The sequence below is a fragment of the Pseudorca crassidens genome, chromosome 4, assembly GCF_039906515.1.
Source record: "Pseudorca crassidens isolate mPseCra1 chromosome 4, mPseCra1.hap1, whole genome shotgun sequence".
NCBI lineage: Eukaryota > Metazoa > Chordata > Mammalia > Artiodactyla > Delphinidae > Pseudorca > Pseudorca crassidens.
The window spans coordinates 131,677,414-132,774,048 of NC_090299.1; the positions used below are offsets into that span (position 1 = coordinate 131,677,414).

At 38.0% G+C, this 1,096,635-nt stretch overlaps 2 protein-coding genes, 2 long non-coding RNA genes and 1 pseudogene across 14 annotated transcripts; 4 read left to right on the forward strand and 1 right to left on the reverse strand.

The window, feature by feature from the left end:
* The first annotated feature begins 2,133 nt into the window (after positions 1-2,133).
* On the forward strand, positions 2,134-21,996 carry LOC137223963 (uncharacterized). The gene is made up of 3 exons (XR_010943156.1): positions 2,134-4,310; positions 4,464-4,659; positions 19,964-21,996. It is a non-coding gene; the product is annotated as an uncharacterized lncRNA (long non-coding RNA).
* Positions 16,038-49,879, reverse strand: USP38 (ubiquitin specific peptidase 38). The gene is made up of 10 exons (XM_067736776.1): positions 48,677-49,879; positions 47,014-47,149; positions 41,000-41,129; positions 39,142-39,243; positions 34,924-35,082; positions 32,611-32,804; positions 29,952-30,045; positions 27,260-27,366; positions 24,719-26,078; positions 16,038-17,269 (listed from the first exon to the last, which is right to left on the reverse strand). The coding sequence occupies exons 1-10, from the start codon at positions 49,356-49,358 to the stop codon at positions 17,108-17,110; spliced, it is 3,126 nt and encodes a 1,041-aa protein (XP_067592877.1). The 5' UTR covers positions 49,359-49,879; the 3' UTR covers positions 16,038-17,107.
* Positions 49,880-50,002: 123 nt separating this feature from the next.
* On the forward strand, positions 50,003-105,110 carry LOC137223260 (uncharacterized). Of its 2 annotated transcripts, none has more exons than XR_010942768.1 (4): positions 50,003-50,264; positions 80,618-80,666; positions 102,687-102,838; positions 105,045-105,110. It is a non-coding gene; the product is annotated as an uncharacterized lncRNA (long non-coding RNA). The 2 variants fall into 2 exon arrangements; XR_010942769.1 differs by having other exon boundaries at positions 50,003-50,173.
* A 143,145-nt stretch (positions 105,111-248,255) lies between these two features.
* On the forward strand, positions 248,256-966,695 carry INPP4B (inositol polyphosphate-4-phosphatase type II B). Of its 10 annotated transcripts, none has more exons than XM_067736786.1 (26): positions 248,256-248,327; positions 380,089-380,151; positions 584,153-584,218; positions 607,093-607,304; positions 609,518-609,562; positions 636,953-637,071; positions 639,153-639,269; positions 714,082-714,132; positions 723,884-723,963; positions 751,950-752,061; positions 762,360-762,432; positions 774,538-774,685; positions 795,231-795,361; positions 795,767-795,871; positions 808,187-808,295; positions 825,811-825,988; positions 836,506-836,709; positions 853,338-853,497; positions 878,201-878,373; positions 879,687-879,810; positions 881,307-881,424; positions 884,662-884,802; positions 889,430-889,527; positions 919,749-919,861; positions 923,642-923,796; positions 927,718-927,997. In XM_067736786.1, the coding sequence occupies exons 4-26, from the start codon at positions 607,214-607,216 to the stop codon at positions 927,947-927,949; spliced, it is 2,877 nt and encodes a 958-aa protein (XP_067592887.1). In that variant the 5' UTR covers positions 248,256-248,327; positions 380,089-380,151; positions 584,153-584,218; positions 607,093-607,213; the 3' UTR covers positions 927,950-927,997. The 10 variants fall into 10 exon arrangements, with proteins under 10 accessions (XP_067592887.1, XP_067592886.1, XP_067592890.1 ...); XM_067736785.1 differs by lacking the exon at positions 248,256-248,327 and adding an exon at positions 249,076-249,274; XM_067736789.1 differs by lacking the exons at positions 248,256-248,327; positions 927,718-927,997 and adding exons at positions 249,077-249,274; positions 960,527-961,027.
* On the forward strand, positions 727,389-737,312 carry LOC137224138 (large ribosomal subunit protein uL18 pseudogene; annotated as a pseudogene).
* Positions 966,696-1,096,635: the final 129,940 nt, after the last annotated feature.

Genomic DNA, 1,096,635 nt, shown 5'->3' on the forward strand with positions numbered 1-1,096,635 from the left:
AAGTTAACAAGACATATAAATATCTATCAGTATCCAGCACATGATAGACACTCAACATGTTAGTGTCCTTGGATAAAAGCCCTAGAGAAAACAACTCCTTTTCTAACCCAGAAGTTCTCAACCAAGGTTGCACATTTAAATCATGTGAGGAACTTCAAAAAATATTGGTGCCCACTCCCCATGTAATTTAATAGGCCTGGGGCAGGGGCAGGGCCAGGCATGGTATTATTTTTTAAAAGCTTTCCAAGTGTTACTAACATAATACAAGGTTGAAAACTGCTGATCTAGCCAGGAAAGGCTAACCTTTTTATCCCTCTGAAATCAAGATGTGTGTGTGTGTGTCTAGCATACAAAGCAAAACTTGAAAACATGAGATTTATTAAGAGAAAAACGACTGCAGGCCATAACTGACACAGAGAGCTGGCTACACACTTGGCTGACTTCTTAGATTCTATTTTTAATTTTAAATCCACATTGGTTATGTAACACTGTGGCTAAAGGTTTTACATAACAAATCTCTTTGATTTTGTAAAACCCAGATAGTTAATTTGTTGAATAAAACTCTTTATTTCTTTAAAATTATTTCTATAGCAAAACTTCTTTTCATATTGGAAACCTGCAGTTTCTTTATAAGCTAACTTTTTCCTTTTTATTATTTTTTTCTTTTTCCTTCCTTTTTGCGGTACACGGGCCTCTGACTGCCGCGGCCTCTCCCGTCGCGGAGCACAGGCTCCGGACGCGCAGGCCCAGCGGCCACGGCCCACGGGCCCAGCCGCTCCGCGGCATGCGGGACCCTCCTGGACCAGGGCACGAACCCACGTCCCCTGCACCAGCAGGCGGACCCCCAACCACTGTGCCACCAGAGAAACCCTGTATTTTTTTAAAGAACTGTTTACTTTGAATCCTTGCTTTTTTAAATCCCTCATTCATTTTGAGGTTCATTCACTTCCAAAAAGGACTCTGTAAGAAAATTAACTTAGTAAAACAAAAAATAAGGCTAACATTATAATGATATGACAGTTTGGTAAATGCTTAAGAATATATATGGAAGAACTTATATTTTAGAGTTCTTTTTTAAGCTTCATTGGGTTAAAGTTTTTTGGCTTATCTTTTTCTTTATTTTTAAATTTTCTTTATTTTTTAAACTGAAGTATAGTTGACTTACAATGTTGTGTTAGTTTCAGGTGTACAGCAAAGTGATTCAGTTTTTCAGATTCTTTTCCAATATATGTTATTATAAAATACTGAGTATAGTTCCTTATGCTATACAATAGGTCCTTGTTGGTTATCTATTTTATATATATACAGTAGTGTGTATATGTTACTCCCAAACTCCTAATTTATCCCTCCCTCCACCTTTCCACTTTGGTTACCATAAGTTTGTTTCCTTTGTCTGCAAGTCTCTTTCTGTTTTGTAAACAAGTTCATTTGTATCATTTTTTTAGATTCTGCATACAAGCGATATTCATGATATTTGTCTTTCTCTGACTTATTTCACTTAGTATGATAAACTCTAGGTCCATCCATGTTGTTGCAAATAGCAATATTTCATTCTTTTTTATGGCTTTTTTTATACGATGGAGTGATATTCCATTGTATTGATATATATATTCCACGTCTTCTTTATCCATTCATCTGTCGACGCACACTTAGGTTGTTTCCATGTCTTGGCTATTGCAAATAGTGCTTCTATGAACATTGGGGTGCATCCGTATTTTCGAATTATGGTTTTCTCCAGATATATGCTCAGGAGTGGGATTGCAGGGTCATATGGTAGCTCCATGTTTAGTTTTTAAAGGAACCTCCACACCATTTTCCATAGTGGCTCTACTAATTTACATTCCCACCAACAGTGTAGTGTTCCCTTTTCTCCACACCCTCTCCAGCATTTATTATTTGTAGACTTTTTGATGATAGCCATTCTGACTGGTGTGAGATGATACCCCATTGTGGTTTTGACTTGCATTTCTCTAATAATTAGCAGTATTGAGCATCTTTTCATGTGATTGACCATCTGTGTGTCTTCCTTGGAGAAATGTCTATTTAGATATTCTGCCCATTTTTTGATTGGTTTTTTTTTTGATATTGAGTTGTATGAGCTATCTATATATTTTGGAGATTAATCCCTTGTCAGTCACACTGTTTGCAGATATTTTCTCGCATTCTGTAGGTTGTCTTTTTCATTTTGTTTATGGTTTCCTTTGCTGTGCAAACACTTTTAAGATTAATTAGGTCACATCTGTTTATTTTTGTTTTTATTTCCATTACTCTAGGAGATGGATCCAAAAAGATATTGCTGTGATTTGTGTCAAAGAGTGTTCTGCCTATGTTATCCTCTAAGAGTTTTATAGTATCTGGCCTTACATTTAGGTCTTTAATCCATTTTCAGTTTATTTTTGTTTATGGTGTTAGAGAATTTTCTAATTTCATTCTTTACATGTAGCTGTCCAGTTTTCCCAGCACCACTTATTGAAGAGACTGTCTTTTCTCCATTGTATGGTGTTGCCTCCTTTGTTGTAGGTGTGTGGGTTTGTTTCTGGGCTTTCTATCCTGTTCCATTCATCTATAAGTCTGTTTTTGTGCCGGTACCATACTGTTTTGATTACTGTAGCTTTGTAGTGTAGTCTGATGCCAGGGAGCCTGATTCCTCCAGCTCCATTTCTCAAGATTGTTTGGTGATTCGGGGTCTTTTGTGTTTCCATACAAATTTTAAGATTTTTTTTTGCTCTAGAGCTATGAAAAATGCCATTGGTAATTTGATAAGGATTGCATTGAATCTGTAGACTGCCTTGGGCAGTATGGTCATTTTAACAATATTGATTCTTCCAATTCAAGAACACAGTATATCTTTCAATCTGTGTCATCTTTGATTTCTTTCATCAGCATCTTATAGTTTTCACAGTACAGGTCTTTTGCCTCCTTCGGGAGGTTTATTCCTAAGTATTTTATTCTTTTTGATGCAATGGTAAATGGGTTTGTTTCCTTAATTTCTTTTTCTGATCTTTCATTGTGAGTTTATAGAAATGCAACTGATTTCTCTGTGTTAATTTTGTATCCTGCAACTTTACAGAATTCACTGATAAGCTCTAGTAGTTTTCTGGTAGCATATTTAGGATTTTCTATGTATCTGTCATCTGCAAACAGTGACACTTTTACTGTCATAAATGGATGTTGAATTTTATCAAAAGCTTCTCCTACATCTATTGAGATGATCATATGGTTTTTATTCTTCAGTTTGTTAATGTGGTGTATCAAACTGCTTGATTTGCGGAAGTTGAAAAATCCTTGTATCTCTGTGATAAATTCCACTTGATCATGGTGTATGATCCTTTTAATGTTTGTTGGATTCAGTTTGATAGTATTTTGTTGAGGATTTTTGCATCTAAGTTCATCAGTGATATTGGTGTGTAATTTTCTTTCTTTGTGGTATCTTTGTCTGGTTTTGGTATTAGGGTAATGCTGGCCTCATAGAATGAGCCTGGGAGTGTTCCTTCCTGTGCAATTTTTTTGTAATAGTTCAGAAGGATAGATGTTAACTCTTCTCTAAATGTTTGATAGAATTTGCCTGTGAAGCCATATGGTCCTGGGTTTTTGTTTGTTGGGAGTTTTAAAATCACAGATTAAATTTCAGTACTTGTAATTGGTCTGTTCATATTTTCTATTTCTTCCTGGTTCAGTCTTGGGAGATTGTACCTTTCTAAGAATTTGTCCATTTCTTCTATGTCCATTTTATTGGCATACAGTTGCTTGTAGTAGTCTCTTATTGTCCTTTGTACTTCTGTGGTGTCTGTTGTTAACTTCTCCTTTTTCATTTCTAATTTTGTTCATTCAGTCCCTGTCCCTGTTTTTTCTTGATGAGTCTGGCTAAAGGGTTATCAGTTTTGTTTATCTTTTCAAAGAACCAGCTTTTAGTTTCATTGATCTTTGCTATTTTTTTCTTTGTTTCCATTTCATTTATTTCTGCTCTGATCTTTATGATATTTTTCCTTCTACTAACTTTGGGGTTTTTTTGCTCTCCTTTCTCTAGTTGCTTTAGCTGTAAGGTTATTTATTCACCAGTTTTCTTTTTTCTTTTTTCTTTCTTTTTTTTTTTTTTTTTGTGGTACGCAGGCCTCTCACTGTTGTGGCCTCTCCCGTTGTGGAGCACAGGCTCTGGACACGCAGGCTCAGCGGCCATGGCTCACAGGCCCAGCCACTCTGTGGCATGTGGGATCTTCCCGGACCGGGGCACGAACCCGTGTCCCCTGCATCGGCAGGCGGACTCTCAACCACTGCGCCACCAGGGAAGCCCAGTTTTCTTGTTTCTTGAGGTAAGCTTGTATCACTATACGCTTCCCTCTTAGAACTGCTTTTGCTGTGTCCCATTGGTTTTGGATCATTGTGTTTTCATTTTTATCTCCCTCTCTCTCTCTCTCTCTCTCTCTCTCTCTATATATATATATATATATGTATATATTTTGCAGTATGCGGGCCTCTCAGTGTTGTGGCCTCTCCCATTGCGGAGCACAGGCTCTGGACACGCAGGCTCAGCGGCCATGGCTCACGGGCCTAGCTGCTCCATGGCATGTGGGATCTTCCCGGACCGGGACACGAACCCGTGTCCCTGCATCGGCAGGCGGACTCTCAACCACTGCGCCACCAGGGAAGCCCTATCTCTAGGTATTTTTTGATTTCCTCTTTGATTTCTTCAGTGATCCATTGGTTGTTTAGTAGCATATTGTTTAGCCTCCACGTGTTTGTGTTTTTTACAGTTTTTTTCTTGTAGTTGATTTTCACTCATAGTGTTGTGGTCTGAAAAGATGCTTGATATGATTTCAGTTTTCTTAAATTTACCAAGGCTTGCTTTGTGGCCCAGCATGTGATCTACCTGGAGAATATTCTATGTACACTAGAAAAGAATGTGTATTCTGCTGCTTTCATGTGGAATGCTCTATAAATATCACTTAAGTCCACCTGGTCTAATGTGTCATTTAAGGCCTGTGTTTCCTTTATTTGTTTTCCGTCTGGATGATCTTTCAATTGATGTAAGTGGGTTGTTAAAATCCCCCACTATTATTGTGTTACTGTCAATTTCACCTTTTATGGCTATTAGCATTTACCTTATATACTGAGGTGCTCCTATGTTGGGTGCATATATATTTACAATTTTTATATCTTCTTCTTGAATTGATCCCTTGATCATTATTTAATGTCCTTCTTTTTCTCCTGTAACAGTCTTTATTTTAAAGTCTATTTTGTATGATATGAGTATTACTACTCTAGCTTTCTTTGATTTCCATTTGCATAGAATATTTTTTCCATCACCTTACTTTCAGTCTGTATGTGTCTCTAGATCTGAAGTGGGTGTCTTGTAGACAGCATATATATGGGTCTTGTGTTTTTATCCATTCAGCCAGTCTGTCTTTTGGTTGGAGCACTTAATCCATTTACATTTGAGGTAATTATTGATATACACGTTCTTAATGCCATTTTGTTAATTGTTTTGGATTTGTTTTTGTAGATCTTTTTCCTTCCTTTCCTCTTTTGTTATCTTGCCTTGTGATTTGATGACTATTTTTAGTGCTGTGTTTGGATTCCATTTTCTTTTTTGTGTGTATATCTATTATAGATTTTTGGTTTGTGGTTACCATGAGGTTTTGATATAGCAGTGTCTATATATACATGATTATTCTAAGTGGCTGATCTCTTAATTTCAAATGCATTTAAAATATCCTGCATTTGTACTCTCCTGATCTCATGATTACTGGTTTTGATGTATTTGTGTGTGGATGATTTCCTACCTTTACTGTATATTTACCTTTACTGGTGAGCTTTCCCATTTCATACTTTTCTTGTTTCTAGTTGTGGCATTTTCTTTTCCACCTAGAGAAGTTCCTTTAGCATTTGTTGTAAAGCTGGTTTGGTGGTGCTGAATTCTTTTAACTTTTGCTTGTATGTAAAGCTTTTGATTTCTCCATCGAATCCGAAAGAGAGCCTTGCTGGGTAGAGTATTCTTGGTTATAGGTTTTTTGCTTTTATCACTTTAAAAAATCATGTCACTCTCTTCTGGCCTGCAGAGTTTCTGCTGAAAAATCAGCTGATATCCTTATGGGGATGAACTTGTATGTTATTTGTTGCTTCTCCCTTGTTGCTTTTAATATTTTCTCTTTGTCTTTAATTGTTGTCAGTTTGATTATTATGTGTCTTGGTTTCTCCTTGGGTTAACCTGCCTGGCACTCTCTGCACTTCCTGGACTTGGATGACTGTTTCTTTTCCCATGTTAGGCAAGTTTTCATCTGTTATCTCTTCACATATTTCCTCAGGCCCTTTCTTTCTCTCTTGTCCTTCTGGGACCCCTATAATACAAATATTGGTGCATTTATTGTTGCCTCAGAAGTCTCTTAAACTGTCCTCGTTTCTTTTCATTCTTTTTTCTTTATTCTGTTCCATGGCAGTGATTTCCCCCATTCTGTCTTCCAGCTCAGTTATTCACTCTTCTGCCTCATTTATTTTGCTGTTGATTCCTTCTAGTGTATTTTTCATTTCAATTATTGTATTCTTCAACTCTGCTTGGTTGTACTTTATATTTTCTAATTCTTTGTTAATAATTTCTTGTAACTTCTCACTCTGTGCATTCATTCTTTTCCTGAGATCTTGGATAATCATTACATTCAGTACTCTGAACTCTTTCTTGGGTAGACTGCCTATCTTTACTTAGTTGTTCTTCTGGGGTTTTATCTTGTTCCTTCATCTAGAACAGATTCCTTTGCCATCTCATTTTATCTAAATTTCTGTGTTTGCAGACTCAGTTCTGCAGGATGCAGGATTGTAGTATTCTTGCTTCTGGTGTCTGTCTCCTGGTGGGTGAGGTTGGTCTACAGGCTTGTGCAGGCTTCCTGGTGGGAGAAGTTGGTGCCTGTCCACTGGTAGGTGGAGCTGGGTCTTGGCAGTCTGGTGAGCAGGTCCATGTCAAGGGGTGTGTCTAGAGGCAGCTGTGGGCTCAGGAAGTTTTTAGGTGGCTTGTGTGCTGATAGGTGGGGCTGTGTTCCCACCCTGTTGGTTGTTTGGCCTGAGGCTTCCAGCACTGGAGTCTACAGGCTGTTGGGTGGGGCCAGGTCTTCACGCTGATGACACAAGCAAGACGTCTGCCTCCTCAAGTCCACATAGCTGAACTTTCCCTGAAATCTCTACCACCAGTGTCCACATCCCCAGGGAGAGTCATAGTCACACCCCGCCTCCCCAGGAGACACTCCAAGACCAGCAGGTAGGTCCAGCCCAGGCTCCCATGAAAACTCTGCTTTTGCCCTGTGTCCCGGTATGTGTGAGACCTTGTGTGCACTCTCCAAAAGTGGGGTCTCTGTTCCCCCCAGTCCTGTGGAGCTCCTGCAATCAAGCCCCACTGGCCTTCAAAGCCAAATACTCTGTGGGCTCCTCCTAATGCCAGACTCCCAGGCTGGGGAGCCTGATGTGGGGCTCAGAGCTCTCACTCCTGTGGGAGAATTTCTGCAATATAATTTTCTCCAGTTTGTGGATTGCCCACCTAGGGAGTACGGGATTTGATTATATCACAAGTGCGCCTCTCCTGCCATCTTGTGGCTTCTTCTTTATATCCTTGGATGAAGACTACCTTTTTTGGCAGGTTCCAGTCTTTTTTATTGATTGTTGTTCAGCAGTTGTGATTTTGGTGTGCTCGTGAGAGGAAGTGAGCCCAACATCCTTCTACTCTGCCATCTTGTCCCAAGCTCCTCTCAGTTAGTTCTTATTCCATCCCTGGTATAGCAAGAAACTCGGGTCATGAGGACTGAGTGAAGTACAGTCAGGACTCCAGCACTATTTCTCTACAATTCTCTTGCTTTGCTTTGCTTTGCTTTGCCCTCCTTTGTGTGTAGGCTTTGTCTTCAAGGTGACATCCTTCACTACTGAAAGAAGACCATGAGCAGCAACAGTGGCAACATGCTTTCTGGTTCCCTTCCAGTGGAAGAGAGTCATTGGGTTAACTTCAATTCAAATTTCCTTGCTTTCACTTTAACCTGTTAGTTACAAGATCACATTATCCAAGGTTTAACCTTATTCCTGTAGATTATGTTACTAAGTTATTAATCATAGTTAACATTTCCTAATAAGTTTTCCTAAGATGTGAAGAACTTATCCATTACTTCAGGACTATTTAGTTTCAGAAATCTAAACTTATTAGGAAAAACAGAGGGTAAAAATATATACAAAGTACAACACTTATGAGATAAGATGCCATATATATATTATTTTCTCTGAAATATTCATTTAAAAAGCTCTCTTTGTATAGTGCATATTATGTGAAGTGCATAATCATAGGAAAATATATACTGGGAATTAAGAACTGGAACTAAGAATACAACATCAAAATGGTGATTTATATTAAGATATGTGTACTGGACAGATTATGCCAATTATGTCTTCCTTAAACTGTGCTGGGCACGCAATAAGCATTCAATCCCCTTTTAAAAGAGGTAGCAAAAAGTTTTTGAAGAGGTAGTCTATGAAAATATAACTGCTTTTGTAAATAACATTATCATAAAAAGAATGGAACTAAATGACAAAGAACATTATGGATTTGAGGTTAAGACTTACTTTCGAAATATTTTTGTTCTTTCCAAATGTGAGTTAAAAATATAATAGGCCTTCTGAACCTGCCACAAAGTCCCACAATACCTCTAGACATTATGAGAGCTCTTTACTTCTACATCCAAAGGATTCTTCTGGAAACTTAAAGTAAGGAAACGAAAGTCAGGGATCTCTAACACAATGCTGCCCTGTTTCTCTGATTATTCAGCTGGAAGAGAAGTGATGGGAAGATACTTGGGGAATGAGCTACATTCCTTTCTCCAACATGAGCTATGTAAATGTCATGAGTCAGAGGTGCACAGGCATTTTCTTAGTGGATGGGTTACAAGGGCTTACATATCCAACAACATCACATGTATTTTCTTCTCTGTATATCTCTCTGGAAAAAAATTCTACTTTTCTCAATGTGTCAATAAACATCCTTGAAAGAATAGACTTAGATTTCTAGTTTTTTATTTTTGTTAGTGAGGCCTAATGTACTCTTCTCAGCAGCAATGAGCAGCTTCATTTAAACTGATTACCTTAGGCTGAACTAAAGAGAAACAGTAGTTCTCTAGACAGCCTTCAGTCAGACCTTATATGCAAGAGTCAGAGGAAAGTACAAGGGTTAGGAATATGGGAGAAAGAAAAGACCTAATACGACAATCAAATAAAGCTGCATGAAAGCAATGGAGATGCTAATTACTGAGGAATAAAATGATCCTTAGCAATCCTTAGTATTAGCTTATTGAAAAGGGTCAGTTAGATGAGTTTTTGAATGAAGTGTCTCATTATTCTGGTTCCAAATCTTCCATAGGTATAAATACTTTAAATTCAGCAAATAAGAAGAGCGATCAAGATGGCATAGTAGTAGGACATGGAGGTCACCTCCTCCCAAAAATAAATCAAAAATATATCAACATGTGGGACTATTCTCACAGAACATCTACTGCATGCTAGCAGACCTCAGACTTCCAAAAGGGCAAGAAAATCTCCATGTAACCAGGTAGGACAAAAGACAAAGAAAAAAAAAAAAAAAAAAGGAATCAGGATGGGACCTGTGGCCCTGGGAGTGAGCTGTGAAAGAGGAAAGGTTCCTGCACCCTGGGAAGTCCTCTCTCTGGTGGGGAGATCAGCCTGGATGGAGGAGGCGCTTTGGAGCCTCGGAGGAGAGTGCAGCAACCTGTTTTTGGGAGGCAAAATGGAGAGAGACGAACAGATTGTCAGTGCTGCTGCCCTGCAATCCCCAGCCTGAGATGCATGTCTGCTGGTGCAGATGGGGGCTGGGTGCTGAAGCTCAGGCTTCAGAGGTCAGGCCCAGGGAGAGGACTGGGCTCGGCTGTGAGGAGACAGCCTGAAAGGGCTGGAGTGTGATGTGGCTGTAACCGAGCGTGCAAGCAGACGAATCCTTGGCCTGCTGTAGAGGTGAGGCGCCATTGCTGGGGGGCGGGCGAGGGGAGGGCCCAGCCCTGCCATAGGAGACTCTTTCCCCATGTGCGCACTCTCAGGTGACAGGACACTGCTGTCACGAGCCCTGGGGGTGGGTGTGAGCTGCTGCCACCAATGCACACCACTGCTGAAATATCAGGGAGCAGGTGCCAACTGCTGCCTCTGCCGTTGCAGGCTCTGGAGCACGTGTGAGCTGCCACCACTGAGAGATCTGGGAGTGTGTGCCAGCCGTTGCCACCACTGTTGTGGGATCTAGGAGCATGTACAAGCCTCTGCTGTTGAGATCTGGGAGTGCGTACTGGCCACCACTGCCCTGTTGAGGGCTCTGGGAGGGTGCACGAACCACCACATCTGTGTATCCCCTATCAAGGGGATAACAGCCAGCACACGCTGAGGAAAAAGGTGGCAGGCATCCATACTAAAAAGAGCCCTTGCGCCCAAAATAATAAACCTACCCAAGGTGCACAGGGACACTCCCACGTATAAATAGCTTTCCAAGACCACAGTAGATAACTGTTTCTCCTAAACTCAGAGTAAGAGAAATGTAAGTAAAATGAAGAAGCAGAGGAACCACTCCCACTTAAAAGACCAAGAGAATTCCCCTGAAAGAACAACGAAAGAGACCTCTTCAGTCTAATAGACACCAAGTTTAAAGAGGAGATAATGAAAATACTAAAGGAATTAGAAAGGCTGTCGACAGAAATGCAGATTACTTTAAAAAGGAACTAGAAAATAGGAGGAGGAGCCAAGGAAAATTAGAAAATTCATTTGCAGAGGCAAAAGCTGAACTAAAGGCAATGAACAGCAGTAAGAATGAAGTAAGAATGAAGAATGAGTAAATGATCTGGAAGATAGAATAATGGAAATCACCCAGTCAGAACAGCGGACAGAAAGCCAAATGAAAAGAAATGAAAGCAGTATGAGAGACCTATAGGATAATTAAAAGCCTGCCAATCTATGCATAATAGGGATTCCAGAAGGAGAAGAAGGAGAAAAGGGGATTGAAAATGTATTTGAAGAAATTATGGCTGAAAACTTCTCAAACTTAAAGAAGGAAACAGATATCCAGGTACAGGAAGCACAGGGTTCCAAAGAAGATGAACCCAAACAGACGTACACCAAGACATATTATAATTAAAATGGCAAATGTTAAAGAAAGGATTCTAAAGGCAGCAAGAGAAAAACAAGGTTAATTACAAGGGAACCCCCATAGGGCTATCAGCTGATTTTTCTACAGAAATGTTACAGGCCAGAAGAGAATGGCAAAATATATTCAAAGTCTTGAAAGGGAAAAGTCTGCAACCGAGAATACTCCACCCAGCAAGATTACCGTTTAAAATAGAAAGAGATAAGGAATTTCTTAGAAAAGCAAAAACTGAAAGAATACAGCAATACTAAACCTATCCTAAAAGAAATATTGAAAGGATTTCTCTAAATAGAAAAGAGGCAAGAAGCTATAGGAAAGAGGAAATCACAATAGGAAAGTAAATCACTTAAATGAGCCAGTATACAGATTAAAAAGAAAAAAAAATCTATTTGTGAAAGTGATGATAACCACAAGGAACAGCAAAAGGATGAACATGAAGCTGTAAAAGAGGACATCAAAATCACAAAATGTGGGGGAGGAGAGAAAGAAAATTTAGATTCTTTTTTTGGTTTTAATTTTATTTTAAAGAATGCATTTGAGCCTATATGACTACCAGTCTAAGGCAAAGTAGATGTAGGAAGGGGTTAACATACTTGAAAAACAGGGTAACCAAAACAAATCAAAAACATACAATAAAGTCACAAACACCAAAGGGAAGAGAACATAAGTATAATCCAAAAAAAAAAAAAAAATCAAATCACAAAAGGAAAAGCAAAAAAGAAAAAGGGACAAGGAAGAAATATAAAAACAACAGGAAAACAAGGTTTAAAATAGTAATAAATACATATCAATAATTACCTTAAATGTCAATGGACTAAATGATCCAATCAAAAGACATAAGAGTGGCAGATTGGATAAAAAAAACAAGAGCCTATAATATGCTGCCTACAAGAGAGTCACTTTAGGGCAAAGGACACACATAGATTGAAAGTAAGGGGATGGAGAAAGATATTTCACGCAAACATAAATGACAAGAAAGTAGGGGTCGCAATGCTCATATTAGACAAAATAGACTTTAAAACAAAGGCCATAAAGAAAGATAAGGACACTATAACATGATAAAAGTATCAATACAGGAAGAGGATTTTACACAACCAGTGGTATTCATCCCATGTTCACAAGTATGGTTCAACATATGCAAATCAATGTGATACACCACATCAACAAAAGACAAAAACCACACAATCATCTCAACAGATGCAGAAAAAACATTTGACAAAATTCTACATCCATTCATGATAAAAACTCCTATTAAAGTAGATATAGAAGGAACATATCTCAACATAATAAAAGCTATTTATGACAAACCCAGAGCCAATATAACACTCAACGGTGAAAAGGTGAAAGCCTTCCCACTAAAATCAATACAACATGATAAAGATGCCCACTCTCACCACTTTTATTCAACTTACTACTGAAGTCCTAGCCACAGCACTCAGGCAAGAAAAATAAATAAAAGGTATCCAAATTGGAAGGGAAGAGGTAAAACTGTCATTACATGCAGATGACATGATACTATATATAGAAAACCCTCAAGATTCCACACAAAAACTACTAGAACTGATAAACAAATTCAGCAAGGTAGCAGGATACGAGATTAACATACAGAAATCAGTTGCATTTCTTTACACTAACAATGAAATATCAGAAAGGGAATGTAAAAAAGAGACTACCTTTTATAATTGCACCCAAAAAAAAAAAAAGTACTTAGGAATAAACCTGGCTAAGAAGGCAAAAGACTTAAATGCTGAGAACTGTGAAACATTAATAAAGGAAACTAAAGGTGATTCAAAGAAATGGAAAGGTATCCCACGCTCTTGGATTGGAAGAATTAATATTGTTAAATGGCCATACTGCCCAAAACAATCTACAGATTTAATGAGATCCCTAACAAATTACCCATGACATTTTTCACAGAAATAGAATAATCCTAAAATTTGTATGGAACCATAAAAGACTCAGAATTGCCAAAGCAATCCTGAGGAAAGAGAACGAAGATGGAGGCATAACCCTCCCAGACCTCAGATAATACTACAAAGCTACAGTAATCACAGCAGCATGGTACTGGCACAAAAACAGACATACAGATACATGGGACAGAATAGCGAGCCCCAAAATAAACCCACACACCTATGGACAATTAATCTTAGACAAAGGAGGCAAGAATATACAATAGGAAAAAAGACAGTCTCTTCAGCAATGGGTGCTGGGAAAGCTGGACAGCCGCATGTAAATCAGTGAAGTTAGAACACACCCCGACCCTATGCATAAAAATAGACTCAAATGGCTTAAAGACTTAAACATAAGACATGACACCATAAAACTCCTAGAAGAGATAATAAGCAAAACATTCTCTGACAGAAATTGTACCAATGTTTTCTTAGGTCAGTCTCCCAAGGCAATAGAAATAAAAACGAAAATAAACAAATGAGATCTAATGAAATTTACAAAGGAAACCATAAACAAAATGAAAAGACAACCTACGGAATGGAAGAAAATATTTGCAAACTATGTGACCGACAAGGGCTTAATTTCCAAAATATACAAACAGCTCATACAACTCAATAACAAAGAAACAACTCAATAGAAAAATGGCCAGAAGACCTAAATAGACATTCTTCAAAGACACACAGATAACCGATAGGCACATGAAAAGATGCTCAACATCACTAATTATTAGACAAATGCAAATCAAAACTACAATGAGGTACCAACTCACACCAGTCAGAATGGCCATCACTAAAAACTCTACAAATAACAAATGCTGGAGAGACTGTGGAGAAAAGGGAACTCTCCTACACTGTTGGTGGGAATGTAAGTTGGTGCAGCCACTATGGAAAACAGTATGAAGGTTCCTCAAAAAGCTAAAAACAGAATTACCATATGATCTAGCAATCCCACTCCTGGGCATATATCCAGACAAAACTATAATTCAAAAAGATACATGCACCCCTATGTTCATAGCAGCACTATTCACAATAGCCAAGACATGGAAACAATGTAAATGTCCATCAACAAATGAATGGATAAAGAAGATGTGGTACATATACACAATGGAATACTACTCAGCCATAAAAAAGAATGAAATAATGCCATTTGCAGCAACATGGATGGAACTATAGATTACCATACTAAGTGAAATAAGTCAGAAAGAGAAAGACAATATATCACTTATACATGGAATCTAAAATATGACACAAAGGAACATATCTACAAAACAGAAACAGACACACAGACATAGAGAACAGACTTGTGGTTGCAAAGGCGGAGGAGGGGCATGGGAGGGATGGACTGGGAGTTTGGGGTTAGCAGGTACAAACTATAACATATAGAAGGGATAAACGACAAGGTCCTACTGTATAGCACAGGGAACTGTATTCAATATTCTGAGCTAAGCCAAAATGGAAAAGAATATAATAAAGAATGTATATATATGTATAATTGAATCACTTTGCTGTACAACAGAAATTAGCACAGCATTGTAAATCAACTATACTTCAATTAAAAAAATTCACATACAGAGTGAAGTAAGAGAAAAACTAATACCATATGCTAACACATATATATGGAATCTAAAAAAAAAATGGTTCTGTTGAACCTAGGGGCAGGACAGGAATAAAGACACAGACGTAGAGAATGGACTTGAGGACATGGGGAAGGGGAAGGATAAGCTGGGACAAAGTGAGAGAGTGGCATGGACGTATATACGCTACCAAATGTAAAATAGTTAGCTAGTGGGAAGCAGCCACATAGCACAGGGAGATCAGCTTCATGCTTTGTGTCCACCTAGAGGGGTGGGAGGGAGACCAAGAAGGAGATATGGGGATATATGTATATGTATAGTTGATTCACTCTGCTATACAGCAGAAACTAACACACCATTGTAAAGCAGTTATACTCCAATAAAAATGTTTTTAAAAAAAGGAAAAAATTAACAATTTTCTCTAAAATAAATAAAAGTTCAGCAAATAATTAATGTTACTATATTTTTAATCTTAAAAGGAAATCTTTAATTTCCAGTCTTTGGTAGTGGTATGAAGTTATCTAAATATGCTCAGTATTATTATATAACTAGAGTTTCATCTTTCTCTTATCATTTTGAAAATTCAATATGTATTACCTTGACACATAAAAATCTTTGAATGACTTGCTATTTTCATAGATAAAACTTTGTGTAGGTCTAATTGTCTTTATGGAAGTTTCTAGTAGAAGCAGCTGAGCCCACTATCAACCCACCAAGTATTACATGACTTTACCAATTTCAATAGATGCTAAGACTGATATAGTCTGACTATAAATCATTATCTAGCCAGTGGATAACTGAACGCATAGCTTAGACATTCATTATTAGAACAATAGGAAGTCCAGAGGAAAGACAGTTGATAAAAAAAACTTTCTGGTTCAGTGATTTATAGGCAAGAGAAGTCTCAATTCTGCAAAAGAATTTCCAGTTTTTAACTAATCCAGTCAGTTTTCCTAATCTTCCTGGTGACTAGAAACAGGTTAGGAGTGGAGTAGTAGAATGAAGATGAGGAGTTCTGTTTTTAACCACTGCCATTAAAAGCTTGGGAAAAAGATAAACCCAAATCACCAAAGAACATTCTTTCCTTAAAATGTTTTCAAAATAAATATGTGACCAATCTTCAGAACAATGTACACCATGGATAAGTTAAAACTTTTAGGAATGGGGACAATTGGGATAACTTCTAAATACTGTATAATCAAGACCCAGGAGAAGTGACTTGTTTCCAGTTTCCTGGCAAAAGAAAATGTGGGACCACAGGGGCTGACATTTCGACATTTTATCTGAAACTGTGAAACAGAAACAACTGTGCAAAACGCATGACTCAAATGAGAAAAAACAAAAAACCCCACAAATGTATAACTCTAAAAATATGTGATCAATGTTTAATATTCTGAGGATTAAGTAACAAAATCGAAAAAATTTTTTTACTTGACTAGGTTGATTTCCTCTGAATTCTTCTAAGAGTTAAAAACAAACTATTACACTTATTGATTTAGAACCATCAGATTTTACTTCAGGAAAATCTAATACCTTTCAAAAGGTTATAATTTTAACATTAGCACAAAAAATTACTTCCTAACATTTCATTTGTAAAAAACTTTTCCGCAGCCAAAGATTCCTATTTTTGAATTACAGTACTGCAAGGCACATACAGAACTCACCTCCTTCAAAACACACAGAAGATATACTCCCTGAAATAGAATTTTTAAAATCCTCAAACAATTAGAAACACTACAAAGTTAGCAATTTTTAGGTAAAAATGTGGCTCCTACAGGATCATGCACCTTTCTTAAAATCAATTCAGCACATATGTATAAATAATCCTTTTTTAAAACATTTGTACTTGAAATGTAGATACAGTGATGCTGAAGACAGCACTGAACAAACCTGAAAAGTACTACAGCTCGATAAAGTTTATGTTATTGCCTTCATGAGAGACTATATCATCTCTAGTATTCTCAAAGACTTGAATTTAATAATGGGGTAACTACACAGGAAATAAAAGATTTTCTTTCTTTCCTTACTAACAATATTTCCTTCACCTCTAACACCAATTCTTTTATAAAGGATGCTAAATGAAATCTATCTTTTGTTCAGTAAAACTGAGGACAGGACCATTTAATTGCCTCTACTAAATTTAATGCAGCTTAATTAGGGACCAGGTACATATTTGCCTCTGAAAATTTTTGGTCAAGCATGTCTAACCATAAAAGAAAATGGAATTTTAAGAGGTAGATTTTTTCCCAATGATGCATTTTGTTAATAAACGTTTTGTCAACAAAATGAAAACAAGCACTATGTTTTCTTGTATAACGGTCTAATGAAAAGAAAAATAAAAGATAGATATGATATTTGTTACAGTCTGACATTTAAACAGTCATAGTATTGGATGTTTTGTGACCAGTGCATTTTGGACTCTCTCAGCATCAAAATACGAGTCTGCCAACTGTATTAAACCCTCCTCCACCCCCACCACCAGTTGGTCCACAGCTTCCTGGTGGATCATTGTCGTCAAATCCATTGGGCCGAAATGAACAGGATGCAGATGCAGCTTGTAGGGCCCGGGCTCGAGCATTCAGCTCTTGTTCCTAAAATTAAAAATTGTTTTTATGAAATTAAAATTCTAAATACAGTGGATGGGTATCACCTACACAAATATTTTTAAATTGCCTTAATCCTTAATAAGCATCCTTCAAATCTCAGTAACTTTAAAAATATTGATTACACTAGTCTTTACCAAATCTTACTAAAGTCGAGTACCTAATCACAGATGAAGCGAACAAGGTAGAGAGCAAAATCCTAGTATAACTCTACAGAATGACAGATCCTAAAGGCCATTCTCTTTCAGTACCCTCCTTTACAGAAGATGAAACTGAAGCTCCACAGTCTTAAAATTTCTCTACAGAAATATCACAGTTGTTGCAACACTCATCACCGTATACAAGAATGGATTTCTTTTCTAATACACAGAACACAGGATTCAAAGGTTACACTTTCTGTCAAGTGGAGCTATTTTGGAAGTGGGTGATTACAGTAAAAGGTATAAATAATGAAAGAAGGCTGAATTTTTTTCCTACCCTTTCCTCAGAATATTTCTCAGTAAATAACAGCTCAAAAACACTGCTAAGGAAAAGGAGCCTGTCTCCTTACAGTATTACTTAAAACTTCCCCCTACCAGATTATTAGAACTTTTATAAGGAACCATATTCATCTATGTGCCTGACACATATTAAGTGCTCAGTAAATATTAATGATTTCAGACTAGAACACTATTAGGTACTTGGCCACGAAAGGAACAAATGTGAATAAGCACTTATTTATTTATTTATTTATAAAGAAACTGCAAATTCATTTGGCAAGGTGTAGAACTGGATTCTAAAACTGGCACAAACTCCTAGGAAGAAAATATTCTGATATATGTCCATGTTCCTGGGAAAGAGTCTATAACTTTCAAGTGAGGTCATCGGTGTCAACAAGGTCTAAAAGCCACTAGCAACAGCACAACCCTTAAATGGTTAGGTATAATCATCCTGAAGAACTTTCATAGTACAGTCAACGTTAATAACAAAAACTGTACTACTTTCAATTTTTCAACTAAAAGCCCAATTACTTTGCTCCTCCTGGCAAGGTAATTTTATTTTACAATTTCTAGCTAAATTTTCTTGATTGACTATTCTACCCCCTTCATGAGATGCCCAATTTTTATTATGGAGAAAAAAATCCCAGGCTTAACCTGACATCTGTCCCTCATATTACGGACACCCTGTTTCTCAGTAAGCATACAGCGACTGCTGTGTGATTCCCAATACACAAAATTATCAAGAACCACATATTTTTAGGGCTGAATGTGACCTAAGAAATCCTTATAGCAGAATGGCCTAATTAACCAGTCTCTGACAGGCCTTAGAAAGGCTTTTAAAACTTAATTTGCAGGATATTTCTCAAAAACATTTTTTTAATTAACTATCATTTACAACATTTATACCTGCTGGCTCCTCTGTATCATGTCCAACCACACAATATTTTTCAGGAGCTATAGTAATTTATTCTTCAATTTGTAAAATTAAAGTAAGAATTACATACATTTTACAGAGAGAAAATAAAAGCTGCAATGGATCTATCAGAAATAGACACAAAAATAAGAAACAAAAATCCTCTATTATGGCTCTATAATCTATTAAGCTATCTAAACAAGCAATGAAAATATGACTCTGGATCTAAGAAACAATATCTAGTTTAGGATACAGATCATCTTCCCCAATGAAATAAATAAAACTGAGTAAATATGCAAGGCAGAGTTCAAGAAGTTCTGCTCCCAAAAGATACGGCAAATTTTGCCTGGACTTTGTTAAAAAGTGACTTCTCACCAGAAACTGTGTTGAAGGACCTACAAAATACAAAACTTAGTAACTCCACTGCTTCTGAGACACCTGAAACCTATATTATATTTTAAGATAGAGAGCTTCCCAAGAAAGAAATATTCCATTTTTACTTTCTTAGCTATTTATATAAATACATGGCTTGAATCTAAAAAAAGAAGAAAGAAAAAAGAAAAAAAGGTTCTGAAGAACCTAGGGGCAGGATAGGAATAAAGATACAGACCTAGAGAATGGACTTGAGGACACGGGGAGGGGGAGGGGGAAGGGTAAGATGGGACGAAGTGAGAAAGTGGCATGGACAAATATACACTATCAAATGTAAAACAGATAGCTAGTGGGATGTAGCTGCATGGCCCAGGGAAATCAGCTCGGTGCTTTGTGACCACCTAGAGGGGTGGGATAGGGAGGGTGGGAGGGAGGGAGATGCAAGAGGGGGGAGATATGGGGATATATGTAAATGTATAGCCAATTCACTTCGTTATAAAGCAGAAACTAACACACCATTGTAAAGCAATTATACTCCAATAAAGATGTTAAATAAATAAATACATACATACATACATACATGGCTGAGGGAGAAAAATGTATGATATTCTGTTTTCAGAAGATAAGCTTAAACTATGGATAGAAGTAGGGGAAACTGCTTTTCATTTTATTTCTTTTAATACAGATGACAATATTAGGTAAATGTCACAAACTATGAATCTCAGTGCATATGTAATTTATATCCCAAATTTATATCAAGTATTAAAATTAATTCTTATTTCAGCAGTGGACTGTACATCTAGTGACAAAAAGGAGTTCCTGTTGCTTTGGGACAAAAACCTTTCAGTATACTTAGATCTCTCATTTAAATAAATCTGTAAACATTAAATTAATCCATCTTTTTTTTTCTTTACACAGATATAATGTATACTCTTCTGTATGTGTGATGAAGAAAAAAATTAAGACAAAGTCCCACCTTCTCCAAAGAAACAAAGGAAAGAAACCGAACACGAAAGGAGAGAACTGTCTGCAGCTGGTGTGGGACACATGGGGATAGGTGGTGCGACTCACACAGCTTTTCTCTCACTGGATCCTAACTGAAAGCATGATTTTGGTAGTCCAGACACTAAAATAATGGAGATACTCCTAATGGAAGTTGGGGAGAGAAATATATATGAAGAGATAAGCCTTTTCCAAAATTTACTTTAAGATCCACAATTCGCATTGCTCTCTTATGTGTCAGGCTATGATACAGAGTAGAAAATAGTTTGTCAGACAGGATTTTTTTGCCTAGCTTTTCACAACCACTAATCCTGCTAATACTATAGAAACAGCAAGAGTCTTTCTAACACTTGTAAATCTAGTTGTGACTTTACTCAACTCCACACCCTTATTTTTACTAAGATCTGATTAAGTTTTTTACAACTGTTTTATAAATAGGTATAATGCTGTTTCTTAAAGCCAAAGTTGTATCCTAGACATAGCAATCTATTACACAGCATTATTACTATGAAATGGGCACAAACTTTTAACTATACCCCAGGAATGAATGTAAAAACAAAACTGAGAATAAGAGCAAAAACATACACATACAGGTTCCACTTGTTCAAAACTAAGAAATGATAGCTGAAAACGGCTGTATACAAAAATCTCAACATCACACATTCTCACTGCCTGGCAATTATGAGAACATGTTCATCAGTAGAACAGAAGAAACACTATAGTCTCCTAATACAAACTTAAGATGCCAGATAACTCAGTTACACAGTATGAGAAACATCACAATTCAAACCTTATCAATTAAAGTCTAAATATATTTAAGTTTCTAATTAAGAGTTGAGTATGTTTTTGTAATTTGCTTTAAAAAAGCACTTTGATAATGAAGCTTTAATAGCCTAAGAGTCTTAATACAGGTAAATAAATAAATACCTTAATGTAAAATTTAGTGATATCTTTTTTGCATTAAACAACTGGCCTGAGACTTAAAATGGAATTCAGAACAACTGCACAACACTGAAAAACTGAATTAACAAAGTACATAATGGTTTTCCTTTATAATGACATAAGGGTATTAAAATAATAATGAAAAGAATGGCTCATTACATACAACATTGTAAAATCAGGATGTAATGGGGTAAATGGCAAGATAGAGAAAATCATGTAGAGCCAGGTTGCAATACAAATAGTTGTTATGGTTAAAAGAGCTTTTGGCATTACAATTACACAAATTAGAGTAGTTTCTGCATATTTCCAAAAGTCAAGATTGCACTGGGCCTTATTTCCTTATTTTATACTGTAGAAAATTTCTATTTTAACCTAACCTTCTCACACTCCACCTCTCTGATCTTCAAGAATCATGAGTCCTATCTAAGTGCTTATTCAATATGTAGTGAGGAGGACATGTTCGAGTATACTCTATTACCTTGAACATAAGCCTTCTGACTGGATGTTAGAGTCTTTGGTAGTGAATAATGAATATTCTGAGTTTCTAATTTTTTTTTCTGTAAAATGTACTGTTTTTGTGTGACTCTGGAACATTGCCACACTCCTTTAAAAATGTATCATGTATCGTTATCTGAGTATTGTTTAATACAGTAAATTTGAAAACTTTTTGAGTAAACTTCCCTCTAAAAATCAGTACTATTTTTTCTCTTATTCTGTATCCTTTAGGAGTCTGTAATAAAAAACTTTTAGAAACTTACTTATTTAAACTCATACAATCATTTGGACTACCCAATTAATACACCCACAATTTTAACTACAATTTACTGTTGGTCCTTTATGTTGATAGCAAGTGGCAGGTTTCAAAGAAAAATGCTTTCAGCAAGGTCTTTATTAACTTTAAAGTAAGAAAAAGCGCTAACTCTGTGCGAAAAGTATAAGTAAATTCAGCTCATATGAAACCTTTACTCCACAGTTTTTATTTACTAATTGTTCTATTACTGCCATGATTCTACTGATCAAGTCCTTAAAGAATACAAATATCCTTTCTTTACATATTCTACCTTTTAGTGTCCTTTATTTCATCCACCTGACTGTCAATAAATAGTCCTTAAAATATTTATACAAAGGTCTAGAAGGAATAAATACAAATTTAGCAGTTGTTTCCCCTGGCAGGTGGGACTGAAGGGAAGAGGAAAATACTTCCATTTTATTAAGCTTCCTAAATTTCTGTATGGCATGATTTTATAATGATCACATCTTTTCTAATTAAAAACAAACAAGGTTACTCAACATAGTTTTGGAAGTTTTAGCCACAGCAATCAGAGAAGAAAAAGAAATAAAAGGAATCCAAATTGGTAAAGAAGTAAAGCTGTCACTGTTTGCAGATGACATGATACTATACATAGAGAATCCTAAAGATGCTACCAGAAAACTACTAGAGCTAATCAATGAATTTGGTAAAGTAGCAGGATACAAAATTAATGCACAGAAATCTCTGGCATTCCTATACACTAATGATGAAAAATCTGAAAGTGAAATTACGAAAACACTCCCATTTACCATTGCAACAAAAAGAATAAAATATCTAGGAATAAACCTACCTAAGGAGACAAAAGACCTGTATGCAGAAAATTATAAGATACTGATGAAAGAAATTAAAGATGATACAATACATAGAGAGATATACCATGTTTTTGGATTGGAAGAATCAACACTGTGAAAATGACTCTACTACCCAAAGCAATCTACAGATTCAGTGCAATTCCTATCAAATGACCACTGGCATTTTTCACAGAACTAGAACAAAAACTTTCACAATTTGTATGGAAACACAAAAGACCCCGAATAGCCAAAGCAATCCTGAGAATGAAAAATGGAGCTGGAGGAATCAGGCTGCCTGACTTCAGACTATACTACAAAGCTACCGTAATCAAGACAGTATGGTACTGGCACAAAAACAGAAAGATAGATCAATGGAACAGGATAAGAAAGCCCAGAGATAAACCCACACACATATGGTCACCTTAGCTTTGATAAAGGAGGTGAGAATATACAGTGGAGAAGAGACAGCCTCTTCAATAAGTGGTGCTGGGAAAACTGGACAGGTACATGTAAAAGTATGAAATTAGAACACTCCCTAACACCATACACAAAAATAAACTCAAAATGGATTAAAGACCTAAATGTAAGGCCAGACACTATCAAACTCTTAGAGGAAAACATAGGCAGAACACTATGACATAAATCACAGCAAGATCCTTTTTGACCCACCTCATACAGAAATGGAAATAAAAACAAAAATAAACAAATGGGACCTAATGAAACTTCAAAGCTTTTGCACAGCAAAGGAAACCATAAACAAGACCAAAAGACAACTCTCAGAATGGGAGAAAATATTTGCAAATGAAGCAACTGACAAAGGATTAATCTCCAAAATATACAAGCAGCTCATGCAGCTCAATATCAAAAAAACAACAACCCAATCCAAAAATGGGTAGAAGACCTAAATAGACATTTCTCCGAAGAAGATATACAGATTGCCAACAAACACATGAAAGAATGCTCAACATGATTAATCATTAGAGAAATGCAAATCAAAACTAGAATGAAATATCATCTCACATGGGTCAGAATGGCCATCATCAAAAAACCTACAAACAATAAATGCTGGAGAGGGTGTGGAGAAAGGGGAACACTCTTGCACTGTTGGTGGGAATGTAAATTGATACAGCCACTATGGAGAACAGTATGGAGGTTCCTTAAAAAACTACAAATAGAACTACCATACGATCCAGCAATCCCACTATTGGGCATATACCCTGAGAAAACCATAATTCAAAAAGAGTCATGTACCAAAATGTTCATTGCAGCTCTATTTACAATAGCCAGGACATGGAAGCAACCTAAGTGTCCATCAACAAATGAATGGATAAAGAAGATGTGGCACATATATACAATGGAATATTACTCAGCCATAAAAAGAAATGAAACTGAGTTATTAGTAGTGAGGTGGATGGACCTAGAGTCTGTCATACAGAGTGAAGTAAGTCAGAAAGAGAAAAACAAATACTGTATGCTAACACATATATTTGGAATCTAAGAAAATAAAAAAAGGTCATGAAGAACCTAGGGGCAAGATGGGAATAAAGACACAGACCTACTGGAGAATGGACTTGAGGATATGGGGAGGGGGAAGGGTAAGCTGTGACAAAGTGAGAGAGTGTCATGGACATATATACACTACCAAACGTAAAATAGATAGCTAGTGGGAAGCAGCCGCATAGCACAGGGAGATCAGCTCAGTGCTTTGTGACCACCTAGAGGGGTGGGATAGGGAGGTTGGGAGGGAGGGAGACGCAAGAAGGAAGAGATATGGGAACATATGTATATGTATAACTGATTCACTTTGTTATAAAGCAGAAACTAACACACCATTGTAAAGCAATTATACTGCAATAAAGATGTTAAAAAAAACAGAAAAAAAACAAACAAGTGCTTCTATACTGCATGTACTTGTGACTTTTCATTACTAATTTGTAACATTAGAAAGAAAATTTAGCTATATAGGTTGAACCCATTTCATATAAACCCAGATTCAAATTTCAAATCACCTCATTGTAATTCCTTAAAAATGCAGAAGTTGGATTTCAAAATTAAGGCACTCATTTAACCACCTGTCAATTGTTTAAATATTTTCCACAAATGATGAAGCTTATATTTCCAACTTACCTGTAAATATAGTTTATTGTCTTTTGTTATAGCATCCATTAGTTCTTTCTGTAGAGGTGGGTCTCCATTTACCCAGAGTCCAGTGGTTGAATTATTCCCACTTAAACCATTAGTGCTGTTCTGTTTTTTATACAACAGCACATAAGCTGTGTCCTTGGGAAACCTACTCGTAATTTTCTGGACTGACTGAAATGAAGTAAACGTCACTCTGCTGTCATTAAATAAAAACCATTCTTTTGACATTTCCTTATTTTCCAAATCCTGTTCAATAACTGCACTGGGACTATCTCTCCCTAATAAATGACTCTGGGAGGAGGCTAATGTCAGAGTTTCGGGCTGGTGGCACATCTGGTATGAGGACTCTGTACCTGTGATGTTTCTGGCATAAGAATAGTAATGTCCGCTTTCAGAGGATACACCAGAGTGAACGACAACAGAACTCAATACATAGGGCACCAATTTTGGGGAGCAAGCTTCTTCAGTCCCAGAAGGCTTTAATTTTTTAGCTAGATTCTCACTAATATCAGTGAAGTCAACATCTAAAGACCAACTTTCTGACAACGAAGAGAAAGAAGTAGTTCTTTTAACTGGCAACTCCAAAACCAGTGGCAGTGACACATTGTCTAGGATTTTTCTTCTCACATGATACTTCTGATCATATGAAAATCTTAGGAGAGTAAGAATAAGGTATTCAGGTTCCTCCGTGATTTGCATAGTTTTCTCGGCATTCTGCAGAGAGGCACAGTTTTCACAATAATATTGGTTGTCACCAGTAAGAATCTCTGGAGCCAAAAAATAATTTAGTAAGTCAGTTACTGAAGATGTGGTTTCACCTCCTGCTTTCTGAAGTACATCTTTATTAACAAGCATCTTGTTAGAGTCATTAGGGACAGAAGTGTCTTCACTACAGCGAAACTCATCAGGACTGTCCACCATTCTTTCATTCACAGCTGAGTAACAGGCAAAGGCAGCTGTTGATGGATTACAGACTCCTGGTTCTTTTGAAGGACCAGGTACACTGGCCTGCATTAGACCACCATCTTGTGTACTGGATGATGATGCCGGTTCTTGAAAAGACAAGTTTTCCATAGAAGAGGAAGGACAAAAGGCAAGTGAAAGATCTGTAAAGGCTTCCACTTTTTGTGAGGTACTCCTGCAGTTCAAACAACATATGTGAGTTTGTAGTTTTCCTCCAAACATTTTTTCGATTAATGTCTTCTCACTATCACTTGTGCAAGGGGTCTCTGTTAGTACAGCTGCCTTATTGGCTACTTCTTGTAAAGAAGTTTCACTGCACCCCAGACTTTCAGAAAGCTTGTGTGAGGACTGAACTTTCAAGATCTTTTCTTCTTCATGGAGCCTGTAGAAGAGTATATCATTATATAGCTACTTTGCTTAAATTTAAATGTCATTTCTACTTTAAAATATTGGTTGCCTATATAAATAGCCAAATTATTCTTATCAAATATAATGCTTAACTAATAAAAAATCAAGTTTCTCCTCCTTTAATCAAGAGGAATATTGAACAGTTTGAGAAGGTAGATCAGAAGAGAAGTTAGGAACTGTTCCTACGCTATATTCTCATTACACTTTCGTCATACTGCTATTTTACAGCACTTATTATAGTTAATTATACATGTCCACTAACTGTCTTATATATCTTTGTTTGCCTAACACTTCACAGAAAGCCTGGCACAAAGAAACTACTCAACATATCCTTGCTGAATGGAAGGAAGGTTGAGTTCAACTAACTTTACTAGTCATTCACATAACAGAAGGGAGGCAAAGACAGGGAAATACAGGAAGATAATAGGTTTTATTAACTAAGTGGTAAGAAGACAATAAAATTTACCAAACCCACTGAATTATGAACTGGTTTAAAGAGCAGTTATTAATTTTTTTTGTCTCAGGATGCCTTTATACTCTTAAACAAAATTGAGGAACCTAAGAGCTTTCATTTATGTGGTTATACCTATTAATATTTACTGTATTCAAAAATTGAGAATAAAAGTAATATTACATTTAAAAACAATAATAAACTCATTACATGTTAATATAAATAAAATTTTTTAAATAAAAAAATAGTTATATTTTCTAAACCCCCCAAAACTTAGAAGAATGGCGCTGTTTTACATTTTGCCAATACTTCAAGTATCTGGCTTAATAGAAGACAGGCTGGATCCTCATATCTGCCCTGCATTCAGTCTATCGTGATATGTTGTTCTGGATGAAGTATATGAAGAAAATCTGGCCTCAACTACATATAAACAGATATGCAGTTCGAAAAGGGAAGAGCCCTGAAGGTGTTCTGGGAACCCCTAGGGGTCCTTGTACCACACTTTGAGAACAGCTGGTCTAAAGTAAGAAAAGTTAAAAAAGAAACCAAATTGAAAACAAAAGAACACTTTAAAAAATACAATAAATGCAAGGTATTTTAGGCATTAACAGTTGAAATATGTCTTTAAAGGAAACGATGTTTTGTAGAAATAATCTGTTATGAAAGAACATAATTCAAATCATAGCTTTAGAAATACTTCTTACCTGTCTAGTAGAAACCTGAGGTATTCAGAACAGTCTTGTTGTGATCTGGGGGTAAACCATGGAGGTCTGGAAGCCTCAAAGAATATCCGAGGTGCATACGCTTCTCTCTTTTGACAGAGAAAACACAAGGGAGTGATTCTCACACCATGAACCAAATAACTGAAATCTTAATATATAATGCTTAATAAAGATTACTAAAATTACACTGGCTTAACCTTTACCACAAAGTGCCAAACATGAGGGCACATAAAATTAGTTAGAAATAAATTTAGGTAACTTTCAGTCATAACTTCTTATTCTGCAGATGAGAATTAAGATCTAGAGAAACTATGGGACTTGCCCAAGGTCATATAGCTAAATTAATGGCAGAGGGGATTATATCAGAACCCAAGTCTCTTTAAATTAATATAATGCTCCTGGCATTACCCTCTATGTGCTTGAGTCCACAATTAAAAAAAAAAATCAAATCTGAAAAAAATGTTAGTGAATATATATCCTTGCTAAAGTAATAAGGGGCATACTCTACAGAGCCATGCGTACTTATTTTAGGTGAAAATTTCCTTGACTGGGTACACATGTCATAAATGTACAGAATATGAACACACTGGCTAGGGACTTTTCACTGGTTGCTTTCTTTTTTTTAGTACAGAGGCAGTTTAGTGAAGTGGCTGCTAGTGGACTTTAGAGCAAGTTAGGTTGAAATCCTAGATTTTGCCATGACAAAAAAAAAAAGAACTGAAAAAGGCATCTGAAGAGTTGTGATTATAACTTGAAAATTTATAATTTATTTGTGGTATATGACAGAGTTCTCAGTTAAGGAAATTTTTTAATCAAAATAGGAGTGTTTATGGTTTTTTGAAGGAAAGGAATTTGGTGGACTGGTTGAACATGGGTTCCAGAATCATTTGGTTTACATTCCAATCTTGCTGTTTGTTTGCATGACCACGAAAGCAAGTAATGTAAGCCCCATTTCTTCACCTGTAAAATGGGTATGCTACCTTATTACCTCATAGATTGATTTTGAGGATTAAGAGATAATATATGTAAACCACTTAGCACAGGAGCTAGACAAATTTAAATGCTCAATAAATGTTAGTTTTATTAATTATAAGAAGAAAAGCCTTTTAAATTATATAGGGAAAATCTACCTAAAACAATCCTTGTCAGGCTGCTATCAGATAGGGTCTCAACTATGACAGAACTTTAATTAGGTTCTCCTGTTAATTCCTTTTGTCTTTTATTGGGAGTTTGGAAGCCTCCTAAAAATTTTTTCCCAATAGCTCTGACTTAATAAGTTAATATAGTATATATAATGTATTAATATCTACATGTATACGCAGAGATACACACATATATATTATACAGCTGACCACTGAACAACATAGGGGTTGGGGTGCCTATCCTCTGCTTAGTCAAAAACTTTACAGTATACTGAAAAGTTATACTGTGTATCTGTTCATGTATCTGTGGTTCCGCATCTGCTGATTCAAACCACCATGGATTATGTAGTACTATAGTACATATTTATTGAAAAAAATCCATGTGTAAGTGGACTCCTGCAGTTCAGACCTGTGATGTTCAAGGGCCGACTCTATACAGTATGCAGTAAATACAGACTAGTGATAAAGCAAGTGCATAAATCCATTTACTAGAAAACAATGTTTGGGGGGAGTTGCAGGGAGGAGATTTCATCTCCCTTGGTCCTGAGATGTTAAATTTAATATATGAACATATTTCCCCCAGATAGAGAATAGTATAAATGATCCTTTGAGTATCTCATAGGCCATCACTAATCATCTCATATGTCAATCTTGTCTTGATTCTTTCCATTTAAGAAGTTATACCTGAGATATTTCTCAGCTTGTAGACAGGAAACAAACCATTCCTATCAACTCAATTCCACCGATTCCGAATCTATCTTCTCTTCTGGCTGTAACTACCTACTCCTTTAGACCTCTGTGAAACTAAGACAATCAGAGTATAACCAGAAAATAATATGTATTATTTATAAATGATATATATTATTCATATGTATTACTCAAAACTTAAAGTATAAGTTCCTCAAGCATAAGGATTCCTTTTTGAATGCTTATCAGACTGCATATTGTGTCTCTCAATAAATGTCTGTTTACTATGTGATGTTCTTGCCATTAGCATAAACTCATTTCCTTGGATTAATCTGTGGACATAAATGATTATCACAAAATTTTAAGCTCTAGAATAGGTAAACAGTTTATCCATTAGTTCTAGAGCTTAGAAGTAGTCATAATTAAAGGGTACATATGTTAGAAATGAGATAAAAAAGAAGCCAAGATGCCACAAAATTATTTTAATTGTTCATTACTGTGAAGATCTACCGATTAGTATCTATAAACTTAATATTAAAGATTCATTTTTAACGATTTCTTCATGAAGGAGCTTAACTTTTGGATAGAAAATCAGATATATAATAATCAGTATAATGAGTCAGTAAAATATTCATCTACAAGAATGTTAAGCAGAAGGGAGAAATAAAAACTTAGAGCATATCCTGATTTTAGGCAGTATCTTTTTAGATTTCTATGTGGATTTGTTGTGCTGGGAGGATATATATTATTTCATCAGTTAAAAAGGTTCACCAAGTTTGGTATAATGTGAAGTTTAAAGAACATTTTCAATGCAATTAACATATACACACTACACACACACTCACCTGTGTATGAGCCAAAAAGGCAAAAAGATGCTGTAATTTTTTCATTAATGAATTGCACCCATTTAGATTTAAAGATAATACTTGTCTTCTGAAACTGAAAGATAATAAAATATAATGATTTTTGTATACATGTATACACACGATGCATTTTTTTAAAAGCTAAAAGGAAGTTAGTTCAAGAACTTATTATCCTCAAAGTAAAATTTCACTTACCTGAAGGCCCTTTACCTGGCAAATTCACTGCCTACCATGTAGTGAAGAAGGAAGAGAATGACGGTAATTGAACTCTTACTACATGGCCTGGCAATGGCCACGTGCAGTCACATATTATTCCTATCTTCTGGATTAGCAAATAGAAATAGATTAAGCTATTAACTAATAACTTAAGTAAACAACTTTTGAATTCTTTCACATCTGCATGAAATAAAAAAATATGCCGTCATCAAAACTACTATGAAGTCAGAGTGATTTAAAGAGTGTGGTACTAGTGCCAGATGGGAAAAGAAGCTATACAAAAAACAGTATAGAACAAATGGGTATCCATTTGGAAAAAAAATGGAATTAGATTAAGATTTCACATCATTACAGATGCCACAGAGGAGTAATGAGCTAAATGTAAAATACAAAAGTACTGAAGAAAAAAAAAAAAAAGTACTGAAGTATTTAAAAGAAAAAAAAAGGTGGGGAAGGGGTATAGAGGGGAAGGCTTCCTAAAATTCAGACACTATAAATGATAAATAGCAGATTTGACTACATAAAATAAAAAAATTGCAAACAAAACACTCCACAAATTTGAATCATACTGACTGGAAGAAAGCATGAAACAAAGGATTATCACCCATAGTATATATAAATCAGTATGAAAAAGAAAAGGACCCAACAGAAAGGTGCACAATGGAAAAAATAGGTTATTCAAAAAATAAACACAAATGAACAAAGAAAACTAGAGAGGGAAAAACTCTGTAATGGTCAGCAATACACATTTTCCTCCAGATTGGAAAAATTTTTAAAGACTGATTATATCAAGTACTGCTAAAGGCATGGGGTCATAGGTACAATCATGTATTCGTATGCAAGTTCAAATGCTACAGCCTTTCTGGAAGCAATTTGGCATACCCTATTCAAAGAATATCCTCTATAACTGCATATGGGCAGAAAGATATTAATTATAAGCAAAACAATCTAATATTCATCAGAGGAATATGATTAAATAAATCATGGTACACCTATTTACTCAGAATGACACAGTTCTGTCATTTGTACTAACGTGGGACTCTTTCCAACACAAATCATTAAAAGAAAAAAAACAAGTGGCTGGAAAAGAATATATAAATAGGATCCTTTATAAACACATTTTTAAAAAAACAATTCATTTGTTCTTGTACTAGATAAATCTTATCTCTGTACAAAAAATAGGTTTGGAACAATACAAGCAAAACTGTTAACAAATTACCCTTGGGGATGGGAATGTCTGATTTTTATTTTATGTACTTCTAGATTTATTTTTTTAAAACCACAAAGAATTTACATATTACCAAAGAAATAAAATATCCTGTCTGCTTATTCTGAGATAGTATTGGCCACTGTACAATAAGATGTGCTCTTTGAATTGTGGTTGCCAGTTATAACTGCTTTGGGTCTCTGCTTTCTCTATCATCTGTAAAATGAGACGGCTGGATTAGATGACCTCTGGTGGTGAGACATGGATTACTTTAGCTTTATGCCTAGTATCACTTGTGTCTAAGAGTATACATTTTCTTAAAAAAAAAAAAAATCCCAAATACAAACAAACCGAAAGACAAAAGAAAACACTAGACCAAATGAAAAACACCTTAGTGTTGACAGTATATTCTGAGGCCAGGAAAGAAAATAAAGCTAAACTCTTTATCTTTCAGTTTATGATTCCTCTACGTAGGCATAAAAACTTACACGGGCTTAGAACTCAATTTGTAAACATCTTTGCTCAAGTCCCATGAATACTCTATTGGTACAGAAGAGAAAAATTCAACCATGCTTTTGCCTTCAGGAAAATTTATCATTATTTTGTACCTTTACAGATTGTATTCACATAGCTAACAACCTCTGATTTCCTATTTGCTTGGCTGCAAAAGAAAATGAATTTGAAAGTAAATCTGTAAGACAGCAAAGAAACATGTCTGTTTATACAGTTGTTCAGTATCTATCAACTTGGGGTGGGAAGCAGAGCTTGAATTTCCTTAACAGCAACAAAGGAGTTATTGATCTGATAAAACAGCAAAATATCTATAAGCAGAAAAAAATGACCACCTTAAAAGATACACAGGTTAAAAGAAACAGGATAATAACAGATTAGTACTTGAGGACCCTTAAATTCTGAAATAAGCTCAATCAATACCTCTGTTACATTAATAAATAACAACTTGGAGTAATTCAAAAGACTCTAAATGCAATATATAATATAAACATGAAGTAGAATTTATATAAGTTAACATTTTAGAAGTTCCTGAGCAGTAAAAGCAATTCATTTCTGAATAAGGTAATTATATGAAAATATGAATATTTCTGCCATATATAGGAAATAATGTGAAGATAGTCCCACCATTTACATTTCATCAACATGCAACAATTTCTACAGTTAAAATGAAAACAAACAAACAAAAAAGCTCAAATTTAAACTTACTCTGTGGCCATAAACAATGCTTGTATAACACTGTTCATATAACATGTATTCCCTAGATTAATAAGACCAGTTTTCCCAGTTTCAGATTTTCCAGAAAGTCTAGACAAGCAAGATGCCAAAGAATTGGATTGAGAAGTCCAGGCACTTTGACTGAGAATCAGTTTAATCTTCTCTTCACTGGGCTTAGGAAAATCCTGTAGATCATAAAGAGGAAAAGTAGTGTAAAAATATAAACTTTTTTTTATTAAGTTAACACCATAAACAAGATTCTTCCACTGACACTTAACCTTTGTTTTCTCCCACTTAGTTTGGAAATCACTGATAATACTTGAGCAGTCATCAAAAAATCAAATTACACTACATGGCAAAAATAATTGTCTCCTAAAATGAATAAGTATCTCCTAAGGTAGAGTTTATCAAGCTGAGGAATACTCAAGAACCAGGAATTGAAGTCACATTTGAATTATTTATATTTCCTATTTGCCAGCAAAATGTTTTCAAAATAAACCTCTGACATCAGAGAGTATATTGCAGTGCTATTCAAAGGCAGTAGAATAAGGACTTAAATTAGTACAGAATTGAATAAGCTTAACAAACAATTTGCTTTCAAATTTTGTAGTGAAAATAATATCTCCTTTTCATTCAATACTAATATTTACCCAGTACTAACCCTTAGAAATAAAAGCTCAAAGTAATCAGGGAATGAAAAATGAAAGCATCTAACACAATGACCTCTGACTTTAAGAAATAAAACTCAATCTCATGTTTAACCATATAGAAATATTATTACAGGATACAGTTTCTTCCCTGCTTTGTGACATATGAGATATAAGTGTAAGTGGTTTCAAGCATGAGTAGAGCACTGGAGAATAAGGAAAGTTGGTAAAATCATTCAGGCTTTTTTGGACTATTACCATCGAAGGTACTTAGAGCTCAGAAAACATTTTCTGAAGGAATTTTAATCTTTGGATTTGATTTTGCTGTTGTTGTTGTTGACAGCTAATGGAAAGTGCTTCCCTTGGTTTAAGAGGGAGATCCTTGATTCTTCCGAGCCTATTTCAGTTATCAGAATTTTCAACATTCAGCAGTGAAGAATGACATTTAACAACAGCAATAGCTTTCATCTATGGACACAGCGACACTGCAGAAAGAGATTAACATTACTATCAAATCCATGACAAAAACGAGTTTGCAGGGCAGAAATAGAGACACAGATGTAGAGAACAAACGTATGGACACCAAGAGGGGAAAGTGGCGGGGGGTGGTGGTGGTGGGATGAACTGGGAGACTGGGATTGACATGTATACACTAATATGTATGAAATGGATAACTAATAAGAACCTGCTGTGTAAAAAAATAAAATTCTAAAGTTCAAAAAAAAAAGTAAAAAAAGAAAACAAAAAAACCCCAAAAAAACCCTTTTATACATAAAGACATTTACTTCTGAAGTGTCAAACTGTCATACCACTAGTACACAATAATTGCTGAACAGTCTTGTGTTCTGGGCTCAGTTTGATTTAGCTAACTCTAAAGTAAAAAGAACATGCTCTGAATTCACTTCAGATACATAAGAAGTAAAGATAATGAGACCTTATATTTTATTTCAGATCTCAAAAACGAACACTGTTAATAGAAATGATTTGTAATAACTTCTGAATACACCTAGCTGAGGCAAGTTCTTCAATTCTTTTGCTCTACCCTGATCACGCAATAAATCTACTAAGAGGAAAGTGTGCTTATTGTGACCCATTTTTCAAGACAAACAGAATCAACGCTTTTTAGATCCAGTTATCTATACAAAGTTGAAAACCAGTAAGTTCACAAATAATTCAAGTAAAGATTCTATGAAATATGGACATTCATGAACAATGCATAGCAAAAATGAAATAAAAAACAGAAGAAACGTAAGTCAAATATTTTATTAAAGTGTCTTTCCTTGATTCTAAGACATATCTTACATATTTTAACGTTTCTGATATTGGGATGCAACTCTGATGTATGTATTAACTTAATGTAGCATTTTTTAAACCAAATCTCCCCCAAAGGTATTACAAATTTACAGGGACACCTTATCATTGTTGGCATTGTAGAACTGAAGAAATATGGTTATTAATTTAGATTAGTTATAGTAAATAAGAGATTACTCCCTAAAAATTAATGAAACTTGATTCCAATTACATATTTTATTACATATAAAAGGCATAGTTCCATAAAATAGTGAAATGAATAGCTGCTTATAGGAATGTTTCACCGCATTCATCTATCACATCATGGGCTGCAGCTCCGCAAATACTGGTGCAACTATTATCATACCTTTATTGCTTCCAGGATAGGTTCGTAGAGATCTGGAAATCCAGAATAATGATACATCATACAGTGTATCAGTTCTGTTAATTGCACTAGGAAGGTTGTACTGGAAGGCAGACCATCACTTTTGAAGGAGTGAACCAAATTAACTACATGAGGAACAATCTGAACAGAAAAGAAGACAAACATTCCTCTATTTATACAAATTGTCAACAAATCCTCTAGCCTACAAATGGAATGCAAATGTTACACGATCAGCAAATGCTTTTCTGTATGTTTAGTCACTGCCTTTTTCTAAAAAAGTTATGAAGCTAAACATTTCTAGAATATCAAGGTAAATCTAGGTTTAAATCACATATAATTGTAATTCCATATAAGACCCCTCTCCTCATTCTTAGACTCCATCTAAAACTAAGGTACAAACAAATTAAGGTACAAAATAGGAGCCTTAGTCACTGCCACCATTCTAAAAAATGGCTTAAGTTGAAAAATGTTAGGGCTATTATATTTACCAGATTGTTCAGTAGGGAGAAAGTTTTAAAAGATAAACCCAGAATTAGCTTAAGAGCTCCATCTAGTGTGAATTTTAGATTTTTCACTTGAAAGAATTATACAGGAGTGTGAACATTAAAGTCTACTTCAAAAAACCTTCAAGATAATTTATGCATGTAACTAAAATTACAGATCAGACTTCCCCAGTGGCGCAGTGGATAAGAATCCTCCTGACAATGCAGGGGACACAGGTTCAAGCCCTGGTCCAGGAAGATCCCACATGCTGCGGAGCAACTAGGCCCGTGTGCCACAACTACTGAGCCTGCTCTCTAGAGCCCATGAGCCACAACTACTGAAGCCCGCGTGCCTAGAGCCCGTGCTCTGCAACGAGAAGCCACCGCAATGAGAAGCCCGTGCACCGCAACGAAGAGTAGCCCCCACTCGCCGCAACTAGAGAAAGCCCAGGCGCAAAGACCCAACACAGCCATAAATAAACAAATAAATAAAATTATAAATAAATAAATAAAAATAAAATTACAGCTCAGGCTACAGCAGTACCTCTCTTTAAGATAAGGGACTACCTCTATTTTACCGTCGGTGTCTTATGTAAGCATGGTTATCCTTGCTAACAATCCCTATGCCCCACCTCCGAAAAGAAGAGACAGTTCTAAAACTAAAGTGAATTAGAAATTTCTCTTATTTTTAAGGAATTGGGGTTAAAAATGAAGGCGAAATCTAAAATGCTCATTGCTCATAAATATGTAGAAAACTATTAATACTGATAATAAGCACAACAATGTCCTTTCATTATAAAATTACAATAAAAAGTCAATACAGAGCCAATCACATATTTAAGAGGTTATTAACAAAATAAAATAAATTCTATTTTGCAGTAATGGCTCATTCCATTAGTACGGTGCTATACTTGTCTCAACTAATTATTACTTATAATCTGATACTACATATTTACAGTTCACATGTAAAAAGCATCTTACTCGTCTAACTCGTGATAAAAGTGAAGTTATAGCTCTATGGACTTATCATCAAACAGCAGTGACAACAATTATAGTTATATCCCAATCAACTCCCTTCCTTCCTGTAGAAAGAAAATCATATTCTTAAATTAACACTGCTATTCTCATTCTGCTGTCTCTGGTTTTACTCTTGTGCTTTGAGGTCTGAAATCACACTTTAGCTTTTGCACCACTTTCTTTAATCTTACCTCCAAAAAAGGTATTAATCTGACCATAAAACTACCAGTTCCTAATGGTTCACTCTACTGCTATCATCTCTACATTTCAAAGCAAATATGAATTATAAGTTTGCTCCATAAAGCCATATCTATCAGATACTCTCTTGCTAAAATAGTCAGAAATCCAAATTATTGTTTCTTCAGAGGTGACAGGAGAGACAGAGATGGAAGGGAAGAGGAAAGAATTTTTAAAATGATTGTTTAATTTACAAATACCAAATCTTCTAAAAGCTAGCGTACAATCTTCCTAGTGTAGATTGGACCTCTGCAGTCAGATAATACACATAATTGTCTACTACTACATCCTATGTCAAAATGATCACTGATGTGGAAATAACACTAAGTTCTTCACAAGCATATAGATAGACATCCAAGCAGGTTATTACCTTCTAAATATCTGAAAGTTGATTTTTTTTCTGAATGAGCAAATCTAAATATTTGCAGACATTATTGTGATACTCATTAAACTTAAGTTACTATTTGAGAAAATGTGTATAACTTACTTAATTAGAAGCTTTGATATTTTCTCTTTTGTTAAAAATTTTTTTTCCACTTATAAAAAGCATACGAAAAGCAACTTGGTCCATAATAACACACACTATAATTTCAATCTCAGTTTGCTCTAAAATATTCTAAATGTATAATACAACGAATAATGATGCTGGTGATTCCAGATTATTGTTCATTCTTAGCAACTCCTAAACCTGAGTCCTTCGCTGAGTTATTTAGAGTTATAGGTGATTTAACTACCACATGATCCACTACTAGATGCCCAAGTTAATTTTAGTTGAGTAGCAGGTCAGGATACACACAGAATGTAGAGAGTTAGTAGGTCTTTGTTTTTAGACTTTACTAGGCCAGATCACAATTTTCTACTTTAGATCTAACTGTTCTTTAAATAAATGATTTAATATTTACTTATTTCAGTAGCCAAATATTTCAAAGTCAACCATTTGCCATTTCAATTACTATTTTCAGGGGGAAAAAAAGCAATACAAGGTAAGGAGATATCTTCTATCTTTAAAAAAATTGAGCACAGAAATAGGTTTAGAGTACAGCAAAAGTGACTTTTCAGAGAGATTAAGGAATGTATGGAGAGCAATAAATATTAGAATGGATGATTTCCTTCCCAGAAATTCTGAAAATAAACCTTTTCTCAAATGGCCTATACATGATCATGCCTGAAGACAGGGAAAAATAGTTGTTTTTTTTCCCTTGGAAGATTTTGCTAGTATAGCTGCTGTATTAGCTCAAGTGTGAGTTTTGTTTGTGTAATGGATATAAGGTTATTAACTGATGATCAAGCTCACCAATTAGGGCAATGAACTGCAGAAATCACTCACCCTAAGAGATAATGTATAATGTAATTACTTGTTAGTAATGTTTACTTCTATTAAGCCTGAAGATTTTGGAAATGAGGCACCAAGTAGCCTATGTGAGTATATAATTCTCTGAGGCTAGTTCCATTTCTAGCTGACAATCAACAACTGAAATTCTGCACTTTATCAGTCTCCTTTGAATTTGTTTGTGGTGGGTCAGTATTCCTAAGATTTTAACATTGTGGGTGTGTTGATAATGAGTTTCTAGTCCTGTAAAACTGAGGATCAGACCTTGGAGGAAGCACGTAACCACATACACCACTGCTTTCCTGTGATCCCCTAGATAGAAAAATGGACAGGTTCCTAAAATAACGTTTTGTCATTTTTCACCTGCAATAACTGATAATCAAATAATCAAAATCAAATCAAATCAAAAGCAGTGATGTAGCTGGTTAAAAGTGGAAGGATTCTGGATATATTTTAAAGGTGGAATCAACAGAATTTGTAGGATATGGCCTGAAAGAGAATGAAAAGCCCTAATTCTGGGGCAACAAAACAAAGACTTATGGTTTCATGCTTCTGAAATTCTAAAGCAGTCAGTGGTTTTTTTTTTTTTGTGTGTGTGGTACGCAGGCGTCTCACTATTGTGGCCTCTCCCGTTGCAGAGCAAGGCTCCAGACGCACAGGCTCAGCGGCCATGGCTCACGGACCCAGCTGCTCCGTGGCATGTGGGATCTTCCCGGACCGGGGCACGAACGTGTCCCCTGCATCGGCAGGTGGACTCTCAGCCACTGCGCCACCAGGGAAGCCCTAGTCAGTGGTTTTAAACCATTTGTCTCCTACACTGTTCACCTGTGCAACACACAACCAACAGTGACACTGACATGTGACATCTCTCATGTACAAGAGTAACTTTTAACTTTCAATTGCTGGTTGTGATTGCAAGTGGAGCAATTTTGGTGAGACCCAAAACATTCTAAAAACATATTCTTTGGAAGGAAATCTCACAATCTCAATTTTAAAAGGAATCATAAAGCTACATGAAAATAGTTAGATTTAGGACCAACCTACAAGGTTTTCACAAATACAAATGTGACTCAATATTAAATTGAAATTTTAAAACAAGTCTTTTCAGTGTAGAAAGCTTGTGTCATAACTTACCAAATGGAACGCCTCTGGAGAATGCTGAAAACTAAGCAGCATGTGAGAAAGAACTGTGAGAGCACCGGGTCTCACAAGAGGAAACCAAAGCCGATTAAAAACCTGCAGAAAAGACAAGACATCCACTTTAAGAGTTGGTAGGGAAATAACTAATCCAATCAGTGATTATCTTCCTAGGGCCAAAAATTATTCGTGTAAATATCCCCTTTCCTGAGAAGTTCTGTCATAACATATGTTATTAAATTCTGGGAAAGGGAGAAAGTTGGGAAATAATATGACAGAGATCAAGAGAATAAAAGGACCTACCCAACTCTGAAAACTCCCTGATCAAATAAAAATCTGTCAAACCATGTTTACAAGGTGATATATCCCTGGTCCTTCATTCATTCAATACATTCAGCAAATACTTATTGACCACCTACTGCTGCTTGGCACTATTCTAAGTACTGGAGATACAATGGTAGATTAAAAAAAAAAGAAATCTCTGATCTTACAGGGCTTACTGTCTAGAGGGTGAGTAGAGACAATACAAAGTAACATGGGAGAGAAATGCTATGAAAGCAGGGTATGTTGAAGAGGGAGTGCTGAGTGGCAAAAAGATCTGCGATTTTATATACGGAATTTAAAAAATGCATCGTGATAAAGGTGATACCTGACTTAAAAAAACTGAAAGGAATGAGAGTAAGTCTGACAGATAACTTGGAGAAGAGCGTAGGAAGCAGAGCAAAGGCCCTGAGGCCTCCACCCTGGTGGACTAGAGATATAACAACTAGGGCAGTGTAAGTAAAGCACAGAGACTGAGGCAATAATAGTGGGAGACCGGATGAGAGAAGTAGCAGTGGGCCAGATCAGGTAGGACCTTGTGTGACACCTGAAGAGGACCAAGGGCAGGAGCTGCAAGGCTACTGCAATCAATATAGCAAGGGGTGGGCTTCCCTGGTGGCGCAGTGGTTGAGAGTCCACTTGCCGATGCAGGGGACGTGGGTTCGTGCCCCGGTCCGGGAAGATCCCACGTGCCGCGGAGCGGCTGGGCCCGTGAGTCATGGCCGCTGAGCCTGCGTGTCCGGAGCCTGTGCTCCGCAACGGGAGAGACCACAACAGTGAGAGGCCCGCGTACCGCAAAAAAAAAAAAAAAAAAAAAAATCTATCTATCTATATATATCAAGGGGTGGGAGGGAAAAATCAGGGGTTAGATTGTGGATAAGTTGAACTTGAGATCTAACTGTCTAAGTTGGGTAAGTGAATATGGAGTTCATGGGAGAATAATGGACTTGAAATATAAACCTGGCAGTCATTAACTTAGAGACATTATTTAAAGCCATGGGTCACTATAAGTATGGACTGAGAAGAAAGTGAACCAGAGATGTGATTCTAAGGCACTCCAAAGTTAGAAAGATCCACTACAGGAGACTGAGAAGCCAGTGAACTAGGACAAAAGTCAGGAGAGTAAAATGTCCTGGAAACTAGCAGGAAAGTGTTTCAAGAGGGAGTGATCAACTATGTCAAATGACTAACAGGTCAACGAGAGAAGGCTTGAGAAATAACTCCTGAGTTAAGCAACACTGGAAAGCACTGGTGTCAAAGATAGCTTTGGCAGAATAATGGTGGTAAAAGTTTGATTAGCTGGGATTCAAGAGATAACGGGAGGAATGTGTTTTCATAATAAATATTTGAAAACAGCAAAATTATTTTAATTACCTAATCTTAAGTAGCATTTTAAATTTCTAAAGCCCATTCAAAAGAAAACCAAAAACAAGACCACATTCAAAATTAGACACTTTAAAGGGGACAACCCAAAGATAAAAAGACTTATTATATGGGTCCATATATTCCAATAGATTTATACACTCCCACTTACCAGTTCTATCTTCAGTAAAGTAACATCTATCAAAATAGTAAACTTCTGGACAGCTGCCAGTCCTTTCAGGAGTGCAATCACCCATGTGTCTACATGCTGAGCCAACGGCCAGGAGAGCCAGTCAATCATTCTGAAAATTGAAGGAAAACAAAACTATCAGCATTGAAAATATCTTTAACATTACTCATTGAGGAATAACAGGAGTTATACTAGATAATCACTCACTTTGTGACTCAAACTGAGCTTGCTTGTGAAAAGTACTATTCAAGATGTAGAAATGACTATAATGGGTGCTAGAACTCAAGGAGTTTCCAATCTTGTAAGCTGACAGTTTCTTATATAACATATTTGCATAAAAATAATTTCTGATAAACAAGCATTTTGCATAAATGCAAAGTTTTAAACATGCTATATAGTGAGTGGTATCAATAATTTATTAGGCAAATTTACTCTAAGAAGAACAGTTAAAATATGGCTATCTGGGACTTTCCTGGTGGTACAGTGGTTAAGAATCCATCTTTCAATGCAGGGGACACTGGTTCAATCCCTGGTTAGGGAACTAAGATCCCACATGCCACGGGGCAACTAAGCCCGAGTGCTGCAACTACTGAGCCCACACGCCACAGCTACTGAGCCTGCACCACAACTAGAGAGAAGCCCGTGCACTGCAATGAAGAGCCCACGTGCCGCAACTAAGACCAGATGCAGCCAATAAATAAATAAATAAATATTAAAAAAACAAAAATATGGCTATCTGAACTGAGACATATGGATACGAACCAAAATTTCTACTTTCTGGTGATTACAGTCTAAATATGAAATGCAGTGTTAAAAAAGACTATATTTTGAATTGTGAAACAGGTCTCTTCATCCCTTTCAAAATCTTACCATACAAAGACAACAAATAGATAAATTTCAAATAGATAAAAAGGGCACCAAATGTGTAAATACCGAAGTGGCCTCATTTTGTAATAATGAGTGTTTTTCTTTTTGAGTACCAATCCCGTTTAATGGAAATAAAGATAAAGTAATATGGGGTATGATGGAGACTATCCTTAATGTTACACATCAACCACAATGAAAAAGACTGCTATGACTCTTTTGGAAAGCAACTGGGCCAAATGTTCATATTATTTGATCCAGTAATCCAATTGGGAGGACTATATAATAAAAAAAATAGTAAAACAAACCAGGATTTTAAAGTCAGAATGATATAGTTTAAAAATCTCAATTCACCATTTATTAGCTGGGGAACCCTAAATACTTATGTAAGTTATTTAACTTCTTTGTGTCTCAGTTCCTTATCTGTAGATTACGGATAAATTTTACAGGACCGATGTGAAGGTTAAATGAGTTAATACACTGGAAATACTGTGAATGTCTTTCTTCCAAATATTTACACAGGTGGCAATAAATAAATACTTTGATTGTACAAAATGTAAAATATAAATACTAAGTACATAAACACGTGACCAAAAGAGCAACTAACATGTCAAAAGGACTGACTTTCATATGATATGTTATAAACTATCTATCAATACATTAACATTGGAGTGTTATCTTTATTAAGGTTTTTGCTCTTAAGATTAAAATGTTTCATCAGACATTAAGAGTGGCTCCAAAGTTCAAACTCATTTTACTACGAGTTATTTGTATGTTCCCTCTGCTCCCTGCACACATTTTATCTCCCTTCTTGTTTTTCTGGCCAACAATGATGGTTGTAAGTCATTAAAGTAGTCCCTAACAGCTGTTCCACGTCTCTCAACTATTGTTAGCCTGGTTTTCACAAGTCTGTGGCCACTCTAAGTACATGAAGTAGAAAGTAGAGATACTTGCATTTGTGTACAAAGAGTATATTCACTGCAGCACTGCTTATGATACAGAAAAAATGCAAATTATCTAAATGTCCATCATAAGGAAATGGCTAAATATACTATGGTATTGATACTATGAAACATTATGTTGAGTTTTAAAAGATGAGATAGATCAATATGAATCTACCAACAGGGATCTAACACAGAAAGATCTGAGATATTGTTGAATTAAAAAAGAAAAAAATGCCAGTAAATCTTTTTTTTTTTTTTGCGGTACGCGGGCCTCTCACTGCTGTGGCCTCTCTCGTTGCGGAGCACAGGCTCCGGACGCACAGGCCCAGTGGCCATGGCTCATGGGCCCAGCCGCTCCGCGGCATGTGGGGTCCTCCTGGACCGGGGCACGAACGCGTGTCCCCTGCATCGGCAGGCGGACTCTCAACCACTGCGCCACCAGGGAAGCCCGGTAAATCTTTTTAAAACTGTTTTTTGTTTGTTTAAAAGAAAACATATGAGTACATATTGTATATATATTTTTTAGCGTAAATACGTGCACAAAAAAACATGTGGTTTAGATAAGGAATATATGTGCGCACATCTCTTTGGCTGTATGTACTCTTCCCCATGGGGAGCAAAGTCCCAGAGTAGAACCAGGTTGGGCTCCCTAGCACACAGGGCCCAAGGCCAGAACTCCCTTTAGCTCAGGTCTAAGGGGGGTACTAGTAAAGAGTGAGGGGGCAGAGTAGAAAATTCCACTTGGCCATGGCTTTTCATTATCTCTAATCACCCAATCAGCCTTTTCCTCCATCCTCTCCATTTCTAGCTTCCCATCTCATAAGCCTCTAGTCTTTATCTTATCCCATGTGTACCCAATCTCCTAACCACCCTAAAGATACTTCAAGTCAGAAGTAACACAAATTAGAAGCCACTCATTCAAAAAATATTTGAGTATCTATTATATAATAGGCACTGTGTTAAGTGCTAAGAATATAATAGTAAAATATGGTTTCTGCCCTCAAACTGATAAGGAAAGTTAGGAAATTCTCAACAGTCACACAATAAGTACTAGTACTGGTATCTGAACTAAGCTCTGCTGGCGTATAATGCAACACCTTTGGCTACACTTTAATTATATTCTAGTCTTGCTTCAATTTGATTGGACTTACGTATGCTCAAATCCTCTCAGACAAAGGCACTATAGAATCAGTTATTTTTATGGTTAACTACAGTAATCTTATCCACCATGTATTGGTTACACTTTGAATTTTAAGGACACTTAACTCCGATAGGCTGATTTAATTTCTTACTATTTAAAGAACCGTTAGCTGTAGTTGTAATAAATCTTGTTTCCTCTGTTAGATTGTGGGCTTAAGAACAGCGATCTTGTTGTTTTGTTTTTTAATCTTTAATCTTTGATCTGCATTAAAATGGAGCTCAAATTTGTTGAACAAATGAAACCATTTCTCTCTATAGCCAAAAAAAGTACATGCAACTTGAAAATCTTAAAATTGGCAATATTATGAAAGGCCACAAAATAGATTTAATCTTAATTTGTAGAGAATAAAGCCAATTTTCACTTTATTGTAGGTAGCAGCTTAAGGGCTAGATCCAGCCTTCAGTTTTATTTGTTCCAATGTTTTAAATATTAGAAAACTCCACATAAAAACTGGATTTCAGTCTCCTTTTGAAAAATCAGATTAGCAACACTGAACTCAAATTTCCCTGTGATAACAAGACAACTGGAGTTGAGGATCAGCTTTCTCTTTCAGAAAATGCTTGCATACCCCATTCCCTATTACTTCAGTTACCCCGGCCTATTTCATACTTTAATGTTACTATCTGGTTCTTGTACAATACCTGCATTTGCATTTCTTTGGATTACAGAAAATGACAGTAAAGCATGACAAGTGCTATGTGTGGGGAAGCATAGAGTATGGGGGAGTAGAAGGTGGGAGTGTGATAAAAGTAAACATTACTATTCTTTTCAATTACATTTGCAATACAAGAATAATTACTCCAGGTATATTATAAGTTAAATAGGATCATGTCAGATAAATTGGAAATGCAATGGAAACTGGATCACAACTTTCCATAGAAACATAGGTAAAAATTAATTTACAAATATATCTTAAAAATAAATTTGTAAATTGGACACTATGGTTGTTTTGAAGAGGTTAAAAAATTAAGACTAAGAGTGCCATATAGAACATTATAAATCAACTATAAGAAAAAAAGAGAGAGAAAAAAAAGACTAAATGCTAGAGGGCGAGAATTGTACACATGTAGCTTTCTGAGAACCCAAAATAAATACTTAAGTTTACAGGTTACTTTATGACTGTAATTTACAACAGGTGCACAGAAACCACTGTTCTAAATCCTTACATTTTAGGGAACTTCCCTGGTGGTCCAGTGGTAAAGAACCTGCCTTACAATGCAGGGGCGCAGGTTCCTGTCTTCTTCTTGAACTAAGATCCCACATGCTGCAGGGAAACTAAGCCCACACATCACAACTACTGAGCTCATGCGCCTCAACTAGAGAGCCCATGTGCCACAACTAGAGAGCCCATGTGACACAACTACAGAGCCCACGTGCCACAACTAGAGAAGAGGAACCCCACACACCACAACTAGAGAGAAGCCCACGTACCACAACTAGAGAGAAGCCCACGCACCACAACTAAGACCTGACACAGCCAAAAATAAATAAATAAATCCTTACATTTTATTTAAATGTGCTATGCATACACACATACATGTGCACACAGGAAATAAATAGAAAAAAATTATAAAACAAAACCAGACAGATATGAAACAAGAACAGGAAGACAGGAAAAGCTCAATTAGAAAAATATAGTCATTGAAATAAAGACACTCAACAACTGGAATAATCTCTATAAATGGGTACCTTTGAAGGAAAAACTAGTAAATTATAAGACAGTATTGATGCTCTTCCCCTTAGATCACCACAAGGTCTGCACCCTCATTTCCTTCATATCTTTATTTCATGGTCACCTTCTCAGTGAGGCCTTCCTCATCTATCATATTTAAAATTGCAAACCATTCCCCATGCTTTCTTGCTTTCCTATCTACTTTTTTCCAAAAACGCTCATCACTATCCAACATACAAAATTATTTTACTTACCATACTTAATGAAATCTAAAACAAAATCAGTTTTAGGATGTAAAACTTAGTTTATGTACCACTACGGCAAGAAAAGTCCTGTAATCTAAACTAGAACACCAATGACTGTACCTTTCCACATTTTAGCATCTCTGAGATCAGGATGTATCTCTTCAAATATGTTACTGATATTGCCTGCCTGCCTCTCCAGCTAGAAGCCCATTAGGATATTTCTACCCATTTGTTCAATGAGGTTTTTAAACACTGCTTGGCACTCATAGTAAGTGCCCAATAAATGTGATTTTAATAGTTGAAAGAATGACTGATTGAATTAATAAAAGCACAAGAGTTCTGAGAAGCAAAAATAACATTAAGTTTACACCTAGAAATATAAGAATAAAACTGCAAAACATCAAGGATAAAGAGAAAAGCATAAACATTACCAGAAGACCCTAACTACTCACAAAGGAACGATAATCAAATTGACTGCAGACTCCACATCAGCAACAATAGATGCCAGAAGACAATGTATTATTAGTATTATTTTCAAAATGCTAAGAGAAAATAACTATCAAATTAGAATTCTGTATCTTGCCAAATCATCTACTTGGGAATAAGCAAGAAAAAAACCCCATTTCAAACAAAGGCTAAGAAAGTATTACCCAGAGGTCCTGGTTGAAAGAGAAAGTAAAAGTATGTACTAAGTAAAAGTATATACTTAGCCAGAAAAAAAAAGATCCCAGAGGGAGGAAATAGGTTGCAGGCAACAATACTGAGCAAAGAAATTAGTAAAATGTATTGATAATCCAACCAACTCCTGGCTGAACAGTAAGTGTATATGTGTGCTATATTTTTGGAATTTAAAAAAGCTGAATAGAAAACAGATATGTGAGTTACTGGATGCCTGTCAAGCCTATAGTAAGGTAAACAATTCATTTCAATTAATTTGGAGTCTTTATATATTTGATTCCACAATATCAGTTTTAAACATTTTCCTAAGTTTTTCATTACCCACAAAATACAGGAAAATATCTCCTCCTCCCAAATCTACAATTACTATCTATGGTGTTATGAAGAAGTACCTGCAAAGAGCTTGGGTCATACTTGCATCTTTTACATTTGGATCTGTAGTAAGGCTCCTGATGAGAACTGTTATCATCTGAAGAGGAATGTGCTGCACAAGGCTTGCCAATGCCACAGAAGGTTCAAACGATGCATCTATTTTTTAATTGAAAAGAAAAAGGAACATGGCAAGAAGGTTCAAGGGAAGTATTCAGAGAGAACAACAATTTACCACCCCTCCACCAAGCAGTTGTTACACTCCATCTCATGGGTAGACTCTAACATACAAGGAATGTTAAACTGCAGAAACGAGAGATTAAGAGTAGTAGTTCGACAGTACTGCAACATAAAAACTATTCTTCACTATGGCCATATTTAGTCCGTAATTACTTTATTTTCTTGCATTCTTTAATATTGTTATTGTCTTGTTAAAATATTCATTTGTAAAGCAGTAGTCAGAAAAGACATGCAAGGTATCATAATTCCCATTTTAGATCCTCCAAAGTAACTTACCCCTATTAATTATAGTAGTCATCACATTGTTCTAAGGAAAATTTTTAAAATCACTTAAAGAAGTAGAAACTAAGATAAATTTGGGGGGGACTTTGCTTAAACTACATGAAAATTAAGCAAATCCAAGATGAGCAGCTTTACTACTACAGTTGAAAAAGTTCTGGGGAAATCGAACTGTTATAGCAACACAGGCAATACATGAAAAATTACAATTAAAAAATAAACCAAAACTCAGATAATGCAAATATATAGTTGGTAATTCTTTCATAAATGTACTTAATTCATCAGGAAAGCATGGAGCCTGTTAAAACTCTACTCTTATTTCTTATTCTCAACATAAAAGGAGGATACCTCCTTCACAAGATCAATTTCGAACAGCCAGAGAACGATTGTACCAAGCAGAGAGGGAGTGAACACAGTTTTGGATCTATTGTTTCACAACTTACAGAGCTGGAAGCTCCATGTCCGAACAAGGAATGCAAACATACAGGTAAAATTCCCGAGTGAGAAAGCATTTTCCTGCTAAGTATCACCTGATCCCTCCCGGATTTCTAAGGACACGATCCGTGGGCTATTGACACCTGGAGCGCAAAAACACCTATTTAAGTCTTCATACTCTTTCCCTTCACTCGTCCACCTGTATCTACTCTCACAAACTACTGCAAACATAAAATGTCAATATTCAACAACGACACAGTTAACTAGGATAATCTAATAATAAATGGCACACAGTCCATGAATTAAAAAATGGAAAAATTCAGAAACTAAGGAAAAACTCATGACGGCAAGATGACAGAATCACAGTACAATAATGATACAGTAAACATTATTATGCGGCCATTAGTCACTAATGAATAGAAGCTTTTACATAGTAGCTGTCATCTTCAAAGCATTCCATAACTTGAGCAGAAGCTGGGTAGTTAAGCAACTTGTTTGCTGCCAAAGGTCTTAGACCTCGACGTTCTCAGCCTCTAAACTGGAAACACTGCCCGTTTTTTAATGTCCAAAGTGACAGCCTGAATAGGGCAGTGGATAAGAATTTGGATGAAGGTGTTAAGATGTCCTCTCCCATTAACATGTTTTCAGAGCAGGGAAACAAACACGGTGTGTACGTAAGAGACACACACTAAATTTCCAAGAGAGATTTTCTCGGAATGTAATGACCCTTACCTGTGGAAGAAATGCTTGCAAAAACTTCTTGCAGGGAAGGCAGCAAGGTGGAGGGCTCGGCCTTCCAGATGTTCTGGAGCAAGTTACTCACTTTTGTCACCTGTGAGACATATTCCCGCAGCTCTTTCTCCTGGGTGGACACGCACTGGAAGTGGCCTATCGTTCGAACCAGCTGTTGGCAGAAGGTGATGGACAATTTCCCCTTGGGGATGCACTGCACGAAGTCGGTCAGGAGGTCGCTCAGTCGGGCGCAAAGCTGCGGCTCCGGCCTCTCACACACCATCCGCAGCACCTCCACCTGCAGCAGGCTGAAGAGGTCCAGCACCGACGGGCAGCTCATGATCAGCTTCAAGCCGTTGTGAATGTAGTCCAGGATGGCTACGTCCTTCCTGTCCAGAGAGTGGTAGCCCTGTTGGAGGAGGCCCAGCACGAACGTCTTATTGAAGAAGGACTCGAACTCTGGCCGGTGGTAGCGCGCGTAGGCCTCCAGCACTTGATGGCCCACCTGCCGCTGAAAGGGGTCCTGGCCCTCCAGGATGAGCCGCGTCGTCAGGTCAAACATGGCCTCGCATTGCGCCTCGTCCAGCCAATGCTCCGCCGACTCCACCACCTTCCGCACGATCACCCGCTTGAGGGGCAGCGGGTGCGAAGAACTCACCAGGCCCTCCAGGATCTTGTCCATTGTCGCCACGCTTCAAGGCCCGGCCCAGTGAGGAAGGAGCGGGCGGCCACGGCCCCAGGGTGGGCCAGGAGAGCCCCGGGGCGGAGGTGAACTTGGAGCGCAGCAGCAGCAGCGGGACCGACCACCGCCACCGCTGCCTCAGTAGCCACATTTATCGGGCAGGGGGGCCCATCCAAGCCCGGGCGGGAGTTGGCAAGCCTGGGGCGCGTAAGAACCGGCACCGCCCGCGATGGGCCTAAGAAGCCAGAGGCCCGCACTCCGCCGCCGCCCCGGGCCCGCGGGGCCTCAGCATCAGCTCTGAGGGGGCCAGCGGGGTCCCCTGGCGGCTACGGGTGCTCAGGGGCCGGGGCTGCGAGCCAGTGGATGAGGAAGCACGCCTCCGCGTTCTGCGGCAGTTGTGGGCGTCCGGGCTCCGGCAGGTCGTGGGATGAAAACCGCCCCGGGTTGAGTCAGGAGCCGCTGTCACGGACGGTGCCGGATCAGCCGGGGAGAAGAGGGGGTGGACACCCTTGACCCGGATTCAGAAGGTCCGGCAAACAGGAAGTGGAGGACGTTGGAACCTCCGGAAAGGCCCGCCCCTCCGCCCCTCCGCCCCGCCCCACTCCTTTCCTCCCTCCCCTCTCACCGTCCTCCGCCCACAATCGCCTCCTACCTCATGGGCCGCGCTGGTACCCCCTCGCTGACCCGCAGCTCAGCTGCTGCGCTGGCGCGGCTGCCTCTGGCTGAGTGGGGGGGCTACTGTAGTGTCACTGGGGATCGTGTGTAAGTCACAGGAGGCTTCCCGGGAGAAGCGGCCGGGAGCGGACGCGTTGGAGGTGACTACGACTCTACGAGTTCCACCTTCCTATCTCTATCCGTTCTGTCCGAGTCAGGTTACTTGTGAAAGGCCGAGAAAGTTTTATTTAGGTAAAATCTTGTGAATGGGAAAGTTTTGGAAACACGAGTAGAAGAGCATTTGGGGAGAAAGTAAGGAAAAGAACTCAAAATCCGGATTGAAGGGAAATCGTTTGAGGTCGTGGCTCATTCATCAAGAAATGAGCTAGGGTTCCTAAATGAGATTGCCTTTCTCTTGCGTGTGGTTATTAAAGTAAGGGCTGTACTGGTGGCCGTATGCGTTTAGAGACGATCCGTTATCTTTAGCAAATATCTTTTTCATGAGCTTTTGTGGCATGTCGAAAATTTATGTTGTCCGAAAAATGGGGGGAGAGTAAGGAAAATGACAGGTGAGAAAGAATGAAAGAGTACTTTGAAAATAAAAAAGGTGAAATTTTCACAGTATTTACGTGTAGGCTGACACTGAAGATGGTTTACAATAAAGAAGAATAGATGGAGTCATCACGCTTGTACTCTTTCAAGTTAAATTCCAAGGATTCACCATAAGAATTTAGGCTTTAATTGGAGACCTTTAAATTGGAAAATATTGCCTAATTATAGCTCCGTTAAGACTTGACTAATATGATTGTGAAATTAGACGTTAACGGCCTGTAATACAGACGAAACTTTAAAACGGTTTAGTTGAAATGTCCAGTAGAAAAAGGAACAAAATTGTAAGTTGTTTACCTTGCTTTATAGTGTTTTGGTTTTTACCAATTTACAAAATGATTACACCAATATATTTAACACATCAGTAAGGATAATCGTGAAAAGAATGGCTGTCTAGACAAGGTAGGAGCTGGGTAGAGGAAACTTGAGACCGAGTTAGTTTGCAGGAAGAGATTGAAGATAAAAGAGATATGAAGTAATTGATGGATCTAAGACAGTCATGCTAGAACACAGGAATAGCTTTGGAACTTTTCCTTTTCCAATAGATGGAAGTAAAACTACAGAGAAAAGTTTGCCTTTACTGGGAATGGTGCCACGTTGGAAGACAAAAATAAGGTAGAAAGTAAAGCATTAAGAGGACTGAGTGGTAGGATTGTGGATTTGCTGATATCCTGTAACTTAAATGCTGAGATGTAAAATTAACAATACTTAATAACTATCTGTTACATCCTATGTTATGTGACAAGGGAATAACAGAGGAAAGAAAACAATATTTGTTATATTTGTTATATATATTAATATATAGTCTAAGCAAATATTTTTGTTATATATACTAAGCAAATATATTACACATTCACAACAAAAAAAGGAGGAAATACTTATAAGTCTGTAAATGGTCTTGTTATAGTTGGTATTTATAACAGCCTTTTCCCACTACTATTTCGTATTTCCTTTGCCTTCAGCAAGTACCTCAGCTGGTTGTAGTTCTTTGCTTGGTGGGGTGACCCAAACCTTCATTCCTGAACAATCTGGGCCATTACTAGTCCTACCTGGATTGGATTGTTGTAGATTTCCATTGATTTTAATCACAGAGCATAGTAATACTAAGAGATGCCCTAAGGGATCTCTTGTATTCCAGACAATGCATTCCTTACCTCCATTGTATTAATAGTAGAGTTGCTGTCCAATTTCCTCTTGATAGTGAGGATTAATCACCCCAGACAGCACACTAATTCCCTTCTTTGCATGTTTTTTTAAAAAATAGATCTTTATTGGAGTATAATTGCTTCACAATACTGTGTTAGTTTCTGTTGCACAGCAAAGCAAATCAGCCATATGCATACACATGTCCCCATATCCCCTCCCTCTTGAGCCTCCCTCCCATCCTCCCTATCCCACCCCTCTAAGTCATCGCAAAGCACCAAGCCGATTTCCCTGTGCTATGCTGCTGCTTCTCATTCTGTAGTGTATATATGTTGATGCTACTCTCACTTTGCCCCAGCTTCACCCTCCCACCCCATGTCCTCAAGTTCATTTTCTATGTTTACCTCTTTATTCCTGCCCTACAACTAGGTTCATCAGTACCGTTTTTTTTTTTTTTTTTTAGATTCCATATATATATGTGTTAGCATACAGTATTTTTCTCTTTTTGACTTACTTCATTCTGTATGACAGACTCTAGGTCCATTCAACTCACTACAAATAACTCAATTTCGTTTCTCTTTATGGCTGAGTAATATTCCATTGTATATATGTGCCACATCTTTATCCATTCATCTGTTGATGGACATTTAGGTTGGTTCCATGTCCTGGCTATTGTAAATAGTGCTGCAGTGAACATTGTGGTACATGTCACTTTTTGAATTATGGTTTTCTCAGGGTATATGCCCAGGAGTGAACTATGGTAGTTCTATTTTTAGTTTTTTAAGGAACCTCCATACTGTTCTCCATAGTAGCTGTATCAATTTACATTCCCACCAGCAGTGCAAGAGGGTTCCCTTTTCTCCACACCCTCTCCAGCTATTGTTTGTAGATTTTTTGATGATAGCCATTCTGTTGGGCCTGAGGTGATACCTCATTGTAGTTTTGATTTGCATTTCTCTAATGATTAGTGATATTGAGCATCTTTTCATGTGCCTCTTGACCATCTGTATGTCTTCCTTGGTGAAATGTCTATTTAGGTCTTCCACCCTTTTTTTTTTTTTTAACATCTTTATTGCGGTATAATTGCTTTACAATGGTGTGTTAGTTTCTGCTTTATAACAAAGTGAATCAGTTATACATATACATATGTTCCCATATCTCTTCCCTCTTGAGTCTCCCTCCCTCCCACTCTCCCTATCCCACCCCTCCAGGCGGTCACAAAGCACCGAGCCAATATCCCTGTGCCATGCGGCTGCTTCCCACTAGCTATCTACCTTACGTTTGTTAGTGTATATATGTCCATGCCTCTCTCTCGCCCTGTCACAGCTCACCCTTCCCCCTCCCCATATCCTCAAGTCCGTTCTCCAGTAGGTCTGTGTCTTTATTCCTGTCTTACTCCTAGGTTCTTCATGACATTTTTTTTTCTTAAATTCCATATATATGTGTTAGCATACGGTATTTGTCTTTTTCTTTCTGACTTACTTCACTCTGTGTGACAGACTCTAGGTCTATCCACCTCATTACAAATAGCTCAATTTCGTTTCTTTTTATGGCTGAGTAATATTCCATTGTATATATGTGCCACGTCTTTTTATCCATTCATCCGATGATGGGCACTTAGGTTGTTTCCATCTCTGGGCTATTGTAAATAGAGCTGCAATGAACATTTTGGTACATGACTCTTTTTGAATTTTGGTTTTCTCAGGGTATATGCCCAGTAGTGGGATTGCTGGGTCATATGGTAGTTCTATTTGTAGTTTTTTAAGGAACCTCCATACTGTTCTCCATAGTGGCTGAACCAATTCACATTGCCACCAGCAGTGCAAGAGTGTTCCCTTTTCTCCACACCCTCTCCAGCATTTATTGTTTCTAGATTTTTTGATGATGGCCATTCTGACTGGTGTGAGATGATATCTCATTGTAGTTTTGATTTGCATTTCTCTAATGATTAATGATGTTGAGCATTCTTTCATGTGTTTGTTGGCAGTCTGTATATCTTCTTTGGAGAAATGTCTATTTAGGTCTTCTGCCCATTTTGGGATTGGGTTGTTTGTTTTTTGTTATTGAGCTGCATGAGCTGCTTGTAAATTTTGGAGATTAATCCTTTGTCAGCTGGTTCATTTGCAAATATTTTCTCCCATTCTGAGGGTTGTCTTTTGGTGTTGTTTATGGTTTCCTTTGCTGTGCAAAAGCTTTGAAGTTTCATTAGGTCCCATTTGTTTATTTTTGTTTTTATTTCCATTTCTCTAGGAGGTGGGTCAGAAAGGATCTTGCTGTGATTTATGTCATAGAGTGTTCTGCCTGTGTTTTCCTCTAAGAGTTTGATAGTTTCTGGCCTTACATTTAGGTCTTTAATCCATTTTGAGCTTATTTTTGTGTATGGCGTTAGGGAGTGATCTAATCTCATACTTTTACATGTACCTGTCCAGTTTTCCCTGCACCACTTATTGAAGAGGCTGTTCTTTCTCCACTGTACATTCCTGCCACCTTTATCAAAGATAAGGTGTCCATATGTGTGCTTCCACCCATTTTTTAACTGGATTGTTTGTTTTTTGATATTGAGCTCCATGAGCTGTTTGTATATTTTGGAGATTAATCCTTTGTCTGTTGTTTCATTTGCAAATATTTTTCCCATTCTGAGGGTTGTCTTTTTGTCTTATTTATGGTTTCCTTTGTTGTGCAAAAGCTTTTAAGTTTCATTAGGTCCCATTTGTTTAGTTTTATTTCTATTTCCATTACTCTAGGAGGTGGGTCAAAAAAGATCTTGCTGTGGTTTATGTCAAAGAGTGTTTGTCCTATGTTTTCCTCTAAGAGTTTAATAGTGTCTGGTCTTACATTTAAGTCTTTAATGATTTGGAGTTTATTTTTGTGTATGGTGTTAGGTAGTGTCCTAATTTCATTCTGTTACATGTAGCGGTCCAGTTTTCCCAGCACCACTTGTTGAAGAGGCTGTCTTTTCTCCATTGTATGTTCTTGCCTCCTTTGTCATAAATTAAGTGCCCATATGTATGTGGGTTTATCTCTGGGCATTCTGTCTTGTACCATTGATCTATATTTTTGGTTTTGTTTCAGTACCATACTGTCTTGATTACTGTAGCTTTGTGGTATAGTTTGAAGTCAGGGAGCCTGATTCCTCCAACTCTGTTTTTCTTTTTGAAGATTGCTTTGGCTCTTCGGGGTCTTTTGTGTTTCCATACGAATTGTAAAATTTTTTGTTCTAATTCTATGAAGAATGCCATTGGTAGTTTGATAGGGATTGCATTGAATCTGTAGATTGCTTTGGGTAATATAGTCATTTTTACAATATTGATTCTTTCAATCCAAGAACATGATATATTTCTCTATCTGTTTATGTCATCATTGATTGCTTTCGTCAGTATTTTATAGTTTTCTGAGTACAGGTCTTTCACCTCCTTAGGCAGGTTTATTCCTAGGTATTTTATTCTTTTTGTTGCAATAGTTAACGAGAGTATTTCCTTAATTTCTCTTTCTGATTTTTCGTTGTTGGTGTATATGAATGCCAGAGATTTCTGTGCATTAATTTTGTATCCTGCAACCTTACCAAATTCAATGATTAGTTCTAGTAGTTTTCTGGTGGCATCTTTAGGATTTTCTATGTATATTATCATGTCGTTGGCAGAAGGTGACAGTTTTACTTCTTCTTTTCCAATATTTATTCCTTTAATTTCTTTTTCTTCTCTGATTGCTGTGGCTAGGACTTCCAAAAGTATGTTGAATAAGAGTGGTGAGAGTGGATATCCTTGTTTTGTTCCTGATATTTGTGGAAATGCTTTCAGGTTTTCACCATTGAGTATGATGCTTGCTGTGGGTTTGTCATATATGGCCTTTATTATGTTGAGGTAGGTTCCCTCTATGCCCATTTTCTGGAGAGTTTTTATCATAAATCAGTGTTGAATTTTGTCAAAAGCTTTTTCTGCATCTACTGAGAGTATCATATGGTTTTTATTCCTTAATTTGTTAATGTGATGTATCACATTGATTGATTTGTGTATATTGAAGAACCCTTGCATCCCTGGGATAAATCCCACTTGATCATGGTGTATGATCCTTTTAATGTGCTGTTGGATTCTGTTTGCTACCATTTTCTTCAGGATTTTTGTATCTATGTTCGTCAGTGATATTGGCCTATAATTTTCTTTTTTTGTGATATCGTTTTCTGTTTTTGTTATCAGGCTGATGGTGGCTTTGTAGAATGAATTTGGGAGTGTTTCTCCCTCTGCAATTTTCTGGAAGAGTTTGAGAAGGATCAGTGTTAGCTCTTCTCTAAATGTTTGATAGAATTCACTAGTGAAGCCATCTGGTCCTGGAGTTTTGTTTGTTGGAAGATTTCTAATTACAGTTTCAATTTCATTACGTGTGATAGGTCTGTTTGTATTTTCTAATTCTTCCTGGTTCAGTCTTGGAAAGTTGTACCTTCCAAGAATTTGTCCATTTCTTCATGGTTGTCCATTTTATTGGCATATAGTTGTTTGTAGTAATCTCTTATAATCCTTTGTATTTCTGCAGTGTCAGTTGTGATTTTCCCTTTTTCATTTCTAATTTTATTGATTTGTGTCCTCTCCTTTTTTTTCTTGATGAGTCTGGCTAAGGGTTTATCAATTTTGTTTATCTTTTCAAAGAACCAGCTTTTAGTTTTATTGATCTTTGCTATTGTTTTCTTCATTTCTATTTTATTTATTTCTGCTCTGATCTTTATGCTTTCTTTCCTTCTACTGACTTTGGGTTTTCTTTGTTCTTCTTTCTCTAGTTGTCTTAAGTGTAGGGTTAGATTATTTATTTGAGATTTTTCTTGTTTCTTGAGGTGAGATTGAATTGCTATGAACTTCCATCTTAGAACTGCTGTGTCCCATAGGTTTTGGGTCGTCGTGTTTTTGTTGTCATTTGTTTCAATGTATTTTTTATTTCTTCTTTGATTTCTTCAGTAATCTCTTGGTTATTTAGTAGTGCACTGTTTAGCCTCCATGTATTTGTGATTTTTACCGTATTTTTCCTGTAATTGATTTCCAATCTCATAGCATTGTGGTCAGGAAAGATGCTTGATATGATTTCAATTTTCTTAAATTTATTTAGGCTTGATTTGTGACCCAAGATGTGATCTATCCTGGAGAATGTTCCGCGTGTACTTGAGAAGAAAGTGTATTCTGCTACTTTTGGGTGGAAGTTTTATAAATGTCAATTAGATCTACCTGGTCTATTGTGTCATTTAAAGCTTGTGTTTCCTTATTAATTTTCTGTTTGGATGATCTGTCCATTGGTGTAAGTGGGGTGTTAAAGTCCCCTACTATTATTGTGTTACTGTCAATTTCTCCTTTCATGGTTGTTAGCATTTGCCATACGTATTGAGGTGCTCCTGTGTTGGGTGCATAAACATATATAATTGTTATATCTTCTTGGATTGATCCTTTGATCACTATGTAGTGTCCCTCCTTATCTCTTGTAACAGTCTTTATTTTAAAGTCTATTTTATGTGATATAAGTATTGCTACTCCAACTTTCTTTTGATTTCCATTTGCATGGAATATCTTTTCCATCCCTTCACTTTCAGTCCTTATGTGTCCCTAGGTCTGAAGTGGGTCTCTTGTAAACAGCATATATATGGATCTTGTTTTTGTATCCATTCAGCCAGTCTGTGTCTTTTGGTTTGGGCATTTAATTCATTTACATTCAAGGTTATTAAATTCAATATGTATGTTCTTATTACCATTTTCTTAATTGTTTTTGGTTTGTTTTTGTGAATCTTTTTTTTCTTTTGTGTTTCCTGCTTAGAGAAGTTTCTTTAGCATTTGTTGTGAAGCTGGTTTGGTGGTGCTGAATTCTCTTAGCTTTTGCTTGTTTGAAAAGCTTTTAACTTCTCCACTGAATCTGAATGAGATCCTTGCTGGGTAGAATAATCTTGGTTGTAGGTTTTTCCCTTTTATCACTTTAAGTGTATCCTGCCACTCCCTTCTGGCCTTCAGAGTTTCCGTTGAAAAATCAGCTGATAACCTTATGGGGATTTCTTTGTATGCTACTTTTTGTTTTTCCCTTGCTGCTTTTAATATTTTTTCTTTGAATTATTTTTTTGTTAGTTTGATTAATATGTGTCTTGGTGTGTTTTTCCTAGGGTTTATCCTGTTTGGGACTCTGTGCTTCCTGGACTTGGGTGACTATTTCCTTTCCCATGTTAGGGAAGTTTTCAACTATGATCTCTTCAGATATTTTCTCAGACTCTTTCTTTTTCTCTTCTTCTTCTGGAACCCCTATAGTTTGATTGTTGGTGCGTTTAGTGTTGTCCCAGAGGTCTCTGAGGTGGTCTTCAATTCTTTTCATTCCTTTTTCTTTATTCTACTCATCAGCAGTCATTTCCACCATTTTGTCTTCCAGCTTACTTATTCGTCCTTCTGCCTCAATTATTCTATTATTGATTCCTTCTAGTGTATGTTTCATTTCAGTTATTGTGTTGTTCATCTCTGTTTGTTCTTTAGTTCTTCTAGATCTTTGTTAAACATTTCTTGTATTTTCTCAATCCATACCTCCATTCTATTTCCAAGATTCTGGATCATATTTACTGTCATTATCTGAATTCCTTTTTGGATAGATTGCCTATTTCCTCTTCATTTATTTGGTCTCGTAGGTTTTTACCTTGCTCCTTCATCTGTGACATTTTTTTGCCGTCTCATTTTTTTTTTTTTTTTTATGAGTGGGATGGAATCATTGTTGCGTTTCCTGGTGGCAGCATTCTTCTCTTTGAAACTAAGACTTCTACAGCAGCAGAGCGTAAGGTCACAGGAACAGGGAGCAAACATTTTGCAAAAAATGTCACTAGGAGAAATAGTGAGTGGTACCCCTCCCATTTCTATCCCTTCGTTTCTGGACCTGTGAATCCTGGCTATGAGAGAAATAGCACCATGTATTGGATGCTGATTCAGAGCATATACAGCATTCTGGAGAACTTTGCTACAGTCCTGCAAGTTCTAGTCACCTAGTGGCACCGTAACTGAGTCTTCAAAAGGCTATTCCACCATTCTGTCAAGCCATCTGCTTCAGGATGGTGGGATACATGGTAAGATCAGTGAATTTCATGAGCGTGGGTCCATTACCTCACTTCATTTGCTGTGAAGTGAGTTCCTTGATCAGAAGCAATGCTGTGTAGAATACTATGATGGTGGATAAAGTATTCTGTAAGTTCATGGATGGTAGCTTTGGCAAAAGCATTGTGTGCAGGGGAGACAAATTTATATCCAGAGTAAATGTTTATTCCAGTAAGAACAAAATATTCCCCCTTCCATGATGGAAGGAGTCCAGTGTAATCAACCTGCCACCAGATAGCTGGCTACCACCCAAGGAACTCGTGCCATGGTGTTGGTCTCTGCCGTTGACAGGTTGGGCACTCAGCAGTGGCCATAGCCAGGCCTTGGTAAGTGGAAGTCCATGTTGCTGAGCCCGTGCATAACCTCCATCCCTGTCACCATGACCACTTTGTCCGTGAGAACATTGGGTGAATACAGGGGTGGCTGGGGAAAAAGTGATTCAGTATGTAATCATATGTCTGGCCATTTCTCCTTCCATTGAAAGTGAACAGCCAGGTTCACTGCTTGAAGTTCACCTGCTTGGAGGAGTTCCTTCACTACTGTCCTTCAGGGATGTCCCAGAACAAGGGGATGTAGTGCTATAGCCATCCACTTTTGGGTGGTGCTTGCATATTGTCCAAAATCATCTGTAAACCAGGCCAGAGTCTTCTCTTCCTCTGTCAATTGATTTAGGGAACTCCCCATGAGGCCACAGATGCAGATTTATTTCTCACTGTGGCATGCAAATGTCTTACCATTAAGTCTAGAGTAGTTCCTATTCCAGGTCCATCTTTTGCTCACCAGGTCCAATCCGTATACTGTCATCAATGTAATGGAGCAGTGTGATGTCTTGTGGAAGAGAAAGGCAATCAAGATACTTGTGAATTAAATTATGATCCCCTAAGTTAGGACTGGAGAGTGTAGTCCCCTGAGACAGGAAAGTGAAGGTGTATTGCTGCTGGCCTTGGTAGCTGGAAACAAACTGCTTCTGGTGATCCTACCAATAGGTATAGAGAAAAAACATTTGTCAGATCAGTAGCTGCATACCAGATACCAAGGAATGTGTTAATTTGCTCAAGCAATGAAACCACATCTGGTAGAGTAACTGTAGTTGGAGTCTCCACCTGGTTAAGCTTACGATAGTCCATGGTCATTCTCCGAGATCCATCTGTCTTCTGAACAGGTTAAACAGGAGAGTTGAATGGGGACGTGGTGGGAATCACCACTCCTGCATCTTTCAAGTCCTTGATTGTGACACTAATCTCTGCAGTCTTTCCAGGAATATGGTAGTGCTTTTGGTTTACTATTTTCCTAGGTAGAGGCAGTTCTAATGGATTCCACTTGGCCTTTTCCACTTGAATAGTCCTCACTACACGGGTCAAGGAACCTTTGTGGGGATTCTGCTAGTTGCTGAGTATATCTGTTCCAATAATTAATTCTGGTATTGGGGAAATAACCACAGAATGGGTTAGGGGACCCACTGGGCTCACTCACTGTGAGACAGACTTGAGCTAAAATTCCATTGATCACTTGACCTCCATACGTTCCTACTCTAACTGGTAGATCATAATGATGTTTTTGATCTCCCGGAATTAGTGTCAGTTCTGAGTCAGAGTCCAGTAGTCCCCCAAATCTCTGAGTATTTCCTTTTGCCCAATCACAGTTACCCTGGCAAAAAGCTGTAGGTTACTTTGGGGAAGGCTGGGAGAAAGATTAACAGTATAAATTTTTGGCAGTTCATCCAAGGGGTTCTGGGTCTACAAACTGGCTCAAGTCTGGGAACTAAATGAAGGACCATGACTCTTTCTTTTCATGACTCAGGTTAGACTTGTCTTCATTTGGCCTAGAACTTTCCTGCTTATACAGATCAAGTAAGAATTTAGTAGGCTTCCTATCTATTTCATTTCTAGGAACACCATGATCCACTAGCCAGTGCCTTAGGTCTATGCAAGTCAGACTTTTCTGGTTGCTACGTCTCTGCTGTCCATTATGGTAACCAGAGCACCTTGCCTTTGGCAGTGCCACTTGATCCCTGCTCTCTGAGATTCAATCACTCCCATTGCATTTAGGTTTTCCAATTCAGTGACTGCAGTCCCTGCTATAAGGCCTGGCCTACAAAGAAGAGTGATCACAGAGTTCTTCAGAGATGTTGGGGCTCCTCTCACAAGTTTATTTCTCACGGTAGTGGTGAAAGATATGTTTTCTGTACCCTTCCGATATGGATACATAGGTCTTAAATGACAAATCCACTCTAACATTCCAATCTCCTTAAGCCTTTGAATCCCTTCCTCCATGTTAAACCGAGGCAGGTCTAGCATTTCTCATTTGCCCACTGGTGGTTGATTGAGATCACTAAGGGAATTAGTGTAGATGGGAGAAGAGAAATAGCTCTAAGTTGGGCTCTATAATATTAAGATATTTGGAAGGCTATGAAGAAGCAACAGAAGGGGCTATGAAGAAGCTACTAGCGTGGTGGAAAGAAAACCAAGTATCCTGGTATCCTGCATGAAGAAAACAATTAGCTACATTATATATTGCTAAATATTATAATAAGATGAGGATTGCTGCTGGAATTAACAATGTAAAGATAAGCAGTTGGATGGAGTGGTGCGGTGAGTGTTAAAGCCTGTAGGAGACTGAAGAGAAAATGGGAAAGAAATTGATGACAGCAAGAATAAACAACTCTTTCAAGGAGGTTTGCTAACAAGAAGGGAAAAAATGGAGTGGTAGCTATAACGCAGAGCAGGATAAAGCGAAATTTTAAGAGAAGAGAAAAAGCATGTTTGTTCATTAATGGCAAAAAAATCTAGGAAAGGAGATTTTTGATACTGGAGAGAGAAGGAAGAATTGCTGAGACAATGACTTTGAGTAGATGGGAAAGGATCTAGTGCACAGATGGAAGGGTTTCCCTTTGCTAGGAGCATGAACGAGTTCACTCAGTAACGGGAGAGACAGCAGCTGCAGGTAGGTGGGTGAATGTCGTTGTGGGAGTTCACAGAAATTCTCATCTGATTGTTTCTATTTTATCAGTAAAATAGAAAGCAAGGTCGTCAGTTGAGAGTGAGACTGAAAGAAGAGTTGGAGGTTTTAGGAGAGAGATAAAGCCATGTAATAGTTGTTTAGTGTTGAGGAGAATGGAAATACAGTATGATTCCAGGCAGCATTAGGGGCCCATTGAAGTTAGAGTGAATATAAGTGAAACCAGTCAGTTTGTTTATTTGTTTCCTCCAGCCATGTGTACATGCACAAGTACAACCATGGAATAGGCAGAGAGTTGGACATTACCAGGGTTGTGGTTTAGCCATGTACAGGGAGACAAGAAAAGGGCAGGAGAGTGAAGAGTGTATGCAAAGGAGTAATTATTATTGACCATGCAATTTAAGCTGGACAAGGACAAAAGTTAAGATATGAGGGGTGGGAGACAAGAAAAAGACGTTAGAATCAATGAACTATAGGTTCTGGTGGGGTCAGAGGATTGTTGGAATTTTCCAGATTCTAAGTAGAGGTGGTGAGCTGGAAAAATAGGAGATGATAGTCAAAATGAGATAACCTCAAACTGAGATGATCAAGAGGCAATACAGTCGTCCTTTGGTATCTGAGGAGGTTGTTTCCCGGTGCCCTCATGGATACCAAAATCCATGGATGCTCAATCCCTTATATAAAATGGCATTGGATTTGCATATATCCTATGCGCATCCTCCCATATACTTTAAGTCATCTCTAGATTGCTTATAATATCTAATACAATGTACAGCTGACCCTTGAGCAGTGTGGGAGTTAGGGGCGCTGACCCTTTGTGCAGTGGAAAAAGCCATGTTTAACTTTACAGTCGGCCCTCTGTATCCTCGGTTCCACATTCACAGATTCATCCAACCGTGGATGATGCAGTACTGTAGTATTTAGTGAAAAAAACGCACGTGTAAGGACCTGCACTGTCCATGTTGTTCAAGAGTCAACTGTAAATGCTATATAAATACAATGTAAATGCCGTGTAGATAGTTGCCAGTGCGCAGCAAATTCAAGTTTTGCCTTTTGAAACTTTCTGGATTTTTTTTTTCCTGAATATTTTTAATCCACGACTGGTTGAATTAGAGGATGTGGAACCCCACAGATATGGAGGGCTGACGGTAGTTATTGGGAAAGAGGAGGATTGAGGTATGGCCATGCGAGTAAGTAGCTGAGGTAAGGTGGAGAATAAAAAATCAGTGGAGGAGAGGAGGTCAAGGCACTGAGTGACAATGTATTCGGTAGATCGTCTATGTGGACACTGAAGCCCGCTGAGAATTATGACAGGAATGCGGTTTAAGACAGTGTCAGGGAGTTAAGAACTAAAATCTCCAAGGAATGGGGTGGAGGGAGACTCGCCTGGGGATTGTTTGAGAACCGCAGCAGGGAGAGGGAGTTCGTGCGGTTGTTTGATGTCATAAAATTTAAATGGGCAGCTTTTGGAGGAGGGAAGAAGAGTGGTCTGGAAGGAGCTGCAGGGAGCAGGAATGTCATCCTCTCCACCTCCAGGCTTCGTAGTGGTGGAGTTTGGGAGTTTGGGCTGCAGAGGAGAGGGCTGATCAGATTTTAAAGCAAAAAAGTGAAGGAAATGTTTAGAGAAGGTGATTTTGCTGATTACTGAGTCTCAGAGGGCCCAGTGGAAAGTTTTCAGGTGTCCGACAGGGATAAGGAATGGGTCAGAAAAGGAGATGTTCAGAGTCTTATAGGAATTAGAATCCTGATGATGAGAGTTAACTTTGGCTTTTTGTGGCAACTAAAATCAACAGGCATGAGGTGCACAGTGAGATTCATCTTGATGAAAGTCTTTGAAAAAAGCTTTAAGTTCAGAAAGGAAACTATAATTAAACAAATGTGCAACCTCAGTGCCTATTCAAGGACAATCTTGGGCTTGGAATAGTCATGAGTGAAATGCCTGTTGGCCAACTGTCTGCCTTGTAAAGGGTGCAGGGTGGTCTTTGGGGTTAGGAAGGAATCTGAAGACCTTGGAGATAAGCAGGTTTACTATTCATTACCTTCAATTTACACCATACAGCAATTATTGCTGCTATCTCAAAGACTTTCATCATCATAAGAGGACCTTTCTCAAAATCTAGGCAGTAAGTTTCTGCCCTCTTGCCTGAGGGGAGTTGGAATATCAGTATCATCTTGTTGATTTATAGACATTTTACCTGTTGTTACATTCAAACAAAATTTGAAACTTGAAATTTGATGTTTTAAAAATCCCAAAAGATCAAAACAGGCATAACTGGCTGAACATGAATTCAAAATAAAGAAATGGTGGGAAGATTCCAAACCTAGAAAATGGACATAAATATTTATAGGCACATTAAAAACGGTAACAGTTTTTCCTATTGTGCCTAAAATAATCAACATGTGCTACAGGAAGAAACACTGTGTGGGATTATTAATTTTTATCTAATTCTTATTTTGGTCAACTCACTTATCTTCTCCCTAAGACTAGATCTGTGTGTCTCTTCTTCACTTATTTATAACAAGAATTCACAACTATCATTGCTACTTTTGAACGTTGAGAGGTGAAAAATTTTCTGGTCAGGGACAACCAAGGCTTTGACTGGCTCCGAGAGGGCCGTGTAATCACAGGGTGATGTAAGTAGGAATGAGGTGGAGAGCAAGAAAGTAGATGGCTGTGGCATAGCTGTAGTTTTATTTGTTATGTGATTGGGGTGTTTACTATGGAGTCTGAAAACTCAAGTTTGCTAAGAAGGGGAGAGGGCTGGAATGGATACTTATGCAGTGTTTGTGTACAGGTTTAAGATTTAGATGGAAGGCAGGACAGAGAACTTTATCATTTACTGTTTAGGTTCTTTTTAAAGTTTCTGCTGTGACGGTCAGTGTGCAAGACAGACTTTGGCTTGGCAAATTGTAGAAGGAATAAAACCAGGGCCCACAAATAGCTACCTCATAATTTTGTTGAAAGAGTAAATTAAATGAAATATGCAAGGTACAGAGCCCAGTGCTTGGCTTAAGTTGCATCTCCTTTCTTAAAAGTTTTCTGGAAATTATCTCATTAATTTTCGAATGTTTTACAGAAATAAAATAACAACTTCTGGTTGCAAAAAACCTCTGTAGTTATTTAGATAAGCTCTTTAACCTTGTGTTAGCTATACGCATATGTATGTGTGTGTGTGTTTAATCATAGTAGATCTTCCCTGCTGTGGTCCCTTTCCTCAAGTGTCACTAACTCATTCTTTCAGATCTCAATTTAAATGTCCTATCTTCAGGGGAAATTTTACCTAACTTCACAAAATAGATCAAGTATTCTATAAAATATCCTCAGAGTATCCTATTACTCTCTAACACCTATCACAATTATAATTATTTTTTCTGTAATTTTTGAACGTCTGTCTTCTACCTGATGAATTAAGTTCTTTGAGGCTAGGCATCATGTCTGTCTTTCTTCCTGTTCCTTGCCCAGCACCCAGCACAGTGTCTCCCAGTACTCAGCACTCAATAATTATTAATAAATTATTAATAATTATTAGTGAATCTTGGTTTTAGTAAAAATCCTTTTGGGGATGTGCTCATTTGGCATGTATCAGTATTTTTAAAGAGAAATTTGACAGGAGATAAGTTCTTTAGTGTTATCATAAATCTTTAGGGATTATGCATGTTAGCTTCCTCTACTGTAACTGGAAAAAATATATATAAAATGTTATATATATTATTATATATATGTTGAAGAGTTTTCTTAAGGTGATGTGGACATTGCCAACATGTAGGTTATTAAATGTTTCAAGTAATGTTTTATTGCCTTACTTCTGAGGCTTTGTACATACTCTTTCTCAAAGATGTATCACCAGGGAATTTTATTTCTTAGATGAAATAAGATGTGAGTCTTTTATAGGCTTCAATGTAGAAGAAATTATTTGCATTTTAGGAAGATAGTGCTTAAGTCAGCTTTAGTTATAAAGCATTTTCACATGAAGAGCAATCTAGAATGTTTATTTGAAGTGGCCCTTTTAGCTCTAATAAGTAGACTGTTGTGGTAGCAAACAAAGAACCAGAGAATTGGTAACAAAGCAGGCCAAATAATCTTTCTGGTTTTTAATATGTTGTATGCTTTTTATTTTCAGTTGCAGATTAGTGAAGAAGAAATATTAACTGTTTTTCAAAACAGACCTAAGTAGATTGACTATACCTCCCTCTTTTATGTTGTGGCCTTGGGTGAGGTAAATACTTGGACCTCAGCTTTCCCATCTGCAAAATGATAATATCACTATTGCCAGGGATGTTCTATGGATTAAATAATCTAGTGTATATCAGATGTCTTGCAAATAATGGCACACAACAAATACTTCTTTCCCCTCATTGCTGGTGTTAAAGAGAAAAATCACAGGCCCAAAATGGTGTCACTTGTGCTAACATTTATGATACCAAGCCTAGATTTAATATCTAACCTCATTACAGTTTTGCCCTTAATCTTAGTCAACCAGTCTGGAACTTTCTGGTCAGCACCAATTTGACCAGAGGTAATCTGCCACTGTGGGCCTTCTCCGTCCCCCAGAGGAAGAGAGGCAATCTGCATGATAAAACCCTTGTAGTTCCCTTTCCCCCAAAAGATGTCCTCCAGCCTAAAATAATCCCCTCCTTTCTTTTGCTAATAGCTCCTTTGCCCCACCCTTCTTCCTGTAAAAACCTTCCATTTTATACAACCCCTTGAAGGGCCCTTCTAGTTGCTAGATGGGATGCTACCTGATTCATGACTTACCTAATAAAGCCAATTAGATCTTCAAATTTATTTGGTTGAATTTTTGTTTTTTAACAGTTTTTAGGCTGAGAAAAAGCAGCCTAAAAACTTTTATCTTTTAACATATCCTCTGACACTTCAAACCAGCCCCCTCCTTCCCTACCTTCCTGTTTTTCTTCTTTCCTTTTTTTTTTTTTTTCAATAGAAAAGGAAAAGGTTGTAGTTTGGATTGTCATTTGTAATTATGATAAAGTTCTTTAGGGGATGAGGAGAATGGAGGGTATATACTTTCTCAACTCTCTATGTCTGGATCTTGGATTGGGTTAGAAAACTCAGAAAACTGGGGAGTTGTGTAAGTTTATTGGGATGAAAATGTCTAATAAAAAGCATTGAAGAAAGCAGGTGAAGGATTATTAAATATATTTATTATTCTTGACTTCATAATATAGATGTAAGTACTATTTACAGAGTTTCTGTATTACAAAGGGGCCCATGAAAAGAGAAGTGTGGTATTGGTAGGAAAGCTAGAAATTGTTTTTTGGCTGTTTATTGGCTTGCTTGAAGTGAAAGGATAACAAGGTATTTTTTCCTAAGCTTTTAATGGTAACTGAATGCAATCCACAAGTCTGTTGTCCCAAAGCTAAAGAAAGCCAGTTCCCTTTTAATGGCATTTATAGAGTAAAGTCAGTGCTACTGTATTTGTCTAACTCCAGATTTTTCTGTCTTAATGTATCTCATAATTAGGTCCCATATTATGATTCTGGTCAAATCATCTGGGAGTGATGGATCACCAAGATAAATTACCAATCTATCTAGTTTAGCTTATAGCAGATGCAAATTCTAGTTATTTAAATGATTCATTTGTTCTACTCTAAGGTTTCTTGATTCTTACCAATGATATATACCATAGTAGCTTGAACTCTGTAGATTTTTGTAAGATTAATAAAAAGATCTTCCTTACAGAAAGGAAAGCGTTTCAACTAATCAGTAGTCATTGGCCACAGGCATTACCTAATTCAGTTAAATTTTTATAGTTGGATTCTAGTGCTGGGTCAGCCCTATAATTCAATTCTCTTACTCCAGTTCCCCAATTGCTGAAATATTATTAAGAGTAAGTCAGGAAACCAGACTAATTGATTTTACTGTTAATTCATGTTATCCACCCTCAGTGGTGCCATTACTGTTGTTAAACAAGTTTCATATTCATCTCTAAATATTTCATATCCCCCCAGAACCCAAGCATCCTATCCCTGCCTCTCCTTGGTAACATTGTTCATTCTAACTCCACTAGGAAGATTGAGGACTATCACATCAACTCTCTTAATTTCTCTCTTCACTGGAAAAAAAAAAAGTTTTTGTATATTAACACACATTTCCCATCTTCCTTCTATTCTCAGAGAAGAAAATGTCTTTCTCCTTTTTAATTTTGATGCTCATACCTTTCATCCTTTCTCACCTTTTGCGATATTTTGCTTCATCTATTACATCCTTATATTATCAATCAATTGCTTTACCTCAAAAGGCAGACATGTTCCTTTCCTCAATCTTATCATCTTATCTATTTGCCCTTTAGTAACTCACAATATTTTAATAACACTTCATAAAATAGATGCCTTACACTATTTCAACTGTATGTAAAAGAATGTTCATTTGACTCTCGTAACTCAGGAGTCCTGCCTTAGTTAGCGTCAGTGAGAATTACTAGCTAAGCTAGCCTTAACTATGTGGTTCACTTTGGCATATATGCTTTTAACTTGTCATAAAAAGGTTTTATTAACTACTTATATGATCAAAAGTATGATCTAATTTTAGTAATTGAACATCAAAATTATTTTCCTATAATCACATTTTAATCAGATTTTAAAAAGATGATATTGTTCAGGAAAAATTGGATATCATTATTCTTGCTGGGAGAACTACCTCCTCTTGGGTACTTTTGTATCTTTATGGGTTTATAATATTCTACCCTGAAAAATCACTCTCATTATTTCAGTGACTATTTTTCAGTTATACATCTACTGAAATACTTTGCTATCCCAGGAACTAATAAAGGCCAACCCTACCCTACCAAATCTAGAAAGAATAGCAATATAACCTTTTGAAAAACAGTTTTTAAAAAAACCCTCAAATTGCTCACATCACTTTTAAATACCATGGTGCCATAATGAAATAGCCAAATAACTATCTTTTCATTACATGGCAGAAATATCTGTCTCATGAGATTATGTTTGTTTAATAGAACTGTTATGATTAAAATACATCACTAATACAATCAGCAAAGCATTATTACCAAAGACCATTTGTTGATGTATAGGAACAGCATCATTATATAGAACCAGATAGTAAATATATTTGTACCTAAATGTGTACTTTCAAGAGTTAGAGAAATAAATGTACAAAAGATACATAGTAATAAAATTCAAATGATATACGTGAAATCTAACATGAATGTTAGATTTGTAATACAATTTATATTATTGTTTGAGGCATTTTGTGGGAAAAAAATCTATAAAGTTACTAAATGTTGAAAACACATTATAGAGAATTCTGGGAAGATGGTGGAATAGGAAGTGCCAGGAACCTGTCTCTCCATCTAGACAACAGTTGCACTGGCAGAATCTGTCTGATGTAACTGTTTTGGAACTCTGGAGTCTATTGAAGTCTTGCAGTTTCCAGGGGAAATATTGGATGGTAAATGCAGTTAATTTGGTCAATTTCAGCTCTTAGCACAGGAGCAAATACCTATTCCCCACCCCCAGCCGCATGGCAGGCAGATGTGCACATGCTCCTGGAGAACCTTGCACACAGCTTGCGGGAGCCAAAGTGGGTTAACAAAAAGACTCTGTCCTCAAAATGTTGAGATCTGATTGCAGAAATGAAGAAAAAGAGGTGGGTGGTCATTGTTGTTACACCTCCCATTGTTGTAAGCCCCTCCCCCTCAAGTGACTTCCAGAAGATTTAAAGGACTGACCCTTTTTCTCTCCCATCCATTTCTCTCTTTTTACCCTTTTGGAAGCCAGACATTAAAAACTAGGACATTCAAAAACAACTGTATATACGGGGAAAGTTAGAAAATGACTATGCATGCTCAGGGGCAGGCTCAGAAAAGACCTGGGAAGACCTTAAGTTTACACCTCAGACTCATTCTTGGCATAGAGACAACCTACAGCAATCAAGAAAACAGAATGGAATATTATTTATCCATATAAAAAAGGAAATCTTGCCATTTATGACAACATGGATGGACCTTGAAGGCATTTTGCTAAATGAAATAAACCAGAGAAAGACAAATGCTTTATGAACTCACGTGTGGAATCTAAAAATATCAAACCCATAGAAACAAAAAGTAGTATGGTGGTTGCCAGGGGCTGAGGGATGGGGAAAATGGGGAGATTTTGGTCAAACAGTACAAGCTTACACTTAGAAGATGAACAACTTCTGGGGATCTAAGGTACTGCATGGTGACTCTAGTTAACATTATTGTATTGTACACTAGGAAGTTGCTATGAGAGTAGGGTTTTAGCATTCTCACACTAACAACAACAAAGTTAATTATGTGAGATAAGGAATGTTTTAATCTTATTTCAGTTAATATTTCACAATATACATGTGTATCAAATGATCACATTGTACACTTTAAACCTACACAATGTTATGTCAATTATATTTCAGTAAAGCTGGAAAAAGTGACAGAAGTCCCTCCTTATTAGTACTTATATGTGAATGACAAACAAGAGACAGGTTAGAGGAATGGATTAAAAACATATGATCCACCTGTAAGAGGTTCACTTTAGATCCAAAGATGCAAATAGATTGAAAGTGAAGGAATGGGGATAGATATTCCATGAAAATAGTAACCAAAAGACAGCAAGGGTTGTTATTCTTCTATCAGACAAAATAGACATTAAATCCAAAAAAAAGGTTACAAGAGACAAAGAAGAACATTTATAAAAGTTTAAATACATCAAGGGGATATAACAAACATTTATGCACCTAATGACATCATCAGAATATATGAAGCAAAAACAGACAGAACTAAAGTGAGCTATACATAATGCTAAGTGGAATAAGAGAAAGAAAAAACTGTATGGTTTCATTTATATGTGGAATCTAAAAAACAGACTTATAGAAACAGAACAGATTGGTAGTTGCCAGAGACGGGGTGAGGGGTAGAGAAAATGGGTGAAGGGAGTTTAGAGGTACAAACTTCCGGTATAAGGTAAGTTCTAGGGATGTAATGTACAGCATGGTGTATACAGTTAACAACACCAGATTGTATATTTGAAAGTTGCTAAGTTTTCATCATAAGGAAAAAATTGTAACTATATGAAGTGATGGATATTAACTACACATACTATCATAATCATTTAGCAATACATATGTCATTATGTTTTACACCTTAAACTAATACAATGTTATATGTCAATTATAAAACCAGAAAAAAATAAAGGGAGAAACAGTTCTATAATAATCATTGAAGGACCTCAATACAGTCTCAATAATGGATAGAACAGGGACTTCCCTTGTGGCACAGTAGTAAAGAATCTGGCTGCCAATGCAGGGGACATGGGTTCAAGCCCTGGTCCAGTAAGGTCCCACATGCCATGGAGCAACTAAGCCCCTGCACCACAACTACTGAGCCTGTGCTCTAGAGCCCACGAGCCACAACCATTGAGCCCATTTGGCACAACTACTGAAGCCTTCACGCGTAGAGCCCGTGCTCTGGAACAAGAGAAGCTGCCATAATGGGAACCCCTCATACCACACTGAAGAGTACCCCTGCTCTCTGAAACTAGAAACACGCGTAGCAACGAAGACCCAATGCAGCCATAAGTAAGTAAGTAAGTAAGTAAATAAATAAACAAATAAATAAAATAATGGATAGAACAGACAGAGGTAAGGAAATAGAAGACAACACAGTACACTAACTAGATCAAATATATATATATATATACACATACAGAACACTGTACCCAACAACAATAGCACACACATTTTACTGAAGGTCACATGGGACATTTTCTAGGATAGACTGTATGTTAGACAACACATTATGTCTCAGTAGTTTCAAACAGATATCATACAAGTATCTTCTCTGATCACAAAGGACTAAAATTAAAAAGAAATGAGAGATTGGGTTCAAGATGGCAGAGTAGAAGGACATGCTCTCACTCCCTCTTTCGAGAACACTGGAATCACAACTAACTGCTGAATAATCATCGACAGGAAGACACTGGAACTCACCAAAAAAGATACCCCACATCCAAAGACAAAGGAGAAACTACAATAAGATGGTAGGAGGGGCGCAATCACAATAAAATCAAATCCCATAACTGCTGGGTGGGTGACTCACAAACTGGAGAACACTTATACCACAGAAGTCCACCCACTGGGGTGAAGGTCCTGAGCCCCACGTCAGGCTTTCCAATCTGGGGGTCCGGCAATGGGAGGAGGAATTCCTAGAGAATCAGACTTTGAAGGCTAGTGGGAATTGATTGTAGGACTTCGACAGGACTGGGGAAAACAGAGACTCCACTCTTGGAGGGCACACACAAAGTAGTGTGCACATTGGGACACAGGGGAAGGAGCAGTGACCCCAGGGGAGACTGAACCAGACCTACCTGCTAGTGTTGGAGGGTCTCCTGCAGACACAGGGGGTGGCTGTGTCTCATCGTGAGGAGAAGGGCACTGGTGGCAGAAATTCTGGGAAGTACTCCTTGGGGTGAGCCCTCCCAGAGTCCACTATTAGCCCCACCTAAGAGCCTGGGTAGGCTCCAGTGTTGGGTGGCCTCAGGCCAAACAACCAACAGGGAGGGAACACAGCCCCACCCATCAGCAGACAAATGGATTAAAGTTTTACTGAGCTCTGCCCACCAGAGCAACAGCCAGCTCTACCCACCACCAGTCCCTCCCATCAGGAAACTTGCTCAAGCCTCTTAGATAGACTCATCCACCAGAGGGAAGACAGCAAAAGCAAGAAGAACTACAATCCTGCAGCCTGTGGAACAAAAACCACATTCACAGAAAGACAAGATGAAAAGGCAGAGGGCTATGTATATGTACCAGATGAAGCAACAAGATAGAACTCCAGAAAAACAACCAAACAAAGTGGAGATAGGCAACCTTCCAGAAAAAGAATTCAGAATAATGAGAGTGAAGATGATCCAGGACCTCGGAAAAAGAACAGAGGCAAAGATCGAGAAGATGCAAGAAATGTTTAACAAAGACCTAGAAGAATTAAAGAAGAACCAAACAGAGATGAACAATACAATAACTGAAATGAAAAATACACTAGATGGAATCAATAGCAGAATAACTGAGGCAGAAGAACGGATAAGTGACCTGGAAGACAGAATGGTGGAATTCACTGCTGCAGAACAGAATAAAGAAAAAAGAATGAAAAGAAATGAAGACAGCCTAAGAGACCTCTGGGACAACATTAAACGTAACAACATTCGCATTATAGGGGTCCCAGAAGGAGAAGAGAGAGAGAAAGAACCCGAGAAAATATTGAAGAGATTATAGTCAAAAACTTCCCTAACATGGGAAAAAAATAGCTAACAAAGTCCAGGAAGTGCAGAGAGTCCCATACAGGATAAACCCAAGGAGAAACATACTGAGACACATAGTAATCAAAGTGGCAAAAATTAAAGACAGAAAAATTGTTGAAAGCAGCAAGGGAAAAACGACAAGTAACATACAACCCATAAGGTTAACAGCTGATTTCTCAGCAGAAACTCTACAAGCCAGAAGGGAGTGGCATGATATACTTAAAGTGATGAAAGGGAAGAACCTACAACCAAGATTACTCTACCCAGCAAGGATCTCATTCAGATTCCATGGAGAAATCAAAAGCTTTACAGACAAGCAAAAGCTAACAGAATTCAGCACCACCAAACCAGCTCTATAACAAATGCTAAAGGAACTTCTTTAAGTGGGAAACACAAGAGAAGAAAAGGACCTACAAAAACAAACCCAAAACAATTAAGAAAATGGTCATAGGAACATACATATCGATAATTACCTTAAACGTGAATGGATTAAATGCTCCAACCAAAAGACACAAGCTTGCTGAAAAAAAACAAGACCCACATATATTCTGTCTACAAGAGACCCACTTCAGACCTAGGGACACATACAGACTGAAAGTGAGGGAATGGAAAAAGATATTCCATGCAAATGGAAATCAAAAGAAAGCTGGAGTAGCAATACTCATATCAGATAAAATAGACTTTAAAATAAAGAATGTTACAAGAGACAAGGAAGGACACTACATAATGATCAAGGGACCAATCCAAGAAGAAGATATAACAATTATAAATATATATGCACCCAACATAGGAGCACCTCAATACATAAGGCAACTGCTAATAGCTATAAAAGAGGAAATCGACAGTAACACAATAATAGTGGGGGACTTTAACACCTCACTTGACCCAGCAATCCCACTACTGGGCATATACCCAGAGAAAACCATAATTCAAAAAGACACATGCACTCCAATGTTCCTTGCAGCACTATTTACAATAGCCAGGTCATGGAAGCAACCTAAATGCCCATCAACAGACAAATGGATAAAGAAGATGTGGTACATATATACAATGGAATATTACTCTGCCATAAAAAGGAACGAAATTGGGTCATTTGTAGAGACGTGGATGGATCTAGAGACTGTCATACAGAGTGAAGTAAGTCAGAAAGAGAAAAACAAATATCGCACATTAACGTATATATGTGGAACTTAGAAAATGGTACAGATGAACCAGTTTGCAGGGCAGAAATAGAGACAGATGTAGAGAACAAATGTATGGATACCAAGGGGGGAAAGCCGTGGCGGGGGTGTATGTGTGGTGGTGTGATGAATTGGGAGATTGGGATTTACATGTATACACTGATGGGTATAAAATGGATGACTAATAAGAACCTGCTGTATAAAAAAATAAATTAAATTAAAAGTAAAAAAAAAATGAGCCATCAAGCCATGGAAAGACATGGAGAAAAATGCATGTTGCTAAGTGAAAGAATCGAGTCTCAAAAGGCTACATGTTTTATATTTTATGATCTCCACTATATGACATTCTGGAAAAGGCAAAACTAAGGAGAGTAAAAAAAAAAAAAAATCAGTGTTTTCCAGGGGTTTGGGGGAAGAGGGGATGAATAAGTAGAGCACAGGGAATTTTTATGGTGGTGAAACTACTGTATATGATACTATAATAATAGACACATGACATTATGCATTTATTAAACCCACAGAATGTAGGACACAGAGTAAACCCTAATGTATCAATATTGTTTCATCAACTGTAACAAATGTACCACTCTAAGTTATTAATAATAGGGTAAAATTGGGGGTGGAGGAATATGAAAATCCTTTAAACTTTCTGGGGAATTCTTCTCTAAGCCTTAAACTGCTCTAAAAAATAAACCCTATTTTTGAAACCCAAATGCATTATGAAAGATAGTATTCATCTATTCTGGAATCTGGAATCTTTATTATAGGGTCAAGCAGGGTTTTTCAGTTCCAGGATTTGATTTTACCATGCTTGCAAGCTAATAAATTAGACTGTTACTGTTTCATCAATTCATGAGCATCAGTATGTTTGCATTGGTTCCCCTTGCCCCTCATTTACATGGGGGTACACAGAGGGCCTAGTTGGGAGCCTGCACATGCAGTCAGTTATATTCTAACTGAATTTGGGAATCCACTGTTTTTATAGCAAGCACTAAGCAAGCCTGCTCTTTATTTGTGATGGTTGCATTACCTTATCTCTCAAGATTGCTCTCTGCAAGCACAAATTTCAGAAATGGCCTGGGCAGAGAGTGGTCAGGGCTTTGTTTTCATGGCACACCCTGCAAAAATGTGCAGTATGATAACTGCCCATGGCAGATTGTCTCTCCCAACAGGTCCTTTCAGTTCTGGTATCTCCAACAATACGTAAGGAAAGAAATTATTCGTATTGGGGTTTCTAAAAACAACATGCATTTTTATGTACAGTTGACTTGCATATGTGTATAAAATTAAATATGAATTCTTCACAAATGGGATACTGATGTCAATTTCCATTTCCTTCTTCATAAGCATTCTTCTCTGTTCTGTTCCAATCTAGATTTCTTTTTTTTTTTAACATCTTTATTGGAGTATAATTGCTTTACAATAGTGTGTTAGTTTCTGCTTTATAACAAAGTGAATCAGCTATATGTATACATATATCCCCATATCTCTTCCCTCTTGCGTCTCCCTCCCTCCCATCCTCCCTATCCCACCCCTCTAGCTGGTCACAAAGCACCGATTTTCTTTCAAGTCCTGCTGATCTTACTTTGGAGGGTTCCATTCAAATCTGCCATAGAATGGTGACATTTTTTGTGTCAAAGCCTTTATAACTATTTGCAGAAATTTCTTTACCTATGCATCTGAAGTTCCTAGAGCTTACTTTAAATATGGCCTTTTCCTCATTTGGCTGCTGTGTACCTTGTTCTCTTTGCCATGCCCTGTTTTCTTCAAGGCTAGGGTCTGCTTGCTTTAGCAGGAAAAATTGCTTCCTGTTTGATACCTAGACTGAAAACAACCACAATGGGCAGGAACATGGCTACCATAATGCTTCTTGGGTAACCTTAGATAATCTTCCACCTTCCTGTGTCAGTGCCGGGAACACTGTTGTTTAATTATTTTATTCTCAGTATTGTGTGAGTTGTAAAAATCCATGGAAATATGATTTAATATCCAATCTATGGTGTTGTTTTAAAAAAAGAATGTCCTTAATGAATAAAATAAGACTAAATTGACTGCCCATAGTTTATAACTATCATTTATGTAATAAAGGCTGTGGAATACCAATGCCATTTCTAAATATAATTTCAAATCAAATCAAATCAATACTCTTTTACCCTCCAAAATAATATTTTAGCCATATATGTTAATTATTGCTATTAGCAAAGTTGATAGAGTTAACTTATATCTCTTCTTTTGCTTTGCTTATCCCAATTGTTGTTTATAAGACGGCAATAAGGAGATAAAATAGCTTGTATAGTATGAGCACAGAGAGAAACTCACCAAATCTCTTGCTAATTTTCCTAAAACTCCAGTTTTATTTTATTGTTTCATAACTGACCATCCCTATGCTTCTTTTGGGGGCAGCACAGGGGGGTTGTGCTCGGTGGAATATCAAAGGGTCATTACATTTTGAGAAATGGAGTAAAAATAATAGTTCTTTCTGTTTTTACTTCTCCTGAGGTTAGTAACTCCCTCAGTAGGAGTCACATATATTTAGAAAGTGCATTAACATTTTAAGGCCATTTTGATGCTCGTTAATAAATTATGCTTTCATCATACTAAAATAGCACCTGGATGGACATTCCAGTGGGCTTTCAGAGACAGGGTGTAACAAGGCACTGTTATTTGGAATTAGGAATGAGAGCTCAACTGGAGAGTTAGACTGCCTGGGTGTAAAACCTAGTGCCACAATTTACTAGCTCTATGACTTTGGGAAAACTAATCTCCAGGCTTTAGGCTTCTTATATAATGGTAATAAACATACAACATAGACTTTTTTGATGATTAAAGGAGTTAATCCGTAGAAGACACTTAAGTGCCTTTCACATAATATTCACTCTATAAATGATAGCTCTTACTCTTTCTTGGCATTATAATAATATATTATTAATAATAGCCAACTTAATGAGTGCTTGCTACAAGCTTGGCACTGCATTTTCACAAGCATTGACTCATTTAATCCTCACCAGTGTCCTCTGTGTTAATCTTAACACAAAAGATTGCATTATCAAGTCAGACAGGAATCAGAGATCTCACTGGCATCATTGGGTGCAATGATGATATGGCACAATTAACTTTGCTTGAAGTTTGCCAGGAGGTTTGTCATTAGCATGTTCATAAGGAAATTTAACTAGGTCAACTTCCTTCTTTTCTAGGGGCCTCCTTTCAGTCAAGGGAGAGAATAGATTGTAGAAATATGCTAGCTAGTTTCTTCCCAGGCAGGCGCTAGTATTTCCATTTTAAGGCTGAAGAAATTGGGACACAGAGAGGCTTAGTTAGTTGCTTCAAGTCTAGTAATAATGGAGGCTGGATGAAAAGGATTATGGCTTATGGAATACCCACACACACATGAGGCACTAAATTGTATACAACCAGACTCACATTTAACCAAACTCAATCAAACTCACATTTCATTTCTAAATAACTTAAAATTTGAAAGAATATATTCTGATAGGTACATAAAATATACAAATATACAGTAATACACTGAGGGAATATTATACAAACCTGGTCTTCTAGTTTTCCCTTTCTCAGGAATGACACCACCATCTAGCTATGCAAACCAGAAATATAGGAGTTGTCCAAGACACTTTCCCCGTTTCCTCTTCTTCACCTTCATATCCAATACCCCATAACAAGTTCTGTTGTTTTGACCTCCTAAATAGGTCTATAAGTAATTTACTTTGCTCCACTTTTTCTGCCTCCCCTAGTCTAAGTACTATCTTCTGTCTTCTGAACTACCACAATAATAAATTTCCAGGTAAGAAAATAACCTATACCAGCACACTCTTAAAATATTGTCTCCACACCACTTGCAAACTAATCTTTGAACATGCAAATCTGATTATGTCATTCCTCTACTTAAATGTATTAAAGCTCCCCATTCTTAAAGTAAGAACAGAAGTTTTTATTATGGTCTATGGGGCACAACAGGTCTAGCTCTCAACCATATTTCTAGCCTCTGTTCACACTATGCTTCCCCACGTTCTTTGTATTCCACCCACAGTGGCCATTTTGCAAACTCTTCTAATTTCAGTGCTTCATCCTTTCAAATAGTTTTTGCATATGCTTTTCCCTTTGTTCCCCCCCCCCCTTTTGCTTGGTGGTTCTTAAAGTTTGTCCTACTGACCTTAGTTCAGTTATTTTTTTCCTCAGTGAAGCCTTCTCTCACCTGTTTGACAAGGCCAAACTCCCCAGTTCTAAAGCATGTACTTCAGGTAATTTCAATGAAAAACAGTTAACTTAGAGTCAGTTCCATGAATTACAGATTTGCTAAAAACAAAGTTGGCAAAGGCCAACTTACAGGAGACCAGTTCATCACCCTGGTCTAGGATGGTTCTCTGCAGCAATCTTTCTGGAAGAGGCTTAAGTCTAAAGACAGTAAATTGCATTTAAGGAGAAGCCCACCATTTGCTTACATTGGAGTACTGGATCATTGGGCTTTAGAGAAGGACTTGGCATCTAAAATGTGATATCACATCTAAATGTGATATCCAGCCCAGACAGAGAGTCAAATTTGGAGTTAAAGAGCTGTCATGAAAGGACTGCATTGCAATATCTGTGAAATGAAGTCTTTGAAAAATCCTTAATAATTCAGTAAATTAGTCATTTGATGAAATGATAATTTGGCAGACTACTTTTCATCAAATTGATTTTCTAGAAATTGGTTTTTGGTGAACTAGCTTTCAGTGATTTGTCTGTTAGGGAATTCAGTGAATCAGTCATTTGGAAAATTGACTTTTGGCAAATTGGCTTTCTGCAAATTGATTTTTGGCAAATCGGCCTTCTTACAGCATCATGTACCTCACCTTACAACATTTTTCATACTTAATGTTTTCCATTTGTTTTATGATTATTGGATTGGTGGTGCTTTCCCCCACTGTATGTAAGCATCACCAGGGGAGGGGCTATATCTGTTTTCATTCACCGCTTTATTCTTAGCTCCTGGCACAGTGTCTGGCACATAGTAAGTACTCAATAAATATATGTACAATGAATTACAAAATAACACATTGCTATAGATCAAAATGGAATTTAAAATACTATTTTCCTTTTTGTTCTCTAACCAAAAAAAAAAGGATTTTGGGCATTACTCAGTGGGGCTTTATTACCAAATATCTAGATGAACTGATTCTGAGGCAGTTGCTTTTATTTTTTAAAATTTTTATTGGGGTATAATTGATTTACAATGTTGTGTTAGTTTCACATGTACAGCAAAGTGAATCTGTTATACAAATACATATATCCACTCTTTTTCAGAGGCAGTCACTTTTAGATAAGTGCCTAGAGGAATGCTGTATATATAAGATGGTACCATTTTAACTTAGCAATAGTAATAGCTAACCTTTATATATCACTAACTTCACAGCAAACTTTACAGTGATTAACTCATTTCTTCCTTGCCACAATTCATGGGATAGATTACTACTGTTATCCTCATCTTGTAGATGAGGAAGCTGACACATAGAGAGGATAAGAAACTTGCCCAGTGTCACACACCTGCTCGAACATAGTCAGTCTGGCTCCAGCACTAGCTGTATATTGCAGTTTTCCTGACTGAAATTGTGGTCAAAGTTAGGTGATGAGCAATGAGCAGTTTGTAACTTTGAATATTTCTTAGGATAGGCATGGAGAAATGAATCGGTTATAAGAAAGGAAGAGTATTTCAGGTGTAGTTACTAATGTGATCTAAGAATTTTGAAACGTGTCATGGAGGGTAATGTTTGACGATGGGCTAAGCGATGGCTGGACACAATAGGAGAAGGCGGATTTTTAAGGTCTTTTGTATCTCCATCGGCCTCCTGAAAACTCCCCAAACATGCAGCATATGTAAAAACAGGGTGCTTGCTTTGTATGCACAGCATCAATGCAAAAATCCCTCTATTTACTGGAACCAAAACAGTGTCCTTGCTGTGCAAATTCAGCTTCAAGACAATTTTTCTAATGTCTCTTTCTTACCAGATTTTTGCCCCTAGTTCCTTCTATATAGAAATTCTGGAGCTGACTCCAGTTCTTATAGGGTCACCTGGGTAGGAATGAAAGCAGCAGGGGTGGGAAATGGATCAGTGATAACTATGGACTACAGGGAGTGAAATTAAGTAATTCATGGAGGCCTTGTCATCATTATTAAAATAGTAATACAAAGTATGACCTTGCTTTTCAGAAAGATAGAATGAGAACTTATTGCTTTAATGTAAGCCTTCATATCTATCATTTGGTGGGGAGGGGTACTTTGTATATATACTACATTTAATTTTTACAACTTTGCAAATGAAGTATTATTCTTCCTATTTTCCAGATGATGAAACAGATTCAGGGTGAGAAAATTTCCCAAGGACATATGTCTAGTAAGTGATCTTGGGATTCTAACCAAGATCTGCCTTATTTCAAACTTCATGTAATTTCCACTACACCACACTGCCCTTGTAGGATATTGTAAGGTAGAGACAATAATGATGGTGTTGATAATTGGATGTTTGTTCTCAAGCACCTATTGCACAGAATGTGAAGAAAAGCAAAGTTTATGCTAAAGAATGAGTGTTGGTGAATGATACAAAGGAAAGACTTAGATGCATTGATGAATAAGGCCTGTTTAACTAAATTGAGTAATATGACTTCCTCCTATGGGAGATGAGGATATAGCTCTCAGATGTCCCCCTCTGTTACCCACTGCAATCCCAGCCACAGATACACACATTCCCCCGCTCTCCTTCCCATACACCCATATCATAATTTTTGTGTAAATGAACAGTAACTGTGTACATAGTTATAAACATGTCAATACTGTTCATAACTAAGCCATGTTTATATTACTTTTCTTAGACAATTTTCATCTTTCATGGAATCACTTGCTTTATTTAAAAAGTTTTACTTTGTTTTCTGCACTCCTTTTATTAATTTAGCCCCCAAATTTCCCATAGAAGTGTGAAATTCTTCTTAGAATAGTCAAATACGTTGATAATTTGTCAGATTTATATTTTCCCTGCTGACACCGCTCTTAGAGCGCTTGTTGATCTGCAGTTGGGGTCAACTGCTCTGTAGACCTGTTGTGACACCCCTTCAGCATCATGCTGGGAATCCTCTCTGCCTCTGCCTTCACCTGTGTCCTGCTTTCCATGTCTTCCTCCTACTTGGTTTATCCCCTTATTTTAGTGCTGCACATTCTCCAGTAGATGCCTAAGAAATGGTGAATTGGAGTAAAATTGTTGAGAACTTGCATGTCATAAAATATCTTCACTCTTTTTTTTAACATCTTTATTGGAGTATAATTGCTTTACAATGCTGTGTTAGTTTCTGCTGTATAACAAAGTGAATTAGCTATGCATATACATATTTCCCCATATCGCCTCCCTCTTGTGCCTCCCTCCCACCCTCCCATCACACCCTTCTAGGTGGTCACAAAGCATCGAGCTGATGTCCCCATGTGATGCAGCTGCTTCCCACTAGCTAGCTATTTTACATTTGGTAGTGTATATATGTCAGTGCTACTCTCTCACTTTGTCCCAGCTTACCCTTCCCCCTCCCTGTGTCCTCAAGTCCATTCTCTACGTCTGGTCTTTATTCCTGTCCTGCTTCTAGATTCACCAGAAACATTTTTTTTAGGTTCCATATATATATATGTTAGCATACGGTATTTGTTTTCCTCCTTCTGACTTACTGCACTGTGTATGACAGTCTCTAGGTCCATCAACCTCACTACAAATAACTTAATTTCGTTTCCTTTTATGGCTGAGTAATATTCCATTGTATATATGTCCACATCTTCTTTATCCATTCATCTGTCGATGGACACGTAGGTTGCTTCCATGTCCTGGCTATTGTAAATAGAGCTGCAATTAACATTGTGGTACATGACTCTTTTTGAATTATGGTTTTCTCAGGATATATGCCCATTAGTGGCATTGCTGGGTCGTATGGTACTTCTATTTTTAGTTTCTTAGGGAACCTTCATAATATTCTCCACAGTGGCTGCACCAACTTACATTCCCACCAACAGTTCAAGAGGATTCCCTTTTCTCCATACCCTCTCCAGCATTTATTATTTGGAGATTTTCTGATGATGGCCATTCTGACCAGTGTGAGGTGATACCTCATTGTAGTTTTGATTTGCATTTCTCTAATTATTAGTGATGTTAAGCATCCTTTGAGGTGTTTGTTGGCAATCTGTATGTCTTCTTTGGAGAAATGTCTATGTAGGTCTTCTGCCCATTTTTGGATTGGGTTGTTTGTTGTTTTGATATTGAACTGCATGAGCTGCTTGTATATTTTGGAGATTACTCCTTTGTCAGTTGCTTCATTTGCAAATATTTTCTCCCATTCTGAGGGTTGTCTTTTCATCTTGTTTATGGTTTCCTTTGCTGTGCAAAAGCTTTGAAGTTTCATTAGGTCCCATTTGTTTATTTTTGTTTCTATTTCCATTTCTCTAGGAGGTGGGTCAAAAAGAATCTTGATGTTATTTATGTCATAGAGTGTTCTGCCTGTGTTTTCCTCTAAGAGTTTTATAGTGTCTGCCCTTACATTTAGGTCTTTAATCCATTTTGAGTTTATTTTTGTGTATGGTGTTAGGGAGTGTTCCAATTTCATTTGTTCACATGTACCTGTCCAGTTTTCCCAGCACCACTTATTGAAGAGGCTGTCTTTTCTCCATTGTGTATTCTTACCTCCTTTATCAAAGATAAGGTGACCATATGTGCATGGGTTTATCTCTGGGCTTTCTGTCCTGTTCCATTGATCTATATTTCTGTTTTTGTGACAGTACCATACTGTTTTGATTACTGTAGCTTAGTAGTATAGTCTGAAGTCAGGGAGCCTGATTCCTCCAGCCCCATTTTTCTTTCTCAAGATGGCTTTGGCTATTCAGGGTCTTTTGTGTTTCCGTACCAATTGTGAAATTTTTTGTTCTAGTTCTGTGAAAAATGCCATTGGTAGTTTGATAGGGATTGCACTGAATCTGTAGATTGCTTTGGGTAGTATAATCATTTTCACAATGTTGATTCTTCCAATCCAAGAACATGGTATATCTCTCCATCTGTTTTTATCAACTTTAATTTCTTTCATCAGTTTCTTATAGTTTTCTGCTTACAGGTCTTTTGTCTCCTTAGGAAGGTTTATTCCTAGGTATTTTATTCTTTTTGTTGCAATGGTAAATGGGAGTGTTTCCTTAATTTCTCTTTAAGATTTTTCATTATTAGTGTATAAGAATGCAAGAGATTTCTGTGCATTAATTTTGTATCCTTCTACTTTACCAAATTCATTGATTAGCTCTAATAGTTTTGTGGTAGCATCTTTAGGATTCTCTATGTATAGTATCATGTCATCTGCAAACAGTGACAGTTTTGCTTCTTCTTTTCTGATTTGGATTCCTTTTATTTCTTTTTCTTCTCTGATGGCTGTGGCTAAAACTTCCAAAACTATGTGGAATAAGAGTGGTGAGACTGGGCAACTTTGTCTTATTCCTGATCTTAGAGGAAATGGTTTCAGTTTTTCACCATTGAAAATGATGTTGGCTGTGAGTTTGTCATATATGGCTTTTATTATGTTGAGGTAGGTTCCCTCTATGACCACTTTCTGGAGAGTTTTTTTTTTATCATAAACAGGTGTTAAATTTTGTCAAAAGCTTTTTCTGCATCTGTTGAGATGATCAAATGGTTTTTATCCTTCAGTTTGTTAATATGGTGTGTCACATTGATTGATTTGCATATGTTGAAGAATCCCTGCATTTCTGGGATGAACCCCACTTGATCATGGTGTATGAGCCTTTTAATGTGCTGTTGGATTCTGTTTGCTAATATTTTCTTGAGGATTTTTGCATCTATGTTCATCAGAGATATTGGCCTGTAGTTTTCTTTCTTTGTGACATCTTTGTCTGGTTTTGGTATCAGGGTGATGGTGGCCTCATAGAATGAGTTTGGGAGTGGTCCTCCCTCTGCTATATTTTGGAAGAGTTTGAGAAGGATAGGGTTTAGCTCTTCTCTAAATGTTAGATAAAATTCACCTGTGAAGCCATGTGATCCTGGGCTTTTGTTTGCTGGAAGATTTTTAATCACAGTTTCAATTTCAGTGCTTGTAATTGGTCTGTTCATATTTTCTATTTCTTCCTGGTTCAGTCTTGCAAGAGTGTGCGTTTCTAAGAGTTTGCCCATTTCTTCCAGGTTGTCCATTTTATTGGCATAGAGTTGCTTGTAGTAATCTCTCATGATCCTTTGTATTTCTTCAGTGTCAGTTGTTACTTCTCCTTTTGCATTCCAATTCTATTGATTTGAGTCTTCTCCCTTTTTTTCCTGATGAGTCTGGCTAATGGTTTATGAATTTTGTTTATCTTCTCAAAGAACAAGCTTTTAGTTTCATTGATCTTTGCTATAGTTTCCTTCATTTCCTTTTCATTTATTTCTGATCTGATCTTTATGATTTCTTTCCTTCTGCTAACTTTGGGGTATTTTTGTTCTTATTTCTCTAATTGCTTTAGGTGTAAAGTTAGGTTGTTCATTTGAGATTTTTCTTATTTTTTGAGGCAGAATTGTATTGCTATAAATTTCCCTCTTATAAGTGTTTTTTGCTGCATCCCATAGGTTTTGGGTCATTGTGTTTTCATTGTCATTTGTTTCTAGGTATTTTTTGATTTCCTCTTTGATTTCTTTAATGCACTCTTGCTCATTTAGTAGTGTATTGTTTAGCCTCCATGTGTTTGTATTTTTTACAGTTTTTTTCCCTGTAATTGATATCTAGTCTCCTAGTGTTGTTGTTGGAAAAGATGCTTGATATGATTTCAATTTTCTTAAATTTACCAAGGCTTGATTTGTGACCCAAGGTGTGATCTATCATGAAGAATGTTCCATGAGCACTTGAGAAGAAAGTGTATTCTGTTGTTTTTGGATGGAATGTCTTATAAATATCAATTAAGTCCATCTTGTCTAATGTATCTTGTCTAATGTGTTTCCTTATTTATTTTCATTGTGGATGATCTGTCCATTGGTGAAAGTGAGGTGTTAAAGTCCCCCACTATGATTGTGTTACTGTCGATTTCCCCCTTTATGGCTGTTAGCATTTGCCTTATATATTGAGGTGCTCCTATGTTGGGTGCATAAATATTTACAATTGTTATATCTTCTTCTTGGATTTATCCCTTGATCATTATGTATGACCTTCTTTGTCTCTTGTAATATTCTTTATTTTAAAGTCTATTTTGTCTGATATGAGAATTGCTACTCCAGCTTTCTTTTGATTTCCATTTGCATGGAATATCTTTCTCCATTCCCTCACTTTCAGTCTGTATGTGTGCCTAGGTCTGAAGTGGGTCTCTTGTAGACAGCATATATACGGGTCTTGTTTTTGTATCCATTCTGCCAGTCTATGTCTTTTGGTTGAAGCATTTAATCCATTTACATTTAAGGTAGTTATCAATATGTATGTTCCCATTATCATTTTCTTAATTGTTTTGGGTTTGTTATTGTAGGTCTTTTCCTACTCTTGTGTTTCCTGCCTAGAGAAGTTCCTTTAGCATTTGTTATAAAGCTAGTTTGGTGGTGCTGAATTCTGTTAGCTTTTGCTTGTCTGTAAAGGTTTTAATTTCTCCTTCGAATCTGAATGAGATCCTTGCTGGGTAGGGTAATATTGGTTGTAGTTTTTTCCCTTTCATCACTTGAAATATGTCCTGCCACTCCCTTCTGGCTTTGGAGTGAGAGGACTTGTGGAGGGATGAAAAATATTGATAATAGCTGCTTCAGAAGAGTGTGGCTGATATTATAGATTGGCTGCCCCAGATTCTTTTGTAATCCCCTCCCTTTCTGTTCTTCTACTACAGTCACTGAAAATCTTAAAGATTCATGTTCCTTGGACTTTCTTGAAGCTAGGATGAGCCATGTGATAGAGATGTGTTAAATGAAACAGAAGTGTTTCTTTTCCCCTTTCTTTCTGGATGAGATGGTTCCTAGCAGGTTCCTGCAGGTGCAGCACCATCTTGCACACATGGACTCCCTGCCAAGGATGCTGGCACAGGAGACGGAAGGAGTCTGTTTGCTTGATAACATTACTGAGGCTTTCAACTGCCAACACTTAGACTTCTTGTTGCATGATATAAATTCCCATGTTTTAAATAACTGTTAGTCAAATTTTTAGTTATTTAGGGGTAAACACAATCCTAACTGATACCAAAAGAAGCTCAGCTTGTTAGATGGAAATTGTTATTATAACATAATGTTAGGGGGACATTACCCTAGGTAATGAAAAGGAAAAAGGCATTGGTTTGAAATTTAATAGTTAGAATGAATAAGTTGTATATAATGCTAAACCTTTATTTCTTTAAATGCAAGAAGTCATCGTGGGGCTCTTAGAACTTTATAATTGTAGGTTTTCCAAACTAGAGAAAATTTAAGATCTCTTCATTCACAATGCCCATCAAATACCTAGTATATATTATGTATGTCCAATAAGTGCATGTTAAATGAGTAATTGAAAATGTCATTGAAGGGATAAATGAATGTGAAGGATACTTCCTGAAGGAAGTATCATAGGTGACCTCACCAAGAATATTTAAAAACACAAATCAGGAAAGGTTGAGAAGTTTTTATACTCATTTCCATTGATGTCAATAACTTTGAAAGACAGAGGTAGAATCTAACATCAAAAAATTTTAATGTTTCAAAAAGATATGATCATGCCTAATGTGAGACTGGGAAGGACAACTTATTTAGTCTGGGAGTGTATAAACAAATGGAAACATGACCTTTAGATTTTATTGTGAAAGTTGAAATTAATTTCTAAGAAGTCTATACTTGCCAAATTATTTTCTGGAACTGAAAGGGAAACGCAATGTAACAGAATATTAGGAAGCACAATGACATTTTAGAATATAAAATGATGAGTGATACATGGTTTTGACTCTCTATTTTACAAGTTTGGGAGGAGTCAGGGTTGTATCCTTTATTATAAAACTATAATTGTAAGTATAATTCTTTCCTGAGTTCTGTGAGTCATGCTAGTGAGTTATAGAACCTGAGGGGGTCATGAGAACTGTTGGATTTGCAACCAGTTGGTCAGAAGTGTGGGTGTCCTGGGGACCCCTTGAACTTGCAGCTGGCATCTGAGGTCAGGGCAATCTAGTAGAGGACTGAGCCCTTAACTTGTGGGGTCTGCGCTAACTTGGGATGGTTTGTGCCTGTATTGTATTGAAGTACATGCAGTTAGTTGAAGTGGAATACTGTCCATGATAAATGACTGGTGTTTGCAGCCCAGTAGCATTCTCAGATTTTGTCCTGTCTGCCATTAAGTTGACTTTCTTAGGAAATGCACTCCTCGATGGATATTAGTGTGCAGGAGGTTAACTGGGTAGTATTCTTTGGATCAATACTTGTTAAAGGGAAGATAAGGGTAGGACTGGGCCAGGGGAGAACTCAAGCTGTGATGCAGTCTTAACGGAAGACTCCCCTGTCCCTACAGAGACTTCTAAAGGTAGGATGACTCCTCAAAGCTACTCCAAGCTAGGGTAATGGCTCTGGAATATGGGGTAGTTAGTTTTTATGGACTGGGTAATTTCATATGCTAATGAGTGGGAGGATTATTCCAACTATTTTGGGGAAGGGGTGGGGATTTCCAGGAATGGGGCCACTACCCAATTTTTGGCCTTTTATGGTGGGCCTTGGAACTGTCATGGCACCTGTGGGTGTGTCGTTTAGCATATGCTAATGTGTTACAATGAGCATATAATGAGGCTCAAGGTCTGCTGGAAGTCAAATCTTCCACCATCTTGGGCCTAATTGATTCTAACCAGTTTTTGTTGTATCCTCAACAGCTGTATCATTCTTTTAATGGTTATGCCCTTTCCCCTTCCCTCCTGTCTCAAAGCCAGGAGGGGAAAGATTCTCTCTTTAGGAAGGGCCCATTCCCTCTTTTAAAGGCTTTCACTTGATTAACTTAAACTCACCTGGATAACAACCCTTCTCGTTATTGCTTTTGTCATCTAATGTTACCTAGTCATGGGAGTGAAATCCCATCATATCCACAGATCCTGTCCACACTCAAGAGGAGGGGGTTATACAAGGCTGTACTTCTGCATCAGGGGATGGAAATTTTAAGGGCCAGCTTAGAATTCTGCCTACTAGAGTCTTTAAATTCTATTTCCCCCCTTCTTAGTTGTTCTAGGGAAAATGGCACAGGCCCAGAGGTAGGAAGCCAAGGTTAAGTCCTGGCTCTGCCACTGACCCATTAATAACTTTGGACAGGTCATTTACCGTTTTAGGAAGGACTAGATTTCTTCTGCATTTCTATTCAGATGCTAATATTTCAAAATCCCAGGATTCTATCTCTAAGTTTCGTTGTAGGGAGGAGGGACACGGTATCAGACACATTGTTGCAATTCGATAGATATTAATTTAGTGAGGTAAAAAATTCAACCTACATTATAACTTGGGTGTGCAGAAAAATTATAGTTACTGAATGTAGCCTACAACTAATTCGGCCTTTCCATATAACCTCCATCAACTAACTGGAAGGGAGAAAAACCAACTTGATATCCAATGTAAAGCTTATCTGGCTCAATAATTTAAAACTGGCTATTTAAGCAGTGTTTATTACCTCTTGGATAAAAATGTGGAGCCTTTCATACAACTTTCTCCTCTTCCCTGCCTTCTTCCTAAGACAGTGTCAGTGTCTATGGGGAAAGGGATGATGATGGGGAGGAGGATGGGTGGGGCTAAAACATCCTTATCAAGGTGGGGAAGTGCTGGCATCTTCAAGTGCCATCGTTGGCCTCCTCTGGTCTCCAGGTGATATGACATGAAGCTAATTGAGAGTAGAATAGGAAATAGAATTAGTTTGGCTTTTAGTGCATAGTATTTGCATGGTTTGTAGTCATTTCTATACTACTAGCTATCACATTGTAGGAATGGATTCTAAGAATATGCCTACTAATCTAGGGTGGCCTCGGCCTACAGTAACTTGAAGCAGCATTTTGGTTCCCTGGCCAGAGACTGAAGTCAGGCCGTGGCAGTGAGAGCACTGTATCCTAGCCACTAGACCACAAAGGCCAGTGGCCAGTGACAAGGCCCTGGCCCACAGGCTTTGTAGAAATGAATTTCCACAAAGAGACGGAAAGTAGTGAAACAAGTAAAGTGTTTATTAGGAGGAAGAGTGTGTGACTCACACTGGCAGACTCAGAGAAAGAGTCGCACCCTCGTGGTAGTTTGAATCACTTACATGCGACATTCCTTCTGGGTTTCCTCTGGCCAATCGTCTTAGTTTGCCTGGCTCTGAGTCCATATTTGGTTTATGTCAGGGTCCTCCCCTGTGTGCACACGCATCTCTTAGCCAAGATGGATTCTAGTGAAGAGGCCTATGGGTAGGTTGACATCACCTACTATGGGGTGGCGTCCCCTCTCTTTTTGACTCCCCAGGAACCATTCTGAGTATGCGTAGTTGGGAAGGTCTCCTTGACCTCAAGAATGAGAAATATGTGGTCTCTTTATCTTTTTCTCTGGACAGGGCTAAGCTCCTCTTCGCTCCTGCCATATTCTCCATCTTGGAGTATCTGTCCACAGGGGACAAACTCCAGCTGCTCAGCCTGGGGCCCATCTATCTTCTGCCTCACTACCACTTGCTGTGTCAATTAACCTATTGTTATGGTATGAAGGTATGGGACTAAAAGTCTTATTGTGATATGAATGTGTCCTGTGGGGCCAGGAGCAAAAGTAAGTGGTTAGTGGATGAGAAGCAAAGATTAAAATGTTTGGGGCCAGAAGTTAGTCTGTGGGAAAATTCTTACCTTCATCACTCCATCTCAGAAAAGGAATTGTCTCAGTTTCTCCAGAGTAAGCCTTTACATTTTCACTGGATTCCATCCCTTCACACTTCTTCCAGAACCTCGGTCTGTTGTTTATACTAGTGTGTACTTTTGGTATGGTATCTGACTCTTCAGACAATAAAAAAGAAATACCTTCCAGATTTAAACTAGACCATGTTGAAGGATCAACCTAGTCACTAGGCCACAGTAGCAGTATGAAGTATCAGTGCATTTATTTATTCACACAATAAATATTAAATAAGCATGTATGTATCAATTTTCTATTGCTGTGTAACAAACCACTTCCAAATTTAGTGGCTTAAAACAAAAACAGTGACTTACATTGCTCATGAATCAGGGCTCAGTAAGGATAGCTCATCTTTCTTCCACATGTTTCTATCTGGGGTGGCTTTGTTGGGAGCTGGAGAATCCGCTTTCAAGATGCTCACCCACATACCTGGGAGCTCAGCCAGCCTCTGTGCCAGGGACTTTGGTACCTCTCCACATGGCTCCTCCATGGACTGCTTGGGCTTCCACAAGGCATAGTGGGTGGATTTCAAGAGCGAGATCCCAAGAGAAAAGGCAGAAATTATGACATTTTTATGAACTAGCTTCTGAAGTCACATGGTGTCATTTCCTCTATATTGGCTGAGGTAGCCATAAAGGCTCACTCAGGTTCAAGGGGAGGGGGTATCTATGTTGTATCAGGGCTTCTGTAACAAAGTACCATGCACTGGGTGGCTTGAAAGAATAAAAATTCTGTAGAAGTCATGGTTCTGGAGGCTGGAAATCCTAAAGCAAGTTTTCGCCAGGGTCATGTCCTCTCAGAGGCTCTATGGGAGAAACTCTTCCATGCCTCTCTCTCAGCTTCTGGTATGGCTGTTAATCCTTGGCGTTCCTTGGCTTGCAGATGCATAACTCCAATCTCTGCCTCTGTCATCACATATGATCATTCCCTCCCTGTCTGTCTGTCTCTCTCCTTTTCTTATAAGAACACCAGTCATATTGAATTAGGGGCCCACCCTACTCTAGTATGGTCTTGTTTTAACTAATTACATCTACAACAACCCAATTTCCAAATAAGGGCACATTCTGAGGTACTGGTAATTGGGACTTCAACATATCTTTCTGGGGACACAATTCAACCTGTGACAGATGACAAATGTATCTTCTTTGAGAAATATAATCTTCCACATTGTACTAACTAGCAGTCACTGGCTTATGTATAGGTGATAAATTGGTGACTTTTAGAATGTAGGCTCTATGAAAACAAAACATCGTCCAGTACTTAGAACATTGCTGACATAAGGTAGGCACTCAACAAATATGCTGAATAAATAGAATGAGTGAAACAGATAAAGACTTTGTCTTAATGGAGTTTACAGTAATACAAAGATCAATCAAATTATCACACAAGTACAAGCTGAAGTACATGCTATTCATTCATATTTAACAAATAGTTACTGAGCACATATATCCTGCCAGTTATTGCTCTAAGAGGTGGGTATAGAGCAGTGAAATAAACAAAGTTCCTGCCCTCATAAAATATCAGAGAGTAAATAAACAAATACATATAATAAATAAGATGATAAGAATTATGGAGGCAAATAAAAAGAGAGAAAGGGAACAGGATGGAGTTGGTAGTATTTTACATGGGATGCCCTCCAGAGTCAACATCACTGAGGAGGTAACATTTCTGCAGAGACCTGAAAGAAACAGATAAGAAGATAAGCCATATACCAATCTGGGGGAAATGTGCTCCAGACAGAGGGCAGGTTAAGGACAAAGGCCTTGAAATAGAAAAGGGATTGGCATGTTTGAGAACAGCAAGGAAGCTGAAATAGAATGAACAAGGGGGAGGAAGGTGTAAATGGAGGTCAGGGACTTGTAAGCAAGCCAGTGGAAGGACTTTGATTTTTTGCTTCAACTGAGATGGCAAGCCATGGAGGGTTGTGAGCAGAGGATTGGCGTGATCTGACTTATGCAAAATCTCAGCTCAAACCTGATTTCAGCTGTCAGCTCCTATGTCATCCTCCCAAATAAAAAGTTTAGATGATCATGAGAATATGTAGCAAGAGAATGTGATCTAGTTGGGGGGTGGGGAGTTTTGAGCTGATAAGTGGGAGATGACAATAATTTTCCAATTTTATCTCAATTTGATTTTCAACAGATAAGAATGTTGCATTATTTAACTTTGTCATATTATATGTTAAGCGATCTATAGTATTTTAAATACCTAGGTATTTGAAAAGGAAAAATATATAGTGGTGGTTCTATCCAAATTACATTTTTATTTAGTAGCAATAAGTATTATCCAACTTGCAAATAGGAAATTGAAGCTTTTTCTATTATCTTGTCATTTAGAAAATAATGCTTGGCCCAAAGGATAAAAAATAAAATATATGTTACTTGTTCATGGGGAGAAAGTAAATATCTAGTTTCGTATATATGAATATTTTAAATAATGATGCTGTGGTTATAAAGTTAACATAATGTTCTTTAACAATATGATGATCTAAAATTACTTCTTTGCCATATACTACCTGTTATGGACTGAATGGTTGTGTCCCCCCAAAACTCATATGTTGAAACCCTAATCCCCAGTGTGATGGTATTTGGAGATGGGACTTTTGGGAGGTTATTAGGTCATGAGGGTGGAGCCCTCATGATGGGGTTAGTGCCCTTATAAGAAAAGACACAAGAGAGCTTGCTTCCTTTCTCTCTGCTCTCTGCCATGTGAGGTACAAGAAGACAGCTGTCTGCAAACCAGACAGAGGACCCTCACCAAAAAATGAATATGCTGGCACTTTGATCTTGGGCTTCCCAGCCTCCAGAACTGTGAGAAATAAATGTCTATTGTTTGAGCCACCCAGTCTATGGTAATTTGTTATATCAGCCCACGCTAAGATACTACCCAAAAATGAAGTGATTTTTAAAAAATCTCTAAGTGGTAGTATGTCCAGAAGTGTTTAAAGATTACACATTGCTGGAGTATGTTGGGAAACACAGCTCTAGATTGGGGGTTTGGCAAAGTTCAACCAATGAACCAAATTCTGCCCACTGCCTATTTTTGTGAGTAAAGTTCTATTGGAAGACAGTCAAACCTATCCATTTACTTGTTTTCTAATGGCTTTTTTTTTCTTTCTACAATAGCATAGTTAAGTAGTTATCTGGCTCTTTACAGAAAAAGTTTGTTACTCCTGCTTATGTGAGATGTATGACAGGCCTAGAGAAGAAGGTCTCTAACTTTCCCTAAATCTTAGAAAGGTAACATGATTATTGCTAGTGAGGAAAAATTTGTAAAAATGAACCTCTGGCAATTAAAATATCTATTAAGAATAAATGAGTATGGGGATGTTTATGCACAAACATTCCAAATGGCTTTGTAGATTGCTCACAAAACCATTTATACTCCTGTTTTTTATATCAGCACCACCCAGTTACTCAAGGCAGAAATCTAGCCAGTGTCCTCTTCATTCCTTCTCTGCTTCATCACCAACTCAGTCCTTCTCTCCATTCACACTGTCACCCTGGGCCAGGCCACCTGGAATTCTGCAAACTTGCCTGGAGTAGGCAAGCATCTCCTAACAGCCTCTCCCACCACCAGACATTCTTTTATATTCAATCTCTGTCCTACACAATGACCTTTTAAAAGGCATCCGTCCCTATTTATACCATTCAATTGGTTTTCTATTGCTTTTAGAAGTAAATCCAAACACAAAAGCATAATTTTTGAGTCCTTCACAAGTGGCTTTTATTTGACGAACTTCTCTTTACCCTCCAAGCCCCAGCTTATCTATCACTTCCTCTGGGATCCTTCTCTGGTACCCAAGTCTGGTGTAAGTCATCCTCAAATGTTCTCCTAAGGCACTTGACAGTTTCTTGTTATAGAGCAGAACACATTGCATTGTAATTGTTTGTTTAATTGTCTGTGTGAACACCGTAATGCGGAGGGTAAGAACCACGTCTTTATTAACTGGGGAGGCACTAGAGGGGAAAACAGACATAGTCTCTGTTGTACAGACACTGCAGCATAGTGAGAGAAACAGATACTTATCATGTATTGCTGAAATATAAGTAGCAGTATCCTACTACTACTGCTGCATTTTTTTTTTTTTTTTTTGCGGTACGCGGGCCTCTCACTGCCGTGGCCTCTCCCGTTGTGGAGCACAGGCTCCGGACGCGCAGGCTCAGCGGCCATGGCTCACGGGCCCAGCCGCTCCGCGGCACGTGGGATCCTCCCGGACCGGGGCACGAACACGTGTCCCCCGCATCGGCAGGCGGACTCCCAACCACTGCGCCACCAGGGAAGCCCTACTGCTGCATTTTTAAACTGAGGTTCCCTGACCGTCTTTACTGAAATTATTCTTGTTTTCTTATGGATCTTCACCCATTCATTGATTTAGGAAGAAGGCAAAGTCAGGCTAGATGAATGACGTCACGATCAGTTTTGAAGTTCATAGTCCATAGGGAGACAATAGTTTTGAAGGCCAGACTTTCAACTGCAAAAACTAGTCACCTCCAAAGAGAAAAGTGTTTCCCAAATTCCAAAAGCTATCCTTTAATAAGAACAAAAGATTGGGGGGCTAAGGAAGAATTTTACTATAAGCTCCAGAGTAGAAAGGCTACAGGATATGTCACACAGGGAGAAGATAAAAGGTCTTTTGGGGCTGGGCAGAGAAGCCTGGAATGAGGGAAAGGAGTATAAGTTCCAAGTGAGAAGCCTTCACACTTTCCTGTCTCTTTCCCCTAGAGTGTAGGTCTTTTGGGGGCAACAGAAGCCCCAAGATGGGGTTGAGAAATCCAGAGGAAGACTGTGCCCTGCTTCCCTTTCCATGACTCAGGGAAGGTGAGAGCCTCTTAGAGAAGAGGCCCTGAGTGTAGCATGGCGCTGGAGCAACCTGGCACACAGGTTGATAGCAATGCTGATACAGGTGACCCAGTGAATGGCTTGATACAGGGAAGGGTTGACCCTCCCTACCTAAAGGGATCCAGAACTGTAGACTAGGAGGTCTGGAATAGTCTAAAGTTTAGACTAGTTTAGAATTTCAGATCCCTTTAGGTAGAGAGAGTCAGTGGAGAAAAACATGTTATAGAACTGAAAGAAAGTCTTGTTTATTATTGTATCCCAAATATCTAGTACAGTTTACTGGCACATGGAAGCAGATAATAAATATTTGTTGAATAAATTGAATGAATGAAGAATGGGAAAACAGGGAGGAAATTGAGTTTTTATTTATTTAAAAGGATATTTGAAGGAAACAGTCATGTTGACATTTGACATAAAGCACTTAACTGGAAAATTAATCTTACTTTAATTTCAGGAAAGCAAATCTACAAGCAAGTGATCTGAAAAAAAGTCCATAAAAACCTTAGATCCTTGGAAAATCCACATGGCTCCAGAATCCATGGACTGTCAGTCATCTTGATAAACTGTGACAGCTTACTTGATCTAATCCTTTTACAAGCTGTTTCATTTCTTATATTCTTAGTTTCTAATACAACTTTTACTGTCTAGAGCCAGCACAGTATGCTTAGAAAATACTTAAAACAAATTTGTTGAATGGATTGTTGAAGAATTCATCTCATCTCCATATCTGAAAACTTTGGAGGAAGGAAAAAATCCCCCGTCTCTTAAATCATATTTGTACTAATTATCTGCATAGCATCTGGTGTAAAGTGGGTGCTCAAAAATATTTGTTGAAGAAACTGAATGACCAAAGAGGAAAGAAGGGAAAGGAAATTTCAGCTCCCTTGCACACTTCTATCAGAGATCTTTCCAGAGAAGCGCTATCAAGCTTAACATCTTCTATTCCCTATTACCTTCAATATTAATTTTTAATGTGCTTTTGCCATGAAACCCCATGTCCAATCTTACGATCATGTAAGTATTAGGAAAGAATATATATTAAAATAATTAGCTTTTTCCAATTCTGTCTTTTATGCTTTTTAAGGAGGATGGACTCTTAGGAAGAACCTTTGTTTTGCTAAATGAGATGATATGTGGGTGTAAGATGTAGAAGCAAGTGAAGACTGTATTCTGAACAGAGGGGTGGAGAAACCCAGACATCAGGGTATATGGATGTTGCCCACATGACATCCTGGCTTTTGGGTTGAAAGTCTTCCTTCCTGGGTATGGGTTGAGGCTTTTATAATGTTTGTTGTTTTAATCCTTGTGTTCCGCCTGCGTGCACTGCCGACTTCTCTTCCTGGTAAACTTGTGCTTTACTTTCTCTCAGCTTGGTCCAGTACTGATTGTGATTGCCCGTTCCTGCTGACATGGCCTCTCTTTAGCTCTTGGTACTGCAGAGGCCTGTTGGGTCTCTGCTGTGTTCTCCATCTGACCTTGTCCAAGGATGTCCACCCTGCAGCAGAGGCTGTTGCTCAGCTCCCCCCACACCAACTATGGCTTGTGCATTCTCATCCCAGGAGCCCTGTTACATAGGAACAGAGGTTGATCCTGTCTCTGGCTGACCAGCCTATCCATTGTCTCGCCCACACAGGGCGTGGCCATTTGTTGGTCAAGGGCCACTCTGTATAACGATCTTCTCCCAGAGTCCTGAATATGGGATGCTCCTCCCGGTCTATCACCTCCTGTAGAGCCTTGAAGCCGGGAGGTTGGGCACACATCTAATTGCTTATCTCCCCTACTTCTGTTCACATTTTCTCTCCCAAACCATCATATTGGAAAGGACAGACTTTCCCCTTCTCTTCCTGGCTGATTAAAATACTCTTGTGTCATATCCTTCACTTCCCCAAAGATCTTTGTGTCTCCATTTCTTTAAAACTGTGATTGTGAGTGGGTGTAGGGAGATAGAAAACCTGCTTACCAATAGGCAACATACATAAGAAGATATTTTAAAAATATTATACTTGCTGCACTCTGAGAATGGGTGGTTTAGATTAGAGCCAGATACACTGAGCTTTCTGTGGGTTCACTAGGTTAAAAAAATCTGCAGTACTTCTTTGTGGAATGGAAGACTGGAAATTAATATTTAACCCAACCTCTAATGATACATGATTTCTTTAGTGATCAGAGTAATTCCTGGAAATGGAGCTATACCATTATCATTCTGAGTTCTGCAGACACTTCCCTTAACGCTGGTATAGTAAATTTATACTTCTGTATAATAGCACTTAACTTTCCTACTGTAATTATCTCTGACTAAAAGTCTCTCTCTCCTTTAGATCTGTATGAATTCGAGCAAGGACCTTGTTTTTCTTACATCTCCTATCACTACCTCTCCAGCAGTCAGTGAGCGTAACACCTGGCACACAGTGAGTGCTCAAAAGTTATTTGTTGAATAAACGACACCATTTAAACCTATGGTTTAAAAAATGTTTCACTTTAAAAGTGGCAATATTATAAAAGGCCACAAGATGGCCTCATTACACTGTAGAAGTTTGTAAAACACTCTCGAATCATGAAATTAACAATTTTCTGCAAAAAGTTAGGAAGACTTCATACATGTTTTTGAATCTTAAAGAGGAATTAAAATGCTTTTAGTGGCAAATCCTGGCAACATTTAGTCATTTCTTTATTCATCTAAAGAATTTTATTAAAGGAAAGTTGTAGTGTTATTTAATTATCATTCCTTCTTGTGGTTTTGAAAAAAAGGTTTTATCTTTATCACTCTTTCCATATATTCCTCTCTATAAAATTGAAATGTCTTCCTATTTATGGAACAATAAATTACATTTCTTCTTAGAATTCAAAAAGGTGTTTTTCCCTTTTTTTTTCATTCAAAAGATTAAGCTTACTAAATTGAGTAGCCCTTTTTTTCTAAACGAATGCTTCTTGAACATTGACGGTATGCCAGGACAGTCTCCATCCTTATCTCATTTGATACTTATGAACTAGATGAGGAAACTGAGGCTCTGAGAGTCTGAGGCTGGCCAAAGTCACCCAGCTAATAACTAGAGGTACATTTTAGAAGACAGACAGATACAAATCAAACAAAAACAAAAGCAAAAGCAATATCAGAGAAACAAGAGAATTGGAGCTTGCATGAAAAAGCATGGTGATTCCATAGAGTGACTGAGGTTCTCCTGTAGGTTGGATGGCCTCTTTGAGAGGGTGACATTGATGCTAAGCCAGGGATGATAAGAAGGAGCCAGGTGTTTGTAATTCTGGGGAAAAGTTTTCCAAGCAGAAAGAACAGCCAGTACAAAGGCTGAGCTAGGGAGGTGATTGATCTCAGTCTGGAAGGAAGACAAGCTGTGTGGCACTAAAAGATTCGTCCAGTATCACTCTTATGCCCTTGACACAGTTGATGTTAGACATCTACTGTCCTGGCTTCCCTTGAAGATAAGCAGACACTGGTGTGTATCTCTGCAACAACCAAGGGATTGTTGCTTATTTTAAGGGACTGGCACTCACTACCAGGAAGAAGGAAGAACTCTTCTGGAATTAACTGTTCTTTAGCTAAGGAAGGTCAGGGTTATATTCTATTAGGATGACTCCAAGCCAAACAGGACCTCCTGGCACCTGCTGAAGCCACAATGGGATTGGAATGCTTTTCATGTAGTCAATATTTATACGTTAAGTATCTACTGCTGGGCATAGAGTATAATGCAGTGAACAGAACAAAAGTCCCTTCCCTCAAGGAGCTTGTATTTGATGACATCATGGCTTATGTACCCACACATGGTTTACTTCAATTCTCTTTAGTCCAGCCAGTGCTTGATTAAGTTTAGAACTCTTTCATTTAGTGGGTGGTTGAACAAAAAAGGAAATGGCACTGATTGTCAGGATATCCATTTTCCTGTCCCAATCCCAGTTGGGCTCCTTCAACAGTGGGAATTTTCCTGAGGACAGATGTGGTGCAATTATTCCTGCCTACAAAGATTCAGAGCATTACTGCTGACATCAGAAACCCGACAGTTATAATGGCTTATTTGTACCATCCTGGTCTCTAATGCAGACCTAGACTTACATGGTACCCCCTTACTCCCTACCTAGCTTCCATCCATCAGGTCAGGTTATTTCTTCATGATTCGTGTCCCTTAAGTCTATAATAGGAGATGCAGAAACTTATCCCTCAATGACTGAAATCTAAAACCCAGTGGAGTCTAATTGTTATAGACTCAATAGCTTTTTCTGAAATTTTTCCACAATTTAGGCTACATAGAAGAAAAATTCAGAAAAGAAAAAACAAACTACATTCACACACTGACCTTTTGACACAAGGGGCAATATCACTTGTGAGCATGGTGTCATTTCTGCCCTCTAGATAGAACCTGAAACCACCACCTGCTCCCCCTCCCCCACCAAGCACAGTTCTTTACAATTTTTCTTTGTCATTGAAAGCAAATGAGATAACAGACTATGTATATGGCCTATTCTTAAGCTTCATAGCACCTTATATTGGGTTTTATAGCACCTTATAATAAGTTTTCTATTTGAAAACTTCTATTTACAATCGCAAATTACTACAAACTTAGTGGTGTAAAACAAGATACAGTTATTATCGGACGGTTCTGTAGGCCAGAAGTCTGACAATGGGTCTCACTGGGCTAAAGTCCAGGTGTTGGCAGGGCTAGGTTCCTTTCTAGAGCCTCTAGATGAGCATGTTTCCTGGCCCTTTCCAGCTTCTAGAAGCTACCTGCGCTGCCTACCTCTTGGTCCCTTTCCTCCAACTCCAAGGCCAATCACTTCACATATCTCTGACTTTTCTTTCATCATCTGGTCCCTCTCTAACCATAATTAGAAAAGTTTCTCTGCTTTTAACTGCTCATGTGATTAGATGGGGTCTGCCTAGATAATCCAGGAAATCTGCCCTTCTCAGAGGCCATACCCATAACCACATTATCAAAGTCCCTTTTGCCATGTATGGTAACGTATTCTGAGGTTCTGTGGATGAAGATGCAGACATCTTCGGGGCCATTATTTTGCTACCACACCCTTTTCTTAAAAAAAAAAATAAATAAATAAAAGCACTGGGAAACATATACATGTAACTCCTATAAATTCCCTGTATAGAAATCCTGCTGTTTTCAGTTAAAACTCTCCTCTCCTGTCCTCTCCTCTTCTTACCTCTTTCCTTCCCTCCCCTCCAGTTTTCTTCTTTTGGGGACAGTTATGGAAAGAAAGTGAGATGAATACTGTACTTTTGTCTACTCAGCTTCTCTTCTCTTGTCACAAGCCTTTGGTAGGGGAAGTGAGTGTTCTTTTCGTCCACTCTAATCCTGATGTTTTGGTAGGGTTTCCAATCATAGTACTCCTCTACCTCTTTGCCTCAGGGCCCCCCTATCCAATTTGATTATCTTATCCAGCTGGACATTGTGATTGGTTCAGTAGCAGGCATTTAACCCAAACTGGGCCAATCAGAATACTGCCTTGAGATTTTTTTTATAAGTGGCTCCATGGGGGGACATTACTCTTTCTTTCCTTGCTGCAAGAAAGCTAAAAGTATATGATTCAGAGCTGCTGGTTCTATGCCTTTCACCCCTTGGAGAAACCAATAGACTGATGAGGACAGAAAGAGATGATTCTGGTAAGTTAGTCCTTGATTTTATTCTTTGAGGTCTTCAAAGCTGCTTTGGTTTCTCTTTGATTCTATGAGTTACCCACGTTTGTTTCCAATAAATCTCCCTTTTGCTTAATCTAGTTTGTTTCTTACAACTAAAAGAGTCCCAATTAAAATGTTATTTTCCCTCCCATAATGCCTTTGTCCCCTGACCTCAGTGTTTGTTTTTTTCTGGGGGGTGGGCATTGCTAACTTCTACTTTTTTTTTTCTTAAGGTATAGTTGATTTACAATGTTGTGTTAATCTCTGCTGTACAGCAAAGTGCCTCAGTTTTACATATATGTATTCTTTTTCATATTCTTTCCATTATGGTTTATCACAGGATGCTGAATATAGTTTCCTGTGCTATACAGTGAGACCTTGTTGTTTATCCATCCTATATACACTGGTTTGCATCTGCTAATCCCAAACTCTCAATCCTTCCCTCTCCCCATCCCCACTCCCCCTTGGCAATCACAATTCTGTTCTCTATGTCTGTGAGTCTGTTTCTGTTTGGAAGATATGTTCATTTGTGTCGTAGTTTGGATTCTGAATTTATATGTGATATCATATGGTATTTGTCTTTCTCTTTCTGACTTACTTCACTTACTCATAATCTTTAGGTCCATCCATGTCACTGCAAATGGCATTATTTCATTCTTTTTTATGGCTGAGTAATATTCCATTGTATATATATACCATACCTTCTTTATCCATTTATCTGTCAATGGACATTTAGGTTGCTTCCATGTCTTGGCTATTGTAAATAGTGCTGCTATGAGCATAGAGGTACCTGTATCTTTTCGAATTATAGTTTTGTCTGGGTATATGCCCAGGAGTGGGATTGCTGAATCATATGGCAACTCTATTTGTAGTGTTTTGGGGAACCTCCATACTGTTTCCATAGTGGCTACACTAACTTACATTACTGCCAACAGTGTAGGAGGGTTCCCTTTTCTCCACACCCTCCCCAGCGTTTGTTATTTGTAGACTTTTTAATGATGGCCATTCTGACCAGTGTGAAGTGGTATGTCATTGCAGTTTTGATTTGCATTTCTCTAATAGTTAGCAATGATGTGCATCTATTCATGTGCCTATTGGCCATCTGTACGTCCTCTTTGGAGAAATGTCTATTTAAGTCTTCTGCCCAATTTTCAATTGGGTTGTTTTTTTGTTATTGAGTTGTGTGAGCTGTTTGTATATTTTGGAAATTAAGTCCTTGTCAGTTGCATCATTTGTAAATATTTTCTCCCAGTCCATATGTTGTCTTTTTGTTTTGTTTATAGTTTCCTCTGCCATGTAAAAGCTTATAAGTTTGATTCGGTCCCATTTGTTTATTTTTGCTTTTATTTCTATTGCCTTGGGAGATTGACCTGAGAAAACATTGGTACAGTTTATGTCACAGAATATTTTGCCTGTGTTCTCTTCTACTGTCCACACTACTTATCTTGTTGATCCATTGGGTTTAAAAGCCAAATCTAAGGTCAAGGATGTCTCCCATGGGGGAAGAAAAAAGATCAAGAAATGATCACAAGAGATTCTGAAATGAGTCCACATCATATTGATTTTGTTAGTTCTTAGGTCACACTTTCTGAAAACATTCACCCCCTGTTTCAGTTCTTCTTGGATCATGCAACTCAGTTAATTAAAGAGGATTATGTACAGATGCCAGTAATCCTATTAATACAATGGCAGTAAGACGAAAAGCTTGAAATCTAAATACTTTCTGTTTCTATTATCAAGTTTCCACGGTGAAATTAAAATCCTTTAAGTGAAATCTTCCTTCTCATTTCTTCTTATTTTACTTCTGGAATTTATACATTCCCAACAAAACCTTCAAAGGCCAGTTATGCTAAAGCCAGCTTTCATGAATCTCATTTTTCCAAACTTCAGAATGTTATATAAGAACATTTCCATTGCAACTCCATACCCAGAATTTTCTGACCCAAATACAAGAAGTGCCAATTTTGCTTCATAATTTGGATCTTCTCAACAGCATATTTCTGAGTCTTGGAAATCATTACATTTTTGTGCATGTTTTTGACATACAAGGAGAGGCCCATTGTGCACTTCCCAATGCATTGCAGACTACAGTTCCAGAAGAGAATTGGTGGGGAGAGGAATGTCCAGCCAGCATATGAGGCCAAGCTACTCACTTCACGTTAAATCACAGAATGACTGCCAACTGGAGGTGCTGAACTACATTATGGAAGAAGATACCTCTTCTGCACCTGTTTAGGTATGGAAATAGCTCTTCATCTCTAGCCTACAGAGACCATCATCACAAAACAAAATTAGCATGCTGCTCAGAAAGTAGTTGTTATCACGTACTTGTAGGGCATAAGCTAGGTACTGGTACGTAAAGGTGGACAAAACAGACCTAATTCCAGCTCTCAATGAGCTTGAAGTCTAGTGGGAGACATAGAAACCAAGTAAGTGACAAATAGAGTTACAATTAAAAATTACCCTAAGTGCTATAAAAGAAAAACTTCTAAAAGGTGACATTTAATCTGAGCTCTGAATGTGATGGATGGAAAGGAACTAGCCAAGGGGAAACTATTAGGAAGAGGATCCTAGGCAGTAGGAGGAGCATCCAATGAAGAAGAAATAACAATTGCATAGATCCTGAGGCAACAAATCGATTGCAGTTCTTGAGGACTCTCATGCATGCTGTGTTCTGGAGCCTGGTGGGTGATGTAGAGTGTAGTAACAGTGTATGTGTGTTTGGAGGAGAGTTAGGGAGGGCAGACAAATTGTACAGGCTCAGTTTGCCTTAAACCAGGTTAACAATTTTAAATTTTATTCTAGGTACAATGAGATGCTATTGAAGTATTTTCAAAGTGGGAGAGTCATGATCTAATGTACATTTTAAAGGGATCACATGGAACCTGTTTGGAGAATGGCTTGGAGGGTGGCCCTAGTCAAAGCAGACAGACTAGTTAGGAAGCTATTACAGTAGACTACACAGGAGGTCAAGGTCATGACTCTTAGACTAGAGTCATGGCAATAGAAATGGAGAGAATCACATGGATTTGAGATATATATTTGCAAATAGGATCAACAGGTTTTAGTGATGGGTTGAATACGGTGAATGATGGCAAGAAATCTGCTTTGAGAGGCTAGATAGGTAGTGGTGGCATTTAGGGATCAGGAAAAAGACTTTTGGTGGAAGAGATTTTGAAGATAAGGTAAGAGTTCAATGTGAGAAATTTTAAGCTTGAAATGTTTGTGGTACATCCCAGTGGAGATATCAAACAGGAAAGTGAACAAACTAGATAAACTAGTCTGGAGTCCAGAGGAGAGATCTGGACTAGAGATTTAAACATGAGATCAAAGGCGCATACTCTTTTTTTTTTTATGTTTTATTTTAGAATAGTTTCAGACATACAAGAAAGTTCGAAAATAGTACTGAAAAATCCTGTTATACATCCAGGTTTCCTAAATGTTAAAATCTTACATGGCCACAGTACAATTATGAAAACCAGGGAATTACCATTCATACAGCACTATCTAATGACAAACGTTATCCAAAGTTTGTCAGTTTTCCAACTTGTATCCTTTTTTGCATCCAACATCCAAATCTGGGATCACACATTGCGTTTAGTTGTCATGTCTACTCAGTCTCCTTTCATCAGGAACAATCTTTTGTCTTCATAACCACAGCATTCTTAAAGAATACTGGCCAGTTATGTTGTAAAATGTCCCTTAATTTGGGTCTTTAGAGAGTCCTAACTAATATAATGAGTAGCTTTGGACCTCCACCGAACCCTTAGATCCTGTTACAGAAAGACCTTCCTGCTCCGAACACTGAGAATTCCTGGCTGCCATTGCTAGTGGGCTGAGGGGGATAATCTTCAGTGAGGAAAGGGTGAGAGGGTGGGGAACAGAAAAGCAGCATAGACCAAAACTCTCTTTTGCACAGTAGATTCCCCTGCTGAAGCAGGCCTGAATGAGAAGTGGGAATATGTTTTAACCTTTCATGAATTTCAGAGTTTTGACTATTACATGGGGCCAACTCTTTTAAGTATTACACTTAGACTATTCTTCGGACTGAAGTGACCAGAAGATTCTTATCATTTGCGACATAGGGAAACAATTTTCCTACTCCAAAATGTGTCTCTTTGGCATGAAGATAAATTTAGGCTGATTATTTTTAAGAAACAGAAGACTCGGGAAGTCTTGCTTTTTACTTCCTCCTTAGTTGCCTAAAGAATTTAGAGAGAGGGCCTGTCTTCTGAATAGAGCTATCACCAGAGATATTTGCAAAGAATTTGGACTAGGTGTGGTCCATAGAGATCAGTTCTTTCTGGGTCCCATTTTCTCTGCATGGCCCAGCAAAATTTGCTTACCAAACATCTGCTTTCCCATCTCCATGTCAATCACCTTCTTCCCCTTTGAAGTCCCAAATCACTACCTCTGATACCTTATTTATTTATTATTTTTAGCTGAAGATGGTATTTAAGGTGAGGGTTTCGGCCATTTTGGTGAGTTACTCAGTTTTCTTAGGTCTCTCCCATGTATACATGTTATTAAACTTTTGTTTGATTTTCTCCTGTTAATCTGTCTCATGTCAATTTAATTCTTAGACCAGCCAGAAGAACCTAGAAGGGTCAAGGAAAATTTCTTCCTCTCTGACAGAGATGAAGGAAAAAGTCATGAGTTCTGTTATAGAATTTACTCAAAGGACAGGAAAGAACTAGCTTAATAAAATTTCATTGGGCAAGAAGGGGTACAATTATTTTGTTTGTACTCCAGTTTCTTCTTTAAATGTAATAAACACATGTGCAAACAAGAAGACTAAAAATTCATCAACTAAGTATTCAACTAAAATTTTTTAAAAAGAAAAATAGTCTAAGCCCAAAAAACATAGAAGAAAGAAAAGAATAATGATATAAGCATAAATTAAGGAAATAGAAATCAAACAATATAAGATCAACTAAACCAAAAACTAATTGTTGGAAAAGAGTAACAAAATAAATTAACTTTTTCCAAGATTGAACAAGATCAAAAATAAAGAAAAAGCACAAATAAACAAGGTTAGATATTAAATAACAGGCATCACTATATGTAAAGTAAAAACTTAAAAAGAAGAGAATACTATAAACAGACTTATGTTCATGATTGAAAAAGAGCTGAAACAAATACCTTTCTAGAAAATGGATTCAAAAGGAATTATAAAATCTGAAAAGACTTATACACACTAAAAAACTGAAGGAACATTCAAATATTGACACACAACGATGGCACCCTCCTCAGAACCTTTTTAAGCTGAGTTTTATGAAACTTTTAAGGAAAAAAATGATTCCAATCTTATAAGACATGTTTACACAATAGTAAAAAGGGTGTACACCTAAACTCCTTTCATGAGTCCAGGTAACTTTGATACCCCAAAAAAGATAGTTATGAGAAAGGAAAATTAAAGGCCAGTCTTATTTATGAACATAGTTATAATACTCTTAAAAAAAATTTGCAAACTAACTCTACCACTGAATTAAAAAAAGAAACATCTTAACCAAGCAAGAATCATCTCAAGAATGTATGAATGATTTACTAACTGAAATTTTATAAAGTAATTCACCATAATCACAGGCAAAGCAAGGTTAAAACCCATACAATGGCCCCTGTATCCTGTACTGCTGCTGTAAAGAAATCACCACAAATTTACTGGCTTAAAACAACACAAATTTATTGTCTTACAGTTCTGGAGGTCAGAAGTCCAAAATCAGTCTCAGTGGACTAAAATCAAGGTGTTGACAGGGCTGCATTCCTTCTGGAGGCTTTAGGGGAAAATTCATTCCCTTGCTTTTTCCAGCTTCTGGGGGCTGATCACATTCTTACTGTTTTAGGGTCTCATCTTCTATCTTCAAAGCCAGTAGTGTAACCTCTTCCAATCTCTTTCTCTGTCTCACTCTGATGCTCTTTCTTTACTCCTTCTTAATAGGGATCAGTGTGATTACATCGAATGCACCCAGACATTCTAGGACATTCTCCCCATGTCAAAATTCTTAATTACATTTGCAAAGTCTCTTTTGTTATATAAAACAAAATATTCACAGGATCTGGGGTTTAGAATGCAGCTATCTTTGGGGGCTATTATTCAGCCTGCTACATTTTAGAAAAATAATTTGATAAAATTTAACGTGTGTTCATGATTTTAAAGTAAACAACCACAGTGATAACAAAACTCTTAGCAATAGAAATAGAAAGCAACTCCCTTAGCCTATGAACGGTATCTTTAGGATCATTTTCTTTTAAGATCAGGAACTATGCAAGAATTCTCATTATCATTGCTTCTGCTCAGTATTGTACTGGAGGTCTTCACCAATGCAATAGATAAAATAAAGAAATAACTGGTAAAGCACTAGACAGAATAAAAGAAAAAATTTGTCAACAATTTCTCCCAGAGAAAACCAAAGAGAGTCTACAGATAAATATTAGAACTAATGAGAAAATCTGCAAGGTTGCTGGATACAAGATGAATTTACTCTTGTTTCAAGCAAATAGAACATGCAAGATGTAATTTTAAAATTTCATTCAATCCCTACTTCATGTCATACACAAATATGAATTCCAGGTAGATTAAGGACAAATATTTAAGGCAAAACTATGAAACTTTTCAAAGGCAATATGAGAAATTAACTTTATAACACTGCAGTAGGGAAGGAATTCATAAATAGGATACAAAAAAATGCAACCCATAAGAAGAAGACTAAATTTGTTCACTTTATATGATGAACTTCTCGATCAAGAGACACATAAAGGGACCATAAAGGCAGGTCATAGTCGGAAGATAATTTTCAATATCTTCAATATCAGATGTAATTGAAACGAGATTAATATTCAGAATACATAGTGATCTTCTAGAAATCAACATAAAAGAGAGATACCCAATCAAAAAATAGGCAAAAGATTTAAACAGGCATTTCACAAAAGAGGAGATCCAAATGGCCAATAGGCTTATAAAAAGGTGCTTACCTCATTAGAATTAGAGAAATACAAATGAAAACCACAATCAGATACCATTCCAAAAAATGGGCAAAAATGAAAAAGCCTTATGCCAAGTGTTGTCATCAATATGGAGCAACAGAAACTCTTAGACAATGTTGGAGTGTAAAATGGTACACTGCTTAGGAAAATAGATTTTACATTTGAACAGAAGTAGACACAATGATTCAGCATTTCCACTCCCAGGCATAGACTTTAGAAAAACTAGTACAGTGCCTGAAGATACATATACAGCATTGTTCATACCAGCATTTTTTGTAATAGCCCCAAACTGAAAACAACCAAAATGGCCACCTACAGTAGAATAAACAAAATTTAGCATGTTCACCATTGAAAACGCTCCACAGCAGTGACAGTGATTGAATAACCATCACATGTATCAATATGGCTCAGTTGAAAAATGTGATTTTGACTGAAAGAAGTATACAGAATAAATACAGCATGATTCTATCTATAGAGTTGAAAACCATCAAACCCTGATCAGTGTATTGTTCATAGATACATTCATAGGTGATAGCATTATAAAGAAAAGCCCTGGAATGTCTAATATGAAATTTACAGTAGAGGTTATACCAATGAAAGAGAAAGGGAGGAATAAGATCGTGGAGGTAAGATTCCACATGAGATTCTGGGTAGTCCTACTTTCTGTGGGGAAGGAAGCAGATGGTTTTTTTATGTTGCTGTTTTTACAGTGTTCAACATCTACAATGTTTCATACATCTTCTGTTTGTATATTTCGTTCTTTGTTTCTTTCATAGCCACACCCACGCTCAAGAAATTCCATTCAGGTTAGCAATAAAAACTAAAAATTACTTAGGAATATATCTACAAAAGCAGGCATAACTCTTATGGAGAGAATTCTGGAACTTTCTTGAAGGACATACAATGAGTTAATGAACAAACCACGGCATTGAAACTCAGTATGGGTGAATGCAAAGATGACGATTCTCCTCAAATTTACTTTACATTTAGTGCATTTCTTTTTTCTTTTGGTGGATTTTGCTAAACTGACCATAAATTCTGTGGAAAGGTAAGGGACCCAGATTAGCCAATATAAATTGAGATACAGGATAAAGAAAAAAAAATTCACACAACATGTATTAATATAGTTTGTTTCTTTGAAAAAAAAAAGACTGGGGAATGAAGAAATAGAGATAACATTTGTAGGCAACCTTTTTGAAAAGTTTGGCTGTGCAGAAGAGCAGGAATACAATTTGTCAATACTTGTTCTGGTACACAGAAACGTTTCAGCTAATGGATCAGCTGCTTCCTGTGAAATTGAGACATAGTGTATGACACAGACAATCAAGCTCAGGGTTTCCCAAACTTGCCTAGTCATTAGAATTGCCTAGGATAGTTGTTAAAACTGCAGATTCCTTTGCCACATTCTAGACCAACTGAATCAGACTCTCCAAAGGAGGGTCCTGGGAACCTGTATTTTCCCAGTAATAAACTACCCAGGTGATGCTTCTGATTTGTCAAGGTTGTGTAACACCGATCACTTCCTTAAAGAATAATTGTTTTTAGAAAGAAACATGATAAAACACATTTTGTGAAAGATAATACATAACTTTAAAATAATAGTAATCATCTAGAAAAATATATATTTTCCATAGATGAGAATTATTTCCACAGAAGGTTGGAATCTGCTTTAGTTACTAAGAAACACTTTAGGAGAACACTCTCTAAATGTGTCTAACTTGCCAAATTAAAAAAAGAAGTGTAAAAGTCTTAATTTATAGGAGCAGTTAATATTTAATTCCATTTACTTAGGCTCTCCAATTAGAAGATCATTGGTTTAGCTATGTTTTTCTTTTCTACATTTTTATCAAAGAAGGACGTATAATACAAATTTTGGTTTGTGGTTCTGTCCGAAAAGGTTTGTGTAGAGAACAAATGTATAGACACCAAGGGGGGAAAGAAGAAGTCTGTGTGTGTTGAGTTTCAAACTGTTTTTCTTCCTCTCAAGCTGAGCTTCTTTCTTCCTCAGTTAAAGGAGAATCTGTCCTCTGGTTTCCAGCCTTCAGAATCAAAACTTTTTCTTTCTTTCTCCCTTTCTCCCTCCCTTCCTTCCTTCCTTCCTTCCTTCCTTCCTTCCTTCCTTCCTTCCTTCCTCCCTCCTTCCCTCTCCCTCCCTCTCTCTCTTTTTCCTTGCTGTTTTTCGTTTTGTTTTGGACTGGGCTTTCCTTCAGTCACATTATTGCCGCTCAAAGCCCATGGTCTTCCTTGGGGAAAGCAGAGGCGTATCTAATTTATCACTATCACTTGTGATTTAATGCTTGTGTTACAACTTCTCAGATGGTAAGCACGTGTCAAAGTTTCATTTCAAACTTGCCAGACGGAGAAGGCTCCTAAGAAAGACAATTCAAAGATTTGCTCTTGGTAGAGACATCTTTTGGGGAAATAAGTGGTTAAGTAATCATTGTTAAATTAGCTTTCTTTAAAAAAAAAAGCATGCCTACTTAAAGATCATTAGGCTTATTGCAAGATGACTGTAAGCTGAGTGATGTGACTCTAATTTCTCAAAAGGAGTTTGAATCTCATTATCATCTATCAGAAAATTGCTCCAGCATTTCATCACGAATACCAGCTATTTGCCAGAAGGTACTGTTAACTACATCACACCCCAGAGTTCTGCCTCAGCTCAAGTATGGGGTATTTTTCTTTTTCAGGCCTTTTTTCCCCCACTGAGAAATTCTTTTAAAAGCACTAGCTCGGTCAAGAAAAGATTCATCTCATTTTGTTTTTATCCTATGTGTATTAATCGAGTTTGTCACTTAGTTACTTATTACATTTTTTACAAATGGTAGAAATTAGACATAGGTTTAATTTGCACCATCAACATCAATATTTGCACTTCCATTGTTAATATTGCATTTAACCATCCCTCTAGGGAATATTTCTGAAATAAGGATATGTCTTACAACTGAACACACACACACCTAGTAAAGCTGTTGTTGAACTGATAGTGTGTCTTAAATAAATTTAAAAAATACATGTGACATTATACAACTTGGCACATGTGGCTTTACAGTGTTAGCTTCCTGACAGTAGGCCTTTTTTTTGTTTCTTGGTCTGTTTAAAACCCTTTATTATGTGGCATACATGAGAAAGGTGGGGTAATACAGCCTGGTCCCATTCTGTGAGAGGCAGGAAGCTCTCACTGTTTGTTGACTCCAGTGGGAAAGTTGGGGGAAAGGCCTTTTTTTTTTTTTTCCCCGGTACGCGGGCCTCTCACTGTTGTGGCCTCTCCCGTTGCGGAGCACAGGCTGCGGACGCGCAGGCTCAGCGGCCATGGCTCACGGACGCAGCCGCTCCGCGGCATGTGGGATCTTCCCGGACCGGGGCACGAACCGACGTCCCCTGCATCGGCAGGCGGACTCTCAACCACTGCGCCACCAGGGAAGCCCGGAAAGGCTTTTTATCACCCACCCAAGGGTGGGGAGAAACAGGAGCGGCTGTGTAGTCGCATCCAGATAGTAGTCCTTTCCCCAAATTGGTGACTTCCATGCTTCCATGTTGCTTGGGAGGCTCTTCTCATTCTGGAGTTTTCCTCATCCCTCTCTTAGGTCTTATGTAGTTAATAATTCTGTTCAGGTTTTTTTGGGTGAGGCTGCCTAGGTGTGCTTCTAATCCATGTATGTGCAGTAAGGGAAATTGCCCTCATCAGTCCAGCCTTGTGGTGAAAACATGTGTAACACAAATCAAGTTTGACCCTGCCAAAAGTGATTGCTTGTCGGTAGTGCTTCTAAGCGCTGTTATTCTGCTAACGGAGTCTCTCTTTTCTCCTGTTTGAATTATATTACAACACGTCCCCTTCTGTAATCCCCTTCAACACAGACCAGGCACTGGAGGAGAGCAGTGAAAGTTGATTGAAAACCCTGCAGAGCTACATATTGTACCCACCATAGAGTTCCATGTGGTGCTTGGCACGCACTTGGTACTGGCGCCATTTTGCTGGTGGTGGGTGCTTGTGGCAGTGCTGGCTGGTGAGAGACAGGGCTTCTCAGCATTTCACTACTGCCAGGGATGAATCTTTGACCTCACAATTCTAGAAATGGGAATTTTTCAGTATATTCAGCTGCTCCATTGCTGACTCGTGTTGCTTCAGTTCCCCAGATGTAGGTAGATAAGCCAGAACGTGATCTTACTAATTTACGGTCGAGTGTATGCCTGTTGTAGTAACTGGGATGGTCACCATGGTCTCAGGGAGCCCTCCTTCCTAAGTACTGAGGAAAGTGAGAAACTGGACTGTAGCTTGTGTACCTGGAATCAGAACAGGAGCATAGTCAATATGTGGGGTGACGGGGGGGGGATATTTTATCTAAGCTTCAGGAAATAAAGACAAAATATGACTAGCCTACAACAGAGAGAGTTTCTTTACTGACTGCAGTTGACCAAGGTAATTAGTGTCAATGAGAGAACTGGAAGTAGGAAGTGGATTTAAAGGGGTCTAAAAGGGAGCTTACTTTACAACTGTTAAGAAAAATGGTGACATGACAAGTTTTGTTAATGATTGAAATGCAGACATCCAAGACTTTTCCAAGAGCCCAAAGGAGAAGAATGTCAGTTAGCAATAGACTTTAAAAATATCCTGCCTGGGCCTCAGATTTAAATTATGAACAATATTTATTCAAAGAAGTTAATCATGAATGTGACAAGAAACTACCTCCAAAGTGGTAGAAATGTAAGAATTTTAAAATGTGTTATGACTGAAAAAAACACGACAAATAAAACTTTTTTTAAACAAAAATAGGGACTATTGCAATCACAGCTGTGCCAAATCTGTGTGAAATACCTACTTAAACAGGTAGGAACGTCAGAGGGCCTGTAATTACTGTCTCTGCATTTCCTGTGGAGTCTATTTTGCAATACTTTGTTTGGAAGTCTTTTACCCCAGTTTGTGGAGAGATGAGGGGAAAGAAGTAAATTAGTATTATAAAAAAAAAAAGGAAAAAAATTTAAATATAAGAATAAGAGACCCGAGTTGCACAAACACCCAAGCTTATCAACATAAAGAGCTCTGTGCCACAAGAAGATAATGTCTGAGCAGATAAACAACACAGTTGTTTTCTTCTTCTGGCCTGAGTATGAAATCATCCCTGAGTTTAACGAAAGATAGATATTTGGATGAGTTGTATGAGTGCAAACGGAGGAAGGAAAAACAAACTAAGGCCCCTAAGGGAAAACAAATCAAAATAGGCATCTCATCTTGGGAAAGAGGAATTATATAAATATACATCAAGAAATTTGGACCTGCTATTGCATTAGCTCTTTTGGATATTAGGGATATTGAGGGAAACTTCTAGTTATCTTTGGTCCCCTGTCTATAAAACAAACAAGAATAAGCATAGATCTTTTCAATGGGTGCTGGAAAGTAAATGCAGGATTTTTGGAGAAAGTTCTAAATACTTTAGAAAGGAGCTTAGAAGAATATGATGCAATTACATTTATTGAAATAGAATGAGCACCATGGGCATGTTCATTCCGTTAATTACAGTAGTACGAACACTTTTATTTAGTGTTTGCTGTAATTTTAAAAATAAATAGACTTTATTATGGTATAGTTTGCATATAATAAAATGTGGCCATTTAAAGTATTGTCCACTGTGTTTTGATAAATGCATGTACTCACCACCGCCACAGCCAAGACACAGAACATTTTCCTCACCCCCAAAAGCTACTTCATAGTCTTTTGCAGTTATCAGCACTTAGTATTGTCAGGCTTTAAAATGTTAGTCATTTTAATAGAGATGTAGTGGTATTTCACTGTGGTGCTAATTTGCTTTTACTGATAATTAATAATATTGACCATCTTTTCAAGTGCTTCTTTGCCACTCATGTATTTTCTTTGGTGAATTGTTAGTTAACATATTTATGTTGGGTTGTTAGTTTTCCTCTTATTCAGTTAATGTGAGTTCCATATATATTCTGGATATGAGTCCTTTATCAGATGAATGTTTTGCAAATAGTTTCCCCTGTATGTGGCTTGCCTTTCTACTTTTCTAAAAGCGTTTTTGAAAAAGCAAAAGTTTTAAATTGCAATGAAGTCTAGTTTATCAATTATTTTCTTTTCTAATTTGTATTTTGGGGGACCTATCTAAGAAATCTCTGTCTACTGTAAAGTAACAATGACTTACTCCTATGTTTTCTTCTAGAAGTTTTATATTTTGTGCTATTACATTTAAAGCTATAAACTATTTTCAGTTAATTTCTGTGTGGCATGAGACAAGGGATGAGGCTGATTTTTGTCCATATGAATATGGATATTTAATTGTTCCAGCACTATTCATGCAAAGGAGTATTTTATGCCCCTTGAATTAGATTTGGATTGCTGTAGAGAATTGCTTGACTATATGTATGTATGTTTCTGGACACTATCTTATTCCAGTGTTGTAAATGTCTAGTCTTGCACCAGTACCACAATTTATTGCTTATGATAGCTTTACAGTTTCGCCTGAAATCAGAGAGTATAGGCCCTCCAAATTTGTCCTTTTGTGGGGCTTGTCTAGGTCTTTGCCTTTTGGTATAAATTTTAAAGTTGGCTTGTCGAAAATGTGTCCTGGAATGATTTGACTGTTACTACACAGAAGCCATTGACAATTTTGTAGAAAATTGACATCTTAACAATATTGGGTCTTCTGATCCATGAATATGGAGTATCTATCCATCTATTTGAGATATTCTTTAATTTTTCTCAACAATGTTTTATAGTTTCCAGTATAAAGGTCTTGCATGTATTTTTCAAATTTATATTATTTCATGTTTTTGGATGATATTGTAAATTAAATTGTACTTTCTGATTGTTCTAGTATACTGAAATTAATTTTTCATATTGATTGTTTATTCTTCCATCTGACTAAATATATTTATTCTAACAGTTTTCTTTTAGATTCCTTAGAATTTTCGACATAGACTAACTTGTCACCTATGAATAAAGACAGTTTTGCTTGTTTCTTTTAGTCATTATCCCTTCAGCTCATTTACTTTCATCTTATTGCACTGGCTAGGAACTCCAGTACAATGTTGAAAGAAGTGAAAGTGAACATCCTTGATTTACCTTCAAAATTAGAGGAAAAGCATTCAGTTTTTACCGTTAAGTGAGATTTTAGCTATAAATTTTTCATTGATGTCCTTTGTCAGTTTGATGAAGTTTCCTTTAATTCTTAATTTGTTGAAAACTCATCACAAATGCCTGGTGAATTTTTGTCAGATGCTTTTTCTGCATCTATTGAGATGAATCATGTGGCTTTTCTCTTTTATTATGTTAATGTGGAGAATTACATTGATTGATCTATAAATATTAAATCAACCTTGTGTTTCTAAAATAAAACCCAGATGCTCATGATGTATTATCATTTTTCTCTATTGCTGGGTTCTTTTTGTTAATATTTTAAAAGAAATTTTACATCTATATTCAAGAGAAATATAGGTCTATAATTTTCTTGTTATTCCTTTGCTTTTGGCATCAAAATAATACTGACCTCATAGTATTAAATGAGTTGGGAAGTGTCCTGGGGATCTCCAAGACCACCTTCAGGCTTGATGACTCACTAGAAGGCTCACAGGACTCAGAAAACTATTATACTCATGATTACAGTTTATTACAGTGAAAGGATACACATTAAATTCAGCAAAGGAAAAGGTATATGGGTTGAAGTCCAGGAGAAACCAAGCTTAAGCTTCCAGGTTTCCTCTCTTAGTGGAGTCACATGATGTCCTTTATTCTTCTCCTAATGATGTGTGACAACATGTATGTTACCAACTAGGGGTGTTCACCTGAGTATTGGTTTGAGACTGCAGAGCTTCAGAGCAAAAACAGATGTTCATCATAAATCACATTCACATGAACTATCTGATCAAGCTGGTATCATGTGGTCCAAGGCTTCAGGCATACAAACACATTCTTATCAGTCAGAATATCCCAAGGGCTTAGAGATCATATCCCAGGAGGTGGCCAAGGGGCAGTACGAGAGGAAGGACACTCTTGAGAATGTGCAGGTTTTGAAGAACCCAGGCCTGTTGCATTAGCCCTTTCCTGCACAGGATGTGTGTCTGTAGTCTCTATTTTCTGAAAGAATTTGTGTAAGATTGGTCTTATTTCTTATTAGATGTTGACTGTAATTTATCAGTGAGGCCATTTGGACCTCAAATGTTCTTTGTGGAAGGATCTTTAATTAAAAATGCAATTTCCTTAGTTGATGTAAGGTTATTTATGTTGTCTATTTTTTCTTGTGTCTTATTTGTAATTTGTATCTTTCAAGAAATTTGTCCATTTTGTTTAGTTGTTAATTTTTTGACACCACTTTTTTTAATGATATTTCCTTAAGTATGGTAGATTGAAAACAGTTTCCCAAAGATATGTCCATATCCTAATCCCTAGAACACATAAATGTTACTTTGGAAAAAGGTAAGATGTAACTAAATTAAGGATTTTAGATGAGGAGATCATCTGGGATTATCCAGGTAGGTCCTAAATGCCATACAAGTGTCCTTATATGAGAGAGGCAGATTAGAGAGGTACACAGAGGAGACACTGATGTGAGGATGGAGTCAGAATAGGGAGTAATGGAGCCACAGGACAAGGAACACCAAGGAATGCTGACAGCCACCAGAATCTGAAAGAAACAAAGAAGGGATTCTCTCCTAGAGCCTTTGGAGGGGATATGGCCTTGCTGACCCCTTGAGGGTTTACTCAACCACTTTATACTATGGAAGCAATAAAGAAAGGCCATTTATTAGAAATCCTATTCACTATATTTTAATTGCCTGTTTTCATGCCTGCTCCCCTTTATTTCACTATAAGCTCTTGGAATGTGGAAACTGTATCATATTCCATGTTGCACCATCAGCACCTAGAGCAATACCTGGGGCCAAGCAGGCCCTCCATTAATATTTGTTAACTAAATTAATAAAATTCTAGCAATGAGTCTCACCTGACATCTTCAGAAGACTGGCAGGATCATTATGTTACATATGCCCAGAAGGATGCACGGTTATTAGAATTATGTGAAGAAATTTCAAATATGCAAATAATATGTAAATGAGGAGTCTATTAGTGATGAAGCCATGGCTCAGTGGTAGGGGAGGTGGGATGCCAATGCAGATGAGGCTGAGCAGGTCAGGAAACAGGTATGATAAAACACATAGGCAGAGAGATCACTGAGAGGCTCCTCATTAACACATTTAGGAAGCCTACATTTGTGTTCACAGTGAATACAGAAACACTAAAGTGATCTTTGTTTCTCTGGGAACAGAAACATAGGCTAGCAATTACTATTTAAAAAAGCAAATAGACAGCATTTCTGTATTCATGGTTGTCAAAGAGCAGCTTACATATATTAAAATATTTATGCTCTTTTCATTGCTATAACACTGTCAAACCTTATCACTTGTACTGGCTTTGAAAGAGCAATAAAGCAAGAGTGAAATGGCTTTATTTATTTTTGGATACATGCAAAAGATATTTTTATCTTAGTCAAGGACTAATTTAAAAGCATATTATGAAGTAATGAGAAGACTAAAAGTTTCTATGTTTTCAGTTAAATATTAAAAGTGTACTAAAGTTACAGCTTATGGAAATATAAGAAGAAAATACTTATCTAGGGAAAAGAAAAGAAGAAACTCCACACAACAAGGATTAGGAATGCTTGCAGGGGGACAAATTTCCATCTTGAATGGGGCTGTCAGATAACATTACTGGTGAATCGGGCAGGACAGAGACTAAATGGAGTCTGGATATATTTCTGTCTAGAGCGGCTGAAGCTACTCAGTACCAGTTCTTTGTTCCTATGGAACCAGAGCCTGTGTTACCAGTTCTTCAATTTGTTTTCCGTTCTGCTCATGGTTTTGGATGTTCTTCAAAAGTTCCACGTAATTCTCTTTTGCTCTGTCTCATTTCCAGTTTGTTCCTGGCCTGGCATCCTTCCTGCGTTTCCCTTCTCTCTTCAGCTGAACCGCTTAAAAAAAATTTCTTTTTATTTTATATTGGACCATAGTTGATTAACAATGTTGTGTTAGTTTCAGGTGTCCAGCAAATTCAGTTATACATACATATGTATCTATTCTTTTTCAAATTCTTTTCCCATTTACATTATTACAGAATACTGAGCAGAGTTCCCTGTGCTATACAGTAGGTTCTTGTTGGTTATCTATTTTACACATGGTAATTTATATATGTCAATTCCAAACTCCCAATTTATCCCTCCCCTCACCTTTCCCCTGTGGTAACCGTAAGTTTGTTTTCTATGTATGTGAGTCTGTTTCTCTTTTGTAAATAATGAACCACTTTTCTAGTCTTTGAAAGATTCCTTTCTTTCCTCTTTCCTCTCTCTTTCTCTCTCCATCCTTCCTTCCTGCCTTACTTCTCTTCCTTCATTCTTTCTTTTAAAATAATTCTTTCTCAAATAGCTCTATTAAATGGAAAAATCTGCTTCCACAGTCCTTTAACCTTGCCTAGAGATGGACACACACACACACACACACACACACACACGAAGCTTGGCATTTTAAGATTTGATGTACATTTATCTTGGGTTTTCAATGAAGTGTTCACAAATGCTTTCCAGCTTCCTGTGGATTGTTGAATTTTTAAATGCTATCATTCAATATCCCCCTAACTAATCTCTACAGATTTTTCAAGTTTTTTCCCTAAAATTGAATAACTGGAATGGATTTCTCTTTTGTTTTGCTTTCTCTCTTCCACTGGCATGCTCAACTTAATTGGCATCATCACAAACATTTACTGAGGGCTGCACCATAAGGCACTGTGCAAAGGAATGGGGACCCAAAAAATATGGCATGCCTCTCTATTTGCTTATAATCATGATGGGGGAGATAAGATATCACATGAAAAGATAAATAATGATGGAAGGTCATATATGGTAGGTAACAGAAAAGTAATGTAAACAAGTGCTATAGGAATTCAGGGATAGGAACAATTATTATGGCCTGAGAGAGAGAAAAAAAGGGTAGAAACGAACACTCATTGAGTGTTTATTATGTCGAGGCATTTCACATGTGCCATTTTCCTTTATTTAATTATTTCAAGAAAATGGGAGGTTTATAATGTTACCTCTTTTCAAAAGGATGAAACTAAGTGTCAGAGTGGTCAAAATGATATTCCCAAGAACACAGAGATAGTAAATTGCAATCCAGGATTTGAGATGAATAGTCATGCCGTGTTTCAGAAGTAAAGAGTCTAGGAGAAGTGGAAGTCTCTTACTAGGTATAGTAGAGAAAAATGTCTTTAATGATAAAGACGAGATCAGGTAATGCTTTGATGTCAGCTCCTTAGAGTGTACTTAATGCGCTCTAGAAGACTGTTTTAATACAATCAAATATTATATTTTACTTTAGAAGGGTAGCAATAAAATATTCTTAAACAGAATTTTATTTTTAAAATTTTTATTAAAATTTTTTTATTGAAGTATAGTTGTTTTACAATGTTGTGTTAGCTTCTAGTGTACAACAAAGTTATTCAGTTATATATATATATATGTTTGATATATATCTATCTATATACATATAAATATTCTTTTTCATATTCTTTTCCATTATGGTTTATTACAAGAGATCGAATATAGTTCCCTCTGTTATACAGTAGCACCTTGTTGTTTATCTATTTTATATATTATAGTTTGTATCTGCTAATCCCAAACTCCTAATTTATCCCTCCCCCTCTTTTCCCCTTTGGTAACTATAAGTGTGTTTTCTATGTCTGTGAGTCTATTTCTGTTTTGAAAATAAGTTCATTTGTGTCATTTCCTTAGATTCCACATATAAGTGATGTTTTGTGATATTTGTCTTTCTTTGACTTACTTAACTTAGTATGATAATCTCTAGGTCCATCCATGTTGCTGCAAATGGCATTATTTCATTCTTTTTTATGGCTGAGTAATATTCCATTATATATATATATATATGTATACATATAGGTACATATATACATATATCTATATATTATACCTTCTTTGTCCATTCATCTGTCGATGGATATTTAGGTTGCTTCCATGTGTTGGCTATTGTAAATAGTGCTGCTATGCACATTGGGGTGCGTGTATCCTTTCAAATTAGAATTTTCATCCTTTCCAGATATATGCCCAGGAGTGAGGTTGCTGGATCATATGGTAACTCTATTTTTAGTTTTTTAAGGAACCTCCATACTGTTTTCCATGGTGGCTGCACCAATTTTCATTCCCACCAATAGTGTGGGAAGGTTCCCTTTTCTCCACACCCTCTCCAGCATTTATTATTTGTAGACTTTTTATGATGGCCATGCTGACTGGTGTAAGGTGATACCTCATTGTAGTTTTGATTTGCATTACTCTAATAATTAACGATGTTGGGTGTCAGCCATCTGTATGTCTTCTTTGGAGAAATGTCTATTTAGGTCTTTTGCCCAGTTTTTGATTGGGTTGTTTGTTTTTTGGTTATTGAGTCGTATGAACTGTTTGCATATTTTGGAAATTAAGCCCATGTGGGTCACATCATTTGCAAATATTTTTTCCCAGTCTGTAGGTTGTCTTTTTGTTTGTTTATGGTTCCCTTGGCTGTGTAAAAACTTATGAGTTTGATTAGATCCCATTTGTTTACTTTTACTTTTTTTTCTATTGCCTTGGGAGACTGACCTAAGAAAACATTGCTATGATTTATGTCAGAGATTGTTTTGCCTATGTTCTCTTCTAGGAGTTTTATGGTGTCATCTCTTATATTGTCATTTTTAAAACAGAATTTTAGAAAATATCTTTTACGTATCTTCTTGCCTAGCAATTCCTGGTCTAGATATCTATCCTACAGAAATACTGACATACGTGTGCAAAGATGTATGTAGAAGGTGTTTATTATAGCATTGCTTTTAATAGCAAAAAAAAAATGAAATTAATCTACGTGAGAGAGACTGGCTAGATGCTTATCAAGACTTCTTCCACTTCCTGCTCACAAATTCAAACAAATTTTCCAGCCTTCTTGGTGGACTACATGACTAGTTCTTGCCAGTAGAACATGAGTAGGAGAAATAAAGCACTTCTATCCATGGCTGTGAAGAGTGTTGTGCCTTCACACTTTCTGTTCCTCCTGTCTGCTGGGTGACCTTGAAGAAGAAAGGAACCTGATTCTTGTAGGGCCATGTGAAAGAGAACATCCCTTACTGATCCATTGGACTGTGACCTGAGTTCAGCCATAACCTTTAGTAAGTTAAACTGTTGAAGTTTCAGTGTTGTTTGTTATAGCTCTTAGCCTATCTAATTAATAAAATCTGATATATATCTAGAGGAATGAATTAATAACTTATGGTACTTCCATATTATGGATTGCTATGTGGTCAGTTAAAAGAATTGGGAAGATTTTTGGTACTGTCATAAAAACACCTCCAGGCTATGCTGTTAAGTGTGAAAAGCATTTCACAAAATAGTATGTATAATATCCCACTTATGAATATCTGCCACCCCAAACTCTGTTTGCATGTGCCTGTGCACAAATGCATAGGGAAATGGTTGAAAGGATACTGGGCTTTATCAAGGGGGTCCATCACATTTTTCTCTATGTACTTTATTATTTGAACTTTTAACAATAAAAATGTATGTAGGATTTTTATAAAGAAAAAAAGAAAAAGAATCTGTTCAGACTTTTTTACAGGCTTGGTGTAAGACTCAATTAATGTAATAGTTGTAAAAATTCTTAGGAGATAGTGCTAAATATATATGAGAAGTTTTATTATGACAGACCTCTTCAAATATATATATTGTTAAGATGTCTATTTAGATTTCTGAGCAAGTTATAATTTTTTTGTACCATAGGAACGTTTTAGAGTTGCAGGTTGCTAGGCTATCTTAGCCGCTTAATAAGGAATCACTGTGACTACAATTTGAGATGCTTCCTGTCCTCTTATGCTTTTTTCCACATGCATCCTCCTCTTCTATCTAGTTCTTCTGAAGGTAAAATACTGGGAGGAGGGGGAGAGTTCTCTTTCCTTTTAAAGTAGCCTGGAAACATTTTACCAATTAGATAAAAAGATTCATAAATGGGGTGAGGAGGTGCCCACACGGCAGTAATTTTCCCCTCTCTGCTTTGGGAAGAGAGGTCGTAAATAATGAGGATGTAATACTGTCAAAAGAAGCAGTAGATATAGAAATAAAGCTGATAAGGTTATCTGAAGGCAAGCTGAGGTTGTCTCTTTAATTCGCTTGAATGGGAATTAATTCAAAGGCATCACTACGTAGACAGTGCGTAGACAAGTCTTCATGATGAGAAAACAGAAGAAGCAGCACGCTCTGCTTCGGGCTGAGCTGGGTTGGAATGTTGATTTAGCTAACTACATCATGTGCAATTTGGCAGAATGATAAGTTTCTCAGATATCTAGGGCAGTGTTTGATGCGTTCAAGGCACTCCATCAGTGTTTTTAAAAACAAGTTTTTAAGAAGTTATTTGAAGGAGCACAACACTTAAAGTAATTATTTTTATGTCATTGTTCTGCTGAACCACTTTCCAGTGACGAGAGTCATTCTACTGTGTAGCTCATTTTACTTGGTAGGAAACCTTTGGATCTGAGAAGAGGAAGAGTAAGGGAGATAGAGGAGAAGTAGGAGGAGGAGAAAATGGAAGAGGGGAACCGGAGGAGGGGGTAGAGGAAGAAGAGGATTGAGTGAAGGGGGACAAGGAAGAGGAAGAGAAATATGATGAGTCACTTTTAGTTACGTGTCTAGATCACAAAAATGTTTTTTTTTCAGTCAATGAACTAATCAGATACAATCCTTCCTCTTTTTAACATAAAATTTTCATGACAGCTTTTACGTCTACAGTAATTTCCACTGACTGAGTAGTTGCTAACTTGTTACCAGAAGTAAACTACAAGTAGTATTATCTTTACTGCTACCTATTTTATTAAAATCTAAATCTTTTTTATTATAGTGGCATTTATATAATCACATAGAAATATCTATGTATCAACTGTTTTCTGCTAGAAAATTTAGAAAAGCTATGGTTTAAATGTATTAGTGTATTGATAAATAGAAATTAGTTAAATTATTAAAAGAGTAAGTTGAAATTTATATTGCTGGAATTGTTGGTGATAGAATATATAGATCATATAGATCACCATGGAACTCCATGGTGAGTGATTTGTAGGTTCCACTGATTAGTTCTCATTGTTTTCTCAATGTCCCAAAATAAACAAAGAACATTTTTGAACATATGTTAATAACAATTGTGACATTTCTGATTGCTACTTTATGTACTTACGTTTGTTGATTAAAAGTTCAAGAAATTTCTTCATTCTGCTCAACTTGATCTTACAAATGACGATTACCAGAAGGCGGTTAAAATATGACTGTATAACTTTCAAATTCTTCTTATAGAGAAGAATACACAATTATTCTTCATTAATAGAGTTAGAAATATTAATATTAATAATCATCATATTTAAAGACAATATAAACAAGGAAGATTTAAGGAAGTAAGTCTGTAAGTTCAGTTGGGGACCATTCTTAGCAACCTTTACTATTAGACACCATTTGGTGTGGAACTTAAATTTCTATCTTGGAGTCATATAATTTCCTTGCTTAGAATGCATCTGCTGGAATACAGCTCAATGTCTTTTGGGCAACTAGCATATTGTAGAATGAATAAAGAAAAGAAAATCCACTACTACTCTGCCTGTCAATTCTTTCCATTGTAAAATGAGGGTAATAATATCAGCACATAATGTTATTGTGAAGCTCAAATAAGAAAATGTGTGTGAGGACTTCCCTGGTGGTCCAGCGGGTAAGACTCTGTGCTCCCAATGCAGGGGGCACAGGTTCGATCCCTGGTCAGGGAACTAGATCTGGCATGCATGCCACAACTAAGAGTCTGCATGTCGCAACTAAAAAAGATCCAGTGTGCTGCAACTAAGACCTGGTGAGGCTGGAAGGAAAGAAGGAAGGAAGGAAGGAAGGAAGGAAGGAAGGAAGGAAGGAAGGAAGGAAGGAAGGAAGAAAGGAAGGAAGAAAGAAATAAAATGTGTGTGAAAATATTTTGAAAATAAAGGCATTATTATAAGAATTGCCCAACAAGTGTGATGGGAGGTGTTTCTCATGGCCCACTGGCAACTCGGTTCCATTCTTTTTCTTCTAGGATATTCCCTATATTATGAAAATTGGAAGCCTGGAAACTAAATTTCACAGAATCCAAGCTGGAAAGGTTCTGGGTTAGATTCTGTCAAGGAGAAGCACCTGTATGTGATTTGGAAGATTGAGGAGAATCTTCTGTCCGCTTGCCACTTCAGCAGTAGAAGGAAGATGCGTGCATGCATCATCATATTCTCTCAAGTTCTGTTTTGAATAACAGTGCCTGCCAACACCCATGCTCTATCCCCAACCTGTGGCCTCCAACATCACCATATTAGTATAAAGCAGACGAAAGAGGTTTATCTATAGTCAAGATTCATGAATATGATTTGATTCCTAGTTCTTCTTTTCTAAGGAAACCTGCCTCCTCCTTTTATACCTAGGGCAATTGACAGTGATGACATTAAATTACAACACTTGTTTTCACATCTGGAAAATTAGGAGATGAACTTCTTTTCTACTTTAAAATAGACAAAGTGACAAGCATTCAAAAATTCTTGTGATGTAGTGGGATTATCATAGATATTTTAAATTTCTTTCCCGTTAATTTCAATGTCTTTGTTAAATCTGGGACCATTTCTACTGTTTTTTCCCTCCTGGTTAAAAGTCAAACTTTCCTTTTGCTTTATATATCTAGTAATTTTTTACTGTATGCTGAACATTGTATTTTTTTTTCAGTTTTTGTTTTTTGTTTTTGTTTTGTTTTTACATCTTTATTGGAGTATAATTGCTTTACATGGTGTGTTAGTTTCTGCTTTATAACAAAGTGAATCAGTTATACATATATATATGTTCCCATATCTCTTCCCTCTTGCGTCTCGCTCCCTCCCACCCTCCCTATCCCACCCCTCCAGGCAGTCACAAAGCACCGAGCTAATCTCCCTGTGCTATGCGGCTGCTTCACACTAGCTATCTACCTTACGTTTGGTAGTGTATATATGTCCATGCCTCTCTCTCGCTTTGTCACAGCTTTGTCACCCTTCCCCCCTCCCCATATCCTCAAGTCCATTCTCTAGTAGGTCTGTGTCTTTATTCCTGTCTTACCCCTTGGTTCTTCATGACACTTTTTTTTATTAAGTTCCATATATATGTGTTAGCATACGGTATTTGTCTTTCTCTTTCTAACTTACTTCACTCCGGATGACAGACTCTAGGTCTATCCACCTCATTACAAATAGCTCAATTTCGTTTCTTTTTATGGCTGAGTAATATTCCATTGTATATATGTGCCACATCTTCTTTATCCATTCATCTGATGATGGACACTTAGGTTGTTTCCATCTCTGGGCTATTGTAAATAGAGCTGCAATGAACATTTTGGTACATGACTCTTTTATGGTTTTCTCAGGGTATATGCCCAGTAGTGGGATTGCTAGGTCATATGGTAGTTCTTTTTGTACTTTTTTAAGGAAACTCCATACTGTTCTCCACAGTGGCTGTATCAATTTACATTCCCACCAACAGTGCAAGAGGGTTCCCTTTTCTCCACACCCTCTCCAGCATTTATTGTTTCTAGATTTTTTGATGATGGCCATTCTGACTGGTGTGAGATGATATCTCATTGTAGTTTTGATTTGCATTTCTCTAATGATTAATGAAGTTGAGCATTCTTTCATGTGTTTGTTGGCAGTCTGTATCTCTTCTTTGGAGAAATGTCTATTTAGGTCTTCTGCCCATTTTTGAATTGGGTTCTTTGTTTTTTTGTTATTGAGTTGCATGAGCTGCTTATAAATTTTGGAGATTAATCCTTTGTCAGTTGCTTCATTTGCAAATATTTTCTCCCATTCTGAGGGTTGTCTTTTCATCTTGTTTATGGTTTCCTTTGCTGTGCAAAAGCTTTGAAGTTTCATTGGGTCCCATTTGTTTATTTTTATTTCCATTTCTCTGGGAGGTGGGTCAGAAAGGATCTTGCTGTGATTTGTGTCATAGAGTGTTCTGCCTATGTTTTCCTCTAAGAGTTTGATAATTTCTGGCCTTATATTTAGCTCTTTAATCCATTTTGAGCTTATTTTTGTGTATGGTGTTAGTGAGTGATCTAATCTCATACTTTTACATATACCTGTCCAGTTTTCCCAGCACCACTTATTGAAGAGGCTGTCCTTTCTCCACTGTACATTCCTGCCTCCTTTATCAAAGATAAGGTGACGATATGTGCGTGGGTTTATCTCTGGGCTTTCTATCCTGTTCCATTGATCTATCTTTCTGTTTTTGTGCCATTGCCATATTGTCTTGATTACTGTAGCTTTGTAGTATAGTTTGAAGTCAGGGAGCCTGATTCCTCCAGCTCCATTTTTCGTTCTCAAGATTGCTTTGGCTATTCGGGGTCTTTTGTGTTTCCATACAAATTGTGAAATTTTTTGTTCTAGTTCTGTGAAAAATACCAGTGGTAGTTTGATAAGGATTGCATTGAATCTGTAGATTGCTTTGGGTAGTAGAGTCATTTTCACAATGTTGATTCTTCCAATCCTAGAACATGGTATATCTCTCCATCTATTTGTATCATCTTTAATTTCTTTCATCAGTGTCTTATAATTTTCTGCATAGAGGTCTTTTGTCTCCTTAGGTAGGTTTATTCCTAGATATTTTATTCTTCTTGTTGCAATGGTAAATGGGAGTGTTTTCTTGATTTCACTTTCAGATTTTTCATCATTAGTGTATAGGAATGCCAGAGATTTCTGTGCATTAATTTTGTGTCCTGCTACTTTACCAAATTCATTGATTAGCTCTAGTAGTTTTCTGGTAGCATCTTTAGGATTCTCTATGTATAGAATTATGTCATCTGAAAACAGTGACAGCTTTAATTCTTCTTTTCCGATTTGGATTCCTTTTATTTCCTTTTCTTCTCTGATTGCTGTGGCTAAAACTTCCAAAACTATATTGAATAAGAGTGGTGAGAATGGGCAACCTTGTCTTGTTCCTGATCTTAGTGGAAATGCTTTCAGTTTTTCACAATTGAGGACGATGTTGGCTGTGGGTTTGTCATATATGGCCTTTATTATGTTGTGGAAAGTTCCCTCTATGCCTACTTTCTGCAGGGTTTTTATCATAAATGGGTGTTGGATTTTGTTGAAAGCTTTCTCTGCATCTATTGAGATGATCATATGGTTTTTCTCCTTCAATTTGTTAATATGGTTTATCACATTGATTGTTTTGCGTATATTGAAGAATTCTTGCATTCCTGGAATAAACCCCACTTGATCATGGTGTCTCCATTGTCATTTGTTTCTAGGTATTTTTAAATTTCCTCTTTGATTTCTTCAGTGATCACTTCATTATTAAGTAGTGTATTGTTTAGCCTCCATGTGTTTGTAATTTTTACAGATCTCTTCCTGTAATTGATATCTAGTCTCATAGCGTTGTGGTCAGAAAAGATACTTGATACGATTTCAATTTTCTTAAATTTACCAAGGCTTGACTTGTGACCCAAGATATGATCTATCCTGGAGAATGTTCCATGAGCACTTGAGAAGTATGTGTATTCTGTTGTTTTTAGATGGAATGTCCTATAAATATCAATTAAGTCCTTCATGTTTAATGTATCATTTAAAGCTTGTGTTTCCTTATTTATTTTCATTTTGGATGATCTGTCCATTGGTGAATGTGGGGTGTTAAAATCCCCTACTATTAATGTGTTAATGTCGATTTCCCCTTTTATGGCTGTTAGTATTTGCCTTATGTATTGAGGTGCTCCTATGTTGGTTGCATAAATATTTACAATTGTTATATCTTCTTCTTGGATCAATCCCTTGATCATTATGTAGTGTCCTTTTTCTCTTCTAGTAGTCTTTATTTTAAAGTCTATTTTGTCTGATACGAGAATTGCTACTCCAGCTTTCTTTCTTTCTTTTTTTTTTTTTTGTGGTACGCGGGCCCCTCACTGCTGCAGCATCTCCCGTCATGGAGCACAGGCTGAGGATGTGCAGGCTCAGCAGCCATGGCTCATGGGCCCAACCGCTCCACAGCACGCGGGATCCTCCCAGACCAGGGCATGAACCCGTGTCCCCTGCATTGGCAGGCGGACTCTCAACCACTGTGCCACCAGGGAAGCCCTCCAGCTTTCTTCTGGTTTCCATTTGCATGAAATATCTTTTTCCATCCCCTTACTTTCAGTCTGTATGTGTCTCTAGGTCTGAAGTGGTTCTCTTATAGACAGCAAATATATGGGTCTTGTTTTTGTATCCATTAAGCCAATCTGTGTCTTTTGGTGGGAGCATTTAGTCCATTTACATTTAAGGTAATTATCGATATGTATGTTCCTATTCCCATTTTCTTAATTGTTTTGGGGTCGTTATTGTAGGTCTCTTCCTTCTCTTGTGTTTCTTGCCTAGAGAAGTTCCTTTAGCAGTTGTTGTAAAGCTGGTTTGGTGGTGCTGAACTCTCTCAGCTTTTGCTTGTCTGTAAACGTTTCAGTTTATCCATCAAATCTGAATGAGATCCTTGCTGGGTAGAGTAATCTTTGTTGCAGGTTTTTCTCCTTCATCACTTCAAATATGTCCTGCCAGTCCCTTCTGGCTTGCAGAGTTTCTGCTGAAAGGTCAGCTGTTAACCTTATGGGGATTCCCTTGTGTGTTATTTGTTGGTTTTGCCTTGCTGCTTTTAATATGTTTTCTTTGTATTTATTTTTTGACAGTTTGATTAGTATGTGTCTTGGCATATTTCTCCTTGGATTTATCCTGTATGGGACTCTCTGTACTTCCTGGACTTGGTTAACTATTTCCTTTCCCATATTAGGGAAGTTTTCAACTATAATCTCTTCAAATATTTTCTCAGTCCCTTTCTTTTTCTCTTCTTCTTCTGGAACCCCTATAATTCGAATGTCGGTGCGTTTAATGTTGTCCCAGAGGTCTCTGAGACTGTCTTCATTTCTTTTCATTCTTTTTTCTTTATTCTGCTCTGCAGTAGTTATTTCCATTATTTTATCTTCCAGGTCACTTATCCGTTCTTCTGCCTCAGTTATTCTGCTATTGATCCCATCTAGAGTATTTTTAATTTCATTTATTGTGTTGTTCATCGTTGTTTGTTTCATCTTTAGTTCTTCTAGGTCCTTGTTAAATGTTTCTTGCATTTTGTCCATTCTACTTCCAAGATTTTGGATAATCTTTACTATCATTATTCTGAATTCTTTTTCAGGTAGACTGCCTATTTCCTCTTCATTCGTTAGGTTTGGTGGGTTTTTATCTTGCTCCTTCATCTGCTGTGTGTTTTTCTGTCTTCTCATTTTGCTTATCTTACTGTGTTTGGGGTCTCCTTTTTGCAGGCTGCAGGTTCGTAGTTCCCGTTGTTTTTGGTGTCTGTCCCCAGTGTCTAAGGTTGGTTCAGTGGGTTGTGTAGGTTTCCTGGTGCAGGGGACTAGTGCCTGTGTTCTGGTGGATGAGGCTGGATCTTGTCTTTCTCGTGGGCAGGTCCACGTCTGGTGGTGTGTTTTGGGGTGTCTGTGGCGTTATTATGATTTTAGGCAGCCTCTCTGCTAATGGGTGGGGTTGTGTTCCTGTCTTGCTAGTTGTTTGGCATAGGATGTCCAGCACTGTAGCTTGCTGGTCGTTGAGTGAAGCTGGGTGCTGGTGTTGAGATGGAGATCTGTGGGAGATTTTCACCGTTTGATATTATGTGGAGCTGGGAGGTCTCTTGGGGACCAATGTCCTGAAGTTGGCTCTCCCACCTCAGAGGCACAGCACTGACTCCTGACTGCAGCACCAAGAGCCTTTCATCCACACGGCCCAGAATAAAAGGCAGAAAATGTAGAAAGAAAGAATTAGTAGAAGTAGAAAGAAAGAAAGGAGGGAGGGAGGGAGGAAGGAAGGAAGGAGGGATGGAAGGAAAGAAAGAAAGAAAGAAGATAAAGTAAAATAAAATAAAGTAAGATAAAATATAATAGTTATTAAAATAAAAAAAATAATTATTAAGAAAACAAAACAAAACAAAACAAAAAAACCCTGATGGATAGAACCCTAAGACAAATGGTGGAAGCAAAGCTATACAGACAAAATCTCACACAGAAGCATACACATACACACTCACAAAAAGAGGAAAAGGGGAAAAAAATCATAAATCTTGCTGTCAAAGTCCACCTCCTCAATTTGGGATGATTTGTTGTCTATTCAGGTATTCCACAGATGCAGTGTACATGAAGGTGATTGTGGAGCTTTAATCCACTGCTCCTCAGGCTGCTGGGAGAGATTTCCCTTTCTCTTCTTTGTTCTCACAGCTCACAGGGGTTCAGCTTTGGATTTGGCCCCGCCTTTGCGTGTGTAGGTCTCCGGAGGGCGTCTGTTCTTCGCTCAGACAGGACGGGGTTAAAGGAGCCGCTGATTCGGGGGCTCTGGCTCACTCAGGCCAGGGGGAGGGAGGGGCATGGAGTGCAGGGCAAGCCTGCGGCAGCAGAGGCCAGCGTGACGTTGCACCAGCCTGAGGCGCGCCGTGCGTTCTTCCGGGGTAAGTTGTCCCTGGATCCCAGGACCCTGGCAGTGGCGGGCTGCACAGGCTCCCCGGAAGGGGGCTGTGGATAGTGACCTGTGCTCGCACACAGGCCCCTTGGTGGCGGCAGCAGCAGCCTTAGCGTCTCATGCCCGTCTCTGGAGTCCGTGCTGTTAGCCGCGGCTCGCGCCCGTCTCTGTAGCTCCTTTAAGCAGCGCTCTTAATCCCTCTCCTCGCGCACCAGGAAACAAAGAGAGAAGAAAAAGTCTCTTGCCTCTTCCGCAGGTCCAGACTTTTCCCGGACTCCCTCCCGGCTAGCCGTGGTGCACTAACCCCCTGCAGGCTGTGTTCACGCCGCCAATCCCAGTCCTCTACCGGCGCTCCGACCGAAGCCCGAGCCTCAGCTCGCAATCCCGCCCGCCCCGGCGGTTGAGTAGACAAACGCCTCGGGATGGTGAGTGCCGGTCGACCCTGATCCTCTGTGCGGGAATCTCTCCGCTTTGCCCTCTGCACCCCTGTTGCTGTGCTCTCCTCCGCGGTTCCAAAGCTTTCCCCCTTCGCCACCTGCAGTCTCCGCCCGTGAAGGGGCTTCTAGTGTGTGGAAACACTTCCTCCTTCACGGCTCCCTCCCACTGGTGCAGGTACCGTCCCTATTCTTTTGTCTCTGTTTATTCTTTTGCCCTACCCAGGTACGTGTGGGGTTTCTTGCCTTTTGGGAGGTCTGAGGTTTTCTGCCAGCGTTCAGTAGGTGTTCTGTAGGAGTTGTTCCACGTGTAGATAGATGTATTTCTGGTGTATCTGTGGGGAGGAAGGTGATCTCCGCGTCTTACTCTTCTGCCATCTTTCCGGAAGGCTGTATGCTGGACATTGTTGATGTCATGTTGAGAGTCTAACTTATGTTATCTTTCTTTATAAAGTGTTGATTTTTGTTTTGGTAGGAAGTTAATCTACATATGATTCAGTTTGTTTCTTTTGAGGCATTCGTTTTAGCATTCTTTGCAAGGTCCATAATAGCTACTACAGCATGGCTAGATATGCCTTACTCCTAAGTTGTGGCCTTTCTGGGGTCACACAGGGAAACCGTTGAAAGGATGTTGAATACTTAGAGAGTTGTGTAAGATGTACAGGAGGTCAGAGTCCCAGCATTGTGTGATCTCTGGATTTCCCACTCAGCTTACAGACTCCCAGCAATTGACCTCTGCCAGGCTTGCAGATACACAGCTAAGGATCTAGACAAAAAGTCTAGAGAAATTGTACATAGCTTTATATGTTTATTTCTCTACATAGCTCTCTCCTCTCTGGCACTCAGTTGGGCAACTACATACTGTCTCAGCAACCCCTAACTCTAATATTTATATTCTATACCCAGTAAAGTGGATAATAAGCTCTACTTCCCTGTAAGTCAGTTTGAAAATGTACCGACAACAAAAGCCAGGGTGAAAGTAGAACTTGCCTTATGTGTTTTCCTTGTGTCTAGGATCACAGATCCATGCTTTCTTTTGTTTAATGTTTGAAAACTTTTACTGCGTATATTTGTCCTGCTTTATTGTTATTGACTGCAGGAGGGTAAATCTGATACCTACTACCTCATTATGGCTGAACTTCCAGAGAATTTTTGGAAGTCAACCATTATTTTCCCTTGTGCCATTCTCAGATGTGAATGTGGTACAAGGAACCTCTGCATCTTGGACTGAGCATGGTGGCCTGTGGTCTTCAAAGAAAAATCAAGATGCTATTATCAGAATTGGGGATGAGCTGGGGTGAAGGAAGCAGAGCATTGGTTGCTGGGCAGACAGACCCCAAGGCAATGTCCAGCCTACACACCCGTGTCCATGTGGATCAGGTGACTTCTAATCTATGACCCTTCAACAGGAAATGGAATGCTTTGTATTCTTTTTTCTCTCTCTTTTTAAAAATCAATCAATTAATTTTTTGGCTGCATTGTGTCTTTGTTGCTGCCTGCAGTCTTTCTCTAGTTGCAGCGAGCGGGCTTCTTATTGCAGTGGCTTCTCTGGTTTCAGAGCATGGGCTTTAGGTGCGTGGGCTTCAGTAGTTGTATCATGCGGGCTCAGTAGTTGTGGCTCAAGGGCTTAGCTTCTCCATGGCATGTGGGATCTTCCCGGACCAGGGACCGAACCCATGTCCCCTGCATTGACAGGGGGATTCTTAACCACTGTGCCACCAGGGAAGTCCCTCTTTTTTCTCTTAAAGGTGAATTTATCTACTAAAAATAATAACATTTGTCACACACAAGTAAAAACATATTAAATTTGATTGGAAACTTTTTTTGTAGTTGGGAGAGTACACTATATAAAAGTTCGTTATATGACATTTTTAGAAGAAAGAAAATTTGTTTTATTAAATAAGTTCATAATTCTATTTTATGGTAGAGAAAAGGAGGAATTAGGAAATACATGAGGAGAGGGAGAAACACATAAAAGGAAACATTGATAGAGATTGGGAAGTTCCTCTGTTAGGGAGAGGGAGTGCAGATTGGTAGAGATAAACTATTCTTATCGCATTTTATATTTTACTTGAACTTCTGAGCTAGGTATTTCAACTATTTTTGCCCTGAAATCTATGGATCAGGATCAGAAAATATGGGATGTTTAAGTTGCTATTTCCTCCTTTCTGAATCTGTCATAGACATTGCTAATCTATCTTGGCACTGTTCCTCTAAGTGGCCTTAGAATGTTCTAAAGAAGTTACTCTAGGAAGCCGTCAATCAGAGTTCACATGCAAATTTACACCTATTTACCATCCGGGTCTTAGAAGTTCATTATTACTGAGACATAAGACTATATATGGCCTGGGATTCCTTGGCAGTACCCAGCGCAGTATTATTACCTTGAAAACTGGATACGTTGGGCCTAAAGTTGGGTCCAGCCCATAACCTGGTACTTCTTCATTCATGAGTTCTAAAATTGTGACATGTGTCCTGAGCTACCTTGGAGCAGCTAGACTATTCCTTTCCTCAATTATGCCAGCAGGCCAATGGGATAGCCAGCATTTTTTGCCTTTTCCCATTCCAAATGAGTAGCGTTCAACTGCCTGATTCTGGAAACTGCACAGTAATCATTGGAATTTCCTGACTTTGAACTAAGTGAATGCTGTTAAAATTGATTAATTTGAAATCAGAAGAAAAAGGATATTACCCAAATTTCTATTTTTTTGGTAAAGATATTGATTAAATTTTGTAGAAGAAGGCTTCATATGGAATTACAAAAGCAGCCACAGAAGTATGAGGCAGAATATTTTTTAATCAATATTTATTTAGTTGGAAAACAGAAAAAAGTGATGACCAAAGGAAGTCAGAGTTACTTAAATGATAAAAAGAATGAAACTGTAAAATTATTAGATGTACATAATGAGTCTTTGTCTTATTTCTATCCTTACTTAAACACTAATTTCAGGCAAAAATTTTCTGCCTCAAGATTTGCACCTTGGGTCATGCATACTCCATTTCCTCTAAATTATACTAATTAGATAACATATCAAAGATATTAATTTGATTCTTCACTTACATAAAAATCCATTTACTTTAGAAAAATACAGAAGATAGAGCATGCCAGTGTTCTGTTAAAGGAATGTGACAAGCAACAGATTGTATAAGAAACTTCTATCAATATTTGCTGGTTATCTATAAGAACATATTTTTTAAAAAGCAAAAAATTATTTTCTCTAAAATGTTCAATGGATTTTCATTTCTCAGTTGAATTTGGAATTGGAAATTAAAACTATCAAGTAGCTTTCAGGAGTAGAGCCTCTGTCATTTTCAGCGGTGGAAATATTAATACTAGCTATGTGACAAACATAAAAATAGCTAAATGTTTACACCAATGGTCAAAAAATAAGCTTACACTAATAATAAAGCTGAAAAGACAGATCATCTCCTGGCAGCCTCCTTTTTTTTTCCCCAACACCTTTATTGGAGTATAATTGCTCTACAATGGTGCGTTAGCTTCTGCTGTATAACGAAGTGAATCAGCTATACGTATACATATATCCCCATATCCCCTCCCTCTTGTGTCTCCCTCCCACCCTCCCTATCCCACCCCTCTAGGTGGACACAAAGCACCGCGAGCTGATCTCCCTGTGCTATGCAGCTGCTTTCTACCAGCCATCCATTCTATATTTGGCATATGTATATATGTGTATATATGTCCATACCACTCTCTCACCTTGTCCCAGCCCACCCCTCTCCCTTCCCATGTCCTCAAGTTCACTCTCCACATCTCTGGCAGCCTCCTTTTTTTATTAAAGCAAGACCTTGACTGAAGTGTGTGTGTATAATAACTTCTATTCAGAAATCAAAGATAACCTATAATATTAGAAAACTGGACCTTGTAATTTTTCCTATGTTGTGTATGTTCTTGATTCTTTTTTTTCTGTAGGTAGGTTCTTTGAGAATCATAACGTTGTTTGTGTGATGTTCATAGAAACATCACCAGTGTCTGGAGAAATGAACAGTTATTCCCATGCTGCGCCTTTAGCTTGGGTGATGCATCCATACACCATGTACCCAGTACACAGCAAAAGTCTGGACTTTTGCTCCTTTTCTGCATCTTGCTCAGTTTTGCACTTATCTGATTCCTGAACCTTTGGCTTTATGCCCTGTTCCTTTTCTTGCACTTGACCTTGGACATGACATGTGATTTGCTTCTTTGTGTGACTCTCAGCACTCTGCTTAGATGTGGTTTTTAAAAATTTGCTTCAGGGTCATTTAGCTTCCAATTATTTGATAGCTAAATCACAGAATATCCAACTGAGTTACCAATAAGCCTGACCTTTATCCTGATGGGCCTGAATAAACCCCAGTGAGGTGTAAGCAAAGAGATTGCAGTTTTAGGTTCTGGTGGTTCATTACTCTGGTTCCCTAGGCACAAACTTGATAAAGAAGATGAATGAGGCTCTCCCCTATACCTGTTGACATGAATTTCTGAATAACCATGAAGACATATGTTCTAGGGGCCATTGTCAGATACATACCTAATATGGTCATATGTATAAATCCCTTGGAATATGAGATTGTATAAATATTGTTATAATTTGAGAGGACCTTGTTTGGAAAGAACTGAGAAAATGGAGTGATCTGCAACATCTTATAAGGGCTATATTAAAAGGGACCACATTATAAGGGCAAATAGAGCTACAGGAAAACCTTACATTTTACTTAGTAGATTCGTTATGATGGTGGTACTGTGGTAGTTCCAAAATTATTTTGTTTATTATAAATTGAGTAAATGAATAAATGTTGATATTGTTAGGAATCAGAGTTCTCACTGTAGAAGAAGGGTGATAAAATTATGGATTAGAGGCTATAAAGGAAGATCCCTATGGTATTACTTTGGAATGGATATACCAGAAATACATATATTCATTCAGAAGAAGTGATTTCATTTAGAAGAAGCCCTGTTCAAAATGTGTATCTGGGGCTTCCCTGGTGGCTGAGAGTCTGCCTGCCGATGCAGGGGACGCGGGTTCGTGCCCCGGTCCGGGAAGATCCCACATGCCGTGGAGCGGCTGGGCCCGTGAGCCATGGCCGCTGGGCCTGCGCGTCCGGAGCCTGTGCTCCACGGTGGAAGAGGCCACGGCAGTGAGAGGCCCGTGTACCGCAAAAAAAAAAAAATGTATATCTGAACTTAACCTATATATGTTTGAAGTAGTAACTAAACACTCCTGGAGTGGTGAGAAGGATTAGATAAGAGGAGAAAGGCATTACTTGTTAGTGCTTTACTGTGAATAAATTGTATAAGCTTTTATTGATACCCAGTTAATAAACTCTACGTCAGTTGTTCGTAACAGGTGATAGTGAATTCTTTAATTTTTCCATCAATAGCAAAAAAATTTTTTTGTTAACAGTTACTGTGAATATTATATGTCAGATGTAAAATCGATTGAGTGGGTTTCTTGAGACCATCTAGAACGGGTTAAAAGCTATTATGCAAATAAGAAGTTAAAAGCATATTTTAAGACCAAATACTGCCTGATAAAGATAGTGAGTTTACTGTGATGTTTGAGAATTTTCCCTCTTGAGTATCTAAGCAAGTGTGGTCAGGGTACAAAATAGTCCCCTCAAATGACAACTGAATAGTGAGATAACTAATTGAAGATGGTTAAAGATCCATGTGACATTATATGACAGTTATAATTAGAAAGTAAATCTGTTGTGAGAATAATAAACATATAAAACATATTTATCCAAGAGGTTTGTTATTTATACTTGGAAATAATCAGCATATAATGGAAATACAATAGAATGGAAGGCATCTCATTAGTGGATTTAAGAGACCATGTCTTGGTCAATAAAGTATATAAAGATACAGGAGACAAAGGGAAGAACTCTAGAGATGACATTCTTGTGATCATAGAATTTAGGTGAGTCAAAAAAACATTTGAGATTCTTCCAAGTGGAGCAAAGTAAACTGTCTAAAACTAAACTGCTGACATCACTGCCCTGCCACCTGGTGGTGGGACTCCTCCATCTCCACCCCGTTTATCAACCTGTAATAAATAAAGCAACATGCAAGTACAGAAAAATGTAGCTAAAGGGAGAGCAACATATGGTCTTCAGAGGTTCACATTGAAGGAGAAGAGATCGCTGGGGAGCTTGGAAAGGTTTTAAACGGAGGATAAAGAGTGAGTACTTTGGGGAAGGAAAAGTTCAGGTAGTACATAAGAGGCTGACTGAGTCTGCCAAGAGTATCCTGGGTAAGGTGTCTGTCATCTTTCTTGCTGGTGTAGTCGGCCAGAATGTTCACCTGCCTATTACCAGGAAGGAAATCCTAGGGAGTAGAGATGCCAGCTATAGGAGTGATTGTGTTATTGCTGAGATGTTAGAATTGAGTAGAGTCTTTTAATCTTTTTAAATCACTGAACTGCCAAAACTTCTGATTCTAAAGTGCTACAAACTAAAAATTTTGAGAACCATTGCTGAATGGGCTTCAAAGATTTGTGGCCAATTTTCTTCCCAGTTGACTTGTGGATATATCTCATTTGGATTGTAACTCTGCATGGGGAATTTCATAAATTCAGTTATGGTGTGCTAGAGGCGGAGCAAGTGAAATTCTAAGGAGGAAGAGGTCTGAGACTTTAGTGGGGTCAGAGTCCTGGTTTTCCAATCCAAGGGAGATTTAGCTGAGAAGCAAAGAAGTGAGTGGCACTCCTTGTCCAATGATTCCCACAGAGGTCTCCTAATCTGTGACTGTAGACCAAAGAATGTATTCTGGTATCAAACTTAGAGAAGTAGGCAATCATGGTGGGTGAAATATGAGGACTACAACAATGTGACTGAATTAGAGTTTGTTCCTGGAGTGTTTCCAGAGCTGAGTAGATACTTGTAGTCATTTCATATTAGGTTTCTGTAACTGCATGTGGTGGTATGTCCTTCATGGTAGAAATACCAATAGGAGGGAGAGTCATTTTTAAAACGTGTGAAATCCAGTGGCATCCAGGGTTGGAGGAGCTCTGAAGTCTGGCTTGTTGGGTAAGTTGGTGTCAAATAAAACAAAGAGAAAGCTATGAAGTAGAAGGAGGCGTGGAAATGAATAGAGGATTAGGGTTTAGAAATGAATAAAGGATTAGGGTTTAGAAAGGAAGATGCCTAAATGATCTTATCTAAATGTGCTGGGCCAAAAAAAAATGTCTGAGTAGGATCTTTTATGATTTGTATAGCTGTGAAAATCTTAATGAGAGTTATGATCACACTTACAGATTATTTGGGCAAAAATATTTTTTGCCTTAATTACCTAAATAATTGAGGAAATGTCTAATGATCCCAATTAGCTATTTAAGATACCTCAGGCCACCAGATAATGTAATCCTCTATTATATTTTGTATCAGTGAGCTAAGGAGAGATCTTTAGTAGAAAGATTTTCCCATTTCCAGTCCTTAAATCTGTTGGTGAAATTGGTCCAGCCTGTATAATTTCTGATAATTGAAAATAAAGACATTGTAGTGCACATCCCTTATTCACTATTTGCTAAAGAATTGGCTTTTGTTTTCTTTTAAAACATTTTGGAATATATCCAAGATCTCTTTCCTTTCTTCTTCTTTTAACTAAAGGAATCTTAACCAGTTGTTCTAAACTTGCATAAATTTGAATACTATTTTGCATTGAGTAGGAAGAGAGTGCCTCTCTTTCTGTGTTTTCTAAGAACACAAAGTTTGATGGGAATAGAATTGAAGTGTAATGACTATGAATTTCAAATATCATTACAATGTCAAACAATTGGTAATTGTAAAATTTGGCTATTAGTCCTATGTTCCAGAAAACTGAATCACTCTATCAATATCTTGATTTCAGAGATGATAGCATTTCCGTCTTCCTTAAAGGGGGTCATTAAAATTAATAAATAATGCCAATGAAATCCTTGACAAAAGTCAGAAACTAGCATTACACAGAAATCAAGATATTATTTATTTAAAAATTGATTACTTATTGTTTATCTTCATATTTTAATTATGAGGTGATAGCAATATAATATTTTAAAATTTAAAATACATCACTTTGACATATCTCTCAATCATTGTCTATGTTTTTTTCTTTGTTTTTGAGAAATTTCTTACTTTCTGGAAGTACAAGGTACTACATGCTTATTTTGTATATTTCCTGTACCATCTCATTCCTCTAAGGAGCCCTGATTCCCTTTACTGGGGAATAGTATTAGAACTAAGAACTAAGAGCACTAGACATGCTCTTTGGTGTGGGGCTGATGTTACTTCTTGGCTCTCTCAGCTGGCCAAGCAAGGAAATATATGGGTGTGTATTAACCTGGGTATATAGGCATGTCTATAAATACCCACAAATTTATATACAAATATGGAAATATGCAAATGTCAAGAAATATAACTCTTTCTATATGTAGCCATTTGTGTCATGTTAAACTAACATCAGTTCATACTTATGTCTCCAACCCTGGTTCTTTACCATGTGGATCCTTCTAGCCTCCTCCCCTTGCTTATGTGTAAACTTCCACTTTAACAATGAGAAATCTGGCTTCCACCATCTGCTATCGCTTTACTTAATTGCTTAATTTTAGTATTCATGTGTAGCAGTATCAGAATTGTTAATCTGTACTTCTGTGGCAAACAACATTATCGACTAGAGTACAGTGCTTATGTAGATTTATTCTGGCTTTTACTTTATAACCTCCACTTGTTTCCAAAGTTACTTAGGTCAACACCTTTTCTTCCCCAACCTCTTAAGTGAGGTTGTTTCATGCATTTTTATTGCTGTTAGGTTGTTTTGTCACATTCTGCATTCCATTGTGGGATTCTTCCAACCTTCTAAATGATTTTTTTAAAATTTGCACTTAAATGTCCATTGACAGATCAATGGATAAAGAATATGACACATAGATACAGTGGAATATTACTCAGCCATAAAAAGAAATGAAATTGAGTTATTTGTAATGAGGTGGATGGACCTAGAGTCTGTCATACAGAGTGAAGTAAGGCAGAAAAAGAAAGACAAATACCGTATGCTAACACATGTATATGGAACCTAAAAATAAAAAATGGTTCTGAAGAACCTATGGGCAGGACAGGAATAAAGACACAGACGTAGAGAATGGACTTGAGGACACGGGGAGGGGGAAGGGTAAGATGGGACGAAGTGAGGGAGTAGCATTGACATATATACACTACCAAATGTAAAATAGATAGCTAGTGGGAAGCAGCTGCATGGCACAGGGAGATGAGCTTGGTGCTTTGCGACCACCTAGAGGGGTGGGATAAGAAGGGTGGGAGGGAGACGCAAGAGGGAGGGGATATGGGGGATATATGTATATGTATAGCTGATTCACTTTGTTATGCAGCAGAAACTAACACAACACTGTAAAGCAGTTATACACCAATAAAGTTGTTAAAGAAAACTTTGCACTTAAGTTTCACTCTCTGTGCTGTAAGCTTCTATGGGATTAAGTTTCACTCTCTGTGCTGTAAGCTTCTGTGGGTTTTGATAAATGTATAGTATCATGTATTCACCACTACAATAGCATACAACATAGTTTCAATGCCCTAAAAGATCTCCTGTACTTCACCTATTTAACACATCTCCTGTGTCCCCAAACACAAAGCAACCACTGATTTTTTTTATCATTTCTGTAGTTTTACCTTTTCCAGAACATCATACAATTTTTCATTATTTATTTTTTTCAGATTGGCTTCTTTCACTTAGCAATATATATTTACAATTCATCCATGTCTTTTCATGGCTTGGTAGCTCATTTCTTTTTATCACTGAGTAACATCCTATTATTTGTATGTACCACAGTTGTTTATCCACACCTGTTGAAGGAGAAGTTAGTTGTTTCTGGCTTTTGACAATTAAGAGTAAAGCTGCTATAAACATTTGCATGCAGGCTTTTTTTTCCCCCCAAGATTTTTCTTTATCTTTGATTTTCTGTACTTTGAAATTGATATGCGTCCATATGGTCCTTTGGCGTTTATTCTGCTAGCTGATCACTGAGCTTCCTGGATCTGTGATTTGGTGTCTGACATCACTTTGGGGAAATTCTCAGTCATTATTTCAAATATTTCTTCTGTTCCTTTCTCTCTTCTCCTTCTGGTTTTCTCATATATGTATGTTATACATTTTATAGTTGTCCCACAGTCCTTGGATAATCTGTCCTTTTTTTGAAGTCTTTGTTGGTTTTGCTTTTCAATTTTGAAGGTTTATATTGAGATTTCCTCAAACTCAGATTCTTTCCTCAGGGACTTCCCTGGTGGCACAGTGGTTAAGAATCCACCTGCCAGTGCAGGGGACATGGGTTTGAGTCCTGGTCCGGGAAGATCCCATATGCTGTGGAGCAACTAAGCCTGTGCACCACAACTACTGAGCCTGCACTCTATAGCCCGCAAGCCACAATGACTGGGTCCACTCACGGCAACTACTGAAGTCCGCACGCCTAGAGCCCGTGCTCCGCAACAAGAGAAGCCACCACAATGAGAAGCCCGTGCACCACAATGAAGAGTAGCCCCCACTCGCCGCAAATAGAGTAAGCCCGCGTGCAGCAATGAAGACGTGTGCAGCAATGAAGACGCGTGCAACAATGAAGACCCATTGCAGCCAAAAATAAATAAATTAATTAATTAAAAAAACCTAAAAAATGGATTCTTTCCTCAGCCATGAACAGTCTCCTAATAAGCTCATCAAAGGCATTAGTCATTTCTGCCGCACTGTTTTGACCTCTGGCGTTTCTCTTTGGTTACGTCTCAGGATTTCCACCTCTCTGCTTACACTGTCCATCCGTTTTTCCTTGCTGTCTACCCTATCCATCAGAGTCCTTAGCATATTAATCATAGTTCTTTCAAAATGCTGACCTGATAATTCCTACATCCCTGCCATGTCTGGTTCTGATGCTTCCTGTGTCTTCAAATTGTGTTTTTTTTGTTTTTGTTTATGCAGTAACCAGGCCTCTCACTGTTGTGGCCTCTCCCTTTGCAGAGCACAGGCTCCGGACGTGCAGGCTCAGCGGCCATGGCTCACGGGCCTAGCCGCTCCGCGGCATGTGGGATATTCCCGGGCCGGGGCACGAACCCGTGTCCCCTGCATCGGCAGGCGGACTCTCAGCCACTGCGCCACCAGGGAAGCCCCAAATTGTGTTTTTTGCCGTTTAGTATGCCTTGTAATTTTTTCTTTGATAGCCAGACATGAACAAGGAACTGCTGTACATAGGCCTTTAGTAATGTTGTGGGGGGAGGGGCAGGGAGAAGCGTTCCATAGCCCTGTGATTAAACCTGAGTATCTTAGTGAGCTCTGGACTGTGGACTTCACAAATGTTTCTCAGTTTTTCTCTTACCTTGGGTGGATGAGGATGGCTCCAGTGGTCTAGAGTTGAGTATTTCCCTTCTCCCTCTTGGAAGGCTACCGCTGACTCAGCTGACTGGAGTTGAGTATTTCTCAGGTAACTCTCAGGTGCGTTAGGTTCTGATAATAGCCCAGCCAATTAGGCTCAGGTTAATTCGTTTCCCTTGAGGGCAGGCCTTAAGAAGAAAGGAGTGCTCTGGTTATTTCAAAGTGTTTCCCTTTCCCCTCCTGGTGCTGGAAGCACGAGGGGATTTTTCTCTGATATTTACTGTGAGAATCTGATTGAACTGAAGGTAAAACTCACAAAAGTGTAGGACTTCCCCCTATGACTGGTTCCCCCGAGTTTTTAATTGTCGGAGTTTTCTACGCTGAGCCTCCAGCAATTCACCAATTACGGTGCAGGTCTTCTACTACAGCACTGGTTCTCTTGGCCGTTTCTGCTGTGAGTCTCTGCTCAGGTAAGCCATGACTCCTTGTATTCTCCTGCCTGACTCTCCAGTCTTGGGAACACAGAGGTTTGCTCTGTGTTTTCCCCTCTCTTATGAATTCTAGAAGAGTTGTTGATTTTTCATTCTGTTCAGCTTTTTACTTGTTAGGATGGAGTGGTGACTTCCAAGCTCCTTACACAAAGAACCAGAAACCTGAAGCCTGCAGGTTTTTTGGTGAATATAAGTTTTCAGATAAGTTGGGTAAATACCTAGGAGCGTGACTGTTGGATTTTATGGTAAGAGTATATTTACCTTTATAAGAAATTGCTAGACCCTTCCAAAGTGGCTGAACCATTTTGCAATCCCACCACCAATGAATGAAATGAGAGTTGTTTTGCATCCATGTCAGCAATTGGTATTGTTTAATTTTTGGATTTTAGCTATTCTGTGGTTTGTGTAATAGTATCTCTTTGTTGTTTTAATTTGCAATTCCTTAATGACAAATGATTTCATGAACATTTTCATTTGTTTATTTGCCATCTATATGTTGTCTTTGGTGAGGTGTCCAAGCATTTTGCCCAGTACATATTTTTATTGCTGAGTTTTAAAATTTCTTTCTATATTTTGGATACAAGACCTTTATTAGACATGTGTTTTTCAAATAGTTTATCCTAGCCTGTAGCTTGTCTTTCTATTCCCATTAAAGTTTCTTTCTCAGGATAGAAAACTTTACTTTTTTTTTTTTTTTTGTGGTACGCAGGCCTCTCACTGCTGTGGCCTCTCCCGCCGCGGAGCACAGACTCCAGACGCGCAGGCCCAGCGGCCATGGCCCACAGGCCCAGCCGCTCCGCGGCATGTGGGATCCTTCCGGACCGGGGCACGAACCTGCGTCCCCTGCACCGGCAAGCGGACCCCCAACCACTGCACCACCAGGGAAGCCCCGAAAACTTTACTTTTAATAAAATCCAACTTATCAAGTTTTTCTTTCATGGAATGTGCTTTTGTTATTGTATCTTAAAAACTTACCACAAAATTCAAGGTCACATATATTTCCCCTTACTTTAATTCATAGTGATACATTTCAGCATCTTCTTGTTTGCAAACTTTCTTTATAACCGTTGCAATTCAGTAAAAGCGCCAAAATCTGAAGATTTTTAGACTGTTAATTATTTAATCTCTAATTATTGATTTCTAAGTCACTCTGAGCAAGATGCAATTTAAATGTAAAGGACTTTCTAACAAAAAGTTTAATGTTTTTTCAAGACACTAATTTGTTTTACAATTTTTTTTTCAAAGGCTTAAATATTTGAAGAGAGGTAGCAAAGAAAAATTTTATACTACCATTTGGAAGCTCTTTTTCTTTCTTTTTTTCTGTTATTGTATTTTCACATTAGTTTTGTTGCAAAACTTTGCAGTCCGTTGTAGTGTATATATAAAATATTTGTAAATTTTTAAGACCTCTGTTTTTTAACTGGTGGACTCTCATGACATATTTGAATTTGTTTATGAATTATGTGTGCAGCACAATTAGTTCTAAGTATATTTCTTTATCATATTTTTTCAATTTAGTGAGAACATTGTTCTTACCATGATGATGTGCTCCATCAAAATGTATATATATCATTACTGGAAAAACAAATCCTTTTTTTTCACAATAACATTCATAATAATGTCAGATGTTTCACCTTAAATAGAATGAATTTTTTAAAGTTTCACTTTGATTCCATAAATTGTATGAAAAAAATCAAACATTATTAGAATTAACTTTTTCTATTTGAAGCATCTGATGACATAGATATGAAACTGGCATAATTAATAATTTGTTATTTGCTAATGCAGCTAACAAGTTAACACCTATCACTTCACTTTTTATTTACATAGAAGAAAATATGGAATAGAAAATTAGCTACATTAATATAAAAGCTGTGTCATTTGATCTAAATGAAAAGTCATGTTCACAGAATGATAAGTAATCGCACCTCTGTAGCTGCATTTTCTATTTTCATCTCTGGACACAGAGATGTTAAAATAAATACCTAAAGTAAAATAGATGCTGGAATTTCTTCAGATTTCTGACGACTGGTTTTCATATAGCTACTGGTGTCTCTACAATCCTCATGGCATGGTAGATAGTAAATATTTTAAATAAGGTATATATTTATTATCACCTTTTTGAGAGACAGAAATTTAGTACATGACTTTTCATTAAATAAATAAACACAGTTTTGAGGTCATAGCTGCTGAGAGCGTGTGTAAAGTAAGTGTTGCCAAATAAGCTAAATAGTTGTATACTCACATCATATAATAAATGGCTAAGCCACTGTAGCAGTAATATTCAGGCTATTCTCTATATACTCTACAGAAGAAGTGCTCTGCTATTTCTTGCATATATTTCATGTGTACATAGCCGGTAAGTTCCCATGTTTCACACTGATCTATTCCTCTGACCCTGACTGGTGGTCTGATGGTCTCATGCATCTTACGGACCAGGACATGGACCATGCACAACTAGCAGTTATACCAAATGACACACAGGGTAGCAGCACAGAATATTTTTTCTGATGCCTACCTGAGACTTGAAAGAGATGGTTGTCCTAATCATTTGCATCGAAAGACAGTCTATTTCATAAGCAAGAGCTGTCTGGAAGAGTGGTGTTTGCTGAGTCTGGAAATGCTCAGTGAAGAAAGGCAGGTTATCTCTGATTGTCCTTCAGATTTAACTACACATTAAGGTGAGAACTCCATTTAGTGCACATGAGTCTTGTAGTAGTATTAGTTAAAACCACGGCAGAAGTGGAAAGGTCAAAGTGGAGGTCTGCTAAATGCAGGCATCTTATTTTAATGCAACCGTTACAAATAAAACTTCATTAAAAGTGAATAATCAAGAAAAAAATTGTTAAATTGGACAGGATGCTGTGGAAAAAAGCCCCATAAACTAGGACTATCATGGGCAAACCAGAATATATGGTCAGCTTACTTACAATCCCAGAATCTCCAAAACTTCCTTGTATCATTTGCCTATGTCCTTCATTTTCCAATTTCCTATCCTTGGGGCAATTACTTTACATTTCTCAACTTCTTGGGCATTTATTTCTATATTTTTAAATATGTGCAAACTGTTCTCTTGATTCTTAACTTTTAAAACATTATCGCTTGACTTCCTGTTACAGTAGATGAGGATTTTTCTCTCTTTTTATCCTTTTCCTACTCCCCAATATAAAATCACAATATTTGGTTAAATCCATTTTTGCTGTTTTCATTGTGTGTGTGTGTGTGTGTATTCGCTGCTGAAGTCAACTATTATAACATGAAAACAGTTTGTTGTTAGACTTCCATCTGAAGTTGATAATTGCCTTATTTTTTTCCCATTTACTTAGTTTTCTTTAAAGTAAAAGCTGTCTGTCTATACTCTAACAATTCTGTAAAATATTTATGAATATAACATTCTAAGTAGTCAAACTTCTAAGAAAATCTGCCAGTAACTTCACCATCATCTCTTACTTACGTTTTGCTAAAAGCATCCTTTCTGGAACCTTCCATCTTCTGTTCCATGGTGGTGTGTGGTGTAGGCTACCTGCATGGCTCTCATCTTGGGACTTCCTTTTGACAAGTTCATACAAATTCCTTTCATCTCTTTCCTCTGTTGGATCCTTGTACTGGAATCCATATCTTGTTTTTGCCTATTTACTTAATTTTATTGTAATATATCCTTCAGTAGCTTCTTATAGAAAGGTACCTGGGAAGTTAAATTTTTCAGAGACTTCATTTTTCTTGTTAATTGTGCTCCATTGCTCCATTTTATTAGCATCCCATTTTCTATTTGGAAATCCAGTGCCATTCATATTTCTGAGTTGGTGAAAATTAATAATAAGAAGCATTTTAATTGCTATTGAACGTATACATGGTGATATGTGTGTACTCTAGGTATTGCCTGGTACTGTTATTAATGAAAAAAAGAACTATTTTTTGGTGTTCTTATATACAGTCGTATTCTTTTCAAGTGGCTCAATGGTTTGTAAAATGCTATCTTTACAAGTAGGTTTTTGATCAAAGTACCCTGGAATATACCCAATATACTACAATTATCAAATTAGATTTCATTTCATGATGATTGTACTTAACATTTTGTAGAAAGAATTAATGATTTCATTGCCTGTTTGTATCTTGAGTTTATTTAGAATCTTTTGCAAATAGAACATACACACCAGTAATGATCACCAAGGTATACATTGTGTCTTTTTATAATTATAAGATCTCTCAGTTCAGAACAAAAGTAAAATCATTAGAGATGACAAGATACTAATAAAATCTGACACAAAGAGTGAACTTTATTTAAATCATAAAACAATGAAAAACCAGTTGCACTGACATAAAGGCTCATAGGTGAAATATAACAGAAAGAAATGAACGATTTTTTTCTTCACATCAAGATGGCAGAGGTAGGGACTCCATGTGATTTCAAGTTACTAGTATTAGAGTCAGTATTGTTTCAAAGAGCCTCAAATAAAGAAAGCTTGCAATGTTAGAGCACAGTTCCCCAAAACCTGACCTGGAAAATATTATGTCCCCAAGAACTGCTTGGGATAAATTTAACCTCAATGACATTACAAAAATATCTGAATACTGATTAATATCTTGTTTGTTAAGTTAACTTACCCTCAACAAAAATGCACATCGGTCTTAAATATTTTAAAAATAAAAATGTAGGTGTTCTGCTGAAAGTTTTGAAATGGTGTCATCATTTTAAGTGCAGTGATTGGTTTCATAGAGCAAGTGGCATAGAAATTTCTGTGTCTTAGTAAATATCTCATATAGACTCCTAGATAATGAAATACAAAATAATGGATAGAGAATAATGGCTTAACTACATGTACATTTATAGTGAGCAGATTAAGCATTTCTGTATGCATATTAATTTAACAGGAATTATGAGAAAATTACAGTTAACAATAATGACTCCTGCTTCTTGAAGTAGCAAAGGGCTTAGAATCTGAAGCCTGAGAAAGATATTTGAATTTTTTTTTTTATTTAGCAAAGGCAAGTAATATTACATTATTAAGTATAGGGGAATAAAGTCATTTCATTCCATAAATGAATGTTTACATGACTATCTGAGTCTCACTGCTGATTGCTACTTCTAGGAAGTACTGGATAGGGTTTCAAAGAAATGATTTTAGTCTGTCATAACAACCCCTAACTAAAGTGGACAGATAGGATATTTCTTTCCCACTTGCTCTTCCACAGTAATCCTTTCAATATATTATACTTTATAATATTGCTGGTTGCAACACTTAGTTGCTGATAGTTAATGAATTTTCGATGCTTTCTTGTTTATAAACATAATGCCACTGTTAAAACTCTGGTTTTTCATTTGTTATAAGAAATATCAGGTGACTAAGAAATATTAAGTTCCTTTTATCCAAATTTGCCAAAGTGATTTTAGTACTTTTGTGCTTGGACTGGAAAGTATATAAACTTTATTGAGTCTACGGCTTTTTGCATTCTGGTGATCAGTTCTCCACTCATTTCTCCAAATGGGAACAGACAACTTATTGGAGAACATTCTGCCCCATTTTTGTTTTTGCATTTGTTTCTTCAGCTAAGAACCTCATTTTCTTTCCTTTATTGCTCTTTTGCATGGGCTGATTGTTTCAGTGGTTTCTGCCACAGTAATAGTCACATCTTTTCCCTGTTCGCTGTGCTAGATGATTGTTCCATTTAGCACTTATTTGCTATCTTGATTTCTTGTTTCTGGACTAATTATTCTACTTTACAAGGGGCACTGGCAAATAGAACAGACCATTAGTCTAAACATTTACTATGGGTTCTATTATCTTCTCTTCCTATTTCACCAACAAGAAATACAACATTTACTTAACAGCAACAAAATCTCGAAGTTGTCAAATCACATGGCATATTTTCATGCTTGGAACATTTTGAACTATCTCAATATTAAATAATTTTTTTACTCGTGGGATTGCTTGTCTCACTCACTGAGTGACCTTGGAGCATTCATACTTGCCTCCGCCCCCGCTGCAACACACACACACACACACACACACACACACACACACACACACGCTAATTCAACCTACACAGTTATAGAGAGAAAAGCCACGTTAATATAACAGGACTGGCCTCCTGGCATACCTGTGCACCATGCTGGTCCAATCAGAACCTCTCTGAAATTAAGCTATTAAGTTTAGGTCTTACTCTGACTCGTCTTTTGAATTTTCAACACTAGATTTTTTTTTTTTTTTTGGCTGCGTTGAGTCTTTGTTGCTGCGCGTGGGCTTCCTCTAGTTGTGGTGAGCAGGGGCTACTCTTCGTTGCGGTGCACAGGCTTCTCATTGCGGTGGCTTCTCTTGTTGCGGAGCACAGGCTCTAGGCATGTGGGATTCAGTAGTTGTGGCTCACAGGCTCTAGAGCGCACGCTCAGTAGTTGTGGCACATGGGCTTAGTTGCTCCGCGGCATGTGAGATCTTCCTGGACCAGGGTTCGAACCCGTGTCCCCTGCATTGGCAGTCAGATTCTTAACCACTGTGCCACCAGGGAAATCCTTTTTTTTTTTTTTTTAATTGGCCATGTTTTCTGCCAAAAGGCAGAGAATGCCTGACTTGCCAAGATTTAAAAGAAGGCTGGAGCTGATTTTAACGAATAGCAGTGGTGAAAGAGGGAGAAAATCATGATTGAATTTAAACTCCTGGTTCCTGGTTGCCAGCTGCATCTGTCTTTGAGATACTCTTATGGTCTTATGATAAAGTCCCCTTTTAAAAATTTATGCTGCCCTGGTTTGGGTTTTCTTACTTGTTAACAAAAGCATTCTAAGAAATATATTTCTCAAGACCCAAGATATTTTACCTTTAGATTGTCTATACTTCTCTGTGTTATTGCAAAACAAAACGTAATATAAAAACAAAACATAAAAACACGATCTCTCACTTCTATCAGGCAATAAAGGAAAGGTTTCTGGGCTATGGTCCTTCTTAGATGATATCAAACGGCCCCAAACCCTTGGAATTTCATAACTGAGTGTCATCTCGGTGATGATATATCAGTGTTTTCCTGCAATATCAAAGATAATTTTACTTTATTCTGTAACAAACACTTTACATATTTTATTTATGCCTCAAAGACCGTATTCATATATTGGATCATATTTTCCTTTTGCTTTTCTTTATATTTTGGCTATCTTTTCTCAGGGGAAAAAAGTTAGCTTTATTGCTTTTGGATGTGTGTGTGTGTGTCTGCACATATACACATATGTATGTATATATGTATATAAGTATATATAGGTGTATTATCTATAACGCATATATACTCACATACATAAAGTTGTGTGTGTGTGTGTGTGTGTGTGTGTATATATATATATATGTAAAAAACTTGATCTTTGTTAAAGCATCTATTTAATTTTCCCCATTTACTCTCGTAAAGATTAGTCAAAGAACGTTTTAACCCACATTAAAAAGTGCATGTAAATTAAAGCAAAAACATTTCATTTTACTGTGAATCTTCATTTTCTTCATAGGTCACAGAAATTTAAGCAGGCATACTAACTACTTTCCTTCTTTCTTTAGAAAATTCTAATGGAAACAGTTATGTAAAAATACTTTTCAGAGGTTTCCAGGGACTGCAAGCCTTCTTAATTTGTAGTTAAACGTAAGTTTCAGGGTGATATCAGCAAGATGGCAGAATAGGAAGCCCCAGACCCTGTCAACAGAGACATCCACTCAACCATACATGGACCACTTCCCTTTGTAAGAAATTCAGAACCAGTTAAGAGGCATCTGCTCCCCGGGGGAGCAGTGAAACCAGCCAGCATCAAAGTCAGTAGGAAAATTTATGGCACCCACTCTGCCAGACTGGATCGGGAGAAAACTCCCAGCTCTTGGCTTCTCTCTCTGGGGAGGGAAAGAGGAAAATGAAACATATATCCAACTGTTCAGACTTTTTTGAGGGTGTCAGCCTGAAGGACTGGTTTCTGTCATACCTGAAGCTAAGTACTGGCAGGAAATGGTGCCAGGTCCAGGGCAGCTGAGAATTAGGTGATGATTTGGACTAGTCCTTCCCTCTAGCTCAGTGCAGAGAAGACCCCCTAATCCTGGCTTCTCCCTGGGGAGGGAAAGAGTTGGAGCATGTGTCCAATGTTCAGTGTTTTTTAAAATTAATTTTTATTGGAGTCTAGTTGCTTTACAATGTTGTGTTCATTTCTACTGTACAGCAAAATGAATCAGCTGTACATATACATATATGCCCTCTTTCTTGGATTTCCTTCCCACTTAGGTCACCACAGTGCCTTAAGTAGAGTGCCCTGTGCTATACAGTAGCTTCTCATTAGTTGTCTATTTTATACATAGTATCAATAGTGTATATGTGTCAACAATGTTCAGTTTTTTGGGGGAGAAAGGAGTTCTCTCTTTCTTTACCTATAATTTTTCTTAGATTTTAAAATCATCTCTTTATTTTTCACTTCATGCTTTTTTTTTTATTATTGTGGCAAAAGAACATTAGGAGCGCAGCATGAGATCTACCCTCTTAACAGACTTTCACATATACAGTAAGAGTAATGTTAACTATAAGCATAGTGTAGAGGACATCTCTAGAACTTATTCATCTTGCATAACTGAAATTTTACACCCATTGAACAGCAAGTCCCCATAAGGCATGCTTGTCGAAGATCATTTGACTGTAAATGCCTCTATTCTTCTTTCTCAAGATTGTTTTGGGGACTTCCCTGGTGGTCCTGTGGTAAAGAATCTGCCTACCAATGCAGGGGACACGGGTTCAATCTCTGGTTGGGGAACTAAGATCCCACATGCCGTGGGGCAACTAAGCCCGTGCACCACAACTACAGAGCCCACACGCCCTGGAGCCCATATGCCACAACTAGATAGAGAACAACCCACAGGCCACAACTAGAGAGAAGCCTGCATGCCGCAACAAAGAGCCCATGCCACACAACAAAGACCACGCGCTGCAATGGAAGATCCCACATGCCGCAACAAAGATCCCACGCACTGCAGCTAAGATCTGATGCAGCCAAATAAGTAAATAAATCGAAAGAGAATATTTCAAAAAAAATAAAAAGATTGTTTTGGCTATTCAGAGTTCTTTGTGGTTCCATATGAACTTGTTTTTTTTTTTTTTTTCTATTTCTGCAGGAAATACCATTGAGTTTTTGATAGGGATTGTACTGACTCTGTAGATTGCTTTGGGTGCTGTGGACATTTAAAACTATTAAATCTTACAATCCATGAACACAAGATGTCTTTCCATGTATTTTTGTTTTCTTCAATTTCTTTCAGCAATGTTTTGCAGTTTTCAGTGTGCAAATCTTTCATTTCCTTGGTTAACATTATAATTATTTTATTATTTTTTCATACTATTGTAAATGGGATTATTTTATCAATTTCTTTTACAGACTGTTTGTTGTTAGTATATAGAAACATAACTAGGTTTTGTATATTGACTTTCATATCCTACAACTTTACTGAATTCGTTTATCATTTCTAACAGTCTTTTGGTGGAGTCTGAGGTTTTCTAAATATAAGATCATGTCATCTGCAGACAGAGACAGTTTTACTTCTTCCTTTCCTACTTGGATGCCTTTTATTTCTTCTTCTTGCCTTATTGCTCTGACTAGAACTTCCAGTACTATATTGAATAGGAGTGGTGAGTGAGAGTGAGCATCTTTACCTCGTTCCTTATCTTAGAGGAAAAGCTTTCAAGCTTTCACCACTGAGTATGATATTAACTGAGGGCTTGTCATGTGTAGCCTTATTATGTTGAGATACATTCCTTCTATAACCAAGCCTTTTACCTCTATTCTCTGCACCTCTCAACCATCTAGAATATGCTGGGTCCTGGCAGTACTCAGTGACAGGCAAGACAGAAGTCAGTCCCTTGGGCAGCCCCCAGAAAAGGGGGGATGTTGGCTGCACAGTCCAACTCTTTCCTTTCCCGGGGAGAAGCTGGGATTTGGGGGGTTTTCACCCATTTGCTCAAGGCTAAGTTACATGAATGTGTGCATGCTATTCTAAACTACTGCTGTTCTCAGCAGCTCCCAACCTGTGAACCTTTCAGTGCTCAGATTCAGGCAAGGCAGAAACAAGTTCCCCAGGCTGTCTCCAGAAATATCAGAACTTTGGGTGTATGGTCCAGTCCTTTCTTTCCTTCCCCAGGCTGAACCTGGGAGCTGCGGGTTTCCTCCTGATTGTGTGATGCTATGTCAGGGGGAGGGCTTATGGTGACAGGGAATCTCAGATTTTCCTACTGGCTTCCATAAGGCTATTTCACACTTGCTAGGAGCTTCTCAGTTGGTTTCTGGATTTCTCATAGAGAATTGGGCCATGTGTTGTTGTTGAATCATTGTGTCCCTGGCAGGAAGGAGAGTAGAGGCTTCTTATTCTGTCATCTTCTTGACATCATTCCTCTTTGCCTTAATTTTAAAAACATTTATTAATTTGCTTCTGCATGTTGGGAGTCTAAACTCTGGAGATTCTGAAGTTAAGTTTCATTTTACAGACTGCCATAGGTGCTTTGTTCTTGTAATTTTGATTTTCTTTCTTTCTTTCTTTGTTTTCAGAATAATGATTTGTTTCTTCATCTTCAAGCAGTGACCAGTTACTTCCTTTTCCTTTTGTTTCATAAAGCACTGAGGATTGGAAGATGTTTCAAACTGTTATAGTTAATATTCCTATTGATGCTCAATTTATTCCATGTGTGAACAGCGGTACCCTTTCAAGTTGGCCCTTGAATCCTTATGATACAACCCTAGTAGTAGTCTTTGATAATTTCTTGTCTTACGGATAAGATGTTTCAAACTCATCTTGTACATTTCTTCCCTAGCCGTGCGATCAGCCATTTCTTCAAAGATCTCTGTTCTTTTTGGTGGGTAATTGGACTTAAAAATTAGTATGTTGGTGTTATTCCTTAGAATTTTAAATCTTTGATATAACATTCTCTCTTTTTCTTATTCTCATAGTTAAACTGTTCTGGTATCTATTGCTGTGAAACAACCCACCCTAAAGCTTGGTGGCTTAAAGCCACAATTTGTTGTTATCTCTCAAAATTTCATGGGTTGACTTGACTCATCTGGGCACTTATTCCTTAGGAAGTCTCATGGGGTTGCAGTTAGATGGTGCTCCAGCTGGAATCATTGGAGGCTTGCACGGGAATAGATGTACAAGATGGCCTCTTCACTCATATATGTCTGCCACCTCAGCTGGGAAGGCTGGAGAAGCTTGGGACCGGCCTGCCATCTATCTCTTTCTTCATGTAGTCTCTCTACAATGCTAGATCGAGCTTCCTCATAGCATGTGGATCTCAGAATTGTCAAGCATTTTGCTGTGGTGGCTGGCTTCCACCAAAATAAGTGTCCTAAAGCCCAAGGGAGAAACGGCAGGTTTTTTTCTGATCTAACCGCAGAAATCACACAGAATCGCTTCCACCACAGCCTGCTGGTTACAATAGCCAGCCTATATTCAATGTAGAAGGACATTAGACTTGTCTAAAATGGATTCGTATGGTACAGAATGGCCGTACTTGGACATTATCTTCTAGGCATACCATCTCCGTTAATAGCATCATTTAAAAGCGTGCAGTGGTATTATATCAAATGTTTATTTTATTTACCTAACTATTCCTATTCTAGTATGCGCAAGGCACTATTCTAGGAGCTGAAGATACAGTTGCCAAAAAAGATACACACACACACTCAGAAATGTATTGACTGGTCTCAGTTTACATTTATGACCACCAACAATAAATTCAATATGGGGCAGAACTAGAGAAGGACATACGTACCGGGAGGCCTGGTTTATTGTGGGACTATATGTGTAGACTAGCTACCACATATACCAATAACATCACCCAGACACTGAGAATTATACAGTAGCGTTATATCAAATGGTCATTTTATTTACTCCTTTATTTTAGAATCAAACTTCCACATCACCTCTCCTCACTATTATTTTAGCAAAAGCTGATTAATACAACTTTTACAAGATCACTCGGGTTTCTGTGTTGAGAATTGACTGGAGGAGGGCAAAGAGAAAAGCAGGGAGACTTAAAAAACTGATTGCAAAGATCCAGGAAGAAGATGATAGTGGTTTGGACATGGACTTCTATGAGATTCTGACAATCTCCATTCCTCCCCTTTGAAGACATCTCTGTCAGGTCCCATGGCTTCCTAGTCATTCACAGATACAAGAACAAGTTCATTTTTGAAATATACTGTTCAGTCTAACTGTATCACAAAGTCAAAGCTCTTTCCCCTCTGACCACTGCCTTGAGCCCAATCCCAGGCATGGCCTGTGGCGGGAGACTAGTGGTGAGAGCCAAGGCAAGGTCTGATTTCATGCTGCCTCCTGTTTTCCCCTCTCCTTTTCCCCTTTCTGCTGCTCTTGGCTCCCACAGAGTTGGGATGGGATGTAGGGGGATTAGAGGAGGTAGCAAAAGTCTTAATGATTTAACTGTTATTGTCATTGATGTCTTTGTGGACTCAAGGATGCAGGGATTAGTCCTTTGGGACACTGTAGGGACTTCTTTGCCTCTCTACCAGCACACCCGAAGTCCTCAGGTTGCCCTTTTGCAGGACATCTTTAAGACCACAGTACCTACTGTAAACGGTGCAAGTGAAGGCTCTCCTTTGCTGTTCTCTCTCCTTGTCACATCAGCTCACGTTCACTAAAGGGGATATGTGTCAGGATCTCCCAAGAGCTCCCTTTCTTTAACCCACCTAGCACTGGCTGTACCAGGGTCTGTATATTCCACAGAGGTGAGGATGCCAATTTCCCCTTCTTCCAGGTACTCCTGATCTCTATGACTGGTTCTCTTGGAGACTCTCAACTAGATCAAATTGGGGAAATTGTGGGGAAAACCCACAATACTCTTCTCTCTAGGCTGACAGCTCACATCTCAAGATAATTCTCTAGTACAACAACTTTCTTTAGCATTGCCTTCCCTTTAAATCAGCTTGAGGTGGATATATAGGGGTGAAGGAATCACATCTGATTTTGATTTCTTTTAATAAGCCCCAGAGTGGATATTTGGCAGCTCCTGGGTGTTCTCTTTAAAGTGAAGTTTCTTTGAACATTTATCCAATATTCTCAGACCATAGAAAAGTCTAATTCAAAACCTTATTTAAGTTTTCTGTTTCTTGATTTAATTTTTAAAAACAATAGTTTTCTTATAAAATCATATATCTTCTGGGGTTTTTCTTTGTTTCATAGTCATGTTCCATAATTATTTAGTAAATTTAATATATTTTGGTTTCAGCTCTTCACAATTGGCCCCTAAGAGCCATGATATAAGAATCTTGAATTTTGCTGAAATAAGAATGAGGACTGAGCCAGGCTGGGTCTGAGTGCAGCACTGATATCTCTGTGTGGCTTTGTTGTTCTCTACTTGTCAACAGTAACTCTGTAAGTGATGAAATGTGTGCTTCTTTGTGTAAAATGGCTATTAGGTGAGAGAAAACTTTAGCACAGGTGGAAAAGCCTGCTAAGTTGCTGGATAAGTATGTGTTAGGAATCGCATGACTTTTTATTGAGGTGCAATGTAGAGGAAAGCCAAACAAATTTTAATTGGTCACATATACACTCAACTAGAGATTTTAGTTCCTAATCTCCCTGTAGCTAAGTGAGGCCACGTCACTAAGTTTTGCTCAGTTGGATGTATGCAAAGTTATGTGTGCAAATGCCAGATTAATTTTGTGTAAGGAAATGACTTGCTTTCCACATCTTCTGTTTCCCATTTTCCATTGCCTAGAACATGCACACAACTGTCCTCGCCAGCTTTAACCATGTACATGAGGACAACACTCTAGGAGATGGCAGAAGAAGATAGAAGGGATCTGGGTCTGCATATGACATAATAGACTGTTTTCCTGCCTACCAGGGGCTGCATTTCCCATCTGTACTCTTATAAGACAGAGAAGTAAACTGTAGTCTTATGTGAGCCACTGCATTTTGGAAGTCTTTTGTTCTAGTTTCTTAAACTCTTCCCTAACTAATACATCATATTTTCAGGTTTTCATATTTTAAATTGCTTGACGTAGTCCTTTTATATTTCTAGTTTCTCATGCTTACTTTTTAATTTTTCTCTTAATACAATGCAGACACTTTTGTGTTTAATTTTTCAAGTAGATATAGATGGACAGTATATTCCTTAAACCATTTCATCATGTTATCTTGTCTGGGTATAAAATAATTGCCACATCATTTTTCTCCCCAAATTCTGAAGACAGTTCTAGTTTTCTGGGTTCAATGGGGAGACAGGCCTGACTATTTTTGATTCTTCAAAAGTAATCTATTTCTGCCTGAATTTAAAAAAAAATCTTATTTTGGAATTTAAAATTTTGTTTAGTTTATACTTAGCCTATTTTATATCAATTTTGCCTGGAATTTGACCTATCAATGTCAAACTTTTTGACCTATCAATGTCTATGCTTTTTTATTTTTCGACTTCAGGATATTACTATTTTTTCCTTCTAATAAATCTTGACAGTTGCTTCTGTTCCTTTTCCCAGTGGTAGTGACTGTTTAAATGTTGAATTTTCTCTTTCACTGTAGCTGTCATTTTCTTAGAGAATTTCTCTAGGTTGTTACTGCTTAGATTTTATGCAGTCTTAATTCTGTACTTTACATGTTCCAGTGCATATTTTAATTATTTCATATTTTATTGTGCTTTGTTGAGGGCTTCTTTGCATTTTAATTTTTCTCTGCCAGCTCCATATTCATATCTCATTTCACTGAGTCCATGATTTCTTGTATTTCATTGAGATTAGAAAAAGAAACAATATAAACTTTCCTTTTATTTCTTGGATGAATATTATTTAGAGGTAGACATCTGTATATATTTTTAAGGTAATAGCTAAAGTTCTTTCTTATAGATCACAGAGGGCTTTTATTTTAAAGCTCCCCTGTTTCCCATTTCTTTCTGATTTTTTTAAACTTGAATGAGGAATTACTTCTCTGGGCCTGGAATTTGTCAAGTAATGTGATAGTTTCATTCCTTTTGAGTTAATATATTATCCACACCTTTATTGCTAGAATTCCCCATCAGCTCTTAAGCTGACAACCAACGTCATGAACATAACCTCCAGCAAGTTTCTGGTGTAAAGCAGATGTTCACTTAGGATGGCTTTGTTTGAGAGACCGAGAAATTTCTTTTGCTCTTAGTTTTTGATTCTGAAATTGTGAGGAAGTAAATTTACTTTGGGAATTAAAAAATATTTTGAATTTGGTTAATTTGTTATAGATAATACATGACGGGTATAATCTCTGGAGGACATTCTTCACTCTGCTCTAACTGAAACCTTCATTTATCACCAAAGGGAAAACACCACCCTCCATCTTTCACTAAGGATTTGGCACAAGACATTGATGCTTCCTGAATGGATATAGAGAGAGGTAAAGAAAAGCATGCTGGGAGATCTGCAGTGTTAAGTAAACTGGTATGTGAGGACCTTTTCCAATCCATTCCTGTAAAACTGAATAGCTGTTTCAGAGGTCTTTTCAATGATTATTTTACAATCTATTGAAGCTATAATTAGGGGTAAATCATTAATCAATAATTGATTTTTTACATGTTTCTTTTGCTCTTACAACTCTCATCACTTCTTTTTCATTTATGGGAAGATAAGGAAATGTGTGTCAGTTTCCATTAGTCAGCATCATCATGACCTAAATGTTGTAATATTTCACCTCAGTGTTGTTTGAAGCCTCTTTATGCTTTGGGGGGAAAAGTTCTTATTTTTGAGCTAAACAAAACATGAATAGATGTAAACTTCAAGCTCAAAATTGTGCAGAACTGTCGTTGGCCTTCCCAAAGGTGCATAATTGCCTGTGGGAAAGATTTGTTTTGTATGAAAATCCTCTGAATGTTCATGAACATTTATAGAAGTCAATTTTGCATCTCACTCTGGGTAGTGGGACTGTTTTTTAGGTCTCCCCAGAAGTAAGTAATGTGTGGAAATGGTCACTTAGAGAGTCTTTATAGAAATAGTCCTACAAAGGCAAAATTGCACTAGAAGCTTATGGCAAATACAAACATTTCTAGCAAGCGGCTTAATCATAATGCATATCCCCTCTCTTCCTCAAACTTATAAATGCTTCTCTCACAAAAGCACTTATAGGCTTTGCAGAAGATTCCCAGGAATTGAGAGGGTCTGTTCACCTGGCTTTGAATGCCTCCTAACCATATTCTTCATCTAATCAGATTAGTCCATTTAGCATTTTTCAAATGTGAATTACCTTCTTTTTTTTTTTTTTTTTGCGATACGCGGGCCTCTCACTGTTGTGGCCTCTCCCGTTGCAGAGCACAGGCTCCGGACGCGCAGGCTCAGCGGCCATGGCTCACGGGCCCTGCCGCTCCACGGCATGTGGGATCCTCCCGGACCGGGGCACGAACCCGCGTCCCCTGCATCGGCAGGCGAACTCTCAACCACTGCGCCACCAGGGAAGCCCTACCTTCTGTTTTTAGGCCCTGGACTGTCACATTGTGGCACTGGCTTTTATTCTAGCAGAACTTCCCTCATTGATCTGCTTCTAGTTCTCTGTTCCCCATCTTGATCTTTCGTACTCTCATAGGTCCTTGTTCTTGATCCAATGACTTGTTCTAATCTTTGGCACCTGTGTTCTCTCCAATCCTTATTTTGATCTCTAGTTCCAAGTTGGTTATCAATTTCTGGCCTTTTCGAGTACCTGACCTCTAAATTTTGTCCAAGCTGTACCTTTGGTTATCTGAATTTGGTTCCACTCTTAACTCTGTGGTCTCAACTGTGGAAAGTCTTGGAATAAAAAACCACTGGCAAATTCATGTTTAATATACGTGTGTGTGTGTGTGTGATTATAACACATTAACAAAAGGTAGCTATTACAAAACATCCTAAACTGTGTCCAAAAAATAACAACTATTCAAATTTAAAAAAACCCCAAATACAGATGTACTTTTCCATCATGCCCTCCTTTTTCTGACTTCCCCAAACTCTAAATTCTTTAAAAACATCAGTATTGCAGAAATAGAAGACTCTGCATTTCCAACTGCTTGGGTTGCCTCAGGATCTAAAATTAGACCACATGGTCATGCATCTCCTTCCTCAAGTTAGGGGTTATTTAAGAATATTTTATCCTTGTTATATTACACCCCCCACTGCCTGAGAAGTAATAAAACTACCACATAAAAAATATCATCAGGTAGAGGAAAAGGGGGTAGGAAGGAAGAGGATTGGAAGGTATTATATTTATTATTGGGAAACTGATGTATTAAAGAAATTCAATTCCTACTTTGATAAACTTATTTCCCCCCTTTTTAAGATAAGGGCATTATCTCAGCTTAGATGGTCTCTGGTGACTTGAGGACAGGACTCTTTTTAGATAACTTACTAGTAATTACTATCCTCATAACATTTTTCACTCCCGTGAAAAATACATAAAAATCATTTTGTCCTTGCATGTTTCTTTTTTGGAATGTTGATAATATATTCTAGGGAGAAAATGAGTCATGAAGGTGCAGGGGCATGACATTTAATAACTGATGACCTTCATCTTCAATAGTCAGCACTTATTACAAATATATAAGGGAAAAAGTGGAGTAGAAAACCTTAACCCAGGGAAGAGAAAGAGTGACTACTAGCTACTAGGTAACTAGTTACCTAGCTACTAGGTAACTATCACTGTGATTTTAATTTAAATAAATCTTAACATATTTATAGGAGAATTTCTAAGTATTTTTCTGTATTTTGTTTTAAATAAAATTCAAAATCTTCCCTTCTTTGTGTGAATTTAAACACTTCTAATTTTGTTCTAAGTATTTCTCCGTATTTTGTTTTAAATAAAATTCAGAATCTTCCTTTCTTTGTGTGAATTTAAATACTTCTAATTTTGGCAGAAATATTATTCTTCCTGGTCTCATGTTTGAAACTCCTTGGTGTTAATATGTTGATAAGTTAGCTACTTTCTGTTGGATCAGCCGTTAGCTATTTACATTACAAATTTATCATTTTTTTGCCACAGGATGTTTTTCATTTGGCTTCTGCTTAGTTTGTCCTTTTACTTTTCAATACTCCCTGTTGTCTCAGTTATTATGATTTTACTCATTTTAGTTGATTTAGCATTGATCTCACAACTTTTTTTTCTGTCATTCATTATTAATGTAGTGCCAGAGACGTACCATGTGCTTTATAAGATTGTTGAATATGAATAAGATGGGTCACTGCTCAGGGTGGAGCTTTCTCAGTTAGGATATGATGTTTTCACAGCACCTGTGATACCAAAATCGCTATGACATTCCTAAGTGCGATTGTGATGAAGCCGCCATACCCACCTGACGCCGCGGTGACAAGCACATTGAGGCTAGTATTAGCTTCTTATCATTTGTAGAGATGTGGATGGATCTAGAGACTGTCATACAGAGTGAAGTGACTCAGAAAGAGAAAAACAAATATCATATATTAACACATATATGTGGAACCTAGAAAAATGGTACAGATGAACCAGTTTGCAGTGCAGTAATTGAGACACAGATGTAGAGAACAAATGTATGAACACCAAGGGGGGAAAGTGGTGGGGGGGGTGGGGGGATGGGATGAATCGGGAGATGGGGATTGACATGTATACACTGAGGTGTAAAAAATGGATGACTAATAAGAACCTGCTGTATAAAAAATAAATAAAATTCAAAAATTAAAAAAAAAGAGAATAGGGCTTCCCTGGTGGTGCAGTGGTTAAGAAGCCGCCTGCCAATTCAGGGGACCCGGGTTCGAGTCCTGGTCTGGGGAAGATCCCACATGCTGAGGAGCAACTAAGCCCGTGTGCCACAACTACCGAGCCTGCGCTCTAGAGCTTGCGCGCCACAGCTGCTGAGCATGTTGCCTAGAGCCTGTGCTCTGCAACAAGAGAAGCCACCGCAATGAGAAGCCTGCGCACTGCAACTAAGAGTAGCCCCCTCTCGCCGCAACTAGAGAAAGCCTGCGTGCAGCAACGAAGACAAAACGCAGCCAAAAATAATAAATTAAATAAATAAATTTATAAAAAAAAGAATAAATAAATAAAATAAAAAGGCTAAAAAAAGTGATGTACCTTCTAATCCCTTCAAATTATATGTCAGTATGCATTGATAAACATAGTAAAATATATTTATAATCTCATATATTTCCTCACCAATTAATAGGGTAGTCGAAAGAAAAATCATTATAGCTCGAAACCCCAGGGGCAGCTAGCAGGGGAACATAAATATTTGATCTGCAGAAAAGCTTCCAAGCTTGCTTCTATGTACAGTAAAATGTTTTACTGAGCAAAGTAAGGATTAAGAAACATAAAATGAGATCGAATACATATTAAGATTCTAAAGATGTTCTTCAGCATACAACAGGATCAGACACAACCTAAATGATCTAAATTTATATTGCTATTTATAATTTGTTTGAAAAAATTAACTCAGTGTTTAGTTCCAGAATTGAATTAAGGTATCTATACATGGCTGCAGTCTAAGTAGTCTCCTGAGAGAGCAAATAAAGTCACAAAATAAACCCACACTTTTAAACATATAGCCAAGCTGTCGCCAAGCACTTTGGCTACAGTATTCACCTTCCTTAAGCAGCTGAAGCCCTTGTGATTTAAAATCCAAGATTAAAAAATAATGTTTTGGAACTCTTCCTACTGTGTGAAATTTCTTGATTCTCTCTCATTATCTTTGCCCAGTAACCCCACAGAGTTTTTTTTACTGTGTCCTTGGGTGTGTGGAAAGAGGAAACCATTAAATAAAGGTGTAATCATTGTCCAGTAATGGAGGCTGGTCCAGCAACTAGCTCAGTTCAGAAAGATCATCACATTAGCTTACTAACAAACGATTTTTTTTTTAATCTGTCCTCAACATAATGGTTTTATATTTAATGTATCCAACTCATAGTCTCATTCAGGGCTGTGAATACAACATGGGTGTTTGTGGAGCCTGCATTAAACTCTGGTTTAATCAGAGTTTAACGGAAGGTCTTGCAGTTTTCTCTGCATTTTAACTCACTGTTGCAATGCTACCACTGCAGACCTGCTGGTACCTTTTCAGTATAGGGAGGGGGATGTTCTAGAGGTCTCTCCCCACAGTGTTAAGTCTATCTGTGGTCACATTACTATTCTCATTAGTGGGGCTACATTGATCAATAAGAAAGTTTTAAAGCAATAATAACTTCAAAAGAGATGAGGTCATGAACTCGATGTCCGTGTTTCTGGCAGGCTCTTTAATCTTAGCTCCTATGCAATTCTGGCCACACTTCCTCTGTGGAGAACAGCTTTCTACACCAAAGGACATTAGTAAGGGTGGCGTTTGTCTGTTCACCTAAATGTAATGCTGTACCCTTCCCCCAAGGCATGGTGTACCCACTTGCCTTGCATCTACATTACTAAGAAATCCACTCAATGAAAAAGATATGCTCCAAGTTTACGTATTTATTAAAAAGGAAATCCATGCACTGGATTCAAAATTCAGAAGGTCCCAGAGGGTTTATTTTGAAAAGCAAATTTTTGTCTCATCCTGTTTCCTGATCATCTAGTTCCTCTTTCTAGAGGTGTGTATATTCTTTAACGATACTATATACATATACATAAACACATGCTACCATCCTATACATATAATTCTATACTTTGAGTGGCATATATTCTATCATATGCATGCACTATGATTTATTTAGTCATCCTTCTATTAGTAAACATTTAAGTTTGCCAATCTTTTGCTATTATAAACAATGCTGGAATGTGTATCTTTTAAATATATCATTTAGCACAGTGTGTTTAACATTTCTATAGAACAAACTTCCAGTTGGGCAAGAGAGAATAATTAATAATTTGCAATTTTGTATACATATTGCAAAATCCTTCTCCATAGTTGTTGAAGTAATTTACACTCACACACATTGTATGTGAGACTGCTCGTTCTACCACATCTTTCCTGACCCTGTATGTTAACAGTTTTTTTAAGCTTTGCTAACTTTTTGGTGAAAAATGAAATCTAATTATAGTATGTATTTATATTTCACTTAGTAGAAGTGAGGTTGAGCATTTTCACATATGTTTAAGACTCGTTTCTATTTCTTTTTCTGTTCTATTTTTTACTGTCTGTTCACAGCCTTTGTCCAGTTTTCCATTAAGTTATTGGTCATTTGCTTTTGGAGTTTAGGATCTCTCTCTCTCTCTTACACATATACTATAAAAGAAATTAATATTTTGTTTGCAATATGAATAACAACAAATACTTTTGCATCTTTATTTGTCTTTAACTGTTTGGGGAGGACACAGGGAGCTTTGTTTTCAGGATAATTAAATTTATCAGTCTGTATTTTCATGGCTTCTAAATTTTGTGTTCTATTTAGAAAGTCTTTTCCCACTCAGAGACTATGTGACTAACATTGTGCATCCCACTGCACATATGTCTGTAATCATCTGTAAGTAAGCCACCTGTTACTTTAGATGACATGAGTGAATTTCTGTTTCTTGTGACCTAAAAAAGAATAACTTAAACTTGCGAGACAGTCAGTAGAACAGAAAGAGAAATTTAAAGGTGCATTGAACCATGATTTCCAGCAACGATATAGTCAGCAGGCAGGTCAGCCTAGTGTGCAGGACTCAGAGAAGTAGCAACGCTTTTTTGAGCAAAGGTTTGAACTCAGACACTGAAGCTGAGACAGAGTCTCAAACAGTAATAGCTCAGAAGCAGGGACTTATTTGTGGGAAAATAGATCTGGGAAACATTAAGGAAACATATATATTTTTTAAATTTATTTTTTATTGAAGTATAGTTGATTTACAGCATCCTGTTAGTTTCAGGTATACAGCACAGTGATTCAGATATATATTCTTTTTCAGATTCTTTTCCCTTGTAGCTTATTGCAAAATATTGAGTACAGTCCCCTGTGCTATACAGTAGGTTCTTGTTGTCTATTTTATATATAGTAGTGTGTATATGTTAATCCCAAGCTCCTAATTTATCCCTCCCCCACCCTTCCCCCTTTGGTAACCATAGTTTGTTTTCTGTGTCTGTGAGTCTCTTTATATTTTGTAAATAAGTACATTTAGGTTCCACATATAAGCAGTATCATAGATTTGTCTTTGTTTGGCTTACTTCACTTAGTATGATAATCTCTAGGTCCTTCCATGTTGCTGCAAATGACATTATTTCATTCTATGTTTTGTTGCTGAGTAATATTCCATTGTATATATATAGCACATCTTCTTTATCCATTCATCTGTTGATGGACATTTAGGTTGCTTCCATGTCTTGGCTATTGTAAATAGTGCTGCAGTGAACATTGGGGACATGTATCTTTTCAAATTATAGTTTTCCCCAGATATATGCCCAGGAGTGGGATTGCAGGATCATATGGTAGCTCTATTTTTAATTTTTTAAGGAATCTCCATACTGTTTTCCATAGTAGTTGTACCAATTTACATTCCTATCAGCAGTGTAGGAGGGTTCCTTTTTCTCCACACCCTCTCCAGCATTTATATTTTGTAGACTTTTTCATGATGGCCATTCTAACTGGAGTGAGGTGATACTTCCTTATAATTTTGACTTGCATTTCTCTAATCATTAGCGATGTTGAACATCTTTTCATTTGCTTGTTGGCCATCTATATGTCTTATTTGGAGTAATGTCTGTTTAGATCTTTTGTTTGGGTTGTTTGTTTTTTGGTATTGAGTTGTATGAGCTGCTTGTTTGTATATTTTGGAAATTAATCCCTTGTTGGTTGCATTGTTTTCTCCAATTCTGTAGGTTGTCTTCTTGTTTTGTTTATGGTGTCTTTTGCTGTGCAAAAGCTTTTAAGTTTAATTAGGTCCCATTTGTTTATTTTTATTTCCATTACTCTAGGAAATGGATCAGAAAAGATAAGCAAACATATTCAGAGTGTGGACAACAGCAACTCAGACACATTTAAGTTTAAAGTCTCTTTCCATCACATACTCCTGATTCATGTATCCAATAAATAATACATGTAATTTCTATGTAGATTAGTTTTTTAGGCATCAGAAGGTGTAAAGAATTAAATGCAGTTGTCCTTGACCTTTTGAAACTTGCAAGTTCATGTGAGAATTGATGAATCAAGAAAATACGTATGTGTAAAACCAAGAAAGTATTTGTGAGGATATGTATCAGCTAAATCACTGAAAATTGTGTTTATAAATGTGTAGAGGTCAGTGAGTTTTTAAAAGTGGAAAGTAGATTAAAGAGCAAAAATCACTCTTTTTACAAAAACATTTATCATAGTTGAAAGTTTAGGAAACAGATAAGCAAAAAAAAGAGAAAAACTTAACAGTACACCTGAGAGATCCACTTTGAGCATGTAGCGTTCCTTTCTTTTTTCTGACTCAAATTATACATTATACATATTGTTTGGTAACCTTTTTTCACTTAACAATAGACTAGGGACATCTGTCATTGCATGTTCATCTAAAACATTTGTGGTGTTCTACCATAGAGCTATACTGTACTTAACATTTGATATAACTATACCAAGCTATACCATTTTCATATTGTTGGAATTTTGAATGGCTTCTAAATGTTCAAGATGATTAACAATGGTGCTAAATGTTTGTGTGCATCTTTATTTTGTTCAGATACATTGAATAACTAGAATTGATGAATCAAGAGCACCTTTTTAAAAAGGGCCTTTGATATTTACTTATTCATTCATTCCCCATGCAGAAATATTATTCCAGTTTATACTCCCACCATGGCCTCACCAATGCTAGATATCGTGATTTATAAAAATCTATGTTAATTTGATGTCCCCAAATAGTGATTCACTTTAATGTTAATTTTCCAAATTGCTAGTGAGACTAAACATCTTTTCACAAATATCTTTGCCTTATATATTTCTAGGGGCATCTTTTTAAGGGAGACAGTTCTTGAGTAAAGTGTTAGAGGAAAAATTGTAATTATTTTGGGATCACTAAATGATTAAAGTTGTTTATCACATCAGTAAGTATGTTAAAGCCAGTTCTGATTTGCAATTTTTAGTCACATCACTTTTCTTCACTGGATAATCCCTATATGTTGCAATGTAATGGAAAATAAAAGAATAGCAAGAAGAAATGTAGTTCTAGAAAATTTCAGTCAGAATTATATTTACAGGACATTGGTGACAAAAATAAAGCAGATTGGGTTTCAAATTTTAATCATTTTCACCATCTCCTTCCCCAACAATATCTCATAGAGATAGGCAGCATGTAGTACAATTCTGATCATTGGCAGGTGGGGTGTGCTCCAGACCTACACACCCACGGACTTCCAGTGTGGAAAGAAAGCCCCTTGCTCTTATTCTGCTTGATAGCCTGAAAGAAAATTCAGGGAGAAAGGAGATTGTGCTGGATCCCCGTATTTATATCTTAAGAGTGAAAACACATCCCTGTTGAGTTTGGGATTACTCATTTTAGGTGAAAATTTTAGGGAGTCCATTTTGGTTTCAGATGTTTCTGAGAGACTGAATCAAAATACTCCTGGTCACCCCAGTCTATAGGACTAAAGGGACAATAAATTGAGCCAGGTTAGACGGTAGGAAATGGGGAACTGAAGTCACCTGTGTCTGCCTGGAAAATGCCCTGAGAAAGAACTCTTATCTCCTTTATGTCTTTCATATTAAGGGTTGCTATGGACTGAATTATGTCCCCGCTACCTTTATATGTTGAAGCCTTAATCCCCAATGTTGTGGTATTTGGAGATGGGGCCTTTGGGAAGTAATTAGGGTTAGATGAGGTCATGAGGGTGGGGCCCTCATGATGGGATTAGTACCCTTATAAGAAGAGACACCAGAGAGCTTGTCCTCTCTTTCTTTCTTCCTGTGACTTCTCTGCAATCTAGGAAGAGAACTCTTCACCAGAGTTGGTGGCACTGACCATGCTGGCACTCTGATCTCAGACTTCCTGCCTTCAGAAGAACTGTGAGAAAATAAATTTTTGTTGTTTAAGCCACTCAGTCTATGGTATTTTGTTATGACAACCTTACTAGACTAAAACAAGGGTTGACTTCCTGGGTTCTACTCTGGAATGGACCCCCCTCATCTCCTGATACAAATTCACAATTCACCCTGTTAAAGCTGAAGTCTAAACTGGCCTCTCAGTGAGCAGTAGGTAACCACTGCTTATTAGAAGACAGTAATGAGAAAACAGAATGCTTCTGAATACATTTCAATTGCTCTTTTGATAGTGCAATTAACGCCTCAGATCCTGAAAAGTTTAATAATTATAGGAGTTTTAAGGTTTAGAGCTTTCAAATTTAGTTAAGTTAGAGGTTCAAAAATGCGGGCATATTGTGGTCCAAAACCATTGAACAAAAATGGGGGAAGACAATGGAATATAAAATAAATAAGAAATACCCATATTTCTCATATTTGAGAAGTAATAGATTTTTTTAAAGTAAAAGTACTCTTGGACCCTTAATGTTGGCCTAAATTATTAGGAGTATATTTCTTAGCTGAGTATATGTATATTTAAATTTTATCAAAATGAAAATCTAAAAGTTTAAGTTTCTCTTGGAAAATCATTAGATTCATTGGAATACAATCATTTATCCTCTGGTGTCTGTGGACTCCCATTTGAGAAATAGTGATATAAAATATAATAGAATGCTTGGATAAACTTGTAACAAGTGATATTTGACATAGCAAAATTTTAAAAAAATTGTCTTTCTCTATGAGAAATGAGTTAGAACTAAGTTCACTGTCCATCGTGCTACTCTCCCCACACTTCCTCAAATGTGCTACCTTAGAAAAAAAATTTTTTTTAAACATCTTTATTGGAGTATAATTGCTTTACAATGGTGTGTTAGTTTCTGCTTTATAACAAAGTGAATCAGCTATGCATATACATATATTCCCATATCTCCTCTCTCTCCCACCCCTCTAGGTGGTCACAAAGCACCCAGCTGATCTCCCTGTGCTATGTGGCTGCTTCCCACTAGCTATCTGTTTTACATTTGGTAGGGTATATATGTACATGCCACTCTCTCACTTTGTCCCAGCTTTCCCCTTCCCCGTGTCCTCAAGTCCAGCCTCTATGTCTGTGTCTTTATTCCTGTCCTGCCCCTAGGTTCTTCATAACCATTTTTTTTTTAGATTCCATATATATGTGTTAGCATACGGTATTTGTTTTTCTCTTTCTGACTTACTTCACTCTGTATGACAGAATCTAGGTCCATCCACCTCACTACAAATAACTCAGTTTCATTTCTTTTTATGGCGGATTAATATTCCATTGTATATATGTGCCACATCTTCTTTATCTATTCGTCTGTCGATGGACACTTAGGTGGCTTCCATTGCCTGGCTATTGTAAATAGAGCTGCAATGGACATTGTGGTACATGACTCTTTTTGAATTATGTTTTTCTCAGGGTATATGCCCAGCAGTGGGATTGCTGGGTCGTAGGGTAGTTCTCTTTTTAGTTTTTTAAGGAACCTCCATACTGTTCTCCACAGTGGCTGTATCAATTTACATTCCCACCAACAGTGCAAGAGGGTTCCCTTTTCTCCACACCCTCTCCAGCATTTACTGTTTGTAGATTTTTTGATGATGGCCATTCCTTAGAAAATTTTTGATATTTCTTGTCTCCTTTCTCTCTGCCCTCCTTCTCCTTTCATCTTTCTTCCCTCCCTCCTGCTCTCTCCTCTGCTTTCTCTCCTTCTCTCCCTTCTACCTCATTTTCTTCCCTCCTTCCTCTCACATACTATGTGCCTAAAGGAGCTTTCATGTTAGTGGAGTGAGTTTGACAATAAACCAGTGAACAAGCAAATAGTAAGGTGTCAGATGGTGATAATCAGCGAAGGAATATAAAGCAGGGTAAAGGGGAATAGAGAGTGCTGGGGTTGTTATCTTATAATTATGTATTTTATATAGGATGGTCTGGGAGTGTCTTGGATAAGGTGACATTAGACCAGAGATACAACTAAAGAGAGTGAACACTATACATATCTGGAAGAAGAGTATTCCAAGTGTAAGTTTAGTTGGGAGAGTACTTGGCATCTTTAAAGAACAGCAAGGATTACAGCATGGCTGGAGCTGAGTGGGCAAGAGGGAGAGTGGTAAGAATGAGGTCTAAGAGGCAGCATGGTCATATCACATAGGGCCCTGTAGGCTGTTATAGGGAATTTGGCTTTTAGTCTAAATGAGATGCCAACCTTTTAGAGAGTTTTAAGCAGAGAAGTGATTGTCTCCATGGGTCCCTCACATTTCTGCATACCTTCAAATGTATTAACAGATAATTTGCTCTGAACTGTCTTTTTAAGGATGTTTGCATAGCAACCAGCCTTGGAAGACAGAGTTGTTTCCTTTCTTGTAAAGTTTTGTTTATATTGCAGAATAATAAAGGTAGAGATATCACTCTCTGGAGAGGAGGATAGGCAGGTTTACAGGAGCCAGGTATATAACATCAAAGCTTCCGGACTCCTGTAACCCAACCCACTGCATATACTGGCAATAACTGGTCCTCCTCATAACATCCTGTGAGAACTGGGGCTTATACAACAATGTTGCATTAACTAGTGTTATTACTGTAGGTAATGAATTGTCTTTTGTGTCTGATCCAGTAGTCTTGTGTCTTCTGCCAGTATCTATGAAACTGTAGCAGGCTACTTGATTAGCTTGCTAGTAGGTAAGAACTCAAAACCTTTCATAGTTCCTGTCCTGGCTGTGATACGATCTGACTTACATTTGAAAGCACAATTCTGGCCCCTGTGTGGAAAATGGAGTGTACGAGACCAACAGTAGAAGCAGGGAGACTGGTAGTAGGTTCTTGCAATAATCTTGGAGAGAAATAATGGTGGGTTGGACCAGGGGGTAGAAATAGTGATGTATTGATAAATAAAATGTTAAACAATAGTATTTGGTAAGGAATTGGATGAAGAGTGTGAGAGAAAGCAAAATGCCAGGGATGAGTCCAAAGTTCTTGGTCAGAGAAACAGGAAGAATAGATGGGAAACACTGCAGAAATCTTGAGGTAGAGATGGCAGGGAACTAAAAACTTTATTTTGGTTGTTATGTTTATTTCATTTAAATTTTTTATTTCCCCCCACCTTTATTGAGATATAATTGACATAACATCGTATAAGTTTAAGGTATAAATGTGATGATTTGATATAGGTAGTATTGTGAAATGATTACCACAATTAGGTTAGTTAACACATCTATCACCTCACATGACTATAGTTATTTTTGTGTGTATGATGAGAAGACTTAAGATCTACACTCATAGCAACTTTAAAGTATATAATACAGTTAACTAACTAGAGTCACCATACTGTATATTAGATCCCCAGAACTTATTTTTTGGCTAGAAGTTTGTACCCTTTGACAATCATCTCTCCATTTTGACAACCTCCCAGTCCTTGGCAACCACCATTCTACTCTCTGTTTCTATGAGTTCCCATAGAACTCCCATTGTCTTTGTTTCTATGAGTTCATTTTTTTCCCTTTGATTTCACATATAAATGAGAGCATAGGGTATTTGTCTTTCTTTGACTTATTTCACTTAGCATAATACACTCTAGATACATCCATTTTGTTGCAAATGGCAAGATTTCTTTTTTTTATGGCTAATATTCCATTGTATATCTCTATATACCACAACTTCTTTATCCATTCATCTGTTGATGGACACGTCAAATAGCTAGCTAGTGGGAAGCAGCCGCATAGCACAGGGAGATCAGCTCGGTGCTTTGTGACCACCTAGAGGGGTTGGATAGGGAGGGTGGGAGGGAGGGAGACGCAAGAGGGAAGAGATATGGGAACATATGTATATGTATAACTGATTCACTTTGTTATAAAGCGGAAACTAACACACCATTGTAAAGCAATTATACTCCAATAAAGATGTTAAAAAAAAGAAATGTAAAAAAAAAATTGTGTAGGTAGGGAAGCGAGAACATCATGGAGATGAGGGACAACGAAAAGGCTTATTGGGATCAACGGATAATAAGCAAAGGATTGATGGAATGTTTACTTGACGGCAGGAGAATAAAAGATCAGAGGTTTTGGTTGAAGTGTTTATGGAAGGAAAGCAGATCTAAGTGCAGGTCCATTTCATCTAATTCACTTTGAATTTTGTGTGTTGGTCTTTTTACATACATTACCCAATCTGGGTACTCATTTGCCTCATGTTCGAATTTTTTTTATTGCCTTCTCTGTTCTGTAAACTAACCTACTTACAGGAAGAAACATCTTTCTAAGGGTCATTTTGATCTTGCTGTTCAAATCCTTAGAAGTCTATAATAACTCCAGGCCATTTTAAAATCAAAATTTGATGTTCTTAAAGGTAATATCCCCATAACATCTTACTGTGGCCCTTTCTACTCCATTATTATTATTATTTTTCATATTGCCCATATGAACACAGCATATTTCCCAGCAGTTCTTTAAGTAAAAAAGGAAGTTTTCTCCCTTTATCTCCCACTGATTTCATTGTCTCATGAAAAAGGAGCAGCTTAGGTCTAAAGTTTCTCTTTTGGTGTTCTATGGCTCTTTATAGTACCTTTTCACCACCTCTCCAGAGTAATTGCACCACAATCCCAGACCTTGATCTCTAAATTTTGTTTTATTTCCTCCTGTGATATCTTATAGGCTCAAAGCATAGAGAGTTGGGTTGTTTTTTATCCAAATGTGTGGTAAGATTCAAAAACAGTCTTAAAACAGAGTGGGCCTTGTCCTTCCTGGTCCCTCTGGCAGTCCATGCCTATGTGATTCTTTTTGATGTGTTATCAAGGAATTCCAGATGGAACCCTAACACTGTTTTTTTTTTTTTTTTTTTTTGCTTTCACCACTGTACCTTGCTCCAGGCTCAGTTTTCTAATGGAGTTTCTTTCCTTTTAAAGGGACATGTATTAGGGCCTTAGGCTATTATTTTTTCTCTACTGATTGGTTATTCTGAGTGATTAGTTCTCATTCTCATTTGACTGACCTCTTCTGTAGAACTTTGGGACTAATGGCGCTTGGGTAATTTTTTATGTAATAGATCTTAAAGTGCTTTTTTTTTTTTTTAACATCTTTATTGGGGTATAATTGCTTTACAATGGTGTGTTAGTTTCTGCTTTATAACAAAGTGAATCAGTTATACATATGTTCCCATATCTCTTCCCTCTGGCGTCACCCTCCCTCCCACCCTCCCTATCCCACCCCTCCAGGCGGTCACAAAGCACCGAGCTGATCTCCCTGTGCTATGCGGCTGCTTCCCACTAGCTATCTACCTTACGTTTGGTAGTGTATATATGTCCATGCCTCTCTCTCGCTTTGTCACAGCTCACCCTTCCCCCTCCCCATATCCTCAAGTCCGTTCTCTAGTAGGTCTGTGTGGCTTTATTCCTGTCTTACCCCTAGGTTCTTCATGACATTTTTTTTCTTAAATTCCATATATATGTGTTAGCCTACGGTATTTGTCTTTCTCTTTCTGACTTACTTCACTCTGTATGACAGACTCTAGGTCCATCCACCTCATTACAAATAGCTCAATTTCATTTCTTTTTATGGCTGAGTAATATTCCATTGTATATATGTGCCACATTTTCTTTATCCATTCATCTGAAGATGGGCACTTAGGTTGTTTCCATCTCCGGGCTATTGTAAATAGAGCTGCAATGAACGTTTTGGTACATGACTCTTTTTGAATTATGGTTTTCTCAGGGTATGTGCCCAGTAGTGGGATTGCTGGGTCATATGGTAGTTCTATTTGTAGTTTTTTAAGGAACCTCCATACTGTTCTCCATAGTGGCTGTACCAATTCACATTCCCACCAGCAGTGCAAGAGTGTTCCCTTTTCTCCACACCCTCTCCAGCATTTATTGTTTCTAGATTCTTAAAGTGCTTTTTTCTCATGTCTGTTCCCCATCATATTTTCAGGCTTTCGGATAAACCGTACTCTGTTTACAATGACAATTTAAGAGCTGATATTTTCTTCTTGATGTTTCTGGAGAGAGATTCAGGCTCAACAAAGCTAAGTTCTGGTAGAAAATGGTACTTTTGATTTTTAAATGATCCTTACGAGGTCTAATAGAGGAAGTACCTATTAGTCACGGGACTTAGCTCCTTATTTCTTTTTGGTGGGTATTATTAGTTTTCTAGGACTGCCATAAAAAAGCACCACAAACTAGGTGGCCTAAAACAGCAGAAATTTAATCCCCCATGGTTCTGTAGGCTGGAAGTTCAAAATCAGGGTGTTAGCAGGGCCCTGCTTCCTCTGAAGCCCATAAGGGATGATTCTTTCTTGTTTCCTCCAGCTTCTGAGAGCCCCAGACATTCCTTGGCTTGAGGCAGCATAACTCCAAACTCTGCCTCTGTCTTCATATGTCTTCCTTCTGTGTCTGTGTCCAAATTTCCCTCTTTTTAGGGGGCACAAGTCATATTGATAAGGGTCCACCCTAATCCATTTCGCAACCTAGCTTAACTAAGTACATCTGCAAAGACCTTATTTCCAAACAAGGTCACATTCTGAGGTTCTGGGTGGACATGAAGTTTTAGCAGACATCATTCATGCCAGTACAGTGGATGTAGAATAAATCTGTGAAAATTGCATTATGATCATTCCTTTGGAAGGTGAGTGTTTCAGAATGGTGCTGTGCAATTTGGTATCCCTTCCGCCGCTACCAGCATTTATTCCTTTTATAAGCAGAGTTGATACTAAGGAGTGGAAATGACTGGAAATGACTCATTTCAGTCATTCAAGATGCTTTTCACCAAATGGTAGAAGAATGAATGCTTTGAGGGGAAAAGTGGATTTGATAAAATATTATTAAGGTGGAAACAGTAATAAATAGTGCCTTTTACTGGATAAATTCACTTTACCTGTGAAAGAAAAAATAAACTGTGAAATCTTTAATTTTACCCATTTCACTGCCCCTCAGTAGTTGATTTAACCTACTGCTTTACTAAAAAGCCAGCTTAAAGGAGCCCTGTCACAGGCAGTGTTGCCTCAATGTCTTCATTTCTTCACCATCCCACCCGCCTTTTTTCTCACTTCCCTCCATGAGGAAAGTGCATCTCTCTTCCTGGCAGAGCCTCATCCTTGCACCTGGGCTCTTGATCTAACCTCTTTTGCTTCCTCTGAGATTTCATTCCTTCGATTTTTCTTTCTCCTTTGTCAATTTAATCTTTCTCTCTACCGGTTCTTTCCCACTTGTTGATAAACACGTTTCAGTCTCCATCTCCTGATAAGCTCCATTTTTTTATTTTTATTTTTTGCTCTGACACTCAAATCAATACTGTTTTTCTCAGATCGCAATTCTTTTTTTTCTTCCTTTTTTTTTTTTTTTTTTTTGAGGTACGCGGGCCTCTCACTGTTGTGGCCTCTCCCGTTGCAGAGCACAGGCTCTGGACGCGCAGGCTCAGCGGCCATGGCTCACGGACCCAGCCGCTCCGCGGCATGTGGGATCTTCCCGGACCGGGGCATGAACCCGCGTCCCCTGCATCGGCAGGCGGACTCTCAACCACTGCGCCACCAGGGAAGCCCCGCAATTCTTTTTTGTCCTCTAAGAAGCCTTTGACATGTTGACCATCCTCTCTTAGAGTTTTCTTTTTCCCCACCTCTCATTTCTTCTTACCTCACTGTTATTTCCTCCTCTATCTCCTTCACTGGCCCCCTTCTCTCCTACAGTGTCTTAGAATGGAGGTATTTCCCAAGGTTCTCCCATTAAAACTTTTTCTTTTTTTTTTTTTGTTGATGATTGCATCAACTCTTACATCTTCCATATATATATACATATATATATACATATATATATATATATCATGCACACACACACACACACACACACAGAAACCTTTCAAACCTATACCCTTTGCTCTCAGTTTTTCATAATGTCAGGAGAAAAAGCAGCAGCAATAGCAACAAGAATATTAGCTACCATTTAGTGAGTGCCTACCGTGTGCTATCTACAGTGCTATGGTGCCCGGTGCTATTTCTTTCCTTTCTAAAAAAAAATTATCTTATTTAATTCTCCAAACGAGTCTATGAGGGATGTTTTTCTTCCTATTTTTCAGACAAAAAATTTGGAGACATTAAACTATTTTCTTGAAAAGGCACATAGTAAGTTACGGAACAGAGAAAGCAAACGTTCTCTGCACAAACTCTATCAACATCTCAATAAGCCCAGGGAACATCCTTGCCTCCTTTTCCTTGTTGTTGTTAATAACAATACCTAACTCCTTATTTTGTTAATTTCAGGGCTGAGTTCTAAACCTGAGCGTTATTCCCCCATTCCCTTTTTCATAGGACTCTTCACATCACATAATTTCTTGCCAAGTTCTTCATAGTGTCTTGAGTCCAGCCCCTCTTTTCCAGGTTCAGTGTTGCCACACTAATTCAAGCCTTCATCTCTTGCCTCGTCTTTACAAATATATATATATATATATATATATATATATATATATATATATATTACACGTATATTCTCACAGCTCCCCTTGGCATCCTGTGCTGCACACTGCTACATGGTGAGTAGCCCTCCTGAAGCCCAGCTAGACTGTCACCCACCTTCTCATACTTCTTCAAAATTTCCATTGCTTGCTGAATTGGGTACAAACTCCTCACACTAGAAGTGCTATATAAAAGATTAGAGTTTGTTTTGATGATCAGCTGAGAAAACACAGAGCACTTATAGAGCAATGTTTGTGTGTGGAAAGAGCCATAAAAATACATATTTTATAATAATTCAGTGCTCTTCACAATGTGGTTCTAAACTTGCTCTTCTAGCTTACGTGTTCCGAAGCCCCTCAACCTTACCCTCCATTCTAATAGGACACGTGAACATGTATCCACTTTTCTGCTCTAGTGCTTTTATTCATACTGTTTTTCTTTCTTAACATTATTTATCTCTGCTTTGGAGATCCTTTCAATTTTAGGTCCTCTCAAAGGCCATTTTCCTGAGAATTTTCCTGACTTGAGATTTCCTGGTGCAAGCTGATAGAATTGTTTCTTCCTGTAACCCCATGGCACCTTGTTTATAACTCTCAGGTGACAAGCAACGTAGACTGTGTGGTAATGTAATTGTCTGGGTACTTGGCTCATCTTTTCTGGATTATAAAGTCTCCGAGGGCAGAACTTGCATCTAATTAATTCTGCATCTTTATAAAGCCTGACATAGTAATTTGTCCAACACTTGCCCTCAGTATAGGTTTGAATTTAATTTATATGATCTTTCTCTAAATTTATTAAGATAATACTAGGCTGCTACAACAAAAAGACTCCCAAGTGCTCTAGCTCGAATGAGATAGAAGTTAATTGCCTCGAGGGGAGGCATGGGCCCCAGGAGAGGTAGGGCACCCTGCTCCCTCCATGAGTTGACCTGGGGACCCAGTTTCCTCTGTCTTTTTGTTCCATTTCCTTGGTCACCACCTCATCCGCATGGTAGAAGCTAGCTTACCTGCCTCATGTTCTCAATACAGCTTGTGGGGTGCGGAGGAGGAAGTGGAAGGCAAGCAGTTTTCCTGTAAGGAAGCACCACATAAGTGATACAATAGATTCCATTGACATTCCAGTGAGAAGAGGTTAGTCACATGCTCACACCGAGCTGCAAGGGACATGAGGACATGTAGCCTCTAGATGAGTGGAGAGTCACGTCCCCACATACTCAGGACGTTTCTGTGTCCGAAAGAGGACTCGGAGAAGGAAAGTTTCGGGGATAATTAGCTGTCTTTGCCACACCTCCTCATGAAATCACTTGCTACGTTATATTTTGATTGTATTCTCTCTGTATCTTCTTATAACAAGGTCGCTTAGATTAAATCATTCTGAGTAACCAAGTGTTTTAGCTAGCTAAGTATGTATCTATTATGGCACTAAAATTTTTTATTTGACTTTTTTTGAGCAGAAATCTTTTGTATTACAGCTTCAAGGAAATTACTGAGCCTGTTTTAATCATTTCTTAAATACTCAGGGTTATCTTTATAAACATTAACTATTTTGCTGAGCTGAAATAGAGGTCCTCGGACATGATGGTTCAGGCTCCTCTTCATAAACATTCACTACTCTATCGTGATGTGCTGCCCTTGGATACTCACCAGGCTTTTACTCCCATACTCAATGTCCCCAATTCTTACGTCTATTTTTAAGCAATAACCCCACCCCTTCCCTTTGCTACTAGACTTTAAGTTGATAATGCTTGATGGTGTCAGTGCAAATGCCCTCAGGAGCCCTTGTCTCTCTTCTTTCTGGCTGTTTATAATAGTTTATGGGCTTAGACATCAAACAAAAACTATGCCTGGCACAGTTCTAGGTGTTTTATATATTTTAATTAATTTCATCCTGTAACAACTCTGTAAAAAATACTGTTTTCCTCATCTTATCGGTGATCCAACAGAGCACTGAGTTTAAGTAATTTAAGGTCACAGAGTTAATAAACAGCAGAACCAGGATTCAGCTCAGACTGTCTGACTCCAGCGTCTGTGCTCTTAATAATTACACTGTGCTGCCTTCAGGCTTCTTCAAATTCTATTCAAACTAAGAAGAAATAGATTCTGAAAGCGGGTGAGAGGTACTCCTGTAAAAATAGCATTTTTGGTCATTAGGACATTCTCTCCTTGCTCTATTACATGCAGATGGAATTGAAAGGTAGACAAGTTCCAAAAAGGTGAGGTAATATGGCAGCTGTAGTTCGGGCAGTTGTGTCAGAAAGCGGCGAGAGAGCTTATTCCATACCGTGCAGAGTAAGTCAGTTATAAAGCAGGGATTCAGAGGTGAAATCCAGTGTTTCTTCCCTTCTACATGGACATCACTGTAATTAGAAGCCCATGGATTCTCTTTTTCAAATTGACCAAATAAGTTGCTGGCTCTTGATCTGTAATCCACGTGAGACTGCTCTTTCACATACGGACCCTTCACGTCACCAGGATGTCAGACGGAAAGTTTCAAAGGAAGGAAAAAAAAAAGTCTAGAGAATGTCCCCAGTGTTTTCCTTTGGTGCTTTAATATAAAAGTTAGTTTCCAAACATGACTGATTTAAAGAAAAAAAGATCCTCTCTTGGTCAAGGAAAAAAGTGTTTATCTTATGCGGAAAATTGGTACTTTGGAAGGAAATGTACATTTGAAAAATGCAATGTAAAGTATGTGGTCAGTGTTTTTAACGTAAAGTATAAGTGTCAGAGAGCATCTTAGAGTGAGGAGGAGATACTAGCTGGGAACAATGCCAATAACCAAGAATATTAGTGAAGTGAAAAAATGTTCTATAAGTACTGATGGTAGAGTAGGCACTATTTAAGATTGTTGTAACCTCTACAAGATTTGGTATTTTCTAATGACTTTGAGGCTTTTCTAATTTATTTTGATGACTAACAGTTTTTGGAGTGTTCCTTGGTTGTTTACTCATTTTTCTGCTTCAAATACCACTGAGAGCATTTTCTTTTATAACAGAGGTGACTTGACTGTCACTGATTGAAAAGTAAGAAGTCTCTTCTCTTAGATACGGCTGTGAATGGTTTTATTATGACAGCAGCGTGTTTCAGAGGCCTGCAATTTGGTTTATTACAAAACAAGTATGATAGTAGAATTTTCTACCATGTTGCACTCCTGTACCTCATTAGCCTGTCAAAATGAGTACATTCATTTTTTATGTAACAATACATATATTTACAAGTTATAAAGCTCAGACTGCAGCATATAAAGAAAATAAATTAGCCTATACAGCACCAAAACGAGTATGAAGGGTGTAGTGGTCCCATAGTAAGAAATTTTATATATTTTAACCTGATATTGGCAGACATAAATATTTCTACCTCAAACCATCAGACATTCCCATTTGCTTCTTCTACTCCCCATCTCACTCAGCTATAAGAACACAGGAATAGACTGATAAACACTGAACCCCTTGAAAAGTAAAAAAAAAAAAAAAAAAAAAAAAAGGAGTATATTGACAATGTTGGCCTACTGCCCAAGTGCCTGTTAGTTTATATAGATTTCCTTCAATTCAAGCAATAGGGGCCAGTGCCTATTTTCAAGGCTGTGCTAGCTTCAGGTATTTAAACCTCTTTAGGGATTATACCACTATGCTAGATGGGTATAGGAAGAATTCGTTGCCCAAGATCAAAGGTGAATTTCTTGAGTTCCTATTAGGATTTTAACCTGGTTTATTTAGCCTTGTCTCTGAATTTGGAATAGAGCAATGTCCTGTACTATCTTGAGCATTTAGTTTTATAACTTTGGTTTGATCTTTTGGATAGAATCATTTTCCATGTGATCTGATTCTTTGTATCAGATTCCCTGGAAGAGGCTGAGGTCACACTCCAGCTGCCACTTTCCTTTATGGCAAATCGAATTACTTTCACTGTAACGTGTGACTGTGAATGTAACCCCAGATCCGCTTGTTGCCCTGTCCTCTTGTTGCAGGAAGGGAAACCCCTTCCAGAGTGGGCTCTTGTCTAACACTTGGAAATGAAGTGTCCGAGGAGACACATGTGCAGACAAAGCAAAAGACTTAATTGGAAAGGGGTTCCCAGGGCGGAGACCAGTGGGGTAAGGGCAACCAGGAGAACTGCCCTGCCACGTGACTCACAGTCTCAGGTTTTATGGTGATGGGGTGAGTTTCTGGGTTGTCTCTGGTCAGTCATCTCACTTGGCCCGTGTTTGGTCTGACTCAGGGTCCTTCCTGGTGGTGCATGCATCTCTCAGCCAAGATGGATTCCAGCGTGAAGGATTCTGGGAGGTTGATAGGACGTATTATGGGCTGGCATCTCCTCCCTTTTTTTGGCTCCTCCTGAATTCTCCCAGTTAGTTTTCAGTGGCAGCACCATGTTACTTATCCAGACCTCATGTTGTGAGACAGTTCATGCAAGTGGTTATCATCCCGCCTGGCCAAGGTGGGCAGTTTTGGTCAACAGTTCCCTAACGCTCTGGCTTCTGTGTCCATGAGTTTTGTCTCATTTTTATCCCATGTAAACGTAGATTCTAAATTCCATCATTTCACTGCACTGCAAGAATGAAAATATCCACTCACGCCAAGATTTTAATGCATCTCCTAGAACTGATCGAAGATTTGAAAGTCATGGTGGTGAGTGCACTGTCCTGGTTCTGTTTGTCTCATTTTTTCTCTCTGTGTCTCACTCTTGTTTTGCCTTGGAATTCTCCAGACTCTGTCTTTTTTTATTATGTAGAGTATTTCATATTCTCTCCAAGCTTTCATTGATTGATAAGTAGGCCCTGAGGGGCTTAACTTTTACTCCAAAAACCTTTCATAAGTCTTTCCAGCAAGAAAGAGCTGTCTGCCACAAAAGAATTACAGCCTCAGCTGTCAGCTGTTATAAACTTTATCCTATTATGAGTAATAGCTCAGTCATTTTATTAATTGCTTTCCTCCTTACATCTCTCTCGTCTCCTTTCATTTTCCTTTCATTATTCCTTTCTTCTCTTTCTCCCTCCTTTCCTTTCTTCTCTCCTTTTTTGTTTCTTACCTTCTACACCTGATATGTACTCGCTACTCTTCTAGGCACTGAGATAAGGAGGATGAATACAACAGGTCCTTACTTTCAAGAAGCATCACTTAGAAAGGGGAGACAAAAAAACAAAACAAAACAAAACAAACAAACTCACAATGTGAGTGGGAGGTTGAGAGGGAGGCGGAGGAACTTAAGGTCATTTCATTGTTGCTAATTTAGAGGATTGGTTTGATAAGAATGTCATTAATAGAAAATACAAGAAACGGAGGTTTTAGGCAGAAATGGTAAGTTTGGTTTTCAACATGATGAAGTTTTATGAACCCGCAAGATACCTGAGGAGAGGAAAATTCAGTGGAATTTAGGAAAGAGCTTAAAGTTGGAATATAATTTTAAGAGACACCAGCATGTGTGGGTGAGATTACGCAGGAAGGAGAAAGAGAATAAAAAGAAAAAGGGGTCAAAAAAGATGTAGTTTTAAATAACATCCACATTTTAGAGCCGTCAGAAGCAGAGCCACAAAAAGGAAAAGCAAAAGAACACAGTAAAAGTAAAAAATTATGTGAAGACTAACGCTATCCATTTCCAAACTCTTGCCTTCTTTTTATGACCTTGAAACCTTGGAGACCATGGATACCAAAAGTGACTATCAAGGTAAGAGAAGAATAGAGTTGTACTTTAGGAAGGAGAGGAGACTCTTCATAAGGGAGGGAGCAACTGACAGTGTACAATGTCTCAGAAGAATAAGTTCACTAAAGACTGAAGACAGGCCACTGAGTGAGTCCTCTATCATCTTTAACCTATCGCTGTGGAGCATTCCATCTTATTCTGTTTCAATGAAGCGGGAGGGCAGATGGTCACCATCTTTCTCACTTTTCTTGTTTACTGTATTTTTCATTGTTTTCCATGAAGTTCCATTCTTTTAAGTATTATTTTGTGAGCCTTCTCAGAAGTGTGTTCTAGTCTTTTTAATTTCTCTAAAGTCCTTATTGAATCTTTACCTTGAGTCGCACTAAATTGAGTTAGTGCTTCATTTGATTACGCTTTTATTAATTCATTCCTAGACAGCACTTGTTTATTTAGAAGTATGTTGAATTCCTGGTCACATTCAACCTGTATTGCCTGGTAATTTCTGGATTTCTTTTGTTTACGTTTTTGCATAGACAAAAGTTAGTAGACATTAGTATGCCATAATAGCAGCTGGTTTCAAAGGATATGGTTATAGGAAGCCTGAGTATTTTGTTTGTTTTGTTCTTTTGACTGGTGTGGATGGATACAGTCTGAGTAAACATAAGGGAAAAGACAAGACAGAGACTGTTATTAAAAAGGTTTTTCAGTTAACAGAATTCACACTGAAGATTCCTATAAGCATGGACAATGGTCAGTAGAGTTTTTTCAAATTGACAGTAATAAATGCCTTCCCAGGCCTGTAGGGACACAAGAAGCTGAACACATTAGATGCTTAAAGACAGCAGAAAGTTGTCCTAAGTCATACGTTTCTTTGGATTTGACATCTCACAAAAAAAGTGATTTTATTCTGGTATTTCCTATAAATACGTGATTGGTTTTATGATCATTTTACATTATTTTATTACTTTTATAAGGTCCTTGCAGTAAATTTCAGTGTATTCTTTACAAGGAGAACAAAAAGATAAAATTGCAGTGGGGCTGAAATCATTGTTTCTTTTTATACCTAAACATTTGTAAATATGAGTTAAAACTTTGTATCACAAGGGCAGTGAGTCTAAAGATCTATTTAGAAAGTATATTTCCAGTCAAAGTTGGATGCTAGGGTTCGTATGACCAAGACTTGAGTTCAACTCTTAAACAAGTCATCAGAGATGGGAAAGAAGCTGCTGGAGGTCCTGGCCAGGAAGTCTGTCTTCAGGCTTATCCATCCTAACAAGATTCATTAATCACAAGGTTCACTGATCCAGAGGGGTTTCTCTAATCAGACTTGGTGGGAGCTGAGATTCTCCTGGATGTTGCTAGTTAAAAATGAAATATATCAAAGAAAAGCAGTGTAACAAACACCTACCTTTTTGTAGCAATACCTACAATCTATGTTAATCATTTATTCATTCAACAAGTATTTACTGATGGCGTACCACGTGCCAGGCAGTGTTTTTGGGGTTAGTGGTACATCAGTGAACAAAACAGAAAACAAACTCCCACATAAAGTTTACATTTTGATGGGTGGAAACAAAAAATAAATCAACAATTGTTTAATATGTTATGAGGTGATAAGTGCTATGGAGAAAAATAATGTATGTGGTGGGTGAAATATTAAAGGGATGGCCTCATTATGAAGAGAGCATTTGAGCAAAGATTTGAAAAACATAAGGGAATAGTAAACCATGTGGAAATCTGAAGTAAGATTGTCACAGACAGAGAGACATGTGCTTATAGGAACAACCTGGAGACCCATGAGGCTGAAGTGAGGTGAACGGAATACAGATAGTAGATGAGAGCAGAAAGGCAGTGGAGGTCCAGGTCCTACAGGTGTCTTGTCCGCTGTTATAAGGACTTCGGAGTTTATCCTCAGTGAGCTATTTATTCTGTCAGAGGAGTGACATGATTGGACATGTCCAAATGGATCACTCTGTCTCTTGGTTGGGAATAAATTGAAGGGGGGCAAGCATGTAAGTGGGGATATAATTTGAGCATGAGTAGAACCTTCTCTGTGACTGGAAGGTACAAGAATTTTGAGTGTAGTACACATAGAGTGGGCCAATAGGGAAACTACAATTGAAAAGATAACTGAGCATTTCTTTGTGAAAAGGCTATGGTGTGTTTGTGTCTGCCTTGGTTGTTGGTGGTGTTTGCTGAGTCCGTAAGCTTTTTGTATGCTTATGGTGACTAAATCTGCAACTGCGAATTATCTTTGCCCCTTGAAATTCTGTTCTTTGCAGTTCTGTCTGTACTTCAAAAGTACTTCTTGCATCAGTTATACACGGTGGCTTATCTCAGTGAATATTTGCCCAACTGTCTCTGAAAAATATTATAACTCTACTCAAGGACAAAAGCTTCCCCAAAACAAATAATAATGAACCTGGGAAGGTATTATGTCAGGGTCTCCTCCAGGAGTAATGGACTGGACAATCTCAGGAGTGTAATATTTAGAAGAGTCTGAGGCAATAGAAATTAACTAAGTGTTTAAAATAGTAAATATTTTATGTCTAAGACAAATTGGATTTTAAAAGTCATCAAGACTGTGGAATTGAAGCAAATAATAAGGTAGTTCATTCTTTGCTACGAGATTCTAAGAAGAATATAAAATTTCAGGAAAAATGAAATAGTAGACAGAAAAATTACTCATCAGAGTTAGCTATTCCTGAATAGTGGTGTATGAATAATTAAAATGATCAAATCAATAGGAACAGAAGCTTAAAGTAATTATATATGTATTAATTTAATTTCCCACAAGTTTAGGAGTTCCAAAATAGAATTTTATTTTTCTACAGCTGAAATTAATTTCCATCCTATCCCATTCTGCCTAGTGGCACAAATTTAACCATTGTCACTTTAGTCAATTCAGTAATTTCTCAATCCATTCAAGATTTTCACCTTTCAATTATCCCTGAGAGAGTATATGTATATTCTGAGGGGCTTTCTCCAGCACCCAGCACCAGAGGGGCAGGACATCCATTCCTCAGCCATCGATTGTCCTTGTCGGCATCTGTTACCACCTTCCAGTGGCTGTTGGCTGGCAGCCACCCTCAGGTCACAGAGGCCACTTGTAGTTCCTGGAGGCTGCCTGCAAGTTCATTGTCTTGTGGGCTTCTTCACGTGGCTGCTGACTTCATCAGGCCCCCAAGGACAGTCCCTCTATTAAAGGATTTCACCTGATTAAGTCAAATCCATATAGGATAATCCCTCTTTTGATAATAACTTTAAATCAAATTATTTGAGACTTTAATCACATTGGAATACCTTGCACTTTGGCCATATTCTATCAGTTAGAAGCAACTCACAGGTCCCATCCACCCTCAAAGGGGATGACATGGGAGCTACCCTAGGGTCTGTCCAACAGTCTGGAAGACTTTCTTAATGTTATCTTCTAGAAGTTTTACTATTTTACATTTCATATTTAATTTCACATTCTACTTGGAATTGAATTTTATGTGAGGTAAGTGTTAAGATTTATTATTATTTTATGTGGATAAACAAATGACCCAGTATAATTTATTTGTCATACATCAAATGAACATGTTTGCTTATTTTTCTAGACTCTTTGTTTCTGTTCATTGACCTATTTATCACTACTGCGCCCAAACCATACTTTTTATTAATACTTCAGTTTATAATATCTTGATATCTGAGTAAGTGTAAATCCTCCAAATTTGTTCCTTATTTGTCTTAGCTATTCTTTGTTTTTTGTATTCCCATATAAATCATAGAATCAGCTTGTCAGTTTCTACCAAAATCTCTAGTGGGATTTTTATTGGTATGTCATTAAATTTATGAATCAGGGGCTTCCCTGGTGGCACAGTGGTTAAGAGTCCGCCTGCTGATGCAGGGGACACGGGTTCGTGCCCCGGTCTGGGAAGATCCCACATGCCGCGGAGCGGCTGGGCCCATGAGCCATGGCCGCTGAGCCTGCGCGTCCGGAGCCTGCGCGTCCGGAGCCTCCGCGTCCGGAGCCTGCGCGTCGCTGAGCCTGCGCGTCCGGAGCCTGTGCTCCGCAACAGGAGAGGCCACAGCAGTGAGAGGCCCACGTAGCGCAAAAAAAAAAAAAAAAAAAAAAAAAATTTATGAATCAATCTGGAAGGAATTAATAAGTTTAAAAATTGAGCCTTTCAATTAATGGAATCTCTGTCTCTCTCGCTCTATCTTTTAAAAATTATCTTAGTACTGTTTTATAGATTTCTGTATAGAGTATTGCATGTCTTTCATTAGGTTTGTTTCTCTAGGAAGGGAACCAGTAGTTCTCTATATGGTTGGAGATTTTCATTAATAGCAGAAGAGCAAGCATTAAAAAAAAATATATTTATTTATTTATTTTGGCTGTACTGGGTCTTAGTTAAGCCTGCAGGATCTTTTAGTTGCAGCAGCATGTGGGATCTAGTTCCCTGGACCAGGGATTGAACCCAGGCCCCCTGCATTGGGAGCACAGAGTCTTACCCACTGGACCACCAGGAAAGTCCCAGATCAAGCATTTTTGAACCAAGAGGCAGGACTGAGAAAAGACATAGCTTCCCTAAATTCCTCAATCAGAGATTTAAAATATAATTTCATTAATAAAAATTCTGAATGATCAGAAAATTAGAGACCCCAATATTCAAATATATGGAGAAACTCAATTCCAAAACCAAATCTAACAGCAATTACACTGACAACAAGAGAATTAACCTGTTTTTTAAAAGTCTATACCAGGGGTTGACAAACTTTTTTTTTTTGTAAAGGGCTGATAGTAAATATTTTAGGCTTTATTGGCCATAAAGGACATTTTCTTAAAAGTACTCAACTCTGCCTTCATGGCATGAAAATGGTCATAGACATGGCTATGTTCCAATAAAACTTTACTTACAAAACAGGTGTTGGCTGGATTTTGCCCAAGGGCTATATTTTGCTAGCCTCCTGTTCTAGGGCATTGGTTAGAAATTACTGAAATATACATGTAGCTCATTTAATTATGGATATGGAATGGTTAAATGGCAAGCCTCTGAGTCATTGCAACAAGGAAGGATGTTTAATGTAATTTAAGAAGTATGAAAACATCTATATCTCTGCCCAAAGGGGCAAGCTGCTTCCTGACCTCATGGCGTTTGCAGACTAGTCTAAAGGAGAAAGAAATCCCAGAAAGAACAGAGGATAATTTCTTGACCATATTGCACTAAGGATTTTAAATGACTCCTTAATGAGGAGGGAAAGGAAAATCAGATCCCTAATGTATATTCATATTCATATGTAAATGTATGTGTATATTTGTACTTGCATTAATATACAAAAAATTATCTTACATATTACACATACTTTTATTTCATTTATGTAAACACATGGAGAGCTAATTCTTCTCTTTGAATATACCTCTAGAATATATTTATTATATTTAATTTGACTTATTTGTGAGTATAAACACTATTCATCAGCATAAATAATTTGAATTATGGGAATTTTGCTGCACATTTTTTTGGTGTGCAGTGTTTTCGTATAATTACATCCAGAAGATACAAAGTTCTGAACTTGAAAGTTATTGATCTGAAGCTTTTAAACATAAGGAGGACAACTTTATTAATCATTTAAAACATTATAGATGTTTTAATAACCGATCATAAAAGAGGATTAATAGGAATGGGGGAAGGACTCCCCAAGCCCAGATACAGCTGAGGTAAATAAAATGTGAATCCAAATATCTGGAGAACAGGTGAGGATGAATAGGTAGGCTATTTTTCCCCAAGAATTTATAAAAATTTTCTGCTGCCATTTAGTCTAAGGAAACACATGGTGCAATCTATCTATGGTCTAGATTTATTTGGTTAACTAAGGAATCAGGGGTACAATTTATAATTTCTATTTTTGGAACTAAGTATTTTAAATTTAGCAACATCCTTGACATGTTGATAAGCATTTTGCACAACATGAGCTGTTAAGAGCTATCATGGAAAAAAAGGATTTGGGAACAAATCAATGTGGGATGCCCTGGATAATCTCTCTCTATGTTACAGATTCACCACCTGCATGAACATATGTTAAGGGCTTCAAGAAGTCTGGAAGTTACGAAACATGTTTGTGCTTAGCCTAGATTTCTCCCAAACTTTTTGGATGATGAAGCAATTTGTTTCCCCTATAAAACACTTAAATTCTGAAGTACAAGTATTTTAAGGGAAAAACTTTGGGAAACAACTATTTTAATCCATAATTTATTTCCCCATTGTTTTTTGGAACCACTTGTCATTGTTTCTGACATTTCTAATCGAAATAGTTGTATTTATTTCTGTCATTTCGTATAGACTTCTAGAGTTGGCTAACTTGAGGATAACTTAGGGAGAGAATTTAATTTTTCTCTGCATGTTGATTCTTGCTTAGTTTGAGATATTAGAAGCAACATTACATTCTGTCTTTTTATGAGAAGTTTTTTTTTCATCTTTATTGGAGTATAATTGCTTTACAATGGTGTGTTAGTTTCTGCTTTATAACAAAGTGAATCAGTTATACATATACATATATCCCCATATCCCCTCCCTCTTGCATCTCCCTCCCACCCTCCCTATCCCACCCCTCTAGGTGGTCACAAAGCACCAAGCTGATCTATGAGAAGTTTGAAGAAGCATGTTGACAGAGAAATTTACCAATCCAGTAAAAACACATTGATTATTAGTGGCTTAGTTAAGTACTATGCAGTACTTTTCACTTTTGTTTAAAATTTACACAAATAATCCATGAAACTATACTTATTATTTAAAAAATGAAACAATGCAGGAATTTTAGAGTAAAACATAAAAATTTCAAACTCATAAAGATTATTTTTGTAAACATTTTGGGTTCTTTGGGGGCCTTTTAAAAACGCATTTTATTTATTTTTTAACATCTTTATTGGAGTATAATTGCTGTACAATGGTGTGTTAGTTTCTCCTTTATAACAAAGTGAATTAGCCATACATATACATATATCCCCATATCTTCTCCCTCTTGCATCTCCCTCCTACCCTCCCTATCCCTTCCCTCTAAGTGGTCACAAAGCACCGAGCTGATCTCCCTGAGCTACGTGGCTGCTTCCCACTAGCTATCTATTTTACATTTGGTAGTGTATATATGTCAATGCTACTCTCTCACTTCGTCCCAGCTTACCCTTCCCCTCCTGTGTCCTCAGGTCCATTCTCTACATCTGCGTCTTTATTCTTATTCTGCCCCTACGTTCTTCAGAACCATTTTTTTTTTTTTTAGATTCCATATATATGTGTTGGTGTATGGTATTTGTTTTTCTCTCTCTAACTTACTTCACTCTATGACAGTCTCTAGGTCCATCTTCCTTACTACAAATAACTCAATTTCATTTCTTTTTATGGCTGAGTAATATTCCATTGTATATATGTGCCACATCTTTTTTATCTATTCATCTGTCAGTAGACACTTAGGTTGCTTCCATGTCCTGGCTATTGTAAATAGAGCTGCAATTAACATTGTGGTACATGATTCTTTTTGAATTATGGTTTTCTCAGGGTATATGCCCAGTAGTGGGATCACTGGGTCGTATGGTAGTTCTATTTATAGTTTTTTAAGGAACCTCCGTACTGTTCTGCATAGTGGCTGTATCAATTTACATTCCCACCAGCAGTGCAAGAGGGTTTCCTTTTCTCCACACCCTCTCCAGCATTTATTGTTTCTAGATTTTTTGATGATGGCTATTCTGACCAGTGTGAGGTGATATTTCAATGTAGTTTTGACTTGCATTTCTCTAATGATTAGTGATGTTGAACATCCTTTCATGTGTTTGTTGGCAATCTGTATATCTTCTTTGCAGAAATGTCTATTTAAGTCTTCTGCCCATATTTGGATTGAGTTGTTTGTTTTTTTTTTGATATTGAGCTGCATGAGATGATTGTAAATTTTGGAGATTAATCCTTTGTCAGTTGCTTCGTTTGCAAATATTTCCTCACAATCTGAGGGTTGTCTTTCCGTCCTCTTTATGGTTTCCTTTGCTGTGTGAAAGCTTTTCAGTTTCATTAGGTCCCATTTGTTTATTTTTGTTTTTATTTCCATTTCTCTAGGAGGTGGGTCAAAAGGATCTTGCTGTGATTTATGTCATAGAGTGTTCTGCCTATGTTTTCCTCTAAGACTTTTATAGTGTCTGGCCTTACATTTAGGTCTTTAATCCATTTTGAGCTTATTTTTATGTATGGTATTAGGGAGTGTTCTAATTTCATTCTTTTACATGTACCTGTCCAGTTTTCCCAGCACCACTTATTGAAGAGGCTGTCTTTTTTCCAATGTTTATTCTTGCCTCCTTTATCAAAAATAAGGTGACCATATGTGCATGAGTTTTTCTGTGGGCTTTCTGTCCTGTTCCATTGATCTATATTTCTGTTTTTGTGCCAGTACCATACTGTCTTGATTACTGTAGCTTTGTAGTATAGTCCGAAGTCCAGGAGCCTGATTCCTCCAGCTCCATTTTTCTTTCTCAAAATTGCTTTAGCTATTCGGGGTCTTTTCTGTTTCCATACAAATTGTGAAATTTTTTGTTCTAGTTCTGTGAAAAATGCCATTGATAGTTTGATAAGGATTGCATTTAATCTGTTGATTGCTTTGGGTAGTGTAATCATTTTCACAATGTTGATTCTTCCAATCCAAGAACATGGTATATCTCTCCATCTGTTTGTATCATCTCTAATTTTTTTCATCAGTGTCTTATAGTTTTCAGCATACAGGTCTTTTGTCTCCTTAGGTAGGGTTATACCTAGGTATTTGATTCTTTTTGTTGCAGTGGTAAGTGGGAGTGTTTCCTTAATTTCTCTTTCAGATTATTCATCATTAGTGTATAGGAATGCAGGAGATTTCTGTGCATTAATTTTGTATCCTGCTACTTTACCAAATTCATTGATTAGCTCTAGTAGTTTTCTGGTAGCATCTTTAGGATTCTCTATGTATAGTATCATGCCATCTGCAAACAGTGACAGCTTTACTTCTTCTCTTCCGATATGAATTGCTTTTATTTCTTTTTCTTCTGTGATGGCTCTGGCTAAAACTTCCAAAACTATGTTGAATAATAGTGGTGAGAGTGGGCAACCTTGTCTTGTTCCTGATCTTAGAGGAAATGGTTTCAGTTTTTCACCATTGAGACCGATATTGGCTGTGGGTTTGTCATATATGGCCTTTATGATGTTGAGATAAGTTCCCTCTATGCCTACTTTCTGGAGACTTTTTATGATAAATGGGTGTTGAATTTTGTTGAAAGCTTTTTCTGCATCTATTGAGATGATCATGTGGTTTTCATTCTTCAGTTTGTTAATATGGTGTATCACGTTGATTGATTTGCATATATTAAGGAATCCTTGCATTCCTGGGATAAACCCCAGTTGATCATGGTGTATGATCCTTTTAATGTGCTGTTGGATTCTGTTTGCTAGTATTTTGTTGAGGATTTTTGCATCTATGTTCATCAGGGATATTGGCCTGTAGTTTTCTTTCTTTGCGACATCTTTGTCTGGTTTTGGTATCAGGGTGATGGTGCCCTCAGAGAATGAGTTTGGGAGTGTTCCTCCCTCTGCTATATTTTGGAAGAGTTTGAGAAGGATAGGTGTTAGCTCTTCTCTAAATGTTTGATAGAATTCGCCTGTGAAGCCATCTGGTTCTGGGCTTTTGTTTGTTGGAAAATTTTTAATCACAGTCTCAATTTCAGTGCTTGTGATTGCTCTGTTTATATTATCTATTTCTTCCTGGTTCAGTCCCAGAAGGTTGTGCTTTTCTAAGAATTTGTCCATTTCTTCCAGGTTGTCCATTTTATTGCCATAGAGTTGCTTGTAGTAATCTCTCATGATCCTTTGTATTTCTTCAGGGTCAGTTGTTACTTCTCCTTCTTCATTTCCAATTCTATTGATTTGAGTCTTCTTGTTTTTCTTGATGTGTCAGGCTAATGGTTTATCAATTTTGTTTTCTGCACAAAGAAGCAGCCTTTAGTTTTATTGATCTTTGCTATTGTTTCCTTAATTTCTTTTTCTTTTATTTCTGATCTGATTTTTATGATTTCTTTCCTTCAGCTAACTTTGGGGGTTTTTTGTTCTTCTTTCTCTACTTGCTTTAGGTGTAAGGTAGGTTGTTTATTTGAGATGTTTCTTGTTTCTTGAGGTAGGATTGTATTGCTGTAAACTTTCCTCTTAGAACTGCTTTTGCTGCATCCCATAGGTTTTGGGTTGTTGTGTTTTCATTGTCATTTGTTTCTAGGTATTTTTTGATTTCCTCAATCATCTCTTGGTTATTTAGTAGTGTATTGATTAGCCTCCAAGTGTTTGTATTTTTTACAGATTTTTTCCTGTAATTGATATCTAGTCTCATAGTGTTGTGTTTGGAAAAGATACCTGATACGATTTCAGTTCTCTTAAATTTACCAAGGCTTGATTTGTGACCCAAGATATGATCTATCCTGGAGAATGTTCCATGAGTGCTTGAGAAGAAAGTGTATTCTGTTGTTACTGGATGGAATGTCCTATAAATATCAATTAAGTCCATCTTGTTTAATATATCAGTTAAAGCTTGTGTTTCCTTGTTTATTTTCATTTTGGATGATCTGTCCATTGGTGAAATTGAGGTGTTAAAGCCCCCACTATGATTGTGTTACTGTCCATGTCCCCTTTTATGGCTGTTAGCATTTGCCTTATGTATTGAGGTGCTCCTATGTTGGGTACATAAATATTTACAATGGTTATATCTTCTTCTTGGATAGATCCCTTGATCATTATGTAGTGTCCTTCTTAGTGTCTTGTAATAGTCTTTATTTTAAAGTCTATTTTGTCTGATATAAGAATCACTACTCCAGCTTTCTTTTGATTTCCATTTGCATGGAATATCTTTTTCCATCCCCTCACTTTCAGTCTGTGTGTGTTCCTAGGTCTGAAGTAGGTCTTTTTTAGGCAGCATATATACAGGTCTTGGTTTTGTATCCATTCAGCCAGTCTGTGTCTTTTGGTTGGAGCATTGAATCCATTTACATTTAAGGTAATTATTGATATGTATGTTCTTATTACCATTTTCTTAATTGTTTTGGGTTTGTTATTGTAGGTCTTTTCCTTCTCTTGTGTTTCCTCCCTAGAAAAATTCCTTTAGCATTTGTTGTAAAGCTGGTTTGGTGGTGTTGAATTCTCATAACTTTTGCTTGTCTGTAAAGGTTTTAATTTCTCCGTTGAATCTAAATGAGATCCTTGTTGGGTAGAGTAATCTTTGTTGTAAGTTTTTCCCTTTCATCACGTTAGGTGTGTTCTGCCACACCCTTCTGTCTTGCTGAGTTTCTGCTGAAAGATCAGCTGTTAACCTTATGGGGATTCCCTTGTGTGTTATTTGTTGTTTTTCCCTTGCTGCTTTTAATATTTTTTCTTTGTATTTAATTTTTGATAGTCTGATTATTACGTATCTTGGCATATTTCTACTGGGATTTATCCTGTATGGGACTCTCTGTGCTTCCTGGACTTGATTGACTATTTCCTTTTCCATATTAGGGAAGTTTTCAACTATAATCTCTTCAAATATTTTCTCAGACACTTTCTTTTTCTCTTCCTCTTCTGGGTCCCTTATAATTTGAATGTTGGTGCATTTAATGTTGTCCCATAGCTCTCTGAGACTGTCCTCAATTCTTTTCATTCTTTTTTCTTTATTCTGCTCTGCAGTAGTTATTTCCACTATTTTATCTTCCAGGTCACTTATCTGTTCTTCTGGCTCAGTTATTCTGCTATTGATTCCTTCTAGAGAATTTTTAATTTCATTTATTGTATTGTTCATCATTGTTAGTTTGCTCTTTAGTTCTTCTAGGTCCTTATTAAATGTTTCTTGTATTTTCTCCATTCTGTTTCCAAGATTTTGGATCATCTTTGCTATCTTTCCTCTGAGTTCTTTTTCAGGTAGACTGCCTGTTTCCTCTTCATTTGTTTGGTCTGGTGGGTTTTTACCTTGCTCCTTCATCTGCTGTGTGTTTCTCTGTCTTTTCATTTTGCTTAACTTACTGTGTTTGGGGTCTCCTTTTCGCAGGCTGCAGGTTCATAGTTCCTGTTGGTTTTGGTGCCTGCCCCCAGTGGGTAAGCTTGGTTCTACTTACTCCTGTCTCCAAGATCTCATCCACCTTCACGTCTTCAACTTTCATCTCTTAGTGGGTGACTCACAAACCTTTTTCTTCCACCTTAAGATCGGCATACATAAATCGCATCTGAATTGTCCCATAAACGGTATTAGAACAACTCACGATTCATTTGGGAAAAAATAAAAAAGTAAATGTAGATCCTATCTTCACAACATACAAAATGCAATTCTAGTTGAGTTAAAGAGACAAACATTAAAAAAAATATTTTTAAGTAGAGAGTAGTCATAAAGTTTGGAGATATATATAATATATACTTATTTATAATGTAATATAAATATATACTTACAAATTGAACTTCTTTGATGATGTCTTCTGAGATATGCTAAAGGTACAGACTTATTCAGTGAAAATCAGAGATACAAATCAATGCATCACAGATGCATGTGCAGCGACTTATGGAAATTTCATGTTAATGTATCAAATTTGCCAACACTAATAAGGAACAGCATGTTGAACATATCATGAATATTGCTGAACATATTTATTGCAACACAATATCAATAAGGCATTTATTATGCATATTTACTTAGGCTTCCAGAACTTCTGGTCATCCTGTTTAAGGAGAAACTTTATGATTATTTTGTTTAAAATTATGGGTTAAGGGAGGCCTTTCTACACATGCAATAAACCTCAGAAGCCAAAAAGGAAATATTTTAAAATGCGTTTTTAGAGACCTTCAAGATGCTGGAGGAGTAAGATGTGGAGATCATCTTCCTCCCCACAAATACATCAGAAATACATCTACATGTGGAACTACTCCTACAGGACACCTACTGAAAGCTGGCAGAAGACCTCAGACATCCCAAAAGGCAAGAAACTCCCCACGTACCTGGGTATGGCAAAAGAAAAAGAAAAAAACAGAACCAAAAGAATAGGGATGGGACCTGCACCAGTGGGAGGGAGCTGTGAAGGCGGCAAGGTTTCCACACACTAGGAAGGCCCTTCGTGGGTGGAGACTGCGGGGGGCGGAGGGGGGAAGCTTTGGAGCCGCGGAGGAGAGCACAGCCACAGGGGCGCGGGGGGCAAAGCGGAGAGGTTCCCGCACAGAGGATCGGTGCTGACCGGCACTCACCAGCCCGAGAGGCTTGTCTGCTCCCCAGCCGGGGTGGGTGGGGGGGCTGGGAGCTGAGGCTTGGGCTTCCCTCGGAGCTCAGGGAGAGGACTGGGGTTGGCGGCCTGAACACAGCCTGCAGGGGCTAGTGCACCACGGCTAGCCGGGGAGAGTCCGGGAAAAAGTCTGGACCTGCCTAGGAAGCAAGAGACCATTGTTTTGGGGTGCGCGAGGAGAGGGGATTCAGAGCGCCGCTTAAAGGAACTCCAGAGACTGGCGCGAGCCGTGGCGATCAGCGCGGACCCCAGAGACGGGCATGAGACGCTAAGGCTGCTGCTGCCGCCACCAAGAAGCCTGTGTGCGAGCACAGGTCACTATCCACACCTCCCCTCCTGGGAGCCTGTGCAGCCCGCCACTGTCAGGGTCCCGGGATCCAGGGTCAACTCCTCCGGGAGAACGCGCGGCGCGCCTCAGGCTGGTGCAACGTCACGCTGACCTCTGCCGCTGCAGGCTCGCCCCGCATCCCTAGCCCTCCCTCTCCCCGGCCTGAGTGAGCCAGAGCCCCCGAATCAGCTGCTCATTTAACCCCGTCCTGTCTGAGCGAAGAACAGATGCCCTCAGGCGACTTAGACACGCAGAGGCGGGACCAAATCCAAAGCTGAACCCCGGGAGCTGTGCGAGCAAAGAAGAGAAAGGGAAATCTCTCCCAGCAGCCTCAGGAGCAGCGGATTAAATCTCCACAATCAACTTGATGTACACTGCATCTGTGGAATACGTGAATAGACAAGGAATCATCCCAAATTGAGGAGGTGGACTTTGGGAGCAACTGTAGACTTGGGGTTTGCTTTCTGCAAATAATTTGTTTCTGGTTTTGTGTTTATCTTAGTTTAGTATTTAGAGTTTATTATCATTGGTAGATTTGTTTATTGATTTGGTTGCTCTCTTCCTTTTATATCTATCTATCTATCTATCTATTTTTTCCTTTTTATCTTTTTGTGAGTATGTGTATGCTTCTTTGTATGAGTATCTCTGTATAGCTTTCCTTTTAACATCCCAAACTTTAGGACACGTGCTTCTTTAAAGAGAGGAAGCAAAGGAGTTAACCAAGAGGTAGTGAAAGGACCCAGAGTGGTATCATGGAAGTTAGGGATTAGGGAAGTTTCAAGATAAGGAGAGGGCGGTACTAACCAGTGGGGAGCAAGAGTCTGTTGTGAATTGGGTGGAACAGAACATTTGATACATTTATGTAGTTAATTGAGTTCTGTGGTACGACTGGCTTTTGGATTATTTTGGATTATCTACAATTTATTCCATTGTTTCCATCCATGGACATGGATGATTGTGAGTTACTGTAAACATGGTCTGTTTGGGGGTAGTAAAGTGAAGTTTTCTAAACATATATATATATATACATATATACACACACACATATATATATATATATATATTTTTTTTTTTTTTTTTTTTTTTGCGGTACGCGGGCCCTCACTGTTGTGGCCTCTCCCGTTGCGGAGCACAGGCTCTGGACGCGCAGTCTCAGCGACCATGGCTCACGGGCCTAGCCGCTCCGCGGCATGTGGGATCCTCCCGGACCGGGGCATGAACCCGTGTCCCCTGCATCGGCAGGTGGACTCTCAACCACTGCGCCACCAGGGAAGCCCTCTAAACATATTTTAAAATATCGTTTTATGAAAATTTTATTTGTATGGTACATTTGAAAGATATTTACAATGAAAACTCAGAACATACAATGATATAATGTATGCAAAAGAACTTTTGACCTAAAGAAACCATGAAAATAAAAGATGTGGTTTGTATGTGTAGCATGTGGTGGCTATTCCTCATCCATCTGGTGAAAATATGGAGTGCACTGGGCCAAGCCTCTTTGCATCCCCATGTTGTCTGTAGCCACAGTAATGCTGTAGAAGACAATTTAGGCCTCCTAATTCTTTGTTTTTATAAGCTAGTCATTTCTAATGCCTATGTGTGGCTCACTTTTCCCCGTTTCCCTCTTCAGAAAGAGGTGGAGAGAGGTAGAGAATTTGTTCCATTTAGTTTGGATATACTGTTTGATCAGCCTGTGACCGTGCCATAGGGATGATAATCGCTGTATAAATGCATAGCAACACAGTGTCCCACTAGCCTCTCCCAGCTGCCCTGGAAAGCAGCCAGTCTGCAAGCCCAGAAGCTGTGTGCGTCGCTCTGCTCGGCTGCGCCCTGGCTGAGGATGGATGGTGGCCGGATCTGGAGCAGTTGCTCTACAGCAGGGCTCATGGGGAGGAACCTCCATCCAGGCACTCACTGAGAAGCCCATCGGACTTGTTGGTGTGACACCAAGGGAGCTGCCATCAGCGATGAATGAGGGGTACAGACATGGCACACGGCAGTGTGACAGAGGGGGATCATTTTGATTCAAGGTATTGAGCAGCCTGTGAAGCTAGGAATATCCGCAAACAGCGACAGGCCCTGCATTGGTGCCTGGAGTCAGAAGGCAGGGCTTGACCAGCTAAGCTTCTCTGTTTAGAGCAATTTGCAGGGTATTTTTTTTTAAAGCTATATCCATAAATATGGAAAGCAACATTGCCAGCATCATTATCATCATATATGAAGGAAGAAGATACACATCCATAAATCATACTAATGAATGCCAGCTAGTGGTGATGTGCTGAACACTGTCTTCCATAAAAGTCTCAAAGTCATTTTCTATCTGCTTATCCTGATTTATTTTCTTCACAGCCTTATTTTTGCCGGATATTTTATTATATATTTATTTATTTATAGATCATTTCCGTCTTAGCCTCTACTATATAGAAGTTACAGGGGGGTATGGCCTTTGCATGGTCTTGTTTCCTGCTGTCTCCCCAGAGTCAAGAACAGTGCCTGTACATAGTGAACCCTCAAGATATATGTTTTCTGTAAAAAATGTAAAAATTCAGTCTAGTATATTTCTAGTGATTTCCCATAATATTGACAAGGCTCCAAACATCAATTTAGAATAAGAAATGTGCTCCTTAAGTGAACAGTAATTTTCTTCAAACTGATTCCTAAATAGCTGAGTTTTCCAGTATTCAAAACGTGTAATGCCATATTTCTGATGGGTTTATCAGTTAACATTAACAATTTAGCTAGTAAACTCATTGTTTTGTGCTCATGCTGCAAAATAACAGGTTTTGACTAAGTTTCTCTCCTCCCCTTTCCATCCCTCCCATCTTGCCCTGGAGAGGATGTTGTCACTGCACAAATGTTACCTGCAACTCACTGTCAATACATTGATAAGAGGAATCAAATGATCTACTTCCTTTTGTAGACTGGGTGTGTCTGTGTGTAAAAGGAGGTGGAAAAATATGAGTTTCCTAGGTAGAGAAAACAGAATGTTTGCAGTTACTTTAGGTGGAAATGGTTTGGGCTGTTGGTTTGGAGTTGTTCCTAAACCAGCCTGGGCAGCAGCCTCATCTGAGAGCATTAATAAATAACAACTCAAAAACAAATAAACAAACACCAAGAACAAACAAACAGGCTGCAAGTCCCCATTCTGGAGGTACATCTGTGGAAATACTGAATTCCATATTGAAAACAAGACAACTCGTCAGGTGATTCTCATGTACATAAAGGAACCATGTAAGGCTGGGATTCAAATTTCAGATAGAAAGTTGGAGCAGATCAGCCTTTCTCAAGTGTCGCCCGAGCATTATTTGGTCAAGGCTTTTTTCACTGGGAATTCTATTTCACTTGTGCAGGGTTGGGACCTATAATCTTTTTCCAGTTTTTAATTTAAATTTTAATAAGATTCCAGGTGGTTCTTGTATCATATGGTAGCTCTACTTTTAATTTTTTGAGGAAACTTCATACTGTTTTCTGTAGAGGCTGTACCAGTTTATATTCCCAGTCCTAGGTTTCCCTTTTCGCCACATCCTCGACATCACTTATTATTTGTTGTCTTTTTGATGATAGCCATTTTAACATGTGTGAAGTGATATTTCATGGTTTTGATTTGCATTTCGCTGATGATTAGTGATGTTGAGCATCTTTCCATATGCCTGTTGGCCATCAGTATGTCTTACTTGGAAAAGTGCCAAAGGGTACTCAGCTCATTTTATAATCTGGTACATATCCAAAGAAAATGAAAACACTAATTTGAAAAGATATATTCACCCCAATGTTCATAGTGGCATTATTTACAGTAGCCAAGATACAGAAACCACCTGAATATATTCAGGAGAATATACATCAACAGATGTATGAAGATGTATGTGTCCATCAAGAGATGGACACATTCATCAACAGATGAATGAAGATGTGTGTATATATGCATCTATATATATAATATAATATTACTCAGACATAAAAAAGAATGGAATTTTGCCATTTACAACAACATGGATGGACCTGGAGGGTATCATGCTAAGTTAAATAAGTCAGAGAGAGAAAGACATATACTGTATGTTTTCACTTATATGTTGAATCTAAAAAATAAAACAAATGAACGAATATAACAAAACAGAAACAGACTCAGAGATACAGAGAACAAGCTAGCGGTTACCAGTGGGGAGAGGGGTGAAGGGAAAGGCAAGATAGGTAAAAGGGATTAGAGGAACAAACTACTAGGTATAAAATAAATAAGATACAGGATGTAATATATAGCACAGGGAATATAGCCAATATTTTACTACTTTATGTGAAGTATAATCTATAAAAATATCAAATCACTGTTGTACACCTGAAACTAATATTGTAAGTCAACTATACATCAATTTAAAAAAGATCCCAGCTGATTTTTATTTTCAGCCACATTTGGGAATCATTATCTAGAAGACATTGAGGTCCTCAGTCCTCAGATTCTATGGTTATTCAAATAATTTAATTCTCTACTTATCTGATGTAGATTCATTCTTTAAATGATTTTTTGGGGGGAGTTTAGGAGCCCTATAACTGAAATCATAGACAGTGGTTTATAAATTGGACGGTTTATGCCTGGCTTAAGAACGCGTGAACAAATAAAGAGGCCTCATTTCATGCAAATTTCCCCTTGGAATGACATGCCCTCTGGATCACTGGGCCCAGTAACATTTTTCATTTGTTTGTGAGCACGCTTGATGGGCCTGCAAAGGTTAAACTCAACAGCTAGAAAAATGATGACAGTAACAAAGTTTAAATAACAAAAAAGCGTGGTGCATGAAAACCAATCTTCAAACCCTATAAAACTCCCAGTGCCAGTTCCTCATTATAGTTTTAACTACATAACGATTATACAACTTGAACTCTTCTGCAAGTTGAAAAACAAATAGGCAGGACTTAGGGTGGTATTACCCAACAATGGTTCTGCTTTGAATTTTCTTTTTGTTTATTTCTTTTTTTTACTATATATTTCAAGTGGATTAAATAGAGAATTTTAATTAAGAAAACAATGTTGGGGGCCCTATTTGCTTCTCAGATGCTGTACTCTATGATCTAGTAACTACTTTAATGAGTTGTAATGCTGCAAGATGTTTCTAGTTCCTTTACATCCTTAACTCCATCATCATATATTTCTGCCAGACTTACACAATGAATTCTATTTTCCCAAAATGCATAATTTTTAACAAAGAGCTTAGTGAAAGAATTTCTTCCTATTCTACTTTTTTGAAGTGACTAATTTAAGGTATAAGCTATTCTTAACCCCAAGTAGGATTGAACTAATTTTTTCCCTAGCGATCTTACACAGCTATTCACATGGCAGAAGTCTTTGGATAATTATTTTATCTTAATTTTAGGTCTCCAGATACTGCAGAGAATAATTACAGAAATTTAGAATTTTATCATTTGAAAGAACATTCAAGATAGTTTATGCTAATGCTCTCAATTTTCAGATGTGAGGACTGAGACTCGAAAGGACTAAATGACTTGCTCACAGCCACTTAATTCAAAGAAAGCCAGCGCTTGCACCTGGGCATTCAGAAGCCAGATTCTACGTTCTTTCCAACCCATACATTGACTTCAAGTGCCCTCACCCTAACAAGACCGGTCAAATAGCTTAAAAGAATAATGCAGACCATGCTTGATAGCAAGAGTGAGAAGCTCCATAAGACTCCTAGCAGAACTTTAGCCACTGATTACAGCTCAGCATTGCTCAGGGTGGACCCTCAATGTTCATCCCAGTCTGGAAGGGGCAGTGCTCAACACGGAAAGACCTAAGGTTCTTCTTAGGAACTCATGAAATGGAAACATCCCCTGTTTGGTCTTGGCTATAAAGAAACAGCCGTTTCCTCAGAGGGTTTGGAAAACTCCATGGGGACTACTGAGATAAGTCACTGTGACCTCTCGAGTAGATCAAGGTGGACGAGTCCCTGGAAAAAGGTTGAAGGTGTCAGCATGGACCAGGTGATTGTGGAAGGGAAGGGGAAGGGCTAGCTGTGCCCGTGGCTCCTAAACAAGGTTTGACAGAGGATGCCACTCTCCACATCCTGGTCCCAAACCAAGGCCAGAAGAAGGTCAGTGAAGAATGTCCCCAGAGAGACGCAAGGACTGAGAGACTTCTGTCTGCCTAGATCCGTACACATTCTGCATGCAGTGCCAGGAAGAAATGCTCCCCTATACACTTTGGGCTGCTTTGCCTGGGATATACCATTCTGGGGGGCCCTGCCCTGAGTGCACATGAGCTTTGGATAGAAGACTAGGTTCCTATATTCTAGGAAAAGTCTACTGGAGAAGGGCAGCCATCTTTGCAAGGGACTGCAGAGATTTTACTGGGAAGGTGAACCATGGAGTAGAGGGCGGGTATGATCCTTCCTAATTCTGGGACTGCGAAGGTTGGGCCTGGATTCCGCAGCCGGGACACACAAGGTGTCCCTGCTACATGCAGACAGTGAGAAATCCTGAAAGAGATTCTATAAACAAGATGGTTTTGAGGACCCTAGGCGGAACCACATCAGGAAGTAAGTTATACATTAATCTTTGGATTGGGCTCTTAGTCATCTCCATACTCTCTGTGGAGCCTTGTGAGAACTTACAGCTTGACTGCGCTGTGCTGTGGAGAAGGAGTGGAAATTCTCATCCCCTAAGTGTAAGAGGTTGGTTGTGACAGCAGCCGACCCCAGTGGTGGCTTGTGGGGCCCAGCAGAGTGGCCTCCGAGGAGGCTCACTGACCAGGTGCCACAGAACCCACTCCTAAGTGAGCACAGATGTTTGAGGGATAACAGGGGCGGAAGTCACGTGCATTAGTACTATTGCTATTAGCACCTGCTGACCTGCTCTGCTGGTACGTCCTAGGCCAAGCACCACCCACTATGCTAATCTATGCTAATTGCACAACAACTGTCACCACAGCACAGGCCAACAGAGCTTCTCTCTTAGCCACCCATGCGTGTCGGGCATGCAGGCCCACGCCCTGCCCACTCTGTCTTTTAAACGCCATAAGGATCCTTCTCACTCATCCCACAAGACGTCCTTGTCCCTGTTTCCTTGGCCATTTTCATTTCCTTATGGCACCATTTTCTCTTGGTATCCCCATAAAGCTCTGAATACTTCTCACCAGTCTGTTTCATGGACTCCCTGCCTCCCTCCAGTTCCAGTCTTTCAAATGTTGGTGGCTCAGGGTTCTGTCCTCCTTCTAGCTCTCTTGTCCTGTCAGGTGATCTCAGTCAGTTACTGCCAAGATGCCCACACATCCCAGTTTTCTCTCTCCCAGACCTTCTTCTTGCTCTGAGATGTAGAGAGTTTTCTAAAAAAGATATCTGAGATGTGGTCTTTTTCCTTACAGATAGTTTAACTTATTTGCTATAAATGGCATATTTTATTTTATTTTATTTATTTGTTTATTTATTTTGCGGTACGCGGGCCTCTCACTGTTGTGGCCTCTCCCGTTGCGGAGCACAGGCTCCGGACGCGCAGGCTCAGCGGCCATGGCTCACGGGCCCAGCCGCTCCATGGCATGTGGGATCTTCCCGGACCGGGGCACGAACCCGTGTCCCCTGCATCGGCAGGCGGACTCTCAACCACTGCGCCACCAGGGAAGCCCAAATGGCATATTTTAAAAGGAAACAAATATTGTCCTTAGGTCTGTGTTTAACTATTCAAACTATTTTATAGATTTTTAGTTGAATTTAGAACATGCTAATAAAAATTTTGTAGTCTATTTAGGTCATAATTATATGTTAGATATTTAATATATACATTTAATTTTTATTGGTAATAAAAATCATACTGAAGTAAGGATTAATATACAAATATTCATAGCATCTTAGTACTTATAGTTAATAGAATTATTCTTTGAAATTACCTTGTCTCAAAAATTAAAGCATAAAATGAATTTATAGATACTCTGTTTTTAAAGCACTTTTTTTTTTTTTTTTTTAAATTACTGGGCTGCTGTTCTTTTTTTTTTTTTAATTTATTTATTTTATTTTTGACTGCGTTGCGTTTTTGTTGCTCCTTGCGGGCTTTCTCTAGTTGCGGTGAGCGGGGGCTACTCTTCATTGCGGTGTGTGGGCTTCTCATTGTGGTGGCTTCTATTGTTGCAGAGCACAGGGTCTAGGTGCGCGGGCTTCAGTAGTTGTGGCACGAGGGCTCCAGAGCGCAGGCTCAGTAGTTGTGGTGCACGGGCTCAGTTGCTCCGCGGCATGTGGGATCTTCCCAGATCAGGGCTCGAACCGTGTCCCCTGTATTGGCAGGCGGATTCTTAACCACTGCACCACCAGGGAAGCCCTAAAGCACTTTTATACTAGAAAAAAGTTAGCGTTTTACATGGGCACAAACGTTGCTTATGAAGAAAATAAATACTTCCTACATAGATAGCTGTTAAATATAGTCACCAATGGAAAATGGAGAACTGCATTTTCCTTAGTTTCTAGATACATCCAGAGAAATTTTTTTTAATATAGAAATGAGTTTATGCCCCTCAGAATTTTCTGACAATAGTTAACTCCTCTGAAGCTAGACCTCAGAGAAAAGTTAACTCTGGAATTACTTAGATAATTCAGGAAAATCTTTCATTTCCGTGCTAAGTGTTTAGTTTAAACCATCTAAGTTTGGGTTTCACTTTTTTTCAAAGGTTATGATCTTAATTTTTTTTTTTTTTAAGTTACCTGTGGATGACGTGGACATAGAAAATAAGTCCAGGGCAGGGCCCAGGACATAAGACAACCATTCTGGCTGTCTCCTGAAACTGTAAAATGACACATAATGAAACATTCAAATCACAAGCTATAGTGTCTCTATAAGTTACGATAAATAAGACAAACACTAAGCATAGAGCATATATGCAGAACACACTGTTCTGGGTTCTCAGAATCAGTGAGGCAAGTCTGTTTTGGCTCCTGGTGTCCACTTAAACACATTGATGGCCTTGTAAACAAATTGTGACGTGGCCAGAGCCATCTGCGATACTCTGCAGACCTGCCTGGAGTCCACCGCAAGCAAGGAGCCAGAGCAGGTCCCTCGAGCCATCCACATATCCACAGCTGAGCTGTGCGCCTGCAGTTCAGGTTCAAGGGATATCTATCTGCACATGTGGATCCATTTTTCAGTTACCCCCATGGGAAAAAGAGTTCAGAGATACTTGGCTGGCTCAGCTGCTTGGGGCAGCTGTGAGCTCAGCGAGAACTGCAGTCTCAGAGCACGTGCATTTATTGCTGAGAAGAACCAGGACTGACAATGAAAGTAAGTGGAATTTGATTGGTTTGTTCACGGAAGCCATGTCCTCATTGGCTGGCAGGGCTGCTGGTTTGCCAAGGCTAGGAAAGGAAAGGTAAAGGAAGAAGCAACCCTAGAAGAGGCAGGGGATGCTCCATAGACTCGAGCTAAGATGCCACGGAGCAGAGAGAAGAAATATTTCCCAAGCAGAGTTGTGAAGTGGTTATGAGCTGGGTATATTAAGCTATACTGCCTGGTTTCAAATTCTAGCTCTCATGACCTTAGGGAAGTTATTCACTCTCTCTTTGCCTAAATTTCCCCCTCTATGAAATGGGAATAACAGTCTTCATCTCGGATGGTTGTTGTGAGATTATATGAGTTAATATAGATGAGGCACTTAGAACAGCATGAAACACTCAGTTAAAGCGCTCAGTGAGTTTGAGCCTTTATTAGTCACTAATGAATGTTCTTACATAGCGCCTGAATAGGTATGTATCAGTGCCTTCCCCTGACCCCCAGCTACGTAGCACACAAGCCATGGGCGCAGAGTTTGGGGACCTGCAATAGTCCTTGAGTGCATCTCTTTATTTGAGGAACTGCCAGACTAAGAGCAGATCACCTTCTAGAGAATGTGAAACTATTGGAGCCTTTAGTGCAAAGCTTATAAATCTTGCACGCTTTGGTAACATTTTAGGGCGTTTTTGTGGGAAATGCGTGCCTACGCGTGCACACAGACAGTGAGCTCTTACTGCATGACACATGTTCCGTTAAGCTCTTTACGTATATAGTTTCACCTACCCCTCACAACAGTTCTGTGAGGCAAGCCTAATTATTATCTTTATTTCAAAGATGAAAAATCTGAGGTTTGGGTCAGTTACAGTTACCTAGGATCCAACAGCTGATAAATAGTATAGCCAGAGTTTGGACCCATGTATTCCTGACTCCAAAACCAACACTTCTTTTTTTTTTCAATTAATTTTTGTTGGAGTATATTTGCTTTACAATGTTGTGTTAGTTTCTACTGTATAGCAAAGTGAATCAGTCATGCGTATACATATATCCCCTCTTTTATAGATTTCCTTCCCTTTAGGTCACCACAGAGCACTGAGTAGATCTCCCTGTGTTATACAGTAGCTTCTCATTAGTTATCTGTTTTAAACATAGTAGTGTATATATGTCAATCCCAATCTCCCAATTCATCCCACCCCCCTTCCTCCCTTGGTATCCATAAGTTTGTTCTCTATATCTGTGACTCTATGTCTGCTTTGCAAATAAATTCATTTTTATGGATTCCACATATAAGTGATATTATACGATATTTGTTTTTCTCTTTCTGACTTACTTCACTCTGTATGACAATCTCTAGGTCCTTCCACGTCTCTGCAAGTGACACTATTTTGTTCCTTTTTATGGCTGAGTAATATTCCATTGTCTATATGTACCACATCTTCTTTATCCATTCCTCTGTAGATGGACATTTAGGTTGCTTCCATGTCCTGGCTATTGTAAATAGTGCTGCAATGAACATCAGGGTGCATGCATCCTTTCTAATTATAGTTTTGTCTGGATATATGCCTAGGAGAGGGATTGCTGGGTCATATGGTAGCTCTATTTTTAGTTTTTTAAGGAACCTCCATACTGTTCTCCATAGTGGCTGTACCAATTTACATTCCCACCAACAGTGTAGGGGGGTCCCCTTTTCTCCACATCCTTTCCAGCATTTATTGTTTGTAGAGTTTTTGATGATGGCCATTCTGACTGGTGTGAGGTGATACCTGATTGCAGTTTTGATTTGCATTTCTCTAATAATTAGTGATGTTGAGCATCTTTTTATGTGTTTGCAATACCAACATGTCTTAACCGTTCTATGGGAAGGTGTACAGGACAGTGGTCAAAGGAAGGCCAGGGTGGTGAGCACACTGCCTGTCATGCTCTGGGGAGATTACCACATTTTCTGGAATATGTAAGCTGAAAAATTTTAAGCTATATTCTTCATGTTACAGGGTCAAAATTGAACAGTCACAACAAATAAGCATGTACAAAGAATAGGGCTTTCTTTCCTGTATCTGAGATCAACTGCTCCTTGGCCCTCATTGCTGCTCATGGTAGGGAAAGGCACACTCCTTGCATCTGCCATGTAAATCCCACCCAATACCTTCTGTTTTATACCAGTGAATATTCACTTGATTCAGTGTTCATTTCAGTATTCACTTGATTCAGAGATCAAACTTCCTAAAAAGGTTGCTTCCATCTTGTCAAAAGTATTCTCCCCCTTCTGCTTCCCAAGATGGGAAGCTTAGGTATCCTCGGGGCAGGGAGACAGCAGACTGATTCCTCTGTTGAATGTGTCCGATAGGGTACTGAGGGGCTCTTCCTCTTAGCATCATCAGGGTCATTACTCTTTTCTTGCTGTCTGAGACACCTCCATTGCCTCTTGATGTGACCCACCCTCTGAGGCATGGTCAGGGGTGCTCCTTAACCCCATGACATTTGCCCTGGACATCTGCTCTCAGGTTGATTTATTTTTCAGAGGGACCACCCTCCACCCACTCCCCCTGCAGCAACTGTGCCAGTCAGCATCCGCAAGTGATTTTCCGTCTTCCTCAGGGGTGTAGAAAGTCATCCTCTACTCATCACTAGGAATATGGAGCCTTTGCAGGAAATTTCCCTCAGCCATTTCTACGCTTTGGCTTTTGAGTCATGTTGGGAGTATACCTCGAAGAAACTGGTTTCTTTGAGAGGCTTGCACAGCAGGGGAAGCAAAGATGCCTCCTGCTCTGAGATGCCCCACAACTTGTCTGCTTGTTTCAGTCCCCCTCCCTTCATCTGAGGGCTTCCTCTGCAGAGGTGGGTTTGGCGCCACTGGTAGGGGAGGGCAGGAAGCCCCTTTGGATTTATTTACTCTGCATTCCTCTCTCTTCTCTTCCTTTTCCTCAAAGAGAGGTTTAGCAGTTGAGTGGGAATTTTCTTTAGTACGTATCTTGACTGTTCTGTGTGATGATCTGCTATGTAGAAAATCTTCCACATTTCGTTTGCTCAAGTTTGAAGAGGTTTTGGAAATTAAGGGGTATGCGTGTATGGAGAGGGGGCAGTTCTCTTGCTCAAGGAAACCAGACTTTCAAGACTTTCTCACTATGGTCTTTACAAATCTGATTTAACACTCAAATCTGAGCAATTCCTTTTCTGTAGGTATTATGGGCTCTTCCCCTCAAGCAATGAAAGCCCTTGGTTCAATGCCTGAGAGAGCCACAGGGAATTTAAAATTACATTATTTTCAAAATATTATAGCGATTACATATATATGTAGTTTAATGTTAGTTTTTGTGTGGATATCCCTTTTGTGATCCACAAGTTTCATACAATTTTTATTTAACTGTGCCAGTGTGATTTCAGTTATAGTTAATTTTTTTCTTTAACATCTTTATTGGAGTATAATTGCTTTACAATGGCGTGTTAATTTCTGCTGTATAAGAAGTGAGTCAGCTATACGTATACATATATCCCCATATCCCCTCCCTCTTGCATCTCCCTCCCACCCTCCCTATCCCATCCCATTACGAGGTCACAAAGCACCGAGCTGATCTCCTTGTGCCATTCGGCTGCTTCCCACTAGCTATCTATTTTACATTTCGTAGTGTATATATGTCCATGCCACTCTCTCACTTTGTCCCAGCTTCCCTTTCCCCTCCCTGTGTCCCCAGGTCCATTCTCTACATTTGTATCTTTACTGCTGTCCTGCCCCTAGGTTCTTCAGAACCTTTTTTTTTTTTTTTTAAGATTCCATATATATGTTAGCATATGGTTTTTGCTTTTCTCTTTCCGACTTACCTCACTCTGTATGACAGACTCTAGGTCCATCCACCTCACTACAAGTAACTCAATTTCATTGCTTTTTATGGCTGAGTAACATTGCATTGTATATATGTGTCACATCTTTATCCATTCATCTGTCAATGAACACTTAGGTTGCTTCCATGTCCTGGCTACTGTAAATAGTGCTGCAATGAACATTGTGGTACATGACTCTTTGGGGTTTTTTTTGTTTTTTGCTTTTGCATCTTTATTGGAGTATAATTGCTTTACAATGGTGTGTTAGTTTCTGCTTTATAAAAAAGTGAGTCAGTTATACATATGCATATGTTCCCATATCTCTTCCCTCTTGCGTCTCCCTCCCTCCCACCCTCTCTTATCTCACCCCTCTAGGTGGTCACAAAGCACCGAGCTGATCTCCCTGTGCTATGCGGCTGCTTCCCACTAGCTATCTATTTTATGTTTGGTAGTGTATATATGTCCATGCCACTCTCTCACTTTGTCACAGCTTACCCTTCCCCCTCCCCATATCCTCAAGTCCATTCTCTAGTAGGTCTGTGTCTTTATTCCTGTCTTACCCCAAGGTTCTTCATGACATTTTTTTTTCTTTTAGATTCCATATATATGTGTTAGCGTATGGTATTTGTCTTTCTCTTTCTGACTTACTTCACTCTGTATGACAGACTCTAGGTCCATCCACCTCACTACAAATAACTCAATTTCGTTTCTTTTTATGGCTGAGTAATATTCCATTGTATATATGTGCCACATCTTCTTCATCCATTCATCAGATGGTGGACACTTAGGTTGTTTCCATCTCCTGGCTATTGTAAATAGAGCTGCAATGAACATTTTGGTACATGACTCTTTTTGAATTTTGGTTTTCTCAGGGTATATGCCCAGTAGTGGGATTGCTGGGTCATATGGTAGTTCTATTTGTAGTTTTTTAAGGAACCTCCATACTGTTCTCCACAGTGGCTGTACCAATTCACATTCCCACTAGCAGTGCAAGAGTGTTCCCTTTTCTCCACACCCTCTCCAGCCTTAATTGTTTCTAGATTTTTTGATGATGGCCATTCTGACTGGTGTGAGATGATATCTCATTGTACTTTTGATTTGCATTTCTCTAATGATTAATGATATTGAGTATTCTTTCATGTGTTTGTTGGCAATCTGTATATCTTCTTTGGAGATATGTCTATTTAGGTGTTCTGCCCATTTTTGGATTGGGTTGTTTGTTTTTTTGATATTGAGCTGCATGAGCTGATTGTAAATTTTGGAGATTAACCCTTTGTCAGTTGCTTCATTTGCAAATATTTTCTCCCATTCTGAAGGTTGTATTTTGGTCTTGTTTATGGTTTCCTTTGCTGTGCAAAAGCTTTTAAGTTTCGTTAGGTCCCATTTGTTTATTTTTGTTTTTATTTCCGTTTCTCTAGGAGGTGGGTGAAAAAGGATCTTGCTGTGATTTATGTCATAGAGTGTTCTGCCTATGTTTTCCTCTAAAGTTTTATAGTGTCTGACCTTACATTTAGGTCTTTAATCCATTTTGAGCTTATTTTTGTGTATGGTGTTAGGAAGTGTTCTAATCTCATACTTTTACATGTAGCTGTCCAGTTTTCCCAGCACCTCTTATTGAAGAGGCTGTTCTTTCTCCACTGTACATTCCTGCCTCCTTTATCAAAGATAAGATGACCATATGTGTGTGGGTTTATCTCTGGGCTTTCTATCCTGTTCCATTGATCTATCTTTCTGTTTTTGTGCCAGTACCATACTGTCTTGATTACTGTAGCTTTGTAGTATAGTCTGAAGTCAGGGAGCCTGATTCCTCCAGCTCCGTTTTTCGTTCTCAAGATTGCTTTGGCTATTCGGGGTCTCTTGTGTTTCCATACAAATTGTGAAATTTTTTGTTCTAGTTCTGTGGAAAATGCCATTCTTAGTTTGATAGGGATTGCATTGAATCTGTAGATTGCTTTGGGTAGTAGAGTCATTTTCACAATGTTGATTCTTCCAATCCTAGAACATGGTATATCTCTCCATCTATTTGTATCATCTTTAATTTCTTTCATCAGTGTCTTATAATTTTCTGCATACAGGTCTTTTGTCTCTTTAGGTCGGTTTATTCCTAGATATTTTATTTGTTTTGTTGCAATGGTAAATGGGAGTGTTTTCTTAATTTCACTCTCAGATTTTTCATCATTAGTGTATAGGAATGCCAGAGATTTCTGGAACTTGAATTCTCTTGGAATTCGTAGGTAATATTGCATCTAATCTTTGTGAAATGGATGGCAGTAAACATGATTTTTCCTTTGAAATCACCTGTAGATCATTTGATAATTCACAGAGGCATTTTGAAGAACACACTTTGAGAAACTTTGGATTAGAACAGTGGTTTCCATACCCTTTTAACCATACACCTTTTCCAGTAAAATCGTGACTATAAATGTTTACCTATTAATGATAAATTATATATGTTTCCTTCTAAAATTTTATGTACATTTAAAACACATACAAAATTCCAAAATAAAAAAAGATAAAATAAAAACAAAGTAAATTATGTTTTAAAAATACTTTATATTAATGACACAAAAATGTACTTTGAAATATTTATCCTTAGGTATAGTATTTTACTAGACTCTGTCTTGTTAAATATACTTTGTTATTTTTGAAAACCATGGTCAACACTTTGTGATACAGTGATTCAAAGGATTGGCTTTAATTTCAGTTTATTTTGATACTTGGTTTTAATGGATTGTTCTAACTTTATAGAAATGATTCCTCATGAAGATATACAGATCCTAAAGGAGGAAGCACAGCTTTGGCTATATTTTAAATTTTTGATAAAATTTTTTCCACATCTACTGGGCAATTACACAAATGTTGTATAAGAAAAACTGCTTTCTTAAATCACAGCAAGATCCTTTTTGACCCACCTCTTAGAGAAATGGAAATAAAAACAAAAATAAACAAACGGGACCTAATGAAACTTAAAAATTTTTGTGCAGCAAGGGAAATGATAAAGACAAAAAGACAACCCTCAGAATGGGAGAAAATATTTGCAAACGAAGCAACTGACAAAGGTTTAATTTCCGAAGTATACAAGCATCTCATGCAGCTCAATATCAAAAAAACAAACAACCTAATCTAAAAATGGGCAGAAGATCTAAACAGACATTTCTCCAAAGAAGATATACAGATTGCCAACAAACACATGAAAAGATGATCAGCATCACTAATCATTAGAGAAATGCAAATCATAACTACAATGAGGTATCACCTCACACTGGTCAGAGTGGCCATCATCAAAACATCTACAAACAGTACATGTTGGAGAGGGTGTGGAGAAAAGGGAACCCTCTTGCACTGTTGGTGGGAATGTAAATTGATACAGCCACTGTGGAGAACAGTATGGAGGTTCCTTAAAAAACTACAAATAGAACTACCATATGACCCAGCAATCCCACTACTGGGCATATACCCTGAGAAAACCATAATTCAAAAAGAGTCAGGCACCACAATGTTCATTGCAGTACTATTTACAATAGTCAGGACATGGAATCAACCTAAGTTTCCATTGACAGATGAATGGATAAAGAAGATGTGGCCCATATATACAATGGAATGTTACTCAGCCATAAAAAGAAATGGAATTGAGTTACTTGTAGTGAGGTGGATGGACCTAGAGTCTGTCATACAGAGTGAAGTAAGTCAGAAAGGGAAAAACAAGTATCGTATGCTAACACATATATATGGAATCAAAAAAAAAAAAGGTTTTGATGAACATAGGGGAAGGACAGGAATAAAGATGTAGATGTAAAGAATGGCCTTGAGGACACGGGGAGGGGTAAGGGTAAGCTGGGACGAAGTGAGAGAGTAACACTGACATATATACGCTACCAAATGTGAAATAGATAGCTAGTGGGAAGCAGCTGCATAGCACAGGGAGATCAGCTGGTTGCTTTGTGACCACCTAGAGGGATGGGATAGGGAGGATGGGAGGGAGATGCAAGAGGGAGGAGATATGGGGATATATGTATATGTATAGCTGATTAACCTTGTTATGCAGCAGAAACTAACACAACATTGTAAAGCAATTATACTCCAATAAAGATGTTAAAAAAGAAACCTGCTTTCTTGATATTTATTTGTACTTTCTATAATAGTCTTACCTTTAATCTATAGCTTCTTTGCAGGAGTCTTTTTAAGACACGTTATTTTGTGAAATTAGCTTGTTAGAATTATATAATCTGTGAGTTCATTTAACTAGCCACTCATGAGTGGCAATGTATAGTGATACATCCGAATACATTGAAAGTATGAGGGAAAGCACCATGGACATTCCCTCAGTGCTTATCTGAGGAGGTCATGCAATACAGAATCTGTGTCAAGCCACGTGTTAACTATCAGGGAAACTTAGTTTTCTTCCTTTTTCTTTTTAAAATAAACAGAGCAGTGATTCTAATATTTTCTTCCCACACTACGATGTATCATTTTGCATACTTCTTGGAATGTCTACGCACTCATTTTGGAGACCACTTCCTCTATCTGTATACTGCTGCATCATGGGATCCATTTAGGCCTGGGAAGTAGCTGTTCTTAACAGCTAATTCATAAGCAAATTGTTGGAGAGAAAAGTTGTTATCAATTGCTTATCTTCCCTTATTTTCATTAATAGAAACTAAAATGACTCTTTGCTGGACATGTGGTCCATCCGGCTAGAAACTGCATTTTCCACCCATCTTGCAACAATGTGTGGCCACGAGAATATGGTCTGGCCATTGGTGTGTGAGTGGGAGTCCTGTGCAACATCCAGGTCATAGACTTATAAAGGAAGCCTCTTTGCACTACACTTCTTCGTTCCCCTTCCCACTGAATTACAAATGGCATCACCAGAGCATCCAATCTGGAGTCAGTGATGGAAATTACTTGTTGAAGATAGCAGAGCCATCCTGTCATGTAAAAGATAAATAGACTTCTGTTTTATTTGAGCCATCATATTTTGTGTTTTCTTGTTAAAGCAGCTTGGCATGTTCCATCCATCATTTGTTTGGCTGGAAGAAGCATTTCCAAGGGACATTTGCTGGTAGATTTCTCACTAGCACCTAGAATCAAATACAGGTAAATTTTGACTCACGTGTTGTATCCTGACCTCAGATGACAGAATCAGAACAAACGGACAGACTATGTTTAGATTATTTCAAAGTAAGATAGTAATAACTGCTAGCGTTTATCAAGCACTTAACTTGTATTAGGAATTTTCAAAATATCCTCTTATTTTTGATCCTCAAACAACTTTATGAATTTGGAATTTTTATCCCCATTTACAGATAAAATATGTTTGTCCAGAGGGTTTGAAGGCTACACAGTTACTAAGGGACAAGTTCTAAGAATCCGAAGTCCCTGGTGTCTTTCCATTGTGACTCTGTCTTTCTAGATCTATTTTTTTAATTATTAAAGTATAGTTGATTTACAATTGTGTTAATTCCAAGTGTACAGCAAAGTGATTCAGTTATACATATATATACGTATAATTTTTCATATTCTTTTCCATTATGGTTTATTACATGATATTGAATATAGTTCCTTGTGTTGTACAGTAGGACCTTGTTGTTTATCTATTGTATATATAATAGTTTGAATCTGCTAATCCTAAACTCGTAATTTATCCCTCTCCCTCTCCCCTCCCCCTTGGCAACCACAAGTCTGTTCTTTATGTCTGTGAGTCTGTTTCTGTTTCATAGATAAATTTATTTGTGTCATAATTTAGATTCCACATATAAGTGATATCATACGGTATTTGTCTTTCTCTGACTTACTTCACTTAGTATGATAATCTCTAGGTTCATCCATGGTGTTACAAATGGCATTATTTCATTATTTTTTATGGCTGAGTAGTTACATTTATTTTTAAAATAAAAAAAAGTATAGCTTGATGAGTGGAGGGACAAAGATTTGTCAAATTTTTTAACAAAGGAAATTTCTGACTTTTTAAGATACTGAAGCTATTTATGATTGTAAATCTACCCCACAAAGAAACAGAAAGCCAGATTAGTTTGACATCCAGGCCATTTATTCCACCAAGATGCATCATGTTTGGCCTGAAAACTTGGTCAACATGATCTGCTATTGAGATCATCATCACAAATAAATATGTCAAGAGAAGTAACACACAAAAAACCTTTGATTTATGTCAACTGCATTAATTTTCACAGAGTTGGATAATTAAAAGGACCTACAAGATTTTCCATGGTATATTCACTTAAGCTTAAATAAAGGTGAAGGATATGGTATAGCAGGAGGAAAAAAAAGCACAACTATCAGAGAGGTATAAGACTTTCTGGTCAGCTCCCAGGTTCCATTCTTAGTCACAAAAGACAAGTTGCCTTGATATCAGGGAAATCAGAGTCCCATGTGAGGAGATGTTTTTTATACCCTTCTGGCCATGTCCCTCAAACCAGGCTTTATGACAAACCTCAGTAATGGAAACCAAGAGAACACACAGAAACCAAGTGCAAACCATCGATCTGTATGTTTCTTTTTCTTTTAACATATTTTTTTCCAAAGATTTATTTATTTTTTTGGCTGTGTCAGATCTTAGCTGCGACACAGAGGATCTTCGCTGAGGCACGTGGGATCTTTTCGTTGAGGCACGTGGGATCTTTTCGTTGAGGCGTGCGGGCTGTTCGTTGCAGCGTGCAGGCTTCTCTCTAGTCGTGGCATGCGGGTTTTCTCTTCTCTAGTTGTGGTTGTGGTGCACAGGCTCCAGGGCGCATGGGCTCTGTAGTTTGCGGCACACAGGCTCTAGTTGAGGCCCGCAAGCTCAGCACTTGGGGTGCAGGGGCTTAGTTGCCCCGTGGCACTGGGATCTTAGTTACCCAACCAGGGATGGAACCCGAATCCCCTGCATTGCAAGGCCGATTCTTTACCACTGCGCCACGAGGGACGTCCCCAGTTGCTCATTTTATTGACACATTGCGGGCAACGTCCCTACACAAACGTAAATTTATTTTTTACCTTTTAAAATGTATAAAGAGGCCTTCATTCCAGAGGTATTTGATCAAACCAGAAATCCTTGACATACTATTAGTCACCCTTCAAATCTAGTCAGTCACTAAGAATTGCCAATTGTCTATTGTAATTATTCTCTTTTTTTTTAAACCTGTTGGTCATTTTATTTTTTTAACATCTTTATTGGAGTATAATTACTTTAAAATGTTGTGTTAGTTTCTGCTGTATAACAAAGTGAATCAGCTATATGTATACATATATCCCCATATCTCCTCCCTCTTGCATCTCCCTCCCACCCTCCCTATCCCACCCCTCTAGGTGGTCACAAAGCACCTAGCTGATCTCCCTGTGCTATGCGCTGCATAGATATCTGTTTTACATTTGGTAGTGTATGTATGTCCATGCCACTCTCTCTCTCACTTCATCCCAGCTTACCGTTTCCCCTTTCATGTCCTCAAGTCCATTCTCTAGCTCTGCGTCTTTATTCCTGTCCTGGCCCTAGGTTCATAAAAACCTTTCCTTTTTCTTTAGATTCCATATATATGTGTTGCATATGGTATTTGTTTTTCTCTTTCTCACTTACGTCATGCTGTATGACAGTCTCTAGGTCCATCCACTTCACTACAAATAACTCATTTCGTTTCTTTTTATGGCTGAGTAATATTCAATTGTATATATGTGCCACATCTTTATCCATTCATCTGTCGATGGACACCTAGATTGCTTCCATGTCCTGGCTATTATAAATAGAGCTGCAATGAATATTGTGATACATGACTCTTTTTGAATTATGGTTTTCTCAGGGTATATGCCCAGTAGTGAGATTGCTGGATCATATGGTAGTTCTATTTGTAGTTTTTTAAGGAACCTCCATACTGTTCTCCATAGTGGCTGTATCAATTTACATTCCCACCAACAGTGCAAGAGGGTTCCCTTTTATCCACACCCTCTCCAGCATGTATTGTTTGTACATTTTTTGGTGATTGCTATTCTGACCGGTGTGAGGTGATACCTCATTGTAGTTTTATTTTGCATTTCTCTAATGATTAGTGATGTTGAGCATCCTTTCATGTGTTTGTTGGCAATCTGTGTATCTTCTTTGGAGAAATGTCTATTTAGGTCTTCTGCCCATTTTTGGATTGGGTTGTTTGTTTTTTTGATATTGAGCTGCATGAGCTACTTGTATATATTGGAGATTAATCCCTTGTTGGTTGCTTCATTTGCAAATATTTTCTCCCATTCTGAGGGTTGTCTTTTTGTCTTATTTATGGTTTCCTTTGCTGTGCAAAAGTTTTAAAGTTTCATTAGGTCCCATTTGTTTATTTTTGTTTTTACTTCCATTACTCTAGGAGGTGGGTCAAAAAGGATCTTGCTGTGATATATATGTAAGAGTGTTCTTCCTATATTTTCCTCTAAGAGTTTTATAGTGTCTGACCTTACATTTAGGTCTTTAATCCATTTTGGGTTTATTTTTTTATATGGTAGTACGAAGTGTTCTAATTTCATTCTTTTACATGTAGCTGTCCAGTTTTACCAGCAACACTTATTAAAGAGGCTGTTTTTTCTCCATTGTAAATTCTTGCCTCCTATATCAAAGATAAGGTGACCATATGTGCGTAGGTTTATCTCTGGGCTTTCTATCCTGTTCCATTGATCTATATTTATGTTTTTGTGCCAGTACCATACTGTCTTGATTACTATAGCTCTGTAGTATAGTCTGAAGTCAGGGAGCCTGATTCCTCCAGCTCTGTTTTTCTTTTTCAAGATTGCTTTGGTTATTTGGGGTCTTTTGTGTTTCCGTACAAATTGTGAAATTTCTTGTTCTAGTTCTGTGAAAAATGCCATTGGTAATTTGATAGGGATTGCATTGAATCTGTAGATTGCTTTGGGTAGTAGAGTCATTTTCACAATGTTGATTCTTCCAATCCAAGAGCATTGTATGTCTCTCCATCTGTTTATATCATCTTTAATTTCTTTCATCAGTGTCTTATAGTTTTCAGCACACAGGTATTTGTCTCCTTAGGTAGGTTTATACCTAGATATTTGATTCTTTGTTGCAATAGTAAATGGGATTGTTTCTTTAATTTCTCTTTCAGATTTTTCATCATTAGTGTATAGGAATGCAAGAGATTTCTGTGCGTTAATTTTGTATCCTGCTACTTTACCAAATTCATTGATTAGCTCTAGTAGTTTTCTAGTAGCATCTTTAGGATTCTCTATGTATAGTATCATGTCATATGCAACACAGTGACAGCTTTACTTCTTCTTTTCCAATTTGGATTCTTTTTATTTCTTTTTCTTCTCTGATGGCTGTGGCTAAAACTTCCATAACTATGTTGAATAATAGTGGTGAGAGTGGGCATCCTTGTCTTGTTCCTGATTTTAGAGGAAATGGTTTCAGTTTTTCCCCATCAAGAACGATGTTGGCTGTGGGTTTGTCATATATGGCCTTTTTTATCTTAGGTAAGTTCCCTCTATGCCTACTTTCTGGAGAGTTTTTTATCATAAATGGGTGTTGAATCTTGTCAAAAGATTTTTCTGCATCTATTGAGATGATCGTATGGTTTTTATCCATCAATTTATTAATATGGCTTATCACATTAATTGATTTGTGTATACTGAAGAATCCTTGCATTCCTGGGATAAACCCCTTTGGTTTGCTAGTATTTTGTTGAGGAGTTTTGCATTTATGTTCATCAGTGATACTGGTCTGTACTTTTCTTTTTTTGTGACATCTTTTTTTTGGTTTCATGGTGATGGTGGCCTTGTAGAATGAGTTTGGGAGTGTTCCTCCCTCTGCTATATTTTGTAAGAGTTTGAGAAGGATAGGTGTTAGCTCTTCTCTAAATGTTTGATAGAATTTGCCTGTGAAGCCATCTGTTCCTGGGCTTTTGTTTGTTGGAAGATTTTTAATCACAGTCTCAATTTCAGTGCTTATGATTGGTCTGTTTATATTTTCTGTTTCTTCCTGGTTCAGTTTTGGAAAGTTGTGCTTTTCTAAGAATTTGTACATTTCTGCCCAGTTGTCCATTTTATTGGCATATAGTTGCTTGTAGTCATCCCTCATGATTCTTTGTATTCCTGCAGGGTCAGTTGTTACTTCTCCTTTTTCATTCTAATTCTGTTGATTTGAGTCTTCTCCCTCTTTTCTTGATGAGTCTGGCTAGTGGTTTATCAATTTTCTTTGTCTTCTCAAAAATCCAGCTTTTAGTATTATTGATCTTTGCTATTGTTTCCTTCATTTCTTTTTCATTTATTTCTGATCTGATCTTTATGATTTCTTTCCTTCTGCTAACTTTGGGGGTTTTTTGTTCTTCTTTCTCTAATTGCTTTACTCTTAAGTTTATGTTGTTTATTTGAGATTTTTCTTGTTTCTTGAGGTAGGATTATATTGCTATAAACTTCCCTCTTAGAACTGCTTTTGCTGCATCCCATATGTTTTGGGTCATTGTGTTTTCATTGTCATTTGTTTCTAGATATTTTTTGATTTCCTCTTTGATTTCTTCAGTGATCTTTGGTTATTTAGTAGTTTATTGTTTAGCCTCCATGTGTTTTTATTTTTTACAGTTTTTTTTTCATGTAATTGATATCTAGTCTCATAGTGTTGTGGTCGGAAAACATACTTGATACAATTTCAATTTTAAATTTACTAAAGCTTGATTTGTGACCCAAGATATGATCTGTCCAGGAGAATATTCCATGAGCACTTGAGAAAAGTGTATTCTGTTGTTTTTGGATGGAATGTCCTATAAATATAAGTTAAGTCCATCTTGTTTAATGTGTCATTTAAAGCTTGTGTTTCCGTATTTATCTTCATTTTGGATGATCTGTCCATTGGTGAAAGTGAGGTGTTAAAGTTCCCTACTATGATTGTGTTACTGTCGATGTTCCCTTTTATGGTTGTTAGCATTTGGCTTATGTATTGAGGTGCTCCTATGTTGGGTGCATAAATATTTACAATTGTTATATGTTCTTCTTGGATTGATCCCTTGATCATTATGTAGTGTCCTTCTTTGTGTCTTGTAATAGTCTTTATTTTAAAGTCTATTTTGTCTGATATGAGAATCGCTACTCCAGCTTTCTTTTGATTTTCATTTGCATGGAATATCTTTTCCCATCCCCTCACTTTCAGTCTGTATGTGTCCCTCCATCTGTATTGGGTCTCTTGTAGACAGCATATATATTGGTCTTGTTTTTATTTCCATTCAGCCAGTCTATGTCTTTTGGTTGGAGCATTTAATCCATTTACATTTAAGGTAATTATCGATATGTATGTTCCTATTATCATTTTCTTAATTGTTTTGTGTTGTTATTGTAGGACTTTTCCTTCTCTTGTGTTTCCTGCCTAGAGAAATACATTTAACATTTGTTGTAAAACTGGTTTGCTGGTACCGAGTATCCTTAGCTTTTCTTTTCTGTAAAGGTTTTCATTTCTCCATTGAATCTGAATGAGATCCTTGCTGAGTTGAGTAATCTTGGTTGTAGGTTTTTCCCTTTCATCAGTTTAAATATGTCCTGCCACTCCCTTCTGGCTTGTAGAGTTCTGCTGTAAGGTCAGCTGTTAACCATATTGGGATTCCCTTGTATGTTATTTGTTGTTTTTCCCTTGCTGCTTTTAATTTTTTTTCTTTGTATTTAATTTTTGATAGTTTGATTAATATGTGTCTTGGCATGTTTCTCCTTGGATTTATCCTGTGTGGTACTCTTTGCGCTTCCTGGACTTGATTGACTATTTCCTATCCCACATTAGGGAAGTTTTCAGCTATAATCTCTTCAAATACTTTCTCAGACCCTTTCTTTTTCTCCTCTTCTTCTGGGACCCCTATAAATGGAATGTTGGTGTGTTTAATGTTGTCCCAGAGGTCTCTGAGACTGTCCTTAATTCTTTTCATTCTTTTTTCTTTATTCTGCTCTGTGATAGTTATTTCCACTATTTTATCTTCCAGGTCACTTATCTGTTCTTCTGCCTCAGTTATTCTGCTATTGATTCCTTCTAGAGAATTCTTAATTCATTTATTGTGTTGTTCATCATTGTTTGTTTGCTCTTTAGTTCTTCTAGATCCTTGTTAAACATTTCTTGTATTTTCTCCATTCTATTTCCAAGAGTTTTGGTCATCTTTACTATCATTACTTTGAATTCTTTTTCAGGTAGACTGCCTCTTTCCTCTTCATTTGTTTGGTCTGGTGGGTTTTTACCTTGCTCCTTCATCTGATGCATATTTCTCTTTCTTCCCATTTTGCTTAACTTACTGTGTTTTGGTCTCCATCTCCCAGGCTGCAGGTTCATAGTTCCCGTCGTTTTTGGTGTCTGCCCCCAGTGGCTAAGGTTGGTCAGTGGATTTTGTAGGCTTCCTGGTAGAGGGGACTGTTGACTGTATTCTGGTGGGTGGGGCTGGATCTTGTCTTTCTGGTGGGCAGGGCTGCATCTGGTGGTGTGTTTTGGGGTGTCTGTGAACTTAGTATGATTTTAGGCAGCTGTCTGCTAATGGGTGGGGTTGTGTTCCTGTCTTGCTAGTTGTTTGGCATGGGGTGTCCAGCAGTGGAGCTTGCTGGCCGTTGGGTGGAGCTGGGTCTTAGGGTTGCGATGGTTATATCTGGGAGATCTCAGGCCAAGTGATATTATGTCGGGCTGGGAGGTCTCTGGTGGTCCAGTGTCCTGAACTTGGCTCTCCCACCTCAGAGGCTCAGGCCTGACACCAGGCTAGCGCACCAAGACCCTGTCAGCCACACAGCTCAGAATTGGGAGAAAAAAAGAAAGAAAAAAAATTTTTTTAATAAATAAAATAATTAGAATAAAATTTTTTAAGTTATTAAAATAAAAAAGGTAATAAAAAAAGAAGAGAGGAACCAAAACAATAAAGAAATCCACCAGTTATAACAAGCGTTAAAAACTATACTAAGATAAACATAAAAGTCAGAGACAAGTTAGTGGCAGACAGCAAACCCCAAGTCTACAGTGGCTCCCAAAGTCCATCGCCTCAATTTTGGGTTGATTCGTTGTCTATTCAGGTATTCCACAAATGCCGGGTACATCAAGTTGATTGTGGGGATTTAATCTGCAGCTCCTGCGGCTGCTCGGAGTAATTTCCCTTTCTCTTCTTTGTTCGCACAGCTCCTCAGGTTCAGCTTTGCTTTTGGCCCCGCCTCTGCGTGTAGGTTGCCCACAGGCTTCTGTTCTCACCCAGAGGGTACGGGGTTAAAGCAGCGGCTGATTAGGGAGCTCTGGCTCACTCAGGCCGGGGGGTGGGGGTGGAGGGTAGGGGCGGGTATGGAGTGCAGGGAGAGCCTGCGGCGGCAGAGGCCAGCATGATGTTGCAACAGCCTGAGGCGCGCTGTGTCTTCTCCTGGGGAAATTGTCCCTGGATCATGGGACCCTGGCAGTGGCGGGCTGCAGAGGTTCCCGTGTGTGAGGGGGGACTGTGGATAGTGACCTGTGCTCGCACACAGGCTTCTTGGTGGCGGCAGCAGCAGCCTTAGCGTCTCATGCCCGTCTCGGGTCCGCGCTGATAGCTGCTGCTCCTGCCTGTCTCTGGAGCTCATTTAGGTGGTGTCCTGCCTTCTGTGGGCAGACAGGGAAGGAATCCCCTCTTCTCACGCACCCCGAAACAATGGTCTCTTGCCTCTTCAGCAGATCCAGACTTTTTCCCAGACTCCCTGCCGGCCAGCTGTGGTGCACTAGCCACTTCAGGCTGTGTTCACGCCGCCAACCCCAGTCCTCTCTCTGCAATCCGACCTCTGAAGCCCGAGCCTCAGCTCCCAGCCCCCGCCCACCCCGGCGGGTGAGCAGACAAGCCTCTCGGGCTGGTGAGTGCTGGTCAGCACCGATCCTCTGTGCGGGAATCTCTGCTTTGCTCCGCACCCCTGTTGCTGCGCTCTCCTCCATGGCTCCGAAGCTTCCGCCCCCACCACCCACAGTCTCTGCCCGCGAAGGGGCTTCCTAGTGTGTGGAAACCTTTCCTCCTTCACAGCTCCCTCCCACTGGTGCAGGTCCCGGCCCTATCCTTTTGCCTCTGGTTTTTCTTTTTTCTTTTGCCCTTTGCAGGTCCATGGGGAGTTTCTTGCCTTTTGGGAAGTCTGATGTCTTCTGCCGGCATTCAGTAGGTGTTCTGTAGAAGTTGTTCCACATGTAGATGTATTTCTGATGTATTTGTGGGGAGGAAGGTGTTCTCCACGTCTTACTCTAACTTTTAAAAATAAATAATTAATTAATTAATTAAATTATTTTTGGCTGTGTTTGGTCTTCGTTGCTGCATGTGGGCTTTCTCTAGTTGCCGCGAGCAGGGGCTACTCTTGGTTGTGGTGCGCAGGTTTCTCATTGTGGTGGCTTTTCTTGTTGTGGAGCGTGGGCTCTAGGCACACAGCCTTCAGTAGTTGTGGCACACGGGCTCAGTGGTTGTGGCTTGCAGGCTCTAGAGCACAGGCTCTATAGTTGTGGCGCAAGGGCTTAGTTGCTCCACGGCACGTGGGATCTTCCCAGACCAGGGCTCGAACCCGGGTCCCCTGCATTGGCAGGCGGATTTTTAACCACTGCACCACCTGGGAAATCCCTGTATGTTTTTTATAACCAGTGCTGATAAGCTGGCACTAGTTGCCCCTGGTCTGTCTTGGACCCTAGCTCAGTACTATATTCATCACTAATCAGTACATTTCATTCAAGTTTGACCATGACTCAGAGCGTGTCTGGAGATAATAAATATAGGGTTGCAACAGATCGGCTGAGAGTAACCCTGTTCTTATACCATCCACACCTGACCCTTGGTTGAGCTTTCCTAACTACAAATTGGTCATCATCATTCTTCTTTCTGCCTTTTATGATATTTATAGAACAGAAAAAGCAGAAAGATGAACACCAAACTACTAATCATTTGTAACATTCAGTGAGGTGTAGGTATTGCTTTAAGAAAAACACGCGGGCTTTTCAAATACTCCAGCACAAAATTGTTCATAATCACACACCAGCTTGACAACTCTTTCTTTTTTCCACTACCAAAAAACGATCATGAGAAGAATATGGTGATTGGGGAAGCAGAAAGAAGGTCTGGGTTAGGGATGCACAGAAAAAATTCATGTGTGACTCTCCTAGTAGATGCGTGGAGCATGGTGTCATGAAGTCTGAAAGAAGCAGTAGGTGGGAAATCAAAATTTGTTTGGCACAAGGGAGATGAGGACGCAGTCGGGGGAAGAACTCAACCATGGGACCATAGTTCAGGAGCATTGCTCATATTCCTGGGACCACTGCCAAGCAAGGCAAAACCTCAGAAACATCAGGCAATATCGATTCACTAATTTGAATTCAGTTACAAGAAGGGCGAGGTGCTTAGAGCTCAACAAGGACACAAGAGAAGCCACTAGTTCATTCATTTACTTGTTCTTTAATTTCCCTCTTTCAGGACATATTTATAGGGCACACACTATGTGGCAGAAATTAGGGCAGAATACACACAGGGTTAAGCAAGACAGAAAAATTCCCTGTTTTCAAACTTGATATTCTAATGAATGGCTAAGGAAAGTTTACCTTGATTTTAGGCTAATGATCTAATATAGAAATGCTGTAGTAGTTCCCAAATAGGAATTATACTGATTCCAGAGACTAGGGTAGGAAGACATTGAAAGGAAAGGGCTTAGCATCCTTAGATTTGGGCTTTAGAGAGATGTGCCAGGAGAAAGTCAAGCAGATTATTTCACTGCCTGCATCTTCACAATGGAAGGCTAAGAAATTACATAGTGTGTGTTGAAAATCTAAATCCATGCAGAAAATGAAATCTTCCAAGTCTTCTTTTATTGTCATGATAGAATTGTATCTTGATGTTCAACATTCCACTTGACTTTATTATAGATCTAGAGTAAAATGAAGCACAGACAGAAAATGTATCATATTTTGCTCCATCGATGGCTGTTTTTAACAGATGTTTAACAAAGGCTCTGCTCAAGCATTGAAGATCTGTTATGACAGTCAAACCTTCCTATCGTCCTTTTGCCTCATCACTCACTATAAGTACTTACTTTAAACTTAAAGATTAAAAGATTCAAACTGAAAGATAAATATCTTCTATCAACTACTGAAATATAGCTTTCATGTTATCTCGCTTCCTGGAGCTTTGATAAGCTGACTTATTTATTCCACTTAATCTTATTTTTAATAATGAAATAGTGAGCAACCATAATTTGCCCATAATAGTGAGCAGATTATATAGCAGATGCCAAGGTTAATTATTGGACAGTTGACTCTACCAATGAATGGGGAATATTGTAATTAGATTACATAAAGAAAAATGTGAGTTTGCGCTCTTCAGATGTGTAAAGTCATATCAGAAATGCATATGGCTACAAATGCACAATGAGGAATAGAAAACTCTACCTCCAGATTCCTTAGCTGGGCTTGGCCTGCACCAGTTGTTTCTTAGGGAGAAAGCCTAGTTAGCATGTCTCAGTGCTGGATTGAGTCTACATTTAGGTGTGGACTCTCATTCCAAGGAGATTAGCATCCAGACAGTGAACAAGAGCCTACAATACAAAGCACAACTTTACTATAGAGAATACAAAGAAGTCTGGATTTGGAATCAAATGAAACTGGCTTACTTGTGTAGCCTTAGTTACACTGTACACATCTTCTGGACCTCAGTTTCTATAAAGTGGAAAAGTTGGATTCAATGATCTTTAAAAGTTTCCCTAACTCTAAATTTTGCAACTTGTTTTTATGATTATTCTTTAATATTTTTTTACCATTTTTATAAATTGTGATTATAATATAGTGTAATTGCAACGAAGATGGGAGACTAACAAATGTAAATGGTAAGAAGTAAATGCTGTGAAAACACATTAGAGAAAAGAGCTATACCTTGTTAACTAAAAGTTAACTGAGATGAACTGATCAGTTTTGTTCAGCCCAGACTTCAGAGCACATGTGCAGTGATGTTGAATCATGGCTCTGTAGCATTCATCTCTTACATTTCCAAATCATTGTTCAAAATCACAGTTCTGTGGCATTCATATCTTACATTTAAGCAAAATACATTTTTGCCTATTATATGTGCTGTTATATTTATCTCCATAATAACTAACTGCCTACTGGGGCTTCAATAAACAACCTGGACCCCTACAAACCACATTTTGAGGACTTTTACTCCAAGGAACTTAGACACTTTTCTCTTTGAGACTAAGGAAACTAGATCCGGGTAATTAGCCAAGTTCCTGCCCCGAGATCACACAGCTAAGTAATTGCAACTGGCAAGAGCTCCAGCCTCCTCAGCCCTCCGACTGCTGTGGCACTGGCCTCTGACTGCACCGTGTACTCACAGCCCCTGCACTGATTACCGGCAATCTGCCTGGATGGCAGGCGGTTCTCAAACGTTGGTGAGCCTTAGCAGAAACCAGAAGGCCTGTTAACACACAGGTTCCTGGGCCCCACCCCAGAGTTCCTGATTCCATACTTCTGTGGTAGGGCTAAGGATGTGCATTGCTAACAAGTTCCTAGATGATGTCACTGCTGGTAGAAGGCTATGGCCCTTGGAGAACCCCAAGTGTCTCACTCTTCTCTGATAGTTCTATAGGCATACAAATCACTTAGGGATCTTGTTAAAATGCAGATTCTGCCTTTCTAATGAATTCATATATAATGCCAGGGCTGCTTGGACCAGCCGTGCTTTGAGGAAAACTTCAAAACATGTTCAGCTACCAGGTAAACATCTGGGATGAAAAACAAGGAACATGCAGGTTGGGCCAGAAAAATATAGAATTCTTCAAATATAGAATCACTTCCATGCAACTTGTTTTTATTACTTTTAACTTTAATTTAATTTAATTAATTAATTTATTTATGGCTGTGTTGGGTCTTCGTTGCTGTGCACAGGCAAGCGGGGGCTGTCTTTGTTGCGGTGAACTGACTTCTCACTGCAGTGGCTTCTCTTGTTTTTGAGCACAGGCTCTAGGCGCGTGGGCTTCAGGAGTTGTGGCGCACAGGCTTAATTGCTCTGCGGCGTGTGGGATCGTCCTGGACCGGGGCACGAACCCTCGTCCCCTGCATCGGGAGGCAGACTCTCAACCACTGCGCCACCAGGGAAGCCCCTATCTCAACTTTTGACATGCCTTCCTCACTAAGCTTAATCATTTCTAGCTTTTGTTTTAAAGTGAGAAATGTGTGACTCTTCTTTTCAATTGAACCGTTGGGGCCATTTGGTTAATGGCCTAACTTCAATGTTGTTGTGTCTCAGGGAATAGGGAGGCCCAAGGAGAGAGAGAGAGAGAGAGAGAGAGAGAGAGAGAGAGAGATGGGGAAATGGTCCTTCAGTGGAGCAGTCAGAACACATACAACACTTATTAAGTTCGCCATCTTACATGGGCATGGTTTGTGGTGCCCCAAAACAATGACAGTAGAGGCAGACCTTGGAGATATTGTGGGTTTGGTTCCAGATCATGGCAATAAAGTGAATGTTACAATAAAATGAACGCAAAGTTTTGGGGTTCACAGTGCATATAAAAGTTATATTTATGCTATAGTGTAGTATATTAACTGTGCAATAGCATTATGCCTAAAAAATGTACCTTCCTTAATTAAAAAATACAAAACAAATAATTATAATGGTAATATCAAAGGTCATTGATCACAGATCACTGAAACAAATATAATAATAATGAAAAAGTTTTAAAATATTGCAAGAATTGCCATAATGTGACACAGAAACACGAAGTGAGCAAATACTGTTGGAAAATGGCAACCAATAGACTTGTTTGATGCAGATTTCCACAAACCTTCAATTTGTCAAAAAAAAAAAGGGCCCTGTGGGCCCAGGGCAGGTTATACCCTCTGCAGCCAAAAGCTGTATAGATCTTTTCTAAAACATAACTAATTATCATGTTCCAACTGTTGGTGGGCCTGAAATGCTCTATTCTCCTTATTCTGTCCTATTCATATTTCAGATTTCACCTCAAACCATATATCCTCAAGGAGTTCTACCTTCTTGATTATTCACCCTGGCCTGCCTTCACATTCATAAACTAATCCTTTTGTTTCACTGACCATCTGTTGTTTAGATTTTTGCTTTGTTCTGGCCAGTGATGCCATTTGTTACATTACTTTTAGCACAGTAATTCTCTGATATAGTGTGATTAAGAATTTATTAAATACTAATTATATGGGACCTTGCTAAAAATGTAGATTTCTGTGTCTTACCTATAGAACTTCTAGTGGGTGACTTAGAAATAAATAATTTTAATGAGCTCCAATGATGCTTCTTTGTATGTAATATGTAGACCATGCACTGTTTTTGAGACACAGAGATACGTTGCTGAGGATGGAATCAATTAGAATATTTTTCAATGTAACTTTACTGAGGCATATATTACATATCACATAATTCACCTGTTTAAAGCATACAATCCTATGATTTTTTAATTGAAATAGAGTTGATTTACAACATTGTGTTAGTTTCATCTCATCAATTTCTGCCAAAAAAAAAAAGACCTACTGGAATTTTAATAGATATTATCTTGAATCTATAGGGCAATTTGGGGACAATTGTCATCTTATGACTAATGAGTATTTCAATTAATGTAGATGGAACATCTTTCCAATCATTTAGATATTCCCTCAGCAATATTTATAATTTTTAGTGTACAAGTCTTGCACTACTGTTGTTAAATTTATTTCTATGTATTCTATAAGTTTTTAAATCTCACTGGAGTATTTGGGATCTCTCATGAGCAGAGATGGTTTTTGACTGTATACCCAGATATTAACAGTGGTTATGACTGATAATGTAATAACAAGTATAGTTTTATTTTTAAATTTTTGTCCATATTTTCCAAAATTTCCAGAAGTTTCATGAATCTTTTTTTAAAGTTAGTGATGCCCTCAAACATAATAAATCAATATATAAAAGGAAACATATGAAAGGGAAAACTTTAACAATAAAAAAGCTATTATATATTACACTTTTACTATATATGAGGAATTTTTCCTAAGCTTTTTAGGTGTATTACCTCATTTAATTGTCTCAATGACTTCATGAATTATCTCTATTATGCCCATTTTATTGACATGGAAACTGAGTCAAAAAGCAGTTAAGGTACTTGCCCAAAGTCTCAAGGCTTATAAATGCCAGAGTAGTAATTTGAACTGGCTCTAGATTCCATGCTCTTAACCACTGAATATTGCAATCAAATCCACCAAAATATTCATACTAAATATCTATGAGTAGATATTTTTAATTAAAATGCTTTTTGGAATTTTCTAGATGAGTGTTAATACTTCTGTAAATAGAAATATTTGCAAGTACCATAAAAAAATTCAGTGGTGGACTCTATCCTGCAGAATACTTTTCCTTACCTGTTATATCATCCTGAAATTCACAGTCACCAGCGGTAACCCAATGAGTTTAAAAACATTTTATCTTTCTTTCTCTGTGAAATACCTAATCTATAACTGTAATCAGAATTTCACACTTAAATCTTGTATTACTTTACCCAAACCACAGGCCATTCCAGTAGCAATTTATGTAAGTGTAACAAAAAGAAGTGCACATTCATGTATTTAAACAAATAAAACACAAATAAGGAAAGCAAACAAAATTAAGGTATTAAATTTTTCTGAAAAAGACATACAACTCATTTTCTTTCATTTGTGTACTGTTAAATGAATTCCTATGTAACATTTTAATTGACATTTTCACTCATGTCTCTCCTGCTTTTGTGTCTTGTTAGTGAACTGGCTTTTTAATGTCCCAAAGTCATAATAAGGTCTTTAGAAAAGCCTTGTATCCTATAATTAAAAATTGCTATTCCTTTAGCTGTTTTGCTTAGCAAAGGCATAGGGCACAGTGTCTTTTAGAGACATTGCTCCTGAGATGGGAATAAAAGATTTTGACCTTTTATTGCAGCATTCATGAGTCGGAAGCACTTCATTTATTTTAAGTAAAGAGCAAATGGAGCATTGCTTATTTTCAGTAATTCAAGAGCAGCTGAAGTCACCTACAACTTGCCAATCAATAGTCTTTTGTAATGTTTTCCTTTTAGAAAACTATTGTACTTGTCTTTAAAACATCAGTGGCTGTTCCTTAGCGATTTGAACACACACACACACACACACACACACACACACACACACACACACACACACACACACACACACACACACACACACACACCCCTATATGACAACAGTCCAGTCACTGGTGAGCTATAGTTATAAAGGACACTACCCTCATGTGTGAAAATTTTCCTCCTCTTCCAGTTGAAAAGACTTATTCTTCAAAACCGAGAAATCACTCAAAAATTGACTCTTAAACGTGAGCTAATTAGAGCCTTGAGGCCCATCTAGTTCAATGTTTTAATGTGAAAAAAAAAAAGGCTTGGGCTTCCCTGGTGGCGCAGTGGTTGAGAGGCTGCCTGTTGAGGCAGGGGACATGGGTTCATGCCCCGGTCCGGGAAGATCCCACGTGCCGCGGAGCGGCTGGGCCCGTGAGCCATGGCCGCTGAGCCTGCGTGTCCGGAGCCTGTGCTCCGCAACGGGAGAGGCCACAACAGTGAGAGGCCCGCGTACCGGGGAAAAAAAAAAAAAAAGGCTTAAGGTCTATTTGATATTCAATCAACTCTATAAGCACAACGATATCGACTGACCCAGCTTGCTCATATATAAAATTAACGGCATGGATAATCTCTGCACTTACTTTTATTTTAAGAGGAAAAATTAGGATAATAATTGAAAAGTCGTAAGAAAAGTTTTGGTCACTTGCACCTTAGTCTATAAGTCCCACTTTAAAGCTATAAGCGCTAAGAAAGCTAAGTTCCCTATCTGGTTTGTTGAAACCACATGTAATTGTGGACACCTAAAAAATATGAAAGTTCACAAGGTGTATCTTTAGTCTGTACAGCCCGAGAAGAAGAAAATCTTAGTACGTCGAGTTTGGTTACTAGGATTCACCACTGCTGCTCTAAACAATCAATATAAATTGCTACATAATTAGCCCAGCTGCAATAATCCATGGATCACAGAGACAAGCTGCAGAGAACTGAAGCCATCGATTGTGCCCTCTGTGGCACACCTCAGTAACCACGTGCATGCGGACCTGGTTGGAAACATATTTGTCACGTGGTTTGCTTTTGCCTTGAAAGAGTGTGGCAACAACTTAAAAAAGAATTCAGAACAAATAGAAATGTCTGTTTTTAAAGGTTTGAAAGTACATGGGGTGGGCTTGGGTGTCTATTACTCCTGGTCAGAAAGACAGTCAATTAACCTGTCCCTTAAAAGAAAAAAAAATGACTTAGGGGTGGTGGTGATAGTGGGGGCGACAACGTGTTGATTTCTCAAACAGCATGGAAAGAGAAATTCTGAGTGATAATAACTTGTGAAAATTATGTACTTTCTGAAGGCTACCCTGGGAGCAATCCACAATTTATTTTTAGAATCAGACGTGTCAGACACACTTACACAAAACCAATTTCCTAACTCATCAAAGATAGAAACCTTGGAACTACACGCTGGATATGTAATCTCCAAGAAATAGATAATGACTGTTTTAGAACCAAATGTCTATTTTATTGGTGGTACAAGTAATAATTCAACAAAAATTTCGAATAGAAATAAAACAGAGCTCTCTCCTCAAACTATATTCAACGTGATATAAACTATAAACAAGATCAAGATTCTGTAATGGGCCAGTAATTAGGAAGATTCAACACAGTTGGACAAAGGTACCATTTCAATGAGCTCCTTTTAAATTCTGTTGTGACCAGTATAGAAAGGTCATTGGGTAGTGACGGTAAAGGTGATCTTTGTGTGATTCAGTGATAGAAAAGAACTTTATGAAATCTAACTATGTGCAAAAAGAAGCTACATAATTCATTTTGTACTAGATTCTTCACAAAAACTGTAAGTTCAAACATAAAGCCTCCAGAGTCAAGGAGTTTAGAAGAAATGAGATGAACTCATTAAGGTAAATCTGGTTACCAGCAGATGACAGATCAGCATAATTAATGTTCTTTTGGGAATAAGAGGAAATATTTGAATCAGAAAAAGTACACTGTCTTGTACATGTACCTGATTTAAAAGGAAGATGTAAGATATTATTTGGTTTCTAGATATGAACTTGATAAATGTTAATATTGCTGTTAGGCTGTTCCTAAGAGATGATATGGACCTCTTTGAGAATTTGGAATAGTAATCCAGAGTGATGCCATTAAAAAGCCTTTATCAATATATCATGAGATTGGCTGCAACGTGTCCAAGTTGCCTGCATCGGATATGTTAGAGTCTTGGGTCCTTCTGTTCGGTGGGTGTAATGAAGAAGGAAGCAATAAGGGAAGGAAAGGTCAACCCGGTAAGCAATATACTGCGTGGAAAGAGTATGACAAGGAGAAGCAGATAATAATAGTCCAGGAAAGTAGTTCATATAGAGGAGGAGTTTTAATAGTAAATAGTTGGGGGGAGGGTATCTGTCTAATAGATGGACATGAACAATCTAGGAGCAGTCAATATACGGAATGTAGAGAGACAGGCAAGTGGGCATCAGGAGATCCCATCGGCAGGTAGCAGAGCTCCAATCACGGGACACCCTCCCCCCCCCCCCCCCCGCCACAACACACACACACACACACCCGCCCCCGCCAGAAAAGTACTGCGATGGATATTGCAGACTGGCTTGTTCAAAACCAATTCCCACCTCTTTCTAGTGTGGCTTCCTATACTGCAGAGGCTGGTGAGCTAAAATCCACATTTCCCACATTTCTGGATGTGATTTATGTTCTGTCAACCAGATGCCTTTACATAAGACCAGAATCCAGAACTGAAATAAGAGTGGAGGGAATGTGGCATGAGGCTCCTATTTTTGCCGGTGCAGATTGAAGTGGAAGTGATTTGATCTTGAGCTAGCAGCTGTCATCATGACTTCTTGCTTCATCAGGCAGCTTCCTGATTATGGCCAGGGCAACAGCAGTTCTGCATCATGACTTAAGAGTTTTTTATCTGGAAGATCAGACTAAATTCTCTTCAGCTTATAAACAGTTTTATAAGCCATGTAATATCCTGTAAAACAGATTCCTTTCTGCTGACACAATCTGGAGTAGGTTTTGTTCTCTATAATTGAACCCTCGCAGGGTATTTACTGGCTACTGTGATCGTAAGCAACAGACTCTCAAAGAGATGAGACTCTAAGATTGGTTAGCTCACCAGTTTGAAATAAAGGCAGCTAAGATTCCACTAGTGTCATAAGATAGACATGGGCGCATACTGGTGATGTATTAACTTAAATCATCACCTGGGGTTGTATAGAACAGGAGACCTATCAATGACAAGGTTTTGGTGGCTTCAGTGATGCTGGTCATTATGGGAGGAAAAAGGATGTAAGGACCGTTGTGGGGATGTGGGGTGGATTTTTCTATCTGTTCCATAGAATGTAAAGGAAAAATGATAAAATGAGATTTAAAGTGTTCTGATTAAGGTATGGTCAGAGAATCAGAGAACTTCCATGGCTGCCTGTAGGATTCTTCCCTGTCTTGTAGCTGTTGAACTGACAGAGCCAGAAGATAGAAACAGAGGCAGATCCTTTGAGTTTCTGAACCACAGTGTAGGGGGAATTCATAAACTTTGCATCTCTCATGTGGACAAGAGGGTATTTTGGGGAAAGAATAGGACCAGAAAACAAATAGGGAATTTGGTAGATTCTTATGTCTCCGAGTACCTTAAAAGCCCACATTCTACCCAGTATTCCTTGAAAGCAGAAGCAGACTTGCTTCCTGTTTCATGAGGCTGCTCCTTTCTTGCCAGAAGGCTCTGTGATGTCTTCACCTGAGGGAGTTCAGTCAGCAGGAATGCCAGCCCTCCCCCAGCCCTACACCCCAGCATTCCCTTCAGATCCATAGGCAGAATCAAAGCCCAGCCTGCTGGTGTGGTGGCAAACACAGTCAAAGCTGGAGGGAAAGCTTTATACAACAGAAAGAACCACAAGATTTTGCTCATTTGCGATGGCAAAAACCTGCAATATGTGTGGGAATGGATTCTAAGGGTGTCAGACCAAGAAGCTTAATTTTAGATCCGGTTGATTATTTTGCATTGGGTACACTTGCCAGATATTCTAAGTTTAATATGCTCACTTGAGCAGCTCAGAATGTTTGGTAGAAATGTGGGTATGGTAGCCAATAGCTATCATACCCATAGCCACACCAACAGCCATAGCCAATGCTTAAGCTATGATGCCAGAAATTTCGTGGGATAATGTAGAGAAATGGATGTAAAGATAAGGAAATATTGGGGTTTCTTTACGATGTGAAAAATCACTCATCTACACCTAGTCATGTCTCCCAAGAGAGATTAAAGGACCTTCCTTCAGTGAGGTACTACCTTCATCAAGAAATACCTTACAGGGAGATCAGCTAGGTGGTTGGTGACCACCTAGAGGGGTGGGATAGGGAGGATGGGAGGGAGGGAGACGCAAGAGGGAAGAGATATGGGAACATATGTATATGTATAACTGATTCACTTTGTTATAAAGCAGAAACTAACACACCATTGTAAAGCAATTATACTCCAATAAAGATATTGAAAAAAAAAAAGAAATACCTTGATACTATATATAATAGTTCGACTCTGCTAATCCCAAACTCCCATTCCTTCCCTTCCCTCCCCCTCCCCCTTGGCAACCACAAGTCTGTTCTCTATATCTGTGAGTCTGTTTTTGTTTTGTAGATATGTTGATTTACATCGTATTTTAGATTCCACAAATAAGTGATAGCATATGGTATTTGTCTTTCTCTTTCTGACATACTTTGCTTCATATGATAATCTCTAGCTCCATCCACGTTGCTGCAAATGATGGATAAACAACAAGGTCCTGCTGTATAGCACAGGGAACTATATTCAATATCTCGTGACAAACCATAATGGAAAAGAATATGAAAAAGAATATATATATGTATAACTGAGTCACTTTGCTGTACAGAAGAAATTAACACAACATTGTAAATCAACTATACCTCAATAAAATAAAAAAAATACCTTGAAAAGAGTCAGAGTGGCTGTCCTCTGACGGTAGGAGCTACTGTCAAAGAAAAGGGCTCCCTGATTTCTCTGGGGGTGATGGGGGTCCCAGGTGGCAAAGTTCAAGGGACAGCACAATGATAGGACCCAAGACAGAGGTGAAATGGGTGTGGTTACCATAACAGGCAGCAGGGCTGGACCAGTGGTCACAGGTTTTGAATGTTAGGGATGTTTGACAGTGGTTAACTGTACAAGAGGTGCCTAGGACTGAAAGAAATATGCAGATCTATTATCATCCTCCTTGATCTGCATAAACTGACACCAAAACAAAAGCTCTAGGTGACCTGAGTAACTATAATTATGAGTGACAGCCCTTTACTGGTTCATAGACCCACAGCCCATAAGTGAATGTACCCTGTGATAGTGCCACAAGCACTGTTCATCTTCTTTGCATTCTCCTGAAAAGGACCTGCATTCATCTGTCAGGAAAATGGCTATGGCCAGGGGAAAGGAACCACCAAGATCTTTGTGGGATTATTGACATGAGCGGTAGCTAATATTCATTCCAGAGGACCCAGAAATGGCCAGTGTGGTTCCCTACTCAGAGGGGACTTATTGAGGTTAGGGAGTATAAATGGAAATTTGGTTTGCGTTTACCTCACAGTGGGTCAACATGGGTCTCCTGCTGATTCGTTCTGTGATTACTTTCCCAGCTTCCATATGTACATGGTAGTTGGAATAGACTTACTCATCAGCATGTGTGTACTAGCTTCCCGTTGCATAGCATGAAGGCTCTGGATGGGCGAGAGAAAGCTTCTGTGCTAAGATGCTGCCATAAGAGTTAAATTAAGCCATGCCACATACCTAGAGTGGTTGTAGAAATGAGTGTTAATATCAAACCCTTGAGACAGGCAGGGATAATAATTCCTATTACATTCCCAAATCCCCCCTCTCCCATCCTCATTAAGATCTCCTGTTTGACCAGTGAGATTGATGGGTCTTGGGAACAATATCAATGGATTATCAGAAACTTAATGAGAGGGTGATTCCAACAGAAGCTGTTTATTTTCTGAAGCCAGGGCACACAGATCCTGACGCCTGATGTGGAATTGTCAAGTTGGCAAATTTTTGTTTGAAATTAAATACACCAAGAGACCACAGATGCACTTTCCTTTTAAGTAGCAGGGGGCAGCAGAGGACAACTGGCTATATCAACTCTCTGGCTCTGTGTGGTAATTTCGTTCAGGGATTGGCTAACTTTTCCTGTAAAGGGCCAAAGAGTAAACTTTTTAGGCTTTGTGGGCCACATATAATCTCTGTTGCATGTGCTTCTTCTTCCTTTTTTTTTTTTTTTTTTAACAACTCGACAAAGTAAAAACCACTCTTAGCGTGCAAGCTTTACGAAAACAGGCTGCAGGGGCGGATTTGACCTGCAGGCCATAGTTTGCTGGCTCCTGATTTGGCTCATGGGCGCCTTAGCCATCTCACCAGTCCACAGGATATCACGCTGCTCCATTACATTGATCGTGCTGTAATTACGAACCCGGGAAGCAGAAAGGAGTCCTGGATGTCCTGGGAAGACACACTGATGTCAAAAATGGAAGAGGAATCCTTTGAAAGTTCAGTGACCTGTTTCCAAGTCACAGAGCTAATTTCCAGAAAGTTGTTTTTAATTCTAGGTTTCAGAAACCAGGAAAACCCATCAGGAGCACTGTGCCCGAACTCTGAGATGGAGGAACAGTGAGTGTGTCTTGAAGCCGGTCCCTCCAGTGTGGGGTGGCTGTCCTCAAACTCTTCCCACCAAGGGCCTTTGGAACTGAGAAATGGCTGAGTCTACGCAAGGGTGTAAAACGGCGCCAAGTGCAAGGAGAGGAGAAGTGCCGTGGCCGGGAACCAGGGGCTTGATCAAATAGGTCCCTGCAATATTGATTGTGAGCCTCTTTCACCAGTAAGCCATTTTTATTGAGGGTATTGTCTGACGTTGGGATGGAAAGAAGTCAAAACTTGACTTTAATTTTATTCCTTAGATTCCCAGGGAAAAACAAAATCTACCTATACGTAATATAAAAATAGCTATGTTCCAAGGGAATTTGAAAGGAAGAAACATTCAGAGATTGCTGAAAACCATATAGTTGTGTAGTTGTGCAAGCAGAGATGACTTTTCTTCTTTATTCATTTTAAGCACAGTTTAAATTGGTTTGTGCATAATAAAAATTTAGCCTTTCATCAATATTTGGATAAATAAACTGCGGCCTCCCTGGAATATAGGTTATCAAGGGACAATCATACTGTGGTTTACTATTTCACGCAGTGTGCTTTCTCTTTCAGAAGTAATAAAAACCACAACTGCATGCTTTATTATAAAAAGCAGAAGAAAAACTGGGCAGTGTTTTCCTTATTTCAGAAAGACAAAGCTCATCAATGAATCACATATTAGGACTTTGACCTGAACAGTAAGAGATTTGACTTTCTGGCTGCCACGCTGGCTTAATCCCATCTGTAAGCATGGTCGGTAGTGGTGACAGGTATTTGAACCTCTTTCTTTGATTTCATGACCTTTAGCAGAAACATATTTCACTGCATATGTGTATGTTTTCACCAAAGCCATTTTCTTCGGTATTTGAATGTGCATTTGTTTCTTTAAGGATTTTACCAGCCTGGTGCCCAATATCCCTAATTCACGATTCCCTGCTCTTGGAAATGATGCTAGGTTGCCCTTTATACTCTCCAGAGAAGTGTGGACACCTGATAGAAGAATAGCCTAACCATACATCAGCAAGATATGACGTAGGCTGTTGCTCTCTCTTCTTAATAGGAGAGATTAATTGCCTCAATCTGATGCTATCCTTTGCAATTTGGACTGAGGAGAATGCAGAAGATCATTCAAGTAGTGGTAGGAGGACGAAGAGGAACCTCCAAAAAGAAGCATAGACAATGAAAGTTGCTGAGAAGTATTAATGCTCAAAGGGAAGGATTCAGATCAGAAGAGAGCAAAGCTGTGGTTCTGAATGGCGGTATCCCCCAAGTTTTTTTCATCCCTCCACTCCTAGCTGTTCAGTATAAGGTGGCCAGGATCCCAGTAGCAGTGATACCAGTGGCTTCTCTGGCAGAGAACAATGAGAGGTACAGAGAGGGGACCCATCAGGCCAACACCACGGATTCCTAGTATTTCATGTCTGCCCAGTGTACCTCTGTTCCTTGTAACTATCACCCAAATGTGTGGCTTCTCCAACCTCTGGGGAATCACACCTCTCTGCAGTTAAGATATGTAGAATCTAAAAAAATACAAAAAACAAGTGGATATGACAAAAAAGAAACAGACTCACAGATTTAGAGAACACACTAGTTGTTACTAGTGGGGCGAGGGAAGGGGGAGGGGCAATATAGAGAGAAGGGATTGAGAGGTACAAACCATTATGTATAAACTAAGCTACAAGGATATATTGTACAACACAGGGAATATAGTCGATATTTTATAATAACTATAACTGGAATATAACCTTTAAACATTTTGAATCACTGTAATGTCTACCTGTAACATGTAATATTATACATCAATTATACTTTGATAAAAAATTTAAAAGAAAAAAGAATAGTTTTAGCAATAAGAGTAGTACTCTTAAAAAAAAAAAAGAATAGTTGGAGCTGGTATCCTATTTGATTTTTGGAAGTCCAGTATTTTTTTGATCCAAAGAATGCTTCTACCAATTTATTCCAGTTTAGAGAGTCCCTTCAACCAGTCATCTTCTGGTGCTCCTCATGGTAACTCAAGTTCTTTCTCTGTATCTTCTGGCTTCTCCACACTGTTGCTGATTCACCCTGACAGGACAAAGCCACCAAGGCTCAGCTAAGACCCTGCTGTCGTGTTTAACGACACTTCACAGACAGATGATGGGCACAGAAAGGAATGACAGCAGAGGAAGAACAAGCAAAGAACAGGTGACTTCTTAGGGCTTCTTCTAAAGTGTAAGGGCCATGTCCTTCTATGAGGGCACCTGGGATGTGACGATAGGGACAGAATAGGGTGGAACGGGGATGTTACATGGTCTGCCAACATGGTGCAGGGAACACTTGGCGTCCTTGAACGAAAAGTGCCTTTGCTCATGGGCTTCCTGCCTGGAGTTTAGTTGCCCCAAAGTCTTTTGAGTCCAGTGAGAGACAGATCTATTTTCTCTCTCATCCACCACTCCTAACCTCCAGTTCAAAGGCTGCCTTCAGGAAACATAATCGTCTTCAGAGATACAGTAGGGCCTAGAATGAGGACAGACTTTCACATTGTTAGGTAGAGCTGTTTGCTTCCTAACTACTTTGAATATCCCATTGTAGAATAATATTCTTTTTGGTTTCACCATCACAAAAGACCCACCAAAGTCCCTTTTCCCCCCCCAAATCAAAAGCAATCTGACCATGTGGTTCAAGTTAATCTTCCATTTGGAGAACTTGATAGAATGTTCACAATATTAAAATAGTAGTGTTTCCCTGCCCCCTGCTCCCAGTCACCTCTGAGTACCCAGTCTTTCAAGGTTTTTTTTTTTTTTTTTTAAAGAAAATACTCTACTTTCAGCTAGTGCTTTTGGTTACAAAACCAGAAAAGGCTAACTCAGATAGGGAGGTTTTTACTTTCATATTATAGAAAGCATAAAATGAGTCAATCATTTGTTTTCATTATAACTTTCAGGAAACTGAAATTCAGTCCTATAAAATGTTACTTCATTTTAGACCAAATAAAACAGTTGTCTTTTCACACTGATGAATTTCCTCAACCTTTTCCTAAGGTTTGCCCACTTTGCTCACAAGTGCCATGTTTCAAAGGAAGAACACTTTTAAGCTATCTATAATGATTTCTCAATTTTTACCTTACAGAATATTGCAATGCGTTCTGCGTGAGAAGCTTATATTCTATTTACAAAGAAAAAGATCTGTAACTTTATGCTTTGCTTGAATGTTATAGAAAACAATACTCGAGTGTACATGAAAATGTTACTCAGGAATTTCTAAAGCGTTCCAAAAGTGATCACATACACACACACACACATGCATGTGCATGTACACACTCATCAATTTGTGTAACATGGGGTGAGGTTTTTGAAGTAACCCAGATGAATTTTCTCCTCCTGATAACTCAGATTCTTTCTCTGTATCTTCTCTGGCAGTATTGCTACAAGAAAATAAGTACAATTGCTGCCAGAAAAAGAGGAGGCTATGATGTAGGAGCCTTGGTAAACAGGGTAGGGAAGTAGAAAGTGTGGAGAGAAAGGGCAGGAAATGAAAAATGGGCAGAAATATAGATGTGATTGTCCTTCCCCCTTAGCGGTTAATCTTCAAGGGTTGGAGAGCAGATACACTGAGATACTTTCTGAAGAACCCCAAACATGGCCTGTCTCAGAGAAGTTCCACACGCAGCCTAGGGGAGCATATGAGAGAGCCTTGACAGAAGAAGGGTCTAGATGGGTGGGCCCTGGCTTCCCATGACCTTTATGTGCCATGTGGCGGTCTAAAGTTCCTGATGACCTTGTGAGGAATGCAGAAGTGCTGAGAGAACTGTGGGTCAGAGATGCCCTGGGACTAGGTAAACCCCCTTCCAAGCAGGTCCAAAGGAGGTGAAGCAGACCCTAAAAACGGATAGATTTTTCAGCAAGTGTGGTGAGAGGTTCAAGTTGGATATAAATTTGAAAAGTAAATGAATTTACTTTAAAAGTAAATGAATGGAAAATTCCCTAGGTTCCAAGTTCTCAGCATTTTCTGGAACCTTCGCATCCATTATAAAACATGGCTTTTCCTCTCAGGAGCTTGTGACCCAATGAAGGAGATACATGGGTAAACAAATCCAGTGCAATAAGTGATACAACGGAGGCAGGTTCACGGTGATGGGAAGCATGGACGAGGACTAAATGGACGGTCCCCTCAGAGTGGGTGAGGAGACCTGCTCTGCTGGGTGAGAGTTTTCAACATCCACCATGTACTAACAGGCCTCCCTGTGGAATTTGTGCCAGTTACGTTCCCTGAAATCTCTCGCATATCAAACATCATCCTCTTCATGAAGATTTTTCTGATCCTTCCAACTAGATTTGATTTCTCGTCTCTTGATTTTCATGGCATGTCCGCTTAATCTCTCTCCTTGTTTTATACCTGTTTGTATACTTACCTTGTCCTGTCAACTACATTTTATGCTCATCCCTGTGTTGCCACATTCCTGTACTCGTGTACTAGACACTCAGTAAATGTGACGTTCCAGTGAACTGAGTAGTCAATAAATAAATGGAGAGGCTAGGTTTAGAAAAAATCAAGTCTAAGCCTACTAAATGATGTGCTCTCCGAAGACAAAGTTTATGCCTTCTTCACCTTTTTATTCCCATAATTTAGCACAATTCCTGGCAAACAGCAGGTGCTCAGTGAATGCTTGTTAGAACTGAATAGGAAAGTTGTAAAGATAAACAGAGTTAGAAGTGGTTCTGCAGAAGGTTTCTATTTGAAGCTTTCTGGAAAATTCTCCTTTCAGATGCCATAGACTTTAGTCAGATTCTTTAGAACTCTGTTACTCTTCACAGGTGCTGACCAATATCTCTGTGACAAATGTCAGGTTGTAGGTAATAGTGAAATAGCGAGACTAGAACATATAAATTAGAAGGTTTAATGTTGAAACTCTGATTTTGCCCCTTCCCTGTCCTCCCTGTCCATCTTCTTCAGTCTTGGCAAGGGGATATTGGATACATGCATCGTGCAAGATGGATGCCAGCTCATCTCGTGTACAGTAAGTGCCCTACCTACGCACCTTCAAGTTGTGAACTTTCAAAGATGCGAACGTGTGTTCTCATGTCCAAGCACGTAAGTTAGTTCACGTGTCTGGTGTACATTGTCACGTGCGTGCATCCTCTACAGGTGGTTGTGCCTTTGTGTACTGTACAGTACGGTATAGAGTACAGTAGTGCAGTATCTTTATTTTAAGCCCAGAACCTGTGCCATCGTCAGGCGTGAGTGAAATTGCAGCCTGCCCTCCATCTCCTTTTACTGACGATCCTTCAGCTCTACCATCTCCCACCTCCTCTACCTCCTCCAGTCATAACTCTTCTTGCCTGTTCACTCGATGCCAGACCCTGGATGCCAGCTGCTGTACTGTACTACTGTACTTTTCAAGGTACTGTACTGTACGATTAAAAGTGTTTATTTTTTGTGTTTGTTTGTTTTTCATATATTATTTGTGTGAAAAGTATTATAAACCTATTACAGTACATTACTATATAGCCGATTGTGTTAGTTGGGTACGTAGGCTAATTTTGTGCTCTCAGAACAGAACTTGTTCGTATGTAGGGGACTTACTGTACTTGTAGTGTCACGGGGTTCTCACAATCTGTCTATGAGGTAGGTACTATTGTCCCCATTTTTCAGATAAAGAAAAAGACCCAGAAATTTTAAGGCACTCATCAAAGGTCACACAGCTGGTGAATGGGAGCATCATGATTGAGCCCTAATTTGTCTGATACCAAAGCACACATCTTGTCTTGATGAACAAATTAAGTCTTGATGGAGACAGGTCTCTGGAGATACAGGTTTAATTGGGAGATACAGTTGGGTCCAATTCTTCTGACTTACTCTGGTGATCAAAATTGGTCTATTTCAGCCTAAATCAGGTCAGAAGGAGATGATAGAGCTCAATTATACCAAGGAAGAAGGGACCCAGGATGGTAAATTGACAGGAATATTGGATGTAGAGAAATCTTTGAGAATAGGGTGAGAAGGATCTATTTGCATGTTTAAGAGTGGAATGCAAGAGAGAGACACTGATGAATAAGATGTAAGAAAAGATTCAGGAATATCGCTACAGTCAATGGCCCCCATTAACACAAACATTCCCTACAAATATGTCTGATGTGTAAGTTTGTCCTTCATTTTATGCCACCAGTGACATAATTAGGTAATAAAGAAGTATTTGCTTGAAAATGGGGAGAAAGAAAAACAATTAACTCAGATGTTTTCATTTTGAAGACGTCTGTTAAAATAAAAAGTTTTATATTTCTCAAAGTAAAGCAGCATAATACTGTCACCTCTACTTGAATATAGCTATCTTTACCCAGTGATTGTCTATAATTTCTCCATTTACGATTCTATCCTTTCTCTGGCATTTACTAAACACAATCATGTGAGCTATTGTCTTTAACTTACAGATACTACTCTTAAAGGAAACAGAATTTCAAATAATATATTAGTGGAAAATTATATATATTAGCAGGGTTTTTTTTCAGTTAAAAAGATTCTTCATACAATCAGATTTAAAAAACCAAGATACAGATGTAGAGAACGTACTTGAGGACACAGTGGGGGGAAGGGAAGGCTGGGACGTAGTGAGAGGGTAGCCTTTCCATATATACACTACCAAATGTAAAATAGACAGCTAGTGGGAAACAGCCGCATAGCACAGGGAGATCAGCTTGGTGCTTTGTGACTACCTAGAGGGGTGGGATACGGAGGGTGGGAGGGAGGCTCAAGAGGGAGGGGATATGGGGATATATGTATACATATAGCTGATTCACTTTGTTGTATAGCAGAAACTAATACAACATTGTAAAGCAATTATACTCCAATAAAGATGTATTAAAAAAAACAGATCCCCTAGGGCAAATATTCTCAGTCTGGATTCATAAATGCTATTCCAGTAGATCTATGTACTTCTTGAAAATGCATTAAAAATGTGAAGTGTAAAGGATGTATTTTTAAAAGTCAGTAGAGGGACTTCCCTGGTGGAGCAGTGGTTAAGAATCCTCCTGCCAATGCAGGGAACATGGGTTTGATCCCTGGTCCGGGAAGATCCCACATGCCGTGGAGCAACTAAGCCTGTGCGCCACACTACTGAGCCTGCGCTCTAGAGCCCACAAGCCACAACTACTGAGCACTCGTGCCACAACTACTGAAGCCTGTGTGCCTACAGCCCATGCTCCGCGATGAGAGAAGCCACCGCAATGAGAAGCCTGCGCACTGAAATGAATAGTAGCCCCCGCTCGCCGCAACTAGAGAAAGCCCGCGCGCAACGATGAAGACCCAACACAGCCAAAAATAAATAAATAAATTTATATATAAAAAAAGTCAATAGAGCCTTTAAATCTCAGGTACAAAAAATGGAACATAATTTTCCTACAGTAAAATTAACTTAGAAGCACCCATTTGTACTCAGAAACAGAAAACTTCAGTTAGTTTTCTTAGTCCTATCCAGTCACCTAAACCAAGTCTATCCTGGTTTAAAACTTACCCAGTTTAAGATACTGCTGCTCCCTCTCTTCCTTCTCTCTCACCTCTGGGGCAGCTTGTTAGTCCAGGGGAGACTTATGAAGCATCATGATACTGGGGGACATGTCTGGGTGTTGATGATCTCTCCTCTCATTTTCTGCAGAGATGACTTGGCCTCTGTTCCCCAGGTGTGAGTGACACATGACATTGCTCTAGGGCACAGCCACTGACTATTCTGAGGTCATTGCTTTGGCCCCATGCCTGCTCTGTGCAATGCCACAGAATGGTAGCCATGTCTGTGCATACCAGTCAACAGGACACTCTTAGTCCTGTGTCTGTTTACCCTCTTCAGTGGCCTTTTCCATGTCCCATTGGCTCTCTTTCCCACTAACTTCCAGGCCTCCTACAGCTCACAGGCACCCATTCGTCACCACTCAGTCACCATGAGAAAGTCCAGGGGGCTGGAAAGGCTGTAACCCTCAGCCCTTAAGGATCTAGATAAGGCAGACTACCATTTACACTCCCACTTTACATCCTTGTGTTCTGGGTTCTTCTCAAGACTGAGACTTTCCAGATACGTCAATGGGAAAACTGGATACAAATTTCTTTACTCTTCAGCTCTCTTAACATAAAGGGGAAATCTCTATCTCACCTCCACCCCAAGACCCTTTCTGGAGTTTGATGCAGTGCATGTCTGTTAGGGGGTGTATGGTGTCCCCCGTCCCCTGCAAATTCATATGTTGAAGCCCTAACCCCAGTACCTCAGAATGTGACAGTCTATTTGGAGATAGGGTCTTTACAAAGGTGATCAGCTTAAAAGGAAGCTGTTAGGATGGGCTCTAACCCAGTCTGGAGGTGTCCTTCTAGGAGGAGGAAATTTAGACAAAAAAAGAGACACCAGAAGTGCTGGCACACAGAGAAAAGGCCACGTGAGGACACAGAGGTAGGTGGTCATCGCCAAATTAAGGAGAGAGGCCTCAGGAGAAACCAGCTCCGCTAGCATCTTGATCTTGGGCTTCCAATCTCCAGAACTGTGAGAAATAAATTCCTGTTGTTTATGTCAGCTAGTCTGTAGTATTTTGTTGTGATAGTCCTAGCAAATGAATACAACATCCTTCTCCACATTGCAGCTTCTAACAGCTCTGTCTTCTTTCCTTACCTCTACCTCATTTGTATCTCATTCAGGGCAGGAGTGGGGGGGGAGGGGAACTCTTTCCCCAAGTTCGCATAGGCTCCGGCACTCCCCACCCCTAACCAATGTTTTGACTTAACTGGGCATTTTGAATCTTTTGTTGACGAATCTGGAGTCTTTGTTTCACTTGTTCAAATGGGGTTGATTGGAGGAAGCCAAAAGAAACATGTTTGAAGTTCCAGCTCTCAAATAAATATGTCATATATCATCCCACTGCAAATATGTGCGCATCCAAACACGTATATATAGGATGGATAAACAACAGGGTCCTACTATAGAGCACAGGGAACTGTATTCAATATCCTGTGACAAACCATAATGGAAAAGAATATAACTGAGTCACTTTGATGTACAGCTGAAATTAATACAACATTGTAAATCAACTATATGTCAATAAAATTAAAAAAAAAAGTGTGCATCTGCTCAAGATTTTTCTGGGGAAAGTCCACAGCTCTCTTCAAATTCTCAAAGGCGTTTCTGACCAGAAAAATGTTAAGATTCACCATCTGATTATATTTGAAATGTGATTCAATTTCAAGTACATGATTTATATACATTTTAGAAATAACTATTATGTAAATGAGAGAGCAGAATGTTTATCTTTGATAAATGTAAATGATATCACACTTATTTCCTTCAGTTAAAAAAATCTCTTATTTGCCATGAAAAAAGGAGCTAAAGTAAACTGTCTGTGAAATACTTGATTCCATCCTCATGCTCATCTAGTCCCAGGTCAAGAGATCATAAAATCATCCTGTTACTTTTACTGGGACCAGCATCTTAGGGCACCACCATCAGCAAGAGGCATTCTCCATCACTCAGGATTTAAACATGCATATGCATTCGCACACACAGATGTCATGGCACGTTATATTTCTCCCTCTCGCCTCCTTCTGCCTTTTGTGCCATTATTCACGGAACAACAAGGATTCAGAGATGATAGCACTCAGGGGAGAGGATCAGGAACTCCTTCCCATGTTCTGGGAATTTTTCCTTCCCTTCCTGCCTCAGCCCACCACTATTATCCATCTGGTTGCTACAGTAGCTGCTATGGGAATGCAACTTGACCGTGATCCCCTCGCCATGGTTGTCTGGACCGGAGTTTGACAGCCAATCGTGGTACTTCCTTGAGAATTTGGAACTGGCCCATAGGTCATGAAGTTCAAGATCTGTGAGTAACCACGTAACTCAGGGCACACCAGAGAAGCAGAGAAAGACGTGTATGTGGAGAGAAAGGGAAGGAGGAGAGAGAGAGAAAGGATGGAGCAGGTAGGGTAGTGGGAGAAAAAGGAGAGATAAAGTCCTTAATGCATGTCCCTGTTTCCAGGTTGTCACTGATGCCCAGTTGCATTCCTGTCCTCGAGTTCCATGGATAGCCAGGTATCTTTACACTAGTTCCCCCTTTAACTTAAGTTGGGTACAATTCCTATTTCTAATAACATCTCCCATGAGTTTCATTACACACACACACACACACACACATACACATATGCACACCCAAGAGATGATCTTAGCGTAGGAATATCAAAACTCAACTCTCCCGATGTCAGGGGATATGGGTTCGATCCCTGGTCTGGGAGGATCCCGCATGCCGCGGAGTAACTAAGCCCGTGCACCACAACTACTGAGCCTGCGCTCTAGAGCCCCCGAGCCACAACTACTGAAGCCCGCGTGCCTAGAGACTGTACCCTGCAACAAGAGAAGCCACCGCAGTGAGAAGCACACGCACCGCAACAAAGAGTAGCCCCCGCTCGCCACAACTAGAGAAAGCCCGCATGCAGCAACAAAGACCCAACGCAGCCAAAAAAAATAAATAAAAACAAATAAATTTATTAAAAAAAAATTGGGAAGAAAACTGACTTGATCTACAAAGTTATCATTAATATAAATGAACAAATTTGGTAAACAAAAAACCACTGTGCCATACTTGGTGCTATACTTTAGAAGAGATTTTTCATAGTGAAGGCTCACAAAAATGGAGAATCCTCCTTGTGCCATACCAGTCTCGCCTGAAATAAAAATCTCCAGGAATAATGAATCTATGCAAAGAAAAAGTATGAGCCACTTCACTGAAAAAGGGGGGTGCAGTGCCAGCCTTGCAGGTTCTGGCTTGATTTTATTGCTTTAGACAGCAAGGTAACTACCGAGAATCACCTTTGGTCTCTGGCCCTATAAAGATATATCAAAAGGAAATGAAAAATATTTTGTCCTTCACTGGCAAATGGAGTTATGCTTTGGAGGCACAAGTGGCTAAAAGTTCAAGGTTTGTAAAAGTGGGTGCTGAATGAGTTTAATAAGCCATAGAAGAATCTGAACCTGCTAGGTTTATTCAAGGAAAACACCGCCAAATAACTAAAAAAGGTAAATATCAGGCTGATTGATGGGTTTTTAAAATGTCATGTGGTACATGTATTTGATTCATTCTCTCTCTGTCCAGAATTAAAACTTCCTAGATGATATGCATGGGTATGTCACAGGGCTGTCCCCAGCAGCCCTGTAAATGGTCTGTAAAAGGTCTTGGTCAGCATGAATGTCTGGGTTTTAATTATAAGAGGGTTTTCTGGGTATCTTACTTTAAGTGTTTTTTTCCACAAAGACAGTTGCTGCATCTGTTTTACAACCCTGTCTTTTAGAAGGAATGGTTTAGTGCTTCTGGTACTGTGGCAATCTTCATAAACACACACACACACACACACACACACACACACACACCCCAAATCTCCGTTTAAAGTTAGATGATGGATATATCAAACATCTTTTCACTTTAGTGGCAAAGCTCTGGCACCCTGATGTTCTGATATTCTTTCCCTCTTTCTGTATTTTAAGGAAAGGCTGAAACTCTTGCCCAATGAGCAAGTTGTCTCATCTCTCCAGCAGATCTCTGCAAACAGGATTTATCCATTGCTTCAAGCCACAAGTATGACACAGGTGTTTTATTTTGTTTTGTTTCCAAAAAACGGGTGTGTTCAGCACTGCCCCATGGAGGAGAAATTTAATTGTGTAATGGGCTCCTCAGGTGTGATCCACATCCTCGCAGGGCCTGCATGGACTGCTTGTCCATTTTGTTCCTCCATCCAGCTCACCTGTGATGGCGGCTGAGTGTAGCAGAAAGAGCTTGAAGAGAAGGAAAGGGAAGGGCTGCAGGGAGAGAATGGGCCAAGCACAGTTTCTGGCCTATAGTGCTTATTAATTCATTCTGTAAACATTTATGGAAGCTACAGCATGTTAAGCGTTGTTCCAAGTTCTGAGGAAGAGTGATGGGAAAAACAAAAAACCCAAACACCGAAGTCTCTGCTCTCATCGATAAAGCTTATAACCTAGTGGCAGTTAAATGCTTGCAGAGTGAAGGGATGCCTAGATGCAGGGAGCGACAGCAGGGGTGAGAGCTGGGGGCAGCTCCAACTGCCCACTCTGTGTAACTGTAAGTACTGACTTACCCAAATCGACTTCACCATCCCAACTTTGGGAGTCCCGTCTCCGCGGAGCAAACTGTAACCCGCGTGTACTAGCATTCTCACTCTTATTTAAACTGTAAATTTAAAGTGCCCGGAGGGAGGGGAAAGGCTGAGGGTGCCTGCCTGGACTGGCGCTCGCCCGGCCTTCCCAGCATCCCCATGACCTTTGAGCCGCTCAGTGGAAATCTCCCCAAGAGAACCACCAGGTGGCACCTGTCAGGCGCAGATAGGGAGAGTCATTCTCCCCACACCCCAGCCAACCGGAATAGCCAGGCTGTGCGCCTTCGCCAGTGGGCTTGTTGGCGAGGCAGAGGGGGAGTGTTAGCCTCGGTTCAGACTGCGCGATTACGTACCCTGTTTTCCCCACACCCCAAACACGCAGAGTGTAGACCTGTCCCCACGCGCCCGGGCTGCCAAAGGGGCATCATACGCTTGTTGGGAGCGGCTCGGCCTCAGTCACCGCGCCGCGACTTGGGGGCTGGAGGTGGGTGGCCGTGGGCTGCGCCAAGTTGGAAGCCTCCCCAGTGCCCAGGTCTCCTCCGCCCGACCTCATCCCGGGCCAAGGCGGAGGAGTGGCACGAGAGACGGGACCCAGGGCGGTGGCAGGCAGAAGTCCGGTGACGCGGGACACCGCCTCCCCCTCTCCCCCCTCCACCTCCCGGGTCTGAGCCCGGGTCCGGGGCGCCTCCTCCCGCCGGTTAAAAACCGTGTGGTTTCCGCGGCCCCGGCCGCAGCCTGGCGGCCTCGGGTCACCTCTCCCCACCGCTCCGCAGCGGCGCTCCCAGCAGCCCAGGCTGGGGACCGTCCCCGTTGGCAGAGGGGCCCAGCAGAAGGTCGGGGTGCGGGGTGGCCGCACCCGGAGCAAGCTTGTTGGGGTCATTTCGGTTTGGGCGGCCGGGTCACCAACTCCACTCCATCGGTAGCGGAAAGCGAGCTGCGCCAGTTGCGCGACGGTCGCTGCCGTCGCCGCCTCTATTCGGCCGCCGGTGACATTGGGAGGAGACCGCTGGTAACGGGCGGAGGAGGAGGAGGAAGAGGAGCAGGGAAGGGTGGCGTGGGGGGACAGAAAGTAGCGATTATGCCAGGGGGCGTGTGAGCAGCCGGAGAGGCGGCCGCGCCGGTGACAAGTTCTCCGGGGCGCGCGCGGCGGGGCGGGGAGCGAGCGGGGAACGAGCGGTGAGCGCGGCGAGCGCCGGGAGACGGAGGGAGGCGCGGGAGCCTCGGGGAGCCGCCTCCAGCGCCCCGCGCCCTGCGCCGCCGCCGCGCCGCCGGCTCGTCTCCTCCGGGTTCCCAGCCCCGGGTGCTGAGGCTCCGGTCTATAAATAGCAGGTTACAGCTCCCGCTGGCGCGTACAAGCTCACCCGCGAACGCCGGAAAGTCAGGCTCAAAGTGCTGCTGCCGCTGCCGCCCCCTACTCCGCCTCCGGGAGAGGTAATTACCCGCCGGGGCTCCGAGGGCTCGGCGGGGGCTTCGGCAGGGTGGCCTGGTGGACGGTGGGGGACTCGCGAGGCGTTCGAGCGGGTCTGAGAGCGCGGGGGCGGGCGGGGGGGGCGGGGAGCCGGTCTGTTTGGCATCAAGTTTCTCAGCCTGGCGGCCCCGATAGCCCCATGCAGCCCTCGCTCCTGAGAGGTGTGGTGTGCTGTCTCTCCCGGGCTGCCGGGGTTCCCCTGACACCCGTGGACCCTCTGGCCGGGCGCCCCTTGGCCGGGCCGCGCGCGGGTTAGGGTTCACCGTCACCCTCGCCCCCTCACGCTCACTCTGTGGGCCCCGCGTAACTCTGAGCTCTGGCCTCACTGACCTTACAAGGCGCCGCCCGCCCACCCTCGCGGTCCTTTTGGAGAGGCTGCGGTGGCCCGGGGGACTCGCTCTCCACCGCCTCCCGGCCGCTAACCTGCCGCCGCCGCCCGCCTCGGGAGAAGTCGTCTTCGAGGCGAGCGGGTGGGGGTGGGGTGGGAGTAAGGGAGATTGATACTGGGGTCTCCGTTGCCCCATGGTTCGGTGTTTCCTAAGGAGCCCCCTCTCCATGGCCACCCCCAGCCCGCTCCCGGCAACTCATTCCGGCAGAGAAGCCCGGTGCGTCTCTTCCTGGCCACCGAGCACCTCTTGTCCTGCCCCAGAGAGGTCTCATTTTTAAAGGGGTTCGACAGCGAGGGGCCGTGGCTGGAGGGCGGTGGGGGGCCGTGGTCGTGGGGCTGGCGTGGGGAAGTCATTGTTTGGCGTCTGACAGCTGCGCTGCAGGGTCTGCGAGCTCTCTGGCACCTTTGGCAGGGAGGGCCCAGGCCGGGGATGTTAGGAGCCAGGGGCTGGTTCCTGAATGGACTTTCAGGCTTGTAGCTGGGACTAAGATCGGGATGCTGGAGCCCCACGTATCTGCTTTTGCCCCTCCCTATGCCTCTGAACTCGCCTCTCTTTTGGGGGGTGGTGTCTGCCCCTACACGGTGGAGAGGCACCGGCAGTTTCTGTTTGGGGACAAGAGGTTTATAAAGGTGAGGATGTGCATATTGATTAGGTTGCTGCTGCTGCCGCCCCAAACTTACTGGAAAAACCCGAGAGGGTGTTTTCTATTACTCTTGTTTTAATGATGCAGATCAACTTTGCTTGTCTCCCCCCCAATCCCCTCCGCCCGGAACGAGGTTTCCTCCCTCTTTCTGAGGTGTGTTATTTGAGGTGTTTACATTTTATGACTCCAGGTGTTACATTTTACATTATCTCCTTCCTCTCAGTGTGACAGAACGTGTTTGTAAAGGTGTGGCGCTATAAAATAAGTGAAAGCCTGGAAGACAGAGGGTAGATCGTCTTCTTCCCCTCGAGACGGGCGCTAGACAGCCCATTGGTGTAGGTGTAGGACTACGTTTCCAAGACCTTGGCTTGTCATAGGAGTTCTCTTAAGGGTTCTGGACCAGCAGTAGTAGTAATCTGACGATGCTAAGGCAGCATATAAGGTGCAAGGAACCACCGACAGGGCAGCTGGCTAGTGCAAGAAGTTGAGTAAAAAGAGGACTGGGTAAGTGGGCACTGTCTCACTTAATAGACAAAGAAACGCATGATCTTGTGTTCCTTTGTGATATACCCCAGTAGAGCATTGATGTGAAATCAGAGTAAATGATCAATGGCTTTGTAATACGTACTTGACCGTTAAAAATTGAACCTCTTGGATTTGTAGTAACGTAAAACGCGACGGCAATGGAATGCTTTTCCAATGTATTTCTCTAAAATGTGATTTAGAACATTGTCCTTGAAAGGTTATGAGAGTCTAGATCCTCAGTGTCTTTCAGAAACTTATGTGCTGCTTGAAATACTGCTCTTATTTTTGAAGAATATTCTCTGTGATTAGGCAAATCAATATTTATTTGTGTTAAATTAATGACCAGTTAGGATGTACATATTTATAACGGTGTTTTGTTTTTGATCCGTTGACAAAGTATAAGAAAAACCAGATAGACCAAGTTTACTCTTGTTCCTCCAGCTGTTTAAAGAAGCACATGGTCAAAGTTATAGGCAGAAAGTACTTTCCAAATGTTGGGTTTGAGCTTCACTTTGGGGATGCAAATCGACTGAATGACTTCATTCCCCGTAAGATTTTTGTCAAAATACTCATAACACAGACTCATCAGTTAAATTTGATTATAAAATAATACTATTATATTTGAGTGTTGTGAAATGGAAAACTCATTAAGCTTAGGGAAAAGCCAGATATTTGTTCTAAATTGTGCAGATTGAAAGCAGTTCATTTCCTTTCTGAGACCTGGGAGTTTCTTCTAGTACAAGTAATATTAATTCGCACATGGGTGACAGAGGCTACTTTCACTACTTTGAGGCAAAACCCAAGAGGGCAGTTCTCCTAAAGACAAAGAAAAAAGTGCAAACTGATCTCATATCTCTTAGCAACTGAACAGATGTCAGTTGTCAGGTAATACCTGACATCTGAGAATACAAAGTTAAAAAAGTTATGAAATAATTAGTGAGCAAAATGCTTACTGAATATCTGTTACATTTTCTTATTTCATAGTGCACAGACCCCGCCAGTACTAATATTAGAAATACAAATATCATAATTTTTGTAATCTGTGTGGAATAAATTCTTGTCTTTCATAACCATGGGGACTTTAATAGCTAGAAATGTACTGTTTTAAATAATCTCCAGTTTAATGTTAATTTGAAAGCTGTATCTGTCTCTTCTGTATTCTGTACCTTAATTTTCCAATGTGTTCTATCTGTCTTTCTAAAGCCCTAGGGAATGTGCTTCATAGCCACTTTGTTACTACTTTTTAATATTGAGTTAGAAATCTTTGATTGTAAAGCTCTTTAGGATACACAAATATACATACTTTCATATTCAGGCTAAGAAATGAGGTTATTAGACAAATAATTTCAGTTTAAACATTTATTTTTAGGTAAATCCGAATGATAATGCCATGATTGCATTTTAGTGTGCAAGATGCCATAGCTTTTGTTTTCCAAAACTTTAAATGCAGTATTGATACCTAGAAACGCATTAAGATATGGGAGAAAATGTTAAGGAATCTTGAGAGTCCCAGGCATTATTATCATTTGAATCAAGCCTTGTTAGTTCACTTACTTTATGTGTTTTCATGACCTTGTCGACCAGTAGGAGCATTTGAAAAGGCTTATGAAGTATTATTATTATAATTATCTCATTTGTATACCTGCAACTGCTGTGGGATTTTTCTTATATAAGGGACAGTTGTAACCACTATCTTATGTCCTAGAAGTATCTTGTTAGTACATGGTATAGCATAAGGCCAGTGGAATATCTAAGAGCTGCAACTTCAGACTTTGTTTTTCCAATTGACTTTGTAATTTTATCGAACACTGATAGATGTAATCCCAACACAGTGTGAAGAATTGGATTTCAATGTAATATGTGTTCTTAAATCATGTTTTCCAAACTGAGTTTCTTACATTGCAATATTTTGAGTAAGTTCTGTCTTCTGCGTTGGCAGCCATGCCAACTAGGTGTCCTAATTGTGTGGAGAGGCCTCAAAATAGCTCTATGCAGAGCTAAGTGGAATAGACTTGGCAGTATTCATTTGGTTAAGCTGATTAAAGGAAGTAGTGAGAAGTTGTCTAGATCATGTGGCTGTGATCAGAGATTCCTTTGGGAATTATCCAAATTAATGATTTCAAGGGGATGGAGGCAACAGTTCCCTCAAAGGTGAACTCCCTCCTTCTCCCCCTCTCTCCCTCCCTCCCTCCCTTCCTTCCTTCCTTTCCTTCCATCGATTTGTATCTTACCTATCTTTCTTTTTCTACCTGCCTTTCTGGTTGTTAAAATGAAGCACTGCAACAGGCTTGATGTAGAAATTACTGAGCTATGTGCTCTATTTTCGACATTGCAAAGGATGGAGAGAAGTTTGTGGGATATACAGGCGGCCTTAATACTCACTCTGAATTTGAATTATCGGAGTAATGACAACAATGAAAAATGTCTTCCAAGAGCAACATAAAATATAGTTCTTTAAAATTTCCATATATGAGTTGTTCTAATATATCATGTATTTATAAATTATAAGTACTTTAAAAGGAGAAACAGATTTTTATGTGTCTCAAAACGGAGTGTGATTTTTAAAAAGTTAAGCAGCAATGATTTAAAGGGAATCCTCTGAGCATTTTTCATTATAACAAACTTAATTGACAGAAACATGAGTCTTTCACCTTGCACCTTAGTTCTTAAAATAGGTAGCTGCAGTGCATTAAGTAGACCAAACTGGGGGCTACCATTGTAGAATACAGTGAAGCAAATAAAATGCACTCCCTTACCCATAGCAAAGTTCTCTATAGCAACCCTTTCTTTAATCCAGTCTTTCAAACCTTTCTCATTTCATTTTCTTGGGGCTTTACTCTTCTAGCCAAAAGATCAGAGATGAGCCTGAGCAATTAGCACAACCAAACCACAAAAATTATTCACCGCTGGGAAAATAAAGTAGAACTAAAAACCCGTGACATCTTAAATTGAAGTAATCACCTGTAGATGAGGGGAGATTATAGCTATGACCTTAAGAAAGCTTGAAAGTATCCTTAGTGATTATTTAACATCCTACAAAGCCCTTTTGAACATTTTCATATACCAAACTTGCTAGGTAACCACATATTCCACTTGGAGCACTGGCGTATATCACATTCATAATAGAATATGCTCCGTACTTGCTGCACAGTATTAAAAAAAATCACCCTTTAAAAAAATTTCATGTCTTCATTAACAAAACCCATCACTTTTTATATTTACTAATCTAATCAGACCTTTTTTACCTAAATTTATGAGACAGGGATGATTTTATGGGATGTGTAATTTCATTTCTCCCTAATAGCTTTCTTCTCTTGAAGCAGTTATAAATAAATATGTTCCAGAGCTATCTTTTTGGATAAATTTGCTTTAAAATACAGCGTTTCCACTTTCCTGAAGGCGTCCATTGTGCATTTGGAGTGAAAGAGACAGCACTAGGTGGCAGTGTGCAATGCTTAGTAGCCTTGGGTCTTTTTAATTGCAATATATTCATTATTAAAGCTATTCTTTTGCACAGAATTTATTTATGTCACGGGCGAGCTAAAGAAATTAAAATCAACAGGCAGCTAAATCCTTAGCAGTATATGTAGAAGACCTATTGTTTGTAATACTTTAAAGATTTAATTGTAATATTTAACACACACTGATTTTTTTTTTTTAATGTTATTTATTTATTTATTTTTGGCTGTGTTGGGTCTTCGTTTCTGTGCGAGGGCTTTCTGTAGTTGCGGCGAGCGGGGGCCACTCTTCATCGCTGTGCGCGGGCCTCTCACTATCGCGGCCTCTCTTGTTGTGCAGCACAAGGTCCAGACGCGCAGGTTCGGTAGTTGTGGCTCACAGGCCCAGTTGCTCCGTGGCATGTGGGATCTTCCCAGACCAGGGCTCGAACCCGTGTCCCCTGCATCGGCAGGCAGATTCTCAACCACTGCGCCACCAGGCAAACCCCAACACGCTCTGCTTTTATGTGGGGTCTGCTCATGTGAGAAATTCTTAGCAATTAATTCAACTAAACGTGCCAGAATTCTGCTTATGACTGGGTAAGAAAAAGGTAAAGACAAAATTAAGTGAACATGTTAGAACTCCTCCCCACCCCAGTATAGTCTTTCTAAAACAGACATTGTATTAACCATTTGCATTTTAATCCTAATCCTCTCATTACACAGGCTGAACAAATTCTTTTTTCTAGGTGTTGAAGGCTATTATTCTTAATTTTTCCTCTATCTTATAGCCCTTGGGACAATGCAAAAAAGAAAAAAAAGTGCAGGTTGTCTCCCTGACACTTCAGCAGTTCCCTAATGTCCTCTGTAATAGTGATGGCCTGGCCATCACAGTGACCAAATTGGATTAGCCGCGTAGCACTGTAATTTACTTTATTTTGACAGCTGAGACTTATCCAAACGATTTCTTCTTGGTTTATCTGGATGTCAGCATCCCTTTCTTTGGCTGAATGACTAAATCATGGGCCATGGCAGAATTAAAATTTATTCCATCCTCCGTGCACCAGAATGGGTCCCATGCATTGTGTAGCCACCTGATTGGAACCTCCTCAAGATCAACATGGTAGGTGTTTCAAACCATGATCACTGGATGGGGCAGTTGTGGGAATGGAAACCAAGGGAAAAATTAATCAACATAAATTGGCATAATTAAGAAATATACTTCTTTTAAAAGACTTTTTACTACTATGTAAAATTTTAAACATAATAAAAAATAGTACAGTGAACTCTTGTGTTCCCACCAGCCAACTTTAGTTAATTGTCAAATCATGGCCATTCTTGTTTCATCCTCAATCTCACTCGCTTTTCCCCTTTCTGCAGTTTTGGGAAGCAAATCCTAGAAATTATATCAAAGGAAATATACTTGTGAAGCAGTTATTTATAAAAATAGGTATCGTATGAAGGTCAATTTAAAAAAATAACTAAAGTAAGAACACTACATATTTCAACTAAAAAATTAGGAATCTTAGCATTAGTTAAATTATGCACAAATTATGAATGTTTCTGGAAAATATGGCAGACTGTATAATTAAGGAATCGATTTCAACTTAGGTTCTATGTCGTATTTTTTTAATCAACAAAACTGTGCAGTAATGTTCCTTGAACATGGTAGGTAGTACATGCTTGATAAACCAATGACTACATTAGGTTTCTTAGATTAAAACAAATACTGACTGTCTGCATACCTTGTCACTACAGTTCTCCTATGTAACATTTTACTTCTAAAGAGGCAGACATTGTAGACAACAGCAGCCCCTTGGCGTGCGAGAATTTAGTTTGCATGAGTCAAGATTTTACCAGCTGTCTTAAATTACTTACACATAGTAATCTATAATTTTGCTGAAGTGTGAATTTAAATCACACAGTCCTGGAAACTGGCCTTGCAGTGAATGAGCCCAGCCAGTGGCCCAGTGGTCATACCTCCAGGTGATTTTATGCTCTAGGTAACATAGCACTTCACTTTCTAGAGCTAGTTATCCTTGGTGAGTGTGTTTGAGAATTTGGCAATCTGAGAAATCGTTTGGTCCTCCCCTTTGAAAATGTCATGAATCTCCTAAAATATACCTGTTAGATTTTGTGTTGTGTTGAAATTCTAAATGAGTAGGATTTTTTCAGATTTCAAAAAATTGACAGTAACCGTTATGTATAAATCATTATGATATTATGTGTCTAAGAGAAAATATAATTCCATGGTAGAGAAAACAAGTATTTTGTATCCAAAGGGTTTAAGCCATGCCATACTTTTCATATGTAAAAATTATATAGGGAACACAGGCCCTGTATAATTTTCTTAATACTAGACACATAATTTTTTTCACTTTTTTGAAATTTACTATAATGTTTTCTTTCCTGCGCTGTGTTTTAAAGACTGCCTCCCAATTTATTCATGCTATTCATATTCCGATTTCTCACTTTATATTTTGGGTGGGAGTGAAGAATGGTACATACTCAGAATAGTGTAACAAGAAATAATTGAGCCAGTTGGCTTCCAGTTGATTTTTTTTTCTACTCATTTTTTTTTTTCCAGATTATAAATGTAATAGATCTCCATTGAAAAAATTTTGGCAAGTAGAGAAAAGTCTAAAGAGGCAGAAAAAAATCATCCAAGGATATATTTTTAGTGTTTTATCATATTTCTTTCTAGAATCCTGTGATTCTTTCTAAATTTTGTGATTCTTCTACAAAAGTTGAGATTATAGTACGTGCATGCATGTGTGTGTGTGTGTGCGAAAATGTCTTGATTTTTTTTTCCACTTAGAATTCTGTTGTTCAGTTCAGTTTAGAATTTGATTGAGCACCTACTATGTGCCAGGTACTATGCTAAACTCTTTTCTGGTTTACAGCAATGAATAAAAAAGAAAATCACTTTTCCTGTGCCTGTAAACGCTGCTCTAACCTTTTCTTTTCTTTTTCTGTTTTTAATTGCCATCTGGTAGTTAGGCATACATATCATTATCATTTGTTTAGCCATCCCTGCAACTTTGACTTTTTGGCATTTTTTGGGCTTTTTTTTGGGCATTTTTCTCCTGTTAACACTCTGTGATGAATCTTTTCTGTATGACCTCATTTTCTAATATCCCTTGTCTATCATTTTTACTGTTTTCTTAGGAATGATTCCTAGAAATAGTATTCTGGATAAAAAGTATAAACCTTTAAAAATTTCCTTATACAAATTGCCAAACTGCTTTTTAGAAAGACTGCACCCATTTTCGTTCTCCTTGGAAGTACATAAGTCAAATCTCCATCCTCACCAGCACTGAGGGATATGATTATTTTTTATTAAGTTTGTTAATTGGAATGAGGAAGATGATTTTAACAACATCAACCACAACAAGAAAACTTATTGTGTACCTCATGCAGCCCATTCATCAAGCAAGACCTTTATCTATATTATCTCATTTAAACTTTGCAACAACTGTAGGAGGAGGACAATGTTACCATCCCATTTTAAAGGTTAGGAAAGTTATATTTTGAGAGGTTAAGTGGCTACCCCAAAGTCACACAGCTGGTAAGTGGTCGAATTGGGTCTTGGACCAAGACTGATTTTACTGGAAAGTCTAGGCTTTAAAGTACTGCATTCTTCTACTATTGTTTTTTTTGTTTGTTTGTTTTGTTTTGTTTTTGTGGTACGCGGGCCTCTCACTGCTGTGGCCTCTCCCGTTGCGGAGCACAGGCTCCGGACGCGCGGCCACGGCTTACAGGCCCAGCCGCTCCACGGCATGTGGGATCTTCCCAGACCGGGGCACGAACCCGTGTCCCCTGCATTGGCAGGCGGACTCTCAACCACTACGCCACCAGGGAAGCCCTCTACTATTGTTTTATTAAGTGAGCCTGAACATTTTGTTGTTGTTGTTTCAAAGCTCCAAATTTTTAAATTTGATTTATTTATATATATTTATTTTAATTGAATTATACTTGATTTACAGTGTGTTAGTTTCAGGTTATGGCAAAGTGCTTCAGTTATACATATATATATATTCTTTTTCAGATTCTTTTCCATTATAGGTTATTACAAGATATTGAATAATGTTTCCTGTGCTATTGACTAGGTCCTTGACATTTGAGGCTGAACATTTTTGAAATGCTTATTTTCATTGGTACTTTATTTTAAATATTAATTTATATTTTTAGCTTTTTTGCATATTGGGACCTTGGTTTTCTTTTCATCAATTTTAGTGTCCTTTATGATACTGTCTTTTTGTCATTTATGTTATCTGTATTGCTTTTCTTTCTTTTAACATATGAAAGTTGAAAATGTGTGGGTTGTTAAGTTGAATGTCATATTTCTCCCTTTTTTTTTTTTTGCTTAGATAATACTTTCTCATTTATAAAACAGATTAGCATTTACCTAAATTATTCTTCCCCTAAAACAATTTACCATCTAATTCTTTAATGATTTTTTTTATCACTTTTCCACTCAACGTTGTTTTGGTGTATGGTGTGAGATAAGAATTAAATTAATTTCCCTCTTAATAACATTTTTCTGCAGCAGTTTTTGAATAATGCATCCATTTCCCACTTATTTGTGATTCTGTCACATCATGTTATCTAATTCTAGAGGTAAACACACACACACACACACACACACACACACACACACACACACACACTCCCACATAGTGGGTTTCTGGTTCTGGTATACTTACTTCATTCTAGTGTTCTGTCAGTATTTTTATTAATATTACACAGGTTTAGATGTTGTTATTTGCTTAATACCTGGTAGTATTGATACTCTCTTCTTGTTTATTTTTCTGTAGCTTTTAAGACATTCTCACTGCTATTTCTTCTGGACTCTTTCTAGAATAACTTGGAAAAGTTACCCCCACATATTTTTAGATTTTAATTGAAATTTGAGTGTATAAATGGAATTGAGGAGAATTGGCAACTTAATGGGATTTAGTCTTCTTGTAAGCAACCTGGTGTGCCTCTCAGTACAGTTTTGATTTGGAGGGTTTTTCATGCTATATGTAAGAGCTTGTTTTAGACATCAGTCATTCTAAGTATTTTCCTTTTTCAGGATTCATTCTTCAAACTGACCAGGGAATTAAGCAGCATGCCCCATGCACCATGGGCCCACCTTAGCTTTGCCCATTCCTGTTCATGTGTTTGCCTTAATGGCATCTCAGTGTCCAGGAAAGGGAGGGGCACACGAGGCTCGAAAGCTTCTCTTTCCCATTATTGGTCCACAGCCTTGCTCTAAACATATGTTTATTTAAAATTATTTTACTTAAATTAACCTAAGAAGGTACATTCAGTATAAATATTTAAACTATCAAAATGTGAGTTCTACTTCTTCAACAGCTCACCAAGGAAGTATCATAAAATTGTCCCAAAATTTGTAATACCTGTAACTCAACAAAATATAATCCGGCAAACATTGCTCAGTTTGATATTTGGTTTCCAGTTGTCACATCTGGTGAAAGTACCTCGAAGATCATCAGTTTGGGCCCATTACGATGGAGCGGCAGGGTTGGGTCACTAGCCTGAAGCTATAGCTCATTTGTTTGGGTCTGTGCTCCAGTTATAGAGCTTTTAAAAAAAATGAATATCCAGAAAGAGTTTTGTACACACAATTTGTTTATGTCTTTTTAAAATGCTACATAGCTATGTGCTCCATCTCTCTTCTGTTGACCCTGGTGTCAATGGAAAAATAAAACAATTTGCTTATTGGAATCATGCAGAAGAGAAAGCCTTGCTTTTATGAACATGAGTCCTCCAGGTTTTCTTGAAGCTGAGACTTGTTTAGCTCAGGCTAATGGACCCCGCATCTGCTGGTGCCCTGTCTCAGGAAGCTGCAGATAGACAAGTGGGAGAAATATTGTATGTACGTAGGCATCTTCAGGCCTGCCCATGCATACCCTCAATTCAGTTATATTATTTTCAATGGCAGTTCTTCTGCGTAGTGGAACTTTGCATGTAAGTTACATTCAAGTTACAAACATCAGATTTGGTAAGAACCACGTTCATCTCTCTGTTTAAAACTGTGAGGACTTCCTCATGGATGGGTCACTAAGTCAGATCCTACTAACATCCACTTTCCATTTCATAGACTAGATCATTGAGCTCAACAACAAGTGAAAGCAAGTGAAAAGCTTATGATTTGCTTCTGTTAAGACTTTCTAATTTCCATGCTTAGGTTTCTGTATTTCTTTTCAGTTGAATGCTTGAAGCAACAATGCACTAGCAGTGATGAAAATCCTCTCAAAGCCTCAGGAGAGTTTTTCTCCCACTGGTTTACATTTCCCTGTCAAAATTTCTCAGGTAATGTGATACTGAGAAAGAGTACGTGAGAGAGAAAAAGATCAACCATCATAGACAGGGCAGGACAAAGACATTGCAATGGGGTCGTAAATCATATGACACTTATCTTGGGATTCTAACCCATACAGATCTGTATCTCCATAGTGTTTTCTGCATCCAGCACATAAACACTAATTGTAATTTTAAAAATGATTTAAAAAATCACTGAAAAATACTGTCTTAGTTCAAGAAGACACCTCTAGTTTAACTGTTTCGCTGCACCATTTTAGGATGACCAAGGTTTTTATTTATTTATTTGATTGAAGTATAGTTGATTTACAATGTTGTGTTAGTTTTTGCTGTACAGTAAGTGACTCAGGTATACATATATATATATATATATATATTCTTTTTAAAATATTCTTTTCCATTATGGTTTATCATAGGGTTTCGAATACTGTGCTGTACTGTAGGACCTTGTTGTTTATCCATTCTATATATGATAGCTTACATCTGCTAGCCCTGAACTCCCACTCCATCTCTCCTCTAACCCCCTCCCCCTTGGCAACCTGTTCTCTGTGAGGATGACCAATGTTTTGATATGCTCAGGGATGGTGGGTTTCAGTGCTGAAACCTGGAGAGACCTGGGCAAATGGGCTGGTTGGTCACCTTATCATCACAAACACGTTTGAAAAGTATAGAGAGATTAACAGGTAGACGTTTTCAGATAATCTATTGTGCTCAGTAGAAAGGAGAGAGAGTTTTTGGTATGTGAAAGTGCTACTTGAACATTCTATGAATAATAATCACCCCAGGATGATACAAAATCTGGACTCAGGTTCTTTTCTGGCAGAAACTGGATATTTTTTATTTATGTACTTATTTATTCATAATTTATTCCCTGCACACTTCCAAAAATGATTTGAGATGGTTTACAGTAAAACAACATATAAAGATACTGAGTTTTTACAGCAGTTCAATACTAATGCAAACGATATATTTTGGAGCTTGACTAAAAGTACCACGCCTTAAAAATGAAATTTGATATTATGAATACTAACCAGTACGAGGTCTGAGGTACTCTAGGTAGAAACACATATGGGGACTTTTAAAAATCACTACCCAAATCCCATGATTTTGGATAAAAATGTAGCAATTTTTTGAGCAATGATTTGATGTTATAAGGTTCCCACCACACAGTCTGGGTGAGCTATTGTGGGGAGGGCCCAATAGACAAGAATTCTGAGCCATCCAAACAGGACTGGCGGCTTTCTTTCACAGGCATGTTTTTGATTCTGTCTCCATACATTCTAGCTTTAGACACATTTGTGTTGCATTGAAAAGACGGTTGCATTTATTAAAAAGACCTACTATAAGACTTTGTTCCTCCAAATCTAGACTGTAGTGATTTGGGGAAAGTCATTGTAATCTACCTGAGCCTGTTTTCTCATCTATTAAGTACAGATAATAATAACTATCTCAGATTTGAAGTGAGAATTAAGTGGGACTGTATACCAAAACTATAAATTACAATTTATAAAATATACTATAAAAGCATGGTATTAAATATATTGACAACCACTAACGTGATTATTATTCTGTTATAGCCTATACTCAGAATGATTATTTGGCACTCAGTTACAGCTTGACATGTAACCAAGAAAACTATATAGATTCAGTGTCCGCTCTGATGAATTTTAAGCCGTAGTCTCCTATCCTAATCTGTAAACTGGTTCATGAACACCCACCTTGCAAAGATGTTATGAGGATTAAATACAATGAGGGATGTAAAGCACACAGTGTCAGGCCACAGTAAGTCTTCAATGAGGAGTAAGTCTTTAAGCTATTTTATTACTGTGATTAATAGTTTTTATTTTATATGAATGAATGAGGAATTGAGATATTAGAGTTATCTGATACTGTATTTTCTAAACTTTTGACAGTAGAATTTTAAATGAAATCTAAAATCTCAGTGTAGAAAGTACACATACAAACAATATTTTATTAGCATAGATGCATTTTGTAAGTTCACATTTTAAAAATATGCTTATTGATAAGGTCAATCAATGAAAACAAGGAGGTTCCTTTGCTGAACACAGATACGCAGACTTTGTGCTGATAGATAATATTTGAGCAATTACGTCTGCTCCATCATGAAATATATTTTTTTACTTGTTTTACTTGTTTTCTTTCCTTTTTAAAATTTGGTTTCTTTATTTGGTTTTGGTTTATTTGGTATTTTTATTTTGTGCCTTTGTTTGGTTTATACAGTTCCTTCCTCTAGATTGCAAATGTCTTTTTTTTTTGTATTTATATATATGATTTTTAAATATTTATTTATTTAAAAAATTAATATTTATTGGAGTATAGTTGCTTTACAATGTTGTGTTAGTTTCTGCTATACAGCAAAGTGAATCAGCTATACGTATACATGTATACGTATATCCCCTCTTTTTTGGATTTTCTTCCCATTAGGTCACCACAGAGCTTTGAGTAGAGTTCCCTGTGCTATATGGTAGGTTCTCATTAGTTATCTATTTTATACACAGTAGTGTATATATGTCAATCCCAATCTCCCAATTCATCCCACCCCTCCTTCCCCCCTTGGTATCCATATGCTTGTTCTCTACCTTTGTGTCTCTATTTCTGCTTTGCAAATAAGTTCATCTGTATCATTTTTCTAGATTCCACATACAAGTGATATCATACGACATTTGTTTTTCTCTTTCTGACTTACTTCACTCTGTATGACAGGCCACCCACATCTCTGCAAATGACACAGTTTTGTTCCTTTTTATGGCTGAGTAATATTCCAGTGTATATACGTACCACATCTTCTTTATCCATTCCTCTGTTGATGGATACAGATGAACTTCCATGTCCTGGCTATTGTAAATAGTGCTGCAATGAACATTGGGGTACCTGTGTCTTTTTGAATTATGGTTTTCTCTGGATATATGCCCAGGAGTGGGATTGCAGGATCATATGGTAGTTCTCTTTTTAGTTTCTTAAGGAACCTCCATACTGTTCTCCATAGTGGCTGTATCAATTTACATTACCACTAACAGTGTAAGAGGGTTCCCTTTTCTCCACACCCTCTCCAGCATTTATTAGATTGCAAATTTCTTAAGGATCCGGAGCATCTTCAGTTTTGTCTCTTGGACCCAATGCCCAGTAGAATGCATGGTCCATGGTAGGCCTCAAAAACATTTTGTGGATGAATGAATAATCAGCATAGTGAGGCTTACTCTACCTGAGAAAAATGATTGTGTTTTTATTGTGTGTGAGGGTATGAAAAGGACAGGAAGTGAAATATCAATTAATAAACTGACTGATCTAAAAATAATGCCTTCTTGATGAAGGTCTAGAACTTTAATCTATTAGTAGAGCTCTTGCTACACCAGGGAAGATTCTGGTCTTTGAAAAGTCTGTGTGTGTGTGTGTGTGTGTGTGTGTGTGTGTGTGTGTGTATGCATGCATATGTGTGCTCCTTCATGCATGTAGTTTTTTGAGAGTGATTGAGGGACAGAGTGGAGGACATTGGAAGGGAATGAACACTTGTGCAGGACCTGCCATGTGTCAGGCACTTGCCAAGTATGTTGCTTTGAATACGGTCTGTTCTTCTTGGGGATTTTTGCTGCATCAGAGCCTGCTGAAATGCACCCAGTGAAATGTTTATCACGCTTTGGCAGGTGGACTCTGGGAAACAGTTAGAAACTATTTGTAGAACTGTGGGGTCAACTGTTCTCTGTCTTTTTGAGGCTGAGTAATTTGTAGAGTTCTTTATCACCCTTGTCTTATCCATGAGAACCAGCAAGGAAAGGTCTAAGTAAATCAGAAAAAAATAAATCCTCATGGGAACTCACATATTTCCTCTATCCTGATAAAAATAACAATAGCTGGCATTTACTGAACACCATGAATGTTTTACTTACATTAACTCTTTTGCTCTCCACAATTATCTGAGCTAGGCACTGCCGTTACCCCCATTTTACAGGTGAGAACCGTGAGGACAGAGAGGAAATGTAATGTGCTGCAGTCTCGTATTTAGGAAATGGTAGATCCAGGATTCTGAGCAAACTCCTGAAGCACCCACCGCTCAGGGCCATACTCTTGCAATCTGACTCTTCGAATGTCAGCTGCAGAAGCTAAGAGGAAGCCTGATGTTCTTGCCAGTTCCGTGTTGGGGTTCTTCACGTGAGCTTCACTTCATGGGAAAGGAAAATGTGCCCTTGAGGGTAGCTTGCAGCCATGGTGCCAGGGGCAAAGCGTGCTCTCTCTTTGTTGGGTCAGGAAAGGCGAAGGTGATTGTTCCAGTCCCAGAGGAGGGAGGCTGGCTAAAAACAATGTAGCTATCTGTAGGGTCCTTCCCTTTGCCGTTTGTTTCTTCTAGTTGGGAAACATGGTTATTTAGTTCTAGTTGGATCCATCTGTTGAGCATATATATACACATAATATCTAGAGATGCTATGATGCTTATGAGCATAAAATTGCCCAGCGATTGGAAACCTTTAATCGTACACTTTGAACATTCTAGCCAACATTTTTGTGGCCTGAGAAATATCACAGGTGGAAGGAAACATCTGCTGTGTTTTTCATGAGAGCTGTGGAATCCAATCTGCTTCATTTACACAGTCATTTTATGTGCATTGGGCATACTTAAGAATTTTACACTGAGAACATTCCCCATGCATAGAAATAAATGTTAACCTCTGTAAAATCCACTGGTAAAAGCCATCTATAGAAGTTGGCAGCTCAAGGTATAAAAACCACTGTACAGGCTGGATTGTTCTTCCCTCCTGCTGTCTTAGAAGATATATCTTGAGCACAAAGTATATTTTATTTTTAGGAAGGATTTGTTTACGCCGTATGGTGCCAATGCTGCTAAGGTTTATTTGTGCCACGGGTACTTATCGACACTGTAAGAACAATATATTGGAAGAAAATGAGCACACCTTGGGTGACAGCTCTTCATTAAGATAAGCACGCTGTAAATCTCAGTCTATGAAGAATCTTCTATGTCTTAATGGAAGGTGGTATTGCGAGCTAGCGTTGCATGACCATTGCAGATTTGTTCGCTGGTCTCTATGGGGCGGCTCATTTGCAGATCACCCAACATAGAGGTTTAATCTTGGGAAGAAGAAAAATATGCTTTTTGAAAAACACTAGAGGAATTGGTGTTTTCAGCTTGATCGTAATTCACTGAAAGCATGAGGGGATCTGTGTGAACCATGTTCTTTAAATTAATGGGGATCGAGAAGTCTTTCTTCACCCTTGTGAATCCTTTTAGAAGACATTTGCAGAGAAATTACTGGAGCTGCTCCCCCGTGGGGTGATTAATGTTTTAATATGCAAAAGCAGACAACCCACAATTCCTTTGCGCCCTGGCACTCGGAGCTACACACTTTTATTGCTTTATTTTCCCCATATAGCTTGGCTGCCTGAAAACTCCTGTAGCGTCAAATAGAGCCACTAATGCCAAGTCATATCCTTGGCCTAGACTTGAGGACTCTGCTACGTGGCACCACCAAGCCGTTTGTGACCTCACTCTGGTGGAATAAATGTCTAGGTGAAGGTATTGAGATTTTCCTGCTCATCCACTTGAATTTCCTACCTACTTGATTTCCCAGCCTCAAAGTTAGGCACTGGAAAATGGTGTTAGGGGAGGGTGTGTTTTTAGGCTCTTTTACCGCTAATTTCCAGTAAAAGTCAAAGCCAACAAAAGCATGACCTTTAATAACCCACCACCCACCTACTTCACTCATGCATCTTATCACTATCCTTTCCTCCTTCCTGCTTGGATAAACTAAACCCTGCACCTCTGCAGTCAATCCTGTTTCCTTCTGGAATCTCAGGGATCTCTACATGGCCATCATTTCTTGTCTCCTGTATCTTCACTTCTCTGCTACCTTCCAATGAGCAGTGAACACACACAAGATTTTCATGTTTCACCCCTCTCTACTGCATACCCACTCCAGCTACGCTCATTTCTCTTCCAGGAGAGAGACAAGTGTCTTGGAGGAGATATTTAACGTTTCCTATACTTTCCAATTTCATTGTAGTCTGGACTTCATCCCCAAAGCTCCGGTGAAACTGCTTTGGCCAAGGTCACTTAGAAACTCTGTTATATTTCACAAGTGGTTCTCTGTCCTTGACCACTTGGCAATATCAGATCTATTCCTTTAAAAAATTCCTTCTGTTTTTCTTGATACTGAATTCTCCTTTAATTTAATTCTTGAATATAAAATATCTTTGATTATATGTATGTATAAAATGTCTGGGACTTCCCTGGTGGTGCAGTGTTTAAGAATCCGCCTGCCAGTGCGAGGGACACAGGTTTGAGCCCTGGTCTGGGAAGATCCCACATGCTGTGGAGCAACGAAGCCCGTGCGCCACAACTACTGAGCCCACGCACCTAGAACCCATGCTCCGCAACAAAGAGAAGCCACCACAAGGAGAAGCCCATGCAGCAACGAAGAGTAGCCCCCGCTTGCGGCAACTAGAGAAAGCCCGTGCGCCGCAACTAGAGAAAGCCTGCGCACAGCAACAAAGACCCAATGCAGCCAAAAATAAAAATAAAAAAAAATAAATAGTACTTAAAAAAAAAGTCTGTATATTATAAGAAAAAGATAATCAGCATGCTGTACCCCTCTCTCCCAACTATATCCCTCTCTTTGATTGGAACTGCATTAAATCCTTAGGTCAACTTGGGTAGATTTGACCTCATAATATTGATTATAATCTTTGTATCCATGAACACAATGTATCTCTCTCTTCTTAAGATTCTTTTAATACAGTTTAAACATTTGCTCCATAAATGTCCTCTACATCCTGTGTTAGTTTTATTTTTAGGTACCTCATTTTTATGGTAGTTATTTAAAGTGGTATCTCTTTTGAAATTACATTTTCTAACTATTAAGGGTGTATAGAAATATTATTGATTTTAATGTATTGCTCTTATAATCAGCCACTTTACTAAACTCTCTTATTCTGACATTTTATTTTCTGCAGCTTTGCTGTTTTCTGAGTATATTTATTGCAATGAGTCCATTGCTAGTAAACGCTCTTGGTTGTGGTTTATCTTAAATTGCCTTTATTTGGGGCTTGCTATTAAATAATAGCACTATATAATTCCAAACTGACAGTTTTCCTCTCAGCACTTTGAAGATATTGTTCCATAGTTTTCTGGCTTCTATTGTTACGATCGAGAATTTTGCTGTCAGTCTATTTGCCATTTCTTTGTAGTGATCTAGCTTTCCTTTCTGATTAGGGTAAGGGGGAACCACAAGGAAGAATGTAGAAGCTCAGGAATGACAGCCCCAGGGCTGTTGGAGAGGGAGAGGTTACTGGAAACTGGAAGAAGAGAGGGTTGTGTAGTACAGGAGCGGTAACCCTCTGTCAAGAGGTACAGCCAGTTTTGGGGGCCTCCCAGGGAAAGAGCCAACGCCAAGAACACTTGTACTCATTCCCCCTCCTCCCTCTGGTCTCCTGCCTGTGCTCTACATTAACTAAACCCAAGAAGAAGCCAAGGGCCGTGGTAGGGTTAACACGATGATAAATACAGGTCAGATAAATATAGGGGGCAGAGAGCTTGGTGGAAGAGGGTGGAGAGTGTGCTTCTGGAGGGTTCAACATGAGATATTTAGCCCATTGTATTTACTTTTCTCTTCACATCTGTCTAGTCATTTTCGATCATTTTTGTTGCTTTCTCAATTTTCAATCCCATCTTTTATTTCTTTAGGCATCTCATGCATAGTTGTTTATACTAGATCTGTTAGGTCTGATATCTTGAGGTTCTATAGTTTTTGGTATTTCTGCTGACTCTTGCTGACTCTTTTTTCTTGAGTTTATGTTCATTTTTCAAGTGAGCACATTTTAGCTAAAAATCTTTGTCATTCTTACGGAACCTGAGTAGAGGATCTTTTCTCCAAAGAGGAGTTGCATTTATTTCTGCAAGATACCATGGACCTCCACAGCCTACTCTATGAGCATGTCCTTTAAACCTCAGACTCTTGTGAAAGAATAATTATAAATACAATTTTTCCGAGAAGAATATCCTTTTTTATTTTTATTTATTTTTTTCTTCTGCTCAGAGCTGTGATTGAGGCAGATTTGCTCACCTCTTCCCTTTGTTGATGTGTGGAAGTTTTCCAGCCCATCATTTACAGAGAATTGCAGTTCTGTGTGGGACTCAGGGTCATCCTCCACCTAGGATGCAGGTCCAAGGCCTTAACACCTGTTTCCTATACCAGGCCCTTGGATTTTCCAAGGTCTAGTTCCAGGTGTTAACATTTGTCCTATCCCTTCTTGGTTTATTGTTTGTTTTAATTTGCCATTGAGGGCTTTCCTTTAATTTCTTGTGGACTCAGTATTGTAACTATCATTGCAGTTTATCTGACATCTAGGACTTTGGTGTGAAAGGACATTTTCACTTCTCCTGGGTTTTTTTTTTTACTTCTTGTCTTGCCTTGTCATCCTTCCCAATGTCATGTCCTTGCCTGTCCTTTAAACTCGAGGTACTTCAGAGTTCTGTCCAATTCTCTCTTCCCGTATCATCGTACATTTATGAATCAGTTATTACTTTGATTCACAAGCTATTGTAATCTCTATGTGGGCAGGGATTGTGTAGATGTTTTTCACCAGTATCTCCCTAGTGTTTAGCATAATATGTAGCACAGTAGTAAGTGTCCGGGTTCATATTTGTTGAATGAATGAGTGAATGGAAGAACCATTAATGTGGTCTCACTAGAGGATGATTAGTTTGTTGTACTGTTGGTGGGAGGGGTTGGAAAAGTAAGGGTACTATAATGGATAAATACCTTCATTTTACTTCCGTTTCTTGAAGTTTGCACTTCTCTTGAGGAAACATATCTTGCCTTTGGATTTGCCTCTACCTTCATGCTGCAGGCAATGTTGAGTATTTTTACCCCTCCCTTAAATATATGTTTGTCCCTAATATACGTGGACATGTAGAACTCTAAACAGCTTTAGTCAGTAATGGGCTTTTTCCATCTGCTGAGGGGGATGTTATTACATCTAATGAATAGTAACAAATTATGATTGGCCTTTTTTCCAATTACTGTGAGGACCTTCTCGTTTGCCTGTGACTTTATTACATTTGATGATTGGGCTTGAAGACTTCTCTGCATGTGGAGCAGATAAAATGGCCTTAACTTCTGCTAATATTCAGAGCAGACAACACCTGAATGTATGGAAAAGCGCTTTAAGTGCAGAGAGGTAGCAGGCTAGGGTGAAATCTGTCTTTATCAACGCTTTTATGCTAACAGCACGGGACTGGGTTGTGTCTATAAGATCCTTCCCACAGAGAAAAGTATGGAGAACAAGCTCCTGCTGGGTAGAGGCAAACCAAAGACTGACCCTTGACCTAAAGAACTTCTGGTTTTTCCAAACAAGTGGTGACTGACCTTGAAAGCAAGTGACTATTAGAAGCAGTAACACAGGACCTGATTTGTGTTCTACAGCGAGCCTTGAAAACGGTGGTGGGGATGATGACTTTGGGAGTCATAGATCCTACGGAAAGGTACCGATAGGTCTGTGGACAAAGAGATGCTGCTACAGATTTCAGGAGCTGCAAAGATAAAGCTATTTCAACAACAGTGAGCTTTTAAAGATGAAAATGGTCATTGTACTTTATCTTGGCTATTTTGGAGAGCTTGCTGGGTTATTCATTTTTCCTGTATGTCAGAAGCTAGAGAGTTGAGTTTGTGAAGACCGTAGTGGAGAGAGCTCTTGGCAAACTGAATAGAAACACAGGCTTAGCTGGCTGAGAGTTTCCCCAGAGAAACCACATTTGAAAAGAACAGTATTAAAGATGAGGACACTGCAAACAAAATATCACAGAGTTAGAGCCTGTTCAGGAGAACAGATACTGTGCAATTTTAAGAGATGAGAGTGGGAAAGGTTTTCCGTTTGTTTTGTTTGTGTTTCAGCTGCAGAAAACAATTTAGCATTAGGAGAATGGAAAGGGGAATGGGGCTCAGGCTGGACTAGGAGAGAGGGCCTTGGGAACCGTAGGCAAAATCTCCAGGAGCAAACCCGAAGGACATCAACTTCTCAGGTAAAATGCCGGAAGCCGTGCCGTTCATTCTCTTGTGGCATTGTCCTGATGTATAAGAGTATTCAAAATGAAAAATTCATTTTATGGAATTCAAGGGCCTATGAGCCTCATTCCCCTGCAGCCAAATACATTTATGAACTTAATCAACTAAATTTAGGGAAAGAATTTTACCATCCTGAAATTTTGGCTGGGAGACCTGGAAAGAGAAAAAAAAAGTGTGGTAATTGTTTCTCATACATATGTAGATTTCACAGATGAATTTGTTAACTTTCATTCCAGCTACTTGGATTGAAATGATATTTGAGCCTGTTAATGGAAAATAGGCCACATAATCAAATTAAAAAGGAAGCTTAGTGTCTAGAAACAGGGTACATAAACAAAGAAACTGAAAAGAGGCTGTTATTTTCCACATCTGTAAAAACAAGAGCTTGAACAAAGGGTCAGCTTGAGCATTATATAGCTCTGAGAATCTACGGTGTGCACTTTACTTCCTGTTTCTTCTTTGCTGTGCCCGACACTACCGGCAAGCAAGACAACTTGATCTTTCCCAAACATACCCCCTGCTTGTTCCTCCTTCCTCCTTTCAGAGCGCTCTTCCTTCCCAATTCTGTCTCTCAAAATTCTACTCGTATGTTAAGGTCCAACCCAGGTCATTTGTCACTCTTGCACAAAGCTGTCCCCTGTTTCTAGCTGAAAGTGACCTCTAGGCGCTGTGCCCCAAAGCACTCGTGGTTCTGCTATCATACTTTTCACATACTTCTTTGTATTATACTTATTTGTTTTCATGCCCATCGACTAGATTATAAACTTCTTGAGGTCAGGGGTTCCATTGTTAGATTCTCAATAATATACAGCATCGTGCTTTGCACATAACAGGCATTTTCTCTTTATACATTGTAAGTTGAGTAAGAAAACAATTTGCTGGTAGGTTAAAGTCAACTAGATAAAGTTACAGTAAAATCTTAAACTTACGTAATGCATTTAGTGAAATAATCAAATTTTATGATCTAGAGTCTAAAACAAGTAAATGGGAACTTTTTTTGACATCTCTATTTCCAGATGAGAAGTTGGATTATCAGTACTCACATTAAAGTAATTCTAGTAACCATATCCCCTCTTGGAAAAGTGCTAAGTCTTCTAGAAGTCAGAAGAAAGAAAATAAGGTATCACATTCACAAAATGCAAATAACTTGCCCTTTAAAATATGTCAAAAGGAACATGGCTCCTAGGAAAGTCTGACAGGAACCTTAGCTCATCAAAGAGACTAGCACACAAATCCAAGGTTGCAGTGCTATTACACAAAATTGCCATTGTTTTTCCCCCTCTGGTATATTTCCTAGCTTTAAATTCTCTGAAATGAAATGGAGATGACTTAAGAAAGTCGTCAACACTTTGTCAAGAAATCTGTCTCCAAACCCAAACACAAAGCTATCCATTTCAAACTCTTTCTAATTTATGTCATTAAAATTAAGGTATAATTTTTTTTTTTTTTTTGGTTCTGAACTTTTTCCTTTAAACAAGGAAAGGATCCTACTTAAAAAAAATTGTTTGCATTGTCAACTGAAAAAAATGCACAAAGTGAGAGTTGTGCATTCAGTTTTATTTGGGGCAAAATGAAGACTATAGCCCAGGAGGCAGCCTCTCAGATAGCTCTGAGGAACTGCTCGGAGGAGGTGGGAGGCAGGTCAGTATATATGCGATTTTGGTGAAGGGGGATACGTGTCATCAAGCACACATTTTGGCAGAAGGTTACTGCTGGTCACAAGAAGGTTGCTGCTAGCCACGAGGAGCAGATGTCTCTGTTAATGATGTTAGTGCTTTTCTAGATATGAGACTATGCAAAGGAATTGGGCTCATAAACTCTTCTCCTGAAAGTAACTATCTGAAGTCCTGTTTTTCCCAGAACACAGAGTGCCTCGTTCCTGATCTCTGCCCTGAACTCCTTTCAGGGTGTGTTGAAGGTCAGCACCTGCAGTGGCTAGTGTCTTCATTCTTAAAGAACCAGACGGCGAGTGACAATTTTTCGTTGGCAGTATTTAGTTGAATAATGTTGAGGTGATCAAACTATCTTTTTGAGAGGCAGGCATTGAAACTCTATATCTGAATAAAGGACTGGGGAAAATGAATTAGTGTGAGATTGCCATGACAGTTCATAACCAAAGAAATTTACTCTTCTGATATTGTGTAGAAAAAGCTTTTGGATTGTGTCTTTGGAGGTGCTGATTCACACCAGAGAAACTATAGCTCTTGGATTTGGAGTTAGGGTTAATTCTGAATTTCGAAGTAACCACTTATTTAATTGATTAGGTTCAAGACAACACTTAACAACCAACTGCTTTAGCCTGTTCTAGGGTCTATTAAAGCCAAGAGGGTTTAGAGGAAGGAAAAGGTGGTTTAGGGTAAGAGCCCAGAGGACTGTCTGCTCCTGCCTGGTGCAGCGTTTGCTTTCTCATTGGAGACTTTCAGAGAAGCGGACAGCTTTTATCCTAAAGCCCTGTCAGTCCAAATGAAACAACCCAAAGTCTATTGTGTCCCCAAGGCAGAATAGACATTTGTGAATTAGTGTTGAAGGCAGAGTCATTTGGAAGAGGAAATATTTAGTGATTTAGATGAGCTGCAAGCAACAATAAAGCACTTTAATGAAAAATGATATTCATTTAAAATGATCAAGATTGATAGAAATTCAGTCAATGCGTTTCAAAAGCCTATGTATTAAAACTGCGTCATTAGCTCTACTCCAGTGTATTGTTTCAGCCGTGGGTAGATGCTATCATGTTCTCGTAGTATTTTACGTCTTAATTGTTTTCTTATTCATGTTAGAAGAAACACTACACTTTCGGAAGAGGTATGAATACTGTGAAAGAGAACTGAAGGGGCAATACCCTCATGATATTGTGCTACCAAAGAAAGTTTCCTCTCTCATTAATTACTTGGGAAAAATATTTTGAGAAGCTGTGAGTTATTGTCAGCTTTTAAAAAAATTTTTAAATAATTTTTTACTGAAGTATAGTTGATTTACAGTATTGTGTTAGTTTCAGGGGTACAGCAGTGTGATTCGGTTACACATATATATGTGTATATATCTATATTCTTTTAAAAAATTCTTTTCCATTATAGTTGATTGCAAGATATTGAATATAGTCCCCTATGCTGTACAGCAAAACTTTGTTGTTCATCTCTTCTATATATGGTAGTGTGCATCTGTTAATCCCATACTCCCAGTTTATCCCCCTACTCCCCCTTCCCCTTTGGTGGCCACAAGTCATCAGCTTTTGAATGAGAGAATACTTGAAAACTTTGTAGTGAAGATATGGTAATCATTAGTTTCCTTCACTAAATACCCCTCCCTGGCTCCCTGCTAAGCTAGCACAGGATTATACTTCCCTATCCCTTGTGTTTGGGTGGCCAAGTGATTAGTCTTACCAGCGACCTCTGAGTAAAAATGGCCCTTGTGTCACTTCTTTACCTGAGCAATTAACTGTCAGCCCTGCCCCCTTCAGAGCTCTTTCTCCCTTTGCTATGGCCACCAACATACTTTGAGATGGTGGCTGCGTCATCATTCCAGATCCAGTATTAGGAACTGTGAGGCAGGCAGGTCCCCATGCCGACCCATGATGAGCATGTATAGCGAATGAGAAAACCTTTATAAAGAAGATGGGAAGACTTAGGGGTTGTTTGTTCATAGAGCACAACCTTGCATATTTTGACTGATGCGGAAGGAATTCTAAACCATAGGACCAGGTTAGGAGACTATGTAAAAAAAAAAAAAAAAAAAAAAAAAGATGGGATGTCCAGCTACACTGGTATAATTGAGGGGACCTGAGTCAGGTTTACCATGTCACGGAAGGCAATATAACCTCAGGGGTGAGGGCTGCCAAGTCCCCTAAGGTAGAGAGGCTGAGTCACTATTTCCCCATCTACGAAATGGGAGTGATAATCTGAGTACTCACCCCCTGAGGTGGTTGTGAAGATTAAATAACATAATGCGCTTGAAGTACCTCACACAGTGCCACATAATAAATATGCAGTGAGCTTTAGTTTTTATTGTTTTTTATTGTTTCAGTTGTAAGGAACCTAAATTCCTCTGGTCAAAGTTTTTCACCGTTTGAGGTGAAAAAAAAAATCACTTTTTTAATACCTCAGGTAGTTGTCCTGCTTTTACTTGAAGTCTCTAGTAACAGGGAACTCGCTGCCTTCCGAAACAAGCAGAAACCTCTCCTGGAAAGGCTGGAAACAAAAGCTAGCTTCCCATAGCGTCTACCTCTTGGTTCTCATCCTGGCCCTTAGGGACACTCAGGGCAAAATCTAATCTTCCTTCCACAGAAGAGTGGCAGTTCCTTTAGTCAGTCTTTAGGTGACGAGCCTTCCAGATGCCTTCACTTTTTCAGATGCACTTTGATGCATGGGGCAGCGACCCATTTATGCTGCGGGTCCAGACCTACACATAGGACAGCTGAACCAGTGACACCCCTGTCCCATAATTAGCCGAGCTAGCATTTAGTGAGTGCTTACTACCTGCCAGGCTGTGTCCTCCCCACAATTCTATGAGGTCATTTTTATTATTATCTCCCTCTTATATTTCAGAAACTGAGAAAAGTAAAAATACATCATTCTACCTGTTCTTAAGACTGTTGACTACATAGGAGACTGTTTGTATATATAGTTATAACTGGCAACTCACAGAATAAACTATAAAAATAAAAAATACGTTAAGGCTACCTAGTTGATGGCCATTTGAAAAAGAAAATATGAAAATAACCGTATATTAATATTAATCGGATAAACCAATAATGTAATGTAAGAAATGTGTATTATTATTAGGCAGATTGGTTACTTCTTGGATTATTTTAAGCAACAAAGAAAGAACATTCTCTGCCAGAAAAAAGGTAGAGCCACCTTGTGGTGTCATTTTAATTAAGGCAGGGTGTATTTCTAACATAATGTGTGAAAATAGAAAACTGACTGAAATATAAATCTCACTGTTCCATGAGCAAGTAGTGTATAAACCAAATAAGTAAATGTACTCAAGAGAATTTAGGCTCAAGAGAATGTAATAAATGCTATATCTTCATTGAAGCTTTTAATGATGTTATTACTAAAAATGTGAACTAAAAATAAAAAAGCAGTTGACCAAGTTCTCAAGAGGCATCATAATTCCTATGAGAGAAATAACTGACCAGAAGGAAGCAAGCCTACATATTGTGAAGATAATTCACACGGTTTGCTCATAAAATGCAGGAGGCAGATTAAATTCTTAACTGACTATAACCAATATAAAGTTATAATAGAAAGCATGAGATACAGTCCTCTTAAAATCCATCAAATACACAAGACCAACTTCATAAAACAAACAAACAAAATTTAAATTAGAACCAGGGGACTCAGAGTTGGCTAAGTTATTTCAGAGTCAACTTTTCTACATTAAAAGATTAAAAACAAACGCACACTGCTATATATAAGATAGATAACTAATAAGGACCTACTGTATAGCATAGGGAACTCTACTCAGTACTCTGTAATGACCTATATGGGAAAAGAATCTAAAAAAGAGTGGAAATATGTATATGTATAACTGATTCACTTTGCTGTACAGCAGAAACTAACACAACATTGTAGATCAACTATACTCCAATAAAAATTCATTAAAAAATTAAAATTAAAAAAGAGGAGGTTTAAAAAAATAATGCACCTGTAAAAAACCATAATGGAAAATAATATGAAAAAGAATATGTATATATATGTATAACTGTATCACTTTGCTACACACCAGAAACGAACACAGCATTGTAAATCAACTATACTTAAATTAAAAATTTTTTTAAATGCAAAGAAAAACCAACCAACCAACTGTACGTGCAGAAAAGGAACAAAAGGAAACCGGATTATAGTACACTGCAGGCCTTCCCTGCAATTGGGCATGCTCAGCTTCCTCCCCAATACTGTTACAGCATAAATGGGCAGTGAACTGGTCAGTTGCAATAGGGAAAGTTCCTCCTCTGCATACAGTATCATCATAGTTCTCTGAACTTACTCAGAATCTGATAAATTTAAGTGACCTTAAAATGAGGTAGGATTGACTCCAATTTATTCTAATTTAAACAATTCTAATTTTGGATTTGAAGTCAGTAGCTGACCCGGCCGTATACTGTTTTATGTTGGGTTTTCAGATGCAGAGCCCGAGACATGGATTCAGGTGCCATGATTTATTTAGAGGATGCTCTTCCGGAAGAGTCTTTAAGGGAGGAGGTGATGCAGGTGAGGGAAGGGAGAAGAATTGAGCAAAGAGGTGGTTTCAGGTAAATTTTAGTCTTGGCTCCATGTGGGGTAGATTCTACCTTTGGCTAGGTGTAAACTCACAGTGAGGGTGCAAGGAGAGAGGGTGCAGGCATAAACCACACCACACCTTGAATGGTCATCCAAGGATGCCAGTCGGTCATTGGCTGTGGGCTGTGTGTGTGTGTGTGTGTGTGTACCTGTAGGGTGTTGGGGGAAAGGCATGTGGCAGCTTCCCTGATGAGGTGGCTCTTGTCTACACTTTCCCAGTAAAGGGGCAGATATGCATATAGGGCATCAGCATAGCCTTTACCACATATACATTTGAATTTTAGTTTTACCAACTTGCGATGGTCTACAGAAATACCTTTTCCATATATCTTGCTGGAGGGAGAAGGAAAGCAGCTAGAATTTGCAGCCTACAAGTTATACTTGTGTCTCACCTGCATTGATAGATAGCTGTAGATTTGGATGTAGTGTGAAATCTTTATTTAACATTCTGCTTGATAATTCCCTGAGACTCACTTAGAATTTCTATTGCCATTTTAAGACATCCCCCTATGTAGGCTTAGTTTCTTTCCCCGTTGCTTGGTGAGGGACTCAAATGCTAACCAGACTCTATGTTCTGCCTCAGTGGGGTGTAAACCTTTACAAGTTGATTTGCAAGAAATGAATCAAACATCTCAGCACATTTTCCCCAGGCCATGTGATAAGATGAGGTGAGCCCTGGATGCAGCTCCTTAGGCCTCTTGGTGTTTGAAAGTGAAGTTGTTTATTCAAACTGCTAAATCTGTTTACTTTCATCAATGTATACTCCCTCCTCAATTCCTGATCTTTCTTCTACTCCAAAGCATTTGAGTCTAGGAAGCCAGGGAGCACAAGTGTCTGAGTCCCTCTTCCTTCTAGAGTAAATACTGCAAAGGTAGTCCCAGCACACAGTGCAGAGCTGAGAGGCATTCCTTCCTCGAGAAAGATTCATCGAGAGGAGCTTCCCTGGTGGTACAGTGGTTAAGAATCCGTCTGCCAATGCAGGAAACACGGGTTCGAGCCCTGGTCTGGGAAGATCCCACATGCCGCGGAGCAACTAAGCCTGTGCACCACAACTACTGAGCCTGCGCTCTACAGTCCGCAAGCCACAGCTACTGAAGCCTGCGTGCCTATGCTCTGCAACAAGAGAAGCCACCACAGTGAGATGCCCGCGCACCTCAACGAAGGGTAGCGCCTGCTCGCCGCAACTAGAAAAAGCCCACGTGCAGCAACAAAGACCCAATGCAGCCAAAAATAAATAAATAAATAAATTTTAAAAAAAGAAAGATTCATCGAGAGCCTGTGAGAGCCAGGTGCTCTTCTAGGTGCTGAGTATGTGGCAAAGTCCCTGTTCTCATGGTATTCACTTGCTAGTAGACCAAAAACTCAAAAGCAAATATATCAGAGGGAGAGATACAGTGTGGATAAAAATAAAACCGGATGAAGAGTTAAGGAAAGTTGGGTGGTTGAGATTTTGTATAGACTAGCAAGGGGGAAGGAGTTCACTAGTATAGGAACAATTGAGGGGCAACCAACAGAGCTACAAGGGTATAGGGAGGAGAGAGTTCCAAGCACCAGGCAGCACAGCACACGCAAGTATGGAGAGACACCTTCCTGGGAGAGTAACTGTGCTGCCAGGGTAGGATGGGGCCGGGGCAGCGCCCAGGAGCTCACCCAGCCTCAAAGTCTTTCTTTGGCCACGTAGCATGGCTTGTGTCTTGTGGGATCTTAGTTACCTGACCAGGGATTGAACCCAGGCCTTCAGCAGTGAAAGCGCCAAGTCCTAACCATTGGACCGCCAGGGAATTCCCACCCAAAGTCTCTTCTATTTCTAATGTCATCTTGATTTTTATTTTAATATCGTCATGCCATTTTTACAGTCAAGACTTTGAGGCATACAATTGACTTAAATTTTGGTTCCTACAGCAGTGGTAATTCTACTGAAATATAGATATCATTGGTAATACATACACACACGTGTGTATTTAAGTTGCTTTCCTTGTTTTGTAGAAAAACCAGGCCCTAGAATAGCCTCTGATGAGAAAAAGCCATGGAAATTTTACTTTGGCAGAAATGCCAATAATGGAATCAAAAGCTGGCCTCATGTTGTTTCTGGCAAAGCAGGCATTGCTCAGTGAAAGAATGATGGCCTTTGAAACTTGTGTGATGTCAGAGGGGAAGTGAAATGCTGGCAAGGAAAGGAGATTAGAGCAGACTCCCGGGCTGCATGCAGTTCTAGGGGCTTCTCTCCACTTTCACATGTATTGCCAGGAGGAGCTGCTTTTCATTCTTTAACATTATTGAAGTTTCATTTTCTTACAATTTTTGACTACTTGATTTTGTTTTTTCTATCATGTTGCTTTCTCGTTATTTAAGTGCTCTCTCTCGCTTTTTTTCCTCTCTCTCTCCCTTTTCCTCTCTCTTTCTGGAAAGCTTATTGTTTCTAATTCTAATGAAACCAAAAAAACCACAAGGATAAGTTTATCTAAGAGGTTCTAATTTCCTGGTGTCTTTTGCTGTTATTTTCGTTTCCTTTTTATATCAGTATATAGCAGTCTTAAAGCGGGTTTAGATGTTTTAATTTTTTTTTTAAGTTCAAATACATCCGGAGTATAAATATGGCACAGATATGATGATGGAAGAGACCCAGGAAATGTTAACGTTAGCTTATTTAAAACGGATTTAGCTCTACTTGAAAGCTGACTTCCTGGGTGATGTGCTGCAGGGCGTCTTAATCCCTGGCTCCATGGTTTCTGTGCGTTGGCACGCTAAGCATTTAATCAGTTAGTCATCGCTCTACCGAGGGCTTGTTGTGGCCCAAGCATTATTGTAGTCGGGCTGTCACCTCCCTGGATACGCCCCTTGGAATGGGGATGAATTGGTTGCATGAAAGGTGTATAAGGGCCAGGGAACCTCAGAAGCAGCTGCATAGTCAAAGATAAAAGTACTTCCTATGCAGTTTCACTTTGAAAGGACCAGATGATCAAGGGGAAAGTAAGGGGAATGAAGAGGCTTGTTGTAGGCAGCTTGCTTGTTTGGGAAACCTATCAGGTCTGTGACTGGTAATTTCATTTCACATGTCTTTAGTTTTATGTGTTTTTTTTTTGTTTTTGTTTTTGTTTTTTTGCGGTACGCGGGCCTCTCACTGTTGTGGCCTCTCCCGTTGCGGAGCACAGGCTCCGGACGCGCAGGCTCAGCGGCCATGGCTCACGGGCCCAGCCACTCCGCGGCATGTGGGATCTTCCCGGACCGGGGCACGAACCCGTGTCCCCTGCATCGGCAGGCGGACTCTCAACCACTGCGCCACCAGGGTAGCCCCGAGTTTTATGTGTTTTTTTAGCCCTGGCTCGAAAGCTCCCGAAAAAACTTTTATCCTGTAATCAGAATGATCAACCGCCCTGTTGAATGCACGAGTGCAATGCAAGGTATAGGAAGAGGCCCATAAACAACCGAAAAAATAATGAAATCCCATTTCCTCCCAGATCCCCACCTTCATTGTTTGTGCTTTATAATTTTACATCGAGGACAACCATTTTGATATGGGAGGCCTGGTGTGTATGAGCATTTCAAAGGGTGCTGTTTACACTGAATCCATGAAAACTAGCATATATAGGGTGGATAAACAACAAGGTCCTACTGTAGAGCACAGGGAATATATTCAGTATCCTGTGACAAACCATGATGGAAAAGAATATGAAAAAGAATATATATATGTATAACTGAATCACTTTGCTGTATCGCAGAAATTAACTCAGCATCGTAAATCAGCTATACTTCAATAAAGTTTATTAAAAAACTAAACTGAATCCATTCTTATAGAAATTCTTATTTGTGTATATATCTATCTGGCCCACCGTATTAGTTTTCTAGGGATACGGTAACAAGGTACCACAAATTTGATGCTTTGAACGATAGAAATTTATTCTCTCAGGGTTCTGGAGGCCAGAAGTCTGAAATCAAGGTGTTGGCAGGGCGACGCTCTCTGTGAAGGCTGTATAGGAGAGTCCTTCCTTGCCCTCATTGCTTCTGGTAGTTGCTGGCAATCCTTGGTGTCCTTGGTTTGTAGACGCATCACTGTAATCTCTGCCCCTATTGTCATTCTCATGGCATTCTCCCTGTGTGTGTTTTCTCTTCTTATAAGGTCAGCAGTCATGGATTAGGGCCCACCTTGATCTAGTATGACTTCATCTTAATTTAACCTATTAAATCTGCAAAGACCCTATTTCCAAATAAGATCACATTGTGAGATTCAGGTCGACATGAACTTTGGGGGCACATTATTCAACCAGTAACCCCCATCCCACTAGATTATAAACCTTTTTTTTTTTTTTGAGGTACGCGGGCCTCTCACTGTCGTGGCCTCTCCCGTTGCGGAGCACAGGCTCCGGACGCGCAGGCTCAGCGGCCATGGCTCACGGGGCCAGCCGCTCTGCGGCATGTGGGATCTTCCCGGACCGGGGCACGAACCCGTGTCCCCTGCATCGGCAGGCGGACTCTCAACCACTGCGCCACCAGGGAAGCCCCCAAATTGAGTTTTAATAGTCCATGACATTTCTTTCCCTCTTTATACAATAACTATATGAAATAATTTTGGAGAAGAGGACAGATTATTTGGCCATGGTATTAGTACGTAACTTGACCAGATAGTAATATCTATTTTCTATCTTTGTTTTTATTTTTATCTTAGCATTTTATACCATCTAAGAAAAATAGGCTTATATTTTGTGATTTATTTTAATATGTTTGTCAATTAATTCACACTCTAGTTAGTTTTTTTAACCTCTTGGGTGTTGGGGAAAAAGCTGGTGATGTAGATAGTGAAGGACCTCCAACCCCACTGCAATTCCCTCTTGTCTTCCACTGACATTTTGCTTTTGCTTGAAGATATTGTACTTAAAAGATGATCTCTTCCATAGAGAAAGAAAATGCATGGTCCTCCTCTATCGCCCTCACCTACTTTCTTGCCATTCCTCCCCTTTTGTTTTTTGCACAGTGATGGGGAAACACCCTGTTAGAGCAGAGATTATGTCCTGTTTTCCAGCCACTGCCCATTTGCTGTCCCTCCTCAACCTGCAGATGAAAGTGCTTGGCAGTCTGGCCACACCTGGGGGAAAGGTCCATACCTTTTTGTGTTTTTAGGGTTTATAGAGAAATTGGTATCATGATTTTTGAAGTAGTTACCACCATGTTTTATGCAGTATTAAAATTTCAATTCAGAATATAAATACTGCCCAAAGACACAAAATGCAACATAACAAAAGGAAGTGAGAGATAAGAGATGGAGTTCTTCCGTTACTTTGTTGTTTTTCGGTATATAGGACACATATATTGTAAATCATTGATTTAGTATTCATTTATTTTGTTGTTGGCACTATGATCTTTGAAAATGAAACTTTTTATTAGCTTGGATCTATAATACGTGTCACTGGAAAGCATTTCCAACTTCTTTTGTGTGTTATTGTTTATTTCTTTATCCTTTTATTGGGAGTGACAAGACAGAGCAAAGCTCAACTGAGCACAAAACACCATTACATCGCTTAGTAACACGCGGGTGATGGAAAGACATGGAGAAGTTGATATTAGAGAAACTCTGTGTTATACTTACTGCATTAACCCAACTGGCTCCCACAAGTCTGGATTCTGTTCATCGAGAGACTTTTAGCTCCATGTGATGATTTGTCAGGAGAGGTTTTTCCTAAGAGACCCATTAACATTTCTTTACCTTTTATCAAATGAATGGTGAGGAAAGACAGAGCAGGTTACTGTAAGAATGTTCAGAAAATGATGTTAATTTCCATTCTGAAATGACATAACGTTTATGGAAGCTTTATAAGGTTTCAAGGTAGTGTTATTTTTACTTATTATTAGCTTGGGACACGAATAGTGCATGAATCAGTCTCCTTGCTGGGTTTAAGAAAAAGGGCTTAGGCACTAGAGTTGGAGTGGAAGAAACTCCCTCCACAGTGAGGCTGTTTTGAAATTTCACTTTCAACATTTTTAGGAGTGAGATCACAAGCACACGAGGAGAAACTGGGGCAGGGTGTACGGCATTAAATATCTGGATGTACCTTATGTTATGAATATAAATTTGATGTTGCTCATAGTAAAGCCTTTCATTTTTTGGCATCTAAATGATAGATGAGAATCCTCCATCTGTGACTGGTGCGATGTTCCAGAAGGGTGTTCTTCTAATAATTATAAAGGATTGTCATGCTTTTACATATATAAAGCCTGTCAAATCCATATAGCTGAAGATGTTGGGAATAGTCTGTGAATTCTAGAAGTCTTTACTGCTCAAAAATATTTTACTAAAATCAAGTGTTCTGATGTCTTTTTTCCCTTATTTTCTTATGAATGTGTATAAATAAGGCACTAACGAGGTAACAAAATTGTTTTCCTTCTCTGGTAGCCTAGGTATTGATTAAATCCTTTAAGCATCCATGTTGTTTGCTTCTCAAAATGAACAGCATGTGCTCACATCCATTTCCACACATTAGGCAAGAAGAGCAACATGTTCGCAAGAATGGGATCAAACAGAATTTAGTGGAATTAATAAAACCTCTGTATTTATTAAAAATGCATAACATTATTTTCTAACTTTAAAGGAGGGAAAACAAAGCAAAGCCAAGACATTTGGTGATGAAGCAACTCTCACGGCTTAGAGAATCAGAAAGTGCAATATCTTCCCCATTGGAACCACAACTGAGGGGAGCAGGACTTCCGGGCAATGTAGGACAGGCACAATCCTGGAACGCCAAACCCTTTATCCACTGTCAAGGCTAACTCACCACAGGTGTGTGGCCACATGCATGCTGTTAGGTACATTATTTTTTGAAGAGTCCTGTGTCGTTAGAATGTGGAGTTCAGCAGAGAAGTGTGCTATAAATATTTGGGATTTTAATTTTTATCAAGAAACTCTGTCTCTCATTAGATTTTAAGTTTGTTTGAGAGCAGAGACCGGGTAATTCTTCATCTTCATACCCTCCATAGAATTCCTAGAGTGCCTTACACTAGTAGGTTCTCAGTAATTTGTGTGTGTGTGTGTGTGTGTGCGTGTGTGTGTGAAATGGAATTGTTGACTTTGGTTTTAGGGGGGCTTGGGAAATTATAATTGCTCGTTAAGTATATACTTATTTAATTATTTAATCATTCATTGGATAATATTTTGAGGCCTCTTACGTGCCAGCACCAAGTTTTCCTTTGGGGATATATTGGTCAACAAATGTAGATATAGGCCTTCATCCTTATGAAGCAGGGGGCGGGGGTGAGAGTTAAATGAAAAAACTAATATTCAAAATATTACTAACCAGATGGTCAGATGAATCAATCTATAAATCAAGGCACAAGAAAAAATTTAAATATAATTATTTTATTTTCTAACTTAACTGACATGTATCATAAGGCAGTTTCCCAAGTGTTACAAGTTATACTTTAAATTCTTTTAAACTTAACAAATCATTCCAACAATTTCCAAATCATTGGTTGATTTTTAGATAGTAGTAACATAATAAATCACATCAAACTTTTCCAGTGACTTCCTCATTAGGTTTCCCCTAGCCAGCACGTCTATGCACTTGGAGGGCAGCTGGCATGATGTGCTTGGGTCAAAGCAGGATACACAGCTAGATATCAAGCCATTTCCTTATGATCCAGACTCGGGGAAACGCTGGCTTGGTTCTGGCAACAGCACGTCCACCAGTGCTGCTTGCCCCGCCATCCACACACCTGCCCTGCCTGCACTGTGCTACTCTGAGGCAGTGCCGGCTATTGCCCATGATTGCACTGCCGTGGTCACCCTTGGTGTACTAGGCAGATGTATGGGTGGAGGTAGGTGCCACAGTCACCAACACTGCACCTGGCCCCATTCCCAGCCTCTACTGCCACTGCTCCATGGCAGTATCCTTAGGTAACTCCTGATACAGCAACATGTAGAACTCTACCACTGGATTCACAGTAGATTAATATTTTAACAAGCAGTGCAAAAAAAATGTCAGCATTATATACTGGTACCTGTACGATATCTTTAATTTTTAAATGGCTAGAAAAGAGCTCTTTTCTGTCTGGACATATATAATTAGTAAAATCAGGAGGAAATACTGTTAAGCTAATGTATCTTTGTTGAATGACAATTTGTATGCAAGACAGTTTGGGGGAGGGTAGACAAGATGATTAGAAGTCTGATATAAGGATAAGTATAGGATACATACGATAACAACAAGATTTGGTCTTAGAAAATTTCCGTAGTGACTTTGGGATCACAGTGTGGGGTCAATAGCAGCCTTACGTAGGAATATATCTATAGTATGAGTGTAGAGCTTACAAGTTGGTCAACCATATATTGAGATGACAATGAAAATGTCTGAGAGAGTCCTTTGTGCTGTATAGGAATTCAGTAGATGTTGGCTGAGCTGACTTTATGAAGCCACTGGTACAGCACTGAAAATATGATTGTATATACTAGCTGTGGTCCCATAACTGAAATGTTAATCTCAGTAGATTACTGCTCATATTTATGGCAGTAAAATATTCATATTCTGAATCAATGAATAAATAATGCTGATGGATCAACATGTAGTTCAGGGTTATGAGTAAAAGAAGCTATTACAATAGGAACAAAACTTTATGTGAGGATGTGTAGTAGAAAAATGTGAATTATATTATTTTATAATTAAATGCTATATGACAGCATTATTAATAAGTGTTTTGATGCTAAATTCTTTTTTTAATTTGTGGAACATATACATAACATAAAGTTTACCATTTTAACCATTTTTAAGTGTACAGTTCTGTGCCATTAAGTTCATTTACATTGTTGTACAATTTGATGATAAATTCTTATTAAGAGCAAGGTCATATTATATCCTACAGGGTTTTTTTTTTTAATATGGGAAAACCAAATCTTTTCGAGTCACTGCGAAAAGTCGACCGCAGTCGACTGTGGCGTGACTGAATCTTGTTGATCCAGGAACATCAGTGATAAGGAGTATACCCAAGAAGAATACAGATCATTTGGTGCAAACATCACTACTTCGTAATAAATTCTAGTTTATATTCTAGGATGTTCGTACATTTTTTTTCTTTGCATCTGTGTCAGTAGTTTCTTCACATGATGACAGGTTATTACTAATAGTTTATAAATGGAAATTCAGCCTATGAATCCATCCTCAGTAATCTACATGAATATCAAGTGGGCAATGCCTGCTGCCTATTACTGTAGAGATACATGGAGATGGGTAAGAAGTGTATTAAAGGATCAAACATTTGTCCTGAATATAATGTTGTAGGTGTTAAAGACTAATGGAGTTCTGGAGCACTTCTTAGAACAGCTGGGTTTCTAGAAGACCTTTGTTTTTTCAGAGTGAAATGAACATTAATTATAGGCATTAAGGCAATATGCAAAGTCATGATTAAAATTTGGTACTGCTATTTAGTCCTATTAAATATCTTTTCTTATACTACATAAGTGGAAATTAAATATGAAGGAATATGTTTATGTTCTAGAATCTTAAAACTTTTATATCTTTTTCTCAAAATGAAAATGTTGGCCATTTTCCTTTTTATGTTTTTTTTTTTTGACCTTGAAATTCTTTCAACATGCACCGATTTCAGAACACATTTCATTGATAAAAATCTATTTACTGATAAGATTAAACTTTCCTTCTTTAGTAATAAAGTTTTCATCCAGGATGACTGGTAAAGTCACTTCTTACGCCAATATTTTTGAAAATAAAAAGATTAAAATTCCTGTGTCCTTTTCCCTCACCAATTTGAATATTTGAGTCTTAAGTTTTGAAAACTGTATTCTAATATTAACAAGTCCACAAATATTTAGGATAACAATTTTTGAAAACTGTATTCTAATATTAACAAATCCACAAATATTTAGGATAACAATGTTAGCTGCTTAGGCACTGTGGTCTCATATTATCAATAAAAGATATTGATGATTTTCATTCTGGAGTTCTTGGGCTCTTCAAAATCTTCTTTATTTTCAATAGTGAGTTGTGTAAATATTCTAACAGCATTAAAAAAGAAAGCATTCTGAAAAAAAATCTTATGTGACAATTTCTGTTGGTGTCCTGATCATGAATAGTTGGATAAATATACAGAATGAGAGGGATTTAAGTTTGCATTGTCAAGGGCTATTTCCAAGCAAAAAATCTCTTTTAAGTTTTAGCTCCTCCATCATAACTATCCCTTAATGTATTCAGTTTATATTTTTATTAATTACTTATGCATATTATTCATCTAAAGTAGTCTTGTTACACTGAAAAAAGATGAGTACAGTTGAGATTAGGTTCTATTTCTAATTAAAGGTGGTATAATTTTTCTTCCTGATTGGATAATCCTTTGATTCTTAAAACAGGTATTTTATAAATCCTCTGAAAGACTTTTGGTATGTCATTTTCTTAAGTATCTTCATCTGACTTTCAATTTGGGAAGTCGTGATTTCTCTGCATTTTTATTAATAGTTTCCATTTAGAAACCTCCAAGCAAGAGTCCTAGGAAGTTTCACCTGTTGTGAAACCCTATTTGGTAATTCTTTTCAGCATTTGTTATTCAGTAGAATAAAACAAAAAAAAGAAAAACTACTCCCCCTGGAGGAAGAATCTAGTTGGCTTGTTTTCTGGTGTGTGTGTGTGTGTGTGTGTGTGTGTGTGTGTGTGTGTGTGTGTGTGTGTGTGTGTGTGTGTGTGTGTGTGTGTGTGTGTGTGTGTGTGTGTGATCATTTCCATCTCGCCTGAGAAGCAGGACTCCTTTATTGGGGAAACTCTAAGGTTCCCATAAGGTCTTTTATTTTAGATGGATGATGGAACTTGGCAACTTAAGTATTTATAACAAAATTGAAAAATCAAAACACCATCTCTGGTATTCACAGAAGCCAGAGTCAAATGAATTTTGAATAACATATAAGATAAATCTTGATTTTCATGTAATTCTAGTATAAATGTTGACATATTTCGATAAAATGTTGTTCCAATATGCTAGAGCAGCTGAAGGTGTATTGATTCCTACACTGTTTTATTCTTCAAGCTTAGGTGTTGTCAGGGAAAAGTTGAATGATGTTGCAGACAGTGGCTATTGGGTGTCACCCTAGGAAATTTACTGTGCATGTTGTTGAGTAGGACACTGAGATGAATCTGAAGGAAATATCATTCTCATCATATCTCACTTTTCAGTTTTCCCCCTTCTAATTCATCTTCCACATTGCTTGCGTGGTGGGCACACGAGTCTGGTCCTGTGTTCTCCCTGCTGAAAGCTCTTCTGGCTCCGTATCTTCCAAGGACAAAACCGAAACTGTGGCAATAAGCTGCTAAGGCGTTTGATAATTTGGTCATTGTTCTCTCTCCTACTTGTTTTCTTAAGATTTTATGCCAACATATGTTTTAGAGTCAGGTGTTTCTTTCCGTAAGAATGTATTTAAGTTTTTGAATCAATAATACTTACATAGAATCAAGTGTCAGAAAATATAAAATGAAGTATCCTGTCAAATGTCTCAACTGTCTTTTCCATTTGTCCAGATCCATTGGCCCTAAGAGATAAAAATCATCCAGAGAAATTTTATGCTTGTATGAGCTAGTACACACATATGTTTATGTGTTATTTTTCCCCTCTATTTTTTCAGTTTTAATATTTGTTTACTGACGTATAGTTGATTTGCAATGTTGTGTTAATCTCTGCTGTACAGAAAAGTGATTCAGTTTTACATATATACATTCTTTTAAATATTCTTTTCCATTATGGTTTATCATGGGATATTGAATATAGTTCTCTGTGCTGTACAGGAGGACCTTGTTTAGTCATTCTATATATAAAAGCTTACATCTGCTGACCCCAACCTCCCACTCCATCCCTCCCCCAACCCCCTCTCCCTTGGCAGCCACCAGTCTGTTCTCTATGTCCCTGATTCTGTTTCTGTTTCACTGATAGGTTCATTTGTGTCATACTTTAGATTCCACATGTAAGTGATATCATATGGTGTTTGTCTTTCTCTTTCTGACTTACTTCACTGAGTACGATAATCTCTAGTTGTATCCATGTTGCTGCAAATGGCATTATTTCGTTCTTTTTTATGGCTGAGTAATATTCCATTGTATATATGTACCACATCTTCTTTATCCACTCATCTGTCAATGGATGTTTAGGTTGTTTCCATGTCTTGGCTATTGTGAATAGTCCTGCTATGAACATTCCCCTCTATTTTTAAGCAAAGTGTGGCATACTTGGTCACACTTTTCTGTACCTTGCTTTTTTCACCTGACAACATATATTGGAGAGTTTTCTACATGAGTGCATTGGCCAGGATAGGTTACTATGTTGATCCTAAAATCTCTGTGCCTTAAAATTACATAGATTGGTATCTCACTCTTACAATACGTGTCTATTGTGAGTCATCTGTAGCCCTTGTCCAGGTCATTATCTCTTGAGAGTTCAGGCTGATTGAGCAACATCTATATGGAACATTGCTAGGTTCACGACAGAGAGGAAAAAGGGCATGGAAAATCACATCTTGGCTCTTAAATCTTCTGTCTGAAAGTGACCCATGACATATATGCCCACGTTTCATTGGACAAAGCAAGTCATACCTTTTCCCAAGTTCAACAGGGATGGGGATATATAATCCTCCTGCAGGGAGAAACATCCCAGTAGGGGAGTTGTGACTAACTGGTGAATGGTAACCCAGTCTGCCCCGATCAGTAATAAAGACCTCAGTGTCATTTTTACAGCTGCACTGCATTCCACTGAATGGATGCACCGTAATTTTTTTAACTACTTTCTTATTAATAGACATTAGCTTGTTTTTAATCTTATTACAACAGTCCTGAAAGGCATCATTTCAGAAGCATGAGCACCTCTTTAGGGTAAATTCTGAGTAGTAGAATTACTGAATCAAAGATACATGTATTTGTAATGTTGATTGATATTAAGTTGCCCTCCAATTGACATCAGCAGCATGTGCGAGTGTATTTTTTTTATGCTTACCGATACAATGTGTTATCAAACCCGCTGGAACTTAACAGATTTGTGAGGTGTAAATGGTATCTTGGTGTAGTTTTATAAATTTTTAAATTTAATTTAATTTTTTAACATCTTTATTGGAGTGTAATTGCTTCACAATTGTGTGTTAGTTTCTGCTGATTCACTTTGTTATAAAGCTGGTATAGTTTTAATTGAAATTTTTTATAAGTGAGATTGAATATTGTTTAACATATTTGAGAGCCATTTGTATTTCTTTTTCTGAATTCACTGGACTTCTGTTTTGCTCCTTTGGTTGGCTGAGTCATGTGCCCAATACTTATTATTTTGATCACTGAGGTTTCATAGTATGTTTTAAAATCTGAACAATCTAGTCTTCTCTCACTGCTCTAAAGTTATAGAACTTTCCTCTTGTACTTACTTGTTTTTTCCATATTAACTGTAGAATCAGCTTATTTCCAGAAAAAAAATATGGTGAGATTTTATTGGTATAATTTTAAATGTATAAATTAATTTAGGGAGAATTGACATTTTGATAACATATATTTTTTTTCAATTGTCATTTCTAATCATGTTTAGGTTTTCCTAATACAGTTTTGCACATTTATTTGAAAAATAATCCCTAAGTACTTTACCTATTATTTTGTGTTATTGTTTCTGTTGTAAATTTGACCTTCTGTTCCATTATAGGTATGATAACTGGTCATTGTTTGTACATATGCAGATTATTGCTTTCTATGTACTAATTTTATGTTCTGATACCTCACTAAATCTTATGTTCATTTTGGTAGTTTTTTATTTGATTTTTTCCTCTAGGTGTATAATTCTCTCATCTCCAGGTAGTGAGTTTATTCTGCCTATTCCTTTTGTACTGATAATTTCTTTCTATTTCTAACTGAATCAGCTAATACATCCCATACAGTGTGAAGTATTAGTGGTAATAGTGAGCACCCTTTTACCTGATGGTAGTGGAGTGCACCCAGCGTTTTCCCACTAAGAGTATTCTTGAGGTAAATCTTAAGGATTTAGCCATAAATTTCTATTTTGCTGGGTATTTAGCAAGAATGTATATTTATTTGTCAAATGGTTTTTTAGTTTCGATAAAGAATACCATGTGACTTTTCTTCAGATATACTAAATAATCATTCCGTCATTTATTAAAAAAATCAATTGAATGCTAACTATGTGTCAGGTACTATTGTAGGCATGTGGAATGCAGTGGTGAACAAAACAGAGTCCTGGCTCTTTTAGAGTTTGTACTGTGGCAGGAGAGAGAGACAATAAATAAAAATCACGATGTATAAATACATTGAATCAGTTCTAGGTGATACAGAAAATGCTACAGAATAAGGAAAACAGAGCAGCATATAAAATCAGAAGCATCAGGGGTGGAGGTAGAACAGTTGCAAATTTAAGCAGAGGGGACAGCGTAAGCCTTATGGTGAAGGTGACATTTAAGCAAAAAATTGAAGGCGGTGAGGGATTTAACCCCACAGATACTTGTGTAAAGTGTTCCAGACAAAGGGTGTAGCAGTGCAAGGCTGTTACGGCAGGAACATCCCTGGGTTGTTTGAGGAGTAGCAGAGTGTCCAGTGTGGCTGGAGCTGTGTGACTGAGTGGAGAGAGTAAGAGGCAGGGGCAACAGTTATTATTATTATTAAAGATGTTGACACAAATACTTTTTAAAAAAAATTTTATTTATTTACTTTTGGCTGCATTGGGTCTTTGTTGCTGCGCTGGGCTTTCTCTAGTTGCGGCAGGTGGGGGCTGCTCTTCGTTACGGTGCGTGGGCTTCTCATTGCGGTGGCTTCTCTTGTTGCGGAGCATGGGCTCTAGAGCACAGGCTCAGTAGTTGCGGTACATGGGCTTAGTTGCTCCGCGGCATGTGGGATCTTCCCGGATCAGGGCTCGAACCCGTGTCCCCTGCATTGGCAGGCGGATTCTTAACCACTGCGCCACGAGGGAAGGCCCGCAACAGTTATTTATATAGAGTGCCAGGTTATATAAACCCTTTAGGTCATGTAAGAATTTGTGGTTTTTACTCTGTGTGAAATGGAAAGTTTTTGGAGGTTTTGGAGCAGGGAAGTGACATGATCTGACTTAGTATTAATACATTTTCTCAGACTGAATGATCTTAGAATATGCCATATTTGATCGTGATGCACTACTCTTCTTTTTGAAGAAGTATTGATGGATTCTGTTTGCAAATATTTTCTTTAGGACTTTTACGTTGATAATCATAAGTGAAATTGGTCTTTGGAATTTGTGTGTGCGTGTGTGTGTGTTTTGAGTAGTGTACATATCTTCAAGATTAATTTCAGAATTTTGTTCAATTCATAGAAAGAATTGAGAGGTTTTCTTCATTTTTCTATGTATTGTAGTGCTTAAAGAGAATTGGCATTATCCTTTTCTTTTTCGTAATTTATGTTAACCCTCTTCTTAATTTATTTTTCTGGCTGCATTGGGTCTTCGTTGCTGCACAGGCTTTCTCTAGTTGTGGCAAGTGTGGGATACTCTTCGTTGCGGTGCACAGGCTTCTCATTGCAGTGGCTTCTCTTGTCACAGAGCGCGGGCTCTAGGCACACGGGCTTTAGTAGCTGTGGCACGCGGACTCAGCAGTTGTAGCTTGTGAGCTCCAGAGCGCAGGCTCAGTAGTTGTGGCGCACCAGTTTAGTTGCTCCGCGGCATGTGGGATCTTCCCAGACCAGGGCTCGAACCCGTGTTCCCTGCATTGGCAGGCAGATTCTTAACCACTGCACCACCAGGAAACCCCCCCCCCCTTCTTTTTTTAAAGGGTTTCTTGGAATTCCCCTGGGAAACCGGAGACACATTTCTTATCTCTATTCCTGCCTTAGACCACAGAAGCGACTTCACTTTGTAGGGTTCTATGTCATAAAATTGAAAAGTAAAGTGGTAAAAATAGTTAGGTTTTTAAAACTTTCCTTTTATGAAGAAATGCAGTGACAATCTGTGAGGTTTTTCTTCTACAGCAAGGAAACTGAAAATGATTTTGCTGATAATTTTTCAGTGATTCTCATGTCAAATTCAATTAATAGAAAGTCTTTGTTGAGCACCTACTGTCTGATTATTAAATGAATACAGACTTGAAATTATATTGTACCTTGGCTAATTGATGACTGTTGCAAAAACCCATTTTAAAACTTGGATATTGTATAACGTGCTGTAAAGTACTAATTCTTGATGTTTTCTATCTTACATCCTACCAATTACTTCATTCCATTTTATTATTTTTGCACAGAGAGGGTGGTCAGTGCTATCTTGAAATTATTATTATTTTCTGCATAGAAACTGAAAGAGGAGAAAGGAACCCCCAGACTAAAAACCAGAGAAAAAGAAACTGAACGAGGAAAAAGGAACACCCAGACTAAAAGGTGAAGGCTCATAACTGTAGTAGGCTGAACGAGCTGACATCTTGGTGGGCACTTTCAAAATACCTTCCATAAAATGAAATCATTGTCTTGGAAAGATGTCTGCACCCTCATGTTTAGTGCAGTATTCTTAACAATAGCCAACACGTGAAAACAACCAAAGTAATGTTATTCAGCTATAAAAAAGAAGGAAATCCTGCCTTTTGTGACAACATGGATGAACCTGGAGGATATAGTGCTAAATGAAATAAGCCAGACACAGGATGACAAATACTGTATGATCTCACTAACATGTGGAATCTTAAAAAGTTGAGCTCAGGAGCTCCCTGGTGGTCCAATGGTTAGGACTCATGCTCTCACCTCCGAGGGTCTGGGTTCAATCCCTGGTCGGGGAACTAATATCCCATAAGCAGTGTGGTGCAGCCAAAAATGAAAAAAAAAAAAAAAAAGTTGGGCTCATAGACAAAGAGAAGAGATTGGCAGTTGCTGGGGGCTGGGGCTGGGGGCAATGGGGAAATGTTGGTCAAAGGGTAGCCACTTTCAGTTATAAGATGAATAAGTTCTGGGAATCTAATGTACAATGTGGTGACTTTAGTTAACGATACTGTATTGTATACTTGGATGTTGCTAAGAGAGATCTTAAATGTTATCACCAAAAAAAAGGTAATCATATGAGGTGACGGAGGTGTTATCTAACTTTATTGTGCAATGTATACGTGTATTAAGTCATCAAATTGTATACCTTAAACTTATACAATGTTACATGTCAACTACATCTCAATAAAACTGGGGGAAAAGTACCTTCCCTATCATTTAGTAGGTGAGCTATTGAGGAAAATCCTGGTACCTACTGGAATGCTTTCAGCTTCTCAAAATAGGATTATTGACCAAAGTGGAATAAACAGTGTGGGATTGTTTTTCTCCCGTGACAAGTGACGAGGTAGGTGACTCCAGGATTGGTTCAGCAACTCCACAAGTCCAGACCTCTGGGGAGGCTTCTCTTCAGTTCTCTTAACCTTCCCTCATTCTCACAGTGTGGCTGCCACAGTACCAAGCATGACATCGTCTCACCAGTCCTTAAGTTCAAGAAGAAGGAGGTGAATGTTTCATCACACATTTTTTTCCTCTTTTAATCAAGAAGAAAATCTTTTCAGATACATCTCCATTGGAGATGGATAGGTCAAATGCCTGCTAAACATTCCCTGGCAAAAGAAACTGTGATCTCCATGTGTCAATCATGATTTGTTCTCTGGGGCTTGACATGCTGCTGCCCAAAGTCTGAACCAAGGTAGGCTCCTATTAAAGGGAACTCACAAAGAGAAACATCTTCTGAGTGGACATTCAAGTGGCTGCCTCAGTAGCTAAGAGCCAAACCCTTAGTGACCTTTACAAGGGGAAGATGGACTTCTCTGTCACTGTTTCCTTTCCATATGCTCTTATCCATAGGTCACCAAGTTTAAGCAATCATTCTGTTGCTCCCCAGCAGCGACTTCATTAATCTGTAAGTTGATGGACCTGGGCCCATTTCTCCAGCCAAACTCTCCATTCTGAGCTCCAGATCCATGTATTTATCAAATTATCTAATTTATAATTAGATTTTCTACTTAGGTGCGTCATAATTACAAAAACTCAACATGTCCACAACTGAATTTGTTAAGTTTTAGTCCATCCTGCCCCTCCTCTTGGAGTCCCTACCTCAGAAAATGGCTCCATTCTCTGCAGTCACCTGGACTCCCCTCTCTCTGTTAAAACTCATATCCAGTCACTGAGTTTTGTGATTCGTGACTTCTAAGTATCTGTCAGGTCCACTCACTTATAGCCATCAGTATTAGTTTGCTAGGATTGACAACAAAATACCACAGACTGAGTGGCTTAAAAACAGATTTATTTTCTCACAGCTCTGGAGGCTTGAAGCCCACTCTTAAGGTGTGTCAGAGTGGAGGCCTCTCCCCTTGGCTTGCAAATGGCTGCCTCCTTCCTGTCCTCATATAATCTTTTCTCTGTGCACACACATCCCTGGTGTCTCTCTGTGTGTCCGTATTTCCTCTTCTTAGAAGAACACCAGTCAGATTGAATTAGGACCTACACTAATAGCCTCATTTAACCTAATCACCTCTTTACATGCCGTCTCTAAATGCTGTCACATGCTGAGGTACGAGGGCTTAGGGCTTCAACATCTACGTTTTGGGGAACATAATTTGGCCCATAACACCATCCTAGTTCTACTTTCTTAACTTTGGCCATCATCATCTCTTGTCTAGATTACTAACTAAAACCACCTCTTTCCCCCCATTTTTTCCCTTATTCTTCAGCTAGCGTGTTCTTTATCATCATGACACCCTGTGTTTAAATGCCTTCAATGGTGTTTTTTACGACTTTAACCTGGTATACAAAGCTGTTTGTGATCTATCTCTGGTCAACTTCTCCATCTTTATCTCTGGACAATTTCTCCTCATCAAATCCATTTTCTCACCATGTGGATCTATTTTCAGATTCCCTAAGTGGCCTGCTCTACAGACTCTGGCCCTTAAGCACCCTCTTTGTTTGTAACTTACTCCCAATGTAGAATAATGTGCTATTTTTTTTACTCCTTCCACCATTTTGAGTTATCACTACTCTCCAAACACCTTGAATCACTTAATGGGAATTTAAGAAGTTCCAAGCATTGTACCAAGGTGGAAATACTAAAAGAGACCCCTAACATTGAACACCCAAGTAATTAGCAGAAATCCCTGAAGCAAAAGTAAGCGTCACACTACCAGCATCCTGTGGTGTTTTAAGGGTTGTAAGCTAATTAATATAAGGTTAGTTAATGTTTTTCCTTTAGAACTTAAAACACTAAGAGATCTTTGGAAGTCTTTGGATCTCTTCTTTTGGAGATCTGCATATAAACCTCAGTTCTTTAATATCTCTTGAAAAAAAATGATTCTGTAATACATCTAGTGATTCAGTTTCCATTTAATCAGATATACACACCGTTACTTTAACTTTATGCCCTCTAAGAATCATTAGGAGCAAAGAGGAAGCATGATTGGTTAAAGCAACCCTTTAAACTACTTGCAAATAAGCACTGGTACTTTATCATTGACTCAGAATCTTTACCTGCTCTACTGCTTCCGCAGAGATACATTGGCCATAAAAAGAATGAAACCAGCAGTATTGTTTGTTTCCCTGGTATAAATCATTGCTCACTTTGGGGAGAAAGGAGATTGCTGTTTCTAAGTTTGCTGTGTGTATATTCAACCCAAAAGGGATCATATTTTCTTACTGATTCTCAAAGCACTTGAAAAGAACTCACACCTATCTTTTGTTTTTAAGTTACACAGTACCATTTTACACAAGTCAAAGAATTACCCTGCCTTTATCTAAATTACATGCTTTTCCAGGTGTACTCAGAATGATCTTTACACAGTTTATTTTATTTCTCTTAGAGCTGGTATTCGTTTTATACCTCTGGAAATTTAAGCTATGAAAACAATCCAAAAGAGGCAAAGATTTTTATGCACAGATGTATTCTTTGCATCATTATCTATAATTTGAAAAATTTAAAAAATTGGAAGAACACTAAGTATTTGATATTAGGACAATAATTAATTAAAAGTTGATAAAGCATGTAAAAGATATTTATGAAGAGGCTTATGTGTGGGGGAATACTTTTTGTTACAATATTCAGTAAAAAAAAGCAAGAAAAAAAACTTACATAGATCAACCATTAAAACACACTGTATATGCAAAGATGGGAGTAGATACATGAAAATGTTAAAACTGAATAGATATAGAATTGTGAAGGATTTTTATTTTTCTCTTCTATCCTTTTCTCTCTTTTCTGACTTTCCTACATTTGTTATTATTTTTATAATCCCTAAACATATATTTTCAAAATTATATTTGAATAGTCCTTTTAATAACATGGAATTTTTAATACTAATTTTTGTAAGTAGAAAGCAAAATATTAGTTGTGCTATGGTTTTAGTAAACAATGAAGATGATTGCCAAAGTATCACAAGCGATGACTTCTGAAGAGTGGATTATGATTGTTTGTTCTACATATTTTTTTCAGAATTGCCAGATTTTCCCACAAAATATATACCTTTTATATGTATTATTTAAAGTCAGCAAAAAATACACACAAGTATTTAAAATATATTGGAACCAATGAGATTCAGATAGCAATGCATAGACAGTAATTCTGAAATATACATATGAGGAAAAGAGAAGAGATTTTTTTTAGTGACATTTTAAATAATATTAGTTGTAAAGCATTTAGTAGAGGTTGAATGTGAAATTTCCTTTATATTTTATGACAATATTTCAATGGGATTGATCCCAGTCTTTGAATCTAGTGGATTTTTTTTATTTTTTATTTTTTAAAATGCACTCTTAAATTACCAGTGGGTAAAATCCAGTAATACCAAAGGGCTCCTCAAGAAAAGCACCAGGCTGTTTCTCGCTGTCCCCATCCCATTGCTCAGACACAAACACTTTAACCATGTAAACCATTTCTGGTTTTGGTTCTTCTATTAGTATTCTTCTAATACTCTAACCTTAAATAATATGCTTAAATACTAATTGATTTACCAACCTTAGGCATTACTTCTACTTCTCATTTTGAAATATGGTGGTTTATCTCATTTCTACAATTTCCTCCCCTTTTAAATTTAAAATATATATTTTAGAAAAGTTCTTCAATTGGGTATCTGTATAATTTTGATAATGCCTTTTAATTTCTCCTTTTGTCCCCTAGTTTTTTTTTTTTTTTTTTTTCGGTACGCCGGCCTCTCACTGTTGTGGCCTCTCCTGTTGTGGAGCACAGGCTCCGGACGCGCAGGCGCAGCGGCCATGGCTCACGGGCCCAGCCGCTTCGCGGCATGTGGGATCTTCCCAGACTAGGGCACGAACCCGTGTCCCCTGCATCGGCAGGTGGACTCTCAACCACTGCGCCACCAGGGAAGCCCTGTCCCCTAGTTTTTAGATAAGGTCTCTTTATTCCTCATGATGTCCAGGGAAGATGTTAACACCCCCCCATCTCCTCTACACTTCTTTCCAACTCCACCTACCAACCTGTTGGCTTTGTTTCCTTGTATATTATCCAGGTAGATAGCATTTACATTCTGTTCTGAAACCATAATCAATTCCTTCATGCTTTAAGAATCTAAGTGGATTCTAAAGATGATGAGTAAAATTACTTTTCCTTCTTCATGGGCCCAGTTACCTACCCCTCATACCTCTTGAATCAACCTAACATCAAGTCAAATGAGTTCTGTTGTGATCTCATACCCCACTAACTGCTCAAAATCATGGCACATTTTGGTTTGCTTTCTATATGTAAAAATAGCTTTCTTGTAGAGTTTTCTATATTTTCTGATGTTTCTGTTCCTCCCTCTCCTTCTTCCCTCCCTTTGGTAATGGTAAACAACCTTTCATGATAGCACTAATCTCGTTTGACTAATTTTTATATTGATTGGAATCTATCTCATTTTTCTTCTTTGAGATTTTCTACTGGTGGCCCTATGTCTTCTCGTCCTGAGACCAGTTGCTTTCCAGGCTTGCTGCATAGCTGATATCTTTAAGATGTCCCTTTCACTGTGCTCTGCTTTTCTGTTGTTGTTATTTCTTACACCTTTCTCTTTCTTGATTTCCATTCTTGTTTTGGTGAGGCAGCCTCAAGTGATTTCCTCTGAGAGGTGGAGGTGAGATGCATGTTCTGAATTTATGACTATCTGAAAATATGTTTATTTAACCTCACATTTGAAAATATATAATCTGTGTACCAAAAAATTTCCCTTAACCTTTGAAAACGTTGCTCTAAATTTATTTCCTAGAATTTAATGATGACAATGGCAGAATGACTGTCGTGCATTTTTTTTCAGTGAACTTTTATTATTTTTTTCACTTCGGAAACGCTTAGGATATTCTTTTTATGCTAGGGAGTATAAAATGCCATGAAAGTATGTCTGGATTTTTTTTTTTCTCTCTTGTTAGTTCTTGGGCTGGAAAATTTGGTGTCTCCTTCTCCTGTGAAAACACATGATTTTTTTGTCTTCACCCTCTAGAACTTAGGGCACATAGATGTAGAGCTCCCCTTCTCCCACCCCCAACCCTTTTCTGTGGGTCTTTTGTTTTCTCTCTGCTCTGGGAAAGTTCCTTGACTTTATCTTCCAGTTTTTCTCCTGGTAATCATATTTACATTTGTGGAAAATTTTTTTTTTTTTTCCTGCACATTGGTCTCTCTTAAAGAGAGAGTCTTATTGTAAACTCTCTGTACAGGGATGGGTCTTGTAAACCGACAGTCTCTGTTCAAGGATGAATTGAAAAGAAAGCTTCCTTTTAGGTCAAGAACTCATAAATGGGAGAGTGGGTAAGTACCTGCTTCAACACCAGTAGTCTCTGCAGCACTTATTCAAATGGGCAGAAAGAACTCTTTTAGATTTTTTTTTTTTCTTTTTTTTCGGCCTGACTGTAAATGTTAAGCTGCTGGAAGCTCTCTCTGCCTCTCTGCCTTGGCCGGAGGTGGAGTTCTCCTTGGTCAGACTTTCACTTAACCTTCCGCGTTCAGCATCCTTTTTCCTACCATCCGTCCCTGCTGATTTCTAGCCCAGAGCGTGTTCAGGGCTCTCATTCTCTGCCTGTGGATTCTTCCATTCTGTTTCATTCATAGCACGTTTCTCAGCTACTTTCCGCCTCTTAGGATTTTGGTGAAATCTTTTGACTGCTGAACCCCTGATGGCTTCGAAAGTTTTAGTCCCTTTTGTGTTGATTTTTATCACTTTAATGGCACTGTTGTCTTAGAACAAAATGAGAGAGGCAAACGTATCTGCCTTCTCCTTTAACTTAAACAAGAATCCTCCGTGTGTGTTTACTCCTTAGTTCATTCGTTTTAAAATACGTCATTCATTCTTCAAACATTTTTGAACACATATAAATGTGCTTGTCACGTAGAGCAAGAGGTTGGGGATAGAACAAGGATGAGATGTGACCCTCGTCTTCGAGATGCTCACATTCATGGTACATGAATATTGAAATCAAATTCAGAGATGAGGGGCCTTTCTTTGGGAGGAATGGATATAAAAATGGAATGAATGTGGAGCATTGTACATTTCTCTCCTATTAGGTAGTATCCTTAAATTAAAAATGATGACCTAAATTAGGTGAAAGCATATAAGGCATGTTGAATAGAGGCAGTAATTATGGAAGTTTTAGAAAGAGGGTTTGTCGTGAGAATAAGAGGATATATAAGGTTAAAAAGGTAGTTGAATAAAGGTATAATTCGTCGAGTTCTTTTTTTTGGTTGTAAAAAGGATTAAAACATTAAGCAGAGAGGCCATAGATTGTTTTGGCCACGTTGATAGTTGCACTGGTAACAGTAGATATGATGATATTAATGATAATAATAATGATAATTAACAATCATTAAGCACCTACTATATACCAGATACTATTCTAAGATCTGCTCTGTTTTCACACAGCCTTGTAAGGTAGTTTTTGTTAAAACTTGTTCTTCGAACTGAGGAAACAGATTTTAAAAGGGCAAGTTATCACCCCAAGGACATTAAGAGGACCTTTAGACGGCATTCTCTTTTATATTTTATTTTGTTACCTACCGCACAAAACCAAAACTATTTATAAAGTATGCATATGTTGTAGAGAATGACAACACAGCAATTTCTTGCATACCTACTGAGACAGGCTGGGACCTGGGGCCCTTTGCTGCAGTGCTGCAGTGCTAGCACCTGGACAAACCTCTCCTCAAGCAACAAAGTACAAAGAAACTATATGGGACTAAAAATAACTGTGTGCCTGCGCAATTGGGGCAAAGTCTGGACAAAAGATACAAAAAGATAAAAAAAAATCCCTACTGCCATTTTTGAAAAGCCCAGAGCAAAAACAGGGTGTTGGGAGCTAAAGCAGCCTACTGAGCATGCCCCCTGCACTCATCACCACCAGAGGGGTGGGCAAAACACCTAAGCCACCCCTCCGGCCTGACCCCTAGACACACCTCTACCTTCACCCCATGTAAGGAGCAAGCTTGCCCCCACCAGCGAGTGAGTGAGCAAGGGAACCTGTTGTTTGCTCTTGCTACCCCTGCTGCAGTAGGGGCCCCCATAAAGCCTTGCCTGAATTTCTTGTCTGGCCTCTAGTCAGTTTCTGTTGATTGGGGAAGGCCAAGAACCCAGGTCGGTAACATACTTTGTGGTGCCCAACATGGGGCTCTTGTCCCCTTCTAAGGAGAGGTTTGTCCAAGTGCAAACATTGCAGCACTGCAGCAAAGGATACCAGGTACCAGCCTGTCTCACTACCACTCAAGTTAAGTAAGAGGACCATTGCTTTTGAGGCTCCTTGGATGCATGTCCCATTGTCATCCCTATCTGTGCTTCCTAAGAGGTAAATATGTATTACCCTGGATTTTTTGTTACAATTCTCTTGCTTTTTCATCATACTTTTATGATATATGTTTCTATCCCTAAACCTATATTGTTCAGTTTTTCATGCATTTGGAGTTTTATGAATAAAATTGTGCTTGGCTTCTTCTGTAACTTGCTTTTTCACTGAACGTTATATTCCATATTCATGGTGTTGCATGCAGTTGTAGTTTATTCATTTTTGATGCTACACAGTGTTCCACGGTATGAATATACCACAATTTATTTAACCCATTTTACTCTTGGATTACATTTTGCCACTACAAAGAATGTTAAATGAATATCTTGTGAAATGTTTTTTAACACATATATATGTGTGTGTATATATGTATATGTACATGTCTCTCTAGCTAAGCCAGGAATTCAACCCCTAGTTTTACATATACCTATATCTTTATGTATCTTTATATATTTATAAGTATATATAAAACCAGGTTGAATTCTTAGCTTACAGTGTCTGCACATACTTAAATCCTACTACTTAATGCCAAATTGTTTTCCAAATTACATCCTCCAAATTTTTAGGTTATTTTTTGTTGCCTCTTTTGGTAAGTGCTGCCATTTTTCTTATATATTGTTTGTCTTTCTGATTGATTTGCATAGGTGCTTTGTATATTTTTATGCTAACATTTAAAAATATACATATTATCTCCGAGTATGTGGCTTGAATTTTCACTTTCTTTCTATGATATCTTTCAGTGAACAGAACAGATTATTTTAAAATAATCTAACATATCAATATTTTCCTTTATGACTTGGGTTTTTTATGTTTAAGAAATCATTTTTTGCCCTAGAGTACTAAAGATATTCTATCTTCTGAAAATTTTATTGCTTGGTCTTTTATATTTAGTTCTTAAATACACAGAATCTTTTGTGTATGGTATCAGTACAGAGTTAATGTTATATTTTTTTTCCCATTTTGCCTCAGCCCCTTTTGTGGAAAGATTCATTCATTTTTTTTTTTTTTTTACTGACTTTTAGTTCAGGTCTGTAATAAATCAAGCTTCCATATACCTTTGATTCTGGATCCTTTATACTGATCCTGTTCTTTTTGTCTATCCCCAATCCACACCATCTTAAACTACAGCCTGATAAACTTAATACTTTATTTATAACTTAAATATAGTTAGTTTTTGATATCTGGTGAAACAGGTTCTCCTACCTTGCTTTTACTTTTCTTTCACTATTCTTGGTCTTTTGCTCTTCCATAGACACATTTTAGAATTAGCTTGTGGTAGAAGGATGGATGGATAGATAGATAGAATTACAACCACCAAAACCAACCCATTGATTCTTTACTTGTAATTGCATTGATTCTATAGATTGATTTGGGGAGAATTTATGTCTATACAATATACAGTCTTTCAATGCATGAACATGATATCCATTCATTTAGTCTTCTTTCTGTTTCCTATTCATCCTGATTTAGGACCCCTCCCACCATCACCAATTGAATGGCTGCTTTGATTTTTTCTAATTATTAATATGCATGAGCATATCTTCGTATATTTATTAGTCATTCAGGTTTCACTTTCTATGAAGTTCTTGTCTATACCTTCATGTGATTTCTGGTTAGTTGTCTATATTTGCAGAAATTCTTTGCATCCCAGATTCTTTACATGCTAGACATTCATTACTTCTCCTTATTTGATATCACTCTATTGAATTTCTCAGTTATATCATTAAAATAATAGAAGTCTTCAATGCTTTAATGTTGTTAAATCTATCAATTTTCACCTAATGGTTTCGTGTCTTATTTAAGAAGTCCTCATCCACTTAAGTTGAAAAAATATCCTCTCATATTTATTAGTTTCATATTTTTCTATTTCATACTTAGGTCTTTAACATTTAAACATAATATAGGATTGGTATTAACTTTCACTATTATAATGAGCCAGATTTCTTAACATAAACTACTATACAATCTGTCCTTTCCTCACTCATCAGCTCTATTTTCAGATCTCTCAGGTGGAACTTTCGTTCCCTTGTTTAATTTTTTTTCTTCATAATTGCATATAGTTTTTACTACTGTGGTCTTTTTGTTATGTGTTAAAAAGTGGTAGGGAGAGACTCCCTTCTTTTATTTTCTAACTTGATGTATCTATTCAGGGATATCACCCACATACATACATATCATGAAATAAGTTAATAAGTTCTTAAAAATACAGACAGAATATTTTGTTTAATTTTGGGAGTATTGGTTTTAGGAGTATTTTAATTTTAATTTGCTCCATCCTTAAATATGTTACCCATTTATTGAAATATTTCTTTTTTAAAGTTTTAGAAAAGTTTTAAAAGTTTTCTCTTTCAGGTGTTGACTGAAAAAAATACACAACTTAAAGTTGAGAATTATGTTTTATTTGGTGGCCTTATTGAGGACTGTAGCCCAGGATGGCAGCTTCTCAGATAGCTCTGAAGGACTATTCTAAAATGGTAAGGGCAGAGCCAGGCTATATAGGAGATTCTGCTGGGGAAAAAAACCCCACAAAACCGTGTAGTCAAACATCAAAAGATTACTGCTAATCACAAAAAACAGACATCTCAAGTTAATAATTTTAGTGCTTTTCGTGTATGGGAAGATGCAAGAGTCTGGGCTCACTGAAATTATTCCTTTGATATGCATCTTAACTCTGTAGGACCAGTATCCTGTTTTTCTCCATCCTAAATTCCCCTCAGGGTGCACCATCAGGGCTGATGGCTTGAAGGCTCAGTGGTGGGCAAGATTCATTGCTTTTACCAGAATGGCAGGCAGCATCCTTTGTTCACTGAAATGTCAGGCAACATTTTTTTTTTGTCCACATAGGAAAGTTTTAAAGTTTTCTCTCAGTAGGTTTTGTATAATTTGTGCTAAGTTAATTTCTTAGTACTTTTAATTTGTTCATGCTAATGAATGATATCTTATTTTTTAAATGAAATTTTCTAGCTGATTATTAGTGGTTTAGAAACATTTCTGGATTTTGTAAATTAATCTATATTTGGAAACCTTGCTAAGCTCTTTATTAATTCAGTTTTCCTATTGATTCTAATGTTTTCCCATGTAGATGATCATCTCCCTTACACATAAGACAGTTTTGCTTCTTGCTTTCCAATTCTTATACCTCATTTTTATATTAAATGACAATGATAGCAGTTATCTTTGTCTTAATCCTGAATTTAAAGACTGTGTCAAAATTTCTATGTAAAGGGCTTCCCTGGTGGCACAGTGGTTGAGAGTCTCCCTGCCTATGCAGGGGACACGGGTTCGTGCCCTGGGAAGATCCCACATGCCGCGGAGCGGCTGGGCCCATGAGCCATGGCCGCTGAGCCTGCACGTCCGGAGCCTGTGCTCCGCAGCGGGAGAAGCCACAACAGTGAGAGGCCCGTGTACTGCAAAAAAAAAAAAAAAAAAAAAAAAGATTCTATGTAAAGTATGATATTTACTGTAGTGTTTGGCCATTAAGCATATTAGCAAAGAAATGCTTTATTATTTTTATTTTCTTTGGTTCTATCAAAGATAGGTTGTTGAACTTAAGAAATACTTTTTTTGTACCTATTGAGATAGTCATATGAATTTTCCATAATAGTCGTCTTTAATTTCTTCTTTTCCATTTAGTTTTCTTTAATTTTTTGAATAAAGTTTTAAGTTTTTTCATAAAGGTATTGCATATATTTTGTTACATTTATTCCTAAATACTTTGTGTTTTTATGCAATCTTTATTACATTTATAACTTCTTGTTGCTAGTGTTTAGAAATGCAATTGATTTTTGTATATTGATTTTGTTTTCAGCAACCTTGCTAAAATGTTTTGTTAATCTTAGTAACAAATACAATGTGCTTAGCACTGCACCTCATTTATTTATTTTTGCCTTTTCTGTTTGACTTTTGGAATCACAGTTTTCTACGCACAGTGGATGAGAATGTTTAGGATTGCTGTCATTCTAGGACTTTGAGGCCTCTGAGGAAATCCTTACAGATACATTTTGTTGCTTGCAAGATCTGAACCTTAGCTGCTGCAACAAATATGTCATTTGCTTTGTTTTGTCCTTAATGCTTTTTGTTCAATTGGTAATTACATTGAAATATGTGCCCTGCTCACAGTTCTGCTTCCTTGTTCAGTTTAACATTTACTGAGTTTCTGTTGTGGCTACATGCTGATCCAGAGAGTGGGCTGGGTGCTGAGGATATAAGAATGGTCAAGTCAGTCCCTATCTTCCCAGTAACTGAGGGGCTGGTGGACTTTTGGGCAGATTTCCTCCTGATTAATTCTTCTGTGCTGCAAAGGGTAACTTATTTTCTTCAGGGAGCTCCGTTTCTGATGGGCAGTTACTGGAAGCAAAACGCTCTGTGTGGGTGTTTCATGTTTTTTTAATTTTCACGTTTAAATAAATAATTATGGGTGGTATTGACCCATTTCTGGTTCTGTAGCTTTTTTGCCATTCACTCTTTATTTCATGTGGCATCTTGGGACACTTGAAAAAGTTGGAAGGTCAGTATTTTGCCAGAAAAGTTGGACCTTCCAGCTCCTCTGTTTGGTCACAGACATCATCTGGTTATGGGAACATGGGAGTGAAGATTGGGGTATGGAGAAAGCTTGCTTAGCCCAATCCATTTTGAGATTATCTTTGGCAATTTTAAATCTTGTGTTTCTAAAACTATCTTGGACAGTTCATTTTCAGTTTTGAAAGTCAGAGCAGTGTTTGAATTGAGTTTGGTATTGTTGTCAGTCCACACTTTACCAGAGTATCTTCTTTGTCTTGTGCTCTGTGGCTTGGAAAGGCTGCTGTGCTCAGGTGTGGAGTGACTTTTTCCATCCGGGATGTCTCTCAAGACATCTAGCACTCTAATGACAATGAGAATATGGCCAAAAAATCTGTTACCTTCTCCGAGCCCATAGTAATGCTTTTCATTTCTTAAGCAGTGTCTCTGTGTCACCTCACCTGAAAACAGTTTCCTTACACTAAAAGGAAAAAAAGTCTTGGGGGCATGATTAAATCAATAATCATACTTTCATTTAATGGAAAATCATGCGTCAAGAATTTTTAATGTCAGGTGAAAATGTTTATGATAAAGTACTAAGTGAGCAATGAGTGAGTCTTGGTATTTTTCTGTTCCCCCTCCAACCAAGTTCTTTAATCTGTATGTATTGTTTTGACAATTGGAGGGAAAATTTCTAAAAAAATTAATAAACTTTATTTAAAAAACCCATCGGACATACACAAATATAACCAGTGGGATTACCTATGAGACATTATAGGCTTATTTACTTTAGAACTTAAAAAAAATTTGAAATTAACTTTAAGCAAGTCTCTCTTGGTCACTGCTATTTGAAGTTTATTTTAGAGTTTCTGTTAACCATACTTGAGTACTAGGGTTGTTAGAGGTGGGCTAATGAATGCAAGAAGGCAGTGTGAGCCATCTGGGTCACATCACGAGGACATCTGGGTGTGGAGTCAGTGTTTGGGAGGATCACACTGATGGTGGTGGGTTTAGGAAACAGTCACTGGGTGGGTAAGTAGCAGAGCCCAAGTCTCAGGGTCCAAACTGTACTGGGGGATCATGGTTCTGAAAATGATTCTAGCTGAGAAGGAAGGCAAAAGAAGGCCATTCTTAATCTCTAGGGACGTAGGGAGCCGAGGTAGTAGCGAGTTCTTCTGTAGGAAGATGTGGGCAAGATATTGAACCAATCACTAAATTAGAGCTTAGTCATCAAGGTGTGAAGGGTCATACTTGTGGTTGGGGCGTGATGCAAGCCTACTGGATGGAGGGCTTGATCCTCAGCTACACATGACAGACTTCTTCATTCTAACTCCTCCCCAGTGGATCTGCCCCTTGCTGGCCTCCCTCTACATGGTAATGTCCATCCTGGAGTCTGAGTGGGCAGTGTGTTAATGCTGTAGGCGGAATCCCACTTTAATGGATGCTGTTATAATCTCCGACCTTCTAGTTTGACACCATTCCCTTCCCCTGGTGAATTGTCCATAGAAAAGGGTATTTGCTGAATCTCTGAGATGAAATGAAATGAAACAAAAGCCCTTATAGAGCAGCAATATTTAAAAGTCCCACTCCATACAGCAGTACAGTTCTGAGATGAAGTCTTTGATGATATGAAATTAAGCTTCGGTGATAAAACTAGTAAGTCATGCCATTTCTTAGGCTTCTGATCTTGGGCAGATCACATCACTATTCCAAGTTTCTGTTTTCCTTTCTATAAAAGCGTGATATGTTTTACCCGGGTTGTGAAGTCCAAAGTCAAGGACAGTAATGTATGTGAAAACACATGGTGACATTTATACAAATGTCAAGTATTATCATTATTATTTTTATTTAATGTAGAACATTCTGAAATGTGGGCAGGTTTCCAAAGGATTGTGATGGAGTTAGTGTTTGGTGTTGGGAAGCAGGACTGAGGCAAGATGTGGTGTTCATTACTAACCAGTATGCCCACTCCCCTGCTGTACCTTCTCCCTTTCAGGCTTTTAAAGGAGAAAGGAAAACAGGGCAGCCCCTAAACCTGGTTTATTTGTAATATGAGAGGAAAAAATGATCTCATTCGAAAACCGTATTCTATTCTGCACCATATAGAAATAGACATTTGTATAAATGTTAAAATATAACATATCAATAGTTTAATATTCAATCAAATTAATTACATCAGTTTTCTGTCCCAGTTTGTGTTTCTTTTCCCCATACAGGCCCACTGGCTTTGAAAATATGTCTATTAGAAGTTTGTCAATTTTTCTAACTTTGTAAAGAACACTCAGGGATTACCTACTAAAAGCTGCAGCGGAACCAAGAGAAAACCCCTCTTGTATAAGACTCTGGGAACTCAAATTTTAGTCTCGGGTCGATCTTAGAAAGTCTGTTTTCTGTTCTCTTATACTGGCATTTTGGAGCTCCTTCTTTTACTACTTTCAAGAATTGTGAAAAGTTAAGTGAAATTATATTTGAAAAATATCTCGAGCTCTGTGGAATAAAGATACATTATTAAAGTTATTAATATTTGCCTTGAACTTACCAAGTGTTTATTGGCTGGTGTATCATACTTGTTATGCTTTCTGCCCCATGGGTCAGTGTTCTTGGGGACATTGCAAGTGAGGATAATGTTTATATTTCTTAACGCTGACTTTAAGACCTTCTGTAATCACAAGTGCTTCAGCTGGTCCCATCTGAATTTAAGGACTTTCCTCCACTCCGTCCGAATTTCTCTATTCTCGGTACTGGTCACATCTCTGCCCTCTCTCCCTTCTACCTCTATGAATCTCGTACTGGTTTCTCTGTGGCACATTCTCTAATTGCTCAAGTTTAGACCAATCTTTCTGAACTTACATAGCACTTACATTTACTTCATTTTTACTGTGTTTTCTCTTATATTCCTATTTGCCTTTTTATGTGTAGGTCTCTCCCTCTATCCCTCATCGTGACAGTAGATTTATTTTTTTGAGACCAGTTACTATCTCCTATAGTATTTAAGCACCGATATAGTATTTTTCTCAAAGTAGGATTTGGAGATAGATTTGTCATTGACTATTGTAATCCCCAAATACTGTTGCATAAACTGAGGCACAACTGATAGTTCGAGGACATAAAATAAGCTGGTAACATGGATAAGAATGGAACCCAGAATATAAGACTTCTAGTCATCCTGAACCTGACATTTATTTTAATAGAATTCATTTTTAGAACTGTTTTAGAGTTATTTCAGAATTGATAAGACAGTACAGAGAGTTCCTATATACTCACTCCTACCTACAACTTACTCTATTATTAACATTTTAGAGTAATGTGGTATGTTTGATATAATTAATAACCAATATTGGTACATTATTATTAACTGAAGCTCATGACGTTACTCACATCTGTTTGTTATATGGGTTTTGAAAAATGCATGATGTCATGAATCCACCATTACAGTATCATACAGAATAGTTTAATCACCCTAAAAATCCTCTGTGCTTCTCCTGTTCATCCCTACTTGTCCCCTTCTGAAGCCCTGGCAACCACTAATTAAAAAAAAAGTCTTTGTATTTTGCCTTTTCCAGAATATCATGTAATTGGCATTGTACAGTATGTAGCCTTCTCAGGCTAGCTTCTTTCACTTAGCGACATGCACTTAAGGTGTTTCTAGCAGTTTCTGGCTCCAGCAACTTTTGCTCTAGGTAAGCTGTTCTCGGCTGTGATTCTCTGTATTTGCTTGTCTTTACAGATTTTGGGTTGGTGACCTGTGATCTCAGTTCTCTGATTGGCCTAAGAATAGTTATTGATTTTTAGGGTTTTTTTCAGCTTTTTTCTTTCTGTAAGCATGGAAACCATGACTTCTAAGCTCTTTACATGCAGAAACCAAAAGTCTCTGGCATTTCTCTTAGCCTTCAAAGTCTTAAAATCTCTTATTTTTTACTGTTCATTGATGCACCTATACTTGCTCTCAACCGCACTGCCATTCCTCCCCCTCCATTCTACATCGACTATTTGCCCCCCAGACCTAGCACTTTATAGGTGCTGAGCCCACCTCAGTAATTGGCAAGAAAGAGGTGGGGAGATTTGGGAGAAAGCAGGTAATACCATGCTACATGAAGGGTTATTATACTCTCTATTTTTTCGAATGCATATTTTCTGTCATTTTAATTCTTTGCACAGTACACAGAGGATTCTAAATTTCTGTTTATCATAATCCCAATGTTGCAAAATATGGTGTTTAAAAAAAAATCTTCCACAAGGGCTGCATAAAAATAAAACTGGGAACTAAAAACTCAGAAGAGGGGAAAAAGAAGCCAGGTCAATAAAAATTGTCTCTGTGTGGTGCTTTAGCCCTTCCTTTAACATAAATATTTCTAATATGAAAGATGCCTAACTTCACTTAAAATAAGGTTGTTTGAAAAAAGGGTTAGCAAAACAAAAAGAGGGAGTAAGTCAGTCCAGCTGAACCACTGACTAGCAAGTAAGCAATGGCCTTTCTGTAGTAATTCTCTAAAAGGCAGTAATTAAATTCTTATTGTTAGTGCTTGTTTTCTCATGGTAGTCCACTTTCATGAGGTTATCTTTTGTTTTACTGTTATATCCTGTATGTTTAATATTGTAATGCCAATGGTATACACCTTATATATACTTTATATACTTTTATGTATTTTTATATATTTTTTATTGAAGTATAGTTGATTTACAATATTATGTTAGTTTCAGGTGTAGAACATAGTGATTTAGTATTTTTGCAGATTATACTCTACTATATGTTATTACAAGTTAATGGGTATAATTCCATGTGCTATACAGCATATTCTTGTTGCTTACCTATTTTATATATAGTAGTTTACATCTGTTAACCCCATACCCCTAATTTGTCCCTCTATTCTTCCCTCTCCCCTTTACTAACCACAAGTTTGTTTTCTCTATTTGTGAGTCTGTTTCTGTTTTGCATATACATTTATTTGTATTATTTTTTAGATTCCACATGTAAGTGACATCATACAGTATTTCTCTTTCTCTGTCTGACTTATTTCACTAAGCATAATATTCTCTATGTCCGTCCATGTTGGTGCAAATGGCATTATTTCATTCCTTTTTTTTTTTTTTTGCGGTATGCGGGCCTCTCACTGTTGTGGCCTCTCCTGTTGCGGAGCACAGGCTCCGTGCAGGCTCAGCGGCCATGGCTCACGGGCCCAGCCGCTCCGCGGCATGTGGGATCTTCCCGGACCGGGGCACGAACCCGCGTCCCCTGCATCGGCAGGCAGACTCTCAACCACTGCGCCACCAGGGAAGCCATTTCATTCTTTTTTATGGCTAATATTCCATTATGTGTGTGTGTGTGTGTGTGTGTGTGTGTGTGTGTGTGTGTGTGTGTGTATGTATACGTATACCATATCTTCTTTATCCATTCATCTGTCGATGGACACTTAGGTTGTTTTCATGTCTTGACTATTGTAAGTAGTGCTGCTCTGAACATTGGAGTGCTTGTATCTTTTTGAATTAGTGTTTTCGTTTTTTCCAGATATATACCCAGGAGTGGAATTGCTGGATCGTATGGTAGTTCCATTTTTAGCTTCCTGAGGACCCTCCATACTGTTTTCCAAAGTGGCTGCACCAATTTACATTTCCAGCCAATGGTACACAACTTAGATGAAGACTTACATCCTAGTTTATAAAGATTCGTTCTCACTGAATCTCACTGATTCTTTTCTCCCTTGCTAAGTCTTCCATCAGACCTGATTTTTCATCTCTGAGTTTTAAAAATACTTCTCAAATTTCATTAATCATAGATGGGAAATGTTCGTCTAATCCAACTACAATTATCCCCTTCATATTTGCACCCAGGCCAGTGAAGGGCCTGGGCGTTTCTGGTGTCAGGAGAATCACCTCCTTATAAGGTGACCCATTACATACTGAGGTTCCTTCATATAATGACTGAAAGCTGTTCCCTCCTGTTTCTCTCAACATAGAGTGAGTGAGTGTTCACAACAGAACAGCCAGTGAGTGGGGAGGAAGTGAACCCTGTCTATCAGAACAGTAGGAAGATGACTCATCAGCAGAGGAGAACTTGCTTGGGAGCGATAGGCAGAGTGCAAGGTTTTTTTTTTTTTGTTTGTTTTTTTGTGATTTGGAGATGGGAAGAAGTGCCCCCCTAGTCATCTCTAAATGAACGACCTCACCCCATGCCTGCTTTCCTGACAACCGTTCTTATACGAACATTCAACCCCACAACGGTCTTGCTGAAAATCTGTTAAGTTTTAAGACTACCTCACATGCATGTAAAGAACAACGGCAGTAATACCATGCTTTGTTGTAGCTTGTTTTTAGCTCACAAATTCAGTGAGCATTATGAGATTGATTTCTCCAAAGCCTCTAAGGTCTTGAGATAAATGAGCTCATAGACTCTCTCTCTCTATTCTCATTAATTTCATATTCGCAGCCGAAAAAGAAACAATCACACGGCTTCTGACAGGATCTAGAATTTTGGTTTAAACTGAAAATTGCTTTCCTAGAATTTATTAATGCCTTAATTTCTTAGTGCTGAATGGATGTGTCCTCAGCATGTATCAAATCAAACATAACTTTGCTTTTCTGTCCTGCTTCCCTCACCATTTTGTATTTTGAACAAGTCCTGTTGATTCTACTCCTGAAAATTTATTTGAATTTACCCCCTTCTCTCCATTCTCTCTGATATTCAGCCTTAGTTGAATCTCTCATTTACCACACTTTTGGAATTTTGTTGAAGGTCAGAGATGAGAAGCTCTACTTGACTGTATCATATGTGAAGATTCAGATACTTAACTTTATGAAATTGACATTAATAAACTGTGAAAATCATGTTCACTTTAAAGAAAAAATGTAATTTTCTCTAAATGGCCCTGAACTTATTTAAGCTGTCATTAAGGTGCCAGAAGTTGCCCTATTCTTTCTTTCTTTGTGTGAATATAAAAGTCATGGTATTTATTTAATAAATATGATCTCATTTCTCTTGAAGACACTGCGAGCTGCAGACATTTCTCAGACCTGCCTTAGTTTCTTAGTTTCTGGCTCAACCTTCCCCAAGTCTAGTCTCTTCTTCTGCTTTGCTCCCTTTTGTGCTCTCTGCCACTGTGACCTTACATCACCACGTGACTTTAAACAATCCTCTAGCTTTCTTTTCATCCTTCCTATTTTCTGGCTTTCATTCTTTTCCTCCCTTTGTTCATTTTTATCTTATTGTAATCTACTTTCCTGTTCTTTAAAAGAAGGGGTGATGGATGGTAACTAGACATGATGGTCGTGACTTTGTAATTCATACAAATATTGAATTATAATGATGTACACCTGAAATTTATGTAATATTATATACCAGTTTTACCTAAAAAAGCCAAATAGAGCCTACTGATTCCTTAGAACATGAGATTATGGAGCATGGACCAACCTCTCATGGTTTCAGCTAATACCTTTTATTCTATGAACATGGAACATAGGAAAAGAGGGGAAGGATGCCACACCGTTATTGACCTCAGTGTACCATATTGGTACAAAATAATTAGTAACAATAATAGCTGAGAGTCATAGATTTATAGAAAGAATAGAAAGAAAAATTTTCTGATAGGGTAGTAAACATATATCACTAATGTATCATTGTCTTTTTTTGTAATCTCCTTTGGTCTGTACTATTGATAGTTTCAAGTATTATAGATTCATGTGGACCCCAAATTACGTGAAGTTTGAATTCCAAAAGTTTGTTCATAAATGACTTACTTGGGACCTTCTATAATTAAAACATTGTTACTAATGTTTAGGGTCTTAGGTCAGTTCCCCAAACACCATTCAACGCATTATAATGAATCTAAGCCCTAATTTTAATCATTTCAATGTGTGTAACTGGCATTTATGAAATTGTCTCAGAAAAATAAATCTAAATTTTATCTTAGGGTGCCAGGGACAATTGGCTGTCACTAACAAGTGACTGAGTTGGAATGGGCTATAACAGTGGGTCACTTAAAAATCAGGGGCATATTAACGCTACTTATCCATATAGAAAGCTACCTTTCCTATTTACATAAAAGAAAATAAGTTGGTAATTCTGCTAACTCTCCAGAAGCTACAATGGTTCTTACACTCACGGGGTTGGACAAGTATAAATGCTCTGAATTTAGGTCCTCAGCCATCTTTTTCAGTAAGAATCCCTTTCTCACCCAACATTAAAAGTCATATGTTGCCTGCACAAAAACTTACATGATAGAGAGGTTTTAGAGTAGCAATTTGTAAAAAGCTGCAGACTCAGAAGAAAATGATATAGAAAACAAACATTAACTTTGTACATCCCTGCAAGGCAAACTGTATGGAAATCTTTCTAAAATAATGATTCCCAACAAAGTAATAATGGTGAGTCATATGCTTGCTTTGTCAGAATCACTAGGCAGAGTCTCCTTCCATGTGCCCACCTACCTTCTTTCTTATAGCTCCCCCTTCCAACCCTCACACTTACCCAGCCACGAGTCTCTGTTGTGGTGTCGTTGATACTGATGCGAGCATGGCACATTGCTTGGGAGCACTGGGTGGGAGAAAGCTCTCTAACTACCGGCTTACACAAGTAGGGTCATAAGATGACAGAGATCTATGTTGGAAAACCTTGAGATATTCCTGAATCTGTGCTGTAAATCTTTATGTAACTTGCCAATTTTTAAAATTGTTAAAGCAGGCAGAAGAATCTGAAAACAAGTCTCAAAAGAAATCATCACCTTTTGGCTTTACCTGTCACCAGTGTATCTTTGGACAAATAAAGTTGCTATATTATGTGTGTTTGGAAAAAAAGAATAAGGAAGCATGTGTGTGTTTGAGGTTGACAGCTCAATAATAAGCAGATAGAAAGGAAGATAAAAAAGCAAACATCTATTGCATACCTACACTAGACCAGGAACTTCCACAGACACACATCTCACAGTGTTATGTGCTGCCAGTTGCTGCGTGCCTGCATTTTCTGCAGAGTACATGGAGGCTCAGTTTGAATAATTTGCTCAGGGCACATCTAATATGGTAGGAAGATCCAGCTTCATGACCAGCTGCACCCGGCCCTGTCCTTAGATGGGCCGCATCCTTAGTTTAATGCTCTGCTGTCACCATCCCAAAATTCTTAAAAAATTTTAACAAGAGGTCCCATATTTTCATTTTGCACTGGGCCTCACAAATGACATAGCCAGTCTTTCTGATAGGCTTTGCTGAGGTCTTCCGTGGAGGTCCCTAAAGATGTATACTGAAAACTCTTCAGCCCCGTAAGGCAGACTAGGAGAAGGAGAGGTAGCTGCAGGGCTCGCACAGCAAGAACTTTGTGTTCTGGAATGAGGATATTAGGCTTGGGGACATACCTTCCTCAGAAGAATCAATGCCGTATACGATAGTGTAAGTGGTTCCTGGGTGCCAGTGTAGCTTGATGCCTTATAGTAATTTTCTATTGCAGTATGACGAATTACCACATACTTAGTGGCTTAAATCAACAAATTTTTATTATCCCACAGTTTCTGTGGGTCAGGAGTCTGGGCCCAGGTTAGCTGGGTCCTCTGCTCAGAGTGTCACCAGGCTATGATCAAGGTGTGGCCAGCCTGCGTTCCTTTCTGGAGCTCAGGGTCCTCTTCCAAGCTCATGTAGTTGTTGGCAGAATTCAGTTCCTTGGGGTTGTAGGACTGAGGCCCTAGAGACTAGCCTAGACTAGATTAAGCCTACTAGAGGTCACCCACAGTTCCCTGATGTATGGTTCTCGTCGTTGGCAGTTCATACATGTTCACACTTCTTTAAGGCTAGTGGGAGAGTCAGTATGTGTCTGTCTGTCTGTCTGCCTCTCCATTCTGCTGTCGTGTAATCATTAGAGTGACATTTTATTACCTTTGCCATATTCTGTTGATTAGAAGCAAGTCACAAGGGGAGGGGCTTACACAAAGACCTTAACAACAGGAGGTGAGGAGTATTGGGGGTCACCCTAGGGTCTGTCCACCACATATAAAAGTCCAGAGATGTAGAACACTCTGCCTGGTTGGACCTCTCCCTTCACGCAATTGCTGAGAACATAAAACGTTGGATATACATCCTTGAGATATCAAGAAGGCAGTGTGGATATTTACTCCCCATCTGTACTTATATCCTGTATTTTCTTTTTCATTGCTTTGCTGCTTCAGGAATAAGATGAAAAGCAACCTTGAACGGAGTTCCAGTTGTTATTCATGGTCAACCTCAAATCCAGGCCAGAATCTGTGTCTGCACTAACTCACTAGTAACTGGCAGATTTGGGGTTTAATCCCAGGTTTGTGTGACTCTGAATTTCATACTCTTCCCTGGGATAGATCCAGGTATTCTGGGGTCTGAAATGTTCAGATCTGGGGGAGCCCACTTTGAGTAAGAGAATACAAAACAATAATTTACAAGATTAAATTCAAATTGACAATTTGAATGAGAGACGAAATCACAAAAAAATTACTGAAACCTTGGAGATTCAGGTCTTTTTTTTTTCTTTTCTGAGATCTCTAAGTACTTTGCCAGAAATACTTAACTAGAGATGCTTCCTAATTGCAGCCTGGTTTCCTCCTATTCCCATATAGAAATTCTACGGGTACTGGCAACTTCCTATACCCAGGGGACATAGTGCAAATGATGGGCCTTGAAGCTTCATTAGCTTTCCAGGAAATGTGTCTTTGCTTCTCACTATATCCTCCCTATTCAACACGTGATTCATGGACCAGCAGTGTTGCCACCTCTGGGAGCTTGTTAAAATCCAGAATCTCAGGCCTCATCCACACCTGCTAAAGAAAACCCTGCATTTTAGCAAGATCCTGGGTAATTTATATGCACATTAGTGTTTGAGAAGCACCACAATATACCACGTGCTGAGCAGCATTGCTTCCTCTGTGGGCTGTATCCAACTTTTTTTTTCTTGGCTGGAGCAAGTGGGTAATAGACCTTAGTCCACAACTGGTAACAATCTTGAAAAGAAATAGTAAGAGCAGGTCACACTGCTTTAAATTAATACACATTTCCAGGGTCAGACAAATTACATCCTTGGGGTACAGAAAAAAAATTATAGCTGTGATTAGAGAAACACCATCAGTAATCTCTGAAGAATCACAGGGTACCAGAGAGGTGCCTATTTTTTTCAAAGAAAGGAAAAGATGAATTCTGAAAATTACCGGGTAGTGAGTCTGACAGCAACTGCCTACAAAATTCTGGAAGGAATTATTAAACAGATAACTTGTCAGTGCTTAGAAATAGACGTGGTGATTACTAGGAATCATGCCAAATTAACTGCATTTGTCTTTCTTATAATGTGTTTCTAAGAGTGGGAGACCCCATATAAATATGATTTTAGATAGGTATTTACAAATCTTCTAATGATATCTTTATGGACTGTATGTAGAACTGTGGTACAGATAATAGCACAGCCAAATAAATTCATGAATGACTGAATGATCATCTACTGTAAGTTGAATTACAAATATGAGGAAAGGAGTGGATCGTAGGTCTCTGTATCAATCAGGGTTCAACTATAGAACTCCTAGGAATGATACGAAATAAGGCACTGATTATAGGAATTTGACTCTACACAATTGTGGGAACTGGTTAAAGTGTTTGTGTACTTTTGTTGTGTCTGAAGTCGGCTTGGCAGGAAAGCAGGAAATCAGGAAGAAAAGATGATGGAGAAGTTGGGGAGAGCAAGGACAAACAGGAACGTGTGAGGAGGATGGTCTGGGTCCTGCTTCAGCCTCCAGGTTTCCAATTTCTATGATGCAGGTATCTGGCAGGAGAAGCTGAGGTCCAGACTTGCACCTGGCCTGGGAGTGGGAGAAGCTGAAGGAACTGTGGCCCTGGCAGCTGCTGCCTCCAGGGAGCTCAGCCAGCTGGTTCATAACCCGTCTGTAGGAGCTGCAAAAGCACCTGGCCCAATGCCAGGCTTCCAAGCTCAAATATGGTGGCTGCGTCCCTTTTGCCTCCTGATCTCACCTAAACTTCTCCCGAGGCCAATCTTAGCTCAGAACCTTGAGGGAAAGGAATTCTGGGAAATGTAGTTCCCGTTTAGCCGAGTCGATCATTTCAAAGCTAAAACAGCTGCAAGCTTTGTTCTTGGCCTTGACTTGCTGATTATTTATTTATTTTTATACATCTTTATTGGAGTATGGTTAAACAATTTTATATTAAATTATAATGGTGGATACATGACACTGTGCATTTGTCGAAACCCGTAGAACTTTCCAACACAATAAGTGAACCTTAATGTATGCAAATGTAAAAAAATTATTAGTACATTGGGAAGATTTCCAGAATAGAATGCAGTTTAACAAAACATGTAACTGTATTACAAAAGTATATGAAATAGCCTCACTGAATGGGGTTAAGGGGAAAAAGTTACTGATTAAGTAACTCTGGAAATGAGTTGAATCCCTAAGAATCAAGTCAAAAGAAAGGGAGAAATGATTGTTGAGCACTGTGAGAAATGGGTTTAAGAAAAGCCTCTGAGATTATAGTTATGGATATGCAGTCTTAAAAAGAACACAAACAAAATTAAAAGAAAAAATGGAGACATGAAACAAACCCCACAGTGGTTTATATTGAATATTATCATCTCCATTTTGAATACTACTGGTAATAATGACGCTTGAGGCCAACTCCAGTGAATAGGGATAACTTTCGGAGGGCAGGCATCCACTACTGTTATCCATAGGGTCAGATGGCTCTTACCCCCTGGAAATCCGGATCAATTTCATTCTCTTCTGAAATGAAGAGCACCAGCAGAAATCTTAGTCACTGCCCTTCTGCTACTACTGACAGAAGAGTATTTTCTTGCGTACATGTTTCCATGCTCATGCATTTCTTCTTCACGCGTCTCTACTTTGTGATTCATGCTCTAAAAGTAAGGAACTTCAGGGATACAGAAACTGCAGCAACTTCTATCATGTCTGCTCTCTAACAAATGTATACATTGAAGCTCAGGCAAAGTGTAGGGCTTCCAGTAAAAAATAATTTAGCCAGTAGATCTCAGATCAAGAAATATCTCAGTATAGCTGCTGTAGAGTAATATGTGCATATGTAAATTGGTGTGTGTGTGTGTGTGTGTGTATAGCCTGTGTGATTTTTAGTGATAAAAATGTCCAATTAGAGAGTTTCACCACATTGAAACGTAAGTACATAAGTACATAGTAAATAATCTGTCATTTGTAGGTTCTGTATCTCTTGGCAGTGGTTTGCCTGCAATAGTAAATGTAAATAAGGTAAGCTTTTAGTAGAAGACACTGACCTTTGGATTTTATGTCTACTCTCATACCACATTAGTATTCTAATTTCTTTGCTGATATTAATTATAGTCAAATTAATGCTATGGTGAATGACAAAGTACAAAAGACAGCCCAGATCTGTTTTTTATTGAGAGTTTGCAGGCATAACAGCCTGGTCTCTCTGACCTATCTCTTCCTTATCTCTAGTCTAGGAGGAGGTTCTTGATTTTTGTCTCCAGCATCAGTTTCTAAGAGTATCCATTTCTTGGATTCAGGCCCCAAGAGCAATGGTACCACTAGAATGGATTTTTAAAGCATCGGCTCGCATGGTATCAACAGGCTTTCATACTTCATCCACACCCTTCCCTGATCCCTTTGGATCGTCACTTTCATTATTTGTGTACATGTAGGTCTCCTTACATAGACTTTTTTTTTTTTTTTTTTTTTTTGCGGTACGCGGGCCTCTCACTGTTGTGGCCTCTCCCGTTGCGGAGCACAGGTTCCGGACGCGCAGGCTCAGTGGCCACGGCTCACGGGCCCAGCCGCTCCGCGGCATGTGGGATCTTCCCGGACCGGGGCACGAACCCGTTTCCCCTGCATCGGCAGGCGGACTGTCAACAACTGCGCCACCAGGGAAGCCCTCCTTACATAGACTTTAAGCTCCTTCACTTTTGGGGACAGTGTTGTGTATATTTGTTCATTCCTTCTGGCTCCACGATGGTGTTTTGTATTCGTTTTTGTGCCTCCCTGCTATTGCCCAACCTGGCCCTTCAACCCTTTCCCTCTTCACCCACCTACTAATATTCACACATTATTTAAGAGTCACCTGAAATGTCATAGCTTCTGAGAAACAGCTTGTTCAGTTGGAATTAATCACATCTTTCACTGTATTCCCACTCCACTTTGCTTTGGTCTCTTTTATAAAGTTATTTCCTTCTGCTGTGTATTTTACTTATTTATGTCACACACCCACCCCAGAAACACATGCGTGCACACACTCTGTTGGAAGCTACTTACAGACGGCCATCCTATGTATCCCAGCACGAGGACGAGTATCTGCTTTACACATTGCAGATGCCTCATAGATGTGAGTTTTACGACACAACTCAAGGTCTTGTTAATAACTGTTTATTCTCTAATGGCTCAAAAAATTATATCCCTGGCCTGGACCTCCCCTTTGCCTCTCTTGTACTCATGTCTACCATTATCTACTTATCTCCAATTGGCTTTCTAATTAGAATCTCAAACTGAACATGTCCAGGAGACCCCTGATCTTTTTCCTTACTAAGCCTTCCTCATCTCAGTAAAAGCAAGTACCATTTATAGCGCCAATCAGGCCAGACCTGACAGTAAGCCTTGATTTCCCTTTTCCTCATATTGTGTATCAAATTCATTAATAGGTTTTGTCAGTTCATTACCAAAATATATCTTGAATTTTATGCATTTTTACCATCTCCACATCCATAGCCCTGGTCCAAGCCACTGTGATCTCGCCCCCTGGGTTAGTGCTATCATAATTTTGTCTGAACTACATGAGATCCTAATCAGTGTACTGGCCTCCATTATTGCTCCCCAGAAATGGGTTCTCCACACAGTAGCCAGATAAAACTCTCTACGGCATACATCAGACCAAAGCATTCCCATTTTAAAGCTCCCCAGTGGCTTCTACTTAGAATGAAATGAAGATTTCTAACTACGTCATCTAAAGGCCTTCATAATCTGACTCCTGAGTACCTCTGACTTTCCTTCTTTCTCTCTCCCCTCTGTTCACTGTGCTGCAGTGACATTGACCCCCTTCCTGTCCCCAGACATGGCAAGCTAGTTTGTTCCTGCCTAGGAATTTTGTTTTTGCTGTAGTTTCAGCTCAGAGCTTCACATGACCATATCCTGACCACCTTGGCTAATGGGCACCATCAGTTGTCCTCTTCCATGATTTCATGTCTTTCTAGAACTTACTAGGCGCAGGGCACTTCCTAACTAGGGTGTGATCGCTAGAATCTAAAATAGCACCTGCCTTAAGACGTATTTATTGATTGATAGGCTAATGTCATCTCGTCGGCACCCTCTCTTGCATCTCTAGGTAGTTGGTTCCTTTTTTGTGGTTAAGGATTTTTGCCCTGTCTTGTGATGATCCGTGCACCTCACAGCTGTCTCCTGTGCTTGACTGTGAACACCTTCCAAGTAGAGGCCATGCTTGTCTCACCACTGCTTCTCAGAGAACTGGGCATGGAGTAGTACTGAAATAGATGAGCACATGTGTTTTCCTTTTAATCCTGTAATCACTCTTTCCTCCCTCATTCTTTTTCTAATGGAATTGCTTGTTAGTTATAGGAAACTTAAATTCCTGTTAGAGCCTTTTAAAACTGAGATTGGAGAATTGATGAGGCCTGTAATTGGGAAAAGAAACTCTGACCTGAGGAACTTGCCTAATGAAAGAATGTGGTAGGAGGACAGTGGGAATTGTTTTGCTTAATAGAGGAGATGAAGATGTGATGCTTATGATAGCAGTTTATTAGGCAGGAAAACCAATGCTATTAGTTCACTGAAAAAGTGGTCTGTCAGAAGAGTGCATCCACTCTACAAGCTGAGAGACTGGCTTAGGTCTTTTCACAAATTGCAGCTCTTTTACATTTATATGAACATGGTTAAATAAAGATTTATCTTTATTATAAGATTTTACATTATATAACTTGATATTTTAAATTGTACGATGACATTGTACCTATGTCACTGGCTTTACTCCCAACCAAGGGGGTACTTCAGGTTCCTTGGCAAACTCTCATGACCAAGAAATGATCTGATTTTGTAAAACAAGCAAACAAACTGTTACCAATATTCTGCAAGCATAACCCAGTTTGTTTTTAATGTTTCCAATATAGTTTTCTTTATGTTTTTTTTTTTTTTTTTTTTGCGGTACGCGGGCCTCTCACTGTTGTGGCCTCTCCCGTTGCGGAGCACAGGCTCCGGACGCGCGGGCTCAGCGGCCATGGCTCACGGGCCCAGCCGCTCCGCGGCATGTGGGATCTTCCCGGACCGGGACACGAACCCGTGTCCCCTGCATTGGCAGGGGACTCTCAACCACTGAGCCGCCAGGGAAGCCCTCTTTTCTTTTCTTTTTTTTAAAGTCTTTACTGAATTCGTTACAATATTGCTTCCATTTTATGTTTTGGTTTTTTGGCCCCAAGGCATGTGGGATCTTAGCTTCCCAACCAGGGATCGAACCCATACCCCCTGCATTGGAAGGTGAAGTCTCAACCACTGGACCACCAGGGAAGTCCCCCCAATATAGTTTTCTTACACCACACACAGTACCAGATTTTGAAAGTTGAGCCCAAGGAGCTAGAACAGTGGAGTTGGTCTTTAATTATTTCCCATTTCCTTTCAGCCCCACTCCCACCCAAGTCCACCTTCCCTCCAGACAGGTTCTGGGCCTTGTGATAATGACTTCTGAGCCCAAAGAAAAATTAGAAACTCTTTCCAAGCTGTCCTCCCTCTTGTGCTTCAAGGAACGAGGGGACCTCATTCCTCTGGCCCCTTGTCAAAGCTCCTGTTTCCTTAGTGTCTTTCTTCCAACTAGATTAATGAAGAAAAACTTAGATTTGTCAATGAGTAATAACACCTCCATGTGTGGATCCAAAGGTATTTGCACTTTTAAAATGAAAATTCCTGGGGAGAACAATATTTTAAGATTAATAAATTATCAGTGATAGAATTTTAGACACTACATTAATCCGTATCGTGTTTTAAAATGACCATCATGCACCTCACATCTGCTCTAATGAGGATAGAGTAAATTAGTAGAGTTAAAAAAAATGGTTGTATGTAGCTTAGCTATAGTTTATTAAAATATCACAGGTTTATCAGTAGACTTATTAAGGTCTAGTTTCAGTTTGGTGCCCAGAAAAGTACTCAAAAGTGCCCTGCAGTGCATCATGGGAAACTCTCTGTGCCCTTCTCACATCAGCGTCGTCCCTCTGGCTGAGTTAACTGTGGAAACAAGCACAGCAGCTGTGGGCCGCGTGAGCTTGGTAGAGCCCTCAAAGTCTGCATATGCAAAATGAACTCATTGTTTCTTTCTTCCTTTCTCTGAGACATAGTCTTTCTTTATTTCCCGTGTTTGTTGAAAACATTACTAAACAATCAACTACTTAAGCCAGAAACCTGCAGGTCACCTTAGAAAAATTATTCTTTCTCAACTTCCATATGTATCTAATCACTAAAACTTGTGAATTCTACCTCTTATCCTCATCGTCACTCTTCTAGATGAGTGTTGCCCTTCCTCCCATTGACCTTGGGCTATTGCAATAGCCATTTATCTGATTCTTTCTGCATTCAGTATTGTTGTCCACCAGTCCATCCTCCACACTACTAACATGTCCCTGAAACATGAATCTTCCCCTTGTTCCCTATTGCCTATGGAATTAACACCAAACTAAGGCAAAAGCTATCCTTGATCCTTCATGATCATGCTTTGCCTCTTCACGCCATAGCTTTGTTTCCTGACATTTGTCCATGGAAGTGTATGTTCCAGACCCTTGAGCCCTTGCTGTTCTTTAAACGCTCCATGTTCGGGGCTTCCCTGGTGGTGCAGTGGTTGAGAGTCCCCCTGCCGATGCGGAGGACGTGGGTTCGTGCCCCGGTCCGGGAAGATCCCACATGCCGTGGAGCGGCTGGGCCCGTGAGCCATGGCCACTGGGCCTGCGCGTCCGGAGCTTGTGCTCCGCAACGGGAGAGGCCACAACAGTGAGAGGCCCGCTTACCGCAAAAAAAAAAAAAAAAAAAAAAAAAAGCTCCATGTTCTTCCTTGCCCCGTGACATGCTTCTGTGTTTGATGCTCTCACTATGTGAAATTCTTGGGGCCATTTCTACTTATCTGTCTAGAGTCTGTGCAGGCACAACATCCTCTGTGAAACCCTTCTGACTGCTCTGATTTCTGGGCAGAGTGTTTTTCTCCCTATATTGTGTAGCAACTAGACTCAATGTATGCCTTTATCATAAAATGTGCTGCTTTGCGTGACAAATGCTTGATCCTTTGCTGCCTCTAGTCCTCTGCCTGCCTCTTGTTTGTAGAAAAACTGTAGTCTCCCAGGCCTTCCCTGAGTCACAAAAACCTGGCTCAAAAATTAATGATTGAAAGGATGTGAACATGTAGTGACAAAAGTAGCGGAGGGATCAGGAGAACTGGTAACAATTTAAACAGTAAATCTGCCATATAGCAGTCACAGAATCTGTTTTTTTCCTCCCTGAGGTACATAGATAATAGTACCTGATGAACTTTCCTGAGTTGTTTTACAGATACTAAAACCGCCATCAAATGGAAGAAGCTGACTGCATGATGACCATGAGCATGTAGCCCCCAGGCCACTGGAGCCTGAGAATTGATAATGTTAACCTCTGTGACACCAACCTGGTACCTCACCATCAACCAGGCAGAGAATTTTGCATGAGCTGATCACACAGCCTGTGACTCCCCTCCCTTACCTTGCCCTTAAAAACTCTTCCCTGAAACCCATGGGAGAGTTTGGGTTTTTTGAACATCAGCTGCTCACACTCCTTGTTTGGCGCCTTCAGTAAACACTGCACTTCCCTTCACAAGAACCCGGTAGGTGTCAGTAGATTGGCTTTACTGTGCCTGGATGAGTGGACCCAAGTTTGCTTCAGTAACAAGAGCAGAGTCTGTGATATTTGTTTATTTATTATTATTATTTTTGTATCATCTGTACAGTGTACCTGGCATCTGGTAGGCACTTCACAAATATTAAAAGACTAATCACCACAGCTAACATGACCTGATTTCTTGTTATGTGGTTCTAACCACTTTAACATGAATTACGTATTAAATCCTTATGACAGTGCTTTGAGGTAAATAATATAGCCAGTGCTTTCAGTGCCTTGTGTCAGTGTTTTTTGACTCAACTCTGATCTCAGTCGTCACCGTGGCAGGTAGTTTTGTGTGGGCTCAGACTCGTGCTGAGTGTCTCACCTCAAGCACTGTGTGTGCCCATCTGCGTTCTGTCTCAGGCCTTCTCCAAAGCTGCAGGAAGCCACTTGATCTGTTTGTGAGTCTCACGCAAAAGTGAAGGGGATTTAACATCCTCGGGGCAACCCTCAACCAAAGGTGCTGAAGAGCTGGTGGGTAAATGCTCCAGCTTCCCCTCCTTTGGGTCAACAATTCTAAGAGGCATTTTGTATGCTCTCAGAGGTCTCAGCTGAATCAAGCTTCCATTGCTGATGGAAGCATCTTTGATAATTTGCTCTTACATAGCTCTGTCTCACTCTTGGTATTCTTCACTCCTTCTGGAAGCATCTCTCAAGTAAACTACTTACACACAAGATCTCATCAGGTTCTATTTGGGGGAAACCCAAATTTAGACAAGTACTGCTATTATCCTCATTGTATTGGAAACAGAGGCACAGGAAGGCTAAATATCTTGCCTAAGGCCTTACAGCTGGAAAGTGAGAGAGACTGGGTTTGAACTCAGTCTCTCTGCAGAGCTCGTTAAGTTCCAGATTGTTCCAGAGGAAGAAGCATACAGAAGAGTGACAGAGGAGACATTAAAGTATTATAACTTACCATTCTTAAAAACTCCATTTTTTCCTTGTGTCTTTGAAATTTATTTCTCCTGATTACAAAATTAGCAATTACAAATCTGTTCTATAGAGGAGTGAAAAATATAAAGGAACAGAGAAATATTTGGTCTATATGCAGTTACCCAGACATAGCTATCGTCTTGTCACATTCTCTCTCAACAGTATTGTCAGTAATCCCACTGAAAACAAGCATAAATGGGTTTATAGAAACATATTTTGTATGTATGAGATTTCTGGACAATACAGGTAAAATGACTCTTTATACTGTTCATTAATTTTTGACTCTTTCATATTATTATTTTCACTTTCTCTTGATTCCTTTACCCCTTTAGAGCAGTGTTGTTAACCCTGACTGACATTAGGATCAGCAGGGGAGTTAAAAGCTCCATTTTTAATATTTCATTTTGGAGGCCTCTGAATAGTGGCGGCGGAAGAGAGTGGGCATTTAGATCATCCTCTGGGAGGCCAGCTCATCTGAACCACTAAGCAGTTCCATGACCTTGGGTGACTCTGTTCCCTAACCCGGGTCTCGATTTTCTAAGGTGTAGAGTAAGAATAAAGAGTTTATTCTACATGTGTAGACGGTAGAGAATAAACCTCATGTGCAGAATAAAGAGAAAGTGGCTTTTCTTATATTCTTTTGGAGCCATGGAGTCACTTAAGAGCCTGCTTCAGTCTCTGTCTTCCCCACTGTCTCTTCCTCGACCCCAAAGGCATGTGCACAAGTGCAAGCATGATACCCCCATGTAATTTCAGGGGCTGGCATCATCTGTGGACCTTCGGGGTTTAAGGACCCATAGACATGACCTCTAAGTTCCGTTTCAACTGTAGCCTCCTATGGTCTTAGGTAAGGAAGCACTCTGAATTCATCCTGCTTAAGATTTTTCTATGAGAAAAGAATTTATGCCTTTTGCTAACTACCAGACTCACCATGAATGGATCACTTATTAATAAAAGTCCAGGTGATTTTTAAATAGACATCAGTGAGAAGAAGCAAACATTTATATTTTACTTATATCTTATTCTATGTTTGGATATCTTTTTAAACCATGGCAATGGAATATGTAAATGATTGACTGGTGGGCTATACCCTACAAGTAATATTTGCTGTACAATATAAATGAATTTAAAAAGTATTAAGAAGATTATTGAATAAACAAAATGGTATTTCCATATAGTTCTATCACTCATCTAGTGTCTAAAATTAGGATGTTCATGCAATATTAAATCTGTACTTTTCTATAGGAGACTATATTGATTCAATATCTCTATTTTCTTTAGGGAGAAAAATCTCATTAAGTGAGAATCTAATGAGCTGGAAAAAACTAACAGACCAAGCTTGATGAAATAATATATTTATTGAAAAAAAATAGAGCACCTCATTAGCTGGAAATGAATGGTAGCTTTGATTTACATTGTATTCGTCCTGTGTTTTCATAAAACTAGTAACTTTTGCTGACAGTTTCCTATACCCTTTTTATGAGCTGAAATCTTAGCTTTTAAAAGAGAGATAACGATGATCAGTAAAACAATGCTCAATTTTATTTCAGTTTGCATAAATAAAAGAAAGATGGCATAGTATGCTACTGTACTGGTTTAGTTAATGTTTCTCTTCAGAGTGATAGGAATTATGATTATGTTAGCAGTGAAAATCCTGTACCCTTTTCTGAATCTAACCAAAAGTAATTCTATTTTGTTAGTTTTGTTTTGCACCAAACTGGCTTTCAGGTGATTGATTGGAGGAGGGTGGGGAGACCCATCTATTCCAACCACAGGGATCACCTTCCATCCGTCTGTGGATGCCCCATTACAACTCTTCCTCCAAATACAATCAACGGTATTAGTCCAGTGGTTTTCTGCATTGTATTTGGAGACATTGTTTTTGTGCAATCCACCACTCAGTGTGGCTTAGGACTCAGGACATACTTAGGTGACCATGACTCTTGTGATCTAGTCCTTCAGCCCCCTCCCTCCTGTATCATTTTGACTCATAAGCACCTTGTAGATTTCACTTGCCTTGCTTGTCGCCCAGGATCCATGGTTCGTCATTTCAACATTTCCGTTGCCTTGCTAATCTCTAATGTTGGATCACCCCATTATCTGTTTTTTCCACGGCCAGGAAACCAAGCTTTGTTACAGAAAGCCATGGCAATTCACAGTCTCTCCTCTTAGCTATGTCCTCAGTGTGTCTTAACCTCCTATTTATTTCTTACAGACTTTCTAGAATATTTCTGAGAGCAATTGCACCAAATCTTTTTCACTATTTTTCAAACACTTGATTACTCACCGCTCCCAGCATAGATGACTTAGTCTACTTTGAGATCACGTATGTCCCCTGTTTTAATGAGCTAGCAGTTGCCTGTGGCCTTTCTCACCAAGTCCAACTTCTTGGCCACATATTCAAGACCCTGCATACTCTGGCCCCAACCTCCATGCTCTTGTGTGTTTATCTGAGGCTCTCCAGTTTCTTAAGTTTCCTGAAGGATCTCTTGTTCTCAGGGCAGATTCTGATGATCATTGATAAAAGGAGGGGAATAGCAGAGGATGGGTATTGACTCTTTGGGTGTTGCAAAATAAAGAAACCTTTGGAGATCTAGGGTATCTCTCAAGAACATCTCTTGAGGAATAATGGCTCTCTGAATTCTAATATGGTCTGGGGAGAACAGCTGGTTCCTCTTTATTCTTGTCAAAATAAGATGGTTATGTTCAGAGGGTGGGATCCCAGGATCATCAGAGCCCCAACTAAGTTATTTTTTTTTGTTTGAAAGTAACTATAATATCAACAGCTTCTTTGATGTCAGCACAGTATGGTGCTGTGCCAGCTATTTTTCGACAGTTGTCTTGAATTTTTCATGACTATATACAGCAAGAAATGACCTTTGAGGGTTTTCAGCATCTGTTTGATGTATGTGTTCATTCATATACTTTTTCAGCAACTGTTTTAAAAGGGTCAAGAAATGAACACAACGATTTTAGTCAGAAAAGAGTTTTATTGTGGTCTTTGGTTTATTTGTAAGTTTTTACTTACAAGTAAATTAAATGCAATTTCTATTTTGGATGTAAATTCTTTATTTTTTATTGTAGACACAAGTAATTTTGTCTGACACATGAAAAAGGGAGATGGGAAATATCAAGAATGTGATAAAACTTTTTTATAGGAAAGAAAAATTTATGGTCTCAGAAATTAAGTAATAAAATTTGCATTTTGTCATAACTTTTTGAACTTGAAATAAAGCATTTTAAAACTGAATAGCTCAAAGAATTTTAAACAACAGATTAGAGCTTTTAGGAAGCTGTCAATGAATATGTTTAATCATTAATTTCGTACAGAACTTTCTTTTTGTTGCTTTTCTATAAGAGTTGGAATAAATTCATCTGTGGACGATGTATATTGCTTTTTTGTTGATTTTTTTCATTTAAAATTCCTTTTTACTAAGCAAAATTCATGGTATTGTATTTGGAAATTGTCCTATCTGCAGAGAGGTATAAGCATAACAATTGAACCTTAGTTAAAATTGGTTTTGGCATGATTTTTACTCTGGTGACATAACCAGTATGCAGATTTATCATTACAAGTTTTCTATTTCATCATGATAGTCTTTATTTCTCCTTTAGAAGAGCAATAAGTCCAAGTAGAATATGTTTATGGTCTCTGAATCATTCCTTAATATATAATATTATATTGTAATTCTCAAGCTCAGTTTCCCTTCTCAATCCTGTGTCAGTTTGTCTGGGGAAGCTTTCATTCTGTGTCTACAAGGGGAATATCTGGGTTCTCTACAGTGTGTTCTGTTGTTTATTTTTTGGTGTTACACCTTGTTACTGAGCGTTAAATCGAAACAAGGAAAAAATTAATTAATATATATTGAAATAGTATTTCTCTTAAATCTATCCATTTTATTTTGTAAGTAAAATGTGTTAATGAGTATAACAAAATTATGTAAGGCTTCCATTTTTTCTTTTCCTTTCAATTATTGTGTTGTTCATCTCTGTTTGCTTGTTCTTTAATTCTTCTAGGTCTTTTTTAAACATTTCTTGCATCTTCTCAATCTTTGCCTCCATTCTGTTCCTGAGGTCCTGGATCATCTTCACTATGATTCTTCTGAATTCTTTTTCTGGAAGGTTGCGTATCTGCACTTCATTTAGTTTTTTTTTCTGGGGTTTTATCTTGTTCTTTGATCTGGTACATAGCCCTCTGCCTTTTCATCTTGTCTATCTTTCTGTGAATGTGGTTTTTGTTCCACAGGCTGCAGGATTGTAGTTCTTCTTGCTTCTGCTGTCTGCCCTCTGGTGGATGAGGCTATCTAAGAGGCTTGTGCAAGTTTCCTGATGGGAGGGACTGGTGGTGGGTAGAGCTGGCTGTTGATTGGTGGGAAGAGCTTAGTAAACCTTTAATCCACTTGTCTGCTGATGGGTGGGACTGGGTTCCCTCCCTGTTCGTTTTTTGACCTGAGGCGACCCAACATTGGAGCCTCTCCGGGGTCTTTGTTGTGGCTAATGGCAGACTCTGGGAGGGCTCACGCCAAAGAGCACTTCTGAGAACTTCTGCTGCCAGTGTCCTTGTCCTCACGGTGAGACATAGCCACCCCCCGCCTCCGCAGGAGACCCTCCAACACTAGTAGGTAGGTCTGGTTCAGTCTCCTATGGGGTCACTGCTCCTTCCCCTGTGTCCCAATGCACACACTACTTTGTGTGTGCCCTCCAAGAGTGGAGTCTCTATTTCCCCCGTCCTGTCGAAGTCCTACAATCAAATCCCGCTAACCTTCAAAGTCTGATTCTCTAGGAATTCCTCCTCCCATTGCCGGACCCCCAGGTTGGGAAGCCTGACATGTGGCTCAGAACCTTCACTCCAGTGGGTGGACTTCTGTGGTATAAGTGTTCTCCAGTTTGTGAGTCACCCACCCAGCAGTTATGGGATTTGATTTTATTGTGATTGCGCCCCTCCTACCGACTCACTGTGGCTTCTCCTTTGTCTTTGGATGTGGGGTATCTTTTTTGGTGAGTTCCAGTGTCTTCTTGTCGATGATTGTTCAGCAGTTCATTGTGATTCTCGTGCTCTTGCTAGAGGGATTGAGAGTATATCCTTCTACTCCACCGTCTTGAACCAGTCTCTCTGTAAGGCTTCCATTAGTGCTGACCAGTTAGTGTCCTTAGGGAAACGACCTTGAGTATATTTAATGATAAACTTTTAACCAGTGTTCACGGTATTTATGTAGGTTTCAAGTAAGAATGTAGTTGCAAGCTGGTAAAAATTAGTGAATTTAAATGACTTCTCCAAGATGACACAGTGAGAGGCTATGATTTCATTCAAGGTCAGATGTTCTTTCCTCTTTCTACACAATCTCTTGAAATGTATGACATCCACCCTCACCTGCCCCCCATATAAATTGCATTCTACTGCAATGATTAAAGATAACATCGTTGTTCTCCCTGCCTCTTAACAGTATGCCACAGTGGATTGGACCTACTCTAACCAGGCAGGGAAATTCATGGAAAAGTTTGGGCTGGCTTGCTGCAAAGAGCTTCTGCAGGATTGCTTTACTACTGGTGATGCGCCAGAAGCCAGCTTTAACCAGAGGAGAGTTAGCTCAGGGTAGCTATTTTTAACTCTTGAATAAACTCACCTCACAGGATTATTGTGGATCCCAGCGTTACTCTGAGAATTTAAATCACTAAGGTGATCTATCTTCCCAAGATTTTTCTTCTGAACTTTAGCAAACCCCGTGCATCTGTGTTTGTGCCTGGGGATTTGGGGGAATGCAGTTGGAGAACTGATGTGAGTGTGGGCATGGATTTCTCTCACTCCAGTCTCGTATCAGCCAGAGTGTTTCCAAGAGCCCCACAGGCTCTAACATAATTCCAGAATGCCAGGGGGCTGCAGAATGAGGACCAGCACAGAAATATAGAGTGCATCAGAATGAACAAATGAAAAAAAGGCGGGCATGTCTGTGTGCACTTTGTGTGAGTTATAGTGAACTCTCTATGCTGGAGACAGTTACGGGCATTGACCCCAAGTCAAGGGCTCAAGTTATGTAACACATTTGTGTTTTAAATTCAGTTGTGTCAGCATTTCTCACTGGAAGTAGAAATCAGAAATGATCATTTTTGGTGAGCAAGATGAATCTGGCTAGCTTCCATGTCTACACAGTTGGCCATGTGTTCTGAAAAATTTTGAAATGGTTTATGTTCCACCATTGGCTAAGACTGTGTTACCTTGTCTTAACTGTCCCTATGTGTGACTGATTCATATTTGATTGGACACAAAGTCAGAGCTTCCCCAGTGTTCCATTTTAGCAGGGCACCCATAACAAAATTCACTTAATATAATATCTGACAAAGAGGACTGTGCGATCTGCCTACCTCTGTCAATGTGTAGAAAACAGAAACAATCAAATATCACACATGTGGGGTCAGCTTGACAGTGACTTTCTTTTTTTTTTTTTTTTTTTTGGCTGTACGCGGGCCTCTCACTGTTGTGGCCTCTCCCGTTGTGGAGCACAGGCTCCGGACGCGCAGGCTCAGCGGCCATGGCTCACGGGCCCAGCTGCTCCGCGGCATGTGGGATCTTCCTGGACCGGGGCACGAACCCGTGTCCCCTGCCTCGGCAGGCGGACTCTCAACCACTGCGCCACCAGGGAAGCCCCAACAGTGACTTTCAAGTGAATTTTCCTAATATAGAATGAACTTTAAAAATCACTCACAGCAATGACCACAATGAGATACACTGTGAACATTAAAAAAAAAACAAAATTAATTGAAAATATAGAACCCAGGCATCTGAAAATACTGTTATGGATGCTCAAATGGACACAGTTCTCAATCTTGACCACATGCCATTGTGGTATATTTGTGTAAAAAGACATTCATGGTAATGATTTTAAATAAATTATATGATGTTATACATTTTCTCTGTTTTCAAAGTCAGAAATCAATATGCAAAAATATCAAAAAGGATCCATGCACCGAGCTTCAACCAGTTTTCCAGCTTGTCGAAGGACTGAGGTCTCCCGCTACCATGGCCCTGAGATGAAATGGAGAATGTTGCAGAATGCAGTTAAAAATGTTTGAGAAGACGTGTATGCTTTGTAGCTCACAGCAAAAAATAATTTTTTACGACAGTGTCTTTATTCATGAAAAATATGTTAGGTTCATACTGTGTTCTTGAAAAGATAACTAGATGCTATGTCCTGGCTTAGAAGGCTCTTTTAGTCTGTGTGTTTGTGCGCACGTGCACATGTGTGTGTGTGTGTGTGTGCACACGCATGTGCACAAGATGGGGGGCAGTACAAAATAAAATAAGAAATAAGGAATGTCAAGACAGTGTGCTTTGTGCTATGTTAGGGCACAGTACAGAGTGCTAGGGCTAGTGATTAGTTTAGCAGGGACACACAACCCGGCTTTGGGGAGGATGTTCAGGGAAGAATCTTGAAGAACTTGTCATCTGAAACTTAAAGAATGAGTGCAATTCAGGCAGAGGAGAAGAAGTGGGAGTGGAGAGTGGTAATTGACAATGATGTTCTAAGCTGTGGTAACACCATTGCTGGGCCAAAGGCAAAAGTGTGAGCACGGTTTGTTCAAGAAACACTTTCCTTCAAAACACGTATTTTCAGTGGTTTTTACACCAAATTTATTATAAGAACAGTTGGAATAATTAAAATCACAAACTTTTATTTTTTACAGTTGGCTGTTTTTATATATCGGGCTTCTTTATAACATGACTATTTCATTTTTTTAAGTCAATCGTTGACAATATTTTCAGCATAATTTACTGCTTCTTAAGAGTATCTTGGCTCTTCAACCATAATTGGTTTCCTGTCTGGAATCGGCTGTGAGGGCCTTTATAAATGTTGACACTAACTTCGAGTATACTGCTGGTCATTCATGTAAATTGCCAATTTGTTTAAAACAGTAACCTTTCACAATAATTTACATATTTTGCTATGTTTCTCTACCAAGTTCTCTGATTTTACATTCTTTTCTGTGTAACTCTTTTGTGAGTTGAAAGACATTTTGTCTTTTCCATGTGTGACATGGCAGAGAAGCTGTTAAAATGATTTATTGCCGTTTCTTAATATGATGGCATAAGAAGAGCATTTTCAAGATTTATTTGCTCAGGGACTGTGTTCTCAAATGCATGATACTATCTACTTAATTAGAAATGTAGGTTTCTGGATATTTGTGAATTTGGGCAGTTGAATATTTAGTGACTGCAGTGACAGATCTCCATTCGAGGTACTTGAACTTGGCTTTCATTATTTAAGTTGAAATATCATTCAAAAACATGAAAACAAACAGATTTTCTGTTTTTTTTTTTCTAGAAAAGAAAACAGAGGACTTTTCCTAAAAATTTTTGCCTGTATTTTTTTTTTCTGCCCCTTGGAAATCTGGATCAAGAGTGTACGTGTTCTTTTCTAGTTGTTAGTTAACCAAGTTTGTAGCAGAATTGCTTCATGGTATAATTAAATTATAATAATTAATTATTAACAATAATTAATAAAAAATAAATAATACTTAAACTAATAATAATAATAAAAAACCCCTATAGAACATGTTGGCTCAGGTTTTGGTAGAAATTACTTTGGGGATCCTGGGCAAATCACTTAAATTCTTTGTGGCTGGAGTTTTTTTTTTCTTTCCATTCATTTATTTAATGGAAAGGTATTGACCGTTTACCATGTGCATGGCGGTACATTCAATTCTGGGGGAATTTTAGAAATTAGTAGGAAAATATAGACAAATACAAAAATTGTTATAATGTAAACCATACACACATGCACACATACATGCTCAATAAATGCCAGGCAGAAAGTGTTAATACTGTAAGAGAGCTAGTGTAGAATGCAGTGGGGCTTCTAGGGATGGAAAACTTACTTCAAACCGAGGAGGAAGGAGACTCAGAGAGGCCGTATTTGAGGTCCTTGAATTTGAGTTTAGAGATGTGGAGAATAGAAGAAATGGTATTAGAAATGGTGTTGGAAATAAAGGAACAGCTCTAATGTAAGGCTGAGAGCCTGGAGACCTTGTGCTTAGAAGAAAACAAGTAGTTCAATTTAACTGGATCGTAAGGTGAATTAAGGGTAATGAGGAAAAACAGTGTTGAAAATATAGGTTGGCAAAAGATCATAGAACTTCTTGAATACAAAACAGGGAGTTTAGTATTCATTTTATAGATCTTGAGACATCATTGGGGGTTGTAAAGAGAAAAGGAGAGACTTTGTCAAGACTTGGTTTTAAGTCCTAACTCTTGCATTTCCTATTTAAATATTTAAGTTACATAATTTCTCAGAAAGTTGGCTTCCTTACCTGTAAAATATCAATGAGACTAACAAGATGATCTTTCTGGTTTGCTGTAAGAATTGGGGTAATGTGTATATAGTAGTTGTTAGCAATTGTTATCCATAGAATGAAGGACCTTTAGCAGGTGAATTCCAAGTTTGCTTTATGTGCTGTGTTTCTGTGATCTTTATGTGATATATTTGCTCTGAGTATCATAGAATCTTGGAGTCAAAGGTAACCCCAGGGCTTCCCTGGTGGCGCAGTGGTTGAGAGTCCGCCTGCCGATGCAGGGGACGTGGGTTCGTGCCCCGGTCCGGGAAGATCCCACATTGCCACGGAGCGGCTGGGCCCGTGAGCCATGGCCGCTGAGCCTGCGCGTCCGGAGCCTGTGCTCCGCAACAGGAGAGGCCACAACAGTGAGAGGCCCGTGAACTGCAAAAAAAAAAAAAAAAAAAGGTAACCTCAAAGGTGTTCTAGTCCACTTCCTATTGAAGGCAGGTGTCTCCACTGTAGGTTTCCTAATTGTGTTCCACAATGTCAGTCATCTGACCTCTTGAGGGAATTTACAATTATGAGAAAATTGTTATTTTTTAAAGCAGTCCTTTCCATTGTTGACCGTCTAATGGCTTGAAATGTTTTCTTTATATTGATCTGGAATCTGTCATTTTCTAACTTCATGTATTAGTTCTCTAATCCTTTATTTCAGAGCTATCAGTGAACCTCTTCCATAGGTCAAATCTGAAATATCCAACATGTGTATGTAGTTTCCTTTCGTGGGTTTCTCCTGAGTACTTCCACTTCTAGATTAAATATCCTTGGGTCTTTCATCTACTCATCATATGACATCGTGACAAGACTCCTTACCCCCTTGGTTGGCTTTCTCTGTGTGCATTCCAACTTTTAAATGTCTCTTTGAAACTGTGGTTCCAGAACTATATAAAGTCCCACTGATGAGACCTGTATAGAGATCAGTTCAGTGGATCTTGCTTGATCGGGAGTCTAGACCAGTTCATCGACTGTTGCTTGTGGAATTTTACAAAATGCACAAAGCCAGAGCCAGCTCCAAAATATTCTGATTCACTAGGTCTGGAGTTGGGCCCAGATATTTGCATTTTTAAAAAGACACAGATAATTTTGATATCTAGCTGGGGCTACAAATCACCTATGTAGACACCATACTCAATGGTGTCTAGGAGGAAGATTGCATGATGTTTATGTCGGCCACATAGCATTATTTGTGCGTGCCGAGCTTGGGAACAGCTAAAACCAGGAGGGCTTCTTTTTAGCTCTTTCCAAGATGTGTACACTGCCTTTTCTAGGACCTAGATCTAAGACTTTACATTTATTCCTGCTACACCTCATCTTGGGCATTTCTACCCATCATTCTGTTTATCCATATTGTTTTCAGTCTCACATGCCTTATTCAGATAACCTTTAAGGATTCATTTGCTCTGGGTAGGCACTGCAGAATGATAAATATAACAAAAGCTGCAGATTTGGGTCTGTCCTTATTTATCACCACTCTTCTCTGGTGAGTCTTATGTATTGCTCACACTTCTTCATATTCGATGTATTTATTATTTTGCCTAATGCTTTGAGTCACCTTTCCTTTCTAAGTAATGATAACACATGCCTATAGAGTTGAAAGCTGATGGAGAATAGGTCTTGGAATGCTATAAATTCAGGACACAACCCCCAGCCTAGCACTAAAGTGATGGACATCTTTTAGCCCTTGGCAGGCATCTCATAAAATATTATTGCTTTAACTTCGTTAGGCTGATTTTGGCTGCAAGTATCAGGAACCCCAACTTAAAATGTCTAAAATAATGAGGGCATTCATTATCTTACATAGCAAGAACTCCAGAGGCAGGACAGTCCCAAGGTTAGTTAATTCAGCAGTTTTCTAATGTCATCAAAAGTCAACTTTAATCTTTGTACTCTGCCATCCTCAGCATTTCCTTTCAGGCTAACTTTCTTCATGGTCCCAAGATGGGGGCTTCAGTCTGATAACAATATGGAGACATGACAGTATCCAGGAGCAGAGAGGAGCCCTTTCTTCGCCATCATGTCGTTTTGGAATCCTCTCATCATATATCCTCTCCTGTCTCACATTCCTGAACTCTATCACGTGTCCCAGTGTAAAACAGACATTGGCAAAGGGAACTGGATGAATTGTGATTCACCCCCAGGTCTAGGGCTGGGACTGGATCCAGAAAGGGGGTCACCTCCCCTGAAGCTGATGGAGGGTTTGAGACGGGGTAAAAATTGAGATTTAATAAGCAGGACCTGAACAAAATTGGTATTCTGTGAGTGAGGAAGAAGGTGGGTGTGGAAAATGATTTCTGGGTGAGCAAGTACTAGTGTCTGTTATACTCCCCAAGTTCAACAGCATTTTCTTTCTTCATAGAGTAGATATTGTTATTGTGCCACTGAAAATGTTATTAAAATACTGAGATGCTGTGAGCATTGGCTTGTTGCTAAAGATCGAGAGACCATTTTACAGGGCAAAGGTAACAGGACAAATCATTCTGCTGACCACATGGTAACACATTTTCTTTTTCCCTAAAGCAAATTGATTAAGCCTCATTTAAAAAATAATTTGTGCACGACTCCAGATTAATGCTCTATTTGTGATTGTCAGTCCTATGTACATGTGCTCCATCCTTGCTGAGAAGTGAGGACCTCAGCTCTTAGAAGCAACAGCTCCTCTATTTTTTATTTTTTCCTTCAGTCTGACAGCCTTAGAACAACTCTTTTAAGAGGAGTTAAAAATTGTAGCTTTCCAATTGGGAAGTAATGGAAAAAAAAGGACTAATTGAGATCCCTGACAGAGGAAAAGAATCTGGAAGAGAAAAATATAATCGTCAAAGAGCTGGATAATTAAATGCAAATTAAAAATTTATTTCAAAAAGTTTACAAAAAGCCAATGTAATATTACTTCTAATTGATCCTAGTGAAATCTAGAGTCAGGAAACGGAGAAATTGGTGTAGACTTATAGTCTGAAGAATTCATGTACTATGAATTACTCCATGCCATTCGGAAAGAAAACCCTAGGTGAGTGAAAGTCTGGGGCTATTACTTGATTTCAATGCTAACTTGAAGGAAAGACTCATAGATTTATGAGGAGAGATAGAATAGAAACATGTGTCATCCACAGAAGAAAATGAAATAAGTAACAGGAACAAGAGTTTCCATTGACTGTGACCTAGTACCTGTCAAGAACTTACTAACATCGTTACGTTGAATCTTCGCAACCTTTTGAGGCAGGTGCAATATGAGACAGGTACAATTATGAAGAATTATGTAATTTTAAATTGTAATACGCCATACAAATGCAAGATATTTTTAGTCCATGTTTTCCTGCACCCGTGTCAGTCTACTGTTGGGCTAACTGACTCTCCTCCATTCTAAGGTGAATGCACAAAAGCCCATGCATGGGTCAGAGTTTAGCTATATGAGAATCATTATGCAATTTTACCCAATACATAGCCTCAAAATGTCATTGTACTGAATGAATCCAGTATGGCAGGAATGAGTTACAAAATCAAATTCACAAGCCACACCACACCTTGAGACTGAATCCTTTCGTATTGCAGACAGACATATATTTTTAAATTGGCAAATAGTAGATGAACCCCCTTAGATAACTTCAATATTTTTGAAGTATTTAAAAATTCTCTTTTGGTTTTGGGAAAGGATACATCTTGCTGATTAGCATAGAGCAGCATTTAAAATACTGCCCCAAGTGTACTTAAGCCTGGATGTGGCGTAACTGTGAAAAAAGACACAACTCATGGTAAATATTGGTGTGGATTGGGGGAATGGATAAAGAAAGAGAGAAAAAGCAGTTATATATTTCAAAGTGCACTTGTCCTGTTCACAAACAAACATGGTATTTGGGTTCCAAGAAATTATTTTCGCTGCTTGTCAGCACTCAGGGTCACCACTGCTTCAGCCCAAATAAAGAAGCTCCTTAGTAAAAGAGGTCCCAGAGAACAGCATGACTCATTTACTTGAGAACTCGCATGCAAAAGAAACCCCTAGCTAATAATATTTTGGAGTTATTTTTGAGAAAAGAAGAGATATAGGGGAATGATTAGAGGTATGAAGGGAAATTCCCAATGAAATAGTCACACTAGTCTTCATTCCAGATCAGCCATTTTGGAAATAAGCACAATTTCCACATAAGCCATTAACTATGACCTTACTTGGACTTGTACCATTGCTATTCTTATTTTTCAGTTGCCAAAGGTGGAAATCAGTCACCAAGGTAGTGCCTTCTAGGGTTTTCTTAGGAATCAGTAAGACCTGGACTGGGCAGTTTTTCAGTAACATTACACATAAAAAGCAGCCTAGATTTTTTTTTTTTTGGAGCAATTTGCACAAACAGAAAATAATACTGATATAGTTCTTAAATATTTTCTTGGTCATAAATATACTGATCTAAAATAAAGCTCATCTCTTTTTTTCCCTGGGGGAAACAATCTGTTGAAAAACGTTTGATTTCCTCCCTGAGAAGCAAGCATATTCTACCCTAGAAGAGCTTTCAACAGTAAAATTCACTGGGAAAACAAATTTGTGAAAGATTTGAGCTTTTCTCTCTTTGAAAATATATCTACTCCCAAGTGTCCCTAGATCACAGCAAGCCTCAAAGAGTCAGAAAGGATTAGGGAGAGAGAAGAATCAATATTAAATTTATTTTGAGAGGTTCTCCTGGGCTGACCCGGTCTGCATCATGCCAGCTCGACTGCTGATGTAACCAGCAAGATGATAACCAGCAAGTTGGCAACAAATCGATTTAGCTTCACTATAAAGTGAAGCTTCACAATAATCTGACAACCTCAAGGTGGCTACCAAGTAGTGCTGGATACGCTTAAATATTTTATAACAACAAGAACAACAAAGATATACCACATCATCACTGTTGCCCCCCCATGTACAGTTAAAAGTTTAATCTTGAGAAAAGTAGATTTAAAAGAAAATTTACGTCACTATTAGCGCAAGGGATGACCGATTTTATAACCAGATGTCAGGCCAACTCTGATTGTTGTAAGCATGGCCTTATAAGACTAGTGCTGAGAGTATTTTGGAACTATTACCTCTTAGTAGAATGTTTATTCTGACTAATAAATTCCTGATGTAGACAGTTATAGGTCTGTCAGAATAAAGGCTTTATCGCATGTCTTGAGGCTTAGGGCTCTCCTCTGCACAGAGCTGTTTCCACCTGGGCAGGGCATGCCAGGAATTATTTACATTATTCGGAACCAGATATAGGAATCCTAACTCAGTGCCTGGCCCAAAGGAGATACTTAGGAAACGCTTCCTGGATCACTGAATTCTAGTAACTTAACGTTATGACATGTTGTTCCTTCCCTTTTTCATAGAAGAAAAAAGAAAATTTGCTTTTCTTCAAAGACTCTCAGAATACGCAGGAGAATGTGGCCAATAAAGAAGACACACCTGGGCCTCCTTTGTCGGGGAATTTACGGGGGGTAGAATCTTAGCTGTCTGGCCATCGGGAAATGATAATGTAAAATGTGGTGTTATCTGAAGAATTACAGAGGATCTGTAAGATTCCTGTACAACTCTTGCTGCCTGACAGCTGCATTCTGTGACTCTTCCAAGGACAGAAGAAGGGCTCATTAAGTCCGGTATTTCCCCATCTACTTGCTTAAAATCAAACAGTGAAGCTGGGAAAGGACAAAGCCTCTTTCTCCTCCAGCAACCAGCAGGGAGTTTCACTCTGATACATTAAAAGACAGAGAGTTCCAAGCCTTAGGGATAGGGGCTTGGGAAGAAATTCAGGCTGTGATTCTTGACCCTAGACAAGCTACAGCTGGGAAAGATCTATAGATGGGGAAACTGAGGACACATCTGGCCCCTGGACTCTCTCTACATATGAGATTTAATGCTGATCTTCAGGAGAAGACTACCAGGACAGCCTGCTCCTGGATCAGAATTTCTTTTCCCAGGCCTGCATCCCTCTGACTACAAGGCACCTTTGGCCTCCTAAATCTCAGCTCTCCACGTGGAGCAATTTAATATTCTTCTTCAGCCGCATGTGATGCGATTCACTGATCTTTACCTTACATGGCTGGCTTCCATTCTACAGCTCTGAAAAATGTCTATTTCCTTAAACAGGTCTTATAAGAAACCTCAACTTGGATGTCTCAAGCCTTGCGGTGTTTGTGTCTTAGCCTTATATGTTACAAGGCAGGCTGCTAGATAGGAATAGAATGGAATTCCATATCCTAAAAACTTTAAGTTGCTTAAAATGGAAATTTTCTTTTTTAAGATGTGTCTTAGCTGTGCCTTAGTCAGTTTGGGTTGCTATAACAAAGTAACCATGGACTGGGTGGTTTATAAACAACAGAAATTTATTTCTCACACTTCTGGAGGCTAGAAGTCTGAGATCAGGGTGCCAGCATGGTTGGGTTCTGGGTTCCAGGTCACCTACCACTGACTTCTCATTGCATCTTCATGTGGGAGAAAGAGAGTGAGCTAGCTCTCTGGTCTCTTCTTACAAGGGCACTAATCCCATTCATGAGGGCTCCACCATTATGACATAATCACCTCCCAAAAGCCCCACCTCCTGATACCATCACATTGGGGATTAGATTTCAACACTGAATTTTGGAAAGAAACAAACACTCAGCCCAAAACAGGATGTATACAGGATATGACATGGTTTGGAGAGAGCGAAATAAATAACTCCTGAAGTACATGGAAAAGTATTAAAGCGAAAACAATAGAAAATAGAAAACATGCTCAGTGAAGCAGTGCCTAGTAAAGGAATGAGACAACTCCAGGTTCTAGTTGTCTTTTTTGTGTACCTAACCCTCCAGGCCTTAGGACACTTCTGTAAAAATGAGGTCAACTGTTTAATGATCTTTAAAAATTGGAGCCAGGTCTTCCCTGGTGGCTCTGTGGTTGAGAGTCCGCCTGCCGATGCAGGGGACGCGGGTTTGTGCCCCGGTCCGGGAAGATCCCACATGCCGCGGAGCGGCTGGGCCCGTGACCCGTGCCGCTGGGCCTGTGCGTCCGGAGCCTGTGCTCCACAACGGGAGAGGCCACAACAGTGAGAGGCCTGCATACCACAAAAAAAAAAAAAAAAAAAAAAAAAAAATTGGAGTCAAATATGGAATAAGTGATGAGCCCATAATATCTATCACACCTTTAACTACTGATCACTGGTTCATTATGTTTAAGCTGGCTTCAAGGAGTTCTCTCTCCTCCCAGATTCATGTACCACAGGCAGAAGCCATGTGCTTAGAAACTTACTGGATGGGGCAGGATAGAGAGTCACAGAATCGTGGGATTAGAAGCATCTTGAGAAAGCGTTTGAAGAATGTGACTTTATAAAGGACTTAGGGTGATACTGATTCTTAAAGGTGTTCATGGAATTGGGGTGAAAGAGAGAGAAGGAACAGAAGGTATGTGTTGAGACATGCTTTTTTACTTCCGGGGGAGATACATATTGTTTTCATATTTAAGCCAATTTTTGAAAATTGCACTGTGCTCTACAGATTTATTGCAGAGATCAACTAATCAGCATCTTGCTCCTTAGCTCCGTCTATATACTTGAAGGCCATTGTCATTACTGGGCTTATTTTTTGAGTCTGTTAGCCCCCAGTACTGTAAAGATTACAAAAACAACAACAACAAAACTTCTATTTTTACCCTGTTTTTATGCTATTCCTGTATCTCCCTTTTAACACTTGGTGAATGAAACTACCCCACAAAGTTCTGATTATATAGCATTTACTGGCTCTTTTTTTTTATCACATTCCTTTTCGATATTTCTCAGCATCATGTTATTTTTACAGTTGTACTCCAAATACAGCATGTGTCTACAGGGTATCTAGATTTTTCTACAGTATTAGCAACTAGTCTTTTGCATACTGTATTCATTCCTGACTCTTCTATTTTTTAAACACTTTTCCTCATTAAGTTCTCTGCTCTGATATTTTGCATTTTATCTCCCTGTTTCTAGACTCTCCCATGGGTTTCACAAACTAAATTTCTAAAAGGCAATAGCGTAGGTCATAACCCTTCCCTCCTCAGGAACCTCCAAAGCTTCCCACTACCCATAAGGATCATGTGTTTTGTTTTTTTCTTTTTAAGATTTTTTTTTATGTGGACCAGTCTTAAAGTCTTTATTGAATTTGTTACAATATTGCTTCTGTTTTATGTTTTGGTTTTTTGGCCGTGAGGCATGTGGGATCTTAGCTCCCCAACCAGGGATTGAACCTGCATCCCCTGCATTGGAAGGCCAAGTCTTAACCACTGGACCACCAGGGAAGTCACTAGGATAACGTTTAAATTCCCTATTGTGGCATCCATGCTCATCAGATGACCTAAGAGACTCCTCCCTCATTCAACTCGTTCCTCTAAGGAACCCGACAATATGATCAGACCCATCTGCCCAGGGCCCCTCATAAACGATCTCTCTGCCTGTCCTCTGTGTCTGTGCCGCTCTCACCACTGCTCTCAGACCCCTTCCCATTGCTTCCCAGTGATCTGAAGCCCACCCTGACTTTGGCCCAGCTTATCTCATGTGACTCCCCTCAGGGGCTTCATCCTAACCCTGTCGCCTAGTGTAGGAGACTCCTGCCTCTCCCAGCCCTGCATCTGCCCTACATTGCCATAGCCATTTGGTAGGTATCATAAAGTGATGCAGAGCAAGATTTTTGCCTCTTTTCAGCATTTTCCTACTGAAGTGTATTCTTTTTTAAAAAATAGGACTCATGTTTTGTCAAGGTCATTTTAAAATGAGTTTCACTTTTCCTGTGGGGTGCAGCTGAGTGACTAATTTTCTTCTCTGTACACTTTTGTATTTTCCAGATATTCTTTACTAAAAAATATTGCAGTTAGTATTTACAGCAATAACAACAGAACCTTACTATGTGGCAACGACCATATAGAGTAGGTATTACTGTCCCCATTTTGCATGACGAGTAATTTATTTGAAACTTACCCAGGTCTGTCTGACTCCAAAGTTGAAGCTCTTAACCGTTATACTCCTTTCAATAATCATGAGAAAGAGAGCTTTAATCTTTTTCTTTTTTCATTTTTGAGGGCATTAGTAATCCCTCTTAATTTAATATCAACTACAAGATTAGGTATTGGCCATTCCTTTGTTCAGGGTTCATGACAGATTGTATTTTGACCACATCAATATATAGATACCTCATCACACATGTTTTTCTCGTATGACTAACAAGTCTCCCACTGAATATGGGATCTGTTTTCCCTTGAATCTGTGAGTAGGGTCTTATGACTGTTCCAACTAATAGACTGTGACTGAAGTGATACTCTGTGCCTTCTGAAGCTGGGTCACAAAAAGCATAGGACTTCTGCCTGATTTCCTCTCTCTCTCTCAGCCCTGTCACAATGCTGTGAGATGGATAAACACTAGTATTTAATAAACAGGAAGCTGATTCATTCTGGGAGTCAGAGCAGAAAAGATTTTAAGAAAGAAGTAGATTGTATAATTTCATGTAAAGAAAAGACATTTATTTTGAGGAAACAAAGGGAAAGAAAATGTTTAAGAAGTAGGCATGGGAAAAAGCTGAAGCAAGAAAAGAGATAGAGGGTACTCTTTAAGACATGTTTATTTAGGCAGCACACAAATACACTTTGGTTGTAACTTCATTGGCAAATGAGAGTGAGTATTAATGATGGGTATAAGTGCTAAGAAGACAGATGCATTGTTCCTGACACTCGTCATTTTCAAAAACAATGTAGTTGACCCTCGGGGAGATTGGTTCCAGGACGCCCGGGGGATATGAAAATCGGGGATGCTCAAGTCCTGTTTATAAAACAGAGGAGTACAATCAGCTCAGTATCCGCGGGTTCCACACCTGCCGACTCACCACCAGGACTCAGAACCAACGGAAACAGAGCATCAACTCTATTCCATCAACTAGATAAATGACCGCTTCCTTAATCATTCCCCATTCATTGGGCAGCTGGGTTGTTTCTGAATACTTTCAATTTTAATGGGGTTACATACAGGATTTACAGCCTGTGAGGTGATATCTTTTTTGTATTTTTCAGTCTGTTTACTACTAGTTCATCTGCTTTGTCACTTTTCTGGAGAAATCTGGCCATTAGTCACTTACAAATTCCCTAAATATTTTGCAGAATGATTTTTTCCACTTGTGTCTTGGCATTCTATTTGTTATAGCTTTATTACATTCTAGTATGCACTTTTAACGTGTATTTAATTAATCTGTGTCTAATAATTTTTCTTCTTGTTTTTGAATTTTATTTATTTTTTTATACAGCAGGTTCTTATTAGTTATCTATTTTATACCTATTAGTGTATATATGTCAATCCCAACCTCCCAGTTCATCCCACCCCCCACACCCCCCCCGCCGCCACCTTCCCCCCCTTGGTGTCCATACGTTTGTTCTCTACATCTGTGTCTCTATTTCGGCCCTGCAAATCAGTTCATGAGTACCATTTTTCTAGGTTCCACATATATGCGTTAATATACAATATTTGTTTTTCTCTTTCTGACTTACTTCACTTGTATGACAGTCTCTAGGTCCATCCATGTCTCTACAAATGACCCAATTTCCTTCCTTTTTATGGCTGAGTAATATTCCATTATGTATATGTACCACATCTTCTTTATCCATTCGTCTTTAAGGGCATTTATGTTGCTTCCATGACATGGCTATTGTAAATACTGCTGCAATGAACATTGGGGTGAATGTGCCTTTTTGAATTACAGTTTTCTCTGGGTATATGCCCAATAGTAGGATTGCTGGGTCATATGGTAATTCTATTTTTAGTTTTTTAAGGAACCTCCATACTGTTCTCCATAGTGGCTGTATCAATTTACATTCCCACCAACAGTGCAAAGGGGTTCCCTTTTCTCCACACCTCTACAGCATTTGTTGTTTGTAGATTTTCTGATGATGCCCATTCTAACTGGTGTGAGGTGATACCTCATTGTAGTTTTTATTTGCATTTCTCTAATAATTAGTGATGTTGTGCAGCTTTTCATGTGCTTCTTGGCCATCTGTATATCTTCTTTGGAGAAATGTCTATTTAGGTCTTCTGCCCATTTTTTTGATTGGGTTGTTTGTTTTTATAATATTGGGCTGCTTGAGCTATTTATATATTTTGGAGATTAATCCTTTGTCCGTTGATTCACTTGCAAATATTTTCTCCCATTCTGAGCATTGTCTTTTCATCTTGTTTGTAGTTTCCTTTGCTTTGCAAAAGCTTTTAAGTTTCATTAGGTCCCATTTATTTTTGTTTTTATTTCCATTACTCTAGGAGGTGGATCAAAAAAAGACCTTGCTGTGATTTATGTCAGAGTGTTCTTCCTAGTTTTCCTCTAAGAGTTTTATAGTGTCCAGTCTCACATTTAGTTCTCTAATCCATTTTGAGTTTATTTTTGTGTATGGTGTTAGAGAGTGTTCTAATTTCATTCTTTTACATGTAGCAGTCCAGTTTTCCCAGCACCACTGATAGAAGAGACTGTCTCTTGTGCATTGTATATCCTTGCCTCCTTTCTCATAGGTAAGTGAACCATAGGTGCATGGGTTTTTCTCTGGGCTTTCTATCCTGTTCCATTGATCTATATTTCTATTTTTGTGCCAGTACCATATTGTCTTGATTACTGTAGCTTTGTAGTATAGGCTGAAGCCAGGGAGTCTGATTCCTCCAGCTCCATTTTTTCCCCTCAAGATCACTTTGGCTCTTTGGGGTCTTTTGTGTCTCCATACACATTTTAAGATTTTTTTTTTCTAATTCTGTAAAACATGCCATTGGTAATTTGATAGGGATTGCATTAAATCTGTAGATTGCTTTGTGTAGTATATTCATTTTCACAATATTGCATCTTCCAATCCAAGAACATGGTATATCTCTCCATCTGTTGTTATCATCTTTAATTTCTCTCATCAGTGTCTTATAGTTATCTGCATACAGGTCTTTTGTGTCCCTAGGTAGGATTATTCCTAGGTATTTTATTCTTTTTATTGCAATGTAAATGGGAGTGTTTTCTTAATTTCTCTTTCAGATTTTTCATCGTGTATAGGAATGCAAGAGATTTCTGTGCATTAATTTTGTATCCTGCAACTTTACCAAATTCATTGATTAGCTCTGTAGTTTTCTGGTGGCATCTTTAGGATTCTTTATGTATAGTATCATGTCATCTGCAAACAGTGACAGTTTTACTTCTTCTTTTCCAATATGTATTCCTTTTATTTCTTTTTCTTCTCTGATTACTGTGGCTAGGAGTTCCAAAACTATGTTGAATAATAGTGGTGAGAGTGGACATCTTTATCTTGTTCCTGATCTTAGAGGAAGTGATTTCAGTTTTTCACCATTGAGAATGATGTATGCTGTGGGTTTGTCATATATGGTCTTTATCAGGTTGAGGTAAGTTCCCTCTGTGCCCACTTTTGGAGAGTTTTTATCATAAATGGGTATTGAATTTTGTCAAAAGCTTTTTCTGCATCTACTGAGATGATCATATGGTTTTTCTTCTTCAATTTGTTAATATGGTGTTTCACGTTGATTGATTTGCGTGTATTGAAGAATCCTTGTATCCCTGGGATAAATCCCACTTGATCATGTTGTATGATCCTTTTAATGTGTTGTTGGATTCTGTTTGCTAGTATTTTGTTGAGGAATTTTGCATCTATATTCATCACTGACATTGGTCTGTAATTTTCTTTTTTGTAGTATCTTTGTCTGGTTTTGGTATCAGGGTGATGGTGGCCTCATAGAATGAGTTTGGGAGTGTTCCTTCCTGTGCAATTTTTTGGAAGAGTTTGACAACGATGGTTTTAGCTCCCCTCTAAGTGTTTGATAGAATTTGCCTGTGAAGCCATCTGGTCCTGGACTTCTGTTTGTTGGAAGATTTTTAATCACAGTTTCAATTTCATTACTTGTGATTGGTCTGTTCATATTTTCTATTTCTTCCTGGTTCAGTCTTGGAAGGTCATACCTTTCTAAGAATTTGTCCATTTCTTCATGGTTGTCCATTTTAATGGCATAGAGTTGCTTGTAGTACTCTCCTAGGATGCTTTGTATTTCTGTGGTGTCTGTTGTAATTTCTCCTTTTTCATTTCTAATTTTATTGACTTGAGGCCTCTCCCTCTTTTTCTTGATGAGTCTGGCTAATGGTTTATCAATTTTTTTAATCTTCTCAAGGAACCATCTTTTAGTTTTTTTGATCTCTGCTATTGTTTTCTTTGTTTCTATTTCATTTTTTTCTGCTCTGATCTTTATGATTTCTTTCCTTCTGCTAACTTTGGTTTTGTTTGTTCTTCTTTCTCTAGTTCCTTTAGGTGTAAGGTTAGATTGTATATTTGAGACTTTTCTTGTGTCTTGAGGTAGGCTTGTATTGCTATAAACTTCCGTCTTAGAACTGCTTTTGCTGCATCCCATAGGCTTTGGATCGTCGTATTCTCATTGTCATTTGTCTCTGGGTATTTTTTGATTTCGCCTTTGATTTCTCAGTGATCTCTTGCTTATTTAGTAACGTATTGTTTAACCTCCATGTGTTTGTGTTTTTGTCCATTTTTTTCCCTGTAATTGATTTTTATCTCACAGCGTTGGAGTTGGAAAAGATGCTTGATATGATTTCAATTTTCTTAAATTTACTGAGGCTTGATTTGTGACCCAAGATGTGATCTATCCTGGAGAATGTTCCATGTGCACTTGAGAGAAAGTGCAATCTGCTGTTTTGGGATGGAATGTCCTATAAATATCAAGTAAGTCTATCTGGTCTATTGTGTCATTTAAAGCTTGTGTTTCCTTATTAATTTTCTGTTTGGGTGATTTGTCCATTGGTGTTAAGTGAGGTGTTAAAGTCCCCACTACTATCTATTTCTCCTTTTATAGTTGTTAACAGTTGCTTTATGTATTGAGGTGCTCCTACGTTGTGTGCATATATATTTATAATTGTTATATATTCCTCTTGGATTGATCCCATGATCATTATGTAGTGTCCTTCCTTGTCTCTTGTAACATTCTTTATTTTAAAGTCTATCTTATCTTCTATGAGTTTTGCTACTCAGGCTTTCTTTTGATTTCCATTTGCATGGAATATCTTTTTCCATCCCCTCACTTTCAGTCTGTATGTGTCCCTGGGTCTGAAGTGGGTCTCTTGTAGACAGCATATATATTCATTCTGGTCTTGTTTCTGTATCCATTCAGCGAGCCTGTGTCTTATGGTCCGAGCATTTAATCCATTCACATTTAAGGTAATTATCGATATGTATGTTCCTATTACCATTTTCTTAATTGTTTTGGGTTTGTTTTTGTAGGCCCTTTTCTTCTCTTGTGTTTCCCACTTGGCGAAGTTCCTTTACCACTTGTTGTTGATCCAGTTCGGTGGTGCTGAATTGTCTCAACTTTTGCTTGTCTGTAAAGCTTTTGATTTCTCTGTCAAATCTGAATGAGATCCTTGCCAGGTAGATTAATCCTGGTATTGGGTCTTCCCTTTCATCACTTTAAATATATCATTCCACTCCCATCTGGCTTGTAAAGTTTCTGCTGAGAAATCAGCTGTTAACCTTATGGGAGTTCCCTTGTATGTTTTTGTCATTTTTCCCTATTCCTTGTAATAATTTTTCTTTCTCTTTAATTTTTATCGACTTGCTTACCATATGTCTTGGCATGTTTCTCTAGGGTTTATCCTCCCTGGGACTCTCTGCACTTCCTGGACTTGGGTGGCTATTTCCTTTCCCATGTTAGGGAAGTTTTTGACTATAATCTCTTCAAATATTTTCTCGGGTCCTTTCTCTGTCTCTTCTCCTTCTGGGATCCCTTTAATGTGTGAATATTGTTGCGTTTAATGTTGTCCCAGAGGTCTCTTAGGCTGTCTTCATTTATTTTCATTGTTTTTTCTTTATTCTGTTCCACAGCAGTGAATTCCAGCACTCTGTCTTCTAGGTTGCTTATCTGTTTTTCTGCCTCAGTTATTCTGCTATTGATTCCTTCTAGTGTATTTTTCATTTCAGTTATTGTATTGTTCATCTCTGTTTGTTTGTTCTTTAATTCTTCTTGGTGTTTGTTAAACATTTCTTGCCTCTTCTCGATCTTTGCCTCCATTCTTTTTCCGAGGTCATGAATTATCTTCACTATCACTATTCTGAATTATTTTTCTCGAAGGTTGCCTCTCTCCACCTCATTTAGTTGTTTTTCTGGGGTTTTATCTCTTTCCTTCATCTAATGCATAGCCCTTTGCCTTTTCATCTTGTCTATCTTCTGTGAATGTGGTTTTTGTTGCACTGGCTGTAGGACTGTAGTTCTTCTTGCTTATGCTGTCTGCCCTCTGGTGGATGAGGCTATCTCTGTTCATCTCTTAATAGTAAAAAGTTTTAATCTCATTCTCAGATGGGAAAAAAAACTATATTTTATATTAAAATGGTTTTATATTATTTGACCATTTTGAAATGTATGGCCATGAAGTTTTAAATTATGGATTTATGCAACTCTTTTCCACACTATCTTCATTAATAGTTATTAATAATGATTCTTTTGTTCATTATTTTGTTACTTTAATTTGGCATTTATTGAGGTCTGATAATGATTTGATTTCTTTTTTGATTATCTTTTCTATTCTATTAATTTATTTTTCTGTGTTAGATACTTTGTGGTTTCAATAATTTTCACTTTGTAGCATAGGTTAGCATTTCATCAGTTAAGTGCATCAGGGCTTTAATACTATCCTTATATAATTTTATCTTCTTTATTCTTCCACATGAGTTGTATCACCACTGTCTTTGTGGGATTGTCTGAGGTATGACATTAAATGTTTGCTTAGGGATTAATGTACATTTTCAGTTAATAATCTTAACCAGGACAATGGTAGTCGTTACATTTATTTCTGTCTTTCTATATTTTCTTGTTATGATTTTTCCTTCTACTTCAATAACTTTTGTATTATGAACAGAATTAACAGCTGTAGCTTGAATATATTGGTGTTGTAAGTGGAATCATTCTTTTTTTGTACATTTCTAGCTGTGTCACTACTTTATGATAATGGCAGCTGCCATATCTGAAGTGTTTATGTTAAGTGCTTTACATTATGTGTAATCCTCACAACGATGCTGCAGGGTAGGCCCATTGTCACCAAGATATAAATGAAGCCACTAAAGCTCAGAGATTAAGAAAATTACTTAAGGACACATGAGTGGTCAACACCAGATCCGGTATTCAAGTCCATGTCTGTGTGCCTCCAAAGCTAAATTCCTTACACTGTCTCTCTTAGAAGTCCTGTTGATAGTTCTGCTTTATCTCATATATTACAACTCTTCTGAACTCAGTTACAATTAGAGGATAATATCTATGTTTTATATGTGTAAAATTTATGAATTTAAATTTCCTCTATGTTTTTAAATGACAAAATCCTTTTTTATTGAATTAATGTCACTCACTTTCATGTAATGTGTTAAGTTGAAGTGGTGGTGAAGAAAGCTAATTTATCTGGTTCTGTGTTTAAAAATGTTTTATTTTGAAATAATTTCATGTTTGTAGAAGAGTTGCCCCCAAAAGTAAAAAAATATGCATACAACTATGCTCTTTTACTTAGAATCATTTTTCTAAACATTTCATTTTTAATTTAATTTTTTAAACATTTTGCCACATTGCTTGATTATTACACACACATACAGAGTTGTGCTGTGCATGTATGTGCACACACACAACATGTCTTATTTTCTGAACTGTTTGAAAGTAGGTTGCCTACATCATGACCCGTTCCTTCACAGTGCTTCCATTAGTATTTCCTAAGAACAAGAATATTCTGTTACAAATCTATAGTTTAGTTTTCAAATCCAGGAAATTTAGTATCGATACAGTATTTTTCTTTAATCTGCAGCCCTTATTCCAATTCCAGTAATTGTCCCAATAATGTGATTTAAAATATTATTTCCTTTAGTGAAGCAAGATCAAGTTCAGAATCACATTCTAGGCTTAATGTTCCTGTCTTTTCAGCCTTCTTCCTATCTTCTCATTCTTTATTGCTATATCATCCTTTTATTATTAATTTTTTTAGTACATGGAAAACATTTTAGTATGATGCCTAGAAGAGATCAGTATTAAACCACATGATCAAAGGATGCATTTTAAAATGATGGTACAAAAATCAGAAACTGTTTTGGAGACTTTTCTGAATTGCTTGGATGTTTCTGTGATTGATCTCTAATTTTTTTATTGTGATTAGAGCAAGAGTCTAAAAAGAACTTTGGGTAATAAATATTCCATGTATACTTGAGAATATGTTTTATCTTTTGATAGGCACAGAATTTTATTATTTCCATCATTCATGTATTATTAAATGTATAAAATATATTTCTATCATTTGTGTTCAGATATTTGGCATATTTATTAATTATTCTTTCCTTGTTATAGTAAGTACTCAAAAACATTTTAAAATATGTTAAGGGTGTTCAAGTCTCCCATTATCACGGTACGATGATAAATATTTCATTTTGTCCTTGTAATTCTATCAATTTTTATTTTATATAGCAAGGTGAACACAATTTTAGAATTGTTCATTGTTATATTTTCAGGTGAATTGGATATTCTATCATTAAGTACAGATCGCATTATCCCCAATACTTTTTTTGGCTTACAATGTATTTTGTCTGATATTGTGTAGTAATATAGCTATACCACTTTTATTCTTTTTACTCATTTAGTCTATTTTTATGTATTGTCTTTCCTAACATATTTGAAATTCCTACTGCTATTATTTTGTGCTTCTTATTTGTCCTGTTTTTCCTCTTACACTTCTACTGTTTTTTTTCTATTTTTATGTCTTCTCTCTTTGTGGGAAAGTTTCTGATTATGAATTCAAATTATTTAATAGAAGGAGGAATACCATTCAGTTTTCTATTTCTCCTTGATTCAGTTTTGGTAAGTTGAGTTGTTCAGAGAATATGTGAATTTCCTCTAAGTTATTTATTTAATAGGCATAAAGTTGTTCATATTTCCTTTTTTCCTTCAATGTCTTTAGTACCTCTAGCAATATCTATTATTTTGTTACTAATTTTCTTAATTTGTTTCCCCTCTTTTATTCCTGATTACTTTGCTAGGGGTTTATTAGATTCATTAAAGTTTTCAAAAAATCAACTTGTGTTTTTAAAAATTTTTCTCTATTTGTCTATTTAATGTGTCTTTGGTTTCTTTGTTTCTTCAGTTTTGTCTCTTTAATGTTCTCTGTTGTTTGTCTATTTAATATTTCTTTGGTTTAATCTTTGATTTTTACTATTTCTTTCCTTCTCCTTCCTTTGAGTTTAGTTTTGTTCTTCCATTTTCTGGTTCTTAAGTCAGAAATTTAGATCTTATTTTCTAATATGGGCACTTAAAGCTATAAATCTCTTTCTAATTACTTCTTTTAGTTATGTCCCATAAATATTGCTATGTTGTATTCTCGTTATACAGTATGGACATTTTCTAATTTTCTTTACAATTTTTTTCTTTTGCCTATGTATTATTTAGACATGGGTTATTTAATTTTTAATTGTTTCTTTTTCTATACTAAATAACTGTTATATATTTTTAATTTAATTCCACTTTGAAAAGAGAACGTACACTGTGAGATTTCCATCTTTTAAAATATATTGAGGTTTATTTTCTGGCTGGCGTATTCTATCATGGTGAATGTTCCATATATTGTTTAAAAGAATGTCTGTACTGTGGCTGTTGGATACAGGATTCTATAATTGTCAACCAGGTCAAGATGGTTAGGCCGTGTTAAGATTATCTTTTTCTTTATTGACTTGCTTGTCTTCTTATTATATATATCAGTTATTGAGAGAAGGATATTAAAAATCAACAGTGATTATGGATTTGCTTATTTCTCCCTCTAGTTCTATCAGTTTTTGCTTCATGAACTTTGAACCTTTATTATAAGGATGACACATATTTAAGATAATCTATCTTCCTGATGGACTGACACTTTTATCATTGTGAAATATCCATCTTTATGTACTAGAATATATTTTTGTTTTGAAATCTACTTTGTCTCATACTAATATAATGACACCAGCTTTCTTATGCTTCCTGTTTACATTGTAGATCTTTCCCCATTCTTTCACTCTCAACTTATTTGTCTTCTTTAAATTTAAACTGAGTTTTTTGTTGGCAGCATATAGTTGGATCTGGCTTTTTAATTCAGTCTTGTAAAATCTGCTGTATAACTGAAGTGTTTAGTCCAAGGGTTGGCAAACATTTTCTTTTAAGGGCCAGACAGTAAATATTTTAGGCTTTGCGAGTCGTATAGTCTCTGTTGCAACTAGTGAACTCTGCCATTGTAGCACAAAAGCAATGGCAGACAATATGTAAATGGCTAGAGATTGGTGTAAGATGGTGGCGTAGAAGGACGTGTGCTCACTCTGTATTGTGAGACCACTAGAATCACAAGTAACTGCTGAACAATCATCTGCAGGAGGGCACTGGAACTCAACAAAAAAGATACACCACATCCAGAGACAAAGGAGAAGCTGCAATGAGATGGTAGGAGGGACCCAATCACAGTAAAATCTAATCCCATAACAGCTGGGTGGGTGACTCACAGACTGGAGAACAATTATACCACAGAAATCCCGCCACTGGAATGAAGGTTCTGAGCCCAACATCAGGCTTCCCAACCTGGGGATCAGCAATGGGAGGGGGACTTCCCAGAGAATCAGACTTGGAAGGCTATCAGGATTTGATTGCAGGACTTTGACAGGACTAGGGGAAACAGAGACTCCACTTGGAGGGCACACACAAAGTAGTGTGCACAACAGGACCCGGGGGAAGGAACAATGACCCCATAGGAGACTGAACCAGACCTACCTGCTAGTGTGGGAGGGTCTCCTGCAGAGGCATGGAGTGGCTGTGGCTCACTGTGGGGACAAGAACAGCAGCAGCAGAAGTTCTGGTAAGTACTCCTTGGTGTGAGGCCTCCTAGAGTCTGCATTAGCCCCACCAAAGAGCCTGTAGCCTCCAGTGCTTGGTTGCCTCAGGCCAAACAACCAACAGGGAGGGAACTCAGCCCAACCCATCAGCAGGCAAGCAGATTAAGTTTTACTGAGCTCTGCCCACCAGGACAACACTCAGCTCTACCTACCACCAATCCCTCCCATCAGGAAGCTTACACAAGCCTCTGATAGCCTCATCCACCAAAGGGCCGATGACAGAAGCAAGAACTACATTCCTGTAGCCTGTGGAATGAAAACCACACTCACAGAAAGATAGACAAAATGAAAAGGGTGAGGGCTAGGTACCAGATGAAGGAATAGATAAAACCCCAGAAAAACAACTAAATGAAGAGAAGATAGGCAACCTTCCAGAAAAAGAATTCAGTATAATGATAGTGAAAATGATCCAGGACCTCGGAAAAAGAATGGAGGCAAAGATCAAGAAGATGCAAGAAATGTTTAACAAACACCTAGAAGAATTAAAGAACAAACAAACAGAGATGAACAATGCAATAACTGAAATGAAAAAATACACTAGAAGGAATCAATAGCAGAATAACTGAGGCAGAAGAATGGATAAGTGACCTGGAAGACAGAATGGTGGAATTCACTGCCTTGGAACAGAATAAAGAAAAAGGAATGAAAATAAATGAAGACAGCCTAAGAGACCTCTGGGACAACATTAACTGCACCAACATTCGCATTATAAGGGTCCCAGAAGGAGAAGAGAGAGAGAAAGGACCCGAGAGAATATTTGAAGAGATTATAGTCGAACACTTCCCTAACATGGGAAAGGAAATAGCCACCCAAGTCCAGGAAGCACGGAGAGTCCCAGGGAGGATAAACCCTAGAGAAACATGTGAAGACATGTAGTAATCAAACTGACAAAAATTAAAGAGAAAGAAAAATTCTTACAGGCAACGAGGGAAAAATGACAAATAACACACAAGGGAACTCCCATAAGGTTAACAGCTGATTTCTCAGCAGAAACTTTACAAGCCAGATGGGAGTGGCATGATATATTTAAAGTGATGAAAGGGAAGACCCTACACCAAGATTACTCTACCTGGCAAGGATCTCATTCAGATTTGACAGAGAAATCAAAAGCTTTACAGACAAGCAAAAGTTGAGACAATTCAGCACCACCGAACTGGATCAACAACAAGTGGTAAAGGAACTTCGCCAAGTGGGAAACACAAGAGAGGAAAAGGACCTACAAAACCAAACCCAGAACAATTAAGAAAATGGTAATAAGAACATACATATCGATAATTACCTTAAATGTGAATGGATTAAATGCTCGGACCATAAGACACAGGCTTGCTGAATGGATACAAAAACAAGACCAGAATGAATATATATGCTGTCTATAAGAGATCCACTTCAGACCTAGGGACACATACAGACTGAAAGTGAGGGGATGGGAAAAGATATTCCATGCAAATGGAAATCAAAAGAAAGCCTGAGTAGCAAAACTCATAGCAGATAAGATAGACTTTAAAATAAAGAATGTTACAAGTGACAAGGAAGGACACTAAATAATGATCAAGGGATCAATCCAAGAAGAAGATATAACAATTATAAATGTATATGCTCCCAACATTGGAGCACCTCGATACATAAGGCAAATGCTAACAGCTATAAAAGAGGAAATCGACAGTAGCACAATAAGAGTGGGGGACTTTAACACCTCACTTACACCAATGGGCAGATCATCCAGACAGAAAATTAATAAGGAAACACAAGCTTTACATGACATAACAGACCAGAGAGATTTAATTGATATTTATAGAACATTCTATCCCCAAACAGATTACACTTTCTTCTCAGGGGAACATGGAACATTCTCCAGGATAGATCACATCTTGGGCCACAGATGAAGCCTTGGCAAAGTTAAGAAAATTGTAATCATATCAAGCATGTTTTCCAAACACACACTATGAGATTAGAAATAAATTACAGGGAAAAAATGTAAAAAACACAAACACATGGAGGCTAAACAGTATGTTACTACATAACCAAAAGATCACTGAAGAAATCAAAGAGGAAATCAAAAAATAACTAGAGATAAATGAAAACGAAAATATGACAATCCCGGGAAAAAATGTAAAAAACACAAACACATGGAGGCTAAACAGTATGTTACTACGTAACCAAAAGATCACTGAAGAAATCAAAGAGGAAATCGAAAAATAACTAGAGATAAATGTAAACGAAAATATGACAATCCAAAACCTATGGGATGCAGCAAAAGGAGTTCTAAGAGGGAAGTTTATAGCAATACAAGCCTACCTCAGGAAACAAGAAAAATCTCAAATAAACAATCCACCCTTACATGTAAGGGAACTAGAGAAAGAAGAACAAACAAAATCCAAAGTTAGTAGAAGGAAAGAAATCATAAAGATTAGACAAAAATAGATGAAATAGAAACAAAACAATAGCAAAGATCAATAAAACTAAAAGCTGGTTCTTTGAGAAGATAAACAAAATTGATAAACCTTTAGCCAGACTCATGAAGAATAAGAGAGAGAGGCCTCAAATCAATGAAATTACAAATGAAAAAGAAGTTATAATGGACACCACAGAAATACAAAGCATCATGCGATACTACTTCAAACAACTCTATGCCAATAAAATGGACAACCTGGAAGAAATGGACAAATTCTTAAAAAGGTATAACCTTCCAAGACTGAACCAGGAAGAATAGAAAATATGAACAGACCAATCACAAGTAATGAAATTGAAACTGTGATTAAAAATCTTCCAACAAACAATAGTTCAAGACCAGACGGCTTCACAGGTGAGTTCTATCAAAAATTTAGAGAAGAGCTAACACCCATTCTTCTCAAGCTCTTCCAAAAAATTGCAGACTAAGGAACACTCCCAAACTCATTCTACGAGGCCACCATCACCCTGATACCAAAATCAGACAAAGATACTACAAAAAAAGAAAATTACAGACCAATGTCAGTGATGAATATAGATGCAAAATTCCTCAACAAAATACTAGCAAACAGAATCCAACAACACATTAAAAGGATTATACACCATGGTCAGTTGGGATTTATCTCAGGGATGCAAGGATTCTTCAATATATGCAAATCAATGTGATACACTGTATTAACAACTGAAGAATAAAAACCATATGATCATCTCAGTAGATGCAGAAAAAGCTTTTGACAAAACTCAACACCCATTGATGAGGTGGCATAGAGGGAACTTATCTCAACATCATAAAGGCAATATACAACAAACCCACAGAAAACATCATTCTCAATGGTGAACAATGAAAGCATTTCCTCTAAGTCATTAACAAGACATGGATGTCCACTCTCGCCACTATTATTCAACATAGCTTTGGAAGTCCTAGCCATGGCAACCAGAGAAGAAAAAGAAATAAAAGGAATACAAATTGGAAAAGAAGAAGTAAAACTATCACTGTTTGCAGATGACATGATACTATACATAAAGAATCCTAAAGATGCAACCAGAAAACTGCTAGAGCTAATTAATGAATTTGGTAAAGTTACAGGATACAAAATGCACAGAAATCTCTTGCATTCATAAACATTAACAACGAAAGATCAGAAGGAGAAATTAAGGAAACAATCCCATTCACCATTGCAACAAAAATAATAAAATACCTAGGAATAATCCTACCTAGGGAGACAAAAGACCTGTACTCAGAAAACTATAAGACACTGAGGAAAGAAATAAAAGATGACACAGACAGATGGAGAGATATACCATGTTCTTGGATTGGAAGACTCAATATTGTGAAAATGACTATACTACCCAAAGCAATCCACAGATTCAATGCAATCCCTATCAAATTACCAATGGCATATTTTACAGAAGTAGAACCAAAAATCTTAAAATTTGTATGGAGACACAAAAGACCCCAAATAGCCAAAGCAATCTTGAGGGGAAAAAACAGAGCTGGAGGAATCAGACTCCCTGACTTCAGACTATACTACAAAGCTACAGTAATCAAGACAATATGGTACTGGCACAGAAACAGAAATATAGATCAATGGAACAGGATAGAAAGCTCAGAGAAAAACCCATGCACTTATGGTCCACTAATCTATGACAAAGGAGGCAAGGATATACAATGGAGAAAAGATAGTCTCTTCAATAAGTGGTGCTGGGAAAACTGGGCTGCTACATGTAAAATAATGAAATTAGAACCCTTCCTAATATCATACACAAAAATAAACTCAAAATGGATTAAAGACCAGACAGTATAAAACTCTTAGAGGAAAACATAGGAAGAACACTTTTGACATAAATCACAGCAAGATGTTTTTTGACGCACCTCCTAGAGTTATGGAAATAAAAACAAAAATAAACAAATAGAACTTAATGAAACTTGAAAGTTTTGCACAGCATAGGAAACTGTAAACAAGATGAAAAGACAACCCTCAGAATGGGAGAAAATATTTGGAAATGAATCAATGGACATAGGATTAATCTCCAAGATATGTGAACAGCTCATTCAGGTCAATATTATAAAAACAAAGAATCCAATCGAAAAATGGGCAGAAGACCTAAATAGATATTTCTCCAAAGAAGAGATACAGATGGCCAAGAGGCACATGAAAAGCTGTTCAACGTCACTAATTATTAGAGAAATGTGAATCAAAACTACAATGAGGTATCCTCTCACACCAGTCAGAGTGGCCAACATCAGAAAATCTACAAACTACAAATGCTGAGATTTTGTGGAGAAAAGGGAACCCTCTTGTAGTGTTGGTGGGAATGTAAATTGATACAGTTACTATGGAGAACAGTATGGAGGTTCCTTAAAAAACTAAAAATAGAATTACCATGTGACCCAGCAATCCCACTACTGGGCATTTACCCAGAGGAACCCATAATTAAAAAAGACACATGGGGCTTCCCTCATGGCACAGTGGTTGAGAGTCCACCTGCCGATGCAGGGGACATGGGTTCGTGCCCCGGTCCAGGAGAATCCCACATGCCACGGAGCGTCTGGGCCTGTGAGCCATGGCCGCTGAGCCTGTGCGTCCGGAGCCTGTGCTCTGCAACGGGAGAGACCACAACAGTGAAAGGCCTGCATACCGCAAAAAAAAAAAAAAAAAGACACATGCACCCCAATGTTCATTGCAGCACTATTTACAATAGCCAGGTCATGGAAGCAGCCTAAATGCCCATCGATAGACGAATGGATAAAGATGTGGTATGTATATACAATGGATTATTGCTCAGCCATAAAAAGGAACAAAATAGTGCCATTTGCAGAGACGTGGAAGGACCTCGAGACTGTCATACAGAGTGAAGTAAGTCAGAAAGAGAAAAACAAATATTGTATATTAACGCATATATATGCAATCTAGAAAATGGTACTGGTTTGCAAGGCAGAAATAGAGACACAGATGTAGAGAACAAGCGTATCAACACCAAGGCGGGTATGCTGGGAGGTGTGGTGGTGGTGGGATGAATTGAGAGATTGGGATTGACATATATACATTAATATGTATAAAATAAATAGCTAATAAAAAAAAGTAAATGGATAAACAAGGCTATTTTTCAAAAAATATTTACAAAATAAGTGAGTAAATTTGGCCTGCAGGTCATAGTTTCCCAACCCATCATTTAGTCTGTTTGCTTTTCTTTCTTTCTCTCTGTTTACGTTTCATATAATTATACTGTCTTTAATTTTGTCTTCATATTTTTTCCATGTTTTCTTTATTTTTTTGGTTTCTTTTTTGTTGCTTCTTTCCTGACTCCTTTGGGATGATTGAATATTTTTTAATACTCTGTTTATGTCCTTTCTTGCTTCTTATTTCTTTTGTTTTTAAAATTTATGTATTATTTGCTCTAGTATTAACAATATTCTATCCCTCCCAAATTCTAACAATTTAACTATCCTTAAATTCTATTTTGAGTCAATATTATTGTTTAACACCTGATTCTTCACAATTCCACCTTATTATTTCACATTTGATGCTTCTTACTTCCCAGTTCCTACTTCCCATTTTCAAAATATTATACCGTTCAACTGTAGAATTCCATTAGTTTTCCCTTATGTATTGTGCCATTGTTTGCATATCCTCGATTTCTTTCATATGTTATAAACTCTACCATATAATTTTATTATTCTTGCTTTTGCAAAAAACAGTTATCTTTTAAAGAAGTAAGGAGAATGTTATAGTCTCTTATATAACCCACTATTTTTTTTTTCCAGTGTTCACCTTTCTTTCCTGTAGATCTGCCTTTTCATGTGGCATACTTGCCCTTCTTTCTTTAAAATTTCTTGTAGTTTATGTTTGCTGCAAATAGTTTTTCACTTTTCTTTATAATAAGATGCATTTATTTTACCTTACTTTTAAGTATAATTTTTATTAGATATAAAATTTTTAAATAGCAATTTGTTTCAGAATGTTAAAGATGGTGTTCCATTGTTGTCAAGACTACCTTGTTTAAATGAGTAGTCAGCAGTTATCTTTACCACTTTTCTTACAGTTATATGTCTTTCTCTGACTGCTTTATCTTTTGTTTGCAGCACTTTGAGTATGATTTACTTTGGTGTAATTGTCTTTGATTTTATCATTTTGGAGGTTTACTCAAATTCTTGACTTTGTAAGTTAATTTTTTTTCCCCATCAGATTGAGCTTACTTTTAGTCATTATTTCTTTAAATATCTATCTATATGTCCTATTCTTTTCTGCCTGAGACTTCTAGTATACATATGTTTGATTATTTGACATTGCACTGTAGGTTCATTTTTCTTCAAACACTTTTTTCTCCCTTTTCCTCAGATTGCATAATTTCTGTAGATTTCTCTTCACTGACTCTTCTGTCATCTCCAACTTGCTGTTAATCCCATCCAGTAATTTTTTAAAAATTTATTTATTCATTTCTTTTTTGGCTGCATTGGGTCTTCATTGCTGCACATGTGCTTTCTCTAGATGTGGCGAGCGGGGTTACTCCTCATTGCAATGCATGAGGTTCTCATTTCAGTGGCTTCTTTTGTTGTGGAGCATGGGCTCTAGGCATGCAGGCTTCAGTAATTGTGGTGTGCGGGCTCTGTAGTTGTGGCTCACAGGCTCTAGAGTGCAGGCTCAGTAGTTGTGGCGCATGGGCTTAGTTGCTCTGTGGCATGTGGGGTCTTGCTGGACCAGGGTTCGAACCTGTGTCCCCTGCATTGACAGGTGGATTCTTAACCACTGCACCATCAGGGAGGTCCCCATCCAGTAATTTTTAAAGTTCATTTATTATTCTCTTTAGTTCTAGAGTTTCTATTTGGCTTTTTAAATAGCTTTCATTTCTCATCTGTGACTATCTGTTCTCTCATTAAGGTCATGTTTTCCTTTAATTCTCTGAACATATTTTTCTTTGGTTCATTGAATATCTATTTATTAGCTGCTTTAAAGTCATTATCTACTATATGTAACAACTGTTTCATCTCTGGGTTAGTTTATTTTGATGTATTTTCTCTACTATATGTCATATTTTTCTGTTTCTTTGTACATCTAGTAGTTAATATATACTGACATTATTAAAACGTTACAATATTAGGAGGTGTTAATGAGCTCCCTCCACTGTGGTTGGCATGGATGCCAATATCCACTATCACTGCTTGACCTCTTAACATCTCTGTTCATTCTCAACCAGTAGAAGTGAGTCCCTAAAAAGTCTCATGTATTTTTGTCCTGCACTTGTATAGCTCAGTCCTTGCCTGAGAACTTGCAGGGAATACTACTCAGACATCTGAGACCTCTCTTCTACACAGCTTCTTCCTTTCTGACTCCTTGCCTTGCATATTCCATCTACTTCAGCTTCCTTGAATTCTAATTACTGCCTTCTAAGTGCAGTAGGGTCATGTGCTTTGCTTGGATCTCAGCTTGCTTTACTGAGGTTGGAAAATTGTTCCTAAGGAGAGTGTTGGGGAAATGATGGAGCTTTCCCTTAACTCATAAAGTGCAGTTTTGTGCTGCATGTATAATGCCCAGAAAGATTTACCTTATATATTTTGCCCAATTTTATGGCTGTTTTTAGTGAGTGGACTAATCCAGGGATGGTTACACTATTGTTGCCAGAAATAGAAGTTTCTCAAGCTTCCTTTCTGATTGAGGTTTTTCTGTTCTTTTATTCCCTCTTTGCTGGTTTGAAGTTAATATATTTGACTTCTGTTTTTTAGAGATTGACCATAAAATCTTTGCTTGCACACTTAAAGTCTAAATTTAATCTCTATTGTCTACTCCTCAGCAATGCAAGATATTACAACTTAAATTCAATTACCTCTCTTCTTTTTTGTAAAATAATTAGTTCAACATTTTTTTGTTATTCACTGAATTAAGCATTATTATTAATATTATTTTAAATAAGTCACTGTTGATTAAGTTTACCCACATATTCACTAATTACTTTTTTCTTTTTTTCTAGTTCCTTTTGTGTCTCAGACTTCCCATCTATGATTATTTTCTTTCCGCCCCAAATCCTTTCTTTAAAAATTTTTTGGTATGGATCTATTGGCAGTAAACTCTGTTTTGATACATCTGAATATTTATTTCAGTTCTGCCTCAAATTATAGTTTGGGAATAGATGTCTTAACCGACAGCTATTTTTTTGTGTGTATTAGAATGTATTATTTTCTAGTCTTCTGGCATCCATTGTTGTTTCGAGAATCTGCTGTTGATCTATTTATCACTTGCTTGTTGGTAATTGTACTTCCTAGAGTCAGTTGGGGATTCTTGATTTTGTTTGTTGAAATAAGAAAAAGAAAATTAAGAAAGCCGTACAAGACAGAAAAAGCAGCTAACCAAAGAAGTGGATTTAGTGGAAGATCAGCCTGATTCCACATGAAGCTCTGCATCCTAAGGGTACAGAGAAATGTCCCACATTTGGGTCTTTGTTATCCCTTGATTAGTCATTCTTTGGCAGTGGTCTGTCCCCAGAAGGAGTATGGAAACTGAGCTATTTCTAGTAAGCTGAAGGCAATTATCAAAAAAGTGTAGGTGTGAGTCCACTGGCTGATATGGCCAGCGAACCAACAGAGTCTACTAAAATAGTCAATCTTTTATTTCTGGCTGTTTTTAGGTCCTCTTTGTCTTTGATGGTATTCAGCAGTTTCACTATTGTCTATAGGTATGAATTTCTTTTTATTTAACCTGCTTGGAAAACATTGTTTCCTGGACACCAAGTTTCAATTCTGAAAACCTTTAGCCAGTTGTCTTTCTGGGTATTGCCTGTTCCAGGCTGCAAAATTTAAGAAGAGTAAATGCCTCCTTAAAATTTTTGCCCTAGCTGCCTCACTTGCCTCACCCTAGGTCTGGCCCTGGCCTCTCTTCCATTCTCTCTTATTTTCCTTTCAGGGAATCTGATTGGTCACATATTCTCTCCTTCATCTTACATATGTTTCATCACCTTTCCTTTCTTTGTTGTATTTTATATATTTGTGCAAGTGTATCTTTCAGTTTATTAACTCTCTCTAAAGTTGTGCCCAATTTTCTATTCAAAGCATCTATTGAGATTGTAATTTTACTTATTTTTTCCTGAAGTTTTCTTTTAAAATTCCAATTGGGTTTGGTTTTTTTTTGCGATACACAGGCCTCTCACTGTTGTGGCCTCACCCGTTGCGGAGCACAGGCTCCGGACGCACAGGCTTAGCGGCCATGGCTCACGGGCCCAGCTGCTCCGTGGCATGTGGGATCTTCCCGGACCGGGACATGAATCCGTGACCCCTGCATCGGCAGGCGGACTCTCAACCACTGCGCCACCAGGGAAGCCCTCCAATTGGTTTTTATACTCTGTTTTTCCTTTCTCATGTTTTTGTTCCCTGTTTTATATATTTAGTAGTATATTCATTCTATGTTATATATGTGACAATTACAAAGTCTGAAGTCCTTGGCAGTCTAATTCTGCTGTTTGATGCTTCTTTGGACTCTCCTTTATGAAGGCCCATTTTCTTGTTGGTTATGTTACTTTGGAGCTCATTTTTGGCTTTTTAAAAATTCTGGGAATCCTAAGAGGTTTGAAATGAGGTTATATTACTTTGGAGGGGATTTAATTTGCTTCTTTAAGTTAATTTCTCTGTTTGAAGTTTGTCAGGTTTTGTAATCAGTGTAATCCAAGCCCAAAAGCCATAGGGGAAGAACTATGAGTTATGCATTTTTAGAAGAATGATTTTCTTCTCTACTCCAAGCTAGGGATGTCACAGATCATTTTCCCCTTGTCACTTTCCCTTAGTAGAAGGCATTTAAAAATTTTCATACCCTTTTGGGCTTTTTGATATTCTTAATTCCAACTCCCCCATCATTTTCTTTCTTTCTTTTTTTAAAAAAAATATTTATTTATTTATTTTTGCCTGCATTGGATCTTTGTTGCTGCATGGGGGCTTTCTCCAGTTGCAGTGAGTGGGGACTACTCTTTGTTGTGGTGCGTGGGCTTCTCATTGCGGTGGCTTCTCTTGTTGTGGAGCACAGGCTCTAGGTGCACGGGCTTCAGTAGTTGTGGCTCCCAGGCTCTGGAGCACAGGCTTAGAAGATCCCACATGCCCTAGTTTCTATGCGGCATGTGGGATCTTCCCAGGCCAGGGATCCAACCTGTGTCCCCTGCATTGGCAGGCAGATTCTTAACAACTGCGCCACCAGGGAAGTGCCTCCCCGATCATTTTCAAACCTAAAGTCTTGTCCACTATTTCCTGTCAGACTATTAAAATCCAAGGCTTCAAGATCCTACTATTAGTGAAACACTAGCAGGGCACTCATGATTTTTGCATGTGGATGCTACTATTGTTTCAGCTCTGTCTTCATTTTGGCACGGTAAGGTCATTCTTATTTCATTATGAGCTGAACAATGCATTTTAAAATATGTTTGTTGTATTCTAGTAAGCATTCTAGATGTTTTGAAGCAGGGGCCTTTTAAAAATTACTAGTGTCTGTGTTACGAGAAGCAGAAATCTCCTGATTGAGCACCATACAGTTTTTATTTTTGCCCCCCTTTTTTTCTGTAATACTTTGGTAGTGGAATATGGAGACATTCAACTGTAACTTCCTTTTTATAGATTACTTCCTTTTCTTGAATTTAGATATTCAAGATATTTAGATATTGTTTGGGTTTTCTGTGCACAAATACTTTCAGCATGATAAAATTGTCTTTTACTGTGTTAGTTTTGTCGTTTATATACTCCACCAAATTTGTTGACTCCTAGAACAAGGGTGAAAGTAAGAGTTAATTTAATTTAAAAAATTTTTAATGGGTTAGTTAATTTCCAAATTTTTGGACAAAGTTTTATACTTGTTTTAATGCATTTAGGCACAGAACCCACCTATAAATAAAATATGACTATCTGACTAATATGGCAAATTATCTTTCATTATCCTATGGGGGTAGATAATGTCAAATAGAAAGACTGTAAAGAGGTGCAAAACTTCTCTTTTTGGGCCACGTCAGTATGAAAGTGGGCAAAGTGTTCTTCAGGTCTTTCCTAAATTGTTATTTTAAAGATTAAGAGTAAAATATATTAAAAACTTATCATAGTAATTAGCTTGAGAAAGAGGCCAATAAAATGTGCTCATAGCATTTTTCAAATATAAGGTGTTAGTTCAGTGATATTATTATGAATGATTTTTAAAAAATTATCTTTTCTTTCATCACTTTTAATCCAATGGACTAATAATAGCTTATTTAAGCCTCCTGCATTGATATTAAAATTTATTTTTGATGTCTTCTGGATTCCTAATTTCCCTCTTTTGCTCTCTTTTTATTAGTGGTACTTTTATTTCATTTTTACTGGTGGTGATGTGTACTAGTATGTCCTGATTGGCAATTTTTTTGACATTTCAACCCAATTTACTTCAGTGTACATTTCTGAAAGATAAGGATATTTATTTTATGTAACCAATTTATGTTTATCACAGCTGATGCAATTAAAATTATTTCCTTTTTACTATCTAATAAGCAGGTCATACTCATTCTTTATTTTCCTATTGGCAGAATTTTAAAGAATGATCTTCCTTGATGCTATATAGTCAAGCAAATTAACCTTCTTGCCTCAGCTAGCTCGTATGTTGGAAATCCATTCAAGAACCAACAGCAAGAGATAAGGTGGTAAAGAAATTTGATAATTTTTTTCACGATATGGGTACTAGTGCTTCATTAAAATAGTAAAAATGCACTTACTAGCCCAGAATTTTATATTACAAAATTTGTCTTATTTTAAGGTTTATGTTTTTTGCATTAATTTACTGTTTTTGAAACTTATTTTGATGGTTTTCCATATGGATATTTCTCTTTGAGGGTTTTATTATTACTTTTGATTTTGGTTGTGTTGATGGCGGTTGTTTCAGCCAGAAGCAGAATCCTGTATTGCTACTAAGATATTTTTCTGGAACCTTTTCAGGACAACTTATTTACAAAAACAGGAAACCCTAGGGCAGTTTGTAAGTGAATACCTGAAAACTAAGGAAATCTGAGAAGAATTCACAAAGGAACTGAGATCAACATTGTGCTATAACATAGCATAAAATCTTCCAGGATTTAGAGAAAACAGTAGCTACTCTGCTATTGATCGTTTAATTTAGGAGCTCTCTTAGACATTTACAAGGCTATACACCAGAGCTAAAGCATGTCAGCTCTGCCTGTCTCTTTCCAATTGATGGCATTTGTAGTCACTTGGGGGGGGATACAACATGTCGCAAACAAATAGCTTTACAGACAGCCCTAGAAAGGAAGCTTCTGTTTTACGTCCTCAAGAGTTAATTCAGTAAAATTCACTAACACTGCAGGCAGTAAAGCTGATAGAGACAGTGAAGCCCTCAATAATAATTTTAACAGACCAAAACACTTAGTGGTAAAATTGATAAGAACACCTTTCACAAAACCTACAGAAATAAATTAGCTGAAGCAAGGATTAAGAAAACCTTTAGTTTAGAGGAATATATTATCTAAAGCAAGTTTCTTAAACTTTAATATTCCTAGAGATCACTTGTTGGTCTACCATTGGTCTAGGGTGGTGCCTGGAATTCTGTATTTCTAACAAGCTCTGAGGACATGGTGAGGCTGCTTGTTTATGAACCACCCTTTGAGAATAAAGGGCCTGGAGTCTGAGAATTTGACTTTGGCAATAGCATGAGATAAAAGGTGAGAAAAATATACAATAAAATGTATAAAAAACAATTCAGAGACAAGTACTGAATGTATATGTGTGTTTAAATGTAAGTGGCATGATATATGTAAATTGCTTTAAAAACTTAGGAGATAGTACCCCCTCTAAATTCAAAGTATAGTGTGTTTGCAATTCTAATGAATACATGAAAAATATAAAAAATAGCAAAGATATACATAGAATAGAAAATTTTTATACAACGTACATTTAGAGTACAATGGGAAGCTTTGCAGTAAGGATTAATATTAATATATTTAAATAATAAGACCACAGGACAGAATATGTACCATAGTAATGGCAACTCACATGGAAATAGCAGAGGTACAGTATCAGTGGAAGAGTTAAGGGAATGGGATTGGTGATAGCTACCTGCCTTCAGATCCTCCTGCCTTTGCTCACTAGCTCTGTGGCTCAGGTAACTTCCAGTAATCAACCTGTCCTTCACTCTCCTCATCTATAAAATGAGATAATAGCGTACACAGCAGTTAAGATTGTTATGAGTATTAAATGTATAAGACAACAACTCAGAACAATATCTGGTTTATATTTGACAGCACTAAATGTTTATTTTTTATTATCACAATAATAATAATAAGGTACTTCTAATTCAGACCTAGAATTTTAAAAATAGTGTTCAAAAAGTAGAAGTTTTCTTGGGTCCATTTTCTTGCTAAATTGCCTGTGGGAAAATATTTTCATTATTTATTTGAATAAACAATAGAAAGTGAAAAATTTAAGTAAATAAAATTATCCGTGAAATTAGACTATATCATTTAGAGAAGACTGTTTTCATCAACTGAGAAAAGGTCTAAATATTAAAAAACAAAAGGATAGATTTTAATTATTCCCAGTATTCAGTTTTTTGTATGTTTTAAACATGGAATGTGGCTTTTTTGTTGCTATTTATTTCTGCCTTTTCCTCTGGCAGGAAATGCCTGGGCCTGATTATCACCTTTGTGGTTTATCCATTATTGATGCTTAATCTAGGTATAATTGTAATAAAGAGATGAAAAAGTTTTTTGTATCTTATTGCTTGCAGACAGAGATAAATAAGTGTTAATTGTATTTCTTCTTTTATATGTATATTTTCTTTCCAAAGTTTAAATGCAGACACTTCTAAAAACCTACAATTCTAAACCTTTGTTTTGTTTGTGTTTTTCTTCCCTGAAATAATTGTTTCATAAAATAATAAGCAAGGGAAAATTAGAAAAGTATCCAGTTGGCAGCAATTTTAGTATTTGCAAAAGGAAATAATATCAAAGGTCAGGTATAGTACTTAAAATCTGTCTCTAGGTATTTTCCATTGTAGCCCAAATTAAAAAAATTTCTCAAACATATGTACTGTTAAATATGCAAATATGCTTTAAAATGGCATATACATAACATTTTATGCTAGATTCCCTTTTATTAAACAAAATCAACGAGTTGTTCAATTTGGGAGGAACGTTATATGTTAAAAATATGAAAAGTGGCTTGTGTTCCAGGGAAAACACTAATGTTCTGTCTCCAGCTGCTGTCCTGAGTCATTGAACTTGTAGATGCTGAGGAAAAACATTTACAGATTGAAATCTGCTCTTTTATTTCTTCCCAATCATCTTTAAAATCAGGGATCATCTTAAAATTTATTTGTGCCTTTTTTTCAAGTGGTTCAGAAAGATGGGTGGAGATTCCAATGCCACTTAAAAAAACTTATTGAAGTATAACATGCATATGGAAAAGTGGGAAAACCTTAAGTGTACAACGTGATAAATTTTTGCACAGTGAACACAGCTGAAGATCCAAAAAGCAGGTCAAGAAAGACACTAATATCAGTACCTCAAAAGCTCCCCTTATGTCCTCTTCCCACTCACTATTTAACCTACAAGATGTCCCTCCCACATTTTATATAAGTGCTGTCATGTTGTATGTACTTTTTTGCATATGACTTCTTACCCTAAATGTTGTTTGTGATATTCATCCATGTTGTTCATGTAACTGTGGTTTGTTCATTCTCATTAGTATATAGCATTTCATTGTATGAATAGATCTTAATTTGTTCACCTGTTCTATTGTTAATGGAGATTTGGGCTGTTTCCAGTTTATTCCTACTGTAAAGAGTCCTACTATGAACATTCTTGTACATAATTTTTGGCAACCATAGTATGCCTTTAGAGTGGTTATAAACCCAGTAGTGGAATTTGCCCAGCCATAAGGTATTGTATATGTCCACCTTTAGTAGATACTACCAAATTGTTTTCTAAAATTACTCCAGTTTCTACTCTCTGCCCACATCAAGCGGATGTGACAGTATCATTGTTCCATATTCTTGTCCACTCTTGATATTTTCTGTCCTTTTAATTTTAGTCACATTTGTCTGTGTGTAGCGGTATCTCATTGTGATTTTTAATTTGCATTTACAAAGGACTAGAGTTGAGGAAATTTTAATATGTTTATTGAAAATTTGAATGTCCTCTTTTGTGAAATTTCTGTTTATGTCTTTTGTCCACTTTTCTATTGAGTTGTCTGCCTTGTTCTTATTGATTTATAGGAGTTTATTTAAATATCGTGAATATGAGTCATTACCTGATATATGCATTTCAAAGTTTCTTCTTGCACTCTGTGGCTTACCATTTCATTGTCTACTTGGCATCATTTGATGAGCATTAGTGTTGTTTTTTTTTGAAACCTGTTTTCTGGGTGAGAATGAAACTTTATTTTTCTCCTAGTTTTACTGAGATATAATTGACACACAGCACTGTATAAGTTTATCTGGCTTACATACATTATGAAATGATGACCACAGTAAGTTTAGTGAACATCCATCCTCTCACATAGATACAAAATTTTAAAAATATATTTTTTTCTTGTAATGAGAACTCTTAGGTTTTACTCTCTTAACAACTCTCACACATAACATACAGCAGTGTTAATTATATCTATCATGTACATCACATTCTAGTATCTATTTATCGCATACTTGGACATTTGTACCTTTTGACCAGCTACATCCAATCCCCCCTCCCATGCTCCACTTCTGGTAACCACAAATCTGATCTCTTTTTCTATGAATTTGTTTGTTTCTTTGTTTTTGAAGTATAGTTGACCTGTAGCACTAAGTTAGTTTCTGTTACATAACATAGTGATTCGATATTTCTGTACAAAAGTTCTTAATTTAAATGTAGTCAAACTTACTGTGTTTTCCATTTATGGTTACCACTTCCATTCTCTTTAAGAAATCATTGTCTACGCCAAAGGGAAAGATACACTCTTCTAAAAGCTTTATTGTTTTATCATCCACATTTAGATATACAACCTTCTGAAACATATTTTTGTATGTGTAGGAGTTAAGATTCACTTTTTACCACAAATGGATGTATAATTCAGTCGGTATGATTTAGTAGAGTGGTTGCCCTCTTCCCACTGCTCGACATTGTCACACTTGCCATAATTTACTTGTATAATTAGTTGTCATAATTAGTGTAGGTTTGTTTCTGGACTCTCTTTCATTCCATATATCTGTTTGTCTGCTTTTGTACCAATTACACACTTGTTAATGACAAGAGCTTTCCAATAAGTTTGATATCTGGTAATTGAAGACCTCCAGTTTTATTTTTCTTTAATATCACCTTGACTAATCTTGGCCCTTTGTTATGCAATTTCTGTCACAGAACAAGATTCCTGTATAAATTTTAGCTTGTAAAATTAAAACAAAAAAAACTACTGTGATTTTGATTGTGAGTACACTGAATACATGGATTAATTTGGGGAGAATTGATAACCTTATTATACTGAGTCTTTCAATCTATGAGCATGATGTATCTCTTTTTGTCTGCTTTATTTTCTCTAAGTAATGTTTTATGGTTTTTTGGTGTAGAAGTCATAAACATCTTTTGTTAGGTTTATTCCAGGGTATTTGAGGTTTTTAATTCTATTTTAATAATGTATAATTTCTATGTTTTGTTTGTTTGTTGTTATATGGTAGCACAATTGATTTTTGTACAATGACCCTAATTCAGTAACCTTGCTAAATTTACTAGTTAGATAAAACTAATAATTTTTCTGCAGACTCAATATTTGTTAGTTTAATTTTAAATCTATTTCATTACTCATTAAAAGAAAGGGATTTAAAATTATTGTCTCCATTGTTATTTTTATTTAAAAATATTATTGGAATTTTTGTTTTAAAATATTAACTGAATGGTAGCATTAACTGATTTTCATAATAAAAAGAAAAGCTGGACTCTAGGTGAGAGAGTAGGAAGGCACGTTAGCATTTCAGTAGGTGCTAGTAAAATTGGAATTACTGCCTCTGCTCTGTCCTCACTTGGCATCACACTCTTGAGTAAATGAGTCTGGCCTTTAGTTTTCTCATCTGAAAAATGATGACACTGGACTAGATACGTTTTAGTTCCTTTTTACCTTTTTAGTTCCTTTTAGGGGTGGATGACTCAGACAACTTTTGGGTGAATGGTTGTGCTTTCAGATTTTTTTCCTTTCTTCTACTCTGTGGCACTGTGACTTGGAGTGGGGGCAATGGGCCTCTTATGATCTCATTTTGGGGGAGGGGAGTAGGGAGGCCATGCCCACCCAGGACTCTTGTGTCCCCTATTCAGGGCCCTTGGGAACTTATGTCTCCTTGAGATGCCACACATTGGCTATGGGATACTGGGATTCTGTCTCAGGTTCATGTCTGTAGAAACTTCCCTCCCTCCTCTAATGCCCCCTAATTGCTTCTATGTCATGTTAAATGCTGAATGCTGGTTTTCTCAGAGTTCTCTCCAGTCTGTTCCCTGGAAGGTAGTCTGTTAGTCCTAATGCTCCTATTACCATGTTCATGTGGGGTTTAAACTTAGAGAAGGAAATAATGACTCGATGTTTAACCCTTTCCTCTTCTATCTTCTCCATACAACTCTTGAACCCAGGGTAGTTTTCCATATCCTTTACATCATACCCTACATTTTCTGTGCTCTTGACATTGCAGAACTCTGTGATCTAGTTCTCTAGGTCCGACTTCCAATATGTTAATGACAGCAAAGATTGTGTTCTTTAAAATCCTGTTTTCTCTAAGGAAAGCTTGATCTACAAGACTATAGTCTTGTTCTGGACCAAGAATTCTTGTTAGATGTCAAACTCTAAAACACCTTTCTTTTTTTATTTATCTTATAACGATCCTAATCCTTTTTGAGGCAAGTGCTACCCCTGGCAGACAGGTGAGGTCAGACATAGAAAAATGCAAAAGTATTAAATGTAGATATATTTCCAAATAATAGCATCCTTGTTATATGATGGCCTATCTTCTCTCTCATTTATCACTTCCCTCTGCCTCCTTCCTATCTGACATATTTGTTCAAATGTTCTTTAAATTTTGCACAACAATAGGGATTTGTTATGCAATTTCTGTCACAGAACATGGTGAGATATTTATGCTGCATGTTAGCTCTGTCTTATATTGGTTAATAGATATTTAATACAGAGCAAGTGGCTATGTTCTTATTAGGACTCTCCTTCCCATGTGCTGAGTATTGAATTAAGCACTGACGGGGATAGGTGAGAAGCACGACACAATAACGGTCTTTTAGGAACTTAAAATATAGTTGGGAAGACGTGACAGCACAAGACAACCCAAAAAGGCAATATAAATTATAGGCATTGATTATAATTGGTGTACAAGGTCAGAGAATGATAAAATCAACAGAGTCCAAAGTACCTGGGGATCACTTTCTGGAGAAGTTGGCATTAAAACTTTAATAAGGCAGTAAATTTGAAGGTGTTGAAAAGTAAGAATTGAACCACAAGCAGAAGGAATAGACATGGAGAAAAGGAACTGGGATAGAAGAACATGGGAGCCATTGAGCACCTTCCTGACTGAAAAGGAGAAGTTATATTGAAGAACAATGTAAAATTCATGGAATGTTCAGGAAACTTAAAAAAAAATCCAGTAGACGTATTTTACAATTTGTAGCTGCTTCCCCCATGGGTCTTTTAAAGCGCAAATTATGAAAACTAATATCACAGGCTGTAAAACTGTAAAATTTTGACCTCTTAAGGCAATAGCTATCAGACAGCAAAGTGATATATGAGACACATTACCTTGTAGAAATTCCCTAGTAGGAGCATGAGAGCTAGTTGGACGATCCCTACATTCCCAATACAAAAGGGGTGTGGGATCTGGAAATTAAAGGCTGATTTCTTTTTAGTGAACTGAGGCTTCACTAGCCATGTCCACAAGGAGGTAGGTTGTGTACCACTTCCACTTTTCCCCTCTCAGTGCTAGAAAGAGGTGCATCAAGGAGACTCAGTGAGAGTTTAATATGTATTCCTTGAAGTCTTGGAGGTGGCAGTAGAGACAGTGCTGGTTTCTAATGAATGTAAAGGCCAGGAGATGAGCTAGTGAGCAGCTCATGGTAGAACAAAGGAAAGAGGCTGAATTGGGATTAGCCCATTTTCCCAGGGTTTGCTGGAGAGTTCCCTGTGGAGCAGATGTGTGCAGTGAACGTGAACGTCATCATGAGGCTGTCTAGGTCCTGTCCCCAAAGGCTACCCTGAGGCTGAGCTGGTCTCAGCAGATAGAAACTGAAGGTGTCACTTGGAGCTGAGGATATAGTAAGTGATAAAGTGAGATGTATGACTCCCATCAAGGGCTGTACAGATGAAAGGTCCCCAGTGATTGGAGAAGAGGGAGCAATCACTGAAGAACCTGGAAAAGAATCCATTGGTTAAGAATCAGCGTTAAATATATAGCAGCCCACTTAGATCAGTAACCAGAACGTCACCTTTCCTTCTCCATTGACCACTTCTGTCCCCACCTCCCCTCTTTAACTCCACTCCCATATTCCAGAGGCATTGGAACCAAGGTTAACTGGCTGGGGAGGAAGGACCTGGAGAAACAAAAGGGGACCTTCTTCACTGGCTGCCGGTTTCCACTGCAGCAGATCCTAGCTATGGAGGGTAGACAATTTGAAGTTCAAGTCAGCTTTTTGTATGTAGCTGGGTATTCTAATTTCTAAATTGAGACTATGGTGAATCAATGTAACTATAAGTTTTTTTGTTTGTTTGTTTGTTTGTTTTTTTTAAGCCTCAAGTGTTCAGGGTATGGGTAAAGGCCTAATTCTTATTGGCTCAAAAGATGTTGTATTAGTTTCCTCGGGCTGCTGTAACAAACTACCACAACCTGGGTAGCTTAGAACAGGAGACATTTATTCTCTCACAGTTCTGGAGGCAAGATGTCCAAAGTCAAGATGTCAGCAGGGCCATGTTCTCTCTGAAAGTGCTAGGGGATCATGACTTTCTCAGCTTCCGGTGTTGCTGGCAATCCTTGCATTCCTTGGCTTGTAAGCACATCTCTGCCTCCCTAGTTACATGGACATCTCCCTCTGTGTCTTTTTCTTCACGTGGTATTCTCCCATCTGCGTATATGTTTGTATTTGTGTCTCATCTTATGAGGACACCAGTCATATTAGATTAAGGGTCTACCCTCACTCCATGTAATGTCACCTTAACTGCCATCCCTACTTACCTACCTGACAGACTTAGTCTTTCCAAGTCCTTCCCTCCTGTGAAATTTTCTTAGACCAAACAGGACTGATGGTCAGGACTGAGTGTACATCAGTTCAGTTATTCTGATAGAATTTTTTTTAAAGATTATTTATTTATTTAAAATTTATTTTATATTGGAGCATAATTGATTTACAATGTTGTGTTAGTTTCAGGTGTACAGCACTAAAGTGATTCAGTTATGCATATACATATGTCTATTCTTTTTCAGAGTCTTTTCCCATATAGCTTATTACAGAGCAGTGAGTAGAGTTCCCTGTGCTATACAGTAGGTCCTTGTTGGTTATCTATTTTATATACAGTAGTGTGTGTATGTTAATCCCAAACTCCTAATTTACCCCTCCCCCTGCTCCCCTTTCCCCTTTGGTAACCGTAAGTTTTCTATGTCTGTGAGTCCGTTTATGTTTTGTAAATAAGTTCATTTGTATCATTTTTTAGATTCCACATATAAGAGATATCATACGATTATTTTTAAAATGACCCTTTCCTAACTGCAGAATATTCTTTCAATTTGTTCTGTTGCTTCAACACATTGTATGTTGTTGTTGTTGGTTTTTTAACATCTTTATTGGAGTATAATTGCTTTACAATGGTGTGCTGGTTTCTGCTTTATAACAAAGTGAATCAGTTATACATATATCCCCATATCTTTTCCCTCTTGCATCTCCCTCCCTCCCACCTTCCCTATCATGTTGATTGATTGGCATACATTGAAGAATCCTTGCATTCCTGGGATAAACCCCACTTGATCATAGTGTATGATCCTTTTAATGTGCTGTTGGATTCTGTTTACTAGTAGTTTGTTGAGGATCTTTGCATCTATGTTCATTAGTGATATTGGCCTTTACTTTTCTTTCTTTGTGACACCTTTGTCTGGTTTTGGTATCAGAGTGATGGTGGCCTCGTAGAATGAGTTTGGGGGTGTTCCTCCCTCTGCTATATTTTGGAAGAGTTTGAGAAGGATGGGTGTTAGCTCTTCTCTAAATGTTTGGTAGAATTCGCCTGTGAAGCCATCTGGTCCTAGGCTTTTGTTTGTTGGAAGATTTTTTTTTTTTTTTTGCGGTACGCGGGCCTGTCACTGCTGCGGCCTCTCCTGCCACGGAGAACAGCCTCTGGACACGCAGGCTCAGCGGCCATGGCTCACGGGCCCAGCCACTCCGCGGCACATGGGATCTTCCTGGACCAGGGCACGAACCCGCATCCCCTGCATCGGCAGGTGGACTCTCAACCACTGCGCCACCAGGGAAGCCCTGTTGGAAGATTTTTAATCACAGTTTCAATTTCAGTGCTTGTGATTTGTCTGTTTATATTTTCTATTTCTTCCTGGTTCAGTCTTGGAAGGTTGTGCATTTCTAAGAATTTGTCCATTTCTTCCAGGTTGTTCATTTTATTGGCATATAGTTGCTTGTAGTAATCTCTCATGATCTTTTGTATTTCTGCAGTGTCAGTTGTTACTTCTCCTTTTTCATTTCTAATTCTATTGATTTGAGTCTTCTCCCTTTTTTTCTTGGTAAGTCTGGCTAATGGTTTATCAATTTTGTTTATCTTCTCAAAGAACCAGCTTTTAGTTTTATTGATCTTTGCTATTGTTTCCTTCATTTCTTTTTCATTTATTTCTGATCTGATCTTTATGATTTCTTTCCTTCTGCTAACTTTGGGGTTTTTTTGTTCTTCTTTCTCTAATTGCTTTAGGTGTAAGGATAGGTTGTTTATTTGAGATGTTTCTTGTTTCTTAAGGTAGGATTGTATTGCTATAAACTTCCCTCTTAGAACTGCCTTTGCTGCATGCCATAGGTTTTGGGCCGTTGTCTTTTCATTGTCATTTGTTTCTAGGTATTTTTTGATTTCCTCTTTGATTTCTTCAGTGATCTCTTGGTTATTAAGTAGTGTGTTGTTTAGCCTCCATGTGTTTGTATTTCTTAGAGAGTTTTTCCTGTTATTGATATCTAGTCTCATAGCGTCGTGGTCAGAAAAGATACTTGATACGTTTTCAATTTTCTTAAATTTATCAAGGCTTGATTTGTGACCCAGGATATGATCTATCCTAGAGAATGTTCCATGGGCACTTGAGAAGAATGTGTATTCTGTTGTTTTGGATGGAATGTCCTATAATTATCAATTAAGTCCATCTTGTTTAATGTATCATTTAAATCTTGTCTTTCCTTATTTATTTTCATTTTGGATGATCTGTCCATTGGTGAAAGTGGGGTATTAATGTCCCCTATTATGATTGTGTTACTGTTGATTTCCCCTTTTATGGCTGTTAGTATTTGCCTTATGTATTGAAGTGCTTCTATGTTGGGTGCATAAATATTTACAATTGTTATATCTTCTTCTTGGATTGATTCCTTGATCATTATGTAGTGTCCTTCTTTGTCTCTTGTAATAGTCTTTGTTTTAAAGTCTTTTTTTCTGATATGAGAATTGCTACTCCAGCTTTCTTTTAATTTCTATTTGAATGGAATATCTTTTTCCATCCACTCACTTTCAGTGTGTTATGTGTCCCTAGGTCTGAAGTGGGTTTCTTATAGATAGCATATATACGGGTCTTGTTGTATGTTGTTTAATGATGGTTTTTTCATGAATTACTTACAAACCTTTCTTCCACTAAACTGTTTTTCTTGAATCCTTTCTATTTATAATGGTTTCTCTAAAGTCTCTGGTGTACCCTTCCTTGCAATCGGAGCTCAGTAGATGTTTTCTGAATTGGATTGAATATTTACAAGAGCAGACAGGGGTCAGTTGCTTTAAGTGAATCTTGAAGTATCCCAATTTCTTGGAGGACATATTTAAATTAAAACCCCCAGCAAAGTCAAAGGAAGCTACTGCAGTGGGGTGAGAGGTTACTCATTCTCCTGAAACGCTGTTTAATCTTTTTCTCTTACCTGCCCAAAGACCTAAAACAACTCTTTATTTCCTTTGCCATCACAGAGTGTGACTAATAAATCAGCAAATCAAGTAACAACCAGTATGGTAAGATTTTAATCATTCCACCATGTGGCTCATCAGGGCAGTGATTTTCAAAGGGGTTGCAAGATTTTTTTAAAAAAAAGGAGAACAATGATAATAATAGTAATAGTAATGTTCATGATTATCTTGGCTAACATTCATTAATTCTGTGTCCTTTCTGTGTATTTATCTCACCTATTTATCCTGTCAGTTCTCTGAAGTAGAAAGAATTAGCATTCTGATATTACAGATGAGAAAGGAATGTTTACAGAGTCTAATTTCCTTGCCTAATTTCACACAGCTAGTAAGATGTTTTGGTGATTGCAGTTATATGACTGTTCTCATAATGACTGTTACAGTCAAATAATCAACGTTGCTTTTAAGTGTTAACATTTCTTCAGTCAAATAACTTTCTTAAGGGGTGAATTTAAAATTCTTACCTATCTATGATAGTCCTTCCTGGAGAGCTATGGCTTAGACTTGAATTTCTTATCTTGCAGTGTGAACATTCTGATAATGATGCAATAAAATCTTTTATGGGACACTCCTCAAGATGGTTATATGCTAAGGGAAGGAAAAAGATACATTTTCATAACTTTTGACTCCTATAAAGTACTTTTCTCCTCAGTGCAGCATAGAAAAGCTCTAAAATTGCAGCTCCTAAGGAGGGTAATCTGCAATTATTTACTAAGTCAATCCACAATATCTCATTTTATCATTTTTGTGGAAAGACAGAATAGAAAAATACCCAGACTTTCATGAACATTTTAAAAGCCATACTCGCTGGGGGAGGGAGGAAACTAATTTAGATAATTGCAAATTCCATTTCAGTCTGTTGCATTCCAAGTAAATGTTCTGTCCCAACATGGATTACATCTTATCTTTTGAAATGATTGAAGCTAATTCTTTTCCTTGCTCGAGTGCTAGTCTTGTTCCCATGTGAGAAAAGAGAGAGAAGCAAAGAAAACAGGGCTGAGGATCTGTGGCAGTCACCCTTGTTTTCAGCTGCAGGGGAGAGGGGGCCTTTGGGGAAGTTATTTGTCATTTAAAGCAAGTGGTTCCCAAGGCAGCTGCTGAACGGAGCTGAATATTTTGTTAAATGATTTTCTTCTCTGACCTTTATTACTAATAAATGTTTTTAAGAAGCATTTAAAGGGTGAAAAGAAAGGTTGTTTTTATTAATCTCTTTTCTTTTTACCCACAGAACCCAAAGAAATGGTGTCACCTGGCAAGAGATCTGCTATCCTTTATGAAAAATCAGACCAAGGTAATGCTTATTTTAATATATATATTAGTCTGTTTAACTCTGATACATTCAACTGGTTGGTTTTTCTTGATTACTGGTTTTAACTATGGAATAATCCATCAAAAAAGTAAATCATTATCTGAAAAGTAAAAGGAATGATTTTGATGACCATCATATTTAGGAAGTGACCAGTAAATTTTAAAATATATGTTAGCTTTTGAAGCACTGTGGTTAATGATGAATTTTCCAACACTACTCTTGTATTTATGTTAATGTGTGGATAGGATCTTGACTAGAAGATTGTACTCTGTTTGGAAATAGGTCCAATTAGTGTATTACATTTACAAATGGTAGACAATAAGAGAATGAGATTCTTTTAATTAAAATTTTCCTCTTATTTAAGCATCAGTCAGATGGCTTTACATATTATTTTTTTAATAGACAAAAAAGTTCAGTACAAATTCCTAGAAAAACTTCATCGAGTTTGACGAAGACACTCTTACACAAAACATATATTTTCTTTGGAAAGATTGAATTATGTCATACAGTTGTTGAATAGCATGCCTGATTATACTCAATGATTGCATATTTAGTTGCTAAATTTTCCAATTGCTATGTGATTTGTTTATATATGTTAGCGTAAGAATATGAACAATCATGCAAATATTCTAATGACATATACGTGTAAGCAAAGTGGGGCGTAGATGCAGATATAAAATGTGTGTATGATTTATGAATAAAGGTGATGTCTCAAAAGAGTTTTTAATAGAAAAGTTTCTGAAAAGTTAGAATTGTGTTGGGAACTAAACCCATCTATCAATACTATCTGCTTATATAGCTATGAAGATATGATGTCGCTTTGTATATAGCAACGCACATACTGGATTTGTTGAAATGTGTACCAGGTCACATACTAATTGGAACTAACTGGGTTCTATTTTTGACAAATTGTCGAATTCCTATAAAACAAATGAGTGCTGAAACAAAGGAAGCATTTGAATTTAATGGACATCAGCAGAAAACTGGTTTATGAACTTTAATTTGCAGTGGAGCAAAAATAGTTAGGTTGAATTACAAACTGGGGTGTTTCTACTTATTTTTGGCTTTTAGTTAATGCTTCAAGGGAGGCGTAAACCCCTTAAGGAAGTAGCTTCTCTCCTGTAATGTTGATTTTCAATTGTAGGTCCACTATACTAAAATGTTAAGTCAAACTATAAGGCATTTTTAAATGGTTAATGAAATCAATGGAGGGTTTCCTTTAGCTTAGAACTATTAACTGTGACTCCCTAAAGAGAGGCATTATAATGAAAACTAATACCTAGACAGTATGTGGAAGGGGTTGAAGCTGAGTGCTGTGATATAAGCATAGGGAGATGTATGGTAGAAAAACGCTGGCTGAGGCGGAATCAGTAGAAGATGACACAGTAAAGACAGAGAAGGAAACACACTGAGTGAGATGGAGCTAATGAAGAGAGCACAGACCACCCAGGATGCATTCATGTGAAATTTTTCTTTTTTCAGAGGTATGTATATACTAATACATTCAATTTTGTTAGGCTTTGATTTCATTTATTTAAGATAGGGATAAACTTACTTCGAACTGAATGTAGCAAAGAGGGAGTTGCGGTGTAGGAGGGAAATTCCCATTAATGTGGCAGAATATCCAGCATCATGTACCCGGAGTAACAAAGTTTGCTTCTCCCCGATGTGCCAATAAAGAACCAGTTCTGTATATTGACAGTCCAAGCGCTCTGGTCTGATAACACTCCCAAAGAGATTATACTCTAGGATGCTGGCTTTTGTGTGGAGGTTGGGAGTGAGGTGTGAAAGAGTAACTGGCGTGGGAGAAATGGTGTTCATGTCATCACCTCTTTAGGTTGGTCCTTTGGACTCATTAAAATAGGGGTGTTTGCAACTTTATAAAATATTCCTGTTAATAAGGCAAAGAGTGCTAATGTTCTGATGCTCTGTCTCTATTATCCTAAATGGGATATATGCATTTAAATTTCAGTGTTTAAATAGTAGAAGTTCAAGGCATATTAGTGAAGGTGCTAGTTTTGGACAAATGGGACCATTCAGCCTTTCTCAGTTGCACGCGATGACTAACACACTCATTTTGTGTACCATTAACTCTGGCAATGGGGCTCGGAGAGCAATCTGTTGGGTTAACAGGAACTTTTGTGTGTGCAGATACCTGGAAGTTCTACATTTGACTTTTTCAAAAAGGGTCTAAAATAAGTTTTCATGTAGTGCTTCGCTATGTAAAGTTATTGATGTGTGTTGGTCACAATATTCTTAATTTTGTTGCCCCAAAATAGAGGCAACTTAACCTAGTTGGGTTAAAATATCCTTCTCTGTACCTAGTAAGATTATGCACAAAAATAGAGACCATTATTCTGTTCTATTTTTACACAGGTTTATATGTCCTGGAAATAAGTTGAATTTCAATTAAGAAATTTTCATGTTTGTAATTTATTTGTATTATGTAGGAATATTAAGTATTATTTTCATATATATTTAACTTCCCTGTAGGAAAGTGAAATGGGATATTAAGGGTTCAGCAGTTTTTTGATGTACTCTAAATACATTTTTGATAATTGAAAATAAACTGTTATAAGGCTAGTATACAGCGTTCTTTATGTTCTAGGGCACTAAGAAATAAGGTATAAATATATTGTTTAGAGATTGGTTTCATTGTGGTTTATTATTATTGGCTGTAGAATATTTTGTAGGTGTAGCACACGTTGAAAATTTTTTTAAAGAATAAAATTCTTCTGATATTTTAAGAGCTTATTACAAATTATATTTTATATTATTTTTTATAAACTACTATAAAGTAACAATGGAAAGTAAAGCACCAGATTTTCAGGTTGATTAATAAGTTAATGACCATGAATTACAATGAGAGTTACAAATACCTCTACACATGTGATGAAAGGGGTGATGTAATTGTCACGATGCTTGGACTCATTCACATAGGATAGACACAATGCTTTACAGAAATAGGGCTATAACATCAGGCATATATGCTCCGAAAGAGAATTTAAACTGAAAGTCAGAGAACAAATAATTGAACACTTTCACTGAGAAATGATTAAAAAGTAATTCTTAAAGAGGACTTTATATGAGGAAGAGTTCTTATGATCATTTTTATGAATTTGCCTTTTTTGTTTTTTTATGATTTTCATCATTTGCCAAAGTTCTTGGTACTCTTTACTTTACTCTTCTGAGTGTTAGATTCTGTGGGATACTCCATCTTTTTAAAACTTTAAAGAAAACTCCCAAGAATAGTCTTGATGGAATAGTCATACAGAAGCCATAGCATTGTCTAGAATTGTCTCCTGCTAATGTTCAAGTTCTTGCATCGACTCCCCACATATGTTTCTTACCGTATTGGTTTCTCTCTTACTACACTGTATACCCTAAACATTCTTGTCTTTCCTTATGCTGATAACTCCACTCAGAATGTCCAGTCTTCTTTTCCCTTGTTCCAAAGCCTACATACCTTAAAACTGTTCTTTAGGGGGCTTTCTGAGTTCCTCATCATGCTACAACTATTTCTCTTCCTTAACCCATATTCAGTCCGTAAAGTAACCTAGATATACTATCTGTCACACTGTCACTGATTCGCGTATATTGCTCTGTAGTAGCTCTTTTGTGTGTGTGTGTTTAAATATGTATGTATATGTACATACAGAACTTTATTATGTGTAAAGATACACACACAGACATGGGACTTTTTTTCCTTCAGTGAGACTGTAAGGAAGATCCTTCTGTCTTCTACTTTTACTCCCACTTGTGAGTGAAATAGACTTTGAAGGAATGAGGTCCTTGCATCTCTAAGATTTCCACCGAAGGAATATTTAAAAGGCTAGAAGTTTCCTTTGTACTATGAGAATTATAATTTAGCAATGTTTTGTATTAATTAGGACTAACTTGAGAACCTTCTCTCCTGTTATCATATCTTTTCAATGTGAATAAAATCTAAATTCAAATATACTAATTTATAAGGCAAATAATTTTCAACTCTTGAGATACACTCCCGGACTTCTCTGGTGGTGCAGTGGTTGGGAGTCCACCTGTCAATGCAGGGGACACGGTTCTATCCCTGGTCCAGGAGGATCCCACATGTCGCAGAGCAGCTAGGCCCATTCGCCACAGCTGTTGTGCCTGTGCTCTGGAGCCCGTGTGCCGAGACTCCTGAGGCCTGTGTGCCTGGAGCCTGTGCTCTGCAAGAGAAGCCACCGCAATGAGAAGCCCGTGCATCGCATCGAAGAATAGCCCCCACTCACCGCAACTAGAGAAAGCCCGTGCCCAGCAACGAAGACCCAGTGCAGCCCCCCCCAAAAATTAATTAATTAAAAAAAAGTATACTCCCTTCACCAAAGGGACATTGCCTAATTCGATCACCCATTGGCTTTGTACCACTTTGCACATGTGATGGGAGGAAAATCTAACCTGAGCTACTCCACAAAGACACTAAGACGCCTAAGAGTAAAACACTACCTATTTCATAGCTTACATTAGAATCAATAGGGGAAAAAAGTTATATTGTAATTTGCCACCTCATTCATCAATTCAGTGTTTACCTACTGTACTCACAAGTGCTTTAGGGGGAGTGGGGTATGTGTAGAACTTGAGTCTTTCTCTTGTTTTACACACACACATATGCACCCCTTACACACACATACATACAGACACATAGAGGCTACAGAAAAAATCTTTTTACTTGCTTGTAGAAGTGATCTCTATGCTCCTTACCATTTTTCACATCAATATCAATTTCATCATTCATGTGGATAGTTGGAAACATTAAAACAGTCCCTGAGAGCTATTTTTAAGTTTTCAATAATTATTGAATCTCACGCATAGGGATTTTATGGCCATTTTGAATGTGCAGGTATGTTTGTGGACATGCAGTCTGAAATAACATATGCTCAGCTCTACAGTCAAATCTCTTTAGGCTGGCACCCTAAAAGTACCTAAATGCTAATAGGTGTGGAAACTGGGGACGGACTATGGTTATTTGGGAAGTTGAGATAAAATTAGGACTGTTAGGGTCAGGACAGGGCTTTTGGGAATTGGAGCTTTCAGGGAACTGGCAATTCCCAGTAAAAGACACAGGACTGTGAGGGTAAACGGTTCCTTTAAGGCTTTAGCAGATGTGTTGGTTTTCCTTTCTTCAGTTTTGCAGTAGTAGCCTTACTTTGGAAGGGGAAGCACGTCACTGGAGGCAGAGTGGTGTGAGCAGAGGCAACTAATTTGTAACATGGGCTGTCCACTAGACTTTGAAGGCGCATATGTATGCATGTCTGTCCCTTTCTCTCTCTAGATTTATCTTTTTAATGCGTATAACTTTTAAAAAATTATGCCACTAGATGTCAGCAGCAGCCTCCTAGGGTTTCTTTGGCCTTAATTAGTAATAAAATTGGTACTTCATTAGAACATCTTACCTGAGGATAGTAAGTACCTGTTTTGCAGGTTAAAAAAATATTTTTTGAGATATGAGGAGGAAGACTACAAGCATCATAAGATATTTAAATAGTTTTTCAACTTGTTTTTGTTCACTTGTGACAGGTTACTTTTACTTCCAGTATTCTCTCTACCAATGAGATGACATGAAGAATATGTGTAAGGCTGAGGAATTGCTCAGAAATTGGACCTGATGCCAAAGCTTGAAATTTCTGTTTTAATGCTTTATGATTCATTTATGCTGCGATGGCACGAATATTTGTGCTTTGGGCTTGTTTCACTCAGTTTCTGTAGAAGCATTTTTGGAGCTACAGCCTATCAGAAGATGGGGTGGTATTAATTTTTCAGCATCTACATCTGTGCACTGTTTCCTTAGTAATGTCTAAACTTTCCTGGATCTGTGCTCTCTTGTCACAAGATACTCAGAACATTTTGATAGATGCCAAAGAGTATTATGGGTGTTTGCTCACCAGTTGACAAAGAAAACAGTGTAGAAATACGAAAAGAATGTGATTTTTCATGACATGTAATACATGTAATTGTCGAGTCCTTAAAATGGCAGGTAAAAGTATAGCAAATGCTTTTTTTTCCAGAAATTAATAAAAAATCATAGTATTGGTCAATGTTCAATAGATACTAGTAATGTTATTTTAAATAATGCAGTTAATATTTGGTCAAATCTGATTCACATTACCAGGAAGGTTCAGAATAATCTGCTGGATTTTAGTTATCAGTTGAAACTCAGTCTTAGGTGATTAGTTAGGAGTTGACTAAGCATCAAGCAGATTTTTAAATGGTTATGAAAAAGGTATGAAAAAAGGTTCGCATTTGGAACAACTCTTCTGGAAAAATTTTGCTTTCAATGCATTTAAAAAAATACCTTAGCAAAAGTTGGAAAAGAGAATTGTGGAAACATTTCCTTTCCTGAAACCAGTTTTACCAAGGAATATACTAATTGTAGATGTTACACCCTTATCACTTTTAAGATTTTCAAAAAATTGTGTTAGTTGGTTCGGGGAGGGGGCTAAGGAAATAATTCCTTTCACATTGAACTTGTTATATTTGAGAATTATTGGTTTACGGGATTATCAGCAAGTTTCTTATTTTCTGCCTTTCTGTTTTAGAACTGCTAATGAAAAAGACTTAACCAAGATTTTCCCCAAGACTGTGGTTGTTATTCTTTGATTATGTTTGTAGGTGATGAGGCAAACATTTGAAATCATGCTGCCGTTACTTGACCCATGTAATTTCCTCAGATGGAGCAGGTGCAGTGAGTGCCATTAATACATGGAAGGTACATTATTAGCCAGATGTTCAGTTAAGGCACTCTCAGCATTGAACCTGGTGCGGAAGCACACAGCTTGCTTGAGTATAATAGTCCCTCCTGTGCTTCCAGAACTTAACCCTCCAGAAGGGGGTCAGGACTGGGATGGGACCAGGGCATCTGTCTTCAGTCTGTCCCTCTCTTCATCATTTGCAGATAGTTCAATGACACAGATGTATGTGAAGTCTTTTTTTTTTTTTTGCAGTACGCGGGCCTCTCACTGCTGTGGCCTCTCCCGTTGCGGAGCACAGGCTCCGGATGCGCAGGCTCAGCGGCCATGGCTCACGGGCCCAGCCGCTCCGCGGCATGTGGGATCTTCCCGGACCGGGGCACGAACCCATGTCCCCTGCATCGGCAGGCGGACTCTCAACCACTGCGCCACCAGGGAAGCCTGTGAAGTCTTTTGAGTGAGAGTTGCTGCCAGTTTGAAAGTGTTTTAGCTCCACATCAAGAAACTAACTCCCACTTCCATATGCACCAATGCCTTCTCTTCAACCTGTTCTTTTGCCTGCGTGTTGACACGGATTAAGTTAAAGCAGACAGAGGGTCAGGTTCCCTTTGGGTGGTTCCAGAAGTCCAAACAGCTCAGCCTGACGTTCAAAGACCACTTCTCTGCTGCTGCATCTCAAATCCTCCCAACCTCATTTCCACCCAATTCCTCACCCAGGTGTGGCTTCGTAGCCCATACAAACTGGTTGAGTCCCATGCCTGTGTATGATTGACTTATTTCTACCTTGTTGACTTTGCATTTGCTGTTACTTTTTTCTCCCCTCCCCAACTTCTTATTCTTCATTTCAGAAAGCAGAGTGTGGTAGGGACACTTCTCAGGAGCCAGATGGTCTGCATTCAAATTCCAGATTGCTGATTTATTAGCTTATTGCTCCTGACCTAATGCAGGCTGTTTAACCCAGGGGATCTCATATTGGTTTATTGTACAAAACTGTTCAAGAAAAATACATAAATAATTGAGTTAATGTTAACTTAGCATATTAATATTAACTTGTAATAGTTACTGGCACATAATAAGTGCTTAATATATGTTAGCTACTATTAATTCTATCAAGTCAGTATCAAAATTCACTTCCATAAAATTTAGCCTCAACTCTTATCCTTCTTCATACAGTGATGATTAATCTCATCGGTGTGTATTTGCAGCTCTACCTGCCCACCCACCAATACTCTTATATTTGACTATCTATACAACTGGGTGTATTATTTTCCTCTTCAATAAAGTAGGATAGGGCTTCCCTGGTGGCGCAGTGGTTGAGAGTCCGCCTGCTGATGCAGGGGACACGGGTTCGTGCCCCAGCCCGGGAAGATCCCACATGCCGCGGAGCGGCTGGGCCCGTGAGCCATGGCCGTTGAGCCTGCGCGTCCGGAGCCTGTGCTCCGCAACGGGAGAGGACACAGCAGTGAGAGACCCGCGTACCAAAAAAAAAAAAAAAGTAGGCTAATGATACTTGCCACAGCCATACCTAGGGTATGAAGACACAACTGGAGAACAGGAGTAATAACAGGATTGGTGAGAATTATCACTCAGCCTGCTTCTGTGATGTGTAAGGAACTGAATTAGGAGATTTCTTTCCCTTGTGTGATCACATAACACCATACACGTGTTTGCTGGGTGATGACCAGAGAGGCAATGAATTCGCATTTTTTGAGGATGAGGAGGTGGCAGAACATCCAAATACAAAAGTCAAACAGAAACGGAAATGTGGAGTTGAGTTCCAAAGAGAAGTTACAGCGTGAGTTTGGAAACTAATGGAATTTGCCCGAAGCTGTTTAAGTGGGTGAATGCCTTATCTGAGAGAGAGAGAGGGTAGACAGAGAAGAGTAGCCATGAAGCAAACCCCAGCTCCCCACACACACACCATATGCATACAGTGATCAGGGAGTTGAACCTCAGTCATGTGCTTCTCCAGTTTTTGTAAAGGTAAGGTGGATAATCATGTTTTCTTGGAACCAATGCATGTATTCCTTTAAAGTCTGCAGTTGAAAATAGCATCAGACATAAAACTATTATGTCTGAAAATACTAGGGCAGATAAAATTACTCTTGTCCCAACTTTTGACGCAATATAAATATCATTAACGACAGTTAATCATGTGATAAAAATGTTACTGTCTATTTTTTCCTAGGAGAAGTTTGATATTTGATCTAATTGGTGATATTGGTGATATGTTAGCTGTGCATAGGTCAGATATTAGATGTTTGTACAGGACATGTGAAGGGCTTTGGAGATCATGTACTTTTGCTACATTGGCAATAAATATCTTACTTTCCATTATTAGAATATGCTTAGCTTTTGATACTTTTCTTACTAATTTATTAAAATTGCAAAAAACTTGATAGATCAGTGTTCTGTATTGGCTCTCACGACACTTGTGGGAGACATCTCATTTTCTTCAGGAAGCTGGGAAACACATTCTGTGTGGTGCTGTCATGGATAATAATAATAGCAAATATTTATTGACTGCTTATTTGATGCCAGGCACTGTTCTAAACACAGTACCAAGCATTAGGGCCTACTGTTATCTGTTTCAGTTTTGTCATTAATACTGTGGAACAAACACCCAGTGAGCAAAACTCATTGGCACAGGTGTGCAGATTATATGGGTGGTTTACCCTGGTCTTAGTGGCTTTGCTCATGTCTCTGCAGGCAGCTGGAAAGTCAGCTGTGGGTTTGTCTTGCTGATCTGGGCTGAATTCTCTCATGTGTCTGTGATTTTGGCTGGGACAACTAGGCTGATTTGGCTTTGCTCTGTGGAATCTCTGTTCCCCCAACAGTTAAACTGAGCTTGTCCTCATGGTGGTATCAGAGCTCGGAGAGAAAAAGAGCAGAAATGCTAAAGAGTCAGAACTAGCCCAGGGCCATTTCGACCACATTCTGTTGGCCAAGCAAATCTCAAGTCTAGCTTCGAATAAAGGGATGGGAAAATAGACTGCCATTGGATGAAAGGAGTTACAAAGTCACACTGCAATTGGTTGGATACAGAAGGGTAGAGACTTAGGGTCATTTTTACAGTCAATTTACCAGAATCTTTATTCTACACGTGAGAAAACTGAAATACGTTGAGGTTAAATAACTTATGGCTAGGGTGGACTGGGGACCTTCACCTGACCTATTATGGAACGTTATTTCCCAGGACCCAGTGATTGGACAGGGGGTGGGTTTGTGACCTGAACAAAATTAATCACTCTTCTTCCATGAACTTGTTATACAAGAGAAAGATTCTTCCTTTAGGATCAAAAATTATCAAGATATTGACTTAGAGTTGCCGGTAATCTTTTGTTCTGCCAGTTGGAGAGGATAATGGGACAGTTGGGGGTGGGGAAAGAGAGAGAGACCAACAGACAGACAGACACAAGAAAGAGACAAGAAACATAGAATGAATGAACAAGTATGAGAAAGTTGCAATTATATCATTTGAGCCACTGGATCCAGCCATACTTGAAACTGGTTTCTTAAACTGGTTTCTTAAAACAATCAATTTCTATTTTGTTATTAGTTTGGTTTGACTAAGGTTTCTATCATGGGAAGCCTGAACTATGTTATCTAACAGTGATGGATTATTTTGCAAAAATGGCTACAGCAATATTTCTAATCCACGTGTTCCTCCTGAACCTCCTTGGCACTCCACACCAAGAAGTGAAGACTATTTTCCCTTCTTTTGAACCTGAGTGGATTCATGTCTGTTCTAATGAGCAGAGCAGTACTGCCAAAGTGATGCTATGGGACTTTCAAAGTGAGGTCATAAAGAGTTTACAGAATCCTCCTGACTTTCTTTCTTTCTAGACACTTTCCCTTGGAGCCCAGTCACCATGTTGTGAGACACGCCTCATGGAATAGCCATTTGTAAGGTGTTTTGGCTGACAGCCTAACAGCCAAAGGCCAGCATCATCCAAGTAAACAAGTCCAGATGATCCCAGCCCCCAGCCTTGGGACAACTCAGGTGATGATGAGTGGAACAGAGATGCACTCTTCCCTCCATGGGTCCTGCCCAAGTTGTTGCAGATTCATGAGCAAAACAAATGTCATAGATTTAAGTGACTAAATTTTGGGGTAATTTGTTACGCAGCCATAGACAACTGCAACACTGTCATTACATTCTTACCCTGTAGCTCCTCTTCAGGACTCCCTTTATTTACTAAACATATGTCAGACCCTGCTCCCACCCAGTGACTGCCATTCCACTTTGACCCGTGCCTTTACTTAAACTTACTTCAATTTGCCAAGTAGTTGTGGACATTTTTTTTCAACGCTTGTTCTGCACTCCTCCCCTGACCCCCATTGGCTTTGTGATGTAGCTTTGCAGGGATGGAAATGGTTGGGGAACATGGGTTGGGATATGCATATTGCTCTATGCCCCTATTAAAAGGCTGGGAATCCTGACTTGATGAATTCACACTTCCGTTTTCTAGCCCTATGCTGTTAAATATGGTGGCCACGAGGCATATGAGCTTATTTATATTTGAATTCATTAAAGTTAAATAAAATTGGCAATTCAGTTCTTTCACGACACTAGCTACATTTCAAGTGCTCAGCATTTATATGTAACTACTGGCCATCATACTGAACAGTGCAAAGTTGTAGAACATTTCCACCATCTTACGATGTTCTTTTGAATGGTGCTGCTCTAATTTGCCACATGTGGTCCGAGGCTAGCTCCTTTAAACACTGGCATGCAATGACAAAAATCTTTTGACCCAGAGCAGAACTCTAAAGGATGTGGTCTCTGTCTCCTAGGTATGAGCTCCAGGAGAGGACAGAGATGAGAATCTCTGCTCTAGTTAATAGGGTTATGTTTCATTTACATTCACATGAAAAGGCTGTCTTTTGTAGCCTTTCCTGCATTCTTTTCTAGGCCCTGGACATGTGGATAATGGTTTATTTTCTTGGCTACATTAGTTCCCTTTCTTTAGTCCTGCCTGACTTTCAGAAAAATTCAATTCACAGAAGTTACCCCAGTTACAAATGCTATCCCTCTGAAAATACTTGGGGGCCCCATTCTCCCAGCAGAGAGTCCTCATGAGCACACTGGGCTTCTGTTGACTTGAAAGTGAACTCTGGCTGTGGAGTGGATATTACTCCCTTAGAAAAGAAAAAGAATAACTTCCAGGCAGAAGGGCCTTTCTTCTCCCTAGGTGTAAATTTTCTTGAAAGCTTGTTTATTGATTTTCCTGGTAACAACTGAGCTTACAAGCTATAAAAGAAAAGAAAAAACGAAGGCAGGGAAATAATATCAACGATCAACAAGTTAATTCACCAGATTTATTTCACGTGTAGTCAGTCACACAGGGCTGTGAAATGAAATGTACTATATGCCCTAATCCCAGTTTTATTATGGAGTCCGTAGAATTTAGTTCATCAAAAGGGAAAGCAAATGTTTAAACCTTCAAGCAAGGGTCCATCCCCATTATAAAAGGGACTGTGCCCGAATTAATGTCATCATGTGAAGAGAGTGCTAAAAGTGGGGTGAACTGAAGCAAACATGGCTGCTCAATGGGATGGTACTTGGTACAATTAAAATGGTGTTGAGAGCTTCCCTGGTGGCGCAGTGGTTGGGAGTCCGCCTGCCGATGCAGGGGACGCGGGTTCGTGCCCCGGTCTGGGAGGATCTCACATGCTGCGGAGCGGTTGGGCCCGTGGGCCACGGCTGCTGGGCTTGCGCATCCGGAGCCTGTGCTCCGCGGCGGGAGAGGCCACATCAGCGAGAGGCCCGCGTACCGCAAAAAAAAAAAAAACCAACGGTGTTGATTTTGATCTCTGATCAGTCACATTGCCTGAAATAACCTCCACTAGCATTGGTCCTATGGGAGAGCATCTTCTTAAATTTCTGATCCATGTGATAACACTTTTAAAAAGTCTTATAATCAGGTAATTTTGGAAAATGCTGAATTTTATATCTCCCTCCTGTAGTTTTATGATGCACATTAGAATATTAGTCTCTGAAAATCCTGCTGTAAAGAAACCTGTTTAACTCTGTTTAACCCAGCATTTCCTAAAATTCGTTGACCGTGGAACCTTTCCTACTTTAGTATTTTTTAATGTAATACTCACTGCATCCAGAGGCTAGGTTTCAAGAAAGCAAACTTTGTGAAATGTTGCTTTAGAATAAAACATGAATTCCCAAGAGGGCTTGCTTTATAACACAAAAGTTACCTAATAACACTGTAGCCATTAGCATCCATCCAATACAGATTAACTTTCCTCAATGAGCAGGATCTTAGGACCCTGATGGTGTGGGAGAGGCCATAACATGGAATGTTTTCTAAGGAGGGCTGTTTCAGGAGGGTTCCTGGGAAGTCAGAAGATGGCTAACCATCTCCAGGAAGGTCTTTCCTGGGACGTGAGACTTTCAGAGCTATGTTTCTAGGAAGGTCAGTTTTAGAAGGCGTCACAAGTAGATGATTAGCAAAGAAACTTTTTTTTTTTTTTTTTTTGCGGTACGCGGGCCTCTCACCGCTGTGGCCTCTACCGTTGCGGAGCACAGGCTCCGGACGCGCAGGCCCAGTGGCCATGGCTCACGGGCCCAGCTGCTCTGCGGCATGTGGGATCTTCCCGGACCGGGGCAGGAACCCGCGTCCCCCACATCGGCAGGCGGACCCTCCACCACTGCGCCACCAGGGAAGCCCAGCAAAGAAACTTTTAATAGCTCCTGTGACTTCCAGATAGTGTTCAATCACTTCCTTCTTCTGTGCAAATAACCATTTCTCAGAAGAGTAGATCACTATCACCATTTCTGCTTTCTCACTAACCATTCACTCTTTGACCTGTAACAATCTTTCATTCAATCTCTCATTCCATTAAAACTCCTCTTTCGTAGATAACCAGTTTTTTTTTTTTTTTCTTTTTTTTCTATTTGCCAAATGTAGGGAACTCTTTGTGGGTGAACGTATTGCCCTCTAGGATTTTGGATTCTACCTAACTACTTTTAAGCTCCACATTTATATCTCCAGCCCAGGGCACCATTCTGAGCTTCAAAATTCATTCCCACAGGCACCTCATACTTACATCCAAAATTGATCTTATAAACTTGTACGCTAAACCTCTTTTTCCTATATAGATCATTGGAAGAACCATTATTTACCTGGTCACCCCAGCCATGTAGGCGTTGCTCTTACCCTTACCCCAATCAATCGCATTTCTCAAGACAATCTCCTCTATCTTGTCATCCATATCTCCTTCCATGCCTTAGGCTCCAGAGTCAAATCATAGCACTTCTACCTGACATCTGAGTGATCCTGAACAAGCCTTCTAGTCTCTTATGCCTCAATTTCTCATTTATTGACGGGGATAATAGTAATGCCTAAGTGAGTTATTGTGAGCTTGTGAAAATTAAATGGAGATAAATTAGGGGAGTAGAGAGAAGATTAAGTTGATTAAATTGACTTTTTTTTTTATCTCCCTAATGGAGGGAAAAAGTACTTATTTATTAATGGGGAAAATTCTTAATGGGTTAGTTAGTGTTTTTACAGGAGCAAATGTTTCTTAAAATGCTATAGTAGTAAATAAACAAAAAAATCTAAGGTTGTGATTTGGTTGGAATTCAGGGGAAAATAAGTTACTAATATTTTTCTCCTCTCATTACACAATTGTGGGCTATTGTCAGGAAAATAAAGGAAAGGAATCGAATTATCTTTACCACCCGTTAGGCCAACAGAATTGATTGTATGATGAAGTAGATAAAAAGGAGGGACCCCAGAGTAGCATCTCTAGGACACTTGTATTATCTGTACAACCAGGCCAATGTGAAGATACCTGCATCTTGTAGGGTCAGCCATCAGGAACACTGCTAACACAAAATTAAGCCCTGGTTATGAATTTCAGACAATTTCCTATATGTTTTGCTTAATAGCTAAAAGCCCTATTAAAAATCATATTACACCTGTAATAGTGCATAGACTAGTGTAGGAGAGTTACAAGGCCATGTGTACTCAGGCCTACCACCATCAAAAGAAGAATACCTGATTGATGAAAGTCATTCCTCTTTCAGTAAATTTTAATGGCCTCCTACTATGGACCACTAACTCTTGATGCGGGGGATATAGTAGTCTACAAAATAGCCAGAAATCCTTGCTCTGCTGGATCTTATGTCCCAGTAAGAGGAGACAGACAGTAAGCAAAATAAATAATTGTACTGTATTTAAGACAAGGGCTATGGAGAAAAATAAAGCAGGAGAGAGGGACAGGGCATCTTGTAGTGGCATTAGAATGACATATTTAAAGAGAGAGGTTTGGAAATTCTCACGAGGAAGATGCTATTTGAGCAAAGACCCGAAGGAGGTCATGGAGCCAGTGAGCGGTTCTGATCAAAGGAATGAGTTGATCTGACTTTCTTCTTACCAGGATCACTCTGACTACCCTTTGAGAATAAACACAAGGGGAGATGAGTCATTAGGCTACTGCAATAATCCAGGCGAGAGACGGTGGTGGATGGGGCTAGGGAGGTAGTATTGGAGGTGATAAGTGGCATAGGTAAAGTTCAATCTTAGTGTGTGTGGCATCTCTGAGGCCCATGCTTTGTTCTTCAGAAATACCAGGATTTCTGGAGAAGACTGAGGGAGGGGAACCAGGGAACAAAATCTAGAGAGATACGCCAGGGAGATAGCAGGAGAATCATTAGAAAGTGATGTCACAGAACCAAAGGCAACACAAGTAAGAAGGAGGTATGAGCAATGTGCAGCACTGCAGAGAATTCAACTATGACTGTGTCTGAAGGTGGTCCCTCAAATCTGACAAGTAGAAGGTTGTCAGTGACATTATCAAGAGCAATTTTAGTGGATTTGCTAGAGCAGAAACAACAGATTGAGATCAGGAAGTGAAGAGGTGTAGACAGAGAATATAGGTTACTCATTTATGACCAGTGCTTGTATATATATCTCCCCAATCCACAGTAAGAAATATATTTTATATTGTGGTCCACTGCACATGTACACACATACCAATCTGCATAGTTTTCATGGCATAAATACTACTTTTTTTATGTGCCATGCACTCCATTTTCTATTCTCTTCTATGTAATTTCTTTTAAAAAATGCTTGCCGCAATCTACTAAATTGATTTTATAGCCCACTCTAGCGTCTAACTCATGGTTTGGAAAACATGATCATAATCAACATAAAAGATTACCCATTAGAACCATTGCCCACATTACCTACATGCCTGTCTGTCTCATATTTTGACTTTTGTGTTGAAACTTTCAGAAACACAATCTCTTTTATACATATGGAATTTTTATACTTCCATCTATAGTCACAAACTGAATATCAATAGAATAGCTAATCCAAACTTATTTTAATATCATTAAGACTCAGTGTATAATAAAGACATTGGCTGTGCTCATAGATAAGTGTTTCCTGTCAACTAAACAATTTGGGCCCATTTCCCTACTTTGATTTTATTCTGTCTTTATGACGTGTAAGCGGGAGATCCATGACCCATGGCAGAGTGAGTCAACTGTGTTGAGGAGCTTTGAACTCCGCTGGGATTTAGAATGAGCCATTTGTGAGCAGTGCTTTGTATTTAACTAGGAGAATAAATATTTATCAGATAAATAGATGGCATTAAGTAATATGTTTTTGGGGAGTCAGCAAACTTAGCATATGTCAATAAAAATAATGGTTGCTTCCTGTTCTATAAATCTATGCTAATATAATAGTAAAGGTTATCGAACAGTATGAAAAATAAGCTTTAATTTAAAGGAAATAAGGGGAGAAGGCAGTAGGCAGTCAAAGGAGCTTTGTCCCCTCCAAAGATGAAATTGTTGCTAAGTTGAGCAGAAGGATGAAGTTGAAGATCTTTGAGAGAAGAGGATAATTAACGGAGGTGAGGTATTAGGGGCAATGCTGGGAGGATTCCACTTAAAGAGGAGAAGGATCACCTCTCCTCTGAGTTTGGATGGTTTCAATGTTAGTTAAGTGTGTAGATTGAGAATGGGAAGATGAGGCAGTTGTTTCCTAATGTCTGATTTTCTTTATGAATTAGGAATCAAGATCTTCTGTTGAGAGTGAGAGGCTCTGTGTTAGGAGGGTGCTTGAGGATAACATTGAGGTTTTAGAGTTGTCCTTGGGTAGAAGGAGCTGATTCAAGGTCAGGACATTGATGGATGTGATGGATCAGTGCAGACCTGTCTGCACTCTCAAACTCTATATCTCCTTTCCCATTGGTTTAGAGCCAAGATCATGAATTGATAATTCACAGAAGCTGGATAGGACCCATAGATTTGTTTCTTCCCCATTATTTTAATAAGTCAGAGTTTTAAATGAGTAGCTTCTCTTGCAAGTTTTAGTTTTTCAGGTGTAAAAAAAAAAACCAGCTAGAAGATCTGGGGGTAATTCACTGGAGCTGAGCAATGTCTACTCCCTTTCCTAAAGGCCCACATTCTCCTTTCATTCAGTGTCTCTGCCATCCCCCCACTCCCCCCACCCCCCCACTATTACACGATGTGCATTTATCCATGCCGCTCACATAGGATGCTTCTCTGGCCCCATAGGCATATGAGTGTGGAATCCCTGCTTTAAACCTATGGGATTTGTTTTTGAAAAAAGTAGTAAAGGCAGGCTTACTTAGTTAACCTCAGCCTAGTCAGGCTAAGGTGGTTGCACCTCAGTGGATAATGGTTTTTAAGGTCCGGTTACCAACCCTGATGACTGAGCTCTGGGGATTGATTCATGTCAATAAAACACATGAGAGATTTACCAATAGACATGTACTGCTGACCAGACTAGGTGATGAACAGAGCACCCCTTTCCTGTGTGTAAGGCCATGCAGCAGTCTAAATTATTTATTCATTTACTGATACTCAGTGGCAGAGTCAGACGTGAAACTCAAGCCTTCTGGTTCTCCCCTACATTTCTTAACTTGGAGCTCCACTTAGTTTCTCAGAGGGAAGGCATAAACAAAGGGGTTTTTGAAACCCAGGGTAAGTAGTTTAGGGATTTTTGTCATTGAGATGTGTCCACCCCACCTTCTCCCTCTCCTGAGTTAGACTGAGGAAGTATAGAGAAGAGAGAAGGCAAGCAGAGTACTCAGTAGTCAGAAGATAAATTGAGGCTGTCCGGGTCAGGATAACTAGGATGCTGAGATTGTGTTTCTAAGTCTGGATTGTTGATGGATAAGTAGGTATGATCTTATTAATGATTTTGAGACACGTGGTACCTGCTCTGACATTTTCTTTAGTGGTTTCCTACCTCTTCCTGATTCTAATAAATGTATATCATGGTTTGACCTTATTAAATGTTCAACCTGAGTATTACAATATTAATCAGGAGACATTTTTCTAGTAGCATCTGTTTTCCGAACATGGATCTTGTGACATATGTTTTATGATGATATGGATCCTGGAAAGTAAAATTAACAAAAAACAACAGCAAAATGCCTGCCCTTGTAAGCATTTTGGGCCCACTCCTCTTTTTCTTTGTTTCAAAATGCTTCTAAATCACATGCAAGTCTTGATGTCAAAAGGGCTGTCATTCCCCTCTGAGTTTTTTCACGGGGCTTTTAGAGTTTACTAGAAAAATGTGGTGACAGTTACAGCTGAAGATAATGTTAAGATGAGAAGGAAATGAGACACATTGGAGGGCTAAGATGCGCTTAGAGCATCATACTCGCGGTGATGGATTTAAACTGATGGTTCCTGCCGAGTTCTTCGTCCCGTCAAGTCCCGCAGGTCAGCTGGTCATCACAGACTGAATCGTAGGCTTTATGATAACTGAGAATTATATTCAGAACTTGAAACAGCGGTGGAAATAAGAGACCAGTTGTTGGCTGTAAACAGCTTCTGAGAATGCTTTTCTAAAAACAGATGCCAGGGAAAAGGCCCTGGACCTGTGATTCTTGGTCTCTGGAGGTGGGTGACGGGGCAGGTGCTGGGGGCCCTCCAAACTAATTTCTCCCCCTTGCTGTGCTTTACAAAGAGGTCAATTTCACTCTTCACTGAGATAGAAAAGTCAGTATTGGGAGCCATTTTAAAGGTCTAAATTGGCTTTTTTAATGAAGTTGAAGGCGCCAGGGAGGCTGTTGGAGGGGTGGGAGGTGACGATTTACAATGCCTTCTCTGGTCCTTTTTGCTAATTTTCCAGCAGTTCTCTGCAGGGGAGCCGGGTTTCTTTCAAGATTGTTTCAATGTTAAATTTACACTAAATCAAGAGCGCAGTAAGCCCCAACCTAGTCTTTTTAAGGGAAGGAAATTTTGAAGGAGCCAGGTCCCCTGTGGGGAGCTGTTGCAGAAGGCAGGAGATAGCAGATAAAACCACTATAGAAGTTGGGGAGTGGGAAGTCAAAATTAGAAGACTTTGCGATTTTTTCAAAATATGTCTTTCTCTCCTTGTATGTCTTTTCCTGACCGCACCTCTTATATTATTTGTTTTATATGGTGAATATTTTCTCTAGTGTAAAAGAACAAAAATGACCTTTGAAACATTTTTCTCCGTGTTGCATTTAGGCCAAGACCCTCCAGATCATCCTTTGCCCCGCTTGCAGGGCACTTTGCTAGCTCAAGCTCTTAGGCAGTGTCTTTGTGCTTTGCAGCACACCTGAGTCATATATTAATGGATCAATAAAAGATGCCCTGTTGTGTCTTAAAAGGATATTAAGAACTGGATGCTGACCTGAAAAGGCATGGTGCTGATGGCGACCAGATCTCTTACCAGCAAAATATAGCTAAACATGTCACTCACTTTCTTGCTAAACCTCCAAAGCTATATACAAGATAGTGCATGGTGGAAAAGGTTATTAAATGTATAAATGTCAATTCACTTTGTCATGCAGATGGTAGTTCCCATCTTTCTTTCTTCCTCCCTCCCTCACTCCCTTCCTCCCTCTCTTTCTTTCCCTTTCTCATTCTCTCTCTCTCTCTTTGTCCCTCCCTCCTTCCTTCCTCCCCTCCTACTTTCCTTTCTATTTTGCAAGATAAAGAAAGTTTGTTTGACTTTTAAAATTGCGTGAAATCAGAACTTAGTACTTACTTGTGAACATGACTCTACAGGAAAGGAGGCAGATAAATATTATTTTCTAAAGAACTACTCAGCCGTATGTGAACATATGTGTTAATGTGAAGCTGAATTTGTTTACTCACAAATGTTTATCTCTAACAACCTTGAGGCTTTTTAATGCTCTAATGTGAACTGTATTGTGTCCCACGCTATACCATCAGCTAGGGCTACTCCTTTAAGAAGTTTAGTATCACAGATCTTGAGACTTGATACTACTGAATAGAGAAATATCACTAGCTCTTCAAATATCTTGTGGCCGTTTTCTTCCAAAATGGCCTTGAAACAGAATGTGGGTAAGTCTTTCGAAGGAATCATAATTTCTTGGTTTAAACCTAACCAAATAGATTATCATGGGCAGCTTGGCCGTGCCTGTTGAAAGCAATTCAACATATTTTTTGAGTAAGAGATTACAATTTGAGAAAATTTCACTTACTTCACAAATATTTATTGTCTGCCAATGTACTGGGACCTTCACTTGAAGTACTAGTTCTTCTTCTCAGTAGAGTATATACCAAATAAACATGTAAATTAATTGCTGTGAGAGATTTTTTTTTTTCCATTAGTGTATATACAGAGTGCAGCAGTGACACAAAAGATGACTGTTGGCTTCCTGAGATGGCTCAGGACATGTACCAGAAAAGAGGGGACTCTTGGAGGAGTAATATTGGCCAGATAAAAATGTTACGGGAAAACATCCCAAAAAAAGAAAATAACATATACAAAGTCACGGAGTCAAGAAACATCGTGGTATATTTAGGGACGTGTATATAGTCCTGTAGTGTTTCCTGTTAGAATCTTGCTCTTATTTCAATATTCATAAAGAAAATAAAGTATATTGCCTGCAGCAGTTGTGAGATACATGATAAAGAAATGACCTTCAGTTATTTACTAAAGAGCATGACTTAGTATTGATTACACAGCTTATTTGGGTGATAAAATGAATTAGGAAAATGTACTGAAGGCAAAATTATCTAAACTATAATTCTGTAACATAAGGAAAAATGATGGCCTGGAAAAGACAGGTGCCTGTAAGAGGCGGCTGAGTGCAGCTTAAGTGTCCATCCATGGACTGTGGGTCCTGGGAGAATGAATAGGGCAGATGTGCAGTCAGGCTGGAGTTGTGTTTCTGTGAGGCAAAGAGGCACAGAGTGAAACTTAGTCAGGTGTGCCACACTGGGACAGCGGTTCCATAGGATGGTGCAGGAAGAACTGGGTGGAGAGGAAAACAAATAAAGAAGGGGAGGGCAGGGCACAGATTGGTACGGGGACAAGGACAATGTCATCCTGGCAGGGTAGGTGTTCCCCGAGCCTGGCAGGGATGAGAAATGTGGGACCTGGGTCATATATATGGAGAGTCCTACAACATTCCACACTGTTTGGAACATCTTAGTAAATATCCGTATCATTCACAGTCACCGGGACTGTGTCATCTATTCCTTGAAATTTAAATATGGCGACCAAGAGGCTCTGGTGTTCTCCATGCCTCCCACTTTCTTGCTATTTCTGGTTATCATCTCCCTGCCTGGCTTTGCCCTGCAGAACCCTCACAGCTCATGCAACCTGGACCAGCCCAAGGCTTTCGTTTTTCCTTCAAGGGTTTTCCTGAGGAAGGGCGATCCGCGCAAGAGAAAGAATTAGTAACTTCATTCTTCCCGCATCCCTTTTTGCTTTGAATCCTGGAAAAATTCAAGCTGAATTTGTTTCCCAGCTCATGCAACTCTAGAAGACCTTATACTCTGTATTTCTGTGTCCAGACCCCAATCAGAGCTTTATTGAATTTTCAGTGGTTATTCACTGATTAATTTTATGCTTTGTTATTTATAGCTATTTTAGAAAGTCCTTTGAGGCCCATTTGAAATGAATTGAAAATTAATAAGAAAAAGTAATCAAATACTCCTTCTAATCTCATGCGTCCGTTGGCATAATCCTCTCAGTTCCCCTCTTCCTTGGAGCACGTTCTTTGTCACTGGGTCAATTTCACATCTTCTTCTCTCTGATGTTCTTTCTTAGTAACTCTCAACACTTACAGCTTTCAATTAAAAAATATCCCCCATCTTACTAGTTGCAAAACTCTTTGTTTCTTTCCACTTTTCTGAAGAATCCTGATTTTCTCCTCCTGAAATCATCACTGTTTCGAGTGATCAGGAAGTAAAACCATTCCATACAACAGATTTGCTTCTCCCAATCTACTTTATTCTTAATAACGAGTTTTAGTCATCATCCCATATCTCCTATATAATGAATTTTTTCTGCTCTTCAGTTTTTCTTGGGTTGGATGGCCTGCTTTCTAATTTCTAGAGAGTGGAAGTAAAGGAGACACATTAGCTTCTCTCTGTTGGAGCTATTTTCTTTTAACAAAGGTTTTCTCTTTTCCAAATTTTAAATTGCATATGGAACCCAGGAATAAATGAAGATGATCATTTATAATTGAAGTTGTTTGTGGGGCATGTTATACTATCAGGGCAGCTCCCACAGAGGGCCAACTGGACTCGGATTGGTTCTCAACTTGGACTTCATTTCTTGGCTTTGACCCAAGGTACAACTATATATTGTTTTTCAAGTTGGCAGCCAAGGTATCAGAATCAGCATTTCCCCTACTAAGCGTTCTTAACCTACAGTTGGTGGCTTTGTCATTTCCTCCCTAAGTTTGTCTTGACGTCCACTTTCCGTTAGTTGAGAACTGGAATATTCACTTATACCATGTAAGCATTTAAACTCTAGCATTCTAGAGGATTTAATAAATCCTTATGGGCTATCTAGGGAGTACAAGCTACAGTCTTAGTGTCTTGGAAGCATTTCTGGTCTCAATTCCCACCTGATTCTAGAGTTTGGAAAATCGGATCAACAGCTTAGGGGTTCAGTTGCATCCAACGTTGAAAATAAGCCTTCTGAGATTTGTAAATCTGTACCTTGTCATTTGTTTCACTAAGTTCAATAATCTAGTTTTTAAATCAAATCTATTTATGGCTCATATATTATGTGCAGTTAATCTCTTGTTATTATATAGCAGTAGATAATTTTCATAAACTTACCTATTTGAGTTGTCTTGATAAGTATTTTTTAAATACTATGGACACATTTACATGTAGAAACCTATTTGATTCTCTAGAAAGTGTAATTGGTATGGAAATATACAGATGACTTTAACTTGGTAGGGAAACTCTTGACCATTTGTAATTTTAGAAATGATTGCAGTTAGTGGAATTTCAGTGGAATGAAAATATACCATATAAAAAACCCATACTATGAAATTTTCACCATGGAGTTACTAAAATATTTATTGTTTATAAAATATTTTTTTCATCCTTGAACAGTCTTTGAAATATTACTCACTAAAAACATCTCCCCAATGAAGGATTGTTCTAAAGTGCAATTGGCTTTTTTTCTCTTCTCTGCAGTCAAGGAGGATCTATAAAATGGTAATTATTCAAATGTTCTTCTTGTAAACTACTATATATTTCCCTGTCTCAAGCAAGTAGAGGTCTATGTTGGCAGAAGTCAGCTTCTGCTTATTAAGTAATATTGCCATGGCTTGTAAAATTGGGAAGAAGTGTACCTGAAGCTGCAGTGTTCCTTTCATATATCACTCACTGTTACGCGTTTCAGAATTATGGAAGGCATACTTAAGTCTGAATCAGGGAATAATGTTAGAGAAAATAAATATCCACTTTTTTGGGCAGCAGTTTAAAATATATTAAATTTTAGAAATGTTTGAAGTCACAGGCATGTTCTTTGATTTATTCACTTTTATTAATATATAACCAGCATGCAGTGTTCAAACTGCCCTTTTGAGGTTTGGATTATCACTCTGGGTAATTTTTTTGTAGTCTTATGCTAATTTAGTCCAGTTATAATCTTGCCAAATAATTAGTAATAGTGAAGTGTCTTTTTTCTCGTATAGGAATAATGCAACCAAGGTATATTTAGTTAAATGCATTTTGGCTCTTCATTTCAAGCTGAAATGGCTGTGGCTGAATATCAAGGATGCCTTTTCAAAATAATGTCCCTGAACACTCGGGGAAATGCGATGGAATATTAATGGCATATATGAAATCATATTAAATGATCAGCTTTTTTATTTTTAAATTACCAAACTCCCTTTCTGCCTCTCTTCTAATTTCTCAGCCCTTTCTAAGTTTTGTGACTGTTGAGCTATTTGGGAATTACTGGTAGTGGAGCTCTTTTGCCTAAGTAGGAGTGGAGGGGAGGAATTTTTATAGTAGACTCCAATGTTTAACTTAGACTTATCTCTAGTCTGAGAATATTGTCATACTCGTAGCTCTGTAAATAACCAATTGTATGCTCTTGGACAAGTTATATGAAACTTTTTGGTAGTAATATCTTGAGTTCCCTCAAAGGGATCATATATGTGCAGTCCTTGTTGGTAGAGCCATTTGTGAAGGTCCAGATTGCCTTCTAACAATTTCCTGTTTTGTGTTTTTTTCACAAAATCCAACAAAATCTTGGCAGACGTATCCACTGGGCAGCCTTGTCAACTGGTAGCACCTCCCCCACTTGCAAGCATGCTGACCACAAAGATCCCAAAGCAAGTTTTATGATGCATGTAAATTGAAGGAGCTTTGCAATGGACAAATCCAAGTTATACCTTTCCAGATTTACTTACTGTCACTCCATCTGCATGTATACCCTATGCTTTAGCCTACTCAAATAATGACTAGTCCTGGAACATACCATGTTCTCTTTTGCCTCTAGATGTTTGCCTGGAATTCTCATCAAGCCCGTTGCTGCCTGATAAATGTATACTCACTTTTCCTGACTTAATTCAAGCACCAGTTCCTCTGTGAAGCTTTCCCAAATTTCCCTCCCTTTCCCCCATACACATTGGCTCTGGTACTCCCTTTTTTAGATCATTGTATACTTATACGTGTTGTAATACTTGATAGATTGTATTCCGATCTGCTGGCTTGTTTACATGTGTGATTCCTGTATCTCCAGGTGTTCCAGCCCAGAGTATAAAACATAGGGTCACAATAACTTGACAAAAAGGCATTTGTATGGCTTTTTTCCCAAAAGGTGGTAGGCATGGGGAGTCCTTTTATCCTTCAAGTGGTAGAGAGCACTTCTCTCTTCTACAGCCTGTTCACTGATGCCCCTTGAAAGCCACCAAATGCTTTTCCATTTCTCTTCCACGTGGAGACTGGTCTGGTGTTCTGTTTAAATCACCACGCTTGTTCTGTGCACCAGTGTCCTGCAAAAGCCTCCCTGATGGGGAAATTCTGTTCCCTCCCTCTAGTCCTGTGGTCTATCCCACTGTCGCCATGAGTCCTGTTTTGTGCTCTCAGTGCCTTACAGAAGTTTTTATAAAATAACTCTTCTAGTGCCCCTCCTCTTCCACAGATACACAAACAAAACACCCTGGGAAAATAAGTCCTTCTCTTCCAGGGCTACACATTTAAGGGTGCGAAGCTGTTTGTATATGTCATAGGCATGTACTCCATTAAAAATAACTTCGGAGCTCAAGTGCCGTATCGCTAGAGAATCAAAAAGTAAGTAAACGTTTTCGCTAAGTTAACCTTCACTTACCTACAAGAGTCATCTGTCTCAAAACCCAAGAATTAAATTCTTCTGAGAGGCTTTCCATTTATCATGTATGTGTGTGTGTACATATATACATAATACATGATTATTGCAATGCTTTTATTGTATAATACTTTCTTCCTTGCCACCCCCAATTGCTAAAATACTCTTGTTTTTGGCTTCTTTCCAACGCTACTGATTGATATCTTATAGGTACCAAAGTTATTTTCTATTAAGTACTTTTATAACACTGAACTTTTGAAACAGAAATCTATTCCTTTTGATGATGAAATGCCAGGTACCATTTCCTTGTCTGTCTCTCGGAATCCCATGATCAGAGTCCCTGGGAGGAGGATATTTTTAACTTCACACACCGATACTCCTTGGGAATATTTTCTACTCCCTTGTAATAGGGAAAGCGCTTTGTTTTAGTTTTTCAAAGAGTTACACTCTTTGTTCAGAAATTGTTTGTCACACTCATTAAATAACCAAATTATGACTTCTGCAACTTGGTAAAATATGGATGCAAAAGGAAAGAGACTTGGTCTTTTTATAAATTAATCGAATTAATTTAAATTCATTTTCATGTTTGAAAAGACTTCACAAAAGCTGCCAAAGTTGGTGTCGGAAGACAACTTTAATAGATAAAGGAAGAGTTTACGAATTTATATTTATTTTATATCAATTGTTTTGTAAGTATTTTTAAATTCTCACTTTGGTACAGGGGATTCCCAAGACCACCCTCAGGTTTGATAATCCACTCCACCGACTCACAGAACTCAGAAAAGCTGTTATACTCATAGTTATAGTTATAGTTTATTACAGCAAAGGAATACAGATTAAAATCAGTAAAGGTGAAAAGTGTGTAAGATAGTGTCTGGGAGAGACCAGGCAAGAGTTTCAGTTTGCTTCCCACAGCGGAGCTGTATGGACAACACTTAATTCTCCCTGCAATGATATGGGATGTATAGAAAGTATTGCCAACCAGGGAAGCTCACTTGGACCCTGTGTCCAGGGGTCCTACTGGGGCCAGTCACGTAGGCAGCAGACTGACCCACTCAGTCTCCAGCTCTCCCAGATGTCAAACTGAGTGGCGGTCCGGGCCCTAGGTGACAAAAGTACAGGCATTAATCACATTACACTGTTAGCATAAACTATTTGCCATGGCCCAAGGCCCCAGGTATACAGTCTTACCAGGCAGAATATTCTAAGGGCTTAGAGATTATCTCCCAGGAGCCAATTGTTTCTTTGAACACACACCCAAGCTTACTAAGTCAACCCTTTATTGCAGACTTCTCTTTGGAGACACCCAAGTTGAAATGATGCATGCAGTTGCATTTTGTTTAAGAAAGACAGTCATGGTCTGCCAATTAGAGTAGGTGTACTCAAAGAAAAGGTCTTGTTTCAACCTCAGAAGATTGGCAATATATCTATATTTTCAGTTAAAATAAGATGTTTAAAGCAGCATGTATGATTTTTTGGATTCCTCCCTTACATTGGCTTTTAAATTTCCTACCTGTCCCAGTCTCATCTGCTAAAAACGCTTCTAATGAGCTTAAAATGATCTTAAATTTCTCATCTCCATGAAATGGCTCACAACATAAGGATGAAGTGAAGATTAAAAAAAATGAAGTAACGAATTTATTTTCAGCAATCACAAATAGAAATGCTGCAAGAGTCATCGTCACGCAGCATGTTTAAATACGTGTCAGCTCCTGGTCCTCTTGTAGTTCCAGGTTTCACTATCAAACAAAAGATACCGAAGGAGATGGCACGTAAGGGAACAAATTGTGTTTTAAAGTGGGGATGTGGAGAGTCCTCTTTTTGTCCTTGTGCTCCAGAGCATGCTGTAGTGAAACTGACCTGTCCCCATCCCGTCCCCACTCTGTACTCTGTCCCCCATCCTGTGGAGGATTTGCCTGCATACAGGAAGTCAATGGGATAAGCTCTTCTCATTGATTGATGGACACATTTTGTTTTACACAGCAGCATGTAACTTCTCTCTTAAAGAAGCCATAAGAAAGAATGAAATAATGCCATTTGCAGCAACATGGATGGACCTAGAGATTAGCATACTAAGCGAAGTAAGTCAGATGGAGAAAGACAACTATCATATGATATCGCTTGTATGTGGGATTGAAAAAAAAATGATACAAATGAACTTATTCACAAAACAGAAACAGACTCACAGACATAGAAAACAAACGTATGGTTACCAAAGGGGAAGAGGGGGGAGGGACAAATTAGGAATTTGGGATTAACATATAACACTATTGTATATAAAATAGATAAACAACAAGGACCTACTGTATAGCACAGGGAACTATATTCAATACTTGTAATAACCTGTAATGGAAAAGAATCTAAAAAAGAACATGCACGCGTGCACACACACACACATATATAAAACTGAACCACTTTGCTGTACACCTGAAACATTGTAAATCAACTACACTTCAATAAGAAAAGAAAAAGAATCTCTCTCTTCTGCATATGGGAAGGGGCATTGCCAGCTTTCTTAAAACTGGAGGGACGCATCAGCATGGCTACTCTAAAGATGTTCAACTGTGCAGTATCTGTTAGAACAGCAGGACCGTCTTCACATTGAGTATGGGCCAGTGCCCTGATATAAAAGTCAGATTGTCAGTGAATGAACCATCTCTCTTTTTATAGAAGTTACCTATGTTTTATCAAATCAGATGTAGAGCAGTGCTGATAAATTAGTAAGAAGTTATTCATTTGGATTACGCTGTGCTGAACTTCAAGATCTCCTTACCTCCTAATGCTCAGGATTTAATTTTATAGAAAAATTATTTTCTGCATAATTCACAAATTCATTGTTCATCGTTTGGTGTTTTCATTAGAAACCTTTGCAAATGTCTTTAGTAATAATGGTAAAAGTAGAAAATTAACATTTTTTGTCTTAAATCAACTTCAACGTCATTTTAAGAAAAATGAGAGGAGAAGCAGGAAAAAATATTAATAGTCACACTACTTTTTTATCCCCGAGAAGGGTAGACATACTGAGTAATGAATTATTGATTCAATGTTGATGAACCTGAGTTTATCTTGAAACTTCTACCTTGGACTGGGGAATAGCTAGAGTTTAACCTCTCTTTACTGATTACGAACCTCGGTGAGATTGGAGCAGGCATAGGAAATGCAGGTTATTGACATTTTCCTAACAAAGCTACCTCTGCATACAATTTAAGTCATCCAACAACTCTCTATTTCCATTTCTGTGCACGGCAAATAATAGGTGCTACTGGGAGGAAAAATCAATATTGTATTGGATAAATATACACAAAAGATTGGTGCTTATCAGGGTAGACTCTAAAGATGTTCAGCTTCATATAGAAGCAAGGCAATACATTTTGTTCCCAAACAAATTTTATGTATTTAAAATGTACGCAAAATTCTGAGGTTATCTTTTATGTTGTCAGTCTTATTATTTCCTCTCCAACTAAAAGTATAAAATTATCATCAACCTGTACTTCCTCATACTTCATGCATGGCATGAAAACAGTATTTTAGTACGTATTGGTATAATACTTCTAAATGTTAAGGATTCATTTCATCTCTCAAATGTTGTTTTTGTCTACGTAATCAAAATAGTTCCTCCATGTTAAGGCTAGTTGGTTGTCTGGATAAGGTTGTGACAGAGTAAATGAAAATAATTTTTCTACATTTATTCATTAGGATAATTAAAAATACTGAATCTGTCATACTGATGTGACCTTCTCACATAAGGTAAAATTAGTGTTCATTTTTGTAATTTAACTGTAATATTTATCTTGGTTAATATAACTTTAACTTCATCTTTTTCAGTAAAATAAGTTGCTGATTTTGTCTTGTAAATTATTGCTAAGTATGATTTTCATCTATCACCGAATCCTTGTCAGTTAGATAAGGAAGTTATTCTATAGCAGTGAGGTACATGAAGGTGTCAGGGTAATAATCCAGTTATCTAGGTGCCCAAGTTCTTCCTGTGAGGCTTGCTCTGCAGACCATCTCAGTCATATGTCTGTATTAAAGTGACACTGTCTGTTTTAGTTAAAGATTATTATGGGGAAATTGGTGATGCTATTTTAATGAAAAATAGGATACTATAATTATTTTATCAGTGACATAACTTATTGACTTTTAAGGATCATTATTGTATTCACTACATATTGTAGAAATAGGACTCCTTTTCCAGTGTTCATTTTTTTTTGACATTAATGCCAAAGTCTTCAAAAAATAATGTGATAACACTTCAGATTTTTTAAGATGTCATTTTTATTTTACATCCCCTGCACAAGTTACATTGGGTAGGTATCGTTTTAAAAACTGAAAGGAAGAGAGGGAGAGGGGGAAAGAGAGAGGCAGATTCTTGTCAAGTAATTACATTAAATATTCTCTCTGGGGGAAAAAAATGTCCAAAAACTTGAGAAGTGGTGGAAATGGAAAGATTAAATTAACTTCTTGTAAAATAATTTTCCACATCATTAGAATATTTGTTTTCAAATGTCAGAAGCAGATGAAATAATTTTACTACAGATATTGCTTCAAGGATGAGACAAACTCACAGAGCACTAGAACAATGGAAGATACAGAACTTCCCCAAGGTGTATAGCGAGATGAGATTGCTCACTGAGCAGAAAGAATGCTACTCTTTATGACTGAACTTTTGAGTTGTTTCTGCATGGATTTGGGATAGTTATACATGAGGAAATATTGTAAAGCACAGACAGCAGTATTTGCCAGCCATATTTATTAAGACTGAATGCACACGGAGCATTAAAATGCCATACAATACAATGTGTTACGTTGAATTTTAAGAAATTTCAAGGCAGATTAAAAATTGACATCAGAACAAATCGACTGTCTTTGCCTTCTGCTATAAATCTCATTTTTTTTTCTCTCTCATCATTAACCACTTTCATTTCTTTGGCATTTGCAGACATCCACCTCCTTGAAAAGCCTTTCATTTTTGTCTCTTATTCTCTCTCCTTTCTTTCTTTCTTGGCCATCTATTATCCAGATGTTGGCTTTAATGCCAAAATTAATGACACTTTAAAATTTACTCTTTAATTTTAAGCCTTAGACACCTGACCTTTCCTGCCTACTTCTCTTTTTAAAAAAATCTTTACCCAGTAGTCGAGGGCAGCTCATTAATTAGCATTCACAGCAGAGCAGGAGGGAGATTTGCACCTGCTTGAAATGCCTTTTATCTCACTATTGAATTGCATTTAGAATTTCATAAAGTCTAATTTGGCTCAGTGGGCTCTTCCATGTTTGTTAACTAAAACACGTGGTTCTGGCGTCCCCAGGTTAAGTGGAATCAGTCTCTCTGAACAGGATGTTTTTCTTCTTTACAGTGTGATAGGGGTATAATGTCTGTGCTAGGAAAGGGTATTGACTTCAGATCCATGGCTCATTAAAAGACCATGCAGAGTAGAAAAAATGACGCTAGCATGAAGGTGTGTTTTAGACTGTTTAAAGGGCCGTGGAATTACAGTCTATAGGAGTATATACTGAGTAAAACTATGGAAAAGTGAGGTTTTCTGCATGCAACCTGCTATAACAATATAATAACATACACTGTATATAGATTTGAGTAAAAACTCAGGCCAGCAGTCTTTCCATATAAATGTATAGCCTTGGGCCTGGATAGGGTTATTCCCTTGTCTCCTGAGAAGGGATTTTGCTCAAGAGAATTTACTAAGGAGTAAATGATACTTGGATTTTCTGACTGTTGTGAACGGCTGGGAAGAGTGTCTGGCTTACCTTTGGGTTGTGGGTATATGTCCAAATACGTCTCATAACATGGCAGCCATGGAGTAGACCAGGAGGAAGGGAAGAGAACCATTTTAGTCCACTCTACTTTGTCCTGGTAGTTCAAAAACTTCTCCAAAGTCCTACGCCTAAAACTCAAATAAGATGCCTGACGAATGGAAATAGGAAGATGATTGAGAAGACATTTCTAGGATTGGCAGCCCAATTCTAGGACTGTGCTTGGTGAAACTAGCACATCTCTAGTAAAAATAATTAGTCCAAAAAATGCCTGGTTTTTTTTAGTGACTTCAATTCTTAAATAGCTTGCAAGTATCTTATTTTTAAAAAAGAGGCTTAGATTATGTACTTGCTGGAAACCATTTCATATCAAGCAAGAGTCTTTGGTTCTACAATTTTCCATGTCTTTTATTTTTCATGGTTATTTAGAGATGAATAACCAGCTATAAATAAAGATTCAGGTTGTTTGGCAATAGCTACTTTACAGGGGGAACTAAATGCCTTTTTAATTTGGAAGCAAACCAGAAACAAATGGTCGTGTTCACTAAAGTGCTTCCCTTGGTGGGGTGTGATAGGTAAGAATGGGCAATAGGATTTGGCATGAAGTGGGTAATTTTGGAATGCGGTATAGCTAAGAAATATTTTGATTTGCTTCCCTGTTGATTTCTTGGCTGGGGTTCCTGGCACAAAGTGTGGAAATCAGATTAATAGGAATATGTGAAGTTTTAGTATTTTCTGTTAAAATGCCATTTTAGAATTAGTCTAAATATAATCAAGCCTAGTTTGAATTCACCAGCCAAGACCTGTAATTAGAATTTTGCATTGTGATGTTATGGCTCCGAACCAGAACTCAAAGTGGATGAAGGATAAGGCTAGCTGAAACCAGCCAGTCAGTCCATTGCTGAACAGAAAATAGAGCAGCTAGAAGAGAAGCTATGTCTTCCCTGAGAGTTGCCATCTACTTCCAAATTCAGTCGTTCAAGTCTCTATGTCTAGAAAAGACCATGGTGCATCTATTTTTTTCACTGAGTAGAAGTTGGGTTTATTTTTATAATTAACTGAAGAATTGTATTTTTGTATTGAATAATCAGAAAAGTGTATACAATCATATAGAAAATGCTTACCTTTTTCTAAAATAATTCAGTTGATTGTTTCTAATTCAGATCATCCCACACACTTACTGCTACCTACCTTCTCATAATTTTAATTCTCATTTATATCCCCAGGATAAGTAGTGACAAAACAGTTACTGTATGCTACCTTTTCGTAGCGTTGGTAAAGATTTGGCCTTGTCTGAGTCAATTTTCAGATATCAGTTCATTATCAGACTCCCATAAGCATAGATAATTCAGAATTGAGTATATTAAGATAAACAATTTCAAAATGTTCTAAAAAACACAACATTTTAGAAATAGGTCACAGATCATCATTACAACCTTAAAATCATAGTGTATCTATTTTTAAAAAATGTATTGACATCGGGAATACAGTTGAAGGATGTACAACTCTTATTTCCCACTTGACTGACTTAAGGAGAATGTTCTCTTGGTACAGCGAGTGTGATCATTAGAGGAATGCTGTAGAGATACCCGAAAGGATTCTTCTATAGAATAGTGTTTTCTGCTAGATGAGGACTAAACCTCAAACCTCTGTATGGGTTTGAGTGCTGATGGCATCAAGGAAGAGACTGCCTGTTCTTGAACACAGGCCAACCACACACGACCCTCTAATGACATTTCTTTTAATTAGTGCTTCTCAACCTCTCTATAACAACTATTTTGTAATACTGGCTTTACTGTTCTGAAATAAAATTCAGAAATAATGCAACCTACCTTTGTACCTAATTTTAAAAAATCAATCTAATGCCAAACATGGAGAGATAAAAAGAAGAGTAATTTATAATAAAATAACATGTCTGATGGTAGGTAACTACTCATGCAGAACTTTACCAGAGGACAAAAAAATAGCTCCACAGTTTCCAATGCCATTTAGTTTCCAAGAAACTCAGAGGAGACCATAGTGATCCCATTAGGATTCTCTGCTTTTTGAAGAAAGTATATTAAGTGTCTTGTCAACTCTTTGGCTTCTAGATAGATGTTTTTCTGACTTGCTAAAGCAGCAGGACCCTGTCTTCCAAAGAAATCATATTCAGAGGAATAATATATAAATAGTATATAAAGCACATAAAAGCTCTTCTCTACTTCCTGTCTGCCATAGTGGCTGCATCTGAAGCATCACTGGTCCAGGGGTCTGGATATCTGATTGTTTCAGTGATACCTTGAGAGCTAAAAATAAGTTGAAGCAGATGAAAGGAAATCTGTTTTTACTAGTAAGGAAGTGACTTCTTCCTTAAACTTTTTTTTTTTTTAGAACAATAGAACCATTCTCTCAGCCTTACTATTAAAAGAAATTTTTAAGGATCAGAGAAGATAAATGAAAGTCTCTTGGGAAGATGTGTCAGGAATGTTTTACACAATTCTTGATTGCACAGCTAAAGGAAATAACAAATGTTTGAGTGGATGAGATACTCAACTTGCTAAATGCTGCTCTAACTTCAGGTCAGTTACTCATGTTTAAAATAAAGCCATTTGAGGACAGACTGTCTAACATTTATTCCAGCTCAAAATACAGATTAAAAATTTATCTCATGAATGGATATAAGACAAATACAACTTTCCTTTCACTAACCATTCTTACACTGAGTGTTAGATCTCTTTTATACTTGGTCTTCCTTTTTGGAAGAGAATCAACATCTTGTAGAGTCAGAAGAAACCTAAGGAGTATTTTTCTCAACATGAACATTTTGAAAATAAGGAAATGAAGCCAGCGATATAAATTGATTTGCCCAAACTCACACACAAAGTCAGCTGTCTGATGAGAAATACATGCTGGCCGTAGAGTCTATACCATCTAAAAAAAAATCACTTCCCTAGAGGAACTTAAATCTTTGTTACTAGTTTGGACATTATCAGATACTTAGAATTAAATATTTCTTCTAACAAAATAAGATTGGTTTTATTAACTAGCAGGAACCAGAAATGTTGCAGGACTAGAGGACGTTCGATATGGTTGACCTCTCTGGGTGACTCACTTCTTATATTCCTCATGGCCAGTCAGCTGGCCTTGTAGGTTTAATTCAGTACACCATCACCATAATCTTCTAATAAATAATGTCATGATGATCTGCCTTCATATTTATATTTCTCCTGTAAAGGTAAATTTATATTGTCACCACTAATTTATCTCAACATGGCAAAAGTCTTTCCTTTGACAGGCATATATTTATTTTTTCTTAAAAATTGATGACCAGAATTGGGTCAAAACACTGCCAAAACTCAATCCTTAATGCCATTGGTTCCCAGTCAGGAGTGCACATCATGAACACCTGAGGAAGCTTTAAGACCAGGTAGGGCTAGATTGCACCTCAGATACACGGAAAGAGAAACACTAAAGATGCAGTATGTGCAAGTGTATCTTAGGACAGATTACCCAGGGACCAGATTCTGAGTAGGTTTATATTCAGGGGGTTTACTGGAAAGTACTCTTAGAAACAACTCCTGTAAGAAATTAGGAGGAGCAGCGTGGGCAGAGGGAGAAATTGAAAAGAAATATAGTTACATTAGACGGAGGCCTCAGACAATTCTATGGGGAGATTTGGACGTAGCCCCAAATTAGGGAAGGATGTAGGGCCCAGTCATTGGAAGCAGACTTTCCCTGGATGGAAGTGTAACCTAGGATGAGACAGCTCCCATCTGCCTTCTCGGCCATGAGCTGTTAACAGCCAACACTCCTGGCAGCTAGGGAGATGAGTACCTGGGCCTAACAGGCTATCTAGGTGCAGGCTACACCCAGATTCACTTGCTTTAAGTAGTAACTTACCTCATCTAGGAACAGCTCTTCCTGGATTATGGTTGGCTTCTTTTCCTGGGGAAATGTAAAAGAAGAAGTTTAGTGTGATCAACTTCAGTCCTGCCCCTGCAGCAGGACTTGTAGCTGCAACTGATACTCATGGTCTCCAACAACTTGTACTCATTCCAGAGTACATTCACCCACTGGCTGGAACCTCTGCTGGTCTAGATGGCTTACCTGGTGGGTTGATCCAAATCCCTGAAGGGTCAGAGCCCTCGATTTCCATGCCCTTCACAGGCCAGTGTACACCATTGCATTTGCCAATTTACCATCAACACTGGGTAGGAGAGGGTAGAGAAATGCCCATTATCATCAGGTTGCAAATGTATTACTCTCTTCTCCCGCTGAGTAACAGTATCCCTACCTCCTCATGACAATCAGAGTCAAGTGCGTGACTCCTTTCCTGTTTACTGGTGTTTGACATGAAGAGCCTAGAGTGACTGTCAGCATTCATCGGTCAATATTCAACAGGACTCTTTCCAAATTTTATCAGTGAAATTTTATAAATTATATAAATTTTATAAATTGCACTGATATCTTCCCTTTAGAGCCAGAGTAGGAGGGTAAAATCTAATCAGAGAATCTAGGTGGTGGGTATTTGCATATTCACTAAAATTGTTTCAACTTTTCTGTACATTTGAAAAATTTTATAATAAAATGTTGCAAAAAATATTGTAAGGCTACTAGATTGAAAACAGAATAAAAGCCCACAATGGAAAAGTATACAAGTAGATGCTGGAAATACTTACAAACATTTAAAATGCTAGAAAGCTGGATGCTAATATGAAGAAAAATAAAACTAGTCCTATATAAAAGAACTCAATATAAAAATATTTTTATAGAAATTGGAAAGTTGATTTTAAAATTTGAAAAGGCAAAGAAACTAAAATCACTGAAATAATTTTTTTAAAAGATGGACAAAGATGAAAGACTCACACTATTTAATTTCAAGACTTAGTATAGGACTACAGAAATCCAGAGAGTGTGGTAGTAGAAAAAGGATAGATACATAGACTGATGAAAAAGATTGGGAATTTCAGAAATAGGCTTACACATACATAGTCAAGTGATTCTGACAAAGGAACAAAATTAATTCACTGTAGAAAGGTAGTCATTTCAACAAATGATACTGGAAAAATTGAATATTCGTGTGCAAAAAATATGAACTTCAACCCATACCATATACCGTATACAAAAATTAACTTTATATGAATCATGGACCTAAATGTAAGACCTAAACTATAAAACTTCTATAAAAATAACTGGAGAAAGGATTTGTGACCTTTTGTTATGTAAAGATTCCAAAACCATGATCTATAGAAAAATTATAGTTTAGACTATGAAAATTAGAATCATCTGCTCTTCAAATACATTGTTAAGAAAATGTAAAGACAAGCCAGGCCACGGATGGAAAGAAAATATTTGCAAAACACATATCTAGTATTGGGCTTGTTATGTAGAACATACAAAAAATTCTCGAAACTCTATAAGAAAACAAAATAACCCAATAAAAAGCAAAATAATTGAAGAGACACATTGCCAAAAGAGATACACAGATGTAAAATAAGTACATGAAAATCTGCTCATATCATTAGTCATTAACGAACAGCAAATTAAAGCCGCAATGAGATACTTCTATTCCTCTATTAGAATGTCTAGTTTTTTGGGGTTTTTTTATAAAAAGTAATATAAAGGACTATACCTATACCGAGGGCTGGCAAGGATCCAGAATATCTGCAAGTCTCAAATGATGCTGGTAGGCAAAACAGAACAGCCACTTTCAAAAAGTTTGGAATTTTCTTGTAAAGGTAAACATACACTTACCATATGACCCAGCAATCCTTCTCCTAGGTATTTGCTCAAGAAAAATGAAAATTTAGATTCACACATAAGCACGATAAAACCTGTAAGTGAATGTTTATAACAGCTTTCTTCATAATAGCCAAAAATGAAAAGTATGCAAATGTCCTGCAACTGGTTAATTACTAAATAAACTGTGGTACATTCACACAATGGAATACTACTCAGCAATAAAAAGGAATGAACTACTGATACAAGCAATGACATACATTACACTAAGTGAAAGAAGCCAGACTCAAAAGGTTATATGCTGTATGATTCCATTCAGGAAAAGGCATACCTATAAGGGTAGAAAACATTGAGGCGTGAGGCATGGAGGATGGGGTAGGATTTGACTACAAAGGTTCATGAGGATATATTTTGAAGTGATGGAATTATTCTATATCTTGATTTGGTGGTGGTACCTTGATCATATGCACTTAAGAAAACTCAGAATTGTACACTAAAAAGGGTAATTATACCTCAGTAAAATTAAAATCTTGATTGGTTCAATGAAACTTTTATTGTATCCCCTGGCGAAAGTGTTACTCTCTGGTAACTAAGACTTCTCTGCCCTGAAAGCCTAAAGTTATGAGGACGATAAGCACAAATTTCTCAATGTCTCTTGCAATGACAGTAAGTAGGACCACACCTACTTTCATCCCTTGGTTTCTGGACCCACATATTCTGTACACAGTTCGAGTTGCAGCATCGTACAGTGAGATTGTATTTGAGACAGGTCTTGAAAGATGGATAGAGTTGCAAGGAATTTACAAAGTTGGAGGGATTTCTGGGGAGAAGAAATTGTAAGAGCAAAACCGTGAAGGCAGGAAATGCATAGTTTGTTTCAGAGTGTGTTTCATTGGAGCACTAAGAATAGGTAGGAACATATTGGGATAAAGGCTGCAAAGGAAAGTTGGACAATATGATGATGTCATGCAGAAGAGATCATATGTAATTCTATAATCCATTCAAGGGCTTTGAGAGATGAATTGGCTGATGGTCATTGCAGCACTTCAGCAAGATTGGTGGGTCAGCAGTCCTTTAGATGGATTTATATGGCTCAGGAGTAAAGGTGACTGTAATGACCCTCTCACTTTCAGTTAGACATGCTTCCAAACCCCAAAGCATCTATGTTTTCACCTACATCTACATTTTCATCCCCATCTGTTGCTCTAGAGATAATTATCTTTCTTGTTGAATGAAATTTAAGGTTTATCATAGCTTTTCAGGTAAATTTATAGTCTTGCTTTTTTCCTGGCACTAATCTTATACCTAGATATCTAGACTTCTAGATTTTCATAGGACAAAGATTTAACCTTGAATCATAATCCCAGCAGTTAGTTCCTGCACCCAGTTATCCCTACCCAATCATCTTCTCTAAGTCTTCCATCCTGGGCAGAAGGCTCTGCAGGTTCTCATAATTCTTCTTGCTCTTGAAGATCTTATATATATTTCTTGCTATCCACAGGTAGCCTACTCCTAGACGTCCTAAGCGCTGCCCATATGCTTGGCTTCTTATTATAGAATCTCATTTAATTCCCAAAATAACCCCTTGGAGATATTTTCTCAGAAGGAGACACAGGCTTAGGGAAATTAAATGGCTCATTCCCATTCAGACAGTTAGTAAGCAACTGACACAGGACTGCAACTCAGTGGTCTGACTCCAGAACCTGTACTCCTGGCCTCTCTAATGTCCAGGTAGAGACTATATTCAAACAGGTCAGTACATGCATTACGGTTATTGGGCTTGGTGGTCGGTACTTTGTGGAGACAGGTGCTCTCAGCATCATGATCAGTGTACCCGATGGTGAAAGTAGCTTCCAATATAGAGAAATTGGGTTGGCCAAAAAGTTCGTTTGGGTTTTTCTGCAACGTCTTATGGAAAAAAACCGAACGAACTTTTTGGCCAACCCAATATCAAAGTCCTGGCTAAGTGGGCAGGACTCTGGGGAAAGAAACTGGAGGACAGGTCAGGAAACAAGAAAACGGCAAAACACGAAGATTGGACAAGCATAGCAGGGATGGAGAAAGAGGGCTACAGTTAGGCACACAGATTCTGAGCACTTCCCCCAGTTATGCCCATTATGATGTCAATAAGGTCAGCGTTGCCCCAGAACTTCAGGTTTAAGTGTCCAACCACAAAGACTGACCCGGGCTCAGGAGGATAGGTGTTGACAAATACATCATGTTCAGTGATTTCCTTTATTTCTAAAGTCCATGCTTAAATATATGGGTGGGCATTTAGTGTGTGTATTTGTAGCAACTGCACTCCAGCAGCCATTAAAATCTGACAGAACAGCAGGAAAATAGCCTCGGGCTGTGTTGACCTTCCATTCCAATCAAATGGCTTGTTTATCAAGCAAGTGAATATTAAGGGTTATTAGTCCTCATTAAGGGATTTTAGCAAATTAAAAGGTTGATAGATAGCGCTTCTCTGTACCCTTTTGTTCCCCCTGCCAGTGCTGGTGATGTCATTGGACATGAATGAATTGTAGGAAAGTAAGCACCTGCATACACAGAGAATAGCAATTGCATGTTAAAAATTTTCATTTCCAAGGTCTGAATCTTAGAACAACTTCAAAAATGTTAAAAAAAGGAAATTCATGTGATTGATTTTTGCTGCTGTTGTTAAAAATACCATTTTCTGTGTTTCTAGATTTTGTGCAATGACGCTAGTGAATTTATTTTAAAAAACACAAGAAAAGCTTAACTTTTTGTTACTTTTTCATTTATTTACCTCTTCTAATCTTATCTTTATATCACGTGAAATGACTGGTTTTAATAGCTAATACCTATTTTATATTTTAAATGTTTTCTCAGATTATAAAAACAATATATTTGTATAGAAACATGAAAAAATGTTATGAACATTGAAAAAAATCACTTATAATGAGTCACCCAGGAAAATCATTATGAATGTTTTACTTTATTTCTTCCAGTCTGTTTTTATAATGCATATGTAATAATATGTGTTGTACATAATATAGTCATATTAAACTTTCTTATATGTGTATTTAATATATTAGTTTAATGTAATATGTCATATCTATTGCATGTTTTATTAATAGGGCTTGTAATATACATACGTTTGGTGTCTTTTTTAACTTAATACTGTATCATAAGATATTAATTAATAAATACTGAGTGAGCCATGATTTTAATGGCTGTATAATGTCATTAAATAAATTTTTCTTAATTCATTTAACTTCTTTTTGGTACAAGTAATGGCTTTATCTTCAATTGCTTTTTAACTTTATTTACCTCTAAACTCTTCCTCATCTTTGTGTTTTTAAACTCTCCTATTATTTTCTTTAGGTGTATCTCTTGCAAATAGGTTTTTAAATTTTTTTTAGCCTAATCTGAGATTATATATACATTTTCATTCTTTTATTGCAGAAGTGAAAGTGTGTTTCATGCAGAATAATTCGGGATTATGGATCAGTTATATGTAAATCAACAATCTCCTCCCCCAACTGTTGATATTTTGATGTATACTTTTAATGTTTTATATATACATATACACACATATATACTTAGCAAGCAAAATAAGTATTCTAAATGTGAGATCCCATTGTTTTTAGTGCTCTTTATTACTAAATAAAATATTCTGAAATTTTTATATCACTTCATATAGTTAATGAAAAAAAATATATATATATATTTTTGCGGTATGTGGGCCTCTCACTGCTGTGGCCTCTCCCGTTGCGGAGCACAGGCTCCGGACGCGCAGGCTCCGAACGCGCAGGCTCAGCGGCCATGGCTCACGGGCCTAGCCGCTCCGCGGCATGTGGGATCTTCCCGGACCGGGGCACGAACCCGTGTCCCCTGCATCGGCAGGCGGACTCTCAGCCACTGTGCCACCAGGGAAGCCCTAATGAAAATATTTTTAACGGCAGATTGCATCTCACTGTATCATAATTTTTAAATAGGTTCTTTGGCCATTTACATTATTTCCATTTTTGCATTAGTAAACAAAACTGCAGTGAATGACCTTGTAGCTGTCTTTGACACATCAGTCATTCTTTCTTTAGAATAAAATCCTAGAAATGAAATTTCTGAGAAGAAAAACTATATGAAATAAAGGATTTGGGTTCAAAAAAAGTAAGATTTAATTTCTTACTTCAGTTATCTTGTTCATATTTTCTGTTTTCCGTGCTTTCTTGTAATTTTGTTTGCCCTGTGTCTCTGGTTTTTCTTTTCTCTTAGTGAATTAAAATATTTACATTGATTTCTTTAGTGTTTTCCTTTAAATTAAAGAAATTCTTAAAACTTAATTTTTCTAAGTATTAAATATATATATAAATATGAAACTGTTTATTATTATTTTACTGTTATTTGTTGTCTGTTTTCATGTTTTTGAATAAAAGGAGATTAACTTGGTTTTGGTATTCTGAAGTGTTGGAATATCCCACGTTAGACCCTCACATTCCCCAGTTTGTATATGTTGTAGTACCAGGTTTTGGGTGGCAGCAACCTCATCCAGGTCCAGAAAGAATGGCCCCAGGACTAGGTGAGACCTTGGTGAAATATTAGATGGAAAGCTGAAAAGTGACATAGGTGACATGGCCACAGTGGGTAGCAGAGGTGGCAAAGAGATCCAGGGGCCAGTAAGTAGGCAAATAGCTTGGGGTGGAAGTAGGGAGACCTAGGTTGGGCTAAGGAGCAGAATGGTCCTCAAGCACAGTGGAACTAAGTAGATGAGTCACAGGCCAGGCTCTGAGAGCCTTGATGAACATATTTTTATGGGGCGTGGCTTAGCCCACCACCATCAAAGTCCTGGCAGGGATGGCATGGATGGTGGTGTATAGGGAAAGTCAACAAGATGCTGCGTTAATGTCTTCCAAGGCAGGGGAGAAGTCACATGCCTTCCTGTCCAGGTAAATAACTGAAGCTGCTGAGTGAACCTGGTGGATCCCTCAGGTGAACAATTAGAATCCTCAGCTCTGAGAGTTAGGTACTTGACATTCCTGAGCCATTTCTCTGATACCTTTTAGTCCTTTGTCACCCTTTAGGAATATCTGGAAATATTTTCCCAAGATAATTAGCTCACATAAGCAAAGATTAAAAAAAAATACATCTCTCTCTCTCTTTTTTTTACTTTCTTCTCATATTCCATACTCTTTAATTTTATTGGAGTTACAAAAAAATTCACTGAAAGGTTTCTAATTTTTTTAATGCCTTTATCTGAAAATCTATAAACTATGGTGACAGTTGCCATAGAAGTTCTCAGAAACAGATCAAAACAATTAAAATAGTCTTTCAACTTGTAAATAAATACAAATCTCAAATCTGTTAGTTTTTCTTTATGGAATAATATGTGGTCTATTTAAAAATATGAAATATAATTATTCAGCAAATTGGACAGATTTTTTAAAAATACACAATTAAATGGCTATGTCTTAAAACAACCTGCTTCCTAATTGTCCAAATATTTTTATTCTCTAAAAGAAGACATATTCTTTGCATTGAAATGTTAACTTTAGCCATTCTTAAATATATCACCCACTTATTTCTCACTCTCATTTTAATTCTAGACTTCTGTCTCCTATATTAAAGTGTAATTACAAATTTCCACAAACTTCTCAATTTAATCTGAAAGATAAATGAATTTAATATAATTTCATTATTCTTCTATCTACAGACCTGTTCTGATTACCTTAATTTATTAGCAATGATATTGCTTTATGTTTGTTAGTACTTGACAGTTTTCAAGTGCTGTCACATCTTTAATCTGACTTGATATTTTAGCAAATAAACAAGAAGGATATTAGCCATATCAAGGAGGATAAATTTGAGATGGAATAATTTGTTTGAGTATTTCTGGACCAGAAAAACACTGAATGTCCTTTGTTCCTCCCTCACACTCTTATTCTCAATCATGTTTTAAATCCGTTTCAGTTTCTCAGTTACCAAACTGATAATCTATCTCAACAAGGGATCCTAACCTGTGCCAATAATTTTTTAATCCTTAATAAAATGATGACATTTCCCCAGCCAGAAATTCAAATAAAAATCTACGTATCTGTATTTTTCTTTTACTTTGTCCTAGGGTTTGGAGTTGTAGGGTTACTCTAGGTGGTCTGATTAATAAACACCAAATTTTCTTTCCTTCTCACTTCTGTAAGAGTCCAATGTGGGTATTCCTGATTAGTGGAGATTTCCTCCATGAGGTTACTCAGGGAACTCAATATCTTTCCACCTTTTCATTCTACCATCTCCCAGGGCCTCTGAGTTCTCTTCCTCCAGATCCATTTGCTTCTTAAAAGCTTCAGGATGGAGATGACACAGTCCTTCTTCTCATCTTCCTTGGATGGGAACTAGTCACATGGACAAACCTGAAATGCATCTCCGACTGGGCCAGTACCTCCCGGAGCCAAAATCAGGCTATGAAATAGAGAGGGCAAACTTTTGGGGGACAGCCATCAGTGTGATCGAAGATTAACACTATGAATACTCCAAAGATCACATGTGATGCTATTTAATAATGAGGCAATAACAGTGAGATTCAGGATTTTGCAGGGAAGTTTTTAAGAGACCACATGTGTGCAAAGGATCAAACTGTGTTCAACATCTCCCACTCTTCTGATCTGTTCTGTTTCGGAGTCCTGTCTACCTCAATCCTCATCTGATCATCTAGAAGACTTGAGCTCAAGGCAGCACTTCATGGGCCCCATTTACTAACATCTCGTCCCCAACTAAGCATCTACCAATAGCTTCAGTTGGACTGTCTCCTGCTTTGATGGAGAGACTTCCAACATCTCTTACTTAACTTTTTATTTTATTTTATTTTATTTTTGGCTGTACCATGCAGCTTGCGGGATCTTGGTTCCGCACGCAGGGTTTGAACCTGGGCCACCGCAGTGAAAGCACAGAGTCCTAACCACTGGACCGCCAGGGAATTCCCTCAGCATCTCTTACTTCAGTTGGAAGTAACAGCCTCACTATTTCCTAGTCAGCGGCTGGTGCACTATAGGTGAATGGTGTTGAAAGATTCATATTTTAAATAACCATACTTAAGATCTGACAGAGCATGAAAAAAGATCTAGTTGTGTTTTAAAAAGATTTTTCAACTCTGAAAGAATTGCTAACTTAAGAAGCCCCCATGGTTTAGCTATCACAAAAATATATGATATTGCAACTGGAAAACCTCTCAAACATTACCTAGTATTGAGATTGCAGCCTATTTTTAAAATTCTACCATATCTTGCTGATATTCATTTTAAGGACTGAATGTTAGGAATCTGACTGAAATTTTTCATGATATAATTAAGCTCTTTTTCTCTTGTGTTATTCTTCTACAGGATAGAGACAATTGCTGGTTAGGATATTTGGCCCATTGAAATTTATTTTATCATCACACGTGTTCTTATTCTTTTACGGATAAGATAATTTTATTTTATTTATTTATTAAAATTTTTTTCTTTTCCATTATGGTTTATTACAGGATATTGACTATAGTTCCCTGTGCTATACAGTAGGACCTTGTTTATCCATTCTATATATAATAGTTTGCATCTGCTAGTCCCAAACTCCCTATCCAGCCCTCCCTTGTCCTGCCATCCCCTTGGCAACCACAAGTCTGTTCTCTTTGTGAGTCTGTTTCTGTTTCGTAGGTAAGTTCATTTGTATCACATTAGATTCCACATGCAAGCGATACCATATGGTATTTGTCTTTCTCTGAGTTAATTTGCTTAGTATGATACTCTAGGTACATCTATGTTGCTTCAAATGGCATTCTTTCTTTTTTATGGCTGTAGTATTCCGTTGTGTGTGTGTGTGTGTGTGTGTGTGTGTGTGTGTGTATATATATCTGTCAGATCTTATATATATATATATATATATATATATATATACACACCACATCTTCTTTATCCATTCATCTGTCAATGGACATTTAGGTTGTTTCCATGTCTTGGCTATTGTGTATAGTGCTGCTATGAACATAGGGGTGCATGTATCTTTTCGAATTATAGTTTTGTCTGGATATATGTCCAGGAGTGGGATTCCTGGATCATATGGTAATTCTATTTTTAGTTTTTTTGAGGAACCTCCATACTGTTCTCCATAGTGGCTGTACCAATTTACATTCCTACTAGCAGTGTAGGAGGGCTCCCTTTGGATAAGATAATTTTAAAATCTTCCCCAGGATTATAATTTAATTTTGCCCTCAGTCTTCAGAATTGAAGTATTGATTTTACTAGTAGCTTGCATTTCAGAATTAATCCAACAAATATTCTTACATTATATCACTGTCAATATTTAAGGAATAATATTAGCTTTCTGACAGTAAGTCTTGCTTTTGAAAACCGACAAAAATGCAGGAAGCCAGTAAAAGTACAAGTGAAAATAGCAGATAGATTAGAATAGTGGGAAGCTCCCCATGCCCTTCATGTGGACTTTCAATGGAATAACACATGGAAATGATAAAAACCAAATTAAATTAAATTTATAACCTACAGTATGTTGTCACAGATTCCAATTTTTATACTTGTATAATTAACTGTGCCACTCATTAACTTTGCAGAATCCTTTTAAGTCTTGTTACTTAACCACAGCCTCATGCTAGTTAATTATGGAAAATGTAAGGCAAAGGTGTTTTGTTTAAGAATTATAACTCATTCAGGTGCCATAAATATTCAGGGTGCACAAAATCCGCTGCACTTGTCAGATAATTTTCAAGCCAGATATTAAAAATGAGCATGTGGGTGATCCTGTCATTTAGATTTGGGCCAGTTTTGAAAGAATGTGGTTCATTGGAACCATGGTGTGCTCCATAACAAAATGAGAATTCACTGAGGATAGAAAAGGTTAATCTACTGTTCCCTGAAAATGAAAGTTTAGAAAATAAAATGAGAAGAACTGCCCCACTGTGGAGATAATAGAGCTCACCTACTGAGCTGGACCACCAGGAGAGATGACTTTGATAAATGTCATTTTAACCAGGAAAATTGACATCATACAGGCATGATGAAAGGATTCACAGGAAGGTTTTTCTTTATTGTTGTTGTTTTTTTTTAAGAGTTCTGAAACCATGCTAAAATGCAAAGGAGCAGAAGACCGAAAACCTGAATTCTAGACCAAATTGGTAACTTCTCATCCTACATGTAGTTGCTGTGAGAATTGAATAAGATAGATCTGAGAGTGACTCATGCAGGTACTAGATTCAGGAACCCTTTCAATTACATGTTCTCTCTCTCTCTTTGTTCTTTTTTTGGAAGCTGTAGAGGATTGTATTCCCTGATGGTGGCTTTGGGATTGAACTGCAGTGAATTTTGCCTATTTGGATATTTGTGTTGCTTTGCGCTTTGGAACATTATTTTGAGGACAGGGTCTTCTCCTTACTCACTATTTTATCCACCTCATTGCTGACCACAAGTCTTCCAAAATGTCCTCAAAAATATTTACTGAACTTAATTAATTGGGTTTCAAATGAAAATGAAATTGTAGCTCTGACTTTGTTTTCTCCTTTGTAATATTAGGTAGGAGAGGCTGTTCAGGAAAGGAGGGAAGTCTGGCTTTGAAAACAAGAACTTAGAAAATCCCAAAGCATGTGGAATAGGAAACAAGAAAACATTAATCAAGCAAACCCTTGACACTCCCTTGAAATGATACAATTCTAACAAAGTTTTTTTTTTTTTCTTTTTTTTTTTTTTTGTGGTACGCGGGCCTCTCACTGTTGGGGCCTCTCCGGAGCACAGGCTCTGGACGCGCAGGCTCGGCGGCCATGGCTTACGGGCCAGCTGCTCCTAGGCATGTGGGATCTTCCCGGACCGGGGCACGAACCCGTGTCCCCTGCATCGGCAGGCGGACCCTCAACCACTGCGCCACCAGGAAAGCCCTCTACCAAAGTTTTGAGTGTGTGAATTTCCTTAAGATTTATTCATTTTTATTGTATTTTCAAGGAACTGTGTAGAGCAGAGAGGTGAGAGAACATCTAGAGGTAAGGGAACATTGCCTTTTGTGGTCTCAATTTACTAAGTCATTTTATGTATTTTGCTGCTAATTTGATCCAATTTAGTTTCATAGCTTTGAGTAAAGGTATATGTTACAATTTAGTAGCGTAGCAGGCAAACTAACCAAGAAAACACCTTCTTTTTTTTGTAGAGGGGATGATGCTGAGAAGTAGTGAGTTCCTTTATAAGAAATGTCTTTTACCTTGTTTCAAATTCTGAGGCATTTGGAAGTTCAGAGTAGAATCTAACTGGGATGCGGTGGGGGAGAGGGAGAAAAAGAGAGGGAATGCATTTGCATGCACACAATCAGTAGACATTTATTTAGGACTTACTAGCCAATTAATCACTTGCTACAAATGGCGGAAAACAATTAAACAGTGAAGGACAAGAAGTAAGTACCATATATCAGCATCTGCTTTGAGCAAGGCCCTTAGTTCAATGCTGTGCTTCCTATCTTGCTTGGTTCTCTCTCTGAAGTCCATGCTCCTTCAACTATACTGTGCTCCCTCCACAGCTACGAAAAAGTGTTTGAGGATTCACTGAAATCATGCAGGGTTATCAGCAGGTCTTTGAGCTGCATGCACCAAAGGCCATAAAAGAGATAAACCATCTCTGAGGACAGCTTTTATTTCTCCACACACACCTGGGCAGGATTTAGGCAACACAACACTTAGTGTTTGTTGCTCTCAGTCTTAACTTGACATTTTATGAAATCCTCACCTAAACCTCCACCCAACTGGCTGTTAAGTATTTTCATGGTAAGCATTAAAAATAGTTCAGGCAAATGAAGCTGAGCTTAATATACTCCAAATAATGAGGTGAGATGAGTGAACAGTTGTTACAGTAGGTTTTATCTTTTTTAAAAAAATTTGAAATATAGAAAAAATACAGAAAATTGCACGCACATATGCACACACAACAAAGTCCTTAATGATTTATCGAACTGAGCACCCTTGTAACCATCATCAGGTCAAGGATAAAGCATTGCCACCCTCTTTGTGTCTCCATTGAATTGTCCACCCCTGTTCCCTTAAATATAATCACAAGGATTACTTTGATTTAATCACTTCCTTGTTTTCCTTTGTAATTTTACCTCCGAAGTATGTATCCTTACTAATCACTTTGTATAACCTCTCCTGTTTTTGAACTTTATTTATTATGTAAATACTGCGAAGCATACACTATTCTTCTCTACCTCCTTTTGCTTGTTTATGGCGTTCATCATGTTATTGTGAAAAGCTGTAGCTTTTCACATTTTTCGTGCATTTTGTTGTATGACATGCCACATTTTAGCTACTTAGTCTACTGTTGGGAAAATTACAGATGATACTGCTTTAAAAATATTCTCTGCATGTCTCTTGGGGGCATATGTTCCTGATGGAAATATACCTAGGAATGCAATTATTGCATCTGAGATTACATCTTTCTGCAACATTAGTAGATATTGTCAAAATAGTTTTCCAAGGTGGTACCAATTCATATTCCCATCAGCAGTAAAAGAGAGCTCCCACTGCTTCACATTCTCTCCAATATTGGTGATGGGGAATCTTTTCAATTTTAGCCAGTTAACTGGGTGTATAGTGATATCTCGTGATTTTAATTAGCATTTCCCTGAAGACTAATGAGCATGGGCACTTTTTCAAATGATTATTGACAATTTAGCTATCTTCTTTTTGCAAATGCTATTTAAAGGCCCTTAACCCTTTTTCTATTGTGTTGATTGTCTTTTGGTTTTTAATTGCTTGGAATTCTTGGTTGTGTTTCAAAAATCTCCAGCTTTCTGGCTTGCCTCTTTACTCTCAATTCTGATGAACAGAAGTTTTGAATGCTGATGTAGTCCAATTTATCCCTCATTTATTTTATGTTTAGTGCTGTTTAAATTCTTTTAAGAAATGTTTCCCTCTGCTGAGTTGTTGATGTCATATTACCATATACTGTCTTCTAGAAGCTTTGCTGTTTTAGCTTCCATATTTAGACCGTTTTAAAAATGTAGATATATAGTTGTTCTAGCATAAGATATTAAAAATTATCTTTATCCCAAAGCTCTGCAGTATCAACTTTCTCATAATTCAACTATTCATACATTAATAATTCTATGTCTGGGCTCTCTGTTTCATTCCATTTATCTGTTAGTTCATCCTTGTACAAATACTGCATAATCTTAATTACTGTAGATTTTTTTTTAATGTATTTATTTTTATTTTTGGCTATATTGGGTCTTCGTTTCTGTGCGAGGGCTTTCTCTAGTTGCGGCGAGCAGGGGCCATTCTTCATCGCGGTGCGCGGGCCTCTCACTGTTGAGGCCTCTCTTGTTGTGGAGCACAGCCTCCAGACGCGCAGGCTCAGTAGTTGTGGCTCATGGGCCTAGTTGCCCCGTGGCATGTGGGATCCTCCCAGACCAGGGCTCGAACCCATGTCCCCTGCATCGGCAGGCAGGCTCTCAACCACTGCGCCGCCAGGGAAGCCCAATTACTGTAGCTTTATAATAAATTTTGATTACCAATAGAAAAGTCCTCTCACCTTGTTGGTCTTCTAAAAGAGTGTCTTGGTTCTTTGACATTTTCATATACATTTAAAAATTAGTTTGTTAGGTACTACTAGAAAACTTGTTGCTATTTTTATTAAAATTGCACTGAATTCATAGAATTGCAAAGTATGTTCTTTTCCTGGTTTGCCTACAACATTCCTAGTTTACATCTACACTCCTGGTATCCTATGTAGTTTAGTATTTGTCTGAGGTTTTACATCTTTTAATTATTATTATTATTATCATTATTATTAAATTACAACAAGCAGGGAAAGTTTTGCTAGACCTCTACTTTTTAATTTTAGTTCTTGCAGGTCTCATCCAGAAGTGGATGAGACACATGTACGGTGATAAGAATTCTCAGTTTTACTTGTGGTTATATCTGGAAATAAATGATCCACCTCTCTTTTCTCAACTAATTCCTATAACAGTGTTGTTAATATCTCCCATTCAAAGACAACAAGCAGAGTGCTCACTGATAAAATGAGGTGAACTCAAACATGAAGACCTAGAGATAGCTGACGCATTCTCATCTGGGGTAGTGGTGGGAAACCTATAGTATTTGACTTTTTGTCTCTGCCAGTCACCTGCTGTGCCTATGGTATATTTGAAAAATTATACCTTGTAAAAATATTTTTTAAAAAACAGTGCTTTGAGATGAGGCAAAGTCAATACCTGTGAAAATATTCGGGAGGGGATATTTTAACATGAACAACTCTATGCTCACAAATTTGATAACCTAGATGAAATGGACCAATTCCTTGAAAGACACAATTTGACAAAACTCACTCAAGAAGAAATGGAAAATCGAAATAGGCCTCTTATCTATTAAAGAAATTGAATTAATAATGACTACCCTTCAAAAACAGAAAGCACCAGGCCCAAATGGGTTCATGGGTGAATTCTACCAAACATTTAAGGAAGAAATTATACCAATTCTCTACAGTTTCTTCCAGAAGGTATAAGCTGAGGGAGAATATCCTAACTCATTCTATGAGGTCAGTATTTCCCTAATGCAAACCAGACAAAGACATTACAGTAAGTCTTCTCCATATGAATGAGTTTTGTTCGAGAACATGTTCGTTAAGTACAACAAAGTTAGCCTAGGTACCCAACTAACGTGATCGGCTATACAGTACTGTACAGTAATAGGTTTATAATACTTTTTGCACAAATAATACATGAAAAACGAACACAAAAAATAAACATTTTTAATCTTACAGTACAGTACTCCGAAAAGTACAGTATAACAGCTGGCATAGAGGGGCTGGCATCGAGTGAACAGGCAAGAAGAGTTACTGACTGGAGGAGGGAGAGGAGGTGGGAGATGGTAGAGCTGAAGGATCGTCAACAATAGGAGACGGAGGGCAAGCTGCAATTTCACTCACACCTGACTTAGATGGCACAGGTTCTGGTTCCTTACTGGATTCAATTCTATCTACCCTCTTGAAAAGAAATGATCCATTGATGTCTGGGTAGTAGCTCTTTTTTTCTCATCATAGATGACATGGTAGCACTGGATTGCATTCTGAACAGCTGCGGCAACCTTCATGTACTCTTCTACATTCGGGTCCTGTGCTTCAAAAACAGTCCCTCCTCAAGTAAAGAAAATCCCCTTGCCATTTCCTGCGTCGTGAATCTCTTCGGTTCTTCAGTTACTTTCTTCTTCCTCTTGTCTCTCTTCGTCCTTTCTCTGGGCCTCCAATTCCATCGGGTCTTCATTAGTAAGCTCCTCACGTTGCACAGCAAGTTCCATCGTTATCTCTTGGCGCTTCTTAGCAGTACCAGCTACATCACTGCTGCTTTTGCTCTTGCTTCCTGACATCCTGGGTTTGAAATAAAGATACTGTACTACTGTACTCTATATAGTACTGTACAGTAAAGTACACAAAACACAGCCACTTGTACAGGATGCACACGTGGCAATGTACGCCAGACACGTGAACTAACTTACATGATTGGAGCTGCAAATGCATGTTCGCGTCTTTGAAAGTTCGCAACTTGAAGGTTTGTGTGTAGGGGGCTTACTGTATATGCATAAACTTTTTCTCTGATAGGATGTACAGTAAAATAGTATCAAGATTACAGGACTCAAGGACTGTTACATGCTACTACCAAGGTCATCTCTACTCTGAGTTAATAGAAGTTAAAAGGGTTACCATAGTTCAGGCACAAATTACACTACAGCAGACTCAATATTTGGGGGAGCTATAGCTAAAGATCCTTGGGAAATCTAAAGTTCACAACATATAGATCTTTAAAGACCCCTTAATTTTTCACAAATAAAATTTCTGTCCAGAATCTCATGGTCTCTGAATATATCTGTCCATCATACATAACAAAGAAATATGCTTAAATCACTACACAGAAAGCTATACAGTAACAAATGGAGAATGCAAAAAAGTATCAATACTTAGCTGCCGGGGGTTGGCTAGATTCACCCATCAGTTAATGGCCTGTTCCCATGCAATCAGTCTCACAGTGCACATTAGGGTTGCTTGCAAATGATTTGAGTCCTCCAAGGGTGAATCCACAAATATCATGGGTTTGTTGTATTAAATAGCCAGTCTGTTCTGCATCCCTCCAGGCTACAGAAAGATTCTTGGTTAATAGAAACTCACACTTAACCTCAGTGGTTAAAATAAACTCTCAGTTGACCGAAGCATGTTCAAATCAAGAGCCCTTATAATGACCTTTCATTCTACTTAGTGGCTTTCCTTGAGTACCAGGAGTTTCTAGCCTGTGAGAAAGCTCTATGCCTACAGCCACTGTCGATAATGACAAATTGACACTAAAAGTAGATTCCACCCTTTCCCTGGCTGCAGAGACATGAATGTAGCTGACATACGCTCACTCCAACTTGCACACATTCATAGCTGACCTGCATCACCTTCCCTCTGGGTTATATCCTCTCAAACAGGCAGCTGGGAGAGGGAATACCTGCAGACAGTGACCACCGCTCACTTCCCAGTGTCCTCCCCACTCCCTGCAAAAAGACTGGCCCAACATCAATGGGCAGTTAACCACAGGGAGACACCTTCCAGCCAGATCTTCACACCCAGGGAGGCGCTCAATGGCCTTCAGGGGAAATGAGATTTAGTGACTTAATGAAGGAACGCTCTGCCACTAATCTCATAAAATTGGGCCTGTGAAGCAATAAACAAAAGCTGGCACTATTTCAGGCGCCAAGTGTCTCATTTCCAAGCACAGTGTCTCCTGGAGTTCAGAGGAAACGGCACAGATGAAACGGGGAAATTGCACTGATTAAATCATCTGTTAAACTCGTCAGCCACCACAGAAATTCTATAGAAAACCCTGGGTGGAGGACACACATATTTTCCTTAACCTTGTCTTGCCAAGGTGGATCACATGAACACAACTTCCAGAAAATGCAATAAAGAGGACAGCATGAAAGTTGGAGTTTCTCAAGTCACTTGTCATTCCTCAGGTTTCGTCTTCTTTTGTTGAAGATAAGCTACTAAAAATTATTACAATTTATCAATCAAAATATCACATTGAAGTAGCAATATAGCAAAATGTCATCACAATGTTGAAACCATAATTCAAATCATACATTCTAGAGGAAATTAAGGAAAATGTGATGCTATATACTTTATGTGCTGTAGTCATTTTTCCAATGGGTAGATTAAGAAATGAATATAAACATGAGATTAAAGACTACATCTCAGGAGTAGATTATAAAGAAGGAATAGAAGAAATATATTTATTTAGCAAGAAAAGTAAGGATTCTTTCTGAAATGTTTGGGTTCATGTGATTTACACAGAATCATAATTCCAGAATTTGAAACCAAGTAAGAGTAGTAGGGACTCATTTAGCCTAACCTGCTTATTTTAAAAATGAAGAAACTGGAGCTTGAAAAATTAAAGATGTTCACAAAATTACACAGATAATAAGCAGCAGAGTCAGGAGAAGAACTTAAATTTTATTCAAATTTTAAATATTTTTTTCCATTATCTTCTCATTCCTTTTTGTATCTCTGAGTTTAACCTTTTTATTTATTATTTTCCAAAGACTCACGTAAAGCATTACCTTTAAGGGAGCTTTCAGAGATGATGGAATTACTCTGTATCCTGATTGTACTGGTACTTACATAAGTCTATATATATACACTAAAATTCGTAGAACTGCACACCACAAAAAGTAAATTAGAAACATCTAAAAAAACAGCTTTCAATGTTATTGAAGAAGCTGGTTTGTATCTAGTATATATGAATTTTTCATATTATAATTTCTTATTTGTTTTCAATAGAAAACTGAGAATAAAATCAGGACATTTTAACTCCTCTGTCCATTATTCAGTGATTCTGTTGTATTTGATGACCTACTATTTTACTGTATGCAATTTCTCTATCATCAAATATATATGTAAAATAATGCAATAATAATGAAGTGTAAATCCTTCTTCCTATCACGGACCAAATCTGAGAGAGGGAGAGAGAGAGATTAAGAAAGAGAGAGAGAGGGCTTCCCTGGTGGCGCAGTGGTTGAGAATCCGCCTGCTGATGCAGGGGACACGGGTTCGTGCCCTGGTCCGGGAGGATCCCACATGCTGCAGAGCGGCTGGGCCCGTGAGCCATGGCCGCTGAGCCTGCACGTCCGGAGCCTGTGCTCCGCAGCGGGAGAGGCCACAACAGTGAGAGGCCCGTGTACCACAAAAAAAAAAAAAAAAAAAGAGAGAGAGAATATTTTGTGTGAGAAACTGAGTGCAGAGGTAAGCTATATGGTTCTACCAAAAATTTAGAGAATTATATCCATTTAGTTCAGTTTTAAATAGTTCATGGTGAAATAGATAATGATTACAGCTACTTGCCATTTATGCAGTCCCTGTGCACTAGAAACTGTGCTAGACGGAAGTCAATTATATCTAGTCCAGAAAAATCATCCAAGAGAAAAAGAAATACTTTTTAATGTCAATCATCTGTATTTAATGCAATTTGAACCCCACTGTGTGACTGGTGAGCATGTCCTTTTCACTGTACGTGAAAAGGACATGCTCACCAGTCACACAGTGGGGTTCAAATTGCAACTTCATGCCCTTTCTCACTCTGAGATATTTGACAGTTTTTTGAAAACATCTTTGAGTCTCAGTTTTCTCACTGATAAATGGAAAAATCCTCCCTTCCTCGATAGATAATTGTGTGGACAATGTATCATCATGCATAAAAATAATAACAGTTGATATTTATTTACTGTTTGCCATGTATAAGACACTATTCTAAGTGCTAAGTAGTGTAATTTATTTGCCTGCAGAAAAAGTCTAGAGACAATTGTTATTATTCTAATCATACAGATAACAAAACAGACATAGAAAATTAAGTGAGTAACTTACTGACAATCATATAGTTATGTTGGAAACTGATATTTGGACCCAAACATTCTGGTTCCAGAGCCCATTTGCTTACACCACGTCACCATTATTGCCTCATGTAAAAATGACTTGGCACAGAGTAGGTGCTCAACTAATGGTTGCTGCTTTAACCATAACTTTTTATTTTTATGGCAAGCTAATCTCACTGGGATCCTGGAAGCTCAAAGTGGGACAGGGCTACCAATGTGAATGATGTAAATATAACCATTTTGCTAACACTGTGATAGTTTTCATTACATTTTCCCTTCTCCAGTGCAGCGAATTCAGAGATTTCGTTTTAATGCTGATGTTAATCAAAAGTGAAGGTTTACATTTTTTAAAAAAAAGTTCCCAACCCTTAATCTGTCTCCCAATCTCTGGACCTAGGTGCCCAGCTGCTCCCAAACATCTCCATGTGCATGGCCTACCTGTTCACAATGGTTAGAACAATAGGGAATTGTGGTAGATGAAGAGATGGAACATAAAACGAAGAAAAAATGGACGTTTTTGCAGTTCAGTCCTGGCAAATGAGTTGCCCTACTTTGAGAAAAGAGCGCATGAGATTGCCTGAGTGAAGAAGGAGAAAGGAAGTCATCAGGAAAACTCCCTGGACCAAGAGAAGAGGATAGAAAAGGTTACTTAGAAGAGAAACATCAGTGAAGGTCAGTGATCATCCAAGAAAAGGAAAAAGGTCGGCATAGCCAATCATGGCCCCTATAAAAAATATAAGCTACCACAGGATATGGCTAAGGCCATGGGAATTGACTTTTGCCAAGAGGGCTGCTTTGGCCCGTGAGACTCCTAAGTGCCCTCTTATCCCAGACACTTGTGCACTGCTGACTGCCTGAGGCAACCTGTGAGAACTGCCTGCATACGATGCTCCAGAGCAGAATCATCTTCACTTCTCTCTCCAGTTTCCTTGTCCAGCGTCTAGCACAGCTTCATGGTATGTGTATCTCCTGCATCTTCTCCCTTCCTACTGTACCTGCTCTGATTCCGGTTGACATTATCCATTTCCAGGACCACCTGGATGCCCTCTAAAAGTCATCTGCTGCTACTCTCCAGTCCTTTGCTTAATTACGAGGCTCTTTCTGTCTTGGGGGATCAGCACTGTGCTCTAGGAAGCTCCCACCATGTAACTGGAATTGACACACAAGATGACACTTATTGGCTGTGTCTTCTTACCTTTCTGATCTATCATTCATACTTGGCCAGAGTCACCTTCCTAAAACAGAGATCCTCTATGGTGACAGAACCTAAGATGGCCTCCAATCCTAAGTCCCACCCCTAGTATTCATGCCTTATATATTTCCCTCCTTTTGAATGTGGTGAAACTGTGCATAGGATGGACTGTCATCTCCATGATTGTGTTAACAATCAGTTGGCTTTGAATTATTCAAGAGGGAGTGACCTAACCAGGTAAATCCTTTAAAGGGATATGGCCCTTCCTAAAGTCAGAGAGATTTGACATGAGGGGGATTCTCTGACTCAGGCTGTGAAGATGGAGAGAGCCATCTGGCAGGGACTTGAGAGCAGCCTCTAGAAGCTGAGATCAACTCCCACCTGACAGTCAGCAAGAAAGCAGGGACCTCTGTTTTACAGCCACAAATAACTGGATTCTGCCAACAACCCCGTGAGCTCCGAAGAGGACCTGAAGCTCCAAGTAGGATTTCAGCCTAACTTACACTTTGATTTCAGCCTCATGAGACCTTGAGTGGAGAACCCAGTTATACCATATCCAGAATTCTGCCCTAAAAAACCATGAACAAAAAAATGGACATTGCTTTAAGCCACTGAGTTTGTAGGAATTTTTTACACAATAATTAAAAAATACTAATACATCCATCCTGTCTTTTCCCATTTGAAACATCTATCTCCCCCAAATGGCAGAAAAAAAAGTTACCTGTTCCTAACACTTGGTGAAATTTCGTCAAATAAATAAATATTATTTGATGCTCTAGGATGAATATTTCTTCCATTCTGTGGTATATATCTCCATCCGATAACACCCATAAAACTATGTTTCCCGAATGCATCGCTCATCCAAATGAAAGCCTCGCATACCTAAGGTATGATTAAAGGACTCTGCTTGAGAGACGATTGCAAGTGGCTCTGTCTGCTATCACTGAAGCTTTTGATACACAGCTTCCTGGTACAAGAGCCCTTCACTAGAGCATGATCTAAATGGCACTCTTCGATCTTCACACCTTTGTGGAATATCAGGGCACTTCAGCCAACTCAGCACTCTCAGGACATATTTTTTGAATCTGTCAGTTACTAGAGCACCATTTTCTTGCTGTGATCATTCTCTGGGTGTTCAGGTTGCTTATGTTTTTCTTTGATTCATCTTTTTGCTGGGCATTTCATAAGATATGGCCCCACTATATTATGGAATTCCTAATGTTTTTTTTTCTTTTAAGAGAGGGCATATTTATTCTCTATGACAGGTTGATTCATCCCAAGGAGTTCCCCAAACACATAATAAACACAAATAAGTGCCCAGGCTGCACAGGGAAGGTGTACTGTGGGGGGAGGGGGGAGCACAAATGAAACATTCAAGGGATGACACAAAACATTTCTTTCCTGAGCAATAATCTATTATAGTTCAGTCACAATATGTCCAGAAGAGGCAATAAAAAAAAATCTACCTCTCTCACATTTCATTTATTACTTTCTTTTCACCTATTTTTTTTTTTTATGGAAGCAGGATTTAACCAACTTTCCTTCGATTAATAACCCAACAAACAAAATATACTACTACACAGATGAGAACATGCTGTTCTCTTCCAGGGTTAAGGAAATAAACAAAGGTAATTAGTGGCTAAAGAGCATGCCCAGTGGTTCTTCTAACCCTAGACTGATGGAAAAGTATTAGAACTGCTTCCCAGGAGAATAGACAGTTATTCAATATTGACTGATTAGTGAGTTGAGTGCTAAACCTTGGAGGATGTTGATTTTCATTTACTGATTCAACAAATGTTTATGGGCTGTTTTTGATGTGGCAAAGTATGAGTATATAAATATAAGAAATGGCAACTAACTGGAGATGATCAGCTTGATGTAACAAAGTACATATAACGAGATTGATTTCAATAGGATGGATACAGATGGACTGCTTTAGCAGGAAGAGACTATTTATCTCCTGAGGAGTTGAAGGAGAATCCAGAGTGGGTGAGTGTATGCATGAGTGTGCGTGCGTGTGTGTGTGTGTGTGTGCGCGCGCGCGTGAAGGGGGAAGGAGAAAGAGAATGCACAGAGGTGATCCTTGAGCTGTGTCTTTAAAAATGCGTAGGCAATGACAGGTTGTGTAACAGAAGGTATTTCTAGGCAAGAAGACAACACGAATTCATGAAAAGACACAGCACGTTTGGAGAAAAGGCCCAGAAGTATACTGTGTTAAGGATAAATGTATAAAAGAAGCAATAGTAAAATGTGACGTTGGAAGCAGGATGGGACTTACTTGTAAAAGGTTTCGTGTGGCATAACAAAGGGGTAATAGCTTTCCTATACCCAATTGTCGTTCTTCCCCATTCTTCTCCCTCAGAGAGACCCTAATCTGATGGCTGGCATCTGCTATAGCCAATAAGAATAACCCCTTCTAAGGAAACTGACCACAGTGGTGGATCCAGGATGGACATAGGATCTAAGCCAAGCTGGAGAAATGGACCACAGTGATGATCCAAAGACAGAACCTAATAGGTCCAATAGGACCTAAGCTGGGCATTTCCTAGGATTCTTCTTATTGGATATTGGTGGAAAGGAGGAATAGTAGCCAGGAAAAACCTCTTTTTTCCTTCTGGTGGCAAGATTTAAGGCTATAAACTTAACACTATCACAAGTTGTGTTCCCTGCCATGATAACTAAGCTTTTCTGCAATAGGGTAAAGTGAACATCTAAAGAGCATAAGAGGCACAAGAACCGAGGGAAGTGTCATGCAACCAGCGTTTGGCTTTATAAATATAATCATTCCTAAGGGCAAGCTTCTTATAGCCCTTTTCAATAATTTGGTTAGATAAGCCAATACTTTTATATCCAAGCTAATTAAAATCATATTTCTGTTTAAACTAAACCAATAATTTTACATTTTATTTTGAATCTTTTATTTTTGGCCAAATTAAATGCTTTAAAAATTGCAGGTACTTTTTTTTTAATTTTTAAAAACATTAGTGATATTTTATGCTTTTGGGGGGTGGGGCAGTATTCAGTTTTTTAACAAGTAAACTAAATAAACTCTACTAAGGCTTCTATTTCTGTTCATCACAGACTGATTCACACAAATTAATAGTGCTACTGAGGGCAACTAGAAAATCTGAATCAAGTGTTATAAAAGAGAATGTATTTTAAGACTGTGCAGAGCTAACAGGAGAGGAAAAAATTGCAAGGCCAGGATACAGAGGAGGACAGAGTTCCAGGAAGATAAGCTGACTTTGGGGCCACTTTTTCGAGGAATCTGAAGCGTCATTTAAGAATCAGTCTGGGCTTCCCTGGTGGCACAGTGGTTAAGATGCAGGGGACATGGGTTCGAGCCCTGGTCTGGGAAGATCCCACATGCCACGGAGCAACTAAGCCTGCGAGCCACAACTACTGAGCCCACGTGCCACAACTACTGAGCCCGTGCACCACAACTACTGAAGCCCACGTGCCTGGAGCCCATGCTCCGCAATAAGAGAAGCCACCACAATTAGAAGCCCCTGCTCACCGTAACTAGAGAAAGCCCATGCACAGCAACGAAGACCCAATGCAGCCAAAAATGAAATTTAAAAAAAATAAATAAAATATTTTAAAAAATCAATCTATATAGCTTATCAGTATATGGAAGAATGAGGTTGGTGTCCAGGTCCTACTAAGGTGGGGAGATAGGGAAATCCATCTCTTTGGGTTCAGACACGAAAAGGTTTAATGTTAGAAGTAACAGTGAACCAGAAGTGAACACCCACTCACTGTAACTGCAGCTTGGCTCCAAGTTATCACAACAACTGCAATTGAATCACAGCACTCCTGTATTACCAACGCCATCAGGTGCCTGGAAGTAGCTAACATAAATCCTCTCTGGAGGAAAGTAATATCATGCCAGGACTCAAGTTATTTCTCTAATTTAAAAATACTGTTTCACCACATAATCCAAAATAAGGGTACAAGGCAACAAGTCAGTAGGTATGAAACCCTCCAGGTACAACAAACAACAGAAACGGATTAATGTGACCTCCAAATATCAGAATAGACTTTCAGGTGACTAGGCTCGTATCTTCAGAGAGATAACAAAGAGAGCTTAGACATTTTGGCAGAGAAGTAGAAGCCATGAAGAATAATAACATAAAAATTCTAGAAACTGTAAATATGAAAACTAAAAACTCAACGCACAATTTTAAAAGCAAAATAGCAACAGCGGCAAAAGTACTTAGTAAACTTGAAAATGAGTTGGAAGCTATGTTTAATGAAGCATAGAGAGAAAAAAAGTAGAAAAATGCCAAAAAGAAAGTAAGAGACTAGGAATACAGAGGGTGAGGATCATAATTTGGAAAATGTGAGCAAAACAAAAAGAGAAGAAAGGGTAGCTACATTATTTGAAAGAATACCAAGTAAGAACCTTCCAAAATTGATTGAAGACAGTAAGCCACAGATTCAAAAGCCTCTACAAACTCGAAATAACACAATATAAAATGTCACCTACAGCCAAAAACATCATAGTAAACTGGCAAAGAATTAAAGATAAAGAAAATATCTTAAAAGAGGAGGTAGAAAAGAAAGGATTAACTTCAAAGTAGCAACAATTATTTTAACAGCTGACTTTTCTACAGAAAAAAAAGGAAACTGGAAAAAATAAAATAATAATTTAATGTGCTTTAAAAATACATGCCAACCTAGAGTTCTGTACCAAAACAATATATTCTTCAAGAATGAAGGTGAAATAGAGATATTTCAGGCAAATAAAAACTAGAAGAATGCATGAATAGCAGACCCATAAAAAAGGAAATAGTAAATGATGTATTTGATATAGATCAATGAAAATGGAAGTTTAGAAATATAAGAAGAAATAAAAAGCAAAGAAAATTAAGAAATATGTGGGTATAGTTGGATATTGATTCTATGAGATAAAAATATCTTTATTAACTTAAATATATATGAAGAATTAATACCTAACAACAATCGCATGTACTTAAAGAGGAAAACAAATTGAGTTAACACACATTAAAGAGGATCAAAAAGATAAAATGACACAAAATTGATAAAAAGCTGGAGAGAATGATAAGATAAATAAAATAGATGAACTGAAAAAGAAGCAGCACTAAAGACCTTGAGGACATGAAAAGATAAAAAGAGGATATTAGAAATATTTTTATGTAAATAAATCTAACTACTTTGAAGAAATGCAAATTACTTAAAAAATGAAAGTTACCCAAACTGACACATGTATAATCCTATCACCATTAGAAAAATAAGATGCATAACCAAAACTCCAAATTTAGGTTGTTTCATGGCTTATTTACATTTAAGTGTATGATCCATTTTGAGTTAATTTTTGTGACGGCTATAAGATTTGTATCTAGATTCATTTTTTTGCATGTGAATGTCTGGTTGTTCCAGCACCATTTGTTGAAGAGGTCATCTTTGCATTATTGTATGCCTTTGTTCCTTTGTCAAAGATCAGTTCACTATATTTACTGGGGTCTGTTTCTGGTCTGTCTTCCCTTTCATTGGTCTGTCTGTCTTTTCTTTCACCAATATTACACCATCTTGATTACCATAGCTTTATAATAAGTCTTGAAGTAAGGTAATGTCAGTTCTCCACTTGGTTTTTCTCCTTCAATATTGCGTTGGTAATTCTGGGTCTCCTGCATCGCCATATAAATTGTAGAATCAGTTTTTCCACAAAGTAAGTTGCTGGGATTTTGACTTGAATTGCCTTGAATCTATATATCGAGTTGAGAGAAACTGACTTCTTAACAATATTGAGTTTTTCTATCCAATTACATGGAATATCTCTCCATTTATTTAGTTTTTCTTTGATCTCTTTAATCACAGTTTTGCCATTTTCTACATATAAACCTTGTATATATTGTGAGAGATTTATACTAGTATTTCATTGTTTTGATTGCTAATGCAATGGTAATGTGTTTTTAATTTCAAATTACACTTGTTCATTGCTGAGTTGTAGGAAAGTGTTTGACTTTATATATTAACCTTGTACCCTTCCACCTTGCCATAATTGCTTATGAGTTCTAGGAGTTTTTCTGATTATTTAGGATTTTCCATGTAGAGGATCACGTCATCAGAGAAGAAAGATAGTTTTATTTCTTCCCTCCCAGTCTGTCTACCTTTTTTTTTTTTTTTTTTGCGGTACGCGGGCCTCTCACTGTTGTGGCCTCTCCCGTTGCGGAGCACAGGCTCCGGATGCGCAGGCTCAGCGGCCATGGCTCACGGGCCCAGCCGCTCTGCGGCATGTGGGATCTTCCCGGACAGGGGCATGAACCCCTGTCCCCTGCATCGGCAGGCGGACTCTCAACCACTGTGCCACCAGGGAAGCCCCTGTCTACCTTTTATTTCCTCTTCTTATCTGATTGCATTAGCTAGTAGATCCAGTACGATGTTGAAAAGCATAGGTGAGAAGGAACATGTTTGCTATGTTCCCAGTCAGAAAGCATTTTTTCAGCAGTTTCTCACCATTAAGTATGATGTTGGTGTTTTGTTTTGTTTTGTTTTTATAGATGCTTTTCATCAGGTTGAGGACATTCCCCTCTATTTCTAGTTTGATAAGAGTTTCTGTCACGTTGGAAGTTGCATTTTATCAAATGATTTTTCTGATCTCTTAATATGGTCATAAAACTTTTCATAACTTATTGGTGTGATGGATTACATTAATTGATTTTGAATGTTGAGCCAGCCTTGCATATCTGGGATAAATCTGCTTGATTATGATGTATAATTCTTTTTATATATTATTAGATTTGAATTGCTAACATTTTGTTGAGGATTTTTGCATCCATATGCATGAGAGATATTGGTCTGTAGTTTTCTTTTTTGGTATGTATTATGTGTATATTAATTTGCATATTATACAGATGCAGTACTAACAAATCTGTACATATGTCAGTTAAGCTTAGGTTCAACTGCATGCAATAGAAAAATTATTTTAAAAAGATAGTGTCTTACACTAGATGACATTCTATTTTTCTTTCATATGAAATCTGGAGGTTGACAGTTGAAGACTATGTGGTAGCTCCCAGAGGTCATCAAGTAAAAAACTCTCTTCTTCCTGAACTTTTTTCCTCACATGGATTTTCTTCTTCATGGTATAAGGTGGTTGCTGGATCTCTAACCATGACATTCACATTCTAAGCAGCAGTACTGTGATTGCATCACAATGCCCAAAAGTTAGCTGCCAGGAAGCCCAGAAAATGACAACATTTATTCTGACATATCGGGCTAAAAGTTGGGATTTTGTTACCAAGTGAGAAAGGATGGATATTGCAGTAGGCACTCAGCAATCTCTAGCCAGTGTATATTAAATGTTGTGAAGCATAATTTTTCTTTTAGTTTTTTATATAAACACTAAATATAAGAAGTTTTCATATTTTCTTTCTGTATACACATGTATCATCTTAAGCACCTACCAGGGTGGGCCCCATCACACGGGAGGCAGAAACAACAGGGCTAGTGAGCCTTGCTCTCCAACATGCTGGCCATTCTCAAGAGAGCCACAACTGGAAGACACCATCCTCCTCCCATCTCTCATCCTCCTGAAGGTGGCTAGTTGGGTAGAACTGTTGACAGTACACCTGTGTGTGCAAATAGTGTGTACAATCCTGTGTGTGCTATAGAGTGGGCTGCTGAAACCAGTCCTTCAAAAGGGACCTCCCAGAGGAGAACTGACGCATTTGAGAACTTAATTTCGTTTTGGCACACAAATGAAGAAATAAAAGATATTTATTTTATAAATACCCAGGCCAGATAAAGTGTTTAAGTCCTAGTTATTGTGTGTTATGTGCTTGCCATTACTTGCTTTTCCTTGGAGCAAACAAAACAAAACAAGATCTGAAATATGCTAGATTCTTGTTTGCACATCCCAGCATATATTCTGGGGTGGTCCAGAAAAACTTATGAACTAGGGTAGCAGCATCAAGATCCTAGTAAATTTGAGAATTCTTGATCCTGAATCATATTTTTCTTTAAGTAGGCTTGCATTGGTGTGTCACTTTCCCGTTTGCAAAGTGTTCATTTTTTTTTTTCTCAATTGAGCCTCAGAAATATCCTTAAAGTAGTTTGAACAGTAGGAGACTGATGTATTGAAAGAATCAAATAATTTCAAAGTAGGCGATCGCGTGTTCTACATTTTTAAGTCCCTGAGACATAAAGCAGTTTTCCTAGTGCCACACAACTACTTAGGAATATAGCTGAAAACATATATCTTCTGACTCCTGGCAAATATTCTTTTTGGCCAAAATACCCATCAGAGACTTTTATTTTTTTAACTAGAAAATGTAACAAAAGACTTGGTAAACATTTCTTTACAATATTTAGTATTTTACATTTAAATTGAGAGATTTGTACTTTATGCAAATCCAGGTCATCTTTTTTTTTAACCCAGAATGCCAAGAAAAAATTTTTAAATGTACGTTTGTTAATGGTAGGCTAGGAATAATCAGTTAAATTTTATTGTGTTTAATGACATTCATTTTTATTGTATGATTTTAAAACAAATCCCAGATAGCATATCTTTTCATTCATAAATACTTACGTAAAAATGTTTATGTCTGAAGAATATGTTTTATCCACTTCCTTATCTAGCTATAGCTTCTAATTCCAATTCCAATATACATCTAGTACCATGTTCAAGACCTTATCTGGAAATATTCTTTCCAAATATTTATTTTTATTTACCCAGAGATATGAACTCCAAGTATGAGAAGTATTTACTGTTAAAACACATGTCATTTTATCCTGAATGTTATTTACTAATCCTTTGTAATTTCAGTAAATGCATAATCTTAACAGTGTTGATTATATTGGGATTACACTGTCTAAAATGGTAGTCACTAGCTAGCTGTTTCAGTTAACTAAAATGAAAACACTCCCTCAGTCCCGCTGGCCACACTTCAAGTGCTCGATAGCCAGAAATGGCTAGTGGCCTCTGTCTCTTAACAGTGCCAATTATATAGCATTTCCACCATCATAGAAAGTTCTATTAGACAGAGCTAGGTTAGAAGGCTATCGTATTCATTACTGCTAGGTGAATTATGGTTACATTCTTGTTTCAGCTGGTGCATTGGGGTGGCAGGAACAGCGAACAAACTAGCAGTATCAAATGGTTTAGAAAATAGTTGAGTCTTGAAATATTTTTCCTATTCAAGAGAAAATGAGTATGTGTAAAATTAGGATAATAAGTGCAACTAAGCAGATAAATGTTTTTTAGGAAGTCATCAGCACAATAGATATTTATAGATGGTACCCTAGATAAGCTTTTTTTGGATCATATTCTTTATCACTGATAAAGCATTTTGAGGACAGTGTTCATTTCAGGTCCCTGTCAGTGAAGTTTTAAACACTCTGAGTTAATATGCTACCCAAAAATGTAAAGTTGAGCATGATACTCTTTCAGAAAAGGGGAAAAGAGAAGTACCTAGAGAAGAACAAGAGAGAAAGCTGAGTTCTGTCTTTTAGGATAAAAACACACATTTACTTATGCACACATAATCATATACTCATAGGCCTTCATTCTGATTGAGCTGAAACCTTCAGATTCATTTCTGTGACTTTTACATGGCAATATTGTGCCTCTTACAGGACTTGGATGGTGAATTAAACTAGCCTCGCACCAGTTATTAGGCAGCTTCTGTGATTTCTGACTCTCCACACAGCCTCACAGCCTTAATGTGAATTACATTAAGACACTGGAAAATTGTTGGGAGCATTCAGGAGGGAGTCCAGTTGAGAGGCAAACCACAGGACAAAAAAAAAATAAAGGACTACAGTAGTAAGTAAGTAATAAGTAAGTATGAATTCAGAGTAAGTAAACCTCGATGTAGAGTGAGAAAAGACATTTCACAAAGCAAGATTTGAACTTCCTTTGAAGCACGTGGGATTTTGAGCAGGAGAAAGAAAGCCTGCTCTGAATCAGTGATGAGAAGTCCTGAAGATGTATGTGAATGTGCTTGAATTTTGGCAAGGGTGGAGGTTAGGAACAGACCTTGGGAAAGCCTGATGGGATCAGAAAGTGGGCGTTTGGTTAGTGATGGCAGCATTGGCTGGAGAGGTAGAATACAGCGTGGATGGAGAGGAGCTTGAAAGCAAGTGTGTTGGCAGCTTTGGCTGATTCTTGATTGGAGAGGGATGTGACCAGACTGTTCTTTCAAGACAGTGAGTCTTGAAGAGTGTTGTTCAAGGTGGATCAGATGCGGAGCAGTGATGGAAACCGGAGGGTGCTGCTATAACCTAGGAAGTCCCCTAAGGGATACAATAGAGACAAGCCAGAGACTAATTTTTAGAGCAACAGGCAGAAGATTTCAAGGTAGTAAGAAAGGAAAGAATAGTTCCAAGGTATAGGAGACTTATAAATCCCTCATCTACCAGACTGCTGACATCACAAAAAGAGATGCTTTTCTTTTTTAGACCATTTATAATTATCATGTTTGTTCGTGATCCCTGTTTTCTCCAAACTCATTATAATGTTGAAGGTGTGGTATTTCCCTGGGGGTGAGAGGAATAACTGGCCGTTTATTGGCTTTCACCTGATGCAAGTCAGTCAATGAAGGGAAGAAGTCCTGGTAATTCTGGCAGGAAACTCCAAAAGGAAATCTCTGCTTTTTTTTTTTTTTTTTTTTTAAGGAAATCTAATTGGGAAGGGCCGCAGTCACTACAGGTGTTTATAATTAGAAAGCATCAGGTCCTCGGTGATTCATTCATTCATCCCAAAACAAAACAAAACAAAACAAACCCCACAAAGCCTCCTAAATGCTTACCTGTGCCCTGAAGGTGCAACAGTAAATAGGTAATGGGAAGTGGTTGTGGAGGAGTGCCTGGAGTGCATAGAACCCAGTTCCATGCTGCTGCCTGGGAATGTTCCGTGGTGTCCTTGTCCATAGAGGGGGCTGGACATTTGCACCCTAGAGTAGAAACATGACCACCCATGTTGAAAAGCAGATGATCAAATAACTGAGGGCAGTAATAGAAGTCCTTTTCTTCCCTTCATCCCTAGCAGGGTATATGACTTGAAACCTCCTAATCCTGAAAGCTAATATGTTTTCTAAAAAAAAAAAAAGTATAGCTTCTTTATAAATTTGTGTGTCTTCTCTATAATTATTCTGTAGAAGAAAGCTGATATCATGTGCCAAAAAAAGTAAGTCTGTACACAGAGGCTTAACATAGTATTAATTTTTAACTTGTTTTGAATATAGACATCTGAAAAAAACAACTTCAGAGTTTTCTAGTTTTTATTTTGGGTCAGATTGACAGACCAGAATGCAATGTACATTCTCTAGAGACCGAGAGATTTCAAGGTTAGACCAATGTTGGTGTCAAGCTTTGTATCCACCAGGACTGAAACACTTTTTGTGACGCTACATCACACACATATAAGCACACACATGACAATTTATAAAAGCTTTGTATTAATTTTTCCAAATAGAGAGTGCTCAGAGTGTGTAGTGACAAAAAGAGCTACCACTATAGCCTTTAGTATAGTATATTTATATGTTCACATATACTCAATTTTGTGGCTTATTTTATGTTTAAATAAAACGCTTATCTGCTTTTTGTATATTTCCACAATATTGAACAAAAAAGGAATGATTAAATGGATTGTTGGATATCTATAAGGTGGAATTTACACAGCATTAAAGTTTGTGCATTTCCCTTTTGTTGTTGTCTTTTATACTTTATTTTTATTGAAAGTCATGGGGATACACTCATGCCAAAATGTCAACTAAAAAAAAAGCACGATATAATATTATATTTTCATTATAATACCACGTGTGTAAGAAGAAAAAAACAAAGTACAATGAGTTAATCTTGTTAATACGTTCTATAGATTTTGTTTTATTTTTTATATTTATTTGTTTATATTTTTAGATGTTCCAATTCTTCTACACTGAGTACACAATCTCTCCTAATAAGAAAAAACAGCAAAACGAGAATTTAAAAGCAGTTTTAATCATTTTTTTCTTTTTGTTTTAAAGAATTTGCCTCTGATTTTCACTTAAAAATCTTATCCATTTACTACCGATAGTTGAAATTGTCATTTTCAGTACTTCTCATTTTATAATTTGACCTGAGTTCAGGGTAAATTGATTTCAGTATTCTTTCTCTAATGAAATGGAAATATTGCTAGCAGCTTCCTTGTGGAATTTTAGCACTTTCAAGGCCAGAATGTTGCATGTGAAAAGATTGTAAAATTCCTTTAGGCAAACAGCCTTAAGATCCGAAATATTTGAAAATATGTATTTGAACAGCTGTGTTGTAATCTGACATTTTTAAATTGTTTAGTTCTTCTTGATGCAGTAAGTTTGTCTTAGTCTCTCTCTCTCTTTTTACTTTTTAAAAAAATTTTTATTATAAGAATAGTGGTTATTTCCAGAACAAAATTATTGTGGAGTTAGCGGCATTTGTTTTTCAAACTATAGATTCTATAAGAGGAAGTAAGCTCCTAGCTTGGTGGTACTTTAGTTACTATTGCCTGTTGCAGCTCTTGGTGTTCTAGAAAAAAGCCCGGTAGCCTTAGATATAGATAGATATTTTATCACAGTGAATACAAATTGTTAATGATTCTTAAATGACACTTATCATGATATTCATTGAGTTTCCCCAAAGGAAAGATGCTTACAGATAAAGGGATTCGTATAGCAGCAAGTCTGCTTTTGAAACCTGCTGACAGTCACCTTCCAGAATTTAATCCTATCTCAGAGGGGATTGTTTAGTTTTTAGGATAAAGGGGAGTTCTGAGTGGCTCAAGGAGATGTTCATGTGAAAAATTACCCAGATCCACGTCATCTAAATTTGCACATTTATCTCAATCATTTTTTCATCTGACATTACCTGAAAAGCCTGTAAAAGTTATTGTGAAATGTTTAAGAACTGACATTAGCCTCATCTAAGCTAGTAAATGTTGGCACCGTTGACTTACATAGTTCTCCATGTACGGAATCATGGAATCTGCAGGGTATGTAGAAAGGTCCTTTCCAGAAATTGCAACCCTCTTAATTTGGGCATTAAGGTAGACATAAATAAGCAGGAAATTCCACAAGTTTTGGTATAAGATAGTCCTTTAATTGAGTCCCGATCTATTTGGGGAAACCAGAGCAAGGAATTTTTTCTCCCTAGTGTCACGTACATGTTGATGCTGTGAGGGTCGGATGACATGATGTAATTCATCCAGCTCAATACTCGGTTCATCATAATAGAAGCTTTTAATGAATGAGCAGTGCCTCTGGAGCCCAGGCTGTAAAAGGTGTTGCTTGTTTGAGGGTAAATTAGGTGACATTAATTTTGGAGCACAGAACCAAAAGCAAAAAATAATGCCCTTTGATCTGGGCAGTGTGAAACCTCTAGAGATAAGAGAGTGGTCCCTGACTTGGTACAAACTAAGTCCCTGCTTTACTGGCTTCCACTTTACATCGAAGAGCTGACAGGGGCAAGCTGGCTGCTTCAGCTGGTAGCAGAGAGGCCAGATTGCGGTGGTTTTAAAACCTGCACAGTCTTTAAAACTTGGTGCCTTGGATGAATCCCAGTTGGCTTTATTGTAGTTATTAAACTACAAGTGTCTAAAGAACTGTAGAGAGAAAACTAATTTATTTTAAGCATTTGTTACCGTTTTCCTTCATTGTATAAGAAACCAACCCCAAACTTACTGGCTTAAAACAGAAGGTGATTCGTTATTAGTCACAATGCTTTGGGTTTTCCAGATGGTATTTCTGCTGGTCTTTCCTGGGCTCAGTCATTCAGGGTGTAGATTGAGGGGCTGGCCTCTGCCAGGGGCTGATTAACCCCGATACTGGAGCTTTCGCTCTAAGCTTCCTCACATGAATGTGGTCTCAGTGCGTGATTCTAAAAGGGCAAAGGAAAAAGCTGCTGTTACTGAACTCAGGTTCGGCTGCCTGCCACTCGAACACTCCATACTCCGGAGACACGTGCCGGTAGGAATGGAAATGTTGCCTTGTTCAGGAAGCGGCAACCTGGGGAGAAGGTGGACTCAGGTCCCAGAACCAGCTCCAAAGATGCTGCTCAGCCATGAAAGTTTTTAGAGAGAAAAAGGGGAAGTAATCCCAGTTAATCATTGAGATAGGGGATCAGAGTCATTGCCCCCAACTGAGTGCAGGCTTTGTGTGCCGACTTGTCAACTTCTTGTGATCTTTCTCATTCACCCAGCCTGTTCACAAGATTACTGAAGGGGAAACTGGGGAAAAGACCTGGTCATCTGTTAACTACTTACTCTTTATTTCTATTTCTTTGATCTAAGGAAAGAATCAACAGGTTAGGCAAGGTATTGTATGATCAAAAGATTTGAAAGGTGTGCTTGGGCTGGAGATGAGTAGAACAAGAGGGTTCCTGATTTAAAAGTTAGTTACAATATAGCTTTGCTTAAAGTGACAAGACAAAAGGGGTCTCCTGCAGAGAGCTGCTGCCTGCAATGAGCTGCCTGCAAAAAGCTGCTTACACTGCCAAGTCTCTTGAGGTCTAGGCCCTTTTCATCACATAAAATCACTTCCTCCACATGTTACTACTGGTCAAGGTAAATCACAAGACCAGTTCAAATTCGAGGGGAGGGAAAATAAATTCTACTTCTTAGTGGAATAAGGGGCAGAGTCACATGGCCAGTGATCATGGGAGTAATTCTTGTGGCCATTTTTGGGAAAAAAAAAAAAAGACGCTATCTCAGCATTTCATAAGGAGGAAGGTGGATTTACAACAAGGAAAGTGATGCTACATGACCAAGAGAGGGGACTCTGCTAATGTGAAGAGTGAAAGGAAAGAGCTCCCTCAAATGACTGTCTAATAGCTTGTCCATTGCCAGGTTGATTGTTTAGCATGGTTAGGATGACTGTATGTCCAGATTTATTCAAGACAGTTTTGTTTATGTCTGCTGTCCTAGAGCTCCCCTTTTCCCTCTCAAAATATCCAAATTTGGTTAATACATTTTACAATGACATTAAGTGTAGTTTGACTATATACATTTTGTACCTTGAGATTCCATCATACCATAATAAAAAATCACTTTGACTAACCGCTGACATTTCTGCCCCACAGTGGACACTTTGGAGGAAGATTGTATTTGAAGAAGGGAGATTAGAAAAAGTTCACCATCTCAGGGACTTCTGTCCCTGATACATTAGTTTGTAGCGATAGAACCTGTTAGCAAGAAGATGCCTATTGAGCAAGACTCTTTGTTGGAGCTGCCCAAGGGCCAGCTTCATCCAAGAGCAAGAATCAGAAAGAAATAGGCAGAGAGAGGAGAAGCATCAAGAGAGTAAAGACTCAATATCTATCTCTCTATCACTAAAACTTAGGTAATGTGAGGGCTTCCCTGGTGGCGCAGTGGTTGAGAGTCCACCTGCCGATGCAGGGGACGCGGGTTCGTGCCCCGGTCCGGGAGGATCCCACATGCCGCGGAGCGGCTGGGCCCGTGAGCCATGGCCGCTGAGCCTGTGCATCCGGAGCCTGTGCTCCGCAACGGGAGAGGCCACAACAGTGAGAGGCCCACGTACCGCAAAAAAAAACCCAAAAACAAAAAAACCAAAAAACTGAAGATCTTGCTTTCTAATACCATTCTTCAATAAAAGAAATCAAGGCTCTTTGAGGAAATGGTTGAGTCTAGGACTAGGACAGTGAATACATAAAACAGGCCTGGAATTTCTCATTCTGCCAGAAAGTAGGAAAGTGCTAACAATAACAACACACAGCAATAACAACACACAACAATAACAAAAACAACCACCCCCCCATGGCCCTGCCCCAACACACACACAATGCTGGGAATATATCAAAGGGACTCAGGGGCCAACTGAAAGAACTCTCTTTCTTTCTGGCTGAAGCTGGAATAATTTGAATGACAAAATAAAGTAGCGTTGGATTATAACTCAAAGTGTAAAATAAATACCCATGAGTTCACACAGATACAAAGAAATAATTGAACAAATAAATAAGTGGGGGAGGATAGATAAATCTCTCACGCAGAAGAATTGCAGATAATTTATGTAGATGTTCTGCCTTCAAGGAGGTGAAGTATAACTCTCATTCCTTCAGTGTGGTCTGCACATAGTGACTTTCTTCCAAAAACTACAGTATGGAAAGGGGGAAAGAAGAGTAACTTTACAGTAGAGAAAACGGACGAAAAGGTACCTTATCCAGGTGATCAAGGTCTACACCAACAGTCATATGTCATGCTGATAATATGTACCCATGATGTGACATGATGACAATGGCACGTCACCTTTGTGGACTTCCTCCCAATCCCAGTCTAATCGTGTGGGAAAAAAATGGGACAAATCCCAATTGAGAGCCACTCTACAAAACAGCTGACCAGTCTTCCCTGAAACAGGTCGCCAAAAACTGGGAAAGTCTGAGACAGTGTCTTAGGCCAGAGGAGCCTAAGGAGATGGGATGCCTAAATGGAATAAAGTATCTTGGATGGGATTCTGGTTAAGAACTAAGGAAGCCATTAGGGAAAATCTGAGGAAGTCTGAATAAAGTATACACTTTAGATAATAACAGTCCATCAATATTGGTTCATGAATTATAACAAATGTGATACATGAATGTAAGATGTTAATGAGAGTGGAAACTGGGGACTCTATTATCTTAGCAATTTGTCTATATATATGTAAAACTGTTAAAAAAATAAATAGCTTATCTTTAAAAATCTTTTTAGAAACAAAACAAGGCTCTTATTTTCTTTTTGTTCATCCCTTCTCCCTGTCAGAAGAGAGTACAGAGAATATCGAACAAGGAGGGTGAAGGACAGAGCACACAACAGGTTTCTAAGGCTGAGAGAACAGCTGGGGGATGAAGAGAAGCTTTAACCTGACCAAGAGATTACAGTTTTAACTTCGATTGGGATAGAATTGTTTAATATTTAATAATGCAGCTGTCGATACCTGAATACAACCAGAAAAGACTATGGGGCTTTTCTGAGTATTATTCAGGGGAAGAAAGGGTTATCCAAAGGAGTGGATTTGCAAGCTGTTTTATGAGACAAATAGTATTGTTTTTTGATTTCTCACTACCAATCCAGCTAGTTCAATAAACTGGTTCAATGAAATATTTGTTGGATAAATGGATGCACACAAACAGGTATTTTGGTTGGTTGAGCTGTTCTCATGTGCTGTTTGTATATCCCACCCACCTTGCAATTATCACTAGTGTTTGTTTGCGTTCATTTATTTGCTTGGGGCTTTGTGTCTGGAAACTGGAAAAACGTTATAGAGGTTTTGTTTGAGGTAAGATATGGGAGGAGACAGATGGTTGGAAGGGATGACGAGGGATGTCTTCTCTCTGGAGTTCCATGGACGGAGAGATCCCATATGGAAGGAGAGGGCAAGTTTGGGAGACTCTGAGATTCCAGGAAGAGGTGGGGCTGGTGCGGCTGCTTATGGCCTGGGTGTAAAGTGTATCACAGAGTTGGGAAGAAGACCATGTTTCCTGGCTCTGCAGGGAATCAGGCCCTGCTTTAGCAGGTTGAAGACTAGCAGCTTCACAAGCATCAATAGGCAGCTGATTTGGCACAGAACAAAAGTGTTCTCACAACTGCCTCGTTCTGCAGTGGTAAGTCTCCCTTCTCCCAGCAGGACTTGGGCAGCAGGATGGTAAGTGGGCGCAGCAGGGGAGAGGGAGAATGACTGCAGTTGATAAAGGCCCTTTTCCAGACTCTCAGAAATAATTGATGTTATCTCTGAGAGGTGCTGACTTCTCACTTAGGCAGGTAGGGTCTCAGCATCGTGGTAATTTTGGCCTAAAAATAAATATGGCCCCATTCAGAGCAAAAAAAAAAAGGCAGGGCTAGCTGGAGATACACATATATTTAATTCGATCCTTGGAGGTAAGAGGCACGCTGTTATTCTTATATTTGTGTTCGGGTAAAGAAAATGAGGCTTAGATAAGTTCAGACGAAGGTCACACAGCTCATAAACTAGTAAAAGTGAGACCGAATCTTAGTGGCTTATTCTCTGTATTATAGATGTATAACCCAATATAAATGGTAATTAGTCTCTGGTTAGGAGAAATTGTACATTAAACACCAATAGCAAAATGTACAGTAAACTGCCCGGCTCTTCATGTGTTACGACACGATCATGAGGGCTATGTTATTCATTTGGGTTTTATAGGCAACTATGGGGGAAGTTGATTTTTTCCTGATTTTTACTTAGCTGTCACAGATTAACAAGTGTGAAAAATGCCAGAGAGGAAAGCTGCACTGTGCCTCGCACAGGTGCCTTGGCCCATGCCCATTTGATGAAGAGGTTTATTTTATACTCACCATTCTCTCCATCGAAAAGGCTTTTTCGAAAGAACTCCTTTTCTCTTTGGTTAGGTCATCTTCTTTATAGATTGATTCTGCCACTATTAATAACTATTGCTATCCCCTTTATGAGTCATTGATGTTCTTTTTGGAACCTCTCTAGTTGCAGGTGACAAAAATTTTAATTTGCATCCTCTCTGCCCAGCTTCTCCTACACACATGGCAGAGTATTGTTTGAGCAATCTACTTAAAGTTTCACAGACCTCTGGTTGCCTGGGCTCCTTTCCACCCACTTGAACAGACCGAGGTAAAGCAAATGTAAGGGCATGTGCTCTTTTATATATTTTTGTGGTTTCACTTGTCAGCTTTAATAAATGTAGGGTACAGATTCTAGGTCCAGTCTTGGGCGTTTAAAAACTAATTTATAATTTTGTAGCATCTTCTTTTTTCACAACCGGTAGCCATCCATGAGTAGACGTATTTTCTTAACCATCTGATGGTTGTGTTTCTTAGCAGATTAGGGGAGTGAGTGGAGTAGGTGTTCAAGACCACCAGGGCCTTTACAGTAAGAACAAGTCGGCAGCAGCAGGTGTAAGGTGTCTGGGAAAAGAAGCAGCGTGTACAACATGTGCTTGCCAAATTGCTGGCTCCCGCAATGCACAGCGATGGCATATCTTTTTTTGTTTCTTAAAGTAGGCTTTTCCTTGGTATGATTAACATTCTTTTATTTTAACACCATTGCAGAAGACGGCGAGCCTCACTCATGCCAGCCGTTACCTCTAGTAATTTTTTAAAATTAATTAATTTTTTAAATTGAAGTACAGTTGATTTACAATGTTGTGTTAGTTTCTGCTGTACAGCAAAGGCATTCAGTTACACATATGTGTACATTCTTTTTTATATTCTTTTCCATTATGGTTTATCACAGGATATTGAATATAGTGCCCTGTGCTATACTGTAGGTCCTTGTTGGTTATCTATTTTATATATAGCAGTATGTGTATATGAATCCCAACCTCCTAATTTATCCCTCCACCTCAACCCCAGTAATTTTTAAGTAGCATCCACTGTCCCATCCTCAATTCATGTAGATTCAGGATCAGCTGGTACAGAAGTCATATCCTTGCAGGATTCTGGGATCATCTCATGCAAAGAACAATGTGCCTTGATGCCCAATTTAGAATAATTGTAATGGTCTGTTTTCCAGGTAATCTGAAGGAAGATGAATTATTGGAAATAAATATTAGGGGAAAAACGGAACTCCTTTCTATTTCTTTGTAACCGAAAATTCATGGAGAATTGTTGTCTGCTGACCTTAAGATGATTTGAAAGATAGGATATCGATCAGTAACCTGTTGATCTGACAGTAACTTGGGTAGTCTGTTTGCTTGCACTTAATTTCCAATAGGATTTGGGAGGCTGGATCTGAGAGATAAGTGCTGTGGAGAAATACTTGAGTGCTTTTCTTTGTGCATTACAAAACTTGGAGAAAAAGCCCCTAAAACTCTTTGAGGGATATAGAATGTGTCCTTATTTTTGTCCTCCAAGATTTCCTATCCTTTCTTCAAAAAGTAAACCAAAGTATATTTTTTTAAACCTGATGGATTTTTCTCAGCTCTCTTTTCTTTAGTCTCGTTCTTTACACCCCAAATAATGACAAGACATGCCACTCTCTGCCCCATCTAGCCCAAGTTCTACACTTATTCCAGACATATTTCTTCCAGAAATCTCACAGTGATGAAGTGAGAGGAAAGAGTCCTGAATTACTCTTTGATCTAAGGATGAATCCTGTATATAATATGCAATTAAGAAATGTCCTGACCCTGGACCAGATGCCATATAATAACATAAAATCCCATATAACAATGAATGAATTCAGGCCTGCTGAATTATGAAACTTCTAATCTGCCCCAGAAGTTGAAATTGTGTGAGAGGTGGATTAAATGATTTTGACCCAATTTATTTAATGTCTCTTTCTCTCTCTCTCTCTCTCTCTCTCTAGTTTAACTTTATCCCATACAATGGAACAGATTCTGCCTTCTTGAGTCTGCCAGAATGTTTCAGGCATTTTTGGTGGTGGGGGGAGAAAAAAAAAAACTAAAGAGAGAAAATTGAATGTTTAATACAGGCTTTCTGTCTTCTTTTAATATTTGAATATAAAAACGGATTATATAAATACATTCTTTGTAACCTGCACTGTGATATTGTTTCTTGGCAGAAATTAACACCTGGATTTTAACCACAGCTATCACGTGAAGTCTTAAAGTCTCAGTCTTCCCCAAATTAACTCTATCTCTTAATTAGAGATCATTAATTAAAAAAAAAAACTTTCTAACTCTTAGAATTATATTCAGATGCAAGTTTAATACAAGAAGTAACATAAAGAGAGAAAATTGTATGCTGGGCTTGTTTCACGTTAAGATAGCTAATATTCGCAGAACTCAGACTACGTGCGAAATGCTAAGTGCTTTGCATTGTTGACCTGAAAATACAACAACTCTTTGATACTTTAGAAGTTGGAAAGTTGAATCTGGGTTTAACACAGCTAGTAAGTGGCAGAGATGGGATTGGAACCCAAGCATTTCATCCCTACCTAAACCCTTCGGGCCTGGGCCTGCTTTCTTGACCACAATGCTATACTGTTTAATGCTTGTATGGGTCAGCGACTAGGTAACGTAAACAAGGGTTGAAGTCTTCATTCCACGACCCATTGCTTTCTGTATTCTAACTCAGGTCCTCAGACACCCCAAAATCTGTCTTGCCTTGGGGGGTCTTTATACTTGCAGTGCCTGATTTGGAGGCACTCTTCCCTCCCTCTTTACATGATCGACTCATTCTTATGCTTATGGCCTTGGGTGAGATGTCTCCAACTCTGGGAGACCATCCTTCACCACCAAACATCAAGTAGGTTTCTTCCCCCCACCCCTGCCACTGCTCCAACCCACTAGCATTCTTATTTCACCTGCATTCACATTCACAACCTCTTCCTGGAATTTGTAGCTTTCCGTAATTCACGTTATGAATGGAATTTGTGCTTATGTGCTTGCTTGTTTATTACCTGCCTCTGCCCAAGCCCAGTGTTCCCCTCTTAGATGTTGGCTCCATGAATGAACAGACCATGTAGCTTTGTTTTAGGGACTCAATAAATTGTGTTAGATGAACTAAGGCAGATGTTCCATACGCCGTCTAACACACTGGGTTTAGCAAAATTGCAGCTTTTGTGTGTGTTTGTCTTTTTGGTAGGGATAGATTACAAAACTAGGGCATGTTTATTTTCAGTTGTAGGAGTCCACCACAGTCACGAGTTCCCTGGAAACTTAAAGTTAAGAGGAACATAATTTCTCTCTGAGAGTTAAAGTTTCACATGAAAATGGAATGGGATGGGTCACAGTCAATCACTTTAAAGAGATTGCAGACAAGTGAGACCCGATTGTAAGTTGACTGATGTTGCAACATTTAGAAAAGACAGGATTGGTTATTGACTGAATTATGCTTCCTAAAATTCAAATGTTAAAAGCCCTAACACCAGCACCTCAGAATGTGACTGTATTTGGAGATACGGCCATTAAAGAGGTGATTAAGTTAAAATGAGGCCCTAATCCAACCTGACCGTTGTCCTTGTAAAAAGAGGAAATTTAGACACACAAAGAAACACCAGGAATGCATATGCACAGAGGAAAGACCACGTGGGGGGACAAGGAGAAGGTGGCCATCTGCAAGCCAAGGAGAGAGGCCATCGTAGGAGAAACCAAACCTACCAGTGCTTTGCTGTTGGACTTTTAGCCTCCAGAACTGTGGGAAAATACATTCTGTTAAGTCTCTTAGTCTGTGATATTTTGTGAGGCAGCCGTGGCAGTCTAATACAGCATCTGAGAATCAGAGGAAAGGTGTACATCCAGTGGCAGAGATAAGATAGTCACAAAGGCAAACCTTGTCATTAGCTGTTTAAGTATCACTCAAGGAAGAAGAGCCCATAGATTTTGTGTGTTCTCATCTTGTGGGAAAGACTTTCTATGATGGCAATGAGATAGATTCATCAGTCTGTCTTGGTCATATTTGATTCTTGCATCATTCACAAAACAAACCTTATTATGTGGTGTAGCAAACAGACTTTTAGGGTGGCCCTAATGATCCCCAACTGCTGGTTTCACACCCTTGTGAGAGCTCCTTCCCTAGAGTTTGGGTACAACCTGTGGCTTGTTTCTAACCAATAGAACATGGCAGAGGTGACAGGATATACAAGATTACATGTGTGGAACATGCTATGTAACCTTATACGTTTTTGTTGCATGAGACTTTAGCACCCATCTTTCTGGGGTCTTCTTTGCTGGCTTTGAGGAAGTAAGCAGTCATGTTGAGGAGCCCCGTATGACAAGGACCTGTAGTGACCTCTGGGAGCTGAGGGCAGCTTCTGGCCAACCCCCAACAAGACAGCAAAGCCCTCACTGCTCACTTGAAGCACTCAATTTCACAAGCAACTGAATTCTGCCAACAATCTAAGTGAGCCTGGGAGGGAATTCTTCCCAGTGAAGCCTTAGATGAGACCATGGTTCCAGCCAACACCTCGGTGGCAACCTTGTGAGACCAGACCCTAAACAAAAGACCCAGCTAAGATGTGCTAGGACTCCTGGCCCATAGAAACAGTGAGATAATAAATGTATGTCTTTTTAAAGTCACTAAGTTTGTGGTAATATTGTTATGTAGCAATAGATAGCTAACATGCTTGGTTTCCCAATAGGCCTCTCTATAGGAAATAATTCATGGTTAAACCAAAGTTATGGACTCTAGTTCATATGGTGGTGATTTCTCCATATAAATGAGTAAGTAAACATTCTGAATATTATTTAGCTTACATGCATGTTTGTTTACTGGAAAAAAATGGGGTTACTCCTATTTTCATTATCATTCCAGTTCATGTCCACTGTGGTTCTTGTTGTAGATTAATAGACTGTTATTTTGGTTTTCACCAGACTCACAAGCTTAGTCGTTACGTGTCTGCTCCTCAGAGGTAGACCTTTCCTTTGTGAAATGACACGACATGGATTCATCCAGAGAACAAACGAGAGGCTTCTTAGGAAAGAGTACTGCCTTCTGAATGGGCCTTCTACTGGTACTGCCAAGTACCAGTAGAGCCGTTTTATGTTGATATATCTCTATTTATATTTACATGTTCAGCATCCTTAAATCTAAATGCTTATATAGTCCTTGTGTTTCAACCTGCAGGGAAAAAACAAGTCTTTATGGGAATATTAATGTTGGCTATCCTTGACTCTAAGTTGGGCAATTAAACTAAAATGATCCAAAGCAGGACTATTAGGTGAGCCAAGCATTCCTGTAATGAGGTTGTTAAGCTAGTTGTTGTTTAAACTCAGTGGGCTGACTAGTTTGTAGACAAGTAATTCAAACGATCACTTTTGTAAGGTCATTACTTGGACCTTCAAAATTTAGCAGGACTTTCTAGTTAATGAGAAACAAGGCTAAGATATGCAACATGTTTTTCCTATGCATTCTGTTTTGTTTTCAGGGAGAAATTAGAGTGTGAGAAAATTTTAAAACTAAGTATTAAATGCGCTTTTTATTACTGGGTTTTACTATTACTTGACCAAGTGTTACTGAGTATATGCTATTTAATTGTTAGAGCATTTATTGAATGTCTGTGATGTATAGGGCACTGCGTCCTGTACTCTGGGGCACACTAGATACATGAAGTGTGGTCCCTGGTCACAGTGAAGGGAAATAAAAGAGGACACGTTTCTTACTATGCCTCATGCACATGCTCTCCTAGACGTGTTCTGAACAACTCATAGTTTGTACAGGACCACACATCCTCTTATCTCATCTGTGTCTTGTCTTTTCCCAAGACATTCTCTTGGCTAGCTTCCATTCATCACGAAAACTGGCTCCAGTAGCCTTCCCTGGGGTTGCTGGGGACGTCTTTCCTGACTACTCTTTTGTCTCAGGCTGGATTTGGTGTTCCACTTCCTGTCCTTAATCACCAAGGAATGGCAAGCCATTGCCACTCCACTTAGTACGTGCCATTGCAGTTTCCCCTTTTTTTTCCTCCTCTCCCAATTCCTGCATTAGCATCCTTTTCTCTCTTCGTAACAGTAGGGTTCTGGTAAAAGGTTAACTAATGACTGCTTACCCTCCCCCCCCCCACATGTATATCTGTGTATATAAATAGTATATACAGTAAGTCCCCTGCATACGAACGAGTTCCGTTCTGAGAGCGCGTTAGTAGGAAGTCCAGTTTGTTTGTAAGTTCATCAAAGTTAGCCTAGGTCCCCAACTAACACAATCGGCTGTATAGTACTGTACGGTAATAGATTCATAATACTTTCCACACAAATAATACATTAAAAAAAACACAAAAAATAAGGGAAACATTTTTAATCTTACAGTACAGTACCTTGAAAAGCACACTACAGTGCCAGCCACATCACCGCTGATTTTACGCTCGCTTCCTGACATCCTGGGCTTGAATTAAAGATACTGTACTACTGTATACAGTACTGTACAGTAAGGTACACAAAGCACAACCACTTGTAGAGGATGCATGCATGTGACAGTGTACGCCAGACACATGAACTAACTTACGTGATTGGACATGCGAACACATGTTCGCATCTTTAAAAGCTCACAACTTGAAGGTTCAAATGTAGGGGACTTACTGTAACGTGTACACACATATATGCATAGATATATACAAATGCATACATTTATTATAAATCTTACAGATATAAAGGTGGCACGCAAGTTACAAATGATATGATATGGAATGCACTATTAAATTCCATACAGTCGTTGATTCTCAGATAATGCTTTCATTCATTTTTGCCCAATTCTTGTACCCGTACCAACCTATGATTACAATTCACCTATGATGTGACCATTTTTAATGCTGTTTAACAGTTTTTAGCTGAATCTGCATGATTAACACATTGTCCATCGCTTTCTTAAGTCTAGATAATGAACAAACCAACAAATTAAGCCTTGATTTGTAGAGTCTGCTGATATCTGTGGGAAAAATATTTCCATCATGGTCAGTTTCAAGCTACCAGAATGAGATCCCTGAACACAAAGTTGGGAAGGGTGCTCAATAGCTCACTATTTTATGGTTTTCCTACCATGCAAATACAGTATATATATATGAGCATAGGTAATAGTAAGAGTTGTACAATAGTTAGGAATAATGAGTTTGGGGTAGCCTACCTTTGTCCCTAATATAATTTGTTAAATGATAAGTTTACATAATATACTTTAAAAAATAGTAGCTATGTTTAATAGCTGGCTCACAAAATTCCTGAAAATGTTACAATCAACTCTTGTGAGTTGGCTCACATTGAGGGCAAATGAGATAAATGTTATAGTAAACATTCAGAAATTGCACTTGGAAAGCCCAGAGAGGGAGAAGTTAATTCTGGATAGGGGATTCAAGAGAAAAATGAAAGCTATCACTACCCTTTGGACAACATTTCTTCTACAATTTAGTGTTTGGTTCATAAAACACTTTCATGCGTATAATCACATTGATCTCATACATATCCATGATATTAAAAGAGCCAGGGTTATAAACCCCTTTTACACCTGAACAAAGCAGAATTGGGGGATTTTCAGGTTTGATTTGTGGTTTTTAAGATTGTTTCAATCTCTATGGAAAATGTAAAGTCACATGACATAATTTTTGTCTTATAAGAGTTTTTCTGTCTCCTGTAAGAAACAGAAATGGGAAGAGAGAGCAGAAAGGAGTTCATGGAATCATGGGTTAAGACGGAGCTGACCGTATTGAGAAAGACGATTTAGCATGTGGAAGTCAGCAGTAGGCTGTCAGAGGGTGAGCTGCAGCTCTGTCAGCTACCAGTCGTGAAAACTGGGGCAAATTAGTTTAGTCTTCAGTGCTAGCTTTTCTTATCTGTAAAATGGGCATTATGTCTGTCTCCATTTCTAGAACCAAGTTTGCTTTCATGTGTAGTGTAGAATAGTGCCTTGAACTTGGTAAGTGTTGGCCTTCTTCACTGTTCCTCTTATTGCACATCACCAGTTTCTTTGTATCTTTTTACATAAAATATTTACAAACAGCATGAGCCTTACAACGGAAAATGTAGCACATTCTGCCAATGATCAGACCGTTCTTTCTGTTATCTTGAAATTGTTCCTTGTATTTAAAGATTCTGGATTTGGATTTGATATTTCTATTGTAGCAGGTGTGGCGGGGGGAGGTGATATGTAGCTGTGAAGACCCTTGGGTGTGATCACTAACCACAGGTGCTGCTTTTGATTTAAAATGTTTAAGATGCCAGAGTGAGGGAGGAAGATGGGGATAGTAGAGATGGGGTGAATGGGCCCCAAAAGTGACTTTTGTGCCTTTCTTTCCCTTGGAGGCATGATTTATGCACTCTTTTTAAAGCTTTGATATTTCTGCTTTAAGTTATCTGTAATTACTGTCCTTGTTGCCGATAGATAGCTATTTCTCATATTATATCTTTTGGTATATTATTCTCATTTGATATCCCTTGTTCAAATAAGGAAGTTAAAGGCATATAAGGAAAAACAATTGGTCATAACGTAGAAAGTCATACTCCAAATCTTACTATTGTATATTGTCAAGGTAAAAGACCACTTTTTATAAAAAACAAAAAACAAACAAAAAAACCCCTTTATTTCAAATGTAAGGACAACTTATCTTTGGGCTGATGAGATGGCATTTCCAAAGACTAAACACTGTCATTTCTGCCCTTTACTATTCTGGATCATTCTCCCACTAGAATGTAGTTCTAATAGGTCAGGGATTTTTATCAACTTTGTTCACTGCTATATTCCCAGCACCAAGTAAATGCCTGGTGCATATTAAACAAACGAATTAGCCCCAGCTGGATATTGAGTGGGCATGTAGCTGTGTTACATGTGCACTATGGGGAGATCACGAATGATATCCAGGCTGGTTTAAAAGCTAAGAGCTCCCGTCCTACAACTTAGTGGATTTGTAACCAGCTGTGAAAGGGCACAGGCAGGGATTCAATCCCTTAAATGCAACCTGAGCACACACAATATATAATTTTGCATACAGTACCTTGAATTATTTGAGCGACTAGGTAGGTGACATACATAGTAGTAACCACAAGGTCAAGGGTGTGATGGTGAGCGTAGTTATTGTAAGTTTTCTTTTTGTGACATGGCATCAAATATGTCAAGTTTGTACTTCTATTTTAATGCCAGCTTTTCCAGGAAGATCTTCATGGAGACAGGCATGAGTTTGAGGCAGGTGGTAGTTGCTAATAATAGTAATTATTGAATGTTTTCAATATGCCATCTCTGTCCTAAGCATTTTATAGTATTTTATTTAATACAGATGAAGCCTCTGTGAATAGCTCTCTTAGCTGTTATGATCATTCCACCTTACTGATGAGGAAATAGGACTCAGAGGTGTATACATATTATTATTATATTATTTTTATGAATATTTGTGTTATTTTTTACTATAGGACTTTTAAATTTATAATATAGCAACAATAGAAATATATTAGAAAGGCAGTGAGGTACGGTGGAGAAAGTAGATGGTTGGTAGAAAATCTTGATTCCATTAATTAATCTTGGTCACCTCACAACGCACAGTAGTAACAGCTGTTAAATTCGAGTAGGTCTTCAAAATCTGCAGGTTTTTTTTTTTTTTTTTAAGTTGCTTTAATTCTTGCTTTGGTTTTCTCCTTGAGTGAACCTGCCTACTGTTCTGTCCAATGGAAACTCTTCTTTTCTCCTTTTCTATTTCTTTTTCCTTTTGTTTGGCCTCTCATTGTAATTCTGCTGCATGATGGGTCGAATGGGATTTGGGGCTGAACTGAGAACCAAAAATAACGTGGCTAACACTTCCTAAGGGAAACCATATTGCACAGTAAATTTCTCTTCTTTTGACCCTTATCAGAGTTGAAAGTTATTTCAGCCAAATTAAGGATTAACAAGGCTTTAGTTGGATAGTTTGAGGCTCTCAGTTACTAGCTAAATGTCATTTGGGGAAACTGCTCTGGCTTCCACGAAATCTACATTTTCTTTCATTCATTCATTCATCCAGCTGTGTAACATTTAGTGAAGTCTGTCTGTCTGGAGCCAGTGCCATAGTGGGTCACAATGAGTGCCACTTTCCATGCAACCAGGGAGCTATGCAGCTGAAGGCAGGAGACTGCTGTATAAATAAACACGATATTCAATATGTTATAGTAATTGCTTTATAAGAAGCACACACTCGTTAACATGAGGATAGGAGAAACCTTGCTATATTCTGAGTCAAAGAGATGGGGAAGCCAATACTGAGAGAAGGATATTCGAGTTGAGCCCTGACAATTTTGAAAAGTACTCTGTTGATAATTGGTGATTTTCTGTCTCCAGTAACAGTGTAGCAGAAGGTGACATGAGAACATGATATCTCAGGGGAGACTCTCATTCCCTAAGCTTCATGTAACTTTGTCCAGCCAACGTAAGGCTGAGGGTTACCGTAGAAACAGCATTTAATGTCCAGAGGGCCTGCTCATGATGTCCACATGACGGGTAGAAAATAACTGCACAGAATTTTGAAAGAAGAGAGATGGTGCTAGGCTTTGGCAATGTGGGAAAGATTGGAGGAAGAGTGGGATTTGAACTGGACCATACACAGATAAAAGGCTAGCAGAGATTCCAGGTCAGGAAACACAGCAAATAAGAAGGCTGAAGGATATTCCAGGTTGGGAAATACAGAATACAAAGGAAGGAAGCAACTCTCCAGATGAAGTTGGGCGACAGTGCGAAGACTGGCTTTGCTAGAGTCGAAAGGTTAGCTGTAAACAGCTGGATATGATGTTGGAAATAGATGAGTTCAGATTTTGTAATATCTTAAGTGTCACATTAAGGCATTTGACATTGATGAAAGTACCAGTCCGAGAGTTAAGTGATTTAGGTTAGAATTATAGCTCTGGCCCTTTTTAGTTGTGTGATCTCAATCATGTCTCCGAATTTCTCTGAAGTTTACACCTATAAGATGGGGATAATACCATTTTTCCTATCAGGATGTTTAAAGTAATCAACTAAAAGAATATATATAAAAGTATTTTGTAAATTATAGAATTCTATGCAAATAAATAGATATATGCATAGTCAAGAAGTTACAAGTAGAGAGACGTGAGACAGTGGAGAATGTAAATTGTCAGTGGAATTCAAGATGGATTTAATGAGGAGGAGATTAAAGTCAAGACAGCAGGTGGCAATGGCTGCGGCCCAGTATGAGGGCCTCTGTTCAGAAGTCATTTGTGGCCATTCTCAAGCTAAACTTGGTCAAACCATGATTCAGCACAAGGAGTCTATAATGGTATGCTAAATCCTGCCCCCCACACACATCTTTTTTACCAAACTAATAAGGCTCAAGCCAAATTTAATAGATGGGAGTTTATAAAAGATGGATCCTGAGAGTGAGAAGGTGACATATGTTTTTCAGCACAGTAAAGTTTAGAAACAGGCTGGGGGAGATAACCTGTCTCTAGTCAGGTGTATGATTGATTTCTACAATTTTCATCCTCAGGCCAGAACCCTGCTAGCCTGCCTTACAACAAAGTTCTTCACTATATTATCTTGAAGAACAAAGAATTTCTGCCCACCTACGTCAGAAGCAAGCCATGAATAGATGTGGGGTCTTGGGCGTGGAAGAGAGGGAAGGGTTTGTTAAAAGAACAAAGGAACTGGGTAGCGCAATATTCAAGCTAGAAAATAGAAAAGGAATGTTTTCTGTCAAGGAAGATGGTGGCCATGTGTGTGTCCTGAGGGCCCAGGCCATGCTGAACTACTCAGAAGGGCAGACCAGATAGACTGAAGAAGCCACTTCTGAATCCCCATCCCCTCGAGGGCTCTTTGTGGATTGGCGTATAACACTTTACTCTGATGTGACAGTTAATTATTCTTCAGGTTTCCACGTGTGTGCTTGGCCGGCTGTTCCGTGGGGCCCTCTTCCCATTTCTAGTCACTGGTACATAAATATGAAGTTCTCCTCTGTGGAAAGCAAGAGGGTACAGAGAGCAGGAAAAGGGACAAATGAACCAGATGACAGAAGAATGTTTTTGTTTTGTTTTGTTTTGTTTGGCTTTACCAACCCTTTTTTTTGTGATAAAGAGCTTAGCACTGAGGTTGGCATTTCTATTTCCCTTCCTCCTGCCGTAACCAGGGGTTTTGGGATAAGGATTGCAATAGGTAGAGACAGTTGTGGGGAGTTGAGGCCACATCTTGTGTAACCCACCCAAACTAGCCAAGGTGCCCTCCCTGCCACTGTAATGCTTTAAAATACATGTAAGCATATATATATATATATAAAACATATAGCATGTACATATATAATATTAATATAATATATAATTCAAATATATATCATATTATGTAGTATATTGTATCATAATATATAATAAATATATAATGTATAATATATAATATATGTAATATACACATATAATAAATGAACCGTATATAATTATATATATTATGTAAATATGTATATATACATATATTTACATTTATTGAGTACCTATTCAATGCTTGTCAGCCATTCATTGAAAATTTACTTAGTGCCAACTATGAGACTCACAATTGTAGAAGGTAAGTGCATATTATCTCTTTCAATTTTACAATATAGAAAAGAAAGGTACAGGGAGTATAAGAATGTGGTCTAAGGTCAAAGGGCTAATAAGAGGGGGAATTGGAAAATTCTCACCCAGATAAAAAATTCCATGCTTAAGAAAATCTCAAATCACTAAATCCTCGCTTATTTGTCTGTATTTATACTAATCCTACAAGCTGAGGAGCAGAGAGGGTCTTTCTCTATAATAATAATCACATGCAAATTTCTCACCTACTTGTGCTTTTGCCAGAATATCGTGTTGTGGTTGTGAGAAGCAATGTTGTATTTTGATGTCTTTCCAACTTCCCACCAACTCCTCAGTATTGCTAAGATATTGCATCCCATTGCTACACCAGCATCAGTGTAACTTCTCACTCATTCCTGGAGGAAGCTTCCGGATGGGAGATACTCCAGAGCTTGTCTGCACAGGTACACTTTGCTCTCAGGCCTCCCTGGGCGCCACATGTGTGTCAGTGCCCAGCACCTCTCAGGAGGCTGGAGATGGCATCATTTCCTTACAATCCAGCTGTTGAGCAGAATTTCATAGTTTTATGTGCCAGTGATATAGATCTTTTTAAATCTACTGAATTCAACAACAGGGCAGTGTGACAGCCCATCTTCAAAGACAGGAAGGGCTTTGGAAAGTGAAGATACAATTAATGGAACCTGTTACTGACAACCCAAGAAAACGAAATCGTCAGTTTTGTTAACTATGAAGCAGTAATATATAACTGAAGCATGTAGAAAACGCCTAAATATTTCCAAATTTATTTTCCAATTTAACTATCCTGGTATAAACCAGAAAGCAATTCATTTATTCATTCACTCATTTATTCAATTAGTAAATGATTACTGAATGTTTTCTATTTATCAGGCACTATTAAGCACTATTTATCAACATAGCCTTTAAAAGTACCACTTGGCTAAAACATACATCTATGTTTTCTTTAACTAATTGGTGTTCTCTCTACTTCTGTAATAATGTGATTTGAATTAACTTTTTGCCGTCCCTTTGCCAAAATCCTCAAAGTGTCACTTTATTTACTTCCATGGCTGTTAATAAAACTTACTTTTCCACTTGCCAGGCCAATATTTTCAAGCTCTAGAAAGGTGTGAAACAATATTTCTTTGATTTTTTTAATTGCAAGGAGATAATTATACTACTTATGTAAAAACATTTATGAAGAATGAGCACATGTGATAAGAATGGAGTGTTGTTATTAAATAAAACTCACAACAACGATTCTTAGGCGCTTATGATTATATATAACCATTATTGGCCTACTGTAAACATACATGTTAATCAGTATATGTGAATGGTGGTCAGCTATTTTCCTTTACATCATCACATCAGAGTTTGCTCAGGTTAACCAGCTTGTAAAGGTATGGGGACAAAATGAAAAATCAGAGGCAAGAAGAGAAAGAAAAGATGAGGAAGATGGGAGCTGGGTGGATTTGAAGCTTTTCTGGATGCATAGTAGGTTTCCAACTGGGGATGTCAAGGTCCTCTCCATCTTCTCTCCTCCCCCTCCTGCCCCACTTTGCATTCTTCCTTTTCTGGGAGACAATGTAGGACTGAATGAGGACTCCCAGAAATTTTTGGTTAGGCGGGTCGGGCTAGTGAAAAGATGAAAATTTAATGGAAGCCAAGTAGAAAAACAGAGGGAGTTAATTACAAGGTGTAACTTGAGAATAAGAGAGATCTGATGAGGGACTTTTGGTTGTTATAGGTTGGAAGAGGATATGTCTTCCTTCAGGGGTGGTGGTGTGTGTGATGAGACGTAGAAAAGAGAAAAGAGGCCTGAAATGAAAAGAGAAGGAAGTACTCATTAGCAGTCAGGTCACATGTGCTGCATATATGCTACAGGTGGTGAAATCTATGATTAAGAGTTCATTTGAAGTCTTTAAAAGCATTTATTTATATGCAGAAATGTTGAAGTGACTTATATTGTTTAAAAATGGCTAATACGTTTCTTTTTCTTTTAAGTAGAGTTTAAAATGGCTTAATCCTAGAGCATCTTCTGAGTTTCCTACCAAGTTTAGAATCAACTTAGATCCTGCTTTCTTGGAGCTTATAGTCAATTGCAGGGTACTGAGTCTCCCCCTCAACTCAAATGAGCTCCAAATTACTTTTGCCAAACTTTCAGTTTGTATTTTATCCCCCCTGCCAAATTATAACACTTTAAGAAATCTTAGCTTTATTACTTTTTTTATTATTTATTTTATTTTATTTATTTTTGGCTGCTTTGGGTCTTCGTTGCTGTGCGCAGGCTTTCTCTAGTTGCGGTGAGCGGGGGCTACTATTCGTTGTGGTGCGCGGGCTTCTCATTGTGGTGGCTTCTCTTGTTGCCGAGCACGGGCTCTAGGCGCATGGACTTCAGTAGTTGTGGCGCGCAGGCTCAGTAGTTGTGGCTCCCGGGCTCTAGAGCGCAGGCTCAGTAGCTGTGGCGTATGGGCTTAGTTGCTCCGCAGCATGTGGGATCTTCCCGGACCAGGGCTCGAACCCATGTCCCCTGCATTGGCAGGCAGATTCTTAACCACTGTGCTGCCAGGGAAGCCTTCTATTCCTTTTTAATGAAAAAAAGCTTTGCAGTAAAATATTACTTACTTAATTTTCATAATGCATTGAGAATTTTCAGCAGGTAAAGGAACGAGTGTAAGAGGGCTCTAAGTTAATTTTCAAATGAGTATTCAGGGATTAAAAAAAGAGACAGAGAGAGAAAAGTCTGGGGCTCCTGGGATGTGGTTGTGGTTTTTTAGCAAGAGAACATATTAATGTCACTGGAAATTGGTTCGTGATTTGGTATGAAATGAAATACATGAAGAAACAAAAGTGTTTTCTTTCTGTTCTTTCACAGACACTGAAAAATGATGGGACTTTTTTAGCATATATTGTAGTTCTCTGCAGGGAGACACGAATTAATTTTTTCTCAGTTTTAGGTAGTCCCTACTTTTTCATACTTTTTTTTTTTTTTTTTGCATAGAAGGGTCTTATTGATTCTTACACCTAGCTACTCACTCAGAACCATAAATGTTGATTTTATTTTCCTACCTATATATTTCCAATATATATAGAACATTTTTATATGAGAGGTGGCATGTGTTTTATACACATACACACACACACACACACACACACATATATATATATATATATATATACACACACATACACACACAGTTGGTCTAATCCACTGTCTCTAGTCGCTGTATTCTTCATCATCAGTAGTGGAATGAAAGCATCTTTCACCTTTTATGTCGACCTATGTTTTATATGAGAGCTTTTCAGGAAAGAAAGCACATATTCCATGAACTACAGAGTACCAGAATGTGAATCTGGATGTCGGTGCTAGCTTTGAAATTAATCTTAGAATATAATCCTCTGTTTTTAAGAATTACCTATATTTTAGAGAAATTTTTATAACTATATAGGAGAGAAAGGAAGCAATCACTAGCACAGAGTAGTGGTAAAGATCCTCTTATTAACTGATTCGAACCTGGCTCTTTTGCTCACTTTTCCCATTTGTAAAATGGGCATGATGACAGTGCTCACAGTATAAGGTTGTTATGCAAATTGAGTGATTTAATATTTACAAGGTACTTAGATTTGGTATGCAGCACTATGTGGTTGTAAATAAACAAAAGCAAATAAATCACTCCTTGAGGGGTTGGGAATATACTAAAGCATACATAGGAATGTGTGTAAAGCAATAAAAATCCACTATTATTTGCAGTGGTAGGTATTTTGCGGGTTAATTTGCTGTTTATTTTGTGTATCTTTCCCTAATAATGTGGTATTTTGGAGTTCTTGGATCCTGATGTTGTTCCAGAAACTTCTATTTCTACTTTTTCTCTTTTGAGTTTGCTACATATTGTAAAACCTGAATATGGCAGATGGTTTACAATGCCACATAAGAAGACGCTTTTCCAATTATGTTTTCATCAGCCAAACGGCCCTGCTGTGATGGGAATAAATGGTTATGGCATTCCTATGAAATTGATATTGTCTGTTCCAGAGGCTATAGGATTGAACAAACACTGGTCAGAATTATCCTTCATCTTTTCCAAATGTAAGGTCAAAATTAAGATAAATAAAGGAAGATTGTGTAGTTTTCTCTTTCCTTCTTGCCTCCAGTAGCCATCTAGAATTTGTAAGACAGAGGGACAGAATGTGTGTGTGTGCTCAGTCCCATGTAATACAAAAGTACTTATTCACGCCCAAATACAGATTAAAAATGTAGGTGGCAAATTTAAATAATTCATTAAGTTGCTCTTTCATTCATGTAAAAAAAGTAGGTAAATATGGCAACCATTTAGTTTAAGTTCTAGTTTCAGCAGAACAGTTAGCTTTGAAAAGGTCAAGACTACTGACCTAAAAGTATTCATAATCCTTCTGCAATTACCATAGTAATTTGTTCCATATGCCTATGAATTGTTTCTCAGAGTTGCTGGATTATCACCTACTGAGAAGTTCAAAAATATCTATTTGGTATTTTTTCCAGCTGAGAAGCAATTCTGCCTCAATCCCGAGTAGCACTGAATTCTATGCTGAAGTGTGTCTTTTCAAATAATATCCTCTTCAGTAGCAGTTAAGTATATCTATGATTGTCTAGCAAGATTGTTTAAGTACTCCTTCTGCTCTTAATACATCAGTCATGGGAAAGAGACCATTGGTTTTGGAGAGCTGTCACTTTCGAGTGTTTTTGGAAAAATCCATTAAGTGCCCAATTTTCATTAACTTCTTTGGCATGCTTAGAAATGTACATGATATTACAGAGAGAGAGAAAGGGCATGATGATTGATAGCAGTGAAATCCAATGTCCGGGTCCTTTATTTCTTCAGTTAGTTATTGTTTAAACATTTCTGAAGCCCATTTTTATACGAGGCAAAACAGAGTTCCTGCAAGCAAGCCAGTTTCTGGGTGATTCAAGCGTTCAGGTAATGCTGTGGGGCAGACTTTGGACCTCGGTGACTCACGAGAAGCGAGGAAGGTTCAGATCGCACAAAGGCAGGGCTGAGAGCCAGCTTGAAAATGAAAGAAACGACTTGAGCAAAACAACTTCCTTGGTAAGATCAGACTGCTCCTTCTCCGTGTAATTTCTAATTCTACCCAACAGCAAAAAGAAGAATAGAAAAGGAAAAGGGAAAAGAATAATCAAAACCAAACTAAAGTCAGAGACAATGAAAGGAGAAAGGTTCGGTCCTGAGCTTCCAGTCTCTCCCATTTTAGTTCCGGAAGTGTAATCCTTTAATTGAAGCTTTGCTCTGCTCCCGAGCATTCAACTGTTACTAACAAATTTCATGGAGTGTCTATTTTGGAAACAGGGTTGTTTTAGGCAAGCAGTGTCTTAAGTAAATTTATGTTTTAATTGCAAGAAGGTAGAGTATGATTTGAGAGTACCCAAATTAGAAATGGTTTTTATTCCTTTTCAGGTGCATAAATAAATAAACAGCAATAATGAAAAACCTTTCTTAGAGTATGTAATGAACTGTGGTTGGAGAAGGATTTAAGAATGTGATTACTTTGGCTGTGGCAATGTAAGAGAAGAGCTGTGTTTATGTAGGGGATATGCCTTTCTGTGTGTACTTTTCTCATGTGTATATATTTATTTCATTGTTATTACAGGTATCAGAATAAGAAAAAAGTATTTAATGAGAATAAACACTGATTTCAGCAATATAGTCATTCAACCTTATAAAGTATTAGTTATAATGAAAGCTTTTTCTCGGTCATGCTACCCTTTCTGCAAAGAGGAAGGGAGGCACTCTGCTTCTTTTCGTGTCATCACCTGCCTTTAACGGAAGGGTGATGGGCGGGGGGTGGGTGGTGGTGGGGAGTGTAAGGTGTGGGTGAGGGGTGAGTAGTGGGAGGGTGGGATTCTGGGCTAAACAGCACTTCTCCCACCACCGGGAGGGAGCTGCTGGAACAGCTGTAGTGAGTGATCAGCAAGCTTTGCCTGGGTCCTCATTTCTGTCAAGGCTAAGTGATGCCCTAGACTCCAACGGGTTGAGTGGTGGGTCTCCTGCCCACCCTCAGAGCTGACCTAGGTTATGTTGCTCCCTGTGGATTCAAATATATTCAGGGAATGAGACTCTTCTTCAATGTAGATATTCAGGATGCAACACTTCTGCCAACTAATCCAGAGCATTGAAACCTAAAACTCTAGCTCCTGTCTGCTCTTAAAACAGGTGGGGACTCTGTAATGGCCTATATGGGAAAAGAATCTAAAAAAAAAAAAGAGTGGATACATGTATATGTATAACTGATTCACTGTGCTGTACACCTAAAACTAACACAACATTGTAAATCAGTTATACTCCAATAAAAATTAAAAACAAACAAACAGAAAACAGATGGGGAGAGCTGGTAAGAATTCAATTGCATATACCAGGAACTTTTCCATCTAACCTATGTATAAATATTCGAATGTGCAGGACTAGATAACCTGAGTTGTAACATTATAGCACTTGAGTGGATGATGTCTGAGGTTGACTAGGCCCCTACTGTCAATCAACTGATCGTTGAAAGTCCTAGGAGGCTCTGAATATGGTCTTTACTTTTGTGTAAAGCCCAATGGGACTCACAAAAAGGGAACTTCCCTTATTCCTTTACATTTTTTAATGAGTGGCTTATAATTTTGCACATAGCCTGATTGTGCACTTAGAGATCGACAGTTGCTGATGTTTGCAGTTCTTTTGAATCCTTTGGAGAGTCTTGATATTCACAAAAATTCCCATAGGCCACAGAAACTTCCGAACTTGGAAGAACTGGGTTTAAAAACTGGTTCTGCCCCTTACTGGCATCGTGACACCGCACAAGGTACATGTGCTCTTCAAACTCAGTTTCTTCATGGAAAATGCACCCGTTCGTACATGCTATATCTCCTTCCTGCACTGCAGACTCATCTTGCCTACTACCTGCTAGACATTCTCTTTAGGATATCCTGGTGATGCCTCAAACATTTGTCCCAAATGGAATTCCCTTACGTCTCCTTCCATTGACCCACCTGCTGCCTAGACACCCAGGTGCTCAGTCTAGTAATAGGGACCTTCTTTTCCCTCCTTCTCCAGTCCCTTCACATTCAGTGAGTGGAAAGTTAATTTTGATTTTTCTTCCCATTATTTCTTGGCTTGCTCTCCTCTTCTCCATTTCTAATACCAGTACGCTAGTTGAGGTTATTATGACCATGTGCCTGAAATAATGTAACAGATTCCTATCAGGCAGAGATGCTTTCCCCAGCTTTCATTTCCACCCCCTTCATTTTATATCTTACTCTCTGCTTGAGACACAGCTGTCATCCTGTCATTTTCTTCTTAAAAGTCTTTCAGTGCATCTCTGTGAATTGAATCAAGGCCAAACTGAAAGTACATGGAACACGTGAGTGTACCCTAGTGTGTCTAATACGAGGTCGACGAGGCTCCGGCGATCGATACATTTTCTCTAAGCTTTCCTCATATTTAAGTTCAGGTTTTACATTTTTGGCAAAGATGCCACAAAGTGAGGTTGTGACCTTCTCAGCACATCAAATCAGAAGGGATTTGATGTCGGTCTGTTCCATTACTGAAAATGGTAACTTTGATCACTTGGCGAAGGTGATGTCTGTCAGGTTTCTCCACTGCAAAGTTACTGTATTTCTTTGTATTTAATAAAGATCTTACAGAGAAGTAATTGGAGAGTATCTAGTTAGCTTGTTATTTAAAACACTGTTGGCACTAATTTTAGAATCCTTTGAAGATTCTTGCCTGAGACAGTTATTACTGTGGGGTTTGCCAAATACTAGTTGGAAATTTACAGTAAGGAAAATTTTACTCCATTCATTTATTCATCCATTCACTCATTATTTATATTAGTATGGGCAAAGGAACTCATTTTATTCCATGGCTTATAATGTGTCACAATCATTTTTTTTGTTGTTCAGTTTTCCCAGATTTGGCCTTTGGGAGTTCCCTTCAAGTTGGCTCCTGTATCTTTTTAGAATTTCTCTTTAAAACACTTTGATATTTTCTGGCACTGCAAGACATTTTAGGCTCATCTTGCACTTTTCCTGCCCCATTCCTGCAATCAGCTGTTTCTCCAAGGACTAGTAGTTTTCTTTTATTGGAGCATGGTGTTTAGAAACCAAGATTTGGGCAGTGAATGGGCTCATTGGTACTGGGGTATCACAGTACCTGACCAACACTCTTGAAAATTGTCAAGGTTGTGAAAAACAAAGACAGACTGAGGACCTGTTTCAGATTAAAGGAGACTAAGAGAAACATGACAACTAAAGGCAAAGTGTGATTTTTGGTTGGATCCTGAACCAAAAAGAACATTAGGGGGGCAATTGGAGAAATTTGAGTAAGTTCTATAAATTAAATATTACTGTGTATTATATTATAGCCTTATACATATTTATCTTCCTGTAATGGTCAACTCAAAATAACATGACCATTCACATTATTATTGATTTAAAAAATATGTATATGTATAGCTGATTCACTTTGTTATAAAGCAGAAACTAACAAACTATTATAAAGCAATTATACTCCAATAAAGTTGTTAAAAAAGAATAACTCAAAAAAAAAAAAGAATAATTTAGATCTCTGCAATTGAAGAAACTGAGCTAAATTAGGGACAGGATATTCAGAAGAGAAATAAAATTATACTTGGTGTTCTAACTATATCATTTAGGATTTTTGAAAGAAATGATCATGTATACCACAAATTATCTAATTAATCTCCCTTTGATGAACATTTACATTGTTTCAAATTTCCCCAGCTGTTGTGTAAGTCTGTATTAACATATTTCTACATACATTTTCAAACATTTGAAAATCTCCTTGGTATACATTTCTTGAAGGTTGGTTAAATAATTTATGGTACAGCCATAAGCAATATGAAGTCATTAAAAATTATGATATAGATCAGCAAACTATAACCTATGGGCCAGATCATCCTTGCTTATTCATTTACATATTGTCTAAGGCTACTTGCATGCTACAGAGCAAGGACAGAGTTGAGTAACTGCAACAGGGACCATATGGCTCACAAAGCCCAAATATTTACTATTGGTCCTTTGCAGCAAAAGTTTCCCAACCCTGATATGGATTATTACATGCAGAATGACAATATTCTGTGAAAAAGACACATTTTATTACATATATTATTATAGATCCGTATATATATAATTTTTTCATTTTTTAAAAATTTAAGTATAGTTGATTTACAATATTATATTTGTTTCAGGTGTACAATATAGTGATTCAGTATTTTTTTAAACATCTTTATTGGAGTATAATTGCTTTACAGTGGTGTGTTAGTTTCTGCTTTATAACAAAGTGAATCAGCTATACATATCCATATATCCCCATATCTCCTCCCTCTTGCATCAAGTTATTACAGAATAATGGCTATAATTCCCTGTGCTGTACGATATAACCTTGTTGCTTATTTTTTTTACACATAGTAGTTTGTATCCTTTAATCCCATACCCCTATCTTGCCCTCCCCCCTTCCCTCTCTCCACTGGTATCCACTAGTTTGTTTTCTGTATCTGTAAGTCTGTTTCTATTTTGCTATACGCATTCCTTTTTTAAGTTTTTTAGATTTCACATATAAGTTATAACATACGGTATTCGTCTTTCTCTGTCTGACTTATTTCACTGAGCATAATACTCTGTAGGTCCAACCACCTTCGGCAAATAGCATAATTTCATTCTTTTTTATGGCAGAGTAATATTCCACCACACACACACATGTGCGTGCTCATGTGCATCTTCTTTATCCATTTGTCTATTGATGGACACTTGAGTTACTTCTATATCTTGGCTATTGTAAATAGTGCTGCTATGAACATTGGGGTGTGTGTATCTTTTTGAGTTAGTGTTTTCATTTTCTTTGGATATATACCAAGGAATGGAATTGCTGGATCATATGGTAGTTCTATTTTTAGTTTTTTGAGGAACCTCCATACTATTCACATAGTGGCTACACCAACTGACATTCCCACTAACAGTGTACAAGGGTTCCCTTTTCTCCACATCCTTTCCAATATTTGTTATTTGGAGACTTTTTGCTTATAGCCACTCTGAAAACGTGTGAGGTGATATCTTATTGTTATTTTGATTTGCATTTCTCTAATAATTAGTGATGGTGAGCATTTTTCAAGTGCCTGTTAGTTATCTATATGTCTTCCTTGGAAAAATATCTATTCAGGTCTTCTGCCCATTTTTAACTGGGTTGTTTGTTTTTTTGATACCAAGGTGTGTGAGCTGTTTATATATTTTAGATATTAACCCCTTGATGGTCATATCATTTGCAAATACGTTCTCCCATTCATTAGGTTGTCTTTTTGTTTTGTCGATGGTTTCCTTTGCTGTGCAGAAGCTTTTAAGTTTAATTAGTTCCCATTTGTTTATTTTTGCTTTTATTTCTTTTGCCTTGGGTGACAGATCCAAAGAAATATTGTGTGATTTATGTCAAAGAATGTTCTACCTATGTTCTCTCATTGGAGTTTTATGGTTTCAGTCTTACATTTAGATCTTTAGTCCATTTTGGGTTTATTTTTGTACATGCTGTGAGGAAATGTTCTAATCTCATTCTTTTATGTGGAGCTGTTCAGTTTTTCCAGCACTATTTATTGAAGAGACTGTATTTTCTCCATTGTATATTCTTGCCTCTTTTGTTGTAGATTAATTGACCATAGGTATATTGGTTTATTTCTGGGCTCTCTATTCTGTTCCATTGATCTATGTGTCTGTTTTTGTGCAATACCATGCTGTTTTGATTATTGCAGCTTTGTAGTATAGTCTAAAGTTGGGCACATGGAACTTACAGCTTTTTTATATTTCTCAAGATTGTTGGGCAATTCAGGGTCTTTTGTGGTTCCATATAAATTTTAGCATTATTTGTTCTAGTTCTGTGAAAAATATCCTGGGTATTTTGGTAAGGATTGTTTACATCTGAAGATTGCTTTGGGTAATATGGACATTTTAACAATATTAATTCTTCCAATCCAAAAATGTGGGATAATTTCCATTTCTTTGTGTCAACTTCAATTTCCTTCATCAGTGTTTTATAGTTTTCAGAGTATAGGTCTTTCACCTCTTTGGTTAAGTTTATTCCTTGAAAGTACCTAGGAATTTATTCTTTTTGATGTAATTTTAAATGGGATTTTTTGTTTTTGTTGTTCTTCCCCTCCTACCTGATTCCATGTGCATCTTTCCTACAGCTTTGATTTTACAGGAGTCTTTCATCCAATTTCCAGTTCATTTTCAGTAAGAATTATTCCACATGTAGATGTATTTTTAATATATTTATGTCTGGGGAGTGAGTTTCACATCCTCCTATTCTGGCCATCTTGATTGCTCTCCTGTATATATATAATTTAAATCAAAAATCCTATTAATTTAAAATTAGTTATGGACAGAGAGACTCTGCAAGGTTGTTCACCAAAGTTCATAAGTAGGTCCTTTTTTTTGTACATTTTTATTTATAATTTTATGTATACTTTGTGCTTTCTTAAAAGGGTTGTATGAATTCTGTTTTCTCATTTTTACTTCAAGATAACTACTCAAACCACACTCTTCAGTCTTCTGCACCCAAAATTGTAGTGAAGCGAGAGCACAGTGATCACAAGAGACTTTGAATGACACTTAATTTTTAAGTAGGGCAACCACTCACTGTAGTTTGCCTGGAACAGTGCTATTTTATGGCTACTGGGACTACAGTGTCATTGTAGCCACATTTTTCTCTTAACTCTGTAGTAGATCTTCCCAGCCTCTTAAGCTGCTATTCATCTTTTATGTGTCCTTTAAATGTTTCGGTACCTCTGGGTTCTGCCACTGGCCTGGTCCCTTCTTACTCCGATCAATCTCCCAGGAACTCCCCAGAACTCTCCCAACTCCCATAGTTTAGTTTACATCTATACACTGATACCTCCTAAATGTGTACCTTTAACTTCCAAACCAGTGCTTTCTGGACATTTTTAAGATATTTCAAATCTAATTTAATCCAGTGCCATCCTTGACCCTTCCTTTGCCCTCCACTTGCATTTCTTCAATCAACAAAAATCCCTGGCAATTTAACCTCCTAAATATTTCACACATTGGTCTCCAATTTTTACTATTACTGTCCTAATTCAGATTTTCTTTTTTTTCGGTACACGGGCCTCTCACTGTTGTGGCCTCTCCTGTTGCGGAGCACAGGCTCCGGACGCGCAGGCCCAGCGGCCGTGGCTCACGGGCCCAGCCGCTCTGCAGCACGTGGGACCTTCCCAGACCGGGGCACGAACCCGTGTCTCCTGCATCGGCAGGCGGACTCTCAACCACTGTGCCACCAGGGAAGCCCTCAGATTTTCTTATCCTTGCCTCTTTCACTGAATGCCTTCAGTTACCTACCAAACCTCAGGCAGAAAAATCAGTCTTAAATGCCAACCTGAACGAGTGCCTGAGTCACTCTTTTTCTTAAATCACTTCAGGAGACTTCCCATTGCCTAGTGACATTTTTTAAAGTGTGGACCATGTACAATCTACATCAGACCCTCCTGGGTTATATATTAAAAAGGCAAATTAAAAAAAAATTGAAGCCCGAAGTCTGGGGTCCATTACAAAGTTACTGGATCAGAATTTATAGGTGATCGAACCCTAGAAATTTCTGTTCTTACCACCACCAGATGACTTTTATGTGCTTTCATGTCTGAGAACTACTGCTGTCCTAGGCCTATATCAAGACACTTCTATCCAAGGTGTTTATGAGACAGTCCAAGACCTTCATGGTCCAGTTCCTATTAACTTCTCTAGTCTTATTTCTTGCCATTTCCTAACTAAAATTTCACATTCTACTAATGTAAATTCCTGTATATTCCTGCTTCTACCTTACTGTTCAACTTCTGTGTATATTTACCATTCCCTGTGACTGAAATACCTCTTTCCCCTTACTTCTCCTGGCCCACTCATAAGTAAATGTCAAGCCCTCACTTGGGTATCTGTGCTGCAAGTCTTCCTGGCATCTCAGGATGGACTGTGCACCAGAGAGCTCTGTCTCCTCAATGCACTGTTACTGGGCTTTGTCATTGCGCCTGGTGCATAGTTCATCCTTAACGATGGTTTGGCAAATTAAGTTAATAATAGAGTTCTATGAAGCCCCTTAGAGTATATGGATTCTATCCACTGTCTTTTGTTGTGTGAGAGATCACCACAAAATTTCGTGGCTTAAAATCACCACTGCTTATTTAGCTCATAAGTCCATGCAGTTTGGTCTGCAATCAGCTAGGTAGTGCAGTTTGGTCTGCAGTCAGCTAGGTAGTTAACTGGGGTTACTCCTGCGTCTGTGGGGAGCTGCTGGTCAGCTAGGTGGCTCTGCCGCTAGGATTGGCTTTTTGTTGGCTGGAGCAATGGCAATTGCTGTACCATGATCTCCTCAGGGGGTAGAAGGCTCCATCAGCCAGGATTGGGGCTTGTTCAAATGGAGGTGGCAGGTTCTGAGGGAGAGATAGAGAGAGGTTTATTCTCAGAACTGGGAAAATATCATTTCTGCCGCTTTCTGTTAGCCAAAGCAAGTTAAACACCAGGTCAAATTTGAGGGTGAGCAAATAGACTACATTTATTGATTGGAGGCACTGCAAAGTATTATGGCCATTTTTGCAATCTATTCCGTGGGTCTATGTATATGAATTGATAAATATCTTTTACAATGTAACTATAAACTGGATTATAATTTTCTATCACTGTCACTGCTCTTGCCTTTTCAATACCCTTATTTCTTTAATCTTCAAACCATTTTATAGCCAAATGTTGATGCTTCTTTTCCAGTTCTGTCACCTAGTTCTTCTTCAGTTAGCCTCTTCCGGAGTACCATTTGCATCTATTCATGAACAGTATAAATAAGCATGTACCATTTAGTTAATTACTTGGATTTGGTTTAAGTCTTGAAATGAAGCCAACATTCCCCAACACAGCAAACAACAGACTCTAAGTATGGAAATGGACATGGCTGCCAGTAAGAAAACATACCATTCCCGTATCCTTGAATGTATCCTGAATCCTTTCATTTTTAGCTTTACTGCCTTAAAAAATTGACAATAGCCAGCTTTCGTTCTGCCATATCAGCTGACATATTTTCTGTTTTGAAAGGGATATTCATCTTTCTGCCTACTGGAGGGTCCCTTCACTGCTAAAAAGAGCTTTCTTTAAAGGGCAGAGCCATCTAAGGTCAAGTCCGTTGGCCTGCGTACTGGTAAGGACAGTTACGCTTTGAATTAGAGCTCGTGCTTTGAACCCTAGCATTCATCATTAGAGTCTGCACCTTCCTTTCCCGATTTCCATGGTTCGTCTGGGAACTTTAACCTCTTTGGCATTTTATCCCCTCCCCAGACCTTAGAAGGAAATGTAGCAATATCGAACATTTCCAAATAACCTAAGGGAACAGCATGGAAATTATCAAGCAGGCTTTTCAGTTTTCTACCATAGGGACTTTTTTTTTTTTTTTTTTTGGCCTTAATGCCTCTCTAATTTTCCTCCTCATGGATTCTGAATTAAACTCTCAACAATCCTTGATATTTTATTCTTAACACAAAAACGGATTTTATGCAAGCACTTGGGAACTGGACAATTCTGCTTCCGAAAAGCAACAGAATTTCTTTCTTATTTTTGAGGGCACCTCAGTCACCAGAGTTTCCCGGTTCTTGGTCTCATCAAAGCTTAGCATCCAAGCCTATCACTCACTGAGGGGAAAAGGTCCTAGCATTTGCTTTGTGACCTGGGATCTATGGGATGTAAGTGTGTGTTACAAAACTTAATGCACAAAGCTGCTGCTGTTGGTACAGTCTGGTTCATGGAGAGATGGGATTTAGCTACCTGTAATGAGAATTCGGTGTGACTGGAAATTGAACAGAAGCATCTCTTTATCGAAGGTGCTGAGCCTTATAACAATCATTCAGTGGCAGAAGTTATTATTTTTCATATTACTTTTCAACTATAAAACCTTTCAGGGCCTCATCAGAAAATTCCTCTCCTTGTTCAAGCAACAAAAAACTTGGTACCTTTTTCTTTACAACCACATAAAGCAAAACAATGCCGTAGTACCCCTCCCCCACCACCCCTTTAAAGATCTGTCTCAGTTTTTCTCTGAGTTAAAGATCCTTTTTTTCTTTCTAGGTCAGAACTGTCCTCTCATGAAATTTTATTTTCCTCTTTTTCCCCCTGTGAGAATCTCAAGGAGAAAAAAAGTGAGAGCCAGAAAGAGAGAAAAGAGAGAGAAAAAACAAAGCTAGACAGGATGCTGGAGACTTGAAATGTACATAGAAACTTCTTTGAAAAAAATAATATTTTTTATCCTTTAGTTAGAATCTTTCATACAGTGTGTGCATAAAAAACATGTCAGTCTTTCGGCTCTTTAGAAGATCAGTACCATAAGAATCTCAAATTAGATATTTGAATTAAAGTTAGGGGAAAAGCATTCTCTTACTTGCTCCATTCACAAATCAACTTTAGAAACTTGAACAAGTCATATAGTTTTTCTCCTTCAGTTTTTCTGCTTATAAAATGGTATCTATTCAAGTGAAATAATTTTGTGAATTGGTTTCTGTTTCAGAAGTATATTTTCATCAATTCTCTTTTTTGAGCAGTACTCTACTATATTCTTCCCCACCAGAAAATATATCTAGAAAAATTAGTGAGTAGAGAATATTTTTAATTTTTGGTCTTCTAGCAGATCTGATAAAAAATAGTTTAAGTTCTCATCTCCTGTATATTTGTGAGTTATATCATTAGTGAGCTTAGCTCTAACATATATATTCTGTAAATTTAAGTATGGTCTCATGAAATATTTTTCTCTGAAATTTATAATGCTGGTTCGGCAACCATTCCCTGGAGAACAACAGGTGATATTCAAAAGGTAGTTTTCACCAAAATGACAGCACCCAAAGTAAGGGTTTTATCAACTGGGGTGAGAATGATTTTTTAAAATCAATACTGGCATTTATGAGCTTTCAGGATTAAGAAGTATCTTAAATTCCATAGACAGGCTGCTTGCCTTGTTGTGCTCCTGCAGCCTCAGAGCGGAAGAAGGGAGGACCAGGTCAGGGCTAGCATTCTCGTGGGGGGCTAGGCATGCTTGGAAGAGACACGTGGCTGGAGCAGGGGAGGGTTTCAGAAGATGTCTTTCAAAGGACAGCCTTCTGGTGTTGAGGATTAGATCTTGCCGGAACACTTCACTTCTGTGGTGATCTCAGTAGAGACAACATTGCTTGATAAACCCCCGTTTTGGGAAATTATAGGAGACCTATTTGATTACTTGTACTTCTTGCTGCTTATCTGATGTGAGTGGACGAGGCTCTGCAGAGTCCATACCCAGAACACTATTCAGACCAGGCACATCTGATGGACAGAATTACAGCCGCCCTAATCCTACTGTAGGGTTTTCAAGTGTATAAAAGCCTTGTCCGTGGATTAAATGTAAATAAATAACTCAAAGCTTTTTAAACACGTAATAGGAGGAAGAAGAGCAAGCAATAATAAAGGGTAATTCAGTAGCTTTCTTCCCTCATTATTTTTAGTGTCCTCTTGGCAAAATGTTCAGTTTACGTGCTCAGAGTTTAAAGCATCTCAATGCCACGTCTAGGTAAAGTAGTGCCGTCATTAATATATGAGTATTGAGTTGCCATGGGTTTGTCTGTAAAAGACTATGATTATAAGATTAAATATGTGTAGAAGTACAGGCAATACTCTAGAATTAAATCACAATATTGATAAGACAGACACATGTGATTTTACTATTTGCTAGTCTACTGCTGTATTGAAGCATTAAAAGTTGCTTTTAACAAGACATCCTTGCTGTTCTATGCTTTTGAATATTATACACAATTATCCATTAAAATGAGAGGTAAATCCTCCACTTTAATCTTGGTTCATTAAATACAAAGCAGACATTCAAAACTAACATGAAAAAAAGTATTCCCCTCAAGCCACAAAAAGGAAACAAAAACACACAAGAGTGAAATAAAATTGTAGCCTCACAACCATTCTCAGATACCTGAGGTTCTCAGCTTTTAACACACGCACTGTCATTGCATCATTCCATTAGTCCATATTCATTCCTTTTTATCACACTTATTGCAGACACGTTTGCTTATTGCCAACTAAAAATGAGAAGCATTGTCACAACTTCAGGTGCATTAGCCCTTCAGCTAACATAACAATTGGGAGAATCCCAGAGCCACATCACCTGGAATCATTGTGGTCTGGATGTTACTAGCATTCTCAGCCTCCAGGTCTCCTGGCCTTTGGGCCACGTGGAAAAGCTGGGCTTCTCAGCTCCTTGCAGATGTGCACCTCTGGATAATGAGCTATGAGAATTGATAGTGTCAGTTCCAGCCTGAGGCTGTGAAAACTCCCTTGTGATCCTCTAGTCTGGCTTCACCTGCCAGGAAGTCAAGAAGGAGACTTGGTCCTGATGAAGCTTCAAGGAGGTGAGACCTCCTTTAGCCCAGGTCCCTAGTTCCTACCTAGAGCAATTCTTCCCCACTTCCCGACACCCATTGAATATATAGGAGAGGGAGGAAATAAACCTTTCTTATGTTAAGCCACTGAGATTCCCAGGGAAATTTGTTAACAGGAGCACAACCTAGCCTACCCTAAATAGTTCCTACAGGTTGAATAATTTCCTTAACTTTAGGCTTCATATTTAGGTGTATCAGTAATTGTTTCTAAAAGAAGTCCTACTTCCTCCTTAACTTTCAGTTTTCATCTTTCTTCTTTCCTTATTTTCTGCTGCCAAAAGCAAATTGTGGTCAGTGTCTTATTTGGGCCAGGGTGATGAAACCTGGAAGATAGTGAGGGTGTAAAGAAAAGGGGGCAGGACAGATAAATACCATGAATCCAGAGGACGGAGCAGAGTCAGTCTAACTATCAAGGCACAGCAAGCAAAAGGGGCAACAAGTGACCGGAATATACGGGCTGGGCTCGGAATTTGGGGGTCAAGGTTGTGAAGAGGGCTCAGACAGAGGAATGAGGCCATGCTGTGGGCCCGTCCAGAGTTTTGAGATGGCAGGGAGGGGGGAGAATTCAGAATGAAAGGCTATGACCAGTGCGTAGGATTGAAAAGGGCAAATACGGCTGCCTTGGTTGGTACCGTGGATGTGAGGCCAGGACCTGCCAAGGAAGCAGAGCCTCAGATGCAGAGGAACTGGGCAGTGAGGCCAAACCCAGCCCTGGACAACCGTGCCTCAAATGCAGGGCTGAGAAACAAGATTGCCTTTTTGTCTCCAGATTGCTTGTTTGGCATTCCTTGTGGCTCTGGGGCCAGGGCCAGAACCTAGAAGGGGAAGGAGGGGGCTGAGCCCACAGATGAGACAAGAATCTCTGCAAGAACAGACATTAGAGATCACCACAGTGGGGAACCCTACCATTTCTGATGGACCTATTTTGGGGCTCTCAGTTCCATTTTTTATTTTGTATGGAACTTAAGTTATATCAATTCCATCTTATATTTCATCACGGTCAGTCCCTGTTACTACCTGTATAGTTTTTTTTACCATTTATCAGATACCTACAAGGACTCTTCACAATTTGGGGGTTTATATTTACTGTGACCACATCTATCACAGATTTTATGATGTCGTGTGGAACGTTAAGAAGGTCCCTTGGAGCGTGTGTCTGTCCTCCTGAGTGTCTACCCTGTTCTGCCACTGACAGCTGCCCATGTGACACCAGTGGGTCATGTGACCTCCCTGGCTGTTTCTTCCTCTGTGGAGGCAGTGGGTCTGTGTGTTTGTGGGAGGTGGTAGGCGTGGGTGGCCTTTGATGAACATCAGCGCCTTTGTGTCTCTTCAGTTCTCTGCAGTCATCCTCTGTGGTGAGTCTGCCTTTCACAGAAGTTCCATTTCTGGGAACTAAAGGAACTCGACATGCTCCCCCTCTTCGTCTCTTCTCGGCGTTGATCTGAACATCCAAACCTTAATTCAGCTCCGACTCCTATCCCTTCTTGATTTTCTCCTCTCCACAACTCTTTCTCCACGTTTCCTGTCAGCAGCCCTCCCCTGGCAAACTGCCAGCCTCCCTGCAGCTGTGTCAGCGCTCTGAGTGCTTGAGGAGATGTTCCCCCTGCACAGGCGAACCTCTCCAGGCAGCCTCTTTGAGAGCCTCTCCCGGGCTGAGCAGCTGTGTGGAAACCTGACATGGGCTGTGATGCTGCAGCAGGCTGGTTGCTGGCCCCCGGTGACCAGCCTTGTGTGGTATCGGTTTTGATGCATCACAGAAGGAGAAGAAAGAGCCCTTCCAGCCCTGCGTCTTCTCTCTTCTCCTGCCTGAATACATGGGGAGAGAGCGCGCAGGTTTCCCAGGTATCAGCTTAGATGACCGAAACTGCAATCGATACTTTCCCCTGCAACCTGTGCACCTCTTCAGGCCTTTCCCTTCTTGCCCTACCTGCTCAGCTCATCCTTCTGACTCAGAGTGGAAATAAAACTGTCTTAGGTGATATAAAACATCTTTTCCCCAGATAGCACATCAGCGGGAAATCTCCACATGCCTATCCTGCCTTCTTGTCAAAGTTAATTTATCCCAGACTGAGCTAATGGTCTTTCTCCCTGTGACCCTGGAAGCCTTTCCTTCCCCTGTGACCCCAGTTTGGTTGGTACCAGCTTTCTTCCCAGTCTCCAAGTCTTGGGTTCTTTTTTTTTTTTTTTAATACTTCTTTCCTCTTTATCCCTTACACCTAGTCAGACATTAAGTTCTTTCACCTTTTCCCCCAATTGTCTCCAATATTTGCCCTTTTTTTTCTATTTCAGTTACCATAAATCTCAGCTACATCCTCATTTCAAAAGCAGTAACTATTTTTCTCCAGTCACATAACATGCTGGAGTCAGGGACCCCAGCAGCGACCTGCCTTAACGACTGAGGGGTGATGCGGTGCAACTCCCGCTTGGTCGGTGGCAGAGGGAATGGAGTCTGCAGGGCTAGGGAAGTAAAGAGGAGATCCTCGTGGGTCCTGTTCAGGAACTGCACTTTGACCCCATGTGCCTTTGTAGACAGAGCCCTCCCCTGGCTGGCTGAGGTCCTGGGTTCTGGTTGTAGCTGTGGCACTTTGCTTGTAAGACAAGGAAACTCTGAGCATCAGTTTACCTACCAGAGGTGGAAATTCATGCCATCTCTACAATCCTGCCTCCGTGTCCCACTCAGGTCACCCACAGCTAAGAACTCTCTTCTCTCACTGAATAGGAAAAAAATAAGTAGATGTCCTTTCTGCCAGTAGGCGGGAACACAGGAATATTTTTTTCAACCAGCCTCAAGGTCTTCACCCTATTAAAGTTGGCTCTGGAAACTATATGTAAGTCAACTGTAAAAGACCCATTTACAACTAGTTAGTGTCTAATAAATACGTGAGGTAGACTACGTTGTAACCAAGCCTTTCAGAGTCTCCCTCCGGAAAGTCTTTCATGGATGCCCTTGCTCCCTACCTGACAGCTGCTATCTTTACAAATGTGCTTACGGGTCTCACTTGGGCTGCTGAACTAGCTTTCTAAATATGGTATCTTTGCCCTATTTTGTCAACCTCCAATTTGTCCTTCCCAGTGTGCCCAAGTGTCCCGGAGAAGTCCTGGTGGCTGCCCTCTGGTGGCTGAAGGAACTTGTGCGGGTTCAACCTCTTATCTTCTCTCCCACCCCCCACCCCCCCACCTCTTTGGCTTGATATGGTGGGTAGCCATCCTACAGCCAGATGTTTGGATTGTTTATAGCTTCCTTTTCAGTCCTCCCCACTTGGGTCTGTTGAATTCTCTTCAGCTATACCTGGTACTACCTGGAGGACAGTGTTTAGAGGTGGACGGCCGCACTGGGCCCTTAGGACCACAGCACGCTGTGAATCCCAGGAGGGTGCACAGGGATTCCTAAGCAAAGGGGCTGGGGCAAAGCTTCCCAGGCAGAGGAAGCAGCATCTGCTGAGGCTCAGAAGCAGGAGAGAACGTGGTGTGCTTAAGGCATCCTTTTGCAAACTTCTTTTCGCTGTGATATCTGGTTATAAATAGGTTTTTTTTTTATCATGATGGGGTACACATATCATTGAAAAAAAGGTCTGACAAATAAAAAAACTCCGATGTGTTTTTCTTCTCCCATTTCCTTAAAATAAAAGGCTGATCTTGACCAACTAAAATGTTTTCACACCTCACTAAAATCCATCAGTGAGGTTGAAAATACAAAAATGCCGGTTTAAAAGTCCAGACTGGGTGGAGCCGGGTTGTGAGGGGTCATGTGATAACGATAAGGCTGAAACGGAAAGCAAAATCAGATCCTGAAGTGCCTTGTCCACCGGTTAAGCATGTCTACTGTTAGCTTAAAAGCCACCGAAAGCCATCGAAGGGTTTAGATGGTGGATACTTGGGGAGTGTGACAAGAGCAGGTTTGCATAATAGTCTTCCTGTAAACCGATTTGAGGGGGTCAAGAGTGGGTGAAGGTCACCAAAGGATACAAACTTCCAGTTATAAAATAAGTGCGTTCTAGGGATGTAGTGCACAGCAGGGTGACTAGAGTTAATAATACTGTATTGCATATTTGAAAGTTGCTAGGAGAATATATCTTGAAAGTTCTCATCACAAGAAAAAATTTTGTAACTATGTTTGTTGATGTATGTTAACTAGACTTACCTGTGGTGACTATTTTGCAATAGTTACATATATGGAATCATTATGTCATACACCTGAAACTAATATAATGTTATATATCCATTATATCTCAATTTTCTAAAAAAGTTAAAAAACAAGAGAGAGTGTGGGAGACTAGGTAGAGGTGTTTCATACTATTCTAGGTGAGGAAAGACAGCTATCGGAGTATGAAGTGATAGAGGAGATGGGAACGTGGATACTTTGAAGCTAGTGAATGGACAGAATTTGTAGGACTTACTGATGGTAGATCTGAAGGGAACAGAAACGGGCAAGGATGGCTGAGTTTCTGTCCGGTGGAATCAGGCTGTTGGTTAACCCATTCACTGAGAAGGGAAGACTTGAATAAAAGCATGTGGTGGGTGCGGCTTTGTGTGGTCTTCTCCAGAAGCAGATACCAAGACAGTTTTAAGGGGTAAGTGGTTTATTATTTAGGAGTCGATCCCAGGAAACACCAGTGGGGAAGTGAAGAAGTGAGGCAGAGAAGGGAAGGTAGGCAATAAAAAGCACATTTCTCAGGGAATCTACCACCATGGAGTTCAAGAGCTTATGCCTGCTGGGGAGCTGTAGAAGTCAGCATGGAACGTGCACCTCAGGGTTACCCACCTGAAGGGAGAGGGAGCTGCAGTATTTATACCCCAGCTTCTCTCCTGTCAGTCATTAGTAGACTAGGTCTCCCTCAGACCTAACTATCAGAATCTGCATTTTAACAACATTTCCTGGTAGTTCACGTGCACATCAAAAGGTAAGGAGCATTGGGCTTCCCTGGTGGCGCAGTGGTTGAGAGTCCGCCTGCCGATGCTGGGGACACGGGTTCGTGCCCCGGTCCGGGAAGATCCCACATGCCGCGGAGCGGCTGGGCCCGTGAGCCATGGCCGCTGAGCCTGTGCGTCCGGAGGCTGTGCTCCGCAACGGGAGAGGCCACAGCAGTGAGAGGCCCGCGTACAGCAAAAAAAAAAAAAAAAGTAAGGAGCATGCTCTTGAGAGCCCATAGTACACTGCATGTGCTTGGTTTTCTGCCACAAGCATGCAATCTCAAATAGCCTCCTTACCCAGATTCTCTAAGAGTGATTTTAGAGTACTTTGCACAGCTTTTCTGGGACTGTGGTAGAAATCCCCTGACCTAATTGGTTGATGCTGAGTTATTGCTTCTCCTCTGAAATAGGCACCCCACGGTTTGGCCATCATACGCTCCTGGTACAGAACCAGGGCAGGGATTTGAACGAGGAACTCAAACTGTCTATTGCATCAGAGTTCAGATGAACCTGATTAGGACTGAAAATAAAACCCCAGCATCAGCTTGGGTATCCTTCCCTGAAAAGTAGATAAGATGGGCTCAAATCACTACTCCATGTCCTAGCCTGTGCCCTCTTGCCATCCAGCTTTTTGAAGTGTGCTCCATGTCCTTGACATTCTCTTGGCCATCTGCCATTCTCAGCTTCTGCTTTAGCTGGGTTGGTTTAGTTTGCAGATCAGTGTGTCCATCCTTGCGTGCTACCCTTCCACTCTGTGTCAACACAGATACAGAGCTCACCCCTTCCCTCACTTTCCAGAAAAACAAACAGAAACACTCACACAAGACCTTCTGGATGTAGGACAAATAATAACAGGTTTGGGGAGATGGAAAGGACTTACATCATTTAAATGCAAACAATTTAATAGTAGAATATTAGCCAAACCTTGCCTTAAAATGCCCCTTGGACATTTTTACAGCTCGGATCCAGCTTCCTGCCCTGTCTTTCCGCCCTTCCCTCTCTCCTCCCTCTTGCTTCTGTGCAATCTCAGAAAGGAAATGACAGAAGAAAAAGGCCCCACTAATTCTTTCCATGTTTTAGTGCACTCTAATTTAGTATTTGGGCTCCCTTCGTAACAGACTCTGCTGAGGCTTTGAAAAGCCTGCTTGCCATGTCACGCAATCAGAAACACATGGGCTGAGCACAGGGGACAGGGGGCTTGTCCAAGGAAGTTGGATGTTGTTGCCACAGAAACATGGCTGTGTGCCTGTGGAGCAGCCGTAAAGTCACAAATGTCCGCTTGTGGGAGGAGTAGCCTCCTGTTACCTTGTGGTTCTGACTAGTTATGGTCATTCCTTGGTTAGAATACCCATTAGTTTGTGTTGTCACTTACTGATGGGTATTAAGTACCCTGTAGGTACCAAGCCCGCTACTCAGTGATTTACATACAATTGACTTTAAAAATATAAAACCATTGGCAAGATAAGTATTAGTATTGTCATTTCACACTTGAAGAGACCGGGATTATGGAGTTTAGGTGTTTTAGCCGTAGTGACACAGCCAGGTAAGTAAGTACCTATGTAACTGACTTCCATCTGTCTCTACAGCTAGACTATGGGCTTTTGGGAAAGCCAAATCCACCTTGTCTTCATATGTGGCTTTGAAGTGCTTGGTCCTCTAGTTTGTTGTAGGGCCTCAATCATTGTTCGGGTTGAATAAATATTTTAAAGCACAAGAGGTGAGAGGAAAACCTACTTTCTTGGCTGTAAAATAAAAAATTCACGGGCACACACACACACACACACACACACATATTTTCATGATAGAGATGAGAGATAAGAGGTAAGGGAGAAAAATCTTGAAAAGAACTCTATTCTGGGTAAGTTCCCTTATCTCAGAGAAGTTTAACTCTCCCACCTCAAAGGGATTCAAATAAAGAATGAGGTGTGGCTGCCCGCGTGAGCTACTCTTCTACCAAGATTACTAACATCCTGGTTTGCTCATTTTGAGTTCACAGACCTTAATTATGTAGCACACAGCATGAATCATCCTGTCTGTTCCTACAGAGAATACCAATTTGTCTTCCAGACAGTACAGCAAAGCACACCTTCCTTTGGCCACTACAGGAAAAAGTGAGGAGGGAAGTACCACAGACGCTCCTCTGCCCACCAATCGGGGGGCGTTTCCTCTCTGAGGTGATAATAACCTGACCTGTGACCACCACTGGGTGCACAGGGCTCTAATACTGGATGGTTTTAATCTCAGGCAATGGCCTTGCCATTGTATCAACCTGGACAAGTCATGTGCCTCCCTGGGAGCCTCAGGCATCTCATGTAAGACAAAAGGGCGATTCTTCCAGAAAGTGAGAATTCACCCTTCTGCTAGAACAGGCTCCAATGCAGCTGGCTTTTAAACTGTCATTTCCCCCTCTACTTACTACACTGCGCTGTTGCCTTATCTGTTTATTAACATGGAAACCAAAGCAGAACATCTCACCTACCTGGAATTTAGTTGCTCTGAAACCTCAGAGGCTCTGGGACAAGGGCAGGAAAAGCTGTTCCCAGGAAGTATACAAATAAGACTTGTGAACCGTCACTGTCCCATGCCTTATACCCAATGCCTGTTCTCCTGGGTTAAGGCCATGAGGTTACTCAGCCAGAGCTCCGTGACACACATGTCTCACCACCCAAGGCATGACTTGACTTTTAAGCCACGTTCAAATTGGGATTGATTGAGGGGCTGTGAAGAGAAGCAGACACCCTCCCTCCCTCCCACGGTATTTACTTTCAAAATGTAATCACGCTGGAAGGGGGATAAAGGACAGCGCAGACATCCCTGTCATTCATATTCCCCTGCTCTGCCTCCCAAGGCTTGCTCCTTCCTGGACCTCCCTCTTTCTTGGCATTTTTGGTTCCTGCCTCTCCTCTCCACTTTGGCCCTGGACCCTAGATTCCAGCATTTGGTTAGATCTCTTCATTGTGGTTCAGGTTAGTTTACCCTCTACGTTTCAGATCACTCTCCTCAATTTTACCTGAGTTCTCCCCAGATCCTGACTTCCAGCCATCACCTTTGATGACCATGGGCTCCCCATGCCCTGCCTCTGTGCCAGAATCCCACTAGTCACCATCAGAGGGCATGGTGCTGGAGGAGATTAAATCACCAGCAATGGTGAGCAGGGTGAACATAGAACCTAACAGGAAGGGCAGAGAAAAGCTATTAAAAGAAACAGACAGGGCTTCCCTGGTGGCACAGTGGTTGGGAATCCGCCTGCCAATGCAGGGGACACGGGTCGAGCCCTGGTCCGGGAAGATCCCACATGCCGCAGAACAACCAAGCCCGCGAGCCACAACTACTGAGCCTGTGTGCCACAATTACTGAAGCCCGTTTGCCTAGAGCCCATGCTCTGCAACAAGAGAAGCCACCTCCATGAGAAAGCCCGTGCACAGCAACGAAGAGTAGCCCCCGCTCGCTGCAACTAGAGAAAGCCTGCGTGCAACAACGAAGACCCAACACTGCCAAAAATAAGAAAAATAATAAATTAAATAAATAAACAAGAAAAAGAAAAACAGACAGAGAAACTAATGAAAAGCACAGGTTGTGGTGTACAACGTGGAGTAATTGAAAGGACTCTGGAGAAGGTGGGCGACCTGGGGTAGGTCACTGTTTACGTCTCCTTCATTACATCATATCGCTCCTCTCTCGTCATTAGCATCCTCATCTGTAATTGAAAAATCTAGACGAGCTCTCAAGTCCTGTTTAATGCTGACATTCTGTCATTCTAAGGGCCACAGAAAGAATGCATTTCTGAGGACCTCACAGACATGATTGTATTACAGGCCAGTGTGATAATTAATATTCCCAATAATGACTCTGGGTCATCAAGGAAAATGACATTATGCCCAATGTACTTTTAAGGAAGGCCTCGTATAGTTTAATACATTTTAGAATGATTTTCTGTCAGAATGTTAAGTGGAAAAAGCATATACTATATTCGCTCCTAGAAAGGTAACCCCTCTGTTATGCTGAAAATTGGTGCAGTCTAGAATGACAGCATTTTTTAGGATTCTGTAGAGTGCAGCATGATGTATCTGTAAAACATTTGATCAAGATAACTGCTTCATACTGAAGTGCTTACCAATGACAGAAAAACTTTCCAAATTAAACAATTTAGATGGATTGTTACGGAGGCAATCAGATTTGCTTTACCATTAATATGTATTTTAAGTTCTGACACACTAATCTCATGTCATATTGAATTCCTTCTACGAGACAGGACCTTCTGGGTTGGCCTTTTCTCCGACTAATTTATACATTGATCTTATCACTTATATTTCAGGAAGGAGATTTTCCTTTGATGACTTCCTTGATTTTCTGTGTGGATGTTGGTATTCAAAGTGCTTTGGCTGTTGTTCCGCTACTGACAGAGAAGCTTAAAATGCTGAGGCCACTACTGAAAATTTTCACTCGTTTGCCATCAAGTCCATGAGTCTCTCACTGCTGGAAATATTGCTCTGTAGTGACTGGTATGAATGACTTGGCTCTTCCACTATTTAAGTGTTGCAGGGAGAGAGTTTTGCAGCCACTGGAGAGGCATTTGAGATATATCTTTCGAAGCTGTACCTTTGGGCTTCCCTGCAAACTTACCACTGACCAGAGTCACAGCCTGTTTCCCCTTCAACTGTGACCTGTGTTAATAGCGATCCTTAGCTTATATCTCTTTCCAGAAACATCGAAGGGTGTTTTAGCTTTTATTCTCAGTCTTTAAGAATGCAGTCTCTCAAATAAAATACGGTGGTGATTAACACATGAAGTTGTGTTGTTGCTACCTGAATATTGCAGAACCAGGATTTCTTATGGGTTCCCATAACATTTTGGTCTCAAGAAGAGACCAGATGTAATATATCAGATTGTAAATTGCTCTCCAGATTTGTTCCCCACAGATAAGGAACTGTAATACAATAGAAAGCGAGGAGATCTTTCAGTGTAAATCATTGGAGACGGCATCTTCCTTTCGGGAAAGGTAAAAGCAGCATTGTTCTGCCAGCCAGGGTTTGGTTCCTTTCGCAGCTCTGTGTCACTTCAGCTAAGTCACTTAAGCTTCACGGTCTTTCGTTTTCCTGAGATATGAAATGGGGTGTAAACTCAGTGACCTCCGATGGCCCATTTGGCTGTTTCACTGTCTGAATCTCTAGTGAGCCACAAGATGAAGGTCACTTTTCCTTTGCCAACTGTGGCTAATTGGGTAGCAGAAAATCAGTGCAGTGTTGGAGGTACTCATAAGTAGTTAATGTTTAACTATTGCCTGGACAATCCTGCAAGGACATGGGGGTTCAGAAGCTGAAGGGTCCTTCAATCCATTTGAAAGATTCCCAGAGCCCGGTGGGTGGGTTAGAGTATATGCACTATTTAGTCAGAAGGTTTATTTTTCTTAATTAATTAAGTAAGCAAGTAATTTTTGGCTGCGTTGGGTCTTCGTTGCTACGCACGGGCTTTCTCTAGTTGCGGCGAGCGGGGGCTACTCTTCGTTGCGATGTGCGGGCTTCTCATTGCGGTGCCTTCTCTTGTTGTGGAGCACAGGCTCTGAAGCGCGAGCATCAGTAGTTGTGGCTCGTGGGCTCTAGAACGCAGGCTCAGTAGTTGTGGCACACAGCCTTAGTTGCTCTGCGGCATGTGGGATCTTCCTGGACCAGGGCTCGAACCCGTGTCCCCTGCATTGGCAGGCGGATTCTCAACCACTGCACCACCAGGGAAGTCCCAGAAAGTTTATTTTAAAAAGGGTCTGGCTAGCATTCTCAAAGGCTTCTGAGACTCCAAAATGTATTTGTACATAAAATATTGATTTGAGGGTAAGTTCTCTCTCTGACTTTGTAGGGAGTAACTGCTCAGCTTTTTGAGGGCTTATTTGCTGTCCTGGTTGCCTTGGTAAAAATGTACAAAAAGTGTAAAAAAATGGAATCAGAAAAAGGGGAATAAAGAACATATGTATTACTGTACAATAGGAATATATAGTCAAAAGTATGATTTGAAAGAATATTGAAAGAAACAAATGCTCAAACTGGTAAGTTAACCAAAATGCTCCAGACAAAATGATTTATAACATGATCTTAATTTTATTTATTTATTTATTTTTAATTTTTTATTGGGGTATAGTTGGTTTATAATGTTGTGTTAGTTTCACATGTACAGCAAAGTGAATCTGTTATTCATATACATACATCTATTCTTGTTTAGATTCTTTTCCCATATAGGTCATTACAGAGTATTGAGTAGAGTTCCCTGTGCTATACAGTAGGTACTTATTAGTTATCTATTTTATATATAGTAGTGTGCGTGTGTCAGTCCCAATCTTCCAATTTATCCCTCCCCTCCCTTACGCCCTTGGTAACCGTAGTTTATTTTCTACATCTGTAACTCTATTCCTGTTTCGTAGATAAGTTCATTTGTAGCCTTTTTTTGGATTCCACATATAAGCGATAATATGATCTTAATTTTAAAACGAGTATAAAATATTAATAGTGTTTGCATACAAATGGTAAAATTATAGATGATTTCTATATTCTTTATATTAATCTAAAGTATTTTCATATTTTTCTAAAAGCATATATAACTTTTATAAACTGGAAAATTAAATGTATTGGGAATTGAGTATTCCCTTAGATGGTTTTTCTATGTGCTTAAGGGTGTATTTTGTCCAGGTTGCATTACTGTTGAATGGTGTGGCCTTTTTTGGGGGGGATGGAGTGGGGATTAACAAAAGTATATAAAAACTTACTTTAAAACATTGTTTGAGGATTCTTATATTTTGACTTTACAATAATAGATTATAAATGTATCACTGAACAGCTTTTAAGCACTTACACTTTCACTGTCCATTTGGACTCTTTTAACAGTTCTGTGGCAGCACGGCATTATAATTTCCCCAACTCGTATTATATTTCCTTCAACTTGTATTATAATTCCCCCAACTGGTAAGTGGCTTGTTAGTGGGGAGAACCTTCACTCTGTCACCTCAGGTTCCTAGGTTTCTCATTTTGGGACATAAACTCTGGTCAAAAAACTCCATCAGTAGTATTTTACTCTATCCAATAAACATTTCTAGATGCAATGAAACAAACTGAGTCTTAAATGAATGTCTCAGTCACTTTTTCTGAAATTTACATCCCCGATTATCTGAACTGCAAGCCATTTTTGTATCTCTATTAGATCTAACATCACTTGCTCTTGCACAGGCAAGATAAAATAGTAGGTGACAATGAATGTAATTCAGGGTAAAGGAGGCTTTTGAGAACTAGAGCTGGATACGAAGTTGTCCTCATATGAACTTGCCTTAAAGCTAGAGCAGGGGTTCTGCAGTGGATGTGTGGTATCTTCTTTACTCCTGGGTCTCTTTGGTTATCACTGAGATTGGTTGAGAGTTTCATCTCTGTCACTTAGTACTTACTCAGTGACCTTGAGTGAGTTACTTAGTTACCTCCTTTGTGCCTTGGTTACCTTATCTTTAGAGAAGAGTAATGGGGATAATAGCGTTACCTACCTCATAGGGTTGACGAGAGCATTCGTGCACACTCCCACTATAAAGTTTTCAGGATGCTGTTTGGCACCAAAGAAGTGCTTAGCTATTATTATTAGCTCTTATCATTATTATTATTGTCATTAACTATAAAACTGTTGTGCTGTAAATACATCGAATCTTCACCTTATAGGTGTTGCTTCCTTGATATATTGTATTCTAAGACTGCAAACCCGTAACTCTTTGGGCATTAATATAGAAACATTTCTATAAACCAGTTTTTTTCTACACACCTATAATCAGGGTCCCTCAGATACAAACTGTAGAATTCCAAAAATAATATACGTAACTGAAAAAGTACAACTCCCGGAATGTAACCATAAAATACACTTGATTTTGTTTTCCACTGTCCATGTAAAATATATTCAGTAGGAGAAGTTTTTCCTCCATTACTGGCTGAAACTTGCAACAAGTTCATTACTCTTGGATAACAGGAAGTCATAGGGTCACTTTACACAAAAAATACAGTCTCGATTCAGAAAATAGGCTGTCTAGTCCAATATATTAGTCCACACTCAGTCTTTATTTGATCCCCTCCTCCAGCTGAGGCACAGTTTTGGTGGGTCACCTGCCTGCAGGAATTGATCAGCCCCTTCAATCTTCACACTGGCCCCTCCCTCTGTACCTCTCTGCGGCTCTTGCTTCCAACCCTACCAAAGTCAAAACAGGGCAAGAGAGAGGGGGAGTATAAGGTCGTGGAGATCATTCTTTCTTGAGTGATAACATCACAATTTGCTTTGTTCTTTCTTGTCCTGGCAGGGGTGGTTAAAAGATGTTTTTCTTGCATGGATGCTTCTGTAGGTTCTTTTGAAGGTTCCCTCTGATAGCAATGTCCCTGACTTGGGGAAAGGTTTCCATCCATCCAGCTGGGACAGCCCACTCTGCCTGTGGTTTTTGTGGTGGGCCCTTCTACATGGCCTCTTTCCATTCTCTTTCCTGTCCTTTTTGCCCTTGAGGAGAAGTAACAGCCCCTGTCGGCCAGCTCTCCCACATCTGGTCCACAGAAGACAGTCACAAATTTGTTCTGATAAACTCAGAGAACCAGGGGGATTCCAACATATTAGTAATGACCTGGTTATGCTCCTAGAGCAGTTACTCATTCCATCTCTCGGCAGACTTTACAAGAAGTCAGACCCGGTCTGCTATTCACCACCACCCACCACGCCCAACACACATACCCTGCAGTAGTCACGCATTACACTTTCGGAGTAACCCCCTTGAAGAGAGACCCTCACTAGGGTCTAAAAATTACATTCATGGGAATTGGAAGCCCTCACTAGGTTTTAGTTACAGGGTGCAACTTCCTCCAAAGAAAACTTCCACACAGACTTTTCTTCGCAAGACTTTTCTTCACTTTTTTTCTTCTTCCAGGTTTTAGACCTTCATGTAGAATAGGGGCTTCCATACCCATGCAGCTGGCTCTTGGGGTCTTTTCTGGGGCTCCCCCTGGTGGACACTTCTGCACTTACATTGATGCCTTTTAATCTCGAGCATTTGGCGTCGCATTTGCAATGTCAGGTTTAAACTCCGGTTTTATGGAACAGGTAGGACTTTTTCATATAGTTTTAAAGTATTTCAGAAATGTTTCAGTCATTTTATCCAACATATAAGCTGTCAAGATTTCAAGTTAAAGGTAACTAAGGCCATGGGCTTCCCTGGTGGCGCAGTGGTTAAGAATCCACCTGCCAATGCAGGAGACGTGGGTTTGAGCCCTGGTCCGAAGATCCCACATGCTGCGGAGCAACTAAGCCCATGCACCACAACTACTGAGCCTGCACTCTAGAGCCCGAGAGCCACAAGTACTGAAGACCACGCGCCTGGAGCCCGTGCTCCGCAACAAGAGAAGCCCCCGCTCGCCGCAACTAGAGGAAGCCAGTACACAGCAACGAAGACCCAACACAGCCAAAAATAAATAAATAAAATGGATAAATAAATAAATAAGAAAACAAAACTTAAAAAAAAAATAACTAAGGCCACAGGAACACCTATGCATTTTAAACTTTGGGCAATTGTTGAAAATCTGAAGAGGAAAAAATGCCCTGCAGTGAAGGAGAGCAAACATTACTGAGCATCATTGGGAGGTTTTTGTTTTTTTTTTTTTAATGCTGACTCTACAATTGAATTCTAAAATTAAGAAAAAAGAACACTTATATTACAATGAAGTCAAGTGACCTTTTAGCTACACAGCTTGAAGTGTCGCTAATGGATTTAGCTCCATAAGAAAGAGAAGTTCCATTTCATTTTCTGCTTATTATCCACAAGTATAATAGATAATGACTGTAAAGGGAAATTAGTCATGTGACAGTGGAAATGAGTTTACATAAAATTCATTTACTTGAAAATAAAAGCACTCATATTTACCGGATTTGCAGATCCCTAAAGAAGTGGTATGGTACCAGCACAGTTAAATCATAGAACAAAGTGCACCACTAAACTTAATTGGAAACAGCATTTATGTAGTGATTGAAATAGAAAGATTGAAAATGTGGACAACCGTAATGTTTTCTGTTGGGATTAGTGCATTTAAATGTAAGAATATTATACTTTAATTTGTAAGTGTAAACAAGAGGTACTTGAAATTGTGCACAGGTATCAGTACTTTGAGAAATGGGCTTCCAATTCCCATGAATGTAATTTTTAGACCCAAGAAGTACGATATTTCCAGAGGGGTTTTTTACTCAGGATAGTGAAAAAGTTACTGCTTGGGACATGTAAATATGCATTTTTTCCCTCTCTCTGAACATCTGCCACCTTTATTTTATTACACAATCAAACCAATTGATGCTCATTTTGAATAAGGAAAATGTATAGTGTTTACACTGCATAAAAGACTCATTCAGTGAGTTTTCATTGGGATACACGGCATCTTATTTCATCTTACTGAATTATGTGTATTAGAAGAATACAATCTAGTTATTATTGATCTGGCAAAATGGCTTTATTGGTTTACCGTATTCCCAATTTGAGAAGGAAATGAGCTTCATAGGAAGTTGGTTATTTTTAAAAAAACAAGTACCAAGAGCTGTGGCCCTGGAAGCCAAGATTCATCTGTATCCCAAGAAGGGAAAAGTATTTCATAAAATTAACTCTTTAATATTTGACTCCATAGTCCTGAATTACGTTTCAGATACCATACTAAGCAATTGCTTCATGTGTATTAATTAAAGTCAAGAAATTATTTAAAGATTGGCAGACATTTAAATTTTATATCAGAGATGAGATTTATATCAGAGACTTATCTGATATAAATTTTATATCAGAGATCAGATCAGAATCTGCTAGTTTTTCTTGTTAGTTTTCATATACAAAAAAATCAGGTGATTTTTTTCACTTTCTGATAAATAGTGCTGTATTTTCCTCTAATGGAGAAGAAAGGTTTTGATTATTCCTTCATTCAGGGTCTGATCAGGAGAAGGAAGCCACACATTAATTTGGATGGAGAAAGTTTAATATAAAGAGAGATCAACTATAAGGGAGGATTGGAATAACTAATAATATAAGAATAGTGGACCTAGGGGGCCATCACTTCCCCGAGGGCTGTGATAGGGTTTCCTCCCTCCTGCCTCCAAACCTGAGATCCAGATCTTCTTGGAGAGGGCAAAGCCATGGTCACAGAATGGTAGAGAAGTTGCTGGCAGAACCCGCAGGACATGTGCCCCCTAGCACTTGTGGAAATCCACCCTCTGTTTGCAGGGAGGTGTATCCCCAGAGGCACTCTGCTACAAAACCACCTGAGAGGACTGCCGGGGAATCTGCTGCGGAGTGAGTGCTGTTGGCCCTGGTGATCTTCACGAGCTGCACACAGTTGTTATGTCAACTCCTCCCCAGGCAAGAGAAGTCTCTAGGCCAACCTATTAAATATATTATAATCCTTATATCCCTCTCATTCTTAATTCTTCTCCTTGAGCACAGATTCTAATTTTTCAGCATTCCTCTAGAATCTGCCCCATTGAAGCAAGCCAAATAGTCCAGATATAGTTGGGGAGAATTAAATGAGACTAACAGCCCATGAGTTGGAGCATGCACGTTTGTTAATATAGCCTAATACCACGTTAATGTCAGCAGCTGCCTCAAATGTTGGCTCATTAAACTTTTGGAGAACTAACACCTGTACATTTTTTCCATATAAATTGCTTCCTTGCTCATACATATGCCATGAATATTAGAACCTAAGCATAGATTAGAATATTAATTAAGTTGCCCACCGCAATAGCTTTTAAACTCTCTGGAAAACGTGACTCAGTCATTTAGTACATTTTCTTATTCATATAATTTGATGTTACCTGTAAATTTTAAGAAACTTATCCTCTATGTTTGTATTCAAATCATTGATGAAACAGGACCAGTCCAGGTGTTGCATGAATGCTAGAAGCTCATTACTTCCCAAATTGTGCTTAATTCAAAAGATACTCTTTGTTGCTCTGAGAAGAATTTCATGATCATTTGCTTTGTTGTAGATTCACATAACATATTAACATTTAAAAATTGGAGGCATATAGTAGTAAAAAAATATGTAAAATTTTATTTATGAAGAAAATAAGTGTATTTTGACAAGGGATATTATTTTCCTCAGCAAGACCCCCCTTGTTCAGTAATCTCTTTCTCTCTCTAGTTTTTAACAGCATCATTTTGATTAGTGCTGACGTGGCCTATCTAGTCAAGGCTAGAAGCACATACTCATGTTAATTAGGTACTGAAATTAAAACCTGTGCTTCAGCTAGTTATGGTGAGGCTAAACGCTTTAGCAAATAACCTCTCAAATCCTTGTGTCTTTTTTTTCATCCTCACCCTGCAGCTTGTGAGATCTTAGTCCCCCGACCAGGGAGGGACTGAACCTGGGCCCTCGGCAGTGGAAGCGTGGAGTCCTAATCACCAGACTAACAGGGAATTTCCCCAAATCCTTGTGTCTTAAAGCAGTAAAAGTTTATTTATTATTTTCTTTTCTTTTTTTTTTTTTGCGGTACACGGGCCTCCCACTGTTGTGGCCTCTCCCGTTGCGGAGCACAGGCTCCGGACGCGCAGGCTCAGGGGCCATGGCTCACAGGCCCAGCCGCTCCGCGGCATGTGGGATCTTCCCAGACCGGGCCACGAACCTGCGTCCCCCGCATCGGCAGGCAGACTCTCAACCACTGCACCACCAGGGAAGCCCAGTAAAAGTTTATTGCTTGCTGGTGTCACGGTCTAATGCAGGAGGCAGGTGTGGATGGTGAGGACCCTTCCACATAGTCGTTCAGGGAAACTGTCACCTTCAAAGTGAATGCCCGCATCCTCACCACATGGCCTTGAAGATCATTTCAGAAGGAGATGGGAATATGGAGAAGGCCCACTAGGTACATAACCACCTTAGACCACAGATCACTTCCTCCTATGTCCTCTTGGTCAAAACTTGTCATAAAGCTGACCTGAATAAAAGACCAAGAAATGTCACCCCCCAACTTTACACTATGAAAGGAAAGAACACATTTGGGGGACTTTCCTGCGGTCCAGTGGTTAAGACTCTGCCCTTCCACTGTAGGGGGTGCAGGTTCGATCCCTGGTCGGGGAACTAAGATCCTGCATGCCACGTGGCACGGCCAAAATAAATAAAATTACCAATCACTAAAAAGCAAAAAACGCATAAAAAGTTAAAAAAAGAACACATTTGGGATAGTCAGCTAGTCATTTATGCTCTAGTGAAGAAGAGGGTTTTATTGGTTGCTATTTTTGTAACAGAACTCTGACTAGGAAGAGAATTATATCCATACTTACTTAGAAGAAAAATTTGGATAAGCTATTTGAGGCAAAGAGTAAGATGTCAGGCACATACTAAAAACAAAAACAAAAAATCAGAAACCAAAAAAACCCGTCAGAATCCTAACGACATCCTTCTGTTTTGCTGACTCTTGAGATGAATTTGCTTATTCAGTTTGGGGGTAGAAGAAGCTGGGACAGCTGAATTATTCTGATTGATAGAGAAGAAGAGAGAAGACTGACATTCCAAAAAGAGCTTTAAGTATTAGAGGAATGAGGAAGCCTGATAAAGATTGAAGGTAGGACCAGGAAGAAAAACACCAGGGTAGGGCACAACTGCAGGAAGCCTTTGGAAATTAGAAAAGTCTTGGGCTAGTGGAGGGGCAGTGGGGTTGGAGGTGGAGGGAATGAGAGCGAGAGCAAGAGAGAGATTTTTTTGGAGAATTTGAAGCAATGCTTAGATCTGTGTTTGGCAAAATATAAAAATAGAGATGATACAAGACAAATGCAACGGAATAGAGGCATCAGCGTCTGCATTACACTCTGTAAACAGAATTTCAATGTCATCCAAAGTACATTGTGTACAATGTCATCCAGGGTACACATTATTTTTCCTAAATAACGGCATTTTATCATTAGGGTTCAGTGCAAGAAACAGAAACAACTCTGGGTTCTTCAGGCAAAACGGATTTGGCACGAGGATTACGTGCTTACAAAATCCTTAACGGGTGGAGGAGCCACCCCACGAATTCGAATTCCGGCATCAAAGCTTTCACACCGTCTCAGGCTCCAGAAGTCGGGAACTGCTGCAACCACAGCCAGACTGCTGCCAAATTCATAGCCTCTCCACAGCCACCAAGCAAGGGAAAAACTTGGAGTTGAGCGGCTGCTGACACCCACGTGTGCAGGAGCCCATCTGGCCCTCACAGTGTCACTGTCTCCCTTGCATTCTCCAGATCTTAGGGCAGACACGAAATCACATCCCAGAACATCAGAGCAAGGGAGCTGAGAAAGTGAGATTTTTGCATTCCCTGTTCAGTAATTCTGACAAGAAGCAGAACATGGGCAGGGGATGAAAGGGGATCCAGTATCAGCACAGACATTTTATTTTCATAGTCAGTGCTGTTTTTTTTTTTTCTCCTGGAATCAGTCATTTTATTAAAAGCTTAGTAATATTTTTTCCTTCTCGATATTGTTAGTATTTCCAGAAGTTATCTAAAATGTACTAGTTCACTTTATCATAAACGCACAGCCCCCTTCTCCCTGTTAGTCCCCCTTTTTCCCAAGAAACTCTTTAATCAAATATCCCAAACAGAAGCACAAAACATACAACAGATTCAAAAGGGCAATGTTAATTTACCATTGGAGTGGGGGAATGATGTGGAAGTTTATTCAGTTTGGCCAGTCTCTTCCTCACCAGGCTCTCACAGGGCACCCTTACAGTGGGAGCCAGGGAAGAAACTGAGACTCACTGGTCTATATAAAATAATATAGGTTTTGTTCTCACATTGGCAAGACACAGTGTGAAAAAGACTAAATTGAGGCCAGGGGAAGGAGGCTGCAGTAATTTATGTTCTTTACTAGATGACCGATCCAGTCTTTTGATTTTATTGGTTGGTTCCATCCGTCAGCACAGCTGAGCTGAGCTACTGTGACCTCCATCGAGTATCAGCTCTTAGAATTTACCTCATTGACTGATTGGTTGACTTATTACAGATAAATCTTTAAAAGCAGAATTATTTTGCCTGATAGCATTCTTCATTCGAATATACTTTGAATCATGTTCTTCAGTAGGGAAAAATTTTTTTTGTTGCTGTTATATTGTCCTGTAGATGTGCAAGAGAAATGTCATCTGGCTGCTTTATGACTTTCCCCAGACTCTCAGGTATCTGGGAGCCAAGTATGGTAACCAGCTAGCAGGTGGGGTGAACGACCTGACGCCGGTCTTGTATTCTCAACCTGGAGATCATGCAAACTTCCTGGTTTGAGAATGGAGGAACAGTTCTGGTCTACATCTGCTATCTTTGAGCCGTGACTCACAAATGACTGTTTCCTCAGCGTGATGTTTGTGTGTGTGACTGTGTGTGTGTGTGTGAATGTGTGCGTGTGAATGTTTGTGTGTGTGTTGGTGGGGAGGGCTTGTACCTTTTTTTTTTTTTTTTTTTTTAATATATACAAAAAGAGGCCTGAAGAGAGCTAGGATCAAGTTCATATAATTTCATATAATTTCTAACTACAGTGTGTGTCCCTCTCAAACGCCTTTTTTTTTAAAAAAAAAAAAACGGGTTCTTTTTGTGTTTTTTGGTAAAGAAAGTGTAGTTTGTAACTGTAAATGTTCTTCCGCACTATCTAAGTTGCAGGAAGTCTTATTTCTTCCCCCCCGCCCCAGGTATTTCTGACTAAGGTTTTTTGTTTTTTTTTTTCTCTTTTTAACCTGAGCTTTTGTTTTCCTTTTTTATTGAGGTAGCGTTGGTTTATAACATTATATAAGTTTCATGTTTACCCCATTATATTTCTACTTCTGTATACCCTACAGTGTGCTCACCACCAAAAATTTATTTTCCTTCTGTCACCATACAGTTGATCCCTTTTACCAGTTTTGCCCTCTCCCCTGCCCCATCCCTTCTGGTATATAAAAAACTATTAAACAAGCAAAAACAAAATAAATGAATAAACCAAACAAAGACAAACACGTAGATACAGAGAGCAGAGTAATAAGCATGTACTTTGAACTATTGTCCTGTATTGCTTCACCATAATACTTAGGCTGTAAAGTCAGAAGTTCAACTGAACTGAACTGAATTACAGAAGTAATTCCAACTCTATTAACTACCCTTAGCAAATCTCTTAATATCTTTGGTCCTCAGTTTTCTTGCATGCAAAAAGGAAATGATGATGATAAATTATAGTGCTGTGTGCAGTATGTCTCATGGTGGTTGTGAGCAGCAAATGAGCTAGTGGATATATAATTAAAACATGAATAGAGAGGGGGTTCTGTCTGGTCTGTTATTCTTTAAGCAAAATTTCATTGAATGCACATCTTATTTTACAAAGACCATCTTTACCTGGTCAGTTGGTACCTCACATAAATGTAAATATGGGTAACCTCTTTGCTGTTACCCAAAAGCTTCTGGGAAGGAAGTCTTATTTAAATAGGGAAATTATTTTGTTGAAATAATTCTGGGGAAAGTATTTTTACCTTCCTTAACCTTCATGCCCACACCTGCAATATGGGTATGTGAATGGATACTATTCATCATGAAAATAGAATTTCAAAGTGGCTTGTTCACCAAGGACAATGCAATTTATAGGCTTCTCAGTGTTTATAAAAAGAGAACCCTTCCAATTCTTTAAGGTTATACTTAGCATGAGTCATATTTTCTTAAACTGGCATATTCATTCAAGGAATCCTTTTATAATATCACAAAGAATTATGATAACTAGTGTTACATTTAGGCAAAACAAATGTGAGTTTGCCTGAAAGATTATAGCACAAGTATTTAACTTCATGGTTATGTAGATTTTTTACATAAATTTTTTATATCTGATATAAGTATATATATATATATATACACACACACATATAATCTTGATGAATTTGCTAGATCATAGTTAGAAATTGTTTTTATAAATTTCTACCCTGTCACAAGACATTATTTTTAATTTATTACCATTTTTAACACACTCCAGGTTGTTGGCTGCCCTTCTTGCCATGTGGATTTAACCAGTTTAGCAGTCAGTGTTGAACGTGTTCATGTTTAAAAAATAATGCTTACAAAGAAAGAGTACGGGAAGCCACTTACATAAGGATTTAGGGGGGTGATGAGCCATGAAAAGCAAGCTGTGCTTTTTGGTGCCTCTCTTAAAAAGGTCATTTGTGATGATCATTTTCCAGAATCCTCAAGTCTAGGTGAGGGTTTTGTTGATGTTTTTTAAGGTACAAAATGTTTTCAAGAAAGGATTGGGAATAGTACATTTTCCTGAAATAAGAATTTATACATCTTGAACTCTAGCTTACTTTGGTTTTCCTTTGCATCCCCTCTGAAAGTAAGATTTGAACAATTCTACGTAAATTTTGGAATAATTATTAAATATTTCTAGAGTTCATGCAGTAAGGTATTTTTCATCTTTCCTCTGTGTGTGTGTGTGTGTAACCTCTGCTGTCTGAGAACTTGTTTACCTTCTATTTTGTTCGTTTAGGCAACATTTTAGACGTATGTACTCAGCCTCCATCTAAGGTATATTCCTTGGTTTCCCTTTAAGAATCTGGCTTGCCCACTTTCCCACCTAGTTCCTCTTTCCTCCATTCCCCATTCCCATCTCTAGAAATCTATACCTACTGATCATCCAGGACTCAGCAGCTGTCAGTTTGAATATATACCACTGGGCTTACTCTGAAAGTTTTCCTTTGCTAGTTACGAATCGATTTATTGTCCTGTTAAATTAAGCACGATTAACCATCCCCTCTTTCCTGGAACCTATGCCTGGTAAACTCTTCGAAAATTATTTGGGATCGGCTGGAGTGGTGTTGGATGGAGAGTGGGAAGCAGGAGTGGAAAGTCACATTAAAAAAGGGTCAAATTTCAATCACCACACTCATCCAAGTTTGGCCCCATTCAAGCCTCAGATGGAGGTGTGCTGGGATCTGACTACATATGCTGAAGCCCTAGATGAATGTAGCACGCATGAGCGACATAGGCTGTTTCATTTCTTCTCTCTCCTCTCTCTGGAGTTCAGCATAACCAGGCTCAAGGAGCGATAGAGGAATTCCAGTGGAGTATTTTTAAGGATTCATTTCAGCGTTGAGGAAATGGCTCATGACCGTCACCTTAAATCTTTCATTAAAGCAGTATATTTGAGGTCAATCAAAACATATCTTTAGGTAGATGATCTGAGGGTTGTTGACATTTACAACACGGTAGTGTTCATCAAGCCGAAATAATACTTCCACAATTAATCACTAAAAAAAACCCTCACAATAGGTTTTCTAGATTGTGAATTCTTTTCAAATACCTCTAACTTGATCTGAAAATTTTATCTTATAGATGTAAATTATTGACTAGTATGATCAATAAGGGTGCTCACTATAAACATCAATTTCTATTGTGACTAAGAATTACATTTGGGAACCAGAATTTGGTTTTTAATCTGTAGAAGAGTTGAGGGAAGATGCAAGTTTTTTGGAAAACATCAAGTGTGGCTAGACCTTACACTGGGTGCTTGGGCCAACACAGAAAACACATGAGGTAAAAATCTACAACTTATTTCAAATACATTAGACAGAAATAATGCTCGGCCTACTTTTTGTGTCAGCAACATATTTTTAAGGTCATAATGACAGACAAGAGCACAAGTGAGATGCAAACTTAACATTTAGAAATTTCATGAAATAGCAATGAAATGCCAAGCTGCAAGAAAAAACAGAGGTTTAAAAAATATTTTCACTAAGTTATTTTATATTATTTGTTAAATTGCATTTAATTCTGTCTTTATGCCCAATACTGTGTTAGGTCTGAGAATGCAGAGATTCCTACAGTCTAGCAGAAGAGGCAGGCATATAAACAATTACCAAAACAATGCATTTTATCATTAATTCATATATACTTAATCCTTCCTGGGAGTGATCAGGGTGGGGTCTTAGAAGGAAGTGAATGGCATCTTCAGGTAGGTATTGGGATTTTCTAGCCAAATGGGGCAACTCTAAGAAAAAGAGAATATTTGAAAAATTATAGATGAGAAAGAACATGAGGTATCCTGGAAACTCCACACTTATCAGATGAAAAGTAGACTTTTACAGACGGTAATTGGAGGTCACCAATGCCTGGGTGCCATGTGTGTCTACTTCCTTGATAAGACATTGTCGTATAACCAGCAGATCAATGGTACCATAGATTTCATTTCCTCATTCAGGTGATTTTACTTGCTGTTTTTGTTTTGTCTTTATCATGTTTTCCAAACTCAGGTGGTCTTATGAATCATGGCACACATGTGAAGGAGGAGAAGCATGTTAAACCACTTATTCGTATAAAAGTGATTTGTAGTGGGTTTCAAGTTCCGACCAAGGAATAGGTCACATACATAGGAGCAGAGTTTTAGATGTGAGAGGGCAATGCACTTGAGAGATGAGGAAAGTGAAGTTGGAAAAAGTTTTAGCAACCTGCCCAACTGACTTGGCAGCACCTTGCCAGAGGCAGAAAAGAAAATCAATATCATTCCCCCCAACCTTGGTTATTTTACTTGCTTACAGTCAATTCATTGATAATAGAGGGATGGAGTCATCAGGAAACTAGCCTTCCAGGTGCCTTCCAGGTGCTGAGACAGCCACTTCCTATCATACATAGCATTGCCTGGATTCCTTACGTACTGATAGAAGCTGTTTGGTGAAGTGCAGGAAGAGGCATCTTCAGCTCTAGAAATGCCCGGGTGCACTGCTCTATGTGCAGCTAGAAATGCCCGGGTGCACTGCTCTATGTGCAGCTAGAAATGCCTGGGTGCACTGCTCTATGTGCAGCTGCCGCTTCTTTTGACTTGAAAAAAATAACGATTTTTCGACTTAGAGGGAAATAAAATCCTAAATTGTAGAAAGGCAGAAAATGATGATAATATAGTCTTTTGTTAATTTTCAGGTGGTTAATTATCAGTTGAATTAATGGTCATTTATCTTTTCCCTGCTTAGAAATCGTTCAGTTCCGATTTTTAGAAGTTAAAATCAGAAATGCATTCTGAAGTGGAAAGTGGAGAAAAGGAGGGCAGTTAATTACCAAGACATACACAGAAAAGAGATTTAGCAAATCAACTAGCATTGTTTATAGAAATAGTAAATATACGACTTTGTTAGATTAAATGAACCAAGGATTGAATGCCTATTTTCATTCTTATACAGATAACTGGGCAATTTACTTCTATACTATTAATCTGTCAATAATTTTACTTGCCCTTGAAAAAATAGGGCAATTATGATATAACTATATAGTGATGAGACATCTTGGTTCTGATGAATCCTTACTCTGTGGGGAGTGGTGCGGTCAGAGTAGACACCTCCAAATCAGACTTTAAGACAGGGGCCATCCTCACCTATGTCTAAGGTCAATACTGGATTGGGGACATGATGCATGCTGTAGACATAAAGAGTTTGAGAAAACAATGGGAAATCCACTCGACAGTGTTCCAGAAGGAATTGCAAATACAAGCCTGGAAATCAAAGAAGGGGTGAGTAATTAAACTTAGGAATCTTACTTTTGGGTTGATAGTTGAAGTCTGCAGATTAGATGAGATTTCCATGAAAAAGAGTATGGAGCGGGAAAAAAAGAGGATGATTGTAAATTGAACTTGGGGTATGTCTACACACAATTTATGGATTTAAGCATTCTTCTTCTTCTTTTCTTTATTTATTTTTAAAACATCTTTATTGGAGTATAATTGCTTTACAATGATGTGTTAGTTTCTGCTTTATAACAAAGTGAATCAGCTATGCATATACATATGTTCCCATATCTCCTCCCTCTTGCGTCTCCCTCCCACCCTCCCTATCTCACCCTTCTAGGTGGTCACAAAGCACCGAGTTGATCTCCCTGTGCTATGCGGCTGCTTCCCACTACCTATCTCTCTTACATTTGCTAGTGTATATATGTCCATGCCCCTCTCTCACTTTGTCCCAGCTTACCCTTACCCCTCCCCTTGTCCTCAAGTCCATATTCTACATCTGCATCTTTATTTCTGTCCTACCTCTAGGTTCTTCAGAACCATTTTTTTTTTTTTTAGATTCCATATATATGTGCTAGCATACAGTATTTGTTTTTCTCTTTCTGACTTACTTCACTCTGTAGGACACACTCTAGGTCCATCCACCCCACTAAAAATAACTCAAATTCGTTTCATTTCATGGCTGAGTAATATTCCATTGTCTATATGTGCCATATCTTCTTTATCCATTCATCTGTCAATGGACACTTAGGTTGCTTCCATGTCCTGGCTATTTTAAATAGAGCTGCAATGAACATTGTGGTACAAGACTCTTTGAATTACGGTTTTCTCAGGGTATATGCCCAGTAGTGGGATTGCTGGGTCGTATGGTACTTCTATTTTTAGATTTTAAGGAAACTCCATAGTGGCTGTATCAATTTACATTCCCACCAACAGTGCAAGAGGGTTCCCTTTTCTCCACACCCTCTCCAGCATTTACTGTTTGTAGATTTTTTGATGATGGCCATTTTGACTAGTGTGAGGTGATACCTCATTGTAGTTTTGATTTTCATTTCTCTAATGATTACTGATGTTGAGCATTCTTTCATGTGTTTGTTGTCAGTCTGTATATCTTCTTTGGAGAAATGTCTATTTAGATCTTCTGCCCATTTTGGGTAGGGTTGTTTGTTTTTCGATATTGAGCTGCATGAGCTGCTTGTAAATTTTGGAGATTAATCCTTTGCCAGTTGCTTCATTTGCAAATATTTTCTCCCATTCTGAGGGTTGTCTTTTCATCTTGTTTATGGTTTCCTTAGCTGTGCAAAAGCTTTTAAGTTTCATTAGGTCCCATTTGTTTATTTTTGTTTTTCTTTCCATTTCTCTAGGAGGTGGGTCAAAAAGGATCTTGCTGTGATTTATGTCATAGAGTGTTCTGCCTATGTTTTCCTCTAAGAGTTTTATAGTGTCTGGCCTTACATTTAGGTCTTTAATCCATTCTGAGTTTATTTTTGCATATGGTGTTAGGGAGACTTCTAATTTCATTCTTTTTCAGGTAGCTGTCCAGTTTTCCCATCACCACTTATTGAAGAGGCTGTCTTTTCTCCATTGTAAATTCTTGCCTCCTTTATCAAAGATAAGGTGACCATATGGGCGTGGGTTTATCTTTGGGCATCCTATCCTGTTCCATTGATCTATATGTCTGTTTTTGTGCCAGTACCATACTGTCTTGATTAGTGGAGCTTTGTAGCATAGTCTGAAGTGTGGGAGCCTGATTCCTCCAGCTCCATTCTTCTTTCTCAAGAGTTCTTTGGCTACTCAGGGTCTTTTGTGTTTCCATACAAATTGTGAAATTTTTTGTTCTAGTTCTGTGATAAATGCCATTGGTAGTTCTATAGCAATTGCACTGAATCTGTAGATTACTTTGGGTAGTATAGTCATTTTCACAATGTTGATTCTTCCAATCCAAGAACATGGTATACCTCTCCATCTGTTTGTATCATCTCTAACTTCTTTCATCAGTGTCTTATAGTTTTCTATATACAGGTCTTTTGTCTCCTTAGGTAGGTTTATTCCTAGGTATTTTATCTTTTTTTTTGCAATGGTAAATGGGAATGTTTCCTTAATTTCTCTTTCAGATTTTTCATCATTAGTGTATAGGAATGCAAGAGATTTCTGTGCATTAACTTTGTATCCTTCTACTTTACCAAATTCATTGATTAGCTCCACTAGTTTTCTGGTAACATCTTTAGGATTCTCTATGTATAGTGTCATGTCATCTGCAAACAGTGACAGCTTTACTTCTTTTTTGATTTGGATTCTTTTTATTTCTTTTTCTTCTCTGATTGCTGTGGCTAAAGCTTCCAAAACTATGTTGAATAATAGTGGTGAGAGTGGGCAACCTTGTCTTGTTCCTGGTCTTAGTGGAAATGGTTTCAGGTTTTCACCTTTGAGAACAATCTTGGCTGTGGGTTTGTCATATATGGCCTTTATTATGTTGAGGTAAGTCCCCTCTCTGCCTACTTTCTGGAGAGTTTTTATCATAAATGGGTGTTGAATTTTGTTGAAAGCTTTTTCTGCATCTATTGAGTTGATCATATGGTTTTTTCCTTCAATTTGTTAATATGGTTTATCTCATTGATTTATTTGTGTATATTGAAGAATCCTTGCATTCCTGGAATAAACCCCACTTGATTATGGTGTATGATCCTTTTAATGTGCTATTAGATTCTGTTTGCTAGTATTTTGTTGAGGATTTTTGCATCTATGTTCATCAATGATATTGGCCTCTGGTTTTCTTTCTTTGTGACACCTTTGTCTGGTTTTGGTATCAGGGTGATGGTGGCCTCATAGAATGAGTTTGGGAGTATTCCTTCCTCTGCTATATTTTGGAAGAATTTGGGAAGGACAGGCATTAGCTCTTCTCTAATTGTTTGATAGAATTCGCCTGTGAAGCCATCTGGTCCCAGGCATTTGTTTTTTGGGAGATTTTTAATCACAGTCTCAACTTCAGTGCTTGTGATTGGTCTGTTTATATTTTCTATTTCTTCCTGGTTCAGTCTTGTAAGGTTGTGCTTTTCTAAGAATTTGTTCATTTCTTCCAGGTGGTCCATTTTGTTGGCATAGAGTTGTTTGTAGTAATCTCTCATGATCCTTTTTATTTCTTAAGTGTCAGTTGTTACTTCTCCTTTTTCATTTCTGATTCTATTGATTTGAGTCTTCTCCCTTATTTTCTTGATGAGTCTGGCATCTTTTATCAATTTTGTTTATCAATTTTCTTTATCTTCTCAAAGAACCAGCTTTTAGTTTTATTGATCTTTGCTATTGTTTCCTTCATTTCTTTTTCATTTATTTCTGATTTGATCTTTATGATTTCTTTCCTTCTGCTAACTTTGGGGTTTTTTTGTTCTTCTTTCTCTAATTGCTTTAGGTGCAAGGTTAGGTTGTTTATTCGAGATGTTTCCTGTTTCTTAACGTAGGATTGTATAGCTATAAACTTCCCTCTTAGAACTGCTTTTGCTGCATCCCATAGGTTTTGGGTCATCGTGTTTTCATTGTCATTTGTTTCTTGGTATTTTTTGATTTCCTCTTTGAATTCTTCAGTGATCTCTTGGTTATTTAGTAGTTTATTGTTTAGCCTCCATGTGTTTGTATTTTTTACAGATTTTTTCCTGTAATTGATATCTAGTCTCATAGTGTTGTGATTGTAAAAGGTACTTTATCTGATTTCAATTTTCTTAAATTTACCAAGGCTTGATTTGTGACCCAAGATATGATCTATCCTGAAGAGTGTTCATGAGTACTTGAGAAGAAAGTGTATTTTGTTGTTTTTTGATGGAATGTCCTATAAATATCAATTAAGTCCATCTTGCTTAATGTATCATTTAAAGCTTGTGTTTCCTTATTTATTTCCATATTGGTTTATCTGTCCATTGGTGAAAGTGGGGTGTTAAAGTCCCCTACTATGACTGTGTTACTGTCGATTTCCCCTTTTATGGATGTTAGCATTTTCCTCATGTATTGTAGTGCTCCTATTTTGGGTGCATAAATTTTTACAATTGTTATATCTTCTTCTTGGATTGGTCCCTTGATCATTATGTAGTGTCCTTCTTTGTCTCTTGTAATAGTCTTTATTTTAAAGTCTATTTTGTCTGATATGAGAATCACTACTCCAGCTTTCTTTTGATTTCCATTTGAATGGAATATCTTTTTCCATCCCCTCACTTTCAGTTTGTATGTGTCCGTAGGTCTGAAGTGGGTCTCTTGTAGACAGCAAATATATGGGTCTTGTTTTTGTATCCATTCAGCCAGTCTGTGTCTTTTGGTTGGAGCATTTAATCCTCTTACATTTAAGGTAATTATCGATATGTATGTTCCTGTTACATTTTCTTCATTGTTTTGGGTTTGTTATTGTAGGTCTTTTCCTTCTCTTGTGTTTCCTGCCTAGAGAAGTTCCTTTAGCATTTGTTGTAAAACTGATTTGGTGGTGCTGAATTCTCTTAGCCTTTGCTTGTCTGTAACGGTTTTAATTTCTTCATTGAATCTGAATGAGATTCTTGCTGGGTACAGTAATCTTGGTTATAGGTTTTTCTCTTTCATCACTTTAAATATGTCCTGCCAGTCCCTTGTGGCTTGCAGAGGTTGTGCTGAAAGATCTGCTGTTAACCTTATGGGGATTCCCTTTTATGTTATTTGTTGTTTTTCCCTTGCTGCTTTTAATATTTTTTCATTGTATTTAATTTTTGATAGTTTGATTAATATGTGTCTTGGTGTGTTTCTCCTTGGATTTATCCTGTATAGGAGTCTCTGCGCTTCCTGGGCTTGACTGACTATTTCCTTTTCCATATTAGGGAAGTTGTCTACTATAATCTCTTCAAATATTTTCTCAGTCCCTTTCTTTTTCTCTTCTCCTTCTGGGGACCCTGTAATTCGAATGTTGGTGCACTTAATGTTGTCCAGAGATCTCTGAGACTGTCCTCAATTCTTTTCATTCTTTTTTCTTTATTCTTCTCTGCGTTAGTTATTTCCACTCTTTTATCTTCCAGGTCACTTGTCCATTCTTCCGCCTCAGTTTTTCTGCTTTGATTCCTTCAAGAGAATTTTTAATTTCATTTATCGTGTTGTTCATAATTGTTTGTTTGCTCTTTAGTTCTTCTAGGTCCTTGTTAAACGTTTCTTGAATTTTCTCCATTCTATTTCCAGGATTTTAGATCATCTTTACTCTTATTACTCTGAATTCTTTTACAGGTAGACTGCCTCTTTCCTCTTCATTTGTTTGGTCTGATCTGTTTTTACCTTGCTCCTTCATCTGTTGTGCTTTTCTCTGTCTTCTCATTTTGCCTGACTTACTGTGTCTGGGGTCTCTTTTCACAGGCTGCAGGTTCGTAGTTCCCGTTGTTTCTGGTGTCTGCCCCCAGTGGCTAAGGTTGGTTCAGTGGGTTCTGTAGGCTTTCTGGTGGAGGGGACAGTGCCTGTGTTCTGGTAGATGAGGCTGGATCTTGTCTTTCTGGTGGACAAGACCATGTCTGGTGGTGTGTTTTGTGCCTGTGGCCTTATTATGATTTTAGGCAGCCTCTCTGCTAATGAGTGGGGCTGTGTTCCTGTCTTGCTACATTTTTAGTATAGGGTGTCCAGCACTGTAGCTTGCTGGTTGTTGAATGGAGCTGGGTCTTAGCATTGGGATGGAGATCTCTGGGAGAGCTTTCGCCGTTTGGTATTACATGGAGCCGGGAGGTCTCTGGTGGACCAATCTCCTGAAGTCGGCTCTCCCACCTCAGAGGCACAGCCCTGACACCTGGCTGGAGCTCCAAGACCCTGTCAGCCACACGGCTCAGAAGAAATGGGAGAAAGAAAGAAAGAGAGAAAGAAAGGAAGGAAGGAAGGAAGGGAGGGAGGGAGGGAGGGAGGGAGGAAGGGAGGGAGGGAGAAAGGAAGAAAGAGAGGAAGAAAGAAAGAAAAGAAAGTTATTAAAAGAAAAAAAATTATTAAAAAGAAAAAAGTTAAAAATAATAACAAAAAAGAAAGAAAGAAAGAAGAGAGCAACCACACCGAAAAAGAAATCCACCAATGATAACAAGTTCTAAAAACTATACAAAAAACAAAAACAAAAAACGCACAGAACCCTAGGACAAACTGTAAAAGCAAAACTGTACAGACAAGTCACACGAAGACGCATATGCATACACACTCACAAAAAGAGAAAGCGGAAAAAGATATATATATCTGTATATTAAAAAAAAAGGAAGAGAGCAACCAAATCAACAAACAAATCTACCAGTGATAATAAACTCTAAATACTAAACTAAGATAAACATAAAACCAGAAACAAATCAGATGCAGAAAGCAAACACCACCAAGTCTACAGTTCCTCCCAAGGTCCACCGCCTCAATTTTGGGCTGATTCCTTGTCTATTCAGGTATTCCACAGATGCAGGGTAAATCAAGTTGATTGTGGAGATTTAATCCACTATTCCTGAGGCTGCTGGGAGGGATTTCCCTTTCTCTTCTTTGTTCACACAGCTCCCGGGGTTCAGCTTTGGATTTGGTCCCGCCTCTGCATGTACGTTGCTGTCTGGCATCTGTTCTTTGCCCAGACAAGAGGGGGTTAAAGGAGCGACTGATTAGGAGGCTCTGGCTCACTCAGGCCGGGGGGAGGGAGGGGTACGTTATGTGGGGCAAGCCTGCTGTGGCAGAGGCTGCCGTGACATTACAACAGCTTGGGGCGCGCCGTGGGTTCTCCCGGGGAAGTTGTCCCTGGATCACCGGACCCTGGCAGTGGCGGGCTGCACAGGCTCCCCGGAAAGGGGCTGTGGATAGTGACCTGTGCTCGCACACAGGCTTCTTGGTGGCGGCAGCAGCAGCCTTAGCATCTCATGCCTGTCTCTGGGGTCCACGCTCATAGCCGTGGCTCGCACCCATCTCTGGAACTCGTTTAGGCAGTGCTCTGAATCCCCTCTCCTCGTGCACCCTGAAACAATTGTCTCTTGCCTCTTAGGCAGGTCCAGACTTTTTCCCGGACTCCCTCCCGGCTAGCTGTGGTGCACTAACCCCCTTCAGGCTGTGTTCACGCAGCCAACCCCAGTCTTCTCCCTGGGGTCTGACTTCCGAAGCCCGAGCCTCAGCTTGCAGCCCCGCCCGCCCCGGCGGGTGAGCAGACAAGCCTCTCGGCCTGGTGAGTGCCGTTCGGCACCGATCCTCTGTGCGGGAATCTCTCTGCTTTGCCCTCCGCACCCCTGTTGCTGTGCTCTCCTCCGCGGCTCCGAAGCTTCCCCCCTCCGCCACCCGCAGTCTCCTCCCGCGAAGGGGCTTCCTAGTGTGTAGAAACCTTTCCTCCTTCACAGCTCCCCCGCCAAGGTGCAGGTCCCGTCCCTATCCTTTTGTCTCTGTTTTTTCTTTTTTCTTTTGCCCTACCCAGGTACGTGGGGAGTTTCTTGCCTTTTGGGAAGTCTGAGGTCTTCTGCCAGCGTTCAGTAGGTGTCATGCAGGAGCTGTTCCTCATGTAGATGTATTTCTGATGTATTTGTGGGGAGGAAGGTGATCTCCACGTCTTACTTCTCCGCCATCTTGAGGTTCCCCCCTCTTCTTCTTCTTATTATAACAATTACAGTTTATGGAGCCACTGCTATGTGCCAGGCAATTTGTGTGGATTAGCTCATTCAATCCTCAGAGCCCTAAGTTGTAAATGATATTATTAGCCCTGTGTTAGAGATAAGGGAATTGTTAGAGCTCAATTCCTTTTCTTGCATTTCTTCTTCATAAATCAAGAAAAGCAGCCATGGCAAAGCAAACTGCTCACTTTTGTTACACTGCCATACAACTCGCTCTCATTTATGTCCAGATTCTCCTAAGAAGAGGCAAGAGATCGGCGTGGGCACAGAATAGGTAGTGGTTTGCCTGAAATACGGGAAGTCCTTTCTCGGAATTTTGTTTTTGCTTAAATGACGAAATTGTTGACATTTATCTGGAAGTAAGAAAAACAGATTTACCCTGCTCTGTGTAGGTGGATGAACTAAACTCTCCCTCAGCTTTTCTCTGTCTCTGAGTTGTTACTTAATTCAAGGGACGTCATTAGGCAGCAGACAAAAGATGCGATTCTAGGTGCTCAGCGACTTCTGTTGAATCATCAACTGATTCATGATGTTTCCAGTGTTTGGCATTGCTCAGCAAATTGTGCATAAATATAGTCAGCTGTACCGTCTCTTAAGATGATATGTGTTCCTTTTGATAATGCATGAAAATGGATGTTCTTTCAGATACTTTAATATGAACGTAAGACTGGAAAACACTAGAGAATGAACTCTGACTTCCTCAGGGGATGCATTTGAAGGACAAATGGTATTGTTTTCGGTAACCAATAAATTGTGCTGTACCTGTGAAAGAGAGTACAGCAGATGCTGTACTTACCCTTCAATAATTCTAGAAATGCATATAGGTTTCCTGTCTCAGGCTAAAAATCCTAAAAGGAAATTTGAGAGAGCTGTAGAATAAGGAATTTTAATGAATTGAAATCTGATAACATTCTATAGTTTTTGCATCCTTTGGTCTCTTTTATCCCATGATATCCATATATAAATATAAATAAATGTATGTATATATATGCATGTATATATAATCATAGTATAACATTTGAAATTATTTTTGATGACTTGTATTTACAAATGTATATCACTCAGTATGGACTTGGTTATGCTAGAGAAATGAACAACTTCAACTTGTAAAGGCTTAAAAAAGCAAAGGCATACTTCTCACTCAAGACGTGTGTCCACAAGGGGTTGACTGGGGCTCTCATCCATGTCTTTACAATTAGAGGCCCAGAATGAAGGTGTTTTTACCATCTGCAGCAACACAAGTGCAACAGCAGTGGGAAACAAACACTGCAAATGGTGCACTAGCTGTTAGAGCTTCTATACCAAAGTGATACCCACAGCTTCTGACATTTCATTGGCCAAAGCAAGTTCACAGTCATGCCGTGATAATAAATGCAATCCTACCGGGTGCGCAGAAAGGGAAAAAAAAGTGAAAATATTTGATGACTGGCACTGACGATCACCACAGTAGCTCTGCTTCTAGCTGTGGGTTCAAAGAGGCACATGTGGGATTCAGAAGTTCATGAGTTGTCACAGCTTTTAAAGGTGGGTCATATTCCTGCTGATTCTTATGAACACATTATTTCATCTGTTCAAACATTTTGCTAATGAGGTCAGGTGAAATTTTTATTACATTTTTAGCCCTGCTTCACCTCGCTTTGCTCCTGAAAATCAAACTGATTAAGTCTAGTCTTTTGAAAAGTGCAATATGGGAATTGGGGAGGGTGATTGGGAATGGATTTCCTCCTTCTTAAAAGTGTCAAAAATAATTCTTACTACGTCCATGGAAAGTTGTTGGGTCAACCTGTACTAAAGCTCGATATTGTTATTAGTATTTGTTTTTTTCAGAAGTATTTTCGTACATTTTAGAATCCAGGGAAGCCTTGGTTTCTATTTGTTAAAAATCAAGACAACTGGTTGAAAGCTTATTGCTTTGAGTCTGTAGCCCAGATAAAAATCAGACAAAAAGCCACTGTACAGTCCCTCTAGAAGGATGTGTCGGTTTGTCCTACACTGATTTGAGAGCAGACTGTCTTTTGAGTAGAGCCTTATGATTGCTGCAGAGCAGTGAGAACGTTTGTCTTGTATATATATTCATACAACCAAAATTGAGCTCATTCAAATTGTGAGACTGCCGATATATTTACAATACGTGTTGAACATGGACCTCCAAAGATAAAAGGGTGAATAGCCCCAGAATTTTGGACACTGTAGCACTGAAATGATTTTCTGATTCACTTATTTCTTGGGGCTGTGTTTTTGACATGTGTTTCATTTGCTTTCTAAGCCAGTTAGTTAGTGACATCTGGATCTGTTTTTAGCACTGCTATAAAAAAACAAAAACAAAACCTTAATACTTACCATTAGAGTTTACAGCTGCTGAGGTACAGCAAAACAAAACTGTAAGGTTTTTAAAGCCCTCGAGGCAGTAGGTCAACAGAAAAATGGCCTTTGAGTAAAATCAAAAGATCTGAATTTACCAAGCCTCTTTTCCTCCAAATATCCATTTCACAATCACAGTTGGTTATTTAAATATTTAGATGTCTAAATATATCAGTTTTACTCAAGTATTTTGATATCTTCCATTTTAACTCTTTGCTAATTTTTGGCAAACTTTTCTTTTGTGAATAATTTGTATATACTTGTTATTCACCAAATAGTCACCAAATAGTAAGAGTGACCATCTTACTCTAGAGCAGACTGGTGTGGGTCCCTCCCTCTCGAAGCTTGCCATCTGGTAAGGGAGATGCATAACTGCCCAGCTTAGTGTAATGTTGCTGTCTTCGTAAGTGCTAGGAGCTAGAGGAACATGGGGTGATTAGAGCATAATACGGAGATTTGACCTCGATGGGGTGAAGCAGGGTGGTCAGGGAAATGTTCCCGGAAAAAGTAAAGCAGAATGGCTAGAGACCTGAAGAGGAGCTAAGAAGGCTTCCCTGGTGGCGCAGTGGTTGAGAGTCCGCCTGCCGATGCAGGGGACACGGGTTCGTGCCCCGGTCCGGGAGGATCCCACGTGCCGCAGAGCGGCTGGGCCCGTGAGCCATGGCCGCTGAGCCTGCGCGTCCGGAGCCTGTGTTCCGCAACGGGAGAGGCCACAACAGTGAGAGGCCCGTGTACCGCAAAAAAAAAGAAAGAGGAGCTAAGAGAGTATGGGAATAAAGAGTGTCCTGATGGGGGACAGCCTGTGCAAAGATCTTGGAACAGCTGGGAGCAGAGCTAGTCCAGGAAAGGACAGAGCCAAAGCAATGAGAGCAGAAGGGTCTCCCTGGCTGAAGAGGATGGAGAAGCTAATCACAGGCATCTGCAGGTCCCCAGTGGTTTTTCATTATCTTATGAACCTTTGGAAGCCTTTATAAGTTTTTAAGTCAAGGGAAAATATTATGTGATTTGAGTTTTGGAGAAGATCAGTCTAACTGCTCTGCAGAGAAGGATCAGAGCTGGGCAAGACTGATGCAGAGATCAGGTGGGAGAACATTGTTACCCCCAGGCTGCAGGTGACTCTAGCTTGGACCAGGATGGTGACGGTGGTGCCAATGGAGACAAGTGGATGTATCTAATAATAATTAGAAAATAAAATTAACACGGTGATAAATTGAAAATAGAAATTGGACATCTATAACACAGTTTTCTGATGTCTTTTCTCAGTGCAGCCTGACTCAGGATTTAATGTCTGACTGTGGAAACAAAAGTAAATTAAAACAAAAATATTACTTACTTAAAAGGTTCTCATGTATTAAAAAGTAGATGAATAATATATGTGCTTAATAATTCTATTCAGCTTAATCAATGCTTTAATATCAATATTTTGAGAAGAAACTGAAAAACAGGGCTTTGTAGGCGGCGCTAGCAAATTATGGCTCCTTGGTGGAGAAACAGTCCACCTCTGATTAGTGTCTTGGTTTATTTGGTAGAATGCTTACCTGTTAGCCTGAGACTGTGGAATTGACAGCAAATGTGACCTTCACACAGGCTTGTTAAAAACTCTACTCGAGAAATTTTATTCTGTTCAGAGAAGGACAGGGCCATTTTACTCAAGTGTGGATTAGATAACAATAAATCACGTTGTAATAATGTTGAAAGCGACATCATCAACTTGGACTCATAAAAGGGAAATTACTTCTCATAGACTACACAGATGTACAGAAGCAGCTATATATGCCAGACTTGCCTAATACCATTCAAGGTTTTGATGCTAGGTAAGCATGGTTTGCTTGTGCAAGATTCATCTTTCTTCTAACTAATATCCAAAGATTTTCCTAAGTCACGGAATTAATTTTCCAAGAAGACCTATTCATTCTGGTACAAAACTCCTTCCTTCCTTCTTTCCTCCATCTCTCCTCCCTTCTGGTTTTGAAGAGTAATCACTTTTCTTGGTAGTGATCCTTTCACATCCAAATCATCTAATCCATCAGTGTATCTATTGACTTTATTTTCAAATTCTATCTAGAATCCAGACAGTTCTCAGTACCTCCACCATTACAGTTCTAATCCAAATCAGCATCATCTCCTTCCTATGTTATTTCAATGACTTCCTGACTACTCTTGAGGCTTTTAGCCTTGACCCTGGGGTTATATTCTCCCCACATTAGTCAGTGACCCCTTAAATGTAACCTGTATTATAACACTTCTATAAGTAAATGTCCCTGTGGCTGTCCATCTCAGAGCAAGGGCTATGTCCTTCTCACAGTCCTTGGGACACTACCTTATCTGCACTTTAGCTCTCTCTCTCTCTGACCTCATCTCCTCCTCTCCTTCTCCCCAGCCACACACTGGCCCCCTTGCTGTCTCTCAGACATTCCAAGCATCCTCCCACACAAAGGCCTCTTCAGTTGCTATTTTCAGTGCCTGAATGTTCTTCCAGATATCATGATTTCTTCCTTCCCTTTATTCATGGATCAACTCAATCAATCGTCTGATCAGAGAGGCCTTTGCTGACCACCTTATCTAAAACAGCACCTCTTACATCACTCTCAGTTACTTTCTCCTGCCTTTTCTTTGTTGTGCATATCCTTCTCCTGACACATATGTGCATATTTCTTTACTTGTTTATTCTGTTTCTCCTTCCACTGGAATGTAAGCTCTCAGAGTTGGGACTGTGCCTTTTGTTCAGCTCAGTATCCCTAGCATTATAATAGTGCCTCATACCAGCAGGTGCTCAGTCATATTTGGTTTAAAGGATAAATATTGTTATAATCCATGTTTTCTACAAACTGGAAAAGGTAAAGAACTGATTATCTCCTCGAGACTGTGCAAGGAACACATTCCTGCTAACACTCTGTTTTTAGGACTTCTGATTTCCAGGACTCTAATAAAATACATTTGCATTATTTTAAGACGCTAAATTTGTGGTAATTTGTTTCAATGGCAATAGGAAATGAGTGAGCCTCATGAGCTAAGATGCAGCCTCATAATTCTTTTCAACTCAGTGCCCCTGCTGTCTGTGGAGGGGAGTTGGCATATCTGGTGGTCATTAGTATTGTTTACTGCATATTTCTGGATTTCCTTTTAGGTATATGGCAGAATTGTGTGTCCCTGAATTAGGTGTGGCCATGTGGCTTTCTTAGGAAGATGACTAGCAAGTAGGAGTCGCATACGTAACTTCCAAGTAAACTTTATAAGCCTTTGCACATTTTGCCATCCCCCTATTTTTCTTGTTATTGTGAGTGTAGAATCTTGATGTACTCTCTGTGAGCCTGGTTTCCTGAGGAAACCATGAGCACATTCCCTCAGCCTACACCAGTGGACTTGTAGTGTGAATAAGAAATAAATCATTTTGTTCAAGCTGCTGAGATTCTGGGATTACTGGTAAAACAGCAAAATCTAGCCCAGTGGTGCTCAAATGTTTTGGTCTTAGGATCCTTCAGCACTCTTAAAATGTATTGAGGAACTCAGAAAACTTTTGTTTATGTGGATTATATCTTTCAATATATATCATGCTGGGAATTAAAGAGACATTCTTAAATAATTCATTTAGAAGTAACAATGTAAATATTTTTAATGAAAAAAACTTTTTCAAATAAAAATAATTTCATGAGATGAGATATGCCTTTATACATATTTGTAAATATTTTCAGTGTTTGGCTTAATAGAAATTGGCTGGATTCTCATATCTGCTTCCACAGCAGTAAGACTGTTGCCATTTGTGGTTGTGGTTGAAGTACATGGAGAAGATCCAGCCTCACATAGTTACACAGTTGAAAATGAAGAAGCATGTTAACACCCTTTTCAGACAGCTGTGGATATTCTCCTTGTACACCACATTAGAACTCTGTAAGTAGTAGTTTCTTAAAGGTTGATTGCAAGGTAGAACTGAAACCGTATTAATGAACTTTTTATACTGTTCCGTGAACTTCATTGGTCTCCCCTGCACTTTAAATGGTTACCTCCATGATTCTTAAAAGGATCAGTTGGTCATTTGAAAAACATTGGCTCCTTGAGTTTCACAGCTCTTTTGAATGTTAACACATTTCCGTACACAATATCAAACCCAACATTCTTTAATATTGCTGCCAGAATCTTTAGCAAAGGTTTTATATATATTGAGAAACTGGTAAGACACTGTTGCCAGATACAAGTTGTCCAAAATTCTAGCATTCATTTAAATATTTGAGTTCTATGGCATATTGAGTATCAACACTGTTTTCCTTGAATTGACAAAACTGACTTTGTTCATCTTCTAGAAATACTTAATTCTGCAAATATCTAAAAAAATACCCAATCCCAAATCATTAAAGTTTGTTTGTTAATGATTCTTCCAAGTAAAAATGGTCTGTAAAGAAAAGAGAAGCTAGTTCACCTTGCAGTGCAAAGTGTCACACAAGTGCTTTTCCCAGAGATGACCATTGTGGGTGGCAGCTTCTGATTTAACTCTTGATGATCCCAGCCCCTGGGGGTTCATACTCTTGTGTAATTCCCTTCCCTCAAGTGTGGGATGGGCTAAGTAATTTGCTTATAACAAATAGAAAATGGCAAAAGTGAGAAGGTGCCGCTTCTGTTTTTGGATCACAAAAGACTGTGATTTCCATCTTGCTGGGCTTTTCTCTCTCTGTTTCTTCTCCAGGGCTTGCCCTCATGGAGAGGGCAACCTGGCAAGGAACGGAGAGTGGCCTCCAGACAATAACCAGTAGGGAACCGAGGTCCTCAGTCCAAAATCCCTCAAACAGCTGAATCCTCCCAACAACCATGAGTGAGGTTGGAAGTGGATCCCTCCGCAGTTAGAGCTTGAGATGCCTGTGGCCCCAGTTGGCACCTTAATCGCAGCCTGGTAAGAAACCTGGGCCAGAGGACCCGGCGAAGCAGTCCATGAGTTCCTGACCCACAGAAACTAAGATAATAAGTGTATATCATTTTAAGCTGCTAAATCTGAGGGTAATTTGTTACACAGCAGCAGGTAATGAATACAACTATCTATTTCATTACATAGTAGAAATGCTTTATTTATATCTTCAGTTTCTGTCATATAGTATATTAAGGTTTGTACTTAAGTGCCAAAACTTAACAGAATTACAGTTTTTTACTACTTCATCAATGATTTTCTTAAGTAAAACTGACATTTTGGTGAATGGTGGTGCGTGAAATATGCACTAGTCCAGGTTGTTTCTACTGCCTTGATTTGTTCTAAGCGCAAGTAATTTTACCCACCATTGTATCTGTACCATCAGTGCAAATGCCAACCGAGCACAGACCAACACAATGAAAAAGACAAAAAATGAAAATGATAAATAATAGAGTGAGAATTGTTTTGACTCCACAGAACTCTTGAAATGTTTCCTGGGACTTCTAGGGATCTGTGGATTATGCTTTCAGAACTTCTGATATAGACTATCCCTATTGTTACATCAGATGAATTGTTAATTACTATCCCTAGTCAATATTTTACAGCATAGTAATGTTGCCAAGAAGAAAGGCAAAGAACAGTTCTCTTCATTTAAATAAGAAAAGTGGTTTTCATTAAGACTTTTTTTTTTTTTTTTTTTTTTTTGGGATGTGGGCCTCTCACTGTTGTGGCCTCTCCCATTGCGGAGCACAGCCTCTGGACGTGCAGGCTCGTCGGCCATGGCTCATGGGCCCAGCCGCTCCGCGGCATGTGGGATCTTCCCGGACCGGGGCACGAACCCGTGTCCCCTGCCTTGGCAGGCGGACTCTCAACCACTGCGCCACCAGGGAAGCCCCAAGTTTTGAAATCCTCATGGAGTATATGCACGTGCTTGCCTCTGCCTATCAATTCAGGGCTGCTGAAACATTGCCTCACTTCATTGTTCACTATCCTAGTCCCAGATTATAACATAACATAACATAACAAGAAAACAGTTTTGACTCTCACTGTTACTTGCTGCTGTTGATATTGTTATCTTATTTCTTAACTATCAAGAAAGCCATTCTCCATATGTTTTTGTGTGTTCGTTTGTGGGTGTGTGTGTTTGTTTTTGCTTTTGTATGAATTCTATAAATAGAAATCTGGTACAAGTTTGAATAAGATTTACAAATATTTCCACATACATATTTCATTTGTGTCATTATTACTAACATTGATACTGTAATGAATAATAATACATATTTCCTTATGATAGGGAATTTAGGAAATACATGGGCAATTTAGGAAACACAATATTAATGGGCAATTTCAACCCTATAACTTGCTTTCAGAATTCTAGTTGTGGTTCTAGATAAACACCCAAGTAATTAATTTTATTGTGAAGAAAGGCACATCACAAAGGAAGCAGTATTCCGCTATCCAAAATACTGAAAAATGTAAGTTAATTTTATTTTTCAGGGTAGGTTAATTTTGCTTCTGTTGTTAAATATGCTATATAGAGTGTTAATAAAATATATTTTTTATTGGTCTGGGTTTTACATACTATCCCATATGTTTTATAGATTTTAAGTTCACATGTTATGTTTGCATGCAATATACAAATTATAAAGTAAAAGGAAAAACACATAAAGAAACACACAGGAATTACCTTGTATTTGTAAATAATAGGAGTGACATGTTTCAAGTCCCTGAAGATTGATTTCGTTTTACTAAATGTGGATTCCCAGATATTACAAGCCAGTCAGCACTAGTTTAAAATGCAGGTGATATTCCCAGGTGCGTCCTGCTCCAGAGAATGCCACGGTAGATTTACCTGGCTCAAAGGTCTACACAGGTGATCCTTGTCACCACGGCTGAGCTGATCCTTGCAGCTGGAATTGACACATTTTATGGCCAAAATTAATACACTGGTCAGGTCTCTGATAAGCTATTGTAATGAGACCTCTTATTATTTATTACCTCTGTCTCTATCAAAGAATCAATAAAACTCCCTGAAAGACACATGGAGAAATCTGAAAATTGGTAAATGTTTTCTGTGGCTGGCTACTACTCACCTCTTTTTTCACACTTACACCTATTGGATTCAAGATGAAATTAGTTTTGAAAATAAAAGTGCTCTTCAATAGTATAGACCTAGCATGTTCTTTGCAGGCTTCTGTGTTTCGGGGGCCAGAGAAGGGTCACTAGATATACATATATTGATAACTGTTTTATATTTAATGGCCAGGGATTCCTACTATTAAAAGCCGTGTTCTAGGCTATTACTGTCTTCATTTATTATATATAAAGCTCTGTAATGTACATGGTATTTAATGTCAGATGAAACTGTGCCAGACACGTTGCATCCTCCAAGCCGAAAGCAGGAGAAGAGCACTGCAGGAGGGAGACTGGGGGCAGGATGGAGAGTGATTAAGGGTTGCACACTTGACATGGCTTTGCCGAATAGGTGGACTGCAAGGAGAACTTGAAAGCTGAGAAATGATTCTGAGATCGGGAAGCCATTAAGTAAAACCAAACCAATAACTGGAAGCAAGCAAAGGCATCAGGAAAGGAGAATTTCAGCCTTTTAAGTAAGAAATCTGCATCTTCAGCTCTGACATTTCCTTGGACACCTTGTTCACCTGGTTTCTCAGCATCACCTCTGGCTCATCAGGTTCTAAACCAGTGGGTCTCAAACTTGAGCGAGCATCAGAATCACCTGAGGGGTGGAGGGGATTGTTAAAATGCGGGTTACTGGGCCACGTGTCAGTCAGAGTGGCTGGATCAGTAGGTTTGGGATCTTGAATTTGCATCTCTCATAAATTCTCAGAACTACTGCTGCTGCTGGAACCACACTTTGAGAACCTCTGTCCTAAACTAGTATCTTCAATTCCTCTTATATCTTTCCCTCCAAGCCTCAGCTTAGAGTCATGTCCGAATCTCACCCTTATAGTCAGACAATACCCCAGTTCTATCTTTCCTGTCCTAGAAATTTCTTTCGGATTTGTTTACCTTTTCCGTCTTATAGCTACTAACCTAATCAGATACTTCTACCACTCCTACTATTACTAGCAACTACAGAACTACAATTACTACTGTTAACTTCTTTGAATACCTACTATACTCAAGAAAATATGCTAACCACTTTTAAATATATTATCTCATTAAATAATACTATTAGATAATTTTTTTATCCCCATTCGCAAGTGAAGAAATTCCTTTGCAGAAAGATTAACTTGTAGTGTTACAGAAGGGATAAAAATGAACATCTGTCTGACACCAAAACCTTTATGTCCATCCAGTATTCAGCCCTTACCTGAAGACTACTTCCTTCATGCGGTGCCTCGTGTATAATTGTCAGTGTGGTAGTGAATCCTCTCCCTTCTCTCAACTACTAATGATCCCCTCTGTGTTACAGAGATTTCATATATGATAAGGTGGCATCAAAAATCAGTACGGAAGAGAAAGATTTATCAAGAGATGTCACTGGGACAATTAAATGCCTGTATGACACAACACACAAATAAATAGCCATGGAACACAATCCTCAATGAGAAAAATAAAACTGAAAATTTTGGAAGAAAACATGACATCAAAGTACAAACTTTATAAAATTGATAAGCATAAAAACTTGTCAAAATACAACCAAAGAAATAATTAAAAAAATGAAAATTAAACCATAAATCAGGGAACTTATTCATGGTGAATTTGAAGTATTAGTTTAGGAAATATATAATCAACTCTGTCAAATCTTCCCACTTCACAAAAGAGGAAAGACAGATGGCCAAGGTCGTTATGAAAATATGTTCAGATTTCAAAAATAATAAGGGAAATTAACATTGTATATCAGCACATTGTAAGTTCATACACATCAGATTAATATAAAGTAATGTCTGAATGTCTGCAGATCAGTCCCTGGGAATTCCTGCAGTGCATTGGTTGGTGTGTAACTTAGTTCATTTACTTTGGAGAGAAGTTTGAAACATTGACTAAAGTTAATAATGGAGGTACCTATGACTTATTAATTCTATTTCTAGCATATCCTCTAGAACATCTCTTCAACAGAAACACAAAGATATATGTACAAGAATGTTCACCACAATGTTGGTTATGCTAGGAGAACATTGGGAACAAGCCACATGTCCTTAATAGGTTATTGGATAATTAATTTTTGTGGTCTATACAAAGAACAAAATTCCTCGGTTAAAATATACGAGGTTAACCTGTATGTGATATCATGGATCTGTCTCATAAACATAACGTCAAATAAAATTAGTACCTCACAGCATGTACAAAAATGATACTATTTTTGTAAATTTAAAACATACAGAAATCCTATGTATTACTCATGGATACAAACATCTGAGTTAAAGTAAATATATGGACAAGAATATCCACCAATTTCAGGATGATGGTAACCTATGGGGAAGGAAGGAGGAAAAGAGGGATGGGGGTGGCCTTAATTGCATAAGTAACCTTTTATTATTATTTAGATAAAAAAATCTGAACCAAATATAGCAAAATACTAATGCTTGTTAAATTAATGAGGCAAATACTTGTGTTTTTTTGTCTTCATTTATGAAATTTTCATAATCAAAAGAACATTTTAACAAAGGCATCTATGGTTGAAAATTTTTTGAATATTCTGGTTTAATCAAAGTACAATCATTTTATTTGCTGCAAAACTTTTCAGTCATTAATATGCTAATAGACATTGTGAATTGCCAACACGGTAATGTTTTATGAAATATTTCCCAAATGTATTTGACCATGGAAACCTTTTTTTTTTTTTAAAAAAAGTAAAACATCTATTAACATCTCATGGATCTTTTGGGAAACACTGTTACATATCATAGCACTTGATTTTTCCTAATTGTTTCACGTAATTTAACTTGATTTCTATGGTTGTATTTCCATCTCCTTAATGTCAGAGCCTAAGTCTTATTCCTTTTAGCTAGGCATCAAATGGACATACAAGTAATACTTTGATAGCTTGTTTGATTTTTCTGAGAGATTATTGTGCATGTCATTATACTCAATGTAGGTTTTGGAGGTGAGGAAATAGTTGAAGTATTCCTTGCATACAGTTTTACATGGAAATAAAAACAAAACTCAGGAAGACAAAGATCAACATAAAGATAACAGTACTTTTCAAACAAATGGAGAATATTGATCCCAAAACATTGCCAGAATTGATTTCTGAACACTTTTCTTCCTTTATTTTTTATCTCATTCAACAGATATTATAAAATTAAATGAAGAGAAATGATAGCTTTGAATATATAAAAAATAGATACAATCCAATGCATAGGAATTTTCAGAATTAAATCATCAATGATTTCTCAGGGTAAAATAACTCAATCCTTTTGAATTTATATTGAGCATAAATCCACTCACAATTTTATTAAATAATTAATTCATTTAAAGATTTGTAAATACTAGGTATGTCTTAAATTCCTTGATTCACAAAGATATCATTTTAACACAACAGTAAATAAAATTGATTAAGCACAAATTCATTGACTAATACTTCTGTCCCTCACAAGAGAGTAAACCTGTCTTTTGAAGCTTTGAAGCTAGGCATTGACTTCTCCTCTCTAGCTATGAAAGTCTTAGATGTCATCTTTTCCCCATAGAAGGCTGTTTGCCTGCATTGAAAATCTATTATTTTCTGTAGCCACCTTCATTAATTATTTCAGCTAGATCTTCTGGGTAACCTGCTGCAGCTTCTGCATCAGCACTTACTGCTTCACTTTGCACTTGGATGTTATGGAGACGGCTTCTTTCCTTAAACCTCACGAACCAACCTCTGCTGGCTTCGGACTTTTCTTCTACAGCTTCCTCACCTCTCTCAGCCTTCAAAAGTTGAAGAGTTAGGGACTTGCAGTGGATTAGGCTTTGGCTTAAGGGAATGTTGTGAACTGGTTTGATTTTTTTATCCAGATGACTGAAACTTTCTTCATATCAGCAATAAAGCCATTTTGCTTTCTTATCACTGTGTGTTCACCAGAGTAGCACTTTTAATTTCCTTCAAGAACTTTTCCTTTGCATTTATAACTTGGCAAATTATAATTTGGTGCAAGAGGCTTACCTTTCAGCCTATCTTGGCTTTCAGTATGCCTTTCCCACTAAGCTTAATCATTTCTAGCTTATGATTCAAAGTGAAAGGTGTGTGACTCTTTCACTTGAACACTTAAAGGCCATTGTAAGATTATTAATTGGCCTAATTTCAATATTTTTTGTGTCTGAAGGAATAGGGAGGCCCCAAGAAAGAGAGAGAGAGAGCTAAATATGTATTTCTGACTGTTTCATCTACCCAACTAGGGGAATGGCTGGCCAGTAGAATAGTCAGAAGATACACACTTACTGATTAAATTCACTGTCTTATTGGGTGTGGTTTGTAGTGCCCCAAAATAATTATAATAGTAACATCAAAGATCACTGATCACAGAGCACCATAACACTTATAATCATAATGAAAAAGTTTGAAATATTGTGAGAATTACCAAACTGTGACACAGAGACAAGAAGTGAACAAATGCTGTTGTAAAAATGGCGCTGACGGACTTGCTCGATGCAGGGTTGCCCCAAGCATGCAATTTGTAAAAAATGCAATAAAGCACAGTAAAATGAGGTATGCCTGTAGAGACGTAAGATCTAGTACAAAGGAGTTAAAACTCACTGGAGTGTTTCAGAAAAGCATTTTGTAATTCTTATTCCATAACCATTACCCTTTATACCATTTTCTAGTTGGCAAAATTCTGCTGCTATTGTTTGAAGATAAAACATTGAATCTCATTCTTTTAGAATTTTTCCTTTTGGTATAATTCTTACAGCTTTAAAAGATTATTTTATGGACTGGTATAAAAGACAATTTCTGCCCTTTGCAGAAACTAAATTTGTGTACAGTAAAACCTCATTTGAAGTACAATTCAATATTAATATTATTTAGTTTGATTTAGAATTCTGATTTTCTTAAGAGAAACTCATATCAATACTACCAAAGTAATCTGTGTTTTCAGGTCTAATACTATATTGGAATCTAATACTGAGAACAGTTTTTAAGTGGTTTTACTAAAAAATTCTACAGGTACCCAGAAGTTTTTAGAGATGGGTTTTTCATCTTTTTTGTTATTTCAGTGTTGGAAATATAGTGATATAAACAGTAAATGTGTATCTTCTCTAATTTTATTACATTTTAATATTGATCCGAAATGTTAATGATAAACTGATTTTATATGAAGGCAAGTGGGGAAGAGTGATGTATTGTCTGCTTTGGGTGCTTCTGGTAATATTAGTTCTTTAGCACTCTTTGTATAATGTAATCATGACTCATAGCAAAGTTACAGTTAATAATTGTTTGAAATTTCTCTGCAGCTGAAGAAACTCATACTTAGTTTACATGCACTGCTAGACCTTCCCAGTATTTCAGCAAGATGTTCCTCTTAACTGTGTAACTTATTTGGTTCACTATCAGCTTAGATAATATGACTCATTTCCTGCAGTTAACAGGAGTTAATGGCAGGACATTAACTCACTCCTTATAACTGTCTGGGTGTTAAAATGAGATCACCAGTATTCCACTTATGCTGCTATAAAACAATGAAATAATCAACCATGTTATAAATAGGGTTATATACATTATGAAGATCAAACATGTGGTATTTATTTTTGTAAAAATTTCTTGGATGAGGACACTTTTTCACATAGACCTTCATTATTTGTACAGGTGTAACTATGGACATGTATATCTTGGAGGATTAATTCTTTAAAATTGTGTCATCATCAAAGTGTCCACACCCTCCTGTTACTCTGAGACATTTTGCCATACTCTTGAATAAAGGGCTTGCTTGAAAAAAATGGGTGTATGTATGTCAGGGTTGGGAGAAAGAATATATATACAGTCAAGGTAAACCTTGTATAGAATAGAAAATCAGAATAAATAGTATTTTAGTTATATATTTCTATAAAGTAAATTACCCTTCCACCCCCCAAAATCTTTGTGGCTTATACCAGCAAACATTTATTATCTCACACAGTTCCTGTGGATCTAGAATTTAGGAGCAGCTTAGCTGAATGATTCTGGCTTGGGATCTCATGGCGTTACAGTCAAGATGTCAGTTGGAGTTACATTCATTTGAAAGCTTGAGTGGTGTTTAAAGATCTGCTTCTAAGACGGCTTAATCACAGGACTGGCAGCTGGTGCTGGCTCTTGGTAGGGCGTCTTAGTTCCTCATCATGTGGTCTATTCCATTAAGCTTCTCAAGTGTCCTCTTCACATTGCAAATGATTTCTCCTAGAGTGAGTGATACGAATAGCTTTATGAACTAACCTTGAAAATCACACACTATCATTTCAGAATATCTTATTGGATACACAGGTCAGTCCTGATCAGTGTGGGAGAGAACTCTGTGAGTGTGTGAATACCAGAAGGTGATGAGCATTGGAGAGCACCTTAGAGGCTGGCTAGCTACTACAGGTAGGGAGGAAAGGAAAGAGCATCTGTAATTTGAAAGAAACAGTATATCTTGACTCTGTTTCAGGACAGTGAGGCTCTCAATCACTTAAAATAATTTCTGACTGATTTCTTCGAGGCAAAGTAGCACAAAGTTTTTTGATATTACTGTTTATACATAACACTTTTGTTAATGCCAGTGACTCTGCGAGTCAGGTCATACAGATAATTTTCATTTTATAGTGTAGGAACTCTGGCACATCAAGAAGGTGGCAGAGTTATAATTAGAGAAGTAAGGTCTACAATTCCTGTCTTTTAACTTTGGGTCATGATCATGGCTTCCTGCCAGGCCAGAAGTACCCTGAGAGAGTCCCCAAATGCTTATTGCTGAAATCTGTCAGTGTATTATGCGTCCATCTCTAGCCATTTTTCTATGACACTGTAATTCAGAGATGTCAGTTTGTTGTATATATCCCACTGGTAATTGTACATGCTCATAGATTTTAAGACTGTTGTGACACCTTCTGATGATGAACTAAAGACAGTGAGTGCTTTACCTCTACAAGCATATAACTTTGCAAACATCAAAAAATGGTGAAAGGAAGTGCATCCTTCTAACCAAGACTAGCTATAAAACTCGACTTTCAACATGGAAACCAGGATAGAACAGTGAAGAGTTATCAGCACTATTAAGGTGGATTAGGAGAGAGGAGTGGGTGGGAACCTTTTTTTTTTTTTTGAATTATGGCCCAGGGTGTTGTTCTTACATCCTTTTCAATGGAAACAGTCTCTACTGTCACCACAGGGTGAACTGTTAAATGACAAGATCAACTTGAGATGTTTTGAAGAAGAGATGTTAAGGTCCATTCAGATGCTCACTGTCTTTGAGGCCAAGACATTTTTATAAACATGCATTGTTTCTGATGGATGGCTAATTAGATTGAAAGAAAAACAAGGATGCACCTGGTATCTTTCTGTACCATGAGATCACATTTCCTGGTATATTACTACCTGGTTCCAAGAAGCCAACTGTCTAGTGTTATCAGCTGCATAGATCAGATACTTTTGTATTTAATTAGGCTAAGTGTCTGATTTATGACACCTGAATCATAAGATCAGTAAGGTCATTCAACTCAAAGACGCCCAACGTGAATAGTCTGTTACTGTCTGCTGCCTGACACTCAGGATCATTTGATAGACCCAGTGACTATTGTTAGAATAAAAATGCTGTTCTACAGTATATAGCATTGCTTTGCATGTTTAAATTTTTTATATAAATCTATTTATGCCATTGTATTTTTTCTTGAATTAGTTTTGTTCATTTCTATATTAGATTTTTGAGATTTATCCATGTTTAATCTTGTAATTCTAGTTCTTTCATTTTAACTCCTGTACAAAATACAAATGACAAGGCAAAATAAATGTAGACACAATAGAAATGAAACTATAAACTTTCAAAATACCAATAAACTTGAAAATCTTAAAAAAAAATATGCTGTTCTATTTGTAGACCTCAGTTTCTGGCCTCTTACAAAAACCAAGAAAATTGAAAAATAGTTTTCATATAGGCTTGTAGTAGGAGGAATGGAGATTTTTTTGGACAGCTGTAGAATTTATGTCCTGGGCCTGTTGTGCAGAGGGTGGAAGGTGGGGATAGTGAGGGTTATGCTGCATTTCGGGGGGTCCAGTCATATATAAACTAGCTGGAGAATGGAATTCTCTGCTCAGATTCCTGGAATGGTGATTTGAGGAAAGTTTAATAAAGGACCATTTACAAAGATGTGGTCAGGGTTTAGGGAAAATAAAGGAACATGGTTCCGCGCTATGGCAATTTTAGTAGTAGGCCTTTAGGGGCAGAGGGAGGGAAAGGTAGGGAATCCAGAGTGAAGTAAGTCATTTGACAGGAACTGTGGTGTCAACAGAGGGATACAGCAGACCAGTAGTGACCTGACTGAGGGACCCAGGAAAATAAATACACTGACCTTGCTCTCCCGTTGACCTCTAATCTCTAGCTAGTGCCAGACCTGACTGGAAACCCATTGATGCTGTTCGTACAGGCCAGACTCTAGAGCATAGAGCAAGATAGAAAGGTGTTGGGGGTGGAACCGGAAGCACCGAAGGAAGATATCAAGCACAAGGGCATGTCTGTAATTGGCAGAAATCAGAACAAAATATATACTCTTATTCCTGACTGCACTGAAACTAAACCACTAAAACATCGTGGGGTCATCTCTAGAGCCTGATTGCCTGGGTTTGAATGCTAGCTCCAACAATAACTTTCTGGACAAAGAGCTAGTCATGGTTCTGAGCCCATTAGGTTGTTGTGAGGGATAAATAAGGTATGCAGTACACTTTGACCAGTGCCTGGCACAGAGTAAGTATGATATGTCGTTGCTACTATTCTTTACTTGAATCCTATGTAGTATTGTGTAGTTGCGTTGCTCTGTTTAGGACAAATAATGTGCATTGAGTTAAGCTGGATTCCTGTTGTTATTATTTTTCAATATGCCTTGGTGTTTGGCTGTAACCTGGGATTAAACATGCAGGTTGCAGTAATTGAATGTAGATCCTTAGGAACCCCACTTCCAACCAAAGGAGGCGGGGAACATTTCCCTTAATATCCTTGTGAGAACCGGGAACTGTGGTGAATTTCTTTACTGCAGATGATGAATGACTGGGTTGACCCCTTGTGAATTAAATTTGTGATGGAAAAGTTCAGTCAACTGTTCCTGCTTCCCCCAATAAATGAATCCCATTAGGAATTCCTTTAAAAAGCACTTTCAGTGTACTTACTGCACAGCATGCTAGAGATGAAAATGAATATTTGACTTGGAACCATGCCTTTTCTTGAGATTTATTATCGAATTAAGCAATTTCCCAATAAAACAGGCATTTAAATTTTCTCAGGAAACAAGAAACAGCAGTGATGATATTAAAAACTAGCATTTGTAAGTCACACTACAGTTTACAAAGGGCCTTCACATTTACCGGCTCCGTGGTTTTCTAGCTTTGTTTTAGCTGTGAAACCCTTTGAACATCATGCAATCTCGAGCACGTGAAAATGGAGCTTTCTGGGCAACCCCCTTTCCCCCACTCTGAGATAACATCGATAGTGGAGGACAGTGTGAAATCGACTTTATTAGTCTCTTTATGGATTCCCTCCCTTCCTTGGGTACAGGGCTCAGTCATCCCACTGCATTTGGGGGTTCTATTCCAAATGCAGAGTGCTGGACCTCAAGACAGTCTTCCCTGACAGTGTGGAGGGAGCCACTTAATGAGGGCTTTGAGAACAGACGGAGACACTGACGAGCATCAAGTGGACCCTTCGCATCTCGTTTTTATGCCCCATCGTGATTGTGTCTGAAACTTATCATAACGTCTATGACCAAGCGTTAGTGGAGTTTGGGATTTCAAGCTCCCCCAATCCCACCTTATATAATTCATGCAAGTGATAATGGGTAGATAGCCCTTCTTCGTCAGCAGACCCCATGCAGTCTCCTAAGCTATAAAGTTTCAAGATGCCAGAGTAATATGGCATAACTAATTCTTGTTTTTACTCCCATGTAGTAAGATCTTTACCCATACAATATTTAAAATAATCTCAAGGGTGTGTGTGTGTGTGTGTGTGTGTGTGTGTGTGCATGCACATTTTTGCTGTTTCTCTCTCTCTCTACCTACCCTACCTATTTATTAAAGGCTTGTGTGTCAGCCTCTGAGTTCTCTGTACCATTTCTTTTATTTATTTTTTTAATTTTTAAAAAATATTTATTTGCTTGCACCAGGTCTTAGTTGTGGCAGACGGGCTCCTTAGTTGTGGCTCTCGGGCTCCTTAGTTACAGTTCCACAGCTCCTTAGTTGTGGCATGCGAACTCTTAGTTGTAGCATGTATGTGGGATCTAGTTCCCTGACCAGGGATCGAAACTGGGCCCCCTGTATTGGGAGCGCAGAGTCTTATCCACTGTGCCACCAGGGAAGTCCCTGTACCATTTCTTTTAAAACTCACATTATTATGATTGTGATAAGGAGACTGTGGCTGGCTTAAGTAGTTTAGGTCATGTCTTAGAATCTGCCTGTAGCCCATGGTCTTAACTGCCATACTAAATCATTTGTACAAGCTTGACACAGTTCAGCTCCAAAATTGACAAGAACGACACTAACAGCAACATAAAGTTGAAATACCAAGAATCATGGTAAATTTATGGTAAAAAGAAAGGACAGCACACATTTTAATCAGATTATTATAAATTCTAACTACATCTTTGGTTAGAAGTTTAGGGAAGAATTTGGTCATGTCTATTCTCTTGTGATTGGTGAGCTATGTGACCAAGGAATTGGCCTCTAAGTGCCTTCTGGGGAAAGGATAAAGGAAGATTGAGATATTGCTTAGGAGAAACCATATGAGAGCTGGGAAGGAAGGGACACTTTCCAGGCTTGCTCATTCTTTGCCTGTACCTTCATGAAGATCTATTCCAGGCAATGAAGAATTTCCAGGAAGGTAGCATTATTCCACTCCTCTTACATTTTCATATGCTTGAGAGTTTCCCTTGGTTGATTCCTGCTTATCATTCAAATCTCAGATCAAACATTGTCTACTTGGAGATGGATATTTTCCCACGCACCTCCCCTTGCTAACCAGCCTCATCTCTAGAGTCACAATCCCATGACTATTAAAATAAAAATTACTGCCTAAAATTATCTCTTTCATTTTTGAATAAAATTATCTTTTATTTTCCCTTGTCTACTTCTCCCAGCTAGAATATAAACTCCACAGAACAAGAATCTTGTCTTTGGCCCCTTCTGTATCTTCAGAATCTAGACCAGTACCTGGTACATAGAAGGCAGTGTATAAATATTTGCTCATTAAATTAATATTCTGAAGTTCTTGAAATACTCTGTAATATGAAGAATTTCAGCCATATACCATTTCAAATCAGGTTTATAGAGTTATTAATGAGAATTTAAAATTCTTCAAATATGAATAAAATTAAAGAGCTGCATACATAATTTTAAATTCAGTGTGACTTTGTAGAAGCTTGATAGAGAAAAGCTTGTAAAGATGTCAGATATTACATGTGGTTGCTATAGTGGCAGATTGTGAGTAATTTTCTTGTATTTATGTAACAGTATAATGAGCACAAAAATTTTATAAGGAAATATAGAATAATAAAGGACTGGAAAAAATCTAAGTAGATCAACAATAATTTTCCAATTATTGTTTCCAATGCCATAGTTTTACTTTCAGACATATTTTCCAGTTACATATTAGAGACTCTGCCTAGAGAGTTGTGACAGTAACGGTGATGGTGATGATGATTATGATGGTGATGAGACATTAAGAAAGCAAGAATGGAACAGAAAATTCGGGGGAAGTGGAGATATGAGAATCATTTACCATTTTTTTGTTTTTGCATAAACCTGTACAAGCGTGACTAGTAATGTTCATATTATCAGTCTTTTCTTGATCTTTTAGAAGGTGGGGTATAGAGAAAGGCATAGAATGTCAACCAAGATGATCTGAAAATGTGTTATATGGACAAACGGCAAGTCATTTGTGACTTGATTTATTACTGAAGTTTAATAGTATCTTGAGTTCACAGTGGGTGTACAGATGGCATCACAATCTTTGGCCTGACTTACAAGCCAGCCAGCTGGACTGTATGTCAATGGGGGCAGGAGTTGTGTCTTTTCAGACACCTTGTATCCCCAGGGCTTAGTGTGGTACCAGGTACCTAAAAGGTCCTCAACTGTTCTTTTAGTAAAGTCAATATACAAGCTATGGTATTTTTAAAATAATGTTAAATACATGGAACCAAGCATTATTTCTTCTGTTATATTATGATATTCTTATGCCAAAGTTCAGATTACTGTTCTGTTTTTGAGGAAGAAGTTGCCTAACGGGTGACTGAATCTTCTATTTCACCTGGAGTCAATTGAATGGGTTAGGGTCTTATAAATGGCTATGTCATATCAAGTTGCATCAACTTGAATGTACACATATGGAAATGATCTCCATGTTTTGCTAGAGTATTATTAAAAAAAGTACAAAAATTTAAAAATCTATTTCAGTAGTGGCTTTAAACCTCATCCTAAATATTATAGGTAGGGGATAGAAAGGTAATTCTTTAACTCTGACCAATTTTATTTCCAGTTATGAAAATATATCCAAATATTCCTTTTAAATCTATGCTATAGTAGCAATTGTTATAAACTTTCCATTTTTTAAAAGCATTTGTTCTCAACTTGAGCTGCATATTAATATCACCTGGGGAAGCATTAAAAAAAAATACTGTTGCCTGGTTCCCAGCCTATACATTCTGATTTAATTGATCTGGGGGCAGCATGGGCATTCAAGTATTTAAAAGCTTCAAAGGTGTTTTGAACATGCATCAAGGTTGAGATCCACTGATTAAACTGTTAACAACCTTATCTACTTAGGCTATGGTATTGTTTTCCAGGCAAACTAACAAACTGACTTTTGTTAGCTCAGAATCTATAGCTGGTACTAAGTGGTCCACAGAAAAGCTCCTTCCAAACAATGTCTATAGAGTATTTCTAGATGATAAAAAGTTTTCCCTTTTAGATGGACTGTCACACAGATCATTTGCTTTCATGTTAGGGTTATTGTAAAGGGTGGTTCTATGGATTCCCGCTCTTAATAATTCTTTTTTTTTTAAGTTCTTTTTAGCATTTTGTCCTGATCTGTACCTCACTGAGGTTACCCTTAATGTTCCCCTTTTTAGAAGTACATTAGAGAGAACTAGTACTTTGAAGATTGTATTCTTTGACTCAAATTTTAGGATAAAATTGAAAAATGAACTTATGAGTTAAAGTAGGAATAGCATATTGAACTAGCCAAAATGTATCCTCTGGAGCTCATAAAGAGCGAAGAAATTTGAAAATTTTAATACAGCTCTGCTTTATATAGGAATAGAAAATGAAACAAGACCTGTCTCATTTCCCAGGATCTCAGAAACCCAAGTCATATTCAATTTGGAACTGATAAGTCTATCTGAAGGAATAATTAGTTTAGAAAATTTGGGGAGGAAGATATCCATTGTTTTCAATTTTAAGTTTCCTTTAGTTTGATGGCTTAAAAACATTCTTTAGATATTGATTTAGTAGTGAATTATTGAGTGGAGACTTAAGGGATTTCATGCTTTCACTGCTCATAGACTAATGCATTTTTAAATTTAAAATATAGCTCTTGGGCTTCCCTGGTGGCACAGTGGTTGAGAGTCCGCCTGCCGATGCAGGGGACATGGGTTCGTGCCCCGGTCCGGGAAGATCCCACATGCCGCGGAGCGGCTGGGCCCGTGAGCCATGGCCTCTGGGCCTGCACATAAAAAAAAAAGTTCTTGAGGAAACTCAGATAATCTTTTAACATATTGCCAAGAAAGCACAAGACACATGTAAATAATAGAAGCTCTAAACGTGGGATAAATGAAAATAAGGCATAATATCGAAGGTCTGTTACTCAATGTGGAGTTGGTGAGAATTCACTAGAGTCTTACATTACAAAATAGGCCCAACTCATTTACATCTGAAGTACATAGAATCACTTTAAGTTAGTTTGTCCTTATACAGGTTTTCTAGCTGTGGGCAAAAGGGGAGGAGGGAAGCTGTTTAATTTTGTTATTGTGTGCTTGCCAAATGAAATGAGATCAACATGTGAATTAAGTATGTGTTTGTTCTTTATTATTGCTACAATAACTGCTTTTTGAGTAAGTGAAATAGAAATCAGGTAACCTATTTAAGTTAACTAAGAGAGCATTTGCAAACTTAGTAATTCTTCTAAGGGGGCCATGGGCTAATGAAGAGCCATTCTTTGGTCAGTGAGCTAGTGATAGGTGTGGCAATCTATATTGGATTAACCATGGTTGTTATTGTGTACCCAAACTGATTGGGATGGACCGCTAAAGGAGATAACGGCAGAGTGGCAGTTCATTAGCCTATATAGACTAATTAAGCATCTGATTAGATTCTTACTAGGAAATACCTTGATGTGATTATGAGTCCAGAGTGATTCCATGAGCCCACAAGTTGGATTATCTGGATCTTAAATTCTCATAAAAAAATAATGGGGTTTGAAGAGTTAGCTTGGTCTCAAAGTATTTCTCAGTGAGATCCTTTCCCAGAGCTGCAGTTGGCCGTCCCCATCTGTGGGTTCTGCATCTTGTAGGACCGACTGTACCCTGCCATTTTATGTAAGGGACTTGAGCACCCACAGATTTTGGTATCTGTCGGGGTGCCTGGAGCCAATCCCCTGAACAGTGAGGGATGACTGTATTCATAGTTATTTTTCAGTTGCCTGCTTTTATTGTTTTTAGGAACTATAAACTGATTCTGGTGGAGGCTTTGTGGCACAACCTAAACTCGTTGACCATGCTGAGACTTAGGAAGGAGTGCTCTTAGGGTCTTAATTATTTATAGCAGCGTTTCTCAACCATGCATTATTAACATTTGCACCAAATTAGTCTTTGTTTTGAGGGGCTGCCTTGTACATTGTAAAATGATGAGCAGCATCCCTGACCTCTACCCATTTAGATGCCAAAAGCAAACCTTCTCCCCCTCCTCCTTAATTGTGACAACCAAGGATGTCTCTAGACTTTACCAAATGTCCCCTGTTTGGCAAGATTGCTCTTGGTTAAAAACTACTGGTTGATAGGGTAAAGAAATTTTATTAAATATTTTACTAATCACAACTATGACCATCACTGTGTTACAGTGGTTGTCAAAGAACACTTGTACTGGGTGAAATTAAACAGGCAAGAAAGAATTTAATAAAGACTAAGGCAACAGGGAAGAGAAATTGAACTCAACTCCATTGAAACAAAAGGCTGGAGAGCTTTTCAGCACTGTGGTGAGCTAGCAGAAAAGTACTGGAGGACATTAGGGGGCAGGTGGTCCATGTGCAATTGATGAGGCCATCTGGGTTTACTAACTGATGCTTATGGAAGTTAGGCTCCTAGCTTCCCACAGAGACTGAGTGATAGGGGTGCTTTCTCAATTGCATTTCAAAAGGATGATCCCCAGGTCCTTGAAAAAGACATTCCTGGGTTGTAAAACCGGCAAGAACCTGGGAGAAGATTTACACATCAAAGAGGTAGAGAAAGAATTTACAATTACACGTTTTCTAAAGTAAATAGTCTAAGGAAAGAGAGGTCAGGGGCCTATCATCAGAAAGAAACCATCTGAAGTTTAGTCAAGCTGAGGACAGCGTGAAGGCCTTCTTGGTCAGCGTTATGATAAGCTTGTATACTTAGTGTGCATAAGCTTGTATACTTAGTGTGCATCTAGGGTGTGACATTACTGTCAGTGGTTGGGTTGGGATTTGTGCACCCATCACACACTCCCAGTAAAGGACGTCTGTGGAAGGGTCTGGTGTTGGTGCTTCATGGCCCTCAGCCTATTCCTACTTCAGTTTCCGTATCTTCATCTCATAGAACTGATAGCTCACAGCCAGAGCTCCATCAGCTCCGAATTTAAGCTGCCAGTGCTCTCAGCACATGATGATCATACATTTTCCAAACTGAGATCTATTTTAAATAGCTCTAAACATGGATTAAAAGAACAGGGCGGGCGCTATCTTCTTTGCCTTTCATTCCTAAGGCCTGACAAGTAGTAAGCATCTAATAGATGTTTGCTTTGTTCACCAGTGGCTTCTGGGTCTCTGTTTTCATGAATGTTCAGCTGTGTCAGAGTTATCTTGACTCTTACCTGGGAAGTTCACAGGAAAGCAGACACGGTGTTCTTCTACCTGGGGGATGATTTCTGGATTTCTCCTCGAGAGGTATTGGGGCAGAGCAGATACAGCGTGGTCTGGGTTTCCGTGACTGATTTCAATGAGCAGTTCATTCCACAGCAACTTAATCAGCTAGCACTGAGCATTTAGCATCAGGAAGGTACTGTGCTAAGGACTTGGAAGAAGAAGACAGAACTCCATACCCATCCTGAAGGAGCTCACTGTTTCAGAGGAGTCTGACTATACTCATGGCTACAAATGTATAATTGATCGGGTGTAAGGCTATGGGGAACATAGAAAAAATAAGATTAATTTATCCGGAGACATTATGAAAGACATTATAGAAGCAGGATCATGGAAGGTGAGATTAGAATGCTGGTCAGAATTTCAAGAGAACAACGTATATGAACAAGGTCAGCCAAAGCAGAGGGGAGAAGCAGTGGTTTCTTATGTCACTAGTCAATAAGGGATAAATGGTATTATTCCTTCTCGCCCCACTGCCCTCCAACAGACTTTGTTGGATCTCCCTTCTCTGCCACTGGGGAATACCTCAGGAAGATTTCAGATCTTTCCAGAAATAATATTAGAACAATCATTGGCTATTAGAACTGTCATTCTCTGATATTAAAAATATAGTACAATCACATATCATAACTTTCACCTCTAATCCAATTTAAGGCATCGCTCTATCTTTCCAGCTCAGTCCTGACACAAAAATTCCCCAGACCAACCGTGGGGAAGGAGGGATGGACGAATTATCTATTTTTTTTCTCTCTTCCTCCATTTTGTTCTTATACTATTTTTTTCCCCAAAGCTCTTCAGTCTATAGGTCCTCCAGGATTGGGATGGGAGTAGGAAATAGAAGTAAAGGAACAAGTTCTCTCCTGTCTGGGGCTCTTATAATGCGGCACAGTGCCCTGTATTTCAGATACCCAATCACCAGCTCTTTCTGTAATGGGATACTTCTTGAATACACTCTGAAAGTGGGGAGGTGAAAATCCCAACCCTGTCCTCTGCTAACAAGTTCTTTAAAAGCACCATTACCTAATTAACTTTACACAGCCTGGTGACAGGTGACAAAGAAGGTAAGGCCATGTTTAGATTTATCTCAGCATGTCTGGGTAGGAGTGTCTGGCACCTCTGTTCAGAATGTGTGAACATTTATCACCTGCTGTCCTCAGTTTTAGAACCTCAGCCAAGACTCTAAGACAACTGAAACCTCCCATTAAATATCCTGCTACTTTAAAATTCGTAGAATATTTACTGTTTATAGAACATGTATACATTGATGGCAACAAGCTGCATTAGACAAGCCTGGGATTTGGAACTAACATCTAACATCAAAACAAACTTTGGCATTCATTTTAAACTACGGGAATATTAGTTCCTTTATCTGCAAAATGGGGGAGATAGAACGCACTTTTCAGTATTACTGCATGCAGCACAGCACAGTGCCTGGTAGGCAGTAGGATATCAAAAATAAAAAGAAAAATTTTTGTCAACATCTTCCCTATTTGATCCTAATGGCAACTCTGAGTAGGTATTGCAAGAATTGTTTGGGAAACAAATAGAATGTCTGGGCACAAGAGAATTATTGCACTTGGGTGAAAGACTGATTTTGAGGATCTTGAAGATCATATTAAAAGGTTTCAACTTTCTTTGCTACCCAATCAAAACTTAGGAAGGAGAATTTAAAATATAGCACGATGACTCCAAGTCACTCATGCTTGAACCTCAAATCCGTCTTGCTGTCCACCTCTCCTCCTTTTCTCTAACAAGGACCTACAACTGGCCGATTTGCAGTAGCTATAAGATTGTTAGTATTAATAGCCAATATTTATTGAGCACTTTATATGTATCAGGCACTGGGCTAAGCAGTTTAATTACATTGTTGCATTTTGTTTATTAATAACATTTTACAATGTTGTTCCATGGATGAGGAAATTTTGAGCTGGGAAAAGTGAACAGTGCAATGCAATGGAAGTCTCACCTCCAGTCAGTGATGGGGCTGGGACATGAACTCTGCAGTCCAACACCAAAGCCTGTGGACCTGCTGCCTCCCTGCCATTTCCTAGACATACCCATAAAACCTTTCCTAGTCACTGAGGAAAGAGCTTTAAAGACAACAGAGTGATCACCGTTTTTTAATTTTTAAAAATTCTTTTCACATATGTAATATTGCATATTTAAATAGTTTTCAATTTTTAATACTCTTTTATTCTATTCTTTTTTTTTTTGGCCTGATATTTTTGCTGTTCTCCATCTTCAACACAAATCACCGTACTAACTGCTTCCAAAAGCATGGTAATTCTTGGTGGTGTCCTAATATTTATCCTTCCAAGTTTCTGTTTCATATGATACTATAATGATATAAATATGTTTATATGATCTGTAATCATTTATATGTATATTTGTAATCACTTATATTGCAAATAGTTATGTTTTGCACATTTTCCTGTCCCTTCCTTTTCTGATTCAACAATACAGTATGGGAACCCATCTTAGGTTCATTGTCTGGGCTTCTCTAAATTGGACTGAGAAAACAACATATTAACAACAGAAAAACAAAACAAAACAAAAATGGTTCTGAAGAACCTAGGGGCAGGACAGGAATAAAGACGCAGACGTAGAGAATGGACTTGAGGACACGGGGAGGGGGAAGGGTAAGCTGGGACAAAGTGAGAGAGTGGCATGGACATATATACACTACCAAATGTAAAACAGATAGCTAGTGGGAAGCAGTCTCATAGCACAGGGAGATCAGCTTGGTGCTTTGTGACCACCTAGAGGGGTGGGATAGGGAGGATGGGAGGGACACGCAAGAGGGAGGGGATATGGGGATATATGTATATGTGTAACTGATTCACTTTGTTATAAAGCAGAAACTAACACACCATTGTAAAGCAATTGTACTCCAATAAAGATGTAAAAGAAATAAATAAAACAAACAAAAACACAACAACAGAAAAACAGTTTATTAACACATTCTGTACACTTCATATGGGAGAAAACTTAGTGATGAGTAACTCAAAGGGGTTGTTAGAATTTGGACTTAGATGGCATCCTATCACAGAACATTGATTTTGTAGAAAAGGGAGAAGACCAACAAAAAGGACTTTGAACTTCTAGGGGTGGCAAATTGAGGGAAGACAAATTTTAGGGGAAACTAGTGGTAGATAAGGCCAGTTAGTAAGGTTTCTTTGTGTAGACCCTTTCCCAATGCCATCTTGTCTCCAGCGATAAAATTATTATTCCGTTCCTGGTGTGAGAAGTAGAGAGGGGTCATCTTCACAAGAGGAGAAGGTAGATAAGGGGAAGGCAGAGAGTTTCTCTTGGCCTTCAGCTCAAAATAATCTGTACGCAGAGTGGCATATTATGGGGTGGCATGTTCTGCTACCCTTCAGTGGAAATGCTTCCAGGTCAACTGGTAAGCCTTTAATTCACTCTCTTTAATAGCTGAATAATATTCCATTGTGTGATATGTCATCATCCATTCAACCATTTCCCTGTATATGGGCATTCACTTAACAAGGCTTTGTTTCTGTTTCTGTGTTTATTTTTGGTCAAAATGAACAGAAGAGCAATAATCATCCCGTACATAAGTGTTAATGAGTTGGGGCTTTTATTCTATGGAGCATATTCTCAGGAGTGGGAAAAGTAAATGCATTTATAATTCTAATAGATGTTGCGATATCACTTTCCAAAAAGGCTGTAACGCTTTGCACTCCCAGAAATATAGTAGAGGGCCTTTTTCTCCCACATCCTTGCCATTATTTGGTGTTAGAGCTATTTTTTCTAATCTTTGGAAGTCTATTAGGTGTAAAGTGATATATCATTGTGCTTTATTTCCATTTCCCCGACTACTGGTAGATTTAAACATTTTTCCTTTGTGAACTGCCTTTTCACTGTCCTTTGCCCTTATTTCTATTCCGCTGTTTTTTTCCTATTAATTTTAATACTTTTTAATATATTTGTAGATATTAATTAATAGATAATTAATCCTTTGGCCTACCATTTGCTTGGCATTTTTCTATTGACTTGTTTGCCTCAGAAAAGGTTTCATATAATCAGATATACATAATTTGTGGGATTATAATTTTGTCTAGTTTTTTTGTCCCTTGACCATATATGCTATCACCTAACTTTTTTTACAATTAAGTTTATAATTAATCAGGAATTTGTTTTTTGCAATGATACAAAGTAGGGATAAATCATTACATTTTTTAGATAGCTAATTGTGCCAACATTTATTTAATAATCTGTTCTTTCTCTACTAATTATATATAGCAAGATCCATTTCTAGACTCTCTTTCATTCCATTGATCTAGTTTATTTCTATACCAGTACATACTGAATATGGTAACAATACATTGGTTTTATCATAAGTTCTTAAGAACCTGCTCGCTGTTCTTCTATTACATGATTTCATTAGCTGTTTTTGGATACCTATTCCTCCCATAATTCCCAAATTATTTTATTCAATTCTACTTAAATTCCTGTTGAGATTCTATTTGTAATTCCATTAAATGTATGTGCTAATTTAGGGGAAAATTGTCATTTTTATGATATTATGTCTTCCCACCCAAGGACCTTCCTATTTGGTTCAGATCTTGTTAATAACTTTTAATACAATTGTATGTTTTTCTTCATATATCATATGTCTTATGCCATTTTTATTAATTTGCTTAGTATTTTGTAATGTTTAGATGTATTATAAATGGTATACTTTTCCATTTTATTTTCAAGTTTGTTATTGCTGGAGAAGATAAAGGCCAAGGGCTAATTTTTTATATATTGTTTCAAACTACCCTCCATTATCATTAACAATGACCTTCACTTTCCCAGCACCCATAATCAGGTGCATGAGACATAACTATTTCAGCCCACTCTCTACTCTTTGCTTGACTTAAACCTTCCCTCATCTCGAATTCTGACCTGGTTGTTTGGTTAGAGTATTTTTCTAAGTATTTTCTTCATATACAGTATATGGGCGATACTGTGTATTATTGTCTGTCTTCAAATACTGTTTTTTCACCCTGATGGGTGATAGATATCATGGCTGGTGAAAGGATTCTAGTCTTTCCAGGCTTGTCTTTCAATTAGTTCTAAATTTTATTCCACAGTCTAATAGCTACCAGGGGTTCCTGTGAGAAATCTCATACTGGTCTGGTTTTCTTTTCCCTTAGGTAACTTGTTCCCATTGTGATTTTTAAACTCATACATTATTTTATTTGTTTTCAGATTTCTGAAATTTTAATTCGTAGGTCGAACAATCCTTCTTAGCAATGAAGTTTGGAACTTGATGAATCATTTGAAATGTCCATTTAAATTATTCTTCACCTCAGAAAAATTCTCCTTATAGGTCATTTATCACTTTGCCTTCATCTATTCTTTTTCTGAAATTTCTATTATTTGAATATTAGGTTGTATCTATCCTCCAAATCTCTTATCTCTTATCTTTTCCCTCATATTTTCCATCTCAATTTTGTTTTTTGATTTTTTTTTTGCTCTGAATTTTGTAATGCAACTCTTGATCTTCCAAGCTACAGTTTTGGTTCCTGGTGTTGATAATCCACTCTTTTATTTTGTTTAATGACTTTTTAGTTTGGAAATCACGTTTATTAACTGTATGTGTGTGTGTGTGTGTGTGTGTGTGTGTGTGTGTGTGTGTGTGTATGCACGTGTGCATGTACAGACATGCCTGAGCTGAACTAAATTTTATTCAACTATCCATTTGTCTTTTCCAGAAGTTCTAATTTTCTGAACAGGTTTTCTGATTACTCTAATTTTCCTCTTGTCTCTGGCTTTCTATCTCCTAAAGTGGCATGTAGGTTTCCTTCATTACATCATTGTGGCTTAAGTTTTATTATTGGGATGTTCTACAGAAGGTGAAAGACATTGCAGTTTCTTCATCTTTGGGTCTGCGACATAGGAGCCAACAGTTATCACTACTCAGATGAGCTATTTGAATTTAGCAGGCAGGTTGGTCAATGTGATTAGGCCATTTGTGTTTATTAATTGGTGCTTATCTAAGTTACCCCTTACAGATACTGGGAGATAGGAGCACTATATATATTTCATTGTGGAAAAAAAACCTCTAGGAGCACTATATATATTTCATTGTGGGAAAAAAACCCTCTAAAAACATAACATAAGATCATGAAACCTACCCTCTTAGCAGAATTTTAAGTGTACAGGACAGTAACTACAATATTGTACAACAGATCTAGACATTTTTACTTTGCATAACTGAAGCTTAATACCCACTGAACAGTAACTCCCCATGTTTTTCCTCCCTCCAGCCTCTGGCAACCATGATTCTACTTACTGCTTCTATGAGTTTGACTGCTTAAGAGACCTCATACACATGGAATCATGTGGTATTTGTCCTTCAATGACTGGCTTATTTCACTTAACATCATGTTCTCAAGGTTCATCTATGTTGTCACTTATGACATGATTTCCTTCTTTTTTAAGAATTTTTTAAAGAGATATTTGCACACTCACGTTCACTGCAGCACATTTCACAATAGCCAAGATGTGGAAGCAACGTAAATGTCTATCCATGGATGAATGGGATAAAGAAGATGTGGTATATATAGACAATGGAATATTATTCAGCCTTCAAAAAGAATGCACTGTATTTTTTTTATGACTTTATTTTTTAGAGCACTTTTAAGTTCATAACATAATTGAGAAGAAGGTACAGAGATTTCCCATATATTCTCTACCTCCTCACATGCATGGCCTCCCCCATTGTCAACATCACTCACCATAATGGTACATTTGTTACCAAGGATGAATCGACATTGACATGTTACAATGTCCCCAAATCCATAGTTTACCTTAGAGTACACTCTTGATACTGTACATTTTATGGGTTTGCACAGATGTAGTACGATATATGTTCATCATGATAGTACTGTATAGGATAGTTTCAGTGCCCTAAAAATCTTCTGAGCTCTGCCTATTCATCTCTTGCTCCCTTCACCTCCAGTGATGACCACTAATGTTTTGATTGTCTCCATTGTTTTGCCTTTTATGGAATATGGTATGGTTAGAATCCTCCAGTATATAGGCATTTCTAGATTGAGTTCTTTCACTTAGTAATATGTATTTAAAATCCATTCATGTCTTTTCATGGCTTGATAACTCCTTTTATTTAGCATTGAATAATATTCCATTGTGTGGATGTACCACAGTTTATCCTTTCACCTACTTAAGGACACGTTGGTTGCTTCCAAATTTTGGCAATTATGAATAAAGCTGCTATAAATGTTTGTGTACAGGTGTTTTTTGTTTTTTTTTTTTCGGTACGCGGGCCTCTCACTGTTGTGGCCTCTCCTGTTGCAGAGCACAGGCTCCGGACGCGCAGGCCCAGCCGCCATGGCTCACAGGCCCAGCCGCTCCGCGGCACGTGGGATCTTCCCCAACCGGGGCACGAACCCGTGTCCCCTGCATCGGCAGGCAGATGCTCAACCACTGCATCACCAGGGAAGCCCTGTGTACAGGTTTTTGTGTGGACTTACATTCTCAGTTCCTTTGGGTAAAGCCAAGGAGTATCTGAATCACGTGGTAATTCTTTATATATTTTGGGTAACAGTCCTTTACCAGATATGAGTTTTGCAGATATATCAGATATCAGATATCAGATATGAGGTGGCTTGTCTTCTAATTCTCGATATTATCTTTCACAGAGCAGAAGTTTTAAATTTTGAGGAAGTCCAGTTTATCAATTATTTGTTTCATGTATCATGTGTTTTTTGTATATAAAAAGTCATTGCTGCACCCAGGGTCACTAGATTTTCCCCTGTGTTATCTTCTAGGAGTTTTATAGTTTTCAGTTTTATATTTAGGTTTATCACCCATTTTGAATTAATTTTTGTGAAGAGAGAAAGGTCTGTGTCTAGATTAATATTTTTTGCTTAAGGATGTCCAGTTTTCCCAGCACTGTTTTTTGAAGAGTCTATTTTTGCTTGTTGTATTGCCTTTGCTCTTTTGTCAAAGATCAGTCAACTCTGTTTATGAGGGTCTATTTCTGAGCTCTCTAATCTGTTCCATTAATTTATTTTTCTATTATTTTTCCAATACTACACTGTCTTGGTTACTATAGTATTACAGTAATTATTGAAGTTGGATAGTGTCGGTCTTCAAACTTCATTCTTCTCCTTCAATATTGTGTTTGCTATTCTGGGTCTTTTGCCTCTTCATATAATGATTGTAATCAGTTTGTTAGTATCCATAAAATAACTTGCTGAGATTTTTCTTAGGATTGCATCGAATCTATGTATCAAGTTGGGAAGAACTGACATCTTGACAATATTGAGTCTTCTATTCATGGAGATGGAATATCTCTCCCTTTATTTAGTACTTCTTTGGGTTTGTTCATCAGAGTTTTATAGTTTTCCTCATATAGATCTTGCACGTACTTTATTAGATTTTTACCTTAGTATTTTATTTTTGTGGGTGTTAATATAAATAGTATTATGGTTTTAGTTTCAAATTCCACTTGTACATTGTTAGTATATAGGAAAGCATTTGGCTTTTGTATAGTAACCTCATATCGTGCAACCTTGCTATAATCGCTTATTCGTTCCAGGAGTTTTTTGGTCAGCTCTTTCAGATTTTCTACACAGATGACCATGTTATCTATAAACAAAGACCATTTATGTCTTTTTTTTTTTTTGTCTACATACCTTTTCTTTCCTTTTTTTTTTTTTTTTTGTCTTATTGTATTGGCAAGGACTTTCAGTACAATGTTGGAACGGAGTGGTGAGAGGGGACATCCTTGCTATGCACCTGATCTTAGTGGGAAAGTTTCACGTTTCTTACCATTAAGTATGGTGTTAGCTGTAGGCTTTTTGTACATGTTCTTTATCAAGTTGAGAAAGCTTCCCTCTATTCTAATTTTCTGAGAGTTTTTCTCATGAATGAAGGTTGAATTACGTCAAATGGTTTTTCTGTAGCAATTGATATGATGATGTCATTTTTCTTCTTTAGCCTGTTGCTGTGATAGATTACATTAATTGATTTTTGAGTGTTGAAACAGTCTTGCATATCTGGGATATGAATTCAATTTGCTAATATTTTGTTGAGGATTTTTGCATCTATTTTCATGGGAAAGATTGGTCTAGTTTTTTTTTTTTGTAATGTCTTTGTCTATTTTTGGTATTAGAGTAATGCTGGCCTCATAGAAAGAGTGAAGAAGTATTCCCTCTGCTTCTGTTCTTTAAAAGAGATTGTAGGAAATTAGTATAATTTCTCCCTTAAATGTTTGGTAGAATTCACTACTGAACCCTTTTTTTTTTTTTTTGCTTTCTGTTTTAGAAAGTTTTAATTATGATTCAATGTCTTTAATACATACGGATTTGAATTCAGATGGGCTATTTCTTCTGGGCACTATCTTTCTTGATGCCTACATTTCAAAGGGAAGACTCCTGGATCCTTGAAGAAGACATTTTTGGGTTGTAAAATTGGCCAGAGGCTGGGAGAAGATTTATATATTAAAGAAGTAGAGAAAGAATTTACAACTGCAAGAATTTACAATTATTATTGCTCCTTGAAAAGCTATTCAGTTCTCAAGTCTCTCTGTAATCTTCCAGCCTCAAGGTCAGGGAGACTCAATCTACCTGATGTAGTTTCTCCACCCCTAAATGTAGGAGACACCAAAGTTTATTGAAGTCAACCTTCCCAGGAGTACGTATAGTTTTAAGCACCAAGTTTGCCTCCCAAAACACAGTTTATTAGGTCCTGCTCTTGGGCTTCAGTGAAATTCTCAGAATCTTGTAAAACCTCATGCATATTTTCCCATGCATGGCCTCCCTAGCTTCTGAGTGTGCTAGCTATTGGTTTGACTCAGAATTGGCGAAAACCTTAGAGCTTGATGTGGAGGGAAAGGGAGCTGCTGAATTTATTTTTCTAATTTCCAGAATCCAGTCTGCTTCTCAAAGAAATAATATTTTCTAAGGCTGCAGAGAGGCACGCTGGGGGAAGCCTGGGGACTGGTAGGGGACACGGCCTTTTGACTCACATTAGTGATGATGGGGTTCTTGTTAGATTGCAGGGTTGGAGTAGGGGAAAAGAAGTAAAGGTACGGGGTATTACTCTTTCTGGGTATAATAGGATTTAAATAATTTCTTAACAGCCCATAGGTTTGGTCTTTTTTTATTGGTTAAAGGGAAGAATACTTGGAGGATTATTGAATTGGTAAGTGGTATCTTTCAGCAATTACGACCCCTGAGGGGTTATGGGTAACAACATTCTTCAGAGAGTTGATTCCATAGGCTGCCTGAGCAGTTACACATTCAGTTTTCTGGTGAAAGCAATTCCTATTCCTGTGCAGTAAATCTCAGACAAAAGATAGCTTGTAAATAAAATCACTAAAGAAAGCAAAATTATCTTATAACCTGAGTAACATAATGCAATCTTAGTTGGCTTCAGTGTGTCTGTCCAATAAAGCAGATTATAGGTCTAGATACATTTAGCTAAACACAATTAAAACCTGTTCTGAATTTTATTTTGCGTTACTTTAAACCACTTTGTTTCCTGATTAAACCTCCTTTTAATCAGTTGGCAGATGCTAACAGTATCTCCTTGTTCTCAGGTATTTGGTTATTGTTATTTTGCATGATTGAGGCCTCTATCAGATATTATTTTCTCTCTCTGAATGCTGGGTTGTTGACTTCTTGATAAGTCAAGTAAACAACCAGAGGTTTTCTCAGTGGTATTAAACCTCAGTTCTAGCTCCTTAGATAGGTTGAATGGTTTTTATGGAATAGACATTTTTTCTTTATCCTCAAAGATCCAAGTCAGATGTACAGGAATAAAGGAACAGCTTCTGCATTATGCAGCTACAAAGATGCTGATGACCGGTCCTTACAGGGGGAAAAGTCTTCTGAATAACTTTTCAAAATGCTTTGTACATTTTCGAAAATCGCTTTCCTCTCTTAAAACCTGAGACTAGATATTTACAAAGACACACAGGTTTGTCTTTAGGTCGCTCTTTCTATATTTGACAATTCTAACTCATAGTTTTGTTTTCTAGTAATACATTGTGAAGATTATCTTCTAACCTAAACCAAAGCGTTTCAAATGACTATTTCTTTAAATAAGACTTTTTAAATAGGTAGATTCATTGTAATGACAGTTGGCTTTCTCACAAAGTCACAGCCATCTTCAACTTTTAAGGTAGTTATAATTCTCAGTTAATTTCTTTGTCACATTGCTTTGCAGGAAGTGGGTTACCCATTAGAAGAATAATGTGATTGGTAAAGTTCTGGTCATTCATTTCTTGGGTTGGCAGTTTTGGATACTGACTTATTCCCCTGATGAAATCACCCAAGAAAAGTTAATATAAAAGAATAAATTGCAAGATAGAAATAAAATGGTTATATCATGATTTCGAGTCCCTTCAAAGCTCATAAAAAGAACTAACATAGGGCTTCCCTGGTGGCGCAGTGGTTGAGAGTCCGCCTGCCGATGCAGGGGACACGGGTTCGTGCCCCGGTCTGGGAGGATCCCACATGCCGCGGAGCCGCTGGGCCCGTGAGCCATGGCCGCTGAGCCTGCGCGTCCAGAGCCTGTGCTCCGCAACGGGAGAGGCCACGGCAGTGAGAGGCCCGCGTAACGCAAAAAAAAAAAAAAAAAAAGAACTAACACATATATATGCATAAAATGTCCTTTGACTGCAGTTTTGTCTTTTCATTTGTAAATACCTTTATCGTTTTCTGTGCCAGTAAATGTGATCGGCGCCTTAGGTGGCACATAACTCCAAGCAGTCATCTCCTTCAGCTCATTTTGAAGTGTTTTTTCATTTTGTCTACATGTTTCCTGTGGGTAGTGAGTGGACACGTATTAGTAGAGGTAAGCATTTGCATCTTTCTCTCCAGCGCAAAGTATGCTGTAGGCTTTTAGTGCAATGACAAGCCAGTGATATACTGGTGGGAGAAGATAAAGTCTATTGTTGGAAAACACTGTTGTTTCAAGGTAATGTTGAAAAACTCAATGAAATTGAAAGCAAACTAAGAATTTAGACATGGTTTTACTTCGGTTAGTGTAGCACTGTTTGCGGATATAATTATTTATAACTTTGACTCTTTGATTTATTTATCCAGTGTTTAGCCAATAAGGCATTTGCTTGAAATATACTTGAAATGAGGCAGAGATTAAACACTATGACACATTTTGTGGATTTAAAGCCAATTTAAAAGTGTTGGAGCTTGTTCATCTCTTCTGTATAAATTTGAGATTTTTATCATTAACAGATATAGCCTTGATTCTCTATTGTATTTTTAAGTGTAAATTCTCCAGAAGATAGTGTTACAAAAATATATTATTTTCCTGAATATCAAGATATTATTTGGGCATATTGCATTGCTTGTTAGTTTGGCATTATGTGATTCTAACCGTTACTGTTAGGATAGGAGAGTTGGCTCCTCAACAGTATCAACATTGTTTATTTATCACCTGATATTAGTCACAACTGAGGTAATGGAATGGATGTGGCTAATAAAGTACCAGTTAAACAGGCCTCTTTTAGATGGGCGTGCTGGAGAAATAGTCATGTGCGGTATTTTGTGGAAATCCAAAGTAAGGCAAAAACAAAACAAAAAAAGTTAAACTAAAACCAAAAAAACCCAAAAAACAAACCAGCCTCATCTTATTAATTATAGATCAACTTTATTCTGATTATATAGCCATAAACATTTGAAAATACAGGCATCCTTTGTTCTTTCATTTTCTTTTTTGTGCTATTTACCATTTTGTAATTCTATCTTCCCCAGGAACAACAGTGAATCTAGATTATTCCTATTTTGTTGTATAAATATAAGATATTTCAATATGTCAGTATTGAATCCTGACAGGTAAGTCTGTTGATAAGGAGTTTATTGTTGTGGTAAAGTTAAGGTTTAATTATGTACTGTAATGAACTGAATCAGATATATGAATAATTCATAGTATGAGTAACCCAAAGGAAATTACACATTATGTTTGGCATAGTTGAAATTAAAACAGGAAGAACAGAATATATGGGAATATATTTGCTGCACATATGATGGTTAATATTTTTATTATATAAAATATTTATCTAAAACAATAGAAAAAGCAATGCCCTGATAAAAACACGGTAAAAGGTCTTAGAGAAACTACAGACAATTAAAAATATAAATGGAAACTCTTATACACTAGTGATGGAAACATAAATAGGAACAGCCACTTTGGAAATCTGTTTAATAATAGCTACTAAAAATGAACACATGGGTACCCATGTCCCAATTCTATCACATGTATTTATATATTCAAAAACAGACATTTACAAGAATTTTCAAAGCAACACTATTCGTTATAGCCAGAAAGTGGAAATTTCTCAAATACTCCTTAACAATAGAATGCAATAAATTTTGTTGTAATCATGAAATGGAATAATCTACAGCAATGAGACTAAACATGCAAGGAAATGATGAAAATCTAAAAAGGATAATATTGAGTTAAATTAGCCAGACAAAAATAAATAATATACATTATATAATTCATATCGAGTTCAAAACTGGCAAAACTGGACTGCTGCTTCAAAGGAGAATGTGGTAAGCCACATGTGGCCCACGAAACTGCTGACAGAATTAGAAAAGCTAGATAAATTACAAGAATCGCGTTTTCAAAGATACCTTAAAGCTGTGGAATCAATGGGTACCGGATGCACCGAAAGTCCAGAGAGAGGAAAACATTTCCGACGTGAGCTGAAGATAGCAGCGCTTCCCCTGTGGCATTTTCCTACATGGTCTGGAGGCTGAGGAGCAGAGATTGACCCAAGAAAAGCACCCCTCCCACAAAGTCCTGGTGGTCACTCAGCATCAAAGTAACAAAATTAGAGAAATTAGGGACTTCACACACAGCTGGTTTATTATGCGGTACTTTTTTTTTTTTTTTTTTTTTTTTTTGCGATACGCGGGCCTCCCACTGTTGTGGCCTCTCCCATTGCGGAGCACAGGCTCAGGACGCGCAGGCTCAGTGGCCATGGCTCACAGGCCCAGCCGCTCTGCGGCGCGCGGAATCCTCCCGGACCCGGGCACGAACCCGTGTCCCCTGCATCCGCAGGCGGACTCTCAAATACTGCGCCACCAGGGAAGCCCCAATTATGCGGTACATTTTGAAGCTTTGCATGAAAGCCAAAGCAACTAGACCAAAAGCCTTGGATAGGCAAAGTGAAATTACTCTCACCTCAAAATCATTTGTCGAAAGAGTTGAAAATCCTAGTGGTAAAATGATAATGGGGACTTGACAGTGAAGAAGCACCTTTTTTCTAAGGGTTCTGGGGTAAGTGGAGGCTGATGGCCGCAGGCAGAGGGCTGCTCCTGGAGGACAGAGAAACCAGGGGAAGCTTTTGCTTATTTTGGCCAAGTTTAGCAGAACTTGGTATTCTGCCTTTTCAGAGATTAATACTGAGTTTATATTATCCCTAATGTGCACCATTATGAAACAAAATGAAATATTCAGTGTGTATAAGTATGTAGAGAAACTGGTATTCTATTGTGTTACTAATGGCATTATACATTGATGTAATTGTTATAGAAATAATTATATATATATACATGTACGTACACACATACACGCACATATTTATATAGACATGTGTATATATATATATATGGTTTTACAATTTTACCCTCTTTTTGTTCTCAAAACAGAGTTGAGGATACTACTTTTTTCAGTATTTTCAAGAACAAGGAATATTTTCCTACCCCTTGACCAATTTCTGGGGATCAATGTCAAGGAGACATTACTAAAGTTTTTAAGAAACACATTTATAACTTTATCTATAATAGACAAAGGTATTTAACTAACATATATGGGTTAATACATATATTAACAAGATTAATATAAATATAAATACAATATATATTAATATAAATATAAATACAAGATTTTTAATTTAAAGTACTGCATTAGGACTCTGTAGAATATTAGTCATTAAGATGCTTATTATATGAGAGTTCTTCCATCCATAACAGAGTAACTGGTTTTCAACTTACCCTCCTGATGTAAACAACTGTCAACCTGGACAAAATACAGTAAACAATTGTCTACTGTCATTGAGCAACGGTCCAAGAATTTGATCCTTGTTAAAAGGAAAAGAATGTGAGGTGAGCCTCACATTGTTTTGACATTTCTGACTTGGAGGAGGGAAGTAATCCTGAGCAGAGAGTGGCAATCTAATAGAGAAAAGAAGGCTAAGATTGAATTTGGGGCTGAATTATCTGATTCAGAGATAGAGATTTCCTGGGGGCCTAAGAGTTGACTGGAGATGCCGGAAATTGTACAGTGTTAGAGGAAATGACTATCCAGGTGCCCAGAGCAGAATAACACTGATGAATACCTCAACCAGTTGAAATCCCAGGAAGGTCATGCTTTGCAAGTAAGGACCATACCATAGAGGTAGGGCCACACCCTAGGGCTAAAGACAAAACTACAGTAAGTCTTTCCTAACAAAGAATAAAGAACAAGTTTGATCGGATTGAGAAGATCATCCAGTAATTTATCTGCCCATCAAAACAACTCAATATCACTTAAAGGAAAACACCTTACTCAAGACTCCATTCATTGTAAGATGTATAATGTCTAGCATAAAGTAAAACAAAATGAGCATTGCTGGTCATGTGAAGAAGGAAGAAATTGTGGCCCAGGACCAAAAGAAAAAGTAGTCAACAGACACAGAAACCTAAATGGCCAAGATGTTGAAAATAAAATACTAAAATTAGGTGTTACAGCAGTCTCTTTGTAATAACTATGTAAAATAACTATCATAAATATGTTCAAGAGTTTAAAGCAATCATAGGAAAAAATCAGTGAAAGGACAGAGATTCTCAACAGCAAACGGGAAGCTAAGAGAAAATATAGTACTGAAATTCTAGGACTGAAAAGTACAAAATCTGAACTTTAAAAACATTACTGGGTGGGATGAACAGTAGGTGGAAACTGCAGAAGAAAGGGTGAGGGAGACCAACAGAAATTACCCAATTGGAAGAACAAAGAAACAAGTTTTTTGTTGTTGTTTTAAATAATCACAGTCTCAGTTACATGTGAAAAGGTCTAGTATGTGAAAATAGAGTCCCAGAAAAAGGAGAAAGGGATGGGGCAATTAATGTCTGAATAAATAATGGCCAAAAACTTCCGAAATTTGCTGAAAATAACACAACTAACCTGCAAAATCAAGAACCCCAGAAAATCACAAGTGGGATGAATGCAAAATAAATCACCCTTAGTCATATCATAGTTAAACTGCTGAAAAACAAAGATAAAGAAAGAAGATTGATGGGACTTGCTTAGCAGTCCAGTGGTTAAGACCCTGTGCTTCCAGTGCAGCAGGTGCAGGTTCGATCCCTGGTTGGGGAACTAAGATCCCACATGCCACAAGGTGCAGCCAAAAAAAAAAAAAAAGATTAAGAGCAGTCAGAGAAAAAGTGCACATTACTCATAGGAGAAACATGACACAAATTATGGATGACCTTTTTAAATCAGAAACAATGGCAGCTAGAAAACAATGGAACAGTATCTTTAAAGTTCCCCAAAGAAAACAAAAACTCAAATCTGATGAATATATGCAAGAAACTGAGGATGAAATAACATTTTCCAATTTAAGAGAATTCTTGGTCTGCAGAATTGCACTATAAGAAAAGTTAAAGTAGGTTCTGCCAGCTGAAGGGAAGTGATACCAGGTAGGGACTTGCATCAACAGGAAAGAATGAAGGGCACTAGGAATCATAAATGTGTCAGTAAATATGAAAGCCTATTATATTTTTATTATTTTCTTTAACTGAAAACTGACTATTTAGAACAAAAAGAATATAATCTGTGGAGTTTATAAGATATGACAACAATAGAGTAAAATGGAGGGTAGATGAGATCATGCTGTTGTTAAGATTCTTAATTTTTATCTGAACTGATACAGTAATAATTAGAAGTAGAGTATGATAAAGTAAGGATGTAAAATGCAATATTGAGAGATATCAGTGAAAAATTATACGAAGAGGTATAAAATTAATAAAAAGACCATAGAAGAAATAAAATAAATGCTATCTGCAAGAGATGAACCCTTATTCAACCAGCATATGTTGTGGTAAAAGATGGGAAAATGTGCAAACAGTGACCTGAAATTAGAAAGCTGATATAGCTATATTTAGATCAGACAAAGTAAACATCAAGAATAAGGTTGTTACTTGAAAAAGAGAGATATTTCATAATGATAAAAGGGTCAATATGTCAGATGACATAACTATCCTACATATATATATATATACCCATAACAGCATTTAAAATACCCGAAGCACAAATTGGTAGAACTAGAGGGAGAATACACAGATGCTCATAGTTAGTATTTTTAGCAGGCCCCTGCCTCAGCAACTGATAGACCAAAAAAAAAAAAAAATCAGTAAGTATATTAAAAACTTGAAAACACCATCTATCAAATTGATCTAAGTTATATTTGTAGAATAGCTTTCTCAACATCTAGAACACAGAGCACTTGCCAAAATAGGCCATGTGCTGAACCATAAAAGAAGTTGCAACAGCTTTCAAAAGATCAACATTTTACAGAGTAGTTTCTCTGATCTCAATATGTACAGTAGAATTAAATTAGAAAAAAAAAAAAGTTACCTGGAAACTGGCAAAATATTTGGGAGTTAAGTAACACATGACTTAAGTTACTCATGGGTCAAAGAAGAATTTCCAGGGAAAATTAGAAAATGCTTTAATTTAAATAGAAATAAAGACACAACACATTAAATTTGTGAGATGCAGCTAGAGCAGTGTTTGGAAACAAATGAACATTTTTAAATGCTTATATCAGGAAAGAAACACTTAAAATCAGTGACCTAAGTTTTCACATTAAGAAGCTAGAAAAGGGAGAGAAAATTAAAACAAATAAGTTGAAGAAAGAAAATAGTAAGTTGAAGAAAGAAAATAGTAAACACAAGACAGAAAACCAATGAAATGGAAAAAGACAAAGAGTTAAAAGGCTAGAACTTGGTTTTTTCAAAAGATTAATCAAGTTGATAAACCCTTAGCAAGACTGACCAAGAGAGTACAAATTACCAATACTGGATTTGAATGAGAGGCTAATAGTATCCTAAAGATACTAAGAGAAATATAAGGGGATATGAAAAATGAACCACTTTAGGCCAGTAAATTCTACAATTTGGTTGAAATGAAGAATTTCGTTAAAAATCACAACTTATCAAAATTGACACAAGAAAAAATAAAAGATATGAGTAGTCTTGTATCTGATAAACAAATTACATTTATAATTCAAAACTTCCCCATAGAGAAAACTCCAAGGCAATGTGGCTTCACTGATGAAATCTATCACATATTTAAGGAGGAAGAACTTTCAATGTTATACAAATTTTCATAAAATATAAGAGGAATGAGCACTTCACAACCCATTTTATGACATCATAATTCCAAACCTAGAGACATTAGAAGAAAGTACATTCCATTATTCCTCTTGAACACAGATGAAAATTCCTTAACAAAATATTGGCAAAGCAATTCCATTACATATAAAAAGGATAATTTATTATGAGCATTTGGAGTTTATCCCAGGAATGCAAGATTTGTTTAACATTCAAGAATTAATCTTATATTGTACCACATTAGCAGAAGAAAGGAAGAAATTATAAGACCAACTCAATGGATACAGAATAAGCCTTTGAAAAATTCAACACTCATTCATGGTAAAAACTCTGTAGCAAACATCATTCTTATTTAATGGTTAGATTCTGAATGCTTTCCAGCTAAGATCAAGAATAAGCAAAGTGTCTGATTTATTCTAATTGTGCTGGAGGTCCTGGTCAATATGAATAGACAAGAAAAAGACATAAAAGTCCTAACAATTCAAGGGAGTAGTTAAAACTGTCTTTATTCACAGAAGATATATGTATGTAGGAAATTTTAACAGGTCTAAAATTCAACTACTAGAAATTATAAGTGAACATGAAAAGGTCATAGGGTGAAAGGCCAATTTTACACAAATCTATTTCTATGCACATAGAGAAACATTTAGAAAATTCATTTTAGATACATTATTTATAGAAGCAACCCCTAAATATAAAATAATCAGGGAGATTTAATAAAATATGTGCAAGTCTTCTACAATAAAAGTTATAAAATTTTGCCCGTGCACCACAACTACTGAGCCTGCACTCTAGAGCCCGTGAGCCACAACTACTAAAGCCCGCGTGCCTAGAGCCCGTGCTCCGCAACAAAAGAAGCCACCACAATGAGAAGCCCGTGCACTGCAATGAAGAGTAGCCGCCGCTCGCCGCAACTAGAGAAAGCCCACGCACAGCAACAAAGACCCAATGCAGCCAAACATAACTAACTAAATAAAATAAACTTATATAAAAAAAACTATAAAATTTTGCTTAGAGAATTTAAAGAAGATCTTTAATTCATGTTTATGGGTTAACTATCTCAATTTTATTAAGATATTAATTCTCCCAAAATTGATCTATAAATTCAACACAATTCCAATCAAAATCCCAGCATATTTTGGTGGGGGCAGGTAGAAACTGACAAACAAATCCTAAAATTATATGGAAATGGACAAAACCTAGAATAGACAACATCTTGAAAAAATAATAAAGTTAGGGAATTTATATTTCCTAATTTCAAGGGTTACTATAATGCTATTGTAATCCAGACAGTGTGGTACTGGTGTAAAGAAAGACAAATAGGTCAATGGATTAAAATAGAGTGTCCAGAAATAGACCTGCTTGTAATGGTCAATTGAATTTTGATATAGACACCAAGGCAATCCTTGAGGAAATTCTTTGCAATAAATGTTGCTGGAACTGGATGAATCTATGTAACAAAATGAACACCAGCTCTTACTGTCACTAATTAGCTATATTCCAAATTGCAAGTGCTAAAATATAAACTATCTAAAAGCCAACAAAATAGACTATTCTCAAGAACTTGTGCAGGAAATGATTTGTAATATATAGCTAAAAAAAAAAAAGCACAAACCATAAAAAGAAAAACTGATAATTGGAGTTTATAATTATGTAAAACTTCGTTTTTGAAAGATACCAATAGGAAAATGAAGTGGCAAGCCAGGGTTAGGAAGAAAATACTCCCGACCGAAAAGCATTCCAACAAAAATGTATTTGACCAAAGATTATATACAGAATTTAAACATTGCTATTGCACAATAAAAAAATAAAAATAAATTAATAAAAATAAAAATAGAGCTACCATATGATCCAGCAATCCCACTCTTGGGCATATATCTGGAGAAAAACATGGTTCAAAAGGATACATACACCTCAATGTTCATTGCAGCACTGTTTACAATAGCCAAGATAAGGAAGCAACGTAAATGCCCATTGACAGAAGAATGGATGAAGAAGATGTGGTGTATATATATATATACAATGGAATATTACTCAGCCATTAAAATGAATGAAATAATGCCATTTGTAGCAACATGGATAGACCTGGAGATTATCATACTAAGTGAACTAAGTCAGACAGAGAAAGACAAATATCATATGATATTACTTATATATGGAATCTTTAAAAAAATGATACATATGAACTTATTTACAAAGCAGAAACAGACTCACAGACTTAGAGAATGAATTTATGGTTACCAGGGGGGAAGGGGAGGGGGAGGGACAGATTGGGAGTTTGGGATTGACATGTACCCACCGCTATATTTAAAATAAAAATGGCTTTGCATGAAGAAAAAAAGATAAAAATGGGAAAAAGATTGGAATAGTCTCAAATGCACATGTAACAAATGAGTGATAGATATATAGAAAATGCTTAAAATGACAGGTCATCAGTAAAATGCAGGTTAAAGCCACAATTATCACTACCTGTGGACTGAATGTCTAAGACTAGGAAGACTAAACACCAAATTTTGGTGACAATGTGAAGCAAATGGAATTCTCATGTTTTGCAATATGAAACGGTACAACCACTTTGGAAATTCCACAATCTTAGTAGCTTATGGAAATAAAAGTTTATTGCTTGTTAAATTTAAGTTTGGCCATTCCTGGTAGGTAGAAGTATAGCATCATGATATAGGGATCCAGGATCCTTCCTTTTATGGTGTCTTGGTGTCTTCCTCATTCAGCTAGTAGAGAGGGAGGGAGAACATGGTGGATTATGGAAGAGGATTTTATAGGTCAGGTCTGGAATATGTGTACAGAACATTTGTCTATACTCCATCAGCCAGCTCTCAGTTACATGGCTGCACCCAGTTGCACAGATGGCTTGGAAGTATAGTCTAGGTCAGGGGTCCACAATCCCCTCCAGCAACCGGTACCGGTCCATGGCCTATTAGGAACTGGGCCACACAGCAGGAGGTAAGTGGTGGGCGGGTGAGAGAGCAAAGCTTCCTCTGTATTTACAGCCGCTCCCCATCACTCGCGTTACCACTTGAGGTCCGCCTCCTGTCAGATCAGCGGCTGCATTAGATTCTCACAGAAGCACGAACCCTACTGTGAACTGCACATGTGAGGGATCTAGGTTGTGCACTCCTCATGAGAATCTAGTGCCTGATGATCTGAGGTGGAGCTGAGGGGGTGATGCTAGCTCTGGGGAGTGGCTGCAAATACAGAGTATCACCAGCAGAGAGGTTTGACTGCACAGAGACCACAGTAAATCAATTGCTTGCAGACTCACATCAAAACCCTATCAGTGAGTGGCAAGTGAAAACAAGCTCAGGGCTCCCACTGATTCTGCATTATGGTGAATTGTATAATTATTTCATTATATATTACACTGTAATAATGGAAATAAAGTGCACAATAAACGTAATGCTCTTGAATCATCCTGAAACCATCCCACCCCTCCCCCATCCATGGAAAAATTGTCTTGCATGAAACTGGTCCCTGGTGCCAAAAAGGTTGGGGACCACTGGTCTAAGTGTGTGCTTAAGAGCAAAGGGAAACGGGTCTGGTGAATGTCTAGCCAGTGTCAGCCTTACTCACATTGCTGTGACAGATGTGGGCAGCCATTTGTCTGATAAGGAAAACACTAGTTTGGGAGTTTGTTAGTTCTAGCAGTAAATGCATGTTACCTTGGACAAGAAATTTAAAATGTAGGGGGGTTAAGGGAATGGGATTAGAATCAGACAGATTCATTGAAATGCCAATTTCTTAACCTAGTTGACCCCCTAATTAACCAGTTCATGCCGTGGATATTATAAAATAGGCAGCCATTGATATACTTACGAGTTCTTAAAGACTGAGTTTTTACTTTTGTAAAAGAGAAATCATGATACCTGTTCCTATTCATTCTAGGAATGTCCTGAGGGTCAAATGAGATAGTGTCTCTGAATTATCTGACCTATGTTATGAAAAATAAGTTATTCTCCTTAGCTGGCAAAGAAGTATTGATCTATATGATGGTCACATAAACTCAGATTTTGGAAAAGAGAGCCCTTTTTGAATGAGTATCATTATTTACTGGTTTCTGTGGCTCAGAGATACGGACTCTCGGTCTAAAAGTTAAATACCTAAGGTTTTCTTGTTTGTTTTTTCTTAATGAGAAAATGTCCACTCCAATGAGATGTTTCTAAAAACATTTAGATGAAGGTTGAGATTATGCCTGGTTTCTGATTGCTTTGTTCTCTTCTCTCAGTTTTCTGGCCTAAGATCAAATTCTCCTCTATCAACATAACTTTATGTCTCCCTTAGTGTCATGTTAAAAAAAAAAAAATGTGTCTATGCATGCCTTCTCTGAAAGCTATTTACATTCCCAGAAAAGAGAAAGCTAATAACCTAAAAGCCCACACAGAACAAGGATTCTCTGATGAGTAGTGAGGTATCTCTGCTTTAGTCCCCAAATAACAAGTTAACACTCTAATTTTAGTCCCCCTCTTGACTGCATAGATATTTTAAACATAGACGTCATTATTAATCAAAAACTAAATATAAGACCCCTAATTGTAATTGTTTTCATAGTGTCTGAACAAAGAGACTTTTTTTCTGAGGAATTCCTTAGTGTACAGATGTTTTCTTTCAGAAAATTAGATGTCAACTATTGTTTAAATTGCTTGTTTCAAAATATTCTGGAATTTAATTGATTATATACTCAGGCCCTTCTAATTCTAGTGTTTCGATGCTTTAAGGTATGGTTTACTGGAAGCTGTGGCTTTAAAACCTAAAGATAGGCTATATCCGAGGTTTCCTTTAATAACTATTTCTAAGTTTTTCATAAATTTGACATATTCTTATCAGATATATGTATATTTCCAGATATATGTATATTGGTGTTATTAAAATACTGATAACTTTATTTCCTCAAAGCATATTTGTTTGTCCAAATACTTTGAAATTTGTTGAACAAATCTATATTAAATTTGTAAGTTATATTGATTTTTAAGATGCTTGTTTTTATGTTGATGTTATTCCTCAGCTTCTGTTTCCAAGTTAGCAGACTGTTGCATTTTAATCTAACTGTATAGGGCAGCCATCATACTTCATTCACCTGATAGCTTTAGGTGCTGTTTTCTGGGTCTTCTTAAGTTTAATTCTTAAAAATAGTAATAAGCACAGTACATGGTGTTCTAGGGTGGGAAATTTGTTCTGATATATTTACAATAACCCTCTTGTGATGTATGACATTCTCCAGTTCTTATCAGCTGCTCCATCACTAAGATTCATGTTCTCAAGCAGTGGTCTAAAGATTTCCAGACCCCATTCCAACCCTTTCTAATTAATTTTGAGCCCTGGATTCTATGGGTAGGTCATCTTTTCAGTGTCACGTTTTCCTTAAATATCCAAGTAGTAATACTCCTTGAGTCCTCACTCTATACAATGGCAAGGAATCTAGGTTTCTCCCCAAGAATTTCTGAGAATCTGTAGCGAGTGTTCTTGAATTCCACAAATCTGTTCTGGGTGCTGTTTATCTCTTTAGACCATCCCGCTGCGTTTAATCATATAGTTGCATTAATCCTGTCTTAGCTCCTTGCTTTCCAGTTTGATCAAAACATACACACAGGCTATACAGTAGTTCATAAAGCATAGGATTTCAAGTTTACAACTTTGACTAAGATCTAGGGAAACTATGATGCAAAAATGGAAACTTAAGACTGAATATCAGGTATCACAGCATCTTAAGTCCATTAATACTATCCACTCACAGAGACTTCTTATTCGCCTTTGCTCTACGTACCCAAAGAATGCCACAAGGAGGAGGTATTTTGGGAAAGTGGTAAACAAACAAACAAAAACTGGCTCAAAAAACTCCTTCTATCCTGAGTCTATTATGTTTCCTAGAGTGCTTTGAACATAGTAACACTCACAAGTGGAGGCTGGTTTTGCTGCCTGAGCACCATGATTATGTACTTTGAATTGTTTAGCTAACTCTATTGTCAGATCCTTGGCATTGACCTATGAAATGGAGGCAAACACATAGCATGAGTTCAGTGATTATTATTGGTTCCTACTGTATGACCATGATTAGTTTTGTATTCCTGGAGATTATTACACTCCTTCAAACAAGAGTTCTCCTCTCACAAGACCCTTATTTCTGAGGACTATGGATAAAAGAAGCCAAAAATTAAATTTGCATCATAGTCTCTGCTCATACTGAAGATAATCTTTTATGTCATTAAATGTAATATTGCATTATTTATTTATGGAGCGTGTCGTCTATGTGCTGGTCATTATTCCAAATACTAGAAATAAAATGATTAAAACATGCACATAGTCTCTTTCCTTATGAAGCTTATGGAGTTTACAATCTAATGGGAATTGTAAGCTCTTCAGTAATGAATCGCACAAATTAAGACACGATGTGTCACAAAGGAGAAGTACTAGATACTATGAAAGCAAATAATGCAGGAATGGACCAGCTCAAGAACGTCAGCAAAGGCTTTAATCTCTGTACAAAGAACTTTCGTATGATTTACTCCTCTGGCTCATGGATGCCTAAATACACACTGATACGTACATAGCTTGTATATATGCCTAATTATCATTCAAGTAGTTTCAGGGCAAGGAAAGTCCAGCACAAAGACACATTCTACATTTTACTTTTGAAGCCGTTAAATATCAGAAATATTGAGTGTTGAAGTTCTGAGGGGGAGAGGGGAGATGGTAAATAAATTATTTTTCTTTTCGCCTAATGTTTTGGAAGGAACTTATTAGTAGACACAGAAATCAGACACATGGAGCTTTAAATAACAGTTTTATTACTAATAAAAGCTCGATTAGATGATGTGACATACTTGATGCCAGATGGAGCTTCTAACGTTTCACTCTGAAATCAAACTTAGCCACCCAGTCAGACAGAGCTGGACAAATGCAAATAGAGCATGTCTCGCTTGGGGCAGAGCCCGCTCATAGGCTTAGCACAAGGTAGGAAGCAGAAAGAATGCACAGTTTCCTCTGATTGAAAACAGAGTGAGAAGCCCAGGTGAGTGAGGGGGGAAGAGAAGGGCAGGAGTGTTACCCTCGTGCAAGTCTATCCCCAAAAGAGTCCTGAGGAATGGAAGCCATACCATACCACAACCAGGTTCTTTTTGTTCCCTTAATCCATGTGGTTTAACAGTCAACCCTATGGCTCGCCAGAGTTAAGTCTGGCCCCTATGGAGGAGGATGTTGTTGGTTCCCAGGAAGTCCTGCTCTTTACTTATAAAGTTGAGAATGATACTGCTCCTTTGTGTATCTGGTGGGAAATTTAGTTTTTACTTCTAAAGCGGCATTGCCTAATATAGTAGCCACTAGGCACATATGGTTTATTTAAGTTCAAATGAACTAAAATCAGATTTAAAAAATTAAGTTTCTCAGTAACACTAGGCACATTTCAAGTGCTCAATAAACAGATGTAGCTGCTGGATACACTCTAGGACACAACAGATTAGGACATATTTGCATCATCAGAGAACCATCTATTGGATAACAGTCCTCTAGATTGCACTGAAATGGGGTAGGGTAGTGCATTAGTGAACTCCAGGACTTTGCTTTACCCTAAGACAAAAATATATTCACTTTGTTTTGACTACTTTATTTTATTTTTTTTAAGTATTGTTACTGTACAATATTATATGTTACAGCTGTCCAGTATAATGATTCACAATTTTTAAAGGTTTTACTCCAATTATACTTATTATTAAAACATTGGCTATATTCCCTGTGTTGTAGATCCTTGTAGCTTATCCTATACCCGATAGCTTGTACATTCCACTCCCCTACCCCTCAGGTGGCCTCTCCCCTTCCCTCTCCCCACTGGTAATCACTAGTTTGTTCTCTATTTCTGTGAGTCTGCTTTTTTTGTTGTTATATTCCCTATTTGCTGTATTTTTTAGATTCCACATATAAGTGATATTTGTTTCTCTCTGTCTGAGTTGTTTCACTAAGCATAATCCCTCTAGTTCCATCCATGTTGTTGCAAGAGACAAAATTTTATTCTTTTTTATGGCTGAGTAATATTCCATTGTGTGTGTGTGTGTGTGTGTGTGTGTGTGTGTGTGTGTGTGTGTGTATACCACATCTTCTTTATCCATTCATCTACCAATGAACCTTGGTGTGTTTATATCTTTTTGAATTAGTGTTCTTTTTTTCCCTTTAGAAAATACCCAGAAGTGGAATTCCTGGATCATATGGTAGTCCCTCCCTCCCTCCCTTCCTTCCTTCCTTCCTTTCCTTATTGGAACCTCCAAAATATTTTCTATAGTTTCTGTAGTGCCTGTGTCAATTTACATTGCATCAACAGTGCATTAGGTTTACTTTTTCTCCACATTCTTGCCAACATTTGATATTATTTGTTGTCTTTTTCACCACAGCCATTCTGACCAGTGTGAGGTGATATCTCACTGTGGTTTTGATTTGCATTTCCCTCAAGATTAATGATGTTGAGCACCTTTTCATGTGCCTGTTGGCCATCTGTATGTGTTCATTGGAAAAATGTCTATTCAGGTCCTCTGCCCATTTTTTAATTCAATTGTTTGTTTTTTTGGTGTTGTATGAGTTGTTTACATATTTTGGATGTTAACCCCTTATCAGAAATATCATTCACAAAGATCTTCTCCCATTCAGTAGGTTTCCTTTTCACTTTGTCGATAGTTTCCTTCACTGTGCAAAAGATTTTTAGTTTGGTGTAGTCCCATTTGTTTGTTTTTGTTTCCCTTGCCTGAGGAGACATATTCAAAAAATATTGCTAAGATCAGTGTTAAAGAGCACACTTCCTATGTTTTCTTCTAGGAGTTTTATGGTTTCAGGTCCTACATTTAAGTCTTTAATCCATTTTGAGTTTATTTTTGTATATAGTGTAAGAAAATGGCCTAGTTTCATTCTTTTTCATGTAGCTGTACAGTTTTCCCAAAACCATTTATTGAAGAGACTGTCTTTTCCCCATTGTATATTCTTGCCTCCATTTTCATAGATTAGCTATCATGTAAGTGTGGGTTTATTTCTGGACTATTCTGTTCCATTGATCTATGTGTGTGTGTTTGTTCCAATACCATGCTGTTTTTATTACTATACTTTTGTTGTATGGTTTGAAATCAGGGAGTGTGATACCTCCAACTTTGTTCTTCTCTCTGAAATTGCTTTGGCTATTTAGGTTTTTTTGGTGGTTCTATACAAGTTTTGAGATTGTTCTAATTCTGTGAAAAATGCCATGGGTATTTTGATAAGGATTGCATTGAATCTGTACATTGCTTTGGGTAATATGGGCATTTTAACAATATTAATTCTTCCAATTAATGAGCATTATTTATCTTTCAATTTATCTGTGTCATCTTCAGTTTCTTTTTTCAATTTCTTATAGTTTTCAGATCTGCTTCTTACATTGGACCCTTTTGTTCTCTACTTCATGTAGCACAGATAGGGTTTGCTGCATCTGAGTATCTTCTTTCTTTTTGATTTCGGTCCATGCATTTGTTTTTCTCTCATATTCCTCTGAATTTTTTAATAGAGGAGCTTCTGTTGTGAGAGCTATAAAGCCATCCATTTCTAGATGTAGCAAAAACATCTAATATTCACACAAATTTTATTTATCTTCACCTCCCTGAATGGCATAACATTATTTCAGAAGTATTTTGTCATCTCATTAGACAACATCCAATATAGACCCAGATGAGCTCTAGCATCATCCTCCTTGTATTTTCTTTAGTATGTCTCCTCTAAATTGTTTCCTCTTTTGGAGTCATAGTTCATTAGTGTCTTGAATTTATCCCTTTAGGACAGTAATGTGCTGGTAAACTGGCTCTCTAAAAAACAAAACTAAACAAAAAGTCCTGATTTTTAGTATTTGCCCATTTTCCAGATATAGATACTCCCATTACTGATTTCAAGCCACTATTGTGATATTACTAAATGCAGATTTGGGGGAGATGTGGTCACATGGGCTGGAGCAGCTGCTCCAGCATAGCACTACTTTAGGGAAACACAATACCAGCCTTCCATCTACAATTATGGAACCACATTGAAACTAACCCAGTAACATTCTGAGTTTTTGACACTGATGTTTGTGTCTTTACTGCTCAAACATAACCCTGATTTATGAAATCAGGGTTTCTGGCTCTAGAAAGATAGAATCATTGGGATTTTCAAGGTGTGATTTGCCTATTGCTCATGCAAGAGCACGCATCTCAATAGCTTTCTAGATCCCATCTCCCTTAGGAGAAGTCATTCTGGTCTATTTTAAGTTCTTGACTCCTTCTTTTGGCCTCAGTATTTTGGGTCTCAATCAGTTCTTCCAATATGGAAACAACTAAAGTAAGAATGATAATGAGATAGTAATTTTAGGCACTGGCCTTGAATATAATAAATCCTCAAAAATGTTAACTGCTATGGTAAGATTTTTGTATAATTATTTTATCCTGCACTTCTAATCTACCATTTTAGGGGACAATATGTGGTATCTCCTAACGTCCATCCTTTTAAAGAAAGCAGCCTATCAGATTTAGTCTTTTTTTTTTTAAGACCCTAAGTCCTAAGTTGTCTTTGACAGACCATAATCATGGGTTCACTGAGTCTCTAGCTGGCTCCTTGCCTTTGATATATTGAAAAAAAGTGTTTTTATTTGCTTTGACATTCCTTGAAAGGTAATCTTGAAAGTTGTTTTTTGGGGGAAATGTTTTATTCCTAGATAATACTCCACCTGTAGGCTATTTTGTGGGCCTCCCTGTCATCCTCGTTCTTTGACTGTCTGTCCATATTTTGAAAGATGATCTTTAATAGGGACAGTTTATGACATTTGACTGGTAGTATTTACCGCTTGTGCGCAAAGCTACTTGAAAGAGCAAAATTTCAAAGCTGTGTTATCTCCAAATTGATGGAGCTGGCTGAACTTTAAACAAATAAAAATGTGTACCTTTTCCCTTACAGTAGTATCATTGTTTCCCTTTATTAGCCATGCCTATAGTTTTGAACCACAGCATGCATTTTTTCCTGGGTTTATAGTAAGGGATTTGGTACGCAGTCATGGGGATTCTTGTAGGCTATTGACTTTCTCTATTTTATTTTTATTTTATTTTTTTTTAATTTTTTTTTTTTTTTGCGGTACGAGGACCTCTCACTGTTGTGGCCTCTCCCGTGGCGGAGCAACAGGCTCCAGACGCGCAGGCTCAGCGGCCATGGCTCACGGGCCCAGCCGCTCCGCGGCATGTGGGATCTTCCCGGACCAGGGCACGAACCCGTGTCCCCTGCATCGGCAGGCGGACTCTCAACCACTGTGCCACTAGGGAAGCCCGACTTTCTCTATTTTAATTTAAAATGATTTCTCAACTAATACCGACATATTGCCACCGTATATCTTTTTCTCTAATATTTAACTGTTTCTTTTGTTTCCTCACTCTCATGAGGGTACTAAAGGTAATGTTATTGTGATGATTATTTCTTTGGGGCTCACTCAGTCATCTTTTTTACTACTTCCTACACACTAGGCCACACAAAAGAGAATAAATGCTCCTTTCTTGAAAAGTTTTAATTACTTGTTCTAAGAAATAGATCCCAATCCTCTCTAAACTTTCCAGTGCTAAATCATAGGCCTATCAGTTGATGTTAGGGTAACATAAACCAATGACCTCATTGTGTTTTTGTCTGAAATTTCATTTAACAGTTTTACCATAGATTTAACAGAATCAGTCATCTATTTTTCTGAAAGCTGATGAAATCAAATCATCTGGTAGCTTTTTCAAAATGCAAAATACCCCAATTATATTGACTGAGACTCTTGAATCCCCAAGTGATTCTGGTTTGCAACATGCTTAAATACCACTTGTTTAATGTGTAAATCTGTTGGATTTTTCAGTCATTCACTCAATAACAGTTTAATTTCTTACTACATATAAGGAGATATGATAGTGTAAAGAGTCAAAAAAAAAAAACATAGATTCAGCCATAAAAGGAATGAAATAATGCCATTTACAGCAACATGGATGGACCTATACATCATCATACTAAGTGAAGTAAGTCAGACAGAGAAAGATAAATATCATATAATATCACTTATATGTAGAATCTAAAAAAAATTTAAAAGATACAAATTATTTCCAAGACAGAAAGAGACTCACAGACATTGAAAACAAACAAACTTGTGGTTACCAAAGGGGAAAGGGGAAAGGGGGGAGGGATAAATTAGGAGGTTGGGATTAACATACACACACTACTTACATAAAATAGATAACCAACAAGGATCTACTGTATAGCACAGGGAACTCTACTCAATATTTTGCAATAACCTACAAGGGAAGATAATCTGAAGAAATATATGTATATGTACTTTTTAGAGAAAAAAATAAAAACTTTATCAGACTTTGTTACACTTATTTTATAGTTGAGTATTGCTTTTACTTTAAATGACGTAAGGTGGGGGATGGGAACAGTAATGTTTTTGAAGTTCAGGACCTTTAAGGGTCTTAATCTGGCTGACCCTGCTTTAAGGAAAATGGGGTGATTGCTTTACACTGACAAAGTAAGGGACTGTACCTCCCCTATCTGCCCCCCAAATCCCTGGCAACTTTATCTCTGTACTATGGTATAAAGTACTAGTCTAAAAGATGGCGGTTCAGTTATGTGTGTGTGTGTGTATGTATATATATATATGTGTATATATATACACACATATATATACATATATATATGTGTGTATATATATATACATATATATATATGTATGTATATAACTGAATTGCTGTGCTGTGCTCCTGAAACTAACACTATATTGTAAATCAACTGTATTTCAATTAAAATAAATAAAAGAAAACATTTACAGCTAAAAAAAAGTAGATTCATACAACAACATGCAAATAAACAACCACATAATAAGCCACCATTACATAAATAATATGGGAATTCCAAGGGAGGGATAACATTTTTCCTGGCATGTATATAGCATACATAGGAGCAGGCTTTTTTGGGTTGGTGAAGTCCCAGTGGGTAGCAACCTGCTGAAAGCTGTCTTCAGACAGGAAATTTGCAGAGACCACAGAACAAAAGCCACTGTGGAAATGGCTGAGACAAAAACTCACGTAGAGAACTAGTAAAGAAGAAGACTGGAAAGGGGCTAATCATAAAATGTTCTGAATAGCAGCCTGAGGTGCATTTTTATTTCACTATACCATTTAATACATCTATTATATGACTATGAAAATAACAATCCTAAAAATTCTCTTTTCTGATATGACTTTTGCCTCGAAGATATTTCTGACACTTCTCATCCAGAACTACATTTCTCCTGGAACCCTGTTGTCTATCCTTTCAGAAGTGCTTGCAGCTTATAATGACCATATTCTGATTATCCTCACCTTCATCTATTTGTGATGCCAATTTTACCAAAGCCCTTAATACCGAATCATTCATCTTATCTCTCAATACTTCATTATTTAGGGGCTGGCATTGGTATAGACAAATGTATGCAAACTGCCTTGGACTAACTGAGGCTCACAAAATCTTTCATTACACTCGACTGTGATGGAGATGGCCAGCTGTCCATCAGAGATCCTGGTTCCCTTGCAAGGTGTAGAATTAAGGCTGCTCAGGCCACCTTGCCCTCAGGCGTATTATGTGACAGTCCAGACCTCATGTGATCCCCATTCTCTCTCTCCCTAGTCTCCCTGCTGGAATTCCATAGTCAGGGTGACTAAGCCACTTGCTTGAAAGATGGTGAGGTCTCCCTTAGCCTGGGTTCCTGAAGGACTTTATAAAACAGAACTCCTTAACTGTCCCCCTCAGCCAAAAATTGGATCAATGAGTCAGTAACTTTTTTTTAATTGACATCTAGTTGATTTATAATATTGTGTTAGTTTCAGGTGTATAGCATAGTGATTCAGTATCTTTGCAAATTATATTCCATTTTAGGTTATTGCAAGATAACAGATATGATTCCCTTTGCTATACAGTGTATCCTTGTTGCTTATCTATTTTATATGTAGTAGTTTGTATCTGTTAATTCCATACCCCTAATTTATCCCTCCCCACCCACCCCGTTCCCTCTCCCCTTTGGTAACCACAAGTTTGTTTTCTATATCTATGAGTCTGTTTCTGTTTTGTATATACATTCATTTGTATTATTTTTTAGATTCCATATGTAAGTGATATCGTATAGTATTTGTCATTCTCTGTCTGACTTATTTCACTAAGCACAATATTCTCTAGATCCATCCACGTTCCTACAGAATGGCAGTATTTCATTATTTTTTTAAGGCTGAGTAACATTCCATTAGTTACGGCTGAATAATATGGTAATATATATCACATCTTCTTAATCCAATCATCTGTTGATGGTGTCAAAGAACACAAAAAAAGCATACCTGATAGTGATCAGATGGATAACTAATGATGGTGTACTTTTTTTTTTTGCGGTACACAGGCCTCTCACTGTTGTGGCCTCTCCCATTGCGGAGCACAGGCTCCGGACGCGCAGGCTCAGCGGCCATGGCTCACGGGCCTAGCTGCTCCACGGCATGTGGGATCTTCCCAGACCGGGGCACGAACCCGTGTCCCCTGCATCGGCAGGCGAACTCTCAACCACTGCGCCACCAGGGAAGCCCATGATGGTGTACTTTTGATTTCAGTCATGTTTAATACTTCTGTTCATTGGTTAAAAGGAAATCTTAAATACGAATGCAATGACATTGCTCAATAGTTTTATTTTAAATTTACTTAATCAGATAATGACTTAGGGATCTAATTCTTTATTAGAAATCCAGTCATCAAATGTTAAGGATCTAAATTATCCCTCAAGGGATGGAGGAACCTGGATTTTTTAAAGTACATAGTACTTATTAGCAGAACTGGGACTTAGAATCTATTTTGCCAGATTCCTAGTTTTGTACAGTTTTCACTATTTCATTTCAGCTAGCTGCTTCAAGAAAAACAAAGTAGAAAGGTTTTCCTTTCCAAAACACTAACATATGAATTTTGTATTGGGTTCCAAATTTCTTTTAAAACAATGGCCTAGTACTACTTTGTTTTCCTCTGATGGGAGTCAAAGAAATGATGAGTTTGTGATCTGAAGAGAAAGAAAAAGAGACAGTCTGTCTGATCTAGCAATTCACATTTCTGCTTTGTAGCAATAGGTTACCCTGGGGAATGATAGACTGATACAGAATCAAAGTATCAAGTGTGTGCAGTAGATATAAAAGTCTTTTGAGTTGGGTTGCTATGCAATGATTCCAAGGCATTGATATTGCATATCTAAGGTGGGACCATAAGGAATTCTCAGATGTTGAAGATGCATTCAGGGAAAAAAAAGAAAGCTTCTGGAATAAATATATTTTGACTCAGTATTAAAGAAGAACTTTCTAATAGTCAAAGATATCAAGAGATAGAATGTCTGATTTTCTTCCTGAGACAGGGAACTACTAAGCTCAGTATCACTGATTGGGATAACTTGGTCAGGGTGGGTGGGGTAGAGGTGATTCAGATGACAGATGGGTGATAGGAGTACATGACATTTTCTCCACAGTGATCTTTGCAGTCCCTTTCTAGCTTGAGATTCTGAGATATGCATATAAAATTTGTCATTTAAGGCTGTTAACTGCCAATGGTAGATGATATGTTAATTGGTCAGATTTTCTTTTTCTTAACCCATCATCTTCCCTTTAATAAGTAATACATGCTTTTTCAAAAAATTTGAGGATTCCTACAAAGTTGAAAAAAAGTAAAATTTCACTGTAGTTTTGTCATCTGTATAATCCGGTTTCATAGCTGCAAACACAGAATAGACGCTAGCTAGTTTAGGAGAAAAGGAGTTAATCTGAAAACATTAGGTAAGGCTGACTTTTCTATCAGGGACCCAGTAGGCACAGTGCCAGTGACCTACAATGCTTTTATGGACCCGTGAACATGACTTAATTTCTTTTAAAATCTGAAGGAAAAAGAAGAATTTTTAGGTTGGAAGAATTTTTATTATATGATACTGTATCTATCTTTATACCAACGTAGTCATAAACTATGATTATGTATACATGTACATATATAAAGGGGTGTGTGTGTGTGTGTGTGTGTGTGATGGAGGAAAAGGCAGATGAAGGCACAAGTGCACAGGACCCATTGTAGTCTTAAAGAGCATTGGCTTGGGCTTAGAGGCTGCCCACTCAGGAGCTCTAAGCCCAATCGAATACACATGAGCACTGACTGCTCCAGGACAAACCCCTGATTCCTGCCCCTGGCACAGGCTCCACTGCCCTCACGTGAGCCTGATGGTAGATCCTCTGCCCCTACTGCCTCTGAAGGCTGGCAGAGATGTCAGCTCCCAGATGGATTCAGTGAGGCATGTGCTTCTAAACTGAAGCCTTTCGTGTGCCCAAAGTATAGTTGATAACTCTAATTCGAAAAGATACATGAGCTCCATGTTCCTCATTGCAGCACTATGTACAGTAGCCAAGACATGGAAGCAACCTAAGTATCCATCAATAGACAAATGGGTAAAGAAGACGTGGTACATATATACAATGGAATATTACTCAGCTATAAAAAAAGAATGAATTAAGGCCATTTACAGCAGCATGGATGGATATAGAGATCATCATACTAAGTGAAGTAAGCCAGACAGAGAAAGACAAATATCATATGATATCACTTATGTGTGGAATCTAAAATATGATACAAACGAACTTATTTACAAAACAGAAACAGACTCACAGGCATAGAGAACAGACTTGTGGTTGCCAAGGGGGAGGGGGAGTGGGGGAGGGATGGACTGGGGGTTTTGGATTAACAGATACACACTGCTATATATAAAATAGATAAAAAAGGACCTACTGTTATAGCTCAGGAAACTATATTCAATATCTTGTAATAAACTGTAATGTAAAACAATATGAAAATATATATATAGTATATATTTGAATAACTCTGCTGTACACCAGAAACTAACACAACATTGTAAATTAACTATACTTCAATTAAAAATAAATAAATAAATAAATTGACTGAAGCCTGTACAAGGGTATGTTATCAGAAAAGCCTTGGTCACAGGCTTTCACTCTAGTGTTCTCACCATGTATCTATCCATTCATGGGTAATTTAGGCTCTTAACATGTAAGGAAGACTGAGAAGTGGATTATGGGCATCCGTCGTTGTGATGTGTAAACATTGAATGTGGAAATTTCCCAAATGTAGGAGAGGTGTTCCAAAGGTAGTGAACAGCCAAATCTACCACATGATAATTGCTGCCAATGCATTGAAATATTAGCATCTGGACTTTCTGGTGTGCATATGCTTTATTTTTCTTTAATAGTTCAAATAAAAGCTATGTCTGTGATTACTGAATATGTGTTATGTAATAGGTGCTCTTAACACTATTTGAATTATCTAATTTGATTTTAATTAAAAAGAACAGCCTTTTAAATAGGCAATACTGTTACTACTCTTCCATTTTATAAGTGAGGAAACTGAGACTTGAAGAGGCTAAGTAAGTTGTTCCTGGAGCTACAGTTAATGAAGGTGGGATTTTATGCTGAGTCATACCTGCTATACTACACCTGTTATATAAGAGATATACAACTTTAAAACCTGCTTTTTACTTTTAATATTTTGGCATAAGCTTTTGTAAACCTGGATTCTAAATTCTTCTTTTTAATAGTGACATAATATTGCACTAAATTAATATAACACAGTATTTTCAAAGATTCCTCTATATTTTAATATTTAGGCTACTTCTAGATGTTTCCTCTTGTGGTAATTCTTTATGTATACACTTCTTTTTTTTCTCTATTTGGGTTTACTTCCCTAGATAAAAACTCAGAATTAGAATCACTAGGTCAAAGCATATGAAAACGTATTTTTGAGACACCAGCCACACTTTTATTTATTTTAATGATGAAAAAACAAGCCTGTTAGTTCATCTATTCAACATTCAGAACGTTTATTACATGACTCCTTTGTACTGGGCATGGTACCTGTAATACCCTGATGAATATTTGATGGTCTTACCTAAAGGGTATTATGGTTCAGTAGGTGTTAAAATAGAGTGTGTCTGAAATGAGCATCTTGTATGAATTATATATGGTAAGAATGTTTCCTAGATTTTCTGCGACAAGGTAGGAATACTTTTAGAGTTCTTAGGGGTTATAGGAAAGTGGCATTCAAAGCAATTTCAAAATGGCATCAAGGATGAACATTTTCTCTTCTTTGCCAGTTTGTTAGATGAAATGTTATTGGTCATTGTTTTAATGGTTATTTCCTTGAGTACTAATGAGGTTGAACATTTTCTCCATGTGTTCGTTAATGAGTTGTTTCTTCATTTTGAAGTACCCTTTGGTATTTTGGTATTTAGTATTTATATAAAACAGATTTTGGTGTATTGCATTTGTTGTAAATAATTTCACATCTGCTTTGCTTTTTAACTTTTTTTAAACTTAGGGAAATTGTTTTACATAGTCCAATCTACCTGGCATTTTCTTTCTAATTTCTTTTAGCACTTATATACTTCAGAAGTAGACTTGACCTCTCTAAAGAGGCATATAAATAATCAATTCCACTTTTATTCATTTATGTTGCATTTCATTTGTATTTAATTCCGTAATATAGCTGCAATTTATATCTGTGTCTAATGGGATATATTAGATTTTATTCTAAAAAGATAGGCAATTATCTCAACATTATTTATTGAACAATTTCTCATTAATTGGTGGTGCTCATTTTGTCATACACTGAATTTAGATTCCCTTTCTATATGAATTCATAAAGTCCTGTGCCCATTTGTCTCCATTTCTATCATAATGAAAATAGCTATTTTTTTCCCATCAATCTTTCTGCGAGCAGGAGTTGTGTTTTCCCTTTAATAACTAGCATAGTGCTTGGCATATGACAGGCATTATATATATGTTGAATGAATGCATAAAATAGGATGTTTCTGGGGTACCTATATTTTCCCACTATTCTGTATGTCAGTTTCTATGCCAGTTCTGCTCTATGTTAAATGTTGTGTCACAACAATATATTTCATCATTAGGTAGAACAAAGAATCTCATTAATATTTATATTCAGAATTTTCTTTATGTTCTATACTCTTTTGTTTTTATAAATTTATTTATTTTTGTCTGTGTTGGGTCTTTGTTGCTGTGTGCGGGCTTTCTCTAGTTACAGTGAGTGGGGGCTACTCTGTTGCAGTGCATGGGCTTCTCATTGCGGTGGCTTCTCTTCTTGCGGAACATGGGCTCTGGGTGCATGGGCTTCAGTAGTTGTGGCATGCGGGCTCAGAAGTTGTGGCTCACGGGCTCTAGAGCGCAGGCTCAGTAGTTGTGGCACACAGCCTTAGTTGCTCCGCGGCATGTGGGATCTTCCTGGACCAGGGCTCGAACCTGTGTCCCCTGCGTTGGCAGGTGGATTCTTAACCAGTGCACCACCAGGGAAGTCCCATGACTCTTTCTTCACGTTAACTTTAGAAAGTTTTAACAGAATCTAAAATTATCCCTACTAGAATTTTGATTGGAATTATGCTAAAAGTATAAATTAATTTGGGAAGAAGCAAAGTTTATGTTGTAAATATTTTCCCACTCATGCATGTGTTATAGTCCTTATTTTCCTTTATAGCTTTTTATAATTTTCTTTACAGAGTTATTCATAAGTACTTTATTGATTTTGTTGTTACTGCTGTAGTGAGTCAGGATTATTGATGCTATTGGGAGCTGCATTTATTTATTTTAAAAAATTTACTTTTTGTTTATTGCTATTATATAGAAAAGTTATTGTTACAAATTTATCTTGCATCCTGAAACTTTTCTTGAACCACTTTATTAATTGTTACAGAAAAATTTTTGTACTTTTTTAGTTGATGTGAAGATCTTCAACACTTGAGAATAATCTCATTGTCAGCTAAATTCTATTTTGTTTTTACAATAAGGGATGGAAATTGAAGAATAAAAGTAAGATTTAAAAAAACAGCTTTTGGCGATAGGATTAAATTTTTACATCTATTTTAGAGACAGATATTATAATAGATTCTGGTAATTATATATATATGTATATATATGTATATATGTATATATATGTATATATGTATATATACACATATATATATACATATATATATATATAATCTGCAAAACAGGTTTTAACTGCTGGCTCTTTCAGGGGACAAATATTTGAGTTTTTCAGAACCGATGAAGACTTCCTTGTACAATTTCCTGACATACATGTTATTATCTCTTCCTGGTCTTTTCTAAACTCCACCCCACTTAGCTCCTGCCTTTGGCATAATATCCCGAAACCTCCCATGGATGGGGGCTCTCAAGCCCAGCTTTCTTTCATGTGGCAGCATGGAAAAGGCAAATGTCCAGCTCTGACTTTGGCTATGTCCCCATCACACCAGGACTCCTGGGTAGAGGGAAAATGTGAGTTATGAGAGCCCCATTTAAAGCCACAAGAGAATGGATATAGGAAACAAAGAAGCATAAGGTGGAGCCCAATAGAGTCTATTCCATTTTTTAAATATTGTATATTTTATTCCTAATCAATAATGTTCAATTTAGTTGAACATCTAGAAGTTGTCTGAGATAGAATTTTCTATTTTCTAAAGAAAACTTTTGTGTCCTAATTAAGGCAAATATTTTATTTGATCATTTATTGTGAAGGTGATGATAAGTGTTAAATAAGGCTTTTGTTTGCATTTACTCTGTGGGATATTTATTTAAGGCTACCAAAACTTTGGTGGGTTTGGGTTAATATTGGTTCTTGCTACATCATGGGAGCTGACAAATAATAACACAATGGGGACAATACAAGTATGAAAGATCCAGGCTCACATAACACCATTGATCCTTCTGCATCATAAAATTTTATTCTTTAGACTTGCACAGTTATCCAGTTTACATTCCATGTATTTCATCGTCACTGTGTCATGGATTGACCTTCCTCTACATGCTTTACTTGTATTTTTGGAAGTTATTTTAAGGGCTTGTTTGGACGCTCTGAGACTACATTGACCTCTGGACATCCACATTGCAAGATAGACTCATTACTTTTGCAGATGTAATGACACCTCAAAATATCAAGAGATGTGCAGTCTGTTTTGGTGATAGGAACAAGACACTGTAATCCACTATGAGTACTACAGAGTCCAATACTTAGTTTGGGGTGGATTAAAAAAGATAAGATAATGAATTACAGTTTTGTTCAAGCGTTAGAATAAGCCTAATGAAGAAAGTTACTTCAGACACCTAATGATGAACTAGACCATAGTGTTTTTTGCAGAGTCTACCTGAAAAAAGCTTAATATAGCAAACTATGACTTTTTTACATAACTGGCATATTATTTTTATCTGTTGTGTTTAGAAATCAGTGGATGGCTTACATTTTCTTTAGTAGCAACTGATTAGTCTCATGCTTTCTCCTATTATGAAACTATTTTTTCCAACACTTAAAGGCAACTCTGGATCTATCAGAATCAAAAATTATAGATCTTCAGAAAAATTGTGATAAGGTGTTTGTTTTCTCCAAATTAAATAAAACCTGGTGTTTGATTTAAAGCTGACTCTGTAGTTTTCATCCTCCTGTATTAAAAACCATGTAGATTGGGAAGAAATATATGAGAATGTGAGTGAGAAAATCTTACATCACATCTGTATTGCTGACATGACTGGAAGAAAGTTTTGAATTAAGTACAGCAGTTAAAGAACAAGTGGAACTCAATAAAAGTTATTGCACTCTTTTTGACAGAGAAAATGAAATCTTGGTAATGGATAGTATATTTACAATTTGAAAATGATCATTCCTGATAATAAAATAGGAAAAAGGACCAGGTGGCACTTTTGGATACATCTGTTGAATGATACATAATAAATATTTTGATAAGCCACATGTCATAGTTGTAAAATGCCCAAACCAGATCACTGGGTTCAAATTAAATAGTGACACAAACTAGCTGTGGAATTCTGAGTTGCCTCACCTTTCTTTGCCAATTCCTCTGTCTATAAATATGGGTAATAATAGTACCTACCTCATAGGGTGGTTCTGTTGGGGGTCACCAAGGCCACCCTGAGTCTCAACGATTTGCTAGAAGGGTTCCCAAGATTCAGAAAAGCTGTTATACTCACAGTCATGGATCCTTACAGTGAAAGGATACAGATTAGAATCAGCAAAGGGAAAGGACACATGAGGCAAAGTCCAGCTGCCAACTTCCAGATGTCCCTTCCCAGTGGAGTCACATGGGGGTGCCCTTAATTCTCTCAGCAACAGTATGTGACAACATGTGTGGAGTGCGGTCAACCAGAGAAGCTCAACTGAGCTCTCGTCCCTAGAGTTTGATTAGGTGTCAGTCACAGAAGCCTGCAGCACCAGATGACCGACCTCAGCTATTCAGACGTCAGCCTCCCCTCCCCCAAGCAAAAACAGGTGTTCACCATAAGTGTATCTGATCCACTTGGAACAGCAGAAGCCTCTAGCATATACACAAACTCTCTTATCAGTCAGACTGTTGGAAGAGCTCAGAGGTTATCTTCCAGGAACTGGCCTAAGGCCAATTCTGAAGGAGGGCCTTTCTTTGGAATGTGTAGCATTTGAGGAACTTATGCCTGCTGAGCTAACCCTTGCCTGCCCAGGGGTTATGAGGAATAAATGAGTTAATCAGTTAACTTAGAATAGTGCCTGGCTCATGTAGCAAATAAATAATGGTCAGCTAGAGTTCCTTCTTGTGGACCTCTGTGAGCTGAACGAAGCAGATCGGTTTGGAATACAAACAAGAAATAGCTATATTCCGTGGATCTCGTGGTCATGACATAAGTCCTCAAGTTTGGAATAATGGGCATTACGAGCAAATTAAATATTTTAGCGAGCAGTGTTTTAAAAAAGCAGCGTTTTAAAAAAGAGGAGTTCCCAGTGAAACACCAAATCTTCACGTTTTGTCTTTTTGTTCTTTACAGAGCTCTGAAATCAGCAAGGCAGTAATCAAAGAGCAGAACTGTTCGAGGAATACCACAAGAAAGCAGGTACAGAGTGGTTCTCAATAATTAACCCGTAATATTCATTTAGACTGATGATTAATTCAAACTTCTAGGCCCTATTATTAAAAAGATTTTACAGAAAAGCCAGTTTGGTGTCTTAGAATATGTGTGACTGCATATCGCAGATGGCTGACCATATCCTAAAGAGGAACTGATTTCTATGTATACATGAAATCAATTCTGAAGGTTTCAGTTAGGCCAGGCCTAGGTAGACATGTAAAGGAATTAACTAATTATTATTATTTATTATTAAATCAACACATATTCATTAAAGGCCTGCTATATGGCAGACACTCATCTATAAGGTATTTGGTGATTTTATAGACTTGGACAAAACAGGCATGGTCCATTCCCACCCTCATGGTGCTTACAGTTCAGTGAAAGTGATATGAAGTAAATAAGCAATATCAATATGTGAATAAAAATTGATAAATGCTATGAAGAGAAATTGCAGAGTTCTGTAGGAGAAAATATTGGGAAATAAGGGAGGAATCTACTGTAGATGGACTAGACAGAGGTGTTTCTTTGGAAGATGATGTTTCAACTCAGAGCTGAAGTGTAAGGAAGAGAGTCCCAGGTAGATGGAACAGCAGTGAATAAAGAACATAACTGTAAAAAAGGATAAAGTGGCTGTAGCAAAGTCACAGAGGTGGAGACAAGTATAAGATGAAGCTGGGTTGAAAATGGGATGAACATGAATATGGTAACCGGCCCAGTCCCATAGGGCCTTCATGGCTCAGGTAAAGTGTCTTCAGACCAGCTCTGCTTGGCCACTTTATGCCCTTGGCATTTCCATGCTATGTCATTTGGTGTTCTCTGCTGGTCCCCTGAATATAGAAGCTTTCAAATCTGCCACCCAACCCCACCCTTCTACATCTCCTGCCAAAGTATGGTGTAAAGGGCTTATGACTGTGCAAAGAGGTTCTCAATGTGTCCAAATACTAGTTCCATAATATGTTCTGTATAAAATGGTTTGGGGTCAAGAAGGTTTGAAAATTTCTGAATACTGTACCACCCTCAGGAGCTTTAAATACACATTAACATGTTATAGTTTCTGGGAAGTTCTGTAGTACAAACATATGTGTATGTGTTTTATGTGTGTGTGTGTCCCGTTACTGAACTTAATATTTAACCAGTATTTCCAGGTTTACATTAGAAAATGTTTCAGAATTTTCTCTCTTAGAAATATGTATTTTAAGGGGTTCCTTATACTCCTGAGGCTGGCCTGCATTTAGGTCACTTGACCTACTTTATGGCTATGCACATTAAATTATGTTGGATAATTTTCTAGAATCTGGATAATTCAAGCCAGAAGAAAAAATTAATAAATAAATGTTTGCTTCAGTGGTTTAGCTTTTTAAGGCAGAAGATTTTTCTTGACCTGAATTATATGGTTAACTGCTTTAAGTCCTGATTATACTTTGCATGTGAAAATACTGCCTTAAGTACCAGCAAGGAACACAGGAGTAAGAGCTTACTAAGTAATTTTCAGTGTTAGTGTTAGTAATATTTGTTTTCTTAAATCAAACAAAGCAAAACCACAAAAAATACTGTCTGCCTCTCAGCTGCTCTGAATCTCATGCTTATTCTTCTTGATTTGTAAAATTCACCTAAGTTTTAAAGGTCTGAAAGTGAGGAAGATGACTTGGGGTAGTGCCTACTTTAGCACCTAAAGAAATGATTTGATTTCATATAAAATGTGGAGATTTTGTATTTGCAGCAATAAAAGTTTCAAGGACTCAGAGCGTGAGAGTTAAACTAAGGTTATCCCAGAAGAGAGGTTCTCAGCATCTGTGTTGGAAAGGACATTGACTTTTATAGATCAATGCAGTATCTTTCAATTCAGTTAATTATTATTAAAAATAAGAAAAAAATCATTAAAAATTCCCTAGTACTTCATAACTTAGAAAGAAAAAAAGCCTTGTTTCGTCCCCAGAAAGACAAGAGACAGCTGTCCCTTAATTACTACTACTGCCATTTGCTTTGTACTAGAGATGTGTCTCAAATTTGGAAGCTAATTAGAAATCTTAATGGAAAATGGCTTAAAAAAAAGGAAAAGAAAGCAAAATGATCAACATGAAAACATAAAGTAGGGAGGAAAATAGAAATGGTAATATTACAGCCAGATTGAATAATCACCTATCTTAAAATGAGTTGGTGCCTAGGGAACATATTTTGTGGCATGAAATGGAACTTTACTGTTTCCTCTTTCAGGAGGAATTTTCTCAACCAAATGACAAGTCTTTTAATTTCTATAAATTGTAATTTTCAGGGACTAGATTTTTCTCAGTGTACAAACAATAGTTTTAAAGTTTTGAAGCTGAAGTTAAATCCCAGCTTCCTAACTTGTTCCCTGTTTGACCCTGGACAATTTTTCCAACTGTTCTCAATCTCCATTTACCCATCTTTAAAGTGAAATTTTAAAATCCTATTTTGCAATGTGGTTTCTTTCTTATTTGTCTCTTGACTTATACACTGACTAGATATATTCAGTTCTAGAAAGAAAGGAAAGAAGAGAAAAAGTAAAAAGGAAACAAAGCTAAATTTGAGAATATATATAATGTCTAGCAGAGAATACCAATACCATACATTCAGAAAGTGCTTGTTGATTCTGTGCCTTGGAGGCAAAGACTGGAAGGCAGATTCATTAATCCTTTTACTTAAGCTATTTTTCTTTCTGGTGGGTATTTTGGATTCTGTTGTCCAGATTGTAAATCCCACTTAAAGGTATTAGTGACATATATTATTTCTGAATTACAGTACTTTGCATGCTGGTTAGGCATGAGAGTTGCTCAATTCATATTTGTTTAATTTGAGTGAGGCTGTGAACTAACAGGGCAGGAAGTAGGTAACCCAGATTGTCCTATCTTCTGGTTTACAAACCCCATGTCTCACATCTGAAGCAGAAGTGGTTATGCCTCCCTGTGAATGATTTCATTCAATGATAGTGTACCCACTTCCTGCTGCTGCCCCATGCACTCTACTCCCATCAGACTAGCTAATTTCCTGTTATTTATGCATATTGTACATTTGTGGCTTTAGGTCTTTGCTTGCACTGCCTCCACTTTCAATATTTTCTTCCTTGTTTTCTTTCATTCTCCCTCCCTTCTTCCCCCCCTTCCTTTTATCTATACCCATCTTTTTGATGTACCTATCTCTTAAAGTCTGACCAAATACCACCTCCCCCATGAAGCAATCACAGGTATCTGCTGAGATAATTGTCTTACCTCCTTTGATTTTTGTTTTGTTTTGTTTTGTGTCCAAGCACTGTTCCTTGTTCCCTGTCTAGAAAGTGACCCTGAACACAGAGCCAATGAGATCCCAACCACATAGTATGTTAATGGCTCTTTACTTCCATCCTCCGCTCCATTTTGTTACCTTTTACCAAAAATCTCATCAAAGAAGTAGACCACTGGCAATGTTTGCTGCTTGCTTGCACACTGGTGTCTGGGTTACTGGTGGTAGGAATTTTTGCCATTGAGCACCAGGCTGCAGTTTTCATCAGTTTTCTGAGTCTGGTTGGCTTTCTGAATCTATGCTTATTTTTGGCTGCTGTGTACTTTGCAGTCAGGAGCCTGGCTCTGCACCCAGTGGTCTAGGTGCCCTGATTCCCAGGACACCTGCCTGCATCTATTTCCCTGTGTCCTTACCTTACTTTGGGTATCCTTCCTTGATTTATGACTTGGATACACATGTGATACTGAGAGTTGCCCCTCCACAGAGGCCCTTTCTACTGCTTCCTTATCCCCCACCCCAAACTCAAGGGTGCCCCTATTTATTGAGGCCCATTCATATCAAACTTAAGGTTATCACTTAAGTCTTGATAATTTGGACTCTTGGCTCCTATAAGTCAATATTTGTTTCCCAGTTTATTCTTCCTACTCCTTTGGAATGGATTTCTTTTTGCTTCCATTTATGTCTCTGCATTCCTCCTGATTGAATGGTTATTATCAAACCGTTCCAATTGTACCTCTCTAAGGCCATCTTCCACTTGTCTAGCCATGTTAATAGTAAATATTATTAAAATTGATAATGCTAGTAATATTTATTGATCACATTCTATATTTTCTAATATCTTCTTTTGTTTCACTGTTTTAAAATTTGCACACAGTAAAATTCATACTTTTTGGTGTACAGTTCTAGAATTTTTGACAAATGTAAGCAGTCATATACTCACTCCACAATCAAGATACAGAACAGTTACATCACCTATAATCTTCTCTTTTCTACACCTTTATGGTCAGCCTCTCCTGCTCACTTCTAACCATTAGAAACCACTGATCTGTTTTCTGTTTCTATAATTTGCCTTTTCCAGAATGCCATATAAATTGAATCATACAGAATGGAGCATTCTGAGTGTGGCTTCCTTCACTTACAATAATGTGCTTAAGATTCACCGAGTTTTGTGGGTATCAGTGATTGATTCCTTTTTATTGCTGAGTAATATTCCATTGTATGGATTTGCTTTGGTGTGATTATCCATTTATTTTGAGTTTGAGTTTTTAGTTTAAAAAAAGCATGTTTTTCTGTGATCATGTTTTATTTCTCTTAAGTAAAGAATCAGGAGCAAGATTGCTGGGTCATATGGTATGACCCAGGTTATGTTTAACTTTATAAGAAACTGCCAGACTTTTTTCCAAAGTGGTTGTACTATTTTGCCTTCCCACCAGCAATGTACAAGAATTCCAGTTGGTCCACATCCTTGTCAGAGATTGATATTGACAATTTTAAAAATGTTTAATTATACCATTCTAGTAGGCACATAATATTAGCTCATTACAGTTTTAATTTGTATTTTCCTAATGATATATAGATCAGTTTAGAAAATATCGATATCTTAACAATAATGAGCCTTTCAATCCATGAACATTGTATATATCTTCATTTGATTTTATCTTATTTTCTTTTATCAATGTTTTATAGATTTATAGCATACAGATTCTGTACCTATTTTGTTTGATTTATTTCTAAATGTTTTTATGTTTTTTGGTACTATAATAAATGGTACTTTAAAAAACTTTATTTTTCCATTTTTCATTGGCAATTTATAGACAACTGATTTTTGTATATTGCCCTTATATTGTGCAACTTTGATGAACTGATTATTTCTAGCTTTTCTGGTAGATATTTTTGGTTATTTTCGACATAGATAATCATGTTGTCTGCAAAGAGACAACATTAGTTGTTCCTTTCCAATCTGTATGTCTTGTATGTTTTTCTTGACTTGTTGCATTGGTCATGACCTCCAGTATGATATTGAAGAGGAAAGATGAGAGTGGAAATTCTTACCTTATTCCTGACCTTAGCAGCAAAGTACTGAGTCTTTTATTATCCAGTTATGATGATAGCTGTGGCATTTTTGTAGATGGCCATTATCAAGCTAAAGTACTTCCATTCTACTCCTAAATTGAGAGGTTTTTTTTGTTTGTTTGTTTTTAATTTTCTGGATGAGAGTTTTTATTTTCTGTACATTGAATTTTGTCATTTACTTTTTCTGCATCTTTGAGATGATCATAGGTTTTGTTTTTTATTCTGTTGATATAGTGAATTACATTGAGAGATTTTTGAATGTTGAACCAGTTTTTCATTCCTAGATAAACCCCTCTGTATACGGTTTATTCTAGAATAAACCCCTCTTGTATACTTTTGAATTAGATTCGCTATAGCTAAGGTTTTGTTGATAATTTTTTTGTGAGTCTAAGTTCATGAGAGATATTGGTCTTTTTTTTTTTTTTTTCCTTATGGTGTCTTTGATTTTGCATTAGGTTAATGCTGGCCTCATTAAATGAGTTGGAAATTATTCCCCACTTTTGGTTTTCTCAAAGAGTTTGTATAGATTTTTGTTATTTGTTCTTCAAATTTTTAGTACCACTCATCAGGAAAGTCATCTAGCCTGGAGTTTTATTTGTAGTTTTTAAATATGAGTTCAAGTTTGTAATAGTTACAGAGCTATTCAGGTATACATTTCTGCTTGAGTGAGATTTGGTAGTTTTTGTTCAAGAAAGTGTTCAATTTTATCTAAGTTACACATTTTAAAAAAATTGAAATGTAGTTTATTGGTAATTTATAGCTTCTCTCTTTTTTCTTGGTCAGTCTGGCTAGAAGTGTATCAATTTTATTTATCTTTGCGAAGAAACAGCTTTTGGATTTATTGATTTTCTCAGTTGTTTTAATTTTCAATCCCATTGATTTTGCTTTTACTTATATTATTCTCTTCCTTCTGCTTGCTTTGAGTTTAATGCACTCTTTCTAGTTTTCTAAGATGGCAGCTTAAATCATAGATTTGAGACTTTCCTAATAGTAGCTTACTAAATTTCCTTTTTTTTTTTTTTTTTTGCGGTATGCGGGCCTCTCACTGTTGTGGCCTCTCCCATTGCGGGGCACAGGCTCCGGACGCGCAGGCTCAGCGGCCATGGCTCACGGGCCCAGCCGCTCCGCGGCATGTGGGATCTTCCCGGACCGGGGCACGAACCCATGTCCCCTGCATCGGCAGGTGGACTCTCAACCACTGCGCCACCAGGGAAGCCCACTTACTAAATTTCTGTAAGCACTACTTTAGTTGTTGCCTTTGACAAATTTTGATATTATTTTTTACTTTCATAATTCAAATTATTTTCTAATTACTTTCGTGATGTCCTCTTTGGCCCAGTGGTTATATAGGAATGTGTTGCCTATTTCCCAGATATTTGTATTTTCAGATTTTTTTCTGTAATTAAATTCTAGTTTAATACTGTTATGTTCTGAAAACATGCTTATATGATTTAAATTCTTTTAAACCTGTCACAGTTTTATGGCCCATGTCAAAAAAATAAAGACTGCCTTCAGGTCAAAACTATAAGAAAACAGAGGGGAAATGAAAACTTCACCTTCATGTGACTTAATTCTTCAAGTTTTAGCTCCTTCTTACAATTTTCCTGCTTTTGTTTATTTATCAAAATGCTCAGGTATCTTGCTTTTTGTATCTACTTCTGATCAGCGGGACATATAGTATTCAGTTGCTTTGGTCCATTTCTGCTAGAAATGGAATACCTAAAAGTTTTGCATATGTTAATTTATTTACTTCTCTCCACAATTTGTTAGACAGGTATTACCATTTTACCAGCTTATGATGAGGTAACTAAGGAATAATACGGTTGAGTTAATTGCCCAAGGTCTCAAAGTGGCAGAGCCTAGGTAGTCTGGGTCTATAATAGCTCTCTTCACCACTTTGCTACAATGTCATTCATGCTAAATTACTGTAATAGGGATTCAGATATGCATGCTAGACTAAAATAGAGTTAAATTATAAAAGATTCCAGAACACAACAGCAAGAAATAGTCAAACAAAGACAGACTTACTAACTTGCCAGACAAAGGAAAAACAACTGGTGAAGAAATTCCCAGAGTAGTTCACTAAAGGGAAAAGAGCCAGTGAGTATTAAGTGCTAAAATGTTATGGGGTGGGAGATAGAGGGGTGTGGGGAGTAGAGGGGTGGAGAAAGAGGGAGAGAAGCATGCAGAGGTGGATGTTATGTTGGTTATGCTATTTAAGGATTGAAAATTAGTACTTTGGCAAAGACAGAATATAAAAGGAAATTTTTCTATTTACAACATTACATTCTGTATAGTATATGCTCAATAAATACATGTCACATGAACTAATGATTATGGTATTTCCTTTCCTTACTTTTCCTTACATGTGGGATCAAAAACAATCCTAAGAGTTGGAGAGCTTCATCCTGAGATTGAAAAGATGGGGAAGGAAAAAGTTTTATTCAGTATTCAGGCATAAATTAATGACATACTTTTCACATAAAATCTGAGCTTAAATACCATACTGCCTCAGTAATAATCCTTCATTTACTCCAGCTGATCACAGAAGATTAGCCCATGTTATAGAGGAATTCATTAAATTAATCCATGATTTTTTTTTATTTGCATGAGAGGCACCAGAGAAACTCTAAATGAATTTGTAGGTGGAACAATGGCTTGGAACTTCACTACTCAGCCTTGTTCTTTTCGTAGATATTCTTCCCAATTCAAGTTTAGCAATTAAATTTTCTTTCTTTTTCTTTTCCTTTTTTTTTACATTTTTGAGTACCTGTGTTTGCTCTTGTTGTGGTGCAGTTTTATTGAGTAAATATTTTAGGTAGAATGTGTGACTGTGTACACATTTGTGTGTAAAGAAACTGCTTGCGGTGAAAGAATTCAGACTCATCATCTGCAGTAAGAATGAGAAAACTTAGTTATGTCATATTATATTCTTTGTAGATAACCTCAGGCACTCTATGAATGTCTCTGGAGAGTTAAAGTGAAATTACAATCATCATGAATACACATTTATTCTTGCCTGTCATAATAAAAACAGAAGATAGTAGTAAGGTAGATAGCTAGTGGGAAGCAGCCGCATGGCACAGGGATATTGGCTCGGTGCTTTGTGACAGCCTGGAGGGGTGGGATAGGGAGGGTGGGAGGGAGGGAGACGCAAGAGGGAAGAGATATGGGAACATATGTATATGTATAACTGATTCACTTTGTTATAAAGCAGAAACTAACACACCATTGTAAAGTAATTATACCCCAATAAAGATGTTAAAAAAAAAAAAAAACAGAAGATAAAATTTTAATTAAATTCATTATCTGTCTTACTTTGAAATTTCAGATTTCAAAAGAAAACGAGCAATTAATCATCAGAAACTATAGCTAATTCAGTCAATACTAATTTGAACCTGAAATGTATCCTCATAAGGAATTCAGTCGGTTCTGTGAGTGAATAACTTCTGATGTCTATATTAGAAATGGCCTGTGGATAAAGCTGACACTTCAGTTTTAGTTTTGCTTGAGCAGGTGGTATTTAACTGGCCTTCGGTGTACATGTGTGACAGTGTTCATAAGGATTTTGAAACTTTCTTGTTTGTTATTTGTTTGTTTCAAATTTAATGTTTTATTGGAAGGTGAATGGACAATCCCAATCAGTTACAAAAGCAAAATTAGAGGATTCTAGGATTGTGATGGAGATACAGGAGTCTACGGAAAAATCGTCCAAAATTCTGAGAAGCTAGATATTTTTGTGTAATAACTCCAGCATGATCTTTGTTGTCCAGTTTTTGAGATCACAATTTGGAAAGCTCCCTATAATTTCAGCTGTTGGGCTCCTGTGGTAGGATTTCGGCAGAAACTAGAAAATCCATTTTCTGGTGGATAGGTGGCCATGGCAGACATATTCGAAACTTCCATAACCAGAGCCATACCCGTAGCCTCTGAAGTCACATCCATAGCCCAGTCTGCAGAAGCTGCCATTACCAAAGCCATTACCAAAGCCCAGGCCACCAAAGCCAACATAGCTGAAGCCTAGGCCTCCGTAATATAGTGCCTGTAACGGCTCATGGTGTCAGGGGTGGTGACTTTGGTTTGCTGTTCAAGACAAGATCCTGAGTATGAATATCAGCACGTGTAGAGGGATGCATATATACCCTGGTCAGAGCATGTGATATATCATGTGTATACCTTCCTCTCATGTCATTTTTTTCATTATACATACTTTGCACAACTCATTAATTTGTTGTCCCCTGACACAGGGAGAGGGCCTCACTCACACTCATTAAAATATTTGAGATCACTTTGTTGCCTAGTTAGGGTGTTCCTTAAACGTTATTGCATCACTTTATCAAAGCATCACTTTGCACCCTTTAAATAGACACAATTACATTTGTCAATTATACCTCAAGAAAGCTGGTGGAAAATGTTATGGCATCATTTTGTAAGAGGAAACGCCGTTGCCGCAGCAGCGTTTCCTCGGAGTCCTCTTTAGTTCAGGTGAGAGAAGAACCAACCTCCATCCAAATTAAGATTCTCTCTGTGCATCTCTGCTTCTTGAGATAGGCTTGAGATGGGCTGCTAGGAGCCATGACATTTAGACTATGCAGCTGCCGAATAAAAGTATCAGGAAAAAAGCCCTGTCATCTTAAGTGTAGACAGTAGAGTCCTGTCCTTTAGTTAGTTTTCAGATGAAGAGAAGGCCATTTAAAAATACCCAAGCATCTAGTGAATTGCCATAAAACCCTCTTGTACCATTTTTAAAATTATTAATTAATTTATTTTTTCTGTGTTGGGTCTTCGTTTCTGTGCGAGGGCTTTCTCTAGTTGCGGCGAGCAGGGGCCACTCTTCATCGCGGTGCGCGGGCCTCTCACTATCGCGGCCTCTCTTGTTGCGGAGCAGAGGCTCCAGACGCGCAGGCTCGGTAGTTGTGGCTCACGAGCCCAGTTGCTCCGTGGCATGTGGGATCTTCCCAGACCAGGGCTCGAACCCGTGTCCCCTGCATTGGCAGGCAGATTCTCAACCACTGCGCCACCAGGGAAGCCCGTACAATTTTTTAAACCTCTGCTGTGTGATAGCAATTAAAAAAACAAAACAGTGTATTTGGAGCTCGAGACCAGCTTTACAAGTTTTTGTTAAGTAAGCAAAAATGCAATGAGTCACATGAAGTATTTATAGAAAAAAAATTTCCATGAAATTACAATCTATTCTGGAACATTCAATGAAAGTTCCTATCCTTTGGATGACATGGGAGAAGCAACCAGGAGTGTCACACTGTGACACTGTAACAAAATGTAACAAAATGCAAAAATACATGCATTTCTCTGTGATTGTACCTCATGTGTGGGTACACCCGTGCAATACAGAACTGGACCTCAGCTGGAACCGGCCAGGAAGCATCTTTAACCAGAGGTCCACTCAGAACCCAAGAATGGCCCATTGTATGATGCCTCACACCCACGTCATCCTGGGATACGTCCTAAACCACAAGTGCCTCCTGTCATGTATCCTGGCCCATTATTTCATCCCCATTTTGCCATGGGCTTAGTTGGATATGACTCAATCTTCCTCTGATCCTCTCACTTCTGAAATAATTACATAAAGTCCTTGGGGTCTTCTGTTTCTATGAAAAATAGTCTCATCTGCCTTCTACCTCCTGAGAAAATGTTTTCTTTGTCTGTCTTAATGGAAACCTGCTTTTCTGGAGTTTTCTGCTACCCTGCTGCGTACTGTAATGTAGATCGGCCACATATACAGAGCCTGGAGGCAGGGTTACTGTTTTCCTGGTGCCACAAGAGGCCTCCTAAGCTGTTATGTCTGGCTATGCCACACCTCTGTCCCTATTTATCATGCTCATTGACCAAACTCCTGTTCTCTTTAGACTTTTCTACCAGACACATAGTCTTCCCTTGGTCCCCAGGTTCCGCCTGCTATCCCTCTGGGCAATTGCAATTCCCATGGGAATAACCCATCTAGCATCCTTGCTGGTACAGTTTCTTTGTCTTTTTATGCTCTAGTGACCATCAACACCACTCTATTTCATCCACTCGTTTATCCCATGACAATACCCTAAGTTACAACCACTCAGTGCTGCTGCTACAATGTGAAAGCAACCATTGACAATACATAAACGAATAGGCATGCCCATGTTACGATAACATTTTACGCAAAACTAATTGTTATTTAGGATTTGGCCTGTCATTTATCCCATGACAATACCCTAAGTTATCCCTTAGGACTGAATTCTTCTCTCAGCCCCCAATCTGTCACATCTTTCCCCATTAATGACTTCCCAATCTAGCGTAGAAACTTTTCAGTCGCCTTAGTAGTATTACATTCTCAGCTTCACCCTTCTCTCACTGCGTCCACAGACAAAACCCTAACACTATGTCAACCAAGCTGTCCTTCTCCACCAGGCTGCCGAGCCCCGCTGAAGAAAGCCACACAGCTAGTCAGACTGAGGCCTCCACAAACCTGTGTCTCCAGGCCCAGATGGACCCATACAACTGCCCCACTTGTTCCTCATCCAGTGCTCATAAAGGCCAGCACAAAACTCCACCTGTCTTCTCAAAGCTTCTCAGTTCCTCCCATTTCCTCTCAACACGTTAACATAATTTAGTTTGTTAAATTCATTCCTACCAAAGTCATAAAGAAAAATATAGTAGATGTTTTGTACCTGTTACCCAGTTTAATAAATCAAACTTTCCCAATACAGTTGAAAACACCTGTGTTCCCCTTCCTGATCACATCTCCTACACCCTTCCTCCCAAATATCATAACTATTCTGATTTTAGTGTTTATCATGCATTTCTCTGTGATTGTACCTCATGTGTGTGTACCCCTATGCAATACAGAACTGGAATATTATTTTACATGTTTTAAAATTTTCTGTAAGTGCCATCCTCTTTCTTCCCCCACCCCCCACCCCCGTCTTAGTCTCCTCTTCACTCTTTCTCCCCTTTTTCTCTGTACTTTGTGAAGTTAATCAATGTTGGTATGTGAAATGAAAATCCAGTCTATGCAGAATGAATAGATCACATTATATTTATCTGCTTTCTTATTGATGGACATTTAGCCTGTTTCAGTATTTTATTATTAGAAGTTGATTCATTATAAACATTCTTTTAACTGTCTTCTGGTATGCATTTGCAAGAATTTTTCTAGAATGTATGGTTGGAAGTAGAATTGCTTTTCAACTTTACTAGATATTACCAAATTATTTTCCATTGTGACTGGAACACCAGCAGTACATAAAAGTTTATATTGCTCGAAATCCTCATCAATATTTGAGGTTTTGAGACTTTAAAATTTTTGCTTATTGATGGTCGTATAATGATATCTCATTTGGCTTTAATTTGCATTTCCATGATAACTAGTGAAGTTCAGAATCTCTTAATAAGTTTCTTGACAATTTGTGTTTAATAATTTTGAATTACCTGTCTACATATTTTGCTAGTTTTTTCTGTTGGGTTGTTTTGCTATCATTCTTAAGATATTCTGGAAAGTAAATCTTTATCAGTTATCTTTATTGCACACAGTATTTCTGCTTGTTTTAGGTTTAATTTGCTCCTTTTCTAGTTATAAGGTGACAGCTTAGATCATTGATTTGAGACCTTTATTTTTCTATTATAAGTACTTAATACTATAAATTTCCCTGAAAGCATAGTTTGATATGTAGTGTAGTGATTTCATTCTGATTCTAAAGAGTATTAGTGTGTTTTATGTATGCACACACTTGTTTTTATTGCAATTCTCTTAAATTTGTTAAGGTTTGTTTTAGGACCTAGGATATGATCTTAGTGAATATTGCATGTATACTTTGAAAAAAATATGTATATTCTGTTGTTGTTGAATTCGTTGTGTTATAAATGTCAGTTAGGTCAAGTTGCTCGTACTGTCGTTGTCTTCTGTATCCTCACTGATTTCTGTTTACTTGTTCTAGCCATTACTGGGAGAGGGATGTTGATGTCTCCAAGCATATCATCGTGGATTTGTCTATTTCTCCTTTTAGTTTTTTAAGTTTTTGTTTCACGTATTATGAAGCTCTGCTGTTAGGTGCATGTACCTTTAGGATTGTTATGTCTTTTTGGTGAATTAACCATTTGTCATTATATTAGTCTTTCATGTGAAATCTATTTTACTTGATATTAATATAGCCACTTCAGTTTTCTTTTGATTAGTGTCTGCATGGTTTAAATTTTTGGATCCTTTTACTTTAACCTATATATGTCATTATATTTAAATATAACTATGAAACATAGAGTTAGTCCTTGCTTTTTTGTCCAAGCTGATAATCTCTTTTTTTAATTGCTGTGCGTGTGTGTGTGTCTGTGTATGTAGACTGTTTACATTTAATGTAATTATTGATGTGGTTGGATTAAAAACAAATATTTGGCTAGTTTTTGTCTATTTATTCCATCTTTTTTGGTCTTTCCCTCCCGCCTTTGGATTATTGTGTATTTTTTGTTATTCCATTTTACCTCCACTATTGGCTTATTATTTATACTTATTTTTTAAAAAATATGAATGGTCACCCTAGGAAGTACCATATACATTTTAATTAATCACAGTCTACTTTCATATATTTTAGTGATATAATTGTATACTATAATTTTAGTGTAAAAACAATAACTCCCTATTCATTCCTCCCATCATTTTTGCTATTGATGTTCTATGTTATATTTTTACACATGCTATAAGCATACAATACATTGCTACTAATTGTGCTCTAGACCAGTGCTTGGCAAATACTAGCCTGCAGGCCAAATCCTAAATAACAATTCATTTTGCATAAAATGTTACTGTAACATGGGCATGCCTATTCGTTTATGTATTGTCAATGGTTGCTTTCACATTGTGGCAGCAGCACTGAGTGGTTGTAACAGAGACTGTATGGCCCCAAAGGCCTAAGATATTTACTATCTTTCCTTAACAGGAAAATTATGCCAAGCCCTGCTTTGGGCAATTATCTGTTATAGTCACTCAAAGTAAGAAAAGATGAAATTAACATATATTTTTCTTCATACCATTTATAGTGCTCTTCATTTCTTTTGTAGATCCAAGTATCTTTCTGTAATGTCATGCTTGAAGAACTTCCTTTAATATTGCTTGCTGTGCAGGTCTGCTTCTAATGAATTTGTCAGTTATTTGTCTGGCTAAAAGTCTTTACCTCTCCTAATTTTTTACAAGTTATTTTTACTTTGTGTAGAATTTTGGGCTGACAGTTTTTATTCTTTCAGATTTTTTAAGATGTCACTTACATAGTTTCTAACAAGAAGTCCAAGATATTTTCTTCTTTTGTTACTCTACGTGTACTTTGCCTTTTTTGTGGTCAAACTTTTTTTACCTCAAAAATTTTCTCTTATCTTTGGTTTTCAGTAGGTGGAATATGTGTAGAAGTTTCTTTTTTTTTTTTAATTTTTGTTTGATTTGCTTATTTGATTATTGGGGTGTGTGTGTGTGTGTGTGTGTGTGTGTGCGCGCACTACTCTGCTTGGTGTTTTCTGAGCTTCTTAAATTGGTGTTTTGATGTTTTTAAATATTTTTGGAAAATCCTAGGCCATTGTCTTTTCAAATATCTATTCTGTCTTTTTCTTTTTTCTGAGATTTGGATAATGCATTTTGGTTGGTACTGTCCCACAGTTTTTTTGTTTTTTTTTTTGCGGTACGCGGGCCTCTCACTGCTGTGGCCTCTCCCGCCGCGGAGCACAGGCTCCAGACGCGCAGGCCCAGCGGCCATGGCCCACGGGCCCAGCCGCTCCGCGGCATGCGGGATCCTCCCGGACCGGGGCACGAACCCATGTCCCCCGCATCGGCAGGCGGACTCCCAACCACTGCGCCACCAGGGAAGCCCAAGTCCCACAGTTTTTGAATGCTCTCATGCATTTTCACTTTTTTCCTCTGTATTTCTGTTTGGGTTATTTCTATTGGTCTGTCTTCAAGTTCACAGATTATTTCCATGATGGTGTCACATCTACTGATGAGCCCATCAAAGGCATTCTTCATCTTTGTTGCTGGTGTTTTACATTCCTAGCATATCCATTTGACTTTTTCCACTAGTTTCTGTCTTTGCTAAAAATCTCCATGTGGTCATGCAGGTTGTCTACCTTTCCCATTACAGTCTTCAATATATTCTCTTTCTGATAGTTCCAAATTTGGGTATTTTCTGAGTCTAGATCTCTTGATTGTGTATTTGCTTTTCTCTTGAGTGTGTTTTTGTTCTTCTTCATCTTCTTCTTCATCTTCATCTATTTTGTGTTGTGTGTAGGATAGTAGGGTATGAAAGAATTAGTACTTAGGCCTGGAAGTGAGCTTTTCTCTTTTTCTGTTAAGCCTTTGTGTGTTGGGGGAGTTGAATCAATCTAGTCAGTAACTGAGCTGGGTTAGGGTTTTGTTGTTGCTATGCCCACCCTCAATGCACCTGTAGCTTCAGATTTACTCCTGTGTTCACTGGTGTTTAGGGTGGGATTTGGGTGGCTGGAGAATTTTTTCTCCACCCTCCAGTTTAGACTTTTCCTGGGAACTTCTACATCAGAGAGGTCACTATTCATGCTTCTGTGTCTCCCCCAGTGGTAACCTACTGTTAACTTATGGCTTAGTGTTTGCTGGCCTGGTGTTTGGGAGCAGAAACATTCTCTGTTGTTCTATTTCAACGTTGATCTTAGGCAAAATCTGTGTTCTTGGGTCTTAGGGAAGGGGCTTTCTCAATGACCCTGTCCCTGTCTTAGAAATAGAGGATCAGAAGATCTCTAATGATCTGATCCCAGGAAACTTTGCTTCCCTTCTCTTGTTCCATCCCCTAATTGCAATGAGTTTTCACCTGTGTGCTGATGGCAACAGGGTCTGCCACTTTTGTTCTATAGGGATAAGGATGCAAGTGTTGTGCTATGTTTTCTCTGCAGTGACTGTTGCTCTGCTCTCCCAGGCCTGTATCACCGAGGATTGCCTTCTTCAGATCCTAGTGTGCTCCCAGTCTTTCTTATGAGTATGTGATGAGGTCCATGAAAGTCTGTTAGTGGGGACAAACTACCTTTGAATTTGTGGCTATCAGAAGCTCTATACACTCATGCTGGCCTACTCCTGACCTTGAGTAAGTCATTAAATATTTCAATTGAATTCTTATTACCAGCTTCTTTGGAGACTGACACCCCTTCCTCCTGTGCCTGAAAGCTCTGCTCTGTGGAGGCCTTTGTCTTTCCTTAGATTTCAGCCTGGTTGGTTGCTCTGAGACCTAAGCTCTCTGATTAGTTAAGGAAAAGTTACGGTTTTATATATTATTCAGCTTTTTCTTGAGTTTACGGTAGGAGTAATATTCTTTACATCTTTGTCTAAACAGAAGCTGAAAACTGCTGTGTTACAAACATATTTTCCCAGTATGTAATTTGTTATCGCATGCTTTATTGTATCTTTTGCTTACAGAATATTTTATTTTAATGTAATCAAATTTATTAATATTTTCCTTTATGAACTAGACTTTTGGTTTTTTTTAATTTTTATTATTACTTTTTAATTTTTCTATTGGAGTATAATTGATTTACATTGTAGTGTTAGTTTCTGCTGTACAGCAAAGTGAATCAGTTTTACATATAGCTACTCTTTTTTAGATTTTTTTTCCACGTAGGCCATTACAGAGTACTGAGATGAGTTCCCTGTGCTATACAGTAGGTCCTTATTAATTATACATTTTATATACAGTAGTGTGTATATGTCAGTTCCAATCTCCCAATTTATCCCTCCCCCCTCCCACCCTGGTAATTATAAGTTTGTTTTCTATGTCTGTGGCTCTACTGCTGTTTTGTAAATAAGTTCATTTGTACCATTTTTTTAGATTCCACATATAAGCAATATCAATTGGTCTTTCTCTGTCTGACTTACTTCAGTCAGTATGACAGTCTGAACTATGCTTTTGAAGTCAAGAAATATTTCCTTATTCATAGTTCCCAAATATGCCCTTGAAAGAAAAAAGAGAAAAACAACTGAGATTCTTAGGGAGACTATCCTCAAGTTTCTGTCACTTACTTTTCAGATCATACCTCATTTTCTGCTTACCCCCTTCCTTTCATTACAGCAGATAGAAGCATTTGGATTTTTCCTTGTCCCATCAATCATCTTCACTAGCTATTTTACATTTGGTAGTATATATAAGTCCATGCCACTCTCTCACTTCGTCCCAGCTTACCCTTCCCCCTCCCCATGTCCTCAAGTCCATTCGCTACATCTTTATTCCTGTCCTGCCCCTAGTTTCTTCAGAACTTTTTTTTTTTATTCCATATATATGTTTTAGCATACGGTATTTGTTTTTCTGTTTCTGACTTACTTCACTCTGTGTGACAGACTGTAGGTCCGTCTACCTCACTACAAATAACTCAATTTCATTTCTTTTTATTGCTGCATAATATTCCACCATATATATGTGCCACATCTTCTTTATCCATTCATCTGTTGATGAACACTTAGGTTGCTTCCATGTCTTGGGTATTGTAAATAGAGCTGCAATTAACATTGTGGTACATGACTCTTTTTGAATTATGGTTTTCTCAGGGTATATGCCCAGTAGTGGGATTGCTGGGTCGTATGGTAATTCTATTTTTAGTTTTTTAAGGAACCTCCATACTGTACTCCATAGTGGTTGTATCAATTTACATTCCCACCAGTAGTGCAAGAGGGTTCCCTTTTCTCCACACCCTCTCCAGCATTAATTGTTTGTAGATTTTTTGATGATGGCCATTCTGACCAGTGTGAGGTGATACCTCATTGTAGTTTTGATTTGCATTTCTCTAATGATTAATGATGTTGAGCATTCTTTCATGTGTTTGTTGGCAATCTGTATATCTTCATTCGAGAAATGTCTATTTAAGCCTTCTGCCCATTTTTGGATTGGGTTTTTTGTTTTTTTGTTATTGAGCTGCATGAGCTGCTTGTAAATTTTGGAGATCAATCCTTTGTCAGTTGCTTTATTTGCAAATATTTTCTCACATTCTGAGGGTTGTCTTTTCATCTTGTTTATGGTTTCCTTTGCTGTGCAAAAGCTTTTAAGTTTCCTTAGGTCCCATTTGTTTATTTTTGTTTTTATATCCGTTTTTCTAGGAGGTGGGTCAAAAAGGATCTTGCTGTGATTTATGTCATAGAGTGTTCTGCCTGTGTTTTCCTCTAAGAGTTTTATAGTGTCTGGCCTTACATGTAGGTCTTTAATCAATTTTGAGGGTTTTTTTGTGTATGGTGTTAGGGAGTGCTCTAATTTCTTTCTTTTACATGTAGCTGTCCAGTTTTCCCAGCACCACTTATTGAAGAGGCTGTCTTTTCTCCATTGTATGTTCCTGCCTCCTTAATCAAAGATAAGGAGACCATATGTGTGTGGTTTTATCTTTGGGCTTTCTATCCTGTTCCATTGATCTATATTTCTGTTTTTGTGCCAGTACCATATTGTCTTGATTACTGTAGCTTTTTAGTATAGTCTGAAGTTCGGGAGCCTGATTCCTCCAGCTCTTGTTTTTCTTTCTCAAGATTGCTTTGGCTGTTCAAGGTCTTTTGTATTTCCATACAAATTGGGAAATTTTTTGTTCTAGTTCTGTGAAAAATGCCATTGGTAGTTTGATAGGGATTGCATTGAATCTGTAGATTGCTTTGGGTAGTAGAGTCATTTTCACAATGTTGATTCTTCTAATCCAAGAACATGATATATCTCTCCATCTGTTTGTATCATCTTTAATTTCTTTCATCAGTGTCTTACAGTTTCCTGCATACAGGTTTTTTGTCTCCTTAGGTAGTTTTATTCCTAGATATTTTATTCTTTTTGTTGCAGTGGTAAATGGGAGTGTTTCCTTAATTTCTCTTTCAGATTTTTCATCGTTAGTGTATAGGAATGCAAGAGATTTCTGGGCATTAATTTTGTATCCTGCTACTTTACCAAATTCATTGATTAGCTCTAGTAGTTTTCTGGTAGCATCTTTAGGGTTCTCTATATATAGTATCATGTCATCTACAAACAGTGACAGCTTTACTTCCTCTTTTCCGATTTCGATTCTTTTTATTTCTTTTTCTTCTCTGATGGCTGTGGCTAAAACTTCCAAAACTATGTTGAATAATAGTGGTGAGAGGGGACAACCTTGTCTTTTTCCTGATCTTAGTGGAAATGGTTTCAGTTTTTCACCACTGAGAATGATGTTGACTGTGGCTTTGTTATATATGACCTTTATTATGTTGAGATAAGTTCCCTCTATGCCTACTTTCTGGATGCTTTTTATCATATATTGTTGTTGAATTTTGTCAAAAGCTTTTTCTAAATCTATGAGATGATATATGGTTTTTATTCTTCAATTTTTTAATACGGTGTATCACATTGATTGATTTGCATATATTGCCTTACTGGGATAAACCCCACTTGATCATGGTGTATAATCCTTTTAATTCACTGTTGGATTCTGTTTGCTAGTATTTTGTTGAGGATTTTTGCATCTATGTTTATCAGGGACATTGACCTGTATGTTTATTTCCTGGTGACATCTTTGTCTGGTTTTGGTATCGGGGTGATGTTGGCCTTGTAGAGTGAATTTGGGAGTGTGCCTCCCTCTGCTATATTTTGGAGGAGTTTGAGAAGCATAGGTATTAGCTCTTCTCTAAATGTTTGATAGAATTCACCTGTGAAGCCATCTGGTCCTGGGCTTTTGCTTGTTGGAAGATTTTTAATCATAGTCTCAATTTCAGTGCTTGTGATTTGTCTGTTTGTATTTTCTACTTCTTCCTGTTTCAGTTCCAGAAGGTTGTGTTTTTCTAAGAATGTGTCCATTTCTTCCAGGTTGTCCATTTCATTGGCATATAGCTGCTTGTAGTAATCTCTCATGATCCTTTGTATTTCTGCAGTGTCAGTTGTTACTTCTCCTTTTTGATTTCTAATTCTGTTGATTTGAGTCTTCTCTCTTTTTTTCTTGATGAGTCTGGCAATGGTTTATCAATTTTGTTTATCTTCTCAAAGAACCAGCTTTTAGTTTTATTGATCTTTGCTATTGTTTCCTTCATTTCTTTTTCTTTTATTTCTGATCTGATCTTTATGATTTCTTTCCTTCTGCTAACTTTGGGTTTTTTTTTTTTGTTCTTCTTTTTCTAATTGCTTTAGGTGTAAGGTTAGGTTGTTTGTTTGAGATGTTTCTTGTTTCTTAAGGTAGGATTGTATTGCTATAAACTTCCCTCTTAGAACTGCTTTTGCTGCATGCCATAGGTTTTGGGCCATTGTGTTTTCATTGTCATTTGTTTCTAGGTATTTTTTGATTTCCTCTTTGATTTCTTCAGTGATCTCTTGCTTATTAAGTAGTGTGTTGTTTAGCCTCCATGTGTTTGTATTTCTTAGAGAGTTTTTCCTGTAATTGATATCTAGTCTCATAGCATTGTGGTCAGAAAACATACTTGATACGTTTTCAATTTTCTTAAATTTACCAAGGCTTGATTTGTGTCCCGAGATATGATCTATCCTGGAGAATGTTCCATGGGCACTTGAGAAGAATGTGTATTCTGTTGTTTTCGGATGGAATGTCCTGTAAATATCAATTAAGTCCTTCTTTTTTAATGCATCATTTAAGGCTTGTGTTTCCTTATTTATTTTCATTTTGGATGATCTGTCCATTGGTGAAAGTGAAAGTGTGGTGTTAAAGTCCCCTACTATGATTGTATTACTGTCAATTTCCCCTTTTATGGCTGTTAGCATTTGCCTTATGTATTGAGGTGCTCCTATGTTGGATGCATAAATATTTACAATTGTTATATCTTCTTCTTGGATCGATTCCTTGATCATTATGTAGTGTCCTTTTTGTCTCTTGTAATAGTCTTTACTTTAAAGACTATTTTGTCTGATATGAGAATTGCTACTCCAGCTTTGTTTTGTTTTCCATTTGCATGGAATATCTTTTTCCATCCCCTCAACTTTCAGTCTGCATGTGTCCCTAGGTCTGAAGTGGGTCTCTTGTAGACAGCGTATATATGGGTCTTGTTTTTGTATCCATTCAGCCAGTCTGTGTCTGGGTTGTTTGTTTTTTGATGTTGAATTCTATGAGCTGTTTATATATTTTGGATATTAACCCCTTATCGGTCATATCATTTGCAAATATTTTTCTCCCACTCAGTATGTTGTTTTTTCATTTTGTCAATGGTTTCCTTTGCTGTGCAAAAGCTTTTATGTTTAATTAGGTCCCATTTGTTTATTTTTGTTTTTATTTCCAATATAGTGGTAGAGGATTAAGAGATAAAAATTATTATGTATAAAATAAGCTACAAGGATATATTGTACCCCATAGGGAACATAGCCAATATTTTATAGTAACTATAAATGCACTATAACTTTAAAAATTGTGAATCACAATATTGTACACCTGTAACTTATATAATAATGTACATGAACTATAACTCAATAAAAAGATAAATAATATATAATTATCAAATTGATGGTTTTGGTCTTATTGATAGTGCTATGGCCCTTTACCCCAGCAAGTATTCCTAGTTGTATCCTTAGAAGCCAATGTGTATTTATCTGCAACCTTATTGTAATCATTTCTAAAGATTCAAGATGCTTTGTGGATTTAATTTTTGCCAGATGATATTTAAAAACTAGAGCTGAATTATAAATGAAGCTGCTTTTGTTAAGAACAACAAAGAGTGAATTTGTGGACTTGTGGAGCTGGAAACCAAATCAGTATTCCAAACCAAACTCTACTGCTGCTATCTCATTAAACAGCATTGGGCAGACGTTTAAAGATTTTTATACATTTTAATTCAGCTGGTAACTTGATTTAAAACAACATTGATTTTTTTCCTAATCCTTCTTGGTCATGTATAACATGCTAAATATCAAAATGAATCTGATACTGTTTGAGGCTGTCTGTGCAACATAGGTATTAAATTCTTGGAGGCTTCTTTCCCCATGCTAATTTTCATCATTTTGCCATTATTTTCATTTCCCTTGGAGCTTTAACTTTTTAGAATTATTATTCATTCTTTTCCCCGTATACCCCAGTCATTAAACAATTAAACCTTTGTCAGACAGAGCAGCAAGAGACTTTATGGATAATGATGAGGTTGGAAGCTCCCCTGAACAACCTGTTGTCTCACCTTGGAAGAAGAGCGTCCTGCCAAATTATCTTTATGTGCTCATGAACGATGTTCTAACAAGGGTGGATGGAGAGATGAGCGTAGAGGGCAGTTCTAATGGAAGGAATGATAGCAAGATCCGCCTTAGCAAAACGTGCTAATGCCTGGACAAGATGCTATCTGCTCTTACTGCTAAATTAGGTACATATAGCTATCTGCTATTTTACAAAATGAACTAGAAGAGAAATAATATACCTTTCAGAATTTAGAAGTCCCTCATATGACTGTAAAGTGATTGCATGGAGATTACCCATTTAACCCAGAGTTTATGGTACATTAACTGGGTGGATTGTTTCTGAAAGTAAAAGTGGGATAGGCAGGAAAGAAGTTCATAGAAGGTAGCTGTAGGCTGTACCTACCTTTAATTCTTAGCTTTATCCTGAACTCTGAAGTAACTGAGATTTTTGCTGTTGCTGTTTCCTAAATGCAGAATTTCAGAGTGGGATATCAGGACTTTAGTGTGAAGATACATCTGTATTAAACCAGGTATCATTGGCAGTGACATTTGTGCACAAATATTTGGAAGATTTAAAGAACTGTGAAGGTTGATCATGGAAATCAAAGAGGAAGGAGCATCAGAAGAAGGCCAGAACTTTCTGCCCACACCCCAGGCAAATGATACTGGGGAATTTCAGTTCACAAGTGAGTATGCATGCACCCCCCAAATTAACTAACTTTGCTCCTTTGCACTGTTTGTTTCAGTGTTCTGAATCTATGATATGCCTCTCATCTTCTATCTTGGGTGAGGTAGATGATCATCTATGAAATGGTTCAATAGCAAATAGAATCATCATTCTTCAATGTGTATTAAGACATGAATAAATACTTTTTAAGTACACGTTCTATTGAACATTTTTATAATCTCATGTGGAATTAGTTTTTGGAACATAGAAATTTTCTCTTTAAAACCAAAGACATTTCAGTTGAAAGCATTAGGGCACAATAGTTACACTAGATGCTTAGCCTGTCGCTGCCATAGCTGAGAACACTAAGTCACATAAATAGGGCAAGCTTGGCTATTTGGCCAAGATTTGCAGTTGAACATTAACACTGGTCTTTGTGCTACTCGAGTAATTAAAGTCATTGGAAGAATTGTACGTTTTCTCTCATGCTTAACATCTTAGAGTTTGGGTTTGATTGTTTAGCATAAATTGTGTCTTTTTCTTTTCAGAAGATTCTTGTTGCCCAGTTATTTAACCCTGGCAAACATATGCCTAGCTTCTCATTTTATTTATATTATAAAAATAATCTTTAGAAAATGGTATTGGTTGGACGAGTTTTTCTGAGAAATTTGATTGTCAGAGCTTACAGCAGATTGTTAATAACCTTTAAAAAAACCCACAGTATTTGAAATTAACAAAGACCTACCTAATGATTGTCACTTTAACCTCTCTTGGAAAGTCTAAAATTGTTAACCATAGCAATGTTAAATGTCAGCAGGAAATAAAAGTAAATGGTTACTCTGCAAAAAAAATGTGAACTCCGTAAATAAAAAATGGATGATTTTTATATAAAGAGGTGGTTCTAACAGTTGTCGACTAAAAACCAAATTGCACAATTTGAGAGTTGTGAGTTAAGTTTTATTTGGGGCAAAATGAGGACTATAGCCTGGGAGACAGCATTTCAGACAGCTCTGAGAAACAGCTCCAAAGAGGCAGGAGGGAAGGTCAGTACATATGTGATTTTGGTGAAGATGGAGTCCACGCAATCAAGCATATATTTTTTGCAGAAGGTTTCTGCTAGTCACCAGGAGCAGACGTCACCATGAAGGGTTTTAGTGGTTTTCTAGATATGAGGAGATGCAAGAATCGGGCTCATAAAATGGTCATCTGAAAATATCTAACCATCTGAAGGCCGGTTCTGCCAGTTTTTCCCAGAGTACAGCGTGCCTCATTTCTGCTCTCCACCCTGAACTCCTTTGAAGGTCAGCAGCTGCAGCACATGATTTCATCCTTGTAGAGGCAGATGGCAAGTGCCAATCTGTAGTTAACACAGTATATTCATGACCGAATGCTAATAAATTTAAATTGTCTCTGATGGGTGCACCAGTAAAAATAAATGAGGAAAAGATTTTTACAATATTCTTACATTTCTTGGTCACCATGAGTGGTTACAAATGACATCTCTGTCTTCAGCCCCTCTTGTTTAGGAAGCCCCGTACCATGTGTGGTCTTAGAGAGTCCACCTATGACATTATCAGTTGCCCCAGCCTTACCTTTCTACCTTCTAACCATTAGACATTCCCATTTCCTTACCTTTTTCTCAGACTCACTTTCCCTCCCACTTCACCTTCAATCATTTAGCCATGTTAATAGATTTTTTTTAATTGCCAAAAAAAGGAATAGAAACATTAACAGAATGCTGATTTGAGCTAACAGTAAGTTGGCTGAAAACCACCATCATCAAGTCCTGAGGTAGCTCTTTAATTAATAATTTACTATTAACACCAGGTTGGAGTGGTGTGAAAGAGAAATCTATGTTAGAGAGGACTTTGGTGAGGTCATCCTTTGTGAAGGTCCCATCTCTGTCTACATGTATCCAAAAGAAACAGAAACAGTTGAAAATATGTTTTATATTTGTCATGCGGCTTACAAAAGCAATGTTTTTGCGTTTTTTATGGCCATGGTGCTAAATAGGTCAATCAAATCTGTAGTCATATCTAGTTCTGCTACAAATATTATGTCCTGCCCTGACAACCGACTCCTTATATACATGTCTGGACGATTAACTGAGTTTATTTGTTCTGCCAAGTAATGCATTTATACATACTGGGCAGGCTGAAAGTAATATATGTTGACATAATTTTCATAATGAGTTAAATATCTTCAGTCTGAATTTGTTCCTATTATTCATAGGTATTCAGAAGACTCCAAATGAACCTCAGCTGGAATTCATCCTTGGTAAGAAATTCCATCTTATTTATTTATAGCTATAAATGTAATAAGCCATTTGTACCTATAATTTACAACTTTAGATACGTTACTTATATCATTATTTATTTTATAAACTTTCATGAATATCGTTCTGTGAAAAAATTTCATTCTATAAGGTAAGTGTTATTTTCCCCAATTTATTAGTAAAGAATCCGAGCTGTGGAGCAGGTCAGCGCATGACCCAAGGATTGAGGGCTCAGTGGTGATGGGTTTGTGCCTCTCAATCAGGTCTGCTCTCCACAAATCTGGTGCCCAGCACTCATTCTAATACAGTGACCCGATTTTGTTGCTAATCAACATTTCTCAAAATCCGTGTGTCTAATTATCTACTCCTTGGGCTGGAGACTGGGCTCATGCAGAGTTTTCCTTTATCCTCCTTTATACCATTTACAAGGTTCATGCCCCCTTTCGGTCTCACTCACTCAAAAATATCCCCTTACTCTTTTTAAAAATTAATTAATTAATTAATTAATTTTTGGCTGCATTGGGTCTTTGTTGCTGGGCCCGGGCTTTCTCTAGTTGCGGCGAGCGGGGGCTACTCTTCGTTGCAGTGTGTGGGCTTCTCATTGCAGTGGCTTCTCTTGTTGCAGAGCACGGGATCTAGGCATACGGGCTTCAGTAGTTGCGGTGTGTGGGCTTCAGTAGTCGTGGCTCGTGGGCTATAGAACGCAGGCTCAGTAGTTGTGGCGCATGGGCTTAGTTGCTCCGCAGCGTGTGGGATCTTCCTGGACCAGGGCTCGAGCCTGTGTTCCCTGCATTGGCAGGCGGATTCTTAACCACTGTGCCACCAGGGAAGTCCCAATCCCGTTACTCTTCCATCTTGATGTTGTGGACAGATCCTTGACTTTGAGAGTTTAATTTTAATTCAAAGCTTTAACTTGCTTAAGCAACTCTAAAGATCTGGCACATGTAGAAATTTGTAACTTTGTCAAGGGTGAATTATTAAAAATGTGCACCCCTACAATATTGTAAACCAACTATACTTCAATACAATTTTTTTTTGCTTAAACATCACTGGTTTAAAAAAAAAAATGTGTACCCTGAAGCTGGTCCACTACTTAGCTAGTGAGTGGGAGGTGCTTTGTGTTTGAATCAGATATGACTACAAAGTGCTATTAGGGAATTAGCTGCAAAATGGTATTTAAAGGGGGTAAAAATATGGTTCCTATGAACTATTCAGAGAGGGTTTTTTTTCCCTCTCTCTCACTGTTCTGAAATATTTTGAAAGGTCCCCAGTATCTTTACATTTTATTTGTATGAAGTTTTATAGAATTGTAAATGCATGTATTCAATTCCATATACAGATACATTTTGGTATCCAAATCTTTAAATATTGATATACATATTTTATAAAGTTATGGGAAAATTGAAATATATACATCCACTATCTGCAGTAGTTTTTAGTTGTTTGAAGTTCCAATTATTTTAGGAATATACTTTTTCATTATATAATGAAATAGGTTTCAAGTTTACACCCTTTGCTCAAAATATTACGTTTTCAACCATAACTTATTGAAAAGAAATAATCATAATTTTTTGGTTTTGTTTTCTTTCTCTTTCTAATAGATTTTATTTTTCGAGCAGTTTTAAGCTCACATCAAATGTGAACAGAAAGTACATCCCCTGCCAGAGTGGTACAGTTGTTACAGTTGATGAACTTACAGTGACAGATTATTATTACCCAAAGTCTATAGTTTACATTAGGATTCATTCTTGGTGTGATACATTCTATGGGTTCGGACAATGTATAGACAGACATGTATTCATCATTATAGTATCACACTTATTATCTTCACTGTCCTAAAAGTTCACTGACTTCTAACTGTTCATCCCCCTCTCTCCTGTAATCCCTGACAACCACTGATAAAGCTATACTTTATTTATTTATTTTTCTAGAGAGTTCTCAGATGTTGTCGGATATAGAAAGAATTCATGTTTCAGAAAGGGAGCCAAGTAGCAAAGAAGACCTAGGCACCTCTTGACTCACTGACAACTTGACTCTTGCTACTTGAGCCTTTATTTACTCATCTTTTATTTTTAAGAGAAGAAATTCATTTTTTACCTTTTTAGCAGGACTTCTGAAAAATGAAGATTTGTTAGACTAATTTGGTGTATTTTAAAACACAGAGAAAGCTTTCTTACTTGCATCCTGAGAACAGGGGAAATCTGAACTAGGCAGAAGCAATTGGAGTGGAGGCTGTTAGTCAAACATGGAGACAGAATGCCTGGGCCAAATACCTGTCTTCTGTTTCTTTCTTTTTTTTTTCCCAGTTAAATTGCCCTTTGGGGACCCTTGAAGACCCCATAACTCTCACCAAACAATTAATATATACTTTTTCTTTTTTTTTATACTTATGTATATTATTTCTTTTTTTTTTAACATCTTTATTGGAGTATAATTGCTTTACAATGGTGTGTTAGTTTCTGCTTTATAACAAAGTGAATCAGCTGTATGTATACATATATCCCCATATCCCCTCCCTCTTGCATCTCCCTCCCACCCTCCCTATCCCACCCCTCTTGGTGGTCCCAAAGCACCAAGCTGATCTCCCTGTGCTATGCAGCTGCTTCCCACTTGCTATCTATTTTACATTGGGTAGTGTATATATGTCCATGCCACTCTCTCACTTCGTCCCAGTTTACCCTTCCCCCTCCCCCTGTCTTTTATTTCAATTAAAGTTATTTATCTTGTTCAAAGACCTAACTATACTAACTCTTTTGAAAGCACAGTCAAATTTGGGAACAATGCTGTCGTCACTTACATTTCCGGCTTTGAATCGTAATCTCAGAGATGAGCAGCTCTGAGAATTTATTCATAATAATATTCCTCCCATTTAAAAAAACAAACCTTAATTTTCTTTTTTCATATCTATTCAAAAAATACAGTAGAATTCTTTTTTTTTTTTTTTCGTGGTACGCGGGCTTCTCACTTTTGTGGCCTCTCCCATTGCGGAGCACAGGCTCCGGACGCGCAGGCTCAACAGCCATGGCTCACGGGCCCAGCCGCTCCGCGGCACATGGGATCTTCCCGGACCGGGGCACGAACCCCTATCCCCTAGCATCGGCAGGCGGACTCTCAACCACTGTGCCACCAGGGAAGCCCCAGTAGAATCCTTAACAACAGGTAATTTTATTTTATCATATGGCAGGAAATGCCTGACGAGTAAACAAAAGAAAGTTATTTAGAATCTTCAGGGAACTGTGTTCTTGATCCTGGAAGATGTAGTTTCCAAACTGTTTGTTATGTTTCTTAGCACTTTAAGATCCTTAACTGTACCATCTCTTGAAGAATTTTTGAAAAAACTACTCTTTCAAGGAGATCACAGCTAAACCCGTGTAGGTTTTACAATATATTTTTGTCTCTTTTTTCCTTTGAGTTTTTTTACTCTCACAAATTATTCAAGATTTCACCTATTATATAGCTGACTTCACTTCATAATTAAAAATGAGAGAATAATAGTTTCTTAAATATTTTTGTCATCGTTTAAGAATGTGCATGTTTATTTAATCAGAAAGAAAGCAAAGCATCTTAATACAAAAAAAAAAAAAAAATCTAGGAAAAAATGGCACAAACAAGGTAAGAGACTTTTTTCCACCTAATTTTCCAACTAAATTCTTTTCAGGGGGGGAATTTTTTAAATTGAAGTATAGTTGATTTACAATGTTGCGTTAATTTCTGTTGTATGGCAAAGTGATTCAGTTATACATGTATATACATATTTTATATATTCTTTTCCATTATGGTTTATCTCAGGATATTGAATATAGTTCTCTGTGCTATACAGTAGGACCTTGTTGTTTCTCCATCCAACTAATTTTTTTTTAATATTTGATTATCAGTTCTGTACCAAGGTATTCAAACAAATTGAGAGTTTCAATAGCCTTGCTTTTTAAATTGGGAAAACAGCCACACTAATTTTGTAGGTGCCATATTGCTTTGTATGAGTTATATTCCATCCAGAATTTGTCTCTGCCTTGTCTATATGCCACTGTAAAATCATTATATCTTGCTGAATTTCCTCTGCTACATCTTTATCTAAGTAAACGAGTTAGGAAATGCTTAGTCAATTGAGCAAGCTGTATATAAATAAAGTAGATAATAATCAGCTAAAAATAGTACAAGAGAAGCATGTACTGATAAAATGAGTATCTCATGCCCATTGTCAGCTGTATTTCTAGTGGTTGACTGCATTTAAATTATATAATTCACTCTTACACGTACAACTCTGCTTCCACATGTCTTTCATTTTCACTTGAGTACATTGATACTCTTCTTATTTTCACAAAGAGAAAAATAATTAAAAACCCAAAAGAACACAGATTTTGTTTACAGTCTCATAAAATTGTTTTCATTTCAACAAAGCTGGCATTTAAGAAGAGGGATCATTTCTTACAATCTGGTAACATTTCTTTCTTGAAACCACTGTGGAAAATGTATAGAGGTGAGTCATTTGACAAAGATATGAAAGAAAAGAAATTCCTACGAACTATTTCTTAAGTTTATTCTCCTGATTATGCTTACAATGTTTATTGTCATGCCTCCATTTACTATCTCCAAAGTCAATAGAATACTTAGAAGAATATATTTTTGTATTTTTATATGGACACCACACATACCATAAATCCAAGGCAATAGTCACTAATGCGTGTTAGTGCACAGGAGGGAATGGCATGTGTGTGTACATGTGGTTCTTGTGTTTTTTATTTGACACTGTGAAGTCACATTCTTTAAATAACTTACACGTCGATGACTGATACCTACTGGAAGCCAGACACAGAGTACATCAAAACGCACATTTTATACGTGTCAACAGCCTCGGTGTCGATTATGATAGGAATGTGGGGACGTGGAGGCTGGCGTGAAATCCTTAACAAGTGCAAGTAATTCACTCATCTAAAGTGTATTAGGAGCATAGAAAACTTATAAATAATTTCAGGTAGTGTTAAGTTCTATGTAGACAGAAACAGGGTGACTATCTAGAATGTGCCTGGGGGAGATGTAGTTGACTTGGGGAACAGAAGGACTGTTTTTGTTTTTGTTCAGTTTTTTTTCAAAACATAACCACAATACCTTTATTAGTCCTAAAAATATTGATAAAAATTCCTTAATATAATCAACTATCAAAAAAAGTTTACATTTCAGAGGGACTATTTTGAATATAGAGGGTCAAGGAAGGCTTCTTTGTGTCCAAAGGGACTTATGCATGTTGCAGATGCTGATTTGGAAAGTATCCATACTAAATGTAAGATCCAGGTGAACAAGAAGACAACCTACAGAATGGGAGAAAATATTTGCAAATGATGCAACTGACAAGGGATTAACTTCCAAAATATACAAATAGCTCATTCAACTTAATATAAAAAAAAACACCCAAAAAACAAACAACCCAATCAAAAAATGGGCAGAAGACCTAAATATACAGATAGCTCATTCAACTTAATATCAAAAAAAACACCCAAAAAACAAACAACCCAATCAAAAAATGGGCAGAAGACCTAGGAGACATTTCTTCAAAGAAGACATACAGATGGCCAATAGGCACATGAAAAGATGCTCAATATTGCTAATTATTAGACAAATGCAAATCAAAACTACCATGAGGTATCACCTCACACCAGTCAGAATGGCCATTATCAAAAAGTCTACAAATAATAAATGCTGGCGAGGGTGTGGAGGAAAGGGAACCATCCTACACTGTTGCTGGGAATGTAAACTGGTGCAATCACTATGGAGAACAGGATGGAGTTTCCTTTAAAAACTAAAAGTAGAGTTGCCATATGATCCTGCAATCCCACTCCTGGGCATATATCTGGAGAAAACTCTAATTCAGAAAGACACATGGACCCCAATATTCATTGCAGCACTACTTACAATAGTCAAGACATGGAAGCAACCTAAATGCCCATTGACAGACGAATGGATAAAAAAGATGTGGTATATATGTATACAATGGAATATACTCAGCCATAAAAAAGAATGAAATAATGCCATTTGCAGCAACTTGGATGTACCTAGAGATTCATATTAAGTGAAGTAAGTCAGACAAAGACAAAGATCATGTATCACTTACATGTGAAATCTTCAAAAATGATACAAATGAACTTATTTACAAAGCAGAAATAGACTCACAGACATCGAAAAACTTACGGTTACCAAAGCAGGGGAGATAAATTCAGAATTTGGGATTAACATATACACACTAATATAAATAAAATAAATAAACAATAAGGACCTACTGTATAGCATGGGGAACTATATTCAATATCTTATAATAACCCATAATGGAAAAGAATCCAAAAAAGAATGGATATAGTTATAGATATATAGAACTGAATCACTTTGCTGTACATCTGAAACTAACACAACATTGTAAATTAACTATACTTCAATTTAAAAAAAAGGTTTTTTAAAAAAAAACAGTTGACTTTCCCAGCAGGAGGGGTCAGGCTATAGTAGATACTTGCACAGTAGGTAATAGGGTTTTAAGAATGGAAATACTAGGGTTCAAGGATAGTCAATCAGGTTGCTGGTTTGACCAGGCATGAAACCAAGCTATGAGCTGATCTGGGCTCGTAGTAAAAGGGGAAATGGCAAATAGTGAAGGACCATTTGCTGGGCTACTGGAATGCCAAGGTCAGATTAGGACAGTAGTAAGATAGAAGATGGGCTGAGCCAGTGAGATCCCTACTCCCATGGCCTCTTCTAGTCTCCCTCACCTGTACCTCACCTCTGAACAATAGGATCAGCCCTGGTGTGTGGGTGATGCCAAGACTCTAGTGAGTAAAGGATAGAGAGAGATGAGATTCAAAGCCAACTGATTGTTAGATCCTTTCCCTTGTGTGAAGCTGATTTATCTTTTAAGAATCAGTACATAAATTTATGGAATGAATTTTTCCTGAGACTTTTTCCCCTGGAATTGAAAATGGATCAATTCCTCCCCTATAGATTTTATTAGTACATAAAATAAGACTAATCTGAGGTTCAAATTATTTAACAGATCCTTACTTTTTCTTTCAGTTTTCTCTAAAATCAATAAATCTATATTAACTGCTATAATTTTCTTAGTAATATCGTGAAAATTATATCAGATAACAATCAATAATAAGCAATGCAGAAATATATCGCAGTTATCTCTGTAAAGTGGTCATACATTTTCAGAGAGTTATCTCTCTTGATTTCTGTTTTCCCATCTCATTTCTTGACTTTCTTTTCCTAATGCTTCAAAGTCAGGATAGATAAAGGGGAAGTTTAAGCCACTGTATTTCATCCCCAACTCAGAGTCAATCAGCACGTGTTGTTTAATTTTTATAGTGAAACATAGATTCTTAAGATGGAAAACTATTCCGTCATTAAAAAATCATCTTTCAAAAGGATATTTCATCAAACAGGGGAATATAAGAGTTGTCAAAGCAGGATAACAAACTGCTTGTACAGCATAACCCTTACTTAACTGTGTTAACAGTGTTTGTGTACAAAATAACAAGATTGGAAGACTAGGCATGAGTGTCTTTAACCATGGTTCTCACAACTTGGTACAGTTTTTATTTCTTTTGTTATATTTTGTTATATCTTTTAAAATCTCTGCAATGTACCCATATAAATGTCATGATCAAGTGGTGTTTGTTTAAATAAATACCTAGAAAAGCTGAACAAGAAAGGGGGCATATTTGAAGGAGTAAAATTTTGCTCTTTGCCTTCAGTTAACTCATAGTATAAGTAGAGAGATCAAACTAAGACTCCTGAAGTGGTTAAAAAGATCCTTAAACGCTAAGCTATTTTTCAGGGTCTCTAAGAATATGAGAGATGGTGTAAAGGATCAAACTAGTATGAGGAGGAGTGGTCAGGAAAGGCTTTCCAAGGAAGACTAGCTAAAGCGAGTTTTTGAAGGAGGAAAGCAACATTAGAACAGGTAGAGGAAAGGAGGAATCACATTTTAGACCAGGAGAGCAGCAGAAGCAGACGCTTGGTGCTTGGAACAAGATAAATACTCCAAATTCAGAAAACACAGACACAGAAAGGCGTGCAATAAATACTTATTTTTATTACACCAAGTTACGTATAAAAAGCCAGCCATCTTGTCTGCCTAGAAGAGAAAATAAAAACTGTGCTCTTCAATAGGATTCTTGATTCATCTACTTCCTGGTCCTTTGGAATCGTGGTATATACTGAAAAATAGGTAATTCCAAGTGCTTTATAGGAAACTACTTCACATTCACTCTGTAAGCCATGTCAGTTCTGCCATACGTAATGTGACTAAATAAACAAATTGAAGTACACCCTTGTAGAAACTCTGTTTTCTCTATGGAAATAGAGACTTTAAAAAGTCTGTGGGCATGCAACCCACTATATACCTGTACCAGGTAAATGATGTGTACCAGCCTAGAATTCAGTGATTAAAATTCAGTTCTATCGCAACATTACGTTATGGTATAATGGCAAGACATCCTTGGGTAGGTTACTTCAAATATTAGAGTGACTTTCAATAAGCACAAGAAGAATGCTGATTCTAAATGCTTTGTTCTTTGTTCCGTTGGAGCATATATGTGATTTTGTGTACTGATTTTAGATTTTATATATACAGCCAAAATATTTCTAATAACCCAGCTAGGAAAAAAAAAGTCATGTAAATCACGTGATCAGTTTTCTGTGTTCAGAATTTGAAAATGTGTATAAAATACGCCCAAACTGACAAGCTGCACAAAAACTGTCTCATCTCTCTATAGACACTGCTTTTATAGATTGCTAAGGCCTTCATTAACCTGCATGTCACATCCATTCATACTTTATGAATTGCTATAAATCAGCCATTGTTTTATATGTTTCTGGAAAAGAAAACAAAATCTGAGGAGGCTAAACTTGCCAGTTTTCTCCTGTGTTCACACTTCTACTCTCCTGCTGATCTGTTTTCATAAGTGGTCATAAAGCTCTGACTTTTTTAAAGCTCCAGCGGGAGAATGGAAGATTTTATTATATCTTCTTTAGTATTTTTACCGTCTACGTGGTATCATAGGCAAACTTAAGGGAATACTGAGCACAGCGGTATATTTTTGTATTTAACCTATTGATAAAAGTACTGTATGAAATACTTCATCATATAAGCTGCAAGATGATTTTCAAGCACCAAGAGAAACAACTGCTAAGAAGGTGCTTGCTCTATGTTTTTGCTCATTATACGCTGATTGCCATTTTCTTTATTCTTACAGTGTAAAGTACTGGGAAATCACAATAATAGCTACCATTTTTTGAGCATCTACTATGTGCTTATCTCTTTACAAACAGGATGCCATGTTTTCCTTACCACAATTCTACAGGATAATATTAAAGTAGCTAACATTTACTGAGTGCTTGTTTGTTCACCAGACGTGGTTCTAAATAATTTACATAAACTAATTACTTTAATTCTCAGAATTTCATTATGAGATAAATTCTCTATTATCATCTTTGTCTTATAGGAAAGGGTACTTAGACATAAACGAGTAAAGTTATGAACCTAAGATTTGAACCCAGGAATCTGAGTACAGAACAAATTCACCCATATTATCTTCAATGGAAAGATGAAAAAATCTAAGATTCCCAATGATCAACTTTCCAAAGATCTTATGGAAGTTGAGTGACAGAGTCAGTATCCAAGCTGAGTTTTGTCTGATCTGAACTCCTGCTTTTAACCATCAGGCTGTCTTCCCTCCTTCTTGATTCCTGCTTTTCAAGAATTTCCAGGACATGGTAGAGACGAACTATCAGACCAGGTAGATTGTGATAAGGGCAAAATAAAGACATAAGCCAAGAACTACGGAAGTACTGAGCAAGCAGTGATTAAATATAACTGTGGGGCTTCCTGGTGGCGCAGTGGTTGAGAGTCTGCCTGCCGATGCAGGGGACAAGGGTTCGTGCCTCGGTCCGGGAGGATCCCACATGCCGCGGAGCAGCTGGGCCCGTGAGCCATGGCCGCTGAGCCTGAGCATCCAGAGCCTGTGCTCTGCAATGGGAGAGGCCACAACAGTGAGGGGCCCGTGTACCGCAAAAAAAAAAAAAAATAAATAAATATATAAATATAAATAAATAAATAAATAAATATATATATATATATATATAAAAAATGGTGGCATCAGAAAAAACATCTCAGAGGAAGTGGCATTTGGACCAGGTTTGGAAGGATGGGCAGGATTTCAGCTGGTTTAGAAGGAACGCAGGAGACAATTCAGGCAAAGGGAGTAGCAAACTACATGAAAGAAAATCCTACAGCTCATTTCCTAAGGTGATGAGTTTAATGCTCATTTACATTTTCCTCTTTATTACTTATAATCCCACTCTAAAAATAAATTAAGGCTCTAGAAATCTTCTTGCAGTATTTTACAGTTGTTGCACATACATGAGAAACTTGTTTTAAAATTCTAAATAAACACAAGTCTTTCAACATTATTCTAGTGCTTGCAGATTGTATTTGGGTATCAGGAAGAATTGAGTCTTACTGGCTTTGGTGCTAAGCTAGCAATAGATGAAACTCAGGGAAGGCTCAGGCCATGCTAAGCTAGACATGGCAGACTCTGTAGCCATGCTGTGTCCCTGACAATTGCCTACCTATGCAGAGCTTGCAGACACAAGAATCTGCCTGACGTGTCTTTCTTGGAGCTATCTCAATGTTGACAGCATCAGGTAACTAGCAATACTTTTGAAGAGATGTTTTTCGGAACAGCAGTTTATCACTACGACCAAAATAATAGACAGTAGTTTTGCATTTCAGGCTCATCAGTCTACAATCTGAGTGAGGAGGCAATATAGCTAAGAGATGGGAGTGTGAAGACTACTCTAGAATTTTAACAATGTCTTTGTTACTACCTGGACAGGCAGCCTTGGAAAAATGACACAATGTCTCTGACTCCCTATTTTCTTCTCTGTAAAACAGGAAGGGGATCAGTATCTACCTTATATGGTTCTTGTTAGGATTAAACGAATTAATATACAGAAAACCTTTAAACTGGTATCTGCCATATACCTAACGATTGGTTAGCCTTTGCTATTTTGGATTTAGCCTTGGGTAAATCACTTTGTCATACTCACTGAGTACTGTTTTGAAAAGGGGTCTTGGCACTGAATTTTTGTGCATGATAATTGCTATCACTTATTGAACTCCTAAGTGCCAGGTATTGAGTCCTACTGGCTTTGGGGCTAAACTAGATGAAACTCAGAGAAGGCTCAGACCATGCTGAGTGGGACACAGCAAAATCTGTAGCTATGCTGTGCCCCTGACAATTGCCTCCCTATGCAGAGTTTGCAGACACAAGAATCTTCCCAATGTGTCTTTTCACATTTTATCTCTGATCTTAGAACAGACCAGCTAGGTGCTTCTCACTATTCCTGTTTCACAGGTTAGTCACTTGCCCAAGGGCATAAGGACAGGAGTGGAGAAATATAGGTTTTGAATTCCAAAGGCCATGTTCCTTGTGGCTGATTATTAAAAGTACAGGATTGGAGGGAGGTAGACAATAAAAGGTTATCTAAGACCTGTGTCACGTTTTTGTACTGCTGAGATAGAGATTTAATTGAAGGAAGAGAAAGTGAACCAATTTGAGCTTCTTAACAGGTCTGCCGTGTGGGTAGTGTTTTTTTGCGACTCAAGATTTAATGTGTGCTCCCTCTGGAACGTAGCTGTTTTTATTGCTACTGGTCTAAATTCTAGCTTGGCATTCTTCAGGAGGTTGAGATACATGACATCAGTTAATAAGTGAAAAGTATATAAGAGAACAAACGTCTCTTTTTGCCTCACTTCCTATTTGCTAGGAGTGTACCATTTAACTGAATTTCGTTGCAATAAATTATATCTATTCTTCTGTTCCCATTTCTTTCTGAATAATATACCACAGGAACATTTAGTTAAGGGAGGCCTAAATTGATTTTTCCACATGGGTTTAGCTAATTACTTGTTAAAGTAGAGGTGTTTTTTTTTTTAAATGTTCACACCTTGTTTATCTGTCTTTCATCAACGATCAACGTGCTCCATCCAGTTTATTTCTCTTTGTGTGTGATTTACCTAATTACTTTCTTTCCTCCATTGTCTAATCACTGAGAGTGCTGGTCACTGGAACAGGCCTACCTTTGCAACATCTGTTGCTACTTGTGGGTAATTGAGGAATCAGGACTGCCTAGCAGCTTTCACTTCTTTCTTTTTTTTTTTTTTTTTGCGTTACGCGGGCCTCTCACCGTTGTGGTCTCTCCCGTTGCGGAGCACAGGCTCCGGACGCGCAGGCTCAGCGGCCATGGCTCATGGGCCCAGACGCTCCGCGGCATGTGGGATCTTCCTGGACCGGGGCAAGAGCCCGCGTCCCCTGCATCGGCAGGCGGACTCTCAACCCCTGCGCCACCAGGGAAGCCCTGCCTAGCAGCTTTGTTCATTAGGAAGCCACCGAGGTTATGAGGGAGCGAGGTCCCCTGATGCTGTTGTCTGTGTGGCTGAAATTTGTCAGTGGGGCTTCTTGTCAAGCAGATGGCATGCAAATGTATCTAAGGCTACCTGGGAACCAAGCCGCGGGGAAGAAACCTAGTAGAGTGGAACGTGGGATTAAAGAAAAGTCCCTTCCCACGTCCACTGTACAGAGCAGTCTTTTCCCAAATGCTTCTTACTTGAGCTTTGACCTTTTACAGTTGGCAATGGTGGTGCTCTCCCCATTTTACAACAGCAGAAACTGACTGTCAGATGGGTTGAGTGACTTGCCCGTGCTCATGTTTCTGGTATAGCAAAGCCCAAAACTGTTCAAGTGCTCTGCCCCTCACTCCTCCATTCCCTCTACTTGACCATGACAAGGACATGGCTCTTGGCTGTCATCTACAGGGGTAAGATGGCAGAAGTCAGTCTGAACACAAGAGGTATTCCCGGGTCAAAACTTGTTCAAATTCAGAATATCAGTTTAATCCTAATACTCACGAAACTTAAACACCCTCTTGCTCTAAGCAGTTTCAAAGTCTATGGGCTTTAAAGAATATTTACGGGTCTTTGTCTCCAAAATTTGTAACTCTCGCCTTCACTTTTCTTGGTTTTTTTTTTCTTTTTTTTTTTCTTGAAGTGTAATTGATTTACAATTTTGTGTTAGGTTCAGGTGTACAGCAAAGTGATTCAGTTTAATATATGTATATATGGAAAAGAATCTGAAAAATATATATATATACTCTTTTTTCAGATTCTTTTGCATTATAGGTTATTACAAGATATTGAGTATAGTTCTCTGTGCTATACATTAGATCCTTGTTGGTTATCTATTTTATATATAGTGGTATGTATCTGTTAATCCCAAACTCCTAATTTATCCTTCCCCACTCCTTTCTGCTTTGGTAACCATACGTTTGTTTTCTATGTCTGTGAGTCTGTTTTTGTTTTGTAAATAAGTTTGTTTCTATCATTTTTTTAGATTCCCCATATAAGCAATATCATACGATACTTGTCTTTTTCTGTCTTACCACTTAGTATGATAATCTCCCTCCTCCCTTTTTCAACTGGCTAGTAAATATCTCCACTTGCTTGTCTAGGAGGTCTTTTTTTTTTTTAAGGATAGCAAACATTTATTGTATATTTATTATGTTCCAGGCTCTTAAATAAGTACCTTACCAATTTTATCTCATCTGATCCTCCCAATAACTCTGATTAGGCACCATTATTATCTACATTTTGGAAACTGGATTATGGAGAGGCTGAGGAGTTGAGATTTGAATCCCACAGGCTCACTCTAGAGCCCATTCTCTTCGACACTGGATTGTGCGACATCCGAGAATGAAAGAAGAAAAATGCACTTTTGGCTATTTCAGACCCCAAAGGTTATTTTGCTGTGAAGGGGGAAGAAATATCCTGGACTTAAAAGTAAATCAAGGAAGATTCATGAGAAGGGAACACACCTTTAAGACTAAGGCTTTTAAGTGGAATTCTCCCTCATTTTTATACTTCTCGTTGTATCTTTAATTCTTTGTCTGAGAGGTAAACCCTCAGATCTTAGGATCAGGTCCTTGGAGCGCTCGCTTCATCTGGAATGTTGATCCTTGGTCTCCTCTGAACTCCACAGTGTCATTTGCTCAAGACACTTGACTTCCTAGGAGGGGTTTTAAACGCAAGGTAGTTAAAACCTGATTTCTTCTTTCCCGTTTCCTGTCCCTCCCAAACATTTTATTTCCCCAATGATATACATCTCCTTAAAATACATCACCATCCATTCTGTTATGCAAATCCTCAAACTCTTAACTCTTTCTTGATACTTCTTTTTCCCTCACCTCATGTCAAATCCATCTTCAGGTCCTATACTTTCGATGTACAAAGTGTATTCTGAATTTGATCACCTCTATCCGTTGCCACCGATATCGTTCAATTCTCAGCCGCTGTGGGCTCTCACCTGAGCTGGTTAAGGGAGTCCTCCTAGGTCTGCTTGCATCTGCCTCTTACCCCTTCACACCCCCTTCCTGATGGGAGAGCCAGAATAAATAATTTAAAAATATAATTGGGATTTCTTTACTTCCCTAGTTAAAATCCTTCCATGGCTTCCATTTCACTTAGAATAAAATCGACAGAGGTATACAAATATCATATGATATCACACGTGTGGAATCTGATATTTTTTAAATGATATAAATGAACTGATTTACAAAACAGAAACAGATTCATAGATTTTGAAAACACACTTATGGTTACCAAAGGGGGATGTAGGGGGAGGAATAAATTAGGAGCTTGGGATTAACATGCACACACTACTATATATAAAATAAGCAAGAACCTACTGTCTAGCACAGGGCACTCTACTCAACAGTCTATAATAACCTCTATGGGAAAAGAATCTGAAAAAGAATGAATATATATGTATGTATAACTGAATCACTGTGCCGTACACCTGAAACTAACACAACACTGTCAATCAACTAGACTCCAATAAAATTTGAAAAAGGAATAAAATTGAAATATCTTACCACACTCTACAAGGATCTTGGGCAGCAGGCCCTTCTCACCTTACCTGTGCCGATCTTCCAGCTCACTCTGCAGCCTTACTCTCAACCTCATTCGTCTTCTTTTTTGCTTCTCAAACAAGCCAAACATTTGGGTCTTGGCATTTGTTCTCCCCCCAACCCCGTCCCCGCCCCTCAGCTGGCCCCTTGGTAAGTTTTAGATCACAACTCAGGTGTCACCTTGTCAGAGAAGCTTTTCCTGATTCTTGCTTCTCCCAACACTCTCAATTTAATCATCCTGTTTAAAATGCTCACTAAATTATTACTTTTTTTAACTTCATGTCTTGCTAGACTGTAAGCTCCATAAAGTAGAGAACTTGCTTTCCTACTCACTGCTGTGAAACTGTCACCTCGAATCATGCTGGGCACATTTAGACATTCAGTACATACCCACGAACTGAATGCAGGCATGAATGCCATTGCTTTTTGACTCACGTTTCTTCATAAAATAAATTTATAGGTTTAGAAATGCCCTTGAAATGTTTTGGAATTGTCGCTAACACAATTGTTTGTAAAAAGCAATTCATTTCAGTATTCTCAGTGAAGACAATCATTTAACTGTTGATATTTTGTTGTTAGCAAATTAGGAAGGGCAGAGCCTGACTGCCCTTGGGGTTCATCTAGAGAGAACTGACAGGAAGAATCAGTCATGGGCCAAGCTGAACAAGTGGGTTCTGTAACTAGACTAGATCGCTGACAATTGCTTATCTGTGTAGAACTTTATGCCCCAAATTCTTCACAAAGTAACTTCCAGATTCCTGTACTATGATAGCATCAGGAAGCAAGCTATCTTCCTACAGAGATGCTGTTCAGAACATATATACACAAATAACAAGAAGCATAACGGAACTAAAATAGGAGAAATGGACTGAGGTCCAGAGATTTGAGCCTAGATTTCAGCCTACCACGTGTAACCCTGAGAGAAGGCAGTACAAGGGCAGTGTTTGAGAGCATGGGCTGGGCTGCCATCATGAGAGCATATGAATCCTCATCCTGCTACTGGCTACCTGTGTGGCTCTGAACAATTTCATCTTGACTGGGTTGTTTTGCAGCTTAAATAAGGTAGTGTACTTGAAGCACTAAGAATGGTGCTAGGTGTAAAATGATTGCTTAATGATATTGTTCATTAATGATATTGTTCATTAATGATATGATAATGATGCTGTTCTGGGTTAATCCGTTACCCTCTCTGAAAATCTGATTCCTTGTCTGTAAGTTGTAGATAATAATTCTTATTTCACAGAGTGTTTGAGCTAATATACATGAAAGGGAGAAGTACATTATTAATACATCATTAGGAAATTAACAAATCTTTTTTCCCCACATATATTCACAAGCACTCAGTGAGAATAACTGTAATTATCATCCTCATTTCCTGAGGAGGATACCGAGATTCCATAACAAATCCAAAGTTACCTGGTCAGGACTGGAACCTACGACCCTGAGCCTTTGATTGTTTACTACACAGAGCAAGAAAGAACTGCCAGGGAGACCTTCAAACAGAAGGTGTCTCATATTCTTATCTTACCTAGTCTCCTACATGTCTTGGAATTGCTGCGAAGGTGGTTCTTCTCTAGTTTAGTTTGGGTAGTGTAAACAGCTGCTCCTTTGTTCTGAAACTTCCTGTGTAGCTAGGGCTCTGAAGCATTCTACATTCAGCTCACAGGTGCTCTGCTAAGCTTGAGGCTCTCCTTGGAGATCCCCAATATTCTGAGAAGTGTGCTCTTTGCTTCCTTCAAACTTGGTTTCTCTTAGAATCGCGCTCTCCCACTCTCAAGCTGCGCTATTTCCACGTGGGGTTGAACTTGTGGATTTTGCTCTGAATAATTAGACCCCTTCTGCCCTCAAGCTAGTCCACATTTGATTTCTCACCCACAGACTCACTGTCTTTCTCCTCTTGTGTCGTATCTCCTGGTTCACTAGTCATTTCTAGCTTTAGCTTATCTCTACCAACCTTGTTTTATTTCCTGTGAGTCAACTGTCTTATGATGGGAGAGTTGACACCCTTAAAGCTCCGTATTCAACGTGAATATTGAGGTTTTCTTTTGTCGACAAAAAACTCACACGTATGATTGACTCAAGGGACTCAGGAGAAATAGGGAGTGATAACTTGCCCCTCCACAAAGGATGTTCTAGATAGAGACAATGAAATGAGAGGCTAGTCATCCCTCCAGAACCACCTATTCCTCTCATGCTTCCCTTCCCCTGCTTGTTTCCTAATCTATCCATGTATGGCTTTGATTTAATACTTTAAATCTACTTGTAAAATATTTGACACTAGAGGGGTGGGAATTTCACAAAAGACTATTAATTCCACATATAACTACCAAGTGCAATACATTTATGGGAAAAAATAACTGAAATTTTAAAAATTACCTTAATTTAAATACCATCTTCTAAAACTTAGCCCTTGGATGCAATATATACAGTACAATTTTTCTGAAACATTTTGCTTCAGGAAAGCGTGTCTGAAAGTTGCCTCATGCAGGATTTGGTGAAACCCAGACCATGAGTCAGTGTTTTGTGTGTGAAATCATCCAGGTTAAACAACTGCCTTCCAGAGCGCTTCCTACTTCCTGCCCCTCAGGAGACTGTCAACCCCTGAAGGTCATGTTCTAAGGTCCCAGTTTCCTTTTTTTCTGCCTCAGACTCCCAAGTACCTTCTGGACATCGTTTTGTGTCCTCAGTTAGATTTCATCAACTTTGAGCACACTTCTCTTAGCCATCCACACTTGGTGACTCAGGCTCTGACTTTCCTGCCACCACTCCTGTAATTAACTGTCTCCACCAGCCACGCTAGCCTCATCTTGTGGTTCAGAGGTAAATCAAGGAAGCATCCCCTCCCCACTAACCACGTGCCCGGCTGGATCCACTGATGGGCTCTATGCTTGTCCTGAACGGGAACCCTATTGGCTCCTATGTCAAACTGGCAGTTCTGGAAAAATATTGTCATCTTGGTCCCTGGTCGGGTATAAGATTTAAGGTTGTTGCCTGTGTTTCTTCCTCTTCTGCAACCCTAGTTCTAATACTACAGACTTCCATTCACTGACTCACAACATTTCTTTTAGTATTCAGAGGGACCAGCTTCCATTCTTTTTTTTTTTTAACTTTTAATTTATTTTATTTGTATTTCAGAGCTTAAATACACAGATAACTACTTAGCTTACTTTTGGATACATTTAGTGTTAGTTATCAATAATATACCTGAGGGGAAATTCCTGTGACTGAAGGATATTGAAAACAAGAGAGGGTAGGTGGGAAGGCAACACAGGAGACCCACATCTTGGAAGACCCTTTATTTAAGTGGTCATTGAAATTGTGTGAGAAGTTAGGTTACTGCTTTAATAAGAAATAGAGAAGAATGAAGGGTTGAGAACAGCTTCCATTCTTGGAATAACATTTTCATCCTTTCTTAAGCAGCATACATGTTCTTGCTCAAAAGAGGGGCAGAAAGCTCACGCACGCGTTTCTGAGGTGGAACGTGGATTTGGAGCATGCGCACAGAGAGCCAAGTCTGAACAAACTACTAGGCGATGATGCCAGGCCAGTTTGGGGTTTACATCATATAGCGTGGGAGGTCAAAACCGGGAGAGACACGAGCACAGGCTTGTTTTTATTTCAACTGCTTGAGAATGGAGTCTCAGCCATCTAGGTAGTGTTCATGAAAACAGGACAAAACAGAATTTTCTGAGGATTGAAATGAGAGAAGCTGGGGGGAGCAGGGGACGGGCTGGAGAATGGGAGTCTTCTGATACAGACAACAGTGTTTTGAACCAAATTTGCTCTTTTCATATGCAAATACGCTGTCTTCTGTACAGCTGGCATCTTTGCTGCTTCAGAGCACGATCAAAGAGCATTCCCCGAGAGCACCATTGTTCCAGGCAGAGGCTCCACTTCTCTCTCTCTATAGATTGTTCAGTGATACTTATATTGAGAGCCAGTACTGAGTGGTTAGTTTATTTTAGTGTAAGGTTCCCAACTGTAGAAGTGAATTTCATCTTCTTGGCTATTTGTTGTTAAGGCCAACATTTTTTTTTTTTTTAAAACACACACAGATACGCATAAAATATGGTGGCGTATTTTTATGTTGTTTTGTTATGGGGGAAAAAAGTAACACATTTTATTTCTGGACCTATTTCTCAACAATCTGAATCTGGCTTTTTACATCAAGGAAATTAGTTTAATTTATAAGTGAGTCAGTTGTAACAAAATTTAGCAGTGGTGCTCAAATCTCAGTGTAGCAAGAATTCTGAAGCAATATTTCTATAACACTATCTCTTCAATTCCCTCATGCAAATTATTACGTATATTCCTCAATAACTCTGTCATCTGCTTTCTCCCTATGGCATTAGTCTCATCCTTTCCTCAAGGTTTATTTGGATTCTATTTTCAGAGTGTTGAGAGTCTTAAAATTCTCCTTACAAAGCTAAATCACCAATGAACGTGCAGCGGATCAGACGGAACAGAATGATGTTATTGACAAAAAAATTAACTGGGCTACTGAGCTATTGGTAATAAATAAATAAATAGTCTTCATGATCTACAAATCTGATTAGTCAAAAATATGGATATGGAACTAATGAAATGATGAGGCGGCACCAGGCACGTTATTGTTCTGAATTTGAGCTAACACAAGCAAAGTTTAAGCCTAATGCCACCTGATGCATAATAAGTATGCCATAAATTGTGCTTCCTACCCCTCACCCCCATCTTCTCTGCATGCTTCCTTTATTATCTTAATTGAGAATAACCTTAAAATTTGCGTTATATTAGCTTTTTTTTTTCTTTTTTCTTCTTTGGTTGCACCGCATAGCTTGTGGGATCTTAGTTCCCTGACCAGGGTTCGAACCCATGCCATGTGCACTGGAACTGCAGAGTCCTAACCACTGGACTGCCAGGGAATTCCCTATATTAGCATTTTATTGTTGTAGTAAAGGGGCAAAAACCCTAGGATTCTTTCAGTATATCTAAGGAATTCCTTCATTAGGATGGCTTTATTTATTCATTTATTTATTTATTTAGTCGTGTGTGTGTGTGTGTGTGTGTGTGTGTGTGTGTGTGTGTGTATTGATTCCCTGGATTGATTTCTTATCTTTCAACCTTAAACACTGAGTTGCTTTTTGCCCTCTAACTTTCTAGAAGCCTAAAATTAATACTGTTTGTTCAAGTTATGTGGGTATACTTACCCTCCTTGACAAGATTCCAATTTTGTATTTAGAACATTAATATTTTGAGCTCAGTGTCTTAAAAGACAAAAGAAAACAAAACAAACAAAAAATGAAAGAAAAAAAAGAAAAAGAAGTCCAAATTTTCTAATCACATTTTTCACACCAACTCTTCTATCTACAGTTCTTTAATTTTCCCAACAAATATTGCTTATGTTGGCAGCTATGCGTGGTTCACATACTCTTTAGGGAAATCTGTGTAAATTAAAATTTCCCACACAACAGTTAAGGGGAAAATAGCACTTTTTTGTTTTACTTCTATGAAGACTGAAAAAATGGTTACTTAACTGGACGGAGAAGCTGTAGTTTGTTAAGAGAGATGTATTCCTGACCCCAGTAGTCCCAAGTCTTATAAATAAATATACAAGTGATGATTTTGATAACCTCATCTTTCCGAGTGATGAGATAAACATGTTAGTGAGGACATTTGAAATAGTAGAGAGCACATAGCAAAGACATTTGAGAAAGCAGAAGAGAACACAAATGAGAATAGTAATACCAAATGAGAAAATTACAGAAAGTAGGCTCTATCAGTTGAAGGTAAGCTAAAATGAACAGAGAGGGCAAGATGTGATGCTAAGCTCAATGAATCAGAGGCTCAGAGATTCTACAGAGAATACAGAATGAACATGGAAGAATATTATTAATGGGCATCAATCAGCTCAACATGATATAGAGCCACATTTTTCTAAGAAGTAGCCTTAAGAACATATTCAAAAGTGAATAGCGTGTTCCTGATTACTTATGAAATGCTCCTTGTGTGGATATTAGTATGAGTCCAGGACACTATACACTCTGCCACTTTACTGTAGAAAATGGAATTATCATGGAACGTGGTGCCCTGGGAACGAGGCAGTGTTGTCTTCTGAATCCACTCAGTAGATCTGAATTGTAGAGGTTCACATCCTAGGCTTCAGAAAATTGCTGTCTTAGAATTCCTGAGAGGAAGGAAGAATAAAGAACAGAAAGGCGGAAGAAACTAAAGGTAGGAAAGCGTATTGTACTGGCAATTAGCGGGGCTATTAGGCTTTTAAAATGTAACAAATATTTACATTGTATTTACATTTGTATTTATATATCTCTTAATGTATGATGTCAATTCATTTAGTCTAGATGTACTCACTGATCTAGAATGGTAGCTGTGAAACCATGCAAAGGAATCCAGTAATTTATTGGACTGGGAACTTAACCCAAGTGGGCCTATCAGTTGATAAGCGGCATCTACTTTTCTGGAGTACAAGGAGCAAGGATATATATGTCACATTTTTGAGAAACCTAACCAAACATTAAGAATTCGAGAAGTAAATAGAAAGCTGCATTCTAGGCAGCAAGAGGCTTACCCACAGCCTTAGGGAAATGGCTGATTCTCTTAGGGATGGTAAAATAAGAACAGTGCTATTGGGGGAGCCTGGAGCTAGATGGTTATTTCCCTAAATCCCTGTTTGGATAAGGCCACTTTCCTGTTCAAGATGCCCCCTATTCTCTGTACCCTGGCCCTGTTTGCCCTTGAGGGGCGTGGATTTACCTCTTCTGCTTTCCCTATGAAGAGTCTGGGGTGGGGGAAGAAGGGGGAAAGAAATGAACTTTCATCAGGGGAGGTTTGTTGCCATCAGGCTATATTGGGTTTGAGTTGTAACTCTTTTTTTTTTTAATTTCAAGAAAAAGAAGCTTTATAAGCATTCACAGCCTTCTTTTTGATGAGGGAATGTACAGAACAGAGGAGCGAGTCTTCCCATTACCCCTTGGGACATCTCAGTTGTTAAGACAATGACTCTTTGTGGACCAACTTTCTCTAAGGATTTTTTATTTATTTTTTTGGCCATGTGGCATGCGGGATCTTAGTTCCCCGACCAGGGATCGAACCCTTGCCCCCTGCAGTGGAAGTGCAGAGTCCTAACCACTGGACCACCAGGGAAGTCCCTCTCTAAGTAAAGGAACACTAACCTCCCAGATAAATCTCTGCATAGAGGGTGAGTTTACATGTAGTACGTCTGAGGACAGACAGAAAATAAATAAATCTTTCTGCTATTTTTGGCTTCTCATTTGGAAGTGCCTAGTCAGAGGTGAAATTAGCAAGTATAAATGTGTACATCTGGTTTCACAGAAAGCAATATATTAATGATAACTATGATTTCTGAAATTAACAAATAATCCAGTAAGGGGTTTAAAATTTTTTTGTATTGAAAACAAGAAGGTACCAAGAAATCACAGGCATATATTTAATAAAATACTTTTATTAAAAAAGAATAAGGTTACATAAAATCAGGACCAACCTGGGATATCTTGAGCATTTAATTACTATAAGAATATTGAATAGATAAAATCCATTTTTGTGCCAATGTATAATTATATTCATATCAATCTTAATATATAATAAAAGGACCTATTATGTGCCTAGCATTCAACATATATTACTTCATATAATCTTTATAGCAAATCTATGAAATCTGTCCTTTGACTTCCACTTTACAGATAAGACAATAGAGACTGAAAGAGATAAGAGTAATGTATCCGAAGTCACATAATTCCTTAGGCTAGATTCTGGTTTCAAATATAATTTTATCCCAAGTTGAAAAACAAACAAGCAAACATTTCTTTTTTCTCTGTTTGCTCTCCTGTGTGGTTTCTCCTTTAAGCCTAACTTTCCTCTGGCTAATTTAAGAGCAGAATTGTAGAGATATGGGAATTCATGTCAAAGTCTCCCTCCACCCGCCCCCGCTTGTGGCCATTGCTTTTTCTAGAGGATTGAGGATAAACTTTGTTCGATGCTGCTAACACTGAATGGCAAGAAGAGAGATGAGATAGAGTGGGGCAAGAAAAATGACCTGACTTCACAGAAGAAAGAGTTCTTAAGGGGAAAGAGACAGTTGCTTGGAGTCAGCCTTGAACTCACACTACACCAGTGGCTCGGGCCACTGCCCCCGTGAAAGCCTGTGGCAGGCACCTCTGCTTATTTGAACACTCCATAGCCAGAGCAGGTCTTAGAATAACTAGCTGCTGAATGCAAAGCCACCTGAACTGACAGTTGTGTTCAAATTGATAATTGCTGGGGCTGAGCTCTCCGGTAGAAGAGTCTGGAGACATTTTTAGGCTTCCAGCCACTGTTGGCTAGAAGGATGGAACGGCTGTAAGGACTCAAAAGACTTGACGTGCTTTAGAAACGATGGCTGAATGAAACAAAAACAGATCTTTTATAAAAACGGTACTTTGGGGTGGGCAGAATATTAATTCAACAAGAACGCAGAAACCCCCACCCTTTAGCTTCCGGATTCTCAGATATTAGAGGAATTATAGGAGCAACAGATGATCTGCACTTCTCCCTAAGAATCCAAGTAGTAGCTTTAAGCATCTAGATCGGAGGTTGGCATCTTCTGGTCCTTAGGCCAAATTTTGTCACAGATACATCAGTTTAACTCATACAATGACTGGGATTTCAAGCTTTGGACAAATCCTCAAATCAAGCCACGTGGGCTTTTATTTCTTCAGGCCATGAATTTGAATGGAGGCCCCCTCTTTTGGTACAGCATAGATTTCCAGTTTGCTCAGTGCCTAGCCCTCTCCTGAGATATTGAAGCTCTGTTTGTTTTTATCATTACACTTCTATTGAGGATTCCCTTCCAGCAGAGAGCTGTCTGGATCCTGTACAAATCTCAGCTGGGAATGCCTGCGAGCATCTCATTCACCAGCACTGACGATGGAAAGTGAATTCTCATGTGGCCAGTTACTATAGCAAAGGTGACAGGAAAAACAGTTACTCGTAGCTCTTTTGTTTTTTTCTAAAGAAAAGTTTCAAATTGTAGTTTTTTAAAAAAATTATTCATTACTTTTACATTGTGATTTTTCTCCTTTTTATTAAAAAATAAACAATTCAGTGGACACAAGCATATTTGAATCCCAACCTATCAACATCTTGTATATTTAAACTCTCTTGGGCTCTGAGAATGCTTTTAAACAGCTCAGTCCAAAACAAAGCCAATAAAAAGGCAGAAATAAAAGTAAAAAATCTACTGGTGAGTGAATGATGGCAGAGAGATATTTACTTGTTACTACCCATTTGATTCAAGAATTCTCGAATAAAACGAAACAACCAAAGCAAAACCCTGAAGTATTCTTTTAGCCCTGTGAGTTGAAGACCACTTATGCAGGTCACTCCCTCGTAGAGTAGAATTTTGTGTGGGTAATGGGTAGTGCTAAGTATGGCTGGAAAATTGATATGACCTTTTTTTTTGATTTCTGAAAACAGACTTTTCAGGCTTCTTTAGTGGTTACTAAAAAGTTCCTATGCAGGTTATACTTTATAGTGACCCAGTCTCTGTGAAGCAATTCAATCACTCATCATTTATCACCCCTCCAGTGGGACAGTGTCAGTATGTATAGATCCATAGTGTATATGGGTTTCACTTTACTAAATGCAATGAGTCATGTACTGGTTTGATATTTACAAAGAAATATTGGACCTAATGATAGTTTTTAAGGAGCTGTCTGAATATGGCTGAACCAATAAAAACCATTGTACAGAAGAATAAAACACTAACTATTAGTAAATGTAGGTATTGATATTGGTAAATATTAGTAAGCTTTATTTTGCATAGAAAAGTCCATTCATAAAAAGGGACCTAATTTCTTCCTTGCCTCCATCCTGAGAAATAGACAGATGAGGAAACTGAGCAGCTAAGAGTTTGTGACTTAAAGGCACATACGTAGAAAATGAGGAACCTGGGACTATAGCTCAGGAAGTCTGACTGATGTCAGAGTCTTTTCCTAACATCTTGCCACATAGAAGTAGGGAACATTAAAATCTCTGGGCTTTCAGGAAGGAAAAGATATGGACAGCCAAGATGTGACCTTAGTTGTTGTTGTTGTTTTCTAGGCCATATTTTAGATCTAAAATATAAAGAAATGCAAAGTGCCATTACAGTTGTTTTTACTTCATCAGTATTGGGGGAATCTGCAAATTGGGTCGGACTGAACATTTGAGTTTAATGGAGATTATCTCTGTTTTTATTAGGAGTGAGTCTGAGAGGTTCGCTGATAAAATGGAGAACAGCTTCTCACTTCTGAGAACTAACCACAGCCCACAATCAAGGCTGACAAGAAATCAGACAAGAATTAACTTACTTTGAGCAAACGTGTCATAAGCTCATAAGGTAGAGATGAAGCTACCAGCAGAAAGTGGACAAAATGCATGTGTGGGAAACAAATTGACTCCAGCTTCAAATTCTAAGGAGAGATATATGTCAGTATCTGAGCAGAAAGCCCAGAGAATGAGTGATAAAATTAAACATTCATTAGGCAAGTGGAGGAAACGATCAAAACAACCACCAAAGGACAGTCAGGTCTAAATCTGTTTTTTTTTTTTCTTCCGGTGATATGTTGACATTATTGAAACCTTGCATCAGTATTTTCTAAAACTAGATCTCTTGGGTTAGACAGTAAAGAATTATGGCAGTTGGTCTTCCAAAGAGAGGTGCCACTGTCTGAGAGAGGAATTCATATGCCAAGAAAAGAGATGGAACTGCTGGGGTGTGATGTAAGAAAACTACCAGAGAGTTCTAGTAATGTACATGTGAGCACTTACTCTTTCAAAGCCTCTAGTTCTTAGTATGTAAAAATGAAATAATAGTTCAAAGCACTATTTTGAGAAATAAAGAGATAATTGGCAAAAGACCTCAAAAATAATGATGGCTAAATAAACTGTTGCTATTAATTTGTTCCAAGCATGCTTTCCTAAGCTTTCCCGTACGGTTAGAGGCATATGGTTTAAATAAGGAAAATTATAACAAAATACCGTACAGGAGTAAAAGGATCTCAAAGTCTGTCAAGAAGAAATTAAGAAGTTGAAAAATTTGCCCAGAATTGCTTAGCTAGTAGAACTGGCCGAAAACCAGGCCAGTTTCATTCCAAAGCTCCTGCTTTTTCCTCTGTCCCACTCTGCTTCTATAAATGAGCTGATCTGTAAGCAAAGGAAAGGTGATCATTACATTCATAATTTGCTTTGCTTTCAAGTTTCAGGTTTAAACCGTAGTACCTCTGTCCTAGTAGGTGTACACTGTTGCAGAGCCAGAATGTAACTTAAATACTTGGGTCCTTCCCTCTCTTTCTGCACTGGTCAGAGGCGTGAGATGTATATGGTATAGAGCCCAGCATACTCTCACCATGAATCCATGACCCGCGGCTACTGCTAGTCCCTGGTCCCAGCTCCAGCCTGACCCTAGCCCCCAGCTCAGCCTAATTTGAACCTCTTCCCTGTCGTGAGGACACTTTGCATGATACTTCGGGATCCAAATGCAGGTAGTAAAATTACTATTTCAAAGCCAGGTGGGGAAACACCTGAGCAGATATTGGACTTGCTGAAAAGGAATTTTTTTTGGACTTTTCTTCCCCCAATTGTGCAATTGTGAGAATGATATGTGGGAGGAGAAAATATTCAAGTAAATATGGTATGGTGGAGAGCGTCTGTAATATGAGCCTGGTGTCTCAAGGGATAGGTCTTACTTTTGTGGCCCCTGGGCAAGAATTAACCCATCATTTTTTTTCCACGTTTCTGCCTCCCAGACTTGGCTGGAATCCTGGACAGAGGACGCTTTTAACCCCTCCACCTCCTCCTCTGCTCCTTGCCCGGGGCTTGTGTGTTGCTGTGATAGGGTAGCCTCCCTTCCCCGCGTCTGTCCCTATGTAGGACTGTAGGAGGCCAGCTCTAGTGAATAGATAAGTAAGGACCAAGTGTGCCTTCCAACATTTGAACTAATCCTGCCAGTGTCAATAAGGAGAAGCGTAAAGTTCCCCGGATGTGGCCCAAGTCAGTTTATGTAGTCTAGGGGTGTGAATTAAAGCCCGGGGTTTAATGACTAATTAAAGTCGCTCAAAGCCCCTGAGCTGTGTGTGCAGGGTCACACATGAGAGCTGGGATCCGAGGGCAGTGGAGACTCGCATGAGCTGCACATGTGGCCAGTGGAAATGAATTCTCAATTCCGCTCCGCAGCACGTGACTTCCTATTTCTGTAAGGTACTTCCAAGGGACTTCCTCTGTAAAATCAGCCAGAGTCCCAGAAGGTTTCATTCAGCGCCGGCGCTGAGTTTCCTTCCAACCCGGGACAAAAGTTTTCCCTGAGATACGATGTTAGTTTCTCTTCTTTCTCTTTTCTTTGCCATTGCCAGCATGCAAGGATCTTGTGGCTCCCGTGCGTGATAGGAAGCTGAATACACTGGTGCAGATCTCAGTAATCCACCCAGCGGAGCAGGGTCTGACAAGATACTCCAGCACGGAAATTGTGGAGGTGAGCGTGCTGTGTGCCTGATTTACTCTCGCTCTCTCTCAGTCTCTCTGGATTTGAGCAAGCAGCTGAAATACTTCAGATTTTGGCCTGCAGCTGTGCTAGGTTGCAGTCCTCCTTCATTTAGGAAAGCATACCTGAGGTTACTAAGCATGCATTTGTAACTTACCAGAATAAACAAATGGGGAAAGAACTTGCCTTTTTTATAAAAGACCTATTTTTCTTTAGTAAGTAGAAGGAAAATCCCCACTCTGGATCTTTGAATAGAGTACTAAATAGGGGGGAAAAATATATATATATATATATAAATTTTAAATTAAATGGAATGAATATTTCTTTGAGGAGCAAAAAAGAAAGTTGTAAATTACCTAGAGGCGTTTTAAACCTAAGTGTTTTTGCCCTTTTCATTTTTTCCTGTATTCTTCAGATTGACTGTGGAAGCTTCATATTCTCTGCCTTTCGTGCACGTCAGAAGCTTCATATTCTCTGCCTTTCGTGCACGTCAGAAGCTTCATATTCTCTGCCTTTCGTGTGTGTCTTTTTAAAGTATAATGTTTTTCAAAGAAAGGTGGATAATTAATTTGAGACACTGTAATGTTTCTAGGCAAAAGGTGTAAATATTATTCATCCGTTGGGAGATTTCCTATTTACATTTATTGTTGCTAATATAACACTCACAATGTGTTGGGAGGAAACTTGTTATTGTGTTGGACCAGATTCAAAAGAGGAAGTGTTTCCCTTTTGATTATTTTGTTCTCATCACATATTTCACAGCCTTAGTGAATGAGAGATACTCTCTGGGACTAAAGAAAATGTTTTCTACACTCCTTAAGCTTTGCTTTTCTTCGACTTGGGAGCCCTTTCTGTTTTGAACGAGGAGTTTCTCTGTAAGAGTCTAAGTTGCCTACCCCAGATCTGGCTTGCTCAGTGCCATTGGTGGAAAAAATGATTCAGACGAAACTCCATTCATTTCTCTAATGGGAATGACCCAGATCCTACACGTAGCCCTGACTCTGTCCTTGGGAAACTTTAGGTTCCAATGCTGGTATCATTTGTAGTTAATGCTGTGGTTGAATAAACAAAAATAGTCTTATTCATTCAAGGAAAACTAAAATTGGAAAATTGTTCATTTATATGAAAACTATTTTCAAGCATTATTTCAACTTGATTATCTTAAAAATATTGTCAAAACTTAAAAGAAATTATTTATTTTGACACATTTATTTGAACATACATAGGTGTTGTTGACTGTTTCATTCACTGTGTGTTCCAGAGCATCTAACACTGTGCCAAACAAAACGTAGTATTTGTTGAATAAAAGGAAGAATGAATGAATAAATGAATAACTTCAGCTTCCAGAAACTTCCATAAACAACTGGCTTACAGAACTCTAGCAAATATCTCCATGATATTCAGCACTATGCATATTTAAATATAGATATAAAATTTAATGTTGGATGTCAGCTCTCTAAAAATGAATCCTGAGGCATGGAAAAACCCTGTGCACTGCATCCTGAGCTAGTAATTTCATAGCCCCGAATGCATCATATTTAGTTTCTTTCATTAGTTTTCAAATCAGTCTGAGAAAAAAAATACAGCTGAACATCTAAAAACAAATGGACGCTATCAGAGCATGGCTTTCAATTGAATCATTACAGAAAGGACATAAAGGGACAGCCTAAGATTGCCAAATGGTTCTTGATGAGAAAAGAGCTTCATTTTAATTTGATCAGTCAATATCTCAGGGTATTTGCATAAATCACAGGTTATGTCCATTACATGTATTCTAAATGGACAGACAACTGACCCTAAAGAAGGGTGCTGCATATAATGAAAATAAATTGTTTTTCAAGATGCTTAGCAGCTCTGACAATGATGCAGGGCATTTACTGTCAACAGCTCTATCAGTCCTTTGGGGCCCTGGGCCGTGTCCCTGTGGCCATCATTTGGCAATTCAGATATCTCTTCTAATAGAACCACTTCCTAGAAAAGCAGACCCAGACACTTGCTGCTTTCTCATGTGTCACTGCATGCTGCTGACTGCTGCCTTATTGAATCAAAGTTGTCTGCTTGTGCTGTTACAGGGAACAAGAGACCCACTGTTCTTGACTGGTGTCACATTCCCATCTGAGTATCCCATCTATGAGGAGACCAAAATAAAACTAACAGTCTATGATGTCAAGGATAAGTCTTATGACACTGTAAGTACTTGTACTTATTTCTTTCTTTGGGAAAAGCAATAGGCTTTTCCAAACCACTGGGTTTTTGATGTAACTGGCATTTTTCGAAGAGGGGCTTTGTACTGTGTTTATGGTTGTCTTATGTTTATAGTTTGCTGGGATTTCTTTCAAGTTCATTTGGCTTAGTGCCATACTGGCAACTGGTTAGGAGCAGAAGCTTTCAGAACCGTTTTTCCCCTCTTTCAGGGAGGCTGGCTGGATGTCTTGGTTTCCATTTTTGTTGTTATGCTTTAGGAGTTGTTGAAGGAGTAGCACCGTGAGCAGAAAGCAAGTGGAAGAGATTAAATAATGTTTCAGAACTTTCTAGATATTGTCATTATTCTAAAATGGGATTGATAAAGTGTTCTGCTTTCACAATTTATTCTTTTATGTACTGAATAAGAGAAACTCCCTCTGTTCTTCTGATGTTGTCTGTAGGACCAAAGCAAACAGAGGAGGAAGTAATCGTCAGCATGAGGCAGAAGCTTTCATTGGCCTGGTTACAGGAAGGTCACGTCAAGTCCTGATGGCCTTTTGTCCTAGGCTGTTCCTACTGGGTCTGACTTTTCCTCCGCTTGAATCAGTGGGTTCAAGTGAGACCGTTAGGTACCCAGGCACTGCCTCTGGAGCCCACTCTGACAATCCCTGGACAAGAGAGAATGTTATTGATAGGTGTTGAGAAGGGGACGGTTTAGCCCTCTTCTTTAAATCTCTCCCATCAGAATGAATTTTTGTTTGTTTTCAAGGCTGGGTGAGCTATGGGAGTATTGATGGTCCACAATGAAGTATAAGCCAGGAAGCACTTTGAAGGCAGGTAGACCAGTAGGTTCTGGGAGAATTCTGCTTGAGGCTATGGGGTGCTGCCCGGCTTGGAGAGTCACACACACCTGCTTGAGGGGAAATGCACCTTTCAGCTCTGCCCTCACTAGGCGTTTCTGTCTCGCTCATGAGTCTCTCTTTCCTTTTCATTCTTTACCCCGAAACATGTAACATAGGTAGATGGTGAGTATATGTAACAGAGAAAAAAAATCTGCATTGAAGGCATTTCTACTCAGCCCCAGAAAAGCTCATGTCTTCAAAACTGCAGAAGAAATGCCCAATGAGACGCACAGCACCTATGTGGTATAGAAACAGTGGTAGCGGCCAGGCAGAGCGGTTGAGAAGGCAGACTGTCTGGTTTCCGTTCCACTTTGTGACTCTGGGAGAATTGATCCTCATTTATATTTACCTGGTGGGGGCAAAGGGGGTGTCGTAAGGATTAAATAAGCTAATATATGAAACATATTCAGAAGACTTAACAGCTACAGATTCATAAGTGCAAGTTTATTATTGCTGTAGTTATTGTTTTGGCTACTGTCTTGTGGTCTCTCATAAATAGTAAAAATCAAATAAAAGAATATTAACCAAAGGCTTTTCCCATATTTACTTACTTTGTTTTTTCTTAAGTAGTCCTACACTTATTATTTCTGACTTCTTTGAAGAAAAGTGGAAGATAAAAATATATATATATGTTTTTAACATCTTTATTGGAGTATAATTGCTTTACTTCGTTGTGTCAGTTTCTGCTGTATAGCAAAGTGAATCAGCTATACGTATACGATACAAGAGGGAGTGGATATGGGGATATATGTATACGATAAAAATATTTTAAGAGACAAACATTGGGGTTAAAGCTCGCAACTAAAAAAATATATTAATATTTGCCAGGGAGTTTTGTTTTTACCCTTTCTATTCCTTTTCCTTGATTTTTGAGGTAACAAAGAAAAGGAGTAGACTGTGATTGGGATATCTGGACCAAAGACTATGCACAAAACTTACAGCATGACTTTTTTTTTTTTCTTTTGCCTTCTGCCAAGAAGAGAGGGAAATGGGAGAAAAAAGTCATAAAATTAGGAAAAAGGGAGCTATGGTTCAAATGGATGGTGGGAGGAGGTGACACAACTATGCAGAGAAGTAATAAGCAGGGAAGTGATCAGGGTGACAGGGAAAGCAAAGCAGAAACTATGGGATTTTATGGGTTTTCCAAGCACATGGTCAAATCCAGTGCTCCCAAAGGTCCCAAGGTATAGACAGGATGGAGAATATGGAAGGGCCAGAGTTATAGAAGCACTGTGCTACAGAGATGAAAATGTTGAGCTCTTGGGTTGGTTAAGTCCTTAGAGATATCAGAGTTAGAAATATTAAATACCAAAGGTGTTTCTATCCCCTTCAATCTGCCTCATTTAAAATGTTATGTATGTTAATGCTCTAGGGATAGTTAGCTTACTCATTAATTATGCTTTTTATGGGCTTCTATTCTGAAAACTCATAAATTAGGGGCTTTTAAAGACTTTCTTCCTTGATCCAGAGGTTTTATCACATAAAAGTATTGAATAAACTGGAATCCCTGCTGTGAAAGAAGACTTGTGAAATTTGAACATACTTAAGAAATGCAACCAGCTTTCATTTACCAAGTGCTGTTAATTAAAGCATAACTTCTTCCTTAAAATAACTAACAGTTCTGGTGATGGAAGTGTAAATAGAGACACAGTTCATTAATATGCTAATAGTCTCCATGGACATGTAGTCTTATCCTGGCACCTTTTCTCCTTTTTTTGTCTTAATTTTTATTGGGGTATAGTCGATTTAAAATGTTGTGTTAGTTTCTGCTGTATAGCAAAGTGAATCAGTTATACATACAGCCACTCTTTTTTAGATTCTTTTCCCATATAGGTCATTACAGAGTATTGAGAAGAGCTCCCTGTGCTATACAGTAGGTTCTTATTAGTTATCTATGTTATATATAGTAGTGTGTATATGTCAATCGCAATCTCCCAATTTATCCCTCCCCCCCTTTCCTCCCCCAGTAACCTTAGGTTTGTTTTCTATATCTGTGACTCTGTTTCTGTTTTGTAAATAAGTTCGTTTGTATTACTTTTTTAGGTTCCCCATACAAGTGATATCATATGATATTTGTCTTTATCTGACTTACTTCACTCAGTATGACAGTCTCTAGGTCCATCCATGTTGCTGCAAATGACATTATTCTGTTCTTTTTCATGGCTGGCACCATTCCTCCTCTTTCTTAAGGTTTGTTTGTTTTTGGTGTGGAGGTGGATGCAGAAGTGAAGGAGGTGGCAAGTGGTTTTAAAGTACAGTTTAGATTATGGGCATTTAAGAACCTAATTATTTTAAGATCATAATACTTTTAAGGATTAAGAAATGAAATTATGAATATTTTTGTGTTTTGGAAAATCAACAAATTATGTGCATGTATTTAAAAGAAGTTTAAATATTTGATCTTAGTAAACCATTGATCGTATTAGAACAGGACAATGAGATACTCTCTATTGGCTGAATACTAATTAATGGAGCTAGCTGACTAAGTTCCTTGTCTTTTTCTATTGAGTTTATTATTACTTGGAATTAGCCGGTCAGATAAATGTGTTACTTTGCCATCTCACATTTGTTTACATACATTTTAAAATTGGAAGTTTTGAAAGGGATATGATAACCTTCCATCGGCGCCCTTGATGCGGCGATAATCTAACTTGTTCTCATACTCCTCTAAACAACTGAAGCCGAGATTGTCTTTCTTAATAACTTCAGCAGAAATGCAATCAGTCATTGTAAAGAATGAAAAGAGTCTAACTGCTGATTCAGAATGACTCTTGTTTCCCCCTGTTTAGCTTATAGGACAGAGTCCCATGTCCAATAGACACTGAACATTTCTCAGGTGAGAATCTATGTCCTGAGACATTTTTTACCACCAATAAGTAACAACTCCCCATTTGTACCTTTCAGAAAAAGTGACCTTATCTAGATTGGATATAAATCTATGTTTTTTAATTTATTTTTATTTTGGGGGGGCCACACCATGCAGCATATGGGATCTTAATTCTCTGACCAGGGACTGAATCCCTGCCCCCTGCAGTGGGAGCACAGAGTCTTAACCACTGGACCTCCAGGGAAGTCCCCTGGATGTAAATGCATTGTATTTTGTGTGTTATATGTCCAAGGAAGTTTAGTACTAGTACAATTCCCTAGGCAGCATTATCCAGTTCAGTTTTTATGTTTTTCAATGGAAAATAAAACCATTTTCTATTTAGTATACTTTGGCTTGGCTTGATTTTCTCCATTGACTTCTTACAAATTTAAGTCTAACTATAGTTGTTGAGACAAATTCTGTGGCTGGCCTTCCACTCTACCTGGAAGATATGGTGAACTGGGTAAGGAAAAAGAAATTAAGGTTACTGATCACTAAGTATATACCAAGCACTATGTTTAATTTTTAGTTTCTTCTTTAATCTCCATAAAACTTCTCTGAGGGCAGAAGTATCATTATGCCCATTTTAAAGATGAAGCAATTGGGATTCTAAAAACTTAAGTAGGTCAAGTCAAAGATCCTTTATTTTTTCCATGCTACACTATGGTACGTACATAGTTGATAGGATTTCTCTCATTTTTCGCTCCCACAATATGATATTTTTTACTTCAACTGATACTTTAAAAGCATTCTTCATTTGGAGACTAAAAATCAGTTAATTGAGAAAAAAATGTCAATAATCAAATATAGGAAAAAAACCTCATATCCAAACATTTTAAGCACTTAAATTCTGTATGTATAACTAACTGCAGATGTCTGAAAAACTTTTGTAATGGAGTGACCAGGTACTATTCATGAAAACATAGCTGTTACTGCCTGTTGTGAAATGGCTAGATTTATGTCTCATACTTTTGCTTTTGTCCCCCTGGCCTTATTTTTCCTTTTTCTTTTATGTGTGCTGCATGGTCCTCTCAGCCTCTTCATTCACTCAGCCTTGGCCGTTTGGAATGCTCGCCTTTACGTTATGACATAGTTTGCAAGGGGAGTTGCCAATTCCATACGGAAGTAGTTCAGAGTTCTAACATGTTGCCGCCCTTCATAAATAACTTCTCTTCCTTTCTTCCTGTTGCTAAGTGGTATATGTTTACAAAGAGCATATTTATATTTTACTGAAGCATAATTTACATACAATAAAAGGGACAGATCTTAAGCGTTCACTTCGATGAGTTTGACAATGCATATGACCATGTGGCCTTTACCCAAGGCAAGGTGTAAAACGTTTTCGTCCTTCCAGAAGGTTCCCTTGTATCCCTTCGCAATCAGTTGCCACCCCCCCACACCCTGTAAGGCAATCACTTTCCCATATCTACCGACATATATTTGTTTTGCTTATTAAAATTTATGTGAATGATATCACATAGTGTGCACTCTCTTGTATCTGGTGTTTTCTGTTCAACATAATGGTTTTGAGATTCATTCATGTTGCTCAGTGACTTGATTACTGAATGGTGTTCTTTTATAGTCATACACCACAATTTACTTATTCATTCTCATATTGATGGACATTTAATTGTTTTCAGCTTTTAACAACAATGACTAAGTCTCTATGAACATTTGAGTGCAAGTATTTGTTGGAAATTGTCCTTTTATTCTGAGGGGTAAATACCGAGGAGTATAATAGTTACATCATAGGTCAGATACCTGTTTAACTTTTCTAGAAACTATTCTTCAGAATTATTTGCAACTTTATTTTCCTCCTCTTAGTAATTCATGGGAGTTCTAGTTACTGCACAAATGAAGATACTGTCAATCTTTTTCACTTAGCATTCTAGTAGATACGAAGAGGTATCTCATTGTGGCTTTAATTTGCATTTTCCTGGTGACTAGTTATGTTGAGCAGGTTTTCCTGTGCTTATTGGCCACTCATCTCTTTTTTTTTTTTTTTTTTTTTTTGTGGTACGCGGGCCTCTCACTGTTGTGGCCTCTCCCGTTGCGGAGCACAGGCTCAGGACGCGCAGGCTCAGCGGCCATGGCTCACGGGCCCAGCCGCTCCGCGGCATGTGGGATCTTCCCGGACCGGGGCACGAACCCGTGTCCCCTGCATCGGCAGGCGGACTCCCAACCACTGCGCCACCAGGGAAGCCCTGTTTTGTTTTGTTTTGTTTTGTTTTTTTAATGAAGTGTCTGTTCAAGTCTTTTGCCTATGTAAAAAAATTGGTTTTCTTCTTATTGTTATTTCTAAGAATTCTTCATATTTTGTGGATACAGGTGCTTTTGTTAGATATATGTGTTATGGTTTTCTGTGAGTCTTTGGCTTGCCTAATAATTTCCTTAATGATGTATTTTATTGATCAGAAATTTTAAATCCTGATTAAGTCCGTTTTTCATGCATAGTAAGTGCTTTTGTGCCCTAAGAAATCTCCCTAACCTCAGGCCAGGAGAATATTCTCCAGTGTTTTCCTCCAAAATATTTTATAGTTCTAGCCTTTACAGTTAGGTTTAAGCTCCACCTCAAATTATTTTTTGTAATAGGAATAAGGTGGGGATTAAAGTTATTTTCTCTTATGTAGATATCTAGTTATTTCAGCATCATTTGTTAAAAATACTTTTTTCTCCACTGAATTTAGTTGGTACCTTGACTGGAAAATCAGTGTCTACTGATACATGTGGGTCTGTTTCTTGATGCTCTGTTCTGTTCCATTGATCTGTTTGTCTAGCTTCATGACAATAACATGATTTTTGTTGCTTCATAATAAGTCCTGAAATCTGGTAGTTTAAATCCTTTATCTTTACCAGCTTGTTCTTTTTATCGAGGTTGTTGTTTTTGTTTTTGCCAATTTGAAAGCCCTTTTTCTTTCCATATAAATTTTAGAACAACTTGTCAGTTACTTTAAAATACCTGTTGGGATTTTGACTGGAACTGTACTGAATCTATAGATCAGTTTGGAGAGATGGACATCTTAATGACATTGAGTCTCATGATCTATAAATATGATATGGATATCATTCCATTTATTTAGGTCTTTAAACTTTTATGGACAATGTATTTGTGCTCAGTATATAAGTCATAATATTTTTTAGACTTATTTCTAGGTATATGATTTTTTATGCTAGTATACAAGGTATTATTTTAAAAGTACAGTTTTTAATTGTTGTTTGCTAATAGGTAGAGATATAATCATTTCTTTATATTGACTTGTAGCCAAGGCTGCGGCCTTGCTAAATTCACATATCAGTTCTAAAGGATTTTTTCATGGATTCCATAGAGTTTTGTAAAATACACAATTATGTTATCTGTGAATAATGAAATATTTATGTTTCCCTTTCCAATCATTGTGCATTTTATTTTTCCTTATTGCACTGGCTAGGTAGGACATTTAATACAGTATTGATAGAAGTGGTAACAGTGGAAATCCTGGTTTTGTTCTCAAATTTAAGGGGAAAGTGTTAACATATCACCATTAAGTATGATCTTAACCGTAAGTTTTTCATAGATGCCTTTTTATCAGATTAAGGAATTTCCCTTCTATCTATAATTTTCTGTGTATTTTTTTTTTATCATGAATGGTGTTGGATTGAGTCAAACTATATTTTTCTGGTATGTGTTGAGATGCTGAAATGTTTTTCTTATTTATTCTGTTAGTGTAATGAATTACTTTAGTTTTGTATGTTAAACCAACCTTAGATTCCTGGAGCAATTTTTTTCCTTTAATTCACTGCTCTTCCACATCTTTGCCAAGCTTCAGCCTAGTATGTGGGGGAATCAACCTCTGCTCTTCAGCCCTCGCCTTAGAGAAAGCCCTGTGTACCTTAGCAGTGAATCTCACTGCTCTTTTGCCCCCTCCATCCTTCATTGGAATACCCTCCTGCATGATGTGACATCCCATGGGAAAAAGTAAGTGGATGGGTGAGACTCAGGCTGTGGCTAGGGCTCCTAGGGATTCAGATTTCTCGTGCCAGGTCACATGGGCTCATTATAGAAATTCATTACAAGTTCAGCTGGTTTATATGGAAGATCCTCTACTTCCTGCTGCTTAGCCAAGGATGACACCAGCCCTGGGCATTTCTTCCTCTACTAAGGGTCTGTCACCATCTGGATTTCATTTCCTTTTGGTTTATTTATACCCTCAGTTTTCTGATAGGTTTAACAAAAGGTATGATTTGGTGGCATAATGACCTCTTCTCAGTGTAACAATGGGAGTGACAATCTCTTGCAACTTTTTACATCTTAACCAGAAGCAGAAGTGCTACTTATTTAACACCTTCCCTTTAGCATTTATGCTGCTCTCTGTATATATGCATTTCCATCTCTTCCTTTAATTTCCTCTTCTCTGTAGTTACATATCAAGTGCATTCCATTCTACCCTGCTCTTTACATTGTTTTCCCTTTCCTCACGTAGTCCAGTTCTTTCTTTGTGCCACTATCCTCTGCATGGGCACAGTACTTGCTCTATATCATCTGTTCAGAGATTTTTGTTTTTTGTTTTTCTTTGGATTCCCACAATAGAGAAAAGGATATTCATCAATACCTCCTCACTTTCCAGAAGGAAATGTTGTTTGCATGGAGAAAGACTGGCTCTTAGACAATAACATAAGAAAATGAATTTACTCATGAAGCAAAACAAGCTTCTTACAAATTTCTGGGGGCCATAGCAGAGTGGCTGCTTGACCATGAGGTAGCCACATCCTTATTTTATGGAGATCAGCAGAACTGTAGTTTCAGTGTTTTCACCCTTGACCGTCTTCAGATGTGTGAGTTATGGAAACAATTGTTTAACCTAGCTTAAAAAAGAAAAAAGAAGAAAAACCTAAATAAAACATTAATTAATAAAAGAAAAATTAATTTGCTTTTTTACAATTAAAGTAGAAATGGGTAGTTAAGGCCATTTCCCATTCTCTTTCCAAAACAGGGTAACTGTATTCATGTTCATCAAAAACATAGAGAAGCTTAGTCTACCCTGTATTCCCTAATGGGATACTGAGATTGGTGGGGACTAGTGATCCTCGTAATATTTAAAGATTTCTTCCAAGTTTAGAAGTAGGGTCAAAAAATTGAGCACAGTATTTGACGAGCCAGTCCTCAAGAAAAAGAAAATCAAATGACCAAGAAACATAAAAAGTGTTCTAACTGTATTTTCTTGGAAACACAAATTAAACGAGCAATGTGATCATCAATTTTTGCTGATAAACTGGCAAAAAAATTAAAGACCATTGCTGGCAGGAATGTGGGAAAAGTGCCCTTTCGTACAGTGCTGACTGAATGTAAACTTCTACAACTTAAAAAACAAAAAAATCTGCCAGCATCTAGTCAAATGAAAGGCAAGTGTACGTTTTGATTTAGCAATGTTACTGTTAGCTGTCAACCTCTTAGACGTAAAGCCACCAGTACTTAAGGATATATGGAGAAGAATGTTTGAGCATTACTGTGAAAAATTAGAGGGAAAGTGTGAATACATTCTGGTGTATCCTAATTAGGGATATTATGAAGCCTTAGAAAAGAACGATTAATTAATTGGAGCTCTAAAAGTAAACTTGGAAGAAGATCCACAAGGTATTGCATACTTGGGAAAAGCACGATACAGAGGATAATGTATAATAGAATACCACTTTTTGAAAACGAATAATAAAAAACGCCTTTATATATGTATGTGTGTTGTGTTTATAGTTAAGCAATATATAATTGTAAATGACTGTTGAGTATGTAGAAAAATATAAGAGAATAAATGCAGTGAATGGAATGGGGGAGAAGAGGAGTAGATAATGAAAGAAGAAGAAAGAAAGGAAACAGGAGAGCATGAAATAAAATAATAGTATGATCAAACAATCCTACTAGTGGATTTTCTGAAAATTAAGTAAAATAAATGTAACTTTAAAAGGTAAGTGTCATTTATATTGCTTCCATGCAAAATACATTGTCCTCAGAGAAATGTCACTTTTGCACCGTCAAGATTCAAAGCAGGAGGGCTGTCAGTAGCCTGGATGGGAGGGAACTGCTACAAACAAGTGGCCACCTATAGGAATGCTGGCAGGTGCAGGGCAGTGCCTGGGGAGATGGCAGACCTGAGGGACCTACCGTCGGGGGGATCATCTGTAGGGAATGAAGGCAGTAGCTGAAAACCTCACCAAGGCCAGTCAGAGCAAAAGAGGAAGAAGATGGTCATCATTTGCATTACTTGATGAAGCCCTAGGAACTCCCTGAAATAACTAGGGGAACTTGTAGGGGACTCAAGGATCTGAGATCACAAGTTGGAGCTCCGTCTTCCGGTACTGTTGTAGTCAGTAAACTGGATAATGAATTCATGCTTCCAAGTAGATTTAGGAGCATTTATGTATTTATTTTTTTTACCTGCTAACACCAATCAAATGATCTGATAACTGCCCACTGGGATTTGTGAGTCTAACTTGGACCCTGAACTGAGAGAGAGTTTATTTCTGCTTCCCCTTATGGCTCTCTGAGATATTGACCTCATTCTGGTAGTTTTCAAGCATTTGCGGGTTGTTACCATTTTTCCAGCAGCTTAGCTGTGAGTGCCTGGCTGGCCAGCTCTGTCTCATTCATGCAGCAGCCTTCTTGGCACAGCTGTGAGGGCAGGTGGAAGCTTAGGGAACATTCTGTCTGATGGGGTGGATCCCTGAACAGCCCGACGTGGGCACAGAGGATGTGTGTCTTGCATTGGCTTCCCATTCCTGCTTGGTTTTGCAAAGCTGAAATGTGATATGTTGCCAAAACATTTCTTCTGATTAGAAAGGGGCAGAAACTAGTGATTTAAAAGGTCAGTGTGCTATACAGCTCAGAATAGCTTTTAATTACCTTAAGTTTATATATGCAGCACAGTGGGAACAAAGGGAAATTCTAAAGAAACCTAGGCTTTCTTTAGAGTCATTTGAAGGGAATGATAATTACAGCTAGGTTCCAGCTGGTATTTAACTTCACGTGAAAAGTATTTTTAAACATACGGGGAAAAGTCATGTGTATCTACCAAGACAGAAGGTGAGGCCACATTCTGAAAAAAGTTGAGGGACATCTGGTTCCACGTCACAAAGATTTTCTTCTCAAGTTGCTATGAGTCGGGTTACTCAGGTTTCATGGCAGTAAGTCAAGCTATCTTTTAAGATGTGCCCCTTAAGGACGGAGCTAAATGCTGAGGGGGCAGATGTCCTAAGGAATTCAGTGTGTGAGTTCACAGAGATACTGGTCTTTCAGACAAACCTGGGTAATAGTTTTTAACCGAGAGAGAGAGCAGCTCTTGGAAGACACTATCAAGATTTGTTTAATCAGAAGGGGTCTCTAAGGATATTTAAACTTTTAAATAATATACTGATAATTTTTTAAACTGCCGTTTTTTGTTTGTTTTGAAAAGGGCACTGATAGTCACCTTAGCATGTTGGAATGTGGGAGAGCAGTTTCCCAAGAAAATCTTAATTGGATAGGATTTAAGTGTAAACAAGAGCTCACCCACCTTCCCCCCGCCTGCCCACACTCAGGGAATTTGGAGCATGTGTTATGGCTACAACATTTGCTTTTCATTCCTGAGTTTAAATTGAGGCACAGTGAAATGTGCATAGCAGCTTGCTGTGGCCTCCAAGCAACAAAGAAACTGAGGGCTCATGTTAGAAACTCTGGACGCGTGCTTGTGTCTTCATACCTACATATATAACGGTTTTAAATATGAGTGTGTACACGGAGTAGAATTCACAAATTTGTATTTATGTACATTAGGTAAGGCTTTAAAGTTGAAATTCCAGGATCAAGTTCATTTGTTGTCATGCAAGGCCAAAAATATGCTTAGGGCAATGTTAATATTCAGAGAAATGTTCTTCTATGTGTAAAGAGAACCTTTTCAGTTAGTGTAGGCTTAAAGGCAGAAGGATGTCTTTCAAATTCTGTTTTATTGCCTTCCCCATTCTGCTTTCCCCAGCACACACACTGTGCTTCCCCTTGGTATTAGCATCATCGACTTTGAACTTGCAATCTAAACAAGTATCTGAAAAAAGACAATACCAAACTGGAGATGAATTATTGAATTGTTGTAAGAGACCATAAGAGGCATTTGAAAACCACACCAGTGGGTGCAAGAGCAAGGGTTCTGAATGCCATTATGGGAAAATCAGGTTCACATACTGTTGGAAACAAGCGAAGCAAGGACGTTTTCAAACTTGGGATCAAGGATACAATTCTCTGTCCCCTCAAGGATCCTTTCCCAATCGTGATGCCACATTGAGAATAAAGAACATCAAGTTTAGAATCAGAAGCTCTAATCTAAAATTTGCTACTTAGTTGTGTGGCTTTAGACAAGTTATCTTTTTCAGATCTCAGTTTCCCCAGCTCTGAAATGGAAACCATAATACTTGCTCTGTCTACTGCTGAAAGGAAAAGAGGCACATGTCAAAGTGCTTTGAAAACTAAAAATCCAGTAGAAATGCAGGTATCATCATTGTTTACTGCAGATACTATTCTTGTACTGAGGGCACTCTTTCCCGAGTGACACTAGTGTATTTCCAAGAGAAGGGTTAGTGGTTTCCTGCTATCAGACTCCTCAAGGTTGACCATGTTTCCAGTGAATTGATCAGTCTGGATATCTTGTCTGTGTTCTCATGAGATGATTTGTGGCTGGGTGCTGAGCCTATGCTGGTACACCAGAGCTGTTTCACTTTGAAACAAGTGTCTAGCAATGAATAAGAATCAACTTTCTCTGTTCTTATTTTAATATTTCATTAACCTGATACTCTGTATTCTGATACTCCAATATTCATTTCCTGAGTATTTCTTTACAAAAAGGGAGAAAAACAGCAAAAGATAATGCAAGGCATGTCCACATTTTTCATTATAAGAGTCATTTTGATACCTGACTCTCATCTTCTGACTTGGGTTACAAGGGACATTGTGTCTATGGGTCTATCTTCTGAAACCACACATGAGAAAGAATGAGAGGAAAAAAACCCTCTTCTTTAAGATTCACTTTTCAAATCATACTTATACAGGTGGGCTGACCAGTGAATCACCCTGTACCTCTTTTTCACTCTTCCAACTCTGAGTCATCATCCAGTTTGATTTTTTTTTTTTTTTTTTTTTTGCGGTATGCGGGCCTCTCACTGCTGTGGCCTCTCCTGTTGCGGAGCACAGGCTCCGGACGCGCAGGCTCGGCGGCCATGGCTCACGGGCCCAGCCGCTCTGCGGCATGTGGGATCCTCCCAGACTGGGGCACGAACCCGTGTCCCCTGCATCGGCAGGTGGACTCAACCACTGCGCCACCAGGGAAGCCCCCAGTTTGATTTTTGAGACATCGTTCTAACTGCCCCAAATGAAATGATTTTATAAGATTCTTTGACCTTGGATATAGCAGAAAGTAAAAGTGGAGAATAAAGAATTCTTTTCTACCTTCCTTACAATCTTGCTTTCTTTCTTAAAACATTTGTTAGACGGAAGCAGAATGTTTCTTCTCTAGTCTGACCTCATGAAATTCATGAATGCTTAACTAGATGAGACTGTTTGAAGGAACTTCTGAGACCAAAGCCACCTAAAAGTTATGAAAAAAATCTTTTTGTTTTTCTTCTGCAAGGCAAATGGCTTAAGCATTTAGACTCTCAGAAACACCAAAGATAAAATAGAAGAAAAGGCTTAAGAGTTATTAATTAATTAAACATCAGACCAGAGTACAAGTGGTATTTTTGGATGGCAGATTAAAGGATAGGATTAGCTTACCCTATAGCTATACGTATTACTTCACCTTTTTCAGCAGTGCTAATATTATTTGGGACATCATGGAAAATAAAGAACAAATAAATTACATACAACTTCAATAATTACAAAGAATTTGTACATGTAGTATTACAGTTGAAGCTCATAGAGACCCTGTTGAGTCAGGGAGCTAGGAAGTAAGTTTAAATAATTTGTTCAAGGTCGTATTGAAATGTCAACCAGAATCTCAATCTTCTGATATTGAATCTATTGGAGTGTGGGAGGTTTTCCAGGAACAGTGAGTTTCCTAACTCTATTAATAATTTGAAGTGGATGATGACTTTCAGTCAAGCTGCTGCTGTAGGGGACCACCCTTGTAAATGTGGTTAAGAACTTCCTCTTTAAATTGACCTCCAGGAAAGGGAAGAGGGAGAATTTACGTTTTGAAGGCTCTGTCAATATCTGGAGTAACTGCCTTAGATAATGCATCTTTCTCCTGGGTCAGCGTATCTGCCTTCAGGTGCTGAAATGCCCTGATGACCTTCCCATTGTTCATTTCAATTTGGTTACGCCTACCTTGGGTTCCCGTGTAGCAGCTATAGCTACGTTAGTGTTATTTGGTGCCTGTCTCAGGTTAGCTGAGTTACAGCTTGTAAGACTTCAGTGTCGGCCAACAGACATCCTGGAGGAGGTAAGCCACGTTGCCAAGTGATCATGAGATCTTATTCTAGGATGCTGACAATGTCATGATAAAAATAGTCAAATGAGGAAAAAAGCTGTATATCTTAATGCTGTTTCCTCCAACTGGAAGTTCCTAGAGATTATTTGCTCTGCCCTGTTTAGTCATGTCACAATTTATTAATTCACTTAAGTATTTTTATACTTATTCTGTGAAATAAGAAATATTAATATTGGCTATATTAAGAAAACACAAAGATATGACAAATGCACAGGTTTCTTTATATTAATTTGATTTTTGCTACCATAAGATTGACATACAGATGAGATATCCATGTTGAAATATCTAAGCAATCATTTGGAAATAGGTGCATGGGATTAGGGGAAAGTGACAAGATTTATATTGTCTGGAAACACGTAACAGTCGCTTAAAAATTATTTTGTATTTTTTCTCCCACAGCAAAGGGGAAGGGGGAGTATTATCTCATTCTGTTCTGTTTCCTCAGGAAAGCAAACTTGTCCCAGACTTTTTCTTGCATTCCATTGGCTAGAATTGTGTCCCATACTCACCAGTAATAGCAAGGGAAGTTGAGAAAACAAGTGTCTGTTCTTTCAAACTTTCTTTGTTGGAATGTGTAAAAAAAGAAGCAAGTTGGAAATGACTTTTTAAATTATGAAGTAACCATAGTATTTGGAATAAAGATTTGGAAGGCACCTTTACAGAAGTGATTTTTGAAAATCAGAGAATCAGGAAAGAGAAATAGGAGAAAATGATCAAAGTGAGAACCTTGGGAAATAGTGACTATGGAGAATGAGAGATGACCAGGTTTCAGTAAAAAGATAAGGAGCAACCTCACAGCCATTAGGATGGCTATTGTCAAAACACCAGGAAATAACAAGTTCTATTCCTCCATGGCTAGGGTGTGCAGGGACTGGAACCTTTGTGCACTGTCAGCAGAAATGCAAAATGGTGAAACTACTACTGAAAACAGTATGGAGGTTCCTCAAAAAATTAAAAATAGAATTGCCATGCAATCCAGCAATCCCACTTCTGGGTATATATCCAAAAAATTGAAATCAGGATCTCAGAGATACTTGTACACCCATGTTCATAGCAGCACTATTCACAGTAGCCAAGAGGTGAAAGCAACCCAAATGTCTATCAATGGTTGAGTAGATAAAAGAAAAAATGTGGTATATACATACAACAAAGTATTATTCAGCCTTGAAAAAAGAAGGAAATCCTGTCATGTGCCACAACCAGATGGATCTTGTTGACACTTGTGCTGTGTGAAATAAGCTGATTACAAAAAGACAAATACTGTATGACATCATATATATGAGGTACCTAAAGTAGTTAAATTCATAGAAACAGAAAGTAGAATGTTGGTCACCAAGGGCTGGGGAGAGAGGGAAAGGGGAGTTGTTATTTAACGAGTTTCAGTTTTGCAAGATGAGAAAGTTTTGGAGATCTGTTTTACAACAATATGAATATACTTAACACTACTGAACTGTCTACTTAAAAATAGTTAAGATGATAAATTACAGGTTATATGTTTTTTCCCCACAGTTTTAAAAAAAAAACAAACCTACTTCAGCTTTCTACTTTGGTCAGTTTGGGCTGGGCCCCAAAAAGTTGACTTTCTAACAAGTTCCCAGGTACTGCTGCTACCGCTGGTCCACTGGTCATACTTTGGAAATCACTGCTCTGACGTAAGACTTATCACTCAATCCCATAATCCTCTGTTTATAGTCTAGCTCTCCTTCAGACTGTGAACTCTTAGAACAGGTACCATTTAGGTTGTCTTTACATCCTCAGGTTCTAACCCACTATTTGTTCCTGAATAAATTTGTGTTGAATAAAAAAAGATAGAGAAAAAAAGACTTAAAAAACAGTAAGAAAAAAAAAATGAAGAGAACCAGACTGTGCAGTGCCTTAGAAACCAAATTAGGGGAAAATTTTAAGATAGAGATGAAGGTTAGTGTTGCCTAGTGCTACAGAGATACCAAGGAAGGTGAAAAAAGATGACTGGATTTAGTGATTAGGAGGTCAATAGCCTTTCAGAAAACAGTTAGAATGCAAGGATCAAGGAATACGTGAGGTGCTAAGATTGTAAATACTGGGTAGCAAAAAGGAGAAATAAGAAGGAAATGTGAGTGAACTCACAGAAAGCTTTTAGTTTAGGGTAAGTTTGAACACATTTGTAGAGAAGAACTAGGCCACCTAAGCAAACTGCAGGAGTCCCCAGAGATTCTGGGGTAGTGGGAATTAGGGGTTCCAGAATAGAGAGCTGGTAATTTCTTGATAGTTAGTCTTGCCTTTACTCGAAATTGCTGATTTATCATTATTATTTTTAATTTCAAAGTTTCTTCTGCAGCAGTATTTATGTTACAATCTCTTCCTTGGGTCAGTTTACCAAATGAGAAATAATGAAATACTTGACTTGAACCTATTTCATTTGGGTAACAAGAGGAACTGACAAGTATTTTTATTATGTGTTTGGAGATTCTGATGGGAAAGAAATCATGTTATGTTAAGGTCACCAGTAATATGACTTCCTTAAGGAACATAAGATGAGTGTTGCCTAATCATTTCTCAATAAAAATTTATTTTAACTAGTTTGACAAGCCCCAGGAATCCAAAATATTTATGATAAAAGAAAATCATGTGGAAGAATGAGAGAAAGAATATATATGAAATTACATTCAGTTGTGGCTTATATATTCTTTTCCCATAGCATCTCAACAATAGTGCAAGACGGAAAGACCTCCTCTCTTTTGGGGGAGATCCTTCTTTTCTCTACATCTTCCAAAATGTTTACCCAAATGGGTTTTGCTAAGAAATCCAGATCATTGGAAAAAAAATTATAAGGAAAATGTTAGCATGAAAAATGCATCTTGGTTTGGAACTATAGTCTCTGAGATTATGTCTTAGATTGTGAGCTGTGCTCATCTGAACCAGGGTTTATTTCCAGGTTCTGACACTAATTCTGTACACGGGGACCAGTTACTTAATCTTTCTGGCCCTCAGTTCATTCAGTAATGAAACGATAATAGGAGTAAATATGACACAGGGTGGTTATAAGGACAGAATGAAACGATTGGTGTAAATCTTCTCGTATAGCAACTGGCTTGTAGTGGGTGCTCAGTGCAGGCTAGCTGCTACTGCTGGGGTTCTTAATATGATGATGACGGTGATGAGTGATGATGATATTTATATTTTAGCACCACAATTAACTTCGGAAAAACTTTTGTGTTTTTTTTTTGTTTGCTTTAACAATAATTGCAGAAAGACTCTCAACTGGGAATGTGATAAAACCTAGTATTTCCTAAATGGCTGTTTACTTTCCATATTTAAAGGAGTGTGAGTGAACATACAGAAAGGTCTCATTATATCTTGAATGTACAATCATCAATATCCTTATCCTACTAAAAACAATACCTTTATAGCACTATTCTGTATCACGCACTGTTCTCTCCCTATTTGCTCATTTAAGCTTCACAGACTACTAAGAGATAGATACTATTAGTATGACCTCCATTTTCCAGAAGAAAAAATTGAGACAAAGGTACAAATCTATTAAGTAGAAGTGTTCAGATATAAACCAAGACATTTAGCGCCAGAGTCTGTGCTCTAATTAATCACTACATTTTAAATGACGATAAGTAACATGGTAAATAATACTTATTGTCTGGATATCTATTATATTTTACTATGAGAGTATTTTTAGTTGTATAGTTCAGGTCTCAAAGGGAGAAATTCTAGCAATTTCACTAAAATATATTTTTCTCTAAGTGTTCGAGATTTCTGATCTTAGGATTTCAGCACCTTAAAAGGTCAAACGTTGTTACCCTATTCATCTTCTCAAACACTTTCTGCTTTATGAAAGGGCACCCATCTATTCAATATAGATGCAGAAGTAGAATTTTTGACACATACAGGTCTTGGCTCTTCAATCAGAGTTCTTTCCACTTATGCTGCATTACATAGAGTCAAGTCAGATTCTCAAAATAGTAATCGTGAGAGCCTGCAGCTACTTGAGACCGATCTCTGTTCTAGCAAAGAAAAGAAATGATTCTGTTTAAAACCCTCTATATTTCAAGTCCAGGAGAGAAGTGCACTGTATGCCCTTGTATTTATTTATTTACTTGTCGGCAGATACAGAGGGTAAGTCCTTGGTAGCAGGGCTGAGATTGAGGTGAAGTCTACTTAAGCCATCATGCGGGATACTATCTGTGGCGATTCCAAGGCAGCAGGAGTAAAGATGCTCAGGTATTCACTTCCAGTACGAGAAGACAGCTAAAATGCCTTCCCGGAGAGGAAACACTTTTGCTGAAGGTAGGAATGGGAAGGATGTCATCAAGCTTACTTATGTGTTCCTGAGAATGTGTCAAGCTGCTTGGTCAGAGGTACACTTCCCTACCAACTGTAAGAAGCCAGACTGGAAACAAAGTAAGGACTTGTGAAGGGAAAACTGCCCATCATTGAAAGGCCTGCCCAAGCCTCTCCGCCCTTTTCCGTTGGAGAACCAAATCCAAGTGATATTTTCTGCTTGTTTTTTTTTTTTGTTTTTTTTTAATTTTTACTTTTCTTCAATGTAGAGCATGTGTTACGTAAATATAAGGCTTGAGTATCTAGTCAGAATCTGAACTAGTGTAAATATAAGGCTTGGGTATCTAGTCAGAATCTGAACTACTTTTATCAAGGTGGTTTATTTTTAAGGAAAATCTAAAGGAGATTTAGAACTCTACACAAGCTCCTTGGGGACTCATTGTGCAGAGGTTGTGCTGCATGAGACTGGGTGACTTTTCAATGTACCATTGTCCCAGGCAGGTAATTGAATATTGTGAAGGCCTTTATTTACATCTAGAACATGGACATTGGAGAGGAACAGACTTGGGTTTGAATATTGGCTGTTTATGAAGACCTTGAGCATTTAACCCTGGGTATCGAGCTTTCTCATTTCTAAAGGAAGGTATGAATAAGAATATGAATGGAAGCTGCGATATTGTCTAGGTAGTCAATATGTTTATTTCTATTGGCATATCAGTGTGTTTTGTCAGAAGTTTCGTAGGCATGTGGCCTAAGCCAAGCCAATGAGACATGACCTGATCTATCAGGATTTTGTTTTGCCTGGAAATTCTGGAGGAAGAAGCCCTCTTCTGAGCATATGAAATGAAGTTCTCAACAGTTTTGTTGTTTCTTGGGAAGAATCTGTTTGAGAACAAGAGGGAAAAATCAGAACCCCAAGAGTTTTGATGATATTTACACCAGGATTTAGGTGTGCCTGAACAAGAATCACCACTGTATATTGAGGGGAGCTGACAAATTCCAGCATCCCCTACTTTTCTTTCCCCTTCCTCCCTCCCTCCCTTCCTTCCTTCCTTCCTTCCTTCTGGTTGGCGCCTCCTCCTCTCTCACCATCACCTGTAAGAAACATCCAAGCTCCTTAACCTGGCATACATGTCTCTTCTTGAAGTGACCCAGGCATATCATCTCAGCAAATGTCTTCTTTTATTCTTCTACACATTCCTGGAGTCCTGTATTTCCCCCAAAGGCTTATTTTTCTTGGGTTATTGGACATCTCATCATGTCTCTACTCCTTGGCAATTACTCTTTTCCCTTTCAGCAGTTCTCTTACACTCATCTGCCTATTATGTCCTGTGCAGCTCCTTTGGAAAGCATTCCTTGATGTCTTTTTCCATTAATTTAGGTCATTATTTTCTCTGAGCCCGTAAGAGTTTGTACAAACATGTATTTGAGCAATCACTTGGGTGGTTTGAGCATTTTGTTTCTCTGTATGCCCGGAACATATGCCTTTTGACTTACAGTAGTATCTTTCACCATTCTGTAGCCTCACTGTCTCTCAGATTATGTGCTTTTGGAACAAACAAATAAGTATGTACAAATAACTTTTTTTCATAAATGGTTACATGCTATACAAGCAGTAGTTATTATTATACAGAACATAAAGGGAAAATATATTATTTACTAATATTACCTGATTGAGGGAATAGGGATGCCATTGTCCAAAATTTTGAATATTGGAAAAGAAGGAAATTATTATTTGGTTTTGGAGACATTGAATTTAAGTTGATAATGGTACCACTGAAAGTACCAGATTTTAACTCAACGTGTGGAGTAAGATACAGAGAAGAATCCACACCTGACACTAAACCATTTATTATTATTTGTGACTCTTATGTTACAGTGTTACTTGGAAGATATATGAGAAATTAGGTGTTTTAATTCCAGAAGCAGGGACAATGACCTTTGTTTTAATGGGTTATTTTGTATTTGTAAGTTCCAGGGAATTGTGTGCTAAAGAAAGTTCACTCCTCCATCTTTAATCTACTTGAATCAAGGTAGGAAAAGTCATGCAATTATTAATCAGACAAGAACTATTGAGCTCTCATTTCTGGATGGAGATGGAAATAATTAGGAGGAAAAAAGGGTATAATGGAGTCAAATTAGACCTCCCTTCATGACTGCATATACACATATATACATACATATGAATGAACTAATCTAAAATGTTAATCAATAAAAAGATATAGAACATTCATCCTAGAGAAGTAAATTAGAAGCATTCCAAATGTAGATAATTCTATTTTCAATAAAAACATGGTATCCCTTCATGGGTTCTCATGTGATGCAAGAATAAATTAATAGCATTTGTTGAAGCTGGGACCAGGGAGCTTGGTAAAAAACATGGTACAAACAGAATTTTCTCACAAAATTCAAAAGGTTCAAAAGAAAAGATTGGTTGAAGAAAGCTATTAGTTCCAATCAGCATTTTCCCTGGGAGAAAACATAAAAATGAGAATCCTCGTGTTAAAAAGTATGTGGTTAGTTTAAGGATATTTCCAAAGTGTTTTTTTTTTTAAATTTAATGCACAGTTGCTGAATCCATACCATTGTACTTCTCTGAATTAGGAACTGCGGCTTGTCCGTCAATACTTTTCAGAGAACATGGTTTTGAATGACAACCTCCCATAGCACAGGGATGCTGTAATGATTGAGGGTGCTATCTATCCATTAGTGAAAAATCAACAAAAGACATCTTTTTTTAACCCCAAACCTTATTAACTGATCCCAGGGAATATTCTTTTTGTTTCTAAATATGCTTATATGGTATCTATTACCACTGTAATTATTGGCTTTTTCACAGCTCTTTATGAAATTGTACTGAACTAGTTATTAAACTTTGTTAATTATGAAGACTTCCAATATAATTGGCCAGTCAGTATTTGAATTTTGTGTTTCTCTGATGATTTCTATTTAGATTGAATTGTCTAAAAGATAGAAATTTATCTTACCTTCATGCACCTAGATTAGAATTAAGAGCTACTATTTGTAACCAATACTAAGGTATCAGAGTAATTATGTTTTTGCAGCTCCCTTTTATATCCTTTGACATACACACATTATCTCTAGAGAATCAAACCTCATGACATAAATTGATGCGGCCAAACAGCCAGCATGACCAGAATCCTCACAAGATTCCTGGGAGGAGATCCTGCATTCCTTGTTTCTATGAGATAGTGGTGCAGGTAGTGTACTCAGAGGATAGTCCTATAATGTGCTCTTTATTATCATTATATACTTATTCACGAGAAGAAGAACCATGGCCTTGCTCATTTCCCATTGGCAGAAACCTTCACTCTTTCCCTTTACAATGAAAAACGCAGTCCCTGTCTTGAATGCAGTCATGAAAAATGAGAACAAAAAGCTGACTAATGAAGCTAATTATGGTGATCAATTCCAAGGAATTCAATGGTATCACAAAATCCAAGAATTATTGAGAAGGGTCTGTTCATGGCCAAATGTTAATAATCGAGCACATCTCTCAAGTCTTCAGTGAAACAGCTCTTAATATTTCATCCTCTTCACCAAATTTTCATTAACAGAGCTGTGATGATATAAATGTTTGGGGTAAATCCCTCCATGCCTCAAAAGTGCAACTCTCATGGTTCACTCTTTATTTCCCTAATCCTAGATCCATTTAATCCTTCTGTGTCCTTAATATAAGTATTTCATTGAATCTGAATTATACATTACATTTTCTAGCTCTCTATATTTTCTTCCCTATGTTTCCTGAATTACCAAAGGTGTGTAGAATAATTTGTCAGTTAGGTGCCTAAGGTGGGACAAATTTGTTCTCTTAAAACAAGGAAAGATGGAGGTAAGGATCTCAGTGCTGAATTAGGAAAAAGAACATACCTCTTGTATCAAAGAAGTTTAGATCTTTGTATCCTGTTCCAAGTATCAGTGGCTCCAGGCAGAAGGAAACTTATGTTGTTTGGCACATTCTTCTTTAATTTACTGTTAGTCATGTGAACGAACACTCAATGTTGGGCTGTCACATGCTTGGAGAACTGCAGTTTTAATACATTCTTCGAAATCTCTTAAGTGTTTCTATATTCAGTGTTGTGTCTCATTTCATTGTCAAAATAGGTTTTTGAAACCTCAAGCTATCAGTTAAGAAAAGTCTGGTTTACTCTGTTCTAAATTCCGTATTAACAGAGGAGCGGGTTATTTTGTTTACTGTGCCTCTGCCTCTTCCACCCCACAGCCATTCTTCTCCACGCTTCTCCATCCTGCTGTGGTCTCCCCGATCTCAGGATTTGAGATTTCTTGCTTTTCAGCTCTACGCAGAGTCCGGCCACCGTGAGGCCCTGCTGAAGATCAGGACACGAGGGGAAGAGAATCAGTCAATATACAGCCCTCAATCCCATTCCTCACCCTTGCTCGGGTTCTGGAATTGTCTGCTTCCCCCTCCTGCCACTGTTCCTGTCCAGTCGTGCAGAACCACTCCTGGCTCCATCTCTCGGCAGGTCCCCAGCAAATGTGGTCCCTCCCTTCTCCCTTCCTCAACAGTGGTGTTGAGGACCAATAGCTGTGGCTACATTCCCTGGTGCTTCCCCGACCCTTCTTAGGTCCCTGACCCTCCTACGACTCTGTAACAGTCCTTATCTTTAATCTTCTTCAGTTAAACCATTTTGAGTGTGCCATCTGTTTCTTCCTAGGCCCTGATTGATGCAGCAAATATGACTTGCTTTAGACAGGAAATACCTTGTTTATTACATAGTCTTTTGCTGATGGCGAAATCTTAAAACTTTAGGACATTTACATCTGTCCCACTCTTTTCTCCGTATTGACTATGTCCTATTTATCTTTGCCTTTCTAAGTCTGTATCAACTCACAGCACACTGTATCCCTCATAGGATGCTTCAAGGAAGTCTTGGGTCAATTGAACTGGCGTGAATTCACACTGAATTCTCTTATTTTCATCGCATTGGACACCATGAGTAATAATGCTGAACTGAACATAGATTTTTGAGTGACAGTTTGCCTACTTAACCTAAAATAGTCATTTGTTATAATCATTTTGCGCTTTATTTCTCCTTTCCTGTATATGTGATTTACCTTAGTTATTCTCATGCAGAAACTTAATGAATGAGTCTTTTAAATTAGAAAGAGCTGCCTGTAATAATATTTTATTAGAACCATTTATTCTTTAGTATTTTATGCAGAATTATGGTTATCATTTTATAATGTGGGAAAACACTTTTCCCATATTATTGTTGAATTAAGGTAGTGATAGGGTCAATTTATATAATCAGGATGCAGGGTCAAATGGAGTAAGTGAAGAAAATATTTGATTATTTGGGCCATTATTAGTAATTTGGAGAAGAAAACTATTGTAAAACTTTCATGTTTTTTAAAAATAGTGATGTATGATCTATAATGATGCTTTGTGGTTTATGCCTCACTGAATCTTGGCTGCTTTAGCAAGGCACATGCATTATAATGAGCTGCTGTGTGAAATGACTAATGTTGTGAACACACATTACATTTAATTGATGTAGCCACATGTCTGAAATAAATGCTCCTTGTAGCATCGAGTGTAAACATCTCTAGATCCTTCAGATGCCCACGTCTGAGTGTGAAACTAGGAATCTGAAAACTGCAGCTTCTGCTGCAAGAGAGGGCTACGGATGTTCACTTCTTTTTATTTCTTCTTCTGCCTATTACTTATGTGTTGTTTTTATTCCAGTAAATCATCTCTGGAGAGAAGCATAAGTAATATTCTCCTTTCGCTGCTAAAACCTCCATGGTCTCCATTGATTTTTGCATCTGTGTGTGTCTAGTTTATGGAGGAGGCCCGGCTCAGTGGGGAACGCACAGGAAATGGTCTTATTTTTCACCAGTCTTTGCTCCCTTATTGTGTTATGTCAAATTCCCCTTCCCAGCTGGGTAGCAGATCAGATTCCTTAATGACATCCTAGGCCTATGCCGTCACTCTCCAGTCATTTCCCATTACTCAAATTCTGTCCACTGGAAAATTCCAGTCTCATTTCTTTTACAAAACTTTCCCTTCCAACATCATGGGCCAGGCTCCAGCCCCTTGACACATGTGGGAGGGGCGTGGCTCACTTGTCCTCTCCTCCTACCTCTTCTTCACCTGTGATCCCAGGGCAGCATTGGTTGGCCAGCCTTTGGACACTTTCTTCCTCTCATTTTCCTTGTGTGCTCAGGTGGGGAGCAAGAAAAAAGGGAAAAGAACAGTTGTCCCTTACCTGACTGGACCTGTTGTAATTTTCTCTTGGTCTGTTACTGCTGCTTCTCAGGCTACTGCTGTCTCATTACTGCATAGCTGGCTTTCTCCTGGGGGTGTGGGTAGGGGGCATGCATGAGTTTGTTGAAGTCCTCTGTGGGGGGCGTCCCGTATGCACAGGGTCCTGAAACTGATCCTGTTCATGTACCCCATACTCTCTTGCTGCTTGGGGCTGTCACCTGGCTTGCAGTCCTTTTCTGTGGGTTGCTATTATGGTGGTTCCAGTCCAGTTCTTTTCCACGAGGCCCACTTGACCATAGGAACCAAGTACTGGAAGTACAAGCTACGACACAAAAATCATCTCCTTCTGTCCTTGGTCTTTTGTCATTTCCCTTTTCCTCTGCTTAGGTAGGTGTAGGGAAGATCAAGATACCTGCAGTAAGGGAAACCAGTGAGGAGCTAGAATCCCAATGTCTAGTACAGATGCTCTCCAATCTCTCTTATTTAGCTTGTTTGACAGGGGCAGATTTTACTTCCCATTAGGTCAAGAATCTATGACTCTGGATGACCTTGTCCCTTTCTCCCTTCCCTTTTTTTTTTTTTTTTTAGTAGACAGGTGAGAGAATTCAGGAGGCTAGAGTGAGAAGCCCTTATTGTTCGTAGTTCTCTTTAGAATATGAGATACTTATATTCTTTCCATTCTTAGAATTAATCACCAATTTGGAGCAACAGGAAAAGTCCCATTGAAGATCTTGTTACCTGGTCTCATATTCCTGTCGGCAGAGGCACCAGAGAGAGATGTTAGAGCTACATCCCTTTTCTGGAATCTCTCCAACCTCACTCCCCATCCCCCCACAACCTCACCTCAGGAGGTTGTTACCCAGCTCTGTAGAAGGAGCCCTGGGAAGGAGACAGGCACCTGGAGTCTAGTCTGATCTCGGCAGAGCTCAGCAGCTCGCTGGGGCTTTATCCGCCCCTGCCTCAGATAATCCACCTTGGCGAATGCAGATGGAACTACTGCCCCTACTTATCTTTCAGGGTTGTTGGAGTACAAACAAGATAATATCTGAAAACCCTTTGGAAGAAATGTGATGTATAAATATAGGTGGCATTATACATGAGACACCACCCTCATCTTTCTTGCATCGGCTATCGGACGAGATGTCTTTGTGCTGTTCTAAACGTAATGGCAAGATCCCCGGACTCACTGAGCTTCTTTTTTTTTTTTTTTTTTTGCGGTACGCGGGCCTCTCACTGCTGTGGCCTCTCCCGTTGCGGAGCACAGGCTCCGGACGCGCATGCTCAGCGGCCATGGCTCACGGGCCCAGCCGCTCCGCGGCACGTGGGATTTTCCCGGACCGGGTCACGAACCCGTGTCCCCTGCATCGGCAGGCGGACTCTCAACCACTGCGCCACCAGGGAAGCCCTCAACGAGCTTTAACATAATGGTTCTGCTTGGCTTTGAGCACTAACAGACTCTATTTCTTTCGGTCAGTTGTGCCATCTCTTTACGTTTACTTCAATATCTAAAAAAATGTGCAGCAGACAATGGTATTATTTACCCCTCGGAGGCACTATGAGAGTCAAATACACCAGGCGGTATGAGTGAGACATATAACATATTTTGAAATGTATCTGAGTGTCTTTGTATGAATATATATATATATATATAATAGCTCAATATAATTATATATAATATATCCTTATACTTTTCCATAGACACACATGTGTCACGTATATCCCTTCCATTTATGTCAGTGACATGACACAATTAAGAAACTTGCCTTGAAGCTTCTTAAGTTGATATATACAAATGATATAGACTGCAACTCATTTTTATAATAATTAAAAATTTGTTGCTCATTCATGTGTGTGCATGTGTTTACATGTGTGCACACGTGTAATACTAGACTCTCTCCCACGTTCCAAAATTGATTCAAAGCTCTGTCTTTCTCTGTACCTCCCCTCTGGTTATGGCAGTTGAGCTACAACATAGTCAAAAGGCATTTAGAGGACCAAAGAACTATAGGGAGTTCGTAGACTTATCTGCATTTATAGATGAATTACTTCAACCCCTCACACATTCTATAAGCTACGCTTTCTTCATTTTTCTCATTATAGCTTTTTGTGAAACATCTAATCATCTGAGGTCTTACCCTCATAATTGATTTCTTTCTTTTATGTCTTTACTAATGCCCAATTTTGATGTACGTAAGTTTCTGTCTCTGGTCAAAGTGCCTTCTTTATTAAGGGTTGTCAAGCTGTAAGTTGGGGCAGCATAGTTTTTATTAGATGTACATAATTTTTAATTGTGTTAATTACTGCAGTTCCCCACCTCACCCCACTCCACCCCCCACTGAAGATTTTGATAGAATTTGTGCAGGATACCATATCCTGTTTCTTCTGGCTCTCTTCTTCCATCTCTATGTTGTGTTTCCTTAAGTCAGCCTTATTAAAGCACAGTTACCCTTATTCCTTAGGCCAAACTGGGTCATCATTGGGTGTTGCCTCAAGGTAAGGTGTTATAAGAAGCAAACAAATAGGGATAATATATTTCTTTGCGTCTTTTTTTTTGGATGGGCTGCACCTTGTTCCTCACATACACTGTGCTTTCTGGAAGTGCCTATGGATTTTTCTCTGTTTTTCTCCCACCCTCTCACCCTCATCTACTACCTCCATCAAAATAATACTCAACTTCATGGTCAGCTTAGACATTCTCCCAGGATTTCTTCCTAACACTCCAGTCATTAGGGATTTCTCTCTTCTCCTAATTCCCATAGCATCTGTGCCATGTTTATATTACCTGCTGCCCTTTATGGTTATTTGTGTACATGTTTTTCTTTTGCACTAAGTCTGTGTCTTTCTTAAGAGCATGTTGTATTTACTTTTGTATTTCCCACACCACCAAGCATAATAACTTAAACGAAAAAATATAAGACAAACGTCTGTTGACATAATGGATTTATAATATAGTTCATAATGTTGATACTCATAAAAGTAATTATTTTAGTCATTCTCTTGTCCACGAATATTTATCTCCTACTGTGAGGGGTGACAATATACAGCCGTAAATAAGGCATAAATGTTCATTACTGTCACAGAACTTGCAGAGAAGTCAGAGAGACACAAACAAACCAACAGATACATAATATAATAACAAATTGTAATCAATGCTAAGAAGAAACAGGATTTTGAGAGATTAAGAGGAGGGAATTTAATTTTATAAAGTGTAATTAGGGAAAGCGTCTGAGTAGGTGATATTCAGTTAGAAACTTGAAGGAAGTCCCTCAGCATATATATCTCCTTACATCTGATGGACTGAAACTTGGTGCCAAATCTAACTACAAGGTCTGAGACTTCCCTGGTGGTCCAGTGGTTAAGACTTCGCCTTCCAAAGCAGGGGGTGTGGGTTCGATCCCTGGTTGGGGAACTAAGATCCCACATGCTTCACGACCAAGAAATCAAAACCTGAAACAGAAGCAATATTGTAACAAATTCAATAAAGACTTTAAAAATGGTCTACATCAGAAAAAAGAAGTCTTTAAAAAAAATCTAACTACAAGGAAAGTTGGGAAGATTGCCAATTCTAACAAAATTGGGGTTCTGGCTGTACGGAAGAAGTGACAAATTAATAAGAGGTGGACCAAATAGGTAGGTGCCTGTCCCACCTACCAAAACTATTTATATCCTTTATTAGAGATTAGGCTGGGGATACGGGTAGGGTCAGGTCATGGTCAGTCTTAAAGGTATTTTAATTTAGTTTTATCTGATTTAGGCAACCACTGATTGGCTTTAAGTAGAGAAGAGATAATTCTCTTTGTATTTTTAAATGGTTACACTAGCTCCTAGGTGGAACATGGACTTAAGGGGGTTAGGAGTAAACTGTACAGTGGCTGGACCAGCATACTGGCAGTGAAATGGAGAGAAGTGGTTGGATTTTAGATGTACTTAGGAGACAAAAGCAACTAGACTTAGTGAACAATAGGATAAAGTAGTTGAGGTAAAAAGAAAGCATCAAGGATGACGCCCAAATGATGTACACAAAATATGACACACACACAAACTACATAAAATAACAACTGCACCTCTATTTAAATATTTACTGTTGGTGCCAGCTCAAAGGAAAGAACCAAAACAGATTCTGAGTCACTGTAGCTTTTGCAAACTATTTGCATGGCTACTGGAATTTACTTCTTCTATGTAATGTTTTATAAATGATAATCATTTTTTGTGAGCTGACATAATTAAAAGGCATTCCATTTTCATAGTCACCATAATCATCACCTTCAACCGTTATCTAAAATTATGTTTTTCTTTCCTGCAGTGTGTAGCCCTCTGACCTGGATTCCAGGGGATTTGCAGAATTAACAGACATTATCCCAACCCTGAAATGACCTAAATTCTTCTCAGCCTACAGAGGGATTTTAGCATTAATTACTTGCAGTGTATCAGTAACTACATTTGGCTTTGTAATATGAAGTAGTCCTTGAAAGTAAAAGTATCCGAGATGTATTTTCAGGGTACCTTTCAGTGAATTTCTCTGGTTCCGAACATGTATGCTTTTGTGGTGATGACTTTTTAACGCCTTGACTGTTGACATCTTTCTATCCAGCACAAAAGAGTGGATGGTTTTAGTTGACCAGATGCTTCTCGGGGACAAGACAAAGTACTGAATATTGTTAAAAAGCATAATTGAACAAATTTTACAATTTGACCCTGTTTTTATGTCTGCTGGGTTGGCTGCTCATTTGCCCTTCTAGAAGTGGCCTTTGGAATTACTAATCTTTATTACTGGCGTGTGTATAACATGTTTATATTAACATTAGGGTCAGAATTCATACACATGTTACCGAAATCCTGATCTCAGGGTCTATGACGGGGTCCATTTTATGGTTATAATTACCTCAAACAACATTTCCTGTGGTGTTTCTTTTTTTTTTATATATATAAATTTATTTATTTATTTATTATTGGCTGCGTTGGGTCTTTGTTGCCACGTGCGGGCTTTCTCTAGTTGCAGCGAGCAGGGGCTACTCTTCATTGTGGTGCGCGGGCTCCTCATTACAGTGGCTTCTCTTGTTGCAGAGCACGGGCTCTAGGCGCGCGGGACTCGGTAGTTGTGGCACACGGGCTCAGTAGTTGTGGCTCGTGGGATCTAGAGCACAGGCTCAGTAGTTGTGGTGCACGGGCTTAGTTGCTCCGCAGCATGTGGGATGTTCCCGGACCAGGGCTCAAACCCATGTCCCCTGCATTGGCGGGCAGATTCTTAACCACTGCACCACCAGGGAAGCCCTCCTGTGGTGTTTCTTTAAAAGCCTCTCTTATGTATGAAATTGAACTCAAAAAGAAACATATTGTGATATTCTAGTATAATTTTTAAAGATTTGAAGTTCCCTTTACAATAAATACTAAGTGATAATAGTTATCACAAGTCCCATTTTATTAAACGGGCACAAAAGCCAAACGTAGAGAAAATGGGATTAAAACTCAGCATGACTGAATAAACTTTGACATGAAAAAGAATTTCCTGCCCAAAAGGGTTATTTTAACTCTACAACAAGTTATTAAAGTGGGTTATAGGATTCCAAGACCCAGAGATCCTTGAAAAAATTGAATCAGAATAGCACAAAGTGTTATTCAGGTAGACACAGCCAAGGTATTATTTTTCAATTCATGTCTCTCGACATTATTTACTGATGATGGTGACAAAAGGAGAGAAGGATATTTAATACATTTTGGAAAACATACAGAATTTGTTATTTGATAAAAGGTTTCATCATTTAGGTATTGTTACTACTTTTTTTTCCTTTGCTACAATAAATAGAAATGAAAGAATTTGGGTGGTGAAAATGGGAAGAATTCTAAATGATAAACATGCAAGAATACCTGTATGAAAGGAGAACTGAAAAATGTAAACTAGTGAGAGTAATAATAATAAAACTTTTATTAGCCACTTAAGTTCCAGGCATTTATAATATTTTTTATTAAAGTGTAGTTGATTTACAATGTTGTGTTAATTTCTGCTGTACAGCAAAGTGACTCAGTTATACATATATATACATTTTTTGTATTCTTTTCCGTTAAAGTTTATCACAGGATATTGAATATAGTTCCCCGTGCTACACAGTAGGACCTTGTTGTTTATCCCTTCTATATATTATAGTTTGCATCTGCTAACCCCAAACTCCCAATCCATCCCTCCCGCATATAATTATTTATCTTATTTAATCTTCACAACAACAACATGAGAGTAGGTACTATTATCATGACTATTTTTACAGATGAGGGAAGCAAGGTGTGGTTAGATTAAGTGTGTCGCCCACTTTGCACAGCTGATTGCTAGTGGAGCTGGGACTTACCTAAGCAGTCTGGTTCCACAGCCTGTTCTTTCCCAGTGTTCCTTACAGCCTTGTCAACAAAGGTAAGCAAGAGTCCTGTGGCTGGAATCTCAAAGATTATGTCCTGGAACAGTGGACAATAGGATACACGAATGTGTAGTGGTGTGACAATGCCAGCTACAGCTACTATGTGAAGCCCCTTGGAAAGCTAGTGACATCCAACTGGGATCTTTTTCTGAGGGATCTGATTTTTTCAACTCCAGCCAAACCAATCATTGCAATCCACAGGTCAGAATGACCACTTGAATACAGATGTTATCTAGAAAGGCAAGATTTACTTGCTTGGAATGATCGCTCCAACCAGTAGGGCTCTCAGGTGGCTCTAAGGTGGTCTTCTCTGTCTAAGTGAGATCCAGGAACTTAAAACACTGCAAATTTGGCTGGATTGAAGAGACCAAATGGGAGAGAAATGGTGTGACTGGATGCTGGAGTGGTGGATAAAGGCTGACCGTGCTGTACCTTGAAGGCTAGGATAAGGATTTAGGACTCTGTTCTAAGTACAGTAGAAGCTCTTAAAGGAGCTTTTGGTTTTGATGAATTAATCATATTCTAAATTTTCAAAGTTTATTCTGACTGCAGAATGAAGAATTATTGGAAGGGGGCACTAGTGGATGGAGGAAAATCAGTTAGGGTACCTGGAAGAAATGAGCTGTGCTGTTTATTGGTCGTACAAAAGGAAGAAAGATAATAATGATTTCATATGCTTTGGAGACATTTGAAATTGGTCAAATGTTGGTTTGATGAAAGAAGAGGTTTCAAGAACGGCCCCATGTCTGAGAAGACTCTGAAAATAAAAATCTTGTGAGTGGCAAAAAAATTAATAAGTAAGTGCTCTTCTCACCACTGCTCAGTTGAGACACAGCACTTCTGTTTCTAGGTGTATACCTCAGACATTTTTAAGCATACAGCTTCTCCGGCGCGCCACTAAAGAGTCTGGGTCCTGGAGATACACATTAGTAACAAGTGCTTTAGGTGCTTCTCATAATCAGGACATCACCTGAGAGACTTAAAAATAACTGAGGTCTTGATCCTACTAATTCTAATTTAGTTGCTCGGGGGTGCAGCTTGGGCGTGAGTAGATTTTTAAAAGCTCCCCAGCAGATTTACGTGTGCAGCCAAATTTGAGAATCCTTGTTTTAGAACAGAGTTGCTTAGCCAGGGTTACCTGCACATCACTGTGCTGGAAATTGGGAAAGGTTTGCAATCTATAGAGATTTGATTCTTTTTAGCCTTTGGGGTGGCTGCATGTGTTTGGTGAGGTAGAGTGGCTGGTCTACTTTAACTCTCTGTGAGTAACATTTTCCCTTTACTGCAATGCACCCTATAAATATTACCACTTGTCTGTCATGATGTAAGACAGAATAGCATGCATAGCCATAGGATAGGGCATCTGGATTTAAAACAAAAGAAAACAAAGCAGAACTCTCCAGATAATTATAGTGTTCAGACAGGGTTACTATCCAGTCTCCTAAAATTTCTTTGCAATATTTTTTTTTGTATTACTATAAAGTTGCAAGAGATCTAAATGCCCATTCACGTAGAATGAATAAATTGTATATTCACACTATTAGAGCAGGTAAAAATGAATGAACTCTTTATGTGCATTGTAAGAAAAACAAGACATTTTAAAATAAAAATTACTACCCAAGTGCCCATCAATAGACAATTGGCTTAAGATGTGGTACATATACACAATGGAATATTACTCAGCTATAAAACAGAATGAAATATTGCCATTGGCAGCAACATGGATGGACCTAGAGAATACTATGCTTAGTGAAATAAGTCAGACAGAGAAAGACAAATACTATATGATATCAGCTATATGTGAAACCTAAAAAAATGATACAAATGAATCTATATACAAAACAGAGACAGACTCACAGACATAGAAAACAAACTTATGGTTACCAAATGGGACAAATTAGGAGCATGGGGTTAACAAACTACTATACGTAAGATAGATAAGCGGCAGGATTTATTGTATAGCACAGAAAATTATACGCAATATCTTGTTATAACCTATAATGGAATATAATTTGCAAGAAAAGTTAAAAATAAAAAGTTACGGTGCATATATGTTTATGAAAAATGTAAAACACATACGAGAACAATAACAACTAAATTCAGGACAGATATTATTTTTGGAATTGGAGAAAGAGAAACAAGATCAAGAAAAGACAGACAGGGCTTCCCTGGTGGCGCAGTGGTTGAGAGTTCGCCTGCCGATGCAGGGGACACGGGTTCGTGCCCCAGTCCGGGAAGATCCCACATGCCGCGGAGCGGCTGGGCCCGTGAACCATGGCCGCTGAGCCTGCGCATCCGGAGCCTGTGCTCCGCAACGGGAGAGGCCACAACAGTGAGAGGCCCGCGTACCGCCAAAAAAAAAAAGAAAGATAAGACAGACAAAATGCTTAATGTGTTTCTTTATCTACATCTTTCTTTAAAAGTAGAACTAAAGCGAATATGGCAAAATGTTATGATTAGATTAATGGTAAGTATATGGATATTTTTAATATCATTTTCTATTGTTCTCTGTAGCTGTCTATGTGTTTGAAATTAATTACAAATTGCTTCAGAGGTCAGGGGATGAGAATTACTATAGTCCAAAGCACAGAATCATAAAAGGCTAATGCCAGAACAGACCACAAAATCATTTTAGTCATTACCCTTATTACGTTCATGAGTATAAGGGCTTTCCTAGAGGAAGGTGAGGTCTTTTCTCCATTACCACAAGTCACATTATTTTTGAGGTTTGTCTGGAGAGAAAGAGGAGGCTGGAGTGCCTGGGTGTGCCCCTGTCCCTTGCCCCAATCCCTTGCCCCTGTCCCTTGCCCCAATCCCTTGCCTCTGTCCCTTGCCCCAATCCCATGGTGGATTGTGTGGAACTCCAGTAACTCAAAAGCACCCTTTGTCCTCCCGGCTCCTCATGGTGCCTAGAGAGCCTGGTCTTTGCCTTCTGCTCACCAGCATCCCCAGCACTTCCATCCCACTCTCTTTGTCTGCCCCTCTCGATCTGCCTTCTCCTGTCTCCTTTCTCAGCTGGAACCATAAAATGAGTTTTCAAAAATGTCCTCAGCAACGCATGTAGAGCACCCCAGATTCTCTCACCATCTTCACTTGATTCATCCTGGTTCCCAGCTTGGATGACTCCCATTGTTCAATTCCTTTCATCTCCCTGGACTACTGAGTATGCCTGGAGAAATTTGCAAAATCGCGCTGAGTTGATTCTCCTACAGAGTCATGTATCTCATCTTCACTGCTCCTTCACTGCTGTTTGCTTTTGTTCTCCTGCCTTTTTAGTGCCCCAATGCACTGATCACGGTGAAGTTTCCAGACCCATCAAGTGCCCTGACAAAGCAAAACATCATTCTCTAGAAGCTAGAATCTAGATAACTGAAAATACTGAGCTTATCCATGTGTTGCTCACGTCTTCTCTTTATTTCAAACATTTATCTAAGATTTATATTCCTTCCTTACTTGACCTCTGTCTCTAAAAGAGGTAGATCAGCCATCTCCTTACAAATGTAAACTGTGCTTTTGGTCTTTTATCCTCGAGGTCCTGGACTTTAGTATTCTCGTGTAGTTTACTGTAGTAATACCTAACCTCTCTCCCTAGCCACTCATTTCCTCTGTAATCAGCTACATTCATTGCTGCCAGAATAATCTTCCTAAAAATACCACTCTGGTTATTTTATTCTGGTAGCTCTTCATTACCTTCTAAAGCAAGGTAAATTCTTTATAATCTGACTCTGAGCTACATATATACTCTTGTCCCATGAACTTTCTCTTTTTAGACCCTACATTCTTACAGAGGTAGATCATTCACTTTTGTTTAATTAATGCTCCCCTCTCTCTTCTATCTAGAATGCCTTCCTCTCTGTGTCTGTAAAAGTATAGTGCAAATATCACCATCTTTGTACATTTTTTTTTTGCGGTACGCGGGCCTCTCACTGTTGTGGCCTCTCCCGTTGTGGAGCACAGGCTCTGGACGCGCAGGCTCAGCGGCCGTGGCTCACGGGCCCAGCCGCTCTGCGGCATGTGGGATCTTCCCGGACCGGGGCACGAACCCGTGTCCCCTGCATCGGCAGGCGGACTCTCAACCACTGCGCCACCAGGGAAGCCCTCTTTGTACATTTTTAAAGATCCCCTAACATATCTTCCTCTTTTGAATTTGGATTGTAATTTGTACCTCCTCTTCATCACTTTATCATTTTGTACACTGTAAACTAATTGTTTGAATAGTCTTATTTGTTTTGGTAACAATCTTTAAAATTCTGGAAGAATAAAATTACATAGTTTTTATTTTTGTAGCCCTATAGCATCTATCCAAATATGTGGCATTTAAACAAAATATGCATCTTATTAAATCATACTGTCCATTTCTCCTGAGGTTAGGAAAGAATTCCATAGGAAGAAGAGTGATCAAGGCTGTCCTTACATGTGAAAAGAAAGGTTCCTCTCTATGGGATTAATTGGCCTGTCTGAGGATCAAAGCTTTGACTTCATTAGCCCCATGTTCTGATATACTGAACTGCTTCTCAAAGTTTGCTTGATACACACTGCCTGCCTTGGATGTCTTAGTCTTGCCAGAAACTGGTAACTTCTGAATCTCCTTTGTGTTGTTATATAAAGAATCTCTGTGCAAAAAAGTAATTGCTTTCCTCAGCTGAAAAGGTCATGACTTTTCATAGTAGATAAGAATACGTGCTTAATAAATAAGCTGACAAAACCTAGTTTAGTTTCTCTCAAACCTGCCTGTCCCTCCTCTGTCCCCATTGTTATGACTGGGTGTTTAGTGGGTGCCAGTTATGATGTAGACATTGTATAAAAGCATAGCAATGGCATAGTATCTATTTGTTAGAATTCAAAATAATGGATGACCTGAAAGCATAAATCAGTGACCTCTCGCATCACCTTTGTCCCTAAGGAGATACTCTGTTGAAAACAAAGGAAATCATATCTGCCTCTTACTTAACCTCCTGACTTCTTTCTTCTGTCTGCGTGTGGTAGATTATATGTATACACACACACACATACACACACACACACACACACACACACACACAGATTCTTTGCAGCCCCTCCAAAAAGAGGCGGAGTCTATTTCCCCTTGAGTCTGGTCTGTCTTTGTGATTTACTTTGACCTGTACAATTCAACAGAAGTGGCAAAATGGGACTTCTGAACCTCTATTTCTATCAGCCTTACGACTTCTTCTTTTGCCCTCTCGGGATACTTCCAGCAGCGTGTAAAATTCCAGATGGAAGGTTTCATAGAGAGAGAGTCACGGTTGTTACAGCTTTTCCAGCCATTCTAGCCAAGCCCCCAGGCCTTGGGGTCATTTAAAGCATCCAGCCCCAGCCAAGCCACTGGCTGACTGGGTCACCCACCCTGAGTGAGGCCAGATGAGGTGAACAGAACTGCCCAGTCCACTAACAGAATCACGTGGAATGATACATCACTTGTGTAAAGTCACTAAGTATTGAGCTGGGTGCTATGCAGAAATAGGTAAGTGATACAATAAACTTACGTGAATTCGGTGTATTTAGCTTGATTCTCTGATTCTGGAGTGTGCACAAACAAAATTTCGTATTCACATAATAGCATCTAAGGTAAACCCCGAATAAAGATCATCCCAATGGAGGACTGGACCTCTCTGAGTTACAGTTTCCTAAATGTAAAGTGAGAGCATCGCATGAAATGTACCTAAGATCTTTTTGCTCTATTTTCCGAAATACCAGCTCGTTTTGATAGTTCGATTCTCCGGAAGAATTAGAATTCATGATTCTCATGTTCTTCTTTGTTCTCTACCTAAATTGTTCTGGCCAATTTATTCCTTGAGCGTCCATGACAGATAAAAGATACAAAATAGAAATGGGTGAGAGCTCCAAGTATATGGAGGGGCAGGAATCCTACTACGCCTTTCCTGTGAAAACCTTGTGCCTCCTTCATATAGGTAAGCTGTGCTCATCCAAACCTCTTCTGAACTGCCACATAGTTACAGGAAGAAAAAGCTGCTGGAAGATGATTTATGCAAGGTGTCTGTGCATTCCTTTGAATTTTTAGGTGTGAGAGTCAGTGTACACATGTGTACCCATGTGTACACATGTACACAGTGTACACAGTGTACACTGTACATGTGTACACAGGGTACATGTACATGTGTACACAGTGTACACAGTGTAGCCGTGACCCAAGGCTCTAAGAAAATTTCGCCACACACGATACCCAGAACGCTTGACTAAAGGCAGGTTGTGAGTTTGCTGTTGGGATTTGTCTATTTAGGTTGGTTTTGGCTGGGCTGCTGTGTCTCAGATCTCTTCAGCCCACTGGTCATATACAGTTGATGTGAGTTCTTTGTGCTCACTGGATGTATTGGGTTTTGCTCCATGACCCCGAGTGGCATTACGTCAATGAAATCACCCAGTGGAGAAATGACTTAGACTGCCAATAGTCACTGAACATAATTGCTCTTAGCATTGGAAAGAAATTGATGAAGATATAAAATGCATAGAATATTGGAGCCAGAAGGCACTTTAGAAACCATTTAGTGAGGAAAGTGGAACTCATAGAACAAAGGGACATGCCCAGAGTCACAAAACTAGTTAACGGCATTCCGTGCAGTTTAAAAATAAACTCTCTATACTATTGCTGCATACTGTTAGAAATCAGAGGAAGATCTAGGGTGCTGTGATATTATGACCAGTGCATCAGCAATGCCAAATATACCTTGCACGATATTTGTCCCCCCAAACATGGACATGGATGGCTGAACAAAGGCAGTAATCAGAGAATCCTGGGTGTATTTGGATATGCGTATGTGTGTATATATTGTGGGTGTGTATGTGTATAGATATTTAGCTATATTACTATCTATATAGACACAAAAAGAGAGAGAGGAGTTTGTCAAGGCAGTGATTTAGCTTGTTTTCCATGTAGAAGAAAGAAATAGCATTAAGAGAAGTAATCCTGTATGCTGACTTTTAACCCTCTGAAAGCTCCAGTCCGACAAGACATGGTGCAGTCAATGTCCTGGACTCTGACCAGCCAGATCATTCTCTCTTAGTGAAATGGAGATTTCTCCTTTCTTCCGAACTTAGCCTTTAGGAAAATTAAGGCGAGGAGCCTGGAGTTCCCCCTAGAGGCTAACATTTATACGTGCAACTTTAAAAGCACTGCACTGTAGGGATCCCTGTGTTTTCAGTCTTAACAATTCCCTAATGAATATATCAGCATGATCTCTGTTCATTACCTTAACAGATGTTAACAGAGGGAAGGTAGAATATCCGTGGGTGTATCTCATGAGTTAAAGGTTGGAGTCATAGACATCATTTCTTTTATGATGGACGTCTAAAAAAAATACATTAGATGACCTCCCCTTTGAACATGTGCTGGGTGGTAGCACATTCGGGTTCTGTGATCCAAAGTATCAGATAGTCTCCAAAGTCAAGTTGAATAGGGGCGGTTATCCGAGTCGTGAGCTGGGAAATGCTACCCTCTATTGCTAAGCTACTCTCTTCATGACTGAATAGGCCACTTGGCATCAACTAAAGTCCCCAGGGACCCTTTGGCACATCACATCACGGTGGTAGGATGCTGCCTGTCGTGCAGCAGGCTGTATCCAGCAACAAGCAGAGGCAAACAGATGCTGCCATTCCACATTAGTTTCTCCACTGTTGGGGCTGTAAAAATGGAGGGCTGCTCTTTCATAGCTGTTCAATTAATAGACAGTAATTAAGAGAGGTGGGAAGGTTTCTTTCGTTTTCTCATTTCTTACTATGTTCTCTGTGAGTGATCCGTCATAAGCCACCAAAAGGGTCCTATCCTATGAAATTAACAGGTGAATTTGTTAACTTCCTGGTGAAACATAGGAACATATGGCTGGGAATATTTTCTAGTGTTGAAAATTAATATCTATCCGCATCTATCTCTCTGTACATACTTTACGAGTAAAAATTTCATTTTCATATCATACAGGATATGTATTTTTTATATAGTGTAGGTACTGCAGATGTGATTGTACTTTGAATCTGGTTTTTTTTTCCTGTGTTTCAGTCCTGAGGATCTAGAAAAAATGAGGGAGGAAGAATAAATGTTGGTGTATTTTTTTTTAACATCTTTATTGGTGTATAATTGCTTTACAATGGTGTGTTAGTTTCTGCTTTATAACAAAGTGAATCAGCTATACGTATACATATATCCCCATACCACCCCCTCTTGCATCTCCTTCCCACCCTCCCTATCCCACCCCTCTAGGCGGTCACAAAGCACCGAGCCGATCTCCCTGTGCTATGTGGCTGTTCCCACTAGCTATCTACCTTACGTTTGGTAGTGTATATATGTCCATGCCTCTCTCTCGCTTTGTCACAGCTTACCCTTCCCCCTCCCCGTGTCCTCAAGTCCATTCTCTACGTCTGCCTCTTTAGTCTTTAGGTGTATTTGTTTTTGTAGCTTCTGTTTTCACTTTTTTTGTTGTCTTAATGCTGCCAATTGTGGAAGCAGGCCATTTGGGAAGCATTTGTGGTGCTTTCTTCAACTTGATTAGCTTTTGCTGCCAGGGCCTCCAGTTGTATGGTTAAGGAATTCCTGTAATTTACAGGAACACAAAGCAGCCTTTGGAAACACATCCACCCAGCAGACAGGAAGGAAAAAACACACTATTTGGCTAAAAAAAAGTGAGGAAGTCCAGGTGGAGAAAAGCTTGCCGAACATCCCGTCAGGAAATATTCATTACTTTTCATTTTAAACAGCAGCTTCCGAGATCCATTTTCATATTTATAGAATACCTGGCAGCAAGCAAATGTGATCCCGAAAGCTATGTTTTATTTCCTATCTTGCTTTTGCTTTTTGAATCCCACTTTTAAAACTGTATAGGAAAGAATGAGCTCACAGGTATGGTCTTGACATTCTTCAGTGGCCTCAAACATCATGGATCTTGACTGTTTGTTACACTACAGGAATAAGAACACATCTTAACCCAAACTCTCAAAACTATTAGAATGGATTGAAATGGAAGAACTTTCATGTAAAAATTAACTTGGGGCCTGGTCCAAAAGATCCAGCTTTAAATAGCCGTGTTCATCTGGGCCACCTTAGATATTTTTACCTATGTATTTTATTGCACGTGTGGAGTTACCTAGGAGAAGTACTTTATTCAGTTTACACATAGAAGCAGTTTCTGTGAAAATAGTGTGAAGATTGGAGCTCAAATCCCAGGTGTTCTTTTCCCAGGGTTAAAATGTTATTTTGTGGACATCTGTGAAATAGGGACAGTAAGGCTTGCTCTAACGGCCCCCACAGGGCTGTTGAATGGATCAGGGCTCACTCAGGAGACAGAAACCACACCAGTTATTTGAACATAGATATTGAGTATAAGTAGGCATAATATTTTTAACGAGATAAGATTATCACAAAGATGGCAACTACAAGAGGTAGCTTTCCCCTCTAGAGCTGGAGGAACAAAGGGAAGAGTTTGAAATGGTAAAAACTTAGAACTTCGGAGGAAAGGACCAGTGGAGCTAAAATTTATTGATGTGGATGAGCTTGGGCAAAACGCCTTGTAGCCTGAGCCCTGCTCTGCAGAGGGCAGGCTAGTGGGGTATCTCTGATGTTGGAAGTATTGCAAACTGGTTTTGGCTTGCTCTAGAGCAAGGAACAGCTGGGCCTGGAGCACAGATGTATAGTTAGGTTGATGCTCTTAGGAGCAGCAGAAAGGCAGCCAGTCCACAGGAGGGAATATGTGTCTCCCTCCTCTAGTTTTCTCAGACTCCATCTAGTACTCCCTGGTAATAAAGGCTAACAGAGAGCCAGTTGGGAAAGCAGAAACAGGGTTTTGAGAGTCTCAGCCTCAGCATCGGAAGGCAGAGTGTTAACAGTGGATTTGGAGCTGAGAGTTAATCGTGGCACAGTTGTATGTAAAACTGCCTTGAAAATTAAGGTACAGATATGGGTTATAATTTCACAATGTAAAGGTAGAATTTTATAGTCATTTACATTTCAGCTCTTTTAAATCTTGAAAAATAATAGTGCCTTAGATATTCTTAAATGACTTCCATGTTGTTCAAATATCTTACCAATAATAGGGTACTTAATATGGGTATTTACACCACATGTGGGCCTCTTATGTTTGAGGCTCAATGGCTTATGAATAATAAGCTTATTCTGCTATAATAAAGTAAGAATTAGAAAATTAATACAGAATGAGGTAAGTCTAGGGTAAGGGGAAGTGGGGTAAGAATTTGAATTATGTTAGTATTGATGATATGTAAGAGAAACTGATTTAGGTTTTGGTATTTTGTTTGTTTTGTGAAAAAAAAAAAAAACATTTGGAAGAATGGTCCCCAAGGACGATGTTGAATGTTGTTCATTATGTGCTCTGATTTATCTTCACAATATCTTAGGGAAAAGGCAATTGAAACATGGACAGCAATTATGGAACACAGAATGTGACAATGATGATTCCACTTTTATTATTTGGCTTAAATAAAGCAAGGGCATACCTTATGTACTTGACATGACATATACCTAAACACTTAGAGAAAGGCTAAGAAAGTAAGCTGGTTTTGTTTTGTTTTTTTTTTAATTTTTAAATTGACATATAGTGATTTACAATGTTGTGTTAATTTCTGGTGTACAACAAAGTGATTCAGTTATACATATATATATTTTTTATATTCTTTTCCATTATGGTTTATTATAGGATATTAAATATAGTTCCCTGTGCTATACAGTGGGACCTTGTTGTTTTCCTATTTTATATATAGTAGTTTGTATCTGCTAATCCCAAACTCCTAATTTACCTCTCCTCTACCCCCTTTCCCCTTTGGTAATCAAAAATTTATCTTCTCTGTCTTTGAGTCTGTTTCTGTTTTGTAAATAAGTTTATTTGCATCATACTTTAGGTTCCACATATAAGTGATGTCACATGGTATTTGTCTTTCTGTTTCTGACTTAATTCACTTAAGACAATAATCTCTGGGTCCATCCACATTGTTGCAAATGGCATTATATCATTCTTTTTTATGGCTGAGTAATATTCCATTGTATATATTTACCATATCTTCTTTATCCATTCATCTATTGATGAACATTTAGACTGCTTCCATGTCTCGGCTATAGTAAATAGTGCTGCTGTGAACATTGGGGTGCATGTATCTTTTTGAATTAGAGTTTTCTTTGGATATATGTCCAGGAGTGAGATGGCAGGATCATATGGTAACTATTTTTATTTTTTTAAGGAACCTCCATACTGTTTTCCGTAGTGGCTACACCAATTTACATTCCCACCAATAGTGTAGGAGGGTTCCGTTTTCTTTGCACCAAGACTAGGCTGTTCGATAGTGGAAAGCAACTTACGACCCAAGTTCTTCAGGCTGACGTCTCAAGATAATTTTCTTTCTATGGCTTGTTGTATCTAAGAGCATAAAAAATAGCATTGATTGTGGTGATAACAGTCTGTGTCCTAGAGCAAGATTATTTTTAGAGTGCATTGAGTATCTTAACAAAAGAATAACTTTTATTTCTGTCTTACATTGAAGAGAATAAACAGATATTCTGGTCGGATAGTAATGATGATGGCTTTTTTTTTTTTTTACAACTTCTCTGACAATATTGGTTTCAGGAAGATCTGAAATTATTCGAGCATAAAATTCTTGGTTTGTCTATTTTTAAACTATAGCTAAAAAATAAAGAAGCAATGTGTCATTCCTTGATTCGTTGGAGGTGAGGGTAGGGGATCTAAAGATGTGAATTTTATAGAGGACAATTCTTGATATTACATTCAGGTAGAGTGATTACTATTTTTCCTTTTCATCTCACAAAATGTTCCACTTCAAAGAGTGTTTTGTGGCTACATAATAAGTCTTTATACCATATTTTATTGTTATGAATTATTGATGTTGAAAAAAGCCCTATATTTTATATTTTCAACGAAATGTAATATTCTTATGTCTTCACAAGAAGACGGAAAAGCTGCTCCATGAGATTCTCCTTGTGTCTAAATCATTCTCTGGTTTTAAGTTATTTGCTAAGAGAGTAGTTTGACTTTCATTCTCTTAGAGGACCATTTAGTGCTAAGCTACTGTAAGAAAGTGGATCTTTCTTCCTAAGAACATAACTGACAAAGACAGTTCAACAGGCAATGAGAAAAACAGCATCCCTTTTATGTCATCTTTCTTTTTTCCCCTCATTTGGAAAGTGATCCACAAATGTTTCTTTCATCACTGTATATGACATGCTCTTATTCTCTGAGGGGAAATAAAAAGAGGTATGTTGAGAAGGGGCTATCTTCTGTGATGTCAAAGTTTCTATCTAAATTAAGATATAATACTGGTAATTGACCCAAGTTAGTTTAACTCAGATTATAAATAAAGGGCTATGGCCATAACAGTCTTGGCTACCAGACAGTGTATGTAGCAATAGCTAATAAAGAGCCAAATATGGTGGAAATTTGGAAGAGAAACAAAAAAATCCAAAGGAGTGTAAAAACACAAGGAAAATGACATGTGCTCTGGGTTCCTCATTGGTGCTGGCAAGGCTGAGCTGTAACATCAGCTTCCCAAGAGCAGCGCCCTCCAGCTCCCTGCACTGAGCTGGCTGTGAAGTGCATGAAATCACTCTTTTTCCTGCCTGCAGAACAGCCGTTGGGGGTAGGCAGTCACTGAAACTGACATGGGGAATTCTTAAGACAGATAAGGCTTTGCTTTGCTAACCTTCTGTTGGTATAGAAGGAAGGACCCTTCCTTCAAGTCATTCACTAGGGATATTTTAGACAATCATTGCCCACTTCTAGTCTGCCATCCTGGAGCTATGCTATTTGAGATTAGTGTGTTGCCAAACTCATATTAAGAAAGAGATTCTTTTATTTCCTTATGTCTCAGACTTGCACTTGTCAACTGTAAGGATGAAAAAGTGAGAAGAGAGAAAAGGTTTCCCACATGTTGACAATTTCGAGGGCTTCCTTGATCATCTATGTTGAAATAGAATTAGAAGGTAGGGCAGGTGGCTGTTACTGGGGCTCCAGAATTAACTGGATTTGTGTGCACAAATGATTGGTGAGTGATCCTTCCTCTAAGGTAAAATAGTCCAGAAATAAAAGATTCTCCTTAAGCAAGTGCAAACACGGAAGTGACTGGATAGCGAATGCCTTAACTTCATTAAAATGGCAAAAGTCAACCCATTTCTTATTGCCTATCAAGGTAATGATGGAACAATTGACTCAGAAGCTAATGGAAACAAAGGCTCCTCAGTGACCTGTTTGCAGGAGCAGGGTTGGGATGGGGCTGTTTACAATACCCCCTCCTCAGATCTAATGCCCTTGCCCTGTCCCACCCCTATATCATAAGCAAGGGCTTCAAGATGGAAGAATATTATTCACAAGATGGAGCTCATAGTTTATCTTTGTTATTGACGTGCACTTTGTCAAAATGTGTGGGTATGTATGCAACCACATAATGAAGCTATGATTTTTTTTTTTTTTTTTTTTTTTTGCGGTACGCGGGCCTCTCACTGTTGTGGCCTCTCCCGTGGCGGAGCACAGGCTCCGGACGCGCAGGCTCAGCGGCCATGGCTCACGGGCCCAGCCGCTCCGCGGCACGTGGGATCTTCCCGGACCGGGGCACGAACCCGCGTCCCCTGCACTGGCAGGCGGACTCTCAACCGCTGCGCCACCAGGGAAGCCCTATGATTTTGTTTTATAATCATACAGCAGATTGTCAGATTGAGATGTTCTGTCATGTTTCGGACAATTATAGTTCCCTGATTCCTCCTCTCTTTCCTTCATGGTATCAGGAAATTTTGTTGTGACTTAGGATGGGAATATTTAACCTCCTAGTGAGAGTACAGTGACCCTTGCTACTCTTTATAGGAGATTGTCCCCTTTTCTGAACCACCTCTGCTCTCATACATGGACCTAAATCTAGAAAAAAAAATTCTCCTAGTGCACTCTCTCCCCATCTCATAAATGCTTTCATATTTCATTTTCAGTCTTTTATATTCTGATATCAGAGAGGTCTCAGGAGAAATGTCACATAGAAATGATTTGCTCAGATATTTTAATTAATGGATTATTTTTAATAATGTGTTTATTGAATGCTAATATTTTTCATTTTGATATTTCCAATTTGAAAATTAAATGAAAATAATAGCATCGTTGCTAATTCAGCTAAGGATGAATAAATTAATTTCACTGTGAAATTTTTTGACCCCTGAGGCTGGTCCTCAAACCAGTATTCATTTGGCTTGCTCCAACCTTCATTCTGTGTGTCAGCCGCGATGCAATACTGATAGTGCTTCACAATGAAAAGGGCTGTACTTTCCCCTCAGACCACTGGCCAAATAATAATCAGGTAATTGGAATGTATTTAGCACTTTCATCTGAAAAACTAATACACACTAGCCCTGACTCTCTAAGACTCTCCTTACGTCATCCCTAGTAAGCTGTTAGGTGAAGAATATTTGTCCCGGTGGCTGGCACATGATAAATATTCAATAGATATTTGTTGAATATCTTTTGAAGTTGAAATTAAAGTGACATCAATCATTTAATTTAAATTTAAGTACCCATTGACTTAATTTGAAAAATACGTTATTCACCCTATGAACATACAATGGAATGGCATTAAACGTTATGAAATTTAAAAATCATAACTCATTTTTTCTTCCCATTTTAAGGATCTAGGCATTTCAAGATCACACACTAGTTTACAGAGAGGTTGCTTCAACATTCTTATAAGGGAGGGCTGAGGCTATAGCTACACAAAGGGAAATGAAAATTAAAGCAACTATAGAATTTAATTAAGCCTGGTATCTTTACCTAGTCCATCTGGATTGGTCATGAAACTGAACTTGGTCCATGACTGTGTGTGTGGTTGGCACTACCAGGCACCACCTTTTGTGTCCTTTCAAGTAGAGAGGTCTCCATTTGTGGAACTTGCTCTGCCTCTTAAAATGTCATTATTCAGCACTTTTAGGCTACTGCTACTCAACATTGCACCTTTATGTTAAAAAGTATTGAAAGATTCCAATTTAAGCCAAATGTTTCAATCATTTAGTTAGGGTAGGCTTGAATTACTTAATGTTTGTCTTAATTTGGTATTTTTTGCTAAGTTGCTAGAGCCATAATTCCATTTAGGGAAATTTATTTTGCTAAAGAGCTCCCAAGCCTTCTTTTATTGTTTTATTATTTATTGTTATTTTGTATATTCTTGAGTCCTTTTCTGTTCTTGGCCTTAATTTACACTTTTTGATTATCATTCTTCGTCCAGATACTATCTCTTACCTCCTTTGTTTATTTGGGTGCTAATTTGGCTTATGAAAGAGACTTTTATCCTTTTCCACTTCATCAATGTGTCACTTTTTTCTAGTCTCATTTTGGCTTCTACTGTTTCATGCTATTTAATGTTTGAGGATATTTGCCTTTTTGAATCCTTCTATAAGCCTTCTTGTTCCCAAAGCCTCCTTAAATTATGGAGTAATAGAGGGCAAGAGTCAAAAAGAAGAAAAGTGAAATGGAATAAAGGTAATGACCAGTTTGTCTTAGAGTCCTAATGATTGGATTTAATTAGGAAGCCCACAGGGCAGATCTACGTTCGCTTGTTGGAAAGGAACAAGAGTGTGCTATTTATGTTTTAGTTCATAAACTCCTGAGCTGCAGAGACCATGTCTATTTAAATTACGTGCCCAGTTCAGCACCACATAAGATGATGATAATGTTGTCTGATAAATTCGAGCTACTGCTGTCTGTTCATTTCTACAATCCCATTTCCTCCTTGTTGTGACTGTATCTGCATGACTTAGTGGCAACTGTATGTTTACATTAGCAAACTGAGGTGGACAACTGAGAGGATAACCACTTTGCCCAATAGAAAAAGAAAGATCTACAAGCCATTTATTCAAAGGTCCCCTTCCTAAGCTAGGTACACACTAAGAAGGTGAAATATTAGCAATTGTAGGGAGAATGGACAATTATAAGCCCTAAATCTATGGCAACATAAGCCATTTCCTTTTATTATTCTGGTTCTTTTGGTCATCGTTATATTAAGTCAAGTGTGAATCACTGTGACTCTGTTTTCCTACGAAGACCACCAGAATTCATGGGAACCAGACCATTTAAGTGAGACTTGAATTAAATGAATTACATACCTCTGCTCAGATATGGCTGTGATTTATATTTCAATGTCCCACCAAGTAAACATGTGTACCGTTCCTGGTCCAAAAGGCCATGCACATTGAGTGATGTAACCACATCCCTTTATCCACTCCTGGCATTTGGAAGGCTCCTGTCACACCTCTGTGAATGTATGGTGTACATTGTTCTCTAAATCTTTCTTCTTGTCCCTGTCTTTCAAATGCTTTATTTTTCAACAATACTTTCCCCCACTCTGGCTTTTTTTTAAAAAAATCAGGAAATAATTCTATGACAGTGAATTTCGATCCTTCATATCAAAAAATGGCTTCTTTTTCTAGAGATCTGTCACCCACAGTGTGTCTTGTAATAGACTCTAATTAGTCATAAGTATAATACATCTGCTGCTATATAGCATCTCTTCCTCTGTTAAAGAATAATGTTATGACTCTGCAATGCATAGCTGCCTCCATAAAGATTTTTTTATTGTGCATATTTCCCCAAATATAAGTGAGTTTGGTGCACTTAAATGTTATTAAGTTGTGAATTTAAGACTTCATAGAAATAAGCAGGACCAAGCATTCAGCTTAGAATAATTTAAGGAATACTTATAAAGCACTTATATACAAATCAAATGACATAATAGACAACAAGAGAACAATGTTTAATTTTAAATACTCCACCTAGAGAAAATATTGTTGCATACTAACTGAGTGACACAAAATGTCAAAAAAGTGGAAATTGAGGATTATTTTACATCTTTATATTTTAAAGAAAAACTATCAACATCTTTTTTTTTTTTTTTTTTCTTTTTTTTTTTTTTTTTTTGCGGTACGCGGGCCCCTCACCGCTGTGGCCTCTCCCGTTGCGGAGCACAGGCTCTGGACGCGCAGGCCCAGCGGCCATGGCTCATGGGCGCAGCCGCTCCGCGGCACGTGGGATCTTCCCGGACCGGGGCACGAACCCGCGTCCCCTGCATCGGCAGGCGGACTCCCAACCACTGCGCCACCAGGGAAGCCCCGAAAAACTATCAACATCTTAAGTGATATGAGCATTTATCATATTGTCAAACAAAGCGATGTCCTTATTTCTTGGATGACTGATGAGTGTGTTGCTGGAAAAGCAGTAGATGTTCTTGCTCTGATATTTTTTTCCATTCATGTAAATTTATACCTTGTAGAAGTTGTATGATTGTGCAGAGCTACTTGAGCTACTAAAACTTGCTACATCTACATTTCCCATTATGATGCTATCCTTTGAGTTGCTAATAAACCTTGTAGCTTGGGTAATGGACCTATAAAGCTGTTTATATAAAATATACATTATAGGGCTTCCCTGGTGGCGCAGTTGTTGAGAGTCCGCCTGCCGATGCAGGGGACGTGGACTTGTGCCCCGGTCCGGGAAGATCCCACATGCCACGGAGCGGCTGGGCCCGTGAGCCATGGCCGCTGAGCCTGCACGTCCGGAGCCTGTGCTCCGCAACGGGAGAGGCCACAACGGTGAAGGCCCGCGTACCGCAAAAAAAATAAATTAAAAAAAATATATATATATATACATTATATAAAATTTTGTAAATATATATATATATTTTTTCCCTCCCCTTTAGCTTCCCTTTTTTGCAGTCTGGATCTGGCTAGAGTATCTCACTGTTAAGGAGAATAATGTTCTCTTTTCCACCTGCAAAGTTTTTTTTTCTTATTTCTGTGGTTATTTCTCTTTAAAAGAATGCTATTCTTCGCAAATAAGGGGTTATTTTAGAGAATGTGAATGGTTTAAAACTAATTTATAGGCATTATTAGAAAGATAAGCAGAGTACACTCAATATTAAAAATGGCTAAATGGTGACATCTTGGAAGTACAGGAAATCTCATTGTTAACAAATGTTATTAAGTTGCAGCTTATTACTTAGCAAAAGTGATACTCAATGAGCTATCTAGGGCTAGAAATGTAATATTAATATTTATAGTAATTTTGTGTTAAATTTGTCTAGTGCCTTACTGTTTTCAATGTGTTTTCACATGCGTTATTGCTTCTGAGCCCTAAGCAAAGGAAAAGGATAAAGGACATGGTTCCTCTCTTTTAATAGAGACAAACAAAGGGTCAAAGAGATTAAGTGGTTTGACCAAATTCACAATTAATTTGTGGCTAAGTTGTCACTAATAACTAAGTATTGAACTTCATCAGCATTCCAGTTGATGAGGAGATAAATAAATCAGAATATAGGGTAAGTAAAAGGCATTTGGGGTGGTTTGGAGCTGTTAGTCATTATTCTGTCCAATCGCCTAGGAACTCTGATCATGGAATTCATATTTTAAAAGAACAGGCAAAGTTCCAATTCCCCAGTTTAGTCAAAGGCCAATATTAGTTTGATTTATTATAAACTTCTAGGTATCTTTTAAGCCCTCACAGGTATAGAGATTTATGTGAAATCAGAAGCAAAGGATATTCATATAATCCATTAAATAAATGTCCTATATCTGTCTATCCCTTCATCTCTAGAAGATCGATATCTCTGTCACTACATAATGTGAAATACATCCCTTAGAATGGGCTGTATAGTCTACTCAGTTCTTGAGACCCCTGGTTAATTTACTACTTAGGATATCAATTTCAGTGGCACCTGTTTGGTTATACTGGAAAACATCCTGTTTATTCAATAGGAATAAACTGAGATCACAAAATTGTTTCCTATAGGCTTTTATGCTGCTAGTATTGAAATTTCTTCTAATTCGGATGTTTGAGCTGACACCATAGAAATGAAATCTGTCACATTCTTACAGATGGTTTTTCTTCTAATGAAACTGAGGGATGAATGAAATTTTAAACTTTTAAGGTAATGATGTTGGTTTGTACTTGACACATTTAAAGCTCTAGTTACTCTTTGCTTCACATTTCTCCACTAACAACAGGTTTTTACCCAAATTTTTTTTTTTTTTTTTTTTTTTTCCTGCGGTACGCGGGCCTCTCACTGTTGCGGCCTCTCCCATTGCTGAGCACAGGCTCCGGACGCGCAGGCCCAGCGGCCATGGCTCACGGGCCCAGCCGCTCCGCGTCATGTGGGATCTTACCGGACTGGGGCACGAACCCGTGTCCCCTGCATCGGCAGGCGGACTCTCAACCACTGTGCCACCAGGGAAGCCCTATCCAAATTTTTTATGGCAGTGTTCACTTATAAAATCGTTTTTAGAACCTTTGGAATGAGGCCACTAACTATTCCAGCTTTAAAAGCATCCACATAAGTAACAATCCACTCTGTGTTGGTGCTTGCTTTTTATTGGTAATTAAAATGATCTGAAGTCAAAATGAGAGTAGTAAATAAAGCTTAGCGTCAGAGATCAAGGCAGTAAGCAAGATACTTCAGACTGCTATTAAGAAACACGAATGCTTTTTTGGCAAAATTTTTCTATATAAAATGCGTGGAGTCTGTTTTGAAATTGCTCTATATTACGAAAATGTTCATATTCTTATAAACGTTTCCCTGTAATTTTAATTTGCAAAAGGAGTTGGCAAAACTCCTTTTGCAAATATGCAACAATTCTTATATTTTGCAGAAGAGGCAATTGTGGTTTTTGTGCAGCTTAAGCTATTATAAGCATCCCTGCCTTAAACTAGATTCCTTGATTCTCGGCATACACGGCTACTAAGTTCAAGCACCTAAGAACTGAGAGAGGTGGGAAGAAGGTAGGGAGGGCTGAAACGATAAAGGGAGGGTACTCAAGGCCAATTTCTTCTCTTTCTCAATTTTTTTTAGTACAGTTCCAGACATTGGATGTAATAAAATTAAATTTGTCAAGTTCTTGGTTAATCAGTACTCTATTTGATTGCATCTTCAATTGACATTAGTAGAACTCACCTCTTCCTAAGGCCTTTTTTTATATTCACTCTTGTGAGATTTAATTTTCTAGGATACAAGGAGTAATAATGTTACTACTGATTTTTAAGAGCTTTCTGTGAGCCAGATCCTGGGAGTATGTGTTGAAAACAGAATTGCATTTAATGCTCACAGCTACTCTGGGAGGTTCTATCATTTGTAGTTTACATGTAAGGAATCTGAGGATTAGAAAGTGTATGACAAATTATCACAAATTTAGCAAATTCAAATGATACATATTTATTATCTTACAGTCTGATAAGAAAGTGTTGTACGTAAAGTAATATAATCAGAGGATGACATCTTATCACCTCTGCCATGTAATGTAACAATCTTAACAGTGACATTCTATCACCTTTGCCATATTCTAGATTAAAAGCAAGTCACAGGTCTTGTCTCCTCTGAAGGTAAGGGGATTATAAAGGACAGGAACACCAGGGAGCTGGGATCATGAGAGACACCCTGAGGTCTGTCTGCCATATTAAGTAAATTAACCAGGGTCACACAGCTACTGGGATTCAGAGCTAGATGTTATTGACTTAAATGTCCATGCATTACTACCATATTTTCCCATCTACATAGGATCCAAAAGAAATAAAACACGACTGTATAAGATTATTGTCTGCATATACTTCGATTACTTGCATAAAGTATAACTTAAGTGATGTAATTTCTATATTTGGGGACATTCTTAAGCCTGATCTACTCCTTAAAATAAAATATGTGTATGTTTTATCACATCTGTTTAGAAATAATAAATGTAGTGTTGAATTAGGTACCAAATAGCATTGACTTAGAGCAATTGTTGCTTTCAAAAAGTAATCAGTGAGGTCAAGGGAGAGATGAAAGTATCTTTTCCAGTCAAATAAGTGTATTTACATATTCACTAGTAAGCACAGTAGAACCTGTAGAGTGTTTTTCTGTTTAAAAAGTGTAACTTAAATTTTATCATCAGAAGCTCCAGTAAAATAATGTCAAATGCATTATGAACTGCACTTTAAGTTCCTGGAGTGTAAGGTTGTGACTGTGAATTTTTAGCTGTCTTGGTAATTTTTAGGACCGGATGAGAAAACAAAAGAGCTGCCGTTCTTTTTTCCTCTCCAGGTGGTATTTAAAGACCTATTAGAAAAAATTCTTCCATGATTTGATGCCTGCTTTAGGGAGCCTTCAGATCACTTCCTGTTTAGTCGCACTGATGGCTAACAGACAGGAAGCATAGAGCCCAAGGCCCCTCTGCACTGGCAGGATAGAGAGAAGGACCCCACGTGGGGTCGTGGTTTTAAGGAAGGGGAAGATTCTTACTCATATAGTGGCTCCCTCTCCTATCCACTGTTGCCTCTGCTACCTGCTACAGCATCTAGGAAGTTGGGAAATAAGGGATCCTCAAACTAAGCCTTCCTATCTTTTTCCAGTGGAATTTAGACTGCCTTCCCTATAGGTGAACAGGTAGGAAAAGGCCCCCCTCTGCTCCTCTCTTTACCAGATACTACACCTTATGTATTTCCAGTTAGTAATTTCAGTTAAGAAAATCTCTCCTCTGTTTGATGTGCTTTTTGTGGTATTAAATATACCCTAGTTTGAGAGACTTTCATTTCTTTCCTTAAAAATTTTTATTGAAGTATTATTGATTTACAGTGTTGTGTTAGTTTCTGCTGTACAACAAACTGAATCAGTTATACATACACATATATCCACTCTTTTTTAGATTCTTTTCCCATATAGGTCATTACAGAGTATTGAGTAGAGTTCCCTATGCTATACAGTAGGTCCTTATTCGTTATCTATTTTCTATATAGTAGTGTGTATATGGAGAGACTTTCATTTCTAAAGTACATAAATAATAAGGCTTCTCCTTAAGAAGACAGCCTTGTAGCTGAGAAATAAAAATATTTCTTTGTAGCATCCTGAGGTATTTATTCATGTAGCTAATTATAATTTGTTTCTTTTTTCCAGTTTAATAATTGCTTTTTTGTTTTGCATGAACTACAAATAAGAGGAGACATTTTTGTTATTTAATATTATATCAAAGCATGAGAAAATAAGAAATCTATGCAATGGGGAATAGATAAATAAGCCTCAGTGGAACTGCCTTTTTTCTTTAGGGAAAGAGAAAAAAACAGTAAGAAAAAAAAAAAAACTCTGAATGAAGTTCAAAGCCAGGATGTATGGGGGTCACTTGAAGCATAATTCACTTCCCTTCACTAAGTAATGTCCCCTTTCAGTTTCAAGATGTGGAGGTGAGAATGAATGACGTAAGCAAGAGGGTATAAAGAATTGTTGTGTGAGGGAAGTGCTTTTCACCAAACCCCTGAATGCTATCCAGCTAGCAGATAATGATTGGGGTCTACAACCTAGTCCTGTTAAAAAAAAACCCATCCTTCCAAGGGGGAGAATAATTGTTGTTCTTCATTATTTGTTATATTCCCAAGGCCCAACATAATTTTTGTGTTCCTTGAGTCTTCCGTTAGCTCCATAGAAAAGAGTACTCAAAAAAAAAAGAAAGAAAGAAAGAAAGAAAAGAGTATTTGTGCTTCTATGTGCGTTAGACAGGAGCCCAGGAAAGCAGCACTTACAGGACTGTACCTTAATGCTTTGTTTTGCTTCTCTTTTTGCGCACGAGCATGACTCTTAAGTCTGTATCAGTCATAGTCCCAATAGGAAACACATGGCGCTCGCAAATTAGGATAATTCCAGGAGGGTTTATTTACAAAGAGACTATTTGCAAAGTGGAACCACAAAGAGTAGTGCAGTAAACTGGTTTAATAATGGTAGAGCAGTTATCATTCCTAGGCCTGAAAGAAACAAGGCGGGGAACAGTTTCCAAAAAATAGAAAGAGAGACTTGAGTAAAGAAGGTCATGTCGACTGGAAGAAAATTGTACAACCTAAAAGTTGAGAATTATGTTTTATTCGGCGGACATTCTGAGGACTTCAAGCCCAGGACACAGCATCTCAGATACCTCTGAGAGACTGTTCCAAAGAGGCAAGGGGGGAGCCAGGATATATGGGAGCTTTTGCAACAAAGACCAGGAGTTGGAATCAAAAGCTTAGTGTTAATTAAAGAAAAACAGGTAGCCCAAGTTAAGGAATTTAACCTTTTCTATGTATGGGAAGATGCAAGAGTCTGGGCTCACTGAAATCATTCCTTGGGTATGCACCTCACTGTCTGGGGCCAGCATCTTGCTTTTCCCCATCCTGAATCCCCTCAGGGTGCACAGTCGGGGGTGACTGCTTTGGTGGAGGGCTTAGCAGTGGCTGTCCTGCAACCCATTTGTCTCCATCCTGAGTTTCCTCGGGGCTCACCCTCCAGGCAGCTGTAATGGGATGGCTTGACGGCTGCAACAGCCTTTGTTTATGGATATGGTAGGCAGTGTTTTTCATTCACAGCCAGTTTGGTCAAGGGGCACAGCCACCAGAAGCTACCTCACGGGAAGGAAGCCGAGGTCATTTCCTAACCTCCCTTTCCCCCTCTGGGCCCTCCAGCCTGCTGCCAGGGTCCCCACCATGAGAACCCAGCTAAAAGCCAGAGGACAAGGAAGTCCCTTCATGTCTTCCACAGAGCTCAGCCCCCAGGGGCGGATGACCAAAGCGGGAAAGGGTGGAGGAACAAAAAGGATCTGGCACGTTTGACACAAATTCCAACATATGGAAACTAGGATCTTGAAATGCAAGGTTGTTTTTTTTTTAGTGGCTTGTGATAATCAGAATAAATTAATAGCAAATACTTAGTACTTATGAGGCATTAAGGCTTTGAGAGCCTTACTCTTTTGAATTTGAAAAGCAGGAAAAATAACAACTCACTCATTAGTAGGACCTATGTCAAGGCAAAGGAGCAGATTTCTAAGCAGGGCAGTTATTTTCTTGCCAAATTGCCTTTAATTATAAACTCCTCGGACAACTGGATGGCTAGTCTGTCATGTGGCACTTAATCAACTGGATTTTTGAAATTAGAGTGTTTGTTATATATAGGTCAGTATCTAGGTGTTGGGCTCTATGGTGGGGAAGGTTTCAGACACGTATGGACAGTCCTGAAAACATATGCAAAGTGACACATAGGCAACTTTAGGATGACATAGTTGAAAGCAGGTACGTAAGTGCTGACACACTGCTTCCAGAATGCAAAATTGGAGATAATGCTATTAGATACATCCTTGAGATGTCTTTTAGACATGTATGGTTATATATTCCTTTTTCCTCACCTTGTCATAATGCTTTCAAATATGAACATTTAAAAGAGTCAGGTGGAACAGATACCATGAAAAGACAAGTTATAGAAAGGAGGAAACATTTGCAACACTTATAAATTACAAAGGATTAAGATCTATTGTATATATAAAATCTATAAAGGACACCTACAAATCAATAAAAATAAGGCAAATTATTATAATTATAGGGGAAAAAGGCAAAAGATTTGGACCAGCACTTCACCAAAGAGAAAAATCTAATGACCAATAAACATTTGGGATTCAGCCGTATTAAACAGAGAAATGTTAATTAAAACTATGATGAGATATAATTACGTATCAGCTGTTGGCCAAAAATTTAAAGATCGAATCATTTCAAGTATCGATAAAGATGTGAGATTTTCATACAGTTGGAGGTAAATGCTACAACCATTTTGAAACACAATTTAGCATTCTAGTTCAGTGAAAGATGTGATCTCAAAAGACCCAGCAATTCTCCCGAGTAATTATCCTAGAAAGTGATTTGCAGGTGTGTTCCAGAATACGCGTGAAGAATTTCACAGCAGCAGTTCATCCCAGCCAATACCTGGAAATAATCCAAATATTCATCAAGAATAATAGGGGTAAATAAATTGTGGTATAGTCATACAATAAATTGCTATCTGGCAATGAAAATAAATGAACCTTAGCTATATGCAACAATTTGGATAAATTACAAAAAAATGGTTGAGTAAACAAAGCAACACAAAGGGACTTGTAAAGTATTTATGTATTTTATATTAAGTGAAAATGTAGGTAAGAAGAAAGCCCTCATTTTTTGGTTTAGGCATGCATTCTTTAGTGGTAATACTCTTAAGGAAGAAAAAGGAAATCATTACAAAAGGACAATGGTTATCTTTGGTGGAAAAGGTAGGGGTTGTATTGAGGAAGAGGCTCAAAAAGGAGGTTTTCTACTGGCTAAGTTGCATTTCTTCCAGAGGTGGTGGTTACACTGGTGTTAATCTGTACATATTAAACTATACACATAAGATTATGCAGTTTTCTTTCTGCTAAGAATAGACAAACGACTTTTAAAAAGTCAATTGACTCTCCATTCTCCATGTTCTACAGTTTGATAATTGATCCTGCCTGTCTCTCAAGGGTATTTAAATGCCCTATTTTTATTTATTTATTTAACATCTTTATTGAAGTATAATTGCTTTACGATGTTGTGTTAGTTTCTGCTGTATAACAAAGTGAATCAGCTATATGTATACATATATCCCCATATCCCCTCCCTCTTGTGTCTCCGTCCCACCCTCCCTATCCCACCCCTCTATGTGGTCACAAAGCACTGAGCCCTGATCTCCCTGAAGGTGCTATTTTTAAATTTCAGATTGCATTTTAGTGGCAGAGAAGTTAACATGACTAGCATAACATAAAATGTGAATATATAGTAAATGTCCATTAGATTTGCGTATTTCTTCACTTCTGGCATATGGAAAGCAAAGCCATTTTTAAGGTATACGTGAGAAACCTGGTGTCACGAGGAAGAAAATCAGTGCTGCTGTTAACAGTTGAACTCTAAAGAGTAAGATAGATGAGGTGAGGAGTTAATACAAGGTATTTGGGACTAAAAAAAAATGAACAGGACCAGAGCTGAAGCTGGAGAAGAGAAGCATCCTGTACCCAAGCAAACATTAGGAACCAGTTCACTAGAATTTTTTGTTTTTGCTGCTGAAAGGTTTAATCTGAGTTGCTATTAATAAAGAAAATGGGAGAAGGGAAGAAGCTCCCATGGAAATGGTCGGATGCCTTTCTTTTTATAACTCCCCCAGCTGCTTTGGGAATTCTTGGATCCTTAGAGAGACTTTTTTTTTCCTGCATTTTTTCCCAGGAAGCAGCAGACAGAGCATTAATCAGAGTTAATGCCTGAGTTACAGGCATCATCCTTGGGAGGTCTTCGGAGGCCAAACTTCTAGTGGGATTTCAGGGGAGCGGTTGCCATAGGTGTGGTTGCTCCCTAGAGAATTTATCCATTGTGTATTTAAATGCAGCTCACCAACTGCCTCAATGCAGTATGCATTCAAAAACAGAACAAAACCAAACAAAAAACAGTGAAGTTAGTACCTGTAATAACCACAAGATCATGCAGTTATGCTGTGGAATTTTAGAGTGTATATGTACAAATCCTTTTCTCTTATATATGAGAACTTTATTGTAATGTAACATCATATATCTTTATATATTTTAACTAAATGTACTACTGTTTTCCAGCCTTCTTGATTTCTACAAAAACATTTGAAAACTAAAAGATGGAGAGGAAAGATTTGGTCATTTAACAACCTCTCCTCCATTTTGAAAGAATACATTCTTTCGGTCTTGGTTTGTCAAACCTTAATGTACTCGGGGATCACCTGAGGACCTTGTGAAATGCAGATTCTAATTTACAGTCCGGGGCAGGACCTAAGCTTCTGCATTTCTAACAAGCTCCTAAAGGATCCCAATGGTGCTGACCCAACAGCCTGGCTTTGTGCAGCAGGAACACAGGGAACAAAGGTGTGGCCCCAGCTGATCCAATCAGACAGGATGCTCAGGAGGCACCCGAGATGGTCCCCATAATCTGTCTCCGTGTTTCAAAGTTTTCATTGTGGCTACTTGTCTGCGATTTTATAAGTTTTTTAAGGAAAAATGAAACATTGGGCCTAGGCCTAATTTTGTTCTGAGCTAATTGTGAGACCAGGGAGATGTTGATCAAAGGGGACCCACTTCCACGTATAAGATGAAGTTCTGGGGATGTAACGCACAGCATGGTGACTATAATTAACACTACCCTCTCGCATACTTGAAAGTTGCTAAGAGTTGATCTTAAGTGCTCTCACCACACTCAAAAAAGGTAACCAAAATGAGGTGATGGATGTGTTAATTAGCCCGAGTGCAGTAATCATTTCACAGTATATATCAAATCATCACATTGTATACTTTAAATATGTATAATTTTTATTGGTCAATTATACCTCAGTAAAGCTGGAAAAATTAAAATTTTTTTTATTTTGCAAAATACTTTTTCAAGTTGCTGGATTAAATTATTTTTAATGTCTTTTCTAACCCCAAGACCCCTTAGCTCATAAATGATAGAACACTCTGAAGTGGGTTTCTGTGATGACAGATACGATCTGCCGTTTTTTCTATTTCTTAAATTTCCTCACTGTAAGTGTTCTTCTTTTTCTCCTTTAATAAGGTTTCCTATTCATTTCTCAAGGACGTTGAGAAATATTTCTCTTTTGCTTTAAGAATAGCATTTAATACTCTTCTGTTCCGAGCTCTTTTTATGAATATTGATATGCCTATGAAGGCTACTAATCTATTATTACAAAACCTGTACTAAGTGTCCAGCCATATTTACCTGCCTTTTTATTTTAAAGAAAGTGAAAAAAAAGCCAAAAACAATATCTCATGGTGCTGTAAATGTCTTTTTTTTAAAATATAAAATTGTCTGAAGTCCCTGAAACATGATAATGTAAGTACAAACTGTCATATTGTATACCTTGGTTTGGAATAAGCTGTGAAATAAAACTTGTGCGAAACAGCTATTCTAAACTTTAGATTTTCTTAAGGAGGCAAAATTATTGGCATGGTTAATTCCCTTAAAGAAATTTTTGCTTGCTTAATTGAAACAACTGTTAAAAATTCCTTAATGGAAGATTTTCCTAAGAGTTTAGACTCTAATAAAAGTCCTAGATATGAATAAGCCTGTTTATGGACTAGGACACATACTGACAACCTTAGGTTTTTCTCCCAACTTTGTGGTACATCTCAGTAAAAATACTTTCCTAAATAGTAATACATAGCATGGTCTGTGGCCTGTGAAGTTTACAATCAGAGGATCTAAAGACAGAGAACATTTTGTAGCATCCCAATACTAGCTACCAGGGCACTTAAAACTGACCCTGGAGCCCAGATATGTCATGAGACCGATTCTGGTCAGCCAGATTCTTTGTGTGTTTCTGCATCTTTCCCATGGCCAAAGTTTCCATTGATTTTAAAAGAATTTCTCAGCAGCTACTGGGAATCTGATTGAATAGATAGAACTGGTCACCTCTTAGCCAGATATTTGCGTTCCCCTGAGTTTAAACTTGATTAAAATCATTGGTTTCTCAGACATAGAAAACAAGTTTATGGTTACCAAAGGGGAAAGGAGGGGGAGGGATAAATTAGGAGGTTGGGATTAACAGATACGCACTACTACATAAAAAATATGAAACAACAAGGACCTATGGTATCACGCAGGGAACTATACTCAGTATTTTGTAATAACCTAGAAGAAAATAATCTGAAAACAAATATATATATATATAGAGAGAGAGAGAGAGAGAGAGAGAGAGCTGAATCACTGTGCTGTACACCTGAAACTAACACGACATTGTAAATCAACTATACTTCAATTAAAAAAAAAGAAAAAAATTGTTGGCTTCTGAGATATGGTTTTATTCCCTGTGATATGAGACTAAGGATGATTTTACTTTCAAATTATTAATGGTAATATAGTGGTTATTACACGCAGTTCTCCCTGGAATAGATGCCTGAGCAGGCTGTAGTCAGGCTCACGGCACACTGAGATCTCAGGTGACCTGGATTCAAGCACCTCTGCTGTGCTGACTTCTCTGCCATGACCCCACGGTGGGGTGCCGGAGCCTGCTTCCGTCAGCCCCAGAGAACTGATCGTCCACACCTCTTCCCAACTACACGATCAGTTATCCTGAGTGGTAGCTTGTAGCGGGCCAGGGTGAGAATATTTTCACCACCGAAATTGGCACTCTCTATAAGTCATAGCTTCTCCTCCCATCCCCAGCCTCTGAGAACCAGTTGTTAGACCTTCAGTGGCACCCCACTGCTCTTAAAGGCAGAATGCTATCCAGTATGACTAAAGTCCCTGAATTTCCTTACCTGTGGTCTCATCCAGTGCCAAGAAGGAGCACCCTTATCTGAGAATGTTTGCAAGTTTCTTCCTGACAGTATCAAAGGAAAATTCACTTTAAGAAGTAGGAAAGGTGAAAGCACAACTTTTGATAAAAAGAATTTATGAAAATGCCCCTTGTTGTCCCTGTGAGTGGACTTAGCTTAGTGCTCTTAGTTTTAAACGGTTCTCTCTTAAGTGCCTGAATTCATTAGCTCCAATTAGCCTGCCTCTCTACACGCTGAGGCAGCAAGAATACCAAGTGTAAACTCATCTTAAGCACAAACGTGCATTATAAATGGCGGAAACACTCCAGCTGTTTAAGTTTTCAGCGTTAAGATTCTAGGTTTTAAATGTCTCCTTGAGACAGTAAATTCCTTAGACATCTGAGAAGATATATTTTAAAAGCTCTGAATGGTTTGAAGGGATAGGAATACTTTGGCCTTTGTTGAATAGTTATAGTTTTAATCAAATTGCTTTACTGAATGCAAGTGTGTGTGCATACGGATGTGTGTGTCTTTGGTTAAAACAGACAGAAAAACTGATTAGAAAATGAAAGAGCCATCTCACAGGCAGCTCCAGTGCAGACAAAGAATGTTCCACAGCTTTAACTTAAAAAATCCAGAGTTGGATTTCCAAGGTGTATTTTTTTTATTTTTTACTTTATATTAAAGTATAGTTGATTTAAAATGTTGTGTTAGTTTCAGGTGTGCAGCAAAGTGATTCAGTTATACCGATATCTATTCAGATATCTATTCTTTTTCAGATTTTTTTCCCATTTAGGTTATTACAAAATATTGAGTAGAGTTCCCTGTGCTATACAGTAGGTCCTTGTTGATTATCTGTTTTATATATAGTAGTGTGTATATGTTAATCCTAAACTCCTCCAAGGTGTATTTTAAGTCAGGCCCTATGATGTGTAAAATCGTGCGTATGTGGAAAGATGCTTTTCAGAAGTCCTGTTAATAGGTATCTTGTGCTGGAAAGAAGGGGTTTGGTTTCAAAATTAAAGGTGCTGTTCTTCCTTTTTATGATCTGTCCATCCATCATTATTTGCTGTTCATGGGTCTTTGAATCATTGCTTGCTGACATGGTTCAAATGCAAAGATGAAACAATGAAGATATTCTCTAAATTCTACTGTCACAGGTACCTGCCAGGAGCGCTGAATCCATTAATAAACAATCCTATTCATAGGGGTTTCTTTAGTAATTATAATTCTGTTATCACTCAGTTTGTTTATAATTTTTTTTTCAGGGAATTGAGGTCTTTCGCGCTTTTAAGGTAACATGCTTCTTCTGAAGATTCTTCTATTTCAAGAGCTGTGCTCTTCTTTAATATCCATAATGTAAATAGGATGTACATAGTACATTTATTGTTTAGTACTAAATGTATTTCAATAATTATTCATCCACAAATATTCTTATGATAGTTGAGCATTATTATCCTCAGAGATTAATGTAATTACACATATAGGAAATTTATATACTAACTTTATTTCTCTGTCAGTATCAAAGTGCTTTCTGTAAATATTCAGAAATGAATTAAATGACTCAAGGCAGCCTAATGATTATCCTTCTAAAGCCTAAATACCTAGCTTGAGCCTGACACTAGAAAAGTAAAGTGATGGTAATAAAACTCTAATTTGCAAATGACTCCTAATTGTTCACCCTTTCCACTCTTGACCTTCTGCAGTCTGTCCTCCGTATAGAATCAGAGTAGTATTTTTAAAGCATGAAAAAGATCACATCACTTCTTGGCTCAAAACCCTGATTGAGTTTCCCATTGTAATTAGAATGAGGACTCTACTCTCCCAGAGCCCTCCCTTCCTTTGAATCTACCTCCCTCTTCTTTCTTCCTCCTTCAGCTACTTTTCTCAGACACTGTGACCTCAGGGCCTTTGCACTTGATGTTGCTTTGGCCTGCAACACTGTTCCCCCTTATTTTCCTCTGAACTGGCTTCTCTTCTTTAGCAGGTCTTAATCAAAGTCATCTGCTCAGAGAAATTCACCCTCACCATTATATGTAAAATACCCCCATCCAATTAACACTTTATTCCCTTACCTTATTTTACTTCCATGCATACTTACTAATTTACCCATTTTGATATTTTCCATCTCTTCTTGTTGCTAGAATGTAAGTCTATGAAGTGATTATTCCTCGTTCGCAACCATGTCCCTCATACTTAGAATGACAGAAGATCAATATAGGCAAAAGCATCGGGGAGATGGGAGAAACGCAAATTAAAGGAACCCTAGGGATTCAGATGGGCTGGATCAGTGGGTTCATGTAGTAAACATCACATCCATCTCTGAAAGAGATTCTACAGCAAAAATCTTGTTAACAATGGTAAGATTGTGAAATAGACAATGTGAAACACAAGTCTCAGATGTTGAGGAAGAAGCAGTATTTCTCAAACCTTTGGTCTCAGGATTCTTTTACATTCTTAAATGCTATCTCAAATCCCAAAGGGCTTCTGTTTATGTAGGTTTTAATGATCATGGATGTTTACATTAGAAATGAAACTCAGAAATTTTAAAAGTATTTATTAATTCACTTACAATTGCAAATAATAAACCCATTATATGTTAACATACATACTACATGCTTTTGAAAATAAATTGTATTTTGGAAAACTAAAAAAATATACTGAGGGAGTGGCATTGTTTTACATGTGTGTAAGTCTCTTTACTGTGTGATTAATAGGGGAGAACTGCATTGTCATGCCTCAGTCTGTAGGCAAATCACAATTCTTGCAGCATCTGGAGAACTCAACTGTACATTTGTGAAAGAATGAGAGTAAAAAGTAAAATACTGTCTTAGAATTATTAGGAAAATGGTGTTGACTTTGCAGATCCCCTGACTGGACCCCATTAGAGAACTGCTGATCTGGGGTTTGAGTCAGACCTAAACTGCAGGCATTTCGTGTCCCAGCTGCTACTCACACGTCACAGGATTCAGTATGCACCTGGTCTGTTAAAGTATGAGGTGACCTCAACTTAATGAGATCGTATCCCCAATTTTGGAAATCAATCTTCAGAAACGTTAAATACATTTTTCTATACAGGCAGGGTTCTTCATCAGTATTACCTTCCTAGGAAGAGCTCACAGCATTCAGTTTAACGCCTTTGCTCTTTTAAGACAACACTGAGTGCGTCCTGCAGTAGACCCTGGCCACTGCATGATAACGTTTCTTTGAGAAGAGCCATCCTTGGTTCCTGTTTGAGACGCCACAGTCACATTTCCCCCTGCGGGGAAACTGCGAACTTTGTTTCAATTTGCCCACATTGTCTTCAGTCCACTGTAGTGGAAGTGTACTATCCTTTCAGCCCCAGCTGCAGGCAACACGACAACAGCAGTGTTGAAAGCATTGGTTTGGGAATACAGAAGATTCCGGTCGAGGCGTTGGCTTTTTGACATACTAACCCCGTAACCTGGGAAGAAAGTTACTTATCTTGACGTTTTGTTTTCAGGCAGGTTGAAAGGTACTGAAAGTGTGAGCCTCAGTTTTCTCATAAGGTTTGAAAAGTTTGAAGTTTTCTCATAAGGTTTGAAGAGTAAATGAGAAGAGAGCAGTGAAAACTCTGAGTGATTAGAAATGGGTTATTTAAAGGAGTGTAAATAATGCCTCCGAATTTTTAAAGCTTCTCCAGGTGGTTCTCAAGTGCAGCCAGTGCCCAGACACAATGATGGAATAAATTATTAGATACTTTGGTGGAATTCCATAGAGAAAGAAACTAGGGTGATGATAGAATGCAGCTGCTGAATTATCCCAGTTTTGCCTGAAGACGAACACAGCACTTCATCGGATAGCTACATCAAAAGCCTTCCCTCTGTGCCAGTATACACCATTATATTCCAATTTGTCAAAAAATATGCTTTGTGGGTTGATTATACAAATCAATTGATCTTTACCCAGGGCTTGGTGATCTTCTTTTGACTGGGGTTACAAAAGCCTGGGTTGTAAATGATCTCTTAAAATACTAAGTGATATCGCAATAATTTTATTTTAAAGCTACCTAGAAATTATTTAGCCTTATAGTGCTGGGACTAATGACTTTCACTGAGCAACAGAGTAATAGACATGTGCTTGTGTAGATATCACTGTTCTCTGTCTAAAGGCTCGTTCATTAACTCATGACTGTGGTCTTAACTGGAGGCTGTTAATACCTTAAGGATGGTGGTTTTGAGTCTGGCAACGTGATAAACTGTGTCTGTTTCTATTCCCTGTGGCCAATAGATTTTTGGTTTTTAAAACTCATTAAGCAGCCCTAGGGAAGACAATTAAAGCCACCACGAGCGGGGGCTCAGAAAGGCACACCACCATGGAAGGGGTGCAGACTTTGAAAGCAGACCATTTCGTGTCTGATCTGTAACTTGCTATTGAAGTGAGCAAATTACTCCAGTTTTCTGAAACTGAGTTCTCTCATCTGTAAAATGGGCCAAACAAGAATAATACAACACAGAACTATAGGAATTGAGTGAGATAATACAAGTAAAAAAAATTAATGCACATGCCTCTGAAATAATTAACCCATAGGTGAAGGAAGTATAGTTATTTCCTTTGATTCCATTATCCTTATTTATCAATTATAAGTTTGTATTATTTCTTTCTAGGGTAGCACATATTCAACCTAGGTCTAGTGCTGGGATCAAGAGATCAGTTCCCATTGACTCTCTTTCCATTTTTCAGAATGATGGTACAGTTATTTTTGTATATTGGAGTTGTGGAGAAATAGAGGAAGCAGAATGAAAGCAGTAATGGAGGTTTAACCTGACCAAAAATCTATTAATATGGATACATTTGAGTCGAATGCTCTGTGTATTGAAATGTTAATAATATTCTCATGTGAGGCTTTGGAAGTCAGCAGGAATAGAATTCTCAACTTATAATGAGCAGCTGTTTAGCAAATTATTAGTTAATGTCTTCAGTGCCTCTAAAACACATTTTTAGATTCTGTTTCTGCAGTGCAGAGAAGTCCTTTATTCTTTACCTCAGTTTTAAAAATAGCTAAATATCTATTAACACTGAAAAAAGTTTTGTTTTTAAATTGTACAGCTCTTTGGAGGTTTGTCCTATTTGTTTTAGGTAAGTGCCCAGGACAAGACTTGACTCTGAGATGCAGTGTAAGATACCTGATGGGGTCTGACCAGTGCTGCCTTTCCCAGGCTAGTGTCCCTTTCAGGGGGCTCCAGAGGTAAAGAGTATGAAAGGCAGAAGGGTTTATGCTCAGAACAGAGGTAGAGAGACCTCTCTGACTTCATGAAAACTAGACCTCAGTTTTAGCATCTCTTATTTTCAGTCGAGCCTGTATCTTTCAGTGACTCTCTTGGAAAGGGAAATGGAATAAAATGTGGGTAATGGCAGGGATACCCAGAGTTACGTGACTCTGGAGCACATTTGCTGTCACCATTAACTTAAAGAACCACATGACACCTATATGACCGGTAGAAGTTAGCATAATGGTGTATTCATATAGTGAAATTAGTAGCCTTAAAAGGCCACCAATTAAACATAAAGGGACCGATGTGACCAGAGGGCTGTGGTGTGACCACCATTGCCTTAGAGAAATGGAAAACTCCTACGGTTAGATGCATCTAAACTAAGAGTGCTTACACTTTTCTGAATGTTCTCTCATTTGGCTTGGGAATCTCTAGAATGTTCTTGTGTATATCATTTGCATAATATGTTTTGACATGTGAAAGGTGATCACGTTTACCTGGTAAAGATTAAGATAGCACATCACACTCAATAATTATTGGATTATTTTTAGTTAGTGCTCAGGCTTCAGGGTTAACTCTGCTTTTATGAAGACAACTACCTGTAGTTATCCATTTGTAACTGGTGTATCGAAGACTTAACAGACAGCCCAACATGTAATGACATCTTTTGCCCTCTCCGATCATATTTAGCTACTACATTCTGTTGAGTATCATTGTTCACCTCTTAATCACGTTTGGAAGATCCCTTAGCTTCGCGATAACTTTCAGATATTACAAAGGTTAGTTTGGGTAGGATGTGGCAGTTGAAACAAGCAGTGCTCCGTCTGACGCCACCTAGAAACAAGCCGAACGTGTTATAAAAATCACGTTTGAAAACATCATCAAGCTGTGACAGTAATAACAACGTGCGAAACTAAAATTCCAGAGAAAGGAGGACGTTTCAGAGTGGAGCTATCAGGAGCCTGTGGACTTTTCCTCTTCGGGCATTTGGTGATTCTGAGAGTAGGTTGAAGAACAGGCATTTGCCTGGACACGGGGCTGCTGCTCCTTAGAAGAAGAGAAAGTAGCAGAGCTTTCAGCCGTTGTGTTGGATGGACTGAGAAACTGAGACTTCAGGGACCTCAAATCAATGGGCACTTTTTCTCAGAAGAGAATCGCTGAATCCTGACCTTGACAAGAGGCGAAAGAACCAGGCCAAAAGCTTATATAAAGCAGAGTGAAACCTCCCACGGTTTCACAGTGTTTAGGAAACCAGGGAAAGGAACCAAAACCAGGCATGAGCCACAGCCCTAGAGGGAGTGTTGAATTGACAATGAGGGACTAAAAAGCCATCTCTCACCTGGGGGCGATTACGGATTCTCTCTGTAGCTAGAAGTCTGAGCATCTGTCTTTGCTAAACACAAGGTGGCAGCTGCCCGGCCCAGAACCCAGCAGAGATTCTGGTTTTCATGTGTAGCTGAAATGACAAACTTAGAGAACAGAAGGGACTCAAACTCACGGCTGGTCTGTGTCTAAAGACATTTGCCAGACACTGAAGCTGAGGCCCAGTACAAAAGCGGTACACTGAGACATCTAAGGATCTCCAGCATCCTTTCAAGGACTGAGGAGCAAAGACCAGTTAGGCTGTCAGCTGAAAGTTACGGAAGGCCGTACCCTACAACACAGGTAGACTGAGTGGCTTAGTTTGCTAAGGCTGCTATGAAAAAGTGCCACAGACTGAGGGGCTTTAACAACAGAAATTTATTTTCTCACATTTCTGGACTCTGGAAGTCCAAGATCAAGGTGTTGGCAGGGATGAGGTCTTCTGAAGCTTCTCTCCTTGGCTTGCAGATGGCCACCCTCCTGCTGCCTCTTCACATGGTTATCCCTTTGTGTTTGCACCCCTGGTGTCTCTTCCTCTTCTCGTCAAGTTACAGGCCCTATTGCATGAGTGCCCCATCCTAGTGGCCTCATTTTAACTTAATCACCCTGTCTCCAATGATAGTCACATTCTGAGGTACTGATGCTTAGGGCTTCAACATAAGAATTTGGGACTGGGGAAGCTTGGGATTGGGGGTAGAGGGAGCGTGGGATTGGGGGTAGACAGGTTGGGAAAGTGGAGATTCAGCCTACAACACCGAGTCTTACTAGATTTCCAGACTAGCTCTGGCCCAAATCAATCCCTGACTTGATGACAAGAGCAACCCCTTCCCCATGACATGATGTAACAAAGCATAACAAAGGAAAGACATGTCTGAAAGAAAATATTATCTGGAGCTCTACAGATGATTGACATTAAAAAAGTGACTAGTTACCTTCATAACCAGAAGAATAAATCCCATTACTTATTTAAGCGTGTTTAGGTGCAAATGAATATCTACCATTCTCCTCTGTGACCTGTTTCACTCGTAAGTACTCTAGACCAGACCATAAACATGTGTATGAATTACATGGGAACCTTGATGAAATGAAGACTCTGATTCAGTATGTCTGGAATGAGCCTGAGATTCTGCATTTCTATAACAAGCTTCTAGGGGACAGTCCTCAGACCATCCTCCTGACCAGCTTACAGACCAGTAGGTGATGAGTGTGTACACTGGAGTTTACGAAAAATTGCCCAATAAATAATGTTTAAGATCACTTCCAGCTCTGACATTCTGTTAACTTTAAAAAAAAATCTTTTCCAAAGGAAGACTTATTCTATCACTTGACCATTGCACAGTGCCTTTTTGTGAACTTGTATAGGATTTGGAATTTGTGAGGCTCACACTCAAAAAAGCTCATTTATTTTAGATCAGTAGTTCTGAACTTTGGCTACACATTGGAATCAAGTGGGGAGTGAGCCTTGAAAAACACTGATGCTGGAACAGACCCTTCCCTCAGAGATTCTGATGTAATTATTCTAGAATGTGGCCTGGAAATTGGCATTAAAATTATGCCGGGTGATTCCAATGTGTTGTCAAGATTAAGAACAACTGTTTTAGGGTAGCACTTTTAGTTGTTTATTTATTTTTACTAAAATAGTACTGGACCTGCTTTGACCACCCACCTCATTTACCAGGCCCATTTCTGGTAAAAGTAAGTAAATGCTGGTCACAGCCCACCTGCAAAGGAAGTAGGATTTACCCACAGTTGATAGTTGAATAACTTTTTCTTAGGAATTTTTTATCATCTGAAGCTAGATAGTTGCTGCTCCTTATAGACTGGGCATGTGATTTCTACTTTGCCACAGAGTCTTCTACAATCCCTATTGTCTCTTACACCCAGTTCACTTCTTTCATTAATTTAACCTGCTTGGAGCCTTTGGGTGTGTGAGTTTGTAACACTATCTCTACCGTACTAATTAGTGAGATAGTAAATTAGAGACTAAACATGTTCAAGGAGAAATTTTAAATGTACTTCTCAGGCATATTTCAGATAAAAATTTCACATTGCGTAGGTAGTTTTTCTAGGTTAGCTCTAAGACCCCTTCCATCTCTAATATTCTGTGGTCTAAATTGTTGGCATTTGTGCATAGCTCATTTTCCCCATCCACAGCTGGAAAATCAATATCTGAGTGGCTGATAGGTCTTAGACAATTGAAAATGCTTAACTATTATTATTGCATATTTTGACTCTTAACCATGTTATTAGTATTGCCTATAGGAATACGATGTCTTCTTAATCTCTGAGATTGCCAGTGTTTATAATAGTGGCTGGGTCATAATAAATAGTTAATGCATGTTTGTTGACATTAGAATACTGAATTAGGATTTAATATGACCTATTTTGCTTCATTTCTTCATAGCCATAAACTGAATTCAAAATTTCATTTACAACCAATGGGAGGTCTGAGTTATGCTGGCCACTGAAACAAATGTAAACATCAAAATCCAGTGTCTCAGCACAATGGACGTTTAGCTCTTATCATTGTGGTGGACAGACTTCTAAGATGGCCCCAAGGTACCACCCCATGTACATGTTTTACATAATCTGAAGATCTGAAGTGCAAGAAGGTTTGATGCAAACGAGATTCTTTATTGCTGGATTTGAAGATGGAGGAGGCCACACGGCAAGGAATGAGGGTCACCTCCAACAGTTTATAGCAGCGTCCAGCTGACAGCCGTCAAGATAACAGGGACCTCAGTGCTAGAGCTGCAAGGAACTGAGTTCTGCTAACAGCCTGCGGGAGCTGGCAGCTGACCTTTCCCTAGACAAGTTTTCAGATGAGGATGTGGCCAGCTGCCACCTTGATTTGAGCCTTGCATGTAGGACTGGATGGGAGAGCCCGGCCATACCAGGCCTGGACTTCTGACATACAGACTGTGAACTAATAAGTGAATGTTGTTTTAAACAGCTAAGTTTGTTTTTATTTTTTACACAGCTAACTAGAAAGTTAACCAATCATTTGATAGCCTAATACTGGTAGTGATGGATGGTGGATGGCTTTCTTTTATGTCGTCATTCTGGGACCAGGTGCAGCTCTGCAGTCACCTAAAGAGACAACGGAGAGGGCATTCTAGATCCACTTCTGAAAAATCCAGTTTAGATGCGGCAAACATCACTTATATTTTATTGATAGGAACTAGTTACATGGTTATCTGTCAATACAAGGCATCCTAGGAAATATAATCCTGACTGAGCAGCTTCCTCTCCAAAAATTCATATTGTGCAAGAGGGCTAAACATTTCTGTTGCAGTCAGATTTCCATGTGTTTGAATATTAAGGCAATTCTATATCTCATTCCAAGTGGAACAAGTAAATGTGATGATATTATATATTTTAATTCGAGATACAGAAAGAATAAGAGTAATGCATTTATTAGAAAAAAGGGATGTGTTTCAATGACGCATTCATTATCAGAGATCTTATCAGATATGACAGTAGTCTGAGGAAAGAACCTGGGCTTTCTCCCTGCCCGGAGGTATTCCTCCACTATTGCCAACATCTTCCATTCCGCCTTCCAGGGGAAGGTTGCTCCTTCCTCACCTACCAGTGAGGTCCAGACCTGGACAACCTGCCGCACAGCATCATGGCAGCACGGCCTCCCTGTGGATCTGGTTACCCAACGGTATCCTAGCACCACTCACCTATGAAAAGTACAGCAATCACCCTCCTCCCTGGCTCAGGGTAGCTGTGCCCAGCCTCTTTGTAGCAAGGGCGACTCTTTTAATAAGTTGTCCCCCATGGACTGGAGTGCTGTGTTCAGCCACTTCAGTGGTAGCCCAAGTAGCCTCTTGCTTGGAAACAAAGTTTATGAACTCATCTATAAGGATTTGATGAAAGAGTGTCACTCGCACTAGGCTACCTGATTTTCCTTTGGTTGTTTCTTTTTTTTTTTTTCAGGGTAAATTTAGTGCATAGAAGGTTGAGCTTATGAAGTTGATAGAGAAGGAAATGAATTTGTTTTACAGGAACCTTAAGAAATATTCAAGACGGAATATACAATTTTCTACATGACCTCTTCTAGTAATTGATCTTTCTTGCTTTATTTGATATCATAAAAATCCAGACAAAAGGATGTTCTAAGAACTCTAAATATGTAGTCAGGCAGACATTCTTATCTTCCAGGAAGGGACAGGAGACGGGGGTGGGGTGCGGTGAAGAAAAACAGGGAGAAGAACCGCTAATAAGACCAAAAAAGGGAAAATGAATGTCTAAGGAAGGCCAGTAAATCTCAGGAGGCATGACATTGCCAATGAACTGGAATATTCCAGATGCTACAGTAACAGCCATTGCTTCATCCCTTTCTCACCAAGAGGTCTCAGCTAAATCTGTCCAGGGTTTATTTATGGTTTTTTTTTTTCAGTGACACATTCCTCCCTCTGGTCCTGTCTCCCTGTCTCTCTGCTTCCTCCCATCTTTCCTCTGTCATCTCTTCCCTCTCTCTTTTGTCTTCTTTCTTGTTTCCCCTCCCCCCCTCACTTCTTCTCTTCCTCCTTCCCTTTCTCTCTCACTTCCTCCCTCCTTCCCTCTCTGTGTTTAAGTACTCTTCTAAGTGCTGAAAAGATGTCATACTCGTGACAACTTGTGGCATCTCTTATTAACCCCATGTTAAAGATAGCGGACGTAAAGGCAAAGGGCAACTGGCGTAAAGAGGTTAAATAATTCTTCCGATGTGAGTCTGGGCAGAGTTGGGATGATTCAAGGGGCTCCGATCATGTCACTCCTCTACTTGAACACCTTGCTAGATTTCCTAGCAATTGCATACAGCTCCGATTCTATAACATGATAGATGGATCTCTACAACAAATGGCCCCCAGCCTCTCTCCCCAAACACAGTCGGCTTTTGTCACATCCCTAGAGGCCCCCATGTTATAGCATCATCAGACTACTCACTCTTTTCCAAACACAGATGGGCTTTTATGACTCCATGCTGCATGCCTGATACATAACGCCTTGCTTAGTTTGTCGCATCCTTCTTTACCTAAAACTCTTACGCATTGTTCAAAACCCAGACCACCTCTTTTGTGAAGCCTTTCCTGACACTTACAGGCTGAACTAGTTACTCTTCACTCTGAATGCAGACAGGAAAATGCTCACATTTCCATTATAGAATTTACAGCATTGTCCTGGATTATTTATACATTTGTCCTGCCCACCAGACTCTGAAGTCCTGAAGAGAAGGAATGGGACCTTATTCACTGGCAAACCCAGTGTTTGCCACCTAGTTTGTGTTCACTGTGAAGAGGGTTGTACGATCACGCAAGAAAAGCATCATTGATATGTAACCTATATGCTAAACATAAGTAGTACTGACCTTAAATATAAAGGTTTTAGAACTGTACATACATGCTAACTTAATCAAACATTTCCTATAAAAATTTGACTTTATACAATTTAAAATTGATTTATAATTTTGTCTTTCAGTTCCTCTAAATCAAGAGCTCTGCTAGTGATTTAATAAAATGTGATGTACATGTACTTTTCAAAAATACTTTTATTATGTAAAGTGAAATTCATTCTCTCTCTCCTTCACACACAAACACACGCACACACTGGATATGGCAAACCAGTCTGTGAATATCTTTAGACTTTTTCATAGTATACACCTTTGTGTTAAAAATCTTTTTTTCTATATAGTTTATTCATATTTATTTAACATTTAAGAAATAAATGTTATACTGATAAAATCAATTTAAATTTAGGAGTTTAATGACGGTGTTGCAGGAATTGTCACTATTATTCTACCTTTGTCCAACATTAGATTGCATTGTCTACACACACACACATGCACGCACACACACACACACACACTATATGCAGTCCTACATATGTTTAACAGTTTCGGACTTCTTTCACTTTATTTCTAAATTCAAGCATATCCCTTTGGATGGTGTTATTTGGATGTCAAATATTTTCTTAAAATGATATATAAGTATACCCATATATATTAGTGTATGAGTTGCATGTATGTGAATATTTATTCACTGTATATATAGTTCATTCTGGTATATATATGTATATAGTGTTATGTGTATGCACACACTATGTGTATAGTCCATATAAATATATACATATATGTATATATATGCGCACACACATACTGTATTTATATATCCCTTTGGATGATATTATTTGGGTGTCAAATATTTTCTTAAGGTGATATATAAATATACACATATATACATGTGTGTATTAGTTGCATGTATGTGAATATTCCCTATATATGTAGTTCATTCTGATATATATATATATGTATATATGTATATAGTGTGTGTGTATATACACACACTATGTATATAGTCTATACATGTATATATACATATACTATATTTATATATCCTTTTGGGTAATGTTATTTGGATATCAAATATTTTCTTAAAATGATGTATAAATATACACATATATATGTGTGTGTATGAGTTGCATGTATGTGAATATTTATTCACTCTGTATATAATTAATTCACTATGTATATAATTTATTCTAGTATACATATGTATATATGTATATAGTGTGTGTATATTACACATGCTATGTATATAGTCTATACACACACACTGTATTTATATAGTCTATGTGTGTACACACACACACTATATGGTCCATTACAGCATGCTATATATTAATATATAGTTTCCAAGCTTCCTCATCCTTTGAGACCAGCTAATGATTTCCAGATAATGAGACTGAAGGGTACCTCTGAACATTCTGGACCAAAGAACGTTAATGCAGCTACCAACCTGGAAATGCTCTTAAACAGTGAGCTCTCTGTCATGAAATCCTGAGCTGAGCATGTTCTGTAAATTGTGTTTACTCTGTGGGGGTCTCTCCTGTCATTATTTTGTGTGACAAAATAATGGTGAACAATTTTGAGTCATAATGACTGACAAATTGTACAAGTGATAATGCTGGATCTGTCATAAAGAAACAAAGAAGTACGATTGCCCTTGCTGCACCTCCAAAGGGATTTTGTTAAAATGACCCCCTAAAATGTTGATCCATTATATGTTCCTGGGTTCCTCTCTCCCATCCCTCCCCGCAGCCCTCTGCTCTCCAGTTAAACACAGTGTTCTTGTATGTTGCTGTGTATTCATTTAACTTGTTTATCTCATCCTTACTTCAAATTTAGATATACTAGGTTTAGGTTTTATGTTTTCTTCCTGCTTTTACTAGCTTTTCCGTAAGTGAGAAAGATAATTGTGACTTCTTTTTATCGGAAACATCTTTTTTCTTAAATAGAGAATCATAGACTCGTAACTGTACATTAGGGTCAATATCCGTGGACAGGAAAGAGCACAGGTAGTTTGAAAGGTCTCCAGGTAATTCTAACGTACAGCCAGGGCTGAGGATCACCACCCACTAGAAGAAATATGTCTACTTATCATCTAAGGAGTTGATTTTTCACCAGGAATGCTTTTTAAACATATGAAAAGCTTCCCCAAATGACTATTTTACACTATTATCCTCTCCCACAATCAAGAATTAGTTTTCAAAGGAATCTAGATGATGGTATATCACAGTTTGGCCCAGAATTCTCAAGAGAGAGAGATATCCTAAAAGAGAATAAATATTTATAAGCATTCATGGAATGACATTCTCTATGCCAACTCTGTCCCTTCCCTGGAATGTTGAATGAGCTTTGCTTTTCAAGGAGATTAAAAGTGATTCACCTAAAGCCCAGATATCTCTGTATTTGACAAGGAGTGATGGGATGAGCTCTGTCTACTTAAGAACCTCAGGAAATTCAGGAACTATAAAAAGATAGCATCGTTGTTGCCCACAGTGGATGTCATACACAGGTACCTTCAGTAATGATTAACCACAGAGTCTGAACTGATGCCAGATGAGGGAAAATGCAAACAGCACCTGTGTGAAGCTTCTGCACTGGTTTCTACTCCAAAGTCATACAGAAAATGTTTGTTTTTCTCCTTAGGTTAGAACAAGTGTCCTCCCTGAACATAAGGATCCCCCGCCAGAGGTTGGGGTAAGTGTTTCTTTTGTTTCCAAAAGGCACACACATCATTTCTAAGCTAATCATTTGGGTTTTCTCTGGCCTTCTGCCTTCTAGCTGACAAATAAAATTGAGTTAAATTAATAGAGTGTGACCTGCAAGGAGACACGGTCACATATTTGTGGAATTGCATGGACTTCATTCCTTGTCTCCTGAAAATCATCCTCAAGTGAATTCTTATTTAGTTCAGCTGGCTAGAGATGAGTCTAGGAATTGCCCTGCAGGTAACTGAGATGTGATTCGGAGCCAACATTCCAGGACCAACAGGAGGCTGGGAAATTGCAGGTGTGAGCTCGACCGCTTCCGCAAGGACGCAGAGGGCTGACTAGCCGTGGGACTGGGATGTTTTCTGCGTCCAGCCGCTTCAACACTGTAGGGCGGGTTGAAACAGAAGATGCCACCGAAGTGCAGCCCAGTGCTGGAAAATCCAGCTGAGGTTTTCCTGCTGCATCTGAGCCATTGCATCTCAAGCTTTTACAAGTTGGGAGAGCAAGAGAGTAACAGGTCATTTTGCTTGGACAAGTTTGCAGTAGGCAATGGAGGCTCCTGAAGAATAGCCCAGCAGGCTGGTCCCTGGGATCCTGCATTCAGAAAGGTGGAAAAAGTCCAGAAGTAAGTTGAGCCTAAGAGGCCCTGCCAACTGAAAGGCCTATTTGAAATTCCCTGAAATCCTACAGGCAGTTGGCAATCTTCTTCCGGTGGGTGTGGGGAGCCCTGTGCTAGGTAGCATTCATTTCCTCATTGGCAACAGCTGCCGTCCCAACCTGCTAAGGGGACCCTCCAGAAAGCGTGCCTTGCATTGGCTGAGAAGTGAGTCAGCCACCTCTGCATCTCTCAGCGTAGGGGAAGGAAAAGGGTACTTCGTGCTCTCTCATGCCGAACGCAGCCTTCTAGTTTCTTCCTGGAACAGGCTGAATAACTCTCTTTGACTTAAATGAATCTTCATGCTTTGTTTCCTGCCAGTCCCTTCAGCCTCTTGTGCTGCTCTCACTTCCACCGCCAGTCTTGGTGCCAAGACTACCTGGGCTGCTAGAGTTTCTCCCAAGGAACCAGCGAGTCCTTCCAGCCTCAGGCCTCTCTCCCTGCAGGACACATGCAGTCTCCTTGCCTGGCTGCCCAGTGGTGCTCTCTCCCAGCTCAGGACTCGGGTCACAGGCCTTTTGCCTACGACCACTCAGACGTCCTCCTTCAAACTAGAACCGCCAGTGCAAGCCGTCCTCACACCCTTTACAGTTCCTTCATATAATGTAAGGCCTTCTGAAATTTGTAACTCTTTTTTTAAATTAAAAAAAAAATCTATAGTGCTTTACAATTTTCAAATGTTTCACACACATGATTTCATATAATCCCATAATAACCCTTTTCCCCCACCCCTATTTTGCTCCTCCCCCTTCCCTCTCCCCACTGATAACCACTAGTTTGTTCACTGTATCTGTGGGTCTGCTTCTTATTTTATTTATTCACTAGTTTGTTGTGTTTTTTACATTTCACATGTTAAGTGATACCATACAGTATTTGTCTTTCTTTGTCTGACTTATTTCACTTAGCATAATGTCCTCCAAGTCCATCCATGTTGCTGCAAATGGCAAAAAAAAAAGAATGAAATTTATAACTCTTAGTAAGTTAATCATTTTTTTAAAAAAATTACCATTTACTTTTTGAGGTTCAAGAAAGTTGAGCTGGTTTAATTATTTTCCTCCAACTGCTCACTCCCACAATTTCTCTGTGTTAAATCCTCCTTGCTTGAGATTTTAATGACATCTTGGCCTAATTGTATGAATTTCCCCCCTATTTTTTCTCTCACTCAAGTTCTTGGAATGGAATGCATCTTATTCATTTTAAAACTTGAGTCTCTTCTCTGATTTTAAATTATTCTCTTCCACCCTCTCCTCCACCATTTCCTGCTACAGGCTGTAGACAACTCAGCGCTTCTAGCAACTTGTGTTGGGGGGAGGGGGAATGGTCCACCCTCACACATTCTCCCCTTTCCTCCTCTCATTGCTCAGTTACTCAGGAGAAAGGAAAGGGGAGAGGTTCCTTCTGTGCTTGCCCACCATGAGGTGTGGTGCCCTTTATGCTGGTTTTTATGCTTCTCAGCATAATGCTGCCCGAGTTCTCTTTGTGGCAGAGTGAAATGCTGGCTCTCCTGTGAGCACAAATATAGGTATTTCTGGAGGCCTTGGAGGCCCCTTCCCATTGTATACTTTCCCATCGTGGGGGATCTGGTTCTGGCTGAACCATGTCTCTTCTGACCGTTTCTATGAGCCCCAGCAGCATCGGGTACTAGATAATCAATGATTCCCAAAGGAGACACGATCACCGGTTCCCAACACAGCAGAGGTAGAGATGGTTTGGACACCTTCAAGCTTCATAAGTCATGTTTTGGGCCCATACTCCGATGACTTTGGTTTTGGCGTTGGAGATCAAGATGTCTTCCTGAGGGTAATGAAGAGAGAGATCTGCTTCATTTCCTAAATTGTATCCTCCCCAAGTTCTGACCTCTCTCTTCCAGCACTACCTTTATATGAACTGGCTGTGTTGTGGTTACTAATAGACCAGTTTCTCTAAACTGGCTCCTTTTAGGCACTGTGATGAGGTTTTCTGAACTTATCATGTGGAACATTTGTTATCTTGTGTCCTCATCCTTGACAAAGACTCATCTATAATTCCTGGACCAAGAGAAACTTCTCAATGGGCATTCTCTGACATGCCTATTGTATCAGTTAGGAATGCATTCAGAAGCAAGTAACTGGATGAAGAGTAGGTAACAGACTTGTTCTTCTCATGTTAAGAAAAGTCATGGGGAAATTGCCCAAGTCTCCAGCTTCTCAAAAGGACTTAAAGCAACCAGTCTCTGTCCATTGTCCTGCTTCTCCTTTCTTAAAGTGTTGTACAGTCTGACCTTTACTCCTCCAGATATCACATTCCAAATTGAAAAGGTTCTGAGCAACTCATCCTGTTCCTTCAATTCTGGAAAGGAAAACTCAACTGGTATACAGTCGTTCCTCAATATCCTCAGGAGATTGGTTCCAGGATCCTCCTCGGATACCAAAAATCCATGGGTGCTCAAGTCCCTTACAGTTGGCTTTGCATATCTGCGGGTTTTATATCAGTGGTTCTGCACCCCAGGGTACAGAGGGCCAACTGTCCCACCACTTACATAATCACTGAGACGATCAGAGTCCCTGGGTAGAAGGGAATCGGGATACAATTCCCATTTAAACAAAATCAAGATGCTATTAGGAATGCAACTTGGGCAGAATGGGTATTATTTATTAGTAATGTCTCCACTCTCCTACTAGATGTTAAACTAGTATTTTGTTTAACAAAAGACTAGTTTATTTTGATTGCAAAGATCATGTATATTTTGTTTGCAGAGATCATGTGTATTTTGTTTACTTTAATAGCCCTAGCTCTGTGCCCAGAAATTAGCAAATCATGATATATGTATTGAATGCATTAGGAAGCATACCATGATTTTGGTTTGCCAGCCATCTTATATTTTTTTAGAAGCAGCAGAATAAAAAGGGAGGGGGTGTCTAAAAATAATTGCAATAACATGGTAAGAATCGAGTACATTTTATGACACATCAGAAATCAATAAAATGGTAATTATATTACCAAACTAAATCTCAGGCATGATAAGAATGAGTCTAAATAAGAACAAGTCAGCATGCCTTGGCTTTTCTAACACCCTCAGAGCACATGATATTCTGGATAGAGAAAAATTGTCACGCCTTGAGCAGCTGTGAAGTACCGCTGATTAATATACATCTCATCACTCCTCCAAACTATTTTTTTGGACACTGAAAAAAATCCTTGAGAATTTAAGTTCTTGGCCAAGAACATAGAGCAGGTAATGGCTCTGCCATTACAATGTGCCGTGGACTCTAGCCACTAAGTACTCCAATTTAAAAAATCAGCTAAAATTTTTTATTATAAATCTTTCAAATATGTTCTATACATTTCTTTGCATTCTTCAGCAGCATCTATTAGATGAAACCACACCTTTGGTGATGACTTAGTCAAGCAGATACCAGTCTGTGCTCTGAGACCTTGTGAGGTATATTCATAGTAAAGATGTAATTTTATAATATATGACTTTGCCCTAAATTGCATTTTAATGTGTTCTTTGGACTGTTCATCAAGTTGTAATAGATATTCTCTCAGTTCTTTTTTCTTTGTCATGTATTTTTTCAGCGCATATAGTTCATGTACCCTCTGTCCCTTCCTATAGAGTGGGAAACCACACAACCATGTCTGTTAGGGTAGAGGGGGAAGAAACAGTACCTGTACAAAAGTATGAAAAAGGGCCCATCCTGTAAGTTATATGCAGGAGATGCTGTGTATCAGCCTGCCTCACCATATAAACTTCTGGTTTTCAAAGACCTTTTAAAACCTACACCACAGTTCCAGTATATAGTTTTATGAGAATATGTCAGAGTATTATGGATATCTTCATTTACCCTCAAAAACCAGCACTGTCTTCTAGAGACTGTCATACAGAGTGAAGTAAGTCAAAAAGAGAAAAACAAATATTGTATAATATCGCTTATATGTGGAATCTAGAAAAATGGTACAGATGAACTTATTTGCAAAGCAGAAATAGAGACACAGATGTAGAGAACAAACTTATGGATACCAAGGGGGGAGGGAGGATGAATTGGGAAATTTGGATTGACATACGTACACTACTATGTATAAAATAGATAACTCATGAGAACCTACTGTATAGCACAGGGAACTCTACTCAGTGCTCTGTGGTGACCTGAATTGAAAGGAAATCTAAAAAAGAGGGTATACATGTATACGTATGACTGATTCACTTTGCTGCATGGCAGAAACTAACATTGTAAAGCAACTATACTCCAATAAAAATTAAAAATAAAAAAACAACACTGTCTACTAGAAATTTAATGCATGCCACATATGTAAGTTAAAGTTTTCTAGCAGCCCATGCTTTTAAAAGAGTAACAAGAAAACAGGTGAAATTAGTTGTAATATTTTATTTAACTCAATATATGTAAAATATTATCATTTCAAAATGTAATCAATTCAGAAATCAGTAATGATATATTTCACACTCCGTTTTTCATATCACATCTTATAAATCTGGTTTGTGTTTACACTTAGAACACAACTCAACTCACAGTAGCCACAAACTAGTGCACAGGCTGGATAATGCAGCTCTGGACAGTACTTGGAAAAACTTGGGAGATCCATGAAAGTTGTAGTATAAAGGAAACCTAAACTTTGAATAAAGGCTTTGTGAGATGAACATAGGTGATGGAGGTATGTGCATGGAGGAGCACTTCCTCTGGATCCTTGTGTAGTACCAGGGGAACGAGACCATGGAGGACCTGCTTCAGGCAGGTATGCAACCCTGCTGAGCATTCTGGATGTCTGTGACTTGCGCTGAGTCCCCACCAGGGCAGGCAGGATGAACGGTTTATTTGTACGCTCCCCGTAGAGCAGAGCCAGGGATTGAGACAGGTGCCCTGCATTCTCCACCCTGCTTGATATCACTCTCCAGCCAGGTGAGTGATTGAAATCCTGCATCTAGCAATTTAATGATCATCTGCTTTGGGTGCCTGCACCAGAATGATAATGGTGAGTGTTGCATTGTCATGAGCAGGCAAGAAAGGTCAGAGCCGCACAGAGTGCAGGCAGAGAGCCTGTCAGAAGGAAAGGGAATTGCCACCTGTCCTGGAAATGAGGCACAGCGTGAGGGGGATGAAAGAATTCTGGACTGAAGAGCGAGAAACCCGGATTCTAACTTGGCTTCTGCACATTAACTAGTTCTGTGACCAGGTGTAAGCCAGTTAACTCCCATGGGTTCCTGTCTCTTCATCTACAGACTGGCCATGTCTTAATAAGTCTTAATGTTTGTTGATTTCATTCAGACATTTCTTGGCCTCTGATAAGCATTCCACATGATCTAATAAAAATTTGAGCTATAAGGAATTATAGGTAACGTGTGCTCAACACTAAGGACCACATAACTTTCGTATCTTTTTTTTCGCTAGAATTTATTCTAGTTTATATTTCCCTGAATCTAACTTTTATTTTTAAACATACATTTTTCTTTTTTATAATAGGAATTTCTCATAGACTTTTTTTTTTAAATACTCGGCCTTTTCCAAAAAGTATTTGAAGTGGACTTATATTTAAGTCATCTGACGTCTGGGCATATTTTCCTTAAGTACTATGCAAGCTAATATTTATGCAGTGCTTCCTATTTTCCCAGCAATGTACTAAGTGCTTTGCCTGGATTACTTTAATTCTTATAACAATAACAATGAGAAAGATACAGTTATCCTATGCAACATTTTCATCCAGAAACTAAGGCCTAGTATGGTGGAGTAACTTGTCCAAGTCCCAGATTTGTGAGAGAGAAGACAGACAAACGGAGGTTGACGGTGCCCGTCAGTGGACAGCCAGCCTGGGGGCTGGGAGAAGTGATTTAATTGCCCAGATTTCCATTTTTGGACATAATCATGGATTTAGAACTACACTTCAGAGCTCCAACTCTAGTGACACTTTAATTTTTTTTTCTTTGTTTTTAAATTTTCCCCTGATATTGGATCTCCCAGTTTAAAACCTTGAAGATGAGAATTTTAGAAACAGTACTGAAGGAGAGATGAAAACATTGTTCCCTGAGTTATATTTGGAATATAAACAGATTTTTTGAAATAATTTTCTTAAATTCTATGATTATGATTAAAGTGACAGTAAAGATAAAATAACTCTATATTAAGTTATTCTTTTGCATTAGCATTGTGTGCCGTTTTCCCTCCATGGGAATTCAGGTTTCATAATAGAGAAGACTGTTTTCTCTCTAATTCATTCTTTGACCAGGAGTCCAGTGAATATTCATGTAAATGAATGATGTGTTTTCCACTTTCAGGGGTGTGGAGGGTCCTAGTTTTATTTATACTGAGGCGAAGCAAACACATAAAAACCTGCTAGAAAGTAAGAGTATAGGCAAGTCCATTGTTCGGTATTGCAATGTGAAACAATTAGGCAATGTCTTTAAACTGAGGGATTTTATTAAATGCATTTTATGTGACATGTAGTCCTAATGTACAGTTATTTTTAGAATAAATTTTAAAAATATTTTTAGAACAAATAACACTTCCTCTGGTTTGACACCCTTTCATAATGCCATTACCTAAGTTGATTTATAACGGATTGTATGATTTCTGTAAGCTCTCTCTCAAAGGATAATATCCTTTGAGATTAAGCACGTGGCTGACAGTTGTGATGGAAAAGGTTGACTCACAGGCATCCATTTTGGCACACTGCAAACACTCAGTGCAGCAGTGGGCGTAGCATGCAGCCTCTCTGTTCCGGACAACGGGCTGAGCTAGAAGATGGACGAGCCAAGGTCCTGCTTCCACAGGAGCTCCCGGCCTGGTAGGCAGGAGAGACATTCAATGACTTGTGGTCACAGACTACTTGCAGCTGTGCCTGCTGGTGTGTCTGGGGCGCATGTCTGAAAATAGCCCCTCCACCTGTCTCTCGTTGCTACATTCCCGTCTGGGACATCTGCTGCTTCTATTGCTGAAAAGACCACACTAACATTCATGGCATGTGCAGTTTGTTTTCTTAATTCTAAAACCATCCCTTCCTTCAGAAATCTCAAAAGGCAAGGAGAAGAAATAACTTGAAATTTGGGGGCATCGTGACATTTCTGGTCACGATGGGTCAAATGGGTTGAGCATTTTCTTCAAGTGAGGATAATGAGTGAGGGGTAGAATTTAAATTAATAACCCTAATGACCGGTGAAAGAGAAATAAGCAAGACGTCTCTTTAACATACAAAATGCTAAAGTGAAATTCACTACCACGTTATACAATCCGCAAGCTAAAAAATTGTTTTAATTTCCCACAGGTCAGTGAATTATAATGGTTTATAAATATCTGCAGAAGGAGTATTTCTTTTATATCTCATAGTATAAATTACTTGAAAGCTAGTGTCTATGCCATTCATTCATTCATTTATCGTCAGTCACTATTTATCACACACCTCATGTGTGTTAGGCAGTGGGAGGTTACCAGAAAACAAAGCTCGTCGTGCATCTTCAAATCTCAATTTTTATTTTGAGGGGAGGACAGAATAAGCAATGAAATACATAATATTTAAGTGACAATAGAAAAAATACAACAGGATAAGGAATGGAGACGAGCAGTGTGGAGAAGGGGAGCCCTTTTATACAGGGACGTCCTAGTAGGTTGTCTGCTGAGGGGGCATAAGTGCTTTTGTTCAGCTGGGTCTCTCCTAGACACTCTCTACCCCTTACTGAAAAGTCACCCTAGATTTTGGCTTTGTTCATACAGCTCTTGGAATTCTTCTCTGCCTTGATTCACTCTCAGCATTCATGTCATCACAGCTTGTTTCCACAAATCTTCTGTTTTCACATGACATTCTTCACCTAATAATTTAGTCTTCTATGATCCCCAATTTGGCGACTTGGTATCTAAACCACTTCTTCGAGTTTCAAGTGAATTAATTAGGTTTTATCATTACTAACATATAGGCATCTCCAACTGACAACCGAGTTGTATTTCAAATGTTTGCCTTTACGATTTTTGAACCAGTTCTTCTAAGTTAGAACTTTGAAAAGAAGGAGAAAAATTCTGACCTGAAGCTTGTCTTCTCTATGCTCAAGGATCACTTTGTGTAGGTGCAGCCTCTTATGTATGGAATCACTGCACACTTGCCTCTGAAAAGAGCCAGTTGACTTAAGTCCAGCATCTCATTCTAGGGCAGGCTGGCAACAGACCTATGAAGAGAGAATGTTCTGGAAGATGTAGTGTAGACTTCTTGTAAAGTATTACAGTGTGTTAGGCAGCAATGGTATAGGTAATAATACGGGTTTGATACTGATATTTTCGTGTTTACATCTTGACCTTGAAAGGGGAATGAGAAATCTTATTTATGGTGTACCATAATATTGTGACTTTTAAATCACAAGCAGCCAGGAATATTAAAAAGAGATGAAAGATTTTTATCCTGGAAAAGAAAAACCAATTTAGTGTTTTATTCTTTATATTATGAGTCAGAGAGTGTAGAAGATAGATATATTCATAGATAGTCAACACCCTGTATGATAGGTTAAAAAAGCAATTTTAGAAAATGTAATTGAATAAGTACCATTCTTTTTTGTGTGTTGGAGTGAAATTGTCCCATGCTAGTGTAGAAATAACAAAGGAAACAAATACTTTTAAACATTGCTGTGATGGGGGAGAAATGTAGCATTTCTATTTATAACTTGCACAGAATCCCACATAAAAATAGCTCCAACTAACAGATTTGCTCATATCTGGAATACAAAGTTGTTGCTGCCCATGACTTGAGGAATTCTAATAAGAACAAGGACGGCATTGGTAAATATTAAACGTCTGTCATCTTTTCTTTTATCTCAGTTTTCATGTGGGGAGAAAATGTGTTCATGGAAAAGTCCTGGCTTCTGTGTTAGACATTTTGTTATTTTCCTGGCTATTCATCTCTGTTTTTAATGAGAAGGATGCATTTGCATCCCTCAACCTCGCCCCATGAAGTGGACATCTATTACTGATGGTTGTATTTCTGTCAATGAAATATTTGTCAGGCTAATAGATTTAACATTTCACTCTTCTGAAGACTAGTTTTCTGTGATTGCTGTGACACAAAATTCTGAGAACCTCAGAAGTTAATGGAAACCATTCTTTCTTATTTTCAGCGAAGCTTTCTGGGCTATGCCAGTTTTAAAGTCGGAGATCTACTGAAGTCCAAGGAGCAAGTGCTGACCCTGAGCCTGAGGTGGGTCTCAATGCTGTTAAATTTAACAGCCTGTGATATTTATTGAAGGCTGGTTGGGTTTGAAAGTCACAATTCTTGCAGGTGTTTGGATGTCAACTCTCAAACAGCTTACGTTCTCCTCTGCAACAAGTTACAGGGAAACAGCAATTATTCAGGTTCATATTCAAGTCTGTGTTTCACATGGTCAAAAGTTATCAGCTCTTGTAGGGAAAAAAACTGACATTATTAACAAACTAGTGGTGGCCAGAGGGTTAGGGGTGGGGAATGGACAAAAAGGTGAAGGAGATTAAGCAGTACAAACTACCAGTTATATAAGTCACAGGGATGTAATGTACAGCAGGGGAATATAGCCAATAATAATATAATAGCTTTGTATGGTGCATAATCTATAAAAATATCAAATCACTGTATTGTACACCTGAAGCCAATATAATATTGTAAGCAACTGTACTTCAATATAAAATAAAAAATAAAGTGATGAAACTTGAAATGAAACTTCAAAAAATAAGGTGATAAAATTCTTGAAAGTAAGAAAGTAAATAGAAATGATGGGCATGTTACTAAATAATATTTCTGTTACTTATCAAAATGTTACTTTTTAAATCAAGTGAGTTTCTAGGTTTGAAATATGTTTGTTAGAGGCAACTTGCAGATTTATGATAATAAAGGGCAGGCTGATTATTCTCTTTTTTTAAAGTTTATTTTGCTGCTATACTATTAAATATAAAGTGTAAGTTAAAAAAATAAAGTATAAGTTAAAACAGACTCATTGCAACAGACAGCAGATCAGAGATGCTTTTGAGTATGAATACAATCTGTTTTGATACAGATGACACAACAATCTTTTTTTTTTTTTTTTTTTTTGACACAACAATCTTTAGGAACTGCGCTGTGTTTTCATACTAAGAAGAGTATTAAATAGATTAATCATTTCTTTTTAACTTCATTATAAATTAGAAAAATAGTATGTTATTTTCTAACCATATAATAACTTTAAAATTATGTATACATGGAGAACACTGCCTTACAATATTTATATAGTATAAATGAATATAAAAATTGTAGAGAACATTGTAAATCTTAAGATGCTCTTCTTTTGATGCAATGTAGAGACCATTGTCAGGGAACAGACAATGTGTCAAGTTTGTTTTCCCTCTGCCCAGCCCCTAAGGACCCATTATAACCAATTTATTTCGGTGTAGATGTCATGGTTTATGGTGGAATCTGTACTGCTGGCTGTCTCCTGTCTGACTTTTTCCTGATCCTTACAGTTTAGCATTTTGACTTAAGAGATGGTATAAAATAATTTAAAGTAACACATGTTCATGCAGAAAAATAAGTGTTGAAGGGTTCTACTGAGGCTGTCATCTTCTTTTTGGCTTCCTTTCGGCTGTAACATTTTTTGTTGTTGCATTTTATTTGGGGCGGCATTTAAAAATCTTTATAGTTTTGTGGTGTTATTCCCAATAAAATTTTGCTGTGTTTATTTTCTGTTGGAAGTGTGTAAGTGCCAGCTAAAATGTCTATCTGCCACTGTCACTGGTATCCTAGAAGATACCTGTTACCCATCTAGCATGGCAGTTAGATTTGACCCAAGTGCCCCTGGATTCATGACATAAGATGTCAGACATTGAGCTCGCTGAGAACCACCAGCAGGTCACGTGTTTTCTATATAAGGTGCATGGTACTTTATTCCTCACCTTGCTGATCACAGACTGCAGTATTGATTGTATCATAACTGTCATTAACGTCCGCAGCCCTCTGCACAACATTCAGACACTGGCTTTGAAACAGATATCAGGGACCCAGAAATCCTTAGTGCAATGAAAATATGTGAACACACACAATTAGAGGAAAGATAGGAGCAGAAAGATCTAGTTTAGAGTACTACACTTAGAAGGAAAAAGGAATATAACAATTCCAGATTTAGAGGAAATCAAGACACATTTCCACTTTTGATTTGAATACTCCTGATTCTTATTTATTTGATTTTGATTGTCTAAAAGGAAACCAAATTTAGCAACAAAGCATTGCATTTTCTAGAAAAAATAATTTTTGAAAGCCAACTTTGAAATGGCGAGGTTAATATTTTTTTCCCTTTTTGTGCTTTGCCAAATTTGTAGATTTCTCCCCCTATGAACAAGACACATTATGGACTTATCATAACCTGCTGATTTCTGATGCTTCGTGTTTTTCCATCTGTTGTAATTTATCTTCTTTCCAATGACTTGGCAACCTCTGAGGTACTGAATCGGAAAAACGTTAGATAAGGGATAAGAAGCATTTTTTTGGTTATTAGTTTTGTTTTTACTATTCCTTTGCACTGACATTATCTGACTTTTATTCCTTTTACATTCGGGTCATAATTTTTAAAGAGTAGAATTCTCAGATTTCTGTAAAACAAATTCACAGAAATAAGGGTAAGGGCGTATTTGTCGGCACCGTTCTTGGATCGTGAGTCTGGTTTTGTTTGTGTTCACTGTCCCTTATTCTTACCAGGTAAGTCAGATTTCAAACTCTCAAACTAGTTTCATGGAATACCATAGTTTAATGTGGCCTGTCCTATGTGCTGTGAACTGGAATTTTTGAGTTTGAGTTGAATTTTTATTTTCCACAAAAAACTTAAAAGGGCAAGAAGTGTGTGTCTTATTTATAGGCTTAGACTCAAATTGCATGAAATATGGTACCGTGCATTTTTGAAATTGTAGGCTAAAATTTGTTTGCATGTATTGGGGAGAATGCCTCCGATATAGAAAGTGGTTCCCACTCATGTAACTCATTTTCATTTAAATGCATAGCCACTAAATTTCTGTCTAAGCGTTCTAGTATCCCAATCGGTGTCTTTATTTAATATTAACCCTGGTACCTTTATATGACATCTGCTTTGTTTTTCTAGTTTACATTTGGTAGTTCCTGTCTACTCTGACTTCCTTTAGAGCTGAATCATACTTTCTGTTTCGTTTTCTAGCTCATTACTATCTATTCCTGACTTCCATACTGTACTGTAAACAAGCTAAGGTTCTTGTATAGCGGATTACAATTGCAGACATGGAAGACACTGGTTAATATTACAATAATAGTAATACTAATGAGAAGAGAAGGAGGAGGAGGTGGAGGGGGAAGATACTATGAGACACTATGTGTTTTATGCTCTGATAAGTATGTTAGAGATGTTGTTTCATTGACCCTTATCAGCGTATGATGTTATTCCTTTTGTCATTTTATAAACTAAGGAACTGAGGTGTAGAAAGCATTTAAGTAATTTGCGCAAAGTTACAATGCTCTTAACATAAGAAAGCCAAGGCGTGAAGCCACACGTTTCTGACTACAAATCCTGTGCTCTTAATGACTCACTTTTTGTCCCCATTGACCAAGGGGAAAACCGAGATCTAGTTAAAACATGTCCTGTGTCACGTGACTTGGTAATGGCAGAACAAAGCAAGGACGGAGGTCCAGGACCACTCGTTCAAGGTGTCTTCCACATTGAGTTCACCACAGTGCCTGGATTTATAGCCAATGAAGACCTAATGAGTGTTAATGGCCATGGAGAACTCAGGAATGTTAGCCATGATGGCAGAAAGTGAGAAACAGCCTGCTAGATTAAGGGGGAATGGAGACTAAGGGAAACCTGGGGAATCTATTCTCACCCCAGAACCATGGCCCTGAGCCTGGTTTACTGTCCAAGCACCTAACAATTATTTGTTCTACCAACCTGACCTGAGTCTCTTGGAATCATAACAAGCAGAAATTTAGAACATCATAATACTGTCTTATTTAATTACAGAATGGAGAAGCATATCTTTCTCTGGCAATGGCGCTAGAGATCAGGGGAAAAATTACGTTGCTCTTAAAGTAGTCAAACAATCGCAAAGGCAGAAAAAGAGGCAGGGATAAAAATTCTTTCTTAGGAAATCCTTCTCAGAAGAACTGAGACAGATAGAAGTGCTTTGACCTTGTCTGACCTTTGTTGCCTATCTCCACACAGTTCGGGCTTCATTCAGTGACTGTTCATTCAACGAGCATTTATCATGAATTTTTCATATGCTAACTATAGTAATAGGTTCTTTACCAAATTTTTAAAATAATAACAGGGTTAACATCTTGCAGTTGATATTACTAATAACACTGTTAATGAAAAATCTTGTTATTTATTGATCATCTACTAGCATGCAAGGGATATGTTGGGTGCTTCTCCTGCACTATATCATTTAATCCCTGCAGCTTTATCATCCCAGTTTTATAGCAACTTGTCTAAGATTCCGCAGGTACTAACTGTACAAGTAGGATTAGAATTCAGTTGAGTCTGACTCCAGAGCTTCTTCTGCTTTTATTGTGCTGCCTGATAGGAAGCTAATGGTCTCATAGCATCTTTGCTTTCTTCTCCATTTTATATTCTATCTTTTGGAGAGTTTTAGGGGCCTCAATTACTTTTTATTAATGTTTTAATCTTAAAATTCAATTTTATATGCCTGTGACATAGTAGAGAGGTTCAATAATTATTTGTTGAGATTTTGATTCATGATGATGACTTATATTTTTATGGATGCTAAATATGAACCTGGTGCCATTTATTTCCGAGTGGAATCCACCTAAATTAGTGAATATAATGCAGTCTAAGCTTTAGAGTATATCTGAGACAAGTAACTTTCAGAGTAATAGTGAGTGATAGATTGTGATTTGCTTGAAAGGCTGAAAACCTTACTTAGAATTCACACTTATTTCAGTATAGGTCACATTGCCTTGCCACAGAAACATTCAGCTCATCTTAGCAACTGCTCTGTTGTTTCTTTTGTAACCTTCCACATGTAATCCCCCCCAAATTAAGCAAGCATTTATTATAATTTTATCCTAGTGGATGTGACCAAATTTTCTTGAATGCAGATGTATAAGAATTTATCCATAAAAAGAGAATTTATGTTTCTTTTTGTTTATTACTTCTGCCACATTTACAGTAGTGCTGTCGTGAAACGTACAGCATAAGACTCCGATGATCCTAGACAGACACATGATGTTATGTTTTATAATATACAGATGTATGGGAGGGGCTCTGAAAGAAACAAACGATGAATTTCTACTGTTTTTAAATTTTTCCTATTTTATGTAACATTTTATATGTGTACATATTCATGCAAATGCCTCATGGAGTGTATGGATAGGTATGTCTGTACATGTATATTCCTTTACAATTATTTTGCTTTCTCCCAAACTTGATTATTTATTTTCCATTATTGTCAAATGTGTGTGTTTAGAGAAGGTAAGATCCAAACTATGGTGTCTTAAGTTTTGTTCGATTTTGTTTTTTGGCGTTTTGCTTAATTTAACCTCCTTACACACACACACACACACACACACACACACACACACACAGGCACAAACACGCACTTCCATTTTATTTGTAAAAACAGAAGAACGACAAAAAAAAAAAAAAAATTCCTGCATATTTTTAACTGAATCTCCCAAAGGCATGTTCTTAATTTAAGAGCTGGGAGCAATATTAAGGAGAGGTTCCTTAGGCTCTGACACACAGTTTTCTACACCAGCATACTCAGAGCGATAAAAAAAATGCAATTGTCACTAACATTTCGCAGGTTGGGAGCCAAGGCCCGTTCTGCAGGCCATAGGGCAGTGGGTCAGAATGTTTGTTCCTGGAATGCTCGAGTGCATGTGAATCCCCACGGTAACCTGAGACCGAACTTGGCCGTAGATTGACAATACAGTTTTAACTGATAAATTTATTTTTCATTTGAAATGGAATTAAACTTTGTTTTTTCGTTTCCTACCATAACTCTTTTCCTGCACGCAAATAATGCTTACTTTAAGCACTAGATACTGTCTTTAAAATTGTATGTGTGACGACAACGTATTTTCTTATATTTACTTGGACTTCAGAGATGCTTTTAAAAAATCACATCCAAGCATCTTGAATATGTTTTGAATATGTTTTATTCTCCTTTAAAAGTCGCTTCCAGTTAGTTTTTCTAGGTATCAGAAAGTAGGATTACAGCAGAAAGTTCTGCTGGTTCCACCACACTAAGTTTTATACACGTCTAAAACATTTTCTATATTACATAAGGGCGGTAGACATTGACTGCTGGCCAAAAAGCCTGCTTTAAGAGAAAATAGCATATCAGTGATTAATTATAAAACAGAATAGTATTAAACTTTATTAAATGCATTCGTGGAAAAGTTCGAGGATAAGGATGTCATGTAAAAGCTAACTTGATGCTTTTGCCTAGAATTTTCTAAAAATGCCCATCCTAACCGCTGAAAGCAATGAAAAAGAACACTGCATTCTTTTCCTTTGGGAGTGAACAGCAAGAAAACATGCACGTCAATAGCAAATGCACGCTCATGCTTGATCCAGATGCACACGTATGGGGAAAGCCTCGAATCTCTGGAATGCTCTATTCACCGTGCTTTTGGCATAATTCAAAACGAAGACAGGAAGCTCCTCCAGGACAGCTTCTCTGATACTGACACTGACTCGGACCTCATAGACACATAGGAAGAGGTAACTAACACTATTTGAGGTTTATGATGGATTAAGCGTTTCAAATGTCTTACCTTACTGAATCTTCTAATACCCTTGCCTGGAAGGTGATATTATTCTTGTTTTATAAGCTAACTGCAGAGTAGCAGTATAGCTTTCTAAGGTCACACAGCTGGGACAGGATGGAAATTAGAAGAGAAGAAGGGTACTTAGAGAATATATATTTTGTTTAGAATTTTAGGATTAAGTAAGTTTACAGACCAGAAGAGATCTTGACACTTTAGCTTCTTCTTGGACCCCTTTAGTGACCTGGAAATCAAACTTAGGAGGCCATACATCTTTCCCATTTTCCGACAGGTCAGTGTTAGAAAAGTGTTCCTATTTTATCCCAGACTTTATCTTCTTGCCACATTCCCAGCTCTCCTTCATAGTGTTAAGTAGAATAAGTCTCATACCTTTTCTCTATGATCGCATTTGAAAGCAGCTTTTTTGCCCAACTTTAAATCTTCTCTCCTTTTTTACTCAGCAAGGAATGTAATGTAGAAAGAGCACCAGACTTTCCTACCAGATTCGGGTTCAAGTCCCAGCTGTGTCACCCCAGGCATGTTGTCTATTCTCTAACATCTGTTAGTGGAAATAGTAATGACCTCCCTCCCAGGGTGATTCTGGGCAATTAATAAATGCAGTGAAGTTCCATGCATTAGAGAAAAACACTCTATAAAGATTGCTTCTTGCATTAAACTTACTAATTCCTTCACCCATCACTTAATGTTTTTCTTAGTTTGCTTAGTTTGTTGTAGGTCTTTCTTAAAATGTGACATCCACAATTCTCTAAATTGGGCAATGGCAGAGAGGTTGATTTAACCTTTGATCTGGACATAACATTTTTATTATCTGACGAACGGATGCTTCCTTGAAACCCAAGTTCTGGCTTTAATCACACTGACATCAGATTTGGCTTCTTATAAAATGGCAGATACTAGCAAGAGACATAGGGCAAGTGTTTGTTTGGTTGAAACAGGCTGCATTCTGATACAGTTGGGAAAAATCTCAAATTTGCTTTGACTTGAAATTTTAGCAATATAGCATTGAAATCAGGACAGATATTCATAAAAGTGACACAGAGTGTCAATTGCTTTTAGGGTTTACAGATACATGTTGTTGCCGAATCTTTAATAAACTGTCTACAGAAATAAATTCAAGTGATGTTTCTCAGGACTGGTCTGGGAAAAGGAAGGGAAACATCAAAAGCAGAAGTAGGGCTATTTGCTTCTAAAACTGATTCTGTTCTTATATATAACTGTGTCATTGTCATTTAGGAAGAAGACTGTCTAAAATTATCAAAAGGCTGTAACATGAGCCACTTTGTAATAACTACTAAAATGACATTAATTTATTATAAAATCAGAGAATGCAAAGTATACAAATATCATGGGCTTAGGACAGTAGAGAAATAAAAAGTGTATGGGATTTAGAGACATGCCTGAGCCCAAATCCTGGCTTTTTTATTATCCAGCAGGATGACTGATTACTCTGAGACTCAGTTTTCTTATCTGTGAAAAGGGGATGACAGTGGTGCCCATCTCACAGCCTCAGCTCACATGAATTACTAACGTGAAATGTTTATAACAGTTCCTGACACATAGTAAGTGCTCAATAAATGTTGGCTGTAATTTTTTTTTTCCTTTTATTGATTAGCTTCTCTAGCCTTAGGTGTTTTGATGTTGTTTTTGTTGTTCCCAGGTGAGAATTAGACAAATGGTACCCAACCCATCTGAAACAGTACCTGATGCAAAGCGTGTGCCCATCATGCTCGTCACCTATTTTTAAAATTATCATCCTCATCAGTATTATTATTCCCCATTTCATCCAACTAGACTGTCTTTCATTTATAATTTAAATGGCTCTACAGTGGTATAGTCTGCATTTTTCTTTAAGTTCCTAATCCATTTTCATGGGGCGGGAGGTATGACCATGGAAACCGATTAGCACTTCCTTAGTTTGCATTATTCAAAATACGTCATATTTGTCAGACTGCAAATGAGAGTTTTCAGTCACTGAAGAGACAACGCGTACTTAGAGTACACTTCAGTAGCTCCTCAATTTGTAGAGAAAAGCCTGAGCTCTTCCCTCTTTTAAAATGCAGATCACATAAAATTAATATCCGTACACAGACCTACCTGCTTAAGAAGTTTGAGAGCTAATTTAGCTTTGAAGATAATTGCAGGAATGATTAGGCCTGCAAGGAATTATGTTTGACCTGAAAATTTTGTAAAGGATTTGCCCATATTTACCAAAGTCGCTTTCGTCATTATCACCCTGTATTTCTGCTGCTCTGGACACATTTATATCAGCTTTTTCCGAAGAATGTTATTTGGAACACTGGTATCCCTTCAGTTATTAGTATGTGTTCTTCGAGTGAAGTAGTTTATGTGCAGTAAGTTTGAAAATGTTATATCCAAAAAAGTGAAGAGGGTGACCTTACTGTAGGATTTCTCAGAGCCTTCATTAAGTCCTCAAGTCCTTCTAGGACTCTCAGAGGCAATGTCGCCTACAGCTTTTCCCTAACTAATTTGAACCCAAGAAGCTTTCTTTTTGGAAAGCTTTCTTTAACAGCTTATCAGACAGACACTGTGTTCCAAGAAAAGCAGCTGCATAGCTGAGAAAGTGCTGATTTTGAACAATGTAAACAACCAAGTATTTTCCAGAGAAATATATGAGACACTCTCTATATGTATTCATCCACTTTTCCCCACCATGAGCATTTTCTTGAACAGACACCTCTGCAGGCAGGCCTGTGGTCTTCATCCAAATGAACCCTCATCCTATACACACACCCTGCACCTGTGCACATTCTGCCCCTATCCACATGCAGTTACCCAGCCCTGTTTCTCCCACCCCCCGTTCTCTGTCCACAGGCATTGCCAACCCTGTGGCATTTCACACCCATGCCATGGACTATATAGACACCCATTTGTGAGATTTGTACAGAATATGTGGAAAGGGGAAAGGAGTGACAAAATACATGCTTTCTTTTTTATAGTCGTTGACAGATTCTTTTTAAGCTTGCATAAGTGGACACACACTTATTTTCACAATCACTTAATATTAGAACCACCCTGAACGGAATTTAGGTCTTCTCCTGAAGGCTCTGCCCTTTGGTGCTTGTCCTTTCTTGGTTAAATTCAGAACCATTAGGTGCCCTAACTATAGCCCAAGTTAGAAATCACAGCATCCATTTCCAACTCATCTTTTCTACAGCTCTCATCTGATCTCATCTAAAGCTCTTTTTCTGATTTAAATGTATATGTCTTCCTGTCCCTGGACCCAAATGAACATGAACCTGAAAATAAGCGTGCAAAAACCTCAGCCAGGAGATACAAGATAGTAAGTCTGCTTTCTCAGCTTCATCTGCAACCACACACGTAACCCTTGACATTGATCGTCACTTCCTCTGTCACTTATAGTGGCTTATGTGCACATAACACTTTCTAAAGGTCGAGTCAGAGTCTCTGTAGTTCTTTGGAAACCCCTCTTCTCAGGGTTTTGAGCTCAGTGTCAACCTCAACCAGCAAGAGAGCAATGTCCGTAGGTGTAGATGGTGCACCTAAGATTCTTCCCCACACTGATGTCCTATTATTTTCCCTCCATCTTTTGTTATCCGTTGCCTGGGATGGTCTCACCCATCTGAAGTCCCTAGTATTCTCCATACTTATTAGGAACTGAGAGGCGATAGTCTCCAGGCATGTCGGTGAAAAGGGCTGGTCACTATCCCCTACCCAGGCTCCTCAATTTCCTAAGACCAAATTGACCATTTTCCTATCATCAAGCTTTTGAAGAAGCAGGTCAGAACTCATTATTCCTGCTCCAGCTACCACAGGCTTAATGATCACTGGAAGGTCACTATTCTTAACTGTGTTCCTAGTGAGGTTTGGCTTTGCTTTTTCATTTACACGTTGTCAGTTCTACTTAATATATATGAGTGAGCTGTGTTGGAGGTACCGTCCTTGAGGAACTGTAGAAAGTTACCTGCCCCTTAACAATGTATTCCCCTAATAGCATGCTCTAGCCTAGGATTTTCCACCCTAATCCATTAAGTGAAATTCACTGATGTCTGTTGTTCTGTGGTATAGCATGGTGCCTCATAGTAAAAGTGTGGTTGAATGAAATTGTTTGCAATAAGACTTCAGGAAGATAAAGAACTGAGTCAGGAAACGGAAGACAAGTGCAATTTTATAATGGAAGATAGGAAAACTAGAAAATATACAAAGTCATATCATGAAAGATTTTAAGAAGGCAGAAGAGAAGGATGAGGTCAAAGATAAAAAGTTGTAGAATAAGATGGAGAAGAGAACAGATACACTTATTTTGCTTTACTTAATTAATTTTAATACCAATATAACCACATTGTTTTTCTCAGTGCTGTGCTACAGTAGGGCTTGGTTGCTTCTAGTAATGGGCTCAGCCTATTGGTGACCCTTTGGGTTCCTTGATCAATGTACTCAAGCTTATTAGAGTTTGACAGAAAATGTTAGGTAATTAAAGATTAGTCTTTATACATTGTGTGGCACTGATGAATTTATTACATTATGGGACAGTTTACCATCTTACAGGGAAAATAGATTTAAAAATCAATTGAAATCATTGAATGCAGGTTTAATTAGACTTGATCTAAGTGCTACCTGGCATATATTACATTATGACAAGCAGATGAAATGACCAGTTGTGCTTGTAGATACATGCTGTATGTTGCTTCTTTCTGATGTTCACACATGTAAATTGGAAAGTAAACACATTCCTTTAGAACTTAATATAAAAATTGATTGCTAAAAACAAATTTAGGTTGCCATAATAAACTTGGTCTAATCCTCATCCATCCACCTAAGACCAGAGCAGATAACTTGAATTTTATTTTATTTTAATCTTCCCCACCATCGATGCCGTCTCTCGAATTCAAAGCAGGTTTAAGGTTCAATCCTAAACTTAGAAATGGTGTCTAGTGGGGATTATTTTTCTCTTATCTAGAATCAAATTGAGGATTTTCCAGGGACCTACACAGTAAGTAGGAAAGAGAGACTCTAACAGTTTTGAGGTTTGCTTGTTTGTTGGGCAGACTACTAACTAACAATAAATTTCTTGGCTACGGAGACTTACTTCTAGTACTGGTAAACGTGAATTGCTTCTCTGACCAAGTGATATGCCTTTCAAGTACTTTAAGGATTGGCCTGTGATTGTAACACTGGCAGAAGTTCGAGTTCCATTACTGTCACCAGGAGGTAACTACTTTCCTTAAATTTCTTCGTCTGACTACTAATGATAATAATGACACTGAAATGAGCTTAAATTATGAATTCATAAGGCAGATTTTAAGAATCTCTTTATCCTTTAGTAGGAAAAATTATTGTCTCCCTCTTTCTTTCATGCTATCTCTTCTTCCCTTGAACCCCCACTAGTTCTTGAAACAAATACTATGCTAATTTTTAAAGTTTGAGGTTTTAAGAGTGTTACAGACTGAATATTTGTATCCCCCAAATGTATCTGTTGAGGCCCTAAACTCCACTGTGATGTTATTTGAAGATGGGGACTTTGGGAAGTAATTGGAGTTAGACGAGGTCATGAGAGTGGGGCCCTCATGATGGGATTAGTGCCCTTATAAGAAGAGCCACCAGAGAGCTTGCTCTCTCCTTGCCATCTGAGGACACAGGGAGAAGACAGCCATCTGCAAGTCAGGAGGAGGTTTCTCACCAGAATCTGACCTTGCTGGCACCCTGATCATGGGCTTCTAACCTCTAGATCTGTGAGAAATTAAGTTTCTGTTGTTTAAGCCACCCAGACTACGGTATTTTATAACAGCCTGAGCAAAGAGTTATTAGATTCTGATAGAGTTCTTTGATTACACTTTAAAATCATATTCCTCTTACATTGACTGTGCTTTCTTATTGTTAGCAGTAAGAATTAAATTATAAAAGTTACCACCATTGCTGTATATCTGTGATGAGCCACAGATATGCATCTCTGCTTCACGGGATGGAGTTAAAGTCGTCAAGAATAAGGCCTACTTCAAAAGATGCCAAGTGAACTTTAGAAGAAGGCGAGAGGGTAAAACCAATTGGTATGCTTGGAAATGCTTACACATTTTACACAATTTACACATTTGAGTGTAAATACAGTACACTCAAATATGGGTGATAGTTCATGTAACCAGCAGAGAGATCATTTGTCAGATTGCTTATGCCTGTGTTGAAGAGGCTATGATAGTCGGTGCAGCTTACACTCATGAACTTACAAAATATAGTATGAAGGTACTTTGTATTTGGATTCAGTTCACACCTGAACTACCACTGGAAATAAAGTTTTTGGGGCCCTGAAGAGAGCTGTGGAAAGAAGCTTTTCCATCCCTCACAGAACCAAACGATTCCCTGGTTATGGTTCAGAAAACAAGGAATTCAAGGCATAAGTACTTTGGAAGAACATCAGGGATCAAAACATTGCAGATTATATATGGAAGGAGATGGTGACGCTTACAGGAAAAAATTTACTCAGCACAAAAAGAAGGTAACTCCAGACACCAAAGAGATGTGCAAGAAAGTTCATGCTGCTGTATGAGAGAATCCAATCTATGAGAAGACACCTAAGAAAAAAGTTAAAAAGAAGAGGTGGAACTATCCCAAAATGTCTCTTGCTCCGAAGATCAGGTAGCTCAGAAAGCAAGTTTCCTCCAAGCTTTAGAGTGGGCTAGTGAGGGTTGAACCAAAACACTGCATTCCTATGAAGATTTTTCAGATAAGGACAATCAACTGATTGACGAAGAAGCTAAAAATAAATACATTGAAAAGTTACCACAATTTCATCTTTTGGTTTTCAGAAATAAATTTAAAAAAAATCAGGTGTGGACTTCTGGTTTCTACTGTTCTTTGACAAATATCAGCACTACTGTTGACCTGTGAGCCTTTCACTTGACCTCTCTGGGCTTCAGTTTCTACAGAATGAATTGGCTGATACTTAACCTTACTTTCTGTTCTAAGCACTCTCTGATTTTATTCAATCCTAATATTGAGATCTGAGGAATTTATCGTAGAATAAAAGAGAAAATATCTGCATCCAAGGTTATTGAAAGCTGGTGAAATTTTTATTTGGTATACAAACTTCAATTCAGTTCTCAAGTACTTACAAAAGGATATATAGCAAGCACTCCTGAACTGAAAATTTTAATCCCGTGACTTTTAATTTTTACTGTCTTTCTCCTTCCCGTTAGCACATCAGCCTGCCAAATACCAAAATCCGTTTGTTTTCTTATATGGATTTTTTTTCTTTTTTTTTTTTGTGGTATGCGGGCCTCTCACTGTTGTGGCCTCTCCCGTTGCAGAACACAGGCTCTGGACGTGCAGGCTCAGCGGCCATGGCTCACGGGCCCAGCCGCTCTGCGGCATGTGGGATCTTCCCGGACCGGGGCACGAACCTGTGTCCCCTGCATTGGCAGGCGGACTCTCAACCACTGCGCCACCAGGGAAGCCCTATATGGATTTTTTTTAATGATGCAATAAAGACCTTTAATTACTAATAGATATATTTTCTTCTTATAATGGAATCCTAATGTTTTAAAAGGGAGATATTCAGAGAACAAGTAATTGCTTTCTCATGTACTTTATGCAAAGCTGGTATAGGACATTTGATTTATTCTTGCTGATCTTCAGAATCTATTTAACGTGAATAAAAGCAGTATACTGTTTCCATATGGCAGGTGTCTTGAACTTTGCGTTAATTACTTTTCTTCCTTTTAACAAAAAAAAAAGATCTGTAGAAATCTTTATTGTTCTATCTAGACTCCTTTAACAGTGAATCAGTCACATTTTGACCTCGAAAATAACTACCAGATGATTTAGTAATGCGTTATTAAGACTGTTAGCAGAACAAGTTAAAATCTGAAAATGGGAAATTTCAGGTCTTTAGAGTATTTTTAAATTACTGCTGCCCTGTCTGCCTGACATATTTTGCCTAGCTAAACTGAGTTTCCTTATTGTAGCAATAACTATGACTCATTTTCCGGTGATTGGTGACCACGCAGGAACCCTGGATTCCTAGGTCATCTTTCATTCATATGGCCGCCCATCATTTTACCTGTTTGTCTACTCCCTCCTGTGGCCCTGGTGCCTTCTACTCCCTGACTCTATTCTGATCCTTGAGCTTCCTCCTCAACCCCATCCCCTATCCTCAGTCATTTCTCTTTGTTTAACTGGAAGGTGGCTGTCTCCCCTGCAGCCCTGTCAAGTGGTTACTCCTCATACCTACTATGGGATGAACAAGAAAACGGGAACCTTCGTCATACAGCCACAAGGAAATAAATTCCACTAACAACCTGAATGAGCTAGGAAGTAGATTCTCCCCTAGAGTTTCCACGTGGGAGTGTGGCTCAGCCTACATCTTGGCTTCAGTCCTATGAGACCCTGAGTAGAGGACCTGGCCTGCCTTCTGAGCTGTAGAAACTGTGAGATAGTAAATGGGTGGTATTGTAAGTTACTGGGTTTGTGGTCCTTCATTATGCAGCAATATAAAATTAATCCATGGCTCTCTGGCTTAGTCTTCTAGTCCTCTCTCCCCACCTACCCAGCAATAGCCACAATGGGGTCTTTGCTCTTCCTTGAATATGGGGACCGTGTTCCTCTGCAAGACCTTTGGACCATCTGCTGCTTCTGCCTGAAAAGACCTCCCCCTAAGAAAGGTATATGGCTCACTTTTTTTTACCTCCTTTAGGTATTTGTTCAAATGGCTTCATATTAGAGAAACCTTTCCTAATGCATATACATACATATGTAGTCATTATATATATATGTAGACTATAAAGTAGAAGCCCCACCCAGCACTCACCTACCTTGCTTAAGTTTTCTCCGTGGAACTTATCGTATCTGTATCATTTTTTTGTTTACCATGAGAATTCAAGCTCCATGAGGACAGGGATTTTTGTGGTGTTCTCTGTTGTATTCTGGTACATGGAGCAGTGCTTCCAACATGGTAGGTGCTTAATACTTGTTTGTAAGTGAGTTCACATTTTCTGTTATTTTGACCTTATTATATTTCTATGGAAATTAATAATTTTGGAGACTCTTTTTTTCATTAAAAATGTTGTCATATTAAAGGAGAAGGAAGAAAAAATATTGGAAAAACCACAAGATTTTATAACTTAATACCTGCAGAATTTAAAACAAATCTAAATGCAATTCAGCAGAAAAATAGAGGCACTTAATAACTGTTTGGTTTCAGAGTACATGCCTCACTGTACAATTTAAAGCTTAGTGAATTTCTTATCACACAGGTTTGAAATACATTATACTCTAAGGTTATGTTCATACACTGGATAACTTTGATTTTTCTTTAACTTTGATCTTTTAATGCTAGCTTAAAAAAAATCCCTTTGCATTATTTCCTACTATTAAGAAATTTACATAAAACCGAACGGCACAAAAAATCCAGCAAAAATATAAATAATTCAAAACTTCAATAGTAAATATAGACCCATCACTAGTATTTGATACTAATTATTTAATAATTAAATCCGCTAATCCTCCATGCCTGTTATCTTTAGTAGAATGTTTTCATAGTGGCCTAGAATATTTTGATTTATTTTTTGACATTTGCAAACTATTCTTGTAAAGAGTTTCTACTGCCGGAGCATGTCCATTTTTAGTAAGAAATAAATTTTTGCTTAGCTGTCTATCAAGACTGTTTATACTTGGTCTTAAAAATGTCCATATTTTTTGCTTTTAAAAATGTCAGCATTAAGTCGGGTTTCCCCAGCCATTTATGTATAACCTCCTATAATTCCTTTCTTGCTACTATCCTTTTCCAATGGTCTCTGCTTAATATATATAGTGCTCTTTTCCTTTCAACATTTTTCTTTCTCTTAAAATTCAAACAATAAAATAGAATAGAATAAATTAACAAAAAGCCTTAGCAATAGTTTCTCTTGTAGGTCTAAACATGAGTCAGTTCAGACATGGGTGGCTAGTTGTTTTATCCCATGAATTAGTCATGGGCTTGGGAAATTCATTGCACCTCCTGCAAGAGCATTTTTCTCTCCAGTCTCTGATGAAATACCCTCCCCGCCTTGTTCAGGTGGAACATGTTCCTCTCACATTTGGCATTTCTATGTCAGCAGATACTTTGAAAGCATAAAGCGTGGGATAAATTGACACTTTGACTCTACCATTACAAATCAATGTTGCCAACAGTTAGAAGGTTCTGTTCACATGGAAGGTAATAACCTTTCAGTCATTTGGTTTTGTATTTCCAGATTAAATAGCTAATAGTTTGTTATCCATTCATTATCATCGAAAATGTCTATATCTTTTCTCATTTATTCTGTTTTGGAAATTACATTCAGTAAACATTGACTTTTTATTGCTGTGCAGTTCTGTGAATTTTAACACATGTATAGATTCTTGTAACCACCACTGCAGTCAGGATACAGATCTCTTGCATCTCCACAGAGAAACTCCCACCCGCTGCCCCTTTGATGAATGCCTCCACCCACACCAACCTCTGACATCCATGATGTGAGTTCTCCATCACCATAGAGAAATGCTTTTTGAAAAAGTCATTGAATCATTGGTTGCAGATCCTCCTGAGACTGGCTTCATTTATTCAGTCTAATGCCTTTGAACTTCATCAAGGTGTTGTGCATATCAATAACAGTTTTTTTTTTCAATTGCTGAGTTGTATTCCATGCTACCGTACCACAACAAACTGTACCACAGTTTGTTGCACCATTCATATGAAAGTATATTTTGGTTGTTTCCAGTTTAGAGTGATTATGAATGGAGCTGCTAAAATATTCCTGTGTAGGTTTTTCTGTGATCCTAAGTTTTCATTTCTTTAGGATAAATACCCAGGATTGGAATTTCTGAGTCATGTGGTAAGTGTGTGTTGAACTCTATTAGAAACTGCTCTGTTTTCCCCACCAGCCATGTATGAGAGTTTCAAGGGCTCTGCATCCTCACCAGACATTGTAAAATATAGTGTGACATCTCCTAATGCTTTTAATTTTCATTTCCCTAATGGACAGTGATGTTGAACAGTTTTCCATGGTCTCTTTGTTATCTGCATATCCTCTTCTGAGACACATCTCTTCGACTTTGCCCTTTTATTTATTATGTTGTTCATTTTCTTGCTGTTGAGTTTTGAGGGCTCTTTATGTATTTGGGATGCAAGTTCTTTGTCAGAAACATGATTTGTAAATGTTTTCTTCCAGTCAGTAGCCTGTCTTTTCATTCATTGTGTCTTTAACAAAGCAAAAGTTGTCAATTTTGATGAAGTTCAATTTATCAATTTTTTTTCTTCTTGAGATCATGCTTTTGGTATCATATTTAAGCACAATTTGATGAAGCCCAGTTCATGAAGACTTTTCTCCTATGGCTTCCTTTAAAATTTTTTATATTTTTATGTTTTACATTTAGGTCTATGAACCATTTTAACTTTTGTTTCAGTTGTGAAGTTTACGTAAAATTTCATTTTTTCCCCGATTGGATGTCTAATTGTTCCAGTACCATTTGTTGAAAGGACTACTCTTTTTCCATTTCATTGACTGTAACTTTGTCAGAAGCAGTTGGCCATATTCTCTGTGTACTCTGTTTCATTTATCAATATATCTGTCCTTTTGTCAATACCACAGTTTTGATTACTGTAGATTTACAGCAAGTCTTAAAAATCAGTAGATGCAATTTCTCCATTCTTCTTCTTCTTTCTGAAAAGTACTTGGGCCATTCTGTTTACTCTGCCTTTCTTTATAACTTTTTGAATCAACCTGTCATTATGTACAAAAAATCTTGCTGAGATTTTAATTGGTATTGCCTTAAATCTGTAGATCAATTTAGGAAAAATCGACATCTTTATAAACTTGAGGCTTCCAGTATATGAACACAGTATGTCTCACCATTTATTTAGATCTTTTTTGATTTCTTCCATCAACTCTTATAGTTTTCAGCATATAGATCTTGCACATTTTGGTTAGATCTATACCTAAGTACTTTGTTTTGGACTTACTATAAATGATAAATAAATTTTTTAAAAATTTCAGTTTCTAATTGCTACATATTTGTATGCTGACCATGTGTCTTGTGAAACTTTGTAGTTTCAATATCACTTCTGTTTTCAAAACTTTTGTAGTGTTATTCGTATCTGTCCTTCGAGTTTGTCACCCAGGTGACAGTCTGGGACCTGGGGGATGGTGTAGTCCATAGATTATTTCTCAGAGTATCTGATATGTGGTTTAGATCCATGCATGCACAGCTTGAGGTAAGCCCAGAAGTCCATGAACGACATTAAGAAGTCCCTTCCTGAGCTCCTTCCTCATTACACTCTCTCTGGCATATTCCCATTTCCTGTGGATTCCCTGGAAGGAAAAGATCAAAAGACCCTTCATTCAGAAAGCTGGGGTTTGATTTTCCCTTCTCTGCCTTGCAGCTGTACCCTCTTCTGGGGCCAAGAGGTAGGAGAAGAGAGAGAGAAAAAGTAAAGGGCATGCATCCCATGCCCTTGGGATCACAGCTCCAATCAGAGAGGAAACTTTCCCTTCCTCATAATTTTAGGCTTCTGCACTTCCTCCAAGCTGTCACTTTTGTTACTGCCACCACTGGATTGCTTGGGGGCTGAGACACAAGAGAGTGGAAAAAAAAAAGTGATTTCATCATTCTTCTGAGTGTTAGGAGACCTCTTTTCTGTTCTTTGAGCCAGAACCAGAGAGTTTCTCCTGGAGCTATCTTTGTCTACACCATGACCATCTCTGGGCTTGGGGCTGTTTTGAGTCTAGATCATGAGATGCGAGAGGAGAAAAAATGGTAAACTAATTGCTGGTTCAGTGGCATTTAAAATTCTAATCTTCCCCAGTATTCCCAGCAGTGTTTACTTTGAGTCCTCAAACAGCTGCTCTGTGCATTCTGTCCAGGTTTTATAGCTTCATCCAGTGGGTGCAAGAGGGTAGAGTAAGCTTCCTCTATCTTACTTGCAGCATCTTATCTCCCAAAGGGCAGATGATGGTGACCTGTTAACTTGAATGTAATTTTGGTTGCCTGTGAATCCAAGGACATTTACAAGATGCCAAGATGTTTTCTCACCTTGCTGTTGAGGTATCTCTTACATTTAAAGAGATGGATATTTCTTACATTTCAAGAGATAGTTGAACTGTTTAAGGCGCTGGAAATGTCATCTAGCCGTGTGCCCAAGAAGAGGAGGGGGACTAACATTTGCAGTCTTTGCCCTATTTTAAATGTCTATTGCCCCCCCCCACCCCCGACCTGCCAAATTCGATAGGGGTGGCCATGTAACTGAGCTCTGGCCACTGGATCGTAAAGAGAGGAAAGCACACCGGTTCTGCATCTGTCCAATAAGAGTTCCTCCATGCTTTTATCCCCTTCTGCTGTTTGGAGACCTTAGATGCCACAAGGTGAACATGGCAGAGCCTTCATCAGCCTGGTTCCTCAGATCACTGAATAGATGACCTACATTTGCAACCATAGTTAATTTGAAAGTTGCTAAGAAAGTAGATCTTAAAAGTTATCATCACAAGAAAAATAATTTTTGTAACTGTGTATGGTGATAGATGTTAACTAGACTTATTGTGGTGATCATTTCGTAATATACACAAATATAGAATCACTGTGCTGTACACCCAAAACTAATATACTGCTATATAGCAATTATACTTCAGTAAAAATGTATATTTGAATAACAAATAAAGAGATAGTTTATATTTTACATTTAGCATTGAATCGTTTCCAACTACAGCTCACTACATATATATATATATATGTATATTTAATAGAGTCATGAGGAGGGAAAGATTTCTTTAGCTTATTTGTATTGAGGCAGTTACTCATATTTGGATAGTACTGTTTTCAGCAGTAAAGAGGAATCTACAAGCCAATTAGTCTGAAAAACTGGTAGTCAACGTATCTATGATGTGCTCTTGGAACTTTGTGTCCCAGATGGTATAACAGTTGTACTCATTACCATACACAAAAGCATTTTGTTTTTTCTTGCCACGCTTGCAGGATCTTAGTTCCCTGAGCAGGGATTGAACCCAGTGGCGGCAGTGAAAGCGCGGCAGTGAGAGTGCGGCAGTGAGAGTCCTAACCACTGGACCGCCAGGCAGTTCCCACAAAAGCATTTTTATATTTAAACTTTAAGATCTTTTAATTTTGGACACATAAATCTTGTGAGATAAGTAGAATGGTTTACTACCTTCATATTTTATAGCTCGTAAATCTTAATAGAGGCTGAATTGCCCTCTCATGATCACCTAGTTGTTTACTCTGAAGAGCCAACACCGTAACCAAGGACTTTTGTTACTCAAAGTTCACTGTGCTTTCCACTAAACCATGCTCCATTATTTACTGGTGTGTGATGACATGGATCTGTTTGATCCAAAAATACTGAGCTGTCCATAACCCCAGGCAAGTCTTAAAAGACAGTCTACACTTCAAACTCTCTTGGTAGGCATTAGGCAATGTCTAAGGAATTTTGACAGAGAAAATAAAATACAATAGTGATAGCAGGTCTTAAGAAGGAAATCTGACATGGACGGGATGGAAGAGAAAGATTCTGGAAGATGGGAAGTAGGTTCTTCAAGTGTAATGAAAGAAAGTTGGTGAAACTAATTGGGATGTTACCATTGGGAAGGGACACATGTAAGGGGCATTATACAGGAAGAATCAGTAGCGCTTGATGACTTATTGAATGGTAGGGACGAGGCACTGGTAGAGATGGAATATTCTGTGGTTTTGGTCTTTGGAGAATGATATGCTACTGATGTGAGCTGGGGTTTGGGAAGAGGACTAGTTAGGTTTCAGGCTTAGAGAATGTTCAATTATATCAGGACGAAAGGAATTTGGAGTTCTGGAATAGGAAATCAGGTCAGAGTAGGAAATATAGGTTTGTGGTAGATCCTCAAAGATGTGACAATTGAATCCCATAATAATGGACAGAATTTCTGAAGACAAGTTTATAATGAGAAAAGAGGAGAAAACAAAGGACTAAAGCTTCGAGTGTGTAAGCTATAATATTAAGAACTACTGAAAAGTTTTATTTGAGTATTAGTTTGAAAGTATCCTATGGCTTCTGAAATTTTTGAAGTTCAGCCAGAATAGAGGTGTGTTCAGGCATGCATACTTAAGTAGAACTCGCACTTCTCTGAGGCCAAAGTAAATCTAGCACTGCCAGGTGAATGTATGCACCAGAAAGAGTCAGAATGCACTTAGTTAGTTAGTTAGTGCCACTTGTTTACTGATGGCCTTTGCTTATATTTCTGTCCAGGTGAGATTTTCACTTCCCAGTTACATGTCTAGATGGGTTAAAGGCCAGGCATGTCTCCAAGATGATGATCCCGGTGCTTAGTCCCAAGACTACTTTATATTCACAAAGCCTGACAGTGCTAATGACGATTTTCTCCTGGATGTTTACAGAGTCATTTGTATCTCTGTGGCATTTCCAAAATAGAGGAGGTATTTACATGTTGCTCTTTAACCTTTCCATAGGATTTTTTTTTTCTTTTTGCTCTACTAAGGATGGTACAGTAGGTGGTGAAGAAGTTTAGAGGAAAAGTGTCATTAAATTGTCTTTTGTGGGCTTCCCTGGTGGCGCAGTGGTTGAGAGTCCGCCTGCCAATGCAGGGGACGCCGGTTCGTGCCCCGGTCCGGGAGGATCCCACATGCCGCGGAGTGGCTGGGCCCGTGAGCCATGGCCGCTGAGCCTGCGCGTCTGGAGCCTGTGCTCCGCAGCGGGAGAGGCCACAACAGTGAGAGGCCCGCATACCGCAAGAAAAAAAAAAAATTGTCTTTTATTAGAAGACTGTTTCACATCCCTTTTCCTTCAGTCTTCTAAAATGTTTGTAAGTTTTAGCATGTGAAATTGAATATTTCATTAGGAAGCATTAGGGGAGTTATTTTATTTTATTTTTTTTAAGATTTTTTTTTGATGTGGACCATTTTTAAAGTCTTTATTGAATTTGTTACAATATTGTTCCTGTTTTATATTTTTGGTGTTTCGGCCGCAAGGCATGTGGGATCTTAGCTCCCCGACCAGGGATCGAACCTCATCCCCTGCGTTGGAAGACAAAGTGTTAACCACTGGATCACCAGGGAAGTCCCAGGGGAGTTATTTTAAAGGAAGATTTTAAAGAAACTTAATCACTAATGTATTATGCATGCTGAAAAACTAAGTGATAAGGAAGTATAGATTTGCGTTGCTGAAATTTTCCCTTTCTCTGCCTTCCATCTTGTTGGCATGGTTAAATATTTAAGTGTACCTGCTGCGGGAAATAGGAACTTGATGTTGTGATTGAAATAATGTGGCTGCCATGAACTATTCATCTTTTACTTCTCTTATAGCTCTCTGCATTAAGCAGTGGTAATGACCTGGCAAGAGAGTGAAATGACATAGTTTTTTTTTCTTCTTCCTATAGATTAAGATAGTTATTTATTACTGCAGCCTGTTCTTACTGCCATATAAATTGCTAGGAAAGTGTACAAAGACCTCTTTTGTTTCTTAGTTCAGTCAAATTTGTATCCTTGTGAAAGTGCCAAGTTGCAGTGCCATAATGGCAGTAAAATATATACGTATACAGTGGATACTATAAGGAAAACTAGCCCTTGTAGTTGACTGTAAGTGTTAAAGTTACTTTCTAGGTTTGGCATGCATTTTGTTTGCTTCATTTGTTTTGGGGAGAGGTTGGAGGGGAAGGTGGGGAGTGAGAAGAAGAGGCTAGGATGTGCCCAAGATTTTCCCCAAGGCTGTATCAGCCCATGATAGCCTATGATGCCTATGATGAGATCAACTGATGGATTCCAACCATGTCAGAGCACGAAGCTTGAGTGCTAATATGATAACTGTCAAAGACCAATTCTTTGTTTTGCAGTAACAGAAACTGAAATCCAGGGAACTGAAGCAATATGTTGTTGATCACATAGCTAGTGAGCAGCTGAGCTGGATGGAGTATTGGTTTTTTGATTCCTAGCCTAGAAGTCTCTTCAATATATCTCCCATGCAGAGAGGATGAATTTCTATTAGATAAAAGTTAGTGCAATTTTGGTGATGAATAATGGTTAAGCAATTAGTAGTAGCCTCCTGAACTTGATGGGTGATTAATTGAAAACATCATTAATCACTTAAGGATGATTTTTTTCTAAATTTTTTTGAAATCACCTTTGAAACAGCCTTTGGAAACATGAAATAGGTATTTCAGTTGTGACTGTCCTGATTGAAGAGAAGTGTTGAATATCCATGCTCTGTGGGTTGTCAGTTGTTACAGAATAAATAGGAAACAGCTTCTACATTTCACATTGCAGTTCACTGACAGGATGACCCATGATTTTGGGTGTCTTGTGTTTAGTTCTTAAGTTTATAACCTGAATTCCCCATTCTGTCTCCCACAAATCTCAGGGGAAGAAGCATGATTTAGGGTACTCAGAGATTCTTATCCAAAATGGTTTGTGAAAAAAAAAAAAGGTTTTAGAATCTCTCTAGTGTCCCTATATCTAATGTGACACAGAGGCACAGTGAGCAAATGCTCTTAGAAAGGATGGCACTGATAGACCTGCTCAACGTAGCGTTCCCACGAACGTTCAATTTGTAAAAAACAAACACAATATCTGTGAAGCTCCAAAAAAGCAAAGCACAATAAAATAAAGCACAATAAAACAAGATATGCCTGTATTTAAAAAGCAGCCAGAAGCTTTTTTAAAGGGAATAAATAAAGCTAGAGTTCGGAAGCTTACTCCCATACTCCCATGGTGCATTGCTTCTTCATCTACCTTTGGCACTTTGAAAGGTTCACTTTGTATTGTAACGTTATAAACTTGTGTGCTTTGCACTTCTAGGAACGTAAGCTTTATAACATCATCTGTCGTTACTAAGTCTTTGTACCTCTAATGAGCACTTAATCACTCTTGAAATGCATGTGTCCTGAAATCCTATAATCTTTTACTATAGTCTTAGATGCCCATTTTAGTAAAATTTCTAAAGAGAATTGAATGAAATATAATACATTAATGACAATAGCAATTCTGTTGATACTGCTACTACTACTACTACTACTACTGGGATGGATCGGGGGTAGGAAGAAGCACTTATTTTGTGTAAGTCATTGTGCTGAGAACTTGACATAAATCGTGTCACAATGTAATCCTTAAAACAAAATTATCATCTCCATTTTACAAAGTTTCATATGGTTAAGTGTCTTGTCCAAGGTCATGAAGCTAGCAGATAACTCAAACTCCTGAGTTCACACTTTTAACTGTTATTGCATGTGTTGGTTTATTACCCAGTCCTGGGAGAGGGTGTGATAAATCTATCCTCTCATTCAAATCATTATGACATTATTTGCTTTAGTCAATGAAAAAATTTGAAACATTAAACCTAAGCTTTGTATACCTAGAAATTAAGCTCAGTTTGCTCAGCAAAAATTTTAAACAATGCCTATGAGAAAAAAAAGGTGTCTTTAATTGTTATTGAGTATCAGTTTTGGGGAAAAAGAAGTCTGCAAATTTCTAGAAAAACCTGTGAGTAGAACCAGGACTTTTATTAAAATATCTGTTTCACTATCGGGTACTAAATAATTGTACAGAGATATGTCAAGTCATGATTTATGACAAGTTATTATGTCATTTTCAAGTAGGAAAATGGTATAATTAATTGTTAAAATCATCCCAGAATTGAAGCTAATGTAGTTTTTTACAAAATCATAGATTATACTGTCATCTGTATACACATCTTCTTTGTAATGAATGCTTAAGTTTTCTGTTAATTTAAAATAATTGAGTCAATATTATGATTTACACTGACTTAAAAATCACCAAGAAGCATTTTATTTTATATCTTAGTAAGAACCTTAATATACTATTTAAGTAAACCACTTGTATTTTTCTATGTACATAATCTTTATTTTATTACATTATGACATTAGCTATGTATATGTCACCAGAGTTTCTCTATTTCAGTTTTCTTAAAATCATAATTCAAAAGATGTGTTTAAATTTGTACTTTATATATTTTGAGAAAAATCCTCCTATGATCTGGTAACAATTGGGTTTCCTTTTCGCCTAACTTATTGTTTTAATTAGCATTTTAGTAAACTACTTATACTAATTTTCCTATTCCTGTTTTCTGACACCTCCAGTAATAAAATAGTGACATTTTGAAGGAATTGGTTGAAAGACACCCTTTGTATTCAGATTAAAGTTAAACACAAATTTAAAAAATGAAGCAACTGACAAAGGATTAATCTCCAAAATTTACAAGCAGCTCATGCAGCTCATTATCAAAAAAACAAACAACCCAATCCAAAAATGGGCAGAAGACCTAAATAGACATTTCTCCAAAGAAGATACACAGATTGCCAACAAACACATGAAAGGATGCTCAACATCACTAATCATTAGAGAAATGCAAATCAAAACTACAATGAGGTACCACCTCACACCAGTCAGAATGGCCATCACCAAAAATCTACAAAGAATAAATGCTGGAGAGGGTGTGGAGAAAAGGGAATCCTCTTGCACTGTTGGTGGGAATGTAAATTGATACAGCCACTATGGAGAACAGTATGGAGCTTCCTTAAAAATCTAAAAAATAGAACTACCATACGACCCAGCAATCCCACTACTGGGCATATACTCTAAGAAAACCATAATTCAAAAAGAGTTATGTACCCAAATGTTCATTGCAGCTCTATTTACAATAGTCAGAACATGGAAGCAACCTAAGTGTCCATCAACAGATGGATGGATAAAGAAGATGTGGCACATATATATGGTGGAATATTACGCAGCAATAAAAAGAAATGAAATTGAGTTATTTGTAGTGAGGTGGATGGACCTACAGTCTGTCATACAGAGTGAAGTTAAGTCAGAAAGAGAAAAACAAATACCGTATGCTAACACATATATATGGAATCTAAAAAAAAAAAAGAAAAAAAATTGTTATAAAGAACTTAGGGGCAGGACAGGAATAAAGATGCAGACGTGGAGAATGAACTTGAGGATATGGGGAGGGGGAAGGGTAAGCTGGGACGAAGTGAGAGAGTGGCATGGACTTATATATACTACCAAATGTAAAATAGATAGCTAGTGGGAAGCAGCCGCATAGCACAGGGAGATCAGCTCAGTGCTTTGTGACCACCTAGAGGGGTGGGATAGGGAGCGTGGGAGGGAGGGAGACGCAAGAGGGAGGGTATATGGGGATATATGTATATGTATTGCTGATTCACTTTGTTATACAGCAGAAACTAACACACCATTGTAAAGCAATTATACTCCAATAAAGATGTTAAAAAAAACAAAGTTGGGGAAGGGCCAGTGGATGGATGAAACAAGAAAGGCAGAATGCTGGGAATTGTTGAAGGTGGGTGGTGATGGGTATGTGGAGATTCACTGTACTCACCTCGACTTTGATGTGTGTTTGGAAATTTCCATAATAAAAAATTTTTTTTCAAAAAGAATATAAAATGACTAAATAAAGAAAATGAAGTGTCGCTTGGTCAATTAAGCTTAGATATAGGTTACAGCAACACCCCATACCAATGGGTGACTTGCTACCTATCTTAAAAAAAGGTGCAAGGGAAGAATATCATTATGTATTACAGTGTTCCCATGACATGATGCCAACATTTATTCTGTATATTTTCTTGCCCAGAAAAGAAAATTTGAGAATCTTAAAGGATGGTGGTTGTTCATTTTATTTTAGGTTTTCATTATTTTTGTCAGCCATAAAGTTTGTATGTTGATGACAGTGATGATGAGGAAAATCTTAATAATAAAATTTTCATCATCATTGCATTGAGAAGAGTTGTTCAATGACCAACAGACTTAAGGAAGATAAAAACCTGGGTTTCTGGCTTTGCCAGTTTGTTTCCATGCATGAGTCTTTCTCTCTTCATGAATCTCAGTTTCTTTATCTGAAAAAGTAATGGGTCATCCTAAATGATCTCAGTGGTTAATTTCTGTCTTCATGTACTGTGATTTTCTGATGTTTGCTGGGAGAGAATCTTCTTTACCTGGTCTCTGAGAAAGAAAAATGAGAAGGCATAAAATCAGATGTTATAGCCGATGGCCGGGTCATAGAGGAATATAGGGTTATCTGTACTCTCTTCTGTTTTATTCAGCTGTAGTTTCTGTAATAGATGAGCACAACATCCCATGCGATTGGTATAGAGGAGCCGTGGCTGATGCCGTTGTAGTGACAAGGGGTTACCAAACAGGGCATGGATCCATGATCTTGGCGGCCACTCCTGAGAGCCGTGAGATGGTTTAACCTTCATGAGGTAGCTTCGTGCACTTACCACACCAATTCGTGATTCTAGTAACAGGTTTCAATGTATTTTAAGCAGATTTGTTTATTACAAGCAACGCAAGTAAAGAGCGGTGTTAGTGGTTTTCAGAAACAAACATGTTTGGACATACTTTCAGGGAAGAGATGATTCTCACCTTTCCACTTCCTTTATTTTTGATTGCAGAACTTCAGATGGTGGCAAGGTTGTTGGCACCATACAAGTCAGTGTCGTGAAGATGGGGGAGATTGAGGATGGGGAAGCCGACCACATCACGACAGATGTGCAGGGACAAAAGGTAGGGTCCCAGTCAGCTCACTGCACAGATTAAATTAGAAACGATCAGCTTTGCCAGCTGCCTGGATCGCCACTACCTCTGTGGGGTATGAAATCTCATTATTCCAAAGCTAAATGAGAAATCAGCTTTGGAATGGGAGTACCGTAAGTGTGTCTCATCCTCGTAACCCGACAGCCTATTTGCATGGAATGGTGCAAAGCCATGCACCATTCAAAACACCATTCTCTTTGTAGCTGGCTCCCATGTGGACACAACCTCTTCTCGGTTCGAAAAAAAAGTATTGATCACTGTTGCATCCTGCCATAATTAACCCTATGTGAGATGCACAGAAGATTCTGGAAGGCCTATTGCCAAAAGTAACCACTTCTCCGCTCTCGAAATTCTCTTTGGAAAGAGATGCAGTTTGAATTTGGATTTCGTTTTTATGTGAAGGAGGACAGATTTAACAACTTTGTGCCTTGTGAAATTGCAGAGAGAGAAGCAGGAAGTAGTAAACGGTGGAGGGGGAGCTCTGCTTGAGGAGCAATGCCAGCTGGGAGCGAAGCAGCTTCCTTGAAGGCCAGGATAAAAACCCCAGTATTATCAACATCCGGGGCTTTTACTTGTTTTCTACTTTCTTTTCTTTAAGAGAGAGACTTGATATAAGTATTAGTCTAAAGTTCTGTCTTAGGAATGTGATTGCCTGTTTTACTGAGACGCAGGGGACAGATTTACGAACTGCTAATAGTTTTTTTTTTTCCCCCAGGGAAATGAATTTGTTTGTGTACTAGAATGCCTACCTTTTCATAAATGAGCATTTTTTTAATGACAAGGTCTATTGTGACCTATTTTCTGGCTTAGTGTTGCTTATCTGGGAGCATATTTTAATTTCTGGTACATCTACATGGGAGACGGTGCAGTGCTTATCTAACACTTAACAAATCATTAACTTTACCATAATAAATAAAATCTAAACTGCCTTTCAAAAAAATATTGTTCTTGCCCAGCGTAGGCTAGGGTCTTACCGCATCCCCAAGCCTCATTCTTCTCTGTTCCCTACTACCCCTCAGAATAAAATCCAGGTCACGAACACATTCCAGTGAGGACCAATGTCTGAATCAGGTTGCTTGCAAATGTCAGGGCCATGGTGATGTCATGCAGCAGAGCGTTTTAGGATGTGTGTATTTAAGATTCTTGCCTTGTGGATGGCTCTGTCCTTCAACCCTTGTTAGCTCTGGAGTTCTACGTAAGACTCCTATTAGTCACCACCACGTGGATGCTTATACTACAAAGATTAAGGAGGGAGGATCTGTAAGCTAAGAAGGTGGGGAGGGTGTGGGAGACGGGGACAGAATGAACTAAGCGCATGCGCTAGGAGACCAGGAGCTAAAACACTTCCCATCTCAAAGCAGGCCTGCTTTCCCTGTTCCCAATCTATTACCAGCCACCTCTCTATTTTTCTCAAAGCTGGCTCACCCCTTGACTCCTTTACAACGTTGCTGTTACGGGGTGGCACAAATTGAATCATATTCTTTTCATAAATGGAGAACTTGACACCCAGGAATATGCCCCACCAAAGTCGTACATAATGTTTCTGACTTAGTAATGTGAACTTAAAAATAAAGACTTAACTGAGCCGTTCTAGAAATAGGAGGTGGTAGTGTCAGCAAGTACCTTGTAGGAGTCATAAGTGTACTAAAATGGTAAACCCTTAAAGCAGTGTTGGTTTTAGCTCTGTCCTATCTGGATTCTTAGTAAACCTTGACCTCTTGTGAAGTGTTTCATAGAGTTACTTATAAACCCTACTGGCAATCCCTAGGAGTAGTCATGAAGGACATGTAATAAGGTCCACTATGCATGGTATTTCGAAGAGTTATGTGGAAATAACTATATCTTGGTGTTTTTCAAAGCGTGGTCAGAATCATCAGAGGTGTTTGTTAGAAATTCAAATGTGGGGACCCTTTTGCAGATCTGCTAAATCAGAATCTCTATGAAGTGTATTAACACAATCTGTTACTAATAGTGATTTAAGTCCTGAAGTTAGTCAATGGCTGAAATATATGAAAAGACAAAGTAACTGAAATGGAGGTTATCCCTAAAACAACATCCCTCTCACTGGTTTGTGTGAATGGGGGAGAAAGAAATGGTACTACTCTTAAAACCATAGTCATGTATTGAGTGACACAGGCTCTCTCTCATTTATAAGGAGCAGCAAAAAGGTTCATACCTATGTTTATCAGCTTGGGCTGTCATAATAAAATACCATAGACATAAACAATGGAAATTTATTTTCTCACAGTTTTGAAAGGCTACGAAGTCCCAGATCATGGTGTCAGATGATTCAGTTCCTGGTGAATGCTCTCTTCCTGGCTTCCAGATTTCTTGCTGTGTCCTCACAAGGCTTTTCCTTGGCACAGATGCACAGAGAGAGAGAGGGAGAGAGAGAGTGAACTCTGGTGTCTTCTCCTCTTCTTGTAAAGGACACCAGCCCTAGCATTAGGGTCCTACTCTTATGACCTCATTTAACCTTAATTACCTCCGTAAACATCTTATCTCCAAATACAGTTACGTGGGACATTGGGACTTCAACATATGATTCTGAGGAACACAATTCAGTTCATAACAATACCCCGATATAAAATATTACATTTTAATCTTGACTCTTACATTACCTCCAGAGCATGGAATAAAATATAAATGAGGGCTTCCCTGGTGGCACAGCGGTTGAGAATCTGCCTGCTAATGCAGGGGACACGGGTTCGAGCCCCGGTCTGGGAAGATCCCACATGCCGCGGAGCAGCTAGGCCCGTGAGCCACAACTACTGAGCCTGCGCGTCTGGAGCCTGTGCTCTGCAACAAGAGAGGCCACGACAGTGAGAGGCCCGCGCACCGCGATGAAGAGTGGCCCCCGCTTGCCACAGCTAGAGAAAACCCTCGCACAGAAACGAAGACCCAACACAGCCAAAAAAAATAAATAAATCAAAATAAATTAAAAGAAGCTTCAACATTAAAAAAAAAATGACAAAGGAAAAACATTTTAAAAAAATATAAATGAAAATCCAAACTCTTTCCTCTCACATACATTTACTTACTTGTTTCCTACAACCATATTATTATGTACTTTTTATCAAGGGAAACTTGTACAGAGGGTCATTCACCATATTATACTGGTTCAAACTTCTATTTCATACGTACATACATAGAAATAGAATACAGCGTGTTAAAATCACGTAGCAGTAGAAAGAAAAATTCACAAAAGGCCTACAAACATCGTCCTTTTACAAAGCTAACATATTAGGTGAAATATCACATTAGGTATACCAAGCTTTTTGTTTTTAATTTTGGGGTCATCTTTGACTCCTTTCTTCCTCTCATACCTACAGTCAGTATGTCAGCAAATCCTGTTGATTTTGACTTCTGAATAAATCTAGAGCCCGGCAACTCGTGAGCCCTTCACTATAAACAACATTGTCTATCACCTAGATTTTTGCAGTGGTCTCTTAAACGTCTCCCTGACTCCCTCCATCCTCTTTCCCTGACCTCCCCCGCCACCATCATAGTCCGTTATCAGCACAGCACTTAGTAAAATGTAATGCGAACATTGTCATTCCTCCAATGGCCTCTCAACTTCCTGAAAGTATAAACCCAAATTCTCACTTCAAGTCCTCTAAGTGTTGGCCCCCTTCATGTCCTTCACCTCCTCCTCTACTCCTCATTTTTATTCCTTTCAGTCCAGTCACATTATCTTCTTTGCTGCTTCTTGAACAGTCCAGGTATATTTCCAAATTGGGTCCTTAAACTTTGTTATTCAATCTGCCCATGAAGCATTTTTCCCAGTAACTGTGCTTCACTCCCTCACTTCCTCTGCTCTTTCTACAAAATCACTTTCTCACCAAAGGCTTCTCTGCCACCATATCTAAAACTGCAATGCCTACCCAAAACTCTGTCTCTCTTCTCTGCATTATTTTTGTCCTTAGTACTTATCACTGTCCAACATTATATATCTTTTTAGTTTATCTCATATATTGTTTATTTCCCTCATTAGAATTAAACTTCCTGAGGGCAAGATATTTGTCTGTTTTGTCCTCTCATTTACCCTCAGCTCCCAGAACAGAGCCTGACACGAAAAAAATGAATGAGTGAATAAATGAAGTCAATTTTACTTTGAAGGAATTAAATCCAAAATTGTCTCCTAGAAGGGAAAATATTTGGCTACCTATAGCGCTGTACAAACTGACCGGTCAATAAATAAAGCATGTAATAAGGATGTAGTGAAGAGTGTAGGATTATGAAGGAAAGAAGAAGAAATTAAATTTTAAAAAACCTTTGAAATAAGTAGTCAAGAAAAAATGCTACTGAGGAAAGGAGAACCAGGAAACAAAATCATCAAGTGAGGTGACAGATGAGAAAACTCACGTAAGTAAAAGCCAACAGGATCAACTGAGAGAGCCCAGTTCACCACTTTGCCTGCCCCAGAGATGCCTGGGCTTCTTGTTAGGGCAGGAGGGTTAACAATCCCCTGGTGAGGCTGGTTAAACCCAGCTCCTGCCTTGTCTTCCCCTTTTGTCTAATGTCTATATTATAGCTGAACGTTGCAGAGTACTAATGATCAAAGTGGTAGTGATTTCTTCAAAAAGAAGGAAAATGCCTTACTTATTTATGACCATGGCAAAAATGGTATAAGTGGAGTAATAATGTCTCCCTTTGACTATGAAGCTAACCCAGCTAGTCTTTTGATGACCTGCTGCCCTTAGGTTATTTTGACCCCATACTTAGAAGAGGTGTTTTAAGTGGACTTTCATCAGACTTAATCAGGGAAAAACTAGAGTCCTTGTGTAGCTAAGGACCAGTGTCAAAAGGTTTCCTCCCTTTATCTACCCTAAATATAAAAGTTGAAAATTATATAACAGGCCCTACTTATCTTTATAGAATATTAAAAGGCATATAATATTCATCATTCATTCATCAAACAATACTACATTTTATGTTCTAGGCATTGGACTAGTTTCTGCGTATTCAGCAATGAACCAAATAGACACGGATGCCACCTTCTGGGGAAGTAACAGTAAAAGAGAAAGTAATATACTGTTGATCAGATGGTGCTGTGTTCTATAGGAAAAATAAGACAGAGTGCAAGGACTAGGGAGTGCTGGGCTGTGGCCTTCTTAAACTGGATGGTCAAGGATAGATTCACTGGTAATGTGATATTTGAGCTGAAACGTACAAGAAAGAAGGGAACAAGATGTGGATATCTGAAAGGAATAGGAATTGTAGACAGAGTGAAGAGCAAGAGCAAAGGTCTTGAGGAGCAAGATGCTTGTGGTGTTGAAGGAGCAGCAAGGAGGCCAGTGTGTTTGGAACTGAGGGGTCAAAGAGCAGAGTGGTAGGAGTTGAGGACAGAGGTTCATGGGGCAGGGAAGACCAACCCCCATGAAGGTGTTAGACTCTGGGCTATGTGTAAAGACAGTTGAGGAGCTGTGAGTATAGGTATGAAATCTGATTCATGTTTAAGAGGACTGTTCCAGCTGCTGTGTTGACTAGGGCCTGAAAGGAGGCAAGGGCAGAAGAATGGAGTCTGATTATTGTGAAGATTCAGGGAAGAAGTGCAGATGAGCTGGATCAGGGTGTGACTGATGTAGAAAGTGAGACGTGGCCAGACTCCAGGGGGAAAGGCTACCAAAAAAAAGAATTACCATTTTCTCAGAAACAAATGGACATTTCTCCAAAGTAGACATACAGATGGCCAACAAACACATGAAAAGATACTCAATCACTAACCATTAGAGAAATGCAAATCAAAACCACAATGAGGTATCACCTCACACCTGTCAGAATGGCCATCATCAAAAAATCTAGAAACAATAAATGCTGGAGAGAGTGTGGAGAAAAGGGAACACTCTTGCACTGCTGGTTGGTGGGAATGTGAATTGGTACAGCCACTATGGAGAACAGTATGGAGGTTCCTTAAAAAACTACGAATAGAACTACCATATGACCCAGCAATCCCACGACTGGGCATATACCCTGAGAAAACCATAATTCAAAAAGAGTCATGTACCACAATGTTCATTGCAGCTCTATTTAAAATAGCCAGAACGTGGAAGCCACCTAAGTGTTCTTTGACCGATGAATGGATAAAGAAGATGTGGCACATATATACAATGGAATATTACTCAGCCATAAAAAGAAACGAAATTGAGTTATTTGTAATGAGCTGGATGGACCTACAGTCTGTCATACAGAGTGAAGTTAAGTCAGAAAGAGAAAAACAAATACCATATGCTAATGGACATATATGGAATCTAAAAAAAGATACTGCTGAATCTAGTGGCAGGGCAGGAATAAAGATGCAGACATAGAGAATGGACTTGAGGACACAGAAGGGGAAGGGGAAGCTGGGATGAAGTGATAGAGTAGCATCGACATATATACACTACCAAATGTAAAATAGATAGCTAGTGGGAAGCAGCCGCATAGCACAGGGAGATCAGCTCGGTGCTTTGTGACCACCTAGAGGGGTGGGATAGGGAGGGTGGGAGGGAGGCTCAAGAGGGAGGAGATATGGGGATATATGTATATGTATAGCTGATTCACTTTGTTGTGCAGCAGAAACTAACACAACATTGTAAAGCAGTTATACTCCAATGAAGATATATATATATATATATATATATATATATAACAACACTGAGAGTAGCAGTTGGAGGAAGACAGGAGATTTTGAGATGTTACATTTGACATTCCTCTTAGACATCCAAGTATGGATATATCTAAGCAGTTGGAGCTTCAAGTCAGAATTCAGGTGAGATGTCCAAGCTAGAATTATATATTTGTGAGTCACCAAATGATATTTGGTTGGTACTTAAACCATGAGACTGAATGAGATCACAAAAGCATAGCAATTTTCATATTTTACACTCTTCAAATTATTTATGTGGATTTTATCTATTGATATTTACTGTATTAGAGATTTTGCTTATTTGGATTATATCCATAGACATTTATCATATTAGAAACTCAAACAAGAAATGTTTAAAACAGAAGAATACATAAGCACACATACCATTAACTGTCAAATGATTGTGTCATATAGCTTCTAGAAAATTCTACCGTATGCTTGTAAGAGAGAGGGGAACAGACAGGAATTCCCTGGCGGTCCAGTGGTTAGGACTCTACACTTTCACTTCCAAGGGCCTGGGTTCAATCCCTGGTCGGGGACCTAAGATCCCCCAAGCCACGCGCCGCCCCCGCCCCCGAAAGAAAAAGAGAAGGCAACAGACAAATAATATTTTAGTATTAATATGAAAATAAAGTTGTCTTCGCCCTGTGCTAGGTGCTACAAAGGGTGCAAAGGCAAAAGTTATCAGGGACTTCCAGGAGACTCCAGACCAAACTTTGAAAAGTGTGATTGATGGAAAAAATCAACAGATGTGAAAGTACTTGGCCATGAAGTGTTGGTCTTGATGGATTCATACAGAGCTTTATGATTATTGTTCATACAGTATTGCTAATTTTCTAGCTCAGTGCATGGCAAATTGATATGTTAGCTGAGAGTCAAAATCATTTAGCTCCAAGAATTTTACATATCATATGTTTCGTCTGCTTGGCCACACTTACCATCAAATAACACTTTTTAAACTATTAATCAAAATCAATAGGCTTATGGCGCTACATCTGGTACCAAAAGCACGTGATGTTTGTTATTCCTGCTCAGAATCACAAATGTAAAGTTATTACATTGAGAGCGCACACCATGTAAGTGTGTAATGCTGCAAATATCCACCATAATAATAGCAATGAACAGTAGAAATAGTGGAACCTTCTTAAGCACAGATTCCACATCATTTCCATCCTTGCATTCTCTGTAGCAACCAGCACAGTGCAAAAAGATTCTAAGGTCAATGTAAAAAAACATAAAAAAAAAAAATAAAAATGGCCTAAGGAAATAAGAAATAAGGTTCTTGGCTTTGAAAACTTTCAATCAAAATAAATAGAGACAGAAAAGGTACACTCAGGAAACAATTGAAAAAAATAATTGCTGAGTCCAAATATGAAAATATTAATTAATTTAGTAAATATTTATTGGATTTTTCTGTTTATGTTCCATGGATTTAAATCTTGAGAGCATTCTGACTAGTAGAGCTGTAAAATACAAAGTAAGAATATTAGTTTAAAATTGTCCTAAATATCAGCCTTCCAGTGTGAATGGAAGACATGAATATATAAAAGTCGTATGTCTGTATTCATTTGGTGGAATAAAACGGGCCTTTTGTTAGGAAACAGAAAGTTATCTTTGATTTCAAAGAGGCAGGGTTGCCTCCATAAAGGGAAGCAGTTTCTCAGGGTAATACCTGATCTGTGTGAATTATGGACTTCTTCACTAAAAAAGTTTAGTCTAAACCATTCCTATAAGTGATATTGTAGATGATGATCTTTTGGAAAGGAAGATGACTTAGAGCTGTATACCAAGTTATTATGTGGAAGGATGTCAGGGACAAAGCATGAAAGGATTTGAGGCCCAGTCTGAGAATATTGGGTTTGATTGGACAGTAAATAACCATTATATACATTCTAGAACAGAACATTGATATGACGAACATAATGTTTACAAAAGATTACTTTAACAGCCCTATGTAGCCTGAAAGAAGTCGACAAAACTTTGCAAATAGGAGAAATAAAGAATTTTAAGTATGTCCAAGCATCCTTGCACATTGCTGTCGTGATTTGGGAAGTACATCTCCAAAATAGCTGTGGATTAAAAGAAGGGATCACCTCTGACTTTTGGTTGGTCGGGAAAATGATTTAGAGAACATAAAATTTTAAGAGTTGTTTGCAGTTATTCATTTTTTCAGTAAACTAGGATCTCAATATAAGCACTAAAGAAAGTATGAAAGCACATTTTTCTCCATCAAGAAATTTCCTGAGTAATGTGATGAATGTTATGATAGAGGAATGAGTAGTGGGCTTTAAGAATACAGAAAGTAACATTTAAATCAATGTTTTAAGCCATTTGTCTTCCTTCTCAAAATGCTTCAGGGACATAATACATTCTATCATGAACAGTGACCTCGGTGGTGGTGAATCTCAAGGAGGGGGGCACTCCCCAGAGGAGGAACGGAGGTGGATCACAGATAGTTAGAACAGTTGGGAAATAGCCCAGGCAATTCTGATACATCCTACTAGGGAGGGCAGTCTGAGCCCTTGGAGTCTCTTGACAACACCATGCTTGCTACAGAAGGATGGCTGTTTCCCTTAGAACTCTTCACCCAGAGAACTTTCTGGGGTTTTGTCTGTTTGTTTTGTTTTTGTTTGCATTTATTTGTTTATGTCTGATATATTTGCTCTAAAAATTTACTTTCCTCCTTCTCCCAGCCCTCCTTTTTCTTCTCTGGGGTCGGGCGGGGGGCGGTTGCTAGAGATAAAAGGAAAGTCATCTAAAGAAATAACTACTGGTCTCTGTCTTTGTGAATATAGGTTTCTTATCAGCCTCTCTGGGGCCAAAAAAGTTTTGCTTCCTCTGTTAGTTACAGTTTCATAGGAGGTTGAAGCAGAGTCCCACGCTTAGGGATGGCTTATCTGAGATAGTATCTCCCACCCATGGTTCACTCGTTAGGAACATGGCAACGTGCTCTCTGTGTCTCTCTTCTCTCCTTCTGTCCAGAGAAGTGTTGGTTCTGTAAAGGATCATGAGCTGAATCTAATTATCATGGATTAATAGATCTATGATCTCTGGATCCACTTATTTATAAATTGCTTATCCATAAATCAGACATCAACTTATTTATAAAGTATCCTCATACTTTATAAGCAAGTGTTTGCATCGTTTTGCCAGAAACAAACATCTCTTTTTGCCTTATGAAATTAGATGCTGTAACATATTTTATTTTTTATTTAAAGTTGCCTTTACTTAAAAGCCAGAAGATAATTTGCTTTTTATTGATCGAAAATCAACCCGGGCAACAGAAATACAAAGCCATTCAGCTTGTCATAGGTGATTTGCTACAGGAGGAACCTATCTCTAGCACGCGGATAATCCGTTTCCACAAAGAAAGTACAAACTTTGTTTCCTAAGTAGTCTTTAACTGGAACTGAAATGTAGTCTATAATTGTACAATATAATCATATTATATATAAATGGAAGTAAGTAATCACAAGTTAAACAAGGTTCATTGTAAAGATAAAGCTAAAAATAGTTTTACAAAAATGTTTGTTCAGAACGTTTTGGAACCGTGTGCATGGCCTCATGTTTTGCAAATAAAAAAAGAATCTCATTTCTTATTTGATCATTTTCAAATATGTTTTCTTTTATTCCTTCTTAGTGTGCACTGGTATGTGAATGTACAGCCCCAGAAACTGTGAGCAGAAAAGATAACCTACCTTTTTTGAACGCAGGTATGTACGTCCCTTTTGGAAACTTACATTCATTTCCTATGAACATACATTTTGCTTTTCTGTGAACTCAATACTGAATCTGAGCAGCATTCTTACAGAACCATTGTAGACACTTATTAAATATTGGTAATCTTGGGAGTGGAGTCAGCAGAGTGGTGTTAGACTTGACAAGTCTGTAAGAAAGATATATGATATATATAAATACATGTATATAGCTTGGCTATATGGCAAAACAAATTCCTTTCAGCTTTGGATTTTGTATCATCTGAAGTGAGATATTAGAAGAGGGAGTATTAGAAATGTCAAGCTCTTAATTAGTTTGAGTTTTAGTTTATTACTTTTAATGAAGTTGTTAAAACAGTATGTATATGGATTCAGTAGGAAAAATTCATATACACATTTGTACATTCCTGAGTGTGTGTGTACACATATGTGTGTGTGTGTGTGTGTGTGTAGTGTTACTTATAGTAATATATTTGAATTTCAACAAGGAACTAAACAATGTGATAAATGATGACTTTGAGACATCTGGTAAAATTACAAAATATGTGATAATATGTATCTATAAATTATGGAACTGATTTTTGAATGATAACATAAATTATGTTACCAGTAGTGGTGATAATGGCAAATAAGTGGCAGGCGAGATGCCACTCATATGCCTTGCCTTACCTTGCTTTCTGATGTGTGCTATGAAGAAGGCAGTATTATTATCTCCATTTTACAGGTGAGGAAATTGCTCAAGGTCACTACCTAGTGAATAGCAGGTCCAGAATTTAAATCCAGTTTTAATCCCAAGGCCTTTGCTCTTAATTACCAGGTCATGCTATTACTAAAAAGCCATTAATTAAAAAGTTGGTGTAACAATAGAATAAACCTTAATATTTTTCTAGCCTTCTATGTTGTACATTTCAACAGTGACATGGATAGCATGATAATCAGATTAATGAGTGATACAAACTTCAAAGGCTTACTAATACATAACCCCTAAACTATTAGCAATTTTCCCCTGCAGGAAGCCACTAATAATCAGGGATGGAGAAAGACAGGCAACCTTTTGACTCAAAGAACTCAAAATAAAACATAGCAATAAAACACCCATTAAAGGTACTTATTAGAATGAAGGATTAAACCAAAGAAAAGCAGCTGCTTCTCAACCTATGACCAAGTGACGTGTTTTTTAAAAATTTTTATTAAGGATGTAATGCCAGGAGGGACATGCATTAAACAGTGAAGGGGCTACCTGGACGGCTAGACCAGCCATGTACCATAAAGTACTTGATAAGTTATCCGTGTGGATAAGATAACTAATGTAACCTCAAAGGTCTTCCTCACATATATTTTTTTCACCTGAAAGTTGACCAAACCTTTATTCCTTTATTTCAATATACCCAGATAATCTATTTAATTTACCAGATGTCAATTTTGAGAAATAAAATTGAATGTGGGAGATACTACATTCATGTTAAATGCAGTTTGAGTGAATCAAATTATCATCAGAATCATCTACACTGTAATTATAAGACACTTTTTAAGTGATTCACTCATGTGAACCTTGTAATTTTTTTATGCCCACAAAGAGAAATGCCATTTTAAAAAACTGATTGGTTTAATATAAATTTCAAAGAGAAAGAGAAAAATGGCTCCCGGAGTAAGAAAATATATCACCTAAGGAAGAAGAGACAAAGGGAACGTAGTGAAAAGTAAATCTGCACCTCCTAATTCTTGTGCCATAAAATCTGCAAGGCATGAGTCTTTGAAGCGTACTAACTCTTCCAAATTACTAGGGTACAATTCCTAAGATATGAACCGTAATATGACAAAAAGTGATACGGAAGTGATGGAAGCAGCTGCACTCTGCAATTTAAATATACTCAGTGGAGTGAAAGATGATTGATTACTGCTTTTCCCTTTTCCTGGAGGTGACAGTTTTGGTGGTGATTCTCCACTTAGGTCTGATGATATTTCTCAATGTCCCTAGTCCAGGCAATCCGGAAGTGCCTGGAATATATTTGCCACCAATACTTTCTATGAGCCTTCTTATATCAGGGAAAGACAAGGCTAAATGACAGTCAAATGTTATAAAAGCTAGATTTTTTTAAAAAGTTATTTTAAAGTACAACTAAGTGCTATATATGAAATGTTTCTGTTCCAAATCTAAGTGTGTTGTGCACATATAGCATATGTAGCTAGACTATGCACCTATGACTTTGGTTTGTGTGTACCTTGGTCTTCTTTTCTATTTATTTGTCTAAACTCAGCAACCTTGGAATTAATCCACTATATTCCCCTCTGGTAGTTTTTCAAACTCTTCAGGTGAAGGGAGTTATTGACATTCTTCTCAAGTCTCTGTATTCATGTATTATGTGAAACTTGCCAGTCTCAAGTGAGTGATGAAGTTCTTCCTGAGTGAGTGCAAAAGGATGTCATAGCTCATAGCTGGTCCTCACTATTCTGTTTATATCTCTAGAGGTTTAATGCATGACTTGGGAAATTCACTTATCTATTGTGAGACTACAAAGAAAAAGCTCTTCCCCCTCGAGCCTCACCTTTTTCATGCCCTGTTTGCCTCTCAAGTTGAATGTGTATGTTGGGAGCCTGGGGAGTTGAGGGCAGGAGGAGAAAGAGATGAGAAAAAGGAGAGGGGGCAGAATTTACAATTCCATAAAAAAGGTATATAAGTACCTTAGTTATAGGAGAAAACAAATTCCTTTCAGCTGTTGGCTTTTATATTCTCTGAAACAGGAAACGCACTAGAAGGTACAGTATTAGAATTGTGAGGTTCTCATTTTGCTTAATTTTTTAATTCTGTAGTTCATCAAATAAAGTTGTTAAAATAACCGATTTACCCATTTAATTATTTGTTTATTCATTTAAGCAAATGGTAGTGAAAGCACTTAGCACTGTTTGTTGTTGAGGCATTGTTTGGCGGATGGGGGTAGGGGAAGTTATTTTTGAACAGAGGGAAGTGTAGACAGCAGAGTCTCTTATCTGGTCACGGAGTTGGGTGTCCTACTAAGTCTCATCAACTGAGGTGCCTTGCCTACAGCAGAACAAGAACAAATGTGCTCTGGTGGTCTTAATATCAGAGCACTGGACAGACTCTTCTGAAGAACTGGTGTCACAGCCTAAATTTGCTAACCAGCAGTGTGACCCTGCCAGACAAGTCAGCCTCTTTGGACATCAATTCTTTTGCAATGAGCAAATTGACCTGGACAGTCTTTGATTTCCTTTTTGGCTCTCAATGTCTGAAGTCTGTAGAGCATAGTTTAGCTTTTGCTATATCTTCCTTCGTTTTAGAAATACTTCGTGAAACTATTCATTTTCATCAGTCTCACGTGGAGTCACATATCTATTCTTTGTCACTTACAGTTGTCTTTCTCAGGAGTTATTTATTTTTAATAAGCCTGACCACAGATAAGCTTTTTAAACATTTTTGTCAAGGAGACAATTCTCTCTAGATTTCCTGAATCTCCCAATTTTCCTTGTAAAAGTATAATGCTACAGAATACTTCAGTCCATGGACTTTGATATTATTATGCCCAATCTGAGGAGCTAATGGGCCCTGTCACCAAGTTTCCTATTATCTTCACATTTCAAGTGAGTTTCCCCCTGTCAGCAAGCATTCGATCTGATAAAGCATCTTTCTTGGTTGAATTCCATACTGCTTGAGTCATGAAATTATCCTTGATAGTTTTTAAAGACGACTTTCATGCTTTACATTAAAGTGTGTGTGTCCATTGCCCTCACAGAGGGTGTATCTGACAACGATGATTTCCATGACTGTGTAAGTTAGAATCTAAGCCACAATGCGGGGACTACTCTGCTTTCAGCCCTAAACACAGGCAATTTCCCTCCTGTTTGGAGAATTTATTGGTGTTTTTCTTCTTGCCTCACAGATAAATTGCAATTTTTCTCGAAATAGTCCACTATATCTTTGATTCTTTTTCCCCCAATAAGATTAAGCCATCTACTACTATTGCCGTCGGAAGATGCCTAATTGTGTGCTATTTAAGAAGAAACGTTGCTTATTTATTTCTGTGTCTCCAGGGCCAGAATACGATAGGCACTCAGTAAATATTTGTCAAATGACTAATAATGGGTATATCTTATCGTTTGAATTGACGCTTCAGGTAACAGAAAACTGCACTGTTATTCTTCTCTCCGTGAGAAAGATGTTCAAATTGAATCATTTAGGTTTGAAATGAAAGAATTTATTACTCTCCCTAAAAATTACTATGAAATTCTCATTTTAAGTTTTTTCCTGCCTCCTATGGCGCCGTAGACTTTAACTGCCTTTCACAATACCACACAGTTGAAATGAATATTGGGTGACATTCTCCTCACTACCACCTCATGTAAAGCAAGGCATGACAGAATATTTTAGGAGATATTCTGAGAGACATTGAAAAATAGTTCCCTCTATATTCATTTTGAGTCCTGAGGAATTCCAGCCAAAAAACAAATCCCATTTTCCCCGTTTTTTCTTTTCATTCAACTACCTTGTCAAATCTTAGATCATATCAATTTATGCTAACAAAGATATCTCTGTTGTGTTTTCTTCATACTAGTTTAAATAGATTTTGCCCTTGCATTTATAACTCCATGATGTGTAAAATAGGGGACCATTGGCTTATAACATTGGCCCTTTATCCTTTGTACTTACTTACTCACCAGATTTCTTTGCCCTTTGCTGTTTTAACAAATCCAATGGAGTCCATTGTCTACTGAAAAAAAACAAACACACACACACAACCTAAAAGTCGAGAGTTATGTTTTATTTGGCGGATATTCTTAGGACTTCAAGCCCCCGGAGGTAGGACTCTCAGATCACTCTGAGGAACTGCTCCAAAGAGGCGAGGCGGTAGCCAAGATATATAGGAGTTTTTGCAACAAAGAGCAGGTAGTCGGAACATCAACAGATTATTGGTAATTAAAGAAAACCAGACATCTCAAGCTAATGAAATTAGCGCTTTTCTCTGTATGGGAAGATGCAAAGTCTGGGCTCGTTGAGATCGTTCCTTTGATGTGCACCTCAGCTATCTGGGGCCAGTATCCTGCATTTTCTTATCCTGAATCTCCTCAGGGTGTGCCAGCAGGGTGGCTATAGCAGTTGACAGCTAGATGGCAGGCATTCTTTGCTTCCATCCCAAGTTCCCTCGGGGTTCTCCCTCTGGGAGGCTGTAATGTGATGACTGGATGGCTGCAACATCTTCTGTTTACTAATATGGAAGGTGGCATTCTCCGTTCACACCATTAACCTTGCTCTTTTGGAATTTTCATGTTTTCATTACCGTGTATTAACATATTTATGGTGTTAAGTAGCTTCAATGGAAGAGTGAATTTCACTGCCTAGTAATCAAAGAAATCATCTCTTAGACACCTCTAAATACTTCAGCTGTCTTCCTGTTGTAAGTTTATTACCCCCTCCACTGCCCACCTTAGGTAAACTAGAAGAAAAATAAAGGCAAGAAGAGGATATAGTCAAAAGGTTAACATTTTGTGGACAAACGTGAGCAGGGCTTTCTCTCGGCTGTGGTTTTCCTTCTTTTATTCTGATGCCTGTGCTCTCTCTTGAAGAGAGGTTTTTAGTTATGTCCTTCCCTCTTGCATTTTCCCCTCTCAATTTACACAGTTGTCAGGGCCCTAACTGTTCACCTATTAGGGCAAGTAATGATGAGAAACATCTGAGGTGTAATGTTTAAGCTCATTTCTGTGGAATGTTTGCATATACTGGGCACTGTGCTAGGTACAGGAGATAACATGAGGACAAAGAAAACTGTACAGTCATGGCCTTCACAAGTTTACATTCTAATGGGGGACACAGAGCAGTAAACAGACAATTATAGCACAACTGATAAGAACCATGATAGAGATGGGGGTGGGGAGTACAAAAGAGAAACAACTGTAGGGAGGGAGCAGGGGGAAGTCAAGAAGGGCTTCCTGGAGGAGGTGCTTGCTGAGCTGAGTTTATAGGATGATTATGTGTAGCCAGGAAAAAGGAGCGTTCCTTTGAGGTGCAGGGAATACCTTGAACAGAGGCAAATTGGCAAGAAACAACTTGAGTTCCATGAACCGCAGGTCATTCCAGGCTGCTCAGCATGAAATATGAACCAGGAAAGGACACTTTTGTAGATCTGTCCTTTACTTTAATGACTGAATTAGAATGAACAGGGAAAATCATTCAAACTAGAGTGAATGAAGCAAATCTCTTTTCTGACCACCCAAAACCAAAGCTCCAAATTCTACGCGTTGAACCCGCCAGTTTTCACCAGTTGGAGACTGAATCCCCACAAATATTATCTTTATGTTTTATTCTGCATCTGTAATAGTTTTTCTTGTTCTTGGCCTTGAATTGAAGATGGAAGGCCAAGAGCTTGTGGGTTTGGCTAGACTAGGGAACATCACTTTGTCTGACTCAGCTTATATACTATTTCTATTCTTATTTGTTGTTCCTTTAAAAACAGCACAAACAATAACATAATTTAGATTTTATAACACAACTAAAGAAAAGTCATTTAAAATTCTGGGGGAATTTATTTTTTAATAGTTTGTTTCATCTGTATTATTTTAAAAGAGATCTTTCTTTGCTGTGTTTTCTGAGCTCCTGTCATGCTTTCTTACTTTCTCTTTTCTAAGCCTTGCTTAGGATAGTCTTTTAGTGATTTCTGTTTAGGATTTTTAGTTCTCATCTAATCTTAAAAAGAGCCAATCTGCATTTAAGATGTATGTATCTAAATCTAAGATATTTTCAACTACAAATGAGAGAATGTCATTATCTAATTGGCTTACACAGACTTATCTTTACTAAGCGTAACGCGGCATTTGGAGAATAGGCAATGCATGTACATTCGGCTGAATGATGAAACTATTAAACAACTGCATAATTAAAAGCTATAGAAGGAATAGATTCTCTGCAAGAATCTACAGTACATTAAAATAATGATTGTGTAAAGCTTGAAGCCAATGAAGTCAGATTCCATTTAACTACGTGACATCTACCACCTCCTGAAAGCAAGAAATTGCGTGAAGATAATCACAGATGAGCTTATTCTGGAGAACTGTATTAAAGACAATCTTCATTGTTTGGCATTCTGATGATCCCCTCAACCCTGAATCCAGATTTCCAAAACTCCTTGTCTAATCCACTGATGTCCCCAACACAGACACAGAAAAGAGAAGATCGTCCCTACGATATCACTCTGGTTTATCTTTCCTGCCCCAGGTTGCTTGAACAGCCATCCTTTTTTAATGTGTTGTCTGTGTTTTGGCTTTGTTGAACATTTCCTTGGCATCTTTACCTTGATAGTTCAGAACTGGAGCACTTGGCTTTCACAATTGCTGGAAAAGCAGGTGGTGTGCTACCGTATTAAAAAGGCCTTTTACAGTGTCTGGAATAAATGATATGGAAATTTGAGTTGTGTTGTAATTTTAGGAGAAAAAAAATCTGTCATTTACTTTCTGTCCCTGTGTTCACCTTAGAGGGTGGATCTCGGTGGGAATGTATTCGTATCTGGACCATCTTAGAACTTTATCCTTATTAAGTCATAATTAAGACTGTGGTGGTGTCCAAAATCTCTTCACTACTTCTCCCTTGGTAGAATCTGTCACGTGATATTTTTAGCAATTGTTTTGGCAAAAGCAGTGAAAAAAAATGAAGATGATACACACAGGGCTCTCTTTAAAAAGAACTTATAATAGATAAGTTAGATAGTTGTTTTTGCTGAGCTGAGCCTATTGTATGGACAGAAATGCATCTCCTACATGAAGAAATACTTGACATCAGTGGAAAGCCAGAGCTGAAAGTGGTGGGCTCATTTACACAGCTGGAGTGTGTGTGCAGAATTGTTGAAACTGTATCTCTGCTATAGGGGAGAAGCATTTATAAAATGACAAAAGCGGGCTTCCCTGGTGGCGCAGTGGTTGAGAATCTGCCTGCTAATGCAGGGGACACGGCTTCGAGCCCTGGTCTGGGAGGATCCCACCTGCTGCGGAGCAACTAGGCCCGTGAGCCACAACTACTGAGCCTGCGCATCTGGAGCCTGTGCTCTGCAACAAGAGAGGCCGCGATAGTGAGAGGCCCATGCACCACGATGAAGAGTGGCCCCCGCTTGCCACAGCTAGAGATAGCCCTCGCACAGAAATGAAGACCCAACACAGCAAAAATAAATAAATTTTTAAAAAAATGACAAAAGCATTCATCATTTATGGCCCACTGTTCAATATTTGATACATGAATACCTTGCCTTTCTTTTATATGAGGATGGCAGAAATCTCCTCACTATGAACCCAGCAAAATTTTGAGTTGAGAACATCTTATCTGGTCTGTTTGTAGCCGTTGGAACAAATTTCATGGTAATTAAAAGTCAGACCATATATATATTTTTAATTTTCTAAGTCATAATCCATTATATGGCATTTTGAGAAACAGTAAGTGTTCTTGCTTTATACGTAGTAGGTATTCAATAAGCAATGCTACTGGATCAGACTTGGTTGTAAAGTGGATTCCACTATGTCTACATTGAGATCCTAATAGCTATGTGCAGTTAAATACTAATGTTTAGAGATCTATGAGTTTCAAAAGGTTAGAACCTATAGCATGAAAGTTAGATAGGAGACATTATTGGGAATTGTTGGGGGGCTAGATCATGTGGCCTGATTTTTTTGTTTATATTTGCCCCAAGTGCTTTCCTTAAAAAAACAGCAGCATTCGCACAGGGTCCTGGATGTTGTGTCTCGGGTGGTCGGAGGATAGTTCTGGAGCTCATTAATCAAAGATTTATATTTCAACAAAGATTTATATTTAAAATACACTGAAAAGCAGTAAAATGAAAACAGTAAAATCAAAAGTTGAAGGACTAGTTTTGTGATAACAGATAAAATAAAGAATATCATATTTTTCAACTTAATTAAAAATACAAATTTTGGCTCACGGGCCCAGCCTCTCTGCGGCATGTAAGATCTTCCCGGACCGGGGCACGAACCTGTGTCCCCTGCATCGGCAGGCGGACTCCTAACCACTGCGCCACCAGGGAAGCCCAATCGAAGGGTTTTTAACCGTGGTTTGGGAGATACAAAGATTCTGTGTAATCCTGAAAAAAAAAAAAAAAGCAGAGATTAAAAAGCAGTGCATATACTAAGTATAGATAACCCAAGTAATTGAATATTTACTTAGGTTACTAAGGAAAAATGTGGACATTTCACAGAAAAAAAAGAAACAGAGACCGTTTCTGTCTTACTATAAAAGGATGCATTTGTATTCCTGATCATGTTAGCTACATTAGAATTCCTGAGATCCCATAAATGGTTTAACCTGACTTACAATATATTGAATTCTGTACATACATTGTTTTTCTTCTCCACCTCTAGAGATAGGGCAATAGAGGTTATAGTAAAATTCTTACATCTTTAAAACATTGTCACTTTAAAGATGAATGAAATATCATAGTTTCTTTCATTGGCTGTAAGTTTCTGTATTTCATATAAAAGAAAATACATCTGATAAGGGCTAATATCCAAAATATATAGAGAACTCATACAACTCAGTAACAGCAAAAAAAAAAATTCTGATTAAAAATGGGCAGAGGATCTGAATAGACATTTTTACAAAGAATACACACAGATGTCCAACAGGTACATGAAAAGTTACTCAACATCACTAATCATGAGGGAAATGCAAATCAAAACCACAATATCACCTCACATCTGTTAGAATGGATATCAAAAATAAGAAATAACAAGTGTTATTGGCAAGGAAGTGGAGAAAAGGGAACCCTCATGCACTGTTGGTGGGAATGTAAATTGGTGCAGCCACTATGGAAAACAATATGGAGATTCCTCCAAAAACTAAAACTAGAAATACCATATGATCCAGCAATTCCACTTCTGGGTATTTACCCAAAGAAAATGAAAACACTAATTCAAAAAGATATATGCATCCCAGTGTTCATTGTGGTATTATTTTCAATAGCCAAGACGTGGAAACACCCTAAGTTTCCACTGATGAATGGATAAAGAAAATGTGATACACACACACACACACACACACACACACACACACACACACACGCGCGGAATATTATTCAGCCATAAAAAAGAATGAAATCTTGCCATTTGTGACAACATGGAAGGACCTTGAGGGCATTATGATAAGTGAAATATCAGACAGAGAAAGACAGCTACTGTATGAACTCACTTATATATAGAATCTAAAAGCAAAAACAAAATAAAACGTAACAAATAAAAAAACGAACTCATAGATATAGAGAACTAATTGGTGGTTGCCCGAGACAGGGGATGGAGGTGGGTGGAACAGGTGAAGGGTGTCACAAGGTATAAATTTTCAATTATAAAATAAATAAGAAAGGGGGATGTAATGTACAGCTTGGTGACTGTAGTTAGTAATATTGTATTGTATATTTGAAAGTTCCTAAGAGAGATTTTTAAAGTTCTCATCACAAGAAAAAGTTTGTGACAACGTATGGTGACAGATGTTAACAAGACTTATTATGGTAATCATTTCACAATATATACAAATATACAAATGATATTGAATCATTACATTCTATACCTGGAACTAATATAATGTTATATGTCAATTATACCTTTATACCTCATTAAAAAGAGAAAGAAAATAAGTATAATTAGCCTTATATATGGATCTGTGATATAATCTAATTGATAAAACTTAAAGGTCATGTTTATGGCAAAAACATAATCCTTTAGACATACAACTTTAGATTTAAAATATTGTCTCTCAACATCCTGGAAATATTCTATCATCTTCTTGCTTCTATTGATGCTTTTAACAAGTGAACATTCTAGCTAATTCTTGTAAGGGGTAGATAAGTGTGCCGGGAGCTTTGAATCTGGTCGTTAAAGAATGAGATGTTTGAAATAAAGGTTTCCTATTTAGTATCAATTCTGATAGTGATAATTGTCAGACTGGATCTCTGAGAATGATAGTTGCAGAATGGATGAATAGTTCCTCATTTTAATGCTCAGAAATATATTTATATTTCCAAGTAATGAATGAGACACAGCCTTATAAAACCCTAAAATAAGAAAGGTATTTTACTCCATATGTTGAAGAGACTTGGGCCACATAACAGGCTGAGCGTTATTTAAAGTCTTACATCCACTTCAACATCAAATTCTCTTTTTAATTAGCTTCATTGGTAAACTGGAGCCAAATAACCATAGATACGTGACTGGTGATTCACCTGACATTTTGTTGTCCATTAAGCTTTGATATATTTCTCTTATATTCTTTATCCAACAGCAATGGAAATAAAATCCTGCCCTGAAATATAGGGCTTGGTAGTGTGGTAGGGATGCTGGCCTCACAAAAAATGTATCAGGTATTATCTTAACATCTAGCCCTACACTTTTTCTTTAAATCTTTTAAAATCCTTGATGACATGACCATGTTATTTCTCCCCTAATCACTGTCACCCATCCCAGATATTCAGCTTGTTCATAGTCTCCCTGTCTTGCTTCTGATAATATATGGTTTTGGGAAAGTGTTACTGACTTATTGACACTAAAGTATGAATAATATTTGAATTGTAATAGATCTTAAGCCAAGGAATGAACCTTTCTGACATTTAAGAAAAAAGTCACTTTTGGTAGTAGGGTCATTTGAAACCTCTAATATAACATATCAGTTGTCACCTACTATATAAGTGGGTAAAGTTGACTAAGAGTGATTGGAAGAAATCCAGAAATGTATTTTTTCAAAGCATGTATGGTGTATAAATCCATATATTTTCATCTATATTTATAAATACATATACTTTAAGAAAATCTTTAGAAGGAAAAAGAATTAATAGGTGGTATGTCAGAGAACCACAGTAGCCACATTTATGAATTGGAATTTGTTGTATCACTTTTTAATTTAATAAAGACTATATCCAAGAAGCTACTGAAAAAAATAAGATATAAGGAGAAAATTCTTAGAAACACAGTTACACTATGGATTATGATAAAAAATTTTGATCAAGTATTAGAATGGTAGCCTGATTAATGATTTTGTTAATTGATCTTTATCTAAAGTGCATATCTTTATAATTTAACTATTAACTTTATTTTTTTCACCTTTTCCAGTGTTAAAGAACCCAGTGTGTAAATTATATAGATTTCCCACATCTGACAATAAGTGGATGCGAATCCGGGAGCAGATGTCAGAGAGCATACTTTCTTTTCATATTCCTAAGGAATTGATCTCTCTTCAAATCAAAGAAGATTTGTGTAGGTAAGAGAAAGTGATTTATGATTGTCTCTTACATTAATTATTTTTTTTATGAAACATTTTTTTTCAAGTATGATGATAACATAAAAATCTAGATCTGCATTGTCCAGTATGACGGCTCCTAGCCCTGTATGACTATTAATCACTTGAAATGTGATTCGTCCACTTTGAGATGTTCTGCCAAGTGTAGTATAAACACCAGATTTTGAATTCATAGCACACAAACAAAAAAAGACTGATTTCATAATGAAATGTTAACATTTTGGGTATACTGGGGTTGAATACAATGTGATATTAATTTTATGTGCTTCTCTTTTTACTTTTACTTTTATTTTTTATTGAAGTATAGTTGATTTACAATGTCTTGTTAATTTCTGCTATACAGCAAAGTCATTCAGTTATAGATATTATATGCATTTTTTATATTCTTTTTCATTATGGTTTATCACAGGATATTGAATTTAGTCCCCTGTGCTATACAGTAGAACCTTGTTGTTTATCCATTCTATATATAATAGCTTACATCTGCTAACCCCAAACTCCCACTCCATCCCTTCCTCAAACCCCTCCCCCTTGGCAACCACCAGACTGTTCTCTATGTCCATGACTGTTTCAAAGATAGGTTCATTTGTGTCATATTTTAGGTTCCACATATAAGTGATATCATGTGGAATCTAAAATATGATATCTTTTTGCTTTTTACATATGACTGCTGACCACTAGAAAATTTTAATCACATGTGTGACTCTCATTTGTGACTTACATTACACCTTTTCTGTGTAAATCTCCCACCATTAAAATGTGTTGAAAAAAAATCAATTATGAATCTTTAAAATTTTCTAAAGAAAAGTAGAGAAAAAATCATGTTGAAGACTCAAAAGGGAAATAGGAAAGATTGTAAGGAAATTGACTAGAGATCTCAGTAGAATATAAGGTATGGTTATTATGAAAAGGAATTAGAAAGCCCTAAGTTGAGAACCATCACCTTTTAGGAAAAATGCTGAGAAGAAAAGAATAATGGAGAGGATAATGAAATTTTAAAATGCAGTAGGCAAATTAAATCCACAAAGCCAGCAGAGAAGAACAGATTTGACACTAAGAAGTCACATCTCGGATGTGGAAGACAAACACAATAAGTTCTTCTCAAATGTTCTTTCTTGGGAAAGAACAATTCATGCAAAAACTTGGAAACAGTGAAAACTTATGCAGGTTTTTATTTTACATGCTAAAATCAGACTAACCTTATACTTACTTCTCTGCAGAAGTCCATGGAGTAACATCTACGGATTTTTGATTTTTTGAGAGAAAAAGGTTGTGGCCCACTTTATTATACAGGGTCAAGTTATGACTTTTTTTTTTTAATGAATGAAGGCAATGGAAATGACATACTTAAATATGCAGAAGCTCAGAAAATGTCATTCACCAAACTTTCTTAAAGAATCTACCCTCGAAGATATATGCTATCCAACTGAGACAATAATTTAAATTAAGAATTATATTTATAATATAAATTAATATACTGTAATCATTAAATTATAATATGAAATTAACATGATATAACATAACAAATTAAGAATGTAAGAATGGGACATTGTCCTACAGAAGGACTTGAAACATTTTTCTTGGTTGGGTGAAATCTCCAGCCCAGACAGAGCTTTACTCTGAAGTTCTTTTTTCGGCCTCTTTTGTTTTGTTTTAATTTTTATTGGAGTACAGTTGATTTACAAGGTTATGTTAGTTTCTGCTGTACAGCAAAGTGAATCAGTTATACATATACATGTATCCACTCTTTTTTAGATTCTTTTCCCATATCGGTCGTTACAGAGTGCTGAGTAGAGTTCCCTGTGCTATACAGTAGGTCCTTATTAATTATCTATTTTATATACAGTAGTGTGTATATGTCAATCCCAATCTCCCAATTTATCCCTCCCCCCTTTTCCCTCCTGGTAACCATAAGTTTGTTTTTTACATCTGTGGCTCCATTTCTGTTTTGTAAATAAGTTCATTTGTACCATTTTTCTAGATTCCACATATAAGCGATATCATATGGTATTTGTCTTTCTCTGTCTGACTTACTTCACTCAGTTTGACGATCTCTAGGTCCATCCATGTCACTGCAAACGGACTCTTTTACCCCTAGTCTTACTCAGATCCCAGAAAGTGTTATACTTACCTCAACCTTCGTCTCAACAGCACAATTCTAATGGATTTTCTTAGGTGGTTTGATGAAGACTGTGGGTGTCATCGTGCCCTTATCTTTCAGTAGTTGCAAAGAGTACAAGGTGTTTCATTTTCATGCTTGGAAATCTATCTTGAGAGAATTATTTTTTAAAAAGCTTCGAGTCTTTTCTTCAAAAAAAAAAAAAGGTGCCAGGGCAACTTTATATTATGCTAAGTAACTGAAACAGCTACTTTCTGAATCTTTAAAATAACTATTAACTAAATTATATCATTTCAGTTGATGAAGAGCAGTAAGTAAATGAGCAGTAGATAAAAGCTGCCATTAAGTCCCTATTCATAGGACCTGTGGATGGATGGAGATAGTTATAGATGGATAGACAGAGAGATAGACAGACACACAGACATAGATATACAGTCTTTCTTTCCTTTTCTTTCTTTCTTTTTTTTTTCTTAGGAAAGTCAGTAATCACAGTATGAATTTAGCTGTATAACAGGGGTTGCAAAAACTTTTCCTTAAGGACCAAATAGTAAGTACTTTACAAAATATTTTACAAAAGTGAGATGTTTCCTCTCAATTACCAAGATGATAAATTTGCAAACATGGTCAGACTTTTGTGAAGTCTGGATTTTGACAATCCTACACTTTCTTTCACGAGCCACTGACTCTTTCAGTCTCACTTTTCACCCCAGACGTAAACTTTTCTACAACTTCTCTGTGTTGGTGTGTTGTCATCTCCCTATAGGAGTAATTAGGGTATTATTTGAACACTTTGTTACATAACTTCCCTCCTTTACCAAGGGAATAGAAAACGGGAAATTTTCTGAAAAGACTGCTATGATTGATATCAGCCTCATAAACTCGCAGGTAGAGATTTCCTAAGTTTGAGTATGGATTTAACTGAACAAAAATAGCAAGTAAGAAAGGGAATTTAGGGAATATTAGGTATATGTCTAGTCACAACTGTGTCTTAAAGACAAGGCATTATTAGTAGTTTTGTAATCTATTTAACTCGGTAAGAATGAAATCCCACTCATGCATTTGAAGGTCTATTATTAATTTTATCATGTCTGGGATTGGTAAACACTTGACAGGCTAAGTTAGTGTGAGTCTGTTGGCAGGGACCAGGTGTGTGCATGGTACGCCTCTATGCCTAATGCATACCTGTATGTATCAATGAGGAAAATGTTGTCCTTCTCAGCCGTCATGATATGGAGTGTGAATGTTGGCAGGGACATAATGGTGCAGCAGCTACTTTCCCTCACTCATACCCAGTGCCCTTGCCTGCAGCTGCCTTCTAAAACTTCTCTTGCTATTAGTCCCTTAGTGTGACATTGGACTCAACGTGAACTACTTTTATTAACTTTGAGATTGTACATACACAAAGTCTTAGGGCTGTGATAGAGTTTAAATCCTCTGGGGCCTCCCTCTGATTAGTGCCTCCCTAAGCACTAATACCTTCTGAGTTCAAGTTCAGATATATAACATCTGTTGCGTTGGCTGTGACGTGTTTTCACAACGCTAAACTTTGAATTTTATATTACGGTTTAGGCCCCCAAAATTCACAAGCAGGAAATCGTAGATGACAAATTATGTTTACTGTTGTGAAGAAAGGCTTATATTAGCAATTTTCTGCCTCTTTGCTCCTGAAGCCATATTTTTAAAAAGATATAAAAAGTGTGGTAATTTTTTTCTGTAAAAATAATATATGGTCACTATAGAAAATAGTGAAAATATAAAAAAGAAAAAAAAATCACTCTAAACACACCACCCAGAAGAAATACTGTGTCTTTATTTTCTAAATCTACCCTCATCTTCGTGAGCCTCACTGTGGAAAGCAGACTTTTGGTCCCCATGATTACCATGCCCTGGTATCACATTTAAATCATTCTCCCTCCAATAATTCCTGTCTCAGTAAATGCCACCCTCTCTTCAACAGTTCAGTGCAGAAACATAAAACATAAGTATTTTTGTCTTGTCTCACCAAACCTATCCACATTCCACATTCAATTTCAAGTATCAATTTCTAATCATGCTAATTCCACAATTTCCCTCAAATTCATTTATTTTTTATGTTTTCACTCTATCCATTCTAATCCCAACCACCATCATTTCTTGCCTGTGATAGTGTAATGGTCTATAACGGCTTTTCTGCCAATGGCTTTGCTTCCTTAAAATCCATGGTTCACGTTTTTATGAACAAATGATACAATTGAACTTATTTACAAAGCAGAAATAAACTCACAGACATAGGAAACAAATTTATGGTTACCAAAGGTGATAGCGGAGGGAAGGGAGAGCAGAGAGTTTGGGATTAACAGATACACACTACTATATATAAAACAGGTAAACAACAGTGACCTACTGTATAGCTCAGGGAAATATACTCAATATCTTGTAATAACCTATAATGGAAAAGAATCTGAAAAAGAATATATACATATATGTATAACTACATCATTTTGCTGTACACTAGAAATTAACACAACATTATAAATTAACAATTCTTCAATTAAAATATAAATAAAAAAGAAAAAGATCCATGGTTCACATTACAGACTCACATAATCTGATTAAAAATGTTATAAATATGCAGATTTCCAGCAGGGGTATCAAGGAGACAGCACTGATGTATAACCTCTTAAGTGCTATGCTGGAATTATGTGTTGGGAAGGGAAGACGGGGAGGTCCTGCTTACCAAGTATCAGTATAACACCTCGCTTCTGAGAAGTTTACTAAATGATTCTATAATCGTGATACCTAAGGGATGTGGCATTATAAAGTAGCCCAGTTCTTTGATCTATAGCCTCCTTGAAGGATGGGGGGGAAAACACAACTGGTTTATTATAGAGGTAGTGCAATGGAGAGAAAAAGGAGAGTACATGTTGAAGACAGCTCAGAGATCCTAAATACATAGAAGATGTGTGTGTGTGTGTGTGTGTGTGTGTGTGTGTGTGTGTGTGTTTATGTGTATTTTTGCCTGTGTTTATAATGCCACAGGCTTTACAGTCCTTCACCTTGGGTTGCATGCAGGCAAGTTATGTAGGTCTTGCCAAACTACCACTTATAAAATTTTTATAGCTTGTTTTAGTGTTGCCACGTATTTTGTTTATATTGAGTATTTTCTTCGAGTTTGTATTACTTCAAAAATTTGCTTTGTAGTTTTGATTTGCATTTCTCTAATGATTAATGATGTTGAGCATCCTTTCATGTGTTTGTTGGCAGTCTGTATATCTTCTTTGGAGGAATGTCTACTTAGGTCTTCTGCCCATTTTTGGATTGGGTTGTTTGTTTTTTTGATATTGAGCTGCATGAGCTGCTTGTAAATTTTGGAGATTAATCCTTTGTCAGTTGCTTCATTTGCAAATATTTTCTCCCATTCTGAGGTATCACCTTACAGCGGTCAGAATGGCCATGATCAAAAAATCTACAAACAAAAAATGCTGGAGAAGGTGTGGAGAAAAGGGAATCCCCTTGCACTGTTGGTGAGAATGTAAATTGATACAGCCACTATGGAGAACAGTATTGAGGTTCCTTAAAAAACTACAAATAGAACTACCATATGACCCAGCAATCCCACTACTGGGCATATACCCTGAGAAAACCATAATTCAAAAAAAGTCATGTACCACAATGTTCATTGCAGCTCTATTTACAATAGCCAGGACATGGAAGCAACCTAAGTGTCCATCAACAAATGGATGGATAAAGAAGATGTGGCACATATATATGGTGGAATATTACGCAGCAATAAAAAGAAATGAAATTGAGTTATTTGTAGTGAGGTGGATGGACCTAGAGTCTGTCATACAGAGTGAAGTTAAGTCAGAAAGAGAAAAACAAATACTGTATGCTAACACATATATATGGAATCTAAAAAACAAACAAAAAAAATGGTCATGAAGAACCTAGGTGCAAGACGGGAATAAAGACGCAGACCTACTAGAGAATGGACTTGAGGATATGGGGAGGGGGAAGGGTAAGCTGGGACGAAGTGAGAGAGTGGCATGGACATATATACACTACCAAATGTAAAATAGATAGCTAGTGGGAAGCAGCCGCATAGCACAGGGAGATCAGCTCAGTGCTTTGTGACCACCTAGAGGGGTGGGATAGGGAGGGTGGGAGGGAGACACAAGAGGGAAGTGATATAGGGATATATGTATATGTATAACTGATTCACTTTGTTATAAGCAGAAACTAACACACCATTGTAAAGCAATTATACTCCAATAAAGATGTTAAGTAAAAAAAGTTTGCTTTGCTTAGTCAACATTGAAATGTGTCAGTTAATAGAAGAAATGATGGAACTTGTGGCGTTGAAGCTCCATGGCAGCTACACATACCATATTAAATGATGGTGTACACATATATATGTTTAGATGGGAGGCTTGGGTGGCCATAGGGTGTTTGGTTTTATCAAAACATATACTTTTCTACATTATAATATGATGTTTGAAAACTTATTATGGTACAAAAGTTTTAAAGAAATGAAGTATTTCGGTGACAATGAACCTCATGGTCCATAAAACTCCCCAGGAAAAAATTAGTTTGATTTATATCATGTATTTTTCTCTTTTTCTCCTGTTTCATTTCTGCTCTCTCTATATTTTTCTTCATTGGTCCCAGGGGTGAGGAAGGAGAGAAACTTCCTTGAATATAATTTTGGGAGTCTAAAAGAAAGGATAAGAATAATTTATAACAATTAACTTTAAGATGTCCTTAGGTTTTATATAAGACATAAATATTTGTGTGTACCAGGCAGAGGAACAATCTTGTAAATAAAATATAAACATCTGAACCAAACCCTTTAGTAGGGAAAATGTAATAGAATTTGGGACATAGAAAGTTTAAATAAAAATCTTGCTAACACTTCTTTTAGAGAATGTGAATGCTTTCTCTTAGATTTTAGTGTTTGTAAATATCGTACATATACTAAATTCATGGTGATAAAATATTTTATGTCAATGAAGGCACTGTTTTACTCAATACTATATATTTCAAATATTCTATATTCTTCATTTTTAGAGCTATATTACAGACCTATGATAAGTGTATCTATCTATCTATCTAGTCTTAAATTTATTTCTTGAATGCACTATATTCTTATATATGCAAAAAAATAGTAAGATACTTTGAAATCCCAGGTTGAAAGCCTAGTTGCTGCACAGAGTTACATTTCAGAGACATGTTCTACATGCTGACTTAAATATTATCATACACTATTAAATGGGTTTTCTAAGCAATATACCTAGTTTGAAAGAAATGAGGAAGATACTTAATTTTCTGACCTTGCACCTTATCTTAAAGCATTTTGTGACTATTACGTTCAAAAAGGTTCATATTATTTCAAACCAATAATGCTACAGGAGTGCCATTTAAAAAATGTTAAAAGTATATACTAGGAATTATGAACTAGAATATATTCATATAAATTCTATTTCAAAAAGTTGTACAGTAGGATTTTACCACATAGTGAGCCAACCTGTCCATTGAACGTGGTTAGATCTTCTTTTCAAAATTTATCACCAGACGAGGTTTCCCCTTCACACGGCCTACAAGGCAAACAAGGGCTCCTGTCTACCTACATCTCCAGCCTCATCTTACACCGTGTTTATTTTGACCTGGCTGAAGCACATGACTTTTGAGACGTCTACTGACATTTGCATACTTAGATAAAAGCACACTGAAAATCTTTACTGACCTTAAAGAAACACTGATTAGTGGGAAAAGTAATAAGGAGTCAGCTATTCTGTTTAGGTCTCATAGATACTGAATAAACCTCAAACTGATGAATTTCATAGATTTTTTTTATAGTGTTCTATCTCTTCCACTTTGTTTCTCTTTGTGTTTCTTTCTGTCTCTCTTGTTTGCTTTCTCTGAGGAAAATCTTAAGTCCTAAATATCCAAAAGTGATGCATAAAAAAGTATCCCATTGGGACTCCACTGTTGACTCATAGCTGATGAGTGTTATTTCTTCTGTTCATTTTTCTTCATGCAACGTTGATGCAAGGTTGGAATACCATGTGGTGTATTATTTATCATGGAAAGAGTGCATTGGCCCTACCAACTCCTAGTATTGAGGGCAGATGCTGTGTGCCATTAAGTTCATCATTATAGATTCTTGGTATCATTTAATGAGATGTCCTGTAGAGCGCTTAGTATCACCAAGCTGGCGATAGAAATATGTGTTTTATTTTGTTGTTTGGTTATTACCATAGCCCCACAGGAACAAATAAGGCAAAGCTCATTCAGAAGCATATTTGTCCATTGTGCCAGGATTCTTTATTTCACATGGATTGAGTAGGAGACAGTGTACGTTGTGATGATAAAAACACGGAATTGGAATAATTATCAACCCGAGTCCAAAACCTCTTTATCTGCCATTTGATACGTACTTATAATTTTTAGAAGATTACACGATTTCTCAATTTTCAATTTTTTTTTCACTTTTTAGATAATAATATTATCATTTGTCCTACAGGGCTACTGTAGAAATTAAGTGAACAATCAGGAGACTCTAGCACTTATGGCTATGGGATTTCAGGTGTGTGTGTGTATGTAAGTGCATACCTCATAGATATGTTTATTATATGGTACTACAAATTCCCAGTGGGCAGAAAAATGGACTTCTCTCACAAAGCTGGTGTATTTAGAGCTGAGACAGTGATTTTGGAATGATAGTCAGGCTTCAGACTTCAGATTAGTTAGGGCCTTCTGGGACACAGAAAAGGAGGAACTTGTCAATTTTCTTATTGTACTATTCCTGGAATCTAGCATAATACCTGGCATATAATGAGCACTCAGGAATGTAGTCTTTTCCCAAGAACAGCTGAAATTGCGTGAAGAGAATGACATGATTACACTTAGAAAAAGGGAAGCAAGTGTGGAGGGTTAAAACAATTTAGGGGATGTTGTGTTTGTCTGGGCGAACAATGGTGGTGACTTAGACCATGGTGGCTGGGGGGAAATGGTGAAATGTACAAACATTTGGGATTTTTTTTGATGAGCAGAGTTTGGTGGTGGATTATCTCTGGAGGTAAGGCGTGCAGAATAACTTAAGCATTCTGACCTGCATGACTGAATAGATAAGTTATAATTCTTTGATGTAGGACATAATGGGCAAGCACAAGGTTTAGAAGAAACAAAGGAGCCCTCTTTGGCTCTTAATTGAACCATCGAGGTCTTTGCTATTAAGTACAGATGCTGCTTGCTCCATGTGGCTATTGAAACTTAAGTTAAAATTTGTTAAAATGAAATGAAATTTAAAATTTCATTTCTCCATCACCTTAGTCACATTTTAAGTGTGCAGTAGTCACATATGGCTAGTAACCATTGTAATTAAATAGCACAGCTTTGGAACATCACCATCACACAGAGAGTTCTATTGGACAGCACTGATCTAGGGTAACCAGCAGTAGCATCTCTAATTTTAAAGAGTTCTAGTAACATAAAATCCCCCTTTCTTCCTGCTCATTGGAATTTAATGTAAAGAATAAGAAGGCTGACATCAAGCTTTACCCTTGTCTGCAAAAACAGAAGGGTTTTATTTTGTTTTTTCCTCAAGCTGATAGTATCAAGATATATGTTCCTGATGTGATTTCTAGTGAGAGTGAGATTGTGCTGTATTTCTAATGGAGAGTCTATCTAGCATAGTAGTTTAAAGCATGGGCACCCTAGACAAACTTCCTGGGCTTCATCCCAACTCTGCTACTCACTATCTGGATAACTTTGGGTAAATTACTTATCTTCCCTGAGTCTCAGTTTCCTCATTTAAAAAATAAGGATGATAATAATAATACCTCCTTCCTTGGGCTGTTATGCATATAGAATGAGTGAATATTTATAAAGTTCTCATTATAGTGCCTGGCATGAATAAAGATAATCAGCACCGCTAAATATTTGTTAAAGAAATAGAAAATACATAAGAATTTTGTTTTGTTGTTTGAGATTCCAGCAATTATGGCAGCCAAGGCTGTCTGGTAAGTGCACACTTGAGCAAAATATTTGCACCAGCTCTTTGTTGACCTGGGTGGAATTTACATACAGATGAGTCCCTCAGATGGGAGATTCCAATCTTGTCCTCCTATTGAAGGATACTGGCTTAAAAGAAATCATACTCACCAGAAATTAAAATAAAAAAGAGAACAAGATTTGCATTCACAAGACCTCGGTACATGTCTTGATTCTGCCACTTCCTAACAATATGGCATCAAACAAGTCACTTTACTTCTCACTTATATTCTTCCCATTTTTCCAGAACAATGTTGTTCACTAGAACTTTCCACGATGATGGAAATGTTCTATACTGCACTGCCTACTCTGATAGCCATGTAGCTATCGAGCACTTGAAATGTGCCTAGTGAGACTGAATTTTTTATTTTGTTTAGTCGGGCTCTGGGACAATTATATCTGAGGAGTGTTTTAAGAGTAAGAAAAGAGACACATTCTATACAAAAGTAACCTTGATTACCTGGAAAGCCTTACGGTTTTCCCCAAAGAGCTCTACTTCCAGCACTTTGAGAGCCTCTTGAATTCTGTCTACCTATGAAACTGAACTGGGTGACATCTGCACTCCAGATGCAGGAGTGAGAATTCAAAAGGGTGATACTCACAAACGTTTGCACTTTCTAAAAGTATGGGCATGAATAATGAAAAATGGTAACAGTGTGAGTATCTGTTCTTGCTTTAGTAGCCTTTCAGGTACAGTGAGTAATTTTCATGGCTACCCAAAATAAAAAAGACATATATTAGTATATGTGGATTTAGGAGAAACTTCATATGAACACGCCACCATTTTAAGCATAAATGAAACACTGAGCTTTAACATATTAAAACAATAAATGACCATGTTTGACAAACTTTGAAGGGTAAAGAAGATGTTATGTGGAAGTAAATAAACACCAAATCACCTTTATCAGGAGGAGCAGCAAATAGACTCTCAGGATGGAATAAGACATACTTATCACTCCTCATTTTTTTCTAACGCAGCTACCTAAAATTAAATTATAGAATCCGGCTGTTTATCAGATACAAACAGATTCTGTGATTACAGCTAATTCCTGTAGTTACTGTGTTACAATGCTTAGTCTTTGCATATAAACTTGAAACCTTGAGTGTATAGTACAACAGCCGCTTGTTTCAATGTCACATGAAAATCAGAGTGAATGACCACTCAGAATATCCAGTCACTTTTTCCAGTGAAATAGTGGCTCGTGGACTGCAACATTACCCACGTTGTCATTTACAAAAATGCATTTTAAAAAAGCCTGTGATTTATGGATGCAGTTTTTATCCCTCTACAGGTTAAAGCACAGACAGTTTGAATTGTGGGTTGAAAATACTGTGAAACTTGACATGTAGTTGAACTTTGTTCAGTTTTATGGTGTCACCGGGCCACTTTATGAAATGAAGCCACCCACCAGTCATTTATGGAGTCTACACTTCATTGACTATTTCATGTTTAATTTTTTTCCTAATGGGTAAATTTTTATGGCTTCTTTCAGGTTTGTTTTAAGGTCTAATTTTGCTTAATGAATGAAAGCCATTTGCCTCTTAAACTTGCCACCCATGTACACCCACATGTACTTTTAGAGTGTGATAACTACCAAAAGGCTCTATTTAAATTGTGTAGCCATTTTTATTCTACAAAATGGTATTGTACAGCTCATTGTAGGAAAATATTTCTATTTGCTTAGATGATAACAATTTCAAATAACATTTTAATGTCTTTCTTACTGGTCTGTATCCTTTGGTATATAAATTTTTATCAGGCTATTTGGTCTTACTACCTTCTTGTAAATGAATTAACTGTTACTCTTGGGCACTCTTTCTTACAATAATTACTTTTCGTAATTTCAGGAATTTTTGAATTCACATAACCAGATATGTTAAGTTGATTATTCTGGGTTTACACTTCTAATAAGAAAGGTGCTCGCATGTGGCACTTTGGCCTCAGGACTAGAGATTTCTTGTGTATGTCCCTTAGACAGGCTGAGCATTTCTATGGTTATTTTTCTTTTGAAGAAGTCAGAGTATTTGTAAAATGTAGTGGGAGGGATAAAAGTTCATGAAAGAGCCTAAACTGTATTCTAGATGTTTCCATCTCACCACCACCCCCAACTTCTTTTACACCAAGCAGAAAGAACGCTTTCTGATGAATCTCTACATAGTTAGTGTATTACTCAGGATTCTCTAGAGAAACAGAACTAGTAAGGTGTGTGTGTGTGTGTGTGTGTGTGTGTGTGTGTGTGTGTGTACTCATCCTCAGATCTTCAGGGTGAGTGAGCAAGCTGGAGACCTAGGAAAGACTATGGTGTAGTTTTAGTCCAAAGGCCAGCAGGCTTGAGGCCCAGGAAAAGCCAGTGTCCCAGCTCAAAGTCAGCCTGGCAGGAGGAGTTCTCTTTTAGTCAGGGGATGGTCAGCCTTTTTGCTCTATTCAAGCCTTCAACTGATTGGATGAAGCCCACCCAAAGTAGAGAGGACAATCTGCTTTACCCAGTCTATAGATTTAAGTGTTAACCTCATCCAAAACAACCTTATAGAAACACTGGCAATCACATTGGACCAAATATCTGACACCCTGTGGTCTAGCTAAGTTGACACGTAAAATTAACCATCACAGTAGGAGATGCCATATGAAGATACATTTCAAATCTCTCTCTATCCTTGAGGAAGACATAACCAAACTAGGGTTACAGATCTCAACCGTATAAGGTTAGAAGACTCAACAGTGACTCATTTATGTATTGCACGTATCCATTTTAACTGGGGCAGAGCTCAGCATTCTACTTTGGGGTTAGCTTATATTTTGACTTTATCTCGAATTTCAGGAAAATCTAAGAATTACAGTCTTCAAGCAAATCTTTCATTCAGTTAACAGGCCTACATGGAACACTTTCTATGGACAAAGGACTGTGGTAGGACAAGACGATAAACAAGACAAGTCTCTGTAACTCACAGACTCAGAGCAAAGTTTTCCCCATGTTGAAATTCCCCCCTTTGAATACATCATCATCAGGCTTTGAAACTACTTTTAAATAGAGGCTTTAAGTAGATGCTAAACTTTTTCCTCTTTGAACTAGGTTCTGTTTTGGTAGTCTTAAACCTAGCTTTATTTTTCAGTAGTAGAAACTGTTTACAGCTCTGTACAGAGAATTCCAGTATTAATTAGGGAGATTCAGTGAGAGCAGGTGGATGGCTGGAGTAAGGAAAAGGGCCGGATGCCAGTTTGCTTACTTGGTTTCCCTGTTGCCCAGCACCCTCCCTGTCCTTCTAGCCATGACAGCCCCAGGGGTGTAAGTAATGAAGTTTAAAAAACATTTACCTATTTACTAATCTTTCCAGTGTTTCATGCATTATATGTGAAAGCAGCTTTGGCTATTTCCTTTTCAGTTTCTCTGTGACTCATTTTGTGTTCAGTTATTTCTTTTTACTCTTCAAGAGTCATTTGGGTTTTTTTTTTTTTTTTGGTCTCATTTTCTCTTCATGTTATTTAATAGTCTGTGTTTCAAACATGTTATACTTAGTAGTGTGTTTCACGTTATGGAAGGTTCAGAGGGTCATAATAACCTCCAGGAACTTGCAATTTTCCTAAAGAGAAAAAGCATGTATTTTTGAAATATTTAAACAAGGTAAGATGAAACAAACCATATAGGCAAAAAGTATACCAGAGATCTGTATGAATATTTCATCAAGTTTCAAGAATGTCAGTCTTTACAGTTGAAATGTCAAGAACCATAGAGCATTAGGTATTTCTCAAGTAGGCCTTAGCAATCACCTGTCTCCTTTGGAGACATATTTTATATGATTTGCCTTTTATTTTTGTAGGTAGCAAAGTGAAAGTGGATGGATGGCAGTAAGTGCCAAGAGAACTTTAATGTGTAAGCGGCCCAAGCTTATTAGTATTTGAATATTCAGTCTTTTCTTTTCAACTTCCTGTGCCTACCTATTGGAGTCTTGGAGAATTGGAAAGAATTAGAAACAAGCTAGAAAATTTGTTTTAAAAATAGAACTTTAGTGAGAGTAAGGTAGGGAATTCATAAGAGATTGTGTGTGTTTAGCAGGGCAGTGGATTTTCCAGAAAGAAATATTCATTGTCATTGTTGTAAGGTAGCAATTAAAGGAGACAGCTTTTGAAAGCACAAGGTGTTACTGTGAGTAAAATGATAATGTTAATAGATAGCGGAGTGTTTTAAAAAATATATTTTTTAATGGATTAAAAATGCATTTACACAGCTCATCACTTTTTCCATTCACACCAAAGGTTTAGTAAAGATGTGTAACTGTTTAATTATAATGTTGATGCCAGATTTCTGTTTAGATGAAGGTGGCAACATGCAGACTGGACCACAGGGGACATTTTCTGTGAGTCTCAGAATACTAGACACCACTCTGCACTTGAACATATTTTAGAGATTATTACTGCATACCTAGTAGCCATGCCATTTGAACTGAAAGATACAGAAGTAAAAAAATCTCAACTTACAACTTACCCTTTGTTCAGGTTTAATGTTAAAAGTACATGAGAGTTTATAAATGTGATTCTAGAAGTCAATAGCTCCAGGTTCTACACCCCTTCACTCCATATATGTTCATTGAGTACCTTCATAAACAAGGCACTGTGTTTATTGTTTGGAATTTTGTTAATTTGTTTTGTATTTCTTTGTTCGTACAGTGGAGAATCTTATGGGGTGAGAAAAGAGTTGGTATAGAATTATAGTCTAAAAGGCTTATGTTTTTCTAGTGACTCTGAGATTAACAAGCAGCTTTATTTAGATGCCTCCATCTGTGAAGCAAGAGGTTTCAAATTGTTTCCTAAATTTCCTTCCAGCCATGACATTCTGTGAGTTTGTAGCTGTTGTTTTCTTTTACTATATCAAAAAGGATATGTTAATTCTGATATCCTAAAACTTGGGTCATTTAAAGGGATATTTTGCAAATGAAAGAGGTGCTGATAATTACAATGGAGTAACAGGTGTAAACTGGCACATATGGTTGCTCCACCTCTAACATATGTTGGTTCAATGACAAATAATGGAGGAAATCAGGAATATAGCACATACATATACATACACAAAAAGGACCTTCTTCATCTATGTACATAAATAATTGCCGTGATTTGAACTATATTTCTGATGCATATACCATTCAGACTTTATGTATATAAAAGTCATATATATGTCATAAATATGTATGAAAGTCATATATATCATATTTATCAAAAATATAGTATATATATATGTGTATATATATATATAACCATTAATGGAGAAGCAGAGTGTGTCAAATAGAGCCCAAGGAAGAGGAACATTTCCAAAGTTCCTAACTGTGTTGCCAGCCCTTGGGTACGTGAGATTGAACAATGGGTGTGAACGTATCCATGGTGAGAAATAATGCTGCCCTGTGGAGGCTTCAGCAACTTCAGGTAGGATTGTTTCAGTGCAGACCTTTAGGGTTCTGAAATGTACTGGTGGCTCCTGCATCATCCCAGTGTGATACTGGGCCCTAGTTAGAGACTAAACCCCTGATGATTTAGACACAGAATGACTCTGGGCCTAGAGCTGCCCATTGTGAACTGGGTACTACTGTGATCCCATTGTATGATGTAGGAGTAATGTATTGTGTGGTGGGAGTGATACATTCGGAACTGGGCTTAAGCAGATCCAGGAGGTATGAGCATATATCGTAAAGAGCTGTCCCAGAGTCTCATGTCACTGATCTCATGTTAGTACCTCTATCTTATGATGCTTCTCTTGCATTCTGATTAACTCATGGAGGAAGAAAACACTCAAACTCTTAAAAAGATGGGTCAGCCTGATGTGTTAGGTGGACCTTAAGGTCAATAATGAAGAAAATCCATCCAGTGGGGAGATCTGAGAAACAGTATGACTGTTAATCATTTAGAGGGAGAGATGGCCTGAGGTATGGATATATATTAAGTTTAGCAAAGTGAATGGCTTCACGGGCCTGGAAGAAATAAGACTAGAAGATTGGATTCAAGGAGTATGGGCAAGGGTATGTAGATGGGCTTATAGGAGTGAGCACAAGTATGCCTGAGCCATGCCCATCAGAAAGCAAATACTCTTTATGACCAGAGAACATTATCACCTGCCCATGGATTAGCCAGACTCCTTTCTTGGACACTCCAGAGTTTGTGAAATAGACCCATGAAGAGAATGGCCTTGGTGGCAGACACAGGGGTTATACATGGACCTAAAGGCGTGGCCTCCCTCTCCAAGGCTGATATAGCTACTGCCACTGCTAAATGTTAAATGCCAGAAATAGATTGGCAATGGACACGAATATGGTACCATTCCTTGGGGGAGACCCAGCAGCTCTTTGGTGGCAGGTCAATTACGTTGCATCCCTTTGACCTTGGAAAGGGCAGCAGTTTATCCTGGGACATGAAACACAGTCTGAATACGTGTTTCCCTTTTCTGCTCACAGTGCCACTGCTGGCACCCCCATCTGATGGCTTACAGAATGATCTGGTGTCCCACATAGCATTGCTCCAACCAAAGGACAAGTGCTACGTAAAATGAGGTGCGACATGAGTTTGTAATCACTGCATGCCCCTCCACCCAAAAGCCACAGACCTGATAGAACAGTGGAATAATATTAACCATGAAAGACTCAGCTAAGGTACCAGCTTGGGTAAAAAAACTTAGGGTTGGGGTACTATCCTCCAGGATGAAGTTTATATGCTAAACCAACAGCTGGTATAGGATGTTGTGCCCGCTATAGCTAAAATAACCACCTCTAGAAGAAAGGGTTAGCCCTTATAATCAATCACAGCGCCCCACTTTTGGGGATCTGCGCTTTCTTTCCCTACAGCCTTAGACTTTGCCAGTTAGAATCCTGGTTCTTGGAGTATGGGGACAGGCGTTCTGTCAGGGGACCCATTAAAAGTCCCACTTAACTGGAAGTTGTGGTTGATTTCATGTGTGATCTGACTACCGTACATTCCTAACTAAATGGACCAGCAAAGATAGTAAGAGATACTGTGCTCACCACCATGGGGAAATAGGGCTGCTGAGCAAAGAGAAATTTATCTAGAACTCAGAGGTGTTCCATGGCCAGAAGTGCATGGGAAGTTGCCACAAGTAAAATTCCATAACAGCAAGGAAACGAAGAGCCTAATGTCTTCAGATTAAGGTCTAGGTGACCTCACAAGGCAGCACTCCAGAAATGCCAGTGGAGTATGAGGCAAATTTGAAATGAGTGGTAGAATGATGAATACCACCAGCTAAGGCCCCCAGAATCAGCTGGAGTATTGACTGTTGTGCTCGGTTCGCTGCTTCTCTTTAAATCTTTGGGAAGTTGCAACTGGCCGTCATTTTGAAGGATTGTACTTGAACTTCCCTCTTGCAGAAGATGAAGAACGTTGTCTTATATGCTATCTGGATTTCATAAATGGATCGGAATTGTGCAAGAAGTTGCCTGTCCTGGGCCCCGTTTTTGTGTTTTCCTATGCCCGCTCACCACCAACACGTCTTCAGGTTTTGACCACCTGCTCAATGGAGAGCCCCTCCTGGGCTCAGTTTATGTGCTTTTCTGTGCTGGCTTAACTGGAATGTGTCTTCAAGTTTTGACCACTTGCTCAATGGAGAACCCCAACTGGTGACACCATTGTCACCTTATCTCCTGATGCCACCAGCTTATCAGTCTCCCTCAAGGTGAAGACCAGCCATTATCATGCACCCAATGCCATCTGCCGTGGAAGTATCCAGAGTGGACTTGGCACCTATATGTTACCAGACCCAGGAAAGTTCTGTCTCCACTGGAATATTGCCCCCCCAGTGGCTGCCTGGAGGAGACAGATTGCATAACTAGAAGTACAGAGGAGCTAAAGTCCCATCAGATGAATCTTTACCAGTGAAATAGAGTGGATGGTAAGGAACTGGCATATAAATGCATTTTCCTCCATCTAACAATCTGTTCCAAGGTGCAGAGATTCCGTATGACTTCTCTGAAGTCATTCCACATGGCCACCTAACCAGCTGTGTTTTCTTGTGAAGTTCTGCCCAGCTTGATAACGAACGACGTTATGCCTGTTTTCGCTTTTTCCCTTCAGCACTTCCCTTCTTACCTCCCTCTGACTGACCTGGGATTGCTTGATCTCAGGCCCTGCCTTCCAGAGAACGTGGATGGAGATATAAAACAAGGCTCTTAGATGCTAAAGTTTTTGTTTACTGAGTGACAAATCAAAATATAATACAAACAGCCCTAGCCTTCCTGATTGAAAAGTTTACTGATTTTCATGCAGCCAATTATCTTCTCTATTTTAATGTATTAATGTAATTAATTTCTTTCATTTTCTAAAAACTTACTTTCTTACTCTGCCCCATTTTGTTTTACACCTTTTTCATTACTCTAGTTTATTATACCTTTATTCTATAGTTCTCCTATATTTGAACTTTTTTTAAAAAAGATTTTTTTTGATGTGGACCATTTTTAAAGTCTTTATTGAATTTGTTACAATATTCCTTCTGTTTTATACTTTGGTTTTTTGGCCGCAAGGCATGTGGGATCATAGCTCCCCGACTAGGGATCAAACCCGCACCCCCTGCATTGGAAGGCAAAGTCTTAACCACTGAACCACGAGGGAAGTTCCTGAACTTTTTTAATGCAGAGAAACCTTATGTTGTTTGTCTGTCCCTTTCAGAATGTGTATCTGTTTAATGTCCTCTCTTAGAACAAAAAAGCAGTGAACGCCAGGTTTCGTCTAGTTATTTAAATATGTAAGTTTTGACATATTGGAGGAGTGTAATGAATTTTAAACCCCAGTTTGTAGATTCCTCCCGGCTTCCTTCAAGTCACTCCCTACAGAACGCTAAGATTTTCTGATCACACTTTGTCGGACTCCTCTTGGGCAGGGAGGTGTACTCCACCCCAATATTCCACACCGTAGTCAGGGGCTTCACTCTTACCGTCCCCTCCATCGCCACCTCCCTTATAATTATTATTTCTGATAGGAATTCAGAGACAACATAAATTGTAAACCCATGGTGCGTTTATTAGTGTTAAACAGTAATACCTAGTTAAGATTTCTATTATAACCATATATTGAAAGTAAAACCCAAAATCTTACATATTAAGTTGACATATCACATTTGCTCTCTACCTCAGATTTGACCTAATTGTCCAGATTCTTCTAGACTTGATATCTCCAGCTTTTGGAATTATCTGTTTGTTTTGTCCTGAATTTCAATACCCTACCATCTGAGTCCACACAGAGAACTTGACTTCCCCACTCTTCAGCCTTCTCCCCTAACCCCGCTTTGGTCATGAATTTCCTTTACTCCCATTGTCCATTGATTAATTACTTCCATGAATGTTGTCTGATGAAAGTTAATCTGTGGAAAAGTTGAGAATGAGATTAATGTTCACAAAAATTGTGAAGACCTCAAATGGAAGATGCAGCAATACTATATAGCATTCCCATTGAAACCAAACAAAGGCAGCTACAAGCATTTGGAAGCAAGTCACATTTTTGCACACCATCCATTATTCCTGAATTTAACAGGATGTTAAAGCTTCTACATCTTCTGAATTTATTAGCTTGGTATTTAGCATGTTTCACAGCCAAAATAGCAAAGAAGTTTCATTACTGCTGGTTAAACTGCCTCATGAAAATGTTGTTGGTAAAAGGTTATAGAAATGAATGAGAAATCTAACCAAGAAGCATATTAAACCATTTATCATTATAATTTAAAAAGGCATTCTGATGACTTATATTAACATGGCTAAAGGGTAGAGAATTAAAGTTAATAATTAAAACCTAGATCTTGATTAGCTCTTCTTTTGATAAAGAGGGGACAAAATATAGGCATACAGTATTTACTTAAATTGTCCTTAGGAGAAATTGAGACCAGTAAAATCATACCTGATCATACTATTTATGGGCTTTAGAAAGATTACAGCTATATTATATATAAACTAGATTCCGTGATTAGCTTGTGTTTCCTTCACAGTCAGATAACCCTTTCCAAATTATTTCATGTGGGATCGTCAAAGCCTAGAACTTAGCTATCTCTCTATTGAGGTTTAGTGTTTTGTTTTGTTTTGTTTTAACTGAATGGCCTCTATTTATATTAAGGATAATAAGTCTTTGCCATCTTTGTGAAATTTTTATCAATAAATTTAAACCTTTTTTTTTTTGCTCTTTGACATACAGGACTTTTAATGTTTGTATGGCCTAACCTAGTCACTTCTTCCTTTGTGTTAAAATGATTTTTTTTCCTAATAAGCACAGAGCTTTCCTGAAAGGGATGGTGAATCAGTTAGTTTGGCAACCCTGATTAAGCATTTTGTGTCTGTGGGTTTAAGATCAAAATAAATATTTTCTCTTCTTTTTCATTGTAACAGAAACCAGGAGCTAAAAGAACTTGGTGAGCTTTCTCCACACTGGGACAATCTACGAAAAAATGTCCTTACTCACTGTGATCAAATGGTGAATATGTACCAAGACATTCTGACAGAACTCAGCAAGGAAACAGGTATGAAATCAATGACTTTACATATTCAAACTGAAATGAATTTCATGTATGTTATGTGAAAACAATAATAAATACTGTTGTTCTGGACATAGAAAAGTCAAGATTTAACAAAAAACAAAAAGCAGAAAACTTTTACTTCCAACTCTACCATCTTGGCATGAAAAACAAAGAAGAAAAAATTGCACTATTTTACCTCATGGTATCATTATAGGGGTAACTGAGAATTTTTTTAAATTAAATTTCTGAGAAGAAAATCCACTCATACAGAATATGTTTTTCTTTCTGAAATTCTTATAACATTTTTCTATGTCAAATGTACTTTTCAACACACACACACATACACACACACACACACAGACACACTATTTATTTACTAATGATGTTTAATTTTTTTTTTCCACCTAGGGTCCTCTTTCAAATCAAGCAGCAGCAAAGGAGAGAAAACATTAGAATTTGTTCCGATAAACCTACATCTGCAAAGAATGCACGTACACAGCCCTCACTTGAAAGGTAGTATATAGTATTCTTTTTCAAATGGACAAATTATATTAGTGTGTACTTCTTTAAAAGGCTTGACTATTGGCAGAATTAGAAATTTTAGCAGTTATATAAAGGTGAAGATGAAACAATTGAAGCTGATAATGACCCTAGATACTACAAAAGAAACCATTACATTTTCGTTGCTGTGTTTCTGGGCAATGCTTTGTAAATATGCCACCTGAATTGAGTTACAGGTGACTATGCAAAATGAGTATTAGCTTTATTAAGTATTATCAACGATGCCTAATAACTCCCCATTGTGCTACTGTTTGCATTAGAGAAAAAGAAAAACAAGACTCATTCATTTTGTGCCTATCCTGAGAAACCAGAGTCCAAAGATGGACTCATGTGCTATTTCTCCGACTTAGTGGTGGCTATCACCAGAATCACCCACTTCCCTATGAGAAGCGGGTTTATCAGATCGAAGGTGCTACAGTATTTTGATGTACTTGGTTGTGAGAGACATTTTTCAAGAAAATACACATAGATTTTCATAACATACCTGAATAGTTCTAGAGTGAATGATATGGGGTTGAATTCATTGCCACTCAAGTAATTCCTTGCCATTTCTCAGTAAAATATATTTTAAATACTCTTCTCATCTCCCTTTTCTTTAACTTATTGCTGTATCAATTTTGTGCGTATTTAGGGTGACCACCTGCCCTTATTTATCAGCAGAAGTCCCATACTATGCCTGTTTGTCCAGCATCTTTGTTAATGATGCCCTCCACATCCTTTCCATCTCAAAGGTCTCTCTGAATCATAAATGCTATGGTCATCCTATGGGTACTCATCTTCCTAGGAAGCTAAAAGTTACTTTAGATCATCAAATCCTTTATGCTGAGTCTATCAACATATATATACAAACATGCACATACACAGATACATCTAAAGAAGCATTCTAACACCCAATTTTGTAGCCATTGTCACGATGAGGCTACAGGTTAGAGGTCAGAGTTTTAAAAACTTAAAATAAAATCTCTGTCTGTTTTAAAATTACCTGAAGTTTTATAATCAGAAAAATTAAATTTTTCAAGTTGGTGCATACTGATTGTGTATACACAACTAGCTAACGCATAAGTTCAAGTGTAGTTAAAATCATTCTGATATATAATTGTATTATCTTTGGTAACCCTTATCAACTATCTGAAATTTTAACTTGCATCCTGTTCACCAAAAATTATGTCAACTGAATTAAAAATGAGATGGATTGGCCTGAGGCTTTCAGGAATTCTTCCCTGAATACTGAGTGTCTGTTAATAGTTTGAACATAACAATATCTAATGGTTTTAAAAAAATCATCAAAACCAAGGTCATAAAGAAGCTGCAACATTCAAAAGCTATCTGACAACCAGCATAACTTTTTTTTCCCTAATGGCCTATATGAAGAGACTTTTATGATATAGTAAAAAAGTTTATATATTTTGGAGGGGAACAGAATTTCAGCTTTACTACTTTATATATGACCTTAAGCCTGTTATTTAATCTTTCTAAGCACTGTCTTTTCCTTCCTGATTAAGTGAACTAGACCACGTAAAACACATAGAATGAACAATAATAGTTTTTATGATACATGTGGCATTTGCTATCACTGGAACAAAACGGATCTGTCAGTTTTATCAGGACTGTTAAAATTGGAGGAAAGTAATCAGTTAAGAGCCTATTAAGAGACGTTGAAATCTTGAACTAAAGAAGTAGCGAGATTTAGAGAAAGGATGATTTAGAGAGGCATTTTAGAAAAATCATCACATGCAAGTACTGTGACTAATCAGGTTACAGCCATGGATGGGTAGCAGTATCATCAAACCAGATAGTTTGTTGAAGCCAAATTGATAGGAATTTATATTTTAAATGTGCATTTAAATATTTGGTGATAATCCTTAAAATACATCCACCACACAAAGAGAAATTATTATCTATGTGGCCTTTTACTTTATACTTATTTCTTGAAAACAAAAGAACCATTTACATTATGCTGTTTTCTCTAAGGTAATTTCTGAAAATAGACTAGAGTGAACTGGGATGATACAAGGCAGTTAGTTTTTGTTGCTCCAGTGTAAAAGGAAGAAACTGGCAACTAAAAGAAAGATATTTAGAAAAGCAAACAAAATTTCTTCTAATTAGTTTAGTGGGATATGTATCAGTTTCCTAGAGCCACCATAACAAAGTATCACCAAGTGGGAGTCATAAACAACAGAAATGCAATGCTTCACAGTCTGGAGGCTAGAAGTCTAAAGATCAAAGTGTTGGCAGAGGAGTGCGTCCTCTGAAACTGACAGGGGATTCCTTCTTGCCTCCTTCCATACCTGGCTTCTTACGGTATTCCTGCAGTCTTTAGTTTTCTTTGGTTTGTTGGTACATCCCACAGATCCTCCGTCTTTGTATGTCTTTCCCCTTTATGCCTTTACACCATCTTCTCTGTGTCTGTTTCTGTGTCCAAAGTTCCCCATTAAGGACATTTTGGATTAGGTCATGTGGGATTAGGACCTGCACTAATGACCTTATTGCAACTTGATTGCATCTGTAAAAACCTTATTTCCAAATAAGGTCATATTCTAAGATATCTTTCTTGAGTGGGGGCACAGTTCAACCCATAATGGGATATATAAAAGAATTTCTTATTTGTGATGACAAATATCAAACAGTAAAGAGAAAAGCAATATTTTGAAGTTACGGAACTAGGGTACAACTCATCAACTAGAGGGTTTTTGACATAGTTTTCAGAAAGACTGATTCCTTTCTTTGAAGACTTAAGGAGTAAATGGGGGAAAGGACTAGAGAGTCTAACGGCCAAGAATTAATTCGAAAGTACTGAATTCTATTACATGCTGGTTTCTTTCCCCAAGGCTACTCATATATATATATGATATGCATGTCCTATGTATAATATTAAATATATGTTTTTAAAATATTTAAGTTTTTAGAAGTTTAAATGTTATTTTAAATTGAAATTCAGTTAAAGTAAGTGTTTACAGACTATATCACCAACTATGTATTATAATAGAAATTAAAATCTTGACTGAATTTGGGGGACTCTACCCCTTACTTTTTTTTTTATTTTGACCAAGGTGATAACCTTTCTGAGCTTTGATTTTCTTTACTTGAAAAATAAAATGGTTAAAAGTTAGATGGTAGTCAATCTGATTTTCTACTTGCTTATATAACATATATTTAGCAGATTAAATGAATCAAGTTAAATGTATTTAAGATCCATGGTTACTGATTTGAATGTTTAGCTGAATTACAGACAACATTCTTCCAGGTAATGATGCAAGTAAGATTGGCCAAGCCTTGGTATTTCACTGGTGAGTTATTTGGATGTAGTCTACATCTATTTTAATTCTTACCATTAGTAAATTTCATCTATCCACATTTGATTAATATGTCTCTTATATTTGGAGAGGTAGCTATGCAAACAGGAGCAGGCAGGTTCACCAAAGACAAGGCTAATGTCCAGCTCTTGAAACAAGTAACAGCAGAACTATGATGTCATGTCTCAGACGGACAAATGAAATAACCTTCCTTTAACTTCAGGTGCCCCCAGACCCATTAAGTTAATTTTTCATCTTTGAGCATTACTTAAATGCAACAAATAGAATACCCACCACAATAGAGATCTTAGCAGCAGTGACAACAATAACACAAATCCCTGAAATTAAGAAGACAGTTTCCCTCTCCAGTATATTTTACTTTCATAGAAAAACAGTTGTGAATATTATACAGTATGGATTCTTGTGTTATTATACTATGTTTAAGTTAGTTTGTATGTTTTATACATATATATATATATATATATATATATACACAATAGCATATAGTACATAGAAAAGAGAGAGAAAAGGGAAGGAAGGAAGGGAGGGAGGGAGGGAAGGAGGGAGGGAGGAAGGAAAGGGAAAGAAAGAAAGGAAAAAAAAAAGAAAGAACCTACTATATTATATCATAAAGCTGTGGCTATAATCAAATGCAAGATCGGCCAGGATTTACTGTTTAATATGGATGAGTCAGCTAACCTCTCTGCCCCTTAGTCTTCTAATCTCTACACGGAAGGAAGGAGGAGACAAGAGGAGCTATTTAGATCTCCCTGATTTCTGTGTCTCAAGAGTTCAGGTGTATCACCTCATCAGTGAAGTGCAATTACCTTTTAGATATGTTTAATCATCATGCCAACTTGCTTGGACTATTTTGAAACAGATTTCCCTTAGAATTCCCTCTTGTCTTGAGATTCATGTCGAAGTCATTTTGTGGGTCATTTTAAAGTCAGGGATTATGCTTAAATTTTTCCTTGAAATGAGATCAGCATGTCTACATTTTTTTTTTTCATCAGCACTCTTTTTATAGTTGTAGGAATTTTAAAGAAATCTTCTGAGAAAAAATAGACTTACTATCTCATTTCTATTATTAAATGGCTTTTAAAAGGCTATGAGGCAGCCCTACTATTAGATTTCAAACCAACCTTGTATCTTTAGTTTGACAAGACTCAACGATTTGAACTCCACTTTCCTCATATGGTGTATATGATGAAATTTTCACAAAGCCAAGGAATTGTTGAAGCATAAAATATCAAAGAAAGAAGAGAGGCATATTATATTTTTTTAAAAAAAAGAGAAAAAGACTTTACACTTATTTTGCTTGACTTTTCTTTAAAATAAAATGCCCACTTAGATTTTTATAATTGAGTACCAAAAATCTGAAAGTTAAGGGCTATTCATGTCACAAAGATACATAACTTAAACAGCAGGATAAAATGAGGAAATTTTAAAGTGAGACAAATATCACTGATCAGATTGTTGTCTTAGAATTTTAATTTTTTATTGATTTTTTTTTTTGTATATCTGACTTCTTCTAGAGGAAAACAGTCAATTACAGTTAATTCTAACTAAATTTTAAGGAGTACGACTGCTGTAGCCAAGAATGAGTATGGTATGGTAAGTGTATACCATTCTTCATTAACTAAACTAAGAGGCCAAAAAATAATTCCCTTGGTGTACATAGATCTATCTACTATTTATGTAGTAATTGCAAGTGAAATTCAAGGATGAAGGGGCCAAAAGAGATAAACCTAGCTGTTCCAGTACTGTGGTATTGGTAACTGATAATTATCAAATAACAGTTGCAAACTTTTAAGACTCCCTGGAGTCTTGTGATTTTTGTGATTTCCATAAAGAATGCTGATACTTAAAAATATTAGTGATCAATGTTAATTGTGACAGAAACTGTCTCAATTAAAATTACGTATTATACAGCTGTACACAGTATGTTCTTATTTCAGATTATATGATAAACCAAAAATACCTAATAGCTGAAGAACAAAGCTGTTTTCTTTTGCTTAAAATCATATAAATTCTGAGAATAGAGTTGAGCAGCTACTTTCTAATTGTTTTCTTCAGAACCACTCTTTAGTTATTTATGATTGTGGGAAGGGGATTTCCCCCACCCTCATTTGTGCAACTCTCCAGAGCCACAAACTAGGTGTCCTACAATTCAACTCAATTCTGACATTATTTTCCCAGAGACAGCATCAGATTCCACAGGTTAAAGGCTCAGCCCCACAAGACTGCCCTCTACTTCAGATGCCAATTGAAATTCCAGGTAGTTACCCATACTTCTGACCAACTGGCTATAAATCAGGGGTTCCCACAACCCCTTCCTTGGATTTGATTAATTCGCTAGAGAGACTCACAAAACTCAGAAAAAACATTCTACTTGCTAGATTACTGTTTATTATAAAAGGAGAGAACTCAGGAAGAGTCAGGTGCAACAGATGCATAGGGCAAGGTATGGAGAAAGGGCGTGGAGCTTTCATGCTCTCTGAGTTCCCCCAGCACCTCCATGTGTTCACCAACCTGGAAGCTTTCCAAACCCTGTCCTCTTGGGTTTTTATGGAGGTTTCATTACACAGGCAATATTGATAAAATAATTGCCCATTGGGATTGAACTCACCTTCAGCCCCTCTTCCGTAGGGGAGTCAAAGGAGAAAGGACTGAAAGTTTCAACCCTCTAATCTCATGGTTGGTTTCACTGGCCACCAGCCCCCATCCTTAGGTGCAGTCCAAAAGTCACCTCATTAACCTAACAGAAGACACCTTTGTGGCTCTCAACACTTAGGAAATTCCCAGGGTTTGGGGAACTCTGTGCCAGAAAAGGGGACGAAGACCAAATATTTATTTCATATTATAAATCACAGTATCACAGTAATCACTGTTTAAAAGTTAATACCTCAGAGCAACTCTTTGAAACTCAAATGTGCAAACACTATTTAAGCCTAATCTCTTTGAGCCTCTGTAAAATGTGGACATAAAGATCCCAGCTTTTTGAGAGATGGTTCTAATCAAGATGGGTAAAATCAAAAGGCAACAGAGAAAAGTGAGAGAGGCAAAAGAGAGACCTTATTTGCTCTTTCAGTATCCAGACAGAAACTCTAGTGTCCCTGCAGAGAAGACCTCTTGATTCTAATGGGATATTATGGTTGGCTTGGGAAATGGGAGACATGGCTTCTGGAATATAGATAAGATACTGCACTTCTAGCTCTGCTGAACCACAGTAGTACTATTTTCCACTTGCTTATTTGAAATGCGTTCTGTGAAGTCCAAAAGTGAAGAATATTTGGGGAATGCTTCTATATTTACTTCTTGGTACCTGCACCTTGGCTCCCTTTCTATTCTTATTTTTTTCAAATCGTGACTGTTGTGCTACTAATTATTGTGTAAGTTTTCCATAGAATTTCATATTTCCAACCTGCTTTTATTAACTTACTTTTGTTATCTTGTTTAAAATGATAATTAATGGTAAAGATAATTATAAAAATGATAATTTACTGAAAAGATTGGGAAAGAAAGGACCTGGCCTATGTAAACTTTGGAAAGGACTAGATATTGTAATGCTAAATTAAAAAACACTACAAACACTGTACATTCGTTAGTAATTTTTTTTTCTTACAGAGGTAGGGTTAACAATTCTGAAGCTGTTTTCTTTTTCACTAGGATTGACCATATATTTAAATATGTGGATAGGGAGAGTCAAGTTTCTCAATGTCAGGGAGAGAAGGTAGAAATAAGGAAGGAAGGCTAGAAGGAATCTTGTGAGGCTGAATTGAAGTCAGAGGTAACAGCATTGACTCATGGTTTTTGTTGTCGTTGTTAGTACAGTATAGATAGAGCAGTGGCTAGATGGATAAATACAGATGTGTGTGCACAAGTTAGTACACATACATATATTTTCTAGCTCTAGCTACTGAAAGGGATTGAAAGCAGTAGAAATGAGTGTAATTGCTCATAGTAATTAATTTCTGAACACCATTCTCCAATAAAAAGAACTAGGGTTCCTTGGAAAGCTGGTTGATTCCAAGGCTGCGGCAGGGAAAATATGAGTCTGGAGTATCTTGTGGCTCTAGAAAGTAAGGAAGTGTCCAAAAACCAAAAAGCAAAATAAAATAAAATAAGACAAAACAAAAAACAGAAGGGGCAAAAAAAGTGATACAGGAGCCATTCCAAAGGGGCTCCCAGTGGACAAAGCTGGAACAAGTTAAACATAAAGCTAGGGTTGGATTATGAATCAAAGAACAAAATACTCATATTGATCTTAATAAATAACTGAATAAACACATGAAGGAAGAAGAAGGGTCATCTATTCCTTCCAGAAGAATTCCAATGAATAAATTTGGCAAGAATGAGGGAAATGGAAAATTACCATTTGAACAGTAGTAATTGCCACAGGCAAGGTTCATCAGTGGATGCTAAAAGTAATGGGTACCAGTTTAAACAGAAACAGGAGACTTGCATAATCTTAAAGTATGTCCCTTCAAATACCTAGTAGCTCTACAGTGAAGAATCAACTCTAGGCAGTGGCCGATATCACCTTGACCAATGAATCGCAGTTAACATCAAGTAATACAGATTAACTTAACATACTTTCTGATACCATGCACTGACCATTTTAGATACCTCATATAAGTGCAGTCATGCAGTATTTGTCTTTCTGTACCTGGCTTATTTCTCTTAGCATAATATCCTCAAGGTTTATATATGCTGTCACATATTGCAGAATTTCCTTCCTTTTTAAGGCTGAATAGTATTCCATTGTATGTATACAGCACATTTCCTTTATTCATTTACCTGTTGATGGACATTTAGGCTGTTTCCATGTCTTGGCTATTATAATTAGTGCTGCAATGAACACAGGAGTGCTAATATCTCTTCAAGATCTTGATTTCAATTCTTTTGTATAAACACCCAGACGTGGGGCTGCTGGATCATATAATAGTTGTATTTTTAATGTTTTGAGGAACCTCCATACTGTTTTCCATAGCAGCTGCATCATTTTGCATCCCACCAACAACAGTGTGCAAGGGTTCCAATTTCTCCACATCATGGCCAACACTTGTCTTTTTTTTTTTTTTTGATAAGAGCTATTTTATAAATGTGAGGTGATATGTCATTGTGGTTTTGATTTGTGTTTTCCTGATGATTAATGACATTTACCATTTTTTCATTTACCTGTTCGCCATTTTTATGTCTTCTTGGCAAAATGTCTATTCAAGTCATTAGCCCATTTTATAAGCAGGTTATTAATTTTTTTTACTATTGAGTTGTGGGAGTTCCTTATATATTTTGGAAATTAATCTCATCAGATATATGATTCGAAAATATTTTCTCCTAATTCTGTGTATTTCCATTTCACTCTACTGATTGTTTCCTTGGCCATGCAGAAGCTTTTTAGTTTGATGTTGTCCCACTTGTTTATTTCTGTTTTCATTGCTTGTGCTTTTTGTGTCATTTCTATGAAATCATTGTTAAGAGCAATTTCATGAAACCTTTTCCCTATGTTTTTTCCCTAGGACTTTCACAGCTTTACATCTTATGTTTAAATCTTCAATCCTTTTTGAGTTGATTCTTTTGTGCTTGCTGTAAGGGTCTAATTTCTTTCTTTTGCATGTGATAATCATAAGCTCTCTGTTATTCTACAGAATGTGATTCATGAATGGATATATATTCATTCCCATACCCTGGAGAATATGTATACATATATTCCAGATTCTAATATATGTGTTTCTGGATAGTGTATCTAAAATTTTTATTCTTCAGCTAAGAATAGTAATTCCATGTATGATCTGAGTGCAAACATGACAAACTGAATTTTCCCTCAAAATATTAGTTTATCTATTTGTTGACATTTATTGAGCACTTAAAACATGCATAATGCTGAGACATTTGAATGTTCTTCTATTTATATTTGAAAGATATGTGGAGGGGTATAAGTCTCAAAGCCTGTGTTTTGGGCAGAGTGATTGAATGGCCACCCATATAGGAGAAACAATCCACTGCATTGTGAATGCATAGAGGCTAGGACTGAAGAGGCAGTAGGAATCTTGACAAGACATGAGGAAGATCAAAATTAAGGTAAAGGGCTTCCCTGGTGGCGCAGTGGTTGAGAGTCCACCTGCCGATGCAGGGGACAACGGTTCGTGCCCTGGTCCGGGAAGATCCCACATGCCGCGGAGTGGCTGGGCCCGTGAGCCATGGCCGCTGAGCCTGCGCGTCCGGAGCCTGTGCTCCGCAACGGGAGAGGCCACAACAGTAAGAGGCCCGCGTACCACAAAAAAAAAAAAAAAAAAAAAAAAAAATTAAGGTAAAGATGTTTAACATGTATAAGAGAGAATAAAATTTTGGTAGCAGAGTTGTTAGAACTGATCAGATATAATGCTGAGGGAAAGAGAGAAATTGGAAATGATCTTCAGGTCTTGAAGACTTTACTGGAAGACTTAAAGGAATAAAGTGTCTACATGGGTCACAGGGAACCAGAAAAGAAAAGCAGGAAAAGTCAGCACAATAGAATATTATCCAGCCATAAAAAAGAATGAAATAATGCCATTTGCAGCAATATAGACAGACCTAGAGATTATCATACTAAGTGAACTAAGCCAGACAGAGAAAGACAAATGGTTTTGCAAATTTTGCATAATCAAGTCATTTTAATCTCCATCAATTAAGACTGCTTTCTCCGCTCAGATTTCCACTTCCCTCATCCTTCCCCTCTTGCTGGGTGGTGTTGGAGAGGCTACAAGTTTTTTTGGATCCAGTGAAAGTCCATAGACAACTTTTTTTGAAAATTGAGTTAGGAATGCATTTAATTTGGGCTTGGTGGGACATGTGGATACAGTTTATAGTCACTTTGGTATATTGTTGGTATTGCTGGTCACCCAGGTTTTAGCAGAAATGCAGTGTATTTCATTACAACATCATGTTGATTTTTTTTTGTATTTAGTTTAGATTAACACAGGAACTGATCTTATTCAGAAGACTGAGCCTCAGAATCACTTTCCTTTTCAGACTGAAAAGTTTATTTTTATGGAGAAATAAGCAAAAGTTAAAATATCAGCTTTCTTTGCTTAATTGGTAGGATTACTTCCTATAGGGAAAATAATCATAAACAATACTTACTGAATGCTAACCTCTTTTTACTACTTTGCACTCCATTTTCTAGCTGAGGAGCTGAGACATAGAAAGGGTTAGTAGTTTTCCCAATGCTGCACAACTTATACATGGCAGAGCTGGGATCCGGAGCCAGGGACTCAGGGTCCAGTCAATAACTTAAATCACTGGTTCTCCATCCCTGGGTTAGAAGTTAGAAGGTCCTGGGTATAATGTCTTTGGGACTTCAGACAAAGCAGGTAACTTCTCAAGATCCTCAGGTTTCTCAGATAAATGCAGGTAGACAAGTCTTTAGTTGGCCCCTTTTGGGGGATCTCATGACTGTTCAAAAAAGCTGTGACCCCTTTCCATGAAGTAGAACAGATGCACCAATACAATTCACCATCCATCCCTGGGCATCTTAAAACCCTCTTCTTAGCCCTAGGCTAAAATCCCCTGGACTAGAAATCTGAAAATTTCACACTAGTCTAATGTGTTGCTATTTTAGGAAAAGATGACTTCTAGTTGATTAGTGACTTTTTAAAAGGACAAGAGCTCACCACTCCAACAATCCATTAAGTGATTGTTCAGTATCTTTACTAACCATTTGGTTTGGGTTGTATTTCTTTTTGTGACCTTGAGTTCTCTGAGTGCAGCTGAAGTCTTTTCAATTTAACACATATTTTATTTAAAAAAAGAAAGAAGGGCTTCCCTGGTGGCGCAGTGGTTGAGGGTCCGCCTGCCGATGCGGGGGACGTGGGTTCGTGCCCCGGTCCGGGAGGATCCCACGTGCCGCGGGGCGGCTGGGCCCATGAACCATGGCCGCTGAGCCTGTGCGTCCGGAGCCTGCGCGTCCGGAGCCTGTGCTCCGCAGCGGTGAGGCCCGCGTACCGCAAAAAAAAAAAAAAAAAAAAAAAAAAAAACTATTTCAGGTTCATTTGGATTGAACCACTGTGAAGAAGTTATGGTGTTTACTTGAAGCTAATAAAATAATTTATGTTTTCCCTGTAAATGAGATCAGAAAAACAGCCAAGGTGTCAATACCAAAATCAATTTGAAAAGGATCTACTATGAAATTAGGTTTCTCAAATAAAAGGTAGTTTAACAAGAGGACATTCACTTTTTCTTCTTTCTTATGGGGGTACTTTTCATTAGAATGTAAAAATGATGGCATGTCTTGAAGTGGTAAATTTAATATGTATCAAACTTGATGGCTTTGAAGATCAAAGGATTGAGTTTCAATTTAAATGTATGGATTTTTTATTTAAAAAAAACAAAGTATCTCACTGGAAAATAGATCAAGAGACATTTTGTGTATTCTTTCTATGTCACCTAAGGAAATTGCAAAATTCAATTGCGTGCATTCAAAATTGTGTAAGATTTAGTATATACAGTCAGGAAACTACTATGTATAGATTTTTAAAATGCACTATTACTGTTCTGCCCTTGAGTCAAAATGCATTAATATTTTGGTTCTTTTCTCGGCAACTTTTGGTTGAAAGATTGTTCATTACTGTTGAATTTCAATATGATTGCAAATTAAATGATGCAAAACTCAATAAAGTAAAATACACAAAAGACCAATTAACATGTTACCTCAGTAAGTATATAGAATAACATACTGTTCTACACAGTACCATATAATTAAGATGTAGTCACAAGTCAAGGAAATATTATAACTTCTTTAGGTGCACAGGTGGCTTTTAGAAAGATTGATTAGCTCCTCTTTGCCCCCTTGAGATGTGAGTTCATTTTTATTCCTGCAAAATCAAACAGAATAATTTCTCAAACTTCCCACCATGTGTAGGCTTCAATGCAAACAGCATGTTGGAGATAAATGTTTGCAAAGTGTTCATCTCCTTGTCCATTCCTGTTCCAGATGCTCTCTACGATGTCATCACTGTGGGAGCCCCAGCTGCGCATTTTCAGGGATTTAAGAATGGTGGTCTTCGGAAACTACTCCATAGATTTGAAACGGAAAGAAGAAAGTAAGTGATGACAGGATGCATTAATGATATTTACCTTCTCTTTGGGGAAGTTCGTATACCAGGTTAGGATAAAGAAGCTTGGTCCATCACAATGAATAGTTCTTGACATCTCCAGCCTATTTAGGAAGAAAGCATTAAAAATAAGTTAGAATTGTGTAACTGATATCCTGTTATATAAACGTATAAACTAGCAATGCATATATATATATATTTATGTCTTTCTTGTTTTAAAGAAATTGTCTATGTACTGATACAATATTATTAACTCAGCTACCTCCTTATTAAGATTTCTCTAGTTTTTTGTGTTTAGTTTTGGTTTTGGTTTTTTGGTGGGCAGGGTATATAGTTCTGTGAGGTTGTATCACAGGTGTAGATTAGAGTAAGTATCGCCATAATCATCATAAATAACTGTCCCATTACCACATAGAAACTCCCTCAGGTTATCCTTTAATCGTCACATCCTTCCCCCAGACCCTTTGGCTGCAGAAAGTGGTACTTTTGCCTTATTATTTCAACAGGGAGTGGACATCAGAGTTCCAGCTAGGGACTCTGAGGGGAGAGGCACCTTCTTTGTAATTCATGGAGGTTGGAAATCAGTTCAGTGACAGACCGCATGGGGAGAGGGATGCCGTCCCTTTACTGAAATGAGAATAAGAGTGGAATACAGGCTCAACCTTGGCTGCACTTTAGAATCACCTTTGGAGCTTTAAAATATTTTATCTATGCCAGGATATCACCCCAGACATATAAAGTCAGTTCTGGGAATGGAGCCCAGGCATTGGTAAGTTTTAAAAGCTTCCCAGGTGAGACTGATGTGTGGCCAGGGTTGAGAACCACTGATACAGATGTAAGTGAATAATGCTGGGAGAAGACAGGTGAAGGGTGTGGAGATTAGAAACAGGAATAGTGACACAGATGAGTTAAACTTGAAAAATGTATAGAACATCAATTAGTATCTATCAGGAGGAAAGAAAATCTACATTAAGGAATATTTGTTGCAATACAGAAGAAAAGCATTACATCTTGTCTATTGGAAATTTTTCTTTAAAGAATCCCCAACTCATTAAATTGTTACAAAATGGAGCCAAAGATGGGGATAAAGCTGTAAGAGTTTTGATTTGGGAAAACTTGGGCCTGAGTAATCATGGATGAATAAAACCGAGCATATTATAGAGCTTTTCATGCTTTAGACATGAGACTTTTCTAGGAGAACCAAAACCCTAATTACTCATACATTATTTGGGGCTTTTTTTGTTTGTTTTTTAAATTTTTTTAAGCTTTTTTTGTTGTAGTAAAATATATGTGACATATAAATTTACCATTTTAATCATTTAAAAATTTTTTATTGGAGTATAGTTGATTTACAATGTTGTAGTAGTTTCAGGTGTACAGCAAAGTGATTCAGTTTTACACATATATATATAAATATATATACGTTTTCCCATGTATTCACTTGTTCATCAAACACTTATGTGTTTCTGGATTTGGTGATTTACCTAGGCACTATTTGAAAGCTTGTGGACTCCTCCCTCAAAGTATGAATCAATTCTTTACTTCCAGTATTTCATAAAAGAAAGGGAAAATCTACCACAACAACACATACTTTGCGGGCTTTGATCATTTGTGATTTAGCAGGAACCTCAGATTAAGCCAGAACTTTCGCTGAGTAAGATTATGACCTGACAGCACAGCCCTTTCACTGAGATAGAGAGGCACCTCATGAAAACCAAGAGTCTTTGTAAAGAAGAAAAGCCAATGAGGGGCAGTGTTCACTCCTGGAGAATATTAATTCCTTATGATCTACCTGTTCATTAGGGACAAACTCAGAGCTGACTCCCTGCAAGAGATCCTAATGTCAAATGCCTGCCTTGAGTATCTACTGGTTTTCCCTCCATACCTCCCACCCACTCTATCTGGTCCCATAATCAAGATTGACTACCCCAAAATTTCAAATGGAAAAGAGAAAAAAATCATTTGGAAAAATCATAAGGAAAACAAACTAAAATTTACCAGTAGAAGTGTTATAGGTGGTCCTTGAGCTTACAACACTTGAGTCGTACTAGAATTTGGGGGAATTTTCCGAAGGAAAGTAAAGCAATACAAAGAGTTAAACAAACCAGCCTTACTTTTTTATGAGATCAAGGGTTATACAGTCACAATTGTTCTACAATTTCTAAGGAAAATTTTCCTTATTATTGTAAGGAGAAATATGAATAGAAGTTTCCCAATTCTCTATTATAAATAGGAAGTTTCTTGAGTAAAAGGAGAAATACCGCATCAGGGAAGGAAGTTCTCTGTAGCCTATAGTGTAGCAAGAATCCAATAAAACAGAAATGGGAGAACTGGATGCAAAATCATACCACTACCTCTGAAATATATTCATCAGACAGTATCACTAACCACTGCTTAATTGGGGGGGGCGGGGTTTAAAACATAAATTAACATTTTTCATTAGTGGTATAAAGCTGAGATATCTAAGCAAAATGGTCAGAGTTTTCCAACTCTTCTTTTTATGTACTTTCTCCAGTAACATATGAGCAGACTAGGCAGCAGTTACAAGTATATTTGTTTTCAAACCCTTCACTTTCATGCTTAAGACAAAGATTTTCATTTCTTTTATGAAAGGGAATGAGTGATTCAAATGTATTCATTGAAAGCAATAAGACTGCATCCATGATTTGATTTTTGAGAGCCAATTCTTTTCCCCTGCTTGGAGGTCTTTCCATGTCTCTACCTTGATCACTGGGTTTTTCTCAGAAATTTATCTTGTCACTCACTGGTAGAGCAGTTTAGAATCTGAGATCATAACTCTGTATAAATCCATGTCTCATGTCATATATCTTTTAAACAGAAATATTTTTTATCTTTTAGTGATATATATTTTTAATATATTGCTTTCTATTGACAGTTTTCGAATTTTGTAAATATGTTTATTGGCAAATGTAGAAAAGTCAAAAGTAGGAGGTTAAAATCACCCATAATGTCCTTCCTCAACAAGACAGTTACTGGGATCATATTGGTACAGTCTCTTCCAGTTTGTTTTTCCACATGTAATCTACATCTTATGTTTTTTTCTATTATAAATTTAAAAATTCAAAATGGCTTAAAATGACTAATTCTTCAAAGTATATAAATTGAGTGCTCTCCATTTGAAAATCCTTATGTGTTTTTGGTTTTTGGAAGTCATGCCCAATGCAACAAAGCTACTATATTTAATAATCAGTCTTACAAGTTATAGCTAAAACTCATCTCCTGTTCACTTTCAAATACTTTTTTCCTTTTTGGAAAAAACACTTTATAGCACAAAAAAATAAAGAAATTTTAAAAGTATAATAAAATCATACAGACGCTGTAGAAATAAGAAGTGTGAATAAAAGCCCTGTTCGTTCCTTTTTTTTTCTTTTGAACTGTGTCCAGTAGTTGACAACATATCATTTCCAAGGAGATAGCAATTTAATTTTTGTGTTGATTATAACTTGATTCATTGGAGGTATATTTTCTTGTTCCGGTGAGTCAGTTTCTCCTTGGCCACTCTTAGATTTCAGCTCGGTTCATGTTTGAGCAAATACAACACTAGGTCTGCCAAAACTGTGTACCAGGTTTTTCTCATCAATGTGCACTTTTCTCTGTGCAGCCCCCTGTGCACAACAAATTTTCAAGAATAGGTGGGTTTTAGCTCTTACAACATCTATAGCGTGGAGTCAGGAGAGAATAAAATACTTCAATTAAATAGCCCTGCTGAGTCTTGGACATACTTTACAAACTAAATGATGACACTTGCAAAGCATTAAACTAAATGTAATATAAAGGAATGAAAGGATTCTCGCTAAGTTGCATATGATCCTAAATGAATTTGTAATGCAGAACTTCTCCTGCTTCATTCTCTTTTTAACTATACAAAAAACCAATATTTGCTTCTAGCACACAAATTCAAAGAATAAAGAAGCACATAAAGTGAAAAGTCTGCCTTTTCCATTCTCCTTCCCCAGAGTAAAGCAATCTGAACAGCTTAATGCATTTCCCTACGCAGTTTTTTCTAGCTATCCAACTCTTTGAGTTTTCAGTGATCAGGACTCTTTGTCGACAGAAGCTCAGGTTATAGGAATGTCATGTTCTTGACTTTCCTATAATTCAGTTTACTTTTTCTGGCCTCCATTCTGGGGCAAGGCAGAAACTCTCATCTCAGATAATTCAGATTCTACACCTTGTATGGATTTGAATCCTGGTTTAGGCACTTACTGGCATTGTGACATTAGCCAAATTACCTCACCCCTCTGTACCGTAGTTTCCTCACTCGTGACACAGAAATATTATTGCTTTACCTCATAGATTGTTCTGAAGATTTTGTGACTTCATATACACCAAACATTTATAATGGTACCTGGCACATAATGAGGGCTTAATATATATTAGCTATTACTTATATAAAATATGTAAACAAGTATTTTTTTACTCAAAAAAATGTTCTGACAACCTTTAATTGCAATACATTTAGATCTCATTTTTTTTTCTAAAAGCTAAGTAGGGTTTTATTGATTGAATGTAGCAGAATTATCTAACCAATACAATATTGATGGGCATTTAGTTAATTCCTATTATTTGTTATAACTGTGTGTTTGCAAGGTAAACCCTTATTCTTCTGTTTTTGCAAATTTGTGTTTCTTTTTGATAAAATTCCTAAAAGTGGAATTTCTTAGTTGAAGTGGTTACACTTTAGAGATGCTGTCATACTGCCTTCCAAAAAAGTTCTATTAATGTGCATAATTGCCCACTTATTCTTTTTAAAATTTTTTTATTGAAGTATAGCTGATTTACAGTGTTTCAGGCATACAGCAAAGTGATTCAGTTATACATATATACGCATATATATGTATATATAGACATATATATTCTTTCTCAGATTCTTTTCCATTATAGGTTATTACAAGATATTGAATATAGTTCCCTGTGCTATACAGGAAGTCCTTGTGCCCGCATATTCTTAAGTACTAGGCTTCGTACACCATCTCTGTGCTAAGCCCAGGCATGGTTCTTGAGATTCAGACATGTAGTTACCACCATTTAGTAGACAGCTCCACGTTGATGGTATCATCCAAACACCTCAAAGTCGACACATTCAGTCATCTCTCATCCCCTTATCCTCAAACTTCTCTTGGGGATTGTTTTTCTTAATTAAGACACCACATCCATCTAGATGTTCAACTTTGAAGCTTGAAAATCCTTGACTACTTTTCTTCCCTTGCTTCCACTTCCCAGAAAAAAAAAAATCAGTTCCATCACTTCTACCTTCTTATATCTCAGGAATTCGTTCATTTCAATAATCAATTTGGTTTAGGATAATCCTAACCCGTAGAATCACTATTTTTTAAACATCCTACTGCCAAATCTCTTAATCAGTCTTCATCCTCCAGGCTGGCTCTCATCTCATCCGTTTTCCTCATCTTGGTTGGAATAATATCTCTTAAGAGGCAAATACAATCTTGTGATTTCATCATGTTAAACAGTTCATAGCTGCCTCTTGCCTGGAGAATAAAAGCACAAGGTGCATAAGATATTCATGTGTCATCTGACCCTGACTTTTTCTCCAGCTTCATCTTTCTCCACTCACACCATCATCTTCTCCTCTCATTCCACCCTCCACGGTGAACCAGACCGAAGTTCTTCAGTTTCAGGTCTGCTTTGAAGTTTTTTTTTTTTCCTGAAGTCTTCTCCGACTCCTTGGCCAGGCCACATCTGCTTTTCGCCTCCCATGTACAAACATACCTCATTGCCTCTCTACGCCTCTAGACTGTGTACTCTGGGGGCATGGACTGTGTCTGTAACTAACTGTGTCAGGAACTAACTTGATAAGTGTTCCTTGAATGACTAAGTATATGAAGAAGTAAATAAAAGAAGTGAAAGCATTGTCTGTCAGAGGAGTAAGAGGATGAACAAATTGGTCTGCCTAAAGAGATCACTGTGTTGTAACTAGGTGACAGAAACATAGGGGCATTTGCGGAAAATGTCTTGTAGGCTTTCAGACAGCCATTTGTCAGCTATTAGAATGTCTGTGTTTGCTTGCACCTCACTAGGAAGTGAAAATATTCTTTTATGTGTTCTGAAAGAGGAAAGCTGATGATTTTTATAAAAACAGCCAACCTAAAATCCGGTTCAATATTAGTAATGCAGTGGTGACTTTAACGTTTAAAAGTTGGCAACATTCTTCCAATCACCTACCCAAAAGCTTGTGAAGCAAAGTATAATCTGAAGCAAGAAGCACTGTGTCAAGTGTAACAGTTCAAACTGCTTAAAAATTGAATCTTTCGGGCTTCCCTGGAAAGTGGTTGAGAGTCCGCCTGCCGACGCAGGGCACACGGGTTCGTGCCCCGTTCCGGGAAGATCCCACGTGCTGCGGAGCGGCTGGGCCCGTGAGCCATGGCCGCTGAGCCTGCGCGTCCGGAGCCTGTGCTCCGCAATGGGAGAGGCCACAACAATGAGAGGTCCGCGTAACGCAAAAAAAAAAAAAAAAAAATTGAATCTTCCCTTTCAAGAAAATGACTTTAATTGTAAATGAAAACAAGTTTGCTAAATGATCCTAGAATTTAGAGTGATAATAAATTCGGTAAAGAGAACATTGTCTGAAAATGATAAAACACATAATCTTAACTGTGTGATGTCAGAAAACCACTGAGCTTTTACCCTTTAGTTTCCTTATCTGCACTGTGGATGTGGCTGATTTCCGTTGAAATCATTAGATTGTTAGAAAGAATGGTTACAATCTTGAGATTTTTGAGGAAAGACATATTAAGTGTATCATCACTCTCAGGAAGATAATTTGGATAATTTGACTTTACAATTAAATGTTTTAATTTCACACAATTATGAAGATATGACTTCTGGTTTTAGCTCAGAAGAAAAAGTTAATCAATAGGAATATTAGGAGTTAAAAATGTGGAATCTATGGCGAACTATAGAAACATTGTTTTCTGCTTAAAAAACTAAATATGAAAAGAATATATGGTTTGAGGACTTATTTTCTGTAAATCAGGAGTTGCATTTCTTCTTCACTATAAACTAAAAAGATATTTGGAATCGTGACATAGTTATGTCATCTTAACTAGTATGCTTTTAATCCAAGGAAGACCTTGTGTACTCAGATTAAATGATGAGTAATTTTCAGCATGTTCTTTAAAGCTCTCTATGAGCTTAGATATTTAATATCCATCATTCTAGAGGCAGCAAACAGCAGAAAGGATAGTCATCTACAAATATACTGCCAGAAAATTTTAAAAGTGCTGTATTTTCCAGAGCTTTAGAAACTAACTCTAGAGTATCTCATTCTTTGCAAGATTATAGTGAAAGTACTAACTTAAAAAAATGTACACATGGGATTTATGTCATGGGAAAATCACACAATCAGCTTGTGTGACGTGAGAAAAAATAGTGTCATTGCAGAATCTTTATTAGATGGGACCTTGCCTAAGCTATTCCAACGTCTTCTTCCCTGTCAAGAGGCTTGCGTAAGTAAGTAGTTATTGCAGTGCTTCTGCTGAAGACAGGTGGGTTGGCTTAGGGTGGTTTAAGCACAGATGTAGAGAAGGGGATCAGTTACAGAGATATTTTAAAGGACTTGGCAATTGTTTGGACTTTGTCTGTTTGGAGTAGGAGGTAAAAATCCAGGGCTGTCTAGGAAGACTCCCAGGCTTCTGTGCAGCACACCTGGGCAGGGTGGTACCATTCACTGCACCCTGGCTTAGGAACTCCAGCAACATAGAGCAGCCGGGAGAAAGAGAGAGAGGCAGAGAGACAGACAGAGAGAATGAGAGAGAGAGAGAGAAGGCTTAAAGGATGGGAACCAAATCTGAAGGACCCTTGTTTGCTGTGTCAAGTCCTGGCTTCTCATCCTATAGGCTAGGTTAGGCTAAGAGGACTCATTGACAGGTTCTTATCTGGGTATTAACATGATCAGAGGCGCATTTTGAGTTACTATGTGGAGAGAACTAAGGGCACACAATTAGGCTATCATAATAGTGCTGGTGAGAGGAGATGGGTGAGTAAGGAGTTGAAGAAGATTTAAGGAAATTTTTACAGGATTTAAATCCAATTGGATGAGGACTCGAGGGACTGAGCAGGGTTGAAGGACTCAGGTTTCTGGTTAATATAACTGGGTAAATGGAAAATTCACGAGGAAAGGGAATACAGGAAATACACCATGTGTTTACCATGTTTACTTAATAAGATCAGTTGTCTATATTCAATATGAAAAGAAGTTTGGGGAAACAAGAAAGTTATTTGAGTCTGCCTTTTTTTGCATTAAAGAATCGTTTAGATCTTAGAACTTACAGGGAATCTCAGATTACAAATTCCCCTATTTATTTTACCAATGAGAATAATGAGTTGCAGAGACTGAATCGCCCATACAGCTAATAACAGAGCTGGAAAATCAGACTTCGGTACCCAGTCTCAAGGTCTTCTATATGCATTCATCCTCATACATTCAATAGATTTTCAACACGAAATGTGTATGCTGTTAATGAATGAATGATGTTAGTTTACGGATAACCTTTCTAAGAATTGATTTTTGCTACCCACCAGATAGAAATTTTTTAAAAGTTGATGCATTTGACCCTTTCTGGGCCTTTATGAGAATATAATTTTCAAAGTAAATTACTTTATCTGTACTACAAAAAAGAATGAATGAATTGATGTGGTAATTTTCACTCAGATCAGTTACTATTTTAATCTGCTAAAGAAAATAGTAAAATATTTTTAAGACTCCGGCCTTATTCTCTATCTACAGCTTTCCTAAATACACCCCAGGAAAACCACTTATTTAGGAATTATATATAATAAAAATAATTTTTAAAAAAGAAAATATTTCAGGTATTCAGAGATTCTATTCATAATGGTAAAATTTTAGAAACATCTTGAATGAATGATTAAGCAAGCTTATTCTGCATCACTGAAGTGGAACACTATGTAGTCATTTAAATTAGTATGTGGATTATGAGGTTATCTAGAGGTGTATATAAAAAGGTACTTGTAATAAAACAAGCAATTATGGGGCTTCCCTGGTGGCGCAGTGGTTGAGAGTCCGCCTGCCGATGCAGGGGACGCCGGTTCGTGCCTCGGTCCGGGAAGATCCCACATGCCGCGGAGCGGCTGGGCCCGTGAGCCATAGCCGCTGAGCCTGCGCGTCCGGAGCCTGTGCTCCGCGACGGGAGAGGCCACAGCAGTGAGAGGCCCGCGTACCGCAAAAAAAAAAAAAAAAAAAAAAGAAAAGAAATTATGTATACACAGAGGACAGGTATTGGTGAACGTTTTGGAAAGGGTAACAAGTTAACTTAGAGTGGTAGAGATAGATACAGAGTTCTATTTCCTTTAGGACTTTCCTTTTTGTTTTCTATCTCTCCTAGTTGTAGAATAAGAGAAATGTCTTTGTAAAACCCTTTTGCCCCTTCTACTTCCAGCAAATATGGAAAACTAGGTATCATGAAAAAAAATCTCCAACAACAAAATGCCTAGGAAATTTGGATGCAATGTGACATCCTTTTACATTGCTTTTAAATGAAGGTCTGAGCTCTCGGGAACGTAAAGAGCTATAGTACTGAGTGGTTAGTAAACAAACCCTGAAACTATGGCTACCTGGGCGATTTTTGCATATATTAACCATATAGAGCCTTAGATTCGCAAGGACTTGTGGGAAGCAGCTATTTATCCCCCTTTTTCTTCTTCTCTGCTACCAGCCCTGGCTGTAGCACTTAGAGGACAAGTGTCATCACACTCATCCCGTGATTATCTTGCTGGCTAACTCCAGCCTTTTGCTTTTCTCAGTGCATTGACTGAATAGCAGTCGTTAAATATTTGTTGCAAGCAATTTATGGTGAGATGATTTTCAAATTCTTTCTTATGTCTAATCTGTGTTGTAAAATGGAATCATACATCTTCTCTAATGAGCTTTGTTTTAATTAGAAGATGAGAACTTCTTCAATTATATTTTGTTTTAATATTTATATGCTGTACCTACCATTATTTTACTAAATAAAAGATGTTTCCTGTGTTAGTTATGGGATTGTAATTTTTTCAAATCTCAGATGGATCTATACCATGTTCATAAAATAGTAAAACACAATTAAGAGTTCAAACTGTGTATTAATAAAGACCTGCATTTGAATCCTGGTTCTACCATTTATAGTAGTTGTATGTTCTAGATCAAGTTACTTAACCTACTGAGTCTTCAATTCCTAAATCTATATAATGGAATAATATTTGTTGTTCAGAGAGTTGTTCTCATGACTAAATAAAATAATCACTGAAAAGAAATTAGCATAATTCTAGGCCCATATTATAGATCCAATAATTATTAGCTATTAAAATGAGAGAGAGAGAGAGAGAGAGATACTTGGGTTATTAATGTAAATTCTACATTAATAATCCAAGTATTATAATATATTATTGGCTTTATAATAAATTTATAATAAATTATTGACTTTATAATAATAATTTATAATAAATTATTGGCTTTATAATAAATTATTGGCTTTTTTAGAGACCCTCCATAAAAAATATCAGATTTAACAGGGAAAAAATGAAATGGGTCCTAAATATACCTTCTGTTTCCCTGTATTCTTATCCCAGAATCATGATTATCAGAATCATAATCACCAGCACTACAATATCATATGCTGGGAACACTTACTTGTTTCCTGCAGCTTTATTGAGGTATAATTGACAAATAAAAGTTTTATATATTCAAGGTGTATAACTTGATGTTTTGATATATGTATACATTATGAAATCAACATCACAATCAAGGTAATCAGCCTATCCATCATCTCACATAGTTACCATTAATACCTCACTGTTAGTCACCAGACTGTACATTAGATCTCCAGAATATATACATCTTGGGTAAATGAAACTTTGTACCTCTTGACCAATATCTGCCCATTTCCCACACCCCCAGACCCTGGGAACCAGCATTCTACTCTCTACTTGTGTAGAATAATGTGCAATTGACCTATTTTTTTAAGTGTATGGTTCAGTGAATGTTAGTTAATTTATAGAGTTATGTGATCCTCATCACACGCCAATTTTAGGACATTTCCATCACCTCTAAAAATATCCCTCAGGCCCATTTGCAGTTAGGGGAACATTTACCTTGCAGTGTATTTGGGAATGGTTTCTATTCTTAGACCTTATCTTACTCTGTACTTTAATTAGATGTATGAATGAATGAAGTCCAGGATGGAGTTGAGAAATTTTTTGGATGGGAGGGAATCAGGGGACCTGGTTTGGGTGTTACTCCATCACATCTGCACAGAGAAGTGAGCCTGAAAATACCAGAAGCCAAGCTAGGCAGAAATAGATCTACCAGACTCTTGGAAGTTGGCAGAGGAAATCAGGGCAAGTGAAACCAAGGATAAATGGGAATAGGCCATGGAAGGAAGTGAAAACTAATTGGACTTTGTCATATAATAGTGTCTGGGAACCTTTTGTTAGAGCAAGAATAGGACGAAGGAAAGGATTTTATATATATATATATATATATATATATATTAGTTCTAATGGTCAAAAAAATCGCAGGTAAGAACTTTCAAGCTGAAAAGTGGTGTGATCATAGGAGGCAGTGTGACCAGAGCCAATAGGAAAATTTCCTTTGAGGGCAAGTTGAGCCGAAATGAAATGAATTTTAGGTTTTTCCCCTTTAATTAGCATTACCTGTCACAGAGCTAATAAACAAGAGAGTCAAGCTTTGTTCAAAATGCTGATTCTAAAATTTCCAAGAAACCAATATTTTTAGAAAGAGTAGTTTCTGAGACAAACATCAATTTAAGTTTAGATTAATTAACTAATTAATTAACTCAGTTTATACAAGTGAAATCCATAGGAGGTAAACAAAACAAATACTGGTTTTCTTTAAGTTTTTTTTTCTAAGCAGAGCTGTATGTTTTTTTACCTTCTACAGTTTCATGAAGCATATTGTTAAACCCTGTGAAGCCAGAAGGGTATATTCAAGTGCACTAAGCTGTAAATTTTCATTTATTATCCACATGGTTTTCTTCTCAGAACTGAAAGCACATCTGTCCCTCCCTCTGGATTCAAGAAATCGTTATTTTTACAAGTAGTGCTTGAGTAGAGGAAAAAAAATAGAAGTGGAAATAGTCCTTAGATTTTTCTCTGGAGATTTATTTCTGCTGTGGAGTGAGGCACATCACTCCATAGCATTTTTTTCCTGAGCTCATCAACCCTAATCTGCCCATGCCCCACCTCCCTCTGTTTTCCTTCCCTTTCCCCTCCTTCCTCCCCATCATCTCTCATCTGTATTTTTCCATGACTCCATTTGCCAAAATAGTAGCTTGGTTGAGCAAATGGGTTAAGGAGTGGCCTGGGAGAAGGAAGGCACAGATAAATGGTGGAGCAAGTCCTTGGATTTGGGGTGTGGGCAGGGGACTAAGAAAGAACTGCTTTATTTCTCTCTCCTTGCCTGCTTCCCACCCACATCCAGCTAAGCACACGTCAAGGATTTCAATGTCTCAGAGTATGGACAGAGGTGGGAGACCAGTTTGAGGCTACTGTAATAATCCTGGCAGTAGATGACGGTGGCTTGCACCAGCATGGTTGCAGTGAGTGTGGAAATACGTGGTTGGATTCTGCATATGTTTGGAAAAAAAAGGCAGAATTTTCTGAAAAATTGGGCAAAAATTAGGAGAGGAAGAGAAGAGATATTGGCCACATCAGATGAACTTGGTGTGAACTATGATGGGGAAGAGGGTAGAAGGAGCTGGTTGTAGAGAATGGGGAGCAGATCAGGAGCTCAGTTTGGAACATGATAAGTTGCAACTGTCAAGAGGAGAGCTTTTGCTTTTAATGGAGTTCAGGGAAAAGTCTAGGCTGGAGATGAAGAAATTCAAAAATCATTAGCGTAACTGAGGTTTTTAAACCACAAGATTAAATGAGAGTACTTAGGAAGGACATGTAGATAAAAGAAAGGAACACTAGAGGAGACATAAGGAGGACCAGCAAGAAGTGACTGAGGTGGGATATACACACAAGAACATATATCATTGTTTTAATCATATTTCGGTTATCAACTAGAGTTTGTGAATATGAATATTATTTCACTATGTGAAATATCTCAAAAATGATACCTCTAGTAGTAACAATATGCACATGAGCATATGAGTATGGCTATGTGTATATGCTAATTAACTGGATATTAAATAATTTAAATATATATATTAAAGTGTATATATTGACATACATATATACTTTCATTCACTGTTTCATCAATATAAAAATATTATGACAATAATTTCAATTTTTATTATCTGTGATTTGCTATATTATTTACCTCCTATAAAATATTCTTTGTTCAAGCAAATATTTTGTCTTTCTTCTGCTTTTGCCTGATTGATAGTTGATTCAAGTGTTTGGGTTCAGTTTAAATTTCAGACCACTATAAAACAGAGTTTAGCAATATTCTTTTTATCTCAATAATTAAATTATACTCATAACTTTCTATTTAAGAAGCTCTAACTGTTCAAATATATGACATGTTTAAAGAGTAAGGCACTGAATACATAGACGAAATGTATGTATACTTAAAATTATTTTGTGGGTGGTGGGTTTTTTTTTTCCATACCATACTGTTTCATCCTGGACACCAACATTGGCTCTTATTGTGGAAAATGAATCTTTCAGCCTCTGTAGGTAAGATGCTCATCGTGAAAAGGCTTAACCAGGAGAACCAATGCCTGCTACGTAACTCTTCTCAAATAGAAACTGACTCAGGAACAGGGGGCCAGGAGTTATGGTTCGGTCCCATGATGGTGACTGAAGAATGTATTGGGGAAGGAGAAGAAGAGGGTGGAGAGTATATTGGGAGGGAAAAGATGAAAGGATGATGGGGGCAACACTGGTAATGAGAAGTGAACCAAAGCATTTTGTGCTGTATATAAAGATGAAGCACAACAGAAACAGACTCATAGACCTAGAGAACAGACTTGTAGTTGCCAAGGCAGAAGTGGGGTGGGGGAGGGATGGAGTGGGAGTTTGGGGTTACCAGATGCAAACTAGTATATATAGAATGGGTAAAAAACAAGGTCCTACTGTATAGCACAGGAACTATTTTCAATATCCTGTAATAAACCATAATGGAAAAGAGTATGAAAAAGAATATACATATGTGTAATGAATCACTTTGCTGTACAGCGGAAATTAACACAACATTGTAGATCAACTATACTTCAATTTAAATAAATAAATAGATGACTAATAATGAACAGAATTGTAAAAAAAAAAAAAAAAGATGGAGTGCAAAAGTAGCCTTATAGAAGGCATTATGAAAATGAGAATGAGTTAAGGATAAGAAACTTAGAATAAGGAACTTTTATCAGAGTCACTGTGTAGTGTGATCAGAGGTGTAGAGGGCAACTCACAGTCAAAACAGTGCAGAGGGTATTTCTAAAAGTGCTCAGCTGTCCTCCTGCATCAGGATTTCCTGAGATGCTTGTTACGAAGACTACAACCTACTACAGCAGAATCTCTTGGTGTCGCCAGGGCACCTGCAGTCTTTATTAAAAATACCCAGGCCCTGACCTCATCCCCGAGTGAATCTTACGCCTATTAAAATTTGAGCACCACTGAACTAGGGTGTAAGGAAAGAAGATGTAAGAAATAAATCTTGGCAGTGTATTTCCTCCAATGGAGAGGAGACTCAGGGAATTTGCAGAGTAGGAAATATGTATAGAGGAGTCAAAAAGAGGGCATAGGAGTAAACAGGTGAGAGGCCAGGAATGACACACTCAGAAAGAGGACAGATCTGTGGAGAGAAGGAGGGAGAACCACACTGGCCTTGAGAGCTCTAGCTTTCCCAGAGCTAAGCCATGAGAGGCCTATCCATCCCCATATGATGAAACCAGAAAGCAAATTATAAGAACAGAAGAGCAGATCAGTGAAGAGGGACCACAGAGCAGCCCTCACAGGCTGCTTTCTCTGTCTAGTCCTTAGTAAGTCCTATTCTCAGCTGTAAAAACTGCTGGGTATTAAATATCATCCCCACCCTGGTGACACATCAATATCTTTATTCATTTATTTTGTATTGAAGTATAATTGATTTACAATGTTGTGTTAGTTTCAGGTGTACAGCAAAGTGATTCAGTTACACACACACACACACACACACACATATATATTTTGTTCATATTCTTTTCCCTTGTAGGTTATTACAAAATACTGAGTATAGTTCCCTGTGCTATACAGTAGGTCCTTGTTGATTATCTATTTTGTATACAGTAGTGTGTATGTGTCAGTATCTTTAGATAATCATTTTCTTTGCGGAAATAACATGGAGTTGTTTGATTTACTAAAGACTGCAGTGGATTGAATTTTGTATCCAGTCTGAGTACAGATGATTAGGGGGACATCCCAGTTCATGATTTTTGTTAAAGGCTTCAGCACAGTCCCACAGATCAGATGAGCCAGGAAGAGACAGCGATAATTGGCCTGGACTATTGTTTTCCTTCTCCTCCTCGCCATTGTTACTTGTCATCTGCTTCAGTTTGCATTAAAATAAGTGGTATGTTTTATTTGTAAGCTCCTGCTTCTGAAATTTAAAAAAATCTACAAGTACAGAATTGAGTGAGTTCTCATCAGTGTCACAGGATAGCAATGTGTTTCTTAGCTTTTAGACACTTGTATCCCTCATTCATCAACTTCTTGTCCTATCTCCTGAATAGTCCAAGCACCAAGGTCATTTTTAAAAATAATTGTGAAAAAATAAATTAAATAATAGAAATATTTATTATATTGTCTTCCTGAAGAAACCGATACTTTGCCCTGAAAATCATTAGTGTCAAGGCAAGGGGAGAGTGCTTTCTAGATGTTAATGTGTCTTATTGGATGCTAATATTTCAAAATAAGAAATGGAATTATGGGAATGTTAATAATTTAGCTGGTAAACATAAAGAAAATATTCAGTAAATACTCATCACAGGTTGCAAGGTGAAACCCAGCAAAGGGCTTATGTGCCCACGGTTCAGAAAGCCAAACTCTGAGAGCAAAGTGAAGATTTATTGCAGGTCACCAAGCAAGGGAGGGGGAGGCAAGCCTCAGGTCCACTCCAACTTGGTCTTTGAGTTGGAGATTTTTTTTTAAAGGGTAAAAAAAGGGGGTCGGGATTAATCATCCTCTTGTGATAGTCCTTAATCCTTAATCGTAGTCTGGGGAGTCAGGATAACTGGTTTATGATTCTCAGACCAGGTGGCCATGGCTTGGGGTCCTGTTAGCTCATCCTGCCCTGGAGAAACAACCTGAGTTTGTAAGTTAATGATGATATTGACAACAGCAGTTTTAGTCGTCTGACTGGTCAACGAGCACAAGACTGAGGTCAGAGGAGACAAGAAAGGGAATAAAGTTTTGGGTAGAGACATTAATCATAAATTATAATTGATTAATAATTAATCATAAACAAAGTTCTCGGTAAGGAAACTTTGTTTTGGGGGGACTTGGTTTCAAAGATGCTATGAAAAAAGCGTTGATGATTGGATATAAAGGGATATGACCAAGTGTTGCACCCACTGCGTAAATGCACCATCCATGGCCACTCTCTTCTTTTTCTTTGGCTGATGTTCTGCTGTTTCACTTCTTTCCCTGCTGGAATGCCTCCTTTGTTTTTCCTAATAAAACTGGCCAAAGACTCCTTCATTCCACGAATTCTTACATCCGTAACATGCTTGACCAACTCCTAAATGATGACTATAAAAGTCAGTCATTCTTTCATTTGTCATCAATTTTAGGTATTTTTACAAGTCAAATGAGAAACCACAAGGGGAACAAAAAAGGTGATGAAAAAGATAGCATAAGGGAATTTTTATGCCGTCATGTCTCTTTTCTATCCAATAAAATTCTCCATATGCCCACTTGGCATTAATTTATATTCTCCCCATTTCTCAGCTATTAAAATGTATGCCCCCTGCCCTAAGTATCATGGGGAAAAATATACACAGTAATTATTAAATGCTTGCTCTGTGTCAGGCATTTCACATGAATGATAACCAATCTTACCCACCTCTTAGAACTGTTTGCATAATTATCCCCACTTTCCTGATGAGGAAGGTAAAGGCCGCCCAAGATCACCCAGCTAGTAAGTGGTAGAGCCAGGATCTATATTCATATTGGCCTAAATATAAAGGCTCATACTTTTCTCTCTGTACTGTGTGACCTCAAGTTCACTAATAATTTTTAATAATATTAATACTAATTTGTTTTGAATACTAATACTTGACATATGTAATCATGAAGAATCTTCCTAGTGATTGAGCGAGGACTGGATTTATTTCAACTAGTCTTACAAAATATCTTGGTCATTTGACTTTAAACACTCTTTGGATATCATAATCTCTTAGAATAGCTCTTATCCGTTCAATAGGAAGTAATGCTATTTGGAGTTCTGTTTATCATTCGCCATCTGGTACTAAGTGCTGAAAAGTCTTTCCGCTCGTTGTGTAACTTGCCTTTATCTTTGTTGTTGCAGTACTGGATACCAGTTTATTTACTATTCACCTGAAAACACAGCCAAAGCAAAAGAAGTTCTCAGCAACATCAATCAACTACAACCTCTTATAGCAACCCATGCAGACCTACTGCTTAATTCTGCAAGCCAGCATTCTCCAGACAGCTTGAAGAATTCTTTAAAGATGCTTTCAGAAAAAGTAAGACCCAAATCATCACTGCAGTGGGGAAAATGAAATACCCAAATCCCCGTTGGTACTGCTTTCTGTATACATTGCCTTTCATAACATCTGGAAATGTAAAATAGACTAGGTTAAAAAGTAAGCTTCAAAGTATTGCCACAGGATCAAAATGAATTGGCCTCATTCTCTTTTCAAATTTTACTGAACGTTAATTTTTTTTTCCTAGTAGGAAACGAAACCTATTACTGGTTGAGGTATATTTTCTCTTTTCCTTGACATCTTTCATTCTCTTTGGTTCCTGGTTGTATTCAATGAATTAAATTAGATTTTGAAAATTATTTTCTCTGGTGATCCCCTAACTTTGATGCATATGAAGCTATACATTTGAGTCAGAATGTCACTTCATTTGAGAGCAGAACTTTGATGAGGATTCTTATCAGTGACATGGGGTAATTCCTCTGCCTCAGTTTACTTTCTGTAACATTATCAACTGAGAGAAGGTTCTAAAAATTTCTAAAGTATTAGTTATTGTTTGAAATGTAGTAGGACCTAGGTCTTAATTTTTCCAAAGGTGACTTACATTTGTATATGTAAAGAGGAATGGTAGTCTGGCATGGGGTAAACACTCAGCATCAATTTCCATAATGAATTAAGGCATCTGAATGATATGGAGAACCAAGATAGCAAAAGTCAAATTGCAGCTTGAATAGAAATGCAAAGTCAAGTATCCTGGAGTCCAATTCCAGTACACTCATTCGTAACCTCTGCATTCTGAGGACATCTTGAAACTTATTATGAGATACTTCCAATGAATATGCCCTTGAAGAAACTGACCAAAGACAATTTTTACGGTAACATTTTAGAATAAGATAACAGTGTAGTTCTTTGAGTCCCTGAAGAACAGATTCATAGAAACCTGAATACTATATCTGTATATATTTTTGACTCAGATACGTTAATTTATAATAATAATAATACCTTGCCCTTATTTAACATTTTAAAGTCTACATTTTCATGTATTTTTCTCATAGGATATAACCAGTATATATTTTCAGAAAAAATTAGCTAATATGTATTCAGAAAGGTCAAGTGAATTGTCTAATAAATTAAAAAGTGAAAAATCAAACCCAAGACTTCCAGTTCAAAATGCAACCTTCCTTCCATGCCAGAACAGGTATCCCCATCAAGAAAAGGGAGGAGAAAATTGACCCAAATTTTACAACTACCTACGTTGTCAAATATTTTGCTAGTGACTTCAGTGACTTAGGTTATTTCATTTAACCTTCAAACTGTGGGTCCATGTTATCTCCATTTCACAAAGCAAAAGACTGAAGCTCAGAGAAGTTTAAAAAATGTGCAAGGTCATGCAACTAAAGTCAAACCCAGGATTCAAACAAAACTAGGGCTCAGACCCAGGTCTGGTTGACTCCAGAATGGAAACCCTTTCTGGTATCCTCCATGCAATATATGTTTTGATATTTCCTTTTTTAAGAATTAAAAAAAAATTGTTAGACAAACTTCTCAACAATACTTAACTATTCTAATAGTCAATGAATATGTCTAATAGTCAATGAATATGTTATGGCTAAGAAAAAGGAAAAACAAGAGGAGGGTGTCGCATACAGTAAAACAACAGAATTTCTTTTTGGTTCATTTTTTTTTTTGGATTTGTAAGTGAGGTGAGGTTTTCCTGGGTTCACCTAAACAGAAAATTCTAGCAAATAGAACATCACTGTGGTGATTTCAGAGCAGTATTTATATTCTTCCTGTGCATTGGACAGGGATTTGTCATTTCACACATCCTTCACATCTTGCTGCAGTGATTTGGGAGTGTGGCAGGGCATGTATTTTCTCCTCCTTTAATTCAGCATTGCTCCAACTTTTTTCCCTATGTTTTTTGTTTGTTTGTTTGTTACTGAGTAGACAAGCTTCGTCTACTAGGAAATCTGTCAACACTTGAAATCACGAGGATTTTTTAAAGTTAAATTTGCAAGCCATGCATTTCTTTAAGAATTCATGCCCAGAATTTCAAAGAAGTATCTAAGTTAACAGAGTTTTGCCTAGTGTATGAAGACAGTTACTAGCTCGTGGTTTAAAATAAACTATGATCCATGAATCTAGCATAAAAGATAAATCATTTTAGTGGCATCTTAAATTTTAGCTTAATTTAATATTAGCAAGATTTAACTTAAAAACATTTCATGTTTAAGACTAGGGACTTGCACACTGGATTAGAGAATAGGTCTTTTCTTCATTGATAGTCCCCTTGTTTCTTTTAATGAATCTGAACTGACATGTTTGGAAAATAAGTTCTTGAGTTGTTTTCTTAGGAACTCATCCATAGGACATAACTGAAATTTCACAATAAAATTTACTATAAATTTTTCATATCCTAATGTGCACAACCTCAATTAAGTTCTATTTTTTTAAAAAATAGTTCTTAAAAAAAGAATCTTGTGAAGGATAACTGGATTTGTTTGCTGCATGTGTTTATGAAAATATTAAAGAATTATTTAATGTTATGATGTAGGTTTATAGCAAAAGACAAACTCCGACTTTACGTAACTAATCCCAACAGAGAAAACAAAGCATAAGCCAAATTTTTAACATAAGATATGAAAGGTTAATAATAGAGTGGGATAAAAAAATGCATTTTCCTTTTTTCTAGATAAAATTATACAATACTGTGACCAAAAAAAAAGGAGAGAGAGAGAGAAAGAGAAAAGTAACGTAAAGAAATTCAAAATGAAAACGTAAGGACACAAATGTAGGCATGTATCTCATTACTCAGATATATGTGTGACATTAGTTTCAAATGCCCATCATAGTCTCCACTCCATAGAGATTGGTAGACCTTGTTTAGAAAGTAATTATTATTATGCTCATCACAAAGCAGTATTGAGCACCTAATTGTGTGTGGTATTGTACTCAATGCTGTATGACAAATACTACACAGTATTAATTTTACAGTCTAAGAAATTAAAAGCATGGACTATTTCACAACACGGCAATTGTGAAATGGTAAACAACAACAAAAAAGGATTTGGTCACAAATATTAGAGGCTTTGCTCACAATATATTTGAGAAAACACAACACCTTCCAATTCCTAGTATCTTTTCAACCTTAACATAGTATACCAAAGCATTCTGCTGTATTCAAAGAAAGAAACAAGCATTCCATTCTAAAACTTAACTCAGGATTTTCTTAAGAAATGTTCCGTTTTCCTTAATAACAATGCCAGAAAGTCAGTATGCTAAGAAGTTGAAGATATATATTATATACAGTACATTGATTATGTTGATTACTTAGGTACTGAGAAGGAATTTCTTATTGTTTATTCACTTCCACTACTCTCTCTCAATCCCAAATTGAGTAGAAGAATTCAGTGAGTTTTCGTTTGTTTTTTATAGCTGGTGAAAGTATATGTCTATATATACACACATACATACATACTAAATTCTAAGGGAACTTGAAAGTAACTAGTGTTAATGAAGGTGAAATTTCAGGATTAGAACTTATGTTTCTTCTTTTCATAGTCTCCCTCATATGGTAAATATTTAATTGGTGAAATAAGTACTGTTATATAAAAACAAAACTGTGTTTATTAGAATATTAAAAACAAGGAAAATAAAGGTAAGAAAGTAAAATAATATTAAGAATGATACTTATACATAAAATACATGGAATTAGAACCTCTTTTTTTGGCCATGGTAGGGGAATATGTGTCCTCTCAAATGACAAAAAGACAGCTAGACAAAATGTATAAAGTCATGGTTTTTAGGCATTGGAAAATAGGCAGCATAGGAAGATGACAAACTATGTGACCTTATAATTGCCTAGTTTCTTCCTGGAGGCAGTTTCCAAGCTGCAGCACAAGGAGGGAGAAGCCAAACAGCAACTTCTCAAGTTGAGGAGACAGAAAGTGGAGTTCAGGAAAAGCCAAGATGGCTAAAATTTGCAGAGCAGAGTACCAAAAAGGAAGGAGCTGCATACAGAAAGAGCCTTGGACATCTGTAAATGGGTGCTTTAAAATCTTTACCTGAGTACTGATTTGCATACTCATGTGAATAAACTATCAAAATCCAGGGAAATAAGTGCGAGAAATGAGTATACAAAAGAAGTCCTGGTGGTCATACAGGACTCAGAATGGTTTATCTCCTGACCAGCAGAGTGAGAAGACTTTGTCACACATAGAGCACTGCATAGAGCCCTCAGAAGGGCATGGCCCTAGTAGTGGGGCTAACTTAGTCCTAGATTAAAGACTGCTCTTGATTCACTCTAACAAGGCTTAAAAATAAGGTTTGAAATGATCTTACTGAGTCCTTCTGGTGTGAAGTAACTTAACTTCATACCAAAACAAAACCCAACATTTTTTAAAAGAATACAATAAAATATAGCAACAAGAATGTAAACTCAAAATGCCCCCAGCATTCAACAAGCATATACCAAGCATGCAAAGAAGCAGGAAAATATAACCTGTAACTAGAAGAAAAATTAAGCAATAGAAGCAGACCCCGAAATGACAGAGGTGAGGCAGTTAGTAGATAAATAAGAACCTTAACATGGCACTTATAAATATGCTCACATACTTATGAAAGCAAAGAAACATATAAAAAGGATGAGGAGAAAAAAAGGAAAATTAAAAAAAGAATCACATAGAACTCAAAGAAAAGCGAAATATAATTTCTGAAATAAAAATATGCACTGGGTGGAATTAGCAGATTGGTCACTTCAGAAGAATAGATAGTGAACTTGCAAACATAGTATTAGAAAATAATTAAATGAAGCACAAAGAGAAAAATAACTGAAAATGATAAAACAGAGCATGAATGACTTACAGAACAATACCGAGATATCTAACATACATATAATTAGAGTCCTAGAATAAAAGAAGAGGGGGACAGAAAAATATTTGCAGAAATGATGACCAAAATTTTCAAAATTTGATGAAACTACAGATCCAAGAAGCAAAATGTACTCCAGCAGAGTAAATATTAAAAAAAGAAAGAAACACCGGTATTAAATTGCTGAGAAACAGAGGTAAAGAGAAAATTGTGAACAACCAGAAAATAGAAAGAAAAAAAAGGCACATGTGCAGAGGAACACAAATGAGAATTGTAAAAGACTTCTTATTAGACACTATGCAAACCAGAAGATAATGGAGTAACATCTTCAAAATACGGACGTACATAAAAAGTTACAATTCCATATCTAGAGAAGATGTCCCTCAAAAATAAAGGTGAAATAAAGATCATTTTAGACAAAAACTGTGAGATTTCATACCAGACTTGTACTATGACACATTTTAAAGGAAATGATCCTTTATACAGAAGGAAATGACACCATGGAAAATTTGGATCTACACAAAAGAATAAAGAGTGCCAGAAATGGTATGTATGTGGACAGAATTTTAAAAATCAAAAGTTTAATTTACTTAAACATATTTACTCTTTAAAACAAAAATAATATTCATTGCATGGTTTGTAACATATTAGTGTAAGCACAGATATATAGATCAACAGAATAGAATGCAGAATCTAGAAATAGACCCATACATATGTGTTTAATAAATTTAGACAAAAGTGCAAAAGAAATTCATTGGGGAAAGGATATCTTTTTAACATATAGTGCAGGAACAATTGGATATCCATATGCAGAATAAACCTTTCCTTATGTTTACCTTACACTTATATAAAATTGATTAAAAATGGATCATAGACCTTAATATACAAGCTAAAAGAAAAAAACAAACAGATAAATAAATAAACATCTAGAATACAATATAGGAGAAAATTTTTGTCATCTTGGGTTAGGCAAAGATTTCTTAGAACACAAAAAACATGAACCAAAAAATAAATGATACGTAAGACTTCTTCAAAATTAAAAACTTTCAAAATCAAAAACTTTCATTAAAGTTTTCAGAAGACACTATTAAGAAATTGAAAAGGCAAGTCATAGACTAGAAGAAAATATGCGTACAATAGGTACCTGACAAAGGACTTGTGTCAGAATGTATATTCTTACAACTGAATGATAAAACAATTAAAAATGAGCAAAAGAATTGAAAAGACAGTTTATCAAAAAGACAGATGGCAAATAAGCACATGAAAAGATACTCATCGTTATTTGTTATTAGGGAAATGCAAATTTAAACTAAAATGAGGTACCACTAACCACCCACTGGAATAGCTAAAATCGAAAGGGCTGAGCATAGGAAAAGTTAGGAAGGATATGGAATAACTGGAACTTTCATCTATCACTAAATGTGATTATCACTAATCACAATTGTTGGCAGTTTGAAAAACAGTTCATCAGTGTCTCATAAAGTTAAAAGATTTATATATGAGCTATCCATCTCACTCCTAGTTATATACCCAAGAGAAGGTCTGTTCTGTAGGTACTGAGAAGGTTGTTAAGGGCGGAAGGCCTGGAGGCTTGCTTTCTGAAGATCATCCTCAGAGCCATAACTAGGCTGAGTAAGGACAGAGAGATTTGCATTATTGAGCATCACAATATCAGTAATGCTTTGGGGGAGCTTGATAAAATACAAATTCTGATTCAGTAGTTCTGAGATGGGACCCAGAAGTCAACATTTTAGTGTTGGTGACCTTGGATAACATCCTGAAAAAAGAAGAGCTAAAGAAAAGTAAATCAACCAGTAAGAAGACTATGGAAATATCAACATGGAATGCAGAAAGGATATTAACTAGGATTAGCTATGGGGATATAACATAAGGGTCAATCTTTGAAATTATTGAAAATATCTAACTACTAGAAATTGATCACTAACCCAGAAAATAAATATTACTGAAAATGATCCAGACGTTTGGACTCAGAGTTGCTGAGTAGTAATGATACCACTCAGATGGAAAACAGGGATGAAAACATTTATTTGAAAAACTTGAGATCGGGCTGGGACTTCTCAAAAAGCTTGCAGATGGAAACCCTTGACCATGCTGATTCAGGAGGTAAGCAGAAATGGATTTTGAAGACCTTGGCATAATAAAAAATGATACTTGAAGTTATGGAAGGAGGGGTTACATCACCAATGGAAAAATGCTTTTAAGAATGTGGTTTAAGGCCCCTTGGGGTCCACTTACCACATTTTGAGTGAGCAGGGGATTATGAGTCAACAGCAGAAACTGAAAAGGTCAGTCAAGAAAGAGAAGCATAAATAGAAGAGTACAGTTTTCAATGAACTCCCATAAGGGTTTCACAGATAGGCGTTGTAATTTTGTACATACTGGGGAAAAGTTGTTATGCGATTTAGCCAAGGTCAAGTGGATAATTTATATAAGCTGCCCAGATATCAGGTAACTCTCCTGGCTGAAAGTTCAATGTTCTTTGCTTTAGGGAATGTTAAACACATATCAAGGTACTAATGTCAAGTATAACACTATGAAATAATTAAAGCATATCAAACTTTAAAATAAGCAGGATTCTTTTTTTTCCATATACATGACTACTAAAATGATAATTAGTTGTTTATGGTATTTTGTATTGCAGATGAGATTAGGCATGGCCTTGAATTTTTTCAGTGACTCTAAGGAAATTCTAAATAGAATGGGACTTTGCTTAATTTGTTGAGTTCTCTAGTTTAAAAGAGTGTTTTTAAATGAACATATTCTAACTATTCCCCTGGCATTAGTATTCAGGAAACTAGGAAATGTATCCCCAGGAGAAGTAATTTTTAGTAGTTTTGTACTTGCAGATAATTCTGTGTGTTACTTTGAAGGATACTTGTATGAGCGTATGAATTGGACAAATGGCAGAAAGGCAAGAAAACATTTTCTTTTCTTTTTCTTTTTTAAATATAGAACTAATGAAATAGATCTGCCTTGGGTTCAGAGTTTATGCTTTTTTACTATAATCTTACACTGATAATTTAAATTAATTGCTTTGCCCACCCTTACAATAATATTTAGTCAGCCTTTCTTCTTTCATTATAGTTGGAGCTAAGTAAGAAAAGGAAAAAGGCTTTCGGAACTCTGAGTCAATAGGCAGCTCAGAGAGACATGGTCCCCTCCTTCCCTGATACGTAACTTCCCTGGTATTATCTCAGTTGTAAGAACAGCAACATACACATGTGTTGGGATTGTGTGACTACCTTAATCTCTTCAAGCTGATTTATTTTGATGGTAAAACACCTGGGTCTATATTGGTCTACCTTTACCAAGTAATACCAGTCAAGAAAATTAAGATTTTTTCCAGGTCATGATGGAAATTGCAATGGAAGATTTTGCTATTTTCTAACAGAATACGATTCTATGCACAGGATCTGGGTGATCCAGAGAGTTTCCAAGGAGTCAGATACATGTTTCAGTATACACACAAAGTAGAAGATCAGCTTTTATTGTGTTTAATATTTTGTGCATTATATTCAGCTACCCTCCCCCAAAATTCTAGGTTGTAAAACTGCAAGAATCTACTGTATTATCTCCCATGTCTTTGGTGCTAAATCAACCCAAATGAGATTTGAGTAAATTAAGAGGAAACTCTGTGTGCGCATGCTATGGGAAGAAATAGTGGTGATTACAAGAACCATAGGAAATCTCATTGGGTTTGAATAGTATTCAGCTACATAGTAATTAGTGAGTGTTATGGAAACTGGAGCTGTAGTAGCAGGAAGTCAAAGAAGTCAATCTGTTTTGCTCCAAAAATAAATCAAAAGAATTTATCAAGAAATTATCAAGAAGAAACTATCAAGAAAGAAATAGTTAGGTCAAGCTGAGTGGAAGTAAATTCACATTTTTAATATTTAAATTCACATTGACAGACACATCCGTGCTGTCTGGAAAATTATGTAAACAGCATGTTTCCCCATTTGCTATAACTGTACTGACTTGTACTGTCTAGCCAACTTTTTCATCCGTTCTTTTAATGAAAAGAGCTCTGCCTTATTTTTATTTTCTTAGTTATTATAAAATTATTTTCCAACCTCTTATTCTAATATAGCCTCTTTTTACCATATTTCTTGTCTACTTACCTTCAAAGTGCCTTCAATATGACTAACAGATTAAAAGAGTGTTTAAAACATCCATTAAAATTTCACAGGGCAGAGAGTTAACATCAGCAATTGTGGACACAATTAACTATGAGAGCTGGTAGATGTTCAGAACACATGGGGAGCCAGAGTTAGAGAAGCAGGGGAAGAAGGACAGAAGGACCGAGGCTGAGGGTCATGGTGGATGGTGTGGAGTAAGGGGAAATACTGCTGAATTTGTTAGAAAACTTTGACTCTGTTCCCTTTGTGCTGCCAATCAGCAGTCTGCCCTAGAACAGATCATCACACTTTTTTTGTAGTTTTTTTATCTGGTTAGTGAAGAGGTCCACTCAAGTCCCTTCTAGCTCTAGAATTTCACGATCCACTGCAAAGATATAACTATTCAGATATGACAGGGTCTTATTAATTAGTTGCTTATTTTGAACTTGGTTTAACTGGTTTTCTGTAACTGTCCACACTCACAACAGGGAGATTCAGAGACAATTTAGTAACAATTATTGAGCATGGCACTGCTGACTACATATTGAGAGAGCAACAATAAATGTTTACCTTGAGTTACAGCATTGGTGAAGACAGCATTGTATCCAGGAGTGTCTCAGTAAGTGATCTGTGATTCAAAATAATGCTATGGGTTAAAGGGCCCCTTCCCAACAGATTACAAAGCATAAATATGTTAACAATGTAGGTCAGTGCTTGAGTTACTTCTCTAAACAGATTGGTAGGCCACGTGTATGTTAAGTGTACTATAATACAGAAAATCAATTACTGCACCCTGCAGTGTATAACAGGGTGAAGCCATTAAACATTTCATCAGGAAATTGCAGAGTACAGCTGTAAAGTTCTTTATTGTTGGAAAGCCATCATTATGATAGTACTTACTAGGTATTTACCACCAGCTTGTAAAACCTACGTGGCAAGTTGCATACTAAGCTCGTTAACACTGAACACTACCGAAACCATTTGGTGGAGGAGACAGTTTAGAGGGTAGTAATGGGGAATAAAAGCCGAATGTTTTCATGGGGAAGACTGCTTATGTCAGCTCTACTGCTGAAATCTGTCCATGATGCTAAAAAGAAAAAAAGGTCTCCTGCCTCTATTTTTTTTTTTTTTTTGAAGAGATATGTCATTCTTTAGCCTTTAACTGTGTTTAAAATACAAAATAAACATAGTCTGATCACATTTTCTTTAAAGGTGTATTTGGAATTACTTGAAAGGCACAGCAGGGAGATGGTGTTCAAATGATAATCCCCAGGGAAATACATCTCCAAAGACAGGATCTGGAACTAAAAGAGAGTGGGATGAGGAGACAGATGGTGTTTACAATGCATATAGAACCTCAGCATTAACTTTAGAATAGAACTCAAGGCCTTGGCGGAAACCCAAACCAAACTATTTTCCATTGATACGTAAGCATCATTTTCTCTCTCTGTTGCCTGCACTTTTTCCACCATCCACACCACTTAAGTGACAGCAGATCTGCCACTGACCTTTTCAAGGCTCTGTGCTGAACCCCTGTCAATTTCTTTCCAGACAGAGCTTTTCGTACATGCCTTCAAGGATCAGCTGGTCAGAAGTGCCCTTTTAGCACTTTACACTGCCAGGCCAGGAGGTGTCCTTAAGAAGCCGCCCTCTCCTAAGAACAGCACAGAGGAGAGCAGTTCCCAGGACCCACCCCCGCCGATGAGAAGGCAGGACTCCATACCGCATCATTCGGACTACGATGAGGAAGAGTGGGTAAGTTTTTAATTTTTTTTTACATAGCCTGCCTCTCCGTGTCTAGTCCTGAAAAGTAAAGCAAGAATGTTTAAAAAAAAAAAAATCTCTGCTTTTTATGAAAACAAGTCGGAAAGCAGTCATAATACAGATTGTGGATAAATAGGTTACATTTTTCCTCAGGGGCAAATGATAAAATGAAAATTTTATTCCTGATGACATTTACTTGACGTGAAAACCTATTTGCTCTCAAATAGTTTCTGTATATAACATATACATTATATATATTATATATATATATAATGCAGTCAAAGAATAAATATCTCCAAGAAATGTCATCAAAGCAAGGATGCCACAATTGCAAGACTCTATAATATCAATACTTTTCCTTATTTATTGCCAAGGTAATATAAACCATTAAAATTATTTTTTAGAAAATAAGTCAATAATCATCCATAATCTACTCCTTAGATGCAACAAGTATCTTCATTGGTGCAACCCAGCGTGTAAGTTCTGGACACACTTGAAAAAGCATTAACATTTATATGGCAGCGGACACAAAGATCTCTTAAATCCTTCTTGTTCATGGGTTCTATTATTTTTTAAAAAAAGATGTAGCGCTGGGCTTCCCTGGTGGCGCAGTGCTTGAGAGTCCGCCTGCCGATGCAGGGGACACAGGTTCGTGCCCCGGTCCGGGAAGATCCCACATGCCACGGAGCGGCTGGGACCGTGTACCATGGCCGCTGAGCCTGCGCGTCTGGAGCCTGTGCTCCGCAACAGGAGAGGCCACAACAGTGAGAGGCCCGCGTACCGCAAAAAAAAAAAAAAAAAAAAATGTTGTTACTCCAGGTGGCTCTAAAATTGGCAGGAGAATGGCCACATAAAAGCATCTGAAAAAATAACTAGCAAAGACACATAAACCAAAGAAGCCAACATGGTGATAGGAACTGTAGGTGGGCAGAATAAGACAGGAGAAAATCAAGGTTTCTCTCTCTGGGTGAGAGGGGACAGTGTGTTTTTCCTGAATCAATGCATATTCATTATCCAAGAACCTTTTGAAGTATATGCACATCACACACACACACACACACACACACACACACACACAGAAGGAAACGCTTTACTGAATCATATGTTAAACCAAGAAACTGCTGTAGTATGCTAGCTGTATTAGATGTTAAATAGTTAACGATTACTTTTCCTGCCACCCTAAATTTAAAAGTGTTTGGGTAGTAAATTATTTGAAAGGCGCAGGCCTCTCAAAAAAATTGCTGTCTGAAGCGCTGTGAAGTGATACCTGCTCTTTCTTTTGATAAAATTTCTATCACAGGAAAGACAGAGCTGGGCTCCATGAGGTAAATGCTGAATAAGTATTTGTTGTTGCTGATTAAGATTGCATTTCTCCCACTGCATCATTTTCAAAAGAGCAAATCTAATATTTCTTCCTTGTACTGTCACCTTCTTCTTCAATTTATTCATAGCTCCAAGGCGTGCATACCTCTTAACCTCTCTGAAGTTCAATTTTTTTCAACTGTAAAGTGAAAATAACAGCACCTGTTCTGTTTAGCTCTTAGTGTGGTCCTAAGATAAATGATTTACCTGTGTGACAATGCCCCATGACCTGGAAAAGTCCAGGCCAATGCATTGTATTACTTTAATATTATTGCTGTATGTTTTCTTTTTTAAGATATGTAAATTATATAATCTTATTATGAGGATCAATACTACTCCTTGAGATAAATGGGGAAATGGGGTAGATCATAAATTCAGAATGTGAATTTGAAAGAGTTTGGGTAGATATAGAACTTGTATTTCATTTAAATAAACATACAGTAAACTTTTTGACAAATGATTGCCATTTTTTATTCAGTCGAGGGAGAGTTTTGGAACTGGGTATCTTTTGTTTTCATAATTTTCACCTTATTGTGTTATGCAAACACACTCCCACACCTCACCCTCCTCCTGTGGCTCCAATCGCCCCTCTCCTTCCCTCCCTCCTTTTAGATAACTTGTGAGAACTTCTATATCCACAGGTGCTCCAGAAGGGAAGATAAGTCAGATCATTAGGTCCTAGAGCTCAGAGTCTAGTGGTAGATAAAAATATGTTAATAAATAGTTAAAATGTTGTGATAGGGATGGAGAGAGACAGGTGGGAAAAGGTTGACTCTGCTAATGTGACTTCAGATCAACATTTTAAATACAGAAACTTTTTATGATGGGAAAGTGGGAGAGAGTAGGAAACATGGTGATTTGAGGTCTATGGTGAAGCATTTGGTGCAGTGGATGTTACTGAACCCTTGTTCTGCCTGGGTTACTGTGCCACGTGCTGGGGAAACATAGGTGACCCGCCCACGGCTGCGAGGGCTCCATGACCTATTCAGGGCTCTGGAGACACCAGTGGCAATGACAGTGCAATTTAGGATTATACACAGGATGAAGTGGGAGTCTGGTGGTCAGGATGGGATCTCCAGAAGTAATTCCTGAGATATAAATGTGAATAGAAGTTAACAATGTGAGAAAGAAGATGAGGTGACCCTTTAGACAGGAACACTTTAGCTGACATAGGTCGTGTGTGTGTGTGTGTGTTAGTTGCTTACTTGTTTTGTTTTAAACGTCGTGAAATTGACTGTGTTTATCACTCCAAAGGCCATGTAAGAGGCTAAGAGACTGAGAGGCTATTACTGATAGAACAAGGTCCTTGCAAAGAAGAGAAGATGATCAATTCAAGCAGGCAGGTGGAGGACGAGTCCTGGGCAGAAGTGTGCTCCTCAGCTGAGACCACAGGGAAGGTGTAAAAATGGATTTTACTTTTGTGAGGGTGCGTGGGCCTGGATGGCTTCTTTGTTCTTTGCTTGAAATATTTTTCTCCAGGTTTATTGAGCTATAACTGACATATAACACTGCATTAGTGTAAGGTGTACAACAAAATGATTTTATACATATATATAATCACCACAATATATTTAAACATCCATCAACTCATAGGATTACAATTTTCTTTTCTTAGGATGAAAACTTTGAGACCCATTCTCTTAGCAACTTTCAAATATACAGTACAGTGTTGTTAACTATAGTCACCATGTTTTACATTACATCCCTAGGACTTACTTATCTCATAACTGGAAGTTTGTACCTTTTGACCCCCTTCACCCATTTTGTCTCCCCCTCCTCAGCTCTGGCAACAACCGATCTATTCTCTGTTTCTATGAGTTTGTTTTTTTTTTTTTTTTTTTTTTTTTTTGCGTTACGTGGGCCTCTCACTGTTGCGGCCTCTCCCATTGCGGAGCACAGGCTCCGGACGCGCAGGCTCAGTGGCCATGGCTCACGGGCCCAGCCGCTCCGTGGCATGTGGGATCTTCCCGGACCGGGGCACGAACCCACGTCCCCTGCATCGGCAGGCGGACTCTCAACCACTGCGCCACCAGGGAAGCCCTGAGTTTGTATGTTTTCTATTCTGTGTGTAAGTGAGATCATGGTATCTGTCTTTCTTTGTCTGACTTATTTCACTTAGCATAATGCCCTCAAGACCCATCCATATTGGTGCAAACAGCAGAATTTCCTTCTTTTTTACGGCTGAATAATATACACACACACACACACACACACACACACACACACACACATATATGTATATATATATATACATCACATTTTATTTATTCATGCATTTGTCGAAGCACACTTAGGTTGTTTCCATATCTTAACTATTATAAATAATGCTGCAATGAACATGGGGGTGCAGGTATCTCTTTGAGACAGTGATTTTGTTTCTTTCCAATATATACCCAGGAGTGGAATTTCTGGATTCTAAGGTGGTTCTATTTTTAATTTTTGGAGGAACCCTCATCCTGTTTTCCATAATGGCTGCACCAATTTATATTCCCGCCAACAGTGCACACGGGTTCCCTTTTCTCCACATCCTGGGCAGCACTTGTTATCTACTATGTGTTTGATGACAGCTGTTCTAACAGGTGTGGGGTGTCTCTCATTGTGGTTTTGATTTGCATTTCCCTGATGATTAATGATGTTGAGCACCTTTTTGTGTGTTCTTTGGAAAAATGTCTGTTCGGTTCCTCCGCCTATCTTTAATTATGTGTTCTGTTTTGTTTTTGGCTATTGAATTATATGAGTTCTTTTTATATTTTAGATATTAACCTGCATGACTTCTTTTATCATAAAAGCAGAACCATGTTCAGAAGAGGGCAGAGAGGACAGGCTGAGGAGAGCGGTGAAAGTTTCGAATAGGCACCAAAGAAAGTGGGTAGAGTGCTTATTATCAACATTTGAAAGAAATAGGAAATTCCAGTGCTTGTGAGGGACGGCCAGTATTCCAGTAGGAGTCTGCATGGATGCTGGCTCACCTTCAGTCATTCACTTGGGAATACCTTGGTAGGAAAAAGTCTGCCTGATTTTTTTTTCCAGTTGATGCAGGAGTGCCTTCTCAGTTTCCCAGGGTTTTTTGGTTAGGGTAGGGTAATAATGATCTGCATCTTCCTCTTTACCTCCTTTCATACAATTTCTGAGTTTCTTCCAGAACCCACTATTTCTAGAAAGCATATAAATGCTCTGATAAATTTATCACAATTACAAGGAAAATCTTTCCCACTCAGAAAAGTTACTTCTAACTCTCTTCTCCTAATATAATTTTACTCTATTTGCAAACAATAACCAAGTTTGATTGTTATATAACAATTGTTATTGACGTTCCTTAGCAACCACTTTCTATTACAAATATCCCTTTGTTAAGAGATGGAAATCCCTTATTTAAAAAAATTCACCAAAGTCATAACCATTTAACATTATTTTCAAATCTTTATCTAACTTTGAAAAGTTGAGTAACTCCAAAGAAGGTGTAGCTAATTAGAAATGCCTTTAGAGACTGTGCTATTAAATGAATTGGAAACATAATTTTGTGTACCACTTTTCTTAGTTAATTAAGTGTTAGAAAAGTTTCAGCACTGATTACAAGTCTAGTCAACTTCCTGAAATAATTCAATGTTTTAAACAATTAATTTAATTGGGTTTCTGTGACATACAAAAATATTCTCTGATCACGTAGGTTGATTTAGGTTTGCACATAAGATTAAAGTAATTCCATTTTACAAAATCTGTTTTATTTAATTTCTGGCAGGGACTGTAGGTTTAACAACTACCTAACTTGAACAACTGCATTTAGCTTCTAATAATAAATATTTGGAAAGTGAGTTCATGTTAGTAAATTACTCTTGAGTTCTACTGAGCTGATGCCTATAAAACACCTTTCTTTTGGAGGTCAGGAGAATCTCTGTTAACTCTCTATCAGTGTGAGAAGGTTCTTTCTCTGTTCAGCTTGTTTGTTGGCAAAGTTGATGACATATGAATCTGGATAATAATTATCTAGTCAATAAGGAAGAGATTGAAACTAAAATGATCACTGACCAAAAAAAAGTCTGTTATTTGCTGAATTTTACTTATTAAATAATTGAGAGCTTTAAAGGTTGATTTTCGTGAAAAGTTAGTAAACAATTAACCCGCAGAGGAATATTGGGATTTTATGACAATCTGTGCAAAGAAATAGACTAATATCGCATTCTTCATCTTTTAGCTGGTAAAGATGACATATTGCTTTTCTGTCGCTATATCTCTACAACAGATGCTCCCAACAGCTGGGATTCCAAGATTAGTTTGTCCAAAATGTGAAGGCATGTCAACCAACCAAAGTATTAAGTTGACCCAGTTTTTGTGGCTTCCAGTAATTATGCTGTTCTCTAGAACACTGTGATTTAACTTCAACATTACTACACTGACGGGTTTGGGACTAAATCTGCCTACCCTCGTTCAGTAATTGTTAAAGAAAAAAGATACACTTCTGATCTTTTATATTCTGATCCATTCCAGCAAAGTGCAGGACTAAGAAAACTGTTGTTATTATTTAGCCATATCCCAAACCCATTTTTCAGTTGAACTACATTTGTATATCAGGCAACGATTCCGCATCCAGATTAGCCACTTAATTTCCCTTCTTCATGTTGTAAATGTAAATCAGATTTAAAATTAGTTTCCATTCTTAAGCTAGGAGAACATTTGCTATGTATTATTATGGCAAAATGTGTTTATGTCACATAAGCACAATAGATGGTTCGCATTAATCCATATACGTTTTCAGTCATTTCATAGTTTATAGAAACAATGGCACAAATTCAGTAATACTTATGTCCGACATCCTCTGAATAAAGTCTCTGTACAACCTGAAAAAAATTGTGGTTTCTCTGTAACTCAGTATTCCCGAAGATTGAATTTTGGAATAAGACTTACATCTTTCTGGTGTGTTCTTTACCAACTTCTCACAGTTCATTTTCTACTACACCTTTCTCTAATGATGTGTAGAACAAATATGAATGTTTCAGTTTGACAGGAGTATTGATAGAGCTATTTATATTGTCAACATTGGTAGCAGTGAGCATACGTGGCTGCAAAATATTACTAACTGTTAAGGACAAAACTTATCTAGCCGGTTTCCTCCTCCACAAACAATCTGCAGTGATCTGTATTCTCAACTTCTCTTGCCAGATTCTGTCTCCATCTTAGACCTTACCTCTAGGGAAGATAGTTAAGGTCATGCATAATGCAGAGGTACCTATGCAAATTCATATTCGAAAGCAATTCTGTTCAGTTCTCTGGCTGCCTAGAATTATGCTATGTGAAACCATTGACCTGATCTTAATAAGAAGGAAATAAATCATTCTCATTGTTTAAAAGTAATGAATTCTTATAGACAACTGGATACTAATCTGTGATTTATCTTTTCTAAAGCAATACCTATGACTTAGTTATGTGAATCAGTAAAATGTCCACTAAAATAGGGCCCCTTATTTCCAAATTTTCTGTTATTGATACACAGATAGAGACGTATGTATACATACATGTGTATGTATTCAACTCCAAAACATTTTGTATAATAAAGCATTATTCTTGCACCCCATGATCACACAGCCTCGTGAACGCTGAATTATAATCAGTTGTTTATATATCTGTTTCTTCCATGTGCTCATCAACTTTATAAACTCCTAAAGGGCAAAGACAGTGTTGTGCTCACTTTTGTGTTTATGTGCAGAGCACTTGCACATAAAAGGTACCCAATACTCATCTGTAGAATAAATTAATGACTTTGAAATTTCCCCTCAAGTTATTATTCTTGTCTACCTTCTTGTTTGGCTGGAAACGGAACAATTAAATTTAATATAACTCTGCACCATGTCAGGTACCTTTTCCTCCATTAGAATTCATGAATTTTTTGGAGGATTTTCTTTCTCTCTTCCAATCAAAAGTACCCAGTTAAATCCCTCTCTCCTTAGTGGATACTTCCCAGAGTCATAATCAACTCTGAGGTGACTGTTCCAAGTCATCTTCACAATTATCCTCAAACACAGAAAGTGGTGAAAATTCAGGATGGACACAAAACATCATCAGACATGACCAAAGTTAAGAACATGATGAGTTAAGGCCTCCAGCAGCTTCCAGAAACCCAGTGGTGGTGATTTTCATTTTATTTGATTATTCATGTGCCGATTACAAAGGGCCCGGTTACACAGAAATAATTTCAGATGTTTACCTGCAAATATGAATTGGAAGCAACTATCTTCCCCTTGTCCCAGCTCTTTCTTTTTCCTTCCTACATCACGCCTAATAGGGTTGCCTGGTTTTGTTCATCTTGCTATGAGGAGGGGACATTGAAAGCATCTATTCTCCCCATCAGAAAGGACAGGGAGAATTAGGCCAGTTGTTCTCTGTATGGCAATGACAAGTGTTCTGGCATCTGTTTTCCTGATGGATGGGAAACCCTCCTGACCTTCTCCAGTCCATTTCCCCCAGGAGAAATGTGGTCCGAATACTTATCTGATATTAAAGTCCACAAAAGGTGATTAGGCAAAGTTCACGATTGTCAAAATGTACAAATGTCCTATTCCAATAAAGACGTTAAAAAAATTTTTTTTTAATAAATAAAGAGAAGAAACCCCAAAGGAGACCTTTATGGGCATGCGTATTCATGAAATCCTACCAAGTTCTAGATTTTCCCACATGCAATTAATACATTCACCTTCAGCCCCCTGTTTTATGGTACTTAATACAGTGTTTTATACATACCAGTTCAATGTATTTTTCAGAATTAGTCAGAATAAGTGAACGGATGGATTTGCTGAATCAGCGATTCATCTTCCAACTCAAATTAGTGTTTTTAACAGAGATATTTTCTTCTTATTCATGAAATGGTGATTTTCCTGTGGTTTTATAAGGGATCGTATCATCTCCCTTGGATACTTTGCTGATTGTTACAATGCTTGGTTCAGTGTCAGATAGTTTGATATGCCTGTATATAATGATTATGCAAACTTGCATACACACACTTTAGAAATGTATGATTACATTTAAATCAAGTGCCTTTAAACTTTAATACATTCTGATGTGAATAGTGAGATATTATTCCTAAGTAAACATTTTTGAATACACCAAAGTTAATGAATAGTTAAAAGAAATGCCAAGGTCTATACAGGCAGACTATTGTCTTGCTATATCAGGGTACATTCAGTGAAAAAAAAAATCAGTCCTGGGAATTGGTTGCATGCAGCACGCTCACTGATGTCATATAATTCAGCCAGTTGTACGACTATTTGATGGTGTGTGGCTGACACGCAATTACCAATCTAAAATTAACATCTTTAGTCAATCAGTGATTTATTTTTATTTATTATTAAACAAAAGCTTTATTTCATATTTTCACTGAATTGAAAACTTTAGCTTGATGTGACACATATTAGGGTGAACTCAACCATTCAGAATATGAGCTTAATTCTAACTTCAATTTGAAGATACATGTGCTAATACTTCTTATAGTTGTATCTTAATTTATTTCTCCTCCTAAGTAGCAGGCTATTAAGTCAATCAACCAATGTTAATTAAGCATCAATAATGTGAAGCAGTGCTATAGGTACTTGGGGGAAAACAAATTAAACATCAAAAATGGATCCTGACCTCAACAGCCATATCATCTAATTCAAGTGAATGGCCAGAACTCATAAAACAAGCAGAGATACTATTGAAAGGTATTCCCAGAGCAGAGGTGGGTATGTGATACACATTAACAATGTCAAAAGTATTAAGAGAGAAGTTATGTGAAGGTTGAAGAAGATGAAAAAACCATTTCTTCCTTCCTTTATTTTTCTTCCTTCCTTCCTTCCTTCATTCCTTTATTCATTCTTTTATTAACTATCACCTGGTAAGTACTATGACCTGAAGATAAAAGGATGAATAAATAATAGGCATTTCCCTCATAGAGCCCACTGTCTAGTAGAAAGAAAATAAAAGTTAAGCAAAGAGAGAGTAGCATGAATAGTTCTTGGAAAGGGTGAGAACTTGGATTGATGGAAGGTAAGGGAGAAGGCACTTGAAGCCTAAAAAGCAGTATATGTCGTTAGAAATATTAGTTCCTCCAAGGTTTCCTTCATATCTTTGATGTTCAGCACTCAGCAGGCAGGTAGCAGATGCCCAGAAAATATATGTTGAGCTAATCAGCAGTATGTTTCTAGGACAGCAAGGAGACTGACCTGGATGATGCTTTCATTTTGAAGACTAAAGAGAAATAAGTAGAATTATCTAGGTCGACCCAACTACAGAGGTGCCTCTAGGCTGAGAGAAGAGTGAATACTTGCTGCAGTACTAAGCCTCCTTTTGATCAGAGGAGTGATGGCATGAGCGTGACGATCAGTGAAGATGAAATATAGACCTGATCATGTGAGAGCTAATCGTATGGGTCTGGGCAAGATCCAAACCAGGGACTGTGGAGAGGTCACTGCTGGAGAAACAGTGGCTGACCATCTGTGTCCACTCGTGTCACTAGGAACTGAATTTCAGAGTGAGGCCAGCAGTGTGTTCATTGGGAAACCAAGGTCAGGGATTTTTACATGAGTAGGTGGATGAAATTAAGCAGCAGGATCAATAAGAAGCAAAGGTTGGGGAATCTCACTTAATTCTGATGGATGCCACATATCTGGCTATATTTAGTGGACATGATGTATGTGTATGTTTATATGTGTGTGTGCAGGTATGTGTGTCTTATGCAGCTTGGGCCATACGTGTGCCAATTTGGACCATAAAGTATTGTATGTACAACTCCTTTCACCTAAAAGTCTGGGTAAGGTTAGGATTCAGAGAGCAGAGCTATCAAGCTATGGAAAGAGCAGAGGTTTGCAGTGTGGAGGAACCAGGCCAGTATAGTGCAAATTGCTCTCAATCAACTCAAAGATAGACTGAAGCTTCTTTTTAAAGATGAGATCGGCCTTGTTAATTTCCTAACTGGTTCTAATCAAAGTGTTCGGAAATTGGTAATGACACGTGACGAATTATGCATGGAGATAAAGATACAACAGGGCCCTCATATCAGCTCTGGTTTAGCCTTTTTACACTCTTGCTGATCAAAACTTGTCCCTAGAAAAGTTGATCAGCTAAGCATTGCTGAACTTTTTTTTTTTCTTTTTTAAAGTTAACTGCTGATCCAAAGCAGTCAGGATGTCTCTCGATGCCACCAAGCTCATAAACGTGTGACATGCTGAGTAAGCATCGTATTCCCTGCCCTCGTGGCTCACTCTGCCAGGTGCAATGGCCCCCTGGCTACTCCTGGCTACGTCCATCAAATGTGTGCCTCTACCGCCACTGGGATTGACCTGCATGTTAGCTTAGGTCCTAACCCAGAAATAAATAAGAACCAAGATCAGCACCTGACTCAGAATGGAATAAATACTGCTGCTTATTCCCCACTGACTTTTGTCTTCATGGCTGAGCCAAAGTTGACAGCCACTTCACCTTCGAGAAGTTGGGTTGTATTAAGGTCAAGGACAACATTAAGCTCCATTTAATAAAGGTTAGACTTTAACCCACCAATTTTCCATTACTTCCTTCAATAGCAGGCTAATGACTGCTATTTGGGGGGGGGGGGGACCAGCAATCTTCTTTTCTGATAGGTGGTTGTTGTGTTGTTTTATTTGGTTGTTATTTTGTTTTTGTTTCTAAACCTTTCCTGTGGCTGAGGGGCTAAACAGAATCTGGAGACTGATCATTCTTCCCTGGCCTGAAAAGGGGAGGGGTCGGATGCACCATGGAGTGCGGCCACATTCTTACGCTTTGATTGTCTTCTCCCCCGTAGGCAGCCTTTCCTCTTCGTGATTTTAGTAGGGAAGAAAGTTGAGTAGGTCCCAGCCATACCAGCAATCTAAACAAAAAGAATCTCCTAAATGCACTGACCTCATGAATAAAAAATCATCAGAATGAGAATGGAGTTTCGCTGGTTATTTTCCTCCGTGCATATGTTTTCACAGAGATACTATAGAAAGTGGCTTGTTTAGGATAGAAATCAGATATTCAAGGTACATCTTCAAGAATCTTTGCCTACCCATTTTTAGCATCCTAGCTCCAAAATAATTATCTTGCTTGGAATTAATAATAATTCATAATTATCTCCTGCAAAGTGAATTATCACCTTTCCTCCCTGTTTTATATCCCAGGCTGATGAACGGATCTGGGGCCTTGATGCTAACACTGTCCTCTATTAATACTGGCCACTTATGTCCTTTGACCCAAGCTGATTGATCCATTAGCCAAGTGATTGCTCCATCCGTGATTACATGATACTGTTGTTTTCAGACTTAAGGGGACATGGGACCAGCCTGTCCTTTTTCTAGAGTAATCTCTTAGTTCAGAATTTGCCATTGGGCTCATTTTCAAATCTCAGATAACCAAAACCTAATCTTACTCCTGTGAGGTGACACACACCTATACCTGGTCCTTCCTGGGCTCCCTCTCCCCAGGCTTCCTCTGTCTGGCTTGTCCCCAAAGTTCTAGTAATTTCATGAAGAGCAATTCCTACTGGGTACCAGAATGCTGTGGGAAACTATAGGGGAAGAATCAAGTCTTTGGAATCAAAATGGAATTTCTAATCTACCATTTTAATATTGAATATTATTCAACATCTCTTACCTGAAGTTCCCTCATCTCTAAAAACTAAGTCAATAACATTGACCTTATGTGATGGTTTTTGAGAGTTGAGTTAGCTAATGTTCATATACCAGTTGAATGTAAATAGCAACCCTCAATCTGCCTTTGGGTTGGAGTCCTCTCTCTCCTCCTCCATCCTTTGCTCCCTCTTTATCTCTCTCTCTGCCTTTCTTCCAGGCCTTCTGCAGTGTAGTGAGGACACAGCTCTCAAATGAGTCATAGTCAAATGTGAGAGACAGCAAAGTAAATCAGTGACTTTACTTTGTTGATGCCATAAAAGAGAAGGAAGCAGTCTGGCAAAGCTCAGTGTTCTCTCACCACTAGCTCGGCAGGATCTGATCTCCAAAACACAAAGAACAGCATGAGTCTGCTTGGGGTCTGCTGCTGCGTGTGCCTCCAATAGAGTATTTGATTATGCATGAATCATGTATTAGTGTTGCATGAGAAACTGCTCTATTTCTCACCCCCAACAAACATACTCCCAGCTCACGTGTCCTCCAAGCATTTTCGTGACTTAAATGTTTTGCTACCATTTATCACATAACCCTTTACTATATGATTGTTGGTTTTGGTCAGTGAACATGCTTGACTTTGTTCCTCATGCCAATCAAGATGCGTCTACTGACTGCAAAGGTTACTTTTTCTCCCAGTGGAATCCTGTGACCCGAGGTATCTACGAAGGAAGAACAATGTATAAGAGTAGAATGTAAAATCATCTTCTTATATACCGTTATGTTCACAGTCTTCAAAGATGTGATTAAGAGCAGTGATCCATCCCTTATATGCCTTTACACAAGAAAGACAGCATGCAATACTACTCGTCTTTGATCAAAATAAGTTCCTTTCAACGTGGGTAACAGGAAGAGAGTTGAAAACCTATCTCCTATACAAAGCTAATCTGGAAAATTAAGAGAAAACTTCTCCCCTTTTTCCCCTCAGTAGTAGAGTTTATTCCCAGTATTAGCTAGAGAGTTGCTTCATTTTTCAATTTAGGAGCCTGAAAGATGCAGGTGATGGTAGTGATTAAGGCATATTCAGAATGGGAGCCAGTTCGTTTGGTTATATGGTCTGGAATATAGACTCCTCACCAAATTCCAATGAGTGATGTCACGTCCTCAGCTTGCTTGCCATTCTCCAGCATTTCCTCCCGGAAGTAATGAGCTTTTTAGGTGTCAGAGGTTTCTACCTCATTTTCTCAGACAATAGGCAGAGAATCATGTGATTTATGGATACGATTGCTTTAATTAATAGCAGAGGAAAAGTGCTTTTAATTCTTTGGCGGAAAGGAGATCTTCCTTTAGGGGAAAATTGTTATGATTACTTGTGTTTAATAGTATACTTTATACTCAAGATTACAGGGTTATAAAAAGCAAGCTTGATTCATTTAGGAAAGCCAGCAAGGATAGGATGTGATTTTGCCAAACTGCAATAATTTTACCAAGCACTTTCATAGATACCATGTCATTTGCCTCTTACTGCAGCATGGCGAGGTAAGCAGGGCAAGAATCATCATTCTAAACTGTAGATGAACCAACTGTAGGTCCCCAGAAATGAGGTGGTTTTCCCAAGGTATCATAGGTAGCATGTCACATAGGCGGACCTTTTCTAACTTTGGATGTGCTGTTTTTCTACTAAACCCTCTTTCCCCCTCAGCTTTAGTATGCATATCTGTACACCCCCATATTTGGTTTAATGTGGTTGAATTATTCAACTTAACTCAGTCTTTACAAGACAACCGTCACATAATCTAAATTCAAATGCAGTTCTTTCTTCCTAGATTACTCCTATCCAAAAGTAGTTTATATGTTTACAAACTAACCAAATTAAGTAGCTAAAAAAATACATTTCAGTAAAAAAAATATAAACCTCTAAGAAAGTAGTATAATTGCATATTATCTTTGCACTAAGCGCTATTCTAAATGCCTGAAATAGCTCTGTTACAGAGAAAACACCTACTGAAAGATTCCTTTATGGCAAGATGCAGGAAAAGCACTAAGACTCCATTTGGTTCATATGCAGTGATGTATTAGAGAGGGTTCTCCAGAAAAACAGAACCCATAGGAAATTATTTATATATATGTACATAAGTATATATATATACATATATGTGAAGAGTTTTATTAACATTTATTGTAAGGAATTAACTCACACAATTTTGGAGACTGAGAAGTCCCACGATCTGCCATCTGCAAGCTAGAGACCCAGGAAAGCTGAAGGTGTAGTTCAGTCTGAATCTGAGGTCCTGAGAACCAGGGGAGCCAATGGTGTAGATTCCAGTCCGGGCTTAAAAGCCTGAGAATCAAGAGCACCGAGGATATGGGAGGGGGAAGGGTGAGCTGTGACAAAGTGAGAGAGTGGCATGGACATATATACACTACCAAACGTAAGGTAGATAGCTAGTGGGAAGCAGCCGTATAGCACAGGGAGATCAGCTGGGTGCTTTGTGACCGCCTGGAGGGGGTGGGATAGGGGGATAGGGAGAGTGGGAGGGAGGGAGACGCAAGAGGAAAGACATATGGGAACATATGTATATGTATAACTGATTCACTTTGTTATAAAGCAGAAACTAACACACCATTGTAAAGTAATTATACTCCAATAAAGATGTAAAAAAATAAAATTAAAAAAAATAAAAAGGAGACGAGATTTACTAACTAAATGTAACACATACATCTTATTTTGATCTGGATTTAAACAAATCAGCTATAAACAAAAACAAGTAGAAGAAACTTGGAAACTGACTGGATATAAATGATATCAAAAAATAAAGGTTAATTTTTTAGTTATTAAAAAAAGAAAAAGAGCACCGAGGGCAGAAGATTGATGTCCCAGATCAAACAATTAAGCAGAAAGGGTCAAATTTCTCTTTCCTCTACCTTTTTGTTCTATTCTGGCTGTCAGTGGATTAGATGATGCACACCCTCATTTGGGGGAAGGGGGCAAAACGCTTTATCGAGTCCACCAATTCAAATGCTAATTTTATCTGCAAATGCTCTCACAGACACACCCGTAAAGTAATGTTTGGCCAAATATCTGGGTATCCTGTGACCCAGTCAGGTGGATTCATAAAATTAACATCACAGATAGGGAGTCAGTGCCTCCATCTGAATGATGTGGAAAGAGAAGCAAGAAGGGAAGCCAGGAATGATTGGCTACCACGATGATAACTATATTAAAACCTTTATTCTTAAAAATAGAAATTTTTATGACTCAAAAAATTCAGTGTTATGTGTTGCCCTTGACAGAAATGGTTGCTAATCAGAACTAGGAAGATTAGTGACCAGTGACCGAGAGGCTCCCTAGTGGTAGGGGCTGCTTCTTAGACTTACGTCAGCCAAAGTGACTTATTATGCAGATGAAGCACATAATATTGAGTAGAAATTCTCATACTTAGTGTGGTCAGAAGCTCCTGAAGAGCTTCTCGAAATTTCAACTTAGAGTTCCCAATGGTTCTTTTTTTTAAATTTAACTTTTATTTTATATTGGAGTCTAGTTGATTTACAATGTTGTGTTAGTTTCAGGCATACAGTGAAGTGGTTCAGTTATACATATACATATATCTGTTCTTTTTCAGATTCTTTTCCCATATAGGTTATTAGAGAATATTGAGTAGAGTTCCCTGTGCTATACAGTAGGTCCTTGTTGATTATCTATTTTATATATAGTAGCGTGTATATGTTAATCCCAAGCTGTTCTGAGTGACTTGTGGCATCCCGGGAACTGCATTTTAATTCTCTAAGTCATTCTGTTAGAAGTGATCTGAAGATCACAGTTTAAGAACTTCTAATACCTAGAACAGTCAAATCCTTAGAGACAGAAAGTAGAGTGGTGGTTGCCAGGGATAGGGAGAAGGAAGAATGGGAAGTTCATGTTTACACGGTACAAAATTTCAGTTTGGGAAGATGAAAAATTCCTGGAGATGGATGGTGGTGGTGGCTGCACAACAATGTGAATGTACTTAATGCCGCTGAACTGTACCCTTAAAAATGGTTAAAATGGGGCTTGCCTGGTGGCGCAGTGGTTGAGAGTCTGCCTGCCGATGCAGGGGACACGGGTTCGTGCCCCGGTCCGGGAGGATCCCACATGCCGCGGAGCGGCTGGACCCGTGAGCCATGGCCGGTGAGCCTGCGCGTCCGGAGCCTGTGCTCCACAACGGGAGAGGCCACAAGGTTAAAATGGTCAACTTTGCCATTATGTATATATTATCACAATAAAAAGAAAAATAAGAAGTTTGAATGCAAGCGGCAGTCATTCTTTAAAAATATTGGTGTATCTCTGCTTTCTTACTAAGTATTGATAAAGAAAATAGACATCTCCAGCGTAAAATGTCGTAACTGGTGCTCAATTATGGATTCATGCTGTTCGGTAGTTCATCATTGCTTTATGACAGCGGAAAAATAATGGACTAAATAAAAAGATTCACAACACTTAAATTATTCTTTATTAGGAGAAAGTAGATTTCTTGTCTATCCATAATTTGGCCAAATTAATGGGGGTATTAGAGCTGCTCAGTCTGCATCCTTATGATTTGTTCCTCTACCTGCTGCTCTCAGGTGGATTCATCTGATTTTGCCTGATCTCGGTTTTGCAATAAAAATGTGTAGTGATACTCATGCTCTTTTCAGGATAGGGTGTGGGCCCACGTGGGCAAGAGCCTGAACTGCATTATTGCTATGGTGGATAAACTGATTGAAAGAGACGGCAGCAGTGAAGGAGACGATGGCAGCGGCAAAGATGGAGAAAAGGGCCATTCTCTAGGGGACTCCGTGATAACTCATCCACAGGGTAAGGAATCATTTTTTTTCCGGTCATTGACGAGTAACCAAAATGAGGAAGCCAAGATACAATGGGATCGAAAAAGAGGAGTCAGCAGTGCCTTAGATGAAAGTGCTGATAGAGTGTTTTTCCACTGCCCTGGCTGGGGTGATGGAAGGCTATTTATCAAATTGCATCACAGTTGTGTTTTCAGAACTGCTTGCAATGCTCGTTTTTGTTTTGTTTTTGCTTCATAAAAGCCCTCTTGAAAGGAGAACAGTGTTTTCTTTTAAAGAGTCTGACATAGTTTAATCTACTTTTACACATTCCTCCAAATTGTATTAGGAAGAAAAACAAGCATCTGAAAACGCTTAGAAACTTTGAGGGATCTCAGGACACAGTATCTCAAAATGGTTCCTGAAAAGAAGTCGGTATGATAAAAATGTTCCTTGCCTTATTCTGAGGAGTGATTTTGTGAATTATTTCAAAAACATATAAGAAGTTTTAATTCTGTATAAGAAGAATGTTTTTGTGTGTTATTCCAAAGACATATTTTCACAGGGTCTAGACTTTCATGGACATATGTATATGTACACACACACACAGATGCATACATATGCATACACATGGGTGTCTAGTCTCTGTAGATAGACAAACACACACATATGTGCGCACACGCACACATATATATATAGAGAGAGGGATACTTTCAAATGTATGGCTTATTGACTAGCAAACATGATAATTAAAATTTTCACTACAGTTGCATCCCTATAAATGGCTTCTTTTGTTAAAATTTTTCGTTAATTTAATTAATTTTGACAACAAAAACTAAGACAGATACCTGCATTTCTCTATGATGGTAAGAACTGCTCTTAGAGTGGTCCCAGCTAGATGCTTAAGTGTTTGGAAAGGAAAAGTGTTGCCCTATCCTCTTCTTCCAAAATCTGCTTTTCCTTTTCCTTAAGGAAAATGAGTCATAATAAAATGTGGATGCTTATCAAATTAAATTTGTTTTCTCAATTTGTTTTCCTGATTTTTCATTACTCACATTTTCATCAGGAGTTTAATTATGGGAAGCATCAATCTTTCATCACCTGGTTAACAGTAGAACCATTTCCAAATCACTTTTGTAAACAATGGCTTTCTAAAGTTTGCTTACTGTAGATGGTCCTAATCCTCTAGAGTACTGTTATGTAGGTGGGAAGTTTACACTGGTGTTCTTTATATTCTACTTGATCTAACTGTATATGGGGATTTTTAAAAAATAATATCAGTTTTTTTCTGATTTTCTATAATATTTTAAAAATAATATCAGTTTTATTAATGAAACTAGTCCAGGTCCATAACTTTACATGAATCAAAATGAAAGCCTGCCATAACTTACGTCAGAAGGAACTAGTATACTTCAGTGTTCTTTAATTGAATATTTATTGACCATCAGTGATGAGCCAGACACTGTGCTGTGCTCTGGAAAATGAGGTAAAGAAGCAGAATCCATATTAGTGACTTGTTTTGTCCATTGATGGGTGTTCAAGGCAGAATAATCTTTAGTGAGTAAGATTAAGAGATTAAGGGATACTGAATTTTGCCTCATCTTTTTGTTTTCATGTTCCCCCAAACTTCTCATTGATGAGAATGGAGTTCCAAAGTATTTGAAATTATGCATTTATTCATATTTTATATTTTATCAGAAGATTGTATCTGTGCGATCAAAGTTTCCAGTTAAAAAGTAAAAACATTTGGTAGATAAATCATCTGTAAAATTAGATGAATCGCCTTATTTGAATGTAAAGCATTGTTTGGATATAGTCTAAAACCAGGTGGAATTTGCTCCCAAAGTAGAATTGACAACTTGATCAGCTTTGTAGATGGTTAGAGTCAAATTACAACACAGTGTCCTGTAACTGATTTTATTATTTCTATTTTATTATCCATGTTTATTTCATCCGTTCTTTTTTGTGTTAGAAACATTTTTAGGAGACAAGACACTATTTAAATGCGCAAAATAAAATCTATACTTTGGTCTCAAAATTATTCAATATAGTATCATCAAATAATTCTAAGTTAAATCTTTTGTTAACATTTTATGTGTTAGACGATTGTGTACAGTACTTACGTTTTAGCAAGGATAGTGGTACATAAAAGAGGATGCTTAACAAAGATAAATAGACATCTTACAAATGAGTGTGTGCTCAAGTATACTTAAAATATATTATGGATGTTACTGCATATTTGGAGTGGGATTGATTAGCTCAGTCAGTTATTTAATAACAACGTTTTATTAAATAATAAAAATAATAATGCTTATTATTCTTATTTTACTCTTCCTCTTAAGTTAGGGAAAAATCACTTTCAGTTTCTACCCATAAAACAATGCAGTTAAGAAATTAATACATAGTGGCTTTCTGAACTAATATAAAGCAAACAAGCTAAAGTCACATATTTACCTATACTACTCCCCCCAAACTATTTCAGACAAAGATATTTGAGGTATACATTCACTAATGATATGTGCCTCAATTTACCTGTATTTTAAATTTTTATTAGAAATATTAATTTTAAAAATTTGAGAAGGAAAACAAATAGGATTGCATACGATTTTTATTTCCATCAGACATTTGAATATATCTTGTGTTTACACACACACACACACACACACACACACACATAGAGTAACCAAACTGGAGTGCACAATATAAATACAGATGTACTTCTTGATATCCTGCATGTCATTATATTATGAGTATTTCCTGATAAATATTCTCTAGAAATAATGAAATTATAATGACTATAAACTAATTCATCAAAAGAGAAACCATTATTTTAGATATTTAATTATTATAATAATGCTACAATTAACATGTAAGCATCTTTGAATATGTAAATCTTTAACTACATCTCAGAAATTGTCCCCTAAGTTAGATTGCTACAAGTGGAATTATCTTGTAAGGAAGAGTTACCCCTTCTCTCCAATGTAGTTATTTATACAATTACTTGTTTATATCAGTGTGGACTTGTGAATAATTTTATTCTTTGGTTTATAAACCAATAGTGTTATTATTTATTTTGGGCTCCAATTGTTCTAGAGTTAGCTCTTGGGAGCTCTCAGTGGCCTTTTGACAGCTTCTGCTGCTACAGGCTACATACTTTCTTACTTACTTTCTTACGTTTTTATTCACTCCCTTATTCTCTGGTATCATGAGGGACTTACTCTAGTCTGATCTGTATTTGCCCCAACTCTAGGTTCAGCTATTTTCCAAGGAACCCTGGTTTCTTTTACTGGAGAATAGCGTTTAGAAACCAACATCTGGGTGGGTTGGGACATTTTGATGGTTCTTTGTAACAATAGGTACTCTTACCAGCAGTACCTGTGAACACTCTTTTAACTTCCCAGCCTTAAATATTTTCACTGATTTCATGCCATTTGGGGTGAAAAAATCATATTGTAATATCTGATTATTTGTGACTTGACATTATATAACTTAATACTATATTTCAAAAAATTATTTTGGTAATTAAATCCATTTCTTCAATAGCACCAAATTTATCCCCAGCCCATAGCTGGGGTGGAAAATCATTACATTCTTTTCCTTTTATAGTTAATTAATAAATTGACTCAGTGAGTGATTTGAGTCATCTAGAGTTCATTGTTCTATATAAGGTGCTAAATACTGATAGAGATTTGCTGTCACATCATTTATTAGTGATTATTTTCCTCACATTTGATTAGTTTTTCCTTATAATTAAGTTCTGCAGATATTTTTAATCAATTTTAGTCAATACACTAATTTTGATCAATTTCTGATCAATTAATCAGTGGATTTAGTCAAATTTTTTCATGTGCTTTTGACTATTGTGTTTTATATTGGGATACATTTTTTTAAATTTATTTATTTATTTATTTTTTGCTGAATTGGGTCTCTGCTGCTGCGCGCGGGCTTTCGCTAGTTGCAACGAGCGGGGGCTACTCTTCATTGCAGTGCGCAGGCTTCTCATTGTAGTGGCTTCTCTTGTCGCGGGGCATGGGCTCTAGGCGCGCGGGCTTCAGTAGTTGTGGCACACAGGCTCAGTAGTTGTGTGTCGTGGGCTCTAGAGCGCAGGCTCAGTAACTGTGGTGCACGGGCTTGGTTGCTCCACGGCATGTGGGATCTTCCCGGACCAGTGCTCGAACCCGTGTCCCCTGCATTGGCAGTGGATTCTCAACCACTGCATCACCAGGGAAGCCCTGGTATACATTTTGAAATCTCATAATTAACCTTTAGACAGTCAGTTTTTCTTTCTTTACCATCATTTTATTTTTACATTATAACCATAATTGGTGTTTCTTTGTTGGTTAAACAGATGGTCTTCTGAATTGTTGCTACATTTATTCACTTTTTTATGTTCCTCTATAACCTGCAGATATTTCTCTTTTCAAGTTGCAGATTTTTATTTTTATACTGTATTAATTTAATAATGTTTTAAACCTGTAGTTTTGAAGGTATTTTTGTTTTAGATCCAGGATTTGGCAGTATATCTTACTTCATAAATTTGGGACTTACTACAAACAGTGCTGAGAGAAGTAAAACTTTCTCTACTGTTCTGAGCACAAATAATAGATTAACTGTTCCAAATTCCCATGGCTTATATATATTCCTATATTTTCTTAATAAACAAGATTGTCCTTTTATAAGATACTTACAAAGATACTTATGTAAGTCCTTATAAGATACTTATAAGCATCTTCTGTATGTGTAGTACCACATGCTTTCAATTTCATAATAAATTGAGGACTCAACGATAAAACCAGTGAATTTAGAATCTTAGATTTTGATGTGCCCTTAAGGATTATGTAACTAAACCTCCTAAATTATGTTAAGATGCTTATCTGTAGTATCTGCCAATTTCCCCCAGCCTGTGATACACATCTCCACTGATAGAAACCGTTTTTTATGTCCTAAAATGGCACACTCCAGATGTTGATCTAAATACGTTTTCTTTAATTTTACCCGCTAGCCCAGATCTAATCATTTACAACAAACGGAACAAATTTACTTTCCTTTTTGCACATTATAGCCTAACATATCTGAAAGCAACCATCGTGTTATTTTTTGAATTGCCACGGTTTTGGTCATTTTTCAAAGGTTTAGCATCAAGTGCAGAGTAACACAGGAGGACCACTTCTCTACTTTTAGATACTATTCTATTATTGATATCTAAGTTTACATTTGCTATTTTGACAGTCGTATCTTACTATTAACTTCATTGAAATCCATAAACCCTGCTAAATTGGACCTATCCTTCAGGCTTCTCAAAATTCAAGTAATATTTAAGCACCACTCTGTGCTAGACATTGTGAAATATTAGGAGCACAAGGAGATTAAGACACGGTCTATTTCAATTCTCCTGAAGAGACTGGTGTCTAAACCCACAACAGTAGTATAGTACACTTTTGAGTACATGCTAATAAATACCCGTTTCTTTCATCCATCATACCTACTCCCCTACCCTACTCAGGTTTATTTTCTTCACATCTTGGAAACATTTCCTGTCCACTCGCAGAAGTAACAGATAAAAATGATGGGAAAACAGAGATAAATACATATCCTTGAGGCATATTACTAAGAATTGTATGCATTGAAATACACTTGTTAATCACTACTCTTTGGGGTTGTGTGTTGATCCGGCTATGTATTGACCCATTTGTGTTATTGCATGGCCTGTATTGCTCTGTTTTTCACACAGGTGTCATGAACTGCCCTATGAAAGGCCAAATACCCTATGTCATTGAATACGTTTTTCTAATCTACCTAGCTGTAAGCCCTATCAGAAATGAGATGAAGTTCCTGTGCCATAATTTTCCCAGATGAGCCCATGCTGGCTTCAAGTCATCACTGCTTCCTCATACAAAGGAGATAAACATCCCTGGAGATCACAGAATTAGTTCACGTACCACTGGTTACTTTCATGTTCCTTGATTCTCACGTTCTTCCCCAATTCATAATTTTCTTCTAACTGGCAGGCACATGCCTTGCTTGGGATCTGAGAATTTATTTTTCCCCCACATCTTTTAGTTTATCGCTGCCTGCCTCCAGTTAACACAATTGTCTGGTAACTACCAAGAATTTATCAGTAATTTATCACCAATTATCCATGACTAGCGAATGCCAGAGATCAGTCGTCTGAAAAATTCCCCTCCCCGTACTCCAAATAGGGACAAATCCAAGGTTTTAGCAAATCACATTTTTTAGCAAATCTTTTTTCCTATCTTTACCTTTGGTTGGCCAGAGTAGCTATCTTCCTAATTCACCTGAAATAAGTAATGAATAGAAAAATTAATCAGTTGACACAATTATATCTAAATATATCTAAAACAGTTCATGGCGTTAAGCCTTATGGAAGAGACATACCAAATACATGTTAGTTGGAAGACAAAGAGGAAGATCCTTTCATTCAATTGATAGATATTTTTTGAGCATCTATTCTATGCCAGGCACTGTATCTAGAAATACACTCAGTCATCGTCGTATTCTTGCAGTCTGGTGGCTGAGCAACTTGTATTTGAAAGGAGATACACAGAGATTTTTCCAAAGACAGCATCTACAAGATAAAGAAAGTGGAAGAGGACGTATCCGTTTGGGAGTCTTCAGCAGATAGGTAGATGAAACTGGATAAAATGAAAAGAGAAAGAAAGGAAAAAATGAGCATAATCCCTAATACAGAGCCTTGGGGTGCGGAGATTGCCCTCGGCCGAGGAGTAGGAAGCACCAAGGGATGAAAATCAAATGCAACTTGGAGACCAAATGAGGGAAAAGAGAGGAAATAGTCACCTTAATAGTTAAAACTGACCGCACTCGCCTTTCTGTGACATGCACTTTGCTAAGCTTTCCATCCCTGCCTCCCTTCCAGGCACAGTGATCCCTGATTGAATTTGTCAGAAAGAACTAGGTCTGCAGAATAACTGTTGGACAATGAATGCTTCAATTTTAAGAGCAGTTTTGCATGTGTGTTTACTTGCCTTTATGTTTGCTCTTAATATCTTGATGAATGATTTCCCAGGCAGTCATAGCTAATGCTTCACTTGTTGGTTACATTTTCTCCTTATCTTACAAGGCCCTAAATTCCCAGACTCCCACTTGCCTCTTCAAGTGCTTTGCCATCTTCTTCATGTCACCCTACCTCAACCTTCCTGATCCAGCCACACTGGACTCTTTGGAGAGCTCACCTTGTGCTTTTCAATGCCAGGCTTTCAAATGTTTGCCCACCTCTACTGTCCACAGGCTCAGTCTGCACATCTTCTGGGGCACCTTTTCTGATCTTTCAGACCAGAGTTGGCGTTACAAGCGGGGGACCACTTGCAAGTGCGCAGAATTCCTCAGTCAGCAGGACCCTTTGCTCTGGGTTTAATGCTCTATGGTCACCATCTTGCCTTTTTTTTTTTAATAGTGTTAGCTTTGTGTTATAAGTAAATAATGGGCAAAGAAGGCTATGCCTGGAACTTGGAGACTTGGTTCATCTCCAGTTCTGTCTCCCTGGTTCTCCAGTGCCTCCCTAGCTTCCCCATCCTTGTCCCAGTCTAGTGACCATCTCCCATTCCCACCCTCACCTGCTAAGGGACCTGGGTGTGAGTGCTGGAGAGTCAGGGTCAGTCTGGGTGCCTTTGAAGCTCTTCACGCAAGATCCCCATACCCAAAGGACTATGACCTGAAAGAGTAAATAGAAATCACCATGATGGGCCGAGAGAGGTACCACTGAGGAAGAAAGAAAGAAAAAAAAAAAAAAAGCTTGTTTACTGCTTTTTGAACCAAAGTCTCACAATTTTATTTTTCATTGGATTCTGCACATGATGGAATCATGCTTTCTACAAGAGTTGTAAGTACAAAGGCCCACAGTCATCGTGCAGGTTAACATGAATGAGTCAGGTGAAATTGATGGACACTGGAGCAAACTAGGAAGTAAATGTCCCTACAAAGAGGGCCACTGCTACAGCTCTAGCCAATCATTCCCATGGGGGAATCTGGACCTAAAGTTATTTACCACATCTTCTGATTCTTCAAGTGACTGAATTTTTATATAAAAATCCCAATTTTTTAAAGGTTGATAATAGATTTTTTAAAAATTATTACAATGTGAGGAAGGCCAAATAAAATACATGTGAGGGCCAAATGAAGCTGTTCATGGGCCACTAGTTTGCAGCCTCTGTATCTCTGATTTATTGGTAATGCTGTTTTAAATATTATTTCCCCTACTAGTCTCGGCTCTGTGAGAAAATATGCCAAGTATTTTTGATTTGCTCTTGAATCTCCAGAGCCTAACATGATTCTTGGCAAGTAGAGTCCAACGCATAGTCACCTTGATCTATAACTGCTACCAGACAAGAAATGCTTAGGTTTTCTTGGTATTATTGACTATCTTCAGTGTACGTGCATATTTATGCATACATGCTTGAAAATCATTATATCCTCGAACTTGCACTTAACATTCCTGGAGTCCATGAATTTCTACACATGAATGTTTAGAATTTCATTGGGAAAGAAACATCAATGAATGAGGCTTTTTTAAACTCACAGGTCAGTAGGTGAGACAACTTTTAAAATACACTTACAAGTTAAAATTAAAACTTGGTAAAAAATACAAGATGACACAAAGATTTTTATTATAAACTTAGAACTCCAATAATAATTGTACCCTATGACATTGTTGAACATTTAGTCTTATCAGAAAATTAATGTTGTTTCCCTTAAAAATTGTGCCGTGAATTATAATGTAACAAAACAACACTTGACCCAGAGCCAAGATACTTGGCAAGTCCACAGTTTACTAATTTGGCTGCATGACCTTTGACACATTGCTTAAATTCTCTGGACCTCACTTTCTTTGTTGGTAAAATACAGATCATCTGCAAATTTTAAAGTTCTCTTCCAGTTCTTAAGTTTTACGATTATAAAGATGTCACATTATTATTTTTTTTAACATCTTTATTGGGGCATAATTGCTTTACAATGGTGTGTTTCTGCTTTATAACAAAGTGAATCAGTTATACATATACATATGTTCCCATATGTCTTCACTCTTGCGTCTCCCTCCCTCCCACCCTTCCTATCCCACCCCTCCAGGCTGTCACAAAGCACCGAGCCAATATCCCTGTGCCATGCGGCTGCTTCCCACTAGCTATCTACCTTACGTTTGTTAGTGTGTATATGTCCATGACTCTCTCTCGCCCTGTCACAGCTCACCCTTCCCCCTCCCCATATCCTCAAGTCTGTTCTCCAGTAGGTCTGCGTCTTTATTCCTGTCTTACCCCTAGGTTCTTCATGACATTTTTTTTTTCTTAAATTCCATATATATGTGTTAGCATACGGTATTTGTCTTTTTCTTTCTGACTTACTTCACTCTGTATGACAGACTCTAGGTCTATCCACCTCATTACAAATAGCTGAATTTCGTTTCTTTTTATGGCTGAGTAATATTCCATTGTATATATGTGCCACATCTTCTTTATCCATTCATCCGATGATGGGCACTTAGGTTGTTTCCATCTCCGGGCTATTGTGAATAGAGCTGCAATGAACATTTTGGTACATGACTCTTTTTGAATTTTGGTTTTCTCAGGGTATATGCCCAGTAGTGGGATTGCTGGGTCATATGGTAGTTCTATGTGTAGTTTTTTAAGGAACCTCCATACTGTTCTCCATAGTGGCTGAGCCAATTCACATTGCCACCAGCAGTGCAAGAGTGTTCTCTTTTCTCCACACCCTCTCCAGCATTTATTGTTTCTAGATTTTTTGATGATGGCCATTCTGACCGGTGCGAGATGATATCTCATTGTAGTTTTGATTTGCATTTCTCTAATGATTAATGATGTTGAGCATTCTTTCATGTGTTTGTTGGCAGTCTGTATATCTTCTTTGGAGAAATGTCTATTTAGGTCTTCTGCCCATTTTTGGATTGGGTTGTTTGTTTTTTTGTTATTGAGCTGCATGAGCTGCTTGTAAATTTTGGAGATGAATCCTTTGTCAGTTGCTTCATTTGCAAATATTTTCTCCCATTCTGAGGGTTGTCTTTTTGTCTTGTTTATGGTTTCCTTTACTGTGCAAAAGCTTTGAAGTTTCATTGGGTCCCATTTGTTTATTTTTGTTTTTATTTCCATTACTCTAGGAGGTGGGTCAGAAAGGATCTTGCTATGATTTATGTCATAGAGTGTTCTGCCTATGTTTTCCTCTAAGAGTTTGATAGTTTCTGGCCTTACATTTAGGCCTTTAATCCATTTTGAGCTTATTTTTGTGTATGGTTGTAGGGAGTGATCTAATCTCATACTTTTAAATGTACCTGTCTGGTTTTCCCAGCACCACTTATTGAAGAGGCTGTCCTTTCTCCACTGTACATTCCTGCCACCGTTATCAAAGAAGTTGTCCATATGTGCGTGGGTTTATCTCTGGGCTTTCTATCCTGTTCCATTGATCTATGTTTCTGTTTTTGTGCCAGTACCATACTGTCTTGATTACTTTGTAGTATAGTCTGAAGTCAGGGAGCCTGATTCCTCCAGCTCCTTTTTTCGTTCTCAAGATTGCTTTGGCTATTCGGGGTGTTTTGTGTTTCCATACAAATTGCGAAATTTTTTGTTCTAGTTCTGTGAAAAATGCCAGTGGTAGTTTCATAGGGATTGCATTGAATCTATAGATTGCTTTGGGTAGTAGAGTCATTTTCACAATGTTGATTCTTCCAATCCAAGAACATGGTATATCTCTCCATCTATTTGTATCATCTTTAATTTCTTTCATCAGTGTCTTATAATTTTCTGCATACAGGTCTTTTGTCTCCTTAGGTAGGTTTATTCCTACATATTTTATTCTTTTCGTTGCAATGGTAAATGGGAGTGTTTTCTTGATTTCACTTTCAGATTTTTCATCATTAGTATATAGGAATGCCAGAGATTTCTGTGCATTAATTTTGTATCCTGCTACTTTACCAAATTCATTGATTAGCTCTAGTAGTTTTCTGGTAGCATCTTTAGGATTCTCTATGTATAGTATCATGTCATCTGCAAACAGTGACAGCTTTACTTCTTCTTTTCCGATTTGGATTCCTTTTATTTCCTTTTCTTCTCTGATTGCTGTGGCTAAAACTTCCAAAACTATGTTGAATAAGAGTGGTGAGAGTGGGCAACCTTGTCTTGTTCCTGATCTTAGTGGAAATGCTTTCAGTTTTTCACCATTGAGGATGATGTTTGCTGTGGGCTTGTCATATATGGCCTTTATTATGTTGAGGAAAGTTCCCTCTATGTCTACTTTCTGCATGGTTTTTATCATAAATGGGTGTTGAATTTTGTCGAAAGCTTTCTCTGCATCTATTGAGATGATCATATGGTTTTTCTCCTTCAATTTGTTAATATGGTTTATCACATTGATAGATTTGCATATATTGAAGAATCCTTGCATTCCTGGAATAAACCCCACTTGATCATGGTGTATGATCCTTTTAATGTGCTGTTGGATTCTGTTTGCTAGTATTTTGTTGAGGATTTTTGCGTCTATGTTCATCAGTGATATTGGCCTGTAGTTTTCTTTCTTTGTGACATCCTTGTCTGGTTTTGGTATCAAGGTGATGGTGGCCTCTTGGAGGAATTTGGGAGTGTTCCTCCTGCTATATTTTGGAAGAGTTTGACAAGGATAGGTGTCAGCTCTTCTCTAAATGTTTGATAGAATTCGCCTGTGAAGCCATCTGGTCGTGGGCTTTTGTTTGTTGTAAGATTTTTAATCACAGTTTCAATTTCAGTGCTTGTGATTGGTCTGTTCATATTTTCTATTTCTTCCTGATTCAGTCTTGGCAGGTTGTGCATTTCTAAGAATTTGTCCATTTCTTCCAGATTGTCCATTTTATTGGCACAGAGTTGCTTGTAGTAATTTCTCATGATCTTTTTTATTTCTGCAGTGTCAGTTGTTACTTCTCCTTTTTCATTTCTGATTCTATTGATTTGAGTCTTCTCCCTTTTTTTCTTGATGAGTCTGGCTAGTGGTTTATCTATTTTGTTTGTCTTCTCAAAGAACCAGCTTTTAGTTTTATTGATCTTTGCTATTGTTTCCTTCATTTCTTTTTCATTTATTTCTGATCTGATTTTTATGATTTCTTTCCTTCTGCTAGCTTTGGGGTTTTTTTGTTCTTCTTTCTCTAATTGCTTGAGGTTCAAGGTTAGGTTGTTTATTCGAGATGTTTCCTGCTTCTTAAGGTGGGCTTGTATTGCTATAAACTTCCCCCTTAGAACAGCTTTTGCTGCATCCCACAGGTTTTGGGTCGTTGTGTCTCCATTGTCATTTGTTTCTAGGTATTTTTTTATTTCCTCTTTGATTTCTTCAGTGATCACTTCATTATTAAGTAGTGTATTGTTTAGCCTCCATGTGTTTGTATTTTTTACAGATCTTTTCCTGTAATTGATATCTAGTCTCATGGCGTTGTGGTCAGAAAAGATACTTGATACAATTTCAATTTTCTTAAATTTACCAAGGCTTGATTTGTGACCAGAGATATGATCTATCCTGGAGAATGTTCCATGAGCACTTGAGAAAAATGTGTATTCTGTTGTTTTTGGATGGAGTGTCCTATAAATATCAATTAAGTCCATCTTGTTTAATGTATCATTTAAAGCTTGTGTTTCCTTATTTATTTTCATTTTGGATGAGCTGTCCATGGGTGAAAGTGGGGTGTTAAAGTCCCCTACTATGAATGTGTTACTGTCAATTTCCCCTTTTATGGCTGTTAGTATTTGCCTTATGTATTGAGGTGCTCCTAAGTTGGGTGCATAAATATTTACAATTGTTATATCTTCTTCTTGGATCGATCCCTTGATCATTATGTAGTGTCCTTCTTTGTCTCTTTTAGTAGTCCTTATTTTAAAGTCTATTTTGTCTGATATGAGAATTGCTACTCCAGCTTTCTTTTGGTTTCCATTTGCATGGAATATCTTTTTCCATCCCCTTACTTTCAGTCTGTATGCGTCTCTAGGTCTGAAGTGGGTCTCTTGTAGACAGCATATATAAGGGTCTTGCTTTTGTATCCATTCAGCCAATCTGTGTCTTTTGGTGGGAGCATTTAGTCCATTTACATTTAGGGTAATTATCGATATGTATGTTCCTATTACCATTTTCTAAATTGTTTTGGGTTCGTTATTATAGGTCTTTTCCTTCTCTTGTGTTTCTTGCCTAGAGCAGTTCCTTTAGCAGTTGTTGTAAAGCTGGTTTGGTGGTGCTGAACTCCCTCAGCTTTTGCTTGTCTGTAAAGGTTTTAATTTCTCCATCAAATCTGAATGAGATCCTTGCTGGGTAGAGTAGTCTTGGTTGCAGGTTTTTCTCCTTCATCACTTTCAGTATGTCCTGCCACTCCCTTCTGGCTTGTAGGGTTTCTGCTGAGAGATCAGCTGTTAACCTTATGGGCATTCCCTTGTGTGTTATTTGTTGTTTTTCCCTTGCTGCTTTTAATATGCTTTCTTTGTATTTAATTTTTGACAGTTTGATTAATATGTGTCTTGGCGTATTTCTCCTTGCATTTATCCTGTATGGGACTCTCTGTGCTTCCTGGACTTGATTAACTATTTCCTTTCCCATATTAGGGAAGTTTTCAACTATAATCTCTTCAAATATTTTCTCAGTCCCTTTCTTTTTCTCTTCTTCTTCTGGAACCCCTATAATTCGAATGTTGGTGCGTTTAATGTTGTCCCAGAGGTCTCTGAGACTGTCCTCAGTTCTTTTCATTCTTTTTTCTTTATTCTGCTCTGCAGTAGTTATTTCCACTATTTTATCTTCCAGGTCACTTATCCGTTCTTCTGCCTCAGTTATTCTGCTATTGATCCCATCTAGAGTACTTTTAATTTCATTTATTGTGTTGTTCATCGTTGCTTGTTTCATCTTTATTTCTTCTAGGTCCTTGTTAACTGTTTCTTGCATTTTGTCCATTCTATTTCCAAGATTTCGGATCATCCTTACTATCATTATTCTGAATTCTTTTTCAGGTAGACTGCCTATTTCCTCTTCATTTGTTAGGTCTGGTGCATTTTTATCTTGTTCCTTTATCTGCTGTGTGTTTTTCTGTCTTCTCATTTTGCTTATCTTACTGTGTTTGGGGTCTCCTTTTTGCAGACTGCAGGTTCGTAGTTCCCGCTGTTTTTGATGTCTGTCTCCAGTGGCTAAGGTTGGTTCAGTGGGTTGTGTAGGCTTCCTGGTGGCGGGGCCTAGTGCCTGTGTTGTGGTGGATGAGGCTGGATCTTGTCTCTCTAGTGGGCAGGTTCACGTCTGGTGGTGTGTTTTGGGGTGTCTGTGGCCTTATTATGATTTTAGGCAGCCTCTCTGCTAATGGGTGGGGTTGTGTTCCTGTTTTGCTAGTTGTTTGGCATAGGTTGTCCAGCACTGTAGCTTGCTGGTCGTTGAGTGAAGCTGGGTGCTGGTGTTAAGATGGAGGTCTCTGGGAGATTTTCGCCGTTTGATATTATGTGGAGCTGGGAGGTCTCTTGTTGACCAGTGTCCTGAAGTTGGCTCTCCTACCTCAGAGGCAGAGCCCTGACTCCTGGCTGGAGCACCAAGAGCCTTTCATCCACACGGCTCAGAATAAAAGGGAGAAAAAGTAGAGAGAATTAGTAGAAGTATGAGGAATGAAAGAAGGAAAAGAGGGAAGGAAGGAAGGAAGGAAGAAAGAAAGAAGGAAAGAAAGAAAGAAGGAAAGAAGGCAAGAAGGAAAGAAAGGAGGGAGGGAGGGAGGGAGGAAGGAAGGAGGGAAAGAAGGAAAAAAGACAGAAAGAAAGAAGATACAGTAAAAATAAAATAAAGTATAATAAAGTTATTGAATTAAAAAATACTTATTTAGAAAAGAAAAAAAAAGGGGGGGGACGGATAGAACCTTAGGATAAATGTTGGAAGCAAAGCTATACAGACAAAATCTTACACAGAAGCATACACATACACCCTCACAAAAAGAGGAAAAGGGAAAAAAATCATAGATCTTGCTCTCGAAGCCCACCTCCTCAATTTGGGATGACTCGTCGTCTATTCATGTATTCCACAGATGCAGGGTACATCAAGTTGACCGTGGAGCTTTAATCCGCTGCTCCTGAGGCTGCTGGGAGAGATTTCCCTTTCTCTTTGTTCTCACAGCTCACAGGGGCTCAGCTTTGGATTTGGCCCTGCCTCTGCGTGTAGGTCGCTGGAGTGCATCTGTTTTTTGCTCAGACAGGACGGGGTTAAAGGAGCCGCTGATTCGGGGGCTGTGGCTCACTCAGGCCGGGGCGGGGGGGGGGGGGGGGGCGGCACTGCGTGCGGGGCGGGCCTGCGGTGGCCAGCGTGACGTTGCACCGGCCTGAGGCGCGCCGTGCGTTCTTCCGGGGAAGTTGTCCCTGGATCCCGGGACCCTGGCAGTGGCGGGCTGCACAGGCTCCCCGGAAGAGGGGTGTGGAGAGTGACCTGTGCTCGCACACAGGCCCCTTGGTGGCGGCAGCAGCAGCCTTAGCGTCTCCCGCCCGTCTCTGGGGTCCGCGCTTTTAGCCGCGGCTCGCGCCCGTCTCTGGGGTCCCCGCTTTTAGCCGCGGCTCGCGCCCGTCTCTGGAGCTCTTTTAAGCAGCGCTCTTAATCCCCTCTCCTCGCGCACCAGGAAACAAAGAGGGAAGAAAAAGTCTCTTGCCTCTTCGGCAGGTGCAGACTTTTCGCCAGACTCCCTCCCGGCTAGCCGTGGTGCACTAACCCCCTGCAGGCTGTGTTCAAGCCGCCAACCCCAGTCCTCTCCCTGGGATCCGTCCGAAACCGAAACCCGAGCCTCAGCTCGCAGCCCCGCCCGCCCCGGCGGGTGAGCAGACAAGCCTCTCGGCCTGGTGAGTGCTGGTCGGCCCTGATCCTCTGTGCGGGAATCTCCCCACTTTGCCCTCCGCACCCCTGTTGCTGCGCTTTCCTCCGTGGCTTCTAAGCTCCCCGCTCCGCCTCCCGCAGTCTCCGCCCGCGAAGGGGCTTCCTAGTGTGTGGAAGCTTTTCCTCCTTCACAGCTCCCTCCCACTGGTGCAGGTGCCGTCCCTATTCTTTTGTCTCTGTTTTTTCTTTTTTTCTTTTGCCCTACCCAGGTACGTTGGGAGTTTCTTGCCTTTTGGGAGGTCTGAGGTCTTCTGCCAGCCTTCAGTAGGTGTTCTGTAGGAGTTGTTCCACGTGTAGATGTATTTCTGGTGTATCTGTGGGGAGGAGGGTGATCTCCGCGTCTTACTCTTCCGCCATCTTCAAGGTCCCATCCTCTAATCCATCTCACATTATTTTTAAAGTGATTTTTTTTCTTTCCTTTCAGTCATTCAACATATTTTAGTTGAGCATCTACTATACAGGCACTATTCTAGACACGGGGATACAATAATGAACAAAACATACAAAACACCTGACATCCTGAAGTTTGTATTCTTTTTACATCTTTCGACATAAAAAAGTAACATAAGAAATAAGGGCATCACCTAATATGTTAACAGTGGCAAATGCTGTGGAAAAATATAGAGTGAAGTAAAAAGGTTTCGGAATATTGTTGAAGCTTTGTAGTCAGTGCGAGCTTCACTGAGAAGTTGATGTTTGAACAAAGACACGAGGTAAGGAAGTGAGCCATGTGGATACCTGGGGTAAGGATATTTGAGGCATTGAACACAACTAATGCAAAAACCTTGAGGCATAAGTATGCCTTCCATGATCAGGAAACAGCAAAGAAGCTGGTTTGGTTTGAACAGAGAAAGTGAAGAGGAGAGAGTAGAAGATGAATTTAGAGGTAACTTGTTGGGGGAAGGATTATGCAGGGTCTTTGTATTGAATTTGGCTATTACTCTGAGAAAATCAAGAGGTAATTGGAGGATTTTGAGCAGAGGATTAACCTGATTTGACTTAGATTTTAACATCCAGGCTGTTATGTTGAGATTTGACTGTAGATTGAAAGAGTAGAACCAAGTGTAGTGGCAGCGTCTGGATTCCAACTCTGGTGCTCTGAGTTGAGAGCCTGTCCCCTCAGCCACGGTGCCGCACTGCTTCTGTTCTTTCCAGGAAAAAGCATCTCTAACCTTAACTCTGTACAGATAATTTTTTGCTATCACCCTTTGAACAAAATGTTGTTTTATCAGACACAAATTAGCAGTATTATGGGATAACTTCATGAAAATCAATCCCATCGGTATCTCTTAAAAGTTTACTATGGAATTGTACCTTATGCAGAAATTAAGAATTGCCAAGTATTCATAATTACAATTGAAATATTATTTAGCGTTCTCATAAATCTGATGATACTCACTCCCACAGAGAAACTGAGATAGTCAAAGAAAAAAGATTCATATATCCCATGTGGGAACTGGGGGGCATATAATTATGGAATAGAGGGAGAAATGGTACTGTTTATGTTATGTTTGGTTACTTGCCTACTTACTCAGCACTTATAAGTTGAACCTGTTTACATGAAGCTTTGTTGGATTTGTAGCAATATATATATATATATATATATTTTTTTTTTTTTTTTTTTTTTTTTTTTGCGTAACGCGGGCCTCTCACTGTTGTGGCCTTTCCCGTTGTGGAGCACAGGCTCCGGACGCGCAGGCTCAGCGGCCATGGCTCACGGGCCCAGCCGCTCCACGGCATGTGGGATCCTCCCAGACCAGGGCACGAACCCGTGTCCCCTGCATCGGCAGACGGACTCTCAACCACTGCGCCACCAGGGAAGCCCCTGTAGAAATAATTTTTAAAAGGATGCACTGTATTCCACTGGCCTTGAACTTTACTGGCCTTGAACTGCTACACTCACCTACTTCGCTGCAGAGTAGATAATGTATCTCCCTTTCCCCTCTGGGTGCCTGTGCTCTAATCAGGCTTTCATCAACTCAGTATCCACCACCCCTCTTTTCTCAGTCTTAGATACTGGACAAAATTTAAATGACAAGAGCTGTCTGATGTAGATGTATTGGTGATTTTAGGTTGCTCAATGACCTATGACCTACGCACTTATTCTTAAAAGCTCAGCGTGTTTGTAGGTCAGAGTCCTGAGGTTACAGATTTTTTTAGGCCAAAAGGCAAAATAAGCTCAAGGAATGTGAATATGTGACTCTTCCTGGTCCACTGTAAACTCTGATTCAAAACTTTTGTGCTGCAACCAATGCAGAACTTGTTTGATTAATGGATTTAGTTCCTGGAAACTGTCTTAGCAGAATTTACTTAAGGCTTTCAACTTCATGCTGTGAAATGAGAAGTTTAAGCAGGATATCAGTTGATGCATTTCCTTTGCTGTTTTTCTAAGAGCAAGACTGGAAAGTTTTATGACATTGTTCTCAGACTGGCAGGACTTAAACAAATAATGTTCCCTTGACATGAGAAAAGTTGCCTTTGTTCTTCTCCTAGCAGTGTGTCGAGTTGAGTAGTCCACTCATTTCTCATACAACTGGAAGGTGCCAAGGTCAGTCACTTACCTTGGATCATAGCTCACTGGACACGACGATGATAACATTTGAAGATACACGTTTGTCTTTTGTGTGAATACCCTTGGAGCCTTTAAAACTGCTCCTACTAGGTGCAAAGGAAGGTACAACATTTATATGTGATCTTCCTTCCAGGCTTATCATTAACCTTGCCCTACCTGATACCCATTATTTCTAGATTTGGCCTTGCTTCTTAGCTTTTGGCTCTCTGCTCACCCATACTCTGCACTTTCCTTCTTCTCTCCCACGCCTACTTATTCCATTCCCTATGTCTACCATGGTGACTGCCCACCTGGTTTTCCATTGGTTTTTCCTACGGCTTCAGGCTCAACACTTACTTCCCCTTTATTCCTGCCTTTTCCACGTGCTTAAAGTCATCTCAGCCCCTTCCCCGCTCCCCTCCAGTCCCACTTCTGACCTCCTCCAGTTAGTTTATGGGTTCTGTATTTTAAGCTCCGTGATGGTAGGGGCCATGAGTTTTAACATTAGTATCAACCATAGGACCTCACATTGAAGAGGCTCTATTTGTCGGATACAGCCGGCCCTCTGTATCTGCAGTTTCCTCATCCACAGTTGGTTGAATCCCCAGATGTGGACCCCGCGGATACAGAGGGATGATGGTACTATGCCATTTTATAGAAGGGACTTGAGCATCTTTGGTTTTTGGTATTTGCAAGAGTTCCTGGAACCAATCCTCCATGGATACTGAAGGACGAATGTATTTCTCACGATGGCAGTGAAAAAAGAGGGGAAATTGATATAAGGAATACAGGTTAGCATTTTTTAAAGAAAGATAAATACAGGTTTTTTTTAAATTCCTGGACCAGATTGTAAAGGTGGGCAAGGAGTTAGGAAGACTTGGAGGAGATCATTCTGAGTGGCCAAGGAAGTCACTCTAGGCAGCGCAGCCTCAGCAGGTGCTTTTCTTTCCCTGGTTACTCGTCTGTTGTCTGGATCAGCCTCATTTCTGTGTCCTCTGTCTCAGAGATACGGCTGATAGTTGGTGGCCTCCTATGGCCGGGTGTCTAGAGTCTATGACCAAAGTTGGCCACGTGTAGTATACAAAGGAGTCCTGCTAGAAGGTATCTGGAGAGGAAGACTTATTATTAGTTGACCGCTCAGTGCTGATGTTCACATTGTAAAATTGTACCCAAAAGACAGAGGGACACATAGGTAGCCATCTCTGGGTTGACGGAGGACATAAGCTCTTCAAAACCAACAAGGACTCTATGGGCAGGGATATGATATACCCACTCCCAGCCCTCAGCCTTGAACTCGCTGCCAGTTCTGTGCTACCTGAGGTTTGGGCATCCTATAAAAACCCTGTCAGCTGTGGGATGGGTCTCTGTTCCTCTCAGAACCTTGAACATTTTATCACCCTCCTTAAAGGCCATTCTAATGACTTCACAGTTCATCATCTTCTTAACTTAGGCGAATCCTAAGAGCCAGGCTCATTTCTTCTCTTATCTCCTTGCATAAAGTTTAATGGGCATGCAAGCTGTGAGCTTTTCTTCCCCCCACCCCCATGTCTAAAAAGTGGTGATAACAAAAATAACAACGGCTACAAGCTTCCTTGAAGTGAAGTTCATTATCTTAAATGAGAGAAAGAGACCAAGCACCTGAGAAGAAAATGGCTCGGAAATTGGAAAGAAAGCATTACGCTCTGCTACCATTGGTTGGTATTCGGCTCTTTTTTTTTTCTCCTGAGCAACCTAAGAGCCATTGAGCTCAGAGGACGTGAACAACCTGTACAGGAAATAGATGGTGTGTGGAGGAGGTGAGGGGGGTGCCCGGCAGTCGTTCTTTGAATCCTTCAGTGAATTCACTTGAATACGTTAGAGAAGCTGGAAAACAGGCTCTGTTTGGATGCCTTCCAACACACTTCACAAAGCTCAGGATAAGCTCAGCAAAGCCACACGCTTTTTAATGCTTTCCTGAGGAAAGACTCTGCTTCTTGGTCTCAGGGTTAAGGAGTTTCAGCAAGTTTTTATAGAGACGCTAAAACATTCTCTTCATATTTTCCTCTGTCACTAAAAGGAGCCCAGAGGATAGAATCAACGATGTGGGCACTTATGTGCCTGCTGGGCCAGTTAGCTTCTGTGAGAGGTGTAGGTGACTATATTGTGGTGAGCCCTGAGCTACCCTGCGTCCTTGGGTATATCAGGAGTGTGTGTGTGTGTGTGTGTGTGTGTGTGTGTGTGTGTGTGTGTGTGTGTGAGTAAAATCTCAGTTGAAACGTGAGGAAACTAAACTCAGAAGAGTGGATGTGTGCATTTCAAGATTTCTTCCTTGGACTAGAAAATGCAGAATGAACACCATCTTTATCCCTCCCAGAAAATGGTTTTCCCATCAGGGCAAAATAAACCCCATGTAGATTGTAAGTATGGAGAGACAGGAAGCTGAGAGGGATATGACAGTGGTCTCAGGACCGTCAGGAGTTACTGCTTTTTTTGTTGTTACCCAATATATATATATATATATTTTAATTTATTTATTTTTGGCTGCATTGGGACTTTGTTGCCGCGCGCGGGCTTTCTCTCTAGTTGCAGTGAGCGGGGGCTACTCTTTGTTGCGGTGTGTGCGCTTCTCACTGCGGTGGCTTCTCTTGTTGTGGAGCACGGGCTCTAGACATGCGGGCTTCAGTAGATGTGGCTCGTGGGCTCTAGAGTGCAGGCTCAGTAGTTGTGGTGCACGGGCTTAGTTGCTCCACGGCATGTGGGATCTTCCCGGACCAGGGCTTGAACCCGTCCGTGTCCCTTGCATTGGCAGGCGGATTCTTAACTGCTGAGCCACCAGGGAAGCCCCCAAAAATATTTTTAAAGAGAAAACCAAAGCATTTCTTTTGCCTTTGTGAGAGTGATTTGGAATGCTCATTGGAGCAAAAAGGCTGTTTGTGAACTGACTACTTTGGCCTTTCTTTGGCCTATCCCACCCCGTTGTGTTTATTTCAGAACCTGAGATTTACAGAGTGAATATTAACAGGGAACAAAACCTGAAGCCATCACAATTTGCATTTGCCAGTGAGGTTTTCCTTTATCTGCTGAAATTAAATTGCTTTTTTTCTAGAAAAAAAAATGTAATTTTAGCTTTCTCAAGTATGCTTCTTTATAGGAAGCTTATTAATATCTTTAAGCCATTCTACCTTGCTCACCAACTTGTAAGTTTCTCATTCATCATTAATGTTTTCTTATATTGTCATTTTCCTTAACTTTTAGCCATAAAAAAGTATATATAATTACAATAAACAGAGACACTGGAATATTGCTAGTGTCAGACAAATACCTAACAACACTCCTAGATTTAGAATTTCAGTGTATTTATTTATTTTTCCAGGTCCTTAGTTTTATTCTAGAAGGACTAGAAATCAGGTGATCTCTCTGTCTCTTTTTTAATGTCATTGTAATTTCTGATTGAGTCAAATGGTTAGATAAGTGTGAAGATAGGTTTAGAAGTGAGTAAAGAAATTATCCTGATGCTAATGAAGAAATCTGTGAAGATTCCTCTTTTAAAGATCTTCAAGAAAACCATCAGCTATATTTAATTTGAGCTGTCACTTAGTATCTTCCAAGGGAAAAAAATTAAGTTAATTTTCCATTTTCTAATAGAAAGAGCCTATTACACTTTTGGCCAGGTTATTGACCACTTGACACAGGAGAGTAGGATGCAAAGTGCCCATACAACATGTACCTGCTGTTTGGGAACTGTGCAAATATATAAAAGAGTATATAAATCAGTTACCTGAATGGAGTAAGTGACCAAGTTAGTTCTACTTCAGCCTGGTAAAACAGCGCCACCTACTGCGCAAGGCTTTATCTTATGTTGGAGAATTCTTCAGTAGATCTCTGCAGACCTCAGCACAAAACAAAATAGGTTTTCAGTCTGTTATCTTTTAAGATCTACATCTGGGTCAATTTATTGAGATATTCGTTTTCTGTGTGTGTGTGTGTGTGTGTGTCTGTGTGTGTGTGCACATTCATATTGAGAACAATAATTAGAGAGTAGGAGAGAATGGGAGATAAAAGAATGTAAATATGAAAACAATAGGAATATCGAATATTCCTTCTTGGTGTCTACTGATGTGTCTTTTATTCTGAAAATAAGTCTAAGGTACCTCCATTTGCCCTTTTTACAGCTACTAATGACATAAAAATCAATAGTCACCGAATGCCTGTTGTATTTGAACCACGGTTCGTATTTCATCCTAGGCTGCCCACAGTGATTCCTTTATTAAACGATTGCAGATTTAATAGGCCTTCATTGAATTCCCCTTTCTCTAGTTTTTTTTTATTCCTCTCATAACACTTAATTCTACAATATTTTAAAATAAGAACTCCTAATATTCCTAAGGTATTTTGCATTATAGCATCACATAAGCATTTACATGGAGTATTAACAGGAACACATCTTTTTATTGAGTTGGGGCCATTAATTATCCTTTCACCCATTTTGGTTTATTTCATCTAATCTATTTCACCACAACATAAAATAAGTAAGTGACAATAGATATGGTACAATAATGATTATGATTCTTTTCATCACTACCTATAACTCTTCCAAGGTTTTAACTGATTATTGACCTTTCACATCATTCACTTTTGTAAACTGAGAAGGTCATACCATTTTATTTTATTTTTTTTATTTATTATTATTATTTTCTTTCTTTCTGCGGTACGCGGGCCTCTCACTGTGGCCTCTCCCGTTGCGGAGCACATGCTCCGGACGTGCAGGCTCAGCAGCCATGGCTCACGGGCCCAGCCGCTCCGTGGCATGTGGGATCTTCCCGGACCGGGGTACGAACCCGTGTCCCCTGCATCGGCAGGTGGACTCTAAACCACTGCGTCACCAGGGAAGCCCGGTCATACCATTTTAGATCTTGATTCATAATTAATTTTTCAGCATTCGCTTGTTTCTTTTAAATCATATTTGTATTTTTCCCACTACTGTTAATTTATTTATATATTAATGGAATAGCACACAGTCTGGAATTTATAATGTTTGACATTTGTCAGGGGTTTGATTTCCAAATAAACTGCAATAGGATATAACTTGTTTCTATTTCACATGCCAAAGTCATAATTATATAATTGAAACATGTTAAATTTCTAGACATACAAAAAGCACAGATGGTTTCAGTTTTGTATCCTGATTTGAAGGAAAGCTATTCGAATTCCAAATATTGTCAAAAACTTGATTTTCTCTTACATGTCTATATCTTAAAAGACTTTTGTTATATTTATTATAACTTTACTCATTCAATTAAAAACTGAATATCTGCTATGCTAGCTTCTGGAGATTCAGTGATTAAAGCAGAAATTTCTCACCCTCAGTGAGCTCCCTTTCTTGCAGAACAGCATGGATCACTCTAGAACAGTAAGAGCAAGGAGCTGTGATGCAAACTTTTAGTAAACAGGGATGGGGGGAGGAGGGGATTAAGGGGAAAATCAAGAAGACTTCCTGGAAGAGAGAAACCCTGTTGAGTCTGCAGAGAAGATAAAGTGTTTGTCAGGAAGATATGTATGTGCTCCAGGATTGGAGATAGGATTTGCAAAGACACTGAGATGAGAGACAGCAGGTTTGGGGAAATCCGTGTTGTTCAGCTCACCTGGGACTCAAGGCTTCAAGTGAAAAAGTTCTGAGAGATGAGACTGAACATGTAGGCAGAGGTCAGATAATGCAGGGTCTGTCATGCTTTGGGACTTTGTTCTGAATGTTTTGGTGTGTTTAAAATAGTTTAAGTTAAGGAAGTGAAAGAGTGAGTGATGGGATTCAAACTGATTAGAAAGCCCCCTCTAGCAACTCTGTTGAGAAAGGATTCGAGTAGAATATGACTGGAGGAAGAGGGGTCAGTTATGGAGCGGAATAGAAAGTGGTCCGAAGGAGATGGATAAATGATGATGGGAGAGGGCAAGGGGGAAGATGAGTGTTTGATGGCTTACTATGGTGGTAGAACTGATTTAATGACCCAGTAAATGTGGAGACTGTAGAAGAAGTCCAAGAAATTGTTTCCAGCATAGGAAGAGTTTGGTGGTACCATCCGCTAAGATACAGGCAATGCACAGATTAGAGATGAGTAGAGAAGAGAAGACTTCTACCATAGATGAGTTAGATACACCCAAGTGGGTGGCTGGTAATAGACACCTGGAGTTCAGAGGAGAGATTGGAATTGGAGATCTTTAAATCTAATCTTTGTGACTCCTTAATAATGTGTAGAACTTCACTGAAAAAATAAACAAATTGGTTCTATCTTCCAAGACCTTCCTTCATCTATCCCACTGTTCTTATGCCCCATCCACCCCACAGAGGACTGGTATGAACAGTTGTATCCCCTCATCCTCACCCTGAAGGACTGCATGGGAGAAGTGGTGAATCGAGCCAAGCAGTCCCTGACGTTCGTGCTCCTTCAGGAGCTGGCCTACAGCCTTCCCCAATGTTTGATGCTGACGCTAAGAAGAGACGTCGTCTTCAGCCAAGCAGTAGGTGCCTCTTGATCTTGTGAGCCCAGCACAGTGATGGACTGTCACATAGTATCCTTGGTGAAGATAGATATCTTTTTTTGACAGTTTTCTTTTTTCCTGAATCCTTTTATTTTATATTGACATATAGTTGATTAACAATGTTGTGATAGTTTCAGGTGTGCAGCAAAGTGATTCAGTTATACATACACATATATCTATTCTTCTGCAAATTCTTTTCCCATTGAGGTTGTTACATAATTTTGAGCAGAGTTTCCTGTGCTATACCATAGGTCCTTTGGCAGTTTTCTTTTTAAAGGGATTCTTTTTTTTAAGTTTAGTACCCAGTTTTTCTTACTCATAATAAATGTAAGCCGAATGGAAACAGTGTCTGAGACCTGAAGTATTTATTTCAGCAAAGAGGTGGCCAAGTCTCTGAAATGTCCATGCTGTTTCACAGGGCAGAGAGTCTGTGAAGGAAAGGGTCCCCCATCCTGTCCTCATGTTATGCCGTGGGCTCTCCACACCGTGCACAGTGTGGATGGCAGCCAGGACCGGCAAAAGGGATCTGTTTGCAACCCCTTATTTATACAGCTCCCTCATGAGTCCCAGGACGGGACTTCATAATGATCTCTTTTTTGGTGTTTATAAAATAAGTTCACCAGGCCATAATCTTGAATGGGAAGTTTGACAGGACCACCTCCTTTGCCTACACCCAACCCTAGCCCATGACACCAAGGTTGGCCTCCATCACAATGGCTGTGTTCCTTCTCCCCTCCTGCCTCCACCACCATGATTGAGTTTTATAGACAGACACATGGAAGGAAAGAGACAGAAGCCTCTCCTTCTAAACCTTCCAGACAAAGGGCATGTTTTACCCAAAATATCTCTTGTCCCCCCTATTTCATGCATGACCCAGTAGCAAACGGAGCTAAGTGTCAGGCATTATGCTCTGCCTTATACACGTTTCTCCATTGTGTCCTTTCAACAACTCTGCAAAATGAGAACTATTATCTCTATTTTCCGTGTGCAAAAAAATAAGAACAGAAAGATTTGCAAGTGTTAAATAACTTTTTATGGTTTTGCTGCTTAGAAATGGGAGGGACAGGATTTGCAGATTCCGAGTCCGTGGTCGTTCCCATTTCACAATGCTGCCTTCCCCAAGCCATACTAGAGTAAATGCAGTCAACGCATTTCAAAATGGATATAGAAATAGTTATAATTTTGTTACATATACTTGAACATTTCTAATTATGTCTGTGATGTCTCAAAGACATATATTTTTAAATTAAAGTTTGCTGACCCCAGTAATCTCTTCAATGATTTTTTTTTAGCTTGCTGGATTGGTCTGTGGTTTTATCATCAAACTGCACACAAGTTTGTATGACCCTGGCTTCCTTGAGCAGCTTCACACGGTGGGATTGATAGTACAATATGAAGGACTGCTAAGTACATATAGTAAGTATTGCTTTAGTCCATGTTAAAATAATATTGCTATTCATAAAGATATGTGATCCATAGATTCTTCAGCTAAATATAAAAATGAGTAGTAAACCTTTCTTGCATCAAGCATTAGAGAAAGAATGTAATTTTTAGTTCTTTGTATTCATTTTCCCTGTCACTGTGCTTCTACTCTCATTATGTTTTTTGTTTTTTGTTTTTTTAGTCTTCAAGATTTATTTTATTTTATTTTATTTTATTTTATTTTTTTAACATCTTTATTGGAGTATAATTGCTTCACAATGGTGCGTTAGCTTCTGCTTCACAACAAAGTGAATCAGCTATACATATACATATGTTCCCGTATCTCTTCCCTCTTGCATCTCCCTCCCTCCCACCCTCCCTATCCCACCCCTCCAGGCGGTCACAAAGCACCGAGCTGATCTCCCTGTGCCAGGCGGCTGCTTCCCACCAGCTATCTACCCCACGTTTGGCAGTGTACATATGTCCATGCCTCTCTCGTGCTTTGTCACAGCTCACCCTTCCCCCTCCCCATATCCTCAAGTCCGTTCTCTAGTAGGTCTCTGTCTTTATTCCTGTCTTACCCCTACATTCTTCATGACATTTTTTTTTCTCATTATGTTTTGAAAATGGGATTATGGATTATTTCACAGGCTGAGGCTTTTTAAATAAAGGCTTTTGCCAACCTAGTTTCAATGACTGGATTTTTAAAGTCCCAACTCTGTACTGTCTAGAGCTGCCCTGTTCAATACATAGGTTGGTGTGGCAATTGAACACTTGAAATGTATCTAGTCCAAATCAATAAGTACTCAACGTGCACACCAGGTTTCAAAGACTAGTGAAAAAAGAGTTTTATATTAATAATTAATGAATAATTAATCATAGTATATTGATTTACAGCTGAAATGTTATTTTGGAACTATCAGCCTAAAGGAAAACAGATTATTAAAGTTAATTTCACCGTTTAAAATTTTACTCTTTAAAAAGATGATTACCAGGAAATTTAAAATTATATATGTGGCTCACGTTATATTTCTGTTGTGCAGGACTGATCTAGAATCTTATTTAATTACCTCCTTCTTAGGTTTTATTTGTCAGTGTATTAAGATATAAAACTAGCATGAGCTTGGGTCAGTGACCTTCATTTCAGCCATCTCCATTATTTCTAGAAATCAAATGTCAGTCCTGCCAAGGGAAAGAGATCTGCATGATACTTCGTGCCATAGAAGGATTAAAACTTCTCTCTAACCTTCCAGCAAAGGCATTCCTCTTTCCTTCCCTCAAAGGGTATGTGGACAGCTGGAGTCTATTTAAATGGTTCTTGTTTCACTGATGAAAACCTTCAGACTCAGGAAAACGTATTGAGAATGGATTCGCTGCCTTCAGAAACTCATTCACTAAACTGTTAGAACAAATTCCAGCAGGAAGGTGGAGTACAAAGTGACTTTCTTCAAATAGTATGTTTGTAACTAAGCTCCTTTGCCCTTGTTTAGGTGAGGAAATTGGAATGCTGGAGGACATGGCCGTTGGTGTTTCAGATTTGAAGAAAGTCGCTTTTAAAATAACTGAAGCCACATCCAATGATGTCTTGCCAGTTATAACAGGAAGGCGGTAAGTGGTGTTCATTTCCTAAGACCAAGCTTTGTTAGATATTTTTAATTATCCCCTGACAAAGGAGCCAAGGAGAATTAAGGTTTGGTTTGGAAATGTTTCTTTTGTTCTCTTTGCCTTTTTGGTGAAAAATAAATGTAGGTGACATGACAGGGGAAGATCTTGAAAAACTCATAAAAGTCTCATGAATGTTCGTAAATTGTACTAAAATGAGGTAAGTAGGGTAAGGCTCCCCTATGAAATATGAGAAATTCAAAATAATAGCAGGCATGAGAAAAAAATTTTCTCTTTATTACTATCTAATCTAAAGGTCTGGATGTTTTTACTTTTGCTGGAATCATTTGGTTAATAGTGTCATAATTCTTGAGAGGACTTGGTATTAAATTCCTGGTATTAAAAGCAGCAACATTTTAGAAAAGGTATATTGCTATGTCAGGGGCACATACCACCATTTTTCTTAATTATTATTATTAATTAATTTATTTATTTATTTATTTTGCGGTACGCGGGCCTCTCGCTGTTGTGGCCCCTCCCGTTGCGGAGCACAGGCTCCGGATGCTCAGGCTCGGCGGCCATGGCTCACGGGCCCAGCCGCTCCGCGGCACGTGGGATCTTCCCGGACCGGGGCACGAACCCGTGTCCCCTGCATCGGCCAGCGGACTCTCAACCACTGCGCCACCAGGGAAGCCCTATGTCAATTATATTTTAATAGAGATGACAAAATGTTATATAGAAAGTCCAGAAATAAACCTACAGACTTATGGTCATTACAACTACTACAAAGGAGGTAAGAATATAGAATGGAGAAAAGATAGTCTGTTTAATAAGTGGTGCTGGGAAAATTGGGCAGCTGCATGTAAACGAATGAAATTAGAACATTCGTTGAGTTTACAAAAATAAACTCAAAATGGATTAAAGACCTAAATGTAAGACTGGATACTATAAAACTCCTAGAGGAAAACATAGGGCAGAACACTGTTGACATAAATTGCAATATATTTTTGGATCCGTCCCTTAGAGTAATGAAAACAAAAGCAAAAATAAACAAATGGGACCTAATTAAACTTAAAGGCTTTTGCACAGCAAAGGAAACCATAAACAAAACAAAAAGACAACAAACAGAATGGGAGAAAATATTTGCAAATGATGAAACTGAGAAGGGATTAAATTCCAAAATATACAGTTCGTACAGCTCAATATCAAAAAAAAAACAATCAAAAAATGGGCAGTAGACCTAAATAGACATTTCTCCAGAGAAGACATACAGATGGCCAACAGGTACATGAAAAGATGCTCAGCATTGCTAATTATTAGAGAGATGTAGATCAAAACTGCAATGAGGTATCACCTCACAACCAGTCAGAATGGCCTTCATCAAAAAGTCTACAAATAATAAATGCTAGAGAGGGTGTGGAGAAAAGGGAACCCTCCTACACTGTTGGTGGGAATATAAATTGGTGCAGCCACTATGGAGAACAGTATGGAGGTTCCTTAAAAAACTGAAAGTAGAGTTATCATATGATCCAGCAAGCCCACTCCTGAGCATATCTCTGGAAAAAAATGAAACCCCTAATTCAAAAAAATACATGCACCCCAATGTTCACAGCAGCACTATTTACAACAACCAAGACATGGAAGCAACCTAAATGCCCATTGACAGATGAATGAATAAGGAAGATGTGATACATATATACAATGGAATATTAGCCATAAAAAAGAATGAAATAATGCTATTTGCAGCAACATGGATGGACAAAGAAATGATCATACTAAGTGAAGTAAGTCAGACAAAGACAAATATCACATAATATCACTTATATGTGGAATCAAAAAAAAATGATACAAATGAACTTATTTACAAAACAGAAATAGACTCACAGACATAGAAAACAACCTTACGATTACCAAATGGGAAAGGGGTGGGGGGTAAATTGGGAGTATGGAATTAACAGATACACACTACTATATAAATAACATTGACCTACTGTATAGCACAGGGAACTAACCTATAATGGAAAAAATCTGAAAAAGAATAATCACTTTGCTGTACACCTGAAACACAACATTGTATATCAGCTATACTTCAATTAAAAAAAAGTTATCATAAAGAATGTGTATAATGTTTTACCTTCAGAGAAATCTTTAAATGCAGGCTTGGCTCATTGAATCTTCTCATATTCCTGAAAATTTTGAAATAAACATCAGCCTTCTGTTAGCCAGGCTATTGTAAAGGACACTGAGAGCAATTTAGGAAAGAAAAATAAAGTGTCCATCCTCTGAGGGTAGTGCTAACATCCCTGCTTGCTGGATTGATGGTATTTCCAGATTCTCTAGTTCAAAGCTGAGGTAAGAAACAAGTCTCACTGTCAAGTATCCAGAGTACGTAGCAGTATTATCATACTAGAGAAACTGAAAAGATTTTCACAGAGACTCTCTAATTGTCCTGTTCTTCATTACCCCATACACATATTACAACACCAGCACTCTATATAGTTCAGGAAGCACATGGATTTTCCTAAATTCCAGATGAAACTTGACATTTCTTTAATCAATTCACACTGGATCAGAAGATATCAAGTTTCATAATCTACAAGCAGCTATTCTTATTGACCCTATTTTGTGGATCCTAATTTGAATTTTCAACACTAAACATTAGGGGTAATTTTTAATGGAAATTTCCAAAGAAAAAATGCTCTGGTGATATGTTAATGTTGCAAAATGATCAGGAAAGCCGAAAGGTTACATCTTAAATAATGAAACCATTACATTTCCATCAGGTCATCACAAACGGAGGTTCATCTATAATAACAATTAGGCCATGCTAAAAAATGTATAAATGATTTGGTTCATTAGTTTCACTATATTAAAAAATCCATCATTAAATTGCTTTTCTTATTCTTGAGACTGGGTTTTTAAATAATTAAATCAAGAAAACAAATATTGAAGCTCTTATGCACATGGCCCTTTTATACAAAGATGCACTAAATATTCTTCCTTTCCTATAAAACCTCAGAGTAATGGAGATAAATGTAAATGACTCTTTATGCCAAGTAATTTAACAGTGAAGTGAATGAAATGATTATCAAATGAATTAATAAAAGAAAATAAGCAGATAGAAGCCAAAAACCTAAATCACTGCTATATTCCAACTGTTTTATTGTTTCTTTCATATGAATCTAAAGTAACATTGAATGAAAAAAAGCAAAGCTGCTTCTCTTTGCCCTCCTCTTTCTCCAGTGAACATTATGTGGTGGAGGTGAAGCTTCCAGGCAGAATGTTTGAGTCCCTGCCTCTACAGATTAAAGAAGGACAATTGCTTCATGTGTATCCAGTACTTTTTAATGTTGGAATCAATGAACAGCAAACTCTTGCTGAGAGGTAAGCTTCAGATATAAGGTCGGTACTTGATTTTTTTGTATAATTGTTATGGATATGCTAAATAATTCTACGCGTTCCTGTACATAGAAATTAGATTCATGGGTAACATTTTCCTTTTCGTCAGTACAAAGTTATTTGATATGGCAAGCAGAATTATTCATATTTAAGGATTCCTGGCCCACATCAAATTTAAATATGGCAAAATAACAAGGAAAATATTGGTGTCAATACCAAAATATTCACATGGATTAACTTTCTTCATGTTTCCAAATACCTACATGTGTGTATCAAATTTTAGAATTTTTTTGTGCTTACATATATTTCAACATTGTAAACTCTGCTAGTTGTGTCCAAATTTTCTGGACCTAATAAAACACGCTATTTTTTCCTTTTATTTTACTTACTAAAATATTTTTTTTAATTTATTCAAAAAACTTTTTAATTTTTAAAATTTATTTATTTAAATAATTTTAAAATTTTATTTACTAAAATAATTGTTATTGGAGGATGACAACACATCTTTTCATAATAATTTTCTCAGTTAGATGACAGATGATTGTATGTGATCGCATAAGCAACTGTCAAAAACGCTTTGAGCAGACAAAGGAATTACTTTTGCATCTTACGTGATTCCCATGTAGAGATTATCGAAAACGTGGGTAAGAGTTAAGATTCACAGAACACATTTTTAAAAGATTCTCTAAAACTTCTCAGAGAAAGAAGTTAGTGTCTTTTTTTTTTTTTTTTTTTTTTTTGCGGTACGCAGGCCCCTCACCGCTGTGGCCTCTCCCGTTGCGGAGCACAGGCTCCGGACGCGCAGGCTCAGCGGCCATGGCTCACGGGCCCAGCCGCTCCGCGGCATGTGAGATCTTCCCAGACCAGGGCACGAGCCCGTGTCCCCTGCATCAGCAGATGGACTCTCAACCACTGCACCACCAGGGAAGCCCAGAAGTTAGTGTCTTGCTGTAAAGCCTAGCTGGAAAATTTCCCCCAAAGCAAAACTTTTGAAATGCTTCCTTGTCAATAATTCACTCTCTAAATGTTTCCTTCCCCCATAGGTAGCTGGCATATTCTTTGCCATGACTTGTTATGTATGTTTTAATCCTTTATTAATGTTTTTTACTAAACTAAGACTACCACTACATTTATAGCCGTCTTGAATTTCAATGATGGTGAAGGTGCCTGTTTTTAGCTACTATTTTCAACGATTTCTCCGTCTCTCCCTTTCATCCAAAAGGTTTTCTGGACAACATAGATTTTCATAATTCTCACTTGCCAGTTACAAAATTCCATGCCAGTTTTGTATTACATGTTTAATCTCAAACTGTGTGGAAGCTATTAGTCTCTTGTCTTATAGTATGCTTAAATCAGAATATAATTTTTTTCACTGTATTGTACAAAAAGTTGATTCTTCAATAATTAAGCACTTTTGCAAATAATTATGTAAGATCAGATTATATTCCAGTCATCTTTATATGTTGTCTCACAGCAAATTCACAGGTTGAGGAGAATGATATTTGTGAACATAAATTATACAATTTGGGAGGTAAATGATATTAATGAACAATTGGGGGGGAAAACAGCACTCTAAATTAATTGTCTCTTCTTTGGTACACTAGAGTACAGAGTGTTTGGAGTTTAAATTACTAAGTTAAGACCTGTGAGTGCAGTCTTGAGAGACATGTGAGACTCTCCATTTACAGACTTTTCAAGGAATACTTAGCATTGTATTTTCAAGCCTTCTAGATTAGGTTAATTTACATGTCATTGTTACTATTTTAGATGTTAGTCACTTTATTTTTTTTTAAATGCCCCTCCCCTTCTCTCTCATGTGTCTTGCCTATAAAAATGTATTTTTTCTGGCTTCCCTGGTGGCGCAGTGGTTGAGAGTCTGCCTGCCGATGCAGGGGACATGGGTTCGTGCCCTGGTCCAGGAAGATCCCACATGCCACGGAGCGGCTGGGCCCATGAGCCATGGCCACTGAGCCTGTGCGTCTGGAGCCTGTGCTCCACAACGGGAGAGGCCACAACAGTGAGAGGCCCGCATACCGCAAAAAAAAAAAATGTATTTTTTCATACCTGGATGCTGTTTAAGATACATAGGATTTGAAAAAGAGACACAACTGCAAAATAGAAACACAAAGGGAAGCAGGAAGGCTGACCCTCGGATATCAACCAACTACTACTTTGAGCAAATCACTTTGTTCTCTGAGCTTTATTTTTCTGATTCTGAATTTTGAGCTTTTTCCATCAACATTCACATGTTAGGTATGCTATGTAATCCAGGTATAATATGTTACTATATATGTACCCATAGCCAAAACTTATGTAATGTATATCCATTTTTAAATAAGTAAGTACTAATTAATCTGCTTGGGCTACCATAACAAACTACCACAGGTTGTGTGGCTTAAACAACAGAAATTTATTTCTCAGTTTTAGAGGCTGAGAAGTCCCAGGTTCTGGCCAATTTGGTTTCTGGTGAGAATTGTCTTCAGCTTTCTTGCTGTGTGCTCACATGACCTCTTCTTTGTGTGTGTAGAGAGAGAGAACCAGCTCTTTGATGACTCTTTTCACAAGGACACTAATCCCACTGGTTCAGGGCCCCACCCTCATAATCTTAATGACTTCTTCAGAGGTTCCATCTTCAAACACATCCACACTGGGGGTTAGGGCTTCAACATATGATCTTTGGGGGGACACAACATTTAGTCTGTAACACTAGTATTACTCCAACAAGGATAACATTTTTTAAATACCAGGTGTTTATAATGTCTGAAAAAAGGTAGAAGAGTGTATTTCAGAGTTCAGGCTAACTCTCCTGTAGATTTTCCTGGGTTCGTATTCCTGTCCTCCAAGTTTAACTCAGTAACGTTTTTGAACATTGACTCTGCACCAGGCATTACTCTGCCAAGCTGTGGGACACAGGGAGCAGGCAGTGTAACAAGAAGAACTGACATGATCCCCATCCTGAAAGGACCCACCATCCAGTAAGGAAGACAGTTCAACAAATGATACACCACAGTTTGACTCATACAGTAAGCAAAGATGTAGGAGGGACAGGATTCATGGAGGAAAGAAAGTGATTCACAGATGGGAGAACATTTCATCAGGAAGGTTTCATAGTATATATACACCTTCCACAGGGCTTTGAAGGACAAATCAGAATTAATCAAGCTGATAAGGAAAGTAAGGCTTCCTAGTCAGAGGAGGAATAGCATGTGAAAAGTCCCAAAGGCATCAAAATCCTGCTGGTAAAGTAGAAGGGTGTAATTCCATTCCCACAAACAAAGGGTTTCGGAGGCCTTTGTGGAGACATTAGATGCTAAACTAAAGAGACTGGACTTTGTTCTTACACAGAGAGGAGGTGCAGTGAAGTTTAGTGAGCAGATATGATGAAATGGGTGGTAGACTAACTTCTCCAGCATTTCATTCATTGCCTATGCAGCATCTGGCACATGGCTGAGGTTAAATAAATATTTGTTGAATGAATGAATGATCTGACCATGATGTAAGGGATAGATTGGAAGGGAGGGAACCTGGAGGCATAGCACTTCTCATATTTGGGAGGCTTTATATCCAGTCGAGACTGAATATTACTAAATACCTAAAATGACAGTGGTAAAGAAAAAGAAGGAAAGGACACCGGAGATGTGAATATATCAGTGAATAGTGGATGGAGTGCGGAAAACCAAGGAAATCCAAAAGGGTGCCTAGATTTTGAACCTGAATTAATGTCAGATTATTAGAAACACGCCTATTTCTAAACAAAAGGAGGAGGTGGTTTCAGTTTTTGGTTAGGTTGCATTTGAAGTGGTGTGGGTTAATTCACTTTGAAATTTTCAGTTGACATCTAGAAATACAGATTTGAATGGAGATATTTGGATGAGGATACATGTTGGAAGCCATTTGGATGAGGATACATATTGGAAGCCATTTGCATGGCATCCTTTTATAGAGAGACAAGAGGATTTTAAGTTTAAACCTGAGAAGGGCTTAAAGAAAACACAAGGTCAGTGATATACAGGTAGAAAGTTTTGCCTGAAGAAGGTGGCAGAAGAGCACCAGTACAGAGGCTGGCATCCTTCATGGTGTGGGCAGAAAGAAAGGGCCACAGAAGTGAACCAGTCCCTGGGAGAGTGGAGTACTCTACATGTGCCTACAGCAGTTGACAGTGTGTTTAAGACTGTATGCAGCCCAATGTTCAGTCCTGGTCCTCTGGACCTCTCCGCAAGCTGTCATTGGTGAAGAGGAATATAGGAGGGATAAAAAGAGAGAAGGAAGAGTTTTTAGGTCTTTAGAGATATAACCCTGCAGAGGTAGGGAGACTAACATTAACTGAGTATCAATTATGCAGAGGCACGGGGTTGGTGTTTTAGATTTCATATTTCATTCAGGTTCACATTTGATGACTGTGAGAATATTTTGGTGTGTCAATAGGGATTGGTGGAGTCAGGGCCAGTGGAGACTGGAATATAGTTGAAATCACCTTTGCACAATGTTGCTTAGAAAACAGAGACTCCTTCCTTACAAAACTACTGCCACCTATTTAACAAAGAAAGATTAAAAAAAGTAACTTTCGGGTACTATTTTATAACCCATAACTATTTTCTTTGTTTGTGTTTAGGTTTGGAGATGTCTCTTTGCAAGAAAGTATTAATCAGGAAAATTTTGAACTTCTAAAAGAATATTACACGGTATTTATGGAAAAGATGCCTCCCGATTGTAAGTATGCAAGTTACAAAGAAAAGCAACAATAATAATTTGTTGATTATAATTCTTCGGGAGAGGTCAGACATAGAGGTCAATGGAAGAATAAAGCACAGTGTGGGAATGTGAGAGTGATTTTGAGATTGTCTGCGCCAAGAAGACTGATTGCCAAGGTGGCCTGGCCGACATCTGCCTCGCTGCCCTGATTGCACTCAAGTGTGTCCTGCTGCTTATGCTAGGACATTAATTTCAGTGCCACTAGAAAATATCAAAAGTCAAAAATAAGGAACTTATAATTAAAAATCTCAATTGAGTCCAACAGAAATTTTGTAGAATTCTTAACCATGTAAAAGACTTTAATAAAGATTTAGTTTTCTGATTTATAAGCTACATCAGCTGTATCTCTCACATATATATGTGTGTGTGTATATATTTATATATTTTATATTTATGCATATATATATATGTCTGATAGAATATAAATTTTACAAGTAATAAAAAGTATAAATTAAGGAGCAAATTATTGAATATAGTTATTGCAATATTTATGTGAAAATGTTGGGGCATAAGCCTATAGAACTGTGTTTTACATTTTGTTTTTTGTTTTGTTTTGTGCCATTGTTCAGTTCTGCCGTCCTTTGTCCCACAAAATTAAGCACGTATTTGAGCAGTGCAAAATTAGAGAATAAAGAATGTATTTGGAGGTCATCCATAAGTACTATAAAGAAATAAGTTGAGATACTTAGTTATTCACAATAAGAAACTAGGTTTTAATAAAGCAGGAAATATCTTAATATTTGTTACCAAAAGCTGTAATAAAACTCTACCTGTCATCTATTCACTAGCAATTTGTTCACTGAACTGTATTCTGATACTTAGTTTGAAATATCTTAGGTAGCAGCGTACTTAGGTCTTTTTATTACACAGTTATCTTGCTTCAAAATATTACAGTGGCATAAGCACACGTCCATGTGATTTTATAGTTAGAAAATTTTACTGCTGCTTTTATATTTTATTTCAAATAAAATACTTTTAAAGCAAAAATGAAATTAAGTACAGAGAGATTCTTTGGCAGCCAGAATACTTATGAATTTTCAGTTTGTTAATTACTCAGAAGGTTAATAATATAAACAAAACTACTTTGCATTAGTAATTATGGGGAAAGTTCATTATAACGTGGACGTTGGTGGATCATTTTTTTTCATTATTTTTTTAAACATCTTTATTGGAGTACAGTTGCTTTACAATGGTGTGTTAGTTTCTGCTTTATAACAAAGTGAATCAGCTATACATATACATATATCCCCATATCTCCTCCCTCTTGCATCTCCCTCCCACCCTCACTATCCCACCCCTCTAGGTGGTCACAAAACGCGGAGCTGATCTCCCTGTGCTTTGTGGCTGCTTCCCACTAGCTATCTACTTTACATTTAGCAGTGTATATATGTCCATGCCACTCTCTCACATCGTCCCAGCTTACCCTTCCCCCTCCCTGTGTCCTCAAGTCCATTCTCTACGTCTGTATCTTTATTCCTGTCCTTCCCCTAGGTTCTTCATGACCAGGTTTTTTGTTTTTTTTTTTTTAGATTCCATATATATGTGTTAGCATACGGTATTTGTTTTTCTCTTTCTGACTTCACTCTGTATAACAGATTCTAGGTCCATCCACCTCACTGCAAATAACTCAATTTCATTTCTTTATATGGCTGAGTAATATTCCATTGTGTATATGTGCCATATCTTCTTTATCCATTCATCTGTGGATGGACACTTAGGTTGCTTTCATGTCCTGGCTATTGTAAAAAGAGCTGCAATGAACACTGGGGTACATGACTCTTTTTGAAATATGGTTCTCTAAGTGTATATGCCCAGTAGTGGGAATGCTGGGTCATATGGTAGTTCTATTTTTGTTTTTTTAAGGAACCTCCATACTGTTCTCCATAGTGGCTGTATGAATTTACATTCCCACCAACAGTGCAAGAGGGTTCCCTTTTCTCCACAGCCTCACCAATATTTATTGTTTGTAGATATTTAATGATGGCCATTCTGACTGGTTGTGAAGTGATACCTCATTGTAATTTTGATTTGCATTTCTCTAATGATTGGTGATGTTGAGCATCCTTTCATGTGTTTGTTGGTAATGTGTATATCTTCTTTGGAGAAGTGTCTTTTTAGGTCTTCTGCCCATTTTTGGATTGGGTTGTTTGGTTTTTTGATATTGAGCTGCATGAGCTCTTTGTAAATTTTGGAGATTAATCCTTTGTCAGTTGCTTCATTTGCAAATATTTTCTCCCATTCTGAGGGTCATCTTTTTGTCTTGTTTATGGTTTCCTTTACTGTGCAAAGGGTTTTAAGTTTCATTAGGTCCCATTTGTTTATTTTTGTTTTTATTTCCATTTCTCTAGGAGGTGGGTCGAAAAGGATCTTGGTGTGATTTATGTCATAGAGTATGCTGCCTATGTTTTCCTCTAAGAGTTTGATAGTGTCTGGCCTTATATTTATGTCTTTAATCCATTTTGAGTTTATTTTGGGGGATCGTGTTAGGGAGTGTTCTTATTTCATTCTTTTACATGTAGCTGTCCAGTTTTCCCAGGACCACTTATTGAAGTGGCTGTCTTTTTCCATTGTATATTCTTGGCTCCTTTATCAAAAATAAGGTGACCATATGTGCATGGGTTTATCTCTGAACTTTCTATCCTGTTCCATTGATCTGTATTTCTGTTTTTGTGCCCATACCATACTGTCTGGATTACTGTACCTTTGTTGTATAGTCTGAAGTCAGGGAGCCTGATTCCTCCAGCTCCTTTTTTCTTTCTCAAGATTGCTTTGGCTATTCTGGGTCTTTTCTGTTTCCATACAAATTGTGAAATTTTTTGTTCTAGTTCTGTGAAAAATGCCATTGGTAGTTTGATAGGGATTGCACTGAATCTGTAGATTGCTTTGGGTAGTAGAGTCATTTTTGCAATGTTGATTCTTCCAACCCAAGAACATGGTATATCTCTCCATCTTTTTGTATCATTTTTGATTTCTTTCATCAGTGTCTTATAGTTTTCTGCATACGGGTCTTTTGTCTCCTTAGGTAGGTTTATTCCTAGGTATTTTATTCTTTTTGTTGCAATGGTAAATGGGAGTGCTTCCTTAATTTCTCTTTCAGATTTTTCATCATTAGTGTATAGAAATGAAAGCGATTTCTGTGCAATAATTTTATATCCTACTATTTTAGCAAATTCATTGATTAGTTCTAGTAGTTTTCTGGTAGCATCTTTAGGATTCTCTATGTATAGTATCATGTCATCTGCAGACAGTGACAGTTTTACTTCTTCTTTTCTGATTTGGATTACTGTTATTTCTTTTTCTTCTCTGATTGCTGTGGCTAAAACTTCCAAAACTATGTTGAATAATAGTGGTGAGAGTGGGCAACCTTGTCTTGTTCCTGATCTTAGTGGAAATGCTTTCAGTTTTTCACCATTGAGAACGATGTTGGCTGTGGGTTTGTTATATACGGCCTTTATTATGTTGAGGTAAGTTCCCTCTATGCCTACCTTCTGGAGAGCTTTTATCATAAATGGGTGTTGAATTTTGTCGAAAGCTTTCTCTGCATCTATTGAGATAACCATATGGTTTTTCTCCTTCAGTTTGTTAATATGGTGTATCACATTGATTGATTTGCGTTTGTTGAAGAATCCTTGCATTCCTGAGATAAACCCCACTTGATCATGGGGTTTATGATCCTTTTAATGTGCTGTTGGATTCTAGTATTTAGTTGCTAGTATTTTGTTGAGGATTTTTGGATCTATGTTCATCAGTGATATTAGCCTGTAGGTTTCATTTTTGGGACATCTTTGTCTGGTTTTGGTATCAGGGTGATGGTGGCCTCGTAGAATGAGTTTGGGAGTGTTCCTCACTCTGCTATTTTTTGGAAGAGTTTGAGAAGGATAGGTGTTAGCTCTTCTCTATATGTTTGATAGAATTTGCCTGTGAAGCCATCTGGTCCTGGGCTTTTGTTTGTTGGAAGATTTTAAATCACAGTCTCAATTTGAGTGCTTGTGATTGGTCTGTTCATATTTTCTATTTCTTCCTGGTTCAGTCTCGGAAAGTTGTGTTTTTCTAAGAATGTGTCCATTTCCTCCAGGTTGTCCATTTCATTGGCATATAGCTGCTTGTAGTAGTCTCTCATGATCTTTTGTATTTCTGCAGTGTCAGTTGTTACTTCCCCTGTTTCATTTCTAATTCTACTGATTTGAGTCTTCTCCCTTTCTTTCTTCATGAGTCTAGCTAATGGTTTATCAATTTTGCTTATCTTCTCAAAGAACCAGCTTTTAATTTATTGATCTTTGCTATTGTTTCTTCATTTCTTTTTCATTTATTCCTGATCTGATCTTTATGATTTCTTTCCTTCAGCTCAACTTTGGGGTTTTTTTGTCCTTCTTTCTGTAATTGCTTTAGGTGTAAGTTTAGGTTGTTTATTTGAGATGTTTCTTGTTTCTTGAGGTAGGATTGTATTGCTCTAAACTTCCCTCTTAGAACTGCTTTTGCTGCCTCCCATTGGTTTTGGGCCATCGTGTTTTCATTGTCATTTGTATCTAGTTATTTTTTTATTTCTTCTTTGACTTCTTCAGTGATCTCTTGGTTGTTAAGTAGTGTATTGTTTAGCCTCCATGTATATTCCTGTAATTGATATGTAGTCTCATAGCGTTGTGGTTGGAAAAGATACTTGATATGATTTCAATTTTCTTAAATTTACCAAGGCTTGATTTGTGACCCAAGATATGATCTATCCTGGAGAATGTTCTATGAGCACTTGAGAAGAAAGTGTATTCTGTTGTTTTTAGATGGAACGTCCTATAAATATCAATTAAGTCCATCTTGTTTAATGTGTCATCTAAAGCTTGTGTTTCGTTTTTTATTTTCATTTTGGATTATCTGTCTATTGGTGAAAGTGGGGTGTTAAAGTCCCCTACTATGATTGTGTTACTGTCAATTTCCCCTTTTATTGCTGTTAGCATTTGCCTTATGTATTGAGGTATTCCTATGTTGGGTGCATAAATATTTACAATTGTTATATCTTCTTCGTGGTTTGATCCCTTGATCATTATGTAGTGTCCTTCTTTGTTTCTTGTAATAGTCTTTATTTTTAGGTCGATTTTGTCTTATATGAGAATTACTACTCCAGCTTTCTTTTGATTTCCATATGTATGGAATATCTTTTTCCATCCCATCACTTTCAGTCTGTATGTGTCCCTAGGTCTGAAGTGGGTCTCTAATTGACAGTATATATACGGGTTTTATTTTTGTATCCCTTCAGCCAGTCTATGTCTTTTTTGTGTCCATTCAGCCAGTCTCTGTCTTTTGGTTGGAGCATTCAATCCATTTACATTTAGGGTAATTATCGATATGTACGTTCCTATTACCATTTTCTTAATTGTTTTGGGATTGTTATTGTAGGTCTTTTCCTTCTCTTGTGTTTCCTGCCTAGAGAAGTTTCTTTAGCATTTGTTGTAAAGCTGGTTTTGTGGTGTTGAATTCTCTTAACTTTTGCTTGTCTGTAAAGATTTTAATTTCTCCGTTGAATCTGAATGAGATCCTTGCTGGGCAGAATAATCTTGGTTGTAGAGTTTCCCTTTCGTCACTTTAAATATGTCCTGCCACTCCCTTCTGGCTTGCAGAGTTTCTGCTGAAAGATCAGCTGTTAACCTTATGGGGATTCCCTTGTATGTTACTTGTTGTTTTTCCCTTGCTGCTTTGAATATTTTTTCTTTGTATTTAATTTTTGATTGTTTGATTAATATGTGTCTTGGCATGTTTCTCCTTGGATTTATCCTGTATGGGACTCCCTGCACTTCCTGGACTTATTTCCTTTCCCATATTAAGGAAGTTTTCAACTATAATCTCTGCAAATATTTTCTCAGTCCCTTTCTTTTTCTGTTTTTCTTCTGGGACCCGTATTATTCGAATGTTGGTGCATTTAATGTTGTCCCAGAGGACTCTGAGGCTGTCCTCAATTCTTTTCATTGTTTTTTCTTTATTCTGCTCTGTGGTAGTTATTTCCACTATTTTATCTTCCAGGTCACTTATCCGTTCTTCTGCCTCAGTTATTCTGCTATTGATTCCTTCTAGAGAATTTTTAATTTCATTTATTGTGTTGTTCATCATTGTTCGTTTGTTGTTCAGTTCTTCTAGGTCCTTGTCAAACGATTCTTGCATTTTCTCCATTCTGTTTCCAAGATTTTGAATCATCTTTACTATCATTATTCTAAATTCTTTTTCAGGTAGACTGCCTATTTCCTCTTCATTTGTTTGGTCTGGTGGGTTTTTACTTTGCTCCTCCATCTGCTGTGTTTCTCTGTCCTCTCATTTTGCTTAACTTACTGTGTTTGGGGTCTCCTTTTCACAGGCTGCAGGTTCGTAGTTACAGTTGCTTTTGGTGTCTGCCCCCAGTGGCTAAGGTTGGTTCAGTGTGTTGTGTAGGCTTCCTGGTGGAGGGTATTATTGCTTGTATTCTGGTGGATGAGGCTGATACTTTTCTTTCTGGTGGGCAGGACCACATCCAGTGGTGTGTTTTGGGGTGTCTGTGACCTTATTATGATTTTAGGCAGCCTCTTTGCTACTGGGTGGGGTTGTGTTCCTGTCTTGCTAGTTGTTTGGTATAGGGTGTCCAGCACTGTAGCTTGCTGGTCGTTGAGTGGAGCTGTGCCTTAGTGTTGAGATGGAGATCTCTGGGAGAGCTTTCGCTGTTTTATATTACATGGAGTCCGGAGGTCTCTGGTGGACCAATGTCCTGAACTCGGCTCTCCCACCTCAGAGGCACAGGCCTTACAGCCGGCCAGAGCACCAAGAACCTGTAGAGAACAGAAATTTTTTCTTTAATCTTTCTATTGGTCTTCCTTTTAGAAAACAAGCAGTTCAATGTCATTATGTGAAGGCCTCACTCCCTAATAGGGTTCAAAGAGTACAGGTAATTTGAATCTGGTTCTTGTGTTCATCTTCTTTTCTTCACCCAGGCTTCCCACCATCCTTCTTTTCCTGGGAATTCCCTGGTGGTCCAGTGGTTAGGACTCCGAGCTTTCACTGCCAAGGGCACAGCATTGATCCCCGGTCAGGGAACTGTGATCCCACAAGCCATGGCAAGAAAAAATAAAATAAAATTACACCTGTTCCTGAAGACAAAGTGTCACTCCATGCTTCTGGGAAAGGCTCTCTCAGTGACTTGTTGGTGGATAATTTTCTTACAGTTACTTGTAATTTGGAAGTAATTCCCATAATTTTTATAAACAACTTGATTTCTCTTTATATGGGTCCTTTCCAAGTGAGGTCCCTGGACCAGCAGCATCCGTGTCACCTGGAAATCTGTTAGTAATGCACATTCTCAGGGCCCTCCACAGGTCTATTGAACTTGCCCTGTAATCTGTTTTAGTAAGCCTTCCAAGTCATTTCTGATCCATACTAATGTTTGAGAACCAATGCTGTGTCATCCTTACTCAAAACATACATTATATTAAAAAATAGTTTGTTGGCAAAGTCTATGAAAGATATCAATACTACACATAAACAATTATACACCTAAAAAGAAATATGTATAAGTAATTGTTGAAGTATTTCTGATATATGAAATACAAAGTAATCCCTACATTCAAGTCATTGAAACTCTTCATGGGAATGTAAGTTTTAAAAATTGGAAGAACATGAGACCTCATATAAATTATTGCTAATTAAATATAGCTGTTTTAGAAATATATCTCATGCTTGAAAACAGGATGTACTTTTGCATCAAATCAATTTTATTTCATTAGTTGAAATGAGTTGTCTTAACAGACTGAATTCTTCCTGATATTTTGTTTCCTGTTATGTCAACATATTTTTGAGACAACACTATCATAGATTTGGCACAGAATGAAGGTATGATGTGACTGTGGTTATTTTCCATAACAAAAGTCCAAACCGTATCTATGAAATTATACCAACATATGTAGGGTTTTTCCTCATGCAGAAATATTGTAACCTAAAGCATCACCGGGTTGCACTCCATTTAAGGAGGTACCTAAAAGCTTTATTAAGAGTAGGAATAAGGGTTAGGCTCTTTGTTAAGGAGGGAAAAACTACTATGTGGGATCATACTTATAATCCATATAATCTACTATTTTTCTTTCACAGTGAAATCAAGGGATAATTTGTAGCAGTGTTAAAAGGCTAAGTTAACCCTCTAAATATATTCCTTTCACTTATTCATCCATTTTGGATGTCCTGTCCATTAATTTACTCACCCTGTTTTTTTTATGATTTATGATCTAGTCAAATTCTACATGTTTTAAATAAAAAATTTTCCATTCTTCCCCAAATTTTTTTTTTAAATTAGGGATGTCCCCTACTTTTACAATACCAGGATATAATGAATAAATCATTTTAGCCTATATATTCACTCCCAATCAAATAGTTATCATCTTTCTGTTTATTCTTCTTATACATAGCTTTTATGGTCTACAACATTTATTCTTCCCCAAATATTCTCTAATTCTGTTAAATATGTAGTAGATTCAATTGATAGTCTCAATTCAGCAGTCTACACACGTGGACTCCTTTTATCTAATACCTCTGTCGGCTTTACTGGGCATTCACCCCTTAGGAGTTAGTAATGGGGAGGGCAGTAAACTTAAAAGTTGCTAAACAACAGTACCTCATTTCCTTTCAGTGTGTTCAACATAGTCTGGTGATTTGTAGATTAATGTATTTGAAAATCTCAAGTTCATTTGGAAGAAATATTCAGTCAAATTCAAGTATTACTATCCTCCAACCCCATTTTCCTTGTATCTGCAGAAAGGTCATTAGTGGAAGGCTTGGTAGGTTGGAATGGCCTCTCTCTCTCTCTCTCCCTCTCTCCCTTTCGTGGAGGATTCATGGAATCTAGAGCTGAGAAGTACCTGTTACAGAGGAGGAACCCAAGAATGGGTGATCCCTTTCCTGTAAATCTTTGCTGAAAATTCTGAAGCAAGAAATATATAATGTCTGAAGTTGGTATCAAACAGAGCTATTGATGACTGGGAGGTCTGTTTGCGTCTGAGTACCGTGTGTTGTGGATTTCTCCCTTCACATCTTGGCCTAGTGATGCAGCTTTCAGACAGTAGTTCTGGCTGCCCAGACTGCAAGGCACAATAAATCATCAGGAGCTACTTCCCCTCAGGCCCTGCCGGTGATATTCACTGGCCCCTTTGATCAACCAGCAAAACTCCCGTGGGGCAGGTGTGAGTGTTTCTCTCTCTTCTGGCTCTGATCTTCCAGATGGGTTTGATGATCTCAGAAACCTTTCAAGGCCCCTTTTGTACCCACCTAAAGCATTAAGACACTTCAATGTTGGGTTAGCAAAATAAAGTCAAATAAAGTACTGCTGTAAATCACTAGTGCAAACTGCTCTGCAGTTTAGAGTCAGCATCGCATCTGATCCATAATTCGGGGCTCCTGACTTTGGTGGATAAAATGCTTCTTTCTTTCCCCTTTAACTGACCAAGGGTCAATTTATACTCTCCAATCTCTCATTTCTCTTTGTGATAATAATGTCCTTCTCTTGTCCTTTTTCCAAAACAAAGGAGAAGGATATTTTCATACGGTTCTATTGGAATGCTACCGTTTATTGGCTCCTATGTGAGTACTATAAGGGTGGGCTGTCTAGCATGTGAGCTAGGAAGGAAAATCAGGCAGCCTTTTGTGAGCTGTTATCAACTATCTCCACAATATTTGATATCCCTGTCTTACATATAATATTTCATCAACTATAGCATAACAATCTCACACAAAATATTTTTTAGAAAAAATCTTAGGCTCCCATTCAATTTAGCAGACATTGGTAGAGATCGTATTATGTGTAAAACTTTGTACCCATCGCTATGAAAGATGGAAGATGAATAAGATACAGTCTCTGCTTCTAATAGCTTACACTTTAATGACTCAGTGTGATCAAGGAATAATCTACCTTAACTCTAAATCTCTTTCCAGAATACTAGTTGCTATTCCGTAGTATTGATCCTTTCTGTGAATAATTTGGTTTTGTTTCTGTTGCTTTTGTTGTTCAAAAAGTGTTAGTTTCTCCTTGATCATTTTTGACATTCATTGTGTGGTGATGCATTGCCACAGATTTCACTTCTGCACGGGGAAAAGAAAAGTTTCTATGCATTCTTTCCATTCTTAGAAATAAGAGAACAGGATAAGAAGCTAATATTTTATAGATAATTAATTTTAGAGGAATTGTTTAAATAATTTTCCATGTATTCCACATAGGAAATGAGAAAAAATACATGATAGGGGGAGATTATCCATAAGTATAGGGAAAGGAGGACTAAGGAACCCACAAAAAAATGGAGACATGATTAGAGATTGAGGGTCATCGAACATCACTATAGCTAAATGAGAAGAATATCAACCATGAGAAGGTGACCAAGAATAACAAATGTGTTGATGAAGAAAGAAGCACGAGAATTAAAGAGAAGCTGTTAGATTCGGTGTTTAAGAGTATTTGATGACATTCGATGGAGTAGTTTTAATAAAAGCATGGGATGAAACCACATCAAAGGCATTCAAGGAGAGAACTCGTGTTGTACAAGTAGAGGAACAGAGTGAAAGCCACCCCTTAAGAAAGTTAAAGTGAATACAAGCAGAGAAGTGGAAAAGTAGGCTAAAAGCAAGTATCAGGTACGAAGGTTTTTCCCCTTTGTTTTTCTTTAGTTTAGTTTCCAAAGAGAGAGCGAAATTATAAAGACAGATTGAAATTGCCAGATGGTGGCTAGGGGCTAAGCACGTACCCTTGACCCTGCCAAGAGGTTCTGGAGAGGAGTACAATGATGAGGCCCCTGGAACTAGCCAGAAAGCCTGTGAGAGGCCCCGAGAGAGAGCAGAGGACAGGCCTCCCGTATGATGCAGAGCCAGAACCTTAGCTGAAAGGGAAAGGGTAGTATTCTGGCTTTTAGAAAAAGAAATCTGCCCTGCCTGGCTGAAGCCCTTTAACACCTGAAGAATTCCAACCAAAGGTCACAGTTGATTCTTTAAGATTGATGTTCTGAGCATAAAAAGTTTGAAAAGAGTCCAAAGAGTAGTTCTGCCTTGGTCTTCATACCCCTTCTGGTCCACCAATGTCGTCAGGTCTCCCATGGTCCTTTGATGGCTTCAGAGGAAAAAACCTTGAAGAAAGATTTTGTTCACATCCACCGTACTAACTTTCAAAATCAGATCAATCATGGTTTTCCTTGATATCTTATCAAATTCTTTTAATGTAATTAACTATAATTCACAAAATCTTTGCATGCATGCCATACACTCTGATGCACACTTTTGCTGAGGTAAGATTTAGTTAACAGGATGCAGTTTATTTTTGTGCCCTTTGAATTTATATTTTCAGTTAATATTTTTTATTTTTAGTATTTTGATTTATCTGATCTCTCATTTAAAAATAGACCAAAGGAGCAAAGCTGGTGCAGTTAAAGATAAAATTAGAAAGAAAATTATAATAAATATTAAAACTCAAAATAATGTGAAATATAAAAAAAGTTAACAGGACTCCACTGGGATAAGGAAAACCTTCAAATGAGAGGATTTCCCAGAAATAGATGAAAAAGAAAAGCTTGACTATGAATACAATGTTGAGTATCTAAAACGGGCTTTTGTTAGATCAGAGAATGGATCAACTCATTCCTTATATCTAATACTTTGTCTTTTTAAAATACTGCCGTTGAAAATTTAACCAGTTTTTCAAACTTAAGAGAGCTCTCTAGTAAATCAAGATAATCTTTCTAGAACAAGTGTGTGGTAATACTTCCCTGAATGAAGTTATTGGATTTTGTTTCTAGAAGGAATGAAAAGACTGGAACTACCAAGATATCATTCATAATTGTACTTCATGTGAAATGAATTGACAAATTGATACACATCAGACTATTGCTGAGAAAGAACTAGTTACAACGTTTATAACACACATTGTGCTCTGGAAGAAATCAGCCCTAGGTCTTGGCAAACATCTTTAACCTATCACACTGTTGGACTTTCCACACTGTTCGATGCCAGGGAGTGTGGGAGTGCAGTCACTGTCACATGCTAACAGGTATCTTGTGTTACAAATGGATAAAATCACCGAGGAGCAGCATGTAAATTAGTTCTTGGAATATTGAGCATATATCAGAGAAAAGAATTGCACCACATTTGCTCTGTTTATCAATGAAAATTAAGACTACTTAAATGGATATTCTCTTCAGTTAGTGGTTATTTTATGAGCTCTGTTGCAGACTAGAAAGTGTGCGATGAAATCAATACTGACAGCATCAGCTCCATGTGCCGCATAGATGGGCAATGCTCCATAAACAAAGAACGCTGCCTCTGAATATTCAATCACTTACTGCTTATTTACCTACAGTTGGAGTCCACGTGTGTTGACACTCACAGCGTGGCTCGCTGCCACCATGAGTTTGAACATGTTGCTTTCACTTCGTAGAATAAGTTATGGTGGGTGTTTCTTGTCCCTGCTTTTCAGAGCCCTCTGTCCTTACACTACCACCTAAACTGAGCCTGGCTCCCCAGTCCTTAGTAGGCTCTGGAAATGACTTGAATTTATAAAGTAAGGAAATGAGGTAAGGCAAATATCTCAAAAGACATAAACACATGCGCAGACATATGATTGCACACACACACACAAACAGACACACACACACGCGCGCAGGCACAACTTACTAAAAGTCGACAATCTGAGTGTTTCTGATTAGCATAGGGACTTTCTGATACAGGGTAACTGTTTCCCAGGTTTCAAAGTAAATTTCTAAATTATTACCTTTCTACCCACACGTGATAATACTAGATTTCCTCTGAAAGGTTCACATTCACATAGAGAGACCCTTTCTTAACATGAGGCCAGCCTCTCAACATTCACAGAACGGTGACATCAGAGGCTACGGTTTTATTCTGTCAACTGAGGTTCAGCTGTGGGTGACAAAAGGCACTGTTAGACCCTTCCCCCATCACTTGTCTCCCTTTTCCCAATATCTCTTTTATCTCTGCTGCCTTTCTACTGTCTGTAAACTTTGGGGGTGAGGTCAGGCTATGATTAACCTGCAATAGGATCGGGTAAAGACAAGGTGTCTGAATTAGAAAGGATATGCTAGCCTAGACTGTCCTGTGGTAAATTGAAAAATAATGCCAAATTCTTAGCAGCCATAGTAGTCAGAACCCAGTCATGCAAATGAGCATTCTAGGAATTTCCTGCAGAGTATTGGCGATAAACATGAAGAAATTTGGGAGAAATTAACCAGGGCATTGTAGCCACCCAGCGCTTAGCAATAAGTAGCATGAAACTAGCAGTAGCTAACCCAGGTTCGGAAGAGACCTGAGTTGGATATAGTGGCACCAGAGCACAAAAGCTGTCCTTCCCCCACCCCCATCTAGGTTCTTGGTGGGGACTGTCCAGCAGAAGCTGGGACCATGGACAGAGAAGTTGCCCTACAACCAATTCCAGAGACAGCGGAAGAAACAGAGAGATTGAGAGAGAAATATACTAGCTTCTGGCTTCTTCCTTGCATTTAATCTCCCTCTTAATCCTCATTGCCCAAACGTAATTGTAGATCAGAGGGCAGCAAGTAGCTTGGGAAATGAGGCTACCTGCGATCAAGAGCAGAATGGGGAAGGGTTCAGGTAGATATGAGAGCAAATCAGCATTGACCAGCACAATTTACCCCTTTGCCGCTCAGCACCTCTCCTCATTTTTTATCCATATGAGTCATTTCAGAGAAATCCGTCTCTGGCTGTGGGGTCAGCAGCCTGTGTTTTGACAAGCCCCTTCCCAGGGAGTTCGCTGCACGATAAGATTTGAGAACCACTAGCTTAGATTTGTACGATGTAGATTTAGCTATCAAATTGTAAATCTGTGTTTTGCATTTCATTAGTACTCTAGACATGAATGTAAAAGGAAGCGAACATTTTTCAGAATAGTAAAACTGTACTATCTTTTATTTATTTGTTGTTTAACAAACATTTATTGACCTGAGCGAAATGTGTATTTAAAGCAACTAGCTGTAATCATGATTCTGTTCAATGTGAGATTACCTTGATTTATTATGTCAAGCTAAATCCATGTGTCTAAGTTTCCTAAGCACAAAGAATAATCTGAATACTATAGATTATTTTGGTATTTTTAACAATCTTAAGGATATAAAATGACAGAAGATATAAGAATTTTCTTAACACATGCCAATCCTTCCAATAGAACTATAAATTACTATGACATAATTTATTTAGTAATAATTTCTGTTTTATGGACATCTCAACTTTGATACTATGTAGACATCCAGATAGACAAATGAAAAATCCTGTTAGTCATCCAAATATTTTGCTTAGTTTGTTTCAAACTATGTGTATTTGGAAACATTCAGATGGCTGAGGAATTTTTCACATGTTACCCATATGTTTGGCTTTGCATAGACATATAAAAAGATGAGTAAAGGGGATTGTCAGTACACAGGAAAAATATGTTATCATGCAGGACTTCCTGAAAGTTGGAAATGTTCCCCCAAAAGCAGACAAAAGTGGAATTTGAAGGTTACTGTCTTTAATTTTTCTTCCCCCATTTTTCTAGTCAGCTGCTCTAGTCAGCCTTTGCCACATAACTTCACTGAAACTGGTTTTGTCAGGTTTTCTACCTGTCAAAGCCAATGCTCAGTTCTCTGTCCTCATCCTACTTGATCTAGTAATAGGTTTGAGATGGTTATTTTTTCCCTCTTTCATCACTGGTCTTCCAGGCCATCACCCTACTCTTCTGTGATCACTCCTGCCCCCCTGGCTGTTGCGTTTCAACCTCCATTACTGATTCCACATTATCTTTCTGACCTCTAAATGCTGAGGGTACCAGGATTTAGTCCATGGATGTCTACTCCGCTCCCTTGTTGAACGGCCTCATTGCTTTAAATACCATCCTTTAATTATCCACCTCCATACCTGCATCACCAGCCCATCTCTCTTCCCTAAATTTATATATCCTGCTCAACACCTCAAACTCTGTTCCTGATGTGCCCCTAAAAATTTATTCTTCCCACTATCTTCCCCATTTCAGTTTTTATCATTTCTAACTTTTTGTTGTTTCAGAAAAAAATTGGAGTCACCCTTGACTCTTCTCTTTTTTTCACACCCCATCAGAAGATTTCATTGGCTGTATTTTCGAAATGTATGTTCAGCTCTGTCCACCTGTATTGCTACCACTCTGTGCAAATCCTTGTTATTCTTGCTTCCAGATTATGACAAAACCTCCCCGTCTCTTTGTTTCCTCTCTCAACCTCATTCAGTAGTCTTTTTTGATCACAACAGCCAAAGTGACCTTTAAAAATGAAAATCGAATCATGTCACTCTTCAAAATCTTCCAATAACCCCCTGTTTTTTATTGCAGAATAACAATCTAAATTGTTACAATGGCTTCTAAGCGTCCCCATAATCTGGCAAAAAAAATTGGATATTTTGACTCCACTCTCTTCTCTCTCTCTCTCTCTGTGTCTCTCCCTCTCCTTGTCCCTCCCTTCCTCCCTTGCTTCACTCTGTCCCACAATGACCTCTTGCTGTTTCTTAGGACTTTTCCATTGGCTGTTTCCTCTGCCTTAAATGCTTCCCCCCATAAGGATCACTTACCTCCTTTAAGTCGTTCTCCAAATGTCACTTTCTCAGTAAGGCCTTTCTTGACCACCCTCTTTAAAATTGCAGTCTCTGGTGCCCTGGTCCCCTTCTCGCTTTATTTTTTCTCCACAGCATCTATCATGCACCTTGCTTGGTTATAACTCCTGATCAGAACATAAGCTTCATGAGGACAAGTCTCCTGTCTATTTGTTGACTTTATTTACCAATAAACAAAAGCATTGTCTGGCACATAGCTTATACTCCATAAATATTTGTTGAATGAATGGGATAGATTGGGTCATTTGTTTAGTTGGATGTTTTGAAGAATCAGAGAACAATTGGATCTTGGAAATAATCTAATCTAAAGTATTTCAAAGAACACTCTTTCTGCTAATAATTGTTGGGCCATGAAAGAATTCTATAGTCAAATGATTTTGGAATTCACGTTATCACACTGAAAGTTTTGAGAAGATCTATAGCATAGCCAGCAATCGTTTTATGTAAAGAATCAGAAAGTAAATAATTCAGATTTTGCAGGCCGTGTGATCTGTCACAACTTCTGGACTCTGCTACTGAAGTGCAAAATAAGCCATTAACAATATGTAAATTAATGAACTTGGCTGAATTCTAATGAAACTGTATTTATAAAAACAGAATTGACTGGGTTTAGTTTGCAAGCCATAGTTTCCCAACCCTAATCTACACTGCCTATACTTTAATTTTGTTTAAAATAGCATTTTTATTACATTATAGGACCACCAAAAAAACCCTATAAAATATTCATTAGCATCTTGTTAAATAAGTGGTCCTCAGGTCATAGTTTAAGAAACACTGATCAGGCTTCCCTGGTGGCGCAGTGGTTGGGCGTCCGCCTGCCGATGCAGGGGACGCGGGTTCGTGCCCCGGTCCAGGAGGATCCCACGTGCCGCGGAGCGGCTGGGCCCGTGAGCCATGGCCGCTGAGCCTGCGCGTCCGGAGCCTGTGCTCCGCAACGGGAGAGGCCACAACAGTGAGAGGCCCACATACCGCAAAAAAAAAAAAAAAAAAAAAAAAAAGAAACACTGATCTAGTTTAACCCTATAATTTGTTATGAGGGGTTTGGGATCCAGGATAGATTTTGTTAAATTCACACATGCAGCTAGTGGGAGAACAGGGATATATCCTATTATTTTCTGACTCCCAGTTAAGTGTTCTTTTCACTTTTATGCCGCAACTCTTCCATTGCTGTCTAAGGACTCTGATCTTCTAAATTTAAAATTTATTTTCAACTCATTGCAGAGAAACTCCGATGTACTTACCTGTTGAAATTTTTAATGTTGATGAAGATTAAGATAATTTTTTAATTTGGTATGTCTTTTGAAGCACTCCTGTGTCTTTTTGAAAAGAAAAGTGATACTGAACCATACTGAATTTTAATTTTCTATGTGCACGTTAAACCACAGACATAGACTTTTAGTGTCCATTAACTTGTACTCTGAATCGCAGCAAAAAATACAAACAACACTACAAGTAACAAAGGTAGACACATATACCCTCATACACACATACAAATGGCCACCTCCCTGTTCAACTCAGCATTTATCTCTGCAACTTCTATGTTACTTCATTGCCCTCACAAATTAGACGTATCAACCCTATTGTCAAGTTTATGAGGGTAAAAACTCAGATTTCCAGCCTTTTAGTCATCCTTCCATTTTTCTATGTTCTTTCCTTCTCACTGGGGCTCTCCTTTCTTTAGACTTCATCACTCACTGAAGATTGGCCGGACTTCCAGTAAACCCGTCTAGTTAGTATGCACAGAATAGCATGAAAACAAAAGAGATGAATTCAATTGAAAGTTCACTTAGGTGAATCATTTGATGCTCTGAGTGCCTCCATGTCATTATCAGCTAAATGAGAATAATTACTACATATGTACCTGTACTTCATCTACCATTATCTCACTAGAGAAAGGAAGTTAATATTTCCAGTGTCAGTTTCCTGATAAGTTGTCACACCACACTTACGAACATTAGCGAGATGGATAAGATAATGGTTGTATGTGCTTTGAGCCTCTCAAGAGAGTTCTGCTTCTCCTGTATACACACATTGATCCAGTTAAATTTGATTGTAAAACTCTTTCTTTTATTTTTTTAAGTCTTTATTGAATTTGTTACAATATTGCTACTGCTTTATGTTTTGGTTTTTTGCCCACGAGGCATGTGGGATCTTAGCTCCCCCAACCAGGGATCAAACCTGCACCCCCTGCATTGGAAAGTGAAGTCTTAACCACTGGACCACCAGGGAAGTCCTATAAAGCTCTTTCTGTAGTTTGAACTAACCTGCCTCTCTTCCCCATTCAACAGCCTCTTTCCTTCTCAGTCTTGTCTGTAACCCTTCAAATACCTACCTATATTAATCTTAATGATTTTTTTAACATAGTCTCTGCTTCTCTGATAATCTTTCCAAAAAAGCACATTTTTCTTTTTGGAACACCCACATAGAGATGAGCTCCTGAAATTGAAATTGGATAGGCAGCAGAGAGCAGTGGCGTGAAGCGAGATCTTAGTTCCCTGCCCAGGAATTGGACCTGGGTAACCTGGATGGAAACCAGCAATCCTAGCCACTAGTCCACCAGGGGCTAGAGGCTAGGAACAAGGTTCCCCTGGCTCTTACCCCCATTGAGAAATGCATTTCTCAAGGAAGCAAAAACTGTAGAAACAGGTACAAAGTTTATTATTAGAGACATAGTACAACAAATGGGAGAGCACACAGAGAAAGTTTGTTTAGTTAAGACAGAAGCGAGGCAGAGATACACACCAGGAGAGAAAAGCTGTGGGCATCCCCCCTAATGAGGAGGAATGCAGTAAAGAGGTGGTTAAATCATTTCTATAGGGCAGTTCTTCTGGGTCTTTGTTCACCTTTGGCCAATTATCTGGTTTCTTTTTCCACACCTGACCTGCCCTAGGACCTCCGCAACACGTGTGCACAACTTTTTTCACAGATGGATTCCAGCCCACAGGCCTTTGGGGGGCCTGGGCATCACCTATTTTGGGGTGGTGCCCCCTCCTTTCTGACCCCCAAGAAGCCTCCAAGGTGCAGTGTCTCCCTTTGCCCCAAAGTGACCTGTTCATCTTTTACTCAAACAGGGTTTAGCCCCTGTCTGTCCCTGCCATGACTGTTATCTTAAAGTGTCCACAGGAAACAAAGTCCAGCCATTTTCGCTGTTCCTGTTGTAATTTCTATCTCAAAGTGCAAGCAGGAGACAGGTTGTAAATATCTAGCCTAGAGCCCACCTGTTTCCTTCCTCAGGAAGTGTAAACAGGAAGCTAGTTGTAAATTCCCAGCCTGGAGCCCATCTACCTCCTGCCTAACAAAGTCATCACTCTTTGGAACTGGCCGCACAGTGAGGAATGAGGTGGATATTAGAAATCTTAGGACTCATCTTCCCTTTTGGAAATAAATATCTAAATTTGACCTGAATTAATACCAGTCTCCTATGAATTCAGTTTCAGGATAGTACCGCATCCAGTAAACAGCCCAACAATTAAAAATAACTAAAAATTAGTTCCAGCTTTCAATTAAACATCAAAGAGGAGACAACTGACAACTCATTATTTTACTTTTTAAATCCTTTTTTCCAAATGTTTAAGTCACTCATCGATTGAGCACATCACTCTCCCAGACAGTCACTATTTACTTACCATTCCACCTTTCCCAAAACCATGAGTGCAAGGCCTTCTGTTTCATTCCAGTCCACCTCCCCATCCACCTTTCTTTCTTCATGCTTCCACTTCTGCAGAACAAAACTCCAGATAAAGCACAACTCTTCTCTGAAGTCAGGTAAGGGGGAAAAATTGAAGACTCAAAGATAAAATTATCTTTATCAGACACATCAGAAAAGGGAAATATGGCAACACACATAGATTAATACATTTTGTTGCTATCAACAAATTATAAATGTCTGAGAATCCTAGATGATCAAACTGGAGGTCACTTAAAGCCAATAAAAGGAGCTATATGAATGGAAAAAAAGGTAGGCCGTATAATCTTAATACCCCCTTTCTCTTCATTTTGGAGTCTTCTAAAGCAGCTTTAGTTCCATAATCATCTTCCTCTATTTTACCTCATTTATAACTTTTTAAATACCTCAGGAGTTATTTATTTTATTCTATATAGTATGAAGCATTAAAGATCTCATTCTTTTTTTAATTTTTATTTTGTATTGGAGCATAGTTGATTAACAAAGTTTGTTAGTGTACGGCAGAGTGATTCAGTTACACATATACATGTATCTATTCTTTTTCAAATTCTTTTCCCATTTAGGTTATTACAGAATATTGAGCAACATGTTGGTTATCTGTTTTAAATACAGCAGTATGTACATATCAGTCCCAAACTCCCAATCTCTCCCAACCCCCCAAGCCTTCCCTGCGGGTAACCATAAGTTCTTTTTTTTTTTTTTAAGATTCTTTTTTGATGTGGACCATTGTTTTTCAGTCTTTTATAGAATTTGTTACAATATTGCTTCTGTTTTATATTTCGGAGTTTTGGCCGCGAGGCATGTGGGGTCTTAGCTCCCCAACCAGGGATGGAACCCGCACCCCCTGCACTGGAAGGCGAAGTCTTAACCACTGGACTGCCAGGGAAGTCCCCGGTAGCCAGAAGTTCTTTCTCTAAGTCTGTAAGTCTGTTTCAAGATCTCATTCTTACTTGCCTCCAAGAGCCTAAAGAGGTAATCCAGAGACCATTGGAGAAAAGCCCATTCTTCTCAACTGTCTCCCCTTTTCTTTGGCCATTATTCTGGCAGTTTTGGAGTCAGTTCCTTCTGCATTATCAAAAAAAGGAGGGCCATGGAAGAGGTGAACCCTTCTTCTTTGGAGAAGGCCTTATTATGTGTCTACCTCTCTGGCCTGCCATTTGACCTTGGTATATTTCACGGGCTGCCTGGCTCTTACATGGGCAGGGAGGTGAGGTGCTGGAATTACCCCCAGAAGCTGCTTCCCTCTCAGTCCTAAACTTTGAGAAATCTATTCTTGCTTTGGTCCTCAGACTTTTGTGCGTAGTGTGTGCTCTCAACAGGTATTTTCTTGCTGTTGCTCTAAAATGCAAGAGCTTAGAAATTGAGCTGGAAGGAAAAAAGGGGACCATCCAACTCCCCCAGTGCTAAGGACCCAGGCCACTTAAAAGCAGGCAAAAAATAATCCAAGCAGTACAACCAGGCTAACAGGAAGACTGACCTGGGGATTTGTATGAGGCCTCTTTCATACTCAAATTTTCTATTTTCTGTTAATAAAAATATCTCAATATCTTGAGAAGCAGAACTTAAATTTTTGAGAGTCATCTGCCTGCAATCCATCTCCCAACCTTTGACATACTCTAAATTGTTTGGAGATTCTGAAATTAAATAATGAATGATTTCTTTGAAAAAATGAAAATAGGAAAAAATATTAATGGGTTATAATTCTACTCTTCTCCCTACACACCAAGTCCCATGGCCTTCAATGTGCAATAGTGAGTGAGGAAATTCTAAACAAATTGTTAACACATTACTTTTAATGTATTTTGACAGTTAGTTCTAAAGTTCATCTTTTCCTTTGCTATGGGTGATGCAACCTTGAAATTTATTTAAGAGGAAACAGTGAAAATGTACAGGCCAAAAATATTTTTCAGCTCTGATCAGGTTGGGAATTTGATATTTGATTTCTGATACTGCCTTTTTTGTAAATTGTAAATCAGATTTAAGTAAAGCTGGTATCAGTGGGGCTTTTTCTTTTATAATTTTCAAGACTTTACAGCCTCTGAAAGAGCATAATTTCCAATTTTAAGACATCTCAATGGCTTTCACCTAATTGCATTTGTTTGTTTGTTAGTGCATTTAACTATAATTGTTTCAGAATTAACTATAGAAAAGATTTGATATTACAGAATGTAGTACTAACCAGAGTGGACTGTGAAAACTTTGTTCTTCATATGTTCATTTTATCATACTTAGAAGAACAGGTCCTTCACTTTTTTTTTTTTTACTGTAGTTGTTCTGGTAATTTATTGCTAGGTAACAAATTATCCCATGTTTACTGATATAAAATTAGAATCATTTTATTTATGCTCACAGATTCTGTGGGTTAGTTATTCAGACAGGAAAGGTGGGGAAGTTTGTCTCCACTCCAAGATATCTGGGACCTCAGTTGGAAAGAAGAATGGCTGGTATCCCTTAAGTGACTGGGAACTGGAGTCATCGGCCGGCTTCTGCACTCACATTCTGACCACTGGGCTAGGATGACTCAAAGGCTGGGCTCAGCTAAAACTGTTGACCGGAGTACCTAAATAGGACCCTCCATGTGACTTGGGCTTCTCCGAGCCTAGTACATGGGTTCTTATAGGGAATATCCCAAAAGAGGGAATACAGACAGTAAAGTTCCAAGAAAATAAGGCAGAAGCTTCATAGTCATTTATGACCTGGCATCCAAAGTCACGTAGCATCACGTCTGCCATTAATCAACATGGTCACAAGCCCACCTAGCTTCCAGATGAAGGTACAAAGACTCCACCTTCTTTATAGAAGGAGCGTCAAAGAACGTGGGGCTATGTTTTAAAACCATCACTGTAGAATGGACTTGTAGACATGGTGCAGGGGAAGGGGAGGCTGGGACGAATTGAGAGAGTAGCACTGACACATCTACACTACCATGTGGAAAATAGATAGTTAGTGGGAAGCCACCGTATAGCACAGGGTGCTTTGTGATGACCTAGAGGCGTGGGACGGGGAGGGTGAGAGGGAGGCTCTAGAGGGAGGGGATATATGTATACATATAGTTGATTCACTCGGTGTACAGCAGAAGCTAACACAACATTGTAAAACAATTATAATCCAATAAAGATGTAAAAAAAATCATAAAAAAGAAGTGATTAATGGGATGCTTTCCATAAGTACTCTTCCTTATTTGTGATTCCTCACCTCTAAAGCAACAGTACACATTTGCAATATTGCTGATCAGTGTTAAAAATGCCTGTATAACCAGGTGTTTACCTTAGAATGCTTTTGATTGCAAGTGACAGAAACCCTGACTCAAACTGGCATCAATTAACAAAATTGAAAATTTCAGCAGTAAGACAGGCAACCAGTTAAGAGAGGGTTGGTTTAGTGGCTTAGCAGTACTGAAAAGACACTTCTCTGCCTTATTTCCTGACTCTTAGTGTTGACTTTATCCTACATCTAGTTCCTTCCTGAAGAAAGTCTTGCTGGCGTGAGCAGTTATTCCCATGCTCAACTGTATGCTCAAGCAAAGAGATAAAGAGAGCTTTCCTCCCCTTCTACTTTACAGAGTCCTGAGCCTCACTCAGCTGGAACAGCATAGGTCACTTACATAACCCTGAAACAATTTCTGAGGTCAAAGTCAAGTTCTGATTGGCTTAGATTTACCTGCTCATCCCTGAACTATTCCTGATTTCAAAGGGGGTGGAATTATACCACTTGACTTCATCCTGGGGGTGTGATTGATCCCTGTAAATGTTGTGCCTGTTCCCCACTGGGAAGTAGGTGGAATAGGTGAGGGGAAGGCGGCTGTGATTTCTATTTCATCTTGGAACATTCTCTGACAACATAAAATCATTTGACCATGAAGTGACGGAGCTATTGCCTTGGCCTCATTAGCATCATAGTTCAATGAGCCGAGAGTTCACGGTCCCATTCCTGTTCACTGGTCAGCACCCTGCCTTCGAGTCAAGCCAATGTCATATTTAGAGCTGCCGTTGTTAAAGAAATCCCATTTGACAAAACAAGGAAAAAATAGCTACTACAAGGTGACTCTGAACTTGGCTGTTCTGTCCCAGCAAGGAGTGGTGGGAGAACAGTCACTGGCTTTCTGAATGTTTGGGATCATGTGTGTGCACCTGTGTCTGTATGAGAGAATATTTCTTACTTTGGATAAATTCGGACTTTTGCCTGAGAAAGTAGGCTTTCTATCTGAGGCTATGAACTCTTCTTAAGAACTGTGAATGTCTTCCTCTGTTTTTCAGAGGTGACACAGAACTGAATAATGTAGACTCTTCTGCCAAGACTTTTTTTTTTTTTTTTTTTTTTTTTGCGGTACGCGGGCCTCTCACTGTTGTAGCCTCTCCCGTTGCGGAGCACAGGCTCCGGAGGCGCAGGCTCCGCGGCCATGGCTCACGGGCCCAGCCGCTCCGCGGCATGTGGGATCTTCCCGGACCGGGGCACGACCCCGCGTCCCCTGCATCGGCAGGCGGACTCTCAACCACTGCGCCACCAGGGAAGCCCTCTGCCAAGACTTTTATTCATGGTTTTCCACTACAGCATGACAGGGTTATTGTCCTCACTTTGCTGTTGAGAAAATAGGGACAGAGGGTTAAGCAGCTTGCTATGACCACATGTCGAAGCAGGGACGGAGTTGGCATTAGTAATCATTTTCCTGGAATCTTGGCTCAGTGCTTTCTTTACAAAGAATTATGAAAGTTCCAAACGGAGAAAGAGAACAGGTCATAAAATACAAGCACTTTGGAACCCATCACCCAGTCTCAGAAATGTTGTGAGAAACAAATATTTGTAGACATAATGGAAACCCCCTTTGTACGCTTTTTGGTTCCCACCCCTCACCTTCCCTTCTCTGAGAAAATCAGTATCCTGAATTTGGCATTTTGCGTTCTCATACATATTTTTCCTCTTTATGTGTGTATCCATAAAAAATATGGCAAAGGTTTGCACATTTAACTTTATATTATTGCTGTTATCTTGTATGAATCATTTTTTTTTTTGCTCAACATAGTTTTTAGTATATATCCATGCTCATACGTCTAGCATGTTTATTCATTTTACCTATTATATAATATTCCATGTCATAAATATATATACATATGTATGACAGATTATCATCATTTAGATTTTTGCTGCTGTTTAATATCATAAGCAGTAATGCACTGTATATTCTTATACCTTTTACCTTCTGATTACTTTCATGAACCCCACTGGAAAAAAAGAATACTTTTATGGAGATAAGCATAGAGATTCAATTGCTCTAAGTTCAGTTCTAGAGTAATGCAGGAGTGAGTACCAGAAGCAAGACTTATTGCCATATTTACATTTGAAGAAACTCATTCTATATCTAAAACAGTTACTGAGCAGAACCTTACGGGGCCTTCCCAGGAGACTCCTCCCCCATATCTTCTGCTTTATCTCCCCTCTGAAGTACCCAGATAACAGTATTGATGTACATTTCCTGAGTTGTTTTACAAATGCTAAAACCACCACCAAATGGAAGAAGTTACCTACTTGATGACCATGAGCATGTAGCCCCCAGACCTACCAGCACCTAAGGGTTGATAATGTTAACCCCTGTGACACTGCCCTGTTACATCACCATCAGCCAATCAGAGAACTGTGCACGAGCTGATCACATACCCTGGGACTCCACTCCCTCACCTTGTCTTTAAAAATGCTTTGCTGAAGTCCATCAGGGAGTTTGGGCTTTTTGAGCACTAGGTAACCAGGACTCCTTGCTTGTTACCCTGCAGTAAACACTGCACTTTCCTTCACTACAGCCCGGTGTCAGTAGATTAGCTTTACTGCTCATGGGTGGGCAGACCCAAGTTTGGTTCAGTAACAAAACCAATCCATGTTCTGTGTATACCATGATTTACAGTTGCTATATCAGGATCTATCGTTATATCTTGAAATCTCACCTATTTAGTCATTACTAATCCTACTTCTTTCCAGATCCAGACCTGAATTTCTGTGGCCTGCAGGACTTTTATCAGGCTGAAAAAAAATGGCAGCAGTCATAGTGATGGACTGAATAAACGAAGCTTTATCATTACAGAAATAGAAACAGTGGCTTGAAAATTTTAAGAACATCAATTGACTTCCTTCTAAAAAGCATGCCATGGGGAGAAGGGGTGAAATTTCTATGGGACATCATTTCTGTGGATCTGAAAGCACTATCTTTATGTAGATAAAAATGAGCAAAGGATGGCCATTTGTTTGACTTATTTTAGGAACATTGTAGTCTGTTTAAAATGGCTGATTTAAAAATCTCCATGTCAACTGTGAAACTAAATTATTTTGAAATATTATTATGCTTTGTTCTGAATCCTCAGAATTCTGAAGAAGCTGGTCCATTGTGTTAATACTGGAATTATTTTTTGGATCAGCAGCCAACCGTGAAGACACTGATACAGATTTGAGGGAAATTACTGGCATAGGACTTGGGAGACTGGATTTTTTTTTTTTTTTTTTTTTTTTTTTTGTGGTACGCGGGCCTCTCACCGTTGCAGCCTCTCCCGTTGCAGAGCACAGGCTCTGGACGCGCAGGCTCAGCAGCCATGGCTCACAGGCCCAGCCACTCTGCGGCATGTGGGATCTTCCTGGACCAGGGCACAAACCCGTGTCCCCTGCATCAGCAGGCGGATTCTCAACCACTGCGCCACCAGGGAAGCCCCTTAAGAGACTGGATTTTTGACTTGACCGTCTGACTATGAACCTTGTGAAAAAGTCACCTAAGCATCTTGGACATGAGGTTGCCCTAGATCAGTGCTTTGCAAGTTTTTTATGTTGACCATATACAGGTGTTTAATCAATTTAGTGGGTTGGGGCCAACATTCAAAAGAAAGCAACATGGAATAGAACAAAATATATTCAGGGTGCCGTGAACGCACTAAGGGTAAATATTATTTCATAAAATTTTTGTTACAAAGGGATGAGTGTGCATAACTGCTATGGGACATTGTATAAAGTAAAATTCTTCTTCTGTATTGCTTTTAAAGTTATTTGAAAGTCATTTTTACCAGGTGATTTAAAAAACAGTCTCGGGGACCTCTCAGATATGATTATGTCCATAATTAAAATTCACCAGGTGCTCTCATTTTTAGGAGGAAGCCCAGATATCCCAAAATATCAGAATAGACTCTTTATAATTCTTGCCTCTAGGACTGTGCCCTCCAAGGACTTGGTGAACCACAAGCTTCCTGTTTCCATAGTACTGCCTCATATGTCCATGCCTTTGTTGACATTTTTCTCTTGGCCTCAAATACTCTCTGTAGACACAAAGCATTACCTTTACTAGAAACCTTTCCATACTCAACTATTCTTCATTGAATTGGCCACTCCTTTTCTTAGGTCCCTGTTATCATTTTTACTGTCTTGCGTCATAGCCCACGGTACACTTGACCACAGTTAATAATGGTGTAAAAAATCTATCCCACCCTACCAGACCATGGAAATTTGGAGGTCAGGTCTTTGTATCATAAGAACTTGGTATATTTATAGGATACTCCATCCAAAAACAACAGAATACACATTTTTCTCAAGTGCTCATGGAACATTCTCCAGGATAGATCATATCTTAGGTCACAAATCAAGCCTTGGTAAATTTAAGAAAATTGAAATTGTATCAAGTATCTTTTCTGACCACAACGCCATGAGACTAGATATCAATTACAGGAAAAGATCTGTAAAAAATACAAACACATGGAGGCTAAACAATACACTACTTAATAATGAAGAGATCACTGAAGAAATCAAAGAGGCAATCAAAAAATACCTAGAAACAAATGACAATGGAGACACAACGACCCAAAACCTGTGGGATGCAGCAAAAGCAGTTCTAAGGGGGAAGTTTATAGCAATACAAGCCCACCTTAAGAAGCAGGAAACATCTCGAATAAACAACCTAACCTTGCACCTCAAGCAATTAGAGAAAGAAGAACAAAAAAACCCCAAAGCTAGCAGAAGGAAAGAAATCATAAAAATCAGATCAGAAATAAATGAAAAAGAAATGAAGGAAACAATAGCAAAGATCAATAAAACTAAAAGCTGGTTCTTTGAGAAGATAAACAAAATAGATAAACCACTAGCCAGACTCATCAAGAAAAAAAGGGAGAAGACTCAAATCAATAGAATCAGAAATGAAAAAGGAGAGGTAACAACTGACACTGCAGAGATAAAAGAGATCATGAGAGATTACTACAAGCAACTCTATGCCAATAAAATGGACAATCTGGAAGAAATGGACAAATTCTTAGAAATGCATAAGAACTTGGTTTTTTTTTTTTTTCCTTTTCTTATACATATGTACTCTGTTCTCCCTTGCTCTTAAAATAACTGTATTATTTTAAAACAATATATATTTATTGTGTCTCAAATGACATAAAAAGGCAGTTGAGGAAGGGATAGATTGGGAGTTTTTGATTGACATGTACACACTGTTATATTTAAAATAGATAACCAACAAGGACCTACTGTATAGCACAGAGAACTCTGCTCAGTATTTTGTAATACCTAAATGGGGAACGAATTTGAAAAAGAAGAGATACACATATATGTATAGCTGCATTACTTTGCTGTATACCTGAAACCAACACGACATTGTTAATCAACTATACTCCAATAGTAAATAACAAATTATTTAAAAGGCAGTTGAAAAATCACCCTCAATCCCATAACCCGAAGAGGAGCACTGTTAGTATCTAAACCGATGTCTTGCTCTGCCTGCATTCACATAGAGAGAGAGGTAAGCATGCACACAAGTGCAGGCACACACACGCAATGTTACACCAATAAATTCCTTTATTAATATGACCAGTTTTTCCTTTCAACAATGTCAAGGACACTTTCTCTGTCAACGATATACCTGTACACAATTTTAAATAGCTGCTTGTTATTCTAAGTCATGGATTGTTTTTGGTTTTGTTTTGGTTGCCATTTAACAACGTTAAGGGCAGTGATGGCAGATCTGACTTATTCCTTGTGTGCTAAAAGTATCAGTTAGAAGGCACCGTTATTGTCCTTACTTTCTTCAATTAGCTGTAGAGTCCTGAGCTGGCTTTGCAGCTCTCTTCAAGGCATTCTACATTATGCCTCCTTCCCTTATCCTTGGGCTGTGTCCTGTTAAAATCTCTGTGTATCAGAGTCTCCTACCTAGCGAGGCAATGTCTTTAGGGAAAGCTTCTCTTTCTTAAGAGAATCATTGGGACTTCCCTAGTAGTCAAGTGCTTAAGGCTTCACGCTTCCAATGGAGGGGGCACGGGTTCGATCCCTGGTCGGGGGACTAAGATCCTACATGGTGCGCAGTGTGGCCAAAAAATTAAAAAAAAAAAAATCGTCTCTAGTTACACGGTAAAAATTTGACATTTAACAGTTTTCCCATTTAGGAACTAATAAAGTAGAATCATGCATATATTTATATGAATATTTTGAATCTCATCTCCCTAAAACAAGGTATGAATCTGGATTGTACCTGACCTTCCTCTATTCTGTGGACAGGAAATTCAAGATGATATATAATTGTTTTCAATGCTCAGTGCCATTTTACCAACCACTTCCATTCTTTGGTAGATATAGATTGCTAGTACAGTTCATTAGGATATTTCCTCTACTCTCTAGAGCTAAAGTTAAGAGCTACTCAGATATATTATTCTAATAAAATGAAACATCTGGTACAGTTTTGGAAAGTGCCAAGCTTCATTATGATGAAAGCTTATTTGTGTCATTTTTGTGTGTGTGTGTGATCTGACTCAGGAACAGATCATCTGTTTCTTCAGTATAACTGGATAGCCTACGTATAGTCCATGTTGTTCTTATGTATTTTCTCCTGTTTTTAGCCTCAATTAAAGCTCTCGGGAGTTCTTCATCCGTCAGTTTGTGGCTTACACAGTAGAGTGTATTTTCATACCGTACGGTACTAACCCAACCACTCTCTTAGACTTTTTGTTTCCATCTCTATATTCTAATCTTGAATCCTATCTTACTGAGTCTCAGGAATACTGGTGTCATAGTGTGCATTGCCTTAGGTTTTTGTTTTTTTTGTTTTTCTGGGTTTTTTTGCGGTACGCGGGCCTCTCACTGTTGCGGCCTCTCCCGTTGCGGAGCACAGGGTCCGGCCGCACAGGCTCAGCAGCCATGGCTCACGGGCCCAGCCGCTCCGCGGCATGTGGGATCTTCCTGGACCGGGGCACGAACCCGTGTCCCCTGCATCGGCAGGCGGACTCTCAACCACTGCGCCACCAGGGAAGCCCTGGAGATATTTTTGATGGTCACAATGGGAAGGATACTACTGGCTCCTAAAAGGTAGAGGTCAGGGATGCTGCTTAACATCCCACAATGCAGAATATAGGCCCACTCCCTACAACCAAGTGTTAGCCAGTCCAGAATATCAATATTGCCTAGTTTGAGGAATCTTTCTGTGTAGAAACTGACTTCATGGGTTTTGGTTGAACTTTCCAATTCCACCTCTGAGATGTTCAGTTTGATATAGTCTCATGATTCAGACTAGCTGCTCAGTAGCCAAAAATGGAAGGTTGTATCTCATGTTTCATCCATATCCTCTACTTTGGTTGAAGTGAGGCAGCCTTTGTTATTAAAAACAGTTCCCTTCTTGGTGAGTGTTATATCACCCATGGACATTACCCCAGTTACACACAATAGGGAATGAGGGAAACTGAGGCATATTTCTAAGTAAAGAATAAAACCGGAAGGATTAATAAGTATGATTATCCTCAGATACTCTCTACTCCAAATGGCATTTGTTGTTATGGAAATTACATTTGCAAATATATTAAGGAAAACTCCATGGGCAGCTTAATACTAATACGGTTTCCTTTTTTTTCCCTCCTTTTTTGTTTTTCAGACATTTCACATTTTCAAGAACAAAATGATTTAAAAGGATTACTAGAAAATCTCCAGCAAAATATTCAAGCCAAAAAGAGAAAGAATGTAGAAATCATGTGGCTGGCTGCAACGGTAGGCACTCTCCTGTCAAATGGTATTCCCTGTCACCGTGATGATCAGCAAGTGTTATCGGGTATCTGCTATGTAGGGTCCAGCCTCTGCACTTTGGGCTACCAGATGTCATTCTCCATTATCCAGGAGATTAGGCATCTAGTCTATCAATACACAAAAACACAAGATAGAAGAAGATGTATTCAATGAGAAAAAATCTTACTCATTGGCTTTTCTTATAAATTTGGGATGTGTTTGAGGTTAAAATCAAGTGTCTGTGATTTTCTTGATACTGCATGTTGCAATGTCAATAGCCCATGTCAGTCAGGGTTTTGAAGTGCTGCTCTAGAGACATATGGTTTCAACAGAAAGTGGTTATCAGATCTCTGACTCACAGCCTCAGTGAGGCTTCTGGACATATTGTTTTGTTAATGAGCTTGGAAATGCATTTGTCAATTTAGATATCGGCATAGAATTTATTACTGATGTATTGCTCTTAGGGTAATGAGCTATATTTTGTATGCTTCCTTCTCATTTAATGGCAACCTCAGGGTAGAAGATCTGCCTGCTTCCCCACCCCCCCAGGTTTCTACAAGGTTGAGGGAGAAAATCATGCCTATAATTTTTAAGCTCTTATCTGGCAACCGCTCAGGTATAGCTCATATGAGTTTTGTTAAACATTCAGACCCAGAGATCCTTTCACTAGGAAGGGATCTTTTCATCAGGAAAGGCACACATTGGAGATCTTTTTGATGAACGCCATGTTTGAACTTACTGCACAGGATTGCTCGTGTAATTTGGAGTTGAGTGTAATAGATCTTCTCACATGTGCTATTCATTCTCTATCAATAGCATTTGAGACAAAGCCTTTCCCCCTACTGCCAGCGCTTCAATTATAATCTAATATTACTTACTCTCTTCTGGGAAAAAGGAATGGATAATTTACCATGAGTCTACATAAAATAATTTACCAAAAGCAAGGCAGAGGAAAGCTGCTCTAGTTTCCCTTCATGCCCTCTTGGAGCCCCAGGGAAGAACATCAAAGGTAACAATATGAAACGTTGCTTTCAGGCAGCTCATTTACACTGGTCCCATTTAGCATCATACTACATTACATGAAGGTTGTTTTTAATAGTTCTTTCTCCTGTGTCTGCTCTATATACCTTCAAAGACTACTGTGGTTGCTAATTCTCACGAAAATTTCACAAAGACAGGTCGTAAGTTATTTTTGCTATATTACTAATGACATGATAGCATAAAAGTACTTTGATCATTGCCCAAGGCCATCTGACAACTTAGGAACATATACATATGTCATTATGCACATATCATGCAGTCACGTAAATTGACAAATGAAGGATGCACAGGTAGAACCACAAATGAATATTTTCTCTAGTACATGTAGTTTTCTCATTTGAATATATTAAAAAAATTCCCATAAATCCTACGTTTCTGAATTTTTTTTGAAATGTATATACCAACCAAATACGGCTTACTCACAACTTACCATTGAATTCATGAATGGGTGATTACTTGCCTTGATAAATATACAGCACCCATAGTGTGCAAATTTGGCATTCTGTAGGAATATTGACTTTATTATTAATAACATGTCTATAGGGTGATACATGAGTTTCAATATCCTCTTTGTAAACTAGGGACCTTGGTATTACTCTTAAAGAAATATAGAAATTCCCTTTTACATTTTCCAAAAAGTTTTTATTTCTGTCTCTGTTTTATTATCCTCTCTTCTTTAAAACGATTAATGAAATCCTGCTTTTGTTAATGTTTTACATTCTAATTGAAAAATGTAAAGCTATTTGGTTTTATCTTGAATGAATTTTAAAAAATGAAAATTTAAAAAGACCAAATACCAAATTAAGCTAATGTTAAATTAAGCTCATATAGTTCAAAAGAGTTGTGAAATACAGAAACCAAGACCCAACCTGTCTGCTTTGATGGAATTGCCCCAGCTTCTTTTTTTTTTTAATAAATTTATTTATTTTATTATTTTATTTTATTTTTGGCTACGTTGGGTCTTCATTGCTGCGCGTGGGCTTTTCTCTGGTTGCGGCAAGTGGGGACTACTCTCCGTTGCAGTGCGTGGGCTTCTCATCATGGTGGCTTCTCTTGTTGCGGAGCACAGGCTCTAGGTGCATAGGCTTCAGTAGTTGTGGCACATGGGCTCAGTAGTTGTGGCTCAGGGCTCAGTAGTTGTGGCTCGTGGGCTCTAGAGCACAGGCTCAGTAGTTGTGGCACACAGGTTTAGTTGCTCCACGGCATGTGGGATCTTCCCAGATCAGGGATTGAACCCATGTCCCCTGCATTGGCAGGCGGATTCCTGACCACTGCGCCATCAGGGAAGGCCGCCCCAGATTCCTCTTGATTTTAAATTTGTAACATGAAATATCCTTCGTAGGATAGTTGCATACAATTGTGACAATGCATTTTAAAGAATATTCATTCTTTTTAAAACTCACCTCTCATAAGTGACCATTGAGGTCTGTATTTTGTTACTATAAATATAGTCAAGCCTTTGTTATTTTATATTAAAATTTTTGAAATACTATTTATTTACATGCGTTAGCGTTTTCTACAAGAAAAAAAAAGATTACATGTTGAAATCATGCTGTCACGTTTCTCTAGTCACTTAACATTGGAGATAGTGAGAAAGTACCTAAGGGCTAATAAGGACTTGTAACTCCTAAGCTAAGTATCAGAATCACAATTAATTCATGATAAAAACCCTTGATAAACTGTATTATTATATCCTCTCTTCAAAGCAGGCAACTGTTAAGGCCTCCTCAATGGCAGATAGTAAAGCAGGCCTGTATCTCATCAGAGTAGATGTATCTTAAGTGCATGTTGACGAACATTGTTGATGCCTTACCATGGACTAGGGAAGAGAAAAGAATGGAGTGATTCACCTGTTAACCGTAAAGCAATGAGACCATAACTTATTGCTACTTACAGATTCTTCTCCTGGCTTACATCAGAATAACAACAAGAAAGAATTATAGAGAGAAACAGAACAGGACAGAAGTGAAAGACTTGGTCCTTGTTAGGTAGACTTATACCAGCATCCTGGCTCTGCTCTGCTGTGCATAAGGCACCTTACCTATCTACACCTCAATTTCCTCATCTGTAAAATGAGATTACTATACCTTCCTCCAGGGTTCATGTGCAGTTAAATTAAAAGAGCAAAATCTATATGAAATTTATTAGCATTGTACCGGGTGCACAGTAGATATGCAATTACAGTGGCCATTTTTGGTGTCCTTATTCTTATTAGTTGCATTGGTGAGTGGTTTTCTTATCGCTTTCACTTGGCACCATGTGGATGTTTGAAATCTCGTAACATCCAGCAGAGATTAGTAAAGGTTATTTTAAATATATAGTAAGAAGGTATCAGCTATGTAAGATTCAAATCAAGTGGCTGATCCAGGAAATACAGATTATTTTTTTCCCCTTCACTATTAAGATATTGCTTCTGAGCTGTGATTATCATTATCCCCTGCAGCTTAGATGCCCTCTCAGAGAGCCTTGCTGCCTCTGCTGGATATTTACCATCTTATATGCCTTCAACAGCCCCACACCTCATGTACAAAGAGCTAAATAAATTAAATCTATTCCACTAGCTTTTGAAATGAAAAGGTAATATGTTTCCAATCTATAGGCAGATTGAACCAGTTAATTTTCATAAATTAACATAAATCTGGTGGGTTTAGACTAGAAGTGTCTAGAGGACTCTGAGACTTTAATCTGCGAGTAAACAATAAACTGTGTATATGTCTATTACAGATTTGTCGCAAACTAAATGGCATCCGTTTCACCTGTTGTAAAAGTGCCAAAGACAGGACGTCGATGTCAGTGACACTTGAACAATGCTCAATCTTGAGGGATGAACACCAGTTACACAAGGACTTCTTTATCCGAGCACTGGATTGTATGAGAAGGTACCCCATATGTCTTCAACTTTTTTTCTTTTTTAAAAAATATTTTATTGAAGTATAGTTGATTTACAGTATTTGTTAATTTCTGCTGTACAGCAAAGTGATTTAGTTATACATATATATTCTTTTTTATATTCCTTTTCATTATCGTTTATCACGAGATATTGCATATAGTTCCCTGTGCTATATAATAGGACCTCATTGTTTCTTTTAGGTCATTTTAAGGTTTGGGTTTTTTTTTTCCAAATATGTATTTTACTGAAGGACTAAACATTTAGTTACTTCACTGCATTTCCATGGCTTAGAGCTGATGACATGAGAGATAACATAATTTTAAGTGAACACTCATTTTAGGCAATAAAAAAAATGTGGCCAGAGTTTGATCATCTGAATGGAAGATATATTTCATGAATACATTTAGACCTAAGTTGAAGGGCTCCGGTCCTTTCACATATAACACTTGAAGAGCACAGTCCCTTTTCATACAAGTCATTATGTGTATGCACGAAATAAAACTAAGTCGTTATGCAAACAAAACAGCTATCCAAAAAATGGCAACTAACAGGTGATCTTCCCATAGCTTGCAGGGTCTTCCTATCTTTAACCTCCTTCCTAAAATTATTTTCACATCACTCATAATAAAGATGGGATTACACGGATCCTTTAAGATTGAGAATTAATATGGTTACTCTGCTGACCTTTAAAATATTCTGCCTGAAGTCATGTTTCTTGATTCATTTCCACAGTAATTAAATCTAAAGTCTAAGCCATAATGGGAAAGAAAAAGTGCCTCATTCACAACAGCTGTCAGCAAGGACATACGTTAATTAAAAACTTTAGCAAACTTGTCTCTTTGCCATAAAGACCGACTCAGGAGCACAACAGGAAACATGGGACAGGCTCCCTGATCCCAGAAAGGAACGTCATGTGATGCTCTGAGAGGGCTGCTGCTTATCTGGCATGTCATTAGCTCCACTTTTCTTTTAACTGCTACACTCTTTCCATGGAGAGGGTGATGCTTGCCTGCGCTCCTTCTATGCTGTATGTTTTCCCGGCTAATGAGAGGGTTCTGAAGTCCTCTCTTTTACCCCATTTCATGTCTCTTGGCATTTTCGTTGCTCAGTGGAGTTCTACCATAATTTTTGGATAAATGTATGAGGATATCTTCAAGGCCTGACATGAGCATCTCAGCCATACGAAACATGTTTGGTTGTCATAAAAGACTTTTTTCAATAATAATCTCTCAACACTCACAGGGGAAGGTTCAGAATCTGAGTATAAAATCTTCTAATGTGCATTTAAAAAGTACAAATGTCACCATGGATGGAACAAAGATGCCAGGTGAGGAGGGTAGAGCACATGATGTTACAGGCCAGAAACCCTAGAGGGCTAAAATGATTCAACCAGCATAAATTATCTGGAAGGTGAAACTGTTACTTGTTTATTTAAGGTAGGGGTGAGAGAGGACCCTTACATTAGAAAGGTAATTTTTTCCAATCCGTAAATAAAGGGCCTATCTGTCATATATATGTTGAACTATAAAACTACCTATTTTGGAATAGCATAAAGGTTGTATGGACCTGACATTATATATACAACACATTTGCTAATGACATAACATTTATGAGGATTTAGTTTAGGATTGTGAAATAAAAGTAAGGCACTAGAAATTTAATCCAAAAATACTAACGATCTTAACGTCCATATCCCCACTACTCTAGTGAAATTCAAATCTGTCAAATTTATCCTTTGGTTTTGTGTCTCTGTGAGGGCTGCACGAGAGTGTGAGGGCTTGTCCATGTGTGTGTGTATGCGTGTGTGTGTGTGTTCGTGCGTGCATGTGTTTAAGGGAAATAGACGTGTTATTGTCTTGAATAACTGATGTCCTTTCCCTCTTTGGGTACTGTCTTACATCACAAGCCCATAGGTTTGTAAGCTCTGGCCACAGGGCAGAGCAGACGAGAGAATGCGGCTTCAGAGCCAGCTGACCTGAGTTTGAATCCAGGCCCCTGCCACTTAGCAGCCAAGAGGAAGTCAATCTCATCCTGCCTATTAGTGCCTGAGGCAAGTTAGTCAACCTGTTGGTGCCTCAGTCTTCCCTTGTGTAAAAGTAGACATGCTAATAATAGTAGCCCTTCTTAGGAGTGTCTCCAGGATTAAACGAATTGATATGTGTAAAGTGATTAGATCAACGTTTGAGACACAGGGATCACTCTACGATATTTGTTAAGAAAATAAATATCGAAGGTCATGATCTTCCTGAGACAATCAAATCTAGGCAATTATGAGCCTCGTATTTTTTCTGAATATATTATGACATACGGTTTGACTCCAATACCATATATTAGAATCTTGTAAATAAGCCTTCAAATGCAATGTTTTATCTATTTAAGAAAATAAGCTCTTTAAATACCACTTTGAAACTGTGCGTGTGTTTACAAATGCTGTGCTAATTATGGATGGATTGCATTCATTAAAGTAAGCCTGGATAGGTTTCTTATAAGTATTTTTTATGTTAATGTGTATTATTGTATGCCCTTACAAATAATCATCGAATTTGAGGTCAAGGAGTCACCTTAAAAATTTAGTCAAACCTGCTTCACCTTATGAATAATGAAACTGAGTTCTGCAGAGTGTTTCAGCAAAGACTACTCAGAAAATACTAGAGCCAGCACTAAAACACAGATGCCTTAGTTACATTTTTTATCCTGTGCTATACAATAGGACCTTGTTGTTTTCCTTAGTTGTTCTTTTCTTTTTTTATAAATTTTATTTATTTATTTTTTATACAACAGTTTCTTATTAGTTATCTGTTTTATACATATTAGTGTATATATGTCAATCCCATAATTATTTGGTTATGTATTTGACTACTTCACATCTGTTAGTTGAAACATTATGTAAGTCATATGAGTCATAAGAACCATGTACTTTTCGAAATTGGAGACTGTGTGCAAGACCAGAGTGGTCTGCCCAAATCCTGAGACCTTGAAGAACAAACTCTAGTTCTAAAATGTTAACTCTTTAATTTCTACCTTATCTATCATGTTCACTATTGTATCTGGGCATTTGAGCACAGTGTCTGGTCCAGATTGAAATAAATATAAATAGTGGTTGAATAAACAAAGAACAGTCCAAATAGGAATTCATTCTGCTGCCTTCTGTTTTTCAGAACCGTGTAGCAACTTTTTCATCCGTTTTTAAAATTGTATTTTCAGTTATGTTCTGAGATAGTAGTTCAGTTCTTACTTTTATGTCTAAGCCTTGTTTCCTAGGGTTGCACTTGGGTCTCCGTAGTTCAGTGGTCAGTCAGTGATTAGCCAGAAGTTGTGCTCAAACAGTTCAATCCAGTAAGGCTTTCAGCCTCTGCTGATATATCTGTGTATGGACTGGGAAACATGTTCAAATTCAGGAGTTTTCGTATCCATCCTGCCTTTTCTTTCCACCAGGCCCTATTAGGCCCTACTGGTCAACCCAGGATGTGTGGAAATTGATCAAAGCCCTCCATGGTTCTCTCATGTCCAGGATCTCATTGCCCATTACATTCATGGCTAGTCCACTGGTCTGGGGAGTAGCCCAAGTGGGAGTGCAGGCTCATGCCAGCTGTGAGGTTGGCAGTCAGCATTTGTTTGCCTCCAAGGAAGCTAATGCTTCAGACTGCCTGGGAGTAGGCTTTTCTACTCTTCACTTCCAATGCACTCAGACCCTGGGGCAGCAAAGTTGCCGGTTTCCATGGCAGCCTCTCCCTGGTAGAGGTTTAGCTGAGAGGGGCGGGGTGGGAGCTGCCCCAGGTAGAAAGACCACAGACTCGCCCTCTTCTTACTTGCCAGTCAGCAGTTTTCCAAGAAGAAACTTTTCCACTTGTTGCTTGTCTTTGGCTTATTATTAGGTCCTGAAATGGTTGGTTTTGACAATATTTTTCAGTGTCATGGTTTTGGGAGGAGGAAGAGGATTTGCAGAGGTCTTTGCTCTGCCGTCTGATGGACAGTCCCAGCCTCCAGACAGTGGCTGCTTCTGGAACATTACAAAACTACGTATATTTGGACCCTGTGCAGTTTATCATTCAGGTGGATCCAGGGATCCAGAATTTTTAAGAACTTTACAAAAGTTCCAGGACACACACTGGATTAAAGAAAAAAAAAAGCTAGTGTTTTAAAGGAGTTTGATTTTTACGTTTTTAAATGTATTAAAGTTTTTTATTTTATTTGACATCAATTGCAGTTTATTTTATGTTTGAATTATTCTAACCACCTTTCAGGCTATTTACTCTGGATAGTTTTAAAAGTTCACCGGGGTTATAATATCAATGCTGTTTTTGTAGTTTTAGTTTTTTCCTTATCTATATTAAATTTTTCTACTGTATAGTGCTTCTATCTGTTAAATTTTCAAATTATTTATGGATGAGAGAAACGTTATAGTTACAAAGAAATAAAGCTTCATCTACCTGCTTGTTCAGAAGTCCCCTCACCAGAGTAAGGTTCATGAGAGTGGGGACTTTTGTTATCTTGTTCACTGCTATATTTTAATTATCAGTACCTAGAATAATGCCTAGTTAGAGTAGGTTCTCAATAAATATTCAGTGAGTGAGTGAATGAATAACATAGGTTTCTAAAATGTTCAAGTCCTATAGGGAAGTTTTGTGCATACATGGGCATTTGGAAATAAGCAAATGAAATTATTGCTCAGCTGTGACATATTTATAAGCAAAAGTTCCAGAAGATGAAAGTGAAAGTTTTGGAGAGGTTTCAACTCAGATTCAAAAACAAACAGGCCACAAACAATCCACCTTAACGCACAGTCTGAATCTGTCAATGAAAACTTTAGAGACAGACTTGAAATAAAAAGGTGTTTATTTAGGGCTGCAGCCCAGGAGACACAGATTCCACAGGCGTCTGAATTGTGTTCTCCCAGACTACAAAATGGGGGAGACTTATAAAGGCAAAAGCCCACAAGGTTACAGTTAGTTACATGAGTTGTTTATCAAGAATTATAATTGGAGCTGGCAAGAGGCAGGGTGCTTGTTAAGCGAGGATTGGTTGGGATCCCAAATGGTTGCATAGTTACAATGGAAGACCTTGAGACCCTAGGTTGCAGCTGGCAGGTATTGTTCTGAACACGGCTAGGGGTGTCCTTGGGTCTGGTACAGCTCAAAGGAAGTTCAGATCCCCAGTGGTGCAGAGACTTGTCGGAGACCAGATCCTCAGTGGCCGCCCGACTGCATTTTTGTATGCCGGAACCATGATTACTCTATCATAATTTCAACTTGTCATTATACCCTCTGTACAGTTTTTTAAAATTTCAGACTCTCTCTTTTCTTACATATCCAGTATTACTTATAGCTTCACACTTCCGACACGTGCTGCTACTTACAGTCTGTTTGACTGAAATGGCACAAGATCCTCTTCAGATTAGGAAGTTGGCAAGGAGTGGGTAGGTCTGACTCTGTAAGGAACTCTTAGCGGTTGCCTATGTCATAAGACCAAAACAATGATTCTCACAGGAGTCCCACCACAGACTAGGTTCTGGGATAGAGCCGGGGTTGAGGACTGCTGGACTAACGTCTGCCTCATTTAAACCAGCCACCATTCAGGAATTGATTTTAATGGCTTTGTGGTATGACTATAAGCCTGGTATAACTATCCTTTCTTTGAGTTTTGAAGTGTATGTGTATCGCCAAATTCTCCCTTGATCATCTGTGGCAGGAATTTATGAAATGGTGGCTGAATAATCGGCAGATTTTTATTTTTAAAAAGAAAGGGAGAATGCGTCCCCGCTCTCAGTATCAGCACTCAGTTGTTTCTTATGGAATCACCATTGAATGCTAAGAGCCATCTTGTCACAATGCGTTTGCAAAAAGCATATGTAGTAGGGACTTTCAAACTTATATTTGATTAATAGGTGATTGGGATTGGATTGGAAAATAATAAAATTTGACTGGATTATAAAATGTCATGTTTTATCAAAAAATAATTGTGTCAGGAAATTTAATTGCCACTAAAAAGTAAATGAAAATGCCAGTGCACTGTTATTTTCCCTTAAGAGGAACTCTAGGATTTTGTGTATATACAGTGTAGCAGTGTGACCCATATTGCTTAGTTGTCTGTCTGTAACTTTTATTTTCCTTATGTTACATTATTCTTCCATCTGTCATTCTGTAATGGCTCCTTAAAGTTAAGATAGTTGGTATGCCATTAGCAAGACTAATCAGGGTATGCTTCGGCATACAACCTATTTACTACCCTTAAGATACAGGGCTGTAATCATTCTATTTTAGTAAATATTTAATTCACAAGAGAGGGATTAAAAGGCCCATCAGCCTTATTTTTATTATCCTGCTGAATGTCGTATTCTCAACATGAAGTTTATGTGTCGGGGAGTGTAACTTATGAAATGTTCTGCTTTATAAATAAGTGACCTTAATCAACTGATGTCAGTATAGGTTTTATTTCTCATGACTCCCTTTGTGGGATTTGTTTTTGAGTCACAAAGGTCATTTATGTCTTCCTTCTTTCCTTAGTCTTGTTTCCACTTTGGCTTTTTTTTTTTTTTTTTACTTTTGATTGTATTAGTTGGAGAAGAGCTCCCATTATTTCATATTATCCCCTATTTCAAATATTGAAGTGAATAAGAAGCATTGCAGACATAGGTAATTGAAGCTTTCAGTTGTCTCTTGACTGTTGGAAAGGGATGTGTTTATGTAGAACAGCCCGAGCCGGAGCAGTTTCTCCATTATCACTTAGTCTTATCTCTTCCCTTGAGAGTTTCAGTGGTGTGTTTGCTGCATTATTTCAGTCCGTATCTGTGACAAGTAACAGTAATAAGCCCAGATGAAGTCACTGTCTTCTTAGGCATGCTAATAATTACGTGAAAACTTACCCCACTTAGGATGTTGTTGCTTCAGCTGCTGGTAAGATGAAAGATGCTGCAGAGAGTACACTTCTATAGAAATCATGTTAGAGCAAATATCTCTTAACAAGATAGCCACAGATGAACCACCACAAAAGAACTGCTCTTACTAGAGAAATCAAAGAGTGACCTACAAAAAAACTTTCAACTTCCTGAACAAAATGTTTGTGCTAATTTTAGGCTATCTTCTTCATACATTTATGGGTGTCAGATTACTTTCCTACTAAAAAGTAGTAGTTTTGAGGTCTGTTTCTTTTCTCTAATTTGTTTGGTATTTAATTTTGTTTTCAAGTACTAGTGACTTGAGACCCTGTAAGTATGGAGCTTATCATTCAGAGCCGTTACAGGCTTTAGACACACCTTTCCAAATGAGTCACTTCTCTCAGTTCCTCAAATTATTAACTGAGGACCTAGACATATAAGTGTATGGAATATGTGCTTTTCATTTAATTTAATGAAATAACATGTAAATGAATCTAATTTAAATAGATTTAACTTCTGCCACAAACACGGGTTTTTAAAGTCAAGAAGACCTGGGATTAAATCCTTATTCCAGCAATTATTTTCTGTGCCGCTTTTAAGTTAATGAATCTCCAGGCCTCAGTTTCCTCATCTGTAAACCAGGAGTAACTATCTCTCTCTCTCTCCTGTAGGTGTTGTGTTAAATGACGTCACCTATTTGAATTCTCTATGCCCGGCAGATATTAGGTGTTATGCTTAATACGTGTTACCCTGTTCTCCATGCTTTCTCCATTTTTACCTACCCTACTTAACCTTTCCTGTCCCGTGTTTGTCTAAAAGTGCCTCCTCTGAGACTCCTGAAATTGAGGAATTTTCCTGGTGTTCAAGATCTTAGAAGAAAAATCCCAGGATTAATACTTGTTTTCTAAGAGGCTTAAACTCTTTCAGTGACTTTGGGCTAGAAGGTCTGTAAGCTTTGCTAGAGCTCAACTAATAACTTCAGGGGAATCTAGGATCAGCTGAGCCTGGAATAGGAGGTTAGCGCTCATCTGTGGTCCCCAGAGAGCAGTGCCTCAGCACTCAGCCAGTGGAACTTGGGAATGTCCAATTCTTGAATGCCCACAGACTTTACTGAATATCCAGTAAATAATGAGCCAGGACCCCACCTCAGGAAATGACCTGGGCAAATGTAATCATTAGCAAAAACATGTCACCATCATATTCGTAGTCAAATATAAACGTTTATTGAGTATCTACTATGGCAGTGTACCAGACTAAGCAAAGGGAGACATAAACTTGTCATAATAATAGCAACTAAGAGTCAATGAGGTCTTGCTATGCACTAAGAACTACATGAAACATCCTATGTGAGGAACCTTTATTAATCCCCACAATGAGAATATGAGATAGATGAGGTCACATGCCTAAAACTATTATTATTAGGGTGGATCAGAGGAGAAAAGGAATCATTGTGGGTTGGGTGGTCCTGAGGGAGGTAGGATTTGAACTGTGTCTTGAGGATGAGTACAATTTAGGTAAGTAGCAAGGAAGAGTTAGGAGGTCTTGACTAGGAATATCTAAGTGGTTAAGGCTAAGAATATTATTTATTAATTCATCATATGCGTTGGGTGTTTTCGTTTCCATAACTGGTCTTGTAGTGTGTGTCACCTTCAACGACTCATATTCTTGAGCTGATATCATGTTTTTGAGATCTATGTTCATATACAAGGTCTAGTTCTCCCCTTTTAATAGCTGTATAGTATTCCTTTGTATGAATAGAACACAATTTACCTATTCCCCTATTGAATTTTAGGTTGTTTCTGATGTTTTGGTACTATAAGCAACAGTGTAATAGACATAGTCACATGTATAACTATGAACACAGTATGAAGGTACATAAACGTATAAGTGGAATGGGTGGTATTTATATTTTCAATTTTACTAGATGCTACCAGATTGCCCTTCAAAATAGCTATACTAATTTATATCCCACAAGCCACGCACACATGCTCCCATGTTTCCACAAGCCCCAATATTTGTACGATAAGAATTTTTACCAATCCAGCGGGTAAAAAGTGCTATTTTGGCTTAATTTGTATTTTCCCAATAATAAGTGATATTGAACATCTTTCTAAACATCTTGGCCATCTTGGTTTTCACTTTTGGTAGCTCATCTTTATTGCTTCATATACTGAGGGTTTGCATATAACTGTGACTTTTAAAAATGTGACTTTATAAGGCACTGGTTTATGGTGTTTAAGTTTCAGAAAAGAGGGTTTCAGGAGTGGTAGCTTTTAAAAAATATTTTTGTTTTGTTTATTTTCTTTAAAAATGAAAGCGCAGTGAAATAGGACTGAAGGGTCTCTTGGATTTGGAAAGAAAAATGCACAGTGTTTTGACAGGAGCCTGTGATGTGATCTGAGACTTTTTTGAACTCCACTTTAGACAAGGGAAGGAAATTTCCAGCTGAGACACAACAAAAACCTAACAGGTGATTAGGGAGACGATTGATGCCTTTGCACTTGGAAAATGAGGTACAGCAGGAACCAGTCCTAGAAAGGGCTTGTTCGCATTACAGAAGCCAGAGATGCAGGCAGCCCGGGCCTGAATGATGTGTGCAGAGCAGTTATGCCGAAACCCAGCAAGTTTATTTATGCTCCCAGAAGGTTGAGACACAAAACTCAAGGCTTAAGCTAGTGGTGTAGCCTCATATCGTTGAACTTGAAAGCCATGTTCAAGGAGAGAAACAACTTGGAATTAAACATGTGGATATGGAACATATATCGTAGTTCTATCTCAGATTCTGTTTGCTTTTAAAGTTTACAAGTTTGTTAGGGCATTCTGTTCCCATACAATAGTGCTTCCCAAATCTCAGTCATTCATTTAACCACCCAAAGGTTTTTTTCCACAAGTGTCGCATGAACAATCATTTATTTTAGCCTTGACCTGGGCAGGGATGTTCATGAATTCATACAGTTGTTACGTTTTTGTTTGTCCTAATGCACGTGAGAATAAATCCCAAGCTATTAAAAATCAGTGCATTGTCAGTGTACCGCGTAAAAATTCCTGTCTTCATCAAAGAACTTACTGTACTCAGGTAAACACTGTCATTAAAAGGGTTTCAATCCTCCTTCTAACCTGAATTTTGGTTGTAGTGCTCCAGTCTCTAGCCCAGGGTAACAAACTGTAAGTCTTCACAGGCTACTGTCTAATGAAAACTGGACTGAGAGGCAATAGAGTTTATGAAAAAGCAGCCAAAATACTGTAAACTTTTCTCCTGATCAGGAGATCACAGACGACAAAGAAGTTCAAATGCCCAGTGTGATACATTTATACCCGAGGGTAATGATCTCAAGTTCTATGTGCAAAATATATTATGCACAATTACACCGCATTCTCTTCCATTCATTGAGCCCATCAGAATTTATGTGAATGTGAATGACATCTTTATAAGGATCAAGGATGTAATTTATAAAACATATCGTTTACAAAATCGGTAGCTGATTCGTAGTAACAAGTCGCATGTGATAGTTCTCAAGTATCACAGCGTTGTTTTGGGGATTTCACTGCACTGAATCCTCTAAAATCTAACCATCGAGACGGCTGAGTGGACAGCAGGATGTCAGGTGAAGTAAGTACAGATAGTCCCTGGCTTAAGATTGTTTGTCTTAGGATTTGGGGACTTTACAATGGTGCAAAAGGAATATGCATTGAGTAGAAACTGTACTTGGAATTTTACTCTTTTCCCAGGGCTAGTGATATGCAGCACAGATAATCTCTCGTGATGCTGGCAGGGCAGCCACAGCTGCCATTCAGCCACGGGATCATGAGGGGAAACCACTGACACACTTAGAGCCATTCTGTTTTTCAGTACAGTATTTAATAACTGATATGAGATATTCAAGGCTGTATAAAATAAGCTTTGTGTTAGATGATTTTTGTGCAACTGTAGGTTAATGTAAGTGTTCTGAATGTGTTTAAGGTAGTCTAGACTAAGCTATAATGATCTGTAGGTTAGATGTATTAAACGCATTTTTGACTTATGGTATTTTCAACTGAAAATGAGTAACGTAAGTGTTGTGAACACTTCAAATGTATAGCATCCTTTAATAAGCTTTTTCTTTTTTAATATAGTGGCCTCATTCCTAGTTCAGTTTTATGACATAACCCTTGCCCTGATATAACTTTCTCACAATCCATTCTTGTTATCTTACTAAATTTTATGTATCCATTTAGACTGTCTTAAATTCCTTTTAAAACAAGGTAGGGGGCTTCCCTGGTGGCGCAGTGGTTGAGAGTCTCTGCCTGCCAATGCAGGGGACACGGGTTCGTGCCCCGGTCCGGAAGGATCCCACGTGCCGCGGAGCGGCTGGGCCCGTGAGCCATGGCCGCCGAGCCTGCGCGTCCGGAGCCTGTGCTCCGCAACGGGAGAGGCCGCAACAGTGAGAGGCCCGCGTACCACAAAAAAAAAAACCCAACAAGGTGGGATGTGAATACTTAAGAATAAAATCACATAAAGCATTCCCTACCTGCTAGGCTTAAGGCTTTTCCTAAATCTGCTCTTAGCACTCATCAAATCAAGTTGAATAATACTGATTTGGAGTTTTTTCTAACAGCAGAAAAAAAAAATCTAGTCTCTTACACATAAGAACTGAATTTATGTGTTTTCAAAGTGATGTCTGTCTTCTCAACTATTTGAGAAAATAATGGCATGATATTTTTGTGTGCTTCAGAGTTTGAAAATCACCTTGACTGCTGTCTTGCTCTAGAAAATAGAAATACAATAGATATCATCTGTTGTTCAGTTTCTGTTCCCTAATTTAATTTTATAACAAATTCAGAGATGGAATCTTTGTAACAGATAGTTGGGTTTTTTTTGATTTTGTGATAAAGATTTTTTTTTCTCTTGGAAAGACTAGAACAAAAGTGAGAAAAAGGCATATCTTGGCATATCTGTCAAGATATATTATTTTTGCCAGAAAAGGAGGGGGCGCCTTCCTCTTCACAAGAATGAATTGATTTTACAGCAGCTGCCCTTGAAATAGATACATTTATTGAAAACTCCTACTGATCTCCAATCCCTATATAAAAAGGAAAACCATTTTTTCTATAAGAAAACAGAAATCTCACGTACATATATGCAAGGTCCATGTGATCAAATATTACATGGTCATAAAGTCAAAAGGCAACTGAGGCAGCTGTGTAGACTTGCCATGGGTTCAGCTTGACCACATGAGAAATGTGTGGAAAGCCCAAATTCCAACAAGCATTTGCTGAGTTTAATCTTTTTCCTCTGGGGTTGGATTACATAAATATGATTTTATTGCCCATGTTAATAATTTTAAAGTTGCTAATAAATTGTGTGGTTCCTGAACAAGAGTATAGATGCCCTACGTAATTGGAAATTAATTCTAAATCATGAAGCTTTATTTGGGGGCTAAATAAATCTATTTTTAGAAAGTAATACTATTTGACATTCATGTAGTCTGTTATAACCTCCCCAAAGGGCAATACTTGACGTTCCTTTATAAATTAAAACCTTATGTTACTGAGGTTACGGTTTCAGATCATAATGGAAAATGGAAACTATTTTGTTTCTATTTACGGCAAGGTAAAAGAAAGTCATGGTTTTTTTTGCAATCTGCTTTATTAGTTTTATGATAAATGTGTCTATGTGTCTTTTGCCACCTTCGCTTACATCGCTTGAATAACAAAAGAAGGAAACACTAACAATCTTGGTGTGGACTCTGGGATGAAAGGAAAATGAGAAATATCACATATTTTAAAAAGCTTTAAGAATTTGGGGCTGTTGATATATTAGTGCTAATGAAAAATGAATTTGTGTGTGTGTATTTTTTAAATTTTGAGTGTAATTTAAAAATAAGTAATTGCCCTTTGAATATCCTTATCTCCAGCTAAATATTAAAATGGTATTAGCACATTTTGCTAGTATGTTGCTGAACTCTGCTAATTTCCTCCTAGAGTTTGATTAGTAATGGGAGCAAAATTTTGATTTAATTCATTTTATCACAATCAAGAAAAAGCAAAACTAAAAGATCTTGAAAGAATCTGGACCTATGTGTGTGGAAGATAGGGGAAAAAAGAAGCTTTCTGATTTAGGTAAGGTTCGATGAAGTAAAGGCATATGTCAGCTTTCATGTCTCATGGACCCCTCGGCCAGGGTGGTTGGTAGGGGTCTTCCAGGCAGGAAGAGCTTTCTCTCTCCTACAGAGGCAGGCCTTCTGCTCGCTAGATCATCTGGACTCAATATTTTCCTTGGCAGCTAAAAGAAAAGTTGCTACAAGGAAGTTAGTCTGTACTCCCCATAGACGTTGACCTCTCCTCCAAAGGAAAATGCTTGGCAATCTGATATTCTTGCCATGCCCTTCCAAAAAATAAATAAATGACTACTGAGGCAGCATTCTTATTCACATATAAAAGAAACCTTTTGTGCCATTATCCTCGTGTGGCCTTATATCTCTGTTAGTACCAAGATATCTAAGAGCAAAATATAGTATTTCAACTTAGGTCAAAAATTTTATTGAAGAAGGCTTCCCTGGTGGCGCAGTGGTTGAGAGTCCGCCTGCCGATGCGGGGGGCGCGGGTTCGTGCCCCGGTCCGGGAAGATCCCACATGCTGCGGAGCGGCTAGGCCCGTGAACCATGGCCACTGAGCCTGCGTGTCCGGAGCCTGTGCTCCGCAACGGCAGAGTCCACAACAGTGAGAGGCCCGCGTACCGCAAAAAAAAAAAAAAAAAAGAAAGAAATTTTATTGAAGAGTCTGAACAAGTATCATCAACATTGTTTTTTCCATATATCAAGACATATACCTGAGGTCTAGAATATGTTTTTCTGTTGAACCCATGTGGAAAGGGAAGCTAGGTATCTTCTAGTCCAAAACTTGGCAAAATCTTAGGTAGGTGAATATAGGCTAATAAAGTAATTATTTCTTAATCTAGATATTGTACTTAAGTCTATACCAGCCCTTTAATTAAGTTTGGTGGAAGGTTTTTCAGTGGAAAGTTCTTCAGTGGAAGGTTCTCTACTTGAATGTAACGTGATGGTTTGCAAGAGCAGGCATGCTGGAGTAAAACAGGACATTCCTTTCTTGAGCCTGAACTGATTCCACTGTGAGAAGATGTGCTTCTCTGAGCAACAGTGAGAATTTAAACAGAAATGACTGGGGCAAGGTTAGATCCCTGTGTTTGAGGAAATAGTCTAAATCCACTTCAGAGAATAAAGCCACTTTTTTTTTTTTTCAAAATGAATTTGGCACCCTTGTAAGACTTATGACCCAAATAAAATAACTAAAACGAAAAAGTAAATTGCAATGAACTTTTTTAACATTACTCTTTGACTTGCTTTTGAGGCCAAAGATATAGATATTGAGCAATATATAAGTGTATATATATGTATATAAATTATTTAATATTTGCTTCGCTTAGACCTAATTTGATCTTGTGTGTAAATTACACCTTGATTCAGATGACCCAATCATTGTGACTTGTGATATACCCATTCTTACACTACTCTTTCAACAACTATGTTTAATATTAAGTAAAAAAACAAAAACAAAATTCCATCGTGTTATCTTGTCAAAATGAGACAAATTGAGAAACGGAAACTAACCATATGTTGACACGTCAACTTCCCCCAAATATGCCGGAGTACTTACTTTGCTCATTACTTTCATGGGTTGGTGAAGGACCACAAGCTTTTGGTACAGAATAAAGTGTTATTTTTCAAGGCTTGATTGTTATTCTCCTAAAAGTCAGTTTTCAAACCACCTCCATTTCTGTGCACTTGTAACTTTTCATATTAATGATATTTTAACACTGAAACATTTGGAAAGGAATTTAGAGATTACCTAGTGACCCTGACAACCAAGGCAGGAATTCTTTATACAACATCCCTGACAGATTATCAGCTAACCTTTACTTGTGCATTTCCAATAGGAGGGAGGTTGTCACTTTGTGTATCAACCCATTCCATAGTCGGACAGCTATACATTTTATAAAATTTACCTTCATGTTAAGCTGAACTCTGTCACTCTAGAACTTCCGGTCATTAATCCACTCATCTGCCTAGATCAACATAGAGTAAGTCAGTATCTCCTTCCTTTTGTCAACCCTCAAGTATTTGAAGATGGATGCCATGTTCTGCTTAATTGTTTAAATCCCTTTAAGATGTAAAATTACATGCCACTCCTTCTGCCCTTCCTAAAATAGATTACCACCATCTCTCAATGCATTCTTTGTTTTTATGGCCTTCAGAAATAACTACAAACAGAATTAAACACCATGTTCTAAATGGAATATGAACACAGAGTAAAATAGGACAAAGGTCTGCATATCCCTCCCTCTCTTCCTCCTTCCCTTCCTTCCTTCTTTCTTCCTTCCTTTATATAATGCTGACTGTGTACCAGGCACTTTTCTAAGCACTTGGCAAATACTGACTTCCCCAAACTTTATTTTAAACCTAAGGATTAAGTCTTAAAATGAGGAAACAGCGCCAGAGGGGCTCAGTGACTTGTTCAATGCCTCACAGCTAGCAAGCGGTATGAGGCCATCTGACTCCAGGGCCATGCTTCTAAGAGCCTAGGCTGTCTCTCTTGATCTATATTTAGCTCTTTGTTCCTGGATCCGTAAACTTCATGACCTTTATAAACGAATTTTGTCTTACTGCGTAATAAATTGAAACATATAGTCCTTTGTAATATATACTGCTGTCTAACAAGCTTTCTCCCAAGCTCTACTGGGATAATTGATATTTTGTGATGAAATTTAAATGTATATATTTTTATTCTTGTCAACCTTACCCGTGAGGTAAGTATGGTGGCCCAAATAAGTACGGTAGCCACATTATATATTTCCTATGCTTTAAGAAATGGGGCTGAGTTTTATAATAGAACATATTTCTAAACAATGATATCTAATTAATAGGTAATTTAAGGGCTCTTTAACCAAACATCTATGTAAATAAGTAAACAAATGAATATTTAAAAGAGAAATTTCATGGAGACAGTCTTTTTGGGCACAGTGAAACACCTACATTGAAAAATCGTGCAAGGTACAAAACCAAAACTTTGTCATGTGTACATAGCATGTAATGACTCTGGAACCCATTTGTGGTTGATTGTTTGTCTAACCAGACCACAAAGTCTTAACCAAGTTTGCAAGGTGGTGAAATAGACAATTTGGACTTGGTTCAAGTTCACTTCAGTTCCCCACTGAACAAGAAGGGCAATGATGTCAAAGAGAACAGGATATCAGTGAGGAGTTGCAGTTACAAGGGACCTGCATTGTTCCTTTTTCTCATAAAAGCCCACCCAAAGTACAAAGCGGGGAAAGTGAAGTGGACAGTCAGACCCCTGAGCTAGCTCAATTGTGTGCCGTTGGTGGGCTGGAGCCACGTCTCCCTCAAGGTCTGTTTACCACCACAAAAGGCAAATTTACAGCCTGATGATGACCTACCTCTTTGCTCTGTTTCTTTCTGCAGCACAGGGCCTACATAGGCTGTTCTTGGTTGACCAGAACCCTAGTCATTGTTCCTCCCAAAGTATTTCATTTTATTCCAGGTCATTATTCCACTATGGCAGAAGCCATTAACTCTAAGGAATTGATGGTTCTGAGTACTATCTTATATCAAAGAAGGAAGCAATTTTTGCATATTATTTACTGAGCATAATGCTTCATGTTAAAGATATATATATATAGATATATATAGATATAGATATATGAATATGATGTGCTTCTTGTCCTCAAAAATCTTCAAAGCCTTTTGGGAGAGAATCACATGCAAATAAATAATGGTAGATTAGGTTTTTATGATATTGTATATAAACTGCTTTTGGAAACATAGTTAAGGGAGCAGTTAATTCCCAGAGAGGTGAGGGGAGGGGAGTGTGGGATACTGTCGGGGCTTCAGAGAGAAGGTGACCTTGGTATTATTATGAGACAAGTAAATTAAGAAAGAACATATTTCACCCACAAGAGACATTGATGTTTCTTAAGAAAAAAAGCTATTGATTACTCTCGAATTTTCAGCATGTTTTACTAGAGACCTAAGATTGGCATGTATTGACAGTAAATATAAAAGTAGATTACTTTATCAAGCTATGACTTCTGAGAAAGCAATGACCTTAGAAAAACTAGAAATATGAGTTTTATAAGTATCCAGGTTTAGGAGCCCCTGTCCCTCTGCAAATACATAGGTTTTCTCCATGATTTTTAACCCACCTGCACCTTCCCCCTTTATAAGTGACTTCATGAGATTGAAGCAGCCAAGACAGTATATCTGGGCTAGAAATCTGTGATACAAACCAAAACCTAATTTCTCCCATTAGATTCAGTTTTAGATGACCTCCTTTCAATTCTTGTAAACATCATTACTACTCAAATTCACCTCCATCCTTTATTCCAAGAATGAGGAGAGGGCTTCCCTGGTGGCGCAGTGGTTGAGAGTCCGCCTGCCAATGCAGGGGACACGGGTTCGTGCCCCAGTCCGGGAAGATTCCCACATGCCGTGGAGCGGCTGGGCCCATGAGCCATGGCTGCTGAGCCTGCGCGTCCGGAGCCTGCACTCCACAGTGGGAGAGGCCACCAACAGTGAGAGGCCCGCGTACCGCATTAAAAAAAAAAAAAAAAGAATGAGGAGAAGCTTGTGTTAGAGCCAGACAGCTTGCAATAGATAATCATAATTGAATTTTTGTGCAAGAACCCTCCCCATTTGTTATAACACTAGACTAAGTGTTTTCAATTTTATTAAAAATATTACTTCTGCAAAATAGAATTTCATTGTACTTTTTCTGTTCTCTTTTTTAAAATCTCAAACCCTTCTTGCTCTTGAGTATCTCATTCATAATTGTTAGGCGAAAGTGGTATATGAATTCTGCAGTGCTTTAAACATAATATTGGACTAGAAAGTAGCTAGTCTCTTGAACTATTGTAGGCTGTTGGAATAGAGAGCAAAATGGACCTAAAATAGCTTCCTCAAAGATGTTCTAAGGAAAAAAAATTAAAAAGCACGATCTGGGAAATAATAGCCCAGTGATAGAGTAATGTTTATTTTAAAAATCGTTTGTGAATGGGACACAGGTGGCTAGATTAATTGCCTCCTTTCTGCTATTTACTTGTACTATTTTCAAGAATTTAATAGGCATTATCTCATCAGCTTTAAAGTATATATGAGAATCAGATAAAAGATAGAAAATAACTTCCCTATTTGACAAAGACCTGCTTTACTTTATGAATTTGGGGTTGATGGTTGTATTTACCATAGCCTCTTCCATATGAAAAGTCCAGAGTTCATTTGTACCTCAAAGTTGTGTGTATCATTATAAATGACAAGAAGGAATGCAGAGTTTAAATCTTTTTTTAGGTGCTTCTTAGAAATCTGTGATTGTCAGTATTAATAGTGGTCTATTTAACTATCAGTCCAATGTTAATGCACTGTGCTGTTGAAAATGGATACATAATATTAGCTCCATGGTTCCTGTGACTTTGGAATTACAGGTGCACAGAGTGGGTCCACAAGCAATATTAATTGAAATAATGAGACCAAGTCAAGAATCTAAAAAGCTCAAACTAGTGAATAGAGTCTTATACACACAGGTATATACTTGGTCACTCTTATGTCACAAAATGCTTAGTAAGCAATCTTCAGCTAGTGATTATAGTTAAAATTAGATGATTGTGAAGCATGCATGCAAATTCAGTATAGCAGATCATTCTGAATAAAGTAACACAGATGTAAAGACCTTCGTCTATTCCTATTTTACAGACAGTGCATAATAAAGATTGTCACTTATGTATGTTGTTATCTCCATTTCCTAAATACTTAATACTCGACAATGTCATTATCTGTCTATGGATATATTTAAGCATGATTTAGGAATCCTTTGTGACTACCCAGCCTCCTATAATCACAGCACTAGTTTTAGTAATAGATGGGAAAAATATTAAAATAAATGTTGCAGATCCTTAATACAGGCAAGCAGACACCCACAATTAAGTTAGTTCTCAATAAAAGAAAAAAAAAGGGACTCTCTGGACTATCAGTGGAATAATCTGATTTTTAGTTTACTGTGTGTGTGTATATAGTGAACAATGTCAAACTCTGTGTTTTCAGACCCAGAGGCAATCACTCTCTCTATCATCATGAACCATCTTCCTCTAAGCGGCACAATAAGGATAACAAAACCCATTTCAGTCTCAATTTTAGTTTAATTCCCAGCTGGAACTTGAAATGAGACTGCAATGAACTTGAACTTGCAGCAGTGATTATCTCATACGTGCATATAAAAGTGTTCAGATACAGTAGCAGTGTTTCCAGATACTACACTGAAGGCATTCACTTTTGCAGAAACAGATGAAAAATGGAGTGTCGGGCTCCCCAAATTATTACTGACCACAGGGCAGCCAGCAGGTTTTGTTCTATTTTACTTTCTATATAACAGGATGACAGAACAGCATGATAGCATGATCAGAGTATTTTTTTAAATGACCTGTAGAGCTACATTTCCCTCAGAAGTTTCTAAATTAATGCATAAAATGTCAGCAAATGTTATCTGAAGAAAACACATGAAGGCAAAGGTTGATGATGTATATCACTAAGTGCATTTAGCAATACGTTGATTAGAATTATAAAATATTTCTTAAAAAAAAAGAACAGATCTCCTCAGTGTCTAAATAGTTCCCTAACACCATTTAGGCTTTTAGGAAGACACATTCATTCCTTTGGCTGTCACAGGCATCATTTAGTATTTTATTACTAAAGCACTGAATTACATTTTGTGAACATGGATGAATGATTGTGCCTACTTATGCATTTAATAAGCCAGAATTCAAGTAGGAATAAGTTAAGCCTCCACTAGATGAGGGAATGGTTGCTGGAGTTTATGTCACCGGGTAAAAAAAAAATCGACACAAGAAAGACCTGAGTTGGGGTTCTTATTGTATCATTTTTACTCTCTGGTAGAGAGATTGCTAATTAGTAACTCACTGTCATCCCACAATTTTCTACATGTAGGTTATCTTCTCCATGATTTCTTAGAGATAGAAAGATGTGGGTAGATTCTGAGTTAAACATTCAAGCATATCTAAAGTATTTTTTGAGAAGCTGGCCCATGACTAAAGGTACAACTTTAACTTTTCTTGAGGTGAGAATGTGGTGGCCCGCCGCTGGGACAAAGAATACGAGTCAGGATCTCTCATGTTTCTTAATCAGATACCAAGGTTGGCACTACTATCACCAGTGTCTAGAAACACACAGTTTTCCTTTCTGTTAATAACACAGAATGTTGCCATCTACTTAGCATCTGCTTTGGATCAGGCATTACCATTTCTCACAAAACTCCCTCCCCAGAATGCCTACTAGAAACTCATCCTCTGTGTAGAATTCATATTCATGTTGAAACACACATCCGATCAGTCCCCTCCTGTGTGCTTAAGAACATGTCAGTGACCCGTCATGTGATCACTCATTTCCCGGCCTTTTCCTTCTCCACAGCCCTTTTCTTCCCAACCCCTGGGTCCTTGAAGCACTCTGTCCTTTGCACGCACTTTAACAAAAATCTACGAAGTGACCTCCTGAGAAACACCTGCTCAAGTCCAAGAACTAGCATGTTTCTGGCTCCCCAAAGCCCCCAACACATTTATATATTGAAGTCCTAGGAAAACTCCACTATAAAGAAGCTTGACTTTTGTTAACCCAGTGCTACACATCCATTGAAACTCATGGGACACACTATGGGAAATTCTGTCTTAGGAAACTAGGCAATTTAAGCACTGTAAATTTTGGCCAGTAGATAAGATAAAGGCATTATTTTCAAAATGATATTTAATGAAAGCATTCAATGTATTCTTTGACTGTAGGTGTTTTCAGAGAATTAGTGTTATTTTATAAATATGTACCTTTTAAAGGAGAAGTAGAGAGAAGAAAAAGAAACCTCTGTGTTTAATTTATACCTATATGCGAGTGCTTTAGTTTGTATTTATTAACATAGAAGAACATGGGTTATACTTAAGTGATCAGGTAGCAATTTCTGGAGAAACAAATTTTAAATAAGTAATTCCTAGGGAATAAATGAACTAGTTTAATAATAAAAGAGTTTCTCTTTAGAAACTATTATGCATTTTAATAACTTAGTATGCATCCAACCTCTTAATTATCGTTATCTAAATTGAATACTTATAATTATTCAAGGTATAAATATTTGAACAAAAATCCAAATATATATTAATGATTTTTGATTGAAAGTATTATAGCAAAACATTATTTGTAGTGAGGTGGACCTAGTCATACAGAGTGAAGTAAGTCAGAAAGAGGAAAACGAAGAGCTGATTCACTTTGTTATAAAGCAGAAACTAACACACCATTGTAAAGCAATTATACTCCAATAAAGATGTTAAAAAAAAAACATCATCAGAATTAAATGGTTATTTCAGGTAGACTACAATGAATTATAAGATTGAGCAACTCAGTTCTTTTGTTACATATGGTTAAATTAAACATGGACTAGAAATGTAAGAGAAATAAACACCATAACATGTGTAATAATAAAAGCAAGCAAGCAGTATTCTACAAATAAAATATCTTTTGGTTCAAAAGAATCAAACTGTCCAACAGCCCATCAAATTTGTACTTGTAAAGTTTAGAAAAATATTTAGAGAGAGTAATACAATATGCATTGTTAGAATGTATAAATCATTAGAACAAAGTATTATTTGAAATAATTCTTAAATACTCTTTTCTTAAAATCATTACTGTGCACTGCAACTTTCATAGAGATGATTCTTTGTTACATTGTATGTTTTTCATTAGCCATTAGTAAAAGATCTTGTAGATTATTTCATTGCCATTTATTCAATAAATAATTAGCAATATATATAATGACACCAATAATTATATCTACCATTTATTGAGCACATAATATATGTTTGGTATGCTAAATATACTATACGTGTACGTGTTTGTTTATGTATATGTGTGTATTTAACTTTCATATTAACCTGTATGTGACAATATTATTATCATCTTCGTTTTAAAGATGACAGAACTAAAGTTTAGCAAAATTAAGTAGCTTGTCCAAGTAACACAGGTAGCAAGAGGCAAAGACAGATTCAAACCCAGGATTTTCTTACCAGTATATGAGCAGAGTACTATAAAGAAATATAGAATCACTATATAATATGTACGGTGCTATCTACTGGGAATTTTTTTAAAAACCTAATAATTTATAGAAATAGGAATCCATAGGCTAATAATCTGTATTCTGGCTTTCAATCAGCTGTTTACTTTTTATTAATCTTTCTCCAATGGGAAGTAATGAGAGCGACAGCTAATTCCTGTTTTACTAAAATGTAATCCATTAGGATACAATTCTCTAAAACCGAAGGATAAGCGTCCTGATAAATTTTAGCTTCTTGTTTCCCTATAAGAATCTTAGTTCATACCTAGATTAACTTTGGGATTTTATTTATACAAAGTCAGGTGTCCATGATCCCCTAACCAATTTCTTGGCAACTGCCTTTCAGTGAATTATTTGCTTTTATTTAGAGGAAGGAATTAAAAGAATGAAAGTCAGTATTTTAGCCATGTGGCTCTGGAGCTCAACAACCTGACTAAAAGTCATAAAATCAGCTCCTAAATCAATGGCACAAGGATATGATCCATGGACATTTTGTTAACTGATTTGTGATTTGGGGTAATTAGATATGTCACCTGGATTGTCTTCCATATTTCTGAAGACTTTACCTTTTAATGAATCTTTCAAATTGTCATTTATTAATTTGACCATAAAATTAATTCCTGCCTATTGATATATTCACCTTTCTGGAAAGAAATATATTTAATGTTCACCACAAAACTCATCTTTTAGCTAAGTGCAACACCGTACTAAGTCTTGAGTATCAATCATAGCTTATATAGCTGGTTTTACTGCTTGTATTGCTTTAGTTTATGGTTTTCCTTCAGAACCTGTCATACATAATATACACTTCTTGATATGGTCTCAACTGCTGCTGTTGCTTTTTAATCCCATATTTTCTTCCTAGCCCATTGTCATTTGACTCCCATCCATCAGGCCACTTAAACTGTTCAGTTGAACATCACTGATAACTACTTCCTTGTCAAAGCCAGAGATGTAAATAACAATCATATTCATATTAGATCTATGTCTCAAACTTGAGTCATGTGTTGACCTCTTTAAGAAGAGAGAATTATTGTATACTTTCCTTTCTGACATAAACTATTTTTAGTATGTTCCTAACATATAGCCAAACATAAAACCAGGTGTGAACTCCTCATGCCTTTAGCACGTATACAACTATAAAGCCAAAACAAATATACAAATTACACAGAACAAAACCAACAAAATTTGAGTTAGCATAATTCCTTTCCTGTGACATGATACTGTTTTGCTGAAGTTAAACTGCATGTGAAAGCCGTTCAGTTTGCCTATATTTTCTGTGCTATATGATACAATTCTCCCATCACTTATTTTTTTAAACGAGTATAAAAACTTTGGGTAGCGTGTGCCATTATTTCAACTTGCTGCCCCTTAGACCCAAAGCATCATGAGTGCGCTAGGCAATCCTGCATTGTTCTCTCACTGCCCATGATGATGGCATGTAGAAGTTGGGACCAATATAATCATAAACAGTGATGTAAGGCTTAATTACTTGTTTGTTGACTGAAATTCTGCCATTTCTTCCCTTTGACATGTCTTTGGCTTTGACAGGTTCTGTCTGCCACCCTGGTCTTTTCTTATTTGCCTCACACCTTGATTATTTCAATACACTCTTTCTTGGTTTTTCTGCTTCCAATCTCTCTACTTCAATCTACCCTGCATAGTATTTTCAAACTAATTTTTCTAAAACCCAGGTATAGCGTGTAGAAACATATAATCTTGTAGTGTCATTTCATGTCCTTATCTCTTTGTTGGACCATGCCCTGTTTCTCTCCCTCATCTTTTCACCATGTTTTTACATAAATACATGCCCCTACACTCTCATTCAGCAAACATGTAACAAACATAACAAACGCCACAAATCCTTGCCTCTATCTTTTTTCTTGTTTTTCTTTGTTAATACCTGGAAGTCCTCTCTCCTTCCCTCCATCTCACTCACACGGCATACCCTAGGGCTATCCCAGGCACACTGGGATGTGTGGTCACCCTAAGCCCAAGCCCACACTGAGAACTCTTTAGATTCAAAACCTTTATTTCATTTTATATTGGAGTATAGTCGACTAGCAATGTTGTATTAGTTTCAGGTGTACAACAAAGTGATTCAGTTATACATATACATGTATCTATTCTTTTTCAAATTCTATATACTATAAAATAAAAAGTTTAAAAAGAGAAAAAGAAATCCCTTTTGAGCACATAGGTGTTTATGCTAATGAGATTTCTGAGACCGGAGCCCCTGAAGAGCATCAAGATGGGGTTGGTCATCAGAAAGACCAACAGAATAGAGGATTGGAAGGGGGAGGGGCTGGAAATTAAGCCCTATGAAAACTCTTGAACAAAGAGATTTGATCATCTTCCAGATTGGCGAACACATCCAAATGCTGGGAAGGTGACACACCCCAGTTCCAAGAGGGACAAAAACTCCTGTGCTGGGGACCCTCTGGACCTCACCCTATTACCTCTTCATCGAATTATCATCTTCAGTATCATATATTTCATTCATATTGTAGCATGTGAAATATCCTATATTATGTTATCATTTTATTTAATAAACTGGTAAAATTTTTTTAAAAACCTTTATTTCATGTATGGCAATACTACATGTTTTTCTCTAATAATTCTGGATATGTTGGGCTGCCCTGGGTAGACTGTAAGGCCATGTATACAGGTACTATAATCTACATGGTTTCTGGCACAATGCAGAATGTAGAAAAGGAAAGTATATCACAGTTGTTAAGAGCACAGACTCAGGAGTCAGAAGGAACCAGATTCACATTCTAGCTCTACCTCTATCACCAGTGTAAGTTTGGATATTCTACCTAGTGTCTCTAAGTTGTCCCATTTGCAAAATGAATCTGTGTACGTACCTCACAGAAGTGGTGTAAAGGTTAAAGGAGATCATTAGGGTTAAGTGATTGGCATTCGTAAAATAGCACTTAATAAGTGGTCACCTTTATTATTAACTTTCTATGAGCTTAGTTGATGTTTTATGAATGAGTGTTACAGGAACCCATCCATTAGTTTTCTTCCTTCCTGGAATTCTCAGTGGTTTGTGAGTTGGAACAGCAGCTGCCACAGTGACAGAAAGGCTAGTTTTATGCCATAATTATCTAGAAAAAGGAACCAAAGTACCACAGGGATTTCTGAGGAACAGTGAGATCACAGTGAGTCATATATGGACAGTCTCCAGCTCTGCTCCCTCCCAAGCCCAGGGGCATTTCCCCAAAACAAGGTGCCGGACACCTTGTCCTCACGGTGTATAAAGCCTGAGGAATGAGAAAAGGGCTCCTTCCTCTCTGTTAGGGATGGGGCGTGAGAGGAGGTTCTGTTTCATTGTGTGAGGACTGAAGAATATCATGAATCTAATTGTTCTGCACACAATCCCAGCTCTGCACCCTGTGGACTACTTATGAGTTCTTGGTCCTCCTCTGGAGGCCTCTGCTTCCTCATCTGAAAAATGAACGGGTTGGACAAGGTGATCTTTAAGGTTCCCTTCTAGCTCCAACGATCTGAGTTGAAGAAAAGCTTTAAGCAATTCAGAGGGAGCCTAAACAAGAGGAAAGTAGGAAAAAAGGCCCTTTTTTCTAAGCTCTGGGTCTCCGTGTCTTACTCAATTGAACAGAAGAGGGTCGATACAGAATATGATTTCTGACGGATGTGGAAAAAAGCACAAACCAAATGGACGGAAAAGGAAATTGTGGTGCCCTTAGAATTCTTTTGGTTCTCCTGGAATGAAACTACTGACACATTTTTTATTTTAATCAGAAATTTGACTCGAAGCCATTACTATGGTTGGCTCGGAGTGATATTTTGTACTCTCCCCGATAGCCATCTGTTTGGCAAACAGCACAGCCATTTCAAGAATTATTGCAGAAAATGGTTGCAAGTGACAGAAATAATGGCTCTGTTAGACTCAATTTGATTATCTGCATCAGTGTAGTTACAAAAGCAGACAGAGAAGGGAAGAAATGTATCTGAGATAAAATACTCTCTCCTGGGTCTTATGATTTATAATTGCTGCCTCTGTCTATCACTCTTATAGGGCAAGTTCAAGATGCTGATTCACCCCACCTCCCCATCTATCATATACATAGCCTCTCATTCATTTGTATTTATTTTGCTTTACTCCAGACCTTTATTACTTTTTACCTGGACCACTGCAGTAGGCTCTTAATTGCTCTTTTCTCTAGTCCCTCACCTTCTAATCTATTTTACACATTCCTCCCAAGGAGCTTTTCCTGGAGTTCAACTTCAGTCATGTGACTCCCACTACGTAGAGAGTAATGTTCAATTTCTTTAGCCAGGAGTTTTGGGGCCTCTGTCATTTCAGGATCCATCAACTTTTTCTATATCACTGCCCCTTCCTCTTTCTTTTTATTCTTAGATTGTGGACAGTTCAAACTATTCAAGGCACAAAGCTGGTACTCAAAAAATATTCCCTGGATAAATATCTAAATAAACAGTCCTGTTTGAGTTTTTAACTCAGCATTTTCCCAACTCATTTCATCACAAATATCTTAGGAAATATTATTCTCATGGCATTGTATTCTATATCCTTAGAGGGGCTTGAGAGGTTTAGGTCACAAACGGAAATTAATCAAGACCCATGGCCAATTGCTTATAACTTAGATTAGTACCAAACCAATTTTAAAAAGGAAAAGAAATACCCAGAATTGAACAGAAAAACAAGAGGAAGCATCCATCTGTATCAGTAGAAGATAGCTGGATGTCTTTGTGTGTGTGTGTGTGTGTGGTACGCGGACCTCTCACTGTTGTGGCCTCTCCCGTTGCGGAGCGCAGGCTCAGCGGCCATGGCTCACGGGCCCAGCCGCTCCGCGGCATGTGGGATCTTCCCGGACCGGGGTATGAACCCACGTCCCCTGCATCGGCAGGCGGACTCTCAACCACTGCGCCACCAGGGAAGCCCCGAGAATTCTAAGTTTTTACCGACGACACAAACATTTGCCACATAGCCCCATATCATTTTAAAACAATGTAGTTGAATTTCTTATCACAAAATATGTGTTTATTTTAGAAAATGTCTAAAATAGATAAGCTACAAAAATAGAAAGTATCCTAATTTTAATATTCCTGCTTTTGCTATTTCCTGCTGCCCCATTACAACCAAAGCAGAGTGTGGGTCATTCCCAAGTGCATCTGACATTCTTCTGTTTCCATGCCTTTCCATGTTATTTACATCCCCCCAACCCCATCCAGTTTCTAACTATTGAAATTCTATTCGGCCTTCATCATCCATCACAAAAGTCTATTTCTCTAAGATGCCTTCCCTGATCTTTGAATCCTTGCAGCAGATATTAGTGATAATATATGTAAAAAGCACTTTGAGTTACACCTTGGGGTTCTTCCTCCTTGGTGGATTTTATATTTTATAGTCTGTCATTGTGTAACAGTTGTGTAACTGTTGTTTTTAAGCCATGCACTTGTTGTATCCAAAAACTACACTCTAAGATTCTTGAATGCCTTTTATTCTCTTTCACAACGATTTTCATAAGCCTTGACTTCCAGAAGTTGATAAAATAAATTGTAGCAATGTGCTATTTGCTTGGGATGGTGGGAATAAAGGGAGAGCTGGGGATAGAAATGGGAAAAGTTGAAAGGGGGAGAAACAGAGAGACCCTATCCTCCTAGAGAAGACAATGCCAATTCCAGGGGCAAAAACTCTAAACTGATTCTTTTGGTGTGTCCAATTCCAAGATGGGGTGGAAATGAATGTGTAATAATGTTGATTCTGCGGTGGTGATTGATACTGGTCCATACTCAACTCCATCCATTTCAGATGCAACAAGGATAACCCAAAACAGGAGTTCACCACTGAAAAAGGTTGGCAGGATTTACCTCGCTGACTGGAATCCCATAGAAATGGCAGGGCTGGGAGGGGATTGAAAAACTTGAGAAACCCAAGAGATGGTGGCGAAAGAAGATATAGCTGAACAACTTCTTTCTGGTTCAGGAGCTTCGTCTCAGTGCTGAGCAGTTGAAAATATTTCCATCTCCTTGCAGATGGATAAGCACCACTGCTATTTTGACAAGCCTGGCTCCCTATGGGAGACGGAGATGCAGCTGGATTTCCATTCTGTAAAAGCTCTTTGGGAAGTGGTTTCAGGATACGACCAGAAGAGTGCATTCGTTGCTTTGCTATTTGTCTAAATGGGTACATCAGGATTTACTGAAACTTAATAGAGCAGCAAGAGTGGTGAAGGTAGGAAAACGGTTTCTGTTAGTACAAGCAAGATGACGGAGGGTCACAGGCAGGTCGCAGCGGTAGAGATGCTGCCAAGTGGTCCGATTGGTGGATGGATGGATGGATGGATGGCTGTGGGGTGTAAAGAGGGCAGAAGAATCAGGGAGAACTGAGGTGCTTAACATGAATGTCTGAGAATGGTGTCATTTTCTGTGATGCGAAAGAAGGGAGGAGCTGATGTGGAATGGCGGCAGAGGAGGTGGACTCAAGTTAAGATGTGACCTTGAAACTGGACTGAAAGTAAGACTTTTCCTCTGCCCCCTTAGGGTCTCTGGCTGGGCCTGAGAATTAAACTGCCCTAAGACAGAGTAATGGGAGAAAAGCATACACATTTTACATATACATGGCAATTCTCACCAGAAAATGAAGACCCAAAGAAGTGTCGAAACCTCAATACTTTTATACTAGGTTGATCAAAGAAAAACAATTGTGGAAAAATAACTGAAATATATGGGGACACGGGGTGTGGTGCTAAAGGAAGATAAGAATTCTTTCATCTAGCTCTGCTGTATAGAATTCTCTCAGCATTGACTCCCCACATCTAGTGATAAGAATGTTTCTTTCCTGCTGGTAGAGAGAGGGCATCTTTCACGCGGGAATTTTATCTCCTGCTTTCAGGAAGAAAAGGGGAGGTCAGAGCACTCCTCCTGCACCTGCTGTTTTTTCAAGTGCCTTTAGCTCAAAATAATCCTCATGCTAATATGGCATATTTGGGGGTGGCATATTCTGCCACGCTTCATTACCTTAAAATGTCTATTAGGCATCCAAGTGAAGATGCAATATATGTGTCTGTAATTCAGAGAAGAGGTGTACGGTAGAGAGAGAAATTTAAGATTCATCATCATACAATGATAGTTAAGTCATGGGACTGGTTGACTTCTATACTGCCTTAGGGCAGTATATATAGTACAGGAAGGTAAAGTGTGCTGTCCTAAATCCCGGGAGCACTTCAGTATTAGAGAGAGCTAGAGGAGAAAGAGCTGGGACTGAGCAGCTGCACATCTCGTCAAGGTACTTCTTGTCCACACGGAAACTGAGATTTAACAAAAGGAGGGCTAGAGAGGGAACTTTTTTATTTACCTATTTACTTATACCTATCGTTGGGAATGTGGTAGGTGCAGGTGCCTTTACATTATCTCTCAATAATCCTATTGGGTAGATCTTAACATTCTCCCTTTAAAAGGGAAGATTGAAACTTAATCAAATAGATGTTGGGAAGCTGGGCTGATGTTTTTTCCTGTTACACGTTCCTAATGGGTATCTGTTGTTACTGATACCCGCTACTTTCCCGAGCTACTTTCATAATAACATGAGCATATATGGACTTTTATTTTTATTTGGGAGCTGAGGACAGCCCCGCCAGGAAATCTGGCTCTCAGCGGATTTACGTCATTATTCTCTGCCTGTACTTATCAAGAATGGAATCAGAAGTCTTACATTTCTGCTTGTTACTTTCCTCTTCACTGGGGTATAAAAGTTCTCCCCAATCCAGGAGAGTGCCAAACTAGAGCAGCGAGACAAGGGTTGTTTATATTTTTAAGTACTTTAGCCACAAACACAGTTACAGAATGTTTTAGTGACTAGTCTGGTTTCTTCTCTCTGACTGTTATTTTGAAGCCATTAAAACTAAGTCATCCTGTAGGAGCTCTTGTATAGGCGAATAACACTGCATGGGAAATAGAAAATGAGTCATAGGTATACATCCGCATCTAAGTACCTGTTTCTTTGTAGAAGCACCCTATTTACCTGTTTACGAACTAAGGTATATGGTTTGGTTTTGTTTACTTTTAAAATAATTTCCTTAAACAAACTTCATTCCACATTTCAGCTCCTGTCCAGCCAGGCTGGTGGAAAGTCAGTCTCTATTATTTTGAGCTTTTCCTCTTGCCATGGGTCTTATCTTGCACTGAAACTTCTGGAAGGCTTGTCGGTATCTGTCATCAGCTGCTGATGTGCCCATTTCCTATTCATTACGGTATCTTTAAGCCCCTTCATTTCCTTACATCCAAGCCAAGCTCAAGACAAGGGAACCTTTGGCAAGGTGGACCAGTGACTTAGGGAGAGCCTCCCTAGATGCACCGTGTGGCCCTCCATACTACGCCACTCCCCCCCCCCCCCCCCCACGCACAGACACAGAACAATGCACAGGGATTCACCCTCCGGGCACCAACTTTTGTCCCTTTGTCTTCTCCCCACTGTTTCTCTCTCTCTCTCTCTCTCTCTCTCTCTCTCTCTCCCTCCCCGTCTCCCTCTCTGTCCCTCCCTCCCTCCCTCCCTTTCCTTCTCCCTTTCCCGCTCTTTTCTCTTTCAACCCTCAAAGATCCTTTTGCCCCCTCAATGGACACCTCATATTCTCTGTCGTAAGATTAAAGAACAACAAATCTATTTAGTTCAGACAGCGCTTGCTTTCAGCATTGCTGGAATCCCTGAGGCACATGCTTTATGCTACAGCCTAAAATATAAGAGAGGAAAACACAATTTAATACCTCAAAAATCATTTTACCACTGGCTTACATACATTTAAATATAGCAGTCACATCTCATTTAGCCTTCTTTTATCAAAACAAAATTAACCTTAAACACTTCCTCATAAGCATTTTTCTTTAGCCCTTTAATCATTTATGATATTTCTTTCTGGACCTCATCCAAGTATTCACCTTGTTAAAATTCAAAGATCAAAACTGGAATCAATTCTCTGGAAATGGTCTGATGGAAGCAATTATACTTCAAATTCATTCATTCTCTCTTTCTCTCTCTTTTTTTCCTTTTTAAAGTTTTTTATAAAACACTTTCAGTCTTGAGTTTTTTTGGGGGGCATCTGCACTTTCTTTTCAAAGCAATGTTAAATAGTATCTGAAAGTGTCACTACTTGGAGCCTTGCTTCTTCTGACAAGAAGATATTCCTATTTTCCAGGCACTTTGTAAAACTAAAAGAGTGAAATTGGAAGAAGAATGTAAAAAGTGATACCGGGGAGAATTAAACAATGAAATATGTCACTTTTTTTTTTTAATTCTGAAAATAGATAAGAATGAGCGAGAACCACTGTTGAGATTAAATACAGTGTCAACATGCTTTGCCTTCTTTGATTTTTGCCCCGTACCCTATTTCCTATTGAACTGTCACCTATTCTATTAGTAGAAAAAATATACATCTCTAGAGTCAGTTATGTTTTAACAGAATCAAAGAATCACAGGAAGGTAGAGACGAAAGTAATTTTAGAAGTTGCTTAATCTAATCTAGCAACTAGCAAGAAATCACACCTGCCAGTTTCTGAGAGGTAGCGAGAAATCTGTGCTCAAAGGATCACAATCATAAAGTAGAAGGCATGTGGTTTTTCCATTTGACAGACGAAGATGAAAATTCCCTGTCCGCTACTTGCGCAGGTTTTATAATCCTTTTTTCACCTGTGGAGATAATAATTCTAACCAGTTTGACTGTTTGTAAGGAATGAATAGATAATATCTATAAAGCAGCTATCACATGATTGGATATGATACATGAGAGATCTCTTTCTTTATTTCAAACACTTCCATTGATTTGCAAGTTGCCCAGACTTTAAACTACTGAATCTTTGACTATCTGAAATCAACAACCACTTAACTATAAATGTTCCTGTTCTCTAAGCCACTGGAATTCTTCTCATTCCCGTAGCCTTCAGTCTTTTCTGACTTGCCAGGTTCCCAAGCCCACTGTCATGTTCCTGGTGACCATGCTCTGGTATCTAGTTCACAGTAGCCCTCCCCTTAGACTGTCATGTCCAGAAGTGCATGCAGTGCCCTATGGGGAGGACTCCTTCCTCTGAGTGCGATTTTCCTAATACTGCTCTTTCTTTTGTAGCAAACTTGTCTATGATTATTGGAAGCACTCTATGACCTGGACATTACAAGCAGTGACATAGTCTATGTCTTCTAAGTAATTTCTTAATTTAGGGGCTTTTCCTGTGGTTGACCTAATGTATTTTGAATTAGATCCTGAAATTCAGTTAAAATGAAGATATCATTTTAAATGTTGCTGGTGATTCAGTAGCCACCAAGGCTAATCTTGATTCTAAGCCAGTGGAAATTATCCCAACCTTGATATTCTTTTATTAAAACGTCCCCTCTGTTTAAACAGCTGCACCGTTTTTTCAAAAGTCCTGCAAATATACTTTCAATATTCTAATTATAAATTAAATTTTTGTAAAGTTTTGGTGGGTAATTTGGCATCTAAGAGTATTTTGAGTCATTAAATTTCACACTGGACCTTGATCTAAACTGAAAACAAAAACTTCTTCTCTTATTTTTTATCATTTAAGCAAACTGTGAACCAGGCAAACTACATATTCAGGATCCTTTTTTGCAACTTGCTGTCATAGAAGCCCAGGCAAGGCCTTTAAATTTGTTTTCTCATCTATGAAATGTGTAATTCAACTTGAAGACTTTTTAAAGTCACTCTACATCTGAAGAATCTCTGATTTTATGATGTAGGTACCACTCTCAAAGCTCTTCTTGATAAAGACCTACATTATATTCATTTTCACACAGATCTGCCAGTTTAAAATCTGACACAATCCAACATTCTAGAGCCTGAAACATCATGCTCTCTTAAGATCGATTTATCAGATGAACGTAGACTCAAATAAAGTTCTGTAAGATACTGGCTCTAAAATCTTGGCTCAGCATTTCAAGATGGTATGCCTATAGCTCCGAACTTGGATGTAATGAAACGTGAAACAGTCTCATTTTAGCATGGAAGGAAATCAGCTTTCTCGTCAGAAGGAAAGATTTTTCAATTCAGTTTTAACTGGTAATTTTCCTTTGAGGGAGCTTGAAGAGCTGTAGTGGTTAAAGGAATAAACTATCAAATAACGACACTATTCATGAATAATTACCCAGCAGGGGGAGATAGGAGGATTCTAACTTTTATCTTTAGCGGTCTGACTGATTTGAGAGGATACCTATAGTGGGGGACTTGTGATCTAGGATACAGCAGTAGTTGCCGACAGAAAAGAGGGGAAAATAAGCAAATATCATCAAGGCACGCACGTTGGGTTTTATTTAAGGAAATGTCTCCTTGTGTAGGCAGTGATGTGTTTAAGAGTGAGACATTTCCTTTTACTTGTTTCTATTTTAAGGGATTGCTTTGACAGGTCTTTGAAGGAAAAGAAAATCATTTTCTATCCTGCAGATTCAGTAACTGCCCTTAAATGTCAGATCATGTCACATTTTCAGTGGAGACAACATTGTGCTTTGCTTCCATGGTGATCTACCAGTCAGTGATGGCTAAAACTAATGACCTTGGATTATCGGGGTACCGTGCAAGGCAGCCACTAATTAATTATTTGTCATAATCTCCCAGGGAGGAAATTACTAATGTTATTCCTTAGTACATCCTTTGCATTTACGCTAGCAGAGTGCTGAAAAATTCATTTGTGGCCCTGAAGTAATAACCATTTGTGCTGTTCTTAGCAGGAAGCAAGGAAGCAGCCCCAAGAGCACCTGTGTCCCCTCGGTGATATAGTCAGGGCCTCAAGCTCTATGTGCTGTGGCAGGCTTGTAGGCTACGTTGCTTTCAAATTTCAGCTGAATAATAGAATGACTATGTCAGAGGCATTTTTAATATATTATTCTAATCTCCAGAGATTGCAGTTAGTAAGCAACAAATTAATTCAATTATAAAACTGCCCCTCAAAAAAAAATCTTTTCATGTAGCACTTTTTACTTGGAAGGCATATTCAACAAGCAGACTTGGAAAATATTAAATGTGCTCTGGCAGTTGTAGGGCAAAAAAGCCATCTGGTATGAATGAGTCCCCTGTATTTGGAGTAAGGACGGTTACAAGATCCTTTCAACTTACTGGTCGGCCAGTTGTCTGTTCCTCAGCCAGAGCCTGTCTACAGGTGGTCCCACTGGGAAAGAAAGAGTATTTCTATACTATTATTGATAGATTGTGGTTAATATTTAACCTAAATTTGTAATCAGAATTTAATATTTATATTATGATAGATAGATAGATAGATAAATGATATAGGAGACTCTGTACTTCTCTCTTAACAAGGAAAGAAACGAAGGTTTTAACAAGCTTAAGATTTGCTACAGATAACCTTCATCTTAATAATGGACAGGAGGGAGCGTTAGTGAAGATGATATTAGAGAAATAATATTGGACAAGGAAGCTTTTCTTAGTCACATTCAAAGGTATCCATACTTTAAAATCTACTGCATGTTTCCTACCTAGTGAGCAGTAGAAAGTTAAACGAGTAACCAAGTACAACTGACAATAGGAATTATGCAGCCCTCCCTTTCACTCAATAAACCACTCATTTTCCAGATAATATTCTATTTCACTTTGACACTGGCGCCATAGTCCTTAGGTCTTAACCGGACAACAAGGAAGCACCAGAGCCCAGCCCAGCGTGGTTGATTTGGTGTTTTAAACTGAGGTCGCTGTTTGAAATAATTACCACTGCTGTTTGTCCACATGTGGCCACTGGATGTGGTCGACACCAGGTCAAAAAAATCTCTGTGTAGGAGGTTTTCAGAAGCTGCAACTGGTTGAAAGGAGGTCACGGATGCTAAGGGGCTCGTGTAGAAGGTACCTTTGCATATACAGCCCTGTTCATAGACCAAGCAACAGCTGGCTTTCTGCCTCAAAACCTGGAGGAGCCGACAGAGATCAAAAACTCCTTGACAACTGAGAGTGACTGAAATTCTGAATACTCTGAATACTGATGAACTATACCGTAGAAAAGCATTTGTATTTTCAACTTACATCAGTATGGCAGATTTCAGATGTGCCGTAATTGGAACTGTTTTTAAGCCCAATTACAAATGCCTATTTTTCACTTTTACAGAAAATACACAACCTGGAAATTTAGAATCTTTTATTTTTCAACATGTACTCTGTAAATATGGATCTCTTTTCAGTTCTGGAGAGTCCATAGGAGATAGATTTGGCTTCATTTTAGGAAGATGAGCAGAACAACATAATTTATGAGCTGAACCGATGAAAGGGTGCTGAGTCGGGTTTGGTTCAACTAGTCTTATGGCTGGCAAGGATGACATGTCAGATATTTCATTCATTTTAAATACCAAGCCATTTCCATTAATCATTTTTATAACTTTAAATACATTATATAGGTACAGTAACAATAGACAGTGTGTTTAAATGTGCCAGACATGTCCATTTCCTTCACTACATACTGTGTTTCTCATTTCATTTTCCAAAGATGTACTTACCAGATTATTTTTATGGGCTGATCCGTATTTTAGTTTTATTCATGTAGCCTTGTCTATTGGCCCCGTTATGCTTCTCTGACTCTTCCTTGTGCATATACATATTCAACCCATGTGAATATCATCATAGCATTTCTCTCTTCCTTTTTGCACAAAAGCCCAGTTGGAAAAAATACGCAGGATGCATTTGGGGCTATTTAGCATAAAAACTTCATCTGAAACTGCTGTATTATATAGGATAATGTGTTGTATTTCAGGATATTTAAGGTTGAGTTTCTTTACTGTGTGAACGCTATACTATTTTCTTTTCTCCCCTAACTCCCCACCCCCCCCCACCCCCCGTTTAACAGCAGACAAACCCAGGGAGCACTGAATGAATCTGATGATCCTGAAACAGGCTGTCTAACTGATAACAAGGCAACTTCTCGACACTTCTATCCCGTCGCCTTGCTGCTTGTCAGCTCACACCTGCTAGTTGTGTGGCTTATTTTAAGTCTTGCGTTACTATTAGCCAAATACCAATAAGTTTTATGTTGTACTCCTTTCTTTTCTACAACTGACAATGGACTTTAAATTATGGGGACAATGCTGTAATTTCTACATTTTCAGAGTCACAGAATTTAAAAAAAAAACAACAAATGTTTGAATTGTAAGTGTTTTATGTGTTTTTCCTAAAATCTAAAAAAAGAAAAAGAAGTACTATGCATTAAGTGAATTATTTTGCTCTTTTGTTCATGGAGAAGTGTTTCCCTCTGTTAACTAGCTCAAGAAGAAATTTTAAATTCCTGTCTTTGGCATAAGACAAAGAACAGAATCCTGAAAGCTTGACGTTCTGCCTCTTCTCTTCCTCTTCCCATTAAATTTATTTAAAGAAATTAAGACTGAATTTGCACAAACCCTGAGACCCTGAGACAAGTCCTAGAGATGTGGGAGGTTCCAGACTTGGTTTCCACTGTGCCGATCTCATTGTCGCCATCAGCTGATAGAATCTTCTGTTTGGTATCTTAACCTGTTAGTTCTGTGATTTCTGTCCTGCAATTAACCCTTTTCTGTCAAGTAACTTTCTGGAGAGAATGGCTATTTATGTTTTGTAATTAAATGAACCCGTTTGTAACCATGGTTTGGGTTGATTTGGCTCTCAGAGTACTTTTCTATTCTTTTTAACAAAGTCTTGTTTGTGTCTCGATGCCCCATTTTCAGCACCTGTGACTTTTGTACTGTCTGTACACAAGCACTCCTCTTGATAAAGCTGAGACTTGGACCAGGCTGTCTGGAAAGCCATTTTCCTCTTCGTTGCACAGCTAAAATAATGCAGTCAAATAGAGATGAAACTTTCCTTTAAAAATCTATATGGCCAGACTTAATAAATTAAATGCCTTATTCCTAGAACCTACATCCTTAGGGCTATGTGTAGATGTTCATGTGTTTTAAAGAGACTGAGAAATTCATTTGTGGAAAAGTTATAAAAAGGCAGATATATTTATGAAACGAAAATGAAGCTGTATTGTGGAACAAATTATATTTAAAGAGTTTATTAAACCTTAAATATATGTTAAGAGCAAAGGGACTCTACTCATCTTTTTTCTGAGGGCAATAATGGTATTGGGCCTGGCCTAGGATTTAATTTTGTAAGATGTATCATCATTTGTGAAAAAAAAAAAATGTAGAGTTGAATCTTTGTTATTTTTACTTGGACTGTTGCTGCAACTCTGCATTGGACAAATAAAGCATATTTATTTATTCTGTGTTTCATGAAGTTGTCCTTTTTCCCCTTTCACCAGAGAAGGCTGCCGCATAGAAAATGTACTGAAGAATATCAAATGCAGGAAGTATGCTTTCAACATGCTACAGCTGATGGCTTTCCCCAAGTACTACAGACCTCCAGAGGGGACTTATGGAAAAGCTGACACCTAAGTTTACCAACATGTAAATAAACAGGAACACAAATACGCTTCCGCTGGATAATCTCTACCTTTTTTACGTTTTCATTGTCATGAATTTGTGGAGGGAGGTGATCAGGGATATTTGCCCAAATCTAGGAATTACTTGAATTAGTTATCAGCATATGACTCTGAAAGAAATCCATTAAACAAACCTTAAATCATATCGCGTTTCTAGGTCTAAGCTTGTATTGATTCTCGCTGGTTGAGATCAGCTCAGAAAGTGTACATTTCATTCATGGGGTATTTTAATGAAAGACATTCTGAGAAAAGCTAGGTCGCTACAGGGGACCTGGGGGTGATTCAGAGAGTGGCCTTCTCCACTCCAAAGCTATGATAGAGTGTAAAGGGAAGAGAGACTTTGAGATATTATTCCATAGCCTTTCTCACAAATAACCTGAGAGCCCATTTCTGGGCTTTAGAAAATATTTTTCTAGTTACTTGAGACTAGGGAGAGTTAACTCATGATTTTGACTACAGAAGCAGTTTATGTGTGCTTGTAAGGACTTGTGTCATCCAGTGGAGGTGTGACAGGTCCTCCTAAACACGTAGATGGACAGTGTTAGTAAAGCAGTAAAAATACTTTTCAAAAGTATAGTATCTTCTCAAAACTCTGACTTAGGTTCGATGGCCCCATCAGCCTGAACTTTATGTAGTCAAGTTCATGAAAAACTGTAAAATATCTTTGAGGTGTTTTCTAGCAGTCATCTTGGTATAGAACGTAGATGGTGTAAGTATGCATTGTCTAGCATAGATTAGTATACGTGAATAAACCTTTTAAAACATAGGCCACCATAACTAATGATAAACCAAAACAATTATTTCTCTTAAATAGAATTTCACATTTGCCCTTACTTAGTAAAATAACACTGAAAGTTTTCCAGAACTCCAAATCAGAAGTTGCCTTAGAGATCATCATGTATAACACCATTATAAATGGCTAAATTAAAGCACAAGGAAGATATACCCCCAGTTACCCAGCTAGATAATTTTAGAACCCTGGTTACAATCGCTTCTTACCTTCTTAGCTTGTGGCTTGTCTGTTCTCTAAATTGCCGCACTAAATATATACATGCAGATTTGGGAAGAATGCTAGTTAGTTAAATAGAAATTGGCATTTACTGCTGGAATTGAAGCTTGGAGTATAAGGGTCTGAACAAATGAGATTCTTTTTCTCCAAATTTTAAGAATCTATTCTTTTTCCTTTCTCATCAGAGGAGCATGCCATCCAGAGCATAAATCTCCCTTGGAAATGCCAGAGGCCTGTTCCACTGACACTTCTTAGCTGTGACCACATTCAATGGATGATCTTAGGGGCTTTCCATAGCTGATGTAATAGCTCCTCCACGAAGATGCCTGTTGAAATGAGAATTCCAAACATATCTCTAGGCTCATATTAGGTTTTTCAAATTACTGCGTTTTAGATAACGCTTTGGGGCTTTTAATGCCAGTATTATTAATCTATTATTTTAGTTAAGGACTTGTGGGCATTATACTTGAGGCAGGTGTCAAAACTATTTACAGCCTTTTTCATAAGAAGATGCTGTGTACCGTGGATCTATTCATGGACAGGTTATCTTGGTGTTCTCCTTTATGCCTCGTTCTTCATTTCACTGAGTAAATATAATCTTTGAACTGTTCAATTTCATTTGAAAATGGTAGCATTTGTGATTATTTTCATTATCCCACTGGATTTAAGGTACAGAGGTTGGGATGACAGAGGTTTCCCTGAATAACTGTGAAGCCTCATTCAGTATATCAAACGGTAGTCTGAGTTCCAAGATAACTTAGCTGATTTATCATCTTGTAAATATTCTTATAAACAATAGCTTTTTGTTTGTATTTTTAAGAATGAAACCTCTTGACTCAAATATGGAAAAAAATATTAACTACAAAGCCAACAGTAGAGTTTTGGGAAGACATTTCAAAGACCTTTTGCTTCTTTATTAAGTACTCATATAAAAATTCTAAAAGAGTAGAGCTGACTGTAATACAAATGCATGTAAGTTCTCATTTATTATTAGCATAATCATCTGCATTCCCCTACTGGAAGCTTATATTTGTGCACACTTCTAAAAGTGGATTTCATCCAGAAAATTTTTGTTTCTTATTGACAACAATGTTGCTCCTTTCCTGAGAGGTATTCCAAGTATCCTTGGAAAACTACTTCATTATTTCTTAAATTATTAACGCTTTCTAAATCAAAGGAAAAATATGAAACAAAAAGTTTTAAAATCTCTTTTGTACAAACACAGGCTCAGTCATGCTTTTCTATCTTCATTTTCGTTTAAAACATGCACCAATCATTCTATTTTAAAGGATCACGTTGAGTCAGAAACTGAACCAAGAAAGTAACATTTCCAAACAAGACAATTTTTTTGGTTCAAAAACATGTTTGCCCTCTGATATCCTTAAATGTAGATAAAAATTCTGTATTTGCTATTTACAAAGTCCTATAGAAAACATATTTAAAAACAAGGGAAGGTGGAATCCTAATTATGTTTGGCCCAGTGACCAAAGATCCAGAGCCTGAAAATGTCCTACAAAACAGCTGAACATTAAAGTTTGAAATATTTTATTGAATCAGACCCACATTTTAGATGCACCCATTCATTTATTTCTTGTGTGGTTGTTTCTTTCTTGTAAATATTGCCTTGGGTTTTGTCTACACTCTGCCCAAACAATCCTTTGATGTAAATAGTTTGGTCAATCCAATAACCCAGTGAGTCAGAGCAACCATCTGATCCTGCTTACAAATGGTACTGAAATGACCAACTGCCCAGTTAGAGCAGGAGCCCAGGTAACTAACCTCTAGTCCTTACTTTATAAGACTAACACCTCTTCTTCTGAGGAACTGTGAAGTCTTAAAAGCTAGCATCTGGATGAAGGATACTTCCCTTTTTCTTTCTCTCAGCTAAGTATAGTATTTTGCACAGAATAAGATGGTGGAAAAGAAAAAGATTTGTGTAGAGCCATGCTTTTCTTCCCAAGCAAATCAAACCCCCTCCTATGTCAAGTTAGATATGTGCCAAGAGGAGGATAACAGTGGTGTGCTGGAAAGTGGCTCATGCTGACTTATGATAGCTGTTCACTAAATTCTGTAAGCCAGTTGTGAAAACACAGCCATCATTAAATATTAAACTATAAAATACAGTTGAATAGATTTTATTAAAAACAAAGGTAATAATCAAAACTTACCGATTCCTAATTGTTTTAGTACATTTTACTATTGACCTCTGCCCTTGAGGTTGTTTATGTCAATGGTATCTGTCCAGTGGAAACACAATATTATAATGTGCTAACTGTGCCTCTCTCTCTTCCTGACCCCAGTTCAGTAACATCACATCCCTAGCTTGAAATTGACCACAGTGGGAGTTACACCACAGAAACTTCCAAATGCTACCAACCCATACTTTTAACTCCTGGAAAGCCAGTTGTCAAACAATTACCAGCACATAACTGAATGCCGCCATCACTTTTTCTCCAGAAAATAACCAATAATGGGAAGCAGTATTAAATTACTAGAATGATATAAAATGCAATCACTCATCTTCAGATGGCTACAATTTTGATTTGGTTTTTACCCTCTTTAGAGACTCCTATTAGACTATAAGTAATATTTGATGTTTATATTTTATTCATAATTAAATCATTTAATCATACGATGTGTTTTAAAAACGTCTCTCTCTATGATGTTCTGCAAGAGGAACCTCAGCAATGCAGCTTTAGTGTACGTAATAACAACTTCAGGCTAAATTCAGGGAAATGGTAGCCTAATTAGTGTATCACTAAAAATGTGCTTCAGTATCAATTTTTAAGTTTATCAGTTTAGCATTAGCTAAAAGAAGAAAAACGGTAACATATTACCATGCCCAGATTCTAATAAATATAGCTCAATTGAAAGCCCAACTGTTAGATTAAACAAGTGAAACTCTGGCAGCATACTAATTCACACAGATGTTTTAGGTGTTTGATTTCCAAACAGGATGGTCTATCCATGATTTAGTTCAATAGACAGGGCACCTTTTGTAATCTTTTGAGAAATAAATTAACTCTTATCACCATTTAAGAAACTGGTCTGAGAAAAAAACTGATCAGCAGTTGCAGAGGGAAGCAAACATATTGAACACAAGGCATCCCAAGTAGCTGGAGGCTTCACAAATTATGTGCTGCTGAAGAGAATGATTTGCTGAGAGTTGTATAGTGGATTGACAATTTCAGGTGAATTCACAGATTCACATTCATTTAGCCCAGCTGTAATCGGCAAGAGCTATGCCCTTTCCCCCCCATATTTATGTTTCATTGCTTTATAAACAAAGTACTGATGTATTAGAGCTTTTGTTTCTTTGGAAGATTTAAGTTAGAACTTTTCCAAACAGATGCTATCTCTAGCAAAGACTGTCTTTAAGAACAGAAAAATACAGTTAATGTTTTAGATAAAATATGGCAGGCCAATTAGGTATAAAGGTAAGGTATGGAAATTTGGATTTTTCCTTCCTGAGTCATAGTGTACATTAATCACTCTTTTAATTTTATTTCTAAGCAAGTAAGGGGACTCTAAAACATTTCTGATGTCAAAGAAATCATATCAGGCTGTTAGTAACAAGGAGGTAGGAAAAAATTGTAAAGTCATATTAACTTTAAAAATGTACATGCCATTAACTCTGCTGAGTTTGAACTTTTATAGATTGCATGAATATTTAGAATTTTAAATTTGAAAAGGAAAACAAGACTCACAGTTAAGTATAGTACCCAGAGAGACTGAACATTAAAGGAGAGAAGACCTAATACAAGTGATGTTGCTTGATAAACCATTCTTTTAAGATGTTGCACTTGCACACACGGTATGAATACATTCACAATCTTCCTAAAATCATCAAAATTACTCCAAGGCCATAAAAGGTCACAACTCAGCAGTACATCTTTAATGATGACTTGGTGCGGTTTTATTGACTAGCAGGCAATATTGATTCAAATATTGGCAAAATTGCTCTATTATCTTTATAGTTCTTCTGATGCTTTTATATCGCTATCAATATTAAAAACCATTTCATGTCAAAGGGCTTTCCAACTTTTAAAAGGCAGGCTCCAAGTGTTTGTAAATGTATAGACACTCCCATTTTATGGCACATGTGCAATCCTTTGTACACATATACTCATATGAAGATTTTATTATTTTATTTAACCTAATATCTGATTTTCAGATTCTTGCGGTACTTATCTGAAACATTGGCATTTGCTTTAATGTTAAATGTATATTCTAGATCAACCAATAATGTATAGTCCCAGGAAATGAGGCACAAATAGGTTAGATCATTTTCTATTGGTATTTGAAGAAATATCATTTTGTTTTATTGTTCTGTGTAAACCATATTCATTGTACACTGTGTGTATATTTTTGTTTAAATAAATGTGATTTTTATTTTTTATGTTTCTGTCTTTTTCATTTCAAATGTCCAATTATACATTTTTGTCATTTTTGTCAATGTAGCAATATCTAAAAATTCATTAAAATAACAGGATAGCCTAAACAATATCTCAAAGAGAATAGACTAATTTTCCAATGAACTACAATTACAGTGCAAATTTTACATTGATGGTAGATCAGTCTCATATTTACTAGCAGAATGCATCTTTCAGGGTTGCTATTCTGTGGGACCAAAATCCACCATAATTTTAAAAGATGCAAGAACCAGATGTCAATGCTTCAACTCTGGGCAAATCACTAATCTTCGTAATCCTGATTATATTAGTCATGTGAGCACATGAGATAACTTTTCCTTATTGGCTCTTTGGATCTGATCAATTATAATTCATTATAGTAGTTGATAGTAGAAGGTAAATCCCAAGGAGTTTTAATTTGATCTTGTAGCAAAAAAAAAAAAAAAAAAAAAAAAAGAGGCTCTTGATTGCATGGAAAGAAAGAAAGAAGTTTTGCCATCTGGAGAATTTCAAGAACATATCTGATCCTGTAGCAAGAACGTCTTCTGTCACGTCATCATCATCAGTATATGTTCATACTAATGTGTCTTTCTACATCTGAGCAGGAACAGTGCTGGAGCTAACCCCACGGGGAAACAATGCATAGTGAATTATAGCAAAATGCTGCCTACCATTAAGCAGTATAGTAGCCTGAGTGAGGTAGGAGTACTCTTCTGTCTTAAACATCCATGCAAAATTTCTCGAGTGTCGTAAGTGACATACGAACACAAAGTCAGAGTACAAGGGACTCAGAAAATTGGTTCCAGAGCTATAGTTTGATCTCTCCAGAGAGGGGAATCGAGAGGGTGGGTGGATATAGTTGGAGCATGTCAAGCCAAAGTAGCCACCACATGGGCGTGATTCTGCGGCTATAACAGCGGAAACTGAGTTCTCTGTTCTCTCAATGATCCTGATTAATAAGAGTGACCCAAGAACAGATTTTTAAATAACTTGTACCTAAAAGGTAAAATGAGAGAGGAAAGCACACTTGGGTAGAATACCAAGCATGTGATACTCAGCTACTAAAAGCTCCCTTCTATCCTAAGCCATATGAGTGTATGACTATCGCCCTTCATTTCAGAATTAAACAATAGCAATGAGGAGGAGGATCTGCTTCTTGCCTAGGGTGATGACTTCTCAGTTTTCAAACCAATTGGCCATAAACCACCACCTCCTTGGTGCTAATTGACCTCTTTTGAATTTGAGTGTGCTGCACTTAACTGCTGTTTCTGCTTCCTTTGCTTGCTTCTTACATGTAGGAATTACCCAAATCAGTATTCTACTTTTCTCATTCGATACACTGTCTTTTGAGGTCTTCAACTGTCTAAGAAGAAAACTCCAGGGCCAAAGAATGTGGGCTTTTGAGTCAGAATGCCTGAATGCAAATCTGATTCCCCCACTCCATTAGATGCGGACATATGTCAAGTTACTCAGTGTTTCCATGTCCTCACATTCTTATCTGTAAAATGAGGGTAATAATATGACAATATTTCTTGATAAAAGGGAGTGAGAAAATGTATGTTCAGCCCTTTGCCCCATGCTCACCATGCTGGTTCTTCTCTGTTGGCCCTCAGCCTGCGTTCCCACTGTGGTTAAGGCTCCTGAAGTCCCACCCCCTGGCACATAAGGGCTGGATGACTAAAAACTACATTTCCTCAGCACTCTTGCCACGAGAGTTCAGGATATCCTATAGGTTCTGCCAATGAGACCCACCTACGCCATATTTGGAAGGCAGGGGGGCAGGAAGTGTTTACCCCTTGTGCACCCAAGTGGGCACACAGGTATAATCCAAGTAGAGGGTAAGCAGCAGCTGGATTTCCACGCTCATTGTCAGTTCTGCAGCTTGCTAGGGGTGGTGGCTGCGACTTCGGCACGGTGGAAGCCGTAGCAGCAGCATTTTCTTAACCTGGAGGCAGCAGTAGTAGTTCCTGAAAACTGGATCGGAGGGGCTTGAGGTCAGAAGCCTGGTAAGAGTCCATTTCTGACATGAAGTTCCTCTATCCTTTCTAATGCTTGTATGAACACCAAATTCCCGTATTAGATGTACTAAATGATTTTCTGCTAAAAATGACTGGGTTCCATTTCCTGCACTGAACTCTGGCTGATACCCTCAGCCTATAGGACATATTCAATCTATTTCTTTGTGGTAGTTGTTGCTGATTAACTTATTTATCTTTGACTTTTTCAGCTGGGACCCAGCACCACCTTTCCAAGTATCTGCTGGCTATTTCTCTATATGTTTTCAGATATTCATAATTTCATTGCCCTCCTCCCAATTTACACACATCCCTCCTAGGATTCCTCTCTCTGCTAGCAGAATCCATGCGCTAGTCACACAGGTTCACAAGATTGAATCAGCTTAACTCTCCTATCTCTGTCGACATACAATATTCCATTTGTCACTAAGGTCTGTCAATATTACCTTCCTATCCCTCAGATCTGTTACTTTGCCCTTTCATTGCCACAGCTGTTTTCTTCACATGCATCCTTTATTACCCTCATAACTATGGTTCTAAACTAAATGAAATCCACCATTTGGCCTTATCTTCTCTTTCAAGGTTATTTTCTTCTATCTCCTCTAGTTCTATCCTCCATACATACACACACTAGGAGTTTGCATACGTGTATGTCCCTTAAACACACACACACACACACACACACACACACACACACACACTCAGACACCCAGATTTTCTTCCAAGTTTTCTCTGAGGCTATTTCCTTTCTTCCCACCACTCCCAAATGTATTGCTCAAAGTTGAGCTCATTTGCTTCTTATTCCAAAGCAATCTTCCCATATAACTCTAAACGAAATTAGTCTCCACTATTCTAATTCTTCCGTAGTATACCCTGTGTCATTCATTCATTCATTTGTATATTTCTTTTATTCTTTCATTCATTCAAAAGATACTTTGAGTGTCTGTGTAACTGGCAGGCAGTTAGATACCAGGTGTTTAGTGGTAGACAAGAGGCATGGTTCTTAAACTCATGAAGTTCACAGTCCAGGCTGGTTGTGGAGACAGACAAAAATAAAGCCAACTAAATAACAAATAACTAATTATTAGTTATCCAGTATGGTATGAAGTAAACGATCTAAGGGTTTTGGCAGAGAATCATGGTGATTTAGACAAGGTGGTCAAGCTGTAAAGGAAGATAATCGTCCAACCAAAACAAGGTAAGGGACAAACAGGGACAGTGTGTGTGAAGCCAGTGCCAGGAACACAGAGTATGGGGCTTGGCGAGAGACGACATTAAAGTTATCAAAAGATTTTTAGACCAGGAGAAAGGATTTACATTTTATTTTATGTGTAATTAGAAGCAATTACAAGGTTCCATGCAGGGGATCAAAGTGACTTAGTTTATATTTTTAAAGGCTCACTCCAGGTGCTGTGCAGAGGCTGGACTATAGGAAATCAAAGCTGAACGTGTGAGATAGTTGGAAGGATACTGCAATACATTGAGAGATGGTGTTGGACTGGGATGAGAGAGTAAAAATTAAAACTAGAGAGAGTGACTTCTGTAGCATTTAGGGAGTAAGAATGGCAGGTCTTGCTGAAGGGTTGGCAGTGGGGGGAAGTGGGGGGATCAAGTAATTAAGGTAAGTTTCATTTCTTACTTGAGCCACTGAAAAGTGGTGGTAACACACTGAGAGGCAAGAAGGCAGAAGAAGGAGACGAGAGTAGGATTGAGGGAAACCAACTGTTTGGCTTTGCACGTGGTAAGTTCAGCCACCGAAATCCTCCAATCAGAGCCAAAATTCAAGTATGGAATTCATGGAGGTGAATCTAGGGTTCAGAGAAGAGTCTGAAGTGGGACTAGAAGAGCCTGAAGTGGGACTAGAAGAGCAGTGTAAGCTGTCAGCATGAGTAAGTGAAGAGAAACACTCAGAATAGTAGTCAGCACTTGTTGGCTGAAAGTGACAAAAAGCTAGCTTAAATGAAAAGGCAATTTCTTGACTCAAACTGAAAAAGAACAGGAGTTGAGTTATAGGCACATCTGCTGTCTGATGTTTAAATCTTTAAGTGATGATTTCAATTCTCTCTCAATCTCTCTCTCTTTCTCTCTTTCTCTTCTCGATCTCTCTCTCTCTCTCTCCCCCCACCCCCAACCACGGATTTTTCTTTTTATGACTGTTCTTTCCTCTGTCTTAATTTTCCAGAAAGTCCCTGCCGGTTCAGGCTTATGTGGTATTTTCAGCTTATGTCTCACAGAGATCCTTTGTCTCTCAGCAATCATATCAGTTCCCAAAAGGACTCTCCCCAGTCACTGTGTCCTGGGTGGAGACTCTGAGGGACTCGTCTCGGCCCCTCTCCACCTCTATGGCACCTTGAATGGCAGCTCCACCCCTTTATATGGCATCGGGAAAGGTCAGTTCCCAAGAGGAAAAGAGATGGGGGAAATGGACCTCCATTTCGTCTGGGGAGTGAGTGTGGTGAGAAAAAAGCCTGAGACCAAGCCTTCAAGAGTTTTAACATTAAGAGGTTGGGTTATATAGTAAAAGCAGCCTGCTTTTGATAAGAATTACTTTACTGTAAAATTGCATTTTATTTTGGAGATAGATTCTAAGGTCACTAGTAAGATAAAAATGAAAAGCAATTTCACTGAAGTAAATAAAACTGAAGAAACAACTATAACACTAAGGTGAGAGGCAAGAAGTCTAATGGGGTCTGGATTTGCCATTAACCCTGAGTGAATCAGTTCATGGTTATTTTCCATTTCCCCCCATGTAAACAGAAGACAGCATAACTCTCTCTGTGCATTTCCCTTGTTAGCTTCATGAACAAGGAGAACACCCACCTGAAAGCAAAGTGAACCCATTGCCTCTGGAATATGTTTTTATTTCAGAGGTCCCTGACTTACTCCTAAAGAGAAGTATGGGCTTGAGCTGATTTGCTTTTAAAGAGAAATAAAGTAGAGGGCTAAACCTCTTTTCACTTTTGTTTCATGTTTTCCAGTGAGCAACATCCTCTAGGAAAATATCTGTGGTCTTTCATTACACATTGCACAAATTGTTATTCACACAGTGACTTTTTTAATCGGTGTGTGTGGATATGCATAGGTTAGCCTCTATCTTTCTTCTTTTCTGATATTTACATACCTTTAGATATGACATTTTCTTTTAGAAAATGGAATAAAAGGGAGTATTTCCCAACTCATTTCATGAGGCCAATATTATTCTGATAATCAAAACCAGACAACAACATTACAAAGAAAAACAACTGCTGACCAATATCACTCGTAAAGTGATAGAAAAGTTCTAAACAGAATTTTAGCAAACCAAATTCAACAAGTGGGATTTATCACAGGAATAACCTGGTTTAACATTCAAAAATGAACATTAACATTAACAAACTTAGAAAAGAAAAACTATATGATCATCTCATATATCATTTGACAGAATCCATAATTCATCCCTAAAAATTAAAACTATTGGAAAACTAGGAGTACAAGGGAAACTCCTCAACTGATAAAGAGAGCATCTACACAAAATCTACAGTGAACACTTTACTTAATGGTAAAAGGTTGAATTCTTTTCCTCTGAGATCAGGAACAAGGCAAAGATGTCTGCTCTCCCCACTTCTGAAAATTTTACTGAAGTTTCTAGCAAATCAATAAGGCAAGAAAAATAAAGTCACCCAATTATGAAAGAAGATGTTAAACCATCTTTATTTGCAAGCAACGTGATCAACTATGTAGAAAATCCAGTGGAATCTATATAAAAACTAGAAGTAAAAAATGAGTTTAACAAGGTTGCAGAACACAGGGTCAACGTACACAAATTAATTGTGTTTCTAACAATCAATTTAAATGCAATAAAAGTACCATTTACAAAGGTACAAAGTTAAGTCAATTAATACAAGATTTTTTTCAACAAATGGTATTGGAACAATTGGATGTTCAGACAAAAAGTAAACTTTCATGAATACCTTAAACTTTATACAACAATTCACTCAAAATGTAAATGTAACACATAATATTATTAAACTTCTAGATAAAATATAGGGGAAAATATTTTTGACTTTGGGTTAGGCAAAGAGTTCTCATATATTACACCACAAAAACAAATCATTAAATTAAAAGAATTGATAAATTGAATTTTATTGATTAGAAAATTTTGCTCTGCACTTAACATTGTTAAGAGAAGGAAAAGCCTAGACACAGACTGAGGGAAAATATGTGTACATCATATAGCTAACAAAGGATTGGTACCTAAAAATATAAGTTACTCTTAATATGCAACAATAAGAAAACAAACTACTCAATTTAAAAAATCATGAGCAAAAGATTTGAATAAGCAACTTACCAAGGAGATACATGATGGCATATAATCACACAAAAAGATGCTCAACATTATTAATCACTAGAGAAATGCAAATTAAAACCACCATGAGATACTTGAGTATGTGGAGTAACTGGAATGCTCTCATATTGCTGCTGGTGGGAATACAAAATGGTATGACCTCTTTGGAAAACAGTTTGACGGTTTCCCATAAGGTTAACATAAGTTTACATAATCCAACTATCTCATTCTTAGGCATTTACCCAAGGTAAATAAAATGTATGTTCACATAGAAACCTGTACACAAAGTTTATAGAAACTTTATAATTGCAAAACCTGGATACAATTCAAATGTCCTTCAACCACTGAACCAATAAAGAAACTGTGGCACATCCATACATTGTACCACGACTCAACAACACAAAAAAACTGCACTATTTCCCTGCACAGCAATATTGATGAATCTCAAATTCATTGTGCTAAGTAAAAAAGAGTCAGACCCAAAAGACCACATCCTTTACGGCTCAAGGCATTTTGGCAAAGTACAGGAAGAGAGAACAGGTCAGTGGTTGCCAAGAATTGTGTGTGAGAAGAGGGCTTGACTGCAAAAGATAGCATGAGGAAATTTTTGGAGGTGATTGAACTATACTACATCTTGATTGCGGTAACATATGAGTATGCATTTGTCAAAATCCATAATCTATATAAAATGGAGAAAACATTATAATTATTTTTAAAATTTGTAACACTAAAGAGAAATGAGCCCTCAAGCCAAATAAAAACTTGGAATAATGCGTATTACTAAGTGAAAGAAGCCAATCTGAAAAGGGTACATGCTGTATGCTGTCAGCTATATGATATTCTGTAAAACGCAAAACTATGGATATAGTTAAAAGATAAGTGGCTGCCAGGAATTAGGAAGTTGAGAGCACAGAGGATTTGGGGGCACTGAAACTATTCTGAGTGATAGAGTAATGATGGATACATGCCACTGTACATACGTCACAATGCTCAAAATGTACAACACCAAGGGTGAACGTTAACGTGAATCATGGTCTTGGAGTGCTAATGATGTGTCAGTGTACCAAATGGACCACTATGGCGAAGGATGTCTATAGTGGGAAAGGCTGTGCGTGTGCGGGGGCCAGGAGGTATCTGGGAAATCTCTGTAACCACCCCTCAATGTTGCCATGAACTGCTCTAAAACATAAAGTCTATTTAAAAGTAAATACAATTGCGAAACTAGAGCAATGTCTCAAACGTTATTCTCTGAAAGAGGAGAAAGGATACAGCAGTAAATCTTTGCCCAGATGTAGTCATTTTGTATTCAGATCTGGTTAACTACTCTTTAAAAGAAGAATACCTCTAATTGAGTTTAACTTTGTAGATCATGAACTCCAGATGGTCAGGCTGGTTGGACTCAAATCTAGATTTTCACCACCTATCTTTGCTTCTTTAAATGCCATTTGAGTTTCTGTATGGTCTTTGGCAACACTGAGTACTGAATTCTGACTTAGGGCCAGGGAGTTAGCTTGCTTTTCAATCAAGGGCAGGCCACTGACAACTGGATATGTATCTGCTATTAGTTCTTTGGATGCTTTAAAATCGAGGCTCCAAGAGATTTGGCATTAAACTAATACAACTTCTGGAGCTATGAAAGAAATACGCCGGTGCCAGAACAGTTTAGACTGCAGCTGCTGAAGAAACTGCAATTCCTCCCAGATGCGAAAACCTCTCAGGCTGAAACTGAGAATATAATGAATTGGTGAAGTCCTGACTTGCCCTGTATTTGTAACTCATAGGGACAAGATAATTTGAATTTTCACCTTAAAATTCCTCTAGATTTTGACGTCTTCGTATTGTAACTTACAAGAGGATTTAGTGTGCAGATTTTAAATCTCCCCTGGGATTTAATCATGGAAATAAATGTTGGCATCTTTGTTTGTCGCCATTTTATATTGGCTCACTTTTACATTGTTTTTTATTCTTATTACAGAATCTCATGCCATTTTGGGCAATATGGATGGATCTAACTTGGAAAATAAAATTGGGAGTGAAATATAGACAGCTTGGAGTTATTTAATATTCCATTCTGACTCATTTAAGAACCCTCTGGTGGCAATAAAGCCATCCCCGAAGTATCCACAAAACTGTGGTTGAACAAATAAATATTTTGTAGATGGTGAGAGCCAGGTTTCTCCCTGAGAAGATAGTGACAAATAAGGAAAGAGGAAGGATAAAATAAATCCCCCTGTGGTGGTAGATTGGAATCAGAAATATCAGTATAAATTCATGTTTTATGTATATATCTTTATCAACATATACACATATGCATATAAACACATATACACACACAGAGATAGGTGGATACAGAAATACAGATTTGTGTATATACCTGGAAAGGTATGCATACGTACATTTCTTAGCTCTATGCACTAAGAGGACCTACAAGAAGTCACACAGCAGTAGCAATGAGCACACCTAGCACCAAGATATTGGTTTCAAAATTCCATTTTCCAATAAAAGGAACCAAGATTGCTTGAATAGATGGTTTATTCCAGGGTAAGGGCAGAGAAAGTACAGCTGAATCTAGATCATCTTGAGGTGTCAAAAAGTAAAGACAAAATAAATTAAAAAAAAAAAAAGAACAAAAGTCAAAACAAAACACAATGGGAAGATATCAAAAGAACACAAAGGCCAGCCTGAACAAACCCCCAATGGCCACAGTTGGAACAATTAGAAACACAAAATAAATAATGATAATATTGGATTATAAGCCACAGAATAAAATAAGTATGAGATAAAAATAAATGATTGCATCAATAAATAAATGAGGGAGAAGAGGCAACTTAGCCTTACAGAGAATTCCAGTTGATGGATGTAGAAGCGAGTAGTAGAAAGTCACCATTAACAGTTACTCTCACGGTCACTAGTAATAAAATATATCAATATCATGTACAATCTGTTGTATGGGCACATTGCCTCTCTGGTACTCCCCAAATCCATAAACTCAGTCTAATAATGAAAAACTATCAGGTAGACCCAAATTAATGGATAATCACAAAATACCCAGCCAGTACTTTTCAAACTGCCCAAGTCATGAGTTACAAAGAAACACTGAGGACTCTGACAGAGGAGGTGACTAGACATGGCAACTAAATGCAGTGTGGGATCCTGGATTGGATGCTGGAACAGAAACTGGGAAATGTAAATAAAGTCCAAGTTTAGTTAATAAGATTAACTAAACTTGGTTGTATAAGATGTTAACAGTAGGAGGAGTTAAGTGGAGGTTGTATGGGAATTCTGTACTATCTTAACAACTCTTCTGTAAGTCTAAAATGACCTCAAAATTTAGAAATAAAAAATCAATGCTTCTCTCTTTATCTCTGATACCTTATTCATTGTCTACCTCCTAATTTGTTCAGAACGTGGACAGGAGAAGGAGATACTATATTAATTCCCAAAAGTCTCCTTTAAAAATATTGGAATTATTAGTTTAAAACTGTGTAATGTGATAATGGGTAATAGATTAAGTGATTTTGTTTTCTAGCACAACCTTTATCACTCACGTTTTTTAAAACAGAACATCAAAGAAGATTATGTGCGAGAATTTTATTTGAATTGTTTCTCTCTTCAGTAAATCTTTTTAGTAAATATATTTTCAAAATATTTTAGGGAGAGGCTGATGCAAGAGATCAGATACAAATGCCTGAGAGAAAACAAATAGTTTAAATATGCTTTTTCAAATTCTTAATGTAAAAATATGGCTTATGAGAACAATTCACCTTCTCATAAAAATAATAAAAGAAAATATTTTGAGGCATTTCTTGAAATTATTACTTCCTAGAATATTCTTCTGAGGGAGAAAAACTGAAAGGATATTAAATGTTTTGTTCTATACCTGAAGGATGACAGTAGAAATTAGACTTTAACTCTATGTGTTTAAGAAAAGCACACATTCGGTTTTTCTGTCTTTACATTGTTTCTACACTAATATCTTTTTTAGCATGAATTTTTTTTTCCATTTAAAGAATATAAGCATCTAACATTTACAACTGAGAGGACCGTAAAAAGCTCTTCTCTATAAATTAACTCAAATTTCACCCATGTTACATATATAATAGTTTAAAATCTTTAGATCAGCTTAGACCAAATGCTAAAAATGTTCTGGGCAAGGCGGAAAAGCACATAGATAAATGTAAGCAAGTGAACACATTATCTGACTCTTAATACCTTGGAACCAGAAACCAATAAGAGACTACCAAAAAAACTTTTTTAATATATTAAGACGTGTAATGAATGCTAAAGAAGAGAAAAAAAGAAAACTGCCTGGAATGTGCAATTGATTTTGCTCACAGATGGTGCACTAGAAAAAAGATTGGAAGACAATAGATTAAATCATCAAGAAAGCTAAAAAGCACCTGCTGCTGCGCCATTAAATACAGAGTCAGTGAGATTAGCAAAGAGAGGTTATTCACTCACATAATACAATTTTAACTACCTAGGAAGCTCAACACGGACTTGGATATCAATTTTAACACATTATAGGCATTCAATAACTGCTTAATAACTGACCTTTGATCAGAGAAGGCTGCGTCGGTGCTAAGGTATCAAATAAAATATATTTCTTCTTAAACGAGATAAAGAAAACAAAAAAACTATTAAAAGACAAAATTCAACTGAGTAAATTTTAAAGATCTCATTAGCTTTGTTCAGTGATTTATGAATCGGGCAGCATCCAACCTAGCAGATAGAAAGGAGCTGTACAAAATGAAAGACTTATAGGCAGACAGGTGCGGAAACAAGGAAGTTACTCTAGGGAAAAAGTGTGTTGCTTGTTGCAAGGTTCCTTTCGGAGTTGACTGGAGTCTATCAGGCAAATTACCTCACTAGGACTGATCAGACGATTCCTGATTAATTGGTGTAAGATTTCACTTCTGGGGGAGCCCAAACTGATTAAGTTAAATCCCGGTTTAGCGATGTGGGGCTTAGCATAAGTGACTCCACTGGGGACTTTCATATTGTTTTTAACATTGCTACATCTTTTTCTGCTGAGTACTGCTTATAGTACTGCATCTCTGTAAAGTTATTTTCAATATAGGGGTTGATAGAATATTTTTCCTAGTTTTGGGGTGTTTTTTGGTCTGCTTGTTTGTTTGGTCTTGGACAGAGAGCCATCTGCCTAAAATGATGTGTGTATTGTTGTATCTGAAAAGATAATGGTCCATCAAAAATGGAATCCATTCTTGCTTTAACTGCTCTTCGTTCTGAGTGTAATTTTAAAATAAACATTTTAGAGAGTGACTCTCAGATATAAAAGTAGTAAAACTATGAAATAGGTTAATTCTCCTATTGGCTTGCTAGTGTTCTTATGTCAGAAAATGTTCTGTCTCTTGCTTAGTTCCCTCCTTTTTTAATCCAAAACACACAAAAAGGAATGATTTGTTTTCTTGAAAGAATATAGTATTTTAAAAGATCTGGATCCCTTGGATTTGGGGTATCATTTATGAATAAGATATTATTAGTTGCATGGTGAATTCCTTTTTGCATGCTGTTTTTTTTTTTAAGATCTTTATTGGGGTATAATTGCTTTACAATGGTGTGTTAGTTTCTGCTTTATAACAAAGTGAATCAGTTATACATACACATATGTTCCCATATCTCTTCCCTCTTGCGTCTCCCTCCCTCCCACCCTCCCTATCCCACCCCTCCAGGCGGTCACAAAGCACCGAGCCGATATCCCTGTGCCATGCGGCTGCTTCCCACTAGCTATCTACCTTACGTTTGTTAGTGTATATATGTCCATTGCATGCTGTTTTTAAAAGATGTAATCTATGTTAATTTGAGCAAGTAAAATTGTTTTCTGATTTTTCAGTGTCCTAAAAAAGAATAAAAACATATCCTCTTATTTTAGCTCTACAAGATAACTACAAATGTCCTTAAGATGTCTGCTATCCTAAATGAACGAAATCCTATTGTATATTGAACTTCTACTAACTAGGAGTTTTATTTTTACCTGTGCTAGCATTCTTCTTTGCTCTTAACCACGTTTTATACATTATTACCAAATCATAGTTCTAAAATCATCTGTTATTTCCACCTTTGTTTTATAGATTTACCATATTGATAATTGGGACTATCAGGTAAGTAAAAGACCCTCTCAGAGAGGATGAGCTATAATCAATTTAGAAATCATCTTTTATTTGTCTGATTGGACAGGGCAAGTATCCTGGTCCCTTCTGTGAGGAAGGAAAGCATAATCATTATTTTTATTTTGCAAAGCAGAAAACCAGAAACACTGAGTGGAACTCATCATGTGCCTAAAGAGCTCGCATCCCTGAACTCAACCCTCTGGGAGTTGCATGTTACAATTTTCATGAGTTAAGTAAACGTATCGTTCTCCCAGATATCAGAGTGAGAAAATGGGAAACTACCACTGCAACGCAAGTCAGAATTTACTTTCTTAATACCAATGCTTCCTCCAGGAAACTGTACATGAAGAAGCATTCTTCTCAGACTAGTGGACGCTTGGCAATCACTTTGGATTAAACTTATTTACACAAACCGGTCCATTAATTGATTCACTTCAGTTGAACAAGTATCTATTGAGAATTTCTTATGTGCTGGGCATCGTGGCAGGGGATTGGATTGAAGAATAAACAAGGTTTCACAATGTAGTGGATAAGACAGACAAGAAAGCTACAATTTTTAAACTATACGGAGTGATTTAAGAGTACAAGGGAAGGACATTTGGTTTGTCCTGGAGAGGAAGAAAAAATAAAGGAAAGCTTGCTGGAGGATACCGAAGTTGAATCCTGAAATATATACAGGGTTAGCTAGGAGAACAGACTAAAACATTTTACACCAAATCAGCCAGCAAAGCTTTGGAGTGAAAAATTGGCGTGATTACTAGCAGCTCCATGCTTTAAATCTAGCAGTGGTTGCAACAAAATGATTTACAGGAATGGTAAAAAATAAACAGGTTTAATCAAAAAGATGAGATAAGAGATACTGTACTTCTTTTACCAAGAAGAATATGGCAACCATGAGCTGTCTTTGGGCATGCCCCAATTTATCATGTTCTTTAAAGTCTATGTGTTCATATATTCATTTACTCTCAGTTTTAAATTTCAGATAAAAAGCTGATTTTTAAAAATGAAAACAACCTATTTATATTTATTTATTCATGAGAATTCCAAATGGACAGCAGCCAGATGGGCTCATACAGTTAAAAAATGTGTGTGTGTGTGTGTGTGTGTGTGTGTGTGTGTGTGTGTGTGTTGACACATCCCAAAGAATACAGCTCTATTTGCATTAAATTTATTAAGTCAAATCAATTTTACAGACATATAGGCTAGAGCTTTGGCACTTAATTCCTCTTGATCGTCCACCTGGTAAATTTCATTTCCCACTGTGCTTCCCTGCAATTTATTTTTTATTTTTTATTTATTTATTTTTTTGTGGTATGCGGGCCTCACACTGTTGTGGCCTCTCCCGTTGCGGAGCACAGGCTCCGGACGCGCAGGCTCAGCGTCCACGGCTCACGGGCCCAGCCGCTCCGCGGCATGTGGGATCTTCCCAGACCCGGGCACCTGCAATTTATTTTTAACATTGTATTTGTTTGGACATCATTAACAAAGAGAATAGCATCCTCCTAAGGTACAGAAGAGCATTTCAGACATTTCAGTGAGAAAACAATCAAATTTACGTACTCAGGTCTTTTATCCCATAGTGGAATATGGTTGGATATACATTTTACTCATGAAATCTGGGAATATTTAATAATTAGGTAGACACCAACGATGTGCCGATCCCTCAGCTACATATGGATAAGGAGAAGTCCACATCGTATTTCTTACTGCTCCGGAATCTATACCTTAGATGGGGAGAATCAATTCTTATTTGTTGAGCATCTGTTATATGCTGGCTCCGTGATAGGCACTTTGTTATACTTTACTTCATTTAACTTTCAGAACAACACTGTAAGGTGAGGAAATAAAGCTCAGAAAAGTGAAGCAGTCTGTTGCCAGTCACATAGCTAGAATTCAAACCAGGATTTCTGACTCCAAGCTACATGCTCTGTGGCGATGATCATCAATCCTCAAACTGTATTGAGACAGGCTGGGACCTGGGACCCTTTGCTGCAGTGCTGTAGTGCTTGCACCGGGACACACCTCTCCTCAAGCAACAAAATACAAAGAAACTATATGGGACTAAATATAACTTCCTGCATGCTCAGTTGGGACAAATTCTGGACAAAAGATACAAAGAGACCAAAAACCTAACTACCACTTTTGAAGAGCCAGGAGCAAAAGCAAGGTACTGTGTGTGCCCCCTGAACACAATACACCTAAGGGGTGGGCAAAACACCTAAGCCACCACTCCAACCTGATCCCGGACACACTCCTACCCTCACCCCGTATAAAGAACAACCTCCCCTCGGCCCCAGCGAGGGAGCAAGTAAGGAAACCTGTTGTTCTCGCTCCCCACCCTACTGCAGCAGGGGCCCCCATAAAGCCTTGCCTGAATTTCTTGTCTGGCCTCTGATCAATTTCTATTGATTAAGGAGGCCAAGAACCCTGGTTGGTAAGAGTATGAGGTAGATATTGTTATTATATCAGTGAGAGATAAATATGAGAGTTGCCCCCAAGTCTGAGTCCAGAACGTGTCTTGTTCCCAACTACTCTACAGCCTCCTCCCAAATTTCCTTACACGTTGGAAGTAACCAAGTTATGAGCAACCTCAGAAGTGAGTAGTCCATCTCAGACAGGATATGTGAGAGAGAAACTGAAAAGTTACAGAGATTTTCCGTTTAAACAACCTTTTACAAACCTTCTCTCTGCACATGAATTGGGATTCATTACTAAAAGCTGCTTAACTCACTGTGACTTAAGAACTGATACATGGTTTGGCCCCTGTACCACCAGGGAAATAACCTGCCTTTAGGAGGGAAGTCATTTAAATTTAGAGATTTGAAAATAAAAAATAATAAAAATGTATATCATTCCAAATAAAGAATGTGTCCTAGATTCATTCTTTTGTCAAATGTCATCCAGATCAGAAATTTTAGGTAGGAATCCTATTTGTAAAATAGTGGTTTAAGTACACACTTACTAAATACTATTTTCTATCATGTTAGAGTTCATCTGCTGTAAGCCTTGTTATGGTAAAACTGCTCATATTATTTCTTTCCATGGAGCTCAGAATCCCCATCTCAATACCAGGCCTATCTATCAACCGAACTAAATTTCCTATCACAAGAGGCCACAGTGATTTTCTTCTTTTCTCTACCACCATGAGGTAGGAAATGGGGAGGGTAATTTTTTCTGGATCTAATGACCACACACTGTCTTAGAAAGCCATGTTCAAGGATTATTGAGTGAACATGCCTGCCAATTTTTATGAGATATTGCCACCAACCTTGAATACTTTGAAGGAGTAACGCCTGAATCTTAGGATATTTATTTATATTTATTTATTCTGGTCTTTGGTTCTGGATTGAGCCCTTGTTTTAAGAGAATAAGAATTTGTTGGACCATTTGGAGGCCTGGTTCTATGTTATGTAGATGGAAATGTCTTCAGGCAGCCAATTAACTTTTCAATTCTCCAGAGACCTGTAAAAAGTCCAAGTGCACCCAAAAACAAGTTTTGAAATGATACAAGAGCACCCTGCCTGACCTCTAGCATTCCCTTTTGGTGGTAGGAAGATGATAACAGTAAAGGAATAACAATCATTCCAGGTAATGGGAGAGTTGATGTTCATATAATACATGGAGATGAATAATATTTGTCTTGAACTGATCTAAACCAAGTTGTCCACCAACAACTATTAGATTCCTTTTGATAAATATTAGTGACTTCTAATAGTTAGAGGTGGGTGAGAAAATATTATCTTTCCTTCCCCTGCATCATTAAAATAAAAGCGTCTCAGACTGACTTCTGTTACACATACAGATATTTAGTTGCCAGCAGGTATGAAACAAGGGCACGAGCCCTTTTGTATGCCTAAAGAGTCCCTTGGGGGTCCTGACAAAAACTTGACATAAAAAGTTTACCTCAAGGCAAATGTGACCATATTCCAGCTAACCATATTAATCTGAGTCATGTGATCAAAAATCTACTGGCTAAACACAGGACCATTAAGGAGTGAGATCAAGGTAGTCAATTCTCTGGGTCAGGGATGAAGGCTAGTCTAGATTCTTGTATCTTATCCACGCACCTTCCTCTGCCTATCCACAGTTCTTCAACACCATTCATTTCACCAAAGAAACATAATCTCTAACATCTGTTCCACAACTTAAGAAAACTGCAATATTGAACATTCATAAATAGAGCTGAACCTTGTGTTGGCCACATCTGGAATACATGCTTTTGATGAAATACTAGTTAACCTTCCCTGGAGTGAGTACTGATTAGAGCACTTGACTACACCTAGGGTATAGACGTAAGCTAACATTACTGTGATGGAAGAATATTTTTATAGTATAAATGAATATCAAAGATTTGGAGAAGATGTTTTGTTTATTTAAAATTCCATACAACCTATTTAGTAAGTTCTTTCTCACTGTATTTCAAATATAGTCTGAGGTATTAATTTATATAATACTAAGACCTTAAAATTCAAAGTAAACAATATTGACACTTTCTTAAGAGTTAAAATAAAGTAGAATCTAGCCCATTTATTTACTACTCCTCATCTAATTTCTTAAGGAAATAAGACTGTGGTATAGAAAAAATAACATAAACTTTCGAGTCAGATGTCTTGAAGTCAAATCCCGATTTTCCACTTTCCTGCTGTGTGAACAAGGATACTTTGCCAAAGCAAAATCTCAGATTCCTCATCTGTTAAATGAAGATAATTTCTACGTCATGGAGTAGTAGTGAGGATTAAATGGAATAACAAACAACATGTTCTTGGCACATTAGAGATAGACATTAAATAGGAATTATCATTATATGTATGATCAGGATGACTTTGAAAACAAAAACAACAAATTGCTAGTAGTCTCATTTTAGATGTGGCAGAGTAGGATCTACAATTCAAAAGGCTTAACCTCCAATATTGTTCTTTGTTCTGAGTGTGGCGCGTTACTCTACTGGGTTTGTAAAGGGAAGTAGGGCAGAAATCTATTCAGTCTCTGACTGTAGAATACTCATGTTTTTGGCTTTCTTTTTTCCTGCCCTGGTTGCCTTTTTTAGAAAAATGTTGTTGTTTAATAGCATTTCACCTATGGGAACTGTATCACAATTATAGCATAACATAAAATGAGAGGAATATAGTTAATGTCGAAAATAAGTTTTTATTGTGGTTGTGGTTTGTGGTTTTATTTAGCTTATTCTGTTCCATTTTGCTGGGTGCAGAAAATGAAATGTAGGCCTATATCCAAATTTCTTAGGCTCTATTCCTTCTCTTAATAAACAGATCAATACTACACTCCTCTACTCCATGGGTATAAGAACCACTTCTCAGAGTCCTTTCTTGAGGACAGATCTTCAATACACTTGGAGTGAAAGACAGAGAATAAAATTGTTGGGCTATTGATTTATCAGCATGGTTTAAAAGGCCATGTCTTACAACAGTTTGCTTTAAAAGGCTATAATCTTCTCATAAGGAAACTCAAGACCTAATCTGTTAAAACCATTTTTAACATTTTAAAACCACACACGACACAGCTTTGCTACTGATTCTCATTAGCCTGATGAGGAATATGTTGACCTGAGACCTTTTGTTTTAACTCCATTTGGGAACGAGAGCTACCCAGCATGCATTAGTACAAAGCAGTTACAAAGGTCATTGCAGAAGTGAGTGCAATGATTACTAATATCCGTTTTGCCGTTTTACCTAAGCACGATGTGTAGCTGCTGTGTTATAGATTAATTGCAAATATTTTGAAGGTGATATTTCTTTTTCTTCATAAAAAAGTACAGGTGAAGTGATTACATAGTTGAATTTGACAGCAGAATAGAAATGCATTTTTCTATGTGACTATTATCAGAAGATAATGAAAAATAAACAATAGTAATGCTTTCTTTAACCATTCCCAAGGAGCTAAAAGAAGTTCCCCATTTCATGAAATTGTCCATGGTGGTCAACCATTTCTTAAAATTATTCCCTGTGCAAAAATTACTCCTAAGAGTAAGAGTACACATGGGGATGGGATTCCTAAATTACTCTTCTAAACTTTGCTAGATCCAACTGTGAATTACTCATAAAACTATGCACTCTCAGAGAAGACCTTAAAGATGTTCACCTAATGCAGGCACAAGTTTGCTGCTTAATTTTCTCTGTAGCATTATCTGCAAATTTTCCTTCAGCTTTCTCTGCAACCTCTGTAGTGCTGGGGAACATAGTACTTGGTGACGTACCACCACGCCCCCTGGAGAATCACATGAGGCTGTGCAAAGAGCACTAGGCTTAGGTATAATGCTAATGCTGATTGGTTATTACTAGCTTCGGTGACCTTTGAACTTAGATTTGCTTATCTGTAAAATGAGAGAGTTAGGTTAGATAGGTCTCGAAGAAACTCTTTACTTCAGATTAAATGGTTCTGTAATGTCAATATCTTCAAAACCTCACTGTTTTTTCTGAAAATTTTCCAGAAGCAAAGATGTAAGCACTGCCGTATCCTGCCCAGACTTTCACAATGAGAGTTTTCTAAACTCTCTCATTGTCTAGCTTCTTTCTCCATCCCCTGTGATTCCTACAAACCAGAAATTAGAACTATTGGGGGGAGGGGGTAAGTATACATAATAAGTGATGCTGAATACTACATTGTATCACAGCAGAAAACTTATTTTCTGGTTGAGCAGCCATGGGTGTTGCTAAGATTAAACATTGGACTGAGGGACTGACAGACTGGTTGTTTTGTGGTAAAGTAATTTTCCCCCTTCGCAAGCCAGAGATATTCACAAAAGGGTTATATCTGCAATTTTTCATGTTCCCCATCAACCACTCACCTCATTGTTTTAGGTGATCATCCGTACCTGGATCAGTAATATCATTAGGGTTTGCAAAATGACAACTATGTAACCCTATAATTTCTTCTACCTTGTTAGCTGGCCATCTTCTGTGTTACTCCTTTCCCAAGCCAGGTAAATTATCAATGGGCTGTATCCCGTGACATCCAGCCTATTACTTTGCTTGCTTTTAAAACAGCACCATACTGCCTATGCACCTATCGACATTCGACCAGCTTTCTTTGTTGTACATATATTCAGATAATCACTCCAGGACGTTTTCAGTTGCATTGATTAACCTGCAGCCCAGTTTAATCAATCCACATATTACAGCAGGTCTCGATTCCAATTCACTGATTGTTTTTATTAAGCAGCGTTATAGAGCTCATGCTATAGAGGACTTCACCCTTATCCTCAGCACCTTAAATGGGGTTGCCATTTAGTGTGTGAGATAATTTATTTGCTAAAATATAGGCTTGTGACTTACTTATAATAATACCATCTTTAAAATCGGGAATGCCTCTCACCTGATAATCCCTCTGGATTTGTGGATCGGACATTCAGTTCTAAGTCACACATTTCTGTTTTTGTTTCTTAGACAAGCAGCACCCACTGTGAAGGATAAGTTGTCTACTTAATATCTTTCATTTCAATAGATATATTTTATACCATAATGGACTTTTAAGAAAGACTTCAGGACATATATTAATGTAAAATTTTAAAGTCAATTTTCTCGTCTCTGTAATTTGTTTGATTTGTCAATTAATCAAATAAAAAATAAGTTAAATAGTTATACATTGCACAGCTGATTTCATTAGTTTCCAGCCAAATTTGTATTATGACAATGACTTCTTAGGCAGGCCTAATTATTTTCAATTATGCAAAAGGTTTAAGGAACCAATGCATTCAAAGGACCTTTTATGTAGAATGACTCACACTTTTCTTGGCTTCATGTGAACATAGGTGGTTTTTATTTCCATTGAAGTAGTTAATAGGGTTAACCAGACTTAATAGGAAATGTTTAAGCATGCCGAATGTTGACTTTTTGACAAATGGTCTCTCCATTTAAATTGCTCAGACTATATAGCTGTGCAAAAGCAACCTCGGCCTTTTCAACAGCATAGATTCGTTTCTTTCCTTTCCAAATTATGCTTAATCATTTTCCTGAAAATATTTGAACAAAAATCACCTCTTCTGCTATTTGTTCCAACACATTGCTTAGAGGGCAAAACATTAAATAGTAGAGACAAATTTAGGGTAGAAGACTGAATTCCTATAGTGACTGGGAAACAGTTTTCTTTGACAGAAAATACTCTCTTCCGTTAAGGCCAAAATGGATTAAGTTGTAATTAGTGTTTCCATTTTTGTGGAATTTCAAAAACAAGATGGCATGCTTTACCTAATAAACTGGCTTCCTTATTGGAACCATTTTAATTTTCCCACATAAGTTAGTGAGCATTTAAATCAAAAGGGTTGAGAAGGCAGCCTGTCACAATTTATGGACAAAAAAAGAGGGAAGGAGATGAATAAACAAATAATAATAATTTTGAAAATGCCTTAAGTATTGACATTGTCATAACTTATTTTGAAGACCAAGATAATTGGCTTCAGTAGACATGATATCGTATGCAAGCATTTCCATATTTCTGATTTAATGAAAGTTACAAAATGATGAAAATATAGTCCATTCTTACAACAGTTTAAATACTCTTTTTCTCAATGTTATGGCCATTCTCAGTTCCCACTGGCTAGAAGAAAAAGATAACGTGTTGAGTTTAACTGTAGGCACTACGCAAGACTATAAGAACTATAAAATATAACTGTAGGGTATATTACACTCAGGAATTTTGAAATATTTGAGGTGAAAGTAAATTTCTTCAATAAACAAAGATTTTCATCTAAACTTCAATGATTGTAAGAGACAAAGGACAATTGCAATGGAGGTAAACTCATTGTCATTTAATAGAAAGTAGATGGCTTTGGAGTTAGCCAGATACAGATTTAAATCCTGCAATTCCTGCCTACTATTTCAGGCAATTTACTTATCTCTGTCTAAACCTGTGTCAGTAGCCATTATTCTATCCACCTCAGTCAATCAGCTGAAAATTAATGAACTGATATTTATAGAAGAAATGAAGAAACTATGCATATGTTGGCATAAATAGTTCAATTAGGGAAATACCAAGACTTAAAATAAATTTCTGGCTTTAGAAGTGGAAAATGTGGTAAAATTCTAAGAATACTGGAAGAAATAAAAACAGAAAAATATGTATTTACCTTGATATAAAAAGAAAGGTGAATAGTCCACAGCTTTTGTTGCTGCAATGAATGAGAGATGAAATTTTCCGTTTCTGCCTTCTATGTGCCCATGCTGACACTTGCGTAAATAAATTGAATGGATTTGTCTTTGCAATAAAGAGCTGAGTTGTGGCAGAAATAGACTATTGTTGGATCAGTCTTACCAAGAGACAAATTTAGGATGCTCTGACAAATTTGAAAACATCTCCCCAAATCACATCTGAAGAATACTGATACTTGTGCAACAAAACAAACCAGAAAATATGTGCTATTACAACATCTTCTTATAAACCTTGCTTGTATCCAATGGTTTATTTGCATCACAATAAATGGGACTAAAGTTTTCTTCATTTTACACTCTGTGCTTCTGATTGAAATATACTTAGGTTGTAAAAATTGTCACTGCTATATAGCAAGCTCATATATCTTTGGTAATCAAAGTCAGGAAAGGCGGAGTTGGACATTCTAATCTTTATTTTAGGAAGTGTTTAAAAAGTATTTTGGGGAGTAGCCAATGAATATCAATATGTAAACACTTTGTCTTTAAACATTTCATAAGGTAAAAATCTTAATCCAATTTTTTTCCACTTTAGAAAGAAGCTTATTAGAGAAAACTTATGTTCATTTCTTTATGTTTTATATAGTAAAAATGGTATTTTCAAGATGCACAAATAAATTTTATTCTACCTTAAAAAATTTTATTCCCTCAAAACAATTACTATATATATTAATGGTAATTCTGTCCACAATTTTGTTTCTTTGCTTATCATTTTATGGATTATTAGAGATGTATTGACAATAGATTCCTTTGAATCTCTTTCTGTTTATTTGGCCTCCCCTTAGAGTGGCCCATTGGCTTGCCCCATCTGATGATGTCCTTTCTGCTCTCTTGCTTCGTAACTCTCAACAATTACCAAGTGACAATAGGAACACCAAGTTCTTTCTTATCTGTTGTCTCTAACCTAATGTTCCCCACAATCTGCAAAAGAGTAGATATTTTGTTTAATAATGAGTTCTAGGGTCTTATTAATTGTCTTAGATTCCTATTGCAAATTCTTAATTATACCTTAAACTCTATTATTTTAATATAGTTTCTGTAGCAGTTGACACTAGGAAATTTATCAACACAGAAAGCACCCAGAAAATGTGTATCCCAAGGAGTTTTGTTACACTATTTTCAACAAAAATGAATTAAGCAACCCATCTGATACTGATATTAAAAACACTACAAATAAGGCCTAGCTTACTTTTCTAGAAAGTACCACCTACATGTTCTTTATTTTAATGCTGTTTTATAGACTTAAAAGTTTGATATCATATGATCCCAGGTCCACATTGCTTCTCACTATTTAGCAGGCTTGGGGTCATGTGACATAGCTACTTGATCTTTGGGTTACCATTCTGATGAATTCTGAATTTTCACAGATCCAGCTTCTCTTCCTTCTTTCCTTCCTTCCTTCCTTCCTTCCTTCCTCCCTTCCTCCCTTCCTCCCTTCCTCCTTTTCTCCCTTCCTTTCTTTCCCATGTAATTCCCCTAATTAATCAAATTCATTGGTGCCATTCTTCAGAAATCCTCAGTCTTGGGCTATTTTCTGCCCTAGCACAATAATGGCTGGATACGGAAATCTATCAGAAGACACGATATACTGACTAACCGACCTTTAGTCCAGACTATGCTGCAACTTTTACTGCAAGTGTCTGGGATTATTATCATTCCTGAACCAATTACTTGATTTTAGAACTCTCACTTTGTTCTCTAGCTGCAAACCAGAATTTCATTCATCAGGAGGATATCTTCACGTCTTTCCTACTAGTAGATTATTAATGTGCTTCTCACTCAGTGGTTTCAATAAACGACAACTGGCTGGAGGAAACAGGATTTGAGATAAATTCTAGTAGTTTCACATGGCTACACATATTACCACATTACCACACATTACCACAGACTTACTTAAAATAAGACAAATTTATTATCTTACAGTATCAATATTGGAGGTCAGAAGTTCAAAATGGGTATCACTGGGTTAAAATCAAGGTATTAGTGGAGCTGCATTCCTTCTAGAGGCTCTAAGGCAATGTAGTGGGTTGAAATGATGACCTCCAAGATGATATGTCCACATCCCAAACCCCGTCTATGATCTGCACTAATATGGTAGCCACTACTCACATGAACCTGCTGAGCACTTGAAATATGGCTATTCCAAATTGAGGTGCATCATAAGTGCAAAACACACGTCAGATATCAAAGACTTGGTTTTAAAAAAAGAATATAAATAATCTCATTAATAACCGTAGCATCAGTGACATGTTGAAATGGTAATATTTTGAAAAGATGAGGTTAAGATATATTATTAAAATTAATTTCACCTATTTCTTTTTACTTGTTTTAATGTGGCTACTAGAGCATTTGAAATTACACACATGGTCTGTATTTTATTTCTATTGGACAGTGCTGGTTTATATCCTTGCTATAGTTCTTAGAAGCGGAGAGACTAATCTAAGTACACAGCAACAGCAAAGAACATTCACCTCCTTCTGTTCTAATTTCCTGTACTCTTCCCTATTTTTCCAAATGAATTAGGTAATGGAGGTAAAACTGCTAGTATCGGGGCAATGACTTTCTCTTCAGAGTCTCAGTATTACTGATTTGAAACTCAATAAGATACAATCAGTAAATGAACAAATGAGTCGAACAAATGATCAGTTGAATGCATTTTTTGAATGAATATCGAGCAGCACATACATCATACATTTAAACATTTGTCTTTATCACTGATGAACATTTATTACAGTATGTTTTGAGTATATATACATTCCACAATCTTGTGAATATATAATTGGAGAAAAAATCATTTTTATTCAGTGAAGACACCACTCTAGCTTAGTGCAAATTGTTCTAACCTTACAATATCAAAGATGACATATATCCTAAATTATTCTCTCAGTTTGAATTAGTCATTTGCAACTTTTTTTCTTACTAGCTTATAAGCAAGTCAACTGAAGTAATACTACTTGTCAGCAACTTTGCATGAAAACAAAGTTCCCCAGACCCTTTAACATTTACTGGACATATTTATCAAATAATTATATGTACAAGAAATCTTATGGGAAGTTCGTATGACAAACAACATAAGCTAACATTCATTGATTTAACAAATTTTTATGAGTGTGTTCCATGTACCAGTCACTATGCTAGTTCATTTTTATGCATAATTTCACCCAATGTTTAGAATATTCTAATAAATCTTATCATCAATTCCACGTTTTACTAATGAGGAAACTCGCAGAGTTTAACTGACTTGTCCATAGTGGCATACCTAGTGGGTAGAGTAGAAACTGTCAAAAGAAAATTTGGAGAGCTTTAGTTGATATGAATATTTTATTGAACAAGAAACAAACTGTTTGCAAACAGGGAGACTTCAAAACCAAAAGTGCTGTGCTCTCAGCCGTTACAGCTCAGTTTACAAAGCGTGAATGGGGAAGTACATTGTTTTCTATTGTGATTGGTTACTAGAAACTTACATTCCTTTTAGGGTAGTAGCACTGCATAAGCTTGTTTGTAGCTGATTGTCTAGGAAGCTGCTTGAAAGAAAGCTTGAGTTTTGGTCGAGATCAGAGTCAGCATTTCAGGGAAATCAGGACAGTTTAAGTTTGGGTTACAAGGCAGTGGGTGGTTGGATACTCAGACTGTGGCTCCATTTGGGGTTTTCTTTAACACCACAATTCAGTCTTCATGCTTATTCTAAGGCCCTTGTTCTACTACAAATTTTTGACATGCATTAAAAATTTTACATAATTTAAATACTTCTTTGATAATCATTTCCAAGAAAGCAGTGTTATGTTTAAATATTAAATACATACCATGACCACTGTGTATCTTAGCAAATGGCTTCATCAGCAGTTGCAGGTCTGGTCAGCAGTAACCAATGGCAGGAGGGTAGGTGAAAACTCACTTCTCTGAGGGATATCTTCAGTTTTTGCCATCTCAGTAGCCCTTCTCCCCTTTTTGTTTGTAAGTTTTTATTACAGTCCCTAGAATTTCCTTTGGAAACCATACACATCATGGTTGAACTTAAGATATGTGAATTTCTGCTTCAAGCCACTGAGTTGTGACAGTCAAGAAAAATATTATGCAGTGAAAAAAGAACCCAGCTAGGAAATGAGAAGCATTCGGTCTAATCCAGGCTCTGCCGCTAACTGGCTGTAAGATCTTGGAAAACGTATCTATTTATCCAGATGTCTACACCCACAAAATAAAGGGGTTGGTCTCCACATGATCTCTCGGAGAAATCCAGCTGCTGGTTCTGTGATCTTGCCTAAGAGAAGGTCTGAAAATTCAACCCTCAAGGAACAGTTAGGAGTTTATTTTTATGAGACCCAAGGTGATTGAGAATCGAAACCAAGCAACTGTACCTCATTTTTAAAATTGTTTATTAAATAACAAAGAATCAATATTCATTTGATTGATAGCAATTAATAATGAGAGAAGAAAAGAGAAGGTTATAGAATATCACAGAATCAATTCAAGAGAATTTGCTGGAGTTGAAGGACATAAGTCCTCAGATTGAAACCACCTTCTAAATGCCAAATAAATGTATGAAGAAGTCTGTTTCCTAGACAAGTATTTGTGTAATTTTGGTATCAAAGGAAGAAAAAGACAAGGTCCTAATAACTTCCAGAGGGAAATAGATATGTCATCGACAGGGGAGTGATCAAATTGGTACCAGATTTCTCAGCAATAACACTGATGCAAGATAGTCATGGAGCAAAGCTTTCAGAGATCTGAAAGAGGCAGATGCAGGATGAGAATTCTATGTCTAGACAAATATTCAGTCAAATGTTTGGAATAAGCACATTTTTAGACACAAGTTTTCAGAAATATCACTTCCCACACACTCTTTGCTCTAGCAAGACAACTAAGTAATTCAAGAAAGGCAAAGATAAGTTCCAGGAAAGATCTTCTTCCAAAGATGAAATCCCAGGATGACCACCTCAAAGCCATCCTAAAAAGTGACTTGTCCAGATGATAGGTAAGGGAAAGAGTGTCCCAGGGGAAAGTCAGTAAAACAAACACTCTGTAAAATGTCTGATAAGCTAAACAGTTTAAATACAATGTTTGCATAAAGAGACATAGTGGACAAAAAGGAAATTAGAAACTCTTGATAAATGAAAAACCTGCCAAAGAATAAACTATTTGGTTTTCAAGTAAGCTACATTTACATAGTTTATTGATTTAATTAAATATAGTGATTTAACTATGCTAGGAAGTTGGTGGTTTAAGAGACAAAAAAGTAAATACATAATTTCTAAAATTGAATAATTGAATAATAGCAGTACAAGACAGCATTCAGAGATATGGAAAAAAACAGGAAGAATCAGCTAGGAATCAAAAGTCACAGACTTCCAGTTATAAAACGAATAAGTCCTGGATGTAATGTATAGCATGGTGACTATAGTTAATAATACTGTATTGTATATTTGAAAATTGCTAAGAGAGTAGCAATTTAATTAAATTGCTAATTAAAGCTTCTTATCATAAGAAAATAAAAAATTGTAACTGTGAGGTGACAGATGTTAACTAGACTTATTGTGGTGATCATTTCACAATATATATAATAGCCAATCATGTATAGCTAAAACTAATATAATATTATATATCAATTATATCTCAATTAAAAATAACTAAAAGAGGGCTTCCCTGGTGGCGCAGTGGTTGGGGGTCCGCCTGCCGATGCAGGGGACGTGGGTTCGTGCCCCGGTTGGGGGGGATCCCGCGTGCCGCGGAGTGGCTGGGCCCGTGGGCCATGGCCGCTGGGCCTGCGCGTCTGGGACCTGTGCTCCGCGGCAGGAGAGGCCGCAGCGGTGAGAGGACCGCTTACCGCAAAAAAAAATAATAATAATAACTAAAAGAAATAGCTGAAAGAATTAAACATGGTTGCCTGTATATAGCCAAACTGGAGGCTGGGGAAGAGCCTGTACACTTTCATCAAGCTTTACTATATTATTTGGTGTTTTCACCACGTTCATGGGGTATTGTGATCTAAACTATTTTGATTTTTTTCAGTGAAATAATGATATTAAGAGAGATTTTTTAAAGTACTTTTGATGTCTGAACACAGAGTACATAATTCTCTATATAGTATGATCTCAATTTTGTAAAATAAATAAAAGAAATACCTGATATATATATATGTCTTTTAAATATATATCAGATATTTGTTTTATTTATTAAAATATTGAGTTAAACATATATGTATTGTATGTATTTTACTAAATTGGGTATTATATATATTCAATTTAATAAAGTTTAATAAATAAAATACAAGACATATAAAAGGAAAACATATATATCAGATATTTCTTTTATTTTATTTATGTTACTAATTGTAGCTCATACTGTGAGAAATATGTATTCTGTGACATAGGTATATATTTAAATATAAGTATATATTTAAACTTTATATATGTTTATTTGAACCCCATATTTGATGACTGAGAACATTAAGAAAGCAGATAAGAAGAGTTTGGAAAGCAAATTTCCTGTGGAAGAAACTTCTGATGCGACCTTAGTCTTTAATGTCTAGGAAGCAAGGAATTTTGACATTGCTCATTGGTAGAGTTTATACTAGGCCAGAAGTAGGTTTTTACCTTGCAAAGTTAACTTTGAACTGCTGACAGCAGCTAAGAGTCCAGAAGCATTAGTCACTAGGTATTTTGGGCTTTGCCAGGTGCCTGCAACTTGTTGTGGTTCTGACTCTAAAAGAATTTCTGTGGAGATAGGGCCAAAGGCATGGGCCTTTAGCCAGCACAGATGGCCTCAGAGTACAGGTTGCTGCAGTTTGACCTTAAACTTGTAGTGCAACGTGAGGACCTCAAAAGCTATGCCTTCGGCAGGTGCTAAGGCCTCAAACTGCAGGCGGCTGTAGCTGATGGTGGTGCAGACACAGCTTGGCCTGCCGTCACTGGCCAGGCTCAAGTGGACCGTTACCTGCATATACATGGCCAGTCAGCAAACTTACACGTGAGACAAAGAACACTAGGGAGCTTCTAGCTAGAAAACATTAAAATATCACATGGTTGAGGCTTAAGTGGCAGGAGGTAGTGCTCCATTCTGCCTTCACGGTACAGGTTGAGACTGCGGAGCCCTTGACCTTTAATTGTGTGTCTTGTCCAAAAGCTCAATATAGAAAATGAAAATAGAAAAGGACGTTTGGGCAAGTTTCAAAATAATTATTGTAGCTGAGCATGTGGGTATCACAGCAGCCAGGGGATTTATGGGATGGAAAAGAAGAAGGAGATTGTCTGGACATCAGAGGACCATATGGCTGGGACACCTGCCCCCACTGGGACCTCAGGGCACCTGCCTCACAACAGACTCAATAGCAGCTTCAGTTGAGAAATTTTAAGGGTGCTTTTTCAGCTGAAACAAATGTGGCTCTAAGGTGAAATCCTTTTCTAAGAGGCAGGGTTTCTTTTTAAGCCAAATTAATTCCATTCCAAGAGGCAAAGTTACTCAGTGGGTTCTCAGTAAATGTTTGTTGAATGAATAAATGATTCACATTTATTATTAAAGAAAAAGGGCAAAGGAAGGGTGCCACTATACACAGGCACAAAATTCCTCACAGAAGACCTAGGAGTCAGTACTAACAATAAGGCTCATCCTCAGGACTGAAATGCTTAAAGAGAAAAGGAAGTTAAGAGGGTTTGAATAGGTTGGATGAGAAAGAAAGGATTCTCAGATAATACCTCGTTTGTGCGGAGGGCTGCTGCCATTGCAAACAAAGATGGCAGCATCGTCTCAAGGCCACCCTCCTAAGGAGATGTTAGGCTTCTGGAACGTCCCCCGCCCCACATATGATAAATTCATAGTGACAGAATTCATCATTTGCTGGGTGATTCCTACCAATTACATTCACAGGGTGTGGATTCCAGAAAAGTAGACTTGCCAGCAATGCAGGCAAGCTGAAACCAAGATAGTTACCATCTACCATCGGCCTTTCTTCCTCAGAAGAAAGTCATCAAATATGGGGTTCAAATAAACATATATAAAGTTTAAATATATACATATATTTAAATATATACCTATATCACAGAATATACATTTCTCACAGTATGAGCTACAATTAGTAACATAAATAAAATAAAAGAAATATCTGATATATATATGTTTTCCTTTTATATGTCTTGTATTTTATTTATTAAACTTTATTAAATTGAATATATATAATACCCAATTTAGTAAAATACATACAATCCATATATGTTTAACTCAATATTTTAATAAATAAAACAAATATCTGATATATATTTAAAATACATATATATATATCAGGTATTTATTTTACAAAATTGAGATCATACTATATAGAGAATTATGTACTCTGTGTTCAGACATCGAAAGTACTTTAAAAAATCTCTCTTAATATCATTATTTCACTGAAAAAAATCAAAATAGTTTAGATCACAATACCCCATGAACGTGGTGAAAACACCAAATAATATAGTAAAGCTTGATGAAAGGGTACAGGCTCTTCCCCAGCCTCCAGTTTGGCTATATACAGGCAACCATGTTTAATTCTTTCAGCTATTTCTTTTAGTTATTATTATTTTTTTTTCCTCTTTGACAACACTATGTACTGAGTTTAGGGAACAGGACTGTTACCATGGATCACTGCTCTAGGGGTGAGAGTTTGGCTTATATTGTAAATTTAGTGGGTGTAGGATTAGGGTTACTTTTTGAGTCTTATTTTAAAGGGTCCTATTAGAGTGAGAATGATGTGTCTTGACATTGAGCTAAGAATATCTGAGGCCCTAAAAGATCCACACCCTTCCCAGGTTGTAGCTGATGAGAAAAACAAAATAAAACAAAACAAAACCCAGCTCTGTTCATCTGTGGTCAACTCCTCGGACAGAACTGAGCAGAATTACAAATTGGGAAGGATGATTTTTGGACTTTTTATTTTTTTAAGTCAAAAGGATTTGATTTTGAGCCTTATTTCCTTTGGATTTAACTTGCAAGAATATTTATTCTTTGAATTTAATTTCTCCCTAGTAATTTAATATTGGCAGAGGGCTTAGGGGTAAAGTTAAGACATCTTTATTGTTGGAATTTTATGAATAGGTTTTATGCATTTAATTATTTATTATTGTTACCATCTAATCTCATTGCAAAACTTCTGATAACCCATATAGGACAACATAGCTAGACATAATTTGGCTTGAAAATTAGAATAATAATGGCTAACTTCTTGAGAACGTATTTTGTACTAGGTTGAATCTCTGCATCATATACAGTTGTAATTACACATATGTTACAGAATAGTATATGCAATGTCATTACATATATATTTCATAATAATTACATATATCTGTACATTTATAAAGACTAAACTTGGCTCGTACTTTTCTCCTTTTGGAGAGCCAGCCTGCTTACAGGGATTTAAATTCTACTCTGCTCCTCAAGGGCCAAGGCATCCACTAGTGGAACTTGGTCTCCCCAGGTCCAGAATTTCCTGTGGTCGAGTGGGTAAGTGCATAATTTTGGACTTCAATTAGCTGACCCTTTGGTTTTTCACGCAAAGCTATGTTCTCCGACTTAGCCTTTATCAGCAGTAGAATTATTATAGCCCTCACCTTCTGTTCTTTATTTCTCAACTGATTTAAGAGCCTGGGCAAGGAAGAGGGGTGTCATTATTCAGCTCCTCTCAAATACGGCTGTAGTGTATATGAATATGCAATGCATCAATATTCAGGTACATATATAAATGACTATATATATCACACAAAAAGTATGCATTCAAATATACTATATATATGCACATATGTATATATATAAACATATACCAATGTGTGATGTATGTATACCTGCATGTATGATATGTAAACATATATATAACATAATGTACACTCACACATGTACACATATTCATGTATATACATATTCATGTATATAAAGTAAATATATCTGTTTTATCTGGATTGTGGGATTACTAGTAATATTTTATTTCTCTTCTTTATACCTTCTATATTTCCAACTTTTTTCAATGTGTATTCATAAATCAGACCTTACAGTGTTTAAATGACTAAGTTCAGTTTTCACCATAACTCGTGTCCTGTTTCTTCCTCCTTTCCACAGAAGTTACCCTTTTCTTTTCACAAAATGTCTTTATTAAACGAATGAGAGGGGCTTCCCTGGTGGCTGCAGTGGTTAAGAATCCGCCTGCCAATGCAGGGGAAATGGGTTCAAGTCCTGGTGCCGGAAGGTCCTACATGCTGCAGAGCAACTAAGCCCGTGCGCCACAACTACTGAAACCCACGTGCCTAGAGCCCGTGCTCCTCAGCAAAAGAAGCCACCGCAATGAGAAGATGGCGCATCACAATAAAGAGTAGCCCTCGCTCGCGGCAACTAGAGAAAGCTCGCGTGCAGCAACGAAGAACCAATACAGCCAAAAATAAATAAATAAATAATAATTTAAAAAAAACAAAAACGAATGAGAACGCATTTCAATGTATTTTACTTTATCTGACTTAAATACATTTTGCTCTTTGGTCACCCTGATTACAGTGGGACTTCCTTAAGAGGAAGAGTCCTGTCATCGTAATTCAATGCATGTAACAGTATGCATTTTCTCCTGTACATATAACAGTACGCCTTGCATACAGTGAGTACTCATTAAATACTTATTGAAATTTGATTCTACCCCATTTCCAGGCAATTGGGTGGTACTCCAATGAAATAATTGCTGGAAACAGGAGAAAAACAATTCCCCCAGACACACACAATGAGGTAATTCCAGGCAATTGTCATGAAACAGTTCAATGAGTTTGTTAGAGAAGGCTTAAAAATAAAACCATAGTCCATGTAGCAGCAGATTTAGATCGGGCTCTAGATCTGATTTAGATCAGGGGCACCATATCTGATTCAAGGTAAAACAATGGAACGTGTTTGAAATCAAGCCTAGGCAGAGTGATTATGGAAACATGGTGAGAGGTGCTTAATATGTCCTCAGAGACCCTAACAACTCCTCTTCCCAAATCAACAAATCCTGTTATCCTGTCTCTTGAGAGACTAGATGGTGGAGTAACAGGCTGCAGTTGTGAAATCTTTAAGCTTGGCTTCTGTTTGAGGAGCCTGTCAGGCACCACGTAATGTGAGGAGCTGATGAAATCTCTGCAGGACCCTCAGAGCCGCCAACGCCAGCCCTGGGAGCACACTGAAATCACTCAGAAGCTGTAAAAATGACTGACGCCTGGTTCTCTGTCCTCTCTCAGCCCCCCACCCCTGGCTTCCTATGTAATTGACCCCCTGTGCAGCCTGAGTGTCCAGAGTTTTAAAAACTCCCCAGGTGATTCTAAGATACAGCCAAGAGTGCGAATCAATTCTTGAGGGTCTCTTGGAAGTCTTAATGAATTTTTTTTTTCCTCTACCTACAGATTGTCCCAAATAGACACACCTCCTTCCTGCAGACTCAAGTGAAATCACACAGGTTGGTTCCTGGTTGGCCTGGAATTGTAAAGATAACTTTTTCACCTTAAAGCCTTCATTTCTAGTTTAATGGTACTGAGTCACACAATTCTCCCTCTGAAGAAAAATGTGCTTTTGCTGCACAGAGTGTTAACCTGTTCTATGGATGTGAAAGAGTTGGGGATAAACAGTACGCTAAAAGTTAGGAAGAAAAATGTAAATACTTTTAAGTATGAAGACTGTTTTTCCTGCCTCACATTAAATGGTTTCCTAGATTCTTACCTGTCACAGCTGGATTTTAGAATTCCTTGATTGAGAAAAAGTATAATATAAAAGGTATTATACATTTTAAAAACTGTAAAAAGTATAAATGTATTTATTAACCAAGTAGGGAGCTACATTTTTTTTAAGTTAAATGCATGCATGTCATTCTAAGTATTTAGCATACAGAAAGTGTTTAGTACATGTGAGAATTCATGGACTTTTTACGATAACTCTGTGTCTCCTCCAGGGTTCATTGCCCAAAGACTTGGGTTACTGTTCAACGTGTCTGCACATGGCAGTAGTTTGATTTGTCCATCTCACCGTTTCTAAGACATTTATCACCATATAATCTGGCCCATGGTGGTACCAGGGTCTAGAAGGTCATTCTCATCCCTGTTCCCAGATCCCAGAGTTGTTCAGGCATCACGACTCAGTCTTTTTTTTTTAACTACCACTGATGTAGTGATGAAGCTTTCACTGATCCGTTTTTATGCTTAGCCTGGGGGCAGTAAAAGTTAAACTCAAGCTGTAAGTAGTTGGTCCTTAACTATCCTTTCTAACTTCAAACCATGTCAGTAATGTTACATTTCCTGTATGCTGTAAGGGAATGAGAGATCTATCAGAGCAGTCATTTATGTGATGAAATATAACTATATTGTTGAGTAAAAGACAGCTATGGGAAGTTAAATAAACCTACAGTGTGTTAAATAAAACTACAGCTTGAAAGAAGTTTGCTAGTTAGTGTAAAGAGCTGATCAAAGCTGTGATGAGGATGAAAATCAAGGACGAAATTACCACGCAAAGGGTTCGAGAGCAGAGAGAGTACCCTTCCTTTAAATGCATATTAATCATGGGCATATGTAAGATGGAAACTGCCCTAGTTCTGTCTTCAAGGCTATGGGTATCCTTGAAAAGCTTTTATCATTCTTATCTTTCTTCCTCCACAAAGATTGATGTGTACTTACTGTTGGGTAATGTTTAATTTGTATTTGAATCAGCTATCAGTGACACAAAATTTTAATTTTCACATAATTTTTTGAAGCTTACGATCTAGGGAACAAATATATACCGAGTCTCAATTTCTTAAAAGACTCTAGTAAATCATCTGTACTCGTGCCATTCCAGGGACCACCTAGTTAAAATTTACATTCTCCTTGCCCTAGGAAAATCTAATTTTCCAAGCAAAATTGATGAGCCCCAGATCTTGGGTGTTGCATTGGATAAAATTATAAATAAAATCATAGGCGCAAGTTTCAAAGGTATTTAACTAGAAAATTTCAAGGAAGAAATTGTCACAGGTGATTTTGAGGGCGTAAAGCACTGATTTAGCTGTTATTCTGCTTAAAGGGAAAATAGAGACAATGAGAAAGTATTCACATCCTTTGATGTCAAAAATTTCCGTTATATCTATGCTTATTTCATAGCCAGTTTTTGTCAAATCTGTCTTCTGATCAAAGGAAACATTTTCCCCCCTCCTAGTATACCTTCCCATGTGGAGGTGAGTAAATTGGTGCAACTCTTGGATGCTCTTTGCCCTTTTACTGACCTCACCCTAGATGAGCCAAGTGATTTATCTGACTGGTAATTTGGGAAGAACAAATGCCTTTTGCTCTTCTTGGAAGTGAACCTACCCACAAGTTAGCTTGTTTTCTGTGCTGTGAATCTTACCCAGGAATTCCCCTCCAGGTGGAGATAGTTGCCCGGGTCCAGTTGCCCATGGAAGGGTACATAGTTCTAACTATTTAGCTGTTAAGCGTCATGAAATTCGTTTGGCTCCCACAGAACCTCCAACTTTGGCTTTGTGAATATTGGTGGTGATACACTGGCCTCCATTTGCTGCTTTATTTTTTCTTTTTCCAATTTATTCTGAACTCACGTAGAGAGAAGGAATACATACACTAGCATGTACTGAAAAAGGTAACGAACTGTGTTATATTGGTAAGTTTGCTTTCATAATTTAAAAGAACCATCATCCTGTATTCTGTGTAACAAAACCACCTCGAAACCCAGGGGCCTGAAGCAGTTTATATTATTCGTCATGATTCTTTGCGTTGACTGGGCTCAGTTGGGCAGTTCTTGCCTCACATTTCTCATGTGGTTGCAGTCAGAGGATGGCTGGGGCTGGATGTCCACCGTGACTTACAAGCCTGGCACCTCAGCTGAGATCCAGGATCAGCTGTCTCGCTCCACTGGTCCTTACACACGGCCAGGTAAGGGCTTCCTCACATAAGAGGAAGAGAGGGTCTCCTGGTAGTTAGACTTCTTACTTTGTGATTGGCCTCTCTTAGCACATGTGTTTCAAGAAAACAAGGCAGATGCTGTAAGGCTTCTTATGACCTAGACTTGGAAGTTATGAAGCATCATTTTTGCTGCGTTCTATAGCGTTCATGAGGTCAGTCCAGATTCAATGTATCTGGACTAGCAAGGGTACCAGTTCCAGGAGCCTTTGTACACAGACATGGGGGCTTAGCCACAAACTGTAATGTTGGAAACATAAATGTTTGTTATAGGAAACTTTATTTATTATGATGTTTATTAGAGAGAATTGTGTTCTTTCACTTAATTTTGTAATCGTTTGTTTTAGGAAGCTGAAATCTCACTAATCTTATGGTGATTAAATGCTGATTATTTAATTCAATGTATTGTTGAAATTAATATATTATTGATTTCATTCAATGTATCATAATTTATTCCATCACTTAAAAGATTTTAAGTTTTTTCCATTTTGAAAACTACATGAAAGACTTACTTGTGTATGTTAGTTTTTAGTTAAAATAAGTAATTCTGCCAGCTTAATTTTAAAGCACAACATGAATCTATTTCTTCCACAGCAAGAAAACCTTAAAAATGTAAAATGCTTACATGGCCACAAGAAGATGGTCATCCCTGGAGCTGGGGATGCTATAAGAGTCTCTAGAGTTGGGCCTGTGGAAAAAAGAACCCAGAGGGCAGAGTGTACAGTAGAATCTTGAATGAGCTGATAGCACTCCAGAAGCGTGTGTCTGGGTGAGAAGAAGACACCTAGTTCTAGCTGATTCTAACACCGGCAGGCCTATCCAATACCTGTTACATGGAAATGTTTCCAGAGCACAGCTTAGCTTCTCTGGAAGGACTGAGAAAGAAGGTGGGGCCCCAAAGAGCAACTGAGATTTAGGGTCAGTAAACAGGGGCAAGGCAGGAACCATGCTATAAAGACTGGAATTTATTGCAGGGGTCTGGATGTCACAGTTTTATATAAGGCAATTAGAGCCACTGTAATCTATAAAGCACCAGATATTAGTGGTTTTTCATCATGGAACTTTATTTTTCACTTAAATTTTAAATGAATGTTACTGATTGATGAGTGTCTCTCCTTCAAACAATGATTCAGAAACAGATACTCTTTCCATCTTAAGACTGTCAGTTTTATCATGAAGATTTCAAGGTTGTCATGCCTTTCTGCATAAACAGTCAAGGGAAGAGAAATTGAATGAAGGGCTCATGAGTAAGAGACTTTCATGGGACAGGGATGGAAGGGACACACAAAACTCCAACCACACATAACTCGGTGGCGTGGCCAAAGCCAGCTGGGAAAGAGAACACCAGCCAGAGATAATGGGGAACGTGATCTAGCTGTGGGTCCAGGAGGAGGAAGACGGGGCTTTGTTGAGAGGTTAGCCAGTCTTGGCCACACTCAGGACCTAGAATTAGTGAAAGAATCAGAGAGGCTTGGTACGGACCCTAAAGGGCTCTTGACATTGATATTCTTATGTTTCCTCTTTCTCTACAGGCAAGAAGAGCCCCAGAATCTTGGGAAGGGCTAAACAACAAGGAGGCTTAGTGATCCAGTCTTATAGCTTAAAAAGACGAAGTAATGCTATGGAGGGATAGTACATCTACAAAATCTAATTCTACTAATCGAGAGGATATGATTGGCAGATGACCTAGAGAACCCAAAAAGGGATCAAATAAGCACTGCCGAAGTATTGATGTGAAATAGAGAATATGGCTGAGAGATACTGTCAACAATAATGAAAGAAATAGCTGCTCATAGAGACAATGCCATCGCATAAGAAAGTTGAAATTTGGTGAGTGCCTATGGAACTAAGAAGAAATTTCTTCTGAAACCTTAACGTTTTTCCACCTCATTAATTTTCCTAGTGAAGACATGCAATGCTGGTTGACCTATGGGCATTTATTTTACTTTGACTACCCATGTCGGCCTTGATTTTGCTACCAGCAGGATAAAAAGCCACGACTGACATCAGACTTAATCTTCCATTTCATTCTATCAGCCTTAAGAGTTAACGAAGAGTTTTCTCTATATAACTTTTCCCTTTTGTACTTTTTAGCATATATACATTTTATTTTTATTTTATTTAAAAAATTTTTTTTTATTGAAGTATAGTTGATTTACAATATCATGTTAATTTCAGGTGTACAGCATAGTGATTCAGATATCTATCTATCTATCTCTATATTTTTTCTTTTTCAAGTTCTCTTCACTTATAGGTTATTACAGAATGAAGCATATATGCATCTTAATTTTTGTTTTAAATGTACTCCACTTCTTAGCTTTAAGGCATTGAAACTCTTCTACAGTCACTTGTCATTTGCTTTGGAAAAATAAATTTCCTATAACTTGGAATGACCCCTGTGTACAAGAAGCACAATGGGACCCCAGGCAGAGGGACAACAGGGGCATCCCTATAGCCAGACCAAGCAATATCTTCATCTCAGAGCAAGGTGTGAACTGGCTTCTGCAACCCCTTCACAGGTCACTCATAAATCTGTGAATCCCAGAATAAAGTAACAATATAGAGAAGGACATGTTCCTTGTGAGACATCCAAAATGCCAGCTGGTTATTTTCTTAACCAGTGTTCATCTAATTCATGTGCTAAGCATTGTGGCTTTACAGCAATTCACAAGGGAGGAAATGGTTGCTTAATTGCCCAGAAGAATTTCCTAGAGATGCTTCAGTAATAACAACTTGTCTTTCTCTGCCCATGATCCATGAATAACAAAACAATTGAAAATGAAAGTCACACTGAAAATATGACAATGGCATCTCTAGTCAAAATAAAGCACAGCACTGAAATAATTATTTGAATAAATCACACCCCTCCCCCTCAAAATGCCCATAATTTCCATAGCTCAGTTTGAAGCTTTCTATACTGGAGAATAAAGTGTAACTTAATTATTTTCTTTACTTCATTTTATGTGAACACATTCAGCCAAAGGGATAAAGTGTCAAGAAACACTCTTTTTATTCTACTCAACTATCTCCCACCCCAGCGTGTATATCATTTTCCTTAGAGGTGTTGGGGGAGGGAAAATTTCCCCCTATGATTTTGGGGTTTTTTTTGGCTGGTCTGATAGTTAAATTGGCACAAGAAAGATTAACAGGAGAAAATTAAATTTAATTTTGTACATACGGAGGTCTCATAGATATAGGACCTAGGTAGTGGCCAAGGCAGGCAGCTTTTATACTTTTTTAGACAAAGAAACAATACATTTGTAAGGAATTGACAAAGCAAGGAAACTTAGGTTTGGGTGTTTAATAAGTGAAGAATCTAAGCAGAGTTTGTTTACTCAACCTCCTGGGAGCTGAATTCCCTGACTCTGGAAATAAGGATGTCTCTGTACCATCCTGGTGCAGGGAGGGTATTTTTCACATGGGAGGTTTCATGTCCTGCTTTCTGGGGACAAAGGAGAGTCAAGAGTTTTCTTGCACTGACTGTTTCTTAAGAAACTTCAGTTCTAAATAATCAATATGACACTTTGGCATGTTTGGGGGTGGCTTGCCCTGAACCCTAACAGGAGTCCTGGATTAAGAGTCAGACTACTGGGGTTTACACTCTCTCTCTGTCCCCAGCTAACACTTTTCTTCTGGATCCGTCGCTCCATTTCTCTGGATCTTACCTGTAAAGTGACGAAGATAGGATAGCTCAGATTTCCAATTATTCTTATGATTCTGTAATTCTATTTTCTCCTGAGAGAAAGTTCCTAATTATTAGCATGAGAACACTTTGCAAGCTTTAAAAGGTATCATAAAATATTCAATTTTATTGACTGTGGTAGCATTCTATAATGTAGACCAAGTCAACAGGTGTTCGAGTATGACTAGAAAATGTGCTTTCTTTTGCCATTATGTTTTCAAACTAAATCTTCAGCCTCTTTGTCTTCAGTCTTCTCCCACCATTTCTAGAAATGTAAATTCACTGTCTTTTTCCAAAGAAACCCAGAATTGGTCTCCTTGAGGATATCCTTAAGAGTAATGGCCAGAAGAATCAGGCTTATCTATCTAGACTGAAATAAATGAGGTATGGATGTGAATTGGAACAAGAGGAAATGAATTTTCAGAGCAATAGAAATGTTTGAATATATTCCAGAATGAACTGTATTATTTTACCAAGGTATTGTTTGCATTTTGATAGAGATAGCACCCCCAAAATGAATATACCTCCTGTCACTTTTCTTGCGATCTGTAATGAAGGTGAGCTTCCTCATGATAAATACGTGTTTAACAGTAAGTGACAACACTATTATCTCTCGTATTGTGTGCTAATAAGGTCACCTTCCAGATGGTCCACAGTCAGGACCTTCATTCCACGTATCAGTACAAAATCGGCTTCTTGGTGAAGAAAGGTAAGCTAAGAGAATTTTTCTGCAATTTCCAAGGGAAAAAGTGATGACGGTAATAGCAGCTTCCTTTAATAAAAATTATGTTTGAAGCATTGAAACTTCAACTTCTTCAGGAAGTAATAGCTCCTGAGTTCCCAGCACTGTAGATGTTTTTTATATATTATTTCTAATCATCACAAAAATAGTCGAGCTATAAATTACTCCCATTTTATAGTTGCTGGAACTGGCACTTGGAATATTTAAATGTTTTCAATGACTCATAGTTAATAAATGATTGAACCAGGATTTATATCCAGAACTGTCAGACTCCAAAATCTTTCAACCTCTTGACCACTGCTGCCCACAATTGTCACCACCAGCCTTATGTGGCTTTTGTGACTTGTCCAAAGGGAGATTTTAAAGACTTAGAACTAAAAATTATAAAATATTTCATTAATAGAGCTATGGTCTGAATGTGTACTCCCCAAATTCTTATGTTGTAATCCTAACGCCCAATGTAATGGTATGTGGAGGGTGGAGTCCTCATGAATGGGATTAGTGCCTTTATTAAAGAGACTCCATAGAGCTTCCTCACCCGTTCCATCATGTGAGGATACAAAGACCTGGAAGAAGGCCCTCACTCAACCATGCTGGCAACCTGATATCAGAGTTCAGCCACAGAATGGTGAGAAATACATTCCTATTGTTTATAAGCCACCAGTCTGTGGTATTTTGTTATAATAGCCTGGACAAATAGAAATCGTTTTTATATTGATTACCTATTGAAATAATAATATTTTAGGTATTTGGGTTAAATAAAATATGTTATTAAAATCCATTTCATCTTTTTTTAATGTGGCTACTAGAAAATTTTAAATTGTGTAATGGTTTCTATAGCCCACATTCTATTTCCATGAGCAGCCTTGATCTATACAGCATTACTTTTTATATATATGTAAATTTATTTATTTAATTTTGGCTGTGTTGGGTCTACTCTTCGTTGTGGTGCGTGAGCTTCTCATTGTCGTGGCTTCTCTTGTTGTGGAGCACAGGCTCTAGATGTGAGGGCTTCAGTAGTTTTGGCACGTGGGCTCAGTAGTTGTGGCTTGCAAGCTCTAGAGCTCAGGCTCAGTATTTGTGGCGCACGGGCTTAGTTGCTCCGCGGCATGTGGGAGCTTCCTGGACCAGGACTCGAACCCACGTCCCTTGCATTGGCAGGCAGATTCTTAACCACTGCACACCTAGGGAAGCCCCAAAACATTACTTTTATAAAGATCCAAAACTCTGGTCGTATTCTCATCATTAAAATCTCAAAAGTTTTGGCCAAAACCAAAATTAGTGCTTAGAAACCTTTATTGAAATTAGAAATTTCTTCCTAATAATATCTGTTAATAGGCTTCTAATTAACTCAAATAATTCACATTGGCTTAGTAAATATAGTCATTACTTTTTAAATTATCTTAAGGCAAGGATCTGGAACTATTACTCATTAAAGTTAATTTCTAAATAATCTGATTCACATTGGTAAGTTAAATACCATTAAAAAAAAAAGAGGATATCTCTGTTCCTTAAGGAATTCCTTTAAAGAAAAAAAAAAAAGGAAAGAAAAGAAAAAACTGGTCCAGTTGATAAAGAAATTGTCCAAGATCCATGGGAGCTCAAGTCAATGAACCTGTAGCAAATGTATTGTTGGTTTTGAGGCCAGTGTTATTCAATTCTTCTTAAAATAGTATCCATTAAAAATTCAGCCCCAAATTTGACACATCATCTTGACTGGAATAGGAATTAATCTGAAAAATTCTCATAATTGAAGCAACATCATAGAAATCCTTCCTAACATTTCTCATCTTCCTATATTCCCCTAACACTGAAAGGAAACACCTCTCACAAGCTGTGTTTCTTAATCAGACTTCTGGCTGCTATGCAATAAGTTCCATCTTCCCCACCCTGGACAGCTGCTTCATCTGTGAACTTGGACTTCAAGCATCAGAGCTGTACTCATTGTTTACATATGCATAGCTCCTCTGCTTACACTCATCTATTGGTTCATTTGGAATTATATTTTGAGAGTCCACACTGTGCCTGGGACTGTTGTAGGTGCTTGGGATGTGTCAGTAAAAATAAAATAATTTTCCCACCCTTCTGGAATTTTAAGAGTTATATTGTAAGAATTTCCTGGTCTGGATTATAAACACCATGGAAGATTCCAAAGTCCCAGGACTACGGGAAGAAGAATCAGATTTATAAAATAAATGCATAGTCTCATCAATCAGCTGGATTTATATCTGTTCAGTGGGCACAGAGTTAAGCCCTTTTATATGTATTATCTCGGGTAAAAGGTGTTAAGTGATGTCTGCTGAGAAAAAGCCCAGAAAGATTTGATTTTACTTGAAATGTTTTTTCATTCTGTGGAATTACATGACAAGCTTGTATAAGATATAAAGTTACAAACAGCATCAGATTCTTCAAGTAACAGGCATCACGACAAATCAGTGGTCTTAGGACAGAGAAATGGAGAAACCAAAAAGGACCGTATGGCTGGGAACACTACCCATGCCCTTTAACCTCCCTTTCAGTAGACTCATCTTAAAGTCATGTGTAATACGCACATCATTGCCCGATGATCTGAAAAATGAAAGGGAAGACATTGTCCTAGCTGCATAGTAGATATCCCTAGTCTAGTGATGCAATTGAATGAGTTAGTCACAAGCTCTGGTCAGATCTTGTCTTGGCATTGACTGACTGTGTGACCTCCAAAGAGTGGCTTGTGCTTCCCAAGCCTCTGAGCTCTCACCTGTAAAATAAAGGTGTTGACATGATTGCCAGTATCCTCTGCTACTAATCCTGTACGTTACAGATTCACGGCAAATATTTCTCAAGTTTGACAAGAAAATATTTTATCAGTCTCACTCTCTTCTTCAGTAAAATCCTACACTAGAGAAGCAAAGATTTTAATGATTTATAGAAAAACATAGAACTGAAAGTAAAAAATACTTCTTCATTTAAAGTAAAAGGAATCCAGCTTTGGAACAAGAGTTCTCTTGGTCATATTTTTACAAAGCACTTCTTTTTATAGGGCCCCTTTCATTAGTTTCAATTAAGAGCCCAGGGAAAATACATTTTTTGAACTTTAATTAATTTTAATTATTATATACATATATATATGGAGAGAGAGAGAGCTCAACTTTTATGGGAAAAGATTAAAGGTATGAAGATAGTCCTGAATCCTTTATTCTTTATTTGTGTGAGGATAACTTTGTACCAATTCCCTGGTGAAAAACGCACCATGGAATTGAAGAAAGAAGGGAGGTCTGTTTGCTTTTCTGAGATGCTAATGCAGTCCCTAGGAAGTCACCTGTCAGAGGAGACAGTGATTCACTTGAACATTTGCCACCTTAATCTGAGATTTTATCTTCATTTTGCTAATTTGTCATGTCACTGTTATTGTTAGGTTCTTTTACAAAGTGGCTTCATGAACTTTTTTTTTTTTTTTGCGGTACGCGGGCCTCTCCCGTTGTGGAGCGCAGGCTCAGCGGCCATGGCTCACGGGCCGAGCTGCTCCGCGGCATGTGGGATCTTCCCGGACCGGGGCACGAATAGGCAGGCGGACTCTCAACCACTGCGCCACCAGGGAAGCCCCTTCATGAACTTTTTTATATGTGCCGCACATTGCTGTATCTTTAAGGAAAGGATTTTTGTCCATTTGTTACTGTTCATTCACTTGCTAACTTGAAATTTTCTTTGAAAAATAATTTTGCTATTCTTATTTTTAACTCAGTGTTTTCATTTGTTTTGTGTTTGGCAATTCACATATATTTGAAATAAAACTACACAGAATTTTAGTCGAAGCAGAAAACTTAGAGCTACTTAAAAGGCCTAGCACAGCACCCCTGTCACTTTGGCTGTCTGTCTTCGGCTACTGATATAAACGTCTGGTGGATGCACATAAGGAGAATATGAAATGCCAGGTACAAGATTCACTAACCCCACAAAGGCAACCCCAGTCAACAGAGACTGACGCCAGGCAGAGTTACTTAGCTCTGTTTAAAAGCATATTTATTACCTTAAGATTAAAAACACACGATCTAAGGAGATGGAGGATACAAAAAGTTACTGCTAAATTGTTTTGTGAAAATTATGAACAAATTATTGTTGCCAGCAGTATTACATAAAAATACTTTCAGAGCATTTTCTCCCACATTGGGAACTATCTCCTTTTAATTACAAATTTAATGCTTTCGTGCTTTTAAATGTGTACACCTTTGATTACTTGTGAACTTAAATGTTATTTAATAGGTTTACTTCTTTGAGAATTTCTTGCTAAGCTTTTTCTGATTTTTGAGGGGACTCTTATCCACTGGCGTGAGTTCTCTGAGTCTATTTTTAATGGAGATAATATTTAGAAGCTAGTAAGTCAAATTATTTTCATTCTCAGAGATCCTTATTTTTTTTCGAATCACACCCCAAGTTTCCCAGTTAAATACACCTGGAGGATGTAGAACCAAATGTTTATTCCATGGATTTTGGAGGGAATTCCCATCTCTGTCCTTTATATGGGAGCTAATCCAGGAAGCTTGTTGCCGTAGCATAGGAGACTATGACAAAGAGGATGAAAGAATCTTTCCTTCTGGACAAGAGACATGAGGAAAAGAGGGGACAGAGCAGTAAAATAGGAAGAAGGTAAATCGCAAGGGGTCTATATCTCACTCCAAACCCTCAGTGATTCACTTTCCAGGAGAGAAATGCTTTTGTCTTTAGAAATACACAGGTAGGCAGCACATGTAATTAGGCCAGACATGTGTTCACATTACAGATACTGAAAGAGCTCATAAGCCCCTTATGTTACCTACAAGTACTGTGATCTTCGCAAGTCATTTTCCCTTCTGTGTTCTTTCCCAGCTCTATCTTCTATCATCTCGCAGCATCAGAGGGGATGGAGTCCTCAGACTGGCCCTGACTCCCCAGCTTCCTCCAGTCTCCACTTAAAAGTGGTGAGGCTGTTTCTTCCTGGGACCAGTGCCTGCTGAATGCAGTTGGCTTCCCATTAAGCAGTTTGAGCTTCACGGGCTGGCATCCTTCACAGGAGTCCCTGATTCTGGCCATTTGCTCCTGGTTTGCAAATCCTTGCCTACCATAGCCTCGTTGACCAGATCCAGGTAACTCTCTGCCCTTTCAACAGGCATATGGGCACCCGTGGGTCCCTTGCCTGACAGGCATAGGGTGGTGGGAACCAGAAGCACTTCCTGGGGCTCTTTGTCACTGTCACTTTGGGGAGATAATCTGGTCATTCAATTTTTTTTTCAAAAGGCAAGGAGAGCAGAAGTGTATATACCTTATATAACTTATGGTGTGAAAAGTATAGGTAGAGCTTGAAAATTTAATGAAAATGTCACCAATATTCTGAATAGCATGTCTTAACTTTAAGGGAATATCTCAAGCACCAAGAGTTGATTCTGATTAGAGACCAATGAAGCGCCCATGAAGTATCACAGACTGGCTGTTCCATTGTACAAAACTAAATAAAAATAATTAAGTAAAAAGCTTAAAATTGGTGTTTGAATCAAAATTCCTGTTAGCCAGTATTTTGTTTATTCTTTGGAGTAAAATTAGATTGTCCTTCCAAAAATTCCTTTTAGTTTATTTTGTTGAATTCTGCCCCTTGTTGATTAATTCTTGAGATGCCTTTTGTTCTCATGTCCTTATCTGTTATTGAAGACTATAATTTAGTCATTTGCAGATGGATTTTAAGTTCTCTGTTGTCTTTTTCTTTTTATTTCTTTTTTTAATGTTATTTCCTTTTGGTCTTCTCCTTGTTGTAAAACCCATCTTTCGTTACACAAATACATGTACCTCATTTCCTTGTAAAAATTCCAAAGAATTACAGATCAGACTAAAATTGTCTTTGAATCCCAACACAGATTTTGGTTCCGGCTCCCTTTCCCCAAAGGAACCCACAGTGTTATACCTTCTGAATATGTGTGTTCTCTGATTCATCTAGAGGATGCAGTGTGTACGTTCCTCCCTCTGTTCATTGTGTACACTTACTTATTCACGTACATAACCATCATTTCCTGAGGACTGGCTCCTACGATCTGGACATATCACATGGTAAACTGAGCGATTTGTATGTGGATGGGGAGATTTTATATTACAGATTCCTGATTCTAATCCCTAACTCCTACCTTCAGACAAGAAAGTATGTTTAGTATATACAACAATCTCAAGAATTTTACCATCACCCTTGGTATTGAAACTATAAATATTTTTCTCTTAGATACTAATTTTGTTTTGAAAAAATTTAAAAAGAGAGAGATAGCAAGAAAGAAAGCCCAACTGTGATTGTCGTATATTGGTAGCAAAACTCCTAAGCACAAAACAGTTGTAAGAGCACTTTAAATCATATGAGCAAGGAAATGGAAGCTGGTTAAACAAAGTCGTTAAGGCCAATGCCCACTGAAAGCAGACACAGTGAGCCCTGTAATAACCCCACTAAATGTTATCTTTAAAGAAAGTTGCACTCATTGTGCTTAATTTACCTCAAATTCTTTTAAGAAGAAATTCCCTTGTACTGAGTTTGTAGAATGTGGAAAGTAAATAGTCCTTGGAGAGCATATTGGAGGTTGTTATAAGATACAGATGTCATCTTAAACTAAACCTTTAACATCTGTTTCAGGCTCTGATTACAAATGATGAAACTGACAATGACTTACACTTACTCCATAAAAAGGAAAGGTGGTGATTAAGGACGTTGTGTGATCTTTATTCAATGCAAACTACATCTGCTGTGTTTTCTCTTATACCTGGCTGTCTGGAAGAAAAGTCACTCTGCTTCCGGAGCGGAAGGGGAAGGGGACTCTTGTGTCCTTTGAGATATCTAACTCAGCTTCTATGCTTTCCCTCTTTGAATCCTAAACCAGATCATTTTCTTTTTTTCATCGTAAACCAGATAAACTCTCTCATATAAACAGTTTACCATTAATAGGGTTTGAAAATTCAGCTCCTGTCATAACCCATACATGAGAGATTTCAACCTTTTGAGGAATGATATCAAAGCCATTCTATATGTTGCTCAGTGTATATGCTCACCACCACCATATGCTCTTCTCCAAGTCCAGGGTTTTGCCATTTAGGTCAATTTCAATAACAGTAGTGGTTGAAACCTTTGCTGTACCTTGGAATCATCTGGAGAGTTAAAAAATAATACCAGTGCCTGGGTTGCTGAGGCTCTGATATAATTTTCTAGGATGCAGTGGGAATATCAGGTCTTTTCAAAGTAGCTAAGCTTAAAAACCACTGCATGTATAGCAACTCTCTGATTAACTGATTTCACTCATGTTGCTCATTTGAGATATTTCAAGATATTAATCATTCAAGTAACATACTACAGTCTAATTTCAGCCCACTCTTCTCCTCCCCCTTTCCCCTTCTTTTTCGTACTCACTACAACCTTCTAAGTTAAAAGTCCGTGGCATCAGTTGCTTTAATTTATCTGCTGATTGCCTACACTAGACCTAGTCACCTGAATAACATACATTTGGCAAACTAACTGATTGTACAGCATTTACTAGTCTGGTAGAATCAACTTGCAGTAGGAAGTCCATCTCAGCTTTAGCTAGGATTTTGGTTTACAAAACACAGATAATACTGCAAATCTTAGGTGACCAATGGTCTCTAGAGTTTAAATGCTCCACCAATGATATTACTTTAGTCAACAGAAGTGCAAGTTTTTTAATCCTATACTACAGTGTGGCCTTTTGAAATTGTCATAACTCACTACCTATGTTGAGATGCACTGATTTCATGAAAAAAATTTTTTTGACCATCCTTTATGCTGATTTACAAACTCTCTGGTATAGATTCAAACAACAATATATGAAGTGCTAAATATCTAACTCTATAGTGTCAATTACTTATTAGGACACTTTAAGATGCTAACTAACCACCCATATGGAATAGATTAAAGACAACTTGGATGAACACATGCATCTGTTAACCAAAATTTTAGAAATCAAGACCTGATTGAACTAAAAAGGTGCTTATCTGGGGTTTGTTAGGACTGCAGCCCAGGAGACACAGATTCAAGAAGCACCTGAATTGTGTTCCACCAGACTACAAAAGGGGGGATACTTATAAAGACAAAAATTGCAAGGTTAGTTACATGAGTTGTTTATCAAGAATTATAATTGGAGCTGGCAAGAAGCAAGGGTGATTGTTAAGTAAGAATTAGTGGGGGTCTGAAATGGTTGCATAATTACAAGAGGAGACCTTGAGACCATCTGGTTGCAGTTGGCATGTGTCGTTCTGAATACAGCTGTGAGCGTCCTTGGATTTGGTGCAGATGTGTCTGAGATCAGATCCTTAATGGCTGCTCAACTCCTTTTTCGTATGCCTGAACCATGATTACTCCATTATAATTTCACTTTGTCATCACAGCTTACTTTTATATAAAGTATATTATCTCACACACAATAAAGTAGATAAAATATTTGAATTGAGATGTGAAGGGTGAGTAGGAACTTGTCAGTTGCACTGGGAGGGAGAAAGCATTCTCTGTAGAATAAATGGCAGGCTGAGGTACAGAGCAGAGAAAAAGCACAATGAAAGTGGTTTGGTACACTAGGTACCAAAGGGTAAGTGTGTAGGAGTGATTGGATAAATAGTACTAGCTAAACTATGAAGACCTCATACACAGTGCTAAAGTTCTCCAGTCATTGGTGCTAAGGAGAGAAGTTGGTTATGGACCAGATGAGTAAGTTCCATATGGATTCCCCCCATTAGTGACTTACCTTAATACCACAGGAATCAGGGTTGGTACGAAGGGTCTCTTTGAAAAAGAAGTAGTCTAGTGTGGAGGTTGTAAGGATGGGTTTGTCATTTACTAGCTGAGTTAAATCACTTCTCTTAAGCTTCATCTTGCCATTGTAAAATAAGGATAACTATGTTCTCCACAGAGTTAAGAGTTGTTCTACTTTACAAATGTTCCAGGTTAATTATGGAACTGGTTATTCATTAGATCTATGTGCTGGGGAAGATGAAATATCACATGTTTTTAAATAGATCTTTTTTGGAGTATAATTGCTTCACACTACTCTGTTAGTTTCTGTTGTACAACAAAGTGAATCAGTCATATGCCTACATATATCCCCATATCCCCTCCCTCTTGAGCCTCCCTCCCACCCTCCCTATCCCACCCCTCTAGGTGGTCACAAAGCACCAAGCTGATCTCCCTGTGCTCTGCTGCTTCTTCCCACTAGCTATCTATTTTACATTTGGTAGTGTATATATGTCAATGCTAATCTCACTTGACCCCAGCTTCCCCCTCCCCTCTGTCTCCTCAAGTCCATTCTCTATGTCTACGTCTTTATTCTGGCCCTGCCACTAGGTTCATCAGTACCATTTTTTTTTTTAGATTCCATGTATATGTGTTAGCATACGGTATTTGTTTTTCTCTTTCTGCCTTACTTCACTCTGTATGACAGACTCTACGTCCATCCCCCTCACTACAAATAACTCAATTTTGTTTCTTTTTATGGCTGAGAATATTCCATTATATATATGTGCCACATCTTCTTTATCCATTCACCTGTTGATGGACATTTAGGTTGCTTCCATGTACTGACTATTGTAAATAGAGCTGCAATGAATATTGTGGTACATGTCTCTTTTTGGATTATGGTTTTCTCAGGGTGTATGCCCAGTAGTGGGATTGCTGGGTCATATGGTCGTTCTATTTTTAGTTTTTTAAGGAACCTCTATACTGTTCTCCATAGTGGTTGTATCAACTTACATTCCCACCAACAGTGCAGGAGGGTACCTTTTTCACCACACCCTTTCCAGGATTTAATGCTTCTAGATTTTTTGATAATGGCCATTCTGACCAGTGTGAGATGATACCTCATTGTAGTTTTTATTTGCATTTCTCTAATAATTAGTGATGTTGAGCATCTTTTCATGTGTCTCTTGGCCATCTATATGTCTTCTTTGGTGAAATGTCTATTTAGGTCTTCTGCCCATTTTTTAATTGAATTGTTTGTTTTTTTGATATTGAGCTCCATGAGCCATTTGTATATTTTGGAGATTAATCCTTTGTCCATTGTTTCATTTGCAAATATTTTCTCCCATTCTGAGAGCTGTCTTTTCATCTTGTTTATAGTTTCCTTTGCTGTGCAAAAGGTTTTAAGTTTCATTAAGTCCCATTTGTTTATTTTTGTTTTTTTTTCCATTACTCTAGGAGGTGGGTCAAAAAAGATTTTGTTGTGGTTTATGTCAAAGAGTGTTTTTCCTATGTTTTCCTCTAAGAATTTTATAGTGTCCAGTCTTACATTTAGGTCTTTAATCCATTTTGAGTTTATTTTTGTGTATAGTGTTCGGTAGTGTTCTAATTTCATTCTTTTACAGGTAGCTGCCCAGTTTTCCCAGCACCACTTATTGAAGAGACTGTCTTTTCTCCATTGTATGTTCTTGCCTCCTTTGTCATAAATTAGGTGACCATATATGGGTGGGCTTATCTCTGGGCTTTCTATCTTGTCCCATTGATCTATATTTCTGTTTTGTGCCAGTGCCATACTGTCTTGATTAATGTAGCTTTGTAGTATAGTTTGAAGTTGGGGAGCCTGATTCCTCCAGCTCTGTTTTTCTTTCTCAAGATTGCTTTGGCTATTTGAGGTCTTTTGTGTTTCCATACGAACTGTAATATTTTTTGTTCTAACTCTGTGAAGAACGCCATTGGTAGTTTGATAGGGAATGCATTGAATCTGTAGACTGCTTTGGGTATTATAGTCATTTTCACAATGTTGATTCTTCCAATCCAAGAACATGGTATATTTCTCCATCTGTTTATGTCATCTTTGATTTCTTTCATCAGCATCTTATAGATTTCTGAGTACAAGTCTTTTGCCTCCTTAGGTAGGTTTATTCCTTGGTATTTTATTCTTTTTGTTGCAGTGGTAAATGGGATTGTTTCCTTAATTTCTCTTTCTGATTTTTCATTGTTAGTGTATAGGAATGCCAGAGATTTCTGTGCATTAATTTTATATTCTGCAACTTTACCAAATTCATTGATTAGTTCTAGTAGTTTTCTGGTGGCATCCTTAGTATTTCCTATGTATAGTATCATGTCATCTGCAAACAGTGATAGTTTCAGTTCTTCTTTTCCAATTTGTATTCCTTTTATTTCTTTTTCTTCTCTGATTGCCATGGCTAGGACTTCCAAAACTATGTTGAATAATAGTTGTGAGAGTGGACATTTTGTCTTGTTCCTGATCTTAGAAGAAATACTTTCAGTTTTCCACCATTGAGAATGATGTTTGCTGTGGGTTTGTCATATATGGCCTTTATTATGTTGAGGTAGGTTCCCTCTATGCCCACTTTCCGGAGAGTTTTCATCATAAATTGGTGTTGAATTTTGTCAAAAGCTTTTTCTGCATCTATTGAGATGATTTTATTCCTTAATTTGTTGATATGATGTATCCTGTTGATTGATTTGCATATATTGAGGAATCCTTGCATCCCTGGGATAAATACCACTTGATCATGGTTAATGATCCTTTTAATATGTTGTTGGATTCTGTTTGCTAGTATTTTGTTGAGGATTTTTGCATCTATGTTCATCAGTGATATTGGTCTATAATTTTCTTTTTCTGTGATATCTTTTTCTGGTTTTGGTATCAAGATGATGGTGGCTTCATGTAATGAATTTAGGAGTGTTCCTCTTTCTGCAATTTTTTGGAAGAGTTTGAGAAGGATCAGTGTTAGCTTTTCTCTCTAAACATTTGATAGAATTCACCTGTGAAGCCATTTGGTCCTGGACTTTTATTTGTTGGAAGGTTTTTAATTTCAGTTTCAATTTCCTTAGTTGTGATAGGTCTATTTATATTTTCTAATTCTCCCTGGTTCAGCCTTGGAAAATTGTACCTTTCCAAGAATTTGTCCATTTCTTCCTGGTTGTCCATTTTATTGGCATATAGTGTTTGTAGTAGTCTCTTATAATGTTTTGTATTTCTGTGGTGTCAGTTGTGATTTCTCCTTTTTCGTTTCTTATTTTATTGGTTTGTGTCCTCTCCCTTTTCTTCTTGATGAGTCTGGCTAAGGGTTTTATCAATTTTGTTTGTCTTCTCGAAGAACCAGCTTTTAATTTTATTGATCTTTGCTATTGTTTTCTTCATTTCTATTTCATTTATTTCTGCTCTGATCTTTATGATTTCTTTCCTTCTACTGACTTTGGGTTTTCTTTGTTCTTCTTTCTCTAGTTGCTTTAGGTGTAGGGTTAGATTGTTTATTTGAGATAATTCTTGTTTCTTGAGGTGAGATTCAATTGCTATAAATTTCCCTCTTAGAACTGCTTTTTGCTGCATCCCATAGATTTTGGGTCACTGTGTTTTCATTGTCACTTGTTTCTATGTATTTTTTTATTTCTTCAGTGATCTCTTGATTATTTAGTAGAGCACTGTTTAGCCTCCATGTATTTGTGGTTTTTACAGTTTTTTTCCTGTAACTGATTTCCAATCATAGCGCTGTGGTCAGAAAAGATGCTTGATATGATTTCAATTTTCTTAAATTATCCGAGGCTTTATTTCTCACCCAAGATGTGATACATCTATCCTGGAGAATGTTCTGTATGCACTTGAGAAGAAAGTGTATTCTGACGCTTTCAGGTGGAATGTTCTATAAATATCAATTAACTCTATCTGGACTATTGTGTTTTTAAAGCTTGTGTTTCCTTATTTATTTTCTGTTTGGATGATCTGTCTATTGTGTAAGTGGGGTGTTAGAGTCCCCTACTATTTTTGTGTTACTGTCAATTTCCCCTTTCATAGTTGTTAGCATCTGCCCTGTGTATTGAAGTGCTCCGATGTTGGGTGCATAAACATTTATAATTGTTATATCTTCTTCTTGGATTCATCCCTTGATCATTATGTAGTGTCCTTCCTTATCTCTTGTAAGAGTCTTTATTGTAAAGTCTATTTTATCTGATACGAGTGTTGCTCTTTCAGCTTTCTTTTGATTTCCATTTACATTGAATATCTTTTTCCATCCCTTCACTTTCAGTCTGTATGTGTCCCTAGGTCTGAAGTGGGTCTCTTGTAGACAACATATATATGGGTCTTGTTTTTGTATCCATTCAGCCAGTCTGTGTCTTTTGGCTGCGGCATTTAATCCATTTACATTCAAGTTTATTATCAATATGTATGTCCCTATTACCATTTTCTTAATTGTTTTGGGTTTGTTTTTGTGGGTCTTTTTCTTCTCTTGTGTTTGCCGCCTAGAGAAGTTTCTTTAACATTTGTTGTAAAGCTGGTTTGGTGGTGCTGAATTCCCTTAGCTTTTGCTTGTCTTAAAAGCTTTTGATTTCTCCGTTAAATAGATAGCTAGTGGGAAGCAGCCGCATAGCACAGGGAGATCAGCTCGGTGCTTTGTGACCACCTAGAGGGGTGCAATAGGGCGGGTGGGAGGGAGGGAGACGCAAGAGGGAAGAGATATGGGGATATATGTATATGTATAGCTGATTCACTTTGTTATAAAGCAGAAGCTAACACACCATTGTAAAGCAATTATACTCCAATAAAGATGTAAAAAAAAAAAAATCTGAATGAGATCCTTGCTGGGTAGAGTAATCCTGGCTGTAGGCTTTTTTCTCTTTCATCACTTTAAGTATATCCTGCCACTCCCTTCTGGCTTGCAGAGTTTATGCTGAAAAATCAGCTGATAACCTTATGATGATTCCTTTGTATGTTATTTTTTGTTTTTCTCTTGCTGCTTTTAATATTTTTTCTTTGAATTTAATTTTTGTTAATTTGATTAATATGTGTCTTGGTGTGTTTCTCCTAGGGCTTATCCTGTATGGGACTCTCTGTGCTTCCTGGACTTGGGTGACTATTTCTTTTCCCATGTTAGGGAAATTTTCGACTATAATCACTTCAAATATTTTCTCAGACCCTTTCTTTTTCTTTTCTTCCTCTGGCAGCCCTATTCAAATGTTGGTATGATTAGTGTTTCCCAGAGGTCTCTGAGGTTGTCTTCAATTCTTTTCATTCTTTTTTCTTTGTTCTGCTCCTCGGCAGTTATTTCCACCATTCTGTCTTCCAGCTCACTTATTCGTTCTTCTGCCACAGTTATTCTGTTATTGATTCCTTCTAGTGTATTTTTCATTTCAGTTATTGTGCTGTTCATCTCTGTTTGTTTGTTCTTTAGTTCTTTTAGATCTTTGTTAAACATTTCTTGTATTTTCTCAATCCATGCTTCCATTTCATTTCTGAGATTCTGGATCATCTTTACTATCAGTACTCTGAATACTTTTTCAAGTAGATTGCCTCTTCATTTATTTGGTCTTGTAAGTTATTACTTTGCTCCTTCATGTGTGACATATTTTTTGCTGTCTTATTTTTTTTTTTCCTTTTTTTTAATGAGTGGGATTGTGTTCCCGTCTTACTGTCGTTTGGCCTGAGGCTTCCAACACTACTGTCTGTAGGCTGTTGGGTAGAGCCAGGTCTTGGGGCTGAGATGAGGACCTCTGGGAGACCTCACCCCAATGAATATTCCCTTGGGTCTGAGGTGCTCTGTTAGTCCAGTGGTTTGGACTTGGAGCTCCCACTGCAGGAGCTTCGGCCGGACCCCTGGCTCATGAACCAAGATCCCACAAGCCACGCAGGGCGGAAAAAAAAAAAAAAAAAGGAGAACAATAATTAAAAAATAAAATTAGACTAGGAAACTAACAGCAATGTTAGAAAAAAATAAAAATATAGATCAAACAACAACTGGAATGTAAAACAAAATCACAATAGTAAAAAAAGGAGGAGAAAGAAGGTGGAAAAGGCCTTGGCTGTGGAGGGCAGGGTCTAAGCAGGGGAGAGGTTTGGGCAGTGGGTGGGGCCTATGCTTAGTACCCACAGGGCTGGAAAAGTTGGGGGGGTGTGTGGGAGGTGGGGCTTAGGCTCAACAGGACAGAAGGGGCCCAGGCGTGCCTCCTGCCTCTGGTCTCAGAGGGTGGGGTACCCCACCTGGGAGCCCAGCAGCCTTCCTGGGCTCGAGTGGGCAGAGCAAATGCCCTTCTCTATTCTGCTTCTCTGGTCGGGGAGGGCCCCTTCCGCTTGCCTCTCCTGATCTCCCTGGCCTCCCTCCTGTACCCCCAGGACCCATGTGGCCTGGAGGGGGCTTTGGAGGGCAGGGGATGAGCCTGGGAGCCAAGCAGTCTCCCTCAACCTGAGTGGGTGGGGCTAACGCCCTCTGCTCCCTTCCGCATAGGACCCGGGCAGCCTAAGACCACGTAGGACCCGACCAGAGAGCCAGACAGACTTCCCCCGCCGATTGGGCAGGAGAAACGCCACTTCTCCGGATCCGAGCCCCTGAGAGTCCCTCCAGGCATGGGAACCCCTCAGGGAGGCCAGTCCTGTCCAGCCTCCACTTCTCTTCCCACCTCAGTCTCCCCACGTCCTACCAGTTCGCTTGGGGGTTCTTCCTGTCTCCTTGGGTGTCGGGGCCTCCCACCAGCACCCAGCAGATGCCCTAGTTTTGGCGAGACGTGAACTCTGCATCTTTCCACACCACCATTTTGACTCCTCCTTCCCAAATATCACTTCTTGAGAATAATCATTCTTGCTTCCTTGGCCCTCCACATGCAAGGGCATATCAAGAATATTTCCTCGTTATTAGGCTATCAATTTTCACAACAGAATGTCAGTCTTATCCCAGGTTCGAGGGTCACTAAACAACACTCAACAACATCATCACCCAAGGGTTGCACTCCAGATGTTTTTCTGAGTACAACCTGGAATTTATTGCTGCTTAATACTTACCTAAAAGTCAGTGAAGGGCAATAATATTTACAGCTGCTAGATTAGAATTTAATACATTTGTTTAACTCATGCCCCACTCCTAGTAAATTTTGTAGAGATTTCCTCTAGATACTTTAAAATATATCCTTTGATTAAGCCAGAGGGGCAAACACCCAAGGTGTTTATAGAACTGTGCTTCATGTCAGGTGTAATAACACTAATCAACACGTGGGAACATAAGAAGAAGCCCTAGGAAACCTATTACTATATTTACCCTAAGGATATTTTTCATTAGATTGCAAGGTGTCTACTTTCTCAAGCCCGACAAGAACAAATTCTCTCTGGTCTCAATATCAAGACAAGTCATGGTTCTCCTCATTAACTAGATATATTTTTCCCTTCTAGAAAACTGTGACTTACGTAGCCAATCACATACGTCTCTTTGCATTTTCTGCTAGACCATTTAGAACCAAGTTTGGGGCCCACTCACGGCAATTGTACAGGGCCTCACTGGGTATATCTCAAGTGGGTATTACTCTCACTCTTGGCTTCAACTTACTTTTCCTACTTACATTTTTCTCTGTCAAGATTTCCACATCTGTCGTTTCTTTATTTTGTAGTAGTATATGTACTTTATAATATGATTTAAATACTTCCTGGAAAAAATATCAGACAAATGTATATACAAATATACTACTATTACTAACTACTACTAACTAACTATGTACTACTGCTAACTAAGTGTCTGGGTTTATTCTTCAAGGCATTGGGACATTATCAACTACATTTTTGGTGGAGACTGACATCCTCAAGTTTGCACTATAGAATGAGTGCTCAGTCACCGTAGGAAGAATGGACTGAGGGAGACGGAGTTAGTAATTTTATCAAAATATAGTTTATCTTATATCAGCACTTCCTTGGTGTTTGTTAAGAATGCACTTTCTGGGCATAAGATCCAGGACTCTGCTCTTGCAGTGACATTTTGTTCCCACTTGGGTTTGAGAACCACTGAAAGAGTCCTATAGATCCATTAAGAGAGCATTTTGCGATGCCAAGCAAACTACAGATGATGGGAATCTGAGTAAAGGAAGTGACAGTGAACTTTGGAAAAACATCATTTTTGAGAGATGTGGAGTTCTAAACTAATTGTTTTACCAAATTCCTAGCCTTGTCCCTATGGAGGTAAATACCCAGGTCTACAGGGCTGCCTGAAATACTTTGGCAACTATAATGGTACATGTAAGTAACAAATGTGATATCAGAAAGGAAACAATTCAACCCAAGAGTTACTCGCTTTCCCTTCTGCTTCCAGAGTCTACTCACTGCTGGGTGTGGTCCTTCATCTTTTAGCTGAAACCTGTCAGAAGCCGTTGGCTCCGGGAAGCTGCTAAAATGAGAGAGACTAAGCTCTCCCTACAGGCAATGGAGTCCAGAAGATTTCAGATTCTACAAGAAACAATTTGCTATTATCAGAGTGGAACTCAACCAAGTTTTTACCCCTGAAGCTATAGGGTTTGCCTCAGGCAGTGGGTGAACAAACTGTCTTTAACAGTCTCAGATTTTGGTGCGATAAAGTCTAGTCACAGACTTGGAAAACGGAGGCAGGATTCTGAAAAATCCTGCCCATTTTAATCCTAAAAGATCCTTTTGTAGGAATGACTCAAGTGATTGCTCTTCAAAACTAGTGAGAAAGTTAAGAAATCACATTCACTCCTGCCAAGCCCACGGGGGTGGGGGGTGGGGGTCCCTATAGGATTTTCTTTGTAAGTAACAGGCTTTATTAGAAGTGACATTTTCTTTCTTCCTTAGGTGTTCTTTCACAAGAAGAGATGGCCAAGTCTGAATTACAGATAAAGCAAGCTTCTGACACTCCTACGTTTTCCCCCTCTTATGTTATATACACACTGCCTACTTACCCATGCTTCTGATGAGGTAAGCCTCATTCTTGTACTTCTGTAGGTTGAGGGAATGTTTGAATGGCATAAAGGATATAATTTCTTCCTTTATTGTAAAATCTTTAAAACTTTGTCAGGGGCTCTCAGAGAACAAAGAATATGAGGAAAGGGGATGGAGGGAGTGTTGGAAGAAAAATTGGTAGAAGAAAAGTACTATTTTCTTATGAAGACTTGCAAAAGCTTCATGACTAGAACAACAGTTTGTCCATCCATTTGTTTTTCTCTATGCTTTCTTAAGGAGAAATATCCAGTTTGAAGATTACAAAAATTTAAAGCAGAGATGGAAAAACAAATGAAGTCTTTTAGTCTCTATTTTCTGTTGTCTAAATCCCGTGTTGGGGGTTGGTGGGGTGGGAGGGGGTGCACATCCTCAAAACCACCCAGGTGGAGCTAAATGGCAACCCACCATCAGTATCCAGTAAGTCAGGAAGTGCAGCGTTCAGAGGACTAATTCCCATACCATCATCAAGCTAATGAGACTGGAAGAGACTAGTTAACATGCCCAACCCCTAAGCCTGCTGTTTGAGGGTAAATCACCAGTAGCAAGGTGACGGAAAGCTATCTCCCGCTCATAAGCTAATGCTTCTTCAGCCCTTCAATAAAAGTCTGCACTGCTGAACAGAGGACTGCAATTTATTTTCTCCTAGAAATATACCAAAAATTGCCTTTTAATTATTTGCTACATTTTCAGAAGGAACTACAATTTCCCGAACGGTAAGGACCATTCTTTTGACAGAGAATTCTAGTTGATTTCCCATACTGCTGACTTCTTAGGCAGAGAGGCCCAAATAACTTTAATTCTAGAATTTGGGAACACAGTTCTAGTAGTGACTAGAATTCTTACTGCAGACACTGTTCTCCTTCTGTCAAGGATCCCTGGATTCTTGCCGTCTGTATGATCGACACTTAATAAACTAATTTGTGAAATAATGGTTAGCATTCTCCATCGTGTTGGCTTAAATCAGATTCCCAACCCGGGATGTGCAAAAGAGACGTGGAGGATCTCTATATGATTTTCATTAACAAGGCTCTTACCTAACGTTTTCGAGCCCCTACCATGTGCCAGGCAATATGTTTGTTGCTTTGTATGCACTTTTCATTTATTTTAAAATAAACTGGAGAAATGTGATGATTTGTCTCTAATCTAATCAAACTTTCAGATACATCACGATCACCGGGGCGTTTTGAAAACACAGACTTTGGGGTTTCTAACTCAGTAGGTCTCTGGTGGAATCTGAAAATGTGCATTTCTAAAAAGATTCAGGTGGTGCTGATAATGTTTGTCTGGGGACCACTCTTTGAGGATAACTGCACCCTTATGTGGGGTTATCCAAATTACATCCCCAGATAAAGATCACAGAGTTAACTGGAGGAGGTGATTCTCATACAACATTGTGTGCTTCAAAGTTTAAAAAATTTAAAAAATTTGTATTTATCTAAATTACAATGAATGTAAGGTTAACCAAAATATAGCGTCTCTTTCCTTTGGATGCGGAAAAAAGAGTGTTTCCATCAATAACCTGTTAGGTGAAGTTTACCAAAGGCTCTTTGATGAATTACATTTGAGAAATGAGCTTTTATTTAATATATGTCCAGAAAAAAAAAAAAAGAAAACCTGAGGTCCAAGAAGGGGGGAACAGAAGTAGAGAGACTTAGGTAGTAACAGTGTTAGAAAGCTGTTTCTGGAGGCAGAGTGGTCCTGTTGCCCTATAAAAGTCCTTTTGAGCTGAAAACTTATGTATTTCCCAAGTTGACGTGTTAGGCAATAAATCATTCTGTAAGGAGGTTAGCATTGCCTAGAGATACACAAAGATACGAGATTCATCAAAACAATTTCTTTTCCCTTAGCTACCTTGAGTTTTGTTTTACGTTGTAGTTCACTAGATCTTGGGTTCAAATCTAAAGCTGTGGTGATTTATAAACATCGCTTATTAGGAAGAGGTAAGCCAAAAAGTATCTGCCTATCAACGCCAAAAGAATATCTTTGCAAGACACAAACCTGCCACTTCAAGGTGCTTCCAACTCTGTATGTGTGTCTGGATAAAGCCGGAAACTGCACACAAAAATGGAAACAGACATGCTTGGCTGGAGGGAGAGGTGTTATTTTTCAATTGTTCCTCTTCCCAGCAGGAGGGATGTGAGGTTTGAATTTCAAATCAGTCTGACCATCTTAAGGCAAGTATCATCACACAGTCTGGGGAAGGGAAAGACGGAGACTCAAATGTCACTGGAGTACCTAGTAATACCCACCTCAGAGGTCTATGGTCTTCTCTGTTTTCATAGCAACCCTGTGAGATGGTAATCATGTTTCATTTCCGCAAATAGGAAACTGAAGCTCTGGAGGCTGGTGACTGCCTGATAGCACCCGTAAGATGTGGCAGAGGAGTAATTTAAGTGCAAATCTCTGTGGCTATAGATACATGCTCCTGCCTTTATACTCCATGGACAGGATCTATCAGAAACTCCATCCATTCCCCTCAAGAAGCAGGGTTGAAATGTATAAGAAGTGTAGTGCTTTAAGACAGCTATTGCAACCCACCCTGCTGTACCTTTGCACTTGTCCTAGCTTCCTGTTCTGGTCTACATGGATGCTGTGAATTCTGTGGGAATCACAGGCTTTCGATCTAACGCTTTACTGACTTAAATAGGAATTCTTAAAATATATGTGAGAAACTGCAAGAGAAATTTTAAAAAATGTCTGAACCTCAAACCACAAAGCTGACTCAGCAAAACTGTGACATTGGGGTGCACAGGACAAAAAAAGAAGGGGAGTGGGGAGACAGAGCAGGAGGAAAATGGGAAAGTATCCTGTGTGGAATTATTAGTTTTGTCTTTTTAAGTCATACTAGAGAAATTTGTATGAATATCAGAAAAGACACAAACTTTGATGGAATGGAAAACATAAACAAGGACAAAAGAGATAAGTAAATTGATGGAATTATTAGAAATAAGGGGAAAAGAAAATAATAAATTAATACATACTGTATTAATACATACAAGTAAAGTGAAATAAATAAAATCAAGTAAAGTATTACCCTTTAAAAGGGCAGACTGTAATATTTAAATTTTAAAAAAAATTATGCTGTTTATAGAGGACAAAGTATTAAATCTGAGTTGAAATTAGAGATGGTAAAAGAGATATTATTCAAATGGAGTTGCAACCACAAAAAAAGCAAGAATGGCTATATTAATATCATATAGGGAAGAGTTTAAGGTTATATTCAGTTACCAGAATAAAGAGGGAAATTGTGTAACTATGGAAAGCAATGTTTATGAAAAAAAGAGCATAAATCTGAAATAGTCCTACACAAATATAAAATTAAAACTATTTAAAAAACAAAGGGGACTTACTGAAAATAGATGTCAATATAGTTTTTTTTTAATAGAACAGATTTTATACGTAAGAAGTAATAACACTCAACTGTCAAATTTACTAGTTATTTATAAAACTTTAACTTGAGTAAAAAGTATTTTGTGTATGTTCATCGAACATCTAAAAATCCTGTTTACCAATTTAAAAACAATAAAACCTTAAATTTAGAAAAGTATAAATCTTACAGACCAATTCTCTAATCCTAAGGCTATAAATTTAAGGGGGGGAACTTTTATTACATAAAAATTAGAAAATTAACTTTTAGATAATGGTTGAATCAAAGAATATTTAAACCTAAAAGGACAAATTATCAAAAAAATATAAAGGAAGAATGGTTATTACAAAAATCTAGTGGACCTATCAAAAGCTCTTTTCATAGAAAAATACATAACGTCAGACTTAAATACTTGCATTATTAAAGATGAAAAATTAAAATAAAACTGTACTTTTATCAGTCAAGATTTTGAGTGGGAATCATAAAAATTCACAGAATCTACTCTAGTAAATAGAAAATAAATATATAAAAGCACTGTGATGGTTAGTTTTATGTGTCAACTTCACTGGGCCATGGGGTACCCAGATATCTGGTCAAACACTATTCTAGGTGTTTTGCTAAAGGTGTTCTTGGATGAGATTAACATTCAAATCGTAGCCTAAGTCAAGCATATTGCACTTTCCAATGTGGGTGAGCCTCGTCCAATCAGTTGAATGCCAGAATAGAGCAAAAAGCTGACCTTCCCACAAGCAAGAGAGAAGCCTTTCTGCCCTACTGCCTTTGAAAAGGAACACTGGTTTATTTCCTGCTTTCAGACTCAAACTGATACACTGACTCTTTCTGGGTCTCCAACCTGCTTGAATTACACCATTGAGACTGGAATTACACCATTGACTCTCCTGGTTCTTGGGCCTTTGGACTCAGATTGGAACAAAACCATTGGCTCTCCTGGGTCTCCAAGCTTTCTGACATATCATGCAGATATTGCAACTTGCCAGCCTGTATAACTGTGGGAGCTGATTCTTTATTATAAAACTCTTTATTTATATATGGAGAACCCAGACTAATATTATTACCCAGACTAAATTCCCAAGGATAGCTCTGAGAATCTCTACGAGACCCAGAGAATCAGGTTTGGAGGACAGACAATCTGACCCTCCAATTACACCACTGGGCTTCTCCAGTAAAACGCTGTTCACTCTGTCAAGGGGTAGAAACTCCCAAGTTTAAAGCTGAAATCTTCCACATCCACCTATGACACTGATGTGCTGGAAACCTGATGCTTCTGGTGTAATATAATATTGCACAGGTGCTGTCATGACCCAGTATTGAAGTTGTGACCAAAAACTCTCAATTTCCCTTTTGGGCAGTTAGTTAAGTCCCTAACTCCACCAGTTCCCTTCTTGGGCTCTCATTCTCTGGGACCATGAGGCACAACTCACCAATTGCCCCTGGACCAGGTAACAAACAACTTGACATCCCTCAATGCTGCAGAGCCTGTGTAATTATTCAGATTAGTTGATGCTCAGGAAGTCCAGGAAACCAATCTATCCTCACCCCATTCCATAATAAGCCTGCTCCTACAGTTCCAGTTTGCTGTTACTCTGTCGGCTTGTGTGGCAGCCTTCTCCCATTTGGAGCTGTAAGTAACAAAGCGTTCTGCCTTTCATCTCTCTGAGGGTCATTGTGTTTCATCCTGCCATCAAAAGGACCTTTAAATCTTATAAAACATCTTTTCAGGTCATCCTCACCAGGAGGGGTCCATGCCATGACTGTATTTAACATCAGTATCTGCTAAATTGGATTCTCATTTAGGTAATTCTAATAGGTAACATCTATGTCATCTGCCTGCACCCTTGCAGCAAGAGAGGCTGAATATAAGTTATAATTTTAACTCTAATTTGAAGTGTCTTCTAATTCAGAGACTTCTCAAATATAGGAAAGGTGCCAAAAGGGCTAGGCAGATAAATAGATGATAAATACCTCTCTGGATATCTACCTTAAATATTTTCATTAGATAATATGCAACATAATAATGCAAAAGGAAGAAGGAGAGGATAATAATAAAATAAAATCTGAAATTAATAAAACAGCAAAAGTAGAAATAATAAATACCAGATCAATTCTTTGAAAATTATTTAAAAATTAAAGTCACCCTCAGATGATAATTAGACTTATCATGGTGATCATTTTATAATGGGTAGAAACACTGAATCACTATGTTGTGCACCAGGAACCAACATAGGGTTGTAGATCAGTTATACTTCAAAAAACAAACCCAGAAAAAGAGATCAGATTTGTGGTTACCAGAGGTGAGGCAGGGGTGGGTGGGAGGGTGAGTTGGATGAAGGCAGTCAAAAGGTACAAACCTGGGCTTCCCTGGTGGCGCAGTGGTTGACAGTCTGCCTGCCGATGCAGGGGACACGGGTTCGTGCCCCGGTCCGGGGAGATCCCACATGCTGCGGAGCGGCTAGGCCTGTGAGCCATGGCCGCTGAGCCTGCGCGTCCAGAACCTGTGCTCCGCAACAGGAGAGGCCACCACAGTGAGAGGCCTGCGTACCGCAAAAAAAAAAAAAAGGCACAAACTTCCAGTGTGAGATAAATAAGTACTACGGATGTCATGCACAGCATGATAAATATAATTAACACTGCTGTTGCATACGAGCATATACACGTGTTACATATGAAAGTTGTTAAGAGAGTAGATCCTAAGAGGTCTCATCACAAGGAAAAAAATTGTTTTCTTTTCTTTTGTATCTATATGAGATGATTGATGTTCGCTAAACTTATTGTGGCAATCATTTGTAAGTCAAATTATTATGCTGTACACCTTAAACTTATACAGTGCTGTGCATTAATTATATCTCAATAAAACTGGAAACAAAATTGAGTCACCTTTTATAAGCCTGATTAAGGAAAAACTAGGAAATGTGCAAGATTAGAAAAGCAAAATGAGACATAGTCACAGAAAAAGGGGAAATTAAAGTAAAATTAAGATAATTCTCCATAGAACTCTATAACAACAAATTTGAAAACCTACAGAAAATGAATGATTTCTTGGTGAAATTTCAGTTATCTAACTTAAATATATTAATTAGCATAGACAAGATCGAAAATGTCGTTACAGATATACCGATATAAGAGGCCCCAAACTAGGTAGTTTCACACCTCTCTTCCATCTAAGCTTTAATTATTATACAATTGCATTATTATTTAAGTTTTCCCAAGCAATAAAAGAATGTAAATGTCACCAAGAAATTTTATAAAACCAGAACAACTTTAATATCAAAAGCTGATCCCCCCAAAACATATTGGTCTTATTATTTAATATAGATGCAAGAATTCCAAGTAAATATTAGCAAGGAGACTCCAGCAATGTATCAAAATAGTAATGCACAATGAGTAAAAAAGGCTTATTTCGCAATGCAAGGGTAGTACAATTACCATGAAATCTTTTCAGAGAACTTATTACATCAACAAATTAAGGGAGAAAAATGATGTGATCAGATCAATGGATGATAAAAAAGCATTTGATAAAACTTAGCAGTCATTCTCAGTGAAAATTCTGAGAAAAATAGAATGCCACTTAAATATTGCAAAGATTTTTTTTTACCAAAAACTAACATCAAATCATTCTAAAGAGCAAAACTGAAACTATCTCAATTAAAATTGTAAACCAGTCATCAGGAATGCTTGCTACTGACATCTCAGAGGTACTAACAAATGAAATAAGATTTTTTAAAATGTATAAAACATTGGAAGAGAGAAAAGTATTTTATTATTAATTTTTTTAACCAATAGTTTAATTGTGTAACAGTTAAGAGATACAAAAACTTGCAGGATTGATAAAAGAAGTATGTATGTGGCTGGTATAAGTATACAAAAATCAATAGAGTTTTCTCTATAGGTATAAACTCCTAGAACTAGAAATGAAAATAATATTCATACTAGCAACAAAAACTGTAGAGTGCTTAGGGCTTAATTTAATAAGAAACATGTCAGACCTATAAATTTAAAACTATAAAATACTACTGATGAAAATAAAACAAAATATGAATAACTGGAAAGTCATTCCATGTTCTTAAATAGGAATTTTTGATATCATAATATTAAACTTCCCCAAACTAATAAATAAATGTAAAGCAATTTCCATCAGAATGCCAACAGGAGAAGGATGAGGGAGGTGAAGGATTGGTTCTGATTATTTAATGAGGAACTCTAAATGCCAGAGATAAACCAAGAAAAGTAGGACAACGAAGAATAGAGAAGGGAAAAGTTTTTCTTTACCTGCTGTTTGACCATGTGATAGAGTCATTTTAATTGCATTAATATTGGCATGGGAATAGAGAAACAGATCAAAGGAAATAGGCAGAAAAATCTGTAAATCAATCTTACATATTTGAAAATGTAGCAAGAAGAAAAAGAGGAAAAAGTTATTTCATTTGAGTAGGAAGGGTAAGACTTTGTTTAATAAATGCTGTCTACAAGTAGGTATCAATGTGGAAGGAAGTAAAGGTGAATCTCTTTCTCACATGATTTGCAATAATTCCATCTGGATTCGAAACTTTCATTAAAGCAAACTATTTAGGTGGATCCAAACGGGAAAGGGATGAAGATTTTAATGTTAAATCAAGTCTGAATATCTTATTAGTATCTAGGAATGAAAACTATATTTATCTAATTGAGTCTGCATTTGAGAGTTAAAAACGACCTCAGTTTTCATCCAGGGGCAAGGAAAGATTAAACCCTCTAAATAAATGTTAAAAGAAAAGTGAGAAAAAGAGACGCAAAACAAAGTGTGTTTATGTCCTTAATCATGCTTGTTCAGTCTACTGATTGTATCTGAATAAAGACATTAGAAAAAAAAACTGAGCCATGATACGTACAATTTATCAACGTAATGAGCAGAGCATGATTTTAATTAAGTAAAAATAAACACACAAAAGAGATATCTCACATTTGTATGTATGCTTATATTTATATATATGAACAAGGAGAAAGTTACAGAAAAAGGTTATTAGCATTGATTATCTGGTGGAATTGGGGGATGAAGAAAATGGTTTTGTTTTGCTTTTATGAACCTTTATGTTATATAACTATTTCACTTGTTATACACACTTATTTTAATTTAAAATACAGCAAATAAAACATTTGGCTGTAGAAGCTCAGTAACGTCACCAGCAGCATGCCAGATAAGGCACCTGCCTACGTTAAGGAGGTGAGAGAATCTGAACAAGGTGGAATCTCCCAATGTCCCACAAAACCATCCCACAAAGGAAAGTATTAGCAAAGTGTGCACGTGTCACAATTGTAATGAAATTGTCCCTGATGTCAAATTATACCCACAATTCATATTATATTCTCTTACCCTACATCTTGCCTCTTCCATCCACAATTAGCAGCTGATAAGTGAGGGAACGTGAGGGGGTGTGTCCTGCTTTATTTAGGTAAGCCCACACTGGGAGAGGAGAAAAGCTTTAATTAAAATAGATGAGAATTTGGATTTCTGATTCACTCTCTCTTTTAACAAATGTGGCTTGAGTGAGTGCGTAAAACGTGTTCACCACGTTTTTAGGTTCAAAGAATAAATCAGTAAAAACACATATACACAGGAAAAGAAAAGGAAAAAAATCCTTGCCTTCAAGGAACTTACTAGTGAAGGAAACAGAAAATAAATAAAATCAGCAAATTATTTATTAAAAGGCAGAAAATAAAAATAGCACGAAGGAGAATATGGAATGCTGGGGTGGAAAAGAGATTTGTAAAGGTAAATAAGATGGTCAAGGAAGATAACTTTTGAGCAAAGACTTGATGGATGTGATAATCACCCTGATTAGACTTTCTAGTACCTAAAAACAAAAAAAAAAAAAAAAGAAAGAGAGAGAGGAGAGAGAGAGACTTTTATCATCTGAGAGTGATTGGGAAAGCTATGGAGTTTATAAAAGTTTTAATCCAGGGACAGGAATGAATATTCCATAGAGGGACTGGCAAGAAAGAATAAAGTATCCTAGAGAATTCAAATTGACTCACTATATGAGAGCGATTATATATAATTTAAGGACAAGAGCATCCAGAATCAGATTCTGCAACTGCCAGCATCCTATATACTTGCAGTGTGCTTGTTTGATGTTGCATTTGCACTCACGAAAAAGTCTCTCTACTTGCAGGGTCCAATCTAAATGCTTTTGTAGTTTCCTCTGCCGCTCTTCACACAACTGGACTCTTGTATAGTCCAAGAATAGTTCCACAATTTTCATGAGAGAGGCATGGCGATTATCTGAGTCAAGAGTGTAGCTCCTCTCTGTGGTGTGTAGATAAGTGTGCACTTTTCAGGGTGGACTCCTGGAAGACTGGTTATCTATGAATTCATTGTGTTCCCAAAGGTCAAAGCTTTTTCACTTGCTTCTTTGAGATAGAGCATTAGTATCATAAGACAAGCCCATCAATTCATATTCATAATTCATCAGCTCAGGGAATGAATTAAAAAGAGAACTGCTCTGTTTCACTCGGCATTTTGTCAATACAATATATTAACATGTTCACAATTATAAATAGAGGATATGATACTACATTTTCCCACCCTCGTGATTTAATCCATGTCTTAGATAAATAACAAGGCTATTTCTGAAGCATATAGGTTGGTGGAGAAACTCCCCATACACAGTTTTATTTTTAGGCCTACGATTTTATAGACAGAAAGACTGCCTGTCTTCACAGCTAGAATGTAAGCTCTATGACACCTAACACTTTGTCTTATTTACTGTCGTTTAAAAAAAAGGAATTAATTTTTCAATGTATCTTGGCATTTTTTTATAATAAAGCATAATAACTAACTGTATTCACCTGTTTCATAGATAAAATGTCTTCTGTAACATAACTGCATAAATTCTGGTGGCATGGACTTAATGTTTTGAAGGAGAGAGATACTTTTCAGACCCATACTAATGTGAAACATCAGCGCCAGAACAGTGGAGAAGGAAATAGTTGCTTAACATTATTCTTTCCAGGCGTCTTGTTTGCATTATTTTACTTACATATCACAACCATTTTATATATAGTAATACTACTATCCTAATTTTACAGATGAGGAAATAAGCTGAAACAGGTTAAGTAACATCCAAAGTCATGTAGCCAATAAATAACAGAGTAAATATTCAAACTCAGTTCTGTGTGGCTTCAAACCACAACTTTACTGGAGCTGCTGGTTTAACCAAAGTCTGAATTATTTTGACAAGAAGGTGCCGTCTTCAATTTCATATCTGTAGCTGTTTTCAGATGTTTCAACTGTCAGGGCTTTTTAAAGCTTGTTGGGAAATTCGGCATGGACAAAATTGGAGCCCTAAAATTCCACTTCCTGGGACTTGGACTGTGGTGTGTTTGTAGGATGGCTTAACAATAAATGACTCAAGTGGGAAATCGATAGTTAAGAGACCATGTTGAGATACAGCCTTAATTCAAAAGAAATTACTGAGGTCAGTGTAATCATACAGAAATGATTTTCTTCTTTTTGTTTGCACAACCAGCATGAGTGGCTTGCCCTAAATCTTTCACTAAATTTATGTACTTAATCTATTATGTACTTAATCTATTAAAGTAGATTCTATAAATCTGATGGTCTTCTGATACCTATCAGTTGGGATCTTAGCAGGAATCCAGGTGATAACAGATGAAGTGTTTAAAAGATCGGGAGTTTAAAAAGTTGGGCAAAGGATCTGAATAGACATTTCTCCAAAAAAGACAAATAGTCAATGACGTCCATGAAAAGATGCTCAACATCATTACCCTTCAGGAAAATGTAAATCAAAACATTATCACTTTATAACTTCCTATTCAATATATTTATTTATGACATTTACTATTTAATATTTTCATTGGGGAAGGGATCTTTGTCTAATTTGTTTACTGATATGTCTCAAGTGCCTAGAACAGTGCACGGCAAATAGCAGACATTCCAAAAGTATTTTTTGAACAAATGAAGACCGTAATTTAACCTTGCACAATTGTGTTTTGTAATTGTATTTAGCTGTCTTTTTCCTTTGTGAAACCATGCTTTCTGTCGTTGAGAGCTAGTATTGTGCCTTATTTATCTTTGCAACTCTAATGTTTCCTAGTAATTGGCATATAGTAGATGTACCTGTTATCTATGCCTGTGTAACAAATTACCCCAAAACTTAGTACCTTAAAACAATCCCCACTTATTACCCCTCATGAGTTCTTGGGTCATTTGGGTGCTTTTGCTGCTCTCAGTTGGGCTCACTTATTTACCTCCACTTAGCTATAGGATGGGTGATCTTGACTGGGCTCCAGACATCTCTGGAGCCAGGGCTGAGACACCTGGCTGACTGGGCTGGTCCATGTGGTCTCTCATCCTCCAGCAGGCTAGAGTGGGCTCCTTCATAGAATGGACGTCTGCAAGACCTCCTGAAGCCCAGGCTCAGACTAACAGAACTGCACTTCTGCTGCTGTATTTTATTGCTCAGAAAGATTGACAAGAGCATCCTGGATTCAAGTGTAGGGGAAATAGACTCCATGTCCTGATGAGAGTTGTTGAAAAGCCACATTGCACAGAAGCTTAGTACAGGGAGGAGAATAATTGCAACATTTTTCTAAATAATCTATCAGGTAAGGCAAGCAAAAATTGTTATACAAAATAATAATAATTGTAGCTAACGGTACAGGATTGCTCTCTTCTAAGTCTTATGCTAAGTGTTTTACAGGCTTTAGTTTATTGCTTTCTCTGAAAGTCCCTTGAAGGTAGATGTTATTATTAATAGTATCTCTGTATTTCTGGTGAAAAATACCAAGGTTTAGAGAAGCTAAGAAACAAAGGTGTACTAAATGAAAATAGCAGATTAATGAATACCATCTTCTGTTGGGGTGATTCCCAAAAGACTGTGGATAAATTTTTAGACCTGGAACTAGGTAGAACAAAGTTTCTCAAACCTGTTCAAACATAAAAGTACCCTGGGGGCACAAGTTCAAAATACAGAACCTAGGCTGTACCCCAGACATCCTGAGTTAGAAGCTCTAGGGAAAGGTCCAGGAATCTGTGCTTTTAACTAGCACTTGGGTGACTCTTAGTGATGAGCAAATTTAGGAACCACAGAGCCAGAACACTTTCATAAATAAATAACTCCAGACCATCAAGAGAAAAAAAGAATATTTCCTCTCTAATTTCTTAGTGTGTACAAAGAACAATTAAACCCTGGTGCTCTAGTCACCACTCTTCCTGGGTCAGAGTACATCATTTTACATATATATATATACATATACACATACACACGCACAGATACATTCCTCCCCACCCCAACAATGTGAGACTGTTTTGGACATTTGGACCCAACGCAGAACAGGACACTTATGAACAGCAGTAGGAGCCAGTGTTCACATGACCATAATCAGGGTGTCAGGGTGAAGTCAGAGCTACTGAACCATGCCGTGGATTAATTGGGTGGAAAATAAGGAAGTCGGCCAGTGTTTACATTTAACACAAATTAAAGACATGGAAATCTAAGCTAAAATCTTCTTTCTGTCCCCACCAAACAAGTTCTGCTCTTTGGGGAGTTTTAGAATCTTGCTCAGTGATGGGGTAAGAGTATATTGCTGGAAAGCCTGAAGTAAGACAGTGTACATCACTACCCCTTTGCCAAACAGCTCAACACCAGCATGTACCCAGCCTTTTGAGGACCAGTGTTTAATAGCTTCTGATTTCTCCAAACTTCACTTTTCTCTGCAAAAATGAGGCAGTGCATGTGCAAACTAAACCCTCACAGGAGTGATTCCCACAGGAATTCTGTGGGTGGGTGCCCCTGACCTCCCACGATTTCACTCTTTGTCACAGGGTGGTGTGGCAGAAGACCCCAGAAGCGGAGGGTAGAGTTAACACTGAAGGAAAGGGAGAAATGGCGTCAGTTTTCCTGAATAAGAGGAAGGTTGAGAGAAAAGCTCTTTCTTTCTTTTAGGTCACTGTTACCTTCTATTTGATGTGTTTTCTTTATAATCAAATTCTAGTTAAAATAGCACCATTGTTTTCATTAATCACAACTCATTTTTATCATCTTTTTCTTTTTCCTTTTTCTTTGGTTGACTCTAGTATTCATTTTCTAAATTCTCAAAATACACCTTAGGACAACTGATTTTGAATATTTCTTCTTTTCTAATATTAATATTTAAGACTATAAATCCCTCTCAAAGGATCACTTTGACCACAACTCATAAGTTTTGCTTTATAAGCTGAAATTATCTTCTATTATCATACAATCCTAGGAATTATTTATTTCTCTTAAACTTTCATTTATTATGTAACAGTCTTTTTAAAAACTTCAAATATATGGGAAAATATTTTTCTTTCATCTTTTGAAAAATAACTTCTAACTTAATTATATTGTCTTTAGAGATCATGATCTGTGTAATATCTATGGTATCCTTGAAATGTGTTGTGTTCATTTCCTTTATGATAAAATGTCATAAGAAACCTTCCATATATGCTTGAGAGATATATGCATTCTTTAATTGTTGGCTGCAAAATTGGACATACGTGTACTCGTTCAAATTTGTTAATCATATTGTTCAGATCTATATACTTCCTGATTATTTTCTGTGGTTTATCTATCAATGGAGAACAATATGTTGAAATCCATGATGATGGATTTATCCATTTCTCCCTTAATTATATTTCAGGCTTTTTAAAATTAGGAGCATCATGTTTTAAATTGCTGGAGCTTCTTACTTCATGGAAATTTTTATCATTGGATAATGATACTCAATCTTTAAAAAGTACTTCATATATTAACATCCATTTTATCTGATATTAATTTAGCTACACAGCTTTCTTTTAATGGATATTTGTCTGATGTGTCTTGTTATTTATCTTCTCTCTCATTCTTTGAATGTTCTTTTGCTTCCTTATCCATTCTGTCAATATGTTTTTTAATCTGTTTACATTTACTGTAAACATTGATGAATTTGTATCTGTTTCTCTCACTTTAAAGTTTTTCCTATTGTATCTAAGTTTATTTTTCTTTCTTTTTGACTGGTACTTTTTTTAATGGCAAGAATGTTAGCAAACTCTTGCACTTTTTGGTACTTATGCACCACTTTGATCCCTCTTTCATATTCTCTAGTCTTTCATTTTGCAGTTATTATAAACCTATTTCTCCTTTTGGGGGGTTTAGTAAGACAATATTAATTTTAACAAGGTTTTGGCTATATTTTTTTCATATATCCCTTATAGTGTTTCCTGGATTTGCTTTTTTCTCTTTTTTATGTAATTTATCCAAAATCATAAGTCAGGGAATATTTTTATCATGTCCCTGTATTTGAATGGCAGTTGTCAAGAAGTAAATATTTTCATGTTTCTGAATGGCTAGGGATTTCTGAGTGAAGGAAACAGAGTCCTTGGTTAAAGGACAAACCTTGATATTCTAAAGATGGCTGAATAAATAGCAAAAGAACTCTGTGGAGATTTACCTGTTTAGAGACATGTGCTTACATTTCAAAGGGGGATAAACCACAACACCAGGGAGACATTTTAAGAGTTGTAAGCTGAGATGATTGTTGTATTTTTCCCCTAGAGAGGTTTATATACAGTCTAAAAGGTAAGAACCCAGGGACTTTCCACTTCTTTTCCAAGAAAATTTTGTTTACTTAGGGAGATTAAGTTTATCTCCCTCTCTAAGAAGAAAAGGTGGTTGATGATCAGCTAATCCAAATAAACTCCCAGATTAATAATTTCAGGGTTCCTCCTCTGCACCCCCATATGTGCAAGGTGATAGCTGGCCCTCAAGCAGAGCCTGTGGGGTATGAGACACAGGGAAATGGGCACAGTTATTACCTTAAGTAATAACTCTGATCTTTGCTCTAGTAACCTCATGTTTATTTTCAGAATAAAATTAAATGTCTTTAAGTCTTTAATCAAGAGTTTAGCCATATGTCACACTCTAGTTTTTATAACCTTTTCATGAATAGTTTTGAAAGAGTATTTTATTGTTTCCTACATCCATTTTTTTGTGAAAAAAATATTATCAACCCAATTCTTATTCCTTTATATGTGATCTTTTGCTTCTGTCAGCTTCGAAAATTTTCTCTTTGTCTTTGATATTCAAACATACCATTTTAGTGTGGCAAAGGATGAGCTTTTCCTTCATTCTTTTATTTGGTCTTTTAGTGTCTTTTAGGCTGAGGGATTTCATGTTTGGGGGGAGGGGTTGAAGTTTATTTCTCTGTGACTCTATTCTAATTATTTTATGTTTTATAACTTAAATATCTAGATTTTTAAAAAAATTAATTCTCATTTAATATTGCTAATATCATCCCTTACCTCTTTTCATATGTTTATTAGTCTAATTTTAAAGTCTTGGTTCTTTCGTTTTTGTATTTTTGCTTTAATGGAATATTTAATGCAGTATGTTGCTTTTCTTCTTAATACTTGGAGTCTTCAAAAGTTTTATTATTTTGTCCTTTGAGCTCATTTTCCCATCGTGGTACTGACTACACTGTCAGATGATACATGTGGGGGCAAAGCCATCTCCAGTCCAGTGAGCCCCAATGAGCTCATGGAATGAAGGGTTGATGAGCCATAGGGTTTAAAGAAAAATAAAACAACTAAACACTCTTAAGTCACCCCAAATAATTCCTTTATTTCCTATAGATAAATGTATTAGAAGAAGTGCCTCTTTATTTATTTATTTGCGGTACGCAGGCCTCTCACTGCTGTGGTCTCTCCCCTTGCGGAGCACAGGCTCCGGACGCGCAGGCTCAGCGGCCATGGCTCACGGGCCCAGCCGCTCCGGGGCATGTGGGATCTTCCCGGACCGGGGCACGAACCCATGTCCCCTGCATCGGACTCTCAACCACTGCGGACTCTCAACCACTGCAACCACTGTGCCATGGAAGCCCCATGATAGACTTTTAATTAAAACTATCACATGATGAGTTGATTGAGCACAGGAAGTCTCTGGAACACATTCATCTATAAGCTTCATGCAAAGGTCTTCCTGCAGTCACACAACTGCAGTTATGTTTGGTTAACCTGTAGTTTTAGGGTTTAACTAAGCCTTTTAATTTTAATATCTGGTAGGCTAGTTATTCCCTGCGGACATGATTTTACCATGACACCTGTTAGGTGCATCAGGAATGCACGTGTAGAGCTTGGTGGGCCTCCGACAAGGACTCACAGTAACACCGGCCTTCAGTGCCTCGGCTTCCCTCCACTCATGGGCTCTCTGTAAGAGTGCCTCCAGCCCTTTATTTATTTTATTTTATTTTATTTTTTGCGGTACGCAGGCCTCTCACTGTTGTGGCCTCTCCCGCTGTGGAGCACAGGCTCCGAACGCATAGGCTCAGCGGCCATGGCTCACGGGCCCAGCCGCTCCGCGGCACGTGGGATCTTCCCGGACCGGGGCACAAACCCGTGTCCCCTGCATCAGCAATTCACCAGCCCTTGGAAAATTTGGAAAGGGAGGTGTTGGAAAGTGACTATCTAAAATTAGCTCTTCCTCTTTTTTTTTTCATCTGATGCTCAGGGCACAAGGCTTCTTATCTGGCGTGAATTTACTTTTGATGACAGCTCAACTGGAGCCTTGAGTAGCAGCAGGTGCAGGGACCGGCACTGTTTGTCCCTAGGCAATGTCAGGAGAGAAACAAAAGCGGAACTCCAACAGTTCCTTGAAATTTTATCCTCCCACAGTCTCACCTGGCTGTTTCTTTCCCCAGGTAAAAACCACATACCTACACAAGGCTTCAAAATAATCCTTGTCACACCAGGAGATTTTAAATCATTTTATACATTTATTTTTTTTCTTTGTTTCCCCCCATAGTTGCTCAGGGATTGACCTTGGGGGAGAAAGCCAACAGTCTTGCTGGTTCATCATTTTAGTGGGAACCTTGACCTTGAAAGCTATCTTAAAAAGGAATGTTGCACCATAGTTTTTAAATTAAACTTTTAATTTTGACATGATTATATATTCACATGCAGTTGTTAAGAAATAACAGAGAGATCCCAAGGATCCTTTGTCCAGTTCCCCTTACGGTAACATCTTGCAAACTACAGGACAATATCACAACTAGGAAATTGTTATTGATACAATTGAGATCATTACAGTAAAGATATTTCCATCACTACAAAAATCCCTCAAATTGCCGTATTATAGCTATACCCAGCTCCTTCCCATCTCCATCCCCCTACTTAACTCCTGGTAACTACTAATCTTCTCTTCATTTCTATAATTTTGTAATTTTAAGAATGTTAGATAAGTGGAATCCTACAGAGTGTAACTTTTGGAGATTGGCCTTTTTTTTCACTCATAATTCTTTGGAGACTCATACAGATTGTCACGTGTATCAGTACTTCATTCCCTTTTACTGCTGTATAGAATTTCATGGTTTGGGTATTTTACAGTTTGCTTAACCATTTATCTGTTGAAGGACATCTGTTAGCAGCTTTTAGCTATTACAGATAACGCTGTCATAAACATTCATGGACAGATTTTTGCATGAATATGTTTCCATTTGTCTCAGATAAATGCCCTGAAGTACAATTTCTAGGTTATATGATAATTGTACATTTGTTGTGTTTTTTTGTTTTTTTCTTGTTTTTTTTGTTGTTGTTGTGTTTTTTTTAATAAACTGCCAGATTATTTTTCAGAGTAACTTATGCCATTTTATGTTCCCACCAACAATGTGTGAGTCCAGTTTCTCCACATCCTCACCAGCATTTGCTGTTCTCACTGTTTCTATTTTAGCCATTCTGATAGGTGTTTAGTGATTCTCATTGTGGCTTTATTTTTCATTTCTCCAGGGGCTAATGATAGTGAACAACTTTTTATGTGCTTTTTTGCCATCTATTTGTCCTCTGTGATGAAATGAATCTTCAAGACTTTTGCTCTATTTTTAACTGAATTATTTGACTTTTCACTGTTGAGTTGTCATATTCTAGATATTCATATCATATCCTAGACAGTAGTCCTGTGTTGGATATGTAATTTCCAAATGTTTTCTGCCAATCTGTGGCTTGTCTTTTTATTTAAAAAAAATCTTTGCATAACAGTCATTTACTAAAATGGCCACTAAAAATTCGAGAGCAACCCTCTTTTCCCCTTTTCATCATAACGACTTGAGCACCTACTTGTACAAAATGTCCCACTGATTTTTGGAGGTGACCTTCAATATTCAAATTAGCAAAACTATAGAGGTTGTCATTTTAGGGATCACAGACAATTTCAGCACTTCAGGGATGAACTAAAAATTTACTCTGGGGAGATCCTTTTTTTATATTGGAAGGAACCACGTTGATAAAATATTTTCCTGGGAAAACTCTGTACTGGCAAAAAATCAAAAAGACTAAGCATTAGACCAAGATATTTAAAAGTTGTGAGTCTAGTAAAACAACACAAATACTATGCTGCAAACTGAGTTGTTGAAGACCATAGGCCTGGAACGTGTCAGAACTCAATATTGACCTTAATTTTAATATTTTTATATCTTGGCTTGGGGCCAGATAAAACTATTTAAGGCTTTGGATTAAGAGCTGTTCAAAAAACAAACAAGCCTTCATTGTTGTCATTATTGTCTTCCTAGTTTTTAGTTAAGATGAGTGAGACATGGAAACTACCAACAAGTTGAAGACTGAGAAAAAAGACCCACAGAAAGAAACACTCTAGGAATGGGTATTGGTAATAAAATTATGGAAATATTACTACCTGATATACAGTTTTAAATTTTCTATGTAATGAGTCCATTATTATTATTCTTATCATTATTATTATTATTAAGCCTTTAATACAGTTTCATTAATTACTCCAGCCTGACATGAGTGATGTTTGAGTGAAATTAATGAGGGAGTTATTCCCCCAGTGAAGTAAAATTTTGCAGAAAGAAAACAACTGCCCATAGTTTCAGGTCTGGCATCCCCGGAGTGACCACCAGAGAAGCTTACTGAAGGAGCCAGAACCAGAGAACCATGTAAAGAAGGGTTTGTGTTATCAATATTGGCACATGGGTTGTCACTCTGTTCCCTGGAATGGAGGGAGAGAAAGTCCCTTGAAGTCCAAGAAGGATTTTCAGGTTATACCTCTTTTTCTTTATGAGATTTTAGCATTTTAGCAACTTGGACCATATCTCATTTCTATTAACCAGCCATAGCAGCTCCCAGAAAACTACAAGCCCTTTTCAAAGGTCACAGCATTGGCATAACTGTTGTTTTCCCTATTGAATACTTAAGAGTGAAAAAGAATTCAAATTGCAAATTGCAAGCTGTTTTTAAAGATTCAGGCTTTTCATCTTTTGAGATAGAAAACAATTACATTGCTTGTCCCCAATTCCCATTTTCTGCTCTCCTCTTGACTCTGAGATTTCTGCCAAATATTTCTTTCCTGTTGGCTTTCCATTAATCGGGACTTGGATTTGTGATTGTTTGTGTTACTCTTGCAAACATGCTGGCCTGATTATGTTTATAGGAATTATGAGAAAAGCAGCCTCTAATCATTATCAGTGCAAGGGTTTTCCAAGGAATATTCAGTGCTCTTCTGTGAAATGTGGAAGGTAAGACTAGTCCTTAAATAGGTGTAGAAATTAACAAGAGTAATATCAATCTCCTTGCAAGCTCAAATATAATGAACGCTTCATTTCACAGGCATGATTCTCTATCATCTGGTACAACGAAAGGCAAAGAGTTCTTTTTTAGTTTATTAGACTTCAATTCAGTTTCTAGAGGTGTTATGAAATAGTCAGGCTCATAAATATTAGATAAGCCTATTTATTTTATCAAGTTTTCTTCTGCAATGCATTTGCCCTTCTTTTTGTCAAACCTATTCATTAACCCCTCCTTCCTTCTGGGCCATCCAACTTGATCTTACCCAGCATGCACTCACTGAAAGTTATTTTCATTTTTTAGGAATTAGATGGCAGCAGGACTTAGGTATTGCAGACTACAGTATCAATTGTGAATAGTATATAGTAACGATCTCCATTAATTCACAGAAAGTTTTATAAAGCTACAATTCTCAGCCTATGGAAGAACCCTTTTCCATGATACTTCATACCTCAAAGAAGCACACGTCTCTTCCACTGGTTTAATTAAAATGAATATAGTGTGATACGTCCCCACTGAAAAATATATTACCCATTATTTTATTCTGGTGTTACTACGGTATCTGTATAGCACAATCTTTTCATAAATATAATTAATTCAGTAGAATGAGTCAAATGACCTTTTGTCATAAGTTATCAATGTTAGAATTAAGATTGCATGAGTAAATTTTATTTCTGATTCAAGTAAGTTTTCCAATTATAACCATGTATAACCTGAAGGATACTATATACAACTGTTTATTACCAATAGAGTTTTTATCACTTTGATAAGAAGAACTACCTAAAACTTCAAAATAGAACAAAAGGATGACGGTGCTTCTTTATAACATCATGGTGGAGCATTGCCTAACTGATGTACCTAAGAATTATATCATTTTATAGGGATGTACCTTTGTTTGAGTCACTGATTAAGGCCCAGATGGTGTCAAATTACATGTTAATTTTTGTCTGGAAGAGATATAAATGATTTCTATCAGTTAGAAAAGATAACTAGAAAGATTATGATTTTAATACCCTGTAGGGCATTAACTAGTTTTGTTTTGCTCTTAGAACACTTATCTCAGCATGCCTTTTTCTATGAATTATATGAACTTGTTCTTCAAGTGACCCTTGAAGCAACTTTATCTATGCATATCTTAGTTTGCTCCTCCAGAGTGAATCAAAAGTGGCAATAGAAACTTACCTTTGCTGACTTATTTTACCCTGTTTTTCCCTGTGCTGTTTTGTTTTTATTTCTGGTTTATGGATAACTTTTGTTCTGGTTCTGGTTTGCAAAAAGTCAATAAATTATTCCCTATAAGTGGCAACAATATTTAGGAATCCAGTTTTGTGATCTCTACTGAAATGTTGGGCATCTATTCTCTAAAAGTGAGAAACTACAAGAAATCTGGTTTGTAGCCTTCCGTGTATAGGTTTTAAGTGTGCCCTGACCACCCACATGTTCAATAATTCACTGGGACTCATGGGACTCTGGGCCTTAATTGTACTCATGGCTGTGGTTTATTACAGTGAAGAGACACAAAGCAAAGCCAGTGAGTAAAAAAGACTCACCCAACGGGGTCTGGAGGGTCCAGACACAGCTTCCAAAGCTCTTCTCAGCCAGGGTTGCACAGAACATGCTTCTTCCTTCAGCTATGAACTGAGGCAATGTGTATGAAGTCTTTCTGGTTAGGGAAGCCTGAATAATAGAGCTGACAGTTTTTTTTGGAAGCTGGTCATGCAAATACTCTGTACCTGTACTACCAGCCACAATTACCAAAATCCCAGACACCAAGAAGGAGAGCAGGTGTTCATCATAAACCACATTTTTACAAACAACCTAGTCAGACTGATACAGCAGCGTTCAGGCCCCAAGCATGCAAAAAGCCTTATCAACTAATAATGAAGGGAACGTTCCAAAAGCCAAATTCCCATGTGAGGCCAAGGTCAACCCCACAAGCAGGCCCTTCTAAAGAAATGTTAGAATTGGGCAACATCAAGCCTACTGTGCTAATTTTTTCCCTGCGTAGTATACTTGTCTATATTCAAACTTATTTCAATTAAGAGATTATGTCATGCTTATAGGACATCATTTTTGAGATTTAGATTTTGGGATCAGAACCAGTGAGATTTTGTGCCCTGCATTTACTTTTGACCTATGGCTAATGTTGATCTGAAGTTGCATGCTGTCTATGGACTGAATTGTTTCCCCCCCAAATTCAGATGTTAAAGCTCTAACTCCCAAGGTGATGGTGTTTGGAAATAAGGCTTTGGGAGGTAATTAGAGTTAGATTAGGTCGTGAAGGTGGGACCCTTATGATGGAATTAGTGCCCTTATAAGAAGAGACACTAGAGAGATTGCTCTCCTCTGCCAGGTGGGGACACAGGGAGAAGGTGGTCTTTTGCAAGTCAGGAAGAGAGCCCTCACTGGAACCCAGCCATACTGAAGACCTGACCTTAGACATCCATTGTCCAGAACTGTGATAAATAAATATCTGCTGTTTAAGCCACCAGTCTATGTTTTTTGTTATAGCAGCCTGAGCTAAGACATTACCTGTGTGTCCATCTGCCAATAATGGAGAAAATTCTTTCCCTCTTATTGTGTGGAATATTTGAAATATTGTCTTATTTTCAAAGTGTAATAATAAGCAGGATTACAAATTATCTTAAATTAGAGATCTTTGGTTCTGATTGGATTATAGAAACAAATAAGGTATAATGTCCTTTGTTTTTATTTTATTTTTTTAACGCTAACTTATTCCAGTTTTGAGGTCCCAGCTAGAACTCAGGCAGTTCCCCTTTTTGAGCTGCTGGTTAAGTCTACCCAGCCACCACTTCTCTCATGGGGCTTTCAAACTCCAGGTCACTATATGTCATTCCTAATCACTCTGGGGCTGGGTACCAGACAACTAGGGACAACCTCTATGTACCAAATGCTGACAAAATTATTAAATTAGCCAACCCACAGGGAGTCTGTGAAACCTCTGTAACCCCACTAGGGTTGCCATATTTAAGCTTCCTCATACAGCCCCAGCTTGCTTTCATCTGTCCCTAGGTGCAACCTCCTGTGTGGCGTGCCTGGCAGCTTTCTCTCTCTCTTTTTCTTTTAATAGATCTTTATTGGAGTATAATTGCTTCACAATATTGTGTTAGTTTCTGTTGCACAACAAAGAGAATCAGCCATATGCATACACACGTCCCCATATCCCCTCCCTCTTGAGCCTCCCTCCAGCCCTCCCTGTCCCACCCCTCTAGGTCATCGCAAAGCACCCAGCCAATCTCTGCTCTGCTGCTGCTTCCCACCAGCCAATTATTTTACGTTCAGTAGTGTACATTTGTTGATGCTACTCTCACTTCGCCCCAGCTTCACCCTCCCACCCTGGCAGCTTTCTCTTGTTTGGAACTATAAGTAACAAAGAGTTCTATTTTTCATCTGAGTGTCATTGTGTTGTGTTCTGCCATTGAAAGAATATCACAAAACATAAGGTTTATATAAATATTTAAAAGCACAAGAATTTCCAGAAAAAAGTAAAAGTTCTGTTTCTTTGTATGTGCTCTTACTGAGTCCTCCCTGTACAACGGAGATTAAACCTTAATTCTCTACATCATCCTTTGCAAGCAATTTATTAACTTCTCTCTGTTGCACCCACAGTGGTATTAGCTATGCACCATCCTTGAGGGAATTGAGAAAACAGTTAACAATCTTCTGTGTCCTGTGCTTCAAATGAGGAATCCCAAGCTTTCAAAGGGAAAAATAAAACTTGTCTTGGGGGAAAAAAAAAACAAAAAACAACTTTGCTCAGAAGTGCTTTTATATAAGGATTCAAGTTTATATGCTCAAAATGAATCCTTGGGAAAATGAGATAGTTGGCTCTTTGGGGGTTTAAAAACAGCCCTATGTATTTTTCCTAACTTTTATCAGAGTAAAGTAAATTAAAAAACAGTTTCTTTTAGGTTTTGGTTTGTTTTCTCATAAAGAGACTGCTAATATGAATGTCCTAAAAGTCTATATTAGTTTATTGCCCAGATTAACTGATATTCTTCCATATTAATTTTTAAATTATATAAAATTATGTGTTCAATTAATTGAATTATAATTCGGGCAAACTTTTTGGCACCAGGGACCAGTTTCATGGAAGAAAATTTTTCCATGGACAGGGTTGGGGGCAATAATGTGAGAAACGAGGAGCAAGGGGGAGCAGCAGATGAAGCTTCGCTTGCTCACCTGCCGCCCACCTCCTGCTGTGCAGCCCGGTTCCTAACAGGCTGCTGACCAGTACCTGTCCACGGCCCAGGGGTTGGGGACCCCTGGTTTATACAATACAAAGATACATTGTACAACACAGGGAATATAGCCAATATTTTATAATAACTATAAATGGAATATAACCTTGAAAAATTGTGCATCACTTTGTTGTACACCTGAAACATATTGTACATCAACTATACCTTAGTTAAAAAAAAAAGACATAAATAAATAAATAAACACAAACAAAACAAATTATTGTGGGTTTTTTTTTTTTTTTGGTCAACTTAAACAAAATTTTTAAGAGATTAGTTAAATTTAAGACCTTGATGAATATCAGAATTAATTAATAGATAACCTTTGTTCATAGACATAGATTATAAGAAACATAGAACAATGGAAATTTGATCAAGGATAAGGTTTATTGTAAAATATTATAGTGTCTATGCCTTTAAGATGTGTTAATAAACATCTTTTTTTTTCCACTGTAAGAGTGTAAAAGTATGTGATTTTAGAGGTTTTATAATGTGTGCTCATAAACTTTTCTGATCTGCCAAAATGCTGATATAAGAGAGTTCTCAATTACCTACCTCTCATTTTTGCTGTGAAGCAGAACTTGGTACTTTAGTTAAAAGTGGCAATTAACATGGATGGATGAGAATCTATGCAGAAAACTGACAGAAAATAAATACAACTTGTATATACAAGGTAATGGAATATATTTTTGTATTTTTTAAAGGAACTAGAGAATAGTTTTGCCCTAAAATAAAGTGTCAGTTTATTCTAGAACATGAAAGACTATAGTGGATGACAAAATTTGAGTGGCTATAGCAAGTTGTTTAAAGAAAGTGAATTTTCTTTGACTTGGATTGTAATACCCTAAAGGATGTGTCTGAAAAGAAGCAATGCAATGTGTTGGGGCAGTTTTGATGGGTTTGTTCACAAGGGGGAAAGAAGGTTTATGAGTTCTTTACTGTCAAATATTAATACAATACAAGAATTCGGATTTTCTCTGTGCTAAAATTGATCTTAAAGTATTCAGCTCCTCTTAAGAAATAATAAAAGGTTACTCTTTAGCTTTTATATAATTTTCAGAGAGCAGAGACTCTGTAGCTCATCAGAATAATTTTTTGTTCTGCTGTCTTTGTAATGCCCTTGATTATTTATTTTTAAAAAAACAAAGAACAAAAATTACTTCTGAAAGAGAGAAGGGATATTACAACTAGGTTAATTAGGTTACCTTAAAATTACGTTAATTAGGTTACCTTTTGCTATATCTGTTTAAAAAAATTTTTTTTGACATTGTGTTTACTAGGTAGCCAGGCTATAACCATTTTTTTAGACACTTATGTTCCTCTCTTAACCCAGTGTCTAATCTCCTTTAATGATTCTTTTGATTTTGCCCTTCTAAAATCAGATCCTATATTCAGAAAAAAAGTTTTTTCAAGATATCTTTAATACGTGAGTAATGCATGGGGTTTTCCAGAGGTTCTTAGGTACCTACAAAGATTCTTTTTTCATCTTATTAAAGGAGGAATACTAGTAATAATTAGGTTGTTTGATGTGCTCAGCATTTCTTAATTAGCTTAACACTATTGTAAGAGCTGTTGGGAATAGGTGTCAAATCAGGAAAAACTATACTTTCCCTAAGTTAGTTTCATACAGGAAAATACTATTAATACAAATTTGTTTCAGGGCTTATCCACATTACAGAAAGAATTGGAAGGCTCCAGGATTGCGGCAATGCCCTTATAGTTCATAGTATGTTTGACCCACAGGGGAAACCTGGATCAAATCCATCCTTAAGATATCATTATATATTATGACCCAACAGAGAATATTATTCCCATTAAATCTCATAATGTTCTACTCTAATAAATTAATCACTGTCATTAATGTTATCATCAACAGATGGTTTATACTTTTCTCTCATGTTTGCCCAAAGGCTCATTATAAGCTACAGTCTAGAAATGTGGTCCTCAATAAAGAAGCATGTTCTTAGGGCATCAGAGAAAGACTGTACTACTCACTGATACTTCGAGGGAAAGGATTTTGAGTAAAGGCTTCTAAGCCAACATCATTTAGACAGGAGACTGATTAAAAATGTCAAGAGCTCTTTTTAATCAAGAAGCATACAACTTCATGAAACCAGACTGCTGACCAAGATCCAATGGAAAAATAATTGACTAAGTAGGACTGAATGAACTGATGAGGAAAATTTAATTGTGGTTATTCATTTTGGAATATTGTTGGTAATATTTTTCAATGTACTATTTTCTGACAGCTGTATGAGCAAGTCATTTCTATTAATGTTTTTGCAAATTGAAATGATACTTTTAAAAAATGCTATCTTTTTCTCACTGATCTACCTATCAGTGGACAGGAGCAGATACTGAATCTCTACTTTTCATGACAATATAATTATTTACATAGATCTACTAAGATTCTGTTCTTTTATTTTTAACCAGAGTATAATTAAGCAAATCAGTTGTACAATCAAGGATATGGTTAGAGTGTCATATTTGAGACTAAATCTTATTTACTCACACATTAAAAAGCCCACAATTAAGGAAAAGGGATTGTACCTTTCATATGACCAATGTCTACATAGCCCCTCCAGGATACTGGTCTAAAAATAGGGTCCTTGCCTTACAGATATTAAGGAAGGTCATTTTCTGACAGTTCAGGAAGCTCAGCAGATTCTGAAGATCTCAAGGAGAAAGGAATTCATCAACATTACCTGTACTGCAAGCAAAACTTGGTGGAGATGAACCTCTTGTGTTTGGTTCATAACTTGAAAAAGAAAGTTAAATATTGGAAGCTTTTAAAAGTTCATTCTAATATTTTTAATGAAATCTCCACACAGTTAAATTCTGTGGTTTTAGTAGTCTTCCAACTTTATATAACTCTAGATTAGAAGACCGTTCAGAAAGGATATGTACATATGTTACTTAAAGCTTCTTGCCAAATCTATATAGATGAAACATTAGACCAGCCTTTTGTGATAAACAGTATAATCTCTGATGATTATTTATGATCACAAGGAAAGTCTGTTAAAAAAAAAAAAAACCTACCCTAATATTATTTGTAAATAAGGGAGAAGGGTGACTGCATGCCTTTTCAATGTCACGCTGGAGCATTGCCTAATAGACCCACCCCCAAATTATTTCTCGATATGGTATGCTTAAGTTGATTCACTACTTAACCCATGATTAGGCCTGTGCAGTTATATGTTTACTCTAACAAGGTTTTAACCAGAGATTTTGTCTGTTTGTTCTCAGAGAGTTGTCTGTTAGAGATGCAAACAATTGTTATCTGATAGAAAAGGTTACTATTTTATTGCCCTGTAGGACATTAACCAGTTTTATGTCTAACTTCAAGTTATTTCAACATGCCATTCTAAGTTGACTATATAAATCTCTTTGATGATTTTGATGTGGCTTCATTGTTCTACTGGTTCCCTCATTAATGAGTTAAGTATATTTGACATGTTTTCACTATATATTTATGTGATTCATTATTTTAACTTTTTAAAAATTATACTTTGAATAACATATTAGTTTGCAAAGGTAGCAATGCAGACATAGTTATTAGTCCCTAAATATCATATTTGTAATTTAAGTAGGGTGCCACCTAGTATATGGCAAACATAGCACTTGATCGTTTTAAATTTTTGTAAATATGCAGACATCTTTATTGAAGTAGCCAAACATAATGTTCATCAATATATTTGGAATTTGTGCGATATTTAATTAAAGACACATACTGTTAATCTGGTGTTCTAAGTCTCTCCTCTTTTTGGTGTATTGCTGACAACAGAATTTAATACTGTTTTGTTGTATTAGTGACAACATAAAATAATACTACAACATTTATTTTATCGTATCCTTCCAATGAAGTCTTATTCTCTACAAATATTCAATACTTACTTTTGTGTGGAGTCCTGTAAAAAGACTTGGGGCTATTTTTATCTCTGTTCTCTGGTTTACCTTTCTAGATGTTATCTGCTTTTCAAAACTCAGTTCAAAGCTCTGGGTCTATTAAACCAATCCTGAATCTTCTTAATAAAGTTATCTGCTGTTTAGCTCTAATCATATACCGTTATATGATCGGTTAGCAGTGTATATTCAGGGAATATAGTCAATAATACGTGTAACGCTCTAGATTATTTTAGTCCCTTTTTTCTGAAGAGTTCAGAACAGAAGAGGGACTTGGAGGTCAAAAAAAAAAAAAAGTGTGTCAAGTAGGTATTATACTACTGTGTCAAAGGGACTAAGGCTGTTTTTTGTGTGCATATTGCTGTATTTTTTTGACTCACTGTTGTACCCATTGCTTTAATGTAGAGATCCTTCACCTGTTTTTGAAGAAAACCATACTGAATGTGATATTTGCAAATGTACCTAACATACTACTTAAAACTAAATTTATCCTATTTCTTGACTTTGCAGACACCCCACTTGATTAGGCTCATTTTTTCCCCTCCTGCACTGAGTTAGAAAGGCAGAGGCAAGGAAGGTAGGAAGTCAGGGTCAGGAGCACAAGGAAAGCTGCCCCCAAATCATCTCAGGACATGAACACCAGAACAATCAGAAAACGCTAGAAAAACCAGTAATGGTGCCTATGACTGTTGAACAGTAATTGAACTGAATCCCTCCATTACCCAGGGCACTGGTTTCAAGGTTATGTTGTTTCCAGAAAACGTGGCCCATAATGTATACAGCGGTGCCACAGTGACTTTGGAAGCACTGTTTAATCCCTCAATTATTAGGCACACTGATTTTAGGCTTAAAATCAAAGCATTCTGTAATAACAAAAGCCTCCTCGATCATGTTATTAACCATATGCTACCTTATGACAGCTATTAGATTTTTCTCTTTCACTAATTTTTAAATCACACAGAGTCATTTAGCATTTAGTCCTTTCTCCCCCTTTTTCTTTTCAAATAAACTTTAAGGTCATTAAAAGCAAAATATGGGACATACCATCTGATTTTTGTATTCCACAAGACATCACCACATTGCCTTTCATAATAGCAAATACTCAGTAAATGTCTGTCGATTTGATTTTGTCTCTTGAACATTGTTAATTTTGATGTTTGCCATATTTAAGTAGAACACTATCGTATAAATTGCTCATAAATATTTTTTGTGGGACATGTACGTTGTTCCGAATATAAAGCTGGCTTTCTCGGTGTTTTTTTTTTCCTAAGTGATTATTTATTTAGTTATTTATTTTTATTGAAGTATAGTTGATTTACAATGTTGTGTTAATTTCTGCTGTACAGCAAAGTGAATCAGTTATATATATATATATTCCACTCTTTTTAGATTCTTTTCCCATATAGGTCATTACAGAGTATTGAGTAGAGTTCCCTGTGCTATACAGTAGGTTCTTATTAGTTATCTATTTTATATATAGTAGTGTTCTCAGTGTTTTCTAGAAGTATGCAAAGATGTCAGTATAACTCTTTGCTGGTTATAATCTCAACTTTCAAACATAGCTCAATCTGGGAAAAATTTAAAATACTGCTTCAAGCCAATTTTAGTAGATTAATTTTCTTCCACATCCCATGCTAATATTAGACCCTGCTTCATTCCATACAATATAAACAGAACTCTTTGGCCAACATATGTCAATAGTGTGAATTCTACTAGTTACAGTTTTGCCTTGTTTTTCTAGTCAGCAGTTTCATATCTATCCCAACTATTTTCTCAGCATATTTCTAGCTGGTAGATGGTTATTAATTAATATGCATCACTTATAGTGATTGTTTATTTTCCCACTTACAATTTTTTGTAGCCTACCTTCTGACAATTTTTAAATGATTTTGAGTTAATAAATAGTAACCATAGAGTTTCAAATTTAAAATCTAAACTGCTAAGTTTTATCAAATGATAGTTTAGTTATTTTTGCGTTCATTTTATATTAGCTTTTTCAGGGAAGAAGATAAAATTCGGTGAACATTTATATTATTGTTAATTGTTACTTTACACTCCTCAGTTAGTACCACTTCGTTATAAAGCAGAAAGTAACACACCATTGTAAAGCAATTATACTCCAATAAAGGTGTTAAAAAAAAAAGAAAAGGCATTAAAACAAAAAGAAAATGTTAAGTGATTCCTCAGAATATTAGATCTCAGCATTAATAGATATAAGGATTTGTTTTCCTAATTGTGACACTAAAACATTTAGAAGGAACATAAAACTTAATAGACTTTTTCTCAACATTACCTTCATTGGCTAAAATCATAGAATCTTAGAATTGGAAGACACCTTAAAGTTACCTAATTCAATGTGTGAATGTTTTTATTAGATAGTTTAAGTGATTCTGTCAGCTTATGCCGAGCTGACACAAAGGAAAGTGACAACTGGAAAGAGACGTCACACAAATAGCTCGATTTTGGAGAACAGCTATCATGCCCTGAATAAAAGATGCCCTTTTAAGCTTTGACCCCTTCTGAGAGCACAGAGAGAAAATTCGATAAAAAATTCACATCTCCTTGTATTACTGTCAGAAGGATACTTTTGTCCCTTGATAGTTTAACCCAACCTGAAGCTTATTTGTATTGTATTTGGTTTTCTTCTTCCTCTTGGAAATAACATATCCCAAAGCAAAAGCAGAAAAAAAACATCAAAAAACATAGTAGCAACTGCATAGAGGAACATAGGATATCACAACACCCCAAACACCCCCCTTTTTGCTTGTTCCTCACAGGATTATACACAACTCTTGGATGTCAAAAGTGCCCAACAGAAGCTCGAGGACTTTAGGGAAGCAATCTCACTTAAAGACACCAGGGAAGATTCCACATATAATAACTCACACGTTCATGTTTGTATTTCACAAGTAATTTAATGATGGTGATGAAATGTCTCTGCCAGACAACGTTCTAAGTACTCTTCAGTATTAACCCATTAATCCTCCTAACACTCATATGAGAGCAGTGTTATTGTTTATTTCCATTTTACAGATGAGGAAACTAAAGCAAAGGAGATCAGGAACTTGATGAGGTCAGACGATTCAGATGCTGTCTTACATAACTTTTATTCTCATATGAGCAGACAGACTCTCTCTTCTTTGAACTTATATCACAGCAATAATGTTGTTCATTTGATTCATTGGCTACTTATTTCTCTCTTTTAGTTGTTTAAACATCCATTTCTTAAATAGTGGGGTTCTTCTATGGACGAGAGATTGTGCCTGGAGTCTCTTCTGTCTCTAAGCAGATAGATATCTGTCAAAGGCTATAACTCTCTCAAACAATAAGGGATAGGCAAGAATTTCTACCATTTATCTAATCACAATATTTCAGGAGCAGTGTGTAGGTCCTGTACTTTCATATTGTTTCTCATCTGAATATTCCTATAGCCCTGTGCATTAGGTGGTGTCATTCTCTTTTTATAGATTATAAAAACAAGACTTAAAAATAATCAGTGTGGTCTAAGTCACTTCATATGGTTAGTAAGAAGATTTGGTATCTGACTCCAGTTCCCAAGTCTATAACCACGTTGACTCTAGTTAATGAGCTAGATAGAGTTCTGTTTAGAAGAGGGTTGAAGCATAATGCTGTTAATATGTAGCAGAAATAATCCACTCTGACCCTGGAGGAGTTAGTCTTGTAGAAACAGGACTTTGATTCTGGTACTGTGAGTTAGCAAGATGGACTAGATTTGCATTTATACACACAAGAGCCTCTGCCTTTGCTTCAATCTATTGATATTCTTGTGTCCATGAATGTAAGATGTCCATGGGTGGAGAAAAATTGGGTTGTGGTCTATTCTTAGGATAAATCTCATTTTCCCACTTTTGCCCCTCGCTTGCTGTATAACCAACCTAATCTAATATCCCTCACCCATCCTATGAACTTAAATTTTACTAAAATTTTAAGTAATATTTGTGGACATCTGAAGAATTTTCTAAAGGATTTTGACATCACCTGGCATAATGCTTAATACAACCACCTAAAGCTATAGTTCTTTATATCAGACAACATACACACAAATGTCCTAGAAGTGTTATAGCTTCTTTTCTCTAATATTTTCTCAGATATAATATTTTATTTCTACTTAGAGACTCAGTACCCAAGGTTTCCATTGGGGGGTAGTCACCTAGGCACCCTTTGTCTAACACATGCCAAACTTTCAGATGTCCAGAAACAAAGCAGGTGTCCAGCTTAATCCACAATATTTATATAAACATTTCAGGCACAGTTCTGGGAATGGTGGGAAATCCTCTCCAAATCCAAAGTCTCAGGTATGCCAAGGGCCAACCTTGCAAGTTGGTCTAAATTGCCATCCTGTTTAAAAATAGTAGCAGTCTCGGACCTGCTGTGTTTACTGTTTCTGCACACCTTGCCGGCTTGAAAGTAACGCTACTTCCGGCCCCTGTGACTCACTCACTGGCCCAAACAGAATCTAGATAGAGAAACTGAAATTTGTTTGGAAAGAAGGGAGAAGATAAACAGGCTTCTCAAAGGAACATCTGGAGGTGATAATTACTGTGCTACTTCCCCGGGGAGAGGCTTGAGCCCCCAGTAAGCTACTGCCACTTCACAAGGCCTTTACAGCTAGAGCTATACCTAATGATGACAGCTGAAAAGTGAGGGACACTGACCTTTCTCAAGTGCATTTGTGCTTGGAAGTAATAATTAACTATAAAAGATTCAGATCACCGTGCTAACGTCATTTGGCATGAAATCACCCTTCTCTTTATTAGGACCTGAATGATAGTCATTTTTTTAGTACTCAGGAGAGACACTAGGTAACTCTTGGTTTGCTTCCTGGCTTCACTGTTCCAGGGCAGCTTAAGCTCTTAGATCAGCAAGGATAAATTCCAATTGGCAAACCACAGACTCTCGGCTTAGAGATAATATGAGCTAGTTTAGTTCTTCATGATGATATGATAACACTCCTTCTCAGGGGTATGAAATGGAAATCAGTTCCCGTGTAAAATACCAAGAGGGAGGAAACCATGGAACTGGAAAATAAGTTTGGCTCTTTGAAGTTAAATTTTGCTCTTTTTCTATAAACCCTAAAACTGTATTTTCATGAAGCTTGGATTAGGAAACAGTGGGGAAAGGTAAAGGCAAAAGAATGCCTGCGATTACCACTGTGACAGTTCTCCATTTTTCCCTGGAGGCCAGTGCAGAAGAAGAGGAAAATGGGTGACAATTTGCTAATTGTCCTGAAGTGTTTCAGAAGGGTCTGATTTTATGCTAAGGAACACAATTAAATTCCTGGAAATACTCTCTCCAACACAAGAACTTCTCCCTAGGGAGCCTAAGAAGGCAAGAGAAAGGATTTAAGAGTGAATTTCTGCAAATTGTTCTTATAATCTTCCTTCCTACCTTATAGGCTTTGAAAAAAGCGAAGATAATTTGGGGAAAAATGAGAACATACATCTGTAGACAGTTTCTCAAATACTTTATAGAGACTTTAACCTTGCTCTTTTAAATAAGATTCTGATTTACATTCAACATCCCTTGTTTTCTTTGTCTTTCATCTCAAGCAATAAGAAAATAAACATAATATTTTAAAAAGTTCTAACACAATATCCAAAATTTGCATGCTCATCTATTCATCTAAAGTCTAAAATATTAAAGGAGTGTTTGTTCATTAAGCAATGTTAGAGGAATTTTATGTTTACATTATTTTGTGATTTTAAAGATGGAATTCGTGCAAAGGATAGATATCCACGTGACTACGCATGTGCTTCTCATTTCACAGCTGCTGCAATTTTTCTTCTGATCCTGACACCATTGTGGGTGCTTCCCTTAGACTTACTTTCATGTCTCAATAATGTCTCTCCTTCAAAAGAAATATTTCATAGCTGGTGACTGCACTAGGTACCCTTGATGTGTAACATCATTCTACTGCAAAATCTAAGAAAAACATTTTCACCTGGCTTAATTTTTACAAAGACATAATAAAAAAGTATTTTCAATTTGATTCAAGATTTATATAATTATTCATTTTATAACTGTTCCTGTCAATGCCAAAAGTAAAGCTGGAAGTGAGGAGAAATATGGATTCAAGTTACTTCAGATTAATTCGTGGCATTGAAACGCGTGTACGAAACTAAGCGATTTAGACAGCCCTAGTTTTAGAACAGCTAAACAAAGAATGTTGAAAAACCAAGAGAGACAGCTGGGTGACAGTGCAAACTAAAGCATTATGTGCAGGCTTTGACCAGACATGAACTAAGTCTGGATCAGACTATATCTATAGAAGGTAAATCTTCAGGCTGAAAATGTTTGTGAGATGCCAGCTCTCTAGACGTTCTTTTACCAGCCATGCCTCCTACTGGGGATCTAAAGATTCAATTTTGTTTCATACTTTGTCCAAACTTAGGCTCAACCCAAGATTCTCGAACCTACTTTCTTACTCTGTATTGGCAGATTATTACATTTTTCTCCTCTTAGAAATGAAAGTCAAAGACACTGACAAGTTTAGGCTCAGTGTAAGATAGAAAAAGTTCTTACGTCAGCAAGTGTTCTTGAGAGAATTGAATCGTGTTCCTTAATTTAAAATGAAAAGTGGTTCATTTTGTACTGATCAATGCAACCTAGCAAGAAAATTGTTATTAGTTTTAATTATGTCATTTTTCTTATGAAAGATCAAGAAGGTAATCCAATAGTAATTCAATCACTTCTTCCCCTGACCCCTGAGCAATTAGCCTTTTTCTGGCTGGGTTTTAGAAAGATATAAGCCAGTAAGGGTCAACCTCTAATCCTACGGTATTTCCCTGGGAGAAACCCATTAAGTGAAGGCCTATTTCAAATAGATGGGAACTGGGGAGGGACCTAGGGGAAGGGCCGCCCTCAGAACTAGTACATAATTTGTGAGGCTCAGTGCAAAATGAAAACACAGAGCATCTTGTTCAAAAGTGTTAAGCATTTTAAAACAGTGACGGCAGACCCCTAAACCAAGTGTGGGGCTCTCCTGAGGGTGGGTCCTTTTGTGTCTGTACAGACTGCACACCCCTGTTTATACAGTATCTGGACACATATCTGAAACCAATCTTCCTACAGTTTAGGGTCTGTCATAGGGCCTGGCTCTGCGTGTAAAATTTCCTTCTCCACTATGGAGATCTCTTTCTCAGAGTCCTCCAAGGCCTCTTCTGTAATCTGGTTGTTATCGAATAAGAAAGTCACTTAACCAAACATTGAATGTGTGTCTGTATGTTTCAAGCCTAGTTTCAAACAAAATCCAGATCTTTGTCCTTTTCCCATTGTAGGAACCTCTCTACCTTCTATGTAATTCACAAATGCCAAGTGGATACACAGGGAAGGGGGCAGACCACAGAGCAGGATTATTGAACACCTCAGGCACTAACTCCTCTCAACAGACAGCTCCCGCCTCCCCACTCTCCCCTGCACTCCTAGATATGCCACACAAGAAGCCTTGACACAAATCTGGCACCTCTACAGCAAACTTGCTGGTGAGACACAGGAACCTAATCGGTTTGCATGCAATGACTAAAGCAAATATTGCACTGATTCTGTTTTGTCAGTATCTTTGTGCCAAGGAGTTGTGCTTTCCACTCCCTCCTATCAAGGATATAAATCCTTTTCCACTCCCTTTTCTGCCTAATTACTTAGACCTTAATTTGTTAAGAATTCAACATATACATTCACATGCAAATTTTAAGTGCTTCTCATTGCGGTGACCAGAAGCCAAATTCACGTCTCAGATAACCCAGTTGAACTTGGTGCTCAGCCCACATCCCTGGCTCTGCTTGAACCTCAGGGTGTTTCAGAATAACCCCACACTGAGTCATAAGTGAGTAATTCAGTATTGCCAACTCCTCTTCCTTTCAAAAATCCAGTCAAGTCAGGACTTATGAATTCGACTTGACACACTGATAAAGATTTGAGGGAAAAAATACTGAGCAGGGCAATGGGAGCTTTTCTCAGCTCAGGTTAAACCAGCTTCATCTCATAAGAATACTGGCAATCAAATTTGTGCTCGCCTTTCTTAAAAATGTAATTAGAATGCAGAGAGAAGTATAATAAAAGGGATGGGGATTATTTGTAAAAGTTTTAGAGTAAATCTTTCTGGGTCAGGAGATTTGCCCACTGGCAAGAACTTAATACATAAGCATAGCTCTTTAGAGAGCTCCCGCTCCAGGGAATTTCTTTTCCCCCCCAACCAGTGGGAGCTTGAGGAAATGAAAAATTTCAAAGAGATGTTAGAAGTGGATGGGCAAAATCCAATTTGATCTTCACTGTAATGGTATTATACCACTTTTGCATTAAAGAATAATAACCATAATGTCAAGATTATGCCAAGTACTCTATAGAAGGCGGCAAACCTTGAGGCAGTCATCGCCGAATTACTTGCAATTGTGCTTGGAACCACGCACACAGATACTCCAAGAAGCGCAGTGTCAGCAAAGCTTTGGGGCTGAGAGTTTGGAAAAGTAGGCAGCTTTGTCCCACCTCAAAAATACAGAAACCACTTATATATGTGAGAAAAAATGTAGTTTAGAAGTTGAAGCCTTTGTCTAGCAAAAGTGTGTGGGTATACTAAAAGTATGAAATAATCATTCATTTAGCTTCCTTGATCGAAAAAATATATAGGTATATTGCATGTATATATGTGCAATATATATATACATGTATATATTTTTCAGTGTAGTGTGTATATTTTATGAGAGAAGTCATATAGAGAGTTACTGAAAAAGTAAATAGACTTGCAGACATAGAAAACAGACTTGTTTTATGGATACTAAAGGGGAAGGGGGGGTGGATAAATTAGGAGTTTGGGATTAACATATACATACCGCTATACATAAAATAAGTAACTAACAAGGACCTACTGTGTAGCACAGGGAACTATCCCTATCATGATATCCCTATCATTATAGCTTATCTTCCAATAACCTATAATGGAAAAGAATCTGAAAAAGAATATATATATATTTATATATATATGTATGTATATATATAATTGAATCACTTTGCTGTGTACCTGAAACTAACGCAATATTGTAAATCAACTATACTTCAATAAATATTTTAAAAAATAAAGTTACTGAAAGTGTGCAGATGTCCAGCAGAGCACCCACATGTGAACCCCAAATTTCACTTTTGTACCATTTCATGCTGCTCCTATCCTTATATCCTTGCTTCTATCTATAGAGAAAGATCAGAGACCTAACTGGAAGTAGCAGTTACGTTTTATCTCACATGTCAAATCTATTATAGTGGCTTCCTGGGGAGCTGTGTTGAGAAGAATCATGTCTGTGTCTGAGATCATCAGGAAAGATTACACTGATTGATTAGTGATGTCTCTCATGGCACACAGGGAAAGCTTTACTATAAATTTTTCATCTCTGTTCTGGACTTAACCAAGTTCAGGGAAATAGATGCAAGGGGATGGATTCATAGTTCAGGGCAGATGGAAGGGGTGTGGTGATCCTGGAAGTATATGATTTCCCTTCAAGAGTGATCCAGTGGCCACACCTCTGGGATTCACTGAAGTGTTCTCACTTAGGTCCTGAGTTACCTGGCTTCTCTCAGCTAATGAATGAGCATGGCTGGGGTACTAGAGCCAGATAGTTTCTACTTGATATGGGACTCTTCTAAGCAACAAACGTTGCCCTGAGGCTCCTCATTGGCCTGGCCTAGGCTTTCTTGGAGATGCACTGCAGTCTGAGACTTTCCTTACCCAATCCTTCTTTTTCTTCCTCCTTTGACAAGCATCATACCTGAGTGTCATCCAAGAGCTCTCTCTGCCCACTTCTGTCTCTCTCTCTCCCCTTCAGCCTTCACAGGAAATGTCCCAATTGATATCGTGCACTTCTAATTCTGTCTACTGCATCTTATTCTCAGAAAACAAGAATTGACACACTTGGGATAAAAATTAACCCTACACTTGGCCGAGTAGCTAAGTGTAAAATGTATTCCCTCCTCCCTTCCCCATTTCAATAAAATTTAAGTAATATTGATATCAACTGATGTATAGCTTAACACAGAGGCTCCTCTATACAAAACTTCCATGGAAACAAACAAAACTATGTGCTCAAGCAATAATGCTTCATCAGTGCACACCACTAACAGTCCAATAGTGTGGGATGACTTTGGGCTTAAGGACCATGGATTTGTGTACATCTTACCCAACTGATTGTTTGTGAGTGGTGAAGCTTCTTCAATGATTAAACTGAGTGCAGAAAAAGGAAACAGGATCTATCTTTCACTCCCAGTTAGTTCCTGACATTAAGCTTGGAATTTTACCTGTATTTATTGTGACAGAAATGATTTCTGTATCTCCTGTTGTTGGCTTAGGGGGCCTCGGTTTTGAATCTGATAAAGTATCTTGTATTTTTTAGCATGATTTATACCTGAATATATATTATATAAACCTAGCTCTTATAATCGTGTAATCACTAAAAATCAACATTGGGCCGACAGGTCTAATCAACTCCAAATAGACAAGTTAACATTAACTCAGCAGATAGCACCGAAGCTGTCATTTCTTCTTTAGTTTCCATGCTCACACTTCTCCATTACTGGCCTTATATTAATTAGGCTGGCTAAAGATGGAAGAGAATCTCCCACTTGGATTATTTTTCCTGCTGTGATATGTCTTCTTGTGCTTGGTCTATAGTCAGCTCGATTCCCACCCTTCCTTCAAGAACCTGCAGGTCTTGCCTCTCATGCCAACAATACAAACCTATGTGATCGGCTCCGATTACACCACCAGCTCTATTTCTGTATGTACAAGCGTAGCTCTGAAATGACAAAGTCAAACCCATTGTGTTCAGTCAATTCCGTTAACTATGAGTTCAAGGTATTGGCAAAGCTCTTTTGCAGAATACATTGATTTTTATAAAGGGACACTGGCTACGTATCCACTTTAAATAGCAAAGACTTTTCACTGTATTTGATATAGGATATATATTTTAATCTAAATATTCATGAGTATTATGGATTCCTTCTCTTTACACTTTGTTCCTCGGTGTTTACTGTCTTATAAAAATCTCAAGGAAGGATACTGAAGAAGAAGCACCCTGAGAAAAAAGCGAGCAAACAGTAACAAGAGAGAAATCTTAGTCTCTTCTAAATTTCAACAGATTACTTCAGATCTGCTAAAGAAAAAATGTCTAACTTAGGCACACGTGTTATAGAAAGAGGAAGGAATAACTTCACCTTCTAGTGAGACAGCTTAATGATCCATTTCTTAGGTAACAGCAGGATATTTTCCTGTTAGGATTTTAAAAGCCTCTTCTTTCTTTTTCTAGTGAATGATTTTTTTTTCATTCCTCCCATATTATTTCAGTTCACTGCAGATACTTCTGAAATGCTTTTCATAGGATTGAATTTCAATCTGCTTCTGGTGAATCCATCTAAGAAATCAGAAAATAATGAACCTCTATAAGCTTGGTTTCAGGCCATATTTTTGGACTCATCACTAATGTAAAGAATACTGGTTAGAGATTAAAAGGATCAGACAGATTCCTGGGTAAGAGTGGCCTTTGCTTTGTAATTAAAGCACAGATAACAGTTTCTATAGAAAAACAAAAAACAAAAAAACTTGGGTAGTTTTGTTCTCTATCTATAACACACTTGTGGAATTTTGATTTATCTATCCATATTCATTCGATGAGGCCTCCATTTAAGGGTAGATACATCATTTTTTAGGCCACACAATTTTTGAACATTTTTACTTAATTTGACCATGACAATTTAATTTTTAGCTAGTTGAATTCAATTGTGAAAATCTATACTTATTATTTAGTTCAATTTATTAGCAGAAGTTTAATTCTACAGGGAAATACATCTCTAGGATATGTATGCTTAAAAAGGATATCAGCAAATTAAGTAAGTCTGAGATGCAGTCCTTAATGCTTTTGGTTCGAAATATGTGGAAATATAGGGTCATCCATTAAACCAATAATGAAAGCTACCTAAAAGCATAAAGTGTCTATTTCAGCTATCAATATCATGCACAATCTTTCCTTAGTCTAAAGGAATGAATGGTAAAATGAATGCTTTGATATGATTCTTTTGCTGTTAGAGTCATATAGAATCTCTTAGGTTCCCCGTACAAAACAGAATGGCCCTACAGTCAAAAGGCTGCTTTTTTTTTTTTTTTTTTTTTTTTTTTTTTGCGGTACGCGGGCCTCTCTCTCACTGTTGTGGCCTCTCCCGCTTCAGAGCACAGGCTCCGGACGTGCGGGCTCAGCGGCCATGGCTCACGGGCCCAGCCGCTCCACGGCATGGGGGATCCTCCCGGACCGGGGCACGAACCCGTGTCCCCTGCATCAGCAGGCAGACTCTCAACCACTGCACCACCAGGGAAGCCCCGAAAAGGCTGCTTTTTTACTTCACAGAGAATTGAAACTGCAGATCTCAACAGCAAACTCCATGCTCACCTTCTTTACTGGGTTGCAACTTGTACAAGGTTTTAGCTCCTCATTCCTGGTTCTCTGCTTTGGGTTCATATCCAGTTTCATGCATCTGCCAATGTATGATTTTGAATAAGTTGTTTCCCCTCTCTAAGCTTAAGATTCCCTATCCATAAATGGCATTAAAATGCCAACCTCAGATATAGAGAGAGTGATTTTTTTAAAACACTGCCTAAAGTGTTTACAAAGTCACCAATAAGATTTTTTTTAATAAATTTATTTATTTATTTATGGCTGTATTGGGTCTTCGTTGCTGCGCGTGATCTTTCTCTAGTTGTGGTGAGCAGGGGCTACTCTTTGTTGTGGTGCACAGGCTTCTCTTGTTGCAGTGGCTTCTCTTGTTTCAGAGCACACACGGGCTTCAGTAGTTGTGGCACGTGGGCTCAGTAGTTGTGGCTCATGGGCTCTAGAACGCAGGCTCAGTAGTTGTGGCACATGGGCTTAGTTGCTCCGCGGCATGTGGGATCTTCCTGGACCAGGGCTCAAACTCACGTCCCCTGCATTAGCAGGTGGATTCTTAACCACTGCACCACCAGGGAAGTCCCACTAATAAGGTTTTTAAATGACACTGTTTTATACTTTTTTAAGCACAATAATCCACATATGAGATACTGCCCTAGAGAAATAACCTAACATATAGAAAAGTGTTTCATACAAAGATGTTCAGTGGTAATATTAACAGAAGTAAAAACCCATAAAAGTGCGTAATTGCTAGAGAACTGTTAAAGACTGTAAATAAAGGTAATTTTATGCAATCGTGGAAAATGATAGCCATAAGTTAATGCATAAAAAAGCCAAGCACAGACTAAATTCATTGTATGATCAAAATATTTAAGATTATGAATGTCCAGAAAAAAATACCAAAATTACTTCACTGATTCGCTTAAGATGGTAGATTATAGCTGAATCAGAGGTATTGTTTCCTCTGTTTTTCAGAAGTTCTATAATGTAGTTATATTCTTTTTATGAGTAAAAATTTTACCAAGCACCTCATCATCATTCTTTGAGGCCTGGAAGCCTGGGATGGTGAAAAGAGAAAGCTCTCTTCTCTGAACTGGCTTTACAGCTTTGTAGGTGGCTATCGTGGAGGGAGCTTCAATATGAAGGTGGCTGGGAGGCAGCCTTAATTGAGAAGGCTGAGGGTGAGGTCCAGGTTTAATCCTGAAACAGGTAGACCAGGTCAGAAGAGTTCCTCAATATTATTTCTACTTTTGGAAAAAAAAAGAAAGAAAAAATTCAAGTTTCTGTCAGCTTGCCCCATCACCATCACCATTATGAAAGCCCAAGAAGTCTTAAGTACTAAGAAGTGAGCACCCGAGTTGTAAATCTTTGAGCAGCAATATTTCAGATGGGTACCTTGGGATTAGTTAATTTCACACATATAGCTTTAAAAAATCTTCGACTACTCAGCAATTCTATCTATCTAGCTTCACCCAGCCTCTAACCTCTACCAACTCATGGTCCACAGTTATTAGCCCCAAGTAGCTAGTTTTTCCACTTTGCTTTTACATTTGGTGATCTCATTCTTATCACCACTTCCTTCTTTTCACATCAATTTATCCCTTGCTCTTTTAAGTACACTTCAGGACCACTTGCCCTCTGCTCTCTGGAACCCCTATGCTGCTGGAACACATTTATTTGAAAAAGATTTAGGAAACTCATTTCTCTCTAACTTCTAATAATTTTTGAAATGAACATTCTCCCCACCCTCAATTCTGATGCATCAGAAAAATTAAGGGATATGACCCTTCTTCCCACCTGCTATTTCCAGTTGTTTGTTTTGCTTCCTTTGACTTACAACTTTTCTCTTCAACTTTAAAATATCCTTATCACTATTAAGGATTCTCCTTGTGCAAAAGCCAGGGCTAGGACAGTCATTCCTTCTCAACATTTGGTATTTATTTCATTCTTCTTCTTAGAATTTTTGGCAGCAAACTTAAAAAGGAATTATGAGATCCAAACAACATTTAAAAGAAAACATGTATTACAAACAATGACCACCACAGTACCACAGCATTTCCAGTCTTTATAAAAGCATCCACTGCTAATGGCCCATTTACTGGATCAACCTTCAGAACCGTATTATTGTTGGAATAGAAGGGTTTATTCCCAGGCTGAGCTATTTTCCTCTTCATAAGATAATAAGGCAAAGTTGTAAAATTTTCCAGAAAACAAGATCTTTCGTTGGTGACCATCTGATGTCACACTGGGACTTTTCCAAACTAATTTTTTGCAGCAGGTCTCCTGAACTGAGCTGTTCAAAGTTCTCTGTCACATGTTAGGATGTAGATTCATTTCAGCACAACTTTTACCCGTTAATCAAAATATGGAGATATTTGAGGATGACATTAGCTAGATGGCAGAATAGGAAGCCCCAGATCCTTCCACAGAGACACCGATCCAATAACAACACACAGACCAATTCCCTTTGTGAGAAATCCAGAAAACAGTTAAGAGGCACCTGCAGCCCAGGTGAGTGTGAAACAAGACACATCAATTCCAGCAGGAAAATTCATGGCCCCCACTTACCATAGTCCCTCCCACAAGCTCAGCGCAGCACTTTTGGGAAAAAACTCTCAGCTCCTGGTTTCTCCATGGGGAAGGAAACAAGACTAAAACATACATCCAACATGCAGACTTTTCAGGGGGCCGCCCAAGGAGATGGTTTCTGTCTTGCCTGAATCTAAGAGCTGAAAGGAAAGGGTGTCAGGCTGGGAAGCTAAGAACAAAGGTATCGACTAACACCCACTCACTCACTATAGCTCCTGCCCCTGGTTCACTGTGGAAGATCAGGGGAAAAAAAACCAACTCCCAGCTTCTCCCTGGAGAGAAAGAGTTAGAACACGTGTTCTGACTTTTTTGGGGGACTGTCCAAGGGACTAATTTCTGTCTTTCTCAGTTCAAAGAATTGATGGGACCTGGCATACTGTAGAAGCCTAGGGACCACTGAAAACAAAAAGCTGGACAGCTTGCAGCAGCTCCAGAAAACCCACATTAAAGGTAAATGTATAGACAAATATAGAATATTGTGCTACTGTAAGTGCAGTACTGTAGACAGACACCAGAGGGATCAAGAGATTATGAGCTCCTGAAAAAGACAGCAAACCCCTCGAATTGGAAATTTACATGCACAAGTCCAGAGGAAACACATCCATTTTCATTGCAGCATTATTCACAATAGCCAAGATATGGGAACAACCTACATGTCCTTAGAGAGGTGAATGGACAAACAAAACATTGCATAGAAAAACACTGGAGTGTTATTTGGGCTCAAGAAGAAAGAAAGAAATCTTTTCATATAATACAACATGGTGAAACTCAAGGACATTTTACTAAGTGAAATAAACCAGTCACAGACAGATACTGCATGATTCCACTTATATGAGGTACTATCTATGGTAGTCAAACTCATAGAAGAAGAAAGTAGAATGGTCGTTGCCAGGTGCTGAGGGGAGGGAGAAATGGAGAGTTACTGTTCAGTGGTGCTATGGACTGAATTTCATCCCCCCCCCAATTCATATGGTGAAGCTCTAATCCCTTATGTGACTGTATTAGAGGTAGGACTTTTAAGCGGGTGATTAAGGTTAAATGGGGGCATTACAGTAGATCCCTAATCCGATGGGATCAGTGCCCTCTAAGAAGAGACACCAGAGAGTTTGTTCTGTCTCTGCCTCTGTCTCTCTCTGCCCTTCTCCCGAGAAAAAGAAATCATATGAGCACAGAGCAAGATGGCAGCCACCTATAAGCCAGGAATGAAGTCCTCACCAGAAACCCACAATGCTTTGCTTCCTGTTCTTGGACTCCCAGCCTCTACAACTATGAGAAAATAAATGTCTGCTGTTCAAGCCATCCAGTCAAATGTAGTTTTGTTACAGAAGCCTGAAATGACTAATACAAATGGGGGTAGAGTTTCAGTCGTGCAAGATGAACAAGTTCTAGAAATCTACTGTACCAAAATGTGCATGTAGTTAACAACATTATACAGTATACTTAAACATTTGTTAAGAGGGGAGAGCTCATGTTAGGTGTTTCTTACCCAGTTTTTAAAATGTACTGGTATTTCTATAAAGCCTGATATTGCCCCAACATATTCCCTTTCTTTAAGCCCTTGTCCTTTTCCTAAACACAACAATTTAAGCCTTTTTACCACCTTCCAGCCCAGGTTTTATCAATTATCCCCTACATTTTGTCATTATTACCTATATTTTATTTTATTGTTTTTGTATCACCTTTATTTACTTTTCACTTCTAAATATTAATTAGAAGAAGTAATAGAAACACATGGCATAAAATCCAAAAGATAAATACAGTAAAACCTAAGTCTTCTCCTGCCTCTGTCCTCTGTCTTTCAGCCACCAACTGTCTTCTCAGAGACGACCCGCTGTTTATGGTACAGTCTTCCAGAAGGAGTCTATGTATAGACAAGCATAAATATATTTTTCCAGACTAATGATAACTTATTAAACACAGTGTTTTGCACCATCCTCTTTTCATTTAAAACCTTGCTTTGGAGCTTATTTTATATAAGTACATATAGGTCTATCTCATTTTGTTAAAGACCAACATTAAAGGACCTCATTCTTTTTTTATTTTTTGAACGAAACATTTTTATTCTACTGAAATAGCCACTCTTTGCACCGGGTTTGATATGAGAGAATAGGCAAAAATTTCTTCAAACTGTCCTCAGAGACACGAACCATATCCTTTCATAAATAAGGAATCATGAGAAAAATACTGCAATTATTCTTCATTCTTTCAGCCTCTTACACTCACAGCCACCTTCACCTATATTTGTTAACAGCAAATGAGATTATGGATAGTGTGAAACAGAAGAAATAACTATTTAGATGCCTTTCTCTGTGGACACTGACCTATATCTCAAATGACCTTGTGTCTCCTGGTTTTCCTTATCCAGAAATCTCAAGGACAGCCTTGACCTCTGACCCAAGCAGGGTTTGATCCCAGATCACTCTGGCAGGACTCAGGGAAAAGACCTCATTCTTTTATAGACCAAGGTACATCTATAACAGTGGTTCTGAGGCTAAGCTCTGAGTTCAAATCCCAGATCTACCACTTACTAGCTGTATTACCCTGGGCAAGTTACTTACCTCTCTGTGCCTCAGTTTCTTCATCTATAAAAGGAGGATAATAGTCATCTGAGCTCACAGCTTTATTGAGAGGAAATAAAATAATACAAATAAAACACTTAAAATGGTGTCAGATTGTAAGCACTCAGCATTTTTCTGTTATATTTATCCCTTTCCCTATTGAAAGACATTAGGTTATTTCCAATATTTTGATGTTATAAAGAATTCTGTAATAAGTATCCTCATATAAAGTCATTCTGTACTTATGCAAGAATATCTGTAGGATCGTTTCTGAAAGTAGAAATTTCTAGGTCAAATGGAACATTCACTTTATATATTCCTACATATTGTCAAGCCACCCTCCATTCAGACTATAATAATTTATTCTCTACCCCCAGTGATATGCCTCTTTCCTCTCACCATTGCCAATGTGACGGTTAAAAAATATTGCAGCATAATTGTAACTTCAATTACCTTTTTATGTTAAGCATTTTTTCATATGTTTAAGAGCCTTTTGCATTTCCCTTGCTCTTTTTTAGGATCAGTTCATTCATATAATTGCCCCATTTTTTATTCCTTTCCTTCACGTAATTATCACATTTTGCTAAAGAGGAAGTAGCCGGTGCAGAACCTCTGACTCACTTCCCTTTCCATTGAAATTGCAACCTCTGCCTCTGCTTTGCTCAAAATCTGCTCCCTGGAAGTCACCAGTGACCTCCTAATTACTCCATTTAGTAGTGTCTTCTCAGTCAGAATTCTTATTCTTTCTGCAGTTTTGAATGCGCTTGCGTATCCCCCTTCCTGGGGCATTCAGGGGACTTCTAGATCACACACCTCTGCTTCTCCTTGGAGCCCTCCACCTGCTTTCCAGTTCTCTGAGGGTGACCGTGAGGGGCCACCTGCCAGTTAAGCTAAGGGTCACCATATAATTTATCATCCAAACCAGGATACTTTTTAGACTGAAAAAGGTGCTTTTAATAATCATTCCAAGGCCATAATTATGGACAGAAGGATCTGGTTATAACCAGGATATGCGCTGACTCTAACCGAGCCTCTTAGCCATCTTTCTGTCAACTGTCTTCTTCCTTCTCAAGTATCAGAGCTTTCCTTTACAGCTTTGGTGACTGAGTTCTGCCATGTATTTCTGGGCATTGTATTCTGCTAAGATGAGGTGAGGAGTAAAGTCAGTTCATCCCAGTATCTTGCATCCATGCTGTAACTCAAATCAAGCATTGAATCACTTGGAATTTTAAGAATTGTTCTCCTAAGAACTTCGGGAGTATCAGAGAGGGTATATTATCAGGCAGAGGAAAGCATACCTGTGTCTGAAACAGTGACCCAGTAGCTAAGTGAACAACTTCAGATGAAGCGTGCAGCTAGGAAAGACGAGCTGAGCTCTTAAAATTGGATACTTAAGGGCACTCTAGAAACTCAAAGTGGTCACATCTTTCCAACAGATGATACGTTTCATTTTAAGCCATCTGAAGACCCTTGTATTGTGATTGCTCGTCTATCAAAACCACTGCAGTTGTTTTAAATTTTCTTGAACAAAAACACTGGAAGGGATTCCCCCTCTGCCCAGACAAGGAGACACTCCTGGAACAGTTGGCAGAAGGTGGACCTCTGATGGGCATGCAGCACCATGGACATTGAACTCCTCCTACAGGCAGGCAGCCCGTCCATCCTCCAGACCTATGAGTGTTGCAGCTGCTTGGGAGGTTTCGTGCAGGCTGGACAGGAGCTGCACCAATCCGTCTCTACCTCACCTCTTTCTACATCCATATAAAAACGTGGCTTATGGGGATGACCTTGTGTTCTTTGTGTAGTTCATAAAAGGGATTTTTGTGGCTAGAGGCAGAAAGGTGTGATATAAAGGCTATGCTTGTGGCACAGGAATCCAGGAGGTAGACTGCGATTCCCCTTTATAAATAAGTTTTATGCGGGGGCAACGTAGGGTCTCTGGCTGTAAGCCAGTTTCCTCACCCTAATATAAAATCCTTCACAGATACCAGCCTAAGGGCAGGAGAGGTCAGAGGAAATAAATGGAGACAGAGGAAATAAACCTTCAAATACAAAGTTGATTGTCTCAACATATAATGTCAGGTCCCTCTATAGTTTGGTGTAAATCAAAATCCTCATTTACTCATATGCAATGAGAATCTCGCAGACATCAGGCACACGGGCTTGTCAGCAGACCAAGAAAGAGGGGTCTGGAAATCGTAACAGAGAAGAACAAACCTGACTTCATATTGGTTTTATTCCCTTGGCTGTGACCCTTGAGCTCTGTTGCTTGTGCTTACTCATGCTGGCTCTGCTAGGCTGCCTTACACACCTTCTACCTTTGCTCTTTTTAATCTGTATCCTTTCACTATAATAAACTATAACTACGAGTATAACAACATCTGAGCTCTCTGAGTCCTTCTAGCAAATCACTGAACCTGAGGGTAGTCTGGGACCCCCAACACAATACTTCTTAGTGGCTTATTTAGAATTAGGGCGAAACTTAAGAGCATCCAGGTTACCCAAAGTGTGATAAATGGACATGTGAAATAATCACAGTAATTAGCATTGTATTGATAATTTATAGTTTACAACATGCTCTCTTTTGATCTACCCCAAACTCTAAGAAGTGGGTATTATCCTCATTTTTTTTAGATAAAAGACTGTACTAGTTATTTATTACTGTATAAAAAATTACCTCAACACTTATTGTATTGAAACAACAAACAAGTATTATCTCACTGTTTCTGAGAGTCAGGAATCCCACAGCGGCTTAGCTGGATGACTCTGACGCAGGATCTTCCCCAAGGTTTCAATCACCCGAGGCTGCACTGTGCTGTACAGCTTTGACTGGAATTCCAGGCTCTACTTCGGAGAAGACTCACTCTAATAGCTATTGGCTGGAGCCCTCCGATCCCTGGTGGCTATTGTCTGGAAGTCTAAAGTTTCTTGCCATGTAGGCTTCTCCACAGAATTGTCTGAGTATCCTCAAAACAAGGAAGAAGGTTTCTCCCAAAGCACTCACTGCCTAAGGCAGAAGCCACCGTCTTTATAACCTAATCTTGAAAGTGACCTAACATCATTACTGCCATACACCATTGGTCACACAGACGAAACCTGGTTCAGTGAGGGAGGGGATTACACAAGGGCTCACTGAGGGTCATCTTGGAGGCTGACTACCACAGGAAGTGAGAATTTAGCTTATAAGTGTAAGATCACGCTGTGAGAGGCAGAGCCAGAAATTGAATTCCTCTCTTTTGACTCTAAATCCTTGGAAGTTCTCCCACAATTGACCTATAAACATTCCCTTTGGCTATAGGGAAAGAGAAGCAGATGAAAAACTAATTTAATCCTTGCATCACAGTTCTCAGTGAATGTTACTATCTGTGTTTTTTTGTTTTTTTGTTTTGTTTTTTCAGTACACGGGCTTCTCACTGTTGTGGCCTCTCCCGTTGCGAAGCACAGGCTCCGGACGCGCAGGCTCAGCGGCCATGGCTCACGGGCCCGGCCGCTCCGCGGCAAGTAGGATCTTCCCCGACCGGGGCACGAACCCGCGTCCCCTGCACTGGCAGGCAGATTCTTAACCACTGCGCCACCAGGGGAGCCCACTATCTCGTTTTATAGATCAAAATAAAGGTTCAGAAAAATTACATTTTTCTTTTCCATATTCTATTATTCTAAATTGCCTCCGTATCATGCTGCAAGAGCAAAATATAAAATAAATCACCCATCCTGTTCCTTCATTTCTGTACTTGTTATTTTATACCTAATTTGAAATATCAGTGATTGTACTACTAGGAAAAAAGAATGCTGCTGATAAAATAATGAAAAAATGCTTCAATTAATGTCCTGCACAATTCATGGATTAGTCATGCTAGACTCTCATTGCCTTGAAATTTCTTTCATCTCTTCTGAGGGACTTGTCAATTTCTTCCAACTTCAGTTACATTGCTTAGAATCTAATAGACAATCCTTTTGCAAATATCTCATTAGGAAAATATAATACAGCTTCATTATTTGTCAGTATTTTATTTTTTAAATCCTTGGTTGTTGCTCTGCAAAATAAAATCTGTAATTTAGTTATTCCACCAGCAATGAATATTTGTGTCACTAAGAGAAAATTTATGTCCTGCTGTACTGTTTCTGTCTCTTTCTGCTTACATACCAACTTTCCATCAATACCAATTATACTTCACCTGCAGTAGGATACAATGTACGCATCAGGGCTTCCCTGGTGGCGCAGTGGTTGAGAGTCCGCCTGCCGAGGCAGGGGACACGGGTTCGTGCCCCGGTCCGGGAAGATCCCACATGCCGCGGAACGGCTGGTCCCGTGAGCCATGGCCGCTGAGCCTGCGCGTCCAGAGCCTGTGCTCCGCCACAGGAGAGGCCACAACAGTGAGAGGCCCGCGTACTGCAAAAAACAAAACAAACAAACAAAAAATGTACACATCAGTAAGTTAATGGAAGTGATGACAAAAAAGAACAGTTATGACCAAGTTGTGCACACCCACCTGGCTGGGAATAATGGTAAGATACCATTGAGTCTATGGTGAATGTTGGTTTCTAATATGTTGAAATAGGGAAACCTGTCTTAGAATCAATGAAATTCTATTTTTGTCCAAGTTTTACTCCAACAATGATTGCTGGAACACAGCCATTAATTTCAAGGTGCAATTCAATCTAACTAAAACCAAATCACACCTCTTTTACCTCACTTATCATATCCTCAAGCAAATTTTATGTTACATTACGTTTAGTGTCTCTCAAGAATAAGCGAGAAATCAATTCAAAATACTACATTTGATGTTTAAAAGAGAGAGAGTCAGCCATCAAAATAGTTTATTTCAACATGCCGTGGACCTCCACTGACAGAGTCTGACAAGGCTTATTTGGATAGAATGAAAAGTAGAAACAATTGTCTTTGCAAACCAAGAGCTTGTGAATCTCGTCTAACCAGCGATTTCAATAAATGAGAGTAAATGCTCAGAAAAAGGTCAGGAATGTTTTCTGAGAACTAATAGAGTGAGATGGGTTGAGAGGCAAATGCCATGTGTAGTTATGTCACCCTGATAGAGTCACAACGCTTAGGAGACATCTTTCATTTATTCTACAAGCATTTACAGTTCAGCTGTGTACATTTTAGACACAATTTGTATTCGTTTTCTATTTGTTGCCATAATGAATTAGCACAAGGTAACTGGCTTAAAACAACACAAATTTGTATCTTACAATTCCGGAGATCAGAGTCTGGCACAGATGTCACTGGGCTAACATCAAGGTGTCAGCAGGACTGCGTTGCTTTCTGGTGGCTTGAGGGGAGAATGGATGCCCTTGCCTCTTCTCTCTCCTAGAGGTCACCTACATTCCCTGATTCACAGTTTCCTTCTCCATCTTCAAAGCCACCAGTATTTCATCTGCCTGTGCCTTTCTGCCATAGTCATATCTGTCTCTGACTCTCCTCTTTCATCTCTGTTTTCCATTTTTAAGCACTTATATGATTACATTGGGCCCATTATATAATCCAGGACCTATCATATTTCAGGTCCCGTTTAAAGATCAGATGATTAGCAACCTTAATTCCCCTTTTCAATACAACCCGACATATTCACAGGTTCAGGGGTTTCACATGAGTATCTTTGGGGGGGCCATTATTCTGCCTAACACACTACTTTTGCTCTTAAGGTTGCCTATGATTTAATTTACAAAGTCATCTCAAAAGTTTCAAACTTATCTTAGATTGCTAGAGATTTTAGGCTCATTTACTTCACCAAGTGTATTTTTAGCACTCACTACTATTTTCATGAAAGACCATCAGACTGTCTTAAGATAGAGCAGTTTCTTTCCTCTTATTGACTTTCTGGGGAAAAAAATCACATCACTTCTCTGAATCATATTTTCCTGTGCATGACATGTGGATAGTTGTACATTTCCTACTTAACTCATGCAGTTATGATAGGATGAGCAAATATATGTAACATATCATATTGTCATTGCTATACAAGTATAAGACAGTATGTCTATTAAAGTAGTAATAATTTAAGTGTTCCAATTTAACCACTAGTTTCTTATCTCAGAGCTTCAAGATACTAAATATTATAGGAGTTAAAGGCTCATGAGAAAATGTCTCCTGTTGGGCTTCCCTGGTGGCGCAGTGGTTGGGAGTCTGCCTGCCGATGCGGGGTACGCGGGTTCGTGCCCCAGTCCGGGGGGATCCCGCGTGCCGCGGAGCGGCTGGGCCCGTGGGCCATGGCCGCTGGGCCTGCGCGTCCGGAGCCTGGGCTCCGCAATGGGAGAGGCCACGACGGTGCGAGCTCCGCGTACTGCAAAAAAAAAAAAAAAAAGAAAATGTCTCCTGTTTTTCAAAGAATGAACTATTGGATAAACACAACATTTCCTTTATGTGTAAAATGCTTTTAGAGAGCCCTAAAACTCCTGGAATCCCCATGATGCTTCATCTCAGAGGATCTGGTTTAAAATAGACTGTCTGTATTCCAGATGTAAATTGTGTGACAGCTATGATTGGTTACATCTTCCACTTCCTGCAGGTGGTACTTTTTTTTCCCCTTTCCATACCGACAATTGTATCAAGGAAGGAGACCTGTTTAAGGGCGAGGATGCACACAGGTGGGCCAGGGCCTACGGTTGTCAACTTAAGGGCACACTTTCATTTTCAATACAATTAGCTATCTAATTGAGCATCCAAATTTAGCAGTGCATTTCCATGTGCAATTAATTATGATTTAAAAGCCTTCTCAGTTAATGATTTCTTTTCCATTATCTACAAATGTAATTACTGAAGGATGGATTGAGTTTGGAAATCATTTGGGAAACTGTTTTTGCACCACTGGAGCCCAATGCTGTAAGTGATAACAGTGAAAATCAGAATACCACACCCACAGGCATAAGGCTGAAAAGGGAGTTATTTAGGGGGAGTGCTGTAGGACAGGACCAGATTGCTGATTTGAGTGTATGGTAATCTTTTTCTTGCTTACCGGAATTAAATTATAGTCACCATATGATTTCACTCAGACAGAAAAGAGATAAACCCTGGTTTTGCAAAAGTAGATTTTAGAGGGAAAAATCCTCACATTAAAAACAAAGAAAATCTAAAAGGAGACCTAAAAAAATTATTTATACCTAAATAATTTTTCAAAAATCACAAAATTAATTTCTTTTTTTTTTCATCATTTAGGTTTCTGGAAAGATGTTTGGTGCTTTTTTTATTATGCTTAGAAGAAACAAAATTAATTTCTAACTCATCCTAGGAACATTTGTATAGTTTTCTTGATGAAAAGAAGTAAAAGTATAACCTTAAAAAACTGAGATAAAATTCAAATTAGGAGCCAGTAAAAATTAACAGACAGCAGACTGAAAGCCTAGTCATTGGGGAGAATATAAAAATTTTGAATAAGCACATTGTGTACTTTCCATTGGCTGAACAATTTAAAAACTCTACTCGTGTTTCCCGAGGAAAAACATTAAGCATTTGCTCACCTGAGATTTCTGTAAATCCTGATCACAGGTTTGCAGTGAAAAAGGGAATTTCAAGAACCATTACAGACTCCGAGCTCTTGTATTTCAGTCCCCAAAGAGCACAAAGAGCCTGAAGGATGGAGAGACACTTGCTTGGGTTTATCCCCACTAAGCTGTGTGGCAGGGAGCCTGACCTCCTTTCTGGGAGCTGCTGCAGGGAAAGCAGTCAGGGAGAAAGAGAGGAGCAATTCAAAGAGTGAGGGGAGGTGGGGAAAAATCAGGAAGATGGTGTGAAAGAAAAATTCTCACTTAATCATGATCTTATTAGGGTTTTAATTGTTTTAAATCAATTGTTTTACATAAATAAATGTATTTTAAATTTTATTTTTAAATTATATTATTAAACTATTAATTTAAGAATTGGGGGCTACCCTGGTGGCGCAGTGGTTGAGAATCTGCCTGCCCATGCAGGGGACATGGGTTCGAGCCCTGGTCTGGGAGGATCCCACATGCTGTGGAGCAACAACTAGGCCAGTGAGCCACAACTGCTGAGCCTGCGTGTCTGGAGCCTGTGCTCCGCAACGAGAGGCCACGATAGTGAGGCCCGCGTACTGCGATGAAGAGTGGCCCCCCATTTGCCACAACTAGAGAAAGCCCTCGCACAGAAATGAAGACCCAAGACAGCAAAAATAAATTAATTAATTAATAAACTCCTACCCCCAACATCTTAAAAAAAAAGAATTAAATTTTAAAACAATTGTTTAAAGTAAATGTTTTAATTATTTAAAATAAAACATATATGTATATATATATACACACATATATGAAAGAAAACCAAACAGAACAATAAAACAATAAGTAAAAATCTTCCTTCAGACTCCTAGTTCTTCTCCCAAAGGTGACCACAGTTAACATTTTTCATGTACTCATCTACGAAATACATATACTACAGGCTAAAAATGTATACAAATTTTTGTTTCATACTATAATTAATCTCTGCTTGGCTCCTTTCTTGTTTTTTCATATTAAAGCTTTGATTTCCTTGCATATTAAGACATCCAGGTCTACCTCCTTCTTTCTTATGGCTTCTTTAGAATACTATTGAACAGGCGTAAAATGATACATCTGACCATTCTCTTACGATGAACATCTGGGTGGTTCTAGTTTTGTCTTTTATATACAATAGTTCAAATAATGTTTATATAATCACCTTGGCATACTTTGGTGTGAATATATAGAGAAAAAAATTTCAGAAATGAAATTGTTATGCCATATAGACATTTTAAATTCTAACAGGTATTGGCAAATGCACTTTTAAAATAGCAATATTCGGCATCACCAATAGTGTCTGAGCATGCTAATTTCCCAACACTTCACCAATCTATTATCAATATTTTAAAACTCTCCCCAAGCTAATGAAGTGTTGATGTAGGTTCAACAATCCTAACAAATATACTACTCTGCTGGGAGATGTTAATAAGGGAGGAGGTTATGCACTTGTGGAGAGAGGGGGTATAGGGGAAGTCTCTGTACCACTCTCTCATTTCTGCTGGGAATATATAACTGCTCTTAAAAAATAGCCTTTTCTAAAGCAAACAAACAAACACTACCCAGGGTGCACAGAAGTGAGAAGTGGATCTGATATTTGGAGTCTTTTGGCCCCAAGGGCGTTTTTTTTTGACAGCTCCTTGAGTCTAGAGCAAATGTTAGCAAACTTTTTATGTAAAGCCCCGGGTAGTAGATATTTTAGCCTTAGAGAGCAACGTATAGTCTGTTGCATGTCCTTTTTGGTATTTTTTGAAACCCTTTAAAAATATTTTTTTAAAAATTTGGAAATAGTGGTGAGGATTTCACAGCATTGTGAATATAATCAATGCCAGTGAATTGCACACTTAAATGGCTAATAAAAAGTAGACCAACTTTATAAAAGAGAAAACACCTCTCCTGCTCCTTCCTCTCGTGCCTTCTTGAAGCAGCTAACAGGGAAATCTCGGAAGGCAAGTGCTGAGAATGGTAGAGCAGTAAGATGGAAGGAAGAAGACTGATGGGATCATCACTGGAAGACCTACCTGACAATCAGGACTACCCATTGTGGATTTGACATGAGAAATAATTTTCCACCATTTAGGGGAAGTTATAAGTTTAATATGTACACTACTATAACTATATGGTATAATTATAACTGCACATATTACTATAATTACAATTATGCATATATGCATCAAATAAATGAGAGCTAAAACAAAAGGAAATCCAGAATACACATTTCAAGAGACTTAATCTTGTCATTGTCAAACTAGTGCCTAAATAAAAAAGGCTTAGTTTACAGTGTAGATTTTTATATCTGTAAGTTTTCTTCCCTGGGATGAGTTATTTAGCCTTTCTGAGCATCGTGTTTTCAAGATTATAATGCCTACTTCTTAATGCTGTTTAAGGATTATAGAAAAACGTCCCTTAAATTGTACGTGGCACAAAACAGCTCCTCAGTATGTGTTCCCTCCCTCTTACAGCTTTGGAGGCTGCCGTAATGTCAGCCAAGACCAAAATTACCACAGTAAAATAAGGAGAGAAACATTTCTTCATTCATGATGTCCTGGTGTAGTTTGATATAGAATCAATGCCACCAATACTTTTCCAAAATTAGAGGTGAATCAGAAATCTATCTTTATTAGTTCACTGTAGTTCACTATCTCACCTAAATTAGGCTAAAACTTTAATTTTCTAAAACAAATGAAGTGTAAACCTACAAATGGAAAAAAATCCATACCTTAATAAAATATATTTCATTTAAATGTTCTTTCATTTCCTACTTACTCTCCAGGGCCTCTTAGGATACAGCCAAACTGGAACCCTTAATTATAAGTAGCCATGTGGAATTGCTTAATCAATGCTGACTTACAAGAGAATGCATAGACAAACCTTATTCTCATAATTACTTTCCAAATGAATTCCTAAGTATGTATATCTCAGTGTATCATGGAATCTTCCTTTTGATTTCTCTAGATGATATGAGTTAAACTGGTTAGAAATAGACCTACGTGCCTAAAGTATACAGACACATGTTTTTATGAGAAGTAAGAATTTATTTCTAACACAATATTTACCCTAGAGGTTTCCAAGCTCTTTAGAAACTCGTGAGCTTCATGAAGCCCTGGAATGAGGGTCACAAGGGTAAAAATATGCCAATATTATGCTGCCTTGAGTCTAAAGAATCATATGTATTTTTAAAAAACTTCAAAGGATTTTGTAATGAAGAAATCTAAATGATGGTCTAACCAAGCAACAGTGAAGAAAAATATTTATATAGTTTGATAACAGTCTCTATCCCTTGCTAGATTTGTTGCCTCTAAATAGAGTTATCTGGCAGATTTTGAAAGGAACTGTTTTAGCTGGGCTACCTCCCCGCCAGGGATGTTTACCTGAGTAAAGGAGAATACTATTATTTCTGCTCACTGATGGTTTCCTTTATATAAATACAACCTTTTGCTTAATACTATTTGCATTAGGCCAAACATGATTGTTAGGGTGTGCTTATTCATAATTAGGGAGCTGATGTATTCAATTTATATCCCCAGTCTTGAGGAAAACCACACTCCTTAAATCTTTTAGTTTGTAACTAAAACCTTCTTAAGGCATAGGTATCTAACACATTTCTCCCATTCTTCACAGCAGTCCTGGTATTGAATTCCTATCAAGTAGTGTTTTTATATTTTTTCATTGACTTCCATTTATCAGCGACATAAACAGACTATACTTTATGGAAAAAAAAATGTGACTCAGACCAAGATTAAAGGCTTGACGATAAGGATCAAGGAACAACTGAAGACGGGTAACTCCCCAAGTGGAAGCACGCTGGAGTTTTAGAAGGTGAGGACAAGATTGGGACACCTGTCCCTGTGGTTTGTTTCTGTGGCCGTTTTGTCTTTTAACTGCTGTGAAACTTGCAGTGGGAAGCTTTCTGAGTTGTGTGCTTCTGCTAAGGACTGTTCGTGGAATTCCATCCTGAAACCTGTCATAGCGGTACTCTCCCAGAACCGTTTTGTTTTTTGTTTTTTTTTTTCGGTACGCGGGCCTCTCACTGTTGTGACCTCTCCCGTTGCGGAGCACAGGCTCCGGACGCGCAGGCTCAGCGGCCATGGCTCACGGGTCCAGCCGCTCCGCGGCATCCTCCCAGACCGGGGCACGAACCCGTGTCCCCCACATCGGCAGGCGGACTCTCAACCACTGCGCCACCGGGGAAGCCCTCCCAGAGCTGTTTTTGCAAGCCTTTTAGTTTTCTGGTTGAGCAAAATATGAGGCGGAGTTTATGGAGGTAGCAAAAAACAAGAAAGGAAGAGATAAAAGAAAGAAAAAAGAAAAGAGACAAAGGAAAACTTGGGGACTTTCCATTATATCTGTTTTAACCCTTTTATATAATATAGAAAAGGAACATGCCTCATTCTATACATGTCTTCATTCATACTTTCCCTTGTTTTTCTTATCCACAGTAAGAAGCAGGAAAGGATCCTTACCATGTAACATGTCTACATATCTACAGTGTGAACAAACTAGATAACTTTTCCAGTTACATTATCATAATTTCCTATTTTATCCTTCCTACAGACTAGCCGTCTTTTGCATTGTTCTTGAGGTTTCTTTTCTATCTTCTACTTAGAGTTATTGCCCTGATTTATCATATCACGCTTAGCTTTACACATTAGTTCTTCCCTTGAGAACATTGCTAGTACCTTGAAACTTTCATAGTCTCCCTTTTGACCTAGACTAATTTCTTAAGAACTTAGGAATTTAAAAGATCTCAGCAATATTAGAGCATGACCTTAAAATACACATTTGAATGAGACATACCTTTTTAAACAGAAAACACTGCCTTTCCTACACATAGTAATATCTGCATAATTTACATTGATAATGTTAGAGTATTATACAAGTCCTTTGAAGCTTTCAACAATGATTGGGCCATCTACATTTAGAAGTTAAAAAAATTTTAACATAGCATATTTTTTAGGCAAATGAAACATTTACAGCTTTGTAGGAATTCAAACACACAAAAACTATCTTGGAACTACTGATTAGCATATTGTCCCTCTTTATTTCAATCTCCTTTCCAGAAAAATATGACTTACACACATGGGACCAAATGTGAATGAAAATCAAGAATTATGAATACTATTTCTTTCTTTGGGATTCATAATTTATTGGAATTTTCTGTACCTTGAAAAACAAAAATCTCTGAGAGAAGATGCTTTGGCAATTTTTAAGCTTCTTATGCTAACAGAGATGCACATGTCATCATTAAGGATTTATTTGTGATTAATTTATACTGTAAACAATGAAAATACCTTATCATAACATTAATTTAGATATAGATCATTATACTCTTCATTCCAGAGCACACATGTCTGACCATCAAGCAGATGGACCGAGCACTTTGTCAAAGTCCAATAACTGTTCAGTCAATCAGTTTATTAGCTTGATGGTTAACCTGCCCAAGAAGGCTGTAAAACATTCATTTCACTCCCTTAAAGTCATTCACAAGAAACTGATGGTTTATATATCCTATTTCAAGAGGGGGCCTCGGCATTTACCCACCTGAAATGGAGAAAGACCAGCCTTTTGGTAATTGGAACGTAAACCTCAAATGCATGAAAGAAAACTATTTGTTGGGTCACAATATGCATCAGAGCCATGCCATGAAAGCCCATTTTCTGCATCATCTTCTGTTCTCTTCTTTCCATGGTTTATAGCTTGAACTTGTGCTGCCATCCATTGAATTCTCATAAACGGAACTGAACAATTTTGGTATTACCATCAGGGATGGGCATGGATGACCTAGAAAACACAGGTAGTTGATGAGTGCGTAGAATAAGGAGTATATGCCTTCAGGAAAAATAAAACTATCTGCTATAAGTCAGTTCCTAAGGATTTGTGATAGTTAAATAATATTTGTAATAGTTAAATAATATTTACGATAGTTAAATAATCTTTTCAATTTCTGCCTACATTTTCCATACTCCAACTTAGAATTGCACTTTCTTTCTGACTAAATGTGTTCCTGAGGTCCAATTGTTTGGAGTTCGTTATTTTGAATCATGAATATTGAAGGAAAGAATAAAATTTTTCTATTTCATTAGAGGGCACTGATTATATGACTACTGACATGAAAATAAACTGCTTCTCAATACTTAGAACTAGAACATAGTAAATAATACCATCAATGAGATTTATGTCTAGACCTTCAAAGATAGGGGATTTGGACTAGAAGCCCTAAAGTTTTATTTTGGTTTTAGTGACAAATGGAATTTTGGACCATTAGGTTGGAACTGTTTGAAGATCTCAGTGATTTGCCAACAGCGTCAAGCAGCAGTAGGACATCTTAGTGGTCTTTAATCACTACAGAAGGAAGGATAGAAGGAAGGACAGACAAAAGGAGAAAGGGAAGGAAGGAAAAAAAGGGAGGGAGGGAGGGAGAGAGGAAGAAAGGAAGGGCGGAAGGAAGGAAGGGAAGGAGGGGGAAAAGGGGAAAGGAAGGAAGAAAAAGAGGGAGGGAGAGAGGTCAACATGTACAAATCAGCTCCATTCTCTAAACTGTGGTTTTAATATTGAGCTCGCATAAAGTCACAGAGGATAAACTTCCATAAGTTTACATCTCTGTAGGCAAAAGTATTCTTTCCATTCTCCACACTTCTCCAAGTAGAAACAGTGTAGCTCATCATGCAACTGCTCAAATACAGTTCCATGAACATGATGCCACGGGTTCAATTGTCTCTAAGGCAAGCAAAGGACCTCCAGAATTTAAGGATCATCCCAGTTTCAAAGCAGTTGCTCTTTGTTCTTGCATTTCTGTCCCCCATTCCAAATACAGTTTAGTTCAGTGATAGAGCCAAATGGCCTCATTCCCCTCAGACTGACTCTTAAAACGTTTCACATGGGAAGATGAAATCAAGCACCACCTTTCTTTGGTGGGAGGTTGGCTAAAATTTGGGAGTAAACTGGGCTTAGTTTTCAGAGAAACAAAGTGCGCGCTGAGCACGATTAATAAAATATTGTCTAAAGAAGCTTAATATTAAGCTGAGGAGATCATCTGGGTTTTTGGGGTCAATGAGGAATTGAGTTTTTTTGGAAATTTGGGGGAAATGAATACTCTCCCTCCAAAATTCCATTTTACTTGAAAGTTAACAACCTAAACTGTTGCACATTTCAAGCTGTTTGCTGAGTCTGGAAGCTTTGTGATTCAGATTAATACCATGGTGACTGCCTCCACCCCCATTGTTTTCTTTATTAGGAAGCAAAGATTCCCATATGTTTCCATGTAAGACAGAATGACTCAGGCGTTTTATGTTTAATGCACCCTTGGATAGCTGCTTTAGATTTTATGTGCTGGTGCAAGAGCACAGCAATCGACTGTGACACCGTCTGTTGACGAAACATAGAGAATGACCCGGGAGACAGAGAGTTTTATGTTCTGGTTGAAAATATGCAGAATATCTGAATCTGTTCAATGCTATTTTTTGCCAAAATCTCTCAAATGGACTCTTGCTTCCAACATTAAATCTAACCAAATGGTAGCTGCAATGAGATTGCCTTGACCAGAGGTCAGATGCAAGATGCTTATCCCCAATACTCCTCAGCAACCAGCAACATATTTACAAGAACTCATGGTTGGCACAGAAAGGAAGAACTCTGTGGAAGGACTTCCATTCCTCAAAATGAGGTCTGCCAACATTGCCTACTGCCATATTCTTATCCTTATGGCCTATGCCTTCAAGATCTGTAGGGGGACTTTGACATATGTAGCTTGTACAGGCCTCCTGATGGCAACCCAGGGACTTGCAGTGAGACAAATGCATGTACCCATCTCCATTTCCATATGTGAATTTTTAAAAATGTGCTTCATTAGTGAGTTTTAGCATGGTTCACTAGACCAAAAGTTTTCATTCTTGTCAAAAACTTGAGAGTTCATTCTCCATTCATATCTTTAAAAACCCATGGTCACCAAGTCCTATAGACTCTACCCTCTAAATATAATATTTCTTACTTCGTTCTCTTCTTTGTGTAATTTCTTAATGAAGTCTCAATAGCTCTGCCCGTTTATGGTAATGGATTCATAACTAATCACCTGCACCCAGTGCCCTCTTCCCCTTACCCATTACCCATAAAACCACTATCCAAACTGGTGTCAAAGTAAAACATTGCACTGGAGAAAATTTAATAAGCAAGGAAGGCTTTATTCAAGACTATTGCAATAGGGGCGAGAGACTGACGTCAACTCCACTGAAACAAAAGCCTGGTGAGTTTTGAAGAGCATGGGTGGGAGGAATTGTAGGACACCCTGCCTGCCATTCAGAACTTGCTAATTAGCCTTACCCAATGGGAAAGTTAAGTTTCTCCTATCTTCATTACAGGAGGTGGTTTTGGAACAAGTAGCCCATGGAAGTTAGGTTCCTACCCTTCCTCAGAGGCTGGGAGATAGAGGAGCTATCTTCCTTGATGATTACATTCCAAACGGGTGGCTCCCAGGTCCTTGAGAAAGGCATTCCTTGGGTTGTAAAACTGGAAACAGGCTTTTAGGAAAATTTACAGACATTTCAAAGAAACAGAGGAAGAATTTGAAGTTACAAGTTTTCTAAAATAAATGCTCTAAAAAAGGGAAGTCAGGGCCCTAAAGACCAGAAGAAATCTGTCTGAAGTTTAGTCAAGCGAAAGGGAATATTAAGGCCTTCTTGGTCACTGGCAGCAGATGAACCTTTCTAAAACACAAATATGGACATATTAGTTCCCTGCTTAAGAATCTTTGATTTCTGTTCTCATGTAGGATAAAACTGAGACTCTGAGCTTGTCCTATAAGAACTACTTCTCATCATCTGATACCCTAACTACTGTCTGGGCCTCTGTGCTTCAGACATATAGGAGAATCTGCAAATCTCTAAATATAGCATATCTGTCTTGGCTCTGTGCTTTCATGCCATCATACATGCTGTTCTTTCTATTGGTGACACTTTCCACTTCCTTGTTTTCCTACCAAAGTTCTTTACTCCTTCCAGGATGGCATAGCAAATTTTCTGTAACTCTGGCATGGACTTATAAGATGGCATTATCATGGGCTGGTTCTCAGTTTCTTGAGAGCTGGAGCAGGAATAGGTGGAAATTGTGTATTTTTCATATTATATTCTTATCACCCATTTTAGTGCCAATTACCTTGAAACTACTTCTTTAATATGTTTCAGCTAAAGACTCAGTTCTTAGAAATAACACCAGGACCTACAAATGGATCTCCTTCATGTTCTCAGTGGTATCAAATTACCATCTTTTGAGGATAATTTTTTTTTATTGAAGTATAGTTGATTTACAATGTTTTGTTAGTTTCAGGTGTACAGTAAAGTGATATATATATATATATATATATATATACTTTTTCAAATTCTTTTCACTTATAGGTTATTACAAAATTACCATCTTTTAAGGATAGAATTTTTAAAAATAATAATCAAGTATAATTTGGAACTATATTTGAATAAAGAATATGATTAAGCCAATTTTTAAAATCTGTAATAAGTATTTTTAATGTGATTTTTACAATCAGTCCTTAAGGTTTTAATCAAAAAGTGTATCATTTAAATGAGGACCTAGATCCAAGGACTTACAAGGACAGCTCTGGATCAGATAAATGAGATTGATATGTTTGTTAGCAAATTTATCTCAGCACTATATTGATATTTGCAAAGCAGCTCTGGGTAGGGCTATGTCCTCTGTGAGTCTTAGTAAATATATGTTGCCTAAATATTTTAGAATTATCCATTGTTTAAGGCATCACAGCAAAATATAAATTGTCCCCTGGCTTGAAAAGTTCAACATGTTTGAAACACTATAAAATCATGCTCTGTTTGATAATGAATCCATTAGTCAGGGTTCTTGTAATGTTCAGACACTTCCCCACTGTACAGCTGCTTTACACTTGCTAGTGAATGATCTTCTCTCATTAAGTATGCTTAGTTCAATTTAAAATTGGGTTCATATCTGTGAACATGAATTATTTAAATCCCTAAAATCTTTGGGGCAGTGGGAGTACGTTTTGTTTGTTTATTTATTTATTTAAATGAGGTTAAACAACTATTTATTTTTCCTGCTTAAATAACCATCTATTGTGAGTGCTATCAAGCTGTGGTCGACTTTGATAATGGCACAAAGCCTGATACAAAGTTAAATGCTAATATGAGACTATTGATATTATGCTTTATTTCTGATGAAGAAAGGTGCCAGTCTTATGATTGAATTTCTTCTCTTATTTTATGTCTCTCTGGATCCAAGCACCACACACCCTCTATACATATAATATAAATGACGCTGCATTTTGGTCATATTACAGAAATCCTATGGATTTTTTTTTTTTTTTTTTTTTTTGGCGGTACGCGGGCCTCTCACTGTCGTGGCCCCTCCCGTTGCGGAGCACAGGGCTCCAGAGGCGCAGGCTCAGCGGCGATGGCTCACGGGCCCAGCCGCTCCGCGGCATGTGGGATCTTCCCGGACCGGGGCACGAACCCGTGTCCCCTGCATCGGCAGGCGGACTCTCAACCACTGCGCCACCAGGGAATACCCCCCTAATTAAATTTTAATAAACAGAAGCATCTGCAAAAGAGACAATTTAGACAGCAAATAAATCAAACCACAGATGGAGCATTTTATTTTCTTCACTTTTTATTTTTAAATTAAATAATTAACTCAAAAAGAGAACATTTCAAAGTTATTAGTCACATTCAGTAAAGTTTCATGAATGAACTAAAACCTGAATTTGCTGAACTATTACATCTCATGGTTTGCTCTCTTTTTTAGTTTTAAATGTTAGACACAAATCAAAATTGAGTTAAGATACGGTTTCTTAATCTTTCTGATCACTGTGTTATCATTATTTATTTCAATCTATTTAAAGAATACGCATGCAAGGCCAGAGCAGTGAAAACACCAACTGTGTGAAAAAGGCTGAACCCTTTAGAAGTCAGGGTCAACTGAATCCACTAGGGTTGGCGGCCCACCATGTCACTGAGGTCTTCAAACTAACTTCCACGTAAAATACAATGCTTATTAAAGGATAAGTGGCAAATGTGAGCTAATTTGCAGATTACATACATAGTATTAAAAATTATAACCTAAGCAATTGTTTAAGACATAGACTTCCAAAAAAAAGTTTTCTCAGGGAAGGGTGTTCTACCACTGGCATTGTTTAGAACCACTTGCACATCTTGATCATGAAGGCAGACAGACTTTCAGTTTTATTACTGTTTTTCAGTTCTCTAAAGACAATGCACCCACTTGAGGCCTACACCTCGGGCTTCTATACGTGGTCCTCGGTACACTGCTTGCAAATATGCATTCCTTTGAGCACAGTTTATGTTTGTTGTTGAAGATAAAACAAAGGTGACTAAGAAATGAAATGAATCCTTAGGGACAAGTTAGCTCTGCTGAGAAAAACGTATGGCCTCCTGGGAAAGCAAGTTCCTTCAAATAGGAAAATTCTAAAGCCCAGTCAGATGCCTTGGAGAGTTATGATCTCACTGTGGTGATAAAGGGTTAGACTTTGTCTTATCTTTTCTGGCATAGAACTCAGAAGACCTGTGAGGAGAAAGGGCTCTTATGCTTTGCAAACCTACTCAGTCTTACTGAGTAGAAGGGAAAAATTGTAAATGGTCATTGTAGAAGGGAAAAATCCTTTCTACAATGACCATATCACCCATCAAAAAGCCATTCAACTGAAAAGCAGGAAATAGCATCATTGTGACCATTTAAATGAAGTCTGGGGCAGCTGTTAACTTTCTGTTTCCAAGGAGAGCCGCTTTGGTGATCCCCACACTCTTAACCTGTGAAGCACTGAAAACTCAGGCCCAAGTGACCAGCAAAGAAAATAACCACTTAAAAGAGTACTGCCTTATGTCTGCAGTTTGAATTGAGTGCCTCTTTCATAGAAAGTGTGATATTTTTCTTATTATGCTGTGGTGTGGATAACAGGTCTGTGGTTTTCACTCTTTAATAAACTCTGGGACACCAAGAGCTTACATTATATTGAAGAGTGGATTTCTTTTCTGATGAGATGTTTAAAGCAATGCTATTAATAATGCTGCTTATGACAGCTGCCTCTATTTATTCATAAATACAGCACAAACATCTTACTTGTCAAAAGGAGGGGATTTTCTTTTACTATAAAAAGGTAATTAATTCAGGCTGAATAATCTTAATGGCACATTTGTCATCTGGGCAAAGCAAACAAAACACCAGAATAGAATTGTGTGAAGAAAAAATAATCAAAATATGGAATAAAAATATCTGCTTAAACTCTGTTTTGATTTCCTTAACAACAGATAATTTTCCACCCCAAGTATTATGCTCATGATTTTTTGAAAGGAAATCTAAAGACAACAGGGCATAGAAAAAACACAGCTGAATGTGGACAACATTTTCAGCTGATTTCTTGGTTTCTTTTTGGTTTCTTACATATCAGAAACATAAGCAAATAGATTCTGCCTCTCTTCATCTATACCCATGAGGGATGGAAACGTTTATCAAAAAAAATAATATAGATAAAAGTGCTTTGTGAACGTTTAAGAACCATGAAAGTGTAGGAGGATCATTACTACTTGCATCAGCCTCCATGTGCCCTTAAGAGAGCAGAATCCATTGACACACTGTGGGGGGCTTTGACTGTATTAAATCAACCCAGAAAACTGAACCTGGCTGATGACCATGATCTTTAAAACCCTTGTGAAGATGGTACTTGTCACTGTACTGATGTTCTTGTCTCACCTTTAGGCTCGTAGTTGTCACTAAGATTCAGAAATGTTGCTTCTTTCTTATCATCTCCTTACAAAATGTCAGCTTTTATCTCTTCTAAGCCATTGTATAGCCTGATCCCATGAGTCCCTTATTCCGTTAGTGAAATTGTGCTTTTGAAGCTTTCTCTCTCTCCACCTGGTCATGCCTATCTTGCCTCTTCTCACTTCCCGTTTTAACTGTGCCCTGTCGCACTATCATTATATCCTGGTGCTTTCCTCTACCCCATTTTTCTTAATGAGAATGAAGGGCCTCCCTTTTATCAAATAGTTCTCATTAAAGAGTGATTTAGAAAGTCCTTCCCGCTGTTCAAATTTGGACTACAGGTCAGTTCTGACTGTCCTCAGATTCCAATTCTGGACATATATGTTAATCCTCATGATGTTGGCCTCTCGAGTCATAGGTACTGCAAACAGGTTTCTTGTTTTTGACAGTGAACAAATAATTACTTGCTAAAGTTTATTTCTATTAGGTGTTGTAAGGAATTCATTAAATGACTGCAATCATTAGGCCCATGTAAGATGATGTTATTAGAAATAATTTTATTATGCTGGCATTTAGTGGTAAGGAGATGTTGACTACTTTCTCAACGGCAGAAGCAATGCCACCTATATTTTTTATACATGTCAGAATAAGAGTCCCTTTTTTTGGAGTATAAAGAAAAATCTTTATCAGAGCCTATGACATGTCAGAATAAGAGTCCCTTTTCTGGAGTATAAAGAAAAATCTTTATCAGAGCCTATGAGACCAGTTGATACTTACCTTACCAACTTCTTTCAGGGCTTTCTCCAACTTTAGACACTGGCTTTCCTTCTGCTCTTTGAACTTGCCGTCATCCTTCCTGACTGAAGGTTTGTCAGGCTATCTATCTGATTGACTATTTATAATTCATAGCAGAGCTCAGATATCACTGTCTCAAAGAAGCTCTCTGACATCTTTTTTTTTTTTTTTTTTTTTTTGCGGTACACGAGCCTCTCGCTGTTGTGGTCTCTCCCGTTGCGGAGCACAGTCTCCGGACACGCAGGATGCGCAGGCTCAGCAGCCATGGCTCATGGGCCCAGCCACTCCGCGGCATGTGGGATCTTCCCAGACCCGGGTATGAACTCGTGTCCCCTGTATTGGCAGGCAGACTCCCAACCACTGCGCCACCAGGGAAGCCCTCTCTGACATCTTAAATGCATCAGTTCTTCTCTTCGTGTGCTTGCCTGGTACCCTTCATAGAACTGAAAATACCTGAATAAGCACTCGAGTGATTAATTTGATAATATGACTTTCCTGCTGGAATGTAAACTCCATGAGGGCTGAGATTACGGCTATCTTATTCACAACCGTAACTGCAGCACTTAGCATAATGTTCACATACAGTAGGTTTTCAACAAATGGGGTTACAATACGATTGATGGAGGGAATTCCCTAATGATAGTGATGATGAGGACAAGCCAGCTGGAGGGTGACCCTAGATTCTCTGATGATAACATTCTGGGAATGTTGACACAGTTTGTAAAACCTAAAGGTATAATTTTCAATTCTGCTTCTGTGTAACAATTTCCTCTTAATTTTTCTAATAGTTAACTTACTTTGAAATCCAGGATTAAAGAAATAAAATATAGGACAAAATCAGGACTCATTAGTGATTTATTAACTTTTCTTCTATGTTGCCTCAGGTAGATCATACAATTAGGGGACTTTTCAATAAAGCTAAAGTTTACCTTGCATAATAAATTATTCGGTGAAGATGAACTTTAGTCATCAGACACATTCAGAAGCATTGAACCAAATCTCTATGGAAATGGGATTTCTCCTGGGCAAAGTATTTATACATGACATGCATACGTTAACCATGACTCACATATGAATGCAGAAAGCTTACACTAAGCCTGACATAACACAGATGAAAGAGAAAAAAATGCATTCGCAGTATTTGTGTGGGTGGGAGGAGGAGAGGGATCAACCACATTCCTTGATTTGTATATCATATGTCAGTATGAACTTAGGGAACATTGACTTTGATGGCTAGAAACAGTAACACATCAAAACATATAAGGCCCCTCTCACAACAACAGCAACAGCAGCAAAATAAAATCATCTCAATGATTCTCTGTTCTAAGATAAAGAATGAGAGTCTATAAAACTAGGCTTGTGATTGGGTTTTAAAATCTCTGGGCTCACAAATTATGTATTGGTTCTCTTCGTATTTCCATGTGCTCTGCCCTCTAGTCCTTTCTGCTTATTGCCAGGGAGAGTGTACAAATAATAGTCTCTCATACATCTTCTTCTTTATCTGAAATTAAGAAAAGGTAAGAATATAATTCATCAGTATGACTTTGGGCTGTAAACCTGATTTTTATTAGGCTTGCTTTTACTATTTGAGGTCCTAGGTCTATGAGTTGGTGCTTTCTTTATTATACGTAATATAAGACAAATACCTTCAGCATTTAGGGCAGGTGAGACATAAACATAGCATACCAGTCTAGGCAAATAACACTGAGCTGGTTAATTAAGAACAGTTCAAGATGGGAAAATTTTGAAACGCAAATGAAAGACTAATTTGTTAAGAATACAAGCATAAAAAATAAAATTTAGATTGTTTTGTGTGATTACTTTTTTTCTTAAGTTAGCTAAGAATGCTTTAAGAAGTTGCACATCTATGCCTTGAGTTTCTTAAGATCAACTGAAGTTATCCATATTAAGTAACTAATGTGGGAGGAATTCTAATTTTGAGCATTGGAAAATACCAAATTTTAAACCCACTCTGTGCTTATATAACCAGAATAGATTACCAGTCACTATAAATGGTTCTTGGTAATGTGATAATATTGGTTATGTAATGTGATAATTATGGTTATTGATAATGTGACAATATTGGCTATATAATGTGATAATTATGGTTCTTGGTAATGTGACAGCCATTATGGTTTTCCTTCCTCCATCCCAACAAGCACTGCTTGGAGGCTAACTGTTGTCTAAGGACTGGATTGGAAACTTCCAGTTAAAAATGGTGCATTTTTCATTAGCGTATAGTAATGCAAGAGATTTCTGTGCATTAATTTGGTATCTTGCTACTTCACCAAATTCATTGACTAGCTCTAGTAGTTTTTTAGTAGCACCTTTAGGATTCTCTATGTATAGTATCATGCCATCTGCAAACAGTGACAGCTTTACTTCTTTTCCAATTTGGATTCCTTTTATTTTTTTTCCTTCTCTGACTGCTGTGGCTAAAACTTTCAAAACTATGTTGAATAATAGTGGTGAGAGTGGACATCCTTGTCTTGTTCTTGATCTTAGAGGAAATGGTTTCAGTTTTTTACCATTGAGAACGATATTGGCTGTGGGTTTATCATATATGGCCTTTATTATGCTGAGGTAAGTTCCCTCTATGCCTACTTTCTGGAGGGTTTTTATCATAAATAGGTGTTGAACTTTGTTGAAAGCTTTTTCTGCATCTATTGAGATGATCATATGGTTTTTCTCCTTCAGTTTGTTAATATGGTTAATCACATTGACTGATTTGCATATATTGAAAAATCCTTGCATTCCTGGGATAAACCCCATTTGATCATGGTGTATGATCCTTTTAATGTGCTGTTGGATTCTGTTTGGTAGTATTTTGTTGAGGATTTTTGCATCTATGCTCATCAGTGATATTGGCCTGTAGTTTTCTTTCTTTGTGACATCTTTTTCTATTCTCCATCAGTAGAAAAGCTAGGGAAAAAAATAAAATAAAAGCTTTAAAAATTTTCATTTTATTGAGAATAGCTTCCCCTCCCACCCAGGCAAGGGAGCTGAGATATAGCTCCACCCACTGTGGAGAGTGTCTTCTGACCCCACCTGACCAGAAGAGCTGGAGACAACTCCTGGAAGTTGTGCAACCCAGTGGCACTTGAGCCAAGAGGCAGGTGGGCGGAGCTGGCTTTGCAGAACAAAGCCAGTGACCCTGCTCTGTCAGGAAACCTGGGGTGTTGGTTGGCTTGAGTTAAGACAACAAATGAAGAGCTTTACTAGCTTTAGAGCTGCTTCTCCTACTGCGTCCTGGCAAGGAATCTAATTCATGGTCCTTCAGCCTGTCCTACCAGGGAACCTAACCAGCGCATATAGGAAGGTGCAGAGCCCTTTCAGTAGCCTATGCACAGTGGCACTTGAACAGACCGCATAGCTGTTGGCTCTCCCCATTTGCAGAGCAAAGCTAGTGGCCTCACCTGACTAGGTAGTTCAGTGCACATTTTGGCCTGATTTGGGCCCCTAAACAATGAGCTATACATATATCCCATATTCATGGATTGGAAGAATAAATATTGTTAAAATGTCAATACTACCAAAAGCCATCTACAGATTCAATACAATCCCTATCAAGATTTCAATGGCCTTTTTTACAGAGGTGGAAAAAGCACTCCTGAAATTTATATAGAACCACAAAATACCCCAAACAGCCAATGAAATACAGAGAAAGAAGATCAAATAAGGAGGCAAGCTAAACTATAAAGCTATAGTAATCAAAATAGTATAGTACTGGCATAAAAACAGACAATAGACAAAAGAAACAGAATTGAGAGCCCAGAAATAAGATCAAGCATATATAGCCAACTAATATTTGACAAGGGAGCTGAGAATACTTAATGGAGAAAAGAAGTTCTTTTCAATAAATTGTGCTGGGATAGCTGGATACCCACATGTAAAAGAATGAAACTGGACCCATATCTTAACACCACACACAAAAATTAAATAAAATGAATTAAGGACTTAAATATAAGATCTGAAATCATGAAACTTCTAGAAGGAAACATAGGAATAAAAATCCTTTACATGGGTCTTGATAATGGTTTTTTGGACATGACATCTAATGCACAAGCAACGAAAATCAAAAATAAGTAAGTGGGACTACATCAAACTAAAAAACATCTGCACAGCAAAAGAATCCACCAACAAACTGAAAAGGCAACCTATAGAATGGGAAAAAATATTTGCAAACTATATATCTGAAACAGGGTGGATATCCAAAATAAAGAAAGAACTCATACAACTCAATTTTAAAAATTTAATAAATGTTCAATGGACCTGATAAACATTTCTCCAAAGAAGATGTACAAAGCCAACAGATACATGGAAAGATGCTCAACATCACTAACCATCAGGGATACGCAAATCAAAACCATGAGAAGTTATCCCACACCTATTAGGGTGGCTTCTCTTGTTGCAGAGCACAGGCTCTAGGCACGCAGGCTCCGTAGTTGTGGCTCACGGGCTCTAGAGCGCAGGCTCAGTAGTTGCGGTGCATGGGCTTAGTTGCTGCATGGCATGTGGGATTTTCCTGGACCAGGGCTCGAACCCGTGTCCCCTGCGTTGGCAGGCGGATTCTTAACCACTGTACCACCAGGGAAGTCCCAGCGAGTAAATTCTTTAAGTTCTCATCTCAAGGAGAAATTTTTTTTCCTGTTTTTTCTTTCTTTTCTTTATATTGTATCTATATGAGAAAATGACGTTAGCCAAGCCTATTTTGTTAATCATTTCACAATATATGTAAATCAAACCTCATGCTCTATATCTTAAACATATATAGTGATGTATGCCAATTATTTCTCAATACTGTAAAAGACAAAAAACAAACAAACATAACAGCTTCCAGGTGATTTTGATGCCATTGGTCACACTTTAAAAATACTGACCTAAGTAATATATTTATATGAAAGTAGCCAACAATCGCAATTGCCTTTTTAATAGTCATATCAAACTGTCAACTTACACTGAGTTACTAGTGCATAAAAACCTAAAATCTTTTTTTGCTGAATCCAGCTGCATCTTCCTTATTCCTTCTCTTGCAGTTCATTATTGTGGCCAAGTACGGAACTCTTTGAACATCCTTGTTAATTTTCATCTTGTTACACTGGCACTTCCTTCTAGTCTGAGGCAATTGTAAATTTTTATTCTGTTACATAATTTACATATTCCACAAATTTGATAAGCACCCCTTCTATCTTTATCCAAGTCACAGACCAAAATGTTGTACCACAAGAACCAAAATAAAAGAGCAGAAGCATGATCATGACTGTGGTTTACAAATGCCATCATTCCATCTAGACTATTTTTATCTCAAAGAAATATATTGTCATGTTTTAGACATTATTATTCACCATCTAGAAAGATTAAACTAAAAACAGAATTCCTGTAATGTATTTGGGTTTAATGCACATAGTAAAATTTTCTTGACTTATTACAATAATTTGACCTCTAATTGAATAATTATCAAAAAATCTGTATTTTAACTTTTAAAATTGCTGTTTAGTACCTTCTGATACAATAAACAAAACAATTGCATTATCAAAAATTCCATTTCAA

Coding starts and splice junctions, on each gene's coding strand:
- USP38 (XM_067736776.1), bottom strand. CDS start 49,358: ATGGACAAGATCCTGGAGGGCCTGGTGAGTTCTTCGCACCCGCTGCCC. Junction 41,130..47,013: donor ATGACCCAAGCTCTTTGCAG/GTACTTCTTCAT, acceptor TTCAATTTTCAG/AATGATTGACTGGCTCTCCT. Junction 30,046..32,610: donor GCATTGTTTATGGCCACAGA/GTAAGTTTAAAT, acceptor ATTATCTTTCAG/TTTCAGAAGACAAGTATTAT.
- INPP4B (XM_067736786.1), top strand. CDS start 607,214: ATGGAAATCAAAGAGGAAGGAGCATCAGAAGAAGGCCAGAACTTTCTG. Junction 639,270..714,081: donor AGGATAAGTCTTATGACACT/GTAAGTACTTGT, acceptor TTTTCTCCTTAG/GTTAGAACAAGTGTCCTCCC. Junction 774,686..795,230: donor ATCAAAGAAGATTTGTGTAG/GTAAGAGAAAGT, acceptor TCATTGTAACAG/AAACCAGGAGCTAAAAGAAC.